This window comes from Somniosus microcephalus, chromosome 9 (assembly GCF_052327205.1).
Source record: "Somniosus microcephalus isolate GS21.2 chromosome 9, FLI_Smic_1.0, whole genome shotgun sequence".
Lineage (NCBI taxonomy): Eukaryota > Metazoa > Chordata > Chondrichthyes > Squaliformes > Somniosidae > Somniosus > Somniosus microcephalus.
The window spans coordinates 177,043,561-178,196,993 of NC_140995.1; the positions used below are offsets into that span (position 1 = coordinate 177,043,561).

Genomic DNA, 1,153,433 nt, shown 5'->3' on the forward strand with positions numbered 1-1,153,433 from the left:
TCCATATGTACACTGACGACACTCAGCTCTACCTCACCACCACCTCTCTCAACCCCTCCACTGTCTCTAAATTGTCAGACTGCTTTTCCGACATACAGTTCTGGATGAGCAGAAATTTTCTCCAGCTAAATATTGGGAAGATCAAGCCAGAATTGTCTTCGGTCCCCGCTATAAACTCCGTTCCCTAGCCATTGACTCCATCCCTCTCCCTGGAAACTATCTGAGGCGGAACCAGCCTGTTAGCAAACTTGGTGTCATATTTGACCCCAAGATGAGCTTCCAACTGCATATCCACGCCATCACTAAGACCGCCTATCTCAACCTCCATAACATTGCCTGTTTCCGCCCCACCTCATCTCATCTGCTGCTGAAACCCTCACCTATACCATTGTTACCTCTAGACTTGACTATTCCAACGCACTCCTGGCCGGCCTCCCATCTTCCACCCTCCATAAATGTAAGGTCATCCAAAACTCGGCTGCCCGTGTCCTAACACGCACCAAGTCCCATTCATCCATCATCCCTGTGTTCGCTGACCGACATTGGCTCCCGGTTAAGCAACACCTCAATTTTCAAATTCTCATCCTTGTTTTCAAATCCCTCCATGGCCTCGCCCCTCCCTATCTCTGTAATCTCCTCCAGCCCCACAACCTCCCAAGATATCTGCCCTCCTCCAATTCTGGCTGCTTGCGCAGCCCTGATTTTAATCGCTGCACCATTGGTGGTCGTGCCTTCAGCTGCCAAAGCACTAAACTCTGGAATTCCCTCCCTAAACCTCTCCGCCTCTCTTTCCTCCTTTAAGACACTCCTTAAAACCTAACTCTTTGACCAACCATTTGGACATCTGCTCTAATATTTCCTTATGTGTCTCGATGTCAAATTTTGTTTAATAACGCTCTTGTGAAGCGCCTTGGGATGTTTTACTACATAATGGCACTATATAAATGCAAGTTGTTGCTGTTGTTGTTGTGTGTTTTCCAGCATTTTATGTTTTTATTTCTGATTTCCTGCATCCGCAGTATTTTGCTTTTGTTTTAATGACTATGGTGAACTGTCTTCACAGGGTCAGTAGAAAGCAGGATGCAGAGCTGTGCTATTTACTGTCAGGACACCTGTAGCTATCATGTAGCATAGGACTGCACATCCAGTGACGGGTCTGGCCAGCTATGGGCTGAAACATTGCTGCACCTCCTCGCAGGCATTGCTGCAATGCTGGCATAGTGCAGTGGAGTGATACAAAGGGCCAACTCATACAGCACCACCTTAAATTCAGCAGCACCGCGGTGTTCAGGTGCTGAGCTGCTCCATTACTTCTCTGCAGACTCATACCTGTACCTTGGGATTCCTGTCCCTTCATTTTAATCTGTCCCTTCAGCCTTAGCAAAGTCAACTAATGGTTTGAGATGTCTTTTGAGGTTGAGATGCTTTTTGAGGATCTCCAGAGGCTTGCAGAATTTTTGTCCCTTCCCCCCCATTGTGACGCTCCCTTTTAATTATTCCCATCCCTTTAAATTTCACACATACAATTTTCTGCTCCCACCACTAGTTTGCACACCTCGCCCACACCTGAAGCTATACTAATGAGCTAACCTCAGAAAATTGGACACAAACAGCACACTTCCATTTAAGTCCATCTAAAACCTGCCAATGGCTATTTGGTTTAAACTATGCCAATCTAAGTCATTGTGTGTGTATGAGAGTCAGAGCTGAGTGAACTTTATACCTGTGATGATGGTGTTAAATGGGCGATACTAGATCGGCCGCTCATTGTACACCACACCTGATTTTCCAATCAGGTGGCAGATCACATATCACCCACTTTACACCATCACTGAAAGTTAGCAGTCTCATTACTGATAACTGACTTTAAAATGTCTGGATGTAAAAGTCAATTCTAAATACAAAACCGGCTAGAAAATGGATCACGCCCGAAACGGGGCGTGATACGGTGCAGCACACGCAGCACGCGCCTGAAGTAGCTGGCAGCAGGTACAAAATTGGTATAGTACCGGCATGTTGCTGCTCCTCCTGGCTCCACATTCAGGTAAGTTACTTACCTTTTTGGTGGCAGCCTCCAGGGGCCCCTTTAAAGACAGCTGGTTTGGCTGCTGCGTGCCTGAGAAAACTGACTGCGGCAAGCACGGCGCATGCGGTCAGTTTTCAACCAATTTTGAAAAGGGGCCTGAAATGGGCGTTGGGCCTCTGGTTTGCTTAGGCAATGGGCCTAATGACAGTTTCAGGCAGGTACCCTGGACAACAACTTCATGGCACCCTAATGGCTTGTGGTGCATTTCCAGCGCGGACTGAATATGCGCATGCCGCACGCCATATTGGACCCTTCTTCTCTAAGTGCTACAGGACACCCACCATTGGCATGAACAGGCAGCATCTGGACAGCTGGGGATGAGGGGCCTCTGCAGTAGTTAGTTTGGAGGCCTCTGGTGTCACCATTCCTTCTTTTTAAGTACACCTGCAACAAACTTCTAGGCTCACATCTGTAAGTGATAACGGATTACTGAAGTAAAATGCTTACCTGCCAACATACCCTTATTTTGAGGATTATACCCTCATTTCTGAGGTTCACTGGAATATTTTATATCAAACATAAGAAATGAAGGGTCGATAGTAACCTAAAGCTCCTGGGGCCTTAAGCAGTGGCACTCAAACTTTTCTGTACAGGGGATCCACTACAAATATTTGCACAGTCCCAGAGACCCCCTGGCCTAACTTCGATATCAGCTAACCAAAATAAAATGGTGCTATCATTGCAGAATATATTTTAATTAGTATCAGCAAAATAAATAACTCTCTCGTCAATCAACAAATATAGAAAAAATATAGAATAAAGAATTCTTGAGGCACTGTGGTCAATGTATCATATGCCTAGCCCAAGAAAGACAGCAATCTGTGGTGACCTTGTGGACCCCTGGGATTCCAGCTTGAAAGCCTACGGCCTAGAGTAAACCGTGAAACTCCAACCAATTTGACTACACTGTGCTTTTCACATGCACTTATCTTCACGCTCCTAGAATTTTCCTTAGTTTGGAAAGTCTGAAATGTTTTACAGTTATGATGATAATTCATGAATCATTACTGATTCATGGACAAACAAAAGATTTTGATCTTTTTGTATAATATTGAAATTGTGGTATGCTTTCAAAAATCTCACTTCTTGACTGACCTATTTTTGCATGTCCTGAAAACATGATTATTGATAGGAGACTTAAAACAAGGTTGGCGCACTAAAAAAATGGAAACAAAACTACAAACCATGTTATTTCCTGCTTAGCGCTGTACTCCTACAAATTATTGATTTGTATTGACATTGACATTCTGATAACAGGATGTGACACACGAGGGATGTGCTTCCTGTATTTCAGAGGCAACCTATGCAATCACTCATCAGTTGTGTTTCAGCATATAAACTCTTGAGGGACATAAGTAAGGATACATATCATAGTCTTTCTTCCACTGCTTTTTTTCTTTTCGACTCTAAGTGCTGCAGGTCACCGTTGGCACGAACAGGCAGCATCTGGACAGCTCAGGATGAGGGGCCTCTGCAGTAGTTAGTATGGAGGCCTCTGGTTTCAAGATTCTTTCTTTTTAAGTACACATGGAGTTAATAAGGATGGGGAGTCAAGGAAATTGTGTTTTAACTGCCAGTTATTTCCCAATACATTCAACATACTGAAAATGAGAGAGTTAGGTGGCATTAAATCAGAACAAACTACTGATTGGAGTTAAAGTGCAGCATAGAAATGGGCCAGGTTATCAGAATGAAGAATCAAGCATGCAGAGCAGGTTTTATTCCTGCATGAAGTAATTTCGCTTAAAGGGGCAGTACTGTCTGGTTGCAGAGTTCAATGGGGAAAAGCTGTCTGCAGCAGCCAACCTGTGCTGATTGTACAGCAGCAGTCTAATATTATGGAGATGCACAATCTAAGCACAATTGTTTTTCCAATGCAATTTTAACTGAAGAACTATTATTTCCAAATTTATCATAAAGATAAAGTTTGACAGCTGTAATTGTTATGCGGTGAAGTCATTAAATAAGACATGATTGTAAGCCTTGTATACTCATACAAAACAGTTCAACATAACAATACTCCTTTAGGATGCAATTACCCCTCTGTTTCTGTGTGCCAATGCAATTATATGTAGCTATTAACATTTTCATCTAACATAAGGGAAAATATGACTTCCCATCCATTTTGGAAATTTCTGTCCAATACTGGAAATCTAGGGTTGTGCTTTGGTGAAGGGTGAAGGGAAATACAGGTAGACTATCCTTTATCCGAAAACCTCGGGACCAACCGTGTTTCGGTTTTCGGAAAATTTCGGATTTCGGAAGGTATTTTATAAGACTGGGAAATTTGTCGGGGGTGGGGGTCGGCGGGGGGTCGGGGGTGGGGGTCGGCAGGGGGTCGGGGTCGGCGGGGGGTCGGGGTGGGGGTTGGCGGGGGTGGGGGTCGGCGGGGGGTCGGGGTCGGTGGGGGTCGAGGTCGGCGGGGGGTCAGCGGGGGGGTCGGGGTCGTGCGCACGACTTACGCTGAACGAAAACACTTTCGGTTTTCAGAGGATTTCGGTTTTCGGAGGTGCGGATAAAGGATACACTATCCCTTATCCAAAAGGGTGGGGGTCGGCCGGGGGTCGGGGGTCGGGGGGGAGAAAAGAATATCGGACAGGCCGCTGTATTGTTGGGTTCACTCTCCCGGTATACCTCCTGCACAACTGCCCGGCTCGGCCTGCAATCTCCTACCCAGGAGGGAACTCAGTGACCCTCTGCCCTGCTCAGCGTAAGTCGTGCGCCACTCTGGTCATGTCGTGCGCACGACTTACGCTGAACGAAAAAAAGAGGGTTTCGGTTTTCGGAAGTTTGGATAAAGGGTAGTCTACCTGTAGTATCAATACACGTTAGATTGAGAGGGATTGAGTAGATTAGCTCTATATTCCCTAGAATTTAGAAGAATGGGAGGTGATCTCATTGAAATGTATAAAATTCTTAAAGGGCTTGACAGGTTAGATGCTGGGTGGCTGTTTCCTCTGGCTGGGGAGTCTAGAACTAGGGGGTCACAGTCTCAGAATAAGGGATCGGCCATTTAGGACTGAGATGAGGAGAAATTTCTTCACTCAAAGGTTGTGAATCTTTGGAATTCTCTACCCCAGAAGGCTGTGGAGGCTCAGTTGTTGAGTATATTCAAGACAGAAATTGATAGATTTTTGGATACTAAGGGAACCAAGGGATATGGGGATAGTGTGGGAAGGTGGCGTTGAGGTAGAAGATCAGCCATAATCTTATTGAATGGTGGAGCAGGCTCAAGGGGCTGAATGGCCTACTCCTGCTCCTATTTTTTATGTTCTCATGTTAGCATACCATATTCCCATCCACTGGTATTCTCCGATGCACAATTTATGCAGATTGGAGTATAAATAATTACATGCACCATCCCAAGGCAACTTCTTTTTAACCAAAGGTATTAACATCTACATCAACTCAAAAGTCAGGACTGTTAGAAAGTCTTTAATAAAAGTGTTTGGAAAGGCCACTGACACTTTCCTTTGAGATGCAGCAATAAAATAAGCAATGTAGATGTGTCTGTCATATTAGCATATTCTAAATGCAAATTGGACATATTTACAATCTAGCTTTGCATCTGTTCATCCAAGGGAAGAGGTTACAGTGTCCTTGGGTCTGAAACGAAATTATTTTGGCGATAGTGTGGACTTATGCTTTGTGGCATAACATTACAGCATCTTTTGAAAAGTCAGGGGGGCAAAATTTGGTTGCTTTGCTCCTCCCGTTAGCGCCCGGGCGCAGCGCTGCCAATGTCTCCCGCGAAATTCAGCAGGAGTTTAGCGGCAGCAGTAACCATTAGCGCCCCGCGGTGCTGCACCGCCGGCGATGATGTCATCGCCATGCACAGCGCCCTGCTCACGCCCCGGCCACGATCTTCAATAGCACCCCCTAATTTACTGCCAGATGCTATGTCCAACAGGGTCAGCGGCCGGGGCAGCACTAATTAAAGGCGAGGTGCCGGGCAGCAAATTTCTTTTGCTGGCCGCCTGCCAGCACCTACCCTCGTTGTCGTCCCCAGCCTCCTCTGCAGCGCCCCCCGCCCCCCATCCCCCGCAGAGTGCTGGCTGCGCTCCGTAAGCCCAGCACTTCTCTTCAGTGCCGGGCTCTTTTGCTGGCACGCCGATCCCTGGTGGCCCAGCTGGGCGCCAGGACGCGCTGTGCCTGGCCCCGCCCCTTTAAGAAGGGGAGGAAGGCCTGCAGTACTGCAGCGCGACGTGCCACACCGCATGGCGCTACAGCACATAGCGCCGCGATATTCCCTCGCAGCACCCCAAGAGGGAGGCGGGGCGCTTCCTGTAGCACCCCGCTTCCCTCTTGGGGCACTACCATTCGATTTCAGCCACGGGGACACTCATTTTTTCGGGGCACTAATAGTAGCACCCCAGCGAAATTAGTGCCCCAAAGGGGGCGCAACTCAATTTGTCCCCCCTTATGTTTTAAATGTTTATTTTCAAAACTTGATAAAAAAAACCATGATGCCTTCAACTTAATGGGCAACCCATTAATACACTGGAGCACTGCATCAATAGTAATAAAGCATGGATTTTTCCCCCTCATTCATTCCACATACTGAGGGCTGAATTTTGCCAGTGCTCAGAGGGCGGGTTCGGAGGTGGGTCTGCTGTCAAAATCCAAGTGGTCAGTATCCTGCTCTCAACTCATCGCCTTGTGAGTTTCCCTAGTGCCAGTTCTGCCTGCGCTTTGCAGACACGGCACGAAGTGGTGGGTCATTCAATTGTGCTAGTTGAGAGGGTGTTTAAACTAATTTACTCACCATTTTAGCAGGCACAAAGTATTTTCACAAGTTTTCCACGAGGTTCCCGTCACTCGGGGATCACATCAGGCAAATATGTCGGGTTCTGAGCAACACTCCATTTCTTTCAATAGGCGACAGCTGCAAAAGTGGTTTAAAACCTACCATTTTACAGCTGGTGACTTTCCACTCTCAGAAGCTTCAGGCTTGCGTATTTGGAACAGATTTTTAAGCTTTATGCATTTGGGAAGTGTTTGCAGTAAACTCTCTATTCACTGACACCTCCTTCCAACATCATATCTAAACCTTGATAGATTGGTTCTGTCATCTGAACTTCACCTGCCATATGAATCATCAGAATATGGGCGATTTATGCTCTGTCACCTTGGTCCTCCGAATCTGATGATGATCAGCCGCAGCAGCAGCAGAACCAGCCACACCAGCAGCAGCAGCAACAACAAGAGCGCCAACCTTCTCCTCAACCACCTGATGCTGCACAAGGCATCGGGCATCAGCGCAGAGCTGCACCACGCCGGAGGCCATATCCCCAAAACAGGGTATACGGGCAGAGGATGAGCTTCCTCAACATGACGGAGCAGCAGTGTCAAAGGAGGCTCTGGCTATCACGCCAGGTCTTCGCCGACATTTGCGCTTTACTGGAGCAAGACCTGCAGCCCAGAGGAAGGGGAGGACACTCCTTACCAGTGACTGTCAAACTCACCCTTGCCCTCAACTTCCTTGCCTAAGGCTCATTCCAGGCATCTGCAGCAGACCTTTGAGACATCTCGCAGTCGGACGCCCACAGATGCATCACACAGGTAACCGATGCCCTCTTTAACAAGTCCACAAATTATATCCATTTTGCCACTGATGAAGCCAGTGTCAATGAACGTGCGCTTGGCTTTGCCGCTCTAGCTGGCTTCCCACGAGTGCAGGGAGTCATCGACTGCACACATGTGGCCATCAGGGCACCTCATCACATCATTGTATTTGTTAACCGCAAGGGCTTCCACTCCCTCAACGTTCAGCCGGTCTGCAACCATAGGAAGATCATCATCCATGTGTGCACCAAGTTCCCTGGCAGCTGCCATGTCTCATACATCCTGCGCCATGCCACCATCCCTCAGCTCTTTGCACCACCAAACAGTCTTGCCGGCTGGCTGCTTGGAGGCAAGGGCTATCCTCTGAAGACGTGGCTCATGACAACAAACGAGCATGAGGGACATTATAATCAAAACTATATCTCCACGAGAAGTGTCATCGAGCAGACAATAGGCTTGCTCAAAATGCGCTTCAGATGCCTCTGGAGGAGCCCTTCAGTATGCAGCAGCTAGGGTCTCGCGAATAGTCGTCGTCTGCTGCGTCCCGCACAACATAATGCAGCAGCGAGGATTAGTACTGGATGAGGAAGACGGCGCTGAGCACGCAGCCTCATCGGAGAATGAGGAGGATGAGGATGAGGAGGAGCACCATGAGGTTGGTTACGAGGATGAGGAACAACTGGACGAGCCAGTGGTCCCATTGCGACCAGTACACAAGCACGTTGCTGCCCATCATGCCAGGGATACCCTTATCAATGGCAGATTTCAATAACTTCATGCAGCTCATACATGTGGCTCCCACCTGTGTACGCAGGTTTGCATCATCCAACACCAACACCATGCAGCAGTCAAACAATGATTTGTTCCTTGTTTTGACTCTCAGCACCATTGCTGGGTGTGAAATGAGCCCTGACCCTTCACTCTGCCACTTCCATTTCATCACAAAAATTTGCCAACGACTTCCAAGTGTGACAATTAGATGGTTTATTAACAGCACTTCATAGAATACTAACATGACATTGATAAAGAAAGACACACCCGAGTGACTACCCTTGTGACTATTTGTGTGGGATCTTTCTTTTCCGGGTGCTTTTACATCGTGCTGCCCCTGCGACTTCAGCAGAGGTAGAGGCAGCCTCCTCATCTCCGTGCTGCGCCTGCTTAGACGCCTTTGGCGGTCGTCCTCTGGGTTTTGGAGACACTGATGGCTCCGCCAAAGTCTGCTCCTCCTGCGACTGTGCATGCGTAGACTTGGCCATCACTGTCCAGGGAGGTATCTGGGGCTCTGACCAAGGGGTTGGCAAGGGGATGGAAGTCAGAGTGCTTGGAGCAGATCCCCCACTTCCATGTCCCCTCCCACCATCATCCCTCTCATGGGCCACCCGCACTTCCCTGCTAGCAAGTAGCTGGGAGCACATTGCTGCACTTCAGTGGGGCCATGAGGGCCCACCTCTATACTGACATCCCTCCTACAAAGGACGTCTATGAGACTTTGGTTTCCCTCCTCCATTTCTCTTTCCTAGATGAGCATCTATTTTGAAGAAAAATCATGTTCTCATGCGACTGGTGCCGTATCTCCTCCATGCAGGTGGCCATCCTATCCATGGAGGAAACTATAGTTGCCATCGAGTGCGCCACCATGTTGCTCATGTTGGAGATGGACTCCTCCATTCTCTGCACACTTGCAGTCACCGCGGTCGCAAAACCAGTCAGAGCCTCCTGCACTTGTTCCTGCAGCTCCAGGATCGCCCTCTTCCTGGATGGCCCCCGAGGCTCAACATCTGCATGCAGCTGAGCACAACTAGGAGACTCCTACGCCCTCTGACGAGGAGTCTCTACTGCTGTCAGCATCTCCACCATCTGCTGCTGCTCAGTTGTGATCGGTGAGACACAAGGTGACAACACTACTCTATCTCGCGACAGACCCACCGAGGTGTGCGACTCTGCGCTGGTGCTGGGTTGCATTGTCTGAGGTGATGCTGCACCCTCAGAGGCAAGAGGCTCCTCAGAGGAGTCTTCTTGCTGTTGTTCCTGGACACTGGGGGGGGGGGGGCTCTTGATGGACCTGTGGGAGAGTGAAGACATCAGTTAGATCACAGAATCACAGAAACCCCACAGTGCAGATAGAGGCCATTTCGGCCCATCGAGCCTGCACCGACACATATCCCACCCGATCCCCGTAACCCCTACACCAACACATATCCCACCCTATCCCGTAACCCCACGTATTTAATCCCCCTAACACTAAGGGTCAATTTATCATAGCCAATCAACCTAACTCGCACATCTTTGGACTGTGGGAGGAAACCGGAGCACCCGGAGGAAACCCACGCAAACACGGGGAGAATGTGCAAACTCCACACAGACAGTCGCCCGAGGCCGGATTCGAACCCGGGTCCCTGGCGCTGTGAGGCAACAGTGCTAACCACTATGCCACCGTACAGGATGTCTACTGCAGACACATATCATTATCCACATGAAGAGCATTCATCTTGTCTTGACATCACACCCCATATGAGGGACTGATGAAAGGCATGCAATTGTATGGAAATTCATTCTGTCACCAATTTCTTCTAATGAGCCCCTCTCTCTGTCCCCCACTTCCGGCAGGTCCACCACTCCAGCAATCTCCAGTGCTGCCTTCTCTGCAATACTCAGATATGACATCGTTTGTTGAAGCCCTCCTCCCATTCTCTCCCTCTCCCTCTTATTGCGGGCTATCTTTTCCTGCAAGGAGGGAAAGAAGAGAAGGTTCAGTGAGAGTGACGGTATGAGTGTAAGGAATGGAATGGCATAGAGCTTTACACAGTGAATTTGATGGAGTGGGTTGGCAATACCAAATTGCCTCCTTTTGTGTTGTTAGTTGCTGTCATTGCATAACGATGAGGTTGAGTGTGAGGGCTGCATATTAAGATGGGGACCTGATAATGTAGATAGAGCTAGAGGGATGGATGAAGGTCCAAGGGATGTTGGGGTGTGTAACATTGTGAAGGAGTAGGGGTATCAATGTAGAGTGGTGGGAATGTGATGACACACACAGCAGCATCAAGGTAATTGTGGTTTATACTCACTTTCCCTGATCTTACTAGATCATTGAACCTCTTGCGGCACTGCACCCAGGTGCGAACCACCACTGACAGCCCTGTAACCTCCTGCGATATCTGCAGCCAAGCTGCCTTTGTCTGCTGGGGAGGCCTCTTCCTGCCATCCACAGGGAAGAGAACCTCCCTATGTGCTCTCACTCCCTCCACAAGATGATGGAGGGCCTCATCTGTGAAGCGAGGTGCTGCTCATTGGCTCTGCAAGCTCATAGTGCAGGGACCCAAACACTGACAGCACTGAATGCTATCAATTTGTAACTGACAGTAACTGGGGCCATGGCCCCTTTAAATAAACCGGCAATAATCGCGTCATCCGCTAACGTCACCAGACCCGCACCCTTTAGGTCAGAGGTTAGGTATTCTGCGGCGAGTGCCTCACCTCCTGACTCCCCAAAGACTTTCTACCATCTACAAGGCACAAGTAAGGAGTGTGATGGAATACTCCCCACTCGCCTGGATTAGTGCAGCTCCAACAACACTCAAGAAGCTCGACACCATCCAGGAGGAAGCAGCCCGCTTGATTGGCACCCCATCCACCACCTTAAACATTCACTCCCTCCACCACCAGCGTACCGTGGCTGCAGTGTGTACCATCTACAAGATGCACTGCGACAACTCACCAAGGCTTCTTCAGCAGCATCTCCCAAACCTGTGACCTCTTCCACCTAGAAGGACAAGGGCAGCAGGTGCATGGGAACACCACCACCTCCAAGTTCCCCTCCAAGTCACACATCATCCTGACTTAGAAGTATATCGCCGATCCTTCATCGTCGCTGGGTCAAAATCCTGGAACTCCCTCCCTAACAGCACTGTGGGAATATCTTCACCACAGAGACTGCAGCGGTTCAAGAAGATGTGGCAGCTCACCACCGCCTTCTCAAGGGCAATTAGGGATGGGCAATAAATGCTGGCCTTGCCAGCGACGCCCACATCCCATTAAAAAAAACGAATAAAAAAAATAAAAATAGGGCCGGGAAATGCGCAGGGTGGGCCTAACAAGGCTCATTAGGGCAAGATTTGACTTATCGACAGGATCCATGCAGCAGCGGGTTGCCCTCCTTCGCCAACCTCTCCCACTTTGAAGCCGCTCAGGTAGGCAAAATCACAGCCTGAGTTTCTGGTGGTGATGAGTGCACTTCCCTAAAGGAAAGGAAAAGGCGGTCAAATATGATAATTGCAGTACACCTTTTAGCAGATTATTTAAGAACAATATCTTTTCAGCTGATCATCCCCTTTCAGTAAGAGACTGGTGGATGGTGCAGGAAGACTGAAGGAGATGGCAAATATTAATTTATAAATTAGGGGTGAAAGTTCAGTCTTAACTTCAACATCTCTATAAAATTGTCCACTGGAATAGTGCATTAATACATATATTTGCTGGACTATAAGCTGATGAGATGTAGATTCATGACTACATTTCTGCAGATGCTCCACTCCAAATGTTAGGCAAGTTGTCAAGGGAAGGTGGCCAATGCCATTGGGGTATTTTCTGTCGTCATGGAGATAAAGTTAAAGCAAGAGTTGACCCATGTTCTTAAGAAGTGGTATTGGTCTAGGTTACCTGCTCACCTTCTCAGTTAGAGAATGTAAAAATAGAAAACAAACCGAAAAGATTGTTGGCCGATAAGAATTACTCTCAAAGAATGTATTTCTCATATGGAGGACAATACTTCAGTCTTTTGTGTGTGATTGGCACAATCGGTGCTGGGGAGTGGGATATGTTTCTCCTCTTACCCAGTGATGCCATCAAGCATCCTAGATTATTTATTACATAGCCAAAATAAAAAGCAGATGTACTACAGGGCTCCCCCGCATTGTTTGAACATTGTAATTCAGCCTGAACCTCAGAAGAGCACCCATTACTGCACCAGTGTGATATTTTCCACTTCCATTTCCCCAACTGTCTGTCACTGTGGTCTCCCAAGCCCCGGTTGTACTTTCATCATTGTTGGTTCAGGTCAGGGTGTCCTGAACTCAATACGATCCCCCAAGGTTTAAACTGAAGCCTGAACCAAGTCAGCTCATTCACTGGGAGGTATTAAATGACCTGCCTAATGGATGCACTGACTCTTGACAGTTGAAATCAGCAGGAGATTCACATCAGCCATTTATAGTAGCCTGATGGCAATCTGCTGCTCTGCAGCACTCCAAAAATCCAATTGGTGTAAATGATTCCTTACTGTTTATACTTGACTAGTCGCTGTGAGTCTACTGCGAATTGAGAACAAATATGAATTTGCAGAACCAGTATGAATCAAAGACAGACCACTGAAACAATAGCTATCAGTGGTGAGTTTCAATCAAGGTAACTTACACTGGATAACGCTGAAACAAATTGAGAACCCAAAGTGCACTGAATTTGACTCAATTGTATTAGCTGATCAAATATACTGTTCAACCACTTTTGGCCAGTCCTTTTAAGAAAAAAAGACACCAGCTCCTATGCAATCTCCTTGTACACTTTCACACCATCATTTTCTGTTTCCTGTTGTAAGTGTCCACAGAGTCACGAGGAGAACCAAAGCAAGAAAGGTAAGTTTTGTTGTTCTTTTCTTAACTTGCGTAGGTTGCCTTACCAGCAGGAGGAGGGATTATCCAACTCATTTGCTCGGTATTTGACTAAAGTTTATTTTTGCAGCATGTCATCTTTACTCCTGTTGATCTGATAGTTGTCCAATTGTTGGCAGTTTTATTGTGTGTATCTAAGCAGGAAGGGGGGGTCATTCAATTCCTGGTAGTCTTACAGAAGGCTTCTAATTGCTGATAGCAATGTCAGACTATGTGCCCTGAGAGTTGCACACTACAGTGGCTTTGTGGATACTGAGCCATTACTGGGTTTAGGGAATTAACATTCACCTTCAGATTTCGCATCCAAAAAGAAAAGCTTCCCAATCTCCATCCTTTTAGCACTGTTCCCTGAGAGCAGCAATTGAGAACAAATGAGAGCCTCTATCTGGCCTGGCCTTATAACCTTACAGTTATAACAGGTTTTTAAAATATACATATGAAAAAGAAGAAGGTAATTTGTTTTAAAAGTACTATAGCCTTTCAAATAGGATATCAGTGATTAAAAACATTAGAGTTAATTTTTCAAGGCTCTGCTCTTAATGTGAAGCCTCACTGGATGATGCTGAAACAGATTCAGAATCCAAAGTGTACTGAATTCAACTATGATTGTATTAACTCCTTGGGCTGGATTTTCATTGAGGAGTCGGGAAGGAGGCGGGACTACAACTTTCGGGGTTGTAGTCCCGCCTCCATCAAGTTCTAGCCAACCCACACGATTTTGACTTGATTGACCTTGTTGAGCCCGCCCAGCGGGCTCAGCAGGCCAACTAAGGGCCACCTGGAAACAGGTGACATCACAGATTGATATTTCATCTGTCAAGACCTTTTGACAGATGAAATATCAGCGTTTCACAGCTGTTTGAAGCTGTCAAACACTGACAATCTGAATTCTAAGTTAATTCCTTCCTCTCAGGGTGATTTAGAGATCTCCCCGGAACAGAAAGCTGAATGCTGCAATTTTTGACAATTTGCAGCCATTCTGCTTTCTATGCCAGTGAGATGAGAGACTCCCATGACCTGAAGGAAGGAAGGCTGTAAAGGTAAGTAAAGGTATGTAAAACTTATTTAAACACTTTACACACACCAAACACACTCATGCACCCATCACTCACCTGAACACCGGACATCTCGACCCCTCCAAGCCCTTCATCCCGACGGTCCGCCTCCTCTAACTTGGCGTGGTTTGGAGCCGTCGGGAATCCCACATTTCAACATTAAAAATAGGGATTAGAAACATAGAAACATATAGAAACATAGAAGATAGGAGCAGGAGTAGGCCATTTGGCCCCTCGAGCCTGCTCCGCCATTCAATGCGATCATGGCTGATCATCCAAATTCAGTGCCCGGTGCCTGCTTTCTCCCCATACCCCTTGATCCCTTTAGCCTTAAGAAATATATCCAACTCCTTCTTGAATATATTTAATGAATTGGCCTCTACTGCCTTCTGTGGTAGAGAATTCCACAGGTTCACCACTCTCTGGGTGAAGAAATTCCTCCTCATCTCTGTCCTAAATGGCTTACCCCTTATCCTTAGACTGTGACCCCTGGTTCTGGACTCCCCGACCATCGGGAACATCCTTCCTGCATCTAGTCTGTCCAGTCCTGTCAAAATTTTATAAATTTCAATGAGATCCCCTCTCATTCTTCTAAACTCCAGCGAGTATAAGCCCAATCGACCCAATCTCTCCTCATACGTCATTCCTGCCATCCCAGGTATCAGCCTGGTGAATCTTCACTGAACTCCTTCCATGGCAAGAACATCCTTCCTCAGATAAGGCGACCAAAACTGCACACAATACTCAAGATGTGGTCTCACCAAGGCCTTGTACAACTGCAGCAAAACATCCTTGTTCCTGTACTCAAACCCTCTCGCTACGAAGGCCAACGTACCATTTGCCTTCTTAACCGCCTGCTGCACCTGCATGCTTACCTTCAGCGACTGGTGCACAAGAACACCCAGGTCTCATTGCACTTCCCCTTCTCCCAATCTATTGCCATTCAGATAATACAATGCCTTCCTGTTTTTGACACCAAAGTGGATAACCTCACATTTATCCACATTATATTGCATTTGCCATGCTTCTGCCCAATCACCCAACCTGTCCAAATCATCCTGGAGTTTCTCGGCATCCTCCTCACAGCACACACACCTACCCAGCTTTGTGTCGTCTGCAAACTTGGAGATATTACATCTAGTTCCCTGTCTAGATCATTAATATATATTGTGAATAGCTGGGGTCCAAGGACCGATCCTTGCGGTACCCCACTAGTCACTGCCTGCCACTCGGAAAAAGACCCGTTTATTCCAACTCTTTACTTTCTGTCTGCCAACCAGTTCTCTATCCAAGTCAATACCTTGCCCCCAATCCCACGTGCCTTAACTTTACACGCTAATCTCTTATGCGGGACCTTATCGAAAGCCTTCTGAAAGTCCAAATATACCACATCCACTGGTTCTCCCTTATCTATTTCACTAGTTACATCCTCAAAAAATTCCAGGCTAAAAACTGCCTGTTAACTACCTGTTAACAGGCAATTAATTGGCACTAATCCCCTTCCCGCCTCGGGGAGGCGGGTCCCAGTGCGGGGCGGGTACCCGCCTCCTTTGAAACTGGCATGGAGGTGGGTTGGGGGCAGGATGGGGTCAGGACCCCTGATTTCAGGATTTTAACCCCCCACACACCTCCAATCCCGCCTCCACGGCCCAATGAATATCCTGCCCCTTAACTATATTGTTCAAACACTTGGGCCTGTCCCTTCTAGAAAAACACACCAATTTCCCTATACACGAGCACACTACCATGGTCTGGGTGGGAGCACAGATCACAGAATTGAACACGCAGGTCTTTGCTGTGCTCCAGTCATCACGCTAAAAAAATGTTTTCAATGATTTTGAAGGCCATATTGTCCATCCAACGTGAGGCTCATTACCTATTTAAATGTCAAAGCCGAATCTTATGATTTGAAAGATGCCTCCTTTCCCGTGGTGCTGCTTTCCTCATATCTGGATGGGCTGACCTTTAAGAGTTGACTTTTTTTTAAATGTGTAGCACTTTTCAAATTGGTTTATAATTTTTTTTGGCATGTTATATTGTTTTATTTTCATTTTCATTGGTGTGTTAATTTTGATGGCTGTTTAGATATGACTTTGTTCCATTGCAAAAAAAATTATTTTCAACTCCTTTTTCTACAACATTCTTGCTTCCAACTCATACTTCACTTACAGCAACCAAACTGTACCCAGACGTTATTACTTCGGGCTTTCCAATGTTGCTCCTAGATTTGGAAGAGCAAGAGTAAGAGAAGTTCTTGAGGGGACATTCTAACCCAAGATCCAAATTAGTGTCCCAGACAGGTCATCCTGGGCATGTCAGAGGAAGACCTGTAATCACCACCTCCATTTCACAAAAGAGACTGTCACATAGTTATGCCATCTCCAGGAAACTGACCTGCAGACAACTTCCACCACAGAGCCAGCTCTTCTTGTGGGTGCGAAGGTCAGTACTGCATTAAACATTTACACTATTGGATCCTTCTGAGTCTACACCAGATGCCAAATCAGTCTGTTCCATGTCATCAGGTGCTTTAAACATAGAAACATAGAAGATAGGAGCAGGAGTAGGCCATTCGGCCCCTCGAGCCTGCTCCGCCATTCAATGAGATCATGGCTGATCATCCAAATTCAGTACCCTGTCCCTGCTTTCTCTCCATATCCCTTGATCCCTTTAGCCTTAAGAAATATATCCAACTCCTTCTTGAATATATTTAATGAATTGGCCTCTACTGCCTTCTTTGGTAGAGAATTCCACAGGTTCACCACTCTCTGGGTGAAGAAATTCCTCCTCATCTCTGTCCTAAATGGCTTACCCCTTATACTTAGACTGTGACCCCTGGTTCTGGACTCCCTGACCATCGGGAATATCCTTCCAGCATCTAGTCTGTCTAGTCGTGTTAGAATTTTATAAGTTTTGATGAGATCCCCTCTCATTCTTCTAAACTCCAGCGAGTACAAGCCCAATCGACCCAATCTCTCCTCATACGTCATTCCTGCCATCCCAGGTATCAGCCTGGTGAATCTTCGCTGCACTCCTTCCATGGCAAGAACATCCTTCCTCAGATAAGGCGACCAAAACTGCACACAATACTCAAGATGTGGTCTCACCAAGGCCTTGTACAACTGCAGCAAGACATCCTTGTTCCTGTACTCAAACCCTCTTGCTATGAAGGCCAACATACCATTTGCCTTCTTAACCGCCTGCTGCACCTGCATGCTTACTTTCAGCGACTGGTGCACAAGGACGCCCAGGTCTCGTTGCACTTCCCCTTCTCCCAATCTATTGCCATTCAGATAATACTCTGCCTTCCTGTTTTTGACACCAAAGTGGATAACCTCACATTTATCCACATTATATTGCATCTGCCATGCTTCTGCCCAATCACCCAACCTGTCCAAATCATACTGGAGTTTCTCGGCATCCTCCTCACAGCACACACGCCCACCCAGCTTTGTGTCCTCTGCAAACTTGGAGATATTACATCTAGTTCCCTGTCCAGATCATTAATATATATTGTGAATAGCTGGGGTCCAAGGACCGATCCCTGCGGTACCCCACGAGTCACTGCCTGCCACTCGGAAGAAGAGCCGTTTATTCCAACTCTTTGCTTTCTGCCTGCCAACCAGTTCTCAATCCAAGTCAATACCTAAGCAAGTGATCGAGGCCTTGTTTGCTAGAGACAAGACGTTCATCTGTGGAATGGAGGCATCAGCTTGGCAGAGTACAAGACATTTCCAGGGGGCCAGAGTTCCCAACAATGCAGAGCATCATAAATGGTAACCATATGACCATCTGGTCAGCAGGTTCTTGCTCCTCCTCTGCCACCACCATTTCCTCCTCCTCACCTTTGCAATCTGCCTCAACTGGTACTGTCTCTTCAAGTACACTAATTGCATTCACCGGAAGGTTTGTTGCTGTGTTGGGTGGTGAATCTTTGGAATTCTCTACCCCAGAGGGCAGTGGAGGCTCAGTCGTTGAGTATATTCAAGACAGGGATCAATAGATTTTTGAATATTAAGGAAATCAAGGGATATGGGGACAGTGCATGAAAGTGGAGATGACATAGAAGATCAGCCATGATCTAATTGAATGGCGGAGCAGGCTTGAGGGGCCAAATGGCCTACTCCTGCTCCTATTTCTTATGTTCTTATGTTGGTACTTGCAAACCAGCTTCCGCATGTATGCTGATGACACCCAGCTATACCTCTCCACCATGTGTCTAGACCCCTCAACTGCCTCTATGCTGTTAGACTGCTTGTCTTGGATGAGCTCCTGTAGCTAAACATTCAGAAGGCAGGAGCTGTGATAAAAATGATAACATCCGGGAAGTTATGTCATCACTTCCTGTGAACTATGAACTATGAACTGTGTACATACCTCACTTCCTGTCATATGTCACTTCCTGTTGGACTGGTATAAATACTGGTCTGTTCAGTATTGTAAGAGGCTTCTACCAGAGGCATGGTAAAGACCTCTCTTGTGTATATAGTGTGTTTATAAGTTACTTAAAGCTTACTTTAAAGTTACTTGATGGTAAGTCTCCTTTTTCTTACATCAGGAGCCATTGTCTTCAGCCCTCTTCACAAACTTTGTAGCCTTGTCAATGGCTCCATCCCCCTCCCTGGCTACTGTCTGAACAGCACAAGACTGTTTGCAAACTCGGCATCCTATTTGACACTGAGCTGAGATTCTGACCCTATCAGTATCTTATTACAAAGACTGCCTACTTCCACCTCCGCAATATTGCTCACCCCGCCCCCCCTTCGTCCATTTTCCACTGAAACCTTCACCCATGCAGTTCTTACCTTCAGATTCAACTATTTCAATACTCTGCTTGCCAGCCTCCCATCCTTCACCCTCTGTAAACTTCAACCCATCCAAAGTTCTGCGGCCAATAATCTATCCCACGGTTAGTCTTGCTCACCCATCACTTCTGTCCTCACTGACCATCAGTTGCTCTTAGTCCTCATAAACTTTAAGTTTGAAATTCTCATCCTCATGTTTAAATCCCTTCATGACCTTGCCCTCCATTACCTCTCTCCCAAGATACTGTGTGTGATGTTTGTGACATTGTAAGTATGCCTGTGTGGCAGCGAATGTGAAGGAGGACAAGGCATAAACTTAGAATAGTGTTAGGCCTGGCTGTGGGGGGGTGGGGGGGTGGGGGGGTGGTGCTTGCCTCTTCACCTTTCCCCATTCTTTCCAAGTTCTGATATGCCAGGGTGGCCAAAGTAGCCTCCCCAAAAAGGGAGTTGAGGGCTTGAGATTCATAGAAGCATAGACGCATAGAAGATAGGAGCAGGAGTAGGCCATTTGGCCCTTCGAGCCTGCTCCGCCATTTAATGAGATCATGGCTGATCATCCAAATTCAGTACCCTGTCCCTGCCTTCTCCCCATATCCCTTGATCCCTTTAGCCTCAAGAAATATATCCAACTCTTTCTTGAATATATTTAATGAACTGGCCTCCACCGCCCTCTGTGGCAGAGAATTCCACAGGTTCACCACTCTCTGGGTGAAGAAATTCCTCCTCATTTCAGTCCTAAATGGCTTACCCCTTATCCTTAGATTATGACCCCTGGTTCTGGACTCCCCGGCCACCAGAAACATCCTTTCTGCATCTAGTCTGTCCAGACCTGACAAAATTTTATAGGTTTTGATGAGATCCCCTCTCAATCTTCTAAACTCCAGTGAGTATAAGCCCAATTGACACAATCTCTCCTCGTACGTCATTCCTGCCATCCCAGGTATCAGCCTGGTGAATCTTCGCTGCACTCCCTCCATGGCAAGAACGTCCTTCCTCAGGTAAGGCGACCAAAACGGCACACAATACTCAAGGTGCGGTCTCACCAAGGCCCTGTACAACTGCAGCAAGACATCCTTGTTCTTGTACTCAAACCCTCTTGCTACGAAGGCCAACATACCATTTGCCTTCTTAACCGTCTGCTGCACCTGCATGCTTACCTTCAGCGACTGGTGCACAAGAACACCCAGGTCTCTTTGCACTTCCCCTTCTCCCAATCTATTGCCATTCAAATAATAATCTGCCTTCCTGTTTTTGCCACCAAAGTGGATAACCTCACATTTATCCACATTATAGTGCATTTGCCATGTTTCTGCCCAATCACCCAACCTGTCCAAATCGTACTGGAGTTTCACGACATCCTCCTCACAGCATACCCTCCCACCCAGCTTTGTGTCGTCTGCAAATTTGGAGATATTACATCCAATTCCCTCGTCCAGATCATTAATATATATTGTGAACAGCTGGGGTCCTAGGACCGATCCTTGCGGTACCCCACTAGTCACTGCCTGCCACTCGGAAAACGACCCGTTTATTCCAACTCTTTGCTTTCTGTCCGCCAGCCAGTTCTCTATCCAAGTCAATACCTTGCCCCCAATCCCATGTGCCTTAATTTTGCACGCTAACCTCTTATGCGGGACCTTATCGAAAGCCTTCTGAAAGTCCAAATACACCACATCCACTGGTTCTCCCTTATCTATTTTACCAGTTACATCCTCAAAAAATTCCAGTAGATTAGTCAAGCATGATTTACCTTTTGTAAATCCATGTTGACTTTGTTCGATCCTGTCACTGCTTTCCAAGTGCTCTGCTATTACATCTTTTATAATGGACTCTAGCATTTTCCCCACTACCGATGTCAGGCTTACCGGTCTATAATTCTCCGCTTTTTCTCTGCCACCTTTTTTGAATAGTGGGGTAACATTAGCTACCCTCCAATCCATGGGTACTGTTCCAGAGTCTATTGAGTTCTGGAAGATGACCAGCAATGCATCTACTATTTCTAGGGCCACTTCCTTAAGTACCCTGGGATGTAGATTATCAGGCCCTGGGGATTTATCGGCCTTCAGTCCCATCAATTTTCCTAACACCATTTCCCTACAAATACTGATTTCTTTCAGTTCCACCCTTTCATCAGACCCTATGTTCCGCGGTATTTCTGGGAGGTTATTTGTGTCCTCCTTTGTGAAGACAGAACCAAAATGTGTATTTAGTTGGTCTGCCATTTCTTTGTTCCCCATTATAAATTCCCCTGATTCTGACTGCAAGGGACCTATGCTTGACTTCACCAATCTTTTTCTCTTCACATATCTATAAAAGCTTTTACAGTCAGTTTTTATGTTCCCTGCAAGCTTACTCTCATATTCTATTTTCCCTTTCTTAATTAATCCCTTTGTCCTCCTTTGTTGAATCCTAAACTGCTCCCAATCCTCAGGATTATTGCTTTTTCTGGCCAATTTGTATGTCCTCTCCTTGGATCTTATGCTATCCCTAATTTCCCTTGTTAGCCACGGTTGAGTCACCTTTTTTGTTTTATTTTTATGCCAAACTGGGATGAACAACTTCTGTAGTTCATCCATTCGGTCTTTGAATGTTTGCCATTGCCTATCCACCGTCAACCCTTTGAGTGACATTCCCCAATCAATCCTACCCAACTCGCTCCTCAGACCATCATAGTTTCCTTTATTTAAATTGAGGACCCTAGTTTCTGAGTCAACTACTTCATTCTCCAGCTTAATGAAGAATTCGATCATATTATGATCGCTCCAACCCAAGGGGCCTCGTACAACAAGATTGCTAATTAATCCTTTCTCATTACATAATACCCAGTCTAAGATGGCCTGATCTCTGGTTGGTTCCTCGACATATTGGTCCAGGAAACCATCCCGTAAACACTCCAGGAATTCCTCCTCCACAGTATTGTTACTAATTTGGTTAGCCCAATCTATATGCAGATTAAAGTCACCCATGATGACTGCTGTGCCCTTCTTTAATTTCCCTTTTAATGCCATCCCCAACCTCCGCCTTATTGTTTGGAGGTCTATATACCACTCCCACTAATGTTTTTTTCCCCTTAGTTTTTCTCAATTCTACCCATACAGATTCCACATCATCAGAGCCTATATCCTCCATTACAATTGTGTTAATCCCTTCTTTAACCAGTAATGCTACCCCTCCTTCCTTTCCTTTTTGCCTATCTTTCCTGAATATCGAATACCCCTGGATGTTGAGTTCCCAGTCTTGGCCATCCTTGAGCCATGTTTCCGTAATCGCAACCAAATCATATTCGTTTACCTCTATTTGCGCAGCCAATTCATCCACCTTATTACAAATGCTCCTCGCATTAAGACACAAAGCCTTCAGGCTTGTTTTTTTAACGCTCTTAGACCTATTAGAATTATTATTTACTGTGGCCACGTTTGATTTAAACCATTGATTTCTCTGACTGCCACTTTTGTTTTTCTCCTTCCTATCTTTTGCTTTTATCCTTGTTTGCCTTTCCTCTGTCTCCCTGCTCAGGTTCCCAACCCCCTTCCATTTTAGTTTAAACCCTCCCCCACAGCACTAGCAAACACTCCCCCTAGGACATCGGTTCCAGCCCTGCCCAGGTACAGACCGTCCGGCTTGAACTGCTCCCACCTCCCCCAGAACTGGTTCCAATGTACCAGGAACCTGAATCCCTCCCCCTGGCACCGTTCCTCTAGCCACGTATTCATCTGAAGTATCCTTCTATTTCTACTCTGACTAGCACGTGGCACTGGTAGCAATCCTGAGATTACTACCTTTGAGGTCCTGTTTTTTAATTTACCTCCTAACTCCCTATATTCCGCTTTTAGGACCTCATCCCGCTTTTTACCTATATCGTTGGTGCCTACATGCACCACGACAACTGGCTGTTCACCCTCCCCTTCCAAGATGTTCTGCAGCCGCTCGGAGACATCCTTGACCCTTGCACCAGGGAGGCAACACACCATCCTGGAGTCTCGTTTGCGGCCGCAGAAACGCCTATCTATTCCCCTTACAATTGAATCCCCTATTACTATAGCGCTACCACTCTTTTTCCTCCCATTCTGTGCAGCAGAGCCACCCCTGGTGCCAGGAAGTTGGCTGCTGCTGCCTTCCTCTGATAAGCCATCCCCCCCAACAGTAATCAAAGTGGTATATCTGTTAGAGAGGGGGATGGCCACAGGGGACCCCTGCACTACCTGCCTGCGCCTAGTACTCTGCCTGTTGGTCACCCGTTCCCTTTCTTCCTGTCCAACCTCTACCTGTGGTGTGTCCAACTCCCTAAATGTGCTATTCACGATGGCTCGAACATCATGAACGCTCCAGTATGCTTCCAATCGCAACTCCAGTGCCGCAATGCGGTCTGTCAGTAGCTGCAGCTGGGTGCACTTCCTGCACACGTAGTTGTCAGGGACACAGGAGGTGTCCCTGAGTTCCCACATTTCGCAGGAGGAGCAGATCACAGGGCCGGGCTGTCCTGCCATGACTTACCCTTTAATTAATTGAGTTTAAATTAAATCAATCAATCCCACTAATTACACTACAGTTAAATAGTTTACCAACAGTCCCCGCTACACCAGAGAGACCTTAGAAACTATAAAACAGAGTTAAAGTTTAAAAGAGAGAGAAATACTCACCAACCAATCACTTACCTGCTTCCTGCTGACGTCACACTTGGGTTACTTTTTACCTCTCTCCCGGAACCTGGATTGGTATGCCTCTGGTGATCCCTCGCAGGTCTGCTGCCTCTCCGGTCTTGGGGCTCTGGGCCTCGCTGCCTCGGGATGCTCCTTTTATCCTCCGCCGCCTCTGGTGATCCCTCGCAGGTCCGCTGCCTCTCCGGTCTCGGGGCTCTGGGCCTCGCTGCCTCGGGCTGCTCCTTTTATCCTCCGCCGCCTCTGGTGATCCCTCGCAGGTCTGCTGCCTCTCCGGTCTTGGGGCTCTGGGCCTCGCTGCCTCGGGCTGCTCCTTTTATCCTCCGCTGCCTCTGGTGATCCCTCGCAGGTCCGCTGCCTCTCCGGTCTCGGGGCTCTGGGCCTCGCTGCCTTGGGCTGCTCCTTTTATCCTCCGCCGCCTCTGGTGATCCCTCGCAGGTCCGCTGCCACTCCGGTCTCGGGGCTCGGGGAATCACAGAGCACAGAAGGAGGCCATTTGGCCCATCGTGCCTGTGCCAGCTCTTTGTAAAAGCTATCTAATAAGTCCCATTCTACTGCTCTTTCTCCATAGCACTGCAACAATTTATTTTTGTGATTTCTTCTCCAGTTTGAGTCTGTTCCTTTGTATTTCATTCAATCTTGTTATGCAGGCAGAAATGTAATATTGAGATGTTATTTCAAGGAGTACACACACAGTGGCAGACATATGCCCAACCACTTTGTGCCTCTATATTGGATTTCCTCTTAGTTCATTTTGCCTGGCACTGCTTCCTAACTCCGTGCTAAGCCTTGACAAATATTTAAAATCTATTTTGAGCTTCAGAACAATATGAAAGCCCTGCAGAGAATCTCTGAAGATGTGCAGCATATGGCAGGAAAAGCAGCAGAGTCCAATGCCATCCTTTGGGCACAATCAAAAAGGGCTTCTCCACAATGCAGAGCTGCCTGAAGTGAGCGACAGCTACAGGAACCTCTGCACATGACGCTCAGAGCACAGAGGTCTCCTGACACATAACTCCATGGATATATTGAGGATTCATTTCCTGGGGCTATACACTCTGGTGACTGGGTATCTGTAGCAGGGTCTGGATCTCCTGCAGTGCTGCCTTATGACCCTGGCTTCTTGGGTTGTCTGTTGTTCCTCTTCCTCTTCCTCCTCCAACAAATAAATCATAAAGGTGGGGAATTCCCATGGGGAAAACCATTTTGCAGCCATCTTTTTTCTTCATTCATTCATGGGATCTGGGCATCGCTGGCAAGGCCAGCATTTATTGCCCATCCCTAAATGCCCTCGAGAAGGTTGTGGTGAGCCGCCTTCTTGAACCGCTGCAGTCCGTGTGGTGAAGGTACTCTCACAGTGCTGCTAGGGAGGGAGTTCCAGGATTTTGACCCAGTGACGATGAAGGAGTGGCGATATATTTCCAAGTCAGGATGGTGTGTGACTTGGAGAGGAACTTGCAGGTGGTGGTGTTCCCATGCGCCTGCTGCCCTTTTCCTTCTAGGTGGTAGGGTCTCGGGTTTGGGAGGTGCTGCCGAAGAAGCCTTGGCGAGTTGCTGAAGTGCATCTTGTAGATGGTTCGCACTGCAGCCACGGTGCACCGGTGGTGGAGAAAGTGAATGGTTAAAGTGGTGGATGGGGTGCCAATCAAGCCGGCTGCTTTGTCCTGGATGGTGTTGAGCTTCTTGAGTGTTGTTGGAGCTGCACTCATCCAGGCAAGTGGAGAGTATTCCATCACACTCCTTACTTGTGCCTTGTAGATGGCGGAAACGTCATGATAGGCTAATTCTGCAAATAAGAAACAGTCTTGAGGGAGACTTTCAAATGAATTTAAGAGCCTCTAAACTAAAGAACAAAAAAGAAATCTTGACAAAAGACAAAAGGTGGGCAGCACGGTGGCATAGTGGTTAGCACTGTTGCCTCACAGCGCCAGGGACCCGGGTTCAAATCCAGCCTCGGGTGACTGTCTGTGTGGAGTTTGCACATTCTCCCCGTGTTTGCGTGGGTTTCCTCCGGGTGCTCCGGTTTCCTCCCACAGTACAAAGATGTGCGGGTTAGGTTGATTGGCCATGATAAAAAAATTGACCCTTAGTGTTAGGGGGGATTAAATACATGGGGTTACGGGGTTACGGGGATAGGGCTTGGGTGGGATGGCTGTCGGTGTAGGGACCGGGTGCTAGGGTTTGGATGATCAGCCATGATCTCGTTGAATGGCGGAGCAGGCTCGAAGGGCCGAATGGCCTACTCCTGCTCCTATCTTCTATGTTTCTATGTTTAATCCAAAGTCCCTATGTAATAGCACAATGAAACATAACAATTCACCTTTGAGATCCCAGCATCAGCCCTCCTCAGCTGCTGGTCTAAGTTATCACTGTTTGATAGTGGCAAAAGATAGATGGTCATATACTAGGGCATAAATGTTGGAATTTGGGACTTATCGGGCTGGATTTCCCCTCTTTGTGGTGGGGTGGTGACAGGGCAGGATTTGTGCCTACCTTCTATCCCCACTTTAACATCCACTTATTTACTTCTGTCAAGATTATTTAGAAATGCAGGGTGGGCTCCTGGTGGGATTCCCATCACCAAATGGGAGCCCATCACTTCAACACCAGAAGATATCTGTCACAACATTTTAAGGGGCACAAAAATACCCTGAGGATGAGACTAGCTGCAGTTTTTTGTAGACGTCAGCTGAGACCGCAGCCTATAAAGCCAAGTGCTAGGGCCCACTTGGAGAGGGAGGAGGCCTGTACAAGGTCCCCTCCCTCTATTGACATGATTCAGGGTCTTACTTCCGGTTTTCTTGGCCGACCACCAGCTTTCAACAGGTGCTCTCATGGAGTGGTGGTAAGAGGCATGGATGGGAGAGAAGTTGGTCCAGTAGCCGGACCCTGTCCCTATGCCGGCATTTACATATGATGGGCAGGGAAGGGGCAGCTGGTGCAAGTCCTGGCAGAGGTGGAGTGCGGGTGGGGGGGTGGGGTGCAGGGAAAAACAGCGATAAGCTTCACAGTCTGATTTTGCCCTGTTTTCCACTGCTATTTTTTGGCAGAATTGATAAGAAATCCATCCCATGGCGGCATCTTACCTGGGGCAGGCACATATTATACTTCACAACCCCCTCACTTCTAGTAAAATTTAGGGCACAACTTAAATGGATGTAAAACCGATATATTCTCTTTAAACCCCAGATCCTGACCCTCAGGTCGTTTCGCCAGGTTCATGCCCTACCAAAGCTTTTCACCATTTAGGGATTATTGGGCAATATCATCTGATACTTATTTCCTCTTTTAATCAGCCACTCCTTTCAGATGAACAGGACAAGGTTCCTGTTGTGATATTTAAGTCCTTGATCAATGCCATGAACAATATGGCCCTGAATTTACTCAAGAGTTAATCAACGTAACAAATTTAATTTAATCAATATAACAAAAACAGATTATCTGGTCATGATCATATTGCTGTTTGTGGAACCTTGCTGTGCGCAAATTAGCTGCCGCGTTTCCCACATTACAACAGTGACTACACTCCAAAAGTACTTCATTGGCTGTAAAGCACTTTGAGACGTCCAGTGGTCGTGAAAGGTGCTAAATAAATGCAAGTCTTTCTTTCTTTCCTTTAAGAGTTCCACCGAAATCTTGCCATAACTCCAGTGGGAATCCACCAGAACCCACAGGGAAAAGGCAGGAACCCAGTTATGCAGGGTCCCCACTAACACCATGAGTTCCCAGTCAGGGACTGCCGTCAGCCCCTTACAAGGCCAATCCTGCCAAGGGGCTGGGACCACCCCCTACACCGGGAATTCTCATTTCCCTAACTCTGAAGGGAGTCAGCATATTACTGGAGGCTGGTTCATCATTCCCAACACAATGATCTATTTGCATCACTAGAACTGACTAGTAGATTTACAAAATTCAGTAACTATGCAATAAATTCCTGTGCACTCACTTGACCACTGCCTGTGATGTTAATTATGGTCAAATAGGACACTACACATACTCTGCTCTGTTGCTGAAATGCTACACATCATTACTTTTATGTGAACAAAATTGACATGCTGTTTTATGGTCATTTTCCTTCATCTGGATTCCTCACGTAAACCACAACACTGTAGGAGGCAGTCACTGCAGAAAATTGCGTAGATGCAATTTCATTCGAAGCACTACGTCATTCCTATGAACCACTCTTTAAACAGAACAGTGCAAAGGAGAGGATTTTGTTGACTTCGAGAGAGAAAAACAGGTGTAGTAGAGAGTATATCCACATTTTTCTTTATTTTTGAAAGCCAGAGTATGCCCACTCTTTACATGGTCGCAGAGATTATGCTGGGTATACTTTACATTTTTGGAGTCTAAGGTATGAATGAGGATTAAACGTGCAGTGTTATGCTTAGTCTTATCAATATATTTTCCGCATACATAAACATTATGGGGCTAATCATATGATCTCCATGCAGCACCATTGCTGTCCAGGTGCATAAGCCTGGACCATAAACTGGTCAGATAACATGAGGTCGGCTCATCTGCCAGTCCAGGCACGTCGCCTATGACATGATGAGCGTGCAGGTGGAATGTTGGCTGCCAGCTGTCAGGTTAGTTAAACATGACCTATTCTTCACAAATCCGTGTTGATTATCTCTGATCAGTCCATTCCCTTCTAAATCATTATTTTATAGAACCATAGCAGTTTACAGCACAGATGGGCATCTTTCAGCCCATTATGTCTATGTTAATATTTATTGGGTGAGCTGCCAGCATCTGTCACACCTCCACAGGCAGCTCGCATATTTGAAGAAATGAATATCAGGCCGCTTGCCTTGCCGGCAGAGTTGGGGTTTAGATGAGGAAAACAGAGATGGAGAAGCAGGGGCCATGGCTCCAGCTTTTCCTTCCTTTACACTCCATCCCATTCAGCTATACAATCACTTTCATGAAAGTTTGCATAGACCACCAGCTCCATGTCAGCTCTTTGATGAACAGTGCTAGGCAACAAATAGTTATGAGGATGTGATGTGTTGCTGACAATTGCCATGTTTCTGTGTCTGCAGGTATGGCAGAAGAAGTTGTTTTGGAACCCTCAGAACTGCAGTCATCAAGCACTTCTCCTGACACCACAGCACTCAATCTCACTCTGCAAAACAGCAGCACAGATCCATCCACCCTAAGGGATTTAGACAGTCAGTATGAGAGCAGCACACTGTGCGAATCACAGAACAAAAATAAACAAGAGCAGGTGGAGATAGTACAGGAGGTGCCAAAGGGTGAGATGAGGTCACCATCATCCACAGCTGATGAGAGCAGGGATCCTGATCTCTGGAACCCAGCCTTTGGACCCTGAGAGATTGCTGGCGTCACTGGGAGACATGTCTAGGAGTTTTCAACACATGGCGGCTGATGAGGAAGATTCCACAATCTGCTCATGTGGGATTGTCATGCGTGGCATAAATCAAAATACATAGGAGTTACAAAATGAAAACAGGTCATTCGGCCCAACCAGTGAATGTCGACATTGTTTTCTCCTCAACCCCTTACCCTGAAAGTGAAATCCACAGGTGCACAACTCTCTTTTGTACAGAAGTTTCTACTGCCCTCTGTTCTAAACCTTTGACGTTTAATCATGTATCTATGGCCCCTAGTTCTTGACCCCACATCTACTGGAAACACCATGGCCCTGTCTCATCTTTTCATCATTTTAAACATTTTTATTCCTTTCATAATTTTAAACACTTCTATTCTGTTGGAAAAAAAACAATTTTCCAAGCCTTTCATCATGTTTGTATTTCCGCATATCAGGGAGCATCCTAATGAATCTGCATTGTACCCTCTGTAAAGCTTCAATATCCTTCCTACTCTGCGGAGCCCAAAATGGCACACAGTACTAAAATCTTATTAAGGTTTGTATAGGCTCATCATTATCAGGCAAGTGTCAGCAATATGTAGAAAGCATGTAGTCAGCCTTGGAGTGAATGACAGCTCCAGGGACATCTGCAACGCAACTTCTCAAGGAAGAGGCTGTTCGCTCGTCTTTGCATCTCTCCAGAATGTTCAGACAGCTGCAGTGTTACCTCCTCTTTGACAGATTAGCTGACCAGCTTGTCTGAATGGAGGTAGCCATCAATAGGGACTGTAGCAATATTGTTGGTGTTATGTGGTCTGCTTATCCATGGATCACTGGCACAGTGACATGGAGGTTGGGAGCAGAGACAGGCTGACCCTAACAAAGAGTGATGGTGTTGTCCCTCCATGCCAGTCAGGCAGCCACCTCCAATGACTTTCCATGTGCCAGAAAGTGGGCAGGGCTACGATGCCCCTGCACCTGTAGAAGCGCAGCAGCCAGAAGCAGGCCCATCTCAGGACCATACTCACAGAAGTTGAGATCCTAGACCTCAGGAGCCACCTCACGGGCTCCAGCAACAGCAAGAAGAAGCACCAGATTAGGTCGCGGAGCACAACACACACCAATTGTTCGGAAGTTGAAGAATTGTGGAGGCAGGCACTAGATTCAGAAACTCTTCACATTTTGAGAAATATAACAATTTGTCACAGGAGGTGGAGTGTGTGCACAGCTTCATTTATGTGATTGGGGAAAGACATTTACAAAAAGAGGTTGCAGATAAGTAGAGTGGCAAAATGTTGTACATTGTAATTTATTATAGGGGAAGGGAAGATGCAGGGTGTATAGTTATGAGAAGGGTCTGTGGGGACATTAAGATAAAGTGCTCAGTACAATGGTCTGCCAAATGACTCTTGCAGCTGCCAAAGGTACCTGTGCTGGTGCCTCCCCTGGTTCTTCCAGGTGCTCAGCAATGTCCTCAACTGCTCTTCAGAGGGCTTTGCTCCATGTGGATGCCAACTCTGTATTGTGAGGTTATGGAGTATGCAGCAGGCCATGATGATCCTGGAAGCTTTAGCTGGTTTATAATGAAGGACACCCCAGACCTTACAAGGCATTGAAAGTACTGCTTGAGCATTCCTTTGGAGTGCTTGAAAATGGATCTGTTGGAGGCATGCACCTCACTGTATCTGTGCTACACCTGTGTGCGGGGTTGCTGCAAAGGGGGCATAAGCTAAGGCAGCAGTATCTACAAGCATCTAAAATCTTGACTTGCTGGGTATCTGCAAATAATGGAGACGCAGTGGGCTGGCCTAAAATGAATGCATCACGACTGCTGCCAAGAAATCTGGCATTCACCTGCAGTATCCACTGCAAATGGTCACAGTTAAACTGAACGTTAATAGAATAAAAGGCCCTGCAGTTTATGTATGGGGCTTCTTCCATTGTTGTGGTCTCTATGGCTGCCATCAATGACACCCTGGACTTTTGGGAATCCTGTCATCGAGGGCTCTGTCTTGTTACTGCCTGTATGGCATCACTTCCAGCTCTTTTAAATTTCATTTGTGCGTGATTCAAGGGTAATCTTTTTGCCCCCGCGTTAAGCGCAAATGGGACAGAAACCGGGCACAAGGGGGTGTCCACACCATTTTCTTTTATGTAATGCCCTGGGAATAGGCTGGCACAGGGGGGGTAGATTTTGCGTTTGTGCAGTAGTGTAAAATGGGTGATACCGAATCAGCAGCCAATTTTACATCTATCCTGATTTTTATTCCCATTGACTTACAAAGTCAAAATCAGCCCAAATAAATTTAAACTAAAAATGAATGGGGAAAATTCAAAAGGAAAATGTCTATTAAGAATAATTACACTATTATTTCAGTTTAAACTTCATCTGCTGATGCACAAAAAGTGGGCCAGAAAAACATGTAAAAACTGCTGCACAGGAGTATAACCCATGCTTTGAAGTCTGCAGGAGTGCTTGCGAGCTCCACGTGCCTCTGAATTGGCCCAGATTTCATAGTAATAACTTAAGTGGGTTTTAGACAAATCAGGGTTTGTGACTTTGGACCAATTATATATCTTATCTAGTGAAAATTGCATCTCAGATTCAGACAAATGCGAATACATAGGTCTTGTGTGTACACAAAACACAAAATTGAGAGTTTACATTAAACAAATTATAATATAAATGATATAAAAGTAGGATGAAGACAAGTGCTGAGAAGTTATGTTATTATACTAGTCTGTATCTTTATTCCACTGGGTTTACAGACCCAACTATATAGAATCACACAATTATACAACTCTCAGCGCAGCAGGAAGCTAATTGGCCCGTTGTGCTTTTGTCAGTGTTGACTCAACCACTGGACCTGTCAGAGTGGATTTTCCTCTTCATTGCACCTGAAGAATGTCGATTTCCTAGTCACAGCAAGGAGGGAAAAGGAGCAGAGAACCATTATGTTAGGTCTCTGTCTCTACTGCACTGCCCCGAAAACTTCTTGGGGCTTCCCCAATAGATGTCACTGGGTCTGCACCTGGATTAGCCACACATCCAACACATCAGTGTTAATGAGGCGAGAAACGGCAATCCCGGACCCCTGCCTCACTTTCCTCTTCATGAGGCAGTTTGGCGCCCCACCAGATTAATACCTGAAGAAGCCTGTTGCTGGGTCTTGTGCTAGGCCCCCTGTAGACTGGAGGCTCTGCCGAAGTCCCAGGGAGAGCCCGAAGATCAAAGAAGACCCATCAGGAAAGACTTTCAAGATCATTTCCTTTCCCTTTCACCTAACAATTTTTGGGCTTCAAAGTCATCTGGCTGCTCCTGTCCAGTAGGAAATTCATGGAATCTTTTCCTGCTGATACAGTGTATCTCCTGTATGCTGCACCCGTTGGGCGCAGAAATGAAAATCAATCCTGTCTTCTCTAATCTCATTTCTCTGCTCTTTTCCTGCACCTTTTGATTTTTTTCTTCAAGTGTGTACCTGATTTCTTATTACGTTAGGATTGATCTGGTATCAATAGCCACTTGAGTTAATATATTCTATACCCTTGTAGGAACTGGGGTTCCTAGCCGAAGAATTGAGATCGACTCAGAAAATCAAAAACAATAAAATTTAATGAACAAACGAAGCTGTACAGGAAACTGTAGGATGATAGGTCTGGTCTGCTTGAAAGCCTCTCTGGAAACTGCTAGCAGGTTCCGAGCTCAACTGCTAGCAAGTTCCGAGCTCAACTGCTAGCAAGTTCCGAGCTCAACTGCTAGAAGGTTCCGACCTCTACTGCTAGAAGGTTCTGAACTCTGACGTCATGACATCATCGCGTTCTTCCCGCCGTTGAGAGATCACGTGACGGATGGCATGACGTCATCACACAGAGTACAGGAAAGAAGCCCTAGTACAGTTAACAGATACATTAAAGGTGCAGCCCCCAGCTGTACTACATTGCTGTAAAAGGAATTATATACAATTGTCCGTAATCCTCTGGTGGTTCCGCCACATGCGCCCCCCCAGAATTGCTTTTAACAGAGAAGGTAAGGTGAGAAGGGGGTCTGACGAGTCTGTCCGACCGACTGCGATACCCCGGCAGCTGGAACGGAGCGCTAGAAGACGAACTGGCCGTTGGCTGTGGTTGGGATGACGCCGCAGGCGGAGGAGAAGAAGAGGCCGGCTGTGGTGGACCCGGTGAGGCGGGCACTGGCGACTCGGCGGATGACTGTGGCTGTACTGGACCGGCAATCGACGGTGGACGACCACGATGAGGCGGCTGAACGGTGACGACTGGTTCACTCAGATCCAGATGCGCTGGTTTCAACCGGTCGATGGAGATGTGGTCAGGCTTACCGCCGACGTCGACTGTGAAGGACTTGTCACCTGATGAGATGACGTGGAACGGACCTGTGTAAGGCGGTTTGAGCGGGTTTTTGCGAGCATCCTGCCGAATGAACACGTATTCTGCGCTCTTAAGATCCACCAGGACATGGGAGCGCTGCAGGTCATGATGCGACGTAGGCACTGGGATGAAATTCCTAGCCGCTTCCTGGTGGCTGACAAGCTGCTGAGCTGGGGACCAGGGTTCCGTGTGAGGAGGAAGAAAATCGCCAGGCACTCTGAGTGGTTGGCCGTAAACCAGCTCTGCTGAAGAAGAATGCAGGTCATCCTTAGGCACCGTGCGAAGACCTAGCAGCACCCAAGGGAGCCTGTCCACCCAACTAGGCCCACGGAGACTAGCACGCAGTGCGGCTTTAAGGGACCTGTGGAATCTTTCACACAGACCGTTCACCTGTGGATGGTAGGCGGTGGTACGATGAAGCTTGGTGCCCAAACCTTGAGCTACGGCGTTTCAAAGCTCAGAGGTAAATTGAGGCCCCCGGTCGGAGGAGATGTCAGCCGGTACCCCGAACCGAGCTACCCACGACGAGATGAAGGCTCTGGAGACGTCTGTCGCTGTGGTGCCAACCAAAGGAATTGCCTCTGGCCACCTGGTGGTGCGGTCTACCACGGTGAGGAGGTGAGTGTACCCGCGAGAGGGAGAGGACCAACCAGGTCCACGTGCACATGGTCGAATCGACGCTCCGGAACCGGAAAAGTGGCAACTGGGGCCTTAACATGGCATTGTATCTTGGACTTCTGGCAACTCACGCAGGTATTGGTCCAGTCACGGACGTCGAGATGCATGCCCTTCCAGACGAATTTCTTTGCCATGAGTCGTTGTGACGCTCTCATGCCAGGGCGTGACAACCCGTGGATAGTGTCGAAAATTCTCCTGCGCCATTCGACTGGAACGATTGGACGTGGGACGTCCATCGAGATGTCACACAGGAGTGTGGTCCCTGCGGCCTGGAAACTGACATCAGCCACTTGTAAGCTGGAAGGTGCGGTCCAGTATGCCTGCACTTCAGGGTCTGCCTTCTGTTCTTTTGCCAAACCAACATAGTCGACTCCCAGGTGTACTGCGTGGAGCTGGGCAGCAGGAGAGACAATCTTCCACCAGGTTGTCTTTGCCCGAGACAAGTTGTATGTCAGTTGTAAATTCAGATATGTACGTAAGATGACATTGTTGCCGTGCCGACCATGGTTCCGCTGTCTTGGCCATCGCAAAAGTAAGTGGCTTGTGGTCTACAAAAGCCGTGAATGGGCGTCCTTCCAGTAGGAAGCGAAAATGACGGATGGCCAGAAACAATGCCAACAATTCCCTATCAAAAGTACTATACTTGCGTTCGTTCTTCCGCAATTGGCAGCTGAAGAAAGCCAGTGGTTGCCATGTGCCGTCGACCCACTGCTCCTGTACTGCCCCGATGGCATAATCAGATGCGTCGGTGGTAAGGGCAATGGTTGCGCCCGGAAGGGGATGTGCCAACATGGTCGCAGCAGCCAAAGCGTTCTTAGTGTCGAGGAAAGCCTGGTCCATCTGGGGTGTCCAATCGATCGGGTCTTTGCCCGATTTACCTCTGAGGGCCTCGTACAAAGGTTGCATCAACAATGCCGCCTTGGGGATGAACCGATGATAAAAATTGACCATTCCCAGAAATTCCTGGAGGGCCCTGACGGTCTGAGGAAGAGGGAACGAGGTGACTGCTTCCACCTTCGTGGCCAGCGGGACGGCGCCTTCTGAGGTGATTCTGTGTCCCAGGAAATCAATGCTGTGCAACCCAAACTGGCACTTGGCCGGGTTGATAATAAGGCCATGTTGGCTGAGACGAGAAAAAAGGGTACGCAAGTGCGTAATGTGTTCTTTCGTGCTGTTACTGGCAATAAGGATGTCATCTAGGTAGAGGAAGATGAACGGCAGATCGCGCAACACGGAATCCATGAGACGTTGGAAGGCTTGTGCTGCATTCTTCAGCCCAAACGGCATACGAAGGAACTCAAAGAGCCCGAAAGGTGTGATTACGGCAGTTTTGGGGACGTCCTGAGGATGCACGGGCACTTGATGATAGCCTCGGATGAGGTCTACTTTGGAAAAGATGGAATTCCCTGCCAGATGGGCCGAAAAATCCTGAATGTGAGGAATTGGGTACCGATCCAGTGTGGTAGCCTCATTCAGGCGTCTGTAGTCGCCGCATGGTCGCCATCCGCCGCCTGGCTTAGGAACAATGTGCAATGGCGAGGACCAAGGACTATTCGAACGTCGAATAATACCCAGGAGTTCCATTGTATGGAACTCCGCCTTGGCGGCCGCGAGTTTTCCAGGTTCCAGCCTTCGAGCTCTCGCATAAACGGGGGATCTAGTCATGGTAATGTGGTGCGCCACACCGTGCCTCGCGACTGAAGAAGAAAATGTGGGCCTGGTGAGCTCAGGGAACTCACTGAGAAGACGAGATAACTCATTTGGAGATGGGACTGCACAGGCAACTGACCAAGACATCGCGGTGCTTCGGTGGCAGGGGACCGAGTGAAAGTGGAGGCACTGATTAGCCAGCAGTGTCGGACGTCGACGAGAAAGCCGTTTGCGCAGAAGAAATCTGCACCCAGGATGGTCTGTGAGACTTTCGCCGTGATGAACTCCCAAACAAAACGTTGACCGCCAAAACTCAACTGGACCCTACGCTTTCCGAACGTGCGAATGGCTGCACCATTGGCTGCCTCGAGGGGGGGACCTTGACCGCCGGATTGAAGATCTAGCTTTGACGCTGGTAGGATACTGCACTGGGAGCCAGTATCACAGAGAAAACGTTGCCCTGACAGGGAGTCTGTAATGTATAGGAGTTTCCCTGCGGACCCGACGGCCATTGCAACTCCGGCACGTCCCTTAGGCCTTATTGATCTTCTCAGAAACCGCTGGTTTGAGGTTGGTTTTTTTTTGGTGAGAAACTGCAGGGCGGACGGCAATTTCTGGCCTTCGCGCCAAAACGAGCGTGGTATGCACACCAGCCTGCAGGAGGAGGAGTCGGATTCGCTCTTGTGGGGGATGGGCGCCTCGTGGCTGCACAAGATTGTTGTGAGACGGTGAATATTTTATCCGCTTCCGCGGCGAGTTCAGCACAATCCGTGATCGCGGAATTGGCCAAGGCCGTCTGTACTGGCTCTGGTAGTTGACAGAGAAACAGCTTGCGGAACAGTAAACATTGCGATTCCGAGCCCAAAAGCGTGGGCATTTGGCTCATGAGCTCTGAGGGTTTTGAGTCCCCGAGGTCGGGCATGGAGATAAGTCTGCGAGCGCGCTCCGACTTGGACAGACCGAAAATCTGCAGTAAACGTGCTTTTAAAGCTTCGTACTTGCCATCGTTCGGTGGACTCTCGAGGAGGCTGACGACCCGCGAGGCCGTGGCGCTGTCGAGGGCAGAGACCATGTAATAATAACGGGTCGAATCCGCTGCTACTCCCCGGATTGCAAATTGGGCTTCCGCCTGGAAAAACCACGCGGCCGGTTGTTGCTCCCAAAATTGCGGCAGTTTGAGGGTGACGGCATTCATGTCCATGATGTAACTTCAACGAAAATTGTTCGAAGAAATCGGGGTCACCAATGTAGGAACTGGGGTTCCTAGCCGAAGAATTGAGATCGACTCAGAAAATCAAAAACAATAAAATTTAATGAACAAACAAAGCTGTACAGGAAACTGTAGGATACAATGCAAATAGGTCTGGTCTGCTTGAAAGCCTCTCTGGAAACTGCTAGCAGGTTCCGAGCTCAACTGCTAGCAGGTTCCGAGCTCTGACGTCATGACGTCATGATGTCATCACGTTCTTCCCGCCGTTGAGAGATCACGTGACGGACGGCATGACGTCATCACATGGAGTACAGGAAAGAAGCCCTAGTACAGTTAACAGATACATTAAAGGTGCAGCCCCCAGCTGTACTACATTGCTGTAAAAGGAATTATATACTGTTAGATCCGTGTATCTTAATGTTGTGTCCTTCAATAATGAGACAACAGACTGCAGGAACGATTCAACAGGTGTTTACTGCATGAGGGTTACTCTAGAACTAATTGTGCAGATCACTACTCAGGGTTTATATACAGGTGTGGTCACTGCCGGTACTACAGTATACAGGAGCTGTAAAAAGTAGTTCTCCCCTTAAAGGTACATACATTACAATTCCTCCCCTTTTAGATTAACAGTACCATAACACTCATTTAACAATTAAATATCAAACTAATTACAATTAACACTTTTAACATGCAACATTAGCTGAAAATAGTCTATTTATAAATTCAGTCTTTGCGGAGGCTTCCTGATCCTTTCTGGATAGCGCCTTTCCCGAGTGTCTTGCTCTTGGTGCGGAGGCGATTCTGGCCCCCTGTCGTCGGTTGGTTCATCAGCTTCCGATGCTACTGTTTCTGGGGTAGATGCTACTTGTACGTCGGGTTCATCACCAGGTACGTATGGGCGAGGCATGGGGTTGACTTGTTCCTGTGACTCTAGGATCTGGTCAGCATGGCGTCTCACGATGCTCTCCCCAACGTCCACTGTGTACATTAGTGGGCCCTGCCATGTGCATATCGTTCCTGGCTGCCATTTTTCTGTTCGGTAGTCGCGGGCCAAGACTGGTTGCCCTACATTGAAGCTCCTTGTTGGCTTCTCATGGATGTGCTGGAATTGCTTACTCTCAACATCTCTTCGTACGTTTGGTCTGAGCAAATCCAGGCGAGATCTTAACCTTCGGTTAAAGAACATCATGGCTGGGGCCTGGTTGGTGACTGCATGTGTCGCATTCCGGTAGGCGAACAGGAAATTGTCCACCTTGTGCTGCAGCAGAATGTTGTCATTGTACATAGCCTTTATTGCCTTTTTAAAGGTTTGTATGAACCTCTCAGCCAATCCATTTGTGGCTGGATGATACGGGGCGGATGTGTAATGCCTTACCCCATTCCTTTTCATAAATCTTCGAAATTCTTCGGACACGAACTGTGGTCCGTTATCAGAGCAAATCTGCTCTGGCAAGCCGTTCCTGGCAAAAATGGTCCGTAGGACTGCAATAGTTTTCTCCGTGGTGGTGGAGGACATTTTGATCACCTCAGGCCATTTCGAGTGCGCATCCACGGCTATTAAAAACATTGAGTCCATGAATGGACCAGCAAAATCAATATGCACCCGTTGCCATGGAGATGAGGGCCACTCCCATGGGTGTAGAGGGGCATGTGGTGGTGCATTTTGGACCTTCTGGCATCCTGAGCAGCTCTTTGTCAGGTCCTCAATTTGCTGATCGATCCCCGGCCACCACACATAAGCCCTAGCAAGGCTTTTCATTTTCACCCCTCCCAGATGACCTTCGTGAAGCTCATTGAGCACTCTCTCCCTTAACTTGGGTGGAATTACCACTCGGGATCCACACATTAAGGTCCCCTGGCATACTGACAGCTGTTCTCTTCTGGATGAGGATGCTGGCAACAGTGAGTCACCATGTGCTGGCCATCCCTTCACCGTCAAATCATATACCCGAGACAGTGTCGGGTCATTTCGGGTCTCCTTCTCTATACCAGCGTTAGATACTGGCAAGCATTCAATTATAGTCGAATGAAATATTTCAACAGGATCCACTGCTGGTACTTCCTCCGCAGTAGGCAGTGGCAGGCGTGATAGCCCATCAGCGTTTCCATGCTGTTTCGTGCCCTTATACTCGATTTCATATTGGTGCGCCCCTAGAAAAAGGGACCATCTTTGTAGCCGTTGCGCAGTCAAAACCCGAACGCCCTGCTTTGGATTAAAGATGGAGACAAGTGGTTGGTGGTCAGTCAGCAAGGTGAACTTCTGCCCGTGCAGATAGTGATTGAACTTTTTCACTCTCCACACTAGGCTGAGGGCCTCCCTGTCAATCTGGGCGTAGTTACGCTCGGCTGAGGTTAGTGATCGTGACGCAAAGGCTATTGGCCTCTCTGAGCCGTCCGAGAATTTGTGCGACAGCACCGCTCCAATGCCGTAGGGTGACGCATCACATGCCAACCGAATTGGTAATGCTGAGTTGTAATGGGCCAACACCTCTTTCGATGTGATTAGTGTTTTGCTCTTCTGGAAAGCTCGTCTACATTCGTCATTCCACTTCCATGGTACCCCAGTTTGCAGTAGGGTGTTCAGTGGGTGTAGTATTGTAGACAAATTTGGCAAGAACTTATGGTAGTAGTTTACCAGCCCGAGGAACGACTTCAGTTGTGACACATTTTCCAGTGCTGGAGCCTTGACTACTGCCTCAATCTTCTCTGGGAACTTATGTAACCCCTCTTTACCGATAACGTGGCCACAATACGAGATCTGTTTTCTAAAAAACTCGCATTTGGGGCGGTTAGCTCGGAGCCCATATTCCTGCAATCTAGTGAGCACCTGCTCCAGGTTGGCAAGGTGATCACTGTCATTTTCGCCCGTGACCAGGATGTCGTCCAAATAACACTGGGTCCCTGGGATCCCTTGCAGGACTTGTTCCATTGCCCTCTGCCAAATAGCCGGAGCTGATGCTACCCCGAATACCAGCCGGTTGTATTGGTAGAGACCTTTATGGGTGTTGATTGTGAGGTATTTTTTTGATGCTTCTTCTACCTCCATTTGCAGATACGCCTGGGCCAGATCAATCTTAGTGAAGCGTTTCCCTCCAGATAGCGAGGCGAAAATATCTTCAATCCGCGGAAGTGGATATTGTACGGTGTGAAGGACCGGGTTCACTGTTACCTTAAAGTCCCCACAGATGCGAACCTTCCTTGGTTCCCCAGGCGTGCTGCTCAATGACTTTTTCATCACAGGGACGATGGGTGTAGCCCACTCGCTCCAGTCTACCTTGGACAGTACACCTGAACGTTCCAGACTCTCCAGCTCTGCTTCGACGGCTGGGCGGATCGCATAAGGTACCGGTCTGGCCTTAAAAAATTTTGGGCTTGCGTTTTCTTCAATTTTAATCATCGCTGTCATGCCTTTTAGTGTTCCGAGTCCTTGCTGGAACACTTCTTTCACGTCAGTTAGGATCTTTGACAGTCGCCCAGGTGTGATGTCGTCATCCTTTTTGTCAACCACAGTCAGTGCCTGTATGGAATGCCAATCTAGCTGTATCTTCCGGATCCATTCACATCCTAGTAGTGGTGGTCCTCCATCTGGCAATACATATAGGTCCATTTTTGGTGTTTCCTTGCTGTTATATATAACGTTCACCCTTATTTTTCCTTTGGGGTAGACTTTTTGCCCGTGTACGTCTTCAAGACAATCTTTGTATCTCTCAAGGGTATATTTGAGAATAGCCGCTTGTAGTCCCTTCGGTTTATAACTGTTAGGGCTGATCCTGTGTCCAATTCCATTTTCACTTGGACTCCTGCTATCTTGAGCGTGACCCAGATAGTTTGGTGATCCTCCGTTTTGATCACATTATGTAGTTTCAGACAACCCAGCTCCTTGCTTCCGGAGTCTGTATCACTCTTCTGTTCGTCTGAACTACTCTCCGTCACCTTATGTACCTTCTTGTACTTCTCCTGTGGAGATTTCTTGCTGCTGGTTTTCTTTCCCGACCTGCAGACTCTTGCTATGTGTCCTACTTTTCCACACTGTCTGCACACTTTGTCCTTGAACCAGCAATCATTATGGTTGTGTTTTGTTCTGCCGCAGCGATAGCACTTCACTGTTCCGTATGACATTTCATTTGTGCCATATTCTTGCGGTCTCCGTTGTATCTCTGCAGCGCCCCGTGCTGCTGCTTCATGTGATACTGCAATGCTGAAAGCCTTGTCCAGCGTAAGATCCTTTTCTGATAGAAGCCGTTTCTGGGTTCCTTCACTTTGAAGCCCACACACAAACTTGTCCCTTAAAGTATCTGCTAGTCTCATTTTTCAAAACTCTCATCATAAATATATCCTCCCATCATTGGTATACTACCTAGTTGATGTACATTCTCTTTCTCCAATATCCCCTCCATTGTGGCCTAAGCAATATCTTGTACCAATTCATCATTACCACCTTGCATTTGTATTCATCACCCCAATATATAAAACCCAGACTCCCATTTGCAATCCTGCTTTTAAAGATCTTTGTTTTTATACCCCAGGATCTCTATTGCTCTATTCCATTGAAAATTTTACCGTGGCATAGAATACAAGATTATACTTCAACTGTATAAAACATTAGTTAGGCCTCAGCTGGAGTACTGCGTGCAGTTCTGGTCACCACATTACAGGAATGATGTGATTGCACTAGAGAGGATACAAAGGAGATTTACAAGGAGTAGAGAATCTTAGCAATGAGGAAAGACTGGATAGGCTAGGTCTGTTTTCCTTGGAACAGAGGAGGCTGAGGGGAGACCTTATTGAAGTGTATAAAATTATGAGGGTCATAGATAAAGTGATAGAAAGGACCTATTTCCCTTAGCAGAGGAGTCAAAAACCAGGGGGCACAGATTTAAAGTTATTGGGGGAAGGTTTAGAGGGGATTTGAGGGGAAATGTCTTCACCCAGAGGGTTGTGGGGGTCTGGAACTGACTGCCTGAAAGGGTGGTAGAGGCAGGAACCCTAACCACATTTAAAAAGTACTTGGATGTGCACTTGGGATGCTCTAACCTGCAGGGCTACGGATCAAGAGCTGGGAAGTGGGATTAGGCTGGATAGCTCTTTGTTGGCCGCCGCGGACACGATGGGCCAAAATGGCCTCCTTCTGTGCTATAACTTTCTATGATTCTATGATTTACCTTTTAATGTACATTTACATTCTCTGCTCTTTTTTCCAAAGCGTCATATTGATTTGTTTTTCTTTCTCCTTTTCTGCTATCTTCTTCCCTTCCTCCTCCTCACGTCCAGTGAAAACTGTTGGTAAATACAATTGCATGGTGGTCAGATGAGGACAGGCTCAGGCTCAGCAGTGATTCCCCCAGGGTTGAATAGCTGGCCAACACTCACTGTCTAGGCTCACACATGAAGAGTAGCCATTAGGTAAAGGTATGGGAGAACTGCTGGCATATAGAATCGTACTTCAGCATGTCAGCTCTTTGTCTCAATATGTTTTTCCCTGTTAAAGGCAGTGGCCTGGAGTTTCCATTTGGTTGCGCTGGTTTTTTTCAGCGCAATTCGCCCAAAATCGGCCAAACCAGCGGAAAAAATCGAGGAATTTCAAACGCATATTATGTACATGGCCAATCAAGTTTCCGCTATCGTTTGTGTTATTTAAAAAACATTGTGTTGGAGCCGGTCCCGGCAACAAAACTGGCCATGCACCCAGGTCTAATTAATCAGCATGGCGAGTTTCTGCTAATTGCGCCTGTTCATGGGCTTTCAAGGAGGCTCTTAAAATTAAGCTTTTTTTTTAGGAGCAAGGGCACTATTAGGCACCTTTTAAATATTAAAATATATTAAATTTAATAAGAAACTGACTACTGTACTCCAACTAAACTAGTACAGGTAGACTACCCTTTATCCGGACTTCCGAAAACCGAAACCCTCTAAAAACCGAAGGTTTTTTCGGTCAGCGTAAGTCCAGCGTAAGTCGTGCGCACGACCCCCCGCGGACCCCCCCCCGCGGACCCCCGCCGGCCCCGACCCCCGCCGACCCCCCCCGCCGACCCCCCCGCGGACCCCCGCTGGCCCCGACCCCCCTGCGGACCCCCGCCGACCCCGACCCCCGCCGACTTACGCTGAGCGTCAGCGTAAGTCGTGCGCACGACCCCCCGCCGACCCCCCCGCCGACCCCCCCGCGGACCCCCGCCGGCCTCGACCCCCGCCAACCCCCCCGCGGACCCCCGCCGACCCCGACCCCCGCCGACTTACGCTGAGCGTCAGCGTAAGTCGTGCGCACGACCCCCCGCCGACGCCCCCGCGGACCCCCGCCGGCCCCAACCCCCGCCGACCCCCCCGCGGACCCCCGCCGACCCCGACCGTAAGTCGGTGGGGGTCGGGGTCGGCGGGGGTCCGCGGGGGGATCGGCGCCAGCGGTGGTCTGCGGGGGGGTCGGCGGGGGTCGGGGCCGGCGGGGGGGTCGGGGCTGGCGGGGGTCCGCGGGGGGGTCGGCGGGGGTCGGGGCCGGCGGGGGTCCGCGGGGGGGGTCGGCGGGGGTCCGCGGGGGTCCGCGGGGGGTCGGCAGGGGTGTCGGCGGGGGTTGGGGCCGGCGGGGGTCCGCGGGGGGGTCGGCGGGGGGTCGTGCCCCCCGCCGACCCCCCCGCGGACCCCTGCCGACCCACCTTCCGAAATCCGAAATTCTCCGAAAACCGAAACACGGCTGGTCCCGAGGTTTTCGGATAAAGGATAGTCTACCTGTAAATGGTTCTGTATAGTTTTAAAGTCATTTTCAGTTATTTAAAATCAGGTTATTCACAGGTGGTGGACTGAACACTCTGATTAAAATTGCTTATAAGAACATAAGAAATAGGAGCAGGAGTAGGTCATACGGCCCCTCGAGCCTGCTCTGCAATTTAAGAAGATCATGGCTGATCTTCTACCTCACCTCCAATTTCCTGCTCTATCCCCATATCCCTTGATTCTTTTAGAGTCCAAAAAGTATATCAATCTCAGCCTTGAATATAAGAACATAAGAACATAAGAAATAGGAGCAGGAGTAGGCCAATTGGCCCCTCGAGCCTGCTCCACCACTCAATAAGATCATGGCTGATCTGATCCTAACCTCAAATCTTCTATCACTCTGCATCCACCCGAACCCATGTGATCTCCCAGGAGAGGCTCAGTGACTGAGCATCCACAGCCCTCTGGGGTAAAGAATTCCAAAGATTCACAACCCGCTGAGTGAAGAAATTTCTCCTCATCTCAGTCCTAAATGGTCGACCCTTTATCCTGAGACTATGGGGGAGAAATGTGGCATGTTAACGCCTCCTGTTAGTGCCTGGTTGGGGGGGCGCTAACGAGGCGCTAATGGGTTTGCAGCAGGGCGCGGCGAATCCAACACCACACACGAAATTCACCCGGGATTAGCGCCTAGGCCTTTAGCGCCTGGCAGATCGTGACGTCAATGAGTTTGGAACGCCCCGTTAAAGGCTCAGATGCAAAATTGACTGTCGCCCCTTGCCTTAGCGCCTGGCCTGAACAACGACAGGAAGAGGAGGCATCCGGATGGCTGCTGTAGGATCCACTTTCATTTCAGTGGCCAATCAATGCTGCCTGCTCAGTTTCACATTGCGAAACAGCTGTTTTCAGTGAGTTAAATGTTTCTTACTTTCAGGAGTGTTCTGCCTGCTAAAGATTTGTCACTTTCATTCTGCTAAGATTACACACTTGGTTACATTAATGGGGGCTGTACTGACACTCAACCTCGCCCTCCAGCATCAATGTTGGAAGCAGCAGAGGCAGAGACAAAGATTGGAAATTGTGGCCAGAGGGAGGAGGACCAACTTGGCTCTTAACAGGAGGCCTTACCCTCCCAGGATATTCCGGGAGCACTTTGTTAGATTCGAATGTCCTGGGACAGGTCAGGGTCGTATCTGGACCATTCCTGTCCTACCTGCAACCTGCAAGCCAGTATCCCACTTCTGACACCAACTGTTAGATTCGAATTTCGGAGTAAAACCAGACGGAGAGACGGAACTGCTGACAAAGTTAAAGGGCCAGATTTTCAGTATAGACAGTTTTGGGGCGCTAACCTTAGCGCCCGCCCGAAGTTAGCGCCCGCCCCAAAGTAGCGCCCCGTTGCCGGAAATTCAGTGGCTTCGCCCTAAGAGGTTGGTGGAGCGCTAAAAGAGGCGTTCCACTACTATCTTTAGGCGCTAAGCCGGCGGTGCAGAGCGCAGCGCCCGAGCTCGGGCGCAGCGCACGGCAGACACTCTGGTGCCAGTGAGCTCTTAAAGGGGAAGGGTGCATGTGTTTTTTTCGGAGGAGGAGGAGGAGGAGGAGGAGGAGGAGGAGGAGGCCGGAAACATAAATACACCGTTCACAACAACACACTGGATCCTTCCACACAACACATGCAGACTGCCGTTTATAGTGCAGGAGGAGTGCCCTTTAATTTGCGCTCCCCAGGGTGTGTTGCGTTCCATTTTACAAACGCTCTGGGCGCCAGCCGCAGAATGGGGCAGTCCGACTGAAGTTTGGATTCGGGGCGGCCAAAGGGCGTTGCACGAGGATGTGACGTCATTTTCTGCGCGCGCATCCGGGCGGCCGCTAAACTTTGCGCCGGCGCTAACGGGCAACTTAATTTGGGGCGGGGCGCAAACTGCGCTGCGCCCAGGCGCTACACGAATAGCGCCCGAAAATCACTTCTCTTAAGGCGCTAACTGCTGGCGCGAGCAACTGAAAATCTAGCCCATAGTTTATAAGAAAACGGCCGGAAGGCCTTGTGCACAAGGGAGAGGAGGGAGCCTCCTCACACTCGCACCTATCTCTCAAAGGAAATACAGCATACAAGCATTAATATTGGTTACAAAAGTGGGCGTACACCTACAGACAACGTCACTACAGTTACTCTCTTATTGGTTGGGTGATTAGTCACTCAATGTTGGGAGCTACCCTGAAGTGTTCTTTGACATACAGCATAACACCTAGGCCTAGAAATTGGGTTGGTAGCGCCGGCGCTGAGCGCCTAAAGAGACCTAGAATTGGGGCGAAGCGCTATGTTGGGGCGGACGCTATGAAGATAGCGCCAACTCAGATATTGACTATACATTTAGTGCCTGCGCTAAGTGTTTGCGCGCGCCCGCGAGCGCAAGCAGCTCATGATGTCATTTCAGTGTGCAACGCCTTTTAGGAGCGCCTGAGCGCATATTGGGTGGCGCCCGGTGCCTTAGCGCCCAGCGCTATTAGTGACAGTTCGAGGGAGGGCTAACAGGCCCTTCTCGGAGTAGGGGGGTGCTATTTAAAGGGGACAGCTCTACTGCAGAATCTTCTGCCACTTGGCCTGCTCATTGCGCTCGCTGCTAGAGAGATTTGGCGAGCTAATGTGGAGCGGAGTTCTGGGATTTGAGCTTTACAGTACTTGGTACCTTCAACCCTGTCCGAAGCACTTGCACCACTACACCTAAAAGCCTTTTGACCAACTGGCATCGGAATGGGAGCTTGTTTGAAGGGCGACGGACCTCATCTGCACTCTGTGCAGCAGTCATGACGACCTGCCTTGCCCTGCGGGGAGGCGGTGGCCGAACTTGCCTATCCCCCCTGCGTTGCCCCATGCCACTTGGTCTGGCAACTGGTTCATCCTCAGAGCCACCCCTCCCCTCCAGGGGACTACTATCCCCAGTCTGCAGATGTCTCCGCTCCCCGGATTCTGCAACGGCTGGTCCGGATTCCTCCTGGTCCTCGCCTCCGGTGGCACTGGCACCGGCAGCTTCAGCGCGTTGAGCCCGAGTTGGTGCTGCTTCATCTGAAAGTGGGAGGTGGAAGAGTGGCTTTAGCAAAAGGACAGGTTTGCTGAAAGGCATGCCAGATTGCGGCAAGGCTCTGACATGGTTGCACACTGAGGATGCATGCTGGCGGGGGGACCAAGTGGAAGGCAACAGGTGGAAAAGGCGGCAGTCTTACCCTCGCTGTCGGTAATGGGGTCGGCAGATGCAGTGGTCACTGGACCAGACAGACGTCCTCCAAGTATCTGGTGCACTCTCTCCTCCAGATCCGTGAGAGTGACCACTTGTGCAGGTCCGCCACCGGTTCGACGCTGTTCCTTTCTAATCTGCGCCATCTTGGACTGCAGGGGAAAGAAGGGGAGGTTCTGTTACATGAGGCCTTGAGACCTCATCGCATGCCCCCCATGGTGCAAGAGCCCTTACATGAGGCCTTGAGACATCTGTCCATGTGTGTGGCCAGAAAGGGCCATGGGTGCATACTGACAGATGGCCATTGGCGCATCATTGCAGCAGGGTGCCCGAAGTCAGCTGCAGATGGAGGGAAGCACAAGTTTGGTAACCCTAACTCACCCTAACGATCCGTGTGAGGTCGTTGAATTTCTTCCTGCACTGAACAGGGGTCCTGGTCGCCATGCTGCTGGAGTTGACCCTCACAGCAACCTCCCTCCAAGATCATCGATAAGCCTTCTGATTTGGCCTCTTGCCATTATCCGGATACAGGACCTCTCGACGGTGTTCAACTGCAGCCACCAAGTGGTCCAGAGCCTCAGTGCTGAAGCGCTCTTCTCTCTGCCTAACCTTCTCCATAATGCACAAGTTTCTAACGCCAGACAAGGGCGAGCGCCGAATCTGAGGCCTACAGGGCGTTGGGTGTTTAAGCTCAGTCTGACTGACCCGCCCCTTTAAGAGCCGGCCGGCGCCTGTAGGTCTCGTGCTTTCCCGTAATTGAGTTCACCTGCGCTGCGCCCGTCCACGTCGATATTGAGTAGCGCCTGACCTTTAGCACCTTAAGAGCACCGTGCAACGGCTGATTTAGCGCCTCAATCCCCTTTGGGGGGCGATGCAACCCAATATCGCGTCAGGTGGCGATAAGTTTCGTCTGGCTATAAACTTTGCACATCGCCAGTTCTAACGCCTCAAGCGGGGCTATACCCAATTTCTAGGCCCTAGTTTCTAGACATCTAGCTTCTGTGAGCAAGGTTGCTTAATTCTTGAGATAATAAACAATGTCAGCTTTTGGTTGCGAGCAGACATTACAAAGGAAGATAAGGTGTTTGAGACAAAGATAGAAATGGCCAACTCCCTATGAAGTTCAGTTTCCCTTATCTCTCAGAAAGCCAGCTGCATTAAACACTGCTTCTGTAACACTGATAACAACAAAGACGGAGACCAAGGGGGAGAAATTGGGTGAGTAGCGCCACCTGTTAGCGCCTAAAGAGGCAGTCAGTGGCTGTAGCACCACTGGCTGCGCCTCCCGCGATATTCAGCAGGGGCGCTAATGGTGGCATTAGCCTTTTGCGCTGCGCCACCACCGATGACATCATCGGTGTGCGCAGTGCCCCATTCGCGCCCCGATCGCGATATTTGGTAGCGGACGCCGCTGTAGCGCCGTTCACTACCCACGCCCGGTTCACGGGGCCTTGCTGCACCGGCAGAGGCGCAAGTTAAGGTGGAGGTGCGGGGCGGCTGCTTTTTTGGCGGCCGCCTGCCAGCACCTCCGTCCCCGGCCTCCTGACCGCCCCCCCCCCGCGGCATTGCCGGCTGTTTCCCGAGAGCCCGGCACTTCTCCTTGGTGCCGGGCTCCTTTGCCGCACTCGCGATCGGGGCTCGCGCTGCTCCAGGCCCCTCCCCCTTAACAGTGGGAGGAAGGCCTGCAGTACCGCAGCGTGCCATGCCGCAGTGTGTGGCGCTGCGGCACGTAACGCTGCAAAATTCACTTTCAGCGCCCTAAGAGGGACACGGAGCGCCTCGAGCCGCGCCCCGTCTCCCTCTAGGAGCACTTCAACTGAATTTGCGGCGATCGCTAATGCGGCGATCGTGGCGCAAATCCCAGCGCCCAGGCGAACTTTGCGCCGCTTGGGCGCCTCAGGCCAATTTCTAGGCCCAAGAGTCTAGTAAATATGCTGTGGTCCGCTATTTCTACAGTACTTAGTTAAAAAGGGTTAATGATGGTCAAGTATCCCATCATGCTTTGCAGCTACCTAAATGCTACATGTACGTTTTTAATACATATATTTCTTAATAAGTGAAGCTAATCATCCTTTAAATATGATTTCTAGTACTACAGCCCTCCCTACAGCTTTGGTTAATATATTTAAAGACTAGAGGATTCAGGCTTTGGTTCACAGGCCTATTTTTGCAATCCAACAACTTCTACATAACTTTAACTGAGGAGCAGTGTCTTAAAAGGCTCCGCTTCACCAAGGAGGTGGTCACAGAGCTCTGCCGCCTTCTGCAGCCAGAACTCGAGCCTCAGATCAGGACCAGTGACAGTCAAGGTCACTGTTGCCCTCAATTTCTATGCCAACAGATCCTTCCAGTCTGCAGCAGGAGGCATAGCGACCATCTCGCAGTTCACCGTCCATTGCTGCATCCAGGAGGTCACAGAGGCTCTCTACAGTAGGAGAAGGGATTACATTTCCTTCCCCATCACCAGAGAGAAGCAGGACGAGCGTGCATGTGGCTTTGCCAGGATAGCGGGCTTCCCTGACGTCTTCCGTAACTGCAAAGGTTACCACTCACTTAATGACCAGTTGGTTTGCGACCACAGACAGCGAATCCTCACCGTCAATGCCCGCTATCCTGGCAGCAGCCACGATGCCTTCATCCTGCACCAGACTGGTGGGCCAGCACTCTCCCAGCCACCACATCAAGCTCGCGGGTGGCTGCTCGGAGACAAGGGCTATCCACTCTCCACCTGGCTCATGACTCCCCTCCACAACCCCAACACTCCTGCTCAGCACTCATATAATGAGAGCCATGCTGCCACCAGGAACATCATCGAGCAGACCATCGGCGTTCTCAAGCAACGGTTCCGCTGCCTTGACCATTCGGGAGGAGCCCTCCAGTACTCGGCTGAGTGGGTGTCCCTTTTCGGCATGGTCTGCTGCATGCTGCACAACTTGGCCATCATGAAGGCCCAGCCCTTGCCACCAGGCATAGCGGGACCACGTCAGGAGGAGGAAGAGGGAGAAAAGGAGGATGAGGAGGAAGAGGAGGAACAGGATGAGGAACAGCAGCAAGGGAGGAGGCAACCACTCAATCGGCCTTCTGGAAGGACGGTCCGTGACCGCCTCATCACACTGTGGTTCCAATAAATTCTACCCCACATCCTTGCAGACTGCCAAGGATGGGCTCCATGATGTGCGTAGAGTTCTGTGCAGCGTTGGAGGTGGACTCCTCCACGCTCCTTACCATTGCCGAGAGGCTCTCGGGCACCATTGCCATTGCACCTATCATCTCAGAGTGCATGCCCATCACTGTTCTTGTGAATGCCTCCCCATCGAGGTCCTCATCTGAGACCTGTGCACCAGAAATAGCTCACGAACTCGCCCTCTGGGAAGCTGGCTCCCGAGCTACCCTTTCCCCCTGGCCTTGCTGCAGCCCGCTCGTCTCCGGTGCATCACCCAGTGCAGAGCCCTCTATTAAACTTGCCTCTAAAGATCGCATAGTCCCAGTATCTGAGGTAGTGCCTGCAGGTGAGAGATGCAGTGACGCGATGCTTTGGCCCTCCTCCTCTTCTCCCACCTCACTCTCACTGGGTGGCTCAGGGATAGGCTGGTCAACTGGTTGCTGATTACCTGAAAGCATAAAGGCACAAGATTCGCATTAAGGTGAGGGCTGGGGTCAGGAAGGAAGCAAGGAATGCAGACAGTATAATGAGCTGGAAAGTGAGAAAGGCTTGTGGTGTGAGGGGGAAGTGGAGTGAGAGAAGGAGAGGGGATGAACATACCATTGTTGCCCCCAAGGGGGTCAACATCGCCAACGGCCACAGCGCCCACCACCTGCTGCCCAATGACTCTCAATACTCGCTTCTCCAGGTCTGTAAGCTGCTGGATGTTTGCTTCACCCCCGTCTGTTCGTTGCTGCTCCCTCCTATTGTGGACCAGCTTGGCCTGCAAGAGAAAGGAAAGTGTGTGAGTGAGTGTGCAGCTATGAGTTTGGGAGATGTGCCTGCCATAGTTGAATAGCTGTGATTGTAGGCAAGGCGTGAGATGTAGATGTGAGTTTGAGTACGTGGAGATGCTTGGTGGCTGAGTGGTGGGGTGTGGTGGTTTGTGTACAGACTGAGGTTCAGATGCTGGAAAGTAGGACTTGTTGAAGCATGTACTCACCCTGACCACCCGAGTGAGGTCGTTGAATTTTTTACAGCACTGTGTGAGGGTCCTGAGGACCACACTGCTGGCCGAGATGTCCTGGGCCACTTCGCTCCACATTTCCCTGAAGACCTGGGGCAATGGCCTCCTGCATGTTGCTGGGAACAGCACTGCCCTCCTTCTTTCGACTGTCGCGAAGAATGCCTCCAATGCTTGGTTGCTGAAACGGCGAGCTCGCTCCCTGGGACTGGGATCAGCCATGAGGATAAGAGGTGTAGCTGCTGAGTTGCTTAGAGGTTGCCTTCAGAGCCAGCAATGTTGAGAATGAGTTTGTGCAGAATGATTGAACCTCCCATTTAAGAACTGGAAGGAGCCAGTGTAAATGATGAGTCCTGATTGGAGTGCACCTGAAATTGGTTATTACTCTGCGGGTAGCACCCCGTTCTCTGTGTGTAGCACCCTAAGTTAGCTGATTATCGCTTGATATAGTGCTCCAGCTCTTTCTTGGAGTGCTAACAATTAATTTAGCGGGAGGTCAGAAGGATTAGCACCTGGTGCTTGTTATGTATTGTGTGTTCTATTGTGTGTTCTCCTCCCACCTGTGGTGGCACTGTCACAGGAGATAAATGGTTGGGTGTTCCCGGTTAAGTTTAGCTCTCTTTGCTCGGAACTTTCCAGAACTTCCTTTCCTTCCAATGAAGCACTTCATGTTTGAATCTCAGGGTTCTGAGTCCTAAATTGTGTCTAGGTAGAAAGGTACCGAAACAACAAGTGGCGACGAGGATCGGATGAATCTGTGTTGTGGGAACTTTCTTGTTTTTGACTACAAAACACTCGGAACAGAGACGGGTGCAGTGAGTAAACAGAAATTTTAATTTGAAACGTGAGATGGCTACTATATTAGGAAACATCGGTGATTTTGATGAAAATGTGGCGCAATGGAGTGCATACACGGAACGTTTTGACTATTTTGTATTGGCGAATGCGATGGCAAATGAAAAGGTCATGCCTACCTTTTGAGTGTAATCGGGCCGAAGACATTCAATTTACTTCGCAGCCTCGTGCAACCAGATAAGCCAGGAACTAAAACATATAAGCAACTAGTGGAAATTCTTGGAGCACATTTTTCACCAAAACCTCTGGTTATTGCTGAGAGATTTAGATTTCACAAACGGAATCAAGAGGAGGGGGAATCAGTGACGATGTTTATTGCTGCTTTAAAAAGGTTATCAGAACACTGCGAGTTCAAGGAGGTGCTGAAGGACACCATTAGAGACAGACTCTTGTGTGGTCTGCAAAATGCAGCCACACAGAAGCGCCTTCTTACTGAGGACAACCGTACTCTTGAAAAGGCCATTGAAGTTAGTGTCTCCATGGAGATGGCGGAAAAGGAGGCTCACCAGTTGAGTGCAACAGGGAGAGTTCACAAGGTGTCGTCTGAGCCTAAAGGTGCGCGGAATGGCACATGTTACCGTTGTGGGAAAATGGGCCATCACGCTAATGACTTGCTGGTGTACAGAGCTGGAATGCCGAAATTGTGGCAAAAAGGGTCACATTGAACGCGCCTGTAGAGGTAAAAAAAGAACAGACAGAGCTGGGAAGCATGGAAGCAAAATATCTGTATTTGGACAAGAGAGGAAAAAGAGTGTTCATTCAGTGCAGTGTGATGGAACAAGCAAAACAGAGGGGAGCGACACCTCTGAGGAGGAAGAGGTGCACATACTGACGGTTGCAGGTGATTCAAATGGCTACTGGGTGTCACCACTGGTGGAGGGACAATCAGTGCGGATGGAGGTGGACACAGGCGCGGCTGTGTCCCTTGTTTCAGACACTGTCTACAACAAAATGCTAAAGCATCTTACCCTTCAGCCAACAAACATTGTGCTAAAGACGTATACTTGCGAACCTGTGGCCATGAGAGGCGCCATTGAGGTGACAGTTAAATTGAACGTACAGACTGCAAAACTGCCACTATATGTGGTAAAGGGAAATTACCCATCGCTACTGGGACGTGCGTGGCTAGAGAAAATCACGCTGGACTGGCCTGCAGTCCGCATGATGTCAAAAGGGGAGTCAGGTCTGACTGCAGTGTTAAACAAACATGCAGAACTCTTCAATGGGGAACTTGTGAGCATGAAAAAGATTAGCGTGAGACTGGACATTAAACCTGACAGCAAGTCAAAGTTTCACAAAGCCCGACCTGTACCCTATGCAATTAGGCCAAAAGTTGAGGCTAACTTGGAGGCCTTAGTTGAGAATGGAGTCCTGGAGCCTGTGAGCGTGAGCAAATGGCCCACACCCATTGTTCCTGTCCTGACAAAGGATGGATCTGTTCGAATCTGCAGGGATTTTAAAGTGACTATTAACCCGGTGCTGTCTGCGGAACAGTACCCTCTTCCCCTCATTGAGGATCTTTTTATGGGCCTGGGCGGAGGGCAGAAGTTCAGCAAAATAGACTTATGCCAGGCTTATCTACAAATGCATGTCGATGACAAATCAAAGGAGCTGCTGACAATTGTGACACACAAGGGGCTATACAGGTACTGCCACCTTCCGTTTGGAATTACCTCGGCCCCTGCTCTATTCCAAAGGGCAATGGATCAGATTTTGAGTGGACTGCCAGGAGTCCAGTGCTACCTGGACGACATCCTTGTCACTGGGACAAATGAGGAGGATCATCTTCTGAACTTGGATGCGACACTACAACGACTGAAAGAGTATGGACTCAGAGTTCGTAAAGACAAATGTGAATTCTTTCAGTCTTCAGTTGAGTACCTAGGGCATGTGATTGACGCTACTGGCCTGCATAAGGTGCCGTCAAAGGTCAAGGCGATCGTGGAGGCCCCAGCACCCCAGAATGTGAGCCAGTTACGTTCATTTCTGGGGCTACTTAACTACTATGGGAAGTTTATTCCAGACTTAGCAACATTGCTGAAGCCATTACTTCAGTTGCTATGTCAAGGCAAAACATGGAAATGGACTGAACTGTGCAACGAAGCTTTCGCCCAAGCAAAGAAAGCATTGCTGAAATCGGAGGTCCTGACACACTTCGACCCAAAGCTACCCGTGCAGCTAGCATGTGATGCATCACCATATGGTGTTGGAGCAGTCATATCCCACATCATGCCTTCGGGTGAAGAGAAACCTATCGCCTTTGCATCACGCACCTTGAACAAGGCCGAGAGTAACTATGCGCAGATCGAGCGCGAGGCCTTGGGAATCGTTTTTGGAATTCGAAAATTTCATCAGTACCTGTTTGGGAGAAGGTTCACACTCCTGACAGACCACCGTCCATTGACTTCAATCTTCAGGCCCCACACCGGAATTCCGTCTCTCGCTGCAAGCAGGATGCAAAGGTGGGCTTTACTGTTGTCGGGACACACATACGACATCAAATATCGCAAATCAGACTTGCACGGCAACGCAGACGGTCTCTCGAGGCTACCCTTGCCTGTTACTCCCCCAGAGCCTCATCAGATAGACATCTTCTACTTTAGACAAGCGGAGGGAGCACCTGTCACTGCAGTTCAGGTGCGAAGGTACACCCGCAACGATCCAGTCCTGTCTGAGGTAATGGACGATGTCATTCGAGGGAGAGCTATAGGAGATTCTCCTAGTTTGAAACCTTACGTTTCAAAAAGAAATGAGCTCTCCGTCCAGGCAAGTTGTCTTCTTTGGGGATGCCATGTCATCATTCCGCCACCTCTGAGGGAACCTATACTGCAACAACTTCATACAGGCCACAGTGGGGTGGTTCGGATGAAGGAAATGGCAAGAAGCTACTTCTGGTGGCCAGGTCTCGATGGGAATATTGAGGAGAAAGCCAAAATATGTTCCCCATGTCAAAGGGTCTGGAATGTTCCACAGCTGGCAACCCTACACCCCTGGGATTGGCCTGCAGAAGTGTGGCAGCGAGTACATGTGGACTTCGCCGGTCCTTTCGAAGAGAAGATGTTTATGGTGGTTGTAGATGCTCGTAGCAAGTGGCCGGAGGTCGCTGTGATGAGGTCTACCACGGCAGAGAAAACAATTGAGAAACTTGGTGAGATGTTCAGCCGTTATGGCTCACCGGAACAACTCGTAAGTGACAACGGTCCACAATTTGTATCACAGGAGTTTGCAACCTTCCTGCATGTGAATGGTGTCCAACACATCAGATCTGCGCCCTATCATCCCTCTACTAATGGCCAGGCAGAAAGGTTCGTGCAAACTTTGAAGCACGCCTTGAAGGCATCGCTAGGTCAGAGCTCAATCCACCAACGTCTGAACAGCTTCCTGTTGTCCTACAGGAACGAGCCGCATGCCACAACCAAAACTTCCCCCGCTTCGCTCATGATGAAGAGGCAGTTGCGGACAAGTTTTGACTTACTCAAACCTCCAAGGGCAGAGCAGGTTGTCCATCGTCAACAACAAGCTCAAGTTGAAAAGAGAGAGAAAAGAGCCAAGGAGAGACGGTTTCATCCGGGAGAGCACGTCCTAGCTCGAAACTACAACACTGGACCGAAATGGGTTCCTGCTACGGTGATTGCGCAGACGGGCCCTGTGTCTTACACAGTTGAGACTGCTGAGGACGTCGTCTGGAGAAGACACACAGATCAACTGTTGCTAGGAGCAGAGACAGCCACAGAGGCTCCAACGGCTGGTTGGCCTGAACTGTTTCCAGATGATACCGCAAACCAGCATCCCTTGCCACAGTGCTCTTCTCCAACACAGGAAGTCAAAGAGACTGTTCCACCTGTGCAAACTCCTGACTTTCAAATGACACAGGCACCTTCTCCATCTAGGCCTGTGTCAATGCCTACTGCTGTGGAAGCCAGCGATGACCGCCGGTATCCTGTCAGAGAGCAGCGGCCTCCAAGACGCTTGGATCTGTAGGCTTAGCGACTTACCCACAAGACTGGGGCAGAATAAACCCCAGGGTAAAGTCAGGGTTTGAGGCAGTCTACCTCTACCCTTGGTTAGTTGAGTGCATTGAAAGTAACTTACATGCTGAGGAATAATGTGGACCTTCCATTTAAGAGGGGAGGAAATGTTATGTATTGTGTGTTCTATTGTGTGTTTTCCTCCCACCTGTGGTGGCGCTGTCACAGGAGATAAATGGTTGGGTGTTCTCGGTTAAGTTTAGCTCTCTTTGTTTGGAACTTTCCAGAACTTCCTTTCCTTCCAATAAAGCACTTCATGTTTGAATCTCTGAGTTCTGAGTCCTAAATTGTGTCTAGGTAGAAAGGTACCGACACAACAGTGCTAATTCTCCAACTTTTTAATTTAGCGCCCCAACTGGGGCGATACTGAAGAGCTCATATATGACCCCTAATTCTAGACTCGCCAGCCAGGGGAAACAGCCTCTCAGCATCTACCCCGTCAAGCCCTCTAAGAATTATACACGTTTCAATGAGATCACCTTTCGTTCTTCTAAAATCCAGAGAATATAGGCCCATTCTACTCAATAAAACTGAATTCAAATTCTCAACTGCCATGGTGGGATTTGAATTCCCCTTCTCTGGATTATTAGTTCAGGTCTTCTGGATTACTAATATTCTTCTTAGGCAGTCCCTCGGAACCGAGGATGATGTGCTTCCACACTAAAAATGAGTTCTCAGGTGACTGATGAGTCTAATGCAGGGCCTACAGTCTCTGTCACAGGTGGGGCAGATGGTGGTTGAAGGGGCGGGTGGGTGGTGTGCTTGGGTTGACGTGCGCTCCTTCCGCTGTTTGCGCTTGGCTTCCGCTTGCTCCCGGCGAAGAGACTCGAGGTGTTCGGCGCCTTCCCGAATGCTTCTCCTCCACTTTGTACGGTCTTGGGCCAGGGATTCCTAGGTGTCGGTGGGTGTAGTAACCTGGGAGGTTATGAGTAACCTGATCCACCAGGTGGTGCTGTGGCAATTGCTCTCCTGAGTTAAGTCTGACCTGTACTGTTGTACTCTTTGTTTTTGCTGCCTCATGGCAGAAGCTTTTATGTGCAAGGGTTGATTAAACCATGTTACGGAGTTAACCTGTGTCTGTCTCCATCTATGGTCAGCTCAAGATACCACATATGGCGACGGGAATAAAGGAGAAATGGAGTAAACCAGGGGGAGGAGCTGTTTTCAAGAAGGAAGCTGGCGCGAAAAGTCCACCAGTCGCAGTTGGGGATTGCTACCGATGTGGCGGGACGAGCCATTATGCAAAGGACTGCAGGTTTGCAAAGGCAAAGTGCCACAATTGTGGAAAAATAGGGCACTTAAAGAAAGTCTGTAAAAGGGCAGTGAGTGAGAGAAGCAGTGCTAAAGGGGCAAAGCATGCAAAAGGGGGGAGGGAGAAGTACACAAAGCGGGCAAATTACATACAAGAGGAGGAAGAGTCTAGTGAGTCTAGTGAGGAGGTTTTCACTGTATACAGTATAGACACTTCAAGGCCCAACGTACCCCCTCTCACTCAGTATTTGATAGTGAACGGAGGTCAAGTAAAGTTTGAGATTGACACCGGATGTAGTGTAACCATAATGTCGCAGACTGAGTACGCCAAGCTATGGGGGGAAGCAAAAGTACCAGAGCTAGGTACATGCCCCATTAGTCTCAAAACCTACACAGGACAGAAGGTGGACATTTTGGGGGCGGCCGAAATACAAGTGGAACACAAAGGAGTCACCAAAGAGCTTACGGTGGTAGTGGTAGCAGGGTCAGGGCCAAACCTGTTAGGGTGAGGGTGGATCAGTGAGTTGAGTGTGTACTGGCAGGCAATGAATAAAATGGAGGACAGTACAGAGGCACTGCAAGAAGTGCTGATGAAGCATGAGTTAGTGTTCAAGGACGAACTGGGCACCTTAAGGGGAGCCACAGCCAAGATTCATGTAGCCAGTGATGCCACGCCTCGTTTCTTTAAACCAAGGTCGGTACCTTTTGCAATGAAAACCAAGGTTGAGGCGGAACTAGATCGCCTGCTAAGGGACAAAGTAATAGAACCAGTGAAATTTTCAGACTGGGCGGCACCAATAGTCCCGATATTGAAGCCCGACGGCAACGTAAGGGTGTGTGGTGACTATAAGTTAACAGTGAACCGAGTATCATCACTGGAACAGTACCCCATTCCGAGAATGGAGGACATGTTAACATCGCTCGCTGGGGGAGAAAGATTCAGCAAACTGGACATGAGTCATGCGTATCAGCAGATTTTGCTAGATGAAGAGTCAAAAAAGTTTGTCACAGTGAACACGCACAAGGGGCTGTTCACGTATGCCAGGTTACCATTTGGTGTCAGTTCTAGCCCAGCAATATTCCAACGGACTATGGAGGGCATTCTGCAGGGCATTCCAAAGGTGGCCGTGTACTTAGATGATATTCTGCTAACAGGAAGTGACGATCAGGATCACTTAAAAACACTGGACAAAGTGCTACAGCGGCTGGAAGAGGCGGGGCTATGCCTGAAACGGAGTAAGTGTAGTTTCATGGAGAAGGAAGTTACATTCCTGGGACATCGGGTGGATGCCACAGGCCTCCATCCATTACCAGGGAAAGTGCGGGCAGTGCAGGATGCACCTGCACCCACCTCAGTGACTGAACTGAAAGCCTATCTAGGGCTCCTGAATTATTATAGCCGGTTTCTTCCAAACTTATCGATGCTGCTGGCACCCCTGCACAAACTGCTGAGAAAGGAGGAGCCATGGCGTTGGGGGCCAGAGCAAGCGAAAGCGTTTCAGCAGTCAAAGGAGCTACTTCAGTCCAGCAGGGTGTTGGTGCATTACGACGAGAAGAAGGAGCTGATAATGTCCTGCGACACATCACCCTATGGAGTGGGGGCAGTGTTGGCCCACCGCATGACAGATGGAGCAGAAAGGCCCATCGGGTTTGTTTCACGCACGCTCACAGCTGCGGAAAAGAACTATTCACAGCTTGATAAAGAGGGGTTGGCCATTATATTTGGAGTAAAGAAATTCCATAAGTACATATATGGGAGGAAGTTTGTAATCAGTACTAACCACAAGCCTCTTATTAGCTTACTGAATGAGATGAAAGCGGTGCCTCAAATGGCATCACAGAGAATAATGAGATGGGCAGTAATACTAAGAGCCTATGAATATGTGATCACGTACAGAGCCGGCAAAGAAAACGGGAACACGGATGCTCTCAGCCGCCTGCCCCTCTCAAAATCTCCTCGCAGTACTTCCCCTGAGGAGCACGTCCTGATGCTGGATCAGGAGATCAGTCCCCTGATGACTTCAGCGCAAATCCAGGGCTGGACAGCCAAGGACCCCGTTCTGTCAAGGGTCCGTGAGTATGTGTTGAAAGGCTGGCCAGATCCCCGTGAGGGACCGGAGTTCGCGCCGTACAGACAGAGACAGCACGAGCTCAGTGTCCAAGATGGATGTGTGCTATGGGGAGCACGCATCATAGTCCCAGAGCGGGGACGCTCTACTTTGATGGAACAGTTGCATCAATCGCACCCAGGAATGACTAGAATGAAAGGACTGGCTAGGAGCTACCTGTGGTGGCTTAACTTGGATGCTGAAATTGAGTCAAAGGTAAAGTCATGCACTATATGTCAGGAACAGAGGAAAGCGCCTGCCGGGGCACCACTCCATCCCTGGGAGTGGCCCAGCAAACCCTGGAGGAGAATTCACATAGACTATGCGGGACCTTTTATGGGCAAAATGTTTTTGGTGCTGGTTGACGCTCACTCAAAGTGGATCGACGTTTATCCAGTGAGCTCTGCAACGACTGATGCCACACTGAATTGTCTCAGGAACAGCTTCAGCACGCATGGTATTCCAGAAATGATTGTATCCGACAATGCACAGTGTTTTGTTAATGAAGGGAGCAAAGAATTCATGGTAAGGAATGGAATCACACATGTCACCTCGGCTCCATATCACCCACCCTCAAATGGGTTAGCCGAGCGAGCCATGCAGACTTTTAAGGAGCTCATGAGGAAGAGCTCAGGTGGCACCCTGGAGACCAAGCTCAATAGAGCCTTGTTTAGTTATCGTATAACACCCCAAGCTACCACGGGGCTTTCTCCAGCTGAGTTGATGATGGGGAGAAAGTTGCGGTGCACGTTAGACCTGATACACCCAGATCTCAAAAGCAAGGTTGAGACAAAACAAACAAACCAAAAAGCGTACCATGACAAACATACTAAAGCTCGCCATTTCGCCATAAGGGACTCTGTGTACACCCGGAACTTCAGTTATGGACCTAAGTGGATACCAGGACTAATCCAGGACATTACAGGACCTGTGTCGTACTCCGTGTTACTAGCAGATGCTCGAGGGGTTTGTTGGCATGTGGATCAGCTTTTCAGCCGGCAGCAGGGGGAACTGCCTCAGATGGAACAAAGGGCAGTAGAGGAGGCTGTTCCAGGACCCAGCACGGCTTATAAGGTGCCAGTGGACACTGGTACTGCCAGGCCACAGTGGGACAGAGTAAAACCAACATCAGAGACTACTCCAATCTCAAGTGCGAATGAATCTGAGAATCCACCACAAGTGGAATTAAGACGTTCACAAAGGATTCGCAAGCAACCAGAAAGACTTATACAAACCTGTTAAATTAGTCAGGGGTTAACCATGGTTAGAGCATACTGGTTAATTAAAACGTAGTACCTAGTAAGGGTTATTGTTTAAGAATTGCATACAGCAATCTTAAGGGGGGAGGAGTGTAGTAACCTGGGAGGTTATGAGTAACCTGATCCACCAGGTGGTGCTGTGGCAATTGCTCTCCTGAGTTAAGTCTGATCTGTACTGTTGTACTCTTTGTTTTTGCTGCCTCATGGCAGAAGCTTTAATGTGCAAGGGTTGATTAAACCATGTTACGGAGTTAACCTGTGTCTGTCTCCATCTATGGCCAGCTCAAGATACCACAGTGGGGATGTTGCACTTTTTCAAGGAGGCTTTGAGGGTGTCCTTGAAGCGTTTCCTCTACCTACCTGTGGCTCTTTTGCCATGTCGGAGCTCCGAGTAGAGCACTTGTTTTGGGAGTCTCGTATCGGGCATGTGGATGATGTGACCCATCCATCGGAGCTGATCGAGCGTGGTCAAAGCTTCGATGCTGGGGATGTTGACCTGAGCGAGAACACTGACGTTGGTGCGCCTATCCTGCCAATGGATTTGCAGGATCTTGCAGAGGCAGCATTGGTGGTACCTCTCCAGTGCTTTGAGGTGCCTTCTATACATGGTCCATGTCTCTGAGGCATACAAGAGTGCGGGTATCACTACTGCTCTGTAGACCATGAGCTTGGTGCTGGGTTTGAGGTCCTGGTCTTCAAACACTCTCTTCCTCAGGTGACCAAAGGCTGCACTGGCACACTGAAGGCGGTGTTGGACTTCGTCATCGACGTCTGCCCTTGTTGACAGTGGGCTCCCGAGGTATGGAAAGTGGTCCACGTTGTCCAAGGCTTTGTCATGGATTTTGATAATCAGGGGGCAGTACAGTGTGGCGGGTAACATAACTACTACACTACCATACTCCCTTTATTTTTTGTGATAAACCCATTTTCAGCTATATTAACAAAACTGCACCAGGTTACCACTCTTAAATGCATCAAAGAGTATATTTTAATGCAAAAATAATTACGTTCTAAAATGTTGCACGATTGCACTGGTTCATGGAAGATAATGGGCCAGTAATTCCGGTCCCAACATGTGAGTACAGACGGTGTACTCACGCGTGGGCCCGTTGGAAGTGCCGGATTTCAGCATGCACAGCGCATGCGTGGGAAACCGGCATTTCCTCTCCATCGAACTAAGGGGTTAAGAGGTCCAACGCGTGCGCGCAGGACTCTGCACGCACGCGTTGAACTTCCTTCGTTTTGACAGGTTTGCGCGTGTGCAAGGGCCTGAACTTTTTAGAAATGAAAAAAGGAGGCATAAGGAGTGGATTCTTGAAGGTAAGTGGTCTATTATTTAAAATTATTACATTTTTTCCACAGCTTCATTGTTTTTAAGGACTTTACAGTAAGGTAAGTTTATTTTTAGACCCGATTTCGTAAAAAATTATTTTTTTCAAAAATTTTATTAATTGTTTTAAATAGTTTTTTAAAGTTATTTATAGTTTATTTAATTATTGGGATGTTTTTTAAAATTTTAATTAAAGTTAAACTAGTCTTTTGGGCGCCCGTACTTTTCATGAGTTTGACAGTCTTTACTATCAAACTCATGAATGAGTTTCCCCTCCCCTGATTGGCTGCAGAGTGCTCACCTGATCCCAGCCGGCACATCGCGCTAACTACGCCGCTGGATCAGGTAAGCACATCGCGCCTGTTAAGTATGTGTATTGTATTGAACAATTAACACAAAGACTTAAACGTATAACTCAAACAGGTCTTTACTGGTTGGAGGTAGGGACTATACATAGGTCTTTACTTCATGCCCACAGGCGGGAACTGAGGGGGATCAGTACCCACAGTACTATTTATACCCCTATGGCCAGGAGTGGTACTGCGTATCACTACGCCCAACAAGTAGTGCAGTCCTGTCCATAGGTTCAAAGTAGCACACATATTACATACACAACATTCCTCCCTTCCTAGCTTTACAGTCATCTCCCCATTTAACATAACGTAATAACATATATACATATATAACTTCAGGTTTACATAACAGAATAACATAGATACATAGATAACTTCATGTCAAAACAGATCACAGATTCAGTCTCTGCGGAAAACAGTTCACAGATTCAATCTCTGTGGTGTAGTCGGTTCACGTTGCTGGAGTGACTCATTCAATAGTCCTTCCATGGATTTAACAGTTTGAACTTCCGAACTGAATTGGCTCCGTTCGGAGGGACCACGTGTGTGATCTGGTAGAGGTGATAATGGTTCAGATGGGTCATCTTCTGTTTTTACTTTTCCTTTTCTGCTTCTTGGAGACTCTCTGGGCTCCATTGTCAGCTGCCACAGCTGCCAGCTGCATGCGCAGTTCCTCCTTCTCTTCCTCCTGTTTCCGTCGTAGAGCCAGCTTCTCCCGATGTTCCGTAGACTTTTGGTGCTCCTCCATGATTTCTGCACTTTGGGAGTCGAAGTTACAAGCTGGGCAGGACAGGACATCGTAATATTCGGTGTCGTCCTGAGCTAGACCAGTGAGAGGGTCGTCTATTTCCTCCATACCCAGCTGGACGTTAGCCAGCTCTTGTTCCAAATCCAGACATCTTTCCTGAAGAGACTTCTTCATGTGTACCTCTGCATCCAGCTTTTTCTGGGCTTTCAGCAAGTCGTTTACTAGTGACCTCATTTGTGATTTTAATACTTCAACTTCCTTTGGAGATTGATTGATCGGACTATGCAATCCCTCTACCGGAGCAGCTGTTTCAGCGGTCTGTTGTTCTACGTTGACGTGAGTCAGCGTACTTTTGGCATCCAAGGGCTGCTCTGTTGCAGTCATCTCAGTCTGTGTTGCCACCTCAGCTCTTCCAATAACCTTTGAGAGCTCCGAACCCCTTTCGTTTGAATATTGAAGTTCATGTTCAAGTTTTTCCCATTTCAGAGTCCTGTCCTTCAGCATATGCAGGAGTTGGCTGACCGTTAACTCCTCTGACATCAGACGTTTTGTGTGCTCCTGCTCCATTTTCTCCATCAGCTGCTTCTGTTGTCTTTCCAGATTCTCCAACTCTATATCAAAGAACTCTTTCGTTGCATTCAACTCTTGCTCAAAACGGCGAAGCATTTGTTCTAATTGCTGTTGTAGTTTGAAATGGAGTTGAGTTCGAGCCCGGTGTCCCTCAGAAATGGGCACATCAGTAGACTTGCCAGACTCAGAATCCACAGTTAAACTATGTTGTTGTTGCTCAGTGGAATTCTGTGCTGAAACTTTGTCTTTTGCACCTGAGTTGGGCTTACCATCATCCGTTCCAGAGTCTGGGCTGACTATCTTCACCGAGTTCTCACTCGTTATTGTTTGTAGGAAATGCCAGTCCATATTCATTTTCCTAATCCACTCCCGTCCTAGTAGTGGAGGACCTCCTTCAGATATCACATATAAGTCCATTATTTGACTGTCTTCGCCCTTGTGGACCACTGCAACCTCTATTTTCCCGATGGGGTACACTCTTTGCCCCGTGTATGTTTTCAATATAATCCCCGTATCCTGTAGGGGAATATGTTGGAATAACTTTCCGTAATCTTTCTTATTTATGACCGTCAATGCCGATCCAGTGTCCAATTCCAGTTTTACTTGGACTCCTTCTATCTGAAGAGTGACCCAAATTGTCTGGAGGTCTGCACCCTTACCAGCGTTGAGTACTCTTAAGCTAGCCAGTTCATTACAGCTTAAGCTAGCCAGTTCATTGCTGCTAGCGTCTGAATCGGACTCCTGTTCGGTCACCTTGTGTACCTTTGCGTATTTTCCTTGCGGTGACTTCTTGTTGCTGGTCTTCTTCCCTGACCTGCATACTCTAGCTATATGTCCAAGCCTACCACAAGTTCTACATTCTTGGTTTTTAAACCAACACTGGTTCTGATCATGCGTTGTCTTTCCACAACGATAACATTTGCCAGAACTCACACCCAATTTGTGTGCACTGAGCTCCGGTGACCGTAGCTGCATTACTGCCGTGCCTCTCGCTGCGGCTTCGTGTGCTGCTGCCATAGTGACCGCCTTCTCAAGCGTCAGCTCATTCTCCTCGAGCAGTCGCTTTTGTGTATCCTGTTTAAATAAACCACACACAAATTTGTCTCGAAGTGCCTCTGTCAGTCCCGTTCCAAACTGGCAATATTTCGCTAATTTACGCAATTCCAGCAAATAATCAGCATTGCTTTCATGCTGTAGCTGCCTTCTGTCGTAAAATTTAAATCGTTCCGCTAGCATCAGCGGCGTGGGGTTTAGATGATCTTTCAGGACAGTAACAATCTCATCGAACGTCTTATCCGCCGGTTCATCTGGTGATAACAGGTGTTTCAATTGCCCGTATGTCTTCGCACCCATTAAATTTAATAATGTTAGTGCTTTATCAGCCTCACGAATTTTATTGGCCTTACAATAATTTTTAACTCGTTCAACATATATGGCCCAATCTTCGATGTCACTATCAAAGTTGCTAATATTCCCGTGTTTAGGCATTGTAGTACTTTATCAGATTTGCAATTTCTCAGATTTTTTTTTTACTGTTATCCAAGATGGCGGCTTCCCGCTCTTGCCGTCGTCCTCCGCCCACAAAATGGCGGTTTTCCCGCTTCTGCCTTCTTCCCCAGCGGTTTTCCCGCGAAAAATGGCGGCTTTCCCGCACTTCTCGCTCTCCCCGCCCACTTCAATGGCAGTTTTCCCGCGCTTCTCGTCACTGACTTTCAGCCCGACTGCGGCTCTTATCTCCTGTGCGATCGCTGGTGCGCCGCCCGCCCGAAACGGTTCTCAGCCCTTATCACCGGTGCGATCGCTGGCCCGCTAAGCGCCTCCCGCTTGAAGCGGCTCCCGGCCTCTGGCTCACCCGCTCGGCGGCTCTTGCTCGCTCCCTCCCGGGCTCTGGCTTACCCGCTCGCGCCCTCCCGGGCTCTGGCTTACCCACGAGGTTATGGAGGCTTCAGGGTCCTAATGCCTGTCGCTTCCAGTCGCTGGAAGCTGTCAGGATTTCTGCTGCCCTTCAGTTTTCAGTGGGGTGTTGAGGATTGGAACCTCTCTTCAACGTCCTGTCTTTGGACGAAGCCGCTGTGGAATAACTGCCGCAGGGTTCGAACCGACTCGTCGCCAGTGTTAAGTATGTGTATTGTATTGAACAATTAACACAAAGACTTAAACGTATAACTCAAACAGGTCTTTACTGGTTGGAGGTAGGGACTATACATAGGTCTTTACTTCATGCCCACAGGCGGGAACTGAGGGGGATCAGTACCCACAGTACTATTTATACCCCTATGGCCAGGAGTGGTACTGCGTATCACTACGCCCAACAAGTAGTGCAGTCCTGTCCATAGGTTCAAAGTAGCACACATATTACATACACAACAGCGCCGACATCTGAACCGGGCCAGTGACAGGAAATGCAAGCAGGCCCAGGCTTCAGATGTCAGCGCACAGAGTGAGTGTAGATCGGGGACTTGCACGCGCGGCAAGCACCCGATCCTAATTTCTGGCCCTTTATGTTTGGTGATATGCAAATGAGTTTGAGCAGAAACTTGAGCAAAAAAATCATTTCAGAAAACTAGCGCAACTTTGAGCGCAATTTGCGTCCAGATTGCCGATTGTGCCCAAGGCAGAAACTCTACCCCGTGATTGCAAGTTGTTGTTAAAAAGTAAAAGCCCAAAATAATTCAGTGCTTCATTCTTTGAACTCAAATGTATTTTAAAGAAAAGCTGAATTACCATCTTACAGTTAACCAGAAATGGTTAAACAAATAATTTGCCTACCTCCACGACTGAAGTAGAAATTTGTGCAAGATGATAGTAATAAAAGTGTAATATGAACTCAAGCAGCTCTTAACTAACTCAGCAGGACTGCAGAAGAATTTACGATGTGCTAAATTTTTCCTTTGTTCCTCCCTTGGTAGCCTGGTGTAGCAATTAGAAAGCCACTGAGGCTGCTCATGTCAACTGTAACATTATGCAAACGTTTGTTATTTATTAGTAGAATTAATGAGACACAGTAGGTTTGCTTTAGTTTAACCACTTCACCACAGAAGTCTCTAAACTTCTGTCACATTTGTAACTTTCTTTCAGAAAGCTCTGCTAACTGCTGCTTTTTTTTTCTTCCTGTGCAGCTCCGGAATGCTGTAGAAACCCTCCATTTATATTGTGGTTTGCTATTTACAGAGATTGGTTCCACTGCAGATCAACTGTGAATGTTCAAGCTTGTGCACGGGCAGCTCTTTTAAGCTGCTTTGTGTTATCAATGCTGGGTTTCTGACATATGAGCTGGCTGCAACCCAAAGATAAAGCTGTCAGGTTTGCTGTGACTGACCTCCCAGGAAAATAAATTGGGGTAATTTTGACTTTGCGTGATAGTGTGAAATGGGGGATAAGGAATCGGGATCGATATAAAACGGGCTGCTGATTCACCATCACCTGTTTTACAGTATCGCACAAAGTCAAAATTACCCACTTTGGGTCTTCCCAATGACTCAGTGAGCCAGTGGCTCAGTTGGTAGCACTCTCGCGACTGAGTCTAGAATGGTTGTGTGGTTCAAGTCCCACTCCATGAAACTTGAGTGCAAAAATCTAAGTTGTCATCCCAGTAGAGTGCTGCACTGTTGGAGTTGCTGTCTTTCAGATGAGATGTTAAACCGAGGCCCCATCTGCTCTCTCTTAGGTGGACAGAAAAGATCCCATGGCACTATTTTGAAGAGCAGGGGAGTTATCCCTGGTGTCCCGGCCAATATTTATCCCTCAATCAACATAACAAAAACAGATTATCTGGTCATTATCACATTGCTGTTTGTGGGAGCTTGCTCAGCACAAATTGGCTGCCACATTTCCCACATTACAACAGTGACTATACTTCAAAACTACTTCATTGGCTGTAAAGCACTTTGGGACATCCAGTGATCGTGAAAGTTGCTATATAATTGAAAGCCTTTTCTTTCTTTTTTTCCCGGCCGTAGCAAATTGAAAGAAAGAACTTGCATTTATATGGCACCTTTCACAAACTAAGAACATCCCAAAGCACTTCACAGCCAATTAAGTAATTTTTGAAGTGTATTCACTGTTGTGATGTGGGAAACGCAGCAACCAATTTGTGCACAGCAATGTCCCATAAACAACAATGAGATAAATGACCAGATCATTTGTTTTAGTGATGTTGGTTGAGTGATAAATGTTCACCAGGACACCTTCTTCTTCAAAAAGTGCCATGGGATCTTTTTGACCACCTGAGAGGCAGATGGTGCCTCAGTTTAACGTCTCAACTGAAAGACACCACGTCCCTCAGTACTGCACTGAAATGTTAACTTAGATTATATACTCAAGTCCCTGGAGTGGGACTTAAACCCATGACCTTCTGACTTAAAGGTGAGAGTTGTAACATTTGCGTATTGAATTATCATTGGCCCGCAGGCATTTGTAAGGAATACCTATTATATTCACATGTGATCACATGCTGAGTTGTCATTGGCCTGCAGGCATCTGTAAGGACTACTATTGTTTTGAAGACCCAGGCTAGGGTTTCTAATGCCAGGCTTCCCCCACTGGTACTGCTATGAGTAAGATCAGACCTAATGCTTAATAAAAGAGTTAAACTGTAATACTCCGTTGTCCTGCAAGTTATTATTTTTGTACAAAGTGTGCAAAACAAGACATAGTGTCAGAATAGGGATTGAAAATGGACATCGTTGGAGCTCCCTTGCCTCGAATCGATTGGGGATCTTTGAACTTACCTGTAGAATGGCGCAAGTTCAAGCAACACGTGGAGTTGATGTGCTCGGGTCCGCTGAAAAGCAAAGGGGAGGAAGAAAGATGCAGCTACCTACTCTTGTGGATCGGAGAAAAAGGGAGAGACATTTTTAACACATGGTCTCTCACTGCGGATGAAGCAAAGGTACTGAAAAGTTATTTTGACCGTTTTGAATCATATGTGATGCCCAAGACAAATACGATATTCACTAGGTACAAGTTTCAGAAGAAAGTACAAGGAGCTAGTGAGTCGTTTGAACAGTTCGTGACTGAGTTAAAACTGCTGGTAAAAGACTGTGAATATGCAGATAAAGATGAGATGGTCAGAGGCCGCATCGTGTTTGGAATACATTCAGCTAAAGTGAGAGAGAAACTTTTGAATGTTGGGTCCGGGCTAACGCTGGACAGAGCTATGGATATAGCTAGATCGCACGAGATAGCCCAAGCACAGTTGAAAACCATAACCAGTGCCATGAGCAGCTCGCGTGAACAGACAGTGCACGCAGTTAATAGACACACACCAAAGAACACTGCCAAGAGAGCATGTTTCAGAACAGAAAGAACAGAGAGAGTTCTAAAAATGGGTGACACAGACATAAAACGCATCAAAAACTGTGGATCTTGTGGAAACAAGGTGCATGGGGAAAAGGAGCACTGCCCTTCCAAAGGAAGGCAATGTGCTAAATGTGGTAAACGGAACCACTTTGCTAAAGTTTGCAGGACTGTTTTTGGAATGGAAGTACACACAGTGAGTGACAGCCAAATGCCAGATAGAGAGCCAAATGCAGAGGAACTGTTTATTGATTCTGTGTCACAGTAAAAACAGATTTCAGAGACTGAGCAAGCCTTTGCAGATATTGAGATAGAAAACAGGGCACAGAGCTTAGGTTTAAACTAGACATTGGAGCTCAGGTTAATGTAATTCCTCTGAGTGAGTATTACAGCTTGAAGGATGAGTATGAGCTACAGCCCACCTCACACAGACTGACCAGCTATGGGGGTTAGCAGCTCATTGTAAAAGGCACATGCGTGATGAAATGCAAGTACAAAGAAAGCGACATGATGTTGGACTTTTACATTGTTGACACTCGAGCACCTCCAGTGCTAGGCCTAAAGGCATGTTTAGGCATGGACCTCGTCAAGCTAGTGCTATCATTGACAGCACCAGTTGAGAAGCAGACAGTCATGGAGGAGTTTGCTGACGTTTTCAAAGGAATCGGACTATTCCCAGGTGAATGCACTATTCACCTTGACCCAGCAGCAACCCCTGTGGTTTGCCCACTGAGAAGGATACCCCTTGCTCTATGTAGTTGCCTGAAGGAGGAGCTGCAGAGCATGGAGAATACAGAAATCATCGTCCGAGAAACAGAACCGACAGAGTGGGTCAACGCGTTAGTAGTGGTTGAGAAACCACGTACAGGCAAGCTCAGAGTCTGTCTCGACCCCAGAGATTTGAACAAGGCTATCAAACGCCCTCACTACCCTCTACCAATGCTAGATGACATCACACCCAAGCTAGTGGGAGCACGTTACTTCAGTGTAATGGACGCACGATCAGGATACTGGACTATCAAGCTCACGGAAGAGTCATCTAAGCTAACAACGTTCAACACACCATTTGGACGCTACCGATTTCTGCATTTACCATTTGGTCTTATCTCAGCTCAGGATGAATTCCAGCGGAAGATCAACGAAACCTATGAAGGCTTTGACGGAGTAGTCGCAATCGTAGACGACATCCTCATCTATGGCAGGAATAGAGAGGAACATGACAGGAACCTCCGTGCGATGCTACAAAGATCACATGAGAAAGGTATCCGGCTCAACCCCGAGAAGAGCATAATCGGATCCACCAAGATCAATTATTTCAGGCGTCGCCTCTCAACTGATGGCATTAAGCCGGATCCAGAGAAAACCTCCGCCATCAAGAAGATGGAGCCACCGAAGAACCGCGCAGAGCTAGAGACAGTACTAGGCATGGTTAACTACTTAGCCAAGTTTGCCCCGAGCCTCTCCGAAATTAACGCACCCATGCGTCAGTTGCTCAAACAATCCAATGAGTTCCTATGGGACAAACAACATGACACAGCATTTCAGAAAATGAAAGACCTAATCACCAGAGAACCAGGACCAGTTCTTGCCTACTTCAGCCCCAACAAAGAGCTCAGACTACAAGTGGACGCATCAAAATACGGACTAGGCGCAGTATTACTGCAAGAACGAAAGCCCATCGGCTACGCTTCCAGATCTCTCACAGACAGTGAAATCAACTATGCTCAAATCAAGAAAGAGCTATATGCAATTCTGTTTGGATGTAAGCGTTTCCACCAGTACATCTATGGCCGACAAGGCATTGTGGAATCCGACCACAAGCCCCTCGAGTCAATCATGAGGAAACCACTAGCCGCAGCCCCACCAAGGCTACAGAGAATGATCCTTCAGCTACAGAAGTACGACTTCACAATCATTCACCATCCAGGCAAAGACATTCCTGTTGCAGACACGCTCTCCAGAAAGTCTCTTAGCTACCAGGACAGCAACCTCAGTGAAGGCATGGATGTGCAGGTGCACATGGTGTACAACAGCTTACCTGTGAGTGACTCAAAACTGAAGGAGATCCAAGCAGGAACAGAGAAAGATGCACAACTCACACTGCTGAGCAAAGTCATACATGAAGTGTGATAAAAATAATAACTTCCGGGAAGCTATGTCATCACTTCCTGTGAACTGTGAACTATGAACTATGAACTGTGTACATACCTCACTTCCTGTCATATGTCACTTCCTGTTGGACTGGTATAAATACTGGTCTGTTCAGTATTGTAAGAGGCTTCTACCAGAGGCATGGTAAAGACCTCTCTTGTATATAGTGTGTTTATAAGTTACTTAAAGCTTACTTTAAAGTTACTTGATGGTAAGTCTCCTTTTTCTTACATCATGAAGGATGGCCTGAGGAAAGGAGGAAATGCCCTCAGAGCATATCTGAATTCTGGAACCACAGAGATGAACTGTCACAAATCAACAGAATCATCTTCAAAGGGGAGAAAATCATCATTCCTACCAGTCTCAGAGAAGAGATGTTGACAAAAATTCATGCTGGACATATGGGCATGGAAAAATGCAAACAAAGAGCACGTGACATCATGTTTTGGCCCGGAATGTGCAAACACATTGAGGACATTGTCGGAAAATGTTCCATTTGCCTAGAACGCCGCCCATCAAATGTCAAAGAGCCCATGATACCTCACCGTATCCCAGACAGGCCCTGGCAGGTTGCGGCAACGGATCGGTTCACATGAACCAACAAGGACCACATAGTGACTGTTGATTACTACAGCAGATTTTTTGAACTGGACAAGCTTCACAGCACCACATCTGCAGCTGTGATCCACAAGCTAAAGGCAGCCTTTGCCAGGCATGGCATGGTAGAGACTTTAGTCTCAGACAATGGCCCCCAATACAAATCAAAAGAGTTTGAGTCGTTTGCCAAGGCATGAGATTTCACACATGTCACATCAAGCCCACATTACCCTCAAAGTAATGGCCTTGATGAAAAAACTGTCCAGATTGCAAAAACACTCATGGACAAAGCCAAAGCGGACAAAAGAGACCCCTACATCAGTCTCCTTGAGTACCGCAACACTCCGGTTGACAACGTCAAGTCACCAGCACAGCTGTTGATGAGCCGCAGACTTCGCTCAATCCTTCCAAGCACCAACCAGCAGCTGCAGCCAGAGGTCGTCAGCTGCAAGCAAGTGCATGCAAAATGTGTACAGAGACAGCAACACCAAAAGAGATACTATGACAGGTCAGCTAGACTACTGCCGCCACTGCACAATGGAGAATCCATCAGAATCCAGGAGCATGACTACTGGAAGCCAGCAGTCGTCATCCAGCTAGTTGTCACTGAGCGATCGTATCACACCCGCACCCCAGAAGGACAGGTGTACCGCCGCAATCGCAGGCACCTCCTGAACACCAAGAAACAACACCGTCATTCCGACGAGAGGATCAGTTCAACAGAGTGTGATGAACAGGGCAAGTTAAAGTATTGATTTTTGGTGGATGTTCTGGATTTAGAAATAAGAAATAAGAAATGTTCTGGATTTAGAAATAAGAAATAAGAAATATAACAAAGTAAAGATTTGAGAATAAGGATCTCTGAGAAATAAGAAATGTAAGCTAATTGTACTTTGAATTGTTAATGTTGCGACTGATTCAACAGATGTTAACTGAATGCCGGCTCTTAAATAAAACTATATATTTCTAGAATTGTCTCAAAGAGTGAATCTGTATAGACTCGCGAACCTACAAATTCTGTACACTCTTTTGTAAGGAGTTGCAGAAATCTGGGGGTTATTCCGGACCCTCATAATATCCGGAAGATTACAGTCTAGTTCAACTTATTAAAAGAACTATCCGGAGGACGGTAACATCTTTAGTCATTCCTTTACTTTAGGGAGAGATAGCCTGAACCTTTAGACCCATTTAAGCGTCTTATGGAATTCGGCTATCTCTAACTTAAGTTGAAGGTGAACGTCTGGGGAATACGCCTGATCTGGAATAGCCCAAAAGGGCTAGGACTATAATTATCCCTTCATCGTGATCTACTGAGATCATTGAAAGGTTTGCGCCACTGCAGCCTGGTCCTCCTGACGACATCCCTGCTTGTGCCCTCCAGTGCAATGTGCAACCAGGCTGCATTGGTGTCCTGGGGAGGTCTCTTCCGCCCATTGGAAGGGAAGAGAACCTCCCTGCATGCTGTGACTCCCTCCATAAGCATATGGAGGGAGTCATGCGAGAGCCTGGGTGCAGCCGTGCACCTTGGTGCAGTGATTGTCAGTGTTTGCAGCACCTCAATGCTTCAGAACACTGACAGCACAACTGTCAAAATTAATGTGGACATGGTCCCTTTAAGGAAACCGGCTGACGACACGTCATCAAATGACGTCATCAGACCCACTTCCTTTTAACTGGCCGGGACCCTCGCAGGGCGGGCTTAATAAGCCCTATTAACGGAAAACCCTTTTCACAGAGCAGCTGCAGCCAGGTGCGGGACCAGAACCTGCCAACCAGCACTCCCGCCGCAAACCCGCCTCCGCTGGGAAAATCCAGCCCCTTCAGTTTGTAAAAGCCTCAGTTAGGTCACACTTGTAATATGTAGCACCTTTAAGTTTAATTTACTTTACAAAGAAATATACTCAGATTAAGTCAGTTCTTCAGGTACATAACTAGTTTATAGTCACACCCTATTACTGACAAAAGCAGCCACTTTCATAATATCAGAGAAGTAACTGTGGATCACACAGTCCTGCATTAACTTCCAGAACCTCTTCCTAGAAGCGCAACACATCCCTCTAATTCACCTGCCTGAACATAATATAACAAAAGCTTTTGTCTAATGTAATGATCCAAATGAACATTAGGCCACTTGTTTTTTGCCAGTAGATATCATCTCTGAAAAACCTCAGCTCTGATGAACTGGGCCAAGTGGCCCCCTAATGGGGTAACATATGAACATTACTGCTGCGTTTACCAGGTAATGCAGGCCAATTCAGGAAGTCTAACTTTATCTCCAACTTTAAAGCAACTGTGGTGTAAACCAAAAGCTTGATATTTTCTTTCTTACCTCAGTTCCTGACTCATTTTCTGTAAGTACCATTGGCTGCAGAAAACGTGTCCACTGTGACTGTGCTCATCTATCAGACACAGGTTTCTAGCTCATGATCCGTATTTCATGGTTTTTCTACTGCTGAGAGGTGCCCCTTAAAGAGGCCTGATGAATCTGAGCCTTTTGCCCATCTTTAAAATCTTTCCAAGGTTTCTCTCTTTTCTATATTTCAATTAACATACTGTATCTTGAAAAGGCTTTTGCATAGTGACATACTGAAAGGAGAACTTACATATTTATTTAATTAAAAAATGGCATATTCTTGTAATATAACCCTTCTGGAAATAGTTTGAGTCCATTTTTTTCAATCTTTCTGCCGGGTGGTCGCATTTTAACAGCTCTGCTCTCTAGAGAATAGAAAAAAAGGCTTACTTCTAAAGAAATACAACGATTAAAATAAGATAAAAATAAGTTTATGAATCAGTTGTGATAAACTGATTTTAAACTGTACTTCGGGCCAATGTATTATGGACTGACTCACACAATCCTTTTTGTAGTGTATGTGCCTTTAAGTCAGAACTACTTTTTACAGCTCCTGTATACTGTAGTACCGGCAGTGACCACACCGGTATATAAGCTGTGCGCATGCCTCTGTACCCCAGTCTAGAGATTACCCTCCTCCAGTAAAGACCTGTTATTTTTTAATGTACAGCATCCGTGTGATTATTTATCCACTGAACCACGGATCTAACAGTGGCGACGAGTGTTGATGCGAATCCACCTGCAACATAAAAAAAAAAATAGTCGAGTCCAGGAACACGGTCGTCGAACACGAGCAACCGCCCAGCAGTCAGGCAGAGATCCAACTTCGCTGGGGAGGCTGTGGAGAGCCGGGCTTGGTTCCACAGCCACAACAAGCAGTAAGAGACCGACGACAGGTCCACAGCAGACCCTTCCCGAGCAGCGGCGGCTGGAGCCGACCGACGGCAGAGAGAGAGCCGAGCAGCGTCGACGGGGTAAGAAAGAGGGTGAAGAGCGCAGGGCGCAGCCGGGGGTTGAACACCGAGCGGCGTCAAGGAAAAATACTGCAAACCGGAGAGATAGAGGGTAAGAAACAGCCGGGTTCTAGACTGAGCGGCATCGACAAATATCAAGAGAAGAACGCGCAGAGCACAGCCAGGGATCACGGGCTGATCAGGGTCCGTGGGGCGAAGCAAGGGGAGACGCCATTGAGCTGCAGAGAAGCAGGGAGAGCGCGGGAGACGCCATTGAGCCATGGAGAAGCAGGGAGAGCGCGGGAGGCACCATTGAGCCGCGGAGAAGAAGGAAGAGCGTGGGAGACGCCATTTTGCGAAGCCGCAGCGGAGAAGACGGGTGAGCGCGGGAAGGAAGGAAAGCACGGGAGACACCATTTTGTGCCAGCGGAGAAGAAGGGGAAGCGCGGGAGGCGCCATTGGTGATAGTTAACGCACAACCAAGGATGCCGAAGAGTAGCAGTATCTCTACGTTCGACAATGAAGTCAAAGATTGGGCGACATATGTGGAACATATTGAGGTGTACTGCAGGGCGAATGAAGTGCCAGATGCTAATAAAGCACTGGTTCTGTTAAATTCCATGGGTGCAAAAACTTATGGGTTACTGCGAAATCTAATAACCCCAGAGAAGCCGGTAAACAAGCATTTTGAAAGCATAGTAGGACCACTTAAACCCCACACCGCTGCTGATAGCAGAACGATTTAAGTTCCATAAAAGGAACCAACACAAAGATGAAAGCAATGCTGAGTACCTAACGGAACTGCGCAAGCTATCGAAATACTGCCAGTTTGGAGCGGGACTAGCAGACACGTTAAGGGACAAGTTTGTGTGTGGGCTACAAAGTGAAGGAACCCAGAAACAGCTTCTATCAGAAAAGGACCTTACGCTGGACAAAGCTTTCAGTATGGCAGTATCACACGAAGCAGCCGCAAGGGGCGCTGCAGAGATACAACGGAGACCGCAAGAATATGGCACCAACGAAATGACCTATGGAACAGGGAAGTGCTATTGCTGTGGCAGAACAACACATGACCAGAAAGATTGTTGGTTCAAGGACCAAGTGTGCAGACAGTGTGGGAAAGCAGGACACATAGCAAGAGTCTGCAGGTCTGGGAAGAAAACCAACAGTAAGAAATCTCCACAGGAGAAGTACAAAAAGGTACACCAGGTGATGGACAGTGGTTCAGACGAACAGAAAAGTGACACAGACTCCGGAAGCAAGGAGCTGGGTTGTCTGAAACTACATAATGTAACCGAAATGGAGGATCACCAGACTATCTGGGTTACACTCAAGATAGACGGAGTCCAAGTGGAAATGGAATTGGACACAGGGTCAGCTCTAACAGTCATAAATCAAAGAGACTACAAGCGGCTATTTTCACACATACCCTTGAAAGTTACAGAGATTGTCTTGAAGACGTATACGGGGCAAAAAGTCTACCCCAAAGGAAAAATAAGGGTGAAAGACATATAAAGGTCAGGAAATACCTAAAATGGATATATATGTATTGCCAAATGGAGGACCACCACTGCTAGGACGTGAATGGATCCAGAAGATACATTTAGATTGGCATTCCATACAGGCACTGAAGGTGGAGGCCAAAAAGATTGACGACGTCACACCTGGACGACTGTCAAAAATGCTAACTGACGCAAAAGAAGTGTTCCAGGAGGGACTAGGAACACTAAAAGGAATAACAGCAACAATTAAAATAGAGGATAATGCAAGCCCAAAGTTTCTGAAGGCCAGACCAGTGCCTTATGCGATCAGACCAGCGGTTGAAGCAGAGCTGGAAGGGTTGGAACGTTCAGGAGTACTGTCCAAAGTGGACTGGAGCGAGTGGGCTACACCCATCATTCCTGTAATGAAGAGGTCATTGAGTAATACGCCTGGGGAACCAAAGAAGGTCCGCATCTGCGGGGGTTTTAAGGTGACAGTGAACCCAGTCCTTCACACGGTGCAATATCTGCTTCCACGAATTGAGGATATTTTCGCCTCGCTATCTGGTGGTAAACGCTTCACCAAAATTGATCTAGCCCAGGCGTACTTGCAAATGGAGGTAGAAGAAGCTTCAAAACATTACCTTACGATCAACACCCATAAAGGTCTCTATCAATGCAACCAGCTGGTGTTTGGAGTAGCCTCGGCTCCGGCTATCTGGCAAAGGGCGATGGATCAGGTCCTGCAAGGGATTCCAGGGACCCAGGCCTAGAAATTCGCTATCGCCGCGCCAGGTCGTTAGCGCCCGAAATTTAGCGCTCGCCCGGATTCCCGTAGCGCCCGCCTGAAATTCAGTTGCAGCGCCCCAAGACGGAGGCGGGCGCTATTGCAGGGTTTGGCCGCCTCGCTTGGGGCGATGAAAGTCAGTTTCAGGCATCCAGCTGCCGCTGCGCCACCCGATGTGGTGCGGCAGGCTGGGGTACTGCAGGCCTCCTCCTTCTCTTAAGGAGGAGCTGCCTGCAGCCGTGAGAGCGCCGCTGGATTCCCCCGGCAAATGAGCCCGGCACCACGGAGAAGTGCCGGGCTCGCGGGAGTCAGACACCAATGCCGCGGGGGGGTAGTGCAGGAGTCCGGGGAGGGAGGTGCGGCCAGGCGGCCGCCGGGAAAGCAGCTGGCTGCCCCTCCGCCTTTATGCGCCGGCCTCTCGGAGCTGCAAGGCCCCGTTTTTCAAACGCTGTTTGCGGCCACTACAGGCGAGGCGGTCGCAACTGAATTTGGCCTTCGGCACGGAATCGTGTTGGAACCGGGGCGCTGCGCACACCGATGACGTCCTCGGTGCCGGCGCAGCGCTACCGGCTAACGCCGATTTTAGGGACCAACTGAATTTCGGGCACTAACAAACTTCTGGCGCAAACCACTCTTTAGCCAATAAGTGGGCGCAAACGCGACTGAATTTCTAGGCCCCAGTGTTATTTGGATGACATCTTGGTCACAGGCGAAAATGACGGTGATCACCTCGCTAACTTGGAGAAGGTGCTCGCCAGATTAAAGGAATATGGGCTATGAGCTAATCGCCACAAGTGCGAGTTTTTCCAGAAACAGATCTCGTATTGCGGCCACGTCATCGATGAAGAGGGGTTACATAAGTCCCCTGACAAGATTGAGGCAGTAGTCAAGGCTCCAGCACCGGAAGTGAGCTGATGATTACAGAGGGTGGAGAATAGGAGGCTGGAATAGATGAGTCCGGAGGTGAGAAGCCATGCGTAAGGGTTTCAGCAGTAAATGGACAGGTGCAGGGAGGAGACGGGCAATATTACTGAGTGAAAGTAGGCAGTCTTTGTGATGGAGAGGCTCTGGGGTCAATAGCTCAGCTCAGGAGAGCAAAAGGAGCTTGGAAATAGGGCAGTGATTTGTAATGACAGAGGGTCAATGGTGGGCTTTTTGAGGAGGGGAGCAGGGTTGGTGATGAGTAGACAGGGCTTTAAACTAATGAAGGGGGATGGGAGGATTCAGGAAAGAGTAAATTTGAAACCAGCGAGAGAAATGTCAAGGTTCTAGAGCAGAACAGAGTTTTGGATAAAAATAAGCAGAGTGGGTCAGGAAAGGACAGAGAGAGTAACAAAGGTAATAAGGCATCAGTGACTAAGGTGACATCAGGGAAAAATAGAAATAAGTCCAGGCTAAAAGCACTATATCTGAATGCATGAAGCATTCGCAACAAAATAGATGAATTAATAGCGCAGATAGAAATTAATAGGTTTGATCTAATAGCCATTATGGAGACGTGGTTGCAATGTGGCCAAGGTTGGGAACTAAATATTCCAGGAACTTTTAGAAGAGATAGGCAAAATGGAAAAGGTGGAGGGGTAGCCCTGATGATAAAGGATGGGATAAAGACAGTAGAGAGAAAATCAAGAAGTACTATCAGTTTGGGTGGAGCTAAGAAATAGTAAGGGGCAGAAAACATTGGTGGAAGTTGTTTATAGGCCCCCAAACAGGAGTTGTAATGTAAGGCAGAGTATAAATCAGGAAATTAGAGGTGCATGTAACAAGAGTAATACAATAATCATGGGGGACTTTAATCTACATTTTGACTGGGCAAACCAAATTTGCAGTAATAGTGTGGAGGACGAATTCATGGAATGTATACAAGATAGTTTTCTAGATCAGTATGTTGAGGAACCAACTAGGGAACAGGCTATTTTAGATCTAGTATTGTGCAATGAGAAATGGTTAATAAATAACCTTGTAGTAAAGGGGCCTTTAGGGAAGAGTGATCATAACATAATAGAATTTTATATTGAGTTTGAAAGTGAATTTGTTAAATCCAAAACTAGGGTCTTAAATCTAAACAAAGCAAACTACATAGGTATGAGGGGTGAGTTGGCTAAGGTAGATTGGGTAACTACATTAAAAGGTATTATGGTAGAGAAGCAATGGCTAGCACTTAAAGAATTAATACATAATTTACAACAAATATACATTCCTTTAAGACACAAAAATCCCACAGGAAAAGTGGTCCAACTGTGGCTAACAAGAGAAGTTAAAGATAGTATTAGATCAAAGGAAGAGGCTTATAATGTTGCCAAAAAGAATAGTAAGCCTGAGGATTTTAGAATTCAGCAAAGGAGGACCAAGAAATTGATAAAGAAAGGGAAAATAGAATGAGAGTAAACTAGTGAGAGACATAAAAACAGACTGTAAAAGCTTCTATAGGTATGTAAAAAGGAAAAGATTAGTGAAAGTAAATGTGGGTCCCTTACAAGCTGAAACAGGAGAAATTATAATGGGGAATAATGAAATGGCAGAGAAATTAAACAAATACTTTGGGCTGGATTTTCTCTGCGGTGGCGGGATAGCTGGTTGTTGGGTTCCGGTCCCGCTCCCGGCTGCAACCGTTCTGTCAAAGGGATTTTCCCTTGATTGGCCTTGTTAAGCCCACCCTGCAGGCTCCCCGGCCAATTAAAAGGAAGCGGGTCTGATGATGTCATTTGATGGCGCGTCATCAGCCGGTTTCCTTAAAGGGACCACGGCCACATTGAGTTTGACAGTTGTTCTGTTAGTGTTTGACAGCATTGAGGTGTTGCAAACACTGACAAGCACTGTACAAGGGTGGACAGTTGCACCCAGGCTCTCCAATGACTCCCTCCATATGCTTATGGAGGGAGTCACAGCAGGTAGGGAGGTTCGCTTCCCTTCCAAGGCCAGAAGAAACCTCCCCAGGACCCCAACACAGCCTGATTGCACATTGCACAGGAGGGCAAAAGCAGGGATGTCATCAGGAGTCCTTGACTGCAGTGGCGCCAACCTTTCAATGATCTCAGTGGATCACGAAACATTACTGTAAAGCCACACTCAAACTCACCCAGCTGTGCCACTCAACACATCCCCATCATTCTGCCTTCCATACCATTCTCCTGCACATCCTTACTCACACCAGCTTATCTTGCACCTCCACCCATCCCTATCTATCTACATTATCACTTCCCCATCTCACTAGCCACCACTCACACTCACCCTCATCTTACTGCAAGCATACCAACTAACAACACACAAGGGTAGGCACTTGAAAGGTTTAGCCAATGTCTATGTGAAGTTTCTGGTAATGTGTTGTCATACAGTGAAATCTATATTTTCAATACTGCACCTTATTGGACAGATCTGTGCACACCTTAAGAAGTGTCTTACTGAGTTCCAGTGAATGTTCAGACATAACTTCTCCTCCCCCGCCCCCCCCCCCAACCCCCCGCTATATTGACGAGTGTGCATTGAATGGCTTGGACATTAAAGGAATGCTTTACGGTGCTGATGTGGGAACCCGGCGCATCATGTGGCAGCCAGGGTTTACAGCGTCAAGTGTATTAAACTGGCCATGGTGATACCATTGCTGGCCACCTGGGCAGCAATGTTGTCAGGTGCTGATACCCTGTGTCCTGTGCAGCATCAGGTGATGGCAGAGGTTGGTGCTGTTGTTGGTGCTGCTGGTGTGCCTGGTGATGTTTCTGCTCTCTGAAACTGACCATCTGCAACATGGCATCCTTTACACCACTTCTGCAGCTGTCAGCTTATCAGATACATCAGAGCAGACTCAACTCACGCCAGGGTGAGCTGGCATGTTTCCCGAGCAGCGGGTAACCCACGGGGGAGCACGTAAAATTGGAAGGAAGCCTCAAAATAGCATTAAATTGGCTGTTAATAAGCCATTTAATTATCTAAATTGTCTCCCCCGCCGCTTGGTGTTGGGTCAGTTCGCCGCTGACAAACCCGACTCCTGGGAGACTCGCGTGGAGGCGGGTTGACAGCAGGATTCCTACCCACTGTCAATCTTTGGTATTTTGACAGTGGACCCACCTCCAAACTCGCCCTCTGAGCTCCGGCAAAATCCTGCCCTTTGTGTCTGTCTTCACAGAAGAAGACACAAAATACTTCCCGGAAATAGTGGAGAACCAAGGCTTGAGCGAGAATGAGGAACTGAAAGAAATTAGTATCAGTAAAAGAAAGTACTGGAGAAATGAATGGGACTGAAAGCCGATAAATCCCCTGGACTTGATGGCCTACATCCTAGGGTTTTGAAAGAGGTGGCTACAGAGATAGTGGATGCATTGGTTGTCATTTTCCAAAATTCCATAGATTCTAGAATGATTCCCGCAGATTGGAAGATAGCAAATGTAACCCCACTATTTAAGAAAGGAGGGAGAGAGAAAATGGGGAACTACAGACCAGTTAGCCTGACATCAGTAGTAGGGAAAATGCTAGAATCTATTAATAAGGATGTGGTAATAGGGCACTTAGAAAATAATAATAGGATTGGGCAGAGTCAACACGGATTTATGAAAGGGAAATCATGTTTGACGAATCTGTTAGAGTTTTTTGAGGTTGTAACTAGCAGAATAGATAAGATGGAAACAGTGGATGTTGTGTATTTGGATTTTTAGAAGGCATTTGATAAGGTGCCACACAAGAGGTTATTAAACAAAATTAGGGCTCATGGGTAATATACTAGCATGGATTGAGGATTGGTTAACGGACAGTAAACAGAGAGTAGGAATAAACAGGTCATTTTCGGGTTGGCAGGCTGTAACTGGTGGGGTACCGCAAGGATCAGTGCTTGGGCCTCAGCTATTCACAATCTATATCAATGATTTGGATGAGGGGACCAAATGTAATATACCCAAATTTGCTGATGATACAAAGCTGGGTGGGAATGTAAGTTGTGAGGAGGATGCATAGAGGCTTCAAGGGGATACAGACAAGCTAAGTGAATGGGCAAGAACATGGCAAATAGAATATAATGTGAGAAACGTAAAGTTTTCCACATTGGTAGGAAACATAGAAAAGCAGAGTATATTTTAAATGGTGAGAGATTGGGAAATGTTGGTCTTCAGAGGGACCTGGGTGTCCTTGCACACGAATCACTGAAAGTTAACATGCAGGTACAGCAAGCAATTAGGAAAGCAAATGGTGGCCTTTATTACAAGAGGATTTGAGTATAAGAGTAAAGACGTCTTACTACAATTATATAGGGCCCTGGTGAGACCACACCTGGAGTACTGTGTATAAGGAAGGATATACTTGCCATAGAGGGAGTGCAACAAAGGTTCACCAGACTGATTCCTAGGATGGGGAGATTGTCCTATGAGGAGAGATTGAGTAGGCTAGGCCTATATTGTCTAGAGTTTAGAAGAATGAGAGGTGATCTCATTGAAACATACAAAATTCTTACAAGGCTTGACAGGGTTGATGCAGGGAGGATGTTTCCCCTGGCTGGGGAGTCTAGAACCAGGGGTTCCAGTCTCAGAATAAGGGGTCGGCCATTTAGGACCGAGATGAGGAGAAATGTCTTCACTCGGAGAGTGGTAAATCTTTGGAATTCTCTACCCCAGAGGGCTGTGGATGCTCAGTCGTTGAGTATATTCAAGATAGAGATCAATAGATTTTTGGATATTAAGGGAATCAAGGGATATGGGGATAGTGCAGGAAACTGGGGTTGAGGTAGAAGATCAGCCATGATCTTATTGAATGGCAACAGGCTCGAGGGGCCAAATATCCTACTCCTGCTCCTATTTCTTATGTTCTTATGATGGCAGTTTTGAAAGCGAGAGAAGACAGTACCTGAGAAGAGGGCTATTTACAATGTCAGCTTGCATGGAAGCCAGGAAGGGTAGTTGGGTAGTCAGCAGTTTAATGGGAATGAGGTCAAGAGAGCAGGAGGTTGTGTCTCATGGACAAGGTGAGCTTAGAAGGGCATGAGGAGAAGGAGAGAAACTGGAGAAAGACACAAGTTTGGGGCTAAGGCAGGGGGGCGGGGGCTAGGCATAGGTTTTGGTTTGTTGGACAAGGGTAAGGGTGAAGCAGGAAAGGCAACTGAAGAGATGGAGCTGAGGGTGTTGGAGGTGAGGGTGGAGGGAGCAGTGGGGAAAGGTTTAAAGGAGATGGTTGGTAGTGGAAAAAGAAGTTAGTGGGTATCTTTGCTCTCCAGTTTAATGGGATCTGGAGTTTAATGATCCTGGAGTAGTGAGCGTTTTGGCAGCGGACAGTGAGGCCCGAAAGTGCTTGATGTGTTCCAGTCAAATCAGTATTCCCATGCAGTAGAACAAGTCAGTTTTTGAAACTTTAACTGGCTTGGCTTTCTGGGATTTTTCAGTATTTTAATATAATGTCAGTATCGGTTGATAGGTATTTCATTTGTTTCTGCAGGAATTGTCATCAGTTCATATTCCACAACTTCCCCCTCCAGAAATTTATGCCATTCAAAAAAAAATGGTCTTGGGAAGTCTTTCAGCCCAGACAAGGAATTTATATTTTTGATACATTCCATTTCTCAGGATGCAGGATGTCTACGTTCTGGTAAATTCCACCATCAAAATCTGCAAAAAACATTCCCTTCTGTACTTGGAGACATGACTCAACCCAGAACCCAATAACCATGGAAACCGTCTGCTTCTCTCTGTCTCACTCCACCTGTTTTACCAGGCCCTTGGAATCAGCTTTACCAAATGCCATTTTAGCATGAGAGCACAATGATTTTCATATATTAAATCAATCCTTCGCTAACCCTGTGGCTTCTTTAATGATATTATTAGGTTTGATGAACTTGTAAAAGGCATTTCCTACATAAGGGCTTAATTTACGGCTGCACAGCTTGAGTGCTTGATTTCTCTCACTGCAATAACAGAGCAAATTCAAAGTATTACCCTTTTCCATGTTGCAGAGCTCCATTTGAAAGTGAATCTGAGCCCACAGAGGCACAGGTCTAGAAATTGGTCCGCGCCCGACTTCGGGCACGAACCCAATGGTGACCACGAGCCGTCGCCTTGAATCTGATGCGCAAGCAAACCATGCAAAATTGGTCCTCTTGCTTCATGGGGACATGACTGGTATGGTGGTGAAGCCAGTCATGCCCCAAGGGGTAGTGCGCCAGCCTTGAACGGTCAGCCAGCGAGGACACCCACACCAGGCCCACATTGATTAGGGGGGGCGATGAGTGGTGGCCCATAGTTTAAATGCAGAGCACCCCTACTCCTCCTGGCTTCACATTCAAGTAAATAAAACATTTTACTTGCATGGAGCAGGTGGGTATAACTGCCACTTCGAGCACGGGCCTGGCCCACTAAAGCTCCCACAGTCGTGCTCCCTTGGGAAACCTCCCAGGCTTCCGACCAACCCGACCCCAGTCCCAGCCCCTTCTACATCGTTGGCGTGAGCAGAGGCACCGCCCTAACAAGGCCCCATGGAATCTCTGCCACAAGACCAAGACACAGAGGCCTAGAAATCAGTTTGCGCCTAACTTTGGGCATGAACCCAGTGACAATCATGAACCGCCGCACCAAAGCTGATAAGCAAGAGGACCAAGCAAAATTAGTCCTGTTGTGTTATCAGGACACGGCGGCATGCTAGGGGCGCCAGTCTTGCCCCAAGAGCGTCGGTTGCAAAGAAGGTGAATATCGTCTGCAGGGACGCCGGCACCAAGCGAGCCCAGTGGGAGAGGGAGGAGGTCGGGAGGAGTGCGAGCAGTGTTCGGCTGCGGCCTTCAGTTGTAATGTGGAGCAAGGAGAAGCACTCCTACTTCCACATTCAGGTAAGTAAAATATTTTTGGTGGCAGCTGGTTTGGCTGCTGTGTGCCTGAGAAAATTGACTGCCGCAAGCAGTGTGCATGTTTCGGTCAGTTGGGAACCAGTTTCCAGAAAGAGACCTGAATAAACTTAGGCCCCTGATTTGCATAGCCCTTGTCACCAAGCTGGTTCTGTTGGAAAAGGAAGTGTGTCAGCATCATGGCACCTCTCCCTCTCATGACATGATCTGCAACAACCTAGACATTCAGAGAATGAAATCTCTTCCTGTTCATGGTTGCCACAGGCTTTATAGGGTAGTGCCCTAATAGTGATATGAGTGCAATCTATGACTCCCTGCACTTGGGCAAAGCCTGCACTGGCTGAAAAGCCAACAGCCTGATCATGTTAGCTCCTGCTGACAATGGGGAACTTAATGTATGTATTGGTCCTTTGTAAGATGGCATCTGTTACCTGCTTGATACAGGAGATGGAGCTGAGGGTGTTGGAGGTGAGGGTGGAGCGATTGTGACCTTGATGATTCCAGGTAACCCATGGTAACTCTGATTGTAGGCTCTAGGTCTGGCTGCAGCAGGTGACACAGGGCAGTAATAGTTGTGCGGCTGAATCAGAACCTCCAAAAACATTGTACATTGATGAAATTGAGGTAAGTGGTCTCTGTAGACTCTGTTTGGAGGATGCCGGTGCCGGTGCTTTCTACTAGATTCATTCCTGGGATGGGGGATTGTCCTATGAGGAGAGATTGAGTAGAATGGGCCTATATTCTCTCGAGTTTAGAAGAATGAGAGGTGATCTCATTGAAACGTATAAAATTCTTAGATGGCTTGACAGGGTAGATGCTGAGAGGATTTTTCCTCTGGCTGGGGAGTCTAGAACTAGGGACCATAGTATCAGGATAAGGGGTCGGCCATTTAGGACTGAGATGAGGAGAAATTTCTTCACTCAGAGGGTTGTGAATCTTTGGAATTCTCCACCCCAGCGGGCTATGGAGTCTCAGTTGATGAGTATATTCAAGACTGAAATCGATAGATTTTTGGACACTAAGGGAATCAAGGGATATGGGGATAGGGCGGGATAGTGGAGATGAGGTAGAAGATCAGCCATGATCTTACTGAATGGTGGAGCAGGCTCGATGGGCTGTATGGCCTACTCCTGCTCCTGTTTCATATGTTCTTATATGTTCTTATGTTCTTCCTTGCCTTCCATTCCTTGGCAGTCATCCTGTAGCCTCCTGTGCAGCTTAATGGTTTTGTTTCCGTTGCTCCTGTTGGTGCTACTGCTCCTGTTCTTCTTCTGCCACCACTCAGAGAGGTGTTTCAAGAACAGCTTACCTCCAAATGCTTCAAAAGAAACCAACAAAAGTTGTCTCTCACAAAGTAGAGCACTATGAATTAGATATGCTTGCTTTTGGCTTGATCAAATGATCAAAAAATTTCTTATGAGTGCCCTTCTAAATATTGTTCCAAATGGCCTGTCTGGTTCCTCAGTTTCCTGGACAGGTCCTACACTCAGCAGCAGTCTGTTATTTCCTGTTATAATCTCAGCGGGTGATCTACCTGCATAATAGGACCATTATTTAAATATTTAAATAACACTGCCGTCTGATACAGGCAAGAGCCTGGATTGCCTGGATCCTAACCAGAGACAAAATGGAGGCAGACACCACGCATGTGCAAACAGGGTGTTAAATGTTGTGCCACCACATGAACACTCATGCCGCCCCGCTTGCACCCATTGTAGTGGGTTAAAGTCGGTCATAAGTGTTAACGCACTAATATCCCCCAGTGTAATTTCTAATTTTTTTTCTATAGGAACATCTTAGTCACACAACTTTAATAGCACAATAATAAAACTACTCCTGATCTGAGTAGCATTATTGCTGTAATATTAGAATGGATGTTCAGTCTCACAATGTGTGTACAAAAATGTAAAAGAAAAATGGTTGGTCCATGGATTACAGAATTCCTCAAAGTTGCTGTCAGTCTAAAAGTTAAATTATACACTATCTCCTTTGTTCAACAGTGTTCTTTCTAGAGCACGGGCCAGTATTTTTTCTAATGCTAATGCCTTTAAATGAATAGACTTACCAAAATCTGGATTCCTCCAGCCCTATCTATGGCCTACATGCTAAATCACCTCTACACCGACCAACATTCTTAGGACCTGTAATGCCCTCCTGTAGCTTCATGGTTTACGGTTTATTAAAGACAATTTGGTCTTTGGCAGTCCTTTTTACATTGTTAAATGTTTCCCAACAATCATCCTGATCATGTTTGTTTTCTGATTCCTCAATTTATAACACTGTTGATTTCCTCTCAGGCAGCACAGTGTCCACGTGGAGTTGAGGCGCTGATATTGGAGCCAAGAATAACTTCACACCATTTTAAAATTTCTTCCCCCAGAAATATCCCACAGTTTCGCTGAAGCATGGTTTTGTGTTTTATTTTACTCCACCCTCCACTGCCTTCTGCCAGCAGAAACACAACTGCACTAGTTTATAAGGTTCAACTGGTTGAGTTTGTGAGTATTAAGTTAATTTATCAATTGTGTAATTGAGATTGCTTTCCCTTTTTGAATTGAGCGCTGTTGTGATTGGTGGTGGACACAATTTACAAAAGCAAAGAGGCGGGAATAATATAGTTAGAGAAAAGGAAGTTTTAATTATTCTTGGACCAGCATTAGTGCTGTTTTCTTTTAGGTTATTTTGGGAGTAGCAGTATCCATCTATTTCTGGTACTGCTATCGATTTGACAGAGGCTCCATCCATTTCTGATTTAATTCTCGTGTCAGTGTAATCATTGTCATTAGTACCACTCTTAACGGATTTCCTCCAAAAACTTCTCCGTCTCTCTCTCTCTCTCCTTTAAAAAACCTCCTCAAAACCCTACTCTTCAAGCAAGCTTTCATTAACCCCTCCTTCACAACCCTTTCCTGGCTTGGCGTGTGGTATCCGTACACCTGTCTGTGAAGTGCTTGAGAAGTTTGTTAATGCGAAATGTTCTGCATAACTGCAACTTGTTGTTGACTCCTGCATTAGCAACAAAAATTGTTTGAAAAATAAATATAAAATCCAACTTGGTATCATCAGCCACCATTTTATGAAACTGTATAAATGTAAATTAAATAGTCCTTTAAGCTTTCTTTGGTATGTGAGGGCATTTTAATACTAGCATCTACATGGGGTTTGCAGCCTGACTTGACTGATGCTGGACTCCCCATTGTGCTCATATTCACCAGTGGAATGAATCAGTGTATTCCAGGCAATACAACCTTATTTTGGGGGTTTTACCCCTTGTCTGATGTTAGTTTGGCAATACGTCTTGTGTTGCTTCCCTTCTCATACATAAGACAAGGAAAGAAGTTTGCAGACAGTTTCTACCATCCTCCCCTCCTTGCAGTCTAGCAACAGAATGGACTTTGCTGTGCTGCTTCGGAGGTAGCTGTGTCTGCAACTTAGGACTAAGACCAAGATGGTCCCATGAAAAATAGAATAGCATTGCTGCTGCCTCTGGCACCACATTAATATTGCCTCTGGGACAAAGAAAACCCATGCAGTTCATTAGCTCGTTCCTTCCACAGAACATGTAAGTCGTTCCATCGTAGAGTCTACCCAACCCATTTAATCTTACATTCAAAAAGATTTGCATAAATACTTTATGGTCCTCGAGGATAAATTCAGCAAAACTGCAAAATACCTATCTAATCTTACACGTAGCATTATGCATCCCAGATAAACGCCTGCAGGGGCATGACATTTCTGCAATTCCAACATCCATTATATTCAAAATAACATTTGATTATCTCTAGCTATACATATCTGTAAAGCAGTTAATTTAATTTCTAATTAGATAATCATCCAGCTCTTTTTAAAGTGTTAATTGACTCAGCAATAATTGTATTACCTCCAAGTCTATTTCACATACTCACAAATAATTCCCTTTAATCCAATGTTTTGTTTGGTGTTTGGAAATCTTGTATTCATGTCATCTAGCTTGGGTTAATTGTCCAACGTAAATACTTGCTAGCAACTACAAAGCACACTCTAAATAATTTAAAAACTTGATTCATGTCTCCCTTCAATCTTCTTTTCTCTAATAAAAACAAATTTACTTCGGTGAGTCCTTCTTGAATTTACAGCTCTACATCCTTGTCACTTTACACTCATCCAATGCATCAATATCCTTTTCCTGACAAATATATAGGCCCCGATTTGAATTCTGGGCGGGCTTTGTTTGGGTGAGTAACGACGTGAAACTCGCTGAACTAGAAGTAAGGCCCAGGCTATTTTAACTCCCGGGCCTCACTTACATCCTGCCAGCCGACTTCTCGGAATGGGTGGGATGACGGGAAGCGGATGGAAAAAGGTGCGGCTTGTAGACCACCCGGCAACACCAGGTAGATGGCGGGCTCGGCCATCTCACGGAGGGTCCTGCTCCTCCTGGCCCCACAAGCAAAGTAAAATAACTTCCCTGTTTGGGCCTCTTCTGGCCCCGGCCTCTCTTCCCGCCATCTTCACCCGGTAGAAAAGCTACAGTGGCTTCCCCGCTTAGGCCAGCAGTTAAAATTGCAGTCAGTACCGCTGATGTCATTGAGAAGAATCCTGCCAGCTATTGGGCTGATGTCCTTGCCATCTGCTCAGTGCAGTGTATTAAAGTACAGAACGGTCAGTTCCTGGTGGCTTTCCAGTGATTAAGAACTCTGTGCGTTTTAACTACCCAGTTCCCACTGGGTGGGTAGGGTTACAATCGCCCCCATAGTGTTTTGTTCCATAGCTTGTGGGTTTCCCTTCTGTCTGCAGTAACTTGAAATAAAGGTTTGTTTTTTTTAAATCCTCAAAATGGCTTCAGCAATTGCTTACTGGGAAATTGGCTTCTATTCTTTTTGTCTATGCGTGAAGTAAATCTGAAAAAAGTCGGTACAGCCAATATTGCTCATTAATGACAGACATATGTATCTGGGAAGTCAGTCACTGATCACACCCAGGTACTAGAAACCATTAATACATAAACCTGGGTTGTTAAGTAATTAAATAACATAATAATGACTACCCCCAGCAAAGACAGTACTTCACAGATGGCCGTCAGCATGACTTTCTGTATCTGTTGTGAAGATAGCTGTTCATTGTTCAAATGAAATCCTCTGTCTCACAGATTGATTTCTTGAAGAGGAATCATTTATTTCAGGGGTTTGATGGGTTTAAGAATCAAATTCTTTTGCCATACCTGTTAAGTATGGTTTTTACCAAGCACCACCATACTCTGAGGCAAAACATGGCTGCATGGGCAAAACAGTTAGGTAACTCCAAGAAAGACTATGGCCAGTAGGGATCAGGTGGCTACTCCTTTCCTGAAAAGCATTTCTTTGAAAGATCTGCGAAGAAGCCATGTAAAGGAATGTAACTGACTTGTTTATTCGTTTAACCCTTTCATGAACAGGTTCAAGGCTGCTGTAGTGTTTGAACTGACTTCAACAGGTGGCTGTTACTGCTTAGTTTAGTGTATAATCCATGAATGAACCTTTTCTGGTAGCTTAGTTTGCTATGAAAGTATCTGGTGTGACTCATATTAATATTCTACTGAGGTGATGTAGGCACATACCTGTAGCTAAAATCGTATATATATATATATAATATATAATATATATATATCAGGAGCCAATAAATGAGGTTGCTGTTCACCAAGGCATGCTACCCCTAATTATTTTGCACAGTATTGCTTCAGTTCATAGAAAGCACAAATACAAGAACAAAATATCTGAAAGAGCCTGAATCATAACAGGTAGGATGCCCAAAAGTGGACATAATATTGCAAAAATGACACTAAGAACAACATCAACCACCTGCATTTATATAATGCCTTTAATGTAGAAAAATAATGCAAGACAAGAGGAAATTGAACATAAATAAAAACAGAAAATGCTGGAAATACTCAGCAGGTCAGGCAGCATATGTGGAGAGAGAAACAGAGTTTACGCTTCAGGGCAGAAATTGAACATCAAGCTACAGAAGGAGAGATTAGGAGGGCTGACCAAAACCATAGCCAAAGTGTTGGGTTTTAATGAGGGTCTCAACGGAGGAGAGGGAGGCAGGGAGTTGTAAATGTTTCGAGCAATAATTATTTATATATGATTAGAATATTCTCTTTCAGCTTATTTTCACCATTGCTGAAATAGATGGCATTATGTGATTAGTCTTTTTGATAAGTTTCACATTGACACCACAAATCTTTATCTATTTTTGATAACGGACACCATTCATTGTGTGCAGAGTTCATACGTTCTGCTCCAAATGTGCAGAGCCTCATATTTAGCTACATTAATATCCATCAATTTCCATATCACCCAAATGGTTAACCTTTGAAGGAAGTGGCACATCCATAGAACCACTGGAGGCTGTCTCAGCATCCCAAGGCCTAGCCTTCAGAGGACTATAAGGAGCTTTGAGGAAGGCAACTGTTTTGGAGTCCAATGTTGTCAGTAAATTGAGCAGAAAGTCATCCTGCTTACCTAACTGTGCCCAGTATACTTTTCTTTACAGAACAGAGAAAACACCTTCAGACAGAAGTGCTGAGTGGAGGATCCATATCGGCCTCCTCCTGCGGTCCCTACCATCACAGAAGCCAGTCTTCAGCCAATTCGATTCACTCCACATAATATCAAGAAATGGCTGAACGCACTGGATATAGCAAAGGCTATGGGCCCAAAGAGCATCCTGGCTATCGCGCTGAAGACTTGTGCTCCAGAACTAATCGCGACTCTAGCCAAGCTGTTCCAGAACAGCTACAACACTAACATCTACCCAACAATGTGGAATACTGCCCAGGTATGTCCTGCCCACAAAAAGCAGGACAAATCCAATCTGGCCAATTACCGCACCATCAGTCTACTCTCAATCATCCGCAAAGTGATATAATGTGTCGCGACAGTGTTATCAAGCGGCACTTACTTATCAATAACCTGCTCACCAATGCTCAGTTTGGGTTCCACCAGCACCACTTGACTCCAGACCTCATTACAGCCTTGGTCTAAACATGGACAAAAGAACTGAATTCCAGAGGTGAAGTGAGAGTGACTGCCCTTGACATCAAGGCAGCATTTGACCGAGTGTGGCATCAAGGAGCCCTAGTAAAACTGAAGACAATGGGAATCAGGGGGAAAACTCTCCACTGGCTGGAGTCATGCCTAGCACAAAGGAAGTTGGCTGGAAGTCAATCATCTCAGCCCCAGGACACTGCTTCAGGAGTTCTTCAGGGCAGTGTTCTAGGCCTAACCATCTTCAGCTGCTTCATCAATGACCTTCCCTCCATCATAAGGTCAGAAGTGGGGATGTTCACTGATGTGTTCAGTTCCATTCACAACTCCTCAGATAATTAAGCAGTCCATGCCCGAATGCAGAAAGACCTGGACAACATTCAGGCTTGGGCTGATAAGTGGCAAGTGACATTCGCGTCACACAAATGCCAGGCAATGACTATCTCCAACAAACGAGAGTCTAACCACCTCCCTTGACATTCAATGGCATTACCATTGCCGAATCCCCCACCATCAATATCCTGGGGGTCACCATTGACCAGAAACTTAACTGGACCAGCCACGTAATTATTGTTTTTACAAGAGCAGGTCAGAGGCTGGGTATTCTGCAGCGAGTGAGTCACCTCCTGACTCCCCAAAGACTTTCCACCATCTACAAGGCGCAAGTCAGGAGTGTGATGGAATATTCTCCACTTGCCTGGATGAGTGCTGCTCCAACAACACTTAAGAAGCTCGACACCATCCAGGACAAAGCAGCTCGCTTGATTGGCACCCCATCCACCACCTTAAACATTCACTCCCTCCATCACCGGCGCACCGTGGCTGCAGTGTGTACCAACTACAAGATGCACTGCAGCAACTCGCCAAGGCTTCTTCGACAGCACCTCCCAAACCCGCAACCTCTACCACCTCGAAGGACAAGGGCAGCAGGCACATGGGAACACCATCAAATGCAATTCCCCTCCAAGTTACACACCATCCTGACTTGGAAATATATCACCGATCCTTCATTGTCACTGGGTCAAAATCCTGGAACTCCCTTCCTAACAGCACTGTGGGAGTACCTTCACCACACAGACTGCAGTGGTTCAAGAAGACGGCTCACTACCACCTTCTCAAGAGCAATTATGGATGGGCAACAAATGCTGGCATTGCCAGCGACGCCCACATCCTAGGAACGTATAAAAAAAAGGCCATCTGGTCTATTGCGCCTGTGTCTGCTGTCTGCTAGAACTATTCATTTGGTCCCATTCTCCTGCCCTTTTCCCATAGCCTTTTACATTTTTCTTTTTCAAATATTCATCTACTTCCCTGTTCTAAAATAATTCTCCTAAACTCTCCCTTCATTCTTTTGGTGATGATCTTGAATGTATGCCCTTTAGTTACCAACTAGAGGAAATAGTTTGTTTCCTAGTTATCATATCAACACCCTTCATCATTTTGAATACCTCTATTAAATCTCCACTTAATCTCTGATCTAATGAAATGAACCCCAGTTTCTCTGGTCTCCCCTCATATCTACTCTCATCCCTGGAATCATTTTAGTGACTCTCTTCTGTGCTATCTTCATGCCCTCATCAGCCTTCCTAAATTAGGGTGCCTAAAACTGGACATGATATCCTAACGGTGACCAAACTAATGATTTGTATAGATTTAGCATTACGGACAAGAGTTCCGCTTCAGGCGCATTTGGTGACACGAGCGCAAATTGAGCTCAAAATTGTTTTCCAAAGTGGTTACTGTTGCGTATGTACCTTTAAGAGAAGAACTGATTTTATACTGCAGTACCGGCAGTGACCACACCTGTATATAAAGCCATAGCAGCCTTCTGTACTTCAGTCTTAAGTTACCCTCTGTTCAGTAAATACCTGTTATTATTGTTCTCCTGCAGTCCGTGTATTATTGATACTTGGACACTACACTGGCGACGAACAGGTTCGAACTCACCTGCAGTACTGCATCACCTCACAGGGATCTTTCCCTGAGAAGAAGCTTCTTGGAGGTCGAAGTCAGAGCAAAGGGCGTCGACCGCGGGCAACCGCCCAAGGATCCATCGGAGTTCGGAGAATTGCAGGGGAGGCTGTGGAGAGCTGGGCTTGGCTCCCCAGTCAAGGTGTTCCAGCAAATCGTGCTGGTAGCAGGTAGTGCGCTGACCCTTCCGGACTGCGGCGGGCTCGAGCTCGATCGAGCGGCTCTGCAAAGGGGCCGTGCAGCGTCGTAGGGAGGAAAGAGAGAGAGAGAGGGTGGAGCGCACAGGGCGCGGTCGGTGCTCAAGAACCAGGCAGCGTAGAGAAAATAAAACGAGGGGAAGGAAAAGTGAGACGCGCCGAAGCCGCGGGTCGCCTACATTACCCTGTAGAACGCTAGGAGCAGCGTGGCAGCAAGGGGAAGAAGAAAAGCGCGGGAGGCGCCATTTTAAATCACCCAAGATGCCGAAGAGTGGCAGTATCACTGCTTTCGACAACGAGGTAGAAGACTGGACCACGTATGTGCAAAGAATTGAAGTGTACTGCAAGGCAAATGAGGTGGCCGATGGAAAGAAGGCGTCGGTATTATTAAATTTGATGGGCGCGAGAATGTACGGCCTATTGCAGAATTTAATTACCCCAGCTAAACCAATGGAGAAAAATTTTGAAGAGATTGTTAATATCTTACAGGAACACTTAAACCCTACACCGCTGCTGATAGCAGAAAGATTCAAGTTCCATAAAAGAATCCAGCACAAAGATGAGAGCAATGCTAACTATCTTACGGAACTACGCAAGTTATCGAAGCACTGCCAGTTCGGAGCAGGACTGGCAGACACCTTACGGGATAAGTTTGTCTGCGGGCTCCAGAGTGAAGGAACCCAGAAACGACTACTTTCGGAAAAGGTCCTGACGCTAGAACAGGCTTTCAGCGTGGCAGTATCCTATGAAGCAGCAGCACGGGGAGCTGCGGAAATACAACAGAAACCACAAGAATACAGCGCTAACGAAATGGCGTATGGAGCAGAAAAGTGCTATCGCTGCGGCAGAACAACCCATGATCAGAAGGACTGCTGGTTTAAGGACAAAGTATGCAGGCAATGTGGGAAAATGGGACACATAGCAAGAGTCTGCAGGTCGGGGAAAGAAAACCAACACTACAAGAACTACTAAGGAAAAGTACAAGAAAGTAAAGAAATTGACAGACAGTAGTTCGGAAGATCAGGAGAGTGATAATGACTCCGGGAGCAGGAGACGAAGTTGTCTAAAGTTACACAACGTGATCGCAAAGGAGGATCACCGAACCATTTGGGTCACCCTCATGATAGCAGGGTCCCCAGTAAAGATGGAATTGGACACAGGATCAGCCCTAACTGTCATGAATCGACGAGACTATGAGCAGCTATTCTCACACATACCCTTGAAGGACACGTCCATTGTATTGAAGACATACATGGGGCAAAAAGTCTACCCCAGAGGAAAAATAAGGGTGCCAGTTAAATACAATGGCAAGGAAACACAGAAACTGTATCTATATATACTACAAGATGGAGGACCACCATTATTGGGACGTGAATGGATCCGAAAAATACAATTGGATTGGCATTCCATTCAGGCGCTAACTGTGACTGACAAAAAGGATGATGACGTCACACCTGGACGACTGTCAAAAAATTCTAACTGACGTGAAAGAGGTGTTCCAACAAGGACTTGGGACTCTAAAAGGAGTAACGGCAATGATAAAAATCGAAGATAACGCAAACCCAAAATGTTTTAAGGCCAGACCGGTACCGTACGCGATCCGCCCAGCCATTGAAGCAGAGCTGGAGAGTCTAGAGCATTCGGATGTGCTGTCCAAGGTGGACTGGAGTGAGTGGGCCACACCCATCGTTCCTGTGATGAAGAAATCATTGAGCAGCACGCCTGGGGAGCCGAAGAAGGTTCGCATCTGTGGGGACTTCAAGGTAACTGTGAACCCAGTCCTGCACACAGTACAATATCCACTTCCACGGATAGAAGATATTTTCGCCTCACTATCTGGAGGGAAACGCTTTACGAAGATTGATCTGGCCCAAGCGTATCTACAAATGGAGGTGGAAGAAGCGTCTAGGAAATACCTCACGATAAACACTCACAAAGGCCTTTACCAGTACAATCGACTGGTATTCGGGGTAGCATCAGCCCTGGCTATTTGGCAGAGGGCGATGGAACAAGTCCTGCAAGGGATCCCAGGGACCCAGTGTTATTTGGACAACATCCTGGTTACGGGCGAAAATGACAGTGAACACCTTGCCAACCTGGAGCAGGTGCTCACTAGATTACAGGAATATGGGCTAAGAGCCAACCGCCCCAAATGCGAGTTCTTCAGGAGACAAATCTCGTATTGTGGCCACATGATTGATGAGGAAGGGTTGCATAAGTCGCCAGACAAGATTGAGGCTGTAGTCAAGGCTCCAGCACCGGAAAATGTTTCACAACTGAGGTCATTTCTCGGGTTGGTGAACTACTACCATAAGTTCTTGCCGAATTTATCGACAATTCTGCACCCACTGAACGCCCTGCTGCAAACTGGAGTAACATGGAAATGGAGTGATGAGTGTAAGCATGCCTTTCAGAAATGTAAATGTCTAATCACTTCAAAAGAAGTATTGGCCCACTACAATCCAACACTACCGATTCGGTTGGCATGTGATGCGTCTCCCTACGGCATCGGAGCGGTGCTGTCACACAAATTCCTTGACGGTTCAGAGAGACCAATAGCCTTTGCGTCGCGCTCGTTAACCTCAGCCGAGCGTAACTATGCCCAGATTGACAGGGAGGCCCTCAGCCTGGTGTGGGGGGGGTGAAGAAGTTCAATCACTACCTGCACGGGCAGAAATTCACCCTACTGACTGATCATCAGCCCCTGGTCTCTATTTTTACCCCAAAGAAGGGCGTTCCGGTGATGACGGCGCAACGGCTGCAAAGATGGTCACTTTTTCTAGGGGCACATCAGAACGACATAGAGTACAAGGGTACGAAACAGCATGGAAATGCTGATGGGCTGTCGCGCCTACTGTTGCCTACGGTAGAGGAAGCACCTGCAGTAGACCCTGTTGAGATATTCCATGCGACCATAGTCGAATATCTACCTGTTACAAATTCAAGTATAGAGAAGGAAACCCGAAATGACCCGACACTCTCTCGGGTCTATGATTTGACGGTGAAGGGATGGCCAGCACATGGCGACTCACTGTTGCCAGCATTCTCGCCAAGGAGAGAACAGCTGTCAGTGTGCCGGGGGACCTTGATGTGTGGATCCCGAGTGGTAATTCCACCCAAGTTGAGAGATAGAGTGCTCAATGAGCTTCATGAGGGTCATCTGGGTGGGGTAAAAATGAAGAGCCTAGCCCGGGCGTTTGTGTGGTGGCCGGGAATTGATAAAGAAATCGAGGATATGACCAAGAGATGCACAGGATGCCAGAAGGTCCAAAACGCTCCACCACAGGCCCCGCTACATCCATGGGAGTGGCCCTCATCTCCATGGCAACGGGTACACATTGATTTTGCTGGTCCATTTATGGACTCAATGTTTCTAATCGCCGTGGACGCCCATTCGAAATGGCCAGAGGTCATCAAAATGTCCTCCACCACCACGGAGAAAACTATTGCAGTCCTACGGACCATCTTCACCAGGAATGGCTTGCCAGAACAGATTTGCTCCGACAATGGGCCACAGTTTGTGTCCGAGGATTTCCGGAGGTTTCTGAGGACTAATGGGGTGAAACATTACACATCTGCCCCACATCATCCAGCCACAAATGGATTGGCTGAGAGGTTTGTTCAGACCTTTAAAAAGGCAATAAAGGCAATGTATAACGACGACATACCACTACAACACAAGGTGGATAATTTCTTGTTTGCTTACCGGAATGCGACACATGCAGTCACCAACCAAGCTCCAGCCATAATGTTCTTCAACCGAAGACTAAGCTGTCGCCTGGATTTGCTCAAACCAAACATAAGACGAGATGTTGAGGATAAGCAATTCCAGCACATCAATGAGAAGCCAACCAGGAGCTTCAAGATAGGGCAACCAGTCTTGGCCCGCGACTACCGAACAGAAAAATGGCAGCCAGGAACGATATGCACACAGCAGGGACCACTAATGTACACAGTGGACGTTGGAGAGAGCATCGTGAGACGCCATGCTGACCAGATTCTAGAGTCACAGGAACAAGCCAAAACCATACCACGAGCATGTGCACCTGGTAATAAACCCGAAGTACAGATTGCGTCTACCTCAGAAGCAGTGGTATGGGAAGCTGACGAACCAACCAATGACAATGAGCCAGAATCGACTCCGCCGCAAGAACAGGATACTCGAGAAAGGCGCTATCCAGTCAGGATCAGGAAGCCTCCCCAAAGGCTGAACTTATAAATGATTATTTCATTTGATGTATATAGTACAGAGAAAATAGTAATTGTAATTAGTTATTATTTAGTTGTTAACATTCATTTATGTACTGTTTATCTAAAAGGGGAGGAATTGTTGTGTATGTACCTTTAAGAGAAGAACTGATTTTATACTGCAGTACCGGCAGTGACCACCCCTGTATATAAAGCCAAAGCAGGCTTCTGTACTTCAGTCTTAAGTTACCCTCTGTTCAGCTGCAAGCACGAGCAGAGGGAGCAGCCAGACTTTGGAGAGTGGATTAAAGTGGTGGTCCCCTGACCAGGAAGAGGAGGAGAACGTTGGACCACCACCACCAACTCCACCATCATTACATCAACTGAGGTGCCTGGAGAGAGAGGACAGAGGAGGAGAAGGAGAAAGGAGGCCTACATCAACATCAACCAGGGGAGAGGCCTTTCTATCACTGCCTCCCCAAATTGGCCTCCACTTCAGGAGAGGGAGAGAGGGGAGAGAAACCAACTGCTTGAAAGGAGGGAAGAAAACTTCATCCGGAACATCTACAGGTGGGTGTTATTTGGGGCACTCTCCCAAGACTTTGTATTTTAGGTGGGGGGAGAAAAGAAGAAGCAAGGCCGGATCATCAAGGGGTGTAGTGTGTGTGTGTGCTCTTGTTAAAAGCTAGGCCACACACACCACTAATTAGCATCCCTTCTATTGCCTGCCCTGGGAGAGCTTGGAGCTGCCCAAGGTGAAGTCCTTAATTTAATTTAATTACATCGTTAAGACCTGTTGCAGGACTAAGCCTGGGCTTCTCCAGCTTTTCCAGGTGAAGACGTCTTCTCCCCCTGCCAGAAGACCACCATCACCAAAGACTTTTTCCATCGGAGAGTGCAACCCTGCCAACACCCACCCACCATCCTGAGTGGCAACACTGCCCTTTGCGGCCTCCCTCCTTCCCACCCCCCCACCTCTCTCTCTCTCTCTCTCTCTCTCTCTCTTTGTCTCTCTCTGCCTGTCTTTCTAAGGCACCTTAGTTTCATCTATTTTATTAATTGCCAATTGAGCAGAGGGGAGAGGCCACTCTCCCAATTTAAATCAATAAGGAGAGAGGTGTGTCCTCATTTTAATCAGCTCCCTCTGCTCAATAGAGGACAAAAAAAATATATATACACCGAGGCCATTAACACCTTCAGGCCTGTGACTTGGGGTGAGTGTAGCCCTTAAAAAAAGCACCCCAGAATGGCGACTGCGTCTTCGCCGGTGGCGGGGCCAGCCGGGACCTATGCGAGAGTGGTAGCCACGGCCACAGCTGCTCCCGCTGTTCCTGCTGCCCCGTCACCTTTTCGATTAATAACAAAAAAGCTTGGGGTGAAGAGCTACACTCACCCCACTATGACCATCGAGGCCTGCGTCAAGGCCATGGCTGGGGTTGTCGGCCCCTCAGCCATCGTCGCGGCCTCGAAAATGTATGGGAAGGCTGTGTTCTTCCTGGGGTCGGAGCGGGCGGTGTCCCTGGCTGTCGCCAAGGGGCTCACCGTGGGCGGGACCTTCCTGCCGGTGGATCCTCTCGAGGCCACCGCGCAGAGGATCATTATTTCCAACGTCCCGCCCTATGTTCCTGGTGAGCTCCTCCTTCCCCATTTGCGACAACTTGGGGAGGTGAGGTCGGGGATCACGCCCATCCCGCTCGGCTTCCGGGAGGCCAGCCTTCGCCACGTCTTCTCCTTCCGGCGCCAGCTGTTTATCCAGCTGGCGCGGGAGGAGGACACTGAAGGGGCGTTCGTCGTCCTCCACGAGGGGACCGCCTACCGCGCCTTTTGGACGTCGGACGGTGTGAGGTGCCATGCCTGCAGGGAGGTGGGGCACATCAGGAGGAACTGCCCTGCCTCCAAGGCCGCCGGATCATCTCGTGCGGCCGAGGCTGGCGCCGCCGCCGCCGCCCTTCCCCCCGGATCTGCCCACGCGTCAAGTACGTCTGATGCGCGGTTGACGTCGGGGGCCGATGCCACCAAGGCCTCCGGCGGGGGGGAGGGAGCGTGTCCGGCCGGAAAGAAGGCGCGGGGAAAAAAGAAGCACCTTAGGGCAGGTCCCCCCGTGGATGGTGAGCCCTTGCCCCTTGAGCCCCTTACACCCGCGCTCCTCGCGGAGTTGATCAGGGCAGATGTGAGCGGGAGGGGCCCCGTGCCCGAGCCTGTGGCCGCAACCGCCGCAGCGGTAATGCCAATACCTGCGGCCGGGCTCGGGCCCGAGGAACCCGACAAACCTGCTCCGCCGGAGGGAGTCGAGGAGGAGGCCTTTGCAGACATGGAGGTCTCCCTCGCTCCCTCCGTGCTAAAAAGAAGGCGCGACCCCCTGGATGAGGAGGAGGACCGGGAGGAGGAAGGTCCCTCCGAGCAGGGGGAGTCGTCGCCCGCCGCGGGTACTGCGCCCCCCCGCCCCCCCAGCGCTGTCGTCATCACCAGCGATCGGCAGGGGTCGCCTGTCCCTCGGGAGGCTGAGGCAGATGTGTCTGTCCAGCACGTGCCTCCCGGGGATGGGGATGAGACCCTGCCCGTGGGGGGGGTTGCGGAACAACCCGCGGCAGTAATTGAAGTTGACCTTTTATCGGTGTCGTTACCCCTCGCCGGGTCGGGCAGCCTGGGGGTTGGGTCGGGCGAGCTCGAGGATAATGAGCTCGCCCAATGCGACCCGGACGTCTCCCAGGGGATGCTCGTCCTGGTAGAGCTTTTAATTCAAAACCCCCCGTCCGCTGGGTCGGAGGTTGGTGGCGGGGAGGAGGATGGCCCCCTGGCTGCGTCTCTGGTGCCGGACGTACTGGAGGAGCTGGAAATTGTTCTCTCCCCGGTTTCTCCGGTCGTTCCGGCGTCTGAGGCGGAGGGGAGCTCTGAACCGCCGCCGTCTTCTGGCCCGGCACCCCTAGAGGAGCCCAGGGAGAAATCCTCTGCCGCCGATCCTGGGGGTGGGATCCGGGCGGAGGCGGGGCTGGCTGGCGCGGCCGAGTCGTTCGCTTCGCACTGCGCGGCGGACGGGTCGGCCGCTGGTGACGACCCCCTGGAGGAGGATGGGGACTCGGTGATGGGCACGGAGGACGATTCGGACTCCAGCGCCGACGTGGCGATGGATGACCTCGTGCCCCTTGCCAAGTCTCCCCTCATTTCCGTAAGGGAACTCCGGGATTTTATGGCCACGTGCCTGGGTCAGCGCAATAAGGTCCGGCTGGCCCTCGACAGGTGGTCGGAGCTGGCGCTGCTCATCGATTCCGTCCGCGCCGCCGTTAAGATCTTGGGCGCGGACGAGGGTGTGAACCCGCTCGAGCTGCGTCGGCTCACAACGTTTCTCACTGGGCTGCTGAGGAAGTGGCGGCGGACCAGCGGCTGCGCTTCCTCGCCCCGTTAGGTGTAGGTAGAGGTTGCACTATGCTTCTGACATGAAGATAACCATAGCCAGCCTCAACATCAACGGCAGCAGGGAGGCGCGCCGCAGATTCAATAACTTCTCGGTCCTTCGGGACGGGAAGTATGCGGTGTGCTTCCTGCAAGAAACCCACACCGTTCCGGGAGACGAAGCCACGTGGCTCCTGGAGTGGCAAGGAGGGGTCAGCATGAGTCACCTCTCCAACAATTCCAGCGGGGTGGCTATCTTGCTGGCCCCGCATTTTCAGCCGGAGATCTTGGGGGTCAAGGAGCACGTGCCGGGCCGCTTGCTCCATGTCACTGTTCGCCTGGGGGGCGTGCCGCTCCATCTAGTGAACGTGTACGCCCCTCAGACCAGTGCGCAGCAAGTGCGCTTCTTTGAAGAAGTGTCCGCTCTCTTGGGCTCCATCGACGTGGGCGAGTGCGTCATCCTCGGGGGGGATTTTAACTGCACCCTCGAGGCGAGGGACCGTTCGGGTCCCCCGCGAAGCCCGGCGGCGATGGAGAAGTTGAGGGACCTGGTTGGGTCCTTCGACTTGGTGGACGTCTGGCGAAATCTCCACCCCGACTCCAGCGCCTTCACTAGCGTGAGGTCTGGGGGAGGAAGGTCCAGAATCGACCGCCTCTACATTTCCCGGGCGTTCGTCTCCTGCGTTCCGGCAGCTTCCATGCGGCCGGTGCCGTGCACGGACCACCACCTGGTGTGGGCGGAGCTCGCTCCGCTGCGCGCGCGGGGGGGGTCCGTGTACTGGCATTTTAACAACCTGCTGCTGGAGGACGCACGGTTCCGGGATTCGTTTCGTCGATTCTGGGCCGACTGGAGAAGGAAGCAGGGGGGCTTCCCCTCCTTGAGGCTATGGTGGGATGTGGGCAAGGCTCACATCCGTCTCTTCTGTCAGGAGTACGCGAAGGGGTCGACCAAGAGGCGGGAGGCCCGGGTCGGGCGGTTGGAGAAGGAGGTGCTCGACCTGGAGTCCCGTCTCGGTCAGGTCGTCGAGGACCCGGCCCTGCGGAAGGTGTACGAAGAGAAGAAGGGCGCGCTGAAGGACCTGCAGCTCGTCGGGTCCCGAGGCGCGTACGTGAGGTCGCGGATCCAGCTCCTGCGGGACCTGGACCGCGGCTCCCCCTTCTTCTACTCGCTGGAAAAAAGACAGGGGGTCCGTAAGCAGCTCTTGGGGCTGCTGGCCGACGACGGATCTCTGGTCTCGGATCCGGAGGGAATCAGCGCGGAGACCCGCGCCTATTACGGGGCTCTGTTCTCTCCGGATCCGTCCAGCGAGGATGCGCGCAGAGTTTTGTGGGAGGACCTGCCGAAGGTTGGCCCGGAGGGCGCCGAAAAATTGGACGCTCCGCTAAGTCTGGCGGAGCTGACCGGCGCCCTCCGCCAGCTCTCTAGGGGAAAGTCCCCGGGGCTGGACGGGCTGACCGTGGAGTTCCACAGGGCGTTCTGGGACGTCTTGGGGGGCGACTACGCGCGGGTCCTGGGGGAAAGTTTGGCGACCGGGGAGATGCCCCTCTCTTGGCGCAGGGCGGTCATTGTCCTGCTGCCTAAGAAGGGCGATCTCCGCCTCCTTAAGAACTGGCGCCCGGTCTCCCTCCTCAGCACGGACTATAAAATCTTTGCCAGGGCCATGTCTGCTCGCCTTGGCACCGTGCTGGCCCACATGATCCACCCCGACCAGTCCTACACGGTCCCGGGCCGGACCATCCACGATAACATCCATCTGGTCCGGGACCTGGTCCACCACTCCCAGAGGGCTGGTCTGTCGGTCGCCTTCCTTTCCCTGGATCAGGAGAAGGCGTTCGACAGGGTGGATCACGAGTATCTCTTCGGGACTCTGCGCGCATTCGGGTTCGGGACGCATTTCGTCGCCCGGATCCGACTTCTGTACGCCGCCGCGGAGTGTCTGATTAAAGTTAACGGGTCCTTGACGGCGCCCCTTCGCTTCGGGAGGGGGGTGCGTCAGGGATGCCCCATGTCCGGCCAGTTATATGCCATTTGCGTGGAGCCTTTCCTGCGCCTCTTGCGGAAGAGGTTGACGGGACTGGCTCTGCAAGGGCCGGGCGTGGAGGTGGTCCTCTCGGCTTACGCCGATGACGTGCTCCTCACGGTCACGGATCCCGCTGACTTGCGGAGGATGCGGGAATGCCAGCAGATTTACTCGGACGCATCCTCCGCCAAGATCAACTGGGAGAAATGTTCCGGACTCCTGGTGGGTCAGTGGCGGGTGGACTCCCTGCCGGAGGAGTTCAGGCCTTTCGCCTGGAGCACCACGCACCTCCTCTATTTGGGAGTCTACCTTAGCCCTGCCGAGGACGCTTGGCCGGCGAACTGGCAAGAGCTGGAGGCCAAAGTCACCGCTCGCCTAGGACGCTGGACAGGACTGCTCCGAGTGTTGTCCTACAGGGGTCGAGCACTGGTCATAAACCAGCTGGTGGCCGCCATGTTGTGGTACCGGTTGGTCACTTTGATCCCTCCCCCTGCGTTTGTCGCCAAGATTCAGAAGAAGCTCATCGACTTCTTCTGGGACAAAAGGAAGCACTGGGTCTCTGCCGCGGTTCTGTGTCTCCCGCTTAGGGAGGGCGGTCAGGCGCTGGTGTGCCTTCGCACCCAGGCTGCGACTTTCCGTCTTCAGACGCTGCAGAGATACCTGTACGTCGAGAATCCTCCGAGATGGTGTGCGCTGGCGACGTTTTTCTTCCGCCAGCTGCATGGCCTCAATTACGACACGCAGCTCCTGTTTGCGAAAGTGGGCAGCAGGCGTGCCAGCCTGCGGGAGCTGCCTGTCTTCTACCAGGAACTACTATGGGTTTGGAACTACGTCGCTTCCAGGCGGAGCTCTCCCCCGTCAGGAGCGGCGGCTCTCCTTCGGGAGCCGCTGCTCAGGAATCCGCACCTCCACGAACACGGGTTCGGGCGGCTGGCGGAGGGTAGGGCTGTGGCTGGCAAGGTGACCAGAGTCGGGGACCTGCTCGATGGCGGAGGAGCGGGCTGGATGGCGCCGGAGGAGCTGGCGCGGCGCCTGTCCTGGGCCAACGTCCGGCTCGCGGTCGAAACCATCGAATCGGTAAAAGCGGCACTGGGCCCCGACTCCACTAGGTGTATCGAGGCGGCTCAAGCACGTGGGGCGATCCCGTCCGAGCTTACCCCCGTTCGGACGGAATTCCTCATCGGCGCCCGGCCCCGAAACTCCCCTCGGGAACCGGCGCCTCACAACTTGAGCCGTCTCGAGGAAATACCCTCCGTGCCTTTTCATTCCGCGCGGAGGGGTTTCCTGTACGGGCTGCTCCTGCACACTCTCCACTTTGCCATCTTCGTCTACCGTCCGGACACGCCTTGGCGTGGCGTTTTGCCGACCGGCGGTAGCGGAGGTCCCCAATGGAGGGCTCTCTATGCGGGAGTCCTCCCTTGTTCCATCGGGGACTTGGCCTGGAGGGTGTTGCACGGAGCGGTCCCATGCAATAAGGTTTTAAGTAGGTTCACGGACTCCCAGGCCGCCTGCATTTTTTGCGGCCTGGAGGAGTCCGTGTTTCACGTTTATATGGATTGTGAGAGGTTGCAGCCCCTCTTTCACTACTTGAAGGGGCTGCTCCTCGATTTTTGGTTGCACTTCAGTCCCACGCTCTTGATCTACGGTCACCCGGTGCGGAGGGGAGCGGACAGGTTGGAGGACCTCCTTGTGGGCCTGCTCCTGGGCCTGGCTAAAAGAGCCATCAATTGGTCCAGGCAGCGGGCGGTCGAGGGGGTCGTCCAGCCGGATTGCCTGCATCTCTTCCGCGGCCATGTTCGCGCCCGGGTGGCCCTGGAGATGGAGCACGCGGTGTCCGCCGGTGCGCTTGAGTATTTCCGCGACCGGTGGGCGCCGCGGGGACTGGAGTGCATCATCAACACGGATAACCAAATTTTAATTTGATTTGTTAAGCTTTCGTTGAACTTTTGTTTATTTACAGTCGAATTGTTTTTTTTTGGGTCCAAATAAAAGAGTACCCTCTGTTCAGCTGCAAGCACGAGCAGAGGGAGCAGCCAGACTTTGGAGAGTGGATTAAAGTGGTGGTCCCCTGACCAGGAAGAGGAGGAGAACGTTGGACCACCACCACCACCAACTCCACCATCATTACATCAACTGAGGTGCCTGGAGAGAGAGGACAGAGGAGGAGAAGGAGAAAGGAGGCCTACATCAACATCAACCAGGGGAGAGGCCTTTTCTATCACTGCCTCCCCAAATTGGCCTCCAATTCAGGAGAGGGAGAGAGGGGAGAGAAACCAACTGCTTGAAAGGAGGGAAGAAAACTTCATCCGGAACATCTACAGGAGGGTGTTATTTGGGGCACTCTCCCAAGACTTTGTATTTTAGGTGAGGGGAGAAAAGAAGAAGCAAGGCCGGATCATCAAGGGGTGTAGTGTGTGTGTGTGTGGCTCTTGTTAAAAGCTAGGCCACACACACCACTAATTAGCATCCCTTCTATTGCCTGCCCTGGGAGAGCTTGGAGCTGCCCAAGGTGAAGTCCTTAATTTAATTTAATTACATCGTTAAGACCTGTTGCAGGACTGAGCCTGGGCTTCTCCAGCTTTTCCAGGTGAAGACGTCTTCTCCCCCTGCCAGAAGACCACCACCACCAAAGACTTTTTCCATCGGAGAGTGCAACCCTGCCAACACCCACCCACCATCCTGAGTGGCAACACTGCCCTTTGCGGCCTCCCTCCTTCCCACCCCCCCCACCTCTCTCTCTCTCTTTGTCTCTCTCTGCCTGTCTTTCTAAGGCACCTTAGTTTCATCTATTTTATTAATTGCCAATTGAGCAGAGGGGAGAGGGCCCCTCTCCCAATTTAAAACAATAAGGAGAGAGGTGTGTCCTCATTTTAATCAGCTCCCTCTGCTCAATAGAGGACAAAAAAATATATATATACACCGAGGCCATTAACACCTTCAGGCCTGTGACTTGGGGTGAGTGTAGCCCTTAAAAAAAGCACCCCAGAATGGCGACTGCGTCTTCGCCGGTGGCGGGGCCAGCCGGGACCTATGCGAGAGTGGTAGCCACAGCCACAGCTGTTCTCGCTGTTCCTGCTGCCCCGTCACCTTTTCGATTAATAACAAAAAAGCTTGGGGTGAAGAGCTACACTCACCCCACTATGACCATCGAGGCCTGCGTCAAGGCCATGGCTGGGGTTGTCAGCCCCTCAGCCATCGTCGCGGCCTCGAAAATGTATGGGAAGGTTGTGTTCTTCCTGGGGTCGGAGCGGGCGGTGTCCCTGGCTGCCGCCAAGGGGCTCACCGTGGGCGGGACCTTCCTGCCGGTGGATCCTCTCGAGGCCACCGCGCAGAGGATCATTATTTCCAACGTCCCGCCCTATGTTCCTGGTGAGCTCCTCCTTCCCCATTTGCGACAACTTGGGGAGGTGAGGTCGGGGATCACACCCATCCCGCTCGGCTTCCGGGAGGCCAGCCTTCGCCACGTCTTCTCCTTCCGGCGCCAGCTGTTTATCCAGCTGGCGCGGGAGGAGGACACTGACGGGGCGTTCGTCGTCCTCCACGAGGGGACCGCCTACCGCGCCTTTTGGACGTCGGACGGTGTGAGGTGCCATGCCTGCAGGGAGGTGGGGCACATCAGGAGGAACTGCCCTGCCTCCAAGGCCGCCGGATCATCTCGTGCGGCCGAGGCTGGCGCCGCCGCCGCCGCCGCCCTTCCCCCCGGATCTGCCCGCGCGTCAAGTACGTCTGATGCGCGGTTGACATCGGGGGCCGATGCCACCAAGGCCTCCGGCGGGGGGGAGGGAGCGTGTCCGGCCGGAAAGAAGGCGCGGGGAAAAAAGAAGCACCTTAGGGCGGGTCCCCCCGTGGATGGCGAGCCCTTGCCCCTTGAGCCCCTTACACCCGCGCTCCTCGCGGAGTTGATCAGGGCAGATGTGAGCGGGAGGGGCCTCGTGCCCGAGCCTGTGGCCGCAACCGCCGCAGCGGTAATGCCAATACCTGCGGCCGGGCTCGGGCCCGAGGAACCCGACAAACCTGCTCCGCCGGAGGGAGTCGAGGAGGAGGCCTTTGCAGACATGGAGGTCTCCCTCGCTCCCTCCGTGCTAAAAAGAAGGCGCGACCCCCTGGATGAGGAGGAGGACCGGGAGGAGGAAGGTCCCTCCGAGCAGGGGGAGTCGTCGCCCGCCGCGGGTACTGCGCCCCCCCCCACCCAGCGCTGTCGTCATCACCAGCGATCGGCAGGGGTCGCCTGTCCCTCGGGAGGCTGAGGCAGATGTGTCTGTCCAGCACGTGCCTCCCGGGGATGGGGATGAGACCCTGCCCGTGGCGGGGGTTGCGGAACAACCCGCGGCAGTAATTGAAATTGACCTTTTATCGGTGCCGTTACCCCTCGCCGGGTCGGGCAGCCTGGGGGCTGGGTCGGGAGAGCTCGAGGATAATGAGCTCGCCCAATGCGACCCGGACGTCTCCCAGGGGATGCTCGTCCTGGTAGAGCTTTTAATTCAAAACCCCCCGTCCGCTGGGTCGGAGGTTGGTGGCGGGGAGGAGGATGGCCCCCTGGCTGCGTCTCTGGTGCCGGACGTACTGGAGGAGCTGGAAATTGTTCTCTCCCCGGTTTCTCCGGTCGTTCCGGCGTCTGAGGCGGAGGGGAGCTCTGAACCGCCGCCGTCTTCTGGCCCGGCGCCCCTAGAGGAGCCCAGGGAGAAATCCTCTGCCGCCGATCCTGGGGGTGGGATCCGGGCGGAGGCGGGGCTGGCTGGCGTGGCCGAGTCGTTCGCTTCGCACTGCGCGGCGGACAGTTCGGCCGCTGGTGATGACCCCCTGGAGGAGGATGGGGACTCGGTGATGGGCACGGAGGACGATTCGGACTCCAGCGCCGACGTGGCGATGGATGACCTCGTGCCCCTTGCCGAGTCTCCCCTCATTTCCGTAAGGGAACTCCGGGATTTTATGGCCACGTGCCTGGGTCAGCGCAATAAGGTCCGGCTGGCCCTCGACAGGTGGTCGGAGCTGGCGCTGCTCATCGATTCCGTCCGCGCCGCCGTTAAGATCATGGGCGCGGACGAGGGTGTGAACCTGCTCGAGCTGCGTCGGCTCACAACGTTTCTCACTGGGCTGCTGAGGAAGTGGCGGCTGACCAGCGGCTGCGCTTCCTCCCCCCGTTAGGTGTAGGTAGAGGTTGCACTATGCTTCTGACATGAAGATAACCATAGCCAGCCTCAACATCAACGGCAGCAGGGAGGCGCGCCGCAGATTCAATAACTTCTCGGTCCTTCGGGACGGGAAGTATGCGGTGTGCTTCCTGCAAGAAACCCACACCGTTCCGGGAGACGAAGCCACATGGCTCCTGGAGTGGCAAGGAGGGGTCAACATGAGTCACCTCTCCAACAATTCCAGCGGGGTGGCTATCTTGCTGGCCCCGCATTTTCAGCCGGAGATCTTGGGGGTCAAGGAGCACGTGCCGGGCCACTTGCTCCAGGTCACTGTTCGCCTGGGGGGCGTGCCGCTCCATCTAGTGAACGTGTACGCCCCTCAGACCAGTGCGCAGCAAGTGCGCTTCTTCGAAGAAGTGTCCGCTCTCTTGGGCTCCATCGACGTGGGCGAGTGCGTCATCCTCGGGGGGGATTTTAACTGCACCCTCGAGGCGAGGGACCGTTCGGGTCCCCCGCGAAGCCCGGCGGCGATGGAGAAGTTGAGGGACCTGGTTGGGTCCTTCGACTTGGTGGACGTCTGGCGAAATCTCCACCCCGACTCCAGCGCCTTCACTAGCGTGAGGTCTGGGGGAGGAAGGTCCAGAATCGACCGCCTCTACATTTCCCGGGCGTACGTCTCCTGCGTTCCGGCAGCTTCCATGCGGCCGGACCGTGCACGGACCACCACCTGGTGTGGGCGGAGCTCGCTCCGCTGCACGCGCGGGGGGGGGTCCGTGTACTGGCATTTTAACAACCTGCTGCTGGAGGACGCACGGTTCCGGGATTCGTTTCGTCGATTCTGGGCCGACTGGAGAAGGAAGCAGGGGGGCTTCCCCTCCTTGAGGCTATGGTGGGATGTGGGCAAGGCTCACATCCATCTCTTCTGTCAGGAGTACGCGAAGGGGTCGACCAAGAGGCGGGAGCCCCGGGTCGGGCGGTTGGAGAAGGAGGTGCTCGACCTGGAGTCCCGTCTCGGTCAGGTCGTCGAGGACCCGGCACTGCGGAAGGTGTACGAAGAGAAGAAGGGCGCGCTGAAGGACCTGCAGCTCGTCGGGTCCCGAGGCGCGTACGTGAGGTCGCGGATCCAGCTCCTGCGGGACCTGGACCGCGGCTCCCCCTTCTTCTACTCGCTGGAAAAAAGACGGGGGGTCCATAAGCAGCTCTTGGGGCTGCTGGCCGACGACAGATCTCTGGTCTCGGATCCGGAGGGAATCAGCGCGGAGACCCGTGCCTATTACGGGGCTCTGTTCTCTCCGGATCCGTCCAGCGAGGATGCGCGCAGAGTTTTGTGGGAGGACTCTGACGAAGGTTGGCCCGGAGGGCGCCGAAAAATTGGACGCTCCGCTAAGTCTGGCGGAGCTGACCGGCGCCCTCCGCCAGCTCTCTAGGGGAAAGTCCCCGGGGCTGGACGGGCTGACCGTGGAGTTCCACAGGGCGTTCTGGGACGTCTTGGGGGGCGACTACGCGCGGGTCCTGGGGGAAAGTTTGGCGACCGGGGAGATGCCCCTCTCTTGGCGCAGGGCGGTCATTGTCCTGCTGCCTAAGAAGGGCGATCTCCGCCTCCTTAAGAACTGGCGCCCGGTCTCCCTCCTCAGCACGGACTATAAAATCTTTGCCAGGGCCATGTCTGCTCGCCTTGGCACCGTGCTGGCCCACATGATCCACCCCGACCAGTCCTACACGGTCCCGGGCCGGACCATCCACGATAACATCCATCTGGTCCGGGACCTGGTCCACCACTCCCAGAGGGCTGGTCTGTCGGTTGCCTTCCTTTCCCTGGATCAGGAGAAGGCGTTCGACAGGGTCGATCACGAGTATCTCTTCGGGACTCTGCGCGCATTCGGGTTCGGGACGCATTTCGTCGCCCGGATCCGACTTCTGTACGCCACCGCGGAGTGTCTGATTAAAGTTAACGGGTCCTTGACGGCGCCCCTTCGCCTCGGGAGGGGGGTGCGTCAGGGATGCCCCATGTCCGGTCAGTTATATGCCATTTGCGTGGAGCCTTTCCTGCGCCTCTTGCGGAAGAGGTTGACGGGACTGGCTCTGCAAGGGCCGGGCGTGGAGGTGGTCCTCTCGGCTTACGCCGATGACGTGCTCCTCATGGTCACGGATCCCGCTGACTTGCGGAGGATGCGGGTATGCCAGCAGATTTACTCGGACGCATCCTCCGCCAAGATCAACTGGGAGAAATGTTCCGGACTCCTGGTGGGTCAGTGGCGGGTGGACTCCCTGCCGGAGGAGTTCAGGCCTTTCGCCTGGAGCACCACGCACCTCCTCTATTTGGGAGTCTACCTTAGCCCTGCCGAGGACGCTTGGCCGGCGAACTGGCAAGAGCTGGAGGCCAAAGTCACCGCTCGCCAAGGACGCTGGACAGGACTGCTCCGAGTGTTGTCCTACAGGGGTCGAGCGCTGGTCATAAACCAGCTGGTGGCCGCCATGTTGTGGTACCGGTTGGTCACTTTGATCCCTCCCCCTGCGTTTGTCGCCAAGATTCAGAAGAAGCTCATCGACTTCTTCTGGGACAAAAGGAAGCACTGGGTCTCTGCCGCGGTTCTGTGTCTCCCGCTTAGGGAGGGCGGTCAGGCGCTGGTGTGCCTTCACACCCAGGCTGCGACTTTCCGTCTTCAGACGCTGCAGAGATACCTGTACGTCGAGAATCCTCCGAGATTGTGTGCGCTGGCGACGTTTTTCTTCCGCCAGCTGCATGGCCTCAATTACGACACGCAGCTCCTGTTTGCGAAAGTGGGCAGCAGGCGTGCCGGCCTGCGGGAGCTGCCTGTCTTCTACCAGGAACTACTATGGGTTTGGAACTACGTCGCTTCCAGGCGGAGCTCTCCCCCGTCAGGAGCGGCAGCTCTCCTTCGGGAGCCGCTGCTCAGGAATCCGCACCTCCACGAACACGGGTTCGGGCGGCTGGCGGAGGGTAGGGCTGTGGCTGGCAAGGTGACCAGAGTCGGGGACCTGCTCGATGGCGGAGGAGCGGGCTGGATGGCGCCGGAGGAGCTGGCGCGGCGCCTGTCCTGGGCCAACGTCCGGCTCGCGGTCGAAACCATCGAATCGGTAAAAGCGGCACTGGGCCCCAACTCCACTAGGTGTATCGAGGCGGCTCAAGCACGTGGGGCGATCCCGTCCGAGCTTACCCCCGTTCGGACGGAATTCCTCATCGGCGCCCGGCCCCGAAACTCCCCTCGGGAACCGGCGCCTCACAACTTGAGCCGTCTCGAGGAAATACCCTCCGTGCCTTTTCATTCCGCGCGGAGGGGTTTCCTGTACGGGCTGCTCCTGCACACTCTCCACTTTGCCATCTTCGTCTACCGTCCGGACACGCCTTGGCGTGGCGTTTTGCCGACCGGCGGTAGCGGAGGTCCCCAATGGAGGGCTCTCTATGCGGGAGTCCTCCCTTGTTCCATCGGGGACTTGGCCTGGAGGGTGTTGCACGGAGCAGTCCCGTGCAATAAGGTTTTAAGCAGGTTCACGGACTCCCAGGCCGCCTGCATTTTTTGCGGCCTGGAGGAGTCCGTGTTTCACGTTTATATGGATTGTGAGAGGCTGCAGCCCCTCTTTCACTACTTGAAGGGGCTGCTCCTCGATTTTTGGTTGCACTTCAGTCCCACGCTCTTGATCTACGGTCACCCGGTGCGGAGGGGAGCGGACAGGTTGGAGGACCTCCTTGTGGGCCTGCTCCTGGGCCTGGCTAAAAGAGCCATCAATTGGTCCAGGCAGCGGGCGGTCGAGGGGGTCGTCCAGCCGGATTGCCTGCATCTCTTCCGCGGCCATGTTCGCGCCCGGGTGGCCCTGGAGATGGAGCACGCGGTGTCCGCCGGTGCGCTTGAGTATTTCCGCGACCGATGGGCGCCGCGGGGACTGGAGTGCATCATCAACACAGAAAACCACATTTTAATTTGATTTGTTAAGTTTTAGTTGAACTTTTGTTTATTTACAGTTGAATTGGGTTTTTTTTTTGGGTCCAAATAAAAGAGTACCCTCTGTTCAGTAAATACCTGTTATTATTGTTCTCCTGAAGTCCGTGTATTATTGATACTCGGACACTACAGTTACTTTGCTCAAGTTTCCTCTCAAACTCATTTGAATGTTGCCGAACATAATATCTTCCATGAACCAGCGCAATCGGGCAATGTTTTAGAATGTAATTTTTTTTTAAAAACAAATAAGCATTTTTAACCACAGTGTCTGGTCCTCCACCCAATCTTAAATAATCGAAAATGACTTTAGAAAACTATACAGAACCATTTGCTAGTTACATTGGTGTACAGTAGTCAGTTTCTTAGTAAATTTTAAAAATATATTTATAAGCTTTTAAGAGGCGCCTATTAGTGTCGTTGCATCTAAAAAAAACTTAATTTTAAGAGCCTCCTCGAAGGCACGCAAACGGACACCATTAGCGGAGATTCACAATGGTGATTAATTTGATCTGGGGGTGGGGCCAGTTTTAGGGGTGGAGCTGGCTTCCAGCGCAATGTTTTTTTAAACTGGCGCAAAAATCACGGAAACTCGATTTCTGCTGAATGTAATTTGCACTAGAAATTCCGCAATCTTTTGCGTGTTTTTGGCCGATTTTGAGCGAATTGCATTGGAAAAACCAGCACAACCTAGCAGGAACTTCTGCCCGTACTCTTTACTTTTCTACTGTCCCTGTTTATAAAAGCTCGAATCCCACATGCTTTATTCAGCTTTAGCTATCTGCTACTGTACTCATTTTATATTGTGATGCAAGGCAGTTACGGCATTCAACATTATGTGGAACCCACACTGTAAAGAATGAAGAATAAGGTTAGTGCATCAAATCCTCAAGGTAGTCACAGTCTTCTGCATCCTCTGGACATGCAAGGTGATGGTTTCCTAAAGAGACTACTCTTGCTCACTATGCCTGATGTGTCCTTTCATTTGCTACAGATTGTGAGACAGGTAACCCCTTGTCCAGTGTTGGCTATGTGAAGAATCTGGATGCTATTTCTCTTACGCCAGTAATGCCTGTGGCCACTTTTGTCCTCCTCAGAACAATTGATCAGTTTTTCAGGCAAGGAGTCAATAGTGGGACCTGAAAGACTAATTTTGGATAAGGTAAGCACTTAATTAATATATAACGTGCAATATCTGATGAGGAGGTAGAACATAAGATGTTGAACTCAATTTTCTTTACAACTTTTCTTTGGCACAGATGAAAGTGGAATAAATGTTGTATTCTACAGGCTCTTAAGCATTCTGTTTGCATACTTTGCTATGTGTTGTTTTGTGCTATTAAACTATTCCCATGCTTTTCTTAATGAGTTCTCACTCATGAACATGTTGGGAAACAAATCTAAAATCAGGGTGCAAAATTCATAACGTACTGCCTTACCGCATATACTTTATCACAATCTCCTTGCTTCTCCTATTTCTCCTTGTGGAGGGTTTAAGTCTTCCTTCTTTTGGTTTCTATGTTCCTTTGCCATCTCTGTGATCCTTTGTTGTCTCAGTGCTACCTCTGCATGTTTCCTCTCAATCTCCTTTCCCATTCTATCCCAATTCCCTTGACCTTTCCGTTCTTTCTTTGTGTCTTCTTTTACTTTTTTTTTACTTTCAATTATTCTTCAATTTCCTGCTGTCACGATCCAGCAATAATAAACAGCATATATCCTGAAACAAAATGGTAATTGAGTTTGGTCCCAGAGAAACTAAGTGGCCTTTTGTGCAACGTGCCCGATGCACTAAAAAATGTACAGAAATAAACACTTGGAAATGCCTCCCATATCTGTTTTATGACTGAGGTTTTCATTAAGTATTGGAATCCCAGTAAAGATAAGTGAGCTCAAAAGGCAAGGAAAATCCTGGCAATATTATTTCATACCCGGTGACTTGTGCAGGCAATTTTTGTCCTGCACTATTTTATATAATATGCTTCATCGACTGTCTTGCCCAACATCTAAGAGCACAATGTGAATGGTTTTAACCTCAGCACAAGCCTCCTCCTGAAATAACAGTGTTGTTAGTTCTGTCCTTAGAATGACATTTCTCAGCCACTCAACATTACGTCACATTGCAATCAGTCCAGCACTGCTGTATTCATCCTAAAAACCCTAGTGTCAATATTTCACCTATACTAGAGCAGAAGTTTTTTTTTGTTTCTTTTGTGAAATAAATAATTTAATAGTTCCTAATTATTTTTTAAAATGTACAGGCTTGAAAGTATCCTCTGAAAAACACAGTTCAAAACCTATTACAGAGGTGAGATGAACAAAAATGTCATACTATGGCAGTACATTAATGAAGAATGACATGAAACTGAAGGACGCTATAAGCTCTCAATAATTCAGTCCTACAGATTTGCAAGCTCTGACCATGCCTTTCTTACCATTTGCCCTAAAAACAACGTTTTCATCTGTAAAGATCACTACCAGCTGATGAATTTCATCTGGAAAATGTCATTGTTTTCCACAAATGTTCAGAAATTTCACTTTTGTAAAATGCTGTTTCTGATTAAATTGAAACTTCAGACTATTAATGGTTTACATACTAGCTCCGAAAAAGCAAAGTCATTTTTCAATAGCAAAAAAGAGAGAGACCATTGGGAATACAAAGGAAAGAGAAAGGAATGAGGGAATAAAAAAACGTTAGCTGAAAAGCTTCAGCCATGAAAAGACATATAGGTTATTAAAAGCTTTTAGAACATATACATAGCTGAAAGTATATGTCACTTAGCTGACAAAAATGTTCTTATTGAACATAGTACTAACTTTGTGAAAATTATTTCAGATAAATGTATTCTGTAAGAAAGAGAATTCCTGTTCTCTTTTCAAATGTTAATCTGTGAAATTATAAATTGTAGACCACTGTATATTTATTTTTACATACACTTTGGCAGATTTTCAAGTTGCTTAAATATCCATGTTAATCAGAAATTAAATGTGAATTTGCAATTCAGTTACTGTTTTTCCAACTGACAAAGTCACATTTAGCAAATCATTAATGATGTGACGCATCTCTGATTATTTTTATACCTTGTTTGACAGACACTTCTGGAAATGTCTTCTTGTTTAACATCGTCAGCAGAGCTTCCAGTTAAACTTCCTTACGTGGCATTAAATACTGCTGAGCTGAATGGCATTTACTCACCCCTCACTCTAAGAATCATGGTCTGACTTGGCAAGGAGCTGGAAACACATTTTTTTCACAACAGCTGACCTCCAAAGTTAGGCCCATCTGGTCCTGTTTTCAGTAAGTTTTTGAATCAGACTGCACTAATTAGGGGAAAATTTTAAGTCAACAATTGAAATACTTGGTCTTTTCATATGCACAGACTGACAGTTGGACAAAGAGTCTAATTGCTTTCATGGGTCTATAAGTTATGTTCCTTTTTCAGCTCTATAAGCTCTGAGCCAGATACTAGTGAGGACGTGCTGTGAGAGATTTTTGGATCAACAGCAGTCCTGTCTATTTTGAGCTTTGTCACAGCTTGAAATTTTAATTTATTTTGATGATGCTGCCAGTCATATTATGACAGGCCCTGGCTTAATCTTAGAACACCAGGTACTTCCCTTAGCAGAAGAAGAAGTAGATTTTTATAATCCAATATATAAATGAATTTTACTTTCGATCCAGGCCAGTGTTTATGATGATGTGATAAAGATATGATCACTGGTGAACGATGGAAAAGCTGTCAGCCGATTGTCAAGGAAAACCTCTACCAAACTCTGCACATTTGCCTCTGGCATGGCATAACAGGAAAGTGGCAGGAATGAAAGCCTCAGGACAGTTGGTGAATGCCTTGACCACTGGAGTTATAAATGTCATATGACAAACCTCCCTTCTGGAGACACTTGGGAACAGATTTGGATTTTGATTTAAAGCAATATTTGTTTATGTATTAATTAGCTCTAATCTAGAATATTTATTTATAGAAAATAGAAAATGTAATTAATAAAGCCCACACTACTCAATAAAAAATTCACGTTAACTATGCAACAAATAATTTATCTTTTAATCATTACCATTATCTATTTCTGAAGTTCAGTTATACATGCTTTACAGCTGTTCAGTAGAGTTCATGCCGTATGAGAGTTTTAGCTTAACTGGTAACGATTGCATGATGTTAGACTTCAGTGTTATGCGTGCTTCCTGGGCACAAGATTGGAAAAGCTTCGATAGTACAAAATAGTAAAGGAGCTGTGCACAAGGCCAATCATTTCAAATTTATAAACTGTTTTGAATGATAGATCAGTGACTGAAAATAATTACTTGATTCCTAAGTTTATTTGTGTTCTTAAAGTTGGTGTAATATGGTTAGTTTTATTAAGTGAGTAATAAAGTGAAAAATTACTTGTGTAGAGCAAACTGAAAAAAATGAGTATCAAGACCATCATTTATTTGGGCTCATTGCCTTAATTTTAAACTAATTCCTGTTAAATAAATTATTCTTGACTACATAAGAAATGAGTTACGTCCAAATCTAATCAGTAACTTTCCACCACATATTCTCCAAAGAAAGTCAAGAGTTTATCTTATAATTACAGTAAGAAAAACTATTGATATTTTATACATCTTTGTTTACATTGTAGTTAATACTATTTCAACAATGTCTTGCTATAACTCAGAGGATTCATGATAAACAATATGATACTTCAGATCAAACTATAGCAGTTGTTCGGCACAAGAAAAGATACTTTCAAGTCAAAAACAATGATATATGTTCGATATACAAATCAAGTCATTTTGATTTATATTCACATTTTCCAGTTGTGTCCTTTTGCTTCAGACAGTTTAATGGATCTTTCCAAAGCAATGGCGTTATTTTAAACTGGATCCAACAAAACCTTTTGCATACATAAAGTTGAGGGTATGGGTTGTTTGCCACAAGTCTTCAAGCCGTGTGCTTAAAATATTCCTAATTTTGCACATAAAGTTAATGCACAGTAATTCTGAAAACTTTTTTTTGGTAGATTTTTTATTTGAAACATTTCAAAAAAAACAAATGACATGTAATATGATAGGTGCACCATACAACAGAATGATTGCCTATCGTTACCAGGAAGTAAACTCTTCACTACAAAGTAGGTGATGAAACATAAATCACCTGGTGCTACTTAGTGTTTGACTCGATTAATGATTCAACTCTAAGGTTTCATCATATAAAAGAACTCAAGAGCCCATTCACACTCTGAAGGCTGCAATAATACAGATGAGGAGAATTAATGAAAGTTACTGTGAGCTTACCTGGTGATAAATCTGACTTTAATCTGACAGAAAATCCACTTAATTTACCAGTCCAGCAGTAAGGTCCAATCTTACCTTCCAATGCTGAAGTAATACTGTCATAGAAAGATAACACCATTCAATCATAACAAAGCTCCGATAGCAGTCACAAATTCTACACAAGACATCAATTGATTATTTAGACAGGGGTCATGCTACTACTATACCAGCAGATCTAAGCTAAAAAAGCAACTGCAGGAAAACAGTAGGATGTGTGAGAACTTCAACCTCCTTTCTGGGAAAAAAAGGAGTTTCTTTTTAATTTTGTTCTTGGGATATGGGTAATGCTGACATTTATTGCCGCATTTATTGTCCAGTCCTAGATTCCCTGAGAAGGTGACGAGCCTTGTAGATGGTGGAGAAGCTTTGAGGGATCAGGAGGTGATTCACTTGTCACAGAGTGCCCAGCCTATGCCCTGTTCTTGTAACCATGAAGTTGATATGACCGGTCCAGTTAATCTTCTGGGCAATGGTGACCCCAGGATATTAATGGTGGCCTCGCCGATGATGGTGCCACTGAAGGTCAAGAGGAGGTTGATGGGTTTCTCTTAGGAACAGGAGTAGGCCATTCAGCCCCTCGAGCCTGCTCCGCCATTCAATGAGATCATGGCTGATCTGCGACCTAACTCCAAATACCTGCCTTTGGCCCATATCCCTTGATAGCTTTGGTTAACAGAAAGCTATCAATCTCCGATTTAAAATTAACAATTTATCTAGCATCAATTGCCATTTGTGGAAGAAAGTTCCAAACTTCTACCACCCTTTGTGTGTAGAAGTGTGTCCTAATTTCACTCCTGTAAGGTCTGGCTCTAATTTTTAGACTATGCCCCCTAGTCCTAGAATCCCCAATCTTGTTCAAGCTGATCATTGCCTCGCACTTATGCAGCGCAAATGTTACTTGCCACTTGTCAACCCAAGCCTGGATGTTATTCAGGTTCTGCTGTAGGCTGGTATGGGCTGCTTCATTAATCAGAAGAGTTCTAAATGGAGCTGAATACTGTGGTGTCATCAGTAAACAGCCACATTTCTGACCATACAGAAGATTGAGAAGAGACTAATAGGGCAATGTTGGCAAGGCCGCATTTATTGTCCATCTTTAGTTGGCCTGAGAAGGTAATGATGGATCTTCTTGAATCACTGTAGTCCTGATCATGGTGGTGCTCCCATAATTCCAAGATGCGAAGGTCCGTAAACCAAGTGCCAGCATTTAAGCTGTTAAATCCCGTTACGATAGACTAGCAGCAGCCTTGTAGGCCCAGTTAAAACTGGTCTATAAGTTTGCCACTGATCTATAGAAACCAGATTTAGCAACATAAACACCGACAGCTGGCTTACAAGCTCCTGGAATTTGATTGTAGAGTGTCTAGACCGTGTATATTATAGGCTGGGTCCAGGAAGAGCAATCCAAGAACACATTTACTTTCAAATTGCATTTTCACAGATCTCCCTGTGAACCAGTGACAGAGGAAAAGCATGTGTACAAAGCAGCCATGGCAAAGTGGCCATTGCAAATATGCAACATAATTGCTTCACTAAAACAAAAGTAAAATACTGTGGATGCTGGAAATCTGAGCTAAAAACAGAAACAGTCAGCAGGTCAGGCAACACCTGTAGATAGAGAAACAGAGTTAATGTTTCAGGTCGATGACCTTTCATCCAAACTGGAAGATGTTAGAGATTAACAAGGTAAAAGAGACAAACCAAAATCCTGTTGGAGAGAGGGGCAGAACTTCTTCAAGGTGGGCATTTCCTGGAAGAGAAGTGACAGTGAATTAAACACTAAAGCCAAAGCAAAATGCAGCGAATGCTTCATGATGTCATCAACTAGTGATATCACAATGCGCAGAATGGATACGGGACTGGGACGTATACTGCAATGCTTTCATAAGGCAGATAGCCCAGCAGCAGGCACTAAAGCGGTCTTCCTAATCACCGGTCTAACAAAATCTGGCAGTCCTGCCCAGCAACTTTTATCTGAGAAAGGGAAATAGAGCTACAGTCAGGAAGTAAATATGCAGCTCATGAGATGCATTAGAACATCAAAAATAGGTGACTGCTGAAACCTCCAGTTGGTATGTAAAAATAATGGTCTTAAGACACTACACAAGATGAAAGTTTTATATTTAATTTAATTAAATGCAAGTTCTTCAACTGAACATGTGCTACACATGTTTCACACTTTGGGGTACGTCTAAGGCAATTCAATTTAACCCACAATAAAGTAATAAACATTTATTGTTGTTTGTTATTTTTTGGAATTTAAATTCAATTGAAATCCATGTTTTTGTTCATGTTTTCTGTCACGGATGGGTAAGATATGTGAGCAAACCACAGCAAAGGCAGATTTTAAACAAATAGAAATGAAGTAGGATTTTACTCCAGAGCGGCACAATTTTGCTTCAACAAAGTTAGGTGCGCCACCCCTGGACGCCTTGCGATATATCCTTCATTTGCCTATTTTACCAAAAACATAGCTGAAAGCATAAGCTATGTTCCCTGTTCTGTACTTTATGTTTACTTAATTGCTGAAGTTAGCAAACAGGAGAAAATATAACCCCTAAACATCAAAATCTATATAGCACCATTGAAAACACAATTCAAATACATAAGTTGGTGGCTGTCTGTAGAAATATTACCCTGGTTGGTGCAGTTAGTTGAAATAATGTCATCTTATTCTGATCAGGTTTCAATTCCAGCATGGACCAATAGGAAGAATGTCTTTCTTTTCTGCCAGTGTGCAAGGGTCTTCAGTAAAACAAGTTGGCAGATTCAATCCAACTCCTAATAATCATGGATCCACCACACACTAGTTTCCACATTATTAGTATAAATTGGTAGTTAAATAGCAAGTTCATTCAAGGACTCTATAAAGATAATTGGTGCGGTCAATGTAAAATGTAGATGTCAGTGAGAGGTCAGAGGTGTGATAGAGGGAAGCAATTGCAAAGACACAAGGAGGGTTGGTGAATTGAGAAGACAGACAGGAGGGAGATCTGGGGGATATCCATTGGGTGAGGAGTATCCAGAAGATAAAGTGAGATTACGGGGCTGTAGGAGTTGAGAGCAAGCGGGAGAAACATGAAGAAGGTGAGGGGATTATAAAATTGGGGAGAGGCCTGGATGGGACAATCTTGCACTCATAGAAAATGGAGGAATCTCAGAGAAGATGATAGGGTAGGATTTTCAGTCTGTTGGATATACAGGAACTTTAGACTGTTTTTCAGTATTGTCTAGAACAGTGGTTCTCAAACTTTTTTGGTTGAAGGACCCCTTTGCAAATTGATTAGTAATCATGAACCCCTCATCTAAATTATAATACTATTTAATACTCATAATATGAAAGTGCTGAATGTAAAGAGTGTTTTAATCATAGAGTCATAAAATGGTTACAACACAGAAGGAGGCCATTTGGCCCGTTGAGCCCATGCTGGCTCTCTGCAAGAGCACTTCAGCTAGTTCCACTCCCCCGCCCTTTCCCCGTAGCCCTGCAAATCTTTTCCCTTCAGGTACTTATCCAATTCCCCTTTGAAAGCCACGGTTGAGTCTGCCTCCACCACCCTTTCAGGCAGTGCATTCCAGACCCTAACCACTCGCTGCATAAAATAGCTTTTCCTCATGTCGCCTTTGGTTCTTTTGCCAATCACCTTAAATCTGTGTCATCTGGTTCTCGACCCTTCTGCCAATGGGAACAGTTTCTCTCTATTTACTCTGTCTAGACCCCTCATGATTTTGAACACCTCTATCAAATCTCCTCTCAATCTTCTCTGCTCTAAGGAGAACAACCCCAGCTTCTCTAGTCTATCCACATAACTGAAGTCCCTTATCCCTGGAACCATTCCCATAAATTTTTCTGCACCCTCTCTAAGGCCTTCACCTCCTTCCTAAAGTGCAGTGCCCAGAATTGGATACAATACTCCAGTTGAGACTGAACCAGTGTTTTATACAGGTTCATCATAACTTCCTTGCTTTTGTAGTCTATGGGGGTGATTTTAACTCAGGTGCGGGATGCTGTTGTGTTATCCGAATTTCGTGTTTCCCACACAAATCTAAATGGATGTGGGAGATTGATGCAATTTTAACTCAATTGGCCAATTGATTTCCAACGTGTGGGAAGCCTTTGCAAATGGGTTTTTCATGACTGAAAGTCCCCTCCGATGATGTCATCATTGCTGTTGCATTTAAGGTCCACAGCAAGCCTTGCTTCTTCTGCAGACTGCCAAGCTTCTTGACTGTGCAGTGTGAGGGAGCTGCAGCAAATATGACAAGTTGGAGGGCCAGATCAGCTCCTTGCTTTGACGAGGTGGCATTGCAGGCATTAGTGGATGGGGCTAGGGCCAACAGGGAGGTGCTCTTCCCTTCATCAGGGAGGAAGAGGCCTCCCACTCAGACCAAGGCAGTGTGGATGCAGGTGGCTGAGGAGGTCAACTCCTTGGGAGTCACCCGCAGAAGCTGGATACAGTGCAGGAAAAGATTTCATGACCTTCTGCGCACTGGAAAAGTGAGTATGAATTTCCCATCACCCTCAATCTGATCCCCATTGCCTTTCCTCACCAGCACTCAGCTTTAGCAATCTCTTCCTCCACATCCCACTTGACACTGGCATCCATGCACCCTTGCCCATTCCCTCTCTCTCTATGCTCACATTCACATAACTATTCGACCATGCGGCCCTCACACTCCCTATCACTCTGATGCTTTGAACACAACTGACAACACACAGGGAGGGCCCTTGGCCTTGCAACCTCACTCCATCTTTGTCTCCTTCTAAGTGTCTATGCTATGCAAGCTCTATACTCACTCCTTCATTCTCACTCAACCTCCACTTGTCTCCCTCATTGCAGGAAAAGAGAGCTCACAACAAAAGAGAGCGAGCCAGGACAGGAGGAGGGACAGCCTCAATAGCCCACCTGACCCCCTGGGAGGAGGCAGTCCTGGAAATTATGGGAATATAGGATGATTGGCGCGTGGGGGACGGACAGACGGGTGTAACACAGCAAGCTGGTGACAGAAAAGTTTCCCATCTCTCTCCTTGACATTTCATGAGTTGCTGATAATGATTGTGAACCTGTAACAGATGGACTTATGAGCATCTGCAAAAAGCTATGTGCACGTAGCCTTTGCATCACCTCTCTGACTCTTTCCTTTACTCCCCCACAGGACCATCACAAGCATCCATCCCCCCTAGCCAGGAAGAAGAGGCTGAGCAGCCAGACTCCTCAGAGGAAGCTGCAACCTCTGAGGGCACAGCATCAGCAGAATTCAGCGCACCCAGCACCAGCGCAGACACTCACACCTCGGTGGGACTTTCGGGACATAGAGTAGTGTTGTCACCTGGTGTATCACAGCTCACAAGTGAGCATCAGCAGATCGTGGAGACAGGGACAGCAGTGGAGAGTCCTAGTCGGAGGGCGCAGGACTCTGCCAGCTCGACTCAGCAGCATGTCGACCCTCTGCCTCTGGGTCCATCCATAAGATCAGAGGTGATGGAACTCCAGGCACAGATGCAGGAGTCTCTGGCAGGTTTTGTCTCTAGGGTCGCTGCGAGTGTGGAGCGAATGGAGGAGTCCATAGTGAACATGAGCAGAGCCTTTGTGGAGTCATTGGCGCATGAACGCATCACCACGGAAAGGATGGCTACATCCGTGGAAAGGATTGCTACCGCAGAGGAGAGGATGGCTACGGCCATGGAGGAGCTTAGTCGCCAGGGTATGGAAAACATGGTCATTGTTCAGAATAGAATGACATCTCTTGAGGAGCGATGGGCATCTATTGAACAGAGAAACCAGACCTACATGGAAGTCTTTCTGAGTAGGACTGCCATTGCAGATACGGGTCCCCATGGCCCCCCTGATGTGCAGCAAGGTGCTCTCCAGCCACTTCCAGGCGCTGGCCCCTTCTGGCCTGTGCAGCTTCAGGTGGGTGAGCAGCAGCCTGGCGCTCCTGCTGCTGCTGGTGCTGCTGTTGTTCCTGGTTCTGCTGCTGCCGTGGCTGGTGCTCGAGCTCCTCTAATGCCCAGATGGGAAGGAAATAAATGGCTCCCATGCTTCTGGTATATGCTTCCATTGAGGAAGCGCTGAGTGAAGGTGGCGAGAGGGGTTTCCCAGGAGGTCACAGTAGAGATGGGTGTGAGGCTCCAACCTTCCGCAGGTGTGGTTAAGCCTTCTAAAAGTTGCCCCAGACCTGAGACCACTAAGTCCTGCCACCTGCAAATCATGGCTGATCAAATCTCCTCTTTAATGGTTGACCTGCAGTTGATAGTCAGCAATCCAGTAGTGCTCCCGCCAGGTTTCACATTCGTGTTTCCCACCAGGCGTGTTTCATGTGGGAAAAGGGTTAAATTCACAAGGGCCTTTCAAAATAGGATTATAGAGGCCATTTAGTGGTTGTTAAGGGCCTTAGCGACCAGTCCCGCCTGTTGGATGCGGGACGAAGTCGGGACCATCAGACACGACTGAGTTAAAATTGCTCGGAGTCGGGAACCAGGCGGGGGGGGGGGGGGTCCCGCCTGCCAGCTTTTGCGATTTTAACCCCCCCCCGCACGCCTCCAAGCCCGCCTCCATGGCTCAATGAAAATCGAGCCCTATGCCTCTATTTATGAAGCCCAGGATCCTGTATGCTTTTTTAACCACTTTCTCAACCTGCCCTGTCACCTCCATGTGTAGATCTCCTTTTTGGTACCTAATCGGCCCCACCCCTCCTCTTACTACCCATTTATTATTTATATGCCTGTAGAAGGCTTTTGAATTCCATTTTATGTTAGCTGCCAATCTATTCTCATACTCTCTCTTTGCCCCTCTTACTTTCTTTTTCACTTCCCCTCTGAACTTTCTACATTCAGCCTGATTCTCACTTGTATTCTCAATCTGACCTCTGTCATATGTGCTCTTTTTCTGCTTTATTTTACTCTCTATCTCTTTCGTCCTCCAGGGAGCTCCGGCTTTAGTTGTCCTACCTTTCCTCCTCGTGGGAATGTACCTCGACTGTACCCGAACCAGCTCCTCTTTAAAGGCAGCCCATTGTTCGATTACAGTTTTGCCTGCCAATCTTTGATTCCAGTTTACCCGGGCCAGATCCGTTCTCAACCCACTGAAATTTGCCTTCCTCCAATTAAGTATTTTTACTCTAGATTGCTCCCTGTCCTTTTCCATAGCTAATCTAAACCTTATGATACTATGATCACTGTTCCCCTACTGACACTTGCTCTACTTGACCCAACTCATTCCCCAGAAGCAGATCCAGCAATGCCTTCCTCCTCGTTGGGCTGGAAATGTATTGATTGATGTGCCTCAATAATTCCGAGACTCGAAGGTAGCAGAACAAAACAAGGCTTTTATTAACTTAGAACGAAACATGTAAGCGAGAGAGATGTCGTCCTTCTGGAGATTGGGGCTAGACTGAAGCTAGCTTACAAACGGGGCCAGGTATGGGCGGAGCCCTACACACAGCACATTCCAGCACATTCCAGTATACAATACAGCACATTCCAGTACACAATACAATGAGGTCTGGGGGAAGGGAAATGACACTGAAACCGATCTCAGTCACAGGCAGTGATGAATGGAAATATTTCATCACATTCACCCCTTCTATAGATTTAGTCTGTTCGGGGGTTTGATAGTCCTCTGCGGCCGACGTGGCTGTTGCGGTGCCGCGGGTGTCGGCTGGGTGTCCCCGGTAGCCTCCTGGGTCTCTGCCGGGGGTGCCGCCAGGGTTGTTGAAGGGGTAGTTGGTGGGGGTGCCGTTGGTCGGTGTTCTTCCAGGGGTGATGAAAGAGTAGTGGGTGGGTAAGAGTTGCTGTGATCATTGTTGCCGCTATTGCCGTGGTTGTTGTCGATGCCGGCTGGGGTGACGTCTTTTATGGACACGGTGTCCTCCCTTCCGTCGGCATGCCGGACATATGCGTATTGGGGGTTGGCGTGGAGTAGGTGTACTGGCTCCACGAGAGGGTCCGTCTTGTGGCCCCTCACATGCCTTCGCACGAGTACCGGACCTGGGGTGGAGAGCCATGACGGCATGGATACGCCTGAGGTGGATTTCCAGGGAAAGACAAACATTCGTTCATGAGGCGTGGTATTAGTGGCCGTACACAATAGCGACCGTATCGAATGGAGCACATCCGAGAGGACTTCCTGCCAGCGGGAGATAGGGAGGCCCTTGGTCCTTAGAGCTAGAGTGACTGCTTTCCATACTGTCCCGTTCTCTCGCTCCACTTGGCCGTTACCCCGGGGGTTGTAGCTGGTGGTACGGCTCGTGGCGATCCCCCTGGACAGCATGTACTGGCGTAGCTCTTCACCCATGAAGGACGCCCCCCTATCCGTATGGATGTAGCTCGGCATACCGAACAGGCAGAACAGGCTGTTGAGGCATTTAATGACCGTGGCGCTGGTCATGTCTGGGCAGGGGAAGGCGAATGGGAACCGGGAGTATTCGTCCACAATGTTCAGGAAGTAAACATTGCGGTCGACGGACGGGAGGGGGCCCTTGAAATCTAAGCTGAGCCGCTCAAAGGGCCGTGTAGCTTTGATTAAGTGGGCTCTATCTGGGCGGTAGAACCGAGGCTTGCACTCAGCGCAAGTGCGGCAGTTCCTGGTCAGGGACCGAACTTCCTCAATCGAGTAGGGTAAGTTACGGGACTTTATGAAGTGGAACAGCCGCGTGACCCCTGGGTGGCAGAGGTCGTTGTGGAGGGTCTGTAGCCGATCCCCGGTGGCGCTGGCACACATCCCTCGTGAGAGGGCGTCAGGGGATTCGTTAAGGGCCCCTGGCCGCTAAATGATGTCATACTCGAAGGTGGAGAGCTTGATCCGCCACCTAAGAATCTTATCATTTTTAATCTTCCCCCTCTGTTTATTATTGAACATAAACGCTACCGACCGCTGGTCGGTAAGTAGGGTGAAGCGTTTGCCGGCTAGGTAGTGGCGCCAGTGGCGCACTGCCTCCACGATGGCTTGGGCCTCCTTTTCCACGGAGGAGTGTCTGATCTCGGGCCCTTGGAGGGTCCTCGAGAAGAAAGCTACGGGCCGCCCCGCCTGGTTGAGGGTGGCCGCCAAGGCGAAGTCAGACGCATCACTTTCCACTTGAAATGGAGTGTTCTCGTCCACTGCCTGTAGCGTGGCCCGCTCAATATCCTGCTTAATGCTTTTGAAGGCGGCGTGGGCCTCAGCAGAGAGCGGGAAAGAGGATGCTTTCAAGAGGGGGCGGGCTTTGTCGGAGTAGTTGGGGACCCATTGGGAATAATAAGAAAATAACCCCAGGCATCTTTTCAGGGCTTTGGGAGTGTTGGGCAGGGGCAGCTCCCGTAGGGGGCGCAATCGGTCGGGGTCTGGTCCGATTTCCCCATTCTCCACCACGCTGCCTAGTATGCAGAGGCGCGTGGTGTTGTAAACGCACTTGTCCTCGTTGTAGGTGAGGTTGAGTTTTTGTGCGGTTTTCAGGAACCTCTCGAGGTTCGAGTCGTGATCCTGCTGGTTGTGACCGCAGATGGTGACGTTGTCGAGGTAGGGGAAGGTTGCCTGCAAGTGGTGGTCATCGACCATGCGGTCCATCTCCCTCTGGAAGACCGAGACCCCATTCGTCACCCCAAAGGGGACTCTGAGGAATTGGTAGAGGCGTCCGTTCGCCTCGAAGGTGGTGTACGGGCGGTCCTCTGGTCTGATAGGGAGCTGGTGGTACGCTGACTTGAGGTCGATGGTGGAGAACACCCGGTATTGGGCGATTTGGTTCACCATTTCTGATATGCGGGGTAGCGGGTAGGCGTCTAGTAGGGTGTACCTGTTGATCGTTTGACTATAGTCGATCACCATCCGTTTCTTCTCACTACCCCTTACCACTACCACTTGGGCGCGCCACGGGCTGTTGCTGCGTTCAATAATGCGCTCTTTCAGGAGCCTGTCTACCTCGGTCGCGATAAACCGCCTGTCCTCCCAGCTGTACCTCCTGCTTTTGGTCGCTATTGGCCGGCAGTTAGGGGTAAGGTTCGCGAATAGCGAAGGCGGCTTTACCTTCAGGGTAGCCAGACCGCACACTGTGAGGGGCGGCTGGGACCCACCGTACTTGAGCGTGATGCTTTGGTGGTTGCACTGGAAATCCAGGCCCAAGATCACGCTCGCACATAGGTTCTTCATGATTAATACTTTAAAATTATCATATACAGTTCCGTTAACGCACAATTGTACCGTGCAGTAACCCAGAATGGTCGATGTCTGGGTTTTGTCAGCCATAGAGATGGTACCCTGAGTAGGGACCACCTTTAGGGAGAGTTGTTGTGCCAGTTCTGGGTGGATAAAGCTCTCCGTGCTTCCACTGTCAATTAAGCATTTAACCCGGCACCCGTTTACCTCGATGTCCACCATTGATCTGGATAGCGGGTGCGGCCTGGTCTGGTCCACTGTGACCGATGCCACTGTAGGGCCCTGATCGATACAAGATGGCGTCCACGCTGTCTGCTCACAAGATGGCGGACCCCACGAGGTCGGGCAAGATGGCGTCCAAGATGGCCGCTCCCACGGCGCACACGCGGCGGTGGCGGGTTTTCCGGCGGGGTTCCCTCTGCACACCTTCCCGAAGTGCCCCTTCTTACCGCACTTAAAGCAGGTGGTGCCTTTCGCCGGGCACAGGTTTCTGGTGTGCTTTGGCTGCCCGCAGAAGTAACAGTTGGGTCCCTGACGCGTCGCGGCTGTCGTAGGGCTTCTGGGGGGAGAGCGGGGCCCAGCCGGTGTCGGGCTGTCGGGCGGGGAAGATGCCTTCCAAGATGGCGGCGCCCTCGGTGCACACGTGGCGGCGTGGATGGCGCGGGCTGAAGAGTAGGCGTCCGAGTTTCTCTGGGCCACATCCAGGGATCGCGCGTGTCCGCAGCCTGTTTCAGGTCCAACCCCGTTTTTTCCAGCAGTCTTTGCCGGATGTAAGTGGAGCTGAGGCCTGTGATGAAGGCATCGCGAACAAGCTCGTCAGTGTACACCGCGGCTTTTACATCTCGGCACTTGCAGTCTTTGCCAAGCATTTTCAGGGTGCTTAGGAACTCCTGCAGCCACACCCAATTGCACAGCAACAGATCGAGGAAGGCAAGTAATATGAAGTAAAACTTACCTGAACCTACTCCTGAATTTTGCCGGTTAACCGAGATTTCCGGTTATTTAGGTGCCAGTAAATCGAACGTTTCCTGTAAAGCAGTTTACTTAATTACACTTCCATCAACGTTATTGTGTGCTTTCTGAGACTTTCCATACATTTACAAATACTGAGCATCCCTGGAAATCTGTTTCACATGGGTGCGATTACAAAGGGATGCCCTGCATACTCAAACATTGGGAAATGGTGTGAAGGATTCCCCACTCACAAATTGATATCTCCATGACCTTTCTACTTGTTTGAGAATGGGCACTTAAAAACCAGCATTCCCACCACCCCCCCCGCCCCAAAGAAATTGTGCATGTGCAGAGTCAGCAGAGGCATGGAGTTACTAATCATGCCCACTTTACCAATCGCGATAGCCTGATTATGAGTTGGGCGGACCCAATTGGAAAATTTGGTACCCTCAAGAATATATTCTGTAATTGTATATTTATCCAGCTGATAGAACCTTGTTCTGTAGGGTAGGTAATGCCTTGGTTAATTCAATCATCACCAAGCTGCTCCCTCCCCCGGCGGCGTTGCTTGGCTCAGGCTCCAGTCACCGCCCGCTGGCCCCAGCTTGCAGGCCCCAGCTTGCAGGCCCCGAGCTTGCAGGCCCAAGCAGCGACTGTGACTTCTCTTCCACAGCCTCACTAACAAGAAGGTGTGCGGCGAAGGACTTACCTGGTCCCGGAGCTTGAGGAAAACCATGGCCCCAGCGGCGTGGGTTGGTACTGGGCAGGGTAGCCGAGAGCGGACAGGCCGTGGACCCCCTGGAAAGTTGCTACGGACCCCAGTTTGAGAAGCACTGGTCTAGAAATACATAGAAATTACAACACAGAAATATGCCACTTGGCCCAAGTAGTTCAGGTCAGCATTTACACTCCATGTGAGCAAATATCACATTTACCCACCCATATCCTTCAACCACTTATCTTTCATCCACCTACCCATTCTAATCTTGAATGTTAATGTAGTTTCTGCCTCAACCATTAACTCTGCAAGTGAATTCCACAGCCCATAACTCTCTGTGTGACGAAGATTCTCCCGCTCTTTGTTCTAAATCACTTACATTTAACTTTGTATCTTGTTCTTGACTTCACACCTACGGGAAACAATCTGTTTCCATCTACCCTGTCTCATTCTTTTAAAATTTTAAACGCACTGGATTTGAAATTTAATTTCAGTGGGGTGGGGGGAGTGGGGGGCGACGGTAAAACAGGCGGCAGCTTATCAGCTGCTCCTTATACACCCCAGACGATTTTCCTTTCCATTGAAGTCGGGCAGAGTGTACAACAGGCGGCTGACCTGCTACTGCCCATTTTTCACCCCCAATGAATTTGAATTTCACTCCCATTAACTCCATGTGGGATGATTTCTGCTGTGTGCTAGGTGTAGTAAACTTGTAAATACTTTTATAATGGTCCTGTTTACAATTGTGCTACACCTAGTGCACAGAGTTCTCTATCCCCATATTCTGATAGCTGAACAGATCCAGGTCCTTTGGGTTTTGTTACACTGTCAACAGAAATTTAAGCTACCCAATCATTAAAGATCAGCCATAATCACAAATAAGCACCAAAACAGCAGCAAATAAAGCTCTTGACCTCTACAGTTAACCACATGATTAGCTAAGAAACACTGGATGCTTAATTGAAGGAACAGTCGGTTCTTTCTGGATTTATGGACTAGATTGGGCCAAGTGGCCCTCGTCATCTGGATCGATCTTGTGCATGGATGGAATTCACTTATTCTGCACCGGTTATAATGAAGATGCCAAGTACTCCTAATGGTTACCTACTTCTCGGCACAGGTGACCCCAGGCCCAAGGAGAACCAGAACAATACACTGCACCAAGATTCTCCACGGCCACAGCAAGTGCAGAGGGAGTGGTATCTCCATCCACACATCTGTACACATCACCATCATAATAGTAATCACCTGGCACAAATGATGTGATATTCTTCTAATGTACAGTAGAAGAATTAGGAAAGTTAAAATATCTGTGGTGAGACTCACTAATGAGCAATTGAATAATATTAATTAAATTTAGGATACATTCTAATGAACATTTGGTCATGAACGGTGAGATTTAAAAAATAATTCTAATAGTTTATATGGTATGCATGGAATTTCTACATAGTATGTGCGAAATTACTTTCCAGTGAATTTGTTGTAATGTTATTGCGTATGATTATAATCTCATCCTGTGAGTGACTTTTAACATTATATTCCCTGGAACACCTTGAAAATTACAGGAAGCCATGGAACTTTCACGAGAATAAACTGTGATTCCCCCTTCCCTTCACCCCACACACACAAAGTATGCATTATATCAGGGATTCTCAACCGGGGGTCCATGCTTCCCGAGGGGTCCGCGAGAAGCTTTCAGGGGGTTCACCAGTTGGTTTGTCCCATCAATATATAGGGGTACTACTGGTGTTTATGGCAAAAACATCAGTAGACTCCCCTGTATATTGAGACAAGTGGAATCGTCTCAGCACTACAGAGACTGTGCATTCGCAATCAATTCAGGTTCTTACTGTTGGGCACCATTTGTTAGGTTAGACAAGACCCTTTGTGCGTCACTGACTTTTACAGCAGTATTTATCTCGGTAAGCTTTTTTTTAATCCAGCCCTATTTGCTTCCAGGTTCATAAACCACTCACCACTTTTAACTATTAAATAAAATAGTGGGAGTTATAACTTCTCTTCCATGGGATTAAAACCTGAGTTGGGGGCGTGGAAATCTGTGATTAGTCCGTGTTGCATGGGCCGAGGTAGTGTGAGCCTTCCTTTCAACCCTTTTCTTTCCCCACGTGTGGAGCCACCCTGTCGGTTGGAAGCCACTCGCGTGTTTGAAAAGTGACCATTTTTTCCCTGGTGTTTGAGATGGGGAGGGGATGCTGTCAATGGAGAGAGTGCACATGCCACGTGGCCTTGGAGGAGGTGGACCGGAATAAAAGACTTTCCAGTCTCTTGGCCTGTGGCAAGGCTGTAATAACCAGGATGCGGTGTAACTCTCTCCTTCAATGTCTTCAGTCTGAGTTAATAAAATTGCTGAAGGCATTATCACGATTTTTATTTCTCACCAGCAACAAGTTTCATTTAAGTAAGTAACATAAAACTAAGAACATAAGAAGTAGGAGCAGGAGTAGGCCATTTGGCTCTTCGAGCCTGCTCTGCCATTCAATAAGATCATGGCTGATGTTTTACCTCATCTCCACTTTCCTGCACTATCCCCATATCCCTTGATTCCCTTAATATTCAAAATCTATCGATCTCTGTCTTGAATATAGTTAATGACTGAGCCTCCACAGCCCTCTGGGGTAGTGAATTCCAAAGATTCACCAACCTCTGAATGAAGACATTTCTCCTCATCTCAGTCCTAAATGGCTGGCCCCTTATTCTGAGACTGTGACCCCTGGTTCTAGACTCCCCAGCCAGGGGAAACATCCTCCTTGCATCTAGCTGCCCTGGCCATAGGTTTAAAGTAACATACCTATTACATACACAACACTACCCTATCAAGCCCTGTAAGAATTTTGTATGTTTCAATGAGATCACCTCACATTCTTCTAAACTCCAGAGAATATAGGTCTAGTCTACTCAATCTCTCCTCATAGAACAATCCCCCAACCCAAGAATCAGTCTGGTGAACCTTTGTTGCACTCCCTCTATGACAAGTATATCCTTCCTTAGGTAAGGAGACCAAAACTGTACACAGTACTCCAGGTGTGGTCTCACCAGGGCCCTATATAATTGCAGTAAGACGTCTTTACTCTTATACTCAAATCCTCTTGTAATAAAGGCCAACATACCATTTGCTTTCCTAATTGCTTGCTGTACCTGCATGTTAACTTTCAGTGATTCATGTACAAGGGTATCCAGGTCCCTCTGGACACCAACATTTCCCAATCTCTCACGATTTAAAAAATACTCTGCTTTTCTATTTTTCCTACCAAAGTGGATAACTTCACATTTCTCCACATTATATTCTATTTGCCATGTTCTTGCCCATTCACTTAGCCTTTCTATATCCCCTTGAAGCCTCCTTGCATCCTTCTCACAACTTACATTCCCATCCAGCTTTGTATCATCAGCAAACTTGGATATATTACATTTGGTCCCCTCATCCAAATCATTGATGTAGATTGTGAATAGCTGAGGCCCAAGCACTGATCCTTGTGGTACCCCACTAGTTACAGCCTGCCAATCCAAAAATGACCCATTTATTCCTACTCTCTGTTTTCTGTCTGTTAATCAATCCTCAATCCATGCTAGTGTATTGCCCCCAATCCCATGAGCCCTAATTTTGTTTAATAACCTCTTGTGTGGCACCATATTGAATGCCTTCTGAAAATCCAAATACACCACATCCACTGGTTCCCCCTTATCTATTATGCTAGTTACAACCTCAAAAAACTCTAACAGATTTATCAAACATGATGATTTCCCTTTCATACATCCATGTTGACTCTGCCCAATCCTATTCCCAGAAATTCCGTTGGCAGCCCTCCTGCGGGCGGAGGGCTGCGATTTAGAAAAATCTCCGCCTGGACCGGAGGATTCCCGGGAGGTGCAGAATTCCATTGCTGTGCCCCTTCAAACTGCCGGTGTGCAGGGCACGCGTATCCCAGGGGATCAGGTAGTTCGCAGCATCCCTGGGATCACGTGGGCCATGGGGAGCCAATCAGAGCAGGGAATCTCCATTCATTGATTTGACAGGAAGACCTGTCAAATCTATGAATAGAGATCACCCTCAAAACATAATTAAAACTTCAAATAATTTTTTTTTTAAATCACATTTTTAAAATGACTATAAATTATATAAATTAACTATTTTAAACAAAAATTTAAATTTTTGAAAAAATAATTAAAGTTTTTAACAGGGCTAAAAATAAACTTACCTTTCTTTAAAGTATTTTAAAATGATAAATCAGTGGAATTTTTTTTTTTTTACTTTCTTCAACTGTTAGCCTGGTAAAAGCAAGCCTTGCGCCTGCTTTTCTAGACACAGCTGTTTCCGACTTACCTGGACTGAAGCAACTGTGAAAAAAACGGAAGTTTCAGCTGTACGCGCTGCCTATCCGGCGCAGGCGTTTGACCTGTGAAGCCCTTTCTTCACAGAACGGAAGTTCTGGTTTCCAGCACATGCGCAGTGCATGCCTAAAACCGGCACTTCCGTTGGCCCTACGGCTGGGTACACAGCACGTACACACCCATAGGGAACAGAGTTTATGGGCCATTATTATTTTCTAAGTACCTTGTTACCACGTCCTTAATAATAGATTCTAGCATTTTCCCTACTATTGAAGTCAGGCTAACTGGTCTGTAGTTCCCTGTTTTCTCTCTTAAATAGTGGGGTTACATTTGCTATCTTCCAATCCGCAGGAACCGTTCTAGAATCTATGGAATTTTGGAAAATGACAACCAATGTATCCACGATCTCTATAGCCACCTCTTTCAAAACCCTAGGATGTAGGCCAGCTGGTCCAGGGGATTTATCGGCATTCAGTCCCATTAATTTCTCCAGTACTATTTTTTTACTAATACTAATTTCTTTCAGTTCCTCATTCTCGCTAGAGCCTTGGTTCTCCACTATTTCCGGGAAGTTTTTTGTGTCTTCTTCCATGATGACAGACACAAAGGCCATGATTTTGCAAATGGATGCGACTTGGGAGCGGGTCAGCTGGTTTCCGGGTTCCAGTCCCACCCCCAACTGCATCTGGCCAACGGACATGATTTTATGTCAATTGGCCTTGTCAAACCCGCCAGCCAATTAAGAGGAAGCCAGTCAGATGACATCATTTGATGACGCATCAGCTGACAGTTTTCTTAAAGGGACCACGCACAATTTTTCTTTGACAGCTCATTTCTCAGTGTTTGACAGCATTGAGGTACTGCAGACACTGACAATGACTGTTCACAGGTGAGCTCTTGCACCCAGGCTCTCCAGTGACTCCCTCCTTAGGCTAGAATAGATGGCAGCTGCAGGTGAGGTTACAGAAGCAATCTGCCACTGGTGAGAGAGGTTCTTCCAATGAGGTGGGACTAGACAGCCAATTCAAAACTTGTTACCTACAGAAAAGTGTAAATGCATTAAAATGATTTTCCCAACATTTCTTTACCTCTGAAACTCACCAGTGCACCATTGGATCCTTCACCCCACTTCTGCAGCTGCCAACAATGCAGAAACATTACAGCAGACTCACAACACGCTGCACTTACCTGGTGAGGTATCCGGATGTCAGGGAAATTGAAAAAGAGCCTATTAACAAGTATCAAGTACCTGTTAACAACCAGGTAAGTGACTATAATCCTCTTCCCACCGCTAGGGGTCGGGTCCACGTGCAAATCATGGACCCGACACTTGGGAAGATTGATTGGAGGCGGGTTGACAGGGGGTTTCCTGCCCGCTGTCAATCTTTGCGATTTTGACAGCGGTCCCGCCTCCAATCCCGCACTCTGAGGACCGGCAAAATTCTGGCCAAAGAATTTGTTTAATTTAACAACAGAAAATGCTGGAAAAACTCAGCAGGTCAGGCAACATCCGTGGAGAGAAATTTGAGTTGACGTTTCGGGTCGAACCCGAAACGTCAACTCAAATTTCTCTCCACGGATGTTGCCTGACCTACTGAGTTTTTCCAGCATTTTCTGTTGTTATTTCGGATTTCCAACATCTGCAGTATTTTGCTATTGTATTTGTTTAATTTCTCTTCCATTTCCTTATTCCCCATTATAATTTCTCCTGTCTCAGCCTGTAAGGGACTCACATTTACTTTCGCTAATCTTTTCCTTTTTACATACCTATAGAAGCTTTTACAGTCTGTTTTTAAAATACTAATAAATATATATGCTTAATTGTATAACTAATTTTTATACAGAAAAAATACTTGTGTTGTGTTATGGGGGTCCATGGAATTGTTATAACATGGGAGGGGGGCTTCGGGAGCATAAAGGTTGGGAATCCCAGCATTATATATTATTATTGTAATCTTGTAGGTGCCAGTGAACTGGTTACAGACAGTATCTCAGGGTTTCGGTGACTTTCTAAACTACTCATGCTCCATCATCATTTGAACCTTCCAATTAGGTCACAGTCTTGTAATTCATTCTTAGGAATGTATTATTCTATATCTGTGGTCAGGCGTTAGTCATTAAAGAATTGTTTATAGAAAAACACTAATTAGTGGGTGGTTAGGTAACATTTCTTTGGAGTGTTGATATTTATGTTACTTTGTTTTATTCCTATATTTGCATATCTATACCATTAAGCATGTAGGAGCCGATAATGCAGTTCCAGCACAGTGCCAGCAGGACATGCACCAACATTGAAGTAAGTTAACCTTGCGTTATAATTAAAGAAAGAACTTCATTTATATAGTGCCTTACATTACCTCAGGACATCCCAAAGCGCTTCACAGCCAATTAATTACTTTTGAAGTGTCGTCACTTTGTAATGTAGGAAACGCGATAACCAAATTTCACACAAGGTCCCGTATAATAACAGCTTTGGACACCTATGCAGTTAGTTCAGGCTCTGAGCCTGGTAGCAGTGTGCACCTCATTATATCACTCTTTAATCTTGCCCTTTGGTACGTCAATAGAGTAAGCTACCATGACAACAGTGGGTAGGCTTGGTTCTCCATCAGCTATCCATCCAGTCTTCAGTGCCCTTTAAATAATAGTGAAACCATGGATTGCAAAAAAAAGAGTGAATCATGGTATAACAACAGAAAATGCTGGAAACACTCAGCAAGTCAGGCAGCATCCATGGAAAGAGATTTCCAGCATCCGCAGTATTTTGCTATTGTATTAGTGAATCATGGTAGTTGCCAGCATAGCAGACATTAATATGAATGATTCGATAACCGTGGGGCTCCTGACTGGTTCCGGCGGGCGCCTCAGCCACTGAACTGTAGTGAGCAGTTAAAATGCTGGCCAGCGGGATTCCAGCAGGAACGGGTTGATAAGGTAGAATCATCCATCTTAAAGCACCCCCCTCCCCATCCATTTCCCATGGGTGGGGTGAGTTAAAGATGACCCTCAAGTTTAAAAAAAATCTTTCTTTAAAAAGAAAAAACTAAAACTAATAAATTAATTAAACAAAAGGTGAGACTTTTCATGATCTGCACCTGGGCACAATGAAAATTGGGTAGATTCATTTAAATGGAAGGAAAATTGGGCTGGTTACTTTACCCGTCCAAGTTTTCATTATTCACGACACCTGGGCGATCCAGTGTGTTAATATTTCCTTTTTGCAGAGCACAGATTTCAGCCTATTCTAGTGGCAAATGCAAAAGTGTTTCTCAGTCACACCTTTAGTTTAAGCAATCAAATTCTGCAATGCAAATGGTTGTATCCAGGAGGTATCAACATAGTGGACTGCAAAAGGGAGGAAGAGGCGAATTACTAACCAGAAGTTCTCTGGGTTCCTGGGGGTGAATTTCCACGGGGGTTCCCACTTGTCCGTCATAACATCAGCAGAAGAAGTGCAATGTTTACACCATTTGTTCCTAGTTTCCACAGTTCTCCTGCCGAAGTCATGGCAGGCAAGAGGGAGAACTCCAGAGAAATTCACCTCCTTAATTAAACGAAAGCATTTTTTTAAAAATGCAATCAAGTAGTTAACTGGATTATTCTGTACAATAGGAAAGTGTGGCCTATATACTTGCTGTTTTTTTTTTGGTAACATTGGAGATGGAGAAGATTTGAAAATGGGTCATAAACTAGTTACCCACAAGGAAAGTAGAGGCTTCCCCTACCCCGGGTTTCACCACCTCCCCCGACCACCAGTCCCCCCTATACCTCTTCCCAACCACTTACCTGAGTGCCGGGGGCTGTTCCTTTGGATCCCCAGTGACCCGGTTCAGGCAGGAGACTGGCGGGGCGAATACAAATGAGGCTTGGGAGTTAAAATCTCACTCCGACATTGTAGTATTAATAAACGCATGTCAGCTGTGGCTCAGTGGGTAGCACTCTCGCCTCTGTGGATTCAAACCTCACTTCTGCTGATGTCTGGACAGTTCTATGTCTGTCTCATCCCCCCACCCGAAGTTACAATTGGGTCTAATCTATCACATTGTGTCAAACAAATTCAAACTCTTTGAGACAGAGGAATCTCTAATAACCAGGAAATACGGATTCATAATGATAAGTGACTGTGATTAATGTTATAAGCCTTTCAGTGGAAAGCATTTTGCTCTAAAGAACAAATTTGACTTAAAATTACCCTGTTAGTGTGGAATAGAATGAGGGAGAGGTAGAAAAAAGTGTTAGGCAAGAACTTCCATAAGGTGGTAAAAGCGAAGATTCAATTTGATGCCTAAAATTTCAAATGGTTTCATTGCCAATAATTTAACTTCAGGCACTTTTTTGTTGGCATACTTTGCTCATGCCAATGCCAACTCACTTCAAGAAAATAATCAGCATCTCTGCCATTTGCAAAATGTTCCAGCCTTGTCAAAATGTTTCCTGGAATTTATTTCATATTTATTTTAACATTACAAATTATAAAGTGATATGTAAACACAGACTTACATTTTCTACATTGCTCCTGGATATATTTGTAGACTATGTTTATGAAATATTCCTCAGGTCATATGATGTTACACAAAATGAAATATATTTTGAAGTAAGTGTGTTTTGTAGTTTGCTAATCCAGCTCATTATATTTAAAAGGAAATTGGCTTTTAACTATAATGTCACATTAAAATAAGCATTTCAAAATCACGAGTGTGCAGTTAAATTTATTTTTTGCAAATATGACATAAATCAGACATAATATGAGGAAATCCTTACATAAGAATATTCTTGATATAAGGAAATCCTGACTTAGTGTTGGTATTGCCATTCTTTTTGTAAGCAGTCAAGCACAACTGGTTTGAAGAAATGAACTTTTTCATCCCAACCCATTGCATAGGAGGGGATTTCAGTGTAGTTCACAACGGATTAACTTTTACAATGTGGAATGTTTCCTGCTACTTTTTTTTAAGAAAACATGTTTTCCATTAAACAACAGCTGAAACAATAACAATGCTCAAAATATGTGTAATGCTAGATATTATCAATAAAATTCAAGGATTATATGGAACGACAGCACATTTCTTAATTCACAACACCCTCTGAAGAATTTTTTAAAAATCTGATCCTTACATTTTGTTTCAGTTTTTGCACAAAAATTCTACTGCAGCCTTCAGTGTTAAAACCAAATAATTCAGAAATGTCTAAAGACGATGAAGTGGTAAGAAACACATACCTATTGAGATCTTCATTTTGTGTCTACATTAGGCTACAGGGATTCTAGCTCATGGTATCTGGCTAAGACAGGTAAAATGACATTGTAGTATTAATATTTTATTTTAGATTTCCAGCATCCTCTGTATTTTGCTTCTGTATTGTAGTATTAATAAATGCGTGTCCGCTGTGGCTCAGTGGCAGCACTCTTGCCTCTGAATCAGATGAGTGTGGGTTCAAACCCCACTCTAGAGATTTATAGTACAAAATCTAGGCTGACACTTCAGTCCAGTGCTATACTGTCTTTCATGCAGTCTGCCCTCTCAGGTGGATGTAAAAGATCCCAAGACACTATTTTGAAGAAGAGCAGGGGAAGTTCTGCCTGGTGTCCTGGCTAATATTTATCACTCAACCAACATCACTAAAAACAGATTATCTGGTCATTATCACATTGCTGTTTGTGTGATCTTGTTGTGGGAATAATGGCTGCTGCATTTCTTGTGTTTGTCTGTCTGTGTTGCTTTTACACTGGTTGATGCCCATCAGAGAGACGTGTAGGCCCTTGCTTTGAAGTTCAGCCTTCGACAGGAATCCACCTCAGTGCTTTCCCACGAAATGTGAGATCTTTAAACAAACATACCGTAAGGCTTTGTTAATTGTCTGTATCCAATCGGTTGGCTCAATTTATTAAGTAAACCTTTCTTTAGAAGAATGTCACAATCCGCCTTCATCATCACAAGCTAACTACTTTTTTAAAGCATTTTCCTAACACATAGAAATTAAAAACCAAGTACCATTTGGACCATGATTTAACTGACAATTTCATATTTTTGAGGTCAACCAATCCAAGATTGACTACTGGATCTGACAATAAATATGCTCTGACTACAGCAACGTGTAAATATTATGGTAAGTGATTGGAGTGAAATACAGACATGGGGGTCATTGTCATCATTGGTGGGGCGGAAAACTGGCGGTATCAGATTGGCTGCCCGTTATACACCACAGCCAAAGTGGGTGCGAAGTCGTCAGAGTGGCTGCTCCACCTGTTGGCGTGAGGCCCGAACCAAATTTGGGTTTGGGCCTCATTTAAATGTCTTGAGCGAGCTGTGGGCGATAAATGGGTGCCCCTCTGCAGCTCACCAGTTGTAGGAGGACGGGAAATTGGTCAGCTCCTACACTGATCCTGCCAGTAGGTTTGGAGGGGAAAGCGATTGCGGAGGGCCTCAAATGGGCCAGCAGCAGGCTGGAGGTTTTTGGTGTGCCCAGGAGGGCGATTTTTTGGGCGGCCTCCAAATTTCCCTTCCGTTGCTTAGGCCACTCAAGGCCTGATAGACCTAGGCGGAGAGGGCATGCTGCATAGATTACCCATTTGTACCTGAATTTTGCAATTGGAGTCCTACAACCTTATTTACATATTTAAGTAAAAATTAAGCCTGTTTGAGGCTCACCCATTTATAGGCCCACCTGAATATTGCATCAGGAGGTCATTGGGTATCAAAGGGGTGGGTGCTATGCCCCCCTGATTTGCAATTGCTGGCCGTTCATGTTCCAGGAGCAGAACGGGCAGCCGTGAATTCAATTTCTCCCCGCTAGAACTTTAAAGTATGTGATTCGAGCTCAGCAACAACAGTAATCTTGCTGAATGCTTGATAGCATATTAACTACAAATCAGTTACATCTGCATTTGAGGTATCACCTTCTCAGCTGATTTTGGGACACAGTTATTGCAAAAATGACTTTTTCATCAGTATTCTGTTTTTGCTATGAACATGCATGTTATACTTGGTTTTCCCTGTTTTTACTTGAATCAGGACATTTAAGTGGTTGTAACTACAAATCTTTTTTTTATCTCTAATTATTTTATGAACACCACTGATATAATGGGCAGCCATCTATACCATACATCACAGATGCAATCGGGAACAGTAGCATAGTGGTTATATTACTGGACCAGAGGCCTGGACTAATGATCCGGAGGCATGAGTTCATAATCCCACTGGGGAATTTAAATTCAGTTAATTAAATAAATCTGGAATAAAAAAGCTAGTAACTACCTGGTTCACTAATGTCCTTTAGGGAAGGAAATCTGCTGTCCTTACCTGGTCTGGTCTGGCCTATATGTGACTCCAGACCCACAGCAATATGATTGACTCTTAACTGCCCTCTGAAATAGCCTAGCAAGCCACTCAGTTGTACCAAACTGCTACAAAGAACCATCACCACACAGACTGCAGTGGTTCAAGAAGGTGGCTCACCACCACCTTCTCAAGGGCAAGTAGTGATGGGCAATAAATGCTGGCCTTGCCACGAACAAATAAAAAAAATACCAGTGGGAGAGGGATGAAGAGGGAAATATTCCGCACCATTCTTTTGGAATGGTAAATGTCTCTCTCTCCAAATTGGATCTGATGCCCCCCAACCCGACACTTTACTTGTGACTGCACATTTACCACATCCAAGACAGACAGGTTGATTCAATTACAAGGCCACAGACCTTAATACCATGATTCCTGTTTAATCACAGTTTTGTTTGTGCAACAGGAATAACTAAAGATTTGAAACCAAGCCAAAGAAAAGTTTAAGTTGCAAATGTGGTGAGCAGAAAACTGAAAAGTTAAGAATAGTAAGGATTATTTATTCCTAGAATTGAAGTTTGGAGAAGGGGAGAACAATTTCAGGGACAAAATATGGAGGAGGTATGGCGTGGGTGGGGTTTCTCAAAATACACAGATTGGCAGGAGGAATCTCAATAAAAAAGCATGCGCTGTATTTTGAATGCTGGATTTTGACTGCTGGCACCAAACAAAATTAGAGGGTACATTGCTGAGGATTCTTCCCTGAGAAACTCCTGCAATAATGCCTGCAGGCTACGATGATTGACCTCCAACACCCACGATCTCTGACGTTGTGCCCTGTATGACTCCAGCCATTGGAGGGTTTTCTCCTTGACCCCACAGACTTCAGTTATGCTAGGGCTCCTTAATACCATACTTGGTTGAATGCTGCCTTGATGTTGAGGGAAGCTATTCTCATCACTCCTCTTGGATACAGCTCTTGTATTCATGACTGGATCAAGGCTGTGACAAGGTCTGGAGCTAAGTGGTTCTGATGGAACCCAAACTGAATGTCAGTGAGCATGTTTGTGGATAGAACATACCTGGACAATTTTCCACATTGCCAGGCAAATGGCAGTGTCATTGCTGTACTCGCATAGTTTGGCTGGGGGGTGGGGGTTTAATTCTGGTACTTCTTTCTGCATCCATAAACATTTAGGCTGATGCAAAAACAGGTTGCTATTGTAAAACAAAATGCTGCATTTTTTGGCAAATTTGCCTGCTTTTATTATCTTTGTTTTCATTGCAGCATAAAAGTGGTATATTTAAAAAGTAGTTTACAGTGCAATTTTCATCTTTGTCATATTTGATGCAGTCTTTAATTAAATTGTACAATGTAGAAGAACTTGCATTTATATAGTGCATTCATGATCGCACGGTGTCCCAAAGCACTTTATAGCCAATGAAGTACTTTTGAAGTGTCGTCACTGTTGTAATGTATGAAATGCAGCAGCCAATTTGCGCACAGCAAGGTCCCACAAACAAGATAATGACCAGATAATCTGTTTTAGTGATGTTGGTTGAGGGATAAATATTGCCAGGACATTGGGGACAACTCCTCTACTCTTCTTTGAAATAGTGCCACGGGATCTTTTACATCCACCTGAGAGAGCAGACGGGATCTCCAACAGTGCAGTACTCCCTTAGTACTGCATTGAAGCATCAGCCTAGATTTTGTGCTCAAGTCTCTGGTGTGGGATTTGAACGCACGACCTTCTGACTCAGAGGCGAGAGTGGTACCACTGAGCCAAGTTATATGTTTATGGATGTGCATCAATTTATGCATCAATTTCTGAAATGTTGATTTTTAATTTGCATAGTAAAGAAAATATAAGTGTTATATCACAGAAAATGGTGGTCATGCATTGCCTTTTCTCTAATGCCGATCAAACTGCTGTGTATTTCCAACACTTTCTGTTTTGATTTCAGATTTTTGTCATTCCTGTTTTTCTTTGTATCTCCCCAAAATATAATTGATGTCATCAGGAATGATGTTTTCTTCTATTCACTAATTGAACATGAAATGGTGTTTATGGCAGTGGAAGTATGTGGTGCCATGCTTCATGGCAGTTTTCCAAACTACACTGTTTTTGGCTATTTTTTTTCTAGGTTTCTGGATGAATGTTATATTCCTTAAGTCTTTGTATCAGGTTATCCTTAAAAATTTAGACTCTGGCCCAGATTGGTTCAAACCCAGACCAAATTGAACTCTCTTCTCTCTGTTATTGTAAGGGAAATGAACATGGGCAGTCTCAATCCAAGCTCTAGTGGACATGGGCCTAGCACACATGTTATCCTTAATGCGGCATCAATTGGCAGTTTCACTTGGAGAAGCTACAGGATGGTTAATGTGGAAAATGGAAAGAAACATCACACTGGTGCAATGGGTGGTGCTCTTTTCAGGTTGAGGCTGGGGAACTCGTTGTTGGGGAACAGTAAATAGTCACCATGCACACACTGGAACCACAGCAGATTGAAACATTACAATTTTTTCTGTATCCTGACATAGTGACATACAAAGCAGATGTATAGCCTGCTGCTTTCTGTTCATAATACGTCACTGACCCAGAACCCAGAAGTAAGGCAAGTGGAGTGTGTTTCAGTGGGAGAACTTCTGGATAATAGTGATCATAATATAATTAGGTTTAAAGTAGTTATGGAAAGAGACAAAGAAATGTAAATGGTGAAAATACCCAACTGGAAGAAAGCCAATTTCAGTGATTTGAGAAGGGATCTCGCACGGATGCACTGGAAACAAAGATTGGCCAGGAAAACTGTAAATTAACAATAGCAGGCCTTCAAGGCGGAGATAGTTTGGGTACAAACCAAGCATGTTACCATAAGGAGGAAAGATTGGGCATCCAAAGCTAGGGACCCTACTGCATACTTCTCTCCAGTCAGAAAAACATCCGCTCACCACTATTCTCTGTCTCCTATCCCTTAGCCAATTACGTACCCAGGTTACCACCATCCCTTTAATACTATGTGCTTCTATTTTCCGAATAAGTCTATTATGTGGTACTTTATTAAATGCCTTTTGAAAGTCCACATATACAACATCTACTGTACTACCTTCATCAACCCTCTCTGTTTTTTGAACAAATAACTCAAGCAGGTTGGTCAGACACAATTTGCCTTTAACAAATCTGTGCTGGCTGTCCCTTAGTAACCCATACTTCTCCAAGTGAGAATTAATTTTATCCTTGACAATGGTCTCCAATAGTTTACTCACAATGACGTTAGACTGATTGGCCTGGAGTTACCAGGTTTATCACTCTCCCTTTTTTTGAACAGAGGTGTAACTTCTGAAATTCTCCAGTCCCCTGGCACCACTGCCATATCCAGGGAGCATTGAAAGATTGTGGTCAGAGCTTCTGCTATCTCCACCCTAGTTTATCTCAGCAACCTAGGATGCATCCCAACTGGACCGGGTGATGTGTTAACTTTGAGTGTTGCCAACCTATTTAGCATCTCCTTTTTATCCTATCCAATATCTCTACTCCCCCTCCTCTATTGCAACATTAACTTCATCCTCTTCTTTTATGAAGACAGATGCAAAGTATTCGTTCAGTATCTCAGTTATGCCCTCACCACCACGAGATTTCCTTTTTTTGTCTCTAATCGTCCACGCCATTCCTTTAACTATCCTTTTACTTTTTACATGTTTATAAAAGATTTTTGTGTTCTCTTTTATGTTGCCCGCTAATCTTTTCTCATACTCTCGCTTTGCCCTTCTTTTTTCATTTTTCAATTTTCCACTGCATTTTCTGTATTCTGCCTGGTTTTCGACTGTATTCTGTACCTGGCATTTGTCACAAACCTCCTTTTTCTGTTTTATTTTAATCTCTATTTCCTTTGTCATCCAGGGAGCTCTAGCTTTGGATGCCCCTTCTTTCCTCCTTACAGGAACATGCTTGGTTTGTACCATGATGTACCCTCGCCAATGACTCCATCACCTCCCTGGCCACTTTTTTAGGTTGAATCAGACTGTTCACAACCTTGCTGTCCTGTTCCACCCCGAACTGAGGTTCTGACTTCATGTCCTCGCAAAGACTGCCTACTTCCACTGCTGTAACATTGCCCGCTTCCATCCCTACTTCAGCCTATCTGCTGCTGAAACTATCAATTATGCCACTGTCACTTCGAGACTTGATTACTTCAACTCTTTCTTGGGCAGCCTCCCATCATACACCCTCCATAACCTTCAGCTCGTCCAAAACTCTGCTGTCCATATCGTATCCCACACAAAGTCATGCATGCCCATCAGAACTGTCCTTGGGGTTGACCTACATTAACACCTGGTACAGCAACACTTCAAATTTAAAATTCTCAACCTTGTGATAAATCCCTTCTCACCCCTTCCAATCTGTAACCGCCTCCAGTTACCAAGCCTTACAACCCTTCCCCATGTACTCTCCATTCCTCTGACTGCAGCCTCATGAGCATCCCACTCTCTTTGCCCTACCATTAATGACCACTCTGGAATTCCCTCCCTCAAGCCCTCTCCTCTTTAAAACCTACCTTAATACCCAACTCTTTCACCAAGCTTTCGTCACCCATTGTATAACTCCTTCTTTGGCTCGGTGTCTGCTTACACTGAGATGTTTATTTACATGAGACACAATACGCCTCTAGCCAAGCTGTTCCAGTACAGCTACAACACAGGCATCTATCTGACAATGTGGAAAACTGCCCAGGTATGTCCTGTCCACAAAATGCAGGACAAATCCAATCCGGCCAATTATCACCCCAACAGTCTACTCTCAATCATCAGCAAAGTGATGGAATGTGTCGTTGACAGTGCTATCAAGCGGCACTTACTCACCAATAACCTACTCACTGATGCCCAGTTTGTTTTTGGCTAAGACCACTTGGCTCCCGACCTCAATACAGCCTTGGTCCAAACATGGACAAAGGAGCTGAATTCCAGAGGTGAGGTGAGAGTGACAGCCCTTGACATCAAGGCAGCATTTGACTGAGTGTGGCATCAAGGAGCTCTAGTAAAACTGAAGTCAATGGGAATTGGGGGGGGAAATCTCCACTGGCTGGAATCATACCTAGCACAAAGGAAAATGGTTGTGGTGGTTGAAGGTCCATCATCACAGCCCCAGGACATCGCTGCAGCAGTTCCTCAGGGCAGTGTCCTAGGCCCAATCATCATCAGCTGCTTCATCAATGACCTTCCCTCCAACATAAGGTCAGAAATGGGGATGTTCGCTGATGACTGCACAGTGTTCAGTGCCATTCACAATTCTTCAGATAATGAAGCAGTCCATGCCCGCATGCAATAAGACCTGGACAACATTCAGGCTTGGGCTGATAAGTGGCAGGTAACATTCGTGCCACGCAATTGCCAGGCAATGACTATCTGCAAGTGAGAATCTAACCAAGGCCCCTTGACATTCAACGGCATTACCATCACCAAATCCCCCACCATCAACATCCTGGGGGTCACCATTGACCAGAAACTTAACTGGACCAGCCACATAAATACTGTGGCAACAAGAGCAGGTCAAAGACTAGGTATTCTGCAGCAAGTGTCTCACCTCCTGACTCCACAAAGCCTTTCCACCATCTATAAGGCACAAGTAAGGGGTGTGATGGAATACTCTCCACTTGCCTGGATGAGTGCAGCTCCAACAACACTCAAGAAGCTCAACAACATCCAGGACAAAGCAGCCTGCTTGATTGGCACCCCATCCACCACCGGCATACCGTGGCTACAGTGTGTACCATCTACAAGATGCACTGCAGCAACTCGCCAAGGCTTCTTCGGCAGCACACCTCCCAAACCCGTGACCTCTTCCACCTAGAAGGACAAGGGCAGCAGGCGCATGGGAACACCACCACCTCCAAGTTCCCCTCCAAGTCACACACCATCCCGACTTACAAGTATATCGCTGATCCTTCATCGTCGCTAGGCCAAAATCCTGGAACTCCCTACCTAACAGCACTGTGGGAGTACCTTCACCACACGGACTGCAGTGGTTCAAGAAGGCAGCTCACCACTACCTTCTCAAGGGCAGTTAGGGATGGGCAATAAATGCTGGCCTTGCCTGCGATGCCCACATCACATGAACGAATAAAAAAAACAGTCCTGCTCTTTTTGAGTAGTGCCATGGATCTTTTACATTCACTTGAGAGGTCAAGCGGGCCTCGGTTTAATGTCTCAATCAAAAATGGCACCATCAACAATGCCATCTCTTAGTACTGCATTGAGGTGTCAACCTTGATTTTGTGCTCAAGACCTAGAGTGGCGCAAGTACTCAGAATTATCTTGACTCAGATGCAGCACCATGGTTTGTATATTGACTTTGAATCAATAGAATTTGTAACTTATAATGCGATTCAATTAGCAGTTTAAATTCACGTTATCAAAAAAATGCCATCTAAACCAGTACATACACAACCTAACCGACGTATAATAATACCATACCCTTCCAATCGTATTATTTTAGCACCGCAGATTGCTGGAAATGCTAATCGATAACGGCGTGGCGATGTCAAAGGTGGAGCTGGGACCTCGTGAGCATCGGGTCCAATGGTCTATCTCCTTAACTAATTAAATTAAAGGATAAAGGTACAGAGCAAAGATGGAGAAGGAAATAGGGTGAATTAGAGTCAAATTAGATACAAGAAGTAAAGAGGGAAAGAAAGAGTGGATTAAGAGGGAGAGAAAAGAGACAGAAATGAAAGGTTGGAAAAAAATGTAAAAATGTTCAATTTAAAAATCCTCCAGGAAATGTTCTCTTTAAAGTTCCATTGTTGTGCGTGGCCTGTTTCTTCAAGACACGGTACCTTTCAATTTTTTGCGCGATATTTGAGAGCTTGTGAGCGGCCTGCGCGGTACCTTCAAGATTGCTGCGCGCCCGCGCACAGGTGCAGCTTAGAGGGAACACTGCCTCTAGGAACAATTTACTACCTGCGGAAGTGATACTCCACACTTTTGTTGTTCCCTTTCTGGGCCTTCCGGGTTGAGTGGCATGTCAGGACTATAGATCACATCATTAACAGGACCCTTACAACATTAATTACCAGCCCTAAATGACTACGGCGAGATTCATTTGTATTAACGGCGCAAATCCAATTTCAGGACACACAGTGGAGAGGCTCATGGTGAGATGGTCATTTTTTTTAGATCTTAGCAAGGCTCATGGCGAAGCGGCGCAAATCGCCCAGCAATTTGTGCAGAATCGGAAATCATGGCGTATCTCTCTCTTCTTCGCCATACATTGCTGGGTTTTTACGCACAATTATTTTTTCAGCAATTTCTGGGCCTTTAAGTAAACAGTATGTAATTCTATGTAATACACCTGAGTAAGTTCAATGGATCGGAATTTGGCGGGGTTTCCTTTTATATCTCTGGGCAGTAATTCGTGTTGACAAGGTTTAGCAATATTTTATTAAATTTAAACGTTTCTCACTGTCTGTTGACGCTGTTTCCTTGGTGCTTTTAAAGGCTGGTGAAATTCAAACCACACAACGGGCTTTCTGTCCAAAATTACAGACTTCACACCAAATGAATGGGAGTTTTAATTTTACTTTAATGATTTCTATTCAGTGAACCTGTAATGCATTCGCAGACATCTCATTTTACTCTTACTCATTAAGAAATGTCAGCCCGGGCTTATCTCTCTTTATATTTGTACTAAGTATAAAGGGGACAATAATAAGCACATTTTATTTATTGTTTAAGCACATTAATACCATCTGGTTGCCTTCGCAACACACATAACATCATCGGGCACCCGCGCATGAATCGCTGGATAATTTGCTGACTTTTTTTTTAATTTCATTTTTAGCTCAGCTGTATGTTTGAATGTTGTGCATTTTGACAGTAAAATTTTAGCCGACGATGTCCACTGAATCGCAATTTTTAGTTTCGAAAATATCACTCCCAAATCATACTTAACTACCCTCTCTCCCAAAACCCCCCATCAAAAAAACCCCCAAAGAGAATATGCTTCTTCTAAGTCTACTATTCCGCTCATAACCTCTGCTACAGGTACAGCTGAAGGGAATTGGGGCTCTGAACAATGACAGCATTAGAAGATCATTTGAACGACTTGAAATCGATCCCGCGGGCACGTATGCAAATAGTGAAACGTAAACGGACAGCACGGCATCGATCGGTCAGTTTCAACAAGCACATGTTCCGGTGTTAACGTAAAGTGGGGAAGAATAACAATGGAAAATCAAAATTAGACAAAGATATTCTCACCTTCAACATCTCCCCACTCCGAAAAGCGAATCAATAAAATATTTCCAAATGTTCTTTTAATTTTCCAACGTGATCATTAGTGTTAATAGTAATTTTTTTCAAACCCGCTTCTTTTGCATTACTCAGCAAGCTAACCAAGACGATTAGTTTGAGATGACAAGTGTCTCAGTTGACCAACTTCATGGATTGTGCGCATCGAAGAGACGCGCGAAACCTTTGCACACTGCTGGCATCTCGGCACACTTAATGATATTTCACATTTTGGAGGATGGAAGACTGAATTAACCAGGGCCTAAAGCAAATGGCATATTTAAAAGAAATTAATCACACGTACCACTTACTGAACCAGGCTCCCAAATCTGAGACCTCTATTAATATATTTAAAGGCTTGTTCTAAATCAATGTAACTTTTGCGTTTTAAAGCCCTGCTAAAACTTGTCCTGTGGGAAGGACTTGCGGCAGCTGGCTTCATAGTGCCTTCATTGTTGGTAGCTGCTGACCTTTCAGCACATGGACTGTTGACGTTGCCAATAACCCAACTTCTATCGGATGTTGTGCATTAATGGAGTCAAAGACATTGAAAGTATCGCTTGAATTCGGTGCTGCTGTTTTCAGCAAGGAGAGTGTAATGCTCCAAAAATTTTATTTTATGTCATTGGACTTTATCTAAGCTTAATGTCTTACTCGTCTTATACACTTATGCGAAATGTCCGAGATCTCTATCCATTTCTCCCCATTTCCATGCTGATTAAGCAACAAAGTTACTGGAGTCACTCTCTGGGTTATAAATAAATGACGGAGTATGTAAAGATGACACCTTTTGTAAGACTAGCCGTTGTATTATAGAGGCTGTCTTTAAAGCATCAGATAGCTACTGTTCAGTTGAGGAATATAATATCATTGGATTCACCCTGATGGTCATAAATAAAATATAGAGTGAGCAAATATGACACCTTCTGTTAAACTTGCCTTTTGTATTATACAAGTTAAAGTACTAAACCACTTTGCCACCTGGAGAAGAGCCCGCTGATTCTCCCCATTTAAACTGAAACACTGCACCAGCTTCAGTTGAATTGAACCGAGGTCCATTCTACAAGCACTTGCATGCGCCTCAGGTCTGTCCCAAATCCAACTTCAGTGTGATATACTGACCTCTCAACCTAAGCAGCGGACCAGGCGTCGTATTGGAACCTGACTGCTTATACTAGGGGAGCACAAGGAACAACGGTTCCGGGGCTCCAAAGTACAACGGGACAGCAGTGGTCCAGTGATAGGCTTGTGGCCGCCAAACTCGAAGACTTGATGGACCTCTTAGCAAGCCTCATTACATCGACTGGTTTCTCGTAATTTGGGTGGATGTAGTCTTGAGGGGACACTGTCTACATGAAAAAAATCTTTTAGTTTATAATCATGACTAATATCAATTATGCGTAAACATATTTTGTAAGAAGTCAGTAACGTGGCATAGGGCTTTCCTCTCCTCCCCCCAAAAATATTTGTCGAACACACTTTTAAAAAATTTGTTTATGGGATGTGAGCGTCGCTGGCAAGGCCAGCATTTATTGCCCATCTTTAATTGCCCTTGAGAAGGTGGTGGTGAGCCGTCTTCTTGAACCGCTGCAGTCTGTGTGGTGAAGGTACTCCCACAGTGCTGTTAGGGAGGGAGTCCAGGATTTTGATCCAGTGACAATGAAAGAACGGCGATATACTTCCAAATCAGGATGGTGTGTAACTTGGAGGGGAACTTGCAGATGATGGTGTTCCCATGCGCCTGCTGCCCTTGTCCTTCTAGGTGGTAGAGGTCTCGGGTTTGGGAGGTGCTGCCGAAGAAGCCTTGGCGAGTTGCTGCAGTGCATCTTGTAGATGGTACACACTGCAGCCACGGTACACCGGTGGTGGAGGGAGTGAATGTTTAAGGTGGTGGATGGGGTGCCAATCAAGCGGGCTGCTTTGTCCTGGATGGTGTCGAGCTTCTTGAGTGTTGTTGGAGCTGCACTCATCCAGGCAAGTGAAGAGTATTCCATCACACTCCTTACTTGTGCCTTGTAGATGGTGGAAAGGCTTTGGGGAGTCAGGAGGTGAGACACTCGCTGCAGAATACCCAGCCTTTGACCTGCTCTTGTTGCCACAGAATTTATGTGGCTGGTCTAGTTGAGTTTCTGGTCAATGGTGACCCACCCCCCAGGATGTTGATGGTGGGGGATTCGGAGATGGTAATATCATTGAATGTCAAGGGGCGGTGGTTAGAATCTCACTTGTTGGAGATAGTCATTGCCTGGCATTTTCATGGCATGAATGTTACTTGCCACTTAACAGCCAAAGCCTGAATGTCATCCAGGTCTTGCTGCATGCGGGCATGGACTGCTTCATTATCTGAGGAGTTGTGAATGACACTGGACACTCTGCAGTCATCAGCAAACATCCCCACTTCTGACCTTATGATGGAGGGAAGGTCATTTATGAAGCAGTTGAAGATGGTTGTGCCAAGGACACTGCCCTGAGGAACTCTTGCAGCGATGTCCTGGGGCTGTGATGATTGGCCTCTAACCACCGCAACCATCTTCCTTTGTGCTAGGTATGACTCCAGCCAGTGGAGAGTTTTCCCCTCGATTCCCATTGACTTCAGTTTTACTAGGGCTCCTTGATGACAAACCTGGTCAAATGCTGCCTTGATGTCAAGCGCAGTCACTCTCTGGAATTCAGCTCTTTTGTCCATGTTTGGACCAAGGCTTTAATGAGGTCGGGAGCTGAGTGGTCTTAGCAGAACCCAAACTGGGCATCAGTGAGCAGGTAATTGGTGAGTAAGTGCCGCTTGATAGCACTATCGAAGACACCTTACATCTCATTGCTGATGATTGAGAGTAGACTGATGGGCCGGTAATTGGCCGGATTGGATTTGTCCTGCTTTTTGTGGACAGGACATACCTGGGCAGTTTTCCACATTGTCAGAGAGATGCCAGTGTTATAGCTGTACTGGAGCAGCTTGGCTATAGGTGCAGCTATTTCTGGAGCACAAGTCTTTAGCACGACAGCCGGGATGTTGTCGGGGCCCATAGTCTTTGCTGTATCTAATACTCAGCCGTTTCTTGATATCACATGAAGTGAATCAAATTGGCGAAAACTGGCTTCTGTGATGGTGGGAACCTCAGGAGGAGGCCAATATTGATCATCCCCTTGGCATTCTGGCTGAAGATGGTTGCAAACACTTCAGCCTTGTCTTTTGCACTCATGTGCTGGGCTCCACCATCATTGAGGATGCCACTTTAAGGCAGCATCAATTAGGAGGTGAATGCTTGCCCCCATATTTCATATTTTAGAAAATTGGAACAACGCATTTTAATTTAAATTAAAATTCCCAACAAATCTGAATGCACGACTGTGGTGTTTGGGCTGCAGATTGAAAGCTCCTGCACTGCAGAAAATGTACTAAAAGGTAATATCTTTACAGTCCACACATTTTCTACAATTGTTACTGTCAACAACATGCTGCACTAAATATTTTATGAAGGGGCACAACAGAGGAGCAGTATGGAAGTTTGATTGGAGGTGAGGCAAATAAAAAATAAGATATAGTTAGCAAACACTTGGAAGAGAGGGAATTAAATGGTAAATATACACAAGGTGTATCTTTTGGCTGTAGATTAGCGTCGTCTGAAATGGCATTTTCAGGCAATAATACATAAAGTGTAATGGTTATGCAAAATGAATAGAATGGGTGGTTGAGGAGGTCCTGACTGTATTCCGGGTTAACCAGCAATATATTGTTAAAACGTATCTTCTAAACATCGCTGCAATTATTTATTCAAAAAAATAAACAGATGTTATGCATTTGTCATTTTACACTTGGCTGCCATATATATGACGAGATCAGATATTAATGGTGGGCTTGTGTGAGTTTCTTATAGCCTCCCAGCACGCTATCAGAATGTCATTAAATAAAAACTAAGGGTTATTTTTCTACTTGTTATTGGTATTTTAATCTTGGTCACATTTTACACTTCGGAGTATATTATCTGCAGCGAAACAAGCCTCAAAACACGCTATACTTGTCCGCAAGTGCCAATTTGAAATTGCATTAATGCCTTACCGCATTTCGATACAGATGTTTCCAAAATCTTTAAATCTCGGCACAAAGAAAAAGCGTTTACAATAAAATAATTAAGGGTATTGGCTGTTGCATATACTTAAACAGAAAATCAATATTGATAAAATATATATAAATAAACTCCTCGTAGAATCAATAAAGATAAAAACAAACAAAATTTTTCCAGTAAAGTTGTCCATACTTATGTTCAAGAAGAGTACGTAACTAAGCTTATTCGGAAGGAAATGTCGCTATTCTTTATTTACTGGATATAACAATGGTAAAGGTCTTCTACTCAATTAAATTCATGTTTCGCAAGAAATGTGATAAAACAGCTTTATCAGTATCCATTTAGCCAATTCTGTTCTTTAAATAAATAAAATAACAATTATTTTAGAACATCTATAAATAAAGACATAACTACACGCAAATATTCTTTGCTTAGTTGTAAAATCCCCAATAATAGTCCCTTTCGATGCAATTTCTCGTACAATATTAACCGATTGTAGTGAATGTTAAAAGTTTATCATTCTTAATTTAAAAAACAAGGTATTACTTTTCAAGTTTAGAGCATTTGTTGGCAATAATTAATTTAGCTATGGAGCCATTTATCAATATAGTTAGTTAGGTATCAATCTGCTTTTGCAGTTCATAAATATCCTTGAATCTGATCTGGATGAAACTCTACATGTTGGAGTGCAATCCTATACAGAGGGTCACAAGTAAGCACATGGGCGAGCTTCCTGGAGCTGTACATGCGCACCTCTCAGAACAGTTTAAATCCTCCAGTATCCCGGCATGCTCTACTCCCCAAACTGGACAGAGATTCATATATTAAATAGCAACTCAGACTTTTGTAAAATCTATCATATATTAAACAGGAAAAAAAAATTCACTGTAAGTGACAACAAGAAAAATACTTGTATTTTTTGTTGTAATTTGCTTGCTTAAGAAGGCGCGGTTTTGCACTGGAGTGTTTTGATTAAGTTTGTGAGACTTAAAACTGAACAGAGCGCGGTGCCGGCACGGGAGAAGTTTGGAGACGGAGGGGGGAAAGACAGGAACCGAGAGCAAACCCAGAGACAGGCAGATAGGAACCGAACGCGAGTCCAGAGGCAGATACCCGGAGACCGAGCGCGAGCCCCGGGACAGGGAGATACCCGGGGACAGGGAGATACCCGGGGACCGAGCGCGAGCCCCGGGACCGAGAGATACCTGGGGACTGAGCGCGAGCCCCGGGACCGAGAGATACCCGGGGACCGAGCGCGAGCCCCGGGACAGGGAACTACCCGGGGACCGAGCGCGAGCCCCGGGACAGGGAGATACCCGGGGACTGACCGCGAGCCCCGGGGACCGAGAGATACCCGGGGACCGAGCGCGAGCCCCGGGGACCGAGCGCGAGCCCCGGGACAGGAAGTTACCCGGGGACTGACCGCGAGCCCCGGGGACCGAGAGATACCCGGGGACCGAGAGATACCCGGGGACCGAGCGCGAGCCCCGGGACAGGGAGATACCCGGGGACTGAACGCGAGACCCGGGTCAGGGAGATACCCGGGGACTGAACGCGAGACCCGGGACAGGGAGATACCCGGGGACTGAACGCGAGACCCGGGACAGGGAGATGCCCGGAGACTGAGAGATACCCGGGGACAGGGAGATACCCGGTGACCGAGCGCGAGCCCCGGGACAGTGAGCTACCCGGGGACCGAGCGCGAGCCCCGGGACAGTGAGCTACCCGGGGACCGAGCGCGAGCCCCGGGGACCGAGCGCGAGCCCCGGGACAGTGAGCTACCCGGGGACCGAGCGCGAGCCCCGGGACTGAGAGATACCCGGGAACCGAGCGCGAGCCCCGGGACTGAGAGATACCCGGGAACCGAGCGCGAGCCCCGGGACTGAGAGATACCCGGGAACCGAGCGCGAGCCCCGGGACTGAGAGATACCCGGGAACCGAGCGCGAGCCCCGGGACTGAGAGATACCCGGGAACCGAGCGCGAGCCCAGAGATACCCGGGGACCGAGCGCGAGCCCAGAGATACCCGGGAACCGAGCGCGAGCCCAGAGATACCCAGGGACCGGGAGATACCCGGGAACCGAGCGCGAGCCCAGAGATACCCGGGAACCGAGCGCGAGCCCAGAGATACCCGGGGACCGAGCGCCATTCGCACATACACGGGGATTGAACGCCACTCACACGTACACGCATATGTGCAGAGCTGTAGACACACCAAGGACAGCAAAACAAAAACAGTTCCCCCTCTTACTTCCCCGCCCCCCTCCGTCCCTGCTCCAAAGACGACCTGAGAAATCCAGTATTTCCAGGAAGACGATTTGAGGGGAAGAAACTGGAATTGAATTGAGAAAGTAAGTTTTGATGTCTTATGTTTTATATATTAACATAATAGCCCCGCGAAACGATCGGGTCTGGGTTTCGTTCACATACGAGGGGTGGGATCTTGTTCTAAGCTGTCAACTAAACACTAAAAGCGTACGTAAAGAAGGAAACGTGGTTTATGAAAAGTAAACCGTGACAATTCAATTCAAAATCTTAGGATTGTGAATACATCATTATCGGTTGGCTATCCGGACCACTCCTCGAAGTGCAGCGGGGTGTCGTGCTGTGTCAGAGGTGGTTTATTTGCTGGTGATATTTAGTTGTGCGGGTTTGGAGGCCGGTTATTGTATTGTGGAAGTCCACGTGTATTTAGTGTTTATGTCTGATGTACTGTGAGGAGGATACTCTTACAGCACACACACACACCGCCACAGCCTCTCAGGGTAGGGTAGCACCGGCTCACTCTTCAAGCCCAATGGGCTGTCGTCCATTAGTTTTCTTTTCTGGCTGTCATTACAGTCCTTTTGAATTCGATACTTAAGTAAACGTACAGGTTGGATTTCAGATTAACGACACGTACTTAACAGTTATTTTCCCGACAGCGCGATTTCATTACACTCGCAAGGAATAATAATGTTCTCGTTTGGATCCTTGTCGAGATTAGCTGTCAAGTTTCTTCGCTTTTTTTTATCACTTTATATCTCGGGGGAGGCGGGGGAGATCATGGTATATCAATAGCTTGTGCTAAAGTATTGTAGCATCACTTTAAATTCTATGCGAATGACCACTATGCATTTCCGCCGAATAAGAAATATTAACAAGTACCGTAGCTGTGGGGAAAGTGTGTGGTATTTAGAAAATACATTGTAAGTATTTCCACATTTTAATGGTGCTCCTGAGAGAATTTTTATTCATCATCTTTAGTTCTTTCCCTTCATTGAGGGTTTCTTCCCAGCGCGGGGGGGAGGGGGGGGGGAATCACTCTTCATGGGTTGTTTTGTGAACGCAAAGGGTTAAAACTGGTCTGGTCTGATGTTTATTTACAACCTGCATACAAAATGCGGTAAATTGGTAAAGACACCCACCCGTGTTGATGATGAATATTTCTGGTCTGTGAATCGATATTGGTTCTCAGTATCAAAAGCTTATATCAGAGAATAAAATGAAAAATAGGTGCAGGTTTCGATCCGGTTACAATTCACCAGCTTGCTTTTTATACAATATACATTGGAAACATAAGAGTCAAATTCAGCGCATCACGGGCGTTTACATGTCTGTGTCTTTGATCGAATTATTTTATCTATGTCTTTCAATTGCGGGGACAGCATCACGGCATTTCAGTTTGGTGCAATAATCGTTGCTCCGTTTCATTTATGTTTTAGAATTGCACAAAATAACGATGGCGGTGGATCGTCCTCTAATCTGGAAAGCGACTTCTGATTTTCATATTTAAATTTATACTTTGCACAGTCACCATTTAAAAAAAAACTGTGCCCCTACTTACCTTGATGTCAGCGACTAAGTATTGCCCCTGGCAGGTACTGTTTAATTTCCAACCCGTCCACTCCATTTCCTATTTACATCTCATCGCACTGAAGAGCACTTTCCACTTTAGGTCGGTACATTGCAGTAAAACCGGACCATGATCATGGCAATAGTCGAGCAAAGTGTTTTCACAAACATCGAAAGCGCTATGTGGCAACTTCTAATTTAGATCCCGATTTGTCGAATATACGCGTATCTCGTGTCAATTAGTCGGCAGAGGTGACGATTAGTGAATTTTAAGCAGAAAAAAGATTTTTAAGTGTTGGTACTCACGGTGGCACAAACAGCTGCCTTGCTGAACTATTAGTTTCGAAATGCCCGCAGTCTATAAGAATAAAATATAGTAGAGGAAATAATGGATAAGCAATACATTTTCAGAAACATCCGAAATATTAATCCACATAATTCATAATTACGTTTTAAAAGGAAAAAACAAGTTTGTTTTCGAAAGTGGATTAAAATCTGCTTGTAGTCTTAAGATCATCCTTAGCTGCAATATTTAGACATCTGGTACGAAAGTTATGGTTCTGAACTATTACTGATTATATCTTTCTGATCATTTTGTAGAAAAATATGGTGATGCAAAATATACCATTTTTTTGAAAGCATTTCAGGTAAGCATGTTCAAAATATAATAATTAGGACAAAATATTGTGCTGAAACTACCACAAGGTCAGATTTATTCTGAAAAGACACTTCAGCAGAATTAAAATTAATGAATAAAGACATACATGAAAATAAAAAAGGCCCTGGCCTATTTTTCAATTACCTATATTTACTATTAAAAGGGCATATTGGTGATCAATGTACTATATGTCAGTTACATTTGCAGTATTGTACTTTGATGCAATTATAGTATATGCTAAAGAATCTCCGAAAGGAATTTGAACAAAACAGAAGCACCTATTAGAAAATACATCCTGTTACTCATAACTCTTCATTAGATCACATTACTGTTAGCATTCTTGTGAAAATAGATTACTGCAAAGTTATCAATAGATCCAAACTCTGATCTCATTTTTTGTAGAGGAAATCTAAAATTGTTCACTAATAAGACAGAAATAAGGGAAACTCAAAATAAAGAGGAGATTTATGGTCTTTGGGCATCTTTGATTAAGTTTAACTCTCTCCATCCCTCTCTACTAAAATAACCAGCAAATCGTGTCTTGTAACATTTGTAGAGCTAATGAACTGGAAATAAGACTCTTATATCTCCACTCTTGTGATCTCACCACAGTTTTGTAATGTCACTGGTGTGTTAATTCTGATTCTCTGAACTGTGAAAACAACATAATATTCATGCAAAAAGAAAATACTGCAGATGCTGGAAATCTGAAATAAAAACAGAAAATGCTGGCGATACTCAGCAGGTCAGGCAGCATCTGTGAAGAGATAAACAGAGTTAACGTTTCAGGTCGATGACCTTTCGTCAGAATATATAATATTCATGCAGTTTTTTTTAGCTAAAATGTATAGAATGTAGTAAAAAAAACTAACACCCTGTGTAATAATAAATATATATTTATGGGGAGGGAAGATGAGGATGATCGTATTTAGTGATCGAGTCAGCTTCAATTGTGAAAACAAAAAATACATTACGCCCAGAGCATTCAGCATCCATCAGCTATCAATATGTATTCTAGTTTCTCATCCCTCTGTAGTTTATGTTAGGTCTGCCTGTTTGATAAATATAACCTAGAACATATTGCTTGAAATTAGTTCACAAATGCCCAATGCACTCTTATTACATTCCTCCGTCTATTATTTTAACAGAGTTATTAACCTGTTTATTTTAAATGATTTAATACCTCCATTAAAACAGTGGAAAGAGAAATATTATAAGGACTGCTCATTTACTAATATTGTCAATAACGTATATCCAGTTAATGCAAGACAGATTTGCTATTTAATGGCTGAAAGCAGAAATCTCTTAAAATGGTATGAAATTTGAACATTGTGAACAAATAACACAATTCTGAACACATTATTGCTGTAGTTGTGTCACAGTCAACATTTGTGGGCTGTGGGATTTTCATGGAAATGTAGAACAGAGATGAATCACTTTACAACTAGAAATTAATTAAAATATCAGCACTAATTAATTAAATTTACACCACAATCTTATATTTCCACATATGGAAAGAAAATAGTCTAGATAAAAATCAGATCTTGTGACTTTTATCTGATCTGGGGATAATGCAGCACATGGTGTGAATTGTAAATATACAATACTGCATAGGAAGTGGTTGCAATTATGTTTACTCCATAAGCGAAGAAGTTCAGATGATTCCGTTTTAAAGGTCTCATTCAAGTGCAGAATAATATTGTGCTCAACCACTTTCCTTGCATTGTATACAAATGTGAAATAAACTTTATAGTTGTGATGGTTAAGTCTGACATGGCAGATTTTTTTAATATACAAAGCAGAGTACTATAAAATTGGAAAGTTATTATGCATGATAAAACTGGACTAATAATCTAGAGAAGTGAGTTCAAATCCCACCATGTCAGTGTGAGAATTTGAATTCAGTTTTAAAAATATTATGAAAATATAAAGCAGGTATCAATGAAAGTGACAGAAGCTGTAAGATTGTCATAAAATCCCTACTGGTTCACGAATGTCCTTTTAGGGAAGGAAACCTGCTATCCTTACCCGACCTGGCCTATATGTGACTCCAGTCCCATACCAACGTGGTTAACCCACCCGCCCTCTGAAAAAGCCGAGCAAGCTATACAACGTCAAGAAGAAGGCCCACCATAATCTTCTTGGGGCAGCTGGGGATGGGTAATAAATGTCGGCCTTGCCTGCGCCGCCTACATCCTGAGAATGAATTTTTTAAATGAGCTAATGTGCTATGTACTCACTGTTGGTGAGAGCAAGCACACAGCTGTTCGAATTTTTTTTTGATTTGCAGGCACGTAGTTCTACTCAGGTTGGTCATTTCACATCTGTGGAACAACTTTATCACACAGCATTGGTTGAATTTGTTGTTTACATTTATTTTGAAAGAGTTCCCATATTGTATTACTTTGAAGGTGGTAACACATTGGACATGGTGGGTAACACATACTGTATAATACTACTAACTGAGAGAAACCAAGTTAGTGAATGTGTTGTTCATCATTTTATTAATGTTAATACTTAAAGTCTATATGTGCAGTGACATTGCTTGAGACAGAATTTCACAATAGCATAGTGAGATTATGTAATGCTTCTGGTTTGCATGAACTACTTTATAATTCATTCATTCAGTCCCATTAGAATTAATCTGAAATGAGAAATAAGATGGCGGGGATTATCAACACTGTGCTGTCTATAGCCAAAGTTTCAAAATGTATTACAATTTATATTTAGTAAAGTTGATTTATTATATATCTACTACAACTATTAAATGCAGATATCTAGAAATTGTTAGTGTCTTTTTCAGTTTCATGTCTGGATGCTATGCTGTATATTATTTTGTCTCTATAGGTGGCTCATACACAGTGTGAACTTTTCCGAAATTAATAAAAATTACTTTAGAAAAACTGAGGTTTCCAAATGTTTACCAGCAAACCAACATAATAAATAGTAAATCACACAATTCGGATTACAGAGGATATTGTTATTGATGCTGTGTAATGTAGCTGATTCTTGAGCTGACATTATAAGAAATAATAATTTGCTCCTTATTTTGTGAAAAAGCTGTGAGAAATATACATGATGGAGCATTCAAAGTAAATTGTCCTAAAAAATTTAATTTTCTTTAAGTGTGAGTGCAATTTGGTAGATTTCTGTCAATGTAGCTTAACGTATTGGATACCTGTAGTAAATTATTGTGCATGCTTACTGTTTTTTCCAAGTAAACATTTTTAATATCTTAAAAAATATATAGTTTAATTACAAACTGCAGTTTACCTAACCAAAATACTATTTTTCACAATTTTATATCCCCCATTTATAGAACACATTCAATGATCAATGGAGCCAAATTATAATACCATCACAAAAATTATACAATATAATTTTATACTTGATGAATCACTAATACAGAGGACCATTAATCCAATAGAGCTGCCCATTCATTCCAGTGGATCTTTCATAAACAACAACATATTACTTAGAAGCCAGGTTAGCTAAAACATGGTTTGTTTCAATAAAACTTTAATTATGACACATGTATTTCTAAAAAGTGACCTGTTGATCAGCCCAGAAGTCTTTGTTTGGTTCAGTGAAGGTGGCAATCCACAATATCTGAACAGAGCCACTGAAGGTGAATAGAGGTGATGGGTGGGCGAGTTTGATTACAGAACAGGATGGATGTAACAGAGTTTAGGACAAGTTAAAGTAAGTATCGAGAGGAGTTTGGCACTCGATGAAATAGCATTTGACAAGTCAAGTCTTGAGGTAACAAAAACATGGATAAGGGTTTCAAGCAGCAGAGGAAGTAGAGAAGATAAAAGTGGGCAATGTTGCAGAAGTGGAAGTATGCTGTCTTGCTGGGTTGAATATGGGGCATGAAGCTCAGCTCAAGGTTAAACAGGAAACTGAGGTTGTGCGACATCTGGTTCAGTCTGAGAGAAGGATAGAGTTTGGAGCAAGGATATGGAGATTCAGCTGGGAACCAAATACTGTAAGATGGTTTCTTAGCCCTGATTTGGAAGGGTTAATATAGATTGTTTAAATATATTGGGAGCTAATTTCATCTGTAAATTTAAGTGCCATTGTTAATGAAGGGAGTAATAACATTTGTCCATGCTCCTAACACATGTTAATGTATTGATTCTGTGCGAATGGTGTTTCTGTTTGTTCAGAAGCAATTGAAAGGTTTCTCCTTAAATAACTACTTATTCTTCCTTGATTATTGTTTCCTTTTCAGAGCTGATATTTCAACAGTGCAAGGAATGGGAATATGCACAAAGTGACCTGAAACAGACCAAACTAGCATATAAAGACTTGAAAGAAAAACTTGTATTTATATAGCGCATTTCATGACCACCAGACATCCCAAAGCGCTTTACAGCCAATGAAGTACTTTTGAAGTGTAGTCACTGTTGTAATGTAGGAACAGTTGGGAAGTGGTGGCAAATTCATAGAATAGCAAGAACACTGCAGATTACCCCAATGAGAAAGTGATCGATGTGTCAAAACATCACCATACCAGTGCCCAGAGAGCATGTGTTTCTATTGATGCCAAGGCCACCTGAATATAATGGATGATTCTGTGAGATGATGCTCCCAGTATGGAGCTGCACTTGCAAAATCATCCCTGTAGAATATATGTGAATTTGAGAAAGCTGAAAGCTGAGCTGAAGAGCAGTAGCATCAGCATATGAACTTTGCATTGGAATGATTATGCACTCAGGATTAGCACGTCACTAACAAGATTACCAATCAACCTGCTGTTGGCAGAGCATAATTGAATTTGACTTTTTCACACCATACTGGCATTCAAATTGGGAAATTAAAATAAGGTCTGCACACAAATATCAAATAAGTTGTGATGTATCAAAAGAATATTTGGATGCTTTATCACCTTTCCATTACTTACATTGGAAAATAGAAACAAGTTTACTAATACCCTGTGTACTCAAGCTTATAATACATCCCTAATATGAAGGACCATACTTAGCTGAATTAGACATAAAAACAGAAAATTCTGGAAATTTACAATGGCTCTTTCAGTATTTGGAAAGTAAAAAGCAAGTTAACTATTTTGGGTAAAGAATCTTTGTTAGAACTTGTGACTCTTTCTACCTGAAGTGTTATTGGCCTGTAATTTGTGGTCAGCGGCGAAGCTAAGGTGTTCGCCGCTGACCTCGAAGCTGTGGTGAGAAGTTTGCCTTTCTCGACATGCAATTGATTGTAGTGCTGTGTAATGGGAATCCCCAGCGAAGAGCTGCAGTGATGTCAACAAGCTGCCTAAGCAGCCAATCACATTGAAGAATTCTCACAGACGGCAAACCAGGAAATAAAAGGCAGCTTTTATCCACACGTTTTAAAATTGTCACAGAGAGCAAAATAAAGATTGGGTCTTTCACATGGGGATAAGGTAGAAGCTGAAATATCATGCACAAACTTTTTAAGTTTTTAAAAAGTTGTCATTTTTATCATGGAGAAATTTAACACTCCACAAATATAAAAATTAGTTTTTCAGGGCCAGAACATTTGTTTAGCAGTCAATACACTGTTAAAACCCAAGATACACCTATTCCAACAAGGCTTAACATTTAATGGTGTATTTAACAGCGATATTAGCGCGGAAAAGCCCAAGTTTTTGTCAGTTCCACTGATTACAGTGATTGCCGGCTATGGGGGTGGGGGGGGTCCACAGCGCAGCCAGTGTCATAGCAGTGAATGACTGACCGCAACTTCAGGATTTCAGTTTTCAGATGCGTATAGGTCAGTTTTGGGGGGGGGGGGGGGGTTAATGACTGCGAACGCTGACAGTTCGCCGTCATTACCCACCGCAAAACCTGGGCCAATGTATGTTTGCACTTTCCAGGTGCTGATGGATCTGTTGCGTATTTCCATCAATTTCTGCTTTCATTTCAGTTTTTTGGCATTTATAGTTTTTGCCTTTTAAACATTTCTTTCTACTCATCCCAAACACATACCTCCTGTTGAGGCATGTTGTATGATTTTGAAAAATGACTTACTTTTTACATGAGTCAGTACACGTACAGTTTTTAGCTGATGATGAGTTATATAAAAAGGGCTTCGCAGAGCACTCCTGCAAATGGTTATTGCAACAGAAGTTTCTAGTTTTTACTAGTGAAAATCAAAATGTTTACCTTTGTGGGTATGTGCTGTTCCAAAGCCTTGTCAGCACCTGGAGTTTCACACTTATTTGCCTAACCAATCAGAACAAAAAGCTCCAGAGGTATACACACTAAACAGGATAATTTTCAAAGTTGAGCCTATGTTAGCACAGCTAGCAGTTTAACAAGTGGTTCAGCAGCACTGGTGTAGATGCATTCTGATTTGACTCTTCAATTGTGCATTAGTTCTAATATATTTGAGCTCACAGCGCACTGAGTAAATCTAGGGAGCGTGCCAAAAAAAAGAAAATAACTTGCATTTAACACACCATCAAACTGCGTTTATATTGTTCTTCGGGCACTGCCTCCCGTAAAATGGGTCTTCCACAGCTGGCAGCCACATCAACATAAACCTGCCAGATTCTTCTTTAGATCAGTAGCGAGAAAGACTGCGTCTTCCTGGCTGCAAGTGGTGGTGACATCATCTTCACGCACGAATGTCACCATTGTTCCTATAATAATGTTGTGACACAAAATATGCGCACAGGCCAAAATGTAGTCATTAGGGATGGCCTCCGACAGTATCTAGAAAAGAGCAGACTGAGGGGTGACCTGATAGAGATATTTAAAATTATGACGGAGTTTCATAGGGTAGACACCGAGTGGATGTTTCCACTTGCAGGGGAGTCTAAAACTAGGGGTCATAAATATAAGATAGTCACGAGTAAATCCAATCAGGCATTCAGGAGATACTTCTTACTCAGAGTGGTGGGAATGTGGAACTTGCTACCACATGGAGTGGTTGAGGCGAATAGCAGAGATGCATTTATGGGGAAGCTGGATAAGCACACGATGGAGAAAGGAATAGAAGGATGTGTTGGCCTCAGCCTCTTTAAATGTCTGTACTTGGACTTGACTCTGTGAGCTGAAGACAGATCCTGCATCCTGAGATGCATTAGTAGCATTTAGTCAGCCCAACTGCTGAAATGTTTCTCTTCAGCTTCCATTAGTATTTACTTGATTGTTTTTCAAAATTATTGGAAGAGGAGCTGGCGAATAAATTTCTAAAGCTTTATTCAGGTAAAGTTTATATTGAGTGTTTTATTTTCAAACAGAGAGGCTGTGTGTGTGAGAGAGAAACAGAACAGGGGCATAAATATGGCAGACTGCACTGATTACACATCTGTTATAGTTTTTACTTACATTTGAAATATAAACATTCTATTTATTCTCAGTGAAAAACTCAAAAGTGTCTCTGTATAATGATATTTCAGTATGTGTGCTTTTGAAAATCATTTAAATAAAAATTGGATCCGAACATTCAAAAAGACCATCTGGTCCATCAAGCCTGCCCCACACAGTCGTGGTGCCTGAAGCATCATGATTGGACACCTCCTACTCACCAGCAGCCATGTAATCTCCTGGGACAGGCAAAAAAAATAAAAACCTCAGGTAATTAGGAAAAATAAATCTGGAAAATACTATTCAACCCCTTATATGGTCAAAATTAGTCCAGGGGACCACATTGACCATGCTTATATTACCTGGTATTTCACCTACCTTTTATAAGACACGGGGCTAAAAATTTGTTTGCCCTCAAAAAGGGGTGCGGGGATCGCAGTGCGCGATCAACCCGCGCACTTTAAAAAGTAATGCAGGCAACACACTAACTTCATGCTGCCTGCTGATTAACATGATTGTGGCATTCAGCCCAGCGCTAAACGTGTTGCTGAGTGGCTGAACGCTCAGCAGGGGGTCCAAGTTCGTGCAAGGCTAGCACCACTTACAGCTAGTCTGCATTCTTAAAGGGGAGGTGCATTCTGCCTGTAGCAGGTCGTTCAAGGGGGAAGAGAGTGAGAGCAGCAAAAAAAAAATGATGTCACAACAGGGGAGAGCGCGGCCTGGATTTTCCCATTTCCATCCTGCCCAGCGCAGGGGCGCGGGAGGGGGGAGGGGGGGGTGGCTGGTGGACCGCGGGAAACTCGGTAGTCCAGGTTTCCCGGCATGCCATGGAGCATGCGTGTGACATAATGGGGGGGGGGGGTTGCCTGCCCAGAAGCCAGCCTGATTGACAGGCTGGCTTCCAGTCGGGTGGGGAACGCTAGCTGGACAGGATGCCACAGCAGCAGGTAGGTGCTAGGTCCAAGGAAGGGGGAGGTCCAATCCCCAACCACGGGCTGAGTTTGATCCCTGTCCCCGAGGCTGTGTTTGATTCCCGGGGGGAGGGGAGGGGGTTGTATGATCCCTGACCCCAGGGAGGGGCAAGCTGCTGGTGGGTGAACTTGAGGCACTTCTCCTCCCCCCCCCCAAACCCACAAGGATTGCTCCCCAAGGCTGTGCCCGCCTCGCTGCAGCTACTGGGAAACCCGAGGCCCGAGATTCCCGTCCGGCTGCAGTTAAACCTGCACAGCAGGTTAAAGCAGAGCGTTCAGGCCTCATTATCATATTTAAAATGCCAACCCGTCTCCTGGCAGCGGGTTGACTGCCCGCCCCCCGTCCTGCCTGAGTAAAAGTTGAAAGTGCGTGGGTTGAGGGTCGGGATTTAGATTTTTTAAAGTTGAACTTCCCCTCCCGCCTCCATCCCACCCGTTTTTTCATGTGAAAATTCCCCCCCAGCATGCTTCAAGGTTCTCTGATGCAGCACTGGAGGCCTTGGTGCAGGAGGTTAACACAAGGAGAGAAGTCCTGTTTCCACAGACGGCCATGAGACCCTCCAGGCAAATGCATAAAATCCAATGGGAGCAGATAGCCGTTGTGGTGAATGCTAGCAATTTAGCCCCGAAGACCTGGACTCAGTGCAAGAAGAAGTTTAATGACCTCACACAAGTGGTCAAGGTCAGTGAATTCACCTTCAAATGCCATATCCCGCCATCTGCACCACTAGCCTCACGCACTGCTCAATGCACCACACCCCCATCACTCACCTACCAACAATCTCTACCAAACATGACTTATACCTCACATTCATAGCTTCACCACAGCTGCCAGCCTCACATCCACATCTCACGGCTTGCACACACTGTCAGCTATTCAACCATGACAGGCATACCACCCAAACACATTGCACCACACTCACTGGCACTCTTTTCTTTCTCTTGCAAAAAAGCTGGCGCACATCTGGTGCCAGCAGAACCTAACCGGTGGGGGACAGGCGCGCCTATATAACCTGACCCCGATGGAGGAGAAGGTGCTGGCCATTGGGAGGGCCATTGCTGAGCCAATGGCCAGTGGTGGGGCTGAAAGAATACAAGACGCCCATATCCTCATACGTAATCCTCCTCACATACCATTTTCCCCCTCATCCCACAATCTCTTCTGATTTATAAGCTGCACATGATGTAAGCATGCACCTCTTGCTTTCCCCCCTCCCCTCACCACAACCTTACCCTTGTGCCTTTCTCCTTTCAGATAGCCAAGAACTGACACCTAGGAGGAGCACGAAATAGAAGAGCACCAAGGCACTGATGATGAAGACACAGCACCATGACTTGATTTCACACTCGCAGACACCAGCTCAGATACTGACACTCTGTATAGCTTAGAGGATAAGTTAGAGGCAGGATCTGCACATGGTGAGACACTGGGCACAAGTGGCCTGCAGCCAGGACAGGGGGAAAGTGTAGCGCAGGCACCAGCTCCCCAGAGGGCGGGGTCACACACCAGTTCTGCCACAGAGGACTCGGATGAGGACTTCGATGGGGGGCCTACAGAAGAACGCTGATGGGTTTGTACAATGAAATGCTTGGTGCATTGGCAGGCCTGCCAGAAAGCCTGAGTGCAATGTCAAGGAGCATGGAGGAGTCCAGCACCAACTTCACACAGGGCTTTGCACAGAGCTTGGAGCCCATGATTTCCAGCATGGAAGTGATGGGCAACTCCATTAGCGCACTTGTGGACCCAACCATGATGCAGTGTCTGATGGCCAATGTCTCAGCTTCAAGCAGAAACCACCCAACGTCTGAATGCTGCAGTGGAAACTCAGACTTTTGTCATGCAAGCTCAGACTGCTCTCATGCAGATTCAGACTGCTGCCATGGTGGCTGCATTTACCAGTGTGGAAAGGGGTTTGCAGGGTGTCACAGCAGTCCAGCAATCTGTCCTCCAACAGATAGCTAGGAATGCTGAGGTGCAGACCCAGGGGAGTGGCAGTGGCTCTGTGGAGTACGAACCTGCTGTTCTCTCTCAGGATGACAGCATTCATGCTCCCACCACTGCCACTCTGGCAGTGCCCTTGCTCTTGCCTGTCAGCCAGCCCAGACTGCTGTCGCCCATGCCGGGTCTTCGAGGTCCAGAGCGGTCGAGGTCATCCCACAAGGCCATCTGCAGTCTCCCCCAGTGAAAGTCAGCAGCCTTTCACCAGCCATGCTGCAGCCACTGGGGTAGCACTTCTTTGGATCACTAGGGCAGGCAAAGGAACACTAAAGACAGGCATTAAGGGAATGCACAAGGGTGGTTACTTGACTTTGTTATGTAATTTTGGATGGATTGATGTATAAAGTTGGATTTTAATGTTTCTTTTGTGGTGGCTTTTATTTCAGCATTATGGCTAAGAGGATGCTGTAATGGTCAGTAACAGAGGGAATGTAAGGTATGGGACTATTGTTGAGTGGAGAATTGGGGTTGCGTTCATTGGTACCGCAGTCAGTTGAGTAAATCACAGACAGCTTGGGCAGAAAGAGGCTGTGTGGGTTGCCTCCTCCCTTCCGCTTCCTCCTCCTCGGCTGGTTGCCAGATGCCTCATAGCAAGGGCTGTGCCCTCACAATAGCAAGGTTGTGGAGCCGGCAGCAGACCACGATGAATCTTGAGACGTGCTCTGGTGAGTACTGCAGGGCTTCTCCAGAGCGGCCCAGGCAGCGGAAGCGTTGTTTAAGGACACCAGATTCCATGTGGCAGCATAGTTTTCGTTACATGCTCACTGCCCACGTGTGTGTTTGTTGCACAGCGGAGTCATGAGCCAGGTAGTCAGCGGATAGCCCTTGTCGCCCAGTAACCACCCTCTTGTTTGTCATGGTGGCTCAAAGACTGAGGGAACAGCAAACTGACGCAGAATGAAAGCATCATGATTGCTGCCAGGATGCCGGGCATTCACCATCATGATATGCTGAGCATAGTCGCACACCAACTGCACATTCAGCGAGTGGTGACCTTTGCGGTTGTGTTTCATCTCAGCATTTAGATGCGGCACCCGAAAAGCCACGTGTGTGCAGTCGATGGCGCCCTGCACAATGGGGAAGCCTGCTATCCTGGCAAAGCCATGTGCAAGCTCCGCCTGCTTCTCTCTGGTCAGAGAGAAGACAATGAACTCCCCTCTCCTGGCATAAAGAGCGTCTGTTGCCTCTCTTATGCAGCAGTGGACGGTGAATGGGGAGATGTTACAGATGTCGCCTGCTCCAGCCTGGAAAGATCCTGACGCGAGGAAATTCAGGGCCCATACGGTAACCTTCACAGCCCCTGGCACACTGTCCTTGCCCTGATGTGAAGCTGCAGGTCTGGTTGCAAGCGGTGACAGAGTTCTGTGGGCACCTCCTTCATAAAGTGCAGACACTTCACACACTGCTCTTGGCTCAGGCTGAGGTAGGAGAATTGCTCTCAGAAGACCCTAGGTGAGTAAGGCCTCCTGCTGAGAGCACTTCTCCCCCCCACCTCCTCCTTCTCCCTCGCGAGCAGTTTGTCCTCCTTGCTGCCTCTGCTCCATCTCCCTGTCATGCTGCTAGGCCAAGGGGGATGCCAACTAGAGCACCCATGACTCGGAGTGAGTGGTCTGACCAGAACCCTTGAAACAAGGACTTCTCCACTTGCAGCACCACTCCCTGACACTTCACCACCTTTAAACAACTCTGGAAAGCTCCAAGCATTTTCACAAACTTACACAAAGCCAGTAGAAATTAATCAGCAACTAACCTGAGAGTGTGCTGATCCCATTAAATATCACTGATGGGGGGTTCTTGCTGCTGCTGAATGTATGTTCAGCTGTGCGAGCTTAAGACAGGATGTTAGCTCCAACGTTGAGGACGAAAATGGCAGGGCTGGCGTTGCACGCTGATTGACGTCACGATCTGCCCACTTAACATACTTCTGGCACACGCTCCTAACGCCCGCCCTACCACCCTCACCAAGTTGGCGTCTGGCGCGGCCCGCATCAGAAGTGTGCACGTGCGGCACAGACACCATTTTTGAACACAAAACAGCACGCGTAGTGCTGAAAAATCGGGCGCTATGAAAATGAAACCGAGTCGAATTTCTAATCCATAAACTCTACCCCAGCCAGGACCTGGTACAGCTTTCTTTTCAAGGTATGCAGACAGTCGGTTCTCACCGGCAACTTGTTCCATAGGTTTACTATTCTCTGGGAAAGGAGGAACTGCCCAACATTTAACCTAGCTCTACCTTTTCAAAACTTGTGCACAAACCTGGTCTTCCCCAATCTATCTATAGGTACAAAATGTAATCCTTTAACAATTTTATATACTTCTATCAATTCACCTTAAATACGCATATCTTTTTTTTATTCATTCATGGGATGTGGGCATCGCTGGCAACGGCAACATTTATTGCCCATCCCTAACTGCCCTTGAGAAGGTGGTGGTGAGCCACCTTCTTGAACCACTGCAGTCCGTGAGGTGAAGGTACTCCCCCAGTGCTGTTAGGGAGGGAATTCCAGGATTTTGACCCAGTGACGATCTAAACTTTAGTGAAACTATAACTGAAGTGAATAAACCCAACTTAAAAATTAAAACTATCTGAGTGACTATGGTTGATGAAGCTGGCCACCCTTTGAACTTTTTGCATAGCCTCTATATCACCCACCATATAAAGGGATGAAAACTAGACACAGTATTTTAAATGTGGCCTAACCAAAGTCTTGTACAAGGACAAAATGGTGTGCTTTGATTTATATTGAATCGTCTTTTTCTACAACATACTACCCTATTTGTTTTGGCTATGGCTTCAATGGAATTAAAAAAGGGCAGGTAATATAACAGGCGGGTAGTCCACTCTCCCACATTACTGCCCAGGTAGTGAAGCTGAAAATTACCCGCTGCCATTTTACCGCCCAAGGGGTGAAGGTGAACATTTATGCTACAGTGACTATGTGCATGTCTCCATGTGTGTGTGAAAGATAGAGAGAGAAAAGGAGAGAGATACAGAGGCAGTGGGCAGGATTTTCATTGGGCAGTGGAGGCAGGATTGGAGGCATGTGGGGGGTTAAAATTGCAAAATCGGGGGGGCACAAACCCATCCCACCCCCAACCCGCCTCCATGCCAGTTTCAAAGGAGGCGGATACCCGACCTGTGCTGGGAGCCGCCTCCCCGAGGCGGGAAGGGGATTAGTGCCAATTAACTGCCTGTTAACAGGTAGTTAACAGGCAGTTTTTAGCCTAATCCCTATTTTTATTCCTGAAGTGTGGGATTCCCAACGGCTCCAAACCACGGCAAGTTAGCGAGGCGGACTGTTGGGCTGAAGGGCTTGGAGGGCTCAAGATGTCAGTGTTCAGGTGAGTGATGTGTGCATGAGTGCAGAGGTAGGTGTGTTTGGTGTGTGTAAAGTGTTTAAAGAAGTTTAATTACCTTTACTTCCTTCAGGTCTCGGAAGCCCCTCATCTTATCGGCACAGAAAGCAGAATGGCCGTGAGCTGTCAAAAGTTGCAGCATTCAGCTTTCTGTTCTGGAGAGATCTCTAAATCAACCTGAGAGGAAGGAATTAACTTAGTGTACAGATTGTCAGTGATTGACAGCCTCAAAGAGCTGTCAAACGCTGATATTTCATCTGTCAAAAGCTCTTGACAGATGAAATGTCAAACTGTTGCCGGGTGGCCCTTAATTGGCCTGCTGAGCCCGCTGGGCGGGCTCAACTAGGTCAATCAAGTAAAAATCACGTGGGTTGGCCACAACTCGATGGAGGCGGGACTACAACCCAAAAAGTTGTAGTCCCGCCTTCTACACGCCTCCAGTATCAAAATCCAGCCCAGTGTCTTTCCTCAAGCTAATTTGAGTTCTTATTTCTTTTTCACAAAATAACAAACAAAATAATTGAATTTGAAAAACTTCTTAGGAAACATAAAACTCTGATTATCATCATCTGTGTTTTGCTGACGGAAACATGTAAATATTTTAATTAGTGATAGCTTGGCCTGGACTAATGATCCAGAGAGGTGAATTCAAATCCTACCACAACAGTTGGGAAATTTAAATTCAGTTAATTAACTAAATCGGGAATAAAAATCGAGTTTCAGTAATGGTGACCATGAAACTACCAGATTGTCGTAAAAACCCAACTGATTCACTTTAGGGAATGAAATCCGTCGTCCTTATCTGGTCTGGCCTATATGTGACTCCAGACCCAGAGCAAAGTGGTTGACTCTTAACTGCCCTCTGAAACGGCCTAGCAAACCACTCAGCTGCATCAAACCACTACGACAAAGCATAATAAGAATAAAACTGGACAGACCACCTGGCATCAACCTAGGCATCAGATTCAGACACAACAAAGGCACACCCAGCCCAGTCAACTCTGCAAAGTCCTCCTCACTAGCATCTGGGGACTGGTGCCAAAATTGGGAGAGCTGTCCCACAGACTAGTCAAGCAACAGCCTGATATAGTAATACTCACAGAATCATACATTTCAGCCATCGTCCCAGACTCTTTCATCACCATCCTGGGTATGTCCTGTCCCATTGGCAGGACAGACCCACTAGAAGTGGTATTCAGTCAGGAAGGAATGGCCCTGGGAGTCCTCAACATTGACTCCGGACCCCATGAAGTCTCATGGCATTAGGCCAAACACTGGCAAGGAAACCTCCTGCCGATTACCACCTACTTCCCGCCCTCACCTGATGAATCAATACTCCTCCATGTTGAACACCATTTGGAAGAAGCACTGAGGGTAGCAAGAGCACAGAATGTACTCTGGGTGGGGGACTTCATTGTTCATCACCAAGAGTGGCTCGGTAGCACCACTACTGACTGAGCTGGCTGACTGGGCCTGTGGCAGGTGGTGAGAGATCCAACACGAGGGAAAAGCCTACTTGACATCGTCCTCACCAATCCACCTGTCGCAGATGCATCTGTCCATGACAGTATTGGTAGGAGTGACCACCGCACAGTCATTGTGGATACAAAGTCCCATCTTCACACTGAGGGCTCCCTCCATCGTGTTGTGCGACACTACCACTGTGTTAAATGGGATAGATTCAGAACAGCTCAAAACTGGCCATCCATGAGGCCCTGTGGGACATCAGCAGCAGCATAATTCTATTCCATCACAATCTGTAACCTCATGGCCCGGCATATCCCTCACTCTACCATTACCGTTGACATAATAAAACTCAGTACGCACTTGGTTCGAGTATAAAGCAAGGCTTTAATCAACTTGTTTCAAAGCTTGGAGGTCTAGTTATCTTTCACTAGTTCCTGTTTACAAAATGTCCTGGAAAAGCTGGGCCCACGCCCGAGTATTTATACTCCTTGGACGGTGCCACCAGCTGGCTGTCCAGTGTTATTCATGAGTCTCTCTTCATGGATCATAAGATTCATAACAACCGTCAAACCAGGTGACCAACCCTGGTTCAATGAAAAGTATAGAAGAGCATGCCAGGAGCAACACCAGGCGTACCTAAAAATGAGGTGCCAACCTGAGGAAGTTGCAACATAGGGCTACATGCATGCTAAACAGTAGAAGCAGCATGCTAGAGACCGAGCCAAGGGATCCCACAATCAATGGATCAGATCAAAGCTCTGCAGTCCTCCACAACCAGTCCTAAATGGTGGTGGACAGTTAAACAAATAATGGGAGGTGGAGGCTCCATGAACTTCCCCCCATCCTCAATGATGGCGGAGCCTGGCATGTGAGTGCAAAGACAAGGCTGAAGCAGTCGCAGCCATCTTCAGCCAGAAGTGAGCATCTCTGCCTCCTCCTGAGGTCCCCACCATCACAAATGCCAGTCTTCAGCCAATTCGATTCGCTCCACAAGATACCAAGAAACGGCTAAACTCACTCGATATGGCAAAGGCTATGGGCCATGACAACATCCCGGCTGTAGTGTTGAAGACTTGTGGTCCAGAACTAGACGCGCATCCATCCAAGCTGTTTCAGTACATGTTCAACACTAGCATCTACCCGACAAAGTGGAAAATTGCCCAGGTATGTCCTGTCCACAAAAGGCAGGACAAATCCAATCCGGCCAATTACCACCCCATTAGCCTACTCTCAATCATCAGCAAAGTGATGGAAGGTGATGTTGACAGTGCTACCAAGCGGCAGTTGCTCACCAAAATCCTGCTAACCAGTGCCCATTTTGCGTTCCACCAGGATCTCTCAGCTCCAGACCTCAGTACAGTCATGGTCCAAACGTGGAGAAAAGAGCTGAATTCCAGAGGTGAGGTGACATCAAGGCAACATTTGACCGAGTGTAGCACCAAGGACCCTTAGTTGAAGTCAATGCGGAATCAGGGGGAAAACTCTTAACAGGCTGGAGTTATACCTGACACAAAGGAAGATGGTTATGGTTGTTGGAGGCCAATCATCTCAGCCCCAGGACAGCATTGCAGGAGTTCCTCAGGGCAGTGTCCTAGGCCCAACCATCTTCAGCTGCTTCATCAATGACCTTCCCTCGATCATAAGGTCAGAAGTGAGGATGTTCACTGATGATTGCACAATATTCAGTTCCATTCGCAGTTAATCAGATAATAAAGCAGTCTGTGCCCGCATGCAGCAATTCTTGGACGACGTTCAGGCTTGGGCTGATAAGTGGCAGGTAACATTCGTACCACACAAGTGCAAGGCAATGATTATCTCCAACAAGCGAGAGTCTAACCACCGCCCCTTGACATTCAATGGCATTGCCATCGGCGAATTCCCCACCATCAACATCCTGGGCTCACCATTGACCAGAAAATTAACTGGACCAGCCACATAAATACTGTGGCTACAAGAGCAGGTCAGAGGCTGGGTATCCTCCAGCAAGTGACTCACCTCCTGACTCCCCAAAGCCTTTCCACCATCTACAAGGCACAAGTCAGGAGTGTGATGGAATACTCTCCACTTGCCTGGATGAGTGCAGCTCCAACAACACTCAAGAAGCTGGACACCATCCAGGACAAAGCAACCCATTTGATCCACATCCCATCCACCACCTTAAACATTCACTCCCTCCACCACCTGCGCAAAGTTGCTGCAGTGTGTACCATTTACAAGGTGCACTGCAGCAACTCGCCAAAGCTTCTGCAAAAGCACCTCCCAAACCCGTGACGTCTACCACCTAGAAGGACATGGGCAGCAGGCGCATGGGAACTCCACCACCTCCAAGTTCACCTCTAAGTCACACACCATTCTGACTTGGAAATATATTACTGTTCCTTCATCATCACTGGGTCAAAATCCTGGAACTCCCGAACAGCACAGTGGGAGTACCTTCAGCACCCGATCTGCAGTGGTTCAAGAAGAAGGCTCACCACCACCTTCTCAAGGGCAATTAGGGATGGGCAATAAATGCTGGCCTTTATAACGATAACCACATCCCATGAATGGATAAAAAAAGAGAAGCACAGAGAGACAGACACAGAGCGACACATGACAAAATTTCCACTACACAACTTCTGGAAGTCCTTCTAGCCAACATTCATATTCCCATATTCATCATGCTAGTCACCTCCTCAAAATATTCAAGTAGATTAGTCAGACATGACCGAGGCCGGAATTTTCCCCAGGCAGGTGGGTTGGAAGCGGGGGGCCTCGGAGGCGGGCGGGAAGGCTGTGTTTCCCGCAGGCCCTGCCAACTTTAACGGCAGGGCCTGATTTGCATGTGATGCCTTCGATTCCCACCCACAGCCAGCCAGATTGAGAGGCTGGCTGGCTGCGGGCGGGTAGGCCTGCAGATGCGAGGGGTTGGTCCGGGGGAGGTATCGCGGTGGGGGGTCAGGGGGTCAGCAGCCGGGGATTGGGGGGGTGTCGGGGTCAACAGTAGAGTATCGGGGATCACTGGAGGCGGGGTCGCCAGTGGAGGATCAGTGGTGGGGGATCGGCTGGGGATCGGCGGGGGTGGGGGGCTCGGTAGTGGGGGAGAGAGGATCGGGCCCGTCCATCGGATGATTGTGGCCGGCCTCGGCATCGTCGGTGGGGGGCATCATCGGTGGGGGGGTGGGGCGGGGAGGGCCATGGGGAGGATGTCTCATGGTGAGGATCGGAGGCTTGTGTTGGGGGGAGGGTCTCCGATCCTGAGGGGTGGGTTAGGTAGGGACCCTGGATTCAGGAGGTAGGTATAAAGCCACTTACCTCCTGGATGCAACAGTCCCTGCTTCGGTTTAACTGCCGGCTGTCCACATGCAGTTAAAAACAAAATGGAAGTGAAAAGAAAGAGGCTTCCCGCCTCCTTACAATATTTAAATTGATGTTCTGCCCCCTGGGAGCAGGTTGGTTGCACCCCCCCCCACCCTGCCTCCCACCCCCATTAAAACCGGAAGTGGGCAGGGTGGAGGCAGGATCAGGTTGGGAATCCCAGTTCTAACAATTTAACTGCCCCCATGCTCCAAACCCACCTGTTAATTTCAGGGAAAATCCATACTGACTCTTTAATCAAGTGCTTAATGTAACTTCCAGTAACTTCCCCACAACTGATGTTAAACTGATAGGTTTGTAGTTACCTAGTTTTGTCCTCCATTCCTTCTTAAATAATGGAATGACATTTGCAATTCCCAAATCTAGAGAGCTTGGAAAATTAGAACGCATGCATCTACAATTTCCTCATCTATTTCTTTTACTACCCTTGGGTGGAAACCATTAGGTCCTGGAGGTTTGTCTATCTTAAGTCCCATTGTTTTCTCCATTGCCCTTTTTAAAATTTATATTAAATCCACTAAGTTCCTCCCCTTAACTTATTTTTAGATTCCTTTGTACCATTGATATTTTGTCCTCTTTGTCCACTGTGAAAACAGATACTCTGGGCTCGATTTTAATAGACTTGAGGAGGTGGGTCTGTTGCGAAAATTGGAAAAAATGGCTTCAGACACCCAACCTGCCTCCAACCCACCCCCACCCGATTTTCATGAGTGTCTGTTCAGCCGCTCCCAAACTGACTGGACTGGAACCTGTGGATCAGGTAGTTAAGGCAGTTCACAGCCTGTGAACTGCCTTGCTAATACGATAGCAAAATATTGCAGATGCTGGACATCTGAAATAACAACAGAAAACGCTGGAAAAACTCAGCAGGCCAGGCAGCATCCATGGAGAGAGAAACAGAGTTAATGTTTCAGGTCGAAGACCTTTCGTCAGAACCCCTTGCTAATCCTATTTTCATAGTGGTTTCCCATTTTCGGGCTTCAGGCTCCTGTTTCCCGACTTATCAGAAACATCAGAAAAGATTTTGCACATCGACTGACCTTGTGACTGTTCAAGCTGACACCCATCTGCAGTGTGACATGAATGGATTAATTTCAGGCCACTTCAACTGTGCGCTTTCAAGCTTGTTGCCTCAAATGAAATCTATAGCTAGGGGATGGGAAACATTTATGCCCTCTCACCCTGGTCCTCATAATCAGAGGAGTAGCAGCCGTGTGGCTCAGCACAGATCTTCCTGGAAAGAGGAGTAGGAGGAGGATGAGGGGCGCCTTGCATGCCCTGTTGTGACCAATGTAGCATCCCTCCAGTTCACTGCTGCCCATCAAGCAGGTATGCACACTGCCATGCCACATTAGCATAAGCTTACTCCTCAACCATAGGTGGCTACCTTATGGCTCTGTGATTACAGGCAACACTTATCCAATGTCAGACATCATCTCAGCTATACCCTGTTATTTCCTATCACTTTTACCATCAGCATTACAAAAGCAAGTCGCCCTGAGTCCTCAATGCGCTTTTGCCATTTCCCACAACACAATCAACTGTTTCATATCATTTTTCCTTTAACCATCACAAAAGGATAATAAAGCAGCAACAGTCAGAAAAAAAAGATGAATCATCCAAGTGACTCCCCTTGTGACTATAGGTGCTTAATCTTTCTCTTGCGCGTGCTTCTACGTGGTGCTTCCCCTGTGGCTTCAGCAGATGTAGAGGTACCTTGCTGACTAGGATGCTGCGCCTGCTTAGATTCCTTTGGCAGGTGTCCTCTGGGTTTGCGAGCCTGGGAGGGCTCTTCAACAGTCTACTTTTCCTGTGGCTGTGCAGGGGCTGAAACAGCCATCTCAGTTGTCTCCGGAAAGTGGGCCTCTGACTGAGGGTTCCGTAGTGGCATGGTCGTGTGTGTGCATTGAGAGGAGCCCACACTTCCTTCTGTCCTGCCAACAACATCCCTCTCATGGGTCAGCCACACTTCAGTGCTGGCAAGTGGCTGGAGAGCACCTTGCTGCACTTCAGAGGGACCATGAGGACCCGTATCTGCACTGGCAGTCCTCATCAAAAGAACGTCCATGAAGCTCTGGCCTCTCTGCTCAATAGCTGCCCATCACTCCTCCAGAGATGACATTCTATTTTGAACAGTCACCATGTTTTCCTGACTCTGGCGACTTATTTCCTCCATGGCCGTAGCCATCCTTTCCACTGAGGTAGCCAGCCTTTCTACAGAGGTTGCCATCCTATCCATGATGATGCGTTCATGTGCCATTGCCTCCACCACGGCAGTGCTGATGTTACAGATGGACTCCTCCATTCTCTCCACACCCGCACTAACCCTGGAAGCAAACCCTTCCAGAGACACCTGCACTTGTTCCTGTATTTCCCGAGACGCTTTTTTTCTGGATGACCCCAGAGGCACAGCGTCTACATGCAACTCAGCAGAGCTAGGAGAGTCCTATGACCTCCGCCAAGGACTCTCCACTGCTGTCGCCGTCTCCACCATCTGCTGATGCTCACTTGTGCGCTGTGATAGACCAGGTGGCAACACTACTCTAACTCGCGAGGGTCCCACCGAGGTGTGCGTTGCTGCACTAGTGCTGGGTGCGCTGAGTCCTGGTGACGCTGCTCCCTCAGAGGCTTCAGGTTCCTATGAGGAGTTGTCCGGCTCTTCGTCCTGGATCGTGGGGAGGGGGGCACTCGATGGTCCTGTGGGAGAGTAAAGGCATGATTTAGACATCTGATATTGATGTAGCCGACACATCCTTTTGAGCAGATTGTCTATGAACATCATAGGCCATTGCATTCTGAGAGGGTTGAAACTCTATTATGTCACCAGCTTCCTCTAGTGTGCCCGTCTCTCCATCGCCCACTTCCAGGTCCTTGCCACTGCCAATAATCTCGTTTGCAGCCTCCTCAGCACTGGTCAGTGTGGCTAGGGTAGATGTTCCTCCTCCAGTCATTGCTCTCTCCCTCTTATTGTGGGCTATCTTTCCCTGCAAGGAGGGACACAAGCAGTGTTTCAGCCACAGTGATGGAGTGAGGGTCAATAATCCCTACCATAGAAGCTTTGAGGGAGATGAAGATGGGGTAAGGTGCCAAGAGGAAGCTAGCTCCCTGTGCATTAGTTGTTGTCACTGCATGACAGTGAGAGCGAGTCTAAGGGGTGCATAGGCAGGATGCTGAAGTGATTCAGTGCAGAGACAGAGATGGATAGGTAAGGGTGCAAGGAAGTAAGGGTAAGGTGGTATGTGGAGGATCAGGCTTACAACGCAGAGTGCTGGTGATGAGAAGAGAAGGGAAGCAAAGTGAAGGCAAGTGAGATGGGATACTCACTTTTGATGTACGCACAAGATCATTAAACCTTTTTCAGCACTAGATCCATGAGCATGCATATATGGACCTTGCGCAGACCTCCTCAGCAATGCACAGCCAGGCTGCCTTGGTCTGCTGAGGAGGCTTCCTCCGGCCATCAGGAGGGAAGAGAATCTCCCTGCGCCCTCTGACAGCATCCACAAGAACATGGAGGGAGTCATCATTAAAACGAGGAGCTGCCTTGCCTCTGGAGCAAGTCATTGCGTATAAATCAAGTCCAGGAATCCACAAGAGAAAGGCTTAGGCTGAATGGCAGCTTTAAAAGCAGCTGCTATGATGACATTATCAGAGGCGGCCAGCCGACCCAATCCCTCTCATTGAACCGGCCAGCGCGCCTCATTGAAATGAACAAGCTCATTGACTCAAAATTGGACATCAGCAGCTGATCCCGCCAGAAGCGGCTCCGGAACCCGCCCACTACACAACCCACCTCGAGAATTAAAATCGTGCCCAAAGAATTAATTTAACAAGTCTGCCACTTCCTTATTATCCGTTATATGCACCTGTCTTTAATGGGCCCACATTCCCTTTACTACTCTTTCTCATAATGTATTCATTGCATTTCACATATTTCCTTTTTGCGTATTTTATTACTTTTTTGTATCTCACTGCTGCTTTTTATAGCGCGCCCAGCTTGCTGGATTTTCACTTTCCCTTGCAAAAATTTGGGTCACTTGTGAAATTTGAATTTACCTAATTGAAGTTTATTTTGCTAATAATGGTGCTTCATCTCTGTTCATCTTTACTTTCTCTTGAGCTCTTTTGGTTAAACTCCCCTTTTTATTTTATGTTCACGCCTGTGCCACCTATAATAGAATGGATTTTTGATTTGGGAAGGGGAGGGGACATATATGTGTCTTTTGGATGATTGGTATTGACCCGAAGAAAATGTTACCAGTTCCTCTTCCTAGGGTTGGCTCTATCCAATTCACCAAATTTTTTTCCAGTCAGTTGTTCGTTATCCCAGAACTTGAGTTTGCTTATTTAGAAGATTGAGTCATTGGGTAATTTAAATAGGAAGCTAGATTCCAGGAAAATATTATTCTCTCAAGGAATTTAGGTTTGTTGGGATCCTTTTTCTACTGGTACTGAGTAGAGGGTTTTGTTCCCTTTAGAATAAAACAGTATTGTCACTAGGCATTTTTAACATATTGGCACCAATATGCTTTAGGAAAAATTGCACTGAAGCCAAATTCTGTAGGAAAAAGTCCACTGAAGCCACATGCTTCTTGTGTGGTACACAATTCATCACCGCAAAATAATCCCACCGCTATTGCTGCCTGTATTTCACTGTAGTGCTGTATAGCTCAAAATATTTCCCCCAGCTACAACCCAAGTTTGGCAGACAAATATCTGTAATCTAATGGTACTGCGGAGATTATTTTACAGTTCAAGTGAACACTGTATAAAAGTTTCAGGTGCCCACCATTAAACTTTACAGAAAGTCCTAGTGGGGGAAAAAGCACCTTCACACTCACCATTATGCATTACTGAAATTCTTATGACAACATTCTCTTAGTTATGTGCCCACTGTCTCTGTTTATTTGAAATGGAGAGAAATATTCCTAAATTAGAGTGGACTGACACAGTGTGCAGGGTAGAATATTGCTTTCATTCCATAATTTAATTAAAGTCGTAATCTCCAGCTGTGTAGAGAGGAAATCTGACATTTTCTCATTAGCACGGGTATTGTTAGACACTGAAGGAGTGTTTAACTCCCTTTGCCTTTTACAAAAAAGTGAACAAAAATATCGATTAAATATCTATATCTTTAAAATATCGATTAAATATCTATATCTTTGAAATATTCTAAGCAGAATTCTTGGTTTTTGCGAATGACTATTTAAATTCGGATTTTAAAAGTTACACGAGAATCACATAACAGATAAGATTTTCCATCCCAAAATTAAGTGAAAACCAACTGCGGAGTATATGCATCAGTTTGTCCTGGGGTGGGGCGGGGAGCGGGTGGCGGGGGAGTAAAACCCTAATGTTGTATAAAAATGCCTAAAGTTTCCATTATAATCAGATAAGTAATTAGTGAATATATTTAGGTGTAATTGCCTTCAGAAAATCCAGCTGTTTCCATTGATGCCAGTGTCCCAAATAAACAGCAAGATTGGTTGTAGTGGTGGTTGTAGAATATAACATGTATTTTGTTTTCTTTATAACATCAATTTTGTATCTTTCCTTCCCCCTGATATAATATTTATTTAATGCAACAACCAGTGATTGTTAAATTCAGAATTATTTGTGATTCATTAGACAGGGATTTTCAAACGTATTTGTTAGGTTGACAGTGCATTTATATTTACTGAGAGGAATAATTAATGAAGGAAGTTTTGGTTATGATTAATTAGTTTGTGATGGAACTTTCCTCAATTTAAATGAATAATATATATGAATATATTCAATATTCCAGCAAAGTTCCTCTGAGATATTTTCCAACATTTCGGAAGCTCAACACGGTTTGATTGTGCAGTCATTAGCTGTCACATATTGGGGGTGATTTTCAACTCTGGTGGAAATCGGTTGGGTGATGGGTGGGATGTCCGCTACACCCGCTCAATGGCACCAGTGGGAGGACCAAACCATTTAAAGGGATAGAGGCAATCCTTGGGAGGCGTGAGGCATGGAAGGACTAGCAGTAGCTCTAAAGATATTTGTGGGGCCAGGAGGAGCATGAATGTCAGTGCCACAGCTTTTTTTCTTCTATTTGGAGCAGGCTGCAGTGGTCCCTTTAAGGACCACTGGTTAGGCCGCTCTACATCCAGCACCAATGGGGTGAGCATGCGCAGCGCCCGCTCCACATATTGATAGCTGAAGACTGAAACCGGCATTAAATCCTGATTTATATATTGGCCCAGAACTTGGTGTCGGGGGCTTGCCGCGCGTGCAAGCCCCCGATGTGCGCTCACCCTGCGCGCCGACATCTGAAACCTGGCCCGCAGTGGATTTCCTTTCAGTGGCCCGGTTCTGATGTCGGCGCGCTGTGCTAACCTGACCCAGCGGCGTAGTTAGTGCGATGTGCCAGCTGGGATCAGGTGAGCACTGTTCAGCCAATCAGGGGAGGGGAAACTTCATTCATAAGTTTGAGAGTAAGAACTGTCAAACTCATGAGAAGTACTGCACCCCAAAACACTACTTAAACTTTAAATAACATTTTAAAAAACATCCCAATCATTAAATTAAGTATAAATAAGTTTAAAAAAATAATTTAAACAATAATTTTTTTTGTTGAAAAAAATAAATGTTTAATAAAAAGGGTCTAAAACTAAACTTACCTTATTGTAGATTCTTTAAAATAATAAACCTGTGGAAAAAAATGTTCTAAATTGCACTAAAACACCACTTACCTGTAAAAATAAATACTTACGTGTGCTTTTTACAAGCGTAAAGACCGGAGGCCTTTACACATGCGCAAATCCCCCAAAACAGAGGAAATCCAAGACGCACGCGCTGCCCCCTACAGCGCACGCGCTAGCCTCTTCACCTCTTGGGTTAGAGGAGAGGAAATGCCGGCTTTCAGCGCATGCGCTGTGCATGCTGAAAACCGGCATTTCCTCCGGCCAGACGCGTGAGTACCCCTTCCGTACTCACGCGTTTGGGGAGGAATTTCTGCCCCATTGTAATATGGCCCTTTTCAAGGCCTGCTCAAAATTGCCTTGGGCGACCAGTGGACAGTAGGTTTTTAAAAAATAATTGCCTGCCTACCATCCCATTTTTTCAGCATGAACAAGGCAATAGGCAGATGAAAATAACCACCACTGAATTTTAAAATGTAGAAATGGTCATTCCTAATATATTTCTTCTACAGCTCTTAAACATTTTGGAAGAGTTGTATGGCTTATCTTTTGTGTATTATTAAAAGCTCATGAAAAGGGTTTTTATAAAGAAAGCCAATGTTAGTCTGTGTTAAAATAGGTTTACCATAATGTTCGATATAGTATACCTTTGTTTTACATTGCTTCTGCAGCTGTCCTCTTTTAGCTAAGGCTGGTAAAGCACTTAAAGTCTAAGTATAGTTACTGAGATGGTATTAAGTACTTAGATTGACTTCACAGCTACCAGAATTATATATGGAAATATGTCAAATATGAATAAGTCAAAGAATCAAGAACATTTCCTAAAACATCATAAAAAATATAACTGCCATTTTTACAGCATTAAAAAAAAAGATATATATTACCAAATGCTTTAGTTAAATGTATTTTGTTTCAATAATCAAATGAATTATGGTGAGAACAGACACAATTGCAACCTTCTTATCAGTATATTTGGGGAAAAAATGTCATGAACAATACTGATTTTTTTGTGCTATATTTCTGAAGATTAATTATACGGTGCTGCAGGTTGAATGTGGAGATTATAATCTGAGGTCCTGTAACAGCAAGAGTTAGTACCACACATTGAATAACATTGATATCAAGCCCTTTTTAGTGATGTCCCAAAGCACTTTACAGTCAACAGATTACTTCTGAAGTGCAGTCACTGTTGTTCTGCAGGATAACACAGCAGCTAATTTGCACATAGCAAAATCCAAAAAGCAACAATGTATGAACGACTAGATAAGTCTACTTTTAGTGTTGTTGTTTGAGGGAGCTTTATTGGTCTGGGCACTGGGAGAACTTCCGTTTCTTCTTTGAATATGTCCAGCTGAGCAGGCAGACGGGGCCTCTTTAACATCTCTCCCAAGTTATGTGCCCCAGTCTGTAGTGGGGTTTGAATAAAAAAATGTTTTATTTTTATTTTGACACCATGAAATAGATACTCAAAATATTTTTTCCCAGAAAACCGAATACAGACAGCTGATAAAATACTTGAGTTCATTTGTGATTCCATTTTTGACCTGAATAGGTTATGAGCTTGTATCTGTCCAGCACACAGATATTCTGCATGTGTTTGGGAGATTCAATTTTGCAATATGTTTTACAGAGAAATATTGTTCTCAACATTGGAAAGGTTTTAACAAATATGTTATCCTAGTGTAGAATTAATGTAAACATACTTGTTATACTTTTGTAAACTGTTTAGGAGATTTGAAGTTACGCCATATACAGCAGTCCTTCAAATTAAGCTTATCTATGGAACATTCTTAAATAAGTAAAAGCAAGCAGAAGTAGATGACAGTGTGATTGCACTCTCTGCTTCCGTCTTTGATATTTGATATTGCTGCAGTAAAGGCAGTGCCATAGAACAATGACCTACTCATTCCCATTCAGATGTATTAACAGAATTGGGTCGTTACACAAAAAAGTTTGAAACAGATAGGATGGATATGCAAATATACCTCCAATAAATATTAGTATATTAAGGAGGGAAGGCAAAAGTCAAATAGTTGATGCAAAAGCAAAGTGCATCAATGGACATCAGTGTGTCACACATGTAGTGTCAAGACAGCTTGAAAGGTGTTAATTGACCTCCTGCAACTGTCACAGTGGGGTTAGTTTTGTCATTTGAAACCTTTAGCTTGCAATTGAACACTTTAAGGCAGCAGGGAAAAAGATGAGTGTAAAAAGTGCTTTACTCACCTCAATAACGTTGTATAAGTGTTCCATGACAATATTATTTTCATTTTTGTAGTTAAAATGATATAACTGAAATATGTAATCTTCATTAAACTTGGACAATGATTTTATTAGGAGCTTGCCATTCCTATCCCTTCTATTTCCCACAGCTCGCAGCTTACTTAATCAGCCTGACATAACCAGGTTAGTGCCTATCATTTTGCACGTTACGAGAAGCAGCCTGTTCTCTATCATTATGTGTATTTCGCATAATCCTAAAGGAATTTATTGTGCCTTTGAGAAGGGATTGTAGATTGGTAATTGGATAAGAACCCTTTCTGCTAGAATACCAGGCCGATTGCAGTTAGGAGGGGTTGTCACTAAATGCATATTGAGTGTTTTGCTCTGTATTCTAAAACTTTATTCCAATGTTATTTTCTCTGGAGCTAGCTTTGTTGTTGGTTTTACAGGGACTGCTCACACTAACTTTTTTAAAGCACCTTCGGACCAGCTACTTTGTTGTCATATTTTAGGTATTTACATTACCAAATGAGACCATATTTCAAATGTTTCCACACCAATTAGTAGTATAATAGGTGGCACATTTCTTTTTATGAAAAAAAAACAACTCAAAATCTCATGTGCCTTATAAATGCTTCGATTAAAATGTGAAGAGTAGACGCAAATGCAGTCTGGTTTTCTTTCAGCAAGCGTACTATAATCTGGAGGGGCAGCAAAAGCTTCTGCAAATTAAAAAGAAAGGAAACCAAGGAACCCCCACATGGAAGACCCACAGGACTTAAACGAACGATCGGTGAGTGGAATACAATGTAAATCAATGTTTTATACTGATTACTTCATGGTGAGAATATTTGAAAGGGGTTCATAGAATGTCATTGTTGAAGTTTTAATTATAAACACAAGTTCATGATTTGGGTTTTTTTGGTATTTTTTTCTTTCCAAAATACAACAAATTCTAATTTGGATGGGATTGTAAAATTAATTTGATTACCAACATCAACTTTATAATTTGGGGGGGAAAAATAATCCAAGGGAACCGAAGGAGATTTCTTTCTGTCTACATGTAAATATCTTTGAATGGAACATTTCCGCATGTAATGCATTTTTAAAAATGAAAAGAGAAATTCTCAAAATGATTATTTTTGTTGCTGGTGCTGTTTTTTCATTAATTAACACATATTAGTTTCTTTTTGACTGAGATTTTGAATAAATTTTATTATCCATCAAGCTGTTGTCCTTTCCATATCAAGATGCGTTTACCCAGATGAGACGTATTTTTCATGATTGTAACTTGCTACATTTTTAGAACGCCATTTAAAAAAAAAGTGCTGCTTAGCTGGAAATGTTTGTGGTGCCTTTCAGGTTCTTAATGTAAAAAAAATAGAAGTTTGGAACACTGTTGCATTTATTAGTTTCTGTTTAATGTTTTGACAAAGTGTGATTAAGCCTGAATGGGAGGATGAAGCCAAAGAGCACTGGCATGAAGATGATTTTTTGGTGAAATTTCACTGGAGTTATGTGATTGAAATTCTGATCTCTTGTTTGCCTTTGGCTTGTTTGATAACATATTCTAACAAGCTTTGTAAACTCTTTTACCAAGGATATGTACCTACACAGAATTTGGCGAGCTTAAAGCAAAAATAAAGCTGATACCATTCCTAATCGTGTAACTATTCAGTCGCTAAAATATTGCTCACATTCTCTTAATGTTGATCTTGCATGTTGCAGAGATTACTGATCAGGCGCTCCTAGAGAGAGAGTAATATGAACTGTTCAGTATAATTTGGTATTAAGCACTATCTCTGTTGGCCATTTATCGATGTTTGAGACCCCTGTTGTGCGTTAGTGGACGCTTACATAAAGTTAAAAAAAAATAATCTTAATATGTTATTCACAGTTCCATACAGGAAGGACCTTTTTTGTTTTGTTTTACAGAACATTAGTTACAGCATGTCAACCCTCTTCTGTATATGAACAGGACTGTTCCTGAGTTTTACTTTTTAATTAAACTGTTGGATTAAACAGATTGTGCATATAGTTTTAAAATACTTACAGTATCATTTGTAGCTATATTTCATATAGTATTGACACTGTAAACCACAGTCCATTGTTTGTTCAGCAGCAATAACACTGTAACGTTTTCCGTGATACAGCTTGCAACCATTCAGGAATTTGCTAAGGAAGGATTTGTGTTGTCAGTTGAGTGTTAATGTTTTGTAACCAGCTGCTTATATGACAGTTGAACTACTGTATGTGTTAATTCTGTAGTCACCACAAAAGCCAATAGAAGCACTTGTTGTCTGCACTGTCTGATTAATAATAGTCACATATAATGACCACAGTGTCTTAACAATGATACTACTGTCTTCTATTCTTCACTAACAGTAAAAGTATATATATTTATTGAATATATACATATATTTGATTAGTGATATCCCCCCCCCTTTACCTTGCCCTCACTCTGCCAAGTGCAACATACATGCTATTTTTATTGATAATTCCACGTTAGTGTAGCTGTTGGCTGCTCTCAGTTATCTTCTTAAACATGATAGTGTCACAATGTTAACATCAGCCTATACTCTTATTTAAAATTTCAATACACTAACTAACCTTACTGAAAGCAGTATCTTCTTGTTTATTTCAAATTACACCATAACTAGAGATTGTTGAGGACATACAAGTTAAAAGTCATCAAGTGATCGCATGCTCCTCAGAAATCAATCAATTCCCTCAACCATCAGATATGTAGAGGACAGTAATTTTCTCCATTAGTTGCCTTCTTTCCCGTACCAAAAAAAACGTGTCCTGAAATCGAGGTCAGTAGATTACATGGATGAGTAAGCTATTTGTAATGAAAAACAAGAAGGGTATCATATCCCAGGTGTAGAGTTAGAATGGTCATATGACATTGGAGGTGCAACATTACAATAACATTCAAATTTATATGTACAACTCCAAATTCATAAATAGAAAGTTTTTTTAATAAAGGAGAAAATCATGCTCAAATAAAGAGAATATATCATCCATGAACAATTATGCCCTTTTTAATTTTAAGGAATTACATTACAAGTTTAGCAATATTTTCAGTTCCTGTGAATTTAGTATTTTCACTGTGGGTGACTCTGAATCTGAATTGATTCAAATTGGTGTAGTTTAGATTTGTTTTTTACCCCCAACTTTTCCTTTTTGGATTAAATCCAATCATGAATGTGCTTCTGCCTGTTGTAAGCAAATTAGCACCAGGTTACATAAAGATACATAAAAGCTAGTTGCATCATTAAGAAATCTGAATCTCAAGTTGCAGAAATATAGGTTCATGTCTGTGAGTTCCCAACCATGGCCAGTTGGTAGGGGAAAGATGCTAAGTAAAGTTGAGGTATTTCTCGATAGGAGAACAAGTTTTACCAATTTTATTCATGATCTCGCACAAATAATAATAAAGAAAAAATGATAGTGTTTTCATTCTAATAACAATAATTGGTGTAATTTGATCTTGCATGGCAAATAATTGATCATCGGATGTGTACACTCCAAATTGTGCATCAGCTCAAATGAGTTATCTGAGGCAAAATCCTTCCATACTTTGCAATGATCCCATGGGCAAATTCGCTTGCTGCACGGGGAATGAAATGTAGTGAATTATTTATTTGATTGCCAGTGAGAATGATTGTGGCTTAAACTTGTGTTCATTTAACATTTTCATGTTCAATGTTTAAGAAATGCCAATATCAAAATTTACATTTTGGTCATTTTAACAGGAACAGAATCTGACTCATTGCAAAACTTCACTTTTCAGATTTTCTTAAAAAGGATTTTATAAATTTCTTTTTTCTTAAAAATTTATCATGTTGGTTATTCAGTGAGAGTCATGTCACTCTAGTTTATGAAGGGTCACAGCATATACAGGTAGGTGCTTTTTATTTATCAGTAATCTGTATTTACAGAAAAGTTTTTATTGTTAGAAAAATGCTTTTAGCACAATGGTGTAGATTCCCAAACAGAGATTCATTAAGAAAGGGTGTAATTTCATCCCTTAGACTTGTCCTATATAACTCCTGGAAATATTTAGGTCACAAAGACTTAGAAACAAACAATGGTTAGATAAGTAGGACAGTATCCATGTTCCTGTTTGTTTTGTGGGAAATCACATCTAGATTTTGGTTTCAAACTGTGAGCTCTGATTTTATTTTGGAAAAATAGTCAGTTTTATGAAATTATGACCCAGTTTTTCATTTAAAATACTTTGTAAGTGTGTTAATTTTTATCTTCGTTTTCAGTTGTGTTGCTTTTAAAAACAAATATGACCTGTTATACTTTTATTAATTAGGTTAATGTGAAACATAGATGTGATGTCCTATTGTCTGTTTCATCCATGTACCACGCACAGTAGCAAGATTCATTGTGTTCTTAAAGTTAACATTTATGGCCTCAGTGTGGTTTCAAAAGGTATCTGCTTTGATTGAAAATGTTTTTCAAAGTATGTAATGACTGATAGAAATGTGTTCCTAATGCATTCTGTTCTTCTGTTGCTAGCTTTAACTCAAAAGCATAACACAATGGCCTAGAAATTCAGTTGGCTGCGCCAGCCGTTAGCGCCTTAGGAGGAGTAGATCTCGAGCACTAGGCGCTTAGCGCCCGGGCGCAGCGCGATCTGCGCCTCGCCCCAACTTCAGTAGACATTTAGCGCCGGCGCAAAGTCATTGCGCGCGCTCATCTGCGCGCGCAGATCATGACGTCATTTCGTCGTGCAACGCCCTTTGTGCGCCCGGAACCGGAACTTCACTCGCGCCGCCCCATTGTGCGCCGGGCGGCCCTAACGACTGTGAATTGGAACGGTACACAGCCGAGGCGGGCCGCGGGGAGCGCAAATTAAAGGGCACTCCTGCAGTAGAAAAGGCAGCCGTTTTGCAACACTGGTGGAGGAGGAGGAGGAGGAGGAGGAGGATCCCCAGAAACACAAATACACTAGTCTCGGCCTGTCAAAAAAACAAATCCACCCTCCCCCTTTTAAGAGCTCGTGTCTGCCGGCAATCAGCAGCTCGCCGCACCTGCCCTGCGCCCAACTTCCGGTGTTAGCGCCCCGGCCTGCCGGCTTAGCGCCTAATGATAGTCGTGCATTGCCTGTTTTAGCGCAGCAGCAACCTCTTAGGGCGATGCAACTGAATATCGGCGAAGGGGGCTCAACTTTGCGCCGGGCGCAAACTTTAGCGGCCGCCCGACTTTACCGCCCCAAAAGTGGCTATACTGAATTTCTAGGCCAATGTACTTAACATGAGTATAATTGGAGCGCATCTATAGGAACATAGGAGTAGGCCATTCAGCTCCTCTAGCCTGTTACACCATCTATGGTGTTTTCTTTTGAACACATGCTTTTACATTTGATTTACATGCAAGTATGAAGGTTGTGTGAATTGTACATTAGTAAGTTAGGTAATTTAAACTAGTTAGTCCCAATGGATAAATAATTACAATGCTGTATTCATAACGGGTGAATTTGTTATTCAGATATCATGAAATACAGATTTGTCATTTATTATACTGTAGCAAAACCATTACAGAACTACTATCAGGGTGTTGTAGTACTTTCACTACTGAGGCCCAAATTTGAATCCATCCTGGATTTGGGAAGAAAGTCAATGGGGGAGAAATTCGGTACCTTAGCGCCTCCCGTTAGTGCCTCCGGGGGGGCATTACCGGCTTTGCGACCGGGTGCGCGATAGTACCGATGCCCGCAAAATTGACGTGAAGGTTTGCGGCGGCGGTAACCACGAGCGCCACGATCTCCTGCGCCCGGAGATCATGACATCATTGCCGTGCGCATCGCCCTGGTAGCGTCCCGGACCTGAACTTCGGTTCTGCCCCCTGCCTGAGCGCCTGCCGTTAGCAACGACAGGCACAGGAGGCAGTATGCAGTCAGATGAGCGCTGGAGAAGCGCTACATAAAGGCGTCAACATCCGGTTTATTTTTAGTCAGCAAAGAATGCTGCCTTGTCAGTTTGACATAGGTAAACAGGCGTTTTGAGCGATTTCAGCGTTTTCCACTAGAAGGAGTCTTCTGCCTCAGAAAAATTAATCACTTTCATTTAGGTGAGATTTTAAAGTGCAACATTTCCATACTTTAATGGGTGCTGTACTGGCACTGGACCTCGCCCTCCAGCGTCAACGTCGGAGGCAGCGGAGGCAGAGACAAAGATTGCAAAATGTGGCCAGAGGGAGGAGGGCCAACAGGGGCTCTCAACAGGAGGCCTTACCCTCCCAGGGTATTCCGGCAGCATTTCTCCTACATCAATCTCACTGAGGAGCAGTGTCTTAGAAGGCTCCACTTCACATAAGAACATAAGAACATAAGAAATAGGAGCAGGAGTAGGCCAATTGGCCCCTCGAGCCTGCTCCGCCATTCAATAAGATCATGGCTGATCTGATCCTAACCGCCAATCCACTATGACAGGACTATCTCCTGAATCTAACAGCATTAGACACACGAAAACAGGAGCAGGATCAGGCTACACGGCCCCTGGGCCCGCTCCGCTACCCACAGGGCCATGACCTATCCGAACCTAGACTCATGTCCAAATTCCTGCCCGCTCCTCGTAACCCTTAATTCCCTTTTCTACTAGGAAACTGTCTATTTCTGTTTTAAATTTATGTAATGATGTAGCTTCGACAGCTTTTTGGGGCAGCATATTCCATGGACCTACCACCCTCTGAGTGAAGTAGTTCCTCCTCATCTCAGTTTTGAAAGAGCAGCCCCTTATTCTAAGACTATGCCCCCTAGTTCTAGTTTCACCCATCATCTGGAACATCCTCCCTGCATCCACCCGATCCAACCCCTTCATAATCTTATATGTTTCAATAAGATCGCCTCTCATTCTTCTGAACTCCAATGAGTAGAGTCCCAATCTACTCAACCTCTCCTCATATGTCCATCCCCTCATCCCCGGGATTAATCGAGTGAACCTTCTTTGTACTGACTCGAGAGCAAGTATGTCCTTTCTTAAGTATGGACACCAAAACTGTATGCAGTATTCCAGGTGCGGTCTCACCAATACCTTGTACAACTGAAGCAATACCTCCCTATTTTTATATTCTATCCCCCTAGCAATGAAAGCCAACATTCCATTGGCCTTCTTAATCACTTGCTGCACCTGCATACTAACCTTTTGAGTTTCGTGCACCAGGACCCCCAGATCCCTTTGTACTTCAGTACTTTCAAGTTTCTTGCCATTAAGATAATAACTTGCTCTACGATTTTTCCTGCCAAAGTGCATAACCTCACACTTTCCAGTATTGTATTCCATCTGCCAAATCTCTGCCCACTTACTTAGCCTGTCTATGTCCCCTTGCAGGTTTTTTATGTCCTCCTCACTCACTACTTTCCCTCCCATCTTAGTATCATCTGCAAACTTTGACGTGTTACACTCGGTCCCCTCCTCCAAATCGTTAATATAGATTGTAAAGAGTTGGGGACCCAGCACTGACCCCTGCGGAACACCACTGGTTACTGTTTGCCAGTCTGAATATGAACCATTTATCCCAACTCTCTGCCTTCTGTTAGATAGCCAATCCTCTATCCATGCCAGAATATTACCCCCAATCCCGTGATTTTTTATCTTAAGCAATAATCTTTTGTGTGGCACCTTGTCAAATGCCTTTTGGAAGTCTAAATACACTACGTCCACTGGTTCACCTTTATCCACCCTATATGTTACTTCCTCAAAGAACTCCAGCAAATTTGTCAAACATGACTTCCCCTTCATAAAACCATGCTGACTTTGTCTTATTAAATTATGATTATCCAAATGTCCTGTTACTGTCTCCTTAATAATGGACTCCAAAATTTTACCTACCACAGATGTTAGGCTAACCGGTCTATAGTTTCCAGCCTTCTGTCTACTGCCCTTTTTAAATAAGGGTGTTACATTAGCAGTTTTCCAGTCTGCCGGGACCTTTGCTGAGTCCAGGGAGTTTTGGAAGATTATTACCAATGCATCCACAATCCCTACCGCCACTTCCCTCAAAACCCTGGGATGTAAGCCATCAGGTCCAGGTGATTTATCCGCCTTGAGTCCCATTATTTTACCAAGTACTACTTCCTTAGTGATTTTAATTGTATTTAGCTCCTCCCCCCCTATAGCCCCCTGCTTGTCAAGTGTTGGGATATTCTTGGTGTCCTCTACTGTAAAGACTGATGTAAAATATTCATTCAGTGTTTTTGCCATCTCCATATTTCCCACCATTAATTTCCCGGTCTCATCCTCTAAGGGACCAACATTTAATTTAGCCACCCTTTTTCTTTTTATATAACTATAAAAACTCTTACTATCTGTCTTTATATTTTTTGCTAATTTACTTTCATAATGTATCTTCCCTTTCTTAATCAATCTTTTTGTTATTTTTTGCTGTCTTTTAAAGTTTTCCCAATCCTCTATCCTCCCACTAGATTTGGCTACCTTATATGCCCTTGTTTTTAGTTGAATACTATCCTTAATTTCTTTACTTAGCCACGGATGGCTGTCTTTTCTTTTACACCCTTTTTTTCTCAGTGGAATATACTTTTTTTGGAATTTGTAAAATAACTCCTTAAATGTACACCACTGATCATGTATCGTCTTATCCTTTAACCTATTTTCCCAATCCACTTTACTCAATTCCGCTCTCATACCTTCATAGTCTCCTTTATTCAAGCTTAGCACGCTTGTTTGAGATACAGCCTCCTCACCCTCTAACTGAATATGGAATTCAACCATGTTATGGTCACTCATTCCAAGGGGATCCTTTACTAGGACATTTTTAATTAATCCTGTCTCGTTACACAGGACCAGATCTAAGGTTGCTTGCCCCCTGGTTGGTTCAGTTACATACTGCTCAAGAAACCCATCCCTAATACACTCAATGAACTCATCCTCAAGGCAGCCCTGCCCAATTTGATTCGTCCAATTTATATGATAGTTAAAATCCCCCATAATTATAGATGTTCCCTTATTACAAGCCTCAACTATTTCCTGATTGATACTCCGTCCAACCGAGTTGCGACTGTTCGGAGGCCTATATACTACACCCACTAGTGTTTTTTTCCCCTTATTATTCCTTATCTCCACCCAAACTGTTTCATTATCCTGATCCTTTGACCCAATATCATTTCTCTGTATTACAGTGATTCCTTCCTTTATTAACATAGCCACCCCAAGGAGGTGGTCACAGAGCTCTGCCACCTCCTGCAGCCAGACCTTGAGCCTCTCATCAGGACCACCACAGCTCTCTCAGTGGCAGTCAAGGTGACCATCGCCCTCAATTTCTTCGCCAACGTGCAACAGGAGACATATCTAACATATCGCAGTTCACCTTCCATTGTTGCATCCGCAAGCTCACAGATGCTCTGTGCAGAAGAAGAAGAGACTACATTTCCTTCCCCATGTCCAGAGAGAAGCAGTGCGAGCATGCATGTGGCTTTGCCAGGATAGCGGGTTTCCCCATGGTTCAGGGTGCCATTGACTGCATCCACAGGCACCGCATTACAATCCTGAGGTATTCCGTAACCGCAAAGGCTACCACTCACTTAATGTGCAGTTGGTGTGCGACCACACATGGTGAATCCTGACCGTCAATGCCCGCTCTCCTGGCAGCAGCCACGCTGCCTTCATCCTGTGCCAGTTCTGTTCCACCCACCGCATCAAGCTCGCGGCTGGGAGACAAGGGCTATCCACTCTCCACCTGGCTCATGACTCCCCTCCGCAACCCCAATACTTGTGCCCAGCACTCATATATTGAGAGCCATGCTGCCACCAGGAACATCATCGAGCAGACCATCGGAGTGCTCAAGCAACATTTCCGCTGCCTTGACCGCTCGGGAGGAGCCCTCCAATACTCAGCTGAGCATGTGTCCCTTTTCGTCATCGTCTGCTGCATGCTCCACAATTTGGCCATCATGAGGGCCCAGCCCTTGCCAGCAGGCATAGTCGCACCATCTCAGGAGGAAGAAGAGGGAGACGAGGAAGACGAGGACGAGGAGGAGGAGGAACAGGAGCACGAACAGCAGCGACGGAGGAGCCAGCCACTCAATCGGCCTTGTGGAAGGGCGGTCCGTGACCGCCTCATCAGACTTCAGTTCCAATGAATTCAAGGCCACTTCCTGGTTGCTCAGCATGTCCCATCATTTCATCAATTTCTCATTGCATACCACACCCCAAAACTGAAATGAGACACCGCACCAAATCTGCAACATTCCAATAATAAATTTATCCAAATTCAGTAACCACATATATACAACAACAATATGAATTAATCAGCCATGTGCAAACCCTTACTTCCCCTCTTTACAGTGCCTTTTCCTAATCTACTGCTCCTATGTAGTGTCTCCTCAGTGGCTGGTAGAAGGCTGCTGAGTGTCAGTGCCAGAGACTACAGATGGCCTTGCAGGACACCCTCGACCAGCTCTGGGCCTGGAAGGCCTGGTTGAACACTACGCCACCTCAGGCTGGGCGGTGGCAGTCTGGGTTGGCTGGATGACCGGCAGCAACAAGTGCAATGGCGGAGTGGCAGTGGCGGGATCGGGAATGCTGTCATCCTGAGGGAGGACATCAGGTTCCTGCTCCACTGACCCACTGCCGCTCCTCTGGGGCAGCACCTCAGCATACCTACCAATCTGCTGGAGCACAGATTGGCGGGCTGCTGCGACACCGTGAGATCCCCGGTGGACTGTGGTGGACCCAGCGACGATGGCATGAAGCTGAGACTGAATGAGAGCAGTCTGAGATTCGATGGCAGCAACCATTGACTGCATTACAGCACCAAGACGTTGCATGGCTTCCACCTGTGCTGCAATGGATGCTGCCACATCACCTATGACACGCAGCATGACGTCTGGATCTGCACGGTCTCTCTGGGAGTCCACCATCCTCTGCAGAGTGGAAATGATGGGCTCAATGGTGTGCGCAGAGTTCTGTGCAGTGTTGGCGGTGGACTCCTTCACGCTCCTTACCATTGCCCAGAGGCTCTCGGGAACCCTTGCCATTGCACCTATCATCTCGGAGTGCATGCCCATCACCCTTCTTGTGAATGCCTCCCCATTGAGGTCCTCATCTGAGTCCTGTGCAACAGAACACGCGCACGAACTCGCCCGCTGGGAAGTTGGCTCCCGAGCTACCCTTTCCCCTGGCCTTGCTGCAGCCCGCTCACCCCCGGTGCAGACTCCTCTATTAAACTTGCGTCTAAAGATCACGTATTGCCAGTATCTGAGGTTGTGCCTGTGGGTGAGAGATGCAGTGACGCTGTACTTTGCTCCTCCTTCTCTTCTCCTTCCTCACACTCTGTGGGAGGCTCAGGGACAGGCTGGTCAGCTGGTTGCTGATTCTCTAAAAGCATAAAGGCACAAGACTTGCGTTAAGGTGAGGGTAGGTAGGGAGCAAGGAATGTGGTGTGAGGGGGAAGTGGGATGAGAGAAGGAGGGGATGAACATACCGTTGCTGCCCCCAAGGGGGTCGATGTTGCCGACGGCCACGCCGCCCACCATCTGCTCCCCAATGAGTCGCAGCACTCACTCCTCCAGGTCTGAAAGCTGTTGGAGCTGTGCATCACCCTCGCCTGTTCTCTGCTGCTCCCTTCTATTGTGAGCCATCTTGGCCTGCAAGAGAAACAAATGTGTGCGAGTCAGAGTCCAGCTATGTGTTTGGGAAATATGCCTGCCTTAGTTGAATAGCTGTGATTGTAGGCAAGGCATGACATGTGGATGTGAGTTTGAGTAGGTACAAATGCTTGGTGGGTGAGTGGCGGGGATGTGATGGTTTGTGCAGTGTGTACAGACTGAGGTTCAGATGCTGGTATGTAGGACCTGTTGAAGCATGTACTCACCTTGACCACCCGGGTGAGGTTGTTGAATTTCTTCCGGCACTGTGTCAGGCCTCGTACGACCACGCCACTAGCCGAGACCTCCTGGGCCACTTCCCTCCACATTGCCCTGAAGACCTGGGGCAATGGCCTCCTTCCAGTGTCCGGGAACAGCACCGCCCTCCTTCGCTCCACTCCCACGACCAATGCCTCATCCATGAAACGTTGAGCTCTCTCCCTGGGAGTGGGATCAGTCATTACAATCAGGGGATTGAGTTCCTTGCAGGTCGCCTTCACAGCCAGCGCTGCTGATAATGAGGATCTGCCCAATGATGCAACCTCCCCTTTAAGAGCTGCAAGGAACCAGTGTGAAGGATCATTCCCGATTGCATTGCACCTGAAATTCATTATTGCTTTGCTGCTAGCACTCCTGGAGAGCCCTACTGAGGTCATTAGCGCTTAATTTAATGCTCCAGTTCTTTCCTGGAGTGCTAACAGCCAATTTAGGGGAAGCTCAGATTTATTAGCGCCTGCCGCTAATTTTACACGGTTTCAAAATTAGCACCCCAAACAAGGCGATACCAAATTTCTCCCCCTATCTCTCTGTACATCTTTCTCTCTCTCTCTCCTACTTTTTAAATCTACTGCAATTTACTAGGAAAATAACTCTTCTGTGTTATATTAGGATAATGCACTATCTAGTTTGTTTGCTCGTACATAAGCCAGTCCTCCCATGTTTGTGGCAGGAACACAAGCTGCAGCTGTCCCTCAGCACTCTATATTGACCCCAAAAGTCTGAAGGGAATACAGTATTAGTGGCAGAGGTTCACCCATTGCTTCTCCTGCTTGTGAAATGCTGCCCCAGATAAGCGTCATTATTTGAAACGCTGTCCTTTGTACCAAGAAGTTCAATTACAGAGTTAGTCATCACGTGAAGGACCTAGGCTGCATAAGAACATAAGAAAGAGGAGCAGGAGTAGGCCATTCGGCACTTCGAGCCTGCTCCACCATTCAGCAAGATCATGGCTGTTCTTCCACCTCAACTCCACCTTCCCGCACTATCCCCATATCCCTTGATTCCCTTAATATCCAATTAATATACTGCAGAACAAGCTTTTGTCTATGGGAAATGTGTGATTTTCCTGCCTGTATCCCAGTACAGTTTCTTTGTGCCTCTCTTGCAACCATCAGGTCAAAATCATCACAGTGGCCATGCTACAGTTTTTCTTTCAGCTGTACCTTGTCATCGAAATCTATAAAATTCTGTCAGGTCTGGACAGACTAGATGCAGGAAGGATGTTTCTGATGGCCGGGGAGTCCAGAACCAGGGGTCATAGTCTAAGGATAAGGGGTAAGCCATTTAGGACTGAAATGAGGAGGAATTTCTTCACCCAGAGAGTGGTGAACCTGTGGAATTCTCTGCCACAGAGGGCGGTGGAGGCCAGTTCATTAAATATATTCAAGAAAGAGTTGGATATCTTTCTTGAGGCTAAAGGGATCAAGGGATATGGGGAGAAGGCAGGGACAGGGTACTGAAATTGGATGATCAGCCATGATCTCATTGAATGGCGGAGCAGGCTCGAAGGGCCGAATGGCCTACTCCTGCTCCTATCTTCTATGTTTCTATGTTTCTATGGTATTTAATGAACAAAGGAAAAGCAGCACATCAAGGGGTTGAGGTTGTGTCATAATGCGAGCAGTTTATTCAGTTCATCATAACCATAGGTTGTATTACTGCTTTGGGACACATTCTGGGGTATATTATTCGGTACAGTATACAGAAGCATAGTAGTGTCTCGCAATACTGCATTTTTGACAGCAGGTATATTCTGAAAAATAGCACCAGCAGGCATCCAATATTAAATCATGTGATTTAACAGCTAATGAAATTGTATCACATACATTGACAACAGTATTTATTTTACTGACTGATAGAGTGGAAATATAATAGCCTTTCTGTATTAAGATAACCCCCCATCACAGCTAGTGCTAATCCATAGTGTTGTGGCAAAAATCCATTAGTAGAGTGGAGAGCTACATTTGTAGTGGTACTAAAAACTTTTGTGTTGTATTTTGTGCGGCAGATGATTTTTGTGTCATTATAAAAAAAAGAATAGAACTCTTTTGCATATTGTTAATACATTCGATTCGCAGTTATCAACAGTCTCTAAACTCACACTTGCCGAGGAAGCTATTATACTGGAGTGTTTGCCAAGTACTGTTTTATGTAGAAGCTTTCTTTCCCTCCGCTCCCCAATAGAAACACTTGTTAAAATGTATGGAATGCCATAATTTATTTCAGGAAGTCACTGGTAATAAGAAAAACCGATAAGCACAGTGGGAGCTGAGGGGTGGGGGGGGGGGGTGCGGAGGGGTGGCGCAGGCGGTAATGACTCCTCCTCTTGGCAGTTAGGAAATCAATTGATGCACAATAAACATCTGCCTATAATTTTACAGCCTCAATTTTTTAAAGAATTCTACACTATTTGACTACTGTAATGTTTATGTAAAAGGGAAAGTGGTCATGTATTAGCTTTCTATCGTTAGAACCAGTGATTTGATAACTATAATCTTGTGCGAGCATTTGCATCGTTCCACTTGATCTTTTATAATACTGCTGTAAATGCAATTTTCCGTTCCCTGGTGTAATTCAGTTCATAATGTAGTACTGCTGTAGCAAAGAGACGTTAGGATCTAATTCGGTGCATTTTCCTAGCTTTAATTAATGTGCATTTGCAGATTATTTGTGTGAAAGAGTATTTTAGAATGTTGAATTCACTGCATTTTAAATGGCAACTCAACCGTGTTTTTATGACAGGTTAACTTGAAAGTTCGTTTTTTGTTTGTATTCAGCTGTGCAGAACTCCTGGTATCAGTTAGCTGCTGGTAGTTCATCCAGGCTTTTGAAAACCAGAGTGGCTTTGAAGTGTTCCAATTTTGAGACCAACCTTACTGGGAAAATGTTTTTGGTACATTTATCTGCAGGAAAAGGGCGGGAGATTTGGGAAGTAACGATTTCTTTCCACTGTAGAATGAAAGCACTTCCAGTCTGAACATGTGAAGGCAAAGCAACGTAGGGAAAATGTTCTCACATAAGAGAAGGATGGCAAAAGATAGGAGAATTAGTATTTAAGCTTTCTGTGAGGAAAAGGGAATTAGTACGTGCCCCATCAGCATTGCTCATGCCTCAAATTTCCACTAGCCTGCACTTTCCTGGAAGGAAATATAATTTGTCATTGTGAATTCAGGTCGAAATTATTTTTTTTTAATGGTTTTTATACCTTCAAAATTTCTGATGTTGTTGGGGCAAGTTATTTCTAGAAGTATAATTTCACTCAGCTTTATTAAAACGTGGTCAGATTTAGCTTGAAGCAAAGATTTGTTGTAATTTTATTACTTAAAATCAGTGACTGGGAACACCCCCTCCCCCCCACTTTTCAATTAGCATTCTTTGTCATTTTATATGTACTGCATTAATGCCACACAAAAATATTGAATTGATTCGGTATTTTAATGGTCTAAATAAGACCATTAATAAAAATGATCAGCAGAGTTTCATAGTCTGTTGAGGAGAGAGAAAAAGTTTATTTCCTTTCCATAAGTCAAGAGCACACAGGACTTGGAAAGAACATGTGAGCAGTAGTGTAGTTCCCAATCCTGCTCATTAGGTACTAGTTTACAGTTAGAAGCAAAATATTGATTCCCTGAAGATTTCTGGGCTGTGTTTTGTGTAGTTTGTACTAAGTATCGTGCTTATTCAGCATCAGATGACAGCTGTAGGATCCTTCATTTGCTCCTGAACCACCCCCCCCCCCGCCCCGCCACCCTCATCCTTTTCACTGCTGCCTTTTCTCGCTGCTTGAACGGTTGATTGATTGGTGAAAGTGTGCATGAGCAGATGGCACTGATCTGCATTTGGCTGCATTCTATAGTGTTGCTGTGAATACCCTTCTACTAATCGCAAACAAACAGTCTCTTACTTTAACTTGAATATTCCATGACTGTTTTTAATTGACAACATGGCAGATCATTGAAAAAAAATGACACACTGTCCTAGTTAAGTTGTTACAATGATATTTATCACATGAAGTCAATTGTTCATAAGTCACCTTTAGTTATTTCTTCAACAGTGTGCCCAAGTCAGTTAGCATCGCATGGTGGGCTTTGGGAGTTAGTAAACTGAGTTGGTTGCTCATTCTGGCAAAGTGCAGTACTTTCATGAAACGTGAGGGCAGGGTGCCCAAGTGAAAGCTGCACACTGTTACAAAATAGGTTTGGAAAGCTTTGGTACATTGAGTGACAGGAGCTGGTACATGGCTGGAGTTATTTATGTTACACAAATACTTTAGTAATATGTTCTCATCCTGCATTGATAGATACCATAATTACAACATTAACCCTTTAAGAGTGCTGAAGAACCTTTATAAGCAGCAATGTTTCTGATTTATATTCCTTTTATAATCGAATACCCTGAAAGCACACAATTCACAGAATAAATATAGCATTTAGTTGTTCACAGCAGGTAATGAGTAACAGGTTGGAATAAATAAAATCTTTGATTATTAATCAATATGACAAAATGCTAGAGTAAATATCAAAGTAGTAAAAATAAAATTGTTCTCTCCAGGTTAATCAATTGCAAGTCACTTATTCTCATGTTGATTCAATTTTTGTAGAAAAAAATTGGTGTGAAATATAAATAACTATATTTTACAACTCCAGTTTATTTATGACTGTACCCTTTGCATTTGTTAACTCGTTGTTGAAACCAAGTGTAACAGCTGTTTAAAATGCAACTGTACATAAAAAGCAACAGACTTTGTTATTCATGCCTGCTGATGTTTTACATGTGTGATTGCAATTTTATTTTTATTACATTGAAATGATTCTGCAGTGTGGAAATCTATGCAATGGATGTGACCTTAGGAACATCATATTAACAGTATGCTCCCATAGAAGCTACAGCACAGTAATTGGCCATTTGGCCCACCTCATCTAATCCCACTTCCCTGCTTCTTCTGCATACTGTTTAATATTCCTCTTTTTAAGTAACTAATTCCCTTTTTTTTTAAAGTTATGGACCCTACTTCAACAATGGTTTGTGGCAGAGAATTGCACATTCTAACCACCCTCTGTGACTAAATTTTATCTTACCACTCCCTTAATTCTTTTTGTGATTAAGTTTGTGCCCTCCTGTTAATGTCTCACTGACTGGTGGAAACAATCTATCACTATGTGCCTTATCATAACATTTCTTAACCTTGAAGACCTCTATCAGGTCACCCCTTAACCTTCTCTGCTTTTTTATCACTTTCTAAAGAACCAAAATTTTGAGTTGCCCTCAAATCAGTCACTTCAGATATAATTATACTTTGCTTTGTGCATTGACACATGTGGGAGATGCTGACAAGGCCACCTTTATTGCCCATCCTTAGCTACCCAAAGAAGGAAGTGGTGGACCATATTGAACCACTGTAGTCCTTGTGGGATGATGCTCCCCGATGGCGTTAGGTAGGAGATACCAGGATTTTGACCTAGTGACGATGAAGGAGTGGCAATATGTATCCAAGTCAGGATGGTATGTTACTTGGAGGCAACTTGAAGGTGATGGTGTTCCCATGATCTTGCTGCTCATCCTTTTCCGCGGTAGATGTCGCAGTACTGGAAGGTGCTGGTGAAGTTAGTTTGATAGTTGCTGCAGTGCATCCAGTAGATAGTAAATATCTGTAACCACAGTGCTGTGGTAGTGGAGCGGGTAGATTTTGAGTTCAGTGGTAGGAATGCCAGTCAATCGGACTGCTTTGGCCTGGATGGTGTTGAGCTTATTGAATGTTGCAGTTGCACCCATCATGGCAAATGGCAAGTATTCCATTACACTCCTGATTTGAGCCTAGTAGATGATGGAGAAGCTTTGAGGGGCCTGGAGGTGAGCAACTCATTGCAGTATACTCAGCCTATGCCCCACTCTTGTTGCCAGACTTTTGTCTACTTATCATATTAGAAGACAATGGCATTTGCAAAAAGAAATGACTGAGTGGAACATGTTTAAGGTATAACATCCAGCACTTCTAAACTTACTACTTAGCAAATATCCTGTTGCATATGTTATTCTTTTGAGATTTAAGTAGAAAGCTTGCAATGGAGATTGAACTCTGCGGTACTTGTGTTGTGTGGAAATGGTGCTGACTTCAATTTTCTGTATTCCTGAAATTTAGTGAGTCACAATCTAGTGGCACAGAGATCATAGCCATGTATCAAAAAGAACATGAAACTAGAGTTTGATCTCTTCTTTGAAAGTACTTATATTTCAAAATAGTAATACTTGAAATGTGATATTTGCCATGTTTTAATAGTACTGAAGTTTAAAAATAGAAATCATGGCCGGAATTTTCTGGGGTCTGTGCAGGCGTGATTGGAGGAGGGTTGGGAGGGAAATTTAAAAAACCTTGGAGCGGGTCGGGAACCTGCCATCATCCCGCCCCCATGCACCTTTCCCTCGGACGTGTTTGCCAGCGCATCAGCGACCCGAATGGCAGAGGCAGCCAAGGTAATTGAGATCATTATGAGGTACTTGTTTACTTGTTTAAGCATCATTTAAACCCTACCTTTCAAATTTCCCTCGATGAACACTTGAATCATGCAGCTCGGGAACTACATCTGTGAACCTGAGGTGGAAGTTGAGTGGCCATTGACACACTTCATTATTGCACAGTATGAAAAGTACAATAAAAACCCCACCTGACAGCTGGTCACTTTCCTAAAGCAGATGCTGTTGCTGAGTGCATTGTCAGCACAGATTAACTTTTTAGAGGTTACAAATCTTTTCAGCAAAGTCGGGATCCACTGTCATCTCATTGGTAGAACCTATCACACCATTGACAGATTGCTTCTGTTATCTCTACTTGACCTGCCATCTATTTCATCAAAATGGGTGCCATTTATACTGTTTCACCTTGGTCCTCAGAATTGGAGCATGATGAGCCCCAACACCAGCAGCACCAGGCACACCAGCAGCGCAATAACAACACCACCAACCTTCTCCTCAACCACCTGTTGCTGCACAGGACAGAGGGCATCAACGTAGGGCTGCACTGCGCCAGAGGCGATACCCCCAACACAGTGTATAGAGGCAGAGGATGAGCTTCCTCAACATGACTGAGCAGCCGTGCTAAAGGAGGCTCAGGCTATTGCGCCAGGTCATCGCAGGCATTTGCAGATTGCTGGAGCAAGACCTGCAGCTCAAAGGAGCGGGTGAACATGCTTTATCTGTGACTGTCAAAGTCACCAGCGCCCTCAACTTCTTCGCCTTGGGCTCATTCCAGGGATCTGCAGCAGACATTTGTGGCATCTTGCAGTCGGCCACCCAAAGATGCATCACCTAAGTCAGTCAATAATATCAACTTTGCCACTGATGAAACCAGTGGTACTGAACGGGTGCTGGCCTTTGCTGCTCTGGCTGGCTTCCCAAGGGTGCAGGGCGCCATCGACTGCACACGTAGCCATCAGGGCACCCCATCAACACCCAGGAGTCTTTGTCAACTGCAAGGGCTTCCACTCCCTCAATGTGTAGCTCACCTGCATGTAAGGTCATCTTACATGTGTATGCCAAATTCCCTGGCAGCTGCTATGACTCTTCCATCCTGCGCTAGTCCACCCTCCCTCAGCTCTTTGCTCCTCCAAACAAACTTGCTGGCTGGCTGCTTGGAGACAATGGCTATCCACTGAAGACGGGGCTCATGACACCTTCGAGGAGGCCAAGCACTGAGGCCGAGGTGTGATATAATGAAAGCCACATTTCCACCAGTGTGTCATAGAGCAGACAATATCCATGCTGAAAATGCACTTCATATGCCTTGACAGATCTGGAGAAGCCCTTCAGTACACACCAGCCATTGGTCTCTGGAATCATTGTGGTCTGCTGCGCCCTGCACAACATAGCGCAGCAGCGAAGATTAGCGCTGCATGAGGAGCAAGGCTCTCAGCGCACAGCCTCTTCAGAGGAGGGGGAGGAGCAGGAGGAACCTGCGGTCCAGATCCCACCAACACCGGAGCACATTGCTGCCTGGAAGACTAGGGATGGCCTCATCATGGCCAGATTTACTTAACTTCACGCATTACACCCATATGGCTGTCACACACTGTACCAGGTTCGCACCACCCCACAGCAACACCATAAAAATTCCTACAATGACCAAGCCACTGACCACCATTGCTGGAGGTAAAGTTATGTCTGACCATTCACCCCAACTCACTAAGCCACTTCCAAAGTTGCACACAAATTTGTCCATGACTGGAAAGTGGTGAAAATAACTAGTTTTATGCATGACAGCACAATAATGGAAACTTTACAGAAACATTTATTAAAACACCTAAGTGGCTACACTTGTGCATCTGCTTGTGTTTCATCTTTCTCTTATGCGTGCTTCTGAGGTGCTACCCCTGTGGCTTCAGCAGAGGTAGAGGCAGCCTGCTCACTTCCCTGCTGCAACTGCATAGACACTTTTGGCGGATGTCCTCTGGGTTTTGGAGCCTGTGATGGCCCCGCCAAAGTCTGCTCCTCCTGCGACTGTGCAGGGGCAGACTTGGCCATCGCGATCCAGGAAGCCATCTGGCACTCTGACTGAGGTGGGGGCAACAGGGGATAAGTGTGAGCACTTTGAGAGGAGCCCCCACTTCCACGTCCCCTCTCACCATCATTCTTCTCATGGGCAACCTGCATTTCCCTGCTAGCAAGGAGCTGGAGAGCACCTTGCTGCACATCAGTGGGGCCATGAGGACCCACACCTATGTTGACATCCTTCCTAAAGAGGAGGTCTATGCGCGTCTGCCATCTATTCTCCATAGATAGCCATCTATTTTTCATAGATTGCATGTGCTCCTGTGGAAGAGCCTACAGTCGCTATCGCCTGCGACATGGTTGTGCTCATGTTGAAGATGGACTTCTCCATTCTCTGCACATTTGCAGATATCGCAATCGCAAAACCTGTCAAAGCCTCCTGCACTTCTTACTGCACCTCCAGGATCGCCCCCTTTCTGGATGGCCCTCGAGGCTCAGCATCTGCATGCAGCTGAGCAGAACTGGGAGCATCCTGTGCCCTCCAGCGAGGAGTCTCCACTGCTATCCCTGTCTCCACCATCTGCTCTTGCTCACTTGTGAGTTGTGAGACACCAGGTGACAACAATACTCTATCTCGCGTTGCACCCACAGAGGTGTGCGTATTTGCGCTGGTGCTGGGAGTGCTTATGTCTGGTGACGGTGCGCCCTCAGAGGCTGGAGGCTCCTCTGAGGAGTCATCTCGCTCTTCCTCCTCGACAATGGGGGGGGGGGCCTTGATGGACCTGTGGGAGAGTAAAGGGATGTGTTAGATATGTCATATCAAGAATGGGTACAGATAACCTTATGCACATGATGAACATTCACTGGCTACTGACATCAGTCCCCATATGAGTGACTACTGTATGCCATGTGGCTGTATGAGATATAATTCTGTTCCCAGGTTGCTGAGATGTCCCCATCTCTCTGTCTCCCACTGCCAGTTGCTCTGCGACTCCGGACACTTCCAAGGCAACCTTATCCGGTGCTGTTAAGGTGGCCAATGATGAAGGGCCACCTCCAATTCTCTTCCTCTCCCTCTTATTGTGGGCTCTCTTTTCCTGCAAGGAGGGAAAGAAGAGAAGGTTGAGTGAGAGTGATGGAATAAGTGTAAGGAATGGATGGGTTAGATCTTTAGAGGGTGACTACGATGGAATGGGGTGACAATGCCAGGTGGCCTCCTTGTGTGTTGTTAATTGGTATGATTGCATTGGGATGAGGGTGTGGTGAGTCAGATGGGGATGTGATAATGTAGATAGAGAGAGAGAAGGATGGGTAGACGTGCAAGGTATGTTGGTGTGAGTAAGGATGTGCAGGAGTAGGGTTGGGAAGGCAGAGTAATGGGTATGTGATGAGAGGCACAGCAGGATGAAGTTGAGTGTGGCTTTGCACTCACCTTTCCTGATCTAATGAGATAATTGAAACGTTTGTGGCACTGCACCCAGGTCCTCCTGACAACATCCCTGCTGTTGACCTCCTCTGCTATTTAGAGCCAGGCTCCTTTGGTCATTTGGGAAGGTCTCTTTCGCCCATCAGAAGGGAAGAGGACCTCCCTGCGTGCTCTGACTCCCTCCACAACCACATGGAGGGAGTCATCGGAGAACCTGGGTGCAGCCCTCTGCCTCTGTGCAGTCAAGTTTAAAAATCTTTGGGCTAGAAATTCATTATAGCCCAGGAATGGGCAGTAAAATTAGAAAAGCTGGTGCTCAAAGAAATAATTGGGGCACTAAATCAAGTCTTAAAGGCCTAGCTCAGTGGCATTACATTCAAAGGGTGGACCAATATTGGGTGCAGGCTAATCTCAACTCAGCATTGCCACAGGCTTTTCCCAGTACTTAAAGGGGAGGTTCATTGATACTGCAGCACCTCATTGTCAACATTGCTGACTGTGCAGCTGCCTCAGCAAGGAGAAGCACAACAAGGAGAAGGAGCCGGAGCACTGAAGCATGTGTGCTCATGGCAGATCCACCTCAGTCGGGTGGTCAGGGTGATTGAATGCTTCACCAAATGCTACATACCACCATCTGTACCACAAGCTTCACACATTGCCCAAAGCACCACACACCCAGCGCTCACCCACCAACAATTTCTACCTACCAACACTCACACCCACATCTCATGCCTTGCACCCAATGACAGATATTCAACTATAGCAGGCACAAGGGCCATTAGTTATTAGAATGAATGTGATATGTGTGATATGCTTATGCATAAATTTATTAATGAAGTTTGCAATATTTTGTGGTCTCTCCCATTTCACCTTTGCACCCAGGAGACACTGTGATATGGCACGACACAGGGATGGTATGATAGGCATGTGGTGAGCAAAAGGGATCTGGGGTTTAAGTCATCCTGGTGTGAGGCTGGAGGTCTCTTTGGAGGAGGTGGCAGAGTTCTGTGACCACCACCTTGGTGATGCAGAGCTGTCTAATACACTGCTCCTCGCTTAATTGGAGGTCGGAGAAGTGTTCTCGGATCACCCTCTGAGGGTAAGGCCTCCTGTTGAGAGCCCTGATGGCCCTCCTCCTCCCTCTAGACACATGTTCCAGTCTTTCTTGCTGCTTCCACTCCCTCCGCCGTAGATCCTGGAGGGCCAGCTAGTCTGCCAGTACAGCTCCCATTAATGTAAGTCAAGTGTAGCACTTTGATATTTAAGAATAAATGTAACTACTTTTTAGTTACCACAACACTCCTGCTACAAAAGAACCTTTAAATTACTGAATTAAACCGTTGCACAATGTCAAATTGACAAGAAAGCACTGAAACTCCACTAACCCAACAGCTGTGACTCATTACTCATGATCCCTTTAAATAACATCCCTGGAGCTGGCCTCCGCCTGCTTGATGCCTCCTCTCCCTGTCGCTGTCTGGTCGAGGCGCGAAGGGAGGTGGCAAAAATCAATTTTGCAGATCGGGCGCCCAGTGAGCATTGCATTGCACGATGTGCCTGTCATTTAACTCCCCGGTGGTACCTCATATCGGTGGTGCAACGGGGGGACCAAATTTGCCGTGCATCACTGGATTCACCTTGCAGCGGCGCTACTGCATCAGCACCCCGTTAACGCCAGCTGCTGGCGCTAACAGGAGGCGCTAATGAACTGAATTTTTCCCCCTTTGTAATACTCCAATGGTGCCGTGCAGTGCCTGCACTGTCCTAGATGAACCTTCAAATGCAATGTGACCATGTTTCCTTTAAATATCCCGGCTGAAGACACGTCATCAATGATGTCATCAGACACGCACCATTTAATAGCGCCGGGCGCCATTGAGGGAAAGTCGATCTCGGGAGCGGGATGGAATGAAGAATGGGGTCGCGACCCACCACGGCGACCGCCCGCACCCAACCCGCCCAGGTACAGAAAACTCCGTCCAAAGTTTCAGTTGTACAGTGTTAATGGCACCTCTTATTAAAGTCAAACTTCTATTAATCTCAGCATTTAAAATGCCTTGAATTGTTCCTTTAATGGGGTATTGTTGTAATCATAACAAAAGACTAAAGTATTATATTTCTGTGGCAAAATAGAGATGATCTTTTAACAACCAAGACCCCACCCCCTGCCTTTTTAAGACTCTGAGCATTAAAACAATCCAGCAGCTTTTCAGAAAAAATCCTACATAAACTAACAAATGCTGATGTACTATTTTTAATAGAGTAAAAAGCACAGAAGCTCCAGAAAGATTGGTAGCTGTAAACAACACTGAATTCCTTTTTTTTCCAATGTAATAAAAATGGGGGGTGGGGGGGGGGAAGCTTTTCAGTTAGTTTGTGGAATATCACATTGTTTACATTTGAGGAAAAAGTTGAAGGCAACATTTTGCTCTAACTGCCCAAGAGAAGGCAAAATGAAGAAGAAAGAGTAAGGATTATTTTTCTTTACAATTCATTTTCTAGGCCATTCCGTTTTAAGATCTTGGTGTCCATCCTTTAAACTTCAGTAAGCTGCTTTATATGGTTATTTGTCCTTCAGCAGTGGTTATTAAGAGGAATTCACGTAAAAAATTTCAAACTGTGTAACTGGACTGTAAAATATCACTGTGGACTTCATAAATGTCTAAATCCGAGCATGTTCAAAACTGCAATGGTATTTTGCCATTGAAGAGTTTTCCTTCCTCCTAAAGTTTAGTTAGATTTTTTCCCGCAATGTAATTCCATTAATATTTGAATAGTCTGCTATTTAATGTATTGAAGTTAAGTAATTCTACGGAAAATTAAAGTACAAAAGAGGAATCAACTCTATTGAGAATAATTTGTCTTCAAAACTTGGGGTGGGAGCTTTTATATATTTTGGCAATATATAAATTTAAATTCCCCTAATTATTAATGTGCAGTAAAGAATAGTACTGTGCTACTGTGGATCTGATGTTATCCATCTAGTTAAATGATTAAAATGTGGTATAGTTGCCACTGATTTTAAAAGTACCTGAAATACAGAATTTTAGATTTTAAAAGTAATAATGAATCTAGATTATACAAAATAAATCTACCCGATTATTATTGGACCAAATGGCAAAGGGCCATACAGTTATTTTACAAATACAGACATATTCATGTGTGCAGACAAATCTTGTTGGGTGACTAACCCCATTGTTGCTTTTTAATTGTGAGGAGCATTAACTTACCGAGAATTGAGAGTAAAATATTGGTAAAATTTTCTGTGGTGCACTTTCTTACATACTTCCAACTGTAGTGGAATATTCAAATGATTTCTTGTACCACACATATGGATTGAATATAGGTTTATTTGTGGCATATGGTACTTTTTGACTCCCAGAATTACATGGCACACACACCTGCATATCATTCATTGCAGCCTTTTAAACTGTCCTTCCTCTCGCCAACAATTTTCCACCAATTACAGTTCTTGTTTCAAAAGGCATTTCTGGAATATTGCTGTTATAATTTTTGTTTTAAAAAAGGACATTTTTCTTTCTGTTCTGCTGCTACTCCCACAGAGTGCACACCAGGCAGTCAACCTCCACATGAAGCTCGCAACCGCAACATGGCGGCATCGCAGTTTTCCTGTAAAGATAAATAACCGTTATGCTGTCTTAGTTAAAAAGAACATGAATAAACTTGTAAATTAAATCAGTGCAAAGAGAATTAAACAGTTGAGACTTGAGTCTCAATCTTTGGGTTTATGTACCCAGCATTTTTTTGTATTTTTATTTGGGTAAAGCAACAAGTATTCAATAGATTATTACTTTTAGTTGCTGTGTTTTTGTAGATTGAAAAATGACAGATATCCTGTAGTTTTTACAGACAGTGACTTTGTCTTTGTGTAATTTAGGCAAAACAATATTCAGGTAACAGGAGGAAATTAAAATTAAAAAGCTAAAATGCTTTGGTTAATTGAAGCGTAAATAGAAAATGGTTTTAGTTTCTAATTACAATTCACTGCGTAGAGTTATCCAATTGACAGTCAGATTAAATAGACTTCGCTATATAAATGTTATGCTATCAAGTCCCAAAGTATTTTTGATTTAACCCATCAGTGCTTCTATATTCCTACTGAATACAACCTTTTTTCAGTGTTTAAATATTGTGCCATAACTCAGAGACTGCAGAGATGTACTGAAGTAAAACTTACTTCCTGCTAAAGTTAACATCCAATCTTCTCACTGTACTTTCCAATCATCTTAAGATGCATTGTCTAAAAACACGTTATAGTAACTGAGGGGGCGATTTTGCTGACGCTCAGGGGTTGGGACTGCCGGCAAAATCAAAAAGATTGGCAGCGGGTCCAGAACCCGCTTCCAATCAATTTTCCTGGGAGTCGGGTCCCCGACCTGACCCTTAGTGGCGGGAAGAGGATTATAGTTACTTAACTGCTTGTTAACAGGTAGTTAACGGGCAGTTAAGAGGCTTTTTCCAATTTTGCCAAGTCGACTGCGGGCTTCCCGACGTCCGGACACCACCCAGGTAAGTGTAGCATGTTGTGAGTCTACTGTAATGTTTCTTCATTGATGACAGCTGCAGAAGTGATGTGAAGGATCCAATGGTGCACTGGTGAGTTTCAGAGGTAGGGAAATGCTGGGAAAATCATTTTTAATGTATTTAGACTTTTCTGTAGGTAATAAGGTTTGAAGTGTTTATGTAGTCCCACCTTATTGGGAGAACCTATCTCACCAGTGACAGATCGCTTCTGTAACCTCACCTGCAGCTGTCATCTGTTTTATTCTAAGGAGGGAGTCTCTGGAGAGCCTGGGTGCAAGGGCTCATCTTTGTACAGTGATTGGCAGTGTTTGCAGAACCTCAATGCTGTCAAACACTGAAAATTCATCTGTCAAAAAAAATGAGCATGTCCCCTTTAAGAAAACCGGCAGATGACGCGTCACCAACTGACGTCAGCTGACACCGGCTTTCTCTTAATTGGCCGGCAAGCCTGCAGGGTGGGCTTAACAAGGCCAATTGACACAAAGTAGCATCTGTGCAGCGGACGTCGTTCGGGGTGGGATCGGAACCCACAAGAAAGCTGACCCGCTTCCAACTCGCCTCTTCAGGTAAGATCCCGGCCTGAATTTTTACAACAAAGTCTGTATAAAAAAAATGATTTGCCTCATGGTTCATCACAACATATACAGAATGTTTTTTATATAGAAAATGTTCAGTTCACTTCATTCTTTTTACTTTGATAAATGATACGGTTATTGTTGGGATTCATACAATAAACAATTTGTTTCTGTATATGGAGTGAAAATAAATATTTTTTCAAATTAATCAATTAAATAAGCCTGCATTATTGGTGGATCCAGCTAATGGACCTGTCAGTAAGATCTCAGGATTTGTCATACTTAATTGTTTTCTTTTTACAATATTGTGTAATATATATCCCCCACCAGCCCCTTTTAGTGGGGCAATAGATAAGATCATGTTTTGTTTAGGAAGAACACTGATTCATGGAGAGATTTGTCCCTGGTCATTTTTATGATCTGATATCTCCATTATAAGAACATAAGAAATAGGAGTTGGAGTAGGCCATTTGAACCTTCAAGCCTGCTCCACCATTCAACAAGATCATGGCTGATAGAATAGAAACATGCAGGTGCAGCAAGCAGTTAGGAAGGCAAATGGTATGTTGGCCTTCATTGCAAGAGGATTTGAGTACAGGAGCAAGGATGTCTTACTACAGTTATACAGGGCCTTGGTGAGACCACACCTGGAGTACTGTGTGCAGTTTTGGTCTCCTTACCTAAGAAAGGATATACTTGCCATAGAGGGAGTGCAGCGAAGGTTCACCAGACTGATTCCTGGGATGGCAGGACTGTTGTATGAGGAGAGATTGGGTCGACCAGGCCTGTATTCACTAGAGTTTAGAAGAATGAGAGAGGATCTCATTGAAACGTATACAATTCTGACACTGCTAGACAGACTGGATGCAGGGAGGATGTTTCCCCTGGCTGGGGGGTCTAGAACAAGGGGTCACAATCTCAGGATACGGGGTAGGACATTTAGGACTGAGATGAGGAGAAATTTCTTCACTCAGAGGGTGGTGAACCTGTGGAATTCTCTACCACAGAAGGCTGTGGAGGCCAAGTCACTGAATATATTTAAGAAGGAGATAGATAGATTTCTAGACACAAAAGGCAACAAGGGGTATGGGGAGTGAACAGGAATATGGTATTGAGATAGAGGATTAGCCATGACCATATCGAAGGGCCAAAGGGCCTACTCATGCTCCTATTTTTCTATGTTTCTAGAATCATAGAATGGTTACAGCACAGAAGGAGGCCATTCGGCCCTTCGAGCCTGTGCCGGCTCTCTGCAAGAGCACTTCAGCTAGTCCCACTTCCCCGCCCTTTCCCCGAAGCCCTGCATATTTTTTTCCTTCAGGTACTTATCCAATTCCCTTTTGAAAGCCACAATTGAATCTGCCTCCACCACCCTTTCAGGCAGTGAATTCCAGATCCTAACCACTTGCTGCATAAAAACGTTTTTCCTCATGTTGCCTTTGGTTTTTCTGCCAATCACCTTAAATCTGTGTCCTCTGGTTCTCCTGACAATCACTTTAAAACTGTGTCCTCTGGTTCTTGACCCTTTCGCCAATGGAAACAGTTTCTCTCTATCTACTCTGTCTAGACCCCTCATGATTTTGATCTTCTACCTCAACTCCACCTTCCCGTGCAATCCCCATATCCCTTAATTCCCTTAGTTCCCAAAGATGTATCTACCTCTGTTTTGAATATACTCAACGACTGAGCATCCACAGCTTTCTGGGATAGAGAATTCCAAAGACTCACAACCCTTAGAGTGAAGAAATTTCTCCTCAGCTCAGTCCTAAATGGCCGACCCTTATTCAGAGACTGTGACCCCGTGTTCTAGAGTCCCTAGCCAGGGGAAACATTTTCTCAGCATTAACCCTGTCAAGTCCCAAAAGAATTTTATATGTTTCAGTTAGATCACCTCTCATTCTTTTGAACTCTAGGGATTATAGGCCTAGTCTACTCAATCTCTCCTCATAGGGCAATCCCCTCATCCCAGGAACCAGTCTAGTGAACCTTCATTGCACTCCCTCTAAGCCAAGTATGTCTTTCGTTAGGTAAGGAGACCAGAACTGTACACAGTACTCCAGGTGTGACCTTACCATTGCCCTGTACAATTGCAGTAAGACTTCTTTACTCTTATACTCTAATCCCTTTGTAACAAAAGCTAACATACCATTTGCTTTCCTAATTGCTTGCTATACCTGCATGTAAACTTTCTGTGATTCATGTACAAGGACACCCAGGTTCCTCTGAATGCAAATATTTCCCAGTCTCTCACCATTCAAAAAATATTCTGCTTTTTTGTTTTTCCTATGAAAGTAGATAACTTCACACTTCCCCACATTGTATTCCATTTGCCATGTTCTTGCCCACTCAGTCAACCTATCTATATCTTTCTGCAGCCTCTTTGCGTGCTCCTGACAGCTTACTTTCCCACCTAACTTTGTATCTTCAGCAAACTTGGATACGTTACACACAGTCCCCTCATCCAATTCATTGATGTAAATTGTGAAGAGGCCCAAGCACTGATCCTTGCAGTACCACGCTAGTTACAGCCTGCCAACCTGAAAAAGTCCTGTTTATTCCTATTCTCTGTTTTCTGTCCATTAACCAATCCTCAATCCATGCTAATATATTACCCCCAATCCCTTGAGTCCTAATTTTGTGTAATAACCTCTTGTGTGGCACCTTATCGAATGCTTTTTGAAAATCCTAATATGCTACATCCACTGATTCCCCCATCCTACTAGTTACAACTTCAAAAAACTAACATTTGTCAAACACGATTTCCCTTTCATAAAACCATGTTGACTCTGCCTAATCATATTACGATTTTCTAAGTGCCCTGTTACACATCCCTAATAATAGATTCTAGCATTTTGCTTACTACTGGTGTCAGGCTAACTGGCCTATAGTTCCCCATTTTTTCTCTTCCTCCTTTCTTAAATAGAGGGGTTATGTTTTCTACCTTCCAATCCTTGGGGACTGTACTAGAATCTAGGGAATTCTGGAAGATTAATACCAGTGCATTCATTATCTCTGCAGCTACCTCTTTTAAAAGGTCCAAAGGATTTGTCGCCACTTAGTCCTATAATTTCTCCAGTACGATGGGCTAAAAATTGAGTAGCGCCCCATTCGGGGTGCTAACTTTAGCGCCCCAGAAAAATTAGCGCCCCCACGCCGGAAATTAAATGGTTGCGCCCCAAGAGGGAAGTGGGGCGCTACTAGAAGTGCCTCGCATCCCTCTTGGGGCGCTGTGAATCAATATCGCGGTGCTATGTGCCGCGGCATTGCAGGCCTTCCTCCCCTTCTTAATGGGAAGGGGCCTTGCGCAGCGTGACCCAGGGCCCAGCTGGGCCCCCCAGGATCAGGAGTGCTGGGTTCTTGGAGCGCAGCCGGCACTCCGCAGGGGGTCGGTTCAGGAGGCCGGGGACGGGAGCGCAGGCAGGTGCTGACAGGCAGCCAGCAACAAAAATGACTGCCCCACACCTTGCCTTTAAATAGCACCTCCCCGGCGGCAGGTAGGCCCCCCTGACCCCTTCGGACATAAGTTAGGGGGCGCTCCCGAAGATCGCGGCCAGGATGCAAGTGGGGCGCTGCGCACGGCAATGACATCATCGCCGGCAGCGCAGCGTCGTGGTGCGCTACCAGTTAGCGCTGCCGCTAACCTCCCGCTGAATTTCGCAGGAGGTATGGGCGGCGCCACGCCCAGGCGCTAGTTGCTTTGCACCCCGTTAGCGCCCTCTTAGGGCACTAATGGGAGGCGCAAAGCAACCCAATTTTTCCCCCTGTGTCTTTACTTATACCAATTTCTTTAAATTCCTCATTCTCTCTAGACCCTTGGTTCCCCATTATTTCCGAAATGTTTTCTGTGTCTTCTACTGTGAAGACAGATACAAAGGCCATGATTTTTCCTCTCGATGCGGCTTGGGGGCGGGACAGCAGCCTTCCGGGTTCCAATCCCGCCCCCAACGACGTCCGACGCACAGACGCGATTTTGCGTCAATTGGCCTTGTTAAGCACGCCCAGCCGGTGTCAGATGTCATCAGTTGATGATGCGTCATCTGCCTGTTTTCTTAATGGGGCCATGCACAATTTTATTTGACAGCTCATTTCTCAGTGTTTGACAGCATTGAGGTGCTGCAAACACTGACAATCACTGTACAAAGGTGAGCCCTTACACCCAGACTCTCCAGTGACTCCCTCCTTAGGCTAGAACAGATGGCAGCTGCAGGTGAGGTTACAGAAGCGATCGGTCACTGGTGAGAGGTTCTCCCAATGAGGTGGGACTACACAAACAATTCAAAACTTGTCACCTACAGAAAAGTCTAAATACATTAAAAATTATTTTCCCAACATTTCCTTACCTCTGAAACTCACCAGTGTACCATTGGAACCTTCACATCACTTCTGCAGCCATCATCAATGAAGAAACATTACAGTAGACCCACAGCATGCCACACTTACCTGGTGTGGTGTCCGGACATCGGGAAACCTGCAGTAGACCTGTCAAAATTGCGAAAAGCCTCTAACAACCTGTTAACAAGCAGTTAAGTGCCTATAATCATCTTCCCGCTGCTAGGTGTCAGGTCCATGCGCAAATCGGGGACCCGACACCTGGGAAGATTGATTGGAGGCGGGTTGACAGCGGGTTTCCGACTCGCTGTCAATCTTTGCAATTTTGCCGGATGTCCCACCTCCAAACTCACCCCCTGAGTGCCGGCAAAATTCCTCCCAAAGTATTTGTTTAATATTTCAGCCATTTCCTTATTGCTTATTATAATTTCTCCTGTCTCTGCCTCTAATGGGCCCACGTTTACTTTCACTAATCACTTCCTATTTACATACCTATAGAAGCTTTTACAGTCTGTTTTTATGTCTCTTGCCAATTTACTCTCATATTCATTTTTCTCTTTCCTTATCAATTTCTTGGTCCTCTTGCTGAATTCTAAAATTCTCCCAAACCTCAGGCTTACTACGCTTTTTGGCAACATTATAAGCCTCTTCCTTTGATCTAATACTATCTTTAACTTCTCTTGTTAGCCATGTTTGGACCACTTTTCCTGTGGGATTTTTTGTGCCTTAAAGGAATGTATATTTGTTGTAAATTATGTTTTAATTCTTTAAATGCTAGCCATTGCTTGTCTACCATCATACCTTTTAATGTAGTTTCCCAATTTACCTCAGCCAACTCGCCCTCATACATACGTAGTTTGCTTTGTTTAGATTTAAGACCCTAGTTTCGGACTTAACTAAATCACTTTCAAACTGAATATAAAATTCTATCATATTATGGTCACTCTTCCCTAAAGGCCCCTTTACTACAAGGTTATCAATTAACCCTTTCTCGTTGCGCAATACTAGATCTAAAATAGCCTGTTCCCTAGTTGGTTCCTCAACATACTGATCTAGCAAACTATCTTGTATACATTCCATGAACTCGTCCTCCACACTATTACTGCAAATTTGGTTTGCCCAGTCTATATGTAGATTAAAGTCCCCCATGATCACTGTATTACCCTTGTTACATGCACCTCTAATTTCCTGATTTATACTCTGCCCTGCATTACAACTACTGTTTGGGGGCCCATAAACAACTCCCACCAATGTTTTCTGCCCCTTGCTGTTTCTTAGCTCCACCCAAACTGATTCTACTTCTTGATTTTCGGAGCTAAGATCCTTTCTCTCTACTGTCTTTATCCCATCCTTTATTATCAGGGCTACCCCTCCTCCTTTTCCATTTTGCCTATCTCTTCTAAAAGTTAAGTATCCTGGAATATTTAGTTATAAGAGCACACTGTTCTGCTTAAGGTCAGATATTTGTTTTCCTTATGTATTGCACTGGTTTAAAGTTAATTGAGCCATTTTCTTTCTGGTTCATTTACTATAGCATTATTTATCCAATATAATAAACTGCAGTCATACAGGAAAAATCTTATAATGTGTTAGTTGCTTATTTTGAAGTTTAATTGACCATTTATGCACATCCAATTTTTTTTGACTATCAGCTAACAAATAATGGCTGTTTTGTTCTTCATTCTACAAACAAATGTTCTTAAAAGCAAGTTTAAATTAACACTTAAAACTTAAAATAAGATTAATATTATTTAAATAGAAAAACATTAGATTGGCAAGCAGTGAGCTGACAGCTGACACAGCTGAGAAGGAGTCATTGCCATCATGCCCAGTGTATTTAAAGAATTAGCCTATATAACTTGGAAGCTGTACCCAGGCTGTCAAAGGTTGTAACATAGTAATGGACTGGAGTGTTATCCTGAATTATCTATGCAGACCTGAAAAGGGGGAGGGGAAGGGAAAAACTTTGTATGTGTGCATTTGTATGTGAGACCTGTAACAAAGGAGTTCCTGAAAGCTGAAAACAACCAAACTAGTTGATATAAAAACAGAAAATGTTGGAAATACTCAGCAGGTCAGGCAGCATCTGTGGACAGAGAAACAGTTAACGTTTCAGGTCGATGACCATTTAATTGTGTATTAGATGTAGGGGGAGTGCCTATGTTCACTCAAGCCATAATTAGTTATTAATTTTGGATTAACAGCAATTTACCTGATATTTACCAATTTCTGCATCAGCTAATACCAGTGAGAAGTGGAATGCTTGATAAGCATAATTTTAGTAAAAAACAGATTTTGCATTGGAAAATTCAACTGGACTATAGTTTATCTCCTGTAATCCTCTTAACACTGGCTCAGATTTAAGTCATAAGAGATGATTTGTGTTAGAAATAGAAATCTGGGTTCTATTTTATTGGATCTACAGTAGCTCATAGGAACCAACTACAAGTATCATTACAGGAATATTTTCTTAATGCCAATGCAGTCCTAGAACTATGGAAATAAAAAGCCATGATATCACCAGGTGGCTCACTTTAGTTTTAATTTAATATAAAAGAACATCAGCATTCCAAATGTGAAGATGAATCAATTGCTTGTTACATGTATTTCACTAGACTCGAGTCTTGTGGGCCTTGAATTTCCACAGGGATTGTCCTGCTCTCCTGCTGTAACTTCAGTGGAAGAACAGCGGAACCTCTGGTGAAACAGCAACAACGTGCATTTATATAACGCCTTTAACGTAGTAAAACATCCCAAGGTGCTTTACAGGAGTGTTCTCAAACAACATTTGACACCGAGCCACATATGGCGATATTAGGACAGGTGACCAAAATCTATTTCTATTTTCAGCCACTTATGCTGTTTCTCTGGGGTTTCGCTGGTATCCTGCTGAAGTTACAGCGAGAGATCGGGACAACCCCCGTGGAAATTCAGGGTAATGTTGTGAATATCAGGGTTGATGTATTACATGGATATTCCATCTATTGAATAGCCAACATAGAAGATAGGAGCAGGAGTAGGCCATTCAGCCCCTCGAGCCTGTTCCGCCATTTAATGAGATCATGGCTGATCATCCAAACTCAGTACCCTGTCCCTGCCTTCTCCCCAGATCCCTTGATCCCTTTAGCCTTAAGAAATATATCTAACTCCTTCTTGAATATATTTAATGAATTGACCTCAACTGCCTTGTGTGGTAGAGAATTCCACAGGTTCACCACTCTCTGGGTGAAGAAATTCCTCCTCATCTCAGTCCTAAATGGCTTACCCCTTATCCTTAGGCTGTGACCCCTGGTTCTGGACTCCCCCGCCATTGGGAACATCCTTCCTGCATCTAGTCTGTCTAGCCCTGTTAGAATTTTATAAGTTTCAAAGAGATCCCCTCTCATTCTTCTAAACTCTAGTGAATATAAGCCTAATCGACCCAATCTCTCCTCATACATCATTCCTGCCATCCCAGGTATCAGTCTGGTGAATCTTCGCTGCACTCTCTCCATGGCAAGAACATCCTTCCTCTGATAAGGTGACCAAAACTGCACACAATACTCAAGGTGTGGTCTCACCAAGGCCCTGTACAACTGCAGCAAGACATCCTTGCTCCTGTACTCGAATCCTCTCGCTATGAAGGCCAACATACCATTTGCCTTCTTAACTGCCTGCTGCACCTGCATGCTTACCTTCAGCGACTGGTGCACAAGGACACCCAGGTCTCGTTGCACTTCCCCTTTTCCCAATCTATTGCCGTTCAGATAATAATCTGTCTTCCTGTTTTTGCCACTGAAGTGTAAACCTCGCATTTATCCACATTATACTGCATTGGCCATGCATCTGCCCAATCACCCAACCTGTCCAAATCATACTTGAGTTTCTCTGCATCCTCCTCACAGCACACACGCCCACCCAGCTTTGTGTCGTCTGCAAACTTGGAGATATTACATCTAGTTCCCTTGTCTAGATCATTTATATATATTGTGAATAGCTGGGGTCCTAGCACCTAATCACTGCCTGCCACTCGGAAAAAGACCCGTTTATTCCAATTCTTTGCTTCCTGTCTGCCAACCAGTTCTCTATCCAAGACAGTACCTTACTCCCAATCCCGTGTGCTTTAACTTTGCACGCTAATCTCTTATGCGGGACCTTATCGAAAGCCTTCTGAAAGTCCAAATACACCACATCCACTGGTTCTCCCTTATCTATTCTACCAGTTACATCCTCAAAAAAATTCCAGTAGATTAGTCAAGCATGATTTACCTTTTGTAAATCCATGTTGACTTTGTCCAATCCTGTCACTGTTTTCCAAGTGCTCTGCTATTACATCTTTTATAATGGACTCTAGCATTTTCCCAAATAACAACAGAAATTGCTGGATAAACTCAGCAGGTCAGGCAACATCCGTGGAGAGAAATTTGAGTTGACGTTTCGGGTCGAAACCCTTCTTCAACAGAAACCCTTCTTCAACATCAGAATGCCTAATTCACATTAAAATTAATCACCAGAAAATCAGGAGTTCCATGAATTAGATGTACTGACCTCCGTGTCCAACGTGCCGATCTGGGCTTCCGTCAACGAGACTCCACACCTGAGATGGAGTCACTGGATATATACACTCAAATGATTATCTCTTGTAAAAACGTAATGGGAAGTAGCAATATCTTTTGAAACTATTCCAGGCAGATTGGTTTATGCCAATGATGATTTACCACTGAACCGTTATATTGTATACAGATTTGCCATGAGGTAATGTTTACAGCTAAAACAGAATGCAGATTGTACCACAACAAATGTAACTCCTCCAGAAAGAAACATTTATGCTGAAGTGTGATGTTTGGTTTTACAACAGGGCAGAAAAGTGGATACTTTTTCTAGAGAAATGATTTAGGGTGAATAAGTTAGCAAAATAAAGGTTATATGACAGAAAATGCTGGAAATACTCAGCAGGTCAGGCAGCATATGTGGAGAGAGAAGCAGAGTTAACATTTCAGGACCTTTCATCAGAACTGGCAGAAGTTAGAAATGTAACAGATTTTAAGACAGGGAAAGGGGGGAGATGCTGAAAGAACAAAAGGGAAGGTCTGTGATCGGATGGAAAGCAGGAGAGAGTAAATGACAAAAGGGATGATGGTGCAAGGCAAATGGGGGAGGTAATGGGTCAAGTAAAGAAACAAAAGATGGGTCTAGAGGAGCTGTAAATGACAACAGCAGAATTATTACCAGCAGCTGCTGTCCAAAAAAATGGGAGCAGTGATTATGATCTGAAATTGCTGAACTCAACATTGTAGGAGGCCGAGGTCAGAGTGGGAGTGGGAATTAGAACTAAAATGACAAGTGACCGGGTGCTCAGGGTCACGCTTGCGGACTGAACAGAGGTGTTCAGCAAAGCGATCACCCAATCTGCAATGTAGAGGAGACTGCATCGTGAGCAGCGAATACAGTATCCTAAATTGAAAGACGTACAAGTAAATCACTGTTTCACCTGGAAGGAATGTTTGGGGCCCTGGGTGGTGGGAAGGGAGGAAGTAAAAGGGCAGGTGTTGCATCTCCTGCGCTTGCACGGGAAGGTGCTGTGGGAAGCGGGGGGGTTGTTGGGGGTGATTGAAGAGTGGACCAGGGTGTCGCTGAGAGAACGGTCCCTTTGGAATGCTGAAACGGGAGGGGAGGAGAAGATGTGTTTGGTGGTGGGATCACACTGGAAGTGGCAGAAATGGCAGAGGATGATACGTTGAATGTGGAGGCTGGTGGGGTGAAAGGTGAGGACAAGGGGACCCCTATAGTGGTTCTGGGAGGGAGGAGAAGGGGTGAGAGCAGAAGTGCGGGAAATAGAATGGACAAGGTCGAGGGCCATGTCAACTACGGTAGAGGGGACTCCTCGGTTGAGGAAAAAGAAAAACATATCGGAAGCATTGTTATGGAAGATGGCATCGTCAGAACAGATGCAACAGAGACAGAGAAACTGGGAGAATGGAATAGAGTTCTTACAAAAGCAGGGTGAGAGAAAGTGTAATCAAGGTAGCTGTGGGAGTCAGTGGGTTTATAGTAGATTTTGATCAACAGCCTATCCCCAGAAATGGAGATAGATAAGTTGAGGAAGGGAAGGGAAGGGAAGAGTTGGAGATAGACCATGTGAAGGCGAGGGGTGTGGGGAGGAACTTGGAAGCAAAGTTGATGACATTTTCCAGTTCGAGGAGAGAGCAGAAAGCCCACTAATACAGCCATCAATGTACCAGAAAAAGAGGTGAAGGATGGGACCTGAGTTGGACTGGAGCAAAGAATGTTCCACGTATCCCACGAAAAGACAGGCATAGCTAGGATCCATACGGATTCCCATAGCGACACCTTTTATTTGGAGGAAGTGAGTGGGGAGCCAGTGTTGGTCAGTAAGGAAGGGGTGGGGGATGGGGGTGGATGACAGGCAAGTGGGACTTAATAGAGGATAGGAAGGCAGTAAGGTAAGTGTTAGAGCAGTCGAAGCTGGAGGTAACAAAGGAATGTTTAAGTGTTTCAGCGGTGAAGGTAGGGGTGGATAGGATTTTTTAAAATTCATTCATGGGATGTCAGCGTCGCTGGCAAGGCCAGCATTTATTGCCCATCCCTAGTTGCCCTTGAGAAGGTGGTGGTGAGCCGCCTTCTTGAACCGCTGCAGTCCGTATGGTGAGACTACTCCCACAGTGCTGTTAGGGAGGGTGTTCCAGGATTTTGACCCAGCGACGATAAAGGAACAGCGATTTATTTCCAAGTCAGGATGGTGTGTGACTTGGAGGTGGTGGTGTTTCCATATGCCTGCTGCCCTTGCCCTTCTAGGTGGTAGAGGCCGTGGGTTTGGGAGGTGGATAGGAGGTTTTGATAGGATGTGGGGTTTAAAGCTCAGTTCTGAACAAGTTTAGTCTGAATAGTCTGGAGACATAGAAAAGTACAGGGCCAAAACAGAATCTGCAGGCCAAAAACTAATACTCTCAATTGCCCACTCCTTCAAGTACCTACCCAATTCTCATTGAGGAAATGGAGCCATTGGGATGCCCGCCCAATGTCACCAGCAAGAGAGCCGAACCATTTAAACCCGACAGGCAAGTTTCCCATGCATTTCCAGTGCTAATTGAAAGTTCGCTGATTGGAGAAGAGGCAGGAAATCCCTGAACTGAGCCAGCTATTTCAACTCAAAAGGGAAGGCCAAACAATCGTGGGGTGGGGAGAGGGGTGGGTGCGTAAGGTCCAGCAGTGGGTCGCAAGATTTTTATGGGACCAGGAGGAGCAATCATGCATGTCCACAAAATCCTTAAAACCACTCAACTGTGGCAGATTAGGAGAAGCCTCCAGTAGCCCCTTTAAGGACCACTGGTTAGGCTGCTCTAAGTACAGTTCCACTGGGTGGAGATTGCACAGCGTATGCGATGCCTTAGGGAGCTCTAAAATGGCACTGGGGTTTTATGTTAATATGTATGTTAATGAGGCATCCACCTGTTTCCGGAGGGAGACATGGCAACTTATTTCCGAACCCAGACCAAAACGGGAGAGGGCTGGACATCAGCGGCAATGGGGTAAGTCTTTATTAGTAATTTTGATCTATCTGGTGTCATCTTGCCCCTTGAAAAATGGGGTGATAGATGGATCAAAATCGGCCCCTATCTGTCTCCACTGCCTCCTTGGACAGTCCATTCCACACTTTCATGGTTATCTGTGTAAAGTAAGTAAACTTGAACTGTCTGTGCACCTACGCTCTTATAAACTTATGCCTGTGTCCCCTGGTTCTAGGGTTTGTGGCAATCTTTAACATATTGGGGTTCAATTTATCTATTCCTTTAGGAATCTTGAATAACATCTCCTCTGAGTCTTCATTTGTCCAGAGAAAACATTGCAGGCTCTTCATAAGAACATAAGAAATAGGAGCAGGAGTAGGCCATTCAGTCCTTCGAGCCTGCTCCGCCATTCAATGAGATCGTGGCTGATCTTCTGCCTCAACTCCATTCATTCAATATATATATAAAAGTAAGAAGTACATTGAACCAAGTAACCTGAATCAGGCACATAATAGCATACTTGAAAATAGATAAATAAATGGATGTGATTGTTGAAAGCCACTGAAAAAGATTAGTCAATGAAAACCAGGCTAATAATAGAGTCATAGAGTCATAGAGTAATACAGCACAGATAGAGGCCCTTCGGCCCATCGTGTCCATGCCGGCCATCAAGCCCTGTCTAATCTAATCCCATATTCCAGCATTTGGCCCGTAGCCTTGTATGCTATGGCATTTCAAATGCTCATCCAAATGCTTCTTAAATGTTGTGAGGGTTTCTGCCTCCACAACCCTTTCAGGCAGTGAGTTCCAGACTCCAACCACCCTCTGGGTGAAAAAGTTCTTTCTCAAATCCCCTCTAAACCTCCCTCCCTTTACCTTGAATCTATGCCCCCTAGTTATTGACCCCTCTACTAAGGGGAAAAGCTCCTCAGCATCCATCCTATCTATGCCCCTCACAATTTTGTACACCTCAATCATGTCCCCCCTCAGCCTCCTCTGCTCCAAGGAAAACAAACCCAATCTGCCCAGTCTCTCTTCATAGCTGAAGCGCTCCAGCCCTGGTAACATCCTGGTGAACCTCCTCTGCACCCTCTCTAACGCGATCACATCTTTCCTGTAGTGTGGCGACCAGAACTGCACACAGTATTCCAGCTGTGGCCTAACCAGTGTTTTATACAGCTCCATCATAACCTCCTTGCTCTTATATTCTATGCCTCGGCTAATGAAGGCAAGTATCCCATATGCCTTTTTTACCACCTTATCCACCTGTTCCGCCGCCTTCAGGGATCTGTGTACCTGCACACCCAGATCCCTCTGACCCTCCGTCTTGCCTAGGGTCTTACCATTCATTGTGTATTCCCTTGCCTTGTTAGACCCCCCAAAGTGCATCACCTCGCACTTTTCCGGGTTAAATTCCATTTGCCACTGTTCCGCCCATCTGACCAACCCATCTATATCGTTCTGCAGACTGAGGCTACCCTCCTCGCTATTTACCACCCTACCAATTTTAGTATCATCCGCGAATTTACTGATCATACCCTTTACATTCATATCCAAGTCATTAATGTAGACCACAAACAGCAAGGGACCCAGCACCGATCCCTGTGGTACCCCACTGGCCACAGGTTTCCAGTCACAAAAACAACCTTCGACCATCACCCTCTGCCTTCTGCCACTAAGCCAGTTTTGTATCCAATGTGCCAAGGCACCCTGGATTCCATGGGCTCTTACCTTCTTGACCAGTCTCCTGTGCGGGACTTTATCGAAGGCCTTACTGAAATCCATGTATACCACATCCACTGCGTTACCCTCATCCACACACCTAGTCACCCCCTCAAAAAATTCAATCAAATTAGTCAGACATGATCTTCCCTTGACAAAGCCATGTTGACTAACCCTGATTAATCCTTGCCTCTCCAAGTGGAGACAAATTTTGTCCCTCAGGATTTTTTCCAGTAATTTTCCTACCACTGATGTTAGGCTCACTGGCCTGTAGTTCCCCGGTTTTTCCCTACTACCCTTCTTGAATAATGGTACTACATTAGCGGTTCTCCAGTCCTCTGGCACATCCCCTGTGGCCAGAGAGGTCCTGAATATATGTGTTAGAGCCCCCGCAATCTCCTCCTTTGCCTCACACAGCAGCCTGGGGTACATTTCATCGGGGCCTGGGGATTTATCCATTTTTAGGCCAGCTAAAACCGCCAATACCTCCTCCCTCTCGATGTTAATATGTTCGAGCATATCACAGTCCCCCCGCCCTATTTCTATGTCTACATCGTCCTTCTCCATAGTGAAAACAGATGCAAAAAATTCATTTAGAACCCCTCCTACATCTTCCGGCTCCACACACAGATTGCCACTTTTGTCCCTAATGGGCCCTATTTTTTCCCTAGTTATCCTTTTACCCTTAATATACTTATAAAACATCTTCAGATTTTCCTTTATTTTGCTCGCCAGTGTTATTTCATGGCCCCTCCTTGATCTCCTAATTTCTTTTTTAAGTATCCCCCTGCACTTTTTGTACTCCTCTAGGGCTTCCTCCGTCTTTAGCCTTTTGTATCTACCAAAAGCCCTCCTTTTTTTCCTAATCCATTCCCGTATATCCCCTGACATCCACGGTTCCCTGTGGTTTTTGGAACCACTCTTGACCTTTATGGGAACATGTTGCCCTTGTATGATCTCAATCTCCCTTCTGAAAGCCTCCCATTGCTCCGATGCGGATTTTCCTACAAGTAGCTGATCCCAGTCCATTTTGGCCAGATCCTGCCTTATCCTATTAAAATCGGCCTTCCCCCAATTTAGAACCTTTATTTCCGGCCCATCCCTGTCCTTTTCCATGACCACCTTAAATCTTACCATATTATGGTCACTATCACCAAAGTGCTCACCTACTAGCACTTTTTCCACTTGGCCGGCCACATTCCCTAGAATTAGGTCCAGTACCGCCCCCTCTCTTGTAGGACTTTCTACATGCTGGCTCAAAAAGCTCTCCTGGATGCACTTTAAGAATTCTACACCCTCTGAGCCTTTCACACTTTGACTATCCCAGTTAATATTGGGGAAGTTGAAATCCCCCATTATTATTACCCTATTATTTGCACATTTCTCTGAGATTTGCCTACATATCTGTTCCTCTATCTCCCCCTGACTGTTTGGAGGCCTATAGTACACTCCCAGCAAAGTGCTTGCCCCCTTTTTGTTTTTAAGCTCCACCCATATGGCCTCATTAGAGGACCCAGCTAATATATCATCCCTCCTTACTGCAGTAATTGACTCCTTAATTAATATTGCGACACCCCCTCCTCTTATACCTCCCCCTCTGTCTCACCTGAAGATTCTGTACCCCGGAATATTGAGCTGCCAGTCTTGCCCCTCCCTCAACCATGTCTCAGTGATAGCAACAATATCATACTCCCATGTGTTTATCAACACCTTCAGTTCATCCACCTTATTTGCAAGGCTCCTTGCATTAAAATAGATGCCATCCAGCCTTGCCCTTATATATTTGCCCTGCCTACCAAGCTGACTTGTTTTTTCCTCCATAATTGGCAGCACATCCCCCCCTACTTCAGCTCCCCCCTGTATCCCATCCCCCTGCCAAGTTAGTTTAAACCCCCCCCGACAGTGCTAGCAAACCTCCCCGCAAGGATATTTGTCCCGCTCTGGTTCAGGTGCAACCCGTCCGACTTGTACAAGTCCCACCTTTCCCAGAAGCAGGCCCAGTGATCCAGGAAAGTAAAACCCTCCCCCCTACACCAACTCTTTAGCCACGCATTCATCTGCTCTATCCTCCCATTCCTATACTTACTAGCACGTGGCACTGGGAGTAATCCAGAGATTACACCCTTTGAGGTCCTGCCCTTTAATCTGTTACCTAGCTCCCTAAATTCTTGATGCAGGACCTCATCCCTCTTTTTACCTATGTCGTAACTTTAATGTACAAAGTTAAGCCTTGAGGATGTTTGATTGTAATTTGTGCCTGGTTATTTTAACACAATGTAACTTATTGATAAGGTTACAGTTAGAATATGTTATGCAGTTTTGGGTCCTGGCCTTGAATTTTTGTGGAGTTGTCCCAATCTCCTGCCGTAACTTCAGAAGGAAATTGATGGAAACCCCAAGAAAAAAAGCATTAACGGCTAAAAACTCTGTCTGCAGCATTTCTCCAGGATCTCCACCAATCTCCTGCCAAAGTTACAGCGGAAGATTGGGACAACCCCTGTGAAAACTCCAGGCCCCTACCTTCAAAGGGACATTGATAAATTGGCGAGGTTTCAGTGAAGATTAGTTAGGATAATTTTGAACCTTTTTGAACCACGGTGGCATAGTGGTTAGCACTGTTGCCTCACAGCGCCAGGGACCTAGGTTCAAATCCGGCCTCGGGTGACTGTCTGTGTGGAGTTTGCACATTCTCCCCGTGTTTGCGTGGGTTTCCTCCGGGTGCTCCGGTTTCCTCCCACAGTCCAAAGATGTGCGGGTTAGGTTGATTGGCCATGATAAAAATTGGCCCTTAGTGTTAGGGGGGATTAAATACGTGGGGTTACGGGGATAGGGCTTGGGTGGGATGGTTGTCGGTGTAGGGACCGGGTGCTAGGGTTTGGATGATCAGCCATGATCTCGTTGAATGGCGGAGCAGGCTCGAAGGGCCGAATGGCCTACTTCTGCTCCTATCTTCTATGTTTCTATGTTTCTATCTAGATTATGAAGGAAGATGCACAGAACTGTAACTATCGAATCAAAATCAAAATCAAATCAACTTTTATTGTCATTGTTAGTGCACAAGTGCAGTACAACGAAATGTAGGCTTGCGGCTCCCGAGAGTGTACATTTAGATTAAGACATTTAAACATTCAACATACATTTGGCTTGTAATACATTAACATAAACATAACCATAATAAAGTGCATTGGCAGATGTGCAGGCTTTAGAGTTTATTTGTGGAGTTCAGTAGGATGGCAGCCCTGGGAAAGAAGCTGTTCCTAAATCTGGTCGTACGGGTGCGAATGCATCTGTAGCGTCTCCCAGATGGCAGGAGGGTGAACAGACTGTGGCTGGGGTGGGTAGGGTCTTTGATGATGGACCGTGACCTCCGTAAACAGCGTTTCTGGTATATGTGCTCTATGGTCGGTAGCCGGGTGCCGGTAATGCGTTGGGCAGTTTTGACTACCCGCTGCAGGGCTTTCCGGTCATAGTAGCTACAGCTGCCATACCATACTGTGATACAGTTTGTCAGGATGCTCTCTATTGTGCAGCGGTAAAAGTTAGAGAGGATCAGGGGTGACAGGTTACATCCCTTCAGCCTCCTTAGGAAATATAGGCGCTGCTGGGCCTTCTTCACCAGAGAGGAGGTATTGAGGGACCAGGAGAGGTCTTCCGTGATGTGGACTCCGAGGAACTTAAAGCTGTCCACCCTTTCCACCACAGCCCCATTGATGTGGATGGGGGTGTGACTTCCACCTTTAGACTTCCTGAAGTCCACAATGATTTCTTTAGTTTTCTTGATGTTAAGGGCCAGGTTGTTATCGGCGCACCACTTCACGAGATGCTGGACCTCCTCCCTGTAGGCTGACTCATCGTTGTTGGTGATCTGGCCTACTACCGTGGTATCATCCGCAAACTTGATGATGGTGTTGGAACCATGAACAGCCACACAGTCGTGGGTGAAGAGGGAGTAGAGGAGGGGGCTCAGCACACATCCTTGTGGGGCCCCCGTGTTCAGGGTCGGGGGGGGGGGTGGAGGTGTGGTTACCTAATTTGACAGACTGGGGTCTGTTTGTTAGGAAGTCCAGGGTCCAGTTGCAGAGGGAAGTGTTCAGGCCAAGAGTTTGGAGTTTGGTGGCCAGCTTGTTGGGGACGATAGTGTTGAATGCTGAGCTGTAGTCTATGAACAGCATTCTGATGTAGGTCTCCTTACCATCTAAGTGATTCAGTGCCGAGTGTAGAGCAGTTGTGATTGCATCCTCCGTTGATCTGTTTGCACGATAGGCAAACTGGTGTTGGTCAAGAGAGGCGGGAACACTGGCTTTGATGTGAGCCAGGACCAGTCTCTCGAAACACTTCATTATGATGGGTGTGAGTGCGACAGGTCGATAGTCGTTCAGGCACGTCACAGCCGTTTGTTTTGGCACAGGAATAATGGTAGCGGTCTTGAAGCATGTAGGGACTACTGCCTGGGCCAATGACAGATTGAAGATGGCGGTGAAGACATCAGCCAGCTGATCAGCACATTCCTTGAGTACCCGTTAGGGATGGCTGAAAGGTTATATAATTCCTGTTTTTTTAAATGCTGAGTGGCGAAGATCATGTTTATGTAGACAAGATATTTAACTTTAGATAGTGTTTTGGAGAAGAAGGAGCTACTGTAACAAAATTATGTTGCTGTTCCAGAAACTGGTTCCTCCCACAGCCTCAATTTAAAGTACAGATCAGAAGAAAGTTGTTTTTCTCAAAGAATGTGTGGAATAGATTCTCACGGAAATCAGCTAATGTTATGTTGATGTTGAAAAAAAGAGCCATGCAAGACGGTTAAGAAGGGGTTTGAAGACTGTAAGCATAGACAGAGATGATCATGTATGCTATGGAACACTGTGGAGGTGATAATCTGACTTGCGGGCGTTAAAGCAGTTAGACAGTGTCCTGGTGGTAGCTGGCCACAGTTACTGTTCAAGCATGAAGGCTACAATTCCCACATATTGGCATCTAAATTTACCACGGGTGCTAAGTTAAGACACCTCGTCAGGAGCTTGTTACCATTATTTGAATCTACTGCCTAAATTAGACTATATATATGACGATGTATTTAAATAAATGAGAATGTGGCTTTATACACTACCAGCTGTAACTGGGCAACGAGAAACAACAGCTCCCGGATTGAATTATTTGTTCTCATAAGGTAGCTCTGCAAATGTTATGATATTATTTTCTGGGAACATTCAGCCCACCTGAAAAATATTCGTGTGTTGCTTGGGTGCCTTCTCATTCGGCCTTCCATGTTTTGAAAGGAGGATAACAGTCACCGTGAAATTTAAAAATGCCAATAAAGGGACAAATCTCATTAGACGCTGCAGATTTGTTAAAAAAAGAAATGAACCCGCAAAGGCTTCTGATAAAATAAATGGATATCAGTGCCCAAAAGACAAAAGGAAGGCACGATCATGCACCCTAATTTACTCAGAACTTAATCAGCACTGTGCGAGTGAAACATCTACCCTGGAGTCCCAGCTACCTGGTCTGTCTAAATTATAGTTACCACTTCCATTCAATCTCCCATACAGCGTTGATGCTTTCATACCGCGCGAGATCCATGTAATTTACTGGGACTTCTGGGGCCAACCTTAGGAATCTAGTAGATTTATCTTTGGATTACAGCCAGCTGCATACATAACTCATGCACAAGGAACAGGTCTCGATAGTATAAAAGCAGCTTAAAACTAGTTCAATAGTGGCTTTTAATGTAACTTATGTTACTGTTCCAGAAACTGGTTCCTCCCACTCCCCCAATCACGCAACTCATTTTTATTTCAGGAATACTATCCCGGTCTGATTTCTACTCCCGGTGTGCAGGCCCAGATTTAGATGCCTATGGCATCTCTGCTCCCCACTGCTGAATTTTCTTTAACCTGATCAGTAATTGACCATATGGCCGCTTTGCCCCAAATCTCATACACCACTTTACTGAACAAAATAATTATGCAACCAGAGAGTCCTGAGCTATCCCCAAGTAATGTAACATGCACATACTGATTGATTTATGTGACAGTAATTATGTGAGGGGAATAAATTTATTTACTTGTGCTGGCTGCAGAAATCATTTAGTTCACTATCTCTGAACACTTCTCTCACAAAGTACTTTCCAAATCCTTTCAACAGAAACGTGCTCCCCTACCCACTCTCCCACTACCTAATCCCAACATCTCAACTTTACAACAGCATTACCTTTAACACACTGAGTATCACCATGGGCGAGCTATTATTAATATTCAGAGATATGTCTGCTAATCCTCCATGTTGATGTGTAATTCCTCCTCATGAATCAATCAAGCAGGGTTACTCATTTTGAATGGCACATTGTCCAGGATAATAAAGTTCAACTTTTATCTCACTGACTTTTTTTTGTTGGCTATGACATGTCTGATTGTGACTTGAAAATCCCATTAAGCATGCTAAAATATCAAAATGATTTGGGAATTGCTGCCATGTGGCTAAAGTTAATTGAATTCTCTTTCTCTATCTCCCAAGTTATCTTAAATTGTTATTGTTAATCAACCAATGTTCAAATGTAACCATGTTAATCTTACGCCTTGGAATCTGACCTGGGATTATTACTGACAAACTACACTTTTTTTTGCCAAAATGAACATTATCAGTATGGTGTTATCTGCATTTAAAATTACTACCAGGTGGATTATCACTCCCTGTAGTTTAATGCTGATGGGTTAATGGAATGAAAGTGGACAAGGTTGAATAATGTAAGATGTATGGTTACATTGATATTTGGCATGGATACATTGGAATTTCACTAGGTCACCTCAGGGAGTCAGGGAGAAATTTCACATTGCCTTTTCTTCTTGGAAATTTTTGGATGTGCTTAGCTTTAGGTCTCAGTGATTAAATAAGTTAGGTAGAGTTCATGATAACAAATTATACGCAGTCTGTATGAGAAACAGAATTGATGGGCTAAATGGCCTTTTCTTGTACCATTGCTCACTGCTGCATTACTTTTTCAAGTTCTCTGAGTATATGTATGAATGAGAACACATTAAAAAGTACAAATATTTTCATGACTAATTAATTTGCAATGATTGTGCAAAAATAAAAACAGAAAATGCTAGAAACACACAGCAAGCAGCTCAGCCAATAACTGTAAAGAACGAGGGCAGGTTATCACATTTTGGATAGGAATCCTATTGGGCAGTTGTTGACATTCTTAAATTATTGCTAATCTTTCACTTAAAACCTCTAAGCCAAGATTTTCCATTTCCACGGAATGGGGTGGCGGGGGGACACATTTTCCAGGCTCAGTTTTATTTAATTATTAAGTAGTGGGGTCACCGTCTCTGCCAGGGAGTCCAAACAGATGAGAGGCCTCAGAGGCCTGCCACAGCATGGAAGTGCAGGCAATGTCTGCACTGTAACAGGCCGGATTGTTTAATAGACTTTTAGGTTTCCTCTTAGACCTGTGCGATCTATTGCTCTTTTGAGTCATTGCACAGGTTCTGTCAGCAAAGAGAAATTCTCAGACCCCTTCCTCTCCCCACCCCCACCCCCAGCATAGTACGAACAATCATCCCTGTCATTGAGTGTTGCAAAGACACAGGAAATGCGTCAACGGGCAAGTTCTCTTTGTTTGCATCTAGTTTCAACATGCCATCTATATATGGGCAGGCATATTCTATGCCACGAGGCCTGTGCAGTGGGAGAGGGGAGGGGGGCCGGAACAAGTGGGTGTGGTGGAATATATGCCCAAGCAATTTTCTGCCCCCAGATCCACTGAAAAATCAGCAGCAGGTGGGTAGGAAATCCAGCCCTAATGTTTCCTCCACTAGACAATTTTGGTTCATTTTCATATATTCATAACAGTTCAACTTAACTTTTAAGACTAAAAATAGACCAGTCAGTGATCCTTATGTACTCAGTCTAATTTAAACACAGAATTATTCTCTGGTACAATCATTGGAAGAAAGTTTTATTTGAAAAGGTAAAATGATCTAGATGAGGTACTTCCTGAAATGTAAAAAGTTTTTATCTTTTTCAGATTTCATGGGTTATAAAAGATGCATAAAAATGGATATGGAAAGTCTATTTTTTTGTCTCTTGCTATGTTTCTTTTGTTTTCTATCATTTCCTGTGCATATAATATCAGAAGGTTTATTATTTTTGTGGACATTGACCTCAGCAGCATAATTGTGAATTCTCCAAAAGCAGATCTGATGCAGCTGAATTTATAACATTGGTGGAATATTAGAGGTTTCTGCATCAGTGGATGCTTTCATAAGAACTACAGTGTAATAAGGAACTATCTTATGAGTGTAAATCAAGGGGTATCATTAAGCTTTTGTTTATGACTGTTTCCTCCGTATTGGACATATTAAAATTAGACATTTATTGGATGACAACACGCTATGCAATATTAGTAGGAAATGTATTAATGAGTTCATGTGAAATTCTCCTATCTACAATTTTAACAAAGGGGGTAGATTTTAACTTTGTGCGATGAAGTACTATTTGAAGTGGAGTCACTGTTGTAATGTAGGAAATGCGGCAGCCAATCTGCTCACAGCAAGCTCCCACAAACAGCAATGTGATAATGACCAGATAATCTGTTTCAGTGATGTTGATTGAGGGATAAATATTGGTCAGGACATTGGGAATAACTCCCCTGCTCTTCTTCGAAATAGTGCCATGGGATCTTTTACGTCCATCTGAGGGTGCAGGCGGGGCCTCTGTTTAACATCTTATCAGAAAGACGGCACCACTGACATTGCAGCACTCCCTCAGTACTGCACTGGAGTGTCAGCCTAGATTTTTGTGTGAGTCCCTATGCCATTACCTCTCCCTGCCTACAGTTTAGAGACAAAGATAAAATTTTGCGTCAACCAGAATTATGATTAAACACAATATCCAATTTCCAAGCTACTTTGCGATTCTTGGAGTTATCAGACAATGCCATTTCCTCCCTGTTCATTTATGGGTCCCTCTATCTCCTCCTTCACTTCACTTTTTTTCTCTCTCTCTCTCCTCCCCTCCTCCCTGCTTCTTTACTTATTTTCCCACTTACTTTTCACACTTCTGTTTTGGCCTCTCTCTAGAGACCAGTCAGTCACTGAAAACAGTCAGTTTATATCTACTCTGTCCAGCCCTTCACAATTTTAAACACCCTGTAATGTCCTCAAACCAGCACCAATCTTTCACGTCTTTCTTTGTATTTCTTTGTTCCATGTGAATCCTCGCTGTACTCTTTCTATTGCCTAATGCAGGGAGATTTATATTCTGAAATAAAATTGTCATCTCCTATTGGGCGGGGGTGGGAGAGGAGGGGGGGGGCGGGGAGGGGGTTGGGAGAGGAGGGGGCGGGGAGGGGGGTGGGAGAGGGGGGGCGGGGAGGGGGTTGGGAGAGGAGGGGGGTGGGGAGGGGGCTGGGAGAGGGGGGGCGGGGAGGGGGTTGGGAGAGGAGGGGGGCGGGGAGGGGGTTGGGAGAGGAGGGGGGAGGGGGGTGGGAGAGGAGGGGGGGCGGGGAGGGGGGTGGGAGAGGAGGGGGGCGGGGAGGGGGGTGGGAGAGGAGGGGGGGGCGGGGAGGGGGCTGGTGGCCAAGGGTGCAAATTTATTTTGTGGCTTGGGCTCTCTCGGAGGGAGAGCAGTGGGCTAACGCCTGCTTGCTCCCAGCAGCACTGCTGTCTTTCCTCCTCTAGTCACGATCTGCCTCAGGAATCCACATCAGGTCCCAACTGGAGGGGGATAGCAGCAATGCTGGGAGCATAAGGCAGGTGTCGGATCGGCGCACTCCTGCTGGGAGAGCAGGCAACACTATCTGTCTGTTTCATTCCTTACTGACAGCTCAGCTGTTTCCGCATGTGGCTTTTTTTGGAGCAATTTTTTTTTTCTGGAGCTGCTACTGAAATTGGGAAGCGTTCCATATTTGTCCCAGGGTTGGACATCTCCATTTTGTAGAACAGAACAAAATAAAAAAGGGGAGGAAAGAAAAACAGTTAAAAGCAAAGAGTCAGATATTAAAGAGAAACGGTTAATGGATTTTATAGATTTTTCAAGAAGCTATAAAGAGGTTAAAGGGGTAAAAAGAGCTAGAAAGTGTAAAAAGAATATTCCAGTCAGCAGTGAAAAAAGAAGTAGAAAGACAAAAGGGGAGCAAAACAGTTCCAACATGGAAGGGAATCAAATGGAAGGTGAATGGCAGAAACAGGTAGGAAAATGGAGCAGAGTTAAGGTTTGAATTTTCCAAAAGCAATATTCAAAACAGTGGGCTAAATAGAATGCCAAGGAGAAGGAGGAGATATGGGCTGGATTTTGCCAGCCCTGGGGAGGCGGGTTTGGAGGCAGGACTGCCGGGAAAATGGCAAAATTTGTGGGCGGGTGCTGAACCCGCCGCCAACCCGCCTCCATGCCATCTTGCCAGGAGGCGGGTAGCCGTCCCGTGCCGGGTCCCATCTCCTTGGAGGCGGGAAAGGATTACAGCCACTTAACTGCCTGTTAACAGGTAGTTAACAGGCAGAAAATAGGATTATCCCCATTTTGCCCACACAAGTGTGGGCTTCCTGAAGGCTCCAAAACCCGCCAGGGTCACCGAGGCGAGTAGTGGGTCTGCGGGGGTCGGAGGGGTCCAAAAATGTGCTGTGGAGGTAAGTGATGAGTGCAAGTGTGGAGAGGTCAGTATCTGAGGTAAGTGCAAAGTGTTAGAAAAAGTTTACTCACCTTTGTTTCTTCCTGCAGGCTTCAATCGGTGGGTATGCGGAGAGCCTCGCACCTCCATGGTAGAGATGACAGATGGCCGTTGCATTCTCCAATGCAGCAACCATCTAATTTCTACAAAAGAAAGAGGTTTGATGAGGTCTTGAATTCAAGAACTCATCAAACTACAGAGAATGTCAGTGTTTGACAGCTCACAGAGCTGTCAAACGATGACAATTCATGTCAAAAAATGTTGACAGATGAAACGTCATACGTTGACGTTCTCTGTAACCAGCTTTCCCTTAATTGACCTGCTAAGCCCGCTGGGCGGGCTTAACAAGGTTAATCAAGGGAAAATAGCCTGGGTTGGCCAGAAGTTGATGGAGGCGGGACTGAAACCCGACAAGTGGGAGTCCCACCTCCAAAAAGCTCCCCATTGGCAAAATCCAGCCCATTATTTCAGAAGTCTGTGTTGAGCTTGGTTGGAGCAGTGTCGGAGACCAAAGATATAACTTACAGCGGGAATGAGTAAGTGAGCCACAGGGAGATCATGGTCACACTTGCAGACATAATGGAGATGTTCAGCATAGCAGGCACGTTATGCGCATTTGATCTCCCCAATGTAGAGGGGACTGCACTGTGAGCAGCAAATATTGTTTACAGGAAGTACACACAAATTGCTAGATTAATTGGAGGGATTGTTTGAGGCCCTGGACAAAGGTGTAAGAAGAGGTGAACGGACAGGTGTTGCTACGGTTGCGTGGTAAGGTGCCAGGTAAGAGGTAGCTAGGCATGATGGAAGACAGATTGAGGGTATCATGGAGGAAATGTTCCCTCAGTTGAATAGCATGCTGCCAAGCTGAAGCTCTGGGAGGAAATCCGGGATGGAGGTTGGGGTAGATTGGTCCCAGGACCTCTTTTTGTTGATTACAGGGTTTTTTAAATCATGTGTCTGCCCTTTCAGCCGCAAGGTGTCGGGTCAGGTGGATTGAGAAAAGCTACAGAAGAAATGGGCCAAAACTTACTCAAAAGTACGTTCATGAGGAAAAAGAAGTTAAAATTACTTGAATAATCCAACATTTAAAAATACTTAGAATTCATCTGTTTTGCTGGTGTGAAAAAAGTCTAGCAGAAGTGACCAAAGGCCCTGTTTCCCCCAAGACCAGCAGTAGTGGATTTTCTGCTGGCTTTTCAATCAGTATATCTATTTCCTCTTAAAGTCTAGATTTTCTGATTATCAGTGAGAATTTACATCCTAATATCCACTCAACTCTTTTTATGCACTAGGTGGCCATTTTCTTTGGCTTCTACTGAACATACACCAGACTATGGCAGATAGTAATTCTGTCTGTGTAGTGAGTGCACTGCACTTATTTAAAAAATATATATTTAAATTTTTATATTACCATACACAGTTTGAATCCTTTTCTGCTAAGGGTAAGACCGCAAGCTAGTCTTGCTCTTAGCAGAAAAGGATGACTCAGATACTATTGATTTGGATGTGGCTCATTGGCTCATTGCTAAGATTCTTTATACCAGTGAAGCATGGATATTATACAGAGATACCTTGATTATAGAAAAGATATGTCCTCTCTGTAACACATTCTGTGATATACTATGGCCTAGAAATTCAGGCGCACCCATTTTTGGGTGAAAATAGGGCACAGGGTACAATCCCTGTGCCTGAATGTTGAGACTCGAGGGACCCCCAATATTGGGCCTCGGGCCTCATTTCCATGGATGAATGTAATTGAGGATCAGGCCGCTGCAATGCTAGCAGCGAACTTCTGATAAGTGAGGATTGGGGACGATGGGGCCAGGAAGGGTAGGCGATTGGATTGAGAGGTAGCAGTGGCTATGGAGGAGGTAGTGGCGGCTGGAGGATGGGTAGTGGCCTGTGTTATTTTAATGTGGGGTTGGAAGGAGCATTGCTGCTCTTCCCGGCTCCACATTCAGGTAAGTATATTTTAGAAACTTACCTTGTTGGTTGCAGCCTACCAAGCGGCAAACCAATTTTGCAGTGGGGGCCTTAAATAGGCATTAGTGGAGAAAAATTCAGTAGCTTTGCGCCTTCTGTTAGCGCCCTAAGAGTGCGCTAATGGAGCGCAAAGCAACTAGCGCCAGGGTGTGGCGCCGCACACGCCTCCCACGAAATTCAGCGGGAGGTTAGCAGCGGCGGTAACCGGTAGCGCCCCACAGCGCTGTGCCGCCAGCGATGACGTCATTGCCGTGCACAGCGCCCCGCTCAAGCCCCGGCCGCGATCTTTGGGAGCACCCCCTGACTTACTGCCGGACGCTAAGTCCGACGGGGTCAGGGGGGTCTACCTACGGCCGGGGAGGTGCTATTTAAAGGCAAGGTGCGGGGCGGTCATTTTTGTTGCTGGCTGCCTGCGAGCACCTGCCTCCGCTCCCGTCCCCGGCCTCCTGAACCACCCCCCCCCCCTCGCGGAGTGCCGGCTGAGCTCCAAGAGCCCGGCACTTCTCTTGAGTGCCAGGCTCTTTTGCTGGCACTCCCGATCCCCGGGGGCCCAGCTGGGTCCCGGGTCGCCCTGCGCAAGGTCCCTCCCCTTTAAGAAGGGGAAGAGGGCCTGTAGTACCGCGGCACGTAGCACCGCAATATTCCCTTGCAGTGCCCCAAGAGGGTTGCGGGGTGCTTCTAGTAGCGCCCCACTTCCCTCTTGGGGGCACTACCACTCAATTTCCGTTGCGGGGGTGCTAATTTTTCTGGGGCGTTAAAATTAGCACCTCGGCGAAGTTAGCGCCCCCTTGAATTTTTAGCCCCAGATCCCTTATTTGCATTTGCAAAGGGCCTAATGCCTGTTTCATGCATGGGTGCTGGACCCCAATTTTTTGGCCTTTACCAATATGGTGAGTGGCACACTTCTGGCTCATAATATGCGTGTGCCTCTTGTAACCATATTAGGAGGCTTAGGAGGCTGTTTCGATCCCGAAACACAGGCACTGCACGGCCGAATTCTTGGGCTTATGTGTTTTTAAAAAAATCACTTGTATGGTCAGTGCTACAGACATGGTCTACTGTATTTATTTTCTCCATCAAAAATTGGTTTAACATGAGGTTTAACTGATCACTGGCCTCTAAAGCACCAAATTTCCAAAAAGTATACCCAAGTCTCCTTGTAGTACTTAGTTTTAGCAAGTACAATATAATGGTGAAATTTAGTCCTATTGTTTACCAAGAGGCACATTATAACCTTCAATTTTCCTGTCAAATTGCACAATGCCGTGGAAGTCAAACAGACTGCAAAAAAAAAATTAACACAACCAAGCAAACTAGCCTCTCTTGGGCAAAGCAACCAGGGCCAGCAGTGGAGCCAGCTAGACTTGCTTTTGAAGTTGCAAATGTTTTGACTGAGTTCAAGAAGGCGGCTGAAGTGAGAAAGGATTTTCAGTGACCCATGGGACGGATGCAGTTTTTTAATGTAGGGTTGAAAAATACTTTAGTTTTCCTTTGGAACAGGAACAGCTCCAAAGCAACAGGTTTAGTGTCATAGTGCTGGGCTAAGAATCTTAGGCATATACAAATGGGACTCTTTAGAAGTTTAATGCCTAGTGAGAAGAAAAAAATGTGTTTTATGAATGTTAGTAGTTTTTCTACAATTAAAAAGAATCAAAGTTGATGTAACTTACTGAAACCATTTTGTGTCTGTTTTCTTTTATATAATGCAATTAATTGGTTCGCTTTTTGTTTAAATAAAAGTCGAATAATGCCTACTAAAATGCAGTGATATAGAAAAGTAGTTTTTACAGTTGTGTGCTGGTTCACTTCAGAGGTCTTCAGTCTTCAGGAGGTGACACCATTGAGCAGTAATATCTTGTGATCTTTGACTTCTACTGTCACAATAATGATTATAGTCTTCTGAGTGACATCACAATGGAGTAACCTGTGGTCACTGAGGCAGCAAACACCTCGAGGCTATGCCATAAAATATTACCTTGGGAGGAAATTAATGTGACAATGTATTATTATAATGTACAAAGTTGATTGTGCACTTAAAGTCATTTTTGTAACCTTGGGGGCAATCATTTACCAATTATAGACTCAAAATTACACTGAACATTTGTTTTATTATTATACCCTTAGGCTAAAGTTAAACTATAGTAGTGTTTTGTTTTTTAACTTGGGCTAACTGCATAAACAACCTGTAGCGATAAAAAGAGAAACTGAATGCTGAAAGTAAACCACAGATCCATCAGTATCTGTAAAAATAACCTTTAACATTTTGGAATGACAGTCGTGGGTAGATCTTACCACTGAATCAGTGGTCACTCCATCTAGATGCAAGGATTCCACTGGATAGCAACCCAGTAGAGATCTATATTCTAGTCTTCACTCGCTAGAGCTGTCTGGAGTCTGGCTCTGAGTCAGAGGTGGAAATGCTACTACTAAACCAAAGGCTTGCTCCAAATGGCTTAATATCTCCACTTAAGGAGCAGAAGGAGAAACTTACAACTAACAAGTTAAGCATTTGTACAGGATCATTTCAGTTAGTGTAAATAATATTGTCTTCTTTGGAAAATACAGCCTCCTTAACATTTGAATTGTGTACCTTACCGAAGGGTCTATAAAAAGAGTGAGGGTAAATGTTGTAATTCCAAGTTGGACCTCAAATTTGAGAATATGGGTAACCAACTAATTTAGTCTGAAGCTATTTTTTGGGTCTGATTATGCTCTTGTGAAGCGCCTTGAGACATTTGACAACATTAAAGGCGCTATATAAATGCAAGTACTTGTTGAATCCAGATTAGCGACAAGATTGCTGGTTGTTGAGACATTACAACAGCTCTTTTTGCACTGTGGTTTCCTTGAGCTTTGAAAAGATTGGCAGTTGTTATTCTGTTATTATTGGGTCTGACTTTGATCCTTTCTTGTTGGCAAGCACAATGTTTGCTTTCCACAGTCTGAGCTTTTGATGAGATTAGTGCCCTGCAGTTGCTCCTGAGATACCATTTTTCGCTATTTCTAGACAAATAATGTAAAGTGAATACCTGGCACGAAAATAGCTTTATTAACTCAATGGAAATATAAAAATAAAAATAAATCTTTTTTTTGCCTATATTGTAAATTACTATGTCCACAACCCAAATTACATAGTCACCCATTGTATAAATTCCAGCATCTCTATTATTTCTACAGGCTATCAAAATATAGCAAACTAAGCTTTAAAATGGCAGCCATGGGTTACAGTGTTTGTTAACCCTTCAACACCCTTCCCCCACCCCACCCCACTACACCTGTTTTGGACAGTAGTCATTTGTAATAATATCCACCACCTTAATAGTTTTATAAAGGTTTATATTCAGACTATGGGCCTGAAAACTTAAAAGTAAATGTTTCCATTAACTCTCCTGGGTGCAAGGTTTATGAACAAGGTAATCCATCTGTGGCGTTTCAGTGTGAAACCGTATGCATTTTGGAAAAACATTTAAATTTCTCACTCAGTGTATATTGTGGTACATCAGGTAATAAACATATAGTTTATTGTAGGAGTTGTGTATTTCGGGGCAACTTTCCAGAATACTGTCTCACATTTAACTTTTTTTTGTCCCAAATCCTGTTTCTCTGAAAATAAGCCCAGGGCCTCAGATTTTTTTTCCATTTCCTGCTTTCTGTCTAAATGCAACTAATTTTTAAATTGTCAGCAAAAAATTGTCCTCTCTGCATCTGAAATATTATTGCTGGACTGATTTAATACTGTAGATTGGAATACTTGCTGGTATATATTGGCAGCAAGTTGTTGGTTAGACATTTTAGACCCAATGTGTGCGTTTATGACCACATTATGATATAATTCAATATGCAGTAAAACACTCTCCACTGTTTTTAAGAAAATCTTTCCTTTTTTTAAAACAAAAAAATTAAACTATTTCTCCTTTTTATAACTTGTCAGATGTTCTTCATTTCTTGGTGGACATTATAGTATATAAAGTTACTATAGTTTGTTATTTGAGTTAAATATTAATGTTGACATGATCAGCCATTATGTTTATGTTGATTGGCCAAAATCCAGTGGTTCTGTTCATAGTTGGAAACGTGTCAACCACAACAATTTTGATTGTGCCCTAGATATGTTTATTTGGAGAGCACATTCGCTTTTAACATTATTCAGACCATTTGCAGTCCAGGTTTATTAGAAGTTAAAATGTAACAACTATATTCAGAAAATAAGTATATATTTCCAAGCAACAGATCTTAAAACTTTTTTTGGTTTATACTATTTGAATTTAATAAACTGCTTTTAAGTGGTTATACACTTCACAGTGTCTATAGTCATTTTCTGATTCCTGTCCAACATGATTGCTGTGGTAAGTGGTTTAAATAGGAAAATTATTTCCAGCAAATACAGTTGATTAAAATTACTGTAACTGGGTGGCCTGGTAGCTCTGGCAGTAAACCACTGATCATCCAACCGCAAAATATATATTTGCAACTTGGGCAGATTAATTTTCCACTGACTCGCAAATCTGCATCCTAACCTCAAATGCCATCACTGGGGGAGCTTTGGCAGATCTCAGTGAGATGGCTGGATGGTGGAAGCACAGCATTTCTGCAAGAGGAAAACTGACAGGGCTTAACATTGGCTGGCTTGTCCTACTGTACCACACAAAAGCGCATTTTCTGGTGACCAGCCATAGTGCAGCATGCAAATTGACTGTTCAGCTGAGTTATCAAGAAGGAAACTGAGTATCGCACACGTACGAACATCGGAAAATGTACCCTCCCACATTTTAACACTTAAATGAAGCTCCTCCCTGTCTTCAGATGGGAGCTTCCTGCACCTACCTGAGGCCTACCAGGATCTACCTGTCATATGTAAACGTGACAGAGACCCAGGGCTGGATTTTGCCAGCCGAGACGAGTTGGGGGCAGGACTGCTGATTTCCAGGTTCTAGTCCTGCCCCCAGCGACGTCTGATGAACGCATGCTATTTTCCCTTGATTGGCCCTGCGGGCTTACCAGCCAATTAAGGGAAAGCTGGTGACAGATGACGTCAGTGTATGACGTTTCATCTGTCGAAAAAATTTTGACAGATGAATTGTCAGCGTTTGATAGCTTTGAGAACCTGTCAAACACTGACAATCTCTGTTCTAAGGTGAGCCCTTGTGTAGTGTATGTACCCGTCTACCTTTAAGAGAACTATTGTATGTAACCGTCCACCTTTAAGAGAACTACTTTAGGTGTTGCACTACTTTGTTGGCTTCTGTATACTGTAATACCGACGGTGACCACACCGGTATATAAGTGCTGTGTCAGGATTTATTGGGCAGATTCGCCCTGACCTTCGAATAGTAAAGTCCTGTTTTAAGTTACTCTGGTAGTCTGTGTATTAATTAACTAAACAACTCACAGACTTTACAGTGGTGACGAGTCCGATCGTACCCTGCGGCAACAATACTTCCGAAGCAGTTAACGAGCGTCGAGAAGAGGCAACCGCCCTCGTCATTCTGCTGGGAGAAAACTCGAGTCTGCAGAGCTGGAAAGGAGGAAGAATTCAGAGACAAAGACTTCCATCAGCAACAGGCACTGACTGTCCCTTCTGCCACGGTGAGGAGTGAGCCGATCAGCACGAGAAGCAAGCTGGCCACGGTGACTGTGAGTAAGGGAAAAGTAAAAAGAATAACCGGAGGATAAGGGCGGTGCACTCGACCACGGTCGAGGGGGAAAGGAGCCGGACAGAAGTCGGGCCCAGAGGCGCTGAGACTGGGGCAGCGTGGAGCAAGGAAGCCGCGGTACAGACAGGCTGGGGACGCAACGGCGTCGTGAGACAGCTAGACCACGACCGGCGAAAAAGGCTGGGCAGCGACCGAAGCCACGAAGCGCTGCGACCGGGAGCGTAGGCGCGGGAAGATAAAAAAAATCAGCCGCAGCCGGGGAGGGAAGCACCGGACTGCGAGAGGGCTGGGAGGCGCGATTGGGAGCCGAGCGAGCGGGAGAGGCAGAGCCGACCAAGGGAGACTGAGCGAGAGCCAGTCCAGCGGCTGAAACTGTTCGCCGTCAACGGGGTGTACCCAGCGCCGGTTGCCCTGCCGAGAAAAGGGAAAGCACTGAAGCCGACGCGCAGGCTGTGAACCTGAAAGCCAGCGGCCGTCGCCCGTGGGGAAAGTGTACCCCTCCCGCCAGGGGAAGAAACGCAGGAAGCTGCCATTAGGCGGAGAAGAAGACAGAAGCGGGGAACCGCCGTTGAAGTGGGCGGGGAGAGAAGATAAGCGCGGGAAACCGCCATTTTCGCGGGAACCGCCATCTTGAAGAAAAAAAAAAGAAAATTTAAAGAAATAATCTGTGGTGTTATCAGGAAGAGAGGAAGATGCCTAAGCGTGGTAACATCAACGATTTTAATTCCGAGGTAGAAGACTGGGCCACGTATGTGGAACGCATTGAGATCTATGGTGAGGCCAATAAAATAGAAGAAGATGACAAAGCTATAACCTTGCTAAACTCGATGGGCGCGAAGACATACGGGCTCTTGAAGCATCTACTAGCACCAGCTAAACTGGCGGATCAGAATTTCGATGATATTGTTGCTGTCCTGAAGGATCGTTTTAACCCCGCACCACTGATGTTAGTGGAACGATCCAAATTTTATGCGAGAACGCAACGGAAAGAGGAAAGCAACGCGGAGTACCTGATTGAACTGCGTAGGCTAGCGAAACACTGTCAGTTTAGGGAAAATCTGGCAGAGGCACTCAGAGACAAATTCGTGTGCGGAATGTCGAAGGAAGAAACACAAAAACGACTGCTCGAAGAGAACGATCTTACACTTGATAAGGCTGTCCTTATTGCTGCATCGAACGAAGCCGCAGCGAAAGGAACGGCGGAAATGCAGCTAAAGGCAGCGGCACTCAGTGTGCAGCAAATTACTTCGGGTACAACGAAATGCTATCGTTGTGGGAAGACAACACACGACCAGAACCAATGCTGGTTTAAAAACCAGGAATGTAGGAAATGTGGCAAGCTTGGTCACATAGCTAAGGTATGCCGGTCAGGAAAGAAGACCAACAATAATGAGTCACCACAAAAGAGGTACAGGAAGGTACATGAGGTGACTAGGAAGAGTCCGGAAGAACAGAATTCGGACTCACACTCCAACTGCAAGGAACTGGATAGTCTGAGAATTCACAATGTGAGTAATGAAGCTGACCGACAAGCTATCTGGATCACACTACAGATTGCAAAAGTCCAAGTGAAAATGGAAGTGGACACCGGATCGGCGTTGACGGTCATGAATAAGCATGATTATAAAAAGTTATTCAAGCATATTCCCCTACGGGATACGGAACTAGTATTGCAGACATACACGGGGCACAAAGTATACCCCATCAGAAAGATAGAAGTCAAGGTGAGATACAAGGACAAAGATCACCAAAGGATGGACCTGTATGTGTTGCCTGAGGGAGGTCCACCACTTCTGGGACGGGAGTGGATCAGGAAAATAAAGATAGACTGGCATTCACTAAACACCATGACGGTAGATTCCGGAAAGGAAGATGTCAAACCTGAACGGTTGTCCAGAATATTGGACGAAGCTAAAGAGGTATTCCAGCAAGGACTGGGAACACTGCGAGGAATTAAAGCAAAGGTTAAGATTGCAGAACATGCAAGCCCAAAATTTTTCAAAGCCAGATCGGTACTTTACGCGATACGACCTGCTGTGGAGGCAGAACTGGAAGAACTTGAACGATCAGGGGTACTGTCAAAAGTGGACTGGAGTGAGTGGGCCACGCCCATTGTTCCCGTCATGAAGTCTTCACCAAGTAACAAGCCAGGGGGACCGGGGAAGGTCCGCATCTGCGGAGACTTCAAGATCACAGTGAATCCAGTGCTTCACACGGTACAATACCCGCTTCCGCGGATTGAAGACATCTTTGCTTCGTTGGCTGGAGGGAAACACTTCACCAAGATAGACCTGGCACAGGCATACTTACAAATGGAAGTCGAGGAAGAGTCGCGTCAGTACCTCACCATCAACACACACAGAGGCTTGTATCGTTATAATAGACTGGTTTTTGGGGTAGCTTCGGCTCCAGCAATTTGGCAGAGGGCCATGGAGCAGGTATTACAAGGAATTCCAAGCACGCAGTGTTACTTAGACGATATCCTGATTACGGGAGAAGACGAGGAAGAACACCTCACAAATTTGAAACTGGTGCTCACTAGGTTGAAGGAATATGGCCTTCGAGTTAATCGCAAGAAATGTGAGTTCTTCCAAAAACGGATCTCGTACTGCGGTCATGTCATTGACCGGGAGGGGCTGCACAAGTCACCTGACAAGATAGAAGCTGTCGTGAAGGCCCCCGCTCCGGAAAACGTATCACAGTTAAGATCATTCTTGGGGTTGATTAATTATTATCACAAGTTTCTGCCGAATCTATCCACGGTGCTGCATCCGCTGAATGCTCTGTTGCGGAAAGAAGTACCATGGAAGTGGAGTGAGGAATGTAAAAAGGCCTTTCGCAGAAGCAAGGCGTTGATTACCTCTGAAGAAGTGTTGGCTCATTTCAACCCAACGTTACCTCTTCGTCTAGCTTGTGATGCTTCCCCCTATGGAATTGGAGCAGTACTTTCACACAAGTTACCAAATGGCTCGGAAAGGCCAGTGGCATTCGCGTCCCGATCATTGACCTCCGCGGAGCGAAATTATGCTCAAATAGATAGGGAGGCCCTCAGCCTTGTGTGGGGCGTAAAGAAATTCAATCATTACCTGCAGGGCAAGAAGTTCACATTACTGACAGACCACCAGCCGTTGGTGTCCATATTCAACCCTAACAAGGCCGTTTCCACCATGACAGCGCAAAGGTTACAGAGGTGGTCCGTGTTACTTGGGGCACACCAATATGACATCGAATACAAAAGGTCCAAACAGCATGGAAATGCTGATGGGTTATCGCGCTTGCCATTGCCGATAGTAGAAGAAGCGACTACAGTGGACCCGGTAGAGATGTTCCACTCATCCATAGTGGAATGTCTACCAGTAACAAATTCGATGATCGAAAACGAAACAAGAAATGACCCGACTCTCTCACGAGCCTATGATTTAACGGTGGAGGGATGGCCAGCACAGGGCGAACCAACGCTGCCAGCATTTTCGCAGAGAAAAGAACAGCTGTCAGTGTGTCGAGGAACCCTGATGTGTGGATCTAGAGTGGTGATTCCACCCAAACTTCAACAGAAGGTGTTAAAGGAGCTGCACGAGGGACATTTGGGTGGAGTGAAAATGAAGAACCTAGCAAGAGCGTTTGTGTGGTGGCCAGGCATTGATGGGGACATCGAAGAAATCACTAAGAGCTGTCTAGGATGCCAGAAGGTCCAAAACGCGCCACCACAGGCTCCTCTGCATCCATGGGAGTGGCCCTCATCTCCTTGGCAAAGGGTACACATCGACTTTGCTGGTCCATTTATGGACTCAATGTTTCTAATAGCGGTGGATGCACACTCCAAGTGGCTGGAGGTAATAAAGATGTCCACCACCACCACCACGGAAAAAACCATCACAGTGTTAAGGACCATGTTTGCTAGGAATGGGCTGCCGGAACAGATCTGTTCTGATAATGGACCGCAATTTGTGTCCGAAGAATTCAAGAAATTCTTAAAGAGCAATGGGGTTAAGCACTACACGTCAGCCCCATACCATCCCGCCTCCAATGGATTGGCTGAAAGGTTTGTCCAGACCTTCAAGAAGGCCATAAAGGCCATGGGTAATGAAGCCATTAACTTACAACATAAGGTGGATAGCTTCTTGTTGGCGTACCGGAATGCAACACATGCGGTCACAAATCAAACTCCCGCCATGATGTTTTTTAATAGACGACTAAGATGCCGGCTGGATTTGCTTAAGCCAAACGTCAGAAGGGACGTAGAGAACCGGCAATTCCAGGGCATGAATGAAAGGCCAACTAGATCTTTTCAGATAGGTCAACAAGTTTTGGCCCGGGACTACCGTACCGAGAAATGGCAGCCTGGAACTATTGGAAAAAGGCTAGGGCCGTTGATGTATACGGTGGACATTGGGGACAGTATAATAAGGCGCCATGTTGACCAGATCATAGGGTCAGCCACAAATGGCCAACCTACTCCACCACCTTACACGGTTAATGTTGAGACAGAGATACCCAGAACACCTACCTCCGATCTGGTAATACTGGAATCAGATGAACCTGACACTGTCCTTCAAGCCGAATCGACCTTGCCAGAAGCACCTACTACCCCACCGGGAGTTACGACACCACCGAGGCGTTATCCGGACAGAGTCCGGAAACCTCCAGAGAGACTGAATCTGTGAACTGTCTTGCATAAAGTTGTATATATGTTATAATGTATGTTTAATGGGGAATCAGTATGTTGTAAGCTAAAAAGGGAGGATTGTAGTGTATGTACCCGTCTACCTTTAAGAGAACTATTGTATGTAACCGTCCACCTTTAAGAGAACTACTTTAGGTGTTGCACTACTTTGTTGGCTTCTGTATACTGTAATACCGACGGTGACCACACCGGTATATAAGTGCTGTGTCAGGATTTATTGGGCAGATTCGCCCTGACCTTCGAATAGTAAAGTCCTGTTTTAAGTTACTCTGGTAGTCTGTGTATTAATTAACTAAACAACCCACAGACTTTACACCTTGCACATAGGTTTACCAAGACTTCTCTCCTCAGCAGAAAGCAGATGGCTGCAGCATCTGAGAATGCAGCAGCCATTCTGTCATCTCTGCCGTTGATATGAGGCACCTCTGGATCCTCAATGGTTGACGCCTGCAGGAAGAAGCAAAGATAAGGAAACTTTTTCTAACACTTTACACTCACCTCTCATACTTACCTGTTCTCACTTGCACCCATCACTCACCTCTACATCTTACATTTCGACCCCTTTCACCCCTGCAGACCCACTGCTCGCCTCGCTGACCTTGGCGAGGTTCACAGGCGTCGGGAAGCCCACAGCAGAAGGCTCAAAATGGGAAAAAGCCTCAAAACTGCCTTTTAACTACCTGTTAACAGGCAGTTAATTGGCTCTAATGCCCTTCCCGCCTCGAGGAGGATGGCACGGAGGCGGGTTGGGAGCGGGGTCGTTACCTGCTCCCAGTTTCTGCCATTTTCCCTGCAGTCCCGCCTCCAAATCCGCCTCCTCAGGGCTGGGAAAATTCCCCCCCAGTGTTAGTATCTGTCCCCCATTTCCAGTACATTAAGCTGCATGAACTGGTACTTTCCTATGCCAAAAACCTTGAAGTGTAATGGGGCACAATGTATTGTTTGACCGTCCTTTTTTTAGAACTTGATATATGAGCAACATGGGCCAACCAGAATATACTCATATCCACTCCAGCTGTAGAAAAATATGCGTTGACTGATTTGCTGTGGCATTATTTTTCATCATCATTTAATCTTTCCCTAGTTTGAGGCTGCGAATTTAATTCTGTAGGCGGGATGGGGGCGGGTCAGCTGGTCGGCCGCTTTTGGACCCGCTCCCGGATGCCGCTGGCCCACAGTTCCGATTTTTGCTTGATTGGCCTCGTTACGGCCGACGTGCGGGTCCCTCCAGGCAATTGCTTGGAGGCTGTCAGTTTCTCGCGTCTGATGATGCGTTGTTTGAGTAAAAATTTAAAGGCGTCATGACCCCTGTGCAAAAAATGTAGATGGGATGGCTTGGTGCTGTATTATCTAGAAAGGGGAATTGACAGCGGCTGGTCTGAACACAATGGGCTGGATTTTCATTCAGGAGTCGGGTAGGAGGTGGGACTACAATTTTCGGGGTTGTAGTCCCGCCTCCATCGAGATGTGGCCAATCCATCTGATTTTAACTTGATTGGCCTTGTTGAGCCCGCCCAGCAACCCGGCAACAGGCGACATCACAGACTGAAATTTCATCTGTCAAGAGGTTTTGACAGATGAAATATCAGCATTTCACAGCTGTTTGAAGCTGTCAAACGCTGACAGTCTTACTTCTAACCTGAGTCCTTTTCCACAGACTCAGTTAGAAATCTCTCCTGCACAGAAAGCTGAAGGCTGTCACTTTTGACAGTTCGCAGCCATTCTGCTTTCTGTGCCGGTGAGATGAGGGACTCCCGAGACCTGTAGGAAGGAAGGCTGAAAAGGTAAGAAAAGGTAATTTAAAATTCTTTAAACACTTTAGATACACCAAACACACTTACCTTTGCACTCATGCACACATCACTCACCTGAACACCGATACCTCGACCCCTCCAAGTCCTTCAACCTGACGGCCCGCCTCGCAAACTTGGCGTGGTTTGAAGCCATCGGGAATCCCACACTTCAGCATTAAAAATAGGGATTAGGCTAAAAACTGTCTGTTAACTACCTGTTAACAGGCAGTTAATTGTCACTAAACCCTTCCCGCCTCGGGTAGGCGGGTCCCAGTGCGGGGCGGGTACCCGCCTCCTTTGAAACTGGCATGGAGGTGGGTTGGGTGCGGGATGGGGTCGGGACCCCCAATTTCAGGATTTTAACCCCCCACACGCCTCCAATCCCGACTCCACGGCCCAATGAAAATCCTGCCCAATGTATTGAATGAAATTGCTGGTCATATTATTCCAAAAACACATTTATGATTTTTTAATCTATCAATTTACTATGTGACTAAGAAATGAAAAATATGCCAGATGTGTTCCAATCATTGGCTTAGTAAAATTAATGCTTTTTTCTCTTAAAGGTGCTGGCTGCTGCAGGAATGACAGCCCCAATAACTAAGGCTGCAGCCAGGTTCAATGAGGGCTCTCTCCATGCTCTTGTGGGGGGAGTTAGAGGACGTCAGGAGGTCCTCTTCCCTGGAAACGGAAGGAGGAGGCCTCCTCAGCAAACCAAGGCAGCCTGGCTGCAATTTGCTGAGGAGGTGAGTTCGAGGTCTGTGTGCAGACGCACATGGGTTTAGTGTCAAAAAAGGTTTAATGATCTGCTGAGATCACCTAAAGTGTGGCCTCTTGTGTTCTGGGAAATGGAAGTTCAAGAGTGAGGGCTCAGGGAGAATGCCATGTAGAATGTTGGTGGTGACACTGAGCACAAACCACCATTTAGTAGACAGATGATGCCTGGGGTTTGGAGAATGTCGGACTTATATTCATCTCCATGTGCCAGCCACCTGTGGTTGAAGCATAAGCTTACGCAAATCTGGTATGGATGAGTGCATCCCTTGCCTGATGGCCAGCAATGTGGTCACCTGCTGCTGGATTGGCCACATCCGGCCCCACAAGGCGTCATTCCCCATCCTCCTCCTCTTCCTCGTCCTCTTCCTCTTCCTCCGAGGAGGCTGTCTGCTGAGCCACTTGTTCATACGGCAGCACTAAGCCGTGCTGCTGTGCGATGTTGTGCAGGGCACAGCAGACCATGACAATTCTGGACACCCTGGCTGATGCATACTGCAAGGCTCCTCCAGATCTGTCTAGGTATCAGAAGTGCATTTTGAGCAAGCCGATGGTTTGCTCGATGATGCTTCTGGTGGATATGTGGCTCAAATTGTACCACCCCTCAGCATCGTTTGATGGCCTCCTCATCAGTGTCATAAGCCACTTTTTCAGGGGATAGCCCTTGTCGCCAAGAAGCCATCTGGAAAGTTGGTTTGGCGGATGGAAGAGCTGAGGCACAGTAAACTGGCGCAACTGCCAGGGTACTTTGCGCAAACATGCATGATGATCTTCCTATGGTTACACACCAGCTGGACATTCAGGGAGTGGAATCCCTTGTGGTTGACAAATACAGCTGGATTGTGATAGGGGGCCCTAATGGCTACATGTGCGCCATTGGAAAGCCTGCCATACCGCACGCGCCGTCACACTTGGGCCATCCGTGGAGAAGTGGATGTAATTGAGCGCCTTTGCAAAGAGGACATCGGTGACCTGCGTGATGCAGGTGTGTGCAACCGACTGGGAGATGCCACTGATGTCTGCAGCTGATCCCTGGAAGGAGCCCAAAGCAAAGAAGTTGAGTGCGGTAGTGACTTTGACAGCAACTGGCAAGGAGTGTCCACACTTTCCTCTGGGCTCCAGGTGTTGGTGCAGCATTGCCATGATGTCAGCGACTACGTCTCTTGAAAGTCTCAGCCTCCTTTGGCACTGATGCTCACTCATGCTGAGGAAGCTGATCCTCTGCCTGTAAACCCTGTGTTGGGGGTATCTCCTGCGGCGAGGTGCAGCCCTGCACTGAGGCCCTCTGCCCTGTGCATCATCAGGTGGGTGAGGAGGAGGTTGGCACTCCTGGTGCTGCTGTTGTGGCTGGTTGTGGTGCTACTGTGGCTGCTCTTCCTTCAAATCTGATGACCAGGATGAAAGGATATAAATGTTTCCCATCCCATAGCTATAGATTTCACTTGAGGCAAGAAGCTTGCAAGCGTACAGTCGAAGTGGCCTGAAATTATTCCAATCAGGTCACACTGCAGATGGCTGTCAGTTGAACAGTCAAAGTCAGTAGATTTGCAAAATCTTATCCTAAACCTCCAACAACAAGGTTGTTGCATTTGAATGTCTGCCATGTTGCAGGAGCATTTTTAGTGTGCTGCACCAATTACTACAAATCATCTCCTCCAGCAACTCACCTCCTTGCAGCTGGCCTGTTTCTGACAAGACGGGAAACAGGAGCCAGAGGCACAAAAATGGGAAACCTCTATCAAAATAGGATTAGCAAGGCTGTTAACTACCTTAACTACCTGTCCCACCGGTTCCAGTCGGGTCAGTTTGGGAGCGGCTGAACCAACACTCACGAAAATTGGGTGGAGGCGGGATGGAGACAGGTTAAGTGTCTGAAGCCATTTTTTCCAATTTTCACTGCCGACCTGCCTTCAAACCCGCCTCGTCAGGGCTATTAAAATCAAGCCCTATGTATTCACCTAAATTGACTCAAGTAGTAAGTTAAAATATTGCAGTTTATTAAAGTTAGCACAGATAGAATATGGTTTCAAGGGTTGGTCGGATTCAAGAGGCCCCTTTGGGGCTGTTTTGGGAGCCCCAATGATGTTGGATGATCATGTTACACTCTTGCAGGGTGTAACAATTTTCAAGTTTTGCACTAGGTATTTCTTGGGTTCAGCATCATTGGTCACTCTCGTGTGATTTGCATCTATCACTGCCCAATATCTAGCTAAACAATAGCATGACCCGAAGATTGTAACTCACTCCACATACCTGCTACTGAAATATCACATGTGCTATCAGGTGTGTTCTCTTTACAGAAAACAGACTGAAAAGCATTCTATCGAGATGAGGCATGAATTTAAACCAACAAACTGATTATTTTACATAAAATACCTGACTGAATGGAATACAGTTTTCACAGTGACATCAGTCAATTTGCTACGCTCCTCAGATTTTTATGAAAAATAATAACCTTACTCGCAAGGCGTAGGCCCACTTTCAAGCTAAGCTATTCCAAAGGTAAGCTGGTTCAGGCTTTCTGTTACTGTCTCTTGCCCTTTCTGTCTTTGAGAGATGACAGGTGTCTGAGCTTCCATGGCAGCTGTGAGAGGTACTAGGAGTGGTAGGGGCGGGGGCGGCACCACTGTGGTGTTGATGGAGCTGGCCACTCGATCCATGTTGGACAGAATGGTTTCTATGCTTAGCACAAAATCTTGACACAAGTTGGAGCCAGTTTCCTTCATGCTCTGTGACATTGTGTGTAAGCTCCCTGGCAGGCTGTCCAGTGCACTTAGCATTTCCTGATATATGCCCATCAGTTTTCTTCAGTAGGATGGACCTTTGAAGTCAGCATCTGAGTCCTCTGCAGCAGAGCTAGTATCCAAACTCACCGTGAGGTGAGCTGGCACCTGAGACATCATATTCCCCCTCTCTTAGCTCCTGCACACATGTATCTGGTGATACACCACATGAAGACCCCTCCTCTAGTCTACCCTCTAAGGTATGCGTGGTGCCAGTACCTGAGCTGGGTGAGATTGAGTGACAGTTCAACCCTGCGCCTGTCTCCTCCACTGTTGCCAATCGTCACGGCCATGACTCTCCCCTTGCCCAAGATGGCCAGCACATTATCTTTGAGGGGGAGAGGTTATGCAGTCAGGCGCTTCCTCCTCCAATGGCATCTTCCTGGTGCGACCTTCTGCTGCAAGAAAAAGGGGAATGCGTTAGTGAGATCCTTGTGAGGTGTTCAGAGAATGCGCCTGTCATGGTGAAATAACTGGTATTCAGTGTGTCAGATGTGAGTTGTGGGTAAGTGATGATTGGAATAATGGTGAGTGCGTGAGTATAAGGAGATAGGTGTGGTGGAGTGATTGTAGCAGAGTGAAGGGAAGCAGGGGAGGGGAGTATTGTGAGGCTGGAGGTGGTGGAGGTGTTAGCAGAGAGCAAGAGAGCAATATTCCTATCTTGTCAACTCTAGTAAGCTCATTGAGCTTTTTCTGACATTTCAGCCATATCCTGGGTGCTAAACTGTTAGCATTCACATGGTCCTCACATTCACCTCCTCCCACTGTCCCCAGAGTTGATGCCTGGAGGGCTTTCTTCCCCCTGGGAAGAAGAGTATGTCCTTCCTCCTGTCCACGGCCTGGACCAGGGCCTCTAACAAGGCATTGGAGAATCTGGGTGCCCTTTCTGGACCTCTTCCAGTCAGAGCACTTCCTCTTTAAGAAGTGCTGGCTGTCTTTAAGTGGTATCAGAGATGCCCGATATCCGGTCCCCCAGAGAGGCATGCAGCCAATGAGTAATGCTGTTAACGCTGGCTGCACTACCCATTTCTGTGCGTAATCGAATTTCTTAGGCCATTGTTTGTATTGTTCACATTTGATTGGATAACAATTTTGACTCTCACAGTTAACCATTTGATTGGATAGTGGTGTTTGACACGCTCCACATGTTGCTTGAGCTTTCAGTCATTTTTGAGAATGAGGATTACACTGCTGTCTCAGTGTTAGCATGGATTTTGTTGAAGGGAGGAAAATAGTGACAAAATTGCCAATTGCAAATTGTATTCATGTGGTTGTACTCTCAGCAGAATGAGCAGCTACAAATTTGCAGAACATTTCAAATGTGGACAGATGCAAATTTTGAAAAGAATTGAGATTTGTTCAGTGTTTAAGGAAAGTGTAAATGAAGATTACAACACCCTGACAATGAGGACATTAATGAGCTAGTTTGGAAATGATGCCAGCTCACTAGGTTCAAAACTTTTCCATGGAGGGACCATTATTGTAAGAAAAAGCCCTTGCATTTTCTCGGATCATCGGTGAGATCAACTTCAAAGCTTCCAACTCTAACTGGACTTTTTTTTTAAACGCTGAAATATTGCTTGACCACTGCTCACCATGAAAGCTTGTGTTTCAAAGATTGTAAATGTGGAAAGAAAAGCAAGGAAGTCTAAGACTATCCTCCTCACTGTTTACTGTACTTCCAAGTTTTGTGTCATCTGCAAATGTTGAAATTGTGCCCTGTACACCCAGGTCTAAGTCATTAATATATATCAAGAAAAGCAATGGTCCTAGTACCGACCCTTGGGGAACACCACTGTGTACCTTCCTCCAGTCCGATAAACAACCGTTCACCACTTCTCTCTCTTTCCTGTCATTTAGCCAATTTCGTATCCATGCTGCTACTGTCCCTTTTATTCCATGGGCTTCAACTTTGCTGGCAAGCCTATTATGTGGCACTTTATCAAATGCCTTTTGGAAGTCCTTGTACACCACATCAACAGCATTGCCCTCATCAACCCTCTCTGTTACCTCATCAAAAAACTCAATGAAGTTAGTTAAACATGATTTGCTTTTAACAAATCTGTGCTGGCTTTCCTTAATTAATCCACACTTGTCCACACCTTCTTTAATGGCATTCACTAGATTAAGCAGACCTGGGATTAGGTCAAACTAGTGAACATCACCAACTGCTTCTGTGGTTCAGAATTCCCAGTGGATGTTAAGTATAACCATGCTACAGAGGTGGCAGATGACAATCGGGAGTTGTTTGAATTGGCAAATGAAGCTCCTAGAGTACTATTGGTGAAGCCATGTCCGTGGACTCATACATGGATTTGTACATCGCATGAGCAAGCAATCAATGTTGGAGTGCCCTGACAATGAATGTTTGATTGCCTTTTCAATAAAACAAAATACTAATGTTAGCAAGGCCTTTTGTTGTTGGCATTGTTGGATTGATGTATGCTTGCATTTTAAATAGGACAAAATAATGTTAGCATGTATTCCGTTTCAGACACTCTACCATTAAATAGAATTACCTGTATATTACAGCCAATTGGGCATATCTTTGAGTAACTGTAATAGACTGTAATGTACTGTACATAATGTCTTATCATTCATCTAAAAATCCATAAACATTAATTTAAAATAGTGATGTTTGCAGTCCCAGAATGTTTACTAATTTGTCCATGTGAACATTGATTTCAATCAGTAGTTTTCAGGCATTCATAATTAATATCAATGTAACAGAAATCAGTTGTGCCCAGTTAGTTATTATATTTTTGTGACGAATATCTTCCTTCCCCGCCCCCCCCCCCGTCCAAAAACAAATCGCAGGCCTCAATGCAGATAAATTGGTGAGGTTCCTTATTTTCATTTTACATTCACAACCCTAGATGATACTGCTCTGGAAACCTAAGTAGAGGACTGCTTGAATTTATTTTCTAGGAGATTACAAAATGTGGCTCGATATATCAATAATATGGTATGGAAAATGGATACTCAGCATGCAGGACGGATACAGCAGTTTTACAATTACCAGACTTTTTATATGGCAAGGACCATCTCCTCTGTTAATGGTACTCATATAAATCCATTTAAAAAGAAATTTATTATACTCAAGGGCAGCATTATTAAGAGTAAAGAAGTGATCTACTCCCCATTTATTCAGGAGAAACCCTTTGAAGTGTATAGCTGGAATATTCAGTACAAATTACATTTCAAGCAAAATTGCGCATGGAACGTTAATTTTCAAAGATTGCTTTCAGTGTGCCTGAAAATATTAAATTAGCAGCCAGAATGTCTCTTTGGTAGGCATTCTTCAAATTTACCATTTAGATGTGTAAGAGACAGCTTCTTCCAATGTAATAATTTTCCTGATTCTAAAACGATTTTCCTTTCCTCAGTAAAAATTCTTGCACATTTTGCAGTAGTGCCCTTCAGCTTACAAAAAAATGCACACTGATATTTTCCTGAGAAACAAAGTTCAATGTATGGAAATTTATACTGAAACCACAGATACGTTTATCAGAATCATAGAAGAAACCTTATTGTAGGCTTTCCCTGAGGCTCGATGTCTTTTTAATCTGCTGTACCAAATGCACATTTCCAAGCTGTTCCAATTTCGATGTAATGTAATACACGGAATGATTCTTATAATTTCAGATGTATTAAACAAGCTATGTTCCTTTGAGCATGCTACATAAATAAAACAGAATAACATTTAATGTCATGCCAAACATGCCTTTATTGACATATATGACAAACAGTAAATTTTGCCCATAATGAAAGAGGGCTATATTTTCCTCCATTTGGGAAAAAATAGAATAAATGACTGTAACCAAATTTTATAACAAAATTGCAACTTTGTTAGCAGTAACAAGCAGCCAATCACATTGTGCCAGTAATAATCTTTTACTGCTTCTTAAGCAGCTAATGAGCCATTTAACCTGTGCTAATGGTGAAAAGTTCAATGGCATTTGCTGAGGAAACTGTTCTAAACTACAATACAATGAAGATCTGTTTGCTAAACACATTCTTTTTCCTTTTTTATATAAAAAAATCAACATATGGCATGTGTGATAAATCCATTAAGTGGAACAAGGACTCAAAGAGGCGATATCGTAGAATTAACACGAGTACTTTATTAACAACTGGAAAACACGTTTACCGACAGCCTGCATCAGCATCCTGGCATTCCACCTTGTGCTGACCTATACAAGAAGCAAACCTCTGACCTTAACAGGAAGCAAACCTCTGACCTTAGTAGCAGCATTGGCTACAGCACCACCTGGTGGATAACCTTAATCATAACATCCCAGATTACTATATCCCTCCCCCCTTAAGATTTCAGTATGAATTTCTTAACAAACTACCATTCCTGAGGGTCACATAAGGAGTCTCCATTCATCATGTTCCATACTTGACGAATCTAACAGTTCAGTATCAATCTCTCTGGTGGCTTGCGAGTCCTTTGTGAATGTCTGACAGTAAAGTCCCTGCTTGTTTGTGGTGAAGCCACCAGCTGCTCCTGAGCAGTGTTCAGAATATCTGACTCTGCAACGATGGTTTCCTCTTGACGGATAGGTTCCTGTGGAATTATCTCTGTCCCTGGTGGTGGCATAGATGCACTTGGATAACTGGGGGCTACCCTGTCTTCAGTCATTGCATCTGGAACCTTCATTTCAATTTCCCCTTGTCTGGGAAGTATCTGATCTACATGTCTGCGTACTACCCTACCATCTCCCAACATGACCGTGTATGATACTGGACCTGTCATTGAGTCTATGAAGCCAGGAATCCACTTTGGTCCATAACTGAAATTCCTGGTAAGGATCGCATCTCCTTCTCCAAAACTTCGGCTCTTTGTTCTTTTGTCATGGTTCTCTTTTTGTTTGTTTTGTCTGTTTTCCATTTTCCTTTTTAGGTCTGGGTGGACAAGGTCAAGAGTGGAGCATAGTCTACGACCTAATAACATCTCAGCAGGAGAGAGTCCTGTGGTGGATTGAGGTGTTATTCTGTAGCTGAACAGAACCCGTGACACTTTGGCTGCTAAACTCCCTTCTGCACTTTTTTTCATCATCTCCTTAAATGTTTCTACGGCTCTCTCCGCAAGTCCATTCGAGGACGGATGATATGGAGCCGAGGTCACCTGCACTATGCCATTTTTTCTCAAGAACTCTTTTGTCTCTGTACTCACAAAACAAGTGGCATTGTCACTCACCACGATCTCCGGTAGCCCTTGATTACTGAAGCTCCAACGCAGGCAGTCTATAGTAGTAGTGGCGGAAGCAGAACTTACAGGATAAACATCCATCCATTTGGAATGTGCATCAATGATTATGAGGAACATCTTCCCCATGAATGGACCCGCATAATCTAAGTGCAATCTTCTCCATGGTTTATCCGGCCACTCCCAGGGGTGGAGAAGAGCCGCTGCTGGTGCCTTCCGCTGTTCCTGACAAGTGCTGCATGTCTTGACGAGATTTTCTATCTCCTCATCTAGCTTTGGCCACCACAAGTAACTCCTAGCTAAGGCTTTCATACGCGAGACCCCAGGATGACACTGATGTAGTTGCTCTAGGATAGACTGTCATGCTGGCCGTGGAATAATCACTCGTGCTCCCCACAACACGTAACCATCCTGCACACTCAGCTCTGTTTTCCTGACACTGTAGGGTGTGAAGTCAGCCCCCTCCGGATGCTGTGGCCATCCCCTCACCACATATTCTCGAACTCTAGACAGTACTGGATCTTTACTTGTTCATGTTCTTACTTGCTCTGCAGTCACAAGTGCCGTGTCAGTGTCCTCCAACATCAAAACTCTGTCCTCTGGAGCTGCACGGATAGGTGTGCCTAGCAGTGGAAGACGGCTCAAGGCATCTGCGTTCCCATGGTACTTGCCCACCTTGTAGACGATGACATACTCATATGCCCTCAACTTCACGGCCCACCTCTGGATCCGGGGTAACACCATCTGTGGAACTGCTTTCATTTCGTTGAAAAGAGAGAGAAGAGGTTTATGATTGGTGCATATGGTGAACTTCCTGCCATATATGTACTTGTGGAACCTCTGTAACCCAAACATTACTGCAAACCCTCTTTGTCTAACTGGGAATAGTTTTTTTCCGCTGGTGTTAGAGTTCGGGACATAAACCCTATTGGTCTTTCAGTTCCATCTTCCATGCAGTGTGAAAGAACTGCCCCACCCCGTAAGGTGAAGCATCACAAGAGAGAATGATGTCTTTCTCTGCATTGTAGTGAACCAGCACATCCGACGACAGCATCAGTTTCTTGGGCTGTTCAAATGAAACCCCCTGCTCCTCTCCCCACTGCCACTGTGTCTCCTTGCGCAGTAGTTTGTGAAGAGGTGCTAACACAGTTGACAAGTTTGGTAAAAACCTGTTATAATAGTTCAGCAGTCCCAGGTAAGCTTTTAACTCAGCCACATTCGTAGGAGCAGGGGCGTCCTGCAGTGCTTGTACCTTCTTCTTGAGTGGATGGAGCCCGGTGGCGTCCACTCTGTCTCCCAGGAACACTGCCTCATTCCCCAGGAAAGTGCGCTTACTCCTCTTGAGCCGGAACCCTGCCCTCTCCAATCTCTGTAGTACCTCTCTCAGAGTGCTCAGATGCTCCTGGTCGGTTCTTCCCGTCACCAGAATGTCATCCAGATAGATGGAAACATGTGGAATCCCTTGCAGTACACCTTCGATTGTCCTCTGGAAGATAGCTGGACTAGATGAGACACCAAACGGTAAGCGGTTATATGTAAACAAGCCCTTGTGTGTATTTATGGTGACATACTTCTTTGATTTGTCATCCAGTGTAATCTGCAAGTAGGCATGACTCATATCCAACTTTGTGAATTTCTTTCCTCCAGCCAGGTTTGCAAAGAGATCCTCTGTTTTGGGAATCGGATACTGCTCTAGTTTGGACACCCGATTGACAGTCAATTTATAGTCTCCACAGAGTCTTACCGAATTGTCCAGTTTTAACACAGGTACTATGGGAGCTGCCCATTCCGAACATTTCACCGGCTCCAGTATGTTCTCTCTCAATAGACGGTCAAGCTCAGCCTCTACCTTTGGCTTCATGGCATAAGGCACAGGTCGTTGTTTATAAAACCTTGGCGGTGCCTCCTTGTCTACATAAATCTTAGCTGGGGGGCCATTAAATGTGCCAAGTTCCTCCTTGAACACACTCTCATGTTCACTCAACACTTCTTGCAAAGTCAACTGTTTGCCCGCATCTATTTGATGTACTGCTCCCCAGTCTAATTTAAGTTCTTTTATCCAGCCCCGACCTAACAGGTTTGGTCCGGTACCCGATACTATAACTACAGGTAGCTGTTCCACTGTGTCCCTGTGTTGCACAGTTACCTTAGCTGTACCTAATGTCGCTACTCGTTCACCTGTATATGTTTTAAGATGCAGGGAGCAAGGCTTTAACTCTGGAACTTTTGCACGATTCCACAATTTTGAGTACTCTGCCTTGTTCATTATGGTCACACCGCACCCTGTATCCACTTCAAAGTTCACCTTAGAGTCATTTACTGTCAGTTGCAATGAGATAGGAGCCACTTTTGGAATGTTCTCTAACATGCTGATGTGGTGTGCTCCATGTTTTTTCACTTCTCTCCCTTGGTTTTGCTGTCCTCCCCCTTTTGGTTTGGATTCCTCCACAGGTGATTTTGCCCTGCAAGCTCGTTTTATGTGTCCTTGTTTCCCACACTTGTAGCACTTTTCCTCCAGAAACCGGCATTCACTCGCCAGGTGATCGCCCTTGCATCTATAACATGCCTTCACATGCTCACGTTGTGGTTTCTGACGCATGTTCAACTTGTGCACAACAACCTGACCTGCAACTTGCGTAGCATTAGCCCTGTCTGAACCCTGTATTTCTTTTACATCTCGGTTCGCGGTCTCTATGGCTTGAGCAAGTTCCAATGCTTTTTCATAAGTAAGCCCAGTCTCGGATAATAATCTACGCTGCATTCGGTTGTCCATAATTCCGCAAACTAGCCTATCTCGCAGCATTTCCTTCAGGTTGTTCCCATAATTGCAATCTTGTGGTAATTTACGCAACACCGCTACATAGTCCATTACGCTCTCTTCGTCTTTCCTGTTCCTTGAATTAAACTTGAACCGCTGTACAATCTCACTAGGCTTAGGGTTGAAATGTTCTTTTAGCAAAGCCACTAATTCAACAAATGATTTGTCTCCACGCTTTTCAGGACTGAGCAGATTTTTCATCAAACTGTAGGTTTGGCTTCCCACTGAACTAAGCAGAATGGCTTTCCTTTTTCTGGCATCATTTATTTCATTTGCTTCGAAAAAATAACCCAACACTTCACAGTATTCTTCCCAGGTTTGTGCTTGAATATCAAAAGCGGAAACCATTCCTACCATGGCAGCTATGCTCTCTTCCAGCTTGTAGCTAACTTTAGCTCGTGATTTTGTTGTTTAAACGTCCCGGCAGACTTTTCTTCTTTATGCAGGGTCCTTAAGTTGCCTCGTCGCCAAATGTGATAAATCCATTAAGTGGAACAAGGACTCAAAGAGGCGATATCGTAGAATTAACACGAGTACTTTATTAACAACTGGGAAACACGTTTACCGACAGCCTGCATCAGCATCCTGGCATTCCACCTTGTGCTGACCTATACAGGAAGCAAACCTCTGACCTTAACAGGAAGCAAACCTCTGACCTTAACAGGAAGCAAACCTCTGACCTTAGTAGCAGCATTGGCTACAGCACCACCTGGTGGATAACCTTAATCATAACATCCCAGATTACTATAGCATGGTTGTTTGGGGATGCAAATTCAAACCTTCATGCTGGTAACTTGTCAGTTTCAAAGGGAAGAATTTTAACCTAAACAAAAAGTGGATTTGGAGCGTGGGGGCAGTTAAATTGTTAAAAATGGGATTCCTGACCTGATCCCGCCTCCAACCCGCCCGCTTCCGGTTTTAATGTCAATTAAAAAATTATAATGAGACTGGAAGCCTCTTTTTTAACCTCCATTTTGTTTTTAACTGCATGTGGGACGGGTTTCACACAATTCGGGAAGCCGGCAGTTAAAGCGAGATGGGGACTGTTGGATCCAGGAGGTAAGTGGCTTTATACCTACCCCCAATTGTCTGCCCGGCCCTGATCCTCTCTACCCCCCTAATTGTCTGCCCAGCCCCATTCCTCTCTACCCCCCCGATTGTTTGCCCGATTCCGACCCTCTCTACTCCCCCTGATTGTCTGCCCGATTCCGATCCTCTCTACCCCCCAATTGTCTGCCCGATTCCGTTCCTCTCTACCCCCCTGATTGTCTGCCCGATTCCGATCCTCTCTACCCCCCCGATTGTTTGCCCGATTCCGACCCTCTCTACTCCCCCTGATTGTCTGCCCGATTCCGATCCTCTCTACCCCCCTGATTGTCTGCCCAGCCCCGATCCTCTCTACCCCCCCGATTGTTTGCCCGATTCCGATCCTCTCTACCCCCCTGATTGTCTGCCCGGCCCCGATCCTCTCTACCCCCCCGATTGTTTGCCCGATTCCGATCCTCTCTACCCCCCTGATTGTCTGCCCGGCCCCGTTCCTCTCTACCCCCCAATTGTCTGCCCGATTCCGTTCCTCTCTACCCCCCTGATTGTCTGCCCGGCCCCGTTCCTCTCTACCCCCCAATTGTCTGCCCGATTCCGTTCCTCTCTACCCCCCTGATTGTCTGCCCGGCCCCGTTCCTCTCTAACCCCCCCGATTGTCTGCCCGATTCCGATCCTCTCTACCCCCCAATTGTCTGCCCGATTCCGTTCCTCTCTACCCCCCTGATTGTCTGCCCGGCCCCAATCCTCTCTACCCCCCCAATTGTCTGCCCGGCCCCGATCCTCTCTACCCCCCTGATTGTCTGCCCGGCCCCAATCCTCTCTACCCCCCCCATTGTCTGCCCGGCCCCAATCCTCTCTACCCCCCCCATTGTCTGCCCGGCCCCGATCCTCTCTACCCCCCCTGATTGTCTGCCCGGCCCCGATCCTCTCTACCCCCCCCATTGTCTGCCCGGCCCCGATCCTCTCTACCCCCCCAATTGTCTGCCCGGCCCCGTTCCTCTCTAACCCCCCCGATTGTCTGCCCGGCCCCGATCCTCTCTACCCCCCCAATTGTCTGCCCGGCCCCGTTCCTCTCTAACCCCCCCGATTGTCTGCCCGGCCCCAATCCTCTCTACCCCCCAATTGTCTGCCCGATTCCGTTCCTCTCTACCCCCCTGATTGTCTGCCCGGCCCCAATCCTCTCTACCCCCCCCATTGTCTGCCCGGCCCCGATCCTCTCTACCCCCCCAATTGTCTGCCCAGCCCCATTCCTCTCTACCCCCCAATTGTCTGCCCGGCCCCGATCCTCTCTACCCCCCTGATTGTCTGCCCAGCCCCGTTCCTCTCTACCTCCCTGATCGTTTGTCCGGTCCCGATCCCCGGTCCTCTCTACCCACCGCGCCCCCCCCCCTCACCCCGGATCCATTGCCCAGCCCTCGGTCCCCATGCGAACCCTCCCTTCCTGCTCCATGCAGCTGTAGACCTACCCGCCCGCAGCCAGCCAGCCTCTCAATCTGGCTGGCTGTGGGTGGGAAATCGAGGCCTCGCATGCAAATCAGGTCCTGCCGTTAAAGTCTGCAGGGCCTGTGGGAAACCCGGCCTCCTGACTGCATCATAACCCACCCACCCCCAACCCGCCTTCCTCCAGAAAATTCTGGCCAAACTTTCTGCTGGTGGGGGGTGGCGGGAAAAGTAGCCTGGGACCTGTACACCGAAAACTGGAAAGAGAATTGTACCAGGGACACTGTTGCATGCCTAACAGCTAAGAACTCAGAGCAACATTGGCAAAGGTCATAGTCCCAGTACTAGGGGTAGATTTTCCCGAACCTGTCGGGAAGAAGGCGGGACTTCCCCTTTCGGGTTTTTGACCCGCCTACTTCGACGTCCGGCCAATCCGCGCGATTTTCCCTTGATTGACCTTGTTGAGCCTGCCCAGCGGGCTCAACAGGCCAATTAAGGGCCACCCGGCAATAGGTGACGTCACAGACTGAAATTTCATCTGTCAAGCGTTTTTGACAGATGAAATATCAGTGTTTCACAGCTGTTTGAAGCTGTCAAACACTGACAGTCTGAGTTCTGACATGAGTCATTCTGCACAGACTCAGTTAGAACTCTTACCGGCACTCAAAGCTGAAAGCTGTCACTTTTGACAGATCGCAGCCGTTCAGCTTTCAGTTCCGGCTGTGTGATGCGCTCCCGACAGCTGCAGGAAGAAAGGCTGTAAAGGTAAGTAAAAGTTCTTTACACACTTTAGACACACCAAACACACTTACCTTTAAACTCATGCACCCATCACTCACCTGAGCACCAACATCGCGACCCCTCCAACTCCTTCAACCCGACGGCCCGCCTGCTCTAACCTGGCGTGGTTTGGAGCTGTCGGGAAACCCACACGAAACCCCTCAAAATGGGGATTAGGCTAAAAACTGGCTGTTAACTACCTGTTAACAGGCAGTTAATTGGCACTAATCCCTTCCCGCCTGGTTTTGGTGGGTCCCAGTGCGGGGCGGGTACCCGCCGCCCCTGAAACTTACGTGGGGCGGGGTTTTGGGCGGGATGGTGTCGGGACCCCCAAATTCGGGATTTTCGGCCCCCGCCCGCCTGAAACCCCGCCCGACGGCTGGGGGAAAATCTGGGCCATAGACTGAAGCACCGGGAAGAAATGAGAGGGATTTAGTAATCAAAATTTAATTTTTAAAATTGTGATTTTAAGTTTATTCCACAATAAACATCTTGCAAAAGAACATGGAAAGTCTATCATCCGCTCGAGGCAGCTATTGCTTCCGGTAATGTTCAAGACTGCAGTGCTTTTTTTTGCAAATTATCAATTTTCACAAAAAATTAAATGAATGAATTGGTGCTCTCTTTGTAGCATATTTACTTCAGTGCTCAGATAGTCAAAAATCATAACATAACTGGAGAAATGGAAACTAACCTGAGTGCACCAAACGTTTATTTAGCTATATGTCTTCAAAGATCAAGAAAAGTGGAAACTGCAACTTGCATTTGTTTGCCCCATTATAATTCTTAGTTTGATATTGTTGTGCCCAAGTTGGTTTTAACTTTCACCATACTGACATAGGGACATATTTTCCTCTGTTCAGGAAAAAAAACTGGGAAAATTTCATAATTTCTAACCTGCTAATAAAATTATGATACTGTTAACAGTAACAAAATAACCATGTAATGATAATACATTCATATTTCTCAAGTACCTAACAAGCGACTTAACCAGTGTTCATATCAAAGTTTGTTTATCTAGCTATAAAGAGTGCAGTTTTGGAGGAGAATGGCTCAATGATAATGGCTGCTTCACGATACCCAGTAGCTGACTCTCTTGCGGGTATACCTGTATTGTGAGTCGTGCTCGTCCTATGACCTCTGTGATTCAGTGATATATTTGCCAGTAGTTTCTACACCCATGCTTTTGGGCAGAAAATGCACTATTCATTTGAACTGCTATGGTGATATTTAAAAAATTCCCTTTGGTTAAACTCACTACTACATGATAGACCTGGAGAGTTTTGGGACTTGGAGTAAATTACTCACTTTACAATTCACTCTGGAATGTTGCTCAAATAACTCATTAATGACCTTAAGAAGCAAAAACAGACTTACCTACATTTTGTTAATGTTCGTTAATCCATTTTTGTGGAGGGGTAGGAATCCTCCAAACAATACTGAGCACCTAAGAGAAGTCCATAAGTGCTTTCTATTGACATTGCAAAGCATCCTTCCCTTAGCCCTACTAATACAAGGTAATTACAGACTCAGATTGCAGGTAAATAAATGCAGTCCCTTAGTTTGTAATTTAGGTTCATCAGGGTGCATAGGATGACAGATCTGGATCTGCCTACACCCGTCATCAACATCATTGACTCATGAAGCTGAACCTCCACTGAGCCACACACTGAACCAACCTATCGCAGAATGTCTGGGTACTGCTGAGAATCTGTAGATTGTTTGGGTCTACAAGAAGAATCAGGCAAGAGAAATCAATTAAGATGACGTCACCTCACTAGTGAAGACCCTCAGGCCGGAATTTTCCCGCTGCCGGGCATGTGGGTTTGGAGGTGGGTCAGCAGTAAAAGTTGCCGAAATTGCGAGCGTGTCGTGAACCCGCCGTCATCTCGCCTCCTCGTGCCTTTAACTCGGGCGCGTTTCCCAGCACGCCACGGACCCGATCGGGAGAGGCAGACGACCTAGGTAAGCTCATTAAATCCTTGTTGTGAGACCCTTAACAGGGTTTTTAACCAGACCTTTTGATTTTTACTGGATCACCACGGGAGTCACACAGCCCGGGAACCACATCTGTCAACGTGAGGCAGAGGCTCAGTAGCCATTGAGTGAGGTCATTAATGGAGAGCATGGAAATCCAAATAAATACTCCCACATGACATCTGCTTACTTGCCTAAGGGAATGCTTCTTGCTGACTCCATTTTGAGCACAGATTTAGGTGTCTAGAGTTTGCAGTTCTTTTCTGCAACCTCGGAAGCCACTCTCGCCACATTGCTAGTAACTATCACAACATTGATAGATTGGTCCTCTGATCTCTACTTGAACTGCCATCTATTCCATCAGAATGGGTGCCGCTTATACTGTCTCACCTTGGTCCTCAGAATCAGACCAGGATGAGCCCCACCAGCAGCGTCAGCAGGCACACAGCAGTAGGAGCAATAGCAACAGCGCCACCAACCTTCTCCTCAATGACCTGATGCGCCACAGGACAGAAAGCATCTGCACATGGCTGCACCGCGCCGCAGGCGATACCCCCAACACAGGATATACAGGCAGAGGATGAGCTTCCTCAACAGAACTGAGTAGCAGTGCCAAAGGAGGCTCAGGTTATCAGGCTAGGTTATCGCAGATATTTGAAGCTTACTGGAGTAAAACCTGCAGCCCAGAGGACCTGGTGGACACTCCTTACCAGTAGCTGTCAAAGTCACAAGTGCCTTCAACTGCTTCGCCTCAGGCTCCTTCCAGGGATCTGCAGGAGACATTTGCGGCATCTCGCAGTCGGCCGCCCACCGCTGCATCACACAGGTCACCAATGCGATGTTTAACAAGTCAGCTTAATTATGTGAACTTTGCCACTGACGAAGCCAGTGTTACTGAGCGTGCGCTCGACTTTGCTGCTCTGGTTGGCTTCCCATGTGTGCAGGGCATCATTGACTGCACACGTGGGCATCAGAGCACTTCCACATTTTTTTTTATTTGTCCATGGGATGTGGGTGTTGTTGGCAAGGCCAGCAGTTATTGCCCATCCCTAATTGCCCTTGAGAAGGTGGTGGTGAGCCACCTTCTTGAACCGCTGCAGTCCATTTGGTGAAGGTACTCCCACAGTGCTGTTATGGAGGGAGTTCCAGAATTTTGAGCCAGCGACGATGAAGGAACGGCGATATACTTCCAAGTCAGGATGGTGTGTGACTTGGAGGAGAACTTGGAGGTGGTGGTGTTCCCATGCACCTGCTGCCCTTGTCCTTCTAGGTGGAAGAGGTCGTGGGTTTGGGAGGTGCTGCCGAAGAAGCCTTGGCGAGTTGCTGCAGTGCATCTTGTAGATGGTACACACTGCAGCCATGGTACACCGGTGGTGGAGGGAGTGAATGTTTAAGGTGGTGCACGGGGTGCCAATCAAGCAGACTGCTTTGTCCTGGATGGTGTCGAGCTTCTTGAGTGTTGTTGGAGCTGCACTCATCCAGGCAAGTGGAGAGTATTCCATCACACTCCTTACTTGTGCCTTGTAGATGGTGGAAAGGCTTTGGGGAGTCAGGAGGTGAGACACTCGCCGCAGACTACCTAGCCTCTGACCTGCTCTTGTTGCCACAGTATTTATGTGGCTGGTATAGTTAAGTTTCTGGTCAATGGTGACCCCCAGGATGTTGATGGTGGGGGATTCGGCGATGATAATGCCATTGAATGTCAAGGGGCAGTGGTTAGACTCTTGCTTGTTGGAGATAGTCATTGCCTGGCACTTGTGTGGCGCGAATGTTACCTGCCACTTATCAGCCCAAGCCTGGACGTCATCCAGGTCTTGTTGCATGCAGGCGTAGACTGCTTCATTATCTGAGGAGTTGTGAATGCCACTGAACATTGTGCAGTCATCAGCGAACATCCCCATTTCAGACCTTATGTTGGAGGGTAGGTCATTGATGAAGCAGCTGAAGTTGGTTGGGCCTAGGACACTGCCCTGAGGAACTCCTGTAGCGATGTGCTGGGGCTGTGATGATTGACCTCCAACCACCACAACCATCTTCCTTTGTGCTAGGTATGACTCCAGCCAGTGGAGAGTTTTTCCCCTGATTCCCATTGACTTCAGTTTTACTAGGGCTCCTTGATGCCACACTCGGTCAAATGCTGCTTTGATGTCAAGGGCAGTCACTCTCGCCTCACCTCTGGAATTCAGCTCCTTTGTCCATGTTTGGACCAAGGCTGTAATGAGGTCAGGAACCGAGAGGTCTTGGCGGAACCCAAACTGGGCATCAGTGAGCAGGTTATTGGTGCGTAAGTGTCACTTGATAGCACTATCAATGACACCTTCCATCACTTTGCTGATGATTGAGAGTAGACTGATGGAGCAGTAATTTGCCAGATTGGATTTGTCCTGCTTTCTGTGGACAGGACATATCTGGGCAGTTTTCCACATTGTCAGATAGATGCCAGTGTTGTAGCTGTACTGGAACAGCTTGGCTAGGGGTGCGGCTAGTTCTGGAGCACATGTCTTCAGCACGACAGCTGGGATGTTGTCGGGGCCCATAGCCTTTGCTGTAGCCAGTGCGCTCAGCCGTTTCTTGATCTCACGTGGAGTGAATTGAATTCGCTGAAGACTGGCTTCTGTGGTGGTGGGGACCTCAGGAAAAGGCCTATATGGATCATCCACTCGGCACGTCTGGCTGAAGATGGTTGCAAATGCTTCAGCCTTGTCATTTGCACTCATGTGCTGAGCTCCACCATCATTGAGGATGGGGCTATTCATGGAGCCACCTCCTCCCGTTAGTTGTTTAATGATCCACCACCATTCATGACTGGATATGGCAGGACTGCAGAGCTTTGATCTGATCCGTTGATTGTGGAATCGCTTAGCCCTGTCTATACTATGCTGCTTCTGCTTTTTAACATGCATGTAGTCCTATGTTGCAGCTTCCCCAGGTTGGCACCTCATTTTTAGGTACGCCTGGTGCTGCTCCTGGCATGCTCTTCTACACTCCATGTTGAACCAGAGTTGGTCCCCTGGCTTGATGGTAATGGTAGAGTGAGGGATATGCCGGGCCATGAGGTTACAGGTTGTGGTGGAATACAATTCTGCTGCTGCTGATGGCCCACAACGCCTCATGGATGCCCAGTTTTGAGCTGCTAGATCTGTTCTGAATCTATCCCATTTAGCACGGTGGTAGTACCACACAACACGATGGAGGGTGTCCTCAGTGTGAAGATGGGACTTCGTCTCCAGAATGACTGTGCGCTGGTCACTGCTACCAATACTGTCATGGACAGATGCATCTGTGACAGGTAAATTGGTGAGGACGAGGTCAAGTTGTTTTTTCCCTCGTGTTGGTTCTCTCACCACCTGTCACAGGCCCAGACTGGCAGCTGTATCCTTCAGGACTTGGCCAGCTCAGTCAGTAGTGGTGCAACTGAGCCTCTCTTGGTGATGGACATTGAAGTCCCCCACCCAGAGTACATTCTGTGCCCTTGTTACTCTCAGTGCTTCTTCCAAGTGGTGTTCTACATGGAGGAGTACTGATTCATCAGCTGAGGGAGGGCGGTAGATGGTAATCAGCAGGAGATTTCTTTGCCCATACTTGACCTGAAGCCATGAGACTTCATGGAGTCCGGAGTCAATGTTGAGGACTCCCAGGGCCACTCCTTCCCGACTGTATACCACTGTGCCGCCACCCCTGGTGGGTCTGTCCTGCCGGTGGGACAGGACATACCCAGGGATGGTGATAGAGGAGTTTGGGACATTGGTTGAATGGTATGATTCTGTGAGTATGACTGTGTCACCCAGGAGTGTTTGTGAACCACAAGGGCTTCCACTCCCTCAATGCAACCATAGGGATGTGTGCGCCAAATTCCCTGGCAGCTGCCATGACTCCTTCGTCCTGCACCAGCCCACCCTCCCTCAGGCCTTTGCACCGATAAACACACTTACCAGCTGGCTGCTTGGAGACAAGGGCTATCCACTAAAGACATGGCTCATGACACCCTTGAGGAGGCCACGTACTGAGGCCGTAGAGTGTTATAATGAAAGCCACATGGCCACCAGATGTGTCATAGAGCAAACCATAGGGATGCTCAAGATGTGCTTCAGATACCTTGACAGATCTGGAGGAGCCCGTCAGTACGCACCAGCCAGGGTCTCCAGAATCGTTGTCGTCTGCTGCGTGCTGCACAACATAGCGCAGCAGTGAGGATCAAAGCACAGAGCGCATAGCCTCTTCAGAGGAGGAGGAGGAGGAAGAGCATCAGCTGGAGTAGGAGGTACCTGAGGTCCAGCTGCCACCAGCACCCGAGCACATTGCTGCCCGGGAGACCAGGGGTGGCCTCATCATGGCCAGATTTACTTAACTTCCTGCATTACACCCATATGGCTGCCACATCCTGTGCCAGGTTCCCCCACCCCCAACAACATCATAAAGCATCCCTACAATGGCCAAGCCATTATTTTCACACTGACCCCCATTGCTGGAGGTTACTTAATGTCTCACTATTCACTCCAACTCACAAAGCCACTTCCAAATTAGCAGATAAAAATGGGAATGACCAGAAAGTGGTGAAAATAAATACTTTTATATGTGTGATAACAGTAACGGAACCTTAACAATAAGACTTCTTTATAAACCCATGTACATATCCTTGTGCAATTAGGATTGTGGCTTTTTTCTTTTCCAAGTGCTTCTATGAGGTGTTACCCCTGTGGCTTCAGCAGAGGTAAAGGCAGGCTGCTCACTTCCCTGCTGCGAATGCTTAGACACTTTTGGCGGATGTCCTCTGGGTTTTGGTGCCTGTGAGGGCCCTGCGGAAGACCGCTCCTCCTGCGACTCTACAGGGGCAGACTCAGCCATCGTGATCTGGGGAAGCATCTGGGGCTCTGAGGGGGAGGCAACGGGGGTGAAGTGGGAACGCTTTGAGTGGAGCCCCCATTTCCATGTCCCCTTTCACCATTCCTCTGATGGGCCACCCGCACTTCCCTGCAAGCAAGGAGCTGGAGAGCACCTTGCTGCGCATCATTGGAGCTAAGAGAACCCAAATCTATGTTTAGATCCCTCCTAGATAAGAGGTCTTTGAGCCTCTGCCATCTGTTCACTATAGCTAGCATGTGCTCATGTGAGTGGCGCATTAGCTGCTCCCTGCAGGTGGCCATTCTTTTCATGGAAGAGCAGATCATCGCCATCACCTACGAAATGGTGGTGCTCATATTGGAGATGGACTCCTCCATTCTCTGCACATTTACAGACTGTAAAACCTGCCAAAGCTTCCTGCATTTCTTGCTGCCCCTCCAGGATCACCCTCTTTCTTGATGGCCCCCGAGGCTCAGCGTCTGCCTGCAACTGAGCAGAGCTTGGAGTGTCCTGCGCCCTCCGGCGAGGAGCCTCCACTGCTGTTCCTGTCAACATAATCTGCTCTTGCTCACTTGTGAAGTGTGAGACACCAGGTGACAACACTACTCTATCTCGTATAGGACCCACCGAGGTGTGCGTATCTGCGCTGGTGCTGGTTGTGCTTGAGTCTGCTGACGGCGCACCCTCAAAGGCTGCAGGCTCCTCTGAGGAGTTATCTTCCTCCTCAAGCTAGAGAGTGGGGGGAGCTCTTGATGGACCTGTGGGAGAGTAAAGAGATGATTTAGAAACGTTATATTAAGAATGGGTAACAATACCATTATGCACACGATGAACATTCACTGGCTGCTGACATCAGTCACCATATGAGTGACTGCTGTATACTATGTGGTTGTATGAGATGTAATTCAGTCACCAGGTTGCTGAGAGATTCCCCTCTCTCCATCTCCCACTGCCAGCAGCTCTGCATCTCTCGACATCCAGGGCCACCTCCTCTGCTGCAGTCAAAGTACTGAAGGATGGAGGGCCACCTCCGGTTCTCTCTCTCTCCCTGTTGTTGTGGACTCTCTCCTCCTGCAAGGAGGGAAAGAAGAGAAGTTTGAGTGAGAATGATGGAGTGAGTGTAAGAAATGTGTGGGTTACAACTGTAGAGGGTGAATATAAGGGAGTGTGGTGCCAATGCCAAATGGCATCCTTCTGTGGTATTACTTGGTATGATTACATTAGGATGAGGGTGAGTATGAGGGCTGGTTAGTCAGATGGGGATGCGAGTATATACATAGAGAGAGAGGGATCGGTGGACGTGCAAGGTATGTTGGTGTGAGGAATGATGTGCAGGAGCAGGCTTGGGAAGGCAGAGTGATGGGGATGTGGTGACAGGCACTTCAGGATGAAGGTGAGTGTGGCTTTGCACTCACCTTTCCTGATCCCATCAGATCATTGAATCTCTTCCTGCACTGTACCCATGCCCTCCTGACGACATCCCTGCTGTTGACCCCCTCAGCCATTTGGAGCCATGCCCTTTTGGTCTCTTGGGGGGGTCTCTTCCGCCCATCAGCAGGGAAGAGGACCTCCCTGTGTGCTCTGACTCCCTCCACAAGAATATATAGGGATTCATCCGAAAACCTGGGTGCAGCCCTCTGTCTTTGTGAACTCATTTTTATAATTCTCAGCAACAAGACACTTCTCTCAAATACTCCCTCCACACTCCTACATGAACCTTTAAATGCGATGTGGCCAAGGCTGCTGTAAATATCCCCGCTGGAAATGAGTTATTAATGATGTCATCAGACCCGCACCATATAATAGGGACGGCAAACGCGCATGACTAGTTTAATAGGGGCCATTAACTGAAAGTCGCAGTGGAGAATGCGCTGTTCACTATTTTGGGCTCCGGACCCGCTATGCAGCCCGCACCCACGCAACCCGTCTCGAAGGTAAAAATTCCAGCTTCAGTTTTTGGAAGACAAGTTGAGGGAACATCAGTCACTTTTTCTTTGCGCCATTGTTGCAATTTTTATGATCTCATTTTAACATGTTCTTTTCTGCTCTCCCCGAACTCAGGAATTTCAGGGCCTTTGTCTTAATACAGACGAGAGAAAGTAAGAGATAGCTATGTAGGCGGGGTTATCATATCATCTGTATTAGTAGTGAAAGCTCTTGATTAAAACTATAACGGATGATATTCCGAATGCTTGCTTTTGGTGCAAAAAAAGGAGCTTTACTCTGCATCTAACTATACCTGACATGGAACTATACCGGACATAGACGTGCTCAACACTAACTGTACTTCTTGGAAAATGGGGAAGTGTGCTTTTTCCTAGATTATAGGTTGCACAGGGTGATAAAATGGAAGTGTGAAAGTTCCACTATAACATACAACACTGTACTTGTTCTAATTTCCAACTTTTTACATACACATTCTGGATTGTAGCCTTTGCAGTCCTATGAATATAAATTATATGGGAATGGGTTAGAAGTCATAATTGAGAAATAAGAAATCCTACCAGCTTTTTATGCCAATTATTTGTGCAACTTATTGTGACTGTTCTAAAACTTACTTGAAGATATATTTTGTGTTCAATAGCAAAATACTGCGGATGTTGGTAATCTGAAGTAACAACAAAAAGTGCTGGAAACACTCAGCAGGTCAGGCAGCATCCGTGGAGAGAGAAAAACAGAGTTAACGGGCTGGATTTTCATTGGGCCTTGGAGTCGGGATTGGAGGCGTGTGGGGGGTTAAAATCCCAAAATTGGGGGTCCTGACCCCATCCCGCCCCCAACCCGCCTCCATGCCAGTTTCAAAGGAGGCGGGTACCCGCCCCGCACTGGGACCCGCCTCCCCGAGGTGGGAAGGGGATTAGTGCCAATTAAATACCTGTTAACAGGTAGTTAACAGGCAGTTTTTAGCCTAATCCAGATTTTCATTGTTGAAATGTGAGATTCCCGACCGCTCCAAACCATGCCAAGTTAGCGAGGCAGGCCGTCGGGATGAAGGGCTTGGAGGGGTCGAGATGCCCAGTATTCAGGTGAGTGATGGGTGCATGAGTGCAGAGGTAAGTGTGTTTGGTCTGTGTAAAGTGTTTAAAGAAGTTCTACTAACCTTTACTTACCTTTACAGCCTTCCTCCCTTCAGGCCGCGGGAGTCCCTCATCTCACCGGCACAGAAAGCAGAATGGCCGCCAGCTGTCAAAATCTGCAGCCTCTGCTTTCTGTTCCAGGGAGATCTCTAAATTATCCTGAGAGGAAGGAATTAACCTGGAGTACAGATTGTCAGTGTTTGACAGCTTCAAACAGCTGTCAAACACTGATATTTCATCTGTCTGTGATGTCACCTGTTGCCGGGTGGCCCTTAATTGGCCTGCTGAGCCCGCTGGGCGGGTTCAACAAGGTCAATCAAGTCAAAATCACATGGGTTGGCTAGAACTCGATGGAGGCGGGACTACAACCCCAAAAGTTGTAGTCCCGCCTCCTACCCGACTCCTCAATGAAAATCCAGCCCAATGTTTCAGGTCAATGACCCTTCGTCAGAACTGGAAAAAGTTAGAGATGTAACAGATTTCCTACTCAGGTCCCCTCCCTCACCTCTTTTTCCAGTACATTGATGACTATATCGATGCAGTTTCCTGCTCTCGCCCTGAACTAAAAAATTTCATTTACTTCCCTTCCAATTTCCACCCTTCCCTCACCTCCACATTGTCCATCTCCGACTCTTCCCTTCCCTATCCAGCGATAGTGGCTGCAGAGAGAGTGGATGCATTGGTTGTAATTACCAAAATTCCCTCGATTCTGGAGAGGTCCCAGCAGATTGGAAAACCGCAAATGTAACGCCCTTATTCAAGAAAGGAGGGAGACAGAAAGCAGGAAACTGTAGGCCAGTTAGCCCAACATCTGTCATTGGCAAAATGCTGGAATCCATTATTAAGAAAGTAATAGCAGGACATTTAGAAAATCATAAGACAATCAAATAGAGTCAACATGGTTTTATGAAAGGGAAATCGTGTTTGACAAATTTACTAGAGTTCTTTGAGGATGTAATGAGCAGGGTGAATAAAGGAGAACCAGTAGATGTAGTGTATTTGGATTTCCAGAAGGCATTCGATAAGGTGCCACATAAAAGGTTACTGCACAAGATAAGAGCTCACGATGTTGAGGGTAATATATTAGCATGGATAGAGGATTGGCTAACTAACAGAAAACAGAGAGTCAGGATAAATGGGTCATTTTCAGGCTGAGAAACTGTGAGAAGTGGGGTGCCACCGGGATCGGTGCTGGGGCCTCAGCTATTTACAATCTATATTAATGACTTGGATGAAGGGATCGAGTGTACTGTAGCCAAATTTGCTGCTGATACAAAGATAGGTGGGGTGGGGCTGATTAGGGATCAAAAAGGAGACCTACGCATGGAAGCAGAGGGTATGGCTGAGGTGCTAACTGAGTACTTTGCATCTGTCTTCACCAAGGAAGAAGATGCTGCCATAGACATAGTGAAAGCGGAGGTAGAGGAGATACTGGATGGAATAAAAATTGCGAAAGAGGAGGTACTAGAAAGGCTGCCTGTACTTAAAGTAGATAAATAACCAGGACCAGATGGGATACATCCTAGGACGCTGAGGGAAGTAAACGAAGAAATCACGGAGGAACTAGCCATAATATTCCAATCCTCCTTAGAAACGGGGGTGGTGCCAGAGGACTGGAGAATTGCAAATGTTACACCCTTGTTCAAAAAAGGGTGTAAAGATAAACCCAGCAACTACAGGTCAGTCAGTTTAACCTCGGTAGTGGGGAAGCTTTTAGAAACAATAATCAGGGACAAAATTAACAGTCACTTGGACAAGTGTGGATTAATTAAGGAAAGCCAGCATGGATTTATTAAAGGCAAATCATGTTTAAACAACTTGATCGAGTTTTTTGATGAGTTAACAGAGAGGGTTGATGAGGGCAATGCGGTTGACATGTTCTACATGGATTTCCAAAAGGCGTTCGACAAAGTGCCACATAATAGGCTTGCCAGCAAAGTTGAAGCCCATGGAATAAAAGGGACAGTGGCAGCATGGATATGAAATTGGCTAAGTGACAGGAAACAGAGAGTAGTGGTGAACGGTTGTTTTTCGGAATAGAGGAAGGTATACAGTGGTGTTCCCCAGGGGTCGGTTCTAGAACCACTGCTTTTCTTGATATATATTAATGACTTGGATGTGGGTGCACAGGGCACAATTTCAAAATTTGCAGATGACACAAAACTTGGAAGTATAGTAAACAGTGAGGAGGATAGTGATAGACTTCAAGAGGATGTACACAGGCTGGTGGGATGGGCGGACACGTGGCAGATGAAATTTAATGCAGAAAAGTATGAAGTGATACATTTTGGTAGAAAGAATGAAGAGAGGAAATATAAACTAAAGGGTACAATCCTAAAGGGGGTGCATGATCAGAGAGACCTGGGGGTATATGTGCACAAATCTTTGAAGGTGGCAGGGCAGGTTGAGAAAGCAGTTAAAAAAGCTTACGGGATCCTGGGCTTCGTGAATAGAGGTCAAGGGCTGGATTTTCATTGAGGAGTCGGGTAGGAGGCGGGACTACAACTTTCAGGGTTGTAGTCCCGCCTCCATCGAGTTCTAGCCAACCCACGTGATTTTGACTTGATTGACCTTATTGAGCCCACCCAGCGGGCTCAGCAGGCCAATTAAGGGCCACCCGGCAACAGATTGATATTTCATCTGTCAAGATCTTTTGACGGATGAAAAAGCAGCGTTTCACAGCTGTTTGAAGCTGTCAAATACTGACAATCTGTATTCTAAGTTAATTCCTTCCTCTCAGGATGATTTAGAGATCTCCCTGGAACAGAAAGCTGAATGCTGCAATTTTTGACAGCTCGCAGCCATTCTGCTTTCTGTGCCGGTGAGATGAGGGACTCCCGAGACCTGAAGGAAGGAAGGCTGTAAAGGTAAGTAAAGGTTAGTAGAACTTCTTTAAACACTTTACACAGACCAAACACACTTACCTCTGCACTCATGCACCCATCACTCACCTGAACACCGGACATCTCGACCCCTCCAAGCCCTTCATCCCGACGGTCCACCTCCTCTAACTTGGCATGGTTTGGAGCCATCGGGAATCCCACACTTCAACATTAAAAATAGGGATTAGGCTAAAAACTACCTGTTAACAGGCAGTTAATTGGCACTAATCCCCTTCCCGCCTTGGGGAGGCGAGTCCCAGTGCGGGGCAGGGACCCGCCTCCTTTGAAACTGGCATGGAGGCGGGTTGGGTGCGGAATGGGGTCGGGACCCCCGATTTTGGGATTTTAACCCCCCACACGCCTCCAATCCCGCCTCCACGGCTCAATGAAAATCCTGCCCATAGAGTACAAAAGCATGGAAATTATGATGAACCTGTATAAAACACTGGTTCAGCCTCAACAGGAATATTGTGTCCAATTCTGGGCAGCGCGCTTTAGGAAGGATGTGAAGGCCTTAGAGTGAGTGCAGAAAAGATTTACGAGAATGATTCAAGGGATGAGGGACTTCAGTTACGTGGATAGACTGGAGAAGCTGGGGTTGTTCTCCTTAGAGCAGAGAAGATTGAGATGAGATTTGATAGAGGTGTTCAAAATCATGAGGGGTCTAGACAGAGTAGATCGAGAGAAACTGTTCCCACTGGCAGAAGGGTCGAGAACCAGAGGACACAGATTTAAGGTGATTGGCAGAAGAACCAAAGGCGACGTGAGGGAAAAATTTTTTACGCAGCGAGTGGTTAGGATCTGGAATGCACTGCCTGAAATGGTGGTGGAGGCAGACTTAGTCACGGCTTTCAAAAGGGAGTTGGATAAGTACCTGAAGGAAAAAAATTTGCAGGGCTACGGGGAAAGGGCGGAGGAGTGGGACTGGCTGATGTGCTCTTGCAGAGAGACGGCACGGGCCGAATGGCCTTCTTCCATGCTGTAACCATTCAATGATTCTATTTCTTTTCCTCTCTTCCACCCCAACTCTGTAACGGCATCTCTCTCTCTTTCCCCCCCCCGCCCCCGAGGAATATATTTCCTGCCTTCCACTGCAACAGAGATTTTGGGGGGAATTTTAACATTGGTGAGCAGGTGTGATTGGGTGCAGGTGGGTGGTTAAATGAGCAAAAATTGTGAAAATTGACTCCAACCCACCGACTTCCGGGTTTTACTGAAATGGAACAAGGGGTGGGCAACCAACCCATTCCCAGGAGACAGGGTTGGCATTTAAAATATGTTAATGAGGCTGGAAGCCACGGATTTAACCTGCTTTGCAGGTGTTACTGTGGCCGGTCGGGTTTTCCGGGCCTCGGGAAACCCGTCAGCTGCAACCAGGTAAGGACAGCCTCGGGGAGAAGGTTGTGGGCCAGGAGGAGCAGAAGTTCATCCTCCAGGTCCCCCAAGTCCCCCAAGCTCCCCCACCATCAGACCCACCCATACAAACCCCACACCCCTCGGGGTCGGGGATTGGACCTTACTGGTCCTGCAGCCTCCTCCGGAGTGCTCCCCGCCTGACTGGAAGCCAAGCCTGTCAATCGGCTGACTTCCACGCAGGGAAACTGTAAAAGCCAAATGTTACAGGCTGTGGAGTTAAAACTCTCCAGCATGTTGGGGAATCCCAGACTTCCAGGCTTCCTGTCTGAAACTCCACCCCCTCGCCAACATAACCCACCCTAGTAAATATCCAGCCATTTGTCTCCTTCCCCCAGTGCCTTTCCACCTCTCTTCCCCCCAAACTGGATCTGTATCCTTCCTCTTCTCCCCCACACCTAAACAGGAGCTCTCCCTTCTCCCCCAGCAGAACCTCAATATCGCTCTTCCCTACCCCACAAATTCTCTCTCTAGTCCACTGCCCCTTTCAACAGGGTATCTTTCTCACCACCCAACACATTTCTGTGTCCCCCCACAATGCTGATTTATCTTTCTCATCTCCCCAGCCCATCAAAACGAGGTCTCTCGTTTTCTCTTTGTCATTTTTTCTCCTCTCTCCATTCCCACAGCAACGTCTCTCTCTCTGCCTCTCTCCATCGCCGCAACGGGGTTGGTTTCTTTCTCTTGCTGCATCTCTCTCCTCCCCTCTTCAAAAATGGGTTTAGTTATCTTTCATTCTCTCTCTCTCTCTCTCTCTGTTTCACACTCTCACCTCCTCTTCCACCTCCTCTGTTCAAGAGAGGTGCCTCTCTTTCCCCTCCCTCTCAGACTATTCCTCTCTCTCTCTCTCTCTCTCTCTCTCTCTCTCTCTCTCTTCCTCCATCTTCCCTGATGGGGTCTCTTTCCTTTTGTGTTGTTTTTCTCTGTCTTCTTTTTCTTAGTCTCCCTCTCTCTTTCATCCACCAGGGTCTCTCAAGTGCATCGCCTCACAGTAACTTGAGACAACACATGGGAGATAACATTTATTTCTATATTTTAAAAATGTTTTTACCACATATCAGCAATGTCCCTAATTAAATCAGAATATGCTGCTGATGTTTCAATGGCAAATCTCTCTTGACTTCACCCCCACTAGAGGCTAGATTGTGAGCACCAGGATTATTTAAACAATTGCACCATCATAAGTTCTCTTCAAGGTAAATGAAATACACCCTTTAATGTAGAATTATTGTAAAATAACTTTCAAAAATTCCTTTGAGTGAATTACCACCACAATAATACAGCATTGATCAGAAACAGTCAGGAACCATTATTCAAATAATTTTAAAATGCTAATAATGACCACTCTGATTCCTATCAACTGATGTCAATGCATTTACCTGGTCTAATTATGTAGGTATACGCAAAGGCTGAAATAAACAATTGCAAGAAAAATCTACACTTTCTTGAGCTTCTCTTTCTCCACATTTCTGGATCAATTTTGACTCCCAGGCAGGAATGTGGCGAGCACGTCCGGGAGCAGTAGCATCGAGGCTCGGACGATTTTAACAGCCAGACCTCATTTGCATGCCGCTTGCCAACTCCCCAAACAAAATGGCCGGAAAGTTGGCAGGAAGCGGCTGCCTGGCCGGTAAAATCAGGGGAGCTCAGCATCGTTCTTACTGGTCAGCTGGACACTGTGATTGTAAGTGGATCGGAGCATCTCAGGGAAGGGAATCACAGATGGAGGGAAATCTCAGGGCAGGGGAGGCCCAAGGTTTCTTGTGTGGCCCAGAGAAGCACTTGGAGGAGATTATCCAATACACATGCAGTGCACTCCCAAATGATTAGAAACAGTTGTAAAGCTCATCTGAAATGAACTGTGATACTTGCACCAAATTTTTTGTGGTCATATCATTATCATAATTATGCATAATTCTAGGTACAGATTTTGACATGTGCAAGGAGCAAAATATGAAAGGGAAGTGTCAAAATAGTGGACAAAAGTCCTTGCAGGCTTATGAAAGGCTCAAAAGGCAATTCAGTTCGCTGGCAATATTTCCCAAGGCTGAATGGAGAGAGAGCTGAGAAATGATGGAAACAGAAACACAATGTGCAGGCACAAATGTGCAGGCAAGTGATAGAGCAACCCAGGACCCAAGAAAAATGGTCAATAATGGCTGAAATACATTTACCATAACATTATTGTGCCCTTTAAATGAACTTCCATATATTTACCATTTCCAAGCAACTCAGGACTTCCATTTCACATGGACATGATTAAGAATGGATGTCCTGCACTACAGATATGAGAAATGACGTGCAGGATATCTATAGAACCATAGATGTTTCCAGAACAGGAGGAGGCCATTTACCCCATTTGTGCTAGCGATTCGCTAGAGCAATCCAAAAATGAATCCCACTGCCTTGCACTATCCCCAATATCCCTGTATCTTCCTTAGCTCCAAAGGCTTATCCTTGACCCACCTTCTGGCTTTCCCACCTGAAAGATGATGTCTGTAAGTAGAAAGTCTTCCAGTAGAGATTAAATAGTCGAGGTTCATCGTGTATCCTTTTCAGCCAGGAACAGTATGGGCCATTATTTTGCTATTTTTTCAATAGCAAGGAGAACCTTAGATGACTCCCTGGTTAGTAGTGTTAAGAGCAGGGTTCAGGCAACACTAATTGTAACAGACAGTCAGAATTAACAGAAACAGAGGAACTTTGTTTGGTCTACATACAACGGTCAATCTGCATTCTCCTGTTTCAGGCTAAGGAATAAGACACAAAAGGGGCTAACAATCCACAGGCCTTTAATCCCGCTGTAAGTGCCAGGATTGGCGTGCCGAGAGCTCCTGCCGCTAACCCCAGCGGACTTTACAGGCTGAAAAAAACTTAACAAATTTTCAAAATCTTCAGGGGCGGCTAGGCCAAGTCGCAAAACTGCCTTTCACTGGACGCATTGACTGCTGCTGTTCCCTTTACTTTGGATGTATATATTCAGTTAAAAAATCTCTCTCCTGAACTATTTTTGAGGCTTGAAGATTTAAATTGGAAACTGTGTAAACAGTGAGCTTTTGAGCTCCTTGGGAGGTAATTTTCATCTGTTTATAGAAATTATTATATTTATTAAAGAATATATAAGTCACAAAACACACTAGTAGTGAAGTTTGTTTTCTGCTCTGCATTTCTGGTACAGGACCGGGAACGCGTATCGGGAAAATTGCACACCTCCAGCCCATGATTTTCCATTCAATGGCCCAGAAATTCGAGTCGGGGGCTTGCCGCGCGTGTAAGCCCCCGATCTGCACTTACCCGACGCGCCAGCCGTTGAGCTTCAGGGACGCCTGGAATTGCTGTTTTAAAATGTTGACTCCCGGGCAGCGTCTGACGTCACGCCGCCCAGGAGTGCAGCCAGCGCGAAGCCTGTAGCGCGCTGTGCAACTGAGACACGCCCCTTGAGGTCTCAGTTTAATAGGACACGCCCCCAATGTTTCTCACAAGCTGCTAAGCATTTTTACATGCAAAGCAGCATTTTAAATAGGTTTTTGGTATTTTTATGAAGCTTTTGGTAACTTTTATAAACTTTTAAAAACGTTTACATTATTTTGAAGAATCTGAAGTAGTTTTAAACAGAATTAAAGCAATTTAAAGACTTTTAAAAGCCCTAAAAGAATTTTTTTAATTCCATTTATTTATTTAGCAATGTCGTCATCATACGTGTCTTCACACTGTTCCCTTTGGGGAACTGTATGAAGTGGTGGAAGGATTTATGGCCGTGATTAACGCTCATTCCGTGACCGTAACCATCTTTGAACCAGCCATTAGGGTGGTTAGTCCTATGGCGGGAGGGTTTTACGGGCTCCCACAAGCTATACAAGGAGGGGGGGCCACCCACACCCACGGACGCAAATATCCCACTGGATGTCAACCCAGAATTTAGAGCCGGAGCTCCGACTCCACTTGCCGGGACTGTCTGGAGCGGGGTTCGAAACCCTACCCCGTCTGGCCCAGCGGCGGGGATCCTACCGCTACGCCAAAGGCCCAATCCAATTAGCAACGTGAAATGGCTGGAATGAGCACAATTCACGGCATTAAAAGAACTCACAATTGAACTGATGATGACCTCAGCAATCTCCTCAACGAGGTGGAGGCACAGCGCCTGCTCATCATTGGTAATGAGAAGTCAAAGGCGCCGCAAAAAGGACAGATGATAGCTTGGTCTTTCAAGTGGCAGCACAGGGCTCCAGTCACGGGGAGGGAAAAGGCGCAGGAAATGTATGGGTGTCACCTTTTGCACGGAGTGGGCCTTTTGTGTAGCGGTAAGCATCCCCGCCGCTGGGCCAGAAGGAGTAGGGTTTCGAACCCCGCTCCAGACAGTCCCGGCAAGTGGAGTCGGAGCTCCAACTATAAATTCTGGGTGGACATCCAGCGGGATACTTGCGTCCGCGGGTGTGGGTGCCCCCCCCCTCAGATGGGTTGTGGGAGCCCGTAAAACCCTCACGCCATAGGACTAACCACCCTAATGGCTGGTATGAAGATGGTTATGGTCACGGAAGGAGTGTTAACGTGGCCAGAAATCCTTCCACCACTTCATACAGTTCCCGAAAGGGAACAGTGTGAGGATACGTACGACGATGACCTCTTGCGCAATGCACCTCCTTGGACCCTCAGTCGCAGATGCGAGGGGGCAAATCGTGCAATTGTTAAATTTTTCATTTTATTGACATGTAAAATGTTGGCCCAGTAATTCCCTTCCAAACGCGCGAGTACGGTCGGGGTACTTACGCGTCTGGCCGGAGGAAATGCCGGTTTTCAGCATGCACAGCGCATGCGGGGAAAACCAGCATCTCCTGTCCTCTGAACGAAGGGGTTCAGAGGCAGAACGCGTGCGACTGTACAGGCAGCGCGTGCGCAGTAAAATTCGCCACTTTCATTCATGCTTTCAGTGAGGTCAAGTCCTTACAACTTACACATGAAAAAAGCATGAGTACAGTTGCTCCAGAGGCTGCGGAGGAAGATATTTCTTATCGTGGAGCTTCTTAAAGGCAATATTTTTGTTTGGGAAAGGGAGGAAAGTTATTTTAAGAAATGCTGAGGTAAGTTTTAAAGTTTATTTTCGTTTTTTAAAACGGGTTTTCAGTACTGTAGGTAGAAGGATCAATTGTGGCTATGTGAATTGAATTTGCTGTGTTTATTAAATGTGAAAATGACTCCAACATTTTTAAGAAAGAAACTTTTCATCAGTTATATATTCTTTTAAGTAATTATGTATGTATGTCTGTATATATTCCTTTGCGTGTATGTATATATTCCTTTACTTATGTGTATGAATGTATGTATTTAATTATGACTTTCAGAGAAAGTAACTTATTGGAAAATCATAATTAAAAACATACATTCATACACATAAGTAAAGGAATATAAAACATATACATACATATACGTAAAGGAATATATGCGGACATACATACATAATTACTTATTACTGATGAAAAGTTTCTTTCTTAAAAGTGCTGGAAATGTTACATTACTCATTTTAGAACACTCATTTTCACATTCCATTCACACAGCCACAATTGCTCCTTCTACCTACCGTTCTGAAAACCCGTTTAAAAAAAAAAAAATTAAACTTTAAAACTTACTTAAAATTTCTTAAAATAACTTCCCTCCCTTTCCCAAACAAAAATATTGCCTTTCAGAAGCTCCACGATAAAATATATCTTCCTCCGCAGCCTTGGAACAACTTTACACATGCTTTTTTCAAGTGTAACTTGTAAGGACTTACCCTCACTGAATCCATGAATGAAATCGACGAAGTTCACTGCGCAAGCGCTGCCTGTGCAGTCGCACGCGCTGTGCCTCTGAACCCCTTCGTTCAGAGGACTGGAAATGCCGGCGTTCCCCGCATGCGCTGTGCATGCTGAACGCCGGCATTTCCACTGGCCAGATGCGTGAGTACCCAGACCGTACTCACGCATTTGGACACGAATTTCTGGCCCATTAACTTTAAGAAGCAGAAAATTTACTCAAGTACTTTAAGACAGGAATTTAAAGGCAGGAACTGGCTGATGATGGGCAACGTCGTGGGGGCGGGGTGGGGGGGAATACCTGAGGGTGCAAAACAGGCTGCAGATGGGTACAAGGATGCTGGCTGGCAGGAACATGATGGCGGAGTTGATGAGGTGCCTGATGGTTCTAAAGGGGTCAAGTGCAGTATGCGTCTCAGTTTTCTTTCCTGCCGCTCTCCCACAAGGCTGTTGGACCCTGCTTCCCCTGTATTGCTGCCAGACCACAGCAACCACCAGTACTGCCAGACCCTGGCTTTCCAATACTCTGATATTTGCTCCTCATTTCTGCTGGACCCCAGGACACACTCCCGCCGGCCCCACCATCAAATCCTGGAACCCCTTCTCCGTCCTCACAATTGCTCCACATCTCATTCCCTGTGCTCTTTGATCCCAGAATTATCCCCAATTTTCCTAAACCTCACTTTCCAATGCTTCCAGGGTTCCTATCCCAGTGATCCCAAATCCCAGGGCCTCCCCGGTATTCAGCTGAGTGGGTATCCCATTTCGTGGTAATCTGCTGCATGCTCCACAATTTGGCCATCATGAGGGCCCAGCCCTTGCCACCAGGGATTGCGGGACCACCTCAGGAGGAGGGAGAGGAGGATGAGGGGAAGAGGAAGATGTGGAGGACAACGATGAGGTGGAGGAACAGGAGCGAGGGAGGAGGCAGCCACTCAATAGGCCTTCCGGAAGGGCAGTCCGTGATCGCCTCATCAGACTGTGGTTTGAATAAATTAAACCCCACATCCCCATTGTTCACCACATCCCCATCATTCCATCCCTGTCGCATGCCATATCATAGCGCAGAGCTGAAATGAGAGACACCACAAAATCATCCAATCTGAATTAATATATTTATCAATAATCAGTGAACACATATTTACAACAACAATATTAACTATTCACCCTTGTGCAATCCCTTAGTGCCTCTCGTTACTGTGCCTTTGCCTACTCTACTGCTCCTACAAAGTGTTGGCCCAGTAGCTGCAGCAGGGCGGTGGTAGACCCAGCCACGATAATAGCAGTCAGAGCTTGCGTGGCATCAAGCTGAGACTGCATGAGAGCAGTCTGAGATTGGATGCCACCAAGCATAGAGTGCATTACAGCACTAAGACGTTGCGTTGCTCCTTGCCATTGCACCTATTATCTCCGTGCCCATCACCCTTCTTCTAAAGACCTCCCCATCGAGGTCTTTATCTGAGTCCTGTGCAGCAGAACTCGCCTTCTGGGGAGCTGGCCCCTGAGCTACCTTTCCCCTGGCCTTGCTGCAGCCCACTCGTCCCCAGTGCCTCACCTTGTGCAGATCCCGCTACTGTACTAGCTTTTAAAGAATGCGTACTGCCAGTATCTGAGCTGGTGCCTGCGGGTGAGACATGCAGTGATGCGGTGTGTTCTTCCTCCTCCTCTTCTCCCGCCTTGCTCTCAACGGTGCCCTCAGGGACAGGCTGCTCAGGTGCTTGCTCATTATCTGAAAGCATAAAGACAGAAGAATCAGGTTAAGGTGAAGGGAGGGGGGGCAGGAAGGGAGAAATGCATGCATATAGCACGATTAGCTGGAAAGTGAGGGGGAAGTGGGATGTGAGAAGAAGTAGGGATGAACATACCATTGTTGTCCCCAAGGGGGTCAACGTTGCCTGTGGCCACGGTGCCCACCACCTGGCACCCAATGATTTGCAGCACCCTTTCCTCCAGCTCAGGCAGTGGTTGGATGTCGGCTTGTCCTCTGCCTGTGCACTCCTGCTCCCTCCTGTTGTGAGCTACCTTGGCCTGCAAGAGAAAGGAATGTGTGTGAGTGAGTGTGGAGCAGTGTGTTTGGGAGATGTGCCTGCCATAGTTGAATAGCTGTCATTGTGTGCAAGGTGTGAGATGTGGGTGTGAGTGTTGGTAGGTGGAGATTGTTGGTGGGTGAGTGCTGGGGGTGTGGTGCTTTGGGCAGTGCATGCAGATTGAGGTTCAGATGGTGGTATGTAGCATTTGTTGAAGCATTCATTCACCCTGACCACCTGAGTGAGGTTGTTAAATTTCATCCTGCACTGTGTGAGACTCCTGGGGACCACAGTGCTGCTCGAGACGAGCTGGGCTACCTCCCTCCACATGGTGCGGAAGACTTACAACGAGGTGCTCCTGCCACTTGCTGGGTACAGCACCGCCCTCCGTCTCTCCACAGCAAACATCAATATCTCCAATGCTCAATCGCAGAATCTGTGGGCTCTCTCCCTGGGGCGTGGATCTGCCATCAGCTGCTTGAGTCATCGGGCTCTTTCTACTTGACCTGCTGCTGCTTGCTGAGGCAGCTGTACAGCCAGCAATGCTGAGAATGAGGTTCTGCAGCATCAATGAAGCTCCCCTTTAAGAACTGGAAAAAGCCTGTGGCAATGATGAGTTGCGATTAGACTGCACCTGATATTGGTCCACCCTTTGGGCTAGATTTTTGTGGAGCCGTCAGGCGGGGTTTCAAGCGTGTGGGGGGGGGGGAAATCCTGAATTTGGGGGTCCCGACACCATCCCGCCCAAAACCCCGCCCCACGTAAGTTTCAGGGGCGGCGGATACCCGCCCCGCACTGGGACCCACCGAAACCAGGCGGGAAGGGATTAGTGCCAATTAACTGCCTGTTAACAGGTAGTTAACAGGCAGTTTTTAACCTAATCCCTATTTTGAGGGGTTTCATGTGGGTTTCCCGACGGCTCCAAACCACGCCAGGTTAGAGCAGGCGGGCCGTCGGGTTGAAGGAGTTGGAGGGGTCGCGATGTCGGTGCTCAGGTGAGTGATGGGTGCATGAGTGTAAAGGTAAGTGTGTTTGGTGTGTCTAAAGTGTGTAAAGAACTTTTACTTACTTTTACTTACCTTTACTTACCTTCACAGCCTTTCTTCCTGTAGCTGTCGGGAGCGCATCACTCACCCGGAACTTAAAGCTGAATGGCTGCGATCTGTCAAAAGTGACAGCCTTCAGCTTTGAGTGCCGGTGAGAGTTCTAACTGAGTCTGTGCAGAATGACTCATGGTAGAACTCAGACTGTCAGTGTTTCACATCTTCAAACAGCTGTGAAACACTGATATTTCACCTGCCAAAAACTCTTGACAGATGAATTTGCAGTCTGTGACGTCACCTGTTGCCGGGTGGCCCTTAATTGGCCTGCTGAGCCCGCTGGGCGGGCTCAACAAGGTCAGTCAAGGGGAAATCACGCGGATTGGCCGGACGTCGAAGTAGGCGGGTCAAAAACCCAAAAGGGGAAGTCCCACCTTCTTCCCGACAGGTTCGGGAAAATCTACCCCTTTGAGTGTACCCTTTTGATGCACACAATAAACAACTAAATTGTAACTTAACAAAAGCATTAAAGGAAAGTTAACTTAAATTAAAATATTGTTGCTGGGAATGATGATGCACTCCATTGCCCACAGGTCGCGGAAGGCCTCGAGCGTGCTGGTGAACACCACGTGCTCCATCTCCAGGGCCAGCCCTTTGAGTGTAACGCCAATGAGCTTGGGCTTTAAGGCTTGAATTAGCGCCCCAATCCTTTCTTTGTACAGTGAGACTTAAATTTGTGCGCAGTCTAAAGCATTACCAGCTGGCGCTAATTCTCAAACTTTTCTAAAGATACCACCCATTCCAGAGCTATAATGAATTTCTAGCCCAAGTATCTTCATTAGCATTTAATTTACTCGAAGACCTCAGCCTGTCTGAAAAGCATAAGGTTTAAGCTGATATTCTTTTCGGAGTTATCTATTAAATATATCTGTGCCAACAATGCCCAACATGCTGCAGTTTGAGTGTGTGCACTGTAGAGAATCTCCCAGTATGCATTAGCATGATTCTTTCGAATCATCTCTGCAACATCTTGGTGGGTCTTTCCTCCAGCCTTAAAAGTAATTATAATCTTGTTAGAGGACCAGGAAAGCTGGCCTGTAGCTTGCCGGAGGGGGAGGAAGAGAAGGAGGAAAGCGAAATGGGTGAAGCTGATGTGCAGCCAAGAAGACTGGTGCCTCAATCATTGCCTGACAGGATTTTCACTTAAAACCTATACTTGTGACACTACATGAATGGTTCCATGGTCCTCTTCATAATGTACTGGCCCCATTAACAACATGCTGTGCCTAATCACCACTGTCACTACCATCCTTGTCTGTTTCCACGCCCTCCCCCTAATCTGTAATATTAATTGCCCCTTCTGAAGATAAATCTACATAAGTACATTCCAAAGAAGGTGCAATCAGTTTGTTTTCTTACTCAAGTTTTATGTCTCTGCTTCAGTATTTATTTCCCTGGTGCTTGATCTTGATGAGAATGTTTAAGTGTGTCATTTATTGCCGAGTCAGGGGAATTTATAATGGGGAACAAAGAAATGGCAGACCAATTAAATACATACTTTGGTTCTGTCTTCACAAAGGAGGATACAAATAACCTCCCAAAGATGTTGGGGAACATAGGGCTAAAAATTCTGGGCGCCGGAATTACCGCTGCGCGCGGAGCCACTTGCGCCAGCGGGATATTCAGTTTCAGCACCCCAAGTGGAAGCCGGCCGCTAAACAAGGGTTTCGGCGCCCCGCTTGGGGCGCTGAAACTGAATATCGGCGCGCAAAGTGCCGCAGCGCCACCCACTGCGGCACGGCAGCCTGCAGTACTGCAGGCCTTCCTCTCACTCTTAAGGGGGAGGTGCCTGCAACAGCACGATCCCCGCTCGCGAGTGCCGGCAAATGAGCCCGGCACCAAGGAGAAGTGCCGGGCTCTCAGGAAACAGCCGGCAATGCCGTGGGGGGGGGGGGGTGTAGGAGGCCGGGGACGGAGGTGCGGGCAGGCGGCCGCCGAAAAAGCGGCCAGCCGCACCTCCACCTTAACTCGCCCCACTACCGCCACAGGTAGGCCCCTGTGTACCGGTCGCTGTTTGCGGCCGGCGCGGAGGAGGCGGCAGCGACCAAATATGGCCAGCGGGGCGATAGCGGGGCGCTGCACACACCGATGACGTCATCGGTGGCGGCGCAGCGCTACAGGCTAACGCCGCCATTAGTGCCCCGCTAAATATTGCGGTAAGTTTGGCCAGTGGCACAAAAGCCCTCTTTGGTCGCAAACTGGTGGTGCAGGCCACTGAATTTCTAGGCCATAGGGTCTAATGAAAGGGAGGAACTGATAGAAATCAGTATTTGTAGGGAAATGGTGTTAGGGAAATTGATGGGATTGAGGGCCGATAAATCCCCAGGGCCTGATAATCTACATCCTAGGGTACTTAAGGAAGTGGCCCTAGAAATAGTAGATGCATTGCTGGTCATCTTCCAAAATTCGATAGACTCTGGAACAGTACCCATGGATTGGCGGGTAGCTAATGTTACCCCACTGTTCAAAAAGGGTGGTAGAGAGAAAACGGAGATTTACAGACCGGTAAGCCTGACATCGGTAGTGGGGAAAATGCTAGAGTCCATTATAAAGGATGTAATAGCAGAGCACTTGGAAAACAGTGACAGGATCGGACAAAGTCAACATGGATTTACAAAAGGTAAATCGTGCTTGACCAATCTACTGGAATTTTTTGAGGATGTGCAGGAAACTTTTTTTTATCCGGCACGGACGGGACCGACGTGGTGCTGGTTCATCAAAAATTCTGGATAACCGAAAGCTATAGTAAAAGATACAGAGCTGAGAGCTCCGTATAAAGCAACAAACCTTGTTGCTTAGCAACAGCTTCAGAACAATGGCCACAAGTTGCAAGCATCTCTGTAGCTTAGCAACAACTGCAGCCACACCCTTGCACAGCAACAAATGGAGGAAGGCAAGTAATAAAAGTTACCTGAACCTACTCCTGAATTTTGCCAGTTAACCGAGATTTCCGGTTATTTAGGTGCCGGTAAATCGAAAGTTTCCTGTAACTGGTAAAATAGATAAGGGAGAACCAGTAGATGTGGTGTATTTGGATTTTCAAAAGGCTTTCGACAAGGTCCCGCATAAGAGATTACCGTGTAAAATGAAGGCACATGGGATTGGGGGCAAGGTATTGACTTGGATAGAGAACTGATTGGCAGACAGAAAGCAAAGAGTTGGAATAAACGTCTCTTTTTCTGAGTGGTAGGCAGTGACTAGTGGGGTACTGCAGGGATCAGTCCTTGGACCCCAGCTATTCACAATATATATTAATGATCTGGACGAAGGAACTAGATGTAATATCTCCAAGTTTGCAGACGACACAAAGCTGGGTGGGTGTGTGTGCTGTGAGGAGGATGCCGAGAAACTCCAGTATGATTTGGACAGGTTGGGTGATTGGGCAGAAGCATGGCAGATGCAATATAAAGTGGATAAATGCGAGGTTATCCACTTTGGTGTCAAAAACAGGAAGGCAGAGTATTGTCTGAATGGCAATAGATTGGGAGAAGGGGAAGTCCAACGAGACCTGGGCGTCCTTGTGCACCAGTCGCTGAAAGTAAGCATGCAGGTGTAGCAGGCGGTTAAGCAGGCAAATGGTATGTTGGCCTTTGTAGCGAGAGGGTTTGCGTACAGGAGCAAGGATGTCTTGCTGCAGTTGTACAGGGCCTTGGTGAGACCACATCTTGAGTATTGTGTGCAGTTTTGGTTGCCTTATCTGAGGAAGGATGTTCTTGCCATGGAAGGAGTGCAGCGAAGATTCACCAGGCTGATACCTGGGATGGCAGGAATGACGTATGAGGAGAGATTGGGTCGATTGGGCTTGTACTCGCTGGAGTTTAGAAGAATGAGAGGGGATCTCATCGAAACTTATAAAATTCTAACAGGACTAGACAGACTAGATGCTGGAAGGATGTTCCCGATGGGGAGTCCAGAACCAGGGGTCACAGTCGAAGGATAAGGGGTAAGCCATTTAGGACAGAGATGAGGAGGAATTTCTTCACCCAGAGAGTGGTGAACCTGTGGAATTCTCTGCCAAAGAAGGCAGTAGAGGCCAATTCATTAAATATCTTCAAGAAGGAGTTGGATATATTTCTTGAGGCTAAAGGGATCAAGGGATATGGAGAGAAGGCAGGAACAGGGTACTGAATTTGGATGATCAGCCATGATCTTATTGAATGGCGGAGCAGGCTCGAGGGGCCGAATGGCCTACTCCTGCTCCTATCTTCTATGTTTCTATGAGTCTTGTGCCCCTTCTAAGAGCCACCTCAGTGGAAGGAGTAAGTGTGGTGGAAGCCTGCTGCTCCTCAGTCGGGCCCCATGACTCAACTGTGGTATTTTATCTCTTTCTGTTGAGTCAAGAGATAACCCTGTAACTGCCATTAATACTGCATGCCCTGCACTGGCTGTCTGCTACCAGTCTCCTCTTCAGTCCACTGAGGATGACAGCTGGGTTGAGTGGATGGGCCATCGCCCTGAGAGGTAACTGCTGCATCCATGCCTCTTCCTCTCCCAGCTACTGGGCGCCTCTTGCTGATGGCTAAGGATGTGTGTGTGTGGTCAGACCCTTGGCCACTAATAAATACTTTGAATCCCACCAGTAAAGTTTTCTCACACTGATCCCCTAACCTCTTAAAGGAGTCTTAAATTGTAGGCCCAGGCATCAATAGAAGCATTCACAGCAAAACTGCGTCTATGTTTTGCCCCTCTGACACTCACCTACAGATAGCCATAGGGTTACCACTCATACCATAGTGGACAAGCAAAACTGAATTTAATGCAGATCAAAAGGAAAGCTCTCATGGAGTCATTCCTGGTGCAAAGGAAGATGATTGTAGTTGTAGGAGGCCAGCAATCACAGCCCCAGAACATCACTGTAGGAGTTCCTCAGGAAGTATCCTCAGTCCAACCACCTTCAGCTGCATCATGAATGACCTACCCTTCATCATAAGGTCAAGAGTAGGGCTGGTCCCTCACTATTCCAGTGTTCACCTCCATTCAAAACTCATCTAATAACAAAGCAGTCTATGCCAGCCTACAGCAGGACCTGGATAAAAATCCATGCTTGGGCTTACAAGTGGCAGATAACATTCACACCATATAAGTGTCAGGTAATGACCATCTTGAACAAGGGACAGCCCAGTAATCTCCCCTTGACCTTCATAAGCTGTACCATTACTGAGTCTCCCATTATCAGGGGTGGGGGGTTGGTAACCATTAACCAGAAGCTGGGTATTCTGTGATGAGTAACTTAGCTCCAGACCACTCAAAGTCGCTCCAGTCAGGAGTGTGGTGGAACACTTACCACTTGCCTGTATGAGTGCAGCCACAACCTCACTCAAGAAGCTTGACATCATCCAGGACAGAACAGTTCATTTGGCTGGTGCCGCTGCCACTGGACTCAATTTCCACCCCCTCCATCACCCCCGCACTGTGGCTGCAGTATATGTGAATTCTTCTCTTCTTAGGCAGTTCCTCGGAACCGAGGATGACTTGCTTCCACACTAAAAATGAGTTCTCGGGTGACTGATGAGTCCAATTCAGGACCTACAGTCTCTGTCACAGGTGGGGCAGATGGTGGTTGAAGGGGCAGGTGGGTGGGGTGCTTGAGTTGACGTGCGCTCCTTCCCTTGTTTGCACTTGGCTTCCGCTTGCTCCTGGGGAACGACTCGAGGTGTTCCCCGCCTTCCCGGATGCTTCTCCTCCACTTTGTGCGATCTTGGGCCAGGGATTCCCAGGTGTCGGTGGGAATGTTGTACTTTATCAAGGAGGCTTTGAGGGTGTCCTTGAAGCGTTTCCTCTGCCCACCTGGGGCTCTCCTGCCGTGTCGGAGCTCCGAGTAAAGCGTTTGTTTTGGGAGTCTCGTATCGGGCATGCAGACGATGTGGTCCGTCCATCGGAGCTGATCGAGCATGGTCAAAGCTTCGATGCTGGGATGGTGGCCTGAGCGAGAACACTGACGTTGGTGCGCCTATCCTGCCAATGGATTTGCAGGATCTTGCGGAGGCAGCGTTGGTGGTACCTCTCCAGTGCTTTGAGGTGCCTGCTGTACATGGTCCATGTCTCTTCTCGATCTTCCTGGCTGCAATGCTCCATCTCACCCTCAGTAAGCTCCCCGCTGGAGTGGAGCTAATCTACAGAACAAACGGGAAACTGTTCAACCTCCGTCGCCTCCAGTCCAGATCCAAGGTCGTCCTATCCTCTGTCATCGAATTACAGTATGCAGACGACGCTTGTGTCTGCGCACACTCTGAGGCCGAACTCCAAACCATCATCAACACCTTTACCGAAGCATACGAGAGCATGGGTCTTACACTAAACATCCGAAAGACAAAGGTCCTCTAGCAACCTGCCCCCGCCACACAGTACTGCTCCCCAATTATCAAAATCCATCACGAGGCCTTGCACAACATGGACCAGTTTCCATACCTCGAAATCCTACTGTTAACAAGGGCAGACGTCGACGACGAAGTCCAACACCGCTTTCAGTGTGCCAGTGCAGCCTTTGGTCGCCTGAGGAAGAGAGTGTTTGAAGGCCAGGACCTCAAACCCAGCACCAAGCTCATGGTCTACAGAGCAGTAGTGATATATGATGTGCAGGATGCACTGCAGCAATTCACCAAAGTTACTTTGACAGCACCTCCCTTCTCTGTGACCTCACCTATCAAAAAGAACAAAAGCAGAAATGTTGTGAGAAATGCTGCAGAAGCCACCATCAGCGTGGCTTCTGCAGCAGGTACACATCTGGCTGCAGCCCCCTACTTCCCCTTGATTCTGCTCATCTACTTCTATCTCCATTTGCACCTCCTCACATGCTTGAAGGTATTACTTCCTTTGCTAACTGATGCCTCCTGACCCTCTCTTGCAAATTTTCCCAAGGTGGATGTATATGAGTTGGTGCTTGCACGGTCTGGACTGTTTGAAGGGTGCTTCCTTGAGGTGCCAGCTTCTTACTCATCATCTTGGGAGTTCTTTACCCAGAGAGAAAAGGAACATGTGTTAGCATGGGCTTTTTGGAAATAAAATTCTGTGCTCAGTAGCAATACAGTGTCATGCTGCTGCTGAGCAGAGGTGCCAAAATGTTACTAAGTGAGTTAGCTTGAAAAATAACAATTAAAGAGAACACTTATGCTGGGATGGCATGAAGCCACCAAGTTCTCTCCAACGCATACCCACTCTGATAATTCATATTGCGACCTTTTAATAGCAGATGATACGACACAGGCTGGCAGGGTCTTTCTGGTTGTAGGCAGCCTTCACCTTTAAAAACAGATGCTTTCAGCATCTAGATTTAGCATGAGAAGTACCTTAATGTCTAGTCTACATTCCAGCTTGTGTGAATGGATGACTACACAGCGTACAAGTAGCTGATGTGCCATTTGTATTTATTGGCAAAAATGTGCAAGTTATATGAGGCAATGGAAATATTTTCCTTTGCTAGCTACCATGTTCCAGTTAAATCTTTATAGACATGGGGGTGGATTTTCATCTTTACTACCTAGGTGTTTAAGCATTGCAATGGAAGGAAAATCCGGTGGATTCCATTATGGGCTATATGTTGTAGGGGGTGGTGTGTGGAGTCAGCTTCACCTCTGACTTATGAGCGGTTCGAATCGCTCCCACTCCCTTGGTTCTAGACCTTGGACTTATTTGGGGGTTGTGACAAAAGTGCAGCAGACAAACTGATTTTGGTGCAAGAACTTTGAATTTTATTTGAGAAAGAAAATACAACACAATAATAACACTCTAAATAAAATAACACTTCGACATACACGAGGGAAAATTACAGTAGACAAAACATCTCACCTCTCCCAATCCCACCTTACTAGCTAAGTTAGGCTCTAAAAGGACCAGGGATAATGCTCACCAAAATGACTCCTTGACAGTTAAGCTGGTTCACGATTTCGGGGTTCGCTAGATGTGTTGGTTGGGGCCTGCCGTACCCCGGACGTGGTAGAGGACTTCACCTGCGTATCTGGTCAGTCTTCGTGAGTCCGCTGATGTGGTAGGGTGCGTATCGGTTTTATCCGGTGAGTACCCAATTTTCTTTGGTTAGAAACAGGGCTTAGAGTCTTTTTGAATAAAATCTTACCCAGGATAGTTTGTAGAGTGGAAAAAACTTGCAGATCTTCGGTTTCTTCCGAGTTGGTTTTTCGTTGGTCACGGTGGCCCAATATTACCTGGTTGGCTGAGGGTAATATTCGGTTGGTTGTTTCGTGGGGCCCTTGGTGCCACGAGGTGTCCGATGGTGTGTTACTTCTTCGAGAAAGAGAACTGCTTCGAGATGCTTGCTCCTTGATCTTGATGTTACTCGATGATGGCTCTTCAACTTGTACTTGGGACTGTTGCTGTCTGAACACCTTTGAACACGCTGTACTTCTTCGAACTCCCGCCTTGCTGAACTGTACTCTTTGAACTGTTTGAACAGGCCTACAATTATACTAATCAAGGCCTGCTTATCTGCGCGCCAAATCAGTTTAGGTTTATTGTTAGATTTTGGCGGGCTCGTTAACATTGAGTTGTGTAAATTGTTTAAGCGGTTTCGGGATGGCTTCCTGAGCTGTTGAAGTTGTTTAAAAATGTGAGAAGTGGTTTCGGAATGGTTTTCCTGAGCTGTTGAGCTCTTATTTAATTGTAGTGAATTGTCCTCAGGCTTTGTGTTTCCTGTGGGGCCTAAGATTCTTTGTAGGTTGGCGAAGTGATTTGTTTTATGCATGTTTTTGGATGGGTCCTGTGAGGCTGTTCTTCCGTGGGTCCATTGTTAGCATGTAAATTTCTTGATAGGGGCTGAGTGATGTTTACAGTTCCCCCAGACAGTTTGATTATCTCGAATACTCAAACTGTCTACTGCAGAGGTAGATCCCAAAATTCTGTAACAGCCTTTTTCCAAACATGCCTGATCATGTCTTTTAAAATGCCGAGTCTGTTTCTGACCTTGAATCTCCTTGTTAGGCCCAACATGCCCTTTTATCACTCCTGAAGTTTTTAGCAAGGGTCCAAAGTCATTTTTAATAGGGTTTTCCTTCGTTTTGGGGATCTGTTAATTTTGTGAATCATTCAATGTCCTCCCCACCCAATTTTCCTCTCTGAATTCCTCTCAGCCTATGCTTACTGCCCAGGTGACTTAATGCTTGGTGCATGCATACTACAGGCATTCATTTCATTTGAGTTGGCAAACTATAGTTAGCTGTATCTTGGCACTTTTCCTCAGCCCAGAGGATATCTTCCTCAGCTGCTCACATCTATGGGTGTGGCAGACTGCCTTGCCTCTGTCATGCTTGCTACACATTGGTTCGAAGGCACGTTCCATATGCCCAATTATGGACACCTTCGTCTGTTGCACCTCCTCCAGTAGCATATCTAGTGTCTAATTAAGGTGGTAGATTTGATCATACCCCATCTTTTTGCCAGCACTAATGGAGAACAGTCACCTACAATTACATGAAGCAGCAGCCCTTTAAGAGCTGCTCATTCCCTGCCTACTTGTAGCCATAGTGCTCCCTATGCATGTGAAAAATGAACAGGGAACATACTGCCCGAAATTTGCAGTGGGTAATAACAGCGAACAAAAAGCGGAAATCTTGAAGTTGCGTTCAGTCATTCACTGTTCCGACACTGGCTGCGCTGTGTCTCTCCCATCACCCCCCCACCCCCCCACACACATAGCCGGTTATCAGGCAAAATAGTGAAACTGGCGAAAACTTTGGCTTTTCCGCGGTAATATCGCTGTTAAATACCCCATTAAAAGTTAGACCCTTTTGGATTAGGTGTAACTGGGGTTTTAACAGCATATTGACTGCTAAACAAATGTTATGGCCCTGAAAAACACATTTTAATTTTGCGGAGTGCCAAATTTATCCATTTTAATAAAAATTACAATTTTTAAAAAACTTTAAAAAAAATTATTTAAAAGTTTGTTCATCTGTATTTCAGGTGAGAGCTTTGTTCTTTGTTTTGTTCTGTAACATTTTTTGAATGTTAGAATAAAAGGAGCTTATTCACTTCCTGGTTCTCTATCTGTGCGAATTCTGCATTGTGATTGGCTGCTTAGACAGCTTGTTGATGTCACGGCAGCTCGCACTAGGAATTGCCCATTAACTTACACTGATCTTAACTGAATGTCAGAAAAGCCAAACTTCTCAACCAAAGCTCAGTTCGGGGCCAGCGGCGCACGCCTTTGCTTCGCCACTGACCGCAAATTACAGGCCACTGAAGTTGCTTAAATTAGCTGATGCACATCACAATCTCAGAATTTTCTCCAGGTTTGTGGAATCTGTCCTTGTATGTGTACTTGGTGTTACGCATATACTAGCAAACTTAAGACAAAGTTAATTTTCATTAGGTATTTTAATATTTTATAATTTCAATCTTAATATATTGAAAACTCTTATTTGTTATTCATTGCTCTTTAAAATTGAAGTTGTGTGCCAGCATGCTGAAATTAATGGAAAGTTAGATTTCTGTAATCTTGTTAGAATTTCCCTAATTTGTTCCCATAATCTCAGGGGGTAAAAATTACTTTCTACTGCGCTGTATTACATTATGATGCAGTTAAGCTTCACAGCACTGTTCTAACTGTTTGCCTTAAATCAGTTTATTATCCTCCTGATTACATTTGATGGCATGCCAGGCAGTTTTCATGGAGTTTAATTGTAAAGACCTCAATTTATTTTGGGAAATGTTTCTCAGTAGTTTTCTGAATCCCCTGTTGCTTGCTTGGAAGCAGGAAGCAGGGTTGACCTAATGTGATTGAGGGAGATTGTGTAAAAATGTGGGGGCTTGTGTAAATCAGGAGTGATTGATGGGATACTGAAGTGATTTTGACACAGTGGAATGGTGAAATACCATACCAGCATTGGTACAGTGATGAATGATGAGGTAGCATTACTTGATCAAGCACTTCTTAAACTGAATGCAATGTACAGATAAGAACCTTGCATGCTGGGGCAGGATTATTCACCCCAACTCTCTGAATCAGTATTAGACAAAATGCTTCACTAATTATTGTTTAAATAATTTATGCTCAACAAAACTCAAATTATGCCACAATTTTTATTTGTAATATTCCAGAGTAACAACGTCACCCAGATATAAAACCAAGTAAACTCCACAAAGTACTGTGAGTTTTCATTCATTAAAAAAAGGCATTAGTATGGAGTTTGCTTTTTTAAAAATCAATTCTTGTGAGCTCCAATGCAGAAAGCAGTTAATTAAGTTTAAAAGTAACTTTTTGATCATCTAGGTAGCTTTGGATTCGTATTACCTTGTTTTATTACTAAATGTGGCTCAGTTGGTAGCACACTCGCCTCTGAGTCAGAAGGTTGTGGGTTCAAGTCCCACTCCAGGGACTTGAGCTCATAAAGCTAGGCTGACACTCCAGTGCAGTGCTGAGGGAGTGCTGCACTGTCGAAGGTGCCGTCTTTCGGATGAGACGTTAAACCGAGGCCCCGTCTACTCTCTCAGGTGGACGTAAAAGATCCCGTGATACTATTTCGAAGATGAATAGGGGAGTTATCCCCGTTGTCCTGGCCAATATTTATCCCTTAACCAACATAACAAAAACAGATTATCTGGTCATTATCACATTGCCGTTTGTGGGACCTTGCTGTGTGCAAATTGACTGCTGCATTTCCTACATTACAACAGAAATGCAAGTCTTTCTTTCTTTCTTTAAATTCTGTTGCCACCACCAACCAAACCTTAGCATCTACTTAGTTAACAGTAATCAACCATACAATACAGTACTTTTATTTTTGTCAGTATTAAATATTGATATTTGTTTTTCCCATTTCCCTGGTCTTTAATTTCAGTATAAAGTACAAATGACTAAACTACTGTTTCAATTTATTTGATAGTTGTCACCAATAAAACCAATAATATTAAAGTAACCCTCTGCTTGAAAACAATAGTCACCATGTAAGATTGAAGTTAGCAATCAATTTTTTGAAAAGACTGAAATTCCCAGGTCTCTGCTCCACCATTGGAAGTATGGCAGGACCTCCAGCTACCAGTTTGAAATAGAGTTGACTCCATCCCAAGTTGTGGCGATAGGGTCATCGAATAGTCGAGGTGGGTGGCCCACACCTGAAGAGCTGACAATAACATGTCCGTCCCAAAGAGGTTGCGGAAGTGCAGGGTGCCGCTCCGACAGGGAAACCCCAAGGACTGGGAAGGGCCAAAGAAAAAAGGCTTCTTAATTTTAGTTCTGCTCCTTAGGGAGAGAAAGTGTAGGATTTGAAAGGTAATTGATCCCTCTGGGCTTATCAGGTGGTGTACTGAACAGAATTCCCGGGATAGCCCTGGAACACCCCCAACATGCCTCCAAAGCTGGCAGCAAACTTAGAGAGGACGGGTAGGAGACTTGTCCATCCTTGAGCCCCCGAGCTGTAGCATAAACCTGACAGATTCAGGTTCCGTCCCAAATGCCTGCCACCTACCCAACCCCACCCACCCCAAAGATCAATCCCACTTGTGCCCACTCCTGTCCGAGGAATTTTTCCACTAAATCTTTCTTGAAGGCAATATTTTAGTAATATTTAATATAATTGGTATTACACTGTTTGTCTGTCTGTCTGTTGGGGGTGTAATGTCGCTGTATAGCTTTAACAAGCCATTAGGCACAATCCTATTAATGATGCTCCTTAAACAGTTAAATCTAAATATAACAAAGAATGTATAGTGTTAAAAAAAGAGCATGGGTTATTTTTTTTTAATGATAAGACCATAATATGCACTGGTAAAAAAAAGTTCAGTCACTGAGCTTGCAACACATTCCTCCACACGTATTTTAACATGTGGTAATAGTATATGCACTTCTTTGATTAATTTGGTTTTCTTATGTTGAAAACAAAGTGCTGTCACTTTAAATCCAAGATGGAGCCTGCCTGGATCAGTCCCAGGAAATCACCTTTGCTCCAATAATAAGGTTAGATAGCTATTTAAAAATGCTAGAAGTGTCTCAATGTAAATAACAGTACTTCTTTTTCTGATCCAGGTAGTGGGTCACCCATGCTGTTTATCTAGTATCTCAGAAATGGCGACAAGCCTATGGATGAGAATATATTTTAAATTTCTGTGGAGATTCATTTAAATGTTTGTTGATAGGTAAATTGGTTACATTTAAGAATTTATTTTTAAGCGTGGTTTGTTATCTGTCAGGATGTCTCCGTAGCAAACTCTTTGATCCCTGTGAGACTCACTGAGCAAATTAAGCTCCTGTTATTTGTACCTTGGAATTAATATTTGCAAGTTTCATCTGATTAGAGGACACTATGTGAATTAGAACAGCACGTTGCTGGCATTCTGCAGTTGATTTCCTGGCTCAGAAATTTGGAGAAGGGAATGCCATTAAAGTGAGGTTTACTTTACACATGTGAAGGTTTGCATCCAAGAGAAGAAAAGATTGTGCAGGGGCAAGGGTCCGGTCTATTATAAACTGTTATTCAAATCATAAAGAAATCTCCAAGGACTGCAGGAGTAGTCATTGAAAAGAACGAGTAAATTAACCCCAGATGGATGTTGCTTGTGACATTTATGTGTGATTATTGTACGGTTCTAGCATTGTCTAATTCTGATGCTTCATTATGTTCTTTAATTTGTAACTAAATACCTGCTTCTTTAGCCTATACTGTAAATGCTCTGACCTGTGTTTTGATATTTCATAATATTGAGGGGGTTAAAATCATTTTCTGAGTCTACGTAATTTTCATTATGCAGTTCACTGTAATCAGAGTAATGACTAGTCCTGGGTAACGCAAACTCTACAAGCCCAGATTTTGAAAAGTTACAGTTTCTGGATCTCCTGGGACAAGTTTCATTTACAGGGAATGTTTTGAAATTATTCAAGGAAAAACGCTATCTAGCATAGAATCATAGAACATTATGGCACAGAAGAAGGCCGTTCAGCCCATCAAGTCTATTCCCATGTTATTCTTCAAATGAGCCACTTAGTCTAATCCCTTTCCCGCTCGCTCCCCACAACCCTTTAATATTACTCTTTTTCAATCTAATTCTCTTTTAAAATAATTTATGGACTGTGGTCTGTGGCAGAATGTTCCACATTCTAACCACTTAAAAAAAAACTGTCATTGTAACAGGTAGTAATAATTTCTGAGTAGAACAATGGCCCAGAAATTCGGGTCCCAACGCATGAGTACGCACTGGGTACTCACGCGTAGGCCCAACGAAAGTGCCGGTTTCGTGCATGCACTGCGCATGCGCAGGAAACCGGCACTTCCGTTCCCCTGAAAGAAGGGGTTGACAGGGGGAGCACGTGCGCTGGAGAGGCAGCGCGTGCGCATCGAACTTACGTTTTTTTTGCAGGTTTCTCCGGGAGAGTAAGTCTCCAGCAGTTACACTTTTGAAAAGCAGGCGCAAGGCTTGCTTTTAACAAGGTAAGTGGTGAATTAATTAAAATTAATACATTTTTTCCACAGGTTTATTATTTTGAAATACTTTAAAGAAAGGTAAGTTTATTTTTAGCCCCGTTAGAAAATGTAATTAATTTTTTCAAAAATTTAAATTATTGTTTAAAATAGTTATTTCATGTAATTTATAGTTATTTTAAAAATGTGATTTAAAAAAAATTTATTTGAAGTTTTAGGGCTTATAGTATTAAAAGGTTTGACAGCTCTTCCTGTCAAACTTATGAATGAAGCATTCCCTGCTACCATTGGCTCTCCATGTCCCACATGATCCCAGGGGACGCATCGAACTAACTGCGCCCCTGGGATATGCAAGCACTGCGCGCCGGCAGTTGGAGCAGGCCCAGGATCGGAATCCCACGCGGGCCCACAGCTCAACGGCCGGCGCGCTAGGTAAGTGCAGGTCGGGGGCTTGCACCCGTGGGAAGCCCCCGACCCGAATTTCTGGGCCAATATGTCAGCATCTTGCAAGTATTGTGACCCAAACAAGTCATAATATTAGTTAATACTTTTTCGGGGTTAAAGTGATCCACCACAGAAAGTTATGTTCACACTGACCAGGGTAAATGTGATAGAAAGCAGAAAATAAACAATTAAACTGTAATCTTAAGAATTTAACTTTAGTTTATTTTACACACACAGTTAGGTATAAAATGCATTACATCAGTATTTTCGTGCCCTTGGATGAAAATCCTAAACGTGTTTGTTAAAATGCATTCATATGTACAATAATAGTGCCGTTATTCTGTTCACCTTATAACACTGAAAAGTGGTTTCTACTTTGCAGCAACATTAGATGAACAGTACAGAGTAACTGGCGTTAAACTGATATCAGTTCAGAATTTTATGTTAAGTGTGAGACCACTTTAAGAAATAGATGCCCACTGCTTAGGCTTTGTGCCAATCACAGCAACCAGTGTAAATCCAGTCTCCAAACTCCAAAATTAAAGTTTAAAATGACCCCGGGCAAAGTACTGAACAGTCTTTGGCCTAGAAATTAAGCAACTTACCGCCATCCGTTTGCGCCGCTATCCGGGCAAAAAAATGGCGGCCGTCACACTAGTGCCCTTCTCAGGCGCGGGACTCGGCAGCCAGCATTTTGGTGAGGGCCTTAGCACTGCCGATAGTAGCACTGGCCCTGGAGATGTAAATGAAGAGACCATGACGTCAGTCGGTGTGCAACACCGACTTGACGCCACGTCTGCAGACTTCGACCTTAGTGCTGAGTTCTAAGCTTGCACTGAAAAGCGAGTGTTCAGCAGATTGACAGAGGCGCTGACAGTACTTCTTAAAAGGACACACAAATCTTTCAGGTAAGTTTGCATTTAAGCTTTTGGACTGGATTTTTTTTATTTTATTGAAGTAGTGGCTTGGTGCAATACATGTTAAAAGTTTTTTAAACATAGAAACATAGAAGATAGGAGCAGGAGTAGGCCATTCGGCCCCTCGAGCCTGCTCCGCCATTCAATGCGATCATGGCTGATCATCCAATTTCAGTACCCGGTCCCTGCTTTCTCCCCAGACCCCTGGATCCCTTTAGCCTTAAGAAATATATCCAACTCCTTCTTAAATATATTTAATGAATTGGCTTCTACTGTCTTCTGTGGTAGAGAATTCCACAGGTTCACCACTCTCTGGGTAAAGACATTCCTCCTCATTTCTGTCCTAAATGGCCTACCCCTTATCCTTAGACTGTGACCCCTGGTTCTGGACCCCCCGACCATCGGGAACATCCTTCCTGCATCTAGTCTGTCCAGTCCATGTGCAGGGAGTGCTGCTAGTTGCTTGCAAGGCCTCTGATAGTAAAGGAAGGCCTCTGAGAAGACAAAAAATGCTGGAAATACTCAGCAGGTCAGGCAGTATCTGTGGAGAGAGAAACAGAGTTCATGTCTCAGGTCGAGATGCTGCCTGACCTGCTGAGTATGTCCAGCATTTTATGCTGTCATTTCAGATTTACAGCATCTGCTCGCAGAGGGAAGAGGAAGACGCAGAAGAGGAGGAAGCAGAAGAGGAGGAAGCAGAAGGAAGGATGCAACCCAGGCAGCCCCTTTCTGGCCGGAATATCCGGGATGGAATCATTCACCTGCGGTACCAGTGACCCCAACCCCAATTCCCCTTTCAACATTTGTCCCACACCTTACCTTCCATCTGTTACTGACCATCACAGCATCCTCTTGGCCACATTGCTGAAATAAAAGCCACCACAAAGCAAACTTTCCAATCCAACTTTATACATTTAGCCATCCAATAGGACATCAAGAAATCAACTCATCATCCTTATGCATTCTCTTAGTGACTGTCTTGTGTGTGCCTTTGCCTATCCTACTGATGTCACGCTGTGCTACCCCAGTGACTGTAGCATGGCTGGTGGAAGGCTGCTGGTTTTCAGTGGGGATCACTGCAGATGGCCTTGCAGGTCGACTTTGAGGAGCTGGTGGCTGGGAGTTTGAAATCGAGTGACGGTGTTTCTTTTTCTTCTGCTTCGTCATTCTCCTCTCCCTCTTCTTCGCCAACCACTGGCTGGGCAGGCTGCATTTCTTGGGTGTGTGAAATGAGGAAGGCACAAGGGTGGAGTTGTGGTGAGGGGAGGGTGGGAAAGCAAGAGGTGCATGTGAGGAGGAGGATAATGTATGAGGATACCAGCATCTTGTATCCTTTCAGCCCTGCCGCTGGCCAAGGGCTCAGCCATGCCCCTGCCAAGAATGGCCAGAACCATCTCCTCCAAGGGGGTGAAGTGAAGCTAGGAAAGGGAGGTGTGCCTTGTGTTTGGTGCAGATTGTTGGTAGGTAAGTGATTGATGGGTGGGGGGGGGGGTCGTGCATTGAGCAGTGTGTGATTTTAGTGGTGCAGTTGGTAGGATACGGCTCTTGAAGATGCATTCACAGACTTTGACCACTGGTCTGAGGTCATGAAGCTTCTTTGGGCACTGGAGCCAGATCATGGGGGTGACACTGCTGGCAGTGACGGCATCAGTGATGCAGTCCCACATCCTTCTTTCTGGAGGGGCTCCTGGCCCCTGTGGGTAGAGGGCCTCTCTTGCAGTGTTAACACCCCTGCACAAAGCTGGAATTCTGTGTGTGAGACCCTGGGTGCCCCTTCCCTGGCTTGCTGAGCCATTTAAGTTAGTGCTAAGGCAGTTTTCCCGGGTTTTTTAGATGCAGAATGGAATTCAGCTTTAAGAGTTGAAGACTCCCATTTGAGAATACTTTTTAATGTTAACTTTTTTTCAGAAGGCAGTTGAGCCGTAAGGGCTAAAAACTGCCTATTTTTGCACTTTGTTTTCATTTCAGAAGGCAGTTCCCCTTTAAGTGACCAAACTGCTTTCTAAAATCACAGCCTCGCTTTAACAGAAGGCTGTTCGTGTTGCAATGACGCTGCAGCCACGCTACATTGGGGCCTCCTGCCAGGACCAATGCCACCAGAACGGCGTTGCACAGTGAGTTTAGCGCTGGGCTAATGTTAATTAGTCGGCAGGGCCAATTTACTGGTCCTGCCAGCACCACCATTTTCGGTGGCCCACGGTGGCACCAGCAGGTTTTTAGCAATATTGAATTTCTAGGCCTTAAAGTTACTAATCCTAGAGGGCTCTGCTGGTTAACATAGTAAGTAGCTGAGTCATACAGAGCAGGAAAGTGATATGTTTGATTTCCCTGTCTGTACTGGGTGGTAGGAGTATTAAAATTGGCCTAACAATCCTTGTGTTAGGCAGGGGAAAATCACACAGGTTTGCTATACCTGAAACCTGTCCGCTGACTCTTGAAGTGAAAGTGTGTAGACATTGGGTAAGGACAGGATTAGGCTCAGCTGTCGAGGCTCACGTATGAAGAATGGTCTCTGGGGCAAGGTATCTGAGGGTGACTGATAACCGTGAAGCCTTACCCCAAAAAATAGTCCAGAAAGAAAGGGGAGAAAATTTGCCGGGAAAAAGCCAACTCTCCCTACAGCTTTTTTCCAACACCTGAAATGTCACTGTCAATAGGAAGCAAGTGAGCATAGAATCATAGAATGGTTACAGGACAGAAAGAAGCCATTCGGCCCGTCGAGCCCGTGCCGGCTCCTGCAAGAGCACTACAGCTAGTTCCACTCCCCCGCCCTTACCCCGTAGTCCTGCAAATTTTTTTCCTTCAGGTACTTATCCAATTCCCTTTTGAAAGCGATGATTGAATCTGCCTCCACTACTCTCTCAGGCAGTGCATTCCAGATCTTGACCACTCGCTGCATAAAAAAGATTTCCTCATGTCGCCTTTGGTTCTTCTGCCAATCACCTTAAATCTGTGTCCTGTGGTTCTTGACCTTTCTGCCAATGGGAAAAGTTTCTCTCTATCTACTCTGTCTAGACCCCTCATGATTTTGAACACCTCTATCAAATCTCCTCTCAACCTTCTCTGCTCTAAGTAGAACAACCTCAGCTTCTCCAGTCTATCCATGTAACTGAACTCCCTCGTCCCTGGAACCATTCTTTTAAATCTTTCCTGCACCCTCTCTAAGGCCTTCACACCTTCCTAAAGTGCGGTGCCCAGAATTGGACACAATACTCCAGTTGAGGTCAGACCAGTGTTTTATAAAGGTTCATCATAACTTCCTTGCTTTTGTACTCTATGGGCTGGATTTTCATTGAGGAGTCGGGTAGGAGGCAGGACTACAACTTTTGGGGTTGTAGTCCCGCCTCCATCGAGTTCTAGCCAACCCACACGATTTTGACTTGATTGACCTTCTTGAGCCCCCCAGCGGGCTCAGCAGTCCAATAAAGGGCCACCCGGCAACAGGTGACGTCACAGATTGAAATTTCATCTGTCAAGACCTTTTGACAGATGAAATATCAGCGTTTCACAGCTGTTTGAAGCTGTCAAACACTGACAATCTGTACTCCAGGTTAATTCCTTCCTCTCAGGATGATTTAGAGATCTCCCCAGAACAGAAAGCAGAGGCTGTAGATTTTGACAGCTGGCGACCATTCTGCTTTCTGTGCCGGTGAGCTGAGGGACTCCCAAGACCTGAAGGAAGGAAGGTTGTAAATGTAAGTAAAGGTTAGTAGAACTTCTTTAAACACTTTACACAGACCAAACACACTTACCTCTGCACCCATGCACCCATCACTCACCTGGACACCGGACATCTCGACCCTTCCAAGCCCTTCATCCCGACGGCCCGCCTCGCTAACTTGGCGTGGTTTGGAGCCATCGAAAATCCCACATTTCAACAATAAAAATAGGGATTAGGTAAAAACTGCCTGTTAACTACCTGTTAACAGGCAGTTAATTGGCACTAATCCCCTTCCCGCCTTGGGGAGGCGGGTCCCAGTGCGGGGCGGGTACCCGCCTCCTTTGAAATTGGCATGGAGCCAATTGGTCGGGACCCCTGATTTCAGGATTTTAAACCCCCACATGCCTCCAATCCCGACGCCATGGCCCAATGAAAATCCAGCCCGAAGCCTCTATTTATGAAGCCATATGCTTTTTTAACCGCTATCTCAATCTGCCCTGCCACCTTCAAGAATTTGTGCCAATATACCTTCAGGTCTCTCTGTTCGTGCACCCCCTTTACGATTGTACCCTTTCGTTTATGTTGCTTCTCCTCGTTCTTCCTACCAAAATGTATCACTTCGCACTTTTCTGCATTAAATGTCATCTGCCACGTGGCCGCCCATTCCACCAGCCTGTCTATGTCCTCTTGAAGTCTATCACTATCTTCCTCACTGTTCACTATACTTCCAAGTTTTGTGTCATCTGCAAATTTTAAAATTGTGCTTTGTACTCTCAAGTCCAAGTCATTAATTTATATCAAGAAAAGCAGCGGTCCTCGTACCGACCCCTGGGGAACACCACTGTGTAACTTCCACCAGTCCAAAAACACAACCGTTCACCGCTACTCTCTGTTTCCTGTCAATTAGCCAATTTCATATCCAAGCTGCCACTGTCCCATTTATTCCATAGGCTTCAACTTTGCTGGCAAGCCTATTCTGTGGTATTTTACCAAACGCCTTTTGGAAGTCCATGTACACCACATCAACCGCATTGCCTTCATCAACCCTCTTTGATACCTTATCAAAAAACTCAATCAAATTAGTTAAACACTATTTGCCTTTAACAAATCCATGATGGCTTTCCTTAATTAATCCACACTTGTCCAAGTGACTGTTAATTTTGTCCCGGATTATGGGGCTCGATTTTAATTCCCGAGGCGGGTTGCAGTTAGGTTGCGTGGTGGGCGTGTTCCGGGGCTGTTTCCGGAGATCAGCTGCTGATGTCCGATTTTGATTTAATCAGCTTGTTGATTTCATTGGGGCGCACTGGCAGGTTCAATGAGTGGGATCGGGTCAGCTGGCTGCCTCTGATGACGTCATCATAGCAGCTGCTTTAAAAGCTGCCATTCAGCCTAAGTCTTTCTCTTCTGGATTCTGAGACTCAATTGATATTGATCTATACACAATGACTTGCTCCAGAGTCAAGGCAGCTCCTCGATTTAATGATGACTCACTCCATGCTCTTGTGGATGCTGTCAGAGGGCGCAGGGAGATTCTCTTCCCTCCTGATGGCCGGAGGAAGCCTCCTCAGCAGACCAAGGCAGCCTGGCTGCGCATTGCTGAGGAGGTCAGCGCAAGATCCATACGTTCATGCTCCTGGATCCAGTGCCGAAAAATGTTTAATGATCTTGTTCGAACATCAAAAGTGAGTACCCTATCACACTTGCCTTCAATCTACTTCCCTTCTCTTCTCATCACCAGCACTCTGTGTTGAAAGCCTGATCCTCCACATACCACCTTACCCTTACTTCCCTTGCACCCTTACCTAGCCATCTCTGTCTCTGCACTGAATCAATTCAGCATCCTGCCTATGCATCCCTTAGACTCGCTCTCACTGTTATGCAGTGACAACAACTAACAACGCACAGGGAGCTAGCTTCCTCTTGGCACCTTACCCCATCTTCATCTCCCTCAAAGCTTCTACAGTAGGGATTATTCACACTCACTCCATCACTGTGGCTGAAACATCGCTTGTGTCCCTCCTTGCAAGAAAAGATAGCCCACAATAAGAGGGAGAGAGCAATGACTGGAGGAGGAACACCTACCCTAGCAACATTGACCAGTGCTGAGGAGGCTGCACACGAGATTGTTGGAGGTGGCGAGGACCAAGTAGTGGGTGATGGAGAGATGGGCACACTAGAAGAAGCTGGTGACATAATTGAGTTTCATTCCTCTCAGAATGCAATGGCATATGATGTTCATAAAGAATCGTGTTGTATCATCTGCTCAAAAGGCTGTGTCTGCTACATCAATACCAGATGTCTAAATTATGCCTTTACTCTCCCACATCGAGCGCCCCCCTCCCCACGATCCAGGACGAAGAGCCGGACAACGCCGCAGAGGAACCTAAAGCCTATGAGGGAGCAGCGTCACCAGGACTCAGTGCACTCAGCACCAGCGCAGCAATGCTCACCTCGGTGGGACCCTCGCGAGTTAGAGTAGTGTTGCCACCTGGTCTATCACAGCGCACAAGTGGGCATCAGCAGATGGTGGAGACAGCGACAGCAGTGGAGAGTCACAGGACTGTCCTAGCTCTGTTCAGCTGCATGCAGATGGTGGAGACAGCGACAGCAGTGGAGAGTCACAGGACTCTCCCAGCTCTGCTCAGCTGCATGCAGATGGTGGAGACAGCGACAGCAGTGGAGAGTCACAGGACTCTCCCAGCTCTGCTCAGCTGCATGCAGATGGTGGAGACAGCGACAGCAGTGGAGAGTCACAGGACTCTCCCAGCTCTGCTCAGCTGCATGCAGATGGTGGAGACAGCGACAGCAGTGGAGAGTCACAGGACTCTCCTAGCTCTGCTCAGCTGCATGCAGATACTGTGCCTCTGGGAAAACGAGCATCTCGGGAAATACAGGAACATGTGCAGGAGTCTCTGGAAGGGTTTGCCTCTAGGGTTAGGGCGAGTGTGGAGAGAATGGAGGAGTCCATCTCTAACATCAGCACTGCCATGGTGGAGGCAATGGCGCATGAATTCACCACCATGGATAGGATGGCAACCTCCATGGATAGGACGGCAACCTCCGTGGAAAGGCTGGCTACCTCAGTGGAAAGGATGGCTACCGCCATGGAGGAACTAAGTCGTCAGAGTCATGAAAACATGGTGCTTGTTCAAAATAGAATGTCATCTCTGGAGGAGCGATGGGCAGCTATTGTGCAGAGAGACCAGAGCTTCATGGATGTCCTTGTGATGAGGACTGTCAGTGCAGATACGGGTCCTTGTGGTCTCCAGCCACTTGCCAGCACTGAGGTGCGGCTGACCCATGATTGGGATGTTGTTGGCAGGACACAAGGAAGTGTGGGCTCCTCTCAAAGTGTTCACATGACCATGCCACTGCGGAGCCCTTGGTCAGAGACCCACTTTGCGGAGACAACTGAGATGGCTGTTTCAGCCCCTGCATAGCCGCAGGAAGAGCAGACTGTTGAAGAGCCCTCCCAGGCTCCCAAACCCAGAGGACGCCTGCCAAAGGTGTCTAAGCAGGCGCAGCATCCTAGTCAGCAAGGTGCCTCTATATCTGCTGAAGCCACAGGAGAAACACCACGTAGAAGCACGCGTAAGAGAAAGATTAAGCACCTATAGTCACAAGGGGACTCACTTGGGTGTTTTGTCTTTTTTTTCTGACTGTTGTTGGTTTATTATCCTTTTGTCATGTGTAAAAGAAAAATTATTTGAAATAGTTGATTGTATGGCCTATGTGTTCTGGGAAATGGCAAAAGCGCATTGAGGGCTCAGGGCGACTTGCTTTTGTAATGCTGATGGTGAAAGTGATAGGAAATAGCAGGGTATAGCAAAGATGACGTATGACGTTGGACAAATGTCGCCTGCAATTACAGAGCCATATGGTAGCCACCTATGGTTGAAGAGTAAGCTTATGCTAATGTAGTATGGCAGTGTGCACACCCTGCTTGACGGGCAACAGTGAACTGGAGGGATGCTACTTTGGTCACAACAGGGCATGCAAGGCACCCCTCCTCCTCCTTCTCTTCCCAGGAAGATCTGCACTGAGCCACACGGCTGCTGCTCATCTGATTATGAGAACCAGGATGAGAGGACATACATTTTTCCCATCCCCTTGCTATAGATTTCATTTGAGGCAACAAGCTTACAAGCGCACAGTCGAAGTGGCCTGAAATTATTCCATTCAGGTCACACTGTAGATGGGTGTCAGCTTGAACAGTCACAAGGTCAGTAGATGTGCAAAATCTTATCCCATACCTACAACCGCAAAGTTGTTGCAATTTTGAATGTCAGCCATGTTTCAGGGACGCTTTTAAAGTGCTCCACCAATGCATACAAATCATGTCCTCCAGCAACTCATCTCCTTGAACCTGGCCTATTTCTGACAAGTTGGGAAACAGGAGCCAGAGGCATGAAAATGGGAAACCACTATCAAAATAGGATTAGTAAGGCACTTAACAGGCTGTTACCTGCCTTAACTACCTGTCCCACCGGTTCCAGTCCGGTCAGTTTGAGAGCGGCTAAACAGACACTCATGAAAATCGGGTGGGGGCGGGATGGAGGCGGTTTGGGTGTCTGAAGCCATTTTTTCCGATTTTCGCTACAGACCTGCCCCTCAATCCTGCCTCCTCAGGGCTATTAAAATCGAGCCCATAGTTTCTAAAAGCTTCCCCACTACCGAAGTTAAACTGACTGGCCTGTAGTTGCTGGGTTTATCCTTTTCTGAACAAGGGTGTACCATTTGCAATTCTCCAGTCCTCTGGCACCACCCCCGTATCTAAGGAGGATTGGAAGATTATGGCCAGTGAGCAGAGTGTAAAGTCAGTGCAGACCTTTTGGTCTGCTCTAAAAGGTAACTTCAGCATTAGTATTAACAGTACGGAAAGAGCTGAAACATTAACATTTGGCCTTGAGGCTTATAGCTCTGATTGACAGGTTGATATAATGTGATTTAATTATTGCACACAGAAGGTTACTTCTATAACCTGAGGGGCTATACTGCTCGGATTCTGTTAAATTGGGGTTACAAGTCTCAGAGCTCTCTTACTATTTTTGGAACTCTGGAAATTTATAGTTCGGATCTATGGGACTCTCAGTTTTCAATATTTCATAAGTTCGCTTCAGTTGACAAAACTGAAATTACTCCACTTAATTTATTTCGCTAGGCCTCATGAATTCCCTTGTATCACTCAAGCACCCTTGAATCATTAAGAAGATTGTGTAATTAGGAAACAGCGTGCCTCTTATTCAACAGCAACTTGCATTTATTTTGTGGCTTTAACATAGAAAGATGTCCCAAAGCACTTCACTTCAAAGTAGGCACTGCATAGAATTATCAGGGCTAGGGTGATGATCTGGACTAGTTTTGATTGCCTTGGTGGCGGGGGGGGGGGGGGGCGGTCGGAGAGGAATTTCCCAGATTTTTTCCCCCTAAATTGGCCTGGGTTTTTATGTTTTTTGGCCTCTCCCAGGAGATCGCATGGCTTTACATGGAGAATGTATCATATGTGGGACAGGCTGGATGGACCAGATGGCCTCTTCCTGTCCGTCATTCTTCGTATGTTCTATCCTATTAAATCATGCTTATCCTCCATTTTCATTTCTGCAATATATAGCAATTGCCAGCGTTATTCCAGAGGGGTTTTGGAAGATTCTTTCTGATAACATTTTTTGTGTCTGCACCATGTATTTTTTTCTTCCTGTATTGTTAATTGCCTGTGTTTTCCCACTTTCTAATTGGTTAACTCATAAATGGCATTCCACAGAACTGACCAGTCACATTCTACCAGAAAAAATTCTCTTTCCTGAATTTTCTGATTCCTCAAACACATTGTACAAAAATGAGAGGCAGTGGCTGTGAAACTGCCTCAGCCTCACTGACATGCTTTCTCACAGGGGCTGAGCGCAAGCCACGAACAGCAGTGGGATAGAGGAAACAGCCTAATCCAAATTGGCAAGTGATGATATGGGAGCATATTCATTGACTTAGATCTTTTTAATTTCAAGAACACCCATTAAACTAATGGAGTACTAAAATATAATCTGCTTTCAAATTGATAAGATTTTGAAATAATAAAATTGCAATCATTGACTTCCAGTTTATGAACTAATTGATCATGCTGGTGGAGCCAAATGCAAAAATTAATTTCACATTGGAATTCATGAATGAGGAGCATTGTTGGCCCAATTTTCTCCTCTTTTCTGCTTCCCTTTATTGAACACAGCCATTTGCTGGGATATGATTTCATGGTAGCCGTTCAGTATATGAACATCTGAAAAAGGATAGAAAAAGACCAACTGGTCTATCCTATCTGTCCCATCCAGACATGGTATAGTCTATGTGCTAGAGGTTCTTATGTCTTACCAGAGCAAGCACGATTATGTAAACCATCAGTCACAATCTAATCACTTTTATGTTCAAAACAAAACTGAACTTTTTTTTATATATGTGAATTTGTTTTTGTAATAAGTACCCCAGAAATTGTGAAGTCACGTGAAGCCATCAAATATATATGGGCTGAAACTTAACCCCCAAAAACGGGTGGGTTGGGTTCGGGTGAGATGTTAAAACTTAAAAATCCTCAAACCTGACCCCAACCCACCCAGTTCTTTGGGTTTAACGGAGGCGGGACAAGGGGTGGGCAGCCAACCCACTCCCAGGAGGCGGGTTGGCCAATTAAATATTTGGCAGCCTCTGATTTAACCTGCTTTACAGCTTTAACCTTGGCCAGCCAGGATTCTCAGGCTTTGGGAAACCCGACAGCTGAAGGGTGGTGAGGACAACTTTGGAGAGAAGGTAAGTGCTTCCCTCCGGCCCCCCAAGCTCCCCCCACCCCCATCAGACCACCCCCCCCCCCGATACACCCCTGGGTCGGGGATCAGACCCCTTCCCCCACACACTCCCACTAGCAGCAGCAGGCAACTTACCTGCGACTACAGCCGCCTCCGGAGTGTTCCCCGCCCAACTGGAAGCCAAGCCTGTCAATCTGGCTGACTTCTGGGCAGGGAACCAGTCAATGCAAAACTACACACACTGTGGAGTCAAAACTCCACAGCATGTGGGGAAACCCAAACTTTCGGGTTTCTCAACAGAATCTCCGCTCCCCGCCTACGCAGCGCGCCATAGTCAAGATTCAGCCCATAGGGTCAAGGGGTACACATGTTCTATAATCCCTAGAGATTTCTTTGTGCTATGGCAACATTTGAAGTGTGGTGTGTAGTATATGCAAGACTATGTGGCATTGCACTTTATTTTAAACTCCTCTGCAAAAGAATTGTAAATTCTGGTTCTTATATTGAAAAATTCATATTATTAATGACCAACCGCGAGCAGAAAGAATGTCCCATTTAATTCAATAACCAAACTATGTTATGTGCTGAGTATTTTCAGTATTTTATGACAAAGAAAATAAAAAATCATAATAAATATCTTAACTTTGTTCACCTCACCAGACCAAAAATCCATACATGTTGACTGTCAGCCTTTTGGAAATTGGTTTGTATGGCAGAGCAGACCAGGCACCACCTGCCCCATAACATTCCTCGTACCATTAATGGCAGAAATTACAGCAAGAAAAGGAGTTTAAGCAGCAAGACTCAGGAGAGGGTAGGAGAAGGAAAATCAGTGCCATTGAAGGGTAGAGGGAATGGGGGAATGAAGGGCATAAGGAAGGGGGCAGAATCTGGCTATGGTGCTTTAGGGAGGAATGGGGGAGAGGAAGAAGAATGCCAGCATTAACTGAAGGGGAAAGTGAAGGGAGACACGTGGCAGATGAAATTTAACACAGAAAAGTGCGAAGTGATACATTTTGGTAGGAAGAACAAGGAAAGGCAATATAAACTGAAGGGTACAATCCTAAAGTGGGTGCATGAACAGAGAGACCTGGGGGTATATGTGCACAAATCATTGAAGATGGCAGGGCAGGTTGGGAAAGCGATTATTTTTTAATTCAAATTCAAATCGATTTTATTTGCCATATGTATTACTACAATGGAATGTTTTTACTCCCCGATCACTTCCACAATAGGCTGTGGGAGCTCAGAGACACGTCGCTATTCTACAGCGCCATGTTCAGTAAAAGTCAATTCAATTGCATCCAATGGCAGTGGGAACGCGATGTCCATCAGCCGCTCCGTCTCCGCGGACTCCTCCTCCCTGTTGCCGGCTCCACAATATGGTGTCCTTCTTCTCACGCTCACCGTCTGGCCTCAGGTCTCCATGCCCAGCTCTCCCTCCTTCCCCTCGAACTGCGAGCTTCCCGCACTGTCGCCGGTTCAAATTTGCAACGGCCCGGGACCTGCCTCTCACGCTCACGTCCGGCCTCCAACCGCCATGCCCGGCTCCCCTCCTCCTAGTCCGAAACAGAAATTCACGACGAGGAGCTGATTAAAAAAGCATATGGGGTCCTGGGCTTCATAAATAGAGGCATAGGGCTGGATTTTGCCAGGCCCGAGGAGGCGGGAATGGAGGCGTGTGGGGTGTTAAAATTGCAAAAAGTGGCGGGCGGGCCTGACCCCTGTTAAGTCTGTGTGTTCTAGTTATGGTTAATAAGAATCACTGCACACAGACCACAAGAGTAAATTCAACAGGTCTTTATTAGTCGGAGGTCAGGCTGAACGGTGGGGCAGCACGGTGGCATAGTGGTTAGCACTGTTGCCTCACAGCGCCAGGGACCCGGGTTCAAATCCGGCCTCGGGTGACTGTCTGTGTGGAGTTTGCACATTCTCCCCGTGTTTGCGTGGGTTTCCTCCGGGTGCTCCGGTTTCCTCCCACAGTCCAAAGATGTGCGGGTTTAGGTTGATTGGCTATGATAAATTGACCCTTAGTGTTAGGGGGATTAAATACGTGGGGTTACGGAGATAGGGTGGGATATGTGTTGGTGTAGGGGTTACGGGGATCGGGTGGGATATGTGTCGGTGCAGGCTCGATGGGCTGAAATGGCCTCTATCTGCACTGTGGGGTTTCTGTGATTCTGTGATTCTGTGATACAAGACGCTATACAGGCTTATATACCCGAGTGGTCACTACCGGTATTACAGTACACAGGGGCTCTTAAAGGTACATACACTACAATTCCTCCCCTTTTAGATAATTAGTACATAACATTTTAAGTAATCATTAATTAACATGTTTACAAGAACAATAATCTACACATTTGCTGCAGTTAATCAATTATAAGTCAGTCTCTCTGGAGGCTTCCTGACTCGGTCCGGATAGCGCCTCGGTGATGTAGTAGTTTTCGGTGGTGTAGTAGGTTCTTTTGGCAAGGTCGATTCGGCTTGAATGCCAGTGTCGGGTTCATCTGGTTCCAGTATCACCGGATCGGAGGTAGATACTATGGGTATCTCTGCTTCATCATTAGGCGTATAGAGTTGTGGTGTAGGTTGTCCCTTTTCGGATGACTCTATGATCTGGTCAGCATGGCGCCTTATTATGCTTTCACCAATGTCCACGGTATACATCAGCGGTCCTAGTCGTGTGCAAATAGTTCCAGGCTGCCATTTCTCGGTACGGTAGTCCCGGGCCAAAACTTGTTGACCTATCTGGAAGGTTCTAGTTGGCCTTTCATTCATGCCTTGAAATTGCCGGTTCTCTACGTCCCTTCTGATGTTTGGCTTGATCAAATCCAGCCGGCATCTTAGTCTTCTATTGAAAAACATCATGGCGGGAGTTTGGTTTGTAACCACATGTGTTGCATTCCTGTACGCAAACAAGAAGTTATCTACCTTATGTTGTAGATTTATGTCTTCATTACCCATGGCCTTTATGGCCTTCTTGAAGGTCTGGACAAACCTTTCAGCTAATCCATTGGTGGCGGGATGGTATGGGGCGGACGTGTAGTGCTTAACCCCATTGTTTTTTAAGAGCTTCCTGAATTCTTCGGACACAAATTGCGGTCCATTATCAGAACAGATCTGTTCCGGCAGCCCATTCCTGGCAAATATGGTCCTTAATACTGTGATGGTTTTTTCCGTGGTGGTGGAGGACATCTTTATTACCTCCGGCCACTTGGAGTGTGCATCCACCGCGATTAAGAACATTGAGTCCATAAATGGACCAGCAAAGTCGATATGTACCCTTTGCCATGGAGACGAGGGCCACTCCCATGGATGTAGAGGGGCTTGTGGTGGGGCGTTTTGGACCTTCTGGCATCCTAGACAGCTCTTGGTCATTTCTTCGATGTTTCCATCGATACCTGGCCACCACACAAACGCTCTGGCTAGGTTCTTCATTTTCACTCCACCCAGATGCCCCTCGTGAAGCTCCTTTAGCACTTTATACTGGAGTTTGGGTGGAATCACCACTCTGGATCCACACATCAAGGTTCCTCGGCACACTGACAGCTGTTCTCTTCTTTGCGAGAATGCTGGCAACAGTGGTTCGCCATGTGCTGGCCATCCCTTCACCGTTAAATCGTAGACTCGTGAGAGAGTCGGGTCATTTCTCGTTTCCTTTTCAATGGTAGAATTTGTTACTGGTAGACATTCCACTATGGTTGAGTGGAACATCTCCACTGGGTCCACTGTAGGCGCCTCTTCTACCGTTGGCAACGGTAGGCGCGATAAACCGTCAGCATTCCCATGCTGTTTTGATCCTTTGTATTCTATGTCATATTGGTGTGCCCCTAGGAAAAGGGACCACCTCTGTAGCCTTTGCGCTGTCATAATGGGAACGCCCTTTTTAGGGTTGAATATGGATACCAACGGCTGGTGGTCTGTCAGCAGTGTAAACTTCTGGCCCTGCAGGTAATGATTAAACTTCTTTACTCCCCACACAAGGCTGAGAGCCTCCCTATCTATCTGAGCATAGTTGCGCTCAGCGGAGGTCAATGATCTGGATGCAAATGCGACTGGCCTTTCCAAGCCATTTGGCAACTTGTGTGAGAGTACTGCTCCAATACCATAAGGAGAAGCATCACAAGCTAAACGAATAGGTAGCGTTGGGTTGAAGTGAGCCAACACTTCCTCTGAGGTGATCAATGCCTTGCTTTTGCGAAAGGCCTTCTTACAGTCCTCGCTCCACTTCCATGGTACTTCTTTCTGCAAAAGAGCATTCAGCGGGTGCAGCACCGTGGATAGATTTGGCAGAAACTTATGGTAATAGTTAATCAACCCTAGGAACGACCTCAACTGGGATACATTTTCCGGAGCGGGAGCCTTCACAACAGCTTCGATCTTGTCAGGTGACTTGTGCAGCCCCTCCTGGTCAATGACATGACCACAGTACGAGATCCGTTTCTGAAAGAACTCACATTTCTGGCGATTAACTCGAAGTCCATGTTCCTTCAATCTGGTGAGCACCAGTTTCAAATTTGCAAGGTGTTCCTCATCGTCATCTCCTGTAATCAGGATATCGTCCAAGTAACATTGAGTGCTTGGAATTCCCTGTAATACCTGCTCCATGGCCCTCTGCCAAATTGCTGGAGCCGAAGCCCCTCCAAAAACCAGTCTATTATATCGATACAAGCCTCTGTGCGTGTTGATTGTGAGATACTGGCGCGACTCTTCCTCAACTTCCATCTGTAAGTACGCTTGCGCCAGGTCTATCTTGGCGAAGTGTTTCCCGCCAGACAATGAAGCAAAGATATCCTCAATCCGCGGAAGCGGATATTGCACCGTGTGAAACACCGGATTAACTGTGATCTTGAAGTATCCACAGATGCGGACCTTTCCCGGTTCCCCTGGCTTGTTACTCGATGAACGCTTCATGACGGGAACAATGGGCGTGGCCCACTCACTCCAGTCCACCTTAGACAGTACTCCTGAACGTTCTAGCCCTTCCAACTCAGCTTCCACAGCAGGTCGTACAGCATAAGGTACCGGTCTGGCTTTGAAAAATTTTGGGTTTGCATGTTCTGCAATCTTGATTTTTGCCTTAATTCCTCTCAGTGTTCCCAGTCCCTGTTGGAACACCTCTTTAGCCTCATCCAATATTCTGGACAATCGTTCAGGTTTGACATCTTTTTTTCCGGAATCTACCGTTATTGCTTTTAGGGAGTGCCAGTCCATATTTATTTTCCTGATCCACTCCCGTCCCAGAGTGGTGGACCTCCCTCAGGTAGTACATATAAGTCCATTCCTTGGTGTTCTTTGCCCTTGTGTATCACCTTGACTTTTATCTTTCCGATGGGGTATACTCTTTGCCCCGTGTATGTCTGCAATACTATCTCCGTATCCCGTAGGGGAATATGTGTGAATAACCTTTTGTAATCTTGCTTATTCATGACCGTCAACGCCGATCCGGTCTCCAATTCCATCTTCACTTGGACTCCTGCTATCTGCAGTGTGACCCAGATAGTTTGTAGGTCAGCTTCCTTACTCACATTGTGAATTCTCAGACTACCCAGTTCCTTGCTGTTGGAGTCTGAATCCGAATTCTGTTCATCCGAACTCTTCTCAGCCACCTTATGTACCTTTCTGCACTTTTCCTGCGGTGACTTTTTGTTGCTGGTCTTCTTTTCTGACCGGCATACTTTAGCTATGTGACCAAGCTTGCCACATTTTCTACATTCCTGATTTTTAAACCAGCATTGGTTCTGATCGTGTGTTGTCTTTCCACAACGATAACATTTTGCTGTACCCAAAGCCATTTGATCTACGCTGAGTACCGCTGCCTTCAGCTGCATTTCCGCAGTGCCTCTCGCTGCGGCTTCGTGCGATGCTGCAATAGTGACAGCCTTATCAAGTGTAAGATCATTCTCTTCAAGCAGCCGCTTTTGTGTTCCTTCTTTCGACAATCCACACACGAATTTGTCTCTCAGTGCCTCTGTCAGTCTTTCCCCAAACTGACAGTATTTCGCTAGCTTACGCAGTTCAATTAAATACTCCGCGTTGCTTTCCTCTTTCAGTTGCGTTCTCGCATAAAATTTAAATCGTTCCGCTAACATCAGCGGTGTGGGGTTCAAATGATTTCTCAGGACAGCAACAATATTAGCGAAAGCCTGATCCGCCGGTTTAGCTGGTGATAGAAGATGCTTCAATAGCCCGTATGTCTTCGCACCCATTGAGTTTAGTAAGGTTAGTGCTTTATCTTCATCTATATTTTATTTGCCTTACAATAAATCTCTATGCGTTCTACATACATGGCCCTATCTTCAACATCGGGATCGAAATTGTTGATGTCACCACGCTTAGGCATCCTCGCAATCTTCTTGAGAAACAAAAATAAAAAATAAAATTTTTTCAAAATGGCGGTTTCCCGCGCTTGTCTTCTTCCCCCGCCTACGAAAATGGCGGCTTCCCGCGTTTGCCTTTCTCCCCCGCTGGCTGTAATGGCGATTGCCGTATTGCTGCGTTCGCCCTCCCCAGCGGTTCTCAAATCGTGCCTCCCAGCCCCTCTTGCAGTCCGGTCCTTTCCCCCGGCTGCGGCTGAGTTCTCCGCGGTTTTTAAAAAAAAAAATTATTTCGCGCCTCGCAGCCTCGGTAGCTGCCCGGCCTTTTTCCCCGGTCGCGGTCGAGCTCTCTCTCGGCGCTGTTGCGTCTCCCAGCCCGCTTGCAGCCCGGTCTTTTACACCGGCTGCGTTTGCATTCACCGCGGCTCCCGTGCCTTACGCTGCCCCAGTCTCAGCGCCTCTGGCCCCGACTTCTATCCGGCTCTTTTCCCCGGCCGTGGTCGAGTTCTCTGCCCTTCTATCCTCCGTTTTTCCCTCCCCTACTTCACAGCCAACGTGGCCGACTTGCTGCTCGTCGCTGATCGGCTTACCCACCACCGTGATAGAAGGGATGATCACTGCCTGTTGCTGATGGAAGGCTTCGTGTCAGGATTCTTCCTTGCTCTTCAGACCCGAGTCTTTTCTCAGCAGGATGATGAGGGCGGATGCCTCTTCTCGACGCCCGTTAAACTGCCTTGGATATATCTCTGCCGCAGGGTAAGATCGTCTCCGTCGCCACTGTTAAGTCTGTGTGTTCTAGTTATCGTTAATAAGAATCACTGCACACAGACCACAAGAGTAAATTCAACAGGTCTTTACTAGTCGGAGGTCAGGCTGAACTAAAAGATACAAGACGCTATACAGGCTTATATACCCGAGTGGTCACTACCGGTATTACAGTAGCCATGGTGTGGAGATGCCGGAGTTGGACTGGGGTGGACAAATGTAGGAAGTTACACAACACCAGGTTATAGTCCAACAGCTTTATTTGAAATCACAAGCTTTCGGAGCGCTGCTCCTTCTTCAGGTGAAGTGGAGAAATGCATAAAGACACAGCTTATATAGTCAGAGAATCATGTCAGATGTTTACAGGTAACCTTTCCAACTGCCATTTATCACACCTCGGCAGAGAGATAATCACAGCAGTCAAAGGTGTGAATGGTGTCCAAACAGGTCAGTCAGGGAAACATTACATCAAAGAACAATGAGGTGGGGTCACAGGGGGTCAAATATTACAGATGCTGGGGTCTGTATGAAAAACAAAAAAACAGACAAGAAACATTTTTTTTGGCTGGAAATCACAGCAGGTCCGGCCGCATCTGTGTAGAGAGAACAAGCCAATGTCGACTCGAGTCTGGATGACCCTGCATCAGGTGGGGTTACATGTAGCGTGACATGAACCCAAGATCTCGGTTGAGGCCGTCCTCATGGGTGCGGAACTTGGCTATCAGTTTCTGCTCGACGATTTTGCGTTGTCGTGTGTCTCGAAGGCCACCTTGGAGAATGCTTACCCGAAGATCGGAGGCTGAATGTCCTTGACTGCTGAAGTGTTCCCCGACTGGGAGGGAACAGTCCTGCCTGGTGATTGTTGCGCGGTGTCCGTTCATCCATTGTCGCAGTGTCTGCATGGTCTCGCCGATGTACCATGCTCCGTGGCATCCTTTCCTGCAACGTATGAGGTAGACAACGTTGGCCGAGTCGCATGAGTATGTACCATGTACCTGGTGGGTGGTGTCATCACGTGTGATGATGGTATCTGTGTTGATGATCTGGCATGTCTTGCAGAGGTTGCTGTGGCAGGGTTGTGTGGTGTCGTGGTTGCTGTTCTCCTGAAAGCTGGGTAATTTGCTGCGAATGATGGTCTGTTTGAGGTTAGGCGGCTGTTTGAAAGCGAGTAGTGGAGGCGTGGGGATGGCCTTAGCGAGGTGTTCGTCGTCATCGATGACATGTTGAAGGCTGCGAAGAACATGGCGTAGTTTCTCCGCTCCGGGGAAGTACTGGACGACGAAGGGTACTCTGTTGGTTGTGTCCCGTGTTTGTCTTCTGAGGAGGTCTATGCGATTTTTCGCTGTGGCCCGTCGGAACTGTCGATCGACGAGTCAAGCGTCATATCCCGTTCTTACAAGGGCGTCTTTCAGTGTCTGTAGGTGTCCATCACGTTCCTCCTCGTCTGAGCAGATCCTGTGTATTCGCAGGGCTTGTCCATAAGGGATGGCTTCTTTAACGTGGTTAGGGTGGAAGCTGGAGAAGTGAAGCATCGTGAGGTTGTCCGTGGGCTTGCGGTAGAGTGAAGTGCTGAGGTGTCCGTCTTTGATGGAGATTCGTGTGTCCAGGAATGAGACTGATTCTGAGGAGTAGTCCATGGTGAGTTTGATGGTGGGATGGAACTTGTTGATGTTATCGTGTAGTCTTTTCAGTGATTCTTCGCCGTGGGTCCATAGGAAGAAAATGTCGTCGATGTATCTGGTGTACAGCATTGGTTGGAGATCCTGTGCAGCGAAGAAGTCTTGCTCGAACTTGTGCATGAAGATGTTTGCGTATTGGGGTGCGAATTTGGTCCCCATGGCTGTTCCGTGTGTTTGGGAAAAGAACTGGTTGTCGAAGGTGAAGACATTGTGGTCAAGGATGAAGCGGATGAGTTGTAGGATGGCGTCTGGAGATTGGCTGTTGTTGGCGTTGAGTACTGAGGCTGTCGCAGCGATGCCGTCATCGTGGGGGATACTGGTGTAGAGTGCCGAGACGTCCATCGTGGCGAGGAGTGTTCCAAAAAATGTTTCTTGTCTGTTTTTTTGTTTTTCATACAGACCCCAGCATCTGTAATATTTGACCCCCTGTGACCCCACCTCATTGTTCTTTGATGTAATGTTTCCCTGACTGACCTGTTTGGACACCATTCACACCTTTGACTGCTGTGATTATCTCTCTGCCGAGGTGTGATAAATGGCAGTTGGAAAGGTTACCTGTAAACATCTGACATGATTCTCTGACTATATAAGCTGTGTCTTTATGCATTTCTCCACTTCACCTGAAGAAGGAGCAGCGCTCCGAAAGCTTGTGATTTCAAATAAAGCTGTTGGACTATAACCTGGTGTTGTGTAACTTCCAGTATTACAGTACACAGGGGCTCTTAAAGGTACATACACTACAATCCCGCCTCCTAGCAATTTTCCCAAATGTGTGGTTTTTGATCCCGTCTCTGTCCCGCGAGGCGGGATAGGCCCTTAAGGCCCTTAACAACCACTAAATTGCCTCTATAATCTCATTTTGAGAGGCCTTTCTGATTTTAACACGTTTCCCACGTGATTCACGTCTCCTCTGAAACACGACAGTGAAACCTGGCGGGAGCACAATGGGATTGCTGACAATCAGCTGCAGCTCCACCATTAAATAGGAGATTTGATCAGTCATCATTTGCAGGTGGCAGGACTTTGTTGTCTCAGGTCTGGGGGAACTTTTAGCAGGCATAACCATAGCTGTGGAAGTTTGGAGCCTGACACCCATCTCCAGTGTGAACTCCTGGGAAACCCCTCTCGCCACCTTGACTGAGCGCTTCCTCAACTGAGGCATCTACCAGAAGCATGGGAACCATTTATTTCCTTTCCTCCTGGACATCAGATTCGGACGAAGACCAGCCGTGGCAGCAGCAGAACCATGAACAACAGCAGCACCAACAGCAGCAGCAACAACAGGAGCACCAAGCTGCTACTCACCCACCTGAAGCTGCACAGGCCGGAAGGTGCCAGCCCATGGAAGCCCGTCGGCGCAGGAGATACCCCCCAAACAGGGTCTACAGACAGAGGATCAGCTACCTCAACATGAGTGAGCAGCAGTGCCAAAGGCGGCTCCGACTTTCGCGAGAGGTAGTGGGTGACATCTGTGCAATGGTGCAACAAGACCTGGAGCCCAGAGGAGCTGGTGGACACCACTTTACAGTGGCTGTCAAAGTCACCACCGCACTCAACTTTTTTGCTTCAGGCTCATTCCAGGGATCAGCAGCAGACATCAGCGGCATCTCCCAGGCGGCTGCACACACTTGCATCATGCAGGTAACCAATGCCCTCTTTGCCATCGTGCACAATCACTTTCATTTCTCCAAGGATCAAGCAAGTGTCATGGCACGTGCGGTTGGATTAGCTAATCTGACAGGCTTTCCAAGGGTGCAGGGCGTCGTTGACTGCACACATGTGGCCCTTAAGGCACCCCATCATAATCCAGGTATTTTTGTCAACCGCAAGGGCTTCCACTCCCTCCACGTGCAGCTGGTGTGTGACCACAAGAAGGAAATTTTGCATGTTTGTGCCAAGTACCCTGGCAGTTGCCATGACTCCTTCATACTGCGCCAGTCTAGTGTGTCTCCGCTCTTCAGTCCACCAGACCAACTTAACGGTGGCTTCTTGGGGACAAGGGCTATCCCCTGAAGACGTGGCTAATGAAGCCGTTGAGGAGCCCATCCAATGAAGCTGAAGAGAGCTACAACTACAGCCACATTTCCACCAGATCCATAATCGAGCAAACCATCGGCATGCTGAAGATGCGCTTCAGATGTGTTGTGTTTTGAGTTTTGCTTCAATTAAGTTTGTCCCAGTTCCCGGGTGTTACCTGAAGGGGGTGCTGGGGGGCTCGGTTTTACTTTGGCTTTCACTTTCAGTTTCGGGTTCGGCAGTGGTCCCAAGCTCAACCCCAGGTGCTGGGTATGATTCATGTGGAAGTTGAGTATCAGGCAGTCAAGGACACACTTCCACTTTATGTGGTGGCGGGGCAGGGCACAAGCCTGCTGTGCAGAGATTGGTTTGAGCCCCTCGGTATTGAAGTGACAGGAGTACACACGGTACAGAGACAGCCCATAATGCCTATGTTGGAGAACTATAAAGAGGTTTTTGGTGAGTTCGGGGCCTGTCGGGGACCGCCAGTCTCAATCGAAGTGGACCCAGGGGTAGCGCCTAAGTTCTTCAAGGCGCGACCAGTTCCTTTTGCGTTGCGCAAGAAGTTGGATGAGGCCCTGGATAAGCTGGTGAACCAAGGGGTTCTCTTGCCAGTGAAGAACTCCCGTTGGGCCACCCCTATCGTGCCCATTGCAAAGAAGGATGGGGGCCTGCGAATCTGTGGAGATTACAGATGTACGGTTAATACTGCTGTGTTACCAGATGTGTATCCCTTACCAACAGTTACAGAGCTGTTTTCAACACTGGCTGGAGGCACTCTGTTCACCAAGCTGGATCTCAAGCAAGCATACCAGCAACTGGTCCTGGATGAAGAGTCAGCCGAGCTGTTGACAATCAACACCCACAGAGGACTTTTCCGAGCCACAAGGCTGCAGTTTGGGGTGTCTACGGCTGTGGCAATCTTTCAGAGGTTCATGGACACCCTGTTGGCTGGTGTTCCGGGAGTTCAGCCTCACTTGGATGACATACTGATTACAGGCAAGACACAGGAAGCCCATGATGAGCGGCTGCAGGAAGTACTACGCCGGCTGGCTGAGGTAGGACTACGCCTTCAGAAGGAGAAATGTGTGCTCGCTGCCAATGGGGTGGAGTTCTTGGGATTCCGAGTGGACAAAGACGGTGTGCATCCGACTACGGAGAAGGTGGAGGCTATCAGGAGCGCTCCCACCCCCAAGAATAAGACCGAACTGCAGGCATTCCTCGGACTGTTAAACTTCTACAGTTGTTTTCTCAAGGGCAAAGCCACAATCTTAGAGCCACTGCACAGGCTGTTAGACCAAGCAACAGTGTGGAACTGGACCTCAGCTCATGAAACAGCCTACAGACAGGCAAAGGAACTGCTACAAGCAGATAAGGTTCTGGCACACTATGATGAAAACAAGCCATTGGTGTTGGTATGTGATGCCTCACCATACGGGCTGGGAGCTCTGTTGGGTCACATAGAGCCAGATGGCCGGGAAGCGCCTATCAGTTTTGCCTCAAGAACACTCTCAACAACAGAACATAATTACGCCCAGATTGACAAGGAGGCCCTAGCCATCATATTTGGGGTAAAGAAGTTCAGCCAGTACCTGTTAGGAAGCCAGTTCGTCATCTACACAGACCACAAGCCACTCTTGGGGCTCCTGCATCACTCCAAGCCCATGCCCCAGATCATATCACCGCGTATGCTTCGGTGGAGTCTGATGTTGGGGGCCTACAGTTATGAACTTTGCTACAGGCCTGGGAAGATGCTGGCTAATGCTGATGCTCTGAGTCGCTTGCCTTTGAACCGGCCGATGGCTGAGACGCCACCACCCTTGGAGGTGCTGCTACTGGAGGAGGTTCCGGAGGCCCCACTCCATGCCCAGCGGATTGGCAGCCTCACACAGAAAGATCCAGTCTTATCACGGGTGCTACGCTGGCTGCTGCATGGCTGGCCCTCCGAGGTCCAGGAGGAGCATTTCAAGCCCTTCGTTCAGAGGCACCATGAAATGTCTGCACACAAGAACTGCGTGCTCTGGGGAAGCCGTGTGGTGGTTCCTGCCACCGCAAGAGAGGAGGTGCTGAAAATGCTGCATGACTCACACCCTGGGATTGTGCACATGAAGGCGTTGGCGAGAAGCTACGTCTGGTGGCCGGGGTTGGACTGAGACGTGGAGGAGGTGGTAAAGAGCTGTGAGACATGTCAGCTGACTCGCCATAGCCCATCCAAGGCTCCCCTTCACCCCTGGGAGTGGACCACTCGTAAATGGTCAAGACTCCACATTGACTTTGCAGGGCCATTTCAGGGGAAGGTCTTTTTGATAGTGGTGGATTCTCATTCGAAATGGCTGGAGGTGGCTATCATGAGCTCCATGACATCCAGTGCAGTGATCAACGTGTTGCGTTTGCTGTTTGCCACACATGAGGTCCCCGACGTGCTGGTTTCGGACAATGGAGCAGCCTTCACGTCAGCGGAGTTCAAGGCTTTTGCAGGCAGAAACTGGATCCGCCACGTGACCACAGCGCCCTATCACCCCTCCTCTAACGGGCAGGCAGAGAGGATGGTGCAAACCACAAAAGAGGCACTGGTGAGGATATCGGTGGGGGACTGGCAAACCAGATTGGCCAGGTTCCTGTTATCACAGCATACCACACCAAACTCAGCAACGGGGAAGAGTCCTGCTGAGATGCTAATGGGTCGCCGGCTGGCGACTGCACTGGACCGGCTACACCCGGACTACAGGGATGAGATGCACACAAAGCAAGAGGAGCTGGCTAAGAAGCACCAGGGCACCGCCAGGCAGTTCGAGCCATCAGAGACTGTGTTTGCCCGTTGCTATGCAGGAGGAGACAAATGGATGCCTGCCGTGGTGGAGCAGGCCACGGGTCCCCTGTCGTACAGCGTCCGTACACCTGATGGCCAGCTACACAGACGCCACGTAGACCAGCTACAGGGTCGTACTCCGGTGAGAGTAACAGAGACGTCACAGGCTAGGCCATTGTCTCCGCCACCTCTGCCAGGCAGTGACGGCCTGCTTCCTGCAACAACGACGGAAGCCACATCGACAGAAGGTATCACGGAGTCATCAGCCACGGAGGAAGGTTTTCCTGCGGCTAGCAGTGGCACCCCGACTATGGCTGTCCAGCGGCGCTCAAGTCGGGTTAGATTCCGTCCCAGACACCTGGAGGACTAAGGGGTTTTATCTGGGGGAAAGGGGTGGTGTGTTTTGAGTTTTGCTTCAATTAAGTTTGTCCCAGTTCCCGGGTGTTACTTGAAGGGGGTGCTGGGGGGCTCGGTTTTACTTTGTCTTTCACTTTCAGTTTCGGTTTCTGCCATGCAGACAATGTGCTGTAGTATCCACCCATTTACTCAGTAAATAGTAAAAGGTACATTCCGTCTCCTCTATTCATTACTGTTCGGTCAAGATGCAGTAAGATGCCTGGATAGATCAGGTGTAGCCCTGCAGTACTCAACAGCCAGGGTCTCCAGAATTGTCGTGGTTTGCTGTGCACTTCACAACATGGCACAGCGTCGTGGCTTGTAGATTCCTGAGGACCAAGTGGCTCATCACATATCCTCCTCAGATGAGGAGGAGGAGGAGGAGAGCGAAAACATCTTGCAGAGGCCCATCAACCAGCGGCAGCAGTACGCGAGAACATTGCTGCCCGGGATGCAAGGAACGCACTCATCTTGGCCAGATTTGCTTAGCTTAGCCAATCAAGCACTTTTGCCTCACAGCTTCTTACCAGAGCATCAACAATGGCCAAGAACCAGCGGATTCCTAGCACTCTGACCACCATACTGACAATTGCAAGTAATCCTAAGCCCTCAATGTGGAAGTCCCATTTGCAAAATGACACATGCCACAACTGCAACAGTTGCCATCAGAATTTTTATTTACAATAACCAACTGATGGCATTTTAAAAATAAACACAACATTTCACCTAAGTGACTACCCTTGTGACTATTTGTGCAGTATCTTTCTCTTATGCGTGCTCCTACGTGGTGCTTCCCCTGTGGCTTCAGCACATGTAGAGGCCCCTTGCTCACTTTCTTGCTGCTCCTGTCTTGACACCTTTGGCGGGCGTCCTCTGGGGTTGCGAACCTGTGAGGGCTCGGCAACAGTCTGCTGCTCCTGCGGCTGTGCAGTGGTTGAGACGCCGATCTCAGTTGGGTGGGGGACTCTGGTGGGGCTCTGACCGATGACTTGGCAGTGGCATGGAAGTGTGAGCGCTTGGAGAGGAGCCCCCACTTCCTTGTTCTCTGCCACCAACATCCCTCTCATGGGTCAGGTCCACCTCAGCGCTTGCAAGTGGCTTGAGAGCACCTTGCTGCACATCAGGGGGGCCTTGGGGACCCGTATCTACACAGGCAGTCCTACTCAGAAGGACTTCCATGAAGGTCTGGTTTCTCTGTTCAGTAGCTGACCATCGCTCCTCCAGAGATGTCAGTCTATTCTGAACACTCACCATGTTTTCTACACTCTGGCGACTTAGCTCCTCCATGGCCATAGCCATCTCGTCTACTGTAGCCATCCTTTCCATGGAGGTTGCCATCCTTTCCGTGGTGCTACATTCATGCGCCAATGACTCCACAAAGGTTGTGCTCATGTTCGCGATGGACTCCTCCATTCGCTCCACACTCGCAGTGACCCTGGAGACAAAACCTGCCAGAGACTCCTGCACCTGTTCCTGGAGTTCCAGCACCGCTGTTCTTCTGGATGGACCCAGAGGCAGAGGGTCGACATGCAGCTGAGCCAAGTTGGGAGAGTCCTGCGCCCTCCGACTAGGACTCTCCACTGCTGTCACTGTCTCCACAATCTGCTGATACTCACTTGTGAGCTGTGATACACCAGGTGACAACACTACTCTATCTCGCGATAGTCCCACCAAGGTGTGAGTGCGCTGGTGCTAGGTTGGCTGAATTCTGCTGACGCTGCGCCCTCAGAGGTTGCAGCTTCCTCTGAGGAGTCTGGAGGCTCAGGCTCTTCCTCCTGGATAGTGGGGACGGGTGCTTGCGATGGTCCTGTGGGGGAGTAAAGGAAAGAGTCAGAGATGTGTGGCCAAGGTACATGCACATTGCATATTGCAGATGATCATAAGTCCATCTGTTAGAGCTTCAGAATCATTATCAGCAACTCATGCAATGTCAATGAGAGAGATGAAAAACTATTCTGTCACCAGCTTTCTCTGATGCACCCGTCTGTCCGTCCCCCACTTGCGCACCGTCCTCGAGTCCCACGATCTCCAGGACCGCCGCCTCCCAAGGGGTGAGGTGGGCTACTGAGGGTGGCCCTCCTCCTGTCCTCACTCTTTCCCTCTTATTGTGAGCTCTCTTTTCCTGCAATGAGGGAGACAAGTGGAGTTTGAGTGAGAATGAAGGAGTGAGTGTAGAGAATCCATATCATTGATGGTTAGAAGGAGAAAAAGATGGAGTGAGTTGGCAAGACCAAGGACCCTCCCTGTGTTTTGTAAGTTGTTTTCATAGCATCACAGTGATAGGGAGTGTGAGGGCTGCATAGTCAAATAATTAGGTGAATGTGACCATAGAGAGAGAGGGAATGGGTAAGGGTGCGGGGATGTTGGTGTCAAGTGGGATGTGGAGGAAGAGGTTGCTAAAGCTGAGTGCTGGTGAGGAAAGGCAATGGGGATCAGATTGAGGGTGATGGGAAAGTCATACTCACTTTTCCAGTGCACAGAAGGTCATGAAACCTCTTCCTGCACAGAAGCCAGGTTCTGCGGATCAGCAACAACGAGTTGACCTCCTGGGCCACCTGGATCCACACAGCCTTCGTCTGCTGGGGAGGCTTCTTCCTCCCTGAAGAAGGGAAGAGCACCTCCTTAGTAGCTCTTGCTCCCTCCACCAAAGTTTGCAGGGCGACGTCATCAAATCTGGGAGCAGACTTAGGTCTCCCGCTGCTCATTCTGCCTCCAGGTCCCTCTCACTGCAAAGGCCAAAAGGTTGGCAGTCTGCAGAAGAAGCAAGGCTTCTTGCAGACCTTAAATCCAGCAGCAATGATGACATCATCGGAGGCGAGTATCAGACTGAAAAAATGAATTGGGCCATGGGTTCCCACACGCTGGAATGCAATTGCCCAATTATGTGAAAATCGCATCAATCTCCCACATTGATTTGGAATTGGGTGGATAACACGAAAAGCGGATGACATGACCCCAGCCCGCCCCAATGACAAAATCCAGTCCATAGAGTACAAAAGCAAGGAAGTTATGATGAACCTTTATAAAACACTGGTTCGGCCTCAACTGGAGTATTGTGTCCAATTCTGGGCACTGCACTTTAGGAAGGATGTGAAGGCAATAGAGAGGGTGCAGAAAAGATTTATAAGAATGGTTCCAGGGATGAGGGATACATGGACAGTCTGGGGAAGCTGAGGTTGTTCTTCTTAGAGTAGAGAAGGTTGAGAAGAGATTTGATAGAGGTGTTCAAAATCATGAGGGGTCTAGACAGAGTAGATAAAGAGAAACTGTTCCCATTGGCTGAAGGGTCGAGAACCAGAGGTCACAGTTTTAAGGTGATTGACAGAAGAACCAAAGGCGATATGATGAAAAGCTTTTTTATGTAGCGAGTGGTTATGATCTGGAATGCACTGCCTGAGAGAGTGGTGGAGGCAGATTCAATCATCGCTTTCAAAAGGGAATTGGATAAGTACCTGAAGGGAAAAAAATTGCAGGGCTACGGGGAAAGGGCGGGGGGAGTGGAACTAACTGAAGTGCCCTTGCAGAGAGCCAGCATGGGCTCGACGAGCCGAAAGGCCTCCTTTTGTGCTGTAACCATTCTATGATTCTATGAGAGTGCCAGCACTAACTGAGACAAGGAAGGGAAGAGTAATAGCATGATCTGGAGGAAAGAGTGCCATCTTGAATTGAGGACGATAGTGCAGGAATATAATCCTAATTTGAACTGGGGGAGGGGGAGAGAGGACTGCCAGCTGAATGAGGCATGGAAGTTACTAGCTTGAACTAGGTTGGAGGGGGAGAAGAGGTTGAAATGAATTGAGAGGGAGTAGAGTGCCAATATGAATTCGAAGGGTTGGAGGATGAGAGAATGTGACTGTGAAAGAGTGGCAGTAGGGGGGTGCCAAGCGCCTCTATGTACGTCATAGGACCCCAGTTCGCATATTAAAAGGGGCCTACCGCCTGAAACTGGCAAGCACTTCAGTTGCCCAACAGTAGGCCTGTTTCAAAACTTTGGTGGTGCAATGAAGGCGCAAACATGGCGGTAAGTACTGCATCGCCATTTTAATGTATTATTGCCCCGTTTGCACCAGTTGGGATAAGTTAAAATTGACCCCACTGAAAGTTATTAAGAATTCTTAATAAAATGAAATTTGAAGTCTCAATCTAGTTCCCCGCAGATATGATACCACAGTACAAAGCTACGCACAATTCACAATTGACATAATAAAAAAAATGTAAAGAAAAAAACCTTAGTTTTTGGCAACACGTTGGCCCTTTGAGGTACTCAGTGGACTTACTGAGTGCTGTTAAAATAATGACTTCAGCCAAAACGTGTAATAAAACAAATTGACTGCAACTTCACTGCCATTGGCTGAAAATATTTCATACTTCTCTTGGGCCTGAGAACAGAAGAAAAAGTAATAAATAATATACAAATATTGACTGCATTTAAGGGCTATAGTGTTAAGCTGCTGCCGTGAGGGTGACAGATGTGACTGAGTGGGTGCTCTAATTGGCTTTGGGCATTATTCCATACTCAAGGTCACTCCTGTCACCGAAGTAACAAAACTTTGCCAACTGCAGTTTAAAAACTGCTGTCTGTATTTCTTTCATTAAACTCATGAACTAATTTTTTTAAATAAAGGCAGTATTTCAACTGTTAAAGCTGCAGGCGATGCTTTGAGATGTCGATGGATAGTGTTCATATTAAGGAGGAAGCTGGATAGTTTTTTGAGTGAAAGAGGCAGGGATATAAGGTGGTTTTGATACGCTGCATAGAGGAGTTGAGTTTCTACAGAAGAACTCTTGCCGTACCTTTGGCTGAAGATCAGCAGAAACCCCAGAGAAATACCATAAACGGCTTACACTGTTTCACTGGAGTTTACACCAGTATTCCACTGAAGTCATGGTGGGAGATCGGAAGAACCTACATGGAAATGGTATGGTGCTTTTGAATTTACGGATCAGCCAGACAGGCCACACTGGTCATTTTTGGTTCCTATATTCCCATTTAGTATTTGGTTTTCTTCCCCTCTGCAAATATGCTAATATCTGGCAAAAGAACCAGAGGGGAGTGGAGGAGAATTTTTCTTTTACACAGTGAGTTGTTCTGATCTCGAATGCACTGCCTGAAAGGGCAATGGAAGCAAATTCAGTAGTAACTTTCAAAAGGGAAATGATAAATACTTGAAAAAGAAATATTTGCAGGGCTATCGGGAAAGAGTGGGACTAGTTGGATAGCTCTTTCAAAGAGCCGGCATAGGCACGATGGGCTGAATGGCCTCCTTCTGTGCTGTACGATTCTATGACCTGTCCCTTTCTCTTATGGGCAGTAATTTACTTGCCATCTTGCTGGGAGACACATCAGCTTCCTCCAGCTCCCAGCAACAATGGCTTTTCTTTTTCTTAATTTTTAAAACTCAAAATATACGAGTATTTTATCTGCTAGTCTGCTTGGGTGACGTTTGATTTCTGCAGAATACTGAGTTGGAATAGCACAAACAGACTCTCATTTGGTGGTCCATAGGCCTTGGCCCTGGCCGACCTGTGCTTCAGTTCTGTAGACTTGTGTAAGTAGGGTTTATCGCTATGGGGAAAGAGTGTCCACACCATATCGGGCAATGGAATCTCTACTTATGTGGATTTCTCAATAATTTAGTTTAAGACTCTTAAACATGGTGTTAAGTTTCTGCATGTCTTATTCACCTGATTAATGAAAAAAATGTGCTAATTGATTAGTATACTTGCACCTGATCTGGGGGAAGAGTAGAAATGAGCATGTGTTTGTTTCGGTTGGTACCACTCATTCATCTGAATTAGAAGGTTGAGGGTTCAAGCTGCTCCCTAGGACTTGAACATATAAAAAGTAAATTTTACCAAATTGCACTCCCAGAGCAGAGCTTTGCACATAAGAGGTACAAATTTGTAAAAAATCTAGCCTATAGTACTGAGGGAATGCTGCGTTGTCAGGGGTACCATCCATGTGAAACACAAGCCCCATCTGCTGTTTTGGTGGTTTAGGTGGACGGTAAAGATCTCGTGACACTATTTGAAGTACATCAGGGAGTTCTCTCTCTCGGTTGTCTTGATTAACATTCGTCCCTCAACCAGTAGCACCAAAATTTTATTACGTGGTCATTCATCTCTTTGCTGTTTGTAGGATCTTGCAGAATTGAAAAAGGGCTGCTGTAATTGCCTGCATAAAAGCAATCACTTTAATTCATTGTGTAAAACTCTTTGAGACATTTCTGACAGGCACAGTAAGCAGCCACATAAATGCAAGTTTTTTTTTGTAACATAGTCGGTGACTGTGTTTGCTGGTGGGGAAAGGAGACTCACAAGGCACCTTGATTGGATCTTCAGATGTAGCATTGTAAATATCCAAATTTTGGGCCTCTTAATGCAAAAACAAAGCCAAGTGCGGAAGGAAGTCAAAACTTTCCTTTTTTAATTGTGACGAAAATAACTGGACGCAGTGCTCCACATATGGTATCACATAAGTGCAAAGCTTTTTCTAATTTTACATACAGTGAAAGCTGGTGATGAAAAACAATTACACTAGCTGGAAAAATTATACGGTGTTTGCTGTGTTGTTGCAAGCAGATGTGGCACTGTGTTTTTTTAGGGACAGAATTGTAATTTAGAATCTTTAGCAGTTACATCCTTTGAATAATGGAAAGGCTGCATTGACTGTAATACTTAAAAGTGTATAAAGCATTTCCCCTGAAAGAGACCCCCTTTGATCCAATGGACTCACTGACATTTTTTCTTCGCTCATAGAACGTACTTTTTTTTTCCGTAATCAAAATTGAAACAGCTGTCCAAACAACCCCTCACACTGCTAATGATTTTAGCAGCAGCTACCAGAGCGCAAGTTTATTCTCCACGTCCCAAATGTCTGCTTTTGTTTTTGTAATTGTAATTGTAATTGTACAAATATAGTTTTAAAGAAAACCCCCCTCCCACTGTTTTTCGATATATAAAAGATGTCACAGAAGTTGAGATTAGCATCAGAGCCCCTATTTTCCTCTGAGTCAGTTGCAGAGCAGAGCCTCACTGGCAATGGGCACAGGCTAGGAAATCCAGTCACCAATCCCGTGCCAATTCATATTACGTCTAATTTTTTGACGGCTGATTTTTTTGGGGGAAATAGAGGCCTCTCTGCAGGTGTGTGAAACCCAGATTACCCTGTGTTAATTATGCAAATTGAGTCCCCTGTTGCATTTTATAAGCTTCACCCCCCCCCCCCAAGCATGCTGCTCAGCATGTAAAATAAGTACACAACAGGAAAACGGACCTGGTCTGCTTCAGGGTGTTTCTGTAAGCTGCGTTACTGTTGTGTTTGATTAAATATTATTAGTCTATTTGGTTTTTGGCAGCTAACATTTCTCTGCTTGTGTATTAATATCTTGTATACTGATTTCCCCTTCACATATTTGACTTTTTGACTAAACTTTCACTTTGCTGAGACACGCTTTCTGGGAAGCTTGGCAGTCGTTGCTGCAGTGCAAGTTGCACCAAACAAAGTTGGGAGGGTGGGGGCAATTTTAACTTTTGTCGTCGGGCAAAAATCAAGTGTTAGGCAATTGGAAAAGGAAATCGGGGGAGATGCAATAAAAAGGGCAGCCGTATCGCTATCACTTGTTTTGCGCCCGGCGATAAAAGTTAAAATTACCCCAATAAATTTGCCCGCCATGATTTGGTCCCAACTTGTGTTTCACATGGAAAGTTAGCCCCACTGAAGGTGGTGCCAGCAGCAAAATAAATCATTTTTGATGGGATCTGTCAGATGTGCCACAACAGGTGGGCCTCTCTATGGGACCAGAATGCCATTTTTGTTTTCTGAGCTCAGTTTCTCCAGTATATAGACTAGAAAGGTTTTTAATTAATTCTCAGGATGTGGGCATCACTGGCGAAGCCAGCATTTATTGCCCCATACAACTGAGTAGCTTGCTAAGCCATTTCAGAGAGCAGTTAGGAGTCAACCACATCCGTGTGTGACCGGAGTCACATATAGGCCAAATTGGGTAACGACAGCAGATTTCCTTCCCTAGAGGACATTAGTCAGTAGTTGGGTTTTTACAACAATCCGGCAGCTTTTTATTTCCAGATTTTTTAAACTGAATTCAAATTCTCAAACTACCATGGTGGAATCTGAGCTCATGGTGGGGGGCGAAATTGGGATCGCTAGCACCTGTTTTTTGGGCATGCGCGTGGCACATTAGCACACTTCTGACGCGAAGTCCGCTGGATGCCATATTGGTAAAGGAGTCAACACGCACGTGCACCTAACTTCTGCCGGCAGCATGCAGAGCAGGCAAACCATGACGTCAATCAGCATTTAACACTGATTTAACGCGAGCATTGCCCTTTTGGAGCTCCACAATCCAGCCAATGCCCTCTCTTAACCTCCCAAAGCTGAACACGCGTTCAATAGTAAGAAGGACCCCCCACCAGCGCTATTTAAATGGATCATAAACAACTTACAGTTTAGTTAATGGATTATTTCTTCTGGCTGTTGCTGCAATTCTACGCATTTTGGGTGCTTTTCCATATTGTTAAAAGTTTCAGTAGTCTACAGGGAGTGGTCTGGCCAGTACTGAAGTACTTTTTTGGTGACTTAAAGGCTTGTGCACAAGCCAGTTGCTTCCAGACATGGATGGCCTAGTAGGGCTTCCTCTTGGCATTGAGCATGACTGGGAGAATGAGCAGAGGTCACACAGAGCAGGACAAGCTGCTAGAAGAGGGAGGAGGAGGAGTGGGGGGGAAGAGCTCTCAGCAGGAACAGAGGGTCTGTAGGGAGAAAATGTGTTGGACAATTGCAGGAGTGCTGTGATGCCCTGGAATCCCCTTTGCACACTGTTATCCAGATCCATGATGGCAGCAATCTGAGCTTGCATGGCAGCAAGCTGTGATTGCATGACAGCAGTCTGAGCTTCCACCGCAGCACTCAGACGTTGGGTGGATGCTGCTTGTGTTGCAATGGAAGCTGAAACATCAGCCATCAGATGCTGCAACATGGTTGGCTCCACGGGTGTGTTGCAGGAGGTATCCACCCGTTCATGTTGGAAAGGATGGGCGCAAAGCCCTGTGCCAAGTTGGTGCCAGACTCCTCCATGTTCCTTGACATTTAATGCAGGCTTTATGGCAGGCTTTCCAGTGCACCAAGCATTTGGGTGTGTACACCCATCAGCCTCCTTCTGTAGCTTAGCCCATCAAAGTCCTCATCTGAGTCCTCTGAAGCAGATCCAGCGTGTGACCTTGCCCCTCCAGAAAGCTGGCACCTGCGCTACCCTTGCCCGCTTCCCTGGCTGCATGCCACTCGTGCCTGATGTCTCACCACGTGTAGATCCCGACTCTATGCTATCCTCTAATTTCCGCGCAGTGTCTCAGCTGGTGTCTGCAACTGTGAAATCGAGTGACGGTGTGTCTTCATCTTCACCACTTCCTGGGTTGGGTTTTGGTGAGAGGAGAGGAGAAAGTAAGAAGTGCATGCTTATGCCCTCTGCAGCTTGTAAGTCAGAAGAGATTGAGGGATGAGGGATAGGTGGGATGTGGGAAGGAGCATTAGGTATGAGGATACAGTGATCTTCAATGGCTTCAGCCCTGCCTCAGCGATAGTCCTTTCCATATTGGGAGTTCATTAGACTTTTTCCTGCACTGCATACATGTTCTTGGAGCTATACTCCTGGCATTGACATCCTCCAGCTATCTCTTGCCACTGCCTTCTGATCATGTGTCTGGAGAGCCTCCAACCTCCCTTAGGTACAGGACATCACTCCTTCTTTCCACCTCTTCAACTGAGAACTCCAGTGCAGCGTCCAAAAACCTTGGTGCCTGCATCTCTCCCATGATCAGCCATTCTTCACTCTTTCCCAGGTCAGACCCACTTGTAGAACGACTCCCAGCACCTAATGCAGCCACAATGCATCTCCCCTTTAAGAGGTACAGGCTAGCTTTAAGTAGTGCAGGCTAGCTTAGGCCACTCACGTTATTGGGCCTCCTGCTGATGTGTGCAGCCAATGAACAGCGCAGACAGCACTGGTTGCACACAGAAATCATTATAATGAGCAAGCAGCACAAAGTTGACGTGCTGCATTCCACTCAACGGACGCGGGTTAATCGCGCATCGCGATCCCCACACCCGTTTTTGAGGGCTAACTAATTTAGCCTCCAATGTGCTCTGGATTATTAGCCTAGTGACATAACCACTACGCTACCATACCCAATTCCTGATCTTAGTTGGATCAAAGGTAATGTGCTACAGTTGGTTCTAGTGTCCCCAACTGGCCACAGTTGCTGGTCCTGATCATTTTCCATTGCCCCTGCTGGAAGTGCATTTTAGTTTTGATTTTCTTTCTGTCATTTTGCAATTTTCATCCCCAACTTCTCCTGAAGATGCTGATTCATGCTAAAGTTCCACAAACACTGGCAGTCCTCCAGTGCCTCAGCTAAGTAGCTATTCATCACATGTGAACTTCTTTTTCTTCTTAGGCAGTCCCTCGGAACCGAGGATGACTTGCTTCCACATTAAAAATGAGTTCTCGGGTGACTGATGAGTCCAATGCGGGACCTACAGTCTCTGTCACAGGTGGGACAGACGGTGGTTGAAGGGGCAGGTGGGTGGGGTGCTTGGGTTGACGTGCGCTGCTTGCGCTTGCCTTCCGCTTGCTCCCGGCGAAGAGACTCGAGGTGTTCGGCGCCTTCCCAGATGCTTCTTCTCCACTTTGAGCGGTCTTGGACCAGGGATTCCCAGGTGTCAGTGGGGATGTTGCGCTTTTTCAAGGAGGCTTTGAGGGTGTCCTTGAAGCGTTTCCTCTGCCCACCTGGGACTCTCCTGCCATGTCGGAACTCCAAGTAGAGCGCTTGTAGAGCGCTCTACATGTGAACTAAAGCAGTGAGTGTTGGCAGGTTATTAGTATCGTGGCCAGTTTCAATCATATACCCATCCATAGTTCACATACATCCACTTTCCAGTGATGAGGGAAGATAGCCTTGCCTGATTACTGTGAATTAGTGGACTTATGCAAGAAGGAGCAACAGCTTCTAGACCAGCACTGCAGTGGTATTATGGACCCCTTGACTATAATCCATTTGTTAATCAGTATTATAGCACTGCATGCACACAATACTTGTCTGTTGGGTATATTGGCCTGTCAGTAATTTAGATTTGCAGTGAGATAATCCATATTGTTCAGTAGTTAAGTATTTTTCAAACTTTAAGCAATTCCCCGACCATACACCAAGAAAACAATTTTCTTTTGCGTTGCTGTTTTGAACATTTTTTTAAAGTTATGTTCTTAATGAGAATCATTTATATTGCCCAGGGATTTGAGAATAGAAGAAGCAATATACATTTGATAAAATAGCAACAATATTGTCCAATATTAACATCTAATAACAGTATAATTTTAATAAGACACATACATTTCTGAATTACATTTATTTCAAACTAAACATTACTACAGTATAATGTGCCCACTTTAAATTTAGAATAGTACAGGATTTCATGATGCAATTCCTACCATTACTGTTTAAATGTTTTTCGAAACATGGATCTTGAAAATCCATTAACAGTTTTGCATATAGTGTGTACTTCCTATAAGTGTCGCACTTACTTCCTGTAACACTTTTCCTGTTACACTATTTCTTGTCATGCTACAATTTTCTTATTTATTACAGAGTTGTGATACAGTTCTCCTAGCTGAGCCTACAAGCTAGGTGGTAGTGTGAAACTATTCTTCTGATTATGCTTACCTCTGGTTGGCTGAGTGGATTATGTGATTAACTCTGGCGTTCGTCTTCCCAGTCCATCGCTGAGCAGCAGGCCTAACCCGCAGCAGCAGCTCCCTCCAGGTGGGTTTGCTTAGCCCCACTTGGCACTCTCCGTTTTTTGTTCACCAGTATCTTTTTCGAAGGCCTGCACTCTCTCTCTCCGCCCCCACCCCCCGCCCCCCCGGCCCAATACCTATTCAGTTTTTCCCCAGTTGCTTTTTTAATAGTCCAGCTGTGCTGTGTTTTTTCTTTCCCTGCTCTATTTTTAAAAGCTTTATTTTTTGAATAGCCCCATTGTGCATTATGTGTTTCTAACAGCCTCGTTGCATGCTTTATGTTTTTTTTCTTCCCTACTGTGTTTCTTTTTTTCAAAGATTTTGCCCCATTGTTTTTTGAAGGCCCATTTGTCACGTTTTTTTTCTGAACAACTGCTCTCCACTGTTTATTTGAATTCCTATTCCCCGCTAATGTTCCCTTTCTTATAGAATTTCTGCTCTCTGCTACCTTTTTGTAAGCGCTGTCTACTTTCCCGCCCCCCCCCCCCCCCCCCCCGCCAAATGTCATGCTCCTTTTTACCTTCATCCACCAACCCAAAATCTAAGTATCCAACTCCGGACACCCCAAATGCCCAATATTTCAATTCTTTAAATATTTACTACCCCATTACTTCCTTTAGGCCTTCAACTACACACTGCCCCTCCCTCCTATATGCCAAGTACCAGAAATAATCAATGGTTTGCCTTTCCAATACGCACCCCCACCCCCTCGACTTAATTACTCCTACACCCCTCTCAAATCCTGACAAAGCAATTAACCTGCTCCCACAAACGTTATCTCACATACCGTAGCCAATTCCACAACACATCCACTTCTGTATCATCTGATACCTGATGACCAATGCCACAGAAGATGAACTCATATTTTTAAAATTGTAACACCACCTGACTTCTCTACGTCTTTTCCTCTTTGAGGAGTCGATTGGTCTGTGGGAACCATGCAATATTATTGAGTCAGCTATTTAGTAGGGACCTTATAAATGGTGAAAAGTGAATAAGTTATGTTGGAGTGAGAAACTGTCTAGGATAATCAGGCTGACACTAGGAAGTGGAAATGGCCACTCCTCGCCTCAGTAGGCAATTAATAACAACGTCAAACTATTTGTATTGCGTTCTCTAAATTATGACAGGAAGTTAGTTAAAATTTTAGGTTAGTACTGATTCCAGTTAAAGGTACATGAAGAAAATAAAACAGGGTTTCTAGAACATTCTTAGCAAGTGTGAGCAGCATCTATTCCTGCCCAAACTGCGACACCAGTGAAGAGTGGGCTGCCTCACACCAGGAAATACAGGGAACCGGACTATCTCAAGACCAAAAGACACAGGGAGTGATGCTGATTCACAGTGGGTAAAGGGATCCTGTTAACATGCGCCTCATGTAGCCTCACACACAGCAAATTGCACTGATTCGGAAGTTTGTCTTTGGGAGCTTCACTCATCGGCACCAGCTTTACTGACATTGTTTTGTCTGTCTGCCAAGTTTTTGAGAGATAAGATCCAAAGGGGGACAAGGAGTAATGGTCACAGTGTGGTAAAACCACCAATGAACTCCTGTACAAATGAATAACTGTCTTTAAAGCAATGTTACAGCACCTATGTCTGTTTGCTGAGTGTAAACAAGCTTTCTGTAAAAACCCTGAAACAACGCGATGACGTCATCACGTTGGTCACGTGGTGCCCCGAGTGGCGGGAAACGTGATGATGTCATGACGTCAGAGGTGGGAGGTTCTGAGTTCAGACCTCGTGGAACAAGTTACTGTATAGACCTGTTTGCTGTTGCTCCTGCATGTTTTTGTTTTGTTCACCAGTTTAATTAAATTCGGTTAATTTACTGAACTGACTCGACCTCAGTGATTTAGATAGGAATCCGTTGATTCCTACATTGGTGACCCCGAAGCTTCGCGGACGATTTTCGCGGAGGCAAGCTCGAGAACAAGATGGATGTAAGTGCAGCGAGTTTGAAGCTCCCTCAATTTTGGGAACAACAGGCAGCCTCCTGGTTCGTTCAAGTGGAGGCTCAGTTCCAACTGCGAAACATAGTGCTGGATCAGACCCGTTACCTGTATGTGGTCTCCGCACTGGACAGCTCGACGGCTTCCCGCATTATCAGCCTGCTGGAGACCCCGCCTGTGGAGAACAAGTACGAAACGCTCAAGGCGCGCCTCATGCAAGTATTCGGTCTCACAAAGGCGGAGCGTGCACGACGCTTGCTCGCACCCCCCGGGTTAGGCGATGCTAAGCCTTCTGAGTTGATGAGCCACATGCTCACCCTCCTCGGGTCTGAGCCGCAGTGTTTTATATTTCGTGAACTGTCCCTGAGCCAGCTCCCTGAGCAGGTACAAGCAGCCCTGGCCAGGTCGACGGCTACGGACGGTGTGGCGCTCGCGGCTGAAGCCGACACCATTTACGTGGTGATGCAACAGTATTGCGCCACCTCGATGCGCCCCGCCTCCAAGAACCCCGCCTCGGCACCTCCACAGGCCGGCCTTTGCTACTACCACGCCCGTTTCGGTCAGAAAGCCAGATGCTGCCGACCCCCGTGTAAATTCGTGCCGCCGGCACCGAGAAAGCAGCAACGCCAATTGCGCAACCAGAAGGGAAGCCCCGAGGTCGGTTTCGCCTCCACAATGACAGTTGGTGATTCCGGGAATATCGGGGTCGCTCCCACAGGATTGTCCGACCTCCTCTGCGATTGACTTTGATGATTAAAGACACTTCTGGGGGGGGGCGCATGTGGTAAAACCACCAATGAACTCCTGTACAAATGAATAGCTGTCTTTAAAGCAATGTTACAGCACCTATGTCCGTTTGCTGAGTGTAAACAAGCTTTCTGTAAAAACCCTGAAACAACACGATGACGTCATCACATTGGTCACATGGTGCCCCGAGTGGCGGGAAACATGATGACGTCATGACGTCAGAGGTGGGAGGTTCTGAGTTCAGACCTCGTGGAACAAGCTACTGTATAGACCTGTTTGCTGTTGCTCCTGCATGTTTTTGTTTTGTTCACCAGTTTAATTAAATTCGGTTAATTTACTGAACTGACTCGACCTCAGTGATTTAGATAGGAATCCGTTGATTCCTACAACAGTGTCATTGAATTAAGAGTGATTCGATGGAGTCTTCTGCAGCTGTCCAGTCTCTTTCTCTAAGCATGGATTTAAGGCTACAATATTACTCTCATATTTTATCCATAAGCAATGCCACGGGAGATCAGCTAATATATTATTTTATTTTTTTAAATGCAAACATAAAATGAAAACAGATGTATATACTATCTTATCTTAGTGTATCATGTGTCATCTTAGTGCAGTGTGCTATCAAACTGTTACTTGTCACTTGGCAATAGAAAAACACAGTCTTCTATATTAAAGATTATTTGCTTATTGTTTCATCCATTCAAACAAGCTTAAGTTAAGGGGCACTCAGCAAGTCAAATAGTACTGTCAGATATAGGAATTGATATCATGTGTCAGACATTTTGATATTACAGCAGTATTGATTCTGGTATGACCCTGTTTGAAAAGTTTATTTGAATTTAGCAGCTGCAGTATATTATTACCTAGGTGTTTTCAGATGACCTTGTAAGCGATATACCCCAGAGTATTTTATAATGGATTACTGTAGATGTAAGACTTGTAAATTTATCAGTCTGGATCTTACTGTAAGTATTATAAAAATCATTAGCCATTAAATATTTGTGGTGCTTGTAAATGACATCAGTAATGAGCCACTGTGATAATTTAAGCGTTCGGTGCTTGCACATTTCATATTTCAAACAATTTACCAAGCTAACAGCCGAATACTCATCAGTGGTTTGCAATACTTGTACCCAGAATTAAGGTGACCACATAACCAACAAAGTCATAAGTTGCTAAGGTGGTTGAACTCATAAAAGGTATAGAGATTGTAAATTTATATTTTTGGGGTATGAATATTTCTACTTCCCACACTGGCCATCTTTACTGAGATTATTCCTAATTGTGGGCAGGTTTGTACTCTGGACTCATACCACTAAAAAATGATCGGAGAAAGCCCAAACAAATTTCATGTAGGACTTCTACACTCAGGAGCAACTTTCATTCCACCAATCTGGGCTGGGTTTGAAGTCTGAGGTAAAAGGATAGTGTGCTAGCCCACCGTGCCACCAATCGTGGCTACAGATACTGTAAACCACCTATTTCAATTTATTTTTTAAGAGGTCATTTTGTTTTTGTTCAAACTGAATGCTGTGCATATCATTATAGGAAACAATCTTCCAGTAGCTCATGAGCTCCATTAAAGGTACTTCTGTAAAGTTGCTTGTTGGTGATTGTTGTTCAAAAGAGCCATTGAAAATGAGTTATACGCTACTGGATGTGGATTTGAAGGAGTAGAGTATTAAAGATGGAAAGTAAAGGGATAAAAGAATTGTGTAGTTTTTTTGTTAATTCTGATTATGCCACCTGCATAACAGGTGAATTGTTGGGTTCAACATGCCCTTCATCTTTTTACTGTTTTTGTCTTTTTATTCCGCTTTTTTCAAATATTTTGTAATTCACTTTCAGGCAGAATTTTCCCGTTGCCAAGCGCATGGGTTTGGGGGCAGGCTGACAGTAAAATCCCAGAAATAGCAACTGAGTCAGGAACCCACCGTCATCCCGCCGCCTCACACATTTAACTTGGGCGGCTTTGAAGGCGCAAAACGGACCCGATCAGCAGAGACAGGTGACCTCATTGAAATCATTACGTGCTTGTTGAGAGACCCTTAAGAGTGATTTTAACGCCAGCTTTTGACATGAACTGCAGGAGCACGGGATTCACGGAGGTCGGGTACCTCGCCTGTGAAGGGGAGGCGGAAGCTCAGTGGCCATTGGCGAGTTCATTCATTGAGAGCTGGGAAAAGCACAAATACTCCAACATTACATCTCATTACTTGCCTCATGGAAAGGCTCTTGCTCACTCCATTTTGTCCACAGATTTGGGTGTCAGCAGTTTTCAGGTCATTTTTGAAACCTCGAAAGCTACTCTCACCACATTGCTACTCACTATGACAACATTGAGGGATTAGCCCTCTGATCTCCACTTTACCTGCCATCTACTACATCAGCATGGGTGCCGCTTATACTGTCTCACCTTGGTCCTCTGAATCGGACCAAGTTGAGCCAAACCACCAACAATACCAGCCACAGCAGCAACTACAACAGCAGCCTTCTCCTCAATGACCTGATGCTCCACAGGAGCATCACAGGGCTGCAGCGTGCCGGAGGCGATACCCCCAACACAGAGTATACAGGCAGAGGATGAGCTTCCTCAATATAACTGAGCAGCAGTGCCTCAGGAGGCTTAGGCTATCACACCAGGTTGTCGCAGACATTTGTAGCTTGCTGGAACAAGACCTGCTGCCCAGAGGTCCTGGTGGACACTCCTTACCAGTGGCTGTCAAAGTCACCACCGCCCACAACTTCTTCACTTCAGGCTCCTTCCAGGGACCTGCAGCAGACATTTGTGGGATCTCGCAGTCGGCCGCCCACAGCTGCATTACCCAGGTGTGTTTGTGAACCGCAAGGGCTTCCACTCCCTCAATATGCAGCTGGTCTGCAACCATAAAAAGATCATCATGCACGTGTGTGCCAGATTCCCTGGCAGCTGTCATGACTCTTTCGTTCTGCGCCAGTCCACCCTCCTTCAGCTCTTCGCATCTCCAAACAGACTTACCAGCTGGCTGCTTAGAGACAAGGACTGTCCACTGAAGACGTGGCCCATGACACCCTTGAAGATGCCAAGTACTGAGGCCGAGGAGAGATATAATGAAAGCCACATGTTCACCAGATGTGTCACAGAGCAAATGATAAGGATGCTGAAAATGCACTGCAGATGCCTTGACAGATCTGGAGGAGCCCTTCAGTGCACACTAGCCAGGGTCTCCAGAATCATCACCGTCTGCTGTGCACTGCACAACATAAGGGAGCAGCAGGAGGAGCAAGGTGCACAGCCTCTTCAGAGGAGGAGGAAGAGGAACCTGAGGTATGGAGTAAAAGGTAAAGTAATAAAAAGGGCAAAAGAAGGAACTAAGTGTCACAAAACATATTTGAAAGTTCTCTATCTGAATGCACGTAGCATTCGTAACAAAATAGACGAGTTAATGGCACAAATAACTACATATGGGTATGATCTTGTGGCCATTACAGAAACATGGCTGCAGGGTGACAATGCCTGGGAATTAAACATACCAGGTTATTTAACGATCAGGAAGGACTGGCAGGAAGGAGGTGGGGTGGCTATGTTAATAAAGGAAGGAATCACTGTAATACAGAGAAATAATATTGGGTCAAAAGATCAGGATAATGAAACAGTTTGGGTGGAGGTAAGGAATAATAAGGGGAAAAAAGCACTAGTGGGCGTAGTCTGGCCTCCGAACAGTGACAACTCTGTTGGACAGAGTATCAATCAGGAAATAGTTGAGGCTTGTAATAAGGGAACATCTATAATTATGGGGGATTTTAACTATCATATTAATTGGACAAATCAAATTGGGCAGGGCTGCCTTGAGGATGAGTTCATTGAGTGTATTAGGGATGGGTTTCTTGAGCAGTGTGTAACTAAACCGACCAGGGGGCAAGCAACCTTAGATCTGGTCCTGTGTAACGAGACAGGATTAATTAAAAATGTCCTAGTAAAGGATCCCCTTGGAATGAGTGACCATAACATGGTTGAATTCCATATTCAATTAGAGGGTGAAAAGGTTGGATCTCACAAGCGTGCTAAGCTTGAATAAAGGAGACTATGAAGGTATGAGAGCGGAATTGAGCAGAGTGGATTGGGAAAATAGATTAAAGGGTAAGACAATACATGACCAGTGGTGTACATTTAAGGAGTTATTTTACAACTTCCAAAAAATATATATTCCACTGAGAAGAAAAGGGTGTAAAAGAAAAGACAGCCATCCGTGGCTAAGTAAAGAAATTAAGGATAGTATTCGACTAAAAACAAGGGCATATAAGGTAGCCAAATCTAGTGGGAGGATAGAGGATTGGGAAAACTTTAAAAGACAGCAAAAAGTAACAAAAAGATTGATTAAGAAAGGGAAGATAGATTATGAAAGTAAATTAGCAAAAAATATAAAAACAGATAGTAAGAGTTTTTATAGTTATATAAAAAGAAAAAGGGTGGCTAAAGTAAATGTTGGTCCCTTAGAGGATGAGACCGGGAAATTAATGGTGGGAAATATGGAGATGGCAAAAACACTGAATGAATATTTTGTATCAGTCTTTACAGTAGAAGACACTAAGAATATCCCAACACTGGACAAACAGGGGGCTATAGGGGGGGAGGAGCTAAACACGATCAAAATCACTAAGGAAGTGGTACTCGGTAAAATAATGGGACTCAAGGCGGATAAATCACCTGGATCTGATGGCTTACATCCTAGGGTCTTGAGGGAAGTGGCGGTAGGGATTGTGGATGCATTGGTAATAATTTTCCAAAACTCCCTGGACTCAGCAAAGGTCCCAGCAGACTGGAAAACTGCTAATGTAACACCCTTATTTAAAAAGGGCAGTAGACAGAAGGCTGGAAACTATAGACCGGTTAGCCCAACATCTGTGGTAGGTAAAATTTTGGAGTCCATTATTAAGGAGACAGTAACAGGACATTTGGATAATCATAATTTAATAGGACAAAGTCAGCATGGTTTTATGACGGGGAAGTCATGTTTGACAAATTTGCTGGAGTTCTTTGAGGAAGTAACATATAGGGTGGATAAAGGGGATCCACTGGACGTAGTGTATTTAGACTTCCAAAAGGCATTTGACAAGGTGCCACACAAAAGATTATTGCTTAAGATAAAAAAATCACGGGATTGGGGGTAATATTCTGGCATGGCTAGAGGATTGGCTATCTAACAGAAGGCAGAGAGTTGGGATAAATGGTTCATTCTCAGACTGGTAATCAGTAACTAGTGGTGTTCCGCAGGGGTCAGTGCTGGGTCCCCAACTCTACAATCTATATTAACGATTTGGAGGAGGGGACCGAGTGTAACATATCAAAGTTTGCAGATGATACTAAGATGGGAGGAAAAGTAGTGAGTGAGGAGGACATAAAAAACCTGCAAGGGGACAAAGACAGGCTAAGTAAGTGGGCAGAGATTTGGCAGATGGAACACAATACTGGAAAGTGTGAGGTTATGCACTTTGGCAGGAAAAATCGTAGAGCAAGTTATTATCTTAATGGCAAGAAACTGGAAAGTACTGAAGTACAAAGGGATCTGGGGGTCCTGGTGCACGAAACTCAAAAGGTTAGTATGCAGGTGCAGCAAGTGATTAAGAAGGCCAATGGAATGTTGGCTTTCATTGCTAGGGGGATAGAATATAAAAATAGGGAGGTATTGCTTCAGTTGTACAAGGTATTGGTGAGACCGCACCTGGAATACTGCGTACAGTTTTGGTGTCCATACTTAAGAAAGGACATACTTGCTCTCGAGTCAGTACAAAGAAGGTTCACTCGGTTAATCCCGGGGATGAGGGGATGGACATATGAGGAGAGGTTGAGTAGATTGGGACTCTACTCATTGGAGTTCAGAAGAATGAGGCGATCTTACTGAAACATATAAGATTGTGAAGGGGTTGGATCGGGTGGATGCGGGGAGGATGTTCCCAATGATGGGTGAAACTAGAACTAGGGGGCATAGTCTTAGAATAAGGGGCTGCTCTTTCAAAACTGAGATGAGGAGCAACTACTTCACTCAGAGGGTGGTAGGTCCATGGAATATGCTGCCCCAAAAAGCTGTAGAAGCTACATCATTACATAAATTTTAAATAGAAATAGACAGTTTCCTAGAAGTAAAGGGAATTAAGGGTTACGGGGAGCGGGCAGGAATTTGGACATGAGTCTAGGTTCGGATCGGTCATGACCCTGTGGGTAGCGGAGCGGGCCCAGGGGCCGTGTAGCCTGATCCTGCTCCTATTTCGTGTGTCTAATTCTGTTAGATTCAGGAGATGGTTCTGTGATAGTGGATTGCCGGTTAGGATCAGATCAGCCATGATCTTATTGAATGGCGGAGCAGGCTCAAGGGGCCGATTGGCCTACTCCTGCTCCTATTTCTTATGTTCTTATGTGCAGATGGCACCAGCAGTAGCACACATTGCTGCCTGGGAGGCCCAGGATGGCCTCATTTACTTAACTTGCTCCAATGCAGCCACATGCTGTACTAAGTTCCTCCCCCCCACACACACACCATAAACCATCCCTACAATGACCAAGCCATTCCTCTCATGCAAAGCCCCATTGCTCGAGGTTAAATAATGTCTCACCATTCACTCCAAGTGACAAAGCCACTTCCAAGGTTTGAGGCAAAAATGGACAAGACTCGAAAGTGGTGCAAAGAAAAACATTTATGTGTGTCATCAAAGTAACTGAAACTTAACTATCAGTTTGGCAAACACCCACGTGCATCTACTTTTGTGTAATTTTTTTTCCCCCAAATGCTTCTATGACGTGCAACCCCTGTGGCTTCAGCAGAGGTAGAGGCAGCCTGCTCACTTCCCTGCTGCACCTCATTAGACACTTTTGGTGGACGTCCTCTGGGTTTTGGAGCCTGTGACGGCCCCGCCAAAGTCTGCTCCTCCTGCGACTGTGCGGGGGCAGACTCGGCCATCGGGATCTGAAGAAGCATGTGGGGCTCTGTTGTATGCCATGTGGCTTTACGAGATGTGATTCTGTCACCAGGTCGCTGGGATGTCCCCCTCTCTCCATCTCAGCATTTCTCCAACTCCCGAGATCTCTAGAGCCCCCTCTGCTGCTGTTAGTTGTGTGAAGACTGGAGGGCCACCTCCGGTTCTCTGCCTCTCTGTTATTCTGGGCTCTTTTCTCATGCAAGGAGGTAAAGAAGAGAAGTTTGAGTGAGAGTGATGGAATGAGTGTAAGGAATGGATGGGCTACATCTGTAGAGGGTGGCTATGAGGGAGTGGCGTGACATTGCCAAATGGCTTCCTTCTGTGGTGTTACTTGCTATGATTGCATTAGGATGAGAGCGAGTGTGAGGGGTGGTTAGTCAGACGGGGATGTGAGTATGCACGTAGAGAGAGAGAGGGATGGGTAGACGTGCAAATTGTATTGGTGTGAGGAATGATGTGCGGGCGTAGGCTTGGGAAGGCAGAGTGATGGGGATGTGTTGACAGGCACATCAAGATGAAGGTGCACTCACCTTTCCTGACCTCATGAGATCATTGAATCGTTTCCTGCACTGGATCCAGGTCCTCCTCACCACATCCCTGCTGCTGACCTCCTCAGCTATATCCTGCCACGCTCTTTTGGTCTCTTGTGGAGGTCTCTTTCGCCCATCATCAGGGAAGAGGACGTCCCTGCGTGCTCTGACTGCTACCACCAGAGAATGCAAGGATAAGTCTGAAAAGCGTGGTGTAGCCCTCTGCCTTTGGCTATCCATCCCTTCTACTTTATAAGAGTACTCAGGCCTTAGTTTGCCAGGTTCCACCCTCCTCTAGCAACCTTCAAATGAGTTGATTGATGTGCCTCAATAAATCCGAGACTCAATGTTAGCGGAACAAAACAAGGCTTTTATTAACTTAGAAGGTAACACACAGTGGAGAGGTATCTTCCATCCAGAGGTCTGCTGTACTGGATGCGAGGCAGGCTGAGCCAGCTTACATAGCGGCCAGGTATGGGCGGAGCCCTACACACAATACATTACAATACAATACAATGGTGAGGAAACGGAACTGAGGTAAGGGAAATGAAACTGAAACTAAACCACCGTCACAGGCAGAGAATACTGTGAGTGATGAATGGCATATTTCATCCCATTCACCCCTTCTATAGATTTAGTCTGTTCGGGGGTTTGATAGTCCTCTGTGACCGACGTGGCTGTTGTGGTGCCGCGGGTGTCGGCTGGGTGTCCCCGGTGGCCTCCTGGGTCTCTGCCGGGGGTGCCGCCAGGGTTGTTGAAGGGGTAGTTGGTGGGGGTACCGTTGGTCGATGTTCTTCCGGGGGTGATGAAAGAGTAGTGGGTGGGTAAGTAGTGGGTGGGTAAGAGTTGCTGTGATCGTTGTTGCTGCTGTTGTCGTGGTTGTTGTCGTTACCGGCTGGGGCGACGTCTTTTATGGACACGGTGTCCTCCCTTCCGTCGGCGTGCCGGACATACGCGTATTGGGGGTTGGCGTGGAGTAGGTGCACTGACTCCACGAGAGGGTCCGTCTTGTGGCCCCTCACATGCCTTCGCACGAATACCGGACCTGGGGTAGAGAGCCATGACGGCATGGATACGCCTGAGGTGGATTTCCGGGGAAAGACAAACATTCGTTCATGAGGCGTGGCATTAGTGGCAGTACACAATAGCGACCGTATCGAATGGAGCACATCTGGGAGGACTTCCTGCCAGCGGGAGATAGGGAGGCCCTTGGTCCTTAGAGCTAGAGTGACTGCTTTCCATACTGTCCCGTTCTCTCGCTCCACTTGACCGTTACCCCGGGGGTTGTAGCTGGTGGTACGGCTCATGGCGATCCCCCTGGACAGCATGTACTGGCGTAGCTCTTCACTCATGAAGGACGCCCCCCTATCCGTATGGATGTAGCTCGGCATACCGAACAGGCAGAACAGGCTGTTGAGGCATTTAATGACCGTGGCGCTGGTCATGTCTGGGCAGGGGAAGGCGAATGGGAACCGGGAGTATTCGTCCACAATGTTCAGGAAGTAAACATTGCGGTCGACGGACGGGAGGGGGCCCTTGAAATCTAAGCTGAGCCGCTCAAAGGGCCGTGTAGCTTTGATTAAGTGGGCTCTATCTGGGCGGTAGAACCGAGGCTTGCACTCAGCGCAAGTGCGGCAGTTCCTGGTCAGAGACCGAACTTCCTCAATCGAGTAGGGTAAGTTGCGGGACTTTATGAAGTGGAACAGCCGCGTGACCCCTGGGTGGCAGAGGTCGTTGTGGAGGGTCTGTAGCCGATCCCCGGTGGCGCTGGCACACATCCCTCGTGAGAGGGCGTCAGGGGATTCGTTAAGGGCCCCTGGCCGGTAAATGATGTCATAATCGAAGGTGGAGAGCTCGATCCGCCACCTAAGAATCTTATCATTTTTAATCTTCCCCCTCTGTTTATTATTGAACATAAACGCTACCGACCGCTGGTCGGTAAGTAAGGTGAAGCGTTTGCCGGCTAGGTAGTGGCGCCAGTGGCGCACTGCCTCCACGATGGCTTGGGCCTCCTTTTCCACGGAGGAGTGTCTGATCTCGGGCCCTTGGAGGGTCCTCGAGAAGAAAGCTACGGGCCGCCCCGCCTGGTTGAGGGTGGCCGCCAAGGCAAAGTCAGACACATCACTTTCCACTTGAAATGGAGTGTTCTCGTCCACTGCCTGTAGCGTGGCCCGCTCAATATCCTGCTTAATGCTTTTGAAGGCGGCGTGGGCCTCAGCAGAGAGCGGAAAAGAGGATGCTTTCAACAGGGGGTGGGCTTTGTCGGAGTAGTTGGGGACCCATTGGGAATAATAAGAAAATAACCCCAGGCACCTTTTCAGGGCTTTGGGAGTGTTGGGCAGGGGCAGCTCCCGTAGGGGGCGCAATCGGCCGGGGTCTGGTCCGATTTCCCCATTCTCCACCACGCTGCCTAGTATGCAGAGGCGCGTGGTGTTGAAAACGCACTTGTCCTCGTTGTAGGTGAGGTTGAGTTTTTGTGCGGTTTTCAGGAACCTCTCGAGGTTCGAGTCGTGATCCTGCTGGTTGTGACCGCAGATGGTGACGTTGTCGAGGTAGGGGAAGGTTGCCTGCAAGTGGTGGTCATCGACCATGCGGTCCATCTCCCTCTGGAAGACCGAGACCCCATTCGTCACCCCAAAGGGGACTCTGAGGAATTGGTAGAGGCGTCCGTTCGCCTCGAAGGCAGTGTACGGGCGGTCCTCTGGTCTGATAGGGAGCTGGTGGTACGCTGACTTGAGGTCGATGGTAGAGAACACCCGGTATTGGGCGATTTGGTTCACCATTTCTGATATGCGGGGTAGCGGGTAGGCGTCTAGTTGGGTGTACCTGTTGATCGTTTGGCTATAGTCGATCACCATCCGTTTCTTCTCGCTACCCCTTACCACCACCACTTGGGCGCGCCACGGGCTGTTGCTGCGTTCAATAATGCGCTCCTTCAGGAGCCTGTCTACCTCGGTCGCGATAAACCGCCTGTCCTCCCAGCTGTACCTCCTGCTTTTGGTCGCTATTGGCCGGCAGTTGGGAGTAAGGTTCGCGAATAGCGAAGGCGGCTTTACCTTCAGGGTAGCCAGACCGCACACTGTGAGGGGCGGCTGGGACCCACCGTACTTGAGCGTGATGCTTTGGTGGTTGCACTGGAAATCCAGGCCCAAGATCACGCTCGCACATAGATTCTTCATGATTAATACTTTAAAATTATCGTATACAGTTCCGTTAATGGACAATTGTACCGTGCAGTAACCCATAATGGTCGATGTCTGGGTTTTATCAGCCATAGAGATGGTACCCCGAGTAGGGACCACCTTTAGGGAGAGTTGTTGTGCCAGTTCAGGGTGGATAAAACTCTCCGTGCTTCCACTGTCAATTAAACATTTAACCCCGCACCCGTTTACCTCGATGTCCACCATTGATTTGGATAGCGGGTGCGGCCTGGTCTGGTCCACTGTGACCGATGCCACTGTAGGGCCCTGATCGAGACAAGATGGCGTCCACGCTGTCTGCTCACAAGATGGCGGACCCCACGAGGTCGGGCAAGATGGCGTCCAAGATGGCCGCTCCCACGGCGCACACGCGGCGGTGGCGGGTTTTCCGGCGGGGTTCCCTCTGCACACCTTCCCGAAGTGCCCCTTCTTACCGCACTTAAAGCAGGTGGTGCCTTTCGCCGGGCACAGGTTTCTGGTGTGCTTCGGCTGCCCGCAGAAGTAGCAGTTGGGTCCCCGACGCGTCGCGGCTGTCGTAGGGCTTCTGGGGGGAGAGCGGGGCCCAGACGGTGTCGGGCTGCCGGGCGGGGAAGATGCTTCCAAGATGGCGGCGCCCTTGGTGCACACGTGGCGGCGTGGACGGCGCGGGCTGAAGAGTAGGCGTCCGAGTTTCTCTGGGCCACATCCAGGGATCGCGCTGTGGCCACAGCCTGTTTCAGGTCCAATCCCGTTTTTTCCAGCAGTCTCTGCCGGATGTAAGTGGAGCTGAGGCCTGTGATAAAGGCATCGCGAACAAGCTCGTCGGTGTACACTGCGGCTTTTACATCTTGGCACTTGCAGTCTTTGCCAAGCGTTTTCAGGGTGCCTAGGAACTCATCCAGCGATTCCCCAGGTCGCTGTGCGCGAGTAGCGAGCAGATGCCTAGTATACACCTCATTCGTAGGCTGCTGGTAATGCGCCTTTAAGATGTCGCAGGCGGCCGGGTACGTGTCGGCGCCTTGGATGAGGGGGTAAACCCGGTGGCTTACTCAATTCCGCAGGATTCCGAGTTTCATACTTGCAGCGTCCGTGGCGCCTTTGACGGCTGCGGAATTGTCCAGGAAGAATTCCATACACATAAACCAGTGTCCGAAGCGTGCCGATGCGTCCGAAGCATGCTGGTCCAAATCCAAACGTTCGGGTTTCAAGAGTTGATCCATTGTGTTGAAAAGTAAGTTAATAAAATTGATGTGCCTCAATAAATCCGAGACTCAATGTTAGCGGAACAAAACAATGCTTTTATTAACTTAGAAGGTAACACACAGTGGAGAGGTATCTTCCATCCAGAGGTCTGCTGTACTGGATGCGAGGCAGGCTGAGCCAGCTTACATAGGGGCCAGGTATGGGCGGAGCCCTACACACAATACATTACAATACAATACAATGGTGAGGAAACGGAACTGAGGTAAGGGAAATGAAACTGAAACTAAACCACTGTCACAGGCAGAGAATACTGTGAGTGATGAATGGCATATTTCATCACATTGAGTGCAAGGCTGCTTTAAATATCGGCACTGGAAACGAGTCATCGATAACGTAATCAGACCTGCACCATTTTAATAGGGCCAAGAAACGTGCATGAGTCTTTCAAATGGGCCTATTAAGTAAAAATTGCTTTGAACAACGCGCTGCTCAGAACATCACGTTCCCGACCCGCTGTGTGGCCCACACGCACCCGACCCAACTCCAAGGTAAAAATTACGGCCTCAATGTCTCTCAACTGAATTAACTTACACAGTTGAAATGACAAACTGGATAAGGTACCCCCAGGTTAAAAAAGCAGTCTCACCATCAAGATTGCTTTTAAATAGTAATCAGTTAAGTACAATTGGGATCAGATTTGACATCTCTTTAGACTTTAAAATAAATTGTTTAAGCAATGTGTGCTAATGACCTCATTTGAGGAATGCATTGAGGAGTTGCTGAGCCAAAACATTTGCGGGAATGCAATTTACGTATAAGCAGCTACGGTCGAAGAGTCTTGAAATAATTATGATGCAGTTTGAATTAGTTGTGCTGTTAGGTATGTTTAAAAAAATTAACTCGGAGAAATAAATCAAGCAAAAGTTAAAGTTAACTGACATTTTAATTGATTTTTAAGGTGACATTTTTTTAAGACTACAGGTTTGGCAGTTGGTAATGGCCCAATTTCGGGTCCATAACCAGCGGCATACCAACAACACGTGTCCCAACCGGCAGGCACGAGGTCGGCCCAAAGTTGGTTCTCGGGCCTGATTAACATTTTTTGTGTGAGCTGCCAGTGCCTGTCGCGCCTCCACAGGTGCATCAAGCATTTTACTCAGACGAATATCAGGCCAGCAGCGGCCCAAAGGTACGTCCCAGTGGGGGGGCGTTGGAGCGGCAATGAAGGGGGGTGCCAATCGCGAAGACTGGAATCAGGGGGAGCACTTCTGCCCCTCCTGGCTCTACAGGATTGCTTTTTAATTTTAAAAACAAAATTAAGCTTACCCGTTGGTGGCAGCGGCAGATTAGGTTGCAGTGGCCGCTGAAGAATCCAGAGCGGAGCAGGGCCCGGCAACTCCAACACTCAGCAGAAATCAACTTCCAAGAGGGGTCCTTAAGCAGCTGCTAGGCCCCTCATTAACATATGCAGGGGTCCTAATGCCTGTTTGAGGCAGCCGCCTTGGACGGCAAAAAAATTGACCTGATACATTTAGCAGTGTCACATGCGCTCACACAGATGGGGCGCAGGCCGTCCCAATAAATTTGTCATCATTGTGCCTGTATTACACCGGGAAACAGGTGCACCGCATTCCAATTTCTACCCCTATGACAGAATCCTTCTCCCTTCCCCCTGAGTGAAAGCCAATAGTGGAAAATTCAGAACGGCTCCTATTGATGTCAATTCAACTTTCTGCTTAGTGAATTATTTTTAAAATGACAACAAAACCATAAATCAATATGGAAGTTAATTCCAATCACTTTTCAAAACAGTTTGATTGTGAAAAGAAGTATTGGCAATAGAACTCTAACCAAAAGTCAGAGCATTATTCCCAGGCATAGCTATTAAAGTTAAAGTTATTTGAATTCTCCCACGTTATTTATTTGTGGCAGTCATGATATGGAGGGCAGGGGATTACAACTTACAAAATATTACTTCAGTTATAATGGTAAATGGCATAATTAAAAAAATGCAAAATTTAATGATTTGGGAGAGCATTTTTCAAGGCACTGCTAATATTCCTAATGGTCTAATGACAGCTGGAAACAATTATTCAGGCTGGAGTTTTCCTATTGCAGTGTGTGCGGGTTTGGGGGCGGTCGACAGCTAAATACGCGGAAATTGACAGTGTGTCAGGAACCCGCCTTCCACATTTGACTCGGGCGCTTTTCGAGACTCGCCACGGACCCGCTTGGGAGAGTCGGGCAACCTCATTGAAGTACTTAACTGCTTGTTGAGAGACCCTTAACTACCTTTTTAACATCTGGTTTTGGCTTTAACTTCTTGCGCACGGGATTCACGCACCTCAGGAACTTCGCCTGTGAAGGGGAGGTGGAAGCTCAGTGGCCATTGTGCGAGTCCATTAACTGACAGCTGGAAAAAACACATAAATACTCACACCTTACACCTACTTCCTTGCCTTAGGGAACAGCTCTTGCTGACTCAACAGCAGCCTTCTCCTCAACGACCTGATGCTCCACAGGAGAGAGGGGGTCAGCACAGGGCTGCACCTCACCGGAGGCAATACCCCCAACGCAGGGTATACAGGCAGAGGATGAGCTTCCTAGACATGACTGAACAGCAGTGCTTCAGGAGGCTCAGGCTACGGCGCCAGGTCATCGCAGACATTTGTAGCTTGCTGGAACAAGACCTGCTGCCTAGAGGACCTGGTGGACACGCCTTACCAGTGGCTGTCAAAGTCACCACAACCCTCAACTTCTTCACTTCAGGCTCCTTTCAGGGATTCACAGCAGACATTTGCAGGGTCTCGCAGTCGGCCGCCCACAGATGCATCACAAGGGTGACCAATGCCATGTTTCACAAGTCAGCCACTTATGTCAACTTTGCCACTGATGAAGCCAGTGTTATTGAGCAGGCGCTCAGCTTTGCGGTTCTAGCTGGCTTCCCACAGGTGCAGGGTGTCATCGACTGCACACATGTGGCCATCAAAGCACCCCCACATCACCCAGGAGTGTTTCTGAACCACAAAGGCATCCACTCCCTCAATGTGCAGCTCGTCTGCAACCATAAAAAGATCATCATGCATGTGTGCGCCAGATTCCCTGGCAGCTGTCATGACTCTTTCATGCTACGCCAGTCCACCCTCCCTCAGCTCTTCGCCCCTCGAAACAGACTTACCGGTTGGCTGCTTGGAGACCAGGGCTATCCACTGAAGACGTGGCTGATGACACCCTTAAGAAGGCCAAGTAATGAGGCTGAGGAGTGCTATAATGACCAGATGTGTCATAGAGCAAGCAATCGGCATGATGAAGATGCGCTTCAGATGCCTTGACCGATCTGGAGGAGCCCTTCAGTACTCACCAGCCAGGATCTAAAGAATCATTGTCGTTTGCTGTGCATTGCACAACATAGCACAGAGCGAGGATTGGATCTACAGGAGGAGCAAGGTGCAGAGTGTACAGCCTCTTCGGAGGAGGAGGAGGAACAGGTGGAACACGAGGAGGACGAGGAGGAGGAACAGGTGGAACACGAGCAGGAGGAGGTGGAGGAACCTGAGGTGGAGATGGCACCAGCAGCTGCACATATTGCTGCCCAGGAGGCCTGGGATGGCCTTATAATAGCCAGATTTACTTAACTTGCACCAGTGCACCCATATGGCTCCCAGATACTGTACCAACTTCCCCCTCCCCCGACAACACCTTTAGAGCAGTCCTACAATGACCAAACCATTCCTGTCACCCAAACCTCCATTGCGCAAGGTTAATTTATGTCTCACCATTCACTCCAAGTGACAAAGCCACTTCCCAGGTAACAGGCAAAATTGGACAAGACGGGAAAGTTGTGCAAAGAAATACATTTACGTGCATCATAAATATAACTGAAACTTAACGTTAACCTTTTTCCATACACCCTTGTGCATATAGGATTGCGTATTTTTTCTTTTCTGAGTGCTTCTACGAGGTACTGCCCCTGTGGCTTCAGCAGAGGTTGAGGCAGGCTGCTCACTTCCCTGCTGCAACTGCTTAGACACTTTTGGCGGACATCTTCTGGGCTTTGGAGCTTGTGAGGGCCCCGCCAAGGACTGCTCCTCCTGCAACTGTGCAAGGACAGACTCGGCCATCGGGATCCGAGGCAGCATGTGGGGCTCTGACTGAGGAGGAGGCAACGGGGATGAAGTGGGAGCACTTTGAGAAGAGCCCCCACTTCTATGTCCACTCTCACCATCATCCCTCTCATGGGCCACCCGCACTTCCCTGCTGCACATCAGTAGGTCGATGAACACCCAAGTCTAGATTAATATCTCTCCTCGTGATGAGGTCATTGAGCGTCTGTAATCTGTTGTTCGCAGCAAGCATGTTCTCGTCGGACTGACGGATTTGCTGCTCCATGCAGGTGGCCATCCTTTCCATGGAACAGCACATCGTTGCCATCGCCTGCGAGATGGTGGTGCTCATGTTGGAGATGGACTCCTCCATTCTCTGTACATTTGCACACATCGCAGCTGCAAAAGTGGCCAGAGCCTCATGCAATTGTTTCAGCCCCTCCAAGATCACCCTCTTTGTCGATGGCCCCCGAGGTTCAGCATCTACATGCAGCTCAGCAGAGCTTGGAGCATCCTGCGCCCTCCGGCGAGGAGTCTCCATTTTTTTTATTATTAGTTTATGGGATGTGGGCGTCGCTGCCAAGGCCAGCATTTATTGCCCATCCCTAGTTGCCCTTGAGAAGGTGGTGGTGAGATGCCTTCTTGAACCGCTGCAGTCCGTGTGGTGAAGGTGCTCCCACAGTGCTGTTAGAGAGGGAGTTCCAGGATTTTGACCCAGCGACGATGAAGGATCGGCGATATACTTCTAAGTCAGGATGGTGTGTGAATTGGAGGGGGACTTGGATGTGGTGGTGTTCCCATGCGCCTGCTGCCCTTGTCCTTCTAGGTAGAAGAGGTCGTGGGTTTGGGAGATGCTGCCAAAGAAGCCTTGGCGAATTGCTGCAGTGCATCTTGTAGATGGTACACACTGTAGCCACAGTACGCTGGTGGTGGGGGAAGTGAATGTTTAAGGTAGTCGATGGGGTGCCAATCAAACGGGCTGCTTTGTCCTGGATGGTGTCGAGCTTCTTGAGTGTTGTTGGAGCTGCACTCATCCAGGCAAGTGGAGAGTATTCCATCACACTCCTTACTTGTGCCTTGTAGTTGGTGGAAAGTCTTTGGGGAGTCAGGAGGTGAGACACTCACCGCAGAATACCTAGTCTCTGACCTGCTCTTGTTGCCACAGTATTTATGTGGCTGGTCCAATTAAGTTTCTGGCCAATGGTGACCCCCCAGGTTGTTGATGGTGGAGGATTCGGCGATGGTAATACCGTTGAATATCAAGGGAAGGTGGTTAGACACTCGCTTGTTGGAGATAGTCATTGCCTGGCATTTCTGTGGCGCGAATGTTACCTGCCACTTATCAGCCCAAGCCCAGGTCTTGTTGCATGCGGGCATGGACTGCTTCATTATCTGAGGAGTTGTGAATGGCGCTGAACACTGTGCAGTCATTAGCGAACATTCCCATTTTAGACCTTATGTTGGAGGAAAGGTCATTGATGAAGCAGCTGAAGATGGTTGGGCCGAGGACACTGCCCTGAGGAACACCTGCAGCGATGTCCTCGGGCTGTGATGATTGACCTTCAACTACCACAACCATCTTCCTTTGTGCTAGGTATGACTCCAGCCAGTGGAGAGTTTTCCCCCCCGATTCCCATTGACTTCAGTTTTACTAGGGCTCCTTGGTGCCACACTCGCTCTAATGCTGTCTTGATGTCAAGGGCAGTCACTCACACCTCACCTCTGGAATTCAGCTCCTTTTTCCATGTTTGGACCAAGGCTGTAATGAGGTCGGGAGCTGAGTGGTCTTGGCAGAACCCAAACTGGGCATCAGTGAGCAGGTTATTGGTGAGTAAGTGCCGCTTGATAGCACTGTTGATGACACCTTCCATCACTTTGCTGATGATTGAGAGTAGACTGATGGGGCGGTAATTGGCCAGGTTGGATTTGTCCTGCTTTTTGTGGACAGGACATACCTGGGCAGTTTTCCACATTGTCGGATAGTTTACTGGAACAGCTTGGCTAGAGGTGCGGCTAGTTCTGGAGCACAAGTCTTCAAGATGATAGCCGGGATATTGTCAGGGCCCACAGCCTTTGCTGTATCCAGTGTGCTCAGCCATTTCTTGATATCACGTGGAGTGAATCGAATTGGCTGAAGCCTGGCTTTTGTGATTTTTAAAAAAAATTATTTGTTTATGGGATCAGGGCATCACTGGCAATGCCAGCATTTATTGCCCATCCCTAGTTGCCGGTGAGCCGCCTTCTTGAACCACTGCAGTCATGGTACTCCCACGGTGCTGTTAGGGAGGGAGTTCCAGGGTTTTGACCCAGCGACGATATACTTCTCAGTCAGGATGGTGTGTGACTTGGAGGGGAACGTAGAGGTGGTGGTGTTCCCATGCGCCTGCTGCCCTTGTCCTTCTAGGTGGAAGATTTTGTGGGTTTGGGAGGTGCTGCTGAAGAAGCCTTGGTGAGTTGCTGCAGTGCATCTTGTAGATGGTACACACTGCAGCCACAGTAGGCCGGTGGTGGAGGGAGTGAATGAAAGGTATGATTCTGTGAGTATGACTATGTCAGGCTGTTGCTTGACTAGTCTGTGGGACAGCTCTCCCAATTTTGGCACAAGTCCCCAGATGCTGATGAGGAGGACTTTGCAGGATTGACTGGGCTGGGTGTGCCATTGCCATGTCCATAGCCGATGCCAAGGTCGATGCCGGGTGGTCCGTCCGGTTTCATTCTTATTATTTTGTTTCGTAGCGGTTAGTTACAACTGAGTGACTTGCTAGGCCATTTCAGATGGCAGTTAAGAGGCAACCACATTGCTGTGGGTCTGGAGTCACATATAGGCCAGACCAGGTAAGGACGGCAGATTTCCTTCCCTAAAGGACATTACTGAACCAGATGGGTTTTTAAGACAATCCGATAGTTTCATGGTTACCATTACTAATACTAGCTTTTTATTCCAGATTTATTTAATTAACTGAATTTAAATTCCCCGTGGTGGGATTTGAACTCACGTCTCTGGATCATTAGTCTAAGCCTTCTGGATTACTAGCCCAGTGACATTACCACTATGCTACCGTTGGCTGGGACTTCAGGAGTAGGCCAATATGGATCATCCACTCAGCAGTTCTGGCTGTAGATGGTTGCAAATGCTTCAGCCTTGTCTTTTGCACTCACGTGCTGGGCTCCACCATCATTGAGGATGGGGATATTCCTCCTCCCGTTAGTTGTTTAATGGTCCACCACCATTCACGACTGGATGTGGCAGGACTGGTCCATTGCTGTCCCTGTCAACACCACCTGCTCTTGCTCACTTGTGAATTGTGAGACACCAGGTGACAACACTATTCTATCTTGCACATGACCCACCGAGGTGTGCTTATCTGTGCTGGTGCTGGGTGCGCATGGGTCTGCTGACGGTGCACCCTCAGAGGCTGGAGCTTCCTCTGAGGAATCATCTTCCTCCTCTGGATGGACAGTGGCGGGGCGGCACTTGATGGACCTGTGGGAGAGCAAAGAGATGAATTAGAAGTGTTATGATAAGAATGGGTAACGTTATCATTATGCAAATGATGACATTTCACAGGCTGCTGACATCAGTCCCCATATGAGTGACTGTTGCATGCCATGTGGTTTTATGATATTTAATTCTGCCACTAGGTTGCTGGGAGGTCCCCCACTCTCCATTGCCCACCACCAGCAGCTCTGCAACTCCAGAGACTTCTCGGGCCTCCTCCTCTGCTAGAGTCTATTTGTGAAGACTGGAGGGTCACCTCCGGTTCTCTGCCTCTCCCTGTTGTTCTGGTCTCTCTTCTCCTGCAAGGAGGGAAAGAAGTGAACTTTGAGTGAGAGTGATGGAATGGGTGAAAGGAATGGATGGGCTACATCAGTAGATGGTGACTATGAGGGAGTGGCGTGACATTGCCAAATGGCCTCCGTCTATGATGTTACTTGTTATGATTGCATTAGGATGAGGGTGAGTGCCAGTGGTGGTTAGTCAGATGGGGATGTGAGTAGGTGCATAGACAGAGAGGGATGGGTGCATCTGGACGGTAGGTTGGTGTGAGGAGTGATGTGCAGGAGTAGGCTTGGGAAGGCAGAGTGATGAGGTTGGGGTGACTCGCACATCAGGATGTAGGTGAGTGAGGCATTGCACTCACCTTTCCTGACCTCATGAGATCATTGAATCTCTTGCAGCACTGGATCCACATTCTCCTCCCCACATCCCTGGCCTCCTCTGGGATGTCAAGCCATGCCCGCTTGTGTCTTTTGCTGGTCTTTTTCTGCCATCCGCAGGGAAGAGTACCTCCCTGCGTGCTCTTACTCCCTGGACCAGCACTTTCAGGTTCCAGGGAGGCATCTGGGAATCTTGGGGCTGCCTTTGTGTCTCCAGGACCCACAGAATTGTCAATGTTATTCAGCAATTTTGAGCTCTGGAAATCACCTTCTACACTCCTACAGCAACCTTCCAATGAGATGTGTGCAAGGCTGCTTTAAATATCTGTGCTGAAAGCGAGTCATCGGTGACCTCATCAGACCCGCTCCATTTAAGAAATGCGCATGACTCTTTTAATTGGTGTCATTGAGTTAAACGCGCAGTGCAGAACGTGCTGTTCAAATCTTCGGGATGCTGACCCACTACGCGGCCCGCACGCACCCGACCCGAAGGTAAAGATTCCGGCCTTGGTGTGGATAGAGCTTCCGAGTTTCTATCACACATTTAAACTTTTGGAAACAAGTTTACACTGTCGAGAAAACAATAATTAAGACTGTTACTTAGGGGGTGGTCCTGATTAAATAGAGCCCTGCTCCAGTTTCTGTATACTTAAATGACCTCCATCCATATATCAGCTATAAATAAGGCGAAGTATGTCAACAAATGTAATTTTACTCTAATGCAGCTGTCATTTGTTATGAGGAGGAATGGGATAATAGAAGGTTAAGGAAAACCTGGCCGGCACACATAAGAGTTAAGGGAATCTCCTGCATCAAGTGGGGATGAGTCATTTCAGTTTTCTGGCCGATACCATGTGGGGGATTTTACCGGGAGGTGAGCAGCAAGTTCACGTGCAACCCAGAGAGGTCTGAGGCCCGGAGAGATTTTAGCTCCCTTTCTTTGGCTTGGTATCCATTTTGCCTGGTTACGCCTCTGAAGTGCATGGGACATTTTTCTATGCTAAAGCGGCTACATAAATGCAACTTTTTGTTTTGCATCAGCGGTGCCCTACTAGCACTGCACTTATGTTGTACAGACACCAGGCCATTCTTCTTCTTCTTCTTAGGCAGTCCCTTGGAACCGAGGATGACTTTAAAGCTTGAATTGCTACCACCACCTTTGGTTGATATTGATCCACTGTGGACCACAATCATTGGTCCAAAACATTGTGTATGTCCAAGATGTAGATACTCATTTCCGAGATGGACCTTTTCGTCTTTCTTATCCTGTCATCCATCGTGGTCTGCATGGTCGCCACGACATTGTGAGTGACTTGCTGAGATTCCAAAGCTCACACTTTAAAGGCAGGCCACTAACCTCTGTACCTACCACTCCCTCTGTTTGCATTTCGACGGATACATAGCAACAGGGATCCTTACAACTACTTCTTGGCTTTTCCAATACATCATCAAGTAACTAAGGTTCTATGAGTCATAGGGCTCAATTTTCAATGATCTGTGGAGGCGGAATTGGAGGCGTGTGGGGGGTTAAAATCGCAAAAACTGGCGTGTGGGACACCCCCCCCACCCCCGCCTGGTTCCTGACTCCGAGCAAGTTTAACTCAGTCGTGTCTAATGGTCCCAACTCCGTCCCGCATCCAACAGGCGGGACTGGTCGTTATGGTCCTTAACAAGCACTAAATGGCCTCTATAGTCCTATTTTGAAAGGTCCTTGCGATTTTAACCCTTTTCCCATGTGAAACACGCCTGGTGGGAAACACGATGGTGAAACCTGGCGGGAGCACTACTGGATTGCTGACTATCAACTGCAGGTCAACCATTAAAGAGGAGATTTGATCAGCCATGATTTGCAGGTGGCAGGACTTAGTGGTCTCAGGTCTGGGGCAACTTTTAGAAGGCTTAACCACACCTGTGGAAGGTTGGAGCCTCACACCCATCTCTAGTGTGACCTCCTGGGAAACCCCTCTTGCCACCTTCACTGAGCGCTTCCTCAACTCAGGCATATACCAGAAGCATGGGAGCCATTTATTTCCTTCCCTTCTGGACATTAGATGAGGACGAACACCAGCCACGGCACCAGCAGAACCAGGAACAACAGCAGCACCAACAACAGCAGCAGCAGCAGGAGCGCCAGGCTGCTGCTCACCCACCAGAAGCTGCACAGGCCAGAAGGGGCCAGTGCCTGGAAACCCATCGGCGCAGGAGATACCCCCCAAACAGGGTCTACAGACACAGGGTCAGCTATCTCAACATGTCTGAGCAGCAGTGCCAAAGGCGGCTCCGACTTTCGCAAGAGGTAGTGACTGATATCTACGCAATGCTACAGCAAGACCTGCTGCCCAGAGGACCAGGTGGACAAGCATTACCAGTGGCCGTCAAAGTCACCACCGCACTCAACCTTTTTGCCTCAGGCTCATTCCAGGGATCAGCAGCAGACATCGGCGGCATCTCCCAGGCGGCCGCACACACTTGCATCACGCAGGTAACCGATGCCCTCTTTGCCCTCCCGCACAATCACATCCATTTCACCAAGGATCGAGCAAGTGTCACGGCGCGAGCGGTTGGATTAGCTAATCTGGCAGGCTTTCCAAGGGTGCAGGGCGTCGTTGACTGCACACATGTGGCCCTTAAGGCACCTCATCGCAATCCAGGTATGTTTGTCAACCGCAAGGGCTTCCACTCCCTTAACGTTCAGCTGGTGTGTGACCACAAGAAGGAAATTTTGCATGTTTGTGCCAAATACCCTGGCAGTTGCCATGACTCCTTCATACTGCGCCAGTCGAGTGTGCCTCCGCTATTCAGTCCGCCAGACCAACTTAACGGATGGCTACTTGGAGACAAGGGCTATCCCCTGAAGACGTGGCTAATAACGCCATTGAGGAGCCCATCCAACGAAGCTGAGGAGAGCTACAACTCCAGCCACATGTCCACCAGAGCCATAATCGAGCAAACCATCGGTTTGCTGAAGATGCGCTTCAGATGCCTGGATAGCTCAGGTGGAGCCCTGCAGTACTCAGCAGCCAGGGTCTCCAGAATCGTCGTAGTTTGCTGTGCACTTCACAACATGGCACAGCGTCGTGGCTTGCAGATTCCTGAGGAACAAGTGGCTCCTCACATATCCTCCTCAGATGAGGAGTAGGAGGAGGAGTGGATAACGAGGGAAATTAGGGACAGCATAAAATCAAAAAAAAGGGCATATCAACTGGCAAAAAAAAGCACCAGACCGGAAGATTGGGGGCAGTACAGGATACAGCAAAAGAGGACAAAGGGATTAATCAGGAAGGGGAAAATAGAATACGAAAGTAAACTTGCAGCAAACATAAAGACAGACTGCAAAAGCTTTTATCGGTATATCAGGAGGAAAAGACTGGTAAAATCCCAAGTCGGTCCCTTGCAGTCCGATTCGGGAGAATATATAATGGAGAATAAGGAAATGGCAGACCAATTAAACTCATACTTTGGTTCTGTATTCACAAAGGAGGACACAAATAACCTCCCAGGAATATCGGCAAACATAGGGACTAATGAGAGGGAGGAGCTGACAGAAATTAGTATCTCTAGGGATATGGTGTTGGGTAAGTTGAGGGGACTGAAGGCCGACAAATCCCCGGGGCCTGATAAACTACATCCTAGGGTACTTAAGGAGGTGGCCCTGGAGATAGCAGATGCTCTAAGGATCATCTTCCGGAACTCCATTGACTCGGGAACAGTACCCGTGGATTGGAGGGTAGCTAATGTTACCCCAATATTTAAAAAGGGGGGTAGAGAGAAAGCAGGGAATTATAGACCAGTAAGCCTTACATCGGTTGTGGGCAAAATGCTAGAGTCCATTATTAAGGATAAAATAGCGGAGCACTTGACAAATGGGGAAAGGATCGGACAGAGTCAACATGGATTTACAAAGGGTAAATCGTGTTTGACTAATCTGCTGGAATTTTTTGAGGAAGTAACTGGTAAAATAGATGGGGGAGAGCCAGTGGATGTGGTGTACCTTGACTTCCAGAAAGCCTTCGATAAGGTTCCACACAAAAGATTATCATGCAAAATTAAGGCTCATGGGATTGGGGGAAAAGTATTAACGTGGATAGAGAACTGGCTGGCGGATAGAAAACAGAGAGTTGGAATAAACGGCTCGTTTTCGGAGTGGCAGGCAGTGACCAGCGGGGTGCCGCAAGGATCTGTCCTGGGACCCCAGCTGTTCACAATATATATAAATGATCTGGATCAGGGAATTGGATGCAATATTTCCAAATTCGCTGACGACACTAAACTAGGAGGAGGGGTGGGCTCTGATGAGGATGTCAGGAGGCTACAGTGCGATTTGGACAGGTTGGGGGAATGGGCGGATACGTGGCAGATGCACTATAATGTGGATAAATGCGAGGTTATCCACTTTGGGGGTAAAAACAGGAGGGTAGATTATTATCTAAATGGCAATAGATTGGGAGATGGGGAAGTGCAGAGGGACCTGGGTGTTCTTGTGCACCAGTCACTGAAGGAGAGCATGCAGGTGCAACAGGCGATTAAGAAGGCAAATGGTATGTTGGCCTTCATATCAAGGGGGTTCGAGTATAGGAATAGGGATACCTTACTACAGCTGTACAAGGTGCTGGTGAGACCGCATCTGGAGTATTGTGTACAGTTTTGGTCGCCCCATCTGCGGAAGGATGTTCTTGCCATGGAAAGAGTGCAACGGCGATTCACCAGGCTGATACCTGGAATGGCGGGAATGACCTACGAAGAGAGATTAAATAGTTTGGGCTTGTACTCACTGGAGTTTAGAAGATTGAGAGGGGATCTCATCGAAACATATAAAATTATGGCAGGCCTGGACAGGCTGAATTCAGAGAGAATGTTTCCAATGGCCGGGGAGCACAGAACCAGGGGCCACAGTCTAAAAATAGCGGGCAAATCATTTAAAACAGAGATGAGGAAGAATTTCTTCACTCAAAGAGTGGTGAGCCTGTGGAATTCCCTGCCACAGAGGGCTGTGAAGGCTAATTCAATAAATATTTTCAAGAGAGAATTGGATATATTTCTGAAGGCTAAGGGGATTAAGGGTTACGGAGAAAAGGCGGGGACGGGGTACTGAACTGGTAAGATCAGCTATGATCTCAGACGAAGATCAGCCATGATCTCATTGAATGGCGGAGCAGGCTCGAAGGGCCGAATGGCCTACTCCTGTTCCTATCTCTATGTTTCTATGTTTCTATGTAAAAACTAACATCCTGTAGAGGCCCATCAACCAGTGGCAGCATTACGCGAGAACATTGCTGCCCGGGATGCAAGCAACGCACTCATCCTGGCCAGATTTGCTTAGCCTAGTCAATCAAACACTTTTGCCTCGCAGCTTCTTACCAGAGCATTGACAATGGCCAAGAACCAGAGGATTCCTAGCACTCTGACCACCATACTGACAGTTGCAAGTATTCCTAAGGCCTCAATGTGGAAGTCCCAATAGCGAAATGACAGACGCCACAACTGCAACATTTGCCATCAGAATTTTTATGTACAATTACGAAGTGTTGGCATTTTTACAGTAAACACAAAATTGCACCCAAGTGACTACCCTTGTGACTATTTGTGCAGAATTTTCCTCTTGCGTGTGCTCCTACGTGATGCCTCCCCTGTGGCTTCAGCAGATGTGTAGGCCCCTTGCTCACTTTGCTGCTGCTCCTGTCTCGACACCTTTGGCGGGCGTCTTCACAGAATCACAGAAACCCCACAGTGCAGATAGAGGCCATTTCGGCCCATCGAGCCTGCACCGACACATATCCCACCCGATCCCCGATCCCCGTAACCCCTACACCAACACATATCCCACCCTATCCCCGTAACCCCTCGTATTTAATCCCCCTAACACTAAGGGTCAATTTATCATAGCCAATCATCCTAACCCGCACATCTTCTGGGGTTGTGAGCCTGTGAAGGCTCGTCAACAGTCTGCTGCTCCTGCGGCTGTGCAGGGGTTGAGACACCGATCTCAGTTGGGTGTGGACTCTGGTGGGGCTCTGACTGAGGGCTCTGCAGTGGCATGGAAGTGTGAGCGCTTGGAGAGGAGCCCCCACTTCCTTGAGGTCTGCCACCAACCTCCCTCTCATGGGTCAGGTCCCCCTCAGCGCCTGCAAGTGGCTGGAGAGCACCTTGCTGCACATCAGGGGGGCCATGGGGACCCGCAATTGCAATGGCAGTCCTACTCAGAAGGACTTCCATAAAGGTCTGGTTTCTTTGTTCAATTGGTGCCTATCGCTCCTCAAGAGATGTCATTCTATTCTGAACAATGACCATGTTTTCCATACCCTGGTGACTAAGCTCCTCCATGGATATAGTAATCCTCTCCTCTACCGTAGCCATCCTCTCCTCTACGGTAGCCAGCCTTACCACGGAGGTAGCCATCCTTTCCACGGAGGTAGCCATCCTTTCCATGGTGATGCATTCATGCGCCAATGACTCCACAAAGGCTCTGGTCATGTTCGCTATAGACTCCTCCATTCGCTCCACATTCGCAGCGACCCTAGAGACAAAACATGCCAGAGACTCCTGCATCTGTGCCTGGAGTTCCATCACCGCTGACCTCATGGATGGACCCAGAGGCAGAGGGTCGACATGCAGCTGAGCCGAGCTGGCAGAGTCCTGCGCCCTCCGACTAGGACTCTCCACTGCTGTCCCTGTCTCCACAATCTGCTGATGCTCACTTGTGAGCTGTGATACACCAGGTGACAACACTACTTTATGTCCCGAAGGTCCCACCGAGGTGTGAGTGTCTGCGCTGGTGCTGGGTGCGCAGAATTCTGGTGATGCTGCGCCCTCAGAGGTTGCAGCTTCCTCTGAGGAGTCTGGCTGCTCAGCCTCTTCTTCCTGGCTAGGGGAGACGGATGCTTGTGATGGTCCTGTGGGGGAGTAAAGGAAAGAGTCAGAGATGTGATGCCAAGGCTACATGCACATTGCTTTTTGCAGATGCTCATAAGTCCATCTGTTCGAGCTTCACAATCATTATCAGCGACTCATGCAATGTCAAAGAGAGAGATGGGAAACTTTTCTGTCACCAGCTTGCTGTGTTGCACCCTTCTGTCTGTACCCCACTTGCGCATCCTCCTCGATTCCCACTATTTCCAGTACCGCCTCCTCCCAGGGGGTCAGGTGTGCTATTGAGGCTGTCCCCCCTCCTGTCCTCGCTCACTCTCTTTTGTTGTGAGCTCTCTTTTCCTGCAATGAGGGAGACAAGTGGAGGTTGAGTGAGAATGAAGGAGTGAGTGTAGAGATTGCATAGCATAGATACTTAGAAGGAGACAAAGATGGAGTGAGGTTGCAAGACCAAGGGCCCTCCCTGTGTGTTGTCAATTGTGTTCAAAGCATCACAGTGATAGGGCGTGTGAGGGCTGCATGGTCGAATAGTTATGTGAATGTAACCATAGAGAGAAAGGGAATGGGTAAGGGTGCATGGATGTCAGTGTCAAGTGGGATGTGGAGGAAGAGATTGCTAAAGCTGAGTGCTGGTGAGGAAAGGCAATGGGGATCAGATTGAGGGTGATGGGAAATTCATACTCACTTTTCCAGTGCGCTGAAGGTCATGAAATCTTTTCCGGCACTGAATCCACGTTCTTCGTGTGACTCCCAAGGAGTTGACCTCCTCAGCCACCTGCAACCACACTGCCTTAGTCTGCTTGGGAGGCCTCTTCCTCCCTGAGGAAGGGAAGAGCACCTCCCTGTTGGCCCTAGCCCCATCCACCAATGCCTGCAGGGCCACCTCGTCAAAGCGAGGAGCTGATCTGGGCCTCCCGCTTGACATGCTTGTTGAAGGTCCCTCTCACACCAAACGGAGAAAGCTTGGCAGTCTGCAGAAGAAGCAAGGCTTGTTGTAGACCTTAAATGCAGCAGCAATGATGACATCATCAGAGGTGACTTTCAGTCAGGAAAAACCCATTTGCCAAGGGTTCCCACACGTTGGAAATCAATTGGACAATTAAGTTAAAATTGCATCAATCTCCCACATCCATTTAGATTCGGATGGATAACACGAAATGCGGATAACACGACACCATCCCGCACCTGAATTAAAATCCAGCCCATAGAGTCATAACGGCACAGAAGGAGGCCATTCGGCCCATCAAGTCTGTGCCGGCTCTCTGTAGAGCAATCCAGTCAGTCCCATTCTCCCGCTCTATCCCCATAGCCCTGCAAGTTTATTTCCCTCAAGTGCTTATCCAGTCTCCCCTTGAAAACATTGAGTGTCTCCGCTTCCACCACTTCCGTCGGTAATGAATTCCAGGGATGCTGACAATGCATTCATTTATGGGAGTGCAGATGGCTCTGTATCTGTGTTTATGGCTGGTGTGGTTGTGATGGATATGTGTGGCCTCTGGTGCCGTGTTTCTCTGTTGTCCACATGATCCCAGTTCTTCATTTTATCTCCTTTAGTCACCCCCTTCAGACCTTCAAGGCTTGTCAGGATTCTGCAAGACCTGTCAATTTTTGAGGCATAGCAACTGTCATCAAACTTGCCTGGTAGTTGAAAGCAAGTTTCTGTTTTGTGGTCTTCTCAGTGTTATGGGATGATTTCCTTATCTCCTGTCATGTTCTTCAGGTGGCAGAGCTGATGTTCACCTACCCAGTTATTTCTTTCCAGCCTTGTTTCCTGCCATGTGGATTGAAGGAGAGGGAAGGAAGTGTTTCAGCTGAAAAATCACCAACATCCTGACCAGTTTTTCTTACACAACATAGTGCATCAATTTCCATGAAAGGGGCCTACTGTGTGGACTTCTGGGCCATAGCTCTGAAGTTTCCAATCAGCACGTCTGGACAGTTTGTTTTTATAGAAGTTAAAAAACTCACTTCCTGCTGACTAAGGTGTTAAACTGTGATCACTACAGCTGAGCTTTGATTGGATGGCTTAAATTCTCAAACAGTGGCTATTCTGGTGCTACTGACAGGAAACTGCTGCATTCCTGCATGTTAACAAAATGAGCAGCTTGCACAAACAAATCACCATTAAGGGTCCTAATGGATAACACTCAGAAACTCGCCACTGATGTCCAGATGTAACAGAGCAATATGCGTTTATTGCAAAAACGCTTACAGTGGTTATTTAAAAAAAAATGATTTTATTGTCCTGTTATAGTAATGTATGAAAGTACAATCCTTTGTGGTCCATTTGGCCAGCGACAATGTCTAGAAATATCATATCCCGTAATACTACAACAATACTGTAATTACAACTTGTATTTATATAGCGCCTTTAATGTAGTAAAACAACCCAAGGCGCTTCACAGGAGCGATTATCAAAAAATTTGGCACCAAGCCACGTAAGGAGTTATTAGTACAGGTGACCAAAGCTTGGTCAAAGAGGTAGGTTTTAAGGAGCGTCTTAAAGGAGGAAAGAGAGACAAAGTGGTTCTCAAACCACTCTGAAAAGATTTTTCTCCAGGTATTTATTCAACTCTCTTTTTGAATTTGCTGATATGATCAGTCCCCACTGCCTTGCTTAGCAGTCCATTCCATACATTCACCACCCCCTGCGTAAAGTATTTGGCTGAGATTTTCCGCTTCTGTGCTTGCCAGTTTGCAACTTAACACCTGTTAAAGCGGATAGAAAATCACAGGCTGACAAGTGCAATAGCAGGAAACCCCAACCGTTGAGTCTTAGCTGTCTTTTGACTCTTCATCTTCTATGTTTAAGGTTATACCCACTTGTTGTAGAATCCATGCCTACATTAACCATCTCCAATGGTGGAAGTTGGGCATAGGAGGCCTGACGGAAGCGGAATTTCAAGTCTCCGCTTGGAATCCCATCAGCTTCCAATCTGCAGAGGGGCCTGGGGTGGGTAGAATTTCCATCTGTCTCAAACATGGTCCCTGGTGTCAGGAGATGGGATGAACCAGACATACCATTGTTTGAGCAGTAAACGTGAGGCATACCTGGGAGACCTGACCTAGAACCCCTGGAAGAAAGCCAGCAGCTTGAGTTATGTCGGTTCACTTATAAGGCAATGAAAATGTCCCACAGGCAATTCAGGGAGTGACTTGCAAGTGCTGCTTTTTCTGCCCTACCCCCTCTACCACAAGCGCTCAAGATGTGCCTATACTGGTGTAGGGACGGACCAGCACTATTCGAATGAAGGACCCTGCCATGACTCCAGATACCCCCTTGCGGTCAAGAGCAGTGGTCACTATCACCCACTGCGCCACACATTTCGCCGATGGAGTGGGGTTGAGGAATTTTGTCTCCATTTATATTTATCTTGTCTATACCCTTTGGGATCTTCTTCAATAAGGTCACCCCGAGCCTTCTCCCTTTTCTCCATTTCTAAGGATTCCCTAAAGGTACCTTCGAGAACATGTCCAATTTCCTTAGCTAATTCCTTAAGTACTCTAGAATGTAATTGGTCTGAGCCTGAGGCCTTGGCCTCCTTCAATGCCTTCAGCCTGTATTTCACCTTTTTATTGATTACATCACTTTTTCTTAGGATCTCATCCATCTACCCAACAGTAGGAAGGCTGTCTGAGGTTTCCTTCATGAACTCACATATAAAGAATTCATTTAGAATACTCACCATTCCTTGATCACTTCATAGGTTGTCCTCTTTGAATTCCTTTAGGGTTCTACTCTTTGCCTGTTTGTTATGAATGTATTTATAAAAGCCTTTTTACATTGGGCCAGAAATTCAGATCGGGGGCTTGCCGCGCGTGCAAGCCCCTGATATGCACTTACCCGACGCGCTGGCCGTTGACCTCCAGGGACGCCTGGAATTCGATTTTGAAAAAGAAGAATCCCGGGCAGCGTATGACGTCACGCCGCCCAGGAGTGCAGCCAGCGCGAAGCCTGTAGCGCGCTGTGCAACTGAGACACGCCCCTTGAGGTCTCAGTTTAACAGGACACGCCCCCAATGTTTCTGCCAAGCTGCTAAGCATTTTTACATGCAAAGCAGCAGTTTAAATAGGTTTTTGGAAGTTTTTTGAAGATTTTGGTAACTTTTATAAACTTTTAAAAACGTTTACATTATTTTGAAGAATTTGAAGTAGTTTTAAACAGAATTAAAGCAATTTAAAGACTTTTAAAAGCCCTAAAAGAATTTTTTTAATTCCATTTATTTATTTAGCAATGTCGTCGTCATACGTGTCTTCACACTGTTCCCTTTGGGGAACTGTATGAAGTGGTGGAAGGATTTATGGCCATGATTAACGCTCATTCCGTGACCGTAACCATCTTTGAACCAGCCATTAGGGCGGTTAGTCCTATGGCGGGAGGGTTTTACGGGCTCCCACAAGCTATACAAGGAGGGGGGGCCACCCACACCCACGGACGCAAATATCCCACTGGATGTTAACCCAGAATTTAGAGCCGGAGCTCCGACTCCACTTGCCGGGACTATCTGGAGCGGGGTTCGAAACCCTACCCTGATCTGGCCCAGCGGCGGGGATCCTACCGCTATGCCAAAGGCCCAATCCGATTAGCAAAGTGAAATGGCTGGAATGAGCACAATTCACGGCATTAAAAGAACTCACAATTGAACTGATGATGACCTCAGCAATCTCCTCAAGGAGGTGGAGGCGCAGCGCCTGCTCATCATTGGTAATGAGAAGTCAAAGGCGCCACAAAAAGGGCAGATGATAGCTTGGTCTTTCAAGTGGCAGCATAGGGCTCCAGTCACGGGGAGGGAAAAGGCGCAGGAAACGTATGGGTGTCACCTTTTGTGCGGAGTGGGCCTTTTGCGTAGCAGTAAGCATCCCTGCCGCTGGGCCAGAAGGAGTAGGGTTTCGAACCCCACTCCAGACAGTCCCGGCAAGTGGAGTCGGAGCTCCAACTATAAATTCTGGGTGGACATCCAGCGGGATACTTGCGTCCGTGGGTGTGGGTGGCCCCCCCCCCTCAGATGGGTTGTGGGAGCCCGTAAAACCCTCACGCCATAGGACTAACCACCCTAATGGCTGGTTCAAAGATGGTTACGGTCACGGAATGAGCGTTAATCACGGCCATAAATCCTTCCATCACTTCATACAGTTCCCCAAAGGGAACAGTGTGAGGATACGTACGACGATGACCTCTTGCGCAATGCACCTCCTTGGACCCTCAGTCGCAGATGCGAGGGGGCAAATCGTGCAATTGTTAAATTTTTCATTTTATTGACATGTAAAATGTTGGCCCAGTAATTCCCTTCCAAATGCACGAGTACGGTCGGGGTACTTACGCGTCTGGCCGGAGGAAATGCCGGTTTTCAGCATGCACAGTGCATGTGGGGAAAACCGGCATTTCCTGTCCTCTGAACGAAGGGGTTCAGAGGCAGAACGCATGCGACTGCACAGGCAGCGCGTGCGCAGTAAAATTCGCCGCTTTCATTCATGCTTTCAGTGAGGTCAAGTCCTTACAACTTACACATGAAAAAAGCATGGGTACAGTTGCTCCAGAGGCTGCAGAGGAAGATATTTCTTATCGTGGAGCTTCTGAAAGTATGTATGTCTGTATATATTCCTTTGCGTGTTATGTATATATTCCTTTACTTATGTGTATGAATGTATTATTTAATTATGACTTTCAGAGAAAGTAACTTACTGGAAAATCATAATTAAAAACATACATTCATACACATAAGTAAAGGAATATAAAACATATACATACATATACGTAAAGGAATATATGCGGACATACATACATAATTACTTATTACTGATGAAAAGTTTCTTTCTTAAAAGTGCTGGAAATGTTACATTACTCATTTTAGAACACTCATTTTCACATTCCATTCACACAGCCACAATTGCTCCTTCTACCTACCGTTCTGAAAACCCGTTTAAAAAAAAAAAATTAAACTTTAAAACTTACTTAAAATTTCTTAAAATAACTTCCCTCCCTTTCCCAAACAAAAATATTGCCTTTCAGAAGCTCCACGATAAAATATATCGTCCTCGGCAGCCTTGGAACAACTTTACACATGCTTTCTTCAAGTGTAACTTGTAAGGACTTACCCTCACTGAATCCATGAATGAAATCGACGAAGTTCACTGCGCAAGCGCTGCCTGTGCAGTCACACGCGCTGTGCCTCTGAACCCCTTCGTTCAGAGGACTGGAAATGCCGGCGTTCCCCGCATGCGCTGTGCATGCTGAACGCCGGCATTTCCACCGGCCAGATGCGTGAGTACCCAGACCGTACTCACGCATTTGGACCCGAATTTCTGGCCCATTATGTTTTATATTCCCAGCAATCCTGACCTCAATATCTATTTGGACTCTTGTGACCCTTTCCTAAGCCTACCTAGCCTTATCATTATCGTGCCCAGGCAGCTGAAGGCATGGCCACCAATGGTGGAGCAATTAAAATTGGGGATGCGTAAGAGGCCAGAATTGGAGGAGAGATCTCGGAGGGATGTCGGGCTTGAAGAGCTAACTAAGATAGGGAGGGGTGAGGCCATGGAAGGATTTAAAAACAAGGATGAGATTCTAAAAATCAAGTAGTTGCCAGACTATGTAGGTCAGCGAGCACAGGGGTGATGTGTGGACAGGACTTGGTGTGAGTTAGGATACGGGCAGCAGAGTTTTGGATGAGTTTTGGGCAGAGTGCACTCTGTCTATTTGTACCAGGTGGTGAGTGGCTTAACCTGTGGTGTTTAAAGGGACCAATGGAGGCCACTCAAAAGACAATCTAGGCAATTTTAAGTTTAATTTTTCTGGGTCGGCCCTTCGTGGCGGCCCTTGAGATGGTTTGTGGCTGCCATCGCACAACCTGGCACCGCCGCCCTGGTGGCCTAATGTGGGCCATCGGAGGCCCTGCAGAGCTCGCAGCGTCCCTCCCCTTTAACGGAAGGGGCGGGGCGGTGAAACGCACCAGCACTACGCAAAGCGGTCACATAGCGCTCCAGCGTGCAAGCGCTTTGCGCCCCCGACACCGCCCCGAGAGGAAATGATGCACCCGAGATAGCACTCCACTTCCTCTCCGGGGCGGTACTTCCATGCTGGGTGCTAAATGTCCGCCGCTAATTCGGTTACCGCCCCCAAACGGGGCGTAACCAAATTTGGCGCACTAAGGGGGAAAAATTCGGTTGGTTGCGCCACCCATTAGCGCCTAAAGAGGCTGGCAAGTGGGGCGCTAACCAACTAGCGCCCAGGCGCAGCGATCCCTGCGCCTCTCCCCATATTGAGCGGACATTTAGCGCCGGCGCTAAACCGTAGCACCCGCTCACCGGCGCATGCAGACCATGACGTCATTTCAGTGTGCAACGCCTTTGGGGCGCCCCGGACCGGAAATTCAGTGGCACCCCCCTCCGTTCCGCCTGGCGCTAATAAGGACAGCTTACCTGGAAAGTTTCCCAGTCGCTGTCGGGCTGGGGGGGGGGGGCGTTCTTTAAAGGGGACTGGTGTGGAATAAAAGTGGCAGCCATTTTTGGACCACAACTTCTTAGAGAGATACAGAGAGTTGCTCAGCTGCACAAGGAGAGCCATTTCTACATTGAGCCAGCGCTGGCAGAAGAACTTCAGCCTTCTGACCATCACCTTGCTGTTGGTGAGCATCTCAAACGGCATAACTTTCTGTGCGCACTTAATATGGGGGCTGCATTGGATGGGAACGTCCTGCTTCTGAATCATCTTGACAGGGCACAGAGACGCAGGGATAGAGGGGCAGGCATGGCCAGACGGAGGAGGGCCAACAGACGTCGCCACACGAGACCTTACGCTGCCAGGGTTTTCCAACAGCAATTTTCATATATGAACATGTCGGAGGAGCAGTGTTTCCGAAGGCTGCGCTTTAGTAAGGAGGTGGTGACTGAGCTGTGCCACCTGCTTCAGCCAGATCTGCAGCCTCAGCTAAGGTGCATGACATCTCTGTCGGTGGCTGTGAAGATCACTGTTGCGCTTAACTTCTATGCAAGCGGCTCCTTTCAGGCCGCAACTGGGGACATAGCCAACATCTCGCAGTTCGCAGTGCATTGCTGCATCCGTCAAGTGACTAATGCCCTCTTTAAAAGGAGGCGGCAGTACATCTCCTTCCCAATGACCCCGGACAAGCAGCGGGAGCGCGCAGAGGGCTTCACAAGAATAGCGGACTTCCCCATGGTGCAGGGCGCCATTGACTGCACACATGTGGCTTTGCAGGCGCCTGTAGAGAATGCGGAGGAGTTCCGCAACCGCAAGGAGTTCCATTCCTTGAATGTACAGCTGGTCTGTGACCACCGACAGCTGATCCTCGCTGTGAATGCCCAGTTTCCAGGCAGCAGCCACGACGCCTTCATCCTGCGCCAGACTTCTGTGGCAGACCTTTTCGAGGCCCCGGCTCACCCAGGAGGCTGGCTTCTCGGGGACAAGGGCTATCCTCTGTGCCCGTGGCTGATGACCCCGCTCCGTTTGCCCAGCACCCCTGCTGAAGAACGCTACAATGAGAGCCATCAAGCGACCAGGAACATTATTGAGCACACAATCGGCGTGCTGAAGCAACAGTTCCGCTGTCTGCACCATTCCGGAGGAGCCCTTCAGTACTCACCTGAGCGAGTCTCCCACTTCGTGGTTGTGTGTTGCATGCTGCATAACCTGGCAATCCTCAGGACCCAGCCAATGCCACCAGACATTGAAGCACCAGCAGAGGAGGAGGAGGAGGAGGAGGAGGACGAGGACCAAGATGGGAGGGAGACACAAACTGGAAGGGCTGTCCGTCAGAGGCTTATCACAAGTCGCTTCTAGGCCCCTCTCAGGGAATGGTTGCTGCCATTCCAAGAACAGGAATGGAACCGTTCTGATACCCCAAAGCTGGTGAAGAGCAAAATGTATGTAAAGAGCAGACATGGCCATTGTAAATAAAGAAAGTTGTTTATTTTACAAAATGTGCTTCCTTCCCGCATGACAAAGCAATGGCAACAAAAAGCGAAACAAACAGAATGCCACATAAGTGACTCGCACACCCAGGAGACTGTCCAAAACATAACTCACATTCAGACCAGCATCCTCGGCCTTGAATTCTACAAATAACAGGTATCAGCAGCACCTTCTACTTTTTCCCCCTCGATGGTGATCTGCTTCACTTGCGAGATTGGCCCCTTCCCTCCCTGCAGCTCCTCCGTAATGGGACCCCAGTGGCTGCAGTAAGGCTGGGGGAGGCCTGCTGACTGTCCGAAAGCGCAGATGCCCCTGAGGGATGGCCTGGACGAGCTCTGGGCCTGGAGGGCCCGGCTGCTGACTGCTCCAACTCTGCATGGGTGGAAGCAGTCTGTCCTACAGGTGGTGGCAGCTGCAGTGGAGACGTGCCAGTGGTGGCATCAGGAATGCTGTCATCCTGAGTGCGGACAGCAGCTCCCTGGTCGGCCGACACACTGGCACTCTGACGGGGCAGCACCGCAGCATGCGCAGCAATCGGCTGGTGCACAGATTGCTGGCCTGCTGTGGCGCGGTGAGGGCCCCGGGTAATCCTGCCTGATCCAGCGAGGGTGGCAGCAGTCAGTGCTCGCATGGCCTCAATCTGCGTCTACATGAGACCAGCGACTGACTGCATGGCAGCACTCAGCACTTGCGTGACAGGTGCCAGTGCTTCGGTGAAGCCCTGGACAATCCTTGCCAGTGCTGTCCCAAAGTCCTGCACACTCCTTGCCTGTGCTGCGCCAAAGTCCTGCACACTCCTTGCCTGTGCTGCACCGAAGTCTTGGACACTCCTTGCCAGTGTCTCGATGGATTCAGGCATCCTTGCCACTGCAGCCATGAGCTCAGTGTGCCTCAGCCCAGCCTGGGCGCTCATTTCTGCGAGGGCACGCACCTCTTCTGCACTCTGTGCAGCAGCACTCGCGGCCCGACTCGCCCTCCGGGGAGACGGCCCCTGAGCTTCCCTACCCCCCTCACGTTGCTGCAGCCCGCTGGGTCCTGGAGCTGCATCCTCCTCAGAGCATTCCCCCCCGCTCCCCTCCAGGGAAGTAGTCTTCCCAGTCTGCAGATGGGCTGGCTCGCTTGAGGGTGGTACGGATGGTCCGGCTTCCTCCTGCTCGTCGCCTCCCGAGTCAGTCGCAGTGGCAGCTTGAGGGCCCGGCTCCCGAGCTGGTGATGCAGCATCTGAAAGCAGGGAGGTTGAAGAGTGGCTTTAGCGAAAGGACAGGGTGGCAGCAAGGGATGCATGAGTGCTGCAATGCTCTGACTTGGGTCCAGAGTGAAAAAGCATGCTGGTGTGGGGAACAAGTGAAAGGAGAGAGTTCAAAAAGGTGATGACCTTACCATCGCTGTGCACAATGGGGTCGGTAGCTCCAGAGGCAGCGGGACCACTCATCCGGCTTGCAACGATCTGGTGGACTCGCTCCTCAAGGTCTGTTAGGGTCTGCAGGTGAGGCCGGCCTCCTCTGGTACGAAGCTGCTGCCTGTGGTTCCTCGCCAGCTTGGCCTGCAAGAGAAAGGACGGGGTGTGATGAAACATGCTGCCCTGAGCTGACATCACATGCCTCCCATGGTAGAATAGCCCTTATATTATGCTGCCCTGAGCTGACATCACATGCCTCCCATGGTAGAATAGCCCTTACATTATGCACTGAGCTGAATGTGCGTGTGTGTTTCCAGAAAGGGCCATGGGTGCTGGATGACAGCTGGCCATTGGGGCTTTGTGCACCCTCTGGCCATAAAGTGAGGTGCAGATGGAGGGATGGAGATGATTCTGAAAAAGGCACTCACCCTAATGACCTGAGTGAGGTCGTGGAACTTCTTCCTGCATTGCACAGGAGTCCTGGGCACCATGCTGCTGGAGGTGACTCTTTGGGAAACCTCCCTCCAAGCTCTGCGGTATTCGGCCTGATTAGGCCTCCTGCCATTCTCCGGGTACAGCACAGATCGCCGGCGCTCCACCGCGCCAACCAGAGCATCCAATGCCCCTCGCTGAAGCGCTGCGCTCTCTCCCTGACCCTCTCCATGTCCTTGAACTTTTGGCCGCCACAGGTAGGTAACCGCCGATTTTGAGGCCTACAAGGCGCAGAGTGTGCCTGCAGATGAGAATCGATCCGCCCCTTTAAGAGCTGGCCGGCGCCAGCATGTCTAGGTGAAATCGATTATTGACAGCACCTGCGCTGCACCCGCCCGCGGAGGAATTGCGTTGCGCCGCCGGGTTAGCGCCTTAAGACTACCGTGCAGCGCCTGATTTAGCGCCGCGATCACCTTCAGGGGCGCTGCAACCCAATATCGCTCGAGGTGCCGATAATTTGCGCCTGGCGCTAAACTTTGCGCACCGCCAATATTAGCGCCCCAAACGGGGCGATACCGAATTTTTCCCCCTAAATCTTTAAACAAAATCCACAATTGAATTCTCTTACGTATCTTACTTTGTTTCATAGCAAACATAGGAACAGGAGTAGGCCATTTAGCCTCTTGAGCCTGTTCCGCCACTGAACTAGATCATGACTGATCTGTACCTCAATTCCATTTACCTGCCTTTGCTCCATGTACCTTGATACCTACCCGACCTGTTATATCCGTGTATCTTTATGTTGTGTCCTTCAATAATCAGACTGCAGGGAACGATTCAACAGGTGTTTACTGAATGAGGGTTACTCTAGAACTAACTGTACTGATCACTACTCAGGGTTTATATACAGGTGTGGTCACTGCCGGTACTACAGTATACAGGGGCTGTAAAAAGTAGTTCTCTCCCTTAAGGTATATATACATTACATACATTACAATTCCTCCCCTTTTAGATTAACAGTACCATAATACTCATTTAACAATTAAAATTTTTAATATACAATGTTATATGAAAATAGTCCATTCATATATTCAGTCTCTGGGGAGGCTTCCTGATTCTTTCTGGATAACGCCTTTCCCGAGTGTCTCGCTCTTGGTGCGGAGGCAATTCTAGCACCCTGTCGTCAGTTGATTCATCAGCTTCCAATGCTATTGTTTCTGAGGTAGATGCGACCTGTACGTCGGGTTCCTCACCAGGTACGTATGGCCGAGACATGGGGTTGACTCGTTCCTGTGACTCTAGGATCTGGTCAGCATGGCGTCTCACAATGTTCTCCCCAACATCCACTGTGTACATTAGTGGCCCCTGCCGTGTGCATATCGTTCCTGGTTGCCATTTCTCTGTTCGGTAGTCGCGGGCCAAGACTGGTTGCCCTACATTGAAGCTCCTTGTCGGCTTCTCATTGATGTGCTGGAATTGCTTACTCTCAACATCTCTTCGTACATTTGGTCTGAGCAAATCCAGACGAGATCTCAACCATCAGTTAAAGAACATCATGGCCGGGGCCTGGTTGGTGACTGCATGTGTCGCATTTCTGTAGGCTAACAGGAAATTGTCCACCTTATGCTGCAGTGGAATGTCGTCATCGCACATGGCCTTTACTGCTTTTTTAAAGGTTTGTACGAACCTCTCAGCCAATCCATTTGTGGCTGGATGATACGGGGCAGATGTGTAATGCCTTACCCCATTCCTTTTCATAAATCTTCTAAACTCTTCAGACACAAACTGTGGTCCGTTATCAGAGCAAATCTGCTCTGGCAAGCCGTTCCTGGCAAAAATGGTCCGTAGGACTGCAATAGTTTTCTCCGTGGTGGTGGAGGACATTTTGATCACCTCAGGCCATTTCGAGTGCGCATCCACGGCTATTAAAAACATTGAGTCCATGAATGGACCAGCAAAATCAATATGCACCCGTTGCCATGGAGATGAGGGCCACTCCCATGGGTGTAGAGGGGCATGTGGTGGTGCATTTTGGACCTTCTGGCATCCTGAGCAGCTCTTTGTCAGGTCCTCGATTTGCTGATCGATCCCTGGCCACCACACATAAGCCCTAGCAAGGCTTTTCATTTTCACCCCTCCCAGATGACCTTCGTGAAGCTCATTGAGCACTCTCTCCCTTAACTTGGGTGGAATTACCACTCGGGATCCACACATCAAGGTCCCCTGGCATACTGACAGCTGTTCTCTTCTGGATGAGAATGCTGGCAACAGTGAGTCGCCGTGTGCTGGCCATCCCTTCACCGTCAAATCATATACCCAAGACAGTGTCAGGTCATTTCGGGTCTCCTTCTCTATACCAGCGTTAGTTACTGGCAAGCATTCAATTATAGTCGAATGAAATATTTCGACAGGATCCACTGCTGGTGCTTCCTCCACAGTAGGCAGTGGCAGGCGTGATAGCCCATCAGCGCTTCCATGCTGTTTCGTGCCCTGATACTTGATTTCATATTGGTGCGCCCCTAGAAAAAGGGACCATCTTTGTAGCCGTTGCGCAGTCATCACCGGAACGCCCTTCTTTGGATTAAAGATGGAGACAAGTGGTTGGTGGTCAGTCAGCAAGGTGAACTTCTGCCCGTGCAGATAGTGATTGAACTTTTTCACTCCCCACACTAGGCTGAGGGCCTCCCTGTCAATCTGGGCGTAGTTACGCTCGGCTGAGGTTAGTGACCGAGACGCAAAGGCTACTGGCCTTTCCGAGCCGTCCGGGAATTTGTGCGACAGCACCGCTCCAATGCCATAGGGTGATGCATCACACGCCAACCGAATTGGTAGTGCTGGGTTGAAATGAGCCAACACCTCTTTTGATGTGATCAATGCTTTGCTCTTCTGGAAAGCTCGTTTACATTCGTCACTCCACTTCCATGGTACCCCCGTTTGCAGTAGGGTGTTCAGTGGGTGTAGTACGGTAGACAAATTCGGCAAGAACTTATGGTAGTAGTTCACCAGCCCGAGGAACGACCTCAGTTGTGACACATTTTCCGGTGCTGGAGCCTTGACTACTGCCTCAGTCTTTTCAGGGGACTTATGTAACCCCTCTTTATCAATAACGTGGCCACAATACGAGATCTGCTTCTGGAAAAACTCGCATTTGTGGCGATTAGCTCGGAGCCCATATTCCTTCAATCTAGTGAGCACCTGCTCCAGGTTGGCGAGGTGATCACTGTCATTTTTGCCCGTGACCAGGATGTCGTCCAAATAACACTGGGTCCCTGGAATCCCTTGCAGGACTTGTTCCATTGCCCTTTGCCAAATAGCCGGAGCTGATGCTACCCCGAACACCAGCCGGTTGTATTGGTAGAGACCTTTATGAGTGTTGATTGTGAGGTACTGTTTCGAGGCTTCTTCTACCTCCATTTGCAGGTACGCCTGGGCCAGATCAATCTTAGTGAAGCGTTTCCCTCCAGATAGCGAGGCGAAAATATCTTCAATCCGCGGAAGCGGATATTGTACAGTGTGAAGGACTGGGTTCACTGTCACCTTAAAGTCCCCACAGATGCGAACCTTCTTTGGTTCCCCAGGCGTATTACTCAACGACCTCTTCATTACAGGAACGATGGGTGTAGCCCACTCGCTCCAGTCCACTTTGGACAGTACTCCTGAACGTTCCAAACCTTCCAGCTCTGCTTCGACGGCTGGGCGGATCGCATAAGGTACCAGTCTGGCCTTAAAAAACTTTGGGCTTGCATTTTCCTCTATTTTGATCGTTGCTGTTATGCCTTTTAGTGTTCCGAGTCCCTGCTGGAACACTTCTTGTGCATCAGTTAGCATTTTTGACAGTCGACCAGGTGTGACGTCGTCATCCTTTTTGGCATCTACAGTCAGTGCTTGTATGGAATGCCAATCTAGCTGTATCTTCCGGATCCATTCACGTCCTAGTAGTGGTGGTCCTCCATCTGGCAATACATATAGGTCCATTTTTGGTGTTTCCTTGCCGTTATATATAACGTTCACCCTTATTTTTCCTTTGGGGTAGATTTTTGCCCCGTGTACGTCTTCAAGACAATCTTTGTATCCCTCAAGGGTATATGTGAGAATAGCCGCTTGTAGTCCCTTCGGTTTATGACTGTTAGGGCTGATCCTGTGTCCAATTCCATTTTCACTTGGACTCCTGCTATCTTGAGCGTGACCCAGATAGTTTGGTGATCCTCTGTTGTGATCACATTATGTAGTTTCAGACAACCCAGCTCCCTGCTTCCGGAGTCTGTATCACTCTTCTGTTCATCTGAACTACTCTCCGTCACCTTATGTACCTTCTTGTACTTCTCCTGTGGAGATTTCTTGCTGCTGGTTTTCTTTCCCGACCTGCAGACTCTTGCTATGTGTCCTACTTTTCCACACTGTCTGCACACTTTGTCCTTTAACCAGCAATCATTATGGTCGTGTGTTGTTCTGCCGCAGCGATAGCACTTCACTGTTCCGTATGACATTTCATTTGTGCCATATTCTTGCGGTCTCTGTTGTATCTCTGCAGCGCCCCGTGCTGCTGCTTCGTGTGATACTGCAATGCTGAAAGCCTTGTCCAGCGTAAGATCCTTTTCTGATAGAAGCCGTTTCTGGGTTCCTTTGCTTTGAAGCCCACACACAAACTTGTCCCTTAAAGTATCTGCTAGTCCCGTTCCAAACTGGCAGTGTTTCGATAGCTTGCACAGTTCCGTTAAATACTCAGCATTACTTTCATCTTTATGCTGGTTCCTTTTGTGAAACTTAAATCTTTCTGCTATCAGCAGCGTTGTGGGGTTTAAGTGGTCCTGTAGGATTGACACTATGTTTTCAAAATCCTTTTCTACTGGCTTCTCTGGGGTTACTCGGTTTCGTAGCAAACCATACGTTTTTGCACCCATTGAATTCAACAATACCAGCGCTTTCTTGTCATCTGGCACTTCATTCGCCTTGCAGTATACTTCTATGCGTTCGACATATGTCGTCCAATCTTCGACTTCATTGTCGAACGCTGTGATACTGCCACTCTTCGGCATTTTTGGGTGTGGTTAGACTGGCTTAAAATGGCGTCTCCCGCGCTTTCCTTTCTTCCCTGCTGTGGCTTAAAATGGCGTCTCCCGCACTTTCCTTCCTTCCCCGCTGCGGCTTAAAATGGCGTCTCCCGCGCTGCTGCCAACGCCGCTCTCGGCGGTCCTCGTGGCAAATGGCGACGCCCTGTGGGTTTCGTGCGCTGCTCCTGCGCTGCTGCCAATGCCGCTCTCTGCGGTCCTCATGGCAATGGCAGCACCTCGCGTTTTCCTGCGCGCCTCTCTCCCCCGTTGACGCTGCTCGGCCCTTGAACACCGGCTGCGCTCTGCTCTCTCTTGTCTCTCTCCCCCGTTGACGCCGCTCGGTCCTGAACACCGGCTGCACCCTGTGCACTCTGCCCTCTCTCTCTCCCCCGTCGACGCTGCTCGGCCTTTTTCTGTGCCGCTCGGTCGGGCTCTAGCCGCCGCTGTCCGGGAAGGGTCTGCGCAGTACCTGTTGCCAGCCCGTTTCGCTGGACCACCGTGACTGGAAAGCCAAGCCTGGCTCTTGACAGCCTCCCCTGCGATGCTCAAATCTCCGCTGGATGACTGGGCGGTTGCCCGTGGTCGACGCCCATGCTTCTGGACTCGACCTCCTTCCACTGTTCTCCAGGAGCGAATCCCTGGGAGGTGATGCAGAGTTGCAGGTAGGTTCAAATCTGCGCCGTCGCCAATATTATATCCGTGTATCTTAATGTTGTGTCCTTCACTAATCAGACTGCAGGGAACGATTCAACAGATGTTTACTGAATGAGGGTTACTCTAGAACTAATTGTACAGATCACTACTCAGAGTTTATATACAGGTGTGGTCACTGCCGGTACTACAGTATACAGGAGCTGTAAAAAGTAGTTCTCTCCCTTAAGGTATATTGTGGCATTACCACATTGGGGAAACACTGTGTGTATGTAGATAAACCTGTATAATCCCCTTTTAACTGCTGTATTCCCTTCCCCCCGCAAGACAGTTGCAAGCTGAGAGGAATAAGGCATGTTCAGACTTGCCTGCTGCTGAGAGAAGGAAAACCAATCAGGTTCCAGCAGGTGACCAATCCGTGAGTCATCACAGGTTCGCGGGCTTTACGAATTCAGTACTGTATTGTGAGAGTTGGAGTAAAGACCTATTTCTTGTAGCTCGCTGTGTTGCCTATTTCTTTACACGGGAGACTGTAGTCTCCCACATTGGTGACCCCGAATGTCGGCGGCCGAAGCCCCCGACTCACGTAGCCCTACAGAGGCCAGCAACGACCCAACGGCAACCAGCAGCAGCCCGATGTCGGCCGGCGCCGCGTCCTTGAAGCTCCCCACCTTCTGGGAACACCAAGCACCAGCTTGGTTCGCGCACACGGAGGCCCAATTCACCCTTCGCAGGGTTCAAGACGATGAAGAAAGGTACCTCCACGTAGTCTCAGCACTAGCAAGCTCTACCGCCGCCGAAGTTCTCGACCTGCTGGGGAACCCACCACAGACCGGCAAGTACTCAACCATTAAGGGCCGCTTGCTGCAAGCTTACGGCATGTCCGGGGATAAGAGGGCCCATAGGCTTCTTTCACTACCAGGCCTCGGCGACTCTACCCCGACCCAGTTGATGAGACAGATGCTTGCGCTCCTGGGCTCTGAACCGCAGTGCCTCTTGTTTCGGGCCCTTTTCCTCAGCCTGCTTCCTCAGCAGGTACAGGCTGCCCTCGCGGGGTCCCCGATCACGGACTGCGTACAACTGGCAGCCGCCGCGGACAAAGTCTTCGCCGTCGCCCAACTCGGCTGTGCAGCCGCGAGGCTCCCCGACACCACCGAACGCGCGCCGCCACGCCAGGCCGCAGAACTATGCTACTACCACGCGCGTTTCGGCCACAAGGCCCAATGCTGCAGAGCACCCTGCTCTTTCGATCAAACCAAGATGGCCGCCCGGCCCAACGCGCCAGCCCCGCGCCGCCGTCTAGGCCCGCTCGACCGCACCCCCGCCGCCACGATGGCCATCGGCACCGCAGGTAAACTGCTGTACATAACCGACTCCCTTTCAGGGCGCAGATTCCTTTGCGACACCGGAGCCCAATGCAGCATAATTCCTGCCTCCCAGCTCGACATCCAGGCAGGCTGCAGCGGCCCACCCCTCGTGGCGGCAAATGGCGCAGCCATCGCTACTTTTGGAAAGCGACGGGCCGAGGTTTGTTTCAATGGCCAGCGATTTACGTGGGATTTCGTGACGGCCTCGGTGGCACATCCCTTGCTGGGCGCTGATTTTCTTTGCGCCCACGGACTCCTGGTCGACGTCCGCGACAGGCGCCTGATCGACGCAGCAACTTTCGCTTCACTGGCCTGCCGGCAGAGCAACAGCCCGGCCTTTGTCGGGTCCTGCTCTGCCCCGGCGGATGACGGCTACGCCCGCCTACTCGCAGATTTCCCGAGGCTCACACAACCGACCTTCTCAGCCGCGGCAGCCAAGCATGGCGTCGAGCAGCACATCGCCACTACGGGACCACCAGTGTTCGCGCGAGCCAGACGCCTGGACCCAGCTAAGATGGCGGTGGCCAAGGAAGAATTCGCCATGATGGAGAAACTGGGCATCATCCGCCGCTCGAACAGCCCCTGGTCGTCCCCTCTCCACATTGTGCCGAAGCCGGGCAGTGGCTGGTGCCCCTGCGGCGACTACAGACGGCTCAACGACGCCACCACGCCCGATAGATACCCCATTCCGCACATCCAAGACTTCTCGGCACACCTAGCAGGAAAGTCCGTCTTTTCCAAGGTCGACCTGATTCGCGGCTACCATCAGGTCCCCGTCCACCACGCAGACGTCCAGAAGACGGCGGTCATCACCCCCTTCGGACTGTTCGAGTTCCTGCGCATGCCCTTCGGGCTCAAGAACGCCGCACAGGCCTTCCAACGGCTCATGGATTCCGTCCTACGGGACCTGAGCTTCCTGTTCGTCTATCTGGACGATATCCTCGTGGCCAGCACCAGCAAGGCCGAGCACATCGCGCATTTGCGCTCTCTGTTCCAGCGCCTCAGCCAACACGGGCTAATCGTCAACCCGGCCAAATGCCTGTTCGGAGCAGCCCAAATTGACTTTCTCGGCCACAGAATCTTGCCAAGGGGAGCCATTCCCCTACCTTCCAAGGTGCAGGCGGTGGCGGACTTTCCCCAGCCCACCTCGGTCAAGGCGCTGCAGGAATTTTTGGGGATGGTCAATTTCTAGCACCGTTTCGTGCCCAAGGCCGCCTCACTCATGCGCCCCCTCTACAAAGCCACCAGGGGCAAAACGGGCAAAGAGCAACTCACCTGGTCCAGCGAGATGGCGACAGCCTTCCACCAGACCAAAAGCGCCTTGGCCAACGCCACACTATTGGCCCACCCCATCCCGGGCGCCAAGACCGCCCTCACCATGGACGCCTCGGATTACGCCGTCGGCGCTGTCCAGCAACAGTGGGTCGAAGGCGCGTGGCAGCCACTGGCATTTTTCAGCCGACAGCTGCGCAAGAACGAGCAGGCCTACAGCACGTTCGACAGAGAGCTCCTGGCCCTGTTCCTGGCAATCCAGCACTTCTGTTTCCTCCTGGAAGGCCGGCCGTTCACCGCATTCGTGGACCACAAGCCGCTCACTTTCGCCATGGCCAAAGTAACCGAACCCTGGTCCGCGCGCCAACAGTGCCAACTCAACTTCATCTCGGAGTTCACCACGGACATCCGCCACGTCGCCGGCAAGGACAATTTGGTGGCCGACTGCCTCTCAAGACCCTCGCTCCACGCAGTGCACCTGGGCGTCGACTACGCCAGCATGGCGAGAGACCAGGCCGTCGACGCGGAGATCCAGGCCCTCAGGACGTCAACCACCAGCCTCACTCTGGCTGACATCCACTTCCACGCAGCCGGCACAACCCTCCTGTGCGACGTCTCAGTCCCCTCGCCTAGGCCGGTCGTCACATCCGCCTGGCGCAAGCGAGTTTTCGACATCATCCACGGCCTCTCACATCCAGGGATGCGTGCGTCTCAGAAACTCATGTCCGCCAAGTTCGTCTGGCCTGGACTCCACAAGGATGTGAGAGACTGGACCAACACAAGCGTGGCGTGTCAGCGTGCTAAGGTCCAGCAGCACACCAAGGCGCCATTGGAGTGTTTCCCGGTGCCCGAGAGGCGTTTCGACCACGTCCACGTCGATCTGGTAGGCCCCTTGCCGCCGTCGCATGGTTTCACACACCTGCTCACGATCGTCGACCACACCACCAGATGGCCCGAGGCGGTTCCCCTCGCCTCCACCACCACGACCGACGTCGCGCGAGCATTCGTCTCGACATGGGTGGCCCGGTTCGGCGTGCCAACCGACATATCCTCGGACAGAGGCCCCCAGTTCACCTCCCACTTGTGGAATGCCATCACCGCCGGCTTCGGCACCAAGTTGCACAGGACAACAGCCTACCACCCGCAGGCCAACGGGCTCTGCGAGTGCTTTCATCGTTCCTTGAAAGCCTCCCTCCGCGCCAGCCTGGCCGACACCAGCTGGATCGACAAACTACCCTGGGTCCTCCTGGGATTGCGCACCGCGCCCAAAGAGGACCTCCGCGCCTCCGCGGCTGAGATGGTCTACGGCCAACCGCTCAGAGTACCAGGCGACTTCCTCCCCCTGACAACGGAGCCGTGGTCGGCTGCCAGACAGCTTTCCCTGCACCAGGACGCGGCCCAGCAATTCCGTCCAGTGCCCACTTCGCAACACGGCCCGCAGCCGTCCTACGTGCCTCGGGACTTAGGACATGCGGAGTTCGTCTTCGTGCGCCGGGACGCGCACAGAGGCCCGCTGCAGGCACCATACACCGGTCCCTTCTCAGTATTGGAGACGGGGGACAAAGCTTTTCTTATCGACGTCAGCAGGAAGCCGGACCTTATTTCAGTAGACCGCCTCAAACCGGCGCACCTGGACCTCAGCTTCCCGTTTCGTCCGGCTCTTCCCCCACGGCGGGGCAGACCTCCCACGTTGGCGGCGGCCCCACAAGAGGACCAAGACACGCCAGAACCGTACTTCCCGGCCGCCGCCCCACCTTCGCCGGCAGCCCATCCAGCCTGCCCACCGGCAGACCAGCCGCCAGACCAGCCGACAAACCAACCGGCCGACCTCCCAGACGGCCCTCCTCACACGCCAGATAGCTACTACAGCCGCTACGGCCGTTTGGTCAAACCTCCGCAGAGACTGACTTTTACAGTTAACGAGGATTCTGGGGGGGCGTATGTGGCATTACCACATTGGGGAAACACTGTGTGTATGTAGATAAACCTGTATAATCTCCTTTTAACTGCTGTATTCCCCTCCCCCCGCAAGACAGTTGCAAGCTGAGAGGAATAAGGCATGTTCAGACTTGCCTGCTGCTGAGAGAAGGAAAACCAATCAGGTTCCAGCAGGTGACCAATCCGTGAGTCATCACAGGTTCGCGGGCTTTACGAATTCAGTACTGTATTGTGAGAGTTGGAGTAAAGACCTATTTCTTGTAGCTCGCTGTGTTGCCTATTTCTTTACGCGGGAGACTGTAGTCTCCCACAATATACACATTACATACATTACACAACCCTTAGGTAGATCCGGGGGGGGGGGAGGTGATCGGGAGGGAGGAGGGCAATCAGCAAGTGGGTAGGAAATGATCGGGAGGGAGGGAGGGGGGATGATTGGGAGGGAAAGAGGGGTGGTGATCAGGAGGGGGACGAACAGCGGCTGGCAATGGTCTTCAGGACTGCTGTAGAGCTGGGAGGAGCAGGCGTGTTCCTCCTGCCTCTACATTCAGATAAGTTTTTTTTAATTCACCATTATGGTGGCGGTCTCCCAGCGGTCCCTAAACGACAGCTGGTTAAGTTGCATGTTGACATGGTTATCCTGAATGTAGTCGGCCCAGTGCCGGCTGCCTTCAGGGCAGCTCAATTTCGGGATGGGGTCCCCTATTCACATATGCAAACAGCCCCTGGATGCCTATACTGTCGCCTTTACCAATATGGTGGACGGTGCACTTCTGGCACCCACCATATTGGACGCCTAGGCGTCCCTTTTACTCTGGTAAAATGGGCACGACATCAACTAATTTTAGGCCCCTTCATCCAAGTCATTAATATACATGGTGAAAAGCTGAGACCTCAGTACAGATCCCTGGGGAACACCACTTCTCACACCCTGCCAATCAGAGAATGAACCCTCCTCTCTGATTCCTACCTCCCAATTAATTACCGACCCATATCATCAAGATTCCTCCAATTCCGTGCGCTCTCATTTTTGCTAATAATCTCATGTGTTGAACCTTATCGAATGCCTTTCGGAAGTCCACATAGACAACATCTATAGACACTCCCCTATCCTCCATGCTAGTGACCTCCTCAAAAAATTCAACTAGATTAGTCAGACATGACCTACCTTTCACAAATCCATGCTGACTCTCTTCGATCAGCTGATACTTGTCCAAGTGTTCAGTCACTGGGGTACATGTTGACTTTGTGCGATAATGTAAAATGGGTGATACCAAATCGGCAGCCCATTTTACATCTCCCCTGATTTTTATTGACTCACTCTCATCCATTTTAGACTATTGCACAAAGTCAAAATCTACCCCACTGTGACTCTGATGATAGATTCCAGTAACTTCCCTACAATTGATGTTAAGCTGATGGATCTGTCATCACCCGTTTTCTCCCATCCTCCCATCTTAAATAATGGAGTGACATTTACAATTTTCCAATCCAACGGCACAATTCCTGAATCTAGAGAACTTTGGAAAATTATGACTAATGCATTTAAAATGTCTTCACCTATTACTTTTAATACTCTGCGATAGAAACAATCAGGTCCTAGAGGTTTGTCTATCTTAAACTCCATTGTTTTCTCTATTACCATGTTTTTTACTTATATTAAATCCACAAAGTTCCTCCCCTTGACTTATTTTTAGGTTCCCTTGTACCATTGATATTTTGGCCTCTTCCTGCACAAAGTACTCATTTAACAAGTCTTCCATTTCCTTATTATCCATTATAGTCTCGCCTGCATCTGTCTTTAATGGGCCCACATTCTCCTTTACCACTCTCTTTCTCTCAATATATTTATAAAAGAACTTTTACTGTTAGCTTTGATATCTCTTGCAAGTTTTTTTTCCATATTCATTTTATGCACCTCTTATTACTTTCTTTGTATCCCTTTGTTTCTTTTTATACCTCCCAGACTGCTGGATTTCCACTTTTCCTTGCATTTGTGTAAGCCTTTTCTTTTAGTTTTCTCTTACCTCATTTGTTGACCATGTTTGCTTAACTACACAAGTGGAGCCTTTGCCATTTTTGGAGTATGTACTGAGTTTGTATCGTACCAAATACGTCTTTGAATACTTCCCACTGTTTGCCTGTAGGTTTAACAGTTTCTGCCTCACAACATCTCCCTCAACCTCTCTTGCTTTTGTTTTATTTTACCAAACATAAAAAGCAAGGAGTTTTGTTTTAAATCAGTGGGTAGGAGAAAATTATCCAATAATAGATTGTTGGGGCTTTTGTAGAAAAAACAGGCCACTTAACCTGCCCTCACTTTCCACTCAGTGACTCCTTATGCATATTATTAAATTTTCTACATTAAAGGCACTATATAAATGTAAATTTTTGTCGTTGCTTTTCTCGTGTATGATTCACATATTCTCCAACTCTTACAATTGTGATTTGCTGTTTGATGGAATGTGTAATTTAAGCCAATAAGGTGCACCTGTGACATAGATATTTGCATTTATACAGATATGTCCGAAGTGTGACAGAAAAGATGTGCACAGAACACAGTGGTGTTGTTGACTTGTGCTCCTGATCCAACTGGAGTATCTGGGCTCAGGGTGAGGTGACTTCATTTAAATGGCATCAGCGGTCATGTGTGCCAATTTGGGCACATCTTGGGCGCTTGCTGCAGGGTCAGGAAATGCAGCACAGACAAGCTGCTCGCTGGCCAGCTGGCATCACCGGCTTGGATAATTTTTAAACATTGTATAATTGGCCCTAATATGCAAAGGGTTTCTTTGGACTCTATCTGTATTACAACAGTGACTACACTTCAAAAGTACTTCATTGGCTGTAAAGCGCTTTGGGATGACCTGAGGTCGTGAAAGGCGCTATATAAATGCAAGTCTTTTTTTTTAAGCTGCTACAATGAATAATTTGCATGCTTTTACTATGCATAACTGTCTTGTTCATTTGCTGAAGATGACAAGTGGTTAGCAATTCTCTGTGCTATAAACTGGCCTCAGAACTAAGAATTAAAGTTTCCCTCTTTCATTATTCTACTACTTTGGTATAATTCATTTGCATGCGGAGGTTGAATAAGGAGGAACAAAGTTAGATTTGCTTTAGTCTTTCTCAATCCCTGAATGTATTTCAGCTGCTACATTCAAGCCTCCCACCCTCCTGACCCTCAACACTCTTTTTCATCTGGAACCTATTATATTTATATTGTATTATATACATTTAGCTTACAGTCTTCATGACATCTAAATGGCACAGCCAGAATGTGGCCTTGTGGTGGTGGGGTGGGTGGAGAACTACTACTGTGATCTTAACTGGACAGTGTCCTGTCCTGTGATTTCCCTTATTTGGATGGTGACCTGCTCATCTGTATGTGGATGCTATACCACATTCTGCAGATAAGGAAGGCAAAATCGTTAAAAAAGCAATGAAAAGTTGCACTTATGCTGCAGTTACTGATCTCAGATTGGTATCTCCAGTGTATGTTTCAGCCGGCCAGTACTCTGTTCTCACTGCCTTGCTGAAATTACAATTGTCCAGCCCAGAAGAGATGACAGCAGTTGAAACTTTAATGTTTAGAGAATGAACGTCTCCTCGCCACACTCTCTAGACATGTCAGACAGGTTTATAAATTGCCATGGGGATCCACAGGACCCTCAGAGTACTTAAAAATATATAAATATATAATCAGGATGTGGACATCACTGGCAAGGCCAGCATTTATTGCCCATTCCTGGCTGTCCTGAGAAGATAGCTGGATGGCTTGCTAGGGCACATCAGCAGGCAGTTAAGAACCAACCACATTGGTGTGGGACTGGAGTCACATATAGGCCAGATGACATAAGGACAGCTGATTTGCTTCCCTAAAGGACATTAATGAACTACAGTAGTTGGATTTTTTACGTCAATCCAGCTTTTAAAAAAAAATCTGATTTTTTTTAAACAGAATTCAAAATCTCAAACTGCACTGGTGGGATTTGAACTCTCATTCACTGGATTACTAGTCCAATAGCATAACCACCACGTTACCATATCCCAATATGGTACTGGTGGGGGTTTTGACACCACACATGGATTTATACTTCATGTGCTGTTGAACTCGATGGCAAGACTACCCCCCTCCAAGGAGTCTCACATAGTTTCTATCCAGAGTCAGGTCAGGCCCTCACTCCAGCTTTACACAGCAAGTTTAGCATTGCAGCGAAGCAGAAACCACTTTGCAGAAACTTGAAACTTGTAATATAAATGCACCCGAACATTCTAGTTTAGGATATTCACTGTTTGAGATGTGCAACAAAAAAAAAGTTTCGTTTTAGGTACTACAAGGATTAATACTACATAAAGGATTAATGAAAAATTACATTTTTACTTCGAATGGGGGGGGAAGTAATTCTGTAAACGGAAGCAAATAAATGTAAAGTAGGTCTACCAGTTTGGAAGTGGATCGCATTTTAGAAAAATCTGTTTTTGGCAGGTGTTTTCAGTCTTAAGGAAAAGCAACCTTTTAGACCTGCGACGGGATAGGATTTAAAAATTAAAAATTGGTTGTTGGTCAGTTCTTTATACTTAGTCTTTTATCTTGTTATGATGCATTTTGCAGTTGTGTCATTCAAAAATTCTTGTTTTCTGATTCCACAGTTCTAGAGGGACGATTCTTGTTTTCTGATTCCACAGTTCTAGAGGGACGATTCTTTTGCCCTTAGCTGCCTGGAGCGAGGGACCCACAGCTGTAGAGAAGATTTAAGTAATTTAGTATTCTAGCGTTTATGAGAATGGAAGGGTTCCAGCTTTTGCTTGCCAGACATTTATATAGGTCACATGTTCACTTTTGTCACAAGGTCACATTATTACAGTATTGTATTGTTGCTGATTTGCTTTCATTTTGAAAGCGATCAGCAGCTGTTTTGATTTAAGAAATTGTCTGAAGTAGTGTTAAACTTTTACAGTGTTTAGGTCAATTTTACAGTTTGTTGTAGAGACTAATGCATGTCATGTGGTAGTTACCACCGTAAAGTGACCTAATGCTCTGGCTGGTCACTTTAAAAAAAAAAAATCTTGCATATTAAATCAAAAAATGGGTCTCTCATTCCCAGTTATATGACTAAGGAAAACTGAGGGTTATGAAAATCTGTTATTGCATTCTAGAAATAAATTTCATAAGATTGATTAACATTCTCTAAAATCTCCACCCAATGTCCCACGCTGTTGACTCAAAAGATACTCAAAAGAGTACATAATGTTATTAGTTTAAAGAATTCTTGAGATTGTAACGATTAATAATGCAGGTTCACTAAAAATCAGCAAACTTTCCTGTATGTTAGATGCAAAAATACAGTGGAAAACAAAACACATAAACAGCAAAATATACATGTAATGTAAAACTTAGAAATTACAAATTCTGAAGATGGCAGTTTGAGTATTTGAGTTCAGTTTTAAAAATGTGACATTTTTTTAAAAAGCTGCTATCAGTAAATATGCCCCTGAAACTGTCGGATTGTCGTAAAAACCCAACTCGTTCATTAATGTCATCAGGGAAGGAAACCTACTGGCCTTAGTCCTTACCTGATCTGGCCTATATCTGACATTGGAAAAGTGACACTTTGCTATTAAAATGCTAATTAAAATATCATGGAAATAAATGCAGTTGCAGAAGAAAAAAAAAAGTTTATTTTTAGGTTATACCTTACTTGTAAAGAAAGTTAATGCCGAGCAAAATAAATGCTGTTGTGTTCTGCTTCAGACAGTCTTGAAGTATTTTGCAGGCAATATGGGCCATGCAAAGAGTAAGGTCGGTAGTATAACATCAGTGAAAGTCATACTGAGAAATAAATAAACAAAAAGAAATGTGTTTTGACCTGCCTCTGTGCAAAGCTAAACAAAACCAAAGTTGAAAGGAAAATGACTGAAAATCTTAGCTTTGGTTTAGTACAGAGAAGTGCCAGATGACCCTCAGCAGTAAACCAATGAAGGGCCTGATTTATCACAATAGACTTTTATCTTTTCCCACATAAATAACGGCATGTGAAAATTTTACCACAGTAGAAAGAACCCAATTAGCTAAAGTACATTTTTTTTTACATATATAAACTTCCTCCTTCCTCTTAGTATTTTCCTCCTTTGATCCAAAGTGGAGCAATGACCTGTCCCCAAGTCTCAGAAGTGCCACTCTGTACCTAAGGGTGAATATGAGTAACAGAAGTTTACTCTTCCTCATGACCTTTCCATCCATTAGGAGCAGTTGCAGCACTTCTGATTAGTGGCTCTCCAGGCACCTCTGGGTGAGATCAGGAACCTTCTACATGAGAAATCTCAGCCCAAAGACTCGAATGCACAAGTTAATGCTGTGCCACCATCAGTTCTGCTCGTTGAATGGTGCCACAGGAATCACATCACAGTGGGTATCAGAAGGTGCAAGATGATAGCAAAATTAAGCAATTGATCAAAATGAGCCCAGGCGGCTCAATTCGCTGCTACCAGTCAGTAGGTTTTCTCTCACTCCTAACAATCCATTTTTTCTTTCCTTTCTTCCTTTTCGTGCTTTTTTTAAAACTAATTAGCTTTTCAGTTTCTTCATCTTCTGCTGTAAGCATTTATTCTTTGGATCTTGCCTTTTTCACAAAAAGAGACAAATATTCAGTCAGAGTAAACTACTAATTTCCGTTCCTGGCTTAGAGCTTTGCCCGCTGGGGATTGGTGTATGGAGGTCAGCACGCCCCGCAGGCCTGCTGACCCCACAACCAAATTCTTAACATGAGTTCGTACCAAGTGAAACTTCGCACTGGGAGCATGAATTCGTTTTTTTTTTTGTAATTCTGTCATGGCATTTTAATGCATCATATTTATGCTCTCCTTTTAAAAATTCTCATTTTATATTTGTGTGGCCTTTATACTTTGCAGATTTCCTGACAATTCTCTTCATCATCTGCACTTGACAATATCCATTCTGTACACACAAGGTGACAGAATCACAGATTAGAACATAAGAAACAGGAGCAGGAGTAGGCCGATCGGCCCCTCGAGCCTGCTCCGCCATTCAATAAGATCATGGTTGATCCAATCTTGGCCTCAACACCACTTTCCCGCTCTCTCCCCATACCCCTTGACTCCCTTGCAGTTCAAATGTCTGTCAAGCTCCGCCTTGAATATATTCAGTGACTCCGCCTCCACAGCTCTCTGAGGTAGAGAATTCCAGAGATTCACAATCCTCTGAGAGAAGAAATTCCTCCTCATCTCCGTCTTAAATGGGCGACCCCTTATTCTGAAACTATGCCCCCTAGTTCTAGATACCCCCACTAGGGGAAACATCCTCTCAGCACCCACCCTGTCAATCCCCCTCAGAATCTTATATGTTTCAATAATATCACCTCTCATTCTTCTAAACTCCAATGAGTTTAGGTCCAACCTGCTCAACCTTTCGTCATACATCAACCCTTTCATCCCAGGAATCAACCTAGTGAACCTTCTCTGCACTGCCTCCAGTGCAAGTATATCCTTCCTTAAATATGGAAACCAAAATTGTACGCAGTACTCCAGGTACAGTCTCACCAACGCCCTGTAAAGTTGTATCAAAACTTCCCTACTTTTATACTCCATACCCCTTGCAATAAAGAAGTCCATCTACCTTTTAGTGCTATGCATACATAGGGGCTGATAATGCTGGCCCCACACAGCACCGCTTGTGCCGCCGTTGTTCACCCAATAATGTTTAGTCCCAGTGCAAGCTCCCAGCGCCCTCCACAATGGTTGTCTGCATTGGGGTATGATTGGTGGCTCAGGCATCTTGAAGGCCTAAGGCCGCCACACTCCATTAGGCGCATGCCATGGTATTTTCGGCCCCATTTTCCGATTAAGCATTGAACAGTATTGCACAACCAAGTATTTTTACTTTGAGAACCTTCACGTGTACTTAAAGAAACTACTTTGGCATGTTATTTTTTTATCTAGCACAGTCCCAGAAAAGCACTAGTTCAATTTTCGTCAATTTTTTGGAACTTGTTCATCGGGCAGATGCTTTTACTTGCAGTAAGGGAGTTGTAGACTGACAGAATACAAGTAACCCATGATCCCGTGCCATAATGTAATCATATAACTGATCTTTTAGAACATACAGGAAGACCGTTTTTATTTATAGGCTATTTTCATTGTGATAACTGAGAGCTGGAAGTAGAAAGCTCAGAAAAAAAATACAAGCCAAGAGGGTAGCTGTGAATAAGGATAGAGAGTTTGGTAAGTAAGGAGATCTGAAAGTATTCAAAATGATGGCATGTGGTACCTCCATTTTAAATATACCCCTGATGACATTTTGCATATATATTGGAAACTTTTAAATTAGTTATTTTCTTCTAATCTTTTTTAAATGCTAGGTTATTAACTTGATTAAAACAGTAGACGGTGGCCATGTTTAGTTAGCTGGAGAGTCATCTTTATTATATACAAAATCTTCTCTTGTCTTGTATATACTCTAAACTTTTACAATTGTACATGTACTGAAGGTCTTGTAGTATCATAGAATCATAGAATGGTTACAGCACAAGAAGGCCATTCGGCCCATTGAGCCCGTGCCGGCTCTCTGCAAGAACACTTCAGCCAGTCCCACTCCCCGCCCTTTCTCCGTAGCCCTGTAAATTTTTTTCCTTCAGGTACTTATCCAATTCCCTTTTGAAAGCCATGATTGAGTCTGCCTCCACCACCCTTTCAGGCAGTGCATTCCAGATCCTAACCAATCGCTGTGTAAAAAAGTTTTTTCTCATGTCACCTTTGGTTCTTTTGCCAGTCATCTTAAATCTGTGTCCACTGGTTCTTGACCCTTCCGTCAATGGGAACAGTTTCTCGCTATCTACTCTGTCCAGACCCCTCATGATTTTGAACACCTCTATCAAATCTCCACTCACTCTTCTCTGCTCTGAGGAGAACAACCCCAGCTTCTCCAGTCTATCCACGTAACTGAAGTCTTTCATCTCTGGAATCATTCTCGTAAATCTTTTCTGCACCCTCTCTAAGGCCTTCGCATCCTTCCCAAAGTGCGGTGCCCAGAATTGGACACAATACTCCAGTTGAGGCCGAACCAGTGTTTTATCATAATTTCCACGCTTTTGTACCTTTATTCATAAAGCCCAGGATCCCGTAAGCTTTAAGATGTTATTTATAATCGTTTTAATGTTACCATTTGTATGATGTAATACTGCATAATTTGTTGTGATACTACAGGTACCCTTGAGGTCAAAACCTGTATAGAGTGATTAGGGACAACAGACCGAAGTTATACGGCCAGCTCCACATTGTTTGTGGCCAGGGAAAATGGGATGCACATATCCATGTGCAGAGTTGGCATCTGAAGGCAGATGTTAAGAGCTGGTAGATATGTTATTTGAAATGGATAGGAATGGTAGGATTAGAGGGTATACATACAAAATATGTAGGTAAAGAATTGGGTTAAATACCAGACAGTATTCACAAAAAGCCATCACCCTCAGGAACAGACACCTATGGATTCACTACAATCCTGAGTGTAGGACATTTCCAGTTATAGAGGGTAAATTGCTAATTAGCTGGAATTATGAGGTACTCCAAGTCTCCTGGACCTTTAAGGAGTCAGAGAGGAATTTCCTAGTTTTTCCTGAATTGGTCACAGGTTTTTCCTCTTTTTGGCCCCTCCTAAGAGATTACATGGTCAGGGGGTGGGTCAGTGGTGTTCATGGATCCATAATGTCTGGATGGAATGGGTTTAATGGGTCTAATGTTCTTTTCTCATTCTTCATTTTGTATATATGGGACATTTTGACTCTCTGGTAACATTAAAAAGATTATAAATAACATCTTAAACTTTGCTTTGCAATAATTGCAGTTATACTGCAGCCAGAGTAAAGTCTAAGCGGTGTGAGACAACCTCCTTGAGTTGGTCTTTCAAGCAAAAAGGATATATACAGTTTTGTATTCAGATTTTGTTAATGTTTAATTTGATATTCCTACAGGGGAATTGTTAATAAAGAGCATTGTTTTCAAAACATTCACAATACTTTTGCTCTGTTAAATTTTTGTGATCTCCATAACCATGTTTTTGGGACTTTAAAAAAAAATCATGAACTATTGCTGCCCCCTCCCCCCTCCTGATCTATTCGGAGTATGGTGTAAATTGTATTCCAATTACACTTTTGGCAAATCCAATTTCAAATCTATTATTTGGACTGCCCACAACTGTGTTAAGCAGGAAAAGTTAAAAATTGCTTGCAAATCAAGAAAACTCTTAATAAGTATGAAACAAATATAAGAACTGCATATAAATTCTCACATGATGAACTTTGGCACAACATGTATTTATCCCATCTTAAAAGTGAGCCCAGATTATCATTTGTGTCTACACAATCTCTCTTGCTAATGCTTCTGGAGCTTTTCTGCTTAAACGTCCACTATTTCTTGGCCATCTATGTGCTGCTGAAAAGCAGTGTAAGCACATTGTATTTGGGCAAAGCACACTGATGAAAATATTCTGTCAAAGCAAAGGGTCCCTAAAGTTTTTCACAAACTATATTTCTTAAATCTAGGTCCAAGAACTGAAAGCACTATTACAGTTTCCTCGGATTGTGTGATGTAAGGTAATAGTAATAACTACGTATGAGCCAACAGAACCGTAGATTTACAGTTAGGGGGTTCACCTACCTACTCCATCTTTCCAGCTATTACTTCAAAAGTGATCTCCCCAAAGTTCTAGAAAACTCTGGCAACATTAGCATTAACGGTAGCATCCAATATTATACCATTATTACCTAGCTCACAGGTTTTATGAATTTGAAGTGTAACAAAAGCAATTCTTTGCAGAATACCATCTTAATGAATTATATTTAACATTTTTCACAAAAAAATGAAATATCATTGAAATCAGATGTGTTTATACAACATATTGATGGAGGAAAAGGGATATTTTATGAAGTAGTTGGCATGGACCAATGTATGAAAATAGAAGACTATGCATTAATCCTTGCTACAGAGGATCCCAGAATACATACATTTTAACCATTGAACACTCGCTCACCTTTCCCACAAAAGGAGGGCTGCAACATTTGGTATGATATTGCTCTGCAAACATTGTATTAGGGGCATAATGGACACATTCTTCCCTCACCAAGGAAACCTAGATTTGAGTCTAGCCCCGGCTGATGAGGTGAAAGTCTCCCATTTTCTCCTGGCTGTAATGGTCGAAGTGAAATTACAGGAAACTTTCGAGTTACCGGCACCTAAATAACCGGAAATCTCGGTTAACCGGCAAAATTCAGGAGTAGGTTCAGGTAACTTTTATTACTTGCCTTCCTCCATCTGTTGCTGTGCAAGGGTGTGGCTGCAGCTGTTGCTAAGCTACAGAGACGCTTGCAATTTGTGGCCATTGTTCTGAACCTGTTGCTAAGCAACAGGATTTGTTGCTTTATACGGAGCTCTCAGCTCCGTATCTTTTACTATAGCTTTCGGTTATCCGGAATTTTTGATGAACCGGCACCACGTCAGTCCCGTCCGTGCCAGATAAAAAAAAGTTTCCTGTAAATTAACCAGTCTCAACCCACCTCCTAATAAATGTGAGCCTACAGCATAGATCTGGCCACAATATGATGTAAGTTGGTACTGATATTCATAATCTCACTCTAAAGAGGTTACAAAAATGGCTAGAGTGAAAAATGGAAAAAAAAATCATCCTGTTACAGTAGTGGGTGCTCTTGCAAAGTAGGATTTTAAGATACATTGTTGGGGCAGAATAGAGGGAATTTTATTCTGCATCTGGCTGTTAAACTTGACCTTAGATGTTTCTTGCTGACATGGAGGCCCAAAAGGAAATACTGTCCCACTCACCAACAACTAGACCACATGGTTGAGCACAGAAACTTTGGTTCAAAAAAAGGACTCTTAAGAATGATTATAAAAAAAGTATTGATTTTTCAGGAATTCTTAAAATGTTAGCGTACAAATCCGTCCAGGTAGTTTATCCAAGCAAATGTTAAGGGCTAGGATGGTTTTCATGACAGTTGTAGAATGCTAGAACCCATTTCAGTCGCTGTTCTTCCTTTGCTTTAAACTTCTAAAACTTTGATGTGGTAAGTCTCCTGTAAACCTACCTACCATACGCTGGTTGTAGGGTTATTAGTTAACCATCGCTCAGGAAATACATTTCACATTCCAATGTAAATCTTCTGTATTACAGTGAGAAAGAGGACACATATTCCCTGTTGACATTTTATATCGGGTTTCAGTTTTTAGCGGCATGTGATATTTGTTGTACCTGCATCCTCAGAGAAACCGGATATACAAATCAGACTTTGTGTCCGCTGTACTTTATTTCACTTTTCCAGTCATAGCCTGGAGTGCAGAACTGTGTACAATTGGGTTTGGCTAATGGTTTTAAAGTACTCCAAATGAAAACATTAAGTTCAAGCAAAGTTAACTTTTCTTGTTTTTGGCCCTCTCTTTCCAAGTTTTCAAGAAATGTTAACTTTTCTTGTCTTGATGAAAGTGCAGTGAATAACTTAGTACCACAAAATAAGTGTTTCTTATCAGATGGCGGTTTTGGGTAGCTTTTGTATTATGACTTTCTGCTCTGTTATGAGTATTGTGGTAAGATTGCCCTCTACAATATCATTGACCATGGCTGGGAGGACAAACAATATTGTGACAGAAGTAGAGAACAGCTTTTTTTGCAGAGTAACTAAATTAAAATTATTAACCCATGGTAAATTAACTCTACTGAAGAAAGTGGAAATTAATTATATTTGGCTTGAGGTGGGTCTCTCTAGTTTCTGTGAAATCTGTTACCGCATACCGCTGAGATTGAATGTCTGCTGAATGTATAGGGATCTAATAGGAAGAAAAATAATGTTACCATTGGAAAGGAGAAGCCAGACCATATTTTACTTTGCACTGACTGCTCCTTTTAATAGTTATGAAAATGTTATATTTCAATAAAAGGTTGAATTCCTAAGGATTGCATTTATTTCCATCTGTTTTATTAGGATATACAACAGAGGCTCCTAAGGTTGCAGGGTCAACTTTTAGGTAGTTTTCCATTAGAACTCCATTAAGTGACTAGCAGACACTGCCCGTATTGCAAAGTTCTGGTGGGTGCCCATAAGTTTTAACATTCTGCTTAATAACTGCTGCCAGTCTTCATCCAATTCACACCACGTGATATCAAGAAATGGCTGAGCACACTGGATACAGCAAAGTCTGTGGGCCCCGACAACATCCCGGCTGTCGTGCTGAAGACTTGTGCTCCAGAACTAGCCTCGCCTCTAGCCAAGCTGTTCCAGTACAGCTACAACACTGGCATCTATCCGACAATGTGGAAAACTGCCCAGGTACGTCCTGTCCACAAAAAGCAGGACTAATCTAATCCAGCCAATTACCACCCCATCAGTCTACTCTCAATCATCAGCAACGTGATGGAAGGTGTCATCAACAGTGCTATCAAGCGGCACTTACTCAGCAATAACCTGCTCACTGATGCCCAGTTTGGGTTCCGCCAAGACCACTCGGCTCCTGACCTCCTTACAGCCTTGGTCCAAACATGGACAAAGGAGTTGAGTTCCAGAAGTGAGGTGAGAGTGACTGCCCTAGACATCAAGGCAGCATTTGACCGAGTGTGGCATCAAGGAGCCCTAGCAAAACTGAAGTCAATGGGAATCGGGCGGCGGGGGGGGAACTCTCCACTGGCTGGAGTCATACCTAGCACAAAGGAAGATGGTTGTGGAGGTTGGAGGTCAATCATCACATCCCCAGGACATCGTGGCAGGAGTCCCTCAGGGCAGTGTCCTAGGCCTAACCATCTTCAGCTGCTTCATCAATGACCTTCCCTTCAACATAAGGTCAGAAATGGGGATGTTCGCTGATGACTGCACAGTGTTCAGTGCCATTCACAACTCCTCAGATAATGATGCAGTGCATGCCCGCATGCAACAAGACCTGGACGACATTCAGGCTTGGGCTGATAAGTGGCAGGTAACATTCGCACCACAGAAGTGCCAGGCAATGACTTTCTCCAACAAGCGAGAGTCTAATCACCGCCCTTTGACATTCAATTCAATTCAATTCAAATCGCTTTATTGGCATGACAAGGTACATCTTATGTTGCCAAAGCATTGAAAAACATTTATGGTTGAACACATAAACGCAGATCTATCCATACAGTGTATAAACAGATATATCCCTGAGTGTATAAATATACATTCATATAATTTGTATATACTCTTTTCTTAGATTTAATGGTTGTCCCTCTGTTTATGGCAAGCTGTAACATAGTGTGCCGCTAAGGTTACACAATTTCTCTGTTCCCCTAGTAGGTATGGGGGTTTTTGGTCATCATTCAAATTTCTGAATTCAGGGCATATTTTTGTGAATTTTGGGTAGAAATTCTCCCTTATGCCCTGATATTTTCTACAAGCTATGAGGAAGTGCATCTCTGTCTCCACCACTCCCTGACTGCAGTGAGAGCATATCCTGTCCTCTCTTGGTAGTCGGGTCTGCCTGTGTCTGCCTTTTTCGATGGCCAGGCTATGTTCACTAAGTCTGTACATTGTCAAGGTTTTTCTCAGTTTGCTATCCTTTACCATGGTCAGGTAATCAGCCATGTTGTATTGTCTGTTTAGGGCCAAGTAGCAATTGAGTTTGTTTTGGGTTTTTGTTGTGTCTGCCCAATATGACAGATATTTTTCCTTTTGCTTAGTGACGATTGTGTTGGGTTGAATTCTCTGTGTTACGATGTCACTGTCCTGGGGCTGGTTATTGTTAGTAGTGTTAGTAGTAACTTCACTGAGTCCCAGGACTAGTTGACTGAGGGTATTCTTCTTTATGGTCCTCTCTTGGCATTTCAGGGCTTCGTAATGACAGCAGTGGGGGTTCCATTCAATGGCATTACCATCACCGAATCCCCCACCATCAACATCCTGGGGGGTCACCACTAACCAGAAACTTAACTGGACCAGCCACATAAATACTGTGGCAACAAGAGCAGGTCAGAGAGTAGGTATTCTGTGGCGAGTGTCTCACCTCCTGACTCCCCAAAGCCTTTCCATCATCTACAAGGCACAAGTCAGGAGTCTGATGGAATACTCTCCACTTGCCTGGATGAGTGCAGCTCCAAACAACACTCAAGAAGCTCGACACCAGCCAGGACAAAGCAGCCCGCTTGATTGGCACCCCATCCACCACCTTAAACATTCACTCCCTCCACCACCGGCGTACCGTGGCTGCAGTGTGTACCATCTACAAGATGCACTGCAGCAACTCGCCAAGGCTTCTTCGGCAGCACCTCCCAAACCCATGGTTCGTTCTCAGACTGGCAATCAGTAACTAGTGGTGTTCCGCAGGGGTCAGTGTTGGGTCCCCAACTCTTTACAATCTATATTAACGATTTGAAGGAGGGGACCGAGTGTAACATATCAAAGTTTGCAGATGATACAAAGATGGGAAGGAAAGTAGTGAGTGAGGAGGACATAAAAAACCTGCAAAGGGACATAGACAGGCTAAGTAAGTGGGCAGAGATTTGGCAGATGGAATACAATACTGGAAAGTGTGAGGTTATGCCCTTTGATAGGAAAAATCATAGAGCAAGTTATTATCTTAATGGCAAGAAACTGGAAAGTACTGTAGTACAAAGGGATCTGGGGGTCCTGGTGCACGAAACTCAAAAAGTTAGTGTGCAGGTGCAGCAAGTGATCAAGAAGGCCAATGGAATGTTGGCTTTTATTGCTAGGGGGATAGAATATAAAAACAGGGAGGTATTGTTGCAGTTGTACAAGGTATTGGTGAGACCGCACCTGGAATACTGCATACAGTTTTGGTGTCCATACTTAAGAAAAGACATACTTGCTCTTGAGTCAGTACAAAGAAGGTTCACTCGGTTAATCCCAGGGATGAGGGGGTGGACATATGAGGAGAGGTTGAGTAGACTGGGACTCTACTCATTGGAGTTCAGAAGAATGAGAGGCGATCTTATTGAAACATATAAGATTGTGAAGGGGCTTGATCGGGTGGATGTGGTGAGGATGTTCCCAATGATGGGTGAAACTAGAACTAGGGGGTATAATCTTAGAATAAGGGGCTGCTCTTTCAAAACTGAGATGAGGAGAAACTTCTTCACTCAGAGGGTAGTAGGTCTGTGGAATTTGCTGCCCCAGAAAGCTGTGGAAGCTACATCATTAAATAAATTTAAAACAGAAATAGACAGTTTCTTAGAAGTAAAGGGAATTAGGGGTTACGGGGAGCGGGCAGGAAATTGGACATGAGTCTAGGTTTGGAACGGTCATGGCCCTGTGGGTAGCGGAGCGGGCCCAGGGGCCGTGTAGCCTGGTTTTGCTCCTACTTCTTGTGTTCTAATTATGTGTTAGATTTCAGGAGATGGTTCTATTCCTGTTCCTGGCTGGGGTGGAGATCACCTTTTACAGAAGGTAAGTACTGTAGAAAATATAGGGACAGTTTCGATCGCCTAGATGGGTCGGAGAGGAATTTCCCAGATTTTTTCTCCCAAATTGGCCATTGGGTTTTTTATCTGGTTTTTCGCCTCTCCCAGGCGATCACATGGGTTTGGGTGGGATGTAGAGTGATCGTAGATTTGAGGTTAGGATCAGATCAGCCATGATCTTATCGAATGGTGGAGTAGGCGCAAGGGGCCGATTGGCCTACTCCTCCTATTTCTTCTGTTCTTATGACCTGTTCCACCTAGAAGGACAAGGGTAGCAGGTGCATGAGAACACCATCACCTCCAAGTTCCCCTCCAAGTCACACACCATCCTGACATAGAAGTATATCACCGATCCTTCATCGTCACTGGGTCAAAATCCTGGAACTCCCTACCTAACAGCACTGTGGGAGTACCTTCACCACATGGACTGCAGCGGTTCAAGAAGGCGGCTCACCACCACCTTCTCAAGGGCAATTAGGGATGGGAAATAAATGCTGGCCTTGCCAGCAATGCCCACATCACATAAAAACAAATTTTAAAAAAATACCAGTGCTCAGAGCCGGCTTCCCAGTTTTCATCACTAAATCCAGCTCTCTGTACTCAGCAGCAGAAACATAGGTCAATGAGTGTTTACAATTCTGCCACTAGGATGAAGAAGCTGAGCTTAGTCATTTAAACGCTGCCAAACTAGATGAGAAGCGGTATAAAAATGGATTCAAGTCAATGCCAGGCTGGCAGTAATCATTACCTACTCCTGAATTCCTTTTATTAAAATATAATATATATATATATTTATACACACACACGTGCAGCTGCAGGCTTTTTTATTGGGCAAGTCTCTAACCATTCATTGCCTCTGAAATTAGGGGCAAAGCTAGAATTGAAAAAAAACCTGGGCCAGACTTTATGACCTTTACCTCTGGAGCCTTCGGTTCTCTCTGTTACTGTTGAGCACTAAGAATTCAAGCGTAAAATATGTGATTCCCCCTGGAAGTAAATTTATGTATTTTAGAAAGGCTTAGGACCAAATAGAGCTCAAAATTTGCTTTTCCATGCAGGAACTCAGCATGGATGACGGTTTCAGCGGCAGGTAAGCTGCGGCAAGGGCAGAGACAGTCGATGTTGTGGAAGTGGCAGTCGGTGAAATTTGCGATGGAGAGGGTATGGGGTCAGAAGCTCAGCTCAGGGTCATATGGGGCATTGAGTTTGTGACCAGTGTGGTTCAACCTGAGACAGTGGATAGGGAGGAGGATGGAATTGGTGGTGAGGGAGCAGAATTTGTGGTGGGGACCGAAGAAAATGGTTTTGTTCTTTCTAATGTTTAATTGGAGGAAAGTGTGGCTCATTCAGACAAGCGGACTGACAACACAGAGGCAGTAGAGGGGTTGAGAGAGGTGGTGATGAGGTAGAGCTGGATGTTGTCAGCTACATGTGGAACCTAATGCAGCATGATGATGATAAATAGGAGGGGACCAAGGATAGATCCTTGGGGGAGTCCAGAGGTAACGGTGAGGGGGCAGGAAGAAAAGCCATTGCAGGAGATGCTCTGGCTATGACTGGATAGGTAAGAGTGGAACTGGACAATGGCAGTCCCACCCAGCTGTACAGTGGAGGAGTGATATTGGAGGAGCAGGGTGTGGTCAACTGTGTCAAAAACTTCAGAGATTGAGAAGAATGAGGTATATAGTGCACCTTGGTCACAGTCACAGAGGATATCATTCATGAATATGGGTAGGAGAGTCTATATGGAGGGAGAGGTTAAGGGAGGACAGGAGGGCAGTGAACTCAGGGGAGGGAGGCCAAGGTGAGTTGAGATGGAGGTTGATATCAAGGATAAGCAGTCGCTCGGTGCAGAGGCAGAGGGAGGAAAGGAGTGAGGACATCTCAGTGAGAAACTTGGGTGGGTGGTAGAGAACGAGGATTTCTAAAAGGAGAGTTGAGAGGGCTGGAATGAGGTCAGGTGCTTCACAGAGGACAAGGTTGTCAGAGGAGTAGAGGAACAGACCAAGGTGAGATTTGATGATCAGGTCCACACCACCACCACAGCAGTTGGGCAGGGTAGATGGTGGAAGGTATAGCCAAGCAGGAGAGTTTCAGTAAGGTCAACGAACTAATTCATCATAGACTGAGGATTAAGCCTGGGACCGTCCTGTTATGTATGGTTCAGGTCCATATTAAGCATAGGATTTATCCACTGAGCAGGAATAGTTTTGTGACAATAATGAAATATTTCAGTCTAAGGTTTCCTTTGACACAAACCGTGGAAACATTATATAGGGGAGTGGATATGTAGAACAAAACTCCCAGGGCAGGTAGTTGATTGGGATCAACAGGCATCTTTATAAAAGAGCTGGAATGATCTTTATCGAGAAGTGAGTTTGAGGGTTATAGAACTATTTCACAACACTGCTTGATTTTTTTTCAGGAGATGCAGTAGTGGGAAACTATTTCTCCCTAAAGTAGGGGATCAACACATGGTGTGGCACGGAAGTGCAAGACAAAATACTCATACATGGACTCTGGATGGAGGGAGCTTGATGGTCTGGATGGTCTTTTCTTGCTCTGGATTTTTCAAAAAAATATAGCGGTAGAGGGATAATTGCTAATGACAAAATACATTACTTAACCTATTTTCTTCTCTTCAATATAGTGGCCTAGAATTTCAGCCACATAGCACGCATTCTTTTGCCGGTAGCATTCTAAGATCTGAATAATGGGCGGATATTCCGATCCCTATGGGTGTGTACCTGCTGTGTACCCACCCGTAGGGACATCGGAAATGCTGGTTTCAGGCATGCACAGCGCCTGCCCTAGAGAAGGGCCTCTGCGGGGGGAGAGTTCCGCTTTCTGGAGAAGCTCTGCCCACAGAAAACCCTTACAATTCTTGCGCCTGGTAAAAGCAGGCGTAAGGCCTGCTTTTATCAGGATAAAAGTTGAAAAAAGTTTTTTTTTAAATTTCCACTGATTTATCATTTAAAAATACTTTAAAAAAAGGTAGGTTTATTTTTAGCCCAGTAAAAAACTTTAATTATGTTTTTCAAAAATTTAAAGTTTTGTTTAAAATCATTAATTTATTTGTACTTTCAATTCATTTTAAAAATGTGATTTTTTAAAAATTTATTTAAAGTTTTACTACATTTTAGGGGTGATCTCCATTCATATATTTGACAGGTCTTCCTGTCAAATGTATGAAGGGAGATTCCCTTCTTTGATTGGCTCCCCATGGCCCACGTGATCCCAGGGACGCTGCGAACTACCTGCGCCTCTGGGATACGTGGGCCCTGCACACCGGCAGTTTGGAGAGGCCCAGGGGCGGAACTGTGCGCCTCCCGGGAGCCCTCAGGTAAGGGCGCAGATTTTTCCAGATCGCAGTCTTCCGCCCGCAGGAGGTCTGTGATCGGAATATCTGGGCCAATGTATTTATGCTAGGGTCCTGTGCTTCTTATCCATTATCCATTTTGGATCATCCCAGTGGTTCATTCATCACGTGCTGACCTCGCACAGCACAACGTGACACTAAGGGGTAGATTTTCCCGAACCTGTCGGGAAGAAGGCGGGACTTCCCCTTTTGGGTTTTTGACCCGCCTACTTCGATGTCCGGCCAATCCGCGCGATTCTCCCTTGATTGACCTTGTTGAGCCCGCCCAGCGGGCTCAGCAGGCCAATTAAGGGCCACCCGGCAACAGGTGACGTCACAGACTGAAAAGAGTTCTTGACAGATGAAATATCTGTTTGAAGCTGTGAAACACTGACAGTCTGAGTTCTACCATGAGTCATTCTGCACAGACTCAGTTAGAACTCACACCGGCACTCAAAGCTGAAGGCTGTCACTTTTCACAGATCGCAGCTGTTCAGCTTTCAGTTCCGGCTGAGTGATGCGCTCCCGACGGCTACAGGAAGAAAGGCTGTGAAGGTAAGTACAGGTAAGTAAAAGTTCTTTACACACTTTGGACACACCAAACACACTTACCTTTACACTCATGCACCCATCACTCACCTGAGCGCCAACATCGCGACCCCTCCAACTCCTTCAACCTGACGGCCCGCCTGCTCTACCTGGCGTGGTTTGGAGCCGTCGGGAAACCCACACGAAACCCCTCAAAATAGGGATTAGGCTAAAAACTGCCTGTTAACTACCTGTTAACAGGCAGTTAATTGGCCCAATCCCTTCCCGCCTGGTTTCGGCTGGTCCCAGTGTGAGGCTTAAGAGGGGAAGAAAATGTGTAAAAAAAAAAATTTTTTCACTGATTTATCGTTTTAAAATAGTTTAAAGAAAGGTAAGTTTATTTTTAGCCCCGTTAAAAACTTTAATTATTTTTTCAAAAATTAAAATTTTTGTTTAAAATAGTTAATTTATGTAATTTATAGTCATTTTAAAAATGTGATTTTTAAAAAAAAATGTATTTGAAGTTTTACTTATGTTTTGGGGCTGATCTCTATTCATAGATTTGACATGTCTTCCTGTCAAATCTATGAATGGAAATTCCCTGCTCTGATTGGCTCCCCATGGCCCACGTGATCCCAGGGACGCTGCGAACTACCTGATTCCCTGGGATACGTGTGCCCTGCACACCGGCAGTTTGAAGAGGCACAGCAATGGAATTCTGCGCCTCCCGGGAGCCGGAGTCCAGGCAGAGAGCGGGAGGGCTGCGAACGGAATTTCTTGGCCATTAACTTTACTGAGGGGTAATGTATGAGGCACCTTTGCATCACCAAGGAGGCTGTCACCGAGCTATGTCATCTGCTCCAGCCACAACTCCAGCCTCAACTCAGGGCAAGGACAGCACTGTCTGTGGCTGTCAGTCACCGTCACCCTCACCTTTTATGCCACAGGCTCCTTTCAGGCTGCAACAGGTGTCATCAGTAACATCTCACAGTTTGCAGTGCACCGATGTATCAAGTAGATCACCAAGGCTCTCTACACCAGGAGAGAACGAGGTTTCACCCGCATGGCAGCCTCCCCAATGTGCCATTGACTGCATGCACATTGCCTTGCATGCTCTCTATCACCAGCCTGACATCTTTAACAATCGACAGAGATTCGACTCCCTCAGTGTAACCCTGGTGTGCAACCACAGGCAGCACATCATGCAGGTCTGTGCTCGCTATCCTAGCAGCAGTCATGACTCTTTCCTCCTGCGCCTGTTCTCTGTGCCTCCTTTAATCCTACCAGGCCACCAAGTTACAGGCTGGCAATTGGGCGACGCGGGTTATCCCCTCAGGACATGGCTCATGACTCCAGTCAGAAACCCGGGCACAGCTGCAGAGCTGGCCTACAATGAGAGGTGTACTGCTACAAGGAATGTTATCGGACAGACAATAGAGGTCCTCAAGCAACGGAGGAGCTTTGCAGTATGGCCTTGAGTGCATATCCAGATTTGTGGTCATCTGCTGCATGCTCCACAACTTCACCATCATGAGCTCGGACCAGCCCTTACCATCCCCTGGACAGAAACAAGTACAGGAGAAGAAGCAGGGAGAGGAGGAGGGGGAAGAGGAGGAAGAGAAGAAGGAGAGGCAGTGACCACCAGAGCCTCTCTCTGCCTAAGCTCTCAGACACGCACATCAAGGAGCACTTCAACTAAATCAGCCCTCCCATTCCCCATTCACCAACAGTCCCACAATCCATATCTCTCTTCTTACAACCTCTATCCGATTGCCCTCCTTCACTCCAAATATTTTGGTCTTGCCCTCATTTCACTACAAGACAAACACCAAATCGAGATCAAAAAATAAATTTGTCAAACAAATGATGTCACCATTGACAAAAAAAGTTAATCACCCATGTGCAAGCTCTTAATGCCTGTCTTGTGTGCTCGTTTTCCTATCCTGGTGCTCCTACAAGGTGCTTCCCCAGTGGCTACAGCTTGGGAGGTTGAAGGCTTCCATTGAGGATACGTCAGGTGTCTTTGGAGGACGTCCTCAAGTAGCTCTGGGCCTAGAGGGCCTGGTTACAGACTGCAGCTTCTCAACATGGGCTGCAGCAGTCTGGGCTGGCTGGCTGAGTGGCACCAGCAAGAGCACTGGTGGTGTATCTGGTGGGGGAGCAGGCATGCTTTTATTATGAGAGAGGACAGCAGGTACATCTTCCGTGGAGCCAAGGCCACTCTCCTGGGGAGAGTGCCTCAGCACTCCTAGGGCTCTGCTGCAGAAAAGAGTGCAGGAGTGATGTGATGCCCTGGAAGCTCCTTTCAATAGTGGCCTCCAAAGCCAACATGACATAAAAATGGAACTATTTATAAAATAATTAGGGGAAAAATTCAGTATCGCCCCGTTTGGGGCGCCATTATTGGCTGTGCGCAAAGTTTAATGCATGGCGCTAATTATCGCCTCCGACAGCAAACTTGGCTTTTATCGCCCCTGGAGGTGATTGGAGCGCTAAATCAGGTGCTTCACACCTGTCTTAAGGCGCAAAGGCTGAGGAGCGAGGCGCTACCACAGAGCGCTGGCGAAGCAAGGAAGGGCAAATCAAAATGAACATGCAAAGTGCTGCTCAGTACCCAAAACTCCTTCACACAGCGTTGAATCTCTCCAGAAGTCTCTCTCTCTCTCTCAGAATGCATGGTGCAAAAATGTCACCGACAAAAATAGGCAGGAAGCGGTCGCCTTTAAATAGGGCTCCCCTAGTCCCTTTCTGACAGCATAACGCTCCCCTGAACCTGTCGTTGCAGGCGGTAAGGGAGGGGGCGCCACTCAATATCCAGTCCGGGGCGCTAACGGAGCGTTGCGCGCTCGACTGACGTCACGAACTGCCGGCGCAGGAGATCGTGGCAGTAGTGTTTAGCGCCGCCGCAAAATGTCTAGTTAATTTCGCGAGCGGCACAAACATCACCGCGCTCGGGCACTAGTTGCTTTGCGCCCCAATTGGCGCCCTCTTAAAGTGCTAACGGGAGGCGCAAACAACTGATTTTTTCCCCCATTGACTTTAAATAACTGATTGATATTTCCCAATTTTCGAGAGAACTTTTGTTTTTACCTTGTAAATCTACAATTTACCTGCACTAATATTTTATAGGCTTTGTATAACAAAAGTAGCATGTACAATAAGCTGAAGTGGCTCAGGAGTGATTTTTAAAAACTCAAAATTTACCAGAAAAGTACAGAGAAAACAGGAAATTACAAAGTTTTCTGAAGTATACAAGCTCCAGAGGCCTAAAAATACAATCCTTTTACGTCTTCAAAATATACTTTTACCATTCAGTATAATACGATCAAAATGCCATTGACATTAAATATACACTGTCAAAGCCCTCGTGTGGATTGTAATTGACAATGTTTTGTTCAAAACTATCTTGAGATTGAAAATAAATAAAATACTTGGTGAAACACTTCCACATAAACATTTTATGAGCTTGCGTGTAGGTTGTGGTTCCTCCAGGGGATTAATGAAGTACAGTATTGACCCATAAGCAATGGAAACTTTAAACAATTAGTAGTGTAACGTACCTATGAGCTAAACTGCTGTCTTCTGCAGTATCTGAGTTAAAAGAAATTGAATTTCTCACCCACCATTTTGTTATTGCATCTGTTCTGGATTACTGTTTTATCTTGTTGTTTGATCAAATAGAAAAGCTGAGAACATACTACTTGTGTTACCTACTATCGCTGAAAGAGTACCTTATAATTTCTGATTCGTAAGATTTAATTTACTGATAATTTTTCAAAAAAGCATCTCTTGGTCGTATTTCAACATTTAGATATTTCCAAGCAATAAATCTAATATCAGTGAAACAAAAAGGGTTTGCGCTGCAGTTTTTCTTTGTCTGGGTAGGAGTGCATTTGCTACTGGTCTTCCTAGTGATGAATTGGTTTCCAGACAAAAATAAAAATGTTTATTTTACAGACACAAGTTGCAGAGGAGCATTGGCAGACACATGGGAGTGTATTGTTTGCCTGCCATTTTGTTAGGGCTATAGTTCGGAGCCTAAAATTGAGGGAGAAAAAACAATTTAAAAAGAGGTTATGGAGACTTTTCCTTTAAACTGTGTGCAGCATATGACGCCATTCCTCTGTAGCACTGTAACGTATTTTGAGTAATCCCACAATTTCTTATACCAGGAACTAAATATAAATTTTAAGCCAGCCCATTAATATAAATTTAGTAATGTGTTCGCCACCATTTTGTACTGCCAAAACCAAATGAATTGTCTTCACCAAGATGCTTCAATTTACTTTAAAGAGAAAATAAAATGCTCAAAACAAGCCTCCATGTCTTGTTAACTGCATGTGTATGAAGTGATACGTCACTTCAATAACTTTAAAATGCGCTACAGATTACAGTTATCATTCACAAATGTTTTCCCTCACCAGAACCACATAGCTCATTTGCATATTCAGAACATAGGCTACATCAGCGCACCATCAAATGTAAACTAATTCAGGGAATTTTGGCAAACTTGATTAGACATTTCCTCTCCTTATTCGCTGGGTTACTTTTGGAAAGGAATATTTTAGGCACAATCAATGTGCTGGACCAAATATATGAATATTCTGTGGTTAAATGTGATTTGTTTGTCATCTCATTAACTTTAAAACACTTAACAGTTTTTGATCAAAACCTAACAAAGGATTTTCTCTCCCCAGAACTTTTGCTCCTGTTATATTTAAATAAGGTGGAAATTGTGATATATATTTGAGTGGCTATAAACACTAACTTGTGACCTCAATAAATAAAATACTTCATTAAATTTTAATTTTAATCATTGATAAGTGATAGCTACACATTAGACTCTGAATTTGTTAAAGAAAAATACATTTCAATGATCAGTAACTTGACCCACCCCTCTCCCCAAATGTTACACAAAAATTGTGCAGTCAACAAAAACATTTAAAATTTGGGGACTTATTACATAGCAACCACAATGTTCATGTGCTTAATGCTAACATAAGAGCACCAACCCTGAAACAGCATGTTACATTGAAAGTGCTAGAACACAGTTTCGATGGAGTACATATTTTTGAAAATTGGGCCCTTTCAATTGACAACAATATTTTCTTTTGTTTTTCTTGCTCATAATATTTTGATTTTTAAATCATTTCCCAAGCCTTCTGTTTCAAATCATTTCACTGGGGTGAGACGGGGAGTTATCTATGGGACCATTGCGCACATTTCTTTAAAAATGTATTTTCAACAATATCTTCACTTAATTTTGTAAAGGTTTCTATAATCCTAGAAGAGACTGCAAGGTTTTTGGTTTTCTCCTAAAATACAATTTTGAGCCATAACAAACCATGTGGTTGACCGTTTTGGTTAGTTTCTAGGCAGAACATATTAAATAATGCACATTCCCTAGTCTGGACCGGGAACCTTGCAAATCCCTATGTCATCATCAGCATTATTTAAAAGATGGCACACACATTGACATCTGGGAGCCAATTCATCATTTAATTAAATTATCCTGTAATGAAATCTTCTGTAATGAGATTAATCTAAATTATTTATCAGGCGCTGACACAGGCGCAAGACTTGGTTAATAATGAATGAGGGTTCTGTCTGTTCTGCTTCCAAAAGCAGGACTCACTTCAGCCACTAAAATGTTTTTTATTTTGATATTACAATAATATTTAACCAACCTTATTTCAGAAATATATTGTGGGATGGCCGGGTTTTTTTGGGGATGGGTGAGAGGTGGAATAATCAAATGTAGTCTTTGCTACATTTCCCTATACAGTAGGACATGAGTCAGGCCGTGGGTCATATTTCTCCCTGTCAGGAAGGTGGTTTGCTTGTTTGCAGAAAGGCTCCAGGGAGAATGTGTTACAGTGCCTGCAAGTAGGTAACCATGGCAGCAATCATATATGTTAAAAAAAAATGCAAATTTAAGGAACAGCTCTAATGGTAACGATCTGTGCACTTGAGGTTTTGCAAATATTGATTATTAATAACTGATTTTGTGGATGACTGAAAAAATCTTGATACCATTAAGAGGGCCAGGATTTCCCAAACTCCTTTATTAACGCTGCAATATTTACAGGGAATGTGTTGCCTTTATTCATGAAAGAGACGTTGTTATGTAATGCTTGAATGGCATGGAATGAAATATTTTTTGGAGCAAATACAGAAAAATAACATCCTAAAAGTGCACTGTAAAAACTCATGATGTAGTACTTATGGCGCCATCTTCAGGACTAGTCAAGTAACTTACCTGCTGACCTGTTGAAGAAAAAATGTGTTCTTGATGTTTTTTTAATCTTTATGTTCAATTTTTCAAAACAACTCTCTCAGTTTTCAGTGTTAAAATCTCTTGAAGTTGTAATACGCGTTAATACATCGAAGTATGTAGCCGGGAAGGTGTAACAGTATGGAGTTATTTTATTTCAATTGTTGCAGTTTTACATTGTCAGGTTTTTTTTTATCTTTGAGCACTTTTAGAATGAATCTTTGGACTTTCCTTATTATACCAAAAACATTTTAAATTAACACTAGTATTGCAAAATACTAGTGTTTAGCATAATAGGATCAAGCGGTGTTGAAAACTTTAACCCATGAATGAATTATCTTCTTAATTTGGCTTTCCCTTCAATTACTCCTTTTGTTACACCGAACATCCGGAAAATGTTTACTTCAGTATGTGTTTCTAAACCTCATTGACTCATGGAGCCCAATGAAAGGTAATAATAAATACTTTTAAAGTATTAATGACTAACTCGTGCCTCTTTCTAGTGTGTTAGAGGTCTGCGCTGTTTTTGAAAGTGCAACTTCATTATATCATCAGAGCAAAGATAACAAAATAAAGTTTAACTTCTGTTTGACAAAAAAGACTGTTGCTTAAATCAACTACAGTACCACTAGAAATTAAAGTAGACATTTGGCTAAATGTAAGGAAATTCCATAAATTTCTTTGATTTGCCTGTATTCCATTAGGTTTCTGGCAGTATCTTTGAGTACTTGGCCAGGGCTGATGTTTACCTGTGTGCTGTTGAAGAAATATGACAAGGGCTGCAGCTAATAGCATTCTAATTTTTTTTTAGTAGTCTAGGTATTTCCTGAAGGGTTCGACGCTTTCAGACAAAAATGCTTCTTTCTGCAGACAGGGTGACTGCTGAACTGTGTTTCCACAACACAGTTTGCAGACTTATCCAGCAGTCCTGACTGCAGCACTACTTGTACACTGCCTCTTCCAACTCTGGTAGTTTGCTGTAAAACTAATTGAATTGCATATGCTGTATCTGAACTTCGTCTTTTTGTTTTCAGGTGATGTAGTAGTCTTTCTTTTGGTATTGTAACCCGTGTTTCTTTCTTGCTTTTAGCATAGTCTTCATGTAACTGATGTGCCACAAGTTAGCCAGGCTACTTTGGCTGTATCTATGACTGCACCAGAATTCCTTCAGAAGTTGACAGTATGTTTAAAACAGACTGTGACTCAGTCAGATATTCTGTTCACTTTATAGACAGCGTGTGCAGTTTAAAATAGGTTTTGAACACAGCGCACTTTGCCTGGTACACAAAGTTTTACACAGGTGCTTATACTTAATTTTCTGTGGTGTGAAATATCACTTTCTGGTGACTGAAATATTCCAGGAGTACCCCGTTCAAATGAATATTTTGTGTAAATAAATATAAAATATGTGTTTTTCATTCAGCAGAAGTTGCCCTTTTTAATTGATAGCACCAGTCGTTTTGGTAGATCTATACATTGTGCCGTGCAATTTTTTTTTAAACCGTGAAACATTTAAGAGAATTTTCAGCCTCCCAAGATCCTTTCTAATAATAAAGTGCTTGAGTTGTCAAAGTGACGGCACAGATGTTCTAATCTGTACTGACACAGCTTCCTAACGCAGCACATCAATCATGTGTTATTAGCTTTAATAGAGCTTGGACATTTTCCGTCACTTAAACATTGCAGTGGTGACAAAAGTGAACCAGAAATGTGCTGCAGGTGTAAGCTTCACTCAAACCCCAGTTGTGACAGGCGTCTCAGGGTCTCCACCATGGAGGAAGGGTGCCATCTTCAGTCTCTTCTCTCCTTTGTTTAAGTCAGTGGCACAGTGATTTTGTGCTAGGTTAGTTAAACTATGATATTTGTACTAGTTTAGTTGTGCAGCAGATTTTTAGAGAAAGCTGTTAAAAATTATTCCGGTTGCCTAAATATTGCAAATTGGTGGATTTCAGAATGGTTTTTTTTTCAGATGAAGCCTTCTGTTTTAGTTCTTTTCTATGGTTTAAGTTTTCAAATTGTTGAACTAAAGCTTAAAGAAACTGTTCCTTTTTCATCAACAGTTTTTTTTCATGCAATTCCTGAAACTATTAGCTAGAAATTCAATTCCTTGTAATAAAATTCCAAATAGTTTCATATAAAATTAATTTCTGGATCCATTCTTCCAAGGTTAAGTTTCTCACTGTAATTTGTGAAAGAAATAACAAAAAATATAGTAAAGTTTGCAAAAACTCCTATATGTTTATTTAATTTATAAATGGTCAATTTTTAATAACTATAAAATAGACACCGCTTCATTAAGCAAAAAACAAAAGTAAAAGAAAAAAAACACCATGCTAAAGGACATTTTTAATTTGCTACAGTCTGACTAATTTTTAAGCAGCTCTGTGAAAACCACATTGCAAAAAATTCTTGCAAAAAAATTCTAAATTCCCTTCTGTGAGTGAAACTTCACATGCTAAAGAGCAGATGCGTCACAAAGTGACAGCAGGCTAGCAGAGGCTGGGGATGTGGCTACACCAATGAGACCTGGGATAAATGCAGCACATTATATATCCAGTGAAAGACAGGAGCTGTTGACTAGGTGACCTCTGAATGTAAGTCAGCTTGCTATAAACAGAAGAGTGTGGAAAGCTATTGGTCAGCCTGAAACTTGTTTACTATTCTGACTATCCTCATGGTAAACTTAAATCAACAGGGCTGAACCTTGGAACATGATTACAGCTTTAAAAGGGAAGAAATCAGCAGAGAAAATAAAAACAATACTGTTGAGAAAATAACCACTTGGCAAATTGAGAAGCTGCGGCATATTTGTAACATTGAACTGGTGACCAAACTGACTAAGTTAAAGAAAAAAAAACAAAATTTAATATCTTCCTTGCAGAGGTGAAAACAAAATGAAAATTTTGGAGTTTTAACTGAAGAGCTGTGTATTTTTCTGGTAAGACCTTACCTTTTTTTTTGCTTTGTTTCCAGTTAAACAATGAGACCGTTGTTTCACGTATCTGCCCAATGTCTAGATAATTGAACAGCTTACCTGAGAATTGTTTCCTCTATTCCATTACGGATTGCAAGTCGCAGTGGATGATATATTATCATTGTCATTCCAAAGTAACTTTGTTAATTCCTTGTAGCTTTAGCTCAGTAGGATGGAAATAAATTGTTTATAACCTGGGCAGTTCATTTCTGGGAAAGTGAAAAAACAATTGTTGAGGTTGCTGGTGTTCTTCAGTATATGTGTCCATGCGGTCTCCTGGTGAAAGGCAAGCTTGTGTTATAGAGATAAGTTACAGTATTTGTAAGACAAGAGTGTCCTGTTACTTTTGAATTACAGAACTTATTTTTTAGTTCATTGTAGAATGATTTTTTCACTTGACGCATTCAGAGTCAAACTCAATGAACGATGCTGTTCAGTGAGCCTTTCTTGTTGCAGCTTTTTTTCCTTTTGTACTGGAGGGTAATTCTACCTTGCTTACAGCAAATGTGATCAGAAATGTTGGCTTTCATTTTATTATTGCGGACGAATGTTCTACTCTCCCTGCTGAAGTTGAGTTTTAGACTTGCTTTTGCTCAGTGCAAACCAGTAAAGAAGAAATCTGAATTTTTGTGTCACCTTATCTGTAATGGTGTCTCATAACAATTTGTTAGAAGGAAGTCAAGACCTACGGAGGGAGGATTAAGTTACAAATCCGTTCTAAATCATTACAGATAGAAGAGGAGACCTAGAAGATTCAACTGAAATGTTTAATAAAAATATTATTTCATTTCTTGTTAAAGTATAATAGATACATTTGTTTAAAAAGTCAGTTAAATATGTTGCAAACATTTTCTGCTAGTAACGTACAAGAAATAATTTGCAACAATCTGCTAAACAATCAACCTCCTCCATCTTTAATTTGCTTATTTGTAAGTTTATCCTAATAACAAGACCTGGTTGTCAGAAATATTATTACTGGTTGGAGTGATGCAGTCCCCTATTTGGCAGATATATCTGTTTAAAGTCGAATTTCAGTTTAAAGAGCAACTGTCGGTGCTTGCAATCTGAGGCCATGTCATGAGTTGGCAAAATGTTTGCTGACTTCTTGAAAGTCTGCTTCATTCACGGGACACAGCCAGTGAGAGGTTACCACAGGAGTGTCTCGTTATCAGGCTTGTGGAGGAAACAGAATACCACAGACTGAGCTCTTCTGTGTCTGAAATCAGTTTTTCTCCTTTAGGGCTTTGGATTGTTTTGAGAACCTGGCTTCTGTTTTCATTGTAATAACAGGTATGGCAGTGTGTAAAGGAGGGAAGGTTTTCCTGTCTCGTTTAGTTCTGTAGGCTAATGCCACAAAACTACAGAGCTCCTGTATGAAATAGAGACTGATGCTTGGTGTTTAAAGCAAGCAGACTGTTATGTGGACTGCCCAGTTGTTTTTCTTCCGTACATGTTCTTTTATGAAAGTGTAACTTAAAAGTTTGGCTGTAGTGAAAAATATACTTGACGTTGTGTGTTAAGAATATTGGGCAGATTATTTTGCCTAAAGAAGTGCATGTTGAGAGGAATGTGATTAATGTTTGACACTTAGTTGAGAGTAAACTTTAATAATAATACAAATGCAGATCATTTTGTGGGGGAATACAGTACATTTAGGTGCGATTTGACTTCTTTCTCTGTCGGTAAATGTATTTCAGTTCAGCTTGTACCTATCAAACCTTAAATACTTCAGTGTATCATTGAGTTTTAAATAAACTGTCTAGTATTTAGTTTGAAGCACAGTAATAAATATGTTACAGGCTTTATTTTGCAGGGAAATATTGGCAATGTTTTTGTATAAATCTCATAAAGTTGCAGAGAAAATAAGTTTTCTTTATCTCTACTAAGTAACTTTCTGGACTCCTAAGCTGCTCCTGTTATTAAGGCAATGGCTATAAAACAGGTTACGATTACCGTTTCCAAACTGATAGAAAAAAAATATTTTTGAAGCCACATTTAAGTGGCTGCTACAATTTTTAAAAAGCACTTTAAAAATGATTTGATCTTTACAAAACTTTATGCAATTCTGGCTTCCTTGTGATAATATATAATCCTAGTCTCAGATAAGCAGTTTTAAAAATGGGTTAACTTTATTCTAGAAAATGAGGGCATTCTGCATTGGTTACATCTATCAAAATATGATGATTTTACTATATGATTAATTGAAAAATATCCAGATGTATAAACATCAAAGCTCTGGAAATCTATTAATATATTTCCTGAGAAAACAAATCATCTTTTTATCTACTGAAAGGGCTCCTCAACCGTATTTCTTTTTGATTACATAGATTGATCAGACTTAACATGTTCTACAATTATCACAGACTGTGGAAACTCACGTGGATATTGTGCATTTTACATATCAAAAAATAATGCAATAGTCCTCTTTGTGATTTTATTGATTATTTGCCATTTAAAGATGGGATAGTTCATTTGTTGCATGCGACTCTGTGGGATACTGCGCTTGGAGTGAAAAACCAAGTCCTGTGTTCCGACTAATGTGAAGTTTTGTTTTAAGTGTTGTTTTTTATTTGAGTTCTGTTGCTTCTTTGAATTCTGTTGAAACTATTTGTGGAGATATGCCTTCAATGTGTTCTTTTAAATCTGTACATTTGGAAAATTATGTTGACTTGTAGAAAACAGCAGCACCATTTAAGGGTGTATGGAAAGCATTTTATTTAAACCCCTTACATAGGTTTATTCTGCTGAAGTAATTGAAGGTCATACCAGAGGAGGCAAACAAAGCTGAAGGAATTACAGACATCTTTGAAAATATTGCTGATAAGTTCCATTGGTTTATAATTACCCAGAAACTAATTGTTTATGGTTCCCCACACATGCAGCAGATTGCAAGCATTGCATCTGCAGTATGTGACAACATCTTTTCAGACTCCGCTGCCTTCCTGGGTTTACATTTGCTTTAGTTTCTAAAACAAATAATATAAATTTTCTATATTTTTGCACTGACACAACACATTAAAGCAAATGCTCAACCTGAAACCTGTTAAATTGAAGTTTATTGGTAATTTTTGTTCTGAGGAGATTCACTTGGTATTAAAAATGTAAAAATAGGTCATTTAGTTGTTACTGTGTAAGGTCTCTGTAAATGGTATTTTATATTCTGCTTTAAGTATTTTAATAAGATTGCAAAAAAATTGTGAAAACTACAAAATAATTCCCATGTGCAATTACATTAGATTTCTGAATGTTTTTGTGGGACTAGTGTTTATTATGCTTAACTGAAATGATGACAAAGAGAGTATCATATTATTAATTGTAAGTTCTTTAATAATAAAAAAAACTTTCAGTTGAAATTAAAATGCCAACACAATTTAAAAGCACCTCCAGTACCTCATATTTTGCCATCTAAATAGCATTCATGTGTACAGTAACTGTAGTGGACCAATATAACAGTTGTCCTTTAAACCTTATGATAGTTTTGTGACAGTCGTTCAAAGATAATTGGATTAAAGGAGACCACAAAAACACCAATGTGCAGTAAATGGAAGAAAATGCATTATCAGCAAAAGATAATGAAAAAGTACAGGTAATTCAGTTATTACGCTACATGGCCTATGTTTTATTCTTGAATCACAGAGGTGGTGTTTTAACTAAAAATCACTGCTAACGGTTTTTTTTTCAGATATTCTATATTAGTTCTCATATTTATCCAGTTTCCGTGTAACACGTTCAACTTTTTTTTACAATTTCTCGCAGTGGTTTATAAATATCATTAGGGAAGATAACTGAAGCAATAAATGTATGAATCCCTGCATTTATGAGGCATTAAATGGCTCACATGCGCTAAATAAATCCCGAGGCTGCCAGGTTGAGCTATTTATTAGGGGCATGGGGGCTGAATACTCTGGGGATATCCTAGGTTTGGTATTGTAGTTTTATTCTGAGATTTTTTAAATTAAAAGATAGCTTCACCAAAATGGGCAGCAACTTTCTATGAAGAAAAAAACTGCTATGTTACAACTCCAATTCTAGAAAAATGTTGTCTCGCAGTCAGGTTTATTTGTCAGATCAAAATGTATCTTTGTATTTGGAGGATCTTTAATTGCTAATGCTAAAATCTATATAAAGTCGCCTGTGTATGTGACACATTTTGTGTAGTTTACGCAGTGCTGCTATTTTTGTTGTGGTTCACTTAGGACCAATGAATAACTGGCACCAAGAGTTATTTTTTGTGACTTGAATGTTTTCTTTTTCACAAGTTCAATTGTAATAGGCTTTAACCTTGCCAGCAGTTCCAGCTCTTTGGGCTGAAGAATTCTTTTTTTTTTTATTTCAACTCATGCCCTGAGTTCACACAGCTCATACTGAAACGAATCCCTATGTTACACTAATACTCAGCTCGGAAGAGTAGGTTTATTAATATGTAATATTAATGTTATAGTACAAAATCAAACATTTAAAAATCCAAATAAAAAGAAAATGTTTTAAAACCTTACTTCTTGTCCTGTCTTCCTTTTTTGGTTTTTTTCTTTCTTCCTTTCTCTCTCTTTAATTTTTAATATTTTAGCTTTACTTTTACTTTATTTCTAGCAAATATCCCCTACCTAACTTTTTGTACTTTTTGATTTTGTTACATCAACTACTTTACTTACCTTTTTCCCCAGTACTTACTATCTGTGCAGGAGGTGGACCCCAACATTGTTCAAAATTGGCCCCTGATTGATCAGTCATCTTTGAGCCATCTCCAAAGGCCAATTATTCAGCCAGTCAAGGCTCAGGACTTGAACAATTGACTTTGTTGCATCGTGGATGCGCCCAGTCAACTTTGAAATGTATTTTTGTTTGCTGGTCAAGCTGAAAGCACTCCTCAGTGGCTCCAGCAGCACAACTATTCCCAACAGATAACTTACCTTCAGCACACTAAGGGTTAACATTTTTAATATATTCTATATATATATATATTATAAAAATAAACTAATATCTTCAACAACATTGGCATCCTTGACTCAGGTGAGCTCAAAAATAATGAAATGTCTTTTTATTAACCTTATAATAATTTTATCTGCCTATTCCAATAATTGGTGATGCCTCTGCTTTCAGTAGATTCACTACTTAACTATCTGTTCAATAATGTCTAAAAATATATCTGTTATGTAGGAAAGAACACGTGTTATTCATCTTTTAATGTGTTCAAGATTTTTGGAGTGTCAGGTAAAACAATTCAAGCAACTTCCATTTTGAAATTTGTCAGTTTGAGGAAATGATCTGCAATGTCCAAATGTGCATCGGCTTAGGTGCCACTGGTTCCGATCTTTGGGGAAATATACAGTCCATTTTGGATTCACAAGTTAGGATGCATTGTTTTTAATTTTTTTAAATGTTAAAAATTCTGTGCTTAAACTTTTTCATATAAGAAAAATAAAACATTTCAATTTCTGTTCTTTTAATGCTTTACCTTAATGAATTATAATTTTACTTGTCTTTGTATGAGAAGATTATTTAACAACAGATATAGCATAATTCTGGAGGTTAATATTCTTTCAGATATGCATTCCATTTGTGACTCTACTCCCCATATCCTAACACCCACCAAGTACTGTTCACCCATCACCCCTGTGCTCGCTAATCTACACTGCCTCCTAGTCCAGCAACACCTCAAGTTTAAAATTCTCATCCTTGTTTTCAAATCCCTCCATGGCCTCGCCCCTCCCTATCTCTGTAACCCCCTCCAATCCTTTGAGATCGCTGCGCTCATCCAATTCTGGCCTGTTGCACATCCCCGATTTCCTCTGTCCCCACCGTTGCTGGCTGTCCCTTCAGCTGCCTAGGCCCTAAGCTCTGGAATTCCCTCCCTAAACCTCTCCGCCTCTCTACCTCTCTCTTCCTTTAAGACGCTCCTTAAAACCTACCTCTTTGACCAAGCTTTTGGTCACCTGTGCTAATATCTCCTTATGTGGCTCAGTGTCAAATTTTGATAGCGCTCCTGTGAAGCACCTTGGAACGTTTTACTACGTTAAAGGCGCTATATAGATACAAGTTGTTGTGTATTTATTTTGAGTACTTCCATGCAGAGTGCATATAAAGTATGCTGCTGTATGAAACTAACGGTAAATATTTTCTCGATTCGTGGTAATAATAATGTTATAGCGCACTTCAGATAACAAAGAATTTAGAAGTTTTTCTTCCCTTTACCTATGAACATTGTATTGAATAACAAGCTTTGGAACTGAACACTTTGGGCCTGAAATTACGATGGTTTCAACAGTGTATGCACTGTGTACGCTGTCAGAAGCCGTCTGAAAGGCCTCACAAGCTCCGGGTTTCCGCATGTGTGAAAACCCGGAACTTGCGATCTGTCAAGTTTTGCATTGACGGATCCTTCGCATCCGCTACAAAATCACTTTCACTGGCGCAGAGTTAGGCTACTGCCCAGTGAATACCACGAAACCCTTACGCCTGGTAAAAGCAGGCGTAAGGCCTGCTTTTACCAGCGTAAGGGTTAAAATTAATGTTAAAATACATTTTTTTAATTATTAAAACATACACATACATTTAAAATGAGTTTAGGTACATTTTGGCCCATTTCAAAATGTATGGCCTAGAAATTCGGTGGGCTGCGCCACCAGTTAGCGCCTAAAGAGGGCACTCAGTGGCTTTAGCGCCACTGGCCGTGCCTTCTGCGATATTTAGCGAGCGCTAATGGCGGCGTTAGCCTGTTGCGCTGCGCCACCACCGATGACGTCATCGGTGGGCGCAGCGCCCCGCTACCGCCCTGATCACGATATTTGGTCGCGCCCACCTCTGTAACACCGATCGCAAATCGCGCCCGGTTCACGGGGCCTACCTGTGGCGGTAGTGGCGCAAATTAAGGTGGAGGTGCGGGGCGGCCATTTTTTCGGTGGCCGCCTGCCAGCACCTCCATCCCCGGCCTCCTGATCCCCCCCCCCCCGGGCAGTGCCGGCTGTGTCCTGAGAGCCCGGCACTTCTCCTCGGTGCCGGGCTCTTTTGCCGGCACTCGCGATCGGTCATCGCGCTGGTGCAGGCCCCTCCCCCTTAAGAAGGGGAGGAGGGCCTGCAGTACCGCAGTGCACTGTGCCGCAGTGTGTGGCGCTGCGGCACGTCGCGCTGCGATATTCAGTTTGAGCGCCCCAAGCGGGACGTGGGGAGCCTCGAGCAGCGCCCCGAGTCCCTCTTGGGGCGCTCCAACTGAATATCGGGAAGGCGCAAGTGGCTCCGCCCGGAGCGCAAATTCTAGCGCCCAGGCGAGCTTGGCGCCCCAAACGCGGCGCCACCGAATTTTTAGCCCAATACGTTTATTTTTCAAAGTATAATTTTTTTTATTAAATGCTTAATTAAAGGGTCTTTTAATTAATTTTGAACATGGGGACATTTATTTTTATTTAAGTGGTGTGAATTCTTATTTATTTGGGGATTTCTAATATGCTTATGGGGATTCCGTGCGTAAATGATTGGTTGGCCAGGCCCGCGTGATCCCAGGGACGCTTGCGAACCGCGTGCGTCCCTGGGATCCATGGGCCTTTGCCCAGGCATACGCCATGCAGGCCTGAGAAGGGAACTCTTATGTGGCTCGGTGTCAAATTTTGATAGCGCTCCTGTGAAGCACCTTGGAAGATTTTACTCATCTGGGGTAGCTACATTAAAGGCGCTATATAGATACAAGTTGTTGTGTATTTATTTTGAGTACTTCCATGCAGAGTGCGTATAAAGTATGCTGCTGCATGAAACTAACGGTAAATGATATTTTCTCGATTCGTGGTAATAATATTGTTATAGTGCACTTCAGATAACAAAGAATTTAGAAGTTTTTCTTCCCTTTACCTATGAACATTGTATTGAATAACAAGCTTTGGAACTCAACACTTTGGGCCTGAAATTACGATGGCCAGGAGGTGAGTACAGAAATATTTAGCGGTTCGGAGACGGACTCACCGCAAATTCAGGGCCAATATTCTTTAACCAGGAACATTAGCTACCCCAGATGAGTAAAAGCACAGGCTATAAAAGAAGAGTCAACCTGTCCCTACACTTTTCTTACAATGTGCTTCAACACCCTGCTGCATTAATGTGACATTTCCACTACCTCCTGCACAATCTATCCCTATCCCTGTGGACATCTTCCTACTCAGAACTGGGTGTGACTGCCCAAACTAATTTCACTTAGGGTCAGCAAATCTTCAGCAAGCTGAGACAATTATTGTACTTTTTGGCCTGGATTTGAACTAAATGTCTCAGAGTTAAAAGGACAAATTTTTAATTCTGTATTCCAGATCCCCATAAAATTAAAAGGTGAAATTTACATGGTGAAGTAGTTGATGAATAATAATGTTTAACTGACTTTTTGACCAACAGTTGACCTACAAATTAAAGAGTATGTGCCATTAATTTGTTTATTGTAAGCATACTGCATGTATTGAATGCAAAACTATATTGAACACTTAAATGAGAATTGCCCTTATTAATTTAATAAAACCAGATTCTATGGAAAGTAATGTTGGCCAATTTTACTTTTGTCCCCCAAAACTATGGGAAAGGCTTTCGATAAAGTCCCGCATAGGAGACTGATCAAGAAGGTAAGAGCCCATGGGATCCAGGGTGCCTTGGCACATTGGATCCAAAACTGGCTTAGTGGCAGAAGGCAGAGGGTGATGGTCGAAGGTTGTTTTTGTGACTGGAAGCCTGTGTCCAGTGGGGTACCGCAGGGATCGGTGCTGGGTAGGGTTGCAAAATTCTGGGAATTTTTAAAAGAGGAAACTTTCCATGGGAATTTTCAGGAATTTTGGGAATTTATGGGAATTTTGAGTTTTTTTGCACACTGATGGTTTTTGTCTCTGACCCTTATATTATCTTTGTCGTCAAAATAGACATACTGTTCCATACAAATAAAAACAGGCTTTCAAAACTTTATTTAGGTTATAATTTTGAACTTTATTGAACCCCCACAAAAAAGACCCATCTAAAATAAAATAAAAAGAGCGTCAGCTTATTTAGCCTGTAATTTGTCCTTATTTTGTCCCTTTGAGTCTTCTACTCATGAGTCTTCTGAGTCTTCTACTCCTCATTGCTTCTCCTGATTCTCTGACTCTGGCTCTGACGTGTCCATTTCCTCCTCTGTGTCAGTGTCTAGCTGTGTGGTGGATACTTCTGTATCTGGCTCAATAAGTTGTAGGTTCGCCCGGATAGCCACCAGTTTCTCCACTCTCTTGTTAGTCAGCCTGTTGCGCACCTTTGTATGCGTATTCCTAAAAAGTGACCAGTTTCGTTTAGAGGCCGCTGATGAAGGTGGTATTTGGAGTATCACCGATGCAATAGGTGACAGGGCCTCAGATGCACAAAGTCCCTTCCACCAGGTATGTGCACTGATATGCTTGCATGATTCCCATATCCCATCCCCATTCCAAAGACCTTGCTTGGTAGAGAACTTTGCCAGACTTCCCAGAACTTTGCCCACATCCAGATTGAGATGGTGTGAGGGTAGAAATCACACTGTAAGCGCTGTTGATCTGTTCTCCAGAAAGTATTGGTCTCCCAACATGCTTTGGGTCCAGCATGTATGCTGCAGCATGAATCGGCTTGACACAAAATTCTTGACGCGTCTGTATGAATTGAACAATTGCCTTCGCCTCTGCTTTGAGCAGCAGGGATGTGGGTAGGGCAATGCTGATTTGTTCTTTTAAATCAGTAAAAAGCCTGAGAACATCTGACAAGACAGCGTCATCTCCTTCAATCTGAGCAATTGCAGATGCTACTGGTGAGAGTAGTTTAAGGCTGCTAACCACTCTCTCCCAAAACACATCATCCAGCAGTATTTTCTTGATGGTGGTTTCCATATCCCCAGACTGGGATATTGCCATTTCTTGCAGCGACTCCTTACCCTCCAGAAGGCTGTTGTACATTATGACAACACCACCCCATCTAGTGTTGTTGGGCAGCTTCAGTGTGGTGTTCTTGTTCTTTGTCATTTGCTTGGAGTTGTAGGTTGCTGCAACTACCTGTTTTCCCCTGACATACTTAACAACTTGCTTGGCTCTCTTGTACAGTGCTTCCATGGTTCTCAAACCCATACTGTCCTTGAGGAGCAGGTTAAGCCCATGAGCTGCGCACCCAATAGACGTAATATGAGGGTAGGCCTCCTCCACTTGAGCCCAAGCAGCCTTCATATTCGCAGCATTGTCAGTAACTACTGCAAAGACCTTTTGTGATCCAAGATCGTTGATGACCGCTTTCAGCTCATCAGCAATGTATGTGCCTGTGTGTCTGTTGTCCTTCATGTCTGTGCTCTTGAAGAACACTGGGAGAGGAGTGGAGACGATGCAGTTTATGATGCCCTCCCCTCGTACATTTGACCACCCATCTGATATAACTGCAACGCAGTCTGCCATCGCTATCGTTTCTTTGAGCTTTCCTTGGACTCTGTTATACTCAGCCTCCAGCAAATAAGTAGACAAAGCATGTCTGGTGGGAGGACAGTGTGCAGGGCGAATAACATTGAAAAATCTCTTCCAGTACACATTGGCTGTGAGCATGAGGGGTGAGCCTGTTGCATATACAGCTCGAGCAAGGCACTCATCTGCATTCTTCTGACTATGGTTATCCATTGTATCAAAGAACCTTCCAAGTGGGCCAGGAGTTGCTGATGATAAGGAGCCTGATGCTGAATGAGAACCATCATCTTCTTGAATGGAAGCAGAGGAACTCTGGGCTGACTGCTGTGAGATTTGAGTGAAGTTGTTGCATTTGGATAAATGCTGCTGCATCTTTGTGGCATTCTTTACATATGGCTTTCTACAGTGTTTGCACATGTACACAGTCTTTCCATCTTTAATGCCTGGGGTAAAATGCTTCCACACATCCGACGGTAAACGTGGCATTGTTCTATGCAGAGAAATAAAGGGCATTCATCTCTGTGTCGAACTGCGGTCGATCAGCACGATTGCAACAGGGTGAGTACATTTTTGCTGATGCTCCATGTGATGGAAGCATGACCTGTACACACACGACGCTACATCACCAATAGTGTATTATTTTGTATATTTTAAATTGAAGGACAACAGAGTTCAACAAGTAACTGGTTTATTTGGTATAAAGTCTGATTTACTTACTGCATCATCACAACATCAACAGAAAACAAAATGACTTCCCTCAGGACCCCTAACCTGGATCTTAAAAAAACTATAGCAGTCTTACAGATGCCTGCAGGCCAATCACAATTCGATATGCAAATATTACAAATAGAGGGAGCTAATCGCTCATCCACTCATCCAACCAATCAGGACACATTTGTTCACAGTCACACACAAAACTTGTAATTATTAAAACAAGCCAAGTAAGAAGATAAACATATATTGATTGAGAAATTCCTTAATAATTAAGATTCCATCTCTTAGTAATTTTAAGAGAGGACCTGTGGAAAAAAAAAAGAAAGAAATACAAGAAAAACAATATTATGCTAGCATGTGCTTTTTTGGGCAAAATTCCCAAAATTCCCAAGCTAAACTTCCCATGGAAAATTTCTGGAAATTTACCGGAAACTTTCCACCCCTTTGCAATCCTAGTGCTGGGTCCCTTGCTGTTTGTGGTCTACATTAATGATTTGGATGTGAATGTAAAAGGTATGATCAGTAAGTTCGCAGATGACACGAAAATTGGTGGGGTGGTAAATAGCGAGGAGGGTAGCCTCAGTCTGCAGGACGATATAGATGGGTTGGTCAGATGGGCGGAACAGTGGCAAATGGAATTTAACCCTAAAAAGTGTGAGGTGATGCATTTTGGAGGGACTAACAAGGCAAGGGAATACACAATGAATGGCAGAACCCTAGGAAAGACAGAGGATCAGAGGGACCTTGGTGTGCATGTACATAGATCCCTGAAGGCAGCAGAACAGGTGGACAAGGTGGTTAAAAAGGCATATGGGAAACTTGCCTTCATTAGCCGAGGCATAGAATATAAGAGCAGGGAGATAATGATGGAGCTGTACAAAACGCTGGTTAGGCCATAGCTGCAATACTGTGTGCAGTTCTGGTCGCCACACTATAGGAAGGATGTGATTGCTTTGGAGAGGGTGCAGAGGAGATTCACCAGGATGTTACCTGGGCTGGAACACCTCAGCTATGAAGAAAGACTGGACAGGCTGGGGTAGTTTTCCTTGGAGCAGAGAAGGCTGAGGGGGGACCTGATTGAGGTGTACAAAATTATGAGGGGCATAGATAGGGTAGATAGAAAGGAACTTTTCCCCTTAGTAGAGGGGTCAATAACAAGGGGGCATAGATTCAAGGTAAGGGGCAGGAGGTTTAGAGGGGATTTGAGGAAGAACTTTTTCACCCAGAGGGTGGTTGGAATCTGGAACTCACTGCCTGAAAGGGTGGTAGAGGCAGGAACCCTCACAACATTCAAGAAGCATTTGGATGAGCACTTGAAATGCCATAGCATACAAGGCTACGGACCAAATGCTGGAAAATGGGATTAGATTAGACAGGGATTGATGGCTGGCGCGGACGCGATGGGCTGAAGGGCCTCTTTCTGTGCTGTATAACTCTATGACTCTATGATGGAATCCATCTTAAAAAGCAGCAACCTAGAAGGACTCCCTAGGGTAAATTCAATATCCTTCGCTCCCAATGGGGAACTAGGTTCAAAGGGAGCCCCAGTATCAATCAATGGTACAGTATTGTGACCTATCTCTGACCTGCACCCCTTTCAAATGATGGGAGCCGCAACTCGTTGAATTTACCATCCTGTTTTAATAGCTGACTAACCTTAGTTCCAATATAACAATGATTCAGTGGTCATATTATATTGTAAAAGGGATATCATTGAAACACCTTAAAAATAAAAGTGGAGTAGACTGTGTTAGAAGAAAAACAAATGCCGTCCTTCAGGGGCATAGACAAGTGATATATTTGCACATAACGTCCCGGATAAAGCGGTCAGCGGTAAAGGAATGGCGCTCACATTTATTACGCTTACAGCTGCCCACAGACTTCCCGTGGGCTTTTGAGTGGCAACTTACGGTTACCAGAGATCCTTTCCTCCGTGGTGCCCTCTACAGGGGGTCTGTGGCATGTGTGAGCAGGAAATGCAACAGCATGTCTCTTCAACCAATCAGGTTGAAGAATCCTCACTGAGACCCAAAGGCCTGGATATAAACGGGCGGGTTGCGTAGGATTGGAAGCGGAGTCCGGGTTTCCCCGCATGCTATGAAGTTTTCACAGCGTGCGTCTTTTCTTCTTGACAGGTGCCCTGCCTGGGCATCAGCCTGATTGACAGGCGTGGCTTCGAGTCGGGCGGGGAGGACTCTGGAGCAGGCACAGGAGCAGGTAGATCCGATCCCCAACCCCGGGGGGAGGTCCAATCCCCAACCCCGGTGGGGTCCGATCGCCGACACCTGGGGGGGGGTTCCGATCCTGAGGGGTATCCGATCCCCGACCCAGGTGTCTTTGTATGGGGGTATCTGATGGTGGGGGGGAGCTTGGGGGCCGGGGGGAAGCATTCCTATTATGTCCGTGAATGATTGAGACACGGACAGCAGGAGTTGAACAAAACAAGTCTTTACTGATTGAAGTCAATCGGGAAACTGAAACTACAGAGGCTCACTAGCACCTTTTATACAGGGGTGGTCACTGCCGGTACTGCAGTCTGAGACCAGTTATTCTCTTAAAGGTACATACACAACAATTCCTCCCCTTTTAGATAAACAGTACATAATATTCATTTAACAACTAAATGATAACTAATTACAATCACAATTACGGTTGCTAGATACATTGGTTAAGTTTAAGCAATTATAAGTTCAGTGTTTGAGGAGGCTTCCTGATTCTGTCTGGATAACGCCTCTTTGGGGTATCAGGTTCTTCTGGCAAGGTTGAGTCGGGATTAATGTCGTTGTTTGGTTCATCTGCTTCCAATATCACCGATTCTGCGGTAGCTGCAATTGGTACGTCGATTTCATTGCCAGGTGTATCAGATCGTGGTGTGGAGTTGACGTTTTCCAGTGACTCTAGAATCTAGTCAGCATGGCGTCTTACAATGCTCTCTCCAACGTCCACGGTATACATGAGAGGTCCTTGCCGTGTACAAATCGTTCCTGGCTGCCATTTCTCAGTGCAGTAGTCCCGGGCCAAAACTGGTTGACCTATCTTAAAACTCCTGGTCGGCCTTTCATTCATATTCTGAAACTGCCTGTTCTCCACATCTCTTCGGACGTTTGGCTTAACCAAATCCAAGTGGCATCGTAGTCTTCGATTGAAGAACATCGTGGCTGGAGTTTGGTTGGTAACCACATGTGTCGCATTCCGGTAAGCAAACAAGAAGTTGTCCACCTTGTGTTGTAGGGGTATCTCTTCATTACACATTGCCTTGATAGCCTTCTTGAATGTTTGAACAAACCTCTCGGCCAATCCATTAGTGGCTGGATGATATGGGGCAGATGTGTAATGCTTAACACCATTGTTCTTTAAGAACCTCCGGAACTCTTCAGACACAAACTGTGGTCCATTGTCAGAGCAAATCTGTTCAGGCAGCCCATTCCTGGCGAATATGGTTCGTAAAACTGTGATAGTTTTTTCCGTGGTGGTTGAGGACATTTTTATTACCTCTGGCCACTTTGAATGTGCATCCACCGCAATTAAAAACATCAAGTCCATGAAGGGACCAGCAAAATCAATGTGCACCCTTTGCCATGGCGATGAGGGCCACTCCCATGGATGTAGAGGAGCTTGTGGTGGGGCGTTTTGGACCTTCTGGCATCCTGCACAGCTCTTGGTCATCTCTTCGATTTCTCTATCGATTCCCGGCCACCACACAAACGCTCTGGCTAAGTTCTTCATTTTTACCCCACCCAGATGATCCTCATGAAGCTCATTGAGCACTCTATCTGTCAACTTAGGTGGAATTACTACTCTGGATCCACACATCAAGGTTCTTCTGCACACTGACAGCTGTTCTCTTCTCGGCGAGAATGCTGGCAGCAGTGGTTCGCCATGTGTTGGCCATCCCTTCACCGTTAAATCATAGACCCGTGATAGTGTCGGGTCATTCCGTGTTTCCTTTTCTATGTTTGCATTCGTCACAGGGAGACATTCAACTATGGTCGAGTGGAATAACTCCATTGGATCTACTACAAGGTCTTCTTCTTCCACTGTCGGCAACGGTAGGCGTAACAATCCATCAGCATTCCCATGCTGTTTAGTTCCTTTGTACTCGATGTCATATTGGTGTGCCCCTAGGAAAAGGGACCACCGCTGCAGCCGTTGCACTGTCATTATCGGTACGCCCTTCTGAGGGTTGAAAATGGAGACAAGAGGTTGATGATCAGTTAGTAGAGTAAATTTTTGACCGTGCAGGTAGTGATTGAACTTCTTCACCCCCCACACTAGGCTGAGGGCCTCTCTGTCAATCTGGGCGTAGTTACGCTCGGCAGAAGTTAACGAGCGTGACGCAAAAGCTATCGGCCTCTCTAAACCATCAAGAAATGTATGTGACAGTACCACCCAAATGCCGTAGGGAGACGCATCACACGCCAGTCTGATCGGCAGTGCTGGGTTGTAGTGAGCCAATACTTCTCTTGAAGTGATTAAGTCCTTACTCTTCTGAAAGGCCCGCTTACAGTCATTGCTCCATTTCCATGCTACTCCCGTTTGTAGCAGGGCGTTCAGTGGGTGCAGAATTGTCGACAAATTCGGCAAAAACTTATGGTAGTAATTCACCAATCCGAGGAATGACCTCAGTTGCGACACATTTTCAGGCGCTGGGGCCTTAACAACCGCTTCAATTTTGTCAGGGGACTTATGTAACCCCTCTTCATCAATCACGTGGCCACAATACGATATCTGTTTCTTAAAAAACTCGCACTTGGGGCGGTTGGCTCGTAGCCCATGTTCCCGTAGTCTAGTGAGCACCTGTTCTAGGTTGTTAAGGTGTTCACTGTCATCTTCACCTGTCACAAGGATGTCGTCCAAGTAACACTGAGTCCCCGGAATCCCTTGCAGGACTTGTTCCATCGCTCTTTGCCATATCGCCGGAGCCGATGCTACTCCGAATACCAATCGATGATACTGGTAAAGACCTTTGTGAGTGTTTATCGTGAGATACTTCCTAGAGGATTCTTCAACCTCCATCTGCAAATATGCTTGTGCTAGGTCAATTTTTGTAAAACGCTTCCCTCCAGACAGTGAGGCGAAGATGTCTTCTATCCTTGGAAGAGGATATTGTACTGTGTGAAGGACTGGGTTCACCGTCACCTTGAAATCCCCATAGGTGCGAACCTTCCTTGGCTCCTCAGACTTGTTGCTTAACGTTTTCTTCATGACAGGAACGATGGGTGTCGCCCACTCGCTCCAGTCTACCTTAGATAACACGCCTGCCTTCTCCAGATTCTCCAGCTCTGCCTCGACGGCTGGGCGAATTGCATATGGTACCGGTCTTGCTTTGAAAAACTTGGGAATTGCATTCTCTTCTATTTTTATCGAGGCGGTTACGCCTTTAAGAGTGCCCAGTTCTTGTTGAAATACCTCTTTGGCGTTAGCTAAGATTGTTGACAATCGTCCAGGAGTGACGTCTTCATCTTTTTTACCGTCCACCGTCATTGCATGAATGGAGTGCCAATCTAAGCTTATCTTCCTGATCCATTCACGTCCCAATAATGGTGGTCCACCATTTTGCAGTATGTAGAGATACAATTTCCGTATTTTCTTGCCGTTGTATTCGACAGGCACCCTTATTTTTCCTCTGGGGTATACTTTTTGCCCCGTATACGTCGTCAAGACGATGGATGTCTCTCTCAAGGGTATGTGTGAGAATAGCCGCTCGTAGTCTCGTCGATTCATGACGGTTAGCGCTGATCCTGTATCCAATTCCATTTTAACTTGGGACCCTGCTATCGTGAGGGTGACCCAAATGGTTCGGTGATCCTCTTTTGCAATTACATTGTGAAGTTTGAGACAGCTTAGTCTCCTGTTCCCGGATTCACTATCGCTCACCTGGTCTTCGGAACTACTGTCCGTCATCTTTTGTACTTTCTTGTACGGTTCCTTAGTAGCCTTTTTGTTGTCGCTGGTCTTCTTCCCAGACCTGCAAACTCGTGCAATGTGTCCCATCTTTCCGCATTGCCTGCATATTTTGTCCTTGGACCAGCAGTCCTTCTGGTCATGGTTAGTTCTGCCGCAGCGATAACCTTTTTCAAATCCCCGTGTCATTTCGTGGGTGCCGTATTCCTGTGGCTTTTGTTGAATTTCCGCAGCTCCCCTGGCTGCTGCTTCGTACGATACTGCCACGCTGAAAGCCTTATCTAGCGTCAGCTCTTTCTCTGACAGTAACTTCTTCTGTGTTCCTTCACTCAGGAGTCCACAGACAAATTTGTCCCATAGGGTATCTGCCAGTCCTGCTCCGAACTGGCAGTGCTTTGATAGCTTGTGTAGTTCCGTAAGGTACTCAGCATTGCTCTCATCTTTATGCTGAGTCCTCCTGTGGAATTTAAATCTTTCTGCTATCAACAGTGGTGCAGGGTTTAGGTGTTCCTGTAGGACAGCAACAATTTCGTTAAAACTCTTCGCCTTCGGTTTGGCTGGAGTAATCAGGTCCCGCAATAGGCCGTACGTTCTAGCGCCCATTAAGTTTAGCAATACCGATGCCTTTTTCTCATTGGCTATTTCATTTGCCTCGCAATATAACTTGACTCTTTCCACATACGTGGTCCAGTCCTCTATTGTATTATCAAAGGCAGTGATGCAGCCAGTCTTCAGCATCTTGAAAGTCTAAAATGGCGCCTCCCACGCTTTGCCTTCTTCCCCGCTGATTTAGATGGCGCCTCCCGCGCTTTGCCTTCTTCCCCGCTGTTGCTAGCGCTGCTTTCCGCGGTTTCCGTTGCAACCTGCAGCTCCTCGCGGTTTCCTGCGCGTTTAATATTTCTTTTTTTTATTATTTTCCCGTCGTGGAACAACCCTGTGGGACTCTTGCCTCCCTCTTCTCGGGTCTATACGCAGCCCGGCTTCGTAGCACCGGCCGCGCCCTGTGTGCTCCACCCTCTCTCTCTCTCTCCTCTTCCCGACAACGCTGCTGGGCCCCGTTGCAAGCCACCCACTGGAGTTCGCGACCGCCGCAGCCCAGGAAGGATCAGTGTACTACCTGCCACCAGCCCAATTAGCTGAAGCACCGTCGACAGGAACCAGACTCTGCTTTCGACAGCTTCTCCAGCAATCTTCAACTCCGCTAACACAGGGGCGGATGCCCACGGTCGACGCCCGTTTCTACTGCTTCTTTCTTCCTTCTGGCCTCAACCTCTGCTCACTTCGCTGCAGGAATGGATCCCAGGAGGTGGTGCAGACTGTAGGTAAGTTCGTATCTGCTCGTCGCCAGTATTATGTCCGTGAATGATTGAGACACGGACAGCAGGAGTTGAACAAAACAAGTCTTTACTGATTGAAGTCAATCGGGAAACTGAAACCACAGAGGCTCACTAGCGCCTTTTATACAGGGGTGGTCACTGCCGGTACTGCAGTCTGAGACCAGTTATTCTCTTAAAGGTACATACACAACAATTCCTACTCCTCCTGGCCCAGAAGCAGTGCTATAAAGGCGCTTACCTTCTCCCCAAAGCTGTCCTCACCACCCTTGAACTGCCGGGTTTCCCGGGGCCTGGGAAACCTGGCCGGTTGCTGTTAAACCTGCAAAGCAGGTTAAATCAGAGGCTGCCAACCTCATTAACATATTTAAATGGCCAACCCGCCTCCTAGGAGCGGGTTGGCTGCCTACCTCTTGTCCCGCCTCCTTAAACCCAGAAGTGGGTGGGTTGGAGGCGGGTTGAGGCCTTGTTTGAGATTTTTTAAATTTTAATCTGAGCCGACCCCAACTCACCCGTTTTTGGGGGTTAAAATTTAGCCCGCAGAATCTAAACCAGGAAGTATAAATTAGAATATTTAATTCAATGTAAAATCATGTACATAAAGCAAAATATAGTGAGCAAAATAATGAAAAGATAAAGAGAGAGAGATAAAAGAGACAGAAAGAAAAAGTTTTTAAAAATTGTATTTTTAATTTTTTTTAAACCCCCAACAATAATTAAAATCCAAAGGAACGAGACTCCACATTTGTAAAAGTAAATTTTCAGTGCCAGAGAGGTTGTTTGGCAGTAATTAAGATTTATCACCACGTTAAAACTTCATTTACATCTGAATGGACAAGCCCTAACTTTTTCTGGCATGTTTAGTGGGTATCTAGTGGGTAAGTACAGCAACTTCATGCCCTTCATGTATTTTAATGCCGAGTCTCTTGGCAAGGCACTGGTATAGCGCAGCTAGTGCTGGAGCAGGGCAAATCGGACTGCAGCTTCCTGATTTCCACGTTTAACTGTGCATGTGCAGACGCTGGAAGTTGCTGTCCTATTTATTCCATAATAACGAGGAGCGCTGATAGCCTCACCGTTATTCTTAACGCAAAATCCGGGCCAATATGTTTCCATTCGGTCCATCGTGCTGCGCCAGCTCTTTGGCAGAGCTATCCAATTAGTCCCACTCCCCTGCTCTTTCCCCATAGCCCTGTTTTATATTGGGACATTTTGCCCAGTTAGTTTTTCAACAGTCATTACTCAGCAGTACAGCATATGAAATTTAATGTGTTTATTTAAATAAACAGGAGCTACTATGTTGACCACGTTGCCTGTGCCAGTTATTGGTATAATGTGTATTGAAGAAGAGCATTAGCACTGTAACTTAAATTACAAATATTTGATGCTTCAAAATATACAGTGCAACATCTTGTGCAAGTATAAACCTACTTCACCCATGGAGGAAGATTCCCTCTGTGCTCCATGTAACAAAACTGTAAGCTTGTTTATAAAGAGCTGGTTAATGATTTTGTTACACATAATACAAAGAGGAAATCTCCTCTTCCCCCATTACCTGAAACGCTCATTTACTAATTTTGTTTCCCATTTTGCATAGTAGAACTATTTATACACATGATTGGCAGTTGTCCTTTTCCTAAAAGCAAAAGAAGCATTAAATCTCAGCCTTTAGCAAATTCTTTTCAGATATTTCATCCTAGTAGGAACCAGGATTAGTTAAGTGCCGGATTTCTGCTGAGGATCACAACCCTATTTTGTTTGGCAGGTCATCACTAATGGAGAATCCTGCCTAACCTTGTGGTCACGGCATTCCAATATCTCACGAAGGATAGTATGCAGGGGGAATTGGTGCAAAATGTACTGGAAAGGAACTTTCAATCCCCCTTCTATTTTTCTAATTACCTTTGGTTATTCATTTAATAAACAAGCAAATAAATAATAGTGGACTGCTTTCAGTAGCCAATAAAATATATTTTTTCAGTGATCAACTTGTCTTCTAATGCATATTTGAGTATTTTTAAATATGACGTCAAACTTTTAATAGTATTTGGATGCTCATACTTGTGTGATTTTTCAAGCAAACTATAATTTTTCTTTACGTAAGTGGTTTTCAGTCAGGGTATTTTTTTAAATGTAGCCTCTTGAGTGTTAGTTCTGAATCAATTTAAACTGCATTTTTATATAATCCAGTTTCTGGCAGATTTTATTTGTGAATTGTGAATAGTACAACATGGTGAAGTTCAGTAGCAGTACAAATTATTTTATAATTTGCGATTGTATGTATATTTTAACACTGTTTTCTAGCTAGTGAAACATTACAAAAGGATTTGGTTTCTTTAAAGAAAATGCATGAAGAATAATGGTTGTACAAGGGTGTTGCAAGGTAGTAATCTCATTGGGTGGTCCAGATGATGTTATAAACAGTGAGTGGTTTATTACCATCATCTGAACTCTCAAGTGAGGTTACTGTCTTGAAACCAGTCCTGTGTATCTTTTCATGTACGTCTTATCTACTTGTATCTATCATATTATAAAACATCTACATATGTGCACATATCCTATCACATTTCAGGCATTGCACACTTTCTAATTCAAATGTCTGTGTCCACACTTTTGAAAAAATATATAATGAAACACAAGCAGTCATTTGAAATATACAGAAAACCTCTCTACAAACACAAAATACCAGACCCATAAAGTCTTCAGGTTCTTAATTGACCCTCCCATAAACAAAGCCAGGTTCCTCATCTCCAGAAATTAACCTCTGAACAGACTCACCCAATCTATTAGAATCTTACAAACCAATGCTACCAGACCCCAAACCATCCAAAGCTGTCAGACCCTTGTCGTTCCCCCTCCCACTGTTGATAGACTCCTAGGAATCCATCAGTCAACCAAACCCCACATTCCACCCCACAGTTTTGCCAAACCCCTTCACAGTTTTTTTTAAATTCATTGTTGGGATGTGGGCGTCGCTGACAAGGCCAGCATTTATTGCCCATCCCTAGTTGCCCTTGAGAAGTTGGTGGTGAGCCTCCTTCTTGAATTGCTGCAGTCCATGTGGTGAAGGTGCTCCCACATTGCCATTGGAGAAAGTTCCAGGATTTTGACTCAGCGACGATGAAGGAATGGTAATGTATTGTCCAAGTTAGGATGGTGTTTGACTTGGAGGTGATGGTGTTCCCATGCACCTGCTGCCCTTGTCTTTCTGAGTTATGGATGTCACGTGTCTGTGACGAGAAGCTTTGACGAGTTGCTGCAGTACATCCTGTACCACAGTACGCTGGTGTTGGAGGGAGTGGGTGTTTAAGTTAGTGGGTAAAGTGCTGATCAAGTGGACTGCTTTGTCCTGAATGGTGTGGACCTTCTTGAGTATTGCATATGTATCCATTGTGGAAAGTGGAGAGTATTCCATCACATCCTCTGAGATCTATTGCCATTTGCCTTTGAATTTTAGGCCCCGTGTAGGCTCACAGTGGAACCTGTGCTTAGCAGACATTGGTCCTGCTAGATCAGTTTTAGTCTCCTCACATGGTGGGTGATATTGAGGCTTTGGAGAGGGTGCAGAGGAGGGCCACTAGACTAATTCCCAGTCTAAAGCATCTTAGTTATCAAGATAGGCTGAAAGAATTGGGACTTTACACCTTAGAGAAGCGTAGACATAGGGGGATCTGATTGAGGTTTATAAGATAATGAAGGGAATCGATTGTGTTCCAGCTCACAGTTTATTTCAATTAAACAAGTTAGGCAGGACCAGGGGTCACAAATTTAAATTGTATAAGGTTAGATCTAGGATAGATGTCAGGAGGTGGTTCTTTTCCCAGAGAATAGTGGACCTCTGGAACAGGCTGCTGTCTCATGTGCTGGACCCAGACTCACTGAAGTCCTTCAAGCGAGAGCTGGATTTGTTTCTGGCTGGGGCAGAGATCACCTGCAGGGAATTCAGGGCCAGAGTGATCTCCTGGAGTAATTTCGATCGTGTAGATGGGTCGGATTTTTTTCCCAAATTTTTTATCTTTTTTTTGCCTCTTCCAGGAGATCACATGGCTTCGGGTGGGGTGGAGTGTATAAGTTGTGATACACAAGGTATTGCAATTGTGTGGGATAGGCTCAATGGACCAGAGGGTCTTTACCTGTCCGTCATTGTTCGCATGTTCATATCTGTCAGGCGCTCTGGCAAAATACCCAGAGCCAGAGAAGTTCACAATCACCCCAAAGACCTGCCATCTCACTCCCCAAGTGCAATTTGCTGCATAGCCTAAATGGGGTGGAAACCCATTGGATCTGGGTTCCTGCCCAAATTCCGAATTGCCCCAAAAAGGCGCAAAAATTATTGCACAATTTCTGAGTATGTATCTTTTTATTTGAACGGTAGCTCACCTAGTCACTGGGATATTTACAATGGAAGCAAGGATTGCTGTTTTCTCTCTTATCTAAGATATCTTTTCCTTTGTCATGACGTGAGGGCCTGGGGGTGAGCAGATACATACATGCTATCTTGATTTGACTTGAACTGCTTGCCTTTGTCTATAACAGTCCCTCATCAGATTCAGAGTGATAGAGTTGACATCTCAGGCTTGTGAAATATTAATTTCTTTAATGGTCACTCACCATCAAGCTATTGTAGTGCCAATCAACAGTTGGAGGATTCAACACCAATCCAGGTGTTAAAAGCAAGTAATTCACACTCTTCCTGTTGCAAGGTATATAATTGATTAAAAACTTGGGGCTGGATTTTCCCAGCAAAGGCGGTTTTGCGGCGGGAGTGCTCGTTGGCGGATTCTGGTTCCACTCCCAGCTGCAGCCGCTCTGTCAAAAGGATTTTCCGTTAATAGGGCTTGTTAAGCTCGCCCTGTGGGGTTCCTGGCCAATTAAAAGGAAGCGGGTCTGATTATGTCATTTGATAATGCGTCATCAGCTGGTTTCCTAAAAGGGACCATGTCCACATTGATTTTGACAGTTGTGCTGTCAGTGTTCTGAAGCATTGAGGTGCTGCAAACACTGACAAGCACTGCACAAAGGTGCACGGCTGCACCCATGCTTATGGAGGGAGTCATAGCACGCAGGGAGGTTCGCTTCCCTTCCCATGGGCAGAAGAGACCTCCCCAAGACACCAACGCAGCCTGGTTGCACAGTGCACTTTGGGCAAAAGCAGGGATGTCGTCAGGAGGACCAGGCTGCAGTGGCACAAACCTTTCAAAGTTATCTGTAGATCACGAAACGTTACTGCAAAGCCACACTCAACCTCATCCTGCTGTGCCACTCATCACATCCCCATCACTCTGCCTTCCCTACCCTACTCCTGCACATCCTTACACCAACTTACCTTGCACCTCCACCCATCCCTCTCTATCTACATTATCACATCCCCATCTCACTAGCCACCCCTCACACTCACCCTCATCCTAGTGCAATCATTCCAATTAACAACACACAAGGGTAGGCACTTGGGTGTCTTATGCAATGTTCATGTAAATTTTCTGTGAATGTGTTGTCAAACATTAAAATCTTTATTTTCAACTCTTTGCCTTACTGTACAGATATGTGCTCACCTTTGGAAGTGTCTTAGTGAGTTGCAGTGAATGGTGAGAAATAACGGTATCCCCCGCAATGGTGATGAGTGTGAAAGGAATGGCTTGGTCATTGTAGGAATGCTTTATGGTGCTGGTGTGGGGTGGTGTTAACCTGGTGCATCATGTGGCAGCCAGGGTGTACAGCATCAAGTGAAGTAAATCTGGCTATGGTGATGCCATCGCTGGCCTCCCGGGCAGCAATGTTGTTGGGTGCTGATGCCCTGTGTCCTGTGCAGCATCAGGTGATTGCGGAGAAGGTTGGTATTGTTGTTGGTGATGTTGGTGTGCCTGGTGATGTTGGTGTTGGGGCTCATCGTGGAGGGATTCAGAGGACTAAGGTGAGATTATTTCAAGGGCACCGACGTTGCTGGAATACATGGCAGCTGAAGTTGAGATTGCAGAGCGATCTGTCAATGGTGAGAGAGCTTGCTCCAAGGAGGTAACAGTGGATAGAGAGTTTACTCCAAACACTTCCAAACTGCATACAGCTCAAAAGTGTCTTCCAAGTCCTGAAGGCTCAAGGTCCTGACATTGGAAAGTGACCAGCTGTGAAATGGTAGCTTTCATACCACTTTTGCAGCTGTCACCTATTCACAGCAATGGGGAAACATAGAAACATAGAAGGTAGGAGCAGAAAGGCCATTCGGCCCCTCGAGCCTGTTCCGCCATTTAATGAGATCATAGCTGATCATCCAAATTCAGTACCCTGTCCCAGCTTTCTCCCCATATCCCTTGATCCCTTTAGCCTTAAGAAATATATCTAACTCCTTCTTGAATATATTTAATAAGTTGGCCTCAACTGCCTTCTGTGGTAGAGAATTCCACAGGTTCACCACTCTCTGGGTGAAGAGATTCCTCCTCATCTCAGTCCTAAATGGCTTACCCCTTATCCTTAGACTGTGACCCCTGGTTCTGGACTCCCTATAGAGATATAGAGAACCCGACCTACTTACCTGACGTGATCGCCGAACGACGGGAACCCTGTTAAAAATGTGGGAAAATAGAAAAAAGCTGGCAAAATATTAGTTAACAAGCACTTAACAAGCAGTTAACTATCTTAAATGCCTCCCCCGCCGCGTGGTGTCAGGTCTGTTCTGAAATCGCAGACCCGACACTTTGTAAATTTACTTGGAGGTGGGTTCACAGCAGGTTCCCAACCTGCTGTCAATCATTCCGAATTTAACAGCTGACCCGCCTCCAAACCCGCACTCTGAGCGCTAGCAAAATTGTGGCCTTGGTTCCTGCCTGTTGAGAGGGATATATGGCTTCATCAAAGAAATTTGCTTAGTGAGGAAAATACTCTTTTGATATGAGGAGTGACAAGCTGCCTAGACCAGGCATAATTGCTGCAGTCTTGGGCTTAGACTTGATACTTTAACCCAAGCTATTACTCCACAGTCCAAGTGTGCATGATTTTCCAGCAACTTATCAGTAGGATTGTCTCCGTGCAAGTGGAAGGATTTCTGAGTTTTCCAAATCAATTGAAAATAAGTTCCAGAATGGATTTTCTGGTAAAGTTTCACATTTGTTATCAATTGTTTATTTTTTTGTTAAAAGAGCACACATGCTTGAGAGAAAGAAAAGGCTTTACCACCACCTGTATTTTACTTTATTAAAACTGAAATACAAGTATTGTTTATAAACAGATATTTGGAATTTGAAACAATGATTATTCAAAGAAAAATGCATCTCTTTTTCTCAGCATCTTTCCTCATGCTGTACTTTTTCAAAATAAAAAGCAAACTGGAATCAAAAAGGCTTTTTAGGTAAACATTGCACAAGTACAAAACCTAACTGCTGGCAGCGATGTCTTCTTTCTACAGTACTTTCTAATCAAAAATAATGTAGATGTTTCAGAATGACAAGACTAATTTTAGGCAGGCCCTGATTTGTTTATTCCTTCAAATCAAAAAAATTCTAATTATTGCAATGTGTTAGCTATTTATTTATCTAGCTGCAGGGAGTAAGGGGAAAATAAGTGGAGGGAATTTTAGAAGCTTTTTTGAGCATAAGTGTTTCAGATGAAAACTATAGAAAAGGAATTGGTCCTGAAAAATTTAGCAGTCAAAATGGATGGGGCCAGTTTACAACTCCCTACCACTCTGCTTTCAGCAGGAACAGGGCAGTAGTGGGATGAAAATTACAAAACAAAATCGCCACCAATGGCAGGCCTCGATTTAGGTGGCCAGTGCTCCCCCTGGCATCACACTTCCTGTGTCACACTTCAGGCTTCATACCTCAGATATGTCATACTTGGGTGTCATATTCGAAATACAAAATATATATCACACCTGTACCTGACTGGCTCAAATTTCTTATTCAATAAAACAGCGTCAAAACACAACCGGACAACATTTCAGTCAAACATGAAGAAAAATGGGTAGATAAACCTCCAGTGAAAAACTACTAAAATGTATGACAGCAACTTGAATGGCCACTCAGCAACAGTTTAAAAGGTGAACCAATCAAATTGCTCAAAATAGTTTTCTATTTTCTTCTTTCACCCAGCTGACTGCATGCAAATAACAAATACAAATTCTAACATAGCATGTAAGAGCAAATCATTTGCAAAAAAAAAATCAACTTACCTATAAAGTTCTTCAACACCTTTGGCAATAGAGTATTAGGTTTCTCCTCCAACTTCAGGTGCCTGGAACCTGACTTTGACTCTGAAGCTGTTGTCTTAGTGCGCCCACTTTCTGGCAAATGTTCATCCTTGCCAGCGTGGATTCCTGCCCTGCTGCTCCCCTACCTGCACCATGCCCATTCCCAACCTGTTGGACTTTCCGTACCTCGTAAAACCCACCTTCAAGTCCAGTTATTTTTTTCCAAATTTGACTCTGCTGCTGTATTTGACAACCCTAAAACCAATTGCAGTTGAGAAATAGAGTTAAAAAAAAGCCAAACACAGCAGAGAAAACTGGCTGCCAGCCAGGAAGTTGGTTTGGGGCAGTGACTCCCTGCCTGCATATCTCCGCAGCCCCCCGCCTACCCTTACAGTCCCCTCAGTCTGTTGCTTGCTTACCCACTTGCCTAGTTGTTTCCTAGCCTGTCTGCTTGTCCACTGGGTGCATGGTCTGTCCAACTCTGACCATATTGCTATCAGCAGTAGGTTTTATCCTCCAATCGGCAGAATGTGATTAAAGCATCTGCATATTGTCTGAAGTTCTAACCAACTCTCTAAGTCCTCGTGCAGGTCTGTGATTCCCTAGATGGTGAGTTCTTAATCTCTGCCATTCCATCAGGAGAAGGAGGTGGCCAGTCATTGCTTCAAAGTGAAGAGGATGAATTAACTTAATCTCATGTACCTTCTAGCAGCTGGTTGTAGAGCAGTATAGCTGGCACCGTATCAGCTGGCTGCTCTCTCAGACTGAGTTGCTGCATGGCAAGGGAATGCTTAAGTCAGGAGGTAATTTTCATGTATTTATTTTGGTTTGACGGAGCACTGGACAAGGCTGGAGTAATTCTCCCTTCTGTCTAGAGAAATGCACAGGCATCTCTTTGCTTTAAAGTAACCTATGATGTATTTTATAATAATCCCTTTTAAGTGGAAAGGTATTCCATTCGCCAGTACTGGATATCCTTCACTTTGAAGGCAAAAATGCAAATTTAAAATCCCTTTTATTGATTTTAGTAAACCTGACCATTGTAATAATTGATGGCACGTCTGATTATACTTGATATGTTCTACAGGTTTGCTGCATAACTTTCTGGTGCAACATGTTCAATTACTTACGAACTTTCTTGCAAGAAGCAATGTTCATTTAGTGTGTCTGACACGACAAAACTTCCATTTATCCAGGTTAAAAAGTGTGTTTTGTACTGAAAATTGACACTTGGGAGTTGCATATTTGTGTAAATAACCTGCAGTAATCAAAAGTTTATTGTTCTGGATGTGTGTTTAGCTGTCCCTTATCTACAATAATATCTCAATGTGCAAAATATGTCTTGTCACAAAGTGCATGGGATTGTGATTACCTGCATTTTGTTAGAAAGTCAACAATCACATTTATTAAAAACTAGTAAATCACCTGTTGTGTTGCTGATGAGTAGTTCGGGATCTGGAACATGGGGGGGAGCTCCTCACGATGGCTGGGGGTGGGGTGGGGATGGTGGGGCAGGGTTAAAATTTCAAAAATCTGACACCTGACCCCAACACGCCTCGAACTCGCCAATTTCTGGTTTTGGCGGAGGCAAGCTAGGGGGTGGGCGACTAAGCTGCTCTTGAGAGGTGGGTTAATTATTTAAATATGTTAACGGCTGCGGGCCGGGTTTCCCAGGGCTTGGGAAACCCGGCAACTGAAGGGAAGTGAGAACAACCGGATCTAGCAATTAACTGCCTTTCCAGCACTGCTTGTAGGCCAAGAGGAAGAGCAGTGCTTTCTCCCCGGAACCCCAAGCTAACCTGCTTCACTCCCCGTGATCACTTCAACCCCCTGAGCCACGATCTCTTCACCCCCACCACCCACAATCTTTCCCCTCAAACCACGATCTCCCCCGACCCATGATCTCCTCACCTGACCCACAATCACTCCCCCCACCCCACAATCTCCCCCCACAATCACTCCCCCGACCCACGAGCAATGTCTTCCTCCCCGCGATGTCTTAAACCACCCCCCCCCCGTGATCACTTCAACCCCTCCACCCACAATCTCCCCCCTGACCCACGATCTCCCCACCTGACCCACGATCTCCCACCCCACAATCCACAAGCGATGTCTTCCTCCCCTTGATGTCTTCAACCGTACCCCCCCGGCGTGATCTCTTCAACCCCTCCACCCACAATCTCCCCCCGACCCACGATCTCCCCCCGACCCACGATCTCCCCCCCCCCCCCCACAATCCACAAGCGATGTCTTCCTCCCCTTGATGTCTTCAACCGTACCCCACCCCGCGTGATCACTTCAACCCCTCAACCCACAATCTCCCTCCCTCAGTCTATACAGTGGAAAATGTCTAACATTAAATTAATAAATTTATGGGTAAGTTCAGTGACTTTTTTAGAAGTCATAGAGTCATACAGCACAGATAGAGGCCCTTCGGCCCATCGTGTCCGCACCGGCCATCAAGCCCTGTCTAATCTAATCCCATATTCCAGCATTTGGCCCGTAGCCTTGTATGCTATGGCATTTCAAGTGCTCATCCAAATGCTTCTTAAATGTTGTGAGGGTTTCTGCCTCCACAACCCTTTCAGGCAGTGAGTTCCAGACTCCAACCACCCTCTGGGTGAAAAAGTTCTTTCTCAAATCCCCTCTAAACCTCCCGCCCTTTACCTTGAATCTATGCCCCCTAGATATTGACCCCTCTACTAAGGGAAAAAGCTCCTAGCATCCATCCTATCTATGCCCCTCATAATTTTGTACACCTCAATCATGTCCCCCCTCAGCCTCCTCTGCTCCAAGGAAAACAAACCCAATCTGCCCAGTCTCTCTTCATAGCTGAAGCGCTCCAGCCCTGGTAACATCCTGGTGAACCTCCTCTGTACCCTCTCTAACGCGATCACATCCTTCCTGTAGTGTGGCGACCAGAACTGCACACAGTATTCCAGCTGTGGCCTAACCAGTGTTTTATACAGCTCCATCATAACCTCCTTGCTCTTATATTCAATGCCTCGGCTAATGAAGGCAAGTATCCCATATGCCTTTTTTACCACCTTATCCACCTGTTCCGCCGCCTTCAGGGATCTGTGTACTTGCACACCCAGACCCCTCTGACCCTCCGTCTTGCCTAGGGTCTTTCCATTCATTGTGTATTCCCTTGCCTTGTTAGTCCCCCCAAAGTGCATCACCTCGCACTTTTCCGGGTTAAATTCCATTTGCCACTGTTCCGCCCATCTGACCAACCCATCTATATCGTCCTGCAGACTGAGGCTACCCTCCTCGCTATTTACCACCCTACCAATTTTTGTATCATCCGCGAACTTACTGATCATACCCTTTACATTCATATCCAAGTCATTAATGTAGACCACAAACAGCAAGGGACCCAGCACCGATCCCTGTGGTACCCCACTGGCCACAGGCTTCCAGTCACAAAAACAACCTTCGACCATCACCCTCTGCCTTCTGCCACTAAGCCAGTTTTGTATCCAATGTGCCAAGGCACCCTGGATTCCATGGGCTCTTACCTTCTTGACCAGTCTCCTGTGCGGGACTTTATCGAAGGCCTTACTGAAATCCATGTATACCACATCCACTGCGTTACCCTCATCCACACACCTAGTCACCCCCTCAAAAAATTCAATCAAATTAGTCAGACATGATCTTCCCTTGACAAAGCCATGTTGACTATCCCTGATTAATCCTTGCCTCTCCAAGTGGAGACAAATTTTGTCCCTCAGGATTTTTTCCAATAATTTTCCTACCACTGATGTTAGGCTCACTGGCCTGTAGTTCCCCGGTTTTTCCCTACTTCCCTTCTTGAATAATGGTACTACATTAGCGGTTCTCCAGTCCTCTGGCACATCCCCTGTGACCAGAGAGGTCCTGAATATATGTGTTAGAGCCCCCGCAATCTCCTCCTTTGCCTCACACAGCAGCCTGGGATACATTTCATCCGGGCCTGGGGATTTATCCATTTTTAGGCCAGCTAAAACCGCCAATACCTCCTCCCTCTCGATGTTAATATGTTCGAGCATATCACAGTCCCCCCGCCCTATTTCTATGTCTACATCGTCCTTCTCCATAGTGAAAACAGATGCAAAAAATTCATTTAGAACCCCTCCTACATCTTCCGGCTCCACACACAGATTGCCACTTTTGTCCCTAATGGGCCCTATTTTTTCCCTAGTTATCCGCTTACCCTTAATATACTTATAAAACATCTTCGGATTTTCCTTTATTTTGCTCGCCAGTGTTATTTCATGGCCCCTCCTTGATCTCCTAATTTCTTTTTTAAGTATCCCCCTGCACTTTTTGTACTCCTCTAGGGCTTCCTCCGTCTTTAGCCTTTTGTATCTACCAAAAGCCCTCCTTTTTTTCCTAATCCATTCTCGTATATCCCCTGACATCCACGGTTCCCTGTGGTTTTTGGAACCACTCTTGACCTTTACGGGAACATGTTGCCATTGTATGATCTCAATCTCCCTTCTGAAAGCCCCCCATTGCTCCGATGCGGATTTTCCTACAAGTAGCTGATCCCAGTCCATTTTGGCCAGATCCTGCCTTATCCTATTAAAATCGGCCTTCCCCCAATTTAGAACCTTTATTTCCGGCCCATCCCTGTCCTTTTCCATGACCACCTTAAATCTTACCATATTATGGTCACTATCACCAAAGTGCTCACCTACTAGCACTTTTTCCACTTGGCCGGCCACATTCCCTAGAATTAGGTCCAGTACCGCCCCCTCTCTTGTAGGACTTTCTACATGCTGGCTCAAAAAGCTCTCCTGGATGCACTTTAAGAATTCTACACCCTCTGAGCCTTTCACACTCTGACTATCCCAGTTAATATTGGGGAAGTTGAAATCCCCTATTATTATTACCCTATTATTTGCACATTTCTCTGAGATTTGCCTACATATCTGTTCCTCTATCTCCCCCTGACTGTTTGGAGGCCTATAGTACACTCCCAGCAAAGTGCTTGCCCCCTTTTTGTTTTTAAGCTCCACCCATATGGCCTCATTAGAGGACCCTGCTAATATATCATCCCTCCTTACTGCAGTAATTGACTCCTTAATTAATATTGCGACACCCCCTCCTCTTATACCTCCCCCTCTGTCTCACCTGAAGATTCTGTACCCCGGAATATTGAGCTGCCAGTCTTGCCCCTCCCTCAACCATGTCTCCGTGATAGCAACAATATCATACTCCCATGTGTTTATCAACACCTTCAGTTCATCCACCTTATTTGCAAGACTCCTTGCATTAAAATAGATGCCATCCAGCCTTGCCCTTATATATTTGCCCTGTCTACCAAGCTGACTTGTTTTTTTCTCTATAATTGGCAGCACATCCCCCCCTATTTCAGCTCCCCTCTGTATCCCATCCCCCTGCCAAGTTAGTTTAAACCCCCCCCAACAGTGCTAGCAAACCTCCCCGCAAGGATATTTGTCCCGCTCTGGTTCAGGTGCAACCCGTCCGACTTGTACAAGTCCCACCTTTCCCAGAAGCAGGCCCAGTGATCCAGGAAAGTAAAACCCTCCCCCCTACACCAACTCTTTAGCCACGCATTCATCTGCTCTATCCTCCCATTCCTATACTTACTAGCACGTGGCACTGGGAGTAATCCAGAGATTACAACGTTTGAGGTCCTGCTCTTTAATCTGTTATCTAGCTCCCTAAATTCTTGATGCAGGACCTCATCCCCCTTCCTTCCTATGTCGTTGGTCCCAATGTGGACCACGACCTCTGCCTGCTCACCCTCCCCCTTAAGAATGCCCTGTAGCCGCTGTGTGTACTTTTTTATGTTGTAAATGTTATCTTTATCTTTAGTTCTATGGACTGATCTGAATGAAGAAAGAAAATGCCAGCTGAAAGTAATATGAGAAATATTTACTTTTTATTATTTGGTTCATTTTGTGATATCTACTGGTTCCAAATGACTGGGTTTGTAACAAATTGGTTGGGTGGCGCTTGCACTTTCTTGATTGGTAGCTTTTCCTGTCTCGTGAATTAAAGTGTTTTTTGGTTTGTTTGTGTTTAGTCAATGGGATATTTAAGCCAATCAGTATAGTTACTTTGCAGATAGTTTTTATTTCAGCAAATTACAACTTTCTGCCCTACAGGCACTGCTGTCCTACCCAATTTTGTGCTGGATTTCATTCGATTATCCTGCACAATAGCTGTGGAAAAAGGGGCAAAATTGGCAGCGAGGACTACCTTACGGCTGATCTTAATTTCCCTCCTTTCGCCCCTACAAGGACTGTCTCTGGCCGCTCCTTCCCTGCATGCAAATGCCAGCGAGGGCATGTGGCCTGGTTTTCCGGCCCATTTCCCTGCTGTCCGCACTCCCTAGCACTGCCAGATGAACCTCGGTGGTAGCCTCTGAGGTGCTAGCGGAAAGGTCCTGAAGTCGTTGATGAAAGCAGAGGGCCTTGCAGTGGCCTCCTCTCCCTCCATTCCGCCTCCCTGCCCTCCCCCAGCGCTTATCGGCCAAAGGCCTTGGCCTTGGCGGAGCCTTCAGCATATTTGTTGAAGTCTTTGGTATTCTTCTGCCAGCTTTAATGTGGTGCTCCCTGTTATGGTGCTGCAGCGGTGGTCCCTTTCCCTTGGGGCCACTGGCCGGCCCGCCTCCCACTTGCAAGCGAGAATCCCTTCAGAAGCCTGCCATGAATGCTTAATGCCCTCCAACCCAGGAAGTGGGACTGGGCTCAGGGTGGCAGACGTAGGTCATGCCCAGACCTTGTAGGGACAGAAAGAAGGAAATTCAGGCCATGGTATGGTGCTACAGACACCGCAAGATGCAAACTTTTCACTTATATAGTATCTGCTGTGTACAGTCCAAAGATGTGCGAGTTAGGGGGATTAAATACGTGGGGTTACGGGGATAGGGTGGGATATGTGTTGGTGTAGGGGTTACGGGGATCGGGTGGGATATGTGTCGGTGCAGGCTCAATGGGCCGAAATGGCCTCTATCTGCACTGTGGGGTTTCTGTGATTTCAGTGATGTCAGAGTGTCTTTCTCACACACAAGCACAATTAAATATTGTATCCATTTTAAGTCACTAGTAATAGACATTGCTTCATTAAAGAATAATATTTTCTCAAGTATTTGTTCTTGTGACTGCTTTAATAGACCATTTAATAAGAGAAACTAAACATCCACAATTCAGTCATTTTTCAAAATGTAACCTTCATCAAGTAACCCATACCTTGACATTTTAAATATTCATTATAGCTCTGATGTGCTCCCTGATGGATGATGGTAATTAAAGGCATACATCAAAGAATGATTGTAAATCATTGGCAATTCCTAACCTCAAAAGTTGTACCACACTAACAAATCATTCTGTAGTAAGTCTGCAGAATTGTCAATTTTTCCACACTTTGTGTGCTCTTTTTGTGTACCTTGAAATCTGATTTTAAGAGACAACTGGTAGATCTGCCATGGAGTTGATCATGGATGGTCCAGGACCTAGAATGACTTGTGGGAAAAATGCTATCCATTGTTGAGAGGCAGTGAGAGTGGACAAGGATGTTCCTGAGCGGAGGCTAAGGAAATATTAGCCCTGGCTGAGGAGCATTTGTATGGTGATCTCCGATGTCCTACCATGAAAAGAAGGATGCTAGCAGAGCATCAAATTCATACAAAGGATCTGCAAAGTCACTCTGAATTGTGCAGCAGATGGCAGGGCTGCTGGCAGCACCCAGTGCCCTCCTTGTGGCAACATCAGAGAGAGCTTCTCAACAATGCAGAAAGACGGGAGCGAGTGACAGCTGCCGGAATCTCTGCTTACATCCCACAGAACGCAGGCTCGGAGTCAAGTCATCACTTCCAATGTACAGACTTTGACTGGTGGCATTCAGCCCTTGGATGACGGATTAGAGAGAGCAATATATCGCAGATTCTGAAATCTCCAGGGCACCTTTACAGAGGATTTGTGGTATACTTGGGATGCTCTCTTTTGGAGATATCAGTAATTCCATAAAGCCTGATTTCCCACTTGATCAATGGCAATCAATATCAGGATCCCATGCCTAGTGAAGAGCAAGAGATGGCTCTGAGGATTCTGCCTTCCCTCAGGACAGCAGTGGTTTCTCAGCTTAGTCCCCTCAGATGCCCTTACAGGTGGAATAAAGTCAATAGATCAAGACTGGAGATTACAAGCCCAGAGAAGCAGTCTGGTGTGGGTCCATCCCAGGACTCAGTGGCACTGAGAGGATGGTCATCTCCATTCCAAGGGGCTTATAGCCACATAGAGTAGCTGTCCACATCTCTGAACCGAGGCCTTTAGGTGGCACTTAGAAGATTAGAATAGCATTGAGGAGAAATTGAAAATGTAGTGCACAGTGGTGAGTCTCATTGAAAATGTAGTGCACAGTGGTGAGTCTCATTGAAAATGTAGTGCACAGTGGTGAGTCTCAATGGCTTCTCAGTTATAAAGTGTCAGAACCCTTACATGATTTTTGCTGTGAGAAATTATGTTATGAAGTGCATGATTTTTCTGTTGAAAACATAAAGTTGCACTGAAAGTGAAAAAATATGTTTGTGACTTGATGCCCTCATAGGACTTCAGCTTTTAATAATGAATGGTGTATTCTGAAGAGTTATAGATTTGAATTATGTGGAGCATCCTGGATAGTACAGATGTTAATCATCTGATCAGATGTTACTGATGAATTTGACTCACAGCTCTCTTCAGAAGCTGTCTGTGACCCAGCTGTTTCCTCCTCATGTCCAAATTCCATCCTCTGTCTCAGGGGCTCAGCTTCTGATTATCATTCTTCCTCAGGAATCTCAAATTCCAGGATTTCTGAAGAGCAGGCCACCACAATATGAGACAATGTTAGGAGCACACTGGAAGGAGCCCTGGACCTATCCAGGCACCAGAATCTTCCATTCAGCGTGGTCGTGGCCTGTTCACTTTTAATTCATGTGCAGACGTGATCTTCATTGTGATGTTCAACCACTTTACTGGCGGTCCTTCTCAGTGGTGTCGTAGAATTGGATACCCTTTGTCTCTAAGAAGGCACCTAGGATCTTTTCCTTGATTCTGACCGAGTGAAAGTTCACTGAGCTGCCAAAGGATGAATGAATCATGGCAGCTCCCTGCATGCTGGACATTAACATGCAGAAACCTGTGCCTATATATTGTACACTAATTGGACATTAAGGAGTGAAATTCCTTGCGGTTGACATAATGTTGTGAGTTGACAGTAGGGGCTCATGTGGTCACATAATGATCTGATGAAAATTTTCACAGTAATGAACTGGGATGCCCTGACAAATAGGGCATTAATGGATTGTCTTATGGAAAAAATGGACAGTAAACTGACTGATCTGGCTGAAATCTCCTTTTGCCCCTTCGAATGAGCATGGGCAAAAGAATTAGGCGCAGAAGTGACTCTCTGAGTGTGGTAAACCACTGTTATCGTTCACTATCGTTACACTATGGTTATCACTGTTTATATCGTTACACTATGGTTATCACTGTTTACACTGTTGTATCACTACACAAGGTTACCTCTTGCCACGCTGTTATACTTGGGCTGACCTCAGCTGACTCCGCCCATGGCTCCGCCTGCTTGCCCAGGTATAAAGGTGATCGACTGGCTGGTATTCCTCCTTGTTGGAACCGATCACCCACGAGGGTGGGCTCTGTTATTTAGCCAATAAAAACCTATAGTTACAATCTTAACTCGTCGCTTTTCATGGAATGAATTGATAGGTATATCAATTTTATTGGCTAAATTTTGAAATGAGTGGATCGGAGCAGCCAAACGGCCAGCTACAACAGCCACAGCAGCCAGCCTGGCTGCGAGCCCTCCGACCGCCGTACCTGGATCTAAACCCACAGGCAGCGAACTCAGCCCTCGACTTCGAACACTGGCTGAGCTGTTTCGAATCCTACCTGGGAGAATCCGGCATGCCTCCGGGATCCAAACTAAGAGTTCTGACCGCCCAGGTGAGCCCTAAAGTATTTGCATTCATCCGGGACCTTGCTACATGCGAGGACGCTGTCAACCTGCTGAAAGAGCAGTACCGGAGCCCTGTAAATTCTATGTATGCCAGACATCTCCTAAGATCCCGCTCGCAACAGCCAGGAGAGTCGGTTGATGATTTCTTACGGGCGCTACAAATACTCGGCAGGGACTGTGACTTTAAAGCCATAACAGCTGCAGAACATACCGATGGAAATATCCGCGATGCCTTCGTGAAAGGCCTTCGGTCAGACTACTCACGGCAAAGACTGCTGGAATCAAAGGACCTCGACCTGAAAACAGCTGCTATCCTCGCTCGCTCCTTGGAAGTGGCCAATCGGGACCTCGAGGCGTACTCCAGGTACAGTGCTGCGCGACCCTGGGACTCGGGCCCAACTCCGGTCACAATACCCCTCGCACCGCCGCCCCTGGGACCTACCACAGCGTCGGTGTCCTGGAACCGATCGGGACCGCCACCCCCGGGACCGGCTGCGGCAGCGGAGCCCCGCGATCGGGCCGCCTGCTGCTTCTTCTGTGGCCAGGCGAAACACCCGAGGGCGCGCTGCCCTGCAAGGAACGCGACCTGCTCCGACTGCCAAAAGAAAGGCCACTTCGCGAAGGCCTGCAGGGGGAAAGCCACTGACACCAGCAGTGCCTCATGCGAGTTGTGGGGGCGGCCATCTTTAATCAAGGCAACAGATGCCAGCATCGCCTCATGTGAGTTGTGGGGGCGGCCATCTTCTCCGCCATTTTGTTCAACTTCGTGGGCGCCGCCATTTTGTTCACCGCACTCGACCGCCACCTTGTCTCCAGACCCGACCACCGCCCCGCCCGCAGACTACAGCAGCTCGCTCAGCCATACACTGGCCTCCGTCACGCTTGACCAAGCCCTCCCGCATCATCTGTCCAAGTCTATGATGGACATCGGAGTAAACGGCCACGCCACAACCTGCCTGTTCGACAGCGGAAGCACGGAGTGTTTTATTCACCCAGACACGGTGAGCTACTACTCCCTCACTGTCCGGCCAACGCGCCAGCGGATCTCGATGGCGTCAAAGTCACATTCAACTGACGCCAGCGGCTACTGTGTGGTGACCCTGTCGGTTAGGGGCACGGAATATAAAAACTTTAAACTTCTCGTCCTGCCCCAGCTCTGCGCTGCCGTCCTACTAGGGCTGGATTTCCAATGCCACCTCAAGTGTCACCCTGGCATACGGTGGACCCCTCCCCCCACTCACAGTCTACAACCAGCAGGTTTTAAACCGCCCGCCGCATACCACCTGCGGCCTCTCTGTGATGAAATATTCCATTCATCACTGCCTGTGACTGTGGTTGGTTTCAGGTTCCCCCTTACCATTGTATTGCCTGTGACTGTGGTTGGTTTCAGGTTTCTCCTCACCATTGTATTGTGTATTGGAATGTATGGAATGTGTTGTGTGTAGGGCTCCGCCCATACCTGGCCTCTATGTAAGCCAGCTCAGTCTGGCCTCACAGCCAGTACTGCAGACCTCCAGGGAAGATACCTCTCTCCACTGCGTGTTATCTTCTAAGTTAATAAAAGCCTTGTTTTGTTTCGCTAACATCGAGTCTCGGGATTATTGAGGCACATCACTCTCCACTCTCAAAGTCCCGCCCCCCTCCTTGTTCGCTAACCTCACCCGCGACTGTAAACCCGTCGCTACCAAGAGCAGGCGGTACAGCGCCGGGGACAGAGCTTTTATTAGCTCCGAGGTGCAGCGACTCCTGAAGGAGGGCATCATCGAGAGGAGCAACAGCCCCTGGCGTGCCCAGGTCGTAGTCGTTAAGACCGGCGATAAACACCGCCTAGTCATCGACTACAGCCAAACCATAAACCGGTACACCCAGCTGGACGCATACCCCCTTCCCCGCATACCTGATATGGTCAATCAGATTGCACAGTACCGGGTATTCTCTACCATCGACCTTAAGTCTGCCTATCACCAACTCCCTATCCGCCCTGAGGACCGCCAGTATACCGCCTTCGAGGCGAATGGCCGCCTCTACCACTTCCTTAGGGTTCCCTTCGGCGTCACCAACGGGGTTTCGGTCTTCCAAAGGGAGATGGACCGGATGGTTGACCAGAACGCACTGCATGCCACGTTCCCTTATCTAGATAACGTCACCATCTGCGGCCACGACCAGCAGGACCATGATGTTAATCTGGAGAAATTCCTCCGTACGGCCCAACGGCTGAACCTCACCTACAATAAGGAGAAATGTGTGTTTAACACCCCGCGCCTTGCCATCCTCGGCTGCGTCGTAGAGAACGGAGTCATCGGCCCCGACCCCGAAAGAATGCGCCCCCTCATGGAGCTTCCCCTTCCCCTCTGTCAAAAGGCACTGAAGAGAACCCTGGGGCTCTTCGCTTACTATGCCCAATGGGTGCCCAATTATGCGGACAAAGCCAGACCCCTCATGAAGTCCACCTCCTTCCCCCTGACAGCAGAAGCATGCACAGCCTTCTCCCTCATAAAAGGAGACATTGCTAAGGCCACAATGCACGCGGTGGATGAGTCTATTCCTTTCCAAGTGGAGAGCGATGCATCCGACTTCGCCCTAGCTGCAACCCTTAACCAGGTGGGGAGACCTGTGGCCTTCTTCTCAAGGACCCTCCAGGGCCCTGAGATCCGACACTCTTCTGTCGAGAAGGAGGCCCAGGCGATCGTGGAGGCAGTACGACGCTGGAGGCATTACCTGGCAGGCAAACGATTTACCCTCCTCACCGACCAGCGTTCGGTCGCTTTTATGTTTAATAACAAGCTGAGGGGCAAAATCAAGAACGACAAGATCTTGAGGTGGAGAATTGAGCTCTCCACCTACGATTACGATATCTGGTAAACTGAACGAACCCCCAGATGCTCTATCACGAAGTACATGTGCCAACGCGCAAGTTGATAGACTGCAGACCCTCCACAACGACCTCTGCCACCCCGGGGTCACCAGACTTTACCACTTCATTAAGGCCCGCAACCTGCCCTACTCCATCGAGGAGGTCAGGACCATGACCAGGAACTGCCAAACCTGTGCCGAATGCAAACCGCATTTCTATAGGCCGGACAGAGCAAGCCCGATCAAGGCCACCCGCCCCTTCGAGCGCTTGAGCATCGATTTTAAGGGGCCCCTCCCGTCCTCTGACCGTAATGTGTACTTCCTCAACATTATTGACGAGTACTCCCATTTCCCCTTTGCCTTCCCCTGCCCAGACATGACCAGTACCACGGTCATCAAATGCCTGAACGACCTCTTCGCCTTGTTCGGGTTCCCGAACTATATACATAGCGACCGGGGCTCATCCTTCATGAGCGAGGAACTTCGCCAGTTCCTACTAGCGAGAGGTATTGCTGCAAGCAGGACCACCAGCTACAACCCCCGAGGGAACGGCCAGGTAGAAAGAGAGAACGCGACAGTCTGGAAGGCCGTTCTCTTAGCCTTAAAGTCTAAGGGCCTCCCAACCTCTCGCTGGCAGGAAGTCCTCCCGGCAGCGCTGCATTCCATCCGGTCACTGCTTTGCACTGCCATTAACGCCACCCCCCATGAGCAAATGTTTGTTTTCCCCAGGAAGTCAACTACGGGAACTTCGCTACCAACATGGCTGACTTCTCCGGGGCCCGTCCTGCTGCGGAAGCACGTGAGGACCCATAAAATGGACCCCCTGGTCGAGAGGGTGGACCTCCTGCACGCCAACCCCCAGTATGCCTATGTGGCATACCCAGACGGGCGGGAGGACACAGTCTCCTTGCGAGACCTCGCACCCTCGGGCACCCCTGAGACACCACCGTTACCCCCCACCACTCCCCCAAATCCAGCCCCGGTAGACGGCATGCCGGAACCCCATGAGCCTTCGCCGACCACGCAGACACCAGCCTTAACTTCGAATACTGCACCTCCGCCGCCGCTGCTGCGCCGATCAGAAAGGCTTACGAGGCCTCCGGATAGACTGACATACCAGAACTGGTAGTACACTTCACCCCGCCGGACTCAAGTTTAAACAAGGGGTGAATGTGGTAAACCACTGTTATCGTTCACTATCGTTACACTATGGTTATCACTGTTTATATCGTTACACTATGGTTATCACTGTTTACACTGTTGTATCACTACACAAGGTTACCTCTTGCCACGCTGTTATACCTGGGCTGACCTCAGCTGACTCCGCCCATGGCTCCGCCTGCTTGCCCAGGTATAAAGGTGATCGACTGGCTGGTATTCCTCCTTGTTGGAACCGATCACCCACGAGGGTGGGCTCTGTTATTTAGCCAATAAAAACCTATAGTTACAATCTTAACTCGTCGCTTTTCATGGAATGAATTGATAGGTATATCACTGAGCCACTATCCTGTTTCTTTAGGAGGTTTGCAAATTTCCTGTAGGATGATACAAAGATCTTCAAGGACTTCTGGAGAGAACAGCAGCCTTCTTACACACAACTCCAATTCAAACATAGATCTTCTTTGTTTTTCCACCCTGGCAGCTGGGTATTTGTGGAATGGCCTGGATATCCTATAGTGCTCGCTTAAAAGCCTGGCTTCTCGGACTCACTGATATTCTTTCTCCTTCAGCATATATATCATTCCGAGGAGAGTCCCCTTTGGGAAACCCATACTGCAGCCCAACAGTGTATTTTAGGGCCAAAAGGCTGTGGTTGCTGGGACAATTGGAGCTTTCAATATTGAGATTGATAGATTTTTGTTAGGTAAGGGTACCAAGGGATATGGAGCTAAGGCGGTAAATGAAGTTGAGGTACAGATCAGCCATGACCTAATTGAATGGCGGAGCAGGCTCCACAGTGCTGAATGGCCTACTCCTGCTCCTATGTTTTTTTTTATTCGTTCCTGGGATGTGGGCATCGCTGGTAAGGCCAGCATTTATTGCCCATCCCTAATTGCCCTCGAGAAGGTTGTGGTGAGCCGCCTTCTTGAACCGCTGCAGTCCGTGTGGTGAAGGTACTTCCACAGTGCTGTTAGGGAGGGAGTTCCAGGATTTTGACCTAGCAACGATGAAGGATCGGCGATATATTTCCAAGTCAGGATGGTGAGTGACTTGGAGGTGATGGTGTTCCCATGCATCTGCTGCCCTAGTCTCTCTAGGTGGTAGAGATTGCATGTTTGGGAGGTGCTGTCGAAGAAGCCTTGGGGAGTTGCTGCACTGCATCTTGTAGATGGTATACGCTGCAGCCACAGTACGGTGGAGGGAGTGAATGTTTAAGGTGGTTGATGGGGTGCCAATCAAGCAGGCTGCTTTGTCCTGGATGGTGTCGAGCTTCTTGAGTGGAGAGTGGAGAGTGGCAAGTGGAGAGTATTCCATCACACTCCTGACTTGTGCCTTGTAGATTGTGGAAAGGCTTTGGGGAGTCAGGAGGTAAGACATTCGCCGCAGAATTCCTAGCCTCTGACCTGCTCTTGTAGCCACAGTATTTATGTAGCTGGTCCAGTTAAGTTTCTGGTCAATAGTGACTCCTAGGATGTTGATGGTGGGGGATTCGGCAATGGTAATGCCATTAAATGTCAAGGGGTGGTGGTTAGACTCTCGCTTGTTGGATATAGCCATTGCCCGGCCCTTGTGTGGCACGAATGTTACTTGCCACTTATCAGCCCAAGCCTGAATGTCGCCCAGGTCTTGCTGCATTCGGGCATGGACTGCTTCATTATCTGAGGAGTTGCGAATGAAACTGAACGCTGTGCAGTCATCAGCAAACATCCCCACTTCTAACCTATGTTGGAGGGAAGGTCATTCATGTAGCAGCTGAAGATAGTTGGGCCTAGGACACTGCCCTGATGAACTCCTGCAGCGATGTCCTGGGGCTGAATTCCTAAATTATGACAGTAATATACAATAGGTTCAAAGAGTCATTTTTGTTTGTGTTTGTGCACATCTATGTATATAAGTGTTTTTATATTTCTTAAAGATGCATATGTATTATGGATTAAATGAGAAGAGAGAAGTGCCTCTTCCTTATTTCTTCTGCAAGGAAAATACAATTGAGGAAAGGACAGCATGGGAGCACCATAAACAGCATTCGAATAGAAAACAATATGAAGGGTTGGCATGGTATACTTTTAAATGGGTATGCACAAGAAAAAAATCCTTGTGTGTTCTATGGTAATTTCACTGAACATCGTTAAGTGCAGAAGTACTTAATCTGAACACTAAGGACTAACAACTTCCCTATTTCTTTGCTGTCACATATGTTTTTCTTGCAAGAATGAAACAATGGACTATTTTTAACTAAATTGAAAAAATAGACATTTCAGTGTATTTTTCTGACAGCTGAAATAAAACAGCCGTATTTTAAAGAAAAGTGACATTCGCATCCAGATCAAGAAAACCTTTGTGTTGTTTATAACTGCTAAAGTTTTGAATTGGTGAGTGTCATTCATACACAGGTGCCTGAATTAGGTGGCATATAACAGCATTTGATGAGCAAATCAGAGTTTTAGTAAGTGGGCTAATGATCAGACATCTTAGCCACAAAGTTATCAGAACACTCTAGGTTGAAATCTTGTTGCTATTGTTTTTTTTTAAGTGTCAGCTTGACTTAGCTGACAGTACTTTCATCTCTGGGTCAGAAGGTTTTAGGTTCAAGCTCTATACCAGGACTTCAGTGCATAAACTAGGTTGGCACTCCAGTGCAATAATTAAGGAGTATCACATTGGTTAGAGGTGCTGCCAAACAGATGAAACCAAGTTCTTGTCTACAGTAGAAAACAGTAATGGGAAAATGGTCTTCATTTAGAACCTTCCAACCTCTTGTCATCATCATTAGCTTTGATGAAGAATTGTTTGAAGAAATCATGCATGGTAATTCAGTATGTACAGTGGACCGCCCTTATAACAAAGTTTGTTTTATATAACTTTATGTTCAATGCAGGGTTGACTATTATTAGTCAGTTTACATTCCTAATTTGGTAAGATTTTGGAAGAAGTTTCATTAGAGGGCCGATGGACTGAGCGCCTTTCAGTGCGAACTGTAAATCCTAATGTTTAAATTTTATTAGAGGGTTAAGAATCCAGTCATGCTGATAAGTGCCTAAAATATTTGGAACAAATGGTTTCTTAATGTAACTTTGGCACGTTACATTGGGAAGAAAATTTTTGATTTGCTGAATTGTAGCTTCAGCTTTATAGAGGGAGAAAACTGAATAAAATTTGGACTTTACAACCTTACAATCAATGATTTCATAGACATTTAAAATATAAATAGCTTTCTCATCACATTTATTGTTTTATGTAGTTTTCAACCCTAGTTCCTCCATATGTTTCTTATTTGCATTAGTCAATGAATTTCGGTCTTGCTTAATCAGAAGTTCACAGGTTAATGTTTTAGCATTAATCGCTGTAGGATAGAAGTCAGATGCTTTACAAAGATGCACGAGGAATTCTCATCAACACCACCACAAAGTAGATATTAAAACAACAAAATGAAGTTTGAGATTGAATGTGCAAATCTACATTTAGCCATGAGATGATGGAGTGATGATTGCACGGCTCAATTTAAAGCTTGGCACTGTGTCTCTGTGTCGATTACGAAGCACAAAGATATTATTCTGCCTGTCACAAAATAGATTGGGAGAAAAATTACATCATTCTTCCTAGCGTGGCCCTATAAATGAATTAGTAAGAATTAGTAATCAATGCGAAGTAACATTTGCTGGGTTGATTTTTGGAGCACATTCTCACACAATCTCAACATCGTCATGCATGGAAACTCTTAAAATTAATATTTTTGTCATAAAATTGATTGGATTAATATCAACAAAAACAACTACTTGATGATTGATAAAACTGCACCAAGTGCTTTATATCTCACCAGTAACAAGAAACATTATGCCTGACTGTGACAAATGTGAACCAAAATTGTATTCACCACCCTTAAAAATTGAAAATGAAAAGTAGGAAAGGGTTTTACTTGGATTCTATGGCCTAGGAATTGGTAGACGTAAAATGGGAACCAAAGCGTCCAACATACGCGCACACATTCACGCCAACAGTGTGCTGCCTGCCATATTGGTAAAGGCATACAGGGCATGTACCTGAAACAAGTAATAAAAACAGAAAATGCCTAATATACTCAGCTTATTGGGTAGCATCTGTGGAGAGAGAGAGTTAAAATTTCAGGTCAATGACCTTTTGTCAGAACTGGAAAAAGTTAGAGATAGAGTCATAGGCCTAGAAATTGGGTTGGGGCGCCAAAGTGGCACAAAAGTCGCCTGAGCGCAGGATTTAGCGCAGCGTTCAAGGCTTTAGCGATCGTCAGATATTCAGTTTCATTGCTCCTCGAGGGACACGGGGCGAGGCTCGAGGCGCTCCGCGTCCCTCTTAGGGCGCTGAAACTGAATATCGCAGCGCAACGTGCCGCAGCACCACACGCTGCGGCATGGCACGCTGCGGTACTGCAGGCCTTCCTCCCATTGTTAAGGGGGAGGTGCCTGCAACAGCGCGATCCCCGCTCACAAGTGCTGGCAAATGAGCCTGGCACCAGGGCTCTCGGGAAACAGCCGGCAATGCCGCGGGGGGGTGGTTAGGAGGCCGGGGACGGAGGTGCTGGCAGGCGGCCGCCGAAAAAGGCGGCCGCCCCGCACCTCCACCTTAACTTGCGCCGCTGCCGGCACAGTAAGGCCCCGTGAACCGGGCGCGGGTAGCAAATGGCGCAACTGCGGCGTTCGCTACCAAATATCGCGAATGGGGCGCTGCGCACACCGATGACGTCATCGGTGGCGGCACAGCGCAAATGCCTAACGCCACCATTAGCGCCCCTGCTGAGTATCGCAGGAGACGCAGCCAGTGGCGCTACAGCCACTGACTGCCTCTTTAGGCGCTAACAGGTGGCGCTACTCACCCAATTTCTCCCCCATAGAGTCATAGGCCCAGAAATTGGGTTGGTAGCGCCGGCGCTGAGCGCCTAAAGAGACCTAGAATTGGGGCGAAGCCCTATGTTGGGGTGAACGCTATGAGGATAGCGCCGACTCAGAAATTGACTATACATTTAGCACCTGCGCTAAGTGTTTGCGCGCGCCCGCCAGCGCAAGCAGCTCATGACGTCATTTCAGTGTGCAACACCTTTTAGGAGCGCCTGAGCGCATATTGGGTGGTGCCCGGAGCCTTAGCGCCCAGCGCTATTAGTGACAGTTCGAGGGAGGGCTAACAGGCCCTTCTCGGAGTAGGGCGGCGCTATTTAAAGGGGACAGCTCTAGTGCAGAATCTTCCGCCACTTGGCCTGCTCATTGCGATCGCTGCTAGAGAGAGTTGGCGAGCTAATGTGGAGCGGAGTTCTGGGATTTGAGCTTTACAGTACTTGGTACCTTCAACCCTGTCCGAAGCACTTGCAGCACTACACCTAAAAGCCTTTTGACCAACTGGCATCGGAATGGGAGCTAGTTTGGAGGGCGACGGCCTCATCGCCCAACACTGTGAAGGGGCAGAGAGACGGCGGGAGAGAGGGCCGGGATTGGCCAGAAGGAGGAGGGGCAATGGAGGTCGGCCAATCCGACGGGATGCTGCGAGGGTCTTTAGGCAGCAGGTGACAAGCCTTGACATGTCGGAGGAGCAGTGTTTGCGAAGGCTCCGAATCTGGAGGGACATTGTTACTGATCTGTGCCACCTGCTTGGTCAGGATCTGCAGCCGCGTGAACGCTGCAGAACCTCTCTGTCCATGATGGCTACACTGACTGAAGGCCTCCATTTTTATGCCAACGGATCCTTTCAGTCAGCCATTGGGGACAATGTGACTGTCGCTCAGGCTGCAGTCCGCTGTTGCATCCGGCAAGTGACAGATGCCCTTTATAGGCGACCGCGTCCATTCATTACCTTCCCTCGGACCCTGCACAAGCAGGCGGAGGAGGAGGAGTATGAGGAGGAGGAGGAGGAGGAGGAAGAGCAGACAGAGGAGGAGGAGGAAGATGGAAGGGCTGCTGAAAGTGGAAGGTCCATACGTCAGAGGCTCCTCTGGACTTGTCTCGACACCCCTGTGGCGGAATGATGAGAGTCTTACCTCATGCGCACTTTGGATGTTTGAGGGCCTCTGCATGCCAGCATCACTGAAAGTAGTCACATGCACCAAGCAACATTTAAACTTCTGTTTATTGACACAAAAGTCTTTCATTACAGCTAAACAACGTAAAGTGAGCAGAAACCATAACTTCCAAAATAAATGTGACCTGTTCGGCAAAGCAGCAAAACTCAACAAAAATCTGCACCTATAACAGCAGATGAGGGTGTCCTTGAATTTGGACAAACAAACGTCTCAGCACCTCCCCCTACAACTGGCCCCTTGAGGGAGAACGACTTCTCGTTCGCGCCCAGCCCCTTCCCTCCCTGCTGCTCCTACGTAATTGCACTCCAGTGGCGGCCTCAAGGCTGGGGGACGCTTGCCGACTGTCTGGAAGCGCAGAAGCCCCTGAGGTACGGCCTGGCCGACCTCTGGGCTTGGAGGGTGCGGACGCAGGATACTTGCTTTGAGCATGGCTGGAAGCAGTGTGGGCTGCAGGTGGTGGCAGCTGCAATGCAGGCGTCCCAGCGCTGGCATGTGGAATGGTCTCCTGACGAGAGAGGACACCTGCACCATGGTCGGACGACACACTGGCTATCTGAGGGGAGCGGCTCGGCTCATCCGCCACAATCGCAGGCTCCACGGATTCCTGGCCTTGTACGGGAGTGGAAGGGCCCAGGGTGATCCTATCTGATGCAGAGAGGGTGGCTGCAGTGAGACATCGCGTTGCGTCAATCTGGCTGTGGAGGAGCCCAGCAAGTGAATGCGTGGCAACAGTGAGGACCTGTGTGCCAGGTGCCAGTGCTTCGGAGAACGCCTGGACAGTTCTTCCCATGGCCTCGGACAAGGCAGGAGCCGACCGCTCCACTGCCTCGGACAAGCCCTGCACAGACCTTTCCAGGGATTGTCCGAAGCCCTGAACAGTCCTTTCCATTGCTGACTCAAAGCCATGGACAGTCCTCTCCATTGTTGGGCCGAAGCCCTGGATAGTCCTGTCCATTGTTGGGCCGAAGCCCTGGATAGTCCTGTCCATTGTGGCCCTGAAGCCCTGGATAGACCTGTCCATTGTTTCCCCGAACACCTGGAGAGACCTCTCCATTGTTGCACCAAAACCCTGCAGAGTCCTCTCCATTGTTGCCCCGAAGTACAACATACTCCTAGCCAATGAATCTATTGACTCAGGCATCTTCTCCACTGCAGCCATCAGCTCCGTGTGTCTGACCCGGGCCTGGTTGCTCATCTCTGCCAGGCGACGGACCTCATCTGCACTCTGTGCAGCAGTCATGACGACCTGCCTTGCCCTGCGGGGAGACGGTGGCCGAACTTGCCTATCCCCCCTGCGTTGCTCCATGCCGCTTGGTCCGGCAACTGGTTCATCCTCAGAGCCACCCCCCCTCCCCTCCAGGGGACTACTACCCCAGTCTGCAGATGTCTCAGCTCTCCAGATTCTGCAACGGCTGGTCTGGATTCCTCCTGGTCCTCGCCTCCGGTGGCACTGGCACTGGCAGCTTCAGCGCGTTGAGCCCGAGTTGGTGCTGCTTCATCTGAAAGTGGGAGGTGGAAGAGTGGCTTTAGCAAAAGGACAGGTTTGCTGAAAGGCATGCCAGATTGCGGCATGGCTCTGACATGGCTGCACACTGAGGATGCATGCTGGCGGGGGGACCAAGTGGAAGGCAACAGGTGGAAAAGGTGAGAGTCTTACCCTCGCTGTCGGTAATGGGGTCGGCAGATGCAGTGGTCACTGGACCAGACAGACGTCCTCCAAGTATCTGGTGCACTCTCTCCTCCAGATCCGTGAGAGTGACCACTTGTGCAGGTCCGCCACCGGTTTGACGCTGTTCTTTTCTAATCTGCGCCATCTTGGACTGCAGGGGAAAGGAGGGGAGGTTCTGTTACATGAGGCCCTGAGACATCATCGCATGCCCCCCATTGTGCAAGAGCCCTTACATGAGGCCTTGAGACATCTGTCCATGTGTCTGCCCAGAAAGGGCCATGGGTGCATACTGACAGATGGCCAGTGGCGCATCATTGCAGCAGGGTGCCCGAAGTCAGCTGCAGATGGAGGGAAGCACAAGTTTGGTAAACCATCACTCACCCTAACGATCCGTGTGAGGTTGTTGAATTTCTTCCTGCACTGAACAGGGGTCCTGGTCGCCATGCTGCTGGAGTTGACCCTCACAGCAACCTCTGTCCAAGATCGTCGATAAGCCTTCTGATTTGGCCTCTTGCCATTATCCGGGTACAGGACCTGTCGACGGTGTTCAACTACAGCCACCAAGTGGTCCAGAGCCTCAGTGCTGAAGCGCTCTGCTCTCTGCCTAACCTTCTCCATAATGAACAACTTTGTACCGCCAGACAAGGGCGAGCGCCGAATCTGAGGCCTTCAGGGCGTTGGGTGTTGAAGCTCAGTCTGACTGACCCACCCCTTTAAGAGCCGGCCGGTGCCTGCAGGTCTCGTGCTTTGCCGTAATTGAGTTCACCTGTTCTGCGCCCGTCCGCGTCGAAATTGAGTAGCGCCTGACCTTTTGCGCCTTAAGAGCACCGTGCAACGGCTGATTTAGCGCCTCAATCCCCTTTGGGGGCGATGCAACCCAATATCGCGCCAGGCGCGGATAGCTCGCGTCTGGCTATAAACTTAGCGCATCGCCAGTTCTAACGCCTCAAGCGGGGCTATGCCCAATTTCTAGGCCATAGAGTTATACAGCACAGAAAGAGGCCCTTCGGCCCATCACGTCCACGCCGACCATCAAGCCCTGTCTAATCTAATCCCATTTTCCAGTATTTGGTCCATAGCCTTGTATGCTATGGCATTTCAAGTGCTCATCCAAATGCTTCTTGAATGTTGTGAGGGTTCCTGCCTCTACCACCCTTTCAGGCAGTGAGTTCCAGATTCCAACCACCCTCTGGGTGAAAAGGTTTTTCCTCAAATCCCCTCTAAACCTCCTGCCCCTTACCTTGAATCTATGCCCCCTTGTTATTGACCCCTCTACTAAGGGGAAAAGTTCCTTTCTATCTACCCTATCTATGCCCCTCATAATTTTGTACACCTCAATCAGGTCCCCCCTCAGCCTTCTCTGCTCCAAGGAAAACAACCCTAGCTAGGGCTGTAGAGAGGGCTTTAAACTAATTAGTGGGGGGGGGGAGGTTTCTAGAGAGCAAATAACAGAAATGACAACGGAGAAGGTCATAGACTTACGTAGCAGTGGGGAAATTAAAAAACAGAACGTGTCAGGAAGGAACAGAAGGTATGGAGTAAAAGGTAAAGTAGTAAAAGGGGAAAAAACAGGAACTAAGTGTCACAAAACATATTTGAAAGTTCTTTATCTGAATGCACGTAGCATTCGTAACAAAATGAATGAGTTAACGGCACAAATAACTACATATGGGTATGACCTTGTGGCCATTACAGAAACATGGCTGCAGGGTGACCATGACTGGGAATTAAACATACCAGGTTATTTAACAATCAGGAAGGACAGGCAGGAAGGGAGGGGAGGTGGGGTGGCTATGTTAATAAAGGAAGGAATCACTATAATACAGAGAGAAATGATATTGGGTCAAAGGAGCAGGATAGTGAAACAGTTTGGGTGGAGATAAGGAATAATAAGGGGAAAAAACACTAGTGGGCGTAGTCTATAGGCCTCCAAACAGTTGCAATTCTGTTGGACGGAGTATTAATCAGGAAATAGTTGAGGCTTGTAATAAGGGAACAGCTATAATTATGGGGGATTTTAACTATCATATTAACTGGACAAATCAAATTGGGCAGAGCAGCCTTGAGGATGAGTTCATTGAGTGTATTAGGGATGGGTTTCTTGAGCAGTATGTAACTGAACCGACCAGGGGGCAAGCAACCTTAGGTCCTGTGTAATGAGACAGGATTAATTAAAAATGTCCTAGTAAAGGATCCCCTTGGAATGAGTGACCATAACATGGTTGAATTCCATATTCAAGTAGAGGGTGAGAAGGTTGGATCTCAAACAAGCGCGCTGAGCTTGAATAAAGGAGACTATGAAGGTATGAGAATTGAATTGATTAGAGTGGACTGGGAAAATAGATTAAAGGGTAAGACGGTACATGATCAGTGGTGTACATTTAAGGAGTTATTTTAGAACTTCCAAAAAAATATATATTCCACTGAGGAAAAAAGGGTGTAAAAGAAAAGATAGCCATCCGTGGCTAAGTAAAGTAATTATGGATAGTATCCGACTAAAAACAAGGGCATATAAGGTAGCCAAATCTAGTGGGAGGATAGAAGATTGGGAAGTCTTTAAAAGACAGCAAAAAATAACAAAAAGATTGATTAAGAAAGGGAAGATAGATTATGAAAGTAAATTAGCAAAAAATATAAAAACAGATAGCAAAAGTTTCTATAGTTATATAAAAAGAAAAAGGGTGGCTAAAGTAAATGTTGGTCCCTTAGAGGATGAGACCGGGAAATTAATGGTGGGAAACATGGAGATGGCAAAAACGCTGAACAAATATTTTGTATCAGTCTTTACAGTAGAGGACACTAAGAATACCCCAACACTGGACAAACAGGGGGCTCTAGGGGGAGAGGAGCTAAATACGATTAAAATCACTAAGGAAGTGGTACTTGGTAAAATAATGGGACTCAAGCCGGATAAATCCCCTGGACCTGATGGCTACATCCTAGGGTCTTGAGGGAAGTGGCGGTAGGGATTGTGGATGCATTGGTAATAATTTTCCAAAACTCCCTGGACTCAGCAAAGGTCCCGGCAGATTGGAAAACTGCTAATGTAACACCCTTATTTAAAAAGGGTAATAGGCAGAAGGCTGGAAACTATAGACCTGTTAGCCTAACATCTGTGGTTGGCAAAATGTTAGAGTCCATTATTAAGGAGACAGTAATGGGACATTTGGATAAACATAATTTAATAGGACAAACTCAGCATGGTTTCATGAAGGGGAAGTCATGTTTGACAAATTTGCTTGAGTTCTTTGAGGAAGTAACATACAGGGTGGATAAAGGAGAACCAGTGGAAGTAGTGTATTTAGACTTCCAAAAGGCATTTGACAAGGTGCCACACAAAAGATTATTGCTCAAGATAAAAAATCACGGGATTGGGGGTAATATTCTGGCGTGGGTGGAGGATTGGCTCTCTGACAGAAAGCAGAGAGTTGGGATAAATGGTTCATTCTCAGACTGGCAATCAGTAACTAGTGGTGTTCCGCAGGGGTCAGTGCCGGGTCCCCAACTCTTTACAATCTATATTAACGACTTGGAGGAGGGGACCGAGTGTAACATATCAAAGTTTGCAGATGATACAAAGATGGGAGGGAAGGTAGTGAGTGAGGAGGACATAAAAAACCTGCAAAGTGACATAGACAGGCTAAGTAAGTGGGCAGAGATTTGGCAGATGGAATACAATACTGGAAAGTGTGAGGTTATGCACTTTGGCAGGAAAAATCATAGAGCAAGTTATTATCTTAATGGCAAGAAACTGGAAAGTACTGTAGTACAAAGGGATCTGGGGGTCCTGGTGCACGAAAATCAAAAAGTTAGTATGCAGGTGCAGCAAGTGATCAAGAAGGCCAATGGAATGTTGGCTTTTATTGCTAGGGGGATAGAATATAAAAACAGGGATGTATTGCTGCAGTTATACAAGGTATTGGTGAGACCGCACCTGGAATACTGCATACAGTTTTGGTGTCCATACTTAAGAAAAGACATACTTGCTCTCGAGTCAGTACAAAGAAGGTTCACTAGGTTAATCCCGGGGATGAGGGGGTGGTCATATGAGGAGAAGTTGAGTAGATTGGGACTCTACTCATGGGAGTTCAGAAGAATGAGAGGCGATCTTATTGAAACATATAAGATTGTGAAGGGGCTTGATCGGGTGGATGCGGTGAGGATGTTCCCAATGATGAGTGAAACTAGAACTAGGGGGCATAATCTTAGAATAAGGGGCTGCTCTTTCAAAACTGAGATGAGGAGAAACTTCTTCACTCAGAGGGTGGTAGGTTTGTGGAATTTGCTGCCCCAGAAAGCTGTGGAAGCTACATCATTAAATAAATTTAAAACAGAAATAGATAGTTTCCTAGAAGTAAAGGGAATTAAGGGTTACGGGGAGCGGGCAGGAAATTGGACATGAGTCTAGGTTCGGAATGGTCATGGCCCTGTGGGTAGTGGAGCGGGCCCAGGGGCCGTGTAGCCTGGTTCTGCTCCTACTTCTTGTGTTCTAATTCTGTGTTAGATTTCAGGAGATGGTTTTATTCCTGTTCCTGGCTGGGGTGGAGATCGCCTTTACAGAAGGTAAGTACTGTAGAAAATATAGGGACAGAGTGATCTCCTGGACGAGTTTCGATCGCCTAGATGGGTCGGAGAGGAATTTCCCAGATTTTTTCTCCCAAATTGGCCATTGGGTTTTTTATCTGGTTTTTCGCCTCTCCCGGGAGATGACATGGGTTCGGGTGGGATGGAGAGTGATAGAAGATTTGAGGTTAGGATCAGATCAGCCATGATCTTATTGAATGGTGGAGCAGGCTCGAGGGGCCGATTGGCCTACTCCTGCTCCTATTTCTTATGTTCTTATGTTTCCAGTCTTTCTTCATAGCTGAAGCGCTCCAGCCCAGGTAACATCCTGGTAAATCTCCTCTGCACCCTCTCCAAAGCAATCACATCCTTCCTATAGTGTGGTGACCAGAACTGCACACAGTACTCCAGCTGTGGCATTACCAGCGTTTTGTACAACTCCATCATAACCTCCCTGCTCTTATATTCTATGCCTCGGCTAATGAAGGCAAGTATCCCATATGCCTTTTTAACCACCTTGTCCACCTGTTCTGCTGCCTTCAGGGATCTATGTACATGCACACCAAGGTCCCTCTGATCCTCTGTCTTTCCTAGGGTCTTACCATTGTGGTAAACCACTTTTATCGTTACACTATAGTTATCACTGTTGTATTGTTATCACCGTTATCACTGTTGTATCACGATACGAGGTCGCCTCTTGTCGCGCTGTTATACCTGGGCTGACCACCTCCGACTCCGCCCATGGCTCCACCTACCTGCCCAGGTATAAAGGTAGTCGACTGGCTGGTATTCCTCCTTGTTGGACCCGATCACCCACGAGGGTGGGCTCTGTTATTTAGTCAATAAAAACCTTTAGTTACGTTCCTAACTCGTCGCTTTTTATTAGACGAATTGATAGGTATATCAATTTTGCCATCCTTGGCTGTGTAGTAGAGAACGGACTCATCGGCCCCGACCCCGAAAGAATGCGCCCCCTCATGGAGCTACCCCTCCCCCACTGCCCTAAGGCACTTAAGAGAACCCTGGGGCTCTTCGCCTACTATGCCCAATGGGTGCCCAATTATGCGGACAAAGCCAGACCCCTCATGAAGTCCACATCCTTCCCCCTTACGGAGGAAGCGTGCGCAGCCTTCTCCCTCATTAAGGGAGACATTGCCAAGGCCACTATGCACGCAGTGGATGAGTCCATCCCCTTCCAAGTCGAGAGCGATGCATCCGACTTCGCCCTAGCCGCCACCCTTAACCAGGAGGGGAGACCGGTGGCCTTCTTCTCAAGGACCCTACAGGGCCCTGAGATCCGACACTCGTTGGTCGAGAAGGAGGCCCAGGCGATTGTGGAGGCGGTACGACGCTGGAGGCACTACCTGGCAGGCAAACGATTTACCCTCCTTACCGACCAACGTTCGGTCGCTTTTATGTTTAATAACAAGCTGAGGGGCAAAATCAAGAATGACAAGATCTTGAGGTGGAGAATCGAGCTCTCCACCTACGATTATGATATCTTGTACCGGCCAGGTAAGCTGAACGAACCCCCCGATGCTGTGTCACGAATTACATGCGCCAGCGCGCAAAGTGATAGACTTCAGACCCTCCACAACGACCTCTGCCACCCCGGGGTCACCAGACTTTACCACTTCATTAAGGCCAGCAACCTGCCCTACTCCATCGAGGAGGTCAGGACCATAACCAGGAACTGCCAGACCTGTGCCGAGTGCAAACCGCACTTCTTTAGGCTGGACAGAGCAAGCCTGATCAAGGCCACCCGCCCCTTCGAGCGCCTGAGCATCGACTTTAAGGGGCCCCTCCCGTCCTCTGACCGTAACGTGTACTTCCTCAACATTGTTGATGAGTACTCCCGTTTCCCCTTTGCCTTCCCCTGCCCAGACATGACCAGTACCACGGTCATTAAATGCCTGAACGACCTCTTCGCCTTGTTCGGGTTCCCAAACTATATACATAGTGACCGGGGCTCCTCTTTCATGAGCGAGGAACTCCGTCAGTTCCTACTAGCGAGAGGTATTGCAGCAAGTAGGACCACCAGCTACAACCCCCGAGGGAACGGCCAGGTGGAAAGAGAGAACGCGACGGTATGGAAGGCCGTCCTCTTAGCCTTAAAGTCTAAGGGCCTCCCAACCTCCCGCTGGCAGGAAGTCCTCCCGACAGCGCTGCACTCCATCCGGTCATTACTTTGCACTGCCGTTAACGCCACCCCCCATGAACGAATGTTTGTTTTCCCCAGGAAGTCGACTACGGGAACCACTCTACCAACCTGGCTGACCTCTCAGGGGCCCGTCTTGCTGCGAAAGCACGTGAGGGCCCATAAAACAGACCCCCTGGTCGAGAGGGTGAACCTCCTGCACGCCAACCCCCAGTACGCCTACGTGGCTTACCCAGACGGGCGGGAGGACACTGTCTCCTTACGAGACCTCGCACCCTCGGGCACTCCGGAGACACCACCTTTACCCCCCCCACCACCCCCCCAAGTCCAGCCCAGGTAGACGGCATGCCGGAACCCCACGAGCCTTCGCCGACCACGCAGACACCAGCACTAACACCGGATAATGCAGCACCGCCGCTGCGACGATCGGAGAGGCTTACGAGGCCTCCGGACAGACTGACATACAACTGGTAGTACACTTCACCCCGCCGGACTCAAATCTAAACAAGGGGTGAATGTGGTAAACCACTTTTATCGTTACACTATAGTTATCACTGTTGTATTGTTATCACCGTTATCACTGTTGTATCACGATACGAGGTCGCCTCTTGTCGCGCTGTTATACCTGGGCTGACCACCTCCGACTCCGCCCATGGCTCCACCTACCTGCCCAGGTATAAAGGTAGTCGACTGGCTGGTATTCCTCCTTGTTGGACCCGATCACCCACGAGGGTGGGCTCTGTTATTTAGTCAATAAAAACCTTTAGTTACGTTCCTAACTCGTCGCTTTTTATTAGACGAATTGATAGGTATATCAACCATTCATTGTGTATTCCCTTGCCTTGTTAGTACGTCCAAAATGTATCACCTCACACTTTTCAGGGTTAAATTCCATTTGCCACTGTTCCGCCCATCTGACCAACCCATCTATATCGTCCTGTAGCCTGAGGCTTCCCTCCTCGCTATTTACCACCCTTCCAATTTTCGTGTCATCTGCGAACTTACTGATCATACCTTTTACATTCACATCCAAATCATTAATGTAGACCACAAACAGCAAGGGACCCAGCACCGATCCCTGCGGTACCCCACTGGACACAGGTTTCCAGTCACAAAAACAACCTTCCACCATCACCCGCTGCCTTCTGCCACTAAGCCAGTTTTGGATCCAATGTGCCAAGGCACCCTGGATCCCATGGGCTCTTACCTTCCTGACCAGTCTCCTATGCAGGACTTTATCAAAAGCCTTACTGAAATCCATGTAAACCACATCCACTGCACTACCCTCATCCACACACCTAGTCACCCCCTCTCAAAATTCAATCAAATTGGTCAGACATGATCTTCCCTTGACAAAGCCATGCTGGCTATCCCTAATTAATCCTTGCCTCTCCAAATGGAGACTAATTCTGTCCCTCAGAATTTTTTCCAATAATTTCCCAACCACTGATGTTAGGCTCACTGGCCTGTAATTTCCTGGTTTATCCCTACTACCCTTCTTGAATAATGGTACTACATTAGCTGTTCTACAGTCCTCTGGCACATCCCCTGTGGCCAGAGAGGTTCTGAAAATTTGTGTCAGAGCCCCTGCAATCTCCTCCTTTGCCTCACATAGTAGCCTGGGATACATCTCGTCCGATGTAACAGGTTTTAAGCAAATACAGAGGCAGGGAAAGGGGTGGGGGGAAGTAAAGAACTAAAGGGAAGGTCTGTGATAGGGTAGAAGACAGAAGAGATTAAATGACAAACGAGATGATAGTGCAAGGCAAAAGGCGATGGTAATGGGACAAGTAAAGAAACAAAAGATGAGTCTAGCGGAGCTGTAAATGGCAATATCAGAATCATTAACGATTACTAACAGCTGCTGTCCGAAAGAATAGGGGCAGAGGTTATGGTCTGAAATTGTTGTACTCAGTGTTGAGTCCTGAAAGCTATAAAGTGCCCAATTGAAAGATGAGGTGCTGTTCCTCGAGCTTATGTTGAGCTTCATTGGAACAGTATAAGAGGCCGAGGACAGAGAGATCAGAGTGAGAGTGGGGCAGAGAATTAAAATGACAGACAACCAGAAGTTCGGGGTCATGCTTGATGCAACACATACCCTTTTACCTCCTCCCTTCCCACCGTCCAGGACCCCAAATACTCCTTCCAGGTGAAACAGCAATTTACTTGCAGTTCATTCAATTTAGCATACTGTATTCGCTGCTCACTATGCGGTCTCCTCTGAGCTGGAGAGACCAAATGCAGATTGGGTGACCGCCTCCATTCAGTCCGCAAGCGTGACCCCGAGCTTCCGGTCACCTTTCATTTTACTTCTCTGCCCCACTCCCACTCCAACCTCTCTGTCCTCGGTCTCTTACACTGTTCCAATAAAGCTCATTGTAAGCTCGAGGAACAGCACCTCATCTTTCAATTAGGCACTTTATAGCCTTCCAAACTCAACATTGAGTTCAACAATTCCAGACCATAACCTCTGCCTCTATTTTTTCAGACAGCAGCTGTTGTTAACCGTTAATGATTCTGCTATTCCCATTTACAGACCCATCTTTTGTTTCTTTACTTGTCCCATTACCATCTCCTTTTGCCTTGCACCATCACCCCTTTTGTCATTTAATATTCCACCCTATCACAGGTCTTCCCTTTTGTTCTATATATTGTGCTGTGATATTTAGAAGAAGGTGGTGGGCCTTCTCCTTCAACCACTGCAGTCATCGTGCTGATGGTGCTCCCATAATGGTGTTACATTCAGGGAGTTCCAGGAAGATGAAGGAGCAGCCATATATGTCCAAGTCAGGATTGTGTGCAACTTGGAAAGGAACTTGTAGGTTACTTTCCAAGTTGTGTAGGTTACTTCCCAAGTTGTACTTGTTACTGTGATCATGCTGTGGGGCTAGGAGATGCTGCCAAAGTAAATTTGGTGCATCCTGTAGACAGTACATACAGCAACCACCGTGTGCTGCTGGTGGAGGGGGTGGATATTGAGTCCAAATTCAGGGACTTCAGTCATGCAAACTGCTCTGGCCTGAATGGTATCGAGCTTCCTCAGTTTTGTTGCAGCTGTACCTTTCCATAGAAGTGATGAATATTTTGTCACATTTTTGACTAGATTAACTAATTAAGGAATGCTGTCCCAATGGGATGTCGAAAGATCTAAATTCCTTGTACAAATCCAGTATTGATTGCTTATTAAAATTGCAATAGGGCAATACTTGCTCGGTCCAAGAATGTTACACAAGGAGTACATGAGTCAGCAGTCCGGTTGCCATTTTGCTTTTCTTGAAATTTACTGTTCAGTGTCTTTTATGTACTTTGTCACAGTTTCTGTACCAAATACAAACAGGAAAACCGGGTGGGGTGTATAACAGGCAATCCGCTTCCGCTGGATTTCCGCTCCCGCCATAGTGAAAATCTACCCCAGTGACTAATTTTTCCCCAAGTCATAGTGTAAAATACAGTATACGCAAAATGGAAGACTTGTAACTAAGAAATGTCCTATTACACATACATTAAAGTACCAGATTTTTATTTTTATTTGGAAAATGTATATTTATATTTTTCCCGTCATACCTTGAAATCCTTAGTTCAACATGTAGAATGCCCAGAAAGCTTTTGCTCAATTTCTTTTACAATGATCTGCATAAACTAGGTTTTGAAACAGCATTCTTTGGCACATTAGTGAACAATGACCTCTGTGCTGGTAATTTAATATTGTCTGCCATTAAGTGCTTGTTCCTTAGAGAGATCCCATGCCTGGAGATTCAGGATCTTTCACTTATTTATGTTGGTTTATGCAGATAAGTTTCTGCAGGCAGTTTAAAATGATTGGTTATAGTAGCAGAGCCATCTCATTGATCATTCATAGTTTAAGTTTGGCAGTAAAAAAAAGCTGCAGAGCCATTTTCAACACAGCAAGAGATTGCTTTCCTTTCTCCTTTCATCATTAAAAGTTCACAAGTTATTATATAGTAAAACAGTCTCACATTAAAAAGCAACACAATCCTCTGCTGCCCCTCACCAAGATACATTTTGGATGAACCTAGATTGTTGTACCAGTGCAATAATCACCACTCTTTTATCCAGTGTGCTTGAGGTATTACATAAGGTCCAGTTTTCAGAATGCGATTTTCCAGTGTGGAGCCTCCCCCGCTGGGAGTGCCTATCGGGAAATCATGGGCATATTTTTCATTCCATTCAGAAAATCAGTGTTATAGTACTGGATTTGAATTGAGTTGACGCTTTATACAATAATGAACAGGAAAAAAAGGAATAAAAAAGTAAGATTTCACATTACAATAGTGCAGTGTGAGGATCCAGGAAGTTCCCTTCTTCTCCAGGAAGTTGAACAGCTCTACTGATACCTTCAGAGGGAAACCAGAGGACATCAAATTTCCTGTATAATCCAGTCCCCATGTGACAGTGATTACACAACCCGATCACTTTATAGCAAGCAGACTTGAGTGGAATCCTGCAGATAATCAAGGGTGGGTGATCTGAGAAACACGACGCAGTGAAACTCCTGGGCTTTTTCTCCATAATAGCGTTGCATCAATTCAGTGATGTAGTAGTGATTTTTTTTTTCCAGAGCGCTACCAATAATTGTCATTGTGCTTGATGTCATTTCTAGATTCTGGTCACCCCATATACTCAAGTTCAGTCAATACTGTAAGATCATTGTGAATTTTGAAAACCAGTTCACGTATTGTGAATTCCAGAAACCAGTTCAAGGGATCCAACACATAACCGGATTAGCCCCAGCTCACTCAACCCTGAAACCAAGCAGCCAGGACATAATACTGTGGAATTAATTTAGTAGTATGCCTATGATTTTCCACAACGTACTCTGAGAGTACGCCGTCATACCGACCGCGAATTCAAGACCATTGCGTTTTGTCAGTCATACAAATATCTTGCCAATGGATAAGCTTTGTTTGCTATCACAGTTCAATCAGTAGCATTTAATTCTAGCCTTGGGGCAAAGCATTATTAATCCAAATATTATGGGGTAGGTTTTCGTCCTTCCCATCTGGGCGATAAGCATTGCCCAGGTGGAGCACAGAGAGCTAAATTGGGCAGTAAGGTTTGCATGCCCATAACATTACCTGCCCAATGTTCTTTCTATTATTTCTTCTCAGCGCTCTGCCCAGGCAACCTTTACACCCATGCAGTGAAGGCAAAAATCTACCTCTGATGAATGCTTAGGGGGGCAATTTTGCCAGCCCTGGGAAGGCGGGTTTGGAGGCAGAACTGCCGGGAAAATGGCAGAATTTGGGGGCAGGTACCCAACCCGCCTCCATGCCATCTTGTCAGGAGGTGGGTAGCCGTCCCGCACCGGGTCCCGTCTCCTTGGAGGTGGGAAGGGATTACAGCCACTTAACTGCCTGTTAACAGGTAGCTAACAGACAGAAAATAGAATTATCCCCTTTTTGCCCTCGCAAGTGCGGGCTTCCCGAAGGCTCCGAAACCTGCCAGGTCAGCGAGGCGAGTAGTGGGTCTGCGAGGGTCGGGGGGGTCCAAAAGTGTGCTGTGGAGGTGAGTGATGGGTGCAAGTGTGGAGAGGTGAATATGTGAGGTAAGTGTTAGAAAAAGTGTACTTACCTTTGTTTCTTCCTGCAGGCTTCAGTTGGTGGGTATGCGGAGAGTCTCGCACCTCCGCGGTAGAGATGACAGATGGCCATTGCATTCTCCAATGCAACAACCATCTCATTTCTGCAAAAGAAAGAGGTTTGATGACAAGACCTCATCAAACTACAGAGAACCGCAGGGCGGGCTAAACAAGGTCAATCAAGGGAAAATAGCGTGGGTTGGCCAGAAGTTGTTGGAGGCGGGACTGAAACCTGACAAGTGGGAGTCCCGCCTCCAAAAGCTCCCCATTGGCAAAATTACCCCCTTAGTGTCAGCTTTGCTCAGTTACTGGTATTTTCACTTCTGAATCAGTCTTCTTAGTCAGTCCCTCGGAACCAAGGATGACTTGCTTCCACATTAAAAATGAGTTTGCAGGTGACTGATGAGTCCAATGCGGGACCTACAGTCTCTGTCACAGGTGGGGCAGACAGTGGTTGAAGGGGCGGGTGGGTAGGGTGCTTGGGTTGACGTGCGCTCCTTGTGCTGCCTTCGCTTGGCTTCCGCTTGCTCCCGGCGAAGAGACTCGAGGTGTTCGGCGCCTTCCCAGATGCTTCTCCTCCACTTTGTGCAGTCTTGGGCCAGGGATTCCCAGGTGTCGGTGGGGATGTTACACTTTTTCAAGGAGGCTTTGAGGGTGTCCTTGAAGCGTTTCCTCTGCCCACCTGGGGCTCTCTTGCCTTGTCGGAGCTCCAAGTAGAGCGCTTGTTTTGGGAGTCTCGTATCGGGCATGTGGACAATGTGACCCGTCCATCGGAGCTGATTGAGCGTGGTCAAAGCTTCGATGCTGGGGATGTTGGCCTGAGCCAGAACACTGATGTTGGTGTGCCTATCCTGCCAATGGATTTGCAGGATCTTGCGTAGGCAGCATTGGTGGTACCTCTCCAGTGCTTTGAAGTGCCTGCTGTATATGGTCCATGTCTCTGAGGCATACAGCAGGGCGGGTATCACTGCTGCTCTGTAGACCATGAGCTTAGTGCCAGGTTTCAGGTCCTGGTCTTCAAACACACTCTTCCTCAGGCGACCGAAGACTGCACTGGCACACTGAAGGCGGTGTTGGACTTCGTCGTCGACGTCTGCCCTTGTTGACAGTAGGCTCCCAAGGTATGGAAAGTAGTCCACGTTGTCCAAGGCCTTGTCGTGGATTTTGATCATCGGGGGGCAGTACTGTGTGGCGGGGGCAGGTTGGTAGAAGACCTTTGTCTTACGGATGTTTAGTGTAAGGCCCATGCTCTCATACGCTTCAGTGAAGGTGTTGACGATGGTTTGGAGTTCGACCTCCGAGTGAGCGCAGACACAAGCGTCGTCTGCATACTGTAATTCGACGACAGAGGATGGGACGACCTTGGATCTGGACTAGAGGCGACGGAGGTTGAACAGTTCCCCATTTGTTCTGTAAATTAGCTCCACTCCAGAGTCAGAACTGCTGTCTCTCAAATGAGATGTTAAACTGAGACCCACTTAGGTTGATATAAAAGATCCCCCACTGCACAATCCGGACAGGAGTAGGGAATTCTCCCAGCATTTATTCCACAATTAACACCATCAAAAAAAACTAGCTGGTCATTCATCTCATTTGTTTGTTGTCGGACCTGATCAGATGCAAATTGGCTGCTGTGTTTGCCTACATAACAACAGGAATTCCACTTCAACAAGTAATTAATTGCTTGTGAAATGCTTTGAGATATCCTGAGGACATGCTTATGTACTATTTAAATGTAAGTTCTTTCTTTCTTACTGATTAAATTCTTTATCCAGGAGTGTAGATTACACCAGTATGCAGTTTATATTAGAATGTTATACAATTTAAAAATGCTTTAAAATATCTCTCTTTTCATTCATAAATGTAAGAGAAACATGCCCATCTGTTTCTTAAGGGAAAGCTTGCAGTTTCAAACTTGCAACAAATTCATATGTACACATTCCCCAAATTATGACATATTTAATTTAGTGCCGACGAGTGGTGCAATATGTTACTGTACCAACCCACTGTGCCGCAGAATAGTTCAGGCTATAATCCACATGGAGAGACTTTTCGTTCGAAACCAAACTATTGCCAGATGGGCAGAAGGTAACGGGTGAGGTACAGGAAAAGTCAAAGCAAGTCAACCCACTATCTTCTTGTTACTGGTTCAAGAGTAATATTGGTGGAGGCTTTTTTTAGGGAGTGATTCTTGGTGTAGAGGATCGAGAAAACAATAAACACTAGCGAAAGGGACAGAATTGTGGGGCAGGGGCGTTCTAAGGTACAAATTACGACCTCAGCTCCGGTCCGCTGAATTCCGGTAAATAATAAAAACTGTCTCTCATTCCCGTTTACGTCTGCGCCGACGCTTTTCCGTGTGGAGGGGGTGGGGGAGGGGGAGGGGAGGGGGTGGGCGAGGGGAGGGGAGGGGGTGGGCGAGGGGAGGGGGTGGGGGAGGGGAGGGAGGGAGGGAGGGAGACGGAGGGGAGGGGAGGGAGAGGAGGGGAGGGAGAGAGGGGAGGGGAGGGAGGGATAGGACAGGGAGAGGACATGACAGGGAGAGGGGGGACACACAGGGGCAGGGAGACCAAGCGCCCCAAAATTGCCCTCGCAACGCGGGGCTCCCCAGCTAGTTACTAATATTTTGGACAAAGCAGTTGTATATATGACGGGATTATTTTTCTTTAATCTGATTTGAACTTTAAATCATTAAAAAAAAGACAATGCAATACATTAATTCTATTTTATAGATTCATACAGCACAGAGGGGGGCTATTTGGCTCATCGTGCCTGTGCCGGCTCTCTGAAAGAGCTACCTATTAGTCTTTCGCCATACCCTGCAAATTTTTCCTTTTTAAGTAGAGATCCAATTCCCTTTTGAAAGTTACTATTGAATCTGCTACCACCACCTTTTCATGCAAGACAATTACCACGTCCTATTATTAGTTTTAGTTACAGACTGACGTAATAAAGACTCACTACGCACTTGGTTGAACATAAAGCAAGGCTTTAATCGACTTGTAACAAAACATGGAGGTCTAGTTAGTAGTCACTAGTTTCCTGTTTCCAGATTGTCTCTGGCCAAGTTGGGCCCACGCCCGAGTATTTATACTCCTCGGACGGCGCCCTCAGCTGGCCGTCCAGTAGTACTTCCTGAGTTACTTCTTGTAGAAGTTGCGATTTATGACACAGACTGTACTTTGATATTATCCCTATGCATACAATTTTTTTTGTCATTGTCAGAGCTTTCAAAATCCAGACTCGTTTTTGTAATTTACAAAGTAGAATTCTATAAAGCCTAATTTAAGAAAATGCATGGTACCCTTTCAAGTTGACCCTTACATCCATACCATCCACATTATAGCCCAGTCTGTAGACCCCTCCAGATCCTACCAGTGCTGCACACTTGAAGTGATGCAAGAAAAGATCACTTCTTTTTCTCCCCCCTCTCACTCTTGCCCACTCCCAATAGTTTGCTTTCCTCCCACAGACAGCCTAACTGAGACTAGTATCGGGGAAGCCTGAGTGCAAATGGCAGTCAATGCCAAAATCCAAACTCAGCACTCCCTCATCAGAATTACAACATATCCATTCATTCTGAACAATAAACTACAAAGTCCTGACCAAAGTATAATTGTTATTTTTTTTGCAGTACTGCTACACTAGTTTAAAGTGTAAAGTTAATATTTACTTGCTATTTCTGCTTGCACTAATGTATTGCTGTGTTCTTGTTTATTAAGTTTAGCCTTGGATATGATGAAAAGTATAGCCATTCATTACACACAAAATGGATTTGATGTGTAGGAGAATATTGCATTACATTTTTCTAAGACTTTTTTTTTAAACATTTTATTTACTGCGTGATATTTTCTGGATTAATGGAGTTTTTGTGACTTTTGCGCTTCAATTATAACGTAGAGTCAAAGTCTTTATAGCACTTTTCTATGTGTACTGTTGTATGTTTACAGTAGTTCCCTCATACATCAAATTATACACATGAGGCTGGAATGCTTGCCAGACATTACCAAGTACAGTACTATAAGCCTGAACAGTACAGAATTTTGGCAAATCCCACTTGTAAAAATATGCCTAACTGATGGACATTTATTTTCCTGCCATTTCAAAGATATTTTGTTTTGACTACTCAGTTTGTTTGTATTAAAAATACATTGCAGAAATTACAACTGTTGCTTTTATCTTATTTACGATCAATGCATAGCTTTTTATAAATACGATGTGACTTTTAAAATGTTTTGGAGCTCAGCATATATACACCATCCAACGGGGAAAAAATTGTGCCCCTAGCATTTATATTCATATTTACTTGAATTTGTCCGTAATAGATCAGTACAATTCCAATTCAGTTGTATTATGCATGAAATGCAGTGAATGTGTTTATGTTAATCTATTAATGTACTGCACAGCTAAGTCCCTTTTGGCAATTTTTCCATGTATGTGCATGATTATAACAAGTGCACATATGTAGTAAATTTATACACATGTTCGGTTTCTTTTCAGTTTATAATTTTAAACGGTTAACTTTTTCGTCATTACAAACCGGTTTTATTTTTGAAGGAAATTCTTCTGAATCGGCACGAACTGATTGGTAATAAAAGAGACAGTTCCAGTAAGAGCTTCAGTAAAAAATTCCCCAACTGACTTGAGTGTCCCACGGCTAGAGAAGAGAAGAAAAATCCACCAGGCTTCCCACTCCTGATCCTGATTTAATGGCATACAAATATGAAATTGATGGGCAGAAAAAGACCAACTGGTCCATCAAGCCTGCCCAACACTTTGATGGCCAGGGCATCATGACTAAACACTGCCTAGCTCCAATCTCCCCCCCCCCCCCCGCCACCCCCACTTCCCACACAGCCATGAAATCTCCTAGGAGAGGAAAAACCAGTGGAAACCTACCCCTACTTAACAGTGGACACTTGGTGAGGAACAGGATCATGGTCAGCTATGATACTGCCAATGATCAACCAGCTTGCCAACGCTCACAGTGTAGGATTTCACATTAAGAATGGCCACTGATGGTACCCATGTAAGTGTACCCCAGCATGAGTCCCTGCTCTAAGGAGGGGAGAGGAAGGAGAACATTTTTTAAATGAAGATTAGTTCCATTTCTTAAAAAGGCAAATGGAAAAATATTCTTATCTCTGCTGTACACTAAAGTAAGAGATGTGCATGGGAAAAATCTGTAAATGCTTTTTTTTTAAATGAAAGCTGTACCAAACAAATTGAGAAGACAAAATTTCATCCAGTTTCACAAAATGTATAGTTTGAATGTATGCTGTAGCTACAAGGTTTAGAGGCGGAACTAATCTGCTGATACATGAGGGAAAAAAATAAAATTCCACAGTACTTTCTACTTGGATAAATTCACTGAGCAACACATTTTAATGCTAGGCTGTTCCAGTGAAGATGCAGGCAGGAACAGATCAGAAGGAAAGGCATAACTTGATGCTCCAGTGAGCTGTAGACAGTATCATTTTCCACTTTAAAATGTTGGAACTTGGTTCTTTGGCTCCTTTGTTTCTAGGCAGAACACTCCCTGACCAATGTAAAAATGCATTTCACATTCTAATGAGTCTGGGGAAGTGTGCTTGGCAGCTGTTCATGTGCAATAATGAATCGTACTGTTTAGCATTATGTACTGCTGCTATAAAGGTTAAAGAAAGTGTTTAAAGGAGATCATGGTGAGTAATACAGTTACCCAAAAGGCATATTTTATGTGTGGGCAATTCTTTTTCATTAGCTACCTTAGTGCCCCATATACAGTTGAGGAAGCTGTAGTTACTCCATGAGATAAGTAATTGGTAGCTATTTCTTCTTGCAGGTAAAGAAAACACAGCCAGATTCAGATGTTACAGAGCCTCAGAACTCCAGGTAATTGAGCATTTCCATATTTTTATGTCTTTAATGTAAGTAAGCAGTATGATGATAAATAGCATTAGCAATTGCTGCATAGTTCCTAATGCAGAGGCACTAATTGCTTTGAGAGCTTGGTCCATTGCTTAACTAACGATAAAACACTCAATTTCAGTTTAACAACCAAAAGAATGTTTGCAGATGGAAAGTTTTAAAGCAAGGAAATTATTAAAATGGGTGTGGGAACTGTCGGGAGAATTCTTGGAGTGATACGCAGATATCAGCAAATTCTGAATCTTGACTCAGCCTTTTCTCCGCTATTGAGATCAAGTATTCAAACTATAAATGCAATTATTAAATCTGGGTTCTGGAACTTATCATCTTATACAATCTGTAAGTTGTTTAAACTTAAATTTCAATTTTGCATGGCATGCTTGTAAAGCTGAAATCAAATGAAACCAGTTTGCCTTTTTCAGATGTAAGTGGAATGCAACTTCTGTAATGTTTGTGTAAGATTTTGATTTTGTTGTATAGAACAAACAACTGACTGAAATATTTAAACTAAATTATTAAAACCACACAGTTGTTTAGATTTGCATTAAAAAAGTTTATGTAACTGAAATAATTTTTTCACATATTCAGCCATGTAGGATATATTTCAAGCACTGATTGTTAATATTGTCAGTCTGTGCAATTAATTACAGATAAATAGCCAATGCAAGCATAGAATTCCAATGTAAAAAAATCATTATCCATTCACATTATGATCCAAGCATAACATTTGAATCTTAAATAAATGAAACTGATTTGGGTGTAGAGTATCGCTGAATTGTTTGTGTATTCATTGCACAGCATATTCAGTATAGCCAGTTCAGCATATTCCAAATCAGCTGGTATGCACTACTAGCTTCTCAGATTTAGTATAATAAACTGTTTAAATTTAGATTCAGTTGCAGTGAGTGACGAAATGGGTTGAGGTATTAATATTACTGATTGACTATTTTTGTATAAGCAGTCTACAGAAGTCCTGATCCAAGCAAACCAAGTTCGTTTATCATATCTCAGTTGTATATCAACCCTTCTCTTGTTACATAAATGCATTTGAAAATAGATGCAGATATAGAAAGGATGCAGCAGAGTCATTTTAATGGGCTGTGTTTTGCCGATTATTGCATTTCTGTTAGAAGCAGTTATTTTTATTCAATTTTAACCATTAGAATGCTCGTCATAGCATTTATTGTGTTAATTGTAAGTCAGGGTACCAGGAGTGACCAAACCATCCCCGGGTGGATCAACTTAGTAAACTTATTACAATAGAAGGAAACTACAGACCAGTGTTATGTACCATCATAACCTTTGCCATCCTTGATACTAAATTCATTGCACTCAATTGCTAACTATATAGGCCCGTATTTTTTGATTACAGGCCTCCCGTGGGCTGAGGCCTGTGATCTGGAAAAATCTACGCCCTTACCTGAGGGCTCCCGGGATGCACACGCTTCCTATCCTGGGCCTCTCCAAACTCCAAGTGCGCAGGGCCCACGTATCCCAGGGGCGCATGTAGTTTGCAGCGTCCCTGGGATCACGTGGGACATGGGGAGCCAATCAAAGAAGGGAATCTCCCTTCATACACTTGACAGGAAGACCTGTCAAATATATGAATGGAGATCACCCCAAAAACATAGTAAAACTTTAAATAAAAATAAATTTTAAATCACATTTTTAAAAATGACTTGAAATTACAATAAATTAAGTATTTTAAACAAAAATTTAATTTTTTGAAAAAAATAATTAAAGTTTTTTACAGGGCTAAAAATAAACGTACCTTTTTTAAAGTATTTTTATGATAAATCAGTGAAATTTTTTTTTTTTTTTTAACTTTTTTCAACTGCTTTTACCAGGCATACGAATTGTAAGGGTTTTCTGCGGGCGGAGGGTCTCCAGAAAGCAGAACTATCCGCCCGCAGAGGCCCTTCTCCAGGGCAGCCGGAGGATCTGTCGAGCATTCTTGACAGATCAGAAATGCCGGTTTTCAACGCATGCGCTTCGCATGCCTGAAACCGGCATTTCCAATGTCATTACGGGTGAGTACACAGCACGTACACACCCGTAGGGATCGGAATATCTGGGCCATAGAATTTATTCATCAAGGTAATATATTTCTTTTATTAAGAGAAAACAAGACAAATGATTGAAGATAACTTTTGCCTAAAATGTATCTATCTGTTTTACATACTGGTTATCTGTGATAAATATGAACAAGCATATGTTTATACATTATAAAATGAGTTGGAGTCATATGCATGCGTTTGGACTGTAGAACTTAAATATTTTGATGCAGTTAAATTTGCTTGATAAGCATGTCTCTGTGGAAAACTAAAGATCACAATTAACAAAATATTCTTAATAACCAAACTCTAGATCCTTCTCAAAAGCCAACTGTTCATGCAACATATATTCATGCTTGAAACGTAAGGTTACATTAACCACTTAACATATGAATTGAATTCTACTATTAATTTGTAGGTTTAATTACACTAATTATCTTCAATTATACAAAAATCAAATGCAATAGTTGCAGGCTAAATTACATTAAACAACCTGAATGCATCCTTTCCCAGAAGCAACTTGCTGAACTCAGTTTCAAAGCCATTTAAAATTATTTTCTTGTGAAGAGATCTGGAGGTAGACAATTTTTGATCATATGGATTTTCCACTTTTAGAAACACCACTCTTTTGGTTATCTTAATGGCGACATTAGAAATGCTTCAGTTTTGCTGCAGGGTGAGATCGTTCTATTGGATTACATTAGTGTCAGTATCAGAAACCTGGCCAATCAGGACTCACCTGCAATAATGCTCATTTTGTGCCTCTCAAGTAATTTAACAGCCACTTAACTAGTCAAATAATGACCAAGACTGTTGGTCCAGCTTCAGAGAACAGTAAACTGTAGGAAATTAAGCAAAACAGTGAATTTGTACAACTGATTTGTAGGTTTCTGATAGTAGAACCAAATTGTTTCTTTTTATGTAATTAACTGCTGAGGTTTGAATTCAGGAACAAAAAGTAAACTACAAAATTATGTTCATCATTTGTTTGTATTGAAAATGTTGTACTGAAATTAATTTCTTGGTCATTTCTGGCCTTCTTTGTACTTACAATGATTCACTTGCACAGCCAAACCTTGAGATGTTTGATTTAGACATGGGAGAATGAGTAGCAGTTTTCAACAGTCCATTGTTCACCTTTCCAAAGTGCCTGTTAGCCAAACACCACTTAGCTGATTGAAGTCCTGGTGAGCACAACACAGTAGCTGGTAGGGTGAGTGCTTAGTCTGCGGTGAGCCCATGTTCCCAGGCAGCTCTTTCCTACCAACGGCAATACTGAAACTGTTAATGTTACAATTTCTGCAACATTCATATTGAACAATTTACAGTGCCAGAGCTTAACTGCTCCATCATTGAATTAACTCCAGATCAGTGAGAGTGCTACATGTTACCTGTGGGAAAACTGTTGCAATGTTCTGTGAAAGCTCACTAACAAGGCCTTAACAAACAACAGCAAATTTTTATTCAGTTACCAATTTCACTTGTTTTTGAGATGACAAAAAAAATAAGGAATAGCACAGAAAACAACAAAACTGGCAGCTGCAACTTATCTCTCAGTTTTCCGCTAGTTTTATTGCCCAATTTTTGCTGTCATGGCCATTTAACAGTTGTGGAAAACATCCCCTTTGAACATAAAGTTTTCCACTCAAGTATCATTATTCCAGAAATTGACCCGGAATTATGTTTAGGAGAAAAATCTTTCAGCCTCTAATCTCTATACGGTGGGTAGGAATAAAAGGTTACACAATACATGGAGCAGCACTAAAATGTACCTGAGCAACAACAACCTCTGTCTGTCTACACTAAATTGTCTGGTCAAATAATGTGTATACGATATGTTACAGGTCCCTTTCAAGATGTGATTATAAAATATAAAGTTTAAATTACCTACTTTTTATGATTTTTGTGTCCCCTGCCATTATATTTTGGAATGGATAAGTGAAATCCAATAAAATGAGCAACTGCATTAAGCATTACATGTTGTACTATGGATTGGGCTTCACAGTTTTATGATTAATAATTGTTGCAAGTGATACTAGTTTAATTGGTGACCATCATCTATTAAATTAGACTTATTGTAAACTAATATGAAGTTTTATCTAAAAAGGACAATATAGACAGACTGCAAAATTGCAAATAAGAAACTGAAAACCATGCTAAGCTGAAGCACCATAAAAAATTTAAATGCTCGATATGCTTGGCAGTGCCTCTGCTGCAGTAACACTTTTTGGCAGGGAGTCCCTGTTAAATTTAACATCATTTGGACTTGAGGATGGGTCATTGTGACTGTTGGATTGTCTTCCTTCATGTGTTAATCTCAGGGAGGATTCACTGATCCACTATGCTTACTCCTTGATGTGCTGTGTGCCCAGTTGATGCTTTGAATGGAATTGCTTGTAAACTGTGCATGCAGTTGATTTGCTTTAATCAGAATTGGAACCTCTATCAAATACTCTTTTTCTTGTCTTTTCTGTCAAAAAGTAGCCCATTTTTGGGCAGTGTTGAGGTGTAAAATGGGGCAGTGTGGTTTACCGCCACAATCCTGCCCCAGACCACAATTTTTTCCTTAATAAGATCACCAGCCTGTTATTACCTCCTGCCCAGGCCAGGTGGGCGCGGCCAACATTCTTGTGCCATTTCCCCCAACTTCCACCTCTAACCTGACCTTCTGGAGAACTGGCACTGGCGGTATGATAGTCTCGTTGGCAGATGTCACATGGAGGAGGCCATTTTGGATTTCCTGACTGAATCTCAAAGAAACTTTAACAACGCAACAGTTTTTGGTTGGTTCTTGCTCTGGAACGCTGAAGATTTATCCTGGCTGTTTTTACAAATTCTTGTGAAAGTAACTTTCTGGAGTGGGGAAATGGATTTCCCAATGGGAATAATTCTATTGCTGGGCTATGAAGATGGGGAGGATGAGCATATAGAAGAGGCTAGGTTGGAGGCTCTTAGAGAGAGGCATCACAGTAAACATTTGTTTCCAATACGTCGATACTTACTCCACCGAGTTTACAAACCTGAAAAATCTTACTTAGATTTCTCTGTCCATTAATTCCTCAGAAGACTTTACTTCCCCCTGAAGGTAATTGAGGAATTTTGCTAGCTGCTGGATGAAGTCCTGCAGCCCACTTCCACCCAGAGGACCGTGTTGTTTGTAGCAGTGAAAGTGACCGCTGCTTTGAATATTTTTGCGAGTGGATTTTTCCAGATAGCATCAGATGACCTTTGTTACATTGGTCAGGCGGGCGCATGATCGCATAAAACAAAACTCACTGATGCTCAATTCTTGGCTTATGACTCCAGTAAGGCACCACAGACAGAGAACAAATATAGTAAGGCCCATAAGACTACAGAAATGTTAGTAACACAAATCATATGTATTTAAGGTCTCATATTGGACGCCTGGATAAATCTGATGGAATTTTGCAGTGCATCCGGCAAGTCTCCAGAATCATTGTTCTTTTCTGCATTCGGCGTCATATTGCCATGTAGAAATAATTAGTATTTCACGAAGCTGAAGCGGAGGATGATGAAGAAGGCGAGGGAGGAGGCCCCTCCATCCCTACATCAGGAGAAGGGTACACAGGAAGGAATTGAGTGGATCAGGAGAACTATCAGCCTGCACCTTGAGCGGAAGCCACAACTTAAAGCTGAGTGCTTTGAGTAAATACACATTGTGAAAGCAAATAACATTTCCTCCCCAAGCTTGTACCTTCCCCTACCCCAACTGGCTCACAAAGACCTGCAATCCCAAAGACTTCTTTACCTTGCCTCCACAATATAGAAATCACACTCTCATGTCATCAGCCAAGTCCATTAAGTTGTAAACACCCACAAAAATGAACTCTGAAATCTATGTGTCAAACAATTTTTACTTTCAACACAAAATTCACCAAACTCAACCAGTAATTTCACACACTAAAATTGCAATTATTTGTTATCACTGTGTCTACTCTAGCTCCCAATCCCCTACTTCTATAATGTGCGCCCTAAATGATATGAGGTTGAGAGGTGGGTGGCTGGGAAGATTAATCTGGACCCTTTGAAGACTGAAGTGACATTTACCTGAGTGAAGCTGCTGTCCCAGAGGGATCCATTTCCAGTTGCTATTCTCTTGCATTGTCAAGAGGAGCCATGCCCAGGTCTGAAGCTTCTTTAGATGCTGGCATTGGATAGGACCTGAATGAAGTAGACACATTTCACTCTCATGAGAAACAGCAACATTTGTTATCACACCTTGCAGCCCATTCGTGCAGGACACAGGCTCAGAGTCACTACTGGTCAGTGGCATTACAGACCGAATAAACCAATCAAGTTTTAGAAGCTCTGTGAATGTGCTGTGTTCAGACTGACCTTCAAAGCATCTTTTGAAGTAGTGGTAACTGCCACTCTGGAAGCCACCAATGTCCCTATAATCTCTTGCTGGAACTTTCTTGCAGAGATCTCTTCGACTCTCACTCTCTTCAGGGTGCTCTGCATGTCATGAGAAAATGCCTACAATGTGTTGCATGTGTCCCACTTCTCCATCATCTCAACCGTATGCATGGAAACCATCACACTTCCTACATGTGGAAATCTATGCTCCTAAATCATTCTTCTTTTGAAGCCTGAGCCCTTGAGACCTGGGTCCCTCAGCTGAGGGTGGCTGTTTCTCCACTCCTCGTGGAAGATTCTCCCCTTTTTCCACTCCCAGGTCTTCGTGTTCGCTAGACCACCCAAAGAAAATTCTTCTTGACTCACTAGCCACTCCCTCTCAGGCGGGTGTATTTGAACCAGTCCTGGGGCAAGTAAGATGCCGCGATAGAATTAGTGGATGGGGCAAAAGTTGGAGAAACTTGATGAGCCCAGCTGTTCCTCTGAGCAGCTGGCCCCTTCCTTTAAGACACCCCCTAGGATTTAAAAACACAAAACTTTGATTAGGTGTATAAACATGGTTTTTAAAAATTAATGGTTAAGAGCATGATGAGAGTATTATGATAATACACATGAAGCTGATACAAACTGTGCTCGTTCTTACCCTGCTACAACCAACCTGATCTTGGCACCTCGCTTTCTACTTGCCCATCTCCTGTAGCCTCTCCTGTTAGTCTGAAAAGCTTCCTCCTTGTGTGCACTCAAAGTTTTCTGGATTGGTGCTCCTCCTCCAGTCGTGGTTCCTTGGCACTGATTATGCACTACCTGTTCCTTTGTAAAGAGAGAACACAATGTTAGAGAAATCTGATTGCCACTCACACCTCTTTTAACCCAGGTGTCTGCATCCATCCAATCATTATAATGTTTTCAGGTTCTAGATATCTTTAAATTTCTCTCCATCTAGAGTGGCAGTAATCCCTTATTACCCCCTTCTGGTAGGCAATGTGAGTTTAGACCGTGATATGGAGTCAACAAAGTGCTGTATTGATTACAGCAGTTCCTTTGAAAAGTGCAGGTTTCCTTTTACTCAGTTAATGACACTAAGATGGAATGATAAGTCTTGTGTATATTTGTTACAGGCTGTGCATGGATAATAGTGCCTGCACTTACCTTGGCCAATCTTGTGAGGTCATTAAGCCTTTTGCTGCTCTGTGTAGCAGTTCTTGGGGTGGTAGAGGCTGCACTGACTGCCTCAGCAATCACCCTCCATAATGTTTGCACCATCCTCGTATGTGGCTTTCTGTTCTCAATCACCAGAAAATATCTGTGGATGAATCAGAAAACCTGGGTGTCCTTTCTGAGGCTGACATCCCCCGTCTGATGCAGCTATTTCCTCAGTCATGGTTGCTCTTTTCAGCTGCTCCACTCACTGAAGGGAGTTTGGTCCTTGAATCAGTTGCAGCATTTTACACGCTGCAGCACAACTCAATTTCCCTCTCTCCCAGCAGAGGTAAACCAAAGACCATCAGTTTTACTACTGCCATCCCACCCGGTGTAATTAATGAGACCCTTCTAAGGAAACTCAAGTGGGTTAGCAGTAGAGTCATGTTCGGAGGGGGGGCACAAGTCCCACCACACGACAAACCCACCAGAATCCAACCCTCAGCAACTTAAGAAAAGCAGTATTTTGCAGTACTTTACTTGGTGAGTCCACTGCCAATCGGGAGCCTCCCCACTGGGAGCACAAGTTGGTGCAGACTACCCACCACTTTCTAACCTAGTGGTCTGCGAATCGTGGGCCGCGTGGATCTGAATTTCTAATGTGTGCTGCTGGAGGCTGAGGCTCTTTGCTGACAGCGCAGACTCATAAACTTGCCCCCAAACGTGTCCTTTATTTGCCTGTACATCATCGTAATTGGGTTAAATGGGGGCAAAAATAAAAATGCAATTTGTAAACTTTCATTTAAAAAAACTTAATTCTCAACAAATTACTATATAATTTGCATAGAAGATGACCTTGCAAGAGTAATTTGAGTTTTGCCCTTTCCAAGATACTAAAAAATTAGATCCTGATGGTACCTTTTTACAATGGATTCCTGTATCAGCTCTCCCGCACGCCTCCCGCCACCGCCCCCCCCCCCCCCAGTCCCTCCAATCAGGATGCTTCATTTTGTGTCACATACAGAAGCAAAGGAAATATGCAAAAATGACAGTTGAATAAACAATTCCTGACCTGTTATCCCTGCACAGATAGTGAAACAAGGCTGGAGAGTGCATAGAGTTCTGTAGTTCTGTACATGTGTGTGCCTTTACTCTTGACCCCTGAAAGATCAAATGTACCAAAAAGGTAAACGTCTGGAATGATTTTAATATTTTTTAAGTGTGCTTTAATGCTGTCAGATGTGCTTGTGTTGGATACTATTTATTTTTTCATAAAGTTTAAAAAATAAAATATATGCACCATAGAACTATGATTCTTTTCTGGCTTGTAAAGAAAACAGAAAAGTTCCTGAATATTTTTAGGTTTCTGGGAATGCTGCTGATTTCTAAAGAACATTAGTTAGAGAAGTAGGTATTTCATGGTATAAAAAAAAACTGTACTTTGACTGCAAATGGGCAAATTGCCTTTTTTCAAGGGCATTGCGCCCATCGGTGTGACGTAATTTTGAGTAGAAATCAATGCTTTTGTTTGAAACCACTGCAATAGAGAATTTTGTTACAGCTATTGCATGGATGAAATGTGATATGATAAAAGGAGCATAAAATGTATTTTGGCCAACAAAGTGGTGCCTGAGCAAGATCCTAAGACATACAAGCAACATCAGTAAAGGTTAATGTGAGAAATAATTTGAAAGAAATAAACCAAGTTACATAAAGATCTTACAATTATCCCCAAAATTATCATTTCACAGTCTTTAACTGCGACGCAAAAATGATCAACATGTGTTTCTTGAAGCGTTGAGAGCTACTCAAAATTATATTATTGTAAGTTGAATATTTTACTCATAACTGTGATGTAAGAAATTTTCATGTCCTGGCAGGTCTATGGAAATGCAGGACCTAGCAAGTCCGCACAATCGAGTGAGCAGTAGTGATACTTCTGCTGGCTCAAAACTGGACAAGGCCAACCTGAGTAACACTTCAATTATATCAAATGGAACAGCGGGTGAGTTGTGGAAAATGTTTCTCTTCCACATGTCCTGCTTTTGTTTATATTCTTCATAGCTGCTTTTGAAAATGCTTTGCTATTTCTCTTTTTCTCATGGTGTTAATGATAAAGTAGGGAGAGAATTTTCATGCACTTCCTCTATGCAGAGATGTGTGTTCTTCATATGTGGCTTAGTCTAAAATGCAGAAAACATCAGCTTTTTGATTTAGACATTTTAATCATGTGGGTGGGCACAGATCTCACAGCAGTCTCTAATTAAAATGGTACATGCCCATAAATGAATGCAATCATATAAGTAATCATAATTATAAAAAATATCTATATTGTGTTAACATTTTATTTCACTTCTGAGTTAAGACCATTTATTCTTTGATATATGTTGCCACAATGTATATTTCTGTTGATAGTAGCAGTACAGGTACTTATATTTGAAATATGGCAGCTGTAAAGTAAAGCATGTCATGTGACAAACTTGGACATGTTCCCCTGCTATACATCACACAAATTAGAGGTAGGTAATAATAGTGGGGCTGTCCTCTATAGAGTGTGCATCACATGCTTTTCTATATTTTGATTTGACATTTTTTTTCTGCTACTCGGTGTTAAAATTTGTGTTTATTTTCACCAAAGTGAAAAATAATGGTATTGAAAACTTTGGTGTGAATTAAATTACATCATTGATGTAAATTAAAAATAATTAAAGTAGTCGAGTTTCCAAGTGGATGCAGTGCAGGCCCCTAACCCCTTACATAACAGAGCATCTTTGTTGTATTTCCAGTTACGTGTTCATTTGGTCTTCTGGGTGAGACTGTTAGTCCAGGGCCTTTTGATGAATAGGGTCTGGGCAAAGACCAATCAAACACATTTCACTTTAGAGTTGGAACTTTACTCCATTTTTTGGGGGTCAAGTGAACTCCAGGTCTCCATAGTTGAAGGACAACGTTACTACATTTTGATAATATTTTGTAATAGGTCTTTTGCCCCAGAATTACCCTCATTAACTTTCAGTAGATATTTTGTTTCCTTGGACAAGAGAACAGGAACAATTTTAGTCTTTAGCTGGGAATGGGTGAACTAGACTGTTTAGTGTTAGGTTGGCTTGATGTGGTTTTTCTGAATTGAACTAGCCACAGGTGAACCAAACTGCTCCAAAATTTATGCAGAAAATCTCTCCATGATTTTCCTTTAGCTGCAAGGACTCTGGACTGTTCCTTTGCTGCCTTCGTACTTCTCCTTCAGCTGTGAAGATTGTACACTGCTGCTTCACTGCATTCATTTCAGTTCTGTAATTGATTTAGAAAAGATAGAATGGACAGACAAGGAGATAGTGTTGCTATATATCCAAGGTAAAATACAGTGTTCCAGTAGAAGGTGGAAAAATTCACAACAAATGCCTATGGGTACACAACAAAGTGCTCTGGATAGACATCTCTAACTTGAAAGAAAATCCAAACTGATACTAAAGGTAATCTATAGACCTCCAAGAAAGATAGTTTGCTCTACAAAGAGATAAGAAAGGTGCGTGAGAATGGAAAAGTTATTAAAATGGACGACTTCAATCAACATAATATAAATTGGGAAAATCCAAGTTGTCTGGAGTCATACGTAAATGTACTGTATGACTGCTTCATGCCCCAGTACATTACAAAAGGTAGTGCTCATCTCAACCTGGTATTCATAAATGTACCATACAAACTTATGGCAGCCCTGGGGGACAGTGACCACAGAATGATTAAATTGAACATGATGTGAGATTCAGAAATACCTAAGATGAAGAACCAGGTATATAACATTAAAAGGACTCATTTCAAAAAAATGAGGGAACAACTTAAGCAAATTGACTGGGGGAAGCTGCTCAACAACACTTCAGTAAAGGCCTAGTGGAACACCTTTAAAGCTATAATATTGAGCATACAGGACTGGAAAGCTCAGACTAAATGAGCTTTCACCCTAAATGGATTAATAAACAATCAAATCTGAAATGAGACAAACAAATACCCTCTATAAATCCTACAGGGAAAAGAGAGATAGGGTTCACTGGCATAAATATCAGAACATGCAGGAACATGTTAAAGAGGTACAGAAAGACCTAGAAAAAAGCATAGCTGCCGATACAAAGTACAACAATAAGAAATTCTTTCAGTATTTCAATAGAAGAGGACAGTCAGAGAGGTTAGAACCTTAACAGTAACAGCAACTTGCATTTATATAGCACCTTTAATGTAGAAAAACATCCCAAAGCATTTCACAGAGGCATAATCAGACAAAAATGGACAGAGATAGGGAGAGACAAGGTTGTGAATGTACTTAAACGCTATGAGAATTTTAAATTAGAGGCATGGGGGGTGGGGTCGGTATCCAATGGAGCTCAGCAAAGACAGGAGTGATAGATGAGCGGGACTTGGTGTGAGATAGGATACGGGCAGCAAAGTTTTAGATGAGTCAAAGTTCACAGAGGATGAAGGAAAGGCCGGTCAGGAAAGCACTGGAATAGTTGAGTCTGGAGGTGACGAAGCATGGCTGAGGGTTTCAGTAGCAGATAGGTTGAGGCAGGAGTGGAGGCAGGCACTATTACGGATGTGGAAGTAGGTGGTCTTTGAGATGGAGACTATATGGTGTTGGAAGCTGTGCTCAGGTTTGAATGTGATGCAAAGATTGCAAACAGTCTCATTCAGCATGAGGCAATGTCCGGGGAAGGGGATGGAATTGTCGGTGGGAGATTGTGGTGGGAGGCAAAGAAGATGGCTTCAGTCTTCCCAGTGTTGAACTGGAGAAAATTGTGGCTCATCCATGCTGGATATGAGACAAGCTGTCTGATAACAGAAGTAGTGGTGAGGTTGAGGGAGGTGGTAGAGCAAAGTGTCATTATTGTACACGTGGAACCTGGCCCCATGCCTTTGGTTGATGCTGCCAAGAAGCAGCATGAAAGATAGCAAACATTTTGCATACCCTCCCAAACAGAGTTATCCCAGGCAAAATCAATGGCCTCAATATCAATTAGATAGAAATGCTAAAATGGCTCAAAAGCAATAAATCTCCAGAGGTAGATGGTATTCACCCCAAAGTGTAAAAGTAGATGAGGGGGGAGATTTGTGAGGCATTGTCAATTATTATGAAGGAGTCATCGGACACTGGGGAAGTGCCAGTAGAGTGTAAACATGCCAATATAGTGACCATATTCAAAAGGGTGACAAATCGGACTTTGGCAACTATGATAGTAATAAAGGTGTTGGTAATGGGGACTGAGTGGTCTCTTTACTCCTGTCATCTATGTTTGAATTCTGCCCAGATTCAATGGATAAAAATCAAGTTTTGAATCGTATAAATATTCACAACGGGAACCAACTATTATTTTGTACTAACTGATACTCAGAGAGGTGCTCTCTACTACATCCAGTATGAGTTTTTCATGTTTCACAGCCAGCCATCCTCATGGCCTCTCTGAGTGCTTTTATTACTATTGTAGACCAACCTGAATCTTACAGACCAGTTCTAAGGCTGCAACCACCCTGGATCATGTCAACATTTTTCCAAGGGTTGAAACAGTCATTCACAGCCAACAAGCAGTAAAATTCTGATTTTTTTTTTGTGGCATTATTGATATAGGTCATCGTCGGTATAGGTGGAGAAATGTCCCCCAAAACCTCCCTCAAGAATTTTGGCAGATGTTAGTGTTAGCACACCACTTGGAAAATGTATTACTCACTAAGATACTTTCTCTTGGTTTCATATATCATTTATTGATCAACATTTATCATGTTTTTCTTTTTATCTTCCAATTTGCTCCCCTTATTTCTCCTCCCTGAATGTGGGGTACGGTTTTGCAGGAGCCAGATGCCATGCAATACTTTGCCCAAGTGGTTATTCAATGTCTGCAAGCCTACACAGTGAGTGTCAGCAGGCAAGTGAAGACCAGTCCTGTCCTTACTAAATATCCACACACATGTGCATGTGCAGACACGCCCGCACGTGCCCTCACACACACTTTCCAACTCAGGTCAATATATGGTGATCATGAGCAAGAACTGGAACAGATTCACCACCATCTGGTCATCAATCTCACACCAATATACATTGTAATGAAAATTGTATGTTGGCTATATGCAGTACAGTGTGATCAAATTGAGGGCAGCATATGGAAGTCAGTCGTCTCCTAGAGGTGCCTACTGTTACTCATAAACAGTTAATTTTGTCCTATTATAGTGTTTATTTAGAAAGCCATATACATGGGAGACAGTGATGTCTCTCTGGGCTTTCCTGACCATAAAGACTTCTGCCCTGACCCATATGTAGGAGTTAGCAATAGTTCTTTCAGCACTGGATGAAGCCTCGGACAGTGAAGTACCTCCTGTGGGAATGCTAATATTCTCAGCATTGCTCATCAAAGGATCTATGGTTAGAATTGAGGAATAAAAGAGGACTTAAAGCTGCAATGGGAGTTGTCTACAGGCAGCCTGATAGCAGCAATGAAGTGGCAGAATGTATTAATTCAGAGATCAGAGAGGCTTGTAGCAAAAGCAGAGTTCTTTTAATGGGAGACTTTAATTATCATATAGATTGGGAAGAGCAGAGTAGCTGAAGACAGAAAGGTAGTGAATTTCTTGAGTGCATTCAAGATAGTTTTCTGTAGCAATATTTTCTAGAACAAGAGGGCAGGCCATACTAGATTTAATAATAAGTAATGATCCAGATTTGGCTAATAATCTAACAGTAAGGGAACATTTATCTAACAGTGATGATAATATGATCAAATTTAATGATAGGTTTGCAAAGGAGAAATGTGACACAGTTACTTTGGCCGGAATTTTCCAGGGTGGTAGCAGGCATGATCGGTGGCGGGTCGGGTGGGAAAGTTGTTATTTTTGACAGCGGATCGGGAACCCACTGTCATCCCGCCCCCACGCGCCTTCCCCCCAGGCACGTCTGTCATCGCGGAGCTGACCCGACCGGCAGCGGTGGGTGACCCAATTGAGATGATTAACAGCAAGTTGTCAAACCCTCAACGGGCTTTTTTAACTTACTTTTTAATTTTAACTGCATAGCCAAGGCAACCACATGTGCCAACCTGAGGCGGGAGTTCCATGGCCATTGCTCCAGCTGATTACTTGGCAGCATCAAATGTACAGTAAAAGTTCCCACCTGACAGATCATCACTTTCCTCAGGCAGAAGCTGTTGTTCAGTCCATTTCCAGCACAGATTCTGCAGGCTGCAAATCTTTACAGCAAAGTCTCCATCCAGTCTCACCTCATTGGAAGAATCCTCTCATCATTGACAGAATGCTTCTGTCATCTCTACTTCACTTGCCATCTATTCCATCAACATGGGTGCCATTTATACTGTCTCACCTTGGTCCTCAGAATCGGACCACAATGAGCCCCAACACCAGCAGCACCAGGCACACCAGCAGCACCAACAACAACACCAACCTTCTCCGCAATCACCTGATGCCGCACAGAACAAAGCACCTGAGCACATTGCTGCCCAAGACGCCAGGGATGGCCTCATCATGGCCAGATTTACTTAACTTTACGCTGTACACCCATATGGCTGCCACATGATGTGCCAGGTTGGCACCAGCCCACGCCAACACCATAAAACATTCCTACGATGACCAAGCCATTCTGTTCATCACCGTTGTGGGGATACCGTTATGTCTCACCATTCACTGCAACTTACTAAGCCACTTCCAAAGGTGCACACAAATCTGTCCAAGAACGGAATTAAAGATTTTTATGTTTGACACCACATTAACAGAAACTTCACATGAATATTGGCTAAAACACCCAAGTGGTTACCCTTGTGTGTTGTTAGTTGGTATGATTGTACTAGGATGAGGGTGAGTGTGAGGGGTGGCTAGTGAGATGGGGATGTGATAATGTAGATAGAGAGAGAGGGATGGGTGGACATGCAAGGTACATTGGTGTGAGTAAGGATGTGCAGGAGTAGGGTAGGGAAGGCAGAGTGATGGGGATCTGATGAGAGGCACAGCAAGATGAAGTTGAATGTGACTTTGTACTAACGTTTTCTGATCTAATGAGATTATTGAAACGTTTGCACCCAGGTTCTCCTGAACACATCCCTGCTTGTGACCTCCTCTGCCGTCTGCAACCAAGCTGTTTTGGTCTCCAGGGGAGGTCTCTTCTGTCCATCGGAAGGGAAGAGGACCTCCTTGTGTGCTCTGACTCCCTCCATAAGCATATGGAGGGAGTCATCGGAGAACCTGGGTGAAGCCCTTTGCCTCTGTGCAGTCATTTTCAGTGTTTGCAGCACTCCAATGCTGTAGTGCACTGACAGCACTATGTTAGATTAAACGTCAAATCTAATGTGGCCATGGTCCCTTTAAAGATCCCGGTTGAAAACGCATCATGAATGACGTCACCAGACCCGCTCCATTTAATTGGGCTGGGTAATGGGCTGGGCGGGCTTAATAGGCCCTATTAATGTCAGTTCGTTTTTAGCAGCGGGATGGAGCTAGCAGCGGGGTCGCGACATGCCATGGCCATCGCCTGCAATGGACCCGCTGAGGTAGACAAAATTCTGGCCTAAGAGTCTAGATTTTGGTACGGCTAACTTTAACAGGATGAGACAGAGACTGACAACAGCAAACTGGTCAAAACAGTTATCAGGTACAACTACAGATGAACAGTGAGAGTTGTTCAAAAAAGAATTTAGCTTAATACAAGACCAGCATATACCCCTAAGGGGCAAGAGCTCTAATTACCAAATAAAACAGCCATAGTCAAAGGAGGTGGGAGATAACATAAAACTAAAGGAAAGAGCATTCAAAACTGCAAAGAATAGTGTGGATCCAGAGAACTCGGAGAGATATAAAGAAAAGCAAAGGAAGACAAAAAGATAGTAACAGCTGCAAAAAGGCAATACGAAAAGAAACTTGCGAGGGATATCAAGATTATCACAAAAAGTTTTTCCAATTGCACAAGAGGAAAAGAGTAATGTGGGCCCTTTAAAAACAGATGCAGGTAATATTGCAATTGAAAGTAAGGAAATGGCAGACTTGTTGAATAATTACCTTGTGTCAGTCTTTACAGTAGAGGAAGAGGATAATATACCTGAAATTCCAGGGAAACTAATCAATGAGTCAAGGACTGGAACTCACTAAAGTTAACGTAAGCAAGAAAACAGTATTAGAAAAAATAATGGCACTAAAGACTAAAAAATCCCCAGGACCTGATGGTTTACACCCCAGGGTTTTAAAGAAAGTAGGTGAGGAAATTGCAGATGTTTTCATCATAACCTTCCAAAGCTCCCTCGATTCAAGAATTGTCCCTTTAGATTGGAAAATTGCAAATGTAACTGCATTATTTAAGAAAGATGTGAGAGAGAAACCAGGAAATTATAGACCTGTTAGTCTAACACCTGTTGTGGGAAAGTTATTGGAATCTATAATTAAGGACAGAGTGACTGAGCACTTAAAGAAATTTGAACTGAATAGAGAGAGCCAACATGGATTTGTAAAGGGTAAGTCGTGCCTCATAAACCTAATTGAATTATCTGAGAAAGTAACTAAAGTAGTAGACAGGGGAATGTCTTTGGATGTAGTTTACATGGACTTCCAGAAGGCATTCGATAAGGCTCCAAGTAAAAGACAGTTAGCTAAAATTAAAGCTCATGGAATTGAAGGCAAATTATTGACCTGGCTAGGAGATTGGTTAGGCAGTAGAAGACAGAGAGTAGGAATAATGGGTATGTACTTCAATTGGAAGGAAGTGACTAGTGGTGTCCCATAAGGATCTGTGCTGGGGCATCAACTATTCACTATATTTATTAATGACCTTGGATAACACAACATAGAGCCATATATCTAAGTTTGCCAATGACACAAAGATTGTGATATAGTAAGTAGTGTAGACAGGAGCATAAAATTACAAAGAGACATAAAGACTTGCATTTATATAATGCATTTCATGACCTCAGGACGTCCCAAAGTGCTTTACAGCCAATGAAGTACTTTTGAAGTGTAGTTATTAAATGAGTGGGTAAAACTGTGAGGTCGTCTATTCTGGACCAAAAAAGGATAGATCCGTGTATTTTTTAAATGGTGAAAAGCTAGGAACAGTGGAGGTCTGAAGATATATTGGGGTCCATGTACGCAGATCACTAAAATGTAGTGTTCATGTACAAAAAATAATCAAAAGGGCTAATGGAATGTTAGACATTATGGGGGGGAAATTCGATTGCTTTGCGCCTCCCGTTAGCGCCCTAAGAGGGAGCTAACGGGGCGCAAAGCAACTAGTGCCCGGTCATTAAAAGTAGCACGACTCAATTTTTCCCCCTATATCTAGAGGGCTAGAATATAAAGGGGAGGAAGTTTTGCTACAGCTGTACAAAGCCCTGGTTAGATCGCATCTGGAGTACTGTGTACAGTTCTGGATATATTGGCCTTGGAAGGATTGAGTGCAGACTCACCAGAATGTAGTCAGGCTCCAAGGATTAAATTATGAGGAGAGATTACATAAACAAGGCTTGTATTGCCTGGAATATAGAAGGTTAAGCAGTGATTTGAGTGAGGTTTTTAGGATTTTGAAAATAATTGATAGGGTAGAGAGAGAGAAACTTTTTCCACTGGTAGGGGAGTCTAGGACAAGGGGACATAACCTTGAAATCAGAGCCAGGCCATTCAGGAGAGAAGTCAGGAAATACTTCTTCACGCAAAGGGTGGCAGAAGTGTGGAACTCTCTCCCACAACAAGCAGTAGCTGCTAGCTCAATTAATAATTTTAATTAGAGATCGACAGATTTTTGCTAGCCAAGAGTATTAAGAGATATGGGGGGAGAAATTGGGTGAGTAGCACCACCTGTTAGCGCCTAAAGAGGCAGTCAGTGGCTGTAGCGCCACTGGCTGCGTCTCCGGCGATATTCAGTAGGGGCGCTAATGGTGGCGTTAGGCATTTGCGCTGCGCCACCACCGATGACGTCATCGGTGTGCGCAGCGCCCCATTCGTGCCCCGTTCGCGATATTTGGTAGCGAACGGCGCAGTTGCGCCGCTCGCTACCCGCGCCCGGTTCACGGGGCCTTACTGTGCCGGCAGCGGCGCAAGTTAAGGTGGAGGTACGGGGCGGCCGCTTTTTCGGCGGCCGCCTGCCAGCACCTCCGTCCCCGGCCTCCTAACCCCCCCCGCCCCCCCCCCCCCCCCGCGGCATTGCCGGCTGTTTCCCGAGAGCCCGGCACTTCTCCTTGGTGCCGGGCTCATTTGCCGGCACTCGCGAGCGGGGATCGCGCTGTTGCAGGCACCTCCCCCTTAACAGTGGGAGGAAGGCCTGCAGTACCACAGCGTGCCGTGCCGCAGCATGTGGCGCTGCGGCACGTTGCGCTGCGATAATCAGTTTCAGCGCCCTAAGAGGGACGCGGAGCGCCTCGAGCCTCGCCCCGTCTCCCTCAAGGGCACTGAAACTGAATTTCTGGCGATCGGTATCACTCCGATCGCTGCGCTAAATCCTGCGCTCAGGCGACTTTTGCGCCACTTTGGCGCCCCAACCCAATTTCTAGGCCATGGAGCCAAGGCGGGTGGATGGAGTTAGGATACAGATCAGCATGATCTCATTGAATGGTGGAACAGGCTTGAGGGGCTGAATGGCCTACTCCCATTCCTATGAAGCTGTGCTTTGAGTATGGGTCAGCCAGACCTCAAGCACCTCGTTGTTCCAATTTGCAAAATACTGTATGCTTGACTGACTGACTGTCTCAGAGTAGGAATTTCTCTGAACATTTCACTTAAAGCTCTTCACAGGCATCAGAGAGGAGATTATCATCTCATCTGTTTTGGTTAGTTCAAAAGGTTATCCACTGTGCCTCTCAGTTTCCCAGCTCAATGTTATTAACAAATACTAAAGTGTGAAGATTTTTTTTTTAATAAAGTCTATAAAGTACTAACATATTGAACTTTTACAGTGTTGAAATACCTTTTGTTCATTTAAGATTTTACAGGCAGTAATTAATATGCCTCCAAACATTGCTGCATTCCTACATTATACTACATTATGAGAAACCCTTCATATTTATTGTCATTATTTAAAAAAATGATTAATGTATGTTTGTATTGTGAAACTATATATACACAACACTTAGTTTGACACCAAACAGTAATTCAGCATGACATAGGAAACATCTCTAGAGTGCAGGTGAAGTATAACTATTTATCGCAAGTACAAGTTTCTGAAATGAATCCAACAAAGACTCGTCAGTAGTGATATTCTTGCACTGCTGATAGCAGTGAGAATGGGTGCACCTCATAGTCCCCAGTCAAGAGTGTGTTTACTTTATAGCGGTGCACTTCCTGATAGAATTTCAACTGTGTCTTTAAATCTGTTTCCTAAAAGCCACGCACTATTGAGCAATAATTTACAAGTGGGACTTATTTTTCAAATAATAAATACAGCGGATGAACTTTGCTGAACTCAAATTTACATTAACCCAACCATAATTGCCCTTCTATAAATGTTATGCTACATTACTGTCAGCTGTCCATTTATCTCACAGATTTAGGATTGTCAATGATGCATACATGCCAACCTTGAAAACTGACGAAACAAAAAAAAGAGCATTTTAATAGTGCCTTTCACAACCTCAGGATGCCCCAAAGTGCTTCACAGCCAATTAATTATTTTGGAAGTGTAGTAATGTAGGCAAAGAATCTGACAGTCCCCCAAAACCTGACAGACCATAAACAGCCCTAAAGGCCTTCTGACATGTGAAAACAAGGACTTGGGCTGAAAGTACGTGGACAGGGGTTTTTCATAACTTAAGCTGCCGATATGCTCAACATTCCATCACTTTCATGCACGAGACAAAACCTAAAGTACACAAAAGCGCAGTTTGCAGCAATGGTAGATTCAGAACTTACTGAAGGGAAATATGAACACTGAAGCAGTGAGGTTTATTTTCCAGAGGGACCTGTGTACATTTCCAGAAAAGTACATATTTTTGCACTTTATTCAGTGCATTTTCTAACTTTTGGAGCCTACTGTAATTCTATCTTTCAAGCCAAAAATAAATTTATCCTGGAAGGGTTATAGATATTTTAAGTATGGAAAAAAAAAGCATTTCTTCCAACTTCAAAACACATTCACAGGATCCAGTAAATCTTACCCCAGATGCATCATGTTAAATTGTGAATGGAAATCTTTCCAACCCATACCTACAATAATCCCAAGGAGCAGTGCATTTTAAATGCAGTCAACAAAATGGCTCATTATTGGATCTGTCCCTGTCCTTGATCCCACAGCAGGTGGAGATTACATGAATTAAGGGTATGCTGATTTAACTATTTTAAATAAACAACTGTTCTGATCCAAACAGTGCAGGCTCTCTCCTTGCTTACTGTATGGTAACAAAGTGACCTCCACCACAAGCATGTGAACAAACTGAAAACTGTTTCCAACGTTACAGAACATAAATGGGCATTATAACTCACCTACAAACGGGCCAACTGTCCACAGCATACAGCATATTAATGCACTGTAACAACATCCTACATATGGGAATCTCACTGTAATTCTTTAAATTATTCATCACTATTCCAAACCTACAGCTTCTTCTTTTCCAAACCTTGGCAATTCTGCAAGTAAAGTGACAGCAGTGCTTAAATAAAACCAGTTAAGATATTCACAGCAGGAACAACTTTTTAAATCCAAAAATGCTTCTGCAACTAGTCTTGAAGAACTTATCCTTCATATAATGCTCCAAAAAGTTTTTTGAGGAATTCTTTTTCAGTTGCATTTTACCTGTAATTGAAACTCTCAGAAACCATCAGCTCATCTAAAAAAAAATTGCCAGAAGTTTATGCACAATTAACAGTGGTCGCGAGTAACATCTGGTTGATTGATTGATTGCTTTTTACAGCTTTCAGTCCACCATTCCACAAATTTGATTGGCTGATACTGAGACTTTCCAATCCCATCCTGATTTTTCTTATAAAAAGCTGACACATGGGCTGAAAAAATGACTGTCAGTTTAAAAAGCTGATGGCTGGCATATGTGATAAGGATCCATCTACTGAAAACAGGAAGAATTCCAAATTCAGCTATTGTATATATTTATATATATATAATAAAACAGATAGCAAGAATGAGTTCAAGACTGGAATCGAAACTTGGGGTTCATCTGATGTTTACATTGTTCATTTTGCACATTTAATTTGACATTCTGCGAATTCTTGGATTAGATTACTACCTAATAATTCACTTTTTGCTATTATTATTCCATTCACGTGAATGATCTATCTTGCAGGGAATAAAATTACCAATTTTTTGCATAAATTTCCAGATTCTTACATAGACAAATTTAGACCATAACTAGTAACCACAGGAAAATGTTTGTATCTATTTAGCACAAGGTCATGTTTTTAAAATAAATGAATTGCCACTCTCTCTCTCTTTCTCACACACACACACTTATCTCTCTCAGTTTCTCTTTGATCTTTAGTTTCTCCCCTTTTTTGATTATATGGGAAATGTGAGTACACAGATCATAATATGTAAAGCTTCAAAACTGAGAGTTGCGCCATAAATTATGTCATCTCCGGTGTCATTGTAAATCAATCGTGCTGCCATTTCCTGATCTTATTTTTATTATTTACTTAAATTATCCTTCTTATTTTTTTTCTTGAGGAGGGGAACGCACTGCAGTGAGTGTGACATGGGATGCAGAACTGTGATTTATGAGTTTTAATTACATTTTCCTTTTTCTTTGACATTTGTTTACCTTTGACCCTTAGGGGTCGTTCTAATTTCCTGTTATAATGTAATGAATTGGGCAATAAATATCCCACCAGTCATTGCTGTTGCTGATAGTATAATGTTAACTGGTTGCATCCATTAATGTATATGTAGTTTATTTTGCACACACGCTTCAACCTGAGACCAGTGTGCACTAACCTGGTCTGGCCTGCTCTGACTGCACTGTAAACAGACAGCTATGAGATGTAACTCATTAATACCTGGAGTGAACTGGACTAGGATTACCCCAGGCACAAGTATAACTGAGCCTCACAAGCTAGTGAATATTGCTTACAAAGTATTTTTATTTAACTGTGACTTCGTTTAGTGTAGATTTTTTTTTTAATTACTTATTTTTTTATAAGAAATCAAACTATTATCTGAACTGCCAGTATCAAAATTAGCCACGGGCTTCAATTATTTTAATTTTTGTTACTTAATTTAAGAGCAGCAAACAGTCTGTTCTCGTACTGCTTCTCAACTTGTACTCCACGCAGAGCCTATCATTTTGTTCGCCAAATTGCCAAAGGCAAAAAAAAAAATTGTTTCCAAACATATTTGTTGGATTCACTAAGATGCAGCGAGGCCAAGAAAAACCAACAGGTGGTAGTATCAAGAGGAAGCATCCTGTTTCTTTGATACCTTATTTAGATGTGGTTTAAGTAATTTCTGTGGCTTAACTGAACTGCATATAGTTATTTATTTAACTAACTTAAACCTTTTTACACTAATGAATGTGTAGGGTAGAGAAAAAAGGACCTCCAATGACATAAGTTTGCTGTGCTTGATATTTACTTGTATTTCTTTCCTGCAATTTCTCAGTCAATGTTTTAAATGTATCCAGTTGATTATTCATCTGTCACTTACTTTTCTTGAATTTGCACCATTAGCAAGCTTGATGAGTTAATGATTCACAGTTGTTTTACTTTTGGTTGCACTGAAGCCATGTGTTTTTTTTCTGGGTAATTAATTGTGCCAAACAAGCTGTTATTCTACCACAATGCCCAGTTATGGGGCATTTCACATTTTACATTACCTGGAAATGTATTTATTTAACACCTTCCATCAATTTTTTGTATGATTGCGAGTTATATGAATAAATATATTAGTATATACAGGCAAGTAATAAAATGTTACTGAAACCTCAAACTAAATGTGATTCTGACTTTCCCTCTTCAGGAGACACCATGACTATTTTAAACACTGCAGACTGGTTGCTGGGTTGCAGCACCCCCTCCTCTGCAACAAGTATGACAGATTATGGTACAGTGCATGTGCGTGTTGGTGTGGAATATGAGTGCAGTGCTTCTGTCTTCCTCATTCTCTGAATGCTTAAACAATTTATAAAATTGTGGTAAACAGATAAACAATAGCAATTGCCATGTAACTTGATAGTGGCAGAATATTTATGGATTTTGCTTAGAATTGAACCTGTTGCCATTCTGATCACCTACCCACTATTACATTTTGAAGTAAGCTAGATTAGGTATTCCTTCTTTGCTGTGGCCCATATCTATCCCGTAATGCTGCAGTAACAGTGACATCATGCATTCACCCAGGACCAGAGAACATAGTTAAAGCATTTGAGAAAAGACAGCAGTGTGTTTAATTTGGATACTCTTATGCAATTAAGCAGATGATGTGTATGACTAGAAAGCGCTCAGGAAGTGGGGATGTTGGAGCATCATGGAGTAAAAAGACCTGTGCTCTTGCCCACCATTCCTCAAACATTTTCTAATTTCAGCAATATAACTGGGGAGGTTCAGGCTGATGTTTCATTATTCCATATTTCAGTGTGTTCCCAAGAATAGGCAAAGATCAACAACAAAAACTTGCATTTATTTAGTGCCTTTAACATAGTAAAACATCCCAAAGCGCTTCACAGGAGCGTTATCAAACAAAATTTGACACCAAGCCACATAGAGAGAAATTAGGGCAGATGACCAAAAGCTTGGTCAAAGAGGTAGGTTTTAAGAAATGTCTTTAAGGAAAAAAGAGAGGTAGCGAGGCGGAGAGATTTAGGGATGGAATTCCAGAGCTTAGGGCCTTGGCAGTTGAAGGCACGGCCACCAATGGTGGAGCAATTAAAATCAGGGCTGCTCAAGAGGCCAGAATTAGGGGAGTGCAGTTATCTCGGGGGGTGGGGGGGGGGTGGTGGGCTGGAGGAGATTACAGGGATAGGGATGGCGAGGCCATGGAGGGATTTGAAATCATAGCACTTGACAAAAGTTAGTGGGTAACACTGTTTATTGACTGAATAATTTCCATATTATTACCTTGTCTTCATAAGATGCCCAGATAAAAATATATATCCCAGATCTTTAGAACAACATAAAAAAATATTGTAAATGAAAATAATCCCATGTCTCAACTGTGAGAATTTCTGCAATAAAAACTTTTCCAATACATATTGTGTTGCATAATGTACATTTTGCAATTAAATTATTTCAAAATTAGGATATTATTGCAACTTGTCTTGTACAAGTATTTATGGAGATTGAATTTTCTATCTGCATGGTTTTTGAATTTTGAGCACTGATTTGACTAGGGGATGAAAATTGGCTTACACCGTTCGCAAACTGGGCGTAGGGAACAGGTAGGCCTGGAATATTGGGCCTCGAGCCTCATTTTAATAATACCGGCGAGCTGCGGGTGCCTATCGCCCATCCCCAGGCAGCCCACCAGCAAACTGAGGATGAATGTCAGGTCGCTTTGATGCTGGCAGCTGCCCTCAGGTAGGTCATGGGATGGAGTGGGGGGGGGGGGGCCGGGCGGGTGTAGTGATCAGGAGGGGGGTGAGCGGGGGCCAGCAGTAGTGCTAAGGAACTGGGAGGAGCACTCCTGCCTCATCCTGGCTTCACACTAAGGTAAGTTTAAAAAAACGTTTACAGCCAAAAACATACCCGTGCTTTGGCGGCCTCCAGCAGTTCCTTTTAACACTAGGCCGCTGAATAACTAAAAACTAGTGGGAGATGAACATGTTCAAGGGGCCTAACGCCTATTTTAGGCTGATGCCAAGGACGCTTCTACAGTCCCACAGCCAAATTGACATGTTTCCAATGCTGTTCATATGCAGGAGGTTGGCCCGTCAAATTGACCCTCATTCCACATGCAACGAGGTCCAATTTCGCACTCTAGATCCCTTGGGGGAAAAATTCAGCATTGCCCCATTTGGGGTGCCATTATCGGCCGTGCACAAAGTTTAGCGCCTGGCGCTAATTATCGCCTCCGACGGCAAACTTGGCTTTTATTGCCCTTGGAGGTGATTGGAGCACTAAATCAGGCACTTCACACCTGTCTTAAGGCGCAAAGGCTGAGGAGCGAGGCGCTAACACAGAGCGTGGGCGAAGCAAGGAAGGGCAAATCAAAATGAACCTGCAAAGTGCTGCTCAGTACCCAAAACCCCTTCACACAGCATTGAATCTCTCCAGAAGTCTCTCCCTCTCTCTCTCTCTCTCTCAGAAGCCGTGGTGCAAAAATGTCACCAACAAAAAAAGGCAGGAAGCGGTCACCTTTAAATAGGGCTCCCCCAGTCCCTTTCTGACTGCAAAACGCTCCCCTCAACCTGTCGTTGCTAGCGGCAGGCGGTAAGGCAGGGGGCGCCACTCAATATCCGGTTCTGGGCGCTACCGGGGCGTTGCGCACTCGACTGACATCACGATCTGCCGGCGCAGGAGATCATGGCAGTAGTGTTTAGTGCCGCCGCAAAATGTCTAGTTAATTTCACGAGCGGTGCAAATATCGCCGCGCCCGGGCGCTAGTTGCTTTGCGCCCAGGCGCTAGTTGCTTTATGCCCCATTAGCGCCCTCTTAAGGCGCTAACGGGAGGCGCAAACAACTGAATTTTTCCCCCCTTGTATTTAATTTTATTGGCATCATATTTGACCCTGAAATGAGCTTCCGGCCACATATCTGCACCATAACTAAGACCGCCTGTTTCCACCTCCATAGCATCGCCCGTCTCTGCCACGCCTCTGCTCATCTGCTGCTGAAACTCTCATCCATGCCTTTATTACCTCTAGACGTGATTATTTCAACACATTCCTGGCTGGCCTCACACGTTCTACCCTACGTAAAATTGAGGTAATCCAAACCTCAGCTGCCAGTGTCCTAACTCGCACCAAGTCCCGCTAACCCATCACCCCTGTGCTCGCTGGCCTACACAGGCTCCCAGTTAAGCAACGCCTTGATTTTAAAATTCTCATCCTTGTTTTCAAATCCCTCCATGGCCTCGCCCCTCCCTATCTATCTAATTTCCTCCAGCCCCACAACCCCCCCAAGATATCTGCGCTCCTCTAATTCTGCCCTCTTGAGCAGTCCCGATTTTTTAATCACTCAGCCATTGGTGGCCGTGCTTTCAGCTGCCTAGGCCCTAAGCTCTGGAATTCCCTCCCAAAATCTCTCCACCTCTCTATCTCTCTTTCCTCTTTTAAGACTTAAAACTTACATCTTTGACCAAGCTTTTGGTCATCTGCCCTAATTTCTCCTTATGTGGCTCGGTGTCAGATTTTGTTGTATGACACTTCTGTGAAGCACCTTGGGATGTTTCACGACGTGCTATATAAATACTTGTTGTTGTTGTTATGTGCATATGAATACTTTGGATCTGGTTTTCAGCGCGTTGGGGATTTAATTTGTGCCAAACATGCAACAGTTGTCCTTTCATTGAACTATTTGAGCAGTGGTATGTAGATATTAGAATTGTGCATTGTTACAGGACACCAGTGTTACTGCCTGTGTGAGGAGCATTACAATGACACCGTCAAGGTTTAAGTACAGTACGGGAAAAGCAACAAATATTAAAATTTACTATTTTTAATTAGTATCACATGTTTTGAAAATAAATTGGGCTCAATCTTCAAAGTCTGTACTTATAGGAGTAGGATTTCCCCACGGGACACTTATCCTCCATTTACAGTTTTGGCAATACAGTACCGTGATAGCACAGTATTTTAAAAGAGGTGGTATACCTGAATGCTATGATTCTGGTTTTCTCCCAACACTATCTTGTGTTGAAAGCAAAAATGCAGCTTTCAAAATGCAGATCAAGTATCCTATGACTTGATACCTGCAACTTAGGGTCTGCCATGTCTGAGATTTTGTGCCCAGTGATAACAATTACCTTTTTTATGATATAAGCCACCTGAGATCACATAGGTAGGAATGTTCATTCTCCTGCCTCTTGTGAAATGCCTGACCAATCCATAGAAATAAATAGAAATTACAACACAGGAACAGCTTGTTGGACCCAACCACTCCATGTTGTTGTTTCTTCGATGTGAGCAGTAATCCTGATCTGTGTGCTCGCCCTGTTCCCATATCCCTTAATACTCCTTTCCTTCAGCCAACTATCTAACCTATTCTTAAATGTTGACATTGCCTCGGCTTCAATCACTAACTCTGGTAATGTATTCCACAGCCTCACAACTACCTGTGTAAATAAAAATTCTCCTGCGCTCTGCTCTAAATCTCTTATAATTTATCTTGTATCTGTGTCCCCCTTAATCGAGACCCCTCAATCACTGGTATAGACTAATGCATATAAACTAAAACGAATAGATTTCTTTACAAGTAAAATAATATACAGAATCAGTCAGACACAACAAGAAATTAAAAGTACAATATTTATAGCAATAAACATAGAAAGGGTTAAAATAGCTTTTTTTTTTACACAAATAATCTAAGATTTTTGGATGAAACAGACTTTCATAGATTTTCCTGATGTGATATCAAACATAAATGACATAATTCCTAGTGAACCTAATTTCTGGTAAACCTCACACTGAGAAAAGTCACCAGTATATATTTCAGACCAAAGGTCACTGATTAAACAGCTGCCAATCAACCAAGATCAAAGACATAATAGTGAGAAATGTTTGCATTCCATGCTAACAAGCAGGTGTTAATAGTTGAGACATCAACCGGCTTCCTGTCAGACATATTCTTTAATAGTCCAGCCATTAATGTGTTTTTCCCCGCAGTCTGTGGCCTTTCATACATTATTATTTCAAAGTGAGGCTGCCCTAACCAGAAAGCAGTCATTGAACTAATCAATTTCTGAATATGGGCAATGGCATCAACAAAGAAGCGGGTGGCCAAATCATGGAGCTGACCAGATCCATCCAAATACAATATACAATATTTGGATTGATCTGGTCAGCTCCATGTATTGGCCACCCACACCCCAAATAATCAAATAAAGTTAAGTGAGAAATGACCAATTTAAAAATGTTTATTATTTCTCAGTACTGCACTGAACATAAGAACATAAGAAGTAGGAGCAGGAGTAGGCCATACGGCCCCTCAGGCCTGCTCCGCCATTCAATAGGATCATGGCTGATCCGAACCTAGACTCACGTCCACTTCCCTGCCTGCTCCCCGTAACCCCTAATTCCCTTATCAGCTAGGAAACTGTCTATCTCCGTTTTAAATTTATTTAATGTCACAGCTTCCACAGCTCTCTGAGGTAGCAAATTCCATAGATTTACTACCCTCTGAGTGAAGAAGTTTCTCCTCATCTCAGTTTTGAAACGGCAGCCCCTTATTCTAAGATTATGCCCCCTAGTTCTAGTCTCACCCATCAGTGGAAACATCCTCCCCGCATCCACCCGATCAAGCCCCCTCACAATCTTATATGTTTCGATAAGATCGCCTCTCATTCTTCTGAATTCCAATGAGTAGAGGCCCAACCTCCTCAATCTTTCCTCATAAGTCAACCCCCTCATCTCTGTGGATTGAAGGCGCGCACACCGCATGCCATATTACAACCTTCAGTGCCGTTTGTCAGGCGCCGGGAACTGGGCATCAGAAACGATCCTTGCACCAGAACAGTTAAGCCCGAGGCACACCCGATCTTGGGCCTCAGGCCTCATTTACATGAGACCAGCAAGCTGTAAATGTCTACTAGTTATCCCCAGGCAACTTACCGGCAAAGAGGATTTACATTTTGGGCCACGCTGTTGCCATCAGTTAGGTCCGGGGTGGGGGGTGAGGGGGGGGATCAATCAAGAGAGAAGGGGGCAACCGGAAGAGGGGGGGAGCAATTGGGTGCGAGTGGGGCAACTGGGGAGTGGGTGGTAAGTGTTCGGTTGGGATGGGGAAGCAATCAGTAGGGAGGGGACTGAGCGGGCCTTTGGCACTGCAATCGATCTGGAAAGAGCACTTCTCCTCCTGGCTCCTCATTCAGGCAAGTATTTTTATAAAAACCTAACTTTTTGGTTAGACCACATGTAGACCATGTTTTCTGAATGCAGCCGACCCAATTTTGCATAGAGGGCCTCAAACAGGCATTAGACTTCCATTTCCATATGCAGGCATGGAACATAGGAAGGAAAATAGGAACAAGAGTAGACCACTCGAGCCTGTTCCGCTATTCATTGAGATCACGGCTGATCTGCGACCTAACTCCATGTACCCACCTTTGGCCCATATCCTTTAATACCTTTACTTAAAAAGCTGTCAATCTCCGATTTAAATTTAACAATTGATCGAGCATCAATTGCCATTTGCGGAAGAGAGTTCCAAACTTCTACCACTCTTTGTGTGTAGAAGTGATTCCTAATTTCATTCCTGAAAGGTCTAGCTCTAATTTTTAGATTATGCCCCCTAGTCCTAGAATCCCCAACCAGTGAAAATAGTTTCTCTCTATCTACCCTATCTGTTCCCCTTAATATCTTCAAAACTTCAATCAGATCGCCACTTAACCTTCTAAATTCTAGGGAATACAACCCTAATTTCTGTAATCGCTCCTCCTAACTTAACCCTTGAAGTCCGGGTATCATTCTGGTAAACCTATGCTGCACTCCCTCCAAGGCCAATATAGCCTTCCTAAGGTGTGGTGCCCAGAACTGCTCACAGTACTCCGGGTATGATCTAACCAGGGTTTTGTACAGCTGCGGCATAACTTCTACCCCCTTGTATTCTAGTCCTCTAGATATAAAGGCCAGCATTCCATTAGCCTTTGTGATTATTTTCTATACCTGTTCATTACATTTTAATGATCTATGTACCTGGACCCTGATGCGCCATCAATTACTCAAAAGACTGAGGTTAAGCGAGTAACAACCAGGCTTTTATTAACTAAAGAATGAAGGTCTAGTCTCGAGTGGTCGACCCGTCCAGAATACTAAGGGACTGGGAGGTAGTCACTTATATACCTGGAATAGTGGGAGGAGTCAGCCGAGGCATGTCCAGACCTGTACCTAGTGGAATACACATACACATACAGACAGGTATAACAGTGGTTTACCACAGACCCCCAAGTCTCTTTGGACCTCCGCTGTTTTTAGCTTTTCACCATTTATTAAGTACCCTGTTCTATTCTTTTTAGGTCCAAAGTGGATGACCTCACATTTGCCTACATTGAAATCCATTTGCCACAGTTTTGCCCATTCACTTAATCTATCAATATCCCTTTGTAATTTTATGCTTTCATCTACACTGCCTACAGTGCAGTCTTTCTTTGTGTCATCGGCAAATTTGGATATGTGGCTTTCTCTGCCATCATCTAAGTCGTTATTAATAAATATTGTGAATAGTTGAGGCCCCGACACCGATCCCTACGGGACACCACTAGTCACATCCTGCCAATTTGAACACCTATCCATTATCCCTACTGCCTGTCTCCTGCCACTCAGCCAATTTCCTAACCAGGTCAATAATTTGCCCTCAATTCTGTGGGCTTCTACCTTAGTTATCAGTCTCTTATGTGGGACTTTATCAAATGCCTTCTGGAAGTCCATATAAATAACATCCATAGACATTCCCCTGTCCACTACTTTAGTCACCTCCTCAAAAAATTCAATTAGGTTTGTCAGGCATTTACCTTTCACAAATCCATGTGGCTCTCTCTCATCAACTGAAAATTTTTAAGGTGTTCAATCACCCTATCCTTAATTATAGCCTCTAGCAATTTTCCAACAACAGATGTTAAGCTAACCGGTTTATAATTCCCTGGTTTCCCTCTCTCACCATTCTTAAATAGCGGAGTGACATGCGCAATTTTCCAATCTAAAGGAACGGTTCCTGAATCGAGATAACTTTGGAAGATTATAGTTAGGGCATCTGCAATGTGCTCACCTACTTCCTTTAAAACCCTGGGATGGAAACTATCTGGTCCTGGAGATTTGTCACTCTTTAGTGTCGTTATTTTCTACATTACTGTTATTTTACTTATGTTAATTTTATTGAGTCCCTGTCCCTGATTCAATATTAGTTTCCTTGGAATTTCTGGCATGCTACCTCTTCCTCTACTGTAAGTACTGATGCAAATTATTCAACATGTCCACCATTTCCTTAATATCATTGACAATATCAACGCTTTCAGTTTTGAAGGGGCAACATTGCTCCTGACTACCCTTTTTTTCCTAATATCATTGTAAAAATTTTTTGTGTGATTTTGATATCCCTTGCAAGTTTCTTTTCATACCCCCTTTTTGTAGCTCTTACTATCTGTTTTGTGGCCTTTTGCTGTTCTTTGTATCTTTCCCATTCGCCACGATCTGTGTTATTTTTTGCATTTTTGTATGCTTTTTCTTTTAGTTTTATGCTGTCCCTCACCTCTTTAGTCGCCCATGGCCTTTTTTTGGCAAGTAAAGCTCTTGCCCCTCAGGGGTATAAACTGGTCTGTATCACATTAAATTCTTTTTTGAACATCTCCCACTGATCTTCTGTCGTTTTACCTATTAACAGATTTGCCTAGTTTACTGTGGACAGTCTCTGTCTCGTCCCATTGAAGTCGGCCTTACTCTAATCTAGAATCTTAGGGGGGAATTTTTCAGGGGGTCAGCGGGCACGTTCGGTGGCAAGTCGGGCCCCCGCTGTCAACCCGAGGCCACACTCTTTTCCCAGATGTCGGGTCTGTCAGCGCTGAACAGACCTGACACGCAACAGTTGTCATTATGACCTTGTTAACAGCCCATTAAGAGGTATTTTGAGCTCACCTTTACATTTTACAAGGTCGCCCATGGGGTCGACGCTGCTCTGGGATCATGTCAGGTAAGCAGGGCGGGAGTTGTATGACCATGGAATCATCTCTTTACTTGACAGCTGCAAATGTGCTATAAAAGCTCCCATCTCACATCTGTTCACTTTCCAAGCTCAGAAGCTGTTGCTTACTGCATTTCATCATAGAATCATAGAAATTTACAGCACAAATGGAGGCCATTTCGGCTCCTCTTGTCCGTGCCGGCCGACAAAGAGCTATCCGTCCTAATCCCACTTTCCAGCACTTGGTCCGTAGCCTTGTAGGTTATGGCACTTCAGGTGCATATCCAAGTACTTTTTAAATGTGATGAGGGTCTCTGCCTCTACCACCCTTTCAAGCAGTGAGTTCCAGACCCCCACCACCCTCTGGGTGAAAAAATTTCTCCTCAAATCCCCTCTAAACTTCCGACCAATTACTTTAAATCTATGCCCCCTGGTTATTGCGCCTTCTGCTAAGGGAAATAGTTCCTTACTTTGGAAGACAGATTGAGCTTTATGCAGGTTGCAAGTGTTTGGAGTAAACTCTCTATCCCGTGTCACCTCATTGGAATAACCTCTCTCATCATTGACAGATCACTTCTGTCATCTTAAGTTCATCTGCCATCTATTATATCAGCATTGGTGTCTTTGAAACTATCTCACCTTGGTCCTCAGAATCCTACCATGATCAGCCCCAACACCAGCAGCACCAGACACACCAGCAGCACCAACAACAACACCAACCTTCTCCACAATCAACTGATACTGCACAGGGCATCATTGCGGGCAGTACCGTTATGCCTCACCATTCACTGCAACTCACTAAGCCACTTCCAAAGGTTCACACAAATCTGTCCAAGAACGCAAAGTGTTGAAAAGAAAGGTTTCAATGTTTGACAGCACATTAACAGAAACTTTACATGAACATTGGCTAAAACACACAAGTGCCTACCCTTGTGTGTTGTTAGTTGGTATGATTGGACTAGGATGAGGGTGAGTGTGAGGGGCGGCTAGTGAGATGGGGAAGTGATAATGTAGATAGAGAGGGATGGGTGGAGGTGCAAGGTAAGTTGGTGTGAGTAAGGATGTGCAGGAGTAGGGTAGGGAAGGCAGAGTTATGGGGATGTGATGAGTGGCACAGCAGGATGAGGTTAAGTGTGGCTTTGCAGTAACATTTCGTGATCTACTGAGATCGTCGACAGGTTTGCACCACTGCAGCCTGGTCCTCCTTATGACATCCCTGCTTGTGTCCTCCTGTGCAATGTGCAACCATTGGAAGGAAAGAGAACCTCCCTACGTACGGTGACTCCCTCCACAAGCATATGGAGGGAATCATGGGAGAGCCTAGGTGCAGCCATGCACCTCTAAGCAAATAAGGTAGGGTGACCAATTTAGCATGTTCCCTGCACCCACATGATCGTCACGCATTCCACACCCGAAAATGGGCCTAAACCAATTTCTTCCTCCAAAGTTCCAGGATAAAGCCCTGTTATCTCTGAGTAATCCAATAACCCAACGCCACCCTCAAAAAAGAAAAATAGAAGTATTTACAATTATATTTTTCCTCAGAGGATTGGAAACACATGGACTGAATAGTCAAAATAAATTTAGAAAAAAGTCCAACTTAGGTCCACAAATCAATGTGTCACTGTAAATGCAGTATACCTAAACTTCTACATGCATAGCTGAATTTTTAATTAGCACTTCACTCGATGCATTGATCTGTCTGTGTTTTCTAAACGGTGCGGAAAAACGGTGCACAATTGAAGAATTTTGATGGTTTTCTGTGCAATGGCACAATCTGCATGGGGTTAAAGGTGGTGTGGGAATTTATGTACCAATAAATTGATTCCAGATTAGATGTAATAGCTAATTTATCTAGCTGCCAAATACTTCAACTTCGATACGAAAAAGGGACTAGAGTTTTCTGTAGTCTAATAACATGATTACAGTCTTAATAATATGCCCGTTAGCAATCCAGATATAAAATCTACAAGGAAAAAAGCAAGCAAAGTAGAAGGAAGAAAGCAAAAAGAAAATGTAGTAGAGTACAGTCCTTTTTAATTCTTGCCTGTTGGAAACCAAAAGAAATCCATGAATTAAAAGGAATCATGGGACAAAGCAAGTCCACAAACCATGCAGTAATAATGTTAATGAAATTTGATCCTTTCCACTGAATAATATAAGTAGATTTAAAAATACACACAAAAAGCCATTGTTAAAATGTTTTGAGACTGTTTCTTCTTCAAAATGATATGTGTCATCCATACTGTACAGAAAATGTATTTCAGATCATTAACGTTTGAAATCCCTGTTGTCAGAAATCATTCACTGTCATGAAAATGTTCAGGGTTGGATTAAAACCATCTTGTCACACTTGAAGCCATTCAGTTAAATCCTGAACATTCAAACCACATTTTGTCAAATGCAAACATTATTATACTATGCGAGAGGGGTCCAACCCAAACATGCAACATACTGCAGTATTGAGTTGGCCAGTTCAATCTTAAAAGGTGAGTACTGTATTTTGAGACATTGCTGTCCCCTATCCCTTAAGTGAAGCCTAAGTTAAGTAAACGATTCAGTACACATTTACAATTTCATGAAATTATGAGGGGCATAGATAGGGTAGATAGGAACTTTTCCCCTTAGTAGAGGGGTCAATAACCAGGGGGCATAATTTCAAGGTAAGGGGCAGGAGGTTTAGAGGGGATTTGAGGGAAAACTTTTTTATCCAGAAGGTGGTTGGAATCTGGAACTCACTGCCTGAAAGGGTGGTAGAGGCAGGAACCCTCACAACATTCAAGAAGCATTTAGATGAGCACTTGAAATGTCATAGCATACAAGGCTACGGACCAAGTGCTGGAAAATGGGATTAGAATAGACAGGGCTTGATGGCTGACGCAGACACGATGGGCCGAAGGGCCTCTTTCTGTGCTGTATCACTCTATGACTCTAAGAAATTTTTGTGCATTTATTATGATCTTTACTTTTGACCAAAAACAATAATTGGGTTAGAGGACAACATTCTCTGGAAAGCTATAAATATAAAACAGACCTTATGTTGTCATAGTGTCGCTGCTGATTCGTACTTAGAATACACTGAATGAAGGGGAAGCAATGATTTTGCCTTACTGGTGATAAAATGCAATGTTGCAAACATAGCAGCGCCTTTGCAGAACCCAATCAGATAGTTTTGTTTGTAAATAAACGTTTAATATGAAGAATAAAAGGGAATGTTGAACCCTCCTTTAAGCCAATGATGAAGAACAGCTCACAAATTATTAATGTATTGATATCAAATTCCTTAAAATAGGACTCCTAATCCTATTTTAACAAAGGTATCAATATATTTATTTTAAATGAGTTAACGCCTTCATTAAAATAGTTGTCACGGGAATTTAGTACAAACATTCAGTACTAATGTTGCACAACATGATTTCAACCCTAAAGGTAAAAGTGAGTTACATAGATACTCCACACCAGCTTAAAAGAATGTTTTATTTTATACTTAACTATCATATACTTAACTATCATAGAATTTATGCTGTAGGTACATAAAATGGTTTTAGTGAGTGGCAATATAAGTATCGGACATGTATATTTATTTAATTTTAAAAGCTAAATATAAAGTTTTGAGTTTGGCTTTCAGGGCGATGATACAGCAACACATTTAGAAACCATTTTGATCCAGTTTGAGATGACAAGTAGCTAAAATACATGGAACTTAATTTGATATCATGACACGGCAACAATAATTGGTGCCCATTTTGCGATTCCCAAGCTCAATTTGAACCAAAGAATGGTGATGTAACATTTTATTCCATTCATTATTACATGTTTAATTTACAGTCAGACAACTTTTGTTTAAGAGTTGATTTAAGCACTCCCCCCACCCTCATCCAGTGACATCATTCCCGCCGGTATCAAGCAGGAGTCAGAGTTGGGCCATGTAAATGAGGCCTGGGAGTTGAAATCTCCCAAGCTTCACGCTCCGGGGTGGGGGGGGGCAGGGGGCAGATGCTTTACAGCCTGTTCAGCCCCTGCACCCCCGATTCCCACTCCGAGGTAAAATCGGCCCTTTAGTTTCATGTGAAACTATGAACACCTATGTTTATTTCCCAATTTTTCATAATATATACAGCACAGAAACAGGCCATTCGGCCCAACCAGTCCATGTCGGAGCTCCACTCGAGCCTCCTCCCATCTTTCCTCATCTAACTCTATCAGCATAACCTTCTATTCCCTTCTCCCTCATATGCTTATCTAACCGCCCCTTAAATGCATCTATACTATTCACTTCAACCACTCCCTGTGGTAGCGAATTCCACATTCTCACCACTCTCTGGGTAAAGAAGTTTCTTCTGAATTCCCTATTTGATTTCTTGGTGACGATCTTATATTGATGGCCTCTAGTTATGCTCTTCCCCACAAGTGGAAACACTCTCCTCTACCAAAACTTTTCATAATTTTAAGGACTTCTATTAGGTCACCCCTCAGTCTTCTCTTTTCAAGAGAAAAGAGACTCAGCCTGTTCATCCTTTCTTGATAGGAATAACCTCTCATTTCTGGTATCATCCTTGTAAATCTTTTTTGCACCCTCTCCAGTGCCTCTATATCCTTTTTATAATATGGCGACCAGAATTGTACACGGTACTCCAAGTGTGGTCTAACCAAGGTTCAATACAGGTTTAGCATAACTTCCCTACTTTTCAATTCTATCCCTCTAGAATTAAACCCTAGCGCTTGGTTTGCTTTTTTCATGACCTTCTTAATCTGTGTCGCTACTTTTAGTGATATGTATAATTCATCAACATCATGCGATTAGACTTTTGAGCTGTACTCTGACTGAGCGAATCGCTTCCTTTTATAGAACCCATACGATTTTCATTCCATTGATTCCTATGGCAGGTGATTGGCCCACTCAGATTACCTCACGTGGTGAAGATGAAAATCTACCCCTAAGGGTTTGATTTGAATTTGTCATGAATGGTGCCAAGGCAATTTTACACATGAAATGCAGAATTAAGTCCTGATTTCAACCTAACACGCCTAACAAGAACATTGGAGCGCAACATCAGGCCGGGTGTAAACTGGGCAATCAACCCAAACCTGTCCCGTTCTCATTGGTGGGTTAGGTCAAAATCGGGTTTAAAAATTCCATCTCTGCTTCCTCCCCTACATTACAATCATTTCACACAACTGGAGTTCCTGTTTTGTTTAAAAATAAAAGTTTTATTTGAGCTCTCCTAACGAGAGCTTATTTATTATTATTGCTAACTTCATCAGTTTTTAACAGGCAGGTTGGAAATGAGTGCCAATTGCTAACAAGCTACCCCAATTAACATAATCCACCCTTACAGACATATAGCCATGACCACTCATGGGTTAACAGTGGAAAATGGTTTTATCAGACACAGACAAGTGAATTTAATGTAAAGTTAGCTACTAAACTATTGCTTCCCTCAAATCTTTGGAGAACAAGATCAAAGATTCATTTTTTTTAATTGTAATTTTAATGAGTTTAGCCATCACACATTCCAATTTAGTTCCTGTCCATTTCAGATTTCAAGTCACTTCAATATGAAGAAATAGAAAGGAATTTTACAAGATTAAAACTTAGGTACAGAACAACAGGTGTAAAAATCTTAATAATTTGAGCCTGAGCTGATTACATGATAGGCAATTTAATAATTTTGAATACTCAACAAGCCAGTATTCTGTTCTTAAATTGAGCAGTGATGTAACTATTGTGATTTTACAAAGTAAATAATATTTTCACCACCAGCAATAACGCATCAGTACACACACGATGGGCGGCAGTAGAATATCCAGTTTATTTGTGAGTGACTTATTGCTCATGATTTATCAGAACTGCCTCCCTTCTGGAATAAACTAGATTTGATTCTATGTGATTGTGTATTTTATTGATATCGTTTGTATAAAAATATGACCCTAATTTTAATGTTTTGGGTTAGTTTTTGAACACCTGCTCTTTGTCCAGTTTGGTTCACTAGAGAATTGAATGGCCTTTTCTCAGTGGGTAGGAAGCACAGCATGTTGCAGCAACAATGCAGAATGGTAGGATATGGGTTCACAGCTACAGTCCCCAACACAGTGAGTAACTGCCCAAAAAATAGTTGGTTCATCAATATTCCTGATCTTGAGTTTTTAACCAGGTTCCCAGTACTTTAGTTTTGACTCTCTTGAGAATATGTTTTTAAATGCATTTAATGAAGAATAGGAACATAGCTTAAATATGTAACAACACACCACTCAGTTGTTTTGTTCCTATCTCCTTGCTAAATGTTACAAATTGCATGTGAGTGTTGCACAACTCTTTCCTCTTTTAACTTATTATACTTGCCTTGTTGTGTTTTCTTGGCATATGTAGTTAACAGTGTTTGATTTACAAGTTCTAAGTGTGTGTCAACTTTGCTATGCATAGAGAAATAATACTTTTTAGTTCAGTTTACAGTTGTCTCTAATGCCATACATATTTAATTTGTTCAACTGAACAATGTTGTCATCACAATACAGTAGCTGGCAGTTTTCTACAATCCGCAAACCGCACAGAATGTTCAAAGTAGTAAAGCTTTGAAGAACAGATACGTGATGGGCAGCGATTTACAAAAAGTAAACCACTGAGTGACCTCGCTCGCCCAATGTTACAAGTAATTTATTTTTAGTGGAACTATCGCTATCTGTTGTGTATTCTATTTATACACATACAATAATAGATACCTGGGAGTGAGTTACAAGGTTACAGTGTGATCGAAGGGTTCATATGATATCCCATATTGCAAGAGCGGAGCTTAAGTGGTTTATCAACGTCATCTAAGATCCGAGATTAGATTGCAGTCTTGAGATTGCTCCCTGGTATATTTTATTTTGTATGGCCTGTATTGTTCACATTTTATTTTTAAGTTAAAAATTACAACACCTCTTTCTTACCATTGTCAAGAGAGTTTTAGCGTCTCAAGCCCCTGATACTCTCCCAAAGGTATTAACCTCCTCTCTGATATAATCACTGCAGTATTATCAGGGAATCATTTTGAATCCGAGTACAGAGCATTTCCATGTACAATACATAGTACAAAGTATTTTTCTAAATATCAGGTCGCTGTTTAATTACCAAAAAACAAAGGGTCATCGGCACCTGTTTGAGGTAGTGCTCCTCTCTAAGACAAGTTAATGTGACTGCAGCATTTTTTTTTCCTGCTGACCTCAGGGCTCCATGTTCCAGCATTGGTACATGCTAACCATAAATCGTATGGCTGTAAATCAAAGCTGGGACTGCCCACACACATTGTATAAATCAGATTGAAAAACTAGGGGTTACATCATTTTTTATACTTATTCTTCTATGTAGTGTCTCTTCTTGCAGTCAAAACAGAGCCAATGAGCAGCAGTGACACTGCCACAACAACAGGAGATGGATCACTTGACAGTTACACTGGGTCAGGTAAGGCACTGGCCACATAGTTCAACTCACAGAGCAGGCATAATTGTCCCGAACTCATTGCCTGGTGACAAAACTGGAACTCCGACTGCTAGATTAACATGTAGCGCTGCATTGTACCAGTGTTAATGATATTAGAGAGTGAAATGTACTTTCTCTGGCCAGATAACCACTAGTGTATTAATATCTAAGGAACATATTTGTGGTTAAATAGCTGTGTGTTTTTCCTTTTGAAAAGGAGAGCAAGAGCATGAATGATGATGCCGTTGTTCATGCTTTGTTTCAAGGTGAGTACATCAGAACATACAGATTACAAAGATAAAAACAATACAGAACAATAATCCAACATTTTCAGAAATTTGAGCACCCTTTATAAATATTATATAAGAAATTCTTTCACCAAATAACTATTAAATTAAGCAAGTGACCTAATGCCAGCCTGTTACAAGATTTATTCGTAAACTGAGAATGTCATAATAGGCAATTTGTTCAGGCAAAGATAGTAATTTCATACAGTCATCCTCTTTTGCTACGCTAAAGATACCATGAAGGCAGCTCCATATTTCCTATGCAATAGCACAGCAGAGCTTATGGAGAAATGTTAGAGAAGACTGGAGTGGCCAAGCCAAATCAATAGATGAAAGCACATATTACGTACATATTACATAGAATCTACAGCACAGAAACAAAAAAAAGGCTACTAAATCTCTTCAATTAGTCTCTTAAAAGATAATTAGTATACTACAAGCATAAATTTACAATGTGTGCATATAATGTAGTTGGTTGAGTCATCTGTTAAGAAATTTTACATTTTTGTAACTCATGAGCAATGAAGTTACAACTTAATTCTGGAGTTCATGAAGATCATTGAAGAGTAGAAGAACCTTTTGTGGCACAGTGTTACATGATTCCGTTTTGTACCTGTGATGGTTCAATTTGGTGTTGGAATCTCTGAAGTTTAGGGATAGATATGGACTGAAATAATCAAATAGTCAGTGGCATGGTATTGTTACTGTGGCTGCTGAAGCCAGGCCAAGTGGTTGTTTTCTGTGAAGGATGGCAGTTGAGGGTGAAATGCTAAAAATATATCAACGGATAGGTAATCAGGATTTTTGCTTGATTATCTTCAGGAATCTGAGTATATTTATGCAGAACTCTCCTTAAGGAGATTATATCATTGGGATAGAATTCCTGGTAAGGTGCACGGTCTTTGAAAGAAGCAGGTTTAATGAGCTGAATGATATTTTCTATTTTCTTACTTTCTTTTCTTATGAGTGAAGATGCCTAGCAGAGACGTGTTTGGTTCAGCTTGGGCATTGATTTTCTTAATGGAATTCTGGCCATTAAGATAGAATCCATATCTAGGTTGTTCATGAAAGACGTGTTAACGCAACTTGCTCATCGGCCTAATGGGTATAGTGGATAAAACACTGCCAAGTGTAGCATTAAGCCGTACTCACTAGAAGGTCCCAGATTCAGTTGCTGAATCTATGCCAGATCTCAGGTGGGACAATCCATCTTATGTAAAGATGCTACAGCCGGTCTCAATGCTCCTGTGCGATGGAGCGGAAAATCAGGGGCCGGAATTTTCACAGGTAAGAACGGGTGGGTTGGAGGCGTGGGGGGGGGGGCAGTGAAAGTTGTAAAAATGTAAAACCCAACCCCAACCCACCCACTTTCACCTTTCACTTAGGCGGGACGGGGGGAGGGCTGCCAACCCACTGACAGGAGACGGGTTGCCAATTTAAATATTCTAATGAGGCCCGAAGCCTCTACTTTAACCTGCTTTGCAGGTTTTACTGCAGGCGGTCGGGGATCCCAGGGCTCCTCAGCATGCAGGGAAACCTGGTGGGACCCGGGAAAATCCAGCCCAGGGTTTGTGTTCTTGATCACTATCCCCGCCCCCTGATGGAAAGTACACATTTGGATATTGGGTGAAGGCAAGATTGGGCTCCTCTGTGTTGCCCTCCGCGGAATCTCACTGTCTAGGCTTGCTATGACCACTTAGACGATATACCAGAGGGCAACCAACACCCATGCATCAGTGTCTAGGAGAGGAAGGGATAAAAGAGAAGAAAATTGTGGGGAAATGTAACACATTATATTAGTTTTGTCAGGGGACCTTGTACACTCAGTCAGGGGTTAATGGACGTCATAAGCATAGTTGGGTTACACTCATGTTGAGATGGTAGAAATAGTGGCCCAGAAATTAGTGTCCCAACGCGTGAGTAAGCACCGTGTACTCACGCGTGGGACCGCTGGAATTGCCGGTTTTCTGCATGCACAGCGCATGCGCGGGAAACCGGCATTTCCGATCCTCTGAACCAAGGGGTTCAGAGGTCGAACGCGTGCGCGCAGGAGTCTGCGCGTGCGCGTTGAACTTCCTTTTTTTTTCCAGGCTTGCCCGTGCGTGAAGGCCTCCACTTTTTACACTTTAAAAAAGCAGACGTAAGGACTTAATTTTAAAAGGTAAGTGGTCTATTAATTAAAATTAGAATTTTTTTTCCACAGGTTTATTATTTTTAAAGACTTTACAGTAAGGTAAGTGTATTTTTAGCCCCGATTTTTTATTAAATTATTTTTTTCAAAAATTTAAATTATTGTTTAAAATAGTTATTTAAAGTTATTTATAGTTCATTTACATAGTGTGATGTTTTTAAAAATTTTATTTCAAGTTTAAGTACTGTTTTGGGCGCCCGGAGTTTTCATGAGTTTGACAGTTCTTAGTGTCAAACTCATGAATGAACTTTTGCACCCTCCGATTGGTTGCCCAGTGCTCACGTGATCCCAGCCAACGCATCGCACTAAGTACGCCGCTGGATCACGCAAGCACAGCGCGCCGGGAGCTGAACCGGGCCACAGACAGGAAATGCACGCAGGCCCAGGCTTCAACTGCCGGCGCGCTAGGTAAGTGTAGGTCGGGGGCTTGCACCCGCGGGAAGCCCCCAACACGAATTTCTGGGCCAAAGTCAGTTACTGCATCTTAGCGCTGCAGCGCCTGTAGACATTTCATAATATCTCAGATATGAAAGTAATCCTATTTCACTAACGTTCTCAAGCAATGTGAGTGAAGAGGTTTAAATTAGTGGCGCAACTTTGTCTTTGTGAGAATTTTTGTTCCAGTTGATGAACAGAATGACTGTTTGTCACACAGTAAAATGCCAGGAATGTGCTCATAAACACAATAATCTGTCAAGTGTTCTGATTGATGTGCTGCAGCTGAACATACTTCTATTATGATTGACTGTCAGCAGTGGTTCAGTGGGTAGCACTCCTTGCTGTGGTTCAGTGGGTAGTGTGTGCTAGGCCGTTGTAGCAGAGCCTGGTCTCCAATCGTCTTGGATCCCCTTGCCATTGGACCAAGACCTTGCTCTGTCAAGCCCGTGTGGTAGCTGGTGTGCAACGGCCACCCCACGTTAAAAGAATTCACGCACAGGCATCTTCCAACCTTTAAAATGAAGTTTGAGACCTGGAAAGTCAGGACCCTCATGGACAACCCCAACAGCGACAGACCGGAACGCCGTACTGCTCCCAAGCACCCCACCCACCCGCCCCTTCAACCACCGTCTGCCCCACCTGTGACAGAGACTGTAGGTCCCGCATTGGGCTCATCAGTCACCTGAGAACTCATTTTTAGTGTGGAAGCAAGTCATCCTCGGTTCCGAGAGACTGCCTAAGAAGAAGAAGAGAGCTGAGCAGTTCTTTGTTTTTGCCTTCCTGCACAGGGTAGCTTTAGAGTAGACTGATATACTGGCTGAGAAATTTGACTTACGCCCAAAACAGGCGCAAATTTAGCAGAGTCAAACCTCCCGTCCGCGCCAGCCTGAGGTCCCGAATTTAAATGCTGCCAGCGAGCTGCGGGTGTCAAACGGATGCTCCACTGCAACTTGTTGGACAGAGGGCTGTAAATAAGCCGGCTCTGATGGCAGGTCAGGTCAGGTCTAGGGACCGGTGATCCTGAGAGGGACCTCAAACTCCGGAGTTTTTTTTGGTGGACCCAGGAGGAGCTGTCCAGAATTTTTTTTTTTTTTAAGTTTCCTGTGCCTTTAATTCAGAGCGGCCGCCTTTAAGGATGGCCGGTCAGGCTGCCCAGTGCTTGGTGCAACTATATGGAGCACATGTGACACAATCTCTGCCAATTTGTACCTGAATTTCGCATTCGGGATCCTGCAACCGGAGTCGAATTTGCATTTTTAAGGTGGCTAACGCCTGTTTCAGGCAGACACCCTGAACAACAAAAAGTCACCTAACTCAATTTGGCATCCGCCGCGATTCCACCATAATTCAGGTGCACCAGATCAAGACACAAATTCAGAGGTCTGACACCAATTTTGTGCCTGATAAACGGGCTCTTGTGTGTTGAATTTCTCCCCCATTGTATTTAGTCAGCAATTTAACTGTAAAATATTCAACAAAGCTTTGACTTATTAAGAAAATGCTGGCTTTTTTTAAAAAGGAAAAATTAATAAATCGAGTGTTCTGAATTTAACACAGGATTCTCCTGGTCTCCCATCATAATGTAAGCAGGGGATCGGTAGAACCCTCTAAAAACAGCGTAAATGGGTAAAAATAGAGTGGTTGGTGGCGGGGGGGGGGGTCCATTGCTCTCCCACCAGAGAACCCACACAGAAATTCCAGGTGCTTATTTCATTAGAATTGCACATACACATTATATTGCTGCCTGTAGGCTGCTCCCAATGTTGCACTTTAACACCATCCTCAGAAAAGCACTTCTTACAACATCACCATGGAATTTCCATTACCCATGACGCTCATTCTTGTGGCTTCTCTCATTGAGGATGCCAGGTTAACGTCAATTAGTCGTGAATTATAGACCATTTGCCTCTGTGGAATTGCGTGCAGTAGAACTGCATTTACACGAATTTCAGCATCAGAGATAGCATTCTTTCATCCTCAACCCAGGGCTCAACCATTCCCTAGTCCATTCCTACACTCCGTGCTCTATCCTGAATATTTTTAATTTCTCCTTGGGATGTGTGCAACACTGAAAAAGCAGTATTAATTGCCCAGCCCTAGTTGCCCTAAGGGTATTTAGAGTCAGCCACATAGTATGGGACTGGTGTCATATGTAGGCCAGACAAGGTAGCAGTTTCTCTTCCCAGAAGGACGTTAGTCAACCAGTTGGGTGTTTACAACAATCCAATATGGTAATTTTTCTGATGCCAACACAAAGTTACTGAATCCAGTTTCATAACTTGTCATGGTAGGATTTGAACTTATGACCTCTGAGTTGCATAACTACTAGGCTACTGTATCTTTCTGTATCAGTTCACGCAATAATTCCTCATTAGCATGCCGCTTGCCGATTTCCCAACCAAAGCGGCAGAGAAGCCAGTGGGAAACTTCTGGCCAGCTGTTAAAATCTGGTGGCAGGAGGCCGTCTCCAGGGGTACAGTCCCCAGCACAAGGTGAGTGCTCCAGGAATGGAATCCCATTTGGGAAGAAGGGAGGAAGCCTAGGGTAGGGGAGGCCCACGGTTTCCTTGTAGAGCCCGGAGGAGCATTCCTGCTCCTTGGCCCACAGGGAAACTAAAAAATGTTTTTATATCTCCTGGCCTTTTCTCGTCAGGTCTTGCCTGGCGGGGAAGCCACCACTGCTCCCCCGTTCAGGCCTCATGATGACCTCGAGCCTGATCTGCATATTCAAAGACGACCCCACCAGCTTCAGGCATGTGTCCTTGCCTTCTCATCAGCCATGATCTCATTGAATGGCAGAGCAGGGTCGAGGGGCTGAATGGCCTACTCCTGTTCCTATGTTCTGCAAATTAAAATCGCAGTCGGCCGAATCAGGTTGTGAAAGGAGTGGGCAAGTCCCCCACTCCATTTAAATTGCCTCCCCGCCCCCCGCCCGCCCCCCCCCTCCCCCCCCCCCCCCCCCCCCCCGGCTCGGTTTCCACCAGGCAGGGCGAGTTAAAATCAAGCCCATTACTTCAACATGATTTTCACTGTAAACAAAACAGAGCCATTATACAGATCACTGCTAATGTAGACCTATATAATAAACGCGTATACTGCTGTACATTGTAGAATATAGAAATAAAGAACTTTCATATCATTTATGTATATGAAAGGGTTTCATATTAGTACAGTACTGTGGATGGCAAACTTAGCAAATTTTGAATCTTAAATTATACCAGTGAGATATGAGGGCGACTGTGAGATAACAAACATCCAGTTATTTATAACTGTTTCAATGCACCTGTAGTGATTTTATAAGTAGCTATGGACTACACAAGCTAGTAATTAATTACTAATGGATAAATTCTAGGTTACTATATACAACCGGGGGAATTTGGGTGCACTTTGTGAAATATAGTATACATGTACGAGGGCATTTCTTTTTACAACAGCAGTTATCAGTCAAATACATATGCTATATAAAATATTCTTAATACTATAATGAAGAACTAAAGTATCAAATTCTTTACTGTGTTCTTTGAAGTACAGATATGATGGATTAGGAGAGAGTAATTCCTGTGTTGTATTATGTGCCACTTTAATCTTCAGATGGTGAATGAATAGCAGATGGGATAATAAAGAAACTGTCCTTGCACAGTCTGGTCTTTCTCTGATGAGATTGGTACAGTTTGTATGCATTATACATCTATTTTAGTCAAGTCAGGTGGTTGAAAGAAAACAGTACAATTTGAAATGATCCAATTAGGATCTAACTTACTACTATTTTTTTGGAGGAGATTGAACCCAACATTAAAGTCCGACACCCAAACCTTTAATTTGAGCCTTGATTGGTCTGGTACAGATGTTAACAACAAAGTGGGGATTAAGGTCTATACATTATATAATGAAGCTTAGGCCACGATTTTGCCGGCGTTCAGAGGGCGGGTTCAGAGGCGGGTCAGCTGTTAAATTCGGAATGATTGACAGCAGGTTGGGAACCCGCCACGAACCGGCCTCCTTGTAATTTTCCAACGTGTCGGGTCTGCAATTTCAGAACAGGCCCGACACCAAGCAGCGGGTGAGGCATTTAAGATAGTTAACTGCTTGTTAAATTCTTGTTAACTACTATTTTGCCAGACGTTTTCTATTTCCCACATTTTTAACAAGGTTCCCATCGTTTGGAGGTCATGTCAGGTAAATAGATCGGGTTCTCTATGTCTCCCCATTGCTGTGAATAGATGACAGCAGCAAAAGTGGTACAAAAGCTACCATTTCACAGCTGTTCACTTTCCAATGTCAGAATCACAGAAACCCCACAGTGTAGAGGCCATTTCGGCCCATCGAGCCTGCACCGACACATATCCCACCCGATCCCCGTAACCCCTACACCAACACATATCCCACCCTATCCCCATAACCCCACGTATTTAATCCCCCTAACACTAAGGGTCAATTTATCATAGCCAATCAACCTAACCCGCACATCTTTGGACTGTGGGAGGAAACCGGAGCACCCGGAGAAAACCCACGCAAACACGGGGAGAATGTGCAAACTCCACACAGACAGTCGCCCGAGGCCGGATTCGAACCCGGGTCCCTGGCGCTGTGAGGCAACCGTGCTAACCACTATGCCACCGTGCTTGAGCCTTCAGGACTTGGGAGACACTTTTGAGCTGTATGCAGTTTGGAACTATTTGGAGTAAACTCTCTCTCCACTGTTACCTCCTTGGAGCAAGCTCTCTCACCATTGACAGATCGCTTCTGTCACCTCAACTTCAGCTGTCATGTATTATGTGTATTCCAGCAACATCGGTGCCCTTGAAAAAATCGCACCTTGGTCCTCTGAATCCCTCCACGATCAGCCCCAACACCAACATCACCATGCACACCAACATCACCAACAACAACACCAACCTTCTCTGCAATCACCTGATGCTGCACAGGACACAGAGCATCAGCACCCGACCACATTGCTGCCCGGGAGGCCAGCGATGGCATCACCATGGCCAGATTTACTTCACTTGATGCTGTACACCCTGGCTGCCACATGATGTGCCAGGTTAACACCACCCCACACCAGCAACATAAAGCATTCCTACAATGACCAAGCCATTCCTTTCACACTCATCACCATTGCGGGGGATACTGTTATGTCTCACCATTCACTGAAACTCACAAAGACCACTTCCAAAGATGAGCACAGATCTGTACAATAAGGCAAAGTGTTGAAAATAAAGATTTTAATGTTTGACAACACATTAACAGAAACTTTACATGAACATTGCATAAGACACACACATGCCTACCCTTGTGTGTTGTTAGTTGGAATGATTGGACTAGGATGAGGGTGAATGTGAGGGGTGGCTAGTGAGATGGGGAAGTGATCATATAGATAGGGATGGGTGGAGGTGCAAGGTAAGTTGGTGTGAGTAAGGATGTGCAGGAGTAGGGTAGGGAAGGCAGAGTAATGGGGATGTGATGAGTGGCACAGGAGGATGAGGTTGAGTGTGGCTTTGCAGTAACGTTTCGTGATCTACTGAGATCATTGAAAGGTTTGCACCACTGCAGCCTGGTACTCCTGATGACATCCCTGCTTTTGCCCTCCTGTGCAATGTGCAACCAGGCTGCTTTGGTGTCCTGGGGAGGTCTCTTCCACCCATGGGAAGGGAAGAGAATCTCCCTGCATGCTGTGACTCCCTCCATAAGCATATGAAGAGAGTCATGCGAGAGCCTAAGTGCAGCCGTGCTTGTCAGTGTTTGCAGCACTTCAGTGCTGCAGTACACTGTGACAGCACAACTGTCAAAATGAATGTGGCCATGGTCCCTTTAAGGAAACCGGCTGATGACGCGTCATCAAATGACGTCATCAGACCCGCTTCCTTTTAATTGGCTGGGAACCTCGCAGGATGGGCTTAACAAGCCCTATCAATGGAAAATCCTTTTGACAGCGCGGCTGTAGCCGGGAGCGGGACCGGAACCCGCCAACCAGCACTCCCGGCGCGAACCCGCCTCCGCTGGGAAAATCCAGCCCTAAGTGTCCAGTCTGAAATCAAGTTTTTTTTTCTGAGTTCAGTTTTCTGTGTCCCATTTACGCTGCAGCGTCTTGCTGGGGCACTTCCATTGTTGGTCTCCGTTCTGCCTTTAGTAGTCATGAAACTACTCCAGAGGTGTTTTCAGTTGGTACTGCACAATTTAAAACGGCTTCTATTGTACATATTGTACCAGATCTGCCAGAATTATCTCTGGATTGCACGGTAAATTCTGGCATAAAACTGCCAGTATAAATGGAGCATTAGAGATTTTGGACCAACAAGTTAGCAGCTCTGAAAGACTTGTCTTTCTTATACAATGATGTACTTGAAATTGTAATGATTCCTTTTAGTTTTTTGAATGCAAAGCACCTTATACAGATGTGTAGAATATTCTAGAGATTAGTAAATGGAACTGTTCCATTGTTTCCTGGTTGACTGCTAATGGGCTGGAATTATGATCAATCAGCACCTGAAAAATGGGTGCTAAAGTTTTGTTCCCATAGCTCTCCTGAATAACAATGCTCCCAAACTTTCTCTATATAGTGTCTGCAACTGATTGAGCCAAAAGAAGGTGCAGTGATGTCAATTGCACGCAAATGAATGTCAGAGGACTTTGTACTCAGATTCCCTCTAATACCACTGGGTGCAGATCAGGGGTAAACTGCCTCATACAACCTGGCGCTACCGATTGCTGAGCTGCTATTTAAGTGCTATCACTCTTAAAAGGGCAGGCAGGTATTGTCAGGATAGGTTGTTATTTTTTATTTTTATTTAAAAGATTTCCCATTTGAGGACTTGTTGCAGAGTGCTATTAGTCCTTTACGCTTAGTGATGGAGTTCGTGCTCAGTTTTTGCATTATGGCTTACTTGGAGGCAGCTGCCAGGAAACAACCATAAGCTGTTTGGGCACCTGCTGAAGTCATTCACTTGTCCCTTTGCTGAGTCACTGACAACTGTTCCCCCATCTCAGAGTAGGAATTTCCCCCTCCCATTGCTCCATGCCACCTGGAATGAAAGGAGAAGCCTGAGAGTGAAACCAGCATTCTCCTCCTATTCTCATACCATCATTCTTCATACCCGTACTTGTTTCCAGCTATTGCTTGGTACCACAATGCCACCCTTTTACCAGGTCCCTCCAAGGCCCCTGGACTGCTGCTTGGATAATCACGGGGGTGTTCCATTTTACTAAAAGAGAAAATACAGCATTGAAAAATCACAACTTTTGCTGCATATAATTAGTTTTAGCACTGTTGGTGCTGAGGAGATGGATCTCCATTCTCCCCAAGATGGCCTTCAGATGGCTTTATAAAAGTTTTGAATGATGACATCCCAGCATGGTCCAGAGGGGAATTGACAGAAGTTCACATGTGTGCACGTCACATGGACCAAGAAAATAATATTGTGGCAGCTGGCCCTCATGATATTGCAAAATGCTTTGGAATGTATTTATGTTCCTACACATATGATTGAACACTGCCCACAAGTGTATCAAGTCTCTTGACATATTGGACTGAGTTTTTTCTCTATGCTCTGAGACCGTAGTGGGGGGTTGAAAGAACAGCTAGTTCATGCGTCCCTCTTATCACTGTTGATCCTATGGGGGATACAACATGTGAGAAACTTCCTCCCACTGACCAACTTAATGGTTTAGAATCTTCCTCAAATGCCACCTTCAGCCAAATCCAGTTTCCTTGCTATAATAAAAACAAAAAATGCTGGAAATACTCAGCAGGTCAGGCAGCATCTGTGGAGAGTGAAACAGAGTTAACGTTTCAGGTCGATGGCCTTTCCAGTTTCCTTGCACTGGACAGATTCCTCCTCGACCTCCTTCAAGGTCGCGCAGTTATCTTGACCCCCATGACTTTGAAGTATCTGTGATAGGACAAAATTTCTGCTTGTTAGCATGTTTTTTGTTTGTGTGCTATATTGCAGCTTATCAATATTCTTTCACAATTAGTTGTAATCCTTGTTATATTGTGCTAAAGCATCCTCTGCCAGTCACATTGAAGGTGGGATTGATTCCTCTGGGAATCTGGTTCTTTTCAGGAATGAAGAAAGGTTTCGGAGGTTGTGATTGTTCCTGTAAAAAGGTGACCTGTCTATTCACATTGTCAAACTATTTGTGCTGTCCAAAGGTTTAAAAACTAGGGATACAATTTGAAAATTTGAGAATTAAGAGAAAATTGGAAATTCAGGTAGAACTATTTCATTCAAAGGGTAATTAAAGTACGAACTAAGTTACAATAGAACATAATGTTAAACTCCCCCCCATTCCCCCACCACTACCGCCCCATACCTTATATCCTGTTAATAGAGAGCAATGATCTTAATAGTTGGGAAGGCAGAGTTGTTGAGTAAATCTACCTTAGCAATGTTGTAGGCCAGAATCAGAACTGAATGATCAAATGCTATTTATAAGCAGCAAGTGATTTTATAAAATAATCTGAATTATGTAATTGTTAGATTCATTTTATTTTGTATGTGTAAGTTTGTATATATAATATATACAAGATGCATCTTTCTAAACCTTATCATTATTGATCAGGAAGTGGCAGTGACAGCCTGAGCCTGTAAGATTCCAAATGGAATATGCTGCTTTTTTATTTCAATGTCCTTATCACAGAAGTACCATGTACAGGGTTGTGAATGAGTAGTTCGGTAAAGAATTGACAGGAATGTTGAATGCATGTGTGTTTGTGTGTATATAATGTTAAAAAGAAACTATTTACAATAAATAGGCATAAGTCAATACTAAAGTTAAAGGTTTCTAAGTTAGCACAGTCAGGAGTGGTACAGTCAGATATACTGTATTGGGCTAGAGTTTCCGCTTTGGGTGTAATTGTCACTCTGAGCGCAAATTGTGCTCAAAATTGTGCTAGTTTTGCAAAGTGAATTTTTTGCTCAAGTTTCCACTCAAACTCATTTGCATATCACCAAACATAAAATCTTCCATGAACCAGCGCAATCAGGTAACATTTTATATTCCTTGATATATTTAAGAGTGGTAACCTGGTGCAGTTTTATTAATACAGCTGAAAATGAATTTATCACAAAAAAATAAGCACTTTTTAATCAGAGTGTGAGTAACCGATTTTAAATAACTGAAAATGACTTTAAAAAAAACTATACAGAACCATTTACTAGTTATATTGGCATACAGTAGCCAGTTTCTTAGTAAATTAAAAAAATTATATTTAAAAGCTTTTTAAAGATGCCCTTGCACCTAAAAAAAAAAGCTTAATTTTAACAGCCTCCTCGAAGGTTCGCAAATGGGCGCAATTAGTGGAAACTCACCATAGCGATTAATTCGATCCAGGGCCATTGGCCGTCAACCTCACATCGGGGTCCAAAATTATGTCATTGGACCCTGACATTTACATATTAACGAGCCCCTTCGATGCTGAAGATCGGCCCCACAACTCCATAAGTTCACTAACATAACATCTTCCATCTGTGCGTAATATTTTGATAGTGGATTCTGATAAGTTTTGTTTGGTTGCTCAAGTCTTTAATGCTCAGTTGCATTTTGTGGGCGGGGCCGGCTTCCAGCACGATTTTTTTTTAAAGATCACGGAAACTCGATTTCCGCCGGACATAATTTGCGCTTGAAACTCCTTGACCTTTTGCGCAGCTTTGGCCGATTTCAGGCAAATTGTGCTGGAAATACCAGCACAAGCTAACGGAAACTCTACCCCATCATCTTGCATTTGTTTAGAAACAAGCTGGTGAACAGAAGACTATCTTTGCAAATATAGCAGGATATAGAAATACGCCCTTTAATACCAATACTGATGTTTCCCATTTGTCATTAACTTTTCATTTTGCGGATTGATTAGGTGAACTTCCTTATTACTACAAAGGAAATGAAACGTTTGAAGTTTATATTTCCTTATTTCATGTGTGTGGAATGAAACAGTTACAATTTCTGTCATGAATCTTGAACTAGGAAATGCCAAGTGTTTCCTGTTCAGTCAGAAGCTGAGCTGAAAGTAAAACCAACTCTGGTTCAAACATATCATAATGTTTTTATTTCTCTATGTACAAAAAAATACAAAGAGAGCGGAGAAAATTCCACAATGGAATAGTTCATTCCATTCCTGTGAGTTCTTACCTTATCTAAATTTAAAAAAGGACAAATAGGGAACGCTTTACAGCTGGACTCATATGGATCTACTTTAGTAGTCATTTGTTATTACTGTACTGCATAATAAATACCACAGCTTTTCAATCTACACAGCTAGGAACATTACTGACCTGGTTCACTATCATTTAATTGGTCACATATAGTTTAATCATTTTCTGGGTCATTTTTTTAAGTTACGCAATCCTCAAATTATTTAAAGGGGAAACCTAAACATGAAACGCATATGGTTTAATTTAAAAAAAATAAAGTTTGCAACTAAGCATTAAAAACTTAAGCAACCAAACAAAATTGATCAGAATCCACTATCAAGATATTAACCACAGATGGAAGATGTCATGTTGGTCAATTTATCGAGTTTTGGGGCCAATCTTCAGCACCGTATGGGGCTCATTAATATGTAAATATCAAGCACCAATGGCATAATTCAGACCCCAACGTGATGTTAACTGCCAATTGCAGTTAATTTATTTCAGGTTTCCTTGTGGGCGGGGTGGAGCAGGAGTGCTCCTCTGGGCCGCACGAGCAAACCTTGAGCCTCCCTGCCCTGGGCTTTCCTACTCTTCTCTGATCGCGGCCACATCTGGACCCTCTCCCCACCCCAACCCCCGCCCCCAGCCACTTTCCATATGTTAGGGACCATTTCTACGGGTTCCTGGCGGTGGCCTCCGCCACCCCAAATCCCAGTCTTGCCCACCGACCAGGTAGTGATTCCCTTCGGGTTAGGGCGCGAGTTTCTGTTGAATCATTTAATTGAGATCCTGGAGTTAAAATCTCCCAGTCCTCATGCTGTAGGATGGGGGTGGGGAGAGTGGACGGTTTGTTGTCAGCCTCAGCCCCCCAACCCCACACTGCAGTTAAAATCGGCCCTTTCGTTACTTGATAGTTTCTTACTGCAACCCTCAAAAGGTTAAAAGTTCCACTGGATATAACATACAATATAAGAACTAACTTAAACTTTTAAGAACATTTTAAACTTTTAAAATTAGACTCTTGGAGGTCAATACTCAGTCCTCAGAACCTCATATTCCACCTATATCTTGTGACTTCCAACTGTAGTAATATGGCAGGACTAACGCACCCAATCAGCTCTACATAAAATGTAATATTTTATATCCCAACAGACATTTTTGCTGACATCTTAATTAGTGTTTGTTGCAATTCTTTTAACCATGTTAAATTTTATTTTCCATGTATTATGCATTTATTTCTGCAGATGACTAACTGTTTAAGTTTATTCTGTCGTCTCGCACCTGCTTAACTTGAGTTTGTGCCACAAAATCCAAAATGCATTTGTTCTGCTTGTCATTTAATGTTTCACTTGTGTTTTCTTTTTCCTGTAGTAATAACAAGTAGTGGCTATAGTCCAAGAGGAATACACCAATATTCACCACAGCTCTATCCTTCCAAGTGAGTATAAAAAACCTTTTAGCCAGTCAAAGTGAATGTCGTCCAAGTATTTAGATTTCCGTGGAAACCAAATTGTGTATAAACCTGGTTTACATTAGTGAAATTTCTCAAATGTGCAAGAAAAACGCATCTTCTTTACATTATTTTTGATTACGTTGTCACACAAGACAAAGTTGTATTTTTTACATCTGAAGCAATAAAATTGGCATTGGTGCTTTTCACAACCAACTGACATCACCAAGTACAGTAATACAGTAGAGATGTATCAGAGGAAAAAAAGATCTGGACGTTACTGTTTGGCACTGTGATGCGGGTATAAACATGTCTTACTCTTTTTGTAGTGGGCAGCTTGACATAGCTTTCTGTTCTCCATAGGCCATACCCACACATTCTTTCCACACCAGCAGCACAGTCAATGTCGGCTTATGCTGGACAAACCCAGTATTCAGGAATGCAGCAGCCAGCGGTTTATGCAGCATATTCTCAAACAGGCCAGCACTATGGATTACCCACTTATGGTAAGGCAGTTCTCTGAGGCTTTACTAAATTAATTACTCTGCAGCGTGTTTTGTTTTGTTTAGTCGGTTGTCCACGGTAAGACAAAGGGATGAAAATTTCATTTCCAAGAAAAAATAAGTTAGCAAATTTAATGTTTCAACCAGTTTGGGTGTGCTGTTTGTTGTCAGGAATCAAGACAGAAGGGGGACTACCGCAAGCACAATCTGCATTGCAGACTGGATGCCTTAGTTACAGCCCAGGATTTACTGCACCCCAACCAGGCCAAACGCCATATTCCTATCAGATGCAAGGTTAGTGTGATGTTATTTTCTCCCTTTATGTCTGCTTGCCAACTAATTTACTTTTGACTTTTGTAGTCCTGTTCTTATTCTGAATGGTGATACATTGATTTTTAACAGCTATTTCAAGCTTTCAAAATAATTGCACAGAGGCTTGAAGTAGTCTCACGCTGATAAAGTTATTCCGCAAGCCTGATTATTTACTTTTGAAATACTTGAATGTTAATGTTACAACCAGAAATCTTTGATACTTACTTTAGGTTATTTCTTCAAATTACTATGATGCTGGTTTTCCTGACCTTTGCCCCTGGGAAATCCCTGGATGCAAAGGTCAAGAAAACAATCTGGGTCAAAGGCAGGTATATGGGGGGGAAAATTGGGTTGCTTTGCGCAAAGCCCCGAGCGCTCGGGTGCAGCGCTGCTGACACCTCCCGTGAAATTCAGCGGGAGTTTAGCGGCAGCGGTAGCCAGTAGCGCCCCACGGCGCTGCACCTCCGGCGATGATGTCATCACCGTGCGCAATGCCCCACTCGCACAAACTTCAGTTGCGCCAGCTGACCTATCGCCGGACAATATGTCCGACAGGGTCTGGGTGGCGTTTTTGCAGCCGTGGTGGCACGGGGTACGGTAGCATAGTGGTTATGTTACTGGACTAGTAATCCAGTGGCCTGGACTAATGATCCGGAGGATGTGAGTTCAAATCCCACCACAGCAGCTGGGGAATTTAAATTCAGTTAATTAAATAAATCTGGAATTAAAAAGCTAGTATCAGTAATGGTGACCATGAAACTACTGGATTGTTGGAGAAACCCAACTGGTTCACTAATGTCCTTTAGAGAAGGAAATCTGCTGTCCTTACCCGGTCTGGCCTATATGTGACTCCAGACCCACAGAAATGTGGTTGACTCTTAACTGCCCTCTGAAATGGTCTAGCAAACCACTCAGTTGTACCAAACCGCTACAACAAACTCAGCACTGTGGGACTACTTTCACCACAAGGACTGCAGTGGTTCAAGAAGGTGGCTGACCACCACCTTCTCAAGGGCATATACGGATGGGCAATAAATGCCGGCCTTGCCCGTGACGCCCACATCCCGTGAACGAATAAAAAAGAAAAATTTAAAGGGCAGGTGTCAGGCTGCCATTTTTTTTTGGCTGCCTGCCAGCACCTGCCCCCTTCCCCTTTTTTATTCAGGGTGCCGGCTGCGATCGCTCAGCCCGGCACTCCTCTTGAGTGCCAGTCTGCTTTCCCGGCACCCCGCTCCCAGTGGTCCAGCAGGGCCCCGGTGCGTGCAACACTAGGCCCCTCCCCTTTAATCAGGGGAGGGAGGCCTGCAATACCGCGGCGCTATGTGCCGACGCGCTGTTGCCCGTAGTGCCGCGATATTCACTTGTAGCACCCCAGGAAGGAAGGGGAGCGCTTCTTGGGGTGCTACCACTCAAGTTACGGCGCAGGGGTGCTAACTTTTTCGGGGTGCTAACCGGCGAACTTAGCGCCCCAAAGGGGGTGTCACCAAATTTTTCCCCCATGGAGTAAGATCGCAGATCAGCCATGATCTCAACAAATGGCAGAACAAACTCGAGGGGCTGAATGGCCTACTTCTGTTCCTGTGTTCCTATGTTCCTAATTCAAGCCTAATGCAGCCGGCGACAATTGAGAAGATTTGGGACGGATGCCCGATTTTACGTTCAATTGACTTCAGTGGAGTGCAAAATCAAGAGGGGTGTAAATCGGGCGCCCAACCTGAACCCACCCAGTTCCCAGCGAGCGAGTTAGGTTAAAATCGGGGGGCTGAAATTTACAGGAGTTTAAGCTCCAGAAAAATTCAAGACTAAATACTTTCAGATGTACTGCTGCTTTAAATTCCAATTGTCACCAGGTCAGCAGATCAACGAGCTTAACGCAGTCTTTACTGGTCTATGTAAAACTTTCAGTATGGACAAATTTGGCGCGGAATTTCCTTGGAGCTGCTCCCACTCCGCTGCTGTAACTTTGCCAGAAACCCTGTCTGTGCAGTTCCAGCGAAGTGACGGTGGTGGAGCGGGAGCAGCTTCGAGGAAATCCCCGGGGGGCGAGGGGGAGGAGGGGTTTGGGTGTTCAATGGATCCTGTTCTCTCTCAAAAAAACTATTAGTAGTCTTTTTTTTACAAAATCGTGTTTTACTAGAATTGAAAATCTTGAAATCTTGAAAAACTGCTGAAGTAAGCATAAGCTTTGATTGTAAAAAGTGTGGCTGTAAGAATGAACAGTAATTTATTTATTTTTAGAAACAGTACCGGTAATCCTATTTCTGGTCACCTTTTGGCCTTGAATTTTCTCTGATTTTCTGCCTCTGCACCCCTGTAACATCGTTAGAAGCGCGGTGGAAACCCCAGCAGAAGAAAGTCCGAGGAAAGTCAGGCCGTTCGTAACAGAAACTGTTTTAACAATTTACAGTTGGACCTGAGCTTGCATTCCAACCTAATGAGATCTGGTGTGGTGGCTCTTTTTCCCCAAAGTCTATTCTCTGTCACATTTAAACTGTTGAGCAGATTTCAAGATACTATTTGAAGAAGCTATTGTTGTTTCAGATCTAAAATAGTCACCAATAAGATTTCTAGAATGAACTGAAAATTGGAGGTGGGGAGGGGGGGTGGTTGCGGGGGCGGTGGTGGTGGGAAGGGTGGGTGAATTCATTGCAGCCAAAAAAAACATCCAAAATAATTATTGATCCTGGGGTAGCCAATAGCCACTTTCCTAACTTGCCATAATAAAACCGGCATAGTGGGCCCCACTTCTGCCTGGATTATACCCTGATCACGGCTGCATCATGCAGGTGTATATTGCATTGGGAGCAGAGGAATCGGAACTGGCTGATATTCAAGCAGGTGACATCATCCTCTTCTAATGTCAAAATGGGGAGGGGTGGGGAAGGATGCAAGAAGCACCCGTGTCCCCCCAAACCCACCCCACCCCCCTGGCCAGAATTCTTCGTCAGCATAAAAAAGGGGCAGTGACCCAGTGAAACTGGATCCTCGTCCAAATTCCACCATCTCCTGCATCCAATCAATGCATTGGAAATGCCTTCTTTGATCCGGGAACTTTGGGCCCTGTGTCTCTACTACCTCGCTGGTAGATTGTTCCAGAAATTTATCATTGCATGCAAAAATTCTCAGTGTGATGAGGTAATTAAAAAAGCTAACAAAATATTAGGATACCTAGTCAGAACAATGGAATATTCTGAGCATGGGGAGCCTGGGAATGAGTCCCTGAGAACATTACATGCAGGAAAAAAATGTACACATGTGACTGAAACAACAACAAAAGTATAGTGATTACATTCAGAGAAGCAAGGCATTCAGAGAGCCAATGAGGTATGATTATATGGGCAGTGATCCTCTGGTACGTCCATTCATTGTCATGTTAGCTTGAGTGTAGAACATTAGTGAGCGATGTGTCTGTGGGGATAATCACAGCCAAGCCTTACCCAACTCTTACTCAGCATCCATACACTTGCAGTTCCAGCAGTGGTCACTAAGGAGTGATCAGGAGCAGGAATCTAAGCTATTTTTCTCCTCCTTACAAGGCATGGGATGCTGATTGCAACTGTAGCACACCCAGTGCCACTCCAGCTGAAACTTGGCACAGACCCAGGAATGGAACAACAACAACTTGTATTTATATAGCACCTTTAATGTAGTAAAACGTCCCAAAGCGCTTCACAGGAGTGTTATAAAACAACATTTGACACCAAGCCACATGAGGAGATATTAGGGCAGATGACCAAAAGCTTGGTCAAAGAGGTAGGATCTTAAAAGACGAAAGAGAGGCGGAGAGGTTTAGGGAGGGAATTTCAGAGCTTAGGGCCTTGGCAGCTGAAGGCACGGCCACCAATGGTGGAGTGATAAAAATTGGGGTTGCTCAAAAGGCCAGAATTAGAGGAGCACAGATATCTCGGGGGTGGGGGGTTGGGGCGGGGGTGGGGGAGATTTTGGGGCTGGAGGAGATTACAGAGATAGGGAGGGGTGAGGCCATGGAGGGATTTGAAAACAAGGATGAGAATTTTAAAATCAAGGCATTGCTTAACCGGGAGCCAATGTAGGTCAGCGAGCACAGGGGTGATGGGTGAACGGGACTTGATGCGAGTCAGGACACAGGCAGCAGAGTTTTGCATGACCTCAAGTTTACATAGGGTAGAACGTGGGAGGCCAGCCAGGAGTGCACTGGAATAGTCAAGTCTAGAGGTAACAAAGGGATGGATGAGGGTTTCAGCAGCAGATGAGCTGAGGTGGGGCAGAGTCGGGCGATGTTCCGGTGGTGGAAATAGGCGGTCTTAGTGACGGCGCGAATATGTGGTCGGTAGCTCATCATGGAGTCAAATATGGCACCAAGGTTGTGAACAGTCTGGTTGCCAGGGAGAGGGATGGGTGGCTAGAGAACGGAGTTTGTGGTGGAGCCCGAAGACAATGGTTGGAATTTTCCCATTAAAAAAATGGGTGGGTTTGGAGCGTGTGGGCAGTTAAATTGTTAAAAATGGGATTCCCGACCTGATCCCGCCTCCAACCCACCCACTTCCAGTTTTCCCAGCGGTGGGACAGGGGGGCAGGCAACCAACCTGCTCCCAGGGGGAGTTACCTCAATTTAAATATTGTAATGAGGCTGGTAGCCTCTATTTTCCCCTCCATTTTGAATTTAACTGCCTGGGAACAGGTTTCACACAATTCATGAAACCCGGCAGGTAAACAAAGACGGGGACTACTGCATTCAGGAAGTAAGTGGCTTTATGCCTACCTTCTGTATCCATGGTCCCTATCTAACCTACCCTCCACGATCGGAGACCCCACCACGAGGCCTCCGAGCGCATTGCCAGGCCTGCCCCCCCCCACCATCTCCCCCCCCCCCACCCCCCGCCCAGGCCTCCTTCCCCCAACGATGATGATGAGGCTGGCCCTGATCCTCCCCCCCCCCCCCCCCGATCCCTGCTGACCACACCCCCCACCGCAATCCCCGATTTCCCCCACCGCGATCCCCAATTTCACCCCCACCGCGATCCCCGATTTCCCCCACCGCGATCCCCGATTTCCCCACCACGATCACCGATTTCCCCCACCGCGATCCCCGATTTCTCCCCCACCGCGATCCCCGATTTCCCCCCCACCGCAATCCCCGATTTTCCCCCACCGCGATCCCCGATTTTCCCCCACCGCGATCCCTGATTTCCCCCACCGCGATCCCCGATTTACCCCACCGCAATCCCCGATTCCCCCACCAAGATCCCCGATTTCCCCCCCACCGCGATCCCCAATTCCCCCCCACCGCGATCCCCGATTTCCCCCACCGCGACCCCCGATTTCCCCACCGCGATCCCCGATTCCCCCCCACCGCGATCCCTGATTTCTTCCCCACCACGATCCCCGATTCCCCCCCACCGCAATCCCTGATTTCCCCCACCGCGATCCCCGATTTCCCCCCCACCGCGATCCCTGATTTCTTCCCCCACCGCGATCCCCGATTTCCCCTACCGCGATCCCCAATTTCCCCCACCGCGATACCTGATTTCTTCCCCCACCACGATCCCCGATTACCTCCCGCCACGATCCCCGATTACCCCCCACCACGATCCCCAATTACCCCCCACCACGATCCCCAATTACCCCCCACCGCGATCCCCAATTACCCCCCACCGCGATCCCCGATTACCCCCACCGCGTTCCCAATTACCCCCCACCGCGATCCCCGATTTCCCCCACCGCGATCCCTGATTTCTTCCCCCCACCGCGATCCCCGATTTCCCCCACTGCGATCCCCGATTTCCCCCACCACGATCCCCGATTACCTCCCACCATGATCCCCAATTACCCCCCACCGCGATCCCCAATTACCCCCCACCGCGATCCCCGATTACCCCCACCGCGTTCCCAATTACCCCCCACCGCGATCCCCGATTTCCCCCACCGCGATCCCCGATTTCTTCCCCCCACCGCGATCCCCGATTGCCCCCACCGCGATCCCCGATTACTCCCCACCGCGATCCCCGATTTCCCCCCACCGCGATCCCCGATTTCCCCCCACCGCGATCCCCGATTTCCCCCACCGCGATCCCCGATTTCCCCCACCGCGATCCCCGATTTCCCCCACCGCGATCCCCGATTTCCCCCCACCGCGATCCCCGATTTCCCCCCACCGCGATCCCCGATTTCCCCCCACCGCGATCCCTGATTTCTTCCCCCACAACGATCCCCGATTTCCCCCCACCACGATCCCCGATTTTTCCCCCACCACGATCCCCAATTTCCCCCCACCACGATCCCTGATTTCCCCCCACCACGATCCCTTATTCCCCCCATCGCCTGCCGATCCTGCAACCCACCCCCGCCGATCCTCTCTTTCCCCCCCACCCCCGCTGATTGCCAAACCCCTCCCAATTCCCGAACACCCCCCCCCCCCACCGGTTGCCGGCCCTCCTCCCATGATCCCTGACTCGGACCGACCCCTCACAAATGAGGCCCACCTGACCACAGACAGTCAACCTCTCAAGCTGGCTGGCTGCGGGCGGGAAACTGAGGCCTCACATTCAAATTAGGCCCTGCCAGTAAAGTTGGCAGGGCCTGCGGGAAACCCGGCCTCCCAGGTTTCCCGACTGCCTTGAAGCCCCCCGCCCCCAACCTGCCTCCCCGAAGAAAATTCCGGCCAATGGTTTCAGTCTTCCCAATATTTAGTTGGAGGAAATTTCTGCTCATCCAGAAACCTGGGACTTTCCTGCTTTGTATAGCACAGTTACTAATCAATAGGTTTTGACCATCATTGGGGTAGATCTGGACTTTGTGCGATAATATAAAACGGGTGATAGCGAGTTGCCTGCCTGTTTTACATCTTTCCTGATTTAAATAAAAATCGGTGGAAATGTCAAACGGCCTGCTGACTCCCTATCACCCAGTTTACACTATCGCACAAAGTCCAGATCTACCCCATTGACTTTAAACAGCAATATCCCATATTTTACTTAAGCCCTGATTTTAACCTAACCCATCTGGGGAGAACGAGACGGTTTCAGGTCGAATGCCCGATTTACACCTCCATTGATGTCAATGGAGCATAAAATCGGACGTCCCGGCTGAACTGGCCCCATTCTCACCGGGCGCATTAAACTACAGTCAGGGCTGTAGAATGCAGAAATCGTAAATAGGAATGATTGTTCTACCAATATAATCCACTTTTAATCCAGAATTGGGGAGATTAAAATTGTACTAGAGTAATCATCTTTTATTCTAAAATACAATCAATTGTTGATCTCATAATACTAGTACTAACCAAGGTGATTATGGGAGCATGGAATTCTGGGACTTGAGCATTCAATTGTAGAAGGATATTTTAAATTCCAAGGGCTCGAATTTCACAGGGCCGTGGAGGCGGGAATGGAGGCGCGTGGGGTGTTAAAATTGCAAAAAGTGGCAGGCGGGTGGGCAAACCCCGCCTCCATCCCGCCTCCAAGCAATTTTCAAGAAATCATGTTTACTGCTCCCATCTCCGTCCCGCCTCCAAGAGGAGGGATAAGCCCTTAAGGCCCTTAACAAGCACTAGATTGCCTCTATTATCCCATTTTGAAAGGCCTTTGTGATTTTAACCCTTTTCCCATGTGAAACACGCCTGTTCTGAAACACGACGGTGAAACCTGGCGGGAGCACAATTGGATTGCTGACTATAGCTGCAGCTCCACCATTATATAGGATATTTGATCAGCCGTCATTTGCAGGTGGCAGGACTTTGTTGTCTCAGGTCTGGGGGAGCATTTAGAAGGCATAAACACAGCTGTGGAAGTTTGGAGCCTGACACCCATCTCCAGTGTGACCTCCTGGGAAACCCCTCTTGCCACATTGACTGAGCGCTTCCTCAACTGAAGCATATACCAGAAGCATGGGAGCCATTTATTTCCTTCCCTTCTGGACATCAGATGAGGATGAAGACCAGCCGTGGCACCAGCAGAACCAGGAACAACAGCAGCACCAACAGCAGCAGCACCAACAGGAGCACCAGGGTCTCCAGAATCGTCGTGGTTTGCTGTGTACTTCACAGCATGGCACTGTGCCGTGGCTTGCAGATTCCTGAGGACCAAGTGGCTCCTCACATATCCTCCTCAGATGAGGAGGAGGAGGAGGAGGTGAAGGAGGAGGTGGAGGAGGAGAGCAAAAATGAACATCTTGCAGAGGCCAATCAACCAGCGGCAGCAGTACACAAGAACATTGCTGCCCGGGATGCAAGGAAAGCACTCATCTTGGCCAGATTTGCTTAGCCTAGCCAATCAAACACTTTTGCCTCGCAGCTTCTTACCAGAGCTTCGACAATGGTCAAGAACCAACGGATTCCTAACAATTTGACCACCATACTGATAATTGCAAGTAATCCTAAGCCCTCAATGTGGAAGTCTCATTAGCGAAATGACACACGCCACAACTGCAGCAGTAGCCATCAGATTTTTTATTTACAGTAACCATCTGATGGCTTTTTAACATTAAACATCAAATTTCACCCAAGTGACTACCCTTGTGACTATTTGTGCAGTATTTTTCTCTTACGCGTGCTCCTACGTGGTGCTTCCCCTGTGGCTTCAGCAGATGTGGAGGCCCCTTGCTCACTTTCTTGCTGCTCCTGTCTCGACACCTTTGGCGGGCGTCCCCTGGGGTTGCGAACCTGTGAGGGCTCGCCAACAGTCTGCTGCTCCTGCGGCTGTGCAGGGGCTGAGACGCCGATCTCAGTTGGGTGGGGACTCTGGTGGGGCTCTGACCGAGGGCTCTGCAGTGGCATGGAAGTGTGAGTGCTTGGAGAGGAGCCCTCACTTCCTTGATGTCTGCCACCAACTTCCCACTCATGGGTCAGGTCTCCCTCAACGCTTGCAAGTAGCTTGAGAGCACCTTGCTGCACATCAGGGGGGCCATGGGGATCTATATCTGCACTGGCAGTCCTACTCAGAAGGACTTCCATGAAGGTCTGATTTCTCTGTTCAATAGATGACCACCGCTCCTCCAGAGACGTCATTCTATTCAGAACACTCACCATGTTTTCTGCACTCTGGTGACTTATCACCTCCATGGAGGTTGCCATCCTTTCCATGGTGATGCGTTCATGCGCCAATGACCCCACAAAGGCTCTGCTCATGTTCGCAATGGACTCCTCCATTCACTCCACGCTCGCAGCGACCCTGGAGACAAAACCTGCCAGAGACTCCTGCATCTGTTCCTGGAGTTCCAGCACCGCTGATCTTATGGATGGACCCAGAGGCAGAGGATCGACATGCAGTTGAGCCGAGCTGGGAGTGTCCTGCGCCCTCCAACTAGGAGTCTCCACTGCTGTCCCTGTCTGCACAATCTGCTGATGCTCACTTGTGAGCTGTGATACACCGTGACAACACTGCACTATCTCACGAAGGTACCACCGAGGTATGAGTGTCTGTGCTGGTGCTGGGTGCGCTGAATTCTGCTGATGCTGCGCCCTCAGAGGTTGCAGCTTCCTCTGAGGAGACTGGATGCTCAGGCTCTTCCTCCTGGCTAGTGGAGATGGGTGCTTGCGATGGTCCTGTGGGGGAGTAAAGGAAAGAGTCAGAGATGTGATGCCAAGGTTACATGCACATTGTATATTACAGATGATCATAAGTCCATCTGTTGGAGCTTCAGAATCATCATCAGCGATTTATGCAATGTCAATGAGAGAGATGGAAAACTATTCTGTCACCAGCTTGCTGTGATGCACCCATCTGTCCGTCCCCACTTGCGCATCGTCCTCCACTCCCACAATCTCCAGGATCGGAACCTCCCAGGGGGTGAGCTGGGCTACTGAGGATGGCCCTCCTCCTGTCCTCGCTTTTTCCCTCTTATTGTGAGCTCTCTTTTCCTGCAATGAGGGAGACAAGTGGAGTTTGAGTGAGAATGAAGGCGTGAGTGTAGAGAATCCATAGCATAGATGCTTAGAAGGAGACAAAGATTGAGTGAGGTGAATGTGACCATAGAGAGAGAGGGAATGGATTGAGGGTGATGGGAAAGTCATACTCACTTCCAGTGTGCAGAAGGTCATAAAACCTCTTCCTGCACTGAAGCCAGGTTCTGCGGGTTATCGACAAAGAGTTGACCTCCTGGGCCACCTGGATCCACACAGCCTTGGTCTGCTGGGGAGGCTTCTTCCTCCCTGAAGAAGGGAAGAGCACCTCTTTATTGGCTCTTGCTCCCTCCACTAAAGCTTGCAGGGCAACGTCATCAAACCTGGGAGCAGACTTAGGTCTTTCGCTGGTCATTCTGCCTCCAGGTCCCTCGAACATGAAAGGCCAAAATGTTGGCAGTCTGCAGAAAAAGCAAGGCTTGTTGCAGACCTTAAATGCAGCAGCAATGGTGACGTCATCGGAGGTGAATTTCAGACTGAAAAAACTAATTGGGCCATGGGTTCCCACACGCTGGAACTCAATTGCCTACTTAAGTTAAAATCGCTTCATTCTCCCAAATCGATTTAGAATCGGGTGGCTAACATGAAAAGCGGATTACACGACCCCAGCTCGCCCCAGTGACAAAATCGAGCCCCAGGCCTCCAATGGCCTGGATTTTGTGGTCAGCAGTGAACGAACGGCACCAGCCATTCATTGCACTTACACTTGCCCACTGACTTTCTGTGGGCCTTTACACTGTGATTTGCAGTATTTAGAGAGCCGAAACAGCGCGGTGCCTTCTATAGCGAATCTTGGACCTGTGTGAACAGGGCAACAGCGTGTCTCTTCAACCAATCAGATTGAAGAATCCTTACTGAGAGAAGCAGAGTCTAAACCAGGAAGTGTAAGTTAGAATATTTAATTCAATGCCAAATCAAAGTGAAATAAAGAGAGAGGAAGAAAAATGGAATTAAGAGGGAGAGATTAAAAAAAACAGAAAGAAAAGTGGGTAAGAACAGCAATTTCACGCCGTTGCATGCATGTGAATGCTGAGTCTCTCGGCGAGGTACCGGTGTAGCGAAGCTTGTGGAGGAGCAGGGCAACTGATTTCCGCATCTACTGCGCATGGGCTGACGCCGGAAGTTGCTGTCCAATTTACTCCTTTTTAACCTCACCGTTATTCTTATCGCAAAGTCCGGGCCATTATGTTATCCTCTTAGGAGTGTATTATTTTGTTTGTACTTTTTGTTCCTTTTGTAATCTGTTTAATAATTACAATAATGACTTAAATGATGTACGTGTTGATTTATTACTCTCGCTGAAAACAGTGAGAACACTACTGTGGTCAAGAAATGCATCCAATTGCAATTATAATATATTTGTTTTACTTTTATCATCTGCATCTGCAATTTTTACTGTGATGCTTAATTTGAGATATGTAAAATTTCCAAATGTACTATTTCTTTTGATTCTAGGTTCTAGTTTCACACCATCACCGGGTATTTATGCAAGCAGCAACTCTGTTTCCAATTCAACAAGCTTCAATAGTTCCCATCAGGTATAAATCGTAATTCTCTTGTGTTAACCATCTTTTCCTGAAGGCAGAAACATACGCTCTGGTCCTGTTCCACGGGTGCTGTCAGCCTTCCATTACTTCACATTACTGTCACCTGTGACCCTGACCAGTGTGTTGGCAGGCCAAACAAGCTTGGATAACACAGCACCACACATCTGTCCATACATATGCAGTTCCAGAAGGGGGCAATCGGTAACGATCGGAAGAGGGATCTCTGGCTATTTAGTTCCCTCAAATCTGAGGATGTTAAACCAATTGTAGCATCCCCATTACTGCCACTGACTGAAACTGGCTAATGCAAAATATCTTTATGTATATTTTAGAATTATGCTTCAGTTTTTCAAAGGTAAATATCTCGGTGTAAGATCGTAACTTAAAAAAATTACGTTTAAAATCTTTATTAACTGGGTTTGGAAGTGAATTTCAAGCTTATTTCAACATTATAATTCTTTGGTTGCATTTCAACTGGTTCCTACTTCCACCCACTGCCCTGACACCACTGTGGCCACAACCCACTTTCCTGGGCTGAGCTCATTAAGTATGCAGGGGAGGTTCCCAGCAGTGAGGGGGTGAAAGTCAGCAGTGCTGCAGTGGGACACCACAAGTAGGAGAAGGCATTTTAAATGGACAGAAGAGCCCCGAGGACTTTTTTTCCTACTTCAATACAGGCCCTCCAGGAGGGGAAGGAGATCTAACAAGAGGTAATGGGGTCTTAAGAGAGGAAGAAAAGTCCACTAGTAGGCCTTCTCCCCCTAACATTTTCTACAGCAGGCTTGTCACTGCTGCCCCAACATCTAGCAACACACCTCCCCTGGCAGCCTCGGGTCGGTGGTAACTGATACAGGATGGAGGGGCCCTGCTCCCCTCACTGTCATTTAAATGCAACATGGTGGACAAGGATCAGAAGACCAAGATCCTTGCGAGAGCAGGGGGAGGAAAGTCCATGGCAGGGGCGGAGATGTGGCTTTAGGCCTCCCTCCCCGATCTGTCTTGATTTCCCGCCACTATTCCACCTGATTTCCAGGCCTAACTGTTGTGTTTAGGAAATAGTTCTGTGCATTCCTGGTTGCATGCAAGAACAAAGCTGTCTCCCAAACATTAGGCTTTTAAATATTTAGAGAGCAGGGAGAGGAGAATATCCATTGTCTACACATTTAAGTTAAGGTTAAGTAGGTTTGCAAAATGGACAGGGGGTTCAACAGACTTCTTGAGCGCTTTGCAAGCCAGGTTAACATTGCACTGGATTTAGGCTCCATACAGCATCAAACCATTTTGCTCAGAACCAGTTCGGGCCTTCACTCCAGATTCACACTGCCAGTTTAGCATCCATGCGAAACTGAAGTCACTTTACATAGATGCTCAATTTGTGGTGTCAAGGCAGCCTCATTATGCAATTTGCTGCACGTAACAAAAATCATGGAGATCCTCATCTTCTACCATTAGCTCTCCCATTTTGAACACAGCGGGGTGTAGATGCAGAATATTGTGTGACATCATCATGCCCAACGCAGTACTCATTGGGGAAAATGTTTCAGCCAGTACATCAGTTCCATTTTGTAGCAGGCATGAAAATACTCACAAAGCTGCAGAATTATGAGTTACTCATGTACTTGACAAATGTCTTTGTTATGCTTCTAAAGTTTAGATATTAATTCAGTAGGTTATAAAGCACCTGGTACGTGGGCAATACCATTTACAGGTCCACAACCCCTTATCCGCAATTCCAAAAACCGAAAACCTCTGAAAACCGAAAGTTTTCCCCCCTCACGCTCGTGCCCCGACCTCGCGCCCCGACCTCCCCCCTCGCGCTCGCACCCCGACTTCCCCCCTCGTGCCCACAGCCCGACCTCCCCCCTCGCGCCCCGACCTCCCCCCCTCGCGCTCGCACCCCGACCTCCCCCTTGCGCTCGCGCCCCGACCTCCACAAAAAAACATTCAAGTATCACATTTCAGTTTGTGAATGTGCGGCAGCAATGGGACCAAATTGACACAAGATCCAATACTGAGAATGGTAATAAGAACAAAATTCAATCGGGAAACAGAAGTAAATAGGTGAACTTCAAACACAATGTCTGAATAAAAGAGGAACAATTTATAGTGATCTACTTACAGTATGGCCTTCCTCAATCATCAGGGCTTTTTTTTAAAAGCTCAATTCATTTTGTACCGTTCTGAAATCCGAAAAATTCTGAATTCCAAAACACATCTGGCCCCAAGGGTTTCTGATAAGGGATTGTGGACCTGTACTATGAAATGTTTGAGTAATTTTTAAGGAATAATTCTTTAAATATTTTATTCCTTGCTTAATACCATATTTTACAGCTAAGAGTACAACATTATTTATTGCCATCATATCTAACAGTGACTATTAGCTCATGAGGAAAGTGTACAATTATATTTAATGGTTTTGATAGTTATCAGGTAATATGTAGTCTAGTTCTGACGAAAGGTCTTCGACCTGAAACGTTAACTCTGTTTCTCTCTCCACGGATGCTGCCTGGCCTGCTGAGTTTTTCCAGCGTTTTCTGTTGTTCGAATTTCCAGCATCCGCAGTATTTTGCTATTGTAATATGTAGTCTAGTGTTCTATTTACTCTCTCATTTTTTGCTTACCCCTCCTCTCCTCAAGATCGTGACTCTTACTGAGATACAATTCCACAAATACTTTAGTCCTTCTGTTACCTTGCTCAAGAGACTATTCTTCATGTGTGCTTAACTGATTAAGGCCATCACAATGGAGTCTGATTTTTGTCTTCATCCAATGTACACATATGTGCATTTCCAGAAAGGTTCCAAGAGATAGAAATCAGGAGTACAAAACCTGACCAATTTCTGTCCTCCTCCCCAGCTCAAGGAAGCTGAAGCCAATTGTGCTTCCGCTCACCCTCCCCTCCCCCCCCCCCCTCCCCAACATCCCTTCAATTTATGCATATATATCCAAAATATCCCAGTTGGTTAGGGACATGTTTTTTAGTTGATATATTTATTACCTCCGTGCATAGTGTGATTTTATTCAGCTGAATGTATTTCATTAATGACCATGCTGGTAATTTTATGGCACTGACTGAACAGCGTAAATAAATGATTGGCGAGATACAGGAGATATTACTTAAACCTGATTATTGCCGTTTTAGGATTACCCTTCCTACACAGCATTTGGCCAAAACCAGTATGCACAGTATTATCCAGCTTCAACATATGGCACGTACATGACCTCAAATGATACTGTTGATGGTACCTCTTCAACATCAACAACTTATCAGCTACAAGATCCTCCCACTATCACTGGTCAACCAGGCACAGATCTTCCTGGAGGTAAAGAACTTCCTTTCCCTTTGTACTGTAGTCAGCATTTTAAGACAACTAAAAGATCAAATACCATCATGTCTTTGACAAAGGAAGAAAATGCCTGGTTTAAGTTAGCCCAATAATGAACCTCATTTTTATATCTTTGACTACAAGTGCCTTTAAGCTATTCTACAGCACTGCAAAGTGCAGGCAACATACTTTGAATTAGTATATAACTAATGTAAGACCCAAACAACTGAAATTAGATTAATTTAATTCTCTTACGGTTTATGGGTTGTATTTTTGCAGTTGTAAGGACTTTTAGTAGTTGTAGTCTGTGCAAGGTTCAAGGTACTGTTTTGAAAGTGTTGATTAGGGGGCAGGGGAAAAAATAGAAAATCCAGCAGCTTGGTTTACACTTGTCAAAACAAACCCTTTAGTGCTGACTACTGCACTTGCTCCTCTAAAGCAGAAACATGTATTTATGCAGTTAGACTGACAGAGTGAGAGGTAGTGCCTCAGATTTGGCGATTTTGTTAAATGAGTTCCAGTTGGGACTGAATCGTAAGCACAAAAGGCACACAGACGCGCACACACACTAGTGGCAGTTGGGTTGTGTGGGTGTAATACAGCAAATTGTCTTTGGTCCAAGTGGAGAGTAAAGCACAGAGGACAATAACCAATGCTGTTGATAGATTTGTATGGTTCAACATTTTATTATATGGTGTGTGATGTTGAGGTTTAGCCATAAAGTGAATACAGCCAGGCTGAGTTAAACAGAAGCAGGTTTCCAATTTAGTAAATAACTAACACACATACACACAGCAAACTGTCTGAAGCATGTGTTGTTCATAATTCAGAATGAACAGGGTCAACAAAAGTATGATGAGTTTATTTTTTTTGAGATTTCAATGAAGGTGTTTTAATTTTTAATTCATTTTACAGTTAAAATGCATTGTTAACATCTCAAACTTCGATGCGTGCTGGTTGCAGTTTAATTATCTTTTGAAGGCTCCATACTGTCTTTAAAATGAAGCTTAATGTCAGTGTGAAAAAGGCATTCTCTGTGTTATTCCAGAGTTTGACTGTTTTAATTGCAGGTATTTGAACTCTGATATCAAAGCTTCCTTGAGAAACTGGAACATTCTTGAATCTAAAGTCTCTTTTTTTTTCCAGTTGTCTTTGGCAGTCTTACAGATTTTTGATTAAGGAAGCTTATCATTCTTCTTCAATCACAGACATTTTCTTTTTCCATTCCAGAGAGTTAGACTGTTTTTCATTATTGAGACATAACAATAAGTGCTTTAAAACCTGTTCTGTTTCCTGTTAACATTTTTCTGTAACACCCTTCAGTTACACTCACTAAACATAGGTAATTATGTGGGATTCCTGGTCTGTGTGGTCTTCAGTTGCTCTCACTGCCACAGATACCCGTCTAATATTTTCCCATCTTGGGCAAGAATACGTGCACAGAAATGCATAATAGAAATGCAATTAAAAAAAAAAAAAATTCAACTTGGAAGACTTGCAAGATTTCCCCCCCCAAAAATTAGTGCACATGTGCATGTGTTCATTTTATGATTAACATTCTTAGTCATTTAAATTTTGTCCTCAATGTTAACATTAATGCTCTGCTTGTCTTTTAATTGAATTTTATAACTGAACTTCATTAGATTTTGGAGGTTCCCTTTTGCAGCTGAAGCTGCCAATACAGGCAGTAAGACTAATCATCTTGGTAATTAGAAAATCCGACTGAGGCATTAAATCCAAAAAAAATTCCAAATATTAGGGGCGGGGTGGTGGTATTTACAAATATATTTGTTTTAATCAGTACATAATTATTTCGCATCATTTCTGAGGACATAAACTAGGTCTTGTCAGTTTTACTTAACTTTTTCAGGCTAGACATTTAATTGGAGTTAACCACTATATTTTGGTTTGGAAGCTTAGATCAGCCTACGGCTACATGGAGATCCTCAAATTGTACGTAACCCACTTGGGTGTGGGTGTAACGTGTTAAGATTTTTATTCATAAAAGGAGTCCAATGAACTGAATGCAGGATAGCAATGCCTGCACTGGTTGGAGTAAAATTGCATTTCTCACAATCTTTATTTTTTTTCTGGTTCCAGCTAGGGCTTATAATTTGGTTTTATAGTTAGGGGTGGATTTTCCACGAGTGGCACTAAAGCAGTGAGGATGGTCTGTAAGAGTTAGGCACTCACACACCATCTGCGCGGCCGTTCCAGATGAAACTCCTGGGGTCTGAGGTGATTAGCCGTGCATCGTGAGCACCGCATAGAATGTGCCAATGGCTGGGACCTCGCAGAGTATGGCGGGGGTGGGGGGGGGGCTGGATTTCTGAGGCTGCTGCAGATACTTTAACAGCTGCAGCAAAGATAAGTCAGCAACTTAAATGGCTGAATGTGATGGGGGGAAAAAATTTGATGGGAAAAACCAGTGGAGGCAGCAACTGGAGTATCTAGGCAGGTGATTGAGCGGTGCAGGAACTGATCTTCTTCCTGCAAGACCTGGAAACAGATGCTGAAGAAGATGGTTACCTTAACAAAGTTGCTAAGATAAGGCTATCCAATAGTGCCATATACTAAATAGCTGCTACAAGTCAACATTCCACAAAGTTGCCCGTTGCCTGCTACACATTTACTGCTGATCCGTGTAAAGCCCTCGGACAACCTTATAGCTCTTCCATTGCTTACCATGCATGCCACACATTCGAGCTGCAACTTTCAACTGAAGCCCTTGACACACTGACATCTTAAAAGAGCTTCACACAGCAAATCATTTTAACACAACTTAGCTACATGATTTACTCACACACACTGGTATGCAGGACAGGCACTCAGGAATCACTCTCTGTGCCCTTGAAACTTTCCACATCTCAACACTGCTACTCTGCTGGCAGGACAAGGTTGCGCATAACAAGAGGGAGCAAACCCACATGGGAAGAGGGCCTTGCAATTTCAAGCCTGTGAGTCAATTCAAAGAAGGCCTGCTGGATATCATTAGTGGTGAAAGCATAGAGGGAGTGAGAGAGGGTGAAAGTGGAGGCTTATCCCAAGTTCTGCACTAGTGTCATCCTGCCCTTATTCCTTTTTCCTCTCCCAGCTCACTCACTCACAAACAGGCTTATATTCAAGCACAAAACCATCAGGCACTATGTAAACATCTTACAGGCAGAATTATAACAATATTCCTCCTCGGGTTTTGTATTTTGTTTGCATAATGAAGCTCCCACATTGAAAACCGATCAGAAATTTGCATGGAGGAGTTCTGAAGGAGGACCAGGCAAGATCACTGAAGATATGGAGCCTGAAAATATTTAGGCCTGCTCTCCCAGCCTAAGTATACATGATCAGATGCGGCATTTAATTTTAATATTGTGGACAAATATGTACCCCACCAGAAGTGCATCTCTATCACCCCCTGTCTGCCCACTGTAAGAGGGATGAAATTCCTCATTGGCCCCAGTTCTTCTGGACAGTGGGCTGGTTTGCCTGCTCTTGCTCAGCATACTGGCCCATTGCCAACGTGGAAACTCTTGGCCTGGGAGTCCCTTCTCCAAGAGACCCCCACGATGCAGGGTATTACATTTGGGGCAGACAGGAAATTAGCAGGGAAGACTGGCACTCAGCATATAAAGAAAGAAAGGTTTGCATTTATATCGCGCCCTTCGTGACCTCAGGATGTCCCAAAGTGCTTTACAGCCAATTAAGTTCTTTTGAAGTGTAGTCACTGTTGCAATGTAGGAAACGCAGCAGCCACTTTGCGCACAGCAAGCTCCCACAAGCATATGACCAGATAATCCCACAGAAGTGTTAACGACCAGATAATCTGTTTTTAGTGATGTTGGTTGAAGGATAAATATTGGCCATGACACCAGTGAGAACTCCCCTGCTCTTCTTCAAAATAGTCCCCTGGGGTCCTTTACGTCCACCTGTGAGGGCAGACAGGGCCTCGGTTTAACGTCTCATCCGAAAGACGGCACCTCCAACAGTAATGCACATGGAGTGTCAGCCTAGGCTTTGTGCTTAAGTCTCTGGAGTGGAGCTTGAACCCACAACCTTTTGACCCAGAGGCGAGAGTGCTACCCACTGAGCCACAGCTGACACAGTTACAGCACTTCTGCTGGCCTCCACCAGACTTACAGCAGGAGTGCACCAGATGGGCCACAGACTTTCAAGCCCAAGGTCTACCAGCACCTCCATACATTCATGTTGTGCTTATGGAAATAATCCTGATGATCGAAAATTCACTCTAGTTGTCTCCTGGATTCTTAGGCAGTCTGTACAAATGTCTATCGCAAATGAATAAAAAATGAGAGCTCCACATCACAGAACCATTAATAGTTCTGGCTGTGGCAACAGTTAAATAAATTGCCTAACTGTTTGTTTTTCTGTGCCTGGTGTATTTTCTTTATACATAATTATTCAGCTGCTGAACTGCTGTCAAACTGAATGCTGTGCAATCATCAGAAATCACTTTGTTCCTGCAGCAGTGTGAACTTGTGGTAGACGCTCATACCTCGTATGCAGAAAAACTCAAGATGATAGTTGTAATCTGAATGGTTGCTTTTACAGGGGAGTTTGATACAGTGCAGAGCCCATCAACACCAATCAAAGACCTGGATGAGCGAACGTGTAGGAGTTCAGGGTCAAAGTCACGGGGAAGGGGAAGGAAGAATAATCCATCACCACCTCCTGACAACGACTTGGAGGTATGCCCTGACTTTAATTGATGAAAACTTAAGATTACACATATTTTACAATAAAGGTTGGATGGCAGGCATCATTATATTAACGTAGAACTACAAGCTAAGCATTCTTTCCAAAAACCTGGTTCATAAAATAAGTTTTCAGCCGAGGTACATAAAGCTGGTGTGAGGTGATTTTATTCCTGATGGTAATGATAGTGCAGTACGACGATGGCTTCAGCGAGTACTCAGTTTTCAGTCTGTATATTTTCTTCTATTGCTTTCTGGGAGGGAAAGAACCAATCTGAAATTATTAGGAGTGAATACTAGCAGCAGAATTAAAAAATGCTGAAAAATGTTTCATTGCACACAATAATGTCATTAGCTCTACTGCAGCTATATTTCTAGGACTGTGAACAAAAGTATTGCAAACATTTACTTCATGGGGAAAAAATACAGATCCAAAAGCACTAGTACAGACACTGAAAACTAAGATTTGTTGAGAGTTCATTCTGTGGAGTTTGCACATTCTCCCCGTGTTTGCGTGGGTTTTCTCCGGGTGCTCCGGTTTCCTCCCACAGTCCAAAGATGTGCAGGTTAGGTTGATTGGCTATGATAAATTGACCCTTAGTGTTAGGGGGATTAAATACGTGGGGTTACGGGGATAGGGTGGGATATGTGTTGGTGTAGGGGTTACGGGGATCGGGTGGGATATGTGTCGGTGCAGGCTCGATGGGCCGAAATGGCCTCTATCTGCACTGTGGGGTTTCTGTGAGTTCTTCTGTGAGTCTGTGTGTTTATTTATGTAGTGCCATCATAAGGAGCTGGATGGTACATTCAGCACTATAAAACCAAACAAAGCACTATCAGAAAATTTATTGTATAAATCACAGAGATCTTTGGTTCAATTCCTACCTTGTGCTGAATTAGCGGCTGTCAACTAGGGCAGGGTTAGGAACACTACAGTTGGCTGCAGCACCCCTAGGCTAAGCAGGTGAAAACCTGCTCATTACAGAACTCCTACAGGAAAGTGTGCGCGTGTGAACATTGAGCAAGGACAGAATCGGGCTCAACTATGATACCACGATTGAATAACCTGATGATGCTCATCGGATAGGCTCACAGACATAGACAAGCTGTTTCTCTTCTACAAAACGGCAGTTGGTGCTAGGTCAGTTGTTAATTTTAAATCTGAGATTGATATATTTCTACTAATCAAAGGTATTAAGGGATATGGGGCAAAGGCAGGTATATGGCGTTAGGTCGCAGATCATCCACGATCTCACTGAATGGCGGAACAGGCTCGATGGGCTAAATGGCCTATTCCTGTTCCTATAGTTCTGCAAGGTACCTGAGGGCCAACATTGGAACCGTATCTCAGCTTGAGATCATACCTTCATGACTGGGAGAAGATGGTTCTGAAGAAGGGTTTCGACCTGAAACGTTGACTCTATTTCTCTCTCCACGGATGTTGCCTGGCCTGCTGAGTTTTTCCAGCGTCTTCTGTCGTTATTTCTAAAGAGGTTGCCTGGGAAAGATTGGAGGGGGTGGGTTGGGGGGGACTGGGAGAGATCACGGGGCAGAAGGGGGGAGGGGCCTGTGAAACCCAGCCCGCAGCTGTTAAATTAAAATATTATAATCAGGTGTCCCGCCTCTTGAGAGCGGGACACAGAGACGCCACGCAACCCGCCACTGTAAAATTGGTGGCAGACACACGTGCAACTGGTTGGGGTCGGGTTAACTGATTTTTTTATTTTTAACCCCCCCCCCCCCCCCCCCCCCAACACTTTACTGCCCGTCGTGGGAGTGGTTAACGTTTCTCCCATGTCGCCAGAAAAGGGAGAGAAGTCCTTCGGTAAAGGATAAAATCAGGAGAAATTCTTAATTGATTGAATAGTCAATCCAGATTTAACAAGTAGAACTTTTTACAGTGTATTACTCGCTAGAAACTTTGGAAAAAATTTAAATAGCAAAAAAAAAAATTAAAATTGCAGTTAGCAGCATTAACATACCAGTCTGTGCTCTGCTTTGGTATTGTAAATCGCTGCATCTTAAATTGGGCAAGTATAATATGTAGGACCCAATGTGTTATATATAAATGATTAGTTGGCCAGAACTAAATCACCAGCATCAATGGAGTCCTGGGGGTTTTGCAGCTAATATGTGTATGAGTCATAAACACAAGCCAAAAATTAGTGGGTCTGCTGAAAATCCTAGCTCGGACCAATAAGGACCTCTAGACAAAGTGGATGCACTGAACTGGCTTGAATCGGTGGCCAATTGAAATTGAAGTAGGGGAAGAACCTGTCTATGTCAGTAATTTATCTTCTGAACATCATTATTTTGCACAATATATAAGCACAGCAGTAATTTTATTTTCTCAGTTCCATTTGTCAAACAATTATGTCAGGATGAGTGAACTGCACAGGTGAGAAGGCTGTTGGTAATAAAGAACAATTTTCATGTGGCATCACAGGTGAAAGATTGTAACAGATGTCTGGCATCTTAGGTGCAGAATTACCGAAAAATAATTTGGAAATATTGACATAGGAATGTGCAGTTTTACGAGGATTTGATGTTTAGAATATTTAGACAATCCTGAGAGAACATATGTTGTGACATGATTTTTTTTTTAAGTGCAATTGAGCACGGTTTCTTGGAAAGAAAGAGTGCAAGTACTAAATACCTAACTTTGACAATACAATGGGAAACAAGCAGTATTCAGGTCAAGCAGGGCTAGAGGGTGGTAGGATAATTGGATCCAGGGCAGGAATAGTAAGAAGCAGGATGGGAAAAGGTGGATAGAGGAAAAGGGAGGGAGAAAGAGCAGTGGAACAAGTGAATGGGGGAGCAGTATAGGGAGGGGAATGGAGACAAGGGAACAAAGGCAGGGAAACTATCTCATCATGGGGCAGGGGAGCTCCCCTTCCCTACAGCAGGCCCTACAAATTAATCTCAGCCAGTGTTGGGAGAATTGCTCTGAGCTGCCCTTTCGTCCCACAGGGTTGGATTTTCCTCTCGGCAGGTTGGAGGGGGTAATAGCAGTGAGATGGGCTCACCTCCCGCAGGGCCAGATTTCAGCAAGGGAGGGTGTGAGTTGTGCTGAGCAGTGTTACACGACTACAGGGTTGGATTTGGTCCAGGGCCAACACTGATACTCGGGGCTGGGGAGGGTGCAAAGTTGCCACTGGTGCTCAGTGGATGTTGGGGGGGGGCGTGGGGTGTGATTGGAATCTGTTGTGTCGGTACCTTTCGACCTAGACACAATTTAGGACTCAGAACTCAGAGATTCAAACATGAAGTGCTTTATTGGAAGGAAAGGAAGTTCTGGCAAGTTCCGAACAAAGAGAGCTAAACTTAACAGAGAACACCCAACCATTTATCTCCTGTGACAGCGCCACCACAGGTGGGAGGAGAACACAAAATACATAACATTTCCTCCCCTCTTAAATGGAAGGTCCACATTATTCCTCAACAGGTAAGTTACTTTCAATGCACTCAACGAACCTAGGGTAGAGGTAGACTGCCTCAAACCCTGACTTTACCCTGGGGTTTATTCTGCCCCAGTCTTGTGGGTAAGTCACTAAGCCTACAGATCCAAGCGTCTTGGAGGCCGCCGCTCTCTGACAGGATACCGGCGGTCACCGCTAGCTTCCACAGCAGTAGGCATTGGCACAGGCCTGGATGGAGAAGGTGCCTGTGTCAGTCGAAAGTCAGGAGTTTGCACAGGTGGAATAGTCTCTTTGACTTCCTGTGTTGGAGAAGAGCACTGTGGCAAAGGATGCTGGTTTGCGGTATCATCCGGAAACAGTTCAGGCCAACCAGCCGTTGGAGCCTCTGTGGCTGTCTCTGCTCCTAGCAACAGTTGATCTGTGTGTCTTCTCCAGACGACGTCCTCAGCAGTCTCAACCGTGTAAGACACAGGGCCCGTCTGCGCGATCACCGTAGCAGGAACCCATTTCGGTCCAGTGTTGTAGTTTCGAGCTAGGACGTGCTCTCCCGGATGAAACCGTCTCTCCTTGGCTCATTTCTCTCTCTTTTCAACCTGAGCTTGTTGTTGACGATGGACAACCTGCTCTGCCCTTGGAGGTTTGAGTAAGTCAAAACTTGTCTGCAACTGCCTCTTCATCATGAGCGAAGCGGGGGAAGTTTTGGTTGTGGCATGCGGCTCGTTCCTGTAGGACAACAGGAAGCTGTTCAGACGTTGGTGGATTGAGCCCTGACCTTGCGATGCCTTCAAGGCGTGCTTCAAAGTTTGCACGAACCTTTCTGCCTGGCCGTTAGTAGAGGGATGATAGGGCGCAGACCTGATGTGTTGGACACCATTCACATGCAGGAAGGTTGCAAACTCCTGTGATACAAATTGTGGACCGTTGTCACTTACGATATGTTCCGGTGAGCCATAACGGCTGAACATCTCACCAAGTTTCTCAATTGTTTTCTCTGCCGTGGTAGACCTCATCACAGCGACCTCCGGCCACTTGCTACGAGCGTCTACAACCACCATAAACATCTTCTCTTCGAAAGGACCGGCGAAGTCCACATGTACTCGCTGCCACACTTCTGCAGGCCAATCCCAGGGGTGTAGGGTTGCCAGCTGTGGAACATTCCGGACCCTTTGACATGGGGAACATGTTTTGGCTTTCTCCTCAATATTCCCATCGAGACCTGGCCACCAGAAGTAGCTTCTTGCCATTTCCTTCATCCGAACCATCCCACTGTGGCCTGTATGAAGTTGTTGCAGTATAGGTTCCCTCAGAGGTGGCGGAATGATGACACGGTGTCCCCAAAGAAGACAACCTGCCTGGATGGAGAGCTCATTTCTTTTTGCAACGTAAGGTTTCAAACTAGGAGAATCTCCTATAGCTCTCCCTCGAATGACATCGTCCATTACCTCAGACAGGACTGGATCGTTGCGGGTGTACCTTCGCACCTGAACTGCAGTGACAGGTGCTCCCTCCACTTGTCTAAAGTAGAAGATGTCTATCTGATGAGGCTCTGGGGGAGTAACAGGCAAGGGTAGCCTCGAGAGCCGTCTGCGTTGCCATGCAAGTCTGATTTGCGATATTTGATGTCGTATGTGTGTCCTGACAACAGTAAAGCCCACCTTTGCATCCTGCTTGCAGCGAGAGACGGAATTCCGGTGTGGGGCCCGAAGATTGAAGTCAATGGACGGTGGTCCGTCAGGAGTGTGAACCTTCTCCCAAACAGGTACTGATGAAATTTTCGAATTCCAAAAATGATTCCCAAGGCCTCGCGCTCGATCTGTGCATAGTTACTCTCGGCCTTGTTCAAGGTGCGTGATGAGAAGGCAATAGGTTTCTCTTCACCCGAAGGCATGATGTGGGATATGACTGCTCCCACACCATATGGTGATGCATCACATGCTAGCTGCACGGGTAGCTTTGGGTCGAAGTGTGTCAGGACCTCCGATTTCAGCAATGCTTTCTTTGCTTGGGCGAAAGCTTTGTTGCACAGTTCAGTCCATTTCCATGTTTTGCCTTGACATAGCAACTGATGTAACGGCTTCAGCAATGTTGCTAAATCTGGAATAAACTTCCCACAGTAGTTAAGTAGCCCCAGAAATGAACATAACTGGCTCACATTCTGGGGTGCTGGGGCCTCCACGATCGCCTTGACCTTTGACGGCGCCTTATGCAGGCCAGTAGCGTCAACCACATGCCCCAGGTACTCAACTGAAGACTGAAAGAATTCACATTTGTCTTTACAAACTCTGAGTGCGTACTCTTTCAGTCGTTGTAGTGTCGCATCCAAGCTCAGAAGATGATCCTCCTCATTTGTCCCAGTGACAAGGATGTCATCCAGGTAGCACTGGACTCCTGGCAGTCCACTCAAAATCTGATCCATTGCCCTTTGGAATAGAGCAGGGGCCGACGTAATTCCAAACGGAAGGCGGCAGTACCTGTATAGCCCCTTGTGTGTCACAATTGTCAGCAGCTCCTTTGATTTGTCATCGACATGCATTTGTAGATAAGCCTGGCATAAGTCTATTTTGCTGAACTTTTGCCCTCTGGCCAGGCCCGTAAAAAGATCATCAATGAGGGGAAGAGGGTACTGTTCCGCAGACAGCACCGGGTTAATAGTCACTTTAAAATCCCCACAGATTCGAACAGATCCATCCTTTTTCAGGACAGGAACAATGGGTGTGGCCCATTTGCTCACGCTCACAGGCTCCAGGACTCCATTCTCGACTAAGGCCTCCAAGTTAGCCTCAACTTTTGGCCTAATTGCATAGGGTACAGGTCGGGCTTTGTGAAACTTCGGCTTGCTGTCAGGTTTAATGTCCAGTCTCACGCTGATCTTTTTCATGCTCCCAAGTTCCCCATTGAAGAGTTCTGCATGTTTGTTTAACACTGCAGTCAGACCTGACTCCCCTTTTGACATCATGCGGACTGCAGGCCAGTCCAGCGTGATTTTCTCTAGCCACGCACGTCCCAGTAGCGATGGGTAATTTCCCTTTACCACATATAGTGGCAGTTTTGCAGTCTGTCCGTTCAATTTAACTGTCACCTCAATGACGCCTCTCATGGCCACAGGTTCGCCAGTATACGTCTTTAGCACAATGTTTGTCGGCTGAAGGGTAAGATGCTTTAGCATTTTGTTGCAGACAGTGTCTGAAACAGGGGACACAGCCGCGCCTGTGTCCACCTCCATCCGCACTGATTGTCCCTCCACCAGTGGTGACACCCAGTAGCCATTTGAATCACCTGCAACCGTCAGTATGTGCACCTCTTCCTCCTCAGAGGTGTCGCTCCCCTCTGTTTTGCTTGTTCCATTATACTGCACTGAATGAACACTCTTTTTCCTCTCTTGTCCAAATACAGACATTTTGCTTCCATGCTTCCCAGCTCTGTCTGTTCTTTTTTTACCTCTACAGGCGCGTTCAATGTGACCCTTTTTGCCACAATTTCGGCATTCCAGCTCCGTACACCAGCAGTCATTAGCGTGATGGCCCGTTTTCCCACAACGGTAACGTGCCGTTCCGCGCACCTTTAGGCTCAGACGACACCTTGTGAACTCTCCCTGTTGAACTCAACTGGTGAGCCTCCTTTTCCGCCATCTCAATGGAGACACTAACTTCAATGGCTTTTTCAAGAGTAAGGTTGTCCTCAGTAAGAAGGCGCTTCTGTGTGGCTGCATTTTGCAGACCACACACGAGTCTGTCTCTAATGGTGTCCTTCAGCACCTCCTTGAACTCGCAGTGTTCTGATAACCTTTTTAAAGCAGCAATAAACATCGTCACTGATTCCCCCTCCTCTTGATTCTGTTTGTGAAATCTAAATCTCTCAGCAATAACCAGAGGTTTTGGTGAAAAATGTGCTCCAAGAATTTCCACTAGTTGCTTATATGTTTTAGTTCCTGGCTTATCTGGCTGCACGAGGCTGCGAAGTAAATTGAATGTCTTCGGCCCGATTACACTCAAAAAGGTAGGCATGACCTTTTCATTTGCCACGGCATTCGCCAATACAAAATAGTCAAAACGTTCCGTATATGCGCTCCATTGCTCCACATTTTCATCAAAATCACCGATGTTTCCTAATATAGTAGCCATCTCACGTTTCAAATTAAAATTTCTGTTTACTCACTGCACCCGTAACGTACACAGATTCATCCGCTCCTCGTTGCCACTTGTTGTGTCGGTACCTTTCGACCTAGACACAATTTAGGACTCAGAACTCTGAGATTCAAACATGAAGTGCTTTATTGGAAGGAAAGGAAGTTCTGGCAAGTTCCGAACAAAGAGAGCTAAACTTAACAGAGAACACCCAACCATTTATCTCCTGTGACAGCGCCACCACAGGTGGGAGGAGAACACAAAATACATAACAGAATCAGGGTGGGGGGGTTGGTGATATTGAAGCTCTTTGGGGATAAGGAGGTACTGGAGTCAAGAGAAGAGATTAGTGCTTACTGAAAAGGGATGGGGGACGTTGAAGTCCAGGGTGTATATTGATGCTCAGTGGGGTAGGAGGAAGTCCATTACCATTGCTGCTCACAGGGGTTTTGAAGGGCGATAATTAGAGTTCAGGGCTAGCATTGGTACTCTGTGGGACAGGGATGTTGGACCTCTGGAATGCCATCCCTGCTCGCAGGGCATAGCTTGGCGCCTAGGGCTGAAATGAATGCTCAGTGATGGAAGCCGTGAGGAGAGGCAGTGACGGTGGTAGCCAAGGATGGTTCGACAGCGGGGGCCGGGGGTTCGCTTGGCCACAGCCTCAGGGAAGTATCTGCAGTGGTGAACGGGGAGCCATCGGCCACAGCAGTAGGGGAGTGATCGGGAAGGCGGCGGGGGGGAAACAGTAGGCCGTACCAGCAGGAGAGCCATTAGCAGCAAGGGCAGGAGATGAATTTGTAACAGTGGCAGGGGATAGATAATAAGGCTAAATCATGAGCCAAGGAGGGAGCCACGTGTGGGCAGGGCTCATTGGGAACTAAGGCCACTGTTGTAGGTAGCAGAGGATGATCACCAGATAAGGGTATAGATTTACAGCTGTTCAAATGGGGGGAAGCAGAAAAAAAAATTATGTTTTAAGCAAAGATTATATTTTGAAACAAATATTAAAGAATGACTTACCTTTTAATTACCTCAAACCAGAAAACCATATAGCGAAACAACACAAAAGATGTGCGGGTTAGGTTGATTGGCTATGATAAATTGACCCTTAGTGTTAGGGGGATTAAATACGTGGGGTTACGGGGATAGGGTGGGATGTGTGTTGGTGTAGGGGTTACGGGGATCGGGTGGGATATGTGTCGGTGCAGGCTCGATGGGCTGAAATGGCCTCTATCTACACTGTGGGGTTTCTGTGATTCTGAACAGGCTTCAATGTGCATCATAACACCAGCCAGTAGCCAGAACCTTCTACTGTAGGCAGACTTAAAGCAGCATGTTTTGCCATTAGACTACATGTACTCTCACTATATAAATCAAATATTTAAATAAAATCTCGCTGTCACGTAATGTTAGTTCAAAAGCAGAACACTTTATTACACTGGAACCCTTTAGCACAGCACCACCTACAGCTGTAACAAGTATTTCATCAAATGTTGACACTTTTAACATTGATTTTCTCATTGACAGACCTGCTGTAAGAGTTTTCAATGCATTATTAAATGGAATGTAGTGACCCAATTATCGATTTTAAAGTAGCATACATAATGCTACAGGGTAAATGTTACTTTCAGACTTCAAATTCTACATAATTAGAAGTTATAAACGTGCTGTATGATTCTTTTCTAATGATTTTTCTCCCAATAGTTTAGCCTCAGCTAAGTCAACCAATGAAACAGCAAATGCTGCACTTCAAATGTAATTGATGTGAGACACTTTGAGGTGTTTGGACACGTTAAAGTGCTATAGAAATGCACTTATTATTATTATTATCATCATCATTAACCTAAAGGACCAAGAGCTGTTAGTGCCTGCCTGGTTTAAGGCCTGTTTACACTGAACTCATTGTCATAGTGAATAGCAGCTAGGTTGGACTGTCACATATTTTTACAGCGGATGATGTCATTTTAAGGAAGTAGGAAGTGATGTCATTTTAAGGAACAAAGCAACAAATGCATTATCACAATGATGATTTTGCAACGTAATGACCTATTATTCAAGTGACATCATGTTTATAAAATTTGACAAAAAAATGTACCTACCACCTTCCAGGCGTAATGATATCCCTTGAAGCTAATTCTCAGTTGGATAAATGTTACGGTGCTCTGCGCTCTGTGTTGTAATCAGCATTATATGCATGTATTGCATCCTATGCATATGTTGCCAATTCATTTCTGTGTTAGAAAGTGAAAAGTAACAAGTCAAACCTGTGCCAGCACTGAACTAATGTGCATTCACTTCAGATTGTTTCTAGTGTAAAAAGGAATTAAATGTTGACTTCAAAAACAAGAACTGGTGTAATAGTAACTAGGGTTGATTTAAAAAAAAAATTTTTACTTAACACACTATTAAGCTAACGAGATGGTATAGTTTAATTGAAACTGCACCGATTTACTTTACTCTGCCCTTTGTCCAAATATTTTCAGACAGCCTAGTTTCCTTGTTTTAATTTGTCCATTCAATCTCACCCAAAAACATTATAGAGATTTCACATCATTTCTCCTAAGCAAGTACAATCTTTTTCAAATAAAGAATCCTGCAGAGGTATTCAACAGGCTAAAAGTTGACCCCCTTCCCCCTCCCTCCATCCCTCCCTCCCGAAACCTGATCAGTTTAGGATGCATGATTTCCCCTGTGGTGGTAATAGTGAATTTACAGCCAGTGGTGCGAGCAGTAAATCTGCTACCTCTCCAAATGTTTTTTGTTTCGTGTTCACCATTGACTTGAAAAACATTAGCTGCCTTAATATCTGCTGAGCGGACTTTATGCAACACAGGAGCTATTTTCTTCAGTTGCTACCACTTGGAGCAGCTGGTGACAATACCTCCTGTGCATTTAAATACATTGTTTGTAATTACAATTTCGCTTTTTTAATTCAACTTATTTTACAATGCACAGCTGGAACCCTGCTCTACTTAGGCCACAGCTCCAGGCAACGTTCGTGGTTTCAGTAACCCAGGCAGCTGCCTTTTTGTATTCATCATATAGAATCGGAGCAATGGGAGGCTTTCAGAAGGGAGATTGAGATCATACAAGGGCAACATGTTCCCATAAAGGTCAAGAGTGGTTCCAAAAACCACAGGGAACCGTGGATGTCAGGGGATATACGGGAATGGATTAGGAAAAAAAGGAGGGCTTTTGGTAGATACAAAAGGCTAAAGACGGAGGAAGCCCTAGAGGAGTACAAAAAGTGCAGGGGGATACTTAAAAAAGAAATTAGGAGATCAAGGAGGGGCCATGAAATAACACTGGCGAGCAAAATAAAGGAAAATCCGAAGATGTTTTATAAGTATATTAAGGGTAAAAGGATAACTAGGGAAAAAATAGGGCCCATTAGGGACAAAAGTGGCAATCTGTGTGTGGAGCCGGAAGATGTAGGAGGGGTTCTAAATGAATTTTTTGCATCTGTTTTCACTATGGAGAAGGACGACGTAGACATAGAAATAGGGCGGGGGGACTGTGATATGCTCGAACATATTAACATCGAGAGGGAGGAGGTATTGGCGGTTTTAGCTGGCCTAAAAATGGATAAATCCCCAGGCCCCGATGAAATGTACCCCAGGCTGCTGTGTGAGGCAAAGGAGGAGATTGCGGGGGCTCTAACACATATATTCAGGACCTCTCTGGCCACAGGGGATGTGCCAGAGGACTGGAGAACCGCTAATGTAGTACCATTATTCAAGAAGGGTAGTAGGGAAAAACCGGGGAACTACAGGCCAGTGAGCCTAACATCAGTGGTAGGAAAATTACTGGAAAAAATCCTGAGGGACAAAATTTGTCTCCACTTGGAGAGGCAAGGATTAATCAGGGATAGTCAACATGGCTTTGTCAAGGGAAGATCATGTCTGACTAATTTGATTGAATTTTTTGAGGGGGTGACTAGGTGTGTGGATGAGGGTAACGCAGTGGATGTGGTATACATGGATTTCAGTAAGGCCTTCGATAAAGTCCCGCACAGGAGACTGGTCAAGAAGGTAAGAGCCCATGGAATCCAGGGTGCCTTGGCACATTGGATACAAAACTGGCTTAGTGGCAGAAGGCAGAGGGTGATGGTCGAAGGTTGTTTTTGTGACTGGAAACCTGTGGCCAGTGGGGTACCACAGGGATCGGTGCTGGGTCCCTTGCTGTTTGTGGTCTACATTAATGACTTGGATATGAATGTAAAGGGTATGATCAGTAAATTCGCGGATGATACTAAAATTGGTAGGGTGGTAAATAGCGAGGAGGGTAGCCTCAGTCTGCAGAACGATATAGATGGGTTGGTCAGATGGGCGGAACAGTGGCAAATGGAATTTAACCCGGAAAAGTGCGAGGTGATGCACTTTGGGGGGTCTAACAAGGCAAGGGAATACACAATGAATGGTAAGACCCTAGGCAAGACGGAGGGTCAGAGGGATCTGGGTGTGCAGGTACACAGATCCCTGAAGGCGGCGGAACAGGTGGATAAGGTGGTAAAAAAGGCATATGGGATACTTGCCTTCATTAGCCGAGGCATAGAATATAAGAGCAAGGAGGTTATGATGGAGCTGTATAAAACACTGGTTAGGCCACAGCTGGAATACTGTGTGCAGTTCTGGTCGCCACACTACAGGAAAGATGTGATCGCGTTAGAGAGGGTGCAGAGGAGGTTCACCAGGATGTTACCAGGGCTGGAGCGCTTCAGCTATGAAGAGAGACTGGGCAGATTGGGTTTGTTTTCCTTGGAGCAGAGGAGGCTGAGGGGGGACATGATTGAGGTGTACAAAATTGTGAGGGGCATAGATAGGATGGATGCTGAGGAGCTTTTCCCCTTAGTAGAGGGGTCAATAACTAGGGGGCATAGATTCAAGGTAAAGGGAGGGAGGTTTAGAGGGGATTTGAGAAAGAACTTTTTCACCCAGAGGGTGGTTGGAGTCTGGAACTCACTGCCTGAAAGGGTTGTGGAGGCAGAAACCCTCACAACATTTAAGAAGCATTTGGATGAGCATTTGAAATGCCATAGCATACAAGGCTACGGGCCAAATGCTGGAATATGGGATTAGATTAGACAGGGCTTGATGGCCGGCATGGACACGATGGGCCGAAGGGCCTCTATCTGTGCTGTATTACTCTATGACTCTATGACTCTATGAGAACCATAGCAGATTATGGCACAGAAGGAGGCCATTCGGCCTGGTATGCCGGCCGAAATAGAGCTATCCCACATAATGCCACTTTCTAGCTCTTGGTCCGTAGCCTTGCAGGTTACAACACTTCAAGTGCTGATCCAAATACTTTTTAAATGCGATGAGGGTTTTTGTGGAAATAAATGCAGTCCCTCATTGGGTAGTGATTGCTGGTCCTACTGCCCTCCCCACTGGTATATTTGCCTGGCCCCCCTCGTCTGATCTCTGGTAGTAGCATTCAACCATTGATACTCAGAGAGGGGGTGGGAAAGGAAGAAATAAACTCTATACCTAGTGGTATGATTTTCAGAAAATTGTTATCAAGCAGGGCTTTATTTTAGCGCCCAACCTATTTGGATTATTCTTTGTAACCATGCTTGATACAATAACATCAACCTAGACAATGGAGTTTACACCAAGGTTAGAGCAGACAGCAATCTCTGACAAATGCAGCCAATACCAGAGTCAGGGAGCAATTTCTCTGTGAACTCCTTTTTGCTGACATTTGTGATTCACACGTAACAAGATCTCCAGGTCATTGTAGACCATTCAGTGAAATGATACAGACTTGTCAACTTGAAGAAGATCATTTTTCTTTTACCAGTCAACATTTTATCATTGGTACTACAATCCGACAGCTACATAAATGGCACAGTGCAGAATTTCACAACCACCAATGGCGGTATTCTTTCCAGTGACACCTCGGTCAATAGGTATCACTTCACATTGAACAGACTATCTCTGCTTTTGGCAAGCTGAGGAAACAAGGATGTAATGAGCACAGTATCCATCTGAGGGAGAAGGAAGAGGTCAAAATGCCATTGCAAGATTCTTTTTTTGAAATGTACTTGCTTAGGAGAAATTATGTGAAATCGCTCTAATGTTTTTGGGTGATATTGAATGGACAAATTAAGACAAGGAAACTAGGCTGCCTGAAGATTCAAATTTACCATGCAGTCATGTTACTTTACTACCGTACAACTGTGAAACATTGATAGTTTACCATGGGCACATCAAAGCTCTCAACCGACTTCACATGTGAGGCCTCCATTGGTCAGGCAGGATAACCAACACTGAAGTCCTATTGCTAAAATAGAAAACTCAGCTACAATCACTGGATACGTGACCAGAGTGGCCAATGACTGGTTACCTGAAGCTATATTTTACAGTCAACTGACGGAAAGAAAGCACTTAATAGGGTGGCCAGAAAAAGCACTTCAAGAATAATCTGAAAAACAACCTGAGGGGAAGACCTTTTAGAAACTCTCAAAACATTTGAAGAGAAGTCAGTATGTAATTTACCAGAAAAGATGACAAAAAGAATAGCACAAATCGCACACATTGCCTATAAAGACCTGCTTCTAATCAGTGTATTGCACGCAGAGAGTGGCCCTGCATATACATTACATGTTGGCCTTGAAAATGTTTTCAGAGATGACCAATGTCATTTTTTTTCTTAATGGCGAGAGACTAGGAGCTGTGGAGAAGCACAGGGATTTGAGTGTCCATCTACAAAATTCATTAAAAGCTGGTGCACAAGTACAAAAACTAATCAGAAAGTCTAATAGAATGTTGGGCTTTATTTCAAATGAGTTGGAATTCAAAAGTGAGGAAGTGATGCTTCAGTTGTATATTTTTGATTATTTATTCGTTCCTGGGATGTGGGCATTGCTGGCAAGACCGGCATTTATTGCCCATCCCTAATTGCCCTTGAGAAGGTGGTGGTGAGCCACCTTCTTGAACCGCCGCAGTCTGTGTAGTGAAGTGTCAACTTTGTCACAGCGGTTTGTTACAACTGATTAGCTTGCTAGGCCATTTCAGAGGGCAGTTAAGACTCAATCACATACACATGGTAATAATGCTTTGATGTGAGAAATACATTCACACATCATGTGCTTATAAGGACAGTAAATTGCAATATCATATATATTCATCTGTATTTTTAAAGTGATCAGCAATAAAAAAAATAAAGACTATTTTTGCAGCATTGATGTAAATTAAGTATTATTCCACTAATTGTCTGTCTCTGTATTTACAGCGAGTATTTGTCTGGGATCTGGATGAGACTATCATCATCTTTCATTCTTTGCTCACAGGATCATATGCACAAAAGTATGGTAAGGTAAGAAATTAAGCCGACCGTGCAATTTGCTTTCATTTCTTTGTATATAAAAAAGGACTTTATTATTTATGAGGAGTGTCTGCCTTCGTTCTATGTTTCTCGATTAGCTTACTTTGCACCAGGTACTTTCCCAGTGATGTGTGTTTGTCGTGTAATGACATACATTTGGCAGCAGGGACTAGAGTTTGCCGCCAAGCTGTGTGACTTTATTGCTTCTTCCAACAGATAGAGGCTACTTCTGTCTGAGAGCACTGAAAAATTAATGGTAGATGCTACTATAGACATACATTAAGATAAAAAAAGCTTTTGAGCAATCTCCCTAACATAATCTGAGTAAAACATAGCCAATTTAGAATGCTTTCTGATCTTGAATTGTTACTGAATGTGAATCTATTCATGAACTTTATTATTGAAAGTACTTTTATAAAAAGATTTCCTGGTGTATGAGGAAAACAGATTACAGTGCTGTAAAGTTACAAATCAATTCAGTTTCTATGGATCTAGTCGTATGGGCTTAATTTTACAAATATGTGCAAAATAAATTATACTTGGTGACAGGAAGTGTTCTGTATTACTCATATTTTGATGCTGCTTTTATGTCATTTTACCTTTTAGTTTTATTGCCTTTGTACTTTCTAAAATAGTAGTTTCTGCTCGTTCTTTAAAAGTTTAGGTTTAAATCACTGCCTCATCAGATATATTGCGAAATGCCCAAATTCCATAGCTAAATATCAAAAAGCACAAAATAGCAACGAAGCTACTAAAAAGTCCAGAAGAATCATACAAGGGCAGGCAAACCTTTGAAATTATTTGATTTTGTTGGGTTAAATATTCAGTTGCGACAGCGGTTATATTCAGAAGAGAAGGCATTTAGCTCGCTGAACAGACATGGTCGAGATGACTGTGTCTGACTTTCAGAGGATTAATTGTTGACTGCTATCAGTTAGGCAAGTGGGAGATGGAGGGTTCAGCCATCACTCAGCATGCAGTCTACTTTTGCAGTATCCTCATTAACTGAAAGCAGAATGCCACACCAGCTACATCCACCATCATGGGAGACTAACCAAAGCCTACCCTTGAATTCTGCGGTCAGTGGTTTGTCACATCAGACAGAACTTGAAGATTTATGCTAGCTAGCTTGTAAAATCTGTTCAACAGTCAATTGGGGTCAATGTGTCTGTGATCCTGGATTTTTCTAGAAGTGGGTCAGTGACCCACACCTTATTAAAAATAGTAAAATAAGGGCTAGTATCTGAAGCCGCAGTCTAATTCAGTCGGTTACTGCATCAAGAAGCTTTGGCATTGCTGTTTGCTACATTATACAATTTGCTACTGTATTTGACCTTAATTTTGCATTCAGTCCACATGGTTTTTGTTTTCCTTTTTGAGTTTAAAGAACCAAATCTAATGCTAACTGTGGGTGAGCTAAAATATCACTTACTGTCACAGCCAGACATTGTTTTTGTCCAGATGAGCAGCAATGCAAAATTTACATGCAGCCCACCTAGGGTTTTGAAGAACAGGCTTTCAATTGCGGAATTGATGATGTATCAATGCACAAAAGTCTCTGTTACACAAGCATTTCCTGTATCGTCAGTATGCTATAAAATCTTTGATCTCCCTCCCCCAGTTAATTTAATAAAACGACAAAAATTACAGCTGTTGCCCGCAACATCGTTACCCTTCAAGTCGAATAGCATCAGGCTTTTGATCATCAGTAGTTGTACAGGTTGTCCGGCTGACTACCAACAATATCAAATGGCAATGGTGCCCAAGCTGATTCCCATCACTCACAATTACAGCTTAAGTATGAAATTTAAAAAAATTTGAGAAATGCACAGCATGTTCATCAGCATCTGAAAGAGAAAAAAATAGGTGAGTTTCAGGTGGAAATCTTTGCCAGTTCTGATGACAGATTCCATTCAGAATGTTAACCTATCTTTCTCTTTTTGGATATTTCCTGTATTCTGTTTTATTTCAAATATCCAGCATTCACTTTTTAATGTAATGTAATTGTAGTTGACTTTTATTTTTTAGTTATATTTTGATCTTTATCCAAATACTTTGCCTTATTTTTTTCATGTTTATGTGTATCTAATTTAGTTTCTTTATGACATTGTAACGCCAATGGAGACTCGCAGCATCAGATATCAATTGAAACAATCAGAGTGCAGGTTATGCAGGTCTGTGATGTTCTAAAGAACTAAGAAAACTGAGCTTTTAATAAGATAAAATGAATAGATACTATTCTCTGCAGCCGCGATTGGGAGTTCCGAAAGTTGTGTTGCCTGCCCGGTGCCAGAATTAAGGATATCTCATCGCGGCTGGAGAAGAACTTGGAGTGGGAGGATCCAGTGGTCATGGTCCTTGTGGGAACCAATGACATAGGTAGAACTAGGAATGAGGTTCTGCTGAGGGAGTTTGAGCAGCTAGGGGCCAAATTAAAGCGTAGAACCTCAAAGGTAATAATCTCTGGATTGTTACCTGAGTCACGTGCAAATTGGCTTAGGGACATACAGATCAGAGAGTTAAATGCATGGATCAAAGAATGGTGTGGGAGGAAGGGATTTCGATTCATGTGAAACTAGCATCAGTACTGGGGAAAGAGGGAGCTGTTCCGTTGGGATGGCCTCCACTTAAACCAGGCTGGGACCAGTGTCCTGACGAATTGAATAACTAGGGCGGTAGATAGGGCTTTAAACTAATGAAGAGGGGGTGGGAGGATTCAGAAAAGGGTAAATTCAAAAGCAGTAAGAGAAATGTCAAGGCTGTAGAGCAGAGTAGTGATCTGGGTAATGATAAGCAGAGTGGGTCAGGAACAGACAGAGAGATTAATAAAGGTAATGGGCTCATGTGACTAAAGTGACATCAGGGAAAAATAGAAAAAAGTTAAAGCCAAAGGTACTATATCTGAATGCATGAGGCATTCACAACAAAATAGGTGAATTAATAGCACAGATAGAAATAAATGGGTTTGATTTAATAGCCATTACAGAGACATGGTTGCAGAGTGACCAAAGTTGGGAACTAAATATTCCAGGATATTTGACCTTTAGAAGAGACAGGCAGAATGGAAAAGGAGGGGGGGGGCGGGTAGCCCTGATAGTAAAGGAGGGGATAAAGACAGTAGAGAGAAGAATCTTGGCTCGGAAAAACAAAATGTAGAATCAGTTTGGGTGGAACTAAGAAACAACAAGGGGCAGAAACCACTAGTGGGAGTAGTTTATAGGCCCCCTAACAGTAGTTGTAGTGTCAGCCAGCATATAAATCAGGAAATTAGAGATGCATGTAACAGGGGTAATACGGTAATCATGGGGGACTTTAACTTTCATATAGACTGGGCAAACCAAATTTGCAGTAATACTGCAGAGGAAGAGTTCATGGAATGCATTCAAGATAGTTTTCTAGATCAGTATGTCGAGGAACCTACTAGGGAATTGACTATTTTAGATCTAGTATTGTGCAATGAGACAGGGGTTAATTAATAATCTTGTAGTAAAGGAGCCTCTGGGGAACAGTGATCATAATATAATAGAAATTTATGTTGCATTTGAGAGTGATTTAGTTAAGTCCGAAACTAGGGTCCTAAATCTGAACAAAGCAAACTACGTAGGTATGAGAGGTGAGTTGGCTAAGGTAGGTTGGGAAACTAGATTAAAAGATATGACAGTAGAAAAGCAATGGCAAATATTTAAAGAAATAATTCATAATTCCCAATGAATATACATTCCCTTAAGGAATAAAAACAACACGGCAAAAATGGTCCACCCATGGCTAACAAGAGAGATTAAAGATAGTATTAGATTAAAGGATGAGGCCTATAATGTTGCCAAGAAGAGTAGTAAGCCTGAGGATTGGGAGGATTTTAGAATTCAGCAAAAGGGGACCAAAAAATTGATAAAGAAACAGAAAATTGAATATGAGCGTAAACTAGCGATGGACATAAAAATAGACTGTAAAAGCTTCTATAGGTAAGTAAAAAGGAAAAGATTAGTAAAAGTAAATGTGGGTTCCTTACAGGCTGATACAGGAGAAATTATAATGGGGAATAAGAAAATGGCAGAGAAATTAAACAAATACTTTGAGCTGAATTTTGCCAGCGCTCAGAGTGCGGGTTTGGAGACGGCTCCGCTGTCAAAATCACAAAGATTGACACCAAGCAGCGGGTCAGCCAATTTAGATACTTAAAAGCTTGTTAAAAGGTAGTTAAGAACCATTTTCCCAAGTACTTACTAATTTCCAAGGTTTTCAATGACGTTCATGGGGAGTGGCTATCACATCAGGTAAGTATGTCGGGTTCTCAATGACTGTGGATTGCTGTGAATAGGTGAAAGCTGCAAAAGTGGTATAAAACCTACCATTTCACAGCTGTTCACTTCCCAATCTTAGAAGCTAGAGCATTAATGATTTGGAACCCACTTTTGAGCTTTATGCACTTTTGAAGTGTTTGGAGTAATCACTCTAGCCACTGTCACCTCCTTGGAACAACCTACCTCAACATTAACAGATTACTTCTATCACCTCAACCTCGCCTGCCATCTATTCCATCAGCATCGGTGCCCTCAAAAAAATTTCACCTTGATCCTCAGAATCCCAACACGATCAGCCCCAACACCAGCATCACCGGGCACACCAGCAGCACCAACATCCACACCAACATTCTCTGCACATTGCTGCCTGGGATGCCCAGCGATGGCCTCAGAATGTCCAGATTTGCTTCACTTAACACTGTACACCCTGGCTGCCACATGATGCACCAGTTTGGCACCAACCCACACCAGCACCATAAAGCATCCCTACAATGTCCAAGCCATTCCTTTCACACTCAGCACCATTGGGAGCGGTGGGGGGTTGGGGGGGAAGTTATGTCTCACCATTCACTGGAACTCACTAAGACACTTCCAAAGGTACACACAAATCTGTCCAAGAAGGCAAAGTGTTGAAAATAAAGATTTCAATGCATGACAACACATTAACAGAAACTTTACACGAACGTTGGCTAAAGCACACAAGTGCCTACCCCTGTGTGTTGTTAGTTTGAATGATTGGACTAGGATGAGGGTGAGTGTGAGGGGTGGCTAGTGAGATGGGGAAGTGATAACGTAGATAGAAAGGAATGGGTGGAGGTGTAAGACAAGTTGGTGTGGTGCAGGAATAGGGTAGGGAAGGCAGAGTAATGGGGATGTGATGAGTGGCACAGCAAGATGAGGTTGAGTGTGGCTTTGCAGTAACGTTTTGTGATCTACTGAGATCATTGAAAGGTTTGCGCCACTGCAGCCAGATCCTCCTGATGATATCCATGCTTGTGCCCTCCTGTGCAATGTGCAACCAGGCTACGTTGGTCTCCTGGGGCGGTGTCTTCCGGCCATTGGAAGGGAAGAGAACCTCCCTGCGTGCTGTGACTCCCTCCATAAGCAAATGGAGAGAGTCATGGGAGAGCCTGGGTGCAGCCGTGCACCTCTGTGCAGTGCTTGTGAGTGTTTGCAGCACCTCAATGCTGCAGAACACTGACAGCACCACTGTCAAAATCAATTTGGACATGGTCCCTTTAAGGAAACCGGCTGCTAACGCGTCATCAAACGACGTCACCAGACCTGCTTACTATTACTTGGCCGGGGACCTCACAGGGCGGGCTTAACAAGCCCTATCAACGGAATGTCTTGTTGGAGGCCAGAATCGACACAGATGCGGGGTCCCCACATGCCACGGACATCGCCCGAGCCGGACACGCTGAGGTTGGAAAAATCCAGCCCTTTGTGTCTGTCTTCACGGAAGAAGCAAAAAAATTCTGGAAATAGTGGAGAACCAAGGCTCTAATGAGAATGAGGAACTGAAATAAATTAGTATTAGTAAGGAAATAGTACTGGAGAAATTAACGGGACTGAAAGCTGATAAATCCCCTGGACGTGATAGCCTACATCCGAGGGTTTTAAAAGAGGTGACTATAAAGATAGTGGATGCATTGGTTGTCATCTTCCAAAATTCCATAGATTCTGGAACGCTTCCCGTGGATAGGAAGGTAGCAAATGTATCCCCGCTATTTAAGAAAGGAGGGAGAGAGAAAACGGGGAACTACAGACCAGTTAGCCTGACATCAGTAGTAGGGAAAATGCTAGAATCTATTATTAAGGACATGGTAACAGGGCACTTAGAAAATAATAATAGGATTGGGCAGAGTCAACATGGATTTATGAAAGGGAAATCGTGTTTGACAAATCTGTTACAGTTTTTTGAGGTTGTAACTAGCAGGATAGATAAAGGGGAACCAGTGGATATAGTGTATTTGGATTTTCAGAAATCATTTGATAAGGTGCCACACAAGAAGTTATTAAACAAAATTCGGGCTCACGGGATTGGGGGTAATATACTAGTATGGATTGAGGATTGGCTAACGGACAGAAAACAGAGAGTAGGAATAAATGGGTAATTTTCGGGTTGGCAGGCTGTAACTAGTGGGGTACCACAAGGATCAGTGCTTGGGCCTCAGCTATTTACAATCTATATCAATGATCTGGATGAAGGGACCAAATATAAATTATCGAAGTTTGCTAATGATACAAAGCTCGGTGGGAATGTAAGCTATGAGAAGGATGCAAAGAGGCTGTAAGGGGATATAGACAGGTTAAGCGAGTGAGCAAGAACATGGAAAATGGAATATAATGTGGAGAAATGTGAAGTTATCCACTTTGGTAGGAAAAATAGAAAAGCAGAATATTTTTTAAAGGGTGAGAGATTGGGAAATGTTGGTATTCAGAGGGACCTGGGTGTCCTTGTGCACGAATCACTGAAAGTTAACATGCAGGTACAGCAAGCAATTAGGAAAGCAAATGGTACGTTGGCTTTTATTACAAAAGGATTTGAGTATAAGAGTAAAGATGTCTTACTGCAGTTATATAGAGCCTTGGTGAGACCAAACCTGGAGTATTGTGTACAATTTTGGTCTCCTTACCTAAGGAAAGATATACTTGCCATAGAGGGAGTGCAACGAAGGTTCACCAGACTGGTTCCTGGGATGGGGGGATTGTCCTATGAGGAGAGATTGAGTAGACTATGCCTATATTCTCTAGAGTTTAGAAGAATCTCATTGAAACGTACAAAATTCTTACAGGGCTTTTCCCTGGCTGAGGAGTCTTGTACCAATGGTTACAGTCTCAGAATAAGAGGTCGGCCATTTAGGACTGAGATGAGGAGAAATTTCTTCACTCAGAGGGTGGTGAAACTTTGAAATTCTATATCCCTCCACCGTACACACTCCCTCCACCACCGGCGTACCATGGCTGCAGTGTGTACCATTTACAAGATGCACTGCAGCAACTCGCCAAGGCTTCTTTAGCAGCACCTCCCAAACCCGCGACGTATTCCACCTAGAAGGACAAGGGCAGCAGGCGCATGGGAACACCACTACCTCCAAGTTCCCCTCCAAGTCACAAACCATCCTGACTTGAAAGTATATCGCTGATCCTTCATCGTCACTGGGTCAACATCCTGGAACGCCCTCCCTAACAGCACTGTGGGAGTACCTTCACCACACGGACTGCAGCGGTTCAAGAAGGTGGCTCACCACCCACCTTCTCGAGGGCAACTAGGGATGGGCAATAAATGCTGGCATTGCCAGCGACGCCCTGATCCCATAAACGAATAAAAAAAATAACAAGACTTCTGCCCGCCCAGGCCTGTACCCCTCACCTTGGCCGACTTCCCAGGCAAATATTTTGGACAGGTTCTAGGTGTTATTCCCACCTGCATTAGGGAACTCCTCTCAGGGGAGGGAGGGAGGGAGGGAAAATGCTACTGCAGGCCCGGGAGCCTGTAACAGCATAGCGTAGCTGGCAGCCTCATTGGCAGCTAAAGAACATTTTTTTTTAATTGAAGGGTGTTTAAATCAATCGCAGTGATCAATCAGTGTTGTTGGCAGATGGATGTTCAGTGTGTTCAAACACTTGCCCCCAAAATTTCTATGAATTTTTGTATATTGGTCCACTCCTTCTTCCGAAAGAACGCTTTAGATTACTTGATAGGACACAGAAACAACAATGTTCTTCCAGTCTAGTCAGTTCCACAATTCAATCAGTGAAAACTGATTAGCTGAGCTTATGCTTCTAAATGATCATCACCAGGCTATTGAAGTGACTAGTAGTCAAGTTACTGATAGACTAGCAACACATAACCAGTGCTTGAACTTGATGCTTTAGAGCTTTTGCCGACAAGACTGTATTTTCTTTTCGTTTGCTTTATTTGAATTGTTAAGATAAATGGAAGTAATAATGTTTCTATTTGAGCCTTATTGTGAAATTCCTATTTCTTAAATAGACCTTTTGAAGTAGTTTTGTTTGGTCTGGCAAGCTCACATTCAAACACCCCCACCCCCCACCCCCCAAAAGAAAAAATCCAACCTATGCCATTGGGATCAACTGGGAACGGTTTAAATCAGGCTTTGCCAATGGCTGAAGTTATACTGCAGGAAGTGTGAAACAAAAGCAGTATCAATATCCAAGTCTGTTCAGGCAGCTTCACACACAAATTACATTAGAGTTTGTGTTGATATACAGCTGAAACCATTGACATCATTGCAAACTGTGCACTGTAACTGGCCTTTTAGAGACTTCCCTGTAAACCTGTACAAAGATCTTGGAAGCCACCTTTGATTTATTTCACTTGCATCTTTTTGCATTAAACACATTTGCAAAAATGTATTCCCTGCCCCAGAGTGAGCGACAATATAAATGTCTTAAATGGGCTGTTTACGTGACGTTGCTAAACACTGATGCTTTATACCTTCAAGTTTTGTCGAAGGCTTGGCGAAGTACTGCAAAGAATTGCCAAATTATAAACAGGGGTGGATGTTATTCACTAAAACGTCACCATATTTCACAGATACTTCGAAAGAAGAGAAATCTCCTTTGGCTTGAAATTATATTATTGTATGATGATCTATCCCAAAGGTAGTGTTGCTTTTGGAGCTTCTGTAATGCAGCAGGTTCTCTGGCAAACTGTGTTCGACTATACCAGTATTAAAATGAAGCTTTATGTCCACGGTACACAGGCATACCTGTCAGTGGTCACGTAACCACACCAACATTGGAGAATTTTCTAAATGTTTGCATCCAGTAATATTTTTCCAGATATGTAAACTGGGGGAAAGAACAGGAAACTCTGAAGTAGCATAATAAATGTATTCAAATAAAAGCATCAGTTTCAGACAAGCTAACGGATATTGGGGCTTGGTGTTAAATCTTGTGTACAGTTGCAGATCACATAGTTAAAATGCTTCTTGTTGCAATGAAAACCCACGTCATTAGGTTTAACAAAATGACTGCCAGATCACTCAAAATGGCTGTCTGCAGTGATTAAAAGTGAAAATAACATTTTTAAAAGTCAGATATTCTTTGTTGCCCAAAAAGTACTGTACTCTTGGTTGATGCTAGCCTGCTATTTGGACCCACGTATCAGTTGCAGTAATGAAAATGACCCCAAAAATCCTCAGGCCTGCTCACAGGAGTATACATGGCCAGGGCAGGCTCAATATATTAACATAGGTTGGGCGAGCACCAATACCAGTGTGAGTGTATCTTGCGTCTCCACTACAGGAGAGGGGGGGTGGGGAGAAATGTGGCTCCAGATTGCTGCTTGGGGAGGGCCGGCAGCAGCCTCCCGACCCTGAGTGTAGGCTTCCCATGATCGACCCATTAAAAGGAGAGCCAATTAAAACATTCCAGTGCTCAATTCCGGGAGACCCCAGTGGGCCCCACTTTCCCTCCTTGGCTGATCTGTGCGCCATGTTCACCCCAGCGTCCAGATCACCGGGAAGTCGAAAGCCCAAGGAAATTTCCGTCGTGGGAAGTCCTTCCACTCGACACTGCCCACACTGGCGTCAGGAGCCATGTTTGGGTGGACTGTAGTTCCACCCAGTCCACGTCCCTGTACAAAATGGGAGGCAGCAGTCTTCTGGGCAGAGATTGGTGTTTCTGGGTCATGCCTAAAATTCTCTCTCTTAGGCAGTCCCTCGGAACCGAGGATGACTTGCTTCCACATTAAAAATGAGTTCTCAGGTGACTGATGAATCCAATGCGGGACCTACAGTCTTTGTTACAGGTGGGGCAGACGGTGGTTGAAGAGGTGGGTGGGTGGGGTGCTTGGGTTGACGTGCGCTCCTTCCACTGTTTGCGCTTGGCTTCCGCTTGCTCCCGGCAAAGAGACTCGAGGGGCTGGATTTTCATTGAGAAGGCGAGTAGGAGGCGGGACTACAACTTTTGGGGTTGTAGTCCCGCCTCCATTGAGTTCTAGCCAACCCATGCGATTTCGACTTGATTGACCTTGTTGAGCCCGCCCAGCGGGCTCAGCAGGCCAATTAAGGGCCACCCGGCAACAGGTGATGTCACAGATTGATATTTCATCTGTCAAGACCTTTTGACAGATGAAATATCAGCGTTTGACAGCTGTTTGAAGCTGTCAAACACTGACAATCTGTACTCCAGGTTAATTCCTTCCTCTCAGGATGATTTAGAGATCTCCCCGGAACAGAAAGCTGAATGCTGGAACTTTTGACAGCTCGCGGCCATTCTGCTTTCTGTGCCGGTGAGATGAGAGACTCCCGAGACCTGAAGGAAGGAAGGCTGTAAAGGTAAGTTAAAGGTAAGTAAAACTTCTTTAAACACTTTACACACACCAAACACACTTACCTCTGCACTCATGCACCCATCACTCACCTGAACACCGGACATCTCAACCCCTCCAAGCCCTTCATCACGACGGCCCGCCTCGCTAACTTGGCGTGGTTTGGAGCTGTCGGGAATCCCACATTTCACCAATGAAAATAGGGATTAGGCTAAAAACTGCCTGTTAACTACCTGTTAACAGGCAGTTAATTGGCACTAATCCCCTTCCCGCCTCGGGGAGGCGGGTCCCAGTGCGGGGCGGGTACCCGCCTCCTTTGAAACTGTCATGGAGGCTGTTTGGGGGTGGGATGGGTTTGTGCCCCCCGATTTCAGGATTTTAACCCCCCACATGCCTCCAATCCCGCCTCCACAGCACAATGAAAATCCTGCCCGAGGTGTTCGGCGCCTTCCATTTTGTGCGGTCTTGAGCCAGGGATTCCCAGGTGTCGGTGGGGATGTTGCATTTTTTCAAGGAGGCTTTGAGGGTGTCCTTAAAGCATTTCCTCTGCCCACCTGGAGCGCTCTTGCCGTGTCGGAGCTCCGAGTAGAGCGCTTGTTTTGGGAGTCTCGTATCGGGCATGCGGACGATGTGGCCCATCCATCGGAGCTGATCGAGTGTGGTCAGAGCTTCGATGCTGGGGATGTTTTAAGACTTGGCTGGCCTTCTAACGCCCCAGTTTCAATGGTGATCCACCATTAGGGCCGAGGGTTTTTGGCCCCATTGTGTCTGGTCATGCAACCAAGTCAAAAGGGAACCAGAAGGAAACATTGCATTTGATAGCACTCATCTCAAAAGCCTGCATTATTGCCTCTCCATACTCCAACAGCTTGCATTTATGTTTCAGATTTAATGTATAAAATCATCCCAATATTTTTGGTAAATGTATGTATCATAAGCTTCCTATTAATTATATAAAATGTGTAGTTTCCTCTTGACGTTCTGCAGATTAGTGTAACATGCCTCTGCCAAAATGTTCCACATACTTCTAATTGCCCAGTATTCCCAGGATCAAAGTGTTGGAAACGATGTGATTTTTGAGAAAAATGACAACCTCATTGAAATGCATAAAGCTGGGGTTTAGTTTAAATGCAAAGGTAACCTTTTTATTTTTACAAAGTAAAGCAGCTGTCACTGGTAACCAGTGAATCTTTTCTCGCTGCTAATGGTTTATCAATGTACTGGGTGTGAAGAATCAAGATCCCAGCCTTAAAATTAGAGACAGGAGGAGGAAGTATCAGTAGTCTTCCTCAAACTGGAGGAATATGCAAAAATAATAGCGCCTACTGGTATGTCTGATGTGTTTAAATTGGTAATGAATAACATATTAAACTAACTAACCAATAATGTTGTGAGAAATACTTAAATGAATTAAAATTACAGGTCAACAAATGCAAAGCTGCACTTTTGTAATGTTGTCCCACTATCTGAACGGTACAGTGCAATCGCTATGCCTAGTTGCAAACGTATAAATCATGTTGAGGGTAAATTAGCGAATCCTTGGCCCATGAAAAAACCATAGATCAGATGTGAGGGTCTGGCTCCTCTTCCATTTGCAGAAGGATGATTTGTGTATAATTGGGTCAATAACTACACTATCTGGAATTCCAGATTTCTCCTGATGAAGGTAGCAGATATTTCTCAAGAGCTTATCACTTGTTTGAATTGAACTAAAGCCTGATCCCTTGGTCACAGATAGAACGTTTGCCCAAACTGCAGACTGTGCTCCCTGAGGAACAACTTATTCCATCTGGCTCAGGCTGACAGTTATTTCGTAAGAGCCACGAAAAGCAAACTAGGAAATCTAAAATTCCTAGCTTGAGGCTCATTGAAGCCACAGACAACTCGAAACTAAAAAATTGCACTAAACTAATCAAATGATGAAGACGATGCAAATGGAAAATGTGAATATAAAACCAGATAAGCCTTGTCTAAAGGAAAGACCATATGAATTATTGGGAAAATTGCCCTCAAATACAGACTTAAAGGACAGGCAAAGTGTTAAAACCCTTTCCATAGATTTGTCACCTCATAGGTATCCAATCGGATTCATTATTAAAATCTCAAGTGAAAGGAAAGTATAGTCTGCTGATTTGCAAACTTGCATATTACAAGCATCAGTCTCTTTCAGTTTCCCCTTGTTATCCCAGTTGATGCTGGTTATAGAAACATAGAAGATAGGAGCAGGAGTAGGTCATTCGGCCCCTCGGGCCCGCTCCGCCATTTAATGAGATCATAGCTGATCATCCAAATTCAGTACCCTGTCCCTGCTTTCTCCCCATATCCCTTGATCCCTTTAGCCTCAAGAAATATATCCAACTCCTTCTTGAATATATTTAATGAATTGACCTCAACTGCCCTGTGTGGCAGAGAATTCCACAGGTTCACCACTCTCTGGGTGAAGAAATTCCTCCTCATCTCAGTCCTAAATGGCTTACCCCTTATCCTTAGACTGTGACCCCTGGTTCTGGACTCCCCCGCCATCGGGAACATCCTTCCTGCATCTAGTCTGTCTAGTCCTGTTAGAATTTTATAAGTTTCAATGAGATCCCCTCTCATTCTTCTAAACTCTAGCGAATATAAACTTAATTGATCCAGTCTCTCCTCATACGTCTTTCCTGCCATCCCAGGTATCAGTCTGGTGAATCTTTGCTGCACTCTCTCCATGGCAAGAACATCCTTCCTCAGATAAGGCGACCAAAACTGCACACAATACTCAAGGTGTGGTCTCACCAAGGCCCTGTACAACTGCAGCAAGACATCCTTGCTCCTGTACTCGAATCTTCTCGCTATGAAGGCCAACATACCATTTGCCTTCTTAACCGCCTGCTGCACCTGCATGCTTACCTTCAGCGACTGGTGCACAAGGACACCCAGGTCTCGTTGCACTTCCCCTTTTCCCAATCTATTGCCGTTCAGATAATAATCTGTCTTCCTGTTTTTGCCACCGAAGTGGATAACCTCGCATTTATCCACATTATACTGCATTTGCCATGCATCTGCCCAATCACCCAACCTGTCCAAATCATACTGGAGTTTCTCGGCATCCTCCTCGCAGCACACATGCCCACCCAGCTTTGTGTCGTCTGCAAACTTGGAGATATTACATCTAGTTCCCTTGTCTAGATCATTTATATATATTTTGTGAATAGCTGGGGTCCTAGTACCGATCCCTGTGGTACCCCACTAGTCACTGCCTGCCACTCGGAAAAAGACCCGTTTATTCCAACTCTTTGCTTCCTGTCTGCCAACCAGTTCTCTATCCAAGACAGTAACTTACCCCCAATCACATGTGCTTTAACTTTGCATGCTAATCTCTTATGTGGGACCTTATCGAAAGCATTCTGAAAGTCCAAATACACCACATCCACTGGTTCTCCCTTATCTATTCTACCAGTTACATCCTCAAAAAATTCCAGTAGATTAGTCAAGCACGATTTACCTTTTGTAAGTCCATGTTGACTTTGTCCGATCCTGTCACTGTTTTCCAAGTGCTCTGCTATTACATCTTTTATAATGGACTCTAGCCTTTTCCCCACTACCGATGTTAGACTTACTATAATTCCCCGTTTTCTCTCTACCACCTTTTTTAAATAGTGGGGTTACATTATAAAGTGATGTGCTCTGGCTGCTGCCCCCATTGCAATGTCATTAGAGCAGAACTCCTACATGTCACATCAGAAGGAGTTCAACACAATAGAAATAATTTCACTGGATGCGAGCATGGAGTTTAGATAAACCTATAATTGGTCGGAGGTTTAGAGAGCAGTTGAGGAAAAAAAATTTCACCCAGAGGGTGGCGGTTGTCTGGAACTGACTGCTTGAAAGGGTGGTAGAGGCAGAGACCCTCATCACATTTAAAAAGTACTTGGATATGCACTTGAAGTGCCATAACCTACAAGGCTACGGACCAAGCGCAGGAAAATGGGATTAGGGTGGATAGCTCTTTGTCGGCCGGCGCGGACAAGATGGGCCGGATGGCCTCCTTCTGTGCTGTAAATTTCTATGATTCTATGATAACGTTATCGGGACAATCTTAACCTAACCTAAAGGTCGGGAAACTGATGGGATCGGGTGCAGCAAAGTCAATGGAGAGTAACATTGGGTGGGGTGTAAAACCGACGTTCCGCCCGATCCCGTGGGTTTCCAGCCTGGTGAGTTAGGTTAAAATTACCCCCAGTAACTCTGATTCTCTGACCTGCACCTCAGCGAGTAAGACTCCACGCCAGCAGCGGAACCTCACAAAATACCCAAAGCTGTCTGCTTCCAGGCTAGTTTTAACCAGCTGTTCTCAGGCAGGGTCACAAACTGTGACCAACACTGCTAAGGGTACAGGCATCTTCCTTCATGACATTTATGATAATGTGACAATTAAGGGGGAAAAAATCTTCCTCAGTGAACAGTGGCAGTGCACTAATCCTTCTGTGCAGCAGAAAATAATGAAAAGCCATTAATTTCATGTGTTGATTCCATGAAATAAGACTCCAGGGGGGCTGCCTCACACTGACTTTTTAACTAAAATTACCGACGGGAGGAATATTCCCCCCAAAAAACAAAATTGTTCATTTTTGAATTATGGGGAAAGTTTTATAAACTGCAATATAACAGTTTTTGCAGGAAAACATAAATTTAGTGTTCTTATATATTGAAGTGGCTTATTGTTGATCCTAACATTCCGCACTGTGTAAATTACTTGACGGCTATGTATTTGGCACTATTTCAAGCCATCTGTATCATTTTGATTTGTCTACAGATGGCCAAAGAGCACAGTATAAAAATGAATCCCAAGGCAGGAAGAACAGAGTTTGAAAACTCTTACCCCTTTTGAAACTTGTTTTTTGGTTGAGTGCAATGTGAAAAAACCTGGTAGTTTTAGACACACAGACAGGGCTCTACTCAATCCTTGTAACAACAGTAGGGTAAAGTATAAAGAAAATGGTGACTATTGATGGGGAATTTTGAGCAGTAAAACAAATGTTTGGATGACTTTCTTCAAACTTGATGTTAGGGTTTATGATGTCTTCTGTATCCTCAATTGTGTCACTCCCCGGCTGCCCATATATCAGCTAAAGAATTATTGGCACACTGTATTTAAAGCTGCATATTCGAGTTACAATATGTGTGTGTTTAAGGAAGAGGTCCGTTGTTTTCCACTGCTTGCAGTTTAATTGGCAAAGATTTTACTTGGAGCTTTTCCAAAAGTGCCACATTAAATCCCCATCAGAAAATAGCTGCTATGCAGTATTTCATTCCTGCTAATTCATTTTTTCTTTGCCTTTTCATAAAACCTTCAGTTTATAAGTTAGATTTTTTTTCATATTTATACATAACGGTTGTTTGATATTCTTGGCTGAAGATTATTCCTCCAATTTCTTAATAATTTTTGATTCACTTTATTCTGCAGTTTGTTTCTTTATTCCATATTATTTTTATTTCATATGTCGTAGTATGTTCGCTAGTTACTTTTAGTAACATTTTAATTGTTTTTCATATCTTATAGCTGTTTATTATCCTGAATTATTCCCTCATTACTCTATTTCTTATTTATTTTTGTAAAGTCTTGCAGCTATTATTCTTTTATTATTTGTTTTATTGTACATTTTTCTCACTCCAAGCTCTTACTTGGGTTTATTGCCTTTCCATTTTAATTTTCTCCTCTTTCTTCTATGCAGTGCCCTTTCCCACTATTTTATTCTTGGTGTGTTTATGTCTGAAGTGCTCCTACTGGGACACTGTCATGTGCACTCGGCCAGAAGAAGAGCTGCACAGTTAATTATCCACCTCTTTAATGAGAGTATTGGCAATGCAAACACCTGTAAGCTTTTATGAACTTTGGAAGATTGTGTAAGATACAAAACAGGGTCATTCTTTTCTGAAGAATTAAAAAGAACCACTTACTTCACTTCTAGGCATGGTGTGGAGATGCCGGAATTGGACTGGGGTGGACAAATGTAAGAAGTCACACAACACCAGGTTATAGTCCAACAGCTTTATTTGAAATCACAAGCTTTCGGAGCGCTGCTCCTTCGTCCACTTCACCTGACGAAGGAGCAGCGCTCCAAAAGCTTGTGATTTCAAATAAAGCTGTTGGACTATAACCTGGTGTTGTGTGACTTCTTACATTTATTCACTTCTAGGAGCAGGGGTGTTAACCTTTTTGTTTTTCAGGAGTATTTTACCTTAATGTTGGCACGTGTAAAATCACCCTGTCTTCCTCTAAGAGAATCCTTTGCTCATTTTATCATTTCCGTTAGTGTTCAAAATCCGATCAATCTGGAGTCGGCAGTAACAATACTGGTTCACACTTCTCAAGTGCTCTAACAGTCACCTAGCTAAGAAAACTAACAGCAACTGCTTCACAAATTCTTGGGTACCTTAACAGATACCTGACTTAGAAAACTATCAGGATGTCAGGAAGCATTTCTTAACACAAATGGTAATGGAACTTTCCATCCACCCCTCAAAAATGCTGCTGAGGCTAGAGCAATTGAAAATTTCAAAACTGAGATTGATAGATTTTTGTTAGGCAAGGGTATTAAGGGTTACAGAACCAAGGTGGGTAAATGGAGTTAAGATACAGATTAACCATGATCTAATTCAATAGTGGAACAGGCTCGAGGAACTGAATAGCCTACTCCTGTTCCTATGTTCCTAATTTTTTTTAAATGACCACAGAAAACACACGTTAAGAGTTATGAATGATCATGAAAGCACTACGGCCATTTAGTGCTCAAGGCATGAGCTAGATGTTGGGCTGGGATCAAGTTGTTTAATGACAAGTGCCCAAACCAACTCCAAACCTGTGAGGGACTACTTTCACTGTAATAATCCAGTTTGCCCATCAAGTATCAATAACTTATGGTGTGCTTTTTTAAACTTTGGACTGTATTAACAAACATATTCGGCTGAAAATTCAGTAGCCTTAGCGCCTCATTTGAGGCGCTAGAGGGCCTTGCGCCGGAGTTATGGCCAGTAGTGAAATTCCCTGGGGCCCTAAATCGGCGTTGCTCCGGTAGCGCTGCGCCGGCACCGATGACGTCATCGGTGTGCGCAGCGTCCCGGTTGCCGTGGTAACCCGCCTGAACTCCGAAATTGAGTTGCGGCCGCCTCGCCCGTGGCAGCCGCAACCAGCGTTTTGTCAGAGGTGCCTTACTGCAGTTAGCGCCGGCGCATTAAAGGCCCCGCGGCGGCCGGCCGCTTTCCCGCCGACCGCCTGCCCGCAGCTCCCTCCCCGGACTTCCCTCCCCCCCGGAACAGATGCAAGCCCGGCACTTGTCCGAGGTGCCGGGCTCATTTTTAAGCAGATTTGCGCGGGCCGCGGCCGGGTGCAGGCAGCTCCTCCTTAACGGAAGGAGGAGGCCTGCACTTCCCCAGCCTGCCGCACCGCATCGGGTGCCGCAGCGCCGGAATTGCGGCGCGAAACGGCAGTTAGCGCCCTTTTCCAGGCGCTAAGACCCTTCAGTAGTGCCGGCAGCCGTTTGGGCGCGGCGCCACTGAATTTTTGGCGCGCGCAGGGGACTTAGCGCCGGCACTAATTTCCGGCGCTAAAGCCCTGGCTAAGCCAAAACCCAATTTCTAGGCCTTAGAATTTTTTGCCGTACAATCAATATTTAAAAGCTTGTGCTCAAGGGGAATAATAATATGCCTTTCATCTGGCTAAAAATAGTTTGTTGAAATGCATTATTACATGTAGACCATAGTAAACTGTGGAATAATAAACTACTGTTCTACACAGTGACTAATAGATTTGCACTTACCTTCGGCTGCTGTCAATTTGAATTAAGCAGCAACTTCTTGCCTTCACACTGTGCTCGGAGAACTATTGATTTTTAATAGTCTCATGTGGTGGGGGCAGACTGAATTTTAACAAGAAAAAGCAAAATAAATAACATTGCAATTTTTAATTTAGTTTTTTTCAATTGCATGAAGTAAAATAGGCAGTTTATTCCATAAGTGTCTGTACTCAGCAGTGGTTTTATTGTTCTGGGAGTCACAAAGTCTTCCTCAGTGGTGGAGTAATCGTGTTTCACCATCTCCACTGGGTATCCATTATATGTAGTACATCATTATTGGTGCAACGTTCCTCCATGTGTTACAGTGACCCCAGAGGCAAAATCCAGTAACCACTATGAGTTTGCCCATAGAGTAAACGTAACATGTGGGGAAATTTCTACAACAACGACACCAGAAACAACTTGCATTTCCAGGGTGAGGAGGTGGTGTGGGTGGGGGGGTGCAACTAGACGCAAAACAGGAGTTAGGAATGTTGAAGAGGAGGCTTAAGGTTTGGTTAGAGGTAAGTTTTGAGGAGAGATGTAGCAAGCTGGAGGGGTTAGGAAGTGAGGGATGAAGGATTTGTCACCAATGGTGGAACAGAAGGAGTGGGGGATGCACAGTTGGACACTGTCCAATGAACGGAAGATGTGAGCTGTGACATGCAGCTGTAGGGGGTTGCTGAGAAAGGGTGGGGCAAGGCCATGGAGGGATTTATAAACAAGGACAAGGATTTTGAAATGAATGCATCAAAGGATAAGAAGCTAGTGGAGGTCAGCAAGGACAGAAGTGAAAGGTGATAAGATCTTAGTATGGGACAGGATGCAGGCAGTGGAGTTGAAGTCTGTGTAGGGCAGAGCACAGGAAGCTGGCAAAGAGAGCGTTGGAGATGACAAAGACTTGGATGCGAGTTTCAGTGGCAGTGGAGATGAGGCAGGGATAGAGACAGGGGCCTAGAAATTGAGTAGCCTTAGTGCCGCATTTGAGGCGCTAGAGGGCCTAGCGCCGGAGTTATGGCCAGTTTAGAAATTCCCTGGGGCCCTAGAATCGGCGGTAGACCGGTTGCGCTGCGCCGGCACCGATGACGTCATCGGTGTGCGCAGCGTCCCGGTTGCCATGCTGACGGGCCCCAGCGCCGAAATTCAGTTGCGGCCGCCTCGCCCGTGGCAACCGCAACTAAGACTCTGGCAACAGAGTCTTACATCAGTTAGCGCCTGCGCCTTAAGGTCGCGCGGCGGCCGGCCGCTTTCCCGCCGGCCGCCTGCCCGCACCTCCCTCCCCGGACTCCTCCACCCCCCCCCCCCCCCCCCCCCCGCGGAACAGATGCTTCCGGGCTGCGAGCCCGGCACTTCCCCGAGGTGCCGGGCTCATTTTTCTGATGAGTTTACCGGCCAGCGGGCGGGTGCAGGCAGCTCCTCCTTAACTGAAGGAGGAGGCCTGCACTTCCCGAGCCTGCCGCACCGCATCAGGCGCCGGAATAGCGCCGCAAAGCGGCAGGTAGCGCCCATTTTCAGGCGCAAACACCCTTCAGTAGCGCCGGCAGCCGTTTGGGCGCGGCGCTACTGAATTTTTGGCGCGCGCAGGGGGACTTAGCGCCGGCGCTAACTTTCCGGCGCTAAAGCCCTGGCGTGGCGCCAACTGAATTTCTAGGCCAGGCAATCTTACGGAGGGGCAAACAGGTAGTTGTGGAGATGGATAGAGTATGGAGTTTGAAACCTAGGGTGAAACAGGACACAGATGTTATGCACAGTCAAATCCAGGTTACAGTTACCGTATGGGCAAACTCAGTGGTTAATGGACTTTACCTGTGGGATCATTGTCATTTTGTCATTTATGATATACTATATACAGGATACCCAGTGGGAAATGGTGAAACACAATGCTTACTCTACCACTGAGGAAGGCTATGCAACTTCCAAAATAATAAACCACTGCAGAATACTTAGTCTGTTTTACTCCATGCAATTGAAAAAAAATTGCAATTTGTTGTTAACTTTGCTTTTTATTATTAAAATTAATTCTGCCCCCACACATAGAAATATTAAAAGTAGAAGGTACATCTATAGTTCTCCTAGCATGACAGCAAGAAGCTGCTGCTTAATTCAAATTGACTACAGCCGAAGGTATCTGTGAATATAATACAGTCACTGTGTGGAACAGTAGTTTATTATTGTACAGTTAACTAAGGCCCAAGAGGGGAATAGAACTGAGGGCTAGATTGCAGAGTTTCTGGGAGGAATCAAACCGGATGGCTTTGGTTTTCCCATTGGGTAGCATTGGGAGCCATCAGCACACGTTATGAAAGTTAGCCCAATGCTTACAAATAATGTCACCATGTAGACAAGGAATGGGAGGGGGGGCCACAAATGTTGCCCTGCAGCATGTCAGAGGCAACCATGCTGGTGCAGGAAGAAAGCCATTGAGGGAGATTTGCTGGTTATTGCTGAGACAAGTAAGAGGGGAAAACTGAGCGGATGGTACCAGGAGTGTGAACCACGGAGGAGAGGCAGTGGAGGAGGGTGGAGTGTTGAACTGTACCAAAAGCTATGGAGAGGCGGAGGAGGTCAGGTTAGCAATAGCATACCATGGTGCAGTCATGTAGGATATTGGTGACTTTGACCAGAACCATGTATCCCTGATAAACTAGAAAATGGGGCATTATACAATACAAATGACATTGTGTGTGTTGTATGGAGGTGTTAAAAGAACTTTGTTAACTACAGATGCTGTGTACTGCTTAGACTTTCTTGTTCCACAAGAATTAAAATTGTTCTGTCGAATCTGTAGCTCTCTTGTTATGCTTACAGGAAGTTTATTTTTCCATTATATTTTTATTGAAATATTTTCAAATCTTACACAACTTGTTAGTTCAATGCAAAACACATTGTCAAAGACAGGGAACTGTAAAAAAAAAATTAAACTGTTAAATGGATTGCATCACACTAACACTTCAGGGTCTGTCTTGCAATTAAAGATAACAGTATTAACAAGCAAAATATTTTCTTTAGCATGTGTCTTATGATCATAGTAAACTCCAGTGTCCTCACAAACAACAGAAAAAAGCATACCAGTGCTGTGTGCTATTTTCTATTTTCTTATTTTTAGCACGTCTGCTCACTTCTAAGGTTGTCCTCTTTGACTGTTATCATTGTAAAAAAAATTAATTTATCAAGACTTTTTAAAAACAAATATGCTAATTATAGCTGCTCAAAGCATCATAATATATATCTTTATAAAAACTAAATTCCATGTTATTGTTCTTCAAAAAAGATACAGTGACATGAATCAGCCATTCATGAAAGAAAGACTTATGAAATAATACTGAGTGGCCAACGGGTGGCGCTGTCCAGGGAGAGTATAAATACTCGGGCACGGGCCCAGCTTGCACAGGCCATTCTTAACAGGAACTAGTGAAGGACACAACTAGACCTCCATGTTGTAAAACAGTTGATTAAAGCTTTGTTTAATGCTTAGACCAAGTGCCTAGTAGTTTTCTTACGTCACACAGTATTCATTAAAAAGTTAAAAACAATTTTTAAAATGTTAGTGCCACTAGTCAAAAGGAAAAAGAGGGCTGAACTAATAGTAATTTGAGCAGACATTCGAATCCTACAAAATATATATTTAATCCAGCATTAGCAAGTACCATTGCGTTTACTGTTGTAAAATTCTCAACACCTGTGTCATGGCCCATTACAGGTAGTGGAATATAATACCATTTTATTGAAACAATAATGGGGGTGAAATTGGGTGCCTTTGCGCTTCCTGTTAGCACCCCCGGGGGTGCTAAGGGGGCGCAAATGGCTTTGCGACCGGGCGCGGTGGTGACCTCAACTCCCACCATATTCAACGGGAGTTTTGCAGCAGCGCTATGGCATTGCGCCCCGATCTCCTTCGCCCGGAGATCGTGACGCCATTGCCGTGCATAGCACCCCGGACCCAAAATTGTCTTCCGCCCCCTACAGCAGCGCCGGTCGAGAACACTGACAGCTGCAGGAGGCATGCATCGGGCGGCCAGCCACTTCGGGGGCGATGATTAAAGGCGAGGTGGCCGAGGTAAGTTTAAAAAAAACCTTACATTTCCTGTTCTAGTTTTTTTTGCGGTTTTCCTGTCTGCGATCGATCAGCCCGGCACTCTGCTTGAGTGCCGGGCTGATCACACGGCATTGCGGCTGCCTTGGTAGTCCAGGTAGGTACTTTTTAAATTGCAGAGCCTACAGCGATGGCCCTTCCCTTTAAAGGAGGGAAGGAGCCTTTGAATGCGGCAGCGCTGCACGGCCCAGTGTGCAGCGCTGCTGAAATCTCTGCCCCGCTCTCCGACGTTAGTGCCCTAAGAAGGAAGTGGGGCGTTTGATTTAGCCCTCCACTTCCCTCTTGGGGCGCTAAAACTCAATTTCGCAGTCGCCGGTGCTAAAGTTAGCACCCAGGCGACGTTAGTGCCCCAAAATGGTCAATACCGAATTTTTCCCCCAATGTATGTTATAGTGATAGAACAATGTGTGCTGTTGGCGCGAAATGTACAACAACTGCTGCTTTCCGCTGCTTTTACCCCACTTTCCCTTTTCAGTACTATCAATCTTTTATTGTAATCCTTCGTCAATCGGATGTGTTTGAAATGTGTGCAAAGTTTGCTGGAAAAAGTCAGTTTGTTTCTAATGAAGGGTAAACCAACCTTCAGAAATGTCAACAAATGTCAGAGCGTAGAGTACCTGAGTGATCACTTGTGTAGTGATGAGTCACAATTAGGTTGCGGAAAGGTACAGGAAGCAGTTGTCCATCAATAGTTTTCCCACCAAAGCTCCGTTCGGCATTAATGTATTTCTGGACGATGTCTGATGCCAGCTCCTCTGACAATTGTTTGGCAGATCTTTGATATAAACCAGGCTTTAGTATTATTTTGGAAGAAGTTCAAGAAACACACATGATGTTAATGTGCAGGTTTAGAAAGTATATTTAGGTTAATTCTGGATATCAGAGGTACATGGTATGTAGGTGACCCAGTATCCAAACTGTATTTTAACTGAAAATCTGTTTCAGGTGTATAATAAACAGATTGTACAAAGCATGTCAGATGGTATATTTTACAAATCTGCATCAGTTATCTAGTGAACGTGTTCAATATACAGTGCTATAACACCTGCTGTATGTCACTGATTTTCCTATTTTATGAAAGGATATCTTTGATTGAATATAATTTTACATTTATAAATGCCCAGATTTTTAGTTGTAAGGTCCAAACCCTGGCATTAAAAGTTCAAAAACAATTATTTTTAAATTGGCATGATATGTTACTTCATGCTAATTATCCACATATTTGATTTTTCTCTTAGAATTATTTATTACCTAGATAGCACATCTAACACATGTTTAATCCCAGCCTTCCTCTGATCTAAAGCTTCATGATGCTATCATAAAACAATAGTTTGCATTTTCCAATGTACTTGTAATTTACACTCAAACAGTTAGAATTGGGTTTTATGAGTAGGTGCACTATTTCCACCCAGTTTTCAGAGGTCAGCTCATTATCATAATTATGCCTAACTCCAAGACCATGTTTGATGAGTGGAAAATCGCATGTAAGTGAAATTTAAAGGGATGGTGTAAATAAAAGTGACAAAAATTCAGAAAGCCTTTGGAAAGGCTCACAGGCATTTCAACACATTGACAACCTTTGTCAAGGCTGATAGGGAAAGGACTAAGAAATGACAGACAAAGATGAAGGGAAAGGAAATACAAGGGGGGGGGGTAATTTTGACTTTGGCCAATCGAAGGAGAGATGTATAACGGGCAGCAGAGTTCTCCTGTTTTACACTATCGGCCAAAGTCAAAATGACACCCAAGGTGTTTGCCTGCAGGCTATTGATGGAGCAGCCCAGCAACTGATCCCGCCCCCCACCGACTTTGATGGCTGCTGATGTAGAGGTGGTGCTTCATGAGGGTTGCCCTTTGAGCCACTACATCGCATCATCCCCATAAGTCAGCATTGCAGCATGCCTGTAAGGAGGTGAAGCCAAGTGTCAGGTCACACTGACCATTTCTAGCAGTAGATGTGCCAGCTCTATACTGATTGATAGCTGCAGATGTCCTTGCAGCAGGTAGCACAGTGCTGCATCTGGTTCTCTGACAACCTGTGAAGTCAGTTGCCAGGTCGGATAGGAAGCTACAGTGGCTTCCCAGCACAAGCCCCAGTTAAAATGCCATCAGGTTCCCATTGGCGTCATAGAACCTTGATTAGCATTTATTCATGAGGCTACCACCTGAGTCAGGTGGGCGCATCATCTACCGCCAAAACCAGTGCCGTTAAAATCGGAAATTGGCAGAAACGGAGCGGGAAGTGGAGCCGCTCCATTTTAACTGCTTGCTCACTCTGTTCCTGCCACAAAGTCTTATGAGAGACTTACCACCAGCAAAAGAAGAATTAACAAAAACAGTTAAGAAGTGACTGAAACACACTTGGCTTTCATGACCTTTCATGTGCTTAATACCTAGAAATGACACTCATTTCTGAAGACGTTGTGATTGAACTTGGTCTCAGGCGGTTATGCAAAACAGACGGTAGCAAATCAGCAGCCTGTTTTACACATCGCCCAATTTTCTTTTCCATTGAAGTCAGTGGAAAAGAAGCTAAGTCACGGTGTAAATTGGGCCGTCAATATCACCCATTTCAAGCTTTTGCCAAAGACCGATTAGGTTTAAAGGGGGAAAAATTCACTATCGACCATTTTGGGGCACCATCATCGCCTGGGCGCTAACTCTAGTGTTCGCGCCGGCGACCGCAAAATTGAGTTTCCGCGCCCCAAGAGGGAAGTGGTGTGCTAAATCAAGCACTCCACTTCCTTTTAGGAATCCTGCAATGCCATAGATAAGGCACTGATGAATCCAACTATTTAGAATTTCATGTTTGGACATCTCATGGGGGTATATTCAGTCAGGTTGGGAATTACAGTACAGTTTTCAGAACATCAGAATAAGGCATTCACATATGCTTTGGTCGAGCACTAAAAACTGTAACAACTGGAGAAGGAGAATGATGGATAATACCAAAGATCGCTAATTGAAGTATGATTTTGGCATGCTGGTCTATATAATTGAGTCATTACTGTTTAAAGTGCTTGCTTTAAATATATGTTGCAAAGGATCTAAATGTCAAGTCACAGTGATCAGGGAACCAGTGAATTAGTTATGCATAACCCAGAGGTAATTTGGTCTCTTGTTTTCTCAGCCACGGAACGAGTGGTATCAATGAATCTTCCAGTTGTCTAGACATCAATAAATTTTTAATTATTACCATACACAGTTCACTCCTCAGGATTTACGTTAGAATGAGAACTGCAGCTAATATAGCAGTAACAGGATAGGTGGGAGGATGAAGGCTATTGACTGTAGGGTATGTGGTATATTTTATCTAGTGAAGTGACAGTTTCAAGAGTACTTTGGAATACTTTACTAGATGTACACAGGAAGAATTACTGAGCCATTAAATGAGAATGAGACAGTCTGTGAAAAACAATGTCAAAATAATGGCCAACTTGCCAAAATGTAAATAAAACTGTGGCACAGTAAATGTAATTGCTGTTAGAAGAGGCTAAGAACAAGTATCATTAAAAATACATATTTCTTCTTCACAATATTGGTGTACAGGTATTATTTAGTAGGAAAAATTGCTGTACTTATCATAGCAGTAGAATTGAAACAAATGAGCATGTCATTTAGGCCTTTCAGTTCCCAATTATAAAAAAAACCTAAAAAATTCTAAATTTTACAAAAAGTTAAATTACTAAACACAGTAGATTAGAAACATAGAAACATAGAAGATAGGAGCAGGAGTAGGCCATTCGGCCCCTCGAGCCTGTTCCGCCATTTAATAAGATCATGGTTGATCATCCAAATTCAGTACCCTGTCCCTGCTTTCTCCCCATATCCCTTGATCCCTGTAGCCTTAAGAAATATATCTAACTCCTTCTTGAATATATTTAATGAATTGGCCTCAACTGCCTTCTGTGGTAGAGAATTCCACAGGTTCACCACTCTCTGGGTGAAGAAATTCCTCCTCATCTCTGTCCTAAATGGCTTACCCCTTATCCTTAGACTGTGACCCCTGGTTCTAGACTCCCCCGCCATCGGGAACAGCCTTCCTGCATCTAGTCTGTCTAGTCCTGTTAGAATATTATAAGTTTCAATGAGATCCCCTCTCATTCTTCTAAACTCTAGCGAATATAAGCCTAATCGACCCAATCTCTCTTCATACGTCATTCCTGCCATCCCAGGTATCAGTCTGGTGAATCTTCGCTGCACGCCCTCCATGGCAAGACAATCCTTGCGACCAAAACTGCACACAATACTCAAGGTGTGGTCTCACCAAGGCCCTGTACAACTGCAGCAAGACATCCTTGCTCCTGTACTCGAATCCTCTCACTATGAAGACCAACATACCATTTGCCTTCTTAACCGCCTGTTGCACCTGCATGCTTACCTTCAGCGACTGGTGCACAAGGACACCCAGGTCTCGTTGCACTTCCCCTTTTCCCAACCTATTGCTGTTCAGATAATAATCTGTCTTCCTGTTTTTGCCACCAAAGTGGATAACCTCACATTTATCCACATTATACTGCATCTGCCATGCATCTGTCCTCGAGTGCTTTTTAAAAAATGCTTGCACAATTTACAGCAAAACAGTTTATCCTACAATTAATTATATTGCTCAGGTGTAATGGATTAATTTAAAAATAAATTTTTCATTAGGTTTATATACAAGAATTGTCAAAAGATTGGCCTAGAAATTCGGTGGGCTGCGCCACCAGTTAGCGCCCAAAGAGGGCACTTAGTGGGTTTAGTGCCACTGGCTATGCCTCCCGTGAAATTTAGCAGGGCGCTAATGGCGGCATTAGCCTGTAGCGCTGCGCCGCCACCGATGACGTCATCGGTGTGCGCAGCGCCCTGCTACCGCCCTGATCGCAAAATTTGGTAGCGCCCCCCGCTGTAACGCCGGTCGCAATTTGCGACCGGTTCAGGGGGGCCTACCTGCGGCAGTAGAGGCGCTAATTAAAGGAGGTGCGGGGCGGCCATTTTTTTTGGTGGCCGCCTGCCAGCACCTCTTCGCGCCGCCGTCCCTGGCCTCCTGAGCCCCCCCCCCCCCCCCCCCGCATTGTGCCGGCTGTGTCCCAAGAGCCCGGCACTTCTCCTCGGTGCCGGGCTCTTTTGCCGGCACTCGCGATCTCTGATCACGCTACAGCAGGCCCCTCCCCTTTAAGAAGGGGAGGAAGGCCTGCAGTACCGCAGCGCGCCGTGCCGCAGTGTGTGGCGCTGCGGCACGTTGCGCTGCGATTTTCAGCTGCAGTGCCCCAAGAGGGATGCGGGGCGCCTCGAGCAGTGCCCCGCTTCCGTTTGGGGCGCTGAAACTGAATTTCTGGCTGGCGCTCGTGGCTCCTTCCGTGGCGGTACTTTCAGCGCCCAGGCGAGAGGGGCGCCACCGAATTTGTAGAGTTTCAAAATATGTTATGGTAGTACTGTAAATATATTTTTATTTTCGGTTAGTTACCATAACAACAAACAATGAAGATCGGTAGTTGACCCATTATGACCTCTGTTTGATGATGGTTTTTGCAGCTGAGTACCAGTTGGCCCACAGAATTTTTTAAAACGCTAAACCCTTAAATAATTTTTCCTGGCAGAACAGGATAGATGTCAAAGGAGACTACGTTCATTTGTTTAGAATTTTTGCTGCATACAGAAGTTCTAATTGGCCACTCGATTTATTTTGATAACTCGTATTGTTTTTAATTTATTTAGTAATTTTTTAAGTGTCTACATCAAAAGCCATATTGATCTCAATCTAGGCTGAAAAAGTTTCAATTAAGATTTTAGAGTTAGAGATGTAATGATGCCTTTAAGCTCCACACTTTATTCATCAAACTGGGACTCAAAGCTGAAAATTCTGCTTTGAAACCCAATTATGGTCTACCACTTCTGCTGTTTCAAATTCTAATGTTGGAAATTACTAATTACCCAGGCCATAATCTCATGGATCTCAAACATTGGGGGCGATTTTGTCAGCCCTGGGGAGGTGGGACTGTCGGGAAAACGGCAAAATTTGGGGGCGGGTGCCCAACCCACCTCCATGCCGCCTTCCCAGGAGGCGGGTAGCCATCCCGCGCCAGGTCCCGTCTCCTTGGAAGCAGGAAGGGATTAAAGCCTATTAACTGCCTGTTAACAGGTAGTTAACAGGCAGAAGATAGGATTATCCCCTTTTTGCCCTCACAAGTGTGGGCTTCCCGAAGGCTCCAAAACATGCCAGCTCAGCGAGACAAGTATTGAGTCTGCGGGGGTCGGGGGGTGCAAAAGTGTGGTGTGAAGGTAAGTGATGGGTGCAAGAGTGTAGAGGTGAGTATATGAGGTAAGTGCAAAGTGTTTTTAAAAGTGTACTTACCTTTGTTTCTTCCTGCAGGCTTCAGTCGGTTTGAACGCGGAGAGTCTCGGACCTCCGTGTTGCAGATGAGAGATGGCCGTTGCATTCTCAGATGCAACAACCATCTCACTTCTGTAAAAGAAAGAAGGTTGATGAGGTCTTGTATGCAAGACCTCATCAAACTGCAGAGGATGTCACTGTATGACAGTTTCACAGAGCTGTCAGACGATGACAATTCATCTGTCAAAAATCATACGTCGACGTGCTCTGCAACCAGCTTTCCCTTAATTGGCCTGCTAAGCCCACTGGGTGGGATTAACAAAGTCAATCAAGGGAAAATAGCGTGGGTTGGCCACAAATTGTTGGAGGCGGGACATCGACCCGACAAGCAGCAGTCCCGCCTCCAATGCTCCCCCCAGTCACAAAATCACCCCCACTAATCCTGCCTTGATCTCACTTCCCACAGCCACAATTTCACTTTCAGTGAGTCTGAACTATATTAATCTCTCTTCATTCTCCCTATCGCACCATTGTTAACCATCTTGATTCAAAATGGCAACCAGACCGTAAACATTTTAAGGCTGATTTTATGAATGCATGCTGATGGCGGAGGTTCTTACCTGCTGGACACATATCGGGAAATGACGGGTGCACTGCCAACAATTTTCTATCCAAAAATGGGTGAGTGGAAAATCATGGGTAGCATGTAGTTTCACGATGTGCGTAGCAGGCAAGACTCCCCACCAATAACGAGCATTCACAATATTGGCTCTTTTAAGTGTTCAGAGCTTCATTATATCAGAGCAATAAGCCTGAAAGCCCCACAACCTCATGAGTCCATATTTAAGAGGAAGGTACGCAGATTCAAACTTGCCACTTTAGAGTTCATAGGTGGGTATATTTCTTGGTTTGCTTTTTTATTGTTTAATGTTTAGATTGTGTTAAATGTGCAGTTTGTAAATCGTTGAAATGCCAATAAGCTGCTGTTTCCTCCCAGTTCGCACCACACCAAGTTCTTAAACACACGATGTGAGAAAAATAATAAAGGGCCACTCGAAAGTACCGCCCAGTATTTGGTTAAAACAGCATAATTAGCAATGGGGTGGAATCAGGAAGTTACATCAAAATTATGCCCATTCGTGCGCCCAATTTGCCGATGTCTATTTACACCCGAATTTCCTGCCCGAATTAGTAAATGGACGTAAACAAGCAGAAATCAGCGTGAACAAGAAGGAAAGCAACAAACTCACACCATATATTCCTCCTTTAAGTGTGAAAATTAAAGTTTCAAGCCATCTGATTATCATTCATGCGCATTAGGCACAGCATGTTTAAGATTATACAATCGTGGAAGCCATTCAATTTTTACTGTGACATATGTTGATGCCATAAAAAAAAATTGAATGAAACAGAAAATACAGAGCAGACCTCAGTGAGGCTAAATATTAAAAATCACTCAAAAAATTGCAATAAAACACCAGACAAATGACTTTGTTTCCTGCTGCGCCTAAAATTCAGCGCTTAATTTTACACACATTTTGAACCAGCATAACTGCAGGAAATTCGCATGTACGGCTCTTGAGCCATTATAATGAGCTAAGATACATTCATGGGCAGGGAGCGATAGACGGGCATAAAAAAAGCAAAGAAATTTGGGCACATTGGTTTCCCACATGTTTTTAACTGAGCCCATCAGAGTTAAAAGTATTGGAGGCATGCATATGGCACACGACAGATTCACAATATCCAGTTCACTAAGGGCCTTATTGGCAGCTTCACAGATGGCTCAGCAGTATTGTTGTAAATGCATTCTGATTGGCTAATCTGCTGTATGTACATTCTAATGAGTCAGATGTTACTGAAATTGCGCAGTTCAAAATAGTGCGTTCCTGAGAGTTCGGGGGGAATTTTGCGGGGTGGGGGTCAGCGGGCGCGATCGGTGGTGGGTCAGGTGAGAAAATGTTTTTTTTGGACAGCGGGTCAGGGCCCCACTGTCAACCCGCCGCCACACGCCTTTCCCAAATGTCGGGTCTGTCATCGCTCAGCAGACCCGACACGCAGCGGCAGGGGAGGCAATTCAGGTCATTATGACCTTGTTAACAGAGGATTAAAAGCTATTTTGAGCTCACCTTCAGAGTTTACCAGGTTGCCAATGGGGTCTACACTGCTCGGGGATCATGTCAAGTAAGCAGGGCGGGAGTTAAATGGTCATGGAATTATCTCATTACTTGATAGCTGCAAATGTGCTATAAAAGCTCCCATCTCACAGCTGTTTACTTTCCAAGCTCAGAAGCTGTTGCTTACTGCATTTGGAAGACAGATTGAGCTGTATGCAAGTTGCAAGTGTTTGGAGCAGTGTCACCTCATTGGAACAACCTCTCTCACCATTGACAGATCGCTTCTGTCATCTCAAGTTCACCTGCCATCTATTACATCAAAATGGGTACAGTTTATACTGTCTCACCTTGGTCTTCAGATTCCCACCACGATCAGCCCCAACACCAGCAGCACCAACAACAACACCAACGTTCTTTGCAATCAACTGATGCTGCACAGGACACAGAGCATCAGCACCCAAACACATTGCTGCCTGTGACACCAGGGATGGCCTCACCATGGCCAGATTTACTTCACTTGATGCTGTACACCCTGGCTGCCACATGATATGCCAGGTTGGCACCAACACCCTAAAGCATCCCTACAATGCTCAAACCATTCCTTTCACACTCATCACCATTGTGGGGGGTACTGTTATGTCTCACCATTCACTGCAACTCACTAAGCCACTTCCAAAAGTTCACACAAACCTGTCCAAGAAGGCAAAGTGTTGAAAATAAAAATTTCAATGTTTGACAGCACATTAACAGAAACCTCACATGAACATTGGCTAAAACACACAAGTGCCTACCCTTGTGTGTTGTTAGTTGGTATGATTGGACTAGGATGAGGGTGAGTGTGAGGGATGGCTAATGAGATGGGGAAGTGATAATGTAGATAGAGAGGGATGTGTGGAGGTACAAGGTAATTTGGTGTAAGGATGTGCAGGAGTAGGGTAGGGAAGGCAGAGTGATGGGGATGTGATGAGCGGCACAGCAGGATGAGGTTGAGTGTGACTTTGCAGTAATGTTTCGTGATCTACTGCGATTATTGAAAGGTTTGCGCCACTGCAGCCTGGTCCTCCTTACGACATCCCTGCTTGTGCCCTCCTGTGCAATGTGCAACCAGGCTGCATTGATCTCCTGGGGAGGTCTCTTCCGCCCATTGGAAAGGAAGAGAACCTCCCTGCATGCTGTGACTCCCTCTATAAGCATATGGAGGGAGTCATGGGAGAGCCTGGGTGCAACCCTGCACCATTGTGCAGTGGTTGTCAGTGTTTGCAGCACCTCAATGCTGTAGAACACTGACAGCACAAATGTCAAAATTAATTTGCGCATGGGCCCTTTAAGGAAACTGGCTGATGATGCGTCATCGAATGACATCATCAGACCCGCTTCCTTCAATTGGCCGGCAAACGTGCTGGGCGGGCTTAACAAGCCCAATCAGGGGAAAATCATTTTGGACCGTGGGCTGGAGCCGGCAGCGAGGCCGGGACTCACCACTGACATCGCCTGCCACGGACCTGCCGAGGTTGGTAAAATCCAGCCCTTTATTACTGAACCAGGGGATAATTTAACAGTTCTGACGAAGGGTCATCGACCTGAAACGTTAACTCTGTTTCTCTCTTCACAGATGCTGCCTGATCTGCTGAGTATTTCCAGCATTTTTTGTTTTTATTTTTGATAATTTAACACACCTTTAACATAAATTTACCATTTGATAACAGGAATTTTTTCTTTTTAGTTACTTCTTGTATTTTGCATTAGTGAAGAAGTTGTGTGTGGTTTTAAAAGAAGCAAATCGAGTAAATTTATGTGTAAAACTCTGAAGTGCTGTTTCTTGGTCACTGCCTCATTCTCATTATTTATCCAGGCTGTGGGTACAGTGTAGTGAGCTCTGGAATTTACAAAGCAGCATGCTGGTTCTGATGGAAATGTTTGTTTTTCAGGATCCACCTATAGCTGTTACACTTGGACTTCGAATGGAAGAAATGATTTTCAATCTGGCTGACACACATTTATTTTTCAATGATCTAGAGGTATGAATATTTTATAGTCTACATAAGAAGTTAATTTGGCTAGTGTTCAGAAGTTTGCAAAATATGTTTTCAGTTTTATGGGAACTCTGTCAAACTTCACGTTTCATGATTTTCACTGGGATTAATTAAAGCCTTTTGATGATTAAAGGGCAAATGTGAATTGTATGTGTTCCTATCATATGTTTTCTGTTCATTATGTCAAACCCTGTTGTACTGGTTGATACAAACGTCATTAAAATTAATGTTGTTTCGCAGCATTCAAATGGTAAATGACTTTAATTATTCAGAGGAAATTCTTCATTTGATTTAGAAAAAGAATGATTCTATATTCTGTTCTGACTCGATAACTGATATATCAGATTTACATTGACTTGTCAGTTTGTATGTGAATTTGTTTTAAACAAAGGAATTAAAAAAGAAAAGATTAAAATGATTGCGAAGCCTCTGCCTGATAGCTCAGTTAGTTAAGCCTTTGACTTCCAGCCAGGGGGCCATTAGTTCAAGTTCCAGCTTTGCCTGACACTCAAGCTTGTCTGCTTGTTGGATGTACTTTGCCAGTTCTCAGCCAGGGCACTTACTAGTGCTTCATGGAGGAAGGGCATTCCTCCTCAATAACAGAGTAAAAAGAGATTTAGAAGCTCATCCCACGTCTTGCCCTTTCCCTCTCCAGCAGCTCAGAGATTGATTAAAGAGTGCCATTGGCATCAAGGGTGTAAAACAAAGGATAAGGATTACATTTGAGTGAAACATTTCTTCTGAGGAGAAAATGAGTAGTACTTTATAAGTTTAAAATGGCAGTATATTGTGCTCTGAATGTTTTGTACTTGAGAAATCCGGTGTCAGTTACACATCAATCCTGTTCGACTGAGGCTAGAAGGGGGAATAAAGCTATTAAGTATTCATGTTAGGCAGTAGCATCACTTAACCCCATACAGCACCCCCCTGTACGCAAGTAAATAATGCAGTCCACATATATTATGCAACAATGGAAATGAACGACTGTCGATGAAATGGTGATTGTAATGAAGTGAAAAGAACCACAGTAAAATAAATCACCTCGAATAGTCAGTAGCACAACAAAGAGGAAGCAATCAAGGGTTTTAACCGAGTTTTAGGAATTAGCCAATGTTATTGTTACAAAAGCAGAGAGCAGGGAAACTGGGCAAATGGTGAGCAATGGTATTGGAATCCTTCTTTCATCAAATTAAATGTAATCCTACCACAAGGATGCTAATTGAATTGAATGATATTGAATGGAAAATGTAGGCTGCAGCTGTAGAAAGTTAAATGAAACAACACCATTGGAGGGGAATGTAGATGCTTGAGCATTAAACCATTGATAATGATTTTAGCCTGAGTACAATAACACTTTCCATTCTGTATGAATCTACATGTGCTGCTACTTATTTATGGCATAGTTATTATAAACATGGGAAGTGCTAGTTCTGATACCATTAAAATGTGCCCTTATTGTACAAGTTTATGTACTGTCCATCAACTGTAATATGAATTAAAATAAGCTTTTTTTAACTGATAGCATTTTGGAAAAAGTGTGCTCCCTTTTTCATTCCTAGTGTAGCTAATACTTTCCATCAACAACAGCAAATTGTCTTTAACATAGTAAAACGTCCCAAGGCGCTCCACAGGAGCATTATCAAACAAAATTTGACACCGAGCCACATAAGGAGATATTAGGACAGATGGCCAATAGCTTGGTCAAAGAGGCAGGTTTTAAGGAGCACCTTAAAGGAGGAAAGAGAGGTAAAGAGGCAGAGAGGTTTAGGGAGGAAATTCCAGAGCGTAGGTCCTCAGCAGCTGAAGGCACGGCCGCCAGTGGTGGTGTGATTAAAATTGGGATGTGCAAGAGGCCAGAATTGAAGGGGCACAGATATTTCGGAGGGTTGTGGGGCTGGAGGAGGTTACAGAGATAGGAAGGGGCGAGGCCATGGAGGGATTTGAAAACAAGGATGAGAATTTAAAAATCGAGTCGTTGCTTAACCGGAGCCAATGTAGGTCAGCGAGCACAGGGGTGATGGGTGAACGGGACGGTGCGAGTTAGGACACGGGCAGCAGAGTTTTGGATGAGCTTATATTTATAGAGGGTGGAAAATGGGACGCCGGCCAGGAATGCGTTTTTTTATTCATTCATGGGATGCGGGCATCACTGGCAAGGTCAGTATTTATTGCCCATCCCTAATTGCCCTTGAGAAGGTGGTGGTGAGCCACCTTCTTGAGCCGCTGTAGTCCGTGTGGTGAAGGTACTCCCACAGCTTTGGAATAGTCAAGACTAGAGGTAACAAAGACACCGATGAGGGTTTCAGCAGCCGATGAGCTGAAGCAGGGGCAGAGTCGGGCAATGTTACGGAAGTGGAAGTAGGCGGTCTTAGTGATCAGTTAGTTACCATCGGCCATTGGAAATAAACTTATCTCCTTACTGACAGGGAACATGAAATGATAGATAGTATTACCTTGCATGTCATCTCAAAAGATTTAAATACAGTGTAGCACTCAATTTAATGAACAAAAATATTTTAGGGTGGTGTCAGATGCATGTTCACATGCAGTGTTGTTCTTTTAGCTTACATTTCGTTGTAATATTGTGATGATTACTGTGTGAATATGTAACAACAAAACAGTCATAAAATACTACAGGTAGTGCACCAGTAATCCGGCACCCGACGGTCCGGCACCTTCAGTGGTCCGGCACGAGGAAGGTCCTGCTGTCACATTCCCTCCCTGGGATGGGTCCGGCTCGGGTCCCAGGACCGCCACTGGGTCAGGATCAGCGCCTGGACCGCGCAGCATCACCGACGGCTCGGCGGAGCGATGGAGCCCGAGCCCGAGCAGCCCGTGGGCGGCGGGGTCGGTGGCGGCACAGGGAGGGCAGCAGCAGGAAGAGGAGGAGCAGGTGGTGGCGGTGTTTGTGGTGACTTTCGACACCTTCAGTGGTTCGGAATTTTCAGTGGTCCAGCACCGGCCTGGTCCCGAGGGTGCCGGATTACCGGAGTTGTACTTGTACATGAATTTTAAGTCTATGATTGGTTCTCAGTGAAGATCCCTGCTCTTGTAATGCTGTGACATGGAAACAGTTTGTCACTTTTGGTAGCAGCTTATAAAGGTTGTATTGATCGAAGTGATTTGATCGAAGTTTTCAAGATATTAAGGGGAACTGATAGGGTAGATAGAGAGAAACTATTTCCACTAGTTGGGGATTCTAGGACTAGGGGGCATAGTCTAAAAATTAGAGCCAGACCTTTCAGGAGTGAAATTAGGAAACACTTCTACACACAAAGGGTGGCAGAAATTTGGAACTCTCTTCCGCAAACGGCAGTTGACACTGGATCAATTGTTAATTTTAAATCTGAAATTGATAGATTTTTGTTAACCAAAGGTATTAAGGGATATGGGGCAAAGGTGGGTATATGGAGTTAGGTCACAGATCAGCCATAATCTCATTGAATGGCAGAACAGGCTCAAGGGGCTCAATGGCCTACTCCTGTTCCTATGTATTGAATTGTCATTCCAGGCAAGTAGACCTATCATGTTTTGACAATGAAAGTATCATTTGGCAGGAACAACACTGGAACTACTGGCCCATCAACTGCTTCCTGTGCGAGCTACAGCCATTAAATATCTTCTGCCAGGGACATTCTATACTAGGATGATCCAGGGATATGCTTCCCTTGGAGGCTATTGGGCAGCTGGGGAAAGACAGAAAGATCTTGCACTTATGTAGCAACTTTTCATTTCCTCATACATCTCAAAGTGCTCACAGCCAACAAATTGCTTTTGAAGAGTAGTCACTTTTTTATAGGCAAATGTGGTAGCCAATTTGCATAAAACAAGGAAATAATTGGAGATTTTGATAGAGGGGTAAATGTTGGCCAGGACACTGTGAAATATCCCCTACTCTTCTTCAAATAGTTCCATGAGATCTTTTACATCCATGTATCTAGACGAACAGGCTTTGGTTTAATGTCTGAAAGATAGCACCTCCGACAATGCAGCACTTCCTCAGTGCTGGACTAAAGTATCTTCCTAAATTTTGTGCTCAAATCCCAGAAGTGGGACTTGAACCCACAACCTTCTGACTAAGAGGCAAAAATGCTACTACTGGGCCAATCTGACACTTAATGAGGTGCATTTTGACAATTTGCCCCTTTTATCTGCAGTGGGATATTTTAAGATGCCCGGTTTAATATTTTGTAAAGTTACTGTAATGAAGTTAAGCCCTACAACCTGTTTGAAGAATGAACCTTTTCCCATTAGAGAAGAGTGAGTTTTATTACCTTCTTTATGAGAACCTTTGGCACATGTGAGTTATTCAATGTACCTCATAAATTGAATATTCTTAAACACCAATAAAATTAACATTGCATTCTGTTAAATTATTAGCAGAACTGTTGTGATGCAAAAAGTCAAGCCACACTCATAGGCACAGTGAAAGATCACAACTTTTAAACATAACAAAATGGTCTCTAACCATTTGAGGCCAGATAAATTAGTTACTAATCTGTTTTGTTTGCAGTGTAAGCATGAATTTTTTCACAATTTATCCCAAATTATTTAGTTTTATCTAGTAGTTTTCAGCAGTATTTAAAATGACTATGGAATTAAGCATTAGAAGCTCCATTGTTCAAACTGTAGCATATTTCTGAGTGTTACAGAAACACATCAATCAAACCAACAAGTCTGCACCACTTCTTTTCTCTGCATGAGTTGCCGAGTATAATCACACTTTCCTCACTTGCTCAACCCCTTGATGTTTCTCTTTTTCAAGCAATTATCTAACTCCCATTTATGGACTTGCTTCAGTAATAATTTGTGGCGAAGAATTCTATGTTCCTAACCACTCTTTGTTTAAAGAATTTTTTAAACTCCCTTTTAATTCTTTTTTGATTATCTTAAATTTATGCCCTCTTCTTATCATCTCACCGACCTGTGGAAACGATCTATTACTATTTATCATATAATCCTTCATTAACCTTAAAGACCTTTATTAGGTCAACCCTTAACTTTCTCAGCTGTAGTGAAGAAAACCCTAAATTTTTAAGTCTCCTTCTAATCCTAGAAAGCTGCAAAGAATTTTCTGCTCGACAGAAGATCGTCTCCTCCTCCTCCTCCTCACTTACAACAGACAAAGTTTATCCTTAGCAGCAACCCATGCCAGCAATTTTTAAATCCATCTTAAACATGAAGAAAAGTGGAATTGTTTGTAATCAATTTCTGTCAGGACTGAATTTAATACTGGCTTTTCTGCATTTTTTAATTGAAAGTAATAGTATTAGGATCAAGTGTATGAACATCAAGAAGTGGGGCTGAAAATTTTGGGTGGAAAAGGTTTTGCCCACAGTTCCCAACAATTAATTTTCAACCATAGGTATGGGCTTGAAATTCTGGAAATTTGGCGCAGGGCTGGGGGTGGGAGTGGGTGGGGGGGAGGGGGGAAACTGAAGATTGGTTTGGAAACTGCATCCACCAGGTTTCCACCACATGCATCTCTCGCTGGAAATTGCGCGCCGGTGGTGGGAGGGGGGGGTGGGTGTTGGACAAGTGCTTCTTAAGCCTGCACTGACCATGGGAGCTTGTCTGTGCGGGACCTTCCCAGGTTACCTCTGGGAATTCCATACAACTCAACCCCAGTTAGGTCCAGCACATCCCAACGTGGCTTTGTGTTCCAAGCCTACTGAAGACCCCAAAGGCGTGAAGGACCAACGGTAATCGATTCCAGAACAAACTGAGCACCTTTAGAATGCATCCCCTCATTTCCCTGTGGGGACATAAATTTGTTAATATTTTAATCTTCAGCTCAGTAAGGGTCTTGGGTCCCTGGCCCTTCAGAGCAGCAGTGATGCAATTAAAATTAAACCATATTTAATCAGATTATGAAATGCCCTTTCACATTAATTCAATTACAGATGGTCAGTACAGTAGATCTTCTCTATTGTAGTGTTTTTAAAGGTTCATACAGAAACCATATTGAAGAACAATGTTATAAAGCAGGATGATTTATATAGTTTCACTATTACTGTAATTGGGGAGCTATAAATAATGCGTATTATAACAGACATCTCTGTATGCGCGCGTGAGTTGTGTTGAGGAGCAAGTACTACAACGCCACTTCAGAGGTTTATTCATAAGCATAATAAACTTACAGAATGTGTATTTAATGATTAATATCACATTAGGGTTAGGGGTAATTACTAGGGGCTGTTTACTTTTGAATTTGCTCTTACGTTTATTGCCTCAATAAAAGAAAAAAATAATTTAGTTGTGATCTTTATAATGCAACCTCGGTATATTATGGCCATTTGATACGTAGTCAGTTTTCGATGATTTGATAAAAATTGCCTTAACCAGGAAATTCATATTCTAATGAACAGCAGTTTATTATGTAATTTCAATTAAAATCCTTTCTGCTTTCTAGATTAATAAAATTTTAGCCATTACCTGTATATTGAAAATGATTTGTCAGACAAAATAAATATGGTATAGCACTGTGGGAATAACAGTGAAAACACTGTCCCCTGCTTCCAGCAGAGAGATACACTCAAAGGGAATCACAGAACCATACAAGTTCACAGCACGGAACGATACCATTCAGCCCCTTGTATCTATGCCAGCTCTTTGCTAGACCAATCCAAAACTAATCCCACTGCCCTGCTCACTCCCCATACTGTTGTAATTTACTCTATTTAAAACGTTTAACTACCTTTCCCTTAAAAAGAAACAGTGGTCTCTGCCTCAACTACTCCCTGTGGCAAACCATTTCATGCTTTTTAAAGAAATATCTTCTAACCTCCACCCCTCACTGTCTTAGTGGCAATTTTAAATTGATAACTACCTCTTCACTAACTCTCCAACCAGAGGATATAGGCCTAGAAATTCAGTAGGCCTAGCGCTGGAGGGCCTAGCGCCGGAGTTATGGCCAGTTTAAAAATTCCCTGGGGCCCTGGAATCGGCGGTAGACCGGTAGCGCTGCGCCGGCACCGATGACATCATCGGTGTGCGCAGCATCCCGGTTGCCATGCCGACGGGCCCCAGCGCCGAAATTCAGTTGCGGCTGCCTCGCCCGTGGCAGCCGCAACTAAGACTCTGGCAACAGAGTCTTACACGACTTTGCGCCGGCGCATAAAGGTGGAGCGGCGGCCGGCCGCTTTCCCGCCGGCCGCCTGCCCGCACCTCCCTCCCCGGACTCCCCCCCCCCCCCCCCCCCCCCGCGGAACAGATGCTTCTCGGCTGCGAGCCCGGCACTTCCCCGAGGTGCCGGGCTCATTTTTGTGGCGATTTTACCGGCCAGCGGGCGGGTGCAGGCAGCTCCTCCTTAACTGAAGGAGGAGGCCTGCACTTCCCGAGCCTGCCGCACCGCATCGGGCGCCGCAGCGCCGGAATAGCGCCGCAATGCGGCGCGTAGCGCCAGTTTTCAGGCGCAAACACCCTTCAGTAGCGCCGGCAGCCGTTTGGGCGCGGCGCTACTGAATTTTTGGCGCGCGCAGGGGGACTTAGCGCCGGCGCTAACTTTCCGGCGCTAAAGCCCTGGCGCGGCGCCAACTGAATTTCTAGGCCATAGTCTTTCAACACACTACATGATTTTAAAAACCTCTATTAGCCTTTTCTGCTCCAGTGGAAATAGTCCCAGTATCTCAAGTGCCTTCTCATAACTATAGGTTTTCATCCCTGGTATCATCTTATGCTGTAGACTCTCTGGGCTCGAATTTCATCAGGCCGTTGAGGCGGGATTGGAGGCGTGTGGGGGGTTAAAATCGCAAAATCGGGGGGCACGAACCCATCCCGCCCCCAACCCGCCTCCATGCCCATTTCACAGGAGGCGGGTACCCGACCTGTGCTGGGAGCCACCTCCCCGAGGCGGGAAGGGGATTAGTGTCAATTAACTGACTGTTAACATGTAGTTAACAGGCAGTTTTTAGCCTAATCCCTATTTTTATCCCTGAAGCGTGAGCTTCCCGACGGCTCCAAACCACGCCAAGTTAGCGAGGCGGACTGTCGGGCTGAAGGGCTTGGAGGGTTCGAGATGTCCGGTGCTCAGGTGAGTAATGGGTGCATGAGTGCAGAGGTAAGTGTGTTTGGTGTGTGTAAAGTGTTTAACTAAGTTTTACTTACCTTTACTTAATAATGCAGCCTTCCTTCCTTCAGGTCTTGGGAGTCCCTCATCTCACCGGCACAGAAAGCAGAATGGCCGCGAGCTGTCAAAATCTGCAGCCTCTGCTTTCTGTTCCGGAGAGATCTTTAAATCAGTCTGAGAGGAAGGAATTAACTTAGAGTATAGATTGTCAGTGTTTGACAACTTCAAAGAGCTGTCAAATGCTGATATTTCATCTGTCAAAAGCTCTCGACAGATGAAATGTCAATCTGTGACATCACCTGTTGCCGGGTGGCCCTTAATTGGACTGCTGAGCCTGCTGGGCGGGCTCAACAAGTTCAATCAGGGGAAAATCGAGTGGGTTGGCCACAAGTCGATGGAGGCGGGACTACAACCCCAAAAGTGGGAGTCCCGCCTCCTACATGCCTCCATTGATAAAATCCAGCCCGTAGTGTGGCTTCAATGCGTTTTCTATAATGGGGCACCGACATTGCACAGTTTACTCTAACTATGGCCTAGCTATTGCTTTGCACAAATTTATCATCACCTCTTTGCTCTTGTACTCTATGGCCGCGATTTTACTAACCTCGGCAGGTCCATGGCGGGTGACATCAATGGCTGGTCTCAACCCCGCTGCTGGATCCATCCCAGCCTCTGAAATGAATTTCCCAAGATTGGGCTTGTTTGCCGGCCAATTAGAAGAAGCGGGTCTGGTGACGTCATTTGATGACACGTCATCAGCCAGTTTCCTTAAAGGGACCATGCCCAAATTTAGGGCACCCATGCTGATGGAATAGATGGCAGGTGAAGTAGAGATGACAGAAGCGATCTGTTAATGGTGGGAGAGGTAATGAGGTCAGACTGGATGGAGACTTGTGTAAAGCCTTGCAGCATCCTGAATCTGTAGTGGAAATGCAGTTTAGTGAAGCTAGTGGTTAAGGGAACGTGTATCAATCAGCTGGAAGCTTTGACGACATTTGAAGCTGTCAACTCATCAGCTGATTCAATGGCCACTGACCTCCCGCCTCTGCTTCAAAGACGAGGTCTAGGCACAGCGGGAAACCGGTGGGCGACCTATCAAATCCAAAAAGCTGGGGAAAAACCATTGATAAGTGGCTGTAAACAAGCCCTTAATGATTTTAATTGTCTTCCCCACTGCTGCGTCTCGGGTGTGCTGTGCTGACAGACCCGATATTTGGTAAAGGCGCATGGCAGCGGGTTCACAGCGGGGTCCCGACCCGCTGAGGAAAAAAACCACTTTCCCACCCAACCCACCACCGATCATGCCCACTGACCCCCTGCAAAATCCAGCCCTATGTCCCTATTTATAAAACCCAAAATGCTTTTTAACCTTTTTTCATGGCTTTATCAACTTCACTCACACTTTTAAGGATTCATGCATTTGCACCCTAGGTGATTGAATTTCCATGGGGTTCTTCCACTCACCCGCTGTAACTTTGGCGGAAGAGCCACGGAAACTCCAGATAAACTGCCTTTAAGCTGCTTTTTCCAGGGTTTTCATGGCTCTTCCACTAAAGTTACAGCAGCCAAGTAGAAGGCACCCCACGGAAATTAACCCCCTTGGTCTCTTTGTTCCTCCACATCCTTCTCTATCTTTCCATGTGTTTCTACTCCCATTGCTTGTTTTCTTTTCTCAGAATACATCACCTCTCTGCATTAAATTATATTTGCTGCCTCCCTGCCCACTCCACTAACCTGTGTGTGTCCTCTTAAAAGTTTTTTGAAGTGCGGGCCAAAGATAGGGCAGGAACATTGTATCACTGATTCTTCGAGCAGTGGGAGCGTGGGGTCAGTGAATGTTTCTAAATATTTTCACATCGGGGTCATGTGTGTTTCAGTAGGAAAGGATTTTATAAAGACGTGACATTTTGGAAAACTTTTTTTTTAAATTTGGTTGGTGTAATCCATAACAATGTATTGTTTCTTTAGTTGTGTTTAATCTTTCAGTTCTCTTGAGATATTGGCTGTAACATTACCTTTGCTCATTTTAGATTTCTGTGCAGCTAACCTTCTGTGTTGACCTCCACTGTTGGTCTCTAAGTGAATGCTGCTTCAATGGGGAGTACTGCCCAGCCTGCTTTAGGCACAGGTTTTGGCTTCCTCACAGCTCTTGACTGTGTTAAAGAAATCTCCTGTGGTGCAACAGTGCACACTCCCATAGTCCAGACAGTGAAGCAGGTTATGATATTGCCAAGCAGTCTCTGTTATTACAAACAGCCAAACCAAGCTGTAGTATAGCAAACAGTCCACTTTTATTAAAATAGCCTCTTGCAAAAATGATATGACTTATAAGTTGCTTCTAAGAACTTCCAGGGTGCACTTACAGAGCTCCCCTGTGCTCAGGATTAGCAGGGTCTCCATGTACCAACCCTGACCTGAAATCCAACTCTCTCCATCAATCTCTTCCTCCACCTCTTGTCAACTCTTACACATGTGCTACATGGTGTTTCAACTCACTACAGTAGATCCCTGCTCTATAAGGATATCAGTTGGGAAGGACACAAAAAACGTACAATAGTGTTTTATATGGTTTCTGTATTAATGAGGGAGCTAGAAATAATGTAAGCAATATTGGTGAGTGTTACAGTGAAGGGCTACTATTTGTTGTGTCACATAAGTGACATTTGATCATATGGTTCACAATAACTCTGCTTATGGGGTACAGCATTTGGAACAGTTTATCCTTTTTCCTTCATGTGTTTTTAATGATTTCTTCATTGAGTGTAATTTTGAACAAAAAAATTAAGTAAGACATTATTCTTATATATTATATATTCAGTTACTTGACACTGAGGACTATATTTGCTTAACCTCATCATATTTGGCTACTCGGTACAGGAATGTTACTCTAATCTCTACTCACTTATATGTGGAGAACATTCATTGATTCAGCTGTGCTGAGGTCAGTTTCATATGCAGTAAATTATTGGGTCCATATGAAAGATATATAGCTTCTTAAGGTTTGAGGTCAGGCAGCAGCAGGCATTTAGTTTGATTGAGAAATTAAAATGATTTGTTGATGGCCTTTTTTTTTGGAGAACAGCGGGTACACTGTTCCACACCGCTGATACTTTATTAGTCATGGTAGTGAATGTTAATCCCTAGCACTCGACTATTGCAAGTTTCTCATAACTATCTACCATTATTAATATAAAGCTTTAAACTTCAGTTTCTATGTTCAGTCTGTCGAGGTGTCATCCATGGCATTCCAATGCATCGGGTCCCATTAACAAACAGCAGCACAAAAGGGACAATGAAAATGCATCTTGGCCCAGGCAGGATAACTTTCACATGCACAAAAAACCATCCCACATTGTATTCAATGAGATGAAAATACCCACATGAGCACCCCTCTGGCATAACCATACAGATAGTTTAAGTTTTCTTTAGTTTTTAACATGGAGGACGCTAATTGCATACAAATCCATCATAATCTATGCAAAAAATAAACTGGATATTTTTTAACACTTCATTGCACTGTACAAGGTTGTGGGAATGCAGGCTGAGCTCAGAAGCGTGGATGTTGCCTTAATCCGTTTCAACCTACAACCTGGTGTCCCTCCCAACACAGCATTGGACAGTGCAGTATAGTTCTTAGTAATTCCGTTTCTGCTGGCTGCATGATAGTACAATTATCGACTGTTTTCGTTTTAATGAAAAGGCTATAACAAACACAATACCACACACATCAAGCACATCCAAAATGCACTTTATTTTTCACTGAAATTATGAATTAAACAATTACATTATCATTTTCACCACATGCTTAAAAAGGAATGTGCAGCAGCCAGTGGTTGTGATAGGTGTATCAATTCTGCCACCTTCTGGTTGAATACTGCCTCATGACCCATATAGTAAGAACCTAAATGCCATAATAAAGATTCCTTCACTTTAGCACAATATTGTATTTCTTAGCCATTTTCTTGCCTTTATTATTTTAAATAGATAAATGTTCATTGATAAATGAATCACTTTAATTAACCACTGTATATAATTTTATTTGAGTCTGCATTAAATAAAATATCAATCAACAGAGGTAATTAAAAGAATATTATTGATAAGAAAATAAACTTTCGGAACTATTAAACAGGCATTTCAGCACTAAAATCAACTGAAAAAACAAGACTAGTTTTATTAGTCAATAGCCACCATAGTGCATTTATGAATTCAGCATTTTTATATTTCTGTACATTTCTCTAATCCTGCTTTAAAATTTAATTGTTAGAAATTTAGATCTTTTATGGTAAAAGGATAAAACTGTTCATGTTGGAGGCTTGAAATTGCCTTTCAGTATTGAAATAGATCTTGTTACAAAGGTTCATTATTATTATGGTCCTTGACCAAACATTTTGCATGTTGTAACGTGTTAGACATGAATGCTCTATAAAGTATCACCTAAAAAACAAAGAGGTTGAAGTCTACTCGATTTAAAATAGTAACGGCACTTAAAATTGCAATATAATTTTCCATTAGCAGAGTGGTATTTTTGTGTTTTAATAATTTGACCATCTTTTAACAGGAATGCGATCAAGTTCATATAGATGATGTCTCCTCTGATGACAATGGACAGGATTTAAGGTACTAATTTTATCCTACCGCAAAAATTAATATTACAAATAAAACTGATTTTAAAATGACAAATACACGTTGTTTTGCTCTATTTACAGTACCTACAGTTTTGCAACTGATGGTTTTCATGCAGCTGCCACCAGTGCAAACCTCTGCTTAGCGACAGGTGTGCGAGGAGGGGTCGATTGGATGAGAAAATTAGCCTTCCGCTACAGGCGTGTAAAAGAACTATATAACACTTACAAAAACAATGTAGGGGGTGAGTATGGTTTTGTTTCCCCCTGATTAACTTGGTTACTTGCTGCTTCTTCAAACAACGACTATTTAATAATGTGTTATTTTCATAATGAACATCATTCACAGTCATCCAATTCAGTGCTGCCATTAAAAGAAAACTCTCTCTAGTGATCAACCTGATGATCTGTCTCACATCCTTGTCAGACAAAACATGCTGCAGTTGAAATCCCCTATATTTAACACACTGGCTAACAACCTTGTGCAAAAATTATCATCTGCAGTATGTTAACAAAATTCTTTGTGTTTAAAACAAACTGATGGAGGAGATTGCATGTAAGTGAAATGTAAAGGGATGGGGATAATTTATGGGGAGTATCACAATTGGGGACAAAGTTCAACAAACTGTTGTAGTGTGTTCAAAGGTATCTCAACCTGTGAGGACCCTTTGCCAAGGCTGATGAGGCAGAGCATTAAAAAGTAGCAGGCACTTTTTGCACAATAGTTAAGGCCACATCTTCTCTTTCAATAACGTGATTTAAGATGATTATGTCTTCAAATGATGCACATTTGGCCCTAAATAAACTAAACTAAGTAATCCAAAACAATTATATTCTTTAAACAAGAAAGAAAAAAGTTGTTTTAAATGAACAATAAATTGGTGAACCCAAGAGCACAGCCTCTTGAAGAGTTACACTTTCATGTGGCTCAAACTCTAGCTTGTTCGAGTTGCTCATTTAGTAACATACAACCCATCAGAATAATAGCTAAAGCAAGTACTGTAGTGAGACTGTTGGAGAACGATAATAAGACCTGTGTACCTCGCCTGCATCATTTTCTGGTACTCCGGGTGTGTGTCTCATGACAGGCTGGGAGCTCCAGGACTCTATAGTTAGGTGTCTGTGGGCCGCTGATTTTGTACTAGTGCTTTCCCAGCGAGGGAGGGAAGAGACAGGGGAAAGCACCAGAGGAAGGGGATTTTGGTGCCAAGAGGGAACAATTTTTTTTAAAGAATTGCAGCCTCCCCTTTGATATCCATTCCACTGATCAGGCACTCCCTTTGCAATATGGTGCAGCCATAATGGCCCAGAAATTCGGGTCGGGGGCTTCCCACGGGTGTATGCCCCCGACCTGCACTTACCTAGCGCGCTGGCAGTTGAGCTGTAGGGCCCCGTGGAATTCTGATCCAGGGCCTGGCCCAGCTGCCGGCGCGCAGTGCTTGCATATCCCAGGGGCGCAGTTAGTGCGATGCGTCCCCTGGGATCACGTGGGCCATGGGCAGCCAATCGGAGGAGAGAAAAGCCCATTCATACGATTGACAGGTAGACCTGTCAAAACTTATAAATACTACGGCCCCAAAATAGCAGTAAACCTTCAAATATTTTTTTTTTAAATCACACTTTTTAAATAAACTATAAATTACATTAAATAACTATTTTAAACAATAATTCAAATTTTTGAAAAAAATAATTTTATATTCTAATGGGGCTAAAAATAAACTTACCTTGCTTTAAAGTATTTAAAAATAATAAACCTGTGGAAAAAATGTTTTAATTTTAATTAATTGACCACTTACCTTGTAAAAAGCAGGCCTTATGCCTGCTTTTTACATTTCTAAATCCTGCAGGCTTACGATCCCGGGAAAACCTGCAAAAAAAACGTAAGTTTGATGCGCACACGTAGCCTCTCCTGCGCGCGCGTTCGACCTCTGAACCTCTTCGTTCAGGGAACGGAAGTGCCGGTTTCCCGCGCAGTGCATGCAGAAAACCGGCACTTCCATTCGGCCTACGGGTGAGTACCCCGTGCGTACTCACCCGTGGAGACCCGAATTTCTGGGCCATTATTTACATTAAAATCTGGGGCCTAATGAGTCTAGGGCCTAGCACGCAGCATTTATGCAGGTTCCCGGCCCACTTTAAAATCACCACGCACATTGAGGCACTGAATAGTTGTTGGCCTCAGGCTGGAGATTTTGCAGAGATTAGGCACCCACTTGATGTGACTCTTTGTTAACTACACAATGCAACATTAGTAACTCATAGGAAGTAGAGTCTAAAAGAGAAAAAAGACAGTTACATTTGAAAAAAAATCATCCTGAGAAATGATTTTAAATTTTCACTACATTATAGAATAAAGTAAAAGTATTTTAAAATGTTTTAAACTGATAGAATAGCGGTTGTTTTCCAGTGTAGCTGAACTTTCACTCCATTAAACGAGTCAAAAATATTTTATGGAACACAGTTAACAAGCTCTCAAGTTTATGAAGAAATCAATGGACGGAAAATCATGGGCATCGTACAGAAGATTTTTCGATATGTACTCGTAGCTGGTGAAGCTCCTCACCGCTGGCGCAGACTTGGAAAATTTAGACCCCAGGGTATTGATCAGACAAGTATACTCTCGCAGTGGGGGAATCTAGAACTAGGGGGCATAGTTTCAGGATAAGGGGTCGCCCATTTAAAACGCAGATGAGGAGGAATTTCTTCTCTCAGAGGGCCGTGAATCTTTGGAATTCTCTACCCCAAAGAGCTGTGGAGGCGGAGTCATTGAATATATTCAAGGCGGAGATTGACAGGTTTTTGAGCTACAGGGGAGTCAAGGGTTATGGGGAGCGGGCGGGAAAGTGGCGTTGAGGCCAAGATCAGATCAGCCATGATATTGAATGACGGGGCAGGCTCGAGGGGCCAAATGGCCTACTCCTGCTCCTATTTCTTATGTGCTTATGTGCATTTCTCAGTGTATTTTCTTTTCTTTTATTTTAGGACTACTTGGTCCAGCAAAAAGAGATGCTTGGCTTCAGTTAAGGGCTGAGGTTGAGGCCCTGACAGACTCCTGGCTGTCAAATGCACTTAAATCACTGTCAATCATCAGCTCAAGGTAGGATTTACTGTATAATAACTCATTAGAAATAACATTTAAATCTATGCACCCTGACACAATAGTTTCTGTATAAGAATAACTGTTGCTCGCTGCTGAAGCTTCCGGGGCACAGTCACATCATTGCTCTGTGGTCAGGACAAGATGTTGATTTACACTGGAGGTTTCTTTCATCTCTCAACAATAGTTTTAGCTATGATGGTAAATAACAACATTATAACACCATTATAACATTTACGCTTTGATAGGACTTCATCGTGTTCCAATAGATTACTTCTGAAATGCATTGGGTTCATTAATTGCCTGGACAAAGCGCAAAGAGGAAGATCAGGCAGAGAGGATCGCTAGTCCTTTAATGGAAGAAGATCAGGCAGAGAGGATCGCAGCCCTTTAATGGAAGAAGATCAGGCAAAGAGGATCGCACCCCTTTAATGGAGGAAGATCAGGCAGGGAGGATCACACCCCTTTAATGGAGGAAGATCAGGCAGAGAGGATCACACCCCTTTAATGGAGGATAATCAGGCAGAGAGGATTGCACCCCTTTAATGGAAGATGATCAGGCAGGGAGGATCGCTAGCCCTTAAAGAATTAAGATCAAGCATGGAGGATCACACATCCCATAATGGCGGTTGCTCGATTTTCCTTTCATTTAAATTAATAGAAGGACAATCAGACGGGCTGAGTTATGAGCATGCGATCCTCCTGGTCTGATTTTCCTCTCTGCACTCTGCCCAGCTGGTCCATTACGCCAAGTTGTAAAGATGAAATACCCCATGGAGTGTAGTTATGCAACAAAACACAGCAACTATTCTACAGTTGTATTGTCCCACAGACAGCAATAAAATGAATGACCAGTTTAATCTGTTTTTTGATGGTGGTATTGGTTGAGGGAGGAATGTTGGCCCAGACACCAAGAGAACTCTCTATTCTTCTTGGAGAATACATAGGAACATAAGAAATAGGAGCAGGAATAGGCCACTTGGCCACTCGAGCTTGCTCTGCCATTCAATAAGATCATGGCTGATCTAGGGCTCAAAGCCACTTCCCAACCCACTCCCCATAACCCTTCACTCCCTTATCTTGCAAAAATCTGTCTATCTCCACTTTAAATGTGTTTAATGAACCAGACTCCACAGCTCTCTGGGGCAGAGAATTCCACAAATTTACGACCCTCTGAGAGAAGAAGTTCCTCCTCATCTCAGTTCTAAAAAGGCAACCCTTTATTCTGAGACTGTGCCCCCGAGTTCTAGATTTCCCCATGAGGGGAAAACATCCTCTCTGCATCTACCCTGTCGAACCCCCTCAGTATCATATGTTTCGATAAGATCACCTCTCATTCTTCTAAATTCCAATGAGTATAGGCCCAGCCTGCTCAACCTTTCCTCATAAGTCAAACCCCTCATCTCTAGAATTACCCTAGTGAATCATCTCTGAACTGCCTCCAATGCAAGTATATCCTTCCTTAAATAAGGAGACCAAAACTGTACACAGTACTCAAGGTGTGGTCTCACCAATACCCTGTATAGTTGTAGCAGGACTTTCCTGCTTTTATACTCCAACCCCCTTGAAATAAAGGCCAACATTCCATTTGCCTTTTTGATTACTTGCTGTACCTGCATGCTAAATTTTTGTGTTTCATGCACAAGGACCCCCAGGTCCCTCTGAACTGTAGCATTTTGTAATCTCTCGCCATTTAAATAATAGTTTGCTTTTTTATTTTTCCTGCCAAAGTGGATAACCTCGCACTTTCCCACATTATACTCCATCTGCCAAATGTTTGCCCACTCACCTAGCCTGTCTATATCCCTTTGCAGATTCTTTTGAGTCCTCTGCATAACTTGCTTTCCCACCCATCTTTGTATCATCTGCAAACTTGGCTACATTACACTCGATCCCCTCATCCAAGTCATTAATGTAGATTGTAAATAGTTGGGGCCCCAGCACCGATCCTTGTGGCACCCCACTAGTTACCGTTTGACAACCAGAAAATGACCCATTTCTCCCGACTGTCTGCTTTCTGTTAGTTAGCCAATTCTCTATCCATGCTAATATATTACCCCCAACTCCGTGAGCTCTTATCTTATGCAGTAACCTTTTATGTGGCACCTTATCAAATGCCTTCTGGAAATCCAAATGCACCACATCCACTGGCTCACCCTTGTCCACCCTGCTTGTTACATCCTCAAATACCCTAGGACCTTTAACATCCACCTGAACCACCAGAAAAAGCAGACAGGACCTGCATTCAACATCTCATCCAAAAGACAGCATCTCTAATAATGCAGCACTCCTTCAGTACTGCACTGGAGTGTCATCCTACATTGTGAGTTCAAACCTTACTAAGGGGCTCAAAGCCACAACCTCCTGACTCAGAGTCAAGAGTGCTACCAACTGAGCCAAACTGACACAATAATTGTCATTATTTTTATGTTTGTCACAGCGTTCATTTTTTTTTGCATTAAGTTAACTCAACTAAAAACATAGCCTGACAAAAATATTGCACCCTTGTACTACAAGCGGTAAATCTTTAATACAATATCAAGTTTACCACTAGTAACTGAAGTGATCCTGGTACATCTCACTATGGATTTTCAATTAGTGAAGGACCAAATCATTTACAATTATACCTTGGTTCTTCAGAAGCCAGTCACACAGGTACATAGGACAGAAAATAGTAATATTGAATTACCATCCGTATTGCATGGAATCCCCAGTTCCAGCAAGTGATGCAAACTGTATTATCATTCCCATATCAGCATGAGCCTGACTGTCAGATCTGAGACACCATACCAGTTTGAAGCCCATTGGCAGAGAGCTGAGACTCTGTAGGAGCATGAACCGGCTAGTGCAAGAGCTGAGTCTCGCAAGAAGCAAACTAACTGAGACCTGTATCTGTACAAGTTTGTATTTAAGGGTTGATGAAAATAAATTTAAGATTACTAATTATCATTTCTAAATGATGTGCTATTGCCATGGAAAGCATAACTCTGAAAGAACTTGATTTTATATAGTGGCTATCCTGTTCTCAGGATGTCTCAAAGCGCTTCACAATCAATCATTTTTTGAAGGGCTGTAACTGTTCTTGCGTAGACAAACACGACAACCAATTACAGGGACCCAACCACACCCTTCACTTTAACTGGCAGAAACATCACTGAGTCTCCTCCCATCAACATCATGAGGGCCACCGTTGACCAGGAGCTTAACTGGACCAGCCATATCAACAATGTGGGTACAAAAACAAGACAGAGGCTGAGTACTCTGCAATGAGTGGCTTATCTCTTGACCCCTCAACGCCTCTCCACCATCTACAAGGCTCAGGTCAGGACTGTGAGAAAATATTCACCATTCACCTGGATGGGTGCAGCTACGACAATACTCAAAAAGCTTGACTCTCTTCAGGACAAAGCACCCCACCCATCCACCACCAGTGTACTATGGCTGCAATATGTACTATCTACAAGCTACTTCGACAGCAGCTCCCAGCCCTGCGACCTCTACCACTGAGAAAGACAAAAGCAGCAAAGATGTGGAAAGACTATCACCTCCAAGTTTCCCTCCAAGCCAAGCGCCCTCTTGACTTGGATATATATATCATCTTTCCTTCATCAACACTCGGCCAAAACTCTGCAATTCCCTACCTAACACCATTGTGAGAATATCATCACCACATGGACTGCAGCAATTCATGGAGAAGGCCCAACACCCCCCTTCTCAAGATAACCAGGGATGGGCTATAAATACGACCCTGCAAGTGTCACCTACCTCCCAAGAATAACATTAAAAAATACCAAGGTCCTATAAATAGTAAATTAAACTAATGACTGATTAATCTGTTATTTTTGGTAGTGTTGATTGAGGGGGGAATGTTTGCCTGGACACTGGGGAAAGGCTCCACTTTTCTTCAAATAGTACTGTGAGATATTCTACATCTGCCCAAACAGCTAGACGCAGGGTCTCAGTTTAAAGTGTCATCCAAGTGATGGTACCTCCAACAATACAGCACTTCCTTAGAACTGCACTGAAGTGTCATTTTAGATTGTGTGCTCGAGTGGGGCTTGAACTTAAAGGCAAGAGTGCTACCAGCTGAGCCAAGCTGACACTCATTTTGGTCAACAACTAATAATCTTTCATTATATCATTTTACAAGGAGGATTACTGATTTTGTTTTGTTTCTTTGTTTGTTACAGAAGTAACTGTGTTAATGTCTTGGTAACTACAACGCAACTCGTACCAGCACTTGCCAAAGTCCTATTGTATAGCTTAGGTGGTGTTTTCCCTATTGAAAATATTTACAGTGCAACCAAAATAGGTAAGGATCCAACAGAAAATATTTGCAGCATTATAATCACTGAAAACTATATTTGAGATTACAGGACGTCACAGAGCATAAGACCAGAGCTTTTAGTTACCACAACCAACATTTACTTGTTAATCTCTGGGCACTTATACCCTATCAGGTCCATAGTTCAATAAATCATTTTGTAAAGACCATCTAATGTTTAGGTTTAATTTTATTCTGAGTTTAGGTCAAAAGGATTAGGTGAAATCAACTGTGGGTAAATCGGTATTATATCGGTATAAATCGGACCTCCGCAATTTATCTGGAGTCAGGGATGTCATCTCACTTAAATAGCAACGGCTGATGCCCAGGCCACTATGGGCACATCTTAGGCGGGGTGGAAGAGGCAAGAAATATGTCATTGGCCAACCACTTTTTGGCTGCCAGTGCCACCAGCCATTTGACACTTCTAATTGACACCCTTTATCAGGTGTCCAAGAAAATTACTGCTGCCATGATTTTCACTGCTATCCTGCCACAATTTTTAGAAGCATCTAGGCCAGGACCCCCAGGTTCATTCAAGAATCCAGGTCACTCAGCGTTAGAGACTTAGGGCTAAAGGAATTCCCTCCTCTTCCCCCCCCCCCCCCCCCCCCACTCAAACCCCACCCCCTCCAACATCATAGACCACATTTGGGGCAGATGGGAGGACCTGATGAAAACTCGAGGCCTGGGTCTGATGTATCCAGGCCCCGGATAATTTTCCACCCTCTCCACTAGTAGTGTGCCACGTTGGGCTCGCAGATTTTCGTGGCCTTGCCTTCTGGGTCAGTTATAAAATGGAATGTTCATAATTAGAAAACTGGGTTTAATCAGAAAGTAACTTTGAACGAAATAAATAGTTTCAGTAAATGATGAGCATTTGCAACGGCCATCCAAGATCTAAAAGCAGTTGACTTGTATCATCAGCTGCCTCCACAGCCCCTCCCATGGAACTTTGTCTGTACATGTCACAGGCGATTGAAGGTGCATTCTGCTTCCATGCTACCTGTTGGAATGGAGAGAAGATAAAGTGATCCCTGCACCAAACTGGGAAAGCTGGGGTCACACCAGAAGTAAATACAGTATGTTTAATGTGTTAATGTTTCTGTGGGGGTTTATGAGGTTTAACCCTCATTTTTTAATTAATCTTTAGGGAAGTGATTTAACCCTCAAATCAGAAGGCTTTAACTGTGTAACACATTAACATGGTTTGTCAGATATGAATTACTCCATTTGGAGAAGACAAGGATGTTTATTTAAAATGTTTTTGAAAAAGGCTTGTTTTAGAACATAAATATTTAAGAAGAATTATTATGAACTTCTCTTATTTTGCTTTGTTGCATCATTTGCTGTTAATTTTTTGAGTATTTGCTTAAACAGCCGATGAAATCATCAAAGGAACTGCCTCGAAGGAATTACTGATTACCTGAGAGGGCTGATTAATGTTAGTACCAATCTGACTATGAGTACATATCCTGACTGTTTGAGGAGCTCTTTAACATTACCACAGATCTTGGCTATATGAGGGACTGTTTGCCATTAGTACAGACACTGACTAGGAGAAAGCTTATTTAGTACATTAGTACATGCACTAACTGTATAAAGGAACTATAATTAACATTACCTGTATGTGGGACTGATGTAATATTAGTCAGTGGTTACCTTTATGGAATATTTATGGACATACCACCGTGTATGCAGGATAATTACATACCAAAGATTAGTAGTACAGATTTAAGAAATGTAGCCTTAAAGGGAGTGATAAGACAATATTAAGAGAAATCAAACTTTAGAAAGCCTGTAGGGAGAAACAACAACAACTTGGGGTAGAAATTGTATCCCACTGTGCCCGTTTTACAGGTGTAAAAGGGCGTAAAACTGGTGCAACGAGGCCCAATTTTGGGGACCAACATCCTGCGTCCCATGGAGACCTAAAAACAACCCAACCCAACAGCAAGGTGAGGGAAACTACTGGAAATATAGAAACCTCCAATAAAGTGCTCAAAGGGTAAAGAGGGAACTAAAAATAAGAATAGTTGTGGAAGCTAAATGCAACCATAAGACATTCTTCCAATATTATAACAGCAAGAATGTTATAATTGAGATTCCATAAGGGTGTAAACAAGGCTGAAACTAAGGATAAAGTTTGATAAAGTTGGAGGGAGAGGTAGCCGCTATAAGACCCTCTCCTTCCAATGGGGAAACTCAGGGCCTTCACCACCACTTCCTGAGGTCTACCATCACATTCCCATTGATGGCCCTGGGACACAGCAGTATATGGGACAGCATAAAGTCAATGGAAGAGAAAATCATGCCTCAAATTCACTATTACCCAATTTGCACTACCACCAAAGGCCAATTTCAACTCTTGTGTATCAATGTTAGGTGAAAACAGGATCAAGTTTAACTGTCATGCTCTCATAGTGGAATAGCTTGCTAGCACTTACTGTCTGTGTCCACACATGAGAATGACCACTTGGGCGAAGAACTAAAGGACTGACAGCACTTGTGCCCCAGCATGAGTCAGTGCCTTCCGGAAACACTGATAACCCCAGCCTTTCAAATTGCCAGTCCACATATAGTTCAATATCCATTATCTGTTGATCCATTAGGGGAGTGACAAAATAGGGACAGGTGGCATACTGAGTTAGACCATTATTATTGGATTGAGGGAGAAGAAACATAAAGCTGCCCATCTATATTCAAGTGATTATAGTACATAGCAGTGCTATATTCTCACTTGTCATTCTCAATATTTTTGTCCAAATATAATTTGAGCATAAAAGGCTGATTTTAAGAGAAATTATATACAGTATAGTAAAACAGTTTAATTGTTATTGAAAGGCTGAGCCATGCATTGTTTTTCAGGCAAAGAAAGCTGTTTTCAGCGTATAGTGTCCAAATTTGGCACTAAAGTTACTTATGTTGTCATTGGAGATGCCCGAGATGAAGAGCATGCTGCTACTCAGGTAAATTCACCCTGAACTCTTCCTCATTTATCTTCCAGGCAAAGAAAGTTGCTTTGAACGAATTATGCAAAGGTTTGGCAGAAAAGTAGTATATGTTGTTATTGGGGATGGTGTAGAAGAAGAACAGGCAGCAAAAAAGGTAACAAGTCTGCTAAATATTGTTGGTGCACCATTTAGATTTATTACTCTGGGCTTTGCTTTGTTTGAATTCATGTGATGTTGGAAAAGATTTTTTCAAGTGTGCCTTAATGTATTAGCTTGTAGAGCATGATGAGATAGCGCTCTGAACAAGTCGCTTTGTGAACTAGAATTAATGGCATTAACCTCATTAGTTAATGGATTTGGTCTTCATTTTAAGGTGGTGGTTAATTCTTTTTTTTCTTGCATGACTTTTTAAGAAATGGTGTGTGTCCCTTATAAGGGCTTATATGGATCAAAGCAGATTTCTGCATGCTTTATGTACCGATTGTGAAGTGCCTTTTCTCAAGGATTACATCATTAGAAAATCTATTCAATAACATTATAAGATGCTGATGTCAAACACCCCAAAAGTCATCTTTTGCATTGAAACGTTTTACTTGCATAAATAATGCCATTAGAATACCTTAATACTTTAAAATGCAACATTAGTTGAATCTTGTATTGAACAATCCACAGGGCCATCTGGCAGAAGAGCTCTTTCTAAGGAGTAAGAATAGAAAATCTATTTTACATGCAAGTTAAAGTTGACTGATAATTTGAAGATTAATGGATTGGAACTTACAGGGTCCAGTTGCCAATCCATTCACTGTTCTTGTGTTATAGATGAGGACAAATGAGTAACAAGGCAGTTATAGGTGGAAGGTTCGGATAGCTTGATAAAGCACGAGGTCCTGCTCACCTCATTTGAATTAGCAGTCATTACAATGAAGGAAAATGCAAGTTTCAAGTGACGAAGCATACACCAAAGTGTGTCTGTCTACTTTTCTGTCAATGTTCAATTCATGGCAACGTTCTGTAATGAAAACACTGTTTAGAAATTGGACCTTGTTGCACCCGTTTTACAGGCGTAAAACAAGGGCAATGAGGCCAAACTTCCGCAACCAACTTCATCCGCCCCAAGGACACTTGAAACATGTCCAACCCAAAATTGGGTCGTACCATTTTTCAGGTGTCCTCTACAGCCACCTGAAGCAGGCATTAGGCTGTCTTACTAATATAAATAAGTGGCCTAATTGCTGTTTCATACTCCCCTGGCAGAAATTGCTTTGGGATGAGCAGAGCAGAAGCCAGACCCTGCTCTACTCAGGATTCTTCAGCGGCCACCAACAAAGGTATGTTTTTTTTTAACTTTTTAAAAATCAGTCCTGTTGAATCAGGAGAAGCAGAAGTCCTCCTCCAATCCACAGTATCCGAATCAAGCTCCCCCGTTGCCACTCCACCCCTCCCACTCCACTCCCCCGGGACTTGCCTTCGGGCTGCTGCCAGCGAGGCACGAGGCCCAAAATTCTTCAACTTCAAATGACTGTGGAGCTCACCCAAATATTATTAATGAGGCCTGATGCCCAATGTGGGGCCAGCCTCAGGCCTCCCAGGTGGGGCACACAGCTTGAATTCTGGCCCCGACAATGGGCCCGGGTGAATTTCAACCCCTCTGGCTGCTTATGATGGCTAGAATCTTATTTTGTGCTCAGTTCATTTGTAAGCAATGCAGGAGACCAGGGAACCCCGGTAGAAATTGTACCCCAATGTTTTTTTGGCGGAAAATAACTTTTGGCAGGTTTCTGGTGCTGAAATAAAAGTTTGAAAAAAAAATTGTACCAATCCTGGCAGCTGCGTTGCATCCATGGCCGATTATTCCCTGCACTTTTGGGATGAATTGCACAATTACTTTTAAAATAGAATGGAATGTTGATTTAATAAATTGCATTCCTGCTGCCAATCATTTGAACATTGGTAGGTGAAGAGAAATGGAATAACTGAGGGGAGGAACAGAACTGTGGTGTAATCCGATTATATATTTCTTGTAGTTAAGATCCTGATCTCGGTGCCAAAGAATTCCAAACTCATGACATGTGCACATGTCCAGCGTTTGTCTTGGATGTGCTTTGTACCATACGGAAATGAGACACTTTTTCATTTTTGGCTACAGTAATTCATTGTTTCACTGTACTAATCATCTTCCTGTTTGGTTGAAGTACATACAAGAACAACAACAAAAAGATGCTTTAATAGGGGAGTATAGCAGGTAAAGTACTAGCTGCTGTTATTGCACTCCTGCCTCTGAAAACCTGGGATCAAGGCATCAGTCCCATTGATAATGATGTCTGAATTTAATTTCTCAACTTAGTTCAAAGTATAAACAACAGAACAGGCTCAAATTCCACACTTAACGGTAATTATTATGGTACGAAGAATAAACCCATAGTCAGTCGCATTGGCTGATCAATAGAAACTGTTGCAGCAGTAGAAATTCACAAAATTCATAGACACAAGTGAATTAGGTTCTTCTTCGCAATTTGTTTTTGATTTTGGGATGCGGGCAAGCACTGGCAAGACCACATTTATTGCCCATGCCTAGATGCCGTGGTGATTATTTTTATAAGTGGGTGGCTATCTAGGCCACTTCAGAAGGGCATTAAAAGTCAACCACATAGTGTGGAGCTGTAATTACATGTTGCCAGGCTGGGTAGAGTTGGCAGGTTGCCTTCACTGAACAGCATTAGTGAACCAGTTGGGTTTTCAGGGCAACATGGCACCTCTCGTGGTCATTTTTTCTGATGCCGGCCCACAAATTACCAGATTTATTGAATTCAATTTAAACTTGCCATGGTTGGATTTGAAATAAGATTTTTTTTTTAAAAGCCCATTAATACACTACTACAGGTACAATTGCATCTGTATTAATGTGTCCAAAAGTGGGCCTCACGTTGGGAATTCAAACTGCTGTGTGATGCTCTTTATGAACGTCAGCTTGCTGTTCAGAGTGCAGCAAGTAATTTAAGTGTGCTGTGTAACGTTTGTGTTAGGGACTGAAATTAACATCAATATACATAAAATAAATGGCACTATTTAATCCCGAAACTAAAAATTTGAATTGAATGGTATTTTTCCACTCAACTGTTTTTCCACTCACTGTACTCGTTAGTCATTATCATAACTCCTTCGGGAGCCTTATATGCAGGAGTTCCTGACATCACATAGCTGGCGGCTTAGGTCTGCTTTCTGAAATAGCAGCAAAGCATACTTTGTAACTATTGTTTTAAACCACTTTCTCCAGTTTATAAGTTTTTTCATGTAGGTGTGCGTCATAGCCACTGAAAAATTCCGACTGACATCCTCAGGGATCAAATCAGGAGATACAATTTTTGATTTGTGGTTTCCAGCGGAAGATGAAATAAAATTAATGATCCAAAAGAGACTAAATAATTATTCCCTGCATTAAACACATTAATAGCCTGAAGTTCTCCTTTCATTGAGCTGTCTCAACTCTGACAGACACAGGGTTATGAATAAGCAAACTGGGAATATCATGCTGAAGGAGCAGTGGCACTCCTGTAACATTAACGGTGAAATGCAACAGTCTCTATCCCCGAAAACTTTTGCTGATCTGCAAAAATGTTTTTTTTTTTCCTAGCTTCGGTACTCCTCCAAATTATTACTGGTTGAATTGTTGCTGGAAAAAACATAATATGTTGAAAATCAATTAATCAGTGAAATCTTTGAAAATCATTGAAGGAATGTCGAGGATTGCCATACCTGATTTGCTACAGTAGACTCCTCCTATCAAAGTTGTGCATCATTGAAGGAGGCTCAGAGAAGGGGAGGGGTGAACAGTATTATTGGCTTTAGTAATATACTGTGCATGGAGTGGCTTCATGTCCACAACAACCTACACTAAAGGGGGAATTTTAACCCCAAAAAACGTACGGGTCGGGGTCGGGTGGGAGGTTTAAGAGTTAAAAAAACTGAATCCTGACACCAACCCGCCTCCATCCCGCCACTTCCCGTTTTAACGGAGGCGGGACGGGGGGGGGAGCAACCAATCCGCTCACAGGAAGCAAGTCACCCATTTAAATATTATAATGCGGCTCTGCGCCTCATGGTAATCCCCCATTTCAAATTTAACTGTGGGCAGGCGGGTTTCCCTGGCCTCGGGGAAACCGCCAGCTAAAGGGAGGCAAGGTCTGCTGGATCCTGAAGGTAAGTGCTTTTCCACTTACCGGCTGGATCCAGCGTTCCTGCCTCACCAACCCCCCACGTTCGGACACCCCCGACCCTTCCAATCTCCCCCCAAGGCCTCTGACCTCCCTCCCCCCTGCAAGGCCTCCGATCTCTGTACCCGCCTCTGGCCTTCGATCCTTGGCCCCCAACCCCCTCCAGCCTTCCGTCCCCCTGCCCGCCACCACCCCTCCGGCCCCGATCCCCCTCCAACCTACCCCTTCTGAACCCGATCCCCCTCCGGCCTTCCAACCTCCCCCCATGGCCCCCGTTCACCCTCCGGCCTCCCGATCACCCTCCAGCCTCCCCCCTCCGGCCCCCAATCACCCTCCGGCCTCCTCCTTCCAGCCCGATCCCCATCCAGCCTCCCCCTCTGGCCCCGATTCCCCCTCCAGCCTCGATTCCATCCCCCCGCCCCGATTCCTCCTCTCTGCAGCCTAGTGCCGCAGGCCTACCCGCTCGACTGCCAGGCAGCCTCTCCATCTGGCTGGCTGTGGGCGGTAAACAGTGATTCCAAATTCTAATAAGGCCCCACTCTTAAATTCGTTCTCCCGGGCTTCCTGACCGTTTTCCAGCACCCCGCTCCCCACCCACCTCCAAATTAAGATTCTGGCCGAAGACACGAACTATCGAGGCGATGGGCAGGCAGAGCCTTTGGCACCTCACCACAGACAGGGAAAGAAAATCAGACAGTGAGTTATACCAAACCATTCTTGTGAATGTCCTAGCAACTGGCTATAGAGCTGAACTGGCAGATTCTTAAGAGCGGGCCATGACATGCCCTGTCATCTTTATGTGTAGCTTTGGGAGGGGGGGGGCGGAGGGAGGGATCAAACCGAAAAAAGTATAAAATAATTTTTTTAATGAAGAATAAGGTAAAATTTTATTTTTTAATTAATCATCTTTGGGGTTAAATCTTTAGAAGGGGCTGCAAGTGTCCCAGCCTGATTCTGCTGTTCACTCACCGATCTGTCCGGAGCGTTCTGGTTTAAAGTTTCAGTGTATATCAAGGAGTTGCACTGCAGATACCTTGAGGGATGATGTTGCTGGCCACGTTCTCTCAGTTAAACTCAGCTCCATTTGGTTTTCATTACCACCCCTGAGTCCACATCTCCCCCCAAGTCTGATTGACAAGAATAAGCCACCACAGCTGGAGTGTTGAAAATTCTGCAAAGTTTGTAAACTGTTTTTCCTTTCCACTAAGCCAAGAGGGAATTAATAAACTTCTGCATCTTCCCCACCATTCGTCCCGTCCCATGTAAAATCAGTCAGGATTCGGGAACATATGCTGTGTATTTAAGTAAAATACATAGCTGACTCTTACAAGTTTAGGGAAGTATTTCAAAATCATTTATAACTTTGTCAAGATTTCTATTATAAAGTTATATGTTTGTTAGAATAGTCTTACGTTTGTGGCATGTCTGGCTCTTAATTTTCTAAGGGGATAAAACAGAAAATGAGAGGATGCTTGTTTTATTCCATAATTAATAAAATTGCTGGAATCTGCAACTTTGCAATATGGGCCTAGAAATTGGATCGCACCCAAAGTTTGACCATTGCACGTGCCCAAAGTGGTCGGCAGCAGGAGCATGCAACGTTGGTGCACCGGTTTCATTACCGGCAAGCTGCGGGCGCCAGTCGTGGTCCCAGAGGACAGTCGCCGGGGGGGGGGGGCGCGGTGAGCGAGATCGTCCGGTCGGGCTCTGGTTGAGGGCAACAGTTAAGTCCAAGAACAGTGACCTGCAGTTTTATTGTGGAGCCGGAAGCAGTACCATTTTTATACTTACCTTTTTGGTGACAGCCTCCAGTGTCCCTTTCAGGATTGGTTGCTGTGCACCCGAGAAAACTGACCGCATGCTGCTATCAGTTGCCATCCAATTTCCCAAAGGGACCTGAAACAAGCGTTAGGCACCCCCAGATTGCATAGGCAGTGGACTGAACGCCTGTATCAGGCGAATGCCATGGACAACGACAGGGTAACCCAACCAGTATGGTGTGCAGCACACTTCCATCATGGACTGATCACTTTCGCACGCCATATAGGACCCTTCAGCACCTGTTCCTCGCCCAAGAAATGGGTGCGGCACAGTCCAATTTCTAAACTATGATTTCTGATAATATGATTTCATTAGTGGATCATTAAGTGCAGACAAAAATGAGGGGAGGGAAGAAAGGGTGAGAGAGTAGCTTCTTTTGACATCAAGTCAGCTTTCAATTAAATATGGCACCAAAGAGCCCGAGAAAAACTAAGGCAAGTAGTGGTGGTGGGGTGAGGGGGTCGTTAGGAATATCCCCCAGTGGCTGGAATCATACCTGACACACAGGAAGATTGTCATGGTTGTCAGAGGCTGATTATCCCAGCCTCGGGATATTGCTAACAGAGTTCCTCAAGGCAATGTCCTTGGCCCAACCATCTTCAGCTGCTTCATTAATTAACCTTCCTCTGTCATAAGGTCATGAATCGTGCTGTTCAATAACAATTCTATAGTGTTCAGCTCCATTCACAATTATGCTAGTAATGAAGCAGCTCATTCCAACCTACAGCAAGCCATGGATTGGGCTGACAAGTGGCAGGTGGCATTCATGCCACATAAATTACCATCTCCAACAAGAAAAGTCCCAACCCATGACCTGCAACGGCACCACCATCGCTAATTCCCCAACCATGTTCACTCTGGCGGTCGCCATTGACAAGAAACTTAACTGGACCAGTTGTATCAACACCATGGCTACAAGAACAGTGCCTCTCTATCACCTTCAAAGTTTAAGTCGGGAGTGCATTTGAATACTCAGCACTCACCTGGTTGGGCGCAGCCACATCAACCCTCGAAGCTCAACACCATCCATGATGAAGCAATCCATTTGATCAGTGCCACTGCCACTGAACTCCGTATCTACCCTCACCCGCCCACCCCCCCCTCGCCTCATCACCAGCACACTGTGGCTGCAGTATGCATTATCTACAGGATGCACTGCAGCAACACTGTAAGGTTACTTTGACCATAACTCTCAGCCCTGTGACCTCTACCACTGAGAAGAACAAGAGCAGTAACATTCAGGAACACCATTACCTTCAAGTTTCCTTCAAGTGACACACCAACCTGATTTCGACATACACTGCAAATCTTTTATTGTCGCCAGGTGAAATTTCTTACCTAACGCTACAATGGGAGCATCCTCACCACAAGGACTGCAGTAGTTGAAGGGAAAGGCCCACCACTGTCTTCCCAGGGCAAGTAGGGATGGGCAATACGAGCATAGAAAATCGATGGGCAGGAAAAGGCCAGCTGCTTCATCGAGCCTGCCTCACACAACCGCAATGCCTGGAGCATCACGATTAGGCACCCGTACTCACCTGCACACATACCCACCAACACACATACCCACATGCCCGTCACCAGTCATGTAATCTCCTGGGAGAAGCAAAAAAACAAGGGGAAAAAACAAGAGCAATCTGGGAAGAACATTTTTTTTTGAATTTCCTCTCCTACCCCCTTAGCTGACCGAAACTAGTCCAGGAGACCACATAGACAGTGCATATAGCATCTTTTATAAGACATGATCCTCTTCCCAATCAGTAACTGGTCCAGTGCTTTCCTGAAGTAACGCAGAGATTCTACACACACCACATGAGCCAGTAATTTGTTCCATAAGTCTACTATTTTCTGGGAAAAGAAGAAGCAGCTAACATTTAACCTCGCCCTATCCTTGCCTAGCTTATACACATGTCCTCTGGTCTTCCCCAACCTATCTAGTTGAAATAGCCCCTCAAGAGGAACACAATCAAGCAATTTTGTATACCTCAATCAAATCACCCCAAAGTCTACGTATTTCTAAAGAGAATAGCCACAGCCTCTTAAGCCTTTCTGAATAACTATGGTCTTTTAAGCTGTGAATCATCCTTATGGCCCTACTTTGGACTTTTCCCAAAGTTTCTACATCACCCACCGTGTGAGGGGACCAAAACTGGATGCAGTATTCCAAATGCAAGGACAAGACGGTGTGTTTTGTTTTATATTGAATAGTTCTATTTATGCAACCTAATACCTTGTTTGCTTTGGCTACGGCTTCTTGGCATTGGTCATGAACCTTTAAAGAGTTATGAATATCCCTTTCTCTCTCAGCTGATTTTAATTAGATACCATGTAGAGTGTAAGTACGCTCGGTTTTGATCCTGTGCAAGTGCATTAGACTGTATTTAACTAAGTTGAAGGCCAGAGTTTGGCCCATTCCCCCAGCACATTGAGATCCGCTTGCAGAATTTCCTTCTGCTGCGCAGTCCTGACACTTGCCCAAATTTTAATGCCCTCTGCAAATCAAAGGGAACAAACAGCCATAACTGGTGTAGGATCTCCGGTAACACAGTGTGTGGGAGACCACAACAGCAGGGGGTGAGTGTTGGGCTCCCAACCAGTCGTAGAAGCATGAAGTCAGTAAGTAGCAGCAGCAGCTGCGGATAAGTGTCTATTAAAGATCTCAGTATACTTGAGAAACTGCCCTCTAGGCCCTGGGCTGCTTATGAGGATCAGCACAGGAGATTTACTATTGACAAAGAAACTTGCATTTTCACAGCACCTTTCACATCCCCAGGACATCCCAAGCACTTCACAAAAAATTAATAAATTTGGTTTTACATAGAAACATAGAAGATAGGAGCAGGAGTAGGCCATTCAGCCCCTCTAGCCTGCTCCACCATTCAATGCGATCATGGCTGATCATCCAAGTTCAGTACCCGGTCCCTGCTTTCTCCCCATACCCCTTGATCCCTTTAGCCTTAAGAAATATATCCAACTCCTTCTTGAATATATTTAATGAATTGGCCTCTACTGCCTTCTGTGGTAGAGAATTCCACAGGTTCACCACTCTCTGGGTGAAGAAATTCCTCCTCATTTCTGTCCTAAAAGGCCTACCCCTTATCCTTAGACTGTGACCCCTGGTTCTGGATTCCCCGACCATCGGGAACATCCTCCCTGCATCTAGTCTGTCCAGTCCTGCCAGAATTTTATAAGTTTCAATGAGATCCCCTCTCATTCTTCTAACTCCAGCGAGTACAAGCCCAATCGTCCCAATCTCTCCTCATACGTCATTCCTGCCATCCCAGGTATCAGCCTGGTGAATCTTCGCTGAACTCCTTCCATGGCAAGAATATCCTTCCTCAGATAAGGCGACCAAAACTGCACACAATACTCAAGATGTGGTCTCACCAAGGCCCTGTACAACTGCAGCAAGACATCCTTGTTCTTGTACTCAAACCCTCTCGCTACAAAGGCCAACATACCATTTGCCTTCTTAACTGCCTGCTGCACCTGCATGCTTACCTTCAGCGACTGGTGCACAAGGACACCCAGGTCTCGTTGCACTTCCCCTTCTCCCAATCTATTGCCATTCAGATAATAATCTGCCTTCCTGTTTTTGACACCAAAGTGGATAACCTCACATTTATCCACATTATATTGCATCTGCCATGCTTCTGCCAACCTGTCCAAATCATCCTGTAGTTTCTCGGCATCCTCCTCACAGCACACACGCCCACCCAGCTTTGTGTCGTCTGCAAATTTGGAGATATTACATCCAGTTCCCTTGTCTAGATCATTAATATATATTGTGAATAGCTGGGGTCCAAGGACCGATCCCTGCGGTACCCCACTAGTCACTGCCTGCCACTCGGAAAAAGACCCGTTTATTCCAACTCTTTGCTTTCTATCTGCCAACCAGTTCTCTATCCAAGTCAATACCTTGCCCCCAATCCCATGTGCCTTAACTTTACACGCTAATCTCTTATGTGGGACCTTATCGAAAGCCTTCTGAAAGTCCAAATACACCACATCCACTGGTTTTCCCTTATCTATTTCACTAGTTACATCCTCAAAAAATTCCAGTAGATTAGTCAAGCACGATTTACCTTTTGTAAATCCATGTTGACTTTGTCCGATCCTGTCACTGTTTTCCAAGTGCCCTGCTATTACATCTTTTATAATGGACTCTAGCATTTTCCCCACTACCGATGTCAGGCTTACCAGTCTGTAATTCCCTGTTTTCTCTCTACCACCTTTTTTGAATAGTGGGGTAACATTAGCTACCCTCCAATCCATGGGTACTGTTCCAGATTCCATCGAATGTTGGAAGATGATCAGCAATGCATCTACTATTTCTAGGGCCACTTCCTTAAGTACCCTAGGATGTAGATTATCAGGCCCTGGGGATTTATCAGCCTTCAATCCCATCAATTTCCCTAACACCATTTCCCTACAAATACTGATTTCTTTCAGTTCCTCCCTTTCATCAGACCCTATGTTCCCCGACATTTCCGGGAGGTTATTTGTGTCCTCCTTTGTGAAGACAGAACCAAAATATGTATTTAATTGGTCTGCCATTTCTTTGTTCCCCATTATAAATTCCCCTGATTCTGACTGCAAGGGACCTACGCTTGACTTCACCAATCTTTTTCTCTTCACATATCTATAAAAGCTTTTACAGTCAGTTTTTATGTTCCCTGCAAGCTTACTCTCATATTCTATTTTTCCTTTCTTAATTAATGCCTTTGTCCTCCTTTGTTGAATCCTAAACTGCTCCCAATCCTCTGGATTACTGCTTTTTTGGCCAATTTATACGTCCTCTCCTTGGATCTTATGCTATCCCTAATTTTCCTCATTAGCCATGGTTGAGTCACCTTTTTTGTTTTATTTTTATGCCAAACTGGGATTTGGTGGTGTTAGTTGAGGGATAAATCACAGAAATCACAGAAACCCCACAGTGCAGATAGAGGCCATTTCGGCCCATCGAGCCTGCACTGACACATATCCCACCCGATCCCCGTAACCCCTACACCAACACATATCCCACCCTATCCCCATAACCCCACGTATTTAATTCCCCTAACACTAAGGGTCAATTTATCATAGCCAATCAACCTAACCTGCACATCTTTGGACTGTGGGAGGAAACCGGAGCACCCGGAGTAAACCCACGCAAACACGGGGAGAATGTGCAAACTCCACACAGACAGTTGCCCGAGGCCGGATTTGAACCCGGGTCCCTGGCGCTGTGAGGCAACAGTGCTAACCACTATGCCACCGTGCTGCCAGAATCATAGAATGATACAGCACAGAAGGAGGCCATTAATTTGAAAGAGTTATCCAATTAGTCCCGCTCCCTTGCTCTTTCCCCATAGCCCTGTAGTTTTTTTCCCTTCAAGTATTTATCCAATTCCATTTTGAAATTTACTGTTGAATCTGCTTCCACCACCCTATCAGGTAGGGCATTCCAGATCACAACAATTTGCCAAGTAAAAAAAATTTCCTCATGTCACCTCTAGTTCTTTTGCCAATCACCTTAAATCCGCGTCCTCTGGTTGCTGACTCTTCTACCACTGGAAATAGTTTCTCCTTATTTTCTCTATCAGGATATCTCTTCTGCTCTTCAAGAAGTGCCATATGATCTTTTACATCCACCTAAATTGGTGGACAGGGTCTCAGTTTAACATTTCATCCAAAAAACACCACCTCCAACGATGCATTACACCCTCAGTACTGCACTGCAATGTCAGCCTACATTATGTATTCAAGTCCTAGATTGAGGCTTGAACCTACAACCTTCTTACCAAGGATGGAAGTGCTAAATGATATAGGTCAATTGCTTTACCAGTCCAGCAATGCCTCGAATTTAACAGAGAAATTAAATTTAGCAGAGAAATTAAACAAATACTTTGGGCTGGATTTTCATTGAGTAGTCGGGTAGGAGGCGGGACTACAACTTTTGGGGTTGTAGTCCTGCCTCCATCGAGTTCTAGCCAACCCATGCGATTTTGACTTGATTGACCTTGTTGAGCCCACTGGGCGGGCTCAGCAGCCCAATTAAGGGCCACCCGGCAACAGGTGACATCACAGATTGATATTTCATCTGTCAAGACCTTTTGACAGATGAAATATCAGTGTTTGACAGCTGTTTGAAGCTGTCAAACACTGACAATCTGTACTCTAAGTTAATTCCGCCCTCTCAGGATGATTTAGAGATCTCCCCAGAACAGAAAGCTGAATGCTGCAATTTTTGACAGCTCGCAGCCGTTCTGCTTTCTGTGCCGGTGAGATGAGAGACTCCCGAGACCTGAAGGAAGGAAGGCTGTAAAGGTAAGTAAAACTTATTTAAACACTTTACACACACCAAACACACTTACCTTTGCACTCATGCACCCATCACTCACCTGAACACCAGACATCTCGATCCCTCCAAGCCCTTCATCCCGACGGTCCGCCTCCTCTAACTTGGCGTGGTTTGGAGCCATCGGGAATCCCACACTTCAACATTAAAAATAGGGATTAGGCTAAAAATTGCCTGTTAACTACCTCCACACGCCTCTAATCCCGCCTCCACGGCCCAATGAAAATCCTGCCCTTTGTGTCTGTCTTCACGGAAAAAGACACAAAAAACTCCGTGGAAATAGTGGCGAACCAAGGGTCTAGTGAGAATGAGGAACTCAACAAATTAGTATTAGTAAGGAAATAGTACTGGAGAAATTAATGGGACTGAAAGCTGATAAATCCCCTGAACCTGGTGGCCTACATCCGAGGGTTTTAAAAGAGGTGGCTATAGAGATAGTGGATGCATTGGTTGTCATCTTCCAAAATTCCATAGATTCTGGAACGGTTCCCGCGGATTGGAAGGTGGCAAATGTAACCCCACTATTTAAGAAAGGAGGGAGAGAGAAAACGGGGAACTACTGACCAGTTAGCCTGATATCGGTAGTAGGGAAAATGCTAGAATCTATTATTAAGGATCTGGTAACAGGGCACTTGGAAAATAATAATAGGATTGGGCAGAGTCAACACGGATTTATGAAAGGGAAATCGTGTTTGACAAATCTGTTACAGTTTTTTGAAGTTGTAACGAACAGGATAGATAAGGGGGAACCAGTGAATGTAGTGTATCTGGATTTTTAGAAGGCATTCAATAAGGTGCCACACAAGAGGTTATTAAACAAAATTAGGGCTCATGGGATTGGGGGTAATATATTAGCATGGATTGAGGCTTGGTTAATGGACAGAAAACAGCGAGTAGGAATAAACGGGTCATTTTCGGGTTGGCAGGCAGTAACTAGTAGGATATCACAAGGATCGGTGCTTGGGCCTCAGCTATTTACAATCCATATCAAGGATTTGGATGAGGGGACCAAATGTAATATATCCAAGTTTGCTGATGATACAAAGCTAGGTAGGAATGTAAGTTGTGAGGAGGATGCAAAGAGGCTGCAAGGGGATATAGACAGGTTAAGCGGGTAGGCAAGAACATTGCAAATGGAATATAATGTGGAGAAATGTGAAGTTACCCACTTTGGTAGGAAAAATAGAAAATCAGAGTATTTTTAAAATGGTGAACGATTGGGAAATGTTGGTGTTCAGAGGGACATGGGTGTCCTTGTACACAAATCGCTAAAAGTTAATATGCAGGTACAGCAAGCAATTAGGAAAGCAAATGGTATGTTGGCCTTTATCACAAAAGGATTTGATTATAAGAGTAAAGACGTCTTACTACAATTATATAGGGCCTTGGTGAGACCACACCTGAAGTATTGTGTACAGTTTTGGTCGCCTTACCTAAGGAAGGATAAACTTGCCTTAGAGGGAGTGCAACGAAAGTTCACCAGACTGGTTCCTGGGATGAGGGGATTGTCCTATGAGGAGAGATTATGTATAGATTAGGCCTATATTCTCTAGAGTTTAGATGAGAGGTGATCTCATTGAAACATACAAAATTCTTACAGGGATTGACAGGGTAGATGCAGGGAGGCTCCTTACAACCTACCATTTTGACCAAGCTTTTGGTCACCTGTCCTAATATCTCCTTATGTGGCTCAGTGTCAAATTTTGTCTAATAACACTCCTGTGGAGTGCCTTGGGACCTTTTACTACGTTAAAGGTGCTATACAAATGCAATTTGTTGTTATTGTTGTGGATTGTTATACTACCTACACAGTGAGATCTTACCAGATTTCCACTGTGTAGCCAACACGGCCCCAAAAATTCGTGGGCCTTTTGTGGGCCAGGAATTTACTCGGCCCCAGCCTGGGTTACACCAGGCAAGCAGTACACCTGGAGAAACTCCTGTCAGTGATATTACAGTAAATTGTTCAGTGGTCTACTACTGTGCCAGATGCTACCTATAAAGGTGAGACATCAAATTACAATCAGACTACAAATGTGTGACTTTGAGTTCTTCCATATTACACAAACCATAGACTTTGGGCTGAATTTTGCTGACACTCAGAGGTTGAGTTTGGAGAAGGGTCAGCTGTCAAAATTGCAAAGATTGACAGCAGGTAGGGAAACCCCTGTCAACCGGCCTCCATGCGAATCTCCCAGATGTCGAGTTTGTCGGCGCTGCACAGACTCAACACCAAGCGGCGGGGGAGGCAATTTACATCATTAAATGGATTGTTAACATCCAATTAACTGTTATTTTAAGCCTACATTTCAATTTTTCGTGCTCCCCCACGGGTTACCCGCTGCTCAGGGAACACGTCAGCTCAGCATGTCATGAATGGATTCAGCATTGAATTATCTCATGACCTGACAGCTGACAAAACTGTTTAAAAGATCCCATGTTACAGCTGTTCACTTTCAAAGCTCAGAAGCTGTTGCTTACTGCAGTTGGAAGACATACTGAGCTTTCTATAGCTTGCAATTGTTTGGAGCAAACTCTCTATCCAGTGCCACCTTATTGGAACAACCTCTCTCACCATTGACAGATTGCTTCTGTCATCTCAACCTCAGCTGCCCTCTATTCCATCAGCATCGTTGCCCTTGAAAATATCTCACCTTGGTCCTCAGAATCCCAACACAATCAGCCCCAACACCAGCATCACCCAGCACACCAGCAGCAACAACAACACCAGCCTTCTCCGCAATCAACTGATGCTGCACAGGACAGAGGGCATCAGCACCCGCCCACATTGCTGCTCGAGAGGCCAGGGATGGCCTCACCATGGCCAGATTTACTTCACCTGATGCTGCACACCCTGGCTGCCACATGATGCACCAGGTTGGCACCACCCCACAGCAACACCATAAAGTATCCCTACAACACCCAAGCCATTCCTTTCACACTCGTCACCATTGCGATGGGGGCTACCCTTATGACTCACCATTCCCTACAACTCATTAAGTCACTTCCAAAGGTGCACACAAATTTGTCCAAGTATGCAAAGTGCTGAAAATAAAGGTTTCAATGTTTGACAGCACATTATCAGAAACTGGGTGGAGGTGCAAAGTAAGTTGTTGTGAGTAAAGATGTGCAGGAGTAGGGTAGGAAAGGCAGAGTGATGGGGATTGATGAGTGGCACAGCAGGATGAGGTTGAGTGTGGCTTTGCAGTAAAGTTTCGTGATCTACTGAGATTATTGAAACGTTTGCTCCACTGCAGCCTGGTCCTCCTGGTGACATCCCTGCTTGTGCCCTCCTGTGTACTGTGCAACCAGGCTGCGTTGGTCTCCTGGGGAAGGTCTCTTCCACCCATGAGAAGGGAAGAGAACCTCCCTGTGTGCTGTGACTCCCTCCATAAGCATATGGAGGGAGTCATGGGAGAGCCTGGGTGCAGCCCTGCACCTTTGTGCCGTGCTTGTCAGTGTTTGCAGCACCTCAATGCTGGAGAACACGGACAGCACAACTGTCAAGATCAATTTGGACATGGCCCCTTTAAGGAAACCGGCTGATGACGCGTCATCAAACGACGTCACCAGACCCACTTCCTTTTAATTAGCCAGGAACCTCGCAGGGCGGGCTTAACAAGCCCTATTAATATAAAATCACTTGGAGAGTGTGGGCTGCAGTAGGCAGCGGGCTGGGACCGCGACACCGCCCCCGGCCGCCCCAGACCCGCCTCGGTCGGTGAAATCGCGGCCTTTGATTCTGACATTTGACGCCCGGTTGCTTTAGCAAAATTTAGTTGCAGTATCGAAACACCATAGCTGGCAGTAGCCAAAATAAACTCTCAAACTACCCACATTTTATTTATATTTAATGAAACTCTTTTAAAGTGCAGTATTTAAACGTATCAACATGCTTGTCATATAGGTTTAGTGATTATTAATGCTGACGTTTTTTGTTTTGTTTTTCTTATATCTGTAGCACAATATGCCATTCTGGAGGATATCGAGCCACTCTGACCTGTTGGCTTTGAATCAAGCACTGGAACTGGAATACTTGTAGCTGCCTTGTGCAGCACAGCCAGAGATACAAAGTCAACAACTGTTAGCAACGTTTAGGAGTTTATGAAGTTTCCCTCTGTGATCTGCAGCACCTCTGGCTTCCACATTTGTCTTAAGAAATGAAGAGAATTGATTTGTCATGTGAGGCTATTGTGAATTCAAACTGCTGAACAGTGACTGGTACATTAAACCTCTGCATAAGGAACTATGTTGGTCTTAGGAAAATATTGTTCATTATAGATAAAGTGCAAGTTGTGTGTATTTTACAACTCTTCAAGTGATTATACAATGCCCAGGATGCTTGAACAGCTTTTACAATGAACTAGTTCTTTTAAGAAACATGAAGCTGCTTCCAACGCATCCGGCATGAAGTTGTTCAACGGCATTCCTTTGCCATTGGATGTTCTCAATAATGCAGTGTCTTAGCAAACTTTAGTCTGCTTATCCAAGCTGAACCTGCATTAGAAGTGCACTGGGCTACATTGACAATCACATCTAGACCTGCAGTTTGTATAACTTAGTTACTGTGAGAGCTTATACTAAGTTAGCAGCTGTATTCGAAAACATAAATGCTTTTATGGGGATAGTCACTTTTTGTAAAGCTTGACAAGGAGAATATACATAAACGATGTGTTGTGCCTTAAAAGAAGACAGTGTTGGTGTGTTACAATGTAACTTTTGTTCCACAAATGTGTAGATAAATTCTTTGTGATGATTAATTTTTTGAAATGACCAAATTATTAAAAGAATCAGAAGTAAAAGAATTCTGCGTTGTGTAAGCAGGGAAGAAATGTTCCAGTCTGTTGGTCTAAACAGGAAATTAAAAATTGGAGAGTTTTTGTGTTTTTACTTGGACTTTTTAGTGTTTAATTGTAAATTACAATCCTTAATGATATCCAGGAGAAACTTTTTAATTTAAACTGTGAGGTAATCTATTTTAGTCGTTAAGAAACAGCTTGACACTTTTTGATATTATGCTAGTCTTTACCATTTCTGGGAAGTTTCTAAAAGAATTTTTGGTTTGGGCACTTATTTGATTTCATGCTAGTCTATATTTTCTTTAAATCTGAAAACTATAATACCCCAGCCTCACTGACTTCATATAACTTTTATCCCAATCCATCCCTTCCCACATACCCCTCCCCCATTTAATGTATCTATGAATAAAAGGGGATGTGAGGATAAGGGTTTTGAACAAGTTTAAGGGCTTATTGCATCTTGGGAAGGGTCCAGTCTTCATTGACAGATTCACTCTACAAATAACTTAAAGTGAAAAGCTATCCAACTTCTCAACCCAATGTTGAGATTTTCTCTCTAAACCAGTATTGCAATTACTAGTATACAAAAAACCCTTCAAATTCATTTTAATAACTTGTTCAAAGGACAGAGACCTTTAAATAAAGCTGATGTTAAAAGCCTTTAAACGAAGTTCCTCCTATATAAAATAAATGCCGTTGTGCATTATACATCTTTACAGCATATTGGCAGACAGCAAAAGGCATCTTAAATATTGGATCAGAATTAATTTAAGTAGAACTGCATTATCAAATACCAAAACTCAATTTCCCAAAGAATTATTTTTCCAAGTATATAAACTTTGCTTACATTGCAGTTCAATTTTAGCTTTGTTAAACCTCCTGAGTACTATCTGATCAACTTCTACATTTAATGCCACATACAAACAATAACTTCACTGTGTAGCATGGAGATGATCCTGTGATATTTAGGTCTTTAACCTGGCTGTGCCTGTGTCTGCTTATAGTGAAACTGCTGCACAGTTTAAAGAGTTAAAGTACCAGCATTCTGATCTCTCCATCTTGCAACCATCTCCCCTCCCTCCTGCCTAAAAAAAAGAGAAAAGCAAATTGTATATAATACAGATTGGGTATTCTGCCAATATGCTGTAAGTACAATTTCTCCTCAGCTCTGTGTGTGATTTAGTATAGGGGATATTCAGAGGATGCACATAACATTGATACACCACTCTGATTTGTTTATCTTTGTTCCTGCAGATTCTAGCTATGGGGCTATAGAATAATAAGTATTGGCCACACAGCAACGTTTTAGTGGTAACAGTATACTGTTTATGTTTTTTTATTTATTTTGATTGTGCTTTTTGAACATTAAAATCAACTCTTGTGGAAATTTAAATGGTCCTGGGTTTCTTTGTAATATATTTAGTGTGAATTATCTGAAAATACATGTACAGAAACAGTCTTGATACTTCTGTGTTTCAAAATGAATAAAACAAACTAATTTCAATGATTAAGAAAGTCTCAGTTTTTGGGACACATGAATCCGTGTTTCTTGAAGTAATTATTGTAATGATATAATGTATAGTATCATACAACAATGACTTGCACTTATATAGTGCCTTTAACACAGGGAAATGCTAAAGGTGCTTCACAAAAAGGTTGGACACCAAGCAAGAGCTGGGTTAAATTGGGGGAGATAAATACAGGCAGATTTTGAGGAGGCTTTTGAGGGTGGGAGGATTATAGCAAGAAATTCCATACTATAGGAACATGATGGTTGGAGGGTAAGATAGGGAGCAGCCATTAGAGTTCTGGATGAGTTGAAGTTTGTGTAGGATGAATCCGGGGTGGTGGGTGTGGTGGTCCAGAGAGTACAGCATTGGAGAAGTTGAATGTAGAATGACAAAGTCATAAATGAGAGTTTCAGCAGTGGTGGGTGAGTTAGGGACAGAGGTAGGTAATACTATGGAGATGGAAATGAATGGTATTGGTGATGGATTGGATACGGGGTTTGAAGCTTAGCTCAGGGTCAAACCAGGCATTGAGGTTGCTCAGCAACAGGTTCAGCCTAAGTAAGCGGTTAGGATTCAGCAAAAATAATAATGGCAAAAATAAAAGATGCAAAGCACCAATTATAAATAGGATTTTCTTTCACGTTTTTGCAAGTTTTCTCCCCTCCCCTTCACCTTTCTTATGGCATGGACTCCATGCTCGGGTATTTTTTTTCATTCATGGGGTGTGGGCATCGCCAGCAAGGCCAGCATTTATTGCCCATCCTTAATTGCCCTTCTTGAATACAACTGAGTGGCCATTACTTGCTAGGCCATTTCAGAGGGCAGTTAAGAGTCAACCACATTGCTGTGGGTCTAGAATCACATATAGGCCAGCCCAGGTAAGGACGGCAGATTTCCTTCCCTAAAGGACATTAGTGACCCGGATGGGTTTTTACAACAATCTGATCATGTCATGGTCACCATTATTGATATTAACTTTTAAATTCCAAATATATTGAATTGAATTTAAATTCCCCAGCTGCTGGGGTGGGATTTCAACTCAAAGTCCAGTAACATAACCACTATGCTACCATACCCAACAATAGTGTAGTTCAAAGGCCACCCTTTTGTACCTCAGCAAAGTGACTGTTCTTCATATGTGTGAGCTTAGGCAATAAACGTTGGATGATTTTTGTTCTCAGGGAGAGGAGGGGATCCCAACCGAGCCCACGGCTGTCCGCACCAACATCCACACCTGCGTACTTCTGGCAACCATCAGAAGCAGGAACAACAAGACTGACTTTCTCCGCCCTGACCCGTGACCACTGTAACCAGTGCTGGTGTCCTACTGCAACCCTGGCTTAGGGACCCTCCTGACCTGATCACTGCCGTAACCAGCTGAACCAATGAGGGAACAACAAGAAAGTTTTTAATTATTACTTATTTATCTTAAAGTCAATAAACTTCATATATATTCCAAAAGATAAAAGATGTTTTGGAGTAAGTTCAGGGCCGTAACATATGCTCAGAGTTCAGGTGACAAATAGTTGTCAGTTTGTGGTCTCCCCCTCAAATGTTATACACCTTGTAGCACACTCCCAGCCATGGTGTTATTTATACAAAAGCAAAATACTGCAAATGCTGGAAATCTGAAATAAAAACAGAAAATGCTGGAAATACTCAGCAGGTCAGGCAGCATCTGTAGAGAGAGAAACAGAGTTAAAGTTTCAGGTCAATGACCCTTCATCAGAACTGGAAAAAGTTGGAGATGTAACAGGTTTTTAAGCAAGTGTAGTGGCAGGGAGAGGGGGGAGATGATAGGGGCAGAGGTTATGGTCTGAAATTGTTGAACTCGATGTTGAGTTCAACAATCTCAGACCATAACCTCTGCCCCATCATTTTTTTTCTCACTCTCACATGGCAGCTGTCGATCATTCTGCCAGTGCCATTTACACTTCATCTAGAGGCATCTTTTGTTCTTAACTTGTCCCATTACCATCTCCTTTTGCCTTGCACCATCATCCCTTCTGTCTCTTAATCTCTCCTGCTTTCCATCCTATCACAGACCTTCCCTTTGTTCTTCCCTTCCCTCCCCCCGCCCCCCCCCCCCACCCCTACATTTGCTTAAAAACCTGTTGCATCTCCAACTTTTTCCAGTTCTGATGAAGGGTCATCGACCTGAAACGTTAACTCTGTTTCTCTCTCTACAGATGCTGCCTGACCTGCTGAGTATTTCCAGCATTTTCTGTTTTTATTTATGGTGTTATTTATGTTAAATGCAACAAACTTATATTGGGAAGTACATCAAAAATCCATGCTTTAGTACCAGACATACTACAGTATCAGCTAGTCATACAATAAACTTATGCACCTCCGTCACAGAATTCACTAACAGTACTATAACTTGAAATACATTTCTAAAGAGAACATACAAAGGGTTACAATATGTTGGTGATAACAGAGGGATGATGCACTTTGTTAAAAAGTTCTGGTAAACTCAAATCATGTGCTATGATGACAATTATGCTATCTCTTTTCTGATTGTGACAGAAAGCAAGGGCTAGAAAGATCCTGGGAGAAAAATTCGGTTGGTTAGCGCCTCCCGTTAGCACCTCGGGGGGTGCTAATGGGGCGCTAGGAACTTAGTGCCTGAGCACGATGCTTTTAGCACCGCTCGCAAAATCGACAAGCTATTTATTTAATAACAGTTTATGGTAACAGTAATGGATTTGTTGCATAAGTACAAGCCAAGGTAGAAAAGCAAAAGTAAACACGTGTAGTTAGGATTTGTTATCATTCATGGGGCAATCAACTAGGAATATTATTCCTACAATACATTGGCCTATACATTCACATGCTGTTCAGGAGCTAGTCCCTATTTAAGAAAGGAGGGAGACAAAAAGCTGGAAACTATAGACCAGTTAGCCTAACATCTGTCGTTGGGAAAATGCTGGAGTCCTTCCTTCATTAAGGAAGCAGTAGCAGGGCATTTGGAAAATCATAATGCAGTCAAGCAGAGTCAGCATGGTTTTATGAAAGGGAACTCATGTTTAACAAATTTGCTGGGGTTCTTTGAGGATGTAACGAGCAGGGTGGACAAAGGTGAGCCAATGGATGTGGTGTATTTGGATTTCCAGAAGGCATTCGATAAGGTGCCACATAAACGGTTACTGCATAAGATAAGAGCTCACATAAGAGGTAATATATTAGCATGGATAGAGAATTGGCTAACTAACAGAAAGCAGAGAGTCGGGATAAATGGGTCATTTTCCGGTTGGCAAACGGTAACTAGTGGGGTGCCACAAGGATCGGTGCTGGGGCCTCAACTATTTACAATCTACATTAATGACTTGGATGAAGGGACCAAGTGTAATGTAGCCAAGTTTGCGGATGATACAAAGATGGGTGGGAAAGCAAGTTGTTCAGAAGACTCAAAGAATCTGCAAAGGGATATAGACAGGCTAAGTGAGTGGGCAAACATTTGGCAGATGGAGTATAATGTGGGAAAGTGCGAGGTTATCCACTTTGGCAGGAAAAATAAAAAAGCAAATTATTATTTAAATGGCGAGAGATTACAAAATGCTACAGTTCAGAGGGACCTGGAGGTCCTTGTGCATGAAACACAAAAAGTTAGCATGCAGGTACAGCAAGTAATCAAAAAGGCAAATGGAATGTTGGCCTTTATTGCAAGGGGGTTGGAGTATGAAAGCAGGGAAGTCCTGCTACAACTGTACAGGGTATTGAGACCGTACCTTGAGTACTGCGTACAGTTGTGGTCTCCTTATTTAAGGAAGGATATACTTGCATTGGAGGCAGTTCAGAGACGATTCACTAGATTAATTCCAGAGATGAGGGGGTTGACTTATGAAGAAAGGTTGAGCAGGTTGAGCCTATACTCATTGGAATTTAGAAGAATGAGAGGTGATCATATTGAAACATATAAGATACTGAGGGGGCTCGACAAGGTAGATGCAGAGAGGATGTTTCTCCTCATGGGGAAATTTAGAACTCGGGGGCACAGTCTCAGAATAAAGGGTCGCCCTTTTATAACTGAGATCAGGAGGAATTTCTTCTCTCAGAGGGTCGTAAATCTGTGGAATTCTCTGCCCCAGAGAGCTGTAGAGGCTGGGTCATTAAATACATTTAAAGTGGAGATAGACAGATTTTTGCAAGATGAGGGAATGAAGGGTTATGGGGAGCGGCCAGGGAAGTGGCTTTGAGCCCAAGATCAGCCATGATCTTATTGAATGGCGGAGCAGGCTCGAGGGACAAGTGGCCTATTCCTGCTCCTATTTCTTATGTTTTTATGTTTAGTCGGCATGCTAAGCCTCCATATGGCGGGCAGACAGCGCACGCACATTTCCAGCTGAAAATACACCACCCGCCATATTGAGAAAAGGACAAAAAATCATCGTCCAGTGCCCTCATTAGAAACAGGTAAATAAGAGGCCTAATGCCTATTTACAGCCCCCACTGCAAGATGGGTTTGCGTCAGTGAAGATGCACTCAGGAAAATCAGACTCTGGGACCGCCTCTTACTGACAAGGTAGGTTTTTGAAATATACTTACCTAAATATGGAAGTGGGAGGAGCAGGAGTGCTCTTCCCAACCCCACATTTAAAGAACGCTAATCAAAAATATATAATATGGGGTTCTCCCACCAACATGTGCCATGCATAATCTTCTATGCTGAAATGAGGGCTAGTAAAATAACAGTTATAAGTAAAACATTTAAGATCAGATGATGTATGGCGGTAAGAAGGGCCTGGTTTTCCTGAGTGCATCCGGCACTGGTGCAAACTGATCATGCAGTGGGGGCATAATTCTGATGTCATGTGTGTACAAGCAACTTCATTGATGCAATCAGTGACTTGCTTAACACAATGTAAAATAGAGTTGATTGCAGTAGCTGATCTATAAAGTCCACAATGCATTAAATTTAACCCCTGCACAAACCAAACATTAATGCAATGACATTTCTTTTTTTCAGCTAACAAAGCATTCAATTTCTTCCGGCACTTCTACAAAACAATTCCTATAGTTGACTGTAAGAAACATTATCACAGATTCCATGCATAAATAATTAAGTGGATCGTTTACAAAATTGCTCAACTTTTGACTTGCTAGAACTCTGTATATCTCTTGCCCGATCAAAGCTGGTGTTGTGCCATGGAGAAACAACAGCTTGTGGAAAGGTAACAGAAGGCCCATGAAACTGCAAGAGAAGGCATTGTTCTCTTTAATCTACAGAATTGGTGGAGCATGCAGTGCTGCATTGATGGTGACTGGCAGGAGGAGAATGGCCAGGGAAACTAAAGGATGGAGAGGTGCACCCATGGGACCTGGCAAAGCAATAGGCAGTAACGGTACCACAGGAGAGTGAGCTATCAGCACCTTACAGGGGAACTGTGCTGGAGATAGATGTCGCTACCTATATATATAAAGGATATGTCTGTCTGTCTGTCTGTCTCTCTGTCCGGCTATACAATCAAAAGTTATAGAGCGTACCTACACATGTGTTATATCAAAAGAAAGCTCATCATTAGGGGACTCTTGCAGGCGTATTTACTTTTTCGTCGGACAAAAATTGTGCCAACAGTATCCAAAAAACGTTCAAAATTCCGCTCATTATCATCGAGTGACGTGAAGGTTGACCAATCGTACGGTCGAGCGATCCGACAGTCGACCAATCGCTGCGTCACGGGGGCGGGTTCATTGCATGTGCGGGCAGGCCATCCTACAGTCAAGTGACAGGACGATTGACCAATCCTACACTTCAGTGACCTGATGGTTGACCAATCGGTGCGTGTGTGGGCGGGCCTTATCATTCTGAACCGAGGTGAGTGGCCGCCATCTTGATTCCAAACTCTTCATTTCTTTTTCTCGCTTTCTGCGTGTTTCTTTTCAAATCTACATTTCCAGCAAAAAAAAAAGTTGCTTTTAAAACACAAAGACCTAGAAATTGGGTATAGCCCCGCTTGAGGCGTTAGAACTGGCGATGCCGAAAGTTTATAGCCAGACGAAACTTATCGCCGCCTGGCGCGATATTGGGTTGCATCGCCCCCAAAGGGGATTGAGGCGCTAAATTAGCCGTTGCACGGTGCTCTTAAGGCGCATAAGGTCAGGCGCTACTCAATATCGACGCGGACGGGCGCAGCGCAGGTGAACTCAATTACGGGAAAGCACGAGACCGACAGGCGCCGGCCGGCTCTTAAAGGGGCGGGTCAGTCAGACTGAGCTTAAACACCCAACGCCCTGTAGGCCTCAGATTCGGCGCTCGCCCTTGTCTGGCGTTAGAAACTTGTGCATTATGGAGAAGGTTAGGCAGAGAGCAGAGCGCTTCAGCACTAAGGCTCTGGACCACTTGGTGGCTGCAGTTGAACACCGTCGAGAGGTCCTGTATCCGGATAATGGCAAGAGGCCAAATCAGAAGGCTTATCGACGATCTTGGAGGGAGGTTGCTGTGAGGGTGAATTCCAGCAGCATGGCGACCAGGACCCCTGTTCAGTGCAGGAAGAAATTCAATGACCTCACACGGATCGTTAGGGTGAGTGATGGTTTACCAAACTTGTGCTTCCCTCCATCTGCAGCTGACTTCGGGCACCCTGCTGCAATGATGCGCCAATGGCCATCTGTCAGTATGCATCCATGGCCCTTTCTGGCCACACACATGGACAGATGTCTCAAGGCCTCATGTAAGGGCTCTTGCACCATGGGGGGCATGCGATGAGGTCTCAAGGCCTCATGTAAGGGCTCTTGCACCATGGGGGGCATGCGATGAGGTCTCATGGTCTCATGTAACAGAACCTCCCCTTCTTTCCCCTGCAGTCCAAGATGGCACAGATTAGAAAGGAGCAGCGTCGAACCGGTGGCGGACCTGCACAAGTGGTCACTCTCACGGATCTGGAGGAGAGAGTGCACCAGATACTTGGAGGACGTCTGTCTGGTCCAGTGACCACTGCATCTGCCGACCCCATTATCGACAGCGAGGGTAAGACTCTCACCTTTTCCACCTGTTGCCTTCCACTTGGTCCCCCCGCCAGCATGCATCCTCAGTGTGCAGCCATGTCAGAGCCTTGCCGCAATCTGGCATGCCTTTCAGCAAACCTGTCCTTTTGCTAAAGCCACTCTTCCACCTCCCACTTTCAGATGAAGCAGCACCAACTCGGGCTCAACGCGCTGAAGCTGCCAGTGCCAGTGCCACCGGAGGCGAGGACCAGGAGGAATCCAGACCAGCTGTTGCAGAATCCGGGGAGCGGAGACATCTGCAGACTGGGGATAGTAGTCCCCTGGAGGGGAGGGGAGGGGGGGTGGCTCTGAGGATGAACCAGTTGACGGACCAAGCGGCATGGAGCAACGCAGGGGGGATAGGCAGGTTCGGCCACCGTCTCCCCGCAGGGCAAGGCAAGTCATCATGACTGCTGCACAGAGTGCAGATGAAGTCCGTCGCCCTCCAAACAAGCTCCCATTCTGATGCCAGTTGGTCAAAAGGCTTTTAGGTGTAGTGGTGCAAGTGCTTCGGACAGGGTTGAAGGTACCAAGTACTGTAAAGCTCAAATCCCAGAACTCCGCTCCACATTAGCTCGCCAACTCTCTCTAGCAGCGAGCGCAATGAGCAGGCCAAGTGGCAGAAGATTCTGCAGTAGAGCTGTCCCCTTTAAATAGCGCCCCCCTACTCCGAGAAGGGCCTGTTAGCCCTCCCTCGAACTGTCACTAATAGCGCTGGGCGCTAAGGCTCCGGGCGCCACCCAATATGCGCTCCTAAAAGGCATTGCACACTGAAATGACGTCATGAGCTGCTTGCGCTCGCGGGCGCGCGCAAACACTTAGCGCAGGCGCTAAATGTATAGTCAATATCTGAGTTGGTGCTATCTTCATAGCGTCCGCCCCAACATAGCGCTTCGCCCCAATTCTAGGTCTCTTTAGGCGCTCAGCGCCGGCGCTACCAACCGAATTTCTAGGCCATATTGTTTTTTAAAAAAGTTAATTCATTTGTAAATCTTTTCTTTAACCTCTATAATTTTCCTACCTTTCACCGTTTTAGCAGGCAGGCCTCGAAGCCCAGGCGTCTGTTGCCCAGCCATGCCCGAGCTACGCACCGGCCGTCCCGCTGGGCCCGATTCCGAACCAGCAGCCAGCCATCTTGGTAAAGGCTGGCTGGGCTCACTGCAAGCTGCTCGCGCTTCATTCACGCTCACGCTGCACGGCGCACGCGCACCTCCACACAGGGCCCACAGAGCACGGGCAGAGGGAAGCAAGCAGGTTAGCGGGGGGGGGGGCTCGGAGGGGCGGGGCTCGGGAGCGGAGAGGGTTACCCCGGCAACCAGGCACGCCAGCCGCAATCGGCCGTCTCAAGCCGCTCAGGCCCAGGCCCGGTCCCGGAGATCGGGAGGGCAGAGAGGGGAGGAGGGTTACCCCGGCCAGCCGCAACCGGCCGTCTCAAGCCGCCTCAGGCCCGGCCTCGGGAGGGGGGGCGGCGCTCGGGCTAACCGGGGGGCGGGGCTCAGCTGCGTCATGTCACTGCGTGGGGCGGCGCGGAGCTCAGCGGAGCCATCGCCAGCAGAGGGGAGAGGGTCTGCTGACTCCCCCCTCCTTCCCCCCTCCCCTTCCCCCCTCCATTCCCCTCACCCTCCCCTCCCTTCCCCCTCCCCCCTTCCCCCTCCCCTTCCTCCCCCCTCCTCCCTCCCCCCTCCCCCTCCCTCCCCTTCCCCCCGTCGCTCTCTCTCTTCCCCCCAGTTGCTCTCTCTCTCCCCCCAGTCGCTCTCTCTCTCCCCCCAGTCACTCTCTCTCTTCCCCCCAGTCGCTCTCTCTCTTCCCCCCAGTCGCTCTCTCTTCCCCCAGTCGCTCTCTCTCCCCCCAGTCGCTCACTCTCTCCCCCCCGTCGCTCACTCTCTCCCCCCCGTCGCTCTCTCTCTTCCCCCGTCGCTCTCTCTCTTCCCCCCAGTCGCTCTCTCTCTTCCCCCCAGTCGCTCTCTCTCTTCCCCCAGTCACTCTCTCTCTTCCCCCCAGTCGCTCTCTCTCTCTCTTCCAACAATAACATGCCCTCAAAAAAGCCTCGGCACCGCCGGGCACTTCAGCTAGTATAGGAATAAAAAGAAATATCAGAAAACAAAACAAAATGCTGGCAATACACAGCAAGTCCAGCAGAATCTGAAAACAGAAACAATAGGTTATTGTTTTGGATAGAAACCCTTCATTAGAATCCAGACCTGCTCAGTATTTGCAGAATGTTTACTTTTAGCTCACATGGAAGCTTTCAATGAGATATGCAAGCTAAATGAATCAGATTTACAAGCACAGTCCACCACTTGCTCTGCACTACTTGTGGTAGTTACAATCAACACAGCCTTCAGCTTCTATACCACACGACGATTTCAGGCAACCACAGGAGACATGTCCAGGGTCAGCACCAATGCATCAAATAGGTGGCAGATACCCTATCTCACCATGTCTCTACAACTTGTAGTGTAGCATCCTTAATGCAGAACAAATGTCCCAAGATGCTTCATAGAAGAGGAAAGGAATAGATATCAAATGTTAGCGGGAGAGGTGAGTGAAAGTTTAGTTGATCAAATAGATTTTCAAAAGAATTTTTGAAGGTGGTGAGAGGCATGCCGGAGTTAGCAGACAATAGAGCTGAAGCTTAAGGTTCTGCCACCAATGGTGGGACAGTGGGAGTACAGGATGTACATAAGGCCAAAGTCAGTGAACTAGAGGGCACAGAAGTGAATCTAAGGCTGGTGGAAGTTTCTGAGGTAAGGAGGAGCAGGACTGTGAAGGGATTTGTAGACAAGTAGGTGGATTTGAAATCCAAAGTTGATGGGCAAGCAAGTTTTCCTCTTCTTAGGAGGTCCCTCGGAACCGAGGATGACTTGCTTCCACATTAAAGTTGAGTTCTCAGGTGACTGATGAGTCCAATGCGGGACCTACAGTCTCTGTCACAGGTGGGGCAGACGGTGGTTGAAGGGGCGGGTGGGTGGGGTACGTGGGTTGACGTGCGCTCCTTGCGCTGCCTGCGCTTGGCTTCCGCTTGCTCCCGGCGAAGAGACTAGAGATGTTCAGCGCCTTCCCGGATGCTTCTCCTCCACTTTGTACGGTCTTGGGCCAGGGATTCCCAGGTGTCGGTGGGGATGTTGCACTTTTTCAAGGAGGCTTTGGGGGTGTCCTTGAAGCGTTTCCTCTGCCCACCTGGAGCTCTCTTGCCGTGTCGGAGCTCCGAGTAGAGCGCTTATTCTGGGAGTCTCGTAACGGGCATGCGGACGATGTGGCCTGTCCATCGGAGCTGATCGAGCATGGTCAAAGCTTCGATGCTGGGGATATTGGCCTGAGCGAGAACACTGACGTTGGTGCGCCTATCCTGCCAATGGATTTGCAGGATCTTGCAGAGGCAGCATTGGTGGTACCTCTCCAGTGCTTTGAGGTGCCTGCTGTACATGGTCCATGTCTCTGAGGTATACAGCAGGGCAGGTATCACTGCTGCCCTGTAGACCATGAGCTTAGTGTCGGGTTTGAGGTCCTGGTCTTCAAACACTCTCTTCCTCAGGTGACCAAAGGCTGCACTGTCACACTGAAGGCAGTGTTGGACTTCGTCATTGATGTCTGCCCTTGTTGACAGTAGGCTCCCGAGGTATGGAAAGTGGTCCACGTTGTCCAAGGCCTTGTCGTGGATATTGATAATTGGGGGGGCAGTAGTGTGTGGCGGGGGCAGGTTGGTAGAGGACCTTTGTCTTACGGATGTTTAGTGTAAGGCCTATGCTCTCGTACGCTTTGGTGAAGGTGTTAACAATGGTTTGGAGTTCGACCTCCAAGTGAGTGCAGACGCAAGTGTTGTCTGCATACTCTAATTCGATGACAGAGGATGGGATGACCTTAGATCTGGACTGGAGGCGATGGAGGTTGAACAGTTTCTCGTTTGTTCTGTAAATTAGCTCCACTCCAGCGGGGAGCTTACTGAGGGTGAGATGGAGCATTGCAGCAAGGAAGATCAAGAAGAGCGTTGGTGCGATGACACAGCCTTGCTTGACCCTGGTTCATATGTGAATTGGGTCTGTGGTGGAACCATTGGTCAGGATCACGGCTTGCATGTCGTCGTGAAGCAGGAGGATCGTGACAAACTTTTGAGGGCAGCCGAGTTTGAGGAGAACACTCCATAATCCCTCGCGGTTGAGTGTCGAAGGCCTTTGTGAGATCAAAGAAGGCCATGTACAGTGGTTGGTGCTGTTCCCTGCATTTCTCTTGTAATTGACGCGCGGTGAAGATCGTGTCCATTGTGCCCCTTAGTGGACGGAATCCGCATTGCGACTCTGGGAGGAGCTCTTCGGCCACTGGGAGAAGGCGATTGAGGAGGATTCTTGCAATGACTTTCCCTGTGGCAGACAGCAGGGAAACTCCTCTGAAATTACCGCAATTTGACTTGTCACCTTTCTTGAAAATGGTCACAATTACGGCATCTCTGAGATCCCCTGGCATGCTCTCCTCCTTCCAGATAAGAGAAATTAGTTCATGAATTCATGCCAGTAGTGCTTCTCCGCCAAGTTTTAGTGTGGGACAGGATGCAGATGACAGCATCGCATTGGACTTGATGGAGATTGGATGCCTGGAGACCAGCAAGCAGTGTGCTGCAGAAATTGAGTTTGGAACTGTTGGCGGTCGGGGAGGTGAAGTACAGCAGAGAATGGCAATGTTGCAAACTTCGAACTAAGCGGTCTCAGTGATGGATAGCTGGGAATTGAAGCTCAGATCTCTATGGAATAGAATGCCAAGCAAAATCCCGAGCTTGCGCACTGCCTGGTTAAGCCTGCGCAAGCAGCCAGGGAGGGGATAGAGTCAATGCCAACACCAGGGGATGAAAACGATGACAACAATCTTCAATTGGAGGAAGTTCTGGCTCATCTACAACAATGTCAGGCTGTCGGCTTTACAACACGAGGCGAGGAAATTAATGGAGAGGTAGAACTGGGTGTCAACAGCACACATAGGGAAGCTGATCCAGGATTATGGATGATGTCACTGAGGAACAGCACGTAGATGAGAAGGGATGGGGTGGGGGGGGGGTGGAACGAGGATCAAACCGTAACATATTCTGGACGTGACTATGCAGAAATACATGAGGGAGAAAGGAAAAGAAGGATATGCTGATAGGGTTAGATGATGTAGGGTGGGAGGAGCATAAACACCAACAGTTGAGAATAGTATGGCCTGTTTCTGTGCTGTAAATTCTATGTAATTCTGTGCAGGAGACTTCAGCTGTGAAGGGGATGATGTGGTTGAGTCACCGATGTATGTATAACAAAACCTATACCAGGTGTGTTCAAGTCTGGCAAAGTGGTTTTAGAGGGCTGAAATGGGAATTATATTGAGAAACAGCACGGATGGGAGACTGTGCGTGAGTTGGTAGGGTTTAGAACATTGAAGACAAAAAAGACTGAGCTGCTGAAATGTTCAACAGGGGTAGTAGTTCATGTGGGTGCAGGGCCAGAGGTAGGGGAGTTGGCAATTTGAAAGCACATATCGGATAGCTGGGGAATTTTTTCAGTGTTGTAAAATAAGCATCAGGGCTAGAGGTAGCAAGGAAGATATAGGTGGCAAGGAAGATGTGGAGGTGGTCAGGGATAGCCTTATCAAATATCAAGACCTCCAAGCTGATGAGGCTATATGAGATAATAATGCCGACAGTGAGGAGAGCAAGCCAGAGACGTAGGTGGAGAGAGGTCATAATTCAGTGAAGGGGCTGAAGATTTCAGTAAGCAAAGTATCTTGTGATTTCAATCACATCACTACCCATGCCTCTTCCTCTTTGAGCTATTTGCTCAGTGCCTCCCTTCCCCCTTACTCCACTATCATTCACCTCACAGTTACCCCTGCATCCACTCTCCTTTGTCCCCTCACCCTGTTTTCTTCCTTCCTCTTACCCTCGCCCCCTACACATTTCCCTCAGAGGCTTTGTTTGTTTACAAAATTCAACATATTTGTTTTTTAGTTAAAGAAATCAAATTAGGCTCAGGAAAGAAACTGCTTCTTTCCATCTGTGTGTCTCTGCCTGTCGCCCGCTCTCTCAAAGTTATCAGCAATTAGAATGCTTGCACTTTCTCGTCAACAAAACACAAGTGAGATGATTAGAGGCTATCCAAAGCAACGCACTGCAGGTACACTGCTCCTGGCTAGCACTAGTGGGTGGGCAACGACACATCAGGCAAATCGGTCTTTAAATATCTATAAACAAGGCCTGATGGATACATCCTAGAATAGTCAAGAGAATGACAGAATAGGTAAGGCATTGGTAAATAATTTTAGGGTCTCCATGAACATGGCAAAATGTATTTGCTTAAAGTCAAGCATCTCTGTAATGAATGGTTCACTGCAGTCCTTTCATTTGTGGGCTACGATGCCACGTATACACTTATTCAGTACATACATCCTTAAAGGTACATGAGCAATGCCATGAAGTGGTAGCTAGAGCAAATAGGGTGCTGGGGTGTATCCATAGGATGATTGAGTACAAGACGAGGCATACTATTTTGTCCTTGTACAAGACCTTGGTCAGGCCTCACTTGGAATACTGTGTCCAGTTTTGGTCTCCTCGCATGGTGGGTGATATTGAGACTTTGGAAAGGGTGCAGAGCAGGGCCAGTAGACTAATTCCCAGTCTAAATCATCTTAGTTATCAAGATAGGCTAAAAGAGTTGGGACTCTACACTTTAGAGAAACGTAGACTATGGGGGGATCCGATTAAGTTTTATAAGATAATGAAGGGGATAGATTGTGTTCCAGTTGACAGTTTGTTTCAACTAAATAGGTTAGGGAGATTCAAGGGTCACAAATTTAAGTCATATAAGGCTAGAATGTGTACCTGTCCGTCATTGTTTGTGTGTTATTGCCTATCTGTAGATGCTCTGAGAAAGTGTTGGTATTAAGGAGCTGGATTTGAGAGTTTCACACAAAGACATCCAACTACCAGTTGCACAAAGTCTCTTGTCTATACGCACTTCCAGTTTGTGAGACTTATTTCCTGTGTCATGCTTTGGTCACACATGGGATAGCTCTTCTATCATTAAGATTTTTACCCTCCAGCTAAGTTTTTCTTCTTTTCAAATAACATTTCTTTCCCTCCCACTGCCCCAAACCCATGCCATCTTCCTGGACTCCATCTGCTCCCTTTATTCTGGTTGCCTCTTGCAGCCCAGGAGTAAGGGGAGTGATAGGGGTGGCTTGGAGGATAGAGGTTAGTGAATAGTGCAAGTGAAAGGCATATGGTGGGGAGACATGGATTCAGTGCTAGGAACTGGAAGGCGTAGGGGAGGCAATGGGAATGATCAGGAAAGGATGGCAGGGGGTAAAGGTGGGTGGTCTGGGAAAGGAGGTACAAGGAAGCAGCAAGGAAATCAAAGAATGAAGGGTAGCAGGGCAGGACATGACAAAATATAGGGGTGAAAGGGTAGTGAGAAGGGGAGTGCGGTGGCAAGGGGTACCTGAGGAGGCACCCTGTACTCTGGTCAGATCTCTGCCTACTCCGAACCAAAACCTGCCTCAATCCTCGGTGGAATCGCTCCCCACACCTGTTGTGTATGTACCTTTAAGGGAATAACTGGTCTTAGACTGCAGTACCGGCAGTGACCACCCCTGTATAAAAGGTGTAGTGTGTTCCACCTTTAAGAGAACTATTTTAAGGGTTGCACTACTTTATCTTGGCTGCTGTATACTGTAATACCGGTGGTGACCACACCGGTATATAAGTGCTGTGTAATGATTTATTGGGCAGTTCCGCCCTGACCTTCGACTAGTAAAGACCTGTTAATTTTTACTCTTGTGGTCTGTGTATTAATTCCCAGTATAACACACAGACTTAACAGTGGCGACGAGTACGATCTTACCCTGCGGCAGAGACTATCCAAGGCAGTTTAACGGGCGTCGAGAGGAGGCATCCGCCCTCATCATTCTGCTGAGAGAAGACTCGGGTCTGCAGAGCAACGGAAGAATTTTAACACGAAGCCTTCCATCAGCAACAGGCAGGATCATCCCTTCTATCACGGTGGTGGGTAAGCCGATCAGCGACGAACAGCGAGTCGGCCACGTTGACTGTGAAGTAGGGGAGGAAAAAACGGAGGATATAAGGGCGAGAACTCGACCACGGCCGGGGAAAAGAGCCGGACAGAAGTCGGGGCCAGAGGCGCTGAGACTGGGGCAGCGTAAGGCACGGAAGCCGCGGTGCAGGCAAACGTAGCCGGTGTGAGAGACCGGGCTGCAAGCGGGCTGGGAGACGCAACAGCGTCGAGAGCAAGCTCGACCGCGACCGGTAAAAAAAGGCCGGGCAGCTACCGAGGCCGCGAGGCGCAGCGACCGAGAACCGCTTGCGCGGGAGAAAATAAAAAAAAATAGAAAAACACCACGGAGAACTCAGCCGCAGCCGGGGGGGAAAGGACCGGACTGCAAGAGGGGCTGAGAGGCACGATTGAAAACCGCTGGGGAGGGCGGACGCAGCAATACGGCAATCGCCGTTACAGCCAGCGGGAGAGACAGAGCCTGAGCGAGCGGGAGAGACAGAGCCCGAGCGAGCGGGAGAGACAGAGCCCGAGCGAGGGAGAACGAGACCGAGCGAGGGAGACCGAGCGAGGGAGACCGAGCAAACGCTGGAAGCCGCCATTTTCGGAGGCGGGGAAGAAGACAAGCGCAGGAAACCGCCATTTTGAAAGTAGGCGGGGAAGAAGACAAGCGCGGGAAACCGCCGTTTTAAAAAAAAATTAAAGAAAAATTTCTTTTTGTTTTCTCAAGAAGATTGCGAAGATGCCTAAGCGTGGTAACATCAACGATTTCGACCCCGATGTTGAAGATTGGGCCACGTATGTAGAACGCATAGAGATATATTGTAAGGCAAATAAAATATCAAATGAAGATAAAGCACTAACCTTACTAAACTCAATGGGTGCAAAGACAGACGGGCTATTGAAGCATCTTCTATCACCAGCTAAACCGGCGGATCAGACTTTCGCTAATATTGTTGCTGTCCTGAAGGATCATTTGAACCCCACACCGCTGATGTTAGCGGAACGATTTAAATTTTATGCGAGAACGCAACTGAAAGAGGAAAGCAATGCGGAGTACTTAATTGAACTGCGTAAGCTAGCGAAATACTGTCAGTTTGGGGAAAATCTGACAGAGGCACTGAGAGACAAATTCGTGTGTGGGTTGTCGAAAGAAGGAACACAAAAGCGGCTACTTGAAGAGAATGATCTTACACTTGATAAGGCTGTCACTATTGCAGCATCGCACAAAGCCGCAGCGAGAGGCACTGCGGAAATGCAGCTGAAGGCAGCGGTACTCAGCGTAGATCAAATGGCTTCGGGTACAACGAAATGTTATCGTTGTGGGAAGACAACACATGATCAGAACCAATGCTGGTTTAAAAACCAGGAATGTAGAAAATGTGGCAAGCTTGGTCACATAGCTAAAGTATGCCGGTCAGGAAAGAAGACCAGCAACAAAAAGTCGCCACAGAAAAAGTACAGAAAGGTACATAAGGTGGCTGAGAAGAGTTCGGATGAACAGAATTCGGATTCAGACTCCAACAGCAAGGAACTGGGTAGTCTGAGAATTCACAATGTGAGTAAGGAAGCTGACCGACAAACTATCTGGGTCACACTGCAGATTGCAGAAGTCCAAGTGAAGATGGAATTGGACCCCGGATCGGTGTTGACGGTCATGAATAAGCAAGATTACAAAAAGTTATTCAAACATATTCCCCTACGGGATACGGAGATAGTATTGCAGACACACACGGGGCAAAAAGTATACCCCATCGGAAAGATAAAAGTCAAGGTGATACACAAGGGCAAAGAACACCAAGGAATGGACTTATATGTACTACCTGAGGGAGGTCCACCACTTCTGGGACGGGAGTGGATCAGGAAAATAAATATGGACTGGCACTCCCTAAACGCAATAACGGTAGATTCCGGACAGAAAGATGTCAAACCTGAACGATTGTCCAGAATATTGGATGAGGCTAAAGAGGTGTTCCAACAGGGACTGGGAACACTGAGAGGAATTAAGGCAAAAATCAAGATTGCAGAACATGCAAACCCAAAATTTTTCAAAGCCAGACCGGTACCTTATGCTGTACGACCTGCTGTGGAAGCTGAACTGGAAGGGCTTGAACATTCAGGAGTACTGTCTAAGGTGGACTGGAGTGAGTGGGCCACGCCCATTGTTCCCGTCATGAAGCGTTCATCGAGTAACAAGCCAGGGGAACCGGGGAAGGTCCGCATCTGTGGAGACTTCAAGATCACAGTTAATCCGATGCTTCACACGGTGCAATATCCGCTTCCGCGGATTGAGGATATCTTTGCTTCCATTGTCTGGCGGGAAACACTTCACCAAGATAGACCTGGCGCAAGCGTACTTACAGATGGAAGTTGAGGAAGAGTCGCACCAGTATCTCACAATCAACACGCACAGAGGCTTGTATCGATATAATAGACTGGTTTTTGGAGTGGCTTCGGCTCCAGCAATTTGGCAGAGGGCCATGGAGCAGGTCTTACAGGGAATTCCAAGCACTCAGTGTTACTTGGACGATATCCTGATTACAGGAGAGGACGAGGAGGAACACCTCGCAAATTTGAAACTGGTGCTCACCAGGTTGAAGGAATATGGCCTTCGAGTTAATCGCCAGAAATGTGAGTTCTTTCAGAAACGGATCTCGTACTGTGGTCATGTCATTGACCAGGAGGGGCTGCACAAGTCACCTGACAAGATCGAAGCTGTTGTGAAGGCCCCCGCTCCGGAAAATGTATCCCAGTTGAGGTCGTTCCTAGGGTTGATTAACTATTACCATAAGTTTCTGCTAAATCTATCCACGGTGCTGCACCCGCTGAATGCTCTGTTGCAGAAAGAAGTACCATGGAAGTGGAGCGAGGACTGTAAGAAGGCCTTTCGCAAAAGCAAGGCATTGATCACCTCAGAGGAAGTGTTGGCTCACTTCAACCCAACGCTACCTATTCGTCTAGCTTGTGATGCTTCCCCTTATGGTATTGGAGCAGTACTCTCACACAAGTTGCCAAATGGCTCGGAAAGGCCAGTCGCATTTGCATCCAGATCATTGACCTCCGCTGAGCGCAACTATGCTCAGATAGATAGGGAGGCTCTCAGCCTTGTGTGGGGAGTAAAGAAATTCAATCATTACCTACAGGGCAAGAAGTTTACACTGCTGACAGACCACCAGCCGTTGGTATCCATATTCAACCCTAAAAAGGGCGTTTCCATTATGACAGCGCAAAGGCTACAGAGGTGGTCCCTTTTCCTAGGGGCACACCAATATGACATAGAATACAAAGGATCAAAACAGCATGGGAATGCTGACGGTTTATCGCACCTACCGTTGCCAACGGTAGAAGAGGCGCCTACAGTGGACCCAGTGGAGATGTTCCACTCAACCATAGTGGAATGTCTACCAGTAACAAATTCTACGATCGAAAAGGAAACAAGAAATGACCCGACTCTCTCACGAGTCTATGATTTAACGGTGAAGTGATGGCCAGTACATGGCGAACCAATGTTGCCAGCATTTTCGCAAAGAAGAGAACAACTGTCAGTGTGCCGAGGAACTTTGATGTGTGGATCCAGAGTGGTGATTCCACCCAAACTCCAGCATAAAGTGCTAAAGGAGCTTCACGAGGGGCATCTGGGTGGAGTGAAAATGAAGAACCTAGCCAGAGCATTTGTGTGGTGGCCAGGTATCGATGGAGACATCGAAGAAATGACGAAGAGCTGTCTAGGATGCCAGAAGGTCCAAAACGCCCCACCACAAGCTCCTCTGCATCCATGAGAGTGGCCCTCATCTCCATGGCAAAGGGTACATATCGACTTTGCTGGTCCATTTATGGACTCAATGTTCTTAATCGCGGTGGATGCACACTCCAAGTGGCCGGAGGTAATAAAGATGTCCTCCACCACCACGGAAAAAACCATCACAGTATTAAGGACCATATTTGCCAGGAATGGGCTGCCGGAACAGATCTGTTCTGATAATGGACCGCAATTTGTGTCCGAAGAATTCAGGAAGTTCTTAAAAAACAATGGGGTTAAGCACTACACGTCCGCCCCATACCATCCCGCCACCAATGGATTAGCTGAAAGGTTTGTCCAGACCTTCAAGAAGGCCATAAAGGCCATGGGTAATGAAGACATAAATCTACAACATAAGGTAGATAACTTCTTGTTGGCGTACCGGAATGCAACACATGCGGTCACAAACCAAACTCCCGCCATGATGTTTTTCAATAGAAGACTAAGATGCCGGCTGGATTTGATCAAGCCAAACATCAGAAGGGACGTAGAGAACCGGCAATTTCAAGGCATGAATGAAAGGCCAACTAGAACCTTCCAGATAGGTCAACAAGTTTTGGCCCGGGACTACCGTACCGAGAAATGGCAGCCTGGAACTATTTGCAAACGACTAGGACCGCTGATGTATACCGTGGACATTGGTGAAAGCATAATAAGGCGCCATGTTGACCAGATCATAGAGTCATCCGAAAAGGGCCAACCTACTCCACAACTCTATACGCCTAATGATGAAGCAGAGATACCCATAGTATCTACCTCCGATCCGGTAATACTGGAATCAGATGAACCTGACACTGGCATTCAAGCCGAATCGACCTTGCCAGAAGAACCTACTACACCACTGAAAACTACTACACCACCGAGGCGTTATCCGGACCGAGTCAGGAAGCCTCCAGAGAGACTGAATCTGTGAACTGTTTTTACATGAAATTGTGTATATATGTTATGATGTTATGTTTAATGGGAATATATACTGTTAACCTAAAAAGGGAGGATTGTAGTGTATGTAACGTTCCACCTTTAAGAGAACTATTTTAAGGGTTGCACTACTTTATCTTGGCTGCTGTATACTGTAATACCGGTGGTGACCACACCGGTATATAAGTGCTGTGTAATGATTTATTGGGCAGTTCCGCCCTGACCTTCGACTAGTAAAGACCTGTTAATTTTTACTCTTGTGGTCTGTGTATTAATTCCCAGTATAACACACAGACTTAACAAAAGGCCCTAGCAGGCTTCTGTAGTTTCAGTTTCAAGCTGCCTCTTGTTCAGTAAAGTACCTGTTAAACTGTTCTCCCGAAGTCCGTGTATGATTGAAGCGCGGACTTTACAGTGGCGACGAGTAAGTTCGAACTCACCTGCAGTGTGGCATCATCTCACGGGGATCTCGTCTGAAAGGAAGGTTCTGGAAGGTCATAGTCTGAGCAACGGGCGTCGACCGAGGGCAACCGCCCAAAGAATCCATCGGTGTTTGGAGAATTGCGGGAGAGACTGTGGTTCCAGCAAATCGTGCTGGTAGCAGGTAGCGCGCTGACCTTTCCGGACTGCGGCGGGCTCAAGCTCGATCGAGCGGCTCTACAAATCGGGCCGCGCAGCGTCGCCGGGAAAAGAAAAGAGAGAGAGGGTGGAGCGCACAGGGCGCGGTCGGGGCTCGAGAACAGGACAGCGGAGAGAAACCAAACGGGGGGGGGAAGGAAAGCGAGACGCGCCGAAGCTGCGGGTCGCCACCATTACCCCGTAGAACGCTAGTAGCAGCGTGGCAGTAAAGGGAAGCAAAAGCGCGGGAGGCGCCATTTTATCCCATTGGGGAAGAAGCAAAAGCGTGGGAGGCGCCATTTTATTCCATTGGGGAATAAGCAAAAGCGCGGGAGGCGCCATTTTAAATCGCCCAAGATGCCGAAAAGTGGCAGTATCACTGCTTTCAACATTGAGGTAGAAGACTGGACTACGTATGTAGAAAGAATCGAAGTGTACTGCAAGGCAAATGAGGTGGCCGATGGAAAGAGGGCGTTGGTATTATTAAATCTGATGGGTGCGAATACGTACGGCCTATTGCGGAATTTAATTACCCCAGCTAAACCAATGGAGAAAAGTTTTGAGGAGATTGTTCATGTCTTACAGGAACACCTAAGCCCTACACCACTGCTGATAGCAGAAAGATTCAAGTTCCATAAAAGAAACCAGCACAAAGATGAGAGCAATGCTGACTATCTTACGGAACTACGCAAGTTATCGAAGCACTGCCAGTTCGGAGCAGGACTGGCAAACACCTTACGGGATAAGTTTGTCTGCGGGCTCCAGAGTGAAGGAACCCAGAAACGACTACTTTCAAAAAAGGACCTGACGCTAGAACAGGCTTTCAGCGTGGCAGTATCCTACGATGCAACAGCACGGGGAGCTGCGGAAATACAACAGAAACCACAAGAATACAGCGCTAACGAAATGGCGTATGGAGCCGAAAAGTGCTATCGTTGCGGCAGAACAACCCATGAGCAGAAGGACTGCTGGTTTAAAGACAAAATATGCAGGCAATGCGGAAAAATGGGACATATAGCAAGAGTCTGCAGGTCGGGAAAGAAGACCAACACGACAAGAACTACTAAGGAACAGTACAGGAAAGTAAAGAAACTGACAGATAGTAGTTCAGAAGATCAGGAGAGTGATAAGGACTCCGGGAGCAAGCGACTAAGTTGTTTAAAGCTACACAACGTGATCGCAAAAGAAGATCACCGAACCATTTGGGTCACCCTCATGATAGCAGGGTCCCCAGTGAAGATGGAATTGGACACAGGATCAGCCCTAACTGTCATGAATCGACGAGACTATGAGCGGCTATTCTCACACATACCCTTAAAGGACACATCCATTGTATTGAAGACATACACGGGGCAAAAGGTCTACCCCAGAGGAAAAATAAGGGTGCCAGTTGAATATAACGGAAAGGAAACACAGAAACTATACATGTATATACTACGAGATGGAGGACCACCATTATTGGGACGTGAATGGATCCGAAGACTACAATTGGATTGGCATTCCATTCTGGCACTAACTGTGACTGACAAAAAAGATGATGTCGCACCTGGACGTCTGTCACAAATTCTATCTGACGTGGAAGAGGTGTTCCAACAAGGACTTGGGACTCTAAAAGGAGTAAAGGCAACCATAAAGATTGAGGATAACGCAACCCCAAAATTTTTCAAGGCCAGACCGGTGCCATACGCGATACGCCCAGCTGTGGAAGCTGAACTGGAGAGTCTGGAGCGTTCGTGGGTGCTGTCTAAGGGGGACTGGAGTGGGCCACACCCATCGTTCCTGTAATGAAGAAAGCATTGAGCAGCACGCCTGGGGAGCCAAGGAAGGTTCGCCTCTGTGGGGACTTCAAGGTGACTGTGAACCCAGTCCTGCACACAGTACAGTATCCGCTTCCGCGGATAGAAGATATTTTCACCTCACTATCTGGAGGGAAACGTTTTACAAAGAATGACCTGGCTCAAGCGTATCTACAAATGGAGGTGGAAAAAGCTTCCAGGAAATACCTCACAATAAACACTCACAAAGGCCTTTACCAGTACAATCGACTGGTATTTGGGGTAGCATCAGCCCCGGCTATGTGGCAGAGGGCAATGGAACAAGTCCTGCAAGGGATCCCGGGGACCCAGTGTTATTTGGACGACATCCTGGTTACGAGCGAAAATGACAATGAACACCTTGCCAACCTGGAACAGGTGCTCACGAGATTGCAGGAATATGGGCTACGAGCCAACCGTCCCAAATGCGAGTTCTTCAGGAGACAAATCTCGTATTGTGGCCACATGATTGATGAGGAAGGGTTGCATAAGTCGCCGGACAAGATTGAGGCTATAGTCAAGGCTCCAGCACCAGAAAATGTGTCGCAACTGAGGTCGTTCCTCGGGTTGGTGAACTACTACCATAAGTTCTTGCCGAATTTATCTACAATTCTGCACCCACTGAATGCCCTCCTTCAAACTGGTGTAACATGGAAATGGAGTGATGAGTGTAAGCGTGCCTTTCAGGAATGTAAATGCCAAATCACTTCGAAAGAAGTATTGGCCCACTACAACCCAACACCACCGATTCGGTTGGCATGTGATGCGTCACCTTACGGCATTGGAGCGGTGCTGTCACACAAATTCCGTGACGGTTCAGAGAGGCCAATTGCCTTTGCATCGCGCTCGCTAACCTCAGCCGAGCGTAACTACGCCCAGATTGACAGGGAGGCCCTCAGCCTGGTGTGGGGGGTGAAGAAGTTCAATCACTATCTGCACGGGCAGAAATTCACTCTACTGACTGATCATCAACCCCTGGTCTCAATTTTTAACCCAAAGAAGGGCGTTCCGGTGATGACGGCGCAACGGCTGCAAAGATGGTCACTTTTTCTAGGGGCACATCAGTATGACATAGAGTACAAAGGTACAAAACAACATGGAAACGCTGATGGGCTGTCGCGCCTACCGTTGCCTACGGCGGATGAAGCACCTGCAGTGGACCCTGTTGAGATATTCCATGCGACCATAGTCGAATGTTTGCCTGTTACAAATGCAAGTATTGAGAAGGAAACCCGAAATGACCCGACACTCTCTCAGGTCTATGATTTTGACGGTGAAGGGATGGCCAGCATATGGCGACTCACTGTTGCCAGCATTCTCGCCAAGGAGGGAACAGCTGTCAGTGTGCCGGGGAACCTTGATGTGTGGATCCCGAGTGGTAATTCCACCCAAGTTGAGAGATAGAGTACTCAATGAGCTTCACGAGGGTCATCTGGGAGGGGTAAAAATGAAGAGCCTAGCCAGGGCGTTTGTGTGGTGGCCGGGAATTGATAAAGAAATCGAGGATATGACCAAGAGATGCACAGGATGCCAGAAGGTCCAAAACGCTCCACCACAGGCCCCGCTACATCCATGGGAGTGGCCCTCATCTCCATGGCAACGGGTACACATTGATTTCGCTGGTCCATTTATGGACTCAATGTTTCTAATCGCTGTGGATGCCCATTCAAAATGGCCGGAGGTCATTAAAATGTCCTCCACCACCACGGAGAAAACTATTGCAGTCCTAAGGACCATCTTCGCCAGGAATGGGTTGCCAGAACAGATCTGTTCCGACAATGGCCCACAGTTTGTGTCTGAGGATTTCCGGAGGTTCCTGAAGAATAATGGGGTGAAATATTACACATCTGCCCCATATCATCCAGCCACAAATGGATTGGCTGAGAGGTTTGTTCAGACCTTTAAAAAGGCCATAAAGGCAATGTATAATGACGACATACCACTGCAACACAAGGTGGATAACTTCCTGTTTGCTTACCGGAATGCAACACATGCAGTGACCAACCAAACTCCAGCCGTACTGTTTTTCAACCGGAGACTAAGATGTCGCTTGGATTTGCTCAAACCAAACATAAGAGATGTGGAGGATAAGCAGTTCCAGCACATAAATGAGAAGCCAACCAGGAGCTTCAAGATAGGGCAACCAGTCTTGGCCCGCGACTACCGAACAGAAAAATGGCAGCCAGGCACGATATGCACACAGCAGGGACCACTAATGTACACAGTGGACGTTGGAGAGAGCATCGTGAGACGCCATGCTGACCAGATTCTAGAGTCACAGGAACAAGCCAAACCTGTACCACAAGCATGTGCACCTGGTAATGAGCCCGAAGTACAGATTGCGTCTACCTCAGAAGCAGGGGTATTGGAAGCTGACGAACCAACCAATGACAATGAGCCAGAATTGACTCCACCGCCAGAACAGGATACTCGAGAAAGGTGCTATCCAGTCCAGATCATGAAGCCTCCTCAAAGACTGAACTTATAAATGACTATTTCAGTTGATGTATATATTATTGAGAAAATTGTAATTAGTTATTATTTAGTTGTTAAATGAATGTTATGTACTGTTTATCTAAAAGGGGAGGAATTGTTGTGTATGTACCTTTAAGGGAATAACTGGTCTTAAACTGCAGTACCGGCAGTGACCACCCCTGTATAAAAGGCCCTAGCAGGCTTCTGTAGTTTCAGTTTCAAGCTGCCTCTTGTTCAGTAAAGTACCTGTTAAACTGTTCTCCCGAAGTCCGTGTATGATTGAAGCGTGGACTTTACAACACCCATGGCACAAAATCTAAGGGTATGGTGCAAACAAGGTGTAAGAGCAGAAATTGATTCAGGGAAAGCAACAGGGAGCCAGGGAAGAGAGAAAGGCAGGTGGCATAACATGGGAAACACGAGTGATGGGGAGTGGCACAACAGCAGAGCAAGAAGCGGGGTAGCATACAGAGGGTAAATGGGTATTGAAGAAGGCAGGAGGTAATACAAGTGTGGGGTGCAAATAAGGCACAAGATGCCCCGCACCCGAGCCACACACGTGACCCATGACCAAGCTTCACTGGAGTAATGTTTGGATCCTTCCCCCCACCCAAATCTGACATGCGGCTCTGCCCAGATTTACACTGCCCACCTAAAATGAAAGCAGAGACAGAAGCAAAAAAAACAAAGACACAAGGAAATGAGAGAGAATCAGAAAAACACAAAGTGGGGAGCACAAAAGAGAAAGGCAGAGAGAGGCACAACATAAGATAAACAGCTACATGAAGATGATAACAGGCAAGAGATACTCTGATTTATCAATAGTAACATTTAAAAACATGATTCTGCCACATTTCAGAATATAATTCTCCGTCATTTTATTTTTAAATGTCATTTCATTTTTTTTAGTCTACAAAAAAAATCACCGCCTCAAGACATACTAATGTACAGCAATTAGTCTGTGCGCTTAAACAGACACAGCTCTGTTATAAAGCACCTTTAATGTAGAACATCCCAAAGCACTTCACAGAAGCATAGCTGGACATAAACCAAGCCAAAAGAGTTCTTGGGAGATACAACTAAAATCTTGGTCAAAGAAGTGAGTTGTAAGGATTTTATAGGGAAGAGAAGGGAGATGGAGAGGCAGGGGTATGAGGAGAGAATTCCAGAACTAAAGGCCTACACAGCTGAATGTACGGACACCAACAGGACAAAGGAAGTGGCCAGGGTTGAATGAACGCAGAATACTCAAGAGGGTTGTAGGAGGTCACAAAGATAGGGAGGGGCGAGGCCGTGAAGAGATTGACACACACTAAGAATTTTAAGTATGAGCCACTGGGGGACCAGGAGTCAAGGCAGGTCAGTGTCATCAAAGAACTCACTGCAAAAAATTAGATATTCTTCTTCATTATCAATGGACGAACGACTACGATGAATGAGTGAGCAGGACTTGATGCAGAATCGGATTATGAACAGTAGTTTTGGATGAGCTTAAATTTATGAAGAGTGGAAGTTGGGAGGCTGGCCAGAGAGCATTGGAACAGTCGAATCTGGATGCACAAATTGTCATCATAGAAATTTATAGCACAGATGGAGGCCATTCGGCCCATCTTGTCCGTGCCAGCCGACAAAGAGCTATCCACCCTAATCCCACTTTCCAGCCTTGTAGGTTATGGCACTTCAAGTGCATATCCAAGTACTTTTTAAATGTGATGAGGGTTTCTGCCTCTACCATCCTTTCAGGCAGTGAGTTCCAGGCCTCCACCACCCTCTGGGTGAAAAAATTTCTCCTCAAATCCCCTCTAAACCTCCCACCAATTACTTTAAATCTATGCCCCCTGGTTATTGACCCTTCTGCTAAGGGAAATAGGTCCTTCCTATCCACTCTATTTAGGCCCCTCACAGAGTCATAAGTCATAAGAGTCATAATGGCACAGTAGGAGGACATTCGGCCCATCAAGTCCGTAATTTTATACACCTTAAATAGGTCTCCCCTCAGCCTCCTCTGTTCCAAAGAAAACAACATCAGCCTATCCAATGTTTCCTCATAGCTAAAATTCTCCAGCCCAGGCAACATCCTTGTAAATCTGCTCTGCACCCCCTCCAGTACAATCACCTCCTTCCTGTAATGTGTTGACCAGAATTGCACACAGTATTCTAGCTGCGGCCTAACTAGTGTTTTATACAGTTCAAGCATAACCTCCCTGCTCTTATATTCTATCTCTCGGATAATGCAAGTATCCCGTATGCCTTCTTAACCACCTTAGCTACCTGTCCTGCTACCTTCAGGGATCTGAGGACATGCACTCTAAGGTCCCTCTGATCTTCTGCACTTTCCAGTGTCCTACCATTTATTGTGTATTCCCTTGCCTTGTTAGCCCTCCCCAAATGTATTACCTCACACTTCTCCAGATTGAATTCCATTTGCCACTGTTCTGTCCACTAGACCAGTCCATTGATATCTTCCTGCAGTCTACAACTTTCTTCTTCATTATCAACCACACGGCCAATTTTTGTATCATCTGCAAACTTCTTAATCATACTTCCTACATTCAAGTCCAAATCATTGATATATACCACAAAAAGCAAAGGACCCAGTACTGAGCCCTGTGGATCCCCACTGGAAACAGCCTTCCAGTCACAGAAACACCCTTCGACCATTACCCTTTGTTTCCTGCCTCTGAGCCCATTTTAGATCCAACTTGCCACTTTGCCTTGGATCCCATGGGCTTTTACTTTCATGACCAGTCTGCCATGCGGGACCTTATCAAAAGCCTTGCTAAAATCCATATAGACTACATCAAACGCACTACCCTCATGGACCTCATTACCTCCTCAAAAAATTCAATCAAGTTAGTCAGACACGACCTTCCCTTGTCAAATCCATGCTGACTGTCCCTGATTAATCTGCCTTTCTAAATGAAGATTTATCCTGTCCCTCAGAATTTTTTCCAACAATTTTCCCACCACCGAGGTTAGGCTGACTGGCCTGTAATTACTTGGTCTATCCCTTTCTCCCTTTTTAAACAAGGGTATCACATTAGCAGTCCTCCAGTCCTCCGGCACCACACCTGCAGCCAGAGAGGATTGGAAAATGATGGTCAGTGCCTCTGTTATTTCCTCTCTTACTTCTCTTAACAGCCTGGGATACATTTCATCCAGGCCTGGGGATTTATCCACTTTCAAAGATCCTAAACCCCTTAATACTTCCTCTTTCACTATGTTTATTTCATCTAATATTTCACACTCCTCCTCCCTGATTGCAATGTCTGCATCCCCATCTGTAGGCGGCCGCTGGGCAGGTCAGGCCCAGCAACTCATCATGCAGCGCCTCCCTAGAATTGGGAATTGGTGCAGATTCACAATATGACTTATCAAAGTGTCTCCTTTATATAAGGGGGTAAAAAGCAAATTACTGCAACAGTACCCATACTGGAAAACAGCAGGTCAGTCAGCATCTACAGGCAGAGCAGACATTTCTTCAGAAGGGGTTGGGGCATCTGATGCTTTGCTCATCCATGTGGGGTATCTGATGATATGGACACCCATTTGAGGTTGGTGTTGTGTATTTTGAATGCGTATTAGAATTGTCCCACATGGGATACCGTAGTGGTGATTTGCAATGCACTATGGGAAATGTAGTGCATTGCATGAAGAAGCACATTGTAAATAAAATGGCCGTTAACTAAACTCTCCACCCCGGAGTCCTTCTTAATTGTTATATAGGTAAGGGTATAAAACCCCTTGAGACACAACAAAACTGGCGACGAGGACGATGGACTTGCGCATCACTTTGCACTGGAATCGGCGATGTTTAAAGTAAGAAGTTCCTGTCTTTTCTTAATGGCGCGCCCGCAGTTTAGTGCTGATGCAATCGCCTCGTAAAGGTAGCGGTTTGTGTGTTACAGAAATAAGAAGGGGGGAGAGTAACGATACAGTGAAACGAAGTGGAGGAAAAGGACTGTAAATTTTTTTTTTTTAAGTGGAGGAAAAGGACTGTAAAGATAAAAAAAAATAACAAAATGGCTATGCTAACCGGAGCTTTTGGACCATTTGATGAAACGGCGGAGCAATGGAGTGCTTATACAGAGCGTTTCGGATTTTTCGTGACTGCAAATGGCATTAAAGATGACATGAAAGTGGCGACGTTCCTCAGTGTGATCGGAGCAAAAACATTTGGCTTGTTACGGAGTTTGATGCACCCGGATAAGCCCGGTGCTAAGACATATGATCAGATTGTGGAAGTTTTGGAAACACATTTCGCACCCAAGCCGCTGCTGATTGCCGAGAGGTTCAGGTTTCACAAACAAAACCAAGGGGAGGGTGAGTCCATAGCCGAATATGTTGCAGTGCTAAAGAAGCTAACTGAGCATTGTGAGTTTGGTGAAACTCTAAATGACACTGTCCGTGATAGGTTTGTGTGTGGATTAAGATGTGAAGCAACACAGAAGCGCTTGCTCACGACTGACAAACTGATGCTTAAATCAGCAGTGGAGCTCGCTGTGTCTATGGAGTTAGCAGCTAAAGATGCACAGCTGTTGGGGGCTGCAACAAGAGTGCACAGGGTAGCAGCTACACCGGATAAGCATGCAAGCACATTGTAAATAAAATGGCCGTTAACTAAACTCTCCACCCCGGAGTCCTTCTTAATTGTTATATAGGTAAGGGTATAAAACCCCTTGAGACACAACAAAACTGGTGATGAGGACGATGGACTTGCGCATCACTTTGCACTGGAATCGGCGATGTTTAAAGTAAGAAGTTCCTGTCTTTTCTTAATGGCGCGCCCGCAGTTTAGTGCTGATGCAATCGCCTCGTAAAGGTGGCGGTTCGTGTGTTACAGAAATAAGAAGGGGGAGAGTAACGATACAGTGAAACGAAGTGGAGGAAAAGGACTGTAAAAAAAAATTTTTTTAAGTGGAGGAAAAGGACTGTAAAGATAAAAAAATAACAAAATGGCTATGCTAACCGGAGTGTTACAGATGTGGAAGGTCAGGTCATCAGCCATCTGACTGCTGATGTAAAGACCTGACCTGTCGGAAATGTGAAAAGAAAGGACACATTGAACGTGTGTGTAAAGGGCAAAGCAAACAATCCTACACAGAGACACACAAAAACAAACAAGGAAACACATCCAACTGGCGTTCTAAAAAGAAAAACCTACACATGGTGAAACAAGAACAGGAAGACAGTGACACAGACTCTGATGGGGAGCTGAATCTCCATGTGTTAATGGTGAATGGAGGCTCATCAGGCTATGGAGTCACTCCACTACTAGAGGGAATACCGGTCAAAATGGAGCTGGATACGGGGGCCGCTGTCTCCTCGATTTCAGAGAAGCTATTCAAAGAAAAACTGAACCACCTATCACCACCTATCACTGACGCCAGCCAAGCTCATCTTAAAGACCTACACTGGGGAAACAGTCCCAATGCTGGGTAAGACGGAGGTCAAGGTGGAGCTTAATGGACAAACCGTGATGCTGCCAGCTTACATGGTCAAGGGTGACTATCCATCCCTGATGGGCAGGCCATGGTTGGAGAAAATTCATCTGGATTGGAAAAAAGTGAATGCGGTGTCAGTCGAAGAGGCGGGGCTAGCGGGGCTAGCTAGTGTTGACAAAGCATGCGGCTGTCTTTGATGGAGAATTGGGGAGTATGAAGGGGATTACGGTCAAATTCAAGGTGAAGCCTGACAGCCAGCCACGATTCCTGAAGGCCAGGAACGTTCCCTACGCCCTCAGACCAAAGGTGGAGGCTGACCTGGAGCGTCTGGTCAAGATAGGGGTCCTGGTGCCGGTTTCGCACAGTGAGTGGGCCACGCCCGTGGTACCAGTGATGAAGAGTGACGGCGCGGTTCGCTTATGTGGAGATTTCAAAGTAACAGTGAATCCTGTGCTCTCAGCTGAACAGTACCCCCTCCCCATTATTGAAGATCTTTTCGCGGGTCTAGCAGGCGGTCAGAAGTTTAGCAAGATTGATCTATGCCAAGCCTACTTGCAGATGCATGTAGAAGAGGACTCACAGAAGTACCTCACCATCACCACCCACAAGGGCCTCTACAGGTACTGCCGCCTACCCTTTGGTATAACGTCAGCACCAGCATTGTTTCAGCAGGCTATGGACCAGATCTTAAGTGGCATTCCAGGGGTACAATGTTATCTCGACGATATCCTTGTCACAGGAAAGGACGACAACGAGCATTCTGCAGAACCTGACGAAGACACTGGGAAGACTTGAAGAATATGGCTTACGCGTTCGCAAGGACAAATGCTAATTTTTCAAGCCATCAGTGGAGTACCTAGGCCATGTCATCGACGCGGAAGGCCTACACACAGCACCGTCGAAGTGAAAGCCATTGCCGACACTCCTGCACCTACAAATGTCGGCCAGCTGCGGTCATTCTTAGGTCTCCTGAACTATTATGGAAAGTTAATTCCACAGCTGGCATCACTGTTGAAGCCATTACATGAGTTGCTGTGTCAGGGAAAGGCCTGGGTGTGGACGAAGGAGTGCAAAGCTGCATTCAAGAAAGCCAAAGCAGCTTTGACTGACCCGAGTGTTGACGCACTTTGACCCGTCGTTGCAGATTCAGCTGGCCTGTGACGCATCGCCTTATGGCGTCGGCGCGGTCGTGTCCCACATCTTTCCCTCAGGCGAAGAGAAGCCGATTGCATTCGCATCAAGGTCCCTGAGCAAGGCGGAGGTGAAATACCCGCAGATCGAAAAAGAGGCTTTAGGCATCATCTTTGGAATCAAAAAGTTCCATCACTAATTGTTCGGCAGGAAATTCACCTTGCTGACGGATCATCATCCTCTGACATCGATCTTTGGTCCACACACAGGAATACCCTCCCTGGCAGCGTGCAGGATGCAGCGCTGGGCGCTGATGTTAAGCGCTCACAATTACAACATCAAATACCTGAGGTCAGCAGCAATGCCCCTGTCATGGCCCAGCAGGTCAAGAAAGAGACCAGAGTGGACCCTACGCTATCCAAGGTGCTGGATCGGGTGATGCGAGGAGACGGATCACGGGTATCAGACGCACCACCTGAGCTCTTACCTTACCTGTCAAGAGGGAAGGAGTTGTCTGTCACATCAGGATGCCTCCTTTGGGGCACGCGAGTGATCATACCACCAAAGCTGCGGAAACATGTCCTCAACGAGCTGCACTCAGGACATTGTGGTATTGTCCGGATGAAGGAGCTGGCACGAAGCTACTTCTGGTGGCCCGGTCTGGATCATGAAATTGAAGTTGAAGCGAAATCATGCCCATCATGCGAGACAACCAGGGATACGCCAAGAGCAGCGCCACTGCATCCATTGGAATGGCCGGCGACACTGTGGCAACGGATCCATCTGGACTTCGCGGGACCAGTGGAAGGAGCGATGTTCCTGGTCGGAGGTTGCAGTAGTGTCCACTACCACTACGGAGAAAACCATCGAGACTCTGAGAGAGATGTTCGGGCGATTTGGTCTGCCGGGGCAGATCGTAACTGACAATGGAACACAGTTCACATCCCAGGAGATGGAGGAGTTCCTCAAGAGTAATGAAATCCAGCACACGTTCTCCGCGCCTTATCATCCATCCACGAATGGATTGGCGGAGAGATTTGTCAGAATGCTGAAACGCGCATTGAAAGCGGCAAGAAGTGATGCTCCTCTAAAGCAGCGCCTGAATGCTTTCTTGCTGAAATACCGAAACACGCCTCATGCGAAGACTGGAGCATCTTCTGCTTACCTACTCATGGGAAGGCAGCTACGGACACGCCTTGACCTGCTGAGGCCAATGTCCACAGAAGCAGTGCTGCACGCAAATCAGCAGGATCGAGTCAGCAGACGAACTCAGAGGTCCAAAGAATGACACTTTGTGGTGGGGGGCAAAGTCCTCGCGCGTAACTACACCACCCCGGAGCGGTGGGTCCCGCCTACGGTCATTCAAAAGACGGGCCCCGTTTCATACCGAGTCCGCACCGGAGACGACCGAACATGGAGACAGCATGTAGACCAGTTACTGCCAAGACAGTCGTCACAGGTAACCCAAGAAACAAAGGATCAAGGACCTGCTGGGGGCTCCAGCAGGGACTGGTCGTCCGACCCTGAGATGGTGGCACCATCCACTCTTGTGCCATCGAGGGAGGAAGCCACGCCTGCAGGGTCACGGGAGAGCCAGCCAGAGTCTGCTCCTGAGACTAGGCGTTACCCCCAAAGAGAAAGGCAGCCTCCAGAGCGCCTTAGTTACAGTTAGTGCTAACCTGTGTGCATGGGGCAGAATAATCCCCAGGGTTAGCGGAATGTAGAGGCAGTCTACCCTCTCTTCCAAAGTTATAGTCATTTTCAGTTATTCTGTTTTGTGGACATTCTATTTTAAGGGGGAGGAAATATGTTGTGTATTTTGAATGTGTATTAGAATTGTCCCACATGGGATACCGTAGTGGTGGTTTGCAATGCACTATGGGAAATGTAGTGCATTGAGTGAAGAAGCACATTGTAAATAAAATAGCCGTTAACTAAACTCTCCACCCCGGAGTCCTTCTTAATTGTTATATAGGTAAGGGTATAAAACCCCTTGAGACACAACAGTTGGGTTATCATGCTTTACTCACCATCCCGGGTGAGGGCTGGGGTAGTTTTATATATATATTTTGATTCTTGGGATGTGGGCAAGGTTGGCATTTATGCCCATCCCTAGTTGGTGCATGTTTATTACATGCTGAAAGCACAGAAATTAACTCGTTCTCAGGTTATGTAATACGCTCTCTCTTTACGCAATGTGTAATGTTTCACATTAAGTAAGTAAAACTAAAATATACGTGTTTAATTGTGTAACTAATTTTTATTCAAAATACTTGTGTTGTGCTACAGGGGGGGGTCAGTGGATTTTTTATAACTCGGGAGGGGGGCCTCAGAAGCAAAAAGATTGCGAACCCCTGCTTTAAATTACCCCATGTCTTTAAATGTCGCCAAGGAGCAGTACGTAGATGCGAAGGAGGTGGCGCCACAAAGAAAATCATTGGTCAACTCCAGAGATGATAATGCAGGGGTAGGAAGAGAAGCAATTGCTGGAAATAGTCTGGCTACAATTGGATAAGTGTGAGTGGAATCAAGTGAGGACAGTCCCACTGAGCTGGACAACAAAGAAGCATTGGAGAATGGAGTAGTCGGCCATGTCAAAAGCTGCAAAAGATGTCGAGAAGGACAAGCAGGTATCGTGCAGGTTGGTCAATCAAAAGAGGGTACCATTTCAACTTTAAATAAGGTCGTTTAGTTGCTGTACCAAGGGTAGAAACCCAATTGGAGAGTCAAACATGGAGTTGCAGGAAAAATTAGCACAGATTTGGGAGCCAACACATTGAAGGACTTTGAAGAGGGAAGAGAGATGAGTAATGGGCTGGTATTTTGCAAGAGGGGTGTGGTAAACCACTGTTTGTATTCCTGTTTGTATTCCACTGTGTACATGCCTGGACATGCCTCGGCTGACTCCTCCCACAGGTCCTAGTATAAAGGTGACTGCTCCCCAGCCCTTGTATCCTGGACCGGTCGACCACTCGAGGCAGACCTCCATTCTGTTGTTAATAAAAGCCTTTACTCTTCTAACTCTCAGTCTTTTATGAGTAATTGATAGCGCATCAATTTTATTAACAACATTTTTATAATGGAGAAGATCCTCACACCAGCATGCCTGGACTTAGATCATCGGGAGGCGGACTCATCCACCAAGTTTACTCACTGGCTTAAGTGTTTCGAAAAATTCCTGACCGCCTCCGAAGCAATCAAATCGGACGAGGACAAACTGGATGTCCTGACCTCCAAAGTGAACCACCGAGTGTACTCGGTCATCCAAGACGCGACCTCGTACGCGGATGCTATCAAGCTCCTCAAGGACCAGTACACGCGCCCAGTGAACGAAGTGTACGCCAGGCACCTCCTGGGGAGTCGTAAACAACAACCTGGGGAATCGACCATGGAATACCTTCAGGCACTGTCTGTGCTTGGCCGGGCCTGTGGTTGTAAGGATGTAAAGGCCGCCGTGTACACAGAGGAACTTATCCGGGACGCTTTTGTAGCGGGCCACAGATCCAATTACACACGACAGCGACTGTTGGAGCAGAGCAACCTCGACCTCAACAAGGCCTCTGAACTCGCACTATCGTTGGATGCAGCCTACCAGGGCATGGATGCCTACTCCTCTGCACCGTGGACACCGCGGGGAATGACAGCCTGGGACACGGTAGGACCGCCTCATAGCGCCGTGCCACCCCAGCCACACCCCAACAACGGCCCAACTACCGCAGCAGTGTCCCAAGGCCAGACAGCAGTGCCCCAAGGCCAGAAATGCTACTTCTGTGGCCAGGCAAAACACCCCAGAGCGCGCTGCCCGGCGAAAAACGCGATCTGCTCGGGCTGCGGGAAGAAGGGACACTACGCTAGCGTCTGCAGGGCCAAAGCCACCCCGAACCCCAGCAGCGCCGCGTGTGGGCCATGCGGGCCGCCATTTTGGACCTCCCCGGCCGTGTGCGAATCACCGGTACAGCAGCCATTTTGGACGCCTCCAGCCACAAGGGGATCATGGACGCCGCCATCTTGGACGACAGCCGGGACGCAGCAGGCCCCCGACACCGCCTCATCTGATACCCGCAGCGACACACCGACCCCTACGCTGGCATCCGTTACACTGGACCAAGCGAGACCGCACCAACTGGCCAGTTCCACAATGGACATTAAGGTAAATGGTCACGATACAATCTGCCTTTTTGACTCTGGGAGCACGGAGAGCTTCATCCACCCCGACACGGTGCGGCGTTGCTCTCTCCCAGTCCTGCCTGCGCAACAGCGGATTTCTATGGCCTCCGAGTCCCAGTCGGCGGACATCGGCGGCTACTGCGTGGTGACACTCGTAGTAGACGGGACCGTGTACGATCATTTTAAACTTCTGGTCCTGCCTGACCTCTGCGCTGCCGTCCTGCTGGGGTTAGATTTTCAGTGCCACCTTAAAAGTGTTACGATGGCGTACGGTGGACCCCTACCCCCACTTACAGTCCGCAGCCAGCAGCTTCCAAATTGCCCGCCGCGCACCAGGTGCAACCTCTCCACACTCAGAGTCACCCCCCCACCACTGTTTGCTAACCTCACCCCGGACTGTAAGCCCATCGCCACAAAGAGCAGGCGATACAGTGCCGGGGACAGGGTTTTCATTAAAACCGAAGTGGAGCGGCTCCTGAAAGAAGGGATTATTGAGGGCAGCACCAGCCCCTGGCGAGCCCAGGTTGTGGTCGTTAAGACCAGCGAGAAGCAGCGCCTGGTCATCGACTACAGCCAGACAATAAATCGCTACACCCTGCTGGACGCCTACCCACTCCCCCGTATAGCTGATATGGTCAACCAGATCGCGCAGTACCGCGTCTTCTCGACCATTGACCTGAAATCAGCGTACCACCAGCTCCCCATCCGCCCTGAGGACCGCCAGTACACTGCCTTTGAGGCAAACGGCCGCCTCTATCACTTCCTTAGGGTTCCCTTTGGCGTCACCAACGGGGTCTCCATCTTCCAAAGGGAGATGGACCGGATGGTAGATCAAAATGCGTTGCAGGCCACTTTTCCATATCTGGACAATGTGACCATCTGCGGCCGTGACTTGCAGGACCATGACGCAAACCTCGAAAAATTCCTCCGCACCGCCCAACTCCTAAACCTGACATATAACAAGGAGAAGTGCATATTCCGCACAAACCGCCTCACCATCCTTGGCTGTGTTGTGGAACACGGAGTCATCGGCCCCGACCGGATGCATCCCCTTATGGAACTTCCACTGCCCCACTGCCTCAAGGCCCTGAAGAGGTGCCTAGGGTTTTTCTCCTATTACGCCCAGTGGGTCCCCTACTATGCGGACAAGGCCCGTCCGCTGATCAAGTCCACCTCTTTTCCCTTGACGGCAGAGGCCCGCTTAGCCTTCCACCGTATCAAGGAGGACATTGCCAAAGCCACCATGCACGCAGTGGACGAATCCATCCCCTTCCAGGTGGAAAGCGACGCGTCCGACTTTGCCCTGGCCGCTACCCTCAATCAGGCGGGGAGACCCGTGGCCTTCTTTTCACGAACCCTCCAAGGCCCGGAGACCAGACACTCCGCTGTTGAGAAGGAGGCCCAGGCGATTGTGGAGGCTGTGCGTCATTGGAGGCACTACCTGGCCGGAAAACGATTTACCCTGCTCACTGACCAGCGTTCAGTTGCTTTTATGTTTAACAACAAGCAGAGGGGCAAAATCAAAAATGACAAGATCTTGAGGTGGAGAATCGAACTTTCCACCTACAACTACGAGATCTTGTACCGGCCAGGGAAGCTAAATGAACCCCCGGATGCGCTATCGCGTGGCACCTGCGCCAGCGCGCAGATCGATAGACTACGGGTCCTCCACAATGACCTCTGCCACCCGGGGGTCACCAGGTTCTTCCACCTCATCAAGGCCCGCAACCTGCCTTACTCTATTGAGGAGGTCAGGACCATGACCAGGAACTGCTAAGTCTGCGCTGAGTGCAAACCGCACTTTTATAGACCAGACAGGGCCCACCTGATAAAAGCCACTCGCCCCTTCGAGCGCCTGAGCGTTGATTTTAAAGGGCCTCTCCCCTCCTCCGACCGCAATGTGTACTTCCTCAATATTATTGATGAGTACTCCCGTTTCCCGTTCGCCTTCCCCTGCCCGGACATGACCAGTGCCACGGTCATTAAATGTCTGAACAACCTCTTCATCCTGTTCGGCTTCCCCAGCTATATCCATAGCGACCGGGGCTCATCGTTTATGAGCGACGAACTCCGTCAGTACCTGCTAACTAGGGGTATTGCCACAAGCAGGACCACCAGTTACAACCCCCGGGGGAACGGACAGGTGGAAAGAGAAAATGCGACAGTTTGGAGGGCCGTCCTGCTAGCCTTAAAGTCTAGGGGCCTTCCAACCTCCCGCTGGCAGGATGTGCTCCCCGATGCGCTCCACTCTATTCGGTCACTGCTCTGCACTGCCACTAACGCCACCCCTCATGAGAAAATGTTTGTCTTCCCAAGGAAGTCCACATCAGGGACGTCGCTACCGCCATGGCTGACGTCCCCAGGGCCGGTCCTACTGAGAAGACACGTGAGGACCCATAAAACGGACCCCCTGGTCGAGAGGGTCGACCTCCTCCACGCCAACCCCCAGTATGCTTACATCGCATACCCGGACGGGCGGGAGGACACAGTCTCCATAAGAGACCTTGCACCCTCGGGGACCACAGTAACCCACTACCCACTACCACCCCCCCCCCACGATCCGATATCCAGCCCCAGCAGACGGCAGGCCTGGGCCCCGCGACCCGCTCGACATCTACGAGGACGACACGCCTGTGCCACAGCCTACGCTGGACTCGACGCCGGAAGCTTCACTACCCCTGCCGTCGCCACGCCGATCACAGCGGCAGACAAGACCTCCGGAGAGACTCCAATACACTAACTTTTAATACACTTCACCCCGCCGGACTCAATTTTAAACAAGGGGTGAATGTGGTAAACCACTGTTTGTATTCCTGTTTGTCCTGTTTGTATTCCACTGTGTACATGCCTGGACATGCCTCGGCTGACTCCTCCCACAGGTCCTAGTATAAAGGTGACTGCTCCCCAGCCCTTGTATCCTGGACCGGTCGACCACTCGAGGCAGACCTCCATTCTGTTGTTAATAAAAGCCTTTAGTTACTCTTCTAACTCTCAGTCTTTTATGAGTAATTGATAGCGCATCAAGGGGTTGAGGACAGACAGCAGTTTTGAAAGGGAGAGGACAGTACCCAAGGCAGGCAGGAAGTGCACAGCTTACACACAGCTTTCAATATAGCTTGGGGAAAGCGGATTTAATTGATATACCTCCCCAAGCATCTGCCATGTTTTTCTTTTATTCTAAAACCATCACTTTCCTGCAGCTTTAATGTGAGCTATATAAATACAATTTGTTAAAGAGAAGATGGCTCTTTCAAAAAAAAGTACTGTCCAAGGAAGCTTTCAGATTTGCTTCTTTGAAGTTAACACATTCAAAGCGCACAGGAAACACGTACTCAGCACATCAACTTCAAACACATTAGCTCCAGTCAGCAGGTGTATTGCATTTTTCAAATTTAAGTCAATAAAAATTAACACTGCAATACCATAAAGTACCAGATAGTGGCAATACCAACCTGTCAAGATGTGAATAAATGTAAGAAGTCACACACCAGGTTATAGTCCAACAGTTTTATTTGAAATCACAAGCTTTCGGAGCGCTGCTCCTTCGTCAGGTGAAGTGGAGAGATGCATAAAGACACAGCTTATATAGTCAGAGAATAATGCCAGATGATTACAGGTAATCTTTCTAACTGCCATTTATCACACCTCAGCAGAGATAATCACAGCAATCAAAGGTGTGAATGGTGTCCAAACAGGTCAGTCAGGAAAACATTACATCAAAGAACAATGAGGTGGGGTCACAAGGGGTCAAATGTTGCAGATGCTGGGGTCTGTATTTTGTTTTTCATACAGACCCCAGCATCTGCAACATTTGACCCCTTGTGACCCCACCTCATTGTTCTTTGATGTAGTTTTCTTTACTGACCTGTTTGGACACCATTCACACCTTTGATTGCTGTGATTATCTCTCTGCCAAGGTGTGATAAATGGCAGTTAGAAAGATTACCTGTAATCATCTGGCATTATTCTCTGACTATATAAGCTGTGTCTTTATGCATCTCTCCACTTCACCTAATGAAGGAGCAGCGCTCCGAAAGCTTGAGATTTCAAATAAAACTGTTGGACTATAACCTGGTGTTGTGTGACTTCTTACATTTGTCCACCCCAGTCCAACACCGGCATCTCCACACCAAGATGTGAATAGAACACAAAGAGCCTGTGAAGGAATATAGACGGGTTTAGTGAGTGGGCAACATGGTGGCAGATGGAGTATGTGGGAGAATGTGAGGTTATTCACTTTGGTAGGAAGAAGAGACAGAATATTATTTTAAATGGTGAGAAACTATTAAATGTTGGTGCTTGAAGTGATTTAGGTGTCCTCATATGGGAAACAGTTAGCATGTAGGTACAGCAAGCATTTACGAAGGTAAATGGCATGTTGGTCTTTAGTGTTAGAGGGTTGGAGTACAAGATTAAGAAAGTCTTGTTACAATTGTACAGGGCTCTGGTGAGACCACACCTGGAGTACTGAGCACAGTTTTGATCTCCTTATCTGAGGAAGGATATAATTGCCTTAGAGGCTATGCAATGAAGGCTCATTAGATTGATTCCTGGGATGAGAGGGCTGTCCTATGAGGAGAGATTGAGTAGATTGGGCCTAAACTCTTTGGAGTTTAGAAGAATGAGGTGATCTCATTGAAACATACAAGATTCTGAGGGGGATTGACAGGGTAGGTGCCGAGAGGTTGTTTCCCCTGGCTGGAGGGTCTAGAACTAGGGGGCATAGTCTCAGGATAAAGGGTTGGCCATTTAAGACCAAGATGAGGAGGAATTTCTTCATTCAGAGGGTTGTGAATCTTTGGAATTCTCTGCCGCAAAGGGCTGTGAATGCTGAGTCATTGAGTATATTCAAACTGAGCTAGATAGACTTTTAGACTCTCGGGGAAATAAAGGTATATGGAGATCAGGCGGGAAAGTGGAGTTGAGGTCGAAGATCAGCCATGATTTTATTGAATGGTGGAACAGGCTCGAGGGGTCGTATGGCCTACGCTTGCTCCAAATTATGTTCTTACAAAGGCACTGCTTTTGTCCAGCCAGCAGTAAGACAGCAATAGTGCAGGCTTCCTTTTTTAAAGTGGTTTTAATGAAATTATGACTTTAACTGAAGTAATGTGCTGACAACAGTTCAGAATTAGAATGATCACTTATGTGCAGTTTAAGCTTTCTTGCACCAGTTTCTAACAAAGCTGAGGAATATGTGGACAAAAAAAAAATGACTTTACATTTATAGTCATGGTAAAGTTTAAAATGACAATACCTTCAGAACATAGGAACAGGTCATTTAGCCCGATGAAACTGTTCCGCCATTCAATGAGATCATGGCTGATCTGCAACCTTAACTCCATATACCCACCTTTGCCCCATATCACTCAATACCTATGGTTAACAAAAATCTATCAATCTTAGATTTAAAATTAATTGACCCAGCATCAATTGCCATTTGTGGAAGAGGGTTCCAAACTTCTACCACCCTGTGTGTGTAGAAGTGTTTCCTAAGGAAGATGGTTGTGGCGGTTGGAGGTCAATCATCACAGCCCCAGGACATCGCTGCAGGAGTTCCTCCGGGCAGTGTCCTAGGCCCAAACATCTTCAGCTGCTTCATCAATGACTTTCCCTCCAACCTAAGTTCTGAAATGGGGATGTTCGCTGATGACTACAGTGTTCCGTGCCATTCACACCTCCTCAGATAATGAATCAGTCCATGCCCGTATGCAACAAGACCTGGACGATGTTCAGGCTTGGGCTGATAAGTGGCAGGTAACATTCGCGCCACACAAGTGCCAGGCAATGACTATCTCCAACAAGCAAGAATCTAACCACTGCCCCTTGACATTCAACGGCATTACCATCACCGAATCCCCCACCATCAACATCCTGGGGTCACCATTGACCAGAAATTTAACTGGACCAGCCACATAAATACTGTGGCAACATGAGCAGGTCAGAGGCTGGGTATTCTGCAACGTGTGTCTCACCTCCTGACTCCCCAAAGCCTTTCCACCATCTACAAGGCACAAGTAACGAGTGTGATGGAATACTCTCCATTTACTGGATGAGTGCAGCTACAACTCAAAAAGCACGACATCATCCAGGACAAAGCAGCCTGCTTGATTGGTACCCCATCCACCACCTTAAACATTCACTCCCTCCACCACTGGCCTACCATGGCTGCAGTGTGTACCATCTACAAGATGCACTGCAGCACCTCCCAAACCCATGACCTCGTCCACCTAGGACAAGGGCAGCAGGCGCATTGGAACACCACCACCTCCAACTCACACACCATCCTGACTTGGAGGTATATCACCATTCCTTCATCACCGCTGGGTCAAAATCCTAGAACTCCCTCGCTAATATCACTGCAGGCGTACCTTCGCCACACGGACTGCAGTGGTTCAAGAAGGTGCCTCACCACCACCATTTCAAGGGCAATTAGAGATGGGCAATAAATGCTGGCCTTGCCAGCAACACCCACATCCCATGAACGAATAAAAAAAAATTACTCCTGAAAGGGCTGACTCTAATTTTCAGAATACGCCCCCTAGTCCTAGATGCCCCAACCAGTGGAAATAGTTTCTCTCTCATCTACCTTATCAGTTCCCCTTAACTTGAAAACTTTGATCAAATCACCCCATAACCTTCTAAATTCTAGGGAATATAACCCTAATTTGTGTAATCTCTCCTCGTAATTTAAACCTTGAAGTCCGGGTATCATTCTGGTAAACCTACGCTGCACTCCCTCCAAGGCCAATATATCCTTCCTAAGGTGTGGTGCCCAGACCTGCTCACAGTACTCCAGGTGTGGTCTAACCAGGGTTTTCTATAGCTGCAGCATAACTTCTACCCCTTGTATTCTAGTCCTCTAGTCTAGATATAAAGGCCAACATTCCATTAGCATTTTTGATTATTTTCTGTACCTGTTCACTACATTTTAATAATCTATGTACCTGGACCCCCAAGTCTCTTTCGACCGCCACTGTTTTTAGCTTTTCACCATTTATGAGAACATAAGAAATAGGAGCAGGAGTAGGCCCTTTGAGCCTGCTCCGCCATTCAATGAGATCATGGCTGATCTTCTGCCTCAACTCCACCGGCCCGATCACCTTATCCCTTGACGCCCTTACTAATCAGAAATCTATCGACTTCTGTTTTGAATATACCCAATGACTGAGCCTCCACAGCCCTCTGGGGTAGAGGATTCCAAAGATTCACCACCCTTTGTGAAGAAGTTTCTTCTCATCTCAGTCCTGAATGGCCTACCCTTTATCCTGAGGCTGTGGCCCCTGGTTCTAGACTCCCCAGCCAAGGGAAACACTTTCCCAGCATCCACTCTATCAAGCCCTGTAATAATTTTGTATGCTTCAATGAGATCCCCTCTCATTCTTCTGAATTCAAGAGAATACAGGCCTAGTTTACTCAATCTCTTCTCATACGACAGTCCCGCCATCCCAGGAATCAATCTCGTGAACCTTCGTTGCACTCCCTCTATGGCAAGTACATCCTTCCTTAGGTAGAGACCAAAATTGTATACAGTACTCCCAAGGCCCTATATAATTGGAGTAAGACTTCTTTACTCCTGTACTCAAATCTTCTTGTAATGAAGGCCAGCATACCATTTACCTTCCTAATGGCTTGCTGCACCTGCACATTCACTTTCAGTGACTCATGTACAAGGACACCCAGGTCCCTTTGAGCATCTGCATTCCCCAATCTTTCACCATTTAGGAAATACTCTGCCTTTGTTTTTTCTACCAAAGTGGATAACTTCACATTTATCCACATTATATGCCATCTGCCATGTTCCCGCCCACTCACTGAGCCTGTCGAGATCCCATTGAAGCCTCTTCACAACTGACACTGCCACCTAGCTTTGTATCAGCAGCAAATTTGGAAATGTTAGATTTAGTCCCCTCGTCCAAATCATTGAAATAGATTGTGAATAGCTGGGGCCCAAGCACCGATCCTTGCGGTACCCCACTAGTCACAGCCTGCCATCCTGAAAAAGACCCGTTTATCCCTACTCTTTGTTTTCTGTGTTAGCCAATTCTTAATCCATGCTAGTATATTACCCCCAATTCCATGTGCCCTATTTTTGTTCACCAACCTCTTGTGTGGGACCTTATCGAAAGCCTTCTGAAAATTCAAATACACATCTACCGGTTCCCCTTTGTCTACTCCACTAGTTACATCCTCAAGAAACTCCAATAGGTTTGTTAATAGATTCCAGCATTTTCCCAACTACTGATGTGAGGCTAACAGGTCTGTAGTTGTTATCTCTCTCCCTCCTTTCTTAAATAGCAGGGTTACATTTGCTATCCTCCAATCTGCAGGAACCGTTCCAGAATCTATAGAATTTTGGAAGATAACAACCAATGTGTCCACTATCCCAATGGCCACCTCTTTCAAAACCCTAGGATTTAGGTCATCCGGTCATAGAAATACAGCACGGATAGAGGCCCTTCGGCCCATCGTGTCCGCACCAGCCATCACGCCCTGTCTAATCTAATCCCATATTCCAGCATTTGGTCCGTAGCCATGTATGCTATGGCATTTCAAGTGCTCATCCAAATGCTTCTTGAATGTTGTGAGGGTTCCAGCCTCCACAACCCTTTCAGGCAGTGAGTTCCAGACTCCAACCACCCTCTGGGTGAAAAAGTTCTTTCTCAAATCCCCTCTAAACCTCCCGCCCTTTACCTTGAATCTATGCCCTAGTTTTTGACCCTTCTACTAAGGGAAAAAGCTCCTTAGTATCCATCCTATCTATGCCCCTCATTATTTTGTACACCTCAATCATTTCCCCCCTCAGCCTCCTCTGCTCCAAGGAAAACAAACCCAATCTGCCCAGTCTCTCTTCATAGCTGAAGCGTTCCAGCCCTGGTAGCATCCTGGTGAATCTCCTCTGCACCCTCTCCAAAGCTATCACATCCTTCCTGTAGTGTGGCGACCAGAACTGCACACAGTATTCCAGCTGTGGCCTAACCAGTGTTTTATACAGCTCCATCATAACCTCCTTGCTCTTATATTCTATGCCTCGGCTAATGAAGGCAAGTATCCCATATGCCTTTTTTACCACCTTATCCACCTGTTCCGCCGCCTTCAGGGATCTGTGTACTTGCACACCCAGATCCCTCTGACCCTCCGTCTTGCCTAGGGTCTTACCATTCATTGTGTATTCCCTTGCCTTGTTAGTCCCCCCAAAGTGCATCACCTCGCACTTTTCCGGGTTAAATTCCATTTGCCACTGTTCCGCCCATCTGACCAACCCATCGATATCGTCCTGCAGACTGAGACTACCCTCCTCGCTATTTACCACCCGACCAATTTTTGTATCATCCGCGAACTTACTGATCATACCTTTTACATTCATATCCAAGTCATTAATGTAGACCACAAACAGCAAGGGACCCAGCACCGATCCCTGTGGTACCCCACTGGCCACAGGCTTCCAGTCACAAAAACAACCTTCGACCATCACCCTCTCTCTGCCTTCTGCCACTAAGCCAGTTTTGTATCCAACGTGCCAAGGCACCCTGGATTCCATGGGCTCTTACCTTCTTGACCAGTCTCCTGTGCGGGACTTTATCGAAGGCCTTACTGAAATCCATGTATACCACATCCACTGCGTTACCCTCATCCACACACCTAGTCACCCCCTCAAAAAATTCAATCAAAGTAGTCAGACATGATCTTCCCTTGACAAAGCTATGTTGACTATCCCTGATTAATCCTTGCCTCTCCAAGTGGAGACTGATTTTGTCCCTCAGAATTTTTTCCAATAATTTTCCCACCACTGATGTTAGGCTCACTGGCCTGTAGTTCCCCGGTTTTTCCCTACTACCCTTCTTGAATAATGGAACTACATTAGCGGTTCTCCAGTCCTCTGGCACATCCCCTGTGGCCAGAGAGGTTCTGAATATGTGTGTTAGAGCCCCCACAATCTCTTCCTTTGCCTCACACAGCAGCCTGGGATACATTTCGTCCGGGCCTGGGGATTTATCCATTTTTAGGCCTGCTAAAACCGCCAATACCTCCTCCCTCTCGATGTTAATGTGTTCGAGCATATCACAGTCCCCCCGCCTTATTTCTATGTCTACATCGTCCCTCTCCATAGTGAAAACAGATGCAAAAAAGTTCATTTAGAACCCCTCCTACATCTTCCGGCTCCACACACAGATTGCCACTTTTGTCCCTAATGGGCCCTATTTTTTCCCTAGTTATCCTCTTACCCTTAATATACTTATAAAACATCTTAGGATTTTCCTTTATTTTGCTCGCCAGTGTTATTTCATGGCCCCTCCTTGATCTCCTAATTTCTTTTTTAAGTATCCCCCTGCACTTTTTGTACTCCTCTAGGGCTTCCTCTGTCTTTAGCCTTTTGTATCTGCCAAAAGCCCTCCTTTTTTTTCTAATCCATTCTCGTATATCCCGACATCCAAGGTTCCGTGGTTTTTGGAACCACCCTTGACCTTTACAGGAACATGTAGCCATTGTATGATCTCAATCTCCCTTCTGAAAGCCTCCCATTGCTCCGATGCGGATTTTCCTACAAGTAGCTGATCCCAGTCCATTTTGGCCAGATCCTGCCTTATCCTATTAAAATCGGCCTTCCCCCAATTTAGAACCTTTATTTCCGGCCCATCCCTGTCCTTTTCCATGACCACCTTAAATCTCACCATATTATGGTCACTGTCACCAAAGTGCTCACCTACTAGCACTTCTTCCACTTGGCCGGCCACATTCCCTAGAATTAGGTCCAGTACCGCCCCCTCTCTTGTAGGACCTTCTACATGCTGGCTCAAAAAGCTCTCCTGGATGCACTTTAAGAATTCTACACCCTCTGTGCCTTTCACACTCTGACTATCCCAGTTAATATTGGGGAAGTTGAAATCCCCCATTATTATTACCCTATTATTTGCACATTTCTCTGAGATTTGCCTACATATCTGTTCTTGGGATTTATTGACTTTTAGTCCCATTAATTTTGCTAGTACTGTTTTTTATACTAATAATTTCTTTAAGTTCCTCATTCTCACCACACCCTTGGTTTTCTCGTATTTCTGGGAGGTTTTTTGTGTCTTCCTCCGTGAAGACAGAAACAAAGTATTTATTTAATTTCTAAGCCATTTCCTCATTCCCCATTATAAATTCTCCCGTCACTGACTGTAAAGGACCTACATTTACCTTCGCCAGTCTTTTCCTTTTCACATACCTATAGAAGCTTTTACAATCCGTTTTTATATTTTTCACTAGTTTGTGCTCATATTTCATTTTCCCTTTCTTTATCAATTTCTTGGTCCCCCTTTGCCGATTTCTAAAAAGATCCCAATCCTCAGGCTGCCCGCTTTTTCTGGCAACTTTATAAGCTTCCTCCTTTGACTTAATACTAGCTTTAATTTCTTTTGTTAGTCATGGTTGGATCACTTTTCCTCTTGGGTTTTTATGCCCTAGAGGAATATATGTTTGTTGCAAGTTATGCATTATTTCCTTGAATGCTAGCCATTGTATGTCCACCTTCATACCTTTGATTGTAGTCTCCCAATCTACCACAGCCAACTTGTCCCTCATACCCTTGTAGTTTCCTCTGTTTAGATTGAAGACCTTAGTTTCAGATTGGACTACATCACTCTCAAAGTTAATGTAAAATTCAATCATATTACGGTCACTTGTCCCTAAAGGCCCCTTTACCACAAGATTATTGATTAGCCCTTTCTCATTTCACAGTACCAGATCCAGAACAGCCTGTTCCCTGGTTGGTTCCTCCACATACTGATCCAGGAAACCATCTCGCATGCATTCCAAGAATTCGTCCTCCACACCATTAGTGGTAATTTGATTTGCCCAGTCAATATGTAGATTATAAAGTCCCCCATGATTACCGTATTGCCCTTGTTACATGCACTTCTAATTTCTTGATTGATACCGTGCCTTACATTACCACTGCTGTTTGGTGGCCTATACACAACTCCCGCCCTTTGCTGTTTCCTAGCTCCACCCAAACTGAATCCAGTTCTACATCACGATCTGCCGAGCCAAGATTTTTTATCTCTACCGTACCAATCTCATCCCTAATTAACAGCACTACACCACCTCCTTTTCCTTTTTGTCTGTCCTTCCTAAATGTTAAGTGCCCTGGAACATTCAGTTCCCAGCTTTGGTTACCCTGCAACCATCGCTGCAATGGCAATTACATCATACCCATTTACTTCTATTAGTGCCATTAATTCATCCACCTTGTTGCGAATGCTACGTGCACTTAGATAAAGTGCCTTCAACTTTGCCTGTTTAATATTTTTCTCCACTTTGACCCTCTTTACTGTTGGCCTTTGTTTCTGCTCCCTACTAGTTTTGTTGACTACTTCACTAACTTGCACTTCCAGCTTTGTTTCTCTCCATTCTGGGCCCACACTTAGGTTCCCAGCCCCCTGACAAACTAGTTTAAATCCTTCCCAACAGCACTAGCAAACCCCCCTGCGAGGATATTGGTCCTGGTTCTGCCGAGGTGTAATCCGTCCAGCTTGTACAGGTCCCACCTTCCCCAGAATCGGTCCCAATGCCTCAGGAATTAAAATTTATAAAGCATCATTTTATCCTTTTTAAATCAAGTGTAGACCTCACATTTGCCTACAATTAAATCAATTTGCCAGTTTTGCCCATTCACTTAATCAATATCTTTGCAATTTTATGCTTTCATCTATACTGCCTACGTTACCTCTTTGTCATCGGCAAATTTGGATATGGGACATTCTATCCCATCTAAATCCTTAATAGTGAATAGTTGAGGCCCCAACGCAGATCCCTGCGGGGCACCACTAGTCACATCCTGCCAATTAGAGTACCTGCCCATTATCCCTACACTCTGTCTCCTGCACTCAGCCAATTTCCTAACTAGATCAACAATTTGCCCACAACTCCATGGGCTCCAACCTTAGTTAAGTCTCTTGCAACGAGCAGCAGCAGCAGCCACGACATCCCGCTGCAGCACGTCGGCCGGCAGCTCCGTGGCGGGAAGCTCGCAGTCCGACTGGGAGGGGGGGAGCCAGGCATGGCAGCCAGAGGTCGGATCGCGAGCGGGAAAGCAGGTCACCACTTGGAGCCGGCAACAGTGAGGAGGAGGCCGCGGTGACGAGGAGGATGGAACGGCTGAGGGACATCGTGTTCCCACTGCCACTGGAAGCCATTGTATTGACTTTCTGAACGCGGCGCTGTATGAATAGCTGACGCATCCCTACGGGGAGTAAGCATTCCATTGTAATTGTACTTGTACTGGTTACATATGGCAAATAAAATTGAATTGATTGATAATTTATAAGGGACTTTATCAAATGTCTTCTGGAAGTTGATATAAGTAACATCCTAATCCATGCTGGCTCTCTGATCAGCTGAAAATTTTCAAGGTTCTCAGTCATCCTATCTTTAATTATAGACTAGTAATTTCCCCGACAACAGATGTTAGTCTCACTGGTCTATAATTCCCTGGCTTCCCTCTCACCATTCTTCAATAGCGGAGTGACATGCGCAATTTTCCAATCTAAAGAACTTTGAAAGATTATAGTTGGGGCATCTGCAATGTGCTCACCTACTTCCTTTAAAACCCTGGGGTGAAAAGCATCAGGTCCTGAGGATTTATCACTCTTTAGTGCCATTATTTTCTTCATTATTGTTATTTTCCTTACGTTAATTTTGTTGAGTCCCTGATTAGTTTCCTTGGGCTTTCCGTCATGCTATCCTCTTCACTCTACTGTAAAGACTGATGCAAAGTAATTATTCAACATTGCTGCCATTTCCTGATCCTTGACAATATCACCATTATCAGTTCTCAAGGGGCCAACATTGCTCCTGACCACTCTTCTAATAAAATTGTAAATAATTTATAATTTTGATACCACTTGCAAATTTCTTTTCATACTCCTTTTGTAGCTGTTACTATCTGTTTTGTCACCATTTGCTGTTCTTTATATCTTTCCCATTCACCAGGGTGTTTTTTGCATTTATGTATGTTTTTCTTTTAGTTTTATGTCGTCTCTCAGCTCTTTAGTCGTCCATGGCTGATTTTTTTGGCAAGTAGAGCTCTTGCCCCTTAGGGGTATAAACTGGTTCTGTATCACATTAAGTTCTTTTTTGAACACCTCCCACTGATCTTCTGTCGTTTTAACCATAAACATATTTGCCCAGTTTACTGTGGACAGTGTCTGTCTCATCGCATTGAAGTCAGCCTTACCTAAATCTAGAATCTTAGTACAGGAAGCTCTTTTTTATCCGGCACCGACAGGACCGGCGTGGTGCCAGTTTATCAAAAAGTCCGGATTAGAGAGGTATAGTAAAGGGTACGAGAGCTCCGTACACAGCAACAAATCCAGGCTTCCCTGTTGCTCAGCAACCCGGCCACAAGATCCAAGCGTCCCTGTTGCTTAACAAGTGCAGGAACCCTGTTTACACAGCCACAGATCCAGGAACTGCCACTAATATGAAGTAAAATTTACCTGAACCTACTCCTGAATTTTGCCGGTTAACAGAGATTTCCGGTTATTTAGGTGCCGGTAAATCGAGTTTCCTGTAGCTGTTTCGAGTTTCTCCTTTTCAAACACTTACGTTGAACTCGATCAGGTTATGATCGCTATAAGATAAATGTTCATGCACCGTTAAGCTGTTAACTAAATCTGACTCATTACTCACTACTAAATGCTGAGAAAATGCAGTTTTTTTGTACATTAAGTGTACATATGGGAATATAGCCCAAACATGTGAAATACAGTCAAGTTCACATATGCATTACCCGAGTCAATTTATGAATGAGACACGATAGACTAAGAGGTCTCCTTCTGTGCTATAAGCCTCTATGGTCCTAGAATGGTCACCTTAAACTAGTGCATTATGCCCTGGCAGAAAACAGTAACCATCAATAGAAAAAAATCTGTACACGATGGCCAATGGTAACTTGTCTTAAAGCCTTTACTCTGACTCACCCCCAAAAGGGACACACTAAACCCAATATTACAATACCTGATGCGACAAGTTTGTAGGCAGAAGTACTTTTGAATAGTTAAGGTCACCCAACACCCCACCAATTTATATGCCTAATGTTTGAACCCTAACTGTAGAGAAACAGGCATTTAAACTGCATGCCTAACCAAATTAGATAGTTTAATGGAAGAGATTGCAGAGTTAAGTTGTGCGTCTTAAAATGTATTTGGAAAGCACTAATTTAGGTAGATTTGTGGCAAATCCAACTGCATTGTGAAGCACTTCATAATTACTTGCATACCCACTGAATATCAAGAACTATTATACAGCATTTTCTTCAGTTTTCATTTCAAAGTAGCGAATATTAACCTGCGCTGTATCTCAGAAGCTTTGGGTAACGATTCTGGCAGTCTTCCTCACCATTTTAAGTCAGTAGAGGGAGCCAAGTGTTCATCATAGATACAGTAATGGTTACGCTCCTTTGCCTGTATTTCAGATTAGACTAGAAACTGTTTCTACGAGCCAGTAAATGTACTTTAATGCACAACCTGCCATACTGCAGGCAGCATCATCCATCACCCATAAAGTCAAAAAGAATGGAGTCATAAAATAAAGTTTTTGTTTTTATTTATGAAATGTACTACTTTGCCCTGAAATAGTTGTCAATGACATCCTTGGCTTGTGAGTCTTTGCCATAATCCTAAAAATAAAAACAAAAACATTTGTTAAGATGTGTACCAGAATAATTTTGTAACATGATCTCCAACTTGGAACATTGGAGGCATTTGAAGCTATGAATGTACGGTCTATTTTTTAAAATTAAGTTCAAATTTATTATACTAAAATTATAGTGAAGGCCAACAATTCTCCCAAAGCTTTGGTGATGAAGTTTGGATGGGGGAAATCTAGATATTTTATTTCAAATATTGCTGAAGCCATCTCCAGTACGATCTTACATTGGCTTTTGGGTTGAGGTAGAGAGATGAGATAAAGGAATCAACAAAAATCTACAGAGCCAAGCAACAACTATTCACCCTGACTACAAGTTGGAGATGCACATCGGGTTATTGCTTAAATGTAACCATCATGTGTGCAGCTGTAAGACACTGGCAGGTCTAATTGTAACATTTACTTAATACATTACAATTACTTCATCAATAGCAAAATACTGTCGATGCTGGAAATCCGAAACAGAAAATGCTGGAAAGACTATAGAAAAGGAGTGTTGGGAAGGATTGTTCAAAATGAGACCCACTGTAAATCAGGAAATATCAACAAATACTTCATGCAAAAGCAACAAACTTGTACATTTAAATCATCAACAAGGATTTTTATCTGGTGTTTTGAAGATCACATTCCACAATCCCATCTGGTTACAATTAGAGCCACTGGAATAAAGTCCAATTCTGCACTACATGGCATCTTTACCCAGTTCGGAAACCTATTCCAGAATACAGTTCATTTTTGTGAAAAGCACAAGCCAATGGATTTGCTCAAATAATGACAGACTCAAAGAATCAAAATAGGTTAACAGAAATTCCACATGACTGTATCTGCAGTCTTGTAATTTTGATCAGGATTTCAATGCAGTAAATTTAAATGTGTGGAGACTCAATTCAATTGAGTGAAATTTACAGCATTTTATTCACAACCAGCCCCAGAAGTTTTTTCTTGCCAATTTCTGAAGGCAGTTACTCATGGGATGTTTTTCCACAGCCTTCCAGTACCTCACACCTGATAGGTGTCTGTTGGCTATTTAACTACAAAGGGCTGTTTAGATAACCCGAATGCTGCCCTCGTCCAGCATGCACAACTTTCAGGAATGGGGACCCCGATTTTCCCCCTCCCTCGATCAAATGAAGTACCAACCCTGCCATATCAGCTCAGGTCAACTCCTGTGATACATGTGCCCAATAAAGTAATTGGAGAAGCTCCAATCGTTTTTAGAAATTAATTTTGTCATTAACTGATATAATTAACTCACCTTGACAACAACACAGCTGCAGCCTACAACTTTGCGAGGTTTCCCTTCACGGTCTATTTTGCACAGGCCTACCCACTCACCAAGTTTCTTGTTGTCATCAACCTTTAGTATAGAAAAAGGCAGTTATACAACATGAATCTAATAAAAGCCACCAAGTTTCACCGACATATGGCAGGAGCAATACTGTATCTCAGACTTTTTGGGTAACGATTGTGGCAATTTTCTTCATTGGATTTCTGTTGAGGGAGCCAAGTGGTCATCACAGATACAGTACTGCCATTCCATTCTACATGCAACACAGAAGATAGTCATATCTACAATCATTCATTCTTAAATTTAGAGCCAAATGCCTTAACACAGTGCAACTCCATTCCCAAGGTAGGGACGCAGTGGGCTACAGTTTCACAGGCACCCTCTGGTTCCATGCCCAAGCTCTATTAAATAGAGCTTCAATATCAAACATCAATCAATTGGTTAATAAACGAGTGGCATCACAATCAACTTGGTTTTTATCCTCTTCCCCTAATCTGTGGACACCAATTATGGCACGGACACGGTGGCATAGTGGTTAGCACTGTTGCCTCACAGCACCAGGGACCCGGGTTCAAATCTGGCCTCGGGCGACTGTCTGTGTGGAGTTTGCACATTCTCCCCGTGTCTGCGTGGGTTTTCTCCGGGTGCTTCGGTTTCCTCCCACAGTCCAAAGATGTGCGGGTTAGGTTGATTTGGCTATGATAAATTGACCCTTAGTGTTAGGGGATTAAATACGTGGGGTTACGGGGATAGGGTGGGAGATGTGTCAGTGCAGGCTCGATGGGCCGAAATGGCCTCTATCTGCACTGTGGGGATTCTGCGATATATCGCATCTCTGGAAGTTGAGATTGGGTCGTTCACCAGAGATCAGAAATCAAATGGCAGACCTTTCTGGCGTGCATGGCTCAACTACTTGCTGCATAAACTCGCTGCACCAAATGAAATCTCGGAGGGAATGCTTCACCTTTTTAGGTTCCTATACCATGTATTTGGTCAATTCGCAGAATCCCAACCTGGTCCCGTTTGCCGGAGGTACAGGATGCCCAGGTTCTATTAACGTCTCGAGGTGTTGCTGTATGAACTTTAACTGGTATACTCTTCAAAAGAAGCAGCTGAGTTTATACATTCAGCTTAGCCAATGGACTGGGAAGATCCCAGGATGGATCCACATCCTGTGCGGAGTTAGATGACCTCAGTCGTACAACAAATCTTAGCGATGGTGTTAGAGAGGGAATAATAAGATAAATTGTCCATGCCTGATTGCTACCTAATGATTCCTGGTGGAAATACACACACACACACACGCGCGCGAGTTCAACCATGGCGACTTCAAGATTCGCTGCCACATCAAGGTACTAAAGGAGCCCAACAAGAAGTTAATATCTACAACATAGAAGCCGAGAAAATAAAACTGCAAATGGTGACAGTTTCACATACTCCCAAGAAATCCATCGGCAGTCTGAACAGACTTGTCTTCAGACTTCCTAAATATTTGTTAAAGCAACTGAATTAGAAAACCTCGCCAACGTTAGAACCCCCAGATATGCAGAGTAAAGTGGTAATCCAAGAACAAGTGCCAATGAGGCAAATAAGGAACACCAGGAGTGTTAAAGACTAACTACACGTCAATTAAGGTTTTTAATCATTCTTGCTCCCTTCCCGCAAATGAACCAACAATCAATTTGAGCACAAAACTGTGTCAGTTAGGTGTTTAACCCGTGCAGGAATCCATCAGCACAATTGTCTCCAAACCATGCTATGAAATCCCCACAGGCAGTATTTCTGCACAATATGGAATGCATACCCTGTGGAACAATTCCCAGCCCCAGTGACAGGCCTACTCCTCCAGGTCCCACTCAATCAAAACCAACAAAAATATGAACTACACAGCCAAATCAACAGCATGCATGTCAGAGGACGTTGCAATCAAACTGTATAGTGTTCTTGTGAGAGCACATTACTGTGGCCAGTCCTGGACACCAACAAAGAGAAACACAAGCACTGGAAGCAGTGTTAAGAGGCCGATCCCTAGTGTTAGAAGTCTGAATTATGAGGAAAGATTGGATTATTAGGCCTTTTAGTGTGAAGAGAAGGTGGTGTCCAAGAGCTGATCTTAGAGCTTTACAAGATAGTTAAGCTTATGGAAAAAGCAAATCTGAAATATTACTTTAAATTAAATTGCATAAAAACAATGGAACACGGGTTCAAACTAAGGAAAAGTAACAACTATTTAGTCATTAAATCAAAGCAGTTCTTTGTTCTGTGCACTCTTGATGCTCACCTTAATTAGGTTGATCTGATGCTCAGCACAGAGCGCCTCTACCAACTTAACATACTGTGCCTCATCACAGTTGCCTGCCAGGACACACAAGTGGGCTTGTCGTCTGGGGGGGGTTAAAAAAAAAACTATTACATTAAAATATTTTTGACAGCATATAACCACACTATAAGGCAATCTGCTCAAATGAATCTGACCATTAATACCAATTTCACAAAGCAAATCAACATATTATTGTGAGCTACAGGTATAGAGTATAAAAACAAAGGGGAAATGATTGGGTGGGCCATCAGAATTTGGAGTGTTCTTTAGACAGGACAGAATCCCGACAGTCCAAGTTCCACCCAACCTCCCATCCTAATTTTGGGGCTCATGATTCTAGGTGTTCAACAGTAATGAACAAGACAGGTTCACTCACTCCAGCTACGCACCAGATCGTGCTAGGAGGTTCGATACAGCAATGAGGTATCCCGAAACTGATCTCAACATTATCCCAGGTACAGCCCTGGCTGAGACAAAACCTCCTTATACAACTCTCACATTCAGCGCAAGCTTTGACATTCCATTATCCTAATTTCATGATACTGATTTAACAGGTTTAAATAAGAAACTCATCTACAAGTGTATGCACTGTGTTCATACCTGCCTTTTTTTAAACTGGACAGTTTACATATGTGGCTTCAGCAATTTGGTAGTCACTACACCTTACAGAAGAGTTTTAGCAATAACCTGTCGGAACAAAACTTATTTCAATCTCACACCTTTCCTTTATAATGGATTTCAACAAGTGGTCAGCACTAGGCATTACTTTACTGTACAATTTATAGTGGCTTATGCTTTTCTTCCTTTGCATTTAACCAGCTGTCCGTGTTTATTCTTCCACACCAATAATTGTGGAATTATTTAAAAAGTACTCACTTGTCCAGCACCTTGACAGCTTCTCGGAGACCACAACACAAGCCATCGTGGATGTATGCAGTTTTCAACACTTCCTGAAGTGCAGTGTTAACATCCATGCTACCTCCTGCGGTAATGCTATCAAAAAAATGTAATTTATACATTATACAGAATGTTGGTAACTGCCATGTATGGATTTGATGGCAACATACCACGTAAAAAAGTTATGGCTTTGAGCTACAAAGTTGTCAGAAGTTGTTTTTCACTCATTCTTAAGAGTGAAGGGGTATCCGACGTAATACTTCATCATTCCAACGATATAGCTTAGCTGTAATTGTACAATGACCATACAGTTTGGCAGCACTTCATTTAGAAATTCAACAATTATGGTCATTCTTGCAACAGAATTTTAAATTGTTTTGACAAGCAATCGCTTCAAATACTTTGGTTTAAAAATGTCTTATTTTAATCAAGTGAGGAGATTTCAAGAGACTTTTACAATATGCAAATGTCATATATTGTCGATAATCCCATTATTGAATAAAAATGCTTCTAACCTGTTCTTATAATACATTCCCATCACTTTCCCACTCTGACCAAAGTTACAGCTTGTGAACACTACACATCATTAAGTCGGTCAAATGAACTGCAAACTTGCTAATCCTTGGTGGCCAAGCGTGCAACTAGATCAACCCCCGCCCCCAAGTTCCCGTGCATAACCTACACGGACTTTTAACACCTGGGCTGCTTGTGCATCTCGCTATATAGATTTTATTATTATTCCTGCTCGAGTTTGTCAACTCAAGGGGGTCGTGGGTCAATGCTCATCAGCCTCGCTCCCTCCGTTTGCAAACTTCCTCCTCCAGAACCCGGCCTCGGCAAAACGAGTGAGTGCAGCAGGGCCGAGACACGAATGACTGAAATCAGTCGCGATCTCTCCCGCTTCCAGCACACCAGCCGCTCACCGGCCCCGTTAACAGCCCCACCCCGGGCCCCGCTTCCAGGCCCCCACCCCCGGCTCCCGCTTCCAGCCGCCCGCGCTCCCCCGGGCCGGCTCTGGCTCGCTGCTCCTTGTCTGGCGGGCGCCGTCCGTCACCCGCTCAGTTGGAATCTCCCGGGCCCCGCAGGCCGCGGCCACTCACCATTCCTCGGCCATCGTTGCTGTTTATTTGCTCCGAAGGCGGCGCTTCCTTGCTGAAATATAAAGGAGGATCAGAGTGTTAGGAGCGGGCGAGCTGGGTGCGGAGTCGGCGCGGCTCTAGAGCCCAGGATGGCGGCGATGTCGGTCGGATTCGTTCCCTCTCCCTCCCCCCGGGCCCACGACACTCACCGAACCCCGGCTCAAAATGGCGGAAAGAGGGCGCACGCTGCTGACGTCATCCTTTTAATACCGGCGGCCGGCGCACAGGACCCCCGCCAGCTCATGACGGCTCAAGTCGTCCGCACTACTTGCCTGACAGAATAGAGGGCTCTCTCTAAAGCAACAACAACCTGTATTTACATAGCGCAGAATACGGCTGGAAATCTGAAATAAAAACAGAAAATGCTGGAAATCTGAAATATAAACAGAAAATGCTGGAAATCTGAAATATAAACAGAAAATGCTGGAAATACTCAACAGGTCAGGTAGCAACTATGGATAGAGAAACAGAGCTAGCGTCTCAGGTCGATGGCCTTTCATCAGAATTAGAGTGTATATCTCCCGCAGTAAACGTTGAGGAGTGTTGATTGGATTTGTGGGGCTGAGAGAGGCCTGACCATTTTAAGGTGTGCTGCGCACTCAACTAGCACTCAGATTGGTGGGGGAAAGGACGGGAAATATTTTGTATCAGTCTTTACAGTGGAGGACACTAAAAATATCCCAACACTGGACAAACAGGATGCTAGGGGCGGGGGGGGGGAGGAGGAGGAGGAGCTAAACACGATTAAAATCACTAAGGAGGTGGTACTCGGTAAGATAATGGGACTAAAGGCAGATAAATCCCCTGGACCTGATGGCTTACATCCTAGGGTCTTGAGAGAAGTAGCGGTAGGGATTGTGGATGCATTGGTGGTAATTTTCCAAAACTCCCTGGATTCAGGAAAGGTCCCAGCAGATTGGAAAACTGCTAATGTAACGCCCTTATTTAAAAAGGGAGGCAGACAAAAGGCTGGAAACTATAGACCAGTTAGCCTAACATCTGTGGTTGGTAAAATGTTGGAGTCCATTATTAAGGAAGCAGTAACAGGACATTTGGATAAGCATAAATTAATCGGACAGAGTCAACATGGTTTTATGAAGGGGAAGTCATGTTTGACAAATTTGCTCGAATTCTTTGAGGACGTAACAAACAGGGTGGATAAAGGGGAACCAGTGGATGTGGTGTATTTGGACTTCCAAAAGGCATCTGACAAGGTGCCACACAAAAGATTACTGCACAAGATAAAAAATCACGGGATTGGGGGCAATATACTGGCATGGGTGGAAGATTGGCTATCTAACAGAAAACAGAGAGTTGGGATAAATGGTTCATTCTCGGGTTGGCAATCAGTAACTAGTGGTGTTCCGCAGGGGTCAGTGCTGGGACCCCAACTCTTTACAATCTATATTAACGATTTGGAGGAAGGGACCGAGTGCAACGTATCCAAGTTTGCCGACGATACAAAGATGGGAGGGAAAGCAGTGAGTGAGGAGGACATAAAAAACCTGCAAAAGGACATAGACAGGCTAAGTGAGTGGGTAAAAATTTGGCAGATGGAATATAATGTTGGAAAGTGTGAGGTTATGCACTTTGGCAGAAAAAATCAAAGAGCAAGTTATTATCTAAATGGAGAGAAACTGCAAAGTGCTACAGTACAAAGGGATCTGGGGGTCCTGGTACATGAAACACAAAAAGTTAGTCTGCAGGTGATCAGGAAGGCCAATGGAATCTTGGCTTTTATTGCAAGGGGGATGGAGTATTGCAGCCTTGCTGCAGTTATACAGGGTACTGGTGAGGCCACACCTGGAATACTGCATACAGTTTTGGTTTCCATATTTAAGAAAAGATATACTTGCTCTCGAGGCAGTTCAGAGAAGGTTCACTCGGTTGATTCCAGAGATGAGGGGGTTGACGTATGAAGAAAGGTTGAATAGGTTGGGCCTCTACTCATTGGAGTTCAGAAGAATGAGAGGCGATCTTATCGAAACATATAAGATTGTGAAGGGGCTTGATCGGGTGGATGCGGTGAGGATGTTTCCACTGATGGGTGAGACTAGAACTAGGGGGCATAATCTTAGAATAAGGGGCTGCCCTTTCAAAACTGAGATGAGGAGAAACTTCTTCACTCAGAGTGTAGTAAATCTATGGAATTTGCTACCCCAGAGAGCTGTGGAAGCTGCGACATTAAATAAATTTAAAACGGAGATAGACAGTTTCCTAGCTGATAAGGGAATAAGGGGTTACGAGGAGCGGGCAGGGAAGTGGACGTGAGTCTCAGTTCGGATCAGCCATGATCCTATTGAATGGCGGAGCAGGCCCGAGGGGCCGTATGGCCTACTCCTGCTCCTAGTTCTTATGAAATCTAGCAGAAAGTAATGGCTTGGCGTGGGGTGGGGTGGTGGGGTGGAGAGCTGGGATAGGCAAGGAGGGGGTGGGGGGGGGGGGGGTAGGCACAGAGAGGCAGGCAGAAGCAGGAAGATTCATGCTTCACCTGTCTATGCAACTTCCCTCATATGGTTCGAATCCTACCTATCCAAATGTAGCCAGCACATCTCAGCAATATCACCTCCAAAGTCCCTCAAGGAATTATTATTGTGCCCTCTTGCTCCTCATCTACATGCTGCCCCCTTGTTGACATAATCTGCAGGCATGGGGTCAGCTTTTATATATATATGCTGATAACACCAAGCTTTACCTGTCCAAGACTTCTCTTGACACATCGACTGCCTCTGTGCTGTCAAATTGCACGTTCGACATCCGGTTCAACATCAGGAATGCTAAACACATTCTCTTTTGAAAGACTGAGCAGTCTGGGGCTCGTTTCTCTACAAAAGAGAAGACTGAAAGGTGACCTGATAGAAGTCTTTAAAATTATGAAGAGGTTCGATAAGGTATGTAAGAATATAGATAGGTTTTTACATTACTCTTATACAGAACAGGATAAGCACATATAGATTATTAAATAAATAAGATAGTGGATAATTGAGCTTAAAGGGATTTTAGGATTAAAATACATGGGCCTAGAAATTCGGTGGGCTGTGCCACCAGTTAGCGCCTAAAGAGGGCACACAGTGGCTTTAGCGCCACTGGCCACGCCTCCCGCGATATTTAGCTGGGGCGCTAATGGCGGCGTTAGCCTGTTGCACTGCGCCGCCACCGATGACATCATCGGTGTGCACAGCGCCCCACTACCGCCCCGATCGCGATATTTGGCAGCGACCGCCTCTGTAACGCCGCTCGCTAATCGCACCCAGTTCACGGGGCCTACCTGTGGTGGCAGTGGCGCAAATTAAGGTGGAGGTGCGGGGTGGACGATTTTTTCGGCGGCCGCCTGCCAGCACCTCCGTCCCCGGCCTCCTGTTCTCCCCCCGCGGCATTGCCGGCTGTTTTCCGAGAGCCCGGCACTTCTCCTCGGTGTCGGGCTCTTTTGCCGGCACTCGCGATCACTCATCGCGCTGGTGCAGGCCCCTCCCCCTTAAGAATGGGAGGAAGGCCTGCAGTACCGCAGTGCGCCATGTCGCAGCGTGTGGCGCTGCGGCACGTTGCGATGCGATATTCAGTTTCAGCGCCCTAAGAGGGACGTGGAGCACCTCGAGCCTCGCCCCATGGCCCTCTTGGGGCGCTCAAGCTGAATTTCCGGCAATCGCTGCTGCTCCGATCGCAGCGCAAAATCTGGCGCCCAGGCGAGCTTGGCGCCCCGTTTGCGGCTCCACCCAATTTCTCCCCCATAGACTTTTAAAACACAGGCTTTTGATCACAGCAGAGGGCAGTGTATGAGAAGAGATTGCTGCAATATAAAAAGGCAATGTTGCTATAGAGCATACATCAAAGGTTTTGTATAACAAAGCTATGGCTCGGGAAAAGCAATGAAAGAATGTAACAGTACGGTATTAAAAGACATAAGGCCTCTCATCCCTGTCTGGCTATCTGTTCAAAGAACTGGGAGTCATAAAACACCCGAGAGTGTTGCATCCAGCAGGAAGTAGAAGACGGTATAAAAAGAGGTACAATATTTGACTCAGTAGGAAGACCTTTGCTACCTTTAAGCCCAGGTGGCATGAACAGGCTTGGAGAAGCCATTTCCACCAAATCCAATGCACATGGGTGTTAGACGTAAGGCTGATGTGCATTGCTCTGTATGGGGTTTTAAGATTATGTTTTGTAACAATAAATAAGTTAATTATCAGACATATCACTATCTCTAGCTTTTTGAATCTGTTAAGAGGATCAAGAAGGAATTAACCAACAGGGTAGGTGTAGAAAAGATGTTTCCACTTGTAGGGGTGTCCAAAACTTGGAATCATAAATATAAAATAGTCACCAATAAATCCAATAAGGAATTCAAAAGTGGTGAGAATGTGGAATTCGCTACCACATGGAGTGTTTGAGGTGAATAGCATAGATGCACTTAAGGGGAAGCTAGATAAGTACACGAGGGAGAAAGGAATAGATGGATATGTTGATAGGGTGAGATGAAGTAAGGTGGGAGGAGCCTCATGGAGCATAAACACTGGCATAGACCTATTGGGCCAAATGGCCTGTTTCTGTGCTGTAAATCTATGTAATACTCAAGACAGCATAACCTTCACCACCAATGTCAGAAACTTCAGTGCTCTCCAAATTTCTACATGCAGACAATATCTCATCAGTTGCCTCTGAACAACAACCCGTAAGTGCTAGTTCACTAAACTGATGTGCATTGCTCTGTATGGGGTTTTAAGATTATGTTTTGTAACAATAAATAAGTTAATCCCTTTTAATCCACTGAATTTCAGCTGCCTAACTCAAATTACTACTTATCCGAGTTCCTGATTAACTCATACAACCTTAGGTTTTCTCTAATTCAAGTTCTCTCTAGAGAAGTTATTCCAACTCTGGAATACACAAGCTGGTTGTGACCACATTCTTTGCAGCCTCTTCATCCGAGTACACATGCCTTAATTTTTCACAGGTACAACAGATTGGTCTGTACATTCTATGTAATACTCAAGACAGCATAACCTTCACCAGCAACATCAGAACAGTAGCACAGTCATTGGGCTGGTCATCCTGAAGCCTGGACTAATGAGTTCAAATCCCACCATGGTAGCTGGGGAATTTAAATTCATTTAATTAAATTAATTTGGAATAATTGCTAGTATCAGAAACTGTCGATGTCGTAAAAACCCATCTGGTTCACTAATGGAAATCTACCTTACCTGGTCTGGCCTATATGTGACTCTAGACCCACAACAATGTGGTTGACTCTTAACTGCCCTCTGAAATGGCCTAGTAAGTCACTCAGCTGTAACAAACCGGACCATCCGGCATCGACCTCGGCACCGGGTGCGGACATGGCAACGGCACACCCAGCCTAGTCGACCCTGCAAAGTCCTCCTCACCAACATCTGGGAACTTGTGCCAAAATTTTGGGAGAGCTGGCCCACAGAATCATACCTTTCAGCCAATGTCCCAACTCCTCCCTGGGTATATCCTGTCCCACCGGCAGGACAGACCCACCAGGGGTGGCGGCACAGTGGTATACAGTCGGGAAGGAGTGACTCCGGACCCCATGGCTTCAGGTCAAGCATGGGCAAGGAAACCTCCTGCTGATTACCACCTACCACCCTCCCTCACCTGATGAGTCAGTACTCCTCCATGTTGAACAACACTTGGAAGAAGCAGAGAGAGTAGCAAGGGCACAGAATGTACTCTGGGTGGGGGACTTCAATGTCAATCACCAAGAGTGGCTCGGTAGCACCACTGCTGGCTGAGTCCTGAAGGACATAACTGCCAGTCTGGGTGAGAGAACCAACACGAGGGAAAAACCTACTTGACCTTGTCCTCACCAATCTACCTGTCGCAGATGCGTCTGTCCATGACAGTAGTGACCACCGCACAGTCATTGTGGAGATGAAGTCCGGTCTTCACGCTGAGGACACCCTCCATCGTGTTGTGTGGTACTACCACCGTGCTAAATGGGATAGATTCAGAACAGATCTAGCAGCTCAAAACTGGGCATCCATGAGGTGCTGTGGGCCATCAGCAGCAGCAGAATTGTATTCCACCACAATCTGTAACCCCATGACCCGGCATATCCCTCACTCTACCATTACCATCAAGCCAGGGGAACAGCCCTGGTTCAATAAGGAGTGTAGAAGAGCATGCCAGGAGCAGCACCAGGCGTACCTAAAAATGAGGTGCCAACACAGGACTACATGCATGCTAAAAAGCAGAAGCAGCATGCTACAGACAGGGCTAAGCGATCCCACAATCAACGGATCAGATCAAAGCTCTGCAGTCCTGCGACATCCAGTCGTGAATGGTGGTGGACCATTAAACAACTAACGGGAGGAGGAGGCTCCATGAATATCCCCATTCTCAATGATTGTGGAGCCCAGCATGTGAGTGCAATAAACAAAGCTGAAGCGTTTGCAGACATCTTCAGCCAGAAGTGCCGAGTGGATGATTCATATCGGCCTACTCCTGAGGTCCCTACCATCACAGAAGCCAGTCTTCAGCCAATTCGATTCACTCCACGTGATATCAAGAAACGGCTGAGCGCACTGGATACAGCAAAGGCCCAACCATCTTCAGTTGCTTCATCAATGACCTTCCCTCCAACATAAGGTCAGAAATGGGGATGTTCGCTGATGACTGCACAGTGTTCAGCACCATTCACAACTCCTCAGATAATGAATCAGTCCATGCCCGCATACAACAAGACCTGGACAACGTTTAGGCTTGGGCTGATAAGTGGCAGGTAATATTCGCACCACTGAAGTGCCAGGCAATGACCATCTCCAACAAGCGAGAGTCTAACCAACTCCCCTTGACATTCAACAGCATTACCATCGCCAAATCCCCCACCATCAACATCCTAGGGGGTCAACACTGACCAGAAACTTAACTGGACCAGCCACATAAATACTGTGGCTACAAGAGCAGGTCAGAGGCTAGTTATTCTGCGGCGAGTGGCTCACCTCCTGACTCTCCAAAGCCTTTCCACCATCTACAAGGCACAAGTAAGGAGTGTGATGGAATACTCTCCACTTACCTGGATGACTGCAGCTCCAACAACACTCAAGAAGCTCGACACCATCCAGGACAAAGCAGCCCGCTTGATTGGCACCCCATCCACCACCTTAAACATTAACTCCCTCCACCACCGGCGTACCGTGGCTGCAGTGTGTACCATCTACAAGATGCACTGCAGCAACTTGCCAAGGCTTCTTCGGCAGCACCTCCCAAACCCACAACCTCTTCCACCTAGAAGGACAAGGGCAGCAGGCGCACGGGAGCACTACCACCTCCAAGTTCCCCTCCAAGTCACACACTATCCTGACTTAGAAGTATATTGCCGATTCTTCATCGTCGCTGGGTCAAAATCCTGGAACTCCCTCCCTAACAGCACTGTGGGAGTACCTTCACCACACGGACTGCAGCGGTTCAAGAAGGCTGCTCACCACCACCTTCTCAAGGGCAATTAGGGATGGGCAATAGATGCTGGCTTCGCCAGCGATGCCCACATCCCATAAACGAATAAAAAAGAAGAAACTTCAGTGCTCTCAAATATCCATATTTTACGATCAAGATGCATTAGAAGATAGGAGCAGGAGTAGGCCATTCGGCCCTTCGAGCCTGCTCCGCCATTTAATGAGATCATGGCTGATCATCCAAATTCAGTACCCTGTCCCTGCTTTCTCCCCATATCCCTTGATCCCTTTAGCCTTAAGAAATATATCCAACTCCTTCTTGAATATATTTAATGAATTGGCCTCAACTGCCCTGTGTGGCAGAGAATTCCACAGGTTCACCACTCTCTGGGTGAAGAAATTCCTCCTCATCTCAGTCCTAAATAGCTTACCACTTATCCTTAGACTGTGACCCCTGGTTCTGGACTCCTCCGCCATCGGGAACATTCTTCCTGCATCTAGTCTGTCTAGTCCTGTTAGAATTTTATAAGTTTCAATGAGATCCCCTCTTATTCCTCTAAACTCCTGCGAATATAAGCCTAATCGATCCAATCTCTCATGTACTTGTTACATATGGCAAATAAATCTAATCTGAATCATACGTCATTCCTGCCATCCCAGGTATCAGCCTGGTGAATCTTTGCTGCACTCTCTCCATGACAAGAACATCCTTAACGGCATAATAATACTATTAAAGGACATACGCCCTATTGTGTACAAGCAATATAAAATGTACGATTAAAGAAAGAACTTGCATTTGTATAGTGCTTCCTCAACCGGTGGGCACCACAGGCACTGGAGTGTATAGTGGACATCGATAATAATATTACATTTTTTATAAGTTTCCATTTTTTTTATGGTTTAGTTTTTTATTAGTTGTGCTCCTCTATAAAAGGGGCAAATTTGTTGGTTTTTTTTGGTTTGATGACACTGGGGCTTGAATAGTGCCTTCTCATGTCTCAGGACGTCCCAAAGCACAATCAATCGATTACTTTTGAAGAGCAGTTACCATTGTTATGTAGGAAAACATGGTAGTCTGTTTGCACACAGCAAGTGAATGAATGGCTGGATAATCTGTTTGTGGTGGTGTTGGTTGAGGGAGGAATGTAAAGGTTGAGAAACTAAAAGCCGACACATCCCCTGGACCTGACGGCCTACATCCTAGGGTCTAAAAGAGGTGGCTGCAGAGATAGTGGATGCATTGGCTGTGATCTTCCAAAACTCCCTAGATTCAGGAAAGGTCCCAACGGATTGCAAGGTAGCGAATGTAACCCCACTATTCAAGAAAGGAGGGAGAGAGAAAACCTGGAACTGCAGGCCAGTTAGCCTGACATCAGTTGTTGGGAAAATGCTGGATTCCATTATTAAGGAAATGGTAACAGGGTACTTATGATTAGGCAGAGTCAACATGGTTTTATGAAAGGTAAATCGTGTTTGACATATTTATTAGAGTTTTTTTGAGGATGTAACTAGCAGGGTAGATAAAGGGGAACCCGTGGATGTAGTATATTTGGATTTCCAAAAGGCATTCGATAAGGTGCCACAGAAAAGGTTGTTAAGCAAGATAAGGACACATGGGTTGGGGGTAAGGTATTATTAGCATGGATAAATGATTGGTTAACAGACAGAAAACAGAGAGAAGGGATAAACGGGTCATTTTCAGATTGGCAGGCAGTAACTAGTATGGTGCCGCAAGGATCAGTGCTTGGGCCTCAGCTATTTACAATCTATATTAATTATTAGATGAAGGGACCGAGTGCAATGTATCCAAGTTTGCTAACGATACAAAGCTGGGTGGAAAAGTAAGATGTGAGGAGGACGCAAAGAGCCTGCAAAGGGATATAGACAGGTTAAGTGAGTGGGCAATAAGATGGCAGATGGAGTATAATGTGGGGAAATGTCTGGTTATTCACTTTGGTAGAAAGAATAGAAAAACAGAATATTTTTTAAATGGAGAGAAACTATTAAATGTTGGTGTTGAGAGAGATTTGTGTGTCCTCGTACAAGAAACACAAAGTTAGCATGCAGCTACAGCAAGCAATTAGGAAGGCAAACAGCATGTTGGCCTTTATTGTTAGAGGGTTGGAGTACAGGAGTAAGGAAGTCTTGCTACAATTGTACAGGGCCTTGGTGAGACCACACCTGGAGTACTGTGCACTGTTCTGGTCTCCTTGTCTGAGGAAGGATATACTTACCTTAGAGGCAGTGCAACTAAGGTTCACTAGATTGATCCCTGGAATGAGAGGGTTGCCCTATGAGGAGAGATCGAGTAGATTGGGCCTATACTCTCTGGAGTTTAGAAGAATGAGAGGTGATCTCATTGAAACATATAAGATTCTGAGGGGGATTGACAGGGTAGATGCTGAGAGATTGTTTCCCCTGGCTGGAGAGTCTAGAACTAGGGGGCATAGTCTCAGGATAAGGGGCCGGCCTTTTAAGACTGAGATGAGGAGAAATTTCTTCACTCAAGAGGGTTGTGAATCTTTGGAATTCTGTACCCCAAAGTGCTGAGGATGCTCAGTCGTTGAGTATATTCAAGGCTGAGATAAATAGGTAGATTTTTGGACTCCAGAGGAATTAAGGGATGTGGGGATAGGGCAAAAAAGTGGAGTTGAGGTCAAAGATCAGCCATGATCTTATTGAATGATGGAACAGGCTCGAGGGGACGTATGGCCTACTCCTGCACCTAATTCTTATGTTCTTATAAAGGTCCTCTCAGATTGATTTCAATGAGGTGTTTGTGCCACCAGTTCCCGAGGTCTGGCTCAGGTGACAGTAACCCCAAGGTAAACCTGATGGATTCACTAAACCTGTTCCTGTTTATACCAGTTCTTCCCAGCAGCTTTACACCGTCATCCACCTGAAATGTTAACTCTGTTTCTCCTTCACAGATGCCTTTTCTAAATTAACGATAAGGAGTTACTGGGTTGCCCCAGTGTCATCAAACAAAAGTGACCATTTTAAAGGGGCACAACTAATAGAAAATTAAATCATAAAACAAAGGAAACTTATAACTTAAATAATATTATTGCCCATGTCCACAAACACTCCAGCTCCTGCGGTACCGACCGGTCGTGGAAGGGCTCAAGCACACTGGCAGACACCGCGTGCTCCTTTAGGGCCATCTGGGCGTGAGCAAAACCACGGAGGAGAGGCAGGCTCCACAGACGCTACCTGACCTGTAGAGTGTTTCCAGCATCCGCAGTATTTTGCTTTTGTTCCAATGTTTACACCAAGGTTTCTGATGGCCATGCAAACCCCCTCTTTGGTAACTGGTGGTGCAAACCGGGGCGGATTGGGCCGTCTGGACATCTGGAGAATTCCCGGTGAGTCTGTGGGCCAATAGGCCGGTAGGAGCTACATGTACATTTCAATGTTTTGAAACACAAGTACACTAGCACAACTCTCTACTTGAGCTGACTAGCTGTTGGCATGGTTGAAAATTATCCAAGTAAGTTTGACTTTTATTAGTGGATAGCCTATTGACAAACATTCAGTATAAGCCCACTGACTCCCAGAGCTACCTTGATTACACTTCCTCCCACCCCGCTTCCTGTAAGGACTCTATTCCATTCTCCCAATTTCTCCGTCTCCATTGCATCTGCTCTGACGATGCCACCTTCCATAACAGTGCTTCCGATATGTCTTCCTTTTTCCTCTCCCAGAATTCCACTCTACCGTGGTTGACATGGCCCTCGACCGTCTCCGTTCTATTTCCTGCACTTGCTCTCACCCCTTCCCCTCCCTTCAGAACCATGATCGGGTTCCCCTTGTCCTCAGCTTTCCCCCAACCAGCCTCCACATTTAATGGATCATCCTCCGCCATCTCCAGCGTGATCCCACCACCAAACACATTTTCCCCTCCCCTTCCCTTTCAGCGTTCTGAAGGGACTGCTCCCTCCGCAACACCCTGGTCCACTTCTCAATCACCCCCAACACCCTTTCCCCTTCCACAGCACCTTCCCATGCAAGCGCATGGGATGCAACACCTGCCATTTTACCTCCTCCCTTCCCACTGTCCAAAGCCCCTGGATTTACTTGTACTTTTGCAATTTAGTATACTGTATTCGCTGCTCACGATGCAGTCTCCTCTACATTGGGGAGACCAAACGCAGATTGGGTGACTGTTTTGCAGAACACCTCCGTTCAGTCCATAAGCACGATCTTCCGGTCGCCTGTCACTTTAATTCTCCGCTCCACTCCTACTCTGACCTCAGCCACTTACACTGTTCCAATGAAGCTCAACGTAAGCTCGAAGAGCAGCACCTCATCTTTCGATTAGGCACTTTACAGCCTTCTGGACTCAACATCGAGTTCAACACTTTCAGACCATAACCTCTGCCCCTATTTTTTTCACATGGCAGCTGTTGAGGATTCTGCCATTCCCATTTACACCTCAACTAAACTCATCTTTTGTTTCTGAACTTGTCCCATTACCATCTCCTTTTGCCTTGCACCATCATCCCTTTTTTCTTTTAATCTCTCCTGCCTTCCATCCTATGACAGACCTTCCCTTTTGTTCTTTCCTCCCCTCCCCCCTTTCCCTGCCCCTACACTTGCTTAAAAATCTGTTACATCTCTAACTTTTTCCAGTTCTGACGAAGGGTCATCGACCTGAAACGTTAACTCTGTTTCTCTCTCCACAGATGCTGCCTGACCTGCTGAGTATTTCCAGCATTTTCTGTTATTTCAGATTTCCAGCATCCGCAGTATTTTGCTATTGTAGCAGGAATTCATTCTTTACATAGGATATACGGCACAGAAACAGGCCATTTGGCCCAACCAGTCCATGCCGGCGTTTATGCTCCACTCGAGCCTCCTCCCGTCTTTGCTCATCTAAATTTATCAGCATAACCCTCTATTCCCTTCTCCCTCATCTGCTTGTCTAGCCTCCCCTTAAATGCATCTATACTATTTGCTTCAACCACTCCCTGTGGTAGCGAGTTCCACATTCTCACCACTCTTTGGGTAAAGAAGTTTCTTCTGAATTCCCTATTGGATTTCTTGGTGACTATCTATATTGATGGCCTCTAGTTATGCTCTTCCCCACAAGTGGAAACATTCTCTCTGTATCCACCCAATTAAAATTTTTAATAATTTTAAAGACCTCTATTAGGTCACCCCTCAGCCTTCTTTTTTCAAGAGAAAAGAGACCCAGCCTGTTCATCCTTTCCAAATATATATACCCTTGCATTTCTGGTATCATCCTTGTAAATCTTCTCTGCACCCTCTCCAGTGCCTCTATCATTTTTATAATATGGCGACCAGAACTGTACGCAGTACTCCAAGTGTGGTCTAACTAAGGTTCGATACAGGTTTAGCATAACTTCCCTACTTTTCAATTCTATCCCTCTAGAAATAAACCCTAGTGCTTGGTTTGCTTCTTTTATGGCCTTGCTAACCTGTGTTGCAACTTTTAATGATTTGTGTATTTGTACTTCAAGATCCCTTTGTTCCTCCACCCCACCTAGACTCGCACCCTCCAAGTGATAAGTGACCTCCCTATTCTTCCTAACAAAATGTAATACCTCACATTTATCTGTGTTGAACTTCATTTGCCAATTATATGCCCATTCTGCAAGTTTATTAATTAACTTGTTGCAGTCCTCCTCAGTATTGACTATCCCGCCCAATTTGGTGTCATCCGCAAATTTAGAAATTGTGTTTTGATTCCAAAGTCTAAATCGTTAAATGTAAATTGTGAACAGCAGTGGTCCCAGCACTGATCCTTGTGGAACACCACCACCACATGCCTGGATGAGTGCAGCTCCAACAACACTCAAGAAGCTCGACACCATCCAGGACAAAGTAGCCTGCTTGATTGGCACCCCATCCACCACTTTAAACATTCACTCCCTCCACCACCGGCGTACCGTGGCTGCAGCGTGCACCATTTACAAGATGCACTGCAGCAACGCATCAAGGCTTCTTCGGCAGCACCTCCCAAACCGGCGACCTATTTCACCTAGAAGGACAAGGGCAGCAGGCGCATGGGAACACCATCACCTCCAAGTTCCCCTCCAATCACACACCATCCTGACTTACAAGTATATCGCCGATCCTTCATCATCGCTGGGTCAAAATCCTGGAACTCCCTACCTAACAGCACTGTGGGAGTACCTTCACCAAATGGACTGCAGCGGTTCAAGAAGGCGGATCACCACCCCCTTCTCAAGGGCAATTAGGGATGGGCAATAAATGCTGGCATTGCCAGTGACGCCCTGATCCCATAAACAAATTTAAAAAACACCTTCTGTCACTGTGAATAGCTACCTTTTACTCCTACTGTCTGCTTTCTGTCCTGAAGCCAGCCAGCAATCCATTCTGCTACTTGTCCCCTGATTCCGCAATCTCTGATCTTGTTCATCAGTCTATTATGGGGTACCTTATCAAAGGCCTTGAAAATCCAGATAAATTACATCTACTGCATTACCATTGTCTACTCTCTCTGTTACCTCTTCAAAAAATTCAATAAGTTTGGTCAAGCAAGACTTTCCCTTTTGAAATCCATGTTGACTATTCATTATTATATTTTTGGTTTCTAGATGTTCTTCTATTTTCTCCTTTCGTAGGGATTCTATTATTTTTCCTACCACCAATGTCAAGCTGTCTGGTCTATAATTCCCTGGACATGTTCTATCCCCCTTCTTAAATATCGGTATTACATTAGCTATCCGCCAGTCCTCTGGCACCACACCTTTTTCTAATAATTATTAAATATTTGTAGTAATGCCTCTGCTATCATTTCCCTAGATTCTTTTAAAATGCGTGGATGCAATTCATCCTGACCAGGGGTTTTATCCTCTTTGTTTGATTAATTTATTTAATATATCCCCTTTTTAAATTTAAATACACTTATCTCATTACTAATCTCATCGTCCAATGTCATGTCCACCTGTTCTATCTCCCTGGTAAATACTGAAGCAAAATAATTATTTAATATTTCTGCCATCTCTCTATCATTACATGTGGTATTACCCTGACTAACCCTTAATGGCCCTATTCCCATCCCAACCTTCCTTTTTTTATTGATGCGCCTATAAAATATTTTACTATTTTGTTTTATGTTCCTTGGTAATTTAGTTTCATAGTTCCTCTTTGCCTCACTAAGTGTTTTTTGACTTCTCCCCTAATCTTTTTATATTCTCTCTTATACTCCCCTGCTGTTTATGTACTTCATGTATGCCTCTTTCCTTACCCTCAATTGTTCCCTTATGGCTTTATTCATCCATGGAATCTGATTGTTTAGTTTTTTCCTTTTAGCGGTATATATTTTTCCTGCACTCTGTTGAACACCATTTTAAATGTTTCCCATTGCTGTTCTACATCGTTGTTTGCCAATACTGTTGCCCATTCCCCCCTCGTTCTATTCTCAGCCCCTCAAAATCAGCTTTTCTCCAATCTATTAACCTGGTTTTCATCATACTCATCGTCCTTCTCAATTATCATCTTAACGCCTACTATATTATGGTCACTATTGCCTATATGTTCCCCTACCTTTACTTATCTTATTTGCTCTGGTTCATTCCACATTGCTAGATCCAATATTGAATCTCAGCCAAACCTTGCGCAGTGTCACTTTATTTAAATATATACATACCAAAACTATAAGTTTAAAATAACTTTCACATTGTATACCATAGGCTGTTGTTGCAAACTGAGCCCTGTTTGAAAGAAATAAAAACAGAAAATGCTTAAGATACTCAGCAGATCAGGCAGCATGTGAATAGAGAAACAGAGTTAACGTTTCAGAACGAAAGAACATGTCCAAGGGCCATTGTGTAAGAGGAGGTGACGGAGGAGTGTGTGTGGAGGTTTCCGGTGTCTATCGTCATTCACTTGGCTGTTGCGACAGGATCTATCTAGTGGATAATGGGACTTTAATCCATAAAACAGTGCGGGGCGGGGTTGCTTCTGATAGTTGTGAAATGGTCCGGGAAAAACTGGACGGAGCGGAGTGAACCTGAAGGACCGGGATTCGAGTGTTTGGTTTCACCTCGATGCAGTGCGGTGCTCGGCACCAGAAAGAGAAATAAATCCTTCCACCCCAGCGGCAGGCACCAAACGACTGCCTCCGCCAAATTACAATGTCAAGTCCAGCAACTGAAGGTAATTCAGGCTCTGCTCTTTCCCTGTGTTCACTTACCTCGTTAGCTGATTCTGTATCTGATCCGGTTGTGAAGCTCCCAGCAGCGAGACTGCAGCGAGCCCCGGGCCAATAATAAATGTTCCGAAGCGGTCGAGTTGTGTTTCAATGGAGTGTTAATAACTATCCAGAATTAGGTGGCGCAGCGAGGTTTGGGAGCAGGGACAATGTTCGCTTTGTGGGGAGCTCAGTACAAATGTTTCGGTTCCGCCTCCATTTTACTTTTAACTAGATAAATGACACTAAATACTTTGCTGCCGATTTAAATTGATGTCAAATCAGCATCTGAGAAAAGAAAAGGATTTTCTGAAAGGGTCTCCATCCAAAACTTTAATCTGCCTCTTAAAATACAGACCAGCATTTGTTGGGTTTGCTGCCAAAAAGTTCGTTTTAACTAGTCTATTTTATTATGTCCGTGTATGATTGAGACACGGACAGCAGGAGTTGAACAAAACAAGTCTTTACTGAAAGGAGTCAATCGGGAAAACTGAAACTACAGAGGCTTAATAGCGCCTTTTATACAGGGGTGGTCACTGCCGGTGCTGCAGTCTGAGACCAGTTATTCTCTTAAAGGTACATACACAACATATTTATTTTATGATTCATTTTTATAGCGACATTACTTAAATTAATGCGGCCTGGGAAGAGGGGGGTGGGGAGATCTCCCCAGCAGCACAGGAAGTGTATAATCAAAACAACAGAAAATGCTGGAAAAACTCAGCAGGCCAGGCAACATCCGTGGAGAGAGAAATAGAGTCAACGTTTCAGGTCAAAACCCTTTGTCAAGACCTGACCTGAAACGTTGACTCTATGGGGTCGATTTTCCCGAACCTGTCGGGAAGAAGGCGGGACTTCAACTTTTGGGTTTTTGACCCGCCTACATCGACGTCCGGCCAATCCGCGCGATTTCCCCTTGATTGACCTTGTTGAGCCCGCCCAGCGGGCTCAGCAGGCCAATTAAGGGCCACCCGGCAACAGGTGACATCACAGACTGAAATTTCATCTGTCAAGAGTTCTTGACAGATGAAATATCAGTATTTCACAGCTGTTTGAAGCTGTGAAACACTGACAGTCTGAGTTCTGACATGAGTCCTTCTGCACAGACTCAGTTAGAACTCTTACTGGCACTCAAAGCTGAAGGCTGTCACTTTTCACATATCGCAGCCGTTCAGCTTTAAGTGCCGGCTGAGTGATGGGCTCCCGACAGCTACAGGAAGAAAGGCTGTTAAGGTAAGTACAGGTAAGTAAAAGTTCTTTACACACTTTAGACACACCAAACACACTTACCTTTGCACTCATGCACCCATCACTCACCTAAGCGCCGACATCGCGACCCCTCCAACTCCTTCAACCCGACGGCCCGCCTGCTCTAACCTGGCGTGGTTTGGAGCCTTCGGGAAACCCACACGAAACCCCTCAAAATAGGGATTAGCTAAAAACTGCCTGTTAACAGGCAGTTAATTGGCACTAATCCCTTCCCGCCTGGTTTCGGCGGGTCCCAGTGCGGGGTGGGTACCCGCCGCCCCTGAAACTTGCGTGGGGCGGGATGGTGTCGGGACCCCCAAATTCGGGATTTCCCCCCCCCCCCCCACATGCCTGAAACCCCGCCTGACGGCTCCAGGAAAATCTAGCCCTATTTCTCTCTCCACGGATGTTGCCTGGCCTGCTGAGTTTTTCCAGCATTTTCTGTTGTTATTTTGGATTTCCAGCATCCGCAGTATTTTGTGATTGTACTAGTATAATCAAAACAGTTGAGTACAAGTTGAAGGAAGTCAACTTACAAACTACACAGTCCTTTGGTTACACCATTTCTTGAATACTGTACCCTGAGATGAGCTTTTTTTCTATTCGTTCATGAGATGTGGGCTTTGCTGGCAAGGCCGGCATTTATTGCCCTTGAGAAGGTGGTGGTGAGCTGCTGCCTTGACCCGCTGCAGTCCATGTAGTGAAGGTACTCCCACAGTGCTGTTAGGGAGGGAGTTCTGAAGCCGGTGCCTAGGTTGATGCCGGGCGGTCCGTCTGGTTTTATTCATATTATTGCTTTTCATAGCGGTTTGTTACAACTCCATGGCTTGCTAGGCCATTTCAACCACCTTCCGACCACATATCTGTGCCATCACTAAGACCGCCTATTTCCACCTCCATAACATCCCCGACTCCGCCCCTGCCTCAACTCATCTGCTGCTGAAACCCTCATCCATGCTTTTGTTACCTCTAGACTTCGCTATTCCAACGCACACCCAGACGGCCTCCCACATTCTACCCTACGTAAACTTGAGGTCATCCAAAACTCGGTTTTTAATTCTCATCCTTGTTTTCAAATCCCTCCATAGCCTCGCCCCTCCCTATCTCTGTAATCTCCTCCAGCCCTACAACCCTCAGATATCTGCGCTCCTCCAACTCTGGACCCTTGAGCATCCCTGATTTCCTTCGCTCTACCATTGGTGGCCGTGCCTTCAACTGCCAAGGCCCTAAGCTCTGGAATTCCCTCCCTACACTTCTCCACCTCCTCCTTTAAGACACTCCTTAAAATCTACCTCTTTGACCAAGCTTTTGATCACCTGCCCTAATAGTTGCTTATGTGGCTCGGTATCAATTTTTGTTTGATAAAGCACCTGTGAATTGCCTTGGGATGTTTTACCATGTTAAAGGTGCTATATAAATACTTCTTGTTGTCGCTATTGTCGGCAATGACAACACAAAGACCCAAAAGAGACATTCAAGCCCTAATGTTGGCACAAGTAAGAGCTTCAGAGGGTTGAATTATGAGGAAAAGACATTTGAAATATGGGCTTTTCAATATTGAAAGGAGGAAATGGAGAAGTAACTTTGTAAGTTAGGGCAGATTTCTGGTCTTCACTGTATATTTTTCTCACATTCAGTGTCCCCAGTCTGTCCTGTAAGCGGACCCTACATCTCCTATAATGTCGTACAGCTTCTGGAAATTGACTTTAACCTCTTATCTTAAATTTGTGACTGTTTCAGGTGATCAAAATGAAAATGCGAGAGAAGAATCGAATAAGTGGACAAAATCTCAAATTTTCACGTTAATATCTGCAGCGTCGATGAACTTTAGTTCTATGATTTGTTATTCAATTTTGGGACCTTTCTTTCCAAAAGAGGTAATATACATGTCTTGCTTGCATTTAATTAATAATTATGTTGTTTTAAAGACAGCCTTGAAAACTCTATTCATGGATCCTTTGTAAGTCCTGACATTTGAGTTGGGATGTTAACTGCTGTCCAATTACTCTCTTCAATGAATATGCCTAGCTATCTTTACTATTAAAGGATACTGCACTCATAGAATATGTTTGCTAAGCAAACTGTTGTTCAAGATTTGATATAAATAATTCAGCTGCACTTTCCACCTGCAACAGTGACAATGCTCTTTATCAAATATCCCTCACTGGTATATAATTTTGTTTTGAAAATATGTTGCTGCCCTAACGGGTACTCCTTGGATTGTAGTAAGTGGCTTGCCCCATTTGTGTGTAACAATAGCCCAATGAGGCTACCTAATAGTCTTTTATTTTCAACAACTTGCATTTATATAGCGCCTTTTTATTGTTGGAAAATGTCCCAAAGCAACTCCCCGATGCATAATAAAAGAGTGCGCTGAGCCAAAGGTGGCGATATTAGGAGGGGTGACCAAAAGCTTGGTCAAAGAAGTGGATTTTAAGAAGGGCCTTAAAGGAGGAGGGGGAGGTGGAGCAGTTTATGGAGACCATTCCAGAGTGTGGCGCCTAGGTAGGTCAGCGAGGCCAGGACTGTTGGGCAAGCAGGACTTGGTGCAGAGTAAGATACAGGTAACAAAGTTTTAGATGGGCCGAAGTTTAAGGAGGATTGAGGATCAGTGGCTGACCAGGACAGCATTGCAATAGTTGAGTCTAGAGGTGACCAGCATGGATGAGGGTTTTAGTGGCAGGTGGGCTGAGGTAGGTGTGAGGTGCGCAATATTGGAAGTGGAAGAAGACAGTTTTGTGGAGAGGATATAGGGTTGATAGCTCAGCTTGGGAATGAATAGGATACAGAGATTATGAACAGTCTGATTCAGGCTGAAACAGTGGCTGGTGAGTCAGTAACAAGGGCTCAGAGTTTAGGGTGTGCATTGAAGATGATTTTCCCAATATTTTGCTGGAGGAAATTGTGACTCATTCAAGACAGGAAGAAGTCTGACAGCGCAAAGGCATTGAATTGATTGAGAGAGGTGTTGCGGAGAGCTTGGTCTCACAGTGTACATGTGGAAACTGCCCCCCGCCCCCGACTGCACCAAATCTGCAGATCCTATTGCCTAAGGGCATCTTGTAGCTGGAAAAAAGAAGGAAGGATTCAAGGATGGATACCATTTACTTTTAGCTGTAAGCAACTTATTAATAAACATATATAATACATTTATTCTATGTTCTCTTTGCAGGCAGAAAAGAAAGGAGCCAATGCCAGTATTGTTGGAATGATTTTTGGTTGTTTTGCTTTATTTAATCTTATATTTTCACTGATAATGGGAAAATATGTAAGTATAATATTTGTGTATCTTTGTTTTGTTGAATTGATGTGCACTGGGACGTTAAGGTCTTTAGCTAGTAACACTATCCACTCAAAAATCTATTGTAATCTTTTTGAGTTCTCTTTACAATATTGTTATATGAATGTTAGAAAAGAAAGACTTGCAATTATATCGTGCCTTTCACGACCTTGGGACGTCCCAAAGTGCTTTACAGCCAATGAAGTACTTTGTGACGTGTAGTCACTGTTGTAATGTAGGAAACACGGCAGCCAATTTGCACACAGCAAGCTCACACAAACAGCAATGTGATAATGACCAGATAATCTGTTTCAGTGATGTTGATTGAGGGATAAATATTGGCCAGGACACCGGGGATAACTCCCCTGCTCTTCTTCGAAATAGTGCCATGGGATCTTTTACATCCACCTGAGAGGGCGGATGGGGCCTCGGTTTAACATCTCATCTGAAAGACGGCACTTCCGACAGTGCAGCAGTACCTCAGTACTGCACTGGAGTGTCGGCCTAGATTTTTGTGCTCAAGTACCTGGAGTGGGACTTGAACCCACAACTTTCCGACTCAGAGGCGAATATAATGGCCCGTATATTCCGATGCCTACGGGTGGGTACGGGCTGTGTACACACCCGTAGGGACATCGGAAATGCCGGTTTCAGGTATGCGAAGCGCATGCGCTGAAAAACGGTATTTCCAATCTGTCAAGAATCCTCTTGACAGATCGGACGCCTGCCCTAGAGAAGGGCCTCTGCGGGCGGATAGTTCCGCTTTCTGCAGAACCTCTGCCCACAGAAAACCCTTAGAAATCTTAAGCCTGGTAAAAGCAGCATAAGAGTTGAAAAAAAGTTTTTTAAAATGTTTCACTCAATTATAATTTAAAAATACTTTTAAAAAAGGTAAGTTTATTTTTAGCACCGTAAAAAACATCAATTATTTTTTTCAAAAACTTAAACTTTTGTTTAAAATATTTAATTTATTGTAATTTTAACTCATTTTAAAAAGGTGATTTAAAAAAAAAAACTATTTAATGTTTTACTGTGGTTTTTGGGGTGATCTCCATTTATATATTTGACAGGTATATCTGTCAAAATATGAAGGGAGATTCCCTTCTGCTGTTGGCTGGCCTGGCCCACGTGATCCCAGGGACGCTTGCGAACTGCATGCACCCCTGGGATACATGGGCTCTGCACATTTCAAGTTTGGAGAGGCCCAGGAGCAGAAGTGTACGCACCTCAGGAGCCCTCAGGTAAGTTCGTAGATTTTTTTCCGATAGGAGGCATCTGCACGCAGGAAGCCTCCTATCGGAAATTATGGGCCCTTTTTATAAGGCTTTTTTAATGAAAGAACAGTCTGCCATTATGCATTGCCCTGCAAAATCTGACATGCAGAATAACTATATTTTTAAACATTGGGTGCAAAAAACAAGAATTTGCCTGCTTTGTTTCCACCATCATTGCTTTATTTCATCCTCCCTTTTGTAAGGAAGCAGGGTAGATGGTAGAACTACATTTTAGAAAGCATTACCTTAGAGCAAACATGGGGTTAATACATTTTGGGTGATGCAACAGTAAACTAAACCCTGTTTGATCACATTGTGTGAGCTACTAAATAAGAGAACCATTTGAACAGAGCATGAGGGATATTAATCAAGAGAAGTAGGGGCAGCTGGTGAGATTAAGATCTTGACGCAATCCTCAGGCAAGTTCAAATATCAGTTAAGTGGGTTGGCATGCGATTGAGTAAAGTGACGATATAAGGAGCATGTGACAGTGGAGCCGCTGCACCTGAACTACTGGGTGGTTACACCACATGGTGGCAGGAGGGAGACCGGATATAAACTGGGAGAAAGAGCAAACTTGTAGGGAATCGAAGGAAGATTATCAAGACGAGGCAGGGGTTACGACTCTACCCAGAGGAGCGGATAATACCGTTTTGCTTATTCCTCTGCACTATTGCTAAAGTGATTGTATTTACTTGACTTATTCCATATCAATTAAGTAATCACACAACCCATATGGAGTCCTCTACAGATGCTTGCACCCTCCTTGATAGACTCTTGTCTTTGTAATAAAGGCGCTTCCACATTGAAAAGTAGGGAATTCCAAGATATTGACCCAGTGACAATGAAGGAGCAGCACTATATATTCAAGTCAGGATGGTATGTCATTTGAAGATGATTGTGTTCTCATGGTATTGCTGCTCTAGTCTTGGTCCTAGTTGTAGAGGTCATAGGGGAGAGAGGTGCTGTCAAAGTAGCCTTAATGAATTGCTGCAGTGTGTTTTGTAGTATGCTGGTGGGGGTCCAGTGGACAAGGCACTGTTCAAGAATGCTGCTCTGTCCTGGATGGTGGTGTGCTGCTTGTGTTGTTGCGGCAGCACCCATCTAAGCAAGTGGTGAGTGTTGCATCACACACCTGACTTGAGCCTTGTAGATGGTGGAGAGGCATTGAGGAGTGAGTAGCTGAGCCACATGTCGCAGAGTGCCCAGCCTCTTCACTGCTCTTGTAGTTGCAGTGATATGGCTGGTCCAGTTTGGTGATTGATCAATGGTGACTCCCAAGATATTGATGATGATACTGTTGAATATAAGAGAAATAACTGGGCTTTCTCTCGTTTGTGATGATCATTACTTGGCACTTGTGTGGCACAAATGTTAGCTGCCACTTGTCAGCACTCTTGGATGTTGTCCGGGTCCTGCTGTAGGCTGGCGTGGGCTGTTTCATTATTGGAGGAATTGTGAGTGAAGCTGAACACTGCAATTGTCAATGAACAATCCTTCTTGACCTTATGACTGACGAAAGGTCATTGATGAAGCTGCTGAAAATGGTTGGGCCAAGGACGCTTCCTTGAGGAACTCTGGCAGTGACGTCCTGGGTTGTAATGACTGACCTCCAACAACCAGTCTTTCTTATGAGTAAGCTATGACTCCAGCCACTGGAGTGTTTTCTTCAGTTCTGCTATGTCACTTTGCTGCCATACTTGGTCGAATGCTGTCTTGATGTTGAGGGCAGCTACTTTCACCTCTCCTCTGGCAATTAGCTCTTGTGTCCATGTCTGGATTAGGGCTGTAATCGGGTCTGGAGCTGAGTGGTTCTGAGAGAACCCGAACTGAGTGTCAGTGAGCAGCTTATTGGTGAGTGGGTATTGCTTGATGGCACTATTGATGATTCTTTTCATCACTTTGCTGAAAGAAATGAGGCTGACTGTCATGATTTGAGATACAGTCCCCGCTGCTTATAGTGGGCGTGTTTGTGCAAAGATGATTAGCCCGCTATACGCGGTGGCTGGCATAACACTGTTGCGTTAATAAAATTAAGAATTAAACTAGGAAGGGCTGCTGATCTCATTGATGACCCAGTGATTCCAATGGCAGTTAGATGAGCGAGTTTGTCCGTAAAACAATTTAAAAAAATTAAATATCTGCAAAGACTATATACATGAAAACATTGCCCTTCAACACACTCTGCTTAAATGGCAAATTTGCCGAAGTATCTGGCTTAATGGCTTAATTTCAACTATATGAATTTGGCTTCTTCACAGAACTCCGTAACCCCCCCTAAGCCAATTCCCTCAGTTATACTGCAACCCTTTGTCTCAAATCAGTGTGTGGAGTGCAATACACATTTAGCAGACCATCCTTGGACAGATGCACAGAACTGTACACCCCAGACCCAAAAGATACTTTTTTCATGTTAGGAAAGCACAGACTGTCCGCTTTATTACAGCATTAAAAGAAATTCCATACGAAGTTTTAAAGTTTCTAGACGATGTATTGGGTCTTAAAACACAGCTTTGGGCTACAGTTTGACTACACCAAATAGACACCAGAGCCTCCTGGCGTTAATGTGCTTGGGAGCCACACTCGGATTGGTTTCTCAAGTTACTATTTACTTTTGTGTATTTATACAAACTAGTGAGTAAACACAGCTGTTTATGCACAAAATAAACTGAGCACTTATGATGCTATAGCCTGGAATTTGCGGTCAGCAGCAAAGCAAAGGTATTCGCCACTGGCTCCGATGAAAGCTGCCCACAGAGATCTCTCGATCTCGGTGGCAAGAAGTTTGCCTTTTTCGGCGTGCAAGAGATTTTAGTGCAATATAATGGGGAATCCCTAGCGCGATCTGCTGTGATATCAACAAGCTGTCTAAGCAGCCAATTACAATGCAGAATTCTCTCAGACAGGGAAGCAAGAAATGAAAACCTGCTTTTATCCTGACTTTAAAAAAAAATATTAGAGAGCAAAACAAAGTTTGGGGCTCTCACATGGGGATAAAGTAAAACCTAAAATCATGAACAAACTTAAAAATTGTAATTTTTATCAAAATGAAGAAATTTGATACTCCACAAAATTAAAATTAGTTTTTCATGGCCATAACATTTGTTTATGCTGTTAAAATCCCAGCTACACCGAATCCAATGAGGCCAAACATTTAATGGGGTATTTAACAACAATATTACCATGGAAAAGCCCAAGTTTTCGTCAGTTTCACTGATTTCCCTGATTACACTGATTGGTGGCAATGGGGCCGGGGCTACAGTGCAGCCAGTTTCGAAGCAGTGAATGACTGTCCGCAACTTCAGGATTTCCACGTTTAGGTAAGTATGTGCTACATCCTGAAGTCCCGTCAGTTTCAAAGGGGTAATGATGGCGAATGCGGTTAGTTCACCGTTATTATCCACCGCAAATTCTACCCCTATAACCGGCAACTTTGAAATTGACAATGCAAATGGACAATGGTTATGGCTTTTTGGCTGATATTAAGCAACTGCCCATTTTAAATGTGGTGTGGAGATGCCGGTGTTGGACTGGGGTGGGCAAATGTAAGAAGTCACACAACACCAGGTTATAGTCCAACAGCTTTATTTGAAATCACAAGCTTTCGGAGCGCTGCTCCTTCGTCCGGTGAAGTGGAGAGATGCATAAAGACACAGCTTATATAGTCAGAGAATAATGTCAGATGTTTACAGGTAATCTTTCTAACTGCCTCGAGGTGTGATAAATGGCAGTTTGATGAGCTAAGACTTTGTTTAGTTGACCATTTAAAATGTCCTGGTAACTTGCTTTTCTTTTTTCAGATTGTGCAAATTGGAGCAAAATTCATGTTTGTGGCTGGGATGTTTGTTTCTGGCTGGTGTACTATTCTTTTTGGGTAAGTTTCCCATTGGATTTTATTTAATGTTTTTTTACTTGCAGTCCAGTCCTGTGCTGTTAAATGTGTATATTGGCAATTCTGATTGTGGTGGTCTTCCATCTGTGTACAACTATCTCAATCAACTTTTCAACAGACGCTCACTTATTTCAATAAATGACACAGTGGGAGGGAACTGCAGTGCAGTTATAACCACTGACTTAATGGACCAAACTCTCTTGAACCACAAGAACTAGGATTTGACCAGACTGGTGCTTTTTTCAATATAATGTTGGGAAACAAAATCCTATATAGACATATATTTGGGAGAGGCACAATTCCCAGGTGTAAATGTTGGTTCGCAAAGATCCTATTGAGGACTATTCTCAGTCCATTTATAACTCCGCACTAAATTTTAATGGCCCAAATTTTGCAGTCGGCGCCGAATGAATGACACTCGCTGTTTATTACACTCCTAGCTGCCCACAGACTTTTCATGGGTTTTAGAGTGGCAACATGCGGCCATCAGGCGTCTGAGGCAGCGCAGCACCCTCTACAGGAGATCTGGGAGCAGGTCAAGCAACAGCATGTCTCCTCAACCAATCCGATTGAAGAAACCTCACTGAGACATGCAGAATTGAAACCAGGAAGTGTAAGTTAGAATAGTTAATTCAATGTAAAATAATGTCCATTCAGAAAGCAAAATAGAGAGGGAAAGAAAGATTGGATTGAGAGGGATAAGAGACAGAAAAAGTTTTATACATATATAATTTAATTTCTTTTTTAAAATCTCCAACAATAATTAAAATCTGAAGGAATGAGACTCCACACTTGTAAAAGTTAATTTTCAGTGCCAGAGCAGTTGTTTGGCAGTAATTAAGATTTCTTGCACCATTAAAAACTCACTTGCACTTGAATGGACAAACCCTAACTTTTTCTGGTGTGTTTAGCGGGTATCTAGTGGGTAAGTATTGCAAATTCACACCTTTGCATGTATTTTAATGCCGAGTCTGTCGGCAATGTACCGGTGTAGCCAGCTTGTGGAGGAACAGGGCAAATCAGACAGCAACTTCTGGATTTCCACGTTTTACTGCGTATGTCTGTACGCAGGAAGTTGCTGTCCAGTTTATTCCATAATAACGGTAAGTGGTGGTAGCCTCACTGCTATTCTTACCGCAAAATCCAGGCCAGTGTGATTTTCTTAATTACTTAATATATCTGCATCTGCCACATTGGCCCAGAAATTCGGGTCTCCACAGGTGAGTACGCATGGGGTACTCACCCGTAAACCCAATGGAAGTGCCGGTTTCGTGCGTGCACTGCGCATGCGCGGGAAACCAGCACTTCCGTTCCCCTGAAAGAAGGGGTTAAGAGGTGGAACGCGTGCGCGGGAGAGGCAGCGCGTGCACATTGAACTTACGTTTTTTTTCCAGGTTTCTCCGGGAAGGTAAGTCTCCAGAAGTTACACATTTAAAAAGCAGTCGTAAGGCCTGCTTTTAACAAGGTAAGTGGTGAATTAATTAAAATTAAAACATTTTTTCCACAGGTTTATTATTTTTAAATACTTTAAAGAAAGGTAAGTTTATTTTTAGCCCCGTTAGAAAATGTAATTTTTTTCCAAAAATTTAAATTATTGTTTAAAATAGCTATTTCATGTAATTTAGTTTATTTTAAAAATGTGATTTAAAAAAAAAAAAAATTATTTGAGGTTTTAGTGATGTTTTGGGGCTTATAGTACAGGTAGACTATCCTTTATCCGCACTTCTGAAAACCGAAAACCTCTAAAAACCGAAAGTTTTTTCGTGGAGCGTAAGTCGTGCGCACAACATGACCTGAGCGGCGCAAAACATGACGGGAGTGGTCCAGGAGCTCTGCCTTTCCCTGTGAGCAGGGCACAGGGTCACAGAGTTCCCTCCTGGGTAGGAGATTGCAAGCCGAGCCGGGCAGTGTGAAGGAGGTACCGGGAGAGTGAACCCAACAATACAGCGGCCCGTCCGATAGCTGCAGCGGCCCGTCCGATAGTCTTTTCTTCCCACCCCCCCCCCGACCTGATTTGCGGGCCAACTTAGTGTAGGAGTCAGCCGATATCCGGCTTTCCCACAACTGGCGGCGGCAGTCGAGCCCCAGACCCCCGCTAAGTCAAGGAATTCAGATACGGAGCAGGGGGAGCCGGAAACCTCGATCTAACGGCAGAAATCAGCAGCCGTTTTGTTAGGTTTTTTTTCTTCCCCTAGCATTTTTTTAAACAGTCAGGCTGTGGAAAGAGTCTCTGTAACTTAGCAACAGCTTCAGAGACGCTTCCAAGGCAGGGCCCGAGTGTTTACAAGCTGTTGCTAAGCAACAATGTTTGTTGTCAAAACCTTCTGAAATCCAAAAAATTCCGAAAACCGAAACACAACTGGTCCCAAGGTTTTCGGATAAAGGATAGTCTACCTGTATTTATAGGTTTGACAGCCCTTCCTGTCAAACTTATGAATGAAGCATTCCCTGCTACCATTGGCTCTCCATGGCCCACATGATCCCAGGGGACGCATCGAACTAACTGCGCCCCTGGGATACGCAAGCACTGCGTGCCAGCAGTTGGAGGAGGCCCAGGATCGCAATTCCACGGGGGCTCACAGCTCAACAGCCGGCGCGCAAGGTAAGTGCAGCTCAGAGGCTTGCACCCGCGGGAAGCCTCCGACCCGAATTTCTGGGCCATTGTGTCTAGGATCCTTCAGACATGTTAACAAGCCAGATATTTAAAGAGTTGGTAATTTTGCTATCCACTTACCAGAGTCTGTCTTTCTCCATCAATTGCATAGAATATACCGCACAGAAACAGGCCATTCAGCCCAACTAATGCTGCTGTTGATACTCCACACTAGTCTCCTCTCATTCCATCTACCACATTTTAGCTTTTCAGCATATCTTTCTATTCCCTTTTTTCTCATGTATTCATTTAGTTTTCTTTTGAAAGTATCTAAGCTATTTGCATCAACCGCTTTCTGTGGTAGTGAGTTCCACACTCTAACCACTCTGAGTAAAGAAATTTCTCCTTATTTCCCTATTGGATTTATTAGTAACTATCTTGTATTCATGGCCCCTAGTTTTGGGTTCTTCCACAAGTGGAAGCATTCTCTCCACATCTACCCTGTCCAACCCATTCATAATTTTAAAGACCTCTATCAGGTCTCCTCTAAGTCTTTTTTCTAAAGAAAAAAGCCCCAACATGTTTGATCTTTCCCAATAGCTTAATCTCTCAGTTCTGGTACCATCACTGTAAATCTTTTTTTTGCACTTTCTCCCGTGCTTCTATGCCTTTTTTATAGTATGGGGACCAGAACTGTGCACAGGACTCACAGGGTCCTATACAAGTTTGACATCACTTCACTACTTTTGAATTCTAAACCCCTAGAAATAAATCCCAGTGTTTTGTTAGCATTTTTAATTGCTTTGCTCACCTGCGATGCTGCCTTTAATGATTTGTTCACCTGTATCCTTTTGCTCTTCTATCCCATTCAGTTTCTTATTTTCTAAGGTGTAGGTGATGTTTCTGTTTTTCTTTCCAAAGTGCAACACCTCGTATTTATCTATATTAAAATTAATTTGGCACTTAACAGCGCAGTCTGCAAGTTTTCTAATGTTGTCTTTTATTACGTTCCATTCTTCTTCAGCATCAGCTAAATCCCCCCAGTTTGGTATCATCTGCAAATTTTGATATTGAGTTACTTATTCCTAATTTACATTAATGATTTGGACTTGTGACTAACAGTAGTTCCAGCACTGATCCTTGTGGGACACCACTTTTTATCTTTCTCCAATCTGAATAACTATCCTTTACCCCTACTCTTTGCTTTCTATTCTCTTTAGCCAATTTGCTATCCATTCAGCTATTTGTCCCCGACTCCACGGGCTGGATTTTGCCAGCCCAGGGGAGGCAGGACTGCCAGGAAAATGGCAGAACCTGGGGGCGGGTACCCATCCCGCCCCAACCCGCCTCTGTGCCATCTTCCCAGGAGGCGGGTACCCGACCCGCGTTGGGTCCCATCTCCTGGAGACGGGAAGGGGATTACAGCCACTTAACTGCCTGTTAACAGGTAGTTAACAGGCAGTTAAAAGGATTATCCCCATTTTTCCACCAGAGGCGTGGGCTTCCCGACATCGGGAAACCCCACCAGGGTCACCGAGGTGAGCAGTAGGTCTGCAGGGGTCAGAGGGCTGCAAAAGTGCACTGTGGAGGTAAGTGATGGGTGCAAGTGTGGAGAGGTAAGTATGTGAGGTGAATGGAAAGTGATAGAAAATGTTTACTTACCTTTGTTTTTCCTGCAGGCTTTAACAGTTGGGCATGCGGAGACTCTCGTATCTCATCGGCAGAGATGACAGATGGCTGCTGCATTCTCCGACGCAACAGCCATCTAATTTCTGCTCACAAAAGAGGTTTGATGAGTCTTGAATACAAGGACTCGTCAAACAACAGAGAATGTCAGTGTTTGACAGCTTCACAGAGCTGTCAAACGATGACAATTCAGCTGTCAGAAATATTTTGACATGAAACGTCATACGCTGACATTCTCTAACCAGCTTTCCCTTAATTGGCTTGCTAAACCCGCTGGGCGGGTTTAACGAGGTCAATCAAGGGAAAATAGCATGGGTTGGCCAGAAGTCGATGGAGGTGGGACTGAAACCCAACAAGCAGCAGTCCCGCCTCCAACGTGCTCCCATTGGCAAAATCACCCCCCACATGTCCTAAATTTTGACATGAATGGTGCGGTACCTTATCAAAGGCCTTTTCTTCCCTCTTCCTTTCACCTCTCCAAAAGTGATGAATTCTTTCTTGGGTACAATTCCACAAGCACTGATTACGCCAAGTGGCCAATTATTCACATGACCACCAGACGTCCCAAAGCACTTTACAGCCAATGAAGTACTTTTTTAAGTGTAGTCACTGTAGGAAATGCAGCAGCCAATTTGCACACAGCAAGCACCCACAAACAGCAATGTGATAATGACCAGATAATCTGTTTTAGTGATGCTGATTGAGGGATAAATATTGGCCAAGACAATGTCCGCAGGATATTTATAACCAAGCCTAATCATGTCTGCATCCACACAGACACTTCCAGCAGGTATTATTAGATAGGAGAGGAACTCTTCTTTTTCCTTCCTTTCCTCATCCAGGGCATAAAGGCCAATTGCAATGCCCATTTAGCCTTTCTCGGGCTGAGAGCTAAAACAACACAGAAGAGGAACAAATATGGCTCCTTCCTAGTTTGTACAGCTCAGCTACTCGCTGTTTAAACCATCTGAGTAATCGTGGGAGCAAAAGCACATACAACATTCAAGTGAGAACTGGATGGTGGCTTATCCCACCCTAGTTCCACAAGATTAAAGTGTTTAGCTGTCTGAGTGCCATCTTGGTACTATGTGGCTTTCTTTGCCTCCTTGAGGAATGTTTTTACTGTATGCTGCTGTACATTTAGACACCAGCTTTAAGTGTCTGGATTCTTCTGCATGCTGATCATTTTGTATGCAATAGCCCTGTCCTCAGCTGTAGACAAGCTTTTGTAGAAAAACATGTTTAACTTTTGAATCTTTTCGAAACAGGGTGTTGTTAGCATCAAGTTTTCAGTTTTATAAATATATGTTTATGAAGGGAATTGGTTGAAGAAAATTGTAGTGAAGGGTTCAGATACTAGAGAGATGAGGTTTATGGGAAATTGCTTTTCACTCAAAGGGTAATAGTGTGGAGCCAGACAATAATTGGATGCTTTTCTGGGAAGAGCAGTGATTGAAGAAGGTAGTTATGTGCCATTCATTTATGAAAAAGGCTTCCTCCTTTCCCTAAACCTCCTGTTTTTAGCTTGGACTAAGCATTCCCTTTCACCAAAACTTCTGTGCTCTGGCTGCCATTTGCCAGTGCCAACATTGCACAGAACCTTCATTTATCTTCTCCATTTTACCTATTCAGATCCATGATTTTTTTTATATAAATGGATCACAAAAATTGGCTTCTGGCTTCATTTTCTAAATCAACCCTTTATATTGTGTTGCAAATAAAGCCTGAAGCTGTTTCTTTGAGTAGGTTAAAGCAACAGTTTGAAATATGCTAAAAATCCCAGAAAGTCTGACAGCATCTGTAAACAAAGAGAATGGTTTAACGTGCTTGGTGTAGACCCTTCAGTCAGTGTATAATCATTGTTGAAAGTAATTCAGTTTAAACTTTTGTAAAGCTTAAATGTCAAATAATGAGAGGAGAAAAAACATTGTACTCCTTTCTTGAAGTTGATGTCTTTTTATGTTTGTTTTCAGCCTATTGGATAAAGCTCCAGATGGACCCATATTTATCTCTTTGTGTTTCATCATAAGATCAATGGATGCAATTGGATTTTCTGGGAGCATTACTGCCTCATTTTCAATCCTTGCAGCAACTTTTCCAAACAATATAGCCACAATAATGGTAATAGCAAATTTGAGTCTTCCACTAATGTGGAACTTGTACTCTGCTAATAGCATTAAAATTAAAATCTGATAACAGGATTAAAATGGATCATTGTATATATTATTTTATCTAATTATTTGTGTGTGTATATATACATAAGAACATAAGAAATAGGAGCAGGAGTAGGCCATTTGGCCCTTCGAGCCTGCTCCGCAATTCAGTAAGATCATGGCTGATCATCTACCTCATCTCCACTTTCCTGCACTATCCCCATATCCCTTGATTCCATTAATTTTCAAAAATCTATCGATCTCTGTCTTGAATATACTCAACGACTGAGCCTTCACAGCCCTCTAGGGTAGAGAATTCCAAAGAGTCACCACCCTCTTAGCGAAGAAATTTCTCATCATCTCAGTACTAAATGGCCGATCCCTTATTCTGAGACTCATCCTTAGGGAAGGAGACCAAAACTGTACACAATACTCCAGGTGTGGTCTCACCAGGGCCCTATATAATTGCAGTAAGACATCTTTACTCTTTTATGCAAATCCTTTTGTAATAAAGGCCAACATACCATTTGCTTTCCTAATTGCTTGCTGTACCTGCATGTTAACTTTCAGTGATTTGTGTACAAGGACACCCAGGTCCCTCTGAACACCAACATTTCCCAATCCCTCACCATTTAAAAAATACTCTGCTTTTCTATTTTTCCTACCAAAGTGGATAACTTCACATTTCTCCATATTATATTCAATTTGCCATGTTCTTGCCTTTCTATATCCCCTTGAAGCCTCCTTGCATCCTCCTCACAACTTACATTCCCACCCAGCTTTGTATCATCAGCAAACTTGGATATATTACATTTGGTCCCCTCATCCAAATTATTGATGTAGATTGTGAATAGCTGAGGCACAAGCACTGATCCTTGCAGTACCCCACTAGTTACAGCCTGCCAACCCGAAAATGACCCATTTATTCCTACTCTCTGTTTTCTGTCCGTTAGCCAATCCTTAATCCATGTTGGTATATTACCCCCAATTCCATGAGCCCTAATCTTGTTTAATAATCTCTTGCATGGCACCTTATCGAATGCCTTCTGAAAATCCAAATACACCACATCCACTGGTTCCCCCTTATCTATTCTGCTAGTTACAACCTCAAAAAACTGTAACGGATTTGTCAAACACGATTCCCCTTTCATAAATCCGTGTTGACTCTGCCCAATCCTATTATTATTTTCTAAGTGCCCTGTTACCATGTCCTTAATAATAGATTCTAGCATTTTCCCTACTACTGATGTCAGGCTAACTGGTCTGTAGTTTCCCATTTTCTCTCTCCCTCCTTTCTTAAATAGTGGGGTTACATTTGCCACCTTCCAATCTGCAGGAACCATTCTAGAATCTATGGAATTTTGGAAAATGACAACCAATGGATCCACTATCTCTATAGCCACCTATTTCAAAACACTAGGGTGTAGGCCATCAAGTCCAGAGGATTTATTGGCTTTCAGTCCCATTAATTTCTCCTGTACTATTTTTTTTTTACTAATACTAATTTCTTTCAGTTCCTCATTCTCACTAGAGCCTTGGTTCTCCACTATTCCTGGGAAGATTTCTGTGAAGACAGACGCAAAGTATTTGTTTAATTTCTCTGCCATTTCCTTATTCCCCATTATAATTTCTCCTGTCTCAGCCTGTAAGGGACCCACATTTACTTTCGCTAATCTTTTCCTTTTTACATGCCAATAGAAGCTTTTACAGTCTGTTTTTATGTCTCTTACTAGTTTACTCTCTCATTCTGTTTTCCCTTTCTTTATCAATTTCTTGGTCCTCCTTTGCTGAATTCTAAAATCTTCCCAATCCTCAAGCTCACTACTCTTTTTGGCAACATTATAAGCCTCTTCCTTTGATCTAATACTACCTTTAACTGCTCGTTAGCCACGGTTGGACCACTTTTCCTGTGGGGGTTTTTGTGTCTTAAAGGAATGTGTATTTGTTGTAAATTATGTATTAATTCTTTAAATGCTAGCCATTGCTTGTCTACCATCATACCTTTTAATGTAGATTTCCAATCTACCTTAGCTAACTCGCCCCTCATACCTACGTAGTTTGCTTTGTTTAAGACCCTAGTTTCGGATTTAACTAAATTACTTTCATACTCAATATAAAATTTTATCATATCATATTTCCTAAAGGGAAGAGTGACCATAATATGATATAATATATGTGTACATATTGATACTTCTTAAAAATACTTTAAGAATGTCCTACCTAGATTTCAATTTGTTCTTTAAATATTGCCTTGTGTTCCCTTCTCCTTTTCACCATCACCCCACCTCCCCCCCACCCCATCCCACCCCATGTCTTGAAGGTAAAGGCACTGCTCTGAACTATACAGACCAGGAGTAGCACCAATTTGATCCTCAGTTTGTGCTCCATAGCTAATCTCAGCAGGAGCATCAACAGGAGTACTGCAACGTGCCTAGGAAACCACAGAAATTTACAGCACAGAAGGCCATTTAGCCCATCATGTCCGTGCCGGCCGAAAAAGAGCTATCCAGCCTAATCCCACTTTCCAGCTCTTGGTCTGTAGCCCTGTAGGTTACGGCACTTCAAGTGCATATCCAAGTACATTTTAAATTTGATTAGGGTTTCTGCCTCTACCACCCTTTCAGGCAGCGAGTTTCAGACTCCCACTATCCTCTGGGTGAAAATAATTCTCTTCAACTCCCCTCTAATCCTTCTACCAATTACTTTAAATCTATGGCCTCTGGTTGTTTACCTCTCTGCTACGAGAAATAGGTCCTTTACATTCTATCTAGGCCCCTCATAATTTTATATACCTCAATCAAGTCTCCTCTCAGCCTCCTCTGCTCCAAAGAAAACAACCCCAGCCTATCCAATGTTTACTCATAGCTAAAACTCTCCAGTCCGGGCAACATCCTCATAAATCTCCTCTGTACCCTCCCTAGTGCAATCACATCTTTCCTGTAATGTGCTGACCAGAACTGTATGCAGTACTCTAGTTGTGGTCTAACTAGTGTTTTGTACAGTTCAAGCATAACGTCCCTACTCTTATATTCTATGCCTCAGCTAATAAAGGAAAGTATCTCGTATGTTTTCTTAACCACCTTATCTACCTGTCCTGCTACCTTCAGGGATCTGTGGACATGCACTCCAAGGTCCCTCTGTTCCTTTACACTTTTCAGTGTCCTACCATTTATTGTGTATTCCCTTGCCTTGTTAGCCCTCCCCAAATGCATTACCTCACACTTATCCGGATTGAATTCCATTTGCCACTTTTCTGCCCACCTGACTAGTCCATTGACATCTTCTTGCAGTCTATAGCATTCTTCCTCACTATCATCCACACGGCCAATTTTTGTAACAACTGCAAACTTCTTAATCATGCCCCCTACATTGAAGTTTAAATCATTGAATCACGTAGACTTTAGGCTAGGAAAGTGAAAATTAACCAGTTCCTGTTCCTGATCTTTATCCAGCAATCCCCCGCCCCCTCCCTTTTACTCGAACTGGATGTCCGAGAAGGACAGGATTGGGCTCCATTATGATAATCCTACAAGCAACTAGCCTGTCAATGCTCAGTGAATGAATAATGCTCATTTGAGTGAGATATTGAAGGCCAGTGGAACAGTACCTTGCCATTTGGGAGGGGCAAGGAGAAAATTGAAAGGTGAAATCCTATTGGAGCTGACCACATTTTGTTAAAAAATTTACACTTACTATTTTGTATGATTTTATATTTCTAGCAAATGAAGACACTGTAACAAGTTACAAACCATGTTTTTTTTAGGGATCTCTGGAAGTATTCAGTGGGCTTGGCCTAGCGTTAGGTCCACCTATTGGAGGCTTTTTGTACCAGTCATTTGGATATGAAGTTCCTTTTATTGCACTCGGGAGTGTGGTTCTTTTAATGGTACCTTTGAACATGTGTATTTTACCAAGACACGGTAAGACTCTGCATTTTAACTTTTCTGTAGCTATGTAGTTTACTTTTATTGAGATGGATCACATAGGCAAGTATTTTAACATCTTGCTGTCCAAAGGATTGTCATTTGGAAATTCCTTGGGAATTACAAGGCTATAATTACAACCATTTTAAAATAAAAATGAAGTAATTCACTCAATAGCTCAGCTGGTTAAGACAGTAAATAGCTGAGTCAAATAAACCCAGATCTGTACTGACTTGGTTGGTTGCAGGGCCATTATAAGAACATAAGAATTAGGAGCTGGAGTAGGCCATACAGCAACCCCCCCCCACCGCTCCCCCCCCCAAGCCTGCTCCGCCATTCAATAAGATCATGGCTGATCTTCGACCTCAACTCCACTTTCCTGCCCGATCCATATATCCCTTGATTCCCCTAGAGTCCAAAAATTTATCTATCTCTCTGCCTTGAATATACTCAACGACTGAGCACCCACAGCCCTCTGGGGTAGAGAATTCCAAAGATTCACAACCCTCCAAGTGAAGAAATTGCTCCTCATCTCAGTCTTCAATGGCCGACCCCTTATCCTGAGACTGTGACCCTTAGTTCTAGACTCTCCAGCCAGGGGAAACCACCTCTCGGCCCCCTCAGAATCTCATGTTTCAATGAGATCACCTCTATTCTTCTAAACTCCAGAGAGTATAGGTCCAATCTACTCAATCTCTTATCATAGGAGAACCCTCTCACCCCAGGATCAATCCAGTGAACCTAGTTAGGCTGAGTTCCCCTGGTTTAGGGAAAAGTTTGCCTGGGTTTCTGCTCCTGATTGTTTTCCAGTGATATTTGCTGGAAGTGAGGATGCATGGATGCAAGGCGTGAACAGGATCAGACTTGGCTGTGGTACCTCCTCCATGGTCAAAAGGCCTGCTTGAAGCTCTCTGTCTGGCTGCTCACATGATGAATGGCCAGTTAAGCAAAGTACTGGAGGGTGCTCGGTGCCTGTGGCACCTTACCCAGCTAGTGGTCAACTCCTTCAGGAGAGGAAAGGGTGAATATTGGTAGAAATGGTGAAGGGGAGAAGAGTCAGAAGCATAATCAATAAACCAAATGGGGAAAAATGAATCCATCACATTGGGATTGTTGGTTGGGTTTTGATGGTCAGCAGATATTGTATGTAGCTTCACTCATTTCTCCTTTGCAGGTACCTGATAGGGTGATACACAAGGTACTTATGGGTAAATTAAAAATTATATTGTGATAAAGGAATAAATTGGCTAATGGGGGGTGAGGGTGTAATAATATTTCTAATTTTGAGCAAACATGAGCATTCTGCTGTTTTGACAGGTCTGCTGATACCAGTGTTAAAATGACCTTGAAGATATTAAGAGTGCAGTGCATAAATTTGCAAGTGTTGACCAGGCTCTGTGGGAAGTAAAGCAGATTGGAGATTTTTTTTTAAAAACATTGCAACTAAGCAAATGAAGTGCAATTGCATCATTTTATAATTGCCATTAAATGGATGAGGGGAGGTCAAAGCATAATTGATGATTAAATGTTGTTATTGCTGCTTTCACCGTGGCAGCAATTTGAAAGGCAAACAAAATAATGTTATATTGTGTATAAATGGATGTTTGTAATAAAATGTTAAAAATTTTAGACATTCTGTAATCACTAACCCCACAGCATATTTATACAATTGTGGCTATTATACTTGCAATAATAGACGATGTAAAATATTTCAACCAAAGTCGTTGGTTTTCAGATGGAATTGCCAGCGATGCCTCATTCTGGAAGCTACTTGCACTCCCCAAAGTAACTTTTGTGTGCCTGATTATATTGTCTATAAGTTCATGTATTGGGTTCCTGGATCCCACCATATCGTTGTTTGTTGTTGAAAAGGTAAGTATTCCTTTTTTTAAATCCTTTTGATCTAATCGAAGTGTTTTCAATAACAAAAGGATTCGATAAGGTAGAAACAGGGAAACTATGTCCTCTGGTGGGGGAATCCAGGACAAAAGGGCAAAACCTTAAAATTTGAGCTAGGCTATTTAGACGTGAAATCAGGAAGCACTTTTTCCACACAAAGGGTAGTGGAAATCTGGAACTCTCTTCCCCCAAAAGGCTGTGGACGCTGAGTTAATTGAAAATTTTAAGAAAGGTTATCAAGGGATATGGATCAAAGGCAGGTAAATGGAGTTGAGCTACAGATCTAATAGAATGAATATTTATCCAAAACATTTGAAAATGTTGTCAGATGGAGGAATTTTTTTTAAATATTGAGAAGTTTAACTTGGTGCATTGACAAAAATATTCAGAATAATATAGAAGCATATTCATTAATATTTTAATCTGTGCACATTTCTGGTCTCCATATTACAAAAAGGATGTAGAGGCACGGGAGACAATGCAACAAAGATTTACCAGGATGATGCCAGAACTGAGCGGGTACAACTATCAGGAAAGACTGAACAGGCTGGGGCTCTTTTCTCTAGAAAAGAGAAGGTTGAGGAGTGACCTTTTGAAATTATGAAGGGGTTTGATAGAGTAGTCGCAGAGAAGATGTTTCTACTTGTGGGGAATCCAAAACTAGGGGTCATAAATATAAGATAGTCACCAATAAATCCAAGAAGGAATTCAGGAGAAACTTCTTTGCTCAGAGTGGCGAGAATGTGGAACTTGCTACCACATGGAATAGTTGAAGTGAATAGCATAGATGCATTTAAGGGGAAGCTAAATAAGTACATGAGGGAGAAAGGAATAGAAGGATATGTTGATGGGGTTAGATGAAGTAGGGTGGGAGGAGGCTCGTGTGGAGCATAAATACTGGCATAGACCAGTTGGGCAAATGGCCTGTTTCTGTGTTGTAAATTCAGTGTAATGGTAGAACAGGCTCGCTGCCCTCTCTTGTTCCTATGTTCCTAAAATTAAGATTAAGTGTCTTCAAAATTGAAAACCTTCAGCTGGATGGACTGTGTCATTGTAGAATGAGTGTTGGGCAAATCAGTTCTTATCTTGTGTGAAGGAATCCTCCAGTGGTTTTATATGTATTACTAGATCTCCCATGGCCTTACTCACAGTAGGTCTGAGTTTAAGCTGGAACATTATAGCATGTAACATACAATGTAGTATTCTGTTAAATTATACACAAGGTGTAATTGCTTTGTCTCTGAGTCGATTAGAACTAGTTATTCTCCAGCAGATTCTTGCCTCTAATAGTGATTAAATTGCTCGTTGCTTTTTAAATGTACCTTCAGAAATCGAGTAGAAGATATTTTCTGTGTGGATGGCATTTTTTTAATATATAAGGGTGACACAAATTTTCATGTGTTGTAATAAGAACATAAGAAATAGGAGCAGGAGTAGGCCAATCGGCCCTTCGAGCCTGCTCCGCCATTCAATAAGATCATGGCTGATCTGATCCTAACTGCCAATCCACTATCACAGAACCATCTCCTGCATCTAACAGAATTAGACACACGAAATAGGAGCAGGATCAGGCTACACGGCCCCTGGGCCCGCTCCGCTACCCACAGGGCCATGACCGATCCGAACCTAGACTCATGTCCAAATTCCTGCCCGCTCCCCGTAACCCTTAATTCCCTTTACTTCTAGGAAACTGTCTATTTCTGTTTTAAATTTATGTAATGATGTAGCTTCTACAGTTTTTTGGGGCAGCATATTCCATGGACCTACCACCCTCTGAGTGAAGTAGTTCCTCCTCATCTCAGTTTTGAAAGAGCAGCCCCTTATTCTAAGACTATGCCCCCTAGTTCTAGTTTCACCCATCATCGGGAACATCTTCCCCGCATCCACCCGATCCAACCCCTTCACAATCTTATATGTTTCAATAAGATCGCCTCTCATTCTTCTGAACTCCAATGAGTAGAGTCCCAATCTACTCAACCTCTCCTCATATGTCCATCCCCTCATCCCCGGGATTAACCAAGTGAACCTTCTTTGTACTGACTCGAGAGCAAGTATGTCCTTTCTTAAGTATGGACACCAAAACTGTACGCAGTATTCCAGGTGCGGTCTCACCAGTACCTTGTACAACTGAAGCAATATATTCTATCCCCCTAGCAATGAAAGCCAACATTCCATTGGCCTTCTTAATCACTTGCTGCACCTGCATACTAACCTTTTGAGTTTCGTGCACCAGGACCCCCAGATCCCTTTGTATTTCAGTACTTTCCAGTTTCTTGCCATTAAGATAATAACTTGCTCTACGATTTGTCCTGCCAAAGTGCATAACCTCGCACTTTCCAGTATTGTATTCCATCTGCCAAATCTCTGCCCACTTACTTAGTCTGTCTATGTCCCCTTGAAGGTTTTTTATGTCCTCCTCACTCACTACTTTCCCCCCCATCTTAGTATCATCTGCAAACTTTGATATGTTACACTCGGTCCCCTCCTCCAAATCGTTAATATAGATTGTAAAGAGTTGGGGACCCAGCACTGACCCCTGCGGAACACCACTAGTTACTGATTGCCAGTCTGAGAATGAACCATTTATCCCAACTCTCTGCCTTCTGTTAGATAGCCAATCCTCTATCCATGCCAGAATATTACCCCCAATCCTGTGATTTTTTATCTTAAGCAATAATCTTTTGTGTGGCACCTTGTCAAATGCCTTTTGGAAGTCTAAATACACTACGTCCACTGGTTCCCCTTTATCCACCCTATATGTTACTTCCTCAAAGAACTCCAGCAAATTTGTCAAACATGACTTCCCCTTCATAAAACCATGCTGACTTTGTCCTATTAAATTATGATTATCCAAATGTCCTGTTACTGTCTCCTTAATAATGGACTCCAAAATTTTACCTACCACAGATGTTGGGCTAACCGGTCTATAGTTTCCAGCCTTCTGTCTACTGCTCTTTTTAAATAAGGGTGTTACATTAGCAGTTTTCCAGTCTGCCGGGACCATTGCCCAGTCCAGGGAGTTTTGGAAAATTATTACCAATGCATCCACAATCCCTACCGCCACTTCCCTCAAGACCCTAGGATGTAAGCCATCAGGTCCAGGTGATTTATCCGCCTTGAGTCCCATTATTTTACCGAGTACCACTTCCTTAGTGATTTTGATCGTGTTTAGCTCCTCCCCCCCCTTTAGCCCCCTGTTTGTCCAGTGTTGGGATATTCTTAGTGTCTTCTACTGTAAAGACTGATGTAAAATATTCATTCAGTGTTTTTGCCATCTCCATATTTCCCACCATTAATTTCCCAGTCTCATCCTCTAAGGGACCAACATTTACTTTAGCCACCATTTTTCTTTTTATATAACTATCAAAACTCTTACTATCTGTTTTTATATTTTTTGCTAATTTACTTTCATAATCTATCTTCCCTTTCTTAATCAATCTTTTTGTTATTTTTTGCTGTCTTTTAAAGTTTTCCCAATCCTCTATCCTCCCACTAGATTTGGCTACCTTACATGCCCTTGTTTTTAGTCGAATACTATCCTTAATTTCTTTACTTAGCCATGGATGGCTGTCTTTTCTTTTACACCCTTTTCTTCTCAGTGGAATATATATTTTTTGGAAGTTGTAAAATAATTCCTTAAATGTACACCACTGATCATGTAATGTGACCGACATGTCTTAATACAATTTTTTAATATATATTTTTACAGCACCACATCTGTGATTGTATCCAGCTGAAGATAGCTTCAGCCCTGACTGTTAAAACTTGATCAATGTTGAATACAATTTTTTTTAATTCTCCAGTTCAACTTGCAGACTGGTTATATAGGACTAGTATTCCTAGGATTTGCTTTGTCATATGCACTATCCTCTCCATTTCTTGGATATCTGAGTGATAAAATACCAGTAAGTATGCACACTTGCTTGGATATCTTTTGTGTTGTAAAACTTTTATTTCCTAAATGCAACTTCTTTATCCATAATAATGAATGTCTCCTTTGTTCTATTGATTTTGTTAGTCAGTGTTTAAATAAATCTAATTTTAAGATTTTTTTTTAGATAACAAAAATTTAAGTCAAATTTCCAGTTCCGTTTATGAATGCAAATGTTGTAAAAACTGTAATCTTTGATTCCAAAACCTATTTGTAAGATCATTTCTATAGGACAAACAAACCAATGGTTTTGGATATATGCAAGATTTGTTTTTGTACTCCTAAGTGTATAGTATGTCTGCCCAGAAATGGCCTACTTTGGGCCCAGCTCAGGCAAACATTCTCAAATCCAATATAGTGCAAATTTAGATAGAGAAAAGTTCCCTCTCCGCTGACTTCAACAATGAGCTTTGTAACCCCAAGCTTGGCACAGTAATTTTGAGGATGTGTAGTTTTGTTTATATGAAAAAAAGAAAGACTTGCTTTTATATTGCACCTTTCGTGACCTCAGCAAGTTTCAAAGTGCTTTACCGCCAATTAAGTACTTTTGAAATGGAGGCCTGAATTTTGCCGGCACTCAGCGGACAGGATAGGTGGCAGGCCAGCTGTTAAATTTAAAATGATTGCCAGCGGGTCAGGAACATGCTTTCAAAATGTGCACACTGGACTTTCCCGATGTTGGGTCTGCCAGTGCTGAGCAGACCCGACAGGCAGCGGCAGGGGAGGCAATTAAAATCATTAGTGACTTGTTTACAGCCACTTTTATCCATGGTTTTTTCCTAGCTTTTTGGATTTGACAGATCGCTCACCGGTTTCCCGCTGTGCCTAGACCTCGTCTGTGAAGCTGAGGCGGGAGGTCAGTGGCCATTGAATCAGCTGATGAGTTGACAGCTTCAAATGTACAGTAAAAGCACCCACCTTACAGAGGTATCTTCCCTCAGCCATAAACTCTTCCTCACTGCATTTCCAGAACAGATTCACCATGCTGCAAGTCTTTACACAAGTCTCCATCCAGTCTGACCTCATTCCCTCTCTTACCATTGACAGATCGCTTCTGTCATCTCAACTTCACCAGCTATCTATTCCATCAGCATGGGTGCCCTTTATACTCTCTCACCTTGGTCCTCAGAATTCCACCACGATCAGCCCGAACACCAGCAACAACATCAACCTTCTCCGCAATCAATTGATGCTGCACAGGACACAGGGCATCAGCACCTGACCACATTGCTGCCCGGGACGCCAGGGATGGCTTCACCATGGCCACATTTACTTCACTTTATGCTGTATACCCTGGTTGCCACATGATGTGCCAGGTTGGCACCACCCCACACCAATACCATAAAGCATCCCTACAATGTCCAAGCCATTCCTTTCACACTCGTTACCATTGCGGGAGTGGGGGGGGGTACCGTTATGTCTCACCATTCACTGCAACTCACTAAGCCACTTCCAAAGGTGCACACAAATCTGTCCAAGAACACATTGTTGAAAATAAAGATTTCAATGTTTGACACCACATTAACAGAAACTTGACATGAATATTGCATAAAACACACAAGTGCCTACCCTTGTGTGTTGTTAGTTGGTATGATTGCACTAGGATGAGGGTGAGTGTGAGGGGTGGCTAGTGAGATGGGGAAGTGATAATGTAGATAGAGAGGGATGGTAAGTTGGTGTGAGTAAAGATGTGTAGAGTAGGGTAGGGAAGGCAGAATGATGGGGATGTGATGAGAGGCACAGCAGGATGACGTTGTGTGTGGTTTTGTACTAACGTTTTGTGATCTACTGAGATCATTGAAATGTTTGCGGCACTGCACCCTGATCCTCCTGACAACATCCCTGCTTGTGCCCTCCTGTGTTGATCTCCTGGGGAGGTCTTTTCCGTTCATGGGAAGGGAAGAGAACCTCCCTGTGTGCTGTGACTCCCTCCATAAGCATGGGTGCAGCCCTGCACCTCTGTGCAGTGCTCGTCAGTGTTTGCAGCATCTCAATGCTGTAGAACACTGACAGCACAAATGTCAAAAGAAAGTTAGCCAGGGGCCCTTTAAGGAAACCGGCTGATGACATGTCATCAAATGACGTCACCAGACCCGCTTCCTCTAATTGGCCGGGAAAAGCGCTGGCTGGGCTTTAACAAGCCCAATCAGGGGAAATTCATTTCAGAGGCCGGGATGGAGACAGCAGTGGGGTCGGGACGCGCCACAGATGTCGCCCGCCACGAACCCGCTAAGGTCGTAAAATCACGGCCGTAGTCACTGTTGTAGTCCATGATGGATGGTTCATGGAAGCTATTCTAGGCATATCACAAGGGCTTTGTGGAGCCAGGGAGTAAAGTATGTTAGTTGGTGAAGTGACTGCACTAGTGAGTGGGAGAGAGTGGATGGATGACAATCCTGCTTGGCTGTAGAAGCTTTGTGAAGCAATTTCCAGAAACTTGAAATAGATACAAAATAATTAGAAATATACAACAGGTAAATTAGTATCTGAAAACAAAGACCAGTTAATGTTTCGGCTTGAAGGGTTTCTCCTTAAATTATTTTCTGTTTTTTAGATACTGATGGACCTTCTATGTTTTTCCAATATTTTGTTATTTAAAGGGCCTACTATTTTTCTAGAAAGCATGTAAAAAAAACCTCTTTTGAATGTTTGTAACTGAACACCAACTAGCACTTCCATGAAAGAATTCACAAAAAAAAGCTTTAATTGAATTGAAAGAGCTTCATCTATTTGTGATATTTGACCTATTCTACATTCCTGGTCTGGGCTGAAATTCTGATTATGGGGAAACAATAATGACGACTGAAGTGATTCTCTTCGATTTCACTGAGCCATCTGCCGCCCAACTGTGAGCATCCCTGCTCCAAGGTGTTTCCTAATGCCATTCCTGCTCCATTCATCCATCGTTGACCTGGGGTGATCTCTTTTGGTGCCTTCAACCAGGTTGTGGGTTCAAGTCCCACTCCAGAGACTTGAGCACAAAAATCTAGACTGACACTCTAGAGCAGTACTGAGGGAGTGCTGCACTGTCTGAGGCGCCATCTTTCAGATGAGACATAAAACCAAGGCCCCGTCTGCTCTCTTAGTTGGACATAAAAGATCCCATGGCACTATTTCGAAGAAGAGCAAGGGAGTCCTCACTAGCATAGATTACCTGGTCATTATCACATTGCTGTTTGTGGGAGCTTGCTGTGCACAAATTGGCTGCCGCATTTCCTACATTACAGCAGTGACTACACTTCAAAAAAAGTACTTCATTGGCTGTAAAGCGCTTTGGGACATCCAGTGGTCGTGAAAGGCGCTACAGAAAGGCAAGTCTTTTTCTTCATGGCACAATTGACCTTGTGATCTAATTGTGTCGGAAATTATGGGTCATGCCTTTGTGGCACAGTGCATTTGAACAGTATGTATTGATATGGCCCGTTCAAATTAAATTGAAATACAATGACTGAACCTTTCTTTTGCCGATATATTTTGATTCTATAGCATTCAGTATTGTCACAAAGCGTATTTAATGAATTGGTATAGAAATGGTATAGTTGCAATCATAATGACATAACCTAGAATTTATAAAAAGGAGAGGGGCAACTTGTTCTCATTGTTTGGTTTCCATTTGCTTGCATTTTATTTTCTCATTTCCCCCCCTCCTCCCAATTCCAGAGAAGCAGGAAGTGGCTGCTGTTGGTTGGAAGTTGGCTGATTGCTTTCAGCTTTCTGTTATTGGGACCGGCACCTTTTTTTCATATCAAGAGGTAGGTATTTTCTTGTATAGTTTTCATAAGTTTTTTTTTTATTTGTAGCAATATTATGCTTATATCTGGAATGCACTGCCTGAAAGGGTGGCGGAAGCTGATTCAATAGTAACTTTCAAATGGAAATTGGATAAATAATTGAAGGGGAGAAAATTGCAGGGCTATGGGGAAAGAGCAGGGGAGTGGGACTAATTGGCGCACTCTTCCAAAGAGCCGGCACAGGCACGATGGGCCGAACGCCCTCCTCTGTGCAGAAAAATGTCTTTCAAAGTGGAAAAAATTGTATATTCTACAGTCTATTTTACTCATCAGGCTGTACATGTCAGATAGAGTTAAATGTGTATTTGGCTTTAGTCAAATAAATACTTACACAACAGTTATGATATTCACCACTTCTCTCACATCTTAATATACTTTAGATCCTGGAAGACACAGGGAGGGACATAAGTTACATTACAGATTTATCAAAATAATTTCAATACAGATTTATCAAAATAATTTCAATAACTTTCCGATCCCTGATTTATGTATTTAAACTACAAACCATCAGAAAGCTGCCAGTAACGTCTAACAACAATGTTTGCTCTGGTACTCAATCATCATAGTGGAGGGGGGGGGAAGAACACAATATATTAAAACACTTTTCACATTATTTCAGGAATTAAAAGAGTGATAGTAATCTGATCTTTAAGTAGAAACCTTTCTAATAATGTATTTTGTTTGTTTCCTTTACAGCCAGCTCTGGATGTTTGTTTTGATGCTGGTACTAACTGGGTTTTCACTCAGCATGTGTGGCATTCCGATTTTTCCAGAAATCATCAGCTGTGTTTAGTAAGAATTTTTAAATTATAATGCATTAATTTTTAATCTTTGCTAAAGATAGTTGGGTGCATTTTTCATAATTTCTGTGTGTGTTAGCATAAAGCAGGAACACATCCTTTTCAACCTTTTTTTGCGAACTGAGGAAAATATGCCTGACTGCATTTGACAAGAATTAACTTTTCCCTCACCATTTCTGCAGCTTTGGTCTTCATTAGTGTCCTCCTAATGCTAGACAGTAGCCCTGAAACCTCTGGGTTTCCTAACTTCCAGAGATTTATTATGTCCGTTTTACAATTGTTTAAACACTAATGTCGTGACTGTGCTAACAGCACGGGCAGTGATTTGTAATATTTGCATTCAGACATTGTTTCAAGTCCTTTAAATAGGAAATTAGAAACGCATAGCAAAATCTTAATACTAACATCTAGCAGCTGTGGCCCTGAAATGGCATGTTTTGTTTGACCAAATGGTCTGCCTATTTGAATTGCATGACTTTGCCACATTCAGAATTCAGTGTGAAATTTTCTGTTTAGTTGTTGCACAGAAAGAAAATTGCCTTATCTTAACATTAATAACTTGTGGAAATTTTGATTAAAAATTGGCCTGTAACATCCTCCATAAACCATTTTAGGTTTTGCACTGATGCTAAACTAATGTTTAATTTTTGCTACAAATTAGAAGTGGGATTTGGGTGGAGTTACTGTCATAAAATGTAGTGTGAAAGCACAGTAATTGAGTGTGTCTGGTGACGATTACAGGCCAAATTTTTCTGCAAATATTTCCGCAAGTTTTAGGGTTAAGATAAGGCCGTTTACTTTTTTATACAACTAGCTACTGAATAGAAAAAATAGTGTTGCTGGACTCTAAATAATTGATGGAAATATTGCTTGTCCAGGTAAAGAGTTAATTTTGTCTTTGTTATCTACAAAAACATAATACATTATGGCTTGAATGACAAATTAAAATGCATGTGAGCATTTCAATTCAATTCAGATTTGACCTTTAAAACTACCTTTGACTGCAGATTAGAATTGAGCTCTAGGTGGAGTCACTGGCCTAGAAATTCAGTTCGGACGCTATTGCGGCGCTAAAGTTGGGCGCTCGTCAAATTTAGCGGCCGCCGGAAAGTGCAGGCGAGCTCGCCGAAATTCAGTAGATTTGGCCAACTTTTTGGCCGAGCGCTGCAAAAGGCGTTGGAACCCTGTGTTCAGGCGCTAATCCGGCGATGCAGCCTGATAACGCCGATTCCGGGCGCAGCGCAGGTGCGATCATGTGGTGAGTGTCAGCAGACACCCTGACGCCGGCCAGCTCTTAAAGGGGGAAGGGTCAACTTTGACTGCAGCCACGCCCTGCATGCTGTAGCCCTGCAACTAGGCCTCAGGACTGGTTGTGTGCCATATCAACGCCTGGAGGTCATGGAGAGGGCCCGTGAAAGAGCCCAGCGGTTCTCTGAGCATGCGCTGGGTGTGCTCCTTCATGGGGTGCGCAAAAGAAGACGGGTCGTGTGCCCGGCTAGTGGCAGGAAGGCTCCCAGGAGCCAGTTCAGGGAGGCGTGGACCAAAATTGCCCGGAGGGTCTCCTCCAACTCCGATGTTCCCAGGAGTGCGGACCAGTGCCGCAAGAAATACAATGACCTATGTCGGCTGGTCAAGGTGAGTACCCTTTCCAATGTCCCCCTCCTCCTTGCATGTGCACCTCCCATTAGGGCCAAAGGGACATCCAAGGTCTAATGCCCAGCCCTGCTGCCGCTGCAATGGCACTTGCATGTTAATCAATAGCTCTTTCTGCACTTACCACACTGTGCAAGCTATTACACCATGGGAGGCCTCACACACAGCAACAGGGCACCACACTGTGCAAGCTATTCCACCATGGGAGGCCTCACACACAGTTACAGGGCACCACACTGTGCAAGCTATTCCACCATGGGAGGCCTCACACACAGCAACGGGGCACCACACTGTACTTAGACGCCCTCCTTTCTCTTGCAGGCCAAGCTGGCGAGGAACGCCAGGAGCCTGCGTGTCACTGGTGGAGGCCCTCGCGATTACCAGGAGCTAACGGCTCTGGAAGAGAGGGTGGCCCGACTGCTGCGTCACCCGGTGATTGGGCCTGTGGCGCTCGGCGACGCCGACCCTATACTGGAACCCACTGGTAAGGACAGGACCGGGTGCACCTCTCTCCTTGCCCTCGCGCATCAGATCTACATCCTTCCCCACTGGCCGAAAAATGCGCATAATGCACCAATGCGGCCTCCCTCGCTGTCGGCCTGTCCTCACTCTAAAGCTACACTTGTGCCTTCCTGCTTTCAGCTGGTGAGGAGGAGGTGCTCCCTGAAGCCCACACAGCCAGGCCCTCGGAGGAGGAGGACGTCGAGGAGCAGCAGGAAGGCGCCACCTCGGGGGAACCCTCCTCCGCTCCAGGAGATGGCAATGAAGGGGAGACGTCTGGCGTGCCAGAGAGCCAGGGGGAGGCGGGGGAGGGGAGCCCCGAACCTGGTCCCAGTGGCATGGACGCACGCGGCAAGGCTCCGGCGGCACACCAGCCTTCTGCCCAGAGGGGGGAGGCGGTGGAGGGGAGGGCAGAACCTGGTCCCAGTGGCGTGGCCGCACGCGGCAACGCTCCGGCGGCACGCCAGCCTTCTGGCCAGAGGGTGGAGGCGCCCTCCAGTCCGGACTCGGACGTCGCCCAGGAGGTGCGCCTCCTGGACGAGATGTCGGCGGCGTCGGAGCGCCGGCACGTCGAAATCATGGAGGTGGTGGCACAGATGCCTCACGCCATCGAAAGCCTCGCTCAAAGTGTGGTGGCTTTCGGCCAATCCCAGGCCAGGGGCCTAGAGCTATTCGCAGCAGCGCACGCCAGGGGGGTGGAGCTCCTTGTGGCAGCGCATGAGAGGGGGGTCGAACAACTCGAGGCAGCGCAGCACGCCAGTCGCCAGCTGAGAGGTGCTGTGCAGACAATGGCACTGCAGATGCGGGGACATGCAGGCGCAGTTGGGGCACTGACTTCTGCCACCCTCGCACTGGCGCGGAGGCGTCGCCAGGCCAGCCGCCGCCCTGCTGCCGCACACCGGTCTGGCGACCAACAGTTTGGCGCGCTTGCTCCCCGGCCAGGCCGGCCGAGTGCACGTGTGTCTGGCGCCCAGCGCGCGCCTGGCATCACCCACCTTGTCCCCATTGGTGCAGGCGAGCCTGCGACTCCCCCAGCCAGGGTGCAAGGAGCTACTGCAGCCAGTGAAGAGGGCCACCCACAGCTGCAGCAGCCACCAGCCGGCCCCTCCCGGGCCCGCCCTCGTGTAGGCCGACCCCCAAGGGCATCTGGCGAGACGCCTTGTCGCCCTGAGGATCCTTCCCCCAGCCTCGCCACAGCCTCACGGCCCAGCTTGAGGCGCAGCAGCAGGACGGGCCGGGGCAAAAGACGGCTGTCGACAGACTCGCCCTCTCGCCACACCGAATAGAGTGTGTTGAGCGAGGGTTTGGGTGATGCGGAGGCTTCTGTTCTGGGGGGCATTATGTGGTTTGGTTTTATGGGGGTCTTTGTGTTGTGGGGGGGGCTTGTTTTTGTTAGGCCAGTGACGAAGGCCATTTGGATGGTGATGTTATGTTAGTCCTCCCCAGGTTTTGGGAGTGACAGAAGTTTGTTACTGTTTTTTGGGGGTCTTCTCTGTTTTGCTCTTCCATGTGGGAAGGGCCCTGAGTTTTTGAAATAAAGATGTTTATTTATTCACCATGTGCAGGTGTCATGTTTCAAGTGGTTGTTGGGTTAACCGGCTGAGGGCTTGCGAAGCGGCTGCGTTCAGTGGGCCAGGCCATTCCCTGACAGGGGGCCTAGAAGTGTCGAGCAATAAGCCCCCGGCGGACGGCCCTTGGACCTTGTCGCTCCCTCCTGGCCTGGTGCTCCTCCTCCTCAGGGTCCTCCTGCTCGTCCTCCTGAGGTGGTGGGGCAATGTCAGGTGGCAGTGCCTGAGTCCTGCGGATAGCCAGGTTGTGGAGCATGCAGCACACCACGACGAACTGGGAGACTCTATCCGGCGAATACTGAAGAGACCCGCCCGAACGATCCAGGCAACGGAACCGTTGCCTGAGGACGCCTATCGTTTGCTCTATTAGGTTCCTTGTGGCTTGATGGCTTTCGTTGTATGCCAGCTCCGCTGGGGTCCTGGGCGCGCGGAGCGGGGTCATGAGCCATCTGCACAAAGGGTAGCCCTTGTCCCCGATAAGCCATCCCCTTGGTGGAGGCTGTGCCTGGAACATGTCAGCCACAGTAGTCTGGCGCAGGATAAAGGCATCGTGGCTGCTTCCTGGGAAGCGGGCATTGACAGCTAGGATGCGCTGCCTGTGGTCACACACCAGCTGCACATTTAGGGAATGGTAGCCCTTCCGGTTGCGGTATTGCTCGGCATTGTGGATAGGTGCCCGCATAGCCACATGCGTGCAGTCAATGGCGCCCTGCACCATGGGGAAGGCCGCGATCCTGGCAAATCCGAATGCACGCTGCTCCTGCTTGTGTTGGGTCATGGGGAAGGAGATGAATTGGTGCCTCCTCGCGAAAAGTGCTTCGGTGACCTGTCGGATGCAGCGATGCGCGGCGAACTGGGAGATGTTCGCGATGTCCCCAGCAGCGGCTTGGAAGGAGCCGCTTGCATAAAAGCTGAGAGCCACCGTGACCTTCACTTCCACCGAGAGAGACGCCCTGGACATGAGCTGTGGCTGCAAATCTGCATGAAGCAGCTGGCAGATCTCTTCAACCACCTCCCTTCTGAAGCGCAGCCTCTTAACACAATGCGCCGCAGTCATGGTGAGATATGAGACCTGCTCCCGGTATTGCCTGACTGGGTAAGGCCTACGTTGGCGACGCCTAATGGCCCCTCTGCGTCTAGGCATGCCTGGCCCTCTCTCAAAGCGTCTGCGAGCCCTTCGCACAAAATGTAGGAACTGAGGGTTGGCCCCCCATGCAGCCCCCATTACAAAGTTCCAAACAGCAAAATCACAAGGATGCAAATGTCAAAGCACTGGCTAGAAGCCAAAAATACCTCTCCTATGGTGTCCGAAATCAGTAATCTCTGTGCCTTGCTCTCTGTGCAGAAATCCAAACCAGTCAAGTCATTGCAGCGAAATGGCTGGCTTTTATGGGTGAGTGGATGTGCCCTTTAATTAGCGCTCCCCGAATCCCACAGGGCCTCTGTTGAGTTCCATTTCACAGTTCTTAGCAGCGCCACGGCCACATCGGCCGGGCGCCACTGAATTTCCGGTTTGGGGCGCACAAACGGCGTTGCACGACGGAATGACGTCATAAGATGCGCGCGCAGCTGAGCGGGCGCTAACACTTTGCGCCGGCGCTAAAGCCCAGCTGAATTTCGGCGTAGGCGCAGATCCGGCGGTGCCCGGGCGCTAAGTGGATAGCGCCGGAAATCTGGCGCTAACGGCTGGCGCAAACAGCTGAATTTCTAGGCCACTGTCTCTCTACTCTGGCTTTCATGAAATGTATGAGGACCACAGACCAAGAGCAAGTAAAACAGCTCTTCCCTAAAAGCTCTAAATATTAACTAGTGATCCCTGCGTAAATTAATATATTGTTTCGGCAGAACAATCACTATTTTCCGCCATTTTTAAGAGAAGTAAAAAAAGATTTATCTTGTACGTCACACAATCTTCTGTATTTGGCATGGTGTGTTTTTTAACTATCTTCTCTTCTTCTTAGGCAGTCCCTCGGAGCTGAGGATGACTTGCTTCCACATTAAAAATGAGTTCGCAGGTGACTGAGTCCAATGCGGGACCTACAGTCTCTGCCACAGGTGGGGCAGACGGCGGTTGAAGGGGCAGGTGGGTGGGGTGCTTGGGTTGACGTGCGCTCCTTGCGCTGCCTGCGCTTGGCTTCCGCTTGCTCCCGGCGAAGAGACTCAAGGTGTTCGGTGCCTTGCCGGATGCTTCTCCTCCACTTTGTGCGGTTCTGAACAGAAGGACCTACTTGAGACTCCACATTCATTATCCAGGATGAGTCGACACAACTACAGGAGAAAATCAGATGTGGTACTCAAGCCCACTGCTGCCAGTTCTATGAAACCCATGCCTTTTACAACAACAACTTGCAATTATATAACACCTTTAACATAGTAAATCATCCCATGGTGCTTCAGAGGAGCGATTATCAAACAAAATTTGACAGAGTCACATGAGACTTTAGAACGGGTGATCAAAAGCTTGGTAAAAGCGGTAGGTTTTAAGGAGCATCTTAAAGGAGGAGAAAAAGCCGGAGAGGTTTAGGGAGGATATTCTAGAGCTTAGGGTCTAGGCAGCTGAAGGCATGGCCGTCATTGGTGGAGCGAAGAAAATGGATGTGCAAAAGGTCAGAATTGGAGGAGCGCAGAGATCTCTAAGGATTGTAGGTGTAGGGCTGGAGAAGGTTACAGAGATGAGGAGGGGCAAGGCCATGGAGGGATTTGAAAACGAGCATGAGAATTTTAAAATCGGTGTTGCTGGACTGGTGGGCCAATGTAGGTCAGCAAGCTCAAGGGTGGTGTGTGAACGGGACTTGGTGCGAGTTAGGTTACAGGCAGCAGAGTTTTGTTTGAGCTCAAGTTTACGAAGGGTGCGAGGTGGGAGGCTGGCCAGGAGACCATTGGAATGAGCATCCTCCCGCTTGCCTCATGCATAGTTTTATTTTTGGCCCATGTACCTTCCCTCGTTTCTGAGAAGGTATCTGCAGATCCGTCTCCGCATCTCTGCAGGCAGTATCACCACTGCCATTAACTGGCTGCTGGCATTGCTCAAATGATGATCTATGCCTCCCCTTCATCCAAACTGTCAAGTCACAGTGCAAGGTTTCAAATTAAGCTATTCCCTCCTAAATTGGTGCAATATTTTAAAAAATCTAAATGAGTGGGGGTATAGCTTAATAGGAACCAATTTCTTCATGCAGTACTATACTTTTTTAATATTAGTAATTGATAAAATGAACCTACTCCAGTTGCTGTATACTAAAACACAGTTGCTTCGTATAATGCCTTATTAAAAGCATAGTTGGAGTAGCGTGCGCTGTTTTGGGCTCCATGCTATAGGCTGAATGTTGAGGCAATAGAAAGCGGCTTCATTAGGATGATGCCCTGTATGGAAAAAGTACAAATACATAGGAAGACTTGGAAACACGGGGGTCGTTTTCATTAGCGCAATGAAGATTACTGAGTGATTTGTTAGAGGTATTTAAAATTGTGAAGAAATGGAACTGAGTAGATAGAAACGGATGGTTTCCTGTGGTTGTGAGGTCTAGAATGAGGGGAAATAGATACAAGATTGAAGTAAGAGATTTAGGATAGTGAGCAGGAGAGACTTTTTTACACAGGGTTGTGAGGCTATGGAATGCACTACCGGAGTTAGTGACTGAAGCATAGACCATGTAAAAATTTAAGAATAGGTTAGATGGGTGGTTGAAGGATAAAGGCGTAAGGGAACAGGGAAAACGCATCATATTAGGAGGACTACTAGTATGGAGGCTAAGTGCCAGCATGGACTGGTTGAGCTGAATGGCCTGTTTCCGTGTTGTAATTTCTATGTAATCCTATATGTATAAAGCTAGTTTAATGCTGTTTTGGTTGAGACCAGAATGTTTTAAAATCGGGCCATGGTTTTACAGAAGGCTGTGGGTTCAAACTCACTCCAAGACTTGGGCAAGTAATCCAGGATAACATTTTAGTGCAGTACTGAGGGGGAGCTACATTGTCAGAAGTGCCATCTTTTGGAATGGGAAGCTAAACCAAGATCTTGTCTGCCTGTCCAGATGGATCTAAAATATTTAATGGCACTATTTGAATTTGAAGAGAATCGTGGAGTTCCCCCAATGTCCTGGCCAATGTTCTTTCCTCAAAACAGCATCACCAGAGTAGATTAGCTGGTCATTTATCTTCTTTGCTCTTCTGGGGACCTTTCTGTGTGGAAATTGGCTGCCACATTTACCTAGTTAATGAGTTAATTTCAAAGGCAATTAATTATTTATGAATCACTGAAATGTCATGAGGATGTTCTGAGGCGCTATATAAATGCAAGTTTTTTTTTTCTAAGTCCATGTGATGGTAAGAGTTATCAAACTGGATTTGACGGACCTGATTAGAGAGCAGAGTTTTTAATCTCTATCCTTTTGCTCTTGTCTCCCAATTAATTTTAAACTGGAGGCGTGACTGTTTAGCATTCTATTGCAGTGCAGAAATGATTTGTTTTGCATGTGTAATAATTGAATTACATGGAGGAATGTGAATTGAGCAGATTGCGAGACTAGGTAATGACTGATCACCCAGATCTTTACATGTACAGGAGCACACTAAGGAACCAGTTCTGATGAGTTTGAATTACATTTGACTGTAATAATTGACATTGACTTTCATCTTTTGTTCAGTGAGAATGGATTTGAAGAGGGACTTGGTACATTAGGTCTAGTGTCTGGAATGTTTGGAGCATTTTGGTGTCTTGGGTATGTAGAAATATCCACATTTAACTTCTTGGGTTAGTATTTTAGTAATTTTGCCACATCTACTGTGGGGGTTTCTAACACTTTTGTTCCTTTGTCATTTCTGTTTTAAACTGTTCAGTCCAAAATATCAATGTTTGTACTTTTGCAGGCGAGGCGGGCAGGAGTGATGGCCAGTCAGGTTAAGAGGGGAAATACTAGCTCGGGGTTATGGCAGCAGTAGAACTCACTTCTAGATATTAGGGGGAACCATTGGTAATCCTGAGGCTAATGATGTAAAGAATGATGCTCTGGAGTTGGGAGGGCGGTGGTATAATCCATAGATATCTTTCATGTGTGACCGGCAGGTGTGATGGGAAAGTATTACAGGAAGTGCCTGCTCTTGATGCTTAATAAATAAGCACATTATTTTGGCACCATTTTACTTTTAATAAAACATTAATTTCCAGTCATACTATTCATTAGCATATAATTTTTTAATGTGTGTGTGTGCATGCTAGATCTTGTAGAAAACTTAGTAGTCTCCAGAAATAGACTACTGTGTTATAAAGCATTATAATGGTGTCATTTTATTTTGCTGTAAATTTTCAGTAACAGAACTATGTGCTGTGGAAGTTTTACTTGCTACAGGTTTGACTTTTGCACCCAACTTGCTGGCGCAAGTGAGGTGCATTGAATAACATCGCCTTAACTTATACTAGCTGAGTATAATTGGTTGCCCTGGGTTCCTCCAAATTGTTAATGTACAGCTATCTGCTACTTTTGTACCTGTGCATTTACATAGGTCCAAGGGTGAAGAAGCAAGAATGCTAAGGGTGTATGGTTAGTGTAGTCTTGACCAATTATATCCACTGGTGCACTGTCTACCAATTCAAAAGTCACTCCTACCAGGTTGTAGAAAAAAAGCATTGCTGCCAGTGTATATCATGATGAGCATTGGATTGTAGGGCAATATTGGCTCTTTTTGTTACACTGGTTTTGTTACACTGGAGTTGACACACTGTCCTACCACTAGATCACCACCAGGGGCAGGACCTGCTGAAGGCAATACAGTTTGAGCTGTACACACCAACACTTGGACTGGTTGAGCATGTATAAGCAGAAAGTTAGAAGTTTTACTATGGCATAAAATAACTAGTATCGTCTATTTTGTTTCTTTTTAAATCAGAGCATTTGTGGGACCAGTACTGGGTGGATACCTATATGATGAATTGAACTTTGAGTGGGCTGCAGTTATACAAGGAAGCTTTCCATTCATTTTTGTAAGTAGGCACAACATAGATGATGTATAGAACAATTAGTAATCCTAAACCACCATTTAAAAAATAAAATTGGAGCACCAAGATCCCTTTTTAATAGTTACAATCAGCATAATGGTCTTTTCTTTTATCTTCAGGGTACGCTGATGGGTTTGTACTTTTTAGTGAAAACGATGCACAAAAGGAGGTTTGTACTTTTGTATTTTAAGATTCTTAAATTTAAAAGAGTACTGGTGCGTAAGGGTGCACATAAGAGTGGTGACATTTTAAGAATAGGCACTAATGATGTGACTTTGTTTACTTTCCCCTCTTTCCTTCACCACCCGGGCTGCGAATTGCTTTGAGAACAGCAGCAGGGGGGTAGATGAAGGCGTGACATGTTTCAGCATTTTGTTGCACTGATGGCCCCAATAGGGTGGTCAACCATTATACGTATATGGAAGTTGGGTGAAGACTGAATTTAATTTTTTTTTTAGAAAAATATGCACTTTGCAGCGGACATTATTGGGATAGCAGCCGGGACTGGGAATACTGGCTGATGTGTAATTTTCTCTCAGAAAAATCTTTCTAATAAAGGATGTGCTTTTTTCATATCAATTTCTCTATTTTCATGCTAAAAGTGACTCCTGTAGCTGTTTCCTAGAGTTGAGGTTGGTAGTTGTTGGCATAAAGGCTGTGGACTAAATTCGCCAGGAATTTCCTCAGTGAGGGTTCTCTCGATTGGCCGCTGTAACTTCAGAGGAAGATCGGCAGAAACTCAGTTTAGATGTGTAAATGGGTTTGTGCAGAGGTCACGGTAGCTGATCGGGACAACCCAGCAATACATTTCCTAGTCAGTGTGATCCAGCAGCAGCTGATGGACAAGTCAGGATTTGAATTTCTTTATATGAGAGAGATTTCTACAGGCAGAAGTGTAATGAAAAGTTTTACTGTTGTGCAGTGTAGATGTTTGGATCGATTTTCAGAAGACCTTACTTTTGGCATGTGTATGGAAATCTGTATTAAGTATTTACAGCTCTTGAGTTATTGCTCTAGTAATTTGATCTTTTTCGTAGAGGAGTGACAGCCTGGCCACATCTCTGATGTAAAGGATGCACTCTGGTCTAGAGTAGATAATCCTCATCCAGTCCCTGAGATAAAGGGCAGGCTGGTGAAACCGTTTAGCTCCGAGGTTTGATGAATACACTGATTATAGTTTCGGACTGTAATCAGTAAACTATTGTCTGTGTAAAGTATTCACATAGGAAGGAAAAATGGGCAGCAAATGGCATAAGACCATGTGGTCTTAGACACAATGCTCAATATGTCAAATCCGTGCAGACAGAATCAACAAGGAATGTTGGAACTGTGTACAAGTCAGAAGAAGTCGTAATCATACTGTGTAGTGCTCTGGTCAGACCTCGTCTTGTGTACTGCATCCAGATACTAAGGTACAAAGGAGACATTTTATTGCTGTAGGCGGCAACATTTGTGAGAAAACAACTGAGATACTTGAGCTTTTCAGCTTTTGAAACGAGGTGTCTGAGGGATGATCTTACAGAGGATAGTAAATCTTCTTAAAGAGGACATAAGATAGTAAACCGTGTGGAAAAGCTAATTCAGAAACTTCTTCACACAAAATGTGATCAACACATGCAATGCACTCCTGAACTGAGAAGTGGAGGCAAAAATCCTGGAACCATTTAAGAACCAGTTGGATGTTGCAATGGAGAACTTTAGGGTCAGTCTAGATGGATGCAATGTCCTCAGCCCAACCACCTTCAGCTGCTTCATCAATGACCTCCCTCCATCATAAGGTCAGAAGGATGTTCGCTGATGATTGTACAGTGTTCAGTTCCATTTGTAATTCCTCAGATACTAAAGCAGTCCGTGCTCACATGCAGCAAGACCTGGACAACATCCAGGCTTGGGCTGATGAGTGGCAAGTAACATTCGTGCCACACCAGTGCCAGGCAATGACTATCTCCAACAAGAGAGGGTTTAACCACCTCCTCTTGACATTTAATGGGATTACCATTGTCTACATCCCCCCCCCCCCCCCACCATCAACATCCTTGGGGTCACCATTGACCAGAAACTTAACTGGATCAGCCACATAAATATTGTGGCTACAAGAGCAGGTCAGAGGCTGGGTATTCTGCGGTGAGTGTCTCACCTCCTGACTCCCCAAAGTCTTTCCACCATCTACAAGGCACAAGTCAGGAGTGTGATGGAATACTCTCCACTTGCCTGGATGAGTGCAGCTCCAACAACACTCAAGAAGCTCGACACCATCCAGGACAAAGCAGCCAGCTTGATTGGCACCCCATCCACCACCTTAAGAATTCACTCCCTCCACAACATGGCTGCAGTGTGTACCATCTAAAAAATGCACTGCAGCGACTCACCAAGGCTGCTTCGACAGCACTGCCCAAAACCACAATCTCTACCACCTAGAAGGACAAGGACAGCAGATGCATGGGAACACCATCACCAGCATGTTCCCCTCCAAGTCATACACCATCCTGGAAATATATTGCTGTTCCTTTATCATTGCTGGGTTAAAATCCTGGAACTCCCTAACAGCCCTGTAGGAGTACCTTCACCACACGGACTGCAGCAGTTCAAGGCAGTTCACCACCGCCTTCTCGAGGGCAATAAATGCTGGCCATGTCAATGATGGCCACATCCTGTGAATGAATTAATAAAATATCCCTTTTCTTTTTATATTGAAATTAAATGATCACTTTATTTCTGCGTTGTTTCAGTTGGTTAATCTTGTGCTTTAATGATTACAAGAAAAAAATGGGATTATGGGTTGATCAGTGGGTGATTGGCACATCCTTCAAATGAAATGGACCACTGGAAAGCTGTTAATGCACTTGCTTTATCAGGTATTTATTGCTATAAAAATGATCATGGGAATAATCAATAGTTGGATGAGATGAGTGAATCACCTGTATGTTTAAGAAGAAAATGTTTGATTAGTGGATTGTGGCATATTGGGTTTTTTTTAATTAAAAACTCCTCTTCTGACATCTCCCCACCCCCCCCTGATTTTTCTTTTTATGAAAATGTAATTGTCTTTAATGAAAATATGATTTAGATTTTTCTTTTATGAAGGTTACATTCTGGGAATAACACAGATGAAGAGAGAACAGTACTAATACCGAATTGAATTTGGAAACTCGCAGGGATTGTATGGACTACAATTCTCTTGCACACAGTTTTTGGACATCCTAGTATTTAAAAATTGCCTTTATTGAGTAATTCGAAGTGAGTTTAAATAATTGCACATTTTATATTACTAATAATGCTGCTACTTGATTGTAATTGAATATAAAAAGTGTTTTACATCACTGCCACCAAATGTAATGTGGAAAGCAGTTTTCTATTGTGGAAATATTGGTGGTATTTAATTTTATTAAAAAAATATGAAAACAAAATTACTTTATGCCAATCCAGTGTAATTTGATGGTCTTCACCACGACCTCCCTGTCACTATTGCACTAATAAAACCACCAGTCTGGAATTCCATTTTTTTCCTTCTGTCCTGTATTTTTTAATGTATGTGAAATAAAGAATAGATTGGCCTTCCAAAGTTAGGCTTTATTAACTTTAAAATCAGCAGCATATCTTTCCACATCCAGTCCCAACTAAAGCTAGAAAAGGACTGAATTTAAGGTAGCCACAACACATCATGTGATCATCAACTACCAATGAGATTACAACACATATCCCAAGGCAGTTAACAAACAACGAATCACAATACTTTTACTAATCAAAGAATAATCACCACATTCACCCCTCCTTTTAAAATATACTCCAACCTAATAACTTTTACAATTTACAATTAATTATTTACAACTAAACTATGCACGAGAATAAAACTATTTACATAACACAATACTAAATGAACAACAACAAATAATAACATTACGCATAAGTATTAAGTATCTCTCAACTAAAACAATATACTATAATATTTCAACAATTTTTAAAACATTACTATCAATTTAAAAGTCCATTTTCAATCGGTCGACCGGATATCTTGTTCGTGTCGACCTTCTTAACCTTGGTGAAATTCCTTGCCCTCCCACGCCAGAAGGCACAGAAGTATCTTCAACAGGAAGGCTATCCATATCCCGATTCTCAACGGTTTCCGGATTAGAAATCCCATCAGAAGATGAACTGGGACGGTCATAAACATCTATCAAAGGCTGACTAATAGAAGTATGATTATCTGCAATCGGATTGGAAATATTCGTAGTATCTGTAACAGCATCCACATTATCCGAATCATGACCATTATTAATATCCTCAGAAGAGGGCTGGCCCCCACAAGGAGCCAAGTCTTTAATTGAAACAGTACTTTCTTTCCCATCTTGGAATCGAATCTGAGCATATTGGGAATTTGCCTCCAACAGCTCCACCTCCTCCACCAAGGGGTCATATTTTGACAATCTAACATGGCGTCGAAGCAACACAGGTCCCTGCATAGTAACCCATGAAGGTACCGAATATCCCATAGTAGATCTCCGCGGATAGTTAAAGAGCCTTTCATGGGGGGTCACATTAGTAGCCGTTGAAAGCAATGATCTAATGGAATGCAGGGCATCAGGCAGCACCATTTCCCACTGTGTATTCTTAAGGTTCCGGGATGTCAACGCCAACATAACTGCCTTCCAGATCACCCCATTGTATCGTTCACACTGTCCATTACCCTGGGGATTATATGGGGTAGTTCTACTAGTAGAAATTCCCCGACTCTGAAGGTATTCCTTCAACTGGGAAGACATAAAAGAACTTCCCTGATCCGAATGGATATACGCAGGCATCCCAAAGATGACAAAAAGTTGAGTCAAACATTTAATAACTGTAGCAGCTGATACATCTGCACAAGGAAAAGCAAAAGGGAACCTTGAAAACTCGTCCACAACAGTAAATATATATCGGTTTTGAGTAGTTGAAGGAAGAGGTCCCTTAAAATCGACACTCAAACGTTCAAAAGGAGAAGTAGCCTTGAAAGATGAGCTCGTTGAGGCTTAAAGAAATTCGGTTTACACCGAGCACAGATAGAACATGATGAAGTCATCCGCTTGACGTCTTCAACTGAAAAAGGCAAGTTCTTACTGCGTACAAAGTGTATCATCCTCGTAACCCCAGGATGACATAAGGCATTGTGAAGATTAATAAGCGTATCTCCGTGAATCACAGAACAATAAGCCCTCGACAGTGCATCAGCAGCAACATTATCCTTCCCCGGACGATAAACTATGTCAAAATGGTAACATGCCAACTCAATCCTCCATCTCATTATTTTATCATTTTTAATCTTTCCAAAATGTTTAACATCAAACATAAAGGACACAGATTTTTGATCAGTTACCAACGTGAAATGTCGCCCCGATAAATAATGTCTCCATTTACGCAATGCTTCTACTATTGCGTATGCCTCTTTTTCTATTGAGGAATGTCTTTTTTCAATATTATTCAAAGTACGTGAGAAAAAGGCCACAGGTCTTCCATTTTGGTTCAAAGTAGCCCCAATTGCAAAATCCGAAGCATCCGTCTCAATCACAAAGGGAACCTGCTCATCAATGGAATGCACAACTGCTCCTAAAATATCCTTTTTAAAATTCTCAAAACATGTCCCGGCCTCCCATGATAGAGGATATGTCGTAGCCTGAATAAGAGGCCGGATCTTCCGTGAAAAATTTGCAATCCAATTAGAATAATAAGAAAACAGTCCAACAACTCGTTGCAAAGCCTTAGAATTAGTAGGACAAGGTAAATCGATCAATGGTCGCAGACGTTCTGGATCTGGTTTAATCTTATTTCCCGAAATAATATACCCCAATAGATTTACCTCAGTAGTCGAAAAGACACATTTCTCTTTGTTAAAAGTTAAACCAACTTTTTCCGCAGCTTGAAGGAATCTTTTTAAATTAGAATCATGCTCCACCCTTGATTTGCCACACACTGTGATGTCATCTAAGTATGAAAAGGTGTCAGAGAGGGAGTTATCACTTATAAAAGCATCCATTGCCCGTTGAAAACAAGCAACACCATTAGTAACACCAAATGGTATTCGGCAAAACTGATACAGCTTTCCACCAGCCTCAAAGGCCGTATATGGTTGATCCTTCTTAACAATAGGAATCTGATGATAAGCACTCTTTAGGTCAATAGCGCTAAAAACCTTATACTGAGATACTTTATTGATAAGCTCATCAATCTTAGGCAAAGGGTACGCATCTAATTGAGTATACCTATTAATAGTTTGGGAATAGTCTATCACCATTCGTTTCTTGTGTCTCTCGTTAGTCGTGACAACTACCTGTGCTCGCCAAGGCGAACAACTAGGTTCAATGATTCCTTCCAATAAGAGACGTTGAACTTCAGAATTAATAAATTCTCCATCCTGACTACTATATCTTCTTGACTTGGTAGCAATTGGCTTACAATCCGGCATCAAATTGGAAAAAAGTGATAATGGAGAAATGGATAAAGAGGTTAATCCACAAATAGATAAAGGTGGCTTAGTCCCTCCAAATGAAAGACTAAGAGACTCGTGTAACTGAAGCACATCATGTCCAATCAAAATATCCGCACAGAGATTAGGCAAAACAGATAGGCGTATATCAGTATACGTATTACCTAGAAGAATCATTTTCACAAAGCAACAACCAGCCATTTGTGAAGTAAGGGTCGTCTGAGCCATACACACCTGATACGTAACAGGCAAAATTTTCAAATGCTTCTCCTTCGCAAACTGAAGACTTATAAAACTCTCAGTACTGCCCGTATCTATAAGGGCCTTCACTTCCAACCCATTAACTTGAGCCGTAACTATAGCTTTGTTTAGGCCATGAGCAAATGCAGCAGAAATTGATGCAATAAACACCCTATCTAAAGGCTGAATAGTCACAGAGGAGGAGGTGGTAGAGGAGGGCCCTCCCACACCCGGAGAGGAGGAGGTAATTGAACCTGATGATTTGCACATGTGTGCATAATGACCTCTCTTGCCGCATTTACTACACACAGCCTCCCGAGCAGGACACTTCAGACGAGGGTGCCGGATATTCCCACAAAAATAACACTTCTGAATCCTAGAGGCAACAGCCGCCGAAGTAGAAACTGTTTCAGAATCTAGTAAACCACTCCCATTAAGTCCACATAATTCCTTTTCATCCGAAACTGCCGAAACCATAGTCGCAGGCCGATTAAAAAGAGCATAAGAATCCGAACTTCTCTGAGCCACATCCAATGTAGAAGCTTGCTCAAAAGCACTTTTAAGATCCAAAGTCTTATTTTCTAACAACCGCTGACGAATTGATCTAGACAGTAATCCATTAATAAAAGCATCCCGTACCGATTCTTCCTTATATTCTTCAGCCGTCACGGCCTTATAATTACAGTTAACACTAAGGCACCGAAGTGCTTGTAAATAAGTATCCAAAGATTCTCCCACCTGCTGCCTACGGGCAGATAGAAGGTGACGTGCAAATACCTCATTCTTTGGTTTAACAAAAATCTTTTCCAATGTAGAAATAGCCACTTCATAAGTTTTACAGTCCAAAATATATTTATATACATCCGGAGCAATGTAGTTGATCAGCATATTCAGCTTATTTAGAGACTCTTGATCCAACACGCCCAAAAAGTTTTTAAATGTACAATACCAATGTTTCCATTTATCATCCACTCCAGCAGAATTGGGGTCAGCCTTGAATTGTTCTGGTTGAAGATATCGCTCCATTCTAACATAAAGTTAATAAATTGAAATAAAGAATAGATTGGCCTTCCAAAGCTAGGCTTTATTAACTTTAAAATCAGCAGCATAGCTTTCCACATCCAGTCCCAACTAAAGCTAGAAAAGGACTGAATTTAAAGTAGCCACAACACATCATGTGATCATCAACTACCAATGAGATTACAACACATATCCCAAGGCAGTTAACAAACAACGAATCACAATACTTTTACTAATCAAGGAATAATCACCACAGTATGTAACCTTCCTTAAATTGTTGCGTGTTTCCTGAAAGAAGATTAAAGCAGGATTTTTTTTTCCCTTTGTCAGAATACTGCAAAAATAGCTTCATGCTGTTTGTCTCCTTGGATACTGAGGAAAAAGACGATAATTAAAAGCTTGTAGCAATCCTAAAATGAATCCACCATTTCACTCTGCCAAAATACTTTTTAGGATCCAAAGCAACAACCAAGTTTTATCCGAGGGGCATTTGGAAAATATTAGAGACTGTGTATGGTTTCCAGGGCCATGTACTTTTTTTTTAAACCGTGCTCGGCAAAACAAAAACCTATAGCTGTCAATCCCAAGTATACTGAAACGAAAAAAAAAATGGAAAGTTGATTGAAACAGAAAATGTTGGAAATATACAGCAGCTCTATCACATCTAAAGACAGGTTAATGTTTTCTTCCGAACTGGAACCTGAATTAGAGCCCCTTAATAGCATTGAACTAAACAAAGGGGTTGGAAGAGACAGGTAAAACTCGTGTTCGAAAGTCAAAGAGGAAATAATGGTCTCTGGTTTCTGTTTTATGTGGAAAGCGGTGAAAAGGATGGATGATGCGTACAGATAACGGTGATGAATGAAAACTAATTAAAAGAACAGAACTTTTTGAAATTGTTAAATACAACAGAGAAAAGGTATTAAGAGATGCGCGCAACAAAAGTAAAACTGTAAATACAGGAAATCTGAAATAATGAAGTAAAATGCCAGAGACACACAGCAACTTCACCAGCACCTGAGAGAGAGCCAGCAGGCCAACATTCTGGGGATTAATTTACCCTCCTGAAGTGTGTTACTATCCTCCTCACTGAGTTTCGTGTCATTTGCAAACTTTGAAATTGTGCCCTGGATATTTCAAGTCCAAGTCAATAAATATCAGAAAGAGCAGTGCTCCTAGCACCGACACCACTCTATACTTCCCTCCAGTCTGAAAAACAACTGTTCACCACTATTCTCTGCCTTCTGTTTCTTAGCCAATTTTGTATCCATGCTGTCATTGCCCTGTAATCCCATGGCTTCAATTTTGCTAACAAGTCTATTATGTGGTACTTTATCAAATGCCTTTTGAAAGTTCATATTCACATCAACCCTCGCCACTACTTAATTCTGATTATTTGACCCAGGGGTCAGTATTCAACAATCAACTTGCTATTGCTCACTGCCTTGTCACACACTCTCCCTTCCATTGGCTGCCTGCTCATGCTCTCTTACTTCTGCTAACTGTGTACTCGTGCATTCTCGCTCTGTTCACTGCCTGCTCAGATTATCCCTTTTGCTGGCTGCCTGCTTATACACTCTTTCTTCTACTGTGTGTACTCACAATTTCTCTTCCACTGGCTGCTTCCTCATGCTGTCTCCTGACCACAAACTGCCCGCCTCTGTGTTCTCCCCTGTTGCCTGTCTATTCAAAGCCTCTCATTCTCAAAAGCTGTCTCTTTTGTGGGCTCCTTGACTGAAGCCCACAAAAGGACACAAGGCTCCTCGATCAGCAGTGACATTGATGGATTTGTCTCTGCCTTGTGCAGACACTTCTGTTGGAGGCTCAGCCTTTCTTCCAATGTTTGGAGTTTACAGATGTTGTGCAGATAGATTAAGCAGATAAAGCGTGGGATGCATTTTGTTGTTCTTATTGTTCTTGCACAGATTTTATGGCACAAAAACAGGCCATTCGACCCAACTGATCTAGGCCAGTGTTTGTGCTCCACACGAGCCTCCTCCCACCCTCTTTCATCTAACCCTATCTGTATAACCTTCTGTTCCTTTCCCGTGCAGCAGAGCACAGCGGGAGAGTGGAGCATTTAAAAACAGTGCAGAAACCCGGTGGCAGCACAGCAGAGCATATCAGGAGAGCGGATTCAAAAACAACAAAAAAACAAGGAGTGACATCACAGGACAGCAAGTAGATAATTGGTTGCTGAGTATTAACGTTTTATTTCTCTAAGCTAGGAGAGTGGTTTAAACTAAGAGCGGGAAACTATAACGTACTTTATTAAATTGAAAATGTAACTGAATAAACTAATTAGTATAACTATAAATAATCATTGAATAAAGATTTTAACTAATTAAGTAAATAAAAGGTTAGACTAAGATGTGGCAGAGCAGGTTGTGTGTCTGGACTGCAGCACATGGGAGTTTGTGGACAGCGAGACTGTCCTGAGCGAACACATCTGCAGTAGATATCTCCGTCTTGAATCTCTCCGGCTCAGAGTCATTGAGCAGGAGAGTGAGTTGGAGGCACTCCTACACATAAGGGAGGGGGAAGAGTATCTGGACAGTGTTGTGTATGTACCTTTAAGAGAAGAACTGATTCTATACTGCAGTACCGGCAGTGATCACCCCTGTATATAAAGCCATAGCAGGCTTCTGTACTTCAGTCTTGAGTTCCCCTCTGTTCAGTAAATACCTGTTTTATTGTTCTCCTGCAGTCCGAGTATTATTGATACCCGGACACTACACTGGCGACGGGCAGGTTCGAACTCACCTGCAGTACTGCATCACCTCACGGGGATCTTTTCCCTGAAGAGAAGCTTCTTGGAGGTCGAAGTCAGAACGGCGGGCGTCGACCGCGGGCAACCGCCCAGGGATCCATCGGAGAGTTGCAGGGGAGGCTGTGGAGAGCTGGGCCTGGCTCCCCAGTTGAGGTGTTCCAGCAAGTCGTGCTGGGAGCAGGTAGTGCGCTGACCCTTCCGGACTGCGGCGGGCTCGGGCTCGATCGAGCGGCTCTGCAAAGGGGCCGTGCAGCGTCGTCGGGAGGAAGAGAGAGAGAGAGGGTGGAGCGCACAGGGCGCGGTCGGTGCTCAAGAACCGGGCAGCGTGGAGAGGATAGAACGAGGGGAAGGAAAAGTGATACGCGCCGAACCCGCATGTCGCCACCATTACCCTGTAGAATGCTAGGAGCAGCGTGGCAGCAAGGGAAAGAAGGAAAAGCATGGGAGGCGCCATTTTATTCCATTGGTGAAGGAGGAAAAGTGCGGGAGGCACCATTTTATTCCATTGGGGAAGAAGAAAAAGCGCGGGAGGCGCCATTTTAAATCACTCAAGATGCCGAAGAGTGGCAGTATCACTGCTTTCGACAACGAGGTAGAAGACTGGACCACGTATGTGGAAAGAATTGAAGTGTACTGCGAGGCAAATGAGGTGGCCGATGGAAAGAAGGCGTCGGTATTATTAAATTTGATGGGCGCGAGAACGTACGGCTTATTGCGGAATTTAATTACCCCAGCTAAACCAATGGAGAAAAGTTTTGAAGAGATTGTTAATATCTTACAGGAACACCTAAACCCTACACCGCTGCTGATAGCAGAAAGATTCAAGTTCCATAAAAGAAACCAGCACAAAGATGAGAGCAATGCTGACTATCTTACGGAACTACACAAGTTATCGAAGCACTGCCAGTTCGGAGCAGGACTGGCAGACACCTTACGGGATAAGTTTGTCTGCGGGCTCCAGAGTGAAGGAACCCAGAAACGACTACTTTCGGAAAAGGACCTGACGCTAGAACAGGCTTTCAGCGTGGCAGTATCCTACGAAGCAGCAGCACGGGGAGCTGCGGAAATAAAACAGAAACCACAGGAATACAGCGCTAACGAAATGGCGTATGGAGCAGAAAAGTGCTATCGCTGCGGCAGAACAACTCATGATCAGAAGGACTGCTGGTTTAAGGACAAAGTATGCAGGCAATGTGGGAAAATGGGACACATAGCAAGAGTCTGCAGGTCGGGAAAGAAAACCAACACTACAAGAACTACTAAGGAAAAGTACAAGAAAGTAAAGAAATTGACAGACAGTAGTTCGGAAGATCAGGAGAGTGATAAGGACTCCAGGAGCAGGAGACTAAGTTGTCTAAAGTTACACAACATGATCGCAAAGGAGGATCACCGAACCATTTGGGTCACCCTCATGATAGCAGGGTCCCCAGTAAAGATGGAATTGGACACAGGATCAGCCCTAACTGTCATGAATCGACGAGACTATGAGCGGCTATTCTCACACATACCCTTGAAGGACACGTCCATTGTATTGAAGACATACATGGGGCAAAAAGTCTACCCCAGAGGAAAAATAAGGGTGCCAGTTGAATACAACGGCAAGGAAACACAGAAACTGTATCTATATATACTACCAGGTGGAGGACCACCATTATTGGGACGTGAATGGATCCGAAAAATACAATTGGATTGGCATTCCATTCAGGCACTAACTGTGACTGATAAAAAGGATGATGACGTCACACCTGGACGACTGTCAAAAATTCTAACTGACGCGAAAGAGGTGTTCCAACAAGGACTTGGGACTCTAAAAGGAGTAACGGCAACGATAAAAATCGAAGATAACGCAAACCCAAAATTTTTTAAGGCCAGACCGGTACCTTACGCGATCCGCCCAGCGTTGAAGCAGAGCTGGAGAGTCTGGAGCGTTCGGGTGTGCTGTCCAAGGTGGACTGGAGCGAGTGGGCCACACCCATCGTTCCTGTAATGAAGAAATCATTGAGCAGCACGCCTGGGGAACCGAAGAAGGTTCGCATCTGTGGGGACTTCAAGGTAACTGTGAACCCAGTCCTGCACACAGTACAATATCCACTCCCACGGATAGAAGATATTTTCGCCTCACTATCTGGAGGGAAATGCTTTACAAAGATTGATCTGGCCCAAGCATATCTACAAATGGAGGTGGAAGAAGCATCTAGGAAATACCTCACAGGGCAGCACGGTGGCATAGTGGTTAGCACTGTTGCCTCACAGCGCCAGGGACCCGGGTTCGAATCCGGCCTCGGGTGACTGTCTGTGTGGAGTTTGCACATTCTCCCCGTGTTTGCGTGGGTTTCCTCCGGGTGCTCCGGTTTCCTCCCACAGTCCAAAGATGTGCGGGTTAGGTTGATTGACTATGTTAAATTGACCCTTAGTGTTAGGGGGATTAAATACGTGGGGTTACGGGGATCGGGTGGGATATGTGTCGGTGCAGGCTCGATGGGCCGAAATGGCCTCTATCTGCATTGTGGGGTTTCTGTGATCTCTGTGAAACACTCACAAAGGTCTTTACCAGTACAATCGACTGGTATTCGGGGTAGCATCAGCCCTGGCTATTTGGCAGAGGGCGATGGAACAAGTCCTGCAAGGGATCCCGGGGACCCAGTGTTATTTGGACGACATCCTGGTTACGGGCGAAAATGACAGTGAACACCTTGCCAACCTGGAGCAGGTGCTCACGAGATTACAGGAATATGGGCTACGAGCCAACCGCCCCAAATGCGAGTTCTTCAGGAGACAAATCTCGTATTGTGGCCACATGATTGATGAGGAAGGGTTGCATAAGTCGCCGGACAAGATTGAGGCTGTAGTCAAGGCTCCAGCACCGGAAATTGTGTCGCAACTGAGGTCCTTCCTCGGGTTGGTGAACTACTACCATAAGTTCTTGCTGAATTTATCTACAATTCTGCATCCACTGAACGCCCTGCTGCAAACTGGAGTAACATGGAAATGGAGTGATGAGTGTAAGCATGCCTTTTAGAAATGTAAATGCCTAATCACTTCAAAAGAAGTATTGGCCCACTACAATCCAACACTACCGATTTGGTTAGCATGTGATGCGTCTCCCTACGGCATCGGCGCGGTGCTGTCACACAAATTCCTTGACGGTTCAGAGAGGCCAATAGTCTTTGCGTCGCGCTCGTTAACCTCAGCCGAGCGTAACAACGCCCAGATTGACAGGGAGGCCCTCAGCCTGGTGTGGGGGGTGAAGAAGTTCAATCACTATCTGCACGGGCAGAAATTCATCCTACTGACTGATCATCAGCCCCTGGTCTCCATTTTTAACCCAAAGAAGGGCGTTCCGATGATGACGGCGCAACGGCTGCAAAGATGGTCACTTTTTCTAGGGGCACATCAGTACGACATAGAGTACAAGGGTACGAAACAGCATGGAAATGCTGATGGGCTGTCGCGCCTACCGTTGCCTACGGTAGAGGAAGCACCTGCAGTGGACCCTGTTGAGATATTCTATGCGACCATAGTCGAATGTCTACCTGTTACAAACTCAAGTATAGAGAAGGAAACCCAAAATGACCCGACACTCTCTCGGGTCTATGATTTGACAGTGAAGGGATGGCCAGCACATGGCGACTCACTGTTGCCAGCATTCTCGCCAAGGAGAGAACAGCTGTCAGTGTGCCGGGGGACCTTGATGTGTGGATCCCGAGTGGTAATTCCACCCAAGTTGAGAGATAGAGTGCTCAATGAGCTTCATGAGGGTCATCTGGGAGGGGTAAAAATGAAGAGCCTAGCCAGGGCGTTTGTGTGGTGGCTGGGAATCGATAAAGAAATCGAGGATATGACCAAGAGATGCACAGGATGCCAGAAGGTCCAAAACGCTCCACCACAGGCCCCGCTACATCCATGGGAGTGGCCCTCATCTCCATGGCAACGGGTACACATTGATTTTGCTGGTCCATTTATGGACTCAATGTTCCTAATCGCTGTGGACGCCCATTCGAAATGGCCAGAGGTCATCAAAATGTCCTCCACCACCACGGAGAAAACTATTGCAGTCCTACGGACCATCTTCGCCAGGAATGGCTTGCCAGAACAGATTTGCTCCGACAATGGGCCACAGTTTGTGTCCGAGGATTTCCGGAGGTTTCTGAGGAATAATGGGGTGAAACATTACACATCTGCCCCATATCATCCAGCCACAAATGGGTTGGCTGAGAGGTTTGTTCTGACCTTTAAAAAGGCAATAAAGGCAATGCATAATGACGACATACCACTACAACACAAGGTGGATAATTTCTTGTTTGCTTACCGGAATGCGACACATGCAGTCACCAACCAAGCTCCAGCCATAATGTTCTTCAACCGAAGGCTAAGATGTCGCCTGGATTTGCTCAAACCAAACATAAGACGAGATGTTGAGGATAAGCAATTCCAGCACATAAATGAGAAGCCAACCAGGAGCTTCAAGATAGAGCAACCAGTCTTGGCCCGCGACTACCGAACAGAAAAATGGCAGCCAGGAACGATATGCACACAGCAGGGACCACTAATGTACACAGTGGACATTGGAGAGAGCATCGTGAGACGCCATGCTGACCAGATTCTAGAGTCACAGGAACAAGCCAAACCCATACCACGAGCAGGTGCACCTGGTAATCAACCCGAAGTACAGATTGCGTCTACCTCAGAAGCAGTGGTATTGGAAGCTGACGAACCAACCAATGACAATGAGCCAGAATCAACTCCACCGCAACAACAGGATACTCGAGAAAGGCGCTATCCAGTCAGGATCAGGAAGCCTCCTCAAAGACTGAACTTATAAATGATTATTTCAGTTGATGTATATAGTACAGAGAAAATTGTAATTGTAATTAGTTATTATTTATTTGTTAAATGAGTGTTATGTACTGTTTATCTAAAAGGGGAGGAATTGTTGTGTGTGTACCTTTAAGAGAAGAACTGATTCTATACTGCAGTACCAGCAGTGACCACCCCTGTATATAAAGCCATAGCAGGCTTCTGTACTTCAGTCTTGAGTTCCCCTCTGTTCAGTAAATACCTGTTTTATTGTTCTCCTGCAGTCCGAGTATTATTGATACCCGGACACTACAGACAGTTTGTTCCAGACTTCGGCCATACCTCATAGAAAGGTGCAGGTTCAGAATGGGGTTGGTGTGACCGATAGTGTGCAGAGTAAGGGGAACCCAGGTGAGAAAGAGAATGAGGATCCACAGAAAGTGATCCTATCCAACAGGTACAATGTACTTGCTACCTGTGAGAATAAGGATAAAGACTGTCGGAAGGACAGCCAGAATGCAGACCATGGCTATTTGAAGCAGGAAGCTGTCCTAAGGGGGAGGAGGAGTAGATGAGGAAGCGTAATGTGGTAGTTGTAGGGGATTCTATAATTAGGGGGACTCTTGTAAGCAAGAGTCCCACATGGTATGTTGCCTACCTGGTGCTAGGGTGAGGGACATCTCGAACCAGCTTGGAAGGATATTGGAGAGGGAGGGGAAGAATCCAGTCAGTGTGTTGTTCTGATGAAAGGTCATCGACCTGAAACGTTAACTCTGTTTTTCTCTCCACGGATGCTGCCCTGGCCTGCTGAGTTTTTCCAGCATTTTCTGTTGTTATTTCGGATTTCCAGCATTTTGCTATCGCATTGTGGTCCATGTTGGGACCAACAATATAGGGAAGAGTAGGCAAGAGGCCCTGTTTGGGGAGTACCAGGGACTAGGAGCTAAATTAAAGAACAGGACCTCAAGTGTTATAATCTCTGGCTTATTACCTCAGTCGCGTGCAAATTGGCTTAGGGATAAGTTGATTAGGGAAGTGAACACGTGGCTAAACGAGTGGTGTGGGAAAGAAGGGTTCTATTTCATGGGGCACTGGCACCAGTATTGGGACAGGTAGGAATTGTATCGTTGGGACGGCTCCACCTGAACTGGTCTGGGACGAGGGTCCTAGCGGAAAGGATAAATAAGACGGTCACAAGGACTTTAAACTAGTAAATAGGGGGGCGGCGGGGGGGAGAGTTCAGGTGGAAATTGTAGTACAAATAGTAGTTCAAAAACAAATGAAAGGGAAGAGAGTAGAGTAACAGTCAGAAATTGTGCTTTAGGCACTACAGGTAAAGGGAAAACTAAAAGATGTAAAGTGATTAAACCAGAAGAGAGAAATAAGAAACAAGTGAGTAAACATTTGAGCTGAAGGACAGGCTGGAGTGTGTGGCCCAAATAAGTGTTCTTTATATAAACACACAGAGTATAAGGAAAAAATTGAATGAACTGCAGGCACAAATTCAAATTGGAGGGCATGACATGGTAGCCATTACTGAGACATGGCTGCAAGATGGTCAGGACTGGGAACTAAATATACCAGGTTATAAGGTCTACAGGAAAGATAGGGAAAATGGCAGAGGGGGAGTAGCCTTAGTGATTAAGGATGAAATAATTTTAATGATGATGAAGGATATAATGAGAGGTAAGCAGGCAGTGGAGACTTTATGGGTAGAATTAAGAAATAGGAAAGGATTTAAGACTATAATGGGAGTTGTGTATAGGCCCCCTGGTAGCATCTGCAAAATGCTAGATTGTATAAATGCAGAGGTTAGACAAGCATGTAGTAAAGGCAGAGTGGTTTTAATGGGAGATTTTAACTTTCATATAGATTGGGATATGCAAACTAGCACCTGTCAGAAAGGTAGTGAATTTTTTAAGAGGATAGTTTTCTACAACAATATGTCCTAGAGGCAACAAGGAGGCATGCCATATTAGATTTAGTCATGAGTAATGAGCCAGATTTAGTTAACAACCTAATTGTGCGTGAACATTTATCCAATAGCGATCATAACCTGATCAAGTTCAATGTAGCGTTTGAAAGGGAGAAACATGAAACAGCTACTAAGATTCTAGATTTGGGTAAGGCCGACTTCAACAGGATGAGGCAGAGACTGTCCACAGTAAACTGGGCAAATCTGTTAATGGGTAAAGAGACAGAAGATCAGTTGGAGATGTTCAAAAAAGAATTTAATGTGATACAGAACCAATTTATACCCGAGGGGCAAGAGCTCTACTTGCCAAAAAAAAGCCCTGGATGACTAAAGAGGTGAGGGACAGCAGAAAACTAAAAGAAAAAGCATACAAAAATGCAAAAAATAGCACAGATTCTGGCAAAAGGGAAAGATACAAAGGACAGCAAAGGGTCACAAAACAGATAGTAACAGCTACAAAAAGAGAGTATGAAAAGAAGCTGGCAAGGGATATCAAAATCAACATAGAATGATACTGGGGAAAAAAGGGTAGTCAGGAGCAATGTTTGCCCCTTAAAAACTGAAAGCAGTGATATTGTCAGTAATGAGGAAATGGCGGACATGTTGAATAATAACTTTGCATAAATATTTACTGTAAAGGAAGAGGAAAGCATGCCAAAAATCCCAAGGAAACTAATACTAAATCAGGAACAGGGCTCAATAAAATTAACATAAGTAAAATAACAGTAATGAAGAAAATAATGGCACTAAAGAGTGTAAGGGGTGGTGTGTGTGTGGTCAGTTTTGCCTCTGACTCCCTGAGCGGTTTGAATCACTCCCACTCCCTTGGTTCTAGACCTGGGCTTATTTGGGGGTTGTAATGAAATTGCCGCAGACAACTGAGTTGGTGAAAAGAACTTGGATTTTTATTTGAGACAGGAAAATATACACAACACAATAATCTTATCACTCTAAAAGGGGGAACGCTTCGGAATATGCGAGGGAGAATGACAATAGACAAAATACCTTACCCCTCCCAATCCCACTACACTAACTAGGTTAAATTCCAGAGGACCAGGAAATGCTCACCAAATAGTTTGTAGAGTGGGAAAAACTTGCAGATCTTCGGTTTCTTCCGAGTTGGTTTCTTGTTGGTCGCGGTGGCCCAATATTACCTAGTTGTTGGTTGTTTGTTTTGTGGGGCCCTTGGTTGCTGCGATTCCTTCCGTTCTCCTTCTGTTGTCCCGAGGCTGATGTCTTTCGAATGAGCTGTGCCTTTTTCTGTGTCTGTCCGAACTGTACTGCTGACTTCAATTCACTGACTGCTGTTTCAATTCTCTGCCTGAACTGTACTGATCGAACTGACTTCTTGTGGAGACAGGTCTTTAGTTTATACTAAACGAAGCCTGCTAATCTTGTTAGATTTTGGGTGGGCTCGTTAATTTTAATATGTTTTAAATCTTCAACGAGCTTCGGGGATAGCCCATCTATTTTTAATTGGCTTTTAACTGGTTTCGGGATTGCCTTGAAATCAGTTTAAAATGTGTAAAGCGTTTTGGAAATCTTTCTGATTGGTTTTAAACTGCTGTTTGATTGTCTTTTTCCTGCTGGGGCCATGTTCTTTCTTTTGTTGACTGTTGGCATGTATTGTTTTATTCATGTTCTTGGTGGCTCTGAGTTTTGGCGGGAACAGTTTTTTTGTCTTTATGTAAAGGTTGGGGTGGCCCAGAACATTCCCAGACGGCCCAATACTCAAACTGTCTGTTTGGGGGCCTATCCCACCTCCCCATTGTCACAGTTTTCCACAGGCCTGAAAATGCCTTTTAAAACTAGCCAAATCTTCCTGGGGTTTTGATTTTTAAGCCCCTTTGGCCCAATATTCATTTCAAACAGTCCAATGTCTCTTTCTTACTTTGGGGGGAATTTGTATAATTTTGCGAGCCTTACAAGAGTGACAAATCCCCAGGACCAGATGGTTTCCATCCCAGGGTTTTAAAGGAAGTAGGTGAGCACATTGCGGATGCCCTAACTACAATCTTCCAAAGTTCCCTCGATTCAGGAACTGTTCTTTTAGATTGGAAAATTGCGCATGTCACTCCACTATTGAAGAACGGTGAGAATTATAGACCAGTTAGCCCAACAGCTGTTGTCAGGAAATTGCTATTCTACAATTAAGGATAGGGTGACTGAACACCTCAAACATTTTCAGTTGATCAGAGAGAGCCAGCATGGATTTGTGAAAGGGAGGTCAGGCCTGACAAACCTGATTGAATTTTTTGAGGTGGTGACTAAAGTAGTGGATGGATGTTATTTAAATGGACTTCTAGAAGGCCTTTGATAAAGTCCCACATAACAGCCTGTTAATTATCCTTTTTATATTGGACATTCTGGAATTTGTGGCAGTCAATTCTGAGGGGTGTAAGGATTTCAGTGCCACTCAACTGACCGCATGCCACAATCCATAATTCTCGGTTATGGAATGTTGCTAAGGTCTACCACTTATGGTAGGCCCATAAACAGTGCAATGTGGCAGATGTGGGCAGCACGGTGGCATAGTGGTTAGCACTGTTGCCTCACAGTGCCAGGGACCCGGGTTCGAATCTGGCCTCGGGTGACTGTCTGTGTGGAGTTTGCACATTCTCGCCGTGTTTGCGTGGGTTTCCTCCGGGTGCTCCGGTTTCCTCCCACAGTCCGAAGATGTGCGGGTTAGGTTGATTGTCTATGATAAATTGACCCTTAGTGTTAGGGGGATTAAATACGTGGGGTTACGGGGATAGAGTGGGATTTGTGTTGGTGTAGGGGTTACGGGGATCGGGTGGGATATGTGTCGGTGCAGGTTCGATGGGCCGAAATGGCCTCTATCTGCACTGTGGGGTTTCTGTGATTCTGTGATGTACGAGAGTGGGTTCTGTCCTTCAGAGTCCACAAATGTTGTGCAAATAGGTTGAACAGATAAAGTGTGGGAGGTGATTATGCTGTCCTTATTGCTTGGTTTAGGATTGCACGTAGCCTCTTAAACTGCGACCGACTTGCTGTGCAGCAAGCTGAGTGGCCATGTTCTAGAACTGGGCAAATGTAGGCTTTGTTCAATCGAAGGTTGTGCCCTAGAGCGCTCACAATTGGCCTAGCCTGGCTTATGCTCTGACAGTGATGTCATCAATGTGCCACGTCCAAAAGCCCTATTCTCAGTGTGTGTATTGCATTCAGTTTTTGGCACCAAACCGCAGGAAAAATATACTGGCTTCGGAGGATGTACCAAAATGCCAGGGATTAAAGAGTTAATTTAGGAGGACAGGTTGCATAAATTTTGCTCGTATTCCCTTGAATTTAGATGGTTGAGGGGTGATCTAATCGAGGGTTTTGATAGGGTAGATTCAGAGAAACTATTTCCTCTGGTGAGGGAATTCAGAACAAAGGGGCATAATCCTAAAATTAAAGGTGGACCATTTAGGATTGAAATCAAGAATTACTTTTTCACACAATAGTTGAAATCTGGGACTCTCTCCCTCAAAAGGCTGTGGATGCTGGGTCAATTGAAATTTTCAAGATTGAGATGGATAGAGTTTTGTTAGGTAAGGTTATCAAGGGATAGGGAGCAAAGGCAGGAAAGTGAAGTTGAGCTACAGATCAGCCATGATTAATTGAATGGCAGAAAAAGCTGAAAACCACTTAAAAAAAATTCATTCAAGTGCCAGCATTTATTGCCTCTCCCTGGCGCTACAACTGAGCGACTTGCTAGGCCACTTCAGTTAATGTGTTGGTGTGGGATTAGTCACATATAGGCCATTGGGTAAGGATGGCAGGTTTCCTTCCCTAAAGGACATTAGTGAACCAGATTCCTGATGACTATTTTACTGATACCAGCTTTTAAAAACTGAATTCAAATTCTCAAACTGCCATGGTGGGATTTGAATTCATATTCTCTAGATTATTTGTTCAGGCCTCTCTGGATTACTAGTCCAGTAACAACCACACCACCATAACCAGGCCTACTCCTATATACTGCCATCCCTGTATTACCTGGGGTTGGGGGGATGGCAGGCAAATTGACCGCCATTTGTGTGTGACTGGGCAGTCAAGCGTCAGGCGGCCAAGATTAACGGTAGGAAGTAGGTGAAGAAATATTCCAGGAACTGGTTTCATGGACAGTGATTCTTAGGTTGGCCTCCCCACGCGCTGTTTCGTCCTCCTCCATTGTTATACTACCCGCTCTCAGGGAGTACAGCTGAGCAATGTTTGTTAAGCCGCGCGGGCCGCTTGCCAGCTTCACAATGGAAAAACTGCGCATGCGTGGAAATTTGAATGGGCCGCACAGCCAAAAAAAGAGGGAACATTGCAGCGGAGGAGCATCCAGCTCATTGAGCAATTGGGCAGAACTTTCAACTTCGGTGGCGGAGTAAAACGGGTGGTATCGGATTGGCTGTCCATGATACACGTTGAAAGGGATCCGCTACCACTCATTTTACACCCCCCTACCAAAGTTGAAAGTGCCACCCAGTGTCTCGGTGGGCCAGTTCAGAGGGCATTAAGAGTCAACCATCTCGTCACATATAGGCCAAACCAGGTAAGGGTTACAGGTTTTTTTCCCTCAAGGACACTATTGAACAAATTGCGCTGTTATGAAAATCCAGCAGCTTTTGTGGTTCTTTTATGACATTTATTGAATTCAGTTTTGCAACTTGCCCTGGGAGGATTTGAATTCTACACCCTCTAGGTTGTTAGTGCAATAACATTACCACTGCACTTCATTCCATCTTTGCCCCTGCTGTGAGCAGAAGAGTGGAATCAGTCCAAACAGGCTGAATAAGATAACAGCAACAATATTTCCATACTGATTTTCCCATGAGTGGACACCCCAGTGAACCAATTAATAGCTCAGTGATACTATATATTTTAGGAACATAGGAACAGGAGTAAGCTAATCTGCGATCTAACTCCATAGACCCGCCTTTGGCCCATATCCCTTAATACCTTTGGTTAATAAAAAGCTATCAATCTCAGATTTAAAATTAACAATTGATCTAGCATCAATTGCTGTTTGTGGAAGAGAATTCCAAACTTCTACCACCATTTGTGTGAGAAGCGTTTCCTAATTTCACTGCTGAAAGGCCTGGCTATAATTTTGAAACTATGTCCCCTAGTCCTAGAATCCCCAACCAGTGGAAATAGTTTCTATCTACCCGATCTGTTCCCCTTAATATCCAGAAAACTTCGATCAGATCACCGCTTAATCGTCTAAATTCTAGAGAATACAACCCTAATTTGTATAATCTCTCCTTGTAACTTAACCCTTTAAGTCCAAGTATCATTCAAATTTACATTGAAATTTAGTTGCTTTCTCCCAAGATCAATGCAAACTGTAAGGTGTAATTCAGGTTTAAGTTGTCCAATTCAAAATTTTGCCAAGTGAATGCAATCTCACCCTACCTCGGTTTCAGGGTTTTTAAATTTTAAAAAGAAAAATGACGAGAACCCACGTGATTGATTTATAGCTTTTCTTAATTTCTCAGGATACTTTGCTTTATTTGAAATTTCTGGAGATTTGTTCAGTGGTGAAATTTTGAAATGAGAAGCAATTTTCACAATGCCACTCCAAGCAGAAAGACCAGCTTCTTCCCCTAGAGAGCTCAATGGTTCAACTACACTGACCACAACTGCTGCAGGTTTGCTTGTTTAATGTGTCTTAGGCAAAAAATGGTTGTTGAGTGTTCCCCCCTCCCCCTTTTTGATTTTCAGGCAATTTTGCATTTAATATGGTTTGGGGAATTTTTCTTCCCAGCCCCCCCTCCTAAAACTAAAAGCTAAACTGGCTATATTTTTTCCATTTTGATTTTGTCCAATTTTCATTTTTTTTTTATGTAACTGTTTCCAATTCTAATTTGGTGCCAGAGAGAAAATCAGGACCACATGCCACTGCCATTCCTGAGCAGCAGTGGCAACTTTGGATCTTTGACCCTGTCCAGGCACCACATCCAGCTTTTCCACATTGTATATTTAACAGTGGATGACTACTCTGCACAAACTGAGACTATGGTTAGTCTCAAACTGTGTGCACCCCCTGGTTTTTTTTGGTAGGTGATAAAATCTTAAATGCCCTTCTGTATATTAGGGGGGAAATTGTCATGTTATTGAGACAAAACACCAACAACTTGCATTTATATAGCGCCTTTCACGTCGGAAAACATTTCACAGGAGCGGAATCAAACAAAAATTGACACGAGCCAAAGAAATAGATATCAAGAGGGGTGGGTTAAAGAGCTAGGTTTGAGGAGGAGCGAGGGAGAGGTTTAGGAAGGAAATGCCAGAGCTTGGAAACTAGACAACTGAAGGCACAGCCATCAATGGTGGAGAGAAGGGAGTGAGGAATGCATAAGAGGCCAGAGTTGGAGGAACGGACAATTTCCGGAGGGTTGTCGGGGTGGAGGAGGTTACAGAGATAGGGAAGGGAGAGGCCTTGGAGAGATTTGAATAGGAGAATGAGAATTTTAAAGTCAAGGTGTTGATGGACCAGGAGTCAATGTAAGTTAGCAAGCACAGGGGTGATGGATGAGCGGGAGTGGGTTAGGATACAGGAAAGTTTCGGATGACCTCAAGTTTATGGAGGGCGGAGGATGGGAGGCTGACCAGGAGAGCATTGCAATAGTCCAGTCTGGAGGTAACAAAAGCATGAAGGCAGGGGCGGAGATGGACAATGTTACAGAGCTGGAGAAGATAAGAGTCCAGCAGCTCAGCTTGGAGTCAAAGAACTTGCATTTATACAAAGCCTTTCATGACCTCAGGATGACCCAAAAAAAAGTGCTTTACAGCCAATTAAGTATTATTGAAGTTTAGTCACTGTTGTAATGTAGGAAAATGCAGCAGCCAATTTGCGCACAGCAAGGTCCCAAAAACAGCAATGAGATAAATGACCAGATTATCTGTTTTATTGATGTTGGTTGAGGCCATGACACCGGGAAGAACCCCCCTGCTGCTCTTCAAATAGTGCCATAGGGCCTTTTATGTCTCATTCGAGAGACAGCACTTCTGATAATGCAGCACTCCCTCAGTACTGCATTGAAGTGTCAGCTAAGATTATGTGCTTAAATTGCAAGGTCGACACCCTAAATAGGACGAGGTTGCAAACAGTCTGTTTCAGCCTGAGACAGTTGCCGGGGGTTGGGGTGGGGAAAGAGAATGGAATGGGTGGCGATTCCAGCACAAGTGCCTTGCCTTTCATTGCTTCATTTCAGAACAAAATCACTCATTCATAAGATTGAAGTAGTGCAACACAAAGTTCCACTAAAGTAGAATATGATCTTGACAGTACATAACAGGACACTACCGGTACCAAAACAGTCGGCGTACACTTTAAAGGTTTTATTAAAAAAATAAGTTACAAAAGTGAAAATCATCAAGATCTTATTCATTTAAACTATGCAGGAGTAGAACCATGCCTTGTACCAGTGAATGCTACTTCATATGGTGCAGCTGGTCTGAGCAGTCTATAATCCTACAAATGGACAGGATCTGCAGCATTAGCATGGGTCACATACAAACCATGGAATGAACAAAAGGACACTGAATAATCTGACACTGAATAGGCAGACATAACTTGAGATGCTATTTGGATTTAGACAAGCTTACATCAGCATAGGAGGACTTAAATGAACATTTAATATCTTAAGTACAAAGCAGTGAAGGACTAACCATCTACAAATTTTGACTTAAAGAAGGAACATTGGCAAGAACATGAGAAAGATTCCTGCCAATAATTGGCCTGGTTATCACTTTTCACAGGCGATAGAACCTACGTCCATTGCTGATGTCCACACACGTGCAGTTTCTAGTAATAGTTACTAGATAACAATCCAGAGTGGAAACCATGGGGTCCTCCCTCCTAGCCCAGAGGCGCTGCAGTCAATTGCAGCATCCTAATCCTCATCTGCACCATTAAAACTAACTGTTAAAGTTTTCTTCTCAATGAGCCTGGTGGGGACCGTCATGGCAGCTGTATCTCAATTTTGTTTTGCAACACTGTGAATGGGGAGAAAATTTAATTTGAGATGAATGGTTTTTGTGTGTTTAACTGGCGAATAGTGAAATCAGAGAACAAATAACCAATTAGAAAGGAGAGGAACACAGACCCAACCAGAGAAAATAAAGAGGTTATTCCATGAGCAAGAAATTGATACATGGCTCAAAGGTCAAAACACACACAGTGACTTGGTGGTTCTGGTGTAGACGACAGTCATGAGAAGTTCCATCAAGATTGCTTCACTGGCACTTGGAATTAACAGTTTGATGCAATATTTCATTGCCAATTGCAATGAACTTGCAGGGTTTTCCCCCCACAAGCTCAAGTGCTCATTAAGAATTGTTACTTGCAATCCTAACATTAGAAGAGTAGATCATCCCAAGATCCCATCCTCAAGCTGACTGATGAGTGAACCCTGTGACTAACAAAAAAAAGTTTTTTTTTTTTTTTTATATATAAAAAGCACCACCGATGCACTAATTGGGGCAGCTATGTTCCTGGGATTTGAAGTTGCCCAGTTATCCGCTCCTCCTCAAACTCACAGTTCTCAATTTTAAGACTCTTGTGCTGGAGCATCCCTGTAATTATGACCCCAGAAACAAATAGCAAGTTATTATTTTGACCATCAGTAACATTTATCACTGCATCCAAGAACTTGAGTCCGGTCCTCAATCTAATGGTATCAGACCAATTTGTAAGGTCACTTCTGAGGTGGAAAATATTAGACAAAATGCCAAAGCTGTACTTCCTGTGCCAGCAAAAAGGTGAAAATATAAAACGCTATATGGATATATATATATATATATAAAAAACATATTTAAGCACTGAAACCAAGCAAGGCATCTAAACTGCTATAACTACACTTGCATCACTTTTAAGCATTACACACTTTTCCTGCACATGATACAAAAGAAACACAAATTAAAAAGTAACATTTACTTCTCACATTGAAACCTAGCAAAAATAAATTACAATAATTAATCTTCACAATTTCAAACATACTTAACACTTCTGTAAATTTCAAAAACCTGTATTTATAACATTAACAAATTTACAGCATTCTGTTTAACAACCTCTATAAACACAGGTGTGAATGCACAAAACTTCAAAAAAATTCCAAACCTGCTTTGAAAGATATTCACATAAAAATATAAACCGTATTAACAATAGATTTTTGTACAAATACATATTTTATACTTTACAGACAGGTAGTCAAATGTCAATAATGTAGACAAATGTAGACGATAAAACAGTAAGAACAAAGTATGTATTTAAAGATACTTGAGATAGGCAAATCACTTCCATCAGCACGGTTGAGAGAGACGAAACAAATCATGGCCTTTAAGATATGCTTCATTGAGCTTGCTGTGAAGCTAGCAATAGCCAGTCCAGTATACTAGAACAATTGGGGGGGGGGGGGGGGGGAAAGAAGCAATGGAAATAGGTGCAAAGGGTGGTTTCTTCATGTATGTGCATGCCATTCCGAAGTATATGGTCTATATAAACCGGCACTTAAGAAATGTGATCACTGAAACAAAAACCTAGGTTTAAATGCAAGAAACACCACCATATTTAAACATTTCGGGTCATTTGTCAACAATCTCCGTACTTAATATTTCTTCTCCAAAAATTGCTTCAATGTTTTCAGCAAGATAGAAGTATAAATCTAAGATGCACAAACTCTCAGTTGTTCATGTTTTCTGACTTTTTGAATAATTTCATCAAACGATGGAACCGTTCTGAAACCTGGAAAGAAATAATATCTGAATTACATCTTTGCTTTCACTTTCTAAATGTATTCATTACCAAATGTATTTCCTGTGGCAATGCTCACTGCAAGTCAGAATATGTTGGTTCAGGGATAAATGTTGGACAGGACATCGGGCGAAATCCCCTTCTTTTCTTAGAATAGTGCTAGAAATCTTTTATGTCCACCTGAGAGGGCAGATAGGGCCTCAGTTTAACGTCTCAACTGAAAACAGTGCAGTACTCCCTTAATACTGCAGTGAAGTATCAACCTAGATTAAGTGCTCAAGTCTCTGGAGCGGGGCTTGAATCCACAACCTTCTGCCTCAGAGGAGAGAGTGCTACCACTGAGCCAAGGCTGACAGTGTTGCTGTGAGGGAACACAGTAGCCACTTAGCACACAGCAAGATCCTACAAACAACAGGAATATAAATAGCTATTATGTTTTTGGTGATGTTGGTTGAGGGAAGATTAACCAAAACATAGGATAATTTCCTGCTCTTTGAATACCCCATGGGATCTGTAATTTCCATCTGATCAGGCATTGGTTTAACATCTTATTTGCAGGACAACACTGTCGACTGTGCAGCACTCCACCAGCACGGCACTGAAGTGTCAGCTTAGATTATGATTTTAAGTGCTGGATGGGATTTGAACCCACAGCCTTCCAACAAGAGGAAATAGCAAGAGGCTCTGACCATCATTTTCCAATCCTCGCTGGCTACAGGTGTGGTGCCAGAGGACTGCTAACATGGTGCCGTTGTTTAAAAAGGGAGAAAGGGATAGACCGAGTAATTACAGGCCAGTCAGCCTAACCTCAGTGGTGGGAAAATTATTGGGAAAAATTCTGAGGGACAGGATAAATCTTCATTTAGAAAGGCACTGATTAATCAGGGACAGTCAGCATGGATTTGTTAAGGGAAGGTCGTGTCTGACTAACTTGATTGAATTTTTTGAGGAGGTAACAAGGAGGGTCAATGAGGGTAGTGCATTTGATGTAGTCTATATGGATTTTAGCAAAGCTTTTTGATAAGGTCCCGCATGGCAGACTGATCATGAAGGTAAAAGCCCATGGGATCCAAGGCAAGGTGGCAAGTTGGATCCAAAATTGGCTCAGAGGCAAGAAACAAAGGTTAAGGGTGTTTGTGTGACTGGAAGGCTGTTTCCAAGTGGGGTTCCGCAGGGCTCAGTACTGGGTCCTTTGCTTTTTGTGGTATATATCAATGATTTGGACTTGAATGTAGGAAGTATGATTAAGAAGTTTGCAGATGATACAAAAATTGGCCGTGTGGTTGATAATGAAGAAAAAAGCTGCAGACTGCAGGAAGATATCAATGGGTTGGTCAGGTGGGCAGAACAGTGGCAAATGGAATTCAGTCTGGAGAAGTGTGAGGTAATGCATTTGGGGAGGGCTAACAAGGCAAGGGAATACACATTAAATGGTAGGACACTGAAGTGCAGAAGATCAGCGGGACTTTGGAGTGCCTGTCCACAGATCCCTAAAGCTAGCAGAACAGGTAGATAAGGTGGTTATGAAGGCATACGGGATATTTGCCTTTATTAGCCGAGGCACAGAATATAAGAGCAGGGAGGTTATGCTTGAACTGTATAAAACACTAGTTAGGCCGCAGCTAGAATATTCTGTGCAGTTCTGGTCACCACATTACAGGAAGGATGTGATTGCACTAGAGAGGGTGCAGAGGAGATTTACGAGGATGTTGCCTGGGCTGGAGAATTTTAGCTATGAGGAAAGATTGGGTAGGCTGGGGTTGTTTTCTTTGGAACAGGCTGAGGGGAGACCTAATTGAGGTGTATAATATTATGAGGGGCCTAGATAGAGTGGATAGGAAGGACCCATTTCCCTTAGCAGAAGGGTCAATAACCAGGGAACATAGATTTAAAATAATTGGTTGGAAGTTTAGAAGGGATTTGAGGAGAAATCTTTTCACCCAGAGGGTGGTGGGGGTCTGGAACTCACTGCCTGAAAGGGTGGTAGAGGCAGGAACTCGCATCACATTTAAAAAGTACTTGGATATGCATCTGAAGTGCCGTAACCTGCAAGGCTACGGACTGAGTGCTGGAAAGTGGGATTAGGGTGGATAGCTCTTTGTCGGCCAGCATGGACAAGATGGGCCGAATGGCCTCCTTCTGTGCTGTAAATTTCTATGATTCTACCAATTTAGTCAAGAAAAATTAGAGGGTGACTGTTTCTCTTGATATTGGCAGCTGATTGTAAATCCCTGGCTCCTCCCCAAGGTTAGAAGATTCCATCATGAAATAGCAGGCTCTCTTTTCCTTTAAAAAAAAAAAAATTGCATTTGTAGCAAAGTATGATGGGTACGTGCTAAAAGTATTACAATAAAACGGTGGGTCCACCACACAGTTCCTTTTTGTCTCATTCAATTTTCTGTGTCATACTTCAAAAAAACTATTTAAAACAAAGAAACTATCCTGGAACACAAAATACCAAAACCAGGATATCTGCAGTTTCTTAATTAACATCTGACCTCACCTAGTGCTCACTTATAGTCTACAAGACTAATAGTCTTTGCAGCATTAAAGGAATACACAACTATACTTCAGTAGAAGATTAACACATTGTGTTTCATGTGATATTACCTGTTTTTAAAAAATAAAACAGCACATCCTGACTTACCACAAACAGCATCATGAGTTTTAATATAGCTAACACATTCACAAAATTGTTCAATGTAAAATTTTTTTTTAAATGACATAATACAAGAATACAATCAATTTGCAGAATGGGTATGTAAATGGCAATTGAATTTCAATAGATAAGTTTGAGGTGGTACATTTTGGTAGGAGGAATAAGGAAGCCACATACTGCCATGAAAATAAGAATCTAAATGGGCTAGAGGAGCAAAGGGATCTAGGGGAACAGATTCACAAATCATTAAAAATAGCAACACAGGTTAACAAAGCCATAAAAAATGCAAACAAAGCACTGGGGTTCATTTCTAGAGGGATCGAATTGAAAAGCAGAGAAGTTATGTTAAACTTAAATAGAACCTTTGCTAGACCACACACAAGAGTACAGTGGACAGTTCTGGTCTTCATATTACAAAAAGGATATCGAGGCACTGGAGAAGAAAGAAAAATGATTTACCAGGATGACACTGGAACTGAGGGGTTATAACTATCAGGAAAGACAGAACAGGCTGGGGATCTTTTCTCCAGCAAAGAGAAGGTTGAGGGATGACCTAATAGAGCTCTTTAAAATTATGGAGAGGTTTGATTACATAGGTATGAGGGGCAAGTTGGCCAAGGTAGATTGGGAAATTAGATTAAAAGGTATGATGCTAGATAAGCAGTGGCAAACATTTAAAGAAATATTCCAAAATTCTCAACGAATATACATTCCATTAAAACTCCAAGGGAAAAAGTGATCCATCCCATCGCTAATGTAAGAGCCATAAAAGCTTAAGAAAATACTTTAAAATAGTGGCTAAATGGCATAATACAGTTAATTTACCTGAACGACTTATTGTATTAAGAAACCCCCTATTTTCTTGCTCCAGTAGTATAGTCCGACACCCCCTTCATTCTTGCCACAATGGAACAGTCCCTAAGCCACACATGGGTGCAGCCATCTTACAGTTTTAAACTGCACGTGGTGGAAGAGGCAGAAGCTGTGAGGTTTGGAGCAGTACAGTTTTTGACCGTGTTCGTTTATACGTGTTTGCTTTGTAATTCTGTTTGTTAAGTGTTATAGTAAACCGTTTAAAAGACAAAGCTACGTTTGGGAACGTTTTATTTCGACACGCGTCTACTCGATGTTAAAAGCCCCACAGCCCAGTGGCCTGCCTGTTTGGAAACTAAGAAGCGCCACTACAGCTAACTAAAGTTGTTAAGGATAGTATTAGATTAAAAGAGGCGTATAATGTTGCAAAGAATAGTAATAAGCCTGAGGATTGGGAGAGCTTTAGAAACCAGCAAAGGATGACCAAAAAATTGATAAAAAGGTGAGAGTAAACTCGCAAGAAATATTAAAAAACAGATTGCAAGAGCTTCTACAAATATATAAAAAGGAAGAGTAGCAGCAAAAATAAGCGTTGGTCTCTTAGAGGCTGAGACAGGAGAAATTATAATGGGAATAAGGAAATAGTAGACTTTAAACAAATCTTTTGTATCAGTCTTCACAGCAGAAGACACAAAAAACATACCAAATATAGAGGGGATCCAAGGGACCAATAAGAGTGAGGAACTTAAAGCAATTAGTATCAGTAGAGAAAAAGTACTTGAGAAACTAATGTGACTAAAAGCCGACAAATCCCCTGGACCTGATGGCCTACATCCCAGGGTTCTAAAAGAGTTGGTTGCGATCTTCCAACATTCCCTAGATACTAGAACAGTCCCAGCGGATTGGAAAGTAGCAAATGTAACACTGTTATTCAAGGAGGGAAGAGCGAAAACAGGGAACTACAGGCCAATTAGCCTGACATCAGTCATCAGGAAATAGCTGGAATTCATTATTAAGGAAGTGGTAATAGGGCACTTAGAAAATCATAATGTGATTAGGTAGAGTCAACATGGTTTTATGAAAGGGAAATCGTGTTTAACAAATTTATTAAGAGTTTTTGAGGATGTAACTAGCAGGGTAGATAAAGGGGAATCAGTGGATGTAGTATATTTGGATTTCCAAAAGGCATTAGATAAGGCGTCACATAAAAGGTTGCTACGCAAGATAAGGGCGCATGGGGTTGAGGTAATATTAGCATGGATAGGGGATTGGTTAACAGACAGAAAACAGAGAGTAGGAATAAATGGGTCATTTTCCAGTTGCCAGGCTGTAACTAGTGGGGTGCTAGCAAGGAGGGATCAGTGCTTGGGCCTCAGTTATTTACAACTAGCTGGGGAGCCCGGCGTTGCCAGGGCTGTTTTGGGGCAGGCGGTTTAAATCGAGTGCCAGGCTTTGGGGCCCTGTCTGTGTCCCTTTGTGAATCTGGTGCTGGGCAACATTTTAAATCGAGTGGGAGGCTTAGGGCCCTGTCTGTGTCCCTGTATGTCTACCTTTTAAAAGGTTGAAAAATGAAAGTGAAACTACTTATAAAATGTTTTTGGTAAATCTTATGTTATTTTTAAAAGAGAAACTAACTTTGAAAGTCGTTTTAGCTGGAAGGTGAAGTCATTTGAGCTGGAAGCTGGTAGTCAAACAATGGCTGGCAGCTCCCCGAGATGAAAACGAATAGTCCCGCCCACACACACACCGATTGGCCAACCATCAGGGGACCGTACTGTAGGATTGGTCAATCGTGACGGAACAGGATTGGTGGAACCTTGATGTCAGTCAATCAATGCTAGCAGATAATGAGTTTAATTTTGAAGGTTTTTTGCATAAGGCGCGAACAATTTTCGTCCGACCGAAAAGTAAATACGCTTAAAACCGTCTCTGAAGCGTAAGCTTTCTTTGGAGGTAACGCGCGCGTAGGTACGCCCTGTAACTTTCGAGTGCATACCCGTAAGACGCACAGGAAATGACAGACAGATAGACAGACAGAATGACAGAGGTACCGCTTTATATATATAGATTTATATTAATTACTTAGATGAAGGGACCGAGTGCAATGTATCCAAGTTTGTTGATGATACAAAGCTAGGTGGGAAAGTAAGCTGTGAGGAGGACACAAAGAGCCTGCAAAGGAATATAGACAGGTTAAGTGAGTAGGCAATAAAATGGCAGATGGAGTATAATGTTGGGAAATGTGAGGTTATTCACTTTGGTAGGAAGAACAGAAAAACAGAATATTTTTTAAATGGTGAGGAACTATTAAATGTTGGTGTTCAGAGAGATTTAGGTGTCCTCATACAGGAAACATAAAGTTAGCATGCAGGTACAGCAAGCAATTAGGAAGGCAAATGGGCATGTTGGCCTTTATTGTACGGAGGATGGAATACAAGAGTAAGGGTAACAACAGAAAATGCTGGAAAAACTCAGCAGGCCAGGCATAGATAGGACAAGGAAAGAGGTTCTGCTGAGGGAGTATGAGCAGCTAGGGGCCAAATTAAAAAGCAGAACCACAAGGGTAATAATCTCTGGATTACTACCTGAGCCACGAGCAAATTTGGCTAGGGTAAATAAAATCAGAGAGTTAAATGCGTGGCTCAAAGACTGGTGTGGGAGAAATGGGTTTTGCTTCTTGGGACACTGGCACCAGTACTGGGACAGGAGAGAGCTGTTCCGTTGGGACCGACTTCACTTGGCCAGTGCTGGGACTAGAATCCTGGCGAATCGAATAACTAGGGCTGTAGAGAGGGCTTTAAACTAATTAGTGGGGGGGCAGTTTCAAGAGAGCGAAAAATAAAAATGTCAACGGAGAAGGCAATAGAGCAAGGTAGCAGTGGGGGAATTAAAAACCAGAGCGTGTCAGGAAGGGACAGAATATATAAAGATAAAGGTAAAGTAGTAAAGGGGGTAAAAGCAGGAATAAATTGTCACAAAACATATTAAAAGTTCTTTATCTGAATGCACGCAGCATTCGTAACAAAATAGACGAGTTGATGGTACAAATAACTACACATGAGTATAATCTGGTGGCCATTACGGGGACATGGCTGCAGGGTGACCATGACTGGGAACTAAACATCCAGGGGTATTTGACTATTAGGAAGGACAGACAGGAAGGAAAGGGAGGTGGGGTGGCTGTGTTAATAAAGGATGGAATCACTGCAATAGTCAGAAATGATATTGGGTCAAAGGATCAGGATAGTGAAACAGTTTGGGTGGAGATAAGGAATAATAAGGGGAAAAAGTCACTAGTGGGCATAGTCTATAGGCCTCCTAACAGTTGCAACTCTATTGGTCGGAGTATAAATCAGGAAATAGTTGGGGCTTGTAATAAGGGAACAGCTATAATCATGGGAGATTTTAACTTTCGTATTGACTGGACAAATCAAATTGGGCAGGGCAGCCTCGAGGAAGAGTTCATAGAGTGCATTAGGGATGGGTTCCTTGAGCAGTATGTTACTGAACCAACCAGGGGGCAGGCAATCTTAGATCTGCTCCTGTGTAATGAGACAGGATTAATAAAAAATGTCCTAGTAAAGGATCCCCTTGGAATGAGTGACCATAACATGGTTGAATTCCAAATTCAGTTGGAGGGTGAGAGAGTTGGATCTCAAACCAGCGTACTAAGCTTAAATAAAGGAGACTATGAAGGTATGAGAGCAGAGTTGACTAAAGTGGACTGGGAAAATAGATTAAGGTGTAAGACGGTACATGAGCAGTGGTGTACATTCAAGGAGATATTTCACAACTTTCAAGAAAAATATATTCCACTGAGGAAAAAGGGGCGTAAAAGAAAAGACAGCCATCCGTGGCTAAGTAAAGTAAAAAAGGATAGTAACCGACTGAAAACAAGGGCATATAAAGTAGCCAAATCTAGTGGGAGGATAGAAGATTGGGAAGCATTTAAAAGCCAGCAAAGAGTAACTAAAAGATTAATTAAGAAAGGGAAGATAGATTATGAAAGTAAACTAGCAAAAAATATAAAAACAGATAGCAAGAGTTTTTACAGTTATATAAAAAGATAAAGGGTGGCTAAAGTGAATGTTGGTCCCTTAGAGGACGAGACCGGGAAATTAGTGGTGGGGAACATGGAGATGGCAGAAATGCTGAACAAATATTTTGTATCAGTCTTTACAGTAGAGGACACTAAAAATATCCCAACACTGGACAAAAGGGGCTATGGGGGGGGGTGGGGGGAGGAGCTAAACACGATTAAAATCACGAAGGAGATGTTACTCGGTAAGATAATGGGACTTAAGGCAGATAAATCCCCTGGACCTGATGGCTTACATCCTAGGGTCTTGAGAGAAGTAGCGGTAGGGATTGCGGATGCATTGGTGGTAATTTTCCAAAACTCCCTGGATTCAGGAAAGGTCCCAGCAGATTGGAAAACTGCTAATGTAATGCCCTTATTTAAAAAGGGAGGTAGACAAAAGGCTGGAAACTATAGACCAGTTAGCCTAACATCTGTGGTTGGTAAAATGTTGGAGTCCATTATTAAGGAAGCAGTAACAGGACATTTAGATAAGCATAATTTAATCGGACAGAGTCAGCATGGTTTTATGAAGGGGAAGTCATGTTTGACAAATTTGCTCGAATTCTTTGAGGATGTAACAAACAGGGTGGATAAAGGGGAACCAGTGGATGTGGTGTATTTGGACTTCCAAAAGGCCTTTGACAAGGTGCCACACAAAAGATTACTGATCAAGATAAAAAATCACGGGATTGGGGGTAATATACTGGCATGGGTAGAAGATTGGCTATCTAACAGGCCACACCTGGAATATTGCGTACAGTTTTGGTTTCCATATTTAAGAAAATATATACTTGCTCTCTAGGCAGTTCAGAGAAGGTTCACTCAGATGATTCCGGAGATGAGGGGGTTGACTTATGAGGAAAGGTTGAGTAGGTTGGGCCTCTACTCATTGGAATTCAGAAGAATGAGAGGCGATCTTATCGAAACATATAAGATTGTGAGGGGGCTTGATTGGGTGGATGCGGGGAGGATGTTTCCACTGATGGGTGAGATTAGAACTAGGGGGCATAATCTTAGAATAAGGGGCTGCCGTTTCAAAACTGAGATGAGGAGAAACTTCTTCACTCAGAAGGTAGTAAATCTATGGAATTTGCTACCTCAGAGAGCTGTGGAAGCTGCGACATTAAATAAATTTAAAAAGGAGATAGACAGTTTCCTAGCTGATAAGGGAATTAGGGGTTACGGGGAGCGGGCAGGGAAGTGGACGTGAGTCTAGGTTCGGGGCCGTATGGCCTACTCCTGCTCCTACTTCTTATGCAACATCCGTGGAGAGAGAAACAGAGTCAACGTTTCAGGTCGAAACCCTTTGCGCATTTTCTGTTATTTCGGATTTCCAGCATCTGCAGTATTTTGCTATCGTACAAGAGTAAGGATGTCTTTCTACAATTGTACAGGGCTTTGTTGAGACCACACCTGGAGTATTGTGCACAGTTTTGGTCTCCTTATCTAAGGAAGGATATACTTGCCTTGGAGGCAATGCAACGAAGGTTCACTGAATTGATCCATGGGATGAGAATTGTCCTATGAGGAAAGATTGAGTAGATTGGGCCTATAATCTCTGGAGTTTAGAAGAATGAGAGTTGATCTCATTGAAACAAATATGATTGAGTGGGACTGACAGGGTAGATGCTGAGATGTTGTTTTGCCTTGGTTGGAGAGTCTAGAACTAGGGAACATCGTTTCAGGATACGGGGTCGGCCATTTAAGACTGAGATGAGGAGGAAATTCTTCACTCAGAGGGCTGTGAATCTTTGGAACTTTCTACCCCAAAGGGCTATGGATGCTGAGTCGTTGAGTGTATTCAAGGCAAAGATAGATAGATTTTTGGACTCGAGGGGAATCAAGGGATATGGGGATCGGGCGAGAAAGTGGAGTTGAGGTCGAAGATCAGCAATGATCTTTTTGAACGGTGGAGCAGGCTCGAGGGGCCATGTGGCCGACTCCTGCTCCTAATTTTTATGTTCTTATGATAGGGTAGACGTAAAGAAGAGGTTTCCACTTGTGGGGGGAATCCAAACTAGGGGTCATAAATATAAGATAGTCACTAATAAATCCAATAAGGAATTCAGGAGAAACTTCTTTACCCAGAGAGTGGTTAGAATGTGAAACTCATAAGGGGACACACAGATGCATTTAAGGGGAATGCTGATAGAGTGAGATGAAGTAGGGTGGGAGGAGGCTCGTGTGAAGCATAAACGCTGGCAACAACCTGTTGGGTTGAATAGCCTGTTTCTGTGCGGTACATTCTATGTAATCTTTAGACCACAAACAATTAATCTACACAAATTAACTAGCTTTCCCCTTCAGGCGCTCCTGTTGATTTGCTTTTTTTTGGAAAAAAATAGTTCTCACTTCTTGGCTTAGGTATTGCAATAAACGAATCACAGAAGGGACAAGCCTGCGATGGAAGTGAGAGAGCAGTTAGCCCCATGGAAATCATTTTCAGGGTAATGGTAATCAGTAAAATACATAAAGTAGTAGATTACACAGGTTTTTTTTTTTTTTTTTAAGGGGAAGGGTTGAAGTAAACCATGTTCTCATTGGAAATGAAAAGATGATGACATTTCCCCCGCCAATGATTTTTTGATCGGTTTTGTGGTGTATGTGCCTTTAAGAGCCCCAGGTGTGCGTAATGCCGGTAATTGCCACTTGGGCTATATAAGCCTGTGTATTGTGTATATCCTTTAGAAACCCCCCCCAAGACTTTGCTTAGTAAATACCTATGAACCAACTCCTGTCTTCAGTGTCTTTATCAACACACGGACACTACAGTGGCGACGAAGTGGAAACGGACTTACCTGCAATTCGGCAGCACTTCAAGGACATCGATTCCTCCGGTGTCCAGAAGACTCAAGGAAGTGAGAAAAACTGTGGTTTCACCAGCAGGCCAAGCTGGTGGCAGGTACTGCGCTAATCCTTCCTGGGCGTCAGGCTGGGGCTCCAGCGGCGGGCTCTACAGCTAAGACAGGCAGCGAAATCGGAGGCAAGCAATAACGGACTGGGAGGGAGCACTCGGGAGACGGCCGGCGCGGCAAGCAGGTCAGTGTTCAGACCTCCGGCGGGAACGAGTCTCCAACAGTAAATTAAAAAACATAAAGAGAACGGGAACCGCAATAAACAGCGTTGTTATCGGCAGCAGCGGCGGGAAAGCGCGGGAAGCGCCATATCTTTGCTACAGAAAAGAAAAAAAAGCGCGGGAAGCGCCATATCTTTGCTGAAATGCCTAAGTCTGACAATATTGATGCTTTTGATAGCGAAAGAGAGCCTAATTTTGGCAATATTGATGTTTTTGATAACGAGATAGAGGATTGGACCACATATGTGGAAAGAGTGGAGGTATATTGCACCGCAAATGGAATACAAGATGAAAAAAAAGCTTCAGTGCTTCTGGATCTAATGGGCGCGAAGACATACAAGCTGTTACGAAACTTAATCACTCCAGCCGAACCGATGGACAAGAATTTTGAGGAGATTGTTGATACCCTACACTGCCAATTCGAGGCAGGACTGGCAGATTCTCTGCGGGACAAATTCATCTGCGATCCCCTAAGTGTAGAAACACAAAAAAAGGTATCTTCTGAAAAAGATTTAACACTGGACAAGGCTTTCAGTGCAATAGGAGCTGCAAAGATACAGCAAAGGCCACAGGACTTCAGCACCCATGAAATGACACGGGGTTTCGAGAGATGTTATCGCTGCAGCAGATCCACCCATGACCAGAGGGACTGCTGGTTCAGGGAAAAAGCGTGCAGGCGATGAGGAAAGATGGGACACATTCCACGTGTGTGCCGATCTGAAAATAAAAAATCCACTAACGGGAAAAGAATCAATAAGGAAAAGCACAGAAAGGTACAAATGATGACAGACAGTAGCTCCGAGGACCAGAAGAGCGATAGCGACTCCGGGAACAAGAGGCTAAGCTCTCTCAAATTACATAATGTAATTGCCAAAGAAGATTACCAGACCATTTGGGTTACCCTCACAATAGCAGGGTCCCCAGTTAAAATGGAGCTAGATACAGGATCAGCTCTGACCGTCATAAATCGACGGGATTACGAGCGGCTATTTCCGCATATACCTTTAAAAGATACATCCATTATCTTGAAAACATATACGGGGCAGAAAGTATACCCCAAAGGAAAAATAAGTGTGCCTGTTGTATACAACGGCAAGGAAATACAGAAGTTGTATTTATACGTTCTACAAGATGGTGGTCCACCGCTGTTGGGACGTGAATGGATCAGAAAAATACGTTTAGACTGGCACTCCATTCAGGCACTGATGGTGACCAGTAAGGAAAAAGATGATGATGACGTCATACCTGAACGATTGAAAGACATCTTGGCCAACGCCAAGGAAGTGTTTCAAGAGAAACTAGGAACCTTGAAAGGCATCACCGCCTCAATAAAAGTAGAAGATGCAGCAATTCCCAAGTTTTTTAAGGCAAGACCGGTGCCATACGCAATTCGTCCAGCAGTCGAGGCAGAGCTGGAGAATTTGGAAAAGGCAGGCGTATTATCTAAAATAGATTGGAGCGAGTGGGCAACACCCATCGTCCCAGTCATGAAGAAAGCATTGAAGGGTGATGGATCTGAAGAACAGAGAAAAATTCGCATCTGTGGAGACTTCAAGGTGACTGTAAACCCGGTCCTTCACACGGTACAGTATCCTCTTCCGAGGATAGAAGATATTTTCGCCTCACTATCCGGAGGGAAACGTTTCACCAAAATTGACTTGGCACAGGCATATCTACAGATGGAGGTTGAAGAAGCCTCTAAAAAATCTCACGATAAATACACACAAAGGTCTGTACCAGTACAATCGACTGGTTTTCGGAGTAGCATCCGCTCCAGCTATCTGGCAAAGAGCTATGGAGCAAGTCCTCCAAGGGATTCCGGGGACTCAATGCTACCTAGACGACATCCTTGTAACAGGAGAAAACGACAACGAGCACCTTGCCAATTTAGAGCAGGTGCTCACTAGGCTGAGAGAACGGGGCCTACGAGCAAATCGCCCCAAGTGCGAATTTTTCCAAAATCAAATATCATATTGTGGCCACATAATAAATAAGGAAGGGTTGCATAAGTCACCTGAAAAAATTGAGGCGGTCATAAAAGCCCCAGCACCTGAAAATGTTTCACAATTAAGGTCGTTCCTGGGATTAATAAATTACTATCATAAATTTTTACCGAACTTATCAACTCTTCTACACCCTCTTAATGAACTGCTACAAACAGGAGTAATTTGGAAATGGAACGAAGACTGCAAAAATGCCTTCAGTAAATGCAAAGACTTAATCACATCCAAAGAAGTTTTGGCTCATTACAACCCATCACTGCCAATCAGACTGGCGTGCGATGCATCCCCTTATGGCATAGGAGCAGTATTATCGCATAAATTCCCTGATGGCTCGGAACGGCCGATAGCTTTTGCGTCACGCTCATTGAACTCAGCTGAGCGTAACTATGCCCAAATCGACAGGGAAGCACTCAGCCTGGTATGGGGAGTAAAGAAATTCAACCATTACCTACATGGACAAAAATTTACCTTGTTGACTGACCATCAACCCCTCATCTCCATATTCAACCCTAAAAAGGGTGTTCCCATTATGACAGCACAAAGGCTACAGCGGTGGTCCCTTTTTCTAGGGGCACACCAATACAACATAGAATACAAAGGGTCAAAACAGCATGGGAATGCTGACGATTTATCGCGCCTACCGTTGCCAACGATAGAAGAGGCACCTACAGTAGACCCAGTAGAGATATTCCACTCTACCATAGTGGAATGTCTACCAGTGACAAATTCTGCCATTGAAAGGGAGACAAGAAATGACCCGACTCTCTCACGGGTCTACGATTTAACAGTGAAGGGATGGCCAGCACATGGCGAACCACTGTTGCCAGCATTCTCACAAAGAAGAGAACAGCTGTCAGTGTGCCGAGGAACCTTGATGTGTGGATCCAGAGTGGTGATTCCACCCAAACTCCAGGATAAAGTGCTAAAGGAGCTTCACGAGGGGCATCTGGGTGGAGTGAATATGAAGAACCTAGCCAGGGCGTTTGTATGGTGGCCAGGTATCGATGGAGACATCGAAGAAATGACCAAGAGCTGCCTAGGATGCCAGAAGGTCCAAAACACTCCACCACAAGCCCCTCTACATCCATGGGAGTGGCCCTCATCTCCCTGGCAAAGGGTGCACATCGACTTTGCTGGTCCATTTATGGACTCAATGTTCTTAATCGCGGTTGATGCACACTCCAAGTGGCCGGAGGTAATAAAGATGTCCTCCACCACCACGGAAAAAACCATCACAGTATTAAGGACCATATTTGCCAGGAATGGGCTGCCGGAACAGATATGTTCTGATAATGGACCGCAATTTGTGTCCGAAGAATTCAGAAAGTTCTTAAAAAACAATGGGGTAAAGCACTACACGTCCGCCCCATACCATCCCGCCACCAATGGGTTGGCTGAAGAAGGTCTGGACAAACCTTCAAGAAGGCCATAAAGGCCATGGGTAATGAAGACATAAAACTTCAGCACAAGGTGGATAACTTTTATTCGCATACAGGAATGCAACACATATGGTTACCAACCAAACTCCCGCCATGATGTTCTTCAATAGAAACCTAAGATGCCGGCTGGATTTGGTCAAGCCCAACATCCGAAGGGACGTGGAGAACCGACAGTTTCAAGGCATGAATGAAAGGCCAACTAGGGCCTTCCAGATAGGCCAACAGGTTTTGGCCCGGGACTACCGTACCGAGAAATGGCAGCCTGGAACTATCTGCACACGACTAGGACCACTGATGTATACCGTGGACATCGGAAAAAGCATAATAAGGCGCCATGCTGACCAAATCATAAAGTCATCCGAAAAGGGACAACCTACACCACCACTCTATACATCTAACGATGAAGTAGAGATACCCATATCTACCTCCGATCCGGTGATACTGGAACCCGATGAACCCGACACTGGCATTCAAGCCGAATCAGCCTTGCCAGAAGAACCTACTACACCACCAGAAACTACTACACCCCCGAGGCGTTATCCGGACCGAGTCAGGAAGCCTCCTGAGAGACTAACTTATAATTAATTAATTACAGCAATGTATATTATTTTGCATATAACATGTAATTAATAATTACTTAAAATATGATGTACTGGTTAGCCAAAAGGAGAGGAATTGTGGTGTATGTGCCTTTAAGAGCCCCAGGTGTGCGTAATGCCGGTAATTGCCACTTGGGCTATATAAGCCTGTGTATTGTGTATATCCTTTAGAAACCCCCCCCCAGACTTTGCTTAGTATAAATACCTATGAACCAACTCCTGTCTTCGGCGTCTTTATCAACACACGGACACTACAGGTTTCTTATTTTGTGGAGAAACAAACCCAGAACATTTACTAAAATGTTTTTCTTCCAAAATTGGTGTGTTTAAGTGATGTTTTGATTTATAGCTCTCTACCCCGCCCATATATTGAAATTTATACTTTGGTTGGTTTTAGGAAGTGCAAGATAACGAACAATCGCGACAACTTTATAGACGAGAAAAAAAATTCACTTCAGACAGGAGGATTTGCGACCAAATTACTTCATTTAAAAAAACAAAAACAGTAATCTTGAGCGGATGCTTTTGATTCCACTGTGAATGTCAATCTAACACCAATATTATTCTATCGAAGAGTCTGACACCAAAAGTTAAAACTATTGCTTCATTTCTCAGGTGCCAAGTGTTTACCTGACGTGGGGACCTCTGCAGTTGTCCAGATATGTAAGTGAAGGTTTTTTCATTTGCTCCTTTCTGTTGGCAATCCAACAATATTGCTCGGTCATCCTCCCTGACAAGAAGGAGCAAAGAGGGATTACATGGGATGATCGAAAGCCACATTAAAGAGGCAAAGATAAAAGCAGCACAATCTGTCACAACTAAAATTACCCATTCGCACCGATGTAATATGAAAACTGAAAATACTGGAAACACTCAGCAGGTCAGGCAGCATCTGCGGAGAACAGAAAAGTTAACGGGCCATAATTTTGCTGTAGCAGGGCAACGGACGCCGTCTGCCGGTGGTTAGTCTTGCCCTTTACTTCTTTAATCGCAATGGTTTTGTGCGCCGCAAGTTGCTGAAAGTGCGAGCTGAACTTTGCAGTGAGGGAAACCAGGCACCCGAGACCGGAGTGAACAGAGTAAGCAACTGTGCATCTCCTCAACCAATCAGATCGAAGGATTGTGAAATTAACAGCACAAGGACCGAGAAGGAAGTGTAAATTAGAGTGCGTGAATTCAATGTCAAATCAGGTGCAGAAAGAGATAGAGAGGGAGAGCGAGATTAGATTGAGAAAGAGAAAAAATATGAGACAGAAATGAAAAGTAAAAAAAAAGTTTACATTTTTTAAAATCTCCAACAATTAAAACCCAAAGGAACGAGGCTTCACACTTGTAAAAATTAATTTTCAGTGCCAGAGAGGTTGACTAGCAGTAATTAACACATTGCGTCGTTAAAAGGGTACTTAGACTGAAATGGACAAGACTTAACTTAAGCAGCGCAAAAGATTGCGGAATTTCAAGCGTAAATTACATCCAGGGCAAATTGAGTCCGTGATCTTTTGCACTAGTTTAAAAAACATCGTGCTGGAAGTAGGCCCCGCCAAAAATACAGCCCCGCCCCGATCGAATTAATCATCATTGCACGTTTCTGCTAATTGTGCCCCTTTGTGGGACTTCTAGGAGGCTCTTAAAATTAAGCTGGTTATTTTGGGCTCGGACACTAATAATTTTAAAAGCTTTTGAATATAATTTTATTTTACTTTACTAAGAAACTGACTACTGTACACCAATATAACTAGCAAATGGTTCTCTGTAGTTTTTTTTGTCATTTTCAGTTATTTAAAATCAGGTTACCGACAGGTGATAGACTTGACACTGATTAAAAAAGTTTATTTTTTTATGATAAACCCATTTTTAGCTGCACCAAGTTACCACTCTTAAATATATCAAGGAATACTTTTTAAAGCAAAATTTTTTTAAAAATACATTCTAAAACACTGACCGATTGTGCTGGATCATGGCAGATTTCACATTCGGTGATATTGAAATGAGTGTAAACTTGAGGGGAAAAAAAAACCACTTCTCAAAACTAGTGTAATTTGTGCCCGGATCACCGATTACGCCCAAAGCGGAAACTCCTCCATGTTTAAATCTCTCAATGGTCTTGCCCCTCCTTACCTATGTAACCTCACTCAGATCTACAACCCCCTTCCCTCACCACCGTAACCGCCCCCCCCCCCCATACTCTCTCCCTCTGATTCTAGCCTTTTGTACATCCTCTCTTCCTTTGACCCACCATTGGCGACTGTGCCTTCAGTTGCTGAGGTTCCACTGTCTGGAATAAATGTCCGATTATGTCGCCAAGGGACAAGTATGCAGATGAGGAAGAGGACGGGGGCAATGACTGATCCTTGGGAGACTGTGTAAGTAACGTGCAGGGGTTGATAAGAGCAGCCACTGCTAGAAATCCTCCAGCTATGCTCGGATGGTTTATAGCGGAACCAAGCAAGAGTAGTGCCACGGAGCTAGAGAACGGAGGACAGCGTTGGAGCAGGATCATGTGATTATCAAATGCTGCAGAGAGATCAAGGTGGATAGATAATGCACCACCGCCACAGTCACAGAGAATGTCATTCGTGACTTTGGTCGGGGCTGTTTTGCAACTGTGGGAAGGGCTGAAACTGATCGGAGCATTTGAAACTGGGAATTGCAAGAGAGGTGGGCATAGAGTTGGGAGGTGACAACACATTCAAGGATATTGGGAGAAGAAAAGGTCAGAAATGGGGCAGTAGTTAACGAGGAAAGAGACTTTTTTCAGGCGTGTTAATGGCAGTTTTGAAAGGTGATGGGACAGTGCTGGAGGACAGAGAACCATTTACAATTATTGGCTAAAATGGGGGCCAGAATGGGACGTCTGGTGATATGGAGTTTCGTGTGAATGGGGTCAAAGGAGCAAGAAGAGGTTTCATAGATGAGGTGAGCTTGTAGAGGGTGTGGGGGGGGAATATAAAAAGAGATGAGGTTTTATGGCTAGCGTGGGAACTGGACCTCAGGAAGTTTTGGCTTTGTAGGCAAGAGGAATGGGAAAACAGCAGAGGCAGTGTAATGGATGGTCTCTATCCATGAGCACCTCACATTGGTTGTTAGCAGTGAGGGTAGAGGGGTCATAGTGTAAAATAAATGAGGCAGGTAGAAAGTGTGAAGTTATCCAAAGTGTTCAAGCCCAATGGACAGTGTAATGGAGCCAGCTCCAGAAGACAAGGATGATTATCAAATCAACTTGATTTTTCAACTGACGCAACCATGGGCAGACGCTGCCCAATCTGATTGATGGTTAAAGGCTGCTTTCATCAACAAATTTCTGTTCCCGGCTGCATCCAATGATCCAGAGAAACTGATATGCTTGCATGCTTCAAAACTAACATACTGGCCCAGAAATTCGGGTCCCCACGCATGAGTACGCGCTGGGTACTCACGCGTAGGCCCAACGAAAGTGCCGGTTTCGTGCATGCACTGCGCATGCGCGGGAAACCGGAACTTCCGTTCCCCTGAAAGAGTGGGTTGACAGGTGGAACGCGTGAGCCGGAGAGGCAGTGCATGCGCATCGAACTTACGTTTTTTTTTTTTGCAGGTTTCTCCGGGAGGGTAAGTCTCCAGCAGTTACACTTTAAAAAAGCAGGCGCAAGGCCTGCTTTTAACAAGGTAAGTGGTGAATTAATTAAAATTAAAACATTTTTTCCACAGGTTTATTTTTAAATACTTTAAAGAAAGGGAAGTTTATTTTTAGCCCCGTTAGAAAACGTAATTATTTTTTTCAAAAATTTAAATTGTTTAAAAGTTATTTCATGTAATTTATAGTTATTTTAAAAATGTGATGTTTTAAAAAAAAATTATTTGAAGTTTTAGTTATGTTTTGGGGCTTATAGTATTTATAGGTTTGACAGCTCTTCCTGTCAAATTTATGAACGAAGCATTCCCTGCTACCATTGGCTCTCCATGGCCCACGTGATCCCAAGGGACGCTTCGAACTAACTGCGCCCCTGGGATACGCAAGCACTGCGCGCCGGCAGTTGGAGGAGGCCCAGGATCGGAATACCACGCGGGCCCACAGCTAAACGGCCGGCGCGCAAGGTAAGTGCAGGTCGGAGGCTTGCACCCGCGGGAAGCCCCCGACCGAATTTCTGGGCCAATATTAAGCTTTAAAGGCACTACCACAAATTGCAGGCTGTCCACAAAGGGAGCCAAAGTTGCACTTATCACTCACTAATTATCTACATGCACTGCTTAACATAGGAAAAAACACCTGTACCTAACATGGACAAATTTAGACAAGGAAAATACACATTATAGGTAAGAACATTTAAGGTAGGTTTACCAAGCCATAGTTTCATAAGTACACCACTCAGTTTTCTTTATGCCAAACACTTCTTTTCTCCTTGCTCTAAAGCCCAAGTTTGTCCAAGACTTGGGAATACTGCTCCCACATCTAGAGAGGCTGTTGTAGCATCTCTCTTGTACGCTCCTGGACAATCATCAGATAGATGATCATTTCCTCTCCTTGACCCTCTAGCCTCTCTGTCACAAAGTCTCTTCTGAACGTTCCTCCCTCATTCAATGCCATCCTACATGCTCTTCCCCCTCCCATGTCCTCGCTATGTTGAAATCAAGACTCATTATTGGGCAGCTCACTATACTTTCCCGGGGTCAGATTCTACCCTCCCTCCTGCAACGTACAGGTGGTTAAAGCTCAAGCTTTGCATCAACTAACATGAACTTGACCGCAGTTTTGAAACACAACGGGATGGTGCTCGAGGACAGAGAACCATTTACAATATTGGCTAAAATGGGGGCCAGAATGGGAAGTCCGGTCGGTGATAGAGTTTAATGAGAATGGGGTCAAGAGAGCAAGAAGAGTTCTCAGATCAGATGAGTTTGCAGAAGGTGGCATTACCTCTGCATTCTCTTCATCACTGGCCTGTCCTGTTCTGTACCATGGACTGTGGCCACTCACCTGGGTTTCCCATTTAAAAAAAAATTAAATGAACACTCTGTATGCAAATGCAAGGCAATCAGAATGTTAAACATTTGCAATTACATCCAAGAGCCACCATCAACCTACTTCATACAAGTGATTAGCAAGCTTTTAAAATTTACAAACTGACAGTGTTCTTACCTGGTCCATGTAACCACAACTTCACCATTCTTCTTGATGATATTTTTAGCGGGTAGACTAGTTGGTGACGATACTGTCGGCTGGGAAGAATTGTCTATTGTTTTCTCTGGAGTAACTACTGTTTTGCCGAGAGCTTTCTTTGCCGACGACAAGGAGCTTCTTTTACCCTTGGTTTCTTTACCTTTCCTCTTCGTGCTTTTCAAAAGCTCACCCTCTTTTCGTGCTCTTTTCACGGTGGAATCCACTTTCACGTTACTCTTCCTCTTCCTGTTGCCTGAACTGCCGCCATGTTCCGAAACAGTTGCTGTACAAGTCTGTGCAGTCAATAACACAACACTCTCAGCATTGTCACTGGGGGTTTCAAGTGACAGTTCCAGATCTGTATGATTTTCAGTTGCTGATGGTCGATCTTCCTCTGAATGAGGCAGTTTCACATCTACACCCATTCCGGACTCTTCCATATTTTTGCCATCATCTACTGGATGTTCTACAATTAAGGAATGATTAGGCAACAGTTCTGACATTGCATGATCATGATCACCGAGTGCTATATCCACATTGCTGCAGAATGCCACAGTCTCCTCGTCAACTGGCTCCATATCGTGATTGTCGCTTGGTCCCAGTTGAGATGCCTGGCTCTCTCTCACTGCTGCTGCAGAAGGTGAGCCGAGAGTAGATTCGGCGTTAGGTGGCCGGCATCGTATCTTAACAATGAAATGGTCGTTTGATTTTTCCATCACAACCGCCTGCATTGGGGGATGGTGCTGATACTGAAAATCAGAGGCTGAAATCTGCTTGCTCCACGTCGAAGAACTGCTCGACCTGCTGCTGGAATTGTCCGAATCCAACGCCAAGTGGATATCTTGCTCTGAAGCATCCTCCTCATCGAGGACAGCGTTTTCACTGTAATGTGCAGACAAAATTGCCTCGCTCACTCCATCACGCAAAGATTCTCCATTCTGAGATGTTAAGAAGCTGATCTGTCCATCTGATTTAAGAGGCGAGGGGACAGTAAGAGAAACTGCCAGATCCTCCATCAGAATGGAGGAAACAGAGGAACGCATTTGCAGAACTGAACTACTTTCAATTATCCTCTGGCTATTTGAATCCTCAAGTTGACTAATCATAGAGTTTTTGCTTTGTGCCATCTTATCAGGAATTTCCAGCATGCAGCTTTCATCTAGAATATCTAGAGCAAGGGGCGGTCTTAACCCAACTGTGTGCTTGTTTGGTGTAACAGGAGGCCAGGAAATAGTATCCACCTGGGACACTGGTGGAGCTCTCTCTAAAGTGGAAGCAATACCAGACAGCTGCGTTCTGCTGTCAGGCCGCGCCTTTTCTGGGATAGGCCACGAATTGGATTCCAACGTTGAAATCCCTTGTTCCAACAGATCTGAGCCCTGTAACAAACATTTGAATATCTCGCCCATCTGAGCGTCGCTTACCAGGTTAAACGTGAGAGTAGAGGCCTGTTGTTCAGTCAGAATGCCAAGTTCAGTTTTATCATGGGAGTCTTTTGCAGTGCTGGAATTTACTGGTGCATCGCTTGAAGCATTTGAGCTCACTTGAGTTATAGACGGTGCATTTTTGCCTTTTGTGTAAGGCCTACAATCTGCTTTGGAGATACCACCAGCTGAAAACTGTATGCAATTCTTCAAACTTTTGTTCAATACTTTAGTTCCTTTAAGTTTGCTGTCATCACTGGCTGTTTTATTTTTCCCAGAGATCTTTTTGCCTGATAAATTATTTGCCAAACATAGTTCTGAAGAAAAGAGGGACCTCTTCAGCTCTGGGAATTTATCAACTTTGTTCTTGAGATGCTTAACCATTGAATTTTTCTTCTGTTTTTTGATTATCTTCTCCTTTTTCCTTTTCTCTTCCAAGGCCAATTCTAGACTTATACTCTCACAAGAGATGAACGTCTCGCGTGCCTTGTCAAACATAAAATCAAATTGCTTTTCCACAAACATCCATAATTTTTCTTTCATATTTGGGGCCTGCTGTGAGAAAATACTATTTACAATCCCGTTGCACTTGACCTGCGACAGTACGTTGTCAATTACTGCACAGATTGAGGTCTTTAGCTGCTGCCTGGACTTTGGAAAATGGGACCTTTTAACTACGGAGGTGAATTCTGCAAAGGCAATTTCAATAATTCGTTGGAACCTGTGGATTTCAAACTGTTTATTAAGCTTCATGTACTTTTGCCGGACACTTTTTCGAGCGACCATTAAGGCTTCCATTAAGTCAGAGACTGAGGATTTAATCTGATTTCTTTCCACAGACCTTGTTGGCGAGGACAGTCTCAACCCTTCAGCAATTTGATCTAATGACACACCTTCTGATTCCCTTTGTTTTTTAACACCCTTTATTTTGGTTAAGGCTTCAGAGGAACAGGCAAGAGCAGGTTCATCAGGATTTACCGGTCTTGTTTCTTTTTTGTGCGTGCTTTTACCTGGATTACTCTTCTCTTTGTTGTTGCTCCCTTTCACCACCTGAGCGTTCTGCACTTGAGGTACACACTCCTCTTCATCGCTTACAATTTCTCCTTCTTCTATTTCTTCCGAAAAAGGTTCTACTGAAATCCCCAATGTTTTCCCTCCAGCCTTGCACAATGGCTCCTGATTTTCTTTATTCAACTCTAGGGTGCAGCTTCTTGGAGAACAACCGCCTTGGACTGTTGTTGCAGCATCTAAATGATGGACAAACATGTAAAAAAAAGTTAAATAGAATTTACAATTCATAAATCTTTTGTACAACACCTCGGCCTAGCAATTCAGTGGCCTGCGCCACCAGTTTGCGCCCAAAGAGGGCTTTTGCGCCACTGTGCAAACCTACCGCGATATTTAGCGGGGCGCTAATGGCGGCGTTAGCCATTAGCGCTGCGCCGCCACCGATGACGTCATCGGTGTGCGCAGTGCCCCGCTGGCCATATTTAGTTGCTGCCGCCTCCCCCGCGCTGGCCGCAAACAGCGACCGGTACACAGGGCCTACCTGTGCCGGTAGTGGGGCGAGTTAAGGTGGAGGTGCGGCCGGCCGCTTTTTCGGCGGCCGCCTGCCCGCACCTCTGTCCCCGGCCTCCTACACCCCCCCCGTGGCATTGCCGGCTGTTTCCAGAGAGCCCGGCACTTCTCCTTGGTGCCGGGCTCATTTGCCGGCACTCGCGAGCGGGGATCGCGCTGTTGCAGGCACCTCCCCCTTAAGAGTGGGAGGAAGGCCTGCAGTACCGCAGGCTGCCGTGCCGCAGCGGGTGGCGCTGCGGCACTTTACACGCCGATATTCAGTTTCAGCGCCCGAAACCCTTGTTTAGCGGCCGGCTTCCACTTGGGGCGCTGAAAGTGAATTTCCCGCTGGCGCAAGTGGCTCCGCGCGCAGCGGTAATTCCGGCGCCCAGGCGAGCTGGGTGCCCCTAACTGAATTTCTAGGCCTTCGTGTTTATGTCTGTGCTCATTGAGGTGCAACTAGGGGAATGGTGTGGCACGCTTGTACAAGTTGTAACCATTGTCAGCATAAAAGCTCATGATAATGGAAAATTCACATCACTCTAACTTCAAAAAATAAACTAGTGTTTGATGCCAGGATTTTAGATTAAAATTGCATGAAATTTTAAGCATGGATGCGTCATTGTTTATATATAGGGTGATATCTGTGGTCTAATAAATATCACTCTGGGCTGCAAGTGAACCATCCAAGAGTTATTCAAACACATGGACTGGTATCAGTCAAGGAGAGGCGAATTTAGAGTTCTAAAGCTATTAACAGCGACGCTTGATTTTTTTCCCCCAGGCAAATTAAGGGAAGAAACTTAACAGTCTTTAAAGGACAACTGTTCAAACTAGGGTTTTCAGATCCATAGTGGATCTCAAGGGAACCCCAAAGACAGTTTTCTGTACTTGTTGACTTACTGGCGCAACGTTTTGTTTTTTGCAGCTTACTAAATTTTAAAAAAATGCTTTCCACAATGATAACACTGCTTTCCTTTAGCTAGTTGACACTGTCCTTTTGGAAGTAGATTCCCATGGAATGTTTTAATATTTGAGGGGATCCCTGGGACTGCGCTGCTGAGAAATATGGGGATCAACTGGTGGGGAGGGGAAGAGAATGAAGTACATGATAAAATAACCATACATGGCTTCCAGATGGAGTGTGCTTGGTGGTCGAATGTACTGTTCTACCTTCAGACATGATTTTCTTAGGAATTTGAAGGAAAAATGAGCCAGAAGAGTTGGTTATTTACCAAATCAGGTGAAAATCCACTGTTACTAACTCCAATGGACAGTTGGACACTGGCATATTATTTCAAAAGGTTCCTTTAGGAATTAGTGAGGGAACAAGAGAAAAAAAAATCTAAAATCTACCTATTAAAATCAGAGGTTTATAGCATCACAGATGGAGGCTGCCTTTAAAAAAAAATTCATTCACGGGATGTGGGCGTCGTTGGCCAGCATTTATTGTCCATCCCTAATTGCCCTCGAGAAGGTAGTGATGAGCTGCCTTTTTGACATCTGAGTGACTTGCTAGGCTATTTCAGAGGGCAGTTAAGAGTCAACCACATCACTGTGGGTCTGGAGTCACATGTAGGCCAGACCAGGTAAGGACGGCAGATTTCCTTCCCTAAAAAGGACAGGAGTAAACCAGATGAGTTTTACTACAATCCGGATTTTCATAGAGTCATAGAGTAATACAGCACAGATAGAGGCCCTTCGGCCCATCGTGTCCATGCCGGCCATCAAGCCCTGTCTAATCTAATCCCATATTCCAGCATTTGGCCCGTAGCCTTGTATGCTATGGCATTTCAAATGCTCATCCAAATGCTTCTTAAATGTTGTGAGGGTTTCTGCCTCCACAACCCTTTCAGGCAGTGAGTTCCAGACTCCAACCACCCTCTGGGTGAAAAAGTTCTTTCTCAAATCCCCTCTAAACCTCCCTCCCTTTACCTTGAATCTATGCCCCCTAGTTATTGACCCCTCTACTAAGGGGAAAAGCTCCTCAGCATCCATCCTATCTATGCCCCTCACAATTTTGTACACCTCAATCATGTCCCCCCTCAGCCTCCTCTGCTCCAAGGAAAACAAACCCAATCTGCCCAGTCTCTCTTCATAGCTGAAGCGCTCCAGCCCTGGTAACATCCTGGTGAACCTCCTCTGCACCCTCTCTAACGCGATCACATCTTTCCTGTAGTGTGGCGACCAGAACTGCACACAGTATTCCAGCTGTGGCCTAACCAGTGTTTTATACAGCTCCATCATAACCTCCTTGCTCTTATATTCTATGCCTCGGCTAATGAAGGCAAGTATCCCATATGCCTTTTTTACCACCTTATCCACCTGTTCCGCCGCCTTCAGGGATCTGTGTACCTGCACACCCAGATCCCTCTGACCCTCCGTCTTGCCTAGGGTCTTACCATTCATTGTGTATTCCCTTGCCTTGTTAGACCCCCCAAAGTGCATCACCTCGCACTTTTCCGGGTTAAATTCCATTTGCCACTGTTCCGCCCATCTGACCAACCCATCTATATCGTTCTGCAGACTGAGGCTACCCTCCTCGCTATTTACCACCCTACCAATTTTAGTATCATCCGCGAATTTACTGATCATACCCTTTACATTCATATCCAAGTCATTAATGTAGACCACAAACAGCAAGGGACCCAGCACCGATCCCTGTGGTACCCCACTGGCCACAGGTTTCCAGTCACAAAAACAACCTTCGACCATCACCCTCTGCCTTCTGCCACTAAGCCAGTTTTGTATCCAATGTGCCAAGGCACCCTGGATTCCATGGGCTCTTACCTTCTTGACCAGTCTCCTGTGCGGGACTTTATCGAAGGCCTTACTGAAATCCATGTATACCACATCCACTGCGTTACCCTCATCCACACACCTAGTCACCCCCTCAAAAAATTCAATCAAATTAGTCAGACATGATCTTCCCTTGACAAAGCCATGTTGACTATCCCTGATTAATCCTTGCCTCTCCAAGTGGAGACAAATTTTGTCCCTCAGGATTTTTTCCAGTAATTTTCCTACCACTGATGTTAGGCTCACTGGCCTGTAGTTCCCCGGTTTTTCCCTACTACCCTTCTTGAATAATGGTACTACATTAGCGGTTCTCCAGTCCTCTGGCACATCCCCTGTGGCCAGAGAGGTCCTGAATATATGTGTTAGAGCCCCCGCAATCTCCTCCTTTGCCTCACACAGCAGCCTGGGGTACATTTCATCGGGGCCTGGGGATTTATCCATTTTTAGGCCAGCTAAAACCGCCAATACCTCCTCCCTCTCGATGTTAATATGTTCGAGCATATCACAGTCCCCCCGCCCTATTTCTATGTCTACGTCGTCCTTCTCCATAGTGAAAACAGATGCAAAAAATTCATTTAGAACCCCTCCTACATCTTCCGGCTCCACACACAGATTGCCACTTTTGTCCCTAATGGGCCCTATTTTTTCCCTAGTTATCCTTTTACCCTTAATATACTTATAAAACATCTTCGGATTTTCCTTTATTTTACTCGCCAGTGTTATTTCATGGCCCCTCCTTGATCTCCTAATTTCTTTTTTAAGTATCCCCCTGCACTTTTTGTACTCCTCTAGGGCTTCCTCCGTCTTTAGCCTTTTGTATCTACCAAAAGCCCTCCTTTTTTTCCTAATCCATTCCCGTATATCCCCTGACATCCACGGTTCCCTGTGGTTTTTGGAACCACTCTTGACCTTTATGGGAACATGTTGCCCTTGTATGATCTCAATCTCCCTTCTGAAAGCCTCCCATTGCTCCGATGCGGATTTTCCTACAAGTAGCTGATCCCAGTCCATTTTGGCCAGATCCTGCCTTATCCTATTAAAATCGGCCTTCCCCCAATTTAGAACCTTTATTTCCGGCCCATCCCTGTCCTTTTCCATGACCACCTTAAATCTTACCATATTATGGTCACTATCACCAAAGTGCTCACCTACTAGCACTTTTTCCACTTGGCCGGCCACATTCCCTAGAATTAGGTCCAGTACCGCCCCCTCTCTTGTAGGACTTTCTACATGCTGGCTCAAAAAGCTCTCCTGGATGCACTTTAAGAATTCTACACCCTCTGAGCCTTTCACACTTTGACTATCCCAGTTAATATTGGGGAAGTTGAAATCCCCCATTATTATTACCCTATTATTTGCACATTTCTCTGAGATTTGCCTACATATCTGTTCCTCTATCTCCCCCTGACTGTTTGGAGGCCTATAGTACACTCCCAGCAAAGTGCTTGCCCCCTTTTTGTTTTTAAGCTCCACCCATATGGCCTCATTAGAGGACCCAGCTAATATATCATCCCTCCTTACTGCAGTAATTGACTCCTTAATTAATATTGCGACACCCCCTCCTCTTATACCTCCCCCTCTGTCTCGCCTGAAGATTCTGTACCCCGGAATATTGAGCTGCCAGTCTTGCCCCTCCCTCAACCATGTCTCAGTGATAGCAACAATATCATACTCCCATGTGTTTATCAACACCTTCAGTTCATCCACCTTATTTGCAAGGCTCCTTGCATTAAAATAGATGCCATCCAGCCTTGCCCTTATATATTTGCCCTGCCTACCAAGCTGACTTGTTTTTTCCTCCATAATTGGCAGCACATCCCCCCCTACTTCAGCTCCCCCCTGTATCCCATCCCCCTGCCAAGTTAGTTTAAACCCCCCCCGACAGTGCTAGCAAACCTCCCCGCAAGGATATTTGTCCCGCTCTGGTTCAGGTGCAACCCGTCCGACTGGTCACCTTTATTCCAGATTTATTTAATTAACTGAATTTAAACTCCCCAGCTGCCGTGGTGGGATCTGAACTCATGTCTCTGGGTCGTTAGTCCAGGCCTCTGCATTACAAGTCCAGCAACATACCCACTATGCTACTATGGTAGAGGTTTGATAGAACAATCTAATACTGATCCCACTACCCAGCTATCTCCCCCTTGTCTGCTTCAAATACCTATTCAATTTTCCCTTAAAAGATGCAGTGGTCTCTGCCTCAATCACTGGCAGTCCTTGATTAACTCATACATTTGTAAACGTTTGCTAATTTGATCTCAAATTATGGATCCCAAGAGTTTTCCCTACAACTGATTTTGGGCTAACTGATCAATAGTTACCTGGTTTATCCTTCTTTCTCTTCTTGAAGAAGGGTACTACATCAGCTTCTCTCAATCCCATAGCAACATTTGCATATTTAAGGAGGACTGGAAAAACTGTGTCTTAAGTCTTTGTTGGCTCCCCTGACTTCCTCCAACAGTCCAAGGTGCAGGCCATCAGGCCAATTGACTTGTCTACTTTGAGTTCTGCTCAAGTTCTCTTTCACAACCAATTCCTTTTCTGGGGTTATCTTTAACAAATATTCAATATCCTCCTCTAAAACATCGTCATTCTCACTTCCATCATAATTGGTAAAAAATTCAAAATATTTCTTCACAATTAAGACTCCCTCCTTAATTCCCGAATGGCCCTACCCTCTCTCTAACTATTCTTTTACTTTTTAAATGCTTCTAAAAGCCCTTACAATTTCCTTTTATTTTGCTTGCTTGTCCTTCTAATCTTCCTTTTCACAATCTTATTATATTTTCAATATTCCATGTGATTATCTTGAGTGTCATAAGCGCTAACTTTATCATGGAATCATACAGCACAGAAGGAGGTCTTTCGGCTCATTGTGCCTGTGCCAACTCTTGGAACGAGATATCCAATTAGTCCCACTCCCCTGCGCTTTCCCCACAGCTCTAAATTTTTCCTTTTCAAGTATTTATCCAATTCCCTTTTGAAAGTTACTATTGAATCAGCTTCCACCACCCTTTCAGGCAGTGCATTCCAGATCATCATCGCTCGGCTGAGTAAAACAATAAATTCTCATCTCCTCCCTGGCTTTTTTGCCAATAATCTTAAATCGGTGTTCACTGATTACGGACCCTCTTGCCAATGGAAACAGTTTCTCCCTATCTACTGTATCAAAACCCCTCAATTTTGAACACCTCTCTTAAATCTCCCCACAACCCTTTCTGCTCTAAGGAGAACAATTCCAGCTTCTCTAGTCTTTCCACATAACCAAAGTCCCTCATCCCTGGTACCAGGGGTGATAAAAGAAACAAGTTTAATGCAGAATAAAATAAAATAAAAGGAAAGGGACTAAAATGGTAGGTCACTTTGTGAAGTCAAAGGTCTTCATTGAAACTAGGACTGTGCATCCGGCCAGTTGCAGAAATGATGGCCTTGCCACACTCAACTGTACACTGAGCAGTTAAATAAAAACATTTTTTTATGGGATGTTAACAAATTTCACTTATCTTTTCAGATGTAGTGACAGGATGGTTATCTGTACACAGTGCCAACTGTTTTGCTGAAAAAACAATGTGCATTTGTAAGCATTTTATTTAAAAAAAAAAAAATCTTCGGCTCAGTACTGCCAACCCTCGCATTATGTACAGAAGAAAGAAATCCTTCCAACAATTATATGTACATAAGAAACACTTACCTTTGTGGTCAACGTCTCTCTCTGCTGGTGTACCCGAGCTCTCCAATGTTGAAGGTCGAACAGGGCGTACAGGGCTGGTTAATGGACTGATGGGTTCCGGTATGCACCCGATATAGGTGAAGTCAATGCTCTGAATGGAGTTGTCTTCCTGGTCATCGGGTATGCAAACATTTTTAATTGGTGTTTTGGTGACAGTTGCTGAAGAATCTACCGCACTGCCATTTGTCTGCTGCAGTTCACAGCCACTGAAATCTGGTTCTGAATTCCCAATCCATTCCTCAACAGCTGCTGCACTGGCATTCACACATTGATCTGAATCTTCAGGTTTCAGATCAACATGGAGAGAGACAACCTTTTCATTGTTGACTGCACTGTCAGTTTTGATTGGGCAATCTGAACTCCCATCCTGTCCATCAATGGTAACGTAGTCAGCTTCCGCAAGCTGTTGAGATTTTTCATTCACTTCACCGGCACTCTCATCGTTAATTTCTGAAGGAGCCCCTACCAGTTCTGCGTGTTCTTCAGTATCAGCACCATCAATTTCCACGAGTGGCGCTGAACTTTCAGTCACTTCACAAACTGCTTCACTGATTACTTCCACGGTTCCCATGGTCTCTACAACTATTTGAGTTAACTTTTCTGGGTCATCCGCAGTGCAGTCACATTCCATAGCCTGGGGAGGAGCATCTTCCACCAACGTAACTTGAAAACCTTCCTCCACATCAACCCCTTTTAGTTGGGCAGAGGGCAACATTTCAAATTCTGCGGGTTCCAGATTGCCCGGAGGAACTTGAACCTCAGATTCTTCCATTGGCAACTCAGTGGATTCACAGTTTGTGTCCATTGCTTGAGCTGGGTCAGCTTTGTTAGAACTTTTCTTAAAATTAAAGACAGGCTCCTCCGCTGCAGAGGCTGTTCTTTCAGCAAACCTCACCACCTCATCTTCACTGAGCAGCTGGCTGTACTGCATTTGAACATCCACTTCAAAAAGAACAGTGGACGGCCTTTTCACAGGAGAAATAGTGAGCTGCAATGTTTCCATGAACTGCAACTTGGGATCAGTGTCTCTTATTGAGTTTTGTTCATCTGTTGGGGTCGGCAAGTTAGCCGTGCTATTACTATGTACGGATTCTTCTGCTCTCTTCTGCATTTCATCAGCACAATGTCCTTCTGTCATCCTTTCATTACTCTCAGATAATCTAGTTTTGTCCTTTTCACCTCGATGCTTCTTCTCTCTTGTAGCACAGTTCCCTCCATTCCTGGAAGAATGTCTGCCAGTGCTGTGGTCTCTTCGATCTTCTTTGTACTCAGATTTACCCTTTTCCTCTTTTTTACTTTCATCTTTTTTTAGGTTTCGGTCGTCATTTTTACCACTTTGTTTACCACTGTCCTTGGAGATCTCATCCGGCACCTTCCGGTTTGAATGTTTAGTCCTTCGGTCTCTGCTGTCCTCGGTGCTCCGCTCCTTTCCTGAATTCTTGCTCTCAATCTTTCGCTCTCGTCTTTCTCTAGCAACGTGCTCCACGGCTGGGCAAGTGTTTCTTCTAGAGCTCTTTCGAGGGCTTGCAGGACTTGTCAATTGGGAAGACTCTCTTGTTTTTTCAAATCGCCGCTTCTCTGGCTCTCTTTCCTTTTCAGCTGGCCGGCTTCTCAACTTGTCATCTCTTTGTTTCTCTTTGCCATCTTCCCGATTACTTCTCTGATCTTTTTTTCTGTCCATTTTCAGCTCTCTCTCCCTGGGGTCACTTCTTCTTGTATCTTTCTCTTTATGTCTTTCCTCCCTCTCAGCATGGCTTCTCTTGTCTCTTGTATCTGGACTGTCTTTTGAAGACGTGATAACTGTGTCCTGACTAAAGCGATGCCTAATTTTGTCACTTTTTTCCGGGGTGTGCCGACCCGTGCCTCTCACTTCAGGATGTGGTTTCGTGCTTTGAGAAGTTCTCTCAACTTTATCAATCTTTTCTGGAAAATTGAGTTCTTTGTTCTTATTTCCAGGACTTGATAGCTCAGTGGTAGAACACTCCAATTTTTCAGCACTTTCACCTCTACCAAAATGCTCGCCATTTATTTTCTCAACTCTTCTCTCCTCAAAGGGAAAAAGTTCCGTTTTATCCATCAGTACATTTTGTCGATGCGGCGGTGCGTTAACTGTATGTGGGGAAGACTTACTAGGAGGTTCTCCATATAGAAGTGGATGGGGGCTGGAAAGAGATGATGGGGCGCTTTTTTGTAAATCACACTGTCTCTTTGGTTCTAAAATTCTATTTGCACCTGTGAGTGGTCCATCTGGGAAACAGTTTCCCTCTTCGTTTAAGCGAGCAGTCAGCAGGCGGTGTTCAACATTTACAGGTCTGGGTGGACAGGGAAGAATATGATTGGGATATTTGTTATCAGTCTGTGGCGTTGTTGGAACATTGAATGACCCAGGGGGATGATTGGACTGATTATGGCAACGACGGATTCCTGGATTTCCAATCCAATTCATTGTCTGTCTGATTGGAAAAAAGAGAGAAACTGTACTTCTAGACATAGCTACATATTACTGATACACAAACAATAGAGAGGTAATGAGCATACACAATTTTAGCATTAGCCAAGGTTTAGAAACTCATTACGCTTCCTATGCAATAAGATGGATACGACAGCACTGTTTTCAATTTTTGGGTCAATAGAATGTATCTCAAAGGCTGCTGGGTTATAGGTATTTTGGCCGTCTTCATCACTTTTGCCGCCTCGGCTGATTCACTAGGCTTCTCAAGTGAGCGACTGATACATACTAATCAGGAAAGTCCTAGGTTACATAAGATAAGAACGTGAGAAATAGGAGCAGGAGTAGGCCATGCGGCCCGAGCCTGCTCCACCATTCAATCCTGGTCTGCATTGTTAGCATATCAGCTGGAGTGCCAGTGTTGGCGATGGCACCGGGACTGCCAGTGTTGGCGATGGCACCGGGAGTGCCAGTGTTGGCGATGGCACCGGGAGTGCCAGTGTTGGCGATGGCACCGGGAGTGCCAGTGTTGGCGATGGCACCGGGAGTGCCAGTGTTGGCGATGGCACCGGGAGTGCCTCATGTCTCTGGGTTGGAGGGCTGGGCAAAAGAAAAGCAGCCAGGGTTCCACTGCTCATTACTGTTCATCAATCTCTGCTGCAAGCGTGTGCGTGCGGATTCCAGGCTCAGGTAGGTTCACAACCAGCTATAATACCTCTCATGGTTAAAGAGCCTGCCAACAAACTCAAGGGTCAGCCATGAATATTGGCCATCTGAGCAAGGTATGAGAGCACCCAATGCCTATAAAAAACACAAAGGAGCCAAAACTAAGGAAATGTGAAAAGTGCAAGAAAAAGGAAAATCAGGTTTCCACTTTGCAGTAACAGCTGTCAGATAACTACAAACACATTTTGATGCAGGCATCTGCCAGTTTACACTTTTCTTTTGCCTAAAGTAACCATTAGTAAAGGGCACTGGCCTACCCGCTGTACTACCTAGGTCCATTTAAAGAGATTTGACTCAGGTAAAGCACACAATAAGCTATCCCAGAGTGTTAAAACAAGGTTTCCCCCCTGCAAGTTAGCTCCCACTACGCAAGAACATAAGAAATAGGAGCAGGAGTAGGCCAATTGGCCCCTCGAGCCTGCTCCGCCATTCAATAAGATCATGGCTGATCTGGTCTTGGCCGCAACTCCACTTTCCTGCCCCCGACTCCCTTATCTTTCAAAACTCTGCCCATCTCCACCTTAAATATATTTAATATCACTAACATAGGGGGAGGGAAACAAGGCCATTCATGCCATTGTATTCAATGGCTCATTGGGTTAGTTCTGCAGCACAATGACAGGTTGGCTCAAACACATATTTTATCAGTAGTGGAAGCTGTTAAGCTAAGGATCTCTCTCTCACTTAACAGATGTAATGGACTCTGCCTCAATCACTCTCTGTGACAAAGCATCAAATGTTCGAACAAACATTTGTATAAAGAAATTGCTCCCAACTCTCACTCCACTCTGTGATAGCTTTAAATTGATAACCGTGTCACTGCCTAACCACAGAAAATAGTCTCTCTCTATTCAAGATGTCAAAACCTTAAAATAAATTAACACTTCTATTAAATCTCCTCAATCTTCTCTGCTTCAAATGGAAATAGCGGCCGTATCTCAACTGTCGGCTAGCCTCCATGGCAATACTCTAGTCTCCAAGTCAGAAGGCCACCAAGGAACGAAGGTGCCTAGCATCTCAGATGGAGCAGGAGCGATCTCCCAGTGTCCTGCCCTACATTTATTCCTCAGCCAAGATCACTAAAACAAATGGTCTGGTCATTTATCTCACTGCTGCTTGAGCTGCAAAAACTTCTGCTCTGTTAACAGTGACTACACTTCAAAAGTAACTCACTGGCTGCGAGACTTTGGGATGTCCCAAGGATGTAAAAGGCGATATATAAACGCAAGTCTTTTCCTTCTTTTTTTCCCCTCTCTCCTCCACTACCACCATCCTGTTCTTGTGATCCACCTGCCTTTCACTCCTCTGGGTAATGCCCTGCTCCACAATGGCCCGGATTTTGCAGTGGGTATGATAGCGTACTCTCAGAGTTCGCCATCATACCGCCTTTGAAATCCACCGCAAGTTCGGGATTTAAGGACACGCGCTAAATTCCAAACTTGCGGTCTGTCCACGTACATGTCGACAGGCCATCTGCTCCGTCTCCGAAAACCGAATTGCCGGCGCAGAGTGGGGCCTACGGATGGAACTTTTACAACTGGTGGAAACAGGCGTAAGGGGGTCCCCGAGATGAAACAATGCTTTTTAAAAAAAAATTAAATGACATCCAGGAACAATAAAAGCTTTAATGAGAAGCAATCCTAGTGTATGTTAAAGGTTCAGGTTTTTAAAAAAAATGTTCCTAACTTTCTGCACAGTATTTGTTTAGAACTGGGAATTATTATGAGTAATAAATTGGATTCCCATGATAAAAGCTAAATCTGATATGTATTTTAAAGGCTGTAGTAATGAGTACTGCAGTAATTTAAGTGAATGAAAGACAATCTGTTTTCTGATTGGAGGGCCGGGCCCACTTCTGCACAGGCTGCGCCCCTGGGATCTGTGGGCCTTCTACTCGCAGCGTCAGAGCGCACGTTTTCGCAGGAGGGCTGCCATATGGTAGGTGCGTGTTCTTTCCGCAGGTCGGCTCCGTACTCCGGAGGTACGCCGCCGGCCGCAATTTTTGGCCCAATATACGTTGGGTGACTCCGTCACGTTGTGGCCACATGCCTTTACAATGAATAGTTCCGCAGCTCACAAATAAACCTTTCCTTTTAATCTGATCTCAATGTCTTGACTATTTTACCTTCTATTCAGCCGATTAATTTCTTCATCCTTGCGGGCAATTTCCAGACGAGCGGTTTTTATAAGTGCCGATATGTTCTTTTTCAGCTGGATGTTTTCATTCGACAGAGTGGAATTCTGGGGAGAAATAGAATGGACAGACTCTATTCTAGGCGTCCAATTTCCGATTTCAATGCCTGCAGCACGTGTATTTCACCCGTCTCGACTAGTGCACACAGTCAGCAGCACAGAAGACCATACCCACATGCCCCATACCCACGCAGTAAATGAAACGCCTTACTGATGATGCCGAATTCCGCGTGCTTTTAACACAAATATTTCTCCTGACTTTTTTCCCTTTCTTGCTCATTTTCTGCCCCCTTCTAGTCAGCACATGACAAATATGGACGAGGAAGGTCTTTCTTAGTTCATCCATCCAGAAACACAGATCCCTTCCCCACCATCCAAGTGCTTCTTAAATGATTCTCGGGCTTTTGCCTCAGATACTTTATCTAAAAGTCCATTTTCACGTGTTGATCATTCTTTATGTGGAGAACAGTTTCCAGACATCAGTCCTAGGCCTAGAAATTGGGTATAGCCCCGCTTGGGGCGTTAGAATTGGCGCAGCGCAAAGTTTATAGCCAGACGCAACTTATCGCCAACTGGCGCGATATTGGGTTGCATCGCCCCTAAAGGCGATTGAGGCGTGAATTCAGGCGTTACACGGGACTCCTTAGGCGCTAAACTTCCGGCGCAACCCAATATCGGAGCGGACGGGCGCAGCGCAGGTGCTCTCAATTACCAATGACCACGAGACTTCCAGGCGCCGGCCAGCTCTTAAAGGGGTGGATCAGTCAGCTTCAGCATCCACACTCTGCGCCTTGCAGGCCTCAGAATCGGCGCAGGCCCTTCTCTGGCGCTAAAAACTTGGACCAGATGGAGAAGGTGAGACAGAGAGCAGAGCACTTCACCAATGAGGCTCTGGAGCAATTGGTGGCCGCAGTGGAGCGCCGGCGAGATGTTCTCTACCCAGACAATGGCAGGAGGCCGAATCATAAGGACTACCGACGAGCTTGGAGGGATGTATGCCAGAGGGTCAACTCCAGCAGCATGGTGACCAGGAGCCCTGTCCAATGCAGAAAGAAATTCAATGACCTCACTCGGGTCGTGAGGGTGAGTGTTGTTTCTGCAAACTTCTGCATCCCTTCATTTGCACCTGACTTTATGGCTACAGGGTGGGCTGTGCCCAATTGGCCATCTGCCAGCAAGCACCCATGGCCCTTTCTGGGCACACACATGCACATTTGACTCAAGGCGTCATGTAAGGGCTCTTGCACCATGGGGGGCATGAGATGATTACTCAGGGCATCATGTAAGGGCTCTTGCACCATGGGGGAATGAGATGATCACTCAGGGCATCATGTAACATAACTTTCCCTCCTTTCCCCTGCAGTCCAAGCTGGCGAGGATTGGCAAAGACCAGCATCGCACCGGTGGAGGACCTCCACAAGTGGTCACTCTCACGGATCTCGAGGAGAGAGTCCACCAGATTCTTGGAGGACGTCTGAGTGGTCCTGTAACCACTGCAGCTGCCGACCCCATTGTCGACAGCGATGGTAAGGTTCTCACCTTTTACAACTGTCTCCTTCCACTTGTTCCCCCCGTCAGCATGCTTTCTCACTGTGGACCCATGTCATAGCCTTGCCTCAATCTGGCATCCCTTGCTGCCAAGCTGTCCTTTTGCTAAAGCCACTCTTCCACCTCCCTGCTTTCAGATGCTGCATCACCAGCTCGGGAGCCGGGCCCTCAAGCTGCCAGTGCCACCGAAGGCTCAATGAGAAAATTACTGTCCAACAGAAGGTCAGCAACTCTCTCCAGCAACGATCAGAATGGCCAGCCCAAATGGCTGCAGCTTTTATACTAGTGCTGTCCCCTTTAAATAGCGCCCCCCCCCCCCCCAAGAGTCCGAGAAGGGCCTGGGAACGCTCCATCCAACTGTCACTAATAGCGCCAGGTGGAAAGGTTGCGGGCGCCACCGAATATCCGGTCTGGGGCGCCAAAAAAGGCGTTGCACACTGAAATGACGTCATGATCTGCCTGCGCCCGCGGGCGCGCGCAAAGAGTTAGCGCCGGCGCTAAAAGGATAAATCAATATAGGAGATGGCGCTATATTCACTGTGCCCGGCTGAAAATTGGGTAACGCCCCAATTCTCGGGCTCTTTAGGCGCTAATCGCTGGCGCTACCAACCGAATTTCTAGGCCCTAATCTTTGCTTTTCACTAGTTTGAATCCGTGTCCCCTTGTCCTACCCTCGCTGAACTTCTGCTGTCAGCTTTGACATCCCTTGTAAGTTTTCTTCTCATATTCCTGTTTTGCACCGTAACTCTTTCTTTATATCCCTTTGTTGTTTTTGATAGCTCTTCCAGTCCACTGGATTGCCATTTTCCCTTGCATTTGTGCAAGCTTTTTCTTTTAGCTTGATGCGGTATCTAACCTCATTTGTTAACCATGGTTGCTTAACTACACAAGTGGAGCTTTTGTCTTTTAGGGATATGTCTTTTGATGTTTTGTATCACACCAAATATTTCTTTGAATATCTCCCTACTGTTTGTCTCTAGGCTTACCCATCAACAGTTCAGCCCAGTTTACTGTGGTCAATGGAGGCTGCAGCATGTACGAGCTGAAGGATGCAGTGCAGAAACTCACCCTGAAGGAAAAGAGCAGCAATATTGTGGGAACACCACCACCGCCAAGTCACACGCCATCGTGACTTGGGATATATATTGCTGTTCCTTTATTGCTGCTGGGTCAAAATCATGTGAGTCTCGCCATAACTCCATTGTGGGAGCACTATCCCCACAAGGACTGCAACAATTCAAGAAGGCCCACTATCACCTTCTCAGGGCAATTAGAGTTGGACAATAAATGCAGCCTTGCCAGCATTGGCCACACACTATGAGCAAATGAAAAAAAATTCCAGATTGCCTTTGAATTCTGATGCCAGATGCTCCTGGAGAAGGCTGGAAGGCAGAAAAACTAAGAGGTGGACTTAGGCTAAAAAAGTTTTTTTTTTTAAAAATGAAAATTATTATAAAATAACAGCAACTGACCAGAGATAACTAGTTTTTGTGTCTCACAATTCCACCCCCCCCCCCCCGTCTCAAAATGGCAAAAAAAAACTGTGTATGATAATTCCTAGGTCACAGCTGACCAAGTGGTGCAACACATGTGCATCATTTACCTGGGCTTGTATTTCTTGCAGTTTCTGCAGCAACTCTTTAACTTTTTTCTCTCTCTCTACGGATTTTTCCTGAAACTGTCGTAATAAAAAATACATAATTATGCATCATGCCTGTTTTAAGGCTGATCCTTTCATGCATCACTCACACACTTGGCTGTCAAATTAGTTGACGGGTCACGTGCAAGGGCAAATCAGACACAAGCAAATACTTTTACAGACTTTAAAAAACAGTTTTCAGGAGAAAGTGGATAGGTATTGAGCTCTGCTAAAGGCAACAAAAGCCACTATGAGAGCAGCCAACATTACATGGGAGAAGAGGATAGTGAATAGCTGCGGCAGGAATTTGAAGATTTTTTTTAAAGCTATGTTGGGATTCGGAAGGCCATTAGAACTGTACAGGGAAGTTGAAGAGTTCCTCAGGGCAGATTGAAATTGACTCCCAGGATGTTTCAAGAGTTTTTAAATGGCTACTTTGCTTCAGCCTTCACTACAGGAGACAACAGCAACTGATTCTAAAGTTGAAAGTGTCAAGGCGGATGCGGAAATAGTGCTGGCTAGGAGAGGTCTCAAAACTGATGAGGCTGCTGATCCCGACGGCACTTGCCCACAGGTGCTCAAAGAAATGCAGCCTGTACTCAGCAAATAACAGCTCACTAGGATCTGGAAACTGGCAGTACAGTACAGGCACGATGGACCAACTGATTGTTTCCCGTCTGTCATTTCCCTATGTTCCTCTCACAAGCAGCCCATTCCCCACATCAAATGGTGCTATAACCAAACATGTACCTCTTTCAAGGAGATTTCTTTTGCAGTTCTTTCTTCAGTGAGGATCTCCTCATACAGATCGAAACAATCCGTAGCATTTTTATTCTTTCCTACACCATCACCTGCAAGCAAAAAATGTAATCTCATTAGATATTGATAAGTCAATTAGAAAAAAGATTTATTTTCTTTTAAAAATGGCAAGACTATCGCTTCAAGGTATGTCACTCGTGCTTAGAGGACACCTGGCCATTAATGCAACTGGTGCCAGGCCTTCAGCAATGCCCCTTTAAAACTGACTTGAGGTAGCATGTGAGAAGCAATGGGCATTCACTCTTGACTTGCACTGTGGAGTTGAGATCAGAAATAAAGAAAGTGCATTTAAAGTGTCTTTCATGTCCTCAGGAAGTTCCAAAGTGCTTGACAGCCAATGTCAGTGCTTGGGCCTCAGCTATTTACAATCTACATAAATGATTTAGATGAGGGGACCAAGTGTAATGTATCCATGTTTGCTGATGATACAAAGCTAGGTGGGAAAGTAAATTGTGAGGAGGATGTAAAGAGGCTGCAAAGGGATAAAGACCGGTTAAGTGAGTGGGCAAAAACATGGCAGTTGGAGAAATATGAAGTCATCCACTTTGGTAGGAAAAATAGTAAAGCAGAATATTTTTTAATGGTTGAGAGATTGGGAAATGTTGGTATTCAGAGGGATCTGCATGTCCTTGTACATGAATCACTGAAAGTTAACATACAGGTACAGCAAGCAATTAGGAAAGCAAATGGTATGTTAGCCTTTATTACAAAAGGATCAGAGTTTAAGAGTAAAGAAGTCTTACTGCAATTATATAGGGCCCTGGTGAGACCACACCTGGAGTACTGTGTACAGTTTTGGTCTCCTTACCCAAGAATATACTTGCCTTAGAGGGAGTGCAACGAAGGTTCACCAGACTGATTCCTGGGATGGGGAGGGGGGGAATTGTCTTGAGGAGATTGAGTAGACTAGGCCTACATTTCCAAGAGTTTAAAAGAAATGAGAGGTGATTTAATTGAAACATATAAAATTCTTAAGGGGCTTGACAGGGTAGATTGCTGGGAGGATTTTCCCCCTGGCTAGGGGTCATAGTCGAAGAATAAGGGGTCAGCCATTTAGAACTGAGATGAGAGAAATTTCTTCACTCACAGGGTTGTGAATCTTTGGAATTCTCTACCCCAGAGGGCTATAGCTGCTCAGTCATTGATTATATTCAAGACAGAGATTGATAGATTTTTGGATACTGATGGAACCAAGGGATATGGGGATAGTGCGGGAAGGTGGAGTTGAGGTAGAAGATCAGCCATGATCTTATTGAATGGAGGAGCAGGCTTGAAGGGCCAGATGGCCTACTCCTGCTCCTATTTCTGATGTTCTTACTACTTTTGAAGTGCAGTCACTGATGTTTCAGCAACATGCGTAGCAGCCAATTTGAGCACAGCAAAGTTCCACAAACACCAAATGAAATAAGTGACAAGATAATGGCCCCGATTTTCTTTCAGGCGGGCTGGGGCCGTAAAAAAAAAACACGCAGAAATAGGGGGTCGTGACCCACCCTGCCCGACTTTCGCCCCCGTGTTTCAGCGCGACCCGAATCAGTCCCAGCCGCAGCAGGCGGGAATGGTCGGTGGGAGCCTAATGATCAATTATTGGCATGTTTAATCCTATTTTCAGGGTCCCTTGCAATTTTCAGCCTTTCCCCACGTAAAACACGCCTGGTGGGAACACCGCTGATGAAACCTGGCGTGAACAGAGTTGGCTTGCTTGCTTTCAGCTGCAGGTCAATCAGGACTGAAGAGATTTAATCAGACAGCATTTGCAGGCTGCAGGACCTTGTTGCTGAAGACTTGGGGCAACTTGTTGAAGGCTTAGGCACAGCTGTGGAAGGTTGGAGCCTCACACACTTCTCCAGTGAGCGCTCCTGGGAAGCCCCTCTCACCACCCTAACTCAGCGCCTCCTCAACGGAGGCATCTGTCAGAAGCATGGGAGGCCTTTCGTTCCTTCCCTTCCTGGCATTAGAGGATCTCCAACAGCAGAGGAGGCTGGAGCAACTCCAGCACCAGCAACAACAGCAGCACCAGCAGGAGCGGCAGGCTGCGGCTCAGCCACCTGAGGCAGCACAGGCCAGAAGGGGCCAGCGCACGGAAGGCCATCGGCGCAGGAGATACCCCCCAAACAGGGTCTACAGGCACAGGGCGAGCTCCTCAACATGACTGAGCAGCAGTGCCAGAGGCGGCTCCGACTTTCGCAAGAGGTTGTGACTGACATCTGCGCAATGCTGCAGCAAGACCTGGAGCTCAGAGCACCAGGTCCACACTCCTTACCAGTGGTCATCAAAGTCACCACCGCACTCAACTTTTATGCCTCAGGCTCCTTCCAGGGATCAGCAGCAGACATCAGCAGCATCTCCCAGGCGGCCGCACACACTTGCATCAAACAGGTAACCGATGCCCTGTTTGCCCTCGCGCACAATCACATCCATTTCACCAGGGATCGCGCAAGTGTGAGGGCGCGAGCGCTTGGATTAGCTCAGCTGGCAGACTTTCCAAGGGTGCAGGGCGTCATTGACTGCACACGTGGCCCTTAGGGCACCCCACCACAATCCAGGAGTTTTTGTCAACCACAAGGGCTTCCACTCTCTTAACGTTCAGCTGGTGTGTGACCACAAGGTGATTTTGCATGTTTGTGCCAAGTACCCTGGCAGCTGCCATGACTCCTTCATACTGCGCCAGTCTACTGTGCCTCCGCTATTCAGTCCGCCAAACGAACTTCAAGGATGGCTACTTGGAGACAAGGGATATCCCCTGCGCTCTTGGCTAATGACGCCGTTAAGGAGACCAGCCAGTGAAGCTGAGGAGCGCTACAACTCCAGCCACATTACCACCAGATGCATTATCGAGCAAACCATCGGATTGCTGAAGATGCGCTTCAGATGCCTCGATAGATCAGGTGGAGCCCTACAGTACTCATCAGCCAGGGTCTCCAAAACTGTCGTGGTATGCTGTGTGCGTCACAACATGGCACAGCGTCGTGGCTTGCCGATTCCGCCTCACAGAGCCGCCTCGGATGAGGATGATGCGGAGGAGGAGGACGGAAACGAGCATCCTGCAGAGGCCCGCCAACCAGTGGCACCAGTGCGCGAGAACATTGCTGGGCGGAATGCAAGGAACGCACTCATCCTGGGCAGGTTTGCGTAGCCTGGTACATCAAACACTGCAGCCTCACTGCTTCTTAAATGACCATGGACAGTGGCCCATGCCTGCACATTCCTACCTATTTGACCAGCTTGCTGACATCTGCAAGTTATCCTAAGGCCTCTATGTGATATCCCCATTCGCCAAATGACAGACGCCATAACTGCAGCAGTTGCCACCAGATTTTTAATGTACAGGAAACTGATGGCATTAAAACTATTTACAAGACTTTTCACCCAAGTGACTACCCTTGTGATTAGTGGTGCTTTATTTTTCTCTTACGCGTGCTCCTACGTAGTGGTACCCCTGTGGCTTCAGCAGATGTGGAGGCCCCTTGCTCACTTTCCTGCTGCGCCTGTCTCGACACCTTTGGCAGGCGTCCTCTGGGGTGGCGAGCCTGTTAGGGCTCGCCAGCAGTCTGCTGCTCCTGCGGCTGTGCAGGGCTTGAGACTCCTATCTCACTGGGGTGTGGACTCCGGCGGGGCTCTGACCGAGGGCTCTGAAGTGGCATGGAAGTGTGAGCGCCTGGAGAGGAGCCCCCACTTCCTTGAGGTGTGCCAACAACCTCCCTCTCATGGGTCAGCTCCCCCTCAGCGCCTGTAAGTGGCTGGAGAGCACCTTGCTGCACATCAGGGGGGCCATGGGGACCCATCTCAGCACTGGAAGTCCTGCTCAGAGGGACTTCCATGAAGGTCTGGTTTCGGTGCTCAATAGATGCCCATCGCTCCTCAAGAGATACCATTCTATTCAGAGCACTCACCATGTTTTCGATACCCTGGCGACGAAGCTCCTCCATGGCCGCAGCCCTCCTCTCCTCGGCAGTAGCCAGCCTTACCACAGAGGTTGCCAACCTTTCCGTGGCGATGCTTTCATGCACCAATGACTCCAATAAGGCTCTGCTCATGCTCGCCATGGACTCCTCCATTCGCTCCACACTCGCAGCGACCCTGGAGACAAAACCTGCCAGAGACTCCTGCATCTGTGCATGGAGATCCATCACCTCCTCTCTTGCGGATGGACCCAGAGGCATAGGGTCGACATGCAGCTGAGCTGAGCTGGCAGAGGCCTGCGCCCTCCGATGAGGACTCTCCACTGCTGTCCGTGTCTCCACACTCTGCTGATGCTCACTTGTGAGCTGTGATACACCAGGTGACAACACTACTCTATGTCCCGAAGGTCCCACCGAGGTGCGTGTGTCTGCGCTGGTGCTGGGTGCGCTTACTTCTGCTGGGTGCGCTTACTTCTGCTGACGCTGCGCCCTCAGAGGCTGGAGCTTCCTCTGAGGAGTCTGGCTGCAAAGCCTCTTTCTCCTCGGCAGTGGCAATGGGGGCTACGGATGGTCCTGTGGGGGAGTAAAGAGTTAGAGATGTGATGCCAAGGCTACTTGCACATTGCATTTGGCAGATGCTCATAAGTCCAAATGATGTGGCTACAGAATCATATCAGCAACTTATGCTATGTCAATGAGAGAGATGGGGAACTATTCTGTCACCAGCTTGCGGGCTTGCTCCTGTCTCTCCTGCCCCAGCATCCACAGGCACGTCAGCCCCAGCAATCTCAATCGCAGCTTCCTCCCAGGGGCTCAGGTGGGCGATTGAGGGTGGTCCTCCTCCAGTCCTCGCACACTCTCGTCTATTGTGAGCTCTCTTTTCCTGCAATGAGACAAGTGGAGTTTGAGTGAGAGTGCAGGAGTGAGTGTAGAGATTGCATAGCATAGATACTTAGAAGGAGACAAAGATGTTGTGAGGCTGCAAGACCAAGGGCCTGTGTGTTGTCAGGTGTGTTCCAAGCATCAGAGAGGCTGCATGGTGGAATAGTTATGTGAATGTGAGCATAGAGAGAAAGGGAATGGGTAAGGGTGCATGGATGTGACTGTGAAGTGGGATGTGGAGAAAGAGATTGCTGAAGCTGAGTGCTGTTGGGGAAAGGCAATGGGGATCAGGGTTGAGGGTGATGGAAACTTTGTACTTACTTTCCCTGTGCGGTGAAGGTCATGGAAGCGCTTCCTGCACTGCATCCAGGTCCGACGGGTGACTCCCAGAGAGTTGACCTCTGCAGCCACCTCCATCCAGGCAGCCCTGGTCTTTTTGGGAGGCCTCTTCCTCCCTGAGCAAGGGTAGAGGACCTCCCTGTGGGCCCTTACCCCATCCACCAATGTCTGGAGTGACGTCTCGTCGAATTTTGCGGCAGCTCGGCCTCTGCCGCTGGCAGCAGCTGGTGCAGGCTCCTCTGCCATTGTGCAAGACTGGTTGAGAAGCCTGCAGAGGTTGAGAAGCTTGCTGGACACTTTAAAAGCACCATGAATTATGACATCATACTGTGGGGCTTTCTGACTGGAAATGGACAATTAGCAAGGGTGCCCACACACTGGGACTTAATTGGCCACTTGAGGGAAAATTGTGTGCAGCTGACTGACCCATTTTTTTTCCGGGTCTGAACCCGACATTCGGGGAACCTGAAAATTTCCCGCACGATCGGGAAAATCAGGGCCAATGACTTTAGTTTGTGTTAATTGAAGGAGAAATGTGATCCAGGACACCGGAAAACTCTTAGGTCACCTTCGAATAGTGGCATGGGATCTTGTATACAAACCTGAACATGCAGACAGCACTAGGGTTCAAAGGCTCATCTTTGTACAATGTAGCACTCCCTCAGTATTGGACCAAATTTCCAGCCCAGGTAACGTGCTCAAGTCCTGAAGTGGGGATTGAACTCGCGGCCACCAGACTGAAAGGCGAAATTGCAACCACTGAGCCAAGCTTGTGGTAGATGCCAGGTATGTATCTGCAATCTACCAATCTAACATGACATGTTGATGCTTTGCTGCACCAGAATTACAATATGAAGACACTTACCATACCATGCACGTGCATTAGTAATGCAGACTCCACAATACAATAGCAATTTCCATTGTTTACCCTCACCAGAAGTACAGTCAGTTGCTTAAAAAAAATTACACATTTTATAGGGACTAAAATTTAGTAATGTAAAAAAGATGATAAATGTTAGTATCTTTTCCATGTGTTTCTGTACTGTTTACCTTACATGAAATGTAATCTCATTAACAGATTCAATACGCACCAAAATGGCATTATACTATCTGAACGCGAAACGTAGAATCAACTATCCAAAATAAAGCTCATGGAATATAATGGCTACATTTCAATTATTTATTTAGATAGGCCCCACAAGGTGGCACCTGCATTTATTGTCCCACCTCTGCCAAGTCTCACAGCTTTTGGTCCCCTCTCTATCTAACTCACCCTTCCTTAATACAGTACTGGTTTTGTCCTTGTGTGTTTTACTGAAGTTGGAGATTTCACTGTTTCCCTTAGATTCTGAGATGGGGGAGGGCTGGATTTCTCAGCTAATGACAGCTTGTAGGATTGACAGTGGATTCTGCTCCTCCCTGGAGCCCCCGCCATTATCGCCCTTCCATTGTTATGTGATTTTTTGTTCCTTTCCCTTTATCCCATTCTGGAATGTTTTACAAAACTCAACCAATTTGAAACATTGAAATCCACTTTATTATTCTGCAAGTATTTCCATGGCTTTGCACTCCTGGATCGTGTGAATAGATGCAATCAGTGTGGTCTTCTTTACTTTCTTCCTGATTCCTTGTTCCACTGTTGCCTTTTCAGGTTGATGAGCTCTTTTATGAAAATTTTCTTTTTCATTTGTTTTCCTTTATCGGTTGCGTGCGGTGTGCAAGGATTCAAAAAAAAAATGATTGGACTTTGTCGAGATAAAAATACATTGTAATGCTGGCAGTCGGAAAAAAATCCAGAGGGCCGAGGACCAGGATTTATCAACAACATTCCTTGGAAATTTCAATAAAAGTCGCAAGCTTATCATTTACACTGTATCATGCTTACAGCTTTGATGGAGTCACATCTTAATACAGCTTTCACTCTTCTAGTACACATTTTTGAAAATTCACCACTAATTTCCTCTGCACAACTGGATCCTCAAGACTTGTAGTACAGTACATTTAATTTTAAAGTCTGCCTATCCCTGTGATACAAGTTGACATGGTATAGCACCCATTTTCTGACAGAAGGCTAGTAGATTGCAGTCTTTCCTGGAATTATGGAGGTATCTTAATTAGAGTCCATTTTGTTCTGCATCTATTGCAGCAAAGTCAAAACTATAATTAATTGGTATTTCAAAACTGGCAGATTTTCTGAACGAGTCAATTTACAAGATGGAGGTACTGTACGTACAGCAAGCTCCAACACAAACAAATCTATGGGGATGGCCACCTGTGGTGTGACAATTACTATCTATTTTAGCTTACTGATTGATTGTCCAGTGATATCCATTAATTGTTTTTAACACTTGGCTGCATTTGGTGACTAATTAGCCAAATGCACGTGTGTTAGTAATCCAGGGTATTGACTTGCCCAGCATTTTTCCTAATGAAGATTGAGCACAGCCAAAATAGAAGCCATTTTCAGCATGCAGCTATGAAAATCTCAAGATTGAAGGGCATTCTGTGCATCAAGACTACCACCCATAAGCATTGCAGTAGTTTGAAACATTAGTTATTATTTTCAACATACGTGAAGCAGACTGTCCATTTCCTTGATAGTCTGTGTCCAGGCCATCATAGATATCTATAGAGTTTTCATTGTCAGTCTTCACTGGAGAAACTACAATATACACAAAGAGAAAGCCAACAAATACTTCAAAAATGGTTAAAAGCACAACAAAATATGAAACTGAACATATTCATTATCTGCAGCCGTGGAACCATCTGGGAAGTCGCAAGGCAGAAAATAATATGCAAATAAACACAATACACCCTTTCAGTCATCAGGGAGAAAAGGGGAACAGAGTGATAGAAAGAGTGAGGCAGTGTACACGCACACACAATAAACTTCCAGATACTAATCACAAAATACCAAATTTGATGTTTACAGAAATGTCTTCGAAAATTACAAACCAGTGGTCAGACTTGTGATGCCCACCATCATAGAATCACAGAAATATACAGCACAGAAGGAGGCCATTCGGCCATTGTGTCTGTGTCGGCCAAAAAAGAGCTATCCAGCCTAATCCCACTTTCCAGCTCTTGGTCTGTAGCCTTGCAGCACTTCAGGTGCATATCCAAGTACTTTTTAAGTGTGATGAGGGTTTCTGCCTCTACCACCCTTTCAGGCAGTGAGTTCCAGACACCCACCACCCTCTGGGTGAAAAAAGTTCTCCTCAACTCCCCTCTAATCCTTCTATAAATTACTTTAAATTTATGCCCCCTGGTTATTGACCTCTCTGCTAAGGGAAATAGGTGCTTCCTATCCACTCTGTCAAGGCCCCATATAATTTTGTACACCTCAATTAAACCTCTCCTCAGCCTCTTCCGTTCCAACACTGTCAGGCCCATGCCCTCCCTGATGACAGACAGCAGGAAACCACCCCCACTCCAAATGCTGCCAAACTCCAGCAGCCCCACCACAGTTCTGCTAAAGCCCAGATCATCCTCAGCTTGTGTTCATTCTAGATTCCAAAATACTGGAAATGCATCAAATAAACCACGAAAAAAATCAAATATTTCTCAAGGTGCATAGCCCTATACCCCTGCCCCAAGAAAATAAATCATCTGTCTTCACAACACTGGTATATTTCTTTGGGTTTTCGTGTACTGCTGTTCTGCAGCCCCCTGCACACACAACACAAGTAAAGAAATGTTGGGTATAGCTACAGTTTAAATTGCAAGCATTGTGTAATTACTTCTGTTCACACATCATAGGCTTGCATTTGGGATTTGTCAGCTTTTTTGAAGCTATTGGTCAGCTTTTACTAGATTTGAAGGTTAACATGTATGTAATCTATCTAAGCCCTGTAACATGAGCAGATCTCCCACCGTGTGGTTCACAGTGAGCTGGAAGAAATGCTTCAGACATTAAGATCAGAAACTAGCAGTCACCTGTCAAGAGGGACATTAAGGAAGGCTGCATATAGTGACAAGTCCTGGCCAGAATGGAGCTGATGAGTAATTTCCCCCATCAATCACGCCTGGAGACCGCACAGCTGTTAACTGGGATTGATTTTACGCACATCATTTGTATGCAACTATTTTCCACTTGTGGCATTTTTCTGGAGAAATAATCAGTTGGTATTATGCAACTAACTATCTTCCACTCTGCTTTTTGCTGGAGCAATAACTCTGCTGTACTCGGGAGATTCTGTTTGCTGTAGTTTTGGTCATGAATTCGGAAACTCTAAATTAAAAGTCCCGCCTCACCTCCAACTCATTGGCTGAGACAGTGGTGCCAATATTCACCCCAATTAAGGAAGGGCCAAGCACAAGGGGGGTATAAAAATCAGAAGGTTGTCATCCCCATGTAAAGTTATAAGCAGCCCTAGAGGAGAACTTAAAAGCAGGATAGGAGAATTCTGCTGGGCCGCAACAAACTCAGAATTCATACTATGGAGATTGGAGATCACAAACACAGCAGCCCAGAAATTCGGGTCTCCACGGGTGAGTACGCACGGGGTACTCACCCGTAGGCCCGATGGAAGTGCCGGTTTCCTGCATGCACTGCGCATGCGCGGGAAACCGGCACTTCCGTTCCTCTGAAAGTAGGGGTTCAGAGGTCGAACGCGTGCACGGGGGAGTCTGCGCGTGCGCTTTGAACTTACTTTTTTTTTAAAAACAGGTTTTTCCGTGAGGGTAAGTCTTTAGAATTTAGAAATGTAAAAAGCAGGCGTAAGGCCTGCTTTTTACAAGGTAAGTGGTCAATTAATTAAAATTAAAACATTTTTTCCACAGGTTTATTATTTTAAAATACTTTAAAGCAAGGTAAGTTTATTTTTAGCCCCGTTAGAATATAAAATTATTTTTCAAAAATTTAAATTATTGTTTAAAATAGTTATTTAATGTAATTTATAGTTTATTTAAAAAATGTGATTTAAAACAAAATTTATTTGAAGGTTTACTGCTATTTTGGGGCCGTAGTATTTATAAGTCTTGACAGCACTTCCTGTCAAGACTTATGAATGGAGCATTCCCTGCTGCCATTGGCTCTCCATGGCCCACGTGATCCCAGGGGATGCATTGAACTAACCGCGCCCCTGGGACACGCAAGCACTGCGCGCCGGCAGCTGGAACAGGCCCCGGATCGGAATTCCACGGGGCCCTACAGCTCAACTGCTGGCGCGCAAGGTAACAGGTCGGGGGCTTGCACCTGCAGGAAGCCCCCGACCCGAATTTCTGGGCCATTAGGTTTTCTAAAATTGCAGCCACCTGTACATAATTATTTAAGCACAAGATAAACTGGCATCGAGCATTCATGGTGTTCCTTACCAAAACTGTCCTGTTGCAACAGATCATCATAAAGATAATCTGCGTTGCTGCTCCCGTCACCACTGTCCATGATGTCTTTAGAAATTCTCCATCTGAGTGAAGAAAAAGTTCCAATCAACACACTATATTAGCATGCAATAAGAAAAATGTACAATTTTCATGGATTGTGCACACTTGTTAAACACCTCCTGCTTCATTAGCGGATATAGATTTGCCTACAGTCTGCTGATTTCCCCTTGTTGACAAGTCTTGCCAGTCAAGTTTTATAGTGCAAGCTGAAAGTGCTTAAAAATACTCCATTTTGTCAAGGACACAGAATATGTAATTATTATCATCGATTCTTCACAATTACAGAAGTATATTGTACATTTAAGATGTTTCAGAATCACTGCCAGCTTGGTATTTGGAGGGTACCGAGTGAAGGAAGGGAAAGGAAACAACTCCCGAGGACAAAGCTGTATCTGCTGAACAATCTTCAGCTGCAATAGTACGACAAACAAAAACCTTGCTGCCACATTCAGTCAAAGAGCATACAGCCCAACATGACTGAAGTGTTATTATTAATGGGACGGAGACCATTGCATCTTTTAAGGGAAGAGCAGATAAACATTTGAAGCAGAGGAACAGCCAAGGCTATGGGGACAGAGCAAGAGTGGTAATAGTTTTGGATTGCTTCAGAAAACAGCCAGCACAGACGCTCAGCTCTCTCTCACTTCCACTGCAACTGACAACCAGCGGAGGAGCACGGGAACTTCAAATCTACAGAATCTTACTAGCAAAAGCAGGGAAATGGATGCTGGATTCGAAATGTTTTCTGCACAAAACACAACTGGTTGCCATTCAATAACTTCTCAATGGAAGAAATTGGATCCTCAACTTCTATTGAAGTCCATACAACTACTTTATTTTAAAGACTTGAAATATCTGTAACTGGATAAATTATTTTGGCCTGTTCCCAAAAACCCTCCAAAATGCACCAAATCAGAATTTCTTGGAGAGGCAAACTCCAGAAAATAAATCTTTTGTCTTGAACTCTTGTAACTTCCTGCAGGCTTTCACGTACTTAAATTATTTATTCCTTCAATATGGAAAGTTGAGTATAGCTACAGTTTAAATTACAGCAAGTCCCTGTCCCATACCATTCTCAGTGCAATTATTTGTTTTCACTTGTCATTATTATACATTCTGGGCCATTTTGGAGGGTATTTTTGTGAAGGAACTAGTTAGCTTTTGCTAGTTTTGTAAGGAAAGGACTTACATTGATATGGCACCTTTCATGTCTGCAGGGTGTCCCAAAGTACTTCACAACCAATGAATTACAGCTTTGATACAATTTCTCCAGAGTTGCAGCATCCAATCAACAGGAGTGTGTAAATACTGTATGCAGCAACTCAAGGCAGCCATGAGCTACTGCACTAGAGACATTGATAAAAATAATTCAAGTATCAGTAATGAACATAGCTAACATAACAGTAAACTACAGTTTTTTTTAGACAAAGTGCAGTCATAGAAAATGTATTTCTGGCACTGCACTCTCTTATTTAATTGTGTGCATAACAACAACATATTATCAAGTTACATCGAGTATACAGCACAGAAACAGGCCATTCAGCCCAACTGGTCTGTGCCGGCGTTTATGCTCCACACGAGCCTCCTCTCGCTCTACTTCATCCCACCCTATCAGCATATTCTTCTATTCCTTTCTCCCTCATGCTTATCCAGCTTCCCTTTATATGCATCTATATATATATATATATGCTATTTGCCTCAACTACTCCTTGTGGTAGCATGATCCACTCTTACCACTATTTGGGTAAAGAAGTTTCTCCTGAATTCCTTACTGGATTTATTAGTGACTGTCTTATATTTATAACCTTTAGTTTTGGTCTCCACCACAAATGGGAACATTTTCTATATGTCTACCCTATCAAAATCTTAAAGATCTCAATTAGGTCACCCCTCAGCCGTCTCGAGACCCAGCCTGTTCAGTCTTTCCTGCTAAGTATATCCTCTCAGTTCTGGTATCATCCCTGTGAATCTTTTTTGCACCTTCTCCAATGCCTCTATATCCTTTTTATAATATGGAGACCAGAACTGTGCACAGTACTCCAAGTGTGGTCTAACCAAGGTTCGATTTAAGTTCAACAAAACGTCTCTGCTTTTCAAATCTATCCCTCTGGAAATGAATCCCAGTGCTAGGTTTGCATTTTTTTATGGCCTTACTAAACTGCGTCACTACTTTTAATGATTTGTGTTTCTCTACCCTTCGATCCCTTTGCTCCTCTACCCCATTCAGACTTATTATCCAAGGAGTGCGTGGCCTCTTTATTCTTCCTATATACCAAGATTCACCACCTCATTCTTATTTATATTGAAATTAATTTGTCAATTACACACCCATTCTGTAAGCTTATTAATGTCTTCCTGTATTTTGTTACATCCTTCCTTTGTATTAACTGCACCTCCCAATTTGGTGTTCTCCGCAAATTTTAAAATTGTACAACCGATTCCGGCATCCACATCATTAATGTAAATCGTGAACAGCAGCGGTCCCAGCACCGATCCCCGTGGAACACCACTTTGTATCGTTTGCCAGTGTGAATAGCTACACTTAACCCCTACTCTCGGTTTTCTGTTCTGTAGCCAGCTTGCTATTCATTCTGCTATCTATCCCCTGATTCCACATGCTCTGACCGTAGTCATGAGTCTACTATGCGGTACCTTATCGAAGGCCTTTTTAAAATCCAAATATATTATATAATGATTTGTATAGGTTTCTACTGCATTTCCCTTTTCTTCGAAGAATTCAGTAAGGTTGATCAAGCATGACGTTCCCTTTTGAAATCTGTGCTGACTACTTCGGTTTATTATATTTTCGGTTTCCAGATATTTTTCTAGTACATCTTGGAGTAAAGATTCCATTATCTTTCCTACCACTGATGTTAAGCTAACTGGTCTGTAGGTCTCTGGACTTGTTCCATCTCCCTTTTAAATATAAGAACATTAGCTGTCCGCCAGTCCTTTGGCACTATTCCCTTTACTAACGAATACAGTGCCTTTGCTATCTCTTCCCTAACTTCTTTTAATATGTGCGGATGCTATCCATCTGGACCAGGAGTTTTATCTTCTCTAATTTTGATTAGTTTATCAATTATCTCCCCCCTACCCCCCATTTCTATCTTAAATGTCTTTATATCTTTTTTTGATCTCTTCTTCTAAAGTCATACCCACCTGGTTAGCTTCCCTTGTTCAGTAATTGTTCAATATTTCTGCCATTTCCTGAGAGTTTAGCTTGTGCATCTCTTAGTGGCCCTATCCCTATCCTGATTTCTCTGTTATTTGTTTGTCTGAAGAATGCTTGACTTTTTTTTATATTCCTCGATAATTTTATTTTGTAGTTCCTTTTTGCTTTCCTAATTTTTTTGGACTTCTTTCCTAACTGTCACCCTCTCCTTTATTGGCTATGTACTTGGGTGTGCTTTTTTCTTCAGTTTCAATTTTATCATTCTCTCTTTATCCATTATGGTGTTTCATTATTGGATAAAGCAGTTCCCGCTGTTGTTCTACCTCTGTGCGTCAATAACAAATTCAAGTTTGCCTTCCCTACTTCTATTCTCATCCCCTCAAAATTTTGTTTTTTTCCTTTGATCTTTGTCTTACTTATGTCTTTCTCAATCATTATTTTAAACCTATGTTATGATCGCTATTACCTAAACGGTCCCCTATGCTTACTTCTCTTATCTGCTCGGATTCATTTCCCATTACTAGATCCAGTAGTGATTCCTCTCTTTATGTACTGGGTAAGAAAGGACCCCTGAACACACTGTAAAAACTCTATTCCCTCTTCCCCTTCTTGCCAGTTTATTTGGGGGTAGCCGAACTCTCCCATGATTATTATTCTATGTCTTTTACTCAGTTCATAGATTTGTCTACATATTTCTTCCTACACTTCCCTTCCACTATTAGATGGTTTGCAGATTACCCCCATTAAGGTGATCGGGCCATCCTTTGTCTCAATCCATATGGATTCTGTGTCTATCTTAATGCTAGTTATGTCCCTTTTTTCTGCAGACTCTATCTGTTCCCCCTAATTATCGAATTCTCTATGACTACAACCTTTCTATTCTGCTGCTTCCCCTTGGACTGCCTCCTGCTCCATGGTGCCATTGTTAGCGTTCTGGCCACCTTCCCTGTAGCCTTCATCCTGATCTTCACAGGTAGCAAGTATATTGTGCCTGTTGGATAGGACCAGTGTCTGCAGGGCCTCCTTCTCGATCTCCCCCTGGTTCTTCACCCTGTGCTGACTCAGACGTCACTAATTGAGTTTTTCCCTCCGTTTGTCTGGCATCAGCTGCTGCTCACCGTCGCTCTGTTTTTAAATCACTGGTGCTGGAGCTTCTCGCTCTTTGAGCTCTCTCTCTGCCTGCGCTCCTTTTAAACTGTTTATCTAGTCTTTCCTCAAATCAGACCTTTGACACTAGGGATTAATCCTGACTATTCTGCGCCATTGCTCCAACACGCAAATGTTGCCCTTATGTCTTGGCAACCAGAATTGGCCATTGTACATTAGGTGCAGTCTGACTAGAGTACTACACAATTTGATCACTACTTTCACCAACTTCTGTTCTGTTTCGGCTATATAGCTCCTTCTTCTCTTAGGCAGTCCCTCGGAACCGAGGATGACTTGCTTCCACATTAAAAATGAGTTCGCAGGTGACTGATGAGTCCAATGTGGGACCTACAGTCTCTGTCACAGGTGGGGCAGACGGTGATTGAAGGGGCAGGTGGGTGTGCTCCTTGCACTACCTGCGCTTGGCTTCCGCTTGCTCCCGGCGAAGAGACGCAAGGTGTTCGGTGCCTTCCCGGATGCTTTTCCTCCACTTTGTGCGGTCTTGGGCTAGGGATTCCCAGGAGTCGGTGGGGATGTTCCACTTTTTCAAGGAGGCTTTGAGGGTGTCCTTGAAGCGTTTCCTGGGGCTCTCTTGCCGTGTCGGAGTTCCGAGTAGAGTGTTTGTTTTGGGAGTCTCGTATCGGGCATGCAGACAATGTGACCCGTCCATCGGAGCTGATCAAGCGTGGTCAAAGCATCGATGCTGGCCTGAGCCAGAACACTGACGTTGGTGCGCCTATCCTGCCAAAGGATTTGCAGTATCTTGCGGAGGCAGCGTTGGTGGTACCTCTCCAGTGCTTTAAGGTGCCTGCTGTACATGGTCCATGTCTCTGAGGCATACAGCAGGGTGGGTATCACTGCTGCTCTGTAGACCATGAACTTAGTGCCGGGTTTGAGGGTTGTGAACCTTTGGAATTCTCTACCCCAAAGGGCTGTGGCTGCTGAGTCCTTGGGCAGATTCAAGGCGTAGATAGATACGTTTTTGGACTCTGGGGGGAATCAAGGGATATGGGGATCGGGCAGGAAAGTGGAGTTGTGGTCGAAGATCAGCCATGATCTTATTGAATGGCGGAGCAGACGTGAAGGGCCGTATGGTCTACTCCTGCTCCTAATTCTTATGTTCTTAACATCACATTGTTGGTTGCTGCTTTCCATTTGTTAGAGATGTGGACCATCAAGTCATAAGACTCAAAGGTCTCGAACTTCATCTGAAGCTATTTCAGCACTGTATATGGAGAATGTCTGTCAATCATTTTTCCTACATAAATGTAGTTATTTACACTTGCCTGCATTAAATGTCATCTATTTTATAATTTGTGAGCTACATCTTAGTTTAGCATTTCCTCCAAATGTGACCAATTTGCACTTTGTTTTCATCCAAGTCATTAAATGCAAGTTAAAAACACTTTGGGCATCTTCATGCTGTGGAAGTATGTCAAGGTCCAGGAAAGACCATTATGGTGCATTCACCTCACTCCAAAGTTTACAAATTTCTTTACATTACACGTACTCCTCAATCTCTTTCTCCAGCAAACATCTATCCAGCTCCCTCTTGAATTTGTTATTCTCCACCCCACTGCATCCCCAGACAGTCTGTTCCATGTACTCACCATCCTCTCTGCAATGCTGTTGAATCTGAACTGTCTGTTCACCTTCCCTCTTTTCAACTTCCGTCCATGCCTCCTGGTTACACTGTGGCCATAGGACTAGTTCCAAGATTCAGTAAATACCACACAATATTCTTTTTTACCCTCCAAATCATTTGCTTTTTGCTGAAAAACAATCCATCACTTTCTTGGGTTTCCTAACACTACATTTTGCCACTATCTCCAAGGACAGTTTACGCCACACATTCACCAGCTTCTGTATCAGTCGTTAAAACTTAATGGTACATTCATCTTCCCTCTTCTGAGCTTGGGTCCATATCCCCATTAGAGTGATATCACACATATTATTCAAATTCTATATACTACTTAAAATCTTCAGTAGTTCAAAATGTTCCTTGAACCCTCCCCACGCAATGTAAATTCTCCCAGTTGCCCTCTGCTATGCAGTCAGGATCCTCTCCACTTTTTAAAAATTCATCTCAGGATGGGAGTGTCACATCCTGAAATGCAGCTGCATTTATTGCCCACCCCAGTTGCCTGAGAAGGTGGTGGTGGTGGGCCACCTACTAGACCAATGCCTTGAGCTCATTTTCCAGATGGCATGGTACTGAGCCATACAAGCATGGAAGAACCCAGGTTAGATCTCCATTCTGTGCCATGTTGGCCAGAGAGCAGCAATGTGCTGAGGCAAAATAAAATTAGCTTATGGTTCCTGCTGCTGAACACTATCTAGTGGTTCCTGGAGTTTGACTAAAATACCAAAGGGCTGCAAATACTGACAGAACTGTACTCCAGCATTCAGGAGAATAAAGGTGAGGGCGAACAATGGAATGTGTACTGAAGCGCAGACGTCAAAGCAGGGGCCCAACCTCACCTTTGAACTTGTGGAGGCCACCAGAAAAACAACAGCCCCTCCTTTAAAGAGAATCTGAATGACAACTACAGCCCGGGAAAAAGAAAACCTTCAGTCAGGCATCAAAATGCAGCAAATAAGCACAACCCAAATAAACACAAATACAAATCTCCACTTATTTATGCTCCAATTAGGCAGTCAATGACTCAAGAGTCCCGTCATGCTCAGCATATAAAATGCATCAGTTTGAGTGCACAGCAACAATTATAGCACAACACACATACTGAGGGTGAGACAAGTGGCTGTGGGGAAGGTTGGTTATTTTTCTAATAGACTCGGCCAAATCAAAACAAACAGAAAGGAGAACGCAGATGCTTTTTTTTATAACTGTGAACGGTGGAAGTTGCGAGCGCCGGGCACACAGTCAATGGTGCTCTCTCCTGTCTGTGTCTGTGCCTATGCCTACCTGTTTGTTTGTTTGTCTGTCTGTCTGTCTGTCTCACACTCTCTGCCTGCCGCCGCTCCCGGGAAATGAGAGCGAGGCTTCCCGCGCGCCTTCCACCCTCAACCTTCGCTCCGCCGACAAGGAGACGCCACCCAACCAAGAGAGTCCCGGCCCCCAGCACTCCGGCCGCAGCGCCATCTGCACGGGCTGCGGCGAACCGCTCCAAGCCGGGAGTCAAAGGCTGTGTGCATTGTGGAAACAGCAAGATGTCTCAGCTAAAACAACAGAAAATGCTGGAAATACTCAGCAGGCTAGGCAGCATCCGTGGAGAGAGAAACAGAGTTAACGTTTCAGGTCTGGGACCCTTCATCAGAACTGGAAAAAGCTGGAGATGTAACAGATATTAAGCAGGTGCAGAGACGGCGGTGGGGGGGAGGGGGGGTGTTAGGAGGGGAGGAAGGAATTGAAAGAACACCCTGTACTTTTGTAAGAGGCAGGAAAGATAAAATGTTGCAAATGGGAATGGCAAAAATCATACTGCATGAAAAATGGGGGCAGGGATAATTATCTGAAATTGTTGAACTCAATGTTGAGTCCAGCAGGCTGCAAAGTGCCCAATCGAAAGATGAGGTGCTTTTCCTCGAGCTTACGTTGATCTCTCTGTCCTCGGGCTATTGCATTGTTCCAATGAAGCTCAACGTAAGCTCGAGGAACAGCACCTCATCTTTCGATTGGGCACTTTGCAGCCTGCCGGACTCAACATTGAGTTCAACAATTTCAGATAATTATCCCTGCCCCCATTTTTCATGCAGTATGATTTTTGCCATTCCCATTTGCAACATTTTATCTTTCCTGCCTCTTACAAAAGTACAGGGTGTTCTTTCTATTTCTTCCTCCCCTCCTAACTGCCCCCCCCCCCCCATCTCTGCACCTGCTTAATACTTGTTACATCTCCAGCTTTTTCCAGTTCTGATGAAGGGTCCCAGACCTGAAACGTTAACTCTGTTTCTCTCTCCACGGATGTTGCCTGGCCTTTCCAGCATTTTCTGTTGTTATTTCAGATTTCCAGCATCCGCAGTATTTTGCTATTATGATAGAATAGCTTACTAGTACTCACTGTCAAGGCTCGCTCATAAATACTGACTACATAGGTGAGATATTCGAGGTTGCCCAATACCCATGGAGCCGTACCTGATCAAGGAGTCGGAAGTTTTGGCAGTGGTGAAAATGAACAAAAATTATATTGCCAGAATATGAGCAAACAAGTTCTGAGTCTAAACCTTTTGTTGATGCATGGTCACTGCAGAGTTGGGAGACACAGCAACTCCCCTATTGTTTGGAAGTACAGTAGCCTGACTAGTGCCACCATACAGCAGGCATTTATCAGCACAACTCGGCTGGTCTGTACTTGCTGAGGAAACATAGAAGATAGGAGCAGGAGTAGGCCATTCGGCCCCTCGAGCCTGCTCCGCCATTCAATGCGATCATGGCTGATCATCCAAATTCAGTACCCTGTCCCTGCTTTCTCCCCATATCCCTTGTGAGGAATTTTGTGAGTGAAATTTATGACCAGCACCCCTGAGACAGATCACATACCCATTTAAAAGTGAGGAGCTGTGCTCTTTTTAAAGAGTAAAATACATCAGAATAGGCTAAAATGAGTGAGTCTCTCTTCAAATGAGTAAAAATATGGCAGAGTATCTGTAAATGAAGATTCTATGTGGAACATTTGCTTGTTCAAATTCATAAGCCTAGTCAACCTTTAATAATAGGTAAGATAGGTGATTGAAGAAAAGGGGAATAAGGGATATGGGCACAGGGGAATAGGCCTTTAAAGTAATACCTTTCAGGGTGACACTGAGTTGTTGCCCCAGTGTCACTAGATGGGAACAAAAATTGTTAAGGCAAATGCCCTAGGGCACCACAAACATGAACCAAACAATAATAACTATGTACAATACAGTGAAATGCACAAATAATAATTAAATCTTAATGAGATTGTGGATATCAACTAATGGCTTTATACCCTGTGGCGCCAACTGGTCACAGAAGGCATCAAGCATACTTGTGGACACACCATGCTCCCTCTCCAGGGACAATGCCACGGAAGAGAGGCAGGCAACCAAAGTGACCCCCTCCTCCCCTGTGCCACCACCCCCCTCCCCCCGCCGCCACCACCATCATATGCCCCGCTCATCCTAGACCGCTGCTTTAGCCAATGAGAAATTCCACCTGAATGGGGGTAAGATTGGGCAGGATCTCGCCACGCTCTCGAGCTCACAGGGCAATAGGATAAACAACAGTATGGACTTATTGGGACAGACTGTTTCTGTGTTGTAATTTCTATGTAATTCTAAAAAGGCATTCATTGCCTGCTTACTTCACAAAAAGACAGAGTGCCCCTCATAGCCACCTTCCACTTTGACCACTGATCTATGATCTTTCAGCTAAACAAGTTATGATTTACATTTTCCATGGTGTTAATAATTCATGTGGAAACACCTTCAAAAAAATTATAAAATAAAAAGACACTGTTTTATGCAAAAGTGAGGCAGGTTTCCATGTGGATGGTGTCACACCACGTATAATGTGAAGATGTTTTGATTGGAGTATTTGTATTTGGCAAACACATTGCAAAAATGTTCATTAAAGGCGTGTAAAATGCTATATGGGTAGCTTTTTAATGCTACACAATTGTAAATCTGAATTTGTTGCTTATTTAAAAAGAATGAAAATTTGTTTCAAGTTACTTTGCTTACTTACACGACTAATTTTGTCAATCCATGCAACCGAGGCAGTAAAATGTTGATAAGCTGTTTTGGAGGAGGTATTCAGCTTTAAATGTGCAAGTGCCCCGGAAGTGCTCCTCTCAGTCTCTTCCACGTGTGGCTGTGTTGCAGCTAAAATTGTAACATGCTGCTGCCGGCTGTTTAACTTTCCTGCCATTTTATTCGCACAAATTGTCCTGCGACCTCCTTTCCCCCGAGGGTCGCTGACAGCATGGAGAACTTCGAGTTTCAGTTAGCGTCTCTTCCACTTATTGCCAAGTTAAACGAGAAGAGCCGCAACGAGCTGAACAAGTACTTGGCCAAGCAGGTGAGTGTTTGAGAGCTTGGCCCAAGCGGGGTGTGGGTCGTGTATCCCCACAGCTTCTTCCAACCTGGCGCAGATTTTGCATTTGGTTGTCCACTGACTCGGTAGAGTTTATTGTTTAGATAGACAATGTTGTAATTGTAGATTGCACCTGATTTAATTGAGACAAATGATTTGCAAACTGGCGTGAAAACACTGCTGTGGTTGTACAGTTAATGCATTTTGTTCAGGTAATGCCCGCTACTACAGGAGGGATGTCCGGTTTGTCACCCAGAGATTGGATAACGTCCAGTATTTTTTTTAACATTAAACCTGAGGTGTTGCTCCCGGAGTCAGGAGTCACAGTTTTATGGTGGATTATATGTTATGTTGGGGGTGGTAACTGACCGAATAAGTTACATTCCATTTTTATTATGTAGGATTTTTACTGGTGCTTGAATTTCACGAGGCATCATTATTCTGTGAAACTTATATGAATGTGTAGCTTTTATTCCTTTTACCTATGTATTTAATAGCTTTTAAAATAGTAAGGGTTGTGAATGCACAGTAAGGTGGTATGAAATTGTATCAGTTGTAGGTGGATATCTGGCACTTAGCAGTACCGGGGAGTGGGGTTTGTCTGCACTGGAGGAGAGCAGCTCTCTACTGTTGTAGACGGCCCTGGAGTTTGTCCCACGGCAGGGCTTTGGAAGAATGTCGAGGGGAATGGGGGAGGTTCTTTGGTTTGGCTTTACTGTGGCAAGGGAATGGGGTTTGGCAGATAAGTGGGGGCTGGAACATGGGGTTTGGACCACTGATGAATTCTTGGTGTCTGTCAGTATGGAGGGCGGGGATAGAACAAACAACTTCCGACATTGAATTTGATTTTCTTTTTGTTGATTCCTTTGGGGGCCGGGGGTTGGCCGGGGGGGGGGTGCGGGCCGGGGGCGGCCGGGCCGGAGGGTGGGGTGTTTGAATGGTAGTTGGTTCGGTGTTGTGACAACAGGGATTTGAAAGGACATTAAAGGCAGCAGCTCTAGTTGATAAGGCCATTTTATTTTTAAAAACTAATAGAATTTGGGGTTTTATCACATAAGGCATAGAATATATAAAGGTTACGGTAAAGATGAGCCTATATAAAACCTTAAGACCTTAAAGTAGGCTGTAGAGGGTCCGAAGCAGATTCACTAGGCTGCTGCCTTGTATGAGGAAATACAAATTCTTTTATGTCAAATATGAAGACAGACTTGGACAAATTGAGGCTTTTTTGTTAGAACAATGCAGATTACAGGGCAATATAATAGAATTGTTTAAAATTATGACAGGATAAATAGAAGCAATAGTTGGGGGTTCAAAAATGAAGGGCTGTAGATGCAAGAGTAAATGTAAGATTTAGAACAGAGGGCAGGAGAAACTTATTCAGAGTTGAGGCTGTAGCATTCACTTCCAGGGTTGGTAGTTGAGGCAGAAAATATGTTGACATTCAAGATTAGATTGAATAGATGGAAGATGGGATCTGGGAGCAGGTTGGGTAAATGTGATCAGAACCGAAGGGTCCCAGACCTGAAACGTTAACTCTGTTTCTCTCTCCATGGATGCTGCCTGGCCTGCTGAGTATTTCCAGCATGTTCTGTTGTTGCTGACATGGACTGGTTGGGTCGACTGGCCTGTTTACGTGTTGTAACTTCTGTGTATCCTTGCCCACAGTATACACTCTGTGTCTCAACCGTTGGAATGTAAATATTCCCACATTCTAATTACCATGAACAAAAACTCATTCTCTCTCTGCCTCTCCGCAAAATATTGGCCTGGATTTTTCGGTTGTAATGACGGCGAAACTGTCAGTGTTCGCCATCATTACTGTGTACAACTGACAGTGACTTCTGGCATCCACACATGCGCAGTTAAATGTGGAAATCTAGAAGTTGTTGTCAGTGATTCCCAGCTCCTCCACAGGACGCGTTGTTGACGACCTCGCAGCTGACGCGAGCTTCTCCTTTTTACGCTGTAATATCGCTGTTAAATCCCCCCCCCCCCAAAAAGTTAAGCCTTGTTCGGTTAGGTGTAACTGGCCCTGAAAAACTAATTTTATATTTGTCAAATTTTTCCATTATGATAATTCCATAGGTTTTTGATATAATAATTATTATTTAAAAAAAAAAATTGATACTTCAGCTTCTAACTTAATCCCATGTGTATATCCCAATCTTTAGTTCGTTCTCTGTAAAAAAAAAAAAAAAAAAAAAAAAATTATAAAAAGTGAAGGATAATCTGTGCATTTTACTTCCCGGTTTCACAGAAACCCCACAGTGCAGATAGAGGCCATTTCGGCCCATGGAGCCTGCACCGACACATATCCCACCCGATTCCCCATAACCCCTACACCAACACATATCCCACCCTATCCCCGTAACCCCACGTATTTAATCCCCCTAACACTAAGGGTCAATTTATCATAGCCAATCAACCTATCCCGCACATTTTTGGACTGTGGGAAGAAACCGGAGCACCCGGAGAAAACCCACGCAAACACGGGGAGAATGTGCAAACTCCACACAGACAGTCACCCGAGGTCGGATTCGAACCCGGGTCCTTGGCGCTGTGAGGCAACAGTGCTAACCACTATGCCACCGTGCTGCCACGGTTTGCTGTCTGAGAATTCTTCAATGTGCTTGGCCAGCTTGATGAAGTCACTGTTGCTGAACACTGGAAACCGCCCAGACTTGGCGCCAGAATCAAATTAACGTTGGGAAAGGTGAAATCTCAGCCACAGAGATTGCTAGATCTTTGTGTGAAGCTTTCTTTGAGGTCAGCGGCGAGTGCCGTCACTTAGCTGCTGATCGCAAAATCCAGGCCACTGTTAGAGATATTTAAATCTGTATTGTGTGTGATTGATTACGTTTCTCTCTCCCCCTCTCATCTATTCAGATTTGGAACGAGCAGGATCGCCAGTGTATCCTTAATGTCTTAGCCCAGCTACTGTTGGATAAAGAATGCACACTGCTGATTGGACGTCATCTCAGGCCTTTGCTGTTGGATCTTCTTGAACGCAATGTGCAGGCGATTAAAGGAGCCGTATTCAACCATGATCTACATGAGAGACTGTGTGTGGCAATGAGCAAGCTTATTGATATCAGCCCTGATGTCATTTCGTAAGTCATTCCTCTTGTAATTCTGGAGATTGTAGAATCTAGCTGCTTGAGTGCTGTTGTATAGAACTAGATCATGTATTGACTTATGCAAATAGCTGCATTGTAGTAAATAAAATTACCCCTGGCTTAATTAACAATTTTTTCTTCTCCCTAATTTTCCATCTTTCCCGATGGTGAAGGGTGATTCCATGGGTCTTTGCTGCCCTATGGTGCAACACCATTCTTCATTTGTGTGCCCACAGTGAGTGTCTTGGCAGGCTGTTCAACATAAAGGCCTTTGTTGCTGAGGCCCATCCTGTCCTTGGTCTAATTGGAGTCGTCGGCACAATCTGCAATGGGATCCATGTCTGTTTCTTTCGTAACCCCTGCCTTCCCAGTACTTTGTACCCTGAGACCCAACTGTATACTAATAGTCAAGCATATACAAGCCCAATACTTAGCAGACACTCACTTTTCATCTCTGGCCATTTATTGTCATGTAATAATTTTATAGTAAGCAAAGCCTCGATTTCAAATTTTTTATCCTTGTTTTAAAATCCCTCCATGGCCTCGCCCCTCCTTATCTCTGTAATCTCCTTCAGCCCCACAACACCCCCCCCCCCCCCCCCGAGATAATCTGTGCTCCTCTAATTCTGCCCTCTTGAGCATCCCTGATTATAATCGCTCAACCATTGGTGGCCGTGCCTTCTGTTGCCTAGGCCCTAAGCTCTGGAATTCCCTCCCTAAACCTCTCCACCTCTCTTTTCTCTTTTTAAGATGTTCCTTAAAACCTACCTGTTTGACCAAGCTTTTGGTCACTTGCCCTAATTTCTCCTCGTGTGGCTCGGTGTCAAATTTTTTGTCTTAACACTCCCGTGAAGCGCCTTGGGATGTTTTACTACGTTAAAGGTGCTATATAATTACAAGTTGTTGTTGTTGTTTTCGAATTGATGAAAATGTCCGCCTGTGCATCAGAATGAGATGATTGCTAGCTGTCAGTAAGGAAGAACAAACAAGTGTGAAGTGTTCTTGTACCCATTCTGATCGGGTTTTTAATGATTCATTCTTGGGATAAGACCAGGCCAGCATTTATTGCCATCCCTAATTGCCCTTGAGAAGGTGGTGGTGAGCTGCCTTCTTGAACCGCTGCAGTACGTGTGGTGAAGGTACGTACTCCCACAGTGCTGTTAAGGAAGGAGTTCCAGGATTTGACCCAGCGACGATGAAGCAATGGCGATATACTCCTACGTCAGGATGGTGTGTGACTTGGAGGTGGTGGTGTTCCCATGCGCCTGCTGCTCTTGTCCTTCTAGAGGTACTGTTCTTGTATGTGCTGTTTAGAGATATTCAGGGAATGCAGGGGAATTATTTGTGTGTAATAACACATTAATACATTTTAATTTGTAACTTCTGTAACTTGATTGTCTCCTGAAGGTTTGCACTGAGATACTTTAAGGATTCTCCACCAGTATTTCAGAGGCTGTTTTTGGAGAGTTCAGATTCCAATACAGTCCGATATGGTCGGAAACGCATGAAACTCCGAGACCTCATGAGTGCAGCATGCAGACTCCTGAAGGAAAACTGGATAATGTTCAGTGAATTGTGGGATTGGAGTGTATGCATTCCATTGTTGAGAAGCCATGATACCTTGGTCCGCTGGTATGTATAAGACTCCATAACCGATAACCACAGGTATTCAACCTGTTGGGGTGTTAATTAAAATCAAGCATTTTGAGTACTGAAATTTTATTGAATAAGCCAGTTATGCAAAAATGCCCTTGACGTGTATAATTTAATTTTTTTTTGCTAACTTTCATTAATACTTGCTCTTTCCCATTTATGCCTTTTATAGCATTTAACATTTCAGTCGGTGTATTGAAAATATGGTTAAATGATCATCCAGTTCGCAGTGAGCTATTCAAATAATCGGAAATTAAGGCATTTGAAAAATTGCAGTTGCTTTGCCGCACTATAAAGAGTGTGTGAGGGCAAAAGAAGTTTGTGGGAGCAGGTTGGTGCAGGCAGCCAGTGTTTCACTGATTCCTCGTGCAATGAGCGCATTATCTCGGCTACATGGTTAGAGGAGGCTTTAAAAGGAGGCCAAATGTTTCCCTATAGGGAGGGTGGAAATACCAGACCAGTTATCCTGAGTTCATCAGCCTAAACATCTGGTATCTGGTTACAGACTGCACTGGGAGATGCGTCGGTAGCTTTCTGCTGTTGTGGCGCAATAGAGAACCATAGAAGAGGAGAAAATATAAAATCACTTGCCTTGGGAGGATTTGCTGTTGTAGTTCACATAATGGTCTTTCACTTCTGTGATTTGGGTTTAAATTTAAACCAGAGTGATGGGATGAATGTCTGCTGGCTGAGTTCTTTATGTAATGACTCTCGTCAGTGTAGATAATGGTCCCACAGTGCAAAATTTGCCCCGCCTCTTTCTCTTCTCTCCCGCCCCATCCCCAGTTTCTGACTTCAGCACCAAATTGGCAATCTCACTCGGGCCCAGCCTGGTCTGGGAAATGGAAAATTGTCAAACTAGTGCAGCTGTGCGTACTCTTTGACACTGGTGTGTCCGAACACTAAGGTGTCTCACCTAGAGTACAACATCTACTCCAAAAAACACAAGTAATCACTTGATTGTGAAAAAAGAACTACAAGCAGAGAGCTGTCCAATACGAGAGAGACACAGATGCCCTTCTTTCTTGCCCTTAACATTTAAACGCAGAAATAAATATTTCTGGGTGCTGTGACAAAATATGTTTTATTTAATAAAATAACAGTATCACTCCAAATAACTTGTTGAAATTACTTACTACTTCTTGCAATCCCCTCTGTTTGATACATTGTAGCCTCCAATATAACATTCTGTGTAGCTCCCTCATTAATGAAAACTATCCTACACTTTACATTTCCAAATGGGGTTTACTGCAGAAACAAAAGTGGGAAACATCCCTTATGTCTGCAAAACTATATTGTCTGCCCATTTGGCAGGGAACTTGAGCCCTGGCTGGTCTGTAGGGCTTAATACCATAAAGCCTGCTGGAGTCTTGTGTGTGCATATAACCATGTTTTTCTTTCAGGTACACGGCTAGCTGTCTTGCAGTTGTAACAAACATGAGTGATGAACAGAAGAACCATTTCTTCAAGAAGATTCTCACTACAGAAGAAGTGACAAATTTTAGACTCCAGTAAGTTTGTCGTACCAAGGTTAAATCAACTAAAATAAAGGAAACTTGCTCCAACTGCTAGATTGCATTTAAATCTTTCAAGTGAATTTTTTTGTGAATTGGTGAATGATTTCAGATTCTTAAGACATTTGTAAATTTTTGGAGGACTGTTGGCTTAAAAGCTTAATTTTTTTTGGAACCAGTTTGAGGTTTTTGTATTTCTTGTGTTTAGTTTCTGTTACCATGTTAAATTATGAATGTTACTTGCAACTTTAATTGTGTGCTGGTCAATGATAGGTTTTATATAACACAATACAGCGAGATTCACAAATGAAATTGGGTCTCGGGCATTGAAGAGCCAACTAGGGACTTGATGGCAAGTGTATGTGTGTAATGCAGACACATGTAACCTGTACATGTGCTTGCAAAAAAAAAAAAAAAAGTCCTCCCTGAAAAGTAGATCAGATTTTACACTAATTTTATGAAACTTTTTTCAACATGGGCAAGTTTTAAAACTCTGTATAAAAGATGTTGGAAGTAGAAAATGTCATTTAACCTGTAAGAGTTTTTTGAAAATGAGCTATTTGAATAATTACTTACAGATTTCTTTTGCCAATTAACTTGACAAGTAATAGATTCTTCTTTCCTCTGGGGAAAAGTAACTCTGCTGAGTTATTTTTACACCAGTCCATGTGATTTTTTTTGGATTTGAGCATACACTTGCCAACTTAATTACGTTTAACAAAAGCCAAACTTTTGTCATTTGACTTGTGCCCAAATTATACTGTACCAAACAGTGACAGTGGTGCTAGCTGGTACTTGTTTGGTACGGCCTGCTTGCATTAGTGAGTGCAGGACGTTTGATATTGGCATGTGCACTCAAATGCACAGAACTCTGCTTTTGATCTTGGTGACAATCTTAATGATTCTTGATTGGCCACTCCATCATTCGGAATTGGTAATGCAGCAGGTCATCGGAGTTTACATTTTTTTTATTGGGTAAGCGCGATACTGTTGCCAAACAATTTTAGTTACTGCAAGATCAGCCACATGTTACTATACTTAATGTTTTACAATACACCAAAATCATACTGGGAAGGAAGAAAGAAAGACTTGCATTTATATAGCACCTTTCATGACCACCGGATGTCTCAAAGCGCTTTACAGCCAATGGAGTACTTTTGTGAGTGTAGTCACTGTTGGAATGGTAGGCTGGAACAATAGTCTATCACGGGACTATTGTGAATAAAACTTGTGATCTTAATAATTGGGACTTTCTGATTTTTAACTAGACTTAAGTACCAAGTAGCTTCTCTGTCATCGTATACTGGAACAGCATAATTGAGTCTGGTGGTAATTCTCTCTGTGATTCGTGGTTAATTTGTGCTTTGTCAGCACACAATATCAAGTTAAAAATGATGCAGAAGCAGTAGAGACCAAAAGGTGGTAGAGGGGTGTATGCATATACATTTGGCTCTTCCATTTGCAGTGACTTTTTTTTTTGAAAAGTGAAAGGGAGCTTTGTTTATGTTTCTGCCTTGTCATTTTATGTCCTTGATTAACATCCCTGCTGATGATGTGAAACTTAAATTTCTGTGCTCTGCAGGTTTTATTTTTAAAATAAAACACATGTATATTTTGCTTCACAGGTTGTTGGAAGGTGACCTATTGCTGAATGTGGAGAAGGCCTTGGTTCTGGCAAATCCTAAGACAGCTCTGTGTCAGAAAGAGAAACAACTAAAATATACACAAGGACACATAGTGTCTGGAGATCTGTCTGAGAATGTTGTTGCTGTATGTGGAGTAGTGTTACCACGGAAACAACTCATCCATCAGGACCAGGTTGAATGTTCATTGAGATACATTTATCATTTTAGAATTGTACTTTTTTAAAAAATCAGGGTTTTGAGATCTTTATACTGAGGCCAATTCGTTCTAATCAACGAGTAACATCATGGGAGATGCATTGCATTAGTCTTCACTGATTCAAAATGTTGCTGATGTAGAAAACGTTAAGAAAGTTGACATAAATTTTGATGTCAACCCTGAAGCCATTATAAGTGTGTATTTAGATATTATTTGGTAGCTTTGTAGATAAATACATAGCCCATTCTGGTACTGAGTCACACAGACTAGCAAGATCCAAGGTTAAGTCCTTTTGCCTATGTTAAGTTAGGTCAGCTCAATATTAGCGCTCTCTTCAATCTTCTGATGGTGACTCCTTTTTAGAGTATGGTTCCACAGGGAAAATCACGTTCTGGTACCCTGCTGGAAGTGGCAGTATTTGTGTGTGCCTCGGGAGGTTATTAAAGCACCGGAGATGTTGCAACTGATCCCAGTCCTGTTCTCATCTAACATCCTTGTACATGCACTTTCCAGCAGACGTCATAAAACAATTTTACTTCACATAAAAATAAGGCAATCTGACCCAATCTCTGAAGTGTTTATCCACTTGGTCCTATTACCATAGAACCTTCTCGATGCTCCTAGCATTTGTGTGCATTATTTTAAGACACTTGCCTGCACTCTTCCTGAGCTCTCGTAGGTTCATGGTTTTCTAGGACAGAAGGAGGCCATTTAATCCAACGCTCCTGTGCCCGTTCTCTGGAACAGAAAGCTATTTAATCCCTTTTAAAATGTTTCTTTCAAATATTAATCCACTTTCTAAGCTATTATGGATTCTGCTTCCACCACTGTTTCTGGTGGAGCATTCCACATCCTAACAGTCGGTTATTTAAAAAAAAATCTCCTAACTCCTCCTTTCCATCTTTTGGTGATTGATCTTAAAATTATGCCTTCTAATTACTGACCAGTGGAAATAGATTTTCTTGATTTAAAAAAAAGAAATGAAAATCTCTCCTTCATTCTCTTTCTTAACATACTCTAAGCTTGCTGTGTAGTTTCTACACTGTCTGTTCCCTGATCTTTCAATGTCATTCTCCACCATACTAGTTTAAATCCACCTGTAGTGTTTTATTAACCCTCCCCTCCAGTGTACTGGTGCCAGTATGGCTCAGACGAAGGATATTCCAACTTAAAAACTTTTCCCCTGTCGCAGCACTCTTCCCCTGAGCACCAAAAGTCTAAACTCTTCCCTCTTGCTCCATATGTGTAGTGCACATTTAAGAGCAGAAGTAGGCCATATGGCATATCGAGCCTGCTCCACCATTCAATAAGATCATGGCTGATCATCAACATCAACTCTACTTTCCCGCCCGATCTCCATATCCCTTGATTCCCCTAGAGTCCAAAAACCTGTCTATCAAATGTCTAATCCTATCTTGTCTTATCCTACCTATCCTGTCTAATCCTATCTTGTCTAATCCTATCCTAGCTACCCTGTCCACTATGGCATTGCTAGTAAACCGGAGATTGCTACTTGGATGTCCTTTTCTTGAATTTAGGACCTACTCCAGGAACTGCAATCTTCTCTTGCCTAAGCCATTGGTCCCGACATGAATTGTGGCTACTGGCTGCTCCCTCTCCCTTGCCAGAAGTTTGCATAGCCACTGTGTGATGTTCTTCACCCTGGTGCCATGGAAGTAACAGACCATGCAGGACTTGGCCAGGTCTATAACTCCGATAATGGAATCTTCTCATACAACTGCCACTATTTTCTCCTTTGCACTTTTTCTCTCTCTGGCTTGGATTGCCCATTTCATCGCGTGCCAGTGTTGACCCAGACTATCCTCACCCAGGTCACTGCTGTTAACCCCCGTGTGGGTATCGAAGGTATTGGACAGCTTCGGGAACCTGGGGTTTTCTTGCACTTTCTGTCTCTATGGTGACCGTTGACTGGGACATGTGATCCTGAAACACCTCATTCTCCCAGATGTTCTGGAATGCAGAGAGTTGGTGCCAAAGCTCAGCGATCCTGCACTTGAGAGAATCCACCCTCAGGCACCTGATTTAAAAAAAAAAAGACTTGTATTTATATAGTGCCTTTCACAACCACCGGACGTCCCACAGCGCATTACAGCCAGTGAAATACTTTTTGAAGTGCAGTCACTATATTATAATGTAGGAAACGCGGCAGCCAATTTGCGCACAGCAAGCTCCCACAAACAGCAGTGTGATAATGACCAGATAATCTGTTTTTTAGTGATGTTGATTGAGGCATATATATTGGCCAGGACACCGGGGATAACTCCCCTGCTCTTCTTCGAAATAGTGCCAAGGGATCTTTTGTGTCCGCTTGAGAGAATAGACGGGGTCTCTGTTTAACGTCTCATCCAAAAGACGGCACCTCTGACAGTGCAGCACTCCCTCTACTACAACCTGAAGGATCAAATCTTCCTCGCAAACCGTGGACAACCATCAGCCGTCTCCGAACTGGTCATGGTAGATGCTGTCACCTTCTCCATAGATGGAAGATTCAAGCATCCCCATCATACGACTGTGGAGCTCCTAATCAGACCCTGGAGCACATCATTGAGCACTGCCCTCAGAGGAAATTTGCAGACAGCCTACAAGATATCCACGCTGTTACACCAGAAGCTTTGGCCTGGATATCTGACTGAGATATTGACATTTGATTTGCTTTGCTACTACCATACGAAAGAAGTAGTAGCACTGCACTGGAGTGTCAGCCTAGATTTTTGTGCTCAAGTCCTGAAGTGGGATTTGAACCCACAACCTTCTGACTCAGGCGAGGGTGCTACCAACTGAGCCACGGCTGACACCTAATGCAGACAAAAGACTCCGACATCTTGCATTCCACACACATCCTGCAGGCCCCTGCCCCCTCTTTCTAATATTATGAACTTGGCTGAAAGGAAAACGTTTACTCCCTGACTTCTTACCCAGATTCTGAAGCAGTCCAGGTCACTGGATAGCTAGGAGGAGTAGAAACGTTGTCCAGCTTTGCCTTTTCTAATGGAGGGACACTAGGAGAGACCAGGCACCATGTGAGACTTTCAGTTGCAGCTGCAAAAATGTTTTTCTATTTCCCCCCCCCGCCCACCCCCCCCAGTATGGAATTTCCTATTATTACCACCATTTCTGCACTTCAACTCTCTTTTTGGCAACTACTTGCTCCATGGTGGCCTTCTCCAAGTTGTTTCTAGAGTCTGGGCATTCAGTTAGTTCAACACCCTGGAGGGATCTCTGCACTGCCTCCCATCTCTGTTTTCCTACTCCGATGGTCACCCACCTCTTTCTTCACTAACTTGCCCTGTCTGTGGCACGGATACATTTTTTTAGAATGTACATCCCAGGGACGCTTCACTTTCCCATAGATGACCGAGTGCCCCAGCTGCTCCTCAAGCTTAGAATCTTTGGGCACAAGCACTTGGAGACCTTTCCTGCACACGTGGTCATCCTGGACACGCCTAGCATCCAGGGCCTCCCACACTGCGCAGGTATTGCACATCGCAGGCTAAGCTATCCCAACTCCCATCTAAACTAAACTCCTCAAACTCTATAATATGCACCTCGAGCATGAACTCCCTCCTAAAGCTAAACTCCACACGGCACTGGTCCTTTTGCACTCTACTAGCCTCTCATTAGCGCACGGAGATTCTGTGCAGGATGTAAATTTAAAGGTTGTCTTGCAGAAAATATCAATTCTGTAAATGAACAGGAATTGTAATTTGGGCACTACTTAAATATTTTGATTTAGTTACTGCTGCAGGTTATTATTTCACTTTCCTAGACGAACTGTGATGTGGCCTGCTTATGTACAGATTTGTGTATGCATTAATATAACTGTCTGTAAATGCTTAGAATTTTTAAAGAACTAGATGATTGAATGTCCATGAAATCTTTAACTTTCAAAATGGTGTCCTTAATGGCAATCAATATAATGTAACTTTTGATCTCTGGGTTTTCTAGAGTTGTGAAATCAGTCCTTTGTTGGTGCAGCAAGTTGTCACTCCAGCTCTTTCTAATGCAACGCCTGCTGATAACTGACACTAAATGATTTGACCAGCTTTTTATATATTTTAAAAGAATTGCTATTTTTGACAGTACTTTGTTTCCCCCCCCCCCCTTCTCTCTTCAGTGCATCAGTAAGCCCCCTGTGCTAGTAGCTTCCACCTACAATTATCTGCAGAACTTGGCCATGGCAGTGGTGTCCCAGAATGCTGTGCTGCTGGAAGGACCAATCGGCTGTGGTAAAACTGCTTTAGTAGAATATTTAGCAGCGCTGACGGGTCGACAAAAGCCCCCTGACTTTCTAAAAGTACAGCTCGGAGACCAGACTGATAGCAAGGTACGAAATGTGTAAATTCCTGGCTTTTTTTATTTGGAGAGGGCAGCAGTGGCGTTTTGTTTCTGTTCCCAGGCTTTTGTTGATCCCAGCTTGGCTGCCTGAAGATCCACATGAATAGCCTGAGGTGATCATTCTATTTCTCCATTACCCATAAATTTTCCAACTGTGATCGGCAACCCAATATGTGCAGAAATGGTGGGTTCAATCGTGCCTTGCAGCACAGCCCGATGGTGTAGCAGTCTTTCTCTTCACCCTCCCTGCTCCCCCCGCACCTAGGGTTTAAAAAAAAAAAGCTGTGCATCTGTGAGCCGTATCTTGACTTCCCCTCGGACTGCTTAATTCGAGTGAGAGTCTCGAAGGTCCATGAACAGACATCTCTCTGGGTGATGCCATAAACTTGCAATGAGAATGGTTGTTTCCTAATTTTGACTTTAGTGTGTTTTTTCTCATCTGTTTCTAATCTGAATTTAGTGAACAGTTTTTTTTGTAGGGGAGAGAAAGTTGCATGTTTTAACCACTCTAATGAACCACTTCTTAAATTTTGTTTCAATTAATGATTTGTTTGTATATTAGATGTTGCTGGGACTGTATCGCTGTGCGGATGTTCCGGGGGAGTTTGTTTGGCAGCCTGGATCCTTGACTCAAGCAGTAACCAATGGATATTGGCTCCTCCTGGAGGACATTGACTATGCACCTTTAGATGTAGTATGTATCCCCTTGGAGTATTTTACATTAAAGTATTAAACCATAGTTTTGATTAAATATAAAAATGTCCAATTTATAACGTATGTAGTGCAAGGCTACAGAGCTGTTTGATTACCCACATGTAGACAGCATACACATTATTTTACTACATGAATCAACAGGACATTCGTATGCAGAGTGGCTCTTTATTATTGAGTACAGTGGAGTAATTCGATTTATTAATCTACATTCTGTGTGCTACTGCCATTGGCACAATCCTTATGGGCTTCTACCTCGTGTTGGGTTTTATGCTGAGTTGCTAGTGGGTATTTCCAATCCTTTAGGGACATGCTAACTACCTCGTGGGTCTGATCTGCATGGCTTAGGTCCATAAGCACGGGCAGTTTCTCGAATTGGGCCTATTCTAAATCGATCTATGATTTTTTGTTTTTAATTTCAGTATTTAATTTTACAAAGCAAGTACTAAACATTCATATGTAAGCTTGCCAGTAGTCGTAACTTTCACTCAACAAGCTTATTTTCTCAGCAGCAGTTTTACTGGTCAGATGCAAAACTGTTAATTGAAGGGATGTGTTTATCTGGTTGCTTTCTCATTTAATTGTACATTTCAGGATATTTTACTTTTTTCAATTCTTAATTTGACGGCAATAATTCCTCCTGCATTGCAGATATCGGTGCTGATACCTCTCCTGGAGACTGGAGAGCTCCTGATTCCTGGATGTGGCGATTGTATAAAGACAGCGCCCGGATTCCAATTTTTTGCTACTCGAAGGTCAGACATCACAAATTAGCAGTCTCAATTGTTTGGGGCTATCGAGTATACCAGCACAACAAACGGGATATTGAAGAATATTGCTTAAAATAAAGCATAATGGGGAAGATTTCCAACTTGTTGCCCTGGCGTAAAACTGGCATTGCACATCGACCGTCCATGACATCAGTGGCAAAACGGGCAGTTTCTTTAACACGCAGTTGATCTGCAATGCCAGTTTAACTCCCAGGCGGCAGGTTGAAAATCTACTCCCATGTTACTAGTGCCAGTTAAACCATATGTTCTGCTCAAAGGACTGCGTAATCGAGAGTTCAAAATAAAAGGATTTATACTTTTTATTTGAAAAAAGTGTATATTTAAATAAAATTCCAATGCTAAGTTTTCCTGCTTCCTACACCTTTCAAACTTAAAACTGGTGAGCATGCAGGCCTGTTGTTTAAAGTCATTTTTCACCACTAATGACGAGTCTGAGCTGATCAGGGTGATTTGACAGATGTATTCTGCCCCCACCACTTAGGAGACAGTGAGATCTGTGGTGAGAGGGTTGTTTTCAGGCATGGGTGAGAAAAGTGGTGATTCTAGTATCCAATCACTTATAGTAAGCATTCTTCACAAATATCTCTGCAGAATTCTCGCAATTTCATGAGAAGCACTCTTGGAAATGAGAGAAATCTTGCTTGAGGATCCTGCATTTAGTAACTTCACACCTGGATGTGAACTTGCATAATTTATATCCAGTAGAGATGAGGACAAATCGATGTCGGGCACTTTAGCTAAGCTATACGTGCTTGGTCCAGTTAGGACAAGGCCAAACTGGATTGCTCTGATTTATTGCTGAAGAGAAACTGCTATTCAACAGGATGTTTGAATGACAGCAGAAATTGAACTGTGTCAAATGCTGAAACTTGAGCTATTTTTTTCTTTCCTTACCTGCAAGTCACTGGGTTTGTATTTAACCTCTCTAGGTTGTTTAGCAGCAATGCTGGTTGGTATAGACAACAAAACAGTCATGCAACTTTGCTGGACAAACTCTGGACCAAAATCCAGTTGGACAACATGAACAGGACAGAACTAAAAGAGGTGAGTTTATTTTACTTTTTATCAAATGCTTTCCTCCCCGACCGCCAAAGAAATCTCTCCAAAGGTGCATTCTGGTAATGGAGTAATAACTGGAGCAGATGTCATTCTCCAAACTTCATTGTGCATTGTGGCCTAACATGCCATACATTATAGAAGTTTTGCACCCATCTGCCACTGGGTCCTCCAGCACCACTGTACATTCGCAGCTGCATCCACGATGCATCATGCTGTGCAAACGAGGCACCTTGGGGCCGTAGCAGTTTTCAGCACAGAAGGAGACCATTCACCCCATTGTGTCTGCGCCGACTTTGTTGGAGCAATCCGAAGCTAAGCCCACTGCTATGCTCACTCCTGATAGCTCTGTATCTTCCTCTGCTTCAGCTGTTTATCCACTTTTCCTTTTGAAAGATGCAACGATTTCTGCCTCAACTAATCCCCGCAGCAAAGCATTCCATCCTTTTAATAACTCTCGGCATAAAGAGATTTCTTCTAATCTCACTCCCTTTAGTGACCATTTTAAATGGATGATCCCTCCTCACTGACTCCCCAGCCAGAGAAAACCGTCTTTCCTATTCACCGCCTCAGAACCCTCAATTAAATCATTTTGGTCGTTTCTGCTTCAGTAGAATAGTAAATAGCATCTTTAGTCTCTCTCTTCATAACTGTTCATCATCCCAATGAACCTATGTTGCAGGGTCTCAATTATTGTTTTTATAATTGGGTGTCCTTAACTGTGTACAGAACAATAGCTGTGTGGCTTTATCATTTCCTTGTACAAATTGATCATAATCTCTTCTCCTGTGTTTTGTCCTTTTATTAACCTGCACTTACATTTTCAAGAAATGGTGTTTGATCCCCTGGATCTCTCCGCTCATCAATATCCTTCACCATCTTTCCATTCCTTGTTTTCCTTCCCAGAATGTATGGCCTCGTGCTTCTCCACAGTAAATTCTATGTACCAGATGTCTGCTCATTCTGCTGACATGTCTGTGTTCTGAAAGTCTTCTGCAGTCCTGCTTGATGTTTGCCAAACCCTGATTTTATCTCCGCACATTGATGATCTACTTCCTATGCCCAAGTCCAGATCACTTGTATAGTAAAAAGAAAAGTGGACCCTGCAACCTTTCTCCAGTCTGAGCAACACCTATTGACCCCCAACTAACAACTATTAACCTTAACCCTTCCTGTTCTAATTTAATGTTTCACTTCAGCCTGCTATGTTAATATCTTCTTAGGCAGTCCCTCTGAACCGAGGATGACTTGCTTCCACATTAAAAATGAGTTCTCAGGTGACTGATGAGTCCAATGTGGGACCTACAGTCTCTGTCACAGGTGGGGCAGACGGTAGTTGAAGGGGCGGGTGGGTGGGGTGCTTGGGTTGACGTGCGCTGCCTGCGCTTGGCTTCCGCTTGCTCCCGGCGAAGAGACTTGGTGTTCAGCGCCTTCCCAGATGCTTCTCCTTCACTTTGTGCGGTCTTGGGCCAGGGATTCCCAGGTGTTGGTGGGATGTTGCACTTTTTCAAGGAGGCTTTGAGGGTGTCCTTGAAGCGTTTCCTCTGCCCACCTGGGGCTCTCTTGCCGTGCTGGAGCTCCGAGTAGAGCGCTTGTTTTGGGAGTCTTGTATCGGGCATGTGGACAATGTGACCCATCCATTGGAGCTGATCAAGCGTGGTCAAAGCTTTGATGTTGGCCTGAGCAAGAACACTGACATTGGTGTGCCTATCCTGCCAATGTATTTGCAGGATCTTGCGGAGGTAGCATTGGTGGTACCTCTCCAGTGCTTTGAGGTACCTGCTGTACATGGTCCATGTCTCTGAGGCATACAGCAGGGCGGGTATCACTGCTGCTCTGTAGACCATGAGCTTAGTGCCGGGTTTGAAGTCCTGGTCTTCAAACACTCTCTCCTCCTCAGGCGACAGAAGGCGGCACTGGCACACTGAAGGCGGTGTTGGACTTCGTCATCGATGTCTGCCCTTGTTGACAGTAGGCCCCCGAGGTATGGAAAGTGGTCCACGTTGTCCAAGGCCTTGTTGTGGATTTTGATAATCGGGGGGCAGTACTGTGTGGCGGGGGCAGGTTGGTAGAGGACCTTTGTCTTACAGACGTTTAGTGCAAGGCCCATGCTCTCGTACGCTTCGGTGAAGGTGTTGACGACGGTTTGGAGTTCGACCTCCGAGTGTGCGCAGACGCAAGCGTCGTCTGCATACTGTAATTCGACGACAGAGGATGGGATGACCTTAGATCTGGACTGGAGGCAACGGAGGTTGAACAGTTTCTCGTTTGTCCTGTAAATTAGCTCCACTCCAGTGGGGAGCTTACTGAGAGTGAGATGGAGCATTGCAGCAAGGACGATCGAGAAGAGCGTTAGTGCGATGACACAGCCTTGCTTGACCCCGGTTCGTACGTGAATTGGGTCTGTGGTGGAACTGTTGGTCAGGGTCGCGGCTTGCATGTCGTCGTGAAGCAGGCAGAGGATGGTGACAAACTTTTGAGGGCAGCCGAATTTGAGGAGGACACTCCATAATCCCTCACGGTTGACAGTGTCGAAGGCCTTTGTGAAATCAAAGAAGGCCACGTACAGCGGTTGGTGCTGTTCCCTGCATTTCTCTTGTAATTGACGTGCGGTGAAGATCATGTCCATTGTGCCCCTTAATGGGCGGAATCCGCATTGCGACTCTGGGAGGAGCTCTTCGGCCACTGGGAGAAGGCGATTGAGGAGGATTCTTGCGATGACTTTCTCTGTGGCAGACAGCAGGGAAACTCCTCTAATTACCGCAATCGGACTTGTGACCATCTTCAAGAAAGGTGACAATTACGGCGTCTGAGATCCCCTGGCATGCTCTCCTCCTTCCAGATAAGAGAAATGAGTTCATGAATTCGCACCAGTAGTGCTTCTCTACCATGCTTTAGTGCCTCGGTGGGGATTCCATCTGCTCCTGAGGCCTTGCTGTTCTTCAGTTGTCGGATGACCTTTTCAACCTCATGCCGGGCTGGGGTTGTGCTGAGATGGTGGCGGGTAGCATGCTGTGGGATGGAGATGAGGACACTCGTGTCGAAGAGAGAGTCATGGTTCAAGAGATCTTCGAAGTGCTCCTTCCAGCGGGCACTGACTGCCTCTCTGTCCTTGATGAGTACCTCTCAGTTCTTGGCCCGCAGCGGGGAAGGGCCTTGGGTGCTTGGGCCGTAGATGGTCTTGACTGCGCTGAAGAATCCATGCACGTCGTGGTTGTCGGCTAGCTGCTGGATCTCCTGCGTTTTCTCCACCCACCATCTGTTCTTTAGGTCGCGAGTTTTTTGTTGCCAGCTCAAGGAGCAAGGCGGTGGTTACACCTTCTAGGAAGGCAAATCTGAAGAAGAATGGCACCTCCGTGGGGTAGGCTTTGCCATAAAAAATGAACTGGTTGGGCGTTTCAGAGACTTCCCCATGCGGTATAAACGAGCGCCTCATGATTCTTCGACTCACCCTAGCCTGGAGCCAGTGCGCTATGGTCATCAGTGCGTACGCCCCAACACTGGAAGCCACAGACGAGACCAAAGAGGAATTCTACTCATCTCGAACAATCCCTGTCCTAAGTCCCAACGGGCGACAAGATAATCCTCTTTGGCGACTTTAACGCCAGAGTTGGAAAGGACACAGACCTCTGGGGAGGTGTGATTGGCAGAGGGGGTAGGGAAAGCCAACTCCAACGGTACCCTCCTCCTGTCGAAATGCTTAGAACATGGCCTCGTCATAACCAACCCCTTGTTCCGTCAGAGAGACAAGTACAAGGCTTCATGGCAGCACCCTCGTTCCAAGCACTGGCCTATGTCATCGTCTGAGTGAGGGACCGCAAGGATGTCCGCATCACCCGTGCCATGACAGGAGCTGACGACTGCTGGATAGACCACCGCCTAATCCGCTCTGTCCTCTCCATCAATGTAGCCCCAAAACGGCGGCGGCAACAGAAACAATGCCGCAGGAAAATTAACGCTGGCGCACTCAGACCCTGCTAAGAAAGCCCGATTCAGCCTGCACCTCACAAACAACCTGATGACTCCCAGTGATGCAGAGACACAGAGTGCCCACAGCACCTGCTCTGCACTCAAGGCCTCCATAATCAGCACCTGTGAAGAGACGCTCGGTCATTCGACCAGGAAACACCAAGACTGGTTTGACGAGAATGACCAGGAGATCCAGGAGCTAATAAGTGCAAGCGCAAGGCATTCCTGATCTGGAAACAGCAACAGAACTCGAGAGCAAGAAAGCAGCTCTACAGACGCCTGAAGGCCGAGGTCCAACAAAAAACTCGTGACCTAAAGAACAGAACAGATATGTTAATATAACCAGCCTATGACTACATCTATTCTTTGTCATATCTGACCTTGAGCATGTTCCATGCTGAAGCTAGATGTAAAATAGGGAAGAATGTTTTCTCTGGGTGCGGGGGTGGGTGGCGTTCAGTGGTGAGGGATCATTAATTTAAAATTGTGACTAAAGGGAGTGGGGAGCGAGGTTAGAAAAAATCTCTCTGCAAAAGTAGTCCTTTCTACAACTGAGAGCTTTGTCATAATATGCAGACTTCAGGATATGTTGTAATGGAAAATTAATCGTTTTGGATTATATTCTAATTCCTATTGAGCTATTTTTAAGTGTTGACAAATGTATTAACGCATACTGTCTTGGGCTAGACGATAATTCTTGTTTTGGAAAAGGCATCTAAATATAAGGTGTATATTTCTATAAACTAACTTGCACCTGTGTAATATTGGCAGTGGACTGGAAGCTATTTTCATTGCAGAGTGGCACATAGGAGAGGGACAGTAATGCATATTTTATGGTGTTGAAAAATTTATGAATATGGTTCTAAAACTCATACATCTTGGTGATTTCTTTCAACATTTACTATCTTAAACTTCCTGTTTTACAGGTGTTAGTAAACCGGTATCCAAGCCTGGAAATAGTAATAGATCGCCTTTTGGACATTTACTGCCAACTGACTGGCAAGAAACATCAAGGATCGCAAGTCAACTTGGCTGGAAATCATGGAAACAAACAAGTGCCTGATGAATGTGAAACAAAAACTGAAGATAAAGACTTGTGCCTTGAGGGAAGAGGATTATCTTTAAGGTTTGCAACAATTTGTTTTGGTTTGTTTTAAATAGTGACTTAGTGTTCTGCTCTGATAATCTAGTGATTAAAACAAGATTGAAGAGAAAGCTTTCATTGTTGTAAGCCTGAAATTTCGAATATTCTGTTGCTCAAAGGAAGATTTTTTTTATTTTCCCCTGCTTCAATCATAGTCCGTGGAGGAGGAAATTGCAGTTTCTATCTGTAGCAGGATGGTTAATGCTGAATACACAAATTTCACTTGAAATTCAGAAATAAATGTAAGACTCGCCAGCGTTGGGCAGTGCATGAAGGAAAAGTTCAGTGGCATGCTAGGCAAAGCTTCACATGACCCTTTTGGGGAGGCGATCCAGGAATAGTGTTTAAAACCGACCTGTGACAATACCGACGACAAATTAGTATGTGGTCATGGTGCATGCACTTGTATTCAAGTGATTTTTTATATAACATTAAAGTACTGCTTCTTTAAAGAGGAGTTCATAGCAACAAGTAAAATTTTTTTTTTAAATCAAAAAAGTAATTGCAAATTTTTAAAAACTTATTTAGAGATTTTTTTTCCTAAATTGAATGCTGATCAACCTTGTGGCTGATGGGTCACTGGTGTGGGGATACTGTTGTGCATAATAGTGTCCGAGCTGATTAATACTGCACAGATGTGATGGTAGCATCTGGTTTAATGACTATCGTCAATAGGGAAAAACTGGACAATTTTTATTTCAAAAAGCATCCTGCACTTTACTGATACTGTATCTAGTAGGTTCATATCACAATGTTTGATTTATACAGTCCTTTTTACATTATTGATTTTGCTCTTGCCCTTTCTGTAGCTCAAATGTGTTTTAATTAAAAAAAATAAAAATAAAAATGATTTGTCTAGTGAAAGCAGGTCTGGTACAATACTGTATGCTTAATGGTTACATTTACCATAATGTGCTCTCGACATGAATTTAGCGTATACTCTACCAGTTTGCATGAAATTGTTTTGCTTTATTCTGTCTAGAGATTTACTGAAATGGTGTGAACGAATAATTCCTAATTTTGATGGTACTTCCTCTTCTACGGCTCTCTGCATCTTCCAGGAGGTAAGGAGGAGATGAATTTACAACATACAGTTTGTGAAAGGGTTCTACGGAGTTTATTGATGGCTTAATACCAATAATGTGCAAATTGCGTCTGCTGTCCGTGTCCTAACTCGCACCAAGTCCTGTTCACCCATCACTGCCCCACATTGGCTCCCGGTTAAACAACGCCTCAATTTTTAAAATTCTCATTCTTGTTTTCAAATCCTTCCATGGCCTCGCCCCTCCTTATCTCTAATCTCCTCTATCCCTCCGATATCTGCGCCCCTCCAATTCTGGCCTTTTGAGCATCCCCGATTTTAATCGCGCCACCATTGGTGGCCGTGCCTTCAGCTGCTGAGGCCCTAAGCTCTGGAATTCCTTCCCTAAACCTCTCTGCCTCTCTACCCCTTTTTCCTCCTTTTAAGACTCTCCTTAAAACCTACCTTGTCTGCCCTAATATCTCCTTATGTGACTCTGTGTCAAATTTTATTTGTTGGTGCTCCTGTGAAATGCCTTGGGACATTTTACTATGTGAAAGGTGCTATATAAATGCAAGTTGTTGTAGCTGATTTTGGAAATATGCGGCTGCTTGAGCTTAAAATATTGAGGAGACACCGGTCGCTCTCGGTGACTGTAGAAAGGCATGTCGTGGAGCTTCCTCAAGTAGTTACCATGGTGTTTTGTTTTCCAGGCGCTGGATTGTTTTACAGCCATGATGTCTAAACGGGGGAGTCGGCAGAAAATGGCCGAGATCATTGGAAGCAAACTGAACATTTCAAAAGAAAAGGTACTGTTTCCTTTTAGTGTGGCATTCTCTCTTTACTGTGTATAGGATTAACTGGTAATCAGCGCTTTTTTTTGGTAATCTACATTTTTCCCTCCCAATTTTGGGGCTGATTTGCATCCTAAATTTGGTTCCACGATTATTGTCGTAAAAGCAGAATAAGGAAATTTTCTGTTTTTGTAATGTGGCTTTAGACTTTTTTTTAATTACTAACTTCAGCTACATGTATCCTTAAAACCGTTCCTTTGTCAAGGCAGTAGCTAGTAAACTATTCAGATTCATCCACATTTACAATGGACGTTGGCCTGGCTGCCTTCGTTGGTGCAACTCGCTGTGTAATCACCAGTTAGGTCAATTTGTTTGGCTGGGTCTGTATTTAAAATGTTAATCTGGGTTAGTTTGTATAGTGGGGAAGATAGAAAAGCTCCCTTTCTGTAGTAGCTCACTCATATTGGGATATCGTTGAGAGGGAGATGGTTAATTCTCAACATAACACCTGTGATGTGAAACATGTCATTTGGTATAAAGGCACAGTCTTAGCTACCCAGCTTAGGTTTCAGCTCCATTTCTGGCAGTTGCATTTAGCCTTCATTTACTGGTAGGAATATTGTCTCGCATGTACAAATATTTAATTGGGCAATTGATTAAACACTAAGCAATGTGTTCCTGCCATGATATTTTGACTCCCTCTTTTTATAGACTTTTTTTTACTTTTGGTTATCTAAGTATTTGTAACTCGCTGCAGCTTACTGCTTCTGTGTAACTATCTTACTTGACACACTCAATTATTGTTTTAGCCTGAACATAAAGGCCTGATTGTGTGGTGTGTGTATATACTGTATTTTGGAGCATGCAATAGTGTGTTGGGCATCCCAGTGCATTGTATTGTTCCTGTGGCCTGCTGTCCTATTCCCGACGTAATAAGGGTGTAGGCTTTGAATCCCAGGAGATTTGGGCTACGTGGAAAATGCCTGTTTGTTTTTTGCTGTGGACACGAGATAAAATTGGTAGAATGCCTGAACAATAACAGCTGGCATCTGACTTCAAGTGTGGGTGACCAAATTCTTGGAGAAATAACTTGGGTTTTCAGAAGCCAGTGAGGACAGAGGTGATAAGTGAACGGGACTTGGTGCGGGATAGCATACAGGAAGCAGAGTTTTGAATGAGCTGAAGTTTAGAGAGTGGCAGATGAGGGGGCCCCCAGCCAGGAGAGCATTTGAATAGTCGAGTCTGGAGGTGACTAGGCATGGGTGAGGGTTTCAGCGGCAGATGGGCTGGAGGAGGTGGGTTATGTATTTGAGGTGGAAGTAGGCAGTCTTTTGTAATGGAGATGATATGGGCTCAGAAGCTCTGTTCTGGGTCGAATAGGATGCTGAGGTTGAGAAGTACCTGCTAAACTGAATTCAGCTTTTACCAAGCTAGTTGGTTTGGGACCTGAGATCAGTGGCGTTGAATAATCTCCTGAAGTATGTAAGGTGTGAAATGCATGGGAGGGGGGGTGGCAAAGGATCTACACGAGTGGAGATTAGAACGTTGGTACCAGTTGACACTATTTGGACTCTGAACTCTTGGTGTTGGTACACCCAGGTATTGTTTCCAATAAAATTATGATGAGTAACTGAGAAGGAAAAAAATTGGCAAGGGAGAAACTGCAGTGGGTACTGAGTTCTGCAGCAATTTCTGTGTCCAGTTGTAGAGCATGAAGGACTGTGGTTATGGGGAAGAGGAGCCTTGGCTTGAGTTTTCCCCTGCTTAGCCCAGGAACATTGAGGTGTATTGCAATCATTGCCCTGAAATCGCTAGGCTAAGACTAACTTAACACAAAGTAGTGATTGCTTCCAGGTCAGTTTGGCTCCGATTCAAACCGCGCTGTATTTTTACTTAACTGAGCTATCGGGGACGGAGTTATTGATTAAACCGGCAACGATCAATTTTCCCTCCCCTCTTGCAGGTGATTGATATTGAAGTGCAGCATTTAAAGCTGTAGTATTGTTTCATCAGAGATGATGATTTAATGTTACTTGTGTTGCAGGCAGAGTTCTTCTGTCAGTTGTATAAACCTGCTGTTGGGCTCAGTGAGGTGGAAGTGACTGTAGGACGTGCTGTTTTGCCTCGAAGAAGAAGTGATGTCATCCTGTTGCAGTTGTAAGTGCAGTTTTAAAATTTAATATCTCAGTTGATGATTTTAGGATTGCTTTTAATGAAGCTCAATTACTGTAATAATCAATATAACGCCAATAAATAAATGATTTGAAAGGATTAAGGCTACTGACTTGCAGTGACTGAACAAATTTAAGTTCTGTTTTTATGACCATGGTTTTTTTAAACTGACGTTTTAGGAATTACTTTCCAGATTCTACCAAGACACTAGTTTGTAAAAACATTGTGCAGTTTAATATTGTGCCACTTTTGAAAATTTCCTCAACCCCTATTATTGAATTTGTTTTGTTATGGTGCAGGTGACTGGGAATTTGGGGGGAAAAAATAATGTGATTGATACAGAAACTGCCAAGCAAGAGTCATGGTGTCTGAGAACAACGATTCGGTGATTTAAAAAAAAAAAAAATCTGTCACCACACCCTTGCAGGATCTGTTTTGTGGCATTCGGACCATCTGCAAAAAGTAGAATGTTTTAATGTAATAGTCCCTGAAGAGGAGACTGAAGCAGCAGAACAGAGAATAGTCACTCAGCAGCAGAAAGAGGAGTGCACTTTCTCCACACAACACCTTACTTCCTGATGTCATACTTTTTGTCAACCTTTTCCATTTATAAATTCCTCTGGGAATATTTGGAAGACCGAAGCCATTGTCTTAAGTCCCTGCCACAAACTTTGTTCCCTAGCCATCCCTATCCCTGGCTACTGTCTGAGGCTGAATCAGACCTTTCGCAACCTTGGTGTCCTATTTGACCCCAAGATTAGCTTCTGAAACCCCATATCCGCTCCATCACCGAGACCTCCTGCATCCACCTCATTAACATCGCCCGTCTCTACCCCTGCCTCAGCTCATCTGCTGCTGAAACCCTCATACACCTCTTTATTACTGCCTAGACTCGAATATTCCAACGCTCTTCTAGTCAGCCTCACACGTTCTACCCTATGTAAACTTGGTCATCCAAAACTCTGCTGCCTGTCGCTTAACTTGGACCAAGTCCCGTTCACCCACCATCCATGTGCTCATGGACCTAAATTGGCTCCTGATCTGGCAATGCCTTGTTTTTTTGTAAATTCCTATCCTTGATTTCAAATCTCTCCATGGCCTCGCCCCTCCCTATCTCTCCAGCCCTACAAGCCTTCAAGATATCTGCACTGCTCCAATTCTGGCCTCGTGCATCCCTGATTTTAATCACTCCACCATTGGCTGCCGTGCCTTCAGCTGCCTAGGCCTTGAGCTCTGGAATTCCCTCCCTAAGCCTCTGCCTCTTTACCTCCTTTTTAAAGATACTCTTTAAAACCTACCTCTTTGACCAAGTTTTTGGTCACTTGTGCTGATGTCACCTTGTATATTGGCTCAGAGTCAAATTTGGTTTGATAATGCTCCTGTGAAGCGCCTTGGGATGTTTTACTATGCTGAAGGTGCTATATAAATACAAGTTGTTGTCTAAATCTGTACTGGAATCTGCCTCTATATAAACAGGTCATTTTGTAATTGCACAGTTTGGCCACTGGTTGGCACCATCATCAGTCATAAATTGCTCCATCCTTTCTAAAAATGCGATGCCATTAACCTGTTCTGATAGTTCAAGTGATGTTGAAAGATCCCATGGCATCATTCCAAGGAGTAGTTGGTTCTCCTGGCCGGTTTACTCTTCCCTCCACCAACACTATTTTGAAACTGATTCTCTTGCCTCTGGTGTTGGCTTGCGGCATCTTGAATGTGTGCGGTTAGTAGAGAGAGAACTAAAAGCAAAGGCATACCACTTGTTAAATGGGTTTGCAGTCTGCTACTTTTGCTGATTTTATAATGGTGGTTAACTGTGGCAAATGTCTTTCTGTCACTGCACATGTGGGGTTAAAGAACAGTTTTCCACAGGAAATTTGTCAGTTTTCTTGTGACTCATCCATTCAATTCAAATACAAGCATCATATAGGTTTGCTAAACAGCTCTAATAGAGTTGATAAATATTTAAATTTATGGAAGCATTTTTCTGTCCAGTTCCAATTTGGTTGTCTATCTAAAGCCATCAGAGAAATGCAAATAGGCCAAAGACAATTTGCATGGTGGTTGGCAGCAAATCGCCACTTGATGAGGGATCTGGTGCCAGATCCCCGTTCACATTGGGTAGCATGGCAGAGGTTATTTCTACTTTGTGTATTTGAAATGCTATTTAAGCTGCTATTTACTGCCCTGGTATTTCGATTAAGCAAGCATGACTTGGATTAGTACTGCAGTGAACTTGTTCAGGAGTGAATGGATTGTATGTTTTTTACCAGCAGTCATGGTTTTTCTGAATAGTTTGATCTTGAATAGCCGTTCCAATATGCCCATTGGTTACTGAGAGGTCTTTGATTTGAGGTTTCAAAAATTTAGTGTAATTTTTAATCATCAATCTACAATCCCAAGACTATATCTCTACATTGTAATTAACCTCTCTTTACTCAATACATTGCTAATGAGCATTTTTAACCAGGATGCTTTGTTTTTTATTCTGCGTGACTGAAATTCTTGTACTCTTTAAGGGAAACGCAGACCTTTTCAGCCACGCGACCCTCGTCTCTGCTATTGGAGCAGCTGGCTGTTTGTCTTGGTAAAGAGGAGCCTGTCTTACTGGTTGGTGAAACGGGTACTGGAAAAACCTCTACTGTCCAGTACCTTGCCAGAATTACAGGTTGGTGGAACAATGTCAGTTGAATGCACTTCATCTTACTATGTGGAATAAGGTTGAATATTTCTTATGACGATAAAGTGGGAAAGTCAAGTCCGTGTAGTAAGAGAGATACTCTGTGGAAGGCTCCTGAATTAGATGATGGTGGTGTCATGTTTGACTTCTAGTCTGTGTGCTCAATTCGCTGATCTTGGCTAGGGTAACATTAGGGATTCTACAGTTAGCCTCAGTGTCCTGGGCTATGAAGGGAGGGGAAAAAACCTGCCATGATTCAGGTTCCGAGAGTGCGCTTGTGTGGACGCCTGATGAAGACTGGATTGTGGTTGTCCATAATGCCCCATTTTGTGGATAATCCCCTGAACACACTATCTGGGCTGACGTTTGAAGAATGACCACTTAAACAAGGTACTGGAGGATGAGGACACTAGTGGAATTGCTCTCCAGCAGGAGCTGATGTTTTCAGGAAAAAGTGGGAGGGTGTGGGGAGACTCAGGAGAAAGGGGGGGTGGGGTGGGAAAGTTGCCACCTAAATAAAGTTGAACTGTATAGCGCATACTTCTGTAATAAGTTATTAGAAGTCTGTACTTTGCTGAAGTGGGGATCACTGAACTTTTGTGTTCACCCGTTCTGTTGCATTTGGCTCTCCAGAGTTGGAATGGTTGTAACTGCACTTGTGCATTATACAGCAAAATGCTGCAATATTGTATGTCAGTTCCTGAAGGAAGGCAAATAAATGTGATTTTTAAAAATTTTAGCAGGCACTGTATAATTGGTGGCATTCTCTTTTTTTTCCTGACACTTTCTGTTGAACACTGATTTTTTTTGAATGACCATCAAAAAATGTTTCTTTTAGGGCAACCGTGCAGCAAGTTTTCTTCAGCCCACTCTATGCATTTCCTGAAATTAAAGTGTTGCTGTTTCAGCCAATTGATTGGAAGCTGAAATCCAATGATTGCCAGTTCAGATCCACCTTTTATCACACTTTTTTGTCTGTTCTGAGTCACATCGTTGGGGATGGAAACAAGTCAGACTTCTCACCCGCCCAAAAAATAACATTGGATAAATGTGTCTCCTGTTTGCTCACCTTGTTCTGGGTTTTTGTTCATGGCCAACATCAATAATTTGTCTATTGATTTATAATATCCAAATTTAGAGCACAAGCAGAATCTTTGGATATTATTTTGTCTAAATAGTAGCGAATTCATTTTTAAAATTTTATTTATTTCTTGGCAACAAACCATGGCTGAAGTTTTCTACATATCAATATTTCAGCAAATAAATTTAAACTGTCAATTTGGGTTTGTGTTTGATGACCCTTGGAAGTTCTGTTCTTGTGTGTTAAGTATTCTGGTGTAATTTGTTGTTTCAGGCCACAAACTGAAGGTGGTAAATATGAACCAACAGAGCGATGCAGCAGACTTGCTTGGAGGGTAAGTGTTGCATTTAAGGGCTGGTTTGAGGATTCTGATGGGGGAGAAGCTAGTATCTGAAGTATTAGCTGATTGCACACATGGCTATTTCTTGTCCTTAATTCTTATTTGGTGACAAAAAATCTAATTTAAATGACTAATGACTAACCTGAGATGATGGAAAGGTGATTAAAAATGCAATATTTCAAAATTTGGAATCTGCACTTTATGTTGGGCCTTGTGGTCTCAGTGGGCTGTTTAACTAATGACATCCTAATTGAATCTCCGACAGATTCTTTGCATTACTACCCGTGTTTCGCTACCAGTAATTAAAATGTTTACATTTTCTTACAGCAGAGACACCAGTCTAGGAACCAATCATAAAACATCAAGTTCAGTTTTTACAGGGAATCTATAGAAAGCCACAAAGCAATGCTGCCAGACATGCCCCCCCCCCCCCCACCACCCCTGACACAGTGCTGTCGGGGCCAGGCCCTGCCTCTCATTGACGTCGGACACCAGGAATCCACTCGTGCTGCACCATTCACAGCTTTGTCAAACCCCAGGTTCCCCCTCTAGTGTTGCTCAGTCCTAAATATGCCAAAGATTATCTGGTCATTATCACATTGCTGTTTGTGGGAGCTTGCTGTGTGCAAATTGGCTGCCATGTTTCCTACATTACAACAGTGATTACACTCCAAAAGTACTTCATTGGCTGTAAAGCGCTTTGAATCGTCCAGTGGTCATGAAAGGCACTACATAAATGCAAGTCTTTTCGTTAAAGAACATCTAGTGTGAAAAAGGGGAGCATAACCCACTTCTAGTAGCAGACTATAAATGGACATTTAACGATTGGGATTTAATAATGAGACCACTGTCTGAAAACTATTAAGTTAGGGATATACTTCAAATACAGGGTATACCATAATGAGAGAAAAATGAGCACATGGATAACATTGGTGCACTTCCTGGTGGCAATGCCAAGAGTAGCATCAGCATCCTTCAAGAGAAGGTTTCACTTTTGACTCATTCTCATGGAAGTAGGAGGCACATGCCCCAGGAAAGAGGCCAGTGAGGGAGGGATGACAGTTAAGTAAACTAAAGTAGGTGCCCCATAGAAGGGTACCTTCACTTCAAGTAACGTCAGTCAGCAGTCTAAATTTGATTTTCATTACTTGAACGCCAAACTCCCTGGTGAGGTTCTCCACTCTGGGTACATGAGTTCCCCCATGGGGGATGGCCGGGAGATCTACTGGTTCTTTATGACACTATTAAGTTCAGAAAATACTTGAACAGAAGGGTTTCTTTTCTTTAGAACATGGTTTTGAGAGCCAAAGTGCCCCTGATTTTTAAATCTCTGAACCTGATCACTTTTTAAAGTAAGGTGCAACATCAGTTACTCCAAGTGCCAACAAATATGGCATGGGTTTTGATTTTAACTAACATCTGGGATTTGTACTTGTTTCTGTTCAGGTACAAGCCGATGGACCGTAGACTTATTATGCTGCCTCTGCGAGAAACGTTTGAAGAGCTTTTCATTCAGACGTACTCTAGGAAGCAGAACACTACTTTCTTGGGCCATATCCAAACGTGCTGCAAACAGAAGCGCTGGCAGGATTTACTCCGACTGATGCTGCACGTCTACAAAACGGCCATCGATAAGGAACTGAAATCTAAGGACAACAGTGAGACATTTTTAAATGTTTTTGTTACATTGGCTTTCTGTGTGGGATGGGTTGGAGGAAGAGAATAGATTTTGGAAAAGTACATTGTCCATTGTTGCTTCTAGCAAATGGTCATTTTTAAAGCTGTGAAATAATAATGGATGGAAAAACACAATGCCTTCTCCCAAATATCTTGTTCCATTGTGATTCACATCCTCTAATGCCATAATAATTTATTTTAGTGTTACAATTGTATACTGGAAACTTGTCCCAATTGTCGGCAAAATTGACCCTAAAATGTGGCTTGTTTTGTCATGATGGATGCACGCAAGGTTTGTCAATGAAATTGAGTTCACTTTTGTGTGAGGTATTGTCACACTGTACAAAGTTAGCTATACTGTGCGTGTGTTTTGAAATGACAGTGGTAAAATAACAACTTGAATTTTTTTGTAACTACATATAGACCCGGATTTTGCTGGAGTGGGCCCTGTTAGTTCGACTTGTTCGTGCTCGTTTAGGTTTTAAAGAACTTTGCCCACAAATTTGCTGGCAGTGCAAGCTGATAATGGGGCCTTGGTGAACAACAGGACCAATAGTCTATTTCCTTAATGAGGTTACATGATTGAGAAATAAACAGGAAGGACTTAGGAAGAGGGTGAATTCAAAAATTGGGTGTAGAGAGAAATGGACAGGAAAGAAAGATTGGATTGAGAGAGAGAGAGAGAAAAGAGGCAGAAAGGAAAATGAGAATTTAAAAAAAAAAAAAAAAAAAATTTGATGTTTTTATATCTCCAATAATTCACTACCTGAAGGAATGAAACTCCACACTTTTTAATTGTTCACTTTCTGGGCAAGGAAAGTTGATTGGCTGTTATGTACAATTATCACATTGTTAAAATGGTACTTGCACTGTTGATTACTAGACTTAACTTCCTGTGGCGAGTTTAGTGGGCAATTGATGTGCAAATGCAGCAACTTTATGAAAATCACGGGGATGTTAAGGGTGGGATGCAGTTTTCGCGAAGCTAACAGCGGAGCAGCGCAAATCGGCCAGCAACTTGTGGTGATTTGCAAATCATGGGGTATCTTTTGCCGGTCAATTTGCGCATTAATAAATGTGAATGTCATTCAGACACCGTTTCAGCATAATCTGAGTCATAGCTTAACAGTAGAATTTGGAGTATTGTATCTGAAAGGTGTTTTGTTTTATATAAAAGCTGATGTCCTCAGGGTAACAAAAGGTGTTTCGATTTCTGTGTAATTCACATCTGAAGAAGCTGACTATCTGAATTTTTTTTTAATTTTTTTTAAACAATGGCATCTATTTTATTTTAGAAGCCTGGCTGAGAGAGAAATGGGAATTACTTGGTCTCCGTCTGAGTCAGGCTCAGCAACAAATGAAATTGACTGAATCGGCACTGGTATTTGCCTTTGTGGAGGTGAGGTGCGAGAGTGATTGACATCTTTGCCACTGAGCACTTGGAGTGATTCTCGAAGGGGGTCTTGCAATACTGGCTTGTTGCAAGGTTCTTTCATCAGTACTGTTATGATTGTGGGAACTACATTGCTTGTTCTCAAAATATTAAAGCGCGATTTATTTTTACAGTAAATTCTGGCCCGATGTATTGTAATTACTATCCTTGACTTCTGATCAAAAATTCAGGGCTTTCTGATTTTGTAATTGATTTTTCTGTAATATTCCTGACAGTCACACATACAATGTATGGGAATGCCTCTATCCCAAATGATAATGACCAGCCTAATGCACAAGCCAGCAGAGTGCCAGTGAAAGCTGCTGAGAAATCGATAGTGAAGCTACTGTCTAACTGCCGGTGGCACACAGTGAAATCACTCTCTCTTTCTGGCTCATTCTTCGGGAGCAATCTACTTTAATTACATTTCCCTGCTCTTTTTCTCCACGCTTTTTAAAAAAAAAAGTATTTTTCTTGTTTAAATTCCATCTAAAACATTGTGGTTGGTCAGTTCAATAGTTACTTGTGATAACGCTCTCTATATTCTAATGCACTTGGACATGCAAAACATTTTTCCTAATTTGCCTTAGTACTCACCCTAAATTTATGCCTTTTTCTTTCCGATTCATTGACCAGCGGGAACAATCTTTTACCTTCACTTTTGAGCACTTCTATTAAAATCTGACCCCCAACCACTTTTAATTATACAGTAACAAAATACTGTGGATGCTGGAAATCTGAAATAACAGAAAATGCTGGAAACACTCAGCAGGCCAGGCAGCATCCATGGATAGAGAAACAGAGTTAATGTTTCAGGTCGATGACACTTCGTCAGAACTGGAAAAAGTTAGAGATGTAACAGGTTTTAAGCAGGTGCAGGGGCAGGGAAAGGGGGTGGGGGGAGGGGAGGAAGGAACTAAAGGGACAGTCTGTGCTAGGATTGAACTGGAAAATTTAATTCACTTTGCTTCCAATTTCCACCCTTCCCTCACCTTCACATGGTCCATCTCCGACTCTTCCCTTCCTTGACTTCTCTGTCTCCATTTCTGGCGATAGACTATCGACAAACATCCACTACAAGCCCACTGACTCCCACAGCTACCTTGGCTACACTTCCTCCCACCCCGCTTCCTGTAAGGACTCTATTCCATTCTCCCAGTTTCTTCGTCTCTGCCACATCTGTTCTGACGATGCCACCTTCCATACCAGTGCTTCCGATATGTCTTCCTTTTTCCTCAACCGAGTATTCCCCTGGCATTGCTTTCGACCGTGTCTGTTCCATTTCCCGCACTTCTGCTCTCACCCCTTCTCCCTCCCAGAACCACAATAGGGTTCTCCTTGTCCTCCCCTTTCACCCCACCAGCCTCCACATTCAACGGATCATCCTCCGCCATTTCCGCCACCTCCAACGTGATCCCACCACCAAATGTATCTTCCCCTCGCCTCCCCTTTCAGCATTCCGAAGGGACCGCTCCCTCCGCAACACCCTGGTCCACTCCTCAATCATCCCCCAACAGCCCCTCCCCTCCCCACGGCACCTTCCCGTGCAAGCGCAGGAGATGCAACACCTGCCCTTTTACCTCCTCCCTTCCCACTGTCCAGGGCCCCAAACACCCCTTCCAGGTGAAACAGCGATTTACTTGTTGTACTTGCAATTTAGTATACTGTATTCGCTCACGATGCGGTCTCCTCTACATTGGGTAGACCAAACGCAGATTGGGTGACCGTTTTGCGGAACGCCTCCGTTCTGTCTAAGGGGGACCCCGAGCTTCCGGTCGCCTGTCACTTTAATTCTCCGCTCCACTCCCACTCTGACCTCTCTGTCCTCGGCCTCTAGCACTGTTCCAGTGAAGCTCAACGTAAGCTCGAGGAACAGCACCTCATCTTTTGATTAGGCACTTTACAGCCTTCTGGACTCAACATTGAGTTCAACAATTTCAAACTATAACTCCATCCCCCATTTTTTAAGGCGGCAGCTGTTGATGATTCTGCCATCCGCATTTGCAACATTTTATCTCTTTGTTCAATCCTAGCACAGACTGTGTCTCTTTAGTTCCTTCCTCCCCTTCCCCCCCTCCCCCCGCCCCACCTTTCCCTGCCCCTACACCTGCTTAAAACCTGTTACATCTCCAACTTTTTCCAGTTCTGACGAAGGGTCACAGACCTGGAACATTAACTCTGTTTCTCTCTCCCACGGGTGTTGCGCAAGAATAGTATCACAACTGAACATTATTCTGTTTTCATTGAACATCCACGCGTGCACTTTCCAGCAAGGATCGTTCAGTAGTAATCAGGATAGAAGTGCGGGAAATGGAACGGACACGGTCAAGGGCCGTGTCAACCACAGTAGAGGGGAATCCTCAGTTGAGAAAAAAGGAAGACCTGTCGGAAGCACTGGTATGGAAGGTGGCATCGTCAGAACAGACGCGGCGGAGATGGAGAAACTGGGAGAATGGAATAGTCTCCTTGCAGGAAGTTGGGTGGGAGGAAGTGTAGTCCGGGTAGCTGTGGGAGTCGGTGGGCTTGTAGTGGATGTTTGTCGAAAGCCGATCGCCAGAAATGGAGACTGAGAAGTCAAGGAAGGAAAGGGAAGAGTCGGAGATGGACCATGTGAAGGTGAAGGAAGGGTGGAAATTGGAAGTAAAGTGAATGAACTTATCTAGTTCAGGGCGAGAGCAGGAAACGGCACCGATGCAATCATCGATGTACCGGAAAAAGGCGAGGGAGGGGACCTGAGTAGGACTGGAACAAAGAATGTTCCACATATCCCATAAATAGGCAGGCATAGCTAGGGCCCATGCGGGTTCCCATAGCAACACCTTTAATTTGGAGGAAGTGAGTGGAGTCAAAGGAGAAATTGTTCAATGTGAGAACAAGTTCAGCCAGGCGGAGGAGGGTGGTGGTGGATGGGGACTGGTTGGGCCTCCGTTCAAGGAAGAAGCGGAGCGCCCTCAGGCCATCCTGGTGGGAGGATGGAGGTGTAGAGGGATTGGACGTCCATAGTGAAAGGGAGACGGTTGGGGCCTGGAAACTGTTAGTGACAGAGGGCGTCGGAAGAGTCGCGAATGTAGGTGGGTAGAGACTGGACAAGGAGAAAAAATAGAGTTGAGATAGGAAGAGATAAGTTCCGTGGGGCAAGAACAGGCTGAAACGATGGGTCTACCAGGGCAGTCCTGTTTGTGGATCTTGGGAAGGAGGTAGAAGCGGGTTGGGGGACTATGAGGTTGGCGGCCATGGAGGGAAGATCTCCAGAGGAGATGAGGTCGGTAACAGTCTTGGAAACAATGGCTTGATGTTTGCTAGTGGGGTCATGGTCCAGGTGGAGGGAGGAGGAGGTGTTGGAAAGCTGGCGTTCAGCTTCTGCACGGTAGAGGTCGGTTCGCCAAACAACAACCGCACCACCCTTATCAGCAGGTTTAATGATGATGTTAGGGTTGGATCGGAGAGAACGGAGTGCTGGAAGTTCAGAGGGAGGTAGGTTGGAGTGAGAGGGGAGCAGAGAAATTGAGACGGCTGATGTCACGTCGGCAGTTAGCAATGAAAAGATCTAGAGAGGGTAAGAGGCCAGAGGGAGGGGTCCAGGTAGAACGAGAATTTGGAAAGCGGGAGAAAGGGTCAGCTGTGCGGGGGGGAAGACTCCTGGGTTCCCCTTGTCCTCACCTTTCACCTCACCAGCCTCCACATTCAACGGATCATCCTCCGCCATTTCCGCTACCTCCAACGTGATCCCACCACCAAACACATCTTCCCCTCCCCTCCCCTTTCAGTATTCCGAAGGGACCGCTCCCTCCGCGACACCTGATCCACTCCTCAATCACCCCTAACAGCCCTTCTCCTTTGCCTTCACCTGGCATCTTCCCGTGCAAGCGCAGGAGATGCCTTCCCACTGTCCAGGGCCCCAAACACCCCTTCCAGGTGAAACAGCGATTTACTTGTACTTCTTGCAATCTAGCATACTGTATTTGCTGCTCACGATGCAGTCTCCTCTACATTGGGGAGACCAAACGCAGATTGGGCGACCGCTTTGCGGAACACCTCCGCTCAGTCCGTAAGGGTGACCCTGAGCTTCCGGCCGCCTGTCACTTTAATTCTCCGCGTCACTCCCACTCTGATCACTCTGTCCTCAGCCTATTACATTGTTCCAATGAAGCTCGAGAAACAGCACCTCCTCTTTCGATTAGGCATTTTACAGCCTTCTGGACTTAATATCGAGTTCAACAATTTCAGATAATAATCCCTGCCCCCATTTTTCATGCTGTATTATTTTTGCCACTCCCATTTGCAACATTTTATCTTTCCTGCCTCTTACAAAAGTACAGGATGTTCTTTCTATTTCTTCCTCCCCTCCTAACCCCCCCCCCCCCCTTGTCTCTGCACCTGCTTAATATCTGTTACATCTCCAGCTTTTTCCAGTTCTGATGAAGGGTCCCAGACCTGAAACGTTAACTCTGTTTCTCTCTCCACGGATGCTGCCTGGCCAGCTGAGTATTTCCAGCATCCGCAGTATTTTGCTATTGTATTGGGAACCTTGTTGATTTTTCTATTCCCTAAGGTAAAGGCTCTGAACCTAACTAGCGTCCTATCGCCACTCAACTGAAATTAGTCGCTCGGCACAGACCAGAAAAAAAATTCTGGTTCAGTCATTCCTTTGACAATGTAATATTTTTTTCTCTCTTCCTAGGGTACTTTAGCACAGGCTGTAAAGAAAGGAGAGTGGATCTTGTTGGATGAGATCAACTTGGCCTCAGCAGAGACGCTGGAATGTCTGAGTGGACTATTGGAAGGGAATACAAGCTCGCTCGTGCTGCTCGACCGAGGCGATATTGGTACAAGAGCTTATTGCCTTATATCCAACATTATCTCTAAAGTAACTTATTTCATGTGTTCTACAAAATTAAGGCTTCCAGGTTGGTTTTCCACTTCTGGTGCCTTTGTTCCTTTCTGTTTGATGGTCAAAACACTGCTGCTGCCACCAACACGTCCCACAGGCAAGCCGAGGAAGATGTGGTCACTGGCAGCAGCGAATCATCTGGGGAGAAATAGTAGCTGCTTTTTTTTTACTTTTTATTTTCTCATGCCATATCTAGACCGGGAGGTGATCTCCTTCCAGGTCTCTGCCAGTGCTACTTTAACTTGTGGGGAAGGTGTGCAGCAAGGTGGTGAGCGGCTTTTTAAACTGTCTGACCCTCCTTTCTCGCAGGGAGCACCTGAATCTACTTTGCATCTCCCTGAAAACGTGCTTGAGATAGTAAGCAGGATTGCGTGGAGTTTTCTAGGTCGAAACACACATCTTGCCCCTTATCCATGACTTGTTTCCGAAGTTTATTATATATAGCATGTTTACGGCAGATAGTTGGTAGAAACTCTTGGTTAGAGATTTGGGAAGTGGAGTAATTTGTGTTTGGGGTAGCCACTTGATGATAATTATGGAAGCAAAACGCTCTTACTCTGCATGTAATTGTTCATTATTTTTGCCATGCACATAACTAACTTGGTTTATCCTGTTTAGAGCCCATACACCGGGACCCAGAGTTTCGCTTGTTTGCCTGCATGAATCCAGCAACAGATGTGGGAAAGAAAAACTTGCCACCTGGCATAAGAAACCGGTAACTAAAATGTCTTCTGTCTCTCTTCCCCACCCTTGCCACCCCTCAAAGAAGGGCCTACAAATTTTAGCTCTACACAGTGGTTTGCAATTTATTTCTGTTGCTTAGCAGGAAATTGCAATTTGAGCAGTACACACTTAACGGGCAGGCATTGAGAGACCCAAATAACTTGCACGGTAAAATATGTAAGAGGCACTCTGAAACCATGGACACTCGCAAACTACAGGCAGTTTTCAATGCACCAAGTCCTTTTACAACTTAAAACACTGGGCACAGCCTGCTGCAAAGCTGCTGTATCTGGCACTTTCCCGGAGTTGGGATCACTGGTGTTTGCTTCCTTTTCTGGCGCCTGATTCTGGTGAGGTCATTGCATACCAGGCAGGGCAAGGCACCAGCGGGTTTTGTGAAAGAAATGGCTTTTGTGGAATGGAGAGCTATTTACCCAGCATGCACAGTGGCAGAAAAACCACCCTATCTTGGGACTGTACACTTGCACAGCTCTGTCCCAGGGACAGATGGTTTCTCTCCAGCACATTGGACGCACTCTTTGCTTTTCTTCAATTGGTGCCATGGGATCTTTCATGCCCACCGTAGTATGGCAAATGGCCCCATTAAAAGAAGGCACCTTTTGTAATGCAGCACTCCCTCACCATTGCACTGAAGTGTCAGCCTAGAAATATATGCTTAAGTGAATCTTGAACCCACAACCTCTATATTCTAATGAGCTTTTGTGTGCAAACCAGTGCCGCCAACTAAGCCCAGATGACACTTAGACAACGGTTCCTTTTTGTATTTGGATCTAGTACTGCTTGTTCCTTTAACCAAATTATCTCACTTGCTTCCTCCTTGCCTGATTATGAAGCTTCATGTCTGTATTTGAGTCACATTTAACTAGGCCTTGTCCACAAAGCATTGTGTTTATAACATAAATTCAAATTAATTAGCCTTATTTGATCCATTCATTTAAAATATGTGAATCATGTTTCTTTTCAGTCTCTCTTTTTTCACTTCCAATAAAAATACATGCCTACCAACCTAGAAAGCTAGCTAAAGCCGACCAGTATCAAAAAACCGGACTCCTCAGAAATGGCCCTCGTTATAAGCATATGACGAGTAGTAACATGGGCTTTGTACATTCTTTCTCTTGTACTAAGTTTTTTTCTCCAATGCACGAAAGCTTGAAGGAGGAAATCCAAATGTTGAAGGCAGTGGAAAATTTTCAACCAAAAATGATGGATTCTGGTTAATAAACTTAACATATTTAATCTCCAAGAAACAAAGTGACGCTTGGATTTTGAACAGAACAACCAGAAGTTATTAAACAGTCACTTTCGCAGTTCCAGCCCCCACCCCAGTATATACACCTCACTCCTATATTTGTGCAACGAATTAAAAAAAAAATATAGTTCTGCACTCATTTCTTTGGGTGAAGGTTTAAAGGCACCTGCTTCACACGTCCTGTACGTGTACACGCTTTTCTGAATTCTGCATGTTCGAGTTCTGAATGGAAAGGACTCGATCTGAAATTTGTCCACAGTTCATTTCTGATGACTAATGTGAACAATTTGTCTGCCATTTCCCAATTCTCCAATTAATATTAATCATTTAAAAGATTTATATAGTCTTCAACACTCTGTTTAATAGTTGCATTAAATTTATTTGGACCCATCTTCTTGTCTGTAGGCTGCTCTCATGTTATCAGTTTCTCTTCTGACCCTCATTTTAGTTCTCCAACTTATTGAGTAAAAAAAAAAATGAAGTCTTCGTTGTGCTGATCTTTTTACTGGTTTCTGTTGGCAGGTTTACAGAACTGTACGTAGAGGAACTAGAAGTTGAAGGAGATCTCCGAATCCTCATCTCTGATTATCTAAAGGGATTAAACGTCGGCAAGAAAACAATTCAAGGGATCATTGAGTAAGAATAGCTCTGTGATTCTGGCTTCTAGATTTTGAAATACCTGAAAGAAAAGACAGTGGGTGCAGCAAATGTTCGCAGTGAAGATAATTTTAAACTCTTCTATTGCTAAAAGTAGACATTAGCTTTATGCTGGGGGGCGGGGGGGTGGTGGGGTGGTGGGGGGGTGGTGTCGGTAGTTTGACTACATTGCATGGATCAGATTTTATTACAGCCATCACTTCATGTTGGGTACAATAAATTGAGGTGTTAAAGTCGCACTCTACATTTACTGCTGAACCGTGGTTCATTTGCCATAGCCTTTGGATTCCCTGCTTGGCCCTTGGGTTTGAATGTGTAACGGATTTCGATGCTTTTATATAAAACTTGTAACAAAACTATACAACCCTTTATCTTCTCGTGAAGCTAAGTGGCGGTTTATTTTATCCACTTTTTTTTGTGTTGTCACGCCATTTGCGATCCTGATATGATTGCTATCTACTTCATTATATTCAGTTATCCTAATCAAGTGGCCAAAGATATTGCAGGACCTTCAGTGTGCCCTCTCTCTCCTCTCAGTTCCCGTAGCCATCGGCCTGTTCTTCCATTCTGGTCTCCCACACTTGGTCATCTTTTTGCAGCTGAGCCCCATTCCATCACTTTCCAGAGGGACTGATCTACTGCTGTACAATACTCATGCCATTTTCATTATAATCTTCTCGCGATTCTGTTGCTGCACTGGTTGCTATCCTCATTTTTAGTGTTGATTAACTCTCTTCTCCAAGTTTCTTCCGAAGCCAGCCTGGCTCGATTGTGTTCCTGAAGCTTCTGCTGCTGCTTCAAGGTTCAGCCCGTGGCACTGTTGAGTCCTCTGGCGAACTGGACCATGGGCCTGTTGCTACAGTGCAATGTTGTGATTGTTAAACGGACACTGAGACTCGGCTATCCATGATGAGGGTACCTTGCTGACGGCTTGCTTACTGTGCTGTTGACAGTGCTGGCCAGCATCGACAACAACATAGTAAGCAAATGGTCAAAGAGGTTACCGACAAAAAAAGGGATTCCAAAGACACTGCATGGACAACCAGTACACCCACATGGGTGTTAGTCCCAAGCCTGGATTTATAAGAAGTCCCGCAGGCAACTGGACAGGTCTATCATTACTATATAGAGAATTGACTGGATACTGGACTTTAACTCTCTCTTCTCTTCGCACTCTTACCTGGCTCTCTTCCTCGGGAGCAGTTGTCAGAGTTTGTTAAAATGCTTCCAACTGGAGCACTGAGCCACTTCATCTTTTATTCTTGCATTTCCCTTGGTGTAAAATGATGTGTCATTTGAAGGCTGAATGCCCAAGGGTGGAGATTGTTCCCCTCTAGAATTTGTGGTTTAGTCAATGCAGTCTCTTCCACTACAGGTTGTATCTGAGAGGACATGTTACTATAAATACTTGGAGTCCATCTCCATGATGCGGCTTTGCTATCCCAACAGCATATTGCAGGGACCAATCGGGGATAGTCGTTCTTTATTGTGTATTTGATAGTATCTGTATTCGCATCTTCCTCTGAAAACCTGTCTTTCTTTGTTAGGTTTTACTTGTCTGTGCGTAAGGAGGCAGACGTCAAGTTAATGGATGGTACAGGCCACAGGCCCCACTACAGCCTTCGGACTCTGTGTCGCGCTCTTAGGTTTGCAGCATTGAACTCGTGCAACAGCGTTCAGCGCTCGCTGTATGAGGTAAATGATGAATGTCACCTCCGTTAATCTTAACGTTGTCAAATTTAGTTACAGTAAATGTTACCCGCACATAACTAAGAATATGTTAGGTAAGTGTCATGAAGTATGTCGTGTCTTATTTGGCGCCCAAAACACACACTCCTCATTCAAAGGTGTTTCTTCCCCTCATGGAAACGCTGTTTATAGTTAGCAGGGGAGCTTGAACCTTACTGCAAATATATTGTTCCTACGTTTAAAGGTTTAAAAGCTGAAATTCAGTGCTGGGGAGAGTACAGTAAATCCTATGCAATTTGCACTTGTTTCTTTACCCTCCTCACTCCCATCCCCACTTTTTATTTGTTTAAAATTCCTAATTCTCTACAGAATCAGGAACTCGAGTTGCATGTCTAAAGTAATTTTCAAATTTTACAGGGTTTCTGTATGAGTTTCCTAACTCAACTGGATCGCATATCTCACCCGGTCGTTGAGAAACTGATCTGTCGTCATATTGTTGGCACCAATGCCAAGGCTGTTCTCCAGCAGGTATTGCCGTCTATTTTTTGCCAGTGAATGTTGTGTGTTCTGAAGTACTAACGATCATCCATTTCTAAACCAATCTGGGATTAAGGCTTATTTCATAGTAATTAGTTGCAGAAATAGCATCATGTAATGGAAGTGTACTGTTTCCAAAAATGATATAAAATGAGCAGTCTGGAATCTTTCCAATTTAATAACTTGGTGATTAAGACAGAACTTTAAAATAAGCTAAATTTGAGCTCCGGTTAATATTTTTTTAATGAATGCTTGATGTGCGTGCCGCTGGCATTATTGCCCATTCCCTAGTTGCCCTGCGAAGGCGGTGTAGCAGTTTGATATAACTGAGTCTTGCTCAGCCACTTGAGGCCAGTTAGGTCACCCATGTTGGCGTGGGTCTGGTGTCACAACCACTAACTACCATATCCCTGTAATCGAGTGGAAGCTTCAGGATATCAACACATTACAATCTACATTTTGAGTCGTGACTGGATAAGTACTCTCCCAGCACACTGAAGAAATGAGCATTGTACTGTTGCAGTATTTCAGATTTTTAGTGCGCAGTTGCGTTTGGGTAAAATGGTGCCATCAACTCCCAATTTCTGAATAAGGAGAAATACTGGTTTTGAAAATGGGGAAACAGTAATTCCTTTTTTTTTCTTTTAATATTTCAGCCCATCCCAGAACCAAAAGGAGGCCAGTCAGTACAGATTGAAGGCTACTGGATTGCAACAGGAGATAAGGAACCTGGTGTTGACAAGTTTTATATTCTCACACCCTCTGTCAAACTCAACCTAAGGGATCTAGTGCGAGTAGTTGCTGCTGGGTAGGAATCATTTTTCAGTCTACTAAATGAATTGAGGATCTTCAGTTTGAATAAGTTGCTGCACACACGCCAACCACCGGTATTCTGGTGACTGAGGGGATCTGTACTCGCCAACCTAGAATAACACTCTGGGACCTTCATTGTAAGCCTGAGCCACTGGATCAGGCAGGTGGGGTCCTGGCTTAACACTTTGAAAGTGCAGCACTACCTCGGCACCAAAGAGTATGTGCTCAAGTGCTGGGGTGGGGCTTGAACCCACAACCTTCTGATTCATTGGTGTGAGTCCTACCGACTGTGCCAATTTGACACACCAAGTCCAAGTGTTGAAAGGATGCCTATTTCCTCCCGAGTATGAAAAACAAGGGGTTTTTGTATTCTTGTTAACAGACAAATTGTTCACATAAAAATAAAAAATAAAATGATACAAGACCAGTTTCTAATTCCTATTGCCGTCCCAAATTTGTGGCTCTCTTCCTCCTCCATGACCTGTTCTTCCACATGACACTTGCCACCTCTGCAACCTTGAAACACTAACAGATATTCAACATTTTACCATTTTCTTTGGAAACATGCTGGGCACTTATTTTGTGTTCAACCAACTGTAGCTCACACTGATTGCCATTTTAATTTTATTTTTTGTTAATTGCTCAAGAATAGCCAAATGTCACAACTTTACCAATGTGTTTATTTACAATACAACCTCTGGTGTGTCACTTAAAGGATTCATCCAGTGCTTATTCAAGGAGAGACATCAGTTGGTAAAACCAGTCTGATCAGCTGGTTGGCATCTGCTACTGGAAACCACTGCGTGCGGATCAATAATCACGAACACACAGACATTCAAGAATATATTGGCTGCTACGCGTCCGATGAAACGGGAAAACTGGCATTTAAGGAAGGTTTGTACAGTGCTTTTTTTTTTAGATAAAAATATAATCTAGTTCACAATCTTTCCATTGCTGAGCTTGACTAATACTTTCTGAATTTTGCATGCAAATATTATAATGTGGTCTACATGCACATTACTGGTGTTTGCAGTCTGGATACTTTCACTGCACAGACAAAACTTGGTTAATTACTGTGGCCAATTAACCCCCCCCCCCCCCCCAAAAAAAAATCTCTCTGAAGGGTGCATCTGACTCCATGGACTCTGGCAGCCCTCTTGACCCGCTGTATGACCATGAGGGGTACAGAATAGCTGCTCAATTGGATAGCAATCCGGAATGGGAGTCCTGACTTTGTCTTTATCTTCGCCCCTCCCTGGCTTCCCTTCCGATTACATAACAAACCTGGAACCATTCCGTTCTGTATAGCTTGAAAATTAATATATTGTTGGAGGTCAGAATGTTGGGTTTAGCTTGAATCAAGGGAGGTTTTCAATACAGTTTAAATAGACACCTATTTAATAATTACAAAAGTGTCTTTCATTAGCTTTTTACTGTCTCTAATTTGTCTCTCCCCCTTTCTCTGTCCTTTTTTTCTCTCCAGTGCTCCTCTCGTGCTTTCTACTTCAGTGTACTGCAGTTTTAGATGTTGAATTTGGCAACCCAGTATAATGCCCAGACAGTGCATGATTGTGCTACTACCTGGGCCAATGCTCCAGCAATTGATGGTTTTCAATGAGATTAAATCCTTTTTAACTGTTCAGTAGCTGTGTTTAGACTTGAAAATCACAATCCATTTTTTTTTCCTGATGCACTGTAGTCTTTTTTGCTTTGATGTCTGTTACAGTATTGTTCCTTACTTGAGCCCCTTTCCCTGATATTGGGGGTGATTTTGGTGTTTCCATTGCTCCATATTTTGGCAAGAATTGGGCAGTAGTGAGACCAAAATTGCTACAAATGACTCGCCAACTTTTTCTCACCCGAGGACTGCTGCTATTTTAGAGCAGGCCTCAAAGTAGGCTTTCTGCCAGAAACAAGCAAGAGCCTCGTTGCTGTTTGCTAATCGGGGTCCTGTGATGTAGATCGGATCCCGATGCCATTTTTGAACTAAAAAGCACGGTGCCTGTGCTGCACAATCCTTGCCCACTGGTTCCAAAGCAGCCAAACTAGCGTCCCACAAAAGGATCGGTGGAAATCACTCGGAAATTGGCGCAAACGGTTCGGGTCTCTAATGAGCTAGGTCGGGCGGGTGAATGGCCTCCTTCTGTGCGTACTATTTTATGTACACTCTACACTGTTCTGTGGGAGAGGAAAGGAGGAGAATGACGACCTATGTTTGTGGAACTCCTGCCCGGTTCCTTGGAGATGTGTGGGAACCAACTAGATCAATTTCTCTCTGCATTCCACTTCGTTGTTGCTTTCCTGGGAGCTGACTGTGTGGTGATTCTTCAAGAGCCTATATTCTACTGTTCCATGTACACAGTGTTGTACATGTCTCATTACTGTATCATCTGGAACATTGGCCTGGAATTTGCAGTGGGTAATGACGGCAAACTATCAGCGTTCACTGTCATTGCTGCTCTGAAACTGACCGCAACGTCAGGATTTAGCGAATGTGCATCTAAACGCAAAATCCTGAAGTTGTGGTCAGTCATTGACTGCTCTGACACTGGCTGCACTGTGGAACCCCCTCCCCCTTCCCGGCCATAGCCAGCAATCGGTGTAATCAGTGAAACTGACAAACTTGGGCTTTTCTGCAGTAATATCGCTGTTAAAATACTCCATTAAATGTTAATCCTTGTTGGAATACGTGTAACTGGGGTTTTAACAGTGTATTGACTGATTAAAAATTAGTTTTTCAGGGCCCGAATGTTTGTTTATTAGTGGGGTGTCAAATTTCTCCATTATGATAAAAATTTATTCATGATACTTCAGCTTCTATCTTATCCCCATGTGAGAGTCCCAATCTTTATTTTGCTCTAACAGTTTTTTTTTTAAAGTCGGGATAAAAGCAGCTTCTCGTTTCCTGCCTGGCATTTCTGCAATGTGATTGGCTGCTTAGACAGCTTGTTGATGTCATTAGCAGCATCACACTAGGAATTCCCATTACAGAGCCCTGAAATCAACTGAACGTCGAAAAAGGCAAACTTCTCGCCACAGAAATCTCTGTGGGCAGTTTTCTTCAGGGCCATGTTTTACAGGGAACGGTTTTTGTTGGAGTAAATATGAGTAGTTAGCAACACTGTTGCCAAACTGAAATTTTCTATTTGTGACCAAAGTGCTGATGTGCCTTTTTTTTTCATTATTAAATAGGTGTGCTTATTAATGCTATGCGAAAGGGCCACTGGATTATCTTGGATGAGTTGAATTTGGCCCCTACTGATGTTTTGGAAGCGCTTAATCGACTGCTTGATGACAATCGAGAGCTTTTCATAACTGAGACCCAGGAAGTAGTAAAAGCACACCGAAGATTCATGCTTTTTGCAACCCAGAACCCTCCTGGACTATATGGAGGCAGAAAGGTCTGTGCTTATCTGATTTGGTTTTCTTATTTGCCAGGTGTGGGTGGCATGGGTTGGGAATGTCCCAGATGGACAATGTGAATGCTTGTTTTAATTGGAGCTTTGTACATACATATGAATTGTTCCTGAACTTGCCGTGCATTAGTATATTGCCATTGTAACTGAAGGCAGGATTGTGAAAAGGCATGGCTAAAATAACTGTCTGGAACCTACTTAACTCTTGAAGGAGTTTATTTTTGTGAAACTAAATAAAGTAACCCAATCATTCGATGGTATTTATCTGATTTTGATAGATGTTTGGGAAGCTGGCATAAAAATGTCACCACCCCCACCCCACCCCACCTTCTCTGGGCCCCCCCCCCCCCCCTCCCAAAAAGTTAATTCAGTTGTATTCTTCAAGCTGTGGGAAGCAGGATGTCATTGACTCTGACATCGTATCGTGATTCCTTCAGTTTTTTTTCTAGTTTTTAAAAAAAATATTGCATGTCTACAGATTTGTTCATGACTACAAAAATGTCGGCTGTGCATTATAATGAGTAAGGAAACGTTGGGTAATACAAGATCGTGTCCTCCACCAGTCCTGCAGTAGTTGGGTCTGCACTCGTGTCTGGACTCCTAGAGTAGTGTAGGATTTATTTTATTTATATTTTTTAATTACCTTTTGTTCTAACTCTGACTTTAAATCCTATTTCTAGGTGTTGTCGAGAGCATTCAGGAACCGTTTTGTGGAGCTGCATTTTGATGAGCTTCCAAGTGCTGAATTAGAAATGATCCTTCACAAGAGGTGCTGCTTGCCCCCATCTTACTGTAAGAGGCTGGTTAAAGTTATGCTGGATCTGCAGGTATTTCAGACAGTAATATTTATTTTTAAATCTGTTGATTTCTTGAAAGGGTTTTTCTGTAAGTTCATAATGAGAAATGTTGAGCATTAAAGAATAATCCTCTGAAATAAAAAATGTTCAACAATTATTTTAAAAGTCTATTAATGAAGCAATTTTACCCGTGTCATTGGAATGCTAATGACCTCCTGAAGCCTGAAGTAAATAATGCAGCTTTCAGCCTGAACCAAACTGAAGGCTGCGAGTTTATTTATTTTTTATGGTATTCTAACAAATGTTTCTTAAAACAGTCATATCGTAGAGGGTCGAGTGTTTTTGCTGGAAAACATGGCTTCATTACCCTGCGAGAACTGTTTAGATGGGCTGAACGCTACAGGTTGGCTGATCAAACTGTGCAAAGTTACGACTGGATTAAGCATATAGCCACTGACGGTGAGATTCTTTACTTACATTTTTATTTTTATTTAACCTTTTTTCCTCTTGTGGTCTTGCAGTGCTATGTAGCTTCCTTGTCATAAGAATATAAGAAATAGGAGCAGGAGTAGGCCATTTGGCCCTTCGAGCCTGTTCCGCCATTCAGTAAGATCATGGCTGATCTTCTACCTCATCTCCACTTCCCTGCACTATCACCATATCCCTTGATTCCCTTAATTGTCCATGGGATAGGCTTGAAAAGTATCTATGCTTACAGTAATAGCTGAGCAGCCCAAGGTGATTTGACCTTAATTTTCTTTCGAGAAGCATCTGACCTTTACTTGTCTTCCCATGATGATGTGACTGAGGTCGTGAATACTGTCGGGGAAAATCACAGGTGTGGATGCTTCCTACTGCTCTGTTGAAGCTCCAACATGCCTTGCTGTCCTCCGTGTGATGTGTCTTTGCTCCTTTCTTCCCCAGTTCTCTTTTTTCTTTGTTTGCCATGCCATTGACCACGCCATGTTTCTCGTACCTGAGGGCTCCCAGAGGCATGGAGCTGCGTCCAGCAATGATATTTCCTGTTCCTCTGGGGAGCCGTGAAGTGGGAATCCCGTAGCTACTTGTAAGGCATTGTGGCTGGTATCAGCTGGGTGGTGGAATATGTTGTCTGCAAATGATACCTCATTGGTGACATTTCTAAATCTGGTGAAATCATAGAATCATTGATTCTTGCAGCACCGAAAGAGGCCATTCGGTCCACCTTCGCATAATTTCAAATGTGTGGTTGACTAAACTCTTTTTAGTTTTGTGTGTAATTTGATCAAGTAGAATAAGGCTATATGGTAGTTCTACATTTAAACTGGATGTGATACAAGATTTCAGCTTCCTCTAAAAGTTTTATAATCCGTTGATCCTGATCTTCAAAACTTGAGACTGCGGCTTGTCACTGAGTACACTGAAATCGTGTTGCAGTCCTGTGTGTATTCATATGCACCATCGTTACTAATAGAAAAACAATATCAATTTGATTTTTTTTCCTTTCATTGCTGTTTACAGTCTATCGTTTGTGCAATTATGGTGCATACAATAATCTTTATGAAGTAATTTCTGTCCCTTTTCAACAATAATCTTTATGAAGTAATTTCTGTCCCTTTTCATTATTAATCATTTTACCTGCTCTGTTGTGGACTTATTGTCTTTTCCGTGTCTGGCAGCACGTGAGACAATCCATTTCTTTCACTGCTTTGACTTCCAGCAGATCATACTATGTTTTTTTAATATAAAAGGAATGGTAATGATTTACACAGAATCTGTCACGGTGAAATTGATAAATAGATCAGACTGTGTAATGATTCAAATTTTTTTAATGTTTTGGAAAAATGTTTTTCTTAAACAAAACTGCAAACAAGGGTAGGAATCTAGCCCTCCCCTCTATTTTTATGCTTTGGTTGAGGGAGCTACAACTGTGTTGTCACACTTGACTTTTAAGAGTGGAAATAATACATGGAGCAGCGCAAACTTACTATTATAGCCACCTCTTACTTGAAAGTCATTTGAGTTGCTGTTAGTTAAGCAGTGGCTGGTCTTTTTTGATGGGTGAGGCACAGGTATGCTTGCCTGGCCAAGCGTGTTACCATGGCAGCAGGCCCTTCCTGTGGAATCCCACCACCAACCTTATAAAGCTGTATTTTATCTTTTCTTAATGCATTGTTAACGGGTTTTTTTTTAAACACTTACATCCAGGATTGGGATTTGGATTTTTTTTTTTTAATCCATGAACTTTGTCGGGGGGGGAAAAAACCTGGCGTATCGCCAGACTGTTCTGCAAAACGTTGCTGCTTGGAGTTTGCCTAAAGTGCAATTACCATTACAGATCAGTGGTAACTTTTTCAAATTGCTGAAGTTGGATGGAGCATAATATTGCAACAACTTTCATTTTACATCAGAGGCTCCATCCTGCTCACCCGGGGCTTGTGGCTGTTGGCAGCGACATCAACTCCCCTCCCACCTGTGCACGCACAGAACCCGAGGCGAGGCAGTGCCTCGCCCGACTAGCCGCCTCTGATGCCTCATTCTGTCAATTTCTAAAAATCAGTATCTTGTTTTGAAAGAGGAAAAATTATTTTACTTGTGTAAACTAGGCCTGTATTCTCTTGAATTCAGAAGAATGATCTCATTGAAGCATACAAAATTATTACAGGGCTTGATATGGTGGATGCTGGGAGAATGTTTCCCTTGGCTGGGGAGTTTAGAACCAGAGGCCACAGCCTCAGGATAAAGGGTAGGCTATTCAGGACTGAGATGAGAAGAAATTTCTTCAGAGGGTGGTGAATCTTTAGAATTTTCTACCCCAGAGGGTTGTGGAGGCTCAGTCATTGGGTATATTCAAAACAGAAGTCGATAGATTTCTGACTAGTAAGGGCATCAAGGGATATGGCGATAGGGCCGGTGAATGGAATTGAGGCAGAAGATCAGCCATGATCTCATTGAATGGCGGAGCAGGCTCGAAGGGCCGAATGGCCGACTCCTGCTCCTATTTCTTATGTTCTTAAACGAAGCTTTGTCGATATAAAGTGGTTTTTGTAGTGTAAATCGTGCTGTTGTGTTTTTTTAAGCTCTGCATGATTGAAGGAGTTTCGCAGTGTTAAAATGATTGTGTAGTTGCATTAAATGATGCTGCTCTGTCTTAATTTTTAAATTGTTCTGGCAGCTTTTATGCTCTTGGCTGGCCGTGTGAGAAAAGAGGAAGAGGTTGCTGTCATTCGCCGTATCCTTGAAAAAGAATTTAAAAAGAAACTAGTTCCGGAAGTTTTATTCTCAAAAGAAATCCTTGAGAAAAAATTGAGTAAGTATTGACAGAAAAGACCTTGATGTAATCACTGTGCTGGTTCAGAATGAGTGGTTTTTAAAAACCTATTGGTACTTGAAAGTTAGTTGGACTGGCGGCTTAGTGTGTTGGCACACCAGTGCTCCACAGCCCTCGTGGTAGGCCTCTCACCTGAGTTTCCGATCTTGCCATCATTTTGTGTGGTTGAAGACCTTTCCTGAATTCCTTTTACATCCATCACTTTGTAGGTAATCATTACGATAAAGCACAATTTACTAATATAGGAGTTACCGCTTGACACGATTGAGCAAAGCAACAACTTTTGAACACCTCGTTCACAAGATTTAAAAACAGAAAAATGCTGGAAATACTCAGCAGGTCAGGCAGCATCTGTGGGCAGAGAAACAGTCAGTCTGAAACGTTAACTCTGTGTTCCTCGCCACAGATTCTACGAGTATTTCCAGCATTTTCTGTTTCTATTTTAACTTTTGAACACTAACTTGTTACCTCATTTCACTTTGTTTCCCACTGTACAGATCATTGGTCAAGTCTGAGGTCCGACATGCCTGAGAACTTTCGCCATGTTGTGTGGACCTATGGAATGCGGAAGTTGGCAATTCTGGTGGGACAAGCTTTGCAGTTTGGAGAAGCTGTGCTCCTTGTTGGAGAAACTGGGTAATTATCAGCAATTTTAATTACATTCTCCGATATCCACAAGTCTGTTGAAGTATTTCTGACATTGACTATAAGCTACAGCTGTATTAATGAAACCCAAGTAGAAATTAAAATGAAGTATTTTGAATTTCAAGCAGCACTAATATAAAAATAAAGTGAAATAAAATTGCATTGGTTGAGGTAATTGGAGCAGAATGTAAGTGTGATTCATTTTGCAATTCAGGCATAGCACCATCGTGCAGCTTAGCTCTGGTTTGGTGCTCGTTCAGCTTGCCACTGCATTTACCACTACTACGCAGTTTGTAATGCTTGATATGCTTTAAGTAACATTATACTTTTACTGTAACATTTTTCCCCTGGTTAGATTAATTATTGGCCAAATCATCATGCCCACCTTTTATTGTAACCAGAAGTTGCGAGTATGGTGTTAAAAATGCATTACAACAATCAGTTATCAGAACTTATTACCTCGGCATTTACTACGTAGCCAACTTGAAAGCATAGCCACATTACTTGGTAGTTTCACCCATTCACAAAAGTTGCGAAAGTAACCCTTCATCTCTGATATCCCAATGAATTCTAGCTGCACCTTCGCTATTACTTTCATATCTTTCCTATAATGGACTGCTCACTAAACTGCATACAGTATCCCAGGTGCTATTGCATTCCATGCCTTTTGATACAAAACTAAGGGTTTGGCAGGCCATTTAAAAAAAAAATTTTTTTTTAAATGTATTTCTCTATTTGCACTGCTACTTCCGACTTGCATACAAGTTCCTTCTACCCCATTTAAAATCTTACTACTTATTGTGTACTTCCTCTTCCTTCCAAAATGTAATGAAGTAAGCCCCCAAACTTCCTCTTAACTCTACCTTTTTCCCTTTCTGCCTCCACCCATCGCTCTCCATGTGGTTGCATCCCTCATAATTCCATGTACCATTGCCTTAAGCCTATTTTATGTGATGCTTTATCAAATGCTTTTTGAAAATCCATATAGCCTACATTGCTTTTTTATAAAGAATTCCATAAGTTTCACTGAAAAATTAGAAAAACCCAATAAAATTAAATTGTCATCTGTAGGCTAAATTTTCTCAAATGCTCTGCTTTCTTATCACCTTTTGTCTTCAGTTTTGGGAATTTGTGCTAGGTGTCTTCTCCAATTCAGCATCCCAGGTCACTTTTGTAAACCAACCTCATCCCCAATGACCTTGAGTGTACTTTTTCCACCCAATATCCAGGTAAAACAATAGCATGATCCAGGGATCATAACCAACCTCTAGAGTCTAGAAGAATGAGAGTTGATCTCATTGAAACATACTCAATTCTTACAGGGCTTGACAGGGTAGATTCAGGGAGGATGTTTCCCCTGGCTGGGGAGTCTAGAACCAGGGGTCACAGTCTCAGAATAAGGGGTCGGCCATTTAGGACTGAGGAGGAGAAATTTCTTCGCTCAGAGGGTGGTGAATCTTTGGAATTCTCTACCCCAGAGGGCTGTGGCAGCTCAGTCGTTGAGTATATTCAAGATAGAGATCGATAGATTTTTGAATATTAACAGAATCAAGGGATATGGGGATGGTGCCGGACAGTGGAGATGAGGTAGAAGATCAGCCATGATCTTATTGAATGGTGGAGCAGGCTCAAGGGGTCAAATGGCCTACTCCTGCTCCTATTTCTAATCTTTTAACTGAGCGCTGTTGCTCTGTACACATACTCGGTAGTTGCATGCTGTCTTTGTGGGTGGCAGCATGAATACGCACTCTTACTGAAGTGAGACACTGGCTTAAATCAACAAATGGTTTTACTTGTACTGTTCATTTGTCTAGCACATATATCATTTTTACCATGAAATATATTTTCCCTGTAGTCCTTTGTTATAAAGTAACAGACCAAACTCGCCTCTTCTGTAAATATAGTATCTGACCACATGTTTATTTGCTACAACCCCAGTAGCCTGATTGTTGCTGGTCAGGTTGGTAAGGGGCTTTAAACTAGCCAGCCTTACAGTGGTACCTGCAAGTTACAAACATGCTCACTGCATTTACTTCTGTTTCTTTCAAACAGCCGTATTAAAGTCTGAGATGAAGTCTTTGCTCGCTGAGCTGTCAAATCACCGCAGCAAATCAAGGACTAGCTCTCTTTAAAGAGCTCATACCTGTCAATCAAAGCAGCTACTCCTGGGCTGAGGGCCTATCCTGGGTGCAGCCAGGGAGCCTCCAGGAGTGTGCCTGACTGCGCTCCCGTGCTGTGGAAATTGAATACAAAGACACTTTTTAAGCAGCAAGGTGTGGCACTTCTGTGTGACGATGGGGCCACCTGTAACAGTGGAATTGTAAATAACCCATTGCCACCCAAATCTTGTCCCATCCTTGGCCCTGTTCCCACAACACATTAAATTTAAAATCTTCATATAGATATCCTTCTACTGCCATGCCCACCCTACGTCTGAACCCTTTTCCAGCCTCGTGTCTCCTGTGCCAACCAGTCCTCTCTCTGGCATTCCCCCCCTCCTGCTTCACTGTTGTTGGTAGAGCCTTCAGCTATCTATAGAACTTCCTCTCTGCTTTTAAAAGCCTTCTCAAAACATATTTCTTTAACCAAGTTTTTGATCGCCTCTCCTAACTCTTCAACAAGGACTGTGTTCCTTTTGACTTCTGTAAAGTACTTTGGGGTGTTTTTCTACAGTAAAGGCGCTACATAAAAAATGCTTTTTGAACTGTTCTAAGTGAGGTCTGACCGGTGTGTTATAAAACCTTGTACTCTATGTATCCCAGCATTCTGCTTGCTTTTTAGGTGCTTCTCCACATTGTTTCAACACTAGGCCATAAATCTACTCCAAACAAATTTTCCCCCCCCCCCCCCCGGTCTGACAGTGCTCAACCTATTCAGTATTGTTTTCTCATTTTTCATTTAACTTCTTATCCAATATCATGTTCTAACCTGGATTTGCATGATTTTGTTTTATTAATTTTCAATTGTATGGAACTTTGTTGAAGTTTTTTCTGAAAGTCCAAATAAACTACAGGAAACTTTCGATTAACCGGCCACTAAATAACTGGAAATGTCGGTTAACCGGCAAAATTCAGGAGTCGGTTCAGAGAACTTTTTTTTTTTTTACTCATTTCTGGCTGTGCAAGCGTCTAACTGAAGCTGTTGCTAAGCTACAGAGATGCTGGCAAGCTGTGCTGATTGTTTTGAAGCTGTTGCTAAGGGTTTGTTGCTTTAGACGGAGCACTGAGCTCCATATCTTTTCTCCGGCATTGTTGATAGACCGGCACCAGCTCGGTCCCGTCCGTGCTGGATACCAGAAAGTTTCCTGTATATTTGTAGGGAGTTCATGCATGACCTCCTTCGAAATCTATATTGGTGCTTGTTGTTATGCTGTTGCTAAATCGGTACATCTGCAACCTAATTTTTAGTGTTCAATTATTTTGCCCTCTATTGATAGGCTAACTGAGCATGGGATGTGTTTTTTCTTCTGTATAGGTGTGGCAAGACTACAATCTGTCAGATGTTTGCTGCCTTGTTCAAGCTGAAGCTGCACACAGTCAACTGTCACCTGCACCTGGAGACATCAGACTTCCTGGGGGGTTTAAGGCCCGTCAGACATGGTTCCAGTGAAAACGTAAGTCTGCTGTTGGAACTGGGATTTAAAGCCTGTAATCCATTTGTCTCCTTGTCTCGGGACCAGGAATCTGTCGTTGGATTCCAAGTGGGGATGGGGATGGGGTGGGGGGGGGGGGGGGGCGGACATCGTTGCAGTAATGTTGAAGCTGTAGGTGCATTGAGCATAATTGTAACATGAAACTTTGTGCTGTATTTCATGTGACTTCTTATACTTTCTGGTATTCAGCACTTGTGTTATATAACATTTTCTCCAATTTTAATTTTTTCAATTGCATTGCATAAAAAGATTCTACAGCACATTCCAGCAGGAAAGAAATTGAGCTACAGCCACCATCCCACTGGATGGTCCAAAAAGTAAAATTATCCTTTAACTTTAACTTTAGCTTTGACAGTTTTTTTTCCCACACACGCTCCGATGCACTGCACCTGGGCCTCAACACTGGAATTTGGGTACATCCTCTTTCACCTCCTGCCCCCCCACCCACCCACAGCACTTGACAGTGTCCAACTGGGTGACATAAATCCCCCAATGAGACTACAAATCCCAGGAGCCTCGACAGTGATGGCTCCAGTACATGTGCAAAGCTGACTCATGAAATTTGAAGGCCTCTGGTGCTTGGGCAAGTTTGCCAAATGAATCCTGATAGCATTACAATTTCCAGATGTCACAATGTCTGAGGCTCCAGTGCATGGAATGAGCTGGTCAGCTAACTCCTGAAGTTTGGAAGTTCCTCCCCTCCCGCAAATGCCACCAGCGCATTCGCAAACTGGCTGCTGGAATTCTCGACCTGAATTACCTTTTCAACCACATGGTTGAGACAAATAAGTGGAAGCTGAGCAGTGTAGAAAGTAAACCAGAAGAATTACACTTGTGCAGCAAATCAAGTCGCGCAACAGCTTTGGCGTAGAGAGCGCAAGTTAGGAAATGAGCTCGTATTAAGAGAATGAAAGTTTTGAGGAAGAGAGAGCAAGATTGAAGGGAGAAAAGCTCCAGTTCTGATTATGAATTGAGGCTTGCCCATCTTCTGTAGCGCGAACCGATAATCTGCATTGTATTTGTGAGCAGTGCCATGAGATGCATTGGCATATGTATAAATATTGATGTTTGGTAACTGGGGTGCTTTGTGACAACCCATCTTGATATGTTGGCACAGTAACACAATAGATTTTAAATTCTGCCCCGTACAGCCCAAGAGATGGGACACTAACAACAACTTGCTTTTAATATTGAGCCCCCCCCCCCCCCCCCAAAATGTGGCTTCACATAAGTGTAATCAGACAAAAATGACACTGACTCAAGAGAGCAAGGAGAGTCTTAAAGTAGCAAAGGGAGGTGGAGAGGTAGCGGGGTTTAGGGAGCGAATTTCCACATAGGCCCGATGCAACTGAAGGCACAGCCGCCATTTCTAAGCTTGCAGGAACAAATATAAAGGTAACCATGTGGAATACATTAATATTTTACATTGCGGGTCCATTCGAGTGGTTTTCTCCTTCAGTTATTTATTCCAATCAATAATGTGCTAAATAATGAGAGGAGTGAGAGCAGATTTATTCATAACACAAACTCTGCATCAAAATGGAAGCAATCCACACAAGGAAATGTAATCCAAATTAAATTAGGATTTGGTGAGCATCTACCTATTCCTCCGTGTTCACGTGTGGTTGTTGGCAATATTTATGTGGGTGAGTTTTGAAAGGATTATGGGAATAGGTGTAGCCCATTCAGCCACTCGAGCCTGTCCACCATTCTATTGGATCATGGCTGATTCTTTGTGTGGAAAAACTGCTTTCTGATTGCACTCCTAAATGGCCTAGCTCTATTTTAAGATTATGCCCTCTTGTTCTGGATAACCCCATCAGAGGAAATACTTTCTCTGTATCTACCCCATCGAATCCCTTTGTCATTTTAAACGCCTCAATTAGATCATCTCTCTACCTTCTGAACTCGAGGGAATATGAACCAAGTTATGCAACTTGTCCTCCTAAATTAACCCTTTTAGGCACTGCTATCATTCTGGTGAATCTATGCTGTAACCCTTCCAAGGCCAGTGTATCTTTCCTGAGTTCGGTGCCCAAAACTGAATGCAGTGTTCCAGGTGGGGTCTGACTCTCTGGTAAGCGACCCATCTGTAATCGTCTCAAATAATGTGAATTAAAGGTACGATTGACTTGAATATTCTTGTGTATTATACAATAACTTTAGTGATGGACTTTCGGGCATTTCTAACCTAGTTAATAAAGAGTAACAGATTTAATTGTGTGTAAAATACTGAGGTAGTGGGAGAACGAGCTATAGATGTGAGTTGATCAGGGATTGAGACAAGTTTGCGTACAGGGGCCTCCCAGAACTAGTTGCCACATTATATACTAGAATGTACCAAATTTAATCCCCCATCTCAGTTTTTCTAAATGGTAAGATTTACAAGAATGGCTCCAGGGATGAGGGACTTCTGTTATGCGGATAGACCAGAGAAGCTGAGAAAGTTGAGAGGAGATTTGATAGGTGCTCAAAATCATGAGGGGTCGAGACAGTAGATAGAGGGAAACTATTCCCATTGGCGGAAGGGTCGAGAACCACAGGACACAGATTTAAGGTGATTGGCAGAAGAACCAAAGGCGACAAGAGAAAAAACTTTTTTACGCAGCGAGTGGTTATGATCTGAAATGCACTGCCTGGAAGGGTGGTGGAGGCAGACTCAATCATGGCTTTCAAAGGGGAATTGGATAAGTACCTGAAGGAAAAAAATTTGCAGGGCTATGGGGAAAGGGCGGGGGAGTGGGACTAGCTGAAGTGCTCTTGTAGAGAGCCGGCGCGGGCTCGACAGGCCGAATGGCGGCCTCCTGTGCTGTAAACATTCTATGATTCATAGAAACATAGAAGATAGGAGCAGGAGTAGGCCATTCGGCCCCTCGAACTCGCTCCGCCATTCAATGAGATCATGGCTGATCATCCAAATTCTGTACCCTGTACCTGCTTTCTCCCCAGATCCCTTTAGCCTCAAGAAATATATCCAACTCCTTCTTGAATATATTTAATGAATTGGCCTCAACTGCCTTCTGTGGTAGAGAATTCCACAGGTTCACCACTCTCTGGGTGAAGAAATTCCTCCTCATCTCAGTCCTAAATGGCTTACCCCTTATCCTTCGACTGTGACCCCTGGTTCTGGACTCCCCGCCATCGGGAACATCCTTCCTGCATCTAGTCTGTCTAGTCCTGTTAGAATTTTATAAGTTTCAATGAGATCCCTTCTCATTCTTCTAAACTCTAGCGAATATAAGCCTAATCGACCCAATCTCTCCTCATACGTCATTCCTGCCATCCCAGGTATCAGTCTGGTGAATCTTCGCTGCACTTCCTCCATGGCAAGAACATCCTTCCTCAGATAAGGTGACCAAAACTGCACACAATACTCAAGGTGTGGTCTCACCAAGGCCCTGTACAACTGCAGCAAGACATCCTTGCTCCTGTTCTCAATTCTAATAAACTTACATGAAAGTTCATCATACATGCTGCATAAATTGGCAGACCTGTGGTTTTTCTGAATAAGGATAAGACTGCTCTTAATATAAGATGCATTTCTTCACTCGATTAGGATGATGCCAACCCCGGCAGGCTGTTTGAGTGGCACGACGGACCTCTTGTGCTTGCCATGAAGGAAGATAACCTGTTCCTGATGGATGAAATCTCATTGGCTGATGACTCTGTTTTGGAAAGACTGAACAGGTGAAGTTCCAATCAAATTCATGAGTTAATTTTTTAGATGTTAAGTATAGAAATAAGCTTGTTTCTAAACCTTTCATTAGTTGTGTCATTCTTCCATTTTGTGTTCACTGACTCATAAATGTGCTGTGCAGTGTCCTGGAAGATGAACAGACACTCTTGCTTGCAGAAAAGGGAAGTGGGAAAGATGATCGTGTGGAGCTCATAACTGCTGGAAACAAATTTAGAATACTTGCAACCATGAACCCTGGAGGTGATTTTGGGAAGAAAGAGGTGAGTGTTTAATTGTGGTATAGCAATTTCAATGTACTGTGAATTTAAATGGTATGCTGCAATTAATACTCTTAATCTTCATATGGACAGTTTGTGACCTTGGCAATAAGAAAGAACGAACTTGTATTCATAGAGGCTTTCAGAACCCTCGGTCATCCAAAGTGCTTTACAGCCAATGAAGTACTTTTTGAAGTGTAGTCACTGTTGTAAAGTACAAAATGCGGCAGCCAGTTTATACAAGCTCCCACAAACCGCAATGTGATAATGACTGGATAATCTATTTTTGTGATATTGTTTGAGATAAATATTGGCTGGGACATGGAGGAGCTCGCCCCTGCTCCTCTTCGAAATAGTGCCATGGGACCTTTTACATCTATCTGAGGGGGCCGACAGGGTCTCTGTTTAATGTCTCATCCGAAAGACGGCACCTCTGACAGTGCAGCACTCCTTCAGTATTGCACTGAGTGTTGGCCTGGTTAAGTGTCTGGAGTGAGACTTGAACCCACAACCTTTGGACACTGAGGCAAGAGTGCTGCCACGGCTGACACCGTGCTGTTACAAGAGTTGTCTTCACAAGAACCATTGGAGAGCAGATACCTGGGCTGCTGGTTAGATAGAATTACATAAAATATACAGCACAGAAACTGGGCATTCCCCAACTAGTCGTCTGGTGTTTACTCCACACGAATTTCTTCGCGTTCCATCTACCTAATCTCCGCCTTTCAGCATCAATGTACCCTGTAATTTTGTTTGGTGTTGTATCGCCCCTTTGGGGGATGCGTGGGCCATTCAAAATGCCACACGTGTGGATTTTCTCATTGAAAAGCCGGCAGCGCTGAGTCCTTGGAGCGCGCGCAGCTTAGAAGGAACATTGTTCAGCATATCTTTCTATTCCCTTTTCTCTCATGTACTCGTCTTGTTTCCTTTTGAAAGCATCTAAGCTATTTGCCTCAACCACTCTCTCTGGTAGCGAGTTCCACTCTTGAGTAAAGCAATTGTTCCTTATTTTCCTATTTGATTTATTAGGAACAAGCCCTATCTAACCCATTTATAATTTTGAAGACCTCTTGGGTCTCATCAGTATTTTTTCTAAAGGGGAAAAAACCCAACTTGTTCGATCTTTCCCGGTTGCTGTAATCTCTCAGTTCTGGTACCATCCCTGTAAATCATTTTTGCACTTTCTCCCGTGCTTCTATGTCCTTTTCTATAGTATGGAGACCAGAACTGTGCACAGTAATTGCTACATGCAGTTTGACCAGGGTCCTATACAAGTTTAACATCGCTACTTTTGAATTCTGTACCCCTAGAAATAAATCCCAGTGCTTTGTTAGCATTTTTGATTGCTTTGCTGACCTGTGATGCTGCTTTTTATGATTTTGTTCACCTGTATCCCTAGATCCCTTTGCTCTTCTACCCCATTCAGTTTCTTATTTTCTAAGGTGTAGGTGATGTTGCTATTTTTCCTACCAAAGTTTAGCTCTTCCTCAGTTTGAGTGTAGTGGGGAATTAAAATGTGTATTGCGGGGGACTGGTTGGTGTACTGACGTTGAAACCTGCCTCTGCCTTATTGATCTGGGTTTGAACTCGGTGAAAAGTGATGGTGAATGAATTTGGACAATCCTGTTTTTTTTATTTGAGATATTCAGTCTTTTCAAGGTACTTTCTCCCTCTCTTTCCTCCCCCCTCCCCTGCCCCCACCCCCACTTTCTAGGGTCCCCCTCTGAAAGGACCTGCTCCCCAGGCTTCGACTAATGCTGCTCCCAAAACTCCCCTGGAGGTGGGTCAAATTCTACTCTGATGCCTCTTCATGGCAGCACAGATGAGACTGGAATATTAATGCATTTAAACTTGTGTCTGACCACTCTGGTGCATCATGATGGTATTCCAGCATGCTGCACCACAGGGTTGGGCACTCCTGATCCAGTTATGCATGCATGAGTCCATCGTGCACAGCAGTCTTCCTAACTGGATCCCCATATCCCCATACTCCTGTAATTTCCCCATCACCTCTTTTCCTCTCTGTCTCCTCTCAACCTTCCCCACCCAACCATCACTAAACTCGAATCCAGAATGCCCAGCTCCCAATTATGCAGCTGCTCCTCCGCTCCATTCTCGGTGACGGCGGGCCGAAATTTGCGGTGGGAGGCGTATCTCCGGAGTACGCCTCCGACCCGAAGGGGGGGAAAAAAAAAAGTACCCGGTAGCTCCGGAGCTTTGGAGTCTTCGGGTCCTGGGCCTCCAGGCGTGAAGGCCCACGGGTTCCAAGGATGCAGACGGTTTGGAAGTGTCTCTGGGATCACGTGGGCCAGGCCAACCAATTAGAAATGGGGATTCCTCATAAGCTTATGGGGATTCCATTTATGAATGGAATCCCTATAAGCTTACGAGAAATCTCCAAATAAATAAATAATTAACACAATTCTAATAAATATTCCCATGTTCAAAATTAATAAAGTCCCTTCGATTAACCATTTAAATTAAAAATAAATTTTTTGAAAAATAATGGCCCAGATATTCCGATGCCTACGGGTGGGTACGCGCTGTTTACCCACCAGTAGGGACATCGGAAATGCCGGTTTCAGGCATGCACAGCGCATGTGCCGAAAACCTGCATTTCTGATCTGTCAAGAATGGTCTTGACAGATCCTCCGCCTGCCCAGGAGAAGGGCCTCTGCAGGCAGATAGTTCTGCTTTTTGGAGACCCTCCGCCCGCAGAAAACCCTTACAATTCTTACGCCTGGTAAAAGCAGGCGTAAGGCCTGCTTTTACCAGGATAAGAGTTGAAAAAAGAAAAACAAATGTCACTGATTCATCATTTAAAAATACTTTAAAAAAGGTAAGTTTATTTTTAGCCCTGTAAAATACTTAATTTTATTTTTTGAAATAAATAATTATTTGTTTAAAATACTTAATTTATTGTAATTTCAAGTCATTTTAAAAATGTGGTTTTTAAAAAATTTATTTAAAGTTTTACTATTTTTTTCATTGATCTCCATTCATACATTTGACAGGAAGACCTGTCAATTATATGAAGGGAGATTCCCTTCTGTGATTGGCTCCCCATGGCCCACGTGAACCCAGGGACGCTGCGAACTACATGCGCCTCTGGGATACGTGGGCTCTACGCACTTCAAGTTTGGAGAGACCAGGAGCGGAAGCGTGTGTCTCGGGAGCCCTCGGGTAAGGGCGCAGATTTTTCCAGATCGCAGGCCTCCGCCCGCGGGAGGCCTGTGATCGGAAAAGATGGGCCAATAAATCCAGCCCAAAATTTACATGAACTAATTTTAAATGTTTTTGTATGTTTTAATCAATTTTAAAATGTTAATGTAACATTTATTTTAAACATTATGCTGCTGAAAGCAGGTGCTATGCCTCCTTTTACCAGATGTAAAGGTTTCGTGGGCATTCGCTGGCCAGTAAATAGCCCAACTCTGCGCTTTTTGGGGCGCATGCAGACGATCTGTCGAGGAGAAACTTGACCGATTGCAAGTTCTGGGTTTTTGCGCTTGTGCAGAGACCCGAAACTTGCGGAGGCATTCTGAGGGCTTACGACAGCGTACGCCATCATCAGCCCTGGAAAATCCAGGCCATTGTCTCTACTTCCTTCAAACTTGCTGTTGTCACCCCCTCAAAACCTATGGTATGTTCATCCCTTCTCTCCAATTAATATCCCATCTTCAACTCCTCTTTTCTCTCGCTCTGGAACATGTTGATGTGCAATGACACTCCCACACTATTCAAGACTTTTCGATCCATTTCTAATGCTCCTCGCATTGAGTGTGTTGGTCTAAGTCATGAGTCTGCCATATTGTTGTGGTTCTACTTCACATTATCCTCTCTGCTATCTTTGACACAGTTGGCCACTCCATTCTCCATCCTCCCCTGTCATCTCTCCTCTATAGTCTACCTCCATGATGGTACTTTCTCATGGTTCCACTCCTAACTATTGCATTGTAGGCATTGTTGATGGGTATATGGTGGGTTAAGGTGTGGGGGGGAAAAGAGAAATAGGAAATTTGAAAATCTACTCTTGTAAAATAAATTGAACCCTTTTTTTAAACGTTTCAGCTTTCGCCGGCCCTGAGGAACAGATTTACTGAGATCTGGTGCCCACCGAGCAATCTCCGTGGTGATATGATGGAGATCATTCAACATAACCTGTGCCCTGGACTTTCTTTAGCTGGGCAAGATAATAAAGGTGGGATATGCTGCTGACTTGTATATCTTTTTTATTTTTGGGAAGTTTTGTGCTTATTGAGTTGAGGAATATTGTTGGGTGCAGGGGGAGGGGTTGGAACACACTTTACTTGCTCTTCTGTCGAAAGGACAAATATTAATATCCACTGGACCAGAAGCTAGGACAGAAGACAATTAGTGTTCATTGTACATTCTGCACAGAGTCGAGTTTACTTTTGCCCTGATTGTTTTCTCCACATAGAACAAATCTTGGATTGGGGAGTGGGGGGTGTACTAAATAGAGGAGGGAAAATGGAAAGCTGAGCCAATTTGTGCTCCACCGTTTACTTGCAGCAGGCTCGAGGGCAATAATATCGAAGCACTGAGAATCGGTTACCTACAGTCCTTGTTGCAGGAATGGTGTGGCGGTACCACCGGTTGTCCCTTACATTGAGATACATAATTCCCTTTAACTTACCTTTAAATGTATCTGTTACTGCACTCAGGCTTCATTCCTGTACTCTGCGTGATGACGTCAGAGCTTGGAACCTTCTGGCAGTAGAGCTCGGAACCTGCTAGCAGTTGAGTTCGGAAACTTCTAGTTAGTCCTCGTGGCGTCCCCGCTGGGGAAAGACCTACACCACGGTGCTCCCACAGTCAGCCATCTTACCTGCTACCTTACCTGTTGTATTTAACCTGTTCCTGTAAATAAACAACTTATTTATAGTTCGTCGAACTCGATTATTTAGTGGCGATGCACACGAATCGCTACAATGGTGTGTATGTTGGGTGATCTAAGGAACAGGGAGGGAAATGAGAAATAGGATTTAAACCGGTCATTTAAAAAAAAAAGGTGGATGGTAATTATTCTGGTATCATGTTTTTTTGGGAAAAGGAATTAGAAACAAAAGTAACAATGTTGATTTTCTGTGCATTGCAGGCAAAGATATAGCCGAACTCATTTTGGATTTCATTGACTGGTTAAAGAATCAAGAGTTTGGGTGTCGATGTGTATTGAGTATCCGTGATATCCTGTCTTGGGTGAACTTCATGAATGCTACAACTAAGAATGTGACTTCAGAAAACATAGATTTGGATGAAAGCAGCGGGTTTCAGCTTGACCCTGTCACTGGATTCATACATGCTGCCTGCCTCATCTGTATTGATGGAATTGGGTCAGGTGTGTACAGTATTAGTTTGGCTGAGGAATGGAAAAAAAAAAAAAACAAATGAATCAATTCTGAAACTTCCATTACAAAGTAGAAATGTTGGAATTTGGGGGAATTGGAGTAGAATCTAAAATTCCAGTAACAGGTTTAGGGCTGTTCATGGTTAATGACCCCAGTGCGTTTATAAAAAATAAAATAAAAAGGTTCCTGCTAAAATGGCCAATTGAAAAGGCTGCGTATTTGCTATTTTACAAATAGTTGAACATGACCATTGATTTTTTTTAATCTTTTGTACTTCTGATTCAAACAATCACACATTTTTGATTATGGAAGCGTTTAATTGCATGAAACTACATAGAATTACAGTAAACTCTTGTTTAAATGGCACTTAAACATCCGGAATACTTTAATAACCGGCAAAATAGATAACCGGTAATCTTGCCGAATCCATCCAGCACTCGTTTTGCCGAGTCCGAGTCTCCCGCGGTGGCCGAGTTAGTCAGTGGTTTTTATTTTTGTATGAGTTAAAAATAGCCGACCTCTCTGTTATCCAGAATTTTTCATCAACCGGCACCATCCTGGTCCGGTAGGTGCCGGATAAGAAAGAGTTTACTGTACTTAGAATCTATGGCATAGAAACAGGCCATTCAGCCCAACTGGTCTCTGCTGATTTTTTTTAAATGTTGTAAGTTCTGCTTTAGCGAGGAAAGTATTGGAAAAATATGAATTCTAAATCATTTCTTGGATGGAAATCTGTTCATTTAAAATTTCCTGCACTAAAATACATTCTGCAATAGTTCAGCACATAAACAGCCCAGAGAACAAAGGAATCTTGATCTTCCTGAACAAATCAATACTGCATTTGAAACTGTTCACCTGAAGTGTATATTAAATGTGGTACAAGTTTGATTCTTTTGACTTTATTCCCTTCCAGGGTCTACATTTTGTGCTGCAGAAGCTACTTTGGTCGCTCGCAAAGCATGCTTGAAGTTCCTTTTTGATAAACTGTCCAAGATCACAAAGTTGAAAAAACATATGTGGAGTCTGCTAAACAGCTACGATGAGAAAAGAAAACGGAAAGTTCTATGGACTAAACGATATTTTGGAATTCATCCATTTTACATTCCCATAGGTAAGCATGAGTGATTGGAGAATGATTGCAGGGGTTTGAAAATGGCAGTGATTTCTGCCCCCCCCCCCCCCCCCCCCCAATCCTGTGTCAAGGCACCAAAGCTTCTATTGCACTGTTTTATTGAATCTGCTTTCTAAGTAAGTGTTTCTACCACCTCACATGGCAGGGGGAGGGAGGGGGGTGAAAACTAGGTAGCTCGAGTGAAAACTTTCACAGTCCTGAGAATTGTTTTCATTTTTGGAAAGAGTCGGGGCCATTCTCTCCATTTACCACCATGTTAAAAAAAAAAAAAAAAAAAAAAGGGGCATGTGGAGGTAGCAGTAGTGATAACAATAGTGTACTCTGCCACTCGTCCTTTTAGCATTGCTTACTGTAGTGGCTAGATAGGCCCATGTAAAATACTTGAGAATCTGACCGTTTGGAGGCTATTGGCTTGTACGCCCAACAAAACTTTTGCCTTTTCCCAACCTCCTTACGAAATGGTGTGTGTTATGAGTAATTGGAGATGTGACTTATGGTAAGTCTATTATGTTTGGGAGGAACAGGTGACTTTGGACTAGTGTTTCCAAGGTGCTGCTTTTAGTACATTGTGAAGTAGTAAATGAGTTCAGATGGAGTTGGTGGGTCTTTTGCACCGTTTACCAATTTGTGCTGTACCATGTAACATGTACATCCCTGATAGGGGGCATAGCCTTAAAAATTAGAGCCAGAGCTTACAGGAGTGAAATTCGGAAACGCTTCTACTCGCAAAGGGTGGTAGAAATTTGGAACTCTCTTCCGCAAACGGTAGTTGATGCTCGTTCAATTGTTAATTTTAAATCTGAGATTGATAGACTTTGTTAGCCAAGGGTATTAAGGGATAAGGCCCATATGGAGTTCGGTCGCAGATCAGCCATGATCTCATTGAATGACAGAACATGCTTGTGGGGCAAAATGGCCGACTCTTGTTCCTATGATGCAATTTTGTAATCGGGAAAATGAGGTTCATACTATCATTCCCAAAGCTTTCCACCACTGGGGTTTTCCTTGCCTCATGTCTGGGTCTGTTGTAGACTAATTGATAGAGATTGATTGCCATGATTGGTCAACAACTCCATTATTGTAATAGCAATGTCATATTTTGGAGTAGTGCCTCTAATATCTTTTATTGGCAATACTACAATAAAATCCAAACTGTTCCCGTTGTTCTTGAATTTCAGTTTCTTGCCTGTCCCGTTTGTCCAAATTCAACTTGCCTGTTTTCCTGTTCTTCTGCCAATCTACATGACTTGAAACATTTAGGAAGAATCGGTCAGATTGCATCATCTGAACAATTCTGGAGTGGGGTGGTATTGCCTTATTAAGCACTCTTATTACTGAGTAAAGGGTGTAAAGAACACACTTTTTTAATGTTTTCAGTAGGGGCTATTGGAGAGAAAGTTGCACTTACAGACTATGCACTGAATGCTGGCACAACAGCAATGAATGCTCAGAGACTGCTGCGAGCCCTGAAGTTAAACAGGCCAATCCTATTGGAGGGATCACCAGGAGTTGGCAAGACGAGCCTAGTAGCAGCTCTGGCAAAGGCTTCCGGAAACCAACTTGTCCGAATCAACCTTTCGGAGCAAACAGTAAGTTAGTATGAAAGCACTTGAAGTCTTTTGCCTACAACTGAACTTTTTCAAGCAGTAATTTTCCCCAACCCTGGGTCTATTTTTGGGTTGTGTTCTGAGGAAACTACATGGAGTGTACCGTTCAGAGATGTGTGGGGACATGTGCCTTCTGCACTAAGCAGCAGGATTTCGATGTATTGATAGAAAGTTAGACTTATACAGTGTTTAACACAACCTCTGGATGTCCCAGAGTGTGACACACCCAAATGAATTAACTTTGAAGTGTAGTTAGTGTTGTAATGTGGGAAACCTGACGCTCAATTTGCAAACAAACAGCGATGAGATAAATGAGCAGATAATCTGTTCCAGTGATGTTGGATGAGGGATAAATGTTAGCCAGGACACTGAAGAGTTGATGGACATAATGTGGTTGATTGTGTCTCGATGCTCAGTGTTGTGCCTCCAGCCACTGCTTATAACACGCCGAATTTAATTTAGCTGGATATGATTAGGAGTGCAGATTGAGTTTTTACTGATGGTTAGACATCATGTTGTGGGCCCAATCTAACTTCTAATTGTCAATATAAATCCAATAACCAATAATTACAATTGCTGACTTAGAAACCAGTTGCTCTAAAGATGTGATTGTTCCGTGCTGTATAGATAGTGGATATTGAATGGTGTGGTGTTCATGCTGTATAGATAGTGGATATTAAATGGTGTGGTGTTCATGCTGTATAGATAGTGGATATTGAATGGTGTGGTGTTCATGCTGTATAGATAGTGGATATTGAATGGTGTAGTGTCCGTGCTCTGTAGATAGTGGATATTGAATGGTGTGGTGTGTTGGAACGCTCATTATGGCAAGATCAATTTCCTCCTCTACTTGCAGCCACAGAGATTGCTATGTCAAAAAAAAAAAAATGTGAATGACAACAGATTGTGTTTTGGGGCAGTACTTGAGTTGCTCATTTCTAACTTTAACCTGTTGCTTTGAATATTAAACAATGAGTTCTGTTCCTGTAGGATGTGACTGACTTGTTTGGGACAGACCTGCCTGTTGAGGGGGGTAAAGGAGGCGAATTTGCCTGGCGTGATGGTCCTCTGCTCGCAGCCCTGAAGGCTGGACATTGGATTGTTTTAGATGAGGTGAGTGCTATTGAATTGCTTTGATAAACTCCTCACCCTGTATTATGACTTGACCAACTTCATGACTTTAAATTTACCACAGATGTGCGTGCTTTATAGGTGACTTCTGATATGGACATGAAGTTCCTGTTATCTTTTCACTTTGGAACAAGTACTGGTAACAGTGGATGTCCACACTACCTAAATGACTTCAGTGTGTATCCATTAGTGAAAGCTGAAATTAATCAAATATAAGCTGGTGCACTTCATGACTTATTTGCACCTTTGTTATATGTTGGGTTTTTACTCTCATCCTCTTTACCCTCTTCCCTCCCCCCACCCCCCTTGCAATTACCCTTTGAATGGCCAGACAGATGGTGTGTTCGCTGTTCTCAAGTTAGCCCATCGCAGATCCATGACTGCAGAATAGGTCCATTTGCTTTTTAACTTTCTCACCCCCTTTGTCCATGTGGAAGACGTCTTTCTAACGAAGGACTGGCTTTTATTGGGAATTCAATGGGTGTGGGGTTATAGATGCAAACCTGCACTCTGCTGCTGTCCTGCACAATTACTTCAGCAACTTGACATTGCTGTCCTCAAATTTCTGGAAGTCCAAGGTAGCTGTTGAAACCCTTACTTTACTTTCCCCTTACTTTACTCCCGCCCCCCCAAAAAGAAATATTGTATTGATTTGGTTTCTATAGAATAGAATAGGGGGCAAATACTAATTATTTTCTGTAATCTTAATTTTAGTAAAACTGAAGTAGTATGATGTACTGTATAATCAGCCAGGAATTAAAAAGGCTGTACTGTTAATGTCTTTCTGCTCTTAACTTCTGGTATGACTAGTCTTTGAAATATAATACTGTAGATGCTACTTCTTAGAATTACTGAGTTTAGCTGCTCATATTCTTAAATTGTTTTCAACATCCTTTGTTTATTTAGTGTCACTAAATATCTGCAGATTCACACAAAGGACATATTCAGTGCCCTTATTTGATGTGTATCTCCCATCTGTAGTGATGGGCAGATTTTGAACCCGATAGCTGTACAGTAACATTTCCCTATCTTCAGCAACACTAATGTATAAAACAAGGACTGCATGCTTTTAATGAAGAAGGCAACTGGAATTGATTTTCTTTCAGTTAAACCTAGCTTCCCAGTCTGTGCTGGAGGGACTGAATGCCTGCTTTGACCATCGTGCTGAGATTTTTGTCCCTGAGCTGGGACTTCACTTCAGTGTGCGACCCGAGAGGACCAAGATCTTTGGTTGTCAGAATCCTTACAGACAAGGAGGTGGAAGAAAAGGCCTCCCCAAGTCATTCCTCAACAGGTTCACACAGGTGAGGCAGGACAACGAGTGCCGTTTACTGTAGTTATTGCAACAAGAATGGGTCATCAGCCAGCGTGTATGAGCAGTGAAATCAAAGGTGCAATTTATGAAGTCTTTTGCCTGAAAGCCTAAAAATTATATTATAAACTATTTGATCTCGATGTAATCAAGTAAGTGACTTGCAGATTCTTAGCTGGTGAGCTTTTGTTTTGGTTGGAAGGGGAAATAGTTAATTTAGTAAGTGATTAGCTTGTGGGGAGAGGGGGTTAGTTTGATATTTTCTGGTCCCATAGTGAATATTCCTCGCACATCCAGGATGAACTGCTTTTATTTTCTTTTTCTGTGCTCTCGTTGATGGGAACTTGTTCAGGGATTGGTTCTAAATGCTATTTGATTCTCTGACAGTAATATTTCTGCAGTTTTTTTTTTTTTAAAGATTACTGCATTTAAATATGAAATCTTAAATATTTTGTAATTGAAACTGTATGCTGGAAACCTAACAACAAGAAACGGAAAATTCTGGAAATTCACAAGTCTTGTCACCCTAAACTGAGGAAAAACCTGATCACATTTCGGGTGCAGACCCTCGGTCTGAGTTCTGATGAAGCGTCTCTACCCACAATATTTCCGTGTCAATTTGCTCTTCAGATGCTGGTTGCTGTTGTGTCTGTGTGTTGATAGAGACACTGAAGACAGGAGTTGGTTTCATAGGTGTTTACTAAACAAAGTCTGGAGGGGAACTAACTGATACAACACAATATACAGGCTTATATAGCCCGAGTGGCCATTACCGGCATTACAGTACACATGGGGCTCTTAAAGGCACATACACTACAATTCCTCCCCTTTTAGCCAACCAGTACATAATATTTTAAGTAATTATTAATTACATGTTACAAGAAAAATAATCTACACACTGCTGCAGTTAATTAATTATAAGTCAGTCTCTCTGGCGGCTTCCTGACTCGGTCCGGATAACGCCTCGGTGGTGTAGTAGTTTCTGGTGGTGTAGTAGGTTCTTTTGGCAAGGCTGATTTGGCTTGAATGCCAGTGTCGGGTTCATCGGGTTCCAGTATCACTGGATCGGAGGTAGATATGGGTATCTCTACTTCATCATTGGGCGTATAGAGTTGTGGTGTAGGTTGTCCCTTTTTCGGATGACTCTATGATCTGGTCAGCATGGCGCCTTATTATGCTTTCTCCGATGTCCACGGTATACATCAGCGGTCCTAGTCGTGTGCAGATAGTTCCAGGCTGCCATTTCTCGGTACGGTAGTCCCGGGCCAAAACCTGTTGACCTATCTGGAAGGTTCTAGTTGGCCTTTCATTCATGCCTTGAAATTGCCGGTTCTCCACGTCCCTTCTGATGTTGGGCTTGATCAAATCCAGTCGGTATCTTAGGCTTCTATTGAAGAACATCATGGCGGGAGTTTGGTTTGTAACCATGTGTTGCATTCCTGTATGTGAACAAGAAGTTATCCACCTTGTGCTGAAGTTTTATGTCTTCATTACCCATGGCCTTCTTGAAGGTCTGGACAAACCTTTCAGCCAATCCATTGGTGGCGGGATGGTATGGGGCGGACGTGTAGTGCTTAACCCCATTGTTTTTTAAGAACTTCCTGAATTCTTCGGACACAAATTGCAGTCCATTGTCAGAACAGATCTGTTCCGGCAGCCCATTCCTGGCAAATATGGTCCTTAATACTGTGGTTTTTTCCGTGGTGGTGGAGGACATCTTTATTACCTCCGGCCACTTGGAGTGTGCATCAACCGCGATTAAGAACATTGAGTCCATAAATGGATCAGCAAAGTCGATGTGCACCCTTTGCCAGGGAGATGAGGGCCACTCCCATGGATGTAGAGGGGCTTGGGGTGGAGCATTTTGGACCTTCTGGCATCCTAGGCAACTCTTGGTCATTTCTTCGATGTCTCCATCGATACCTGGCCACCATACAAACGCCCTGGCTAGGTTCTTCATTTTCACTCTACCCAGATGCCCCTCGTGAAGCTCCTTTAGAACTTTATCCTGGAGTTTGGGTGGAATCACCACTCTGGATCCACACATCAAGGTTCCTCGGCACACTAAAACTGTTCTCCTCTTTGCGAGAATGCTGGCAACAGTGGTTCGCCATGTGCTGGCCCATCCCTTCACTGTTAAATCGTAGACTCGTGAGAGAGTCGGGTCATTTCTAGTTTCCCTTTCAATGGCAGAATTTGTTACTGGTAGACATTCGACTATGGTAGAGTGGAAAATCTCCACTGGGTCTACGGTAGGTGCTTCTTCTACCATTGGCAACGGTAGGCGCGATAACCCGTCAGCATTCCCATGCTGTTTTGATCCTTTGTATTCTATGTTGTATTGGTGTGCCCCTAGAAAAAGGGACTGCCTCTGTAGCCTTTGCGCTGTCATAATGGGAACACCCTTTTTAGGGTTGAATATGGAGATGAGGGGTTGATGGTCAGTCAACAAGGTAAATTTTTGTCCGTGTAGGTAATGGTTGAATTTCTTCACTCCCCATACCAGGCTGAGTGCTTCCCTGTCTATCTGGGCATAGTTACGCTCAGCTGAGTTCAATGAGCGTGACGCAAAAGCTATCGGCCGTTCCGAGCCATCAGGGAATTTATGCGATAATACTGCTCCTACGCCGTAAGGGGATGCATCGCACGCCAGTCTGATTGGCAGTGATGGGTTGTAATGAGCCAAAACTTCTTTGGACGTGATTAAGTCTTTGCATTTATGGAAGGCACGTTAAAGTCTTCGCTCCATTTCCAAATTACTCCTGTTTGTAGCAGTTCATTAAGAGGGTGTAGAAGAGTTGATAAGTTCGGTAAAAATTTATGATAGTAATTTATTAATCCCAGGAACGACCTTAATTGTGAAACATTTTCAGGTGCTGGGGCTTTTATGACCGCTTCAATTTTTTCAGGTGACTTATGCAACCCTTCCTTATTAATTATGTGGCCACAATATATTTGATTTTGGAAAAATTCGCACTTGGGGCGATTTGCTCGTAGGCCCCGTTCTCTCAGCCTAGTGAGCACCTGCTCCAAATTGGCAAGGTGCTCGTTGTCGTTTTCTCCTGTTACAAGGATGTCGTCTAGGTAGCATTGAGTCCCCGGAATCCCTTGGAGGACTTGCTCCATAGCTCTTTGCCAGATAGCTGGAGCGGATGCTACTCCGAAAACCAGTCGATTTGTACTGGTACAGACCTTTGTGTGTATTTATCGTGAGATTTTTTAGAGGCCTCTTCAACCTCCATCTGTAGATATGCCTGTGCCAAGTCAATTTTGGTGAAACGTTTCCCTCCGGATAGTGAGGCGAAAATATCTTCTATCCTCGGAAGAGGATACTGTACCGTGTGAAGGACCGAGTTTACAGTCACCTTGAAGTCTCCACAGATGCGAATTTTTCTCTTCTTCAGATTTATCATTATTCAATGCTTGCACCCACTGGAACGATGGGTGTTGCCCACTCGCTCCAATCTATTTTGGACAATACGCCTTCCTTTTCCAAATTCTCCAGCTCTGCCTTGACTGCTGGACGAATTGCGTATGGCACCGGTCTTGCCTTAAAAAACTTGGGAATTGCTGCATCTTCCACTTTTATTGAGGCGGTGATGCCTTTCAAGGTTCCTAGTTTCTCTTGAAACACTTCTTTGGCGTTGGCCAAGATGTCTTTTAATCGTTCAGGAATGGCGTCATCATCGTTTTTTTTCTTACTGGTCATCGTCAGTGCCTGAATGGAGTGCCAGTCTAAACGTATCTTCCTGATCCATTCACGTCCCAACAGCGGTGGACCACCATCTTATAGAATGTATAAATACAACTTTTGTATTTCCTTGCCGTTGTATACAACAAGCACCCTTATTTTTCCTTTTGGGGTATACTTTTTGCCCCGTATATGTTTTCAAGATAATGGATGTGTCTTTTAAAGGTATATGCGGAAATAGCCGCTCGTAATCCCGTCGATTTATGACGGTCAGAGCTGGTCCTGTATCTAGCTCCATTTTAACTGGGGACCCTGCTATCGTGAGGGTAACCCAAATGGCCTGGTAATCATCTTTGGCAATTACATTATGTAATTTGAGACAGCTTAGTCTCTTGTTTTCGGAGTCGCTATCGCTCTTCTGGTCTTCGGAGCTACTGTCCGTCATCATTTGTACCTTTTCTGTACTTTTTCTTTCTTGATTTTTTTTTTTGTCCAGATCGGCATACCCGTGCAATGTGTCCAATCTTTCCGCATTGCCTGCATGCTTTGTCCTTGAACCAGCAGTCCCTCTGGTCATGGGTGGATCTGCCGCAGCGATAACATCTCTCGAAACCCTGTGTCATTTCATGGGTGTCGAAGTCCTGTGTCTTTTGATGTATCTCTGCAGCTCCTCTTGCGGCTGCTTCGTATGATACAGCCATACTGAAAGCCTTGTCCGGTGTTAAATCTTTTTCAGAAAGCAGCCTTTTCTGTGTTCCTTCACTTAAGAGACCGCAGACGAATTTGTCTCGAAGATAATCTAGTTCTGCCCCGAATTGGCAGTGTTTTGATAGCTTTCTTAATTCGGTGAGATAATCAGCGTTACTTTCATTCTTGTGTTGATTTCTCTTGAAGAATTTGAATCATTCCGCTATCAGCAGTGGTGTTGGGTTTAAGTGCTCCTGTAGGGTATCAACAATTTCTTTAAAATTCTTGTCCTTTGGTTTGGCTGGAGTGATTAAATTTCGTAACAGCCCGTATGTCTTTGCGCCCATTAGATTTAGTAGTACTGAAGCTTTTTTTTCATCTTCTATCCCATCCTCGTCGCCACTGTTGTCTGTGTGTTGATAGAGACACTGAAGACAGGAGTTGGTTTCATAGGTGTTTACTAAACAAAGTCTGGAGGGGAACTAACTGATACAACACAATATACAGGCTTATATAGCCCGAGTCGGTATTACAGTACACAGGGGGCTCTTAAAGGCACATACACTACAGTTGCGATACTGAATTTTTCCAGAGTTGTCCTTTTTTAACCTTTTTGTTTCTGTACACGTCACATTTAATCCCAAGTGTTTAAATTTAAAGATATTGGGCCGTATTTTCCAATCGGAGGCTTCCGATCTGGAAAAAATCTACGCACTTACCTGAGTGCTCCCGAGGTGCGTATAGCTCTAATGCTGGGCCTCTCGAACTCCAAGTGCGCAGGGCCCACGTATCCCAGAGGTGCAGGCGGTTTGCAAGCGTCCCTGGGATCACGTGGGCCATGGGGAGCCAATCAAAGAAGGGAATCTCCCTTCATACAATTGACAGATAGACCAGTCAAATATATGAATGGAGATCAATGAAAAAACATGGTTTTTTAAAATTTATTTAAAGTTTTACCATCACCTTTTTAAAATTAGTTGAAATTACAACAAATTAAATTTTTTGAAAAAGTAATTTGTTTCTTACGGGGCTAAAAATAAACTTACCTTTTTTTAAAAGTATTTTTAAATGATAAATGACTGTAAAATGTTTAATTTTTTTCAACTCTTATCCTGGTAAAAGCAGGCCTTACGCCTGCTTTTACCAGGCTTAAGAATTCTAAGGGTTTTCTGTGGGCGGAGGGTCTCCAGAAAGCGGAACTATCCGCCCGCAGAGGCCCTTCTCCAGGGCAGGCGTCCGATCTGTCGAGCATTCGTGACAGATCGGAAATGCCGCTTTTCAGCGCATGCACTTCGCATGCCTGAAACTGGCATTTCCGATGTCATTACGGGTGTGTACACAGCGCGTACACACCCGTAGGGATCGAAATATCTGGGCCATTCTCTTCAGATATTATATGAAAGAAGCTGTTTAAAGCAGCATTATCTGGTTAGTTCAAAATCAAATCAAATCAACTTTTATTGTCATTGTTAGTGCACAAGCGCAGTACAACGAAATGTAGGCTTGCGACTCCCGAGAGTGTGCATTTAGATTAAGACATTTAAACATTCAACATACATTTGGCTTGTAGTATATTAACATAAGCATAACCATAATAAAGTGCATTGGCAGATGTGCAGGCTTTACTGTTTATTTGTGGAGTTCAGTAGGATGACAGCCCTGGGAAAGAAGCTGTTCCTAAATCTGGTCGTATGGGTGTGAATGCATCTGTAGCGTCTCCCAGATGGCAGGAGGGCGAACAGACTGTGGCTGGGGTGGGTAGGGTCTTTGACTATCTGGTTAGCTACCTTGCAAGTTGAAAGATTGATCTTCCCCGACACTTCATCGTCACCTTTTTTTATTCAGTGATTTTCTACAAAGCTTTCCATTAGCAGAATCCTAATGTAACTTTCCAGAGTACTGTAAGAAAGAACTTGCATTTATACAGTGCTTTTCACAACCTGAGGACATCCCATAGAGCGTCACAATCCAAGTATAGCCAGTGTTGTAATGTAGGGAAATGTGGCAGCCAATTTGTGCACAGCAAGGTCCCACAAATAACCAGATAAATGACCCGGATGAGTTGTTTTGGAGATGTTTGTTGAGGGGCAAAGGTTGTTTAGGACATGGAATTCCCTTGCTCTTTGAATAATGCCGCAGGATCTTCTATGTCCACCTGAGGGTAGGCGGTGCCTCAATTTAACCCCTCATTTTAAAGTACTGCACTTTTGACCATGCAGCACTCCCTCAGTCCAGCCTAGATGTTATGTTTAAATACTGCAATGGGGCTTGGGCCCAAAGCCGAACCGTGGCTGACATTCTTTGTGCAGCAGTGTCATTTTTGGAGATTTGCATAATGGTATTTAGTTGTTTGCCGAAGCATAAGAAGGGCATGTGATGCATGCAATTCAACAGCACAAAAAGTCAGGCCCAATTTACCTGAGAATTTCTGTGCTGCTTCTTGGCATAGTTTAATATGATAGCTACCATTTTGTGTGCAATGCCTGAAATACTTCGTTTGAGGCTAATATTGGTTTTGTACTGTAGGTTTATATGGATCAGCTTTCCGTTACAGACATGGAGTACATTGCTGACACCATCTTTCCTGCTATTGGTAAAAATATCATCAGTAAAATGGTTCGTTTTAACTACAAGGTAAAGGACCCTTTTCTTTTGTTTGTTTAGAAGACAAGATTGGATGAAAAGTTCAGAACATTCATAGCTGTTGCTAATTTAATTGCTTTTGTTCTTGAAGATTAACCAAGAAGTAATGGTGGAAAGGAAATGGGGACAGAAAGGAGGACCCTGGGAGTTTAACCTGCGCGATCTCTTCCGGTGGTGCCAACTGATGTTGGTCGATCAGATGCCAGGGTGTTACGATCCAGGCCAACATGTTGCTTTGGTGTATGCAGACCGAATGCGGACTGAAGCAGACAGGAACAATGTAAGAATGCCAACTGGGTTTCTTTCTGTTGATGGTTGCTTTATTCTCAATTTCCAGTCAATTCTTACAGTAAATCCTGGCTATGGAAAGATCTGTACTTTTTTGGACAGGGAGCTATGTTGTGCGATTGCGTACCCTTTTTCAGAATGACCTGTTTATTTAATGAAAATTTTTTGCCACATGTTACATCACTGCTTGAAAGTATTGCTCTAGGAATTCGTCACCTCTTCTCCTCCGAGGAAACCTAGCCCTCTAAATTAGCATTTTTGATCAACTTGCGTTTCAAGATAAAAAGAAATTCTATAATGAAGTAGTGTCATCATGCCATGTTTGACAAGCAAATGCAGTTTTGAAGATGAGTAACTGAGTTGCAAAGTCATAGTGAATTATTATCATTTTAATTTTAACACCTTCGTTAGTTGTAAGTTCTTTATGCTGAAGTATGTAATTGCATTTGAGGTGATAATTGGTAAATGCATTACAAATTGAAATTAAGGCACATTGGCTCAATTTGAGGCTTATTTCTTTTAGTTACCATAAAACCACGTCTCACAAATTGGGTGTTGAAATTGCCCTTGTGCAGAAGAAATATATTGGCTATTTAATACAAGTGCATTTCTTATTTCTTTCCTTCCAAGATGTTTGCTGTATTTAAAGGCATATTTCATTCAAAAGGAATTCAATCACATCCCTACACTGGGTCCAGAAAATTCCACATCACACCACAGCAGGTTCAGGTTTGTGACTTAGCTTTGCATACGGTTGGGTAATCTAGTGTTTAAGATTCTGCGCAAAAAAAAAAAAAAAAAAAGTGATCAACTGCTGAGTTACTGTCACCTTCAAAGTGAGCAGTTGGTAACGGTTGCTGCTGTCCTTCTGTCTTAGGTTGGTTATTCTATCCTTTCTCGTGGTGCGTTCACCGTTCCCATGTCGAGCAAGCAGCTGTCCATTCTTCACCATTTGCTTCAGCCACTGGAGTCGGTCATGAAGTGTACACAGATGAGCTGGATGGTAATTCTGGTGGGGCCTGCTGCCAGTGGGAAAAGTAGCCTAATCCAGCTCTTGGCTCTTCTAACAGGTCAGAGTTTAAAGGTCATGGCAGTGAACAGCGCCATGGACACAACAGAACTTCTTGGTGGATTTGAGCAGGTGAGGTATTTAACACAGCAATTGAGTTTTAAGCAGCATACCTCATCAAATTTATTTAGTCTGCCTATGTGCCTTGTCGATAGATTTCAGTTGCTTGTGATTATTGTGTTGAAGCTTGGTGCTCATGAGCACGAGGAGGAGCTTTTCTGTTTTGTAGCAGCATTTGCACAAACAACTGGAATTGATGCATCTGTCATGTGGTACACAGAAATTATAACACGAGCAGGCTGTTCAGCCCAGCCAGTCCATGTTGGCGAGTTTTCTTTTGTTTATTATCTCTCTCATTTTGCTTTTAACCAATTCAGGATTTGCGTCCTACCCAATATCCATTCAATGAAATTTTAATTAAACTCCTCTGCTCCTCCTCCCTCCTGCACTCTGAATTCCCATTTTGAAGGTGTTGTTTTTACTTTGTTCTCTCATTACTCTGTTGTCAACTTACTCTGTGCACACTGCTTGCCTTTATTGTGACTTTAAACACAATAATGCTGCAAATTCCTTGTGTGTATATAGAGCCAAAGAAGCTTACAGCACATAGAGGCTATTTGGCCCATGTTACTTGTGCTGGTTCTCTGTTCGACCAATATAAAACTACTCCCACTGCCCTGCTGTTTCCCAATAGACATGGATCATCCTGTGTTTATCGAATTGTCCCTTAGAAGATGCAATGGTCTCTACCTCAATCACTCCCTCTGGCGAAGCATTCTGTGTTGCAGCAACCAGCTATGTACAGAAATCTTCCCTAATCTGTCTCTTGACTCTCCATGACTGATCAATTGATGACCCCCTTCACTGCCCCCCAAACCAGAGGAAATAGTCTCCGCCTAGTCACTCTATCGGAAATCTTCATCATAAAAATCTCTGTCTATTCTTGGCTTTCTTTGCTCCAGTGAAGAGTCCCAGTTTCTCAAGTCTCTCCTCATAACTATAGTTTCCCATTCTTGGCATTATCCTGCTGATTCTATGTGGTACGTCTCAATAACTTTAATGTCCTTTTTATAATGGGCACCAAAAACTGTACACAGGCCTCTAATTGTGGCCTAACTGTTGCCTTGTACAAATATTTCATAACCTCGTTTGTACTCTCTGCCCCTCTTTATAAAACTCCAAATACTCTTGGTATTTGCATTTAATTTCTAACACGCTTTGATAAATATTACTTTGTAGATTTTTCTCTTGTTGTCGGAAACAAGTGCTCTTGAGACAGCTAGATACACGAGTCTCCATTCTCACCCAGTGTTGGACACTGTACCTTTTTTATATCTGTCTCAGCATCACACTACAGGCATTTGTAGGACTATAGTTGGTTTATTCAAGGTTGTTCGTGCCATTATTTTTTTTTTTTTTAAACTTGAACTTTAGCAATGTGGGTGGATTTTTGTTGGCAGGATTAGGTATTGTTTCACACTGCTGTGGTCAGGTGTTCAAATCTTCACCAATGCTTTCCTGTCTAATCCATCACTTTTCTCGGTTTATATTAATTTGCATATTTAACAGCTAACTGAGTCAAATGAGCACAATGACAAATGCGCTCGTGCACCTCTCCAGCTGAAAGATGGAAGTTAATAAAAGAGGAGAAAACCATGTTGACGGGTTTTGACGTGTGCTTGCAGGTTGATATCGTGCGGCCCTGGCAGAGTTTAGTTGGGAAGGTGAAGGATGTCGTCTGTGCTGTTGCCAGAGATGCCCTGCTATCTGTGGACTCTTTCCCCGATGGTGGTGGTCTTCTCAAACTCTGGAATTCATTCCTGATCAGTCATTCGCGTTGCCTGAATGAAGATCGTAGTTCTGGCATTTCCTCTGATGCAATCAGTAAACTTGAGAGTTTACTACTTATTCTTCAACGTTTCAACAACAAATTGAACACTCTCTCATCATCAGGTATGCATTCTGGGGGAGATTTCTAAATGCAGGGACATGATTTGAGAGATTTTGCAAAAAAAGGTATTTAGTTTGCCACCTTTTTATAAAAAAAAAAAAAAAAAATGTTGACCAAATAAAATAGCTTAGATTCCGCAATGTTTACACAGTACAAAAGTTTGTACCCGAGTAACATTAAACCTGCTGTTGGCTTAAAAAAAAAAAAACTGAAATTATTGCCTTTTTTTAGACTAGGTAATAGTCATTCCTTTTGTGTCCCAAGAAGGATTCTCTTCCTCCCCACCGCCCCAATAATTTTAGCCCCCATTGAAGATGTCGAGTGCTCTGGGGAATGGTTCCACTGATTTCCCCCCCCATACCTTGCACAGGTAGTCATTCTTCCAGAGTGGCAGGTCATGTATGTTGGTGGGTATTTGATGACTGATTTGGTGTCACATGCAGTATTTCAGCAGGGCTCACCAGATAGTCGGGAGCCTCAGTTGTGATCTCCAACCTTAATGTGTATGTTGGATGCGGTGGGAGAGTTGCATTTCTACCTGAATTGAATAAATTTACTGTCAAAACTTTAATGGCTAGTTTATTCCCACATGAATTTTTTTTTTCCATTGAGTTCTATAGAAGTCGTGCTGCCTTTGAGTAATTGTCAGTAATATTCCATTTCTTACCTTCGTACTTTAGAATTTTCAGAATTGATCACAGAATTCCAGCACTTTAAGCACCAGCGCAGTCAATCTTTGGATGGCCGAAGCCGTGGCACTTTTGAGTGGGTTGATGGGATGCTGGTACAGGCTTTGAATTCGGGTGATTGGCTGTTGCTGGACAACGTTAACTTCTGCAGGTGAGAAGATTATCTGGAAAGTGCATTCCAGTGCGCGCTCATTGTGTAGGTTCCAACACTTCTTGTAAATGTTGTGCTCAAATGAATGAGTCCATTGCTCCTCAATGTAAAGCCCGTGCATATATAAAATGCAGGCACAATAAATCATGCGCCCTCTCTCAAATGGTGTTCGACAACCCAGTATGGAAGTTGCAGGAATTTGCATCTACTGTAAATGTAACTGGAATGGGATTGACTCACGGATGCATGGAGGAGACTGTTGGGTTAAATGTGTATTTATCCATTTGTTTGTTGTGTGATGCTTTTAATAGCTATTTTTATTTAGTCCTTCTGTGCTTGATCGTCTAAATGCTCTTTTGGAACCTGGAGGCGTCCTTACCATTGGTGAAAGAGGAGTGATTGATGGCACCAGCCCAACAATTGTCCCACACCCAAATTTCAGGTATGCCATAAAGGTGTTTGCTGTTCTTGGTAGTAATTCGGGGCTATGGAAATGCACAGTTTTTTTTGGATTATTTCCCGATGTTTTGACATCTGTTGACAAGGCAGAAAACTTCGCTATTGTATGACATTCCATTCAAACTGTATTGAAAGGCCCTATGTCCACCTCCATCAATTGCATTTTTCATTTTGACTGTCCACAATTATCTGTTGCTGTGATATGGGGGTTTTAATGGTGTACATCAGTGTTGACTGCTATTTTAAACTGGGGTTTCTTATGTGGAGCTCTGCAGCTGAAAATTAATATACCTTGTTCCTTTTTTGTTTTTTTAAAAAACAAATTTTCATTAAAATGAATTAGGTCAAATCTCCCACTTGTGTTCTGGCACATGATGGGAAGCGAAGCTTGGAAACGGAGGCAAATCAAACCAGTTTTCATTTATTTAAAAGAAAATATTCAGAAATAAAGGGAGGGAGGCTGGTTTTAAAAACCTTATGGTTTCTAGCCAATGTGTAATAGCCTAGGACTTGTCGAAGTGCTTCAAAAATGAGGGTTTGGGAATCAAAACTTCAAGTTCTCATTCATTCCTCAAATGTTTCAACTGCTCCAGGCTGCAAACAAACATGAACCGGTATCAAGCCGTATCCAGTCTGATTATTCACCTGCTTTTTGTGCTCATTTCCCTCCGCCTCACCCTGGTGTACACAGACTCTAAAATTTCTTTAAATACCAGAACACAATGAATCCCCTCTGCTTTTCATGGAGAGAAAAACTTTCCCCTCCCAGTAACCTTCGCCTCTGTAGTTCAGTGTTTCCTTGGTCAGCTATGTTTCAGCAATGAAGAAGGCTGTGTTGGTGAGGTTCAGGGTAACTCGCCATGTAGCACAGCACGCCCCTCAGCCCAGCCCATCCAATAGCTCACCTTCCAGTTACTGGCTGTGATTTTGGCCAGAGGTTTGAAACTCTCCTTGCATTGACTTCAGGGCTTCCTTCCCACAACACAGCTTTGGATCACGTAGATGGGCATGAGTGTTTTCATTTATTTTTGTCGATGCTTAATATGAATGTTCCAATTTAGTGGCAATCACAGCAAGAAGCACTGTGTCCCCTAACAGCCACCGTAATTCAAAGGAGTAATCAGCCTCATGAAAATTCAAGAAACTAAGTATTATATTTTTTCTTGGTAACGCTGAAACCTTCTGAGAAGTGAATTTTTTTTTGCAAGAAGGTCCGAGTAGAGCCCATGCTCCGTTGCGAAACTGTGCCAACCCACCCCACCCCCTCTACCACAGCACCTGTCACTTCCTCTGTCCGACCCCCCCCCCCCCACCCCACTCTCACCCAGTCCTCCATGGAAGACTGTTTTTCTTCCTCCACTGAATCACATTGCCAACCACTTCCCTCATAAGGTGGTCTGCCCCCCTGCCCGCCGTCCAATTATCCCCCTGCCCTCTACCACGGAAGAGCAATTACTATTAATATTTGGTACAGTACTTCTAAACGCTGCTTTTTGATATTCCCCTGTTGAGCACACGTGCCTTTTTAAAAGTATGCTTTCCATTAACTGGCATTAACTATATTAAAAATAAGGTTGTTCTAAAGATGATAAAATATCATTAGCTAGTACTATTTTTCAGTTTTCATGTTTAACTGCCTTTTTTAAAATAGGCTCTTTATGACCATGGATCCAGCACACGGAGAAATCTCTCGGGCCATGAGAAATCGTGGGATTGAAATTTATATTGCAGGCGAGCACAGTGCTGAGCCTTTGGACAAACAGGATATTAAAACACTGCTACATGGGCTTGGTTTTATGGGAGACCATCCATGTACTGAGTTGATGACCTTGTATTCAGAAATAAAAGAAATTACAGCAGGTAAACGTAACATTTTAAATCAAACTGTGGTTCCAGCTGGGTTATTAGGCAAGAACAGAGTGTTCCTCTATTTAATTGGAGCTGTTATACTTGTTCAACTGCTCACCTTTTATTGCATTTGGTTTTAGTGGAGCTGGAAATGTACAAATATAGTTCTGGTGAAAATAAACTAAGGATTTGCGTAGAGAAATGTGGTTTTGAATGCCTCTGATTTGCCACTTCAACTTTTTTTTTCTCTTTTTTTTGTTTTTAAAAATAGGTAGTTCTTCCTCCATCTCTTCGCTTCTTCATGCTGCTGTTCTTATTGTTCAGCAGCTGAAGCGTGGCCTCAACTTGACAGAGGCGTTCCATCGAGCTTGCTCGCAAGTGTTTGTCTTTTCACAGACTTCTCAAGCTCGCCAGAAGGTAAGGACTCATTTTTCAAGGGAGTTCACAATTTCTAACAATTTTTAGGTTGAAGGAATTTAGTGGCCTGGATTTTTGCGGTGCCCATGACGACATACGCCATCGTAAGCCTTGTAAAAGGCCCCGCAAGTTCCGGGTGCGCAGAAAACCCGGGATCTGCGCTCTGTAAAGGTTCGCCTTGACAGATCTATCACACCGACCCAAAAGCTGGTGCAAAGTTGGGCTATTTGCCCAGCAACTGCCCACGAAACCCTTATGCCTGGTAAAAGTGGGCTTGGGGCCTGCTCTTACCAGCATATGGGTTAATATAAATCTTAAATGAAAAATAAAAAAATCATACACAAACATTTAAAATTAGTTTATGTAAATTTTGGCCCAGATTAAAATGTTTAAAATTATTTTTCAAAATTAAATTTTTATTGTAAATGCTTCATTGATTGGACTTTTGGAAAATGGGAACATTTAATTTTTATTCCAGTTGTGTAAATTATTTAATTATTTGGGGATTCCTCATATGCTAATAGGGACTCCGTTCATAAATGGAATCCTCAAGCATATTGGGAATCCTCGTTTCTGATTAGAGGACCTGGCCCACGTGATGCCAGGGACGATTCCGAACCGCCTGTGTCCCTGGAATCCGTGGGCCTTTACGCAGGCGTACGCTTGGACCCGAAGCCCGGGAGCCTGAAGGTAGGTGCAGACTTTTTTCAATCGGGTTGGCGCCGTACTCCGGAGGTACACCTCCGACCGCAAATTCCGGCCCATTAACATTTTTTAGAGTGAAGAAAGCTGTGCATGTAATATGTTAATTTTATAGAGTTGTCATACGCACTGTAGCATTGAAGTGTCATAACCAAGCAGACATATATTTTAAATCGTCTTACACCTGTGAAGTTATCTTAATTGTTCTGCCTTCTTACTTATAACTACATTCTTAGGTTGAAAGTAAAAGCATTTAAATAAGGCATAGATCATTTAAGAGCCATAATTATTTTTTGTGTTGCAGCAAGTACAAGAACTGGTGGACAAGCACAAACTCACATTGGCGTCGCCTGAATCCTGGGCTCATTCCTTGATCTCTTTAGGGCTGTGGCCAGAATCTGTACCATCGGCGGTGCTTACAGCAGAAGACTCCATGCTGTCCATGGTCCATCGGGATGGACAGCTCCTTGCCTACTGTTTGAACCAACTGAGCCTCCGTAACAACAGGTGGGCTGAAGGCACGATTATACGCAGAAGTTTAGGAAAAGATTAAGTTATGTTCACTAAACATCAAATTTTGCTTCATGTAGAGTTGTAACCTGACTTACTACAGGAAACTTTGTGATATCCGGCACCGACGGGACCGAGCTGTTGCCGTCCCATCAAAACTGCCGGACAAACCAGCGCTAATGTTAAAACATACGGAGCTTTTTGAGCTCCGTATCTAGCAACAAACCCTGTTGCTTAGCAACAGCTTCTAAACAGTCGGCCGTAGCTTGCAAGCGTCTCTGTAGCTAAGCAACAGCTTTAGCTAGACCTGGCAGAGCCTGACTGGTGGGGGGAAAAAAAAAGCAACGGAAAGAAAAAAAACTTAATGAACCGACTCCTGAATTTTGCCGGTGGCTCGAGCATTCCGGACAGTTAACCTCCGGATAAACCAAAGTTTCCTGTATCATTATTTCATGTTTACCTTGGTTTTTGCTGCGAGCAACTTTTTTTTAAAAACAATCACCAGCTAAGAATGTAGACAGGCAACTATCAACAACAGCAACTTGTATTTATGTAGTGCCTTTAACGTAGAAAAACGTCCCAAGGCGCTTCACTGGAGCGTTGTAAAACAAAATCGGACACTGAGCCACATGAGAGATTCGGGCAAGAGGTGGGTTTTAAGGAGCATCTTCAAGGAGGAAAGAGAGGTATAGAGGCTACCGGGTTACTTCCAGTGTAACTCTAATTGGCCACTGAGAGGTGCACAATCTCAAATGGGAAAGTAACCTGGCCTGGACTTTGTATCTCCCCATGGAGTGTTTTCCCCATAATTTCATGACCAAGACTGAGCATTCAGTCTAGGAGGAATACAGGTGCAGAGCTGGCTTCTAGCGCTCCGCGGCACAATGCGTTGGAGCTCCATTGAGAAGCTCTGTAGGTAAAGAGACCTTTTTAATTCTGCAACTTACTTCCTGCTAGATGAAAATCTTCTATAATCCAGAAAAAACATTGGCGCATGTTAGCTCACATACAGAGTACAGAATGAATTCCATGCGGAGGAGAATGATTTGACAACATGAACATCAGTTCGAGAACAAGAAAAAAGTCCACATGGAGTGGTTGAGGCGAATCGCATAGATGCCTTTTAAGCTAGATATGTACATGAGGGAGAAAGGAATAGAAAGATATGTTGTTGGATGGAGGAGGCTCGTGTGGAGCATAAACACCGGCATAGACCAGTTGGGCTCTATGTAATTCTATGAAACAGCTGTTTTTTTTGCTCCCCATCGACATCTTTGACTGACATGCATCCTTGATGCAGCATAGCTACCCTTTGGCCGAGTTTGATGGGTCCTATGAAAACCACCTGTTCACCATGCATATGAAAATATCATGATTCAGATGGGCCATACCACATGTGGTCTCTTCCATCACATCTTTTAGTGTCAAGTTGTTTATGGCCAGCTAATGGTTCTTTTCTTGCATCAGATCGCTCTCTTTGCTCATTGCCAGAGTTTGGGGCGGAGTCTCCAGCCCCTATGCAGGAGTAAATTAGATGAGTGACGAGCGACAATATAGTATCCAAAGCAATATGACCAGATGAGGTTTCTAGATATTTGCAGGACAGGAGGAGGATTTTGGGCTCCTTGTGTCTGCCAGCTCTTTGCTAGAGCAATCCAAAACTAATCCCACTGCTCCATGCTCTCCCTATAACCCTGTCTCTTCCTCTGATTTAAAAAAAAAAATTATATCTCGGAGGAAATATTTATCCAATTTTCCCTTAAGAGCTGTAGTGGTCTTTGCTTTAACCATTCCCTGTGGCAAAGCATTCTGCCCTCCAGCAACCAGCTGTGCAGAGAAATTTTTCCTAACCTGTCTCTTCATTCTTTTAGTAACCATTTTAAATTCATGATTCGCCAATCAAAATAAATAACGTTTCCCTATTCACTATCAAAATCCTCATAATTTCAAAAAGTTTGATTAAATCTCCTCTTGGCATCCTCTGTTCCAGTGGAAATAGTCCCAGTATCTCTCATCTCCAATCTATAACTTCCTATCCTGGCAAATCTGTGCTGAATGCTCTCTAGGGCTGTGATCTTTCTACAGTATAATGGAGCACTCTGAACTCTCCACGGCACCCAAACAGTCTCCTATCCAAATCCATGTGCATTACATCCACTGCATTCCCTTTATCTAACCAACCAGTCATCTCTTCAAAACACCATTACATTTGTCAAACATGACTTGCCTTTAACAAATCCTTGTCCTTGATTAATGTAGATTTTTAAGAGGTTTTCTTTTTCAGGTTTCCCAGCAGCTTAAGATTTATGCACCACCAGTTAACCTCCAGAAAATATACTACAGGAAACTTTGTGCTATCCAGCACCGACGGGACCGAGCTGTTGCCGTCCCATCAAAACTGCCGGACAAACCAGCGCTAATGTTAAAACATACGGAAGCTTTTGAGCTCCGTATCTAGCAACAAACCCTGTGCTTCTAAACAGTCGGCAGTAGCTTGCAAGCGTCTCTGTAGCTAAGCAACAGCTTTAGCTAGACCTTGCAGAGCCTGACTAGTGGGGGGAAAAAAAAGCAACGAAAAGAAAAAAAACTTACTGAACTGACTCCTGAATTTTGCCGGTGGCTCGAGCATTCCAGACAGTTAACCTCCGGATAAACCAAAGTTTCCTGTAGGTTGTACAAGCAGACAGAAGAAATAAGTTATGCCACTTTCAGTTCTATGTGAATATGAAATCTAATCCAGTGCTCCCTCAGCAGCCACATAAAGTAAATCGAGCAGACAGAAGTAAGACATTGGCATACAAGAGGCTACGGCACAAATTGGAATTTACACAACGCAAAGTGTGCCATGGCAAGGCTGTAATCATTCACGGCACCATTTGGCACAGATGATCCAATACTTTGCCTGCATTAAAACAAACCAAGTGCCTCAGTAATTGGGTGAGCATTTCTGCAGCAGCATCTGTCAAAGGCCCATTCATGATTGGTGTATAAAATGCCCAAACATGACATTGCAATTTCCACGCTTGGCTCTTGCTGATGAGATGCATCAGTTTAGAAAAGTTCCACTAAAGAAAAGTCATGAAAGCCATGGAGAGCATAGCTTCACCAGGATGAGGCCAGGAATGGGAAACTAGGGGTGAGACAAGGAAAAGTTGTGTACAAGAGGCAGATTGACAGAGGGACAGATGGCAGGGAAGGAAGATCAGCTTGCCAGAATAAATATCCTTAAAAGATTCATGTTTATTTCTTGGAGCTGGTTATTTTATTTAAAAAAAAAGTAACTAACTATTTTGGGAACGAGTGAATTTGATTGTCACAGTTGATTGTGTGAGTGAGCCATGAGTAAACATGGATTTATATTTTAAAAAAATTAAAATAATTTTGTTCCAGCAAAATTAGATGTGCACGTTTCTGCAAAGCAATGTTTGTAATGGATGTGTGTTTTCTCTCACTTCCCTGATTCAGGTCTCGACCTTTGACTCTGACTGATCTCGAGCTAGTTTTGCAGTCCTGTAACATGGACGGTCTTTTATTCCATGGCGATAGGACAGCAGTTCAAGTGACCGATGAGATCTGTATGGTTCCTGCTGCTGTCAGGCTGGTCACGGAGAAAGCATCTAATCAAGATTGGCTGTTGAGAGCCAGGTGGTTGTGTCACATAGCAAAAACCCACAAACAGCTACCAGGTAGAGTACCAGCATCGGTGTTCAACTATGTAAACTTGATTATACAATTCGGTGTCATGCTGGTTGGTGAAATCATTCAGTTAGTGACTTTGTACAACGGGGGCTATCAGTTGACACCATGTACTGAAGTTTAAAATGCCAGTTGACAAGTCAGTGTAATGTCCTCTTGTACACAAAGTTGAATTTAAATTTGTACCCTATGTTATGTGGTGAAAATGTGTAGCTTTTAAAATTTGGATCATAAGTGAATTGTTTTTATAGTTAACCATTGCACACTCCTGTGTTTAATGGGTATAAAATATGCATGAAAGTATGACTTGGAAACCAGATTTTACACTTGGCAAAAAGAAATCACAGGACAGAGCACTAACAATATGAATTATAAAGACAGCATTGCCTTATGGCAATACACAGCAATAAAAGATGACTTTCACTTAATGTGCAATGTATAGGTTGTTAACAAATAACGGCTCAAAATAGTTGTTGAGTTTTCTCCGTACACAAGATTCTTAATCATATGTCATTTTGGTTAATATATGTGGCTTTTTCTTTACCTACAGAGTTGGTTTGTGCACAACTGGAGGCGGCGGCGAAAGCTCTTAATGTAGTTTACTCCAGTGTACTGCCTACAGGAATGAAAGGAGTTATTCAGCAACTGCAGCTTGATGCAAATGGTAACTTACTCCCGATCAACGGGGACATTGGCTTTTTGTTTAGTTTTAACATCTGCTAAATTGTATTTTCAGGTGAACTGATTACATCATTGGGGAATGGGAAGAGGTTGCATGGGTTGTGAACGATTAGCATGAAATTAGATCCTTTCACTGTAAAGTAGATCTATATTAATGGTATTTCTTTGCACTGAGAGAAGTGGCATGTTTATGGATAGTGTTGGAGCTTCTCTATTCAAGTTGGGGAAAAGATACTAACATTTTAAAATAAAATTTTCTATACTATTTTCTAAGGGTCAGACAATGGAAATGTGCAAACCTGCAAAAGTGTTGGGAGGGTAAAAAAGAGATAAATGTAATAAGTTACCACACATGTCAGCACAGTCTGCTTTTTCTGCAAAACTTTAGAAAGGTTGCAGAAGAGTAGGGAATATCATAGAATACCAATGGATATGCAGATAGGGTTGGATGAAGTAGAGTGAGTGAGGGAGGAAGCTTGCATAGATCTGTTGGGCCGAATGGCCTGTTTGTGCTGTAAATGCTGTGTAATTCTAGAACCACAGGCATTTGCAGCACCGAATGAGACGATTTGACTCGCTGGGGTAGAATTTCAATTTGCATAAAACTGGCTTTGTGGCTCTGCTGCCCGTTATGGAAACCACCTGAATTTAATTTCCATTGATTTCAATTAAATGAAAACCGAATGTTTCTTAAACTGGCATTAAGGATCAGCCACCTGTTAAACATCCAGGTGGCAAGTTGAAAATCTACATCATTGTGCCAGCTCTTTGCTAGAACAGTCCAGAACTAATCCCACTGCCTCACTCTCTTCCCATAGCCCTGTGTCTTCCTCTGTTTGTTATTTTTAAAATCGCAATATTCCGTGTCCCAGCCAGTCCCTGTGGCAGAACATTCCATACTCCCAACATCTCTGTGTAAAGGCATTTCTTAGTTTCTCTCTCCTCATTCTCTTTTGTTGTCATATTTCAAATTTATGATGCTTCCCCACCCACCCTCCAATCACTGAATCCCTAAACTGGAGGAAATAATCTTTCTATTCACACTCCACAAAACCCAAAATCTCTATGGAATCTCCTCTGGCCTTCTCTGTTCCACTGGAAGTAGATCCAGTATCTCCTCGTAACTCTAGTTTCCCCTCCCTGGTGAATCCATACTCTCTAGGACTCTAATTTCTTTTCATAATAGGGCACCCAAAACCAGACGCAGTACCTGAACTGTTTCCTAACCAATATTTTTTTGTGAAAAATTTTCACTGCTCCCTTTACTGTAGTACTGTTCATTGCTATTTAGAAAACCTAAAACTTTTTTTTTTTGTAGCTTTTGCTACCTGTGTAGTCGCACTTTCACTTAAGACAATAAGCGGTGGGAGCCAGCAGTAGAGAACAAATTATTGGGGCTGAATTTGCGGTCGGAGGCTTCCCGTGGACAGATGCCTCTGACCAGCAAAAAATCTACGAACTTACCTGATGATCCCAGAGGTTCGGATACTTGTGCTCCTGGGCCTCTATGCTTAGGCCTGTGTAGAGGCCCACGTATCCCAGGGGCGCATGCAGTTTTAATGTTTAAATGAATGAAAAAAAATTATTTTAATGTTTTCTTTAAAACTCTTACACCTGGTAAAAGCAGGCCTGCTTTTACCAGGCGTAAGAATTTGACAGGCATTTGCTGGGCAGAAGTTGGGCAAATAGCCCAACCCTCCACCTGCGGAAGCCCTTCTGGGGATGCGTGCGATCTTGACAGATCGCAAGTTCCGGTTTTTAGCGCATGCACTTGTGCGGCACCTCGTACACACCTGTAGGGTCGCAAATTATGGCCCTTTTTTAAAAATCTGTATTTTACAACCCTGCACTATCGCCTGTTGAACCGGTGATGTTGGCCCAGATTTGTTTTTCTATATTTGAATTACTTCAAAATCTACACTGGCTGTGTTCTCCAGAAACATCCCTAATACTTTTCCACAGGACTCTTGTCATTTGGCACAACTCGAAGATTGACGAGGTTTCATATTATTGCTATCGCTCTACATCGGTAAAAGCACTTCAATAAACGTAAACATAGATATTTTAAAAAATCTTAGAAATGCTTAGAACCCTTTCAATGTTCCGAGACCACAAATGTCTGTTCCACCCCGCCAAGAAAATGCTGCACTATACCATGTGAATTAATATGAAATACATCCTACAATTTTTTAACAAACATTGTCACCAATGAATTAACTTGTGCTCCTGAACATTTCTTTCTCTGTTTTTCATTGTTTCTTACATACCAGTCACATTCATTTATCTAGTTCCTGATCTTGTTTCTAAGGCTTCACATCTAATTAATCACTTTTTTGAAGTTTAATCACTGGGTAAACGTGGCGCCCAATGTCGACATAGCAAAGTCCCATAAACAGCAAATGCAAAGTCTTTTTTTGGTGGTGTTAGTTGAGTTGAATGTTGGCCAACACACTGGGAGAACTCCCTATTCTTCAAAAAGTATCATGGGTTCTTTTACATTCAACTTAACAATTGCAGTGGCAGACTAGGGCCTTGTATGCGAGATAACTACCTCCAAAATGCAGCACTCCTTCCTATTGTAAGTGTCAGCCTAGGTTATGTGCTTAAGCCCTAGAGTGGGGTTTGAAACTATGCCGTACTGACTCGGGTAAGAACGTTACTAATTAAGCCAAGCTGACACTCTTTAAATTCACAAATTCTGAAGTGACCCTCTTCATAAGTCAGTGCATGAACCAAAGAAAATAGAGGTATTTTTCTGTTGATATATCTGATGCAAGCAGCAATCCCCCCCCCGCCACAAAGAAATCTTGGTCACAAAAGTTGTGTTAACTGATCTAACGCTTTTCTTTTGCAGAGAATGCCTCAATTCCTTTGGATCCACGATGGAACCAGCAGTATTTGGATATTTTGCTAAATTCTGTGGCATATTCTGGGGATTTTGAAACTGGGCTGCAGTGTTCAAAGGAGCTTAAAGCACAGCTCGGCTCCATTGCTAACAGGTAAACTGAATTACTTTCATTCAAACTTCCACTGATTGACGCCAGGGCATGTGCATTCTCTTCCTCGCTATTGAACCTGCTCACCGATACTCAGTTTGGATTCCACCAGGATGACTCTGCTCCAGATCTCATTACAGCCTTGGTCCAAACATGGATGGATACAAGAGCTGAATTCCAGAGGTGAGGTGAGAGTGACTGCTCTTGACATCAAGGCAGCATTTGACCGAGTGTGGCATCAAGGAGCCCAGCAAAACTGAAGTTGGTGGGGATCAGGAGGAAAAACTCTGGAGTCATACCTAGCACAAAGGAAGGTGGTTGTTGGTCAATCATCTCAGCCCCCAAGACATCGCTGCAGGAGTTCCTCAGGGCTGTGTCCTAGGCCCAACTACCTCAGCAGCTTCATTTAATGACCTTTCTTCCATCATCAGATCAGAAGTGGGGCTATTTGCTGATGATTGTACAGTTCAGCTCCATTTTTGAAGTTCCTCCACTAATGAAGCAGTTAGTGCCTGCATACAGCTAGACCTGGACACCATCCAGGCTTGAGCTGATAAGTGGCAAGTAATATTTGTGACACACAAGTGCCAGGCAATGACCATCTCCAACAAGGAGAGTCTAACCACCTCCCCTTAGCATTCAGTGGTATTATCACCAAATCCTCCTCCATCAACATCCTGGGGGTCTCCATTGACCAGAAGCTTAACTGGAACAGCCACATAAATACTGTGGCTACAAGAGCTGGTCGGAGGTTGGGTATTCTGTGGCGAGTGTCTCACCGCCTGACTCCCCAAAGCCTCTACCACCTACAAGGTATAAGTCAGGAGTAAGATGAAATACTCTCAACTTGTCTGGATGAGTGCAGCTCCAACAATGCTCATGAAGCCCAACACCATCCAGGACAAAGCAGCCTGGTTGATCGTTCATTGAATCCGCTTACTCTGCAGTTGAACATTCTGACAGATTTTAAGCAAAGACTTTAATGTGTCACCTAAACCTTTGTGAAATGATAGTCCTCTACACTCGTTCTGCATGCAGAATGTTCCATATTTGTTTTGGTTTAATTTTGTAGGATGGCACTTCTGATGAACAGAGAGGAAAGAGGATATATGGAGAAGACAACAGTGGCTTCTGATACTGCAAAAAAATCAGGCAGACGCAGTGCTTTGAGGATATCCATTGCATTCCGTAAAGGTAACCAAACAAAAAGTCCTGTAAAACAGGAAAATGGGACCTTGTGTTTCATAACATTTTCTTCACCATCTTTTGTAATAAAATTAAATTTGATTTATTGATTTGAATACACGTCTTGCGAACTGTTCAAGTATGGGGCAGACTTTCTTGGTATTGTACCTGGTGTATTTCATTGGGCGCAGTGCATGGAGGAAGATCTGCTATCTAAGGAAGCCAGCCTGATTTTCCATCCGTTAATGTAAATTCAGGTTGGTTACCTTGGGCGTGTATGACCCTCCCCCTCTGATTTTCCTCTCTGCATTACACCCAGGTTCAGTAATAGGAGAATCTGTCACGTTAACAATCCGTGTCTGCCTGACCTTTGCTGTGAGCTCTTAAGGAGAATCTCCATTGATGAAAAGTCATGCTTAAACTACTGTTAATACAGAATGAAACTAGATTGTGTAAAGCTAGCTGTGCTAATTTGATTAATCCTGTTGCTTATGTTTAGAATATTTCTTGTGGCAATAGACACATAGAAGATAGGAGCAGGAGTAGGCCATTTGGCCCTTCGAGCCTGCTCTGCCATTCGGTGAGATCATGGCTGATCATCCAAATTCAGTACCCTGTCCCTGCCTTCTCCCCATATCCCTTTAGCCTTAAGAAATATATCCAACTCTTTTTTGAATATATTTAATGAACTGGCCTCCACCGCCCTCTGCGGCAGAGAATTCCACAGGTTCACCACTCTCTGGGTGAAGAAATTCCTCCTCATTTCAGTCCTAAATGGCTTACCCCTTATCCTTAGACCATGACCCCTGGTTCTGGACTCCCCGGCCATCAGAAACATCCTTCCTGCATCTAGTCTGTCCAGGCCTGACAGAATTTTATAGGTTTCGATGAGATTCCCTCTCGATCTTCTAAACTCCAGTGAGTAAGCCCAATCGACACAATCTCTCCTCATACGTCATTCCTGCCATCCCAGGTATCAGCCTGGTGAATCTTCGCTGCACTCCTTCCATGGCAAGAACGTCCTTCCTCAGGTAAGGCAACCAAAACTGCACACAATACTCAAGGTGCGGTCTCACCAAGGCCCTGTACAACTGTAGCAAGACATCCTTGTTCCTGTACTCGAACCCTCTTGCTATGAAGGCCAACATACTATTTGCCTTCTTAACCGCCTGCTGCACCTGCATACTTACCTTCAGCGACTGGTGCACAAGAACACCCAGGTCTTTTTGCACTTCCCCTTCTCCCAATCTATTGCCATTCAAATAATCTGCCTTCCTGTTTTTGCCACCAAAGTGGATAACCTCACATTTATCCACATTATAGTGCATTTGCCATGTTTCTGCCCAATCACCCAACCTGTCCAAATCGTCTTGGAGTTTCACGACATCCTCCTCACAGCTTACCCTCCCACCCAGCTTTGTGTCGTCTGCAAATTTGCAGATATTACATCCAATTCCCTCGTCCAGATCATTAATATATATTGTGAACAGCTGGGGTCCTAGGACCGATCCTTGCGGTACCCCACTAGTCACTGCCTGCCACTCGGAAAACGACCCGTTTATTCCAACTCTTTGCTTTCTGTCCGCCAACCAGTTCTCTATCCAAGTCAATACCTTGCCCCCAATCCCATGTGCCTTTAATTTTGCACGCTAATCTCTTATGTGGGACCTTATCGAAAGCCTTCTGAAAGTCCAAATACACCACATCCACTGGTTCTCCCTTATCTATTTTACCAGTTACATCCTCAAAAAATTCCAGTAGATTAGCCAAGCATGATTTACCTTTTGTAAATCCATGTTGACTTTGTCCGATCCTGTCACTACTTACCAAGTGCTCTGCTATTGCATCTTTTATAATAGATTCTAGCATTTTCCCCATTACCGATGTCAGGCTTACAGGTCTATAATTCCCCGCTTTTTCTCTACCACCTTTTTTGAATAGTGGGGTAACATTAGCTACCCTCCAATCTATGGGTACTGTTTCAGAGTCTATCGAGTTCTGGAAGATGACCAGCAATGCATCTACTATTTCTAGGGCCACTTCCTTAAGTACCCTGGGATGTAGATTATCAGGCCCTGGGGATTTATCGGCCTTCAGTCCCATCAATTTTCCTAACACCATTTCCCTACAAATACTGATTTCTTTCAGTTCCACCCTTTCATCAGACCCGATGTTCCCCGGCATCTCCGGGAGGTTATTTGTGTCCTCCTTTGTGAAGACAGAACCAAAGTATGAATTTAGTTGGTCTGCCATTTCTTTGTTTCCCATTATAAATTCCCCTGATTCTGACTGCAAGGGACCTACGCTTGACTTCAATCTTTTTCTCTTCACATATCTCGGGTACTCTGTGTAAAAATAGTTCTATAGAAATGATCTCGAGACAGCTATATGCAAGGAAAGTAAATGCTTTAGCCTAAAATTTTAAAGAAGTCTTTGTTTCATGATAGGAATGATAAACTTGGATAATCTGCCTCACCCAGTCTTAGCTCACCTTGCTACTTTCTTTGAAGTCTGGGATGCCTGTGTGGTGCAGTGCATAAAGTCTCAGTTTTCCGACCTGGAAGATGATGTCTTCCATGAGGCAAGTATCGCTCGCTGTCTTTGACTTGCACCTTGTACTGATGTTCATCTGTTGCCGGTTTTGGAACCTGTTCACTTGGAAGGATGTAATGTGCGAAACAGGCCAACTGATGTCTCTTTAGAACTGCTAGTGTGAGCAAGGATAATTGCATTCTGTAACTACCGTGCAGTTTCCGATGAAGTTTCATCCCTAACTTCAGTTGTAGCTGTAATGTTGAATATTGACTAGTCGATCTCCCATGGTGTTGTACATGGGGAGTTGAGGCCAAGTGCAGTCTTCAGGTTAGAGGGCAGGGTATAATTCGATGAGGGTGTGCAGATGTAATTAATCGCCATTTTAAAGTCACATATTCTGTCTTTATTTTTGTGTAATATTTTGTTTTTTATCTATAATTAAATGGCAAAACTTTATAGTTTGGGAAGCAGAGAAGTCAAGTTGGTTGGAGCACAGTAGTTTCTCTGCAGTACAGGCTGAGGATCTGGGAGAGACAAGTCTAACACTACACGCCACAAGTGTAGGGAAGGTGATTACAATGAGATTGTCTTAGTTTCTATTACAAATGTGGATTGCAATTTATAATGGATGTGCACGGAGATTTAAAAAATATTAGAGATATATTTGAAAGTTTGAGCAGTTGCAGGCAGTAAGACTTTATTGAACCATATAATAGGTATGTGTTCCAGAAGTGAGAGACAGAAAACTTGTATCTCTATTACAGAGCCAGCCTCACTAATAGGGCAGTCTCTAGCGGCAGTAACTATTTTCTGATCTCCTTAGGTGCTGTGCAACACTTTGTGGCGGGATCGGTTCTGGGTGGTATCGGACCGAGTCACTTCAGATACTGAGGGCATAGCGCTGCTCTCACTCCACTGGCATTGGGTCATGAAACACCTCCTGAAAGATCTTCTTGGACAGCTATCTGGCTTTTCTCAGTACGAATAAGTATCATTTTGTATCCAGAATCTTGACCCTTTGACTGTAAACAATTTTGTTACAGTTCCATATTTGGCAGCTTTTTCCTCTGTCAAAATAGCATTTAATGAGCCTTAACTGTTCAGTTCTCAGCATTCTTGCCTCATGAGTCAGAAGGTTTTTTTTAGCGTAATGGCTAAAGCAATTAAGAGGCTACAGACGTTCTGACTCTGGTATCTTCTGTTCTTGGACACGTTTTTTACATTCCAAATTAACAGCGCTGCGCTTGTTTATTTTCCATTTTGATTGACATTTGAAATGTGATGGGCAGAAATTGCATGCTAAACATCTTTGTATAAGTAGACAATAGCAAACAAATTAAAATTTGACATATGTAGGTGGTAGGATTGCCAGCAATGCACCAAGATTGAGCAGCAACCTGAACCAGAGCTATTAAAAAGTAGAAGACATCCAAAATGGCTGGCCCAGAAATTAGCAAAGCAAGTCCTGGCGAGACCAGGACATTGTGAAACTCTAAACTCCAGATGGTACGGGTAGCTGTGTCATATTTTTGATGTGGGCAGTTGCTCTGCAGCTACACATTCCTTCTTGTCTGACCAGACATAATAGACGTCTCTTACTAAAGTTGAGTTTGATGTAGATGTGAATGGATTTGAGTCTTTTATAAAAAAAAAAATTAAAAAAATTAAAAATTAAAAAATTTTAAAAAATTAATATTGATGTGGCTCCTTCTTGGCTCTTTCTACCACAAACCTTATTAAATAGTGGCCCAGAAATTCGGTTCGGGGGCTTCCCGCGGGTTTAAGCCCCCGACCTGCACTTACCTAGCGCGCCAGCCGTTGTGCTGTGGGCCCCCATGGAATTCCGATCCTGGGCCTGCTCCAACTGCCGGTGCGCAGTGCTTGCGTATCCCAGGGGCGCAGTTAGTTCGATGGGGAGCCAATCAGAGCAGGGACTGCTTCATTCATAAGTTTGACAGGAAGGGCTGTCAAACTTAGAAATACTACGGGCCCCAAAACATCACTAAAACTTCAAATAAATTTTTTAAAAATCAATTTTTTAAAATAAACTAGAAATTGCATGAAATAACTATTTTAAACAATTTAAATTTTTGAAAAAAATAATTTTATTTTCTAACGGGGCTAAAAATAAACTTACCATTCTTTAAAGTATTTAAAAATAATAAACCTGTGGAAAATATGTTTTAATTTTAATTAATTCACCCCTTACCTTGTTAAAAGCAGGCCTTGTGACTGCTTTTTAAATGTCTAACTTCTGCAGACTTACCCTCCCGGGAAAACCTGCAAAAAAAAAAAAACGTAAGTTCGATGCGCACGCGCAGCCTCTCCTGCGCACACGTTCGACCTCTGAACCCCTTCTTTCAGGGGAACGGAAGTGCCAGTTTCCCGTGCATGCGCAGTGCATTCAGGAAACCGTCACTTCCATTGGGCCTACGGGGGAGTACCCCGTGCGTACTCACCCATGAAGACCCGAATTTCTGGGCCGTTGTGTTTGGTGGTGGTTGTAGAGTTATTGGTGATCGTTACTGTTGCCTGTTAGTAAGCCAGTATGGTGTTTGTGCAAAATGGAAAGATTACTAAAATGAAATAATGTCATTATAACGTTTTGTTTGAATAAATAGTTAATAGTATTAGGAGGGCATTTACCCTATTATCCCTGAATGTTGAGGGAGAGTTAGTTTTGTACAGGAAACTTTAGTTTAACCGGAGGTTACAAGTCCAGAAAGCTCTATCTACCTTCAGGAGCTGGTTTCTATAAGTTTTTTTTACTTCTCGTTGCTTTTTTTTTTCCCCCAGTCAGGCTCTGCAAGGTCTGTAGCTAAGCAACAGCTTCAGCTAGAGACGCTTGCAGCTGCAGCCGACTGTTTTGAAGCTGTTGCTAAGCAACAGGGTTTGTTGATTCACACTGAGCTGAAAAGCTCTATGTATTAACATTGCCGCTGGTTTATACGGCAGTTTTGATCTAATGGCACCAGCTCGGTCCCGTCAGTGCCGGATACCAGAAAGTTTCCTGTATTGTACAATTCAAGTTGGATGTTATCCATAATCCGTAAAAGGATTAACAACAATTATACAATGGTTTGCTCTTGTTAAGGAGTATGAGTAAATTCTGCCTCCTGCTGCATGAACTCAGCATGTAGAGACAATCGGGAAATAAATTAGATTATAAGATTGTGATGAGGGCAGTGAGGTTGAGGCTTAGCAATCCGAAGTGCTGGTCAGTGGAAACTGCCAAAATAGTGCAAGAAAAAGACAGACGGTGAGATTGAAGGAACATGTATTACAGCATAAAACGGAGACCAAGCAATGTAGAGAAAGCTAGACCGCATTAAAACCAAAGCAAGAAATAAATGAACAAGTAAAGCAGAGGTAGGATAGAAAGCACAAGGAAAAGAGGTATAAAGAACATGAAATATGCAAAAGACATGGAAGCAGGAAAATAATAAACCAAGAGAAAGTTTGGGGCAAAAATTGAAGGATGACTAGATAGTTGAGAGCTGTGGTAAATGGTAGAGCAAATGTCAGTTTTATTGGTAGCCGTGGCATTTCCTACCCATAGAATCTGGAGTTTGGAGGCATCAACTACAATGGAGATACGATGATGAAGGGTAGGTGGTTTCACAAGGTCCTGGTCTCGCCAGGGCTTACTTCACAAATTTCTGGGCCAGCCATTTTGGATGTCCTTGGGTTTGGTTGGTTGTCCTCTACTTTTTTTTGTACCTCGGGTTCAGGGTTAATGGGCCTTTTGTGATACCAATCTGCTCCTCCTGGTATGAGCTCTCCTCCTTAGTACATACTAAGGGTTGTTGTTTTCCCCACCCTTTCTTGGTTGCTCTTCATGGTTCAGGTCCAAATCACCTATGATTCAAGCCACAGGGGATGTAGTACTTGTAATCATATTTGGCTTTAATTTTTGCCATCATTCAACTGAAGTATGTTGTCCTGGGATCCAGGAGTTTAATTCTCTTCAAATTTTTCATGGATAACTAAACACTTTAAGCAGGCATTTATTTGTGGTGTAATTTGTGTTTTTCTCATATCAGAATTTCCCAAGAAATTCATGCGATTTCAGTTAACCTGCAGAGCCATCTGGCTAGTCCTAGTGGAAGAACTGCCAGTGTGAAGGGAATGCAGAAATCATTGGGTCGCCCTCTTCCATTCAAGGTTAGTGAAATCTAATACTGGTTTGTATCTGATCTTGGCTGTGGCTACTGAATCATTGAGCATATTTAAGGCTGAGATCAATAAATTTTTGGACTCGAGGATTCAAGGGATATGGGGGTCGGGCGGGAAAATGGAGTTGAGGCTGAAGGTCAGCCATGATCATCTTGAATGCCGGAGCAGGGTCGAAGGGCCGTATGGCCTACTGCTGCTCCTAATTCTTGTGTCCTTATTAACCCAGCCTGCAGAGATGTGGAGAGTGTGGTCAGGGAGGAAACCTGAAACAAATGAGAACTTGCACTCTTTGTGCATCTGCCTTTCCACAATGTGATGCATTATTGAATGGGTTACTTGGTTTTATAAATGGAAGAATAGAATATAAAGGCATAGAGATCATGCTAGAACTTTATAAATCACTGGTTAGGCCTCAGCTGGAGTATTGTGGACAATTCTGGGTGCCACACTTCAGGAAAGATGAAAAAGCCTTAAAAAGGGCACAGAGGATGTTGCCAGGGATGAGGGACTTCAGTTATGAGGTGAGGTTGGAAAAGTTATGACTGTTCTCCTTGGAACAGAGAAGGTTGAGAGGTGACCTAATGAAGGTTTTTAAGATGATGAGAAGTTTTGATAGAGTAAATAGGGGGGGAAATACTCCCTCTGGCCAGTGGGTCAATAACTAGAGGTCATAGATTCAAAATCATTGGAAAAAGATCTAGAGGGGAGTTGAGGAGAAATGTTTTCACTCGGTTGTTGGGATCTGGAACGTTCTACTTGAAAAGGTGGTGGAAGTTGATTCCATAAATTTTAAAACCGAGTTGGACAGGTACTTGAGGTTGAGGAACTGACCGGGTTACGGACAAAAAGCAGGGATATGGGACTACGCACGACAGGCCGAATGGCCGCCTCCTGTGCTGTAAATTCCTATGAATCTCGATGTGGATCTTCTCTCTCGAGACGAGGAGGCTGTGAGGGGTGACCTAATGGAAATCTTTAAGATTATGAAGGGGTTTGATAAGGTAGACGTAGAGATGATGTTTCCACTTGTGGGCGAGTCCAAAACTAAGGGCCCATAAATATAAGGTAGTCACTAATAAATCCAGTGAGAAAGTTATTTACCCAGAGTGTGATTTGAATGTGGAACTTGCTACCACAAGGATTAGTTGCGGCGAATAGCATGGATGCATTTAAGGGGGAAATTAGATAAGTACATGAGGGGGAAAGGAATAGGATCTGTTGATGGGGTTAGGTGCAGTAGTGTGGGAGGAGGCTCGTGTGGAGCATAAACTGGCACGGGACCAGTTGGGCTGAATGACCTGTTTCTGTTCGGTTAATACTATAGATTTGAAGCTAATTACTGCACCGTCTGAAACTTTTAAAATGCTATACATCTTCCACTCTAATGTACACTTCCCCTGTGCTCCACCATCAAGAATACATAAAAAGGAGGGCAGTGGGTGAAATGTGGACAAATAAATAAATTTAAAACTTTTTACACGAGACTCCAGTGGTTACACCAACTTTTCATTTTTTTTATTCGCTTATGGGATCTGGGCGTCACTGGCAAGGCCAGCATTTATTGCCCATCCCTAGTTGCCCTTGAGAAGGTGGTGGTGAGCTGCCTTCTTGAACCGCTGCAGTCCGTGTGGTGAAGGTACTTCCACAGTGCTGATAGAAAGGGAGTTCCAGGATTTTGACTCGGCGACGATGAAGGATCGGCGATATACTTCTAAGTCAGGATGGTGTGTGACTTGGAGGTGGTGGTGTTCCCATGCGCCTGCTGCCCTTGTCCTAGATGGAAGAGGTCGCAGGTTTGGGAGGTGCTGCCGAAGAAGCCTTGGCAAGTTGCTGCAGTACATCTTGTAGATGGTACACACTGCAGCCACGGTATGCTGGTGGTGGAGGGAGTGAATGTTTTGGCTGAAAGGTATGATTCTGTGAGTATGACTGTCAGGCTGTTGCTTGACTAGTCTGTGGGACAGATCTCCCAATTTTGACACAAGTCCCCAGATGTTGGTGAGAAGGATTTTGCAGGATTGACTGGGCTGGGCGTGCCGTTGCCGTGTCCGTAACCGATGCCGGGTGGTCCATCTGGTTTCATTCTTATTATTTTGTTTCATAGCGGTTAGTTACAACTGAATGACTTGCTAGGCCATTTCAGAGAGCAGTTAAGAGTCACATATCACAGTCACAGAAGTCACAGAAACCCCACAGTGCAGATAGAGGCCATTTCGGCCCATCGAGCCTGCACCGACACATATCCCACCCGATCCCCGTAACCCCTACACCAACACATATCCCACCCGATCCCCGTAACCCCTACACCAACACATATCCCACCCTATCCCCGTAACCCCACGTATTTAATGCCCCTGACACTAAGGGTCAATTTATCATAGCCAATCAACCTAACCTGCACATCTTTGGACCAGGTAAGGAAGGCAGATTTCCTTCCCTAAAGGACATTAGTGAACCAGATGGGTTTTTAACACAATCTGATAGTTTCATGGTTACCATTACTGATACTAGTAATTAGTCCAGATTTATTTAATTAACTGAATTTAAATTCCCCAGCTGCCGTGGTGGGATTTGAACTCACGTCCCTGGATCATTAGTCCAGGCCTCTGGATTACTAGCCCAGTGACATTACCACTACGCTACCGTTCCCTCAATATTAAACTTTTTGTGCAGTGCCAGCAAACGTTCTGTAAATCTGGAAAAGTTGCCTACCATCTACACTCAACTTTTCTCTGCCAAATGCACGACTGCTTTTTTTTCCCAGCAAAGGATAGAGTCAATCACCTGGAACTCTTGCCCATTGCCATCTCGTTGCATTTGACTGCCTCGAGCTTTCCTGCTGCACCGATGCTCTTGAGGCCACCTGATCAAACACTTCAGTGAGACCTAAAACACAGGGTGGAGGGAGGGTTGAGGCATATTATACATGAACAGCAAAAAAAGAATTGCAGTCCCGAGTGGGAGAGGTATAATCTACTGGGTACATTCTTTATTTGAAAAATAATATTTTCTAAGGTATGGTCCTTTCTAAGCAAATTAGTTAAATTTTATTGTAAATTCAAGGGACTTGCAAAGTAAGGTCTCTTTGAATTGTGGTGTAGTTGACTATCATGGACTGGAGGAAATATATGCAAGGTTTGCAATGAGCATTTGTTATGTGCATAATTTTTTCATCTCTTGGAAACATCTCAGTATTCAACTTTATTAATTGCACAAAACTGCTGGCCTAGTTCACAAATTTATGAACTGATTACATGATGGATGTTAGGCGCTCCTTTAACACTCCATTTTATAGTGCAGATTTGGCCAACTGATCCGCTGTCCTTTTTGCATTACTTAAATAGTGCAGTCAGCTTGGCTGTCAGAACATTAACTTTTCACTTCACAAATTCCCGCATTTTATTATCGGCTTTTAATTTCAATTTGTTTAGAATTCCTAGAAATATGGGGATGCTTTCCATTCCTCAGCACACAGTCTTAACCGTGAGCACAGAAAGGAAGGAAGGGGAAACATGGTGCCTAGCTCTGTTAATTATCCTCACAAATCTGGTATAAATGTCTCGAATTATCCTTTGTCCATATTTGTGTTCGGCAGGCTAGAGGAATTGAAGTAGTGGTAAACTATTACCTACTTGCATAAGAAAAGGGCTATCTTATTGATGTCTGAAGTGATAGAAGCAGAATAACTTCAGAATAAAGGAGGAGCTCCCCAGAAGTAGCTTGTTGCGTCCTCTCCTTCAGTATTGCGTTTGGGCTGATAAAACTGAAGGGCAACATAAGAACATAAATAGGAGCAAGAGTCGGCCATACGGTCCTTCGAGCCTGCTCCACCATTCAATAAGATCATGGCCGATCTTCTAGCTCAACTGCACCTTCTCGCACTATCCCCATAGCCCTTGATTCCCTTAAAATCTATCGATCTCTGTCTTGAATATACTCTGAGCATCCACAGCCCTCGGGTAGAGAATTCCAAAGATTCACCACCCTCTGAGGAAATTTCTCCTCATCTCAGTCCTAAATGGCCAAACATTTCTACTTTGACCTCGATAGGGCAAGCTCATCTGAGATCGTCGATGTGTGACAGAAATTCATGAGGTTGTCATGGGGAATTCCACAGAGAGGTGGCCTTTTAAAACTGGGAGAAGCTGTCTTGTGAATACAGCCTACTTTTGTAGTAAACTGAAATAATTATGAATATTAAGTAGCCTCCAATATCTCCTATGGCAGTAGTATGTGGTCATAATGCTGTGAAATTGTTATTTTATACCAGTTATAAACTGAACCTGTAGATGAATGTTTAAGTGTTCCAGTTTACTTAGGAAAAAAGACAAACACTGTACTATGTGCTCTGCTAGCGGATCACTAGTTTAGGACTGACTCAATTACTTTATGCAGAAAGATAAATTAAATTTGGCAAAATTAGCCTGGTGGGGGTAGGAAGAGATCATGTATAAGGTTAGCTTAATCCGTTGGAATGATTACCTACTCTACTAATGCAGAAATAGTCCCATATTATGCAAGGCTGTGAGGCTCTATGTTGACTAGCTGGGGAGCCCCGCGTTGCGAGGGCAATTTTGGGGCGCTTGGTCTCCCTGCCCCTGTGTGTCCCCCCTCTCCCTGTCATGTCCTCTCCCTGTCCTATCCCTCCCCTCCCCTGTCTCCCTCCCCTCCCCTGCTCCCCTCTGTCCCTCTCTCCGGCCCCTCCCCCTGCCTAGCGCCTGAGGTCCGGTGCCGTTGCGATAGCGGGAACGCTGAGCGGCGGCCGGGAGCGGGCTCTTGTGGGCGGCGCATGCGCGGTCAGTGCGGGCGGCGCAGGCAAGACCGCCGGCGTGCCCCGTTGCCGGGGTAACGGGGGCTGTGCGAATGCGTGCCGTCGTCAAGGCGGCCGCGCAACTGGCGGCCTCTTTTTTTAAAACTCATCAGCCCCTGCGATTTCCCGAGGCTCTATCTCCCCCCCCCCCCCCCCCCCCCCCCATTAAATTGTTATTTAATTCCCTAACACATCATTAAAATATTTACCTTACTTCCCTAACACACAGTGTGGGGGGAAAAAATTGTGAAAAATCAAGATGGCGGCCACTCACCTCAGTTCAGAAGGATAAGGCCCGCCCACCCACGCACCGATTGGTCGACCGGTCAGGTCACCGAAGCGTAGGATTGGTCAATCGTCGAGTCACTCGACACTCAACTGTAGGAAGGAACCCGCCGTCCGATTGGTCGACCTCGACGTCACACGGTCGCTAATGAGATGCTAATGAGCGGAAGGCTGAACGTTTTTCGGATACCGTGGGCGCGGTTTTTGTCCGGCCGAAACGTAAATACGCCTATGACCGGTACGGAATCGCAAGCTTTCTTTTGAGGCGACGCGCGCGTCGGTACGCTCTGTAACTTTCAAACGTATAGAGAACGGACAGACATCGGGACAGACAGAAGAGCCGCTTTATATATATATATAGATACATTGAGTAAAAGTAAGATACTTTTTCTCCTTAGGTTGAATCTGTTGTGGAATGTGCATCTAGACTCAAGATAATCAGTTCTGTCCTGGATGTGGTGACACTGAGGCCAATAATGACAGACGTGACCTGGAAAGAGCAACTTTATAGAATAAAAGCAGCTGCCACTGATTGGAATATCAAGCAACGTCTGCTGTTGGCTTGGGGTCTCGTACTTCGAGCAAATCACATCGCAGAGTCTGACACTGGTATGCTTCATTTTTAAAAAATCGAATGCACTAGAATATCTTAAATTAATGTTGCGCGCGAACAATTTAAAATCTAATCTCGGTATGATCAAGAAGTTGCATGCCCCATTCAACACCTAGTTTGATGTCCATTTAAAGGTGATGGAGTAGTTCTTGTGCCAGAGTAGGTTTTAAATGTGGATTCAAAGATCCAGGCAAGGAGATCGGCAAGGGTACAGAAAGGTACTGGGTGCTATTGTTGCTTTCTGGCTAATACTGATGGAGCTGTACTCTTTTTTTTTTCTATTTAAGAAGGGTAGTATGTTGTCTTTGGGTGAAAGAGTCTGTCGGAAGGTTGCACCCTTCAATTCATAGGGCCTCCCTTGAGATTCAGAGGAGTGCTTTTTTCGTGTTTGTTAGTGCGCCTGCTCCAAGAAGTGTTTGGTCCCAGAGCTGAGGCAATTTCTGCGCTGTGGGCCAGGAAAACTGGAGCTTCTACCTCCACTTCCACTTTTTATAATCTTTAAGAGGACTGAAGGTTTTTGCCTCGTCTGGAGCAGTGTCATAGAGTTATACAGCACGGATAGAGGCCCTTCGGCCCATCGTGTCCGCGCCGGCCATCAAGCCCTGTCTGATCTAATCCCATATTCCAGCATTTGGTCCGTAGCCTTGTATGCTATGGCATTTCAAGTGCTCATCCAAATGCTTCTTAAATGTTGTGAGGGTTCCTGCCTCCACAACCCTTTCAGGCAGTGAGTTCCAGACTCCAACCACCCTCTGGGTGAAAAAGTTTTTTCTCAAATCCCCTCTAAACCTCCCGCCCTTTACCTTGAATCTATGCCCCCTAGTTATTGACCCCTCTACTAAGGGGAAAAAGCTCCTCAGCATCCATCCTATCTATGCCCCTCATAATTTTGTACACCTCAATCATGTACCCCCTCAGCCTCCTCTGCTCCAAGGAAAACAAACCCAATCTGCCCAGTCTCTCTTCGTAGCTGAAGCGCTCCAGCCCCGGTAACATCCTGGTGAACCTCCTCTGCACCCTCTCCAATGCGATCACATCCTTCCTGTAGTGTGGCGACCAGAACTGCACACAGTATTCCAGCTGTGGCCTAACCAGTGTTTTATACAGTTCCATCATAACCTCCTTGCTCTTATATTCAATGCCTCAGCTAATGAAGGCAAGTATCCCATATGCCCCAAGGGGGGCACGGTGGCATAGTGGTTAGCACTGTCGCCTCACAGCGCCAGGGACCCGGGTTCAAATCTGGCCTCGAGCGACTGTCTGTGTGGAGTTTGCACATTCTCCCTGTGTCTGCGTGGGTTTCCTCCGGGTGCTCCGGTTTCCTCCCACAGTCCAAAGATGTGCAGGTTAGGTTGATTTGGCTGTGATAAATTGACCCTTAGTGTTAGGGGATTAAATACGTGGGGTTGTGGGGATGGGGTGGGATGTGTGTCGGTGCAGGCTCGATGGGCCGAAATGGCCTCTATCTGCACTGTAGATTCTGTGATGCCTTTTTTACCACCTTATCCACCTGTTCCGCCGCATTCAGGGATCTGTGTACTTGCACACCCAGATCCCTCTGACCCTCCGTCTTGCCTAGGGTCTTACCATTCATTGTGTATTCCCTTGCCTTGTTAGTCCCCCCAAAGTGCATCACCTCGCACTTTTCCGGGTTAAATTCCATTTGCCACTGTTCCGCCCATCTGACCAACCCATCTATATCGTCCTGCAGACTGAGGCTACCCTCCTCGCTATTTACCACCCTACCAATTTTTGTATCATCCGCGAACTTACTGATCATACCTTTTACATTCATATCCAAGTCATTAATGTAGACCACAAACAGCAAGGGACCCAGCACCGATCCCTGTGGTACCCCACTGGCCACAGGCTTCCAGTCACAAAAACAACCTTCGACCATCACCCTCTGCCTTCTGTCACTAAGCCAGTTTTGTATCCAATATGCCAAGGCACCCTGGATTCCATGGGCTCTTACCTTCTTGACCAGTCTCCTGTGCAGGACTTTATCGAAGGCCTTACTGAAATCCATATATACCACATCCACTGCGTTACCCTCATCCACACACCTAGTCACCCCCTCAAAAAATTCAATCAAATTAGTCAGACATGATCTTCCCTTGACAAAGCCATGTTGACTATCCCTGATTAATCCTTGCCTCTCCAAGTGGAGACAAATTTTGTCCCTCAGAATTTTTTCCAATAATTTTCCTACCACTGATGTTAGGCTCACTGGCCTGTAGTTCCCTGGTTTTTCCCTACTTCCCTTCTTGAATAATGGTACTACATTAGCGGTTCTCCAGTCCTCTGGCACATCCCCTGTGGCCAGAGAGGTCCTGAATATATGTGTTAGCGCCCCCGCAATCTCTTCCTTTGCCTCACACAGCAGCCTGGGATACATTTCATCCGGGCCTGGGGATTTATCCATTTTTAGGCCAGCTAAAACCGCCAATACCTCCTCCCTCTCGATGTGAATATGTTCAAGCATATCACAGTCCCCCCGCCCTATTTCTATGTCTACATCGTCCTTCTCCATAGTGAAAACAGATGCAAAAAATTCATTTAGAACCCCTCCTACATCTTCCGGCTCCACACACACATTGCCACTTTTGTCCCTAATGGGCCCTATTTTTTCCCTAGTTATCCTCTTACCCTTAATATACTTATAAAACATCTTAGGATTTTCCTTTATTTTGCTCGCCAGTGTTATTTCATGGCCCCTCCTTGATCTCCTAATTTCTTTTTTAAGTATCCCCCTGCACTTTTTGTACTCCTCTAGGGCTTCCTCCGTCTTTAGCCTTTTGTATCTGCCAAAAGCCCTCCTTTTTTTCCTAATCCATTCTCGTATATCCCCTGACATCCAAGGTTCCCTGTGGTTTTTGGAACCACCCTTGACCTTTACAGGAACATGTTGCCATTGTATGATCTCAATCTCCCTTCTGAAAGCCTCCCATTGCTCCGATGCGGATTTTCCTACAAGTAGCTGATCCCAGTCCATTTTGGCCAGATCCTGCCTTATCCTATTAAAATCGGCCTTCCCCCAATTTAGAACCTTTATTTCCGGCCCATCCCTGTCCTTTTCCATGACCACCTTAAATCTTACCATATTATGGTCACTGTCACCAAAGTGCTCACCTACTAGCACTTTTTCCACTTGGCCGGCCACATTCCCTAGAATTAGGTCCAGTACCGCCCCCTCTCTTGTAGGACTTTCTACATGCTGGCTCAAAAAGCTCTCCTGGATGCACTTTAAGAATTCTACACTCTCTGAGCCTTTCACACTCTGACTATCCCAGTTAATATTGGGGAAGTTGAAATCCCCCATTATTATTACCCTATTATTTGCACATTTCTCTCAGATTTGCCTACATATCTGTTCCTCTATCTCCCCCTGACTGTCTGGAGGCCTATAGTACACTCCCATCAAAGTGCTTGCCCCCTTTTTGTTTTTAAGCTCCACCCATATGGCCTCATTAGAGGAACCTGCTAATATATCATCCCTCCTTACTGCAGTAATTGACTCCTTAATTAATATTGCGACACCCCCTCCTCTTATACCTCCCCCTCTGTCTCGCCTGAAGATTCTGTACCCTGGAATATTGAGCTGCCAGTCTTGCCCCTCCCTCAACCATGTCACCGTGATAGCAACAATATCGTACTCCCATGTGTTTATCAACACCTTCAGTTCATCCACCTTATTTGCAAGACTCCTTGCATTAAAATAGATGCCATCCAGCCTTGCCCTTATATATTTGCCCTGACTACCAAGCTGACTTGTTTTTTTCTCTATAATTGGCAGCACATCACCCCCTATTTCAGCTCCCCTCTGTATCCCATCCCCCTGCCAAGTTAGGTTAAACGCCCCCCCCCCCCCCCCCCCAAACAGTGCTAGCAAACCTCCCCGCAAGGATATTTGTCCCGCTCTGGTTGTGTTTTGATACCCTTCATTCCAAAGGGGGTGATTAGGATAATACTGCAGATAATTTGGATATTGTGTTAAGATGACTGGCAGATAGCAATAGAACTCAAGGGTGTGTACTTCCCCTACATTACAAGTGATTACACTTCAAAAGTAACTCATTGGGCTGTCCTGACGTCATGAATAACACTTTTTATAAATGCAAGTTCTTTCTTTACTTTGGCATTCAAGAGCCCCACAACTTGCATCCGAGGCTTAATGTAGAGGAAGTTCATTGTCCATACAGGGCTCTTCCACTTGGCCTGACGTCTCCACCTAAGATGTCTGTTTGCAGTGGCAGCCTTCGTACTGCAGCAGGAAACTTGTTTAGATGAAAGTTTGTTTTTTTATTCATTCCTGGGATGTGGGTGCTGCTGGCACGGTCAGCATTTATTTCCCATCCCTAATTGCCCTTGAAGGTGGTGGTGAGCTGGCATAGTCTTCTACACTCCTCATTGATGAAAGATTCATGGGAACTTAAGACTGCAGCTGCTGTCCAGCTGGTTTTGAGTTTACTATTGAGATCAAGCTTCGTTATGGATCAAGATGAGTCTCCGCCATTGCAGGACCTAACCTTTACAGGGACCTGGTTTCACTCTTGGAACCACTAGATTGCTTCAACACCACTCAATTTGTATATTTCAACCTCTTGGTAGGATTTGGGCTCTTCATTATATATGAAGCCTGGAGTTGATGGTAGAAGTCATTTTAATAGCTAGTACAAGGTAGAATGCATTGGACCATTCTAACGTCATATGATGATCCCTACGGCACTTTTCATTGTCTGGTTCAACCAGGAGATGACATGCCTTAAGATAGTAGTCTGAATACAAATTTACTGAACAGACTGACTCGATTTACAGCACACTCTTTCTCACCGTGCTGACTGATGCCTCTTATAGTATTGGTCATATGTCTTCAAAGCATTCAGTCTTGAGTACTGTGGACGCAGCTCATGGATCTACCACTTTAAATGGCTTCAACGGCTGTTTACTGATGAGCTCTGCCTTTCACAGAATGGAATCATACTGGCTCGGATTTTGCGGTCAGTGGCGAAGTGATGGTGCTCGCCACTGACCTCTAAGAAAGCTGCCCACAAAGATGTAGCGATCTCTGTGGCGTGTATTTCACCTTTCCCGATGTTAATTTGATTCTGGCGCCAAGTCAGGGGGATCTCCAATGTTCCAGCAAGTGATGTCGTCATCAAGCGGGCTAGACAGCCAATCACATTGAAAAATTCTCAGACAGCAAACCAGCAAGTAAAATGCACAGATTATCCTTCACCACCTTTTATAAATTTTACAGCTGAAATATCAAAAACAAACTTAAAAAATAGGTTTGGAATTTTGTCATAATGGAAAAATTTTAGCCTATGTCTTAATTATTTAATCTGATGAAACTTGATGGTTTTCCAAAAAAAAGCCTATCTCTAATTTCCCTGTTGCCTTCTATAGTCAAAGGACTAAGGGGTGGTTCAGAATGATGTGTTAAAACAATGGGAGAGGAGAGATGCACTGCCTAGTGCCAAGACCTTGCATTTTTCCCCAAAGTTGGATGGGAGTGCTCATTTATACACGCTACATCACTACTTTTGTGAACTAGGAGCACTGTACCTGCAGTATGTCATCTAACAGTTTCTTCATTTTGTTCAGCTCTTTAAGCTTGCTTACTGTAACTCCTACGCTGAAGACCAGGACTATTCTAGGAAATATTGTCAACTTGTTTTTGTTATTAGTAGGTAGGCTGTGAGATTCAAGAGGCAAGAACCAGATAATTTCTGGACTTTATTTTACCCCCAGAGACACAACTCTCAAGTGGCCAATCAGTAATAATTCTCATTTATATAGCACTCCTCAGATGAAATAGTGGTCAGAGCACTTTACAAGTGAAAGAGGGTGAGGCCAAGCACAAAGTTTAGGAATGTAAATGGCTAAATCAAAGACATGGGTCAGAAATGTAGGTTTTTAAAGAGGTCTTTGAAGACAGGTGACAATGGTAGAGACTTGGCAAGTGAATTCCAGAAGACTGGTATATCATGGCTGAAAGGCTCGTTGATGAGGGGCAAGCAAGTCATCTGAATTCTGAGACTTCCTATATTTAAAAATAAATTAAATCCACACTACAAATGTTTTTTTGAAATGAATGATGCTCAATTAGCTGTTAATTTTAAATAGCTATGGCATAATGTACTTTGTTTTGTTACAGATGTATTGCAGTGTTTGGTAGACTCCCAAACTTCAGCGATGAAATCTCAGGGTCTTCTAAACTCCTCAGACTCCAAAGGCCTCGAGGCAGGCCTACCTCAGCTGGATGGAGCCTGTTTGACTCAGTTATCGAGCAGGGTTCAGCTGTGGCCTGCACTGGAGTATCTGGCATTACTCTGCAAGTTTAAAGTGCTGGCAGACCTGCTGGATCTATCATTAGTCTCTAGGTAAGCAAAAGAAAGAGAGTTTCTTAAATAGCTGCTAAACCTACTTCCCATTAACTGCTACAAACCAAAAGGCTGCAGGGAGGTAGAGGAAACTTGATGGTAAACCAGCCAATAGGGAATTTATTACCACAAGTACATCTTCCATAGTTCACGGTAAGTCAAATGATGCACTGGCCTTGATTTCCACTCCAGTTAAAATGGAGCGGGGCACTTGCCCACTCCTTCCCCTCTCCGATCTGGCCGGGTGGGGGGGTTCTTGCCCACTCCTTTCCCTCTCCGATCTGGCGGGGGGGGGGGGGGGGTACTTGCCCACTCCTTTCCCTCTCCGATCTGGCGGGGGGGGGGTTCTTGCCCACTCCTTTCCCTCTCCGATCTGGCCGGGGGGGGGGTTCTTGCCCACTCCTTTCCCTCTCCCATCTGGCGGGGGGGGGGGGGGTTCTCGCCCACTCCTTTCCCTCTCCGATCTGGTGGGGGGGGTCTTGCTCACTCCTTTCCCTCTCCGATCTGGGGGGGGGTCTTGCCCACTCCTTTCCCTCTCCGATCTGGCAGACTCAAATTTTAAATTGCAGGTAGCAAGGACTCCCACCCCAAGCTGATGGGTCCTCTTTAAATGTGCAATACGGGCTCCAATTACATTAAAAAAAAAATATGCAATAGCTTTTATCCTTCAATTGGAAAAACCCTTTAGGGGTTTAAATTGGAAATTATGGGCACTTGCAGCCCTCACAATCATATGATTTAGTAACATCTGAGTTGTGATTGCCTATAATTTCAAAGTTATAAATCAAATAGGACTTTCAAAATGGTGGATAAAAATGTTCTGCAGAGCACTGAAACTGACTTACTGTAAAGCATGGGAGATAATTTTTTTTGCTAGGATAATCTCCCTTCTATTTTTTTTAATTCTCTCTCCACTCCCATGTTTTTTCCTGGTTGTGCGTTTAGCTGTATTGAGACACAAGGTGGAAAACGTAATTCTACCCCTTCCTCACCACCCGCCCTGTCTTCCTCCTGGAGGGAAGCACCAACACTCACCATTAACTCAGTGACACCGCTTCACTCCCACTCTGATCTCTGTCCTCTGCCTCTTACACTGTTCCAATGCAGCTCAACATAAGCTCATCTTTCGATTAGGCACTTTACAGCCCTCTGGACTCAACATTGAGTTCAACAATTTCAAACGATAACCCCTGCCCCCATTTTTCATGCTGTATGATTTTTTCCATTCCCATTTGCAACATTTTATCTTTCCTGCCTCCTACAAAAGTACAGATTGTTCCTTCAATTCCTCTTCCCCCTTTCCCCCCCCCCCCCCCCCTGTCTCTGCACCTGCTTAATATCTGTTACATCTCCAGCTTTTTCCAGTTCTGATGAAGGGTCCCAGACCTGAAACGTTAACTCAGTTTCTCTCTCCATGGATGCTGCCTGGCCTGCTGAGTTTTTCCAGCCTTTTCTGTTATTACTAAAGTTCTACATGTGTTATCTCCAACAGCAGCAGGACTAAACCAGCTCGGCCAGTGGTGCGTGCTGAACTTCATCAGTTACTAACATTCTGCTTGAGATCAACTCCAGCTGCTCCTCGAGATCTTCGCGGATTCTGGTACTTGGCACAGGTTGATGAGGTGAGCACAGAAACAACTGGCCAAATTCCACTTTCAAACACTCTGATATAATTATGTTTTCTTATCTTTACCTGGGCATCAGAAGAAGCATTTTGTTTCACTTGATGGGACCGGTTGTCCTGGCCCTTTATGCAGTGTAGAAATGGTTCACATTGTAGTGCTGGATTTTTGAGAGGAGGGGGAACGGGGCGAGTGGGGGGGTTGGTGGGGGTGGGAAACGCACCTTTTTTGTGAGCATGAGCTTGGTGCTTTGTGTTACATTTGGAACTTTACTCTGCATCTGGCTGTACAATACCGGACCTGGAAGTTCTTGATGTCCGTGATTAGGTTCTGAGAAGTGTTAGTTCTCCCGCATTGATGTTTTGCATCTCACGGAAGAAAAGCCACACAAGTTTGAATACCTTTTTGTGTAAATATATCTGGATGATAACAGATAATTAAAATGGAGGCTGTTGGTCATTGAAGCACCCTTTGTTCTAATTAAAGGGTCGGACTCCTGCTAATAGTCACAGTACATCAGCACAGACATCCTGTGTTAGTTATGGAATGACCTGAATTGATTGGAGGGAAACATTGCCTCCTGTTTTAATTTGTTTTCCATCATATTGCTGCACTGTAGCCATAATGGAAAAGATTTCTAGTGTTATGAAGTAAATCAGTTACATAGGATATACAGCACAGAAACAGGCCATTCGGCTCAACCAGTCCATGCCGGTGTGCTCCACTCGAACCTCCTTCTGTCTTTCCTCGCCTAAATCTATCAGCATAACCCTCTATTCCCTTCTCCCTCATACGCTTATCTAACCGCCCCTTAAATGCATCTATACTATTCGCTTCAACCACTCCCTGTGGTAGCGAGTGCCACATTCTCACCACTCTTTACCCAAAGAAGTTTCTTCTGAATTCCCTATTGGATTTCTTGGTGACTATCTTATATTGATGGCCTCTAGTTTTGCTCTTCCCCACAAGTGGAAACATTCTGTATCCACTCTATCAAAACCTTTCATAATTTTAAAGACCTCTATTAGGTCACCCCTCAGCCTTCTCATTTCAAGAGAAAAAGAGACCCAGCCTGTTCATCCTTTCCTTATAGGTATACCCTCGCATTTCTGCTACCATCCTTGTAAATCTTCTCTGCACCCTCTCCAGTGCCTCTATATCCTTTTTATAATATGGCGACCAGAACTGTACACTGTACTCCACGTGTGGTCTAATCAAGGTTCAATACAGGTTTAGCATAACTTCCCTACTTTTCAATTCTAACCTTGACGATCTCGCAAATTTGGCTACCTGGCTGATTCACTTATCACCACAATATCCAGTTGAATAATTTTGAGTTTGGATCATCACTGTCCAGTTGGCATGTTATCTAGCAAATTAATTCTTGGAACTTCTAGTGTTCAAGGCATCCAGAGTGCTGTCTCTTACTGTCTAACCAATGTAACCCTGCCAGGTTAGTAAAAATGCTTCACTATATAGATTTAAATATATAGATATATATCTATATCTTTGGGCATGTGCACATAAACGATTTAGAGATTCAGCTTCTAAAATCTACTTGTGTTTCTCACATCCCAGCTCTCTCCTGAAGAATTAAATTTGCTGTGTTCAGAACTGATGTTGACTGTATTTGGAGCGTTCTGGACTAGTTCAGTGACAACAGATCCCGACTATTGGCTGACATGGAAACCCCCAGTGTCCATAGGAGATGACTACGTGATGGAAACTATTATTATGGACAAATCCTTAAAGGTTTGTTTCTTTCTTTTGTAAGTTAATTAACTTGTATGGGCATTAAGTTTATATTATTGCAGCTTATCAAAATGAATAGTGTGTGCACTGAGAGTTGGTAAGAGAATAGTTGTGCAAATGATGCTCATATTAAACCTGTAATTCCAAACTGTGTATTCAAGAGCAGCAATGTCTGACGATCAAGCCCTGGACTTAGGGAATGATGCCTATTATGTGAAGTGAACAACATCATCCTGTCCAAACATGATCATGGTGCTTTATCTTTACTCTTCCCCTGCAGCGTTTAACACGATTGATCACATGCTACCCCTCTGTTGCTCCACCCCTCCTTCACTTGATTTTGCTCTTCGCTGTCTGAATGTAGCCAAAGGATCTCCAACAACAGCTTCTCTTCCCATCTTGCACTATTGTCTCAAGTCCCTCAAGGATTCATCCTTTGCCTCCACTTGTTTCTTACCTACATGAAACCTCTTGGTGGCATCATCTTTCCAGGCACAAGGCCAGCGTTTACATGTTTGGTGACATCCAGTTCCACCTTGACCCTTGACTGACTCTATACTGTCTGATTGCTTGTCTGACTTCCAGTCATGGGCGAGTCTTGACTGCCTCCAGCTCAACAATGTGAAGACAAGCCATCGTTTTCAGCCTCCACTCCATTCCCCTACTTCCATCCCCTTTTCGGGCCACTTGCTTGTTTTGAACTAGACTGTTGGCAACCTCAGCATTTTGTTCAACCCTGTGCTTTGTTTCTGACCCCATATCCCCCCCCCCCCCCCCCCCCCCCATCACAAAGACCACCTACTTTAACCTCTGCAACTTTTCTGCTGCTGAAACCCTTGTATGTAACTGTCAGCTCCAGACTGTACAGTTATAATCTCCTTACCGATCGCCCAGCCTGCATCCTCCATGAATTCCAACTGTCCAGATCTCTGCTACACATCATGTCCCACTGACTCATCACACCAGTCCTTGCTGACCCACCTTGGCTCCTTGTCATTGGTTTCAAGTCTTCGACAGCCTTGCCCTCCTTGTGCACCCTTTCCTCGATTCACCCCACCATTAGCAGCAGAAACATCAGCTGCTGAGTCCCAACCTCTGGAATCCCTATTTCAACACTTCTGTCTCTCTACCACTTTCCTACATTTTTAACAAAAAAACCTTCTCAAAACCCTTCTCATTGCCCAAGCTTTTGATCGCCACTGCAAACCTCACATTTTCTGTTTTCCATATGCTGCCTTTGAAGCACCTTGTGTTATTTTATGTTCAAGACAAGACATAATGGCTTAGAAATTGCGGTCGGAGGCTTACCGCTGGAGTACGCCTCCGACTTGCGAAACAGTTCCAAAAGTACTTCCGGGCACCCAAGCTGCAAAGAGTTACGATCTCGGGCCTCCAGGCGGATGGCAGTGTAAAGGCCCACTGATCCCAGGGACGCAGGTGGTTTGGAAGCGTCCCTCGGATCACATGGGCCCGGTCCACCAATGACAAAGGAAGATTCCATTGCAATCACTTACGAAGGGAACCCCTAATGATATGCAATGGAATCCCCAAATAATTATAGTGTACAGAATTCTAATAATTCTACAATGTACTGAATTGCAATTTTATTCCTTCATTGCACCAACCTCAATAAAAATTAAATTTTTTGATAATTTTAATCTGGGCCAATATTTGCATAAACTCATTTAAAGTGTGCATAATTTTGGATTTTTAAATGTTTTATTTAAGCCTTATATACCCTCATGCTGATGCAAGCAAGCCCTACGCCTGCTTTTACCAGCTGTAAGAGTTGCGTGGGCAATTGCTGGGCAGCTGGACAAATAGCCCAACTCTGCGCCAGCAATACTCATTTCTCAGGCGGTTCAGATGATCTGTCGAGGTGTACCTTGACAGACGGCAAGATTTAGCGCATGCACAAATCTGGAGGTTGCGGGGCCTTTCAATTTCAGGCAGACACTGCAATGTCAGGGCCAATATATATAAAAAGTTGATCTGATGGAGCACCAGTGTGGTGGGATGTGGTGTTGTATCTGCAATCCTTTTGTGGGTTTCCTGATCTCCAGGTAGTGCATGGAATAGTGCTGACGGGGATTGCCTGGTGTCTTGGCTTTTTAAAAAATTGTTTATAGGATGTGGGTGTCGCTGGCAAGGCCAGCATTTATTGCCCACCCCTAATTGCCCTTGAAAAGGTGGTGGTGAGCCCCCTTTTTAAACCGCTGCAGTCCGTGTGGTGAAGGTACTCCCACAGTGCTGTTAGGGAGGGAGTTCCAGGATTTTTACCCAGCGACGATGAAGGGTTGGCAATATATTTCCAAGTCAAGATGGTGTGAGACTTGGAGGGGAACATGCAGGTGATGGTGTTCCCATGCGTCTGCCGCCCTTGTCCTTCTAGGTGGAAGAGGTCGTGGGCTTGGGAGGTGCTGCCGAAGAAGCCTTGGTGAGTTGCTGCAGTGCATCTTGTAGATGGTATACACTGCAGCCACGGTACGCCGGTGGTGGAGGGAGTTAATGTTTAAGGTGGTGGATGGCATGCCAATCAAGCGGACTGCTTTGTCCTGGATGGTGTCGAGCTTCTTGAGTGTTGTTGGAGCTGTACTCATCCAGGCAAGTGGAAAGTATTCCATCACCCTCCTTGCTTGTGCCTTGTAGATGGTGGAAAAGCTTTGGGGAGTCAGGAGGTTAGACGCTGCAGAATACCTAGCCTCTGACCTGCTCTTGTTGCCACAGTATTTATGTGGCTGGTCCAGTTAAGTTTCTGGTCAATGGTGACCCCCAGGATGTTGATGGTGAGGGATTTGGCGATGGAAATGCTGTTGAATGTCAAGGGGCGGTGGTTAGACTCTCGCTTGTTGGAAATAATCATTGCCTGGCACTTCTGTGGTGCGAATGTTACCCGCCACTTATCAGCCCAAGCCTGAACGTCGTCCAGGTCTTGTTGCATGCGGGCATGGACTGCTTCATTATCTGAGGAGTTGTGAATGGTGCTGAACACTGTGCAGTCATGAGCGAACATCCCCATTTCTGACCTTATGTTGGAGGGAAGGTCATTGATGAAGTAGCTGAAGATGGTTGGCCCTAGGACACTGCCCTGAGGAACTCCTGCAGCGATGTCCTGTGGCTGTGATGATTGACATTTAACCACCACAACCATCTTCCTTTGTGCTAGGTATGACTCCAGCCAATGGAGAGTTCCCCCCCCCCCCCCCCCGATTCCCATTGACTTCAGTTTTACTAGGGCTCCTTAATGCCACACTCGGTCAAATACTGCCTTGATGTCGAGGGCAGTCACTCTCGCCTCACCTCTGTAATTCAGCTCCTTTGTCCATGTTTGGACCAAGGCTGTAATGAGGCGGAATACAATTTTGCTGCTGCTGATGGCCCACATCACCTCATGGATGCCCAGTTTGGAGCTGCTAGATCTGTTCTGAATCTATCCCATTTAGCACGGTGGTAGTGCCACACAACGCGATGGAGAGTCTCCTCAGTGTGAAGATGGGACTTCGTCTCCACAATGACACTGCTACCAATACTGTCATGGACAGGTAGATTGGTGAGGATGAGGTCAAGTAGGTTTTACCCTCGTGTTGGTTCTCTCACCACATGTCGCAGGCCCAGACTGGCAGCTATATCCTTCAGGACTCTGCCAGCTCGGTCAGTAGTGGTGCTACTGAGCCACTCTTGGTGATGGACATTGAAGGCTGCAGATGGTGCGTTGTAGAGGGAGTGCAAGAAAGTGAAAACTGTCTTTTTAAACAGAAGGGAGCCTTGTGCAATAACAATATAATCAAATTGTAATGATTGCATGATAATTGAAACCAGTTTTTGCAAATGTGCTTATTGACCAGAGAGTGTTTTTGTTTTCCTCCGATAGGGGCCTGGCATTTTGTGTAGAGCTGTCCAGTCAAAATGTTTCTTCGAGATTCTGATCAACAGCAATCAAAGCACTTCTGGGGCTGTCGGTGGAATTGGTGTGGCGATGGCGTCCCAAGTGACTCTGGGAGAGTGGCTGGAGCGGACTCAACAATTACAGGAAGTCAGCTCGGCGTTGTGGACCAACATGGCTGTTGGTTCATTTGCAGAATTCAGGTATGTCACAGAAATAGCATCTTTACTTCTGACTCCTTTTACATCGGAAGAATTATTTGAAAATAACATGAGCGTTCCTATTATGGTTTCATTCATTCGGATATTTTCAAAGGTGCTTCAGCGCAAAGTTGATGAGAACAAATAACTGAACTGGGATGAAAATTTAATGTAAAAATAAATCTCCCACAATGGTTGGTGAGGGTGTGTCTCTGTTCCTTTTTAGATGAACTCCCAATCCCAGCTATGCCATTAGTGGAAGCCAGGTGCTTTCCTACAAGGAAGGGGGGGGGGGGGGGGAGTCAAAGGGAAAGTCGCCCCCGGAACACCCACTAGGGGGCATTAGGAGAAGCCAGACAGCTGGGAGTCGATTTTCATTAAGCTGTCGGGAAGGAGGTGGGACTACAACTTTTGGGTTTTAGTCCCGCCTACATCGATGTCCGGCTAATCCACGCGATTTGACCTCCTTGAACCCGCCCAGCGGGCTCAGCAGGCCAATTAAGGGCCACCTGGCAACAGGTGACGTCACAGACTGAAATTTCATCTGTTAAGAGTTTTTGACTGATGAAATATCAGTGTTTCACAGCTGTTTGAAGCTGTCAAACACTGACAGTCTGACTTCTAACCTGAGTCCTTCTACACAGACTCAGTTAGAACTGTCACCGGCACTGAAAGCTGAAGGCTGTCACTTTTGACAGATCGCAGCCATTTTGCTTTCAGTGCCGGCTGAGTGATGGACTCCCGACGCCTACAGGAAGAAAGGCTGTTAAGGTAAGTACAGGTAATTTAAACTTCTTTACACACTTTAGATACACCAAACACACTTACCTTTGCACTCATGCACCCATCACTCACCTGAACACCGACATCGCGACCCCTCCAAGTCCTCTAACCTGGCGTGGTTTGGAGCCGTCGGGAATCCCACACGACACCCCTCAAAATAGGGATTAGGCTAAAAACTGCCTGTTAACTACCTGTTAACAGGCAGTTAATTGGCACTAATCCCTTCCCACCTCCGGTGGGCGGGTACCCGTCTCCTCTGAAACTTGTGTGTAGGTGGGTTTTGGGCGGGATGGTGTCGGGACCCCCGAATTCGGGATTTTTGCCCCCAGCCCGCCTATAAGCCTGCCTCACGGCACACTGAAAATCTAGGCCCTGGTGTCCAGCCTGCTGCTTTAGTCACAGGATGTGCGTGGTGCAGAGAAATCATCCAGTGAGGGAATAGGAAATACATTTTTAAAATTCCTTCTTCCCTGGTCTGCATTGCTTCTTCTGACACTAACCTTATGCGCTTAGTTAACTTTCAGTTAAGGCTGGCTCGAGCATTGTTCTGACTTGCAATCTGAAATTAGCTGTAGAGGAAAGGTCTTGCTAACAGATGTGCAGTACAGCTTGAAATTTGCAACAAGATTCCAGTGGAAAATGAAGGGTGAAACGAGGTAAACTGCTAGGTTCTGATTGGCAGATTCTGATGCGGCTGCAAGCTCTGACCTTTTCATTGTTCTGTATTAGGGTGCTAGAGTGAATTGTAAATCCCCAGGGGGTTTAACTTTACAGGCATTGATAAATTCAAAGGTATATTTGTACATCAGTGTCACTTTTTAAAAAGTAACTTTATGCTTCACTGCTTCTCAACCGTCCGATGTGCCGCAAAAAATTAACAAACAACTTCAGTTTTGACTTTGTTGCCTTATTCCATGGAAGGAGAACATAAGAAATAGGAGCAGGAATAGGCCACTTGGCCCCTCGAGCCTGTTCAATAAGATCATGGCTGATTTAGGGCTCAAAGCCACTTCCCTGCCCGCTCCACATAACCCTTCACTCCTTTATCTTGCAAAAATTTGTCTATCTCCACCTTAAATGTATTTAATGACCCAGCCTCCACAGGTCTCTGGGGCAGAGAATTCCACAGATTTACGACCCTCCGAGAAAAAAGCTCGGTTCTAAAAGGGTAACCCTTTATTCTAAAACTGTGCCCCCGCATTCTAGATTTCCCCACGAGGGGGAAAACATCCTCTCTGCATCTACCTTGTCGTGCCCCCTCAATATCTTATGTTTCAATAAGATCACCTCTCATTCTTCGAAATTCCAATGAGTATAAGCCCAGCCTGCTCAACCTTTCCTCATAAGTCAACCCCCTCATCTCTGGAATTAACCTAGTGAAGTGTCTCTGAACTGCCTCCAATCCAAGTATATCCTTCCTTAAATAAGGAGACCAAAACTGTGCGCAGTACTCAAGGTGTGGTCTCACCAATACCCTGTACAGTTGTAGCAGGACTTCCCTGCTTTTATACTCCAACCCCTTTGAAATAAAGGCCAACATTCCATTTGCCCTTTTGATTACTTGCTGTACCTGCATGCTAACTTTTTGTGTTTCATGCACAAGGACCCTCCGGTCCCTCTGAAGTGTAGCATTTTGTAATCTCTCCATTTAAATAATTTGCTTTTTATTTTTCCTGCCAAAGTGTATAACCTTGCATTTTCCCATATTATACTCCATCTGCCAAATGGTTGCCCACTCACTTAGCCTGTTTATATCCCTTTGCAGATTCTTTGAGTCCTCTGCACAACTTGCTTTCCCACCCATCTTTGTATCATCCGCAAACTTGGCTACACTACGCTCGGTCCCTTCATCCAAGTCATTAATGTAGATTGTAAATAGTTGAGGCCCCAGCACTGATCCCTGTGGCACCCCACTAGTTACCGTTTGCCAACCAGAAAATGACCCATTTATCCCGACTCTCTGCTTTCTGTTAGTTAGTCAATTCTCTATCCATGCTAATATATTACCCCCAATTCCGTGAGCTCTTATGCAGTAACCTTTTATGTGGCACCTTATCGCATGCCTTCTGGAAATCCAAATACACCACATCCACTGGCTCACCCTTGTCCACCCTGCTCGTTACCTCCTCCAAGAACGCCAGCAAGTTTGTTAAACATGATTTCCCTTTCATAAAAACATGCTGACTCTGCTTGATAGCATTATGATTTTCCAAATGCCCTGCTACTACTTCCTTAATGAAGGACTCCAGCATTTTCCCAACGACAGATGTTAGGCTAACTGATCGATAGTTTCCTGCTTTCTGTCTCCCTCCTTTCTTAAATAAGAGTGTTACATTAGCGGTTTTCCAATCCGCTGGGACTTCTCCAGAGTCCAGGGAATTTTGGTATATTGCAACCAATGCATCCACTATCTCTGCAGCCACTTCTTTTAAGACCCTGGGATGCAGGCCATCTGGTCCAGGGGACTTGTCATCTTTTAGTCCCATTATTTTACTGAGTACTATTTTATTAGTGATAGTGATTGTTTTTAGTTCCCCACTCCCTGTGGCTCCTTGATTATCCATTATTGGGATGTTGTTAGTGTCTTCTACTGTGAAGACAGATGCAAAATATTTGTTCAGAGTCTCTGCCATTTCCCCATTCCCATTATTAATTCCCCAGTTTCATCCTCTAAGGGACCAATGTTTACTTTAGCTACCCTCTTCCTTTTTATATACCTGTAGAAGCTTACTATCTGTTTTAATGTTTCTTTCCAGCTTACTCTCATAATTCATCTTCACTCTTTATTTTTTTAGTCATCCTTTGCTGGTTTTTAAAAATTTCCCAATCCTCTGGCCTCCCACCAATCTTGGCAACATTGTATGCCTTCGTTTTCAATTTGACACCATCCTTTACTTCCTTAGTTAGCCACGGATGGTGCTCCCTTCTCTTAAAATCTTTCTTTCTCACTGGAATATATTTTTGTTGAGACTTATGAAATATCTCCTTAAATGTCCACCACTGCATTTCAACCCTTCAATATATTTTTCCAGCCCACTTTAGCCAGTTCTGCCCTCATGCCACTGTAATTGCCTTTGTTTAAGATCAGGACACTGGTTTGAGATACAACTTTCTCCCCCTCCAACTGAATTTCAAATTCAATCATGCTATGATCACTCTTTCCTAGAGGAGAGGGCCTATTAAGTACAGAAATAAAGTTTCTGGAATTGTTGGCTTTCTTTTTAGTTCATGTTGATTTGCACTAAGCCAATTTGTTGTAAAGATTGTGCTCTGTTACAGTGAGGATGACTTTGTTGGGGAATTGAACATCTGCTTCGCTCCCAATAATAAACTCGGGCAGAGCAGCTCCAAGTGTAGCTGCTCAATGTATCCTTGAGTTCCCTCTGCCTCAGTCCCCATAACCGTGTCCTTTTTGTCGCCAACTATTCAGAGGTCTCCAAGTGAAGTTGCCCAGTTTTTGCAGAATTGTAAACCATTTCATGGTGTGCATTTTTTTTTAATGTGAATTTTGTGCTGCAGGATGAGGGATGTGTTTTCAGATAATTATCCAGGGTCCTAATTGAAATTAGTTTCGGCTAGCGTACTTCTGTTCACAGTGGGCATAAGGAAGTAACATACTGTGTGGCACAGTGGGTTAGTGCGTTGTCCTTTTACTCTAGGACCCGTGTTGTAATTTAGCTCAGGATGATACAAAACCCAGTGCAAGTGTCATAACCCACTTCACCACTTGTTACTATTCGGGAAGCAGTGCAGATGTGGGACTGTTCACTGATCTAGATCATAGAATCATAGAATGGTTACAGCACGGAAGAAGGCCATTCGAGCCCGTGCTGACTCTCTGCGAGAGCACCTCAGCTAGTCCCACTCCCCCGCCCTTTCCCTGTAAGCTTTTTTACTACAGATACTTATCCAATTCCCTTTTGAAAGATAAGATTGAGTTTGCCTCCACCACCCTTTCTGGAAGTGCATTCCAGATCTTAACCACTCGCTACATTAAAAAGTTTTTTCTTATGTTGCCTTTCGTTCTTTTGCCACTCACCTTAAATCTGTGTCCTCTGGTTCTCGACCCTTCGGCCAATGGGAAGAGTTTCTCTCCATCTACTCTGTCCAGACCCCTCATGATTTTGAACACCTCTATCAAATCTCCTCTCGGTCTTCTCTGCTCCAAGGAGAACAGCCCCAGCTTCTCCAGTCTATTAACGTAACTGAAGTCCCTCATTCTTGGAATTATATTCTCAAATCTTTTCTGCACTTTCTAAGGCCTTCACATCCTTCCTAAAGTGCAGTGCCCAGAATTGGACACAGTACGCTAGTTGAGGCCAAAACCGTGTTTTATATGGGTTCTTCATAATTTCCACACTTTTGTACTCTATACTTCTATTTATGAAACCCAGGATCCCGTAAGCTTTTTTAACTGCTTTCTCAGCCTGCCCTGCCACCTTCAACGATTTGTGCACACATGCCCCCAGGTCTCTCTGTTCGTGCACCCCCTTTAGGATTGTACCCTTTATTTTATATGTCTTCTCCCCATTCTTTATACCAAAATGTATCACTTCACACTTTTTTGCATTAAATTTCATCTGTCACATGTCCACCCATTTCACCAGCCTGTCTGTCTTCCTGAAGTCTATCACTATCCTCCTCACTGTTCACTATACTTCCAAGTTTTGTCTCATCTGCAAATTTTGAAATTGTGCCCTGTATAACCATGTCCAAGTCATTAATATATATCAAGAAAAGCAGTGGTCCTAGTACTGACCCCTGGGAAACACCACTGTATACCTTCCTCCAGTCTGACAAACAACTGTTCACCACTACTCACTGTTTCCTGTCACTTAGCCAATTTCGTATCCATGCTGCCACTGTCCCTTTTATTCCATGGGCTTCAACTTTGCTGGCAAGCCTATTATGTGGCATTTTGTCGAACGCCTTTTGGAAATCCATGTCCACTAAGTCAACTGCATTACCCTCATCAACCCTCTCTGTTAACTCAGCAAAAAACTCGATCAAGTTGGTTAAACACGATTTGCCTTTTATCAAATCCGTGCTGGCTTTCCTTAATTCATCCACACCTATCCAAGTGACTTAAATTTGTCCCTGATTATTGTTTCTAAAAGCTTCCCCACTACTGAAGTTAAACTGACTGGCCTGTAGTTGCTGGGTTTATCTTTACACCCTTTTTTTGAACAATGGTGTAACATTTGCAGTTCTCCAGTCCTCTGGCACTTCCCCCGTATCTAAGGAGGATTGGAATATAATGGCCAGTACCTCCGCAATTTCCGCCCTCAATTCCTTCAGCATCCGAGGATGCATCCCATCATTTCCTGGTGATTTATCTACTTTAAGTACAGCCAGCCATTCTAATACCTCCTCTTTATCAATTTTTATCCTATCAAGTGTCTCCACTACCACCTCCTTCACAATGTCTATGGCAGCATCCCCTTCCTTGGTGAAGACAGATACAAAGTACTCATTTAGCACCTTAGCAATAACCTCTGCCTCCATGCATCGATCTCCTTTTTGGTCCCTAATCGGCTCCACCTCTCCTCACCACCCTTTTGCTATTTATGACTTTTGGATTACCCTTTTATGTTGGCTGCCATTCTATTCTCATACCCTCTCTTTGCCCATCTTATTTTCTCTTTCACTTCTCCTCTGACCTTTCTATATATAGCCTGATTCTCAGATGTATTTGCAACCTGACATCTGTCATACACGCTCTTTTTCTGCTTCATCATATTCTCTATCTGTTTTGTCATCCAGGAAGCCCTGACTTTAGTTGCCCTGCCTTTCCCCCTAGTCCGAATGTACCTGAACTATTTCCTCTTTAAAGGCAGCCCATTGTTCCATTACAGTTTTGCCTGCCAATCTTTGATTACAGTTTACCCGGGCCAGATCCGTTCTCATCCCACTGAAATTGGCCTCCCCCCCCCCCCCCCCCCCCACCACCCCCAGTTAAACATTCTTACTCTAGATTGCTCCCTGTCCTTTTCCATAACTAATCTAAACCTTATGATACTATGATCACTGTTCCCTAAATGTTCACCTACTGACACTTGCTCCACTTGACCTACTTCATTCCCCAGAACCAGATCCAGCAATGCCTCCTTCCTCATTGGGCCGGAAACATACTGATCAAGAAAGTTCTCCCGAACACACTTCATAAATTCTTCCTCTTCTCTGTCCTTTACACTATTGTGATCCTAGTCTATATTAGGATAGTTGAAGTCCCCCATTATTACTACTCTGTAGTTCTTGCACCTCTCTGTAATTTCTCTGCAAATTTGCTCCTCCATATTTGGTGGTCTATATAATATACCTAGTAGTGTAATGGCACCTCTATTATTTCTTAACTCTAGCCATATAGATTCTGTCCTTGACCCCTCCAGGACATCCTCCCTCTCCAGCACTGTAACATCCTCCTTAACCAATGCTGCCATACCACCTCCTATCTTTCCTTCCTGAACACCTTATGACCAGGAATATTTAATACCCAATCCTGCCCTTTTTTGAGCCAGGTCTCAGTTACTGCCACAAAATCATATTCCCATGTGGCTATTTGTACCTGCTGCTCACTTACCTTGTTTACTACGCTTTGTGCGTTCACATACATACACTGTAAACCCATCTTCGACCACCCTGTATTCTCTTAGTTTGACCCCCACCTTAGCATTTCTTACTTTAGTGCTCTCTGCCTAATGTGTTTTTGTGGGTTTTATTTTTGATCAGAAAATGAACATCGATAGTAATAACGGGCACTTGTTCTGCAGACATTTTTAACATGGCTGTTGAATTCATACGCTATAAACTAAGTTTAAGGACTAAATAATGTAGTTTCAAATGTAATTTGCAAGTTTTGAAAAACTTTCAAGAGAGGATTTGGTGTTTTGTTTGCAGGTTCACTGATTCCAGATTGCAGCGCATATTGTTACTGAAACAGCTCCATGCAATAAAGGATCTTTTGCCAAGAGAACTTCAGGAGGAATATTTAGAGACATGTGACCAACTTGCCTTCGACAAAGATAGCACCGCCAGTCGCCATATTCAGAGTTTGCTCAGCGACCTTGCAGAGCAGGGAGTAATGCCCGAAGATGTTGTTTCACTTCTTGTGACCTGCATACAGGAGTTTGTGGGTAAAGAAAAGGACTTTGGAAGCCTTTCGGAGCAGGCCCAGAGTGGCTGTGTATGGGTAAACCTGGGATTGCTACAGATTCAGATTTGGACACCGCAGACCAAGTTTGATCCGGCTGTCAAAAAGTTGTACAAGCTGAATTACGCCAATGAGGAGGTCAGTCTTCGTGGTGTTTTGTTTTGTCATTGTTCACTTACTGGAACAGGTGATTGTCACAAATTAATTCCTGTCCCAACAATATTGATATTTTTTCATTTGCACCTGCAAGCACCACTAGGCTAAGCCCAGAGAATCAACAGGACAATGCCCTTTGAGATGTTGAGCATTTGTGATGCTGCAACATTGTGGCATTTACCCCAATGACTCGGACTCCTGTGCCTTAACCAATAGCAAATTACTGCGGATGCTGGAAATCTCTGACCCCATCCCTTCTTCCAGTCTCGGCCCCTGCCATGTTTTCACTATCCCCTCTGACCGTCCCCTCTCGAGCGCTCTCCATGGATGCTGCTTGACCTGCTGAGTGTTTCCAGCGTTTTCTGTTGTTATTCCTGTGCCTTTAAAGCCGTGGTCCTCCTGTGTGCTGTTGCTTTGTCTTTATAGCCTGCTCCATCTGCAAGTTTATCTCATTTTTGGTCCTTTATGTGAGTTTACTCAAATTGATAGACAAATTATTATTTCTAGCGATAAGAGACCCAGTCTGTTCAATCTTTCCTGATGGGTGTAACCTCTCAGTTCTGGTATTCTAGTAAATCATTTTGCACCTTCTCCAGTATATTGTTTTTTTTTATAATATGGAGACCAGAACGGTTCACGTTACTCTAAGTGTGGTCTAACAAAGGTTCTGCACAAGTTTAACATAACTTCTGCTTTTCAATTCTCTCCCTCTAGAAATGAACCCCAGTGCTTTGTTTGTGTTTGTTATGGCCTTATTAACCTACTGTGTATACGTACCCCCAGATCCCTCTGTTGCTCTACTGCATTTAGACACTTATTTTCCAAGGAGTATATGGCCTCCTTACTCTTCCTACCAAAATGTTCACTTCTCTATATTGAAGTTCATTTGCCAGAAGTCACTGCTCTTAACTCACTTGGAAAACACTTGTGAATGATTCAGGCGTATTGAGATCCGTAGCTCCTGTTATGTTCTGCGTGGTTGAATAGTTTGGTAAAAGCAGATATTTAGCTGTCTGTTTTTGTTTTATTGGCCCAGAAATTCAGGTCTCCACAGGTGATTACGCACTGGGTACTCACCCGTAGGCCCGATGGAAGTGCCGGATTCCTGCATGCACTGCGCATGCGCGGGAAACCGGCACTTCCGTTCCTCTGAACGAAGAGGTTCAGAGGTCGAACGTGTGCGCAGGAGAGGCTGCGCAACTTAGTTTTTTTTTACAGGTTTCTCCGGGAGGGTAAGCCTGCAGAATTTAGAAATGTAAAAAGCAGGCGTAAGGCCTGCTTTTTACAAGGTAAGTGGTGAATTAATTAAAATTAAAACATTTTTTCCACAGGTTTATTATTTTTAAATACTTTAAAGCAAGGTAAGTTTATTTTTAGCCCCATTAGAATATAAAATTATTTTTTTCAAAAATTTAAATTGTTTATAAGTTATTTAATGTAATTTATAGTTTATTTTAAAAATGTGATTTAAAAAAAAAAAATTATTTGAAGATTTAGTGCTATTTATAAGTCTTGACAGCACTTCCTGTCAGACTTATGGCGCATTCCCTGCTCCGATTGGCTGCCCATGGCCCACGTGATCCCAGGGGACGCATCGAACTAACTGCGCCCCTGGGATACGCAAGCACTGCGCGCCAGCAGCTGGACCAGGCCCCGGATCGGAATTCCACGGGGCCCTACAGCTCAACGGCCGGCGCGCAAGGTAAGTGCAGATCGGGGGCTTGCACCCGCGGGAAGCCCCCGACCTGAATTTCTGGGCCATTATCATTGATGTTGTCTCTGCCTTGATGTTTTGCTATGTTAAAGATGCTATAAACCTGTGGAAAGATGCTATAAAAGTTGGAATAAACGGGTCGTTTTCCGAGTGGCAGGCAGTGACTAGTGGGGTACCGCAAGGATCGGTCCTAGGACCCCAGCTGTTCACAATATATATTAATGATCTGGACGAGGGAATTGGATGTAATATCTCCAAATTTGCAGACGACACAAAGCTGGGCGGGAGGGTAAGCTGCGAGGAGGATGTCGGGGAAACTCCAGTACGATTTGGACAGGTTGGGTGATTGGGCAGAAACATGGCAAATGCACTATAATGTGGATAAATGTGAGGTTATCCACTTTGGTGGCAAAAACAGGAAGGCAGATTATTATTTGAATGGCAATAGATTGGGAGAAGGGGAAGTGCAAAGAGACCTGGGTGTCCTTGTGCACCAGTCGCTGAAGGTAAGCATGCAGGTGCGGCAGCCGGTTAAGAAGGCAAATGGTATGTTGGCCTTCGTAGCAAGAGGGTTCGAGTACAGGAACAAGGATGTCTTGCTACAGATGTACAGGGCCTTGGTGAGACCGCACCTTGAGTATTGTGTGCAGTTTTGGTCACCTTACCTGAGGATGGACGTTCTTGCCATGGAGGGCGTGCAGCGAAGATTCACCAGGCTGATACCTGGGATGGCAGGAATGACGTATGAGGAGAGATTGTGTCGATTGGGCTTATATTCACGAGTTTAGAAGATTGAGAGGGGATTTCATCGAAACCTATAAAATTCTGTCAGGTCTGGACAGACTAGATGCAGGAAGGATGTTTCTGATGGCCGGGGAGTCCAGAACCAGGGGTCATAGTCTAAGGATAAGGGGTAAGCCATTTAGGACTGAAATGAGGAGGAATTTCTTCACCCAGAGAGTGGTGAACCTGTGGAATTCTCTGCCACAGAGGGCGGTGGAGGCCAGTTCATTAAATATATTCAAAAAAGAGTTGGATATATTTCTTAAGGCTAAAGGGATCAAGGGATATGGGGAGAAGGCAGGGACAGGGTACTGAATTTGGATGATCAGCCATGATCTCATTGAATGGCGGAGCAGGCTCGAAGGGCCGAATGGCCTACTCCTGCTCCTATCTTCTATGTTTCTATATAAAGTTGTTGTTGTCCACTAATAGTAGCTTTTTTTCTTCCCAGTTGCAACAATTGCAGAATGAGTGGAAGAGCCGGAGCCTGTCTGAACAGTTATTGACTGGTCGAGAACTATTACAGGAAGGAGAGAACAGGCATTGTCATCCCCGAATTAGGTGCCTAATTAAATATATCTCTCAGCCAATCTTCTTGCATAGATCAGTGTTTACATTAATCCACAACTTCCTTTCTGTGGTCTCTCGGGCCCTACGCTTTCTCCAGTCATGCAGACTGGCTTGAATACCTGTTTCAGGTTGCCTGTGGGTGTAGCTGAGCAGGTTGAGTGACTGACCCTGTGATTCACTGTCCCCAGTAAGAATGTGCCTGGCTGTATTATGGCAGTACGATGAGGTTGGGAACTACCTGTATTGAGAATTATGGACTTGTGTGTGTGAGATTTTGCTCTCAAAGTTAAAAGCAGTGGGAACTAACTGAGTAAAGTAATTTCTAGATGTAATGGAGTTTATGTGCGAGTCAATTCATTATATAAATTTTTACAAGATTTAGAGTGTACCTCCACGGAGTTTTTTTAAGCAACATTTTTGAGAGCAGATATGTTCAGATGTTGAGCAAGTAAGACTTATCTGCAGCTCATGCCTTTGGAGCTTTGTGCTAGGGGCAGTGCTAGGGTTTATGAAGTGTTTATAGGCTTGTTGCAGCATAGTGGAATGTTACTGGACTAGTAATCCAGAGGCCTGGACTAATGATCTGGAGACACGAGTTCAAATCCCACCAAGGCAGCTGGGAAATTCAGTTAATTAAGTAAACCTTGAATAAAAAAGCTAGTAATGGACCATGAAACTATCGGATTGTCGTAAAAACCCATCTGGTTCACTAATATCCTTTAGGAAAGGAAATCTGCCGTCCTTACCCGGTCTGGCCTATATGTGACTCCAGACCCACAGCAATGTGGTTGTCTCTTAACTGCCCGCTGAAATAGCCTAGCAAAGGGCAATTGGGGATGAGCAATAAATGCTGGCATTGCCAGTGGCGCCCGCATCCTGTGAATGAATAAAAACATCACCCGAAACTGCTTTCCTGCACCATTGATTTTATTGATGAACATAGTTAGAGGGCCAAAGTCCATCGTGCAGATTGATGGGAGTGGGAGAGAAAATCAGAAAGTGGCGATTAGGTGACCAGCAAACTTGGGTTTGAAAGCCTATCGGAGGAATGTAATACCATGAGTTGGATAATTTTGAGGTCATGAGTTGGAGTAGAAGAATGTGATTTCAGCACTGCTGATTGGCAGATTTCTGAGAAGACACTTGACAGTTGGATGTATGTGATAAGAGGGCACCTAAATGTGAGGTTTTTTTTAAGTGGGTGTGGCAGGGACAAAAGCTAAAGTTAATTTGTCTTTTAAATCTGAAATATAATACCAAAAGCTGATTTGAAGGTCTTTTGAAGAACTTGCAATACCATAGAATATTTTGTGTGATACTCTAGGCCATTAAATGAGACCTGGCCAATTGTGTTATTCTCCTGTGTTCCACCAACTCAACAAATAAAGTAATATAAAAACAGAAAATGCTGGAAATACTCAGCAGGTCAGGCAGCATCTGTGAAGAGAGAAACAGAGTTAACGTTTCAGGTCGATGACCTTTGTCCAAAAGGTCATCGACCTGAAACGTTAACTCTGTTTCTCTCTTCACAGATGCTGCCTGACCTGAGTATTTCCAGCATTTTCTGTGTTTATTTCAGCTTTCCAGCATCTGCAGTATTTTCTTTTTGTAATAAAGTAATATTTTTGTTTTACATGACCTAGGTTTTTGCAACAAAGAATCAATCATCTGAAAGAGCAGATTGCGGTACTATCCAGAAAACAAGCGCACCGTCCTAATGTGCCTCAGTATGATTATCTCTACCAGGACATCCACCACTATGTGAACAGTATTGCACAGAGCTCCAAAGTTAAAACCCTCCTCTCCCGACTGCTGCAACTCCTTCTGGCAAAGCGGTCTAAGTCGCGTCAGAACATCCAGACCATACTCCATGAAGAGGCAGCTTGGCAGCAATCCCACCACCAGTTCAGGAGGCGAATCGCAGAAGAGTACAGTCAATATCCTGATGTCGTGGATCCCCTACATGCTGCCATTGTGCAGATGCAACACGGCATGAGACTTTTGGCATCCGAAGTTCACCTGTCATTAAATAATAAGCTTGTTAAACAGGCTGATCTCACTCGACTTGTCACTTGCCTTTTGGCCTTCCCTTCCATCAGCTTTTCATTCCCGACCTACCTTGCTCATGCAGATGCATTATGTTCAAAGACCTCCATGGACACCCTCAAAGGGCTTAGTCAGTTCTTGAGTAAGAACTTGTCAGCATCGTTGGATGAAAAGTCTCTGGCTAAGGAACAAAGGTCACTGCCAACACAAGAGGAGCTGCTAATGAATGCGCTGCTGTATCTGCGCTGTCATGTACTTTCAGTGGGCCAACTGGATCAGGCGTCACTGCAACTTCTCAGGCACATCTGTCAAGTAATTAGATTTGATCCTTTTATAATCCCGTGTATGTTTACATATTGGGAAATGAAAATACCAAAGTGCACGTTGTCCACCAAATAGTTTGAGAAAATCTTGTCTCTACATCTATCATGGTTTTATCAAATCATTGAAAATCTTCCAGTTCTTTTCTTCCTCCCCTCTTTTTTTTCTCCCACCACCCCCCCCCCCCCCCCCCCCCCCCCCGGCCACTTTTTCCTGCTCTCTTACTTCCCTACCCCCACTCATCTTCCCTTCCCCCTCCCTGCTCACTTCCTTCCCCCCTCCCCTTTTCTTGGCAGTGACTTAAACACCAACCATTCTCTGGTGCGTCCTCCATTTGTCTGTTCTCCATGTGTGAACCTGTGCAGTAAATACTGATGGACATCACAGCTGCACCCAGACCTGGCCTCGCCAACCTCCACATGCAATTTCAACTATGATCATTAGATAGTGATGAGTGGAAATCCTAACTGATTTTCCCATCTATTTTCTCTTCTTCCCCATCCATGTTTCTCTATTTAAATTTTTTTTTTGAGCTGTAAATTCAAAGGATTTCTCATCAGGTTTAATTCGTGTTGAAATTTTGGAACTTGATAAGATGCATTTACAACATAACCTTTAATGTCTAGAATATTTTTTAGATAGCAAGGCATTTCTGATAGTTAGTGTTTGTTGAGCCATACAGATCAAGGTGGTCTCTGGTCTTGAGTGATGACTGGGGCACTAAGTTTGACATCAGTATCCCCAAACTGTTTTGATGGATGCAGTAGCCTGGTCATTCTGGTACTGGACCAGCAACCCAGAGGTTGAGTTCAAATCCCATCACATAGTTGTGCAATTGAATTCAATAAATCTGGTGATTTGTAAACCAACACCAGAAAATAACCATGAAAGCTGCCGGATTGTTGTAAAAACCCAACTGATTCACTGCCTTTCACGTAAAGTAACCTGTCGCCTCTGCCTGGTCTAGCCTACGTGTGGTCCAGTCACACTATGTGGATGACTCTGACTGCCTTCAGGGCAACGAAGGATGGGTAATAAATACTGTCTTCCTCACATCCCAAGAACAATATTTATTCTTTTTTTTTAAAAAGCAAGGTGGGGAAAATTTGGCTGTGGTTCTTTCCTGACCACTGTCCAGGAAACGCTGCACGTAGAGATTGGCGAGATGAGGCCGAGCTGTCCGTCTCCCAGGGCCAGCTGAGCTGCCAATTCTCCTTGCTTTTAGGCTCCTGTGAAGAATTATCACCTGAGCAAGGTGGCATCACACTTGGCGTGAGCCACTGCTTTCAGAAGCAGAATGAGAGACACTAATGAGGAAAGAGATAAAATTGGGTTATTTTGCCATTTCTATTGATCTTAAAGGTGATGTGTGTATTTAGACAGTTGTATTTGCATTCCTCTGATCACCTTGGTTACATTTAGTAAATGTGATGGCAATGCTGCAGAATGGGTGGTGACCTAGTACAATATGTTTAATATTATATTGGAAATACAGTAGGTGAAAATTGCAGGATTAACGAAGCACCAGACGAGGAGCAAAATGTTGTAGTTTTAAACCTAATTTAAGCCAAAATTAGACCGCACTATAGTGGGATTTTTCTTGGTATGATCCAGCCTAAGTTCTGGTTTAATGCTACAGTCTCAGGAGATTGGGTGCTGCGGTGGTTTGGACATTGTCCTTTCACCTCTGGTTGGAATACAGCTGAGGCCGATGGCATGAAACTGTCTTTCTGATGATTATAAGGCTACAATTGAAATTAATTTGATTGCCAACTAAACCTGGGTTGAGACTAATGAGTGCACAATTCTCTGTTTGCCAAAAAGTGGTGTAAATTATGTAATTAAAAACTTTAGCCGTGAGATTGACTGTTATGGGAAATAATACTGCCAGTGCAGTAAGGAAAGCTTTTTTTGAGGTTGGGTTAAGATGTGTAGTTCGGGCCAGAATAAACAAAGCTGTCTAAAATGTGCATCAGCTGACGAGTTCAAAACTGAAGTAGTATCTTCATTATGGCAGGCAGGTAATGGAACAACCTAATTTACAAAAAGTTAAAATTGTAATTCATTTTGTCTTGTATTAAAGGCAATGGTAAATGCCTGGGATGAGCAAGAAGAACGTAGGAGAGTGAAAGAGGAGCAGGAAGCCAGCCTGTACCGGTACAAGAGCAAGCAGCATGGGTCAGGCCTGTCTGAGGAGGAGGAAGAGGAAAGGGAGTTCAGACAGAATTTCCCGCAATATGCCAAGGTAATGTGGAATATTATGTTTTCTCCCAAGTTTATTTTGAATTTTTATGAAGAGATTATTGTGCACACTGAGACTCTACATTTGTTTTGAATTATAATCTATTTTTCAAAAGGTCAGTTTACTTTCCATGCTTTGAGTCATAATTTATTTCATTTTACTTTTAAAGTTGGATAGTTTTGAACTGCGCTGTTCTGAAATGGCTTAATATGGTGGTCTCTTAGGTTCTGTAAAAAAGCACAGCTAGAATTCTGCAACATTCTGCTCTTCAAAACAATTTTTTTTGCTTTCTGTAGGATTTTTCTGATATCACATCCCAGCCCAGTCTTGAACAAGAAGAGATGGACACTGAAGTCGCGAGCACAGTGGTCAAAACGGCTGACGCTGCTCCCATATCGCAGAGTTCAATTCAAATGATCATAAAAATTCATCAGCAAATGTATTTAGGATTTGCACAAACTGTGTGGTACCACCAGACTGCGCCAGCACATCAGTGTAGCGATTACCTTGGTGCTTTTGTGTCCTCTTATCGCACAGCTGCCGTGCTAATTACCCGGTTCTATTCTTTAATGGGTGAGTATGCAGAATTATTTCAGAATTGCGTTTTGCAATATATTTTCGGATATTCTACAGAGTATTTTTCAAATCTGTAAAAAGGAAAGTACTGTGATGCCAGCGCAGTGTGACGTTGGGTGTATGGTGCCGTGGGAATTTGTTGGTGAAATCAGCCTGGTGCTTCACAAGGAGAGGGAGAAAATTGAAACTCCAGGCACCTAATATGTCAGCAGCACTATTGTGTAACAAAGGAGTAGGTGTCCCACTTGTCTGCTTGGCTTAATAAGGTTGTGAGGATCTATAGTAGGAGAAAAGGAGCAGGAAATAAATTGCACAAAGAGAAAATGTTATTCCTGGCTCATTAATTTATGTACACAAGGTATCTCCATTGTGTGAGACAGGCGGGATGGACCAGAGGGCCTTTTCCCGTCCGTTATTGTTCGTAATTCAATTTTTACCATTTTTAAAATTGCTTTCATAACCACTGGAGGCATTAACTCCAGAATACTAATAGGAGTGGAATTAAAGTTGATGAGCCCTCTCAGCTTTGCTCAGTTGGTGGCACTCTCTCCTCCTGAGTTTAAAAAGTTGTGGGTTCAGTCTGCACTTGAGAACATGATGTAGGCTGATAGTCCAGTGCTACCTTGCAAGGTGCTGCCTTTCGGGTATAGAGTTAAACTGACATCCCTCCTGCTGTTCGTGGTTAAGATGAGTATAGAAGATCCCGTGACACTATTCCAAGATGAGCTGGGGTGGTTCTCCATTTCCTGGCCAACATCCATAAATGGTTTGGAGCTCGGAGTCACGAGCACAATGGCTAAATTTGCAGAAGCTGCAAAGCCAATGAAGGTCATGGGCTCCAGAGCTGAACTGGATGAGCTACAGGTGGATTTGAATATACTTGGGTAGGTGGCAGATGAAATTCAATGTAGAGAAATGCAAAGTGCTTCACATGGAGACAAATAAGAAACAGGAAGGAGCTATTACTTAAATGGAAAGAAAATAAGGTGCATGGAAAAATGAAAGAAATTGAAACTATTGCAACAATGCTCGGTAGCGGTGAGTGAAACACATCAAATACAAAAGCAAAATACTGCGGATGCTGGAAATCTGAAATAAAAACAGGAAATGCTGGAAATACTCAGCTGGTCAGGCAGCATCTGGAGAGAGAAAGAGTTTACATTTCAAGTCGATGACCCTTCGAGAATTAATTAACACAAACAGAAAATGCTGGAAAATTTAAAGATGTTGGGATGTATTCACAGGTTAATATTGAGCTGAAATAGTGAGGTAATCCTGCCACTTAATAAATAATTTGTGCGACTACACTTGGAATACTGAGTACAGTTCTGGTCGCCTCTGTACAGAAAGGATATTGCTGCTATTGAGAGGATACAGAATAGAGTAACCAGAATGATTGAGGGGATGACGGGATTGGATTATGAGGAGCGAGTTATGTAAATTGGGCATGTTCTCACTGGAAAAGAGGTCGAGAAGTGATCTGATTGCTGTTTTTAGCATTCTAAAAGGACTAGATAATGTCGACCAAGATGTTTCATCTTGGCCAGAACAGTAGAACCAGCACTTGAAGGTTTAAATTCAGAACACATTTGCGTGGTAAATCTATGGAACAGGCTCCCTAGGGAGATGTTGGAAGCTGACCGGTATTGATTAATTCAAATGCAAATTAGATGGATTTCTTTCCGACAATTTGGGACGCAGTGTGTGAGTAATTGAAAACATGACCTATGCTAAGTGTAGCGTGCTTGGGAGGAGCAGGTGACTGGTTGCCAAAGCTCTCCACCACAGGTTTCCTCGCCTCGTGCCTGGGTCTGTTAATGAATAGAGATCGATTGCTCTTAATAGTGCACAGCTCCATTTCTGTTGTATCATGTGACTACCATGATGGTAGAAGGCGGATTAGATGGATCTTGGTATTTTTTCGTCTAGCCATTCCCATGTTTCTCCCTCAATAAATGTCATCAAAAACAATTTAATTATCACTCAGTCTCGGTTTGTGAGATCTTGTGTGCAAAGTAATTGCACTTTTTAAAACAATCCATTATATGGAAAGTACTTTGATTGTTTTTTAAGTTATAATGAAGCATTTTTATAAAGGCAAATCTGTTTTTTTGCTTCAGTTCATGCCCTCATGGATCCAGATGTATGAAAATATTAGTCACTGCCTAATTACTGTACTTATTTATAAAATGTATACCTAGTTATGGAGAGAACACTGGCTATCTAATGAACATACACAGTGCAAAATTTCTGGAATAGAATTTCTGTGCCGTTATTTCTCAAGAATTGTGAACAAACGTAATTAAAAATTGAAGTAAACTTTGGCAATAGTGTGAAAATTTGGAACTTGATCTGGAAGCGTTACAGTTGTAATATTTTTGTTTGACCATAAATGGTTAATTGTATTGTACTCATAGTGTAATATTTGTTTACTTTTGGGTTAGATGCTTCCTTGAGTGGACAGCTTCATGGCAGTCAGTTGCTGGTCAGTTCCCTCATCCAAAACTTTGTTGGGGGTGAAGAAACCTCTGAGCTCAACCTGCCGCAGGAAGATACTTACGACTTCTATCAACATCCAAATATCCAGGAGGCCAAGAAGTGTCAGCCTGTCCTAAGAAACTTCACCCAAAAGGTGAAAGAATTGCTGATGGATTGGCCTGACCATCCAGCTCTGCTGCAGGTAAGGAGAATCCAGTCGCTGCATTCCGCACCCTTCACATTGTCGGACTTTAGCCCAGCTTGTCGTTGTGAATGTGCTGAGCGTGCACGTGAAAATGTCGTTCCAATGTTTAACATGATCTTGGAACACGTTATCTCCAGCTCCCATGTCAAAGCCCCAGATCTGCGCCATTGCGCTAGTTGGATTTTCTCCAGCCAGTGGCTCTTTTCTCCTCGCATCAGACATCGCCATGTGACAGGGATAAAGCACAGCTTTTGTTTTAAAGCGGGCGGAAAATAAACAAATGGCAATTAACATGGAAAGGGCAAAAGCACAATTTGGAATTTTCCACTTTGCACAGTGCGTACCACAGTTTACTTCTGGTCATCTAGTGTGCCCTTTGGCACTGACCTATGCAATGCATTGCTGCATCAAAGTAAACCAAGTGCCTTTGTAGTTGGGCTAGTGTGTAAGCACCAACATTTGTTTTAGGATTCAAATAATGTGTAAAATGCAATAGCCCCTTCAGTATTGAGGAATAGCTGCACCATGTTTCTGCATTATTCAAGACAAGATAAATGAGCACAGTTAACTTTAGAAATTCAACCATGCCCAGTCAGACATGTCTGAATACACATCAGTTTATCCCTTTTTGAACAGAGATGTTACCATGACTCCACCTCGGTTCTCTGGCCCAACTTCCGTATTCAAGGATGTTTGAAAGATTGTGATCAGAGGCTTTGCTTTCCCTCCAACTTCCCTTGGCTTTCCAGCATGCATATCATCTGGGCCTGTTGTCTTCTCAACTTTGAAGTTCCAACAATTTTATTTTAGTACTGTTCCCTTACCTGTAGTTATCCTGTTTAATTGCTCCACTTCCTCCTCTTGAACCCTTTCAATCCCACTACCACATTCTGTGAAAAGAGAGGCAAAGTACTCAGTGTCTTTACTGTTCCTTCATAACCCTCATCTGAAGATCAGAATTCTTATCAGCACTGGGAACAAAATTGACTGCGTTCGGCATTCCAGGGTCAGATAGAAGGGTAGTTGCAGAGTAAATCTCTTCCTATTGTACGCCTGGAGTGTGCCTGAGGAAAGCACTCACCAGTATGGAAATTTACCATCATTGTAGCCTTTTAGTGCTAACAAATTGTTGGAAGCTTTGTGCCATAGTCTCCCCCAATAAGAGCTGGCTTAGATTACTTAATTTTCCTTTGACCATTACATGTGGTATCTTAAAGGGACAGACTTCAGCAGTCTGAATCATGCTGGTTTTGGAAATTTTCTTTCACTCGATAGAAAGGCTAAATAAAGACTCTTGATAGATAGAAACGGTTGCGAGAGGAAAGGGAATGAGCTATTATGATAGCAGTGAAAAAGAATGTGCAACTGCAACATTATTGTCTTTATTAGTTACGGTAGAAATACGCAATGGCCCGGATTTTGCTGTTGTAATGACAGCGAAAATGTCAGCGTTCGCTGTCATTACTGTGAAACTGACAGCAACCTCTGGCGTCCGCGCATGCGCAGTTAAACGTGGAAATCCAGAAGTTGCCGTCAGTGATTCCCTGCTCCTCCACCAGGTGTGCTGTTGAAGTCACCGCAAACGCCAATCTTTAGAAATCACTTGAACTGACGTGAACTTCCCCTTTTAAGCTGTAATATCACTGTTAAAAACCCCGTGAAAAAGTTAAGCCTTGTTAAATGAGGTGTAACTGGGTTTTTAACGGCATACTAAATCATAACTACTGCTGAACAACCTCTCTGGCCCTGAAAAATGAACTTTATATTTGTGGAATGTCAAATTTTTCCATTGATAAAAATTCCATAGGTTTTAATATAATAAAATGGTTATTTCAGCTTCTATCTTAATCCCATGTGTGTATCCCAAACTTTATTTCGCTCTCTGTAAAATTTATAAAAAGTGATGGATAATCAGTGCATTTTACTTCCTGGTTTGCTGTCTGGAAAATTCTTCAGTGTGATTGGCTGTTTGATGACATCATTGTTGCTGGATGCCAGAGATCACCTAGAGTGGGCACCAGAATCAAACTAACGTCGGGAAAGATGAAATCCACGCCGCAGAGATCACTAGATCTTTGTGGGTAGCTTTCTTCAAGGTCAGTGGCAAGCGCCGTCACTTCACCGCTGACCGCAAAATCCGGGCCAATATATCCACCAACATCTGCAGAGCAAATATGAACATTTCAGATTGAACCCCTTAAGAACTATCTCTGTTGATGAGTCTCAACTCGAAGTGTTTGTCTGCTGTGTATTTCTAGCAATCGATGCCATTTTTTCAGTTTTCTTCTAATGCTTTGTTTAATTGCCCCTAGTAACATATAATTTATTAGGAGCTTTTGAGCCTCAGTTTGGCAGCAGGAGGTTAGACTATTCTGCCTTGCTTTGTGTGGTCTGAAGTTTTTTGGCGTGAAGTTCAGTACAGTATGATTTTTGTTTTACAGCTGTTGGTCGTAATGGATAGAATTAGAAGATTTCCTGTTTCGAGCGCTCTGGCGAAATTCTTAAATGGTATGGAGATCCTCCTGAGCAAATCCCAGGTGAGCCATTCCTCTCATCAACTTTCCCCTCCAATCCGACAAAACCTGTGTGCCAGTGGCGGTTAATCTCGAGACAATTTTCAACTCCTTCTGAAAGAACCAACCATTTCTATTTTGCAGGACTGGGAAGAGAATGCAAGTCGATCTGTGTCCTTACGGCAGCACCTCGATACTGTCAGCCAACTGATTATCCAGTGGCGCAAACTGGAGCTAAAGTAAGAATCATTATATTGGTCAAGAACTTAAGACAAATGGTGATTTTTGGCTTAGTTTGATGCACCTTTTCTGTAGCAGCATATTGCTGGGAATTGAAGTGATGCAAAACACATTTTATGTCTTAAAACCCTGGTGTAGAATCTACCATCACTGCGGTAATAACATTAGAAGTAATCCACTTTCCATTATTTTCCCATAATCAGCTTTTAAACTACCGGCGATTCTGGTCCTATAGAGGTGGTTAGATCAAGAAGACTACTGATTTTACTAGTCATTATTGCAACCCCAATATTGTACTCCAGTTTGAGGATAGATAATCTGGATTTTTGTGTTTTTCAGTTCTAATGCATAGTAGGATGACACAGAAATGAAGGGAAAAAATTCTTTATAATGTTTATATATTTTCTTTTCTGCCAGTTTTTCACCACCTCTCCTGGAGTTTTCAGACATATGTTGGAAGACTCCAGTTTGCAATTGCCAGTTTTTATATATTTAAAAAAAAAAAAAAAAAAAAATCCTCCTAGATTCTTGCGCTGTTTTAAATATGAGCTGAGAGTTTGAGCATTGTTCCCCAGCCTTCGATAAATCCTGACTTACATGTTTAATCTCTGTCCCCAGTTGCTGGTCTAGTAGTCTTAACAATGTGATGAAAAGACATATGGAAAAATCAACCAAGCATTGGTTTTCAATATACCAGTTAATTGAAAAATACCTTCAGGAACAAGCGGAAGAAACTTTGCAAGGTAGTGCGGCATTGCATTTATTTTCTTGAATAAAGTGATGAAATTCAGAAGGCAGTTCATTACGTATGGCTGTTTCAGAGCCACCTCAGTTTACAGTGTTAAAGTTGAGCATTTCAGTCTTCAGAATTTGATATTTGAAACTGCCATCAATCACGTGCATGTTACGGATTTGATCAGATAACTGTGTAGTTGAACTGTTTGATTATGTTGAATGAGTGTCTTGGGTGGGGTGATGTATACTGTTAATTGTTTTTAATTATCAGTTAACAAAGTCAAACGTAACTGATTCTAGTGAACAGTATTGAGATTGTCAAGATTTCTGTTTGAATTTACAGAATGTAAGTTGCTATGAATGTGTAATCAGCATCGCCAGTGTTTTTTGGATAAAGTTTGTTATGCTAGTACACTATATCCAAACATTTAACCATTTTAAATGCAAAAGCTGCATGTTCCTGAATAGATTATTTTTAGTTGGCTGAAAAATGAAGTGCTGAACAGCCAACTACCATGTAAAATCATATTTCACAATTTTTCAGTTGCCATCTCTTACAGGGGTGTTCAAGCTTTTTGTCTTGCAGATACCATGGAGCTTCAGGGTCACATGTAAAATTTACATCCATGTTCTTAGTAATTTTGAATATATTTTAAGCTGCTAGTACTAATGGATCTTGGTGTTGTGTTAGCCACCTTGCTCCACCCACTGCAATTCTCTCTCCCATCATTTCTGCCCTGCCACCCCTCTCTGTGCCTTCAGAAATGTCCTGAAGATCCTCCGCTTCAGTTCTGCTTTTGCCCCATCTGACACATTTCCACTGTTTGGACCCCCTGACTGGCTTGAGGCCTTGAATGGAGGTTCCCAGTAGAAAAGCTACCTGTAAAAGTTGACTCTTGTATTGATGTATTCACACACTGCCATTTTCATCGGAAATTTAAAAATAAATCTTGCTTTAGGGCCAAATTGTGACAGGTGCTTGAATTCTGCTGACAAAGTTGAGTTTTTGATGTACATCCCTGGATGCCAGAAGTAACAGAGTGCACCATCTTGGATTTCTAATGAAGGGACTACGTTGACGGTCTTGCTCAACTTCCAGTGTCTCCCGTCACTGCAGTGGTGTGGCTTGTATCGTTCCGCCCTTCCAGCAGAATGCATGTTGAGCAGAATGAGGGAGGCAAATGACCAAGTTAGCTCTTTCATTAAAACAGCAGGGAGAGGAATTTAGGCTGAGTGTCTTAAGTGTTTCTGTGATGAGATTGCCAACAGTGATTTGTATTATTGTATGTAGTCACATTAATTTAAAAAAAAAAGTAAACTCTGGTTCCAACTTCCTGAAAATCTTGTACTCGATGTAGTGCAAAAGTAAGGTTTCTTTTTAAACCTGTGCTTTTATTACTCTGAACAGAGGTGGAAGAGCAGATGAAATTGTCGGTGGTGATCAGCACACTGCAAGCTTTCATTGAAGGAGCTACCCTGGGAGAGTTTCATTTTCGCCTGTCAATGCTGTTAACGTTCCATTGTCATGTTTTGGCAGTGCCAGAGCAGGAGGGAAAAGGTAATTATTTACATCCCGTAATGCATGGGATTTCTTTGAAAGTGTTTAGGTAAATGTGTCTCAATGGGTTTTCTTCTATTAAGAAGCAACATAGGATTGCTTTGCAGTGCAGGCTGTAGATAACTTGTCTGCTGACCAGAAAGTCATGGATTCAAATAGCACCGTTTTGTAACTAAATGCCTCCAAATTGCATTACACAGGACAGTGGAGCGGGAAATGGAAGACTAGTTAAGGGAGGGGATCAGAAGCATAGTTCAAGAGATGAGGTCTTTTTAGGTTTCTGAAGGTTGGGAGACTGAAGATGATTAGAAAGTGTTCAAGTGTTGAGGCTCTTTCACCAGTCGTAGAGAGAAAGCGGGTCGGGGATGCACAGCAGACCAGAGTTTGAAGAGCAGAGGATATACGTTGGGACGTAGGGCTGGAGTGTATTGAAGACATAAAGTGGAACAAGACTGGAAAGATTTGAAGATGATTAGGCTTTCCAAGTCCATGTGCTTGAGGACAGGGAGCCAGTGGAGTTCTGGGTGAAGGGTGTATGGAACTTTGTGAGATGGAATATGAACAGTGGAGTTCTGCATGAGTCACGGTTTATGTAAGATGGAGCTCGTGAAGCTGGTGCGGAAGGTACTGGAGAGTTGATGAAGGCATAGTTCAATGTTTCAGTGGCAGTGAGGGTGAAGTATGGATGTACAAAAGTAATTTTCCAAAGGTGAAATTAAGCATTTGAGCTGCCTATTCCTTGAATCCATTTATCCTAAATAGATAACGTTTTTTTTGTCGAGTGAGAAAATAGAAAGAACGGAGAGAAGAAAGGCAAATGTTAATATTTCATTTCTCTTCATTTGATGTACGGGCTATTTGTGCAGCAGTGCCTGAGGTCATGGGTACAAATATGTGTGTGTGGATTTTTTTTTTTTTTTAAAGCATTTCTTTAGTTACAACTAAGTACAGTAAACTCTTTCGTATCCGACACCTACGGGACCGGGATGGTGCCAGTTGATTAAAAATTCCGGATAACGGAGAGGTATAACTACCGAGGCAATTTATATATCGGCCGACCTCAGTCCAGAAGAAGGGCCATGGAGTGACAATAGTCCAAGGTATGAGAGCCCTGTCACACGGCCACAAGTGCTGGAGCCCTGTCACACGGCCACAAGTGCTGGAGCCCCGGTCACACGGCCACAAGTACGAGAGCCCCGGTCATACGGCCACAGGTGTGGGATCCCCGGTCACACAGCCACAGGTACAGGGGACTCGACCACACAGCCACATTGCTGGAGCCCCGATCGCACGGCCACAAGTGCAGGAGCCCCGATCACACGGCCACAAGTGCTGGAGCCCCGATCACACGGCCACAAGTGCTGGAGCCCCGATCACATGGCCACAGGTACGGGAGCCCCGATCACACGGCCACAGGTACGGGAGCCCCGATCACACGGCCACAGGTACGGGAGCCCCGATCACACGGCCACAGGTACGGGAGCCCCGATCACACGGCCACAGGTACGGGAGCCCCGATCACACGGCCACAGGTACGGGAGCCCCGATCACACGGCCACAGGTACGGGAGCCCCGATCACACGGCCACAGGTACGGGAGCCCCGATCACACGGCCACAGGTACGGGAGCCCCGATCACACGGCCACAGGTACGGGAGCCCCGATCACACGGCCACAGGTACGGGAGCCCCGATCGCACGGCCACAGGTACGGGAGCCCCGATCGCACGGCCACAGGTACGGGAGCCCCGATCGCACGGCCACAGGTAGGGGAGCCCCGATCGCACGGCCACAGGTACGGGAGCCCCGATCGCACGGCCACAGGTACGGGAGCCCCGATCGCACGGCCACAGGTACGGGAGCCCCGATCGCACGGCCACAGGTACGGGAGCCCCGATCGCACGGCCACAGGTAGGGGAGCCCCGATCGCACGGCCACAGGTACGGGAGCCCCGATCGCACGGCCACAGGTGCGGGAGCCCCGATCGCACGGCCACAGGTGCGGGAGCCCCGATCGCACGGCCACAGGTGCGGGAGCCCCGATCGCACGGCCACAGGTGCGGGAGCCCCGATCGCACGGCCACAGGTGCGGGAGCCCCGATCGCACGGCCACAGGTGCGGGAGCCCCGATCGCACGGCCACAGGTGCGGGAGCCCCGATCGCACGGCCACAGGTGCGGGAGCCCCGATCGCACGGCCACAGGTGCGGGAGCCCCGATCGCACGGCCACAGGTGCGGGAGCCCCGATCGCACGGCCACAGGTGCGGGAGCCCCGATCGCACGGCCACAGGTGCGGGAGCCCCGATCGCACGGCCACAGGTGCGGGAGCCCCGATCGCACGGCCACAGGTGCGGGAGCCCCGATCGCACGGCCACAGGTGCGGGAGCCCCGATCGCACGGCCACAGGTGCGGGAGCCCCGATCGCACGGCCACAGGTGCGGGAGCCCCGATCGCACGGCCACAGGTGCGGGAGCCCCGATCGCACGGCCACAGGTGCGGGAGCCCCGATCGCACGGCCACAGGTGCGGGAGCCCCGATCGCACGGCCACAGGTGCGGGAGCCCCGATCGCACGGCCACAGGTGCGGGAGCCCCGATCGCACGGCCACAGGTGCGGGAGCCCCGATCGCACGGCCACAGGTGCGGGAGCCCCGATCGCACGGCCACAGGTGCGGGAGCCCCGATCGCACGGCCACAGGTGCGGGAGCCCCGATCGCACGGCCACAGGTGCGGGAGCCCCGATCGCACGGCCACAGGTGCGGGAGCCCCGATCGCACGGCCACAGGTGCGGGAGCCCCGATCGCACGGCCACAGGTGCGGGAGCCCCGATCGCACGGCCACAGGTGCGGGAGCCCCGATCGCACGGCCACAGGTGCGGGAGCCCCGATCGCACGGCCACAGGTGCGGGAGCCCCGGTCGCACGGCCACAGGTGCGGGAGCCCCGATCGCACGGCCACAGGTGCGGGAGCCCCGGTCGCACGGCCACAGGTGCGGGAGCCCCGGTCGCACGGCCACAGGTGCGGGAGCCCCGGTCGCACGGCCACAGGTGCGGGAGCCCCGGTCGCACGGCCACAGGTGCGGGAGCCCCGGTCGCACGGCCACAGGTGCGGGAGCCCCGGTCGCACGGCCACAGGTGCGGGAGCCCCGGTCGCACGGCCACAGGTGCGGGAGCCCCGGTCGCACGGCCACAGGTGCGGGAGCCCCGGTCGCACGGCCACAGGTGCGGGAGCCCCGGTCGCACGGCCACAGGTGCGGGAGCCCCGGTCGCACGGCCACAGGTGCGGGAGCCCCGGTCGCACGGCCACAGGTGCGGGAGCCCCGGTCGCACGGCCACAGGTGCGGGAGCCCCGGTCGCACGGCCACAGGTGCGGGAGCCCCGGTCGCACGGCCACAGGTGCGGGAGCCCCGGTCGCACGGCCACAGGTGCGGGAGCCCCGGTCGCACGGCCACAGGTGCGGGAGCCCCGGTCGCACGGCCACAGGTGCGGGAGCCCCGGTCGCACGGCCACAGGTGCGGGAGCCCCGGTCGCACGGCCACAGGTGCGGGAGCCCCGGTCGCACGGCCACAGGTGCGGGAGCCCCGGTCGCACGGCCACAGGTGCGGGAGCCCCGGTCGCACGGCCACAGGTGCGGGAGCCCCGGTCGCACGGCCACAGGTGCGGGAGCCCCGGTCGCACGGCCACAGGTGCGGGAGCCCCGGTCGCACGGCCACAGGTGCGGGAGCCCCGGTCGCACGGCCACAGGTGCGGGAGCCCCGGTCGCACGGCCACAGGTGCGGGAGCCCCGGTCGCACGGCCACAGGTGCGGGAGCCCCGGTCGCACGGCCACAGGTGCGGGAGCCCCGGTCGCACGGCCACAGGTGCGGGAGCCCCGGTCGCACGGCCACAGGTGCGGGAGCCCCGGTCGCACGGCCACTTGTGCGGGAGCCCCGGTCGCACGGCCACTTGTGCGGGAGCCCCGGTCGCACGGCCACTTGTGCGGGAGCCCCGGTCGCACGGCCACTTGTGCGGGAGCCCCGGTCGCACGGCCACAAGTGCTGGAGCCCCGGTTACACGGTGACAGGTACAGGGGACCCGGTTACACAACCAGAGGTGCAGGAGCCATGGTTACCCGGCAAAAGGTACGAGAACCCCGGTTACACAGCCACAAATATACAGTATACGGAAGCCTCAAAACCTGCTCCTGAATTTTGCCGGTTATTAGAGAATTCCGGATATTAAGGTGCCGTTTAAACGAGAGTTTCCTGTAATGTGAAGAAGTACAGAATTTTAACCAGAAAATTATTTTATCACAGATGTCTTGTGCAGTTTACTCTGGAATTTATACAACTACTACAAGCAATTTTCAGAGAGTGTTCAGGCTAAAATAACTGAACTCCGTCATCCTATAGAGAAAGAATTGAAGGTAACAATGAAAGATGGGTGAAAAAACAGTGGTGCTCCAATGTGACGATTTCTTTAAGTCCTTATTTAAAGCAGGTGATTAGACAGTTTGCTGGCTCCGACAGTTAAGTGCAATCGGAAGGTAATAAGTTTCTAGTCTCAGACCTCTTGGTGCTGATGCTTGCTTCGTTCCAGACAGCAAGCTTGGGTGTATTAGTAAAGGAGGTGAATTGCTGCTTTTTTTCCCCCTTTTTGGGCATAAGAAATAGGAGCAGGAGTAGGCCATTTGGCCCCTCAAGTCTGCTCCGCCATTTAATAAGATCATGGCTGATCTAATCTTGGCCTCAACTCCACTTTCCCACCCATTCCCCATAACCCTTGACTCCCCTGTAGCTCACATATCTGTCAATCTCCGCCTTGAATGTATTCAATGACTCAGCCTCCACAGCTCTCTGGGATAGAGAATTCCAAAGAGGTATTTTTTGCTAGTGTTTTATAAACATGAATAAATTTCTCCCCACCTTTTTTTTTTATTTGCTTGTCTTTGTTCATCAGACCTAATACTGAAGGTCAAGATTGCTGCTGGCAGTGACCAGGACCCTGGTAGCAGCCACTAGGGATCACCCAGGTGTACATCGTTCCCTCCTCCCACCATGATTAAGAACAGGAACTGAGCGGAGTGAAACTTGAACTTGTGTCTGTCTCATCCCCCCCCACCCCCACTTTAATAAGGAGACATTTTATTCAACTTTACATTTTTGCATGCTTATGGCGAGGTGCAGCGGGGTTATGTCCAGTTTTCACACTGATGCTGATTTATATACCAAGTTGACAAATTATGAGGTACTGTGAATGAAACCTGCTGATTCAATGCATTGTATAGTGGTGGATGTATTTTGGGTGGGTTGGTCACTTTTAAGTATCTGGTATTTTTAATTTATGTTGGTGTAATTGATCTTTTGCATGTCATTCAGGAGCCTCAAAAATACTAAAAGGCTTCTGATCACCTGATATGATTTCCGTGCCTGGCTGACTCATGCGATTAAATGTTTTCCTTCTGGGTTTAAAAAGTATTGGACTGATTGGTGAACTTGCCCCTTCTAATTCAGTCATGTCTGCCTACAGGACTTTGTTAAGATCAGCCGATGGAATGATGTCAGTTTCTGGTCCATGAAACAGTCAGTGGAGAAAACGCACAGGTAATCCAGAGTCTTCTGGAAAGAAAGCACTGGGTGCTGATAAGTAGTTAGCAAGTCGACAAATATCAAACCAGTTTACAGAAACGACTTGTACATCCGATCTAGAAAGCTTATCAAAAGCTGACTGCCCTGTATATAAGCCTCCTGACACAAGACGAGGAAGTAAACTGAAAATAGTGAAAATGGGCTGACTGCCCATAAAATAAGCTGCAGATGTACACAATCACTTTTCTGGCATGGAAAAAACCTACCGTGTGTGGTAGCACTGAAATCTGTCTGGATTCATTACATATTCCTTCAGCTAAGATTTTTTTTTTCCTACACTTTTTTTCCCTGAGGAAGTTGTAGTCTACTGAGCTAATACAGTTCCACTATATTTAAAATGAGTATTTTGGATAAGCACTAGATTATACTGAACACACCAGAAGGCAAAGCCCTCAATCCATTTTGTCAATTCTTGAGAAGGCATCTAGGTGGGCCAGTTTGTATTGGCAAAATCTATCATGCGGATTAGTAACTGGGATCAGTCCTATCCTCCAAGGAGCACGTGACCCACAGTCATCACGGCGAGGGGACGGCTCCACAACCCAGCCTGTGGAGAGTGTGGTCGAGGGGGAAACCTGAAACAAATGAGAACTTGCACTCTTTGTGCATCTGCCTTTCCGCAATGTAATGCATTATTAAATGTGGCTCTTCTCTCCAGGAAAGAGAAGGCCGAGAGGTGACCTAATCGAGATTATGAAGGGGTTTGATAGGGTCGACGTAGAGATGTTTCCACTTGTTAGGGAGACCAAAACTAGGGACCATAAATATAAGATGGTCATTAATAAATCCAGTGAGTAATTTAGGAGAAACTTCTTTACTCAGAGTGGTTAAAATATGGATCTCGCTCCCACAGGGAGTAGTTGAGGCGAATAGCATAGATGCATTTAAGGGGAAGCTAGATAAGTACATGAGGGAGAAAGCGATATGCTGATAGGGTTAGATGAGGAGAGGTGGGAGGAGACTCCAGTTGGGCCGAATGACCTATTTCTGTGCTGTAGATTCTATGTAATGTTGACCATAGATTTTGACTTTTTCTGCTCTGGTGCACAGACAATCACCATAACTGCTTTATTGGTTGATGGCACAGCATGTTGAAGCACTGCCCCCATTGTGCCGCAGAGTGGGCATATGTTCATTACCATAATTCTCCACCACATTGGTTGAGTTCCCAATCTCAGCAACACCCATCAGTTGAAGGCCGGGATTCTCCAGAGAGGGAGAGACTTCGGAGGGTGAGGATGTCGCTGCGAACAGTGTTGACCAGAGGCCTGGGAGCCCTATTGGCTGGGCACTAATACAGAGCCTTTAGCTATTTTTGGGTGGGGATAAAAATAAATGACCAACTGCTTCTTTAAAACATTTCCAGGCTGCTGTTGAACATAAATAACAGAGGCAAGCCCTTCTTTAAAGCTTCACTGGAGAACAGTTTGTCGCAACATTAACCTTTGTTTGAAATTGCATTTATAAATTTGTATTGTGCAGTCCAAAAAGGAGGATGTGGTTCATATAAATATTCATAGGAACAGGATTTGGCCATTCAGCCCCTCAATCCCATTTACCCAGCTTTGTTCTATACCCCTTGCCTAATTACATAGCATAAAAATCTTTCAGTTGACTCCGCATCCATCGCCTTTTGAGGAAGTGAGTTCCAGATTGCCACTACCCTTTGTGTGGGGAAAAAGTGCTTCCTGATTTCACTCTGAAATGACCTAGCTCTAATTTTAAGATTATGTCCTCTTGTTCTGGATTCTGCTATCAGAGGAAACTATCAAATCCCTTAATCATTTTAATTACCTTGGTTTTTTTAGATGACCCCTCAACTGTGCAAACTCAAGGGAATACAAGCCAAATTTATGCAACCTGTCTTCATAAAGTAACCATTTAAGCCCTGGTATTTTGCTGAAACTGCCCGTACCCCTTCCAAGGTCCAATATCGTTCCTGAGGTTTAGTGCCCAAAACTAGATGCAGTACTGCAGATTAATGTTTCATTATGTAATTTATTTTATAACGTGTATCCACAGAACACTCTTTAAGTTTATGAAGAAGTTTGAAGCTGCTCTCAACAGTCCATGCCAGCCTGCATTAACAGAGATGGGAAGCGCTGGGAACTTGGATAGTGTTGACCAGCAGAAACAGACCAAGATTGAGAAGCTGAATTGTGTGCTCAGAAAAGTTTCTTCAGAAAAATGTGATGTAACACAGGTATATAAATGCAAGTTGTTGTTGCAGTAGTAGTAGTGCCTGTATAGGGGCTGTATATTGATCAGTAATGCAGTGAAAAGGAACTATGGCATAAGTGTTGTTGCAAATGAATATTTGTTGAAACTGACGTGTGATTCTAGAAATTGAGGCAACTGAGTATGAGGTTTTTATCTTTGATTTACAACAAATTAAACATCTTAACTTGAATTCTTCAGCTTTCTTAAGCATAGCATTAAGTGTTTTGCATTTTAAAAATCTTTACATTTTAACAATAAACTTCTGAAGTTTGGAGACACTTGCATGGGCTACAAAATAAAATGGCCTACACCTTGTACTGCTTAACATAACATTTTCAAACCATCTGCTCTTCTGTGATGCTTTTCATTTACTGCTCCCAATTATTCCTTGGGTCTTCCTAAAAGCACAATCCCACTATAAGTTCTTGGTCACTTTGCCTCCTGCTGAATCATTGCTCACTGCAGACTTGCTGGTTCAGCCCAGGCCTGCAGAAATACTCTACTGCCACTGTGTAATCTTGTCCTGGTTTGAAAAGCTGTATACAGCTCACTAAAATACCATCAACTTTTGGTTGCTGAGAATTTCATTTTTTTTAAATTATTTTTCTGCTCTCTCCTCACCACCGACTGTTCTTTGCTCAGGGGGCATTTTAAAGACCTCGAGTCTCGTTACTTGATAGCCAGCTGCTGACCAGTTCGTTAGTAGCCCATTGTTGACATTTTTTCCCCCCTCTCCGTGTTGAAGTGAACAACCTCACTACTTGGGGAATTGTGGACACAAACGCATGTCCTGCCACCTGTATCTGTTGTAGTGTTTTTAAATACTATGTGACCTTCTGATGTAATACATTTTCTTGTGCCTGTTTTTTTTTTTTTTTTTTTTTTTAAAGTTTTGTCTCCTTCCCTCTCCTCCCACCCCCTTTTCCATATGAGGTTAATTTCCTCCAATCCAGCAGTTTCTATTTCCCTCCAAGAAAGTGTCTGTCATTTGCCAGCTGGAGACTTGGGTTAGGCCTGAAAGGAGGTGGGAGTGCTGCAGCCTGCTTAGTTTGTCCATGTACATAAAAAGTGACTCTTGCTATTTTTGCTAAATTATTAAACTGTTTGCAGGTTGGTGGTTTTCTAGTTAAATTAATACATAAAATTTTAAATTGCTGAAGCTTTGCCATACATTGTAAATCGTTGTTGGAGCAAGGTCACTTTTTGTGAAACTTATTAAAACAGTGAACTTGTCGTATTCACAGGTCTTGACGACGTGAACTTGTGATGCTGGATTTGTAAATGCTCTTGAATGGCTCTAATTATAAACTCGGCTACTGTTGAACATCATAGTGATTTTTGAGAGCTAGATATTGTAGCATATGTCATAGTTTTTTTTTCTAGAGGCAGTGAGAGCACCAGTCCAGTTCCTTATTAAGTCACTGCATTATATTTAACTTTGTCTTCAACTTTCTTGATATTCTAACCACCATCAAATGATATTGCAGGTAATTTTTCCTGACTTTGGAGAAGGTAGTGCCTCAATAGAAGGGAGTTCTCTTCAGTGCCGTCTCCCAGCGCTTGGTAAACGAATGAGGAAAATGTGCCTGAAGCTCATGACGATGAATTCTCTTCCTGGTTTTGTGGAGAGTCTGGATCAATTTACAGGTATCAAAAGGCGTGAAGTTAAACATTCCCAGCCCATGCACCCAGTAAGCACTGATCCACGATGGTCCTAATATACAGGAAACTTTGTGCTATCCGGCACCCATGGGACCGAGCTACTGCCGTTTTTTTAAAAGCTCCAGATAGACCAGCGTCAATGTTATCAGATAGGAGCTTTTCATCGCAGTATCTGACCACAAACACTGTTGCTCAGCAACAGCTTGTAAACACTTGGCCCGTGACTTGGAAGCGTCTCTGAAGCTGTTGCTAAGATACAGAGACGCTTTCTAGAGCCTGCCGTGTCTGACCACAAACACTGTTGCTCAGCAACAGCTTGTAAACACTCGGCCCAGTAGCTTGGAAGCGTCTCTGAAGCTGTTGCTAAGCGACAAAGACGCTTTCCAGAGCCTGCCTGTGAAAAGAATGCTAGGAGAAAAAAAAAACTAACCAAAATGGCTGCTGATTTCTGCCGTTAGATCAAAGTTGCCGGACATTCAACTTCCGGATAGCACAAAGTTTCCTGTAGTTCTAAATGCAAACACCCAAAAGTTTAAATAATAAACCAATTGTTCAATTGCTGAAACTTACTTGATGAGGCGGTAAACTGATCAGGTGATTCGCAGGTAGAGATTAGGAAAAATGTTTTTGCAGGGGGTCAGTAGGAGAGGTGGAAGGAGAATACATAGTAGTTTTTAAAAAAGGATATGGATAAATATAAATCAGTGACTAAGGTGACATCAGGGAAAAATGGAAAAAAGTCAAAGCTGAAGACACTATATCTGCGCGATGCATTCGCAACAAAATAGATGGATTAATAGCAGAGATAGAAATGAATAGGTTTGATTTAATAGCCATTATGGAGACGTGGTTGCAAAGTGACCAAGGTTGGGAACTAAATATTCCAGGATACTTAACTTTTAGAAGAGATAGGCAAAATGGAAAAGGAGGAGGGGTAGCCCTGATGGTAAAGAATGGGATAAATACAGTAGAGAGAAAGGATCTTGGCTCTGAAAATCAAGAAGTAGAATCAGTTTGGGTGGAGCCAAGAAACAGCAAGGGGCAGAAAACATTGGTGGGAGTTGTTTATAGGCCCCCAAACAGTAGTTGTAATGTAGGGCAGAATATAAATCAGGAAATTAGAGGCGCATGTAACAAGGGTAATACAGTAATCATGGGGGACTTTAATCTACATATAGACTGGGCAAACCAAATTTGCAGTAATAGTGTGGAGGATGAATTCATGGAATGTATACAAGATAGTTTTCTAGATCAGTATGTTGAGGAACCAGCTAGGGAACAGACTATTTTAGATCTAGTATTGTGCAGCGAGAAAGGGTTAATTAATAACCTTTTAGTAAAGGGGCCGTTAGGGAAGAGTGACCATAATATGATAGAATTTTATATTAAGTTTGAAGGCGATTTAGTTAAATCCGAAACTAGGGTCTTCAATCTAAACAAAGCAAACAACGTAGGTATGGCGGGGGGGGGCGGGTGGAGTTGGCCAAGGTAGATTGGGAAACTACATTAAAAGGTATGACGGTAGACAAACAATGGCTAGCATTTAAAGAATTAATACATAATTTACAGCAAATACACATTCCTTTAAGGCACAAAAACCCCACAGGAAAAGTGATCCAACCGTGGTTAACAAGAGAAGTTAAAGATAGTATTAGATCAAAGGAAGAGGCTTATAATGTTGCCAAAAAGAGCAGTAAGCCTGAGGATTGGGAGGATATTAGAATTCAGTGAAGGAGAACCAAGAAATTGATAAAGAAAGGGAAAATAGAATATGAGAGTAAACTAGCGAGAGACATAAAAACAGATTAGTGAAAGTAAATGTGGGTCCCTTACAAGCTGAGACAGGAGAAATTATAATGGGAAATAAGGAAATGGCAGAGAAATTAAACAAATACTTTGTGTCTGTCTTCACAGAAGAAGACGCAAAAAAAACTCCTGGAAATAGTGGAGAACCAAGGGTCTAGCGAGAATGAGAAACTGAAAGACATTAGTATTAGTATATTAAAAAAAAATAGCACTGGAGAAATTAATGGGACTGAAAGCCGATAAATCCCCTGGACCTGATGGCCTACATCCTAGGGTTTTGAAAGAGGTGGCTATAGAGATAGTGGATGCATTGGTTGTCATCTTCCAAAATTCCATAGATTCTAGAACGGTTCCTGCAGATTGGAAGGTAGCAAATGTAACCCCACTATTTAAGAAAGGAGGGGGAGAGAAAACGGGGAATTACAGACCAGTTAGCCTGACATCAGTAGTAGGGAAAATGCTAGAATCTATTATTAAGGACGTGGTAACAGGGCACTTAGAAAATAATAATAGTATTGGGCAGAGTCAACATGGATTTATGGAAGGGAAATCATGTTTGACCAATCTGTTAGAGTTTTGAGGTTGTAACTAACAGAATAGATAAAGCCGGGGGGGGGGAACCAGTATATGTGGTGTATTTAGATTTTCAGAAGGCATTCGATAAGGTGCCACACAAGAGGTTATTAAACAAAATTAGGGCTCATGGGATTGGGGGTAATATACTAACATGGATTGAGGATTGGTTAATGGACAGAAAACAGAGAGTAGGAATAAACAGGTCATTTTTGGGTTGGCAGGCTGTAACTAGTAGGATATCACAAGGATCAGTGCTTGGGCCTCAGCTATTCATAATCTGTATCACTGATTTGGATGAGGGGACCAAATATAATATATCCAAGTTTGCTGCTGATAAGCTAGTTGGGACTGTAAGTTGTGAGGAGGATGCAAAGAGGCTTTAAGGGGATATAGAAAGGCTCAGTGAGTGGGCAACAACATGGCAAATAGAATATAATGTGGAGAAATGTGAAGTTATCCATTTTGGTAGGAAAAATAGAAAAGCTGAGTTTTTTAAATGGTGAGAGATTGGGAAATGTTGGTGTTCAGAGGGACCTGGGTGTCCTTGTACACTAATCACTGAAAGTTAACATGCAGGTACAGCAAGCCATTAAGAAAGCAAATGGTATGTTGGCCTTTATTACAAGAGGATTTGAGTAGAAGGGTAAAGATGTCTTGCTACAATTATATAGGGCCCTGGTGAGACCACACCTGGAGTATTGTGTACAGTTTTAGTCTCCTTACCTAAGGAAGGATATACTTGCCATAGAGGGAGTGCAACGAAGGTTCACCAGGCTGATTCCTGGGATGGGGGGATTGTCCTATGAGGAGAGACTGAGTAGACTAGACCTATATTCTCTAGAGTTTAGAAGAATGAGAGGTGATCTCATTGAAACATACAAAATTCTTACAGGACTTGATGGGGAGGATGTTTCCCCTGGCTGGGGAGTCTAGTACCAGGGGTGTCAGTCTCAGAATAAGATGGGTCGGCCATGGAGAAATTTCTTCACTCGGAGGATGGTGAATCTTTGGAATTCTCTACCCCAGAGGGCTGTGGAGGCTCAGTCGTTGAGTATATTCAAGACCGAGATCGATAGATTTTTGAATATTAAGGGAATCAAGGGATATGGGGCTAATGCAGGAAAGTGGAGTTGAGGTAGATGATCAGCCATGAGCTTATTGAATGGTGGATCAGGCTTGAGGGGCTGAATGGCCTACTACTACTCCTATTTCTTATGTTCTTTGAAAATGAAAAAAATTAAATCGGGGCAGGGGATAGCTCCTTTAATAGAGCTGGCACAGGCACGATAAGCTGAAGGACCTCTTGTGTGCTGTTAATTTTGGTAATTTCATGAATGTGCCATATTCAAGGATTTAATCTTTTGATCCTTGACCTGAGATTTGTAGTCTTGAATTTGCTGCAGAATTCTTATTCATACATACTATAAAGTCCATGGGAAAAGCAAAATATTGTAGATGCTGAAAATCTAAAATAAAAATAGAAACAGAAAATGGTGACAACACTCAACAGGTCAGGCAGCATCTGCGGAGAGAAGTTAGGGTTAGCATTTCACGTCGATGACCTTTCATCAGGTGACTGACGAAACGTCTTCGACCAGAAACATTAATCCTACCTTTCTCTCTTCACAGGTGCTGCCTGATCTGCTGAGTGTTTCAGTATTTTCTGTGTTCTTCTATGAAGTTTATGGGGTTCCTTCTATTCAGTTGTACTTTCTTGTTGATGGCAGTTGATATGACGGCTATTGTAGACTTTATTGTTGGCTACAGTAATGGTCTAGAAAATAATAAATTGGGATGCTGGTAAACTTGTACAGGAAACTTTGTGCTATCCGGCACCGATGGGACCGAGCTGTTGCCATCCCATCAAAACTGCCGGACAAACCAGCGCTAATGTTGAAACATACGGAGATTTTGAGCTCCGTATCTGGCAACAAACCCAGCTTCTAAACAGTCGGCCGTACCTTGCAAGCGTCTCTAGCTTAGCAACAGCTTCAGCGAGACCTTGCAGAGCTTGACTGTTGAGAAAAAAGCAACGAAAAGAACCTAACGAAACGGCTCCTGATTTTTGCCGGTGGCTCGAGCATTCAGGACAGTTAACCTCCGGGTAATACAGAGTTTCCTGTACTTTGTAGTTGAGGAACTATTAGCAGTTGTTAAGAATGAATATCTATCAGTGGTGGGATTGGAGAAATCCCAAGATGTCCTTATTATTAACTACTGTTGAGTCATCCCAGTAAAGCCTAAAAGATTACGAGCTCTGTCTTGACACTTGCAGGTGATGTCATCACTGCTGTACAAGATCTCCAGACTCTTGCAGTTGACCAGACAGCCGATAAGGACAAGCAGAAGTCAGAAGTCAAACATATTTTGATGCAGAAGCAGAGGGCCTTGGCAGACCTCTTCAAACACCTCGCTGAGATTGGTAAGTACTGTATATCACATCAATATATAAAGGTTTTGTACAAGTTCTCCACCCTTCAGACGGTATTTATCCGTCATTTCATGTTGGTTTCTTCTGACCTGGAGCTGGAAATTTGCAAGCACCTGCCGACTTCCCTCACCAGCCTCAATAAACCTCTAAATAACATCAGGATTTATACCACTGAGACATTGTGGCATTAAAGGGACCGCACAGTTGAAACACAGATACAGTGTTAGAATATTTAAACACACGCACAGCAGAATAATATATTGGGTGTTACATGGTACAGTACCTCTGTTATAAAGCAGTGCGTCACTTGCCTTGAGTAAAGTCACGAGGAACCCGCGACGTTGTAATAAATGCTGTGCGTTAAATACACCGGGTATTTCACGGTTGGGTTACAAAAAAACTGGATTTGGTGTTAAATGGCACCAGTGTGACTTCTTCAATCATTAAATTCAATCCACATTTCCATCTTGTAATTCTAGGTGTGTTGGTTTAAAGGAGTGAAGCCTGGTTTGTTCAAAGCAGTCCCTCAGTTTACAAAAGAAACAAGTCAAAAAAATGTGCTCCGAATATTTACTAAAACATCGAGCTTCTTATTGACCTTGAGACCTTGATTCACTGCCATATTGCCCCAGGGACGTGAGAGTTGGAGAGTGTCTTAAGGTGGCTCCATAGGGAACAGGGTGGGATTAGGGGCATGAGATAAATTGGCCTGAAACATACTCTAGAGCTTAACTCACCCCAGGAAACTATGCTGTAAACTGGGGGTACAGATTTTTTAAATATGGTGGTGCAGTGTATTTCACACATTTTTTCCTTTTTTCTTTCCTCTTCTCTTTTCAGGTCTGTCTTACCGCAAAGGATTAGCTTGGTCACGAACAGAAGATTCTCAAGACACGCTTTGTCTGCACCCACTTGATGTGAAGACTGCAGTAAATGTGGTTGAGAGCAGTGATGAGCTGGATAACATGTACGCTACTAATAGTTTCTGGGGAAGTTAAAATGAGAATAGTTTGATCTTCAAGTTTGTTACAAACACATAGACCCTGAATTTGTGGTCGGAGGCTTCCTGCAAATAAAATGCCCACGCACCTGGTGGTCCAGGAGGTACGGAGACTCGCAGTCCTGGGCCTCTCTGGGTAGCCGCGTATAGAGGCCCGTGTATCCCGGGGCGCACGGGATTTGCAAGCGCCCCATGGATCACGTGGGCCAGCCCAACGAATGAAAGAAGGGAATCTCCATTCATGCTTATGGGGATTCTGTATGTACGGAAACCCGATAAGTAAGAATAGGAATACCCCCAAAAATACACCTAGACATCAAATTTAAAAAAAATTAATTACGTATTTAAAATTAATTAAAGTTAATTAAAAATAAATTTAAATGTTCACCCTTGCACATTCCAAAGAAGAAATCTTCAACAACAAACTGCCCTAACATTCTTAAACTCTACATTGGTGACTTTTCCCCCCTCATGGAATGTTTTAGCAGTGTTTAGTTGTGAGATGCACTGCAGCAACTCGCCAAGGGTTCTTCGGCAGCACCTCCCAAATCCACAACCTCTACCACCTAGAAGGACGAGGGCAGCAGGCACATGGGAACACCACCACCTCCAAGTTCCCCTCCAAGTCACACACCATCCTTGTCGAAGTTCGAGCAAGACTCAGACACACAGTAACTGGCAAACCATACTTTTTTTACTTGTCACAAGGGGAGAGCAGCACAATCAAAGGTTGATACTTACAACTCCCACGAAAGCTTACAAGAGGCTCATATTTATACATTGGAGTAAACAAGTTCCAGATAATACATCATTGGTTTAACAATACTAATTTCTCAAAAACAACTTTCATTAAACAAAGCCTATTCTTTCAATTCCGCTTCTTATCTCTACCAGTCGGACCATCTGAATCACAAGTTCCTGTCTTGTCTTACTGCAGCGTATGCCTTTCTGAGGTGCCGAATCGCGATTGGATGCCGTACAATAGCTAGTTAACCATATCCTGCAATGATTCAAACTTCCATCTAGTAGTCAAGCCCTCGTGACCTTTATTGTTCTTTAATACTAAACTACAGGCCAAAGAGCAGGTGTCCCTCTTATTGAGTTTGCAAAACTGCCAATTCTGCTATGCTTGCATTTTGCGAAGCTGAAGTTCCTCTTTACTCCCTTTCCAAAATGCAATTCATTCCTTATGCGAAGCCATTTTGTTAGCCAGTTCGTTGGCCATTTTATTTACACTTCCACATCCTGACTTAGAAGTATATCGCCGATCCTTCGTCGCTGGCTCAAAATCCTGGAACTCCCTCCTGAACAGCATTAGGAGTACCTTCACCACACGGACTGCAGCAGTTCAAGAAGGTGGCCCACCACCACCTTCTCGAGGGCAATTAGGGATGGGCACTAAATGCTGGCCTTGTCAGCGAACCCCAGATCCTAGCAACAAATAAAAACAAAATGGTGCTCATTTTGTTACTGAGGATGAAAATTTACAAAATTAAAAATTGAAATTTTAATCCAGTGAGCTTCTCATGAGACTAATAGATGTAATTATCATTCGTTAGTTATTGAACAGCAAATAATATCTACACAAGTAATGCTGGAAAGTTGTTCAGTTTTAGCACTTTGAGATAATTAACTTTTGGACTGATGACATCAAGGAGTCATTTTTGTTAAAAGGGCTGTGTTCTTTGAAATGTTGTTTGACCTGTCTAGAATTGATGTTTGCTTTTGTTGCAGGTTGCTTGCGGAGGTTTCTACTGCATGGGAGGGCTGTCAAAAGTATTTCTATCAGTCTCTTGCACGTCGAGCTGCCCTCCAGGCAGCAATGCACACTCCTGCGAAGGTAATGATGATTGCAGTGGCTCTTTGAAATTCTGTGTGTTGATGCCCAATGCAGTTGTATTGACCGCAGTCATTTTCATGCTTTTTTTAGTTGGTGGTTGAGGGGGGAATAGCCCAGTAATTATTTTGTCATCTTAGCACCTGGGTAGATAGATCCACATTGGTAAGTGTCAAATAAGGTAAGTATTACTAAAAAGATGAAAAAGTTATTGGTGCGATTTGCTGCATAACAGTATTAGCGCGCTGCAGCACTTGTAACGATAAATAGTTGTGGTGTGTGCGACTAGATCCATAGAATGCAAGGATATAACAGTCTAACAACCCAGAGGTTGAGAGTTCAAATCCCACCATCGCAAGCTGTGAAATTGAATACAATAAATCTGGTAATTTGAGCTGGTACCAGAAAAATTGACCACAAAAGCTGCCGGGTTGTTGTAAAAATCCAACTGGTTCATTTAGGGACGGAAACCTCACTTCTACCTATACTGCCTACACGTGACTCCCACTACATGGGTGACTAATTCTCAGGGCAGCGAGGGGTGAGCAATAAATACTGCCTTGCCATTGCCGGCCACATCCCAAGTATAAATTGGTTCATTTTTTTAAAATTCAAGTATATGATGCCAACTTCAAAGTTCTAACAATTAACAACAGTGGAAAGGATTTGTAGCAAGGTAACACAAATTATTTGTTAGATTTAAATCACTGCACTGCAAAAATTGAATCTGTGCTTTGGAGGGGGCAAAAGATCAGTGTTACAGGAAAGCTGATCCAATTTTTAAAGTGATGGGAGTTGGTAAAGTAGGTTTCAAGAAGGTCGTGTATCAAATTCAGAAAAGAAGAATCTAGGTACTTTAATTATTAGCCATGAATTGAATTTAACTTGAAGAAAAACTGAGGTGTTGACTTGAACAAACTGCTACCTCGGCAAGTAAGTACTGGTCTTAGTCTTTTCTGTATTCTTCAGTTTGTTTCTATCGTTCCTTGCCAAGATATTTCCCTATTCGTGAAAATTTCATCTTCTGTTTTTCAGCTTTAGTTTTAATGACATTTGTTTGGCTTTTGTAGGAACTTGGCCTGGGTAATGTTGAACGTTGTCGAGGGTTTACAGCTCATCTGCTGAAACTACTGATCAGACAAAGGCAGCGACTAACTGGGCTAACTGAGCAGTGGGTCAGCTTAAGGTACATTGTGTGACTGCACCATTTAAAATGTTTCTTGAACTGGTATATTTTTATTGATGTACAGGAAACTTTCTGGTATCCGGCACTGACGGGACCGAGCTGGTGCCGTACCATCAAAACTGCCGTAGAAACCAGCGCTAATGTTAATCAACAAACCCTGTTGCTTAGCAACAGCTTCAAAACAGTCGGCCGCAGCTTAAAAGCATCTCTGTAGCTAAGCAACAGCTTCAGCTGGACCTTGCAGAGCCTGACTGGAAAAAAAAAAGCAACGAGAAGTAAAAAAACTTATAGGAAACGGCTCCTGAATTTTGCCGGTAGATAGAGCTTTCCGGACATTTAACCTCTGGTTAAATGAAAGTTTCCTGTACATAAGTTGCAATCTTCCAATTGTGCTTTATTTGAGCAACCTCCAATAGTAACTTCAATGGGAAGCGGGGGGCCATTCAAGTGGGGGGAATTAAAAGAAATGTTCTAGTGGTAGGGGATAGTATCGTTGGGGGGGGATAGATAGAGTTCTTTGCAGCCGAGAGTGAGTGTCCCGAAGGCTGTGTTGCCTGCCCGGTGCCAGGGTTAAGGACATCTCCTCTGGGCTGGAGAGAAACTTGGAGTGGGAGGGGGAGGATCCAGTTGTCGTGGTCCATGTTGGTACCAACGACATAGATAGGACAAGGAAAGAGGTTCTGCTGAGGGAGTTTGAGCAGCTAGGGGCCAAATTAAAAAGCAGAACCACAAGGGTAATAATCTCTGGATTACTACCTGAGCCACATCCAAATTTGGCTAGGGTAAATAAAATGAGAGTTAAATGCGTGGCTCAAAGACTGGTGTGGGAGAAATGGGTTTTGCTTCCTGGGACACTGGCATCAGTACTGGGACAGGAGAGAGCTGTTCCATTGGGACGGACTTCACTTGGCCAGTGCTGGGACTAGAATCCTGGCGAATCGAATAACTAGGGCTGTAGAGAGGGCTTTAAACTAATTTAGTGGGGGGGGAGGTTTTAAGAGAGCAAAAAATAAAAATGACAGCGGAGAAGGCAATAGAGCAAGGTAGCAGTGGGGGAATTAAAAACCAGAGCGTGTCAGGAAGGGACAGAATGTATAATGATAAAGGTAAAGTAGTAAAAGGGGTAAAAGCAGGAATAAATTGTCAGAAAATATATTTGAAAGTTCTTTATCTGAATGCACGCAGCATTCGTAACAAAATTGACGAGTTGACGGTGCAAATAACTACACATGGGTATGATCTGGTGGCCATTATGGAAACATGGCTGCAAGATAATCATGACTGGGAACTAAACATACAAGGGTATTTGACAATTAGGAAGGACAGACAGGAAGGAAAGGGAGGTGGGGTTGCTATGTTAATCAAGGATGGAATCACTGCAATAGTCAGAAATGATATTGGGTCAAAGGATCAGGATAGTGAAACAGTTTGGGTGGAGAGAAGGAATAATAAGGGGAAAAAGTCACTAGTGGGTGTAGTCTATAGGCCTCCTAACTCTGTTGGTCGGAGTATAAATCAGGAAATAGTTGGGGCTTGTAATAAGGGAACAGCTATAATCATGGGGGATTTTAACTTTCATATTGACTGGACTAATCAAATTGGGCATGGCAGCATTGAGGAAGAGTTCATAGAGTGTATTAGGGATGGGTTCCTTGAGCAGTATGTAACTGAACTAACCAGGGGGCAGGCAATCCTAGATCTGGTCCTGTGTAATGAGACAGGATTAATAAAAAATGTCCTAGTAAAGGATCCCCTTGGAATGAGTGACCATAATATGGTTGAATTCCAAATTCAGTTTGAGGGTGAGAGAGTTGGATCTCCACCAGCGTACTAAGCTTAAATAAAGGAGACTATGAAGGTATGAGAGTAGAATTGACTAAAGTGGACTGGGAAAACAGATTAAAGTGTAAGATGGTACAAGAGCAGTGGTCTACATTCAAGGAGATATTTCACATCTTTCAAGATAAATATATTCCACTGAGGAAAAAGGGGAGTAAAAGAAAAGACAGCCATCCGTGGCTTAGTAAAGTAATAAAGGATAGTATTCGACTGAAAACAAGGACATATAAATTAGCCAAATCTAGTGGGAGGATAGAAGATTGGGAAGCATTTAAAAGCCAGCAAACAATAACTAAAAGATTAATTAAGAAAGGGAAGATAGATTATGAAAGTAAACTAGCAAAAAATATAAAAACAGAGAGCAAGAGTTTCTACAGCTATATAAAAAGAAAAAGGGTGGCGAAAGTGAACGTTGGTCCCTTAGAGGATGGGACCGGGAAACTAGTGGTGGGGAACATGGAGATGGCAAAGACGCTGAACAAATATTTTGTATCAGTCTTTACAGTAGAGGACACTAAAAATATCCCAACACTGGACAAACAGGGGGCAATTGGGGGGGGAGGAGCTAAACACGATTAAAATCACTAAGGAGATGGTACTCGGTAAAATAATGGGACTTAAGGCGGATAAATCCCCCGGACCTGATGGCCTACATCCTAGGGTCTTGAGAGAAGTGGCGGTAGGGATTGTGGATGCATTGGTGATCATTTTCCAGAACTCCCTGGACTCAGGAAAGGTCCCGGCAGATTGGAAAACTGCTAATGTAACACCCTTATTTAAGAAGGGAAGTAGACAAAAAGCTGGAAACTATATACCAGTTAGCCTAACATCTGTGGTTGGCAAAATGTTGGAGTCCATTATTAAGGAAACAGTATCAGAGCATTTGGATAAACATAATTTAATAGGACAGAGTCAGCATGGTTTTACGAATGGAAAGTCATGTTTGACAAATTTGCTCAAATTCTTTGAGGACGTAACAAACAGGGTGGATAAAGGGGAACCAGTGGATGTAGTGTATTTGGACTTCCAAAAGGCATTTGACAAGGTTCCACACAAAAGATTACTGATCAAGATAAAAAAATCACGGGATTGGGGGTAATATACTGGCATGGGTGGAAGATTGGCTATCTAACACAAAACAAAGAGTTGGGATAAATGGTTCGTTCTCAGGCTGGCAATCAGTAACTAGTGGTGTCCCGCAGGGGTCAGTGCTGGGACCCCAACTCTTTACAATCTATATTAACGATTTGGAGGAAGGGACCGAGTGCAACATATCCAAGTTTGCCGACGATACAAAGATGGGAGGGAAAGCAGTGAGTGAGGAGGACATAAAAAACCTGCAAAAGGACATAGACAGGCTAAGTGAGTGGGCAGAGATTTGGCAGATGCAATATAATGTTGGAAAGTGTGAGGTTATGCACTTTGGCAGAAAAAAATCAAAGAGCAAGTTATTATCTAAATGGAGAGAAACTGCAAAGTGCTACAGTACAAAGGGATCTGGGGGTCCTGGTACATGAAACACAAAAAGTTAGTATGCAGGTGCAGCAGGTGATCAGGAAGGCCAATGGAATCTTGGCTTTTATTGCAAGGGGGATGGAGTATAAAAACAGGGAAATCTTGCTGCAGTTATACAGGGTATTGGTGAGGCCACACCTGGAATACTGCGTGCAGTTTTGGTTTCCATATTTAAGAAAAGATATACTTGCTCTCGAGGCGGTTCAGCGAAGGTTCACTCGGTTGATTCCAGAGATGAGGGGGTTGACTTATGAGGAAAGGTCGAGTAGGTTGGGCCTCTACTCATTGGAGTTCAGAAGAATGAGAGGCGATCTTATCGAAACATATAAGATTGTGAGGGGGCTTAATCGGGTGGATGCGGTGAGGATGTTTCCACTGATGGGTGAGACTAGAACTAGGGGGCATAATCTTAGAATAAGGGGCTGCCCTTTCAAAAGTGAGATGAAGAGAAACTTCTTCACTCAGAGGGTAGTAAATCTATGGAATTTGCTACCCCAGAGAGCTGTGGAAGCTGCAACATTAAATAAATGTTAAATGGAGATAGACATTGTCCTAGCAGATAAGGGAATTAGGGGTTACGGGGAGAGGGCAGGGAAGTGGACGTGAGTCTAGATTCAGATCAGCCATGATCCTATTGAATGGCGGAGCAGGCCCGAGGGGCCGTATGGCTTACTCCTGCTCCTATTTCTTATGTTCTTAAAGTACAAGTTATCTACTAAAAATAATGATTGTCATAACTCTGTATACTGTTTACCTACTCTTAGTCAAAGGACATGATGCCTAAATCTTGTGCTGAATCCCTTTTTACTTCTATTTATCTACACTAGACATCTAATTAAAAGCGTCCAGGAGATTCAGAAAACGCTGGCAGGATTCAAGGATCATGATGTGACTCTTCCACCTCAGGATGGTGTCAAGCTTTGGATGGATCAACTGCGCACCCTGTCTATGAAGTTCATGATGGCCTTGGAGCAGCTTTTGTGGTTTTTGCAGTGTTGTCCAAGAGATCAGCCATCTGAAGCACACAATGAGGTGCAGGACAAACCCACTAGTACTGAGCAGATGGCTAGCTGCAAAGGGGACTCAGGAAATGCAGAAATGGCAGCAACATCTTCACCTGAGGATTTTGTCCAGCCGCATTTGACGTTCCCCACACCCTTGGTTGCAGATTGCTTGCCCGATGCTTGTAAAATGCGACAAGGAGATCCTACATGGCAACAAGTGACTTGCCAAGTTGCAAACATGTTGAAAGAAGTTAAGGCAGTAAAGGCAGAAGTGGATGAAATGAGCCACCAAACTAGCAAAACCTTGCTGTATTCATGGTAAGTCTTTCCATTAAAAAAAAAATCAAATAATAATGCTGGCCTAGTACTTTGGCACTTAATATACGATCACTGAGGATGTAGGTTTATGCACTTGATTTCTGCACACACAAGTTCCTGGAGCTAAGCCATTCCATCTGGGAGAGGTGCCAAGTAGAGACCAGGGGCTGGATTTTCATTGAGGAGGCGGGACTACAACTCCGAAAGTTTCGGGGTTGTAGTCCCGCCTCCCATCGAGTTGTGGCCAACCCACGCGATTTTCACTTGATTGACCTTGTTGAGCACGCCCAGTGGGCTCAGCAGGCCAATTAAGGGCCACCCGGCAACAGGTGACATCACAGATTGACATTTCATCTGTGAAGAGATTTTGACAGATGAAATATCAGCGTTTGACAGCTGTCAAACACTGACAATCTGTACTCTAAGTTAATTCCTTCCTCTCAGGATGATTTAGCGATCTTTCCGGAACAGAAAGCTGAATGCTGCAGATTTTGACAGCTCGCGGCCATTCTGCTTTCTGTGCCGGTGAGATGAGGGACTCCTGAGACCTGAAGGAAGGAAGGCTGTAATGGTAAGTACATGTAAGTAAAACTTCTTTAAACACTTTACACACACCAAACACACTTACCTCTGAACTCATGCACCCATCACTCACCTGAACACCGGACATCTCGACCCCTCCAAGCCCTTCATCCCGACTGCTCGCCTCGCTAACTTGGCGTGGTTTGGAGCTGTCGGGAATTCCACACTTCACCAATAAAAATAGGGATTAGGCTAAAAACTGCCTGTTAACTGCCTGTTAACTACCTGTTAACAGGCAGATAATTGGCACTAATCCGGCGGGTCTCAGCACAGGTCAGGTATCCGCCTCCTTTGAAACTGGCATGGAGGCAGGTTGGGGGCGGGATGGGTTCGTGCCCCCCAATTTCAAGATTTTAACAACTCTCACGCCTCCAATCCCGCCTCCACGGCCCAATGAAAATCCTGCCCCAGGTATGATGCTTCTGCTATGTTGCAGGAGAAAGTAGCTTGCCTAAGTGGCATCACCAAATGCACTTTCATCTGGAGTCACTAATTGGTGATTAGGCGCAGGGACTCATATTTTCTTCCCTGTGATTAGCTATTTAACACAGATTGATAATTGAACCCAAACATGACTAGTCTGTATGCTTGCTGGGGAACCACTGTTTTCTAGTTTTTAACTTAAAAGGGTTTGCATTCATATAGTGCCATTCATGACCTCAGGACATCCCAAAGTGCTTTACAGCCAATGAAATACTTTTGAAGTGTAGTCACTGTTGTATTGTGACGGGGGGGGGGGGAATTGTGTAATGATGCAAGGGTTCTGGTTCGGTAAACCATTTTTTCGTGAGTGAAAACATAGTGATTCCTTTTTTGTTTTGTCAGGACATGTTTTGAGACGTGTTCATCGGGAATTGGTAGTTTGAGTAGGACCATAATTCAGCTGCAAGATGTACAGGCCATGTTCACTGCTCCGAGCTCCAGGAACACATCTTGCTGTCCAGCACTGTTCAGGAGTCTAGACTACATCAAGGAGGAAGTCAGTTGTGCAGTGACTGAATTTACAACATGGGAGAAAGAATTGCTGAATCTGACTTTTGATGGTAAGAATGAAATGTGTGCAAAAGTGAAACATCATCTAAATTATATTTTTTTCCCTATAAATTAAAACTTGGCCATGAAACTGAATGTGACTTAACTATTGCTATTTTTGTGTTCCTTGAAAACATAAGATTCCAGCGTGAGTTCAGCAGCGGACTTCTCCCTGCAAGTGGAGCCAGCTATTAACACGATACTTTGTGCTGTGCAGACTGTAGTAAAGAGGCAGAAAGAGGAGAATGAACAGGAACAAGAGAAAAGCACTGGTAGGCGTTGGTGTTAGTTTGCAGCGGTGTCTTGACTTCAGTATTTTTAAAACCATGAATGCTTTATTAAAGGAGATTGGTAATGGGGGGTGGGGGGTGAACGGAAAGACAGGAGCGAATGCTGTCGGACTTAAACAGAGGTACTGTAATTTACGGAGCTGTTGCCTCTACCACCACCAGCAAGACCTGTCTCCTTTTGAGTTTCCTCTCTGCAGGAGGCTGCTCTGATGCCTCCTGTTACATCAGGGAGTACTCAAAGGGGAAAGCTGGAAATTGCCGTTTTGAGATCAGCATGGATGGCTACTTGAAGCCACCCGAGTCGAGAATAATGACTAACCGCTGAGTACACAGGAGTAGTACAGGAAACTCTCAATTTACCAGCACCTAAATAACCAGAAATCTCTAACCGGCAAAATTCAGGAGTAGGTTCAGGTAAGTTTTACTTCATATTAGTGGCCGTTCCTGGATCTGTGGCCATGTAACCGGGGTTCCTGCACCTGTTGCTATGCAACAGGGACGCCTGGATCTGTGGCCATGTAACCGGGGCTTCTGCACCTGTTGCCATGCAACAGGGACGCCTGGATCTGTGGCCGTGTACGAGAGCCCCGTACCTTTTACTATACCTCTCTGTAATCCGGACTTTTTGATAAACCGGCACCACATTGGAGCCGGATAGAAAAGAGTTTCCTGTAGCTTAGTTTCAAGTTTTTTTTATATTGGGGCAGGTTCAGTTTTTATTTGTACCTTGACAATGTCTCAACACCAAATAGCCAGTGCCTTCGATATAGTTTGTTTAATTACATCCATGCTGTAAGAGTAATGTTTGTGATGCCTTCAGTAAAAATAGATCGAGTGATCTGTTGCTGGTTACCAGATGGTCACTGCATATTAATGCTACTGTTTTAATCGACTGTAGGAAATGAAGGCAATGAGGATAAGGAGGAGGTGCACACAGTTCGGTCTGGATATCTGAGTAAATGTTTGGAGCAGCAATTAGCAAGCGACGTCATGTCTTTAAATCTGCAGAAAGTTACTGCTGTCGTTTCTGACCTTCTGGAAAAGCTAATGGATTATCGTCCGGCGTGCACAGTAGAACAGTACCCGGTTGGTTATATGTTAAAACTCAACCTTTTTATATATAGGTACTGAGATTAAATGTAAGATTATGCCTTTAAATATATTTGAACTTCAGAAGTAAACAAGTTCCTACTGAGCACATTTTATTATTAAAACGCTTACTTGCATATATTATTAATAAAATCATTGTTTTAGTTTATTATTTCTTTGGGGCAGAAGATGATGAGTGGTCCGATCCCTTGGTTTGCATTGTTACATGCCTGGCTGAAATGATCGGATGAACTCTCCTCAATATACAAAAGAGCTCTCCATTAAAATTTCACTTTGCAAAAAGATCCTCCACGGGAAAGTGTTGAAAACCTACCTTTATTGTGGTCATGTTTTCAAAGAGCGCAATTCCCTTGATGCCGATTTATTTGAAATATTTTTGCAATTTGGCATGTAACGACTGTTCCTTCCTGGTTTTCCTAGGAAGGATAGATACTGGATGCTGAATCCATACCCCGTACTTAAAATAACTTTAGTAGATAGTAGAACTGCAGTAAAATAATTTTAGTAGAATACAATTTAGACTTGGGAACATTTTTTGCTTTGTTATCCTCAACAGAATTTTGAACAGCCTAAGCAGTAAACGGGCTAAAAGAAAATTGAAGGATCGTTGTCCCTTGAAGAGGTTTTAGCTTTGGTTGGCAAATTCACATCCTTATGCCAAGTAACTCTGCTCGCAATCGCTGAAACACACTTCTTTGGTGCGGTATCAGTGACCGGTTGAGCATCCTGACCCGGCACAAGCTCCTGCTGTGCTCACATTGACCAACGTGGTGACAAGCTAGGATCTCTGAATTTTGTTCTCGACTTTGCAAATTTAGAAGTTGCCAATGAGATCGATGACTCCTGCTGAATTTATTTCCAAATCGCGATACGATAAACGTGGTTTTGTTAGTTTATTTAGCGAATGACTGCTCCTGTTAAAGCTAGAAAGAAACCGATGTGTGGGAATTCCAGTTAAGTGTCTGTTTTTTCTCTTCCTTAGTTGTTCAATCAAAGCTGCCGCTGCATTGTGCGACTCCTTCCTATACTGACTACCTACTCGGAGCTGGTCCTGTACTACCTAACTGTTTCCATGGCAACTCACAGGAGCAGTGGAAAATTGCTGTCCATTTTAGCTCATTTGTTCACAGACCTTGCTGTGCAGGTATGGTTAAGCATTAACGTTTCTTGTGCCCTTACTTAAAATGGGTCTACATTTCTGAATTATCAAGTTTAAAATCACCTGTTTCTGAAAATTATATCCAACACCATATTTTCTGTGTATCTGTTTTCTGGCCTGCCTTCCTCCTCCCATTGCTTCCAAATCTCTTCCCAACAACTTTCCCACCCCCCCAAAAAAGAAATACTTTACATCTGTATTGTTTCCCTGTGTCAATCATTAGGAAAAGCAAATGTCTATGGAAACTCAACATTCTGATGGTGGAGGTTTGACTATAAAATTCTTCCACTTGAAAAATATACAAGTTTAATTTTTTTTTTAAACAAAGTTTGTCTGTTATAAACTATCCTCTAAGCACAATTACTTGAAATAGTTTTGGGGGTATTGTACACATTGGGATTTTATTTTATTACAAAATTGGGATTGTATGTTATCACCAAATGTCATACATTTAGCAGAGCAAGTGATCTTCTAGTGTGGGTGGGGCGGAGAATAAGACTGAACTTCAATTGCTATTACACATGCTTTAAAAAAAATCTTGAAGTGAGAAAATGATGGAGAGGGATATTTCTTGCCGCCAGGGATTCTGCCTTCCCAAAGAGTTAATGGAGGATGCAGCGGGAGAAGGTTCAACCCAATTCCATGATAATGAAGGTGGAGGAATCGGAGAGGGTGAAGGCATGAAGGATGTCAGTGACAAGATAGAAAAGGAAGACCAGGTATGTGTTTTTTCAGAATCATAACATGGAACCATATTGCATGGTTAAGATTTCAAAGGAATCATCTAGTCATTCCACATGTAATGGGATTACAAGTCTATCACTCAAACAATAACTTGAATTCTAGAAATATGATCTGTGCATCAGATCCTTGCACCAATTGCCCCTGCTGCCTTCAAGGGGACCCTCTCTCAACAAGCAGCTAATCAATGATTGTTTAAAAAAAATTAAAAAAAATTTAAAGTTGGACTTTAGTTATAAAATAAAAGGTTGCACTTGTGTGCTTAAATGTGTTGCACAGTATGCTACAGATTGAACGTTAACATCTAAATTCTGTATGACAAACTGTCTGTCACGCAGCATCATACTTAAACAGCAATATGATGTCTGTCTTATTTAGTGGTGTATTGCACCTTTTCAGTTGTGGCTTGCCCTATGAGGAGCTGAATCCATGTACAGTATTATTGTTTGATAAGGTCAGTGAGAGATCCCCCATGACTCGGTTGGTGCAAGCAGTGTACAATCCAGCCATACAGATCAGAAAACCCTAGGTTTGATTTCTAACCTCTACTTAGTTTATTTGTAATCATCTGGCAGTTTTCTCTGACTATATATGCTGTGCCTATTTGCTTCTCTTCACTTCACCTGACGAAGGAGCAGCGCTCCGAAAGCTTGTGATTTCAAATAAAGCTGTTGGACTATAACCTGGTATTGTGTGACTTCCTACAGTTTATTTTGGCTATGTTAGAAATAGGAGTGCTTCAGTGGGCTGGGGAGGTGAGAACCAGCCAGTGTTCACACTCATGATTGCTATCCAGTGACCCTTGCTGGAAAGCCCGGTGTTGGCTAAGGACCAGATTGGGCTTGACTGTCATTCCGCATCTTCATAAAAGTGGCCAACATTCAATGATTCCACTTGAATATGGAAAATTTGCCATTCGGGGTGGTATCGGCCAGCACTCCCTGGTGATGCTGTATCCCAGCCGAACTCTGTGCCTTTGGTGGGGTGGCTTGATGTGAGGAGAATTAAACTACACAGATGTGCAGTTCAACTAAGTTTAAGATCAACTTTTATGAAATTATTTAATGAGATTTAAGAATTATTTTAATCTTAGAAATTATTTTGGACACAGTTGGTGCAGGTAGGTGCATTGTAAATGAAAGCACCGTAGGGCTTGGGCGGGGTGGGGGTAAGATTTAAGAATTGAAGAGATATTGTAGTAATAGCAAAGGTAGGTACTGTGTGTCCTCTTCCTTTCCAACTCCTTCCCATCGGTTTCTTCATCCTGTTGAGGCAGCAGCCAGTCATGTAATGTGTATTTTCTTTCTCTCGCTTTTGTTCTCGTTCTTTCCTTTCTTCCCTTTTTTTTCTTCCTTCCATTTTTTAATTTTGTTTATAAACTCTCCCTCATTGCTGAAATAACTATTTTGGAAGAGAATTTTAAAATGTTACGTTGCACTAGGTAATGAGGTCCTATTTTTCAGCGAAACTCTTGTGTCCTTCCCTTCTCCAGGTGGAAGATACTTTCTGCAAAGATCAAGAAAAGAAAGAAGATGCAGAGAATATGCCAGACATTAAAGAGGAAGAGAATGCTATAGAAATGTCCGAGGACTTCCAGGGAAAACTGCATGATGGAGAGCCTAAAGAGCCAGGTCAGTGGCTGAGTGACGATTCGAGGTGCACTTTTAGTGTACTGTTTAATATGCCAAATGTCATGGAAATCTTGGTGAAAGAGCACGTTTTATTACTTTCAAATAGTGGCTTCTGTACATCACAGCACTAATATCCTTGATCTGAGCTAGAAAGTTGCAGCTGCAGTAATAGTGAAATGGGCAGCATTACAGCATAGCTTATCTCATTAACTTATGAAATTTACTTGGAATGGGATAGTAAAGCTCAAATGAGAAAAATGGGCGTTCAGAATTAAACAGTGTCGGGGTCCGAGCTTGACATCCTGAAAACCTGTAAGTTATATTGTAGCCTTGTAATAGATTCCCAGTCCTGTTTTTTAATTCATTCACTAGATCTGGGCGTCATTGGCAATGCCAGCATTTATTGCCCATCCCTAATTGCCCTCGAGAAGGTGGTGGTGAGCTGCCGCCTTGAACCACTGCAGTCCGTGGTGAAGGTACTCCCACAGTGCCGTTAGGGAGGGAGTTCCAGGATGTTGACCCAGCAACAATGAAGGATCGGCGATATATTTCCAAGTCAGGATGGTGTGTGACTTGGAGGTGGTGGTGTTCCCATGCGCTTCCTGCCCTTATCCTTCTAGGTGGAAGAGGTCACCGGTTTGGGAGGTGCTGCCGAAGAAGTCTTGGCGAGTTGCTGCTGTGCATTTTGTAGATGGTACACACTGCAGCCACGGTGGAGGGAGTGAATGTTTAAGGTGGTGGATTGGGTGCCAGTCAAGCGGGCTGCTTTGTGCTGGATGGTGTCGAGCTTCTTGAGTGTTGTTGGAGCTGCACTCATCCAGGCAAGTGGCGAGTATTCCAACACACTCCTGGCTTGTGCCTTGTAGATTTGTCATCTCCCAATCTTACATAGGATATACGGCACAGAAACAGGCCATTCGGCTCAACCAGTCCATGCCGGCGTTTATGCTCCACTCGAGCCTCCTCCTGTCTTTCCTCATCTAAGTCTATCAGTGTAACCCTCTATTCCCTTCTCCCTCATATGCTTGTCTAGCCTCCCCTTAAATGCATCCATACTATTCGCTTTCACCAATCTCTGTGGTAGCGAGTTCCACATCCTCACCACTCTCTGGGTAAAGAAGTTTCTTTTGAATTCCCTATTGGATTTCTTCGTGACTATCTTATATTGATGGCCTCTAGTTATGCTCTTCCCCACAAGTGGAAACACTCTCTCTGTCTACTCTCTCTCTCTCTCTGTCTACTCTATCAAAACCTTTCATAATTTTAAAGACCTCTATTAGGTTACCCCTCAGCCTTTTTTTAAAGAGAAAAGAGACCCAGCCTGTTGATCCTTTCCTGATATGTATACCCTCACATTTCTGGTATCATCCTTGTAAATCTTCTCTGCAGCCTCTCCAGTGCCTTGATATCCATTTTTATAACATGGTGACCAGAACTGCATGCTGTATGCCAAGTGTGGTCTAACCAAGGTTTTGATACAGGTTTAGCACAACTTCCCTACTTTTCAATTCTATCCGTCTAGAAATAACCCTAGGGCTTGGTTTGCTTTTTTTAATGGCCTTGCTAACCTGTGGTGCAACTTTTAGTGATTTGTGTATTTGTACTCCGAGATCCCTTTGTTCCTCTACCCCACCTAGACTCGCACCCTCCAAGTGATGTGACCTCCCTATTCTTCCTACCAAAATGTAATACCTCACACTTATCTGTGTTGAACTTTATTTGCCCATTCTGCAAGTTTATTAATGTCCTCCTGTAATTTGTTGCATTCCTCTTCAGAATTGACTTTCCCCCCCCCCCCCCCCAAAATTTGGTATCAACCACAAATTTAGAAATTGTGTTTTTGATTCAAAAGTCTAAATTGTGAACAGCAGTGGTCCCAGCACTGATCCTTGTGGAACATCACTACCCACCTTTTGCTACTGTGAATAGCTACCCTTTACTCCCACTCTCTGCTTTCTGTCCTGAAGCCAGCTAGCAATCTGCTACTTGTCCCCTGACTCCGCAATCTCTGACCTTATTCATTTGTCTATTATGGGGTACCTTATCGAAGGCCTCTGGACTTTGTTGACATTCTCTGACCTTATTCATCATCAGTCTATTATGGGGTACCTTATCGAAGGCCTCTTGACTTTGCTGACATTAAATGATATGTGCCACTTGTCACCCTAACACCCTGGATAACTAGTCCAGTAACATAACCACTGCTACTGGACCCCTTGTGTGAAGTTTGACAGTGCTGTGAATACCAAATGGCATCATAGTAAAGTTCACGGTACTGACTGCTTCTGAAAACTGGTAGATTTATAAATTATGGTATCTTAAACTATTTCCATTTGTAAGTTTGTATTTTGAATGATTTTTGATATCCAGATTTTCTGTTTGCTTCTATTGATATTAATGGTGAACACAAGGCAGTTGATTACAGAATTGTGCTGTTGGGGCCTGGCAACAGTTTGACTGCCAATTGAAGATTAAATCTAACCTCAAAAATGACACTAAACTGGAGCGCTGTGAGAATTTTTTTGTTTGAACATTGGACATATATAGAATGTAATAAAATGTGAACCTTCATCTTTATAAATAAATAAAAAATTAGAATGTTTTATGTGGGAAACAGATTAACTTTCTTTCAGCATCAACAAGGAATCCATCAGCATGCAATTACTCTTCCACTTGAGCTGCTTTTCTTTGACTAGTCTAGTTAAACTGTTCTCAAATTGATAGAAAAACCATGTAGTGGCTATATCATTCTGAAACGAGAAGCAAAAAAACTAGTATCCAACTGGTAATTAAATGGCTGAATTGTGTTTTCAGGAGAGGATGATGATGATGAGGAATCAGATAGTGAAGAGAAAGAAGAACTGGATAAACAGATGGGCGACCTTGGAGATGCAGAGGCTGACAAACTAGATGAAAGACTTTGGGGAGATGATGGAGATGATGAAGATGATGGTGCTAGTGACAAGGCTGAAGACACTGGCCCTGGGATGGATGTGGTAAGCTGTCCAGCATTTCTAAATCTGTGTGTGAAATCCACTTTTTTAATTAAAGTAATTTCAGTGTTGATCACATTGAAATTTATTATTTTGGAGACGGTGAGACTGAAACAAAGACTAGTTGACGGTCATTTTTGTTTCCATTCGTACCAAAGAAAAATGTTTGCTGGATAGCTCGTGTGTAATCTTTTCTCCTTGTTTGTTTCATTTTTTTTTACTGGAGCAGGAGTCGTGATGACAATCTACTTGTTTTTAGTTCCCTTTTTTTTCCCCAATTTCCATGTTCTGTTCCTTTTTCTGGACCAATAACAAACACCAGGTCCAGATGAGCACTTACTCCTTCCTTGAAGCACTGGGTCATTAAGCAGCCATGTATCACATTTACCAACTCTGACCCCCCAAACCCAGTTTTCCTAGTTTATATTTGATGTGGTTTGTTTTAAAATAACATGTTTGACTATTTTACTGAACAAATCAGGAACTTTTTCTTATCAAAAAGTTCTGTATACATACTACCAGGGGGTAGCATATAGATGAGAAACGGGGGGTGGGGGGGGGGGTGGAGAAACAGTGAAGGATGGATCCTTGACAGTCTCCAGAGGTACAGTGTGGAGGTGGGAAGAGAAGCCATTGCTGGAGATGCTCTGACTCTGATTGGATAAGTAAGAGTGTAACCAAGCGAGGGCAGGCCCAACGAGCTGGATAATGGAGAGGCACTAGAGGATGGTGTGGTTGACTTGTGTCGAAGGCTGCAGAGAGGAGGGATAATGGTCACAGTCAGAGGTTGTCAATCATGACTTTGGTTAGGGCCATTTCAGTACTGGAGCAGGATGGAAACCTGATTGGAGAAATTCAAATGGAGTTGAGTGAGATTGGCATGGATTTGGGAGGCACCAACATATTCACCGACTTTGGAGATGAAGTGATGGTTAGCGAGGGGCCGAGGAGTGGCGGTCATGACGGCAGTTGTGAAATGGAGGGGGACAGTATCTGAGGAGAGGGAACCATTTACAATGTCAGCTGACATGGGGGGGGTTGCCCAAGAAGAGGAATTGGGTGGTCAGCAGTTTAGTGGGAATGGGGTTAAAGGGTCTCGTGGATGAGCAGAGGGCATGTGGGGTGGAGGGGAGTGGGACTCGAGAAGCTAGAGAGACATAGGTTCAAAGCTAGGGTGGGGGGAACTTGTAGGGAGGTTTGGCTTGGGCAAGCGGAAGGGAGGGAAGCAGCAGAGGCAACTGAACAAATGGCTTCAATCTCGATTCATGAGACTCTTGTAATGCCAGCTTGTTTACTTATTGTAGAATATACCCCAGATCATCAATTCATGGGAGAAGGGCTGTTGCAGAAAATAGGAGGGGCTGCATCTGCAAGTGTTTTACATTGCATGTGCACTGGGACTTCATTCTTTTTTTGACGTCATCAATCAACAATCATTTCTTTCTTGCCAATTCACACAAGTATCTTAAACTACATAAATTTGAAAAGATTTGCATATATCCAAGTACTTGCTTTTAATATGTCTTCTCAGCCCCCACCGTTAACAGAGAACCTCTTCATTTTCGTTAATTGATCAGCTCCACCTGGGAGTTGCCTCGACCTGATTTGGCTGCACTTTTTTAGTTAACCTCAACTGTTTTTCTTTTACTTATTACAGGAACAGTCTGAACTTGTTGCTAAAGATGACAACGTGGATGCAGCAAACCAAAATGACAAAAAAAGACAGGAGGAGGAGGAGGAAAAGACAAAAGAGGAGAGAGAAGAGGAAGGCAAAGAAAAAATCCATGAGCAGTTGGATAAGGTATTGACATTTATTTTTCCCCAAAATGAACATTCAGACAGGATTAAAAGAAATAAATGTGTAATATCAATATTTTGGTTAAAACTAGTTTCTTCTGTCTCAAACGCTTCAGCCACTGAAGTGAGTTTCTGAGGGTTAAAGTAATGTAGTGATGACTGTGGAAGCTGCAGATATATTCACACTATTTATCTATAAATGCTCTGAATTATTGCTAGGCCTACTTTTGGATGCACACTGCCGTTCTGGGCTTTCTCTTTATAGTTGTTGATTTCATCTGAATCCTGGTCTCCGGGATTCTTGTGAACTTGGCAAGATTTCAGCACAGACAATCCTTGTCCGTGTGTCAGTGATGGCTCTTCAATTACGTTCTGCTTTAATCCTGTTTCTGTGCTCTTTCCCATATCCTTTTATATTCAGTCTTTTCAAATACTCGACCAATTCCCTTTTGAATGATGTTGTAGTCTCTGACTCAATAGCCACTTTTGATAAACCATTTCATTCACTAATAATCCTATGTGTGGAAAAATGTTCCTGATGCCAAGTCTAACTCTCTTTATTACTGATTTGCTTACCGATGGCAACAATCTTTCACTATTTCACCCCCTACAAATCTTTTGTCACTTTGGAAACCATTTATTAGATTCCCCACTTAACTATTCCTGTAGAAAAGGCCCCAACTTTTCAAAACCTTAATGATAACCAGTCATTCCTGGTAGTATTCTATTCAATCTTCAACTGTCCCTTTTCCGTGGCCATAATGTTCTTCTTAAAATGGGGCATCCAAACCTTCATGCAGTGCTCCAACTGAGGCCCAAGCCAATGTGTTGGACAAATTCCACAAGACTTGGAATTAGTCCGGTTCCTACTGTGGTTATTTACATAAGCACAAAGTGTTTGGTTTATTAGCTGGCTATGCGACTGGCTGCACCTGAGTTCACATCTTGCGGATCCCACATTGCAAGCTCCGGTTCTCCATCGCATAATCTGTGTGAGGTTCTGAGCTAATGAGAAAGCACTAGGCAAAGTTGGAGTACAAATAACTTGCCTACTCTTAATTGGAATTTTTGGAGGAGGGAAGGTGACTCTGAGTGATATAAAGAGGGGAAAATAACTAAACCAATTTTTTTTTTTTAACACCACACTTTTTTTTTACAAAAAGCAATGAGTAGTGGAACATCCAGAAGTAGAAATGCCTTTTCTGTGAAGTGGTAACAAGTTTGGATAAGCTACACAGATCTCATTTAGAAGTGAGATATGTCCCCATTACAGCGATGGTTGCATCATGTTTAAAACATTCTTCACAAAATGCCTATTGTGGAAGATACAGATGTGCACATTTGACTCATTAATGTGAAAATATCTAATCAAGATAATCTAGTAGTGCTAGTCACGTGTAGACTGAACCTATTATTGCACCGGAGGTTTATTAGTGACGTGAACAAATTTTAAATGCGAGAGTCTGAGGGGGCTTACTAATCTGTTTCATTACTTTAGCGCGAGTACGACGAAAATGAAGTGGACCCTTACCAAGGCAATCAGGACAAACAGCCAGAAGCAGAGGCCTTGGACCTGCCTGAAGATCTCAATCTGGAAAACCAAGATGGAGAAAAAAGTGACGAGGAGCAGGAGGAAGAAGGTAATATCAGTTTGTCGTAGGCTTTTCTGGAATATGTTCTAGAGGAATAGATTTTGCAATAGTTATTAGACTATCTGATATTATTTCCCCCTCTGATAGTTCAGTGAATAAATGCAGTACCTGGTTTAAGCTTAAGTTATACAGACCAGAATTTCTTGCCAATTTTCTCTTGCGCTGTTGACTCCTTCCTGGGTGTGGCTCCACGGGTGGAGGGCACCCTCCAGTACCTAGCCCAAGAGGCCATTATTCAGAGATTGAGCCCAATCCTGCTCTTGCCTAATGTCCACGTGCAGTTGCATGCTCTCTTCCAGCAGGGGTCACTGGACAGTGATCAAGAGCAAAAATCCTGGCTGTTTTCTTGTCAAATTTGAAGGCAAATTGCTCCTGGCTACCCCATGCCTCCTAGCACACGGCTCAGATGACATTCGCAAAAACCTTTGGATATAGGGCAGTGGGTGGTTGGATGGAATTATAAGAATGTGAAGATTAACTACCAAAGATTTAAAAGATGTATGGAAATATATACTTTTTTTTCCCCTTGAAACTAGTTTGCAGCCTTTATTTTGCTGCTGTTCCTTTTTAAAGAAAACCATTTTTAAAATGGAAAGTTTTATTATAAAATTCATAAACCATGCACACTGTCTCTGTCCCGCTATTTAACCCATGGTTTTTGTCTACTGCTTACATCATTTTTAAAGAGCTACTCTCCGAAAAGTTACACCTCTTTACAACAGAACCGCAATTGCAGATTTTGAGAGCGTAAATTATAATAAACCTTTTTTTAATTTTATAAAGGAGATAATCCTTTTGATATAGAAGAAAAACTAATGGATTTCAATGAGCAAGCTCCGGATGATGAGGGAGACCAGACAATGGAGGAGAGTGCTGAACAAGAACAGGATCAAGATCATCCTCAAACAGGGGATAGAACTGATGAGAAAACCCAAGAACAGAGTGACGAGAATAAGGAGGAAAATATTGGGGAAGATCAGGAACACGGGGAAGAAGGAGAAGAAGAAGAGGAAGAAGAAGAAAAAAATGCTGAAAACATAGAAGACCAACAGCAGCTTAGAGAGGATGAACAGAAGGAATCCGCCAGGGAGGACAAAGGAGTTCCCGATGATGAGGGGCTGCAGCCGAAAGTATGTGATTTCTTTATTTCCTTTCATCGTGTGGTGTTTACTTTTTCTTGCAGCCTTGGCAGAGGGCCAACAACAACTTGCATTTAGATAGCACCTTTTACATAGTAAAGAGCAGGTGACCTTCCAGGCCTCAGCCTGCCGTCCTCGGTAACCAGTTACTAGAAAGTGGATTAAAGCTGCCCGAGAAGAATATTTCTCTTTCTTCACTATGGAGAAATTCTTGACATCTGGATTTCCTCATGAGATGCCTGCATTTGCTAATTTACCACTTGGGGGAATCACAGGGTTCAAACTTGTGTCCTGCTACTCCCTGGTGTCCTCCTGGTAAATTGAGAGTAATGGAGGTGGCCGTGATTACCTGAAAATCTAACTTGTAGTTCAGTAACTTCATAAACTACTCAAACTTCAGCCCTGTGGTTTACTGACATTTGAACCTTTTAGATTTAAACTGCATTCTTTCTAATCATTGCATCTGATTTTTTTTGTAATATCCACCGGGGAAGAATTGGTGGTATTACCTGTAATGCACATTTGGGTGGTGAAATCCTACACAAGGGTAGAAAATTGTCACATTTACTAAAATCTGGCGATTCCTGGAAAGTAACTTAACTATTAGTTAACTGTGCTTAACAAGTACCCTCATTGAACAACCCCTGCATATAGAGTGCTCATGTTAGTCTATGGTATTGCCACTCGCACGTTAACGGTTGGGTTAGTGGTTTACCTTACTCTATGCAAACGTTATTACCATGCAGTTTGAGACATTAAATCTTAAAGCTGTCACTTGCCAAATTAGCTGATGGCAGCAATAGCTGATGGCAGCAATAACTGCTGCACTCTGCACTCGTCGTGCTGAGCTGCCTGCAGTCACTGAATGGGAGCAGCAGCTTCAGTCCAGTGCACCCAACCACCTAATGTCACATGGAGTGAACCAAAGTGGCAGCTATGATGGCTGGGGCTCTTGGGAGGAGGCCGAGGGCGTTCGTCTACTGGACCACTCCTGTGAAGTGCCTTAGGGTGTTTCACTGAGTTAAAGGTGCTGTATAAATGCAAGCTGTCATTGTCTGTTTGGCTGAAGAGGCTCACCAACGCTTCAGCCTTGTTTCTTGCACTCGTGTGCTGGGCTGTTATCCATGGTTGAGGATGGGGTGTTCATGGAACATCCTCCTCTTGTCAATAGCCTGATCGTCAAACCACCATTCTCAACTGGACATGGTAGAACAACAGAACTTGGATCTGTTGGGTGTGGGACTGCATAGCTCTGTCTATAACCACCTTTTGATGTTTGGCTTGCAGGTGGCCCTGTGTTGTCGCTTCTTTAGGCGATGCCTCATTTCTAAGATATGACTGGTGCTGCTCCTGGCCACTTTCCTGCACAACCCATTGAACCAGTTTGGTCTTGTGTGTGAGGGATGTGCTCGGCCATGAGGTTACAGATTGTGGTGGTGTAGATCTTTTCTTGGTCTGTCACATAGCGTAGCTGTACATTTCACAGGTTTCAAATATATTTATAATTAATTCTCAGACCTCTGGTAATGAAGGTTCTTGTGTTTTGTTCCAGACTTGTTCTCAATTTTGTAAAATTAGTTGTAGTTTTCATCACATTGAAATCAATGCAAATTTAAGTTTTTAAGAAAGTAAATATTTTAATCACTTTTTTTCATGTATGAAGGTCAATATTATCTCCAACTTTTCCTTTTCAGGCAGATGAGAACACAGAAGATGACCAGGATGTCCCTCAGTCTGAACAGCGAATGGAGCATGAAGCTGAAGGGAAGACTGGCGAGGAGAACCTTCAGTGTGATACTGCTGTGGAACTGGCTGGATCTGCATCTGAGAAAGACCAGGCTAAAGAGGTACAATTGATCATTCAGTGCAAGGAGTGAGAAAACTCATTCATACACCTGTGTGCCAGTGCACGATGTGCACTATCTTAAACTTCTAACTGTCTTCATGTCCTTTTAATTTATAAAAAAAAAAAAAAGGAATCTTATCTTCTCTATTTATGATGGGGACATTTTAGCTGGACCCTATAAATGAGAAGCTAAATTCACTTTATCAAACTTCATTTTCTGTTTTGGTGGAACAGGCTATGCCTGAAGAAGGTTAATCCTTGCACAAGGTCACCTGTTGGGCTGTGGCCTATCTTGCGAGAAAGCAATCCGGGTCGTGCAATGGCACAAAGGATTAAAGGGATAGGATGCAGTTTCGCTCCAGAGATTCCCCCTGGTAATGAGCTTCCAGTCTCGGACATGCTTTCACGGAGAGGCAGCGAGAGGAGGAATGCTGGAAATCCAGTCAATTTGGCCCATACTTGTGCACATTCTGGTGGCTAGCAATGTCTCTTGGAGGAGCAGGGCTGTAGTGCAAAGCAGATTGAGTCATAGTGAAACCAAACTAAGAAGTTTTAGTATAAACTTTTTGCCATTGTACTTTGTGGAGCTATTCTGCCCAGTATTTGAAGAGAGCACTACCTCTATTGAGTACAGCAGTAAATGACCAGCATTTTATCAAGCTGGGTGAATAGGAATTGTTTTTGCTCCTTTAGGTCCCCGTACTGCTGTCTCCTCCAACCAATAAGGGGTGGATAGGCAGGCTGTAGATGTCTGTGCTGCCACATTGAATGTCACCCCACTGGTAGCTGAAGTTGAAATGCTACACAAAAAAAATCAGAACAGTTTCTGAATGCTAGTAATAAATAGCTAATCAACAGGAACCTGATTTAAAACCATAAAATAGTCATTTGCAAAAGAAAAACCTCCGTCCCATACTGTATTTGCTGTCACTGATAGCTAGCACAATTTATTTTATATTTAATCTTGCAGGAACAGGGAAGTGGGGCAGCAGATGCTAACCAGTCCGAGGGTCATGAGTCCAAACTGATGGCAAGGGTCGCATCTCAAAGACAATCTCGGGACAAAACGCAGGTAAAACAACGCTCCACTCACAGGCGGTATTTCTTTTAACAAACGTACAGCAGTTAAACTTCATTTATTTAAAAGAAAACATTTTCCATTATACATGATGTGCAAGAGTTCTAAACGATTCTCAGTTTTGATACCCTGAAAATGATCTCTAACCCAGCAACTTTATCTGCCGATTTAGAAGTCATTGATCAGCTGTGAATTTTGCAAAGTTAACTGTCAAATTAGGTTTGTGCAAAAGCAAATATTTCACTGTAAAAGCTTTCCATTGCTGTACTTTATTTTTTAGTGTGGTTCTCAAATGTATCGCCAAGCTATTAAAGTATAATGGATCGTTTTGGTTAACTGAAACAGAAACTGTTTCATTGAAGTAGTACAGAGATCCATTGGGCCGGAAACTTGCTGAAAAAATAGCGGCGTCTGAATGACGCACGCCATTATTAGTGTGTAAATCGGTGAGGAAGAGATACCCCCATCAATTTCAAATTGCCACAAGTTGCTGGACAATTTGCACCACTCCACCATTAGCTTCGCAAAGACAACATCTCGCCCTTAACCTCCCCGTGAGCTTCATGAAGTTGCTGCATTTGCACATTAATTGCCCATTAAACTCGCCACAAAATCAAGTCTGGTAATTAATAATGCAGTACCCTTAATGGCTTGATAATTGTTAATGACTGCCAATCAACCCCTCTGGCTCAGAAAGTGAACAGTTAAAAGCGTGGAATCTCATTCCTTCAGGTTGTAAATCGTTGGGAAATTTAAAAAATGTCAACTAAATGGTTTTCTTTTTTCTCTCAATCCAATCTATTTTTTATTTGTGTACCTGATTTGACATTGAATTCGCCCACTGTAATTCACCCTCCTTCTGTTTATTTCTCAATCCTTGAATCTCATTGGTTAAGGAGATACACTGTTGGCCAAGGTCCCAAATGCCCTGTTTCCCTCGCTGCGCTGTTATCAACTCTCACTTCCAGCAACTTTGTGGGCAAAAAGTTTTTGAGCTGGAAGGCGCAGGAACAAGTCTAACTGGGCGTGCCGCGCGATGCTCTGCTGCAGCAAATTCCAGCCTATTATATCTTAAATTTCTCACATTCAGTACAAGATTTGGGAACCGCACTGATCAATTGCCCTCAGAGCCAAAATAATATTTTACGTTTCCAGTGAGCTCTGAAAGGACTTTCTACTAAACCACCTCAATCCATCGCTCTTATTTATAATTTCACATAGCATGAGTCTTGTGTACATATGATGAAGGTCATCAAGTCCATCCATGTTGACCCCATTTATTAAATGGTGCAAACTTGTGTAACCCTTCTCAACAGCTAGTAATGCTAACTCCTGGGGAAGGTAACAAACCTATCATAAACTCTAGGAAATTTGTTCCTGACTTTGTATGGCAGTTGAGCTCCATGAGATTTTGATGCATCACTAGACTTAAACTAACCCCCTCCTCCGTATGTCCCTGTGTCCATTATATTAAGCAGTATCCAGGATAAATTTTATTGCACAATATATTTACAAAAAAGGCAACTTGGGTTTCTTACAGATCTTTTAAAAAAAACTAAACTCTGATTTTCTTTCCCAAGAGTTACAAGAGAAAGCCTGGTCGTGCAGATAATGAGAGAACGACGGGCGATCGCAATGAATGCGTGAACAAGCGGCTGAAGATGATGGAAGCCAACAGTGCAGCACAGCAGGACACATCTCAGTCAGAACAAAAAGTGAAGGAAGCTGATGTTTATGAGCATATCAAAGAAGGAAATGATTCCTATGATGCTCAAACCTATGGTGAGATCAAAATTGTTCAAATTCAGAAACTAGAGAAAGAGAATCTCAAGACTCCATGTGCAAAAGTCGAGTTGTTTTCTACTGAATAAATTTTGCGCTTTGAAACAATGTACAACTCTTCCCTGATCTTATGAATTGCTCATTTTAGATGTAGCCACAGCAGAGCAACAAAAACCAAGTGGGCCAGGTCAGGAAGAGGAGGATGATGAGGAGCTTGAATCTATTGAAATGGAAACTGATGAGGAAGAGGAGTTACAGAGTGTGGATGTACAGGAACTGAAGCCAGAGAAAGAAAAGTCCTCATCTACAACGGCACCAGGTAATTAGACACATGAAGAGTTGATAACCAGAAGGCACAGATTTAAGGCAACTGGCAAAAGAACCAGCGGCGAGATGAGGATAAACTTTTTATGCAACGAGTGCTAGGATCTGGAGTGGGACTGACTGGATTTCTCTTCGAAAGAACTGGCGCAGAGTTGATGGGCTGAATGGCCTCCTGTGCTGTACTATTCTATAATTCTATTCTACCCCTACTATACACCACAAATCTCATCAGTTTTATATTACTTTATTGCAAAATAACTGGTCAACTATCTAACTTTCAAAATAATGATCTGATATACCAAATGTCTGCGGCATTAATCAGGTCATGTCATAAACCCTGAGTAACTTGACCCTTTGAGATTGCTGCACTGAAATCATTGATCAGTTAGTTTTTACTATAACCAGCTGATTGTGACAACTGGGGATTTGGTGCAGTTGTAATTAGCTGCTAACTTGGCTGTCCCAAGTTTGGTGTTGTCTAATCACTACTTCACCACTCTTTTTTTCCAACCCTAATGGTGTCCTGCACTATGGGCTTTGGCCCTTCACTCAATTCCATCAATAATTTTTTTTTTAAATGCACGTACAGTACTCCGTGTTTGCAGAGTCCTAATAACTAAACTGATTAGGTCATTATCTCGTTGCTGTTTGTGGGATCTTGCTGTGCGTGAATTGGCTGCCACATTTCCTACATTGCAGCAGCGACTACACTTCAAAAGTACTTCATTTGGCTGTAAAGCACTTTGGGGCGTCCGGAGATCATGAGTAGCACTATACAAATCCAAGTCTTATTTTAAGATTAGTATAAAAAATCTTGTCAATTGAACCATATCTGATGTGTTGTAGGATCTGACAAACTTGAAGGAGAATTTCAGCTTCCCAAACCGGAAGAGATGGATGTTGCAAAAGATGACTGGTCAGAAGCGGCAAATAAAGAGACATTTGAAAGAAGCAGAGAGTCTACCATCCACACTCAGCATGAGCTGCTAACTGAGAACATTGAACAAGTATGAACTATTACAGTATTCCCATTCAGTAAAAATGATGCTCAGCGGGCATGTTTTGATGATTGATGCTGATCTGTTGGAGCATGGTTGTGGATTGCACAACAAATAGGAAGCATAAAAGCAGGCCATTATTTGCATATCATAATGTTAAACAAAATGACTTTTGCAAACCAGAATTACTTTGAAAAATTTACTTTTTCCAAGACATAGGGTGAATAGCTGCAAGTTTTTTAAATGTTGAGGTTTCAACCATGAGTTCCTAATTTTAGCTGAACCTTTGGGGACCTGATGAGCTAGATACTGAGGTGGGGATGAGTGAGGTATGGAGGTAGTTTAGGGTGTTGGATTGGGCCTGTCAATCCAATCTGCATCTATTGAGAGGGAAACGCGACGTTATTGCAGCTGCCTCTGTGCCCCCCTCTGAGGAATGGTGTGTGTGCAGAGAGATTAAAAAAAGGAAGTGATATGATATTACCTGACCTGCATCCAGCTGTCAATATTTGTCACTGATTTAAATATGTTCGCATTTTATAAAACTGCAGTAATGTGTACTGCAAACTAGTTAAAGAACTCTGTTAAAGTGAAACCGATTTCCCCCCCCAATGCCCTTTCTTACCAATGCACTTTATTCTCTGGTCTAAATGAGATTTTAATCTTGACGCTGTCCTGACGCATGGAATTCTGGATTGCAATCCAGCATGGGTGTTGCATTAATTACTGCTAGTATATTTGGCTGTGTAGGTGAGCCTTTGTGTTTTATCCCTTTCAAGTTTAGTGACATGCGTTTGTTTTCCAGAGAGTTCTTCATGACCCAGAAGAGCTGCGTAAACAGCTGGAAGAGCAGCTGGATGCTTGGCGAAATGAGGAGGCTGGAAATCCAGAACAGGTAAGCAAGCGAAGGACTATCTGAATTGGTGAATGGACTGGTAAAGGAAGAAGGAGTCTTTTATTTAAAAGACAAGAGGACAATGTAAATCAATCTGAGTGAAGAGCTTTTTAAGTTTTTAATTCCAGGTCAGTGAAATTGCAAATTTTGGAAAGGTTTTTGTGGAATTGGGCCCCAAATTTTTCTTTTTTTAAACAAGTCAGGACTGATGGGAAGTGAAATCGAATCCCAGCTCTTTGGCACCTGCAGCTTCATTTAGTGTAATCGGCATTTTAGTAAACTTGTTGCTGAATTTCCTTTGTACTATGTTGCGTTCAAATGTTTTTGATAACGTAATTGTCTGAAAACTCAATTGATCCAAGAAAAGTTTAAGAGGAAAGTAGGCACATTGAGGAATGAATAGTGCTGAAACTCCTACATTGGTAAAAGCTATATGGCAATGTAATTGATGGGTAAATGGGTCCTAGATTTCAACCCCTTTCTGCCAAGTTAGTTGATCCCAGCCAAAGTGTTGTCGAGAGGGTGCTAAAACTAGCCTGTCTCTGGCCCAGGAGAGGACAATTTGGCAGGATCTCGCCTGATCGTTTTCCAGTGATCTTGGCTGGAAGTGCACATGTAAACAGCATTGGGCCCAGTCATAATGATCCACATGGTCAACTAGCACACCTGAACCTGTCTGATACACATGTTGATGGCCAATTGGATGAGATGCTGGGAAGGCTGCTGGTGCCCATGGTGCTGTACCCAAAATCAGAAGAGGAGGGATAAGGGGAGAAATGTGAACGGTACTGCTCAAAGCAAGTTAATTCAACAGAGATTGTAATTTAGATAGGTGTTGCTTTTAAAAAGTTTTTGAATCCACTGCAGTATCATTGTTTTTTCCTTTTTTAATAAACTGATTTCTTCTATAACCTCAACGGTTTAGCTGGAGGATTTCAAAGGAAGTAAAAAGATATAAATTCCCGTTAAAATGTTTGTTAAACTGTTAGAATTATTTAACATAGAGTTTTGATTTAATCATCTTTCGCGGTCTCCAGTGGCACAGTAAACTGGTAGCAGAACCGAAGTTTTCTTCCACAGTTTCTATCTTCCGATTCTAATATTTAATGTTCCCTTTTGTTGGGGTGGCTTGTATAGGTGCTCTGGCTGAAATGAGGAACTCTCCGTGGGTGGCGGGGGAGAGGGGATCATGGAGGAGAGCCCTGAGCTCTCACTCCTTGGTACACTTGTGTGTCTGCAATCACACGAGAGCCACAATTCTATAGAACAAATCAACGTTCACCTGCCAATATTGGGAATGTAAATTGCTCAAATGTGTGTTTTTTTTTAACTATCTTATATTTTCCTTTTTTTTGTTCTGCTCTTACCAGGAGAAAGCTGCAGCTGCGATGTGGCAGCGTTACCAGGCATTGACAGCTCCCCTATCACAGCAGCTGTGTGAACAGCTTCGTCTTATACTAGAACCCACTCAGGCAGCTAAACTCAGGTCAGTGTCCTTGGCATGTTGTTTGCTATTATTACGGATGGTTGTAAGTTGTGGGGGGTTTATTTGGGATCGATGACCCCTCTGGAATTGACATAAACAGATGATCAGTTTAAGATTACAAATGCTCTCATTTGAATCTGTTCTGTTATAAAGTTGTAATTTTTTTTTCCCCTTCTGGTCTTTCAGGGACTGCACAATTTTGAGGGTTTTTTTAAACAACAAAGCAAGCATGGAATGCACCCTGATGACTATTTGATAATTTATTTTATTTCTTAATGGCAAAAATTTCAGTGTGTCCTTTAAAGTAACTTCCATTCCCGATTTCTCTCATGGAAACACTGTACAACGATTTGGGTAATTCAAAAAAGGACCATCCCATTAATGTGTGTTTATGGTAAATCCAGAACCACTGCTACTAGAGAGTATTTCATTTAAAGAACACAGTGTTCCATGTACAGTACTCGTTCTTTCCACCAATTTAATAATCTGAAACAGTAAAAATATCTCCCATCTAGCTTTAATCTTTGTTGCTACTCTCTCTGCTGCATCTGCTACCCCACTGTACTAATCCATGCAATTTTCTGTAGGTGAGCACTGAGTGCTCTGCCCAATTGCAGAAAGCACTTCAACTGATCTGTTGACTTAGTTAATAGTATGTGGCATTTTTGTAGAACAAGAGTTATCCATATAGAACAGTTCCTTGACTCTAGAAAGAGATAGGAAACTGAAACTGAGTTTAACCTGTATGTATTTTAAAGTTTTTTTAATTCATACATTAAATTTTCTTGGCAAAAACTTGGAGTGGTAAAAATGTTTCTCTTTCCTCCTTCCATGTGTTTGTGTACAGAGGTGATTATCGAACTGGAAAGCGATTAAACATGCGCAAGGTGATTCCCTACATAGCCAGTCAGTTCCGTAAAGATAAAATCTGGCTTCGCAGGACAAAGCCGAGCAAGCGGCAGTACCAGATTTGTTTGGCTATTGATGATTCTTCTAGTATGGTTGACAACCATTCTAAACAGGTATGGTTTTAAAGGTTGGATTTGAAGTTACATAATTGCAAGCATCACGAAACATCTGAGTTGAGTAAATTTAAGTGGACTATGACCTATAGTCGTGCAGGCCATTTTAAGTTTGTTAATTAAACCTACACACACTCCTCTACCCATACCACTAATCCGTCAATATATACAAGATAATATTTACATACTCTGTTCTGCTATCGCATAGATGGCCATGTCTCTTTAATTTAAAGCACGTCTCTTGGCCTCTTTGGTGTTGGTGCGACTGCCTCCATACATTTAAAATATTATTCCTCCCTATCTCTGGTAGAGCAGCTGCTTTGGATGGTCCATGTAAGGAAGAAAGTAACATAATATTTATAGTTGGTAGACTAGCATTCTGATGGCTGGGTTAGCAACCAGTGTGATATTGAGGCATAGCAGCCAGGAAAAAATCTCATTTAATTTCTGATTCGTGCTGAATTAGCTCATCTCCTCTGGGATCTCCTGGGGGTCACCATTGACCAGAAACTTAACTGGACCAGCCACATAAATACTGTGGCAACAAGAGCAGGTCAGAGGCTAGGTATTCTGTGGCGAGTGTCTCGCTTCCTGACTCCCAAAGCCTTTCCACCATCTACATGGCACAAGTAAGGAGTGTGATGGAATACTCTCCACTTGCCTGGATGAGTGCAGCTCCAACAACACTCAAGAAACTCGACATCATCCAGGACAAAGCAGCCCGCTTAATTGGCACCCCATCCACCACCTTAAACATTCACTCCCTCCACCACTGGCGTACCGTGGCTGCAGTGTATACCATCTACAAGATGCACTGCAGCAACTCGCCAAGGCTTCTTTGGCAGCACCTCCCAAACTTGCGACCTCTTCCACTTAGAAGGACATGGGCAGCCGGCGCATGAGAACACCACCACTTCCAAGTTCCCCTCCCAAGTCACACACCATCCTGACTTAGAAATATATCGCCGATCCTTCATCGTCGCTGGGGCAAAATCCTGGAACTCCCTCCCTAACAGCACTGTGGGAGTACCTTCACCACACGGACTGCAGCGGTTCAAGAAGGCGGCTCACCACCACCTTCTCCAGGGCAATTAGGGATGGCCAATAAATGTTGGCCTTGCCAGCGACCCCCACATCCCATAAACGAATGAAGAAAAGTGTGGTACTGTTGGCTTCAGGGCTAGGTAGGTGAAAAATCAAGCAGGGTTTCCACTCCTGATGGCTATCCAGTGACTGACTGAAAAGTGAATGTGTGGAATAAGTTAATGTTCGACTGTAATTCCCCCATGATCAAATATGCTGCCATCACTCACTGTGCAGGCTTGCACACATTGGTCTCTTACCCATGGAAACATAGCCCAGGAGAGGAGAGCGAACATTGGAGCCATGTTTTGCAATTGTGAACTCTGTTAAATTAATCTGGCCAACTCTAATATCCTAACGTGCCCATGTGTTGTGCTTGTTTGTTTTGCAGCTAGCCTTTGAATCATTGGCTGTAATTGGGAATGCTCTCTCACTTCTCGAGGTTGGACAGGTGGCTGTGTGTAGGTGAGTATAAATGAAAACTTAAGTTGGCTAATGCCAACAGGCATTTGTACCTGTAACTGTCTAAGGACATTAAAAACACAAAATACTGGTCAGGCAGCATCTGGAGAGAGAGTTAACGTTTCAGTTTGATGACCTTTCATCAGAACTGGAAGTAGATCGAGATTTAACATTAACTTAAGGATGTGTTTAATATCACATTGCCAGGGAAGTGCCGACAATGTTTTGTGCTTGGTGACTTCTGTGGATAACATTACTAATCCTGCCTGCATTGTTTGATGCAGCATTCTAGTGTTAGAAACTACTTTACTTCAGACAAAAGGAAATAATTTAGTGATGCTCTGCATTAAATCTCTGGTTTAGAGGGGGGACAATGAGAAATACTTTTGTTTAAAGTCTAGAAGACTGGAACATTTTTATTCGTTCACAGGATGTGGATGTCGCTGACATCCCCTTCCATAATTGCATTTGAGTGGCTTGCTAGGCCATTTCGGAGGGCAATTAAAAGTCAGGCATGTTGCTGTAGTCACATATAGGCCTAGACCGGGTAAGGATGGCAGATTCCCTTCCCTAAAGGACATTAGTGAACCAGGTGGGTTTTTATGACAATCTGGTGGTTACATGGTCACCATTACTAATACTAGCTTTTTATTCCAAATTTATTTAACTAAGTTTAAATTCAACAGCTGCTGTGGTGAAATTTGAACTCTTGTCTCCAGATTATGAAACTAAATAGTGGGGGGGAGGGTTCAGGTGAGGGGAAATTTAGAAAGTTAGAGAAAGGACAAGGCAATAGTGCAGGGTAGCAATAGGGGTAATGATAACCAGAGTCTGACAGGAAGGGACAGAGCGTACAAACATAAGAGTGCACCAGCAAATAGGGTAAGAGTAGGGAAAAATGGTAAAAAGAATATTAAAGGTTCTTTATCTGAATGCTCGCAGCATTCATAACAAGATAGATGAATTGACGGCACAAATAGAAATAAATGGGTATGATCTGATGGCCATTCCAGAGACGTGGTTGCAAGGTGGCCAAAGCTGGGAACTGAATATTCAGAAGGATAGGCAGAAAGGAAAAGGAGGTGGGGTAGCTCTGTTAATAAAGGATGAGATCCGTACAGTAGTGAGATGATATTGGCTCAGAAGATCAAGATGTAGAATCAGTTTGGGTGGAGATAAGAAATAGTAAGGGAAGAAAGACACTGGTGGGAGTACTCTATAGGCCCCCTAACAGTAGCTTCTACAAGTATATAAAAAGGAAGAGAGTAGCTAAAGTAAATGTTGGTCCCTTAGAGGATGAGATTGGGGAATTAATTATGGGAAACCGGGAAATGGCAGAGACGTTGAACAAATATTTTGTATCTGTCTTCACGGTAGAAGACACTAAAAGCATCCCAATAATAGTAGATAATCAAGGGGCAAAAGGGAGGCAGGCACTTAAAACAATCACTATCACTAGAGGAAAAAATACGTGGCAAACTAATGGACTAAAGGCTGACAAGTCCCCTGGACCTGATGGCCTGCATCCTGGGGTCTTAAAAGAAACGGCTGCAGAGATAGTGGATGCATTGGTTGTAATCTACCAAAATTCCCTGGATTCTGGAATGGTCCCAGCGGATTGGAAAACCGCAAATGTAACGCCCCTATTCAAGAAAGGCGGGAGATAGAAAGCGGGAAACTATAGACCAGTTAGTCCAACATCTGTCATTGGGAAAATGCTGGAATCCATTATTAAGGAAGTAGTAGCAGTACATTTAAAAAATCATCATAAAACCATGTTGACTCTGCTTGATTGTATGAAAGGGAAATCGTGTTTGACAAATTTACTCGAGTTCTTTGAGGATGTAACGAGCAGGGTGGATAAAGGGGAACCAGTAGCTGTAGTGTATTTGGATTTCCAGAAGGCATTCGATAAGGTGCCACATAAAAAGTTACTGCACAAGATAAGAGCTCACGGTGTTGGAGGTAATATATTAGCATGGATAGAGGATTGGCTAACTAACAGAAAACAAAGAGTCGGGATAAATGGGTCATTTTCAGGTTGGCAAACTGTAACTAATGGGGTGCCACAGGGATCACTGCTGGGGCCTCAACTATTTACAATCTATATTAATGACTTGGATGAAGGGACCGAGTGTACTGTTGCCAAATTTACTGATGATGGGTGGGAAAGCAAGTTGTGAGGAGGACATAGAGTCTGCAAAGGGATACAGATAGGTTAAGTGAGTGGGCAAAAATTTGGCAGATGTAGTATAATGTGGGAAAATGTGAGGTTATCCACTTTGGTAGGAACAATAAAAAAGCAAAATATTATTAAAATGGAGAGAGATTACAGAATGCTGCAGTACAAAGAGATCTGGATGTCCTTGTACATGAAACACAAAAAGTTAGCATGCAGGTACAGCAAGTAATTAGGAAGGCAAATGGAATATTCCCCCTTTATTGCAAGGGGGATGGAGTATAAAAGTTAGAAAGTCTTGCTACAACTGTACAGGGTAATGGTGAGACCACACCTGGAGTACTGTGTACAGTTTTGGTCTCCTTATTTAAGGAAGGATATACTTGCATTGGAGGCAGTTCAGAGAAAGTTCACTAGGTTGATTCCTGAGTAGAAGGGGTTGACTTATAAGGAAAAGTTGAGCAGGCTGGGCCTATACTCATTGGCGTTTAGAAGAATGAGAGGTGATCTTATTGAAACATAAGATTCTGAGGGGGCTTGACAGGGTAGATGCTGAGAGGATGGTTCCCCTCGTGGGGGAATTTAGAACTTGGGGGCATAGTTTCAGAATAAGGGGTCGCCCATCTAAAACGGAGATGAGGAGGAATTTCTCCTCCTGAGGGTCGTGAATCTTTGGAATTCTCTATCCCAGAGTGCTGTGGAGGCCGAGATTTAAGGTGGAGATAGACAGATTTTTGAAAAACGGGAGTCGAGGGTTATGGGGAGTGGGCAGGAAAGTGGAGTTGAGGCCAAGATCAGATCAGCCATGATCTTATTGAATGGCGGAGCAGACTCGAGGGGCTGAATGGCCTGCTCCTACTGCTGCTATTTCTTATGTTCTTTATATTCTTATTAGTCCAGGCCTCTGGATTACTTGTCCAGTAACATTACCACTGTACTACCATTCCCATAACCTATATTTGCAGTTGGCATCGGGACCTAAACATTGAGTTTCCGCTTTGGGCGCAGTTGGCAATCCAGGTGCAAATTGTGCTCAAAATTGTGCTAGTTTTCTGAACTAATTTTATGGCTCAAGATTCCTCTCACTCATTTGCATAATCACAAACTTAAAATCGTTCAAGAACCAGCCCAATTGGGCAGCGTTTTAGAACTTTTTTATCTTGCATTAAAAAATATTCCTTGATATATTTTAGTGGTAACCTGGCGCAGTTTGATACAGCAGAAATTGGGTTTATCACAAAAAGTAAGCCTTTTTAAAAAGAGTGCCTAGTCCAGCACCTGTGAGTAACCCAATTTTAAATAACTGAAAATGGCTTTTTAAAAAAACTAAACAGAACAATTTACTCGCTTCATTGGTGTAGACTAGTCAGTTTCTTAGAAAAGTGAATATTTTTTAGTGAGCTTTCAAAAGATGCTTATTAGTGCCCTTACGGCAAAAAAAAGCTTAATTTTTGGAGCCTTTTCGAAGGCCCACAAACGAGCGCAATTAGCAGAAACTCGGCGTGGTGATTAATTCGATCTGGGGGCGCGGGGCCGGCTCCCAGCACAACGTTTTAATCCACGCTAAAGATTGCGGAAACTCGATTTGCACATGAAATTCCGTGATCTTTTGCACGGGTTTGGCTGATTTATGGGCAAATTGCGCTGAAAATACCAGCACAACCTAGTGGAAACTCTACCACAGCTCGACGTGGGGTTGCATGTACACCTATAAAGTTACAGATGGCTGTTAACCCTCCACCATGAAAATGTCCCATTCCATGATGTCTTGTGACTTTCAGCTTGGCTGTTTGACTGGCGATTTTGTCTGCGTCTGGAATGCTACTCTTAAATACACTTGCCATGTCTTGGGCATCTTCATAGCTGTTGTTTGACACGTTCCGGCACCGTGCACTAGTTACCAAGTCATTTCACCAGAGCTGTGTTCATGGCTATCTAATTTCCTCTCATGCACAATAGCCTTGTTAACATTCCTGTCATCCAGTCATGTTATCATGTCAATTTTCAGCTTTGGAGAGAATGTCCAGTTGCTGCACCCATTCCATGAGCAATTCAGTGATCAGTCAGGAGCAAGAATACTGAGAAGCTGTCAATTCCAACAGAAGAAAACTAAGATAGCTCAGGTTGGTGCTTGTACTAGCAGTGATTGTGTTAGGAAAAAGCAATGTGTAAAAATGTGTGTGTGTAAATTTTATGCAGAGGGTGTAGCACAGTCTGTATGTGTTACAAAGCAACAATGTATCGCTTCACCAAGGTGTTACCTCTTCAGCACTGGGACAAGAAAAGTTGCCCTCTTCTTGCAGCTAGAGTCGCCGCCTTTAGAAGAGATTGGGGGGGGGGGGCGACGGTAGGATTTAGATCATTCGTGCTGCTTCCAAATTGATTAATTTCAGCATGTTAAACCAGTGTACCTGTGTAAAATCATGAAAGTAACTTTTAAACCTGGACCACGCCATTTTGTAAATCAAATGAAACTGTTTTAAGTGAGCACCTTTAGTTTGGGTTTTTTATAAGACTTGTCGGAAGTGATTTTCTTTGATAAGAAAATTAATGGATTGTCTCAGAACTGAGCTGAAAGCTGCTAAGCAGATAAAATCTCATCTCATTAGATCCCAATCATTTCTTCCTGCAAATTTGCCTTGTCTGATTTAGTGATTCTGATTTACAACTTCTGTGTATCTTTGCAGTTTCTGGAATCTGCAGCCAGTATGTTTGTTGCAGCACAGCACCATTCCCAGCAGGGAAACCCAGGTCAGAGCTTTACACCACTTTATTGTATGCTGTCCACGTTCAAGAAACTTTCTAAACCTCTGTGCTGCAGTAATATTTTATTTGTTAGATAAGTGAAAGCTGCAAGTTTTTAGTTTAACTGTTGAAGATGCTGAACGAGTGGGATGATTAACAGTTCACAGGTGCAACAATATCTGGTATCACCTGTGAAGTGGTTTAAGACATTTCTGAAAGCTGTGATGAGATGTTCTACAAAAGTCTTTCGTGTGCACTCCTGTACTGGTGATTGATATTAGAATTGAAAGGTGCAAGTTCAGTACTTGGTAATGTGTTTTGGTTCAAATTAATTGTACGGGTGTTACTGTATTCCAACTGAACAAATTATTCATGAGCCACAGTTAAAACTAAAAGTTAGTTCTGCTGTAAAGGTTTGATTGCAAGTTGATTCACCTCTTTCCACCCCCCTCCCCCCCCCCAAAATCACTTGCTGATCCCCTTACTTTAAGGAACACTAAACTACCTGCCCCCGGGGGAGGGGCGGGGGGGAGGAAAACAAATCGAGTATTGATATTAAAATCTTGATGATCCTCAACTGAAATTGAATGAATGGAGACCTTAATCATCCTGGAATCAGTAACAGTAAAGTGAAGTGTTGAATCTCCTAATAGCAAGTCTCATGCAGCTTTAAGATCGAGCTACGCCATCACAGCAGACTCCAGGAGGCCTCCTGCATGGTTCACCTGGTACATGAGGGAAAATGTTTTTTTGCGAGGGACTCTGGCAGTGGTGTGCTGAGACAAAGTGTTTTCACTTCGAAACTGAGGTGTTTTACCTGTTACTCTAATGGCTGCTGCGGCAGAAAACAAACAATTGCCATTTTGTGTTAAGATGCTGTTTTACTTGTTTATTTCCACGTGATACAATTTCTTTTAAAGGAAAAATGGATTCGCTTTTTATATATACACCAAGCTGGTGAAACTATAGTAAAATAAAGAGCAGCATAATAAAAATGTTTTCTTTTTGTAGAAACAGCGCAGTTACTGTTGATAGTATCTGATGGACGAGGTCTGTTCTTGGAGGGGAAAGAGCGAGTTACAGCAGCTGTTGAGGCTGCTCGACACAGCAATATCTTTGTTATCTTTGTTGTACTGGACAACCCTGACTCTAAGGTAAGAGATAACTATCCAAATATGGGAATAGAGTTGATGGCTCCAGTTGAAGAGCGAGCACCAGCACGGGTGCATTGGGCTGAATGGCCTCATGTGCTGTAATCGCTACGATTCCATACTGTTGAAGCATTTTACTCCACTTTGTCAAAATGAGGTTGGGGGGAGCAGAGATAACTTGCATATGATTGAAAGCCTGTAAAGTTATAGAGCTGAATGAATGAAGAAAGTTAACCGACTATTACTTGGGTGTATAATGCTGCTTATAGATGAGATGGTGTTTGTTTTGTGCGTTAAAGTAACAAACCCTATCCTCTACGACACCATGCCATTATCTTAGCCAGTAATGCAGCTAATGTTATAACATTGGGGGAGGATTAATGGTTTGCACGCCTTCTGCAACTTTTTAACTGTTTCTGCTTGTACTTCCAGGATTCCATTCTGGACATCAAAGTCCCTATATTCAAGGGCCAAGGAGAAATGCCAGAGATTAAATCATACATGGAAGAATTCCCATTCCCATTCTATATAATTCTACGAGATGTGAATGCCCTCCCAGAGACACTCAGCGATGCTCTCCGACAATGGTTTGAACTGGTGACTGCAGCTGATCATTAATGCAATGGAAGGCACATGTTTGCTGTTGTCCATTGATATCGCAAATTATTTACCGATGCACATACTGTAATATTTAATGTACTGTTAATGCGGATTAGCAGGGAAGAGAAACCTTTGTCCTGTGACTGAGAATATAACGTCAAGACTGAACTTATAATGTGAAATGTTCTATTCACATTGAGAAGTGCACCACTGTGTTCATGGTGGTGTTTGTGCCAAAGGCACAGTTTAATGTACTGAATGTGAGAACCTGTCCAAGGTTTGAGTGTCAGATATTGTTTTGTAGTGTGGTTACTTGTTGCAAATGTGACCTTTACAAATATAAACTTTAGCATGTCCTTTGGAAATAGCTTCTTATGTTGAGATTATTGTATTTGAATCTTTTTGTATGTCAATAAATCATATTACTAAAGACCTAGGAGGCTGTCTCCAGCTGCTTTTTAAAGGGATGTTGGTTATTTATATGACACATCATCCATTTAATGTTGGTGAGTTGGGACAAGAACTTGTAAATGACATGCTTTAAATATTTATAGCCACCTCCAGAAGATGTATCACCTGCATTTTATTTCAAATATCAGTGTGATTGAGGGCTGGGTGTCACACTTTCCTTTCACCTGAGCCCAGGTTGTTGCGGTGAAATCATCTTTCTCTGCAGTCCGAGAGGGCTTTGTACAAAACTAGTTTGGGCTGTCTCGATCTAGTTCCTAGTGGGCCTTGGTTGCTTTGGTCATTGTGTGGGGAAAAATGATAATGAGCTTACTCTCCTTTTTAAACGGCTAATCATATACACTTGCGTCGTGCAACACTGAAGTAAGGCATCCTTGCACTAAAATATTGTGGTCAGGGTTGGTCCTATGGACTTTTTTGTGACTTTAGTCCAACAAACTGACAATGCTGTACACAATTTATACTGAATTACAGGTTAAAGGTAAGATAACATGTTGAAGGCTGTGAATCTATTACACAACTGTACAAAGCTCATATAAATCTTAATGGAATCATACAGCACAGAAGGAGGCTGTTCAGCCCATCACACTTGTGCCAGCTCTTTTAAATCGAACCAATTAGTCCCACTCCCCTGCTCTTTCCCCGTAGCCCTGCAGTTTTTTTCCTTTTCAAGTATATATCCAATTCCCTTTTGAAGTATTGAATTTGCTTCCACCACTCTTTCAGGCAGTGCATTACAAATCATCACAATGCGCTGCCTTATATTATAAAATATTGTGTGAGTGCATAAGTATAAGTAACTGGAGTTTGGCGCCTCCTTCAATTGTCAGTGTAGATATTGTTTGAATTTAACACAGCTCATTAAATTCAATCAGATCATCAGTCTCTTTAGGCAAACCCAGCAACCTCTTCAGTTTATTTTCCACAGCATTTTCATCACCCTTGATTGCAGATGGCATGTCTGTTTTTCCCCGATGCAATTTTAGGCCAGGTACTAGTGACCGACTTTGTCTTTGTTCTGCACCATCTGGTTTTACCGTCCACCGCGTATTGCGGGCAAATCGTCTTTACACCAATGTACCTGCTATATGTGGTGGGGAGTGTACATCGTAATTTCCGCCTTAATTGAAGACTCTAAAATTTTCCCTACCGCTCCTCCCGTCTTTGTTTTGATAAGTTCCATAAAGTTTCTCCACCTTACCCATACCAGCGCTTTTGAAAAATTCCACCTGAAACTTTCAGATACTGACTGCCTGCATTTCTGCTGCCTCTTATTTTTATTTTAGACTTCCAGCATTCACATTCTTTCTATCTTGATTGAATAACACACATCAGCCATTTTCTCATCTACCACATTTCTTTGTAACTTACCCCTGGTCTTTTCCATACTGTCTAATATGAATTCTAAAGTTTCTATAAATGTGCGCTTCACATTCCAACCTTGCCAGACTTTCTCTAGACTGGTCTGGTTTTTTTTCCAAATAGATTACTACAAGCTAGTCTTTTAAGTGTATATTTATGCATGTAAATATATTTATGTATAAAATATGCTCCATGCTGCTTTGTTTTAGTATAGCTGAGAGATTGGCCAAGTCTCTGTCCCTGATATCTTTTTTCTAGTTTGCATCTTTTGGCTGAACTACCAATGCCTCTACTCAGTCGTGCAATAGGAAGCAACAAAAGTCTCTTCAAACATTTACTACTGGAAGAACAATTGATGTTCGTGGACAAACTGCACAGTATTATGAAACAGATAGAGGCACTGGAGCGGGTGCAAAAAAGATTTACAAGCATGATGCCAGAACTGAGGTTATACCTATCAGGAAAGGACGAACCGGCTGGGTCTCTTGAAAAGAGAAGGCTGTGAGGGGTGACTTAATAGAGGTCTTTAAAATTATGAACCGTTTTGATAAAATTGACCCCTCTGTGTCTACTTTAACTCGGGTGCGGGGAATTGTCGGGTTCCCCGAATTTAGTGTTTCCCACACGAATCTAAATGGGTCTGTGAGATTGATGCAATTTTAACTCAATTGGCCAATTGATTTCCAACGTGTGGGAACCCTTGGCAATTGAGTATTTCCAGTCAGAAAGTCACAGAATATGATGTCATCATTGCTGCTGCTTTTAAGGTCCACAGCAAGCCTTGCAACTTCTGCAGGCTTCCAAATTTTACCATTAAGATGGCACGGGAGCCTGCAGGAGCAATGGCCAGCGGGAAGGCAAGAGCTGCCCCAAAATTTGATGAGGCTTCACTCCAGGCATTGCTGGATGGCGCTAGGGCCCACAGGGAGGTCCTGTTCCCTTCTTCAGGGAGGAAGAGGCCTCCCAGTCAGACCAAGGCTGTGTGGCTACAGGTGGCTGGGGAAGTCAACTCCTTGGGGTGCTCACGGCGCACCTGGATGCAGTGCAGGAAAAGATTCCATGACCTTCATCGCACTGGAAAAGTAAGTATGAAGTTTCCATCACCCTCAATCTGATCCCCATTGCCTTTCCTTACCAGCACTCAGCTTTAGCAATCTCTTCCTCCACATCCCACTTGACACTCACATCCATGCACCCTTAGCCATTCCCTCTCTATGCTCACATTCACCTAACTATTCGATCATGCAGCCATCACACTCCCTCTCACTCTGATGCTTTGAACACAACTGACAACACACAGGGAGGGCACTTGGTCTTGCAACCTCACTCCATCTTTGTCTCCTAAGTATCTATGCTATGCAATCTCTGCACTCACTCCTTCATTCTCACTCACTCCTTCATTCTCACTCAACCTCCACTTGTCTCCCTCATTGCAGGAAAAGAGAGCTCACAACAGGAGAGAGCGAGCCAGGACAGGAGGAGGGCCACCCTCATTAGCCCAGCTCACCCCCTGGGAGGCAGCCATCCTGGAGATTGTCAGGGCTGACAGAGATGCGGAAGTTGGGGAAGAACAGACGGGTGCATCCCCGCAAGCTGATGACAGAATAGTTTTCCATCTGTCTCGTTGCCATTGCATGAGTCGCTGATAATGATTCTGAAGCTACATCACATGGACTTATGATCATCTGCAAAATGCAATGTGCATGTAACCTTGGCATCACATCTCTAACTTTTTCCTTGACTCCGCACAGGACCATCGAGAGCCCCCGTCCCCAGTGTGCAGGAGGAAGAGCCTGAGCAGCCAGACTCCTCAGGAATCTGCAACCTCTGAGGGCGCAGCGTCAGCAGAAATAAGCGCACCCAGCACCAGTGCAGACACTCCCCTCGGTGGGACCTTCGGGACATAGAGGAGAGTTGTCACCTGGTGTATCACAGCTCACAAGTGAGCATCAGCAGATTGTGGAGACAGGGACAGCAGTGGAGCGTCCTCGTCGGAGGGCGCAGGACTTTGCCAGCTCTGCTCAGCTGCATGTCGACCCTCTGCCTCTAGGTCCATCCGTAAGATTAGAGGTGATGGAACTCCATGCACAGATGCAGGAGTCTCTGGCAGGTTTTGTCTCCAGGGTCGCTGCAAGTGTGGAGCGAATGGAGGAGTCCATAGCGAACATGAGCAGAGCCTTTGTGGAGTCAATGGCGCATGAATGCATCAACACGGAAAGGATGGCTACCTACGTGGAAATGATTGCCTCCGTGGTAAGGCTGGCTACAGTAGAGGAGAGGAGGGCTATGGCCATGGAGGAGGTTAGTCGCCAGGGTATGGAAAACCTGGTGAGTGTTCAGAATAGAATGACATCTCTTGAGGAGCGATGGGCATCCATTGAACAGAGAAACCAGACCTTCATGCAAGTCCTGAGTAGAACTGTTATTGCAGATACGGGTCCCTATGGCCCCCCTGATGTGCAGCAAGGTGCTCTCAAGCCACTTACAGGCACTGAGGGGGACCTGACCCATGAGAGGGAGGTTGGTGGCAGACCTCAAGGAAGTGGGGGCTCCTCTCTAAGCGCTCACACTTCCATGCCACTGCAGAGCCCTCGATCAGAGCCCCGCCGTAGTCCACACTCAACTGAGATAGACGTCTCCACTCCTGCACAGCCGCAGGAGCAGCAAACTGCTGACGAGCCCTCACAGGCTCGCCACCCCAGAGGACGCCCGCCAAAGGTGTCGAGACAGGAGCAGCAGGAAAGTGAGCAAGGGGCCTCCACATCTACTGAAGTCACAGGGGAACCACTACATACGAGCACCTGTAAGAGGAAAATAAAGCACAGTCACGAGGGTAGTCACTTGGGTGAAGTGTGTATTTTGTAAAAATGCCATCAGTTGTTTGTTTTGCATAAAAATTCTGATGGCAACTGCTACAGTTCTGGCGTGTGTCATTTGGCAAATGGGACTTTCACATTGAGGGCTTAGGATTACTTGCAGTTGTCAGGATGCTGGTGAAATAGCTCGGAATCCGCAGGGTTTGGCCATTGTCGATGCTCAGGTAAGAAGCTGCGAGAAAGAAGCTGCGAGGCAAAAGAGTTTGATTTACTAGGCTAAGCAAACCTGGCCAGGATGAGTGCGTTCCTTGCATCCTGGGCAGCAATGTTCTTGCGTAATGCTGCCGCTGGTTGATGGGCCTCTGCAGGATCATCATCCTCCTCCATCTCCATCTGAGGAGCCACTTGGTCCTCAGGAATCTGCAAGCCACGATGCTGTGCCATGTTATGGAGTGCACAGCAAACCATAACGATTCTGGAGACCCTGGCTGCTGAGTACTGTAGGGCTCCACCTGATCTATCCAGGCATCTGAAGCGCATCTTCAGCAAGCCGATGATTTGCTCAATTATGGATCTGGTGGAAATGTGGCTGGAGTTGTAGCGCTCCTCAGCTTCGTTGGCTGGCCTCCTCAACGGCGTCATTAGCCAAGTCCTCAGGGGATAGCCCTTGTCCCCAAGTAGCCATCTGTGAAGTTGGTCTGGCGGCCTGAATAGCGGAGGCACACTAGACTGGCGCAGTATGAAGGAGTCATGGTAACTGCCAGGGTACTTGGCACAAACATGCAAAATCTCCTTGTGGTCACACACCAGCTGAACATTAAGGGAGTGGAAGCTCTTGCGGTTGATAAAAATACCTGGATTGCGATGGGGTGCCCCAAGGGCCACGTGTGCAGTCAATGACGCCCTGCACCCTTGGAAAGTCTGCCAGATGAGCTAATCTAATCGCTCGCGCCGTCACATTTGTGCGATCCCTGGTGAAATGGATGTGACTGTGCGCGAGGGCAAAGAGGGCATCGGTTACCTGCGTGATGCAAGTGTGCAGCTGACTGGGAGATGCCGCTGATGTCTGCTGATGATCCCTGGAATGAGCCTGAGGCAATAAAGTTGAGTGCGGTGGTGACTTTGATGGCCACTGGTAAGGAGTGTCCACCTGGTCCTCTGGGCAGCAGGTCTTGCTGTATCATTGCGCAGATGTCAGTCACTACCTGTCATGAAAGTCGGAGCTGCCTTTGGCACTGCTGCTCAGTCATGTTGAGGTAGCTGACCCTGTGTCTGTAGACCCTGTTTGGGGGGTATCTCGTGCGCCGACAGGCTTCCATGCACTGGCCCCTTCTGGCCTGTGCTGCCTCAGGTGGGTGAGCAGCAGCCTGGCGCTCCTGCTGGTGCTGGAGGTCCTCTAATACCAAGAAGGGAAGGAAAAAAAGGCCTCCCAAGCTTCTGGTAGACGCCTCCATTGAGGAAGCACTGAGTGAGGGTGGTGAGAGGGGTTTCGCAGGAGGTCACACTGGAGAAGTGTGTGAGGCTCCAACCTTCCACAAGTGTGGTTAAGCCTGGTAAAAGTTGCCCCAGGCCTGAGACAACAAAGTCCTGCCACCTGCAAATGATAACTGATCAAATCTCCTATTTAATGGTTGACCTGCAGCTGATTAGTCACCAAGCCAATAGTACTCACGCCAGGTTTCACAGCCGTGTTTTATGTGGGAAAAGGGTTAAATAGGCAAGGGCCTGTTAAAATGGGATTATAAAGGCCAATTATTGCTTTTAAGGGCCCTAAAGACCAGTCCTGCCGGACTAATTCGGGACCATCAGACACGCCTGGGTTAAAATGGCTAGGTGTCGGGAACCAGGCGGGGGGGGGGGGGGGGGTCCCGACCCCCAGGTTTTGCGATTTTTAACCCCCCACACGCCTCAAAGCCCGGGTGGCGGCTGAGTTAAAATTCCTACGTTACAACAGTGACTACATTTCAAAAGTACTTCATTGGCTGTAAAGTGCCTTGGGACGTCCGGTGGTCGTGAAAGGCGCGATAGAAATGCAAGTCTGCCTGTCTTTCTTTTACTTGTGGGGAAGAGCAAAACTAGAGGCCATCAATATAAGAGAGTCACGAAGAAATCAAATGGGGAATTCAGAAGAAACTTCTTTACCCAGAGAGTGGTGAGAATGTGGAACTTCCTACCACAGGAGAGTGGTTGAAGTGAATAGTATAGATGCATTTAAGGGGAGGTTAGATATGAGGGAGAAGGGAATAGAGGGTTATGCTGATAGAGTTCGATGAGGAAAGACTGGAGGAGGCTCGAGTGGAGCATAAACACTGGCATAGACGGGTCAGGCTAAATGGCCTGTTTGTGCTGTATATCCTATGTATCATAGAAGGAATGGTTACTGCACAGAAGGAGGCCATTTGCCCCGTCGAGCCCATGCCACCTCTGCAAGAATACTCCAGCTCGTCCCTTTCCCTGTAGCCCTGCAAATCTTTTTCATTCAGGTACTTATCCAATTCCCTTTGAAAGCCATGATTGAATCTGCCTCCACCACCCTCTCGGGCAGTATATTCCAGATCCTAACAACTCGCTGTGTAAAAAAAAATTTTCCTCACATCACCTTTGGTTTTTCTTCCAATCACCTTAAATCTGTGTCCTCTGGTTCTTGACCCTTCTGCCAATGGGAACAGTTTCCCTCTATCTACTCTGTCTCGACCCCTCATGATTTTGAGCACCTCTATCAAATCTCCTCTCAACCTTCTCTGCTCTAAGGGAAACAACCTCCACTTCTCCAGTCTATCCATGTAACTGAAGTCCCTCATCCCTGGAACCATTCTTTTCTGCACCCTCTCTGAGGACTTCACATCCTTCTTAAAGTGCGGTGCCCAGAAGTGGATACAATACTCCAGTTGAGGCCGAACCAGTGATTTATAAAGGTTCATCATAACTTCCTTGCTTTTGTACGCTATGGGCTGGATTTTGTCAATGGGAACGTGATGGAGGCGGGACTACAACTTTTTGGGTTGTAGTCCCGCCTCCATCGATTTGTAGCCAATCCACGCGATTTTCCCTTATTGAGCCCGCCCAGTGGGCTCAGCAGGCCAATTAAGGGTGACCCGGTTACAGGTGACATCAGCAATTGACATTTCATCTGTCAAGAGCTTTTGACAGATGAAAGATCAGTGTTTGACAGCTCTGTGAAGCTGTCAAACACTGATGATCTGACTTCTAACTTGAGTCCTTCTCCACAGACTCAGTTAGAAATCTCTCCAGAACAGAAGGCAGAATGCTGCAACTTTTGACAGCTGGCAGCCATTCTGCTTTCTGTGCCGGTGCGATGAGGGACTCCCGAGACCTAAAGGAAGGAAGCCTGCATTAGTAAGTAAAACTTATTTAAACACTTTACACACACAAACACACTTACCTCTGCACTCATGCACCCATCATTCACCTGAACACCGGACCTCTCGAACCCTTTCAGCCCGACGGTCCACCTCGCTAACTTGGCTTGGTTTGGAGCCGTCGGGCAGCCCACACTTCAAGGCTAAAAATAGGGATTAGGCCAAAAACTGCCTGTTAACAGGCAGTTAATTGGCACTACAAAATGCTGGAAAAACTCAGCAGGCCAGGCAATATCTGTGGAGAGAAATTAGAGTCAACGTTTCGGGTCAAAACCCTTTATCAAGACCTAGCACAGGTTGGGTACCCGCCTCCTGTGAAACGGGCATGGGGGTGGGAAGGGTTCGTGCCCCCCCCGATTCTGCAATTTTCCTCCCACTCCTGCCTCCAAACCCACCTCCACGGGGCTTGGCAATTCGAGCCCCATGCCTCTATTTATAAAGCCCAGCATCCCATATGCTTTTTAACCGCTTTCTCAAACTGCCCTGCCCCCTTCAATGATTTGTGCACATATACTCCCAGGTCTCTGTTCCTGCACCCCCTTTAGCATTGTAGCCTTTAGTTTATATTGACTTTCCTCGTTGTTCCTACCAAAATGTAATCCTAGGACTCTGAACACTGCAAAAAAATGCTGCCATTGAGTTTTAGGAGAAAAATTGCAAACCCAGATTAAATGCAACATTCAACAAGACCTGTCACTGGGGGCGGCTCTGGCTATGAGCACATCACTCTGCGACGGCACTGTAGAGCAAGATGGCGGCGGCCGGGTTACCACCGGGCGTCCTGAGCTTTAAACAGGTGAGAATGGGACACGAGCGAGAGGTAAAGCCCGCGACAGCAGCACGGGAAGGCGACACTTGCCCCCCCCCCCCCCCCCCCTCCTCTCCGCCTGGAGGGAGCGAATTGATTACATCACAATGGAAATGTAACCAGATTGAACCACCGAGGGTTCGAATTGACTACATCACAATGGGAAGCAGCGCGGCTCGGAGCGTGCGCTGATGATAGAGGGACAGACAACGCTGCGAACAACTCAGCAGGTCAGGTCAGGTCAGCCAGCATCTTTGGGGAAAGCAGAGGGTGCAGACCCTTCCTCGGAAATAACTGACCTGCTGCATTTTCTGTTTCTGTTTAATCTTTGCTGCAGTTGCAGTATTTTTTTTTGTATTTGTACTGCTCACACATCTGGATCCTGCTGCTGACGGTTCGTCTATTTTTTTTTGCCTTGTTGGCTCTTAACAAAAGTAATAGCCGCTCGCTATAGGTTTGAGATCCGTGTCCTACAACCACCTGTCACCGCGGTTGTGTTCGTATGTTTAAAATAAACGCACGAAATGCTGGGAACATTCAGCGGGTCACTCAGCATAGGTGGAGAGAACAGACAAGTTTATATTTTGGCTGTGGATCATTCAGTATTTTGCTTTTTACACGTATTTTTTAACACTTTGTGAACTAGTAAATAAGAAGTTCAGATGGAGATGGTGGGTCTCCTGCACCGTTTACCAATGTGTGCTACACCGTGTAACATATATCCCTGATGTAACTTTGTAATAGGAAAGTGTGCTTCATATTCTATGAACCTATGGTTCCCAAAGCTCTCCAGCACTGGGGTTTTCCTTGCCTCATGTCTGGGTCTGTTGTTGATTGCCATGATTAGTCAACAACCCCATTATTGTTGTTACATGTGGCTACCAGGATAGTAGAAGGCGAATTGGATGGACCTTAGTCTTTTTTCATCTAGCAACTCCTATGTTCCTATTCCAAACTTCCCACCCCATCCTCCTCCTCTCGACTTTTAGGAGTCTGCAGTAACAAAGGAATGCTTGGTTAATAAAAACACGCAGGTTCTTAATTTATACCTCTGTGGTACTTTTCTTGAGTCTTACAATTGCTAAAGTGAATGCTTTTAAGGTAGTAAAGCAAGAAATTGGAATGGAGACGAGGTAAAGAGAATAAGACCATTATCCTTTGCTCTCTAATACCTGGATTTGAGTTTAGCACAGACTGATGGAATGAAAGTCTCCTTTCCGTATAAGGAATAAGTGGGCAATTTTAATCCAGTTCCTACTGATCACTCAACTACAGGAATGGCAGAGATATTAAATGAGTACTTCACACAGTTTTCACAAAAGAGTGGGAATGAAAGGGTACAACTCCATTATTGTTGTTACATGTGGCTACCAGGATGGTAGAAGGTGAATTGGATGGACCTTAGTCTTTTTTCATCTAGCAACTCCTATGTTCCTATTCCAATCTTCCCAGTGGAGCAGTTAGTTAGGATAGTTATAGATAAGGAAGTAGTACTGAGAACTTGGTGAAAGGCCCTAGGCCCTAATGGCATGCCACCTAGAATGCACCAGGAGGTGTCTGAGAGGAAACAGCAGAGGCTTTTACCACAAGCTTTCAAACATCCTTAGATATGGAAGTTGTGCCAGAGGCCTGGAGGGTTGCCAATGTAATACCTCTGTTCAACAGGGGATAAACCAGGTAACTATAGCCTAACTTTGGGAGTGGGTAAGCTTTTGCAGGTCATAATCCCTAATACCTAGAAAGACATGGTGAATGAGACTAAGTGGATCGCTCTTTCAGAGAACCACCATGTGATGGGCTGAGTGGCCTCTTTTTGTTCTGTAAAATGTTAAGCTTGTCTCTCTCATCCTAGCTGGTCAATATTCATGGTTGCGTTGGTCAATCATCTCACTGGTGCAATGGAGGTGCTCTTCTGAAGTTGCATTCAATCTTATTGGTGGGATAGAGCGGAGGAAATTTTACTCTGCACATAATCTGTGTTGTGTCTTGCATGTAGATGCCAAAAGTGGAAAAATGTACCTCAAAGATCCTCGCAAAAAATATGAATTTAATGCTTTCTTTGAAATATGTGCATGTCATTTTGGTTTAGCTCAGCATTGCAAATGTTGGTGTCTGATTATGTGAATTATTTATTTTCAAGTTCATACATCGACAAAATGTCCTGCGTTTGTACAGGAAGATTTTAAAAGTCATTCATCAGATTCCAACTGAAGGAGATAAGCAATATCTTAAAAATTGGGCGAGACAAGAATTCAAACAGAATAAAAACGCTACAGATGAAGTAAGTCCCTGCTACATTAACAGGCTTTGGCTGCTATTGTGTGTATATAACTTGGAAAGCACCAGATCTGCTTCCCTGTTTCTCCTGGCTAGAATCTGCAAGTACTGTTACAGAAAGAGTTACACAGGAAGATAGTTACTAAATAATAATGGAGTCAAACATCATAGCACTGAGACTACAACATGGCCATTGTCTTCCCGAGCCAGTGAAGTATCTTTTGTCGTCATAAAATAGTGTACATTTCTCACATCTGTATCAGTTTTAATATTAAGAATCTACTGTATTTGGTTTTGTTCTGAAAGTATTTTAATTTTAAGATGCAATGGTCATTTGGAACTGAATTAACATCATTTGGTTTAATGATATATCTTTAGAATTTAATATTTATGTTGCTTTCCCAAGTCCACAATTATCCGCAGTGTTAATGTGCTTTTTGGGGCCGTGGGTTCATTAGTTTGTGCCCCAACATGAGCCGGAGGTCACGGGGCACTACCACAGAATATTTCTAAGCCTGGCGATCAAGGTGTTAGAATGTAACTTTTAATTGTTTTTGAAATACAGCAAAGTGCATGTGTGTGTGTTAGTGTTAGGGTGACCCTACGTCCCCGTTTTCTGGGAACAGTCCCCGGATGAGGTACCGTGTCCCCGGGCAAACAATGTCCCCAGGTAAACAATGCCCCCGGTTCACGAAACTTGTCCCCGAATAGACTAGAGGCCATATTCATTTGAATATGTGCATATCATACCGTTTGACATAATTACAGTTTCGGGTCAATGGACCAAACAGTGTTATTGTACTATTTATAAAAGGTGTCTAAGTGCGCTTCAATAGTGTGGCGTCACATCCGTGATAATTATATGCACATTTGGTTTGCGTTTGTAGTGTATATGTGCAACTGTTAAAATATAGGCTGCTAAAAAAAAATTGCCTCGCTACGCTGCGCAACCTACATTTTCCATCCTGGCTACTTTGCTGTGCTCCCACCCTGTGTGTCCCCGGATTTGGTTTAGAAAATATAGTCACCCTAGAGTATGTGGGTGTAGGTGGAGGGGGGTGGGGGAGAGACATTTGAATGGTAAATCATTTATTTTACCAGTTAAAATTTTATAAATATATCTGAAAGTCTATGTGTAAATGACACTTTGTATGAAACACCAGCAAGTTAACTGAATGATAATCTTACAATACAAAAGAGAAATAACAACCCTTTGGTTTCAACCTTGAGGTAATGTTGCCTCTCCGCAAGGAGAACAGGCAAGAAGCTGCTAGACTGTCATTCAACAAGATCATTTTACCTGTAATGGACCTCATGTTGTGCCTGACCAGTGGCCAAGTAAGCAGCTAGGCACCTCAACCCTATTAAATTTCATCTGCCGTTGTTCTTCTCACATATATATTTAGTCCAATGCATTTTGGAGCTCTTGATCTGCTTCTACCCTTCCTAGTTTGGCATAATTTGTGAATTGAGCCAGTTTGTACCAAACCTCCACGTCCTTCACTCAGCACTGCTTCCCCCACCTGACAGAACTCCTCTAAGTACCGGCAGCTTCACCTCCTTCGGCCAACTTCTTCTCCATTTCCACCGCCATTATCCCAGTGTTGTCACAGTCAACAATACCTAATCTGCCCCTTACTGCCAACAACTTTTAGTTATTCCTCACCAGGCCTTCCGCTCTTTCAAGAGCCTAGCACTTTGGTTGCTAATTGTTTCAGGTATTGTCTCAGAATCACCCTTTTGATTGTACCTGGGCATCTGCTCATTGGCTCCAATGTCGTGAGAGATGTATATCTGTTGGTGCATGTATATAAGTGTCAGCTTGGCTGAATGGTAGCAGTCTTGCCTCCAAGTCCCACTCAAGCATATAATATAGGCTGATACTTCAGTGCGATACTTGGGAGTGCTGTATTATCAGAGGTGCCATCTTTCAGCTGAGACATTAAGCCAAGGTCTGTCTATTCGGGTGGACGTTAAAGACCAGCGTGCTATTTGAAGAAGAGCAAGGGAGTTCGCCAATATTTATCCCTCACCATCGCCAAAACAGATTAAATGGTCATTTATTTCATTGTTGTTTATGGGACCTTGCTGTTCACGTTTGTCCACTAAACAGTGACTGCACTTCAAAAGTAATTCATTGGCTGCAATATGTTTTGGGGGCATGAAAGGCACTATCTAAATGCAAGTTCCTTCTAGGTATGTGAGATTTTTTTTAAATCTTTCTATATACAATAACTATATAGGGTGGAATTTCTATAATTCTAGCCAGTTCATGTACTAAATCTTTTTGGGTTTATTTCCCCCATACAGGATACAATACGAATGATGCTCACGCATGGAAATCTGCAACTACAGGAGCTAGAGAAAATGCTTCGATTAGCAAAATAAAAGGAAGGCCATAGCAATGCACTGCTTTTGGCTAAGATTTTCCAGAAGACTTATGGTTCTGCTGAGGCCTGTTTGGAACATAATGTGTCTGACCTGGATGGAAAAGTTTTCACAAACTGTGGCAGCAGTAACGTTAACAAGTGATTTCCAGTGAAGCAATTGTTTGGAATGACTTGATATCCAGCCGCTGGAAAGTGTGGCACTTTTATATTTGGAAAAATATCTGCAGTTCATGCTTTGCAAGGTCTAAAGTGTAACACTTTGAGACATGAATGTGATAAAGCACATCGGAATTTAATTTTTCACACTGCTTGGGCTGGGTTTTACCTGCCGAGATGAGTTGGGGGCGGGACTGCTGCCTTCCGGGTGCTAGTCCTGCCCTCGGTGACATCTGACGAATAGACGCTATTTTCCCTTGATTTGCCTTGTTAAGCCCACCCTGCGGGCTTGCCGGCCAAATAAGGGAAAGCTGGTGTCAGATGACATCAGTGCCGGTTTTCTTAAAGGGACAGGCCCCATAATTTTTTGACAGATGAATTGTCAGTGTTTGACAGCATTAAGGTGCTGTCAATTACTGAATCACTGTCCAAAGGTGAGCCCTTGCACCCAGACTCACCAATGACTCCTTAGGAGAAAACAGATGGCAGCTGCATGCGAGATTGCAGAAGCCATCTGTCAATTCTCCCGATCAGATGAGGCTTCACAGAAACATCAAATCTTGTCACCTGCCGATACATATAAACAGAATAAAAATATTCTCTCGCCTGTCATACTTACCTGTGCACCATTGCATCCATCACACTACCTCTGCAGCTGTCATTTGCACACTTACACTGCAGCAGCCCCACAGCTCACCTCGCTGACCCTGGCGGGGTTTCCTGCCATTGGGAAGGCTGCATCAGCAGGCTGAAAATGGGGAAAAGCCTCTTAACTGCCTGTTAACAGGCAGTTGATTGGCTCTAACCCCCTTCCCGCTGCTAGGAGACAGGTCCCTGCGCGAGTTGGGGACCCGCCTCCCGGGAAGATGGTTCGGAGGCGGATTGGGACCCGCTCCCAATTTTTTCCCTTTTCCCAGCAGTCCCACCTCCTCTGGGCTGGTAAAATCCAGCCCTTGTTTTAGAATTGTACAAGCTCTGTTGTGTTATAATTGGGTGCCGTTAATCATGCACAAACTACAGATTATTTTATTGTATTTACTTAGACTTGGCTCTATTTCAAAATACAGATCTCTGAACTGCAAGGGGGAAATAAATACTGGTTAATGATTGTATAAATTGTTGTAATATGTGGTGAGTATGTCACTCTGTATTAATATTTTGTTTCAAGTATGACCTTTGTGTTACTTGCAGCGATTTTCAGGGTTGTTCACTCACTCCAGTCCTCATTTGGTGTCTGTTTTCATTGCCTCTTCATGAACATGGTAACTGCAGAGTTGAAAACATTAATGTGCTGTGGTGTTGCTGTTTTAAAATGCCATGTCTTTATATGGATGCATTAGCTGATCTCCCCAGCCATTGCTCTTGGGTAATCTGGGCTCTGAAACACATTTGTGATTATATAGTTGCTAAGAGGGAGCTAGTTTAAAAAAAAACATTCTTATAAAGTCACTGTATAATTTATCACATGGCTCTTAGAGAAACATACATTGGTGTACAAGGGCAGTCGGGTCTTTATGCATACATTGGAATCAGTATATTGTTTGGGGTTCAGGGTGACAATGGTCCTTGAGGTTTGGCTGAATCGGATGGCAAGGGCCTTGCAGATATAATGGGGGTCCGATAATGGCTTCCTTACTGCCTGGTGTTTCCTGAGTTCCACATATCACTCTGACAGTGATATGGGCTACAGACAAAAGTGTGTTTAAAACTGGCCTTTCAGTTTAAGGCCACTGATCAGCTACCCCTGTGGGGGAAGTAGGCCTGAGACCAATTCGAGGCTGATTGCTGCGTGGAGGGGGGGTTGGAGTTTTAGTAGAGTGGGTGGCAATTGATATGTAAATCCTCAGTCTCTGCTCTTGAGAGGTCAGTTTACCAAGATCAGCAAATAAAAATGTTTTACACCTCTGACATTTTGAAGTGTCTGATGGATGAGGCTACATGCAAGAGCTGTTACATATACTAGTAGGTCTCCCATGGCTTTGTTCACAGGTCTCGAGTCTAGAGTATGGTTGTGATGTTTGCTACGAATCTCATTTGCAATTTTACGGCCATTTTTCTGAGTAGTCAAATCCAGGTAATGTAGGTATTTATAAATTGCTGAGCTCAGAGAGTAGTCACAATAGCTTCTAAGCTTCAGGCTCCTGGTCACTGACCAGCTCGCTTTACTTTAAAGGCTATTTTGTACCCATAATCGTGTCACAGCTGGTGTAATACAAGTAGGGGCAGGCTCGAGGGGCTGAATGGCCTACTCCTGCTCCTATTTCTTATGTAAGTATGTGCTAGACAAAAGGGTCCTGAAAAGGTCACGATCCATCAATCCCAGCATAAGTGCTGACCCTGCCAAAGTTGGGTTGGAGTTGAGAAGGGTTGAAGTGCTGAACCCCAGGGTTCAATGTTGGGTCCACTTTTGTTCTTGGTATATATTAATGATTTTGACATGAGTATAGGGAGCACCGTCTTGAAATTTACTGATGGCACAAAAGTAGGAAGTTTGACAAACTGAGGAGGACTGGAAAAAACTTCAAGAAGACTGACAGCCAGGTTAGTGGAATTGGGCAGACAGGTGGCAGATGCAATTTAAAGTAGATAAGTGTGATGTTATTTTTTTTCTCCTAAAATGTATTACAGGAAATGGGAATATACACTTAATGGAAAGGATAAACAGAGAGACCTAGGAATTCAAATACAATTACTTGAAAGTGCAAGTGCTGGCAGGTAAAGTGCAAGCAGTCCAAGATTAAAGAGGTAATAATGAATTTAAGCTAAGAATCTATGAGAGAATACACTTCAGGTGTATAGCTGTTCTACATTATATCAGGACAGAATAAGTTAGAGTTCCTTAACTGCAATGTTATACTCAATCCAGAAATTATTAGATATTTTAAAAAGGAACAATTCATGCTGTTTCTTAGCACCTGAGCTCTGCAACATACATACTGAATCTGACATGGCTATCAAAGCCTCTTCAATGTTAGAATGTTATAAACTATTGCAGGTCTGAAGCAAAAGAACAGATGCTTCAGATTTGGGCTTTAGTCGACCTTTTAAGAGGTTGCTTAGAACCTACCACTTTGACCAAACGTTTGGTCACCTGTCCTAAGGTACCTGCATGGGTCCTAGCTATGCCTGCCTTTTCGTGGGATATGTGGAACACTCTTTGTTCCAGTCCTACTCTGGTCCCCTCCCTCACCTCTTTTTCCGGTACAATGATGACTGTATCGGTGCCGTTTCCAGCTCTCGCCCTAAACTAGACAATTTCATTCACTTTGCCTCCAATTTCCACCCTTCCCTCACCTTCACATGGTCCATCTCCGACTCTTCCCCTTCCTCGACTTCTCCGTCTCCATCTCTGGGGATAGGTTATTGACCAACATTCACTACAAGCCCACTGATTCCCACAGCTACCTGGACTACACTTCCTCCCACCCCGCCTCCTGTAAGGACTCTATTCCATTCTCCCAGTTTCTCCCACATCTGCTCTGACGATGCCACCTTCCACGCCAGTGCTTCCGACATGTCTTTCTTTTTCCTCAACCAAGGATTCCCCTCGACTGTTCGTTCTACCTCCCGCACTTCTGCCCTCACCCCTGCCCCTCCCTCCCGGAACCACGATAGGGTTCCCCTTGTCCTCACCTTTCACCCCACCAGCCTCCACATTCAACGGATCATCCTCTGCCATTTCTGCCACCTCCAACGTGATCCCACCACCAAACGCATCTTCCCCTCCCCTCCCTTTTCAGCATTCCGTAGGGACCGCTTCCTCCAAGACACCCTAGTTCACTCCTCTATCACCGCCAGCACCCCTTCCCCTTCGCCCAGCACCTTCCCGTGCAATGACATATTAATAGCAGAAGTGTTAAAAAGCAGAATTCTGGAGGCGCATAAAACAGGCAACAAGATCGCTAGACGAAATAAAAATGAAAAACAACAGAAAATGCTGGAAAACAAGCAAAAATACAAAAATGTTAGAAAAACACATCAGGTCAGTTGGCATCTGTAGAGAAAAGACAGGTTTTGATGTTGCAGGTGTGAACCCTTTATCAAGACTAAAGACAAAAAGATGAGCATAGTCTTGAACATCTCCAAACCCTCTGACAGGATCTGTCGCTGTGCACTTTTAAGCAAGATCGCTAGTAGAATAGGCATGCCAAAACTATGTTGCTGATCATGGATTAAGCCAGAGCTTTCAAGGTGATGGATAATTAGAGAGTTGGTAGCAGCTTCTATAATTTTAGAAAGTAGTAAGAGCAGTAGGATATTTGAACGGCAAGAGCGATGACATTTCATAGGGATTGGGTAACTCTAAGCAAATTTCCACTGGGAGTAAGGGAGGTTAAAGGGCTGGCATAAGAGAAGGGTACACATCTTGAGGATGATTGTTAAGGTAGTTTCATTGGCATCCAGAGAGTGGAGGATCTAATAGACTTTAGTGGCAATAAAACTTAATGGCCATAATGATTGAACAAAATGGGGCTATGGGAGGAGGTTCTTTATTAAGATCATTAAAATCAGAATTTGAAGAGAAAAGTGAGTGAAAAGGGTTAGCTTTTATTATAGGAGAGCTTGCCATTAAAACACAAAGATGGGAGAGGGGGGAAGGGGAAGATCCATAAAGGTTATGAGACAGCTTTGGTACAGGACTAACTACTGGTGGAGTAGGAAGATAGCAGTTGACCCGTCAATTCAATTAAGTTGCATTTGGCAGCTCTAATAGTGGATTTACAGAAGTTACAAGCAGAGATAAGCTTGCCGCTGGATTGATCAAGATGCAAGATGTGATGGACAGAATTTTTGGGACAACAGAACAGCAGACACAATTAAACCAAGATGCAATGCCGGATCTGACAGAAGGAAACTTTTCCATGCAGCTAGAATAACATTGGTTAATTCACTGGCATAGATAGAAGGGTCAGAAGGGTGAATGTGTCAGTTTGATTGGAGAAAGGCAGCAATGAATTCTTGAAGCATGGAGCATCACAATTTTAGCTCTATAGTGTGAAAGATGGGATGGTTTACAGATTTGTAATTGTTGCAGATCTTTCTGCAAGAGGGAGATATGAGACAGTGGTCAATAGAGCCCAGCAGTGAGGAGACAGATACAGTGTTGATAGTTACAACTGATGAGGCAGTAAATATCTAGGACATTGGCAGAATTACTGAACCAATGAAAGATATCAGTGATTGATGAGTTGTTAAAGGGCATTGAGTGTAGGAAAGGCATTACTGCATTACTGCTAGCCTGGTCACCAGAGGAGCTGTGCGGCTATTGTCGATGATGAATCTCCAAGAATGGTGATTTCTGAAGCGTAATTAATTGATCAATCCAATTTTGCTTGGGAAATTTGCAGAGAGCTGGCACGGGCTCGACGGGCCGAATGACCTCCTTCTGTGCTGTAACCAAAGCGCAGGAGATGCAACACATGCCTTTATACCTCTCCCCTTCCCACTGTCCAGGGCCCCAAATACCCCTTCCAGGTGAAACAGCGATTTACTTGTTGCAATCTAGCATACTGTATTCGTTGCTCACGATGCGGTCTCCTCTACATTGGGGAGACCAAACGCAGATTGGGTGACCGCTTTGCGGAACACCTCCGTTCAGTCCATAAGGGTGACCCAGAGCTTCCGGTCGCCTGTCATTTCAACTCACCACTCCATTCCCACTCAGACCTCACCATCCTTGGCCCCTTGCATTGTTCCACATAAGCTCGAGGAACAGCACCTCATCTTCCGATTAGGCACTTTACAGCCTTCCGGACTCGATTTCGAGTTCAACAATTTCAGATCATAACCGCGGCCCCTATTATATTTTTTTATCCACACCTTTGGTTTGTGCCTTTTCCTCTCTCTCCCACATGGCAGCTGTCTCTCATTCTGCCAGTGCATTTCACACTTCATATAGAGCCATCTTTTGTCTCTTTACCTGTCCTATTACCGTCTCGCCTTGAATATCTCTTAATGTCTCTTCACCTCTCAGACCATCCCTTTTGTTCTTTCATCCCCTCCCCCATTTCCCAGCCCCCAAACTTGTTTTTTTAATCTGTTTCATTTCCTGCTTTTTTCTCAGTTCTGACGAAGGGTCTTCGACCTGAAACGTTAACTGTTTCTCTCTCCACGGATGGTGCTGGGCCTGCTGAGTTTTTCCAGCGTTTTCTGTTATTATTTCTAATGTTTCCTTCTTTGGCTCGGTGTCAATTTTTGTTTGATTATGCTCCTGTGAAGCGCCTTGGGACGTTTTACTACGTCCAGCATCGCCTCGATTTTAAAATTCTCATCCTTGTTTTCAAATCCCTCCCTATCTCTGTGATCTGCTTCAGCCCCACAACCTTCCCCACCACCCCCCCCCCCCCCCCCAAATCTCTGCACTCCTCCAATTCTATCCCCTTAGTGCATTCCTGATTTTCATCGCTCCACCATTGCCGGATATGCTTCGAGCTGCCTGGGCCCTAAGCTCTGGAATTCCCTGCCTAAACCTCTCTGTCTCTTTCCTCCTTTAGTATGCTCCTTAAAACCTACGTCTTTGACCAAGTTTTTGGTCACCTGTCCCAATATCTCATATGGCTCAGTGTCCAATTTTGTTTGATAACGCTCCTGTGAAGCGCCTTGGGACGTTTTACTATGTTAAAGGTGCCATATAACTGCAAGTTGTTGTTTATATAAATGCACAATGTTGTTGTAGTCGTCCACCCATGAGTCAATGTAATATTAAAATGAGAATTTTAACAAATGTTGATTTATTTGCCCCCCCACCCGCCATATGTCCAACTTCACAACAGAAGTTCAAAAAAGTCTTTAGCTGTATATCCAAGACCAAATCATGTATTCTGTACAATCTGACAAAACCCCACTAAAATTACATTTTAAAAAAGTCATGAAGTATACAATATCACAATAGAGGTTGCTTCAGAGAACGTACTGTACGTAAACTGGTTTAAATAGCGATGAATGTAGAACAATTTCATGCAAACACAGCCTCTTACTAGTTTTAAGAAAATACTGTTTCTTAAAAAAAAAAAATTGTGAAGGGTTTTTCTTACGGGAGGGACATGTAGAAATTAGATACACAAGTTTATTATAGCAAGTCTCACCAACATAAGTATTTACAAGCAGGTCATGTATATTGCTTATGGGATAAACTCTACTATAGATAGCTCAATAGACTTTCCTGGCACATTTAAAATGTGATATAAACATAATCAGAATATTGCATGTGCTCCACTGGCTTTGTTCAGCACCTGCTTATTTGGCAGTGGAAGGGGATGAATTATTTTCTTGTTTATTGATGTTGAGCGGGAGATTTTCAGTTGTAGATTCAAATGCCTATCTTATTAGCGCTTGTAATACGGGTCGAAAGATAATGGGGCAGATTAGAGTGGCGGCGGCTTCTGGAGTGAAATGGACAGAGCAATCGCAACAAGATTCCATCGTCATCCGCATGAAACCGGCGTGCTGTGGTCGCCAATCCTTTCATCTGGCTTCAAGGGCATGCTGGCCCGCGGGTGCTGGGGGAAGGGTAGGGGGGCGCCCGGGCCAGATGTCACCTGCAGTATTTTTCTTTAAATGGAAAATCACTTCAACTCCTCCTGGCTCCACCGAAATGAAACTTTAAAAATATAGTCTTACTGATTTGTGGGTTCAAGCAGTCCTTTTAAGGATGGCTGGTCAGACCACGAAAGACCCGGAACAACTGGGCAGAACAAGCTCCACCCAGCTGACGACCAATTTCGATTGGGGTCCTTCAGTCGTTGTTAGACATCCTGCATATGCAAATCAGTATCCTAACGCTTGTTTCAAGTGGGGACCCGTCCCACCTGGCAGGCACTGGCTTCCAATTTGGCAGCTGACGCACTTCCAAAGGAGCCATGGTGTGGAGATGCTGGTGTTGGACTGGGGTGGACAAATGTAAGAAGTCACAACACCAGGTTATAGTCCAACAGTTTTATTTGAAATCACAAGCTTTCGGAGCGCTGATCCTTCGTCAGGTGAAGTTACTTTAAGAAAGTTTTTTAAGAAACAGTATTTTCTTAAAACTAGTTCACCTGATGAAGGAGCAGCGCTCCGAAAGCTTGTGATTTCAAATAAAACTGTTGGACTATAACCTGGTGTTGTGTGACTTCTTACACTTCCAAAGGAGATCAGGCAGGAGGGATTGTGGCCCCAAATCCACCCCTTCAACCTAGATTTTTTTCACTCAAAAAATAGGTGCAATGAAGTCGAATTTCTCCCCCGCATGAAATCTAGATGATAATTTACTTTGCTCCATAATCTTTAAATATTGTAGATGTTTCACGCAGTGATTTAAGTATCTGTGTTGTCATTTCAACTGTGATGTTATAAATTACTGTATGTAGAAATGCCTACTCTAAATTGGTATAAAGAGAAGGCACGGCTTTACACTGCAGTCTTTTCTTGCAGTCCAGCGAACACTTAATTTATTAGGTCCTACATCCATGACATGGTACACCATATTACGAGCAAAACTATATCTAGAAATTAATTTTTTAAATGTACAAAATAGACAAGACTGTGGCACACATTCACAGCATCTTATGAAATTCATTTTCTAGAGCATTTTTTCTATTTAAAATCCTTATTTACTAATTTTGCTGCTTTTTGTGAGGTCAGCAGTGAACATCCAACAGTCAAATCCACAAAGGTGATAGATTTTAGAAAAGCACGTGTTAAAATGATGAGATCCTATATAAAAGCAAGCTCTATCTCAAATGTACCAGTAGCTCATTATGTACCCAATCTAAATTAAAACCAGCAGTTTGGGGGTGTAATTTGCATAGCTCTGATATCAGTTAAAAGATTACACATTCTCCGTCAGTTAACCACCCATCTGACACTTGTTCTAGAATTTGTAAACTGAAAGAAAGCAAAGTGCCCAACATTTTAATTTGAATGAACTGTACTGGTTACTAAGCAGGTTGCTGTCACCATTCTGATGATGGTTAGTATTAGGCAATGCGTCATCAAAATATTTTCAGCTTGCATAGTTGTATTAGTCTCGCTTGCTATGTTGGCCACCATTTGTTTTGATATAGTGATCACCCTAAAGAGTACTTTCTGGAACAGTGGTTGGCAGAATCATCAATCCTTTTATAAAATAGATTTCTGTACCAGTTTTGGCAAAAATAACTTTGAAAATGTTCTGCACTTCATAATAATCAGGACTATAAACTTAGAAAAGCTAATCCTTGCAATTGTTAAATGGTAAAATGTAGACATCTTTCAAATCTAGCAAGAACATTCGGTACTTAAAGTTTTCAAAATGGTGATATAGCATTAAACATAGTGCTCATGATCCTGCATATTTTCTCTTGTTGGTTATCAACTTTCATTACATTCTATTTATGCACGAAGAGTTTTTGGCTACCATATTAGCTGCCCAGTCCCATCAGGCATTTTACCCACTCTGCCTGATCTCTGCTCCCTCCCTTCCAGCTCCACTCACACACTCGCATTGAGCCCTACCCTGCCTCCTGACACTGTGACTGACAGCCTCTGGCTTGTAAACTTCCCCACCTACACACCATTCCCCAAACCCAGCACCACAGCAATGCTGTGGGAAACCCAGCTCGTTTTTCATAAAAATACAGTTTGGAAGGTGGCGGCAATGGACGGAGCCTTCCTCTGGTACAATCTTGCCTGCTTGGCATCCTTCCTTTCAGCCTCCAGAAAACAAAAATAGTGGGAATCCCATTGGGAAACTCATGGTCCACATTCCCAGGAGTAAAACAAAATAGGTTAGTGTCAGAACTTACAACAGAAAGCCTTTGAAACTACTATTTGAGCCCAAAAAAAGTGAAATAGTTCAAATCCACGTACAAAGCATCCTTCAAAAAGTTACTTTTAACTTCCTCTCCTCTTTAAATCTTCACATCTGCATTGAACAGCTGCCTAGTAATCCTGGGCCCTCTATTGTACATGGACATGCACATGGCTGAGACCAGATCCAATGTAAAGACTAGGAAACAGCATAGATGTCTGTCTATATGATGTCATCCGACCAGATCCAATGTAAAGACTAGGAAACAGCATAGATGTCTGTCTATATGATGTCATCCCTTCTCTTAACCCGCCCACTCCTATTAAAATATAGAAATGAAACTCCAGTCTTCCTGGTGGGAGCTTCCCATGCTGGTCAAAATGCCTACCAAAGTGCACGAGCCGCATTATGGGCAGAAACCTCCACCTATACTTCTGGTCAGTTACATCCCGATTACACCTATTTATCGAACACGAAAATCCACCCCATTGTATTCCGGTTGCCACCATGTGTGGTGGATTTGCTAGAATCTAACAGCTATGACCGTCAATTTTCACCTAGTACCATTTCAGTCCATTACTTTTATTTAACCTCGAATATGATGCATGTTCAAATGTAACAAATTAAATGTACAGGTCTGGATACTCAAATTGCAGTATTTTTCATGTACTTTTTTCATTCAGTGAGACTGTGTATAGCACTCATGCTAATGAGTACGATTTGCACTGTTTACTCTGCCACATCGGAATCTGATAGTACAGGAGTGTGCTCAGAATATATACGTTTGCAACACTTGCCAAGAGTAGCAATTTACTAATGTGCATCATACAGAACCATGAGGTTTATCAGTGAATTTATTCTGGGTATAATTTTAACGTACTGAAAGCGTGACCATTTCTAATATATTACAAGGAGGGTTGTGGAACGCGACGTCAAAATCGGGTTGAATCTGTGGCATCGAGAGTCTGACAAATGCAAAGAAAATTATGCATTTTTTTTAATGCAAGTCTCCCATACAGTTTAAGTCCACACATCTGTTGCATTAATTCTTACACGCTACACCTAGGAAGGAATGTTGAGTCGACAGTATTGTTGGTATAGGTGAAGCGTCTTTGACTGGCATCTGCTAGCTATCCTTCTGCATTTTAGTCCTAAGTTTCTGTAGTTCTTCTTCCAAACTTTCAATTTGCTCTAGCAAAGCAACTTTATCCTGATGGGCCTTCTGATCAGCTTGACATCTTGCCTCCTCAATCTTCCTCTCGTACCACTTTTCCATCTGTGTGGAAACTGCCTCAAAAAAATATTGTGTGATTTCGAGCGCAGGTGAGCACTCCTTGATTTGTGTGGTGGGTCGGTCCGTGCGATGTGCAGCAGAAAGCAGTGTGCTGCTCTGTTGTTGCCTGTGCCTTATGCCGAGAGATTTTTTAGTCTGGGTGCTTTTGTTTTGATTGTATCCTCCAAGTGGTTGAACGCTCACTGCTTGGTCAGTCTTTACAACTGAAGTTTCATTAGAAGTCTGAAACTTTACATGTGCAGATTTGGGCAAAGGCTGCTCCAAAGGTGGCAACTCGTGGGTTATTTTAGCAGGGGGAGCAGAGTAAGAGGCCCTTTCCTTTGGTCTAACAGCTGGAGGAGAAGTTGCTTGGGGCATATTTGGGGAAGAATTGGAAGCTGTCAGTACCGGCTGTGTTGTTCCTGTGGAAACAAAAATATTATAAGTCACAAATATGTTCTCATTCAAAACTGTTATTTTCAGATCTGAAAAAGGACATTTGTTTTATGGATACATTTTCAGTTCTAAAGAAATTGATAAAATATTACTATTGTAAACAAAGGGCATAAACTATTTTCATTAATGTGTGAAGGTAACAAGTGAACACATTTTCTGATTAGTTTGCTTGCTATTTAAACACTTCACCAATGTTGTGGTGAGATAAATGTTTTTATTCCTTGTTTGCAAGGTATTTTCTACCATAATCCCCTCTCCAGGTCTTCCTAAATCGTGGGTAGTCCGAAGCTAAGAAGCAATTGCAGTTTCTTGGGCCTGACAATGCCCTCCTGCAACAGGAACCTTGCTGCTGCTCAGAGGGGAAGTGTGAACCTTGCACCAAGAAACACAATACATTCATTCCCTTTTTATAATACGCAGGTCCAGTTTGTCCTTCCATATTTCTCTAAAGTGGGCCTTCCTTTGAATCCAATATGGAAGACTCTGATAGTTTTGAACTGCAGCATGAATTACGTGAAATCCTTGAAGATGGGATACCTGGTGCTTTGTAGGGTGGGAGTCAGGCATAGTGGCAGCAGAGGCTGCCTCCGCCAGGTTTTCACCCCTTTGGAAGCAGCCACGGCAAATTCGGATGGGAGAGGAATCTCTCCTTCTGCTCACACTCCCTCCATCCAGACCGTAGTTTGGAGTGGGGGGGGGGGGGGGGGTCCGGGCTCCCCTGGAAATTCCACCAGGTACAGTTCTTTTATGGGTAGCAGTATACATGCCTGCAGGAAGCAAGTGCATGTGCTGTTCTATGCTGCATGTGGGACCCATTCAGAGGGATCAATTGACATGTGATTCAAGGCCTCCCACTGTGGGAGCCAAATAAGACCCAAACCTTCAACTATATCATAGCAGCAGGGTGCTGCTCCAATATTCTGCCTGCTGCACTGGGTGGGCTGAAACACTACTGGCATGAGCGCAACCCCCCAATGATATAATTGACCCTGGCCCCGTGATTGTGGATGAGAATTTCACAGGATCAAAGTGCTGGGCAGAAGCTCCACCCGCTGCACTTCCAGCAATGGCACTGCTTGAATTTCACGGCCGGTGTTAGTAACCCGAATATGCCTGCCACTTCCTCCCTTCCCCTACTACTCAAAGAGCAGTCCTTTAGGGAAGGAAATCTGCCGTCCTTACCTGGTCTGGCCTATATGTGACTCCAGACCCACAGCAATGTGGTTGACTCTTAACTGCCCTCTGAAATGGCCTAGCAAGCCACTCAGTGTAACAAACTGCTACAAAAACCAATAAGAATAATAAAACCGGACGGGCCACCCAGCATCGACCTCGGCACCAGTTTCGGACACGACAACGGCACACCCAGCCCAGTCGACCTTGCAAAGTCCTTCTCACTCACATCTGAGGACTTGTGCCAAAATTGGGAGAGCTGTCCCACAGACTAGTCAAGCAACAGCCTGACATAGTCATACTCACAGAATCACACCTTTCAACCAAAGTCCCAAACTCCTCCATCACCATCCCTGGGTATGTCCTGTCCCAGCGGCAGGACAGACCCACAAGAGGTGGTGGCACAGTGGTACACAGTCGAGAGGGAGTGGCCCTGGGAGTCCTCAACATTGACTCTGGACCCCATGAAGTCTCATGGCTTCAGGTCAAGCATGGGCACGGAAACCTCCTGCTGATTACCGCCTACCACCCTCCCTCAGCTGATGAATCAGTGCTCATCCATGGAAGAACTTGGAAGAAGCACAGAGGGTAGCAAGGGCACAGAATGTACTCTGGGTGGGGGACTTCAATGTCCATCACCAAGAGTGGCTCGGTAGCACCACTACTGACCAAGCTGGCCGAGTCCTGAAGCACATAGCTGCCAGACTGGGCCTGCGGCAGGTGGTGAGAGAACCAACAACTGGGCATCCATGAGGCGCTGGGCGCTGTGGGCCATCAGCAGCAGCAGAATTGTATTCCATCACAATCTGTAACATCATGGTCCGGCATATCCTTCACTCTACCATTAAGCCAGGGGAGCAACCCTGGTTCAATGAGGAGTGCAGAAGAGCATGCCAGGAGCAGCACCAGGCGTACCTAAAAATGAGGTGCCAACCTGGGGAAGCTGCAACACAGGACTACATGCATGCTAAACAGTGAAAGTGGTATGCTACAGACAGGGCTAATCGATCCCACAATCAATGGATCAGATCAACGCTCTGCAGTCCTGCCATATCCAATCATGAATGGCAGTGGACAATTAAACAACTAACGGGAGGAGGAGGCTCCATGAATATCCCCATCCTCAATGATGGCGGAGCCCAGCATGCGATTGCAAAAGACAAAGCTGAAGCATTTGCAACCATCTTCAACCAGAAGTGCCGAGTGGATGATCTATATCGGCCTCCTCCTGAGGTCCCCACCATCACAGAAGCCAGGCTTCAGCCAATTCAATTCACTCCACGTGATATCAAGAAATGGCTGAGCGCACTGGATACAGCAAAGGCTGTGGGCCCCGACAACATCCCGGCTGTTGTGCTGAAGACTTGTGCTCTCTCAGTCTACTCTCGATCATCAGAAAAGTGATGGAAGGTGTCGTTGACAGTGCTATCAAGTGGCACTTACTCACCAATAACTTGCTCACCGATGCTCAGTTTGGGTTCCACCAGGACCACTCGGCTCCCGACCTCATTACAGCCTTGGTCCAAACATGGACAAAGAGCTGAATTCCAGAGGTGAGGTGAGAGTGACTGCCCTTGACATCTAGCCAGCATTTGACCGAGTGTGGCATCAAGGAGCCCTAGTAAAATTGAAGTCAATGGGAATTGGGGGAAAACTCTCCACTGGCTGGAATCATACCTAGCACAAAGACAGATGGTTGTGGTGATTGAAGGTCAATCATCACAGCCCCAGGACATCGCTGCAGGAGTTCCTCAGGGCAGTGTCCTAGGCCCAACCATCTTCAGCTCCTTCATCAATGACCTTCCCGCCATCATAAGGTCAGAAGTGGGAATGTTCGCTGTTGATTACACAGTGTTCAGTTCCATTCGCAACCTCAGATAATGAAGCAGTCCATGCCCGCAGGCAATGACTATCTCCAACAAGAGAGCGTCTAACCACTGCCCCTTGACATTCAACGGCATTACCATCGCCGAATTCCCCATCATCAACATCCTGGGAGTCACCATTGACCAGAAACTTAACTGGACCAGCCACATAAATACTGTGGCAACAAGAGCAGGTCAGTGGCTAGGTATTCTGTGGCGAGTGTCTCACCTCCTGACTCCCCTAAAGCCTTTCCACCATCTACAAGGCACAAGTCAGGAGTGTGCTGGAATACTCTCCATTTGCCTGGATGAGTGCAGCTCCAACAACACTCAAGAAGCTCGACATCATCCAGGACAAAGCAGCCCGTTTGATTGGCACCCCATCCACCACCCTAAACATTCACTCCCTCCACTACCGGCATACCGTAGCTGCAGTGTATACCATCTACACTTGCCAAGGCTTCTTCGACAGCACGTCCCAAACCCGTGGCCTCTACCACCTAGAAGGACAAGGGCAGCAGGCGCATGGGAACATTACCACCTCCAAATTTCCCTCCATGTCACACACTATCCTGACTTGGAAATATATCGCCATTCCTTCATCGTCGCTGGGTCAAAATCCTGGAACTTCCTCCTTAACAGCACTGTGGGAGTACCTTCTTCTCCTTCTTAGACAGTCCCTCGGAACCGAGGATGACTTGCTTCCACATTAAAAATGAGTTCTCAGGTGACAACACAGACTGCAGCGGTTCAAGAAGGCGGCTCACCACCACCTTCTCAAGGGCAATTAGGGATGGGCAATAAATGCTGGCCTTGCCAGCGACGCCCACATCCCAGGAACAAATAAACAAAAAGCAGTCCCAACAATGACTCTCCTCTGGCAGTTGTCTACCCCTCCAGTTTCATCCATTTGGGTTTGGTTATATGGCGTACAGATCATGTCCCTAGATGATTATATTTTAAAAGGTCCAGATATCTTCATGTCCCAGTAGTTTAACATTTATTGTGGCCCATCTCCCATTCCACAGACATTTGAAAAAAATCACTGAATGATTGTAAGAACCTACCAGGTACCATAAAAGGATCTACCAAAGCCATCAATTCAGATCACAACTTGAATTTCTCTTGTTCACAAATCTCCACCGAGGAGTTTAGGAAGCACATTTGAGGAGGAAAGGGGAACATTTTAACACAGATGATCAACTGTTGCTTCAATTACTGTGTGCAGTGTGTTCTCGGGTTAGTAATAACTCAAGCTGTGAGGGGGTGGTATAATTTGTGCCAAGTGATACTTGTATCCTCTGTATGTTGGGTGGTTTTAATCATTTTTAATAACCCTTGACTTTACTTAAAATTCTCATATTACCAATGAAGGATTAAGATTTTTTTTTTAGCTGCGCCTTACATACTGTATTTCTGGGTGTAACTCTCTGTACCTGGTGGAACATCCTGTTGAATGACAAAGTACTGTCTGCCTGATGCCTCATCAGAGGATTGGACTTTGGCACCACCCGATTCTTCTGACAAACTACAGTGCAGGCTGATGTAAGGCTGTGGTGGTTGTTCGCCAGCTTGTTGTGTAACAGGATATATCTGGACAGTTCTATGGTCCCTGTTGGTTTGGAGGGTATCGGTGCTCAGAGTCTCTGGCAAGTTCTCACCAGCAGGCGTTGCAGATTTAGACCTCAGTTCTCCTGACAACTTGAGCTCAAGATTCTGGAGTTTGGCCACACACCAAGATTTCATGTCGTCCACCACTGAAGCCTACAGAAAAGATAGCAATGACTAAGCAGACAAAATGTTGGTACAGTATATTTAACCCAAATTTAAGTACTGTTTGCTCAATTCATGAAGAAACATTACATCACAAAAAATAGTAACAAATTGTGGATAACGTATAGATTAACTGAAAATATACCGTTTACGCTGTTTCTCTTAAGTTTCCTCAGCTCTTTTGCCAAAGTTACAGCAAGCAAGCAGGAGAACCCCCGTGAGAATTCTCCCCCTAACTTTTTATAGGCATGAAACCAACATTTGCCCATAGTGACTCCAGTCAGCCTGGTTTTGGTATTCAAAATACTTTATGTAATAGAAAGATAGGGATTTTAGCACAGAACAAGAGTGAGGGGTGAAAATATCCCCTAAATGGTGACTTTCTCAATGTACTGGAGGAGCAAAGGGATCTTTATGTGCAAGACACATAAATCCTTAAAAGTGAGTGGACAGATTTTTTTTTAAAAAGACATTTAGAAAGCAAATGGGATTTTGGTGTTTATACAAAAGCAGAGAGGACATAATGACTCTGTACAACATGACAGGTTAAAGCTGGAATACTCTGCAGTTTTAGGGGAATATAAAGCCCTGGAAAAAAATGCAACACAGATTTACCAGGAATGAAGAAAGACTGGAGCAATTGGGTCTGTTTTCTCTCAAACTAAGACTGAAGGGGGATTTGACAATGGTTTCCAAAATGATAAAAAAGGAATAGACAAGGTACACATCGATATTTCCAAATATGTCCTTATAATGGAGGCAGAACAGGAGCAGGAGGAAGATGAAATAGGACTATACCAATAGAAGTACAAAACCAACCAGGAGGTACCCTTCCACCAGAGTTTACAGACCACTCTGCTCCTTCAATGGTGTCTCAGAAGATCTATTGAAGAAGGTAGAGGTCCGGTAAAGAGGGATACAAGGAACTCTGCCTCCTGTTGCAAACTGACCTCCAAATAGCCTCTCAAACACTATCGTCATACTTCAGAACTCTGGACTTAATATGACAAAGTGGTTTTACTGTGCACATATATATTTACAGTGTGCTTCCTAGTACACCTGCCTACCCCTGATGCCTTTCTGTGCTTTACTTAAATCTATCCTGGTGCTGCGCTGAGGCGATACCCGAGGGCCAGGGACTCCAGTGGTGCTTGGCTGTATTGCGATATCTTGAGCCTCTTGGGATCGAGATGGCCGGGTGGACTCTTCTGCAGGCTGCGTTGCCATGACAGGTGCATGGGCAGCCTGGTCCCATTCCTGACACCTACAACAAGCAGGCATCTGAGGTGGCTGGCCAGATAGGCCACATGACCTGTGATCAGGATGGCATCATGAAGGCAGATTCTAGCCACGCCACTTGTGCTGGAACCTGGATCTGAGTGCCCACTGATCAGTGAGAGGGCAGACCTCCTGGTATCCGTTAGATCCTGCAGACCCTGTGAGATGATAGCCAAATCTCTGAGAAGCCAGTGTCCATGTTCTCCCCACATGGGCCCCCAACACCTGAAGGTCAGTGGTCAAACCTTGTTAGATGCACTGATTGGTCTGGAGGCCTCTCAGGGGCAACAAATGTAGACGTTCTTCTCACTACCTCTGAGGAAACTTCTCCTTCAATTGCTGTGGCCAAGGTTAAAAACTTCCCATGTAGGGAATCTCAGCCATGGATCTAAATGCAACTGTTCCGTGATGCAGACAGAGAGTGTACCTTTCTGTTGCACAAGTTCCATATAAGTACATAAAGCAACCTCAAATAACCCCACTTTTCAATCTTAGGGCCAGCTGTTGTTGTTAGATCATCTGGTTTTACCTGGCGTTTGTCTCCTTCTAGCCTCTCTAGTACAGCACGCTGGTCAATACGGTGGAGGCATTCTGTCCGCTCTGCTGAGATCCGTTCGGATGTTAGCTTATCTAAGACTCTGACCTGAGTTTTAAAAGTAAAACATTTGTATGGAGTAAAACTCCTGTAATTGTACAGAATTTACACGTTAATTCGTCCTGATTTTGTATTTCAGGAATACTAGATAAACATCTTACAACACGGTGCCAGATTTAATTTCCATCATATCTAAAGCCTTTTTACATGTTGAGTTTTGTTGTGGATTTACTATAATTGTTCATCAGGAGAATAGTCAATAATGGCTTTATTAATACCCCAGTAATGTAAACAAATATATAATTTTGTGAGCAAAGTAAAATTAGAATGCACATTTCAAAAATATTAACGATCCAACCACATTTATTCAGATTGTGATAACATTAATAGAATGATACTGGAGAAAAATATCAGATTAATATCAAACACAGACTAAAGCTATATTTCTCACTAGGAGATCCTCTGCCAGGAAAAATGTAAGGCAATTGAAGAGGCACTTTCTTCATCATAGGGAGGGAAAATAGCCAGAACAGCCATCTATCATGGCCATCAAGATGGTGTCCTTCCATCATGTTGTTTCACAAATAAAAAAACATTTTCTAATAAAGATTTTCCTTTAAAGCTCTGATGTACAGGAAGGGCTGTTGATACTCTGGCCTAGAAATTGGGTTCTGGCGCTGCAACGGCTTTAGCGCCGGAAGTTAGTGCCGGAGCTAAGTCGCGCTGGTCGGGCCCAAAATTCACTACTTCTGCGCCCAAACGGCTGCCGACGCTGCTGAAAGCTGTTAGCGCCTGAAAACTGGCGCTATGCGCTGAATTTCGGCGCTATCCCGGCGCTGCGGCGCCCGCTGCGATGCGGCAGGTTCGGGAAGTGCAGGCCTCCTCCTTCCCTTAAGGAGGAGCTGCCTGCACCCGGCCGCGGCCCGCGATAATCTTATTAAAAATGAGCCCGGCACCTCGGACAAGTGCCGGGCTTGCTTCTATTCCGGGGGGGGGGGGAAGTCCGGGGAGTGAGCTGCGGCCAGGCGGGCGGCGGGAAAGCGGCCGGCCGCCGCGGGGCCTTTAATGCGCCGGCGCAAACTTGTGCAAGGCACCTCTGCCAGAACATTGCTTGCGGCTGCCACGGGCGAGGCGGCCGCAAGTCAATTTCCCAGTTCGGGCGGGTTACCATGGCAACCGGGACGCTGCGCACACTGATGACATCATCGGTGCCGGCGCAGCGCTACCGGTCTACCGCGGCGTAAGGGCCCCAGGCAATTTAGGCGCCGGCGCCAATTGCAGCGCTAGGCCCTCTAGCGCCGCAAAATCGGCGCTAAGGGCACTGAATTTCTAGGCCTCTGCCTTTTATCTTGAGGAGCAATTTCCTCACACACAATCTGCTAAAGTTGTGCCTCCATGTAAGCCATTTTACAGGGGCCATATAAAGTAAAAATGCTGAAGCTGCACTGATGTTTAAGTTTATATTTAAAAGGACAGAAAACACTGCTGAAGGTGTGATTTCTGCATGAATCACATTTTGTCGCAGCCCCATCCTGAGCTGGTGAAACAAATTGTCCTCCACTCCCCTCGTGTAGTTAGAGGGCAGATGAAGCGTGGTCAGCACTTCAACAACCGCTTGCATGGTCACCCCTCCAGGTACTAACCAGGCCTGGCTCTGCTTAGCTTCCAAGCCTTGCCAGTGACCCTGTCCCTAGTCCCAGGAACAGGGCTTCAACAACCGCTTGCATTTCTGTAGTGTCATTAACATAACAAAACTTCATTAGATGCTTTTCTGTTTGAGGGCAGACTCCAGCAGAATAGGAAGGTAGGGGCAAGAGGGGCAATGAGTTGGAGGGAGGTGGGAGTAGGCAGTCTCAGTGATAGACTGGATGTAGGATTTTGAAGCTCACCATGGTTGCAATCCAATGTGCTAACCTGGGGTGGAGGGTGGATCATGGAATTTCTGGCAGGGGCCAAAACAGGATAGCTTTAGTTTTACGGATGTTGCGCTCCAAGAATTATTGTCTCATTCATAACTTCAAGCTAGACAGGCAGTCAGTTAACACAGTGGCAGTCATGGAATCAAGGGTGGAAATGGTGAGGTAGAGCTGGATATCGGCGTGCATATACAAAAACACTTCCTTTTTCTAATTCGTTTATGGGATGTGGGCGTCGCTGAAGAGGCCAGCATTTATTGCCCATCCCTAATTGCCCTCGAGAAGGTGGTGGTGAGCCGCCTCCTTGAACCGCTGCAGTCCGTGTGGTGAAGATACTCCCACAGTGCTGTTAGGGAGGGAGTTCCAGGATTTTGACCCAGCGACGATGAAGGATTGGCGATATACTTCTAAGTCAGGATGCTGTGTGACTTGGAAGGGAACTTGGAGGTGGTGGTGTTCCCGTGCGCCTGCTGCCCTTGGCCTTCTAGGTGGAAGAGGTCGCGGGTTTGGGAGGTGCTGCCAAAGAAGCCTTGGCGAGTTGCTGCAGTGCATCTTGTAGATGGTACACACTGCAGCCACGGTACTCCGGTGGCGGAGGAGTGAATGTTTAAAGTGGTGGATGGCGTGTCAATCAAGCGGGCTGCTTTGTCCTGGATAGTGTCGAGCTTCTTGAGTGTTGTTGGAGCTGCACTTAACCAGGCAAGTGGCGAGTATTCCATCACACTCCTTACTTGTACTTGTAGATGGTGGAAAGGCTTTGGGGAGTTAGGAGGTGAGATGCTCGCCGCAGAATACCTAGCCTCTGACCTGCTCTTGTTGCCACAGTATTTATGTGGCTGGTCCAGTTAAGTTTCTGGTCAATGGTGACCCCCCAGGATGTTGATGGTGGGGGATTCGGCGATGGTAATGCCATTGAATGTCAAGGGGAGGTGGTTAGACTCTCGCTTGTTGGAGGTAGTCATTGCCTGGCACTTCTGTGGCGCGAATGTTACCTGCCACTTATCAGCCCAAGCCTGAATGTCGTCCAGGTCTTGTTGCATGCGGGCATGGACTGCTTCACTATCTGAGGAGTTGTGAATGGTGCTGAATACTGCACAGTCATCAGCAAACATCCCCATTTCTGACCTTATGTTGGAGGGAAGGTCTTTGATGAAGCAGCTGAAGATGGTTGGGCCTAGGACACTGCCCTGAGGAACTCCTGCAGCGATGTCCTGGGGCTGTGATGATTGACCTTCAATCACCACAACCATCTTCCTTTGTGCTAGGTATGATTCAAGCCAGTGGAGCGTTTTCCCCCTGATTCCCATTGACTTCAGTTTTACTAGGGCTCCTTGATGTCACACTTGGTCAAATGCTGCCTTGATATCAAGGGCAGTCACACTCACCTCACCTCTGGAATTCAGCTCCTTTGTCCATGTTTGGACCAAGGCTGTAATGAGGTCCTGCTAATGATATGAAGGTGGATATAAATTATGACATGATGCGAACTGGATTTAGCTATCACCGGTTACCAGGTGATTTGGCTCATGAACATCTTCGACTGCTATGCAGTAGTGTTACACAACACACAGTGAGCTGTTCTCAGTGCTTCGGGGGAATGGGGTGCACTGGCTTTGTTTAATTACTGAACGATCTACAAGGATGAACATCCCATTAGTGGCATTAGTGGATTATAATTTGTCCTTTAATCATAAGAGAATACTCCAGAAAGTGCACCCAGGAAGTCCTGGAATTCCGCTGCTGAAGAAAAGTTTACATTCTGTGGCAAATAAAAACAATTACTCACAGGAAAATAGTGAAGAACACCCCAAATCAAAAAAAACTGAACTGAGTGGGTTCCAGCATGGCACCTCTTAAACTTTTTCATTTTCATATATAAAACTCCCCACATTTCATGTACAGTATATAACATTCCGCAGACAATAACCACGGGCAGCAGTTAATAATCACCAGCACCAACATAAATTCCAGTTTCCCCTTTGCTTTCATTCCTGGGAATCCAATCCGTGGGTGTTAATTTTGAAGCTGGAGCCAAATTGCACGGTTGATGAATCTCAGAGTGCCAAGGGCCTTGATCCTACTTCAGATAGGTTCAAACATTACTATTTAAATTATCAAATTAAAAAATAATTAATGAAAATATTTTTTGAGTTGACAGGTTAAAAAAAACTCTATGAACAACCTGGGATGTAAACCGTTCCTCTCTTACCTCATGTTTGTTTCTTCCTTCCAGTTCTCCTAGTTTTGTATTCAATTTTCCTTGCACAATCTGAAGTTCCGCTTTTATTTCTTCCTTTGTAGCTTCAAGACGGTTCTCCAATTTACTGATCAGTGGCTCACAACGACAACCATTTATGGGGGCCTGAACAATGAAGTTACAAAAGGTCAGCTGCTGAAAAAACTGATTTTAATGACCGATTAAGCTAAGCTTTAACAAATGCATTTTTAAAAATCAGCAATCCACTGCTATAATCTTCCAATGCATATGTATTTACAGGCAGAAGACTTTTGTAACAGAATACCCCACCATCGCCGAGACTGCCTACTTCTACGTTCAAAATACCAACCATCTTTGGCCCTATTTAACCTCCACCGTTGATCTATGCCGCCATCACTCCCAGATTGGACTTTTCCAATCCCCTACTTCCCAATCTCCTGAGCTCCACTCAGTATAAAATTTCAACTCATCTGAACTCCAAGGCACACATCCTATCCTGCACTAAGCCATGTTCACCTACCTGTCCCCTCTTCATCTACAAATCACTCCATAGCCCTGCCTCGCCCCATTTCTGCTATCTCTTCCAGGACTGCATGCCACCTGTACCCTCTACTCCTCCGACTCTTGTGCACTATGTATTCTCCCTTCCCTCAGTGGCACAGCCTTCAACCATTTTTCCCCTCACAAACTGAAATTCCCTCCGCCTTTAAAAGTCTGCTTAAAGGCTGTCATTTTGACTGTGCCTTCGGTTACCTCACCTGACTTCTTCCTTACTAATGTTTAGGTCCAACTTCCACCAGAGGAGCCTGGAGATGTTTTGCTTTTTTTGAAGTGGAATATAAATGCAAAGCGTCGCAGGGAGATATAATAATACACCCTGGAAGGGTTATATCAAATTCTGCATGAGTAACAAATAAATCACAGCCAGCTTCTCAAATGGAGATATCCATCACATTACTGACGACAGCTCATATTCAGTTTATATCAACTTGTATCTATATAGCGCCTTTAACGTAGTAAAACGTCCCAAGGTGCTTCACAGGAGTATTATAAGACAAAAATTTGACACCAAGCCACATAAGGAGAAATTAGGGCAGGTGACCAAAAGCTTGGTCAAAGAGGTAGGTTCTAAGGAACGTCTTAAAGGATGAAAGAGAGGTAGAGAGGTTTAGGGAGGGAATTCCAGAGCTTAGGGCCGAGGCAACTGAAGGCACAGCCACCAATGGTTGAGTGATTATAATCAGGGATGTTCAAGAGGGCAGAATTAGATAAATATGTAAAATATAATTTTAAAACAAATATTTTCACTACATCGTAAGAGTGGGGAGAAAGTTATGTGAAAAATTGTTTTTGATCACCTGGATGTTTGACACATGGGAAAACTCATCATCGTGTTTAGAAGTCTCCAAATCAAACTGCTGAGAAAGCCACACAGGATTTTGTTTGCCTGATTACGGAGAGCACACTCTCCCTTTAGAGTCACACCCTGTTTATCCGAGATCGGAAAGTTTCCCTGCAGCTTGGCAGAGCCAGGCTTGGGGTCCCCAATTGTGTGTAGGCGTTCTGCTGGAGATTATTCAGCTGAAACCATACAATTGCCAAGCACAGAGCACTGGTAATATTCCAGTTCAGACTACTCTACCCCTTATGGGGCATTGGCTTGCAGGGTTCTTTGGGGTCGAGTGGGAAGAATTCCAGCTGCCAGTGACAGGGCTGCCCCTTCAGATTTCATTAGTGAACGAGGGTAATCATCAACAGTATATGAAATACTGTGGACCTGCTTCACTCAGGTCACAGATGGCTGACACCATTCCCATCTTCCATCACTAGGGATCTCATCTCGGTGCCATCTCAACGACAAAGAGACCCCGCGTACCTCCCCCTCCCCCGAGACCCCGCGTACCTCCCCCGAGACCCCACGTACCCCTCCCCAGAGCCCCACGTACACATCCCCAGAGCCCCACGTACCCCTCCCCAGAGCCCTGCGTACCACCCCCCCCCCCCACCCCCGAGTCCTCACGTACCTCCCTCCCCAGGAAGAAGTCAGCGAACCTGCAATTAGACAGCCAACCACCGCAACAACCTCAGTGAGGAGACTATAATTCCCCCAGGTTGTGGGAGCAGCAGCAGTGGGATAATCAAAAGCAGTGAGAAGACTGGCAGGAATGAGAGGCAGTGGCAGAATCTGCAGTTAGACAGCTGGCAAGAGCAGGACAGACATGCAACGTATAAGTCAGCTTTTCCTGCAACATTTTTAATTCATGCAGAAGATTTGTGAGGGCATTAACAAGTGTACATAAGTTATGAATTAACAAAGAACTTTATTATGAAAGCTGACTGTACTTCATGTAACCTCAGTCCTGATTTTTGCATCTTCTTGAAAGGTCATCGACCTAAAACTTTGGCCGCGATTTTGCTAACCTCGACAGATCTGTGGCGGGCGCTGTTGGTGGTGGGTCCCGACCCCACTGTTGGCTCCAGCCCGCTGTCTGAAATGAATTTACCTTGATTGGGCTTGTTAAGCCCACCCAGTGCATTTCCCGGTCCAATTAGAGGAAGTAGGTCCGATGACGTCATTTGATGACGCATCATCAGCCGGTTTCCTTAAAGGGACCATGCCCAAATTGATTTTGACATTTGTGCTGTCAGTGTTCTATAGCACTGAGGTGCTGCAAACACCGACAATTACTGCACAGAGGTGCTGGGCTGCACCCAGGCTCTCCCGTGACTCCCTCCATATGCTTATGGAGGGAGTCACAGCACGCAGGGAGTCCTCTTCCCTTCCCATGGGCGGAAGAGACCGCCCCAGGAGATCAACACAGCCTGGTTGCACATTGCAGAGGAGGGCACAAGCAGGGATGTGTTCAGGAGGACCTGGGTGCAGTGCCGCAAATGTTTCAATGATCTCAGTAGATTACGAAACGTTAGTACAAAGCCACACTCAACCTCATCCTGTTGTACCTCTCATCACATCCCCATCACTATTCCTTCCCTACCCTACTCCTATATATCCTTACTCACACCAACCTACCTTGCACCCCCACCCATCAATCTCTCTATTTATATTATCACATCCCCATCTCACTAGCCCCCTCACACTCGCCCTCATCCTAGTGCAATCATACCAACTAACTACACAAAACACCCAAGTGCCTACCCTTGTGTTTTATGTCCATGTAAAGTTTCTGTTAATGAGGTGTCAAATGCTGAATCCTTTATTTTGAACACTGTGGGCTAGATTTTCGGGGAGCCGTCAGGCGGGGTTTCAGGCGTGTGGGGGGGGGGGGGGGGGGAGGAAATCCCAACTTTGGGGGTCCCGCCACCATCCTGCCCAAAACCCCGCCCCACGTGAGTTTCAGGGGCGGCGGGTACCCGCCCCGCACTGGGACCCGCCGAAACCAGGCGGGAAGGGATTAGTGCCAATTAACTGCCTAGCCTAATCCCCATTTTGAGGGGTTTCGTGTGGGTTTCCCCGACGGCTCCAAACCACGCCAGGTAGAGCAGGCGGGCCGTCGGGTTGAAGGAGTTGGAGGGGTCGCGATGTCGGCGCTCAGGTGAGTGATGGGTGCATGCGTGCAAAGGTAAGTGTGTTTGGTGTGTCTAAAGTGTGTAAAGAACTTTTACTTACCTCTACTTACCTTAACAGCCTTTCTTCCTGTAGCCGTCGGGAGCACATCACTCAGCCGGCACTTAAAGCTGAACGGCTGCGATCTGTGAAAACTGACAGCCTTCAGCTTTTAGTGCTGCTGAGATTTCTAAATGAGTCTGTGCAGAAGGACTCATCTTAGAAATCAGACTGTCAGTGTTTGACAGTTTCAAACAGCTGTAAAACACTGATATTTCATCTGTCAGAAATCTTGACAGATGAAATTTCAGTCTGTGACGTCACCTGTTGCCAGGTGGCCCTTAATTGGCCTGCTGAACCCGCTGGGTGGGCTCAACAAGGTCAATCGAGGGAAAATCGAGCGTATTGGCCGGACATCGAAGTAGGCGGGTCAAAAACCCGAAAGGGGAAATCCCGCCTTCTTCCCGACAGGTTCGGGAAAATCTACCCCTGTGTGTTCTTGGACAGATTGCTGTGCACCTTTGGAAGTGGCTTAGTGAGTTACAGTGAATGGTGAGACATAACGGTACCCCCCGCAATGGTGATGAGTATGAAAGGGATGACTTGGGATGCTTTAGGGTGTTGGTGTGGGGTGGTGCCAACCTGGCAAATCATGTGGCAGTCAGGGTGTACAGCATCAAGTGAAGTAAATCTGCCTATGCTGAGGCCATCCCATGCCTCCCGGGCAGCAATGTGGTCAGGTGCTGATGCCGTCTGTTCTGTGCAGCATCAGTTGATTGCGGAGAAGGTTGGTGCTGCTGGTGTGCGTGGTGCTGCTGGTGTTGGGGCTGATCATGGTGGGATTCTGAGGACCAAGGTGAGAAAGTATAAAGGGCACCCATGCTGATAGAATAGATGGCAGGTGAAGTAGAGATGACAGAAACAATCCGTCAATGGTGAGAGAGGTAATGAGGTCAGACTGGATAGAGACTTGTGTAAAGACTTGCAGCATGGTGACTCTAATGTGGGAATGCAGTGAGGAAAAGCTTGTGGCTGAGGGAAGATATCTCTGTAAGGTCGGAGCTTTTACTGTACATTTGAAGCTGTCAACTCATCAGCTGATTCGATGGCCACTGGCCTCCCGCCTCAGCTTCACAGACATAGTCTAGCAACAGCGTGAAATCCATGGGCGAGCTGTCAAATTCAAAAGGTAAATTTAAAACCATTGTTAAGTGGCTGTAAACAAGGCACAAATCATTTAAATTTGCTCCCCCGCCACTGCGTGTCGGGTCTGCTCAGCGCTCACAGACCCGACATTTGGTAAAGGTGCATGGCGGCGGGTTCACAGTGGGGCCCCGATCTGCTGGGGAAAAAATCACTTTCCCACCCGACCTGCCACCGATCGCACCCGCTGACCCCCCCGGAAAATCTCGGCCGTTAACTCTGTTTCTCTCTCCACAGATGCTGCCTGACGTGGTGAGTATTTCCAGCATTTTCTGATATTTAACAAGCAGTTGATTATTGGGAAATGTTAAGTAAAGTTGTCACAGAACTAACTCTCTTATTTGAATCTTATTATGTTAATGGTTCAGTGACGTAAAAGAATTTTCCTCCCCAGCGCCTAAGCATAAAAGCTTGACGAGGCATAACTGCTTATTGTGACCTTGGGTATAAGAGGCACAAGTTTTTCCTCCCACTAAATTTAATAGGAGAAAAATCAGGTGAAATTTATGCCCAAATCTGCGATAAGCACTGATGCCCAACCAAGTTCTTACAACTGTACGCTAAAGAGGAAAATGTAATTCTCGGAGCCCAGGGACAGTTTTCCTGCACTGTGGCTGTGCGCACAAAAAAAGGTCATTGTAAAGTTAAAAACTGTAGAGAATATAAAAAATTCTAACTGATGGCAGAGAGTGATTTCATGGCCATCGTCTAATCTTGGAGTTGAGATGATTGAGATAAACTGCTCAAGCTTAGGTCTCCAAATTTGTGATTTTATCTTGTCCTTTCAATTAAATTAGTGCGCTGCAGTCACTACTCTCTGGTATATATTCCAATTTGCTTTTGTGATAAAATGGAATACACCAGGCAGTGTAGCATTGTGCAATTACCTGCATGATTTTTCCATCCTTGTTTCTGTATAATGTGTAGAGCTGGTAGGCACGGAAATTATGAGGGAGAAGGGCTTGCTGTGGGGTTGGGGAACAGCAGCAATGTTTGCTTTTCCGTTTCCGGAGGTGTCTATTGTCTTGTTGAGGTTGCTGGTCTGTCAATGGAGGAGGGTCAGAAAGAGCAGAACCCTGTGGACAAGTTATAAATTTAGTAACTTTGCATAAAATAGCTTCTTGTTCAAATCAAAGCCAAGAAACAACATATTATTTTAAGTAATAAAACTGTTTGCTCAGAATCTATAAACTCGTACAGCCCACTTGTCCTGAAAAATCTGCTACACTCTGAAGTTCCATTATATGTAAACTCTAAAAGGACAAAGGAACAAAAGTACAAACTAGTAAAAGACAAGCTCAGGAAGAACGACTTCACACAAAGAGTGATCAATACCTGTAATGGGCTTCTGGGCAGCTAGTGGAGGGGCAAAATACCTCTGGAGCTACTCAAGAAAGAAAGAAAGACTTGCATTTATATAGTGCCTTTCACGGCCACCGGATGTCTCAAAGCACTTTACAGCCAATGAAGTACTTTTGAAGTGGAGTCACTGTTGTAATGTGGGAAACACGGCAGCCAATTTGCACACAGCAACCTCCCACAAACAGCAATGTGATAATGACCAGATAATCTGTTTTTGTTATGTTGGTTGAGGGAAAAATGCTTGTGATTTTATCTTGTCCTTTCAATTAAATTAGTGCACTGCAGTCACTACTCTCTGGTATATATTCCAGGGATAACTCCCCTGCTCTTCTTCAAAATAGTGCCATGGGATCTTTTACGTCCACCTGAGAGTGCAGACGGGGCCTCGGTTTAACATCGCATCCAAAAGACGGCACCTTCGACAGTGCAGCACTCTCTCAGCACGGCACTGCAGTGTCAGCCCAGCTTTATGTGCTCAAGTCCCTGGAGTGGGACTTGAACCCACAACCTTCTGACTCAGAGACGAGAGTGCTACCAACTGAGCCACTGCTGGACATAGTGATCAGGGGAAACATTGGGTTCTTTTATTACGTTTGGTCTTTGGACATGAGGGACAATGGGATAGCAAAATTTTTTGCCCATCCCTGCTTGGCCTGAAGCATCAGGAATCAACCAGACAGTGTGGGATTGGAGTCGCATGTAGGCCAGACCAGGTAGGGGTGGGAGATTCTCTTTTCTGAAGGACATTAGTAAACCAGTTGGGTTCTTTATGACAATTGAGCGGTCATATTCCAGTGCTAACCTGCAAATTACCAGATTTATTGAATTCAATTTCAGTTTGCCATGGTGGGATTTGAACTCAACCACTGGGTTGCTAGTCCAGTACCATAATTACTAAGCTCCACTACCTGTCATGGAAGGATGAGCCACATGAGCTGAGCTGCCTCCCTCATTTTTACAAATTAAAAAAACTTGCCTATAACTTGCGCTTTTCATGACCTCAAGATGAACCAAAGCGCTTCACAGCCAATTAAACACTTTTGTAGTGTAGTTTCTCTTGTAATGTAGAGAAATGTAAAAAAAAGTCAATTTGTGCACAGCAAGGTCCCAAAAATAGCAATAAGATTAATGAACAGATAATCTGTTTGAATGATGTTGATTGAGGGATAAGTATTGTCCAGGACACCGGGAGAACTCCCCTGCTCTTCTTCAAATGGTGCATGAGATCATTTGCAGTTAAATCACTTTGCCAAAATATGCCATACGTAGATTAGACTGGCACTAGAAACTGCAGTCGTGCCAGGATTTTGAAACTGTTGCTTGCTAAAGAGGGATGGAAATTGCTTTCAGAGTGTTGATACATTATCCAGTGGCCATTTTGAGTGTTTTATTTTGGCCGATGCAGAGTTACTGATGGTACCTACTGTAAGTGTGACCTGTAGAATAAACCTTGGAAAGTAACTTTTTTCTAAGAAGCAAAGACCCCTATATGTAAATACATGGGGGATTTACCAGATCCATTATTAATGCTGCATGTAATTATGTAATTCAGTTACTTTGGAAACAGTTTGCTGGACAATACTTGTTTAATTTACTTTAGTTTGTTCTTAATGATACTTACAAAAAAAGCTAAAATTACCTTTTCCTTCTGCTTTTTCTTTCTGTCCCGCTTTCTCTTCTGTTCTGGTGTAGTTACTCTGATTAAATCGTCCCCATTTTTTTTCTTCTGATGTCCTCGGTCACTGCTGTGGACGTCATCTACTGAGACACTTCCCTATTACATACCAGAAAAGTGTGAGTGACCAAGTCATTGCCATCTTCATCGCCACATTTTAGTATCAGAGGAGAGGTTTAATCGACTACTGGAGAGATAGAGGAAATTTGATAGGTACTTTTTCCTTGGGGAGGGGGGGGTGGGGGGAGAAGTACGTCACTCTAAAGACTACACCACAGTACAACAAATAAAGATCACTGACTGACTACTTTTTGAACAACTTGCATTTATATAGCATCCTAATGTAATACAACATCCCAAAGCACATCACAGAAATGAAACTAGATATTGAGCAGTGGTGGGAGAAAAGTTAAGGAGGTGCCGTCTTTCGGATGAGACATTAAACCGAGGCCCTGTCTGCTCTCTGAGGTGGAATTATTTCAAAGAAGAGCGGGGGAGTTATCCCTGGCATCCTGGCCATTATCTATCCCTTAATCAACATCACTAAATAAACCAGATTATTTAATCATTACCACATTACTGTTTGTGGGAGCTTGCTGTGCACAAATTGGCTGCCGTGTTTCCTACATTACAACAGTGACTACACATCACAAAGTACTTCATTGGCTGTAAAGCGCTTTGGGACGTCCCGAGGTCGTGAAAGGCGCTACAGAAATGCAAGTCTTTCTTTTAACTGATCTGGCACCCCGAGTCAGATTTCGATGTTTAATGCTCAGCACAACTGTCTGTTAACTAATAACACTGAATTAATCAGTATTTGTTCCTTTACTTTTGTACCCATCTCTTCTGAATGTACAGACTTATTCTGGACTACAGTTCCACAATGCCAACAGCCCTCAAGCGACCTGCCTAGTGGCCATTCTTCATGCACGTCGGTCAGCGAGCTCCAGGACGCTGCTTTACAGTAGCAGCATCACAGGTGGAGCCAAATCCTACCCTGATGTGAATTTTCCAGAATGGGTCACGAGATTGTGATCAGGCGAGAACCCTGACTGATCTTCCCCTGTCCAGCTGAGGCCAGTCTTAGCTACCCTCACCTCGCCCCCCACCACCTCCTCTCCACAGCTACACTCACCTCGCCCCCCACCACCTCCTCTCCACGGCTACCCCAGTTGAGATCAGCACAGAACATTTTTTTAATCAATATACTTTGCAATTAGCCACATCCAAAACTCGATTTATCAGGTAGATATTTAAAAAGATTACCATTTCTTTACCTTACTCTGGATCAATTCATCGCGAGGCACAGACTGGGCTCTTCGTTCTTCCTTTAGTTTTTCCCTCTTCTTCCTCAGGCTTCTCCCACGACAGAAACTGAGAACCTAGTAATATAAAAACAATTTATCAAAAGACATCACAACAAAGTCCATCTCCTAACTGTGGTTTGTGTCATATCAATTTATTAATACACCTACTGCCCTACTAGCAGTTATAAAGAAAGAATGCCTATTTATATATTTAATATCAGATCTTTCAGAAACATCCCAAAATGCTTTACATGCAATAACTACTTTGAAGTGGACTCTAGCCCACTCTCTTAATCTGCTTAAGGAAAGCTCTGCGTAAATACTTGCTAGTTGCAAAAGATAACTAAGCAAAAAGGCAGAATATTTATCCATCTCCACTATTCGACCCTGGCTGACTGCCTCCCAAATGTGATCTCCTCTCTTGGCACTACCACCGCGAGCCCTTACCTGTGGTGCCTTGGTGAGAAGAAGTGCCACTTCAGGGCTATTACTTTCTCGAGCAGCTTCCAGAGGGCTCAGGCCCGCCTACAGAAAGAATTCAAGAGGTAAAGAGTTTCTTGATATAGTCAACACTGGAGTAACTCAACATAACTGGTACGCATTTCTCTAATGCAGCACATTAGTGGAACTATAAGTAAGAACATGTGGATTATTATGAACTATCCATTGTATTTTATGACAGACTGCGTATGAAATGCAGTCAACTGATTTACTTAAATTGAAGTCGTCTATTCTGTCATAAAATAAACTTGAGCATTCATTATGACAATTAGTAAGTAAGTTGTGTTGGGTAACTACTGAGCTGCAACTGATTCCTCGATCCCTACTTTTACCATGCATAACAGCTGCTTTCGCACAGCTGATAAGATCACCAGAACTCAATAATATACCTACTCATATCAAACAAATTATTTCGGAATAAGGCTTAGATCCAGGTTGACTAATTGCCCCAGAAGGCTTATTTTCACTTGCTTCATTCAAACTGGTGCATTAAATCTAATTACATTTTAATAATTTTAAATGGTTACATACAGTTAATGGTGGGGATTGTACCAATAGGATTATAACGGTATTCAGGGAATATTGCAAATTAATTGTCTAGATGGTTAAATATTTACACCAAAGGTGCAAAGATGGATGAGCAGGACCTGGCTCAGGGTAGGATACAGGCAGCAGTGTTTGGACGAGCAGGACCTGGCTCAGGGTAGGGTACAGGCAGCAGTGTTTGGATGAACTGAGGTTTACAGAGGGTGGAGAATGGGAGGCCAGCCTGGAGAGCTTTGAAATAGTCGAATCTAGAAGTGGCAAAGGCATAGATGAGGGTTTAAGCGGCAGATGGGCTGAGATGGGGCAGAAGTGAGCGATGTTACTGAGGTGGAAATAGGCGGCCTTTGTGATGGAGAGGATATGGGGTCGAATAGGAAAGGGAGCTTGTAGATAAGGCAGTAATTTGCAAGGAAAAAGGTGCTCAGGGTGGGTTTTTTGAGGAAGGGGTTTTGAATGCAAGAGGGGCAATACTTGGAGAGGGAAATATTTACAACGTCAGCTAGCATGGGACTGAAGACAGACAGTGATTTGGTGGGGAGGGGCGGGGGTCAAGGTGAGCCTGGGGAGCTGTTTAGCTTGGTGGGCGAGAAGAGGGGGAAGCAGGCAAGGCAGCTGAATGGATGGTCTCAATCTTAATGACAAAGAATTCCATAAGCTCCTCGCACTTGTTGGAGGTGGCAGGGGAAGGAGGTTTAAGGAGACGGTAGTGGAGAAAGTGCAGTTGTAAGTGATTTCGGGGGGGGGGAGATTTTTTTCCAGGGAGGGACGCTGGAGAAAGTGGGGTTGGAAGGGAGTAGGGGGATGTGGGTGACGAGGGATACAAGGAAGTGGTTGGAGATGGCCTTGTCTGTGATCGAGACCATGGGAGTAGAAAGGTCATGGGAGATGGTGAAATCAAGAGGGTGGGAGTATGGGTGGAAAATGTACATGGAGGACGAGGTTTAGGGAGGACAGGAAGGCAGTGAAATCAGAGGAGAGAGCCGAGATGAAGATTGAAATCATTGAGGATGAGGAATCACTCGGTGCAGAGGCTGAGGGAGGAAAGGAAGGAGGAGATCTTGGTGAGAAACTTGGGGTAGGGCTGGGGGACATTAGACAATGAGGATTTTCAAAGAGAGGTAAGAGGGGTGGAACAGGGTGAGGTGTTTGAAGGAGGAGAGTACCACCAGAGGAGTAGGGGAAAAAACCCAAGGTGTGATTTGATGATAAGGGCCACACTGCCGTCACAGTGGTTTGGCAGGGCAGGTGGAGGAAAGAATAGCCAGGCACGGAGGCTTCAGTAAGGGTCAAGGTGTCGCCACCTCTGAGCCAAGTTTCAGTCAAAGCCAGGATGTCAATGCAATCATCCACAATAATGTTGTGGATGGCAAGGGCCTGTTCACAAGTGAACAGCCATTCTGGAGGGGAATACAGTGAGGGGCTCGTTGCATGGGAAGGATGAGGTAGAGGAGATACTGGATGGGATAAAAATTGATAAAGAGGAGGTACTAGAAAGGCTGGCTGTACTTAAAGTAGATAAGCCACCAGGACTAGATGGGATGCATCCTAGGACGCTGAGGGAAGTGAAGGAAGAAATAGTGGAGGTACTGGACATAATCTTCCAATGAGGGTGGTGCCAGAGGACTGGAGAATTGCAAATGTTACGCCCTTGTTCAAAAAAGGGTGTAAAGATAAACCCAGCAACTACAGGCCAGTCAGTTTAACCTCGGTAGTGGGGAAGCTTTTAGAAACAATAATCAGGGACAAAATTAAACGGCAGTTGGACAAGTGTGGATTAATCAAGGAAAGCCAGCACGGATTTGTTAAATGCAAATCGTGTTTAGCCAACTTGATCGACTTTTTTTTTTTAAATGAGGTAACAGAGAGGGTTGATGAGGGCAATGCGCTTGACATGGTGTACATGGATTTCCAAAAGGTGTTCGACAAAGTGCCACATAATAGGTTTGCCAGCAAAGTTGAAGCCCATGGAATAAAAGGGACAGTCGCAGCATGGATATGAAATTGGCTAAGTGACAGGAAACAGAGAGTAGTGAGGGAAATAAACTTGCAGGGCTACGGGGATAGAGTGGGGTAATGGGACTGATTGGATTGCTCTACAGAGAGCCGGCACAGACTCGATGGGCCGAATGGCCTCCTTCTGTGCCATTATGACTCTATGACTAGTGGTGAATGATTGTTTTTCGGATTGAAGGAAGGTATACAGTGGTGTTCCCCAGGGGTCGGTTCTAGGACCACTGCTTTTCTTGATATATATATAGCACGGTGGCATAGTGGTTAGCACTGTTGTCTCACAGCGCCAGGGACCCGGGTTCGAATCCGGCCTCGGGTGACTGTCTGTGTGGAGTTTGCACATTCTCCCCGTGTTTGCGTGGGTTTCCTCCGGGTGCTCCGGTTTCCTCCCACAGTCCAAAGATGTGCAGGTTAGGTTGATTGGCTATGATAAATTGACCCTTAGTGTTAGGGGGATTAAATATGTGGGGTTACGGGGATAGGGTGGGATATGTGTTGGTGCAGGGGTTACGGGGATTGGGTTGGATATGTGTCGGTGCAGGCTCGATGGGCCGAAATGGCCTCTATCTGCACTGTGGGGTTTCTGTGATTTGTGATTTCTGTGATATTAATGACTTGGATGTGGGTGTACAAGGCACAATTTCAAAATTTGCAGATGACACAAAACTTGGAAGTATAGTGAACAATGAGGAGGATAGTGATAGACTTCAAGAGGACATAGACAGGCTGGTGGAATGGGCAGACGTGTGGCAAATGAAATTTAAAGCAGAAAAGTGCGACATTGTAACATTTTGGTAGAAAAAATGAAGAGAGGAAATATAAACTAAAGGGTACAATCCTAAAGGGGGTGCATGAACAGAGAGACCTAGGGGTATATGTACACAAATTGTTGAAGGTGGCAGGAAAGGTTGAGAAAACAGTTAAAAAAGCTTACAGGATCCTGGGCTTCATGAATAGAGGTATAGAGTACAAAAGCGTGGAAATTATGATGAACCTGTATAAAACACTGGTTCGGCCTCAACTGGAGTATTGTGTCCAATTCTGGGCACCACACTTTAGGAAGGATGTGAAGGCCTTAGAGAGGGTGCAGAAAAGATTTACGAGAATGATTCCAGGGATGAGGGACTTCAGTTACGTGAATAGACTGGAGAAGTTGGGGTTGTTCTCCTTGGAAGAGAGAAGATTGAGAGGAGATTTGATAGAGGTGTTCAAAATCATGAGGGGTCCGGACAGAGTAGATAGAGAGAAACTGCTCCCATTGGCAGAAGGGTCGAGAACCAGAGGACACAGATTTAAGGTGATTGACAGAAGAACCAAAGGTGACATGAGGAAAAACTTTTTTACTCAGCGAATGGTTAGGATCTGGAATGCACTGCCTGAAAGGGTGGTGGAGGCAGACTCAATCACGGTTTTCAAAAGAAAGTCAGATAAGTATTGGAAGGAAAAAATATTTGCAGGGCTACAGGGAAAGAGCAGGGGAGTGGGACTAGCTGAAGTGCTCTTGCTGAGAGCTGGCATGGGCTTGACGGGCCAAATGGCCTTTTCCGTGCTGTAACCATTCTATGATAAGGTTGGCACAAGGAGCGGATGGGCCAGTTGGGGTTGCTGCTCATATGGAGGCTGCAACAAATGCCTGGATGGTCCCTTTGGGGAATCCCAAGAGAGGCACTGAGGATAGTGTGGGCTTATCCAATGGGGAATTCAAGCCTGGAATGATAGCATGAAAGAAGAGATTAGGAAGGCAGAGTAGTAGTGATGGGTTGGGATAGGAACTGGGGGAGGCAAAGTACTTGGGCGGCGGGGGGGGCGGAACAAAGTTAGCACGAATGAGTGACAGGAAGGGAAGGAGACAGGAGAGAAGGGCCCAAGAGGGACTAAGAGAAAAGAAAAGGGAGATAGAAGTAATTGGCAAGTAAATGGACAAAGAGGGGATTCGGGTTACATTGTTATGCAGAGGTGAGAAGAGATATTATGTGGCATAGAGAAAGCCGAAGAAGAGAAAACATTTCAAAATGGTAGGGAAAATTCTCACGTTGAATCAAAAGCTTAACTCATCTGTATCCATTTGAGCTGTTTCAAAAAGGAATGAGATATTTTACAGCCAGGTTTTAGATAAGCCTCGGCTAAACTCATACAGAAATACAAGGCTAATTTCCTCAATGCCAATCTACATACAGTACTGAAAGGACTTAATTAGTAATAGTATACGACCGACTTACATTATTGATAATGTTCCCATCAGCACCGGCTTCCAATAAAAGTCTGGCTATTTTCTTGTGGTTGAGTGCAGCAGCAACATGGAGTGGAGAATCTCCGGCCTGTGATAAGAGATCAGGTCAGAACAGCTCATGGAGTTTGATAACATTTTCTATCCAGTCATAAAGACTGAAATGATAAGGGTACCATTCTAAGGCTCTACTTCTCAGTTTAGGGCCAGTTTGAGAAGTTCTAAATAATTCTCAAGTCAGTGTAAATTTGACAATTGAGGAGTAAAGCGACAAGGGAACAAAGCCAGTAAGGAGATTATGCAGATATGGAGGGGAGGTCAGGGAAATTCAAAATAGTACCAGTACAACTTTATTTTATCCAATATACTACATAGATATATACGTGTAAGGGGCAATTTCATGATCCAGCACTCCGAGGGGAGGGGAGCTCGTAGGTAATGCAGCCTCAGAAATCACAGGTGTGCATTCATTTTAGCGACTGGAGAATGACATGCGTGCCTGAAATTTCCCCGGATACACTCCTAACGAGCACTGGATCCTACTTGGAGCCCCAGATAGCAGAACACCCAACATATTCAATATAGGACAACACAATAGTACAAGGTGAGGAATCTTGTAGCTTTGAAGGTGAAATTTTTATCAGTTTTTCAAATGTGTGACATATTTCCCATCCCCTTTTCCATACAGAACTTAGATTTTCTGGTTTGTATTATATTAATGCCAGTGTTAAACTGTTTAAAATAAATGGGTTTAAGTTGGCATTAACTTAACAGCAATCGGGAAATCTAGGCTACTATGCATGAACAACAGGGAGAGGAATACAGATGTGCATTGCACCTGACGATTTTGTGGTTTATCATTTCATGTTTTGGATTGACACCAGCACACAATTTCAACTGAGATTCATTTGGATTGAAAATCAATTGTCTTCCAAAATAAAATAAAATTATATTCGCGACCTGAATTGATATTTGTAAGCATCAGATTTTTGTACACAACACATAGAATATTAAAATTTATGTGACACTTTTTTCTATTCAATTTTAAACAGTACTTCATAACAGTTAAACATACTTTAGTCTTTGTGTTGGCACTGCTTTTTGCCCACATCTATAACGAGCTGTTAATCTCATTTACCAAATGTATCATCTTAATATTAAAAGCCCATCAACGTGTTTAAATGTCAGACTTCTAATAAAGACAAACTGGAAGAATACAAGTGCACAGTATAGAGTATAAGGGACAGCGTTCTCACGCACTGACCTGGTTCTTCTCACTGACAGAACAGAAAACACTCAGGAGGATTCTAATAATAGTCGCATGATTATAACGAGTAGCAATGTGCAAACATGTGTCACCCATCTGCAAAAAGAGAAACACTTCAACTCCAAGCCAGGCTGAATATAAACCAACAAAAGTACTGAAGACAAGCAAGGCTCCTTTTTAAAAAAAAAAAAAAAAAATTCTTCTGAATATCAAAAAATATAAAAGAGCAGACCCTCACTTACACTGTTCTTAATGTCAGGTCTGGACCCTCCCAGCAGTAGCACACGAGAACTCTGGGAATGGCCATTCTGACAGGCCAAGTGGAGGGCTATGTTACCTGCCTTAGGGGAGACATAAGCGGCAAGACTGAAGAGTTACTAAACAATGTAATCTTGTGCTAAGAAGATCATCAGTTTGTTTAACCTTGAGAGGATTTCATGCTGATTTCCCTACATGTTGAGTTATTAATCTCAGCCAAGTGGCAGAGGGCAGACACTTCCCTTCAGGTAAGGAGGGGAAACTGCACTGTACCCTAACCTGCTCCAACAATTTATAAAGTGGGACAGACAGGACCCCGTTAACAGGTCAATTCACTTGACCTGCTGGCTATAGGTGTAAGCGGCTTATGGAGACCACGCAGAGGAAAGGAAGAAAAAAAATACGTTTCTGTTTTCCACTGCAATATATTCTAAAATATATCATACTTTTAAAATGTTGATTTCAGAGAACAAAGAGACCACACCGCCTTAAGAGTAGAACTGAAAAAAAACATACAGAACTGTATCGCTTCAGCGACAGTGTTCAGAATATACAGAAACAAAGACACATGGGAAGACATGGTATTAAAATGCTTCTCCAGTCCTTGGCAGTTTACCAGATTATTACATGATTATTATAAACTAAATGGTACAATTTTAAAGGGGGTGCAGGAACAGAGAGGCCTGGGGGTGTATGTACACAAATCTTTGAAAGTGCCAGAACAAGTCGAGAAGGCTGTAAAAAAAAGGCATAGAGTACAAAAGCAAGGAAGTTATGCTAAACCTTTATAAAACACTGGTTAGGCCTCAAGCTGGTGTATTGTGGTCAATTGTGGGCACCAAACTTGAGGAAAGATGACAAGGCCTTAGAGAAGGTGCAGAGGAGTTTTACTAGAATGGTACCAGGGACTTCAGTTATGTGGAGAGACTAGAGAAGCTGGGATTTTTCTCCTTAGAGCAAAGAAGGTTAAGGGGAGATTTGCTAGAGGTGTTCAAAATCATGAAGGGTTTTGATAGAGTAATTAAAGAGAAACTGTTTCCAGTGGCAGACAGGTCGGTAACCAGGGGACACAGATTTAAGGTAATTGGCAAAAGAACCAGAGGCGACATGAGGAAATATTTTTTTATGCAGAAAATTGTTATGATGTGGAATGCACTGCCTGAAAGGGTGGTGGAAGCAGATTCAACAATAACTTTCAAAAGGGAATTGGATAAATACGTGAAGAGGAAAAATTTGCAGGGCTATGGGGAAAGAGTGGGGAAGTGGGACTAGTTGGATAGCTCTTTGAGAGGTGGAGAGGTTTAGGGAGGGAATTCCAGAGCTTAGGGCCAAGGCAGCTGAAAGCACGGCTACCAATGGTTGAGCGATTAAAATTGGGAATGTGCAAGAGGCCAGAATTGGAGGAGCGCAGAGATCTCGAGGGCTTGTAGGAGGTCACAGAGATACGGAGGGGCGAGGCCATGGAGGGATTTGAAAACAAGGATGAGGATTTTAAAATTGAGGTGTTGTCGGACCGGAAGCCAATGTAGGTCAGCGAGCACAATGGTGATGGGTGAACAAAACTTGGAGAGACCCAACACTTCATAATTCACGACGTCACAAAGCTGGGTGGGCGTGTGTGCTGTGAGGAGGATGCCGAGAAACTCCAGTATGATTTGGACAGGTTGGGTGATTGGGCAGAAGCATGGCAGATGCAATATAACGTGGATAAATGTGAGGTTATCCACTTTGGTGTCAAAAACAGGAAGGCAGATTATTATCTGAATGGCAATAGATTGGGAGAAGGGGAAGTGCAAAGAGACCTGGGTGTCCTTGTGCACCAGTCGCTGAAAGTAAGCATGCAGGTGCAGCAGGTGGTTAAGAAGGCAAATGGTATGTTGGCCTTCGTAGCGAGAGGGTTTGAGTACAGGAACAAGGATGTCTTGCTGCAGTTGTACAGGGCCTTGGTGAGACCACACCTTGAGTATTGTGTGCAGTTTTGGTCGCCTTATCTGAGGAAGGATGTTCTTGCCATGGAAGGAGTGCAGCGAAGATTCACCAGGCTGATACCTGGGATGGCAGGAATGACGTATGAGGAGAGATTGGGTCGATTGGACTTGTACTCGCTGGAGTTTAGAAGAATGAGAGGGGATCTCATTGAAACTTATAAAATTCTAACCGGACTAGATGCAGGAAGGATGTTCCCGATGGTCGGGGAGTCCAGAACCAGGGGTCACAGTCTAGGATAAGGGGTAAGCCATTTAGGACAGAGATGAGGAGGAATTTCTTCACCCAGAGAGTGGGGAACCTGTGGAATTCTCTACCAAAGGCGGCAGTAGAGGCCAATTCATTAAATATATTCAAGAAGGAGTTGGATATATTTCTTAAGGCTAAAGGGATCAAGGGATACGGGGAGAAGGCAGGGACAGGGTACTGAATTTGGATGATCAGCCATGATCTCATTGAATGGCGGAGCAGGCTCGAGGGGCCGAATGGCCTACTCCTGCTCCTATCTTCTATGTTTCTATGTGTAGTTCACAAACAAGCTGAATTGTGCATCTACGAAAAATGTGGAAACCACCCAAGTCTTACAGATACTGTAATTGAAGTTTTCTAGTAAATAAGTCGACTGATTAGAAAATCTCTGCTTCTTAACAATTACTATTACAAGGTATTGGCCCAGAATTTGCGGCCCCGAAGTACACGTCGCACAAGGATCTCGCAATCCTGTGTCGAGAACTTCGGGTTTTCCAGCCTTCAATTCAAATCACGAACTGTAGTGGAAATTCCCTTGTGTGAACTGCTGTGACGTCAACAGGCTGTCCGAGGAGCCAATCCAAAGGTAGAATTCTCACAAACAGCGAACAAGAAAGTGAGTAAACTCTTAAAATTCTAACTTTTTAATATAGTTAGAGAGAGCAAAAGAAAGATTGGGGCTCTCACATGGGGAAATGGCAAACCTAAAATAAGAATGACAAACTTTAAAAAAAAGTTAATGAAAATATTTTTGAAAAGTTTCTTAAAATTTTTATTTTTTTTATTAAAATGGACAAATTTCACACTGCACAAAATTAAAATTAGTTTTCCAGGCCCTTAACATTTGTTTAGCTGTAATAATGCTGTCAAAACCCCAGTTACACCTAATCCCTTTGGGTCTAACTTTTAGTGGGGAATTTAGCAGCGTACTTACTGCGGAAGAGCTGAAGTTTCTGTCAGCTTCCCTTATTGCCGGCTTTGTGGGTGGTGGGCGCACAGCGCAGCCTGTGTCGGAGCTGTCAATGACTGACCACAACTTCAGGATTTCCACATGCGCATGCGCCAAATCCCGAAGTTACGGTCAGTTTCAAAGGTGGAATGACAGCGAATGCTCCCAGTTCGCCGTCATTCCGACCGCAAATTCCAGGCCTAAACTTTTCACAGCAGGGAACACTTCCTGGGACATGTACTCGTGGTGTGGAAATTTTCCTTTTAGCCCAGGTTCTTGTGCAAACGCATAAACAATACATCTCTGAAAATGAGCCCTGTTGTGAAAATATGTTAGGTATTTTTTAAATTCATTCTTGGGATGTGGGTGTCGCTGGCAAGGCCAGCATTTATTGCCCATCCCTAATTGCCCTTAAGAAGGTGGTGGTGAGCCACCTTCTTGAACTGCTGCAGTCCGTGTGGTGAAGGTACTCTCACAGTGCTGTTAGGGAGGGAGTTCCAGGATTTTGACCCAGCGACGATGAAGGATCGGCGATATATTTCTAAGTCAGGATGATGTGTGACTTGGAGGGGAACTTGGAAGTGATGGTGTTCCCATGCGCCGACTGCCCTTGTCCTTCTAGGTGGTAGAGGTCGTGGGTTTGATTCAACTGTACATTGGGAAAATTTAGTTGCAAGAACCACGAGGCACGACAGTTTAAACAGATAAATCCAACCATTGCCATTTCATTGTTAAAAGGTGGCAAGTTTTTTTAATTACCCCCTGTAAAATGTCTAGGGGGTACTTTTGACTTTGGGCAATGGTGTAAAACTGGCGATATCGGATCAGCCGCCCGTTACACATCTCTCCCAATTTTCATTTCCATTGAAGTCATGTGGCTAATCTGCTATCGCCCAAAGTGTTCAATACAATCCATTACACCGATCAATGGACTTTTTAAATTCAGAAAAATAAAAATGACCCAAGAAATCAAGCCTTCTTTCTAACCTGATTCTTTGCATGGACGTTTGCTCCTGCCTTGACCAGGAGTTTGACAGACTGACTGAATCCGTGCCAACAGGCTTCGTGCAGAGCAGTGTTACCATCCTGAGACGCAAACAAGATTCACAGAAAAGGATTTAGTAGAAGCTTCACTGAAGAGGCAGAGCAATTACAAAGTAATATGCTGATGTCAAACACATTTCACAGCTAAAGTGATCCTAATAATATTATTTTTAAAGAAATACAGATGATTACATGAAAGCCAATAGTTGTTAATTTTCGTTTTTTTTAATATTCATTCTTGGGGTGTGGGTATTGCTGACAAGGCATTTATTGCCTATCTTTTGTTGCCGAGAGGTTGATGGCGAGTCATTTTCTTACCCGATTGCAGTCTGTGTGGTGAAGGTGCTCCCACAATGCTGGTAGGGAGTGCCAGGATTTTGACCCAGCGACGATGTAGGCATGGCATTTATGTGGCGGGTCCAGTTGAGTTTCTGGTCAATGTGGACCCCCAGGATGCTGATAGTGGGGGACCGTTTGATGGTAATTCCATTGAATGTCAAGGGGAGGTGATTAGGCTCTCTCTTGTTCGAGGTGGTCATTGCCTGGCACTTGTGTGTCGTGAATATTACTTTATTTGAAAAGAAATATTGCTCGTCAATTTTGTGGAATTGTGGGATTTTTTTGCACTTGGTGTCAGCATCAAGTACTCCCAGCTCAGGCACAGCGTGGTCAGCTGCAAAGTAAAGCTCCCTCTGCTCTACTCAACTTCAGAATGGTACCCTCCACTATACCACGTGACATATCCATTCCCCACACCAACTACCATCCTCATGCCCTTTCTGAGGGAGACTCAATTTAGTGTCAGTTACTGGTGGATTATGTGCTATAAACTCATATTCAGTGAGAGTCGGGTCCAGACTGGCCAATCTCATTTTACACAAAACTCCTACAGCTCCCAGATATAAAGAGGGTGAAAGTCATCTTGGACGAATTGTGGAAAATTGGGAAGAGGGTAAAATGGGCTACCGATCCGATATCGCCCATTTTCACAACCGCCCAAAACATTTCACCCCAAAGAGACAGGAAGACTTTCATCTCATCATTACGGGCTGGATTAAAATCAAGATTCCAGAGATGAAACGGCACTGCATTTTTTTTTTAAGAATGAGACTACAAACATTTACATATATTTTATGAAGTAATGATATGTATTCCTCACCTTGTCCTGCCGGTCTAGAGAACACCCCTCAAGAATGAGTGCTGAGATAACCTCAGTATTACCCACAACAGCTGCCCGATGCAGAGCTGTTTGATCACTCTGTCACAGAGAAGCAGAAAGGTAAAATAAGGAATGAATTAGCGTAAGTAAGAGAACAGATCAGAGCTTGAATACTTACTTGACATTTAGGAAACTGGATAAATCCCACTGTTGTGCCCAGACTATCTAACAGACAACCCAATGAAATTGTCCACCACATTATTTAATTTTCCATTTAATGTGGTGCTGTTTACCGTTCATGAATTTCTATGAACACATTTGCTCCTCCAGACTCACAAGGAATTTTTAAAATGTAATTATTCCGGGCCTCTACTGGCAATGCCTGCCGCCAGGTTGTATTGGTGGGCCAGGCACAGGGCACAGCTGCCATGATTGCCAATTAAGATCGTATCGGGTCCGCAACGACCTCATCAGATCCCGACATTTAAATATTTACGAGGCCCCTGCCTGCTTGGGGTGGGTACTGCTGGACACCCTGCTGTTAAAATGGCAGCGGATGCGAACCCGTCAGAACGTGTTAAGTGCCCGACCGCTATTTAACTTCGAGTACTCCATTCCTGCCATGTGGGCAGGGTTAAAATCAGGGCCTTAAGGTTTACCATCGTCTCACTTCAAATACTTCTGAAACAGTTTGTTGTTAAATGCTAAAATGTACAGCCGGGCATAAAGTCCCAATCACCAGGAACTAAAACTTGTCAAATGGATTGCTTTATTGTTACATTGATATTTAAAATGATCACAAAAGTCAGAGGGCTGCCGCAAACACTTCAGATCTATTTCAAATGGCCAGGAGGAACAAAATTGACATTAATGCGAAAAGACTTGCAATGAAAATGAAAGGCCAAAAAAAAGACTTGTAGAGAACTATTCCACAGAACAATTGGGATTTTATGATTTCAACCTCTACAGATTCAACAAAGGACCATTTCACCTCTCCCGACCCCTCCACTGTCTCTAAATTGTCAGACTGCTTGACCGATATCCAGTACTGGATGAGCAGAATTTCCTCCAACTAAATATTGGGAAGACCGAAGCCATTGTCTTCAGTCCCTGCCACAAACTCCGCTCCCTAGCCACCGACTCCACCCCTCTCCCTGGCAACTGTTTGAGGCTGAACCAGTCTGTTTGCAACCTTGGTGTAGTATTTGACCCGAGATGAGCTTCCGACCACCCCCTCTTTTTTTTTGGGTGCACGGCCCGAAAAGCCGGTGCCGGGCTGCATGGGACCGGCAGAGAGCTCCGTGGCCATGCCGCTTAGAGGGAATGTTGCCGACCACATACTCGCACCGTCACTAAGACCTCCTATTTCCATCTCCGTAACATCGTCCGACTGATATAAGAAGAAAAGGCTGTTGTGCAATACAGAAATTGCTGAAAGTTATGCTGTATTTAAGAGAAATAATGGACCAGATTCTGCTGTAGCAGGGCATTGAATGGCATCTGCCATTAGTTAGACTTGCCCGTGCACATTTAGGTTTTTACATTTTTTGCGTGGCAAGTTGCTGGAAGTGCGAGCTGATAACCGGGCACCTGGGACCTGAGTGAACAGGGCTAGCAACTGTGCATCTCCTTAACCAGTAAGATTGAAGGATTGAGAAATAAACAGCGCAAGGACCGAGAAGGAAGTGTAAATTAGAATGGGTGAATTCAATGCCAAATCAGGTACAGAATGAGAAACAAAGAGAGGGAAGGAAAGATTGGATTAAGAGAGGGAGAAAAAAAGACAAAGGAAAAGTTTAAAAAAAAGTTTTTAAATTTGACATTTTTAAAATCTCCAACAATTAATACCTGAGGAATGAGACTCCACTCTTGTAATAGTTCATTTTCAGTGCCTGGGAGGCTGCTTGGCAGTAATCAACAATTATCATGTTATTAAAGGATACTTGTGCTTGAAATGTCAAGACTTAACTTCCTGTGGTGAATTTAGTTCGTATCTACAGCGCAAATGCAGCAATTTCATATCATTCAATGTATTTCAATGGCGAGGCAGACAGCGAGATGCCGTTTTCGCGAAGCTAACGGCGGAGCGACGCATCCCGGACAGCAACTTTTGGGGTATTGGCATTTAACCGTGCCTGAAGTTGCTGTACCATTTATGCATAATGGCGAACACCATTAGCCTCACCGTTATTTTGGCCCAATCATTTCCCACTACAGGTAGACTATCCTTTATCCGCACTTCTGAAAACTGAAAACCTCTGAAAATCGAAAGTTTTTTTGTGGAGTGTAAGTCGTGCGCACGACATAACCCGAGTGGCGCCAAACATGACCCGACGCGGCCGATGCTTTTCTGACCTGATTTGCGGGCCAGCTTAGCGTAGGAGTCAGCCAATATCCGGCTTTCCCACAAGTGGCGGCGGCAGTCGAGCCCCAGACCCCCGCTAAGTCAAGGAATTCAGATACGGAGCAGGGGGAGCTGTAAACAGACTGGGAGTGGCAGCACAGAGAAGCAGGAAGGGGAATGAGACATGGAACAGTCGCAAGAGGTAGCCTGAACTTTTAAAATTTATATTAAACACAAATACTAATTACCAAATTAATTTAATGTTCAGAGTTTCCCAGTCTGAAATAATACCTTCTGAAATCCGAAAATTTCCGAAAACCAAAGCACAGCTGGTCCCAAGGTTTTCGGATAAGGGATAGTCAACCTGTATTCTTAAGACGCTGCAGTTTGTAAGCCATGTTTCATTTGATGTAAATGCTGCGTGTGTAAAAATGCTGGAGACACAGTAGATAACTTTACCTTGTCTGAAATAAACTAGCTCTCCCCCACTCAATTATTTGCCCTGTATTTTATTGCCTATTCAGCTTTGAGTGGGATGGGTGATATAAATTGATGGAAATGTGACTAAGCCTCAGATTTCTGGCCTAAAGTCAATATTCTACCTGGTTGAAACAGGCTGTGCATTTATTGTCAGGTGGACAATGCCACCCTTTATATTTATGAGGTAGTTTCACTTAAATAACAATGTACTTTATCCTTTATTTCAGCATTAAAATTCAGCTGCCTGCTGGAATCCTGTCCCACACGAAGACTTGCTTGCCCACTACTCTTGTCCTTGCTAACCTACACTGGCTCCTTGTCTCCCAATACATTCAATTTAAAATCTTCATCCTTGCCTTTAATCCCTGTAACCTCCTCCAGCCCTACTTCCCCTCCCACACCCTTCTGGTTCTGGCCTTTTGTACAAACCCCCGCCCCCCCCCCTTCCCCTTCGCTCTACCATTGGTGGCAGAGTCCTCAGCCATCTACTCTCCGGAACTACCTCCTTAACTCCCTCCACCTCTCGACTTCTTTATCCACCTTTAAAAACCTTCTCAAGCCTCACCTTTTCAACTAAGTTTTCCCTCCAATTCTCTCCCTCCTTGGCTCAGGGTCAGTTCCCTTATATATTTGTGAAGCAACTTGAGACCCTCTCTTTTTACTTTAAAGGTGCTGCATAAAGGCAAGTTGTTGTTTATTTTAGTAGCTTGCCTCAGTTGCTAGCACAATTGCCTCCTGGTCAGAAGGCTGTAGGGTGAAGCATTACTCCAGGGTCTGGACACAAAATCTAGGCTGACGCTCTAGTACTGAGCAGGTGCTACATTGTCAGCGGTGCTATCCTGTAGATCACACATTAAACCAAGGTCTTGTCTGCCTTTTCAGGTAGACCTTAAAACTAAAATAGGAAGGCATAGGACTGGCACTCGAATGAGATTTAAAATGGGCCACAGAGCCTTTTTCAATCAAATCTATCTTATCTTTAAAAATCCTCCTGAAGGTATAGGAAGACTCATGAAGTGGAATGCACTGTATGAGCAATATGCCGCATGTCTTTACGTAACCCTTGATTTAAATTATGACGTGATAGTGTCTCACAATATGAATGAATTTTCATTTCAGCAGCAAAGGCACAGATCAGCAAGCTGAGGTGTAAAGCATGTACACTGGAATAATTTGGTTCAGTAATGCAATAATGATGTAACAAGCAGGCCTCACATCAATCAGAACAGAATGCACGGCAGATGTATTTGCAGAACATAAATTTCTAACCCCCTGATCTTTTAGTTCTTTTATAGCCTTCCTCCAAGAGCTTTTATCTCTTCCTTCTGTCCATCACCATAGCAATAATATTCTGTACTGTGTGAATGCTCATCGGCCAATCAGAAATAGGACTGGAGTGCCAATAAGGTTGTGTGTGATTGGTTAGCGGAGGGAAAGCCTTGCAAACAGGGGTTACGTGTTCCACAGAACTGGATCCAATTGGTTCAAAATCACAGAAATCCCAATTTAGGCCACTGGAGGTCATTCTTCAGCTAACCTTGAGACCTCTGAATCAGTCAAAAGAAACATTTCACAACAGTAGGAATGTCAAATATTGGTCTTCAATTCATCGTGTCAATTTTAAGGGTACTGGGACAATAGGTGCCATTGTAAAACTTTAACAGAATATGCAAAGAAATTTGAATACAAGCACTACCTTTAAGGCTGTCTTCAAGAAGTCACATCCTGATTCAAAGGGGAAGGAGGAGATGAAAGTAGGCTAAGTGGGTCCTGAGCAAGGATTTACAAATGCAGGATGAACAAGATGGTTAATAGTCCTTCCTTGCATTGTGTCAGCTTGGCTTAGTTTGTAGCATCCCCACCTCTGAGTTATAAAGTTGTGGGTTTCAGCTCCATCTAGGTTGACACTCCAGTGCAGTTCCAAATACAGATTAGCTTGCTGTTTGTGGGATGTTGCTAGAGCAGACTGGCCTACATAACAATACTACCTGTATTTCAAAACTAATTCATTACATGAAGCACTCTGAGATGTTGAGGCAAAAGTTCCACATGTGTAGTTAAGCAACCATGGTCAACAAATGAGGTAAAAGACAGTATAAAGCTAAATGAAAAGGCTCACACAAATGCAAGAAGAAGTGGAAAGCCAGCAGACTGGGAAGTATATAAGGCAACAAAGGGATACAAAGAAAGTAATAAGATGCAAAAAGGATTATGAAAAAAAATTGCAAGGGATATCAAAGCTAATATATTTATTTTTAAAACTGTTACTAAGAGAATGAGAGTGGTAAAGGGGAATGTGGGCCCATTAAAGACAGATCCAGGCAAGACTATAATGAATAATAAGGAAATGGCAGACTTGTTAAATAAGTATCTGTTTCACACGAAGAGGACAAAGTACTAGTGGTACAAGGGAACCTAAAAATAAGTCAAGGGGAGGAACTTAGTGGATTTAATATAAGTAAGTAAATGGTAATGGAGAAAATAATGGACTTAAGACACACAAATCTCCAACCCAGAGTATTAAAAGAAATAGGTGAGGAAATTGAGGATGCATTTGTTATAAATTTCTAAAACTCTCTAGATTCAGGAATTGTGCCTTTGGATTGGAAAATTGAAAATGTCACTTCATTATTTAAGAAAGGAGGGAGGAAAAAAAACAAGTAACTACAGACCTGTCAGTTTAACATCAATTGTGGAGAGGTTACTGGAATCTATTATCAGAAACAGACAAAAGAGCTGATCGAAGAGAGTCAGCATGGATTTATGAAAGATAGGTCATAATCTGACTAATCTAGTTGAATTTTTTGAGGAGATCACTTGCATGGTGGATAGGGGAGTATCTATGGATGTTGTCAATATGGACTTCCAGAAGGTATTTGATAAGGTTCCGCACAAGAGATTATTAGAAACAATGAGAGCACATGGAAATGGAGATAATCTTGTGACATGGGTCGGAAACTGGTTGGGAGGTAGGGGATAGAGAGGAGGGATAAAAGATTTGTTCTCTGATTGGTGGGAAGTGACAAGTGGTGTTCCCTGGGATCTGTACTGGGGCCTCAGCTTTTCTTCTTCTTAGGCAGTCCCTCGGAACCGAAGATGACTTGCTTCCACATTAAAAATGAGTTCTCAGGTGACTGATGAGTCCAATGCGGGACCTACAGTCTCTGCCACAGGTGAGGCAGACGGAGGTTGAAGGGGTGGGTGGGTGGGGTGCTTGGGTTGACGTGGCAGCTTTTCACCATATATATTAATGACGTGGATGAAGGAATAGAGAATTGTATACCCAGGTATGCAAATGACACTCCGTTAGGAAGCACAGTAAAATGTGTGGATGGGAGCAGGAAGTTACATTGAGACATAGGCAGACGAATTGAGTGGACAAAATTATGTTTGGAGCTCAATGTGGGAAAGCAAGAGGTCATCCACTTTGGATCTGAGATAGACAAATCGGAATATTTTCTTAATGGTGAGAGACTAGGAGCTGTGGAGGAGCAAGGGTTTAGGTGTCCGTGTACACAAATCACTAAAAGCTAGTGAACAGATACAAGGCGGCTAATGGCATGTTGGCCTTTATCTCAGGAGGGTTAGAATGCAAAAGTGAGGAAGTGATGCTTCAGAGCCTTGATTTAGCTCCATTTGAAGCACTGTGTTCAATTTGGGCACAGAATATCAGGACAGATATTTTGGCCTTGGAATGGGGTGCAGCGCAGATTCGCCAGGGTGGTACCATCACTGCTTAAAGGGTTAAATTATGAGAACAGGTTGCATTAACTTGGCTTGTATTTCCCTTGAACTTAGAAGGTTGAGGTGTGATGTAATCAAGGTGTTTAAAATGATAAAGGGATTTGATCGGGTACATATGAAGAAACTATTTCCTCTAGGGGGGGAATCCAGAACAAGAAGATCTAATCTTAAAATTAGAGCAAGACCATTTAAGAATGAAATCAGGAGGGACTTTTTCCACATAAGGATCGTGGACATCTCAAACTTGCTCCCCCGAAAGGTTGTGGATGCTGGGTCAGAGGTATATAAAAGTCAATCACTATGGTGACTATTTATCAATTACAAATTATAGGCTAGTTTTCATTCCAACTGAGGGCTTCTAAGGAGTTTCCGCTGGAGCAGCCTGCAGGGTCTGGTAGCCTAGAGGTTATGGTACTGGACAACCCAGCCCTCAGGAGTTAATATCGAACTATGGCAAATTGTGAAATCGAGTCCAATAAATGAAAGCTGCCATATTATTGTAAAACTTCAACTGGTTCACTAATGTCTTTCAGGGAAGGCACCAACCCCTACCCTATCTGGTAGGCACGTGACTCCAATGCCCTCAGGGCAACTAGGCATACTACCTGGTCAGTGTTGCCCACCCCCTCAAGAGCAAGTCTTAAAAAATGGAAACATAGGGAAATCTTACTGCATGAAGTAAAAAGGCCATAAAACCAGATGTTTTGCAGTGCAATATCCTCCCTATTATTCACCCAAGTTGAGTATTAATTTTATTTTTCCATGTAAAATTCTGCATTCTTAAACCTTACACCAAAATGGTAACATATGAGGAAAAATGTGTATTTACAAAAAATTTTAATTTTAAGGAGTCAAGGAAATATTATTGGGACAAATTCATTATGTTCTACATTTGGAGTTAAGTAGCAATATTAAACTTAATGTCTTATTTAGAAAGGCTGGAAGATACTCTGAACCCTTTGACTAAAAAGATTCCAATATTATCCTAGTTTCAACTATTTATGATGCAACACATGATTATTTCCCGAAATCCCATCAATCCCTCTCCAAAATAAACTTTGCTGTGAGACGTGTGAAATGCGAGGCAAGAAACAAGTAAATCTGATGAGAAGTGGTCTAGTCATTTTTGACTTACATCATCCTGGATGTCCAGATCACAACTTGCTTTCAGCAGGACTCGTACGACGTCAATGTGGCCCTTGTATGCAGCCAAATGCAGTGCAGTACGTCCATGCTGAAAAAGTCAAGCATGCAACAATGAGGAATGGTTAACCAAATAAAGCTTCACTTAATCGCTCTCATAATAATAATAATAATAATAATAATAATAATCAACTTTATTGTCATTGTTAGTGCACAAGTGCAGTACAACGAAATGTAGGCTTGCGGCTCCTGAGAGTGTACATTCAGATTAAGACATTTAAACATTCAACATACATTTGGCTTGTAATACATTAACATAAACATAACCATAATAAAGTGCATTGGCAGATGTGCAGGCTTTAGAGTTTATTTGTGGAGTTCAGTAGATTCAGAGTTCAGACCCTCTCGCAACTTGTACAATTACAAACCCCTCCCTGCACAGTCAACACAGATGTACCTCAAGATTCGACTCTTAGCTTCCTTTTTTTCCTCTTCTACATGCTGTCCCTTGGTTTCATTACACATACTTTAAATACCTACTTTTTAAGAATCATAATACAACAGGAGGTAATCAGCGAAGTTTACAGCACAGCGGGCGGCTATTCAGATCATTGTGTCTGTGCCAGCTCTCTAAAAGAACTATCCGTTATGCCTCATTCCCCTACCCCGTACCTGTCCCCTTTCAAATCTTTATTTTTCAAATATGCGTTTTTAAAAGCTTTCTGGATTCTACTTCCACCAATGTTTCTGGTAGGGTATTCCATGTCGTAATTACCACTGCGTAAAAAAAAATCCTAATTTCTCCTCTCTTTCCTTTGGTGATTATCATAAATGTATGACCTCTAGCTACCAACTCACTAACCAGTGAAAATTACCTCCTTAAATTTCTTCCTAATTTTGAACGCCTCTATCTGATCTCCTCTTAACCTTCTCTATTCTACTGAAAAGCCAATTTCAGTAGTCTCTCCTCATAACTAAAGCCTCTCATCCATGGTACCGTCCCTTCTGTACTCTCTCCATGGCCTTGACTTCCTTCCTAAAGTAAGGCTCCCAAAAGTGTGGCCTAACCAATGATTTGTGTAAGCTTACCACTTTACTTTTGTACTTTAATGCTCCTATTTATAGAATAAGGATCCTGTGTAGAAGTTGTTAGGTGCAAGTTATCATTTTAAAATATTCATTCATGGATGTTCAAATCAACTGAAATACTGACAGTACAATAGAGCTCTAATGCTCTGAATTGCAGAATTCAGACTCACGTCCACCATACCCCCATATGAGGAGTTCCAATCTCAGACATGTATTTTGAGGAGGCAGTGAGGGAAGTCAGACACTTCTCCATAGAGATGGAGATATCACCAGGCCCACTCTTGTACACAGCCCAGTGACCAGTTACAGAGGTTTTAGTGAGAGAGTGGTCTGTCTGCACATCCTTTCAACTAGACATGTTGTGTGAGCTAGAAAGATTTGAGAGAAAGAATAACCCATAAATATTCAAAATACATGTTCAATTATCCAAACCCAAAATTTCAGTCATTATTGTTAACCGTGTCACTAACATTGTATTTGATGCACAACCGGTTGTTCACTGTCAGATTCGGCACCACCATTGTGCCTCCCTCTCTTACTCAGAATATTAGATTCGGCCCCTCAAGCCTGCTCCGCTATTCAATATGATGGCTGATCTTCTACCTCATCTCCACTTTCCTGCACTATCCCCATATCCCTTGATTCCCTTAATATCCAAAAATCTATCGCTCCCTATTTTGAATATACTCAATGACTGAGCATCCACAGCCCTCTGGGGTAGAGAATTCCAAAGATTCACCACCCTCTGAGTGAAAAAATTTCTCCTCATCTCAGTCCTAAATGGCCGACCCCTTATTCTGAGACTGCGACCCCTGGTTCTAGACTCCCCAGACAGGGGAAACATCTTCCCTGCATCTACCCTGTCAAGCCTGTAAGAATTTTGTATGTTTCAATGAGATCACCTCTCATTCTTCTAAACTCTAGAGAATATAAGCCCAATCTGCTCAGTCTCTCCTCATAGGACAATCCCCCCCATCCCAGGAATCAGTCTGGTGAACCTTTGTTGCACTCCCTCTATGGCAAGTATATCCTTCCTTAGGTAAGGAGACCAAAACTGTACACAATACTCCAGGTGTGGTCTCACCAGGACCCTATATAATTGCAGTAAAACGTCTTTACTCTTATCCTCAAATCCTCTTGTAATAAAGGCCAACATACCATTTGCTTTCCTAGTTGCTTGCTGTACCTGCATGTTAACTTTCAGTGATTCGTGCACAAGGACACCCAGGTCCCTCTGAACACCAACATTTCTCAATCTCTCACCATTTAAAAAATACTCTGCTTTACTATTTTTCCTACCAAAGTGGATAACTTCACATTTCTCCACATTATATTCCATTTGCCATGTTCTTGCCCACCCACTTAGCCTGTCTGTATCCCCTTGAAGCCTCTTTGCATCCTCCTCACAACTTACATTCCCACCCAGCTTTGGGACAGAAGGGCACAGGGTGGGAATTCGAGGTCAGGGTATAATGGGCGCGTGTGCAGTGAGTGTGCAGTAAGGAGTAGATTGTGTGTGGGGATGTAAGGCTGCAGGAGATTTCTGGGGAAAGATGGGGCGATGGAGCGATTTTAAAGCAAGAGTGAGGATCGTAAGACTTGGATACAGGGAGCAGTGAAGTGTTGAGAGTTGAGGTGATGCAGACATGGAATAGGACAACGCATCTTGTGTGTAATTGTCGCAATGCGTTGAGTCCACACTCTCTGAACATTTTCCATGGACATCTCATTTCCAAAATCTACAAATTCTGCCCAAGGAGCTCATCAGCCGAGCCATTATTCTATAGCACAGAACCAGGCCATTCGACGCAACCAGTCCATGCCGGCGATTATGCGCTACTTGAGCCTCTTCCCATTCTCCCTCATCCAACTATCAGCATAACCCTCCATTCCCTTCCCCCTCATATGTTTATCTCGCTGTCCCTTAAATTTATCTATACTATTTGCCTCAACTACTCCCTGTGGTAGCGAGTTCTCTCTGGATAAAGAAGTTTCTTCATCCAAATTCTCCCACTACTCCAGCGTTATCATAGAGGGCAAGAACAACTCCAGACATCTATTCTGAACAACAAACTGCGTCTTCCAATCCTCTTCCTCTGCTCCACCCCACCCCTTCTCCAGCTCCAACTCCGAATGTAAGGAGCTCATGGATTTATTCATCTAAAAAATCAAGACCATCAAATCAGTTGCCTCAGCCACCTCCTCTTCCACCCAAATCCTCCAATCCTCCTCATGTCCTTTCCTCAAATCCATATTGTTGCACAGCATCCATCCCTAGCCCCTCACCAAGCTCATCTCTTTCACGAAACCCCTTCCCAACGTAACTTCCCATTGGACAACTACCCATCCATCCCTGTTGATAGATCCTCACACCTCGGGCTCTGTCCGTCTGCTGTTGTTAACCCCAAAAGAACACTTTCAATCCCTTTGTCCATTTCTGTTTATATCCTCCCCTTCCTCCCTAAAATCCTTGATTGGGTCATTATAAGCACTAGATGAATGGCCATCTCTCCCATCATTCCCCCTTTGAATCCCCTTTATCCAGTATCTGCCCTGCCCCTGCACAAAGGATGTCCCAGTGAAAGTGACCAACAATAACCTGTGTGTCTGCAACAGTGTTCTACTATCCCTTCTCGCACCCCTCGACTTTTCCTCTGTGTTCAACACTGTTGACTACTTCAGTCATCCTCCACTGTCTCTCCTCCGTGGTCACCTCCATGGCAGTGTCCTGGTTTGGTTCTACTTTGGTTCATCGCAACAAGGTCAGCAATTCTTTTGTAATAGCGTCGCCTCCCGTCAAGGCCCTCTTCACTGGACTCACGTTCTGACCATCACAAATTGGAACCCATACAAAGCTCTGCTACATGCATCCTGTTCTACACTTGGCCCCATTCCCATCGCCCGTCCTCGCAGACCTTCACTGGCTCCCTATCCTCACAACACAGTAAAAAGTTTTACAAAATATTTAAAGCACAGGAACAGGCCATTCGGACCAACAGGTCCATGCCAGTGTTTATGCTCCACACGAGCCTCCTCCCATCCTTCGTCATCTAACTCCATTAACATAGCCTTCTATTCTTTTCTCCCTCATGCAGTTATCTAGCTTCCCCTTAAATGCATCTATATTATTCGCTTCAACCACTCCCTGTGGTAGCGAGTTCCACATTCTAAATACTCTCTGGGTAAAGAAGTTTCTCCTGAATTGCCGATTTGCTTTATTAGTGACTATCTTATATTTATGGCCCCCAGTTCTGATCTCACCCGCAAGTGGAAACATTTTCTCCATGTTTACCCTATCAAACCCTTTCATCATCTTAAAGATCTCCATCAGGTCACCCCGCAATCTTCTTTTTTCTAGAGAAAAGGGCCCCAGCCTGTTCAATCTTTCCTGATGCGCATAATCTCTCAGTTCTGGTATCATTCTATTGATTGCAATATCCTTGTCTTTATCTACAATCCCTCTGTGGCCCTGCTCCTTCCTAGCTTTGCAGCCTCCTTTAACCTCATGTTCCTGCATACGCCCTCTGCTCTTCCAACTCTGGCCTTCTCTGCATCTTCCCTTCCTCTGCTCCTACCTTCAGCTGCAGAGCCTTCATCCATCTAAGTCCCATACTCTGACACATTCTCCCTAGACCCCTCCACTTTGATAACTTTCTTCAAAAGCCTCCTCAAAACCGACCTCTTTCATCATGCCTTTGGTCATTACCTCTAGCCCTTCTCCCATCACTGTTTGATGTATGGTTCATTTCACCTCTCTGAAGCCTTGGGATATTTAATTACATGAAAGGTGCTTTCTAAGTGCAAGTTGTGGCTATTAACAGCAATCATCATCATCCCAGCACGGTGGCATAGTGGTTAGCACTGTTGCCTCACAGCGCCAGGGACCCGGGTTCGAATCCGGCCTCGGGTGACTGTCTGTGTGGAGTTTGCACATTCTCCCCATGTTTGCGTGGGTTTCCTCCGGGTGCTCCGGTTTCCTCCCACAGTCCAAAGATGTGCGGGTTAGGTTGATTGGCTATGATAAATTGACCCTTAGTGTTAGGGGGATTAAATACGTGGGGTTACGGGGATAGGGTGGGATATGTGTTGGTGTAGGGGTTACGGGGATCGGGTGGGATATGTGTCGGTGCAGGCTCCATGGGCCGAAATGGCCTCTATCTGCACTGTGGGGTTTCTGTGATTCTGTGATTCTGAACAGTCTCTTCGAGTACACCATAAGCAAGTGTTTTCACTGTACGCAAATGTGTACATGTTTTTCGCTTTGGTATGCCAAATCAGTAGTTGTAGTATGAAGTTATGCTGCAACACCAGATTTGCCACTTCAAGAGATCTTGCCAGTCCCAGCTCCAGCTCCTAACCTACACTGTTGCTCCAGGCTGGGAGCAGAGTCAGTGCCAAGGGCTGCATGCTGGAATTCCTGAGCTTTCAACAGTTTTTGCTAGATCAGGTATTGCCACCCACAGTGAACAACAGACAGTTCGCGCCTGGAACAAAGCAACTATTAAAGAGCCCCAATAACTAACTTTAAAGGGGGTTGTCTATAATACTAGTGCAATTACCTACTAGTGTGATTTCGTACACAATCATTACTTTTAGCTACCCAAAAATCAGATCGCTTTTACGTGAACAGCATTACTTTTAAAGAGCTGCATTCTTTATTGAAAAGTGTTTGGCAAATATTTATTCTGTGTCTGCCAAACATTGCAAGTTTGCAACATGTTGCAACTCAACAGTTCATCACCACCTCAATTTCAAAATTCTCATCCATGTTTTCAAATCCCTCCATGGCCTCGCCCCTCCCTATCTCTGTAATCTCCTTCAGCCCCACAACCCACCGAGGTATCTGCGCTCTTCTAATTCTGCCCTCTTGAGCATCCCTTGCCTAGGCCCTAAGCTCTGGAATTCCCTGCCTAAACCTCTCCGCCTGTTTCCTCCATTAAGTTGCTTCTTAAAACCTATCTGTTTGACCGAGCTTTTGGTCACCTACCCTAATTTCTCCTTATGTGGCTCGGTGTCAAATTTTTTGTCTTATAATACTCCCCTGAAGCGCCTTGGGCTGTTTTACTATGTTAAAGGCACTACATAAATACAAGCTGTTGTTGTTGTTGAGGCTCCGATCACAATTATTCAATCCTCCTTAAATATGGAAATTGTGCTGTTGGAGTGGAGCGTGCCAATGTAGCAGCTTTGTTATTCCTGCTGTAAATTCTAGCGAATCTTCACCATACCCTTTCTGTAGCTCTCGCATTCTTTCTATAAGCTGGATGCAGTACGCCAGTTGTGGCCTAACCAATGTCTTGTACAGAATCAGCATAATTTCTTTACGGTTATATTCAATGCCTCTATGTATAAGACCCAGAAGGTAATTTCTCTTCTTATGATTTTTTTTACCTGCAGTCCCACCTTCAGAAGATCTGTGTGTCTGTACTCTAGATCCTGCTGTTTCTCCGTTCTGTTTAGAATCTTACCGTGCAGATTATATGTCCCTACGCGGTTTCTTTCTCCAAAATATACTACTTCACAATTTCTCTGCTAAACTGGCTAAGAATATTACAAAGCTGGTAGAAAATTACGTAACAAGTTCCACTGTTGCCAGCATGCGTGAGCCAAGTTGCCAAGTAATTACAGATCACATCGTCCCATCTGACTGTAAGTGCTAAACTTAACACTGACAGATCCCTGAGGGCTGCAGGGCTCAAAAATACTTCAACTTTCCACACCCCATCACTTTTGTTTAACAGAAAATTGAAGTACAAAAGAAAACTTGTTCCCAGTAACCCCTGTGGCAACATTTAATAAAAGGAATCATAACCTCAAGAAACCCACAAGGACTATTCTCTGAAAATATTAGTTCCAGAGATAACCTTTAGATTCTGTAAGTAAACAGCTCTATAAAGTTGCTGTACTTTCCACATTTATTGCATACATAACTGGCAGAAGATGACTTCCTTGTACCATATATCTATATATATATATAAAAAACAGTATGTCTGTCTGTCTTTCTGTCTCTCTGTCCGGCTATACAATCAAAAGTTATAGAGCGTACCTACACATATGTTATATATCAAAAGAAAGCTTATCATTAGGGGACTCTTGTAGGCGTATATACTTTTTCGTCACACAAAAATTGTTTGCACAGTGTACAAAAAACGTTCAAAAATACTCAAAAATCCACTCATTAGCGCTTGACCAATCCTACCTCTCATTAGCGTTGAGTGACGTGCTGCTTGACCAATCCTACAGTTCACTCACCTGATGGTTGACCAATCGGTGCGTCACAGGCGGGACCTAATGCTCCAGTCTCCCTAAACTTTGCCGCCATTTTTTTCATCCCCACAGGGACACCACCAGCCAAACAAACCCCCACATTCCGACTCCGGCAGCGGCAGGTGAGTTTCCACGCAGCGGGCGGGTCATCGGCAGCAGCCGACCGTCAACCGCGCCACCCACGGGGGAGCTCCATCCCCACAGCAACCCTCACATTGCGGCTCCCGATCCCGCTCCTGCCCCGCCGCACCGGCAGGTAAGTTGGGCTCACTCGGACTGTGCCTTGCAACCGCTCGGCCCGACACACACAGCGGTCGGGGGAGCGGCAGCGGCCGCCCGTCAGCCGCGCGATCCGCGAGAGAGCTAAGCTCAGGTCTGTCTCCGCCCGACAGCCCGGCTGCGCCTCAAGCGCTAGGCCCTGCACGGCCACTATCAGAAGGGGAGGGGGGGAGGTGAGGGGAGGGGAAGGGGAGGAGGGGGAGGGAGGGAGGCAGGGAGAGGACAGCACAGGGAGAGGGGGAGGGGGACAGGGAGAGGGGGGAGAGGGACAGAGAGAGGGGACACACAGGGGCACGGAGACCGCGCGGCCCAAAATTGCCCTGGCAACGCCGGGCTCCCCTGCTAGTACTCTCATATAAACACAATCACACTGAACACAACCATCCCTATTTTTCAGGCAGGTTAATTACTTTCTTTTCATTGCAACTTTCAAGGCAATAAACCAAAGCAGCCCTAACCGTCAAACAGCAAGATTGAAATTTCCCCAAGTTCCGGTCAGCTGTCCCACCAGTCACCATAGGAACAAGAATAGGCCATTCAGCCCCTTGAGCCTGTTCCACCGTTCAATGAAATCATGTCTGATCTGTATCTCAACCCCAGTCACCTGCCGTGGCTCCAGATCATAAGAACATAAGAAATAGAAGCAGCAGTAGGCCATTCGGCCCTTTGAGGCTGCTCCACCATTCAATAAGTATCCAAAAATCTATCGATCTCTGTCCTGAACATACACAACGACTGAGCGTCTGCAGCTCTCTGGGCTAGAGAATTCCAAAGATTCACAAACCTTTGAGTGAAGAAATACAGAATATAGAATACAGAAACAGAAATTCTTATACCCTTGTCTAACAAAAATCTATCGATCTCAGATTTAAAATGATTAATTGAGCTAGCATCTACTGCTTGTTGTGGGAGAGAGTTCCACACGTCTACCACCCTTTGCGTGAAGAAGTCTTTCCTAACTTCACTCCTGAATGGCCTGGCTCTGATGTTAAGGTTATGTCCCCTTGTCCTAGACTCCCCCACCAGCGGAAAAGGTTTCTCTCTATTTACCCAATCAATTCCTTTCAAAATCCTAATATCCCTCAATCAAGTCACCCTTAACCTTCTATTTTCCAGGGAATACAAGCCTAGTTTATGTAATCTCTCCTCAATGTAACCCTTGGAGCCCTGGTAACATGCTGTCTCCAGCGCTGGGAAATGTTATTTAACATATTGGAGAGAAGGGAGCAGGGGATGGGCAGTGTGGAAAGGGCAGCAGGAGACCAGGACTGTAGAGTGTAGAATAAAATAGACACCTTTACTTGCAGTAGGGAGTATTTGTATAGAAAGTTCTCCCACAGGTAGCCTTTCAACATCCTTTTAGTTATGCTTCCTTCAAAACAAAAGGAAACTTGTAAGAAGGGGGATTAGGATTGATCTTTTTAGCTCCGTGCTTGTCGACTTGATTCACGTTGTAGCTGTGACTCACTCGGTATTTCACTCCCATTTACTGTGTGCCAAGCTAGTGTTGCCAACACTCCAGGGTTGTCCTGGAGTCTCCAGGAATTGAAGATTAATCTCCTGGACACTGCGGTGAGCAGCCCAGGAGAAAGATCATAGGGCCAATGTTCGTTAAGCTGCGCAGCGGTCTGGAGGTCCCGTGCAGGCCGTTTGCTGGCTTTACAACGGCTTTGCATGCGCAGAAATTTGATTGGGCTGCGCAGCCCGTTAAAGGGGCCGCGCACCCTAAAAGAAATTATAAGGAACATTGCATAGGGCCATTAAAAATTGTGTTTTTCCCCCATTTTCTTTGACCACTTTTATTTATTAGTTATGAAAATATTGGAGATTGGAAAAATATTGTTTGACTGGGCGGGGCGGGAGGTCATGTGATGAAACCTCAAGTAACATGTCCAACTGGAGTTGGCAACTCGACTCCGACTGCGGGTTGACTCGTGTACTTGCAACGCTGTTGCCAACCACAGAGCCCAGCCAGAGCTTCGCAAGTACGGTTTTCAAAAACAGTGGTCAACCTGCACCCAGACCACAGTGGGCAGGAGCCAAACATAGGATGAGCCCCAGCCACAGCACAAGTGTAGTCGGCAAGTGCCAAACTAAAAAAGAAAATGATTTCTTACATGTTTCTTTTCATTTTAAAGCAAGCGTAACTGAAAAGTTAAAGTAAGTGTTACCATATGAAGCGCTCTCCTATCTTCAATCCTCAGGGTTTTATACTCTTGTATAAGATGACTGCCCCGGCCTGACTTTAAGTCCCAAACAGTGGCATAAATGTGTTGTACTGGTACATATATATAGTAATTAGCACAGCTCAACATTTAATTGAGATGTCTTGTTAACACTGTATTTCAACAGTCCAAGTTCAATACTAAGGCATGGCAAATACAACTTGTATTGATTCTCTGGGTCTTGAGGCCTACATCTATCTGCTCTGAGAACAAATCAGCTTGATACAAAAGAATGGGCACACATGACTGGTGGGTTTGTACTTACACATTCAACACCACAAACGCTATACACAGAACCGTATCTGTATCTTGAAACACCTAATGAGGACCCTGCTCAGGAGCTTAAGGAAACAGGTTGTTACGGCATCAGTGAACAGAGGCTCTTTCATAAGTGCTTGGAGGCAAGCCACCGTTCTGTTTCAGGTACCCTACCAAAAGAATGTCTGGTGTCCAAGCAACGTGGCAAAGTCTAGAGTGAATTCATATTTCTTTATAAAGCTTTCCAGGCCTCTGTTGTTTCAAGTTGAGCTTTGGCATTCACAGCTGCTTCAATGGTGAGTGCAGCCTCCGCTGAAACAGGGTTTCAAGAACTTTTTACATAAATGTGAGCACAAGAACTTTTATCCTTTAATCAATGCAAAAGGCCCTTTTCGCTAATGCAATGCTGTAGTTAGTGCTGTTAGTCTGATTCTTACTGGGTTCCATTTGAAATTAGCTTTATGATAATTAACATTCATTATTCTCCTTTCATGCCCCGGCGATTGGAGACCAGAATTCTGGCCTCTGAATACTGGGCTGATATCCAGTAGGGTACTCGCATCCAATTGGAGCAGAATGGCGACCCCCCGCCATCGTATCTAGCCGGACCTCCGGGTAGGGGGGGCCGTGAGTCAGGCTAACGACCTGTCTGCATTAAAAGGGGTCTTTGTTACAGACACAACCCAGAGCACAATCTGCTGGATGTAAAAGCACTGGGAGAAAGGGGTTTCATCATGTGCCTCTAGGCACAGAAGAGAAAGAAGCAGCATCTAATTTCATAAAGAAAGAGGTTTCTGCTACTACAGATAAACTGAAGCCTAAAAACCTGGCTGGTTGCAGTAACTGTTTAACTGTCCTTAACACTATTTTCTCTCATCTTAGTAGTAGTCAGATTAATTCCCTAGTGCACACAAAGTGGACAACTGACTCACATCTGGCATTGTACTGTACATGTCAGATCTGTATACAAATGTATTGTAAACTGAAAAAGTCATGGGTCATATCCTCTCCTCCAAACGTCACTGTCTCTTAGGCAGCGTACAGCACACAACAGTTTTTTCCACTTTATATGGTGCATCTCCTGAGTGATCCCAACATTTAAAAGATGTCCTGAAAATGTTCAATGTACACCATGCGCTTTATTACTTACTTTACCTGTCTTGTTATACTGGAGCTCTTCTGGGGTGTATGTAGGGGTGGGAGAGCAAAGTTGTCATTAGCCAGGATTTGATTGCATAAAAATGGTAAATTCAGCCTTCCCCCTGGTTCAAATGGGTGATGCAATATAAAAAGAGTGAATATAGCCATGAAAATTTGCCATCATCTATAGCTACTAATGTTTGGCACTGTGTATATCTTGCATATCTAGAAGTTTTTTCTACTTTTAGCCAACAAGAAAATATTACACAATGTCACACAGTACATAATATCCAGTTGTATCAGGGACAGATACTGTCATCCTGGAGAGAGGAAGATTCTAACGTACCACAAGATCCAAAGAGCAACAATTTACCACCCAGTCACATTGTTGCGTGACTGCAGACTGTACATATATAGAGATGTAGACAATAGCAAAATACTGCGGATGCTGGAAATCTGAAATAACAACAGAAAACGCTGGAAATACTCAGCAGGCCAGGCAACATCCGTGGAGAGAGAAATCTGATGAAGGGGCCCAGACCTGAAACGTTAACTCTGTCTCTCTCTCCACGGATGCTGCCTGGCCTGCTGAGTATTTCCAGCATTTTCTGTTGTTATTAGAGATGTAGACAACTAGCCACAATTCCATGGTCTACATCAACCAAAAGGAGTACAATACCAAGAAGTTCAGATTATTTCACATGGAAGGTATGATTCTTGATCATTTGAGTCAAATTCACCCACTGGTTTTCCTCATCAGTGCTTTCGTTATTCTGCAATGTTCTCTTAAGTTTGAGAGCTCAGGTCCTTCCATGGCAAATTGTGGACTTGAATTCAATAAATCTGGTAATTTGTGGGCTGGCACCAGAAAAATGACCATAAAAGCTACCAGGTTGTTGTTAAAATCCAACTGATTCACTAATTTCCTTTAGTCAAGGAAACCGGCTACCTCTGGACTCCAGTCCCACTTGGTTGACTCTAACGGTCTCTGCAGTGGTCTTCCAGTTTCAACTTTCAAGGAAGTTGAGGGCGTGACAAGGTATTGGTGACAAGGGAGTCCAGGCTGTAGAGTCCGTGTCAGGCAACTTGTGAAGATAAAATTAATGATGCAGTGCCACATTTTGGGGTTTTTGCACTTGATATTTTCAGGGTTACAGCATTACTGGGCATTCTTGTATGCAGATCTCTTGTTCCTCACAAGCCACAGTAAATGTTTTTCTGCCCAATATCTAGGTAATTAATAGTGAGATCCTAACAGGGAATTCTTACTCAGTACACCAGCTACTGGAATGTAGGCATACCATCACATAGCTCTCTTCTCTTTGAAAGTACACTGAATATACACTCTTACCAGACTCAGACTCGGGCTCTGAACCAACAGGTGGTTTTATTTATACAAGACAGATGAATGAGCAGCAAAAATATACTTTTCTCAACTCTCCTCACTACATAAAATAATAAAAGGCACTACTCACTTTCTCTCTAAACACAGACTTTAAACAGAAGTTTACTTGCTGTAGCCTCAATCAGGCCTACCTCCATGGCTGGTTTGGCCCAAAACTTTAAAACACACAGCTCTTAGGCTGTTGGCAATAAGAGTGAAACACCGACTGTAGACTGCTATATGCTGCAGTAGAAAAACTCTGGCCACTGAACTGCCAAAGAGGGCTACAGCTAATCACTGACCCTGTCTCCTTCTCAAAGATCTCAGACGCAGCTGTTAATCAAAGCCACTACCCCAGGGTGATGTCTGATTATTTGTCCTGCGTCAAGGTGGCATGGGACCACCTCTGCAGCTATACTGAAACAAAAGGCAGTCAGTGGTTGCATCTCACATAATTACATTAGATCAAACAGCCATTCATCAATATTGAAAGGATAGCTAACCTTTGGCAGTGGCAAAGATGTTTGCAATGAATGTGATGGCCAATCAATACTTTAGAAGGTGGGTAGGCTTTTTTCATTGCTACCTTCTTTTGTAATTTTGGAACTTTAATATCATACAAGTAAAAGCTATCTATGTTTTCAATGTCTCTATACTAGCTAAATCACCATCCTTGAAACCAAGGTGACTTTATTTGTGAAATTCTTCAACGTGATAGGGAAAGGAAGATTTCCTTGGTTCATTTGTGATTTTACCAAATAAAATAATTCTCCATGCTACTTACCAACAGCATCTTTTAATTTTAAAGTGAGTTACTTTGTAATCCCCCTAAATTCCCATGCCAGGGTCAAATTCCAATCATACAAAGTTGATGGTCCTTCACTGGTTCTCAGGTGTGATATTAAGTAAAGTGTCTAGTTCGGCACAATATGTGAATGATATGGTACCGAGTCTGATAGACCAGATTTGTAATTAGGTGATCTCAGCTGGGTAGCAGTGGGGTCTTTATAATTGGCCTGCTAGCTTCAATGTTCCTGGTTGAGGGACAGGAAAGATATCAACCACGATCCCGGTTCCTAATTGTTATCCAGTGTGTCCTCCTACACAGGGTTATCAGCTATGATGGTCCCAAATCATTGTCCAGGGTCACAAATGAAGAATGGCCAATTGGATGAGGTATTCGAGAGCTGCAGTGCCCACATCATGAGGCACTGCTTTTGGGAAAGTGAAGGAAAAATGAAGTACCTTGTGGTACTGATACATTTCAGCACTGAGTAAGTCTTTCATGTCCTTTTGATAGCTGATACACAGCATCATATGGCACCATGAGAGAGTGCTGCATTGTCAGAGGTGCCGTCTTTCAGATAAAATGTTAAACCAAGGCCCTATTTGTCTGCTTAGGGGGATGTAAAGGATCCCATAACAGTATTTGAAGAAGAACAAAGAGTTAACCCTTCATCTCCTGTCCAGCATTTATCCCTCAATCAACACCTCCAAAAACAGATTTACTGATAATTGCTATTTGTGGGGCCTTGTGTGCAAATGAATTGCTGTGTTTACCTACAGAACAGTAGTGACCTCACTTCAGAATCAGTTCTTTGGCTGTAAATCGCTTTGGGGTGATCCGAGGACGTGAATGGTGCTACATAAATGCCAGTTTGTTCTTTTTCTTTTCATAAGCACATTGTTGCTGCTGGCCACAGGGTGGGCTGTGAGAAACATCACTAAATACACCAAATGGGTAACAGGATAGCAGCCTTTCCATTTTTTCATTGATTAGGATCTGAATTTCAGTTTTATATGTTACATAGCTGAAAACAAGTGAGTCTTTGTGGTGATTGAATTCCATACAATATTATCGGTGCTCCATAACTATGACAACGTGGATGTAAAACTGGTCTCCCACAACTTCAGCCCATACTGCAGTACAATATTGCAAATGCAAGATATTCATGCTATTCAGAGGTTAGTCTGTTCAAACTCAAGTGAAGCTATGTGCCAGGGGTCAGCTTAAATGCTACTTGGTGTACGTGGAAAGAATTGGTAATTAGGTTTGCAACGTCCAAATGAGAGAGGGGAGAAACAGAAACACACACAGACACACAGAAATTCAATGTGGTTACCTTAGTGACGGCTATTTTGGCCCCCTTGTTGATGAGCTGCACCACATTCTCTGTCTGGCCTTTGTGTGCAGCTATGAGAAGCCGTTCTGAAAGCTGAGCGACTGCATCCCTCTGGCTCATGAATTAGAAAAAGGAGGTGCTCAGGGCAACCAATGGACAAGTTCCGTCAGTAAAATGAATTGCAGAACTAGAACGCTTGGATACTGGACTCCAGGGTTTTCTTTAGGATAACAAGACACCTTTGAATTGGCTGTGCTCTGTTGTAGGTGGTTCCATAACATGGACGTTCATGATGTCTTCAGATACGTGCAATTTAACTTGCTCCATGCGTTACAACATCTGTTCTATGTCATCATCTTCATCTTCTCAACCTGTGAAATTGAATTTGGAACAGTTCTTGAGTTGTCTTAGAGCAGAGGGATTATAACTGCTGTACAACATTATGAAGGCTGTTTGTCAGCTGCAGGACACGAACACACTGACTCGAGCATGTTTGTTCAATGCGATAGTCATACGAGCAGCACACTGTGCCATTTCATTTAGTTTCAGGGGAATTTGAGCAATTGGATTTTAAAAAGCAGATTACTGGATGCTTAAAAATAAGTTCTCCAGTGGAATGACCTGTTTTTAGGTAGGCGCTCCATCTTGTGGCCTAGTCAAAAATAAATTATTACAATATTGCAAAATAAATACAAATGAGGCAATCATTTAGCTGATCCATCCAGAAAAGCCTTCCGCCCACTACCCCACCCCCATTGTAAAATGCAAGTCTCCCATAAATGATTCCAGGGATTTTGCCTCCACTATACCGTGCAGAAGCCCATTCAAAATGTTAGTCACTTTGCTTGTACATACCAAGTGTCCGTATTTACATGAACAGCATTTCAAACCTCGTGTCCACATTTGGGGATGAGAATCAGTGCTGTTCCCTCACCCCTTACCTGAAGATGCTGCTCCGAGATGAAATTCTGCCATACGCTGTAATTTCATGAAACTATTGCAGAATCAGGAATTTCCAACCACAGCATGGAATAATTTCAATCGCTCAGAGAAGCAGTTTCCGGTAACAGTAAGGGGAAAATTGGGGCACATGGGGGGAGAAAAGGTATGGCAGCATGAACTGGTGGGGAAATGAGAGAGGTGAGGTTCAACAGGCAGAAGTGTGTCTCCAGGTCGCTGTGACCACCACATAAACAACTTGAAACTAATTCAATAATCAGATTTAGTAGCAGAGAATTTCAATACATCCCACATTGGTTTTCAATTTCTCAGTAAGAATTAAGGGAGGCTCCCCAAAATGTTGTCACAACTTTCCACTATACAATGATATAATGTCGGGTATAGCTGCAGCTTAAGTTATGACAAGCTTGTTTCCACTGCGCTCAGTATAACTAAATGTCATGGCCAAATTTCAGAGTTGTTTGTGAGTTGTCAGTATTTTGTCAAGTATATTTGGGTGAATATGAATTTCTGTAATGTCTTTTGAGATTTCTTAATTTTGTTCTCATATCCTCTCAGTTCTGTGATCACAGTCCAAATTAAAAAGCCTGCTTGCATGTAGAATACCCAGGACTTTTTACAATGTTGAGCAGATATCTTACGGGCATGGCAAGTGAGCATTTCAGTGCTGCTGCAACCTTCAGTTTTCATTATCATGCACAAATTCAATTTAAAAGTTAGTACCAGCATTTTTATTTCTGAAAGTGGCCAACCATGATGTTTTTCTTCAGTTTAGAGTTGAGGTCATTCAGTAGAATTGCTGAGACATGGTAACCTTCTCTTTCCTTATTAAAAGAAAAAGCTCATCATCTGACAGGAAATCCTTCTCCTCAATCTCTTTTTTTTAAATCACTATTACTATGCTCATTATTTTGTAATGATCAGTAACCTGTCATTCTGGAATGGTACACTAGGTGGTGCTGTATGTATATAAGAGTGGGCTACCCAGGATGCACTAGGCTACCCACAAGGCAGCAGTCAAGATGGAGGCCTCTACAGATACTGTACCTAGTCCACATGTGCTCAATAAAGTGTCTAGCAAAAGCTAGCTGTTCTTAATAAAAACGACTAGTCATTAATGAACATAACAATTTCTTCGTTTCTCCTTCTTTCCAAACGTGTAATCCTACACACTCTTCCTGCATCCTCTTTGTGTTGAAATCAAAGCTCATCGTACCATCTCTACTTCAGCACACTTTTTCCTAGGACTTCAACCTACACTGTGGAACTCCTATTTTCCTCTCAGTATTCCCTTCCTCCTCCAATCAGTAGCCTTTTAAAATCTAAGTTTGGCATCATGTAAGCAGTGCTCAGTGATTTAGCTCATCGCTTTTCCGACTCTTTTCAATCTTTGTGGTATCCTGCACTGTACGCTTGGCCCTTCATCTAACCTACTCAATTAAAAAATATCAAACCAAGAATTATAGGAGCATTGTGGCCAATACGAACAACCAATTATAATATTGATATACCAATCACATTTTTAGTTGTAGTCACTACAGCAAACCAGTCAGCTATCCGAACATACCTCGGAATGGAAAAGGCAATTTGGTCCAAATGGCTGGATTTTGTTTTAAACCACTGAAAATTGTACTAAAGCTTGCAGACCGGGAAGTTCAAACCCTGATCTGTGCTGAGCTTGATGTCAACAAGGGAAAAATAACGATGCTACAATTAGTCCCAGCATTTCAGAAGAGAAAAACTGACCAAGATTCCCACTTTGATGGTTGCCCTCAAATGGTCGAAACAGTTAACCAACAAAAAAGTTAAAGTGTACCTCATAAAGGCCCAGTTCAAGTGTAACATTAGCAGAGGCTGTATGTTGTATGCTTGCCCTTTCCCCTTGTTGGAGAAAATGTATATGCCATAAAAGGACCTCCAGTAGGGGAGGAAAAAATACAAAAAAGAGACACTTCCAATCATGTTGATTTAATTAGGTCATTTATACCATGTTCGACCACATAAAACATGTTGAGTCCACTTTTAATACATTCCCACTACAGACTAGTTTGTACAGAATTTTAACAATTTAATATACAGTACAGTATATTGCTCATTGACCAAGGAGGTTTTGGTAGCATTTTCAAAAGTTGAGTCACATAACAATTTCATTCATTTCCATTGACAAATATCTTGCGTACCACGTGATGAAGTAGAACTTTAAAGGTAGCCAACGTCATTTCAAAAAAAATTTGATGCACCCAAACCACAGAAATGGTTCACGCATTTTCAGAATGACAAATGATTTAATTCATTGACAGATTGTGGTTAGTCAATGATAGTATTACAAACCGCGAGCATTACTCATTCTGTGTTACAGGATATAGCTATGCCTTTAAATCATCAGAAGTATTCCCACGAATAGGTATGAGACAACTTTGTGGTGGAATCATTGCATGTTAACATTTGTCTCGTAGGAAGTGGATCTTTTATTGACAATTCTTGAAAGCTAAATGGTTTGTCATCCAACCTCTTCAACAGGCTAGAATATTCCTTTTCCCAGTGGTAAATTGTACATTTCCAGTAGCGATCAACTTTGAATGATATTCCAAGTCTGCAGACAGAATTTCTTCAGGGTGGGAGGATGGTCAGGACAACATTGGAATAGTCTGGACAGCATTGGAATAGTTGAGTCTGGCGGTGACAAACGTGCGGGTGAGGGTTTCAGCAGCAGATGGGCTAGGTAGGGAATGATGTTACAGAGGCGGATGTAGGAGATCTTTGTGATGGAGTGAATATGGGGTCAGAAGCTCAGCTCAGCTCAACGTCAAATAGGATGCCCAGGTTGCAAACACTCTAGTTCAGCCTGAGACAGTGACTAGGGAAATGGATGGAATCGGTGGCAAGGGTTTGTGGCAGCAGCCAAATACGATGCTTGCTGTGATCGGATAAGTAAGAGTGGAACCAGTGAAGGCAACCCCACTGAGGAGAGGGTTGGAGGAGGAAAGTGTGGTCAACCAAGTCAAAGGCTGCACAGAGGTCAAAGAGGATGAGGAGGGATAATGCACCATGGTCACAGTCAAAGAAGATGTAATTTGTGACTTTGATTAGTGCTGCTTCAGCGCTGTGACAGGGGTGGAAACCTGATTAGAGAGATTCAAACATGGAGTTGTTGAAAAGATGGGGACAGATTTGGGAGATGACAAAACGTTCAGGAATTTAGATTAGAGAGGGAGATTGGAGATGGGGTAGTAATTTGCAAGGACAGTGGGGTCAAGGGTAGGAGGGAGTGATGATGGCAGTTTTGAAAGGGAGGTGAACAGTACCCGAGGAGAGGGAACCATTGACAGTATCAGCTAGCATGGAGGCCAGGAAGGGAAATTTGGTGGTCAGCAGTTTGGTGGGAATGGAGACAAAGGAGCAAGAGATGTGTGTCATAAGAACATAAGAAATAGGAGCAGGAATAGGCCATTTGGCTCCTCGAACCTGCTCCGCCATTCAATAAGATCATGGCTGATCTAGGGCTCAAAGCCATTTCCCCGCCCGCTCCCCATAACCCTTCACTCCCTTAGCTTGCAAAAATTTGTCTATCTCCACTTTTAAATGTATTTAATGACCCAGCCTCCACAGCTCTCTGGGGCAGAGAATTCCACAGATTTACAACCCTCAGAGAAGAAATTCCTCCTCTAACTCTAACCCTAAAAGGGCGACCATTTGTTCTAAAACTGTGCCCCCGCATTCTAGATTTCCCCACGAGGGGAAACATCCTCTCTGCATCTACCTTGTCATGCCCCCTCAGTAACTTATATGTTTCAATAAGATCACCTCTCATTCTTCTAAATTCCAATAAGTATAGGCCCAGCCTGCTCAACCTTTCTTCATAAATCAACCCCCTCATCTCTGGAATTAACCTAGTTGTTGTGTATGTACCTTTAAGAGAATAACTGGTCTCAGACTGCAGTACCGGCAATGACCACCCCTGTATAAAAGGCGCTAGAGCGCCTCTGTTTGTTAGTTTCGCTATTGACTTCCACCAGTAAAGACTTGTTTGTTTTCACTCCTGCTGGTCCGTGTCTCAATCATTCAAGGACTTAACACTGACGACGAATAAGAAACGAACTTACCTGCAACTCGGCAGCACCTCAGACGACGTTGTTGAAGGTTGGAGCCAGAAGAAAAAAAAAAGTCCAAAGAAACTCGGGAAACGGGCGTCGACCGTCAATCATTGGTTTGAAATCTTGCAGGAGAGACTGTTCAGAGCCAGGCTGGGTTCCTCGGTCTGTGGTTTCCCAGCTAATCGGGCTGGTGGCAGGTAGTGCTCTGATCCTTCCTGGGCTGCGGCGGGCTGAAGCTCGATCGGGTGGCTTTTCAACGGGGCCGGGCAGCGAGTCGGGAAGCAAAGAGAGAGAGAGAGAGAGAGGGTGGAGCACACAGGGCGCGGCCAGTGCTTCGAAGCCGGGCAGCGTTCGGACCTAAGAAGAGGGAGGGAAGTGTCCCAGAGGGTCCGCTCCACGACGGGAAAATAATAAAAGAAAAAGAATCAATATTTAACGCGCAAGAAACCGTGGAAAGCAGCGCTAACAACAGCGGGGAAGAAGGCAAAGCGCGGGAGGCGCCATTTTGTTAAATCGGGGAAGAAGGCAAAGCGCGGGAGGCGCCATTTTAGATTTGCAAGATGCCGAAGACTGGCTGTATCACTGCTTTTGATAATACAATAGAGGACTGGACCACGTATGTGGAAAGAGTTGAGGTATATTTCGAGGCAAACAAAATAGCGGAGGGGAAAAAGGCATCGATATTGCTAAACTTAATGGGCGCTAGAACGTACGGCCTATTGCGGGACCTGATTACTCCAGCCAAACCGAAGGCGAAGAGTTTTAACGAAATTGTTGCTGTCCTACAGGAACACTTAAACCCCGCACCGCTGTTGATAGCAGAAAGATTTAAATTCCACAGGAGAACTCAGCACAAAGATGAGAGCAATGCTGAGTATCTTACGGAACTACGCAAGCTATCAAAGCACTGCCAGTTCGGAGCAGGACTGGCAGATACCCTATGGGACAAATTTGTCTGTGGACTCCTGAGTGAAGGAACACAGAAGAAGTTACTCTCAGAAAAAGAGCTGACGCTAGATAAGGCTTTCAGCGTGGCAGTATCGTATGAAGCAGCAGCCAGGGGAGCTGCAGAAATTCAACAAAAACCACAGGAATACGGCACCCACGAAATGACACGGGGATTTGCAAAATGTTATCGCTGCGGCAGAACTAACCATGACCAGAAGGACTGCTGGTCCAAAGACAAAATATGCAGACAATGCGGGAAGATTGGACACATTGCACGAGTTTGCAGGTCTGGGAAGAAGACCAGCGACAACAAAAAGGCTACTAAGGAACTGTACAAGAAAGTACAAAAGATGACGGACAGTAGTTCCGAAGACCAGATGAGCGATAGTGAATCCGGAAACAGGAGACTAAGCTGTCTCAAACTTCACAATGTAATCGCAAAAGAGGATTACCGAACCATATGGGTCACCCTCACGATAGCAGGGTCCCAAGTTAAAATGGAATTGGATACAGGATCAGCGCTAACCGTCATGAATCGACGAGACTATGAGCGGCTATTTTCACACATACCCTTGAGAGACATCCATCGTCTTGACGACGTATACGGGGCAAAAAGTATACCCCAGAGGAAAAATAAGGGTGCCTGTCGAATACAATGGCAAGAAAATTCGGAAATTGTATCTCTACATACTGCCAAATGGTGGACCACCATTATTGGGACGGGAATGGATCAGGAAGATAAACTTAGATTGGCATTCCATTCATGCAATGACGGTGGACGGTAAAAAGATGAAGATGTCACTCCTGGACGATTGTCAACAATCTTAGCTAACGCCAAAGAGGTATTTCAACAAGAACTGGGCACGCTTAAAGGCGTAACCGCCTCGATAAAAATAGAAGAGAATGCAGTTCCCAAGTTTTTCAAAGCAAGACCGGTACCATATGCAATTCGCCCAGCCGTCGAGGCAGAGCTGGAGAATCTGGAGAAGGCGGGCGTGTTGTCTAAGGTCGACTGGAGCGAGTGGGCGACACCCATCGTTCCTGTCATGAAGAAAATGTTAAGCAATAAGTCCGGAGAGCCAAGGAAGATTCGCATCTGTGGAGATTTCAAGGTGACGGTGAACCCTGTCCTTCACACAGTACAATATCCTCTTCCAAGGATAGAAGACATCTTCGCCTCACTGTCTGGAGGGAAGCATTTTACAAAAATTGACCTAGCACAAGCATATTTGCAGATGGAGGTTGAAGAGTGCTCTAGGAAGTATCTCACGATAAACACTCACAAAGGTCTTTACCAGTATCATCGATTGGTATTCGGAGTAGCATCGGCTCCGGCGATATGGCAAAGAGCGATGGAACAAGTCCTGCAAGGGATTCCGGGGACTCAGTGTTACTTGGACAACATCCTTGTAACAGGTGAAGATGACAGTGAACACCTTAACAACCTAGAACAGGTGCTCACTATACTACGGGAACATGGGCTGCGAGCCAACCGCCCCAAGTGCGAATTTTTTAAGAAACAGATATTGTATTGTGGCCACGTGATTGATGAAGAGGGGTTACATAAGTCCCCTGACAAAATTAAAGCGGTTGTTAAGGCCCCAGCGCCTGAAAATGTGTCACAACTGAGGTCATTCCTCGGGTTGGTGAATTACTATCATAAGTTTTTGCCGAATTTGTCGACAATTCTGCACCCACTGAACGCCCTGCTACGAACGGGGGTAGCATGGAAATGGAACAATGATTGTAAGCGTGCTTTTCAGAAGAGTAAGGACTTAATCACTTCAAGGGAAGTATTGGCTCACTACAACCCAGCACTGCCAATCAGGCTGGCGTGTGATGCGTCTCCCTACGGCATTGGGGTGGTACGGTCACATAAATTCCTTGATGGTTTAGAGAGGCCGATAGCTTTTGCGTCACGCTCGTTAACTTCTGCCGAGCGTAACTACGCCCAGATTGACAGAGAGGCCCTCAGCCTAGTGTGGGGGGTGAAGAAGTTCAATCACTATCTGCACGGTCAAAAATTTACTCTACTAACCGATCATCAACCTCGTCTCCATTTTCAACCCTCAGAAGGGCGTACCGATAATGACGGCACAACGGCTGCAGAGATGGTCCCTTTTCCTAGGGGCACACCAATATGACATCGAGTACAAAGGAACTAAACAGCATAGAAATGCTGATGGATTGTCACGCCTACCGTTGCCGATGGTGGAAGAAGACGACCTTGCAGTGGATCCAATGGAGTTATTCCACTCGACCATAGTCGAATGTCTCCCTGTGACGAATGCAAACATAGAAAAGGAAACACGGAATGACCAGACACTATCACGGGTCTATGATTTAACGGTGAAGGGATGGCCAGCACATGGCGAACCACTGCTGCCAGCATTCTCGCCGAGAAGAGAACAGCTGTCAGTGTGCAGAGGAACCTTGATGTGTGGATCCAGAGTAGTAATTCCACCTAAGTTGACAGATAGAGTGCTCAATGAGCTTCATGAGGGTCATCTGGGTGGGGTAAAAATGAAGAACTTAGCCAGAGCGTTTGTGTGGTGGCCGGGAATCGATAGAGAAATCGAAGAGATGACCAAGAGCTGTGCAGGATGCCAGAAGGTCCAAAACGCCCCACCACAAGCTCCTCTGCATCCATGGGAGTGGCCCTCATCTCCATGGCAAAGGGTGCACATTGATTTTGCTGGTCCCTTTATGGACTCGATGTTTTTAATTGCGGTGGATGCACATTCAAAGTGGCCAGAGGTAATAAAAATGTCCTCAACCACCACGGGAAAAACTATCACAGTTTTGCGAACCATATTCGCCAGGAATGGGCTGCCTGAACAGATTTGCTCTGACAATGGACCACAGTTTGTGTCTGAAGAGTTCCGGAGGTTCTTAAAGAACAATGGCGTTAAGCATTACACATCTGCCCCATATCATCCAGCCACTAATGGATTGGCCGAGAGGTTTGTCCAAACACTCAAGAAGGCTATCAAGGCAATGTGTAATGAAGAGATACCCCTACAACACAAGGTGGACAACTTCTTGTTTGCCTACCGGAATGCGACACATGCGGTTACCAACCAAACCCCAGCCATGATGTTCTTCAATCGAAGACTACGATGCCGCTTGGATTTGGTTAAGCCAAACATCCGAAGAGATGTGGAGAACAGGCAGTTTCAGAATATGAATGAAAGGCCGACCAGGAGTTTTAAGATAGGTCAACCAGTTTTGGCCCGGGACTACCGCACTGAGAAATGGCAGCCAGGAACGATTTGTACACGGCAAGGACCTCTCATGTATACCGTGGACGTTGGAGAGAGCATTGTAAGACGCCATGCTGACCAGATTCTAAAGTCACTGGAAAACGTCAACTCCACACCACGATCTGATACACCTGGCAATGAAATCGATGTACCAATTGCAGCTACCGCAGAATCGGTGATATCGGAAGCAGATGAACCAAACAACGACATTGATCTCGACTCAACGTTGCCAGAAGAACCTGATACCCCAAAGAGGCGTTATCCAGACAGAATCAGGAAGCCTCCTCAGACTGAACTTATAATTGCTTAAACTTAACCAATGTATCTAGCAACCGTAATTGTGATTGTAATTAGTTATCATTTAGTTGTTAAATGAATGTTATGTACTGTTTATCTAAAAGGGGAGGAATTGTTGTGTATGTACCTTTAAGAAAATAACTGGTCTCAGACTGCAGTACCGGCAGTGACCACCCCTGTATAAAAGGCGCTAGAGAGCCTCTGTTTGTTAGTTTCGCTATTGACTTCCACCAGTAAAGACTTGTTTGTTTTCACTCCTGCTTGGTCCGTGTCTCAATCATTCACGGACTTAACACTAGTGAATCGTCTCTGAACTGCCCCCAATGCAAGTATATCCTTCCTTAAATAAGGAGACCAAAACTGTACGCAGTACTCAAGGTGTGGTCTCACCAATAACCTGTACAGTTGTAGCAGGACTTCCCTGCTTTTATACTCCAATTCCTTTGAAATAAAGGCCAACATTCCATTTGCCTTTTTGATTACTTGCTGTACCTGCATGCTAACTTTTTATGTTTCATGCATAAGGACAAGATGAGCTTGGAGAGGGAATGAGGGGAGATAGGAGAGAAACTAGAGAAAGACACAGGGGTAGCAGCAGTGGCAGCTGAACATATGGTTTCAATCTTAGCAACAAAGAAGTCTATAAGTTCCTCGCACTTGTTGGAGGTGAGGGTGGAGTGAGCAGGGGAAAGGGGTTTAAGGAGATGGCTGGTAGTGGAGAAAAGAAGCAACTTTTCTTCCAGGACTAAGGTCCGATAGTGCTTGATGTGGTCCAGCCAGATTTGGTGATAGATGCCTAAACCAGTTGTGCACCAGATACACTCAAGACTCTGCCCCTTGGACTTGAGGGAGGGAGGATGAGGGCCATACCAGGAGCTACAACCAGGATGGATGAGTAAAGGTTTTACTGGGGACAAGGGCTTTAGAGGAGGTGGTGATGGAGCAATTGCAGAGACACAAATTATATTCACTGGGCACCAGTTTAACAAGAATGTGCTCATTTTGCTGTGCATCATAAAAAGCCTAAAATCATAAAAGACATTGGGATGTATTTTCCACATTCTCTATTAATAGCAAAAAAAAAATTGACGTGGGTATAAAACAGGTTTCCCTAGAATAAAATATACCCCTAATTGCTATTATAATTTTGGTTGGTTAAATCCATTTTTAAAACACTAGAGTCCTACACTTTGTACTGCAAAATCACCAATTTACTTACAAATCTTTACGTTACTTAGAACCTTCAAAGTTTTGGACTGTGACTAACCATACAGTAGTACTACACCATGCAATAAACTTGAAACCTAAAACTGATACTGTAATACTATTGTACAAATGCTTAAGGCATTTAGATCAAATTTCCCTATCTGCTATTCTAACTGTGGTGTTAATCTGCCTACATTAAAATAGCATACAAATATGTTTGATGCAAATGTATGAACTGTTTGTACAATATTAATGTACAGTGCAATTTCCAGGCTACAATATCTTACATAATGCAACATCTTCATTTATTACATTTGAAGATTTTCTATTTTCTAAAATTACCAGTGTCAGTATGAAAGATGTTCTCAAAACTGGGTAGTGCTTAGTAAAGTAGGTTAAATTACACTGGATACCCAGTTTCCTCTGCTGATGAGTCTGTTTTTCCCTCAAATGTAGCAGATTAAATATGGTGCTGCTCTGACACTCTTTGATCTTTCTGTAAATCTTTAAACAACAAAAGATGTCACTGTGGAGATAGAGCATTGTATTTCTCAGTCATAAGGCTCTTTTATATCACTGTTGGGCATCCTGGATGGCAGTGGTTAAATGGAAGCATTTGGAGCATCATTCTTCTTTATCTTTTGTGCTATTGTGTGGAACCAGTCCTGCTGGATAGATAATATAAAGAGGCACTTACTTTCTGTGCTTCTGACGTACTCCCTCGGAACAAACAAAAAGTGAAGTTAACCGCCTACATCAAAAAACTCTGGCCAATTTTTATTTGCAATTTTGCCTGTAGGTAACCACATTACAGAGAAAGTAGGTAAGGTGAAAGCCACAGAAGTTTTTTGTTTATAACCATCTGGCTTCCAAGACCAGCCCAAGGACATGGAGTGCCGTTTCACGAGTTAGGTTTACATTTCTGCTGAGGCTCAGGGAGAACAATGCTCACATGGAGACTCGGGATCACCGGCGCCGATATCCCCTATTGCTTTGGCTGCCAACCTGTGCCTGAGAGGGTTGCGGTTTTCCCCATTTTCCCTGGAACAGGTGATTTACATCCTTGCTTCTTACATCCTTCATCATTCCCTAATGAACCCCTCTGCCACCACCTCCTCTCTCTGCATGGACTCTGTCTGCTTAGGTTCTTACAGGCGCTGGTTGTGGCACTAGTGGTGGCTTCATACTCTTCCAGATTGTCCTTGATGGACTTTGTTTGGTCCTCCTTGCTGCTGGTTGGTGGTTGTGATGTGCTTCAGCTCCTTTGGCTTCTTGCTGCTCTTGCCCTTCTCTGGCAAGTTGGGTGATCTGTACAAAAAGGCTGCCTCACTGCACGGTTGCAGTGCTTAGCTTGCAAACCATCTTTTGCAAGATGCCTTTCCTGCTGCCAGGTTTTGAAAAACCACAGCTGCAAGCTGTCATGGTTTCCCAAAGGCCCCAACACTCGGGGCTGCTCACCATAAATCTGTGGTGTGGAGATGCCGGAGTTGGACTGGGGTGGACAAATGTAAGAAATCACACAACACCAGGTTATAGTCCAACAGCTTTATTTGAAATCACAAGCTTTCGGAGCGCTGCTCCTTCTTCAGGTGAAGTGGAGAAATGCATAAAGACACAGCTTATATAGTCAGAGAATCATGTCAGATGTTTACAGGTAACCTTTCCAACTGCCATTTATCGCAGTGTTTCCCTGACTGACCTGTTTGGACACCATTCACACCTTTGACTGCTGTGATTATCTCTCTGCCGAGGTGCGATAAATGGCAGTTGGAAAGGTTACCTGTAAACATCTGACATGATTCTCTGACTATATAAGCTGTGTCTTTATGCATTTCTCCACTTCACCTGAAGAAGGAGCAGCGCTCCGAAAGCTTGTGATTTCAAATAAAGCTGTTGGACTATAACCTGGTGTTGTGTGATTTCTTACATTTGTCCACCATAAATCTGGCATCCTTCATTGGTTATAAAGCGCTTTGGGACGTCCTGAGGCCTATATAAATGCAAGTCTCTCTTTCTATCCTCTACAGGCTCCATTTACAAAGCTGGAGAGCAATGCATTAAATAAAGTATCATGTCAGCATGCAAAAGAAAGACTTTGCAGAGAGCCTGATCACATCTCTCAGGAATGCTCCAAAGCAATTCATAACAGCCACCAATTATGTAAACATTGCTATACAACTATTAATAAACTTGCAGAATGGGCAAATAATTGGCAAATGAAGTTCAACACAAATAAATGTGAGGTATTACAGTTTGGTAGGAAGAATAGAGAGGTCACATCACTTGGAGGGTGCGAGTCTAGGTGGGGTAGAGGAACAAAGGGATCTCGGAGTACAAATACACAATTCGCTAAAATTTGCATCAAAGGTTAGCAAGGCCATAAACAAAGCAAACCAAGCACTAGGGTATATTTCTAGAGGGATAGAATTGAACAGTAGGGAAGTTATGCTAAACCTGTATTGAACCTTGGTTAGACCACACTTGCTGCAATTCTGGTCGCCATATTATAAAAAGGATATAGAGGCACTGGAGAGGGTGCAGAGAAGATTTACAAGGATGATACCAGAAATGTGAGGGTATACATATCAGGAAAGGATCAACAGGCTGGGTCTCTTTTCTCCTGAAAAAAGGCTGAGGGGTGACCTAATAGAGGTCTTTAAAATTATGAAAGGTTTTGATAGAGTGGATACAGAGAAACTTGTGGGGAAGAGCATAACTAGAGGCCATCAATATAAGATAGTCACCAAGAAATCCAATAGGGAATTCAGAAGAAACTTGTTTACCCAAAGAGTGGTGAGAATGTGGAACTCGCTACCACAGGGAGTGGTTGAAGTGAATAGTATCGATGCATTTAAGTCGAGCCTGGACAAGCATATGTGGGAGAAGGGAATAGAGGGTTACACGGATAGATTTAGATGAGGAAAGACGGGAGGAGGCTCGAGTGGAGCATAAACGCCGGCACGGACTGGTTGGGCCAAATGGCCTGTTTCTGTGCTGTATATCCTATGTAACTTTCATAATTCTGTTAAAGTAAATCTCTGGAGGGAAGGTTGAAGTGTTAATATACTGTAAGCAAATTATTGAGAGATTCTTTGACTTTACAAGATGCACTTTGCCAGTTTACAACTCTTATCTTGCAGGAGTTCGATTTCAATCCACAGTATTGTCCATCTCACTAATCCAACAAAGCAATGACTAACACGTTTTCCTGCGAGTTATTACAAGTCTACCAACCAAATGAGCACCTGTTTAGCTAGACAGAATTCTACCTGATAGGGCCAGAAATGCAAACTAAACAGATTTTTTAAATTCTGACCTCTGCCCAGGGGAACCTACCAAGTGCAGCACTCATGGCATGTTGGCACATGGGTTCATGCCAGTTTCTCTGAACGTTGGGGTTGCTACAGCAGTTTAACTCCACAATGCCGGGAGCCTGACTGCCTATACCCAACCAGAATTTTTTTTTTCCACATGTGGACCCCCATTTGGTAGCTCCTGCACACAGGCACGGAGCCTCTTCCCAGAATGAAAAGCAGTACATATTACAGATAGAACCTTTTCTGTGCCAATCCACATAATGGGAATTGGGACCATCCACTGGCACGAGATTCCAATTTCATCTGTGGAACTCCCACCAAATATATGAGAATTGATAAGCCTAACCATGATTGAATTGTTTGCTAATGCTAAATGTAACACGTACAACAAGCTTCTGAGATTGCGAATGATGTTACTTAAATGCAAACTTGTTTTTTTTCCCTCAAGATCGGAAGACATGGAATAATTAAAGTACTTCTGAAATGGATTTAAAATTGCTCTAACCAGTGGAGGCAAAAGTGGGGGGGGGGGCGAGGGTGGGGGGGGGGGGGTGTTGTTGTTGTATGTAGGGCCAGATCAACATGGAAGGAGACAACTCGAAGGGTGCCTCAGAGAGCGGTATTGGGTTGTAGATGTTCACAATACAAATAAATGGCTTGGAAGTGGGGACAGAAACAAAGCTCTCCACGTTTATGGATGATACCAAATGGGGAGGAACTGCCAGGAACTAGGAACAGGCTGATCAAATATAGGAGGACATGGATAGATTTGGAAGTTAGGGTGACAAGTGGCTCATAATCAAACTCAAAGAGGATGAATTTCAGAGGTGAGGTGAGAGTGACTGCCCTTGACAGCAAGGCAGCATTTGACTGAGTGTGGCATGAAGGAGCTCTAGTAAAACTGAAGACAATGGGAACTGGGGGGGAAAACTCTTCACTGGTTGGAGTCATACCTAGCACAAAGGAAGATGGTTGTGGTGAGTGAAGGTCAATCATCATAGTCCCAGACATCGCTGCAGGAGTTCCTCAGGGCAGTGTCCTAGGCCCAACCATCTTCAGCTGCTTCATCAATGACCTTCCCTCCAACATAAGGTCAGAAATGGGGATGTTCGCTGATGACTGCACAGTGTTCAGCGCCATTCACAACTCCTCAGATAATGAAGCAGTCCATGCCTGCATGCAACAAGACCTGGACGACGTTCAGGTTTGGGCTGATAAGTGGCAGGTAACATTCGTGCCACAGAAGTGCCAAGCAATGACTATCTCCAACAAGCGAGAGTTTAACCACCGCCCCTTAACATTCAACGGCATTACCATTGCTGAATCCCCCACCATCAACATCCAGGGGGGTCACCATTGACCAAAAAGTTAACTGGACCAGCCACATAAATACTGTGGTAGCAAGAGCACGTTAGAGGCTGGGTATTCTGTGGTGAGTGTTTCACCTCCTGACTCCCCAAAGCCTTTCTACCATCAACAAGGCACAAGTAAGGAGTGTGATGGAATACCCTCCACTTGCCTGGATAAGTGCAGCTCCAACAACACTCAAAAAGTTCGACACCATCCATGACAAAGCAGCCCGCTTGATTGGCACCCCATCTACCACCTTAAACATTCACTCCCTCCACCACCGGTGTACCATGGCTGCAGTGTGTACCATCTACAAGATGCACTGCAGCAACTCACCAAGGCTTCTTCGGCAGCACCTCCCAAACCCACGACCTCTTCCATCTAGAAGGACAAGGGCAGCAGGCACACAGGAACATCACCACTTCCAAGTTCCCCTCCAAGTCACACACCATCCTGACTTAGAAGTATATTGCCGATCCTTCGTCATCGTTGGGTCAAAATCCTGGAACTCCCTACCTAACAGCACTGTGGGAGTACCTTCACCACACGGACTGCAGTGGTTCAAGAAGGCAGCTCACCACCACCTTCTCAAGGGCAATTAGGGATGGGCAATAAATGCTGGCCTTGCCAGCGACGTCCACATCCCATAAACAAATAAAAAAAAATTTTAAATCCTGGTCCGGACGGATTACATCCGCGCATTTTAAAAGAATCTAGGGAAGAGGTAGCAGAGGCATTACTACACATATTTAATAATTCGTTAGAAAAAGGTGTAGTGCCAGAGGACTGGCAGATAGCTAACATATAATACCTATATTTTAAGAAGCGAGTTAGAACATGTCCAGGAAACTATAGACCAGTCAGCTTAACATCGGTGGTAGGAAAAATAATGGAATCCTTACTAAAGGAGAAAATAGAAGAACATCTAGAAACCAAAAATAATAGTGAATAGTCAGCATGGATTTCAAAAGGGAAAGTCTTGCTTGACCAACCTCATTGAATTTTTTGCAGAGGTAACAGAGAGAGTAGACAAGTGTAATGCAGTAGATAGAATTTATCTAGATTTTCAAAGGGCCTTTGATAAGGTACTATATAATACACTAATAAACAAGGTCAGGGAATGCGGAGTCAGGGGACAATTAGCAGAATGGATTGCTAGCTGGTTTCAAGGCAGAAAGCAGAGAGTAGGGTTAAAGGGTAGCTATTCTGAATGGCAGAAGTTGGGATGTGGTGTTCCACAAGAATCACTGCCTGGACCATTGTTGTTCACAATTTATATTAATGATTTAGACTTTGGAATCAAGAACACAATTTCTAAATGTGCGGATGACACCATATTTTGGGGGGTTGGGGAAATCGTCAATACTGAGGAGGACTGCAATAAATTACAGGAAGACATTAAGGGGGAAAAATTCAGTTGGTTGCGCCTCCCGTTAGCGCCTTAAGAGGGGGCCAATTGGGGCGCAAAGCAACTAGCGCCTGAGCGCGGCGATGTTTGCGCCGCTCGCGAAATTAACTAGACATTTTGCGGCGGCGCTAAACACTACCGCCACGATCTCCTGCACCGGCAGATCGTGATGTCAGTCGAGCGCGCAACGCCCCGGACTGGATATCGAGTGGCGCCCCCTCCCTTACCGCCTGTCGCTAGCAACAACAGGTTCAGGGGAGCGTTATGCTGTCAGAAAGGGACTGGGGGAGCCCTATTTAAAGGCGACCGCTTCCTGCCTTTTTTTGTCGGTGACATTTTTGCACCACGCATTCTGAGAGCGAGAGAGAGAGACTTCTGGAGAGATTCAACGCTGTGTGAAGGAGTTTTGAATACTGAGCAGCACTTTGCAGGTTCATTTTGATTTCCCCTTCCTTGCTTCGCCAGCGCCTCGCTCCTCAGCCTTTGCGCCTTAAGAGAGGTGTGTAGCGCCTGATTTAGCGCTCCAATCACCTCCGGGGCGATAAAAGCCAAGTTTGCTGTCGGAGGCGATAATTAGCGCCAGGCGCTAAGCTTTGCGCACTGCCAATAATGGCGCCCCATATGGGGCGATACCGAATTTTTCCCCCTAATAAACTTGCAGAATGGGCATATAATTGGCAAATGAATTTCAACACAGATAAATGTGAGGTACAGGTAGACTATCCTTTATCCGAAAACCTCGGGACCAGCCGTGTTTCGGTTTTCGGAAAATTTCGGATTTCAGAAGGTATTTTATAAGACTGGGAAATTTGTCGGGGGTGGGGGTCGGCGGTGGTCGGGGTCGTGCGCACGACTTACGCTGAACGAAAAAACTTTCGGTTTTCAGAGGATTTCGGTTTTTGGAAGTGCGGATAAAGGATACACTATCCCTTATCCGAAAGGGTGGGGGTCGCGGGGGGAGAAAAGAATATCGGACAGGCCGCTGCAGCTATCGGACGGGCCACTGTATTGTTGGGTTCACTCTCTCGGTATACCTCCTTCACACTGCCCGGCTCGGCCTGCAATCTCCTACCCAGGAGGGAACTCAGTGACCCTCTGCCCTGCTCAGCGTAAGTCGTGCGCCACTCTGGTCATGTCGTGCGCACGACTTACGCTGAACGAAAAAACTTTTGGTTTTTAGAGGGTTTCGGTTTTCGGAAGTTCGGATAAAGGATAGTCTACCTGTATTACATTTTGGTAGAAAGAATAGGGAGGTCACTTATTACTTGGAGGGTGCGAATCCGGGTGGGGTATACGAGCAAAGGGATCTCGGAGTACAAATACACAAATCACTAAAAGTAGCAACAAGGCCATAAAAAAGCAAACCAAGCACTAGGGTTTATTTCTAGAGAGATAGAATTGAAAAATAGTGAAGTTATGCTAAACCTGTATTGAACCTTGGTTAGACCACACTTGGAGTACCGTGTACAATTCTGGTCACCACATTATAAAAAGAATATAGAGGCACTGGAGAGGGTGCAGAGGAGATTTACAAGGATTGTACCAGAAATGTGAGGGTATACTTGAAAAAAGAAAGCTGAGAGGTGACCTAACAGTAGTCTTTAAAATTATGAAAGGTTTTGATAGAGTAGACAGAGAGAGAGTGTTTCCACTTGTGGGGAAGAGCATAACCATCAATATAAGATAGTCATCAAGAAATCAAATAGGGAATTCAGAAGAACCTTCTTTACCCAGATAGTGGTGAGAACGTGGAACTCGCTATCGCAGGGAGTGGTTGAAGTGAATAGTATAGATGCATTTAAGGAGAGGCTAGATAAGAATATGAGGGAGAAGGGAATAGATGGTTATGCTTATAGAGTTAGACGAGGAAAGACAGGAGGCTGCTCGACTGGAGCATAAATGCCAGCATGGACTGGTTGGGCCGAACGGCCTGTTTCTGAGCCGTATATCCGATGTAATCCTATGTAATATCTTTCAATGTCAACAAATACAAAATCAAGAGAATGGGAGAGGATAATAAATAGTGCCAATATAAACTAAATGGTTTATTCCACAGGATGCAACACAGAAGGAGGATTTTCGGGTGCTGGTGGACAGGTTGATGAAGCCACCAGCACAATGTGCAGCAACATGTGAGAACGGATCTGGCCCGGGTAAACTGGAATCAAAGATTGCAGGCAAAACTGTAATAGAACAATAGGCTGCCTTTAAAGAGGCGATGGTTCGGGTAGAGTCGAGGTACATTCCCACGAGGGGGAAAGGTAGGGCAACCAAAGTTAGAGCTCTCTGGATGACGAAAGAGAGAGAGAGTAAGATGAAGCAGAAAAAGAGCGCGTATGACAGATGTCAGGTTGAGAATATAAGTGAGAATCAGGCTGAATATTGAAAGTTCAGAGGGGAAATGAAAAAGAAAATAAGTGGGGCAAAGAGAGAGAATGAGAATAGATTGGCAGTTGACATAAAAGGGAATTCAAAAAGTCTTCTACAGGCATTTAAATAGTAAATGGGTAGTAAGAGAAGGGGTGGGGCCGATTAGGGACCAAAAAGGAGACCTACGCATGGAGGCTGAGGTACTAAATGAGTACTTTGCATCTGTCTTCACCAAGGAAGAAGATGCTACCAAAGTCATAGTGAAAGAGAAGGTAGTGGAGATACTGGATGGGCTAAAAAATGATAAAGAGGAAGTACTAGAAAGGCTGGCTGTAGTTAAAGTAGATAAGTCACCAAGACCAGATTGGGATGCATCCTAGATTGCTGAGGGAAGTTAAGATGGAAATTGAGGAAGGTACTGGCCATAATTTTCCAATCTTCCTTAGTTAGATACAGGACTGGTGCCAGAGGACTGGAGTATTGCAAATGTTACACCCTTCTTCAAAAAAGGATGCAAGGATAAACCCAGCAACTACAGGCCAGTCAGTAGTGTACATGGACTTCCAAAAGGTGTTTGATAAAGTGCTACATAATAGACTTGCCAGCAAAGTTGAAGCCCATGGAATAAATGGAACAGTGGCAGCATGGATATGAAATTGGCTAAGTGACAGGAAACAGAGTAATGGTGAACGGTTGTTTTTCAGAATGGAGGAAGGTATACAGTGGTGTTCCCCAGGAGTGGGTACGAGGACCACTGCTTTTCTTGATATATATTAATGACTTGGACTTGGGTGTACAGGCCACAATTTCAAAATCTGCAGATGACACAAAACTTGGAAGTATAGTGAACAGTGAGGAGGATATAGTGAACAGTGAGGAGGATAGTGATAGACTTCAAGAGGACATAGACAGGCTGGTGAAATGGGCGGACACATGGCAGATGAAATTTAATGCAGAAAAGTGCGAAGTGATACATTTTGGTAGGAAGAACGAGGAGAGACAATATAAACTAAAGGGTACAATCTTAAAGGGGGTGCATGAACAGAGAGACCTGGGGGTATATGTGCACAAATCGTTGAAGGTGGCAGGGCAGGTTGAGAAAGCGGTTAAAAAAGCATATGGGTTCCTGGGCTTCATAAACAGAGGCATAGGGGTCGATTTTCATTAAGCTGTCGGGAAGGAGGCGGGACTACAACTTTCGGGTTTTAGTTCCGCCTACATCGACGTCCAGCCAATCCACGCGATTTTCCGCTGATTGACCTTGTTGAGCCCGCCCAGCGGGCTCAGCAGGCCAATTAAAGGCCACCCGGCAACAGGTGACGTCACAGACTGAAATTTCATCTGTCAAGAGGTGTTGACAGCTGAAATATCAATGTTTCACAGCTGTTTGAAGCTGTGAAACACTGACAGTCTGACTTCTAACCCGAGTCCTTCTACACAGACTCAGTTAGAACTCTCACCGGCACTAAAAGCTGAAGGTTGTCACTTTTGACAGATCGCAGCCATTCAGCTTTCAGTGCCGGCTGAGTGATGGACTCCCGACGCCTACAGGAAGAAAGGCTGTTAAGTACAGGTAATTTAAACTTCTTCACACACTTTAGACACACCAAACACACTTACCTTTGCTGTACACAATATATATTAATGATCTGGACGAGGGAATTGGATGTAATATCTCCAAATTTGCAGACGACACAAAGCTGGGTGGGAGGGTGTGCTATGAGTAGGATGTTGTGAAACTCCAGTATGATTTGGACAGGTTGGGTGATTGGGCAGAAACATGGCAAATGCACTATAATGTGGATAAATGTGAGGTTATCCACTTTGGTGGCAAAAACAGGAAGGCAGATTATTATTTGAATGGCAATATATTGGGAGAAGGGGAAGTGCAAAGAGACCTGGGTGTTCTTGTGCACCAGTCGCTGAAGGTAAGCATGCAGGTGCAGCAGGCGGTTAAGAAGGCAAATGGTATGTTGGCCTTCGTAGCAAGAGGGTTCGAGTACAGGAACAAGGATGTCTTGCTACAGTTGTACAGGGCCTTGGTGAGACCGCACCTTGAATATTGTGTGCAGTTTTGGTCGCCTTACCTGAGGAAGGACGTTCTTGCCATGGAGGGAGTGCAGCGAAGATTCACCAGGCTGATACCTGGGATGGCAGGAATGACGTATGAGGAGAGATTGTGTCGATTGGGCTTATACTCACTGGAGTTTAGAAGATTGAGAGGGGATCTCATCGAAACCTATAAAATTCTGTCAGGCTTGGACAGACTAGATGCAGGAAGGATGTTTCTGATGGCCGGGGAGTCCAGAACCAGGGGTCATAGTCTAAAGATAAGGGGTAAGCCATTTAGGACTGAAATGAGGAGGAATTTCTTCACCCAGAGAGTGGTGAACCTGTGGAATTCTCTGCCACAGAGGGCGGTGGAGGCCAGTTCATTAAATATATTCAAGAGTTGGATATATTTCTTAAGGCTAAAGGGATCAAGAGATATGGGGAGAAGACAGGGACAGGGTACTGAATTTGGATGATCAGCCATGATCTCATTGAATGGCGGAGCAGGCTCGAAGGGCCGAATGGCCTACTCCTGCTCCTATCTTCTATGTTTCATGCACCCATCACTCACCTGAACACCGACATCGCGACCCCCCCAAGTCCTTCAACCCGACGGCCCGCCTGCTCTAACCTGGCGTGGTTTGGAGCCGTTGGGAATCCCACACGACACCCCTCAAAATAGGGATTAGGCTAAAAACTGTCTGTTAACTACCTGTTAACAGGCAGTTAATTGGCACTAATCCCTTCCCACCTCGGGTCGGCGGGTCCCAGTGCGGGGCATGTACCCGCCTCCACTGAAACTTACGTGGAGGCGGGTTTTGGGCGGGATGGTGTCGGGACCTCCGAATTCGGGATTTTTGCCCCCCCCCCCGCCCACCTAAAAGCCCGCCTCACGGCACACTGAAAATCTAGGCCATAGAGTACAAAAGCAAGGAAGTTATGATGAACCTTTATAAAACACTGGTTCAGCCTCAACTGGAGAATTGTGTCCAATTCTGGGCACCGCACTTTAGGAAGGATGTGAAGGCCTTAGAGAGGGTGCAGAAAAAATTTACGAGAATGTTTCCAGGGATGAGGGACTTCAGTTACGTGGATAAACTGGAGAAGCTGGGGTTGTTCTCCTTAGAGCAGAGAAGGTTGATTTGATAGAGGGGCTGAAAATCATGAGGGGTCTAGACAGAGTAGATAGAGAGAAACTGTTCCCATTGGCAGAGGGGTCGAGAACCAGAGGACACATAGTTAAGGTAATTGGCAAAAGAACCAAAAGCAACATGAGGAAAAACTTTTTTATGCAGTGAGTGGTCAGGATCTGGAAGGGTGGTGGAGGTAGACTCGATCGTGGTTTTCAAAAGGGAATTGGCTAAGTACCTGAAGGGAAAAAAATGCAGTGCTATGGGGAAAGGGCGGGGGAGTGGGACTAGCTGAACTGCTCTTGCAGAGAGCCGGCACGGGCTCAACGGGCTGAATGGCCTCCTTCTGTTCTGTAACCATTCTATGATTCTATGAATAGTAAATTGAGCAAATAGGATCTTGGGCTGTATAATCTGCGAAATAGTGCACAAATCTCAGGAAGTGATTCTGACTTTGTGCATAACGTTAATCTGGCAACACATTAAGAACTATGTACAACCTGCTCACTATATTGAGAAAGACATCCAGGAACTGGAGAGGGTGCAGTGAAGAGCAACTAAAGCGATAGCTGGGTGGCTAGAACCAACAAGGGGGCAGCCATATTAGATTTAGTAATGAGTGACGAGCCAGATTTTGTTCACAACCTGACTGTGCGTGAACATTTATCTAATAGCAATCATAACATGGTCGAGTTCAAAATAGTGTTTGAAAAGGAGAAACGCGAAACAGTGACTAAGATTCTAGATGTAGGTAAGGCCGACTTCAACGGGATGAGACCGAGACTGTCCACAGAAAACTGGGCAAATATGTTAATGAGTAAAATGACAGAAGATCATTGGGAGGTGTTCAAAAAAGAATTTCACGTGACACAGAACCAATTTATACCCCTGAGGGGCAAGAGCTCGACTTGCCAAAAAACAGCCATGGACAATTAAAGAGGTAAGGGACAATATAAAGATAAAAGAAAAAGCATACAAAAATGCAAAAAAATAGCACAGGTCCTAGCGAAAGGTAAAGATACAAAGAACAGCAAAGGGTGAAAAAACAGATAGTAACAGCTACAGAAAGGGAGTATGTAAAGAAACTTGCAAGGGATATCAAAATCAACAAAAACTTTTACAATTATATTAGGAAAAAGAGGGTGGTCAGGAGCAATGTTGGCCCCTTGAAACTGATATTGCTGTTAATGACAGTGATAATAAGGAAATGGCAGACATGTTGAATAATTACTGTGTGTCAGTATTTACAGAAGAGGAAGACGATAGCATGCAGGAAATCCCAAGGAAACTAATACTGAATCAGGGACAGGGACTCCACAAAATTAACGTAAGCAAAATAACAGTAATGAAGAAAATAATGGCACTAAAGAATGACAAATCCCCAGGACCAGATGGTTTCCATCCCAGGGTGTTAAAGGAAGTAGGTGACTACATTGCAGATGCTCTAACTATAATTTTCCAACGTTCTCTCGATTCAGGAACTGTTCCTTTAGATTAGAAAATTGTGCCCGTCACTCTGCTATTGAAGAATGGTGAGAGGGAAACCAGGGAATTATAGACCAGTTAGCCTAACATCTGTTGTCGGGAAATTGCTAGAGTCTATAATTAAGGATAGGGTGACTGAATACCTTGAAAATTTTCAGCTGATCAGAGAGCCAGCATGGATTTGGATGTTATTTATATGGACTTCCAGGAGGCATTTGATAAAGTCCTTCATAAGAGTCTGTTAACTGAAGTTGAAGCCCACAGAAGTGAATGCAAGTTATAGACCTGGTTAGGAAATTAGCTGAGCGGCAGGAGACAGAGAGTAGGGATAATGGGCAGGTACTCTAATTGGCAGAATGTGACTAGTGGTGTCCCACAGGGATCTGTGTTGTGACCTCAACTATTCACTGTATTTATTAACGACTTCGATGATGGGATAGAAATATCCAAATTTGCTGATGACACAAAGATGGGCAGCATTGTAGGCAATGTAGATGAAAGTATAAATATATTCAAGAAGGAGTTGGATATATTTCTTAAGGCTAAAGGGATCAAGGGATATGGGGAGAAGGCAGGGACAGGGTACTGAATTTGGATGATCAGCCATGATCTCATTGAATGGCGGAGCAGGCTCGAAGGGCCGAATGGCCTACTCCTGCTCCTATCTTCTATGTCTATGTTTCTATAAAGGGATATTGATAGATTAAGTGAATGGACAAAACTGTGGCAAATGGATTTCAATGTAGGCAAATGTGAGGTCATCCACTTTGAACCTAAAAAGCATAGAACAGGGTCCTTTCTAAATGGCGAAAATCTAAAAACAGTGGAGGTCCAAAGAGACTTGGGGGCGGGGGGGGATCCAGGTACATAGATCATTAAAATGTCATGAACAGGTACATAAAATAATTTAAAAGGCTATAGCCTTTATATAAGAACATAAATAGGACTAGGCCATTCGGCCCTTCGAGCCTGCCCCACCATTCAATGAGATTATGGCTGATCTTCTGCCTCAACTCCACTCACCGGCCCGATCACCTTATTCCTTGACGCCCTTACTAATCAGAAATCTATCGACTTCTGTTTTGAATATACCCAATGACTGAGCCTCCACAGCCCCCTGGGGTAGAGAATTCCAAAGATTCACCACCCTCTATGTGAAGAAATTTCTTCTCATCTCAGTCCTGAATGGCCTACCCTTTATCCTGAGGCTGTGGCCCCTGGTTCTAGACTCCCCAGCCAAGGGAAACATTCTCCCAGCATCCACCCTATCAAGCCCTGTAATAATTTTGTATGCTTCAATGAGATCCCCTCTCATTCTACTGAATTCAAGAGAATACAGGCCTAGTTTACGCAATCTTTTCTCATACGACAGTACCGCCATCCCAGGAATCAATCTCGTGAACCTTCGTTGCACGCCCTCTATGGCAAGTGTATCCTTCCTTAGGTAAGGAGACCAAAATTGTATACAGTACTCCAGGTGTGGTCTCACCAAGGCCCTATATAATTGGAGTAAAACTTCTTTACTCCTGTACTCAAATCTTCTTGTAATGAAGGTCAGCATACCATTTGCCTTCCTAATGGCTTGCTGCACCTGCACATTCACTTTCAGTGACACATGTACAAGGACACCCAGGTCCCTTTGAGCATCTGCATTCCCCAATCTTTCACCATTTAG

At 45.0% G+C, this 1,153,433-nt stretch overlaps 7 protein-coding genes, 1 long non-coding RNA gene and 3 other non-coding genes across 62 annotated transcripts in view; 4 read left to right on the forward strand and 7 right to left on the reverse strand.

The window, feature by feature from the left end:
• Nucleotides 1–117,418: 117,418 nt before the first annotated feature.
• LOC147112859 (uncharacterized) lies at nt 117,419–150,338 on the reverse strand. Its single transcript, XR_015079578.1, has 4 exons — nt 150,011–150,338; nt 130,118–130,246; nt 120,026–120,074; nt 117,419–119,932 (listed from the first exon to the last, which is right to left on the reverse strand). It is a non-coding gene; the product is annotated as an uncharacterized LOC147112859 (long non-coding RNA).
• A 4,694-nt stretch (nt 150,339–155,032) lies between these two features.
• On the forward strand, nt 155,033–652,031 carry eya4 (EYA transcriptional coactivator and phosphatase 4). 27 transcript variants are annotated; one of them, XR_015079577.1, is made up of 21 exons: nt 155,033–156,454; nt 186,625–186,731; nt 487,831–487,880; nt 497,368–497,492; nt 511,410–511,493; nt 527,565–527,657; nt 542,089–542,155; nt 542,531–542,673; nt 542,842–542,964; nt 554,315–554,397; nt 557,549–557,729; nt 562,299–562,435; nt 577,227–577,310; nt 610,187–610,276; nt 622,918–622,976; nt 623,066–623,226; nt 625,964–626,078; nt 630,269–630,390; nt 632,263–632,360; nt 633,271–633,371; nt 649,690–649,778. XR_015079577.1 is itself a non-coding variant. In XM_085997578.1 (21 exons), exons 3-21 carry the CDS (start codon nt 186,699–186,701, stop codon nt 649,768–649,770), a joined length of 1,932 nt encoding a protein of 643 aa, XP_085853704.1. In that variant the 5' UTR covers nt 155,038–156,454; nt 158,538–158,584; nt 186,625–186,698; the 3' UTR covers nt 649,771–652,031. The 27 variants fall into 27 exon arrangements, 25 of the variants coding, with proteins under 25 accessions (XP_085853707.1, XP_085853729.1, XP_085853730.1 ...); XR_015079576.1 differs by lacking the exon at nt 633,271–633,371 and adding an exon at nt 633,410–633,510 and having other exon boundaries at nt 155,034–156,454; nt 649,690–649,777; XM_085997578.1 differs by lacking the exons at nt 632,263–632,360; nt 633,271–633,371 and adding exons at nt 158,538–158,584; nt 633,410–633,510 and having other exon boundaries at nt 155,038–156,454; nt 649,690–652,031.
• Nucleotides 652,032–702,757: 50,726 nt separating this feature from the next.
• Nucleotides 702,758–702,846, reverse strand: LOC147112861 (small nucleolar RNA SNORD100). Its single transcript, XR_015079669.1, has one exon. It is a non-coding gene; the product is annotated as a small nucleolar RNA SNORD100 (small nucleolar RNA).
• A 146-nt stretch (nt 702,847–702,992) lies between these two features.
• rps12 (ribosomal protein S12) lies at nt 702,993–724,497 on the reverse strand. 3 transcript variants are annotated; one of them, XM_085997619.1, is made up of 6 exons: nt 724,356–724,497; nt 708,717–708,768; nt 707,596–707,712; nt 706,681–706,783; nt 704,367–704,468; nt 702,993–703,082 (listed from the first exon to the last, which is right to left on the reverse strand). In XM_085997619.1, the coding sequence occupies exons 2-6, from the start codon at nt 708,728–708,730 to the stop codon at nt 703,023–703,025; spliced, it is 396 nt and encodes a 131-aa protein (XP_085853745.1). In that variant the 5' UTR covers nt 708,731–708,768; nt 724,356–724,497; the 3' UTR covers nt 702,993–703,022. The 3 variants fall into 3 exon arrangements, with proteins under 3 accessions (XP_085853745.1, XP_085853744.1, XP_085853742.1); XM_085997618.1 differs by lacking the exon at nt 724,356–724,497 and adding an exon at nt 708,905–708,961; XM_085997616.1 differs by lacking the exon at nt 724,356–724,497 and having other exon boundaries at nt 708,717–708,898.
• LOC147112863 (small nucleolar RNA SNORD100) lies at nt 704,551–704,636 on the reverse strand. The gene has a single exon (XR_015079668.1). It is a non-coding gene; the product is annotated as a small nucleolar RNA SNORD100 (small nucleolar RNA).
• On the reverse strand, nt 707,819–707,890 carry LOC147112864 (small nucleolar RNA SNORD101). Its single transcript, XR_015079660.1, has one exon. It is a non-coding gene; the product is annotated as a small nucleolar RNA SNORD101 (small nucleolar RNA).
• Nucleotides 718,659–768,037, forward strand: slc18b1 (solute carrier family 18 member B1). Of its 15 annotated transcripts, none has more exons than XM_085997611.1 (15): nt 718,769–719,535; nt 727,341–727,477; nt 728,773–728,868; nt 733,955–734,028; nt 740,299–740,446; nt 744,242–744,398; nt 746,137–746,273; nt 750,104–750,205; nt 753,892–753,983; nt 754,719–754,814; nt 763,191–763,265; nt 764,431–764,524; nt 764,659–764,708; nt 767,269–767,394; nt 767,624–768,037. In XM_085997611.1, exons 1-14 carry the CDS (start codon nt 719,433–719,435, stop codon nt 767,351–767,353), a joined length of 1,446 nt encoding a protein of 481 aa, XP_085853737.1. In that variant the 5' UTR covers nt 718,769–719,432; the 3' UTR covers nt 767,354–767,394; nt 767,624–768,037. The 15 variants fall into 15 exon arrangements, 10 of the variants coding, with proteins under 10 accessions (XP_085853733.1, XP_085853732.1, XP_085853741.1 ...); XM_085997613.1 differs by lacking the exon at nt 718,769–719,535 and adding an exon at nt 723,960–724,318; XR_015079579.1 differs by lacking the exons at nt 763,191–763,265; nt 767,269–767,394 and adding an exon at nt 751,015–751,087 and having other exon boundaries at nt 718,692–719,535.
• Nucleotides 768,038–789,118: 21,081 nt separating this feature from the next.
• casp8ap2 (caspase 8 associated protein 2) lies at nt 789,119–850,833 on the reverse strand. 2 transcript variants are annotated; one of them, XM_085997621.1, is made up of 10 exons: nt 850,732–850,833; nt 840,674–840,765; nt 837,930–838,019; nt 830,166–830,266; nt 829,380–829,454; nt 826,161–826,276; nt 820,822–823,313; nt 811,330–814,021; nt 806,847–806,946; nt 789,119–791,537 (listed from the first exon to the last, which is right to left on the reverse strand). In XM_085997621.1, exons 2-10 carry the CDS (start codon nt 840,741–840,743, stop codon nt 791,475–791,477), a joined length of 5,799 nt encoding a protein of 1,932 aa, XP_085853747.1. In that variant the 5' UTR covers nt 840,744–840,765; nt 850,732–850,833; the 3' UTR covers nt 789,119–791,474. The 2 variants fall into 2 exon arrangements, with proteins under 2 accessions (XP_085853747.1, XP_085853746.1); XM_085997620.1 differs by lacking the exon at nt 850,732–850,833 and adding an exon at nt 847,990–848,165.
• mdn1 (midasin AAA ATPase 1) lies at nt 850,817–1,048,558 on the forward strand. Its single transcript, XM_085997622.1, has 102 exons — nt 850,817–851,064; nt 853,969–854,192; nt 855,606–855,830; nt 857,255–857,362; nt 858,991–859,183; nt 863,343–863,552; nt 864,126–864,257; nt 864,926–865,029; nt 865,995–866,109; nt 871,017–871,216; nt 872,217–872,298; nt 872,969–873,064; nt 875,094–875,206; nt 877,741–877,889; nt 879,256–879,316; nt 880,769–880,980; nt 882,295–882,398; nt 887,113–887,257; nt 887,941–888,037; nt 889,838–889,951; nt 891,520–891,667; nt 892,079–892,189; nt 892,855–893,006; nt 893,727–893,905; nt 896,204–896,412; nt 897,108–897,254; nt 897,542–897,683; nt 900,379–900,513; nt 901,032–901,170; nt 904,654–904,792; nt 908,388–908,518; nt 908,650–908,788; nt 912,857–912,986; nt 913,905–914,144; nt 915,068–915,265; nt 916,664–916,875; nt 917,884–918,006; nt 919,131–919,328; nt 926,241–926,348; nt 926,449–926,637; nt 927,276–927,374; nt 927,523–927,786; nt 929,400–929,667; nt 930,346–930,505; nt 930,831–930,947; nt 932,616–932,824; nt 933,084–933,229; nt 934,236–934,438; nt 937,907–938,127; nt 938,688–938,801; nt 941,673–941,817; nt 942,887–943,008; nt 945,447–945,580; nt 946,358–946,512; nt 949,578–949,698; nt 955,204–955,414; nt 961,579–961,804; nt 963,297–963,426; nt 965,005–965,178; nt 969,050–969,264; nt 976,942–977,332; nt 980,299–980,408; nt 982,061–982,775; nt 984,868–985,029; nt 985,323–985,599; nt 988,047–988,282; nt 990,727–990,822; nt 990,943–991,037; nt 991,657–991,781; nt 993,182–993,331; nt 997,619–997,728; nt 998,832–998,905; nt 1,000,973–1,001,153; nt 1,002,658–1,002,817; nt 1,007,490–1,007,636; nt 1,008,486–1,008,612; nt 1,010,380–1,010,485; nt 1,011,553–1,011,668; nt 1,015,850–1,016,344; nt 1,017,752–1,017,969; nt 1,018,099–1,018,230; nt 1,019,147–1,019,334; nt 1,020,341–1,020,502; nt 1,021,099–1,021,236; nt 1,022,751–1,022,889; nt 1,025,704–1,025,885; nt 1,027,540–1,027,683; nt 1,029,178–1,029,319; nt 1,030,115–1,030,461; nt 1,032,165–1,032,317; nt 1,033,287–1,033,388; nt 1,034,975–1,035,176; nt 1,035,325–1,035,495; nt 1,036,347–1,036,507; nt 1,037,304–1,037,393; nt 1,038,764–1,038,879; nt 1,039,727–1,039,901; nt 1,041,376–1,041,449; nt 1,045,634–1,045,748; nt 1,046,313–1,046,376; nt 1,047,382–1,047,524; nt 1,047,954–1,048,558. The coding sequence occupies exons 1-102, from the start codon at nt 850,969–850,971 to the stop codon at nt 1,048,137–1,048,139; spliced, it is 16,800 nt and encodes a 5,599-aa protein (XP_085853748.1). The 5' UTR covers nt 850,817–850,968; the 3' UTR covers nt 1,048,140–1,048,558.
• Nucleotides 1,048,559–1,056,534: 7,976 nt separating this feature from the next.
• lyrm2 (LYR motif containing 2) lies at nt 1,056,535–1,063,684 on the forward strand. Its single transcript, XM_085997632.1, has 3 exons — nt 1,056,535–1,056,943; nt 1,059,096–1,059,236; nt 1,061,543–1,063,684. The coding sequence occupies exons 1-3, from the start codon at nt 1,056,899–1,056,901 to the stop codon at nt 1,061,618–1,061,620; spliced, it is 264 nt and encodes an 87-aa protein (XP_085853758.1). The 5' UTR covers nt 1,056,535–1,056,898; the 3' UTR covers nt 1,061,621–1,063,684.
• An 8,699-nt stretch (nt 1,063,685–1,072,383) lies between these two features.
• Nucleotides 1,072,384–1,153,433, reverse strand: part of ankrd6b (ankyrin repeat domain 6b) — a 272,030-nt gene continuing 190,980 nt past the window's right edge. For 6 of the 9 annotated variants that reach the window (XM_085997625.1, XM_085997627.1, XM_085997623.1 and 3 more), the window contains 15 exons: nt 1,127,879–1,128,249; nt 1,113,106–1,113,204; nt 1,105,403–1,105,501; nt 1,104,187–1,104,285; nt 1,100,000–1,100,098; nt 1,099,755–1,099,853; nt 1,098,483–1,098,581; nt 1,093,654–1,093,731; nt 1,093,177–1,093,281; nt 1,091,864–1,091,998; nt 1,089,750–1,089,938; nt 1,084,086–1,084,238; nt 1,079,895–1,080,008; nt 1,077,751–1,078,078; nt 1,072,384–1,073,242 (listed from right to left, as the gene is read on the reverse strand). In XM_085997625.1, coding sequence (XP_085853751.1) covers nt 1,072,674–1,073,242; nt 1,077,751–1,078,078; nt 1,079,895–1,080,008; nt 1,084,086–1,084,238; nt 1,089,750–1,089,938; nt 1,091,864–1,091,998; nt 1,093,177–1,093,281; nt 1,093,654–1,093,731; nt 1,098,483–1,098,581; nt 1,099,755–1,099,853; nt 1,100,000–1,100,098; nt 1,104,187–1,104,285; nt 1,105,403–1,105,501; nt 1,113,106–1,113,204; nt 1,127,879–1,127,998 — 2,385 coding nt within the window. In that variant the 5' untranslated portion in view covers nt 1,127,999–1,128,249 and the 3' untranslated portion in view covers nt 1,072,384–1,072,673. Of the gene's footprint in view, nt 1,073,243–1,077,750; nt 1,078,079–1,079,894; nt 1,080,009–1,084,085; nt 1,084,239–1,089,749; nt 1,089,939–1,091,863; nt 1,091,999–1,093,176; nt 1,093,282–1,093,653; nt 1,093,732–1,098,482; nt 1,098,582–1,099,754; nt 1,099,854–1,099,999; nt 1,100,099–1,104,186; nt 1,104,286–1,105,402; nt 1,105,502–1,113,105; nt 1,113,205–1,114,372; nt 1,114,571–1,127,878; nt 1,128,250–1,153,433 lie in introns of those variants that run through there. The other 3 variants (XM_085997630.1, XM_085997631.1, XM_085997629.1) reach the window with 3 other exon arrangements.

Bases quoted from the DNA above. Each gene is read 5' to 3' on its own strand.
- eya4 (XM_085997581.1), top strand. From the start codon at position 186,699: ATGGAAGACCCACAGGACTTAAACGAACGATCG. The intron at 511,494-527,564 runs GTACAGTGCATG...TCTTCTATGTAG, and splicing joins AACAAGTATGACAGATTATG to TGTCTCTTCTTGCAGTCAAA. The intron at 633,372-649,689 runs GTAAATTCACCC...TTATATCTGTAG, and splicing joins AAGAGCATGCTGCTACTCAG to CACAATATGCCATTCTGGAG.
- rps12 (XM_085997619.1), bottom strand. The intron at 706,784-707,595 runs GTGAGTACTTTT...AACCCCCCCCAG, and splicing joins GCTGTCAAGGTGCTGGACAA to ACGACAAGCCCACTTGTGTG. The intron at 703,083-704,366 runs GTGAGTTAATTA...TTTTATTTTTAG, and splicing joins GCAGCTGTGTTGTTGTCAAG to GATTATGGCAAAGACTCACA.
- slc18b1 (XM_085997606.1), top strand. From the start codon at position 719,433: ATGTTTACACCAAGGTTTCTGATGGCCATGCAAACCCCCTCTTTGGTA. The intron at 719,536-727,340 runs GTGAGTCTGTGG...TGACTGTTTCAG, and splicing joins GGACATCTGGAGAATTCCCG to GTGATCAAAATGAAAATGCG. The intron at 746,274-750,103 runs GTAAGTATTCCT...TTAATTCTCCAG, and splicing joins CGTTGTTTGTTGTTGAAAAG to TTCAACTTGCAGACTGGTTA.
- casp8ap2 (XM_085997621.1), bottom strand. From the start codon at position 840,743: ATGGACAGTGGTGACGGGAGCAGCAACGCAGATTATCTTTATGATGAT. The intron at 838,020-840,673 runs GTAAGGAACACC...TGTATATTGTAG, and splicing joins GTTGCAACAGGACAGTTTTG to TTTCTCCAGTGAAGACTGAC. The intron at 806,947-811,329 runs GTAAGAACACTG...CCTTCTTGTCAG, and splicing joins GTTGTGGTTACATGGACCAG to GGAGGATGACCGAGCAATAT.
- mdn1 (XM_085997622.1), top strand. From the start codon at position 850,969: ATGGAGAACTTCGAGTTTCAGTTAGCGTCTCTTCCACTTATTGCCAAG. The intron at 855,831-857,254 runs GTATGTATAAGA...TTTTTCTTTCAG, and splicing joins CATGATACCTTGGTCCGCTG to GTACACGGCTAGCTGTCTTG. The intron at 879,317-880,768 runs GTAAGTGTTGCA...GTTTCTGTTCAG, and splicing joins GCAGCAGACTTGCTTGGAGG to GTACAAGCCGATGGACCGTA.
- lyrm2 (XM_085997632.1), top strand. From the start codon at position 1,056,899: ATGGCGGCGGCCGGGTTACCACCGGGCGTCCTGAGCTTTAAACAG. The intron at 1,056,944-1,059,095 runs GTGAGAATGGGA...TTTATTTTCAAG, and splicing joins GCGTCCTGAGCTTTAAACAG to TTCATACATCGACAAAATGT. The intron at 1,059,237-1,061,542 runs GTAAGTCCCTGC...TCCCCCATACAG, and splicing joins ATAAAAACGCTACAGATGAA to GATACAATACGAATGATGCT.